Raw genomic sequence first — 1066246 nt, 5'->3', positions numbered from 1 at the left:
TCTGCTAAACTGGGATAGATGGCTTCATTTAACCCACTGCTTAAAGGGAAAAATAGAAAAAGCATTTATTAGACACCATCAACCCTTCTCACTGTCAGAACCGTCCCCTCAGTGAAGCATGGTGGCGGCAGCATCATACTGCGGGGATGCTGGACATCAGCCAGGAATGGAAGTCAGAATATTGTGTCTTGGACAGATGTTCACCCTTTCGTCCTGAGCACAGAACCCCTCAGAAGGGATTTAAATGTCCTGGAAGGGTCTGTTTGAAGCCCAGAACTCAAATCAATGGGATTGTGTGGTACATTGTTTCACACCGTTAAAATACGACATCATCTAAGTGGTGGGCGTCTGTAAGTCTCATCCTTAGAAACTCGTAAAAATAGAAACCTCAGCTGATAAATTGAATTTTTTCCATAAAGAATCAATAAATTTAGATACTCTGAAGCTTAATCTGGATTTAACGGATTCAGAAATGAGTAGTTTATTTAGCACAAAGCACATGCCCTGAACATTTGAATGGGGATGTATGATTAAATTATGTCTTTTGTCACAGCCTTGAATTTCTAATTTCAAGGCTGTGATGTGTGCAAACACGACCGCGATGCTGCACACCGCTGCACACAAACACCACCCACCCAGCTCCCTCTCAGTGGGACTGCTCAGGCATCCCACTCACCGCTCAGACTCTCCACATCAGACGTGTTCTTAGAGCAAACCTTCCCACTTCTCTTTTCTCTTCTCTTTTTTTGATGGGATGCAGCGCTGGTATTATAGTGCTGGAGGTGGGCTTGATTGCAATCCGCCCACATGCACTGTCCGAGCGGCACCCACTGACAGAGCTTCCTCTCTCTGATGTGCCAGTCGGCCTGATCTCCGCCGCAATCAGAGCAGCGGGGGGGTGGGGGTTGGTATTTGTGTGCGAGTGGTAAAAAACAGCCAAAGCGTAGAAAGCTGGAGTGTTTGATGGGTGGGAGAGGGAAAGGAGAGCTGAAGCAGGAGCTCTGCTCGACCATTTGTTTCCCTCTTTCATGTTTCTTTGTGTCGGGATGCAGGTTTGACAGATGTGCTATTAGCACTTCTACTTCTGTCACACTCACAGAAATGAAGGAATAATAGCAACCCATGACTGGCAAACTTTTCATGTCGGAGAAGGAATCGATGCCTTCTTTCACCTTCTTTTGTCATTTAAAAATAACCTCGTTTCAGTGGAGCTTTCACTTCTTCTTCTTCCACATGTTGCAGAGCTCCAGCAGGAGATGGGCTATCGATTGGACCAAAGAGCTGCAGAATTGGACTGAATATGGATGATTTGTAGTTTCAGGCATGCCTAAAAAAAAAAAGCCCATTCCTCCCATGTACACATAGCTACATCTTTGGGGGGTGTTTGCACTCAACTTTGTGCTCTCTTTATCCACTTATCTCTCCCTTTTCCCCCTCCATGCACTTACAAATGTGCCGTTTTCTGCCGAGGTCAAAGCATCAAAAGCTCCCACATTTGGAAAAAAGGAGCAGAATGTAACTCCTCGTACCAGCCGCTCAGTTGGTACGAGGCCATAGATGTTTACTTGGTGTTTTAGTGCTTTGGAAATAAGGGGAGGAGGAGGTGGAGTGCAGGTAGAAATGTGCAGAGGTTAAAGCAAGAAGCCTGCTCTCTGCTGATGGATTTAGTTTAAATCAGTATATACTGATACAGATGTGTTCCAGACATGTTTCATTTCATTCTAACACCGTAAAGAGTTGATTCAAGCCATTTTTTAAAGTTTTTACACTGAGTTGAGATGATTTTTAGCCTGTTTTTCAAAAGGCACTTAATGGGAACATTCTAAACATTTCTAAATGAAGCATAAAAATGCTCGACTCACTGAAACTGTGGAGCGTAGTTGTTGGGGATGCACAGATGTGTTGGTCTGACATCAGTATCAGGATTATTTCAACCAATGATGGTGTTTTATCTGGTTTATCCTGGTTGTGTTCGTTCAAAGACTGTGTGATGATGGACTGAAGTGCCTTTTAAATGTTTATTTAACGGTTTCTCTGGTATTAAACGGGAAAAAAATGACCAAATCCATCATATTAGTATCTTTAACATGGGTTATTGCACAAGAATTTCACAGTTGGTGCACAAGATAATTAGCTTTAAGTCTAAGCTTGTGACTGTTTGCACTCACAACAGTTGGCTGGATGGATTCCAACCAAGAAAAACTTTATATTAATGGAAAAAAGATGGAAAAATGTCCCTTCAGCAGTTTATTAAACTGTCTGTTAAAGTCATTTACCATAATTAAAATGTATGTTTTTGATTTAAAATATAACTCTTTGCCCTTCTTTTGCTTTATGCTATATGCTCTTATACTTGGTCTAAAAATACCTTAAAAGGCTTGTGATTTTTTTTTTTTACCCCCTTTAACCTTTAATTTCAAACTATATTTCACAGAAAATTACATTTCCTTCAGTCCAAACCAGCTGAAAACGGTCCATGGTTGGGTAGAGGCCTCACATCTGCCCAGATCCAACGAGACGGGTTGAACAAACCCCAAAACTTTTACCAGCATGCTTTGAGGAGTCCCTAAAGTCCCAAAAGATTCCCTCTTTAAAAAGATAAGATGAGCATCTTCCTCCGGGTATTTTAACGCATTTAACGGCGCATTAACCTTAACGAAGCTGCACGGGATGAACAAAGCAATAAAGATAGAAAATGGAACATAAACCCATCCTTAACAAACTCAAACATGCATAAAAAAGGAAATACAGGCGAGCTATTCTGAGCTTTTCTGGGTTAGCTCTCTCCATCCGAAGGTCTGGCTGAATCGGCTGGATAGTTGAGCTTTTTAATGACGGCAGCAGGGGTAAATACAGTTTGTTTGCTCCTCTCTTGGTAATACCTGCATGCGTAAAGAAGTGAAGGGAGGGGAAGGAGAGGGGTCTGTCAGATAATCCCTGCATAGATAAGACGGCAGCAGCATGAAGGTGGAATGTAAACACTGTAATGCCGTCTGGATCTCCACATATCTGTCTTCGTCCAGCCACCTGCTATCACCCCTGCCTCAGTTCCTCTTCTTCTGTCTTTGCACATGTTCGGCTCTCTGAATCCCACCGAGTTTGAGGGAATCACGAGGCCTCCACCCGTGTCATTACCCTGCAGGAGAGCATCATATTTGCCCCTGACGTGGAGCCGTTCGTGCCTCCATTGAAGCCGACTTTAACTCTTGTGTTGATGCAGAAAACGAAGAAACTGTAAAATCTGCTGCAGTGCAGAACGGTTCAGCTCGACTTTGAGTCTCTGATCCCACGTCCGTGCTGCGGTGGAACGGCAGTGTTCCATGTGACGGAGCTCAGATTTCCCTCCGATTGCTTTGCCCTTTCTGTAAATGCCCTGGGGGGTGAGAGGGCTGTGGAAGAGGACGAGCGGCCATCATCCCTGGTGTGACGGGTCCCAGCTTTCCTTGGGAAATGTCAGAAGTTCTGAATGGGGCCCGGCCCCCTGTGTTTCGGGGGCCTGGGATGTGATGTTTGTGTTTGGCTGAGCTGAGCTGAGCTGTAGCCTTTGGCTCCCACAGCTGAACATGAGCAACTCTCCGGTGGCCGTCCTGCAATTAAACTCAGACTGACTGCATCTGTGTTTTTACCTCCCAGATCAGCAGTGGTGAAACTAATGAGGGACGCTTCTTTTAGTTCCAGTAAATCCTCCGTTTGACTTTTTCAACGTGTTTATGGTCGGCAGTTTGAATCCATCGGTACATTATGGGAATAATGTACATAATTAAGAGTGATCCCATTCCTTTATCTTAAAGGGATAGTTCGCCTCTTTTGACATGAAGCTGTATGACATCCCATATTAGCAACATCATTTATGAACATTTTCTTACCCCCTGCTGCGTCCTGTGAGCCGAGTTCCAGCCTCGTTTTGGCATTGATGAAGGTAGTCCGGCTAGTTGGCTGGGGTTTAAAAAATAAAGCGTTTTGCTTCTCAAAACAATATGCGTTCAAAAGAGTAATACATTTGCATCACAAAATGGTTCTCCAGGAAAAAGTCAGACCTCACAATCGCTTGGCCCTATTTTCTCTCCCTTCGTATCACTGCCTGCTGCCGCCTGCCGACAGCCGAGCCTGTTACGGTGTTTGCTGCTCGGTCTGCGCTTCGGTCTGCACAGCAAGCAGTGATACGAAGGGAGAGAAAATAGGGCCAAGCGATTGTGAGGTCTGACTTTTTCCTGGAGAACGATTTTGTGATCCCTTTACTTTACAAAATAAAAGCCTGTGAGCAACAGACTTTTACAATAATAAAATAAATAATAAAACCTGTACTAATACCCTAAGCCCTACTTAGATCGTGTGCCATTATGTATGAATATTGGGGGGAAAAAGTATATTTGACATTTCACTAGTTTAAACTCAGCAGTGTTGCTTTTTGGGACATTGGGCGGGCGGCTGATGGAAGCGACGGGTTGTTTACTGCAGGGAACCACAGCTGGTTCGACTGTTTGCGGCGGTTGGGTCCCAACGTGCAGCGGCTCATCTGTAGAGTCAACAGGTCAACTGCTGCTGTTTGCTCCTGTTTACAGGACCCGTCTTGGGTAAATTCCCTCTTCAACAGAGAGAGCCGTGGATGTTCCAGAGAGGAAAATAAATGCGTCTGTTGTTGTTGGACTTGGGAATTCCTCTGGGGCAGGAGGACCTGACATCTGCTTAAGCTGAAGACGCGCTCCTCCTGCCGGTAGCGTTAGTTTGAAGGAGGCTGCGTTCCGTATACGTGTCTGCGTTCTCTCGTCTGTATCGTTCAGAGGGCTCAAGGACGGAGCGTCCTGTGGAGAGCAGAGGACATAAATGAGGGGCCAGGGGACGGACACCGAGCCGGCCATCTGAGATATTGTAGCCCTTGTTTAGCTGGCGGTATCACAGCCCTCTCCTGCCCGGTGTTTGATGAGTCACGGCTGATTTCATTCACACTCCTCATTAGTTTCTGTGGGCTGGAGATTTAATTATTGATGAAGCCTTTGTCAGAACGGAGGGATAATCTGCGAGCTCCAGAGCTGAAGGCGAAAGAGGGCCACTTGTCACCCTGTAATGTGCTGCAGCTCGGCCCAGTGGCTGAGAAATAATGATTTTTAGCCGTCTGTGTGTGTGTGCAGTCGTTGTTTCTGTATGGATTTATGTTTCCACACTGGAGAAAGTAAATTGTATTGGTTTGTGCCAGAGAAAAATGTTGCGCTGCCAAACATAAAGAATAAAGTTGACAGTCGTGTTGTAGGAACAGCTAAATCTGAGAACTGATCCCACTCTCTGTTTACGGCGTGCAGCAGCAGCAGCAGCAGCAGCAGCAGCACCTGCAGCTTTCTCAGGACACGCGTGGGTGGGAAGAACCGGCTGTGCTGGTCGGTCGGTCATGGAGCGGCTGTCTGTTCTCACCTGCCAGCCTCCCTGATGTGGAGTTGGCTGAGTGGGAGGCCGCAGTGTGCTGAGTGGGCAGCTACATGAAGGCTGTCGGCTCATACTGAGCCAAACACTTCATCTGAAACATCTCCTGTTTCATCCATTGATGATTACTCCAATCCAATCCAGAACTGTGACTTGATCAAAACTTTTAATGATATTTAGAAACTAAGTGTTCCCACCTAAAGGTGTGGAGGGCTACTGCTCTGCAGACAGCTTCCTCTGTGCATATTTCTGCAGGACAGCATGATGCTGGACACGATTAATGAGGCCTTTAGCTGTTCTGCAAACATGAATCTAAACTGGTTTTGATACCACGGACACATTTTGGGGTTTGAATGCTCGTCGTGCATCATGATCTATACGTTTAAATGATGCTGGACTCAGTTCTGTTTTTATAAACTTGTCATCAGGAGTGTCAGCATCTGGATGCAGCTCTTACTCATACGAACATTACATCAGGGTTGCTGACAGCGTCCCTCGGTGAGCAGACGGAAGGTGCACCGGTTCAGCCTGTCGGAGAGGCTTAAGCAGATGAGCTCACGGTGGACAAACGTGCGTCTTTGTGTGTGAGGCCGTGAAAGGACGCTGCAGTTGTGTATGTGAGGGTGAAACACAAAGGAGAGGATGTGGGTGTGTCCACGGATCGGCTCTGAGACAATGAGCTGCAGGACTGAGGGTTGTTGAAAGCCTGATTTCATTCTGCTGTGGCTTTAAAAGTTTGTACTTTTTTAGACATCCATACGGTCCTTTAGGCTCGCCTGTGATTAGAAACGGTGAAGAATAAACTTTTTAGTGCCAATTGGTGGCAAATCTCATCCTTTCGATGCTGTGGACGTGATTTCTGATGAGACTGGGCCGTTATTCACGAGCATTTACCCAAAGTATCGGATGGCCTCTGCCTCTGAAGTGAATCTTTTAGCATCTGGCTTATTGTTGGGAATAAATAATCAATTTAAAGTCTGGTTGGAGCTGTTCAGTCCTTTGTTCCTGCGTTGGTGGAGGGAACCACCAGTTGGTGCCAGATTTGCCCACAAATAGGTGGTGAGTGTGCGTATTTATGCGATGGGTGTATGAGAGTAAAAGGCTGGAAATGAGAAGAAATAACAGTGATAAAAGTGTTGGATTATAGAGATAATATCTCTCCCGTCTTTAATAATGAAGAAGAACTGGAGGAAAAGCCTGTGGTGAAGTTTTCTGTATCAGGATGAATGAGGAGGAGGAAGAAACTGTCTAAACTCGGAACATTTCTAAAACAAATGATTATAAAACGCTGCTGAGGTGCGTTTGAGCTGCAGCTGTATTCTGTTTGAGTAAAACTGGCGCAGGTTCGGTCCGACCTCCTCGCAGCACGAGCACACAAATCTATCTGGACCGCAACAACTGTCAGACGGCTTCTATTCAAACAACCATTATTCTCCCGACATGCTTATTTACAATATTCATGAGTTATAATTAGTTGTCGCACACGATGTTAGCGGTGTGTCGGTGAGAGGTGGCCTTATCAACACAGCGCCACATTTCAGGAACGACTACATTTGCAGTCGCCGCCGCTCGCAGACTCTTTACTTCATTAGTGTTTCCAGCTCTCCATGCCCCCCCCCTTCTCTCTTTTCCTCGTAAAAATAGAATTAATTTCCGAGCCCAGACACCATCTTTATGCAGTAAAAGTGATGAATCCTCTATCTCGCTGCTAATTGTATTTTCTGCTATTTTATTTTCCCATTAAAAATTCATGTTTTTCCACCTCATCTTCCTTCCTTTAGGGCAGCGATGCCGGGGGCAAGATATTCTTATTGTGTCTAAGGGGAGGCCAAATTGGGAGAAATGAGGTGTCGAGCTCAGGTTTGGAGACGGGAATTGATGGCAGCGGCTGTACATGGTTGTTGGCTTTACTAAAAGATGAAAATGAACTCTAACATGCATCTGAGACTCAAGGCACAAATGATGAAGCCTCATTGGCCCTGGGCTGTATCTGGTAATGAAAAATGGCAGCAACTTAGTTGGCAGATGACTGTTGATTTACAATAAGAGTTTTCCAGTTCACATTTGGGAACACATTGCTCACTTTACCGTGCACAGCTCGCCTGTTAGCCGTGGAAATTCAGAGCATTCGGTTTTCTGCTTCGTGCATTTAAAAGGAACAAGAACGAGTCCCAAAATCACTCCAAAGTTAAAGAAGATTGATGCCTCTGTAATATTCATCAAGTAATAATGAAGCTAATAATTGTTTAGCTTTGCATGAAGAAACTTTTATGATTCTGCAACTGGTGGAAGCAGACTTGCTTTTCTTTTGTATTCTAGATAGTTATTTTTAATCTAATTAATCACATGATTTCCCTGATTAATCACGATTAATCGCATTTGTACGCAGAATCCAAAAATGAATCTAAAAGTAGTGTATAGCTTTTAGCATTTAGCTTTATTTTAAATGTGCTGCCATATGAATGAAAGTGCCATAACATTTGTTGTGCAAACACACTTTTAACATCAGCATCTTTCTGTAGTTTTTATGTAGAAGCCTCGCTCCACTGTCTGTTTCCTTGAATGACTTGCTGCTATCAGTTGTGTGTTTTGCCTTTAAGTGATATTTTAGACTGGAACTACTACGCTGAGAAGACAATTCAACTTGGCTGTGTTTACAGATGACTTTGGTTCTGTCGACTCCGCCGTCTGGAAGAACTTTAAAATGAAAATGGCCGAGTAAAAGTTCCGTACCCTTCTCCATGTTTGGTGGATCCGCCGATTACTTTCTTTTCCGGTTCCACAGCAGACAGCAACAGACTTTTACAAAATAAAAGCCTGTGAGCAACAGACTTTTACAATAATAGAATAAATAAATAAAACCTGTGTTATTGCGCGATAAAATATTTATCGGCGTTAAATAATTAACGAGTTAACGCGATAATAACGAGTTAACTCGCCCAGCCCTAATTCTAGTCCATGCTAAGCTACGAGCTGCAGGAAGTAGCATCTTATCTATTGCACAGAGAGCTGAAGCTATGCTTTTATTGAGGTAAAATGCTGTATTCTTTTCCAAAAATATAAAAAAAAATTCCATGCAATGTTTTAATATCCGGCGCTTTTTTCCTTTTATGAACAGATTTGGTGTCGGATGTAATTAACTAAAGTAAAAAACTGAATTTCCTGTAAAAGTTTCACTTAAAACAGATTTTCTGCATGGTTATTTTCAGCACACGGTTAACTGTGGCGCTGCACGTTGTATCTGTTCTATGATGCAGCATGTTGGGGGGGTTAACCCTAAAGGAAAACCTGGAAGTATGTGTACATAAAACAAGGGAAGTAATGACTAAACCAATGCAGAAACTGGGACCAGAAATCAAAGCTTTCCAGACATCTGAGCAGCAGCCGTGGTGAGTTCTGTTCAAATCTCTCAAACTAAGGAAAGGAGCCTCAGTGCCTGTTTAATTATCTCCTCTGGGTCATCCTTTATGAGGAGAAAGGACATGATTCCATCGACTGTACTTAGATGATCCACTTATCCTCTGTGAAACACGAGAAGGTAAAAGGTGAAGATAAGTTTTAACGTTTTTCTCTGACCAACTTTCAACAATTTCCAACAAGGTTGAGGGGAAGATTTAGACGAAAAAGACTTCGGGAGGTGATATTAAACACAACGGAGTCTAGAAATAAAAGAAAAATCTGAAAACGGAAGCAAAGAACCAAAAATATAACTGGATATAAAATGTAAATGTTGTTAAAATCACTTAAGTAGGTTAATTTGAACAGTTTTTCTCTTTTAAATACGTTTTATTTTCTCGTTTTCTCCTTTTTTAACTTAATTTAAAACAAATTTAATGAAGATAAGATGCTGATGGTGAGTGGCCCTGCATCCCAGAGCATTATAAATTAATAAATAAGACCTTCTTTCAACAATTTCCAACAAGGTTGAGGGAAAAATTTGGACGAAAAAGACTTCGGGAGGTGATATTTATGGCGAATTAAACAACGGAGTCTAGAAATAAAAGTAAAACCTAAAAACAGAAGCAAAGAACCAAAAATATAACTGGATATAAAATGTAAATGTTGTTAAAATCACTTAAGTCGGTTCATTTTAACAGTTTTTCTCTTTTAAATACTTTTAAATAATAAATTAATAAAGTATTTTCTATTCTATTATTTTCTCCTTTTTTAACTTAATTTAAAACAATACTGGAAAAAAATGCCCCTCCAAAAATAAGTAAGAAAAACAACAAATACAAGATGTTTTTGCTTGAAATAAGCAAAAGAAATCTGCCAGTGGAACTAGTGAAAATCGGCTTGTCAAGATTTCTTGAAATAAGATGTGATATTTGGGACTTTTGAGTTAAAAGTGATCTTAAAATTAGCTCAAAAACCTCTTCAAATGTACAAAAAAAGCTTGTTTCATATGATATCCGACTCAAAACTATTTATTTTCAAGACTTTTTCACATAACAAGATATTCAAGATGTATTGTATTAAAACAAGTCCCTGTATCTGGCTGAAATAGTACTTGTTAGGCAGTTGTGTCTTATATTAAGTGTAATGAGATATTTTAACTAGAAATTAGACAAATATACTTGGTAAGACTTTGATTTTTTCCAGTGAAAGTTAATGAAGATAAGATGCTGATGGTGAGTGGCCCTGCATCCCAGAGCATTATAAATGAATAAATAAGACCTTCTACAACAACACGGTCCTTATTTTTTACCTCGCAGTGTTCAACTTCAGCCATTCACGTTTTCAGGGAGCTGAGGGAAGGAATGTGTGGAAGAGGATGTTGAGGTGGGAGTCGTGTTCTCACAGGCTGTGTGTGTGTGTGGCTTTGTTCCAAAGTGGTGTGAAGAAGAAGAGACGGACCCGCTAACCTTCACCAAAAAATGGAGGTCAACAGGTTAAGCCAATGGGGATTCTTGGAGATGGGGCCCTGCCGAAGAGACGGTAACGTTCCAAGTGGTGATTCATGGCAGAGGCATCCGTCTCCCTGTGTGTGCTGACAATGACGTCATGCCATTAGTCCCCGGGCTGTCACGGGCTGACAGGCAGGGGCTGTGGAGGAGCTGCGTTTTCATCCCAACCAGCAGATTGATGGACTGCTGTGGAGGGGGCGGGGCCGAGCTGTTGAATGGCAGCTACCTCGGCGCTCGCTGTGGATTTCAGCCGGTTTTCTGTCTGCGTTCTGTTTGGTGGCAGCTGTGACACGTCTGGAAAAGTTTGGCTTCTGCAGAACAGATTAGCTACTCAGAGTGTTTTTATTTTCTCCTCACTTCGTGTTTCTCTGCGTTGAGCTCGAGTTTAATTCTAATCAGGGTTTATTTTATCTCGCCGTCCCCTGCTGCCGTCTCCTGCTCAGTCTGACGCGGGTTAATTGAAGTGAGCTGCTGTGGGAAACGGGGAGATGAGCTGGAACCATTCATAAGAGTCACTTACAGGTGTTCTGCTGGCTGCCGGGGCTAAATATAACTTTAGGAATCTAATTGATTTCTCTGTCTCGCATTTACACTGGAAAAAAATCAGTCTTAGCAAGTATATTTGTCTCATTGAGTATCTCATTACACTTGATATAAGACACAACTGCCTAACAAGTACTATTTCAGCCAGATATAGGGACTTGTTTGAAGACAATACATCTTGAATATCTTGTTAAATGAAAAAGTCTTGAAAACAAATTGTTTTGAGTCACATATCATATGAAACAAGCTTTTTTTTTTTACATTTGAAGAGGTTTTTAAGCTAATTTCAAGATCACTTTTATCTCAAAAGTCCTAAATATCACATCTTATTTCAAGAAATCTTGACGAGCCGATTTTCACTAGTTCCATTGGCAGATTTTTTTGCTTATTTCAAGCAAAAACATCTTTGTTGTTTTTCTTACTTATTTTTGGAGGGGCATTTTTTCCAGTGCATATATGATGACAGAGGTTTTATCTGTTTTTAAAGCCTAATTCACTCGGACACAGGAACTGCCTCGGCTCCAATCGATATATATTATCATGTGTAATGAGGTGCTTCTTTTGCTTCTATCGTTTAGCTTTATTCAGCAGCTTAATCGATTGCCTTAAAATGTTTTACTGCCAGCCAGTTCGCATGATGAGATGAGAGCGCTTTATTGATTCGGATGAGACGGGCTTTGGTCAAAATGCCCGTTGGTGAGGTCAGCAGCTGCTTAGGGCACCTGAGCCGAGCTGAAGAAAGTGTTCAGCAATTCAGATCAGTTTGGACTGCAGTCAGACCCTGAACAAGGAGCAGCTCAGAGAGGCTCAACAGGTCGTTTATCTCTGTTTGCACGGTGGCTGAGGACACGCCGACATGCTGCTGTGGAGAGTTTTGGTGTGTTTACGTGCATCAACAGCTGGGCATCTGATGCAGTAACACAGACATAATGAAGCTGCTCCTCCAGTCAGAGAAAAAACACTCCAGCTCTGCCAAAAAGAGCATTAAACATCTGCAGCTCATCCAGAACGCTGCTGCTGGAGTTTTAACCCGGACTAAGAGATCTGAACACATCACAGCAGCTTTAAAATCTTTACTCTGGCTTCCAGTCAGTCCCAGAATAGATTTTAAAAGCCTGCTGATGGTTTACATCTGTGATATGTTCAGAGAATATAAAGCCAGCAGAGCTCTTAGATCCAAGGACTCAGGTCAGCTGGTCCAGTCCAGAGTCCAGACTAAACATGGAGAAGCAGCATTTAGCTGTTATGCTGCCAACAAGTGGAACAAACTGCCAGTGGAGATTAAACTTTCACCAAATGGAGACATTTTTAAATCCAGGTTAAAGACATTTCTGTTCTCATGTGTCTATGCATGAAATCTGCACGATATCTTTGAATTTATCTGGACTGTTGCTTGTTTTTAATCATTTTAATTATTTTATTTGTTTCTCTTTATATTCTTTTATGTATTTTTAATGCTTCTGACACTCCCTGCTACAATGCTTTTATTTTATGTGAAGCACTTTGAATTGTTTTGTACATGAAATGTGCTATACAAATAAATTTGATTTGATTTTATATACAGATAGTTCCTCTATTGATCCCAGAGAGAAATAGTTTAGCAGTGTAGCTGTAAGCTAGCAGCAGATGCTAGCAAACAATGCTTCCTCATCAACAGTGATGGACCAAGCCGGAGATGTACACAGCGTAACTCGTAGTAATGGTTTAGATATATAACCTCATGAAACAACTGTACTCTGAGACCTACATCTTTATCAGAAACAGGCCGATAATGTAACGTTAACACACCGAGAGTGAGAAGAGGACCGGTGTTGTGCTGGAAACACACCTTATCAACACAGCTGCAGGTTGATGAGTTACAGAACGGAACTGTTCAGCTAGAAAGCTTCAGCTAACAAAGTAATGTGGGAACAATAATGTTCATCTTTCAGAAAGGAGCAGCAATAACTCCTCAGAAGCTGGTGAACGTCATCATTAGTTGAGTTTATGCACCGCACCTAATAATTGGCAGCCATGACAATCAGCCCTAAAACGTGCCACACCTGCCTTAGTTTCACAGCTGAACGCGTGATTAAAATGGGTCGTACAGTATTTAAGGGACCTGTGAGGTTGTACGGATTGGACGATTTGCTGCAAAATAGAACATTTGTGCTACCTTTAAAACAATTGTGTGGCTGAGAGACGGCTAACCGGAACTCTAACTCATGCCAACTATGTCACCTAAAAAGATTCCAACTAAGCTCATGTAATTTATTTGCTTTAGCGACTCGGATAAATGGTCTTTCTGTCATTTTCTAATAAAGCAGAAGTAGATCTTTAGGTTGCATCCAGTGGGAAAGAACAATTAGCCCCGTAGATGCCTAAGAAAAACAATCATATCTTACAATAAAAGCAGCATCCCCAGAAATCCCTGCATAATGTTTAGATGTTTGTTTAGCTCATTAGCTTGTGGATAGTTCTGTTCAGTCACTCATTAGCAACAATTTATGCAGAAGCTAATCATCCAAACTTCCACTTCTGCATTAACTTCATGATCTGTGGAGGAAAAAAGAGATCTGCTTGTATACTCGGCTAATTTAATCTCAACATTTTGTCCCCAGAATGATTCTGGCAGATCTATTAGCTTCTCATTAGGTGTGCTTATAAGTCTTTATTTCAATTTGAATGATTAAAGGGCTACTTTGTCAGAACACGAGGATGTAAGAAATGTGATTAAATGCAAACTGTAATTTTCTACTCGAAGCTCTCGATTAGTTTTTCTCAGGGCTGAACAGTTTTAGGCTCTTCCGCCGAGCTTTAATTAAAACAAAATGAGGATACAGAAAAAAAAAAAAGGCCTAATGGCACTGCAGGACCAAAAAATGAAACACTGCATACACAGTCGGCGTTAAAGGGATAGTTTGCCTCTTTTGACATGAAGCTGTATGACATCCCATATTAGCAACATCATTTATGAACATTTTCTTACCCCCTGCTGCGTCCTGTGAGCCGAGTTCCAGCCTCGTTTTGGCGTTGATGAACGTAGTCCGGCTAGTTGGCTGGGGCTTAAAAAATAAAGCGTTTTGCTTCTCAAAACAATATGCGTTCAAAAGAGTAATACATTTGCATCACAAAATGGTTCTCCAGGAAAAAGTCAGACCTCACAATCGCTTGGCCCTATTTTCTCTCCCTTCCTATCACTGCCTGCTGTGTAGACTGCTCTCCGGTGTTGGTGAGGAGGCTGTGCAGCGGGAACTCGATGGCGCTGTTCCAAACCAAAAGGTTTCCAGCTGATTGCCGCAAAAATGGCAGAAAGTGGTTTCAACCGGACTGCGAGCCAGTGTGGCATTAAGCTGAAGAAGCTTGGAGGTGGTTCCAAATTATGGATGTTATTTGTTATTTACGCTTCGGTACGCACTCCGTCCACCCCTGCACTGGAAAAAATCTAAATCTTACCAAGTATATTTGTCTCATTGCGTATCTCATTACACTTGATATAAAACACAATTCCCTAACAAGTACCATTTCAGCCAGATATAGGGACTTGTTTTAATACAATACATCTTGAATATCTTGTTAAGTGAAAAAGTCTTGAAAACATCTTGTTTTGAGTCATATTTCACATGAAACAAGCTTTTTTTTTTACATTTGAAGAGGTTTTAAAGCTAATTTCAAGATCACTTTTATCTCAAAAGTCCCAAATATCACATCTTATTTCAAGAAATCTTGACAAGCCGATTTTCACTAGTTCCATTGGCAGATTTTTTTTGCTTATTTCAAGCAAAAACATCTTGTATTTGTTGTTTTTTTTACTTATTTTTGGAGGGGCATATTTTCCAGTGTGAGGGTCCCCTTTGTACAGTGGGAACGCAAAGCGACCCGACCCGTACCGTACTGCATAGTGGAAACGAGGCTTACAGCTTCATGTCAAGAGGCGAACTATCCCTTTAATGTAGAGCTTTGGGCCGTCTGACCCAGTTTAGGGTCGACTCTTGGCGGCCAGTTGTCCCTTTGGAAGGTAAATAAATGGAATATTGTGATGTAAAAGCAGACTTTAGCTAACCTCCGGGGCAGCGAGATCTGGGAGAAGATGGGAGAAGATGGGAGAAGATGGGAGAAGATGGGAGAAGATGGGAGAAGATGGGAGAAGATGGGAGAAGTGAGGCCAGTGACACCCTGCAGGAGGTCCTCTGGCTGCCGCTCACACAGTCTCTGCCAGCCCTCTTAAAAAGGAGCCGGCGCGATACTGGTGGCCAAACAGCCTGTGTGTATGCATTAGTGTGTTTGCAGTGCAGCAGTGCAGCGCTGCTGCCTGCATCCGTAATTAAGCCCGAGACACAACCATCACTGGGAATATAATTGGCTCGTAGGAGTGATGGGGGGGGGGCGGAGTGGAGGTGAGTGCTGCAAACTTTCCGAGAGAGAAAAGAAGAAAGGAGGAGAAAGCCATTTACATGCTAATGCTGTCCTCAGCCCTTCAGCTGCCTTGTTCCTCGCCTCACCCGCCACCCTTTAACAGGCTGTTTGCTGGCACGCCGGTCGCCGTGTTTACACAATAAACAAACAGCAGCGAGGTTAAAGTCTTTTCAGGCATCTTTTTCTGAGCGCCTTCAGCAGTGGCAACAGTCCGCTGTTGCGTAACTGTTCAAGTGTCTTACGAGCTCGGCCGACTGCTTTTTCGGCCTCTTTGTCATCCCTTTGTCATCTTGTGTTTGTTTCCTAGGCAACGGATTGGGCACCGGACGAGGAAACCAGGAGGTCCTGTCAGAGCAAAGGCAAAACAGAGGTAACCTCCATCACGCCCCCAATTACAGCGCTTCATGTCAGCGCTGCCTGGTTTACAGTGAGGCCGTGTTGACGTCTTCTGGCTGATGTGGCTCGATCGGTTTGGGTCTCCTGGGACGCCTAATTCAGACCCTTCAGTCGAGTTGTTTTTCTGGTAGTGAAGAGTTCAAACTCAGAAGGATTCCTGATGGCTGCTGTGATCAGTCGTGTTATTTTTTTTGTGAGAACTCATCGGCTGTGTTCGAAACCGCCTACTGCATACTTCCATACTGCATACTCATCGATCAGACAGTGTGCTGAGTGTTTACCCACAATGCATTTCGCTCTTGCCCGAGCCGAAATCAGCCGGCCTGAAGCTGATTTCGCTTAAGCTCTAAACTCTGTAAACTTTAGCAACATTTGAAACATTTTCAGGCGAGAAAGTAGTCGTTTAGATCTCCAACGTGTTGAAAACCTGACAAAATACCGGCTATTTACAATTTTGTTCCCACGAATTTGGCGCTACTAAAGCTAGCCGTAGTGAGCAAAGCACTTCCGGTTATTTTCACAAAATAAAATACCCGTTGCCTTTTATCATAGGGAAAGCCATTACCATACAATTGGTGCTTTTGTTTTGAAAACAGAAGTGAACCTACCCTCGTTGTAGCTAGCTTGTAACTGCTGTTTTGACAGGAAATGTCGATCGGCGACGTCACGTTACGTTGCATCTTGGGTAGTTTGAGTACGAGTAGTAACCTCATGATGCATACCCAACATTTCAGAGAATCTAGTATGCATCCGGGAACTTAAAAAAAGTTAAAATTAGTAGGAGTAGTGGAAGTAGGCGGTTTCGAACACAGCCATCGTGTTTGTCTCCCGCTGTTTCAACGGAGACAACAGTGATACCAAAATGCCCAAAATTCTTTAACTGCATATTTATTCATGGAACCATTATTCACCTTCGACCTCCTCCGAGCTTCCAAATAAAAACGTGGCAAATATGTCCGTCCCCTTCGTAAGAATAAATAAAAAGCACACATTTCTCTCGCCCTATGCATACAAACACACTTTTATAAGTGTTTGACTTCATTTTAGATGCTTTAAATCCTGTCCTCTGAAATTGGGATCAACTTCTTCTTCTCCAGAATCTCGCTTAAAGGACGCTTGAGCTCACGGAGCGTCTCCACCACCTGAGCCTCAGCCGACCAAACGAACACAACGGTGACGAATGGCTGAATATTCCTGCTGAACACGCCTGGATTATCAAAGATTTAACTTCCGTTTGTTTCTCTTAAGAGTCTTCTGGCTGATGTGGCTCGCTCGGTTTGGGTCTCCTGGGACGCCTATTTCAGACCCTTCAATCGAGTTGTTTTTCTGGTAGTGAAGAGTTCAAACTCAGAAGGATTCCTCAGAAGTGTTATTTTTTTTTTTGTGAGAACTCATCATGTTTGTCTCCCGCTGTTTCTACGGAGACAACAGCGATACCAAAATGCCCCAAATTCTTTAAAAACCTGTTTCGCTGCAATTACCTCGGCTCCTAGGAGCAAAAAAACAATAAATCAATTTCATGCTTTTGTGAAAAAGGATTTGATTTTTTTGTTGTTGTTTTGTGTGCCGCAAGATTTACTCGACTCACCGTAGAGTCTTTGTCGATGTCACCAATGGGTCGCCATTTAGCTGCCAGCTGGCAGTCGTATAAGTGAACAATGGGCCGCACCGGCCTGTGTGCCAGAACTCGGCCTATTTTTCCTCTCAGCAATATGTCCGAGAGTATTCAGTAACTTTTTATAAGCCTTCTTCTTCTTCCTCTCCTCCACAGATTGAATGTCAGAACTACATAAGAGTCCTGCTGGTGAACAGGACTGATGTCATGACCTGTGGCACCAACGCTTTCCAGCCACTGTGCACCACCAGAGAGGTACGGTTAAGCGTGCGTTTTTCACTTTCTCCCGATCGCTCTCGTTTAAAGGGATAGTTCGCCTCTTTTGACATGAAGCTGTATGACATCCCATATTAGCAACATCATTTATGAACATTTTCTTACCCCCTGCTGCGTCCTGTGAGCCGAGTTCCAGCCTCGTTTTGGCGTTGATGACGGTAGTCCGGCTAGTTGGCTGGGGTGTAAAAAATAAAGCGTTTTGCTTCTCAAAACAATATGCGTTCAAAAGTGTAATGTAATAATAATAATAATAATACATAGGTTTTATATAGCGCTTTTCCAAATGCTCAAAGACGCTTTACATAAGGAACAAACAGAAACCATAGACAAAAAAAACAAGACATTATAAACAAGAGAAAAACACTGTTACAGACTTTAGGCACATGGGGGGGAACATTTTATCAGGTGTTGTAGGTGATTTTGAACAGGTGGGTTTTGAGCTGGCTTTTGAATGAGGGGAGTGTATCGGAGTTCCGGATGGTGGGGGGCAGGGAGTTCCAAAGGGTAGGGGCAGCGATGGAGAACGCTCTGTCCCCAAGGGTGCGGTACTTGGTCTTGGTGATGGGAATGAGGAGGTTTGCATCAGAGGAGCGGAGATGTCGAGTGGGGGAGTAGGGGTGGAGGAGGTTTGTGAGGTATGGAGGTGCAAGGTTATTGAGGGCTTTGTAGGTGATGAGAAGGATCTTGAAGTTGATTCGCTGTTTTATTGGAAGCCAGTGAAGTTGTTGAAGGATGGGAGTGATGTGTTCTCTGGAGGGGGAGTGAGTGAGCAGTCGGGCAGCTGAGTTTTGGACATATTGCAGTTTTTGAAGAGCAGAGGAGGGGAGGCCATACAGGATGCTATTGCAATAGTCGAGTCTGGAGGTGATGAAGGCATGGACAAGTGTTTCGGCAGCTGAGGGGGAGAGAGTAGGGCGAAGGCGTGCAATGTTGCGAAGGTGGAAGAAGGCTATTTTAGTAACCTGGTTCATGTGGGATTTGAAGGAGAGTGTGGGGTCGATGATGATGCCGAGATTTCTGACCAGGGGGGAGGGAGTGACGGAGTGACCATCAATGCAAAGTGAGAAATGCTGGGAGGTGGGGAGGGTGGATTTTGGGCCAAAAATTATAATTTCAGTTTTATTGCTGTTGAGTTTGAGGAAGTTGTGATTCATCCAGGCTTTGATGTCAGTTAGGCAATTGGTGAGGGTGGAGAGAATGGCAGGAGTAATGGCAGTGGTGGTGATATATAGCTGGGTATCATCGGCGTAACAGTGGAAGTGAAGACCATGGTGGCGGATAATGTGACCCAGTGGGAGCATGTAGAGGATGAAGAAGATTGGTCCGAGCACTGAGCCTTGGGGAACTCCGTGTGAGACAGGGGCGGTGCGGGATTTGTGGTTGTTGATGGAGATGTAGTGGAGTCTTTCAGATAGGTAGGAGGTGAACCAGGAGAGAGCGGAGTTGATGATGCCAATGGCTTGCAGACGGTTGAGGAGGATGGAGTGATTGATGCTGTCGAAGGCAGCACTGAGGTCGAGGAGGAGGAGAATGGTGAGGGAGCCGGAGTCGGAGGAGAGTAGGAGGTCATTGGTGACTTTTAAAAGGGCTGTTTCGGTACTGTGATGGGTTCTGAAGCCAGATTGGAATGTTTCGTACAGGTTATTGGAGAGGAGGTATTGCTTTAATTGTGCTGCGACGGCTCTTTCCAGAATTTTTGAGAGGAATGGGAGGTTGGAGATGGGCCTGAAATTGTTGGGGTCGTCAGGGTCAAGGCCAGGTTTTTTGAGGAGAGGGGTGATGGCAGCAAGTTTAAGAGGAGAGGGGACAGTGCCGGAGGTAAGGGAGGAGTTGATGGTGTCCGTGATGAGTGGGGCGAGGGAGGTGAAACAGGCTTTGACAAGCTCAGAAGGCATGGGGTCCAGGGGGGAGGTGGATGATTTCATGGTGGAGAGTATTTTAGAGAGGTCGGCTGTGGTTATGGGGGAGAAGATGGAAAGCTGGTGGTTGGGGGATGAGGGAAATGGAGGTTCAGAGTTGGGGGTGGTGGCAGTGGAGGTGACAAGCTGGTTGTGTATGTTATCGATCTTAGAGTGGAAAAATGATAGGAGGTTGTTGCACTTCTCCGGGGTGAATGTGGATGAGATATTGTCCTGGGGTTTGAGGAGTTTGTTTATTGTTGAAAAGAGAGTGCGTGGGTTGGAGGATCCAGAGTGAATGATGCCATAATAGTAAACAGAGCGGGCTTTGTTAAGTGCAGATTTGTAGAGGTGCATAAGATCTTTGTAGGCGAGGGCGTGAACTGTGAGACCGGTTTTCTTGATTAATCGTTCTAACTGTCTGAGTTGTTTTTTAAGTTTGTGAAGTTCCGGGGTGAACCATGGGGATGAGTGAATGAAAGTGACAGTTTTGGTTTTCAGGGGGGCCAGTTTGTTGAGAGAGGTAGACAGCGTGTTGTTGTAGATGTTGACTAGGTCCATGGGGGTTGGATTGGTCGAGAGGGGGAGGCCGGAGAGAGTGCTAGATATGCAGGTGGAGAGAGCGACTGGGCAGACGGACTTCAGGTTGCGGAAAGTTATTGTGCGGTCCTGTTTTGGTTGGGGGGCAGGAATGTCAATAGCGAGTGTGATGGCCAGGTGGTCGGAGATGGAGAGGTCGGTGCTGGAGATGTTGTGTATGTGGAGGCCGGTAGAGCAAACCAGATCTAGGATGTGTCCACCTTTATGGGTGGGGAAATTGATGTGTTGGGTGAAGCTGAAGCAGTTGAGTAGGTCCAGAAAGTCCATGGCATGTTTACAGTCCGGGGAGTCAATGTGGAGGTTGAAATCACCAAGGAGTAAAACAGATGGCGAGATGGAGGACAGTGCAGTGATGAATTCAGAGAGGTCTGATAGGAATAATGGATTGGGCTTGGGGGGGCGGTAGATAATTGAAATTATGAGAGGTTTAGGGCCAGGGAGTTTGAAAGCCAGGTGTTCAAAAGATTTAGCGGCAGGGATGGAGAGTGGGCGGGGTTGGAGGTCGTGATGGTAGATGGCAGCAATGCCCCCTCCTTTGCCCTCGGAACGTGGGTTGTCCAGGTATGAAAATCCAGCAGGGGTAGTTTGGTTGAGTGAAAAGTAATCCAAGGGTTTTTGCCAGGTTTCATTTAGACAGAGAAGGTCGAGTTGTTTGTCGATGATAAATTCATTGAGAATAAGACTTTTATTGTTGAGGGATCTTGTGTTGAAGAGGGCGAGTTTCAGGTACTTTTGTTTTGGAATTGATGGGGCGGAAGTGGGGATAGGGCGGAGGTTACAGGTGTTGGTGTTTGGCCCGTTCTGATGACGCGATGAGGAAGTGCGGGAGCCGGTGCGTGAGCTGCGGTCAGACCACAGCGACGGAATCCCGCCCATGGTGGCGGAACCAAAAACAAACTTGCGGCGGGAGCCTCGGTGAATATAGCGAGGACGGAGAAGAAGTCGGTGCAGTTCCAGTGTGGCAGTGAGCTCGGTGGAAGAGGGCAACTGGGAAATCAGCTGGCGGAGCTGCATGGAGGTGGGCGGCGGCTGCAAAGCGCAAAAAGAGAGATGATGGACCAGGACCAACAGCCACAGCGTGGCAGATGGAGAGACCAGCCCGCCTGGGCCCGAAATGAATTCAGGCACAGACAAACGCAAAGCCGGCCAGCTCAGGGAGGCAGCCGTCCCAGCCAGCCAGGAGCTAACCGCACCGAGACAGATGGAAGTCTGCCCGGATCTCTACTCTCAACCGAGTGGCGATGGAAGACGTCTGCTGAACGGGGGCTAGGTATAGCTCGGAAAGGAAGGCAGTGGCCCCGGCCAGTAGAGAGGGCCAGTTAGCCGCACCGGTACAAGTGGAGGCCCCTCCGGGTTTACCTTTAACCTTTAGCCGTACGGCGATGGATCCAGAGGTAGAAGTTCTTAAACATCGGTAAGTGACCGAGCTAACGCACTCAGCACCGAGAGGGGTTTTGAAGCAGTTGCCCAGCAACACCGTGTGAGTTTGTTTTGTGAGATCCAGGGAGGTAGATAGTCCGTAATAATTTCGTAAAAGTTAGCTTTGATCAGCCGGTTGAGAAGCAGATTTAAAAAAGTAGGTAGCTACTGGAAGTAGTGACTAAAAAAAAATATATCAAAAAACAAAAAACAACAGCAAAAGAGAGAGCTTTTAGAGGGAGAAGCGGCAGCCAAAATGCGCCAGCGTCCTCTCGCCATGTTTGTTACCATGGCATTTGCATCACAAAATCGTCCATCCAGAAAAAGTCAGACCTCACAATCGCTTGGTGCTATTTTTGCCTCCCTTCATATCACTGCGTTTAGCCACCTAGCGATAGCCGCACCTGTTACGGTGTTTGCTGCTCGATCTGCAAGGTCTACACGGCACGCAGTGATACGAAGGTAAAGAGAAATAGCACCAAGCGATTGTGAGGTCTGACTTTTTCTGGAGGGACGATTTTGTGATGCAAATGTATTACTCTGTTGAACGCATATTGTTTTGAGAAGCAAAACGCTTTATTTTCGGGACCCCAGCAAACTAGCCGGACTACCTTCATCAACACCAAAACGAGGCTGGAACTCGGCTCACAGGACGCAGCAGGGGGTAAGAAAATGTTCATAAATGATGTTGCTAATATTGGATGTCATACAGCTTCATGTCAAAAGAGGCGAACTATCCCTTTAACGCCATCTTTTTCCCCCATCTCAGGTCGGCAACATGAGCCGAGTGTTGGAGCGCGTGAACGGCGTGGCGCGCTGCCCGTACGACCCTCGCCACAACTCCACGGCGGTGGTGACGGAAAGCGGGGAGCTGTACGCCGCCACCGTCATCGACTTCTCGGGCCGCGATCCCGTCATCTACCGCAGCATGGGCGGCATGCCACCCCTGCGCACCGCCCAGTACAACTCCAAGTGGCTCAATGGTACAGTAAAAGCTCTGCTTCCATCCCTCTGTGCTGCAGCAAACCTGGTTCACAGATAATAATCTTCAGTTTTGTTTACTTGATCGTAAATGTCAGAAGTCTGAGAAGCATGAGAGGCTCTCGGGGCTCATTTTGCCTTATTAAACAAAACCAATGAAGCATGTTGAGAGGTTTAGAGTTTGCAGGCATTCAGATAAACAGCTGATCAGGGAGTCGGTGTTTCTTATTGTTTTTAAATCAGGTGGGAGACGTCTAATCTCAACGAACAAGAAAGCTGATCTGCCCTAAAGCTTCGCTGGATTTTCAAATAATCCACACAAAGTTGTTTCAAGCCACCTCTGAAAAATCCCGCTGTTTCTTTAAGCATTTTGTTTCGCCCTCTTTGGGGCCACAAACGGACCAGGTCTGCACTTTTTGCTTCCAACACAATCGCCTCTTTTGTTATAACAAGACGGCTGAATCCGACAGAGGTTTTTGCAAAGGATTACGGAGACTGTTTTGGTTTGAAGTTCAGTGTGGAACACGCAGCGCAGGTTAGGAAGGGGAGTCAGTGGGGTTTATGAAATGGAGGAAAACAGGAATTGCTGTCCAATCTGGTCCTGTGAGCGTCGGTGTCAATAATCTCCCTGCTGCTGACGCCGTGCCTTTTTTCCTGTGAAATTCATCCGCGCACTCCAGCACGAATGTTGACGGTTTCCTCCACTGAAAGAGGCAGAAACACACGGATAATATGTTGAATGGTGAAGTGGGAGATATTTTAAGCAAATGTGATTGTGGAAGAAAAGGTCAGATTCATTCGTTGTGTCAGAGGATGTGAGATGATTAATACCTGGTGCACCTTCAGAGCTCTCCTGGTTTAATTATCTGAACTAAAGATGACCTGCTTTGCAAATAAAAAGAGATTCTTTAATTATTTTACATTAATAAGTCTTATTTTCATTAATCCACCCCTGTACTGATACTACACTATATACTACAATCCTGTGCTTGTGTTTTTAAGGCTTTTCTGTGCACGAGTGGTCTTTATTAGACAGTAGGTGGGCAGAAAGACATGAACTGAATCCTAAACTTACAGTAGCAACATCTGGGCAATTTCAATATGAAGTTGTTTCCGGAGGAGTTGAGTGGTGAGAAAAGAAAGATGGAAATGAGGATGAGTCTGAAGGTGTGTTTGTGATTGAGGAGGGAGGATGAGGAAGATAGACCGAGGAGTCGGTGAGCGATGTAATTATTCCTCACAGCACAGCGAGGGTGAAATTACAGCGAGCGGCGCAGGGACTCTGCCTGGGTGGGCATGCGGGGGTGTTCTTGTGTCTAAGTATTTAGACGGTATGCGAGCTGCATGTGTGTGTGGAACGAGATGAGTAACAAAGTAGACGGCGTCCTCATCGATAACAACAGCTGGCTCTGCTCACATGTTGCCCTCCACCTCAGCACTCAGACTGCTGCACTTCATGGCTGATTCTGAGCTCTGGAGCTGCGTTCCCTCTGGATTATGGGTGTGAATGAAAATCTCATTTCCAGCTCTGAGCCTCTCCGGTTCAGGAAAACCGCAGCCAGGGAGGGGGTCCTGGATCAAATCCATCCGTTCCCTTATTGGATTGGAAGGCTGCCAGGTGCTGACTGACTGTTTCCCACCATAAAACTGAATGTCACGAGGAGCCGGAGTTACCTGTGAAATGATCTGAACGATGTCTGTGTGCTGCATGAAAACCCCCCTCAGACTTTTTACATAACTGCATATTTATTCATGGAACCATTATTCACCTTCGACCTCCTCCGAGATGCTAAAAAACGTGGCAAGGACGCAGGCTCCACCACCTGAGCCTCAGCCGACCAAACTAAACGTGCCGAGAGTTTATAAACGAACGCAACGGTGACGAATGGCTAAATATTCCTGCTGAACACGCCTGGATTATCAAAGATTTAACTTCCGTTTGTTTCTCTTAGAGTTTGGCATCAGTTCAGGTAGAGCTTTGGGTTGGATGATTGGCTTAAATTGCTTCTGTCGTGCTGCACCTGCAGTGCTGACAGCCCGCTGATTCGTGACATCCTGTTGTGTTGGCAACGCACCGCTACCAAATAATGTGCCGACATCTCCAGCACAGACGCCATAAAGGGCCTTAACGGGCCATCAACACCAACCAATTATGTAGATTAATTAGGAGGAAGCCACACTCCATAACTTTAACAATGAAGATGGTGTCGGATCATATTTTAGGATACACTTTCAGAGCAATTTGAGCAACAATAAAAGGAAATTAAACTAATCAAAACACAGCCAGCATCTGTGATATTTAAAGAGGCCGCTCCAAGGATGTGCCCCCTTTATAATAAATGTAGACAGAAAGTGAATCACAGGGTGTTTCCTGACTATATCTTTTATGTTTTTTCCCCTAAAATCCCCCAGTTGTAGCTTTAAATGATGATGATATGAGTAAAAACAAAGGTTTTAATCCACTTTTATGTAACTGGAGCTCTACATTCCTGCTTCTTCTCCTCTTTCAGTTGAATTCAGAGCGTCTCTTTGAAGAAAAATAGAAATGTTCCAACAGAATAAACCAGCAGGGCTCCTGTTTCTCCTTCACTTTGGGTTTAAATCATTCCAACCTGCTGGTTGATGCTGGAGCGTTCACGTTAAACAAGCATCGGGCTGTTTTTCTTGGCCTTCCTGCAGTTTGTTTTCAGATGCTTCAGTAACTCTGCAGATGATCTGTTCCTGGTTAACTTCACTCGCCCTGAATCCAAAGTGTTTCCAAACAACAGATGACGATGATCTGCTTCCAGGGACCAGCTCCGTGGTTTCTCAGTTCCTGCAGATCCGTCCTCACTTCATCCAGGACACATTCTGTTCGGGAACAGCTGTGATTCGTGCAGGCAGGGAGCGCTTGATTCACATTTTAAACATCAGCTTTGGCGACACAAATTAGTAATTTACAAACATGTTTTGTAGGAAACGGAGCTGGACATCTTTTACTTCCTCATTTCTGCCTAAAAGCATGCCAACGGATGCCCACCCACATCCCGAAACACACGGATATACAACTAAAACTAGAAAGTTATCAAATCTACACCCCAAATTAATGACTACTTCTTCTTCTCGCCATTCTCCAGCTCATCAGAAAGTTTCCCAGAATTCAGCCTGGTTTACAGACTTGTGTATTTAATTAGGGCTGGGTGAGTTAACTCGTTAATTATTTAACGGCGATAAATATTTTATCGCACATTAACGCAGGTTTTATTTTTTTAATTTAATAAAAATAATAATAATATTTTTTTATTTAATTTTTGAGCTTTTGTGCCTTCAATGGAAAGTTCAGAGAGACCGGAAGCAGGGGGCAGAGAGAGGGGGAACGACACGCAGCACAGGGCCGGGGCCAGCTGCAGCGAGGACTATAGGCTCTATACATGGGGCGCCTGCTCAACCCACTACACCACAAACCACCCCCATTTTATTATTGTAAAAGTCTGTTGCTCACAGGCTTTTATTTTGTAAAAGTCTGTTGCTGTCTGCTGTGGAACAGGAAAAGAAAGTAATCGGCGGATCCACCAAACATGGAGAAGGGTACGGAACTTTTACTCGGCCATTTTCATGTTAAAGTTCTTCCAGACGGCGGAGTCGACAGAACCAAAGTCATCTGTAAACACTGCCAAGTTGAATTGTCTTCTCAGCGTAGTGGTTCCAGTCTAAAATATCACTTAAAGGCAAAACACACAACTGATAGCAGCAAGTCATTCAAGGAAACAGACAGTGGAGCGAGGCTTCTACATAAAAACTACAGAAAGATGCTGATGTTAAAAGTGTGTTTGCACAACAAATGTTATGGCACTTTCATTCATATGGCAGCACATTTAAAATAAAACTAAATGCTAAAAGCTATACGCTACTTTTGGATTCATTTTTGGATTTTGCGTACAAATGCGATTAATCGCGATTAATCAGGGAAATCCTGTGATTAATTAGATTAAACATTTTAATCGTTGCCCAGCCCTAGTATTTAAACATCCCGTCTCCCTGCCGTCACCGAGTCGTGCAGCGTTTCTCCTGGTGTGATCGTTGGGGGGCTCGTCTCCTGCTGATGAGATTGTTTCTGATCTGAAGCGTCGGGTGACTCCACCTGCACCCCACCCGCCTGTCAGATTGTTGCATCTCTTTAGCTCTCAGCAGGTTACTGCGACACCGTCGGCTCCATCTCACCTCTGACTGACAGAAACACGCGTGTGCGTGTCCGTGTGGCAGCTCAGGCGTGTTGAATCCACATGCACAGAACTTACATGACAGCGGACGCGTGCTTTAAAAGAATCGAGTCCTTCGGCTCCAGGGAAAGCAGAGCTAACACATGAAGATAATTTCTCTCTCTGGTAACTGTACTCGTGTTTAATACCACTTACTCGTTCATCTGTAGGCTTGTTAGCACTAATAACCTCATGGATTCACACGACTCTATGTTTTTAGTCGCAGATAAATAAACTAAATGATACCTTTGGGTGTTTTTCAGCAATGAATACAATTTTTCCTCTTTGAGTTGATGGTACATCTGGTTGTTTTTTGAGTAAATGTTGAGTCCCTCCACTTCATTAAACCCAAACTGAATAAGTTAATTGGATAACCTGCTAAATTAGACACATTTGTGCAGATTAATGAAAGTAGGAGGACGTTTGCATCACCTTCCCGCTTTAATACGACTTGATTACAGCTTCAAAAAGTCAGCATTCCTCCTCCAGCTGATTGCGTCTTTGTCCTTTTTACAGCAAAAAGCAGCCTTGTGTCCCACAGACCGAAGCACCAATTTGTTTTAATCACTGATGTGGAATGAAATGAGTTCTCTGCTTCTTCTTTTTAAAAGAGTCCCACTCCATGGAGGCCGTTAACGTGTTATTTCCACACAGTGTGTGACGGAGAGGAGGTGCGCGGCGGCGACATCATTATCTTTACTTCTGCTTTATGTGTGCAAATTAGTTGTATTATTCCATTTGTGCATGCGTCTCGAGTGTTATATCGCTTCCAATAAATGGGTCCCAGTGGGAAACTGAAGCAGGAGCAGCAGAGGAGTGTTTTCTTTGATTGTTTCCGCGTGTCTGACAGATGGAAACACAGCAGAAAAAAATCAAGAATATTCAGTATGTGTCAAAACAGCAGCGTGGGCGTTTCCTCTCATAATTCTGTGCTTCAAAAGATGTAAAAAAGAAGGTCGTTATCACGAGGGTGAGAATCACGTGTTGGCTGGAAAGATGTTTTTTTATCCGTTTCATCTTAAACTCGAGCTTCTTATTCAGTGATTTATTTGGTTATTTTTCTTTTCTGCGGGACGTTCAGGCGCTTTGTGGATGCAACACGTCTCCGTGATGTTGTTTTATTTTGAACAAACTTGGATTCAACAGCTTTGTTTGTCATAATCGCACTATTTAAAAACAAACCAGGCAGAATTATCCAGCGTTTGTGGGCGCCACAGAATTATGTGGATGAGTCATGGCAGCACATAAAGTCTGTCGCTGCTAAAACAAGGTAACTATAAATTAAGGTGAACTCAAAGTGAGTTCACGGTGGAGGCCTGCACTGGAAAAAATGCCCCTCCAAAAATAAGTAAGAAAAACAACAAATACAAGACGTTGCCAATGGAACTAGTGAAAATCGGCTTGTCAAGATTTCTTGAAATAAGATGTGATATTTAGGACTTTTGAGATAAAAGTGATCTTGAAATTAGCATTAAAACCTCTTCAAATGTAAAAAAAAAGCTTGTTTCATATGATATGTGACTCAAAACAATTTGTTTTCAAGACTTTTTCATTTAACAAGATATTCCAGATGTATTGTCTTCAAACAAGTCCCTATATCTGGCTGAAATAGAACTTGTTAGGCAGTTGTGTCTTATATTAAGTGTAATGAGATATTTTGACTAGAAATGAGACAAATATACTTGGTAAGACTTTGATTTTTTCCAGTGTGTCCAGCAGTGAGTTCAGTGGTATTCAGTGATGAGTCATGCGTTTGCAATGAGTGACGGTAACGTCGCTGTGATTCGGGCCTTTAACCGGGCGGTGAGGAAGGGGTCATTAATCATCCGGCTGTGTCACCTGGGCCAATAAAAGCAGCACTAGCATCCAGTTAAACAGACATGGATTCCATGGATTTACCATCAAAACATCACACAGATTTATTAGTAGCGTTTTTTTATCGTCCCTCTGCAGCCTCTCATCTGAGTTAAACATTTGACATTGAGGCCTGTTTCCAAACCCGAGTGCAACTGTAGAATCTCCAAGTTTTTTTTATTGCAATCAATAATGTGAACAAAGGCGAAAGCGGCAACATCCAGAAGATTAATGTCGCAAATAGTCCCGTTTCCGTGGAGTCGACATAATGATCCCGCCCTCATTCTGTGTCCCCCTTCCTCCCCCCGCAGAGCCCCACTTCATCTCAGCCTACGACATCGGCCTCTTTACCTTCTTCTTCCTGAGGGAGAACGCGGTGGAGCACGACTGCGGAAAGACGGTCTACTCCCGCGTGGCCCGAGTCTGCAAGAACGACATCGGCGGGCGCTTTCTCCTGGAGGACACCTGGACCACGTTCATGAAGGCGAGGCTGAACTGCTCCCGCTCCGGGGAGATCCCCTTCTACTACAACGAGCTGCAGAGCACCTTCTACCTGTCCGAGCAAGACATCATCTACGGCATCTTCACCACCAATGTGTGAGTGCACACCTGCTTTATCTTCTTCTTCGTGGGTTTTACCCCTTTAGATGATGCTTGAACACATGCTGCAATAACACCTGATCAAAACAAACGTATTTATTCGTCTAGTTCAGTGACACTCACTATTTTTTTCACAAGAGCCACATTGGCAGCAAAATCAAGGGAAGAGCCACATTTACCACAACATACTAAAGTCCCCTTTTGCAAATATACATTCTACATATAAAACATCCCACAAAAAAAGAAACAACACAGCCAATACATTTTCAATTAAGACCACATTTACCTTAATACTGGGATGAGTGGAAGCTGGCATGCATGTCCTCGACTTTCTTCATGTTGTATTTGTAGTTTGTTGTTGTAATCATAGTGAGACATTCAGGATGAGCATGGTTTTTGTGCTGGTTTTTGCCCTTTTTTAATTAAAAACCGATCCATTGTGCCTGCATCTCGCGCTGGCTAAAGGAGCTAGCGTGCGCTGCGGTCAAGTGTGAGGTGGTTTAAGTGGGCTGCGTTGCCAGGTTTAACAGAGCCCCCTTTAGGAAACACCATTAAGCCTTAATTAATACTTAATAAACAATACTTAATACTGTGCAGTATTCGCTGTATGTTATTTGAAAAAATGTATTGTTATTGTTACCATATTATGAGCTACTATGAGAGTGCGAGCCACCAATTAAAGCTTGAGGAGCCGCACAATGAGTATCTCTGGTCTAGTTGAATATGGGTATCAGCCCCGTGGCACTCTCCGTGGTGCTGAAGTCTGCTTCTTCTGCAGCACAACGATCGGCCTTTTGTCTTTTCTTTTTGGATCTGTGGTATTCTACAGATTATATACGGAATATTTCATCATATATTCACAGCAGTCTGACCTTCTGGACCACAGCAACAGGCAGTAATGTGTGAATCCTACGGTTCGTGGGTCCTCTTAGGTAGCATCTGTGCCAAACTTCCTCTTAAACAAACTGTTTTACTTGGAGTTGCTTCTTAATGTTGATGTTATGGATTGGCAGCAGGTTGGAGTATTAAAGAGACAAAAGGAGGGGTAGACAAGCTGCTGGCCTGCTACAGCTGTCAAAGAAGTGGTCACTCGTGATCTTTTACAACATGCTGGATGTTTCAGCCTATAATGCATTAATATGATATAAACACTAATAATAATAATAATAATGCATTTTTTGTCCAACATAAGCATGGTTTATGACACCCAAGTCTTGAGTATAGTGGATCTTAACATCAACTATAACCTCATGATAAAAAAAAGGAGTCACACTTCCATTGTTAATTGTGTTCTAGTAGAGACTGATTGTGTTCATTAAACTTATGTTATCTCAATTGTTTGAAATTGAGATAAAGACCATATATATTAATGGTTTATGAAATAAAATTTTATGTTAAAATTGTTTTTAAAGCCTCAAATTTGACACCAGAGGGTCCCAAAAGTGAAGACCATACAAGGGTTAAAGAGCTTTGAGTGGTCGGCTGGACTAGAAAGCTCTATACAAGTAGAGTCCATCTACCCTATAGCAGTAATTGAATTATTAAATATACACCACAGTCAGCACTTTATGATAGAAAATGACAAATTACCTGCGGGATTGTACTTCCTCGCCAACATGTACACAGGCATCTGTGGATTGCACAAACTCGTGATGCTACTTCCTGGTCTGCGCATGTGCAAAAAGTCCCTAAAAACAGAAAGAAAGGGCATTTTATTTACAACAGAACATGGAAAAAACAAAGGCTGAAAGTGAGAAATGTCAGTAAGTCAGTCGTAAAACTGATTTACAGATTGTTGGGAAAGGAGAGGCGACGCCACACGCTGGCAAACGTGGACCTGAACCAACGTTTTCCAGACGTGTCGATGCAAGAAAAGTCTGAGTCTAATGGTCTGAGCCGACGCTCGTACTTCAGCTCCGGTCGGTGCTCTTACATTTAAGTGGTGAGCAGACAAGTCTGAAGAGTCAGGAAATTTAAGGGCTCACAGGCGTCCATGCAGAGCCTCCTGTTCACCCTCTGATGAGGAAAATTGCCCAAGGAAGTCCAAACAATCACAGTAAACCTGAACTACCTCCGTTTTTATTTGCAGATATTTTTCTCCACTCAATTCTTGTTTATCCGAAACAGTTTTGCAGTGGAATTGAAGTGTGCAGGGCTTATTTAGCATGACAAATAATTTAGGAGGCAACAACTTCAGATGCAGGGATGCTGTCATAAAAAAAAAGAGCATTTTTAAAGGGAGACTCTGGAGTTTAAATGAGGTTTAGAGATGTGCTTCAGTAGATATGACCAGTCTGCTTTCCTGGGAAAACCTTTTTTAATGAGAATGTAGTCTTAACAAGATGTCAGTTCCTGGTATTTAACAGCAGTACAGATCCCAGGACAGTTCATTATTATCTGCCAAGATACGCACTAATGATTAGTCTGTTGTTTCATTACTTTGAGCTCCATTCAACTGCTCATCTGTAACCTTGATTATTACCCTTTTGGGGGTTTAATCTTCTATTAACTTTATTATAAACTATTATTTCCCTTTCAGTCCCAAAGTTTGCATTTGAATACCCTCTTAAAGGGTTTAGCATGGAAAATGAATCAGAAAAAATGTATAAAGTAACAGTTTTTCTGTTGTTATTTAATGAAAGGCAGGAATTAAAGCTGTTATCACCTGAGCTGGATGCATGTATGTGGATAGTGAGGCTGTTTTCCCTTTAAGATGATCTAAACCCGATTCTCCTGTTCTGCCTCTGTTCAGGGATGGATGATTAAGTAGTTTTGGTCAGCTTAGACCCTAAGCGCCTGAGGCCTTCGGGCCGGAGCCTTTGTGTGTATTTACTCAATATTTCATGTTGGAAAGTCAAAGAGCCTCCTGAAAAGGGAGAGAAAAAATGACCCGAAGGACAAAATAACTACAAAATGATACAGAAGGACCAGAACCTGCCCATACCTCTGCCTAAAAGGTGTATCACATAGATGCTTTTATCAGATTGTTCTGATGCCAAACCCCAGTGAACATGCTGCAACTGTGCTGAAGAGCCCTTTAACCACCACTGAGAATATTAATGCAGGAACAGCCACATAAAAGCCATAACATTTAAGCCTCTTTTCATTTGGCCCTCACATTTAATCTCCAAAAGGTTTGTTACGACCCCGGTTGCATAATAAATTGGGACAGAGTGTGAAATGTAGACTAAAAACAGAAAGCAGTGACGTGCAAATCTTAATTGTATGAAAAATATGAACTCAAGTTGAATTTAAAATGAGGCAGAGAGACCTTAGAGAGGCAGAGTGTTTCAGAGGTAAAGATGCTGCATGATTATAATGTTACCAACAGATTCAGAGACATCTCTGTGTGAAAGGAACATGGACTAAAATCAGTGCCGGGTGTCTGTGACCTTCAGGCCCTAGAAATAGACCTGATTCTGTCCTGGAAATCACAGCCTGGGCTCAGGAACACTTCCAGGAATCATTGGTTGTGTTCAAAACCGCATACTACATACTTCCATACTGCATACTCATCGATCAGACAGTATGCAGAGCGTTTACCCACAATGCATTTCACTCCTGCCCGAGCCGAAATCAGCCGGCCTGAAGCTGATTTCTCTTAAGCTCTAAACTCTGTAAACTTTAGCAACATTTGAAACATTTTCAGGTGAGAAAGTAGTCGTTTAGATCCCCAACGTGTTGAAAACCTGACAAAATACCGGCTGTTTACAATTTTGTTCCCACGAATTCGGCACTACTAAAGCTAGCCGTAGTGAGCAACGCACTTCCGGTTATTTTCACAAAATAAAATACCCGTTGCCTTTTATCATAGGGAAAGCCATTACGATACAATTGGTGCTTTTGTTTTGAAAACAGGAAGTGAACCTACCCTCGTTGTAGCTAGCTTGAAACTGTCGTTTTGACAGGAAATGACGATCGGCGACGTCACGTTACGTTGCATCTTGGGTAGTTTGAGTATGAGTAGTAACCTCATGATGCATACCCAACATTTCGGCGAACTTCTCGCTTACTCAAACTCGCATACTAACTCAAAAAGTTAGTATGAGTAGTAGGAGAAGTATGCGGTTTCGAACACAGCCACTCTCTGTGAACACAGCTCACCGTAACATCCACAGATGCAGGTTAAAGCTCCATCAGGCAGAGAAGAAGCCATATGTGAACATGATCCAGAAAATGATCATTTAAAATAGATTGAGACAAAGTGAGAAACTGTCAGAAACTGTTCTGTGGTCAGATGGATCAGAACCTGATGCTGCGTCCTCCAGACTAAAGAGGAGAGGGAGCATCCAGCTGGTTACCAGCTCCCAGTTCAAAGCCTGCATCTCTGATGGTGTGTGGGGGGGCATTGTTTAGCTTTTCTGGTACAACAGGCTCTCAGAGTGGTAAAAAAAAAATACTTGTTCCACCTCTTTTTGTATTGTGAGATGTTCTGAACATCTGAGCCTCTGGTTGCTGCACCAGTAAAAATGAGCAGAAATCTGGATTTCTTCTCCCAACCCAGCCAAGAGACCCGATCTCTCCACCTGTCGCCTCTTGGTTGGAAAAGCCTTGAATGTGCATCTTGGATAGCTACCCAAACAACTGTAAATGGCTCTTTTTGCTCTAAACCATCTTCAGCGGTTGATGAAGCTTATTATTTCCACCCCTTAAATCTGTAATCTGAATCTACTGGCTACCAAAAGTAAAGACCTGTGAGTTTAACAGCTTTGTGATCCGTCTCCTGATCTAAAACCATGGTGTAAAGACGAGGAGGTGCTGATTTCTACCCAAACTACTGCTCCAGCAGAAGGTTGTCAAAGGAAATCCCGTCTCTAAAAGATGAATTTAAAATAAATTTCAGATGTATTGAAGTTGAAGGTGAGTCTGGCGAGTCGGCGGGTGCTAAGCACTGCTGGTGTTGCAGAGTTGTGTCTTGGACTGTGTTACCGTGTGTGTGAGGAAGCAGGGTTGTTGGTATTCAGATGTATTCAGCGTTCAGTCAGGGGGAGAAGCCGACTCCTGCCTCTCACCTTCTGCTCCCTCACCTGTTCAGCTGCCAGCGATTGGACACGACGTGGCTGCTTCCTGTCAGCCTGCAGCCATTTTTAGTGATAGATGTAGGATTGAGGGAGAGCAGGAACCGGGAGAGACGAATGAAATGAAAAGCCAGGGGGATAAAGAGCGAGTAGAAGATGGAGAAGGAGAAGGGAGATGAGATGAGAAGAGGTAATGAGAAAAATCATTAAACTCCAAGCTTTTGTCTGTCTTCCATTGTTTCTCTCTTGCTTTCTGAGGGGAGTCATCGGTCCTCCCTCCAAAACTGCCTCCCTCATCGGGCCGGGATATGTTAATGCAATCACCACAAACACTGTCTCCATCTGTCTGACCTAAATTGAACAGGCTCACAGCTGCTCCCAGGAGTTTGGGCTGTAAAACCGAACGGGAAGAGTTGGAACGGAGTACTTATCTTCTCTATCTGCTGACGATCCCGGCCAAACGGGCCTCAGTGCGTCCGAGGACGGTCTGTAAAGGAGCGGGCTGCTTCATTTGCAGCAGTTTCTACTTTGAGGAACTGCTGTAGGGAAAAAAGATTGAAAGAAAGGGCAAAATTTATGGAATTTTTTTTGGCCTTTTTCATGTTAATGTCATAACCCAGCAGGTAAGTCTTCAGCCTGATCAGCTTTCTGTTTGTGGAGCAGAAATAAATCCAGTCCTTGCAGATAAATGTCTGGCCGTGCGTAACAAAGCCCGTAGCGGTACCTTCAGACGTCACTTCTAAGCTGGTTAACGGAAACAGACGTTTTCATTTGTTCTTTTTTGGGACATTTGAAAAGGTTGCCTGATATTTGCTTTACAATAACATGGAAAAGGGCCGGTCAATCCTTATAAATTCCTGTTTGGGTATTCATCAGGCCAAATGCCAGAGTATTTATGTGTAAATTTGATATTTTGAGGTGTTTAGTTTGGGGATGGGTGGGGGGATTACAAAAGCAATTTGATGGCTTATTTATGGGTTGAAAATGCTCCAAATATTTGACAGATTTAATGATATACGGTTATTATTTTTTACTAAGTTGAGGACTTGAACAGATGTCGTCAGAGCAGCAGCTTTGGTTCTCTGCATTCAAGGACAGAGCTCAGTGTGGGAAGCTTTTCACGTTCGTTATGTGAGCTGTATGGACACCTGAAATCAGAAATATGCCCCCTGATTCTGTGAGCCTCTGCACACGTTAGTTTTACAGCAGTTTGAATAGAAAGGAAGTATGTTTTGTGTGTCACATCTGTGGAACGCCCTTTAAAAATGGCCGTTAGTCACAGCCTTTCTTAGAGAAGACAAAGGAAGTTAAAAGCACCAGCCAAGAAAGCTTGTCAAGCTCTTATGGAAGGACGGTTTTAACTTTTCATCAGAATAAGCCCACTCAAGACCTGGGAGCTCAGTGAGGTCTTTTAATTAACTCCAGGCCCTTACTGTCGGGGTCCCTCTGTCGTGGGCTCAGTGTAGAGAGCCTCCGGGGGCATCTAATCAGCCATTACTCACTAATAATGAAACTCTTTATCTGTTTCTAGATGCCTCCGCTGACCTTCCACTTCAGCAGCTGTTAGACGGCCTTGAATCTAAGAACCTGGCGGTAGGATAAGGAGTGCGGGAACAAATGGCTCATTAATTAATCAGTATTTTAAGGACCTTTTCTGTGTGTCCGTCACTTTAAATTCAACTTGTCTTAGTTATCTTATTAATAGAAATGAATCATTACCTGACATATATCCTGTCGACGCCTCAGATCTTTTCAATTATTAAAATAACTGTGGGTCTCCTGTTCCACTGATCTGAGCTTTGAGGCAGGATTAAGATGGTGGACGCTGTGCAGCTTTGGCAGAATACGGTAGAAAAGGTTGATGTGAGGAATTTCTGTAACTTTATGGTTTAAGTTTGTGTCAGAACTGGTTTTCCCATCCTAAGCAGACATTTAATGAAGTCATTTTATTGCTCTTAAGGCCAAAGTTTGCTTTCCTGTGAACAGAAAGGGACGAGTTCAGGCCTGTAAGTGACAGATCCATTTGATTATCAGGCTGAGCTCTTAAAAACAACTCTATATCAACACCCTAAGAGATCCTAAAATCCTTCCAATCCACTGACAGTATGAGTCTGAGTCAGTGAGATCAGATCATACATCTGGGACCAAAGATGTGAAGGGCGGCCGAGTGAATCCAGCCACAAAACTGCAGTATTTCTGTGTTTATATGGCGTCCTCTTCCCGTCATACTGCTGAAATCTAACTGGAAATGAACAGAGAGCCTGCAGCTGGAAGCTGGGCCTGATGTAAACCCAGCTGGGTTTTTCATTCCTTTATGGATTTCACTGGATACACAGTAAAAATGGGTCAATTCAGGCTTTGACTAAAAATATCAGCACTACTGTTTTCACTGTAGAGTCTTACGGCAGTTAAACCACCTGGTTCTGTCACTGAGTAACTGGATGTGTTGCTGAGTCAGACGGTGACTGTTTTGTTTTTGCCTTCGTACTGTCGTACAGTGTGAAAATGTGTCTGCATCATCCTGCCTGCCTCTGCTGAGTGGGCCATGCAGGAATTAACTTGGGTTGAAACATTGACCTTAATGTGGCTTTAGTGGCTGTTGTGTTTTTTTTTTTTTTTTACCATAAATTGTGGAAAGGCCCATTAGCTAAAAACGGGGGATTCAGCTCAACCTTGCTGTACTCCTGCTGCACCGATGTGCAATGACGCCATTAACTTGTCAAATCCCTTTATCTAAAAAGCACTTTTAAAAAAAGCACCTGTTGACTTAAGTGCTTTTGAACAAGTCGGATAAAGAAAATAATGAAAAACCACACACATATTGTGTGTATATGTTGTATATTATACAGTCTAGAAGCTGTGCGGCACAGAAATACTCTGAATAATAAACATTTTTTATCAGTTGCTGCATTTAAAAGCAAAGAGTTCGAGTACAAACAGGAAAGATCATGCAGAGAAACATTCGGGGATTCGGTGTAAAACGCGATATGAGCCTCCAGCTCGGAGTCAGATGAATATCAGCCTTTTGTTGGACTGATCTTCAGCGATTGTTGTCGCAGAGTAAGGCTCAGTGAGGAGTTTATTGCCTTTCTGAAACATGCAGCAACACTTCCTGAGGGGCAGATCAGGGTTTTCTTTTGTTCTGCTATCAACAAATCTTATGTTTTATATTTAATTTCCTGAAACAGCTGGTCCTGCAGTTTACTCAAACAACTTTTTTCACATCTAATGAACCCACAATGTGTGTAAGTGTTGATTAATGAAGGATTTGATTGGCTCAGTGGAGTCCTGTGGCTCACATGAATTATATCCTGCATGCTGGGCTTCAGAAACACACACATTCCTTCTTAATTAGCTCCGCTCAGAGTTGGCTTGGGCCTGTCGAGTCATTCGCTGACAATTAGAAATATAAATATCACCAGCATCACTCTTTAAAGGTGGATTTTCTAAGTTTAGTCTTGAAAAATGATCGCTGCATGGGGCAGAGTTCCACCAGGTGACGTTCGTTTCTCTTCCTTTCATTTATTTGAACCTCTGCAGAGGGGGAGAAACGGCAAAAAAACACTTTCATCAGCTTTTTTGGGACTTTTTGGCTCTTTTAATTTTAACTGAAGAAATGAATCATCATGACCAGAATAAGCCAGCTGACAATAAGATGAGCATGCACGAGCCTGTTCTGGTGACACGTGCGGTTTACATAATAAAATTAGTTTGTTATTTCACTGCTTCTGTTTGTGAGAAGTTTAAAGCTTTTTACTTCCCAGTCCAGCAGAAAGGTTGCAGGTTCCGTCTGATTTCAGTCTTCCAATGACGAGGCAACACCGACGTTTCCATTTGTTCCGTTTCTTATCTTTGGTGCTCAGTGCAGGTGTTTGAATAGTTCCGTAAGCTGCACAACATCCAGGAATCTCTCTCTCCTGGGATGTCTGATAAGTTGGAACAGCCAGTTTGGCAGCACTTGAATAAATATCTCGATTTATTCAAAGGTCTGGAGTTACACAATTTCATGAACTCTTCAAAATTGAAATTGAAATGTAGCCAAACCACTGAAGCTATCAGATGACTGTAGTTTTTCTAACAAACACTTTGCTCAGCCTTTTTCTACCAACTAAACACAGCTAGAGGTGGGTAGTAACGAGCTACATTTACTTGAGTAAGTTTTTGAAAAAATGACTGTGACTGTGTTTCACCAATCAGACGCAGCCGTGCAGTCTGGTCACGTGACCGTACTCAATCTCAGCGGCGGGACGGGTTAGCTTTAGCATTAGCAGTCGTAGCAAACAAACAAAGAAACAGATGAAAAATGTCAGAATCAACGGTGGGAAATGCAGACACAGACGAGGCCTCATACTGAAAGCATGTTTACCTTACAAAGAGTGAGAAACAGCAGCTACATTATGTGTCTTCTGTGTTAACCAAAACAAACGCACATTTCAGCAGAAACTCAGCATCTAACTTGAGGAAACATGTAGCGCTAAGTTTCCTAAACTCGTTTTTCCCCCCATGGATAGATGAATGTTTGTTTTTTAGGTTACATATGGGTTACATATGTTTTAAACATTTCCTAAGTCTCTCTTATTTTTTATTAAAGTTCTTGAATTTACCTGGATTATTTTAATTTAAGCTATTTTGTAATTAATTAATGTATTTTATCAATTGGATGAACTCTAATTTGCCTAAAGATGATTTAGTATTTTTGTCTGTCTGATTGAATGCTTGTGTTAACAAATAAATCAGACGTTACTCAACAGTTACTCAGTACTTGAGTAGTTTTTTCACCAAGCACTTTTTTACTCTTACTCAAGTAATTATTTGGATGATTACTTTTAACTTTTACTTGAGTCATATTATTCTGAAGTAACAGTACTTTTACTTGAGTACAATTTTTGGCTATATTGATAAGAAAACTATCAGCAGAGCGTCCCCTCAGCTGATGTAACGCAGCACCAACCATGTTTGCCATTTTAAACCCAAATGAGCTGCGTATAAATACCTTTATAAAAGAGCCGAGAGAGTGACGGGTGAGCAGCCAATGGCAGCAGCCCTCCTGGTGCAGCTCTGTATGATCACCTGTGTGACGTCAGAGGAGGCTGATCAGGAACACGGTTTGTTGCTCTCTGAACACAGATAATTTGCCTTTAAATAGTTAAAGTTACACTACATATGCAAACTGTATGTAAGAATAACTCTGGATACTTTATCCGAGTAACAGATTTCCTCCTAAAGTCCTGCTGAAGTGTCTCCGTCCATCATTAATCTGAAATATAAAAGACGATGACCGTGTGGAACCCAAAGTGAGAGATGTTAAGATTATTCCACCAAAATTAAAAAAAGGAGAGAAGATCACAGAGCTGGACTTGGATTCATTCTGAAACAAGATGGGAATTCAGTAAATGTCCGAGGACAACCGGCGGCAGGATCTGCTGGAAGGAGATGAATCACATTGTGAAGTGGCCTCCCACGCCTCGGTGCTGCGCCAGCAAACAGCAGATGCCAAACAGCTTTTCAATCACTGTCCCAGGCTTTTAAACCGACTCGAAGCATATGGGCTGCGTCCATTAGTGCAAATGACTGTTTTCCTTTCAGTACACACGTTTGTCAAAGTAGAGTTTTCAAATAAATCTGGACGTCTGCGCGGCAGAAATAAGTGTCGGGGAAGTTGTAGCTACAGTTTGACCACAAACCCAGAATTTAACTTCCTATTGTGTCAAACTGTCGCCGAACAAAGATGAGAATAAAGTCCTTCCACTGAAGTCTGAGTCTGTGGATGTTTAGCTTCCCTCAGTGTTCACACAGAACTAATTCTGAGCTGCTCAGCATTATGCCCACCCTGCAGCAGTAAGAGAACAAACTGATTATTTCCAACAAAAGACCAGAGCGATCTCTGAACAAATACGTTTAGAAGAGTGGTGAAAGTCCTGAAACGCTCCTCTTTGATGCTTTAAATATAAAACTTAAGTATCTCAATTAAATCGACTTTCTGAGCTCAGGAGTGTGGCTCAAGAACCAACATCAGCTCATAGTCTGTTGGTATTTTCTGTGAAGAACTCCTCGGGTACCTTCAGATTTTGCATCGTCTTTTCTACATTTTTGTTTTATGAGCCCCCCCAATAACAACAGCACGGCAGCTCTGAGCTAACAGTGCAATAGTACGCGTTCCTTCATTCATTGGTCGTAAAGTATTGGTGAAATAAAGACAGATAATGCCTTATTTAGAGTCTGTATTGTCTCTGCCCTGTTCTCTCCCGTTATACGGATATACGCCAACTTTCACCAAACTGTTATCGGTGAGTATATGAAGGTATTTAATGCCAGAGATCAGGTCCAGGTTTAAGGACGATATATAAATCTTAAAATGCTGACGTTGTACACCTTGTGTTTTAATGCTGGCAACATGTTTCAAAAGTTGGAACCGGGGCAACAAAAGACCTTAAAACTTTTAATTTGTGGGGAGATGAAAAACGAAGTTAACTGGTCAGCAGCACGATTGGATTTAGATTAACTTTGCAGAGACTGAATATTTCAGAAGTAAAGAAAAGAAGAGGTCCAGTACCAATCTGTACGGCTGAGATATTTGGGCCTTCAGACAGTGTTTTATTAAAAAAAAAAAAAAAAAAGACTGATTCTGTTGTGGAAATCACATCAGAGGCTCAGGGACGCTTGTGAAAACCACTGTCTGTGAACAGTTTCTCAACAAGAGCAATTTTAGAAAATATATTACAAATTACCGCTGCCTTCTGTGGGCCAAAGTTCATTTAATGTGGACTGGACCGGAGTTAAAGATGGAAATCCTTCCTGAAAATCCCGAGCACGTGGAATGGGCATCATTAATGCTGGATTATAGATGCATATTTCAGGGAAGCAGCCGACACCATCCAGTCAATATTTCTTGCTTATTTCAACAAGACGACGTCTCAAAGACATTTTTAAGTCTTGCATATGTCACTATATGGTCGATCTTAGCTGAAGTGCTTCTCCTTCTCTGCTTCTGTCCGAGTCTTTGTTCGTAACGTCGGGATCATCGGTATCCTGCAGCCATGCCAAGGCAGCAGGCCGTCCTCTGTGTGGTAAAACGTGTTGTGCTGGTTTGGCTGGGAAAAAGGGAAAAACCGTCAGCAGTTTCAGGCAGTTAAGAATCTCATTACCTCGCAGCTTATTACAGCTAAAGAGAATCCCGGTAATGGCTTTGCGCACGCTGGCAGTTTGGTTGAGTTCTTGTGTCGTATGTTACATCTGTGAGGCAGCTGTGTGTGCGCTCACAATCTGTGCCATTTCTTCTCATGTCCTCATTCCCCATGCAGCACTGATAGCATAGCTTAGCCTGCAGCCACACAGGCCCCGTTTAGTGGAGGTGTCAGTGATGGGACTTCCATTTAAAGGATGGGAAACATCGCAGATAGGCTTTGTTACACCGAGGCGTGCTGCCAGTTTCTGATATGCCTTCACTGACTGCCGGCATCTGAACCGTTGTGAATATTGCTGTTGATAAAATGTGTTCTTTTCCTCTCTCCCTGTCTCTTTCCCTATAAAGCAACAGTATTGCAGCATCTGCAGTGTGTGCCTTCAACCTGAGCGCCATCACCCAGGCCTTCAATGGACCCTTCCGCTCCCAGGAGAACCCCCGCTCCACCTGGCTGCCCACACCCAACCCCATCCACAACTTCCAGGTTAGCTTAGCAACACTGCCTCTTACCTTCTGAAACCATCCGTCCGGCTGGCCAGATATGACCGAAAAAAAATAAGAAACCAAGAAGTAAATATGCAGTCTAGTTTAGTTTAGTTTAGTTTATTCCAAGCAAAAATAATATACAGAACAAGCGGCTAAGTACATTACAATTTTTGTACAATACACAAACTGAACTTATTCGTAGTATTTTAGAAGTACATTTATACAACTTAGATTCAAATAAGCTTGGAAAGGAGTGGGACGAAGACAAACTTATAGATTTCCACCCCCATTCAGTTCTTAATAAATAATAAGGCCGCCGCCATTTACATCATTGGTTCTCCATCAAATGTGTGTACATAGTACAGTTGCAATAAAGTATATATATATATATATATATATATATACACACTTCTCTTCCCCCCTTCTTCCTTAAAAAATACAAGCAATGGCAATAAGAATACCCCAAGGGTAAGGCCTGTGAGTAACTGATCATAACATCTTTTACTGTCGTACGCAGCGATCTTCTTGCGCACTGTACTTTAATAATATAATTTTTATGTATCTTAGTTTGAAAAGGTGAATGGATGGGCATTGTTTAATATTGGCACATAGACTTTGGTTTAAAAAACATCTTAAATTCCAACAAAAAGATTTCTGTTACCACAGAGAAAAGCTTTCTGCTCAGTCAGTCCATGCCCTCAGGCTGGATAACAGTTAAAGGGGAAAAACACTCTTAAAGATGTTGTAAATGAGCAAATCTGAACCCGAGGCTCAGTGTATGCGAGGGTCCAAAATACAGGCTGTCAATGCGGGGAGATGATAAACAAACATCAACTAAACAACAGTCGGTTTCACTCGAATTACTGCAACATCGATAAGAAAGAGGACGAGAAGAGTAAAGCTACGATGAAAGAAAACAGCAAACTCTGCTGCTTATTGTGTTGGCATTAAGTCTGACTCAGCCTGCTACATCTGGCCTTTTTATTATATTTATATTTATAAAGATGCTTAATAATCAGCTACACAACATCTTCAGAATGGCTTTGGTGATGTGACATAGGCGTTCAATTAAAACTTTAATCGTGCACGTTAAATAAATGGTCAGAAGCACTGTTTTTACTTTTATTTTTAACTTCATGAAAAGCTAATTACGCAAATTATAGATAATTTTAATCACCTTTTTATACATTTTCCGACAAGAAAAAATCTCAAATGTGTTGAGTGTTAAAGCTGATAAAATGTGACGGTGATCTTACAAACCGAGTGAAACCAACAAATCAAACTCTCACCGTTAAAGTCAAATAATCGCTGATGAGCGAGTGTCTCGTTTAGTTACTGAGAACAGAGTGAGGAGCTGAACCTGTCCAGTCTATTCATTTAATAAGACTGCAAAGTCCTTCCCCCTGTTTGGTTTTTCTTGCTTTCCATCTCTGCCTCCTTAGTTCCTTTTCACATGGCCCCCTGATGCCCTTTCTCACCCCTCTGCAGTGCGGTACCATCGAGGACGAGGGTCCCAACGAGGGTTTAACGGAGCGCAGCCTGCAGGACGCGCAGCGCCTTTACCTCATGAACGACGTGGTGCAGCCGGAGTCTGTCGATCCGCTGGTCATGCAGGACGATGTTCGCTTTTCAAACCTCGTTGTGGACATTGTTCAGGGCATGGACACCCTCTACCACGTTATGTACATCAGCACGGGTCAGTCGTGGAGAAGCGAAGAACCAAACTTTCACGTCTAAACTAAAAGAGAAAGAGGTGCGTTTCAACTGACCTGACATTTCTTCTTTTCCTCGTTCTTAAATCAGAATACGGCACCATCCTGAAGGCGCTGGCAACGCCCAACAAGAACCTGCAGGGTTGTTACCTGGAGGAGATGGAGCTCCTCCCCCCAGGGGTGCGAGAGCCAATCCTGAGCCTGCAGATCCTGCACAGCGACAGGTCACTCTTTGTTGGGCTGAACGACCGAGTCCTGAAGATCCCTCTGGAGAGGTGTTCCACCTACGAAACTGAGACGTGAGTAGAGCATCAAAGTAGCTTCTTCACATGAACGATATCCACCGAACATCGTCTGGTGTCGGACTTTCACTCGAGTACTTCATAACAGAAGTTAATCCTGCTTTCTTTTTACACATGAGCTCATATGGGCGTCACGCACACTTTGGTGTCCAATACAACTGATTTGGACGTCTGTATTCTCTCACACGGCTTTGCTGGAGGACTCACTAGACTTATCTCTGTGAACTTTCAGATAACTCAGTTAACTCTCAATAAGTCTCAGGTAACTCAGTTAACTCTCATATAACTCTCATATAACTCCCAGGTAACTCAGTTAACTCTCATATAACTCAGTTAACTCTCATATAACTCAGTTAACTCTCATATAACTCCCAGATAACTCTCAGTTAACTCTCAGATAACTCACTTAACTCTCAGTTAACTCTCAGATAACTCACTTAACTCTCAGATAACGCTCAGATAACTCAGTTAACTCTCATATAACTCCCAGATAACTCTCAGTTAACGCTCAGATAACTCAGTTAACTCTCATATAACTCCCAGATAACTCCCAGATAACTCTCAGATAACTCTCAGATAACCCTCAGGTAACTCAGTTAACTCCCAGATAACTCTCAGGTAACTCTCAGATAACTCACTTAACTCTCATATAACTCAGTTAACTCTCATATAACTCACTTAACTCTCAGATAACGCTCAGATAACTCCCAGATAACTCACTTAACTCTCAGATAACGCTCAGATAACTCTCAGATAACTCACTTAACTCTCAGTTAACTCCCAGATAACTCTCAGGTAACTCAGTTAACTCTCATATAACTCCCAGATAACTCCCAGATAACTCTCTGATAACTCAGTTAACTCTCATATAACTCCCAGATAACTCTCAGATAACTCTCAGATAACTCAATTAACGGTCATATAACTCCCAGATAACTCCCAGATAACTCTCAGTTAACTCTCATATAACTCCCAGATAACTCCCAGTTAACGCTCAGATAACTCAGTTAACTCCCAGATAACTCCCAGATAACTCAGTTAACTCTCAGTTAACTCTCAGATAACTCACTTAACTCTCAGATAACGCTCAGATAACTCAGATAACTCTCATATAACTCCCAGATAACTCTCAGTTAACGCTCAGATAACTCAGTTAACTCTCATATAACTCCCAGATAACTCTCAGTTAACTCTCAGATAACTCACTTAACTCTCAGTTAACTCTCATATAACTCCCAGATAACTCTCAGTTAACTCTCAGATAACTCACTTAACTCTCAGTTAACTCTCAGATAACTCACTTAACTCTCAGTTAACTCACTTAACTCTCAGATAACGCTCAGATAACTCAGTTAACTCTCATATAACTCCCAGATAACTCTCAGTTAACGCTCAGATAACTCAGTTAACTCTCATATAACTCCCAGATAACTCCCAGATAACTCTCAGATAACTCTCAGATAACCCTCAGGTAACTCAGTTAACTCCCAGATAACTCTCAGGTAACTCTCAGATAACTCACTTAACTCTGTTAACTCTCAGATAACTCACTTAACTCTCATATAACTCAGTTAACTCTCATATAACTCACTTAACTCTCAGATAACGCTCAGATAACTCCCAGATAACTCACTTAACTCTCAGATAACGCTCAGATAACTCTCAGATAACTCACTTAACTCTCAGTTAACTCCCAGATAACTCTCAGGTAACTCAGTTAACTCTCATATAACTCCCAGATAACTCCCAGATAACTCTCTGATAACTCAGTTAACTCTCATATAACTCCCAGATAACTCTCAGATAACTCTCAGATAACTCAATTAACGGTCATATAACTCCCAGATAACTCCCAGATAACTCTCAGTTAACTCTCATATAACTCCCAGATAACTCCCAGATAACTCAGTTAACTCTCAGGTAACTCAGTTAACTCTCATATAACTTCCAGATAACTCCCAGATAACTCTCAGTTATCGCTCAGATAACTCAGTTAACTCCCAGATAACTCCCAGATAACTCTCAGGTAACTCAGTTAACTCTCAGGTAACTCAGATAACTCAGTTAACTCCCAGATAACTCTCAGGTAACTCAGATAACTCTCAGGTAACTCAGTTAACTCTCAGATAACTCCCAGATAACTCAGTTAACTCCCAGATAACTCTCAGGTAACTCAGATAACTCTCAGATAACTCCCAGATAACTCTCAGGTAACTCAGTTAACTCTCAGGTAACTCCCAGATAACTCAGTTAACTCCCAGATAACTCCCAGATAACTCAGTTAACTCCCAGATAACTCTCAGGTAACTCAGATAACTCTCAGATAACTCAGTTAACTCTCAGTTGGTGTGCAGCAGGGAAGAATAAGAGCAGCAGGTGTGAACATGTGAGATACTTTAGAGACAAACGTTGATGTGATGAGTACATGAGAAACACTACACTTGCCCTGACTGTGTTAGTCTTTGTCTTTATATTATACTCTGATGGTTTTTACCTCCTGGCTGCTACATTCTGTGATTTGCAAGCCATAATTCTGGCAGTTGCATTCGTCCAGTTCCTAAAAAGTAGCTGTTGTTCCAGCAGTGTATATTTCATTGTCCATCCTTTGCTTCTTGGCAGTGGATTTATTTTTACCTGGTTGGTTTTCAGCTGAAGACCATTATCTGTCCTCAACAAGGATTAATGTGTGCAATAATCATTAAAGTCCTTATGGAAACCTGACAAACGACTGGGGCGGTATCGCCCGCTGCTCGTTTGAGGGAATAAATTAGAAATAAATTTGTTGTGGGTTTGCTGTAATGGAGTTCCACATAATGCGATCAGAGGAGTAAAAAAAAAAAAAAATCGGTGTGAGTGAAGCTTTCTCTGCCGGTGAAGTTTCTCCACAGGCATGATTCAGGCACAGAGCGGCCCTTTGCTCCGCCATCTCCAGCTTCGATGTTATTGATGTGAAAATCAATGTTTTGAGGATGAGCATACTGGGGGGGGGGGCATCTCGCTGGCTGTTTGTCTAACCTTCTGAATCCCATCAGTGCTCTCAATCGGGATCCTCAGCTGGCCACTGCGGTCCTTCAAAGTCAACTTCATTTTAGCATATAAATGGCTTAATGCTGTTTCTGCTGTGTGTGTTGGTGTGTGGAGGCCAGTCTATTTGGTGCGATATGTGTGTGTGGGTTGCTGTTTGGACGAGTTCTAATATCCACGCTGCATGATGAGTCAGCGTGCTATTTCTACTAAATCCAAACTCGTAGACTCGCAGCAGCAGACAGTGGCACACACACCAGGTGGGGGTAACCATTACATTAAATAAGAGGGTGACGTATTCCAGATTAGAGTCGGACATGGAGATGAGGAGCGATGGGGAAAAGCCACAAGAAGCTGAAAGAAACCTACTTAAGACACAGTGAGAAATAATAAGAGTGTGCCCGAAGGACACGGTGAGGAGGGGGTGTAGGACGGGTCGTCCTTAATCTAGTTTGCAATATTCTGCTCGCCTCTGCTGCGCGCTCGCGCACGGGAAATTTTAATGCGCCACAATTTAAGGCGTTCGGAGCTGCGGAGCACAACAGATGTCAAACCTGTCAATCAGGCTGACAGCTGAGCTCATCTGTTCGGCAGAAACGGGCAGATGGGTGATGTACGGTGCAGAGACGGGTGATTAAGCAAACTGTACTCGCACTTTCACAAACAGCTCATATATGGTCATCTTAATTATTCTGCTGCTCAGTTTCCTTTTGATGTCTCTCTTCAGACATTGATTAAAAGCTAGAAACATAATTTTACTCCATGTAAATAATCCCGTTATTCCTTAGTTCATCCATTGATTTACCTGCGGTCTTCCCCACTTCCATAGGAACACAGTGCCGGTTAACTCTGAGAAGAGCTCAACTAGGAAATCTGGAGGCTCAGTTAGCAGTGATGATAGTGGCTGTGTTCGAAACCGCATACTACATACTCATCAATCAGACAGTATGCAGAGTGTTTACCCACAATGCATTTCGCTCCTGCCCGAGCCGAAATCAGCCGGCCTGAAGCTGATTTCGCTTAAGCTCTAAACTCTGTAAACTTTAGCAACATTTGAAACATTTTCAGGTGAGAAAGTAGTCGTTTAGATCCCCAACGTGTTGAAAATCTGACAAAATACCGGCTATTTACAATTGAGTACAATTTAACACCTCCGGTTATTTTCACAAAATAAAATACCCGTTGCCTTTTATCATAGGGAAAGCCATTACCATACAATTGGTGCTTTTGTTTTGAAAACATGAAGTGAACCTACCCTCGTTGTAGCTAGCTTGAAACTGCCGTTTTGACAGGAAATGACAATCGGCGACGTCACGTTACGTTGCATCTTGGGTAGTTTGAGTATGAGTAGTAACCTCATGATGCATACCCAACATTTCGGAGAATCTAGTATGCATCCGGAAACTTCTCGCTTACTCAAACTCGCATACTAACTCAAAAAGTTAGTATGAGTAGGAGAAGTATGCGGTTTCGAACACAGCCAGTGTTTTACTTGATTAACTTGACAAAATGTTGTCAGTTCAACTAGTTTCCGATTGCTGTTACATTGGCATAAAGCTAATAATGTGTTGCTAATTTCAACGTTGTTGGTGCAATGCAGTACTGAGATGAAAAAGCATCACTTGGTCCCTTTATTTACTGATTTCAACCCTGATACAGAAGTGCATTATTGGGCTGCTCCTCGGTGCATTGTTGGTGGTAAAGAATGAACTCTAAGGCAGCGAATTGGGTTTCAAACAGAAGGACTTCTGAAAAGACTTGTACAGCACACAGAAGAGCTTGTTGCTTATGTGACACAGACCAGCACCAGGTGTATTCAAGAAGATTGAACTCTCCAGAAGTTCTGTCTCGTAATAGATGCTGCAGAGACTGAGCAGATTACAGCCCCGGATCACACAGCTGCCCCCACAGGCTTGTACTGAAGGGACCGCACATCCCTTAACCCTGATGCAGCCATTTACATGAGGAACAGGGTAAATCTGGACTCATCAGACCAAATTAGCTTTTTTCATTACCCCAGAGTCCAATCTTTGTGCTCTCTAGCTAACTGAAGCCTTTCCCCACCAAATTGTAGCCACGGATAAGTGGTTTTCTTCCTCAATGCTCTTACTGTAACTGTTAAACATTGCTGCGAGTTCTGTTGATTTTCTTTAACTTTATTCAGATGGTTCACCACTATCCATCCTTCCAGGTTTTAATAATGCCTCCTTACCCCAGTTCCAGGATGTTAGGATAGTTCCAACAGTCTTCTGAGTGGTTTTGTTACTGAAACAGAGAAACATCACCCAGCACAGGATGTGCCATCTAACATGGGAGTTCTAGGTGGTGAGTTATTCAGGCAGAGTTGGTAACGGTGGGAAGGTTTGTAGATACTTCTCCAGTCTAAAAGACTCAGAATGCACTCAGTATTAGTTGGTCTGTACTTAGAAAACTCACACTTACTTTTTCTAACTTTGAAGACATGAAAGAAGAGAGTCTCACTATGGCAGCCATCATTTGTCCGATGCATACAGTATTAAGGCGACATTCTTTTGTCCTTTTTGGCTGCAAACATCCCGTATCGGGTCACGCTTTGCTCCCAAAACTGACTGGAGCAGAGGTCGGCTTCTGGTCTTGTTCTAACAATTTTTCCCCCTTTCCTTTTGAACCATCCTCTGTGCGTCTCTATGGTCACCCACCGCTCGGACTTTGTGGAAAAAGACCCACCGACCGTTCTGCTCGATTCAGATGTGAACAAATGCCCCGTCATTGTGCCGCTGCCTGAATGAGCTGAATGGATTTCCGTTCAAACCCTTCTGCGTTGTGTGCGGTCGTCCTGTTCACACACAGAAACAGAATGTATTCACACACACACACACACTTTGGTAGCAGCTGAATAATCTATATTATTTTATATTAAAATAGCAGCTAAAAAGCAGCCACACATGCGTCTGTTTCTGCTTCTGCACAGCGTCAATATTAAGCTGAGACGTTATTCATGTAGAAGTTGCATTATGTGCTTTGTCAGGAAGTATCCAGCTGGTTTCTGAGTACCTGACGAACTGTAGCCGTGCAGAAGTGACACACAGATCCGTCACGTAGTACGCGTGCATTATTTTCAGTTAGTTGCTGACTCTTACGGTTTACCGAGTGGAACAAATACAGCCATCAGAGAACCCAATTATCTTTAAGTGCCTGTAATATGTAGTTTTCCTTAGTTATCGATCGATATCAGCGATTCTGGCAAACCTCCCAAACCTCAAAGTAAAATAACATTTGCATCATCATCTTTAACCCAAGTGCTTTTTGTTACTCTGCTAAACTGTTTTAACTGTCAGTGATTTGGATCCTTTTAGTGATAGCTTGCAGACAAATGCTGCAGCACGTGTGTGTGTGTGTGTGTGTGTGTGTGTGTGTGTGTTTGTCCTCTATTTGTGGTAATTATATTTGACCTGGCCAATTGGCACCTCTGGCTAACAGCCCCACTGTCCTCCACACGGCTCCCATCTCTCTATCTTAGTCTGATAGTAAAGTGATTTATTCTTGCTTCAGTGGCGTGCTAGCTTAGCAGCGACGCTGCGTTTTTCGGCTCTTTTTTTCCAGCCAAATAGCGGCTAAGTGCTTCCACCTGCCACAAAACTTAGATGTAAATTCACTTATTTCAAACGATCTCAGTTGAATCATTTTGGTCCTCATCATTAGTTCTGAAAACAGTCACTTGTCCGACCACTTCTCGCACGTTCAGCTGCTCTTAAAAAGGTGCATTTACATTTCAGCTGTGTGGGGAAATGTTGAATAAATGATGAGGATTCTGTCGGAGGATTAAAATGGAAGAAATTAGGCTTTCTGTAGCAGCTGCATCACTGCAGCAACCCCCCCCCCGCTCACACATGTTCTTACATAAACATTACGTTTTATTACAAGAGGTGCAATTGTCCTGCTGGTGAGTGAGATTTCCGCCTGAAGGGCTGCAGCTCAGTTTGCTGTGTGAGAGTGAGATGTGTGATTAATGGTGACCCAGCAGCAGTCCTGGTGCCAATACGCTCAGCCTGCCTGCAGCAAGAGTTTAAAACAATGTCAGGAAACCACTGACCATTAGCATCTCCACTGCAGTGGATGTGTTACAATGCCACTTCTACTATTGTTGGGCATCGTTCCTCGTCCGACTCGGAGACAGCAGAGCTTCCAAGCTGCTACAGAGAACCTAATTTAGCATCGCAGCTCGCTGCTGCTCGGCCCATACGACCAATCAGGGGAAGAAGTCCCCAGCCGGAGAGTGAGGGAGAAAGCGAGAGATGGTGTTCACACAGTGGATGTATTTATTACTGCTCCAGAATGCTGTTACTTTTATTACAGGCTTTGTTCTGGCTGAGTCTCGGTGTAATCACTTTGGTCTCAGCCTCATTCTCACTCACTCGGTTTCTGTCTGAATAGCTTTCTCATCGTCCTCCTTTTTTTCAGCCTTGATTTGGGCCAGAGATGTCTTAACCTCCAGCTCCAGCTCCTCTCTAATGCCAAAGACTGTTTAATCCTATGCTCACAGCATTAAGAATTATAATAATTAGGGAGATTTTAGTAATACAACTCCACATTTTTTTTAATAGATTAGATTAATGTTCTAGATCAGGTTATTTGGTGTTGCATAAGAAGTATTCCTGTTATTTCAGTGTCACAGTCTGTGATGAAATGTAACTGAACATCTATTTCTGGTTGTAGTTTATCCACAAACTAAGATCAAACACCATAAAGAGCTGCTGTGCAATAGATTCTACGCACAGATCCAGAAAGAAGAACAAGTAAAGAGAGTCAAATGGATTCTGCTATTCAGCCTTGGAAATGTGTATATGTGTGTTAGATTTCTGAGTAACAATCCCTATTGTGCAAAATTAGGACAAAGCATAAACATGATGAGCCATCTCCTGTTTTCATTCTTTGTTTCCGCAAAGTTTTTAACGAGCTTTGTGGATGAGGGTCGAATGTTAGCACAGTAACAGTAATGGGTCTACTGGCCGAAGAAAATGGCTTCACATCCAAATAGGCTCAATTAAAGGTAGGGTAGGAGATCCTGGATTTTGAGTCAAGCGAAGCTGCATTTTGAAAATACACAGGTCAAGTCCCAACCCTTTTCTTCACTTTCCCCCCGAAGCCACGCCTCTAGAGTACATGAACAAGCACGAAGGTGCACGAGCGCTGTTCTGACAGCAAGCATCGATCGTTACCGTATTTAGTATTTAGTATATGCTAACTATACGTTTAATAATGCTAGGTGCTAGCCAAGCTGGCTCTAGTTTAGCTTCCTGCCAAGCTTCTGGACGCGTAATTCGTTCACGGAACAGGGTACGCGCACAGGGGGGAGGAGGGGGAGGGAGGAGCAGATTGCAGTTTGATAGACGCATCAGAATCCAATCATTGTTAACGGTCCGTTCACAATGATTGGATAGTGTTTTTCCTAGATCGTACGTTCTAGAGGCCACTAAAACTTTTCATATTTGTGTCAAAACTTTTAATTAATTGGTTGCAATGGGGGTGTGAAGAGTATTTCAAGCAATATGTAAAAAAATGTTCCAGAAAAAGATCCCCTACCCCACCTTTAAGTTCAACGCACTCATGACCGTCCTCTTTAAAGCTGCGATCGGGATTACAAAGTTTGGCCTTTTTCTGTCTAATGGGTGGAAGTTTGCTCAAGCAGTCTGCTGATTGGCTTTGGAAGTGGCTTTAACCAAAGTCTTTTCACATGTGTCTGTAAAACAAAGCATCTGGCTCAGATTCATGAGTTTCATCTGAAGAAAGCATCGTTTTGCTTGCAGTTTGGGAATGATCAGGTTGTCAGTCTTCCCTAAATCCTCTTGTGCTGTCAGTTTATCATATTGTCGAGAACAATATAAACCTAAGACCATAGTTTAATTAATATGTTTAAATAGACTGGTACTCTGTAATGTAAGCTGCATCTCTTCCTCTCCTCACTGTGTTTCTCTCCCTATCAGTTTTCTATGACGTGTCTTCCTTTCAGTTCTGTTAGTGAAACCAAAGCTCATAAGAAAGGCGGGGGGCGGATTTACTTCTTCGTTTAATAATCCCTTTGCTGCAAGAAGATAGTTAATGGAAGGGCATCTCTCAGGTTGTTCTGTAGGATTATTTGTGTTTTTTGTAGGTTTTCAAACAGGCATATCCCTGAAAAGACCAGTGAATTATTTGAGGCTTTCTCTAGCACATCTTCCCCCTCAATGGCTTCAATTAATGAGCTTGTAGAACTTCACTACGCTAACAAAGGTAAAGGATGCCATCGCACCTATTAAAGTGAAGGTCAATTCTGGAAAGATAAGATCTCCCTGGTGAACTGAGAAATACAGTCCTCCTTTTCTGCCTTCATCACTGCACTGAGAACAATAACATTGTATGCTCCTCGTTTGCTGCTTTTGACAGATTAGACTCTGAATTCATCTACCAAAGATGGTGTTTCCCAGATAAAATCTGGAACATTAAGAGAAGCAATCGATGCCCCTATTACAGCTATTAGAATATAATGACAAAGTTTTATCCAGTCAACTAATATGAACTGTAAAAACATCAAGACTTGATTTAAAAAAAGAACAATTTGGACTCATAACAAATACATAACTACAGGCTGATATAAAACTTGATATTTTCAGGTAGATTAACCACAAAATACAGACTCAGCCAACACTAAAAGAGGTATTCGTACATCTTATCGATCAAAAATGTCGTGGAGTTCCTCAGGGGCCAAATCTGGAGCCATTTTTATTCAACATTTACATGCTCCCACTGGCTCAGATTATGCAAAGCAACCAAATAATCCACCACAGTTATGGGAACAACACACAAATCTACATCATCATATCACATGGGGATTATAATCCCTTATAAGAACTCATTAAGGCCTTCGAACAAATGGAGGTCTGCGTCCAGTGTTGCTTGTTTTATTCAAAACTTCAGACTTTCTTGTTCACAACTGCATTTAATCAATTGATTTAGATGAACTTAAGGATTTTTTTTAATAGTAAATATTGTTTTTTATGCTTTTATGTTCCATGTAAAGTACTCTAAACCACCTTGTTCTGCGATATAAATAAATCTGCTTTAACTTTCATTCACAAGGGGATAAAACTGTATGGTGGACAGAAGGATTTTTTAATATTTTTAATATTTCTGCTTTGTTTGTGCGTGTCTCGTTGGGATTCAGCACCCATCATTCTTCAGCCTTGCTCCAACTGCTTTAATTAGACGTATTAGTGCTGGATGGTAGCAGGAGTTCTCTTTTGGATCTGATTAATCATGGGCAGACTTGCTAAATGGCCGGCACAGTGGGGGAAAAAGCCTCAGGGACAGACATTCACCTTTACACAGAGGATGAGCAGAGTTTGTGAGAAGACATGACATAGTTCTGGTGGTGAGATGGACAACGGCTGGTGTATCCAGACGTATGCTTAACTGAGTCGAACCCTCCAGACAGCCTGACATGATCCAAAAGTGTCAGCACTGCATCTAATAATGGCTGCGATCCATAATTTATCAGTTCTGGTGATCATATTTGCAATTATACACTGACAGCCTGCCATTAAAGGTGAGGCGATGTATTGTTTTTATGTCTAGTTGTTAAATGTCTTGTAATAAAAGGAGACATTGGTTTTTACTGCAATCACAAACGATTTAAAATGCCAGTTATATCTCCGCCGAGAGAACACAGCAGATTTATCCTCTCCACGTATCCTTATGTGGCTGCTGAGTTTTGGGCTATTTAAAATTGAGCAGGTTGTGTTCCATAACTTCTCTGCTCCACTGGGGATTTGTGCACGATACCTGCCAGAGCCTTGCAGATTTTTCAGATCAGTTAACAGTTGGTGGAACATCTACAGTACGAAGACGCTCGCTGTGTACACGTGCACACTCTTACACGCCTTTCAACCTGCACATCTGCAGACCCGGGCCCCCTTTTCTGTTTCCTCCACATTGGTGGTGTTTTAAAAAAAATAAAAAATTGAGGACATTTTGCTGTATTGTTGCATCATTTCCCCCCATTTTAAAGACGTAATTATTAAAAGCTAATCATTAAACCGACTGCTGATATCTGCTGTGTTACCAAAGCTGTTCGATGCTAACTGAACAAAGTAAAACTGTGGACATGCCTTATTCTTAAGCTGTTGTTTTAACTCGCTCCACTCCTCTGGCCTTCGGTTTTCTACCACATCTGAGCACCAATGTGCAGGAATTGCTTCCATTCAACCACGAGAGTTTGTGGCTGTGTTCGAAACCGCTTACTACATACTGCATACTTCAGCCGGCTTGAAGCTGATTTCGCTTAAGCTCTAAACTCTGTAAACTTTAGCAACATTTGAAACATTTTCAGGAGAGAAAGTAGTCGTTTAGATCATAGGGAAAGCCATTACGATACAATTGGTGCATTTGTTTTGAAAACAGGAAGTGAACCTACCCTCGTTGTAGCTAGCTTGAAACTGCCGTTTTGACAGGAAATGACGATCGGCGACGTCACGTTACGTTGCATCTTGGGTAGTTTGAGTATGAGTAGTATACCCAACATTTCGGCGAATCTAGTATGCATCCGGGAACTTCTCACTTACTCAAACTCGCATACTAACTCAAAAAGTTAGTAGGAGTAGTATGAGAAGTATGCGGTTTCGAACACAGCCTTAGTCACCTCAAAAGTTGTTGACAGTGGCTGGTATCTGCAGGTTAATGGAGTCCATCCTTTCCAGATTGGGAAAAATAATTCTCCGTATTCATGCTTTCTGTACAACAACATCAATCAGTTCGGTCTTAACTGGAAGTTGGTGCACAAAGTTCTGATCCAACAGATGTTTTATTTGTTGGAACACTGCGACAGACCGGCTGTTGGCAGTGTGCTGTTCATTGTGTGAATATGTTGCTCCGCAGCATCAATCCCAGTTTACATCTGCACTGCAGTCATTTTGTTGGCATCTGTTTCAACTGATACCATTTCTCTCTGTCTTTATTGTATTTATCTCTACTCCCATTTTTCCTTTTAAATGAATGCAAATGAGGTGAATCCAGAACTAAATGGGTCTCTCCCTGAGGTTAAAAGCCCCCCAGTCTGCCTCTTGGCACAGAGCTAATAAAGCTTCAAATCGCCACCACCTCGCCCTTTTCTATTCGCTCCACTCTTGAATTACGAACCCATTAATTGTTCTGCTTAGCTGCCCTCTGTAATGGTGTGTCGCTGATCAGAAATGCAAACCCCACAAAGATGTTCCACGGATGAAATGTGGCTGACCTTGAGCCAAAATGGCAACAAGCTCCTCCCTCTGCCCTCTCAAATGAACTATTGTGTTCACCGAGCTGTAAATTCGTGTGGATCTCATTACGATTATTGTTTCATCTACAGAGTGGCATCCAGTGTCAAAGTAATAGTCACTTCATTAGAAGGCGACAGTCGATGTGATAGAAAGGAAGCCGATGCCTTCCGGCAGGGCCACAGATCAGCAGAGAGCACAGCGCTCGCTCATTCTTCGCCCGTGGGGTCACCTCTGATGTGCTGACTTGGCACTAACGTCTTTATTCGATGTAAACCGACCTCGGGTTCGCCACGATGGTTGGACCCTGTTGCACGGAGCTGTATCAACACATGGAGATTCCTCATCCTCCAGGCTCAACACGGCAGGACTCGTCAAATAAACCGACAAAGCCTGCGCGAAGAAAGAAAACAAGCCGCTCGGCTTCCAGCGGGAGGAGAAGCTCCAGCTCGTAATTAAGGAGCTGAGACCGATGGAGGAAGGGATGTAAAAAGCTGAGGGAAGCCTCTGAGAGAGTTTCACCGTTCAAGCCTTTAATTCTGTGTTCCTGAGGCTCCTTCAGCTTAGCCTTGTCATTAACAGCTTTGGATTTAATTAGCCATCATTAAGCCTTGGTTTTACTGGAGGAGCTTTCACATATTTAATCACTGTTGGGGTAATGCACCGTGTGTACTGTTTGTACAAAACATCTGTAACAGGTCTGAAGCCATGACTTATTAATCAAGGCTCCCAGGTGTGTCGTCATCTCAGATATTTGATGTTTCTTTAACCATTTCTTCCATTTTGTTCTCCATAATCATTAAAAAAAACAACAACATAGCTTCATATTACACCCAAGATTTAAAGGAGCTCAACCTCATGTCTCCTCACAAATAACGGAAATCCAGTTGATAAACTGAAATAATTTCACACTTTATCACTTTTTGAGTTGTTATTCTGCTGGATTTAAATGCTAAATTATTTTATAGATGAAGGGGGATCATATTTATTTTTTTGTTTAGTTATAATTAGGGCTGGGCGAGTTAACTCATTAATTATTTAACGCCAATAAATACTTTATCGAGCATTAACGCAGTTTTTTTTTTAAATTTATTTTATTATTGTAAAAGTCTGTTGCTGTCTGCTGTGGAACCGGAAAAGAAAGTAATCGGCGGATCCACCAAACATGGAGAAGGGTACGGAACTTTTACTCGGCCATTTTCATTTTAAAGTTCTTCCAGACGGCGGAGTCGACAGAACCAAAGTCATCTGTAAACACTGCCAAGTTGAATTGTCTTCTCAGTGTAGTAGTTCCAGTCTACAATATCACTTAAAGGCAAAACACACAACTGATAGCAGCAAGTCATTCAAGGAAACAGACAGTGGAGCGAGGCTTCTAAATAAAAACTACAGAAAGATGCTGATGTTAAAAGTGTGTTTGCACAACAAATGTTATGGCACTTTCATTCATATGGCAGCACATTTAGAATAAAACTAAATGCTAAAGGCTATACACTACTTTTGGATTCATTTTTGGATTTTGCGTATAAATGCGATTAATCAGGGAAATCATGTGATTAATTAGATTAAACATTTTAACCGTTGTCCAGCCCTAGTTATAATACTTTAGGCATCTGTGGAGGGACAGAAATGCTAAATTAATCTTTATTTTCTGTCTGACTTTGGTACGTTCGCCCACTCTGATCCTCGCAGACTGTGCTTGGAGGCGAGGGACCCGTACTGCGGCTGGGACTTCAGGCAGCGCAGATGCACCACGCTGGAGGACAGCTCCAACATGAGTCAGTGGAAGCAGAACATCACCCTCTGTCCGGTAAGAGTGATGTCACCGGAGCATTTACTGTAAGATTGGGAAAGAGCACTTTCAGCATTCTGCATTTGGCTCAGGCGGATCGGCCTTCAGTTCAGCCGGCTGCTTCTGTGCACTTTCACATCATCAATAAACACAAATGGGCCCAGTGGCAGAGGAATCTATGCATATCCCTGCTATCACATGGCCTCCGCGTGTATGCTTCTCGAATCACGGGGCTTTACTTTGTTATTCTGGTACATGCTGATCTCAGTTCCATCGGTCCAAAGAATTCAAACTTGTTCCTGTTTGTTCTTGAGGCAGATGAAGGGTTCGTGCTTTATGGTGAACTCTCTGTATTTTCTCCTCTTTCATACGCAGCACACAGGCCAGCCTGCACGTCACTCTGGGCCAGAAAGAATATTAATTAACAGACATCTTTTTGATCCAGTTTGTTTTGGTTTGAACTTTAGTCAATGGAGATCCAACCATGTTTGTACTTCATACATTAATGTAATCCACTACTGCCTTACCGCCCATTTTGAGTGGCTGTTTTTTTGTATTTTTGTATCCAATTTAATAAGAATTTTGATGAATGGGTCTCTGCTGAACCACTTATGGTTATACCACGAATGGGCTTATGTCGTGTTTATATTTCTGTGCATGTATTTGGCCTTTTGCAATTCATGAAATGATTAATGTTTGGAATCTTAAGATTTTCAGACCAGAAGTTTAATCTGTGCACAGCCCCACATGAAGTGCATTAGTCAACTGGGGTGAATGCTGAATAAGAATGGCTGTTTTCTATTGTTCAACCATGTCCCTCCTTTCACTGAAGGAGGTTTTCTTGTTTACCAGGGAAAGGATCTGTGATAATCCACCACTGTTTGCTCTTTGCAGCCTGATGACCTTCTTTCATTTGCACTGAGAAATCCATCCAAAGCTTCCAAAGCAAATGCAACTGTTGGAATTGACTCCAGACCTAAATAAACCTGCTTCATTGATAAAGAAATAACTAAAGAATATCCCATGACTGTCCATGAAACTGCTGTCCAATTACACACAAGCAGATATTTAATATGCATCTTGGGCTTGAATATGTCAGGATGTAACAGAAGAAATGAAGCTAAACTGAAATAAATCGCAGTAATTTTCCTCCTTTTTCCTCTGAAATCTGCCTCATCATACATCATATGCTCTTCCACAACTTTTCCAGCTCTCCCTTTCACAGACTTACCATCCTTATGACTGATGTTTGTTTTTAAGCTTCGGAACCAGACCAACGATGGTGGCTTTGGACCCTGGGCACCATGGCAACCCTGCAACAACGACGACCCTGTGGATGGCGTGAGCTCCTGTTTGTGTCGCTCCAGATCCTGTGACAGCCCCACCCCTCGATGTGGAGGCAGAAACTGTGAAGGCCCCACCATAGAAGTGTCAAACTGCTCAAGGTAGAAAAGGGAAAAAGCTTTTATTATAAGTTTAATTACGATGGAATATAACACAAAACCAAAGATCTGCACTGAGCAGCCAGAAAAACATGTATATTCTACTCTACTGAGAGGAAAATACTTTTTTAAATTTAAGGCGCCTGATGATGAACCTTTGACACTTTTTGTCTGTTTTAAATTGAAATTTAAACAGTAGTTTCCTTTGTCCTGACAGTTAGCCTTTAGCTAACTTGAGCTCTAACGCGCTGCTTTTCCTTATGATAAGTTTGTGCATCTCTCAATGAACACTGGCTCAGTATGACAGAGCTTTCTATAAATATGAATATTAGTATTATGATTAAACACATAGCAATGTCCTGGATCAGGAAGGATCCAGCATCCTCTCTCAAACTCAGCAATGTCCAAAGGGAATTTGAAGCATCCACTTCAGGAAACATTTTACACTAACAGAACGTCAGAAAGATCATGAAAATGTAGGTGACAACCAGTTATTATTCCTCGTGACGTTTGTCTTTGCCCAGTCGGCCAATCGGAGAACAAACTCAGAGTTTAGGCACCTTCTTCCCAACGGATAAGTAGGCCAGATTTAATCCTTGGTGCTGAAATTGAATTGTGCTCATGCAGAGAGTGGCAATTAAATCATGAGGAGTTCTACCTTGGAACAAAGCACTTTAGCAAATTGAATGAATGCTTCCCCCGTCAGAATGAGCTCTCCCTGTGTGTTTGCATTTCTACTTCCTGTTCAGAATCAGAGCAACGATTGGTCGGCTGCGGCTAAAAAGCCTTTTTTCCCCCATTTAACGTTGGACAAAATCATGTGAAATCACTAGGAATAATTAGGTTTCTGAACAGCTGTGAGTTTTGAGGTTGCTAATATCCATGCGTCTGTTGACATAGAAACGGAGGCTGGACACCCTGGTCGTCATGGGGACAGTGCAGCACAACCTGTGGGACTGGTTTCGAGCTGCGTCAGCGTTCTTGCAACAACCCATCACCCAGACACGGTGGCCGCGTGTGCGTAGGACCGAGCCGGGACGAAAGGTGACGATAATCGCATGTTGATCACGTCAGATTAACTAAAGTAAATCAGGAAATATCATTTAGTTGTTGTTTTTTTCCAACAACTCGATTATTTTTGCTTAATCTACCCTGAAACAAACAAAAAAAGAAACTAAATTGAGGTCAACAGGATTAAATCTTTCTCCATTTTAGGCATAATTCCATTTAAAAATGAATATTTCTTGTTGTAAACTAACCTCTTCACTCATTATGAGGATGGAAATTAGAGATTGTTTGGAAAACAAACTCATCAATCAAACTACAGTCCATTTCTTTAAACTCTCACCAACGCCATCTCTGCAGGTTCTGCAATGAGGGCGTTCCCTGTCCTCAGCCCATCTTCTGGACCCCCTGGGGCTCCTGGACCAAGTGCAGCACAGAGTGTGGCGGGGGGGTCCACTCCAGGGTCCGCACCTGTGAAAATGGAAACAGCTGCCCTGGATGTGCTCTGGTAGGAAGCAGGGAATCAATGAGCTGTTTTTTCTCTTGAAAACAGACATTTTACAGCATATTTTGTGTTGCTGCCACGTTGTCAGAATATTTTAGCTTCTGTACGATGAGCCACGGAGCAACAATTTAATTAACTGAAGGTTTTCATCTTTTAATTTCGTTCCTCGACCTCGAGAGGCTCCGCAGGACAAAGTGGAAACGTGTCCACGTTTATCTCGTCAATGACTTCCTGACATCGATTAATTGTCACATTTTACTGTTTGAGTGTTTCTGCCTGACGGAGAAAGTGGAAACATTTCAGTTTCCTGATATTCTTGTGGTTGGAGCTCTGATTCCCTTCTCCTGCAGGAGTACAAGGCCTGCAACCTGGAGGCGTGTCCAGAGGTGAAGAGGAACACACCTTGGACGCCCTGGATGCCGGTCAACGTCACCCAGGGCGGAGCTCGTCAAGAGCAGAGGATGCGCTACATGTGCCGGGCCCACCTGTCCGATCCCCATGAGCTGCAGATCGGGAGGAGGAAGGTGGAGACGCGCTTCTGTCCAAACGATGGGACGGTGACCTGTGAGACGGACAGTAAGTCAACCCCGCTACACAGTAAGAGTTCGCTTAAAACGTTGTATAATGTACGGAAGCCCAGAGCGGACGTGGTACGTCTAAACTTTTTTTTGATGGTTTTCTCGAGATAACGAGATAATTTACCGATGGTTTTCGAGATCAGAGATGACTGTCTTTTCTTGAATGCTCATGATCAGTTTCTCAGTGTTCTTAAAGCCTTTCCAAGAACGGACTCAAGCTGAAAATGTCAGATTTTGGAGAACCCGACATAGATCAACGCATCAGATTTTACTTCTGTCGAGGTCTAACAGGCTGAAACTGCAATTTGTTTGTCTTGCAAAACGTTATCGTTAACGCTAACGGGATGAGAGGTGTGTGTTAAACCTGATTCCATTCTTCAAATGCTCGTCACACCAGCGGGATTTACTTTGTGCATTTTCACAGCAGAATTGTTACACAAACGCTCCACATTCCATGTTTGATTCATAGGCTACTTTATTAGAAATACATATAAACACATATAAACAGGGGCGGACTGGGGAGAAAAAGTGGCCTCGAAAACCATCGGTAAATTAACTCGTTATCTCGAGAAAACCATCAGAAAAAAGTTTATACGTACCACGTCCGCTCTGGGCTTCCGTAATAATTAGTGCGTTTGCTGCTACTGTTTGGATTCCTTTAGATGTGATAATGGAACAGCGACATCAGTGAAAAGTAGTTCTGAGAGTAAACGTCATTAAAGACATTAAGTTAAAGGAAGCGGTGCCAGGACCGATACTTCAGCTGCAGGAGGGCAGAGCGTTTTGTTTCCAGCTCAGGATAGATGGCACCCCTCTCTGCTCTGCTGCTCCTCTCCTTGGCCTTAATTTAAGGCTGCTCTATGCATCTCCTGCTTCCGGGGTTCGTCTTGAACTGACCTTGGTCTCATAAATTAACATAACAATCACAGTAACATGACAAAACGAGCGGGTAGCACTTTAGAGAAACTGCTCATTTTAATCAGACACATCTCAGAATAGTTGAATGTAACATTCCCACCTGAGGAATAAAATATTAAAGACATTTGTACTCCTCCGACCTTCAGCCTGTTTGGTATCACTGTTGAATCTGTCAGGAAGACGGATTTAAGAGGTGGGATCTCACATTCTAAACCTACAATCTCCAGGTAAACAACTAGTGAGATTTCTTTATTTAACTTACTCCAAATTGTTGGTCATAAGTATTCTTTTTATGATTCTGCGTTTGTTTAAAACACCAAAATGACACAATTTTAGTGGATTTAACAGTTAACTTGGTTTTAAAAGGGAGTCGTCCACAGAGAATTTAAAATCCAGCGTATTTAATAAGCTAATTTCAGCAGGATAATCTGTTGAATGATGTATTTGTGTATAGAAACACACACACAGCAACAGAGTGAGGAGGCGACAGAGCAGAGATTTCTCCCAGCAGGAGTGTGGCATGTTTAAAGGCCCCCCTGTTAGAACCATTAGCTCCCCTACATGCTGTTAGTGACGGGGTCACAGTCCAGTACTTCCACACACACACCGACACACAGCGTTGTGCACCGCTACAGTCCACTGCTCTCCACCGGTGGCTTTTCCATGCCCTCTCTCCTCAATCGATTACCTGTCCACCGCTGTCAGCCTCCTGGGGGGCTGCATCGACTCCGACAAACTGATGAAACACCGACAGCAACCAAGTGTGGGAGAAAAATGTCTGTTGGCAAAGTCGCGTACACTTTGCATGCGTCGTATCTGGCTTCAGATGGTTTTCTTGAATTGTTTCCCTTCTTCTACCTGTAGGCCTCGTGGAGGAGCTCCTGAAAACACCCGTGTTGCGAATGGCTGGGGTGGGCTGGTCGTCATGGGAGACGTGGTCGAGCTGCACGCAGAGTTGTGCCAAAGGCTACCGCACCCGGCGGCGAACCTGTGCGGGACCGGAAGGGAAGAGCACCCCCGTGGCCTGCCGGGGCTCGCCTGTGGAGTACCAGGACTGTAACGTGCAGCCGTGTCCTGGTGAGTGAAGCCACACCACGAAACCCTCGTTTTTAGCCCTTAAATTCTCACATATTTGCATAAACTAAACCTGAAACAGTTTCCTTTAGCATTACATACTTAAACCAAGGGGTAGAGATGGTGCACACGGCTCATTTACAGGTTTTTAATGTTACTTAAAGGTCTATAACAACAAACTGATGCAACACGTCATCATATTCACTTCTAAACATCTGCGGTTTGGATCCTGCATTCTTAAAAGTTTATTTGTTCATGTTTCATGTTCGAGATGTGATAAAGCAGCCTGTAGGCAGATATGCAAATGTTCTACAGAAGAAAACTCTGAAACAAACAAACAACAAAAAAGGGATCCTCTGTGGCAGAGAATAACTCCCTAACTTTGTAACACACTGCAAGTCTGTGAAAACTCCAGAAAAGCAGAGGTTTCTCCATCTTTTACTCAAGCTTTTGTGACTAATTCACACCAGCAGCCACATCAGGGCTTTGTTTTTCAACTGAAGTGTGGCCAACGGTTGTCTTCTAAAGGCTCTTTTACACCGAAGGGACAGTATGGGTCTCAGTTTGGGGTTAAAACACACCAGAGACGAGTGAATTATTCAGTTTGTACAAAGTCGGGTTATTATTTACTCAGTTTACAGGCTGGTTTTCATGTGATGGACACAAAATCCTGCATTTCAGTTTAAACTAACACATCAAATGGACTGTTTCATCCAAGTTTGCTTTTATTAGGAATTAAAGCTTCATGCACAGACAAATAACTGTTGAAGTCCCGTTAAGATACAACAGTGATACTGAGATTTAACATGAAGAATCGTCTGAAGATTGAAGAGCTCTGACAGGGCTGACTGTGCCTCACGCAGAAAAGATGAGACAGAAGCTTGGTGTGCGAGAGCCCAAAGGGGCAATGAATAAGTAAATATATCAGATATGAGCTGAAATAGCTGTGAAAAATGTGTAATCTCTGGCAAAAGAGGGAAAAGACCCAGATTCTTTTCTCCAGATGAAGTAGGGATGACATCCGATTGATTACAAATTAAAAGCACTGTTCTTAACCCGTTAATGTTCTCCAGTAAAACAGTTAGTCCACAACAAGTCTTACGTCCATAAGGACACGTAGTCGCTGCAGTTAACTTTAGATATTTCCTATATTTCAGCTTTAACTTTACTTTGAGGCCTTTTTGAGGCATTTTAAAGGGTTAAAGTCCGTGTGTCAAACAAATAAAAGGTTCAGAAAAGCCAGATGAGATGCAATTATGTACCAATTTTTCTTTTAATTCATTAATCAATTAGTCATGATACACGAGAACAACCTTATGAAACATAGTTCAGGCAGATGGCCTTCAAACCATCTGCCTGAACTATTAAACGGATATAAAGTCAGTTTTCGGCTTATTTCGAACTTCTTCAATGTATTATGAGTTCATAAAGAAAAGACCAGCACAGGGAAACTGAAGATGAAGATGGAGACGGGGAGTGGGAGGTCAATGATGGTAGTAAAATACTGCAGAGTGGATCGTTAACTTCATTAGCTAATGGTTACCAGCGGCAGTGCAGGAGGAGCTCTTGAACAAATGAAGTTATCCATTTCAAACTCCTCATCAAACCACAATCAGCTGACCTCCAACTCTGCTGACCGCAGCCTGCAGCACTTACAGGCCACACTTATTAAACAGGCTCAGATTAGCTCGGCCTTTGGATAAAGTTAACTCCTCTGAGGAGATGGCTTTAAGTATTCATGTCGGGTACCGTAGGAATCGGTCGTCATGGCGCAGATCAAATTCCTGTGTTGCATTTGAATGGAAGTTGTTGTGGTCCTTCGTGGTTAACCAAGAAACCGACACGTGTAGCCCAGGGAAGCTCGGGTGAGGCAGCCGTGGCTGCTTCTCAGTGGGAAGAAGCCTTTTGCCAGTACTGTCACGTTTACAGCCGGTCTCATCACGTGTGTTCCCAGAAGAAATGCAGGTGAGAAGGACAAGGCCGGTGACAAAAGGGAGGATGAGTGCGAAATAGTAATTGATGATGAAATTAGTGAGAGAGGGATGGCGGTAATGCGGATAGCTGAGGAGATTAAAATAAATTGCGTCGGCAAGTGTGCAGAGGAGATGCGAGTAAGTCTCAATGTTAGCCTGAGTTCATTTATAAGTTCTGACCTAAAAACAGTCCAAACCGCTGAGTTTGTTCCCCTGACGTCTGTATCTGCAGACAACAAAACGAGCTCCACATAACTCGGATCAACTCTTTATGTGCAAAACAGCCACAGTCTTAAAAACCTTTATCAAAGCAGCTAAATCAACCCAACTCCAGACTTTGTAAATGTGAAATAACGCAGCCAGACGGTGTGTTTAGTTATCCAGTGAGTCAGATGCTCAGCCAGGCTCAGCTTTGGCTGGCTGTGAGAGCTGGTCCGAGTTAAGTGGTCGCAGCCTGCTTTACTCTGTCAACTCTTAGCCACTCGGCTGGAGGAGTTTTTCAGCAGCACTGTGACGTTACTTGGCAACGCCGCCTTCCTCCATCAGTCAGACGGACATTAGACAGTCAACCTGCCAGTCGATTAGTCAGTCACGCTTTTCTGATTGGATCAGATGAGACTTTAACAGTCCCCATGGGAAGAATAACTACTGTAGGACACAGGAAAGAAGTAGCATGATCAGGAAGATGGCAGCAGAGCAGAGAATGCTGGGAAATATGATCTGACCTCATCACGTTTAGCAGGTTGTATTTCCTGGATTTATATATAAATATTAGGGCTGGGCAACGATTAAAATGTTTAATCTAATTAATCACATGATTTCCCTGATTAATGAATCCAAAAGTAGTGTATAGCTTTTAGCATTTAGTTTTATTTTAAATGTGCTGCCATATGAATGAAAGTGCCATAACATTTGTTGTGCAAACACACTTTTAACATCAGCATCTTTCTGTAGTTTTTATGTAGAAGCCTCGCTCCACTGTCTGTTTCCTTGAATGACTTGCTGCTATCAGTTGTGTGTTTTGCCTTTAAGTGATATTTTAGACTGGAACTACTACGCTGAGAAGACAATTCAACTTGGCTGTAAATGCAGGAGTTTTTTTTTTTAAATTTATGTTGAAACAAGTAAAACAGGAAGTAGCGCCGGTTAGCTCACACAGAGACCGAGGAGCACCTGTAGCGGTGATGTTACCTGCTAGTTTATTTTTATTTTATTACTCCATGCTTCGTGGTGTTTGCTGTAATCTGTAAGGATGCAGATTTGAAGTTAATCCAAATTTACAGGGGTGGCATACAGGACTTTATGATGTGTGTGTTGCAGTGAAAGGTTCGTGGTCATGCTGGTCGCCCTGGTCTCAGTGCTCGGTGGGATGCGGTGGCGGTCACTACCAGCGGACACGCTCCTGTAACAGCCCTCCACCTGCCAACGGAGGGGACATCTGCATAGGTCTACACACCGAGGAGGCGCTGTGCAACACGCACACCTGCGACGGTAAGGTCACGCATAAATTCACAGATCCAACTCAGCTTGAGCTACTTTCATCTCACCTCCAGGCAAGCCGTCATCTCCCACACCCCGCCATTTCTGTGCTGCCGCCTCTGCTAAATGGCTTCTTTCATCTCTTCCTAATGAATAAACCAGGTCTTAGATAAATAAAAAGATAAACATTCATGGTGAGAAAACAACCCGTGCCCCCACCGTGTCGTTTCCTGGTGTTACTGCTGGAGCTCTGAGCACCGTAGCAACCTCTCTGGAAAGAGATCCGCTTGTGTGTTCTTATCTAATACTACCAAATTACAAAGAAAGATCAACGTCTGACGTAAAGTCTGAATCCTGCCAAACGAAACAACATAAACAAAGCAGTCACTTAACTCCAAATCAGAAGAAAGACGATCAGAACTGACATTTCGTTTAGTTCAGTCGTGAACCCTCATCCACCCTCGGAGCCTTTTCTTTCTTACATTAATCTACAAGGTGTGAAGGAAATAACCTTTCCTGCTTCCATTGAGCTCCTTTAGTGTTTGTGTTGCTCCATCAAACTGATAAAACCAGGCAAATATTAGTATGAGAAACCTTTGATGGCATTTTTCCAACAGCCTTGTATAAAATTCAGATGTGTATTTAATTCCTGCAGATAGTTCGCATTCAGACTTCGTGTTTCATTAGCAGCACTCGTTTGATGAAAACAGACACCTTTCAAAGCTCTGCGGAGCACCAGAATGATCAGCACCAGCTTTTTAAATATTAAGTTATACAAGTCTGCAAAGCAAACCAGTCGTCTTTGGAGTTCTTTGAGTCTTTGCTTTGTTTGTGCTGATGCATGTAAAGTAAAGGAATGCCCCCACATCTCTCCAGTCTGCTCCCACAAAGGCAATTAAATATACATGAAACCTTCCCGCTAATCCAAAAGAAGCGAGTCTGATTCTCGGTTTTAATATCAAATGAGAAGTGTAATGTGTTCTTTTCTTCATTCGAGCAGAAAACAAATGACCCGGGATGCTCATTTATTTAGCATCCCGGGTGTTTGTGGTGCTGGATGTCTTGTAGTCTGCCTGAATGCATTTGTTGTTTCTCCTGAACCATCATTTTCCTCAGATGCTTTTCGTCTTGAATCAGTCCAACTGTCAGTCACACGGAGGCTAACTCGTACAGTCAGCCTCCCTGGTAATTACAAAGAAAGCTTAATGGCTTTGTGCCCCCCTCCTCCACCAGATGCTCATCAGCCTCCTTTATATCAAGCTGATGCTTTCCTTTCTGTTAGCTCGGCACCAGTTGTCTGCTCATTTATTGGCAGGCACGCCATCAGTCATCTTACCGGGGTCTTCCTGGTGCCGCGGCCCACTTTGCATGTGTAATTAGAGGCGAGCTGGCTGTCACAGAGATATTTGATGCCCCCGTCGCAGGTCATTTGATTTAAGTCTCCGCCGGTAATGGAGGACAGCAGGAAGAACCGTCAGCCTGGCATACTAACAAGCAGCCCGGGGCTTCAAGGTGTTTCGTCTGAGTCGACGGCACGATCACGCAGGTCACTCAGGTGACCGAGATGAAAGGGAATAAATTAGGCAATTAAAGCGGGTTGTGGTTCTGCACCGTTAAGAACATTTGATGTGGTTTGTGTTTTTGTGTGTTTAGACGGTTGTGCAGACAGACAGGAACAGATTGTGGAGACTAAGCAGCCAGTAGGTGAATACCAGACTGATGAAGGTAAAAACGGGGCCTGCGCTCCACTTCCACAGAGTCTCTTTCTTCCCAAACTGCACACTCGAGAGCACGCCAAGTAACAAAGCAGCTTTTTTAATCAGCCTTTCACTGAGGTAACCTGCGCTCACTCGACTGAATGTGGAGTGAAAGAGTGCAGCCAGTGCATGGTTCAGAGAAAGGAGCTGAGAGCTGGGAATGTTCTTTCCTCTGGGGTCGGAGGCTGTTGTTTACTGCTTTCAGTCACTAAAACTTGGCTCGGGAGACAAATATCTCTGCTATGCACTAAACAAACTCTTTGGGTTTACTCTTTCAATCCTGTTTACATCACGAGCGCTTCTTGGTGTGTTTGGGCTGCTCGGCCCGTCGGTGAGGTTATTGGGCCAGGTGGTGACAGCCTGGGTGGGCGCAGCGGTTTCCAGGCCGTCTGGCTTTGTATTGATTGATCTTTTTTCTGTGTTTAGGTGGCTGGATGGCCTGGTCGCTGTGGTCAGCCTGTGATGACTCAGGCTTGCAAATGAGGAGTCGGGTGTGCGGTGCTCAGGGCAACAGCCCCTGTGTGGGGAACGGCACGCAGCGCAGGGACTGCAATGAAATACCTGGTGAGTCAGCGAGCTCTCAGCCGTCTATGCAGCTCCTTTCAGAGGCCGAGTGACTGCAACGTTCTTTTACTCGATTTGTAAGGGCAGCCGTTTTTGTGAATGTTACAAAATGCTGGCTTCCATCTTGCTTCCCAGGCTAAATATTTAGGATTACTTTATGTAGAAACTTGTATTCTAGATACAGAACAATATTGGTATTCTTACCACAGTTCACAGCCCGTCTACCTCCGCATGCCTCGTGGTTTCTGCTCTGCAGCTCTTTGTTCTTAGTGGCAGGGATATCTGCCTTTGATTCTTCTGCAGTGAGCGAATTTCTACAATTTACTTCAGTTGAGATGGCCGTGTACTTGGACTGCGCTGGGGCTTTACAAACGTACGGTTGTACTACTTGTGCTTCAAGTGGATAAGCAGCCTTTTCTTTGTCAAAACTAGACAGATTTGTTATTCCGTCTGATCGTAATGACAACCAGAATGTGTGAAAATGAGAGTAAATGGTTAAAAGATGATCAGCCCAAACAGAGATATTTAAAATGCTTGATTTGTCTGGACAGAAATATCTGAATATTCACTTTTTTTTCCATAATCAAAAAATATGACAGTAAAAGCACATGTGATCAAACGGAAACTTTAGCAACTAATTACTTCGCCAAGAAGACAGAGTCCAGATGGTTGTGGGTTTGTTAGTAAAGCCTAGTAAAGATGGCAAAGAAAGAATACATTAAATTCTGCTGCATGTCCAACAATATCCAGGTGTTTGATAGGTTTGGGCTCCTCTGAATCATCTAATCTGACATCAGAAACGTGTAAAAAAAGTGGACTTAGTAGTACAGGATTTATTGCTTTATTGTACCAGCACAAACAACAAAAAAGACACATCTGGCATGAAATTAGGGCCGTAGCGGTACACGAATCTCACGATATTCAGCCAACGATTCGATACACTTACATCATTTCCTGAAAAAAAAAAAGGGACAGTGTGATTGGACTGTTGGTCCGTCCTTTGAAGGACAACACCCCCAGAAAAACAGAAGAGCTGTGCACTTTATATAACATTTTTATGGACTAATTTATCACTGTTTTGTATAGTATTACCTGGAACGTCTGACTTTTCAATAAAGTTTGCTTGAAAATAAATAAATAAATAAGATACTTTTTCGGTAAAAAAAATTATCGATATATATATCGCAGTATGGATAAAATTGCTCAGCCTATATGAAATGAAACCATTTTGTCATCCATTGTCGGATTAACCAAAGCTCATCGTTGTCCTCTTCTTTTGTCGACCTGTTTTACCAAAGCATCACCAGCAGCTTTGCACTGAATATGTTCACATCATCATCAGTCATCATCCTCTCTCACTAATATACATAAACACAAACATATTTGTGTGTAGCCGACGTCTTCTAAGTGCACTAAACTCCTCTGCTCCTGTTAATTACCCATAATTAAGTCCACGTGAATCCAGTAAGTCAGCAGTTGACTCCGCTGGCCCCGTGCACACCTTGTTATGCTGATGTCGATCTCAGAAAGTTTCTCCTGAAATGATTTCTCCTGGCTCAGAATCCCGAATGAGACGAGAAGAAGGGCCATTAATATTAATGGGATGTCACAACACCAAATCACATTTCATTTTATTGCAGATTTCAATGAGGCGATGTGGTGGTTGAGGTCATTGACGGAGGGGAGGAGGTGGCTGTGAGGAAGCAGAAGAATTAGCTAAAAGAAAAAAAAATTAATCAGGAAATGTGAGACTGCAATTAAAAGTGTTGACACACAGCGACCCTTCCTGCTCCCCCTCAGAGGAGGACGGGACGTGTTGTACCTGTAAATTATCGTCCTTCCATAAAGCGTTTCCAACAGCAACCAGACATGCTCAGTGAGATGGATTTTCACTCCAAACTCCATTTCCACGCGGTGTATTCTAAATAAATCCCGATGGATCGTTTGCCAAATCCTGAGAAAACATTTCAATTTGTCATTCGCCGTTTCTTGTTCCTGCATGTGTCAGCTCCCCTGATGTCACAGTCGCTGGTTGTTTTTCTGAATGCCATTTCTCCTGGGAGAGTTTGCGTGTGCATGAGTGTGTGCATGCATGTGTGTCTGACTTGTGTTCCTCTCCTCTCCGCAGTCATTCTCCCTGCATCTGGTTTTGATAAGGACCAACAATGTGGAGGTAAGTGGATTAACAGCTGCCTCTGCTCCGTCTGGGTGCATGTTCGGGTTTGTTCTGCCCCTGTATGTTTCCACAGATGTTTTCATGCGTTATATGTGCCATTTTAATGTTTGTTATTTCACCCTCTGCTCACCGTTTTCATAACAAGTCGAGGAGGAAGAATGTGCCAAGAAATCGCAGGCGCGTCAAAACTGATTGCTTTTTTTCCATAGCCGCATATCTGCTGAGATCATCTCGTCCAAAATAACTTCAATACTTGAGTACAAAAGGACAAATAAGTTTAAAAAAAATCAGGGAGATGTTTTCTCAGGGTGTATACAGGTATAAACAAGTTAAATTTAAAGGACAATTTCGGTCATTTACAACATGCAGCTGTATTGCCCAATCTACCCATGATTTAGCCATAGCAAAGACGCAAAAAAATGTCATCCGACCCTGACAGTGTTGCTTGCACGGAGATTTCGGACTGACAACATAGCCATGGGGGCATCAATTTATATTGTGTTTTAAACTCTATTTTTATACCTCTTCTACAGCTCCAAACAACATAACACTTACGTGGTAGTGAGTAGAGGGTCCCTAAAGCCAAACCGAAGTGTCCCGAGGTCTTCATGTGGTCGGATATAGAGTCCAGAATGAATTCAATCAAGCCAGTACCTGCTCTCAATCAGAGCGTCTTCTGTCAACAGGAGGCTACCTCACGCGAGACATCACGTCACGTGACATTTCAAAATTCCAACCTGTTAGTAAGCTAGGCTTTGCTGTTGCATACAACTTCATTTCACTTTCGAAAGAAATACTGGACTATGTTTGTAAAAAGAACGGCAACGAAATTGTGACTTTCCAGAGCGAGTTACTCCACACTCGGCAATCAACTACGGACTCACGTGACGTGATGTCTCGCGTGAGATAGCCTCATGTTGACGGAAGAGCTCTGATTGAGAGCAGGTACTGGCTTGATTAAATTCATTCTGGACTCTATATCCGACCACATGAAGACCTCGGGACACTTCGGTTTGGCTTTAGGGACCCTCTACTCACTACCACGTAAGTGTTATGTTGTTTGGAGCTGTAGAAGAGGTATAAAAATAGCGTTTAAAACACAATATAAATTGATGCCCCCATGGCTATGTTGTCAGTCTGAAATCTCCGTGCAAGCAACACTGTCAGGGTCGGATGACATTTTTTTGCGTCTTTGCTATGGCTAAATCATGGGTAGATTGGGCAATACAGCTGGATGTTGTAAACGACCGAAATTGTCCTTTAAGACCTTTTAATACCACTTCTAAATGAAATTTAAGACCAAACGTACGATGGAAATACCAAGTAAACACACTGACAGTATGGTAAAATGACAAATGACGGTTGAGTTTAAGAACATCAGCTAAATGTGTGTCATGCGAAAAGATCACAAAAATGTCATCACTGTCCTAAATTAAATTTATTACAATATTTTCAGAACATTTAAGTCCCATGAACAAATGCTTATAAAATCAAGTAAATATATATATTTTTTAAATACTGTTCCTTTGGAGCAAAAAGAAAAATACACAAATATTTAAGACCCATGCAATCTGAATTTAAGACAATTTAATACTTTTTAAGGACCCGCGGCCACCCTGTTTCTTCTTAGAGGAAAGGTTTGTTGGGACTTGACAGGTCTCTGATAGCAGAGCTTAAACAAGATAAGTTCAGCCAGAGACGAGTTATTTACTGTGTGAATTAGACCAACCAAGAAGTTAATTTGGTTAAAAACAGTCATCAAGTGCTCAGAACTGACCAGCCTGCAACTTTCTAAAACTTTAGAGTCTTCTTCTGCTTTATTGTAAAACTACCGAGCATCCAGTTCCACCCACACTCAGTTAAAAGGTAAGGGTCAGTGGGGTGTAAAGTAACAGGAGAAACTACTTGGATGAGGGCAGAGTTGGACAAAAAGGCTACTCACATCCAGGGCTGGAAAGTTATTCCAAAAAAAAACTGCAGTTCAGTCACTTTTGACCAGTGGTTTCCAGCCTTTTCTCCACCAAGTCTCCTTAGAGTTTTTTCCAAAAATGCTCCATACACAACCACAGGTTAGAGGCTTTAAAGTGTCACCGCTCACCTTTTCTTTCATAAGACACACGCTTATCCACCATAAAGAATCTCCTTATTTTACTGGCTGTAGCGTCGATTTAAATACAAAATGGGTCTTTCTGTGCTGTACAAAGGAGAAAAATCATCCAAAAAGTGTTGCTGAAAAATGTTTCCTGTCATCCGAGGCACTTTTATATTTTGAGATCTGAGAAAAGGGAGTTAAAGATTTATAATCTGTTGCATAAAGTGAGATATATTTGTACAAATACCCCAGCCTGACACTTGGAGCGCTTCATAGATTTATCTTAACAGAGATGAGAAGTTATTTCAAGACTTTAAAGCAGATATATATTAGTTTACAGGGACACATTTTTAAATTGTATTAAATATCAAAGTTAGCATGACTAATTAAGGGCTTGAATGTGTGCTGTGGTTGTTTCTCAGTCAGATGCATCACTTTTGCAACACATCTGGCTCCAAAATGGTCCACAACCAAGAGATGGCCATCTTTTATCTGTATTAAACGCACTGTACACTTAGACATGAATCACTGAGAGCAGCCCTGCGTGTGTCCGTGAAGTGAATGGTATAAAATAGCTCCGGCGGGGGAAGTTATGGCCGTTAATTCATCTTGTTAAATGGGGGACAAAATCACTTAAGGGAACTCTTAATGGCAAGTATGACAGGGAGGAATGACCACAGCATGCAAAACCTCCATCAGTGTCGGTAAGGGGAACTTTTATTTTCAGGGAGTCGCTGAAACTCCTACTCACTCCAATTCACTAAAGTCATGCGATGAGACTGGTGGTAAATATGGGGAGTCCATAAAGCCTCTGGTCTGGATTTGTTTGGGGTTTCTTCCTCCCCCAATAGGATGAAGTGATTTATATTAAGGCGAGACACGGCAGGCAAAAACAGTGATTTTTCATGCAGTGGTCAATTTTGGGCCAGTCTACTCCTTCAATATGTGTTCTTTCAACCTGCTATAAAGAAAACATAAATTAAAATGTTTATTTTATTACGTTTCGCCCGAATTTACTAAAAAGTTAGCATGCCGAGCTTCCTCTATTTACTGAAGTCTGTCATGACCGGTATCGTTGTAAAGCTCTGAGTCTCCTGCACAATGATATGTCACCCAAATAAGACCCATCACATGCAAAAAAATATGGCGAAAATCGATGTTTTTTTAGGCCATGGAGAGTATATTTTGATTTCCTAGGAAATGAAAGCAGATATCCTGAAATCCCTCTGTAATTTTCTTTTAATTTTGTGTGTAAACAAAATGAAAAAAGAATTTTGCACCTGGCTTTATCATATTTTCAGATCTAGCTTCCGGAAATATACGCAAAGTGTGCGCATATTTAATGAGATAATGCCTCATTTGCATAATTAAACATAGAAATTTCTAAAACTTGTAATACATTTTTTTTTCATACTTGTATAAGTAATCAACTAAGGAAGTTTCATGGTGATATCTATTAGTTTAAAATATTACCCTATTCACCTGTAGTATCTCGCCTTAAACCATCACTAAAACTCTGTCAACTCCATTTTTCCCAGCGTTCACCTCCATCCACCTAATTGCCACCGGTGTGTCCTGTTTCCTCGGGGCGGGGCTGCTGTCCTTCCTCATCTACGTGTATTGTCAACGCTTCCACAAGCCGTCGCAGGAGTCCGCCATCATTCACCCCACCACCCCAAACCACCTCAACTACAAGGGCAACACCACACCAAAGAACGAGAAGTACACACCCATGGAGTTTAAGGTATGGGATCCTTTTAACACAACTAATTAAAACCAAAGATCGCCTTACTGTTTGTTACCCAAGGGCAACAACATCATTCACGTTTAATCTACAGCTTTTATTCATTCATTTATCTAAATGGCACTCGCCGCAGAAGATGGATTACTATTGTTTTGGTTCCCAGTTGCTCTCGTACTGGAGGCTTTCAGCCCGTCTACCTGCACACGAACCGAGTTCTTATGAATGAGGCTCATTAACGTTGAAAAGCATTAGGAAGCCCGCTGCTATCAGTCTACTGTGCGTTCACATTTACAGCGAGTCGAGGAACTATTCTCATTTCAAGTTTCTTCCCTGAACTGCAGGCGCGTGTCCTCGTCTCAGCTGCTGCAGTTAAATGTATCGTCTGTGCTCGGTTAAAGTGTGAAAACATACATGATGATTAACTTCTGGGCTCGTATGTTGGTTTTAATTCATTAAATTTAACCAAACGCTTCTCCCTTCTGACCGTTTCTGCTCACCTTATTCTCAGACGTGTTATTCTGGGTTTCGAAGGCGTTGGTAGTTGGATTTTGACCAGATACCACATGTTTAAACTCCCAATGGGAGTTTTAGAGTTCACTGATACTGTCCCCAAAGTTTCTGAATTCATCTGGAGTTTAATCCCAGTCGATAGAATCCTTTGGAATCTGACAGGGTAAGCATTTCTTTATTTTAATCCTCCTGGACCCCTGATTCTTGTTGTGGGGACGTGGTGCTGACAACCATTATGGCGTTGAGAGCCCCAACTCATTAGATTTAATGACCGCAGGGGGTGGCCAGACTCTGCTGGTTATGCAGGCGATGTCACCATGTACCACAACAGCACTTTTGCTCAATAGGTTCTTTCTCCTCGAGGCCAATTTATGTTGCCCCGCTTGTGTATTTTACCGACTCTAACCTGATTATCTTCCTGCCTCGGTCCCCAGAGCTGTTCAGATGGATTACATTAGTCTAATGCTTCCCCTGGAAAGTGTCTCACCCTATGTTCGGCTTTTACCGGAGACTTGGCAATTGCATTAAAATAAAATGTGGATTTTGGACTCGTTTTTATTCCGGAGAGCTCCAGCGAGTTTCTGTCCTCCTATATATTTGAGTACTGAGTATATTTGACACGATTCAAATTAAATGAGTTTGCTCTGGTTATGAATATACTTTCACAAACCTCAAGACTTCCACCTGCAGACCAGAATCCCTTAAAGCCCGTCTGTCTGTACTGAAGTGGAAGAAAAGAGTTATGAAAAGAAAAGTGGAAAAAAATATTAACATATGGTATTTTGGGGATCATTTTAGAAGGGGACAAAAATGTCCCTTTTCAGAAATTAAGTTTTTTTTTTTTTTTTTTAAATCAGACATAGCAAAAAAATTAAAAATCCCTAAAAATCAATGTTGTTGCTGATCATTGACATATCCCAGACCATAATTATCCCCGCTCAACAATTTGCATTCTATATATTGAAAATATAGCAGTTTTTGTGTTGTTTTTTTTTACAGAAATTGGCGTTTACATCATAAACCAGTATTTAAAGGGTTACATTTTTTTTAAATAATTGGAAACTTGGTAGTTATGATCAGAACTGAAGTGGAATAAAAGATATACGAACAAAATATTAACATGAAGTTTTTAGGTCGTTTTAAAAGGAGGCCAAAATGTCCCTTTTCAGAAATTAAGTTGTTTTAAAGAAACCTTTTGGGTTATAAAGTTAATTTACTTCAGAATTGGACGTTTTTTATCTGGATAAGGAACAAGAAATATTCATCAAATGCCAGAAGACATTCAGAAACGGGTAAAAAAATGGCTTCCCTTGCTGCGTTTTAATTTAAACTTCACTGCTGTGTCGTTTCAGACACTGAACAAGAACAACCTGCTGCCAGATGAAAGATCCAACTTCTACCCAACACCGCTCCAGCAGACAAACGTCTACACCACCACCTACTATCCCACAGCGCTGGGCAAATTTGACTACCAACCCAACTCTTCCCCTTCACCGTGCAGAACCTACAATCACACCAACAACAGCTGAGACACGGTCCACAGCCGGCTCTACGCCCCCCCGCCCCCACGGTGACAGAACTGAAACACTACTCAGTGCTTGGCTCGGTTCCTCTGCTCGCCATCGCCCTCCTTCGTGCTCCCGTAGTCTCTTCTGCATGGTGGGGTTTGTGTTTTCAAGGCTGTTTTTGGAACTTTTCGGAGAACAATGCCGGCGTCCTGGTAAAGTCAAGAACTTATGCAACCAGATGGGTTTTGTTTTCGTAAGGGCCTGGCTGGATATAGTGGTGTCAGCTCACCGCTTTGTGTGGGGAACAAGTGGAAAAACCTCAAAACCCACAAGGTCGGGCTTTGGGAAAATTGTTGCGACCGCACCCCGCGATTTTGGACATCAATGTGAATACGACATTTAACAAAAGAAAAACCCGAGTTTTCATTATCTGCCTCTCCATTACAAACCACCTCCTCAGCCTCGTTACAGGGAACAAAAGAGAAAAGTCGATGAAGAAATAAATTAGAGATCAATATCAGCTTGGTTGTTTGGGGGAAAATGCACTTCTTCCACTGTTGGTATTTAACACGACAGAAAAGATAAGAACTTTAAAGCTGATAAAAGTTTTGTACGGCGGTGTGGAAAAGTCGCAAGCAACATTTACCCTAAATCTGCTGATGGTCGGAGGACAGTTACCTGTGTGGGGAACACCGTGGGTGCCTGTATGCAACATAGGGGCGGGGGCGATACTCATTTCTATTTCTTCTGTTGTATTTTTTTTCCAAGAACAATAAAAGACTTCTGGGAGAGAATTGATTGATTCTCCAATTGATTCTCTACTGAGTGAATGCAAATCTACTGAGTGCAAAATAGCTCGGTGGTCATATCAAATATGGCCAGTGTGCTGAACAACTGGAGGGTTTTCTATGATAGTAGAATAAGCTAGTAGACGGGCACTTGTTCTTTTTTTTTTTTTGTTTTTTTAAATGTTTGTTTTATGCTCTGGTGAGCTGTAGCATAGAAGGAAATATTTTGTTGAATAAGATAACTGATTAATTCTTGTTTTCTGATGTTTTGGTTATTCGGCATCGTCAGAACATGAAATTTTTAATGCTAATGTTTCCTTTTTTTTTTTTTAAACAAATACTAACAAAACTACCCTTTCGCCCCACTTAATGCGTCAGTATGAGGATCAAAGCGTGCGTGTGGATACATGCTAACACAGAGGGGTTACTGTATTTTCTACAATGTAAATGCTTTCAAACTGAGGTCTGTAAAGGTGATTTTTTTATTTTTTTTCGGGAGGGTTGTAAGTGTGCATTTTTCCACGTTAATCGTAATAAGTTAAAGCATCGCACCGCTGGTTCCTGCAGTTGTGGAATGGACGTTATTTATAGTTGCAGCTTGGTTTATAAAGGGCATTTTCACCGCTATATTTTATTATTGTTGCCTGATTGATGAATGCTAATCCAACAAAGCTTTTCCGTTCAGCTACATGCACGAGATGAGAGCTCTATCTGTATATAGGAGCGACAGCCTTCAGCCCATTTAATGTTCCTGAAGAGGAGTCTGTACATATCTGTATATTGTATAGCTAACACTGTTTGTTTTAAAAAGAAGAAAAAGAAGAAAAAAAAAAAGCCTTATAGTTGTTTTAAAAAAAATAAAATAAAAGTACAGCAGCTGAGTACGTAACAAACCTCGTGGTTTGTTTGGGGACAGAGCTCCACAGTATGACCCGACCACCTCAAACATCACGCTTTCAACCACTTGTAGCACTAATAGTTACAAATATCACACACTGCAAATAATCGACAGTTAAGTGGAATTTAAAAGACGTCATTTTGACCGAAACACAAGCTTTTGTTGGCCTGGTTATACTGAGCTCTGTCCCCGAAGATGTGAGGCTCTGTGCCCTTCTATGCAACTTACCAGGTGTACTGTTAGACCTGTCATGTAGACTATAATCACTGCCTTTTAGACACTGTGAATCTTTTGTACCCTATATTTTTGTATATTGTACATTATAAAAAAGGACAATAAACCTTGATGCCAACACACAAGTATGGCCACAGTGTGCTCTGAGTGATCATAAATCTCAGCCCTCTTAAAGTGGAGTTCCAGTAAAGAGTCCAGGCTGCTAAAGTCTGTCAGATTCAGAAAGAAAACCCCATGAAATGTGTAACTAACAGAGGCTGTCCTTCTAGGGTTCCACCAGAAGTCGCTAATCTAGCAGCTTTCTGTTAAGAGTTCCGAGATGTTCAACATTTTCCACTTAGTCTCTCTTTCCTAAACACAGCTTCAACCATAACTACTGATAGTTGACTGTTAGGAACAGCTTAATATTAACATTTACCCTTTGGATTACAATGCCATACATCAAATTAGACCAGTTACATTACAGTTTATTCTCCTTTTGTTTGTAGTAATCGTTATTCCTCTTTTGTCCTTCAAATCAAAAGCGTTTTTAAGGACTAGCTTCCTAATCATTAGACAGATGGAGGCTATGGGAAGCTTTTATTCCACCAACAGTAACTTAATGAGTTGGCATCAACTCGAGTGATGTTTACTGCACCTGCCTTTGCTCTGCAAAAAGATCATTTTCCCTGAAACAGCAGCAGTAAGATAAACAGCAACCAACCAAATCTCTTTTTCAAGAGAGTCCTGAGCTCAGACCAGTTACACCACAGACGCAAATACATCAATTACATGTACTCGTCAAGTGAAACAAAACAGCAAAGTAATCAGACTTAAGTGTGGCTGCCAGATGTTTAAATGTATTTTGTGAGACCAGCTCATTAAGATTCAGGTAGCTCCGGAAATCAATCCAAGTGTAGGAGGCAGCACATTTAAAATAACTCTGTACATACTGTAGGTACAGTTAAAGGTAACAAACCCTCAGAGGAGAGACGAGGGGTCAGTACATAAAGTGGGAGAAAGCCACAAACTTTGTAAATAACAACATCTAATGGCGCATTTCCGGCTCGGCACAGCTCGGTTTTGGTTGTGTTTCCATTACCGAGTCTCACTTCGTGCCTCCTCGACGTGGGCGGGGTCGTCGTAACACGGCTGCGCGAAACCTCCGTGATGTCATTTACACGGCGCCGAGCAATGTACAAATCCGGACTGACCAAGGAGTGGATTTCCTCTGCGAAGCCATCTTGTAGCAGTACAAACTGAAGCAGTAAAATTTGGAGTCTTGTCTTGAGTCTGGTATTTATTTACATTCTAGTCGGTCGTCGCACGGTTAAGACGCTGCCAGGGTAGACACTCATCGGCCAATCAGTGGAAGGCAGTCGGCTGACGTCACGTTTCAGTAACGCTTCGGCTCGCTTGGAACCAGGGCTGAGGTGACACCAAAAGTCTACCCGGTTGCAGGTACTGCGTGCTAGTGGAAACACGCAATAGCGAGCCGAGCCGAAGCGAGCTAGTGGAAACGCGCCATTAGTGTCTGAGACTAGTCCTACCTCAGAATACAACATGCAGTGATGAGGAAGAGTTTTATGGGTTGTAATGAGCCTCCGTGCTCCATACATCTGTGCATTAAAATGTAAAAACAACCGCAGAACTCACACGACCACCAACAGTTAACTCCTAGATTTCAGCACCGTCTGATAGTCTGCTGGCAGCTACATTTATAAATGTCACTAAATCAGAAGTACGACAGTACCAACAGGTCCAGGTGATTTATCTTTGGTAAATACAATATACCACCATCATATTTTCATAAGTTACTGTTCAATCAATTCTTTGCTGATTTTAGTCTTGCTGAGTTCGAGTTAAAAAAAAAAATAATAATCCATATGCATAAAAAGCTTTAACCCTCCAGTTTGGATGGGAGCTTCAACAAACATGGAACCCAGTGGGAGGCCAGTTCAGCATGTTGCCCTCTGCTGTACTTCCTGGTTTGCCATGAGTTGGAGCCTAATGGTAAAGCCTGTCACTTCCAGGTGATATAAAGCAGCTGGAGGTAAAATCCAAGTATAGTGAGTAATGACATGTGTGTGAAAGAGCGTTAAAGTAAATAAAATCATTCACTTTATAGGAGGAAACCACCCTGCCTGACGTGTGTGTGTGTGTGTGTGTGTATAAATGTGCAGAAGCTAATCTACGTACCACATCACTGGAAACGTATTCTGACTCAGAAACGTCTCACTCGAGCGCATCGTCTCCCTTTCATCCCGAGAACAAATCACTGCAGCTCTGGAATCCTTCCTCATACGAGAGGAGGGGAGATGGATGAGGAGAAGGAGCCAAGCAGTCAGGATGTGTCCAGCAGAGTGCCCGTGGATCACTACTGGTGGCAGTGGCTCAGACATCAGCACTCCATCATTACACCACAACATTTCTGCTGTCGCGCAGCTTCTGTCCCACTTGACAGAGGAAGACAATAAATAAGCCCTAAAACATGCTGTGTACTTTCTGTCTTTAGCCCTCTCATAAATATCTGAGAGCACCGTTTGGATCTCACAATAGAGATGCGAGACAAATGACAGTCGGAGCAAAGAAGTCCACTCGTCAAAGCTTAAAAACACACAAATCCTGATTTGTTCCAGCGCACCTTAAGCTGTGCTTACCAATTAGAGCAGCCTCTCTGCAGCTTTATTAATGGTCACAGTGAAAGCATTAATCCGTCAGTATTCTGCTGACAAACAGATGCAGAGATCGGGATGCTGGCAGGCAGCCAGGCGGAGAAGTCTGCGGGCCAGAAGAGGCCGCTCAGACAAGATGGTGGAGGGGACGGGGAGGAGCCAGGTGCAAAGGACGCCCTCGCTCGGGTTCGTAATTCACCCGACGCACGACAGTGAGGAACGAGAACAACGGGAAATACACGCTTCTCTGATGGTCGCTGATATTAATGAGTTTTGGTAAAAAAAATAAGAAAAATGAGCCCACCGCACTCATTCATCATGGAAATGATTAGCTACCCCGAAGGCCATCGTTTACAAACGTGTAAACATTTAACATGATGAAATGACGTCTTATTAAACAAAGTGATAATGAATAAAAGATCTAAAATACACAGAGGAGCCCACTCTAAAACAGGCAGGTTAATTCATCCATTTATCAATAAAACTGACGGTGCTGAAAAGCTGAAACTAGAGCCTGAGACGTTCATACTGTACACAGCTTTATTTCAAGTGAAAGCTGTGTAACACAGTCTTAAATCTCTTAGGGATTATTAAGTAAATGTAACAATTAGGGCTGGGCGAGTGAACTCGTTATTATCGCGTTAACTCGTTAATTATTTTATCGTGCATTAACGCAGTTTTTAAATTTTATTTTTTTTAAATTTTTTATTATTTTATTATTGTAAAAGTCTGTCGCTCACAGGCTTTTATTTTGTAAAAGTCTGTCGCTGTCTGCTGCGGAACCGGAAATGAAAGTAATCGGCGGATCCACCAAACATGGAGAAGGGTACGGAACTTTTACTCGGCCATTTTCATTTTAAAGTTCTTCTGGCGGAGTCGACAGAACCAAAGTCATCTGTAAACACTGCCAAGTTGAATTGTCTTCTCAGCGTAGTAGTTCCAGTCTAAAATATCACTTAAAGGCAAAACACACAACTGATAGCAGCAAGTCATTCAAGGAAACAGACAGTGGAGCGAGGCTTCTACATAAAAACTACAGAAAGATGCTGATGTTAAAAGTGTGTTTGCACAACAAATGTTATGGCACTTTCATTCATATGGCAGCACATTTAAAATAAAACTAAATGCTAAAAGCTATACACTACTTTTGGATTCATTTTTGAATTTTGCGTACAGGGGAAATCATGTGATTAATTAGATTAAACATTGTAATCGTTGCCCAGCCCCAGTAAGAATAAAGCAAATCCTAATAAATATAGCCTCATAAAAACCAATAAAAGGCCTTTGCATACTCCGAACAGCTGATGCCAACTTATTCATTCCTCAACTACTTAGCAGAATCATGAACGATCAAAAGAAGGTTTTATAAATGTGACGAACCCTCCACAAGGCGTCTTCACTTGAGTTTCGTGCAGATGCTGAAAAGTTGACTTGAACAGATGAGACACCTGAATCCGGTGTACTCCAACCTAGGAGATCACCTCCCGGGGTGTTTTTTTTTTTGTTGCCTGCTACTATTAATAAATAAAGCCCATCATCAACAAGTTACACATTTGATTGCTGGGCAGTAAAACCTATAAGCAGCCACCACAGAGAGTTGCCCCTGGAAAAAAAATAACCATTCCATCTTCTTCTGTTTGTTTTTGAGTGATCAGCCTGCTGTTTGGATGTGAGCTGCAGCATCCCAGGAGGTCTTTGGCAGACAGACGTCTCTGTGTTCTCGCTCAGCGACACAGGATGGGCAGATCACACGGCGTCTGAAGTTTCAGCCAAACAATGCTGTCACCGTCTGCAGGGACGGAGACTTAGCCGCCGCCGTAACTTTGCATCCTGCTCCGTTTGAAAACAGAACAACTCTTTGATTCGATAAATCCACCGACCACTTCTGTGTGCGACTGCAGGCACGAGCCCAGGGAAAATTGGTTGTATTGGAACTAAAAAAAAGAGTCCCGACGCCATCAAAAGGCTTCAGAGTCTATCTAATGAAATCATGTTGATGTTACTTTCTCTGACAAACACAAAGCAATACAAACACAACCCACCAGTTACTTCTCTTAACTGACTCACTAACCCAAAAAAGAAACTAAACTACTATTCCAACTAAATGAATGAATAAATCAATACATCGTCCCCCGGATTTACCAAAGAAAGGGATCTGGAGTTGCCTCAGTTGGTCGCTTTAGCATCACATTTAAGAGGTCAATGACCAGGCTTAATCCAATGCGGGCCACAATCAAAGCTGAAAATTATTGAACAAAATATTAAATATTAAATGTTTGTTTTTTATTGACCAGGCAGTGTATAAATGTCATTATCGAGTATAAAATGAGGGGACACGAAGGGAAGGAGAACAAATTATTGACCGAAGCAGAGAAGAAACATTTAGTGCAAAGTTAATCGAGTAATTTCTCACATTTTCAAAAAGTTTTACCGTCATCACGACCACTTAAAATCCAAAGTTTTAAACCAGTGCCGGAGCCAAAACAATTCTCTCTTTAAACCTAAAGAAACAGATGAATGAGTGATGGTGAATTAAAGCTAAAGCTGTGGGTGTGTATCACATTACTAGTAAAACTTAACTTCCTGTTTTTAAAGAGTAGATTCACACTGTTATAACAAACTTAAGATTCACTTGTATTTCCCCCTCGACTCTCAACAATGCTTCCAAACTATGCAACTATCAAACTATTTAAATAACTAAATATAATCACCTATTTTACAACAACACATGACATATTAGTCAGTGTTATTATTCATTAAGCAGTGTGTAAAAACTAAGCAGAATCCTCACTAGCTCCATAGAAATTAAGTTAAGAAATTAGGGTAAATTGCAGCCAGCTGCTGCTGATCAATGCTCTGATTAACTGATCATCAGTCAGTGTGAGCAGCTCTATAAAAGCAGAAGTTCTGTCAGTTTGCTGCTCTGCAGCATTCAGGTGTGTGTTAACACGATGCCAAGGAGGAAAGACATCAGCAATGATCTCAGAGAAGCAGCTGTTGCTGCCCATCAACCTGGGAAGGGTTATAAAGCCGTTTCCAAACTATCGTTCTACGGAGAGAAAGATTATTCACAAGTGGAAAACATTCAGGACAGCTGTCAATCTTCCCAGAAGTGAACGTCCCAGCAAGGTCACCCCAAGGTCAGAAACCCAAGAGCTACCTCTCAGACTCTGCGGGGCGGTCCTAGGGGCGGGCCGACCGGGCAATCGCCCAGGGAGCTGAAGCTGGGCTGAAACTGGCTCATCAACAGGACAAAGATCCCAAACACAGCAGCAGATCTGCAGCAGAATGTGTGAAGAAGAGAAGAATCAAGGTGTTGCAACGGTCCAGTCAGAGTCCAGACCTCAGCCTGACTGAGACGCTGTGGTGGGACCTTCAGAGAGCTGTGCAGAAACCAGAGCTGCAAACCTCAATGAGCTGAAGCAGCGCTGGACAGAAGAGTGGGCCAAGATTCCTCCACAACCATGAGAGAGACTAAGAACGTCCCAGAGGAAACCATTACTTCAACTTCCTGCTGCTGGATCAGGGGTTCACTTAGTTTCTCACACTGTTTCTTTACTTTTATTTATTTATTGAGCAAATACTAAATCAGAGGTTGTATTCAGACCTGGTCAGGACCAGATTATTACGACTGTAGGATTCTACATTTTATGTAGCCCGTCTTGTCCCAACTCGTATCCAGTGGTGGACCAGACAAAGCTGTTCATCAAATAAAGAGTTTGGCACACCTTGGACAGGCATGTCAAGGCTCAAAATAAAAAGACAAAGGAGTTGGCAGCATCAAAATATCCCCCTTTTTCTCATTTTTGGTCACATCAACCCTCCAAAAACAACACTGATCTCACTTCTTCACATGAGGTTTCAGAGGACTAAGATTCAGTTTTAGGACCGGTTTGGAGAATGCTTTCATACTCTCAACAATTTGTCTATCTTTTCTTTATTTAATTGTTTTGTGGATAAAATATAATTTTAAAATGAGCAAAGGGAGGAAAGCATTTAAACTCCCCACAATCCAAACTGTCATGTGTGACAAACTGAGGCATTTCGATCTGATAGATTATCAATCATTAAAATATCTGGTAATTATTTTGTAAATGTATTGTTACGGATCAAAAAAAAATGATGAAGTTCCTCATAAATGTGGAGTACAAAGCTCCATGAAAGAAAAAGACGGATTTATCTTTGCAAACTACGATGAAGTGGAAAAATAATGCATTTGGGGATGGCAATTCAACTCTTTTTGATAATAAAAAAGGCAAAATAAGTTATAATCAGAGCTGTTTTTGAGTGTTTTGAACAAATTCACAGTCCAAGACACATGGTTTGAGTGAAAAGCAAATTTTCAAGGTCAAATAATAAGACTAGTGTAAAAAAATGAGCTCTTTCAATAACAGCAGCAACAAGAACTCTACTAAATCATCTGTGTATCAAAAAAAAACAACACTGCAGCACTCTCAGCCCTCTTAGGCTGACTAAAGGTGACTTCTGAACATTTTAACACCGCTAACCGTTATATTCTAAGTCCACAGGTGGAAAGGTCACGTAGCTGAAAGAGAAGTTGGCATTCTCCCCTTTCATTTCGTTAGAAGAAGACAGGATGGGTTAGAGGGTGCCACTAGTTAACCCCGGCTGACGGAGAGAGATTAGTGGGACGGAGCGAGCAGGCAGTGATGGAGGGTCGTCTCCTCCTCTTAATAAAGCAGAGAGGGGAGCCCAAACGATGTTAAATCGCCTCCAGCGCTCGCCTCTCACACACAGCCAAAGCGTTAAAGTGACCGCTGCAAAGTGGAGGGCCCGTTTCCAAGAAGCTCATTTGACAAACATCGGGGTTTATGGTAGCTGCGAGACGCAGTGCTTGAGCGAGCCATTTGTGTTTTATTCAATCTACTTAACCAGCTGACAGAGGTTGTAAAGGCTGGCAACCACGCCGAGGGGAGGCAATATTGATGACATCGTTGTAAATAAAAGTGCTGATGACACAGAAATGCAGACGAGGACACCTCACGTCCGAATGGGAAGAAGAAAGCATGCCGTCACAGCTCTTTGTGCAGTTTATTCAGCTGTCTGAGTTATATAAAGAGGCAGACTGTGCAGGAACTGTGCAGGAACGGTGCAACTTTTACACTACAACGGCGTTATTAAGCTGAAACACCTGGAAATATAGCTGCAAGCAGCGATGGGGGGGGGGGCTAGCAGCATGGCACAATATGGAAGGCTTGGGCTGCTCAGGAAGGCGTCATGAGTCCATGCACCAAGTTTGGCATCGATACATCAATGCATTGCAGAGATACGTCCTGACGTCCTGTTTGCGCATTGGCGTAGAGTTTGATTGGCTGCCACGGTTAAACGGAAGAAAAATGAAAAAATCCACATGATAACTTTTGTGTGGCTTGGTCTGAAGATTCTATGTGCCAAGTCCCGTGGAGATTGGACAATCTGCGTGGCCTGAAATGCCTTCTGAAGGTTTTTGATAAAAGTTAAAAATGCCGGAAAATCCAAGATGGCGCAGATGATGTCATGAGTTGCATTGACCTCGTCTGCATCCAGGGATTGCAACGGTATTTCATTTGTGAAATTTGGACCAAGGGATCCAAAGATATGAGCAAAAATGCATTTTTGCTACATATAGCGCCCCCTATAGGCCAAACGTAACCAAACTTCTTTGGCCTCTTACCGTACTGGTCATGAGTCTATAAGAAGTTTGACGTCATAACATCAAATGGTTTCCAAGATATGGCCTCACTTCCGGTTTGGTGGCGTCATCACCCGTTTGATTGGCTTTTATGGAAAAACGGCCCCCAATAAATGCAAAATAAAAACCTCAATTAGAGCTCAACGGTAGGTCAGAGGGTTTCAGAAACTGTGTCACAGTCCAAGCTGCAGCAGTTTATTCAGCAAAGATCGATGACTGAAAGGCGGGGACATCCACCCCCAGTTAGACTCTTTCGCCTTCCAGATCTCGATTAGTGACAAAGTTGTTTAACGTAAATCATTCAGACACGTCAGGGCTCACGATACACAACGCCGTTTAAACTTGGACGTATTAAAGCTTTGTTTGAAAAAGTAATTACAGATTGGTTTCAGTCCGACAGGCTTTTAGGCAATTTTCCCGTCTTTGTGTTTGTTTGATGCCTTTTGCTCCATTATATCTAAAGTAAAAGGATACAAAAGTGCATCAAACTCTACATTTATTTTTCAAACAAAAGCTACTTTAAGACATTAAAGTTTTCTTTCTTTCTTTCTTTGTCCTCAAAACTCAGACAACACAACAACCAGAGCTGCGTACGGCTCCTTGTTCTTGAATGATTTCATTTCAATAAAGTTCTTTTTATTCTATTTCCAATTAGATGTAATATCGATTAAAATAATTCGGTTTCGGTTTTTTCAGAGAAACGACTTTTGGTCGAGTACATTAATAAACTTTTTGCTTTGCTGTTGTCAAGCATCTAAAATGCTGCGTACACCTGCCCACAGGAGTGACGGCGGCCACGGGTGTGACGGCGGCCCACGGGTGTGACGGCGGCCAAGGTGTGACGGCGGCCCAAGGGTGTGACGGCGGCCCACAGGACTGACGGCGGCCACGGGTGTGACGGCGGCCACGGGTGTGACGGCGGCCACGGGTGTGACGGCAGCAAACGTGCGTGACAGGACAGCGGCACACGGGTGTGACAGGACAGCGGCACACGGGCGTGACTGGACAGCGGCACACAGGCGTGACGGTGGCACACGGGCCTGACAGGACAGCGGCACACGGGTGTGACGGTGGCACACGGGCGTGACGGTGGCACACGGGCGTGACGGTGGCACACGGGCCTTGAATGGACAGCGGCACACGGGCGTGACAGGTGGCACACGGGCCTGACACGACAGCGGCACACGGGCCTGAGAGGACAGCGGCACACGGGCCTGACATGACAGCGGCACACGGACCTGACAGGACAGCGGCACACGGGCCTGACAGGACGGTGGCACACGGGCGTGAGAAGTGGCAAACGGGCCTGACAGGACAGCAGCATACGGGCGTGACAGGTGGCACACGGGCCTGACAGGACAGCAGCACACGGGCGTGACAGGTGGCACACGGGTGTGACAGGACAGCAGGACACGGGTGTGACAGGACAGCAGCACACGGGCGTGACAGGTGGCACACGGGCCTGACAGGACAGTGGCACACGGGCGTGACAGGTGGCACACGGGTGTGACAGGACAGTGGCACACGGGCGTGACTGGACAGCGGCACATGGGCGTGACTGGACAGCGGCACACGGGCGTGACGGTGGCACACGGGCGTGACGGTGGCACATGAGCCTGACACGACAGCGGCACACGGGCCTGACAGGACAGCGGCACACGGGCCTGACAGGACAGCGGCACACGGGCGTGACAGGACAGCGGCACACGGGCGTGACGGTGGCACACGGGCCTGACATGACAGCGGCACACGGACCTGACAGGACAGCGGCACACGGGCCTGACAGGACGGTGGCACACGGGCGTGACAGGTGGCACACGGGTGTGACAGGACAGTGGCACACGGGCGTGACTGGACAGCGGCACACGAGCGTGACTGGACAGCGGCACACGGGCGTGACAGTGGCACACGGGCCTGACAGGACAGCGGCACACGGGTGTGACGGTGGCACACGGGCAGTGGTTGTGCTAGACTTTTTCACTGTCCGTCATTTTGACGGACAGGGTCGTAAAAATTCCGTCATTGTCCATTATTATCCGTCATTTCATTTAATGGTAATATACAGGCTTTTAAATGGTAGGCTAATATACAGGCTATATCCTAATGCTTATAATAACTCGTGTTTTATTGACTTATTTTCATTTAAAAAATAATTCACAGAACAAGTGTGTATTATCTAATTTTTTTTTTATTTATGCATTTCTTCAGAGATTGACGTTCGGTTACTTGTGAACTCGTTTTTTTCGCTGCTAAAAACATTGCGGCTGTTGGGCATATGAACATGTTATTTTATAACGTAGTCGAACGAAGAAAATTGTAGTGAAAATACGAACAGTCCACTTAGAACAATTGAAGTGAAATATGAACAGTCCACTTAGAATGGTTGCAGTGATAATCTGCAATTGACCTGTTGTAGCTCAAACCTTCCTTCTGGCCCGCATTGATTTGAATAGGGAGCTCGCTTGTGTGTAATCGAACGCATCAATTGAGACTGCTGCCGAGGCGATTGTCATTAAATTTTGCGTCCTTGCCTCCGACAGACGACTTCTCATTGAGGTTTTAATTTTATTCTGAAGGCTGAACCCACGCTCAGCTGCAACGCTGGAGACTGGAATGACCAGCGCCACTTCAGCCAAAGCTCTGAAGTCGGGAAACATGTCTCCCAATGAAACGATAAGAAGCCGGCAAGAGCCTCTGAACGTGATGACAGCTAATCAATCGCTAATAAATTGCTAATTAATATGCACAAGCTCGCCACCACCAGGTCGGGTGTGAGGTTACTGGTAGGCTACTTTTATGATTCATCATCTGTCAAAGTTACAGACGGGCGGCTATCAGAACACCCTCGCGCAGCTGGCTACAATGTATCGGCCCACTGAACACCAAAGCTGCGGCTCAGATCGAAAGTTGGTGACGGCAATGAAACTTATGTAGAGTAAGAAAAATGTCATAACTTGCCTGTGATTTCAATTGTGTGTTTTATTGTTATTTTTTTATTATTGGTAATGGTAATGGTCAAATCCGTCAAAATGACGGACGGCCTTCAAATTTTTCCGTCATAGCTGAAAAAAAATCCGTCAACGACGGACAATTGTCGGTTAACGCGACCTCTGCACACGGGCGTGACGGTGGCACACGGGCGTGACGGTGGCACACGGGCCTTGAATGGACAGCGGCACACGGGCGTGACGGTGGCACACGGGCCTGACAGGACAGCGGCACACGGGCGTGACGGTGGCACACGGGCCTGACGGTGGCACACGGGCCTGACAGGACAGCGGCACACGGGCCTGACAGGACAGCGGCACACGGGCGTGAAAGGTGGCACACGGGCGTGACATGACAGCGGCACACGGGCCTGACAGGACGGCGGCACACAAGCGTGACCGGTGGCACACGGGCCTGACAGGACAGCGGCACACGGGCCTGACAGGACAGCGGCACACGGGCGTGACAGGACAGCGGCACACGGGCGTGACAGGACAGCGGCACACGGGCCTGACAGGACGGCGGCACACGGGCCTGACAGGACGGTGGCACACTGGCGTGACGGTGGCACACGGGCGTGACGGTGGCACACGGGCGTGACGGTGGCACACGGGCCTTGAATGGACAGCGGCACACGGGCCTGACAGGACAGCGGCACACGGGCGTGACGGTGGCACACGGGCCTGACAGGACAGCGGCACACGGGCGTGACGGTGGCACACGGGCCTGACAGGACAGCGGCACACGGGCGTGACGGTGGTACACGGGCCTGACAGGACAGCGGCACACGGGCGTGACGGTGGCACACGGGCCTGACAGGACAGCGGCACACGGGCCTGACAGGACAGCGGCACACGGGCGTGACAGGACAGCGGCACACGGGCGTGACAGGACAGCAGCACACGGGCGTGAAAGGTGGCACACGGGCGTGACATGACAGCGGCACACGGGCCTGACAGGACGGCGGCACACGGGCCTGACAGGACGGCGGCACACAAGCGTGACCGGTGGCACACGGGCCTTGAATGGACAGCGGCACACGGGCCTGACAGGACAGCGGCACACGGGCGTGACGGTGGCACACGGGCCTGACAGGACAGCGGCACACGGGCGTGACTGTGGCACACGGGCCTGACAGGACAGCGGCACACGGGCCTGACAGGACAGCGGCACACGGGCGTGAAAGGTGGCACACGGGCGTGACATGACAGCGGCACACGGGCCTGACAGGACGGCGGCACACGGGCCTGACAGGACGGCGGCACACGGGCCTGACAGGACGGCGGCACACGGGCGTGACAGGACGGCGGCACACGGGTGTGACCGGTGGCACACAAGCGTGACCGGTGGCACACGGGCCTGACAGGACAGCGGCACACGGGCGTGACAGGACAGCGGCACACGGGCCTGACAGGACAGCGGCATACGGGCCTGACATGACAGCGGCACACGGGCCTGACAGGACAGCAGCACACGGGCGTGACAGGTGGCACACGGGTGTGACAGGACAGCAGGACACGGGTGTGACAGGACAGCAGCACACGGGCGTGACAGGTGGCACACGGGCCTGACAGGACAGTGGCACACGGGCGTGACAGGTGGCACACGGGCGTGACAGGACAGTGGCACACGGGCGTGACTGGACAGCGGCACACGAGCGTGACTGGACAGCGGCACACGGGCGTGACTGGACAGCGGCACACGGGCGTGACAGTGGCACACGGGCCTGACAGGACAGCGGCACACGGGTGTGACGGTGGCACACGGGCGTGACGGTGGCACACGGGCCTTGAATGGACAGCGGCACACGGGCCTGACAGGACAGCGGCACACGGGCGTGACGGTGGCACACGGGCCTGACAGGACAGCAGCACACGGGCGTGACGGTGGCACACGGGCCTGACAGGACAGCGGCACACGGGCGTGACAGGACAGCGGCACACGGGCGTGACAGGACAGCGGCACACGGGCGTGACAGGACAGCGGCACACGGGCGTGACAGGTGGCACACGGGTGTGACAGGACAGTGGCACACGGGCGTGACTGGACAGCGGCACACGAGCGTGACATGACAGCGGCACACGGGCGTGACTGGACAGCGGCACACGGGCGTGACAGTGGCACACGGGCCTGACAGGACAGCGGCACACGGGTGTGACGGTGGCACACGGGCGTGACGGTGGCACACGGGCGTGACGGTGGCACACGGGCCTTGAATGGACAGCGGGACACGGGCGTGACAGGACAGCGGCACACGGGCGTGACAGGACAGCAGCACACGGGCGTGACAGGTGGCACACGGGTGTGACAGGACAGCAGGACACGGGTGTGACAGGACAGCAGCACACGGGCGTGACAGGTGGCACACGGGCCTGACAGGACAGTGGCACACGGGCGTGACAGGTGGCACACGGGCGTGACAGGACAGTGGCACACGGGCGTGACTGGACAGCGGCACACGAGCGTGACTGGACAGCGGCACACGGGCGTGACTGGACAGCGGCACACGGGCGTGACAGTGGCACACGGGCCTGACAGGACAGCGGCACACGGGTGTGACGGTGGCACACGGGTGTGACGGTGGCACACGGGCGTGACGGTGGCACACGGGCCTTGAATGGACAGCGGCACAGGGGCCTGACAGGACAGCGGCACACGGGCGTGACGGTGGCACACGGGCCTGACAGGACAGCAGCACACGGGCGTGACGGTGGCACACGGGCCTGACAGGACAGCGGCACACGGGCCTGACAGGACAGCGGCACACGGGCGTGACAGGACAGCGGCACACGGGCGTGACAGGACAGCGGCACACGGGCGTGACAGGACAGCAGCACACGGGCGTGACAGGACAGCAGCACACGGGTGTGACAGGTGGCACACGGGTGTGACAGGACAGCGGCACACGAGCGTGACATGACAGCGGCACACGGGCGTGACATGACAGCGGCACACGGGCGTGACTGGACAGCGGCACACGGGCGTGACAGTGGCACACGGGCCTGACAGGACAGCGGCACACGGGTGTGACGGTGGCACACGGGCGTGACGGTGGCACACGGGCGTGACGGTGGCACACGGGCCTTGAATGGACAGCGGGACACGGGCCTGACAGGACAGCGGCACACGGGCGTGACGGTGGCACACGGGCCTGACAGGACAGCGGCACACGGGCGTGACAGGACAGCGGCACACGGGCGTGACAGGACAGCGGCACACGGGCGTGACATGACAGCGGCACACGGGCGTGACATGACAGCGGCACACGGGCGTGACATGACGGCGGCACACGGGCCTGACAGGACGGCGGCACACGGGCCTGACAGGACGGCGGCACACGGGCCTGACAGGACGGCGGCACACGGGCCTGACGGTGGCACACGGGCCTGACAGGACAGCGGCACACGGGCCTGACAGGACAGCGGCACACGGGCCTGACAGGACAGCGGCACACGGGCCTGACAGGACAGCGGCACACGGGCGTGACGGTGGCACACGGGCCTGACAGGACAGCGGCACACGGGCCTGACAGGACAGCGGCACACGGGCCTGACAGGACAGCGGCACACGGGCCTGACAGGACAGCGGCACACGGGCCTGACAGGACAGCGGCACACGGGCGTGAAAGGTGGCACACGGGCGTGACATGACGGCGGCACACGGGCCTGACAGGACGGCGGCACACGGGCCTGACAGGACGGCGGCACACGGGCCTGACAGGACGGCGGCACACGGGCCTGACAGGACGGCGGCACACGGGCGTGACGGTGGCACACGGGCGTGACGGTGGCACACGGGCGTGACGGTGGCACACGGGCGTGACGGTGGCACACGGGCGTGACGGTGGCACACGGGCGTGCCGGGCGTGACGGTGGCACACGGGCCTGACAGGACAGCGGCACACGGGCGTGACGGTGGCACACGGGCCTGACAGGACAGCGGCACACGGGCCTGACAGGACAGCGGCACACGGGCGTGAAACGTGGCACACGGGCGTGACAGGACAGCGGCACACGGGCCTGACAGGACAGCGGCACACGGGCGTGAAACGTGGCACACGGGCGTGACATGACAGCGGCACACGGGCCTTGAATGGACAGCGGCACACGGGCCTGACAGGACAGCGGCACACGGGCGTGACGGTGGCACACGGGCCTGACAGGACAGCGGCACACGGGCCTGACGGTGGCACACGGGCGTGACAGGACAGCGGCACACGGGCGTGAAAGGTGGCACACGGGCGTGACATGACAGCGGCACACGGGCCTGACAGGACGGCGGCACACGGGCCTGACAGGACGGCGGCACACGGGCCTGACAGGACGGCGGCACACGGGCCTGACAGGACGGCGGCACACGGGCCTGACAGGACGGCGGCACACGGGCCTGACAGGACGGCGGCACACGGGTGTGACCGGTGGCACACAAGCGTGACCGGTGGCACACGGGCCTGACAGGACAGCGGCACACGGGCGTGACAGGACAGCGGCACACGGGCGTGACAGGACAGCGGCACACGGGCGTGACGGCAGCACCGTCAGTGTTGCTGCTTCCTTCTCCTCAGACTACAGCTTTTTTTTCACCTGCATGAATCTCGATGCTGAATATCGTGAGGCTGGAGCTTCATGACGGTGGCGGTGCTTCATGATGGTGCTTCATGATGGGTGCAGCAAAGACGATGTTGAAAACAGCCGATAATAAAATCTAAAGCCTAAACAACAACAGATTAAATGTTTATGATAATAAAGCTGAGAACGCTAGAACAAAAGCTAAACTCCTCGGCTCACGTTACTCTGTTACTACTGAAAGCAAAGCTTGAAGTGACCCCTGACGACTTGTTTTAAAGCTGCACAGCAGCACAGACAGACTATCAGGTCATTTTTAACACCCCTCTTTCTTTGCAGCCTCGGGGCGTTTACTTCCACCGCCTCTCAAAACCAATCACGAAAATGCTCTGCGAGGTAATTAGATGAAATGAGTCACGGTGCATCTCCGTACCCCGTTTTCAGATTTCTTCTCCTGAGCGCTCCGGTGTGATCAGCGCTGTGTGGGTGTTGAAGCCAGGAATGTGCTGAATTACTGCCTGGCTGTGCAGAGGTTCGCTCAGCATCCCAGTTATGAAACCAGTCAGTCATTCCAGAAAAAAACTGCAAGCTTTTTGGTTTTGAGCAACAAAAGGACTTGGCTGCACCTTTTATCTCTTCTTTGCATCCATCTCAGGTAAAGCTCTCCCTGAGCCCGCGGTGCTCACAGCAGAGACAAGCAAGAGCTCCCCGGTGTCGACACCAAACACGACAAACCGGTCCAGCGTAACAAGGTGTCTCTGTGTGTTTCTGTTCACTGGGAAACAGGCTGGACACTGCAGGGAAATCTCTGCACGGCATAAAAAACAAAGAACAATTCAAGCAGAATAAACAGCTGCACACGGCTGTTTGTGTGCTTCTGTTCTTCTTTAAGCACAACAGACGATTTCTGCCCAATTCTCACTTCTTCACATGAGGTTTCAGAGGACTAAGATTCAGTTTTAGGACCGATTATCTGTCTATCTTTTCTTTATTTAATTGTTTTGTGGATAAAATGTAATTTTAAAATGAGCAAATGAGCATTTAAACTCCCCACAATCCAAACGTACAGTTCAATTCATGTGTGACAAACTGAGGCAGGAAATCGTCCTCTTTTCATTTTGATCTGATAGATTATCAATCATTCAAATATCTGGTAATTATTTCGTAATAAATGTATTGTTACGGGTCTAAAAAAAATTAAGTTCCTCATAAATGTGGAAATACAAACGTGAAATTGATCCCTCAGCTCCATAATGAGGATCCTGCAACGTAATTCTAATTAATTTAATGAAAAAGACGGATTTATCTTTGCAAACTACGATGAAGTGGAAAAATAGTGCATTTGGGGATGGTAATTCAACTCTTTTTGATAATAAAAAGGAAAATTAGTTATAATCAGAGCTGTTTTGGAGTGTTTTGAAAAAATTCCCACTCCGAGACACATTGTTTGTGAGTGAAAAGCGAATTTTCAAGGTCAAATAATAAGACTAGTGTAAAAAAATGAGCTCTTTCAATAACAGCAGCAACAGGAACTCTACTAAATCATCTGTTTTTCACAAGTATTTCTAATGCTACAGAACAACAACAGACTAAATAATTGTGTTTCTCATCTAAGTTTGCTCCATATCCACGTGCCAACAGTTAGCAGAATGTTTGCATTAAATCATGGCTTCGCTCCAGGCATCCTGTTGTGCAGAAATAACACTTAACCAGAGTTTTTAAAGACAACAACCATGTAATGTTCTATAATCATCACATATTAAGTCTGCTCTCCTATTTTTCTCTCGTCGTCATGTCAGCCAACACGTCATGAAGCAGTGAGATAAGTTGGTTTTGATCCCCATAACTAAGAAAAACAGAGTAAAGTAACTCATCTGTGACAAACTGATCATCACTGCTCTCATAAAAGGTGAAATGGAAGCAGGAATATTGTATTATGAGGGTTGGGTGATGTGAATGTTTCAACCATCGAAATTCACCAGAGGAGAAAGACTGAGGAAACAAAAAGGCAATTAAATGCAGCCGTTTGGTGTCACCAGCACAGGAGCGTTTCTTAGGTTGGGTACTGGTCAGCACTCACCACCCACACATGCATTCACAGTTTATTATCAAACTGTGCCACGTCTCAGGCGGCTGCTTGGCATGTTCCAGCAGCTCTGAGGTCAACACCTGGCTTCAGCTGCAGAATATAGCGCCCTTTCACTGGGCTGCAGCAGCAGGGACGGGTTAATGAAACCGCTGACAGTCAGGTCACCGGTCACTGATGTGTCACCTTATTTTCAGGGCAAAAACCCTTCAGTTCCAAGATGACTGCGAACAACACAACATGGCCAAGACTTTCTCCGTGGCATTTTAAAGGGATAGTTCGCCTCTTTTGACATGTAGCTGTATGACATCCCATATCAGCAATATCATTTATGAACATCTTCTTACCCCCTGCTGCGTCCTGTGAGCTGAGTTCCAGCCTCGTTTTGGCGTTGATGAAGGTAGTCCGGCTAGTTGGCTGGGGTTTAAAAAATAAAGCGTTTTGCTTCTCAAAACAATATGCGTTCAAAAGAGTAATACATTTGCATCACAAAATCGTTCTCCAGGAAAAAGTCAGACCTCACAATCGCTTGGCGCTATTTTCTCTCCTTTCGTATCACTGCCTGCTGTCGCCTGCCGCGCCTGTTACAGTGTTTGCTGCTCGGATTTTACATTACAGTCATTCTGCAGACGCTTTTATCCAAAGCGACTTACAATAAGTGTGTTCCACATCGGTAGGCAAAAGAACTTCAGGTCACAAGAAATCATAAGTGCATTTCCTTCCAAAACCAAACAGCTAAGAGCATAACAAGTGCTAGAGTAAGTGCGATAAGTTAGGATTTTGTGATGCAAATGTATTACTCTGTTGAACGCATATTGTTTTGAGAAGCAAGACGCTTTATTTTTTAAACCCCAGCCAACTAGCCGGACTACCTTCATCAACGCCAAAACGAGGCTGGAACTCTGCTCACAGGACGCAGCAGGGAGTAAGAAGATGTTCATAAATTATGTTGCTAATATGGGATGTCATACAGCTTCATGTCAAAAGAGGCAAACTATCCCTTTAAAGCAAACAGATAATAATTCCCACTGTTCAGGTTCAGAGCTCCGAGTTATGGTGAGAACCGATTGGTGAAAGGGTTTACAGGCAGGACCTGCTTCTACTTAAGCAGATAAATGGATAGATTTGCATGTTCTCCCTGTGTCCAACCAAGTTCTCGGAGATGATCAATTCCTCCATCGATGCTGGCAAACGGCCACCGTTTGTAAATTAATAACACGCAGGGTTCTCGAGCCTGGACTCAATGTGACACTCACCAACCACATTATTCACACACAAACGGCTTTTACCAACACTGAGAAGAACCAATAAATATAAAACACATCATGCTGCGGCACAAAAAGAATAGACAACCAACAAGCCTCTTCAAATCTAGGCTAAAAACCTACTTATTTAGGATTGCTTTTAATACCCAGTAGTATGATGACACTCTTATCTTATTCGATTTTGTTGTATTTTATTGCTTTCACTGTTCTTTTATTGTTTTTTTATTTGTATTTACATATTCCTCTCTTTATTTATTTCCTACTGTAAAGCACTTTGTACATCGTAATGATTGTTTGTAAAGGGCTGTATAAATAAAATACATTTACACATCACCAATCTTGCCTACTTGGTGATTTATACACATCATATTTATAGTTGGGTCGCTTATTTTGTGTTCTGGTTGGCAATAATCCCCGTGTCAGCAGAAATATGGTCATGTTTATATAAGTATCTGTCAAAAAAAAAAAAAAAAAAAAAAGGAGGAGGACCCACACGCAGTCAGATACAAAACAAAAAAGTCTTTAAAAAAACTTACAAAAAAGGAAGAGCTGCAAGGCAGCTACTCCTGAGACACCCAAGTCCACGAGACTCAAAGAACGAGCAAAGAAACAGGAGCGAGCGCAGCAGAACAAAGCGAGAGGAGAGACGAACGACGATCCAGCGAGAAAGAAGGGAAACCAAGCAGAACACAGAGGGAGGTATGAACACCAAGCAGCCGAGTGGCAGGCAGCGGCTCAAAGGTGGTAGTTACAGGAGATATAAACACAACCGAAACGCATCTAAACAAACGGATCACACAACCTGCATTCATTTAAAACCATGAAACTAAGATTAAAGTTAGATATGAAATGCTTCTGCATCGTTCACCTCTTGTTTAAACGAAACGTGTGGCCACAGTATAGATTTCCTACCACCATCTTAAGTGAGAAGAAGCACTTGTTTTATCTCTTATTTCCAACTCACTCATGGACTTAAGTCACTGCTTTTTCTCCGGTTCCTTCATTAAACTCTCAGTCCTCTCTAGCCCTAAATGTTCGATTCTGATTTGGTTTTAGCCAATTGTGTGTGCGACACGCGTCTCATTCCCCCTCAATGATCACATCCCAGTTGTGGCACTGTAGCACCACAATTATATGCACTTACATTTATAATTATGAACTCGTCTTCGGCACATTTTGAGCACTTTTAAGGACATATCTCATCACTACTGTGCAGATGACATTGAGCAGTATATCTCTTTTGATGTTTTAAAGCTACAGATCTAACAACAACAACAACAACACTAAACAAATGGCCATGTTGCACTGATATTGTGACTTTTTGCTATTATAAAACAAAGGAAAGAAGGTATAAATCTGTCCTGCCCGACCTGTGGTATGAATGCGACTTCAGGACAACCGAACAGTCACTTACCTGCAATCAGCCCAGCAGCTTCTCCTCGTTTCTGTCAAAATACAGACTTTATGCGACTGGCACCTCGTGTCCTTGGTCCTTCTCTTTTTTTCATTTTAATCACAGTAAGCATGGGTCTCCATCTTCATAACATAATCTGAAGGACAAATGCAGGGCATAAACACAGAGTAAACATACTCAAATTGATAGTAAATAGTGTCGGCTGATATACAGAAGGTTGTGAACCAAGTCAAAAAGACATTCATGCAAAATATAGAGCTTCAAACTGCTAATAAAACGGATCATTACTCATGTATGAGTAATATACTGAATAAGGAAAAAAAACCTAAGATGACAGACACACTTCTTGCTATAATTAGTGCTAAAATTAACTGTAAAATTATTCAACTTACTGAATTTAAGACTGTCTCTATCTGCCCTTATTTCATACATTTTCACTGTCAAATTAAAGTCTCTGAAACTACAATTTAAATATAACTTCACAGCATAAAATCAAGGATTTTCTTGATTGTTTCTCTTAAAAAGTTTAACCCTAAATTAATTCTTCAACTAAATTAGGGATTTACAAATAGCCATCAGAGTTTCCAAAGGTCATTGTTCAAATCAGACAGTTTTTGATAATTACTTCTCACAATGTGAGAGTTCTTAAACTTCAAAAAGTAGCTTTTAAAGCACGTTAATTTGGTGGTATTATTTCTTTCAGAGCTCTAAATCTGTGAACTGGGTTGTATCAACAAAAAAATTAGCAGCTAAACTCACCCATTGTTTATGACACATACCTTTTTCTTTTTATCTAACGTTAGCTGATCGCCGTTGTGTCCTCGAGCTATCGGGCTGATTAACGTTAACTAGCAACAGCCCGCCGGTGTAGCATAGCTTTGCCGTTTATTGAATTAACTTACAATACCATTATTATAAGTTTTCTACGTTATACGTTGCAATAATTTTATTTTTAAAAAGTTCTAACTGCTAATTTCACCACAGTCTCGTAAATTTGGTCACTTATGACGAACTTTAACAACGGTTTATCAAACCGTTTACTCAGTCTAATTTTCTCTTTAGTCCCACCCACGAAAGAAGTCGATTGGTTACTCTTGCCAATTTGAAAATGATTGACAGCTTACTGACCAATCAACGCAAGGCAAATTTTGGTTCACTCACAGCACAAAATAACAACACAGAGCAAAAAATAAAAACCTTAAAAAAATATCTAAAGGTTCATAAGGTACCAGAAGATCGGAGATGGACCATTTAAATGTTAATGATCCAACAATAGTAATAGTAATAGTAATAGCAAAAAAATAACTGCTATTTCATCAATAAGGACTTAGCTCTGTGGTCAGCAGTGAGTTTTGTCCACATTTGAGAAGGATTAAATGTGGAATAAATCCTGATTTCTTTTAGATATCCTCTGCAAACACCACAACATTTAAATGGGTAATCCCAATTGTTTCTCAGAACCATGCAGACAGACACGATTAAAGTAAATTTGCGTAAATCTGATTACTTTAGGATTAAGTGCATTTGCATCGTAATAATTTCAGGTGGAGATACCTATTTGTCTTATATTGACAGTATAATTTTCAGTGGCAGGATAGTTTACGAGGCACTGACTGTACAGACTGTTAAACAAGACATTTAATCCTACCAGACGTGTTAATTTAAGCCTTTTTTCAGTGTGTCTAAGCAAATTAAACACACGATAAAAGAGCTGCTCATCTTAATGTAAGAAAACCTAAAAGGGATTAAAGTGGAAATACATAAAAACTATGATTTACTGCAGAAACACGCGAATATAGCTAACTTTTTTCAATAATTACACTTGTCAAATAACTTGAAAACATCTTAATATTCACTTTTGTAGCAACAGAGTGGCGTTACATTCATCTGCAGGTCGTGTCACAGTTAATTCATTCCCCCCAACATGTGTGACACTTCAGATGTCAACGTAAAACGGACTGTGATCTTAATTCATTCAGCCCTTTTCCTTTTCTTTTATGTATAGAAAGTCTTCTGAAATTCAAATGAGCTACAGGAAACAGCTCCAAAGTCTTTGTGGGCCTCCGGTTGCCTCCACGTGCTATGAAACTGAGACGTTCTGTCTTAGAGCGACAAAAAGGAACAATCTCGCCGGTATGGCCCCCCCCCCCCAACCCAACACAGAGTCACCTTCAATCACTTTTGATGAGGAGGAAAAGTTAGAAAAGCAAATTATGTTTTTAAGGGGTGAAAAGGTTGGGAGGCATGATATAGAAGCAAACAGGAGCCTGCTAAAGGCCAGGACCTATTTTTTTTTTCCAAATGCCCATCTACATAAGCTGGAGCTGGTGTTTGTAGTAGAGGTGAGCTGTGATTTAAATAGGCAGCCTGCAGGATCAAAGCCTGCCTCGCTGTTCCTCTGGCTGCAGCCTTTCCGCTTGCATGGTTATTATAATTGCTCTTGCTCAGAGGACATGCTGCTTCCGTCAGGGCCACGTCTGCCTGCATTAGGGCTGAGGAGCCTCAGCTTAGCAGGACCTGCCTTTGTAGGTAACCACTGTTTTTCCTTCTGCTCTGAGCAAAGCAAGAAGTTTTGATGCAGCGAGTTTTGAAGACGAATGATTGGGTCATTCGTTGTCTGCGGCGGCACCGTCAGCTTCAGGCGTCCGGTTTCTATATCGACCTTCGACATATTTCTCGACTTTTTGAAATAACATTTTACACTCAATTTCAGTTAACCTCAAGGCAAAAAATCTGTCTTTTTACATTCAAAAATGTGCTCTCTGGGTGCTGAGAAGTTGAAAACCTGTAAAAGTTAGAGCAGAGGTTCCAGACTGCATGAATCACATTGGTTTTTAATGGAAAAAAACTCAAAATGTGAAGGTACACCCAGGTTGGACCCCATTTTGCCTTCAGAACTTCCTTGATTCTTCGTGGCATCCTTTCAATAAGGTGTTGGAAACAGTCCTCAGAGATTTTTCTCCATATTGACATGAAAGCATCAGGCAGTTGCTGCAGATTTGTCTGCAGCTATGATGCGAATCTCCCGTTCCACCGCATCCCAAAGGTGCTCCATTGGACTGAGATCTGGTGAGTGTGAAGACACTCGCTCGTAGCCCTGTTAAAAAGCTTCTGTAAGCAGAGATGGGACCAAGTCACACATGTGCAAGCCCCAAGTCTTAGCTTTCAAGTCTCAAGTCTTAGCTTTCAAATATCAAGTAAGTCTCAAGTCTTAGCTTTCAAGTCTCAAGTCTTAGCTTTCAAATATCAAGTAAGTCTCAAGTCTTAGCTTTCAAGTCTCAAGTAAGTCCCAAGTCTTAGCTTTCAAGTCTCACGTAAGTCCCAAGTCTTAGCTTTCAAGTCTCAAGTCCCAAGTCTTAGCTTTCAAGTCTCAAGTAAGTCCCAAGTCTTAGCTTTCAAGTCTCACGTAAGTCCCAAGTCTTAGCTTTCAAGTCTCACGTAAGTCCCAAGTCTTAGCTTTCAAGTCTCAAGTAAGTCCCAAGTCTTAGCTTTCAAGTCTCAAATAAGTCCCAAGTCTTAGCTTTCAAGTCTCAAGTAAGTCCCAAGTCTTAGCTTTCAAGTCTCAAGTAAGTCCCAAGTCTTAGCTGTCAAGTCTCAAGTCTTAGCTTTCAAGTCTCACTTAAGTCCCAAGTCTTAGCTCTCAAGTCTCACGTAAGTCCCAAGTCTTAGCTTTCAAATCTCAAGTAAGTCCCAAGTCTTAGCTTTCAAGTCTCAAGTAAGTCCCAAGTCTTAGCTTTCAAGTCCCAAGTCTTAGCTTTTAAGTCTCAAGTAAGTCCCAAGTCTTAGCTTTCAAGTCCCAAGTCTTAGCTTTTAAGTCTCAAGTAAGTCCCAAGTCTTAGCTTTCAAGTCCCAAGTCTTAGCTTTTAAGTCTCAAGTAAGTCCCAAGTCTTAGCTTTCAAGTCTCACGTAAGTCCCAAGTCTTAGCTTTCAAGTCTCAAGTAAGTCCCAAGTCTTAGCTTTCAAGTTTCAAGTAAGTCCCAAGTCTTAGCTTTCAAGTCTCACGTAAGTCTCAAGTCTTAGCTTTCAAGTCTCAAGTAAGTCTCAAGTCTTAGCTTTCAAGTTTCAAGTAAGTCCCAAGTCTTAGTTTTCAAGTCTCACGTAAGTCTCAAGTCTTAGCTTTCAAGTCTCAAGTAAGTCTCAAGTCTTAGCTGTCAAGTCTCAAGTAAAGCTTCTGTAATTATGGAGGCCCTTTCTTGATTATTATGACTCCTTACAAGAACCCCTTGATAATGAGTAGACTTGAACATATACATGACCTTTTAGATTGTTGGAACTTTCCCCCTTCTATTATTTCAAGTTTGTATGTATTTATTTACTTTTTTTCCTGGTTGCCTTCTTTTATTTTTCTAGTTTTCATTTGGTTGCTTAAGTAAATTGAGTGTGTTTGGGAACCTGTAATTTTATGGGTGGGGGGTGGGGTAAGAAGGATAGGGTGAACTCAATTGTCCAATGTAACTGATGAACATTGTACCCTGTGTTTTGGAAATGACTGTGTAAATGGAAATAACATGTACAGACTGTTCAACAAGACTTTTAATCCTACCAGATGTGTTCATTTAAGCCTTTTTTCAGTGTGTCTAAGCAAATTAAACACACGATAAAAGAGCTGCTCATCTTAATGTAAGAAAACTTAAAAGGGATTAAAGTGGAAATACATAAAAACTATGATTTACTGCAGCAATACGTGAATATAGCTAACTTCTTTCAAATAACTTGAAAACATCTTAATATTCCCTTTTATAGCAACAGAGTGGTGTTTCTTTCATCTGCAGGTCGTGTCACAGTTAATTCATTCCCCCCAACATGTGTGACACTTCAGATGTCAACGTAAAATGGACTGTGATCTTAATTCATTCAGCCCTTTTTTCATAATAATAAATGGAAATAACATGTACATGTGCTGTATTCTTGTGGGGTAAAAATGTCCAGAAAATCAATAAAACATATTTACAACAAAAAAAAAAAAAGCTTCTGTAAAAGTTCACCAGGGAAACTTTTGGGTTGGTCACAAACAAGGATGTTTTGTGCTAAAAAGGCTTTGGTAGATAATCGTGATTAGTTTCCCCTCAGACTGTCGAGGCCTTATATTAAAGGGTAAAGTCGGTTATTTACAGTGTACAAACAGAAATGATGTCCCTCATCACTTGGAGGGAAATTGCTTCACATCTTTGTGGGTGATTGCGTCTCGTCCCCAGCTGACACTTCAGGCCGTGTACTGTAATCACGGAGCTGTCACAGTGAATGTTAAACCCTCCTCCTAGGTGTATGTGTGCGTGTCTTCTGCATATAACATAATCTTTACGCCTATTTTTTAAATATTGATAGCCTGTTCTTAATATATGTTGTGTTTTCCCCAACAGAAACGGTCAGATACCTCAAATCCGCCCGTGATGAAGTGCCAAATTAGCAGCCAGCTGTCAGATGCTGGTAGCTTGGGCTTTTACAGCCCATCGCTCCTCATCAAGAGCACCTAGGCCTTTTTAATATGTTGAAGATAAAGTAACAGGCACTGTGATGGCAGTCCTGCTAAATGAGCCATTTGAAAGCATGCCTCATTTTTCATAATCTCGAAAAAGTCAATTAGGGGACTCGGGGAGCTCAGGGAGGCCCGATGACACATTGAGGTGCCGCGTTGGAGAGGAGACACGAGAGAGTTTGAGTCAGAAGAGGAAGAAAAACAGGCGGTCTCAGTGGGAATACAACAACAGGGAAATGGAAGCGGCAGCGCCTAAAAGGGATAAACAAAAGAAGGGCTATAAAAATGTCAGCCACAGTGACAGTGACACTGGTTTCTGTCAGCCAGCCAGCCGACTGCTTTCTTTGGTTTGACAGGCGCAGCAACAAAAGCCAGGATACCCAAATTGCTCGTGGTTAAAAGACAACTATTGTTACACCGTGCGGCTCCACTTACTCCAAAAAAAAAAAGAGATGATTCCACATCCTGCACTGGCAGCCTTTTAAGAAGCAGTTAGTGCAACCAATTCAATTTCGTTGTAAAGTTTTTGTTGTTGTTTGTTTGTGCAGAAACAGCTCGGAGAGGTTGGCTGAAGCAACCTTTCCCTGGGACCGCTTCCTGGAATCAGACGCCACGGGCAAACACGACAGAAATGTAGCAATAGATAATGAAACTGTTTACTCTTTTTTGACAACTGTGTGCTGTTAATTTATGCAAGATGGTGTCGTTTTTTTTAGAATAGAATAGAGTAGAAAAATACTTTATTGATCCCCCAATGGGGGAAATTCAAATTAGTCAAGTAGCTCAAAAAAAATTAATCAAATTATTAATATTTACAATGATTGTATATTAACAACAACAATAATATAATATAATATAATAAAAAATACTACAACTACTAACTAATAATAATAATCATAAATGACTAAAAAAAATAAAAATAATAATAAATAAAAATAAATTAAAAAAATGTTGCTTTCTGGTATTATTTCACCACGGTGCATGGAGAACATGCATGAGGAACAGGGGGGGGGGGGGGATTAGGCTGGAAGAGAGGAGCAGAAAAAGAGTTGGAACTGTGTCAATAAACTAAAAAGCCAAAACAAAAAGCCTTTTCTTCTCCCTGCTATGATGAACCCATGAGACCAATAGTGGGTTGATTTGACTCCCCAGAACCTTCCCAACTTGTCATCTGTGAGTTTGATTAAACATCTCGCCTCAGCTCGCAGTCTGACCACAAACAGAACAGAAATAATCATCGTTTGGTTCACACGGACCTGTTGACTAATTGCAGCGGGCTGCGTGCAGACTCACCCCAGAGACCTTTGTTCTCACCAGTAATGGAGCGTGAGCTCATCCCCAGCTGCGCCGCCGGGGGGCGGGGCCTACATGCGGAGACGTCATCCAGGCTTTTAAAAACGGTGAGGTCACGCTCGCTGGGTCAAGCGTGTTGGCGGCGATTTGGACCCGAAGTGAGACGGAAGCAGAATAACTCAAAGATTTCCTGGAATGCCGGCGTCCTCCGGGAGCTTCTGCCTCGGGACGAATGTGCGAGAATGTTTCTGTGCTGCCAAAATAACACAGCAAATGAGTTCAGGCCCCACCAGAGCATGATGTGCTGTGCTCCTTAAAGGCACAGTCCGTGATCCAAATGTAAACACAGCCAGTCCGAAATGTGAGGCACAATCTGATGTTTTCAGGGGAAATCTGTAAGATGAGCCGGCTTCTTTACACATAATGAGAAGCAGTGTGTGGAGACGCCATCAGTTACTAAATTAGATCAGGATCAGGGTCAGGTGTCAAGCCTGAAAACGTAATGCTGGCAACAGACTCTCAGGGTTATTTTCCAGCCAGGCTGAACTCAAAGTGAATCAAATCTAGCCTCCGATGCTCTGATTTTCTTTTAAAATCAATCTCTCGTCACCAACTCAATGGAAAAGCAATGATGAGGCTTATTAAACTGGAATCGGCTCGTTTAAAAGCTGCAGACCCAAGCATAGAAGGGAGTTACGATGTATTAATCAAACCCGATTGGTGGATTAAACTAGAGTCAGAACGTAGATGCAAAAGCTGCGGAGAAAATAAATCATTCCTGTTTTATACATTAAAGCATACTGAAAGCATGTATACCTTACAAAGAGTGAGAAACAGCAGCTACATTATGTGTCTTCTGTGTCAACCAAAACCAACGCACATTTCAGCAGAAACTCAACATCTCACTTGAGGAAACATGTAGCGGTAAGTTTCCTAAACTCGTTTTTCCCCCCATGGATAGGTGAATGTTTGTTTTTTAGGTTACATATGGGTTACATATGTTTTAAACATTTCCTAAGTCTCTTTTATTTTTTATTGAAGTACTTAAATTTACCTGGATTATTTTAATGTAAGCTATTTTGTAATTAATTAATTCATTTTAATTTATTTTATCAATTGGATGAACTCTAATTTGCCTAAAGATGATTATTTAGTATTTTTGTCTGTCTGATTGAATGCTTGTGTTAACAAATAAATCAGACGTTACTCAACAGTTACTCAGTACTTGAGTATTTTTTTCACCAAGCTCTTTTTTTACTCTTACTCAAGTAATTATTTGGATGATTACTTTTAACTTTTACTTGAGTCATATTATTCCTGTTTTATACATTAAAGACTGGAAGTCATGTGCAGATATTTCGATAGCAGCGGCCCACAGAGAGGAGAGGAAACAGGCAACAAAAGGAATAAAATCATTAATAACACAATAACGGAGCAAAGGCTTCTTTCTGCGCTGGAAAATGTGTTCGCTGGTCATTCAAAAGGGGATCCATCATGAGCGAGGCGTGGAAATAAAGAGCAAATAATGGACCCGAATGCTCTGCAGCTACAGTGATAATAGAACCAGAGCAGCCAGCTATATTCCACGTTTAGCACAGCGGATTCAAATGAAACGGCAACAATGAAGCATAAGCACTGAATTTGATAGTTGGGCACGGTTCACACCTGCGTCCACCTGTGAACAAAGGCAACAAGATGATGTCCAGTGTGAAAAAGGAACATCTTTAATAACCTTCATTAGCATATCAGCAAGAGGAGAACAACAACACTGTTACTCTGAAAATGTTAATTTTAATAAGGTGCTGAAAACGTGACAACTGTGTTTGTTTGCCCCCCCGACAGAACACGAACATTAATAACCGAAACCCAGACCGGGTGTGTGCAGCAGAACAGCAGAAAACATGGCCCCTTTTTTTTTTTTACTAAATCTACTGATGATACAGTCACGTGAGGAGGAGAGGGAGGCTGGACATCCGAAGGTAGGAGAGAGTAAAAAATAAAAAACTCCAGAGGAAACGCATAAAAAAACGCTTCTTAAAGCTGCGGCGCAGGAGAAAAACACGACAAATGTTTCTCATTGATGCCTTTTCTTTACGGCTACGGGGCAGCTGCAGTTTCATCTGTCAACAAATCCAGGAAAATGGCTACTTCCTGCTCTTTTTCCCTTAAGGTTTTTAGTCAGTTTGCACATAAAACACCTGCTCGTGCTTTGGAGGAGGAGCAGCTTGGCAATTACAACACGACCCGATCCTCTAAGTCTGTGGAATAAAAACCGTTTCTCTCAGCCGTGTGGCTGAAATCATCCTAAAACGTCATATTTCTCGTGAAACTGGCTGTCAAACTGTGTTAGTGTTGAGGCATTTTAGCAATAAATACTGTCAGACTGAGGAAAAGCAAATGATTACAAAAAACGTACAAAACAATTTAACAAGAGATTAAAAAGCAAATCTCCCAGAAATGGACATAATTAGCAATAAATAACAGAGCAAACCACTCTGCTTCTTCCTAATGAAAAGCACAGGTGTGTCCGGTTGGCTGGCATCCAATCATCAATCAGCTGGATCGTTTTTGCATAATATTCATCTTGGGAGGGGAATAAAAACATAATCTAAGTACCTGCCTTTAGGTGACTCGGGCCAGTTAAAGCTCCACAGTGAGGACCCTCTTTTACCCCCCCAAGCTGAGCACACGCCTGCTGATTGGCTGCCGTCCTCCACCCTTTCACTCCTTCTTTTAGGGACAGAAGCGGAGGAAAATGTCCAGTTGACTTGAGAAAAACTTTTAAATATTACCAATATCTGTAACCAACAGCAGTCTGTCAAGCTCCAGAATGTTAAAATCATTCATAAAAGTTCGTTTACACACAAACAGAATGACAAATAAAAAGAGGTAACGACGGGCTGAGCCATCTTGTGGCACAGAGCTGAACACGTACAAAGAGTAAACATCAACGTGGATCCGTCGCCGGTTCTTCTCAACCACAGTCAACCGTCGCCGTGGCTACTGTCATATTTACATTTTAGAATATCACATCTTAAAAGAGCGGAGGCTTCCCGCTTGTCCTTCGTCTCCCTTTTGTTCTCCTTTCGTTTGTGCAGGAACAGTCATTTGGTGGCGTCGGGTTCGTCCTCGGCGCCGTCACACGGAGACGAAGACGTCCAGGTAGAGACGGTCGTAGGACTCCCTGAAGAAGAGGATGAGGACGAGGCTGAAGAGACACGAGCTGGTCAGACACCAGTTCAACCACGACAAATCTGGGACAAAGAAAAGGAAGAGGAAGAAAAGACGTGGGAAGGTTAGATTTAAAGTCTTTGGTTTCACTTTATGCTAAAACTTTAGTCGAGAAGTCGATCTGTGGGGAAATTTGTTTTCCACTCCCCAAACTTTAGAAACTGCACCAGTTGATAGAAAACTAAATCTTAAAGGAATAAACAATTTCAAAAAAGCAACGATATAAACGATATATTTCCCCCGCGCTCGCCCTGCTTATACAGCTCCGGCAGTCACCATAAACATTACTTTTAAGATTGCGCTTGAACGCACCCCACCGCCAGCCAACCACAAAGCTTATTTCACGCTTGCTGTGGATCGACAGCTGAAGCCAACCAATGACAAACATAGGAGGGTGGGAGTGAGGGAGAAGTAGACTGAGACGCACACAGCCACACACATTCACGGGGAATTCACGGCGAAATCAAAACGAAAGAAACGAAAGAAAAGCGACATGAGCGCGGAAGATAATTCGGCCGGTGGCAGTGCAGAATCTAATTTTGTGCCAAAACATAAATCATCCTCCATTATTTGGAGGTATTTTGGATTTAGAAAGGATGATGTCGACCAGAGCGAGGCGTTGTGCAGGTCGTGCTTGGCGAAAATTAATCAATAAAACTGCACTCTTTTGTTTTATGATGTTTTTATTTTTCTGAAAAATGCTTGGTTTTCACCGAACCCGTAGTCATATCGTATCGTATCGATATCGAGATATCTGGCATGAATATCGAGATATGAAATTTTGTCCATATCGTTCAGCCCTACTGTGTAGTGTCACCAGAAAGTGGCGTTACTTGAGTAAGTTTTTGAAAAAAATTGTACTTCTAGGAGTAGTTTTAAATCACTATACTTTTTACTTTTCCTTGAGTAGATGTGTGCAGCAGAAACTGTCCTCTTACTCCGCTACATTAGGCTACAATGAGCTGGTTACTTCTCTTCTTACCTCTTTGGTATTCTACGCCTCATTATTTTTATCCCCCCGCGTACGCCTCATTTTAATGTTTTATTCTGACTTAGAGAGAGACTTCTGCCAAAGGCTCTACCACCTGACTGTGTTCCACCAATCAGACGCAGCCGTGCAGTCTGGTCACGTGACCGTACTCAATCTCAGCGGCGGGACGGGTTAGCTTTACAGTTTACAGTCGTAGCAAACAAACAAAGAAACAGATGAAAAATGTCAGAATCAACGGTGGGAAATGAAGACGCAGACGAGGCCTCATACTGAAAGCATGTTTACCTTACAAAGAGTGAGAAACAGCAGCTACATTATGTGTCTTCTGTGTCAACCAAAACAAACGCACATTTCAGCAGAAACTCAACATCTAACTTGAGGAAACATGTAGCGGTAAGTTTCCTAAACTCGTTTTTTCCCCCATGGATAGATGAATGTTTGTTTTTTAGGTTACATATGGGTTACATATGTTTTAAACATTTCCTAAGTCTCTTTTATTTTTTATTGAAGTACTTGAATTTACCTGGATTATTTTAATTTAAGCTATTTTGTAATTAATTAATTCATTTTAATTTATTTTATCAATTGGATGAACTCTAATCTGCCTAAAGATGATTATTTAGTATTTTTGTCTGTCTGATTGAATGCTCGTGTTAACAAATAAATCAGACGTTACTCAACAGTTACTCAGTACTTGAGTAGTTTTTTCACCGAGCACTTTTTTACTCTTACTCAAGTAATTATTTGGATGATTACTTTTTACTTTTACTTGAGTCATATTATTCTGAAGTAACAGTACTTTTACTTGAGTACAATTTTTGGCTACTCTACCCACCTCTGGTTGTCCTAACCAGTAAGAAACCTTAAAGAATGAAAAAAAACAAACAAACAACAACTGTGGTGGACATCCACAGGAGGAAAATGGAAATGCTCTTCTTCAGGAATATCTTGTTTGCAGCTCAGACTATAAACTGCTGGTGAGTCCCATCGTTTTAAGTTGTCTCCATAACACCTAATGTATATCACCAGCCTTTTGCTGCCTTTTCGTAATGATTCTGAATAATTCAATGTTACTGACCTACTACTGAACCTAAACAAGGCGCAGAATGAGGTGCTCTATTCTTTCAGCTCTGTTCAAGCTCCATTAACCAGAGGAGAGGCGCTCTCACCGTCTGCACTGATGCTGAATCTGGAGGAAAGGAACCTTCTACTTCTCAACTCGGCATCACTGAGACAAATCAGCTCTTTTTTTTTTCTACCCAAGTGAGTCACACAGATATCCAAAAACTAGATCAGGGCGAGTTAACTCGTTAATTATTTAATGCCGATAAATATTTTATCGCGCATTAACGCAGGTTTTATTTATTTATTTTTAAAATTACAAAAAATTTTACAATATTTTTAATAACAAAAAAACAATATTTTAAACCCCCTGTTTTATTATTTATTTTATTATTGTAAAAATCTGTTGCTCACAGGCTTTTATTTTGTAAAAGTCTGTTGCTGTCTGCTGTGGAACCAGAAAAGAAAGTAATCGGCGGATCCACCAAACATGGAGAAGGGTACGGAACTTTTACTCGGCCATTTTCATTTTAAAGTTCTTCCAGACGGCGGAGTCGACAGAACCAAAGTCATCTGTAAACACTGCCAAGTTGAATTGTCTTCTCAGCGTAGTAGTTCCAGTCTAAAATATCACTTAAAGGCAAAACACACAACTGATAGCAGCAAGTCATTCAAGGAAACAGACAGTGGAGCGAGGCTTCTACATAAAAACTACAGAAAGATGCTGATGTTAAAAGTGTGTTTGCACAACAAATGTTATGGCACTTTCATTCATATGGCAGCACATTTAGAATAAAACTAAATGCTAAAAGCTATACACTACTTTAGGATTCAATCTTGGATTTTGCGTACAAATGTGATTAATTAGATTAAACATTTTAATTGTTGCCCAGCCCTACTAAAAACACAAATATATAAAAAGGCCTCCATCGAATGCATGGAGCAGCCCAAACCAAAAGTAGAGAAATCAGATTTGAACACTCATACAAGCTCTGCTTCAGTTTTAATAGGCGAAGATCGATGCATTAGGAGAGGGCTGCAGGCCAGCTCCAACTTGCTGTCTGACTTCCTCCAAATGGAAGAACAAATGTGGGGTAAGAGCTGAGAGGATGAAAGCAGAGAGTAAACTGGGGCGAAAGCAAGGTGAGAACAGGGGCTGGGGGCTCGCAGATAGAAGTCAGGACTCCTGGAGCAGCCTCATTAATCAGGCCTGTGAGAGCGGGACAACAGGAGATGGATGCGGGTTAATGGAGTTGTGTTTATCTGACCTGCTTTCTCCAGCCAACTCTCTCCGGCTTCCTTCTGCGGGAGTCGTCCACTTAAAGCTGCAGAGAGCGTGTGAGGATGTGAGGAGGCCTGCAGAATTAAAGGAATGCTAATGGGGAGATTCGAGCAGGGGGTGTGGAGAAAGTGGACAACTGCTGCTCCTCTGATCTACGAGCAGAGATCTGGAACAAAGTTTGGAGGAAGAGTTTTAACAAACAGGAGGGGAAGCGGAGGGGATGAAAGGAGAAGATGAAAGCGGATTTGATAAAAGGAGGAAGCAAACAGACACGCTGACCCTTGAAGCCGTTACCTGTTTGCCTTTCTGGTATTTCCGCCAGCCGCCAAAGCTTCTCATTCAAAAGTACTCAAACACGAGGACCGTTGGCCGGGAAACATTTTGAAGAAACATTTCTATTCGTCGTGGTTTTTTTGGGTAGCTTAAAAAGGAAGAAGGTGAGAATGTTTAGATAATTGGGCGCCAGTTTGGGAGGCAGAGCCTTCGGTTATCAGGCCCCTCTCTGTGGAACCAGCTGCCAGTTTGGGAGGCAGAGCCTTCAGTTATCAGGTCCTTCTCTGTGGAACCAGCTGCCAGTTTGGGAGGCAGAGCCTTCGGTTAGCAGGCCCCTCTCTGTGGAACCAGCTGCCAGTTTGGGAGGCAGAGCCTTCGGTTATCAGGCCCCTCTCTGTGGAACCAGCTGCCAGTTTGGGAGGCAGAGCCTTCGGTTATCAGGCCCCTCTCTGTGGAACCAGCTGCCAGTTTGGGAGGCAGAGCCTTCGGTTATCAGGCCCCTCTCTGTGGAACCAGCTGCCAGTTTGGGAGGCAGAGCCTTCAGTTATCAGGTCCTTCTCTGTGGAACCAGCTGCCAGTTTGGGAGGCAGAGCCTTCGGTTAGCAGGCCCCTCTCTGTGGAACCAGCTGCCAGTTTGGGAGGCAGAGCCTTCAGTTATCAGGTCCTTCTCTACCTTTAAGATCAGGCTTAAAACTTTCCTTTCTGATAAAGTTTATAGTTATGGATCCCATAGTTCTGCTGCTATAGGCCCAGCCTGCTGGGGGAGCTCCCATGATGCACCTCTCCTCCCTCTGCTCTCTCTGCTCTCTTTCCTCTCCATGTACACGTGACATCATTGTTGTCATTAACTTGTGTTTCTCTCTCAGCAGGTATCTCTGGCCTGGTGTTACGGTGCTCTTTGTCCCCTCTTTCCTGTCCTCTCAGCCCCCAGCTGGTCCAGGCGGCTGGCCTCCTGGTTCTGGTTCTGCTGGAGGTTTCTTCCTGTTGCTCAGGACGAGGGACCAAATCGAAGAGAGGTTTCATTGCAATCTGTTGGTTCTCTTAGCATGGCAATTTTTTTGTAATTGGCTTCGTAAAAATTGGAGTAATTGGTTTGAATTGGGCTGCATCTTTAAGTGCCTTAAGATGACATCTGTTGCGATTACATAAATAAGACTGAACTCAACTGAACCCCTCAGATTGTTTTTCCATTTCATGTTTCTCCTTTAAAAGAAAAAAGGCAAATATATACAAACAAAACCAGAGGAAAGAGTCATTTTTCATCCCCTGCAGCCACGTAGCTGCAGAGCCAACAAACACCGTGCATCAGATCTGATTGATGTGCACAGCTCATGGTTCGCTGTGACGGTATGATCACATTCAGAGGACAAGTGTGAACACTAACAGTTCATCATTCTAACAGCCCATTACTGCAGCTGCTCACTGGCTCCGCAGATCAGCAGAGCTGCAGGTCAACAGGCATCTTATGGCCTTTATCAGTCTTAATTGAGGTCAATGCAGCGTCGTGATTCATGATGCTTAGCTCTTTACGGCCTTTGTGTGAGAGGGCTGGGGTTACACCTGAGAACCAGCTCGGTGTAAATCACACCACCGGCAGCTAAGATATGATAAAACATGTGGACATAATCAACCCATCATAAGATGGTGAGAACTTTAACCCTCGTACTTGATTTAAAACACAACTTAATTTCTGAAAAGGGACATTTTTGTCCCCTTTTAAAACAACCTAAAAACATCATATGTTAATATTTTTTCCACTTTTTTTTCATAAATCTTATCTTCCACTTCAGTTCTGATCATAACCAACAAGTTTTCAATTATTTTCAAAAAATGAACCCTTTAAATACCAGTGTATATGAGGTAAACACCAATTTCTGTTAAAAACACACACAAAAACTGCTGTATTTTCAATGTATGCAGTGCAAAGTAAAATATTCTATGGGGGATTATTAGGTCTGGGATATGTCATTGATGAGCTACAACATCAGTTTTTACAGCTTTTTAGTTTTTCTGCAAAATCATTTTTAGGGATTTTAAATTTTTTTGTTATGCCTGATTTATAACAAAAAAAAAACTCCTTAATTTCTGAAAAGGGACACTTTTGTCCTCTTCTAAAATGATCCCCAAAATACCATATGTTAATATTTTAAATTATATGTTAAAATGTCCCTTTTCAGAAATTAAGGAGGTTTTTTTTTTGTTTGTTTATAAATCGGGTATTACAAAAAAATTAAAAATCCCTAAAAATCAATGTTGTTGCTAATCATTGACATATCCCAGACCATAATTATCCCTACTCAATAATTCCACTTTGCATTCCATATTGTGAAAATACTGGCACCTAAAGGCTTCAAATTTGGGCTAAAAAGTTCAAATTGGCATCTAAAGGGTTAATTTTTTGAAAATAATTGAAAACTTGGTAGTTATGATCAGAACTGAAGTTTAATAAAAGATTTATGAAAAAAAAAAGTGGAAAAAATATTACTATATGATGTTTTTAGGTCGTTTTAAAAGGGGACAAAAATGTCCCTTTTCAGAAATGAAGGAGTTTTTTTTTTTCTACACAATGAAAAATTGCATTGTATATGATGTGTGTTTGAAATTCGAAAAAAATAGACAAAAATGCACAACTGGACCAAATATAATGAGTATCACTATTTCCAGTGTGAAATTAGAGGAGAAAGTACACCCCAAGTGGACAAAAATGTCCCCTATCAGGGATCAGGGTTAAAGTAGCCCGACTCGTTCAGCCGATCGTCTGTTATCTCACATTCACGACTCAAACTTAAGTCCCAAACTAAAGAAGCAAACGCCTTCTTTCCTCTCAGGAGGGACCGAGCTCGACAACGAGGAGTTGTTTGTTGTTTCTTCAGTGTTTTCGGAGGTTGAAGAAGTCGCTCTACAAAGAAATATTCTCTTCAGAGAACACAAACTTCAGCGGAGAGAGGAAGGGAGAAAGTCTCGGTACCAAAGAGGTGCAGCAATTATTTCTCAGAAGTGAACAACGCGAGCTTCCCCGCCATGCTGGAGTCTGACAACACAACTCAGTGGAAAGCTCACCACCACCCTTCCACCCTCTTCTCATCTTCCTCCTCCTTTTCTTCTTCCTCCACAGGCACTTTCTGCTGCACAATATCTCCGCGCTGCTTTGTATTCCAGCCTGCGCGCTGCGCTAAACGACACCAACACACCGCAGACAAAATTGAAAAAGGAACGACGACAAGTGCGGATATGTGGCCCCGGAGGCTCCATTCATGTTCCCGAGTCACGTGGCGCGGGGAGTTTGGGGGATTTTTTTAAAATACGACAAAGTCAAGAGGGCACTTATAGCTCGCTGATCCAAAACCAGCCTCTCGCGGATATTAAAATGGACAAGGAGGTAAATTCATACACGCCCTCCTGCTCTCACAGAGAAGGAGCCATAATTCAGAATGCATAACGAGGCAGAGGGCAGCCAAAAGGAAAACCCAAGAAATGAACTGTAAACTGAAAATAGAGGGGAGAATCTTTAAAGGCCCAAGTCGCCAATTTTTCAATATCAGGAGAGGTTAAAGAGTTCTGAAAAGACGACGCTCATGCAGAATTCATCAGTTTTGAAGGCAGAATATTATTTGCCGCATCCATTATGAGACCACAGAGAGGAAATTAGAGTAATGAGACAGCCCACTAGAAAACTTCCAAAGGGAATTTACATAATCAAATTAATCTCTGCAGGAACGATCTCTTCTGGAGAACAGAATGCCGATTTACAGGCAGAACAGGAGTCGTTACAGGTTTTTTTTACCCTTATAAGCTGTAATTTAACCTTATAAGCTGTCATTTAAATGGATAGGTTTAGGTATATCACAATTTTCTGAGTTATCGGGATGTACGAGACAGGCTGTGGTCAAAATACCCGTTGGTTTAAGCACAGTGGCTCTCTGTCTGAGCCCTGTTCTAACACCTCTCTGTAAACCGTCTGTTAGCAAGTCCTCAGCCCGCCCTTTTAGTGAGGTCAGCAGTTACTCACCCTCCCCAGCTCTATATATAGATACAGATAGTTACACTCTATTGATCTTAGAGGGAAATAGTTTAGCAGTGTAGCTGTAAGCTAGCAGCAGATGCTAGCAAACAATGCTTTCTCATGAACAGTGATGGACCAAGCCGGAGATGCACACAGCGTAACTCGTAGTAATGCATGTGTACTGTTAATTACTGCGTTTAAACAATTTGGATATATTAACCTCATATATTAACCTACATCTTTATCAGATAGATGTAGGTTTAGGCGTTCAGTGTAGCAGCGAGTGAGGAGAGGACCGGTGTTGTGTTGGAAACGCACCTTATCCACACAGCTGCAGGTTGATGAGTTACAGAACGGAACTGTTCAGCTAGAAAGCTTCAGCTAACAAAGTAATGTGGGAACAATAATGTTCATCTTTCAGAAAGGAACAGCAATAACTCCTCAGAAGCTGGTGAACGTCATCTTCATTAGCTAAGCTGTTAGCGTTAGCTGCTGCTAAAGGAGAAAGGAACAGCAATAACTCCTCAGAAGTTGGTGTACGTCATCTTCATTAGCTAAGCTGTTAGCGTTAGCTGGTGCTAAAGGAGAAAATAAATCAGTAATTAAACCATGCAGAGTTATTTCCCAGATGCTTCCATTTCCCTGCTCTGAAGTTCAGGCTCAGAGTTGGAACTGATCCCTCTTTGTGGCTCAGTTTGTTCAGTCCAGCGTTGAACTGGACCAAGTTGTTGAAACAGTGGGATGAAAAGTGGCTGCTGCACATCCACAGTCTTTAGCTAACTCTGCTGGAACATTAGCCTCAGATTGAGTTTATCCACTGGGCTCTGATATCCTCTGAGGCTGCTGCTGCTGCTGGATGGAAGATGCATGCTCCTCAGTGCAGAACATTTCCACCAGAAGCTGGCTTCATCTGTCCAGCAGGGTGGATGGGAGTGGGCGGGGCTTAGCAGAGGAGGCGGAGTCAACTTAAGGAGCGAAGTACTTTAGAAAGGAAAATCAGAAACGGCTCGTTAAATGAGGAACTTTCAAACAAAGGGGAAGAATACCAGGGTTGTGTTTTTAGTAGACTTTTACACCTAAACATATGATCCAAAGACAGAAAAAAGGATTTTTCCATAGCATGTGTTGGATTTTGGTGGTTTTCCAGCCCTTGGTGCCCCACAGTCAGACCAGGACACTCATCACATTTTAAAGCCCCTTCTCCGTACACGTTTGCAAATTCGCCCTCAGACACCAAGCCATGATGCAGCAGCGCATAGCATAGCATAGCATAGCATAGCATAGCATAGTATAGCATAGCATAGCATAGCAGTTGACAGTACAATAACACATTCCTCCTCCCCACACCCGTCATTGGCTCATTCATACTCAGCTCTCACCGAGACTAGAAGCAACTCCTCGTCAACAGGTATAAATCACACCACGGGGTTTAACTTCAGAGCTTTGAAGCTGCTGTAAAAGCCTTCAGGCGTTATTCTGTTGAGACTCGTTGGACCATTTGTTAGTGGCACGTTCGTTTTTCTTCCTTTGAATTCTCTTCCTCGAGCTTTCATCAGAAAGAAGAAACGACAAAAGATGTCACCTTTACCATCAGAAGTCCCGTAATTACTGAGCTTTAGTCTCAGTGCTGCACCATTAAAAGAGTTACTGTGAAATGGACAGAATGTGGAACCACAGCAGACCTGCAAACCTTACACACTTCAGGCAACAAGGGCATCAATCAATCCCCAAACATGTGCAAAAGGTACTCCGGTCAGATGAGGCTGAAAGTGGAGTGTTTGGCACTAATCCTAATTAAAAAGAATATGCATGATGCTAAATATGGCTAAAGTTCCAGAGGAAAACATTCTCAGTTTCCTCAGAGGTTCACCTTTCTGTACGGCCCACAGCACTCAGCTCCAACCTTAAAATCAATGCCTCATCCAACCGAACACTCACAACATGAAGCGCTAATCCAAGCTTTACACATTTAGTCGAGGTGCACGGTTTAATCTCGACGTGCAGGAGGCCAGGAGTCTGCAACCATGACCGTGCTCGTGATTAAAACGTAAAAATTCAAGTTTAAATGTTCATTTTATTCAACTTTAATGACACGCCATCTTTGTTAGGAAAGAAGCGCATGTCTGAGCTTTCGTCCCACATTCAGGACGACCAGAAGACGCGGTTTATATCATGAAATGTGCGTTATTTGCTCGACTCGCGGCTCCGACCTCGCAGTTTCTTACACAACGACGCGGCTCGTGTGAACGAACAGCGCAGTGTGCAAGCAGACGGTAGGTGGCGACCCACCACAGTTATCCGTGGGCTCGCTTTCAAATGCCTGCAGCAGAGAGAGAGAGAAGTGTCTAACAAGAGAGCTTCGATGCATCATTCTCCATTTCTCAAGCTCGGGGTGGGAGGAGGAGGAGAAAAAAAACAAAAGCCTCCTCCTGCTCTGCTTGATCTTCTCCCCACCTGTCGCAGGGATCGTCAGGATCGGTCTCGGCGCAGATCTTCAGCCACATCGTGTCGTCAATTATTCAGCACAGCAGGGAGACGTTCTGAGCAGAGGAAACATCATGTATTCCTCATGCGTTGTGTGCTGGCCTGCAGCACATCTACCCACACCCGATGTATTTTCGTCTCAGCTGTTATTCAGCTGCACAGTCACACCGTTCCAAAGAAATCAGAGTATTCAAACAGCTTCATTTCTGTTTGAATTGTCCCTCAGCTCCTGTTTTAACTGTGCAGCACAGCAGTCCTCTAAGCACCACCTGTTGAACGAGCTCAACCACATCAGCAGATAACTCAGCGGCGCACAGAGCCGTCTTCGTCTGAACTCGTGTCGTTTCCTTCCAGTTCAAACCGTTGCGCCTGACACAATGACGTACGCTTGAAAACAGATCCTATATCTGTATTCTTAAAATAAGATCCGGCTTTCCTGAATTACACCACCTGCAGTGGATCGAGACGGGTCGAATGTGGCCTTTAACCTCGCAGACCAACTTGGCAGGAACACCAAACCCTGTTTTAGCACTTAAAACCAGGATTTACTGAATAGATTCAGTGAATATTTGCCTTGTGGACGACGTGGCCACGGCGTTCTTCTCTCAGGATACAAAATACTGGGCTGACAGGAATTTCTTTCTAATGTTTGCAACAGTATTTGTTAATAAAAAGTAGGGCTGGGAGTTAACTCGTTATTATCGCATCAATTATTTAACGCTGATAAATATTTTATCGCGCATTAATGCATGTTTTATTTTATTTTATTATTTTATTTTTTTATTTTTTTTAGATAAAAAAATTGGGGGGTTTTGTGCCTTTAATGGATAGGAAAGTTCAGGGAGACAGGAAGCAGGGGACAGAGAGAGGGGGAACAACACGCAGCACAGGGCCGTCAGCTGCAGTGACGACTATAGCCTCTGTACATGGGGCGCCTGCTCAACCCACTACGCCACAGACCACCCGTTTTATAGGCTTTTATTTTGTAAAAGTCTGTTGCTCACAGGCTTTTATTTTGTAAAAGTCTGTTGCTGTCTGCTGTGGAACAGGAAAAGAAAGTAATCGGCGGATCCACCAAACATGGAGAAGGGTACGGAACTTTTACTCGGCCATTTTCATTTTAAAGTTCTTCCAGACGGCGGAGTCGACAGAACCAGAGTCATCTGTAAACACTGCCAAGTTGAATTGTCTTCTCAGCGTAGTAGTTCCAGTCTAAAATATCACTTAAAGGCAAAACACACAACTGATAGCAGCAAGTCATTCAAGGAAACAGACAGTGGAGCGAGGCTTCTACATAAAAACTACAGAAAGATGCTGATGTTAAAAGTGTGTTTGCACAACAAATGTTATGGCACTTTCATTCATATGGCAGCACATTTAAAATAAAACTAAATGCTAAAAGCTATCCGCTACTTTTGGATTCTGAAAACACGTCTCTTATTCACTCAAACAGCGTTAGAGGAAGCTGAGCTGAGCTTTGATGTTGGGAAACTTGTAAGGAATGTGAAGCCTGGTGGGCAAAGGCGACACACACCTGGTCTAAGTATGCACCAACACACACCAACACACACGCTGCTCGCTTTATTTTAAGATTTTGTTTTCTTCTGCTGAAGCTGAGAGGCGGATGAGAGGCAGGTGCCACGCTGGCCCCTCTGCAGTGGGCCGTAATGACATCAAACCGTGTTATACAGCCAACTCAGAGAGACAGCCGAGGACCAAATATAATAGAAAGTTTTCTTTCCCACCCTCCATCTTTTATCTGCAGCATCTGCGAGGCTCAGAATGGATTTCTGGAAACAATGAAGCTTGTGGTTTCTGAGGTGAAAGAAACCTGCAGAGGGAAGGAAAGCTGGAGAAATCTCAGCTCACACTCTGCAATCATATACAGAGAGATTCAACTCACAGGAAACCGTGCAAGTGGCCTTTCCCCAAGTAAAGAAAGCACAGAATGTGAATACATACCCAGCATCGATTAAAACATGCTCAAACATGAATGTAAATACAGTATTTATAAGGTTTGTTCAGCTCTGAGCAGCTTTAAAGTGAATATCTGCTCTGAGCTCCTTTATTCTCCAACACAGCCTGAACCCTCTCAGACGAGCTTTCTGTCCTTTCTTTAAGGAGTCTTCAGGAATAGTTCTCCAGGCTTCTTGAAGGACATCCCAAAGCTCTTCTTTGGATGTGGGCTGCCTTTTGTTCCATTCTCTGCCAACATGATCCCACACTGCTTCAGTAATGTTGAGCTCCGGGCTCTGGGGAGGATTCATCCCTCCATCAGACCTGCTGCCACTGATTTTCAGCCCACTTCTTGTGTCCTTTGGCACAGCTCAGCCTTTTCTCCCTGTTTCCCTTCCTTAAGAACGGCTTCCTGACAGCCACCCTTCCATGGAGCCCATTTCTGATGAGGCTTGGGCCAACAGCAGATGGATCAGCTGAAGGTCCAGATGCATCTCTCAGCTCCTGTGTCAGGTCTTTGCTGGATTCTTTCCTCTTTCTTAAGGACATCACTTTCAGATCCTGTTCATCTGCTGTAGATAGTTCTTTAGGCCTGACACTTCTTCTTTTGTCCTCCACTTGTCCAGTTTCCTCAAATGTTTTAAGGACACGCTGCACACCATGCTGAGATATGCCAAGTTTTCAGCTAACAGCTCTTTGGGAATCAGCTTGTTGCTGCAGAAATCCTGTTTTCTGTCTGTCACACTGTGTTATCTTTGCTGTTTTTCACACATGCAGCTAAAGAAATGGGAACAAATCTTAATTCCAGTCTAAAACCCACAAAGAGCTTCTAGATTATTCATTTCTGGTGGCATAAAACAGTTTAATCATTTCATTTATATTAATTGTTCCATAATTAGTCATTAGATTATATCTTATATTCCTTTTTTAAGTATTAAATTGAATCTTATTTACTTTTTCTTGATGTTGTTTAACATATAATTCTTATTATTGTCAGTTTTTTTCCTACTTTTAGACGTGATAACGTTATTTTTTTTTTTTTATTAGGATTTTTTTTAAACTGAATTTCTTATATTAATTTGACTCTTTTGGTAACTGAAAGCAGTTTTAAAGTAAATGTACAAAAAAGTTGAAACTATGAAGCTGTTTTTCACAGATGCAGCTAAAGAAATGGGAACAAATGATGCGTCTCTGCGACAGGCTGCTGGGAACAAAGTGCCTAAAGATCCAGTTAAAAACGGCTTCTTTGCTAAGTTGTCTGTTATGTTATTGATCAGGACTCTGTTTTATTTTGGGTTTCTTTCTGTTTATTTAGTGTTTTTGTGTTTTATTTGGGTTGTTTTTGTTTTATTTTGTGTGTTTTTTTTGTGTTTTTTTTGTTTTATTTAGTGTGTTTTTTTTGTGTTTTTTTTGTTTTATTTAGTGTTTTTTGGGGTTTTTTTGGTGACTTTGGGTCACTAGACTAAGTTGTCTGTTCTGTGTGGACACAACACTGGTTCATCCCCTGAGTTAGGAGCCTTTTTCCTGCCTGAATGATTCACAGGTCAGAGTTCTGTTGGTTTCCTTAGCTAGGAAATTGTTTTTGAATTGGCTCTATATGAATGAATTGGATTATTTTGAAAATAATTACGATTACAATTAATTGAATTCCAATTGGCTTAAATTGGACTTTATTATTTAAGTGCCTTGAGATGACAATTGTTGTATTTGGTGCTATATAAATAAAACTGAATTGAATTGAAGTGGCTTAACAAACTGGACTGGAAATGAGTGAAAAAGCAGAAAAATGTTCGAAGAAAAACTTTGAAAGAGCTTCAGAAAGCTGGAGAACTATTGATGAAGACCACTTTAAAAGATTAAAGAAAGTCTGGCTGCTTGGAAGCTAAATGTAAAGAAATGAGGGCTGGTTGAGGTTTGTAGTACTGTAGGTGCAAAAAAAGGAACAAACTTGTGCATTTTTACCTTGAAAAGAGTGATTTCAGCACTGTGGTCTTACCTGTGCAGTAAAAAGTGAGGAAGAAGAGGAGCAGGCCAGTGACCAGATTCCCCAGGAAAGTGACGACTCCACAGGTGATGCCTTCAGGGACCGGGTACACCGTCTCAATGAAGAGCTCGAAGAAGATCGGTACGCTGCTGTTAATGAAGATGCCGATCAGGATGCAGGACGTGTAGAGGATGGCTGTGAAAGGACAGAACGAACAGAAGGACAAAAATCAGTTTCCACGTGAGCACCTCTTTAAAAACAGGCCACGACGGTGGACTTTATGAGCCACAGCGGCAGTGATTTATTCCACCTTGCACCACTTCTACTCTGCCATTTGTTTTCGGCTGCGCTGAAATTTATGATGAACCTTCATCCCTGAAACGCTTCATTTAGAACGCCAGCCCTTAAGGTGGCCATTTACCAGAAATAAAACCAAAACACTGTAGGCGTTTGGGCACCAAGCGGCAAGCTTTCCGACCCAATCTCACCTACGCCTTGACCCGGTCTGCAGTGATACACAGTTAGCGCTAATTTGTCAGCTTCGCCACTTGAAATGTGTTTTTCTGGCTTACTTTATAACTCTGCAACTCGCAGGTCATGTGCTCTGTTTTCAGAAATGGTTGGTTTGAGGTGACAGGCGTGATAACTAGAACCGAACCCCGACTGTGAGGACGAACAGGCATAAATATGCTCTAATTTTACAAGTTTGCCTCGTAGTAGAATGCGTTTCAGCAGCGAGAAAACCACAACAATGCCAAATTGTGCTGCTTTTGGGTGTAATTTTCAAAACTGTGGAAAAATCTGCCTCTCTGTCTGTTTTTAAATCTCATCTTAAAACACATCTCTTCTCCCTGGCTTTTGACACGATGTGAGATGTTGAAATGTGAAATTGCTATTTTTAGTATTATTATTGTTTTAAATTATATAGCTGTTTTGTGCCTTTTAATTTATTCTTGTAATTTTATTCTTTTAAATTTCTTTGTTTTTATTTTTTGTACAACACTTTGGTCAACTGAGGTTGTTGTAAAGTGCTTTATAAATAAAATTGGATTGGATCCAAGGGGAACAAGGGAAGCGATAAGAAGAGAAGACAGGAGCGGGAAATTGCTTGTGGGCGTGTACAACTTCCGAAGAGCCCACGTCTGTGCTCCCGCCACTTCTCTCCAGATACAGTTGATGCATTTGGCCGACCTGAGCCGATGACAGCCGGTTATAGACGGAGGCTAAAGCCAGATGCCGTGCCTACAATTATTTTACATAAACGGACAAAACGGAAACGCCATCGGCCAGGAGACGCTAAATGTTGTCCTCTGATGGCGAACCATCGGGCACGATCACGCAGGAAGCCGACGACGAGTCGGCAAGTCTTCAGCGTCCTCCTCCTCGCTTCCGTCTCTCAGGTTCAAATTAAAAAGGTTACAGGTGACATGGTTTCGCACCGCAGGGTAAAATGAACGCTGTGTCGTCACTACTCAGACAGGACTGTGACGTAAACAACAATGGCGGCCTACGAGTGCAGAGATTTTTTCCAATTTTAGACAAACTAAAACATTTTGAGAGACTTTAATTTATTTTTTTTTAGGGCTGGGCGAGTTAACTCATTAAATATTTAACGCCGATAAATATTTTATCGCGCATTAACGCAGGTTTTATTATTTATTTTATTATTGTAAAAGTCTGTTGCTCACAGGCTTTTATTTTGTAAAAGTCTGTTGTTCACAGGCTTTTATTTTGTAAAAGTCTGCTGCTCACAGGCTTTTATTTTGTAAAAGTCTGCTGCTGTGGAACAGGAAAAGAAAGTAATCGGCGGATCCACCAAACATGGAGAAGGGTACGGAACTTTTACTCGGCCATTTTCATTTTAAAGTTCTTCCAGACGGCGGAGTCGACAGAACCAAAGTCATCTGTAAACACTGCCGAGTTGAATTGTCTTCTCAGCGTAGTAGTTCCAGTCTAAAATATCACTTAAAGGCAAAACACACAACTGATAGCAGCAAGTCATTCAAGGAAACAGACAGTGGAGCGAGGCTTCTACATAAAAACTACAGAAAGATGCTGATGTTAAAAGTGTGTTTGCACAACAAATGTTATGGCACTTTCATTCATATGGCAGCACATTTAAAATAAAAACTAAATGCTAAAAGCTATACGCTACTTTTGAATTCATTTTTGGATTTTCGTACAAATGCGATTAATCGTGATTAATCAGGGAAATCATGTGATTAATTAGATTAAAAAGTTTAATCGTTGCCCAGCCCTAATTTTTTTATGTAGCTGGAACAAACATTGATCATTGGTAGCCGGGGTTCCTTTAAAGAAACTAAACAAATACGAGTTTAATTTGATAAATATTTCCCATAAATCAAAAGAATTTGCTAAGAGGACACAGAAAGAAACCATATTTGACATCCTGAACTCTTGAGTTTTACATTTGCTGCAAAGAGAAGTAGAAATGTCTGACACACAGCCCTTCTTCTGACTCTGCATGAGGACCGTCTTCCTCCCAGTCGGGCAGGAAGTGCAACAAAAACATTTTGATTGCCTCGCCACAGCAATTCAATTTCCATTATTTTTTCAATATGTCTCTGGCTTTAGTTTGCTCCAACACTTGGCAGCAGGATTCACCTCATTTCATGGATTCTACAATATATTAAAATAAAATTTCTTATTCTTTTGCCAAAACGCGCAGGTGCCCAAACGGTAAACAGCTGGTCTCATTTGCTCCCCAGACATGAGGAGACTGTTAGTGTTCATTTGGCTGCATTTCTGGGTTGAACTGGGGGGGTAAAAAGTTTCTCACTGACATTTTTAATCCAAAACTAGAAAGAGCTGTTCCTGCGAAACAGCAGTGAGAATGCTTATGAGCTGAATAGCTGACCACACTAAAAAAAGCTGAAAATAGATCAATTTTAGCAGTAAAAACTGTTGCTACCAAACTTAACATTGGAGTTAGTCAGAGAATTTGAGAGGTTGTTCACGGCTCATAGCTGAAATTCTGTAAATGTGAGTTCTTTAGTAGTTACATTGGCTGAAAGAGGAACATTTTTCCTACATTTTAAGGTATAATTTGTTTCTCTAAGTTAAACTGTATGAAAGTTAGAGGAATTTGTTTGAAAAAACTGAAAAATTTTAGAATTATCAGCAAGCACTCCACTGTGTGCTCATTCATAAAAATCAAGAAAGAGCAAAATGTTCATTTTTTTAAACTGTCATATTTACAAAATTGGCTGAAGATTTGAAAAAGCTGAAACGATTGGTAAAAGCTGAATGTCTTGTGACCCATTTAAAGTTTGAATGGTGTCTCTAGCTGAAAGCATGCAGAAATAGTTGGAAGAGCTGAAAGAAGTTTCCATTCATTTGAATGACGGGAAAATTTGAATAAAAGTTGAATATCTTAAAAAGTGTAAAAGTTAAAAACACCAAAAATCATAGCAGGAATCTGCTGAAAGAGCTGAACGTTTTGATACCAAAATTGTAGAAATTGCTGAAAGTATGCAGGAGTAGTTAGGTGCCGAAAACTGGCGGAATAATAATGATAAAGAGAAACAGGAACTTAATTGTGAGAATGCTTCAAGGCATTCTCACAATAATAACTTATCCCATTTCCATCAAGACATCTTGCCAAGGTGATTTTTGTTGACAACCTGGACAAGACTGAGCTGGCGTTACTCCCGGGGAAGGGCTGCCCGTACCGAGGACCTGGCCGCCACCCTGGATGACTCCCGTGGTGACCCTGGACGACCAACTGTCGCTCTCGGCAAACATGGCATCAGTGACCCGTTCCTGCCGATTCCTCCTCTACATCCGGAGGATTCGCCCCTTCCTCACCGCCGAGGCAGCGCAGGTGCTCCTCCAGGCTCTTGTCACCTCCCGCCTGGACTACTGCAACTCCCTCCTTGCTGGCGCCCCGGCTTCTGCCATCAGACCTCTGGAGCTCGTTCAGAAAGCTGCTGCTGGTCTTGTGTTCAACCTCCCCAAGTTCTCCCACACCACTCCCCTTCTCCGCTCCCTACACTGGCTCCCTGTAGCTGCAGCATCCAGTTTCAGACTCTGGTGCTAGCCAGCATGTCCATGTGGGGCCCATGAGGTTTAAATTTGGGCTGCAGATATGGTTCCAAGTGGGTTTGTCCCCAGTTTCCACGGTGGCCTCACCTGTGTTTGCCCATATGGGTTTCAAAGTGCAACTTGAAGGGTTAGGGATTAGGGTTACCCTTTAATTATTCCAAATTATTCTCTGTTCTGGCGCCCCGATGGTGGAACGATCTCCCGACTGATGTCAGGACAGCTGAGTCGCTGCCCATCTTTGGCCGCAGGCTGAAAACCATCTCTTCAGGAAACACTACCCTGATCCGCCCTCTTAGGACGTCACCTGCTTCATCCCAGCTTCTTACGCACTTATTTGTTTCCTAAATTGTCTTTGTTTCCTAAATTGTCTTCCCATTTGTCTCGGTACCTAACTTACTGCACTTACAGAAGGAGAGGTTGAGTAATATGCCGGCTGAAAGCCCACCTGGCTTCGCCTGCTGTCTGGTCTCTCCAGTGATTGCGCCGGCTACGACATCCGAGGCTCCGTGGATTACTCCCACTGACGACTGCTGCCGGTCGCACCGGAGGCCGGGTACCCATGTCCCTGCCGCCGACCCGTGAGGATCCGCAGATGGCGCTGTTCAGAGCCGTTAACCGGGCCTCCCGACAGTCGGATCGGCGTTTTGTTCGCATGGCTCTCATCAACACCAGATCCGTGGCAAAGAAGACTTTTATCCTAATACCCAGTATATGATGACACTTTTATCTTTAAAATCTATTCGATTTTGTTGTATTTTATCGATTTCACTGTTCTTTTATTGTTTTTACTTATTCTTCTGTTTATTTATTATCTGTTTTAAAGCACTTTGGTACATCGTAATGATTGTTTGTAAAGGGCTGTATAAATAAAATACATTTTGCATTTACTCTAGCACTAGTTATGCTCTTAGCTGTTTGGTTTTAGAAGGAAATGCACTTATGATTTCTTGTGACCTGAAGTTCTTTTGCCTACCGATGTGGAAAGTCGCTTTGGATAAAAGCGTCTGCAAAATGACCGTAATGTAATGTAATGTCTTGAGGTCAAAGTTGTTGTGGACAGCATCTCTTGCGGGACGTTTTCAGTCTGCTCTGCTGTCTCGTGGGCAGCTCAAGTCTTTTGGCTGGACTTAAAGAGAAATGTCTCGCTGTGTATAAGAGTGGATGTGCAGAGAGATACAATCATCACCTCTGGAACATCGTGGCAGCCTCCATCACTCTTATCTCAGCAGAGTGGTTCAAATAAGCGCCCCATTAGGCTGCACTTCCCTTTAATCGCAGCGCCTCTGAGGGCCCTCGCATCCCCACCAACCCGCCTGCGACAGGGAATCCAGGCGCCACTTGGCAGCCATCAGAGGCAGCCGTCTCTCCCTTGCATCTCTTTATTCAGGCACTTACTTTATGTCAAACGCCTTAACCACTGCATGTTTCTGCTCATATTGGACTAAGTGTCCCCAGTTCCTAAAAGGCAGCAGCAATGCCTTAATTAAAGCCGTCTGGAGGGAAGAAAATGTTTCCCCTGCTTTTACCTCAAGAGTACCAGAGTTTAGGAACCCCAATTTGTCGCAGGATATTCCACATTTCTAGCTCTTCGTCTGCTTTATCTGCACATATATACGAGACAAATCCATCCGTATGTTCTGCAACCATTCACCTCAGAGTTAAACTTTCTGCTTTTAGTCTGTCAGGAGCTCTGAGATCACCTCACACGACTTCACTTAGAAAAGTCTGAGAGTTGCTTTAAAGGTAGGGTAGGAGATCCTGGATTTTGAGTCCAGCGAAGCTGCATTTTGAAAATACACAGGTCAAAAGTCCCAACCCTTTTCTTCACTTTCCCCCCGAAGGCACGCCTCTAGAATACACGAACGCGCACGAAGGTGCACGAGCGCTGTTCTGACAGCAAGCATCGATCGTTGCCGTATTTAGTATTTAGTATATGCTAACTATACGTTTAATAATGCTAGGTGCTAGCCAAGCTGGCTCTAGTTTAGCTTCCTGCCAAGCTTCTGGACGCGTAATTCGTTCACGGAGCAGGGTACGCGCACAGGGGGGGGAGGAGGGGGAGGGAGGAGCAGATTGCAGTTTGATAGACGGCATCAGAATCCAATCATCGTTAACGGTCCGTTCACAATGATTGGATACTGTTTTTTCTAGATTGTACGTTCTAGAGGCCACTAAAACTTTTTATTTTTGTGTCAAAACTTTTAATTAATTAGTTGCAATGGGGGTGTGAAGAGTATTTCAAGCAATATGTAAAAAAATGTTCCAGAAAAAGGAACCCCTACCCCACCTTTAAGGCTCGTCGTTTTTTTGGGTCGTCATCAGTCTGTCGAGCGTAGCATCACTCGACACACTGAGCTGCGTCTGAATCTGATTGGACAATATTACTCCAGAAATGATCCATCTTCTGTCTCAGCCAGTAAAACTTCACACGGTCCACGTGCATCTTATAATATCGTAAACTTTGGATCGTGATCTTACCCGAGCCTTCTCCGTACTTTGAACTTTTTGTTCCCGAGGCTCACGAATGGTTTGCATTCTCGGTTTTAGATGCGGATAATGATGGGACGCCTCCCGGAGAGACTTCTCCACTCGGCTGGATGCTGTGAAGGAGTGTTCCTTCACCACAGAGAGGAACCCTGCATCACTTCTGTGGATATTCAGGACTTTTATGTTGCACAGCTCAGCAGCTGGCCATCGTATCTCTTCCTCAGAAACTCTCCCTGATTAATCTGTGCTGTTTCTGCAGCCTAATCGTGTTTTTTTCCACACATCACATGTCATTTTTGTGGATATTTTCTGAATATATCTCTCCATAAAACTGTCCATACGATTTAAGGTTTTATTGATTGTTTTTAAGTGTTTAAACTCCATGGGCCCGTCTTACTTAAGTGAGCTGCTGCAGCCCTACACTCCACTCAGAGCCCTGTTGGCTGTTCCCAAAGCTAAAGACCGGAGGTGATGGAGGTGATGGAGGTGATGGAGCCTTCTCTGTGGAGCACCCAGACTGTGGAGCAGCCTCCCGGTGTCTGTCAGCTCCTCTCAGTCTTTAGTCTTTAGTTCAAATCCAGACTGAAAACTCATCTCTTTTCCCTGGCCTTCCACTAACTGAAATGGAGCTTTCCTTGGCTTGCTAATTTTATTGTATATTTATTTTATTGTTATTTTATTGCTAATTTAATCTCAAATTTTATTTTCATCTGTGATGAAGTTATTCTTAATTCATTTAAATTATTTATTCGTTTCTCTTTGTATTCTTTTATGTATTTTTAATGCTTCTTCCACTCCCTGCTGCAATGCTTTTATTTTATGTAAAGCACTTTGAATTGTTTGTACATGAAATGTGCTACAAATAAATTTGATTTGATTTGATTATTGCCATTTTATTGATGACTCTCTTAATATGTGATACAGTTGCTATTGTGAAGCACTTTGGTCAGCTGAGGTTGTTTTAATGTGCTATATAAATACATTTTGAATTGAAATGAATAAAGCACTTTAGAGTCAAAAGGCCCCAGAAAAAGATGCGTTTATACATTCAAGATCGAATATTAACTTTCAATTCGTCAATAATCTCACATGAATCTGCACATTAAACTGGAACTCAGGTCTTTTCTAACCTGAAGTTTATCATTCAAGCGGTTTATCTTCTAATAAATAGGAATATGTGGGGTTAACTTCCTGCTTGTGTGCTTTAAATGAAGAAAGAAAGTCCAATGGTACTTTCATGCAAATCGCCTTTAAGGAAGCAGCAGGTCGCACTCATCGATACGTGCGTGCGTTGCTGCCGAGCGCCCCACGCTGGGATAATAAGGGGCTTTGGCACATTTTGTTGCAGTGTCACACCAACCTTTCATATCAGATGCCAGACAAACAAACACGGCTGGAGCCTGCCTGTGTTTGGGATGAGAGGACGTAAGATAGAGCCGTTCCAGGGCTCGGGGAACGATGATGGATGATGATGACTGGAATCAGTCGTTTAGAAATACATGCCGATATGCTTATTGGCCGGCTGAGGGAGGGGGGAGCTAAATCCACTAATGTCCCTAATGAGGTTATCCCTGACATCTATTGATAGATGGTCCAGTCTGTGAGTGAAATTTCTTTCCATTTCCACTCTGTCCTCCAACACTCATGAAGCAGTAATGATTCGGTTGAAGTGGCGACTGAGCCTCGGAGTGCAGAGTGTGTAGTTCGCCGGCCCGTTTCATACATGGCTGCATCTCAAAGTCGGACCTACCTGTGGTGGAGGGGAGATGGGTAACTCTGCTCAGACAGGTGAGCGTGAACCAGGTGGAGGACAGCGAGGCTCCTGCCAGCATCAGCACCAGGATCAGCTTCAGCATCCCGCGGATGGAGTCGGCGAATCTGGAGGTGAGCAGATTTATATTAAAAACAACGACATGCTGACAGGCATAGTCATTCTAAAATGATCTGTACATTAACAAACAGTTTGCCTCATTCACTCAGTTAAAAGACAAGTTTTCCCTGCCATTGTCACACTTTTTTTCGATACCTACAAACCAGGAACTATGTGCGCCACAATGTGCCTAATTTTGAGTCTCTCCCTGAGGAAAGCAGGGTTTATAAACTTTTGCTCGGCCCTCCTGACTCAAAACATTTGATTTCTGATTTTGTCGGGGTGTTTTCTGGGCAAGTGGATTCTTCCACTTACTCTTTAAAGACAGCTTGGGAGGACGAGTTAGGTTTACAGATCGATGATGGTGTTTGGGAGGAGAGCCTCAGTAGGATTCAACACTGTTCAATTAATGTCAGACATCAGTTAATTCAATTTAAGGTTTTTGCTCATTTTATTTATTTATTTATTTATTTTTTCTTTAAATTTATTTCTTTATTTTTTTATATAGGCATACTTATTTTTTGTTACTATTATTTATACATTTTTTCTATTATCCTTATTTCTCTTATATGTCCTACACAACTTGAAAAAGATCTTATAAAAATACTGTGAAAAAAACAAACAAAAAAAAAAAACACCAACATTGCTAAGGCTCACACTATGTCTATAAATTCACATCTTAAACTTATACAGTACAAATGGTTAATATGGACATACGTAACTCCAATACATTTAAATAGATATAATAGAAATGTACCAGATGTATGGAATCCAGAGGAACTCGATTTCACTGCATTTGGCAACGCAGAAAGATTAAAACATTCTGGGCTATAGTCGAGAAGATCGTTTCAAAACAAATCGTATTGGACCCTAAACTTTTTTTGTTGAGCATATACCCAGAGAAACATAACTATAGTAGGAATGAGCGGGCATTTATAGACCTCAGCTTGCTTTATGCCAAGAAATGTGTTGCATTATTGTGGAAAAAGATCTGTAGACCGAGTACTTCTCAATGGATAAGACAGATGTTAGCAAGCCTTCCATTAGAGAGAATAACTTTCATATTAAAGGCTAAACGGCAATTATTTGAAGACATGTGGAGCATCAGCTACATTAAGGACTTGGATTTAATAGATGAAGAAGTGGATGACTAATCTTTGTGGGCAACCTGATCCTGACCGTGTAAGATTTGTATGTTTTCTCTATATTTGTGTCTTATTTTGCATTTATTAATAATACTTGTTTGTATATAGATTATCACCTCGGTTAACAGGAGGAGCATCCTTGTTTTGAGTGGTATGTTTCGTTTTACTTTTACTTGTTGTAGGAGCTATTTGTAAAGTTAGTTTTTGTTTTTTTGGTTCTAGTTGTAAATTTAAATTGCTAATTATGAGTAACTTTATTTGATTAATTTCACTGCTTTATTTAGATTAGATTTTCTGCTAATATTCCTTGTTAGTTATTTGTTTAGAATATTTTTGGTAATTGGGTCACACTGGCCACCTGGAGTACCAGCATGCACCTGGGTGGGCCGATGGTTTTTTACCAGGGAAAAAGGAGAGAGCAGCAGGTTTTCTTTGTTCTTTTGTTTGTTTTATTGTTTTGAAATAAATCATCAGAAAACGCAAGAATTCATTTTGGACATTCATCTTCTTTTGCCTGCGTTAAACCACATCCCCCATGGTGCATCAGTGGTCTTTTGATTTTGTTTGGTTTAAGTTTAATTTGTTTTTTATGGACAAATGGCCACTACACTTGTCTTTAAACAAATGCAGCGACTTTTTGTATGGAAGTTGAATGAAGATATACAAATGTAAAGGCTGTATGTAAAAGTGTTAAAAACTGAAAATAATTAAAACACTGGCATGAAATATAAACTGTTAACGTGAGTAAACAGAAACGAGGGGAATCGTTTATAAACTCAGCCTGTATATAACACAGAACTGTGGACCGTTTCACAGACAGGCTACATCATTTCCCTCGCCCACCTGTTTCTGAGTGTCTTACTTCTCATTTCGTAAAGAAAGACTATTCATAGAGTCTATTTGATTCGTCTCACAAGCCAAGCAGACAGACTTGAGACGCACGTTGTATCATACTGTGGGAGGCGAGCCATCAGGCCATTCCCAAAGAGCTCTCTTGAGCTCTGTGGTTTCTCCTTATAGCCCCCTCTAAACTCTCAAAGTTCATTAGTTCCTCCCGGCTCCTCTGGGTGTGCACATGGATGCCGGAGGAGGATTAGATGGAGCTGCAGAGGCCGCAGCAAAGCCAGACACTAATTACTTTTGTTTGGTTGCACACGGGCAGGATGCTTGAGAAAAGAGGGCTGAACATGACAATTACCTTAAAGCGAGAATTAAAAGGCGCATTGGAAATGGATGATTGGTTCAGCGGGGATGTGAAGTTCTGTCAGTGTCTTAGGGCTAAAGGATGAGGGGAAACATTTGGATGGATAATTAGCATGGCCGCTGTGGCCTTTTTAGATTAAATTAATGTGTCTTAGGACTTCTGGGGCTGTTTTTCATAACGTGACACACAGAGGTGGGTAGTAAAAAAATAGTTTTAAATCACTATACTTTTTACTTTTCCTTGAGTAGATGTGTGCAGCAGAAACTGCCCTTTTACTCCGCTACATTAGGCTACAATGAGCTGGTTACTTTTCTTCTTACCTCTTTGGTATTCTACGCCTCATTATTTTTATCCCCCCGCGTACGCCTCATTTTAATGTTTTATTCTGACAGAGAGAGAGACTTCCGCCAAAGGCTCTACCACCTGACTGTGTTCCACCAATCAGACGTAGCCGTGCAGTCTGGTCACGTGACCGTACTCAATCTCAGCGGCGGGACGGGTTAACTTTACAGTTTACAGTCGTAGCAAACAAAGAAACAGATGAAAAATGTCAGAATCAACGGTGGGAAATGAAGACGCAGACGAGGCCTCATACTGAAAGCATGTTTACCTTACAAAGAGTGAGAAACAGCAGCTACATTATGTGTCTTCTGTGTCAACCAAAACAAACGCACATTTCAGCAGAAACTCAACATCTAACCTGAGGAAACATGTAGCGGGAAGTTTCCTAAACTCGTTTTTTCCCCCCATGGATAGATGAATGTTTGTTTTTTAGGTTACATATGGGTTACATATGTTTTAAACATTTCCTAAGTCTCTCTTATTTTCTATTGAAGTTCTTGAATTTACCTGGATTATTTTAATTTAAGCTATTTTGTAATTAATTAATTCATTTTAATTTATTTTATCAATTGGATGAACTCTAATCTGCCTAAAGATGATTATTTAGTATTTTTGTCTGTCTGATTGAATGCTTGTGTTAACAAATAAATCAGACGTTACTCAACAGTTACTCAGTACTTGAGTAGTTATTTCACAGAGCACTTTTTTACTCTTACTAATCTTTGGCTACTCTACCCACCTCTGGTGACACATCAACTACATGTTCACAGGACAAACAAAACATGCCTAACTCCTGAAAGACTACAAGGCTCATCCTGAGGAACTCTGCTGGTCTTTTCTGAGGATTATAGATTGAATCGGCTGCGTCAGTAATGGCCGTCCACCAGGCACTTTCCACAACAACAGGATCTAACTTCTCTGTCTGCCAGTAACAAGCTGACATCCACAACCTTTAAACAATTCTTGGTGCCAGATATGGAGGAAATCCTTCGCCTACACCCTGCAAAGCTCTTAACTCTTTGCAAAGAGGATCACGGGCATCATCTCCAATCTGATCCTGCATGCAGAGTAAGCAGCTTAGACTCCATCTCTGGTCCCATAGTCCTACTCCATCAAAAGCTCGGTCAGTGTTTGGCACATCTGTCACATTATGTTTATTTACCGCTGGATTACGAATGAATAAAGGCAATAAAAAAAAAAGATCCTTTTCCTCATTATATGTATAATGTTTTTAAAATAAACAAATCCAACCCTTTTCAAACTCAATTAGAGCCCAAAATAAATCAAAATGCTCAACAATGAGCCTCACGGGCAAACTGGGTGTAGGTTGTAACGCATTTAGATAAATCCTACTACCACAAACCACAGAATAAATGCTTCATCTATCTTAGCTGCACATGCTTTGAGAATTTACAGTATATTTTTGTATAAAAATCAAAGAATTTCTTCCTGGGTTCTGAAGCTTTGTGTCACACTCTGGGGGTAAATATAGAGCGGCTTACCACAAGAAAAACTGAGAATGGTATTGAACAAGAAAACAGTTTTGTCACGAGCATTTTGCATATCCTCTGCAGGTAATGCGATTTCTAATCTCTGTTTCACTTCTCATTGAGTAAAGAGAGTCGTGTCATCTCGTGACGTAACGGCAAAAATTAAAAGCCAATCTTTTACGCTCCCCTAACAGGATTTATTGGCCATAAAGATCATAATCTCAGCCATGTAGAATCAGATTTCATTTTCTGCTCTCCAGTCCCTGCAGGGAAGGATGGAATATCATCATTCTGAGTAAAGAGCATGCAGCAAATAACCAAAGATGACCAACAAGCAATCACAGGCTGTTCCTGTTTGCAGGCAAAACAAATTAGATCCTCATTTGTGTTTGCTCTGTGCCGTCTCATTAAAGCGCAGCATTGTGCGGCTCAGACCTCCGTGATGTGAAGGAGAATAACCTGGTTCTGTTCTCTGACGCCTCCTTCCCACCTCCCTCTTTCTCTGAGGCTCGTCATGAAAAGATAACGAGTGAGGCTCGTTAGCCGTCGTCCCCGCCCTCCGTTACTCGGTAAAATAGATAAATAAATCAACCAATCACCCGATTAGGCAGCTGCTTGATTGTTTGTCTAACGTTCTCATGTCGGGCGCCGCCCCTTTGAGCAAGGCTCCCACCCGTGATGCAGAAAATAGCGCACTTCTAAAAAAGCCTGTGTTCTTTTTGGCAAGCGTTAAGAGCTAATTCCCAAAGAAGTTTAGCATTACAGGAGTAGAAGCCACTTAAAGTGTGAACCAAAAAAGCCTTTTAAGGAGTGGATTTTCTGCTCCCTGTGGTAATCTGAACGTGCTCGCTTTAAAGGAGAGGGACAGCTACCGGCGTACAATACACGACATCGCAACATTACAATCTAATGGCTGCTGGTGGGTGGGACGAGATATAAAAAAAAAAAAAAGACTTGTGATCCCAAACTGCAGCAAACTGCTAAAGAAGAGAGAGACGGGGAAATAAGAGCAGCAGAATTTAGCCTTAAGAGAATAAAGTGAGACAGAAGCGAATCAAAGAAATGAAAAATGCCGTTCCAGTTTCTTCTGTTTCAGCTCTTGTTAAAACATATCTTTAATTACAGGACCCTGGTCAGATGGCATCGAGGGGCCTCGACTCCCAAAAGACAGCCCAATCAGCCCGGTAACTGGAAATACTTAATGAGAACACCGGCTCCCCGTTATGCAAGGCCCTCGAGCAGCAGTCAAATCCCAGCAGGTCACTGCTTCAATTAGGTTTTACACAGACACAAAAAAACAATACAGACGTATACTGCAGGTGTTTGGTTAGATGGTAACAAAAGCTGACTTGCAATCTCTGAAATAAAGCTTAATAAGAAGCTGTGAACCCGGTTTTTCCTGCTTTGACCTCCAAAAATCAGAGCTTTTTCAAAGCCGGGAGCGGGAGGAAGCAATGATGCATGTGTCCTCAAAGGGTCAAAACTGCTTGGCAGTAAACAAAAACAACAACTTTTCGTCCCTTCTGACCTTTCTTCAGTCACTTACTTCCATGGTAAACATAAGCGATCATAATAAATATATAAAGAAATATTATGCGAGGAGATTTTTCTCTAAAGCTTGAAAAGACGTGACAAAAGGCTCAAATATCCTAAAATAGTTCAAACTTCCAGATGTAGAAAGTTCAGACGTGTTACAGTATTGCACCTTTGAGTTAATATTGAATTAAAGGGGGGGGGGGGGGGGGGGACACTGAATTAAATCTTTTCTACAGTTGCTACAAGCTGAGCGCTCGAGCACCAGCAGCCATGTTTAGCTGCAGACACTGTTCCAGCTAAATTCACCCGACTAAGGAAATAAGAAGTAATCAATCTCTACACCGACTCCGAGTCTGTGTAGTCCACCTCAGAATTCATCAGCTCTGTTTACATATACTTTCACTGATTAACAGAGGGAGTTATGGGCTCATTTCCCTGATTACAACTTAAAGAAAACGCCAGACCTGCCAGGAAGTGCTGATTGGGCCTTGGCCTGCTAAAAACATATATCCATCAGAGCAGAAATTAATCCCTTTTACTTTTGCGGACTCCACACTTTGGCTCCCCGTCTGTCAGTGGAAGTCGAGCGGTGGCTGCTAAAACATCAGGAGTTGCAGGAATTGGGACCGAATAGCAAAAGAAAGCAGTTGATGTGAGGAGAACAAAAGAGTCGACCCTCCACTCTGATTAACGTTAGATTTATTAGTACTTCCTGGAGTCGGGTGGATGCATTCATGCTTTCCACTGTGAGGAAAATGTAAAAGACAAAGCTTTCTAACCTATAGCACAGAATGCTTTAAAGGCCTGTTTCTTTACATTTTGTTTATGCTGTCCGTTAAGCGTCTTATTTAGGGCTGGACGAGTTAACTCAATTAATTATCAGTTAATTATTTAATGCCGATAAATATTTTATCGCGCATTAACGCAGTTTTTATTTATTTATTTATTTTTTATTCCAAAAAAAATTCACAAACTTTTTTGGGGGGCCTTTTGTGCCTTTTGTGCCAGGAAGCAGGGGGCAGAGAGAGGGGGAACGACATGCAGCACAGGGCCGTCCAATGCAGGACTCGAACCGGGGCCAGCTGCAGCGAGGACTATAGCCTCAGTACATGGGGCGCCTGCTCAACCCACTACGCCACCGACCACCACTGTTTTATTATTTATTTTATTATTGTAAAAGTCTGTTGCTCACAGGCTTTTATTTTGTAAAAATCTGTCGCTCACAGGCTTTTATTTTGTAAAAGTCTGTTGCTGTCTGCTGTGGAACCGGAAAAGAAAGTAATCGGCGGATCCACCAAACATGGAGAAGGGTACGGAACTTTTACTCGGCCATTTTCATTTTAAAGTTCTTCCAGACGGCGGAGTCGACAGAACCAAAGTCATCTGTAAACACTGCCAAGTTGAATTGTCTTCTCAGCGTAGTAGTTCCAGTCTAAAATATCACTTAAAGACAAAACACACAACTGATAGCAGCAAGTCATTCAAGGAAACAGACAGTGGAGCGAGGCTTCTACATAAAAACTACAGAAAGATGCTGATGTTAAAAGTGTGTTTGCACAACAAATGTTATGGCACTTTCATTCATATGGCAGCACATTTAAAATAAAACTAAATGCTAAAAGCTATACACTACTTTTGAATTCATTTTTGGATTTTTCGTACAAATGCGATTAATCAGGGAAATCATGTGATTAATTAGATTAAACATTTTAATCGTTGCCCAGCCCTAGTCTTATTTGTATCAAAGTTGGAGATATGCTGATGAAGAACTGATATCTGTGTTTGTATATGTGCCAGTCCCCGGTTTAGTCTATTTGAATGTTGCAAACACTGTTGAACCGCAGAGCTTTCACTTCATCTGCACCGAACCCTGTGGTCCCTACTTTCTCTTTTTTTTCTGCTTCTTGTTCATTTTTGGTCCCAACAGACACCGCTTTTAAATGACGCCATGTTCCTAAATCTCATCTTTGCCGTGGTCACAACGGCAACACAGATGATTGTACGTGGAATATGTCTGACTGAGCTGCGAAGAAAGCCTTCAGCTGTTAATGAGGTGTTACAATGAATGCTTATTTTCTAATTTGATGCCTCGCTGGGTCCATCAACTTTTAACTGAGCTGGCTTGTATCAGTTTAATAGACAAACTGAGCTGCCATTTAAAATCAGAGATGTGAGGGCCAGTTCATCAGTTGTGAGCTAGCATGAATTCACGTTCATATCTGGAAATTATATACAGTTTTCACTCAGTGAAACATGCACGGAGTTTACATGTGGGAGAGTTTAACTGCTGAATCCATTATCAGGAGGATCTGGGCTCCAAGTGTGCAGAGGTCTCAGATGTCTGCACATGCTTGGGTAGCTTTACTGTATTAATTCAATTCCCCTTAAAAGAAAAACAAACTCAGTGGTCACAAAGTGGGGCAGATGCACGATAAAAACAGGAACATACCTGGCCATTGCCACCCCAAACACACATCCACCAACAGTAGACCAGAAGCCTATCCAGCCTGCATTCACCTGTCAGAGAAGAAGAAAACGGCAGTTAAAATACAAAGTAAGGGTTTTCTCCAAGTGTCTGAAGTCTGCCGAGACCTTTCAGCCACCGTGTCTGGTGGGTTGCCAGGTCTGGCAGCGAGGCCAGTGTGTGTGTAAGATTGTTGTCCTCTCTTATTTACAGGAATGGAAGCCAACAAAGACACACCGGCCTTCAAGCCAGAGGAGAGGATGTTAAGGCCGAGGGAATCAATAAGAGGTAAAGTGTTGCACGCGTGACACAAACACACACATCCAGCGCGTGACACTCAGATGAAAACATCTCCGCATGCCAACAACGGTGTTTGGTTCCCATTAATCTCCCCGAGGCAATAACTCACATTCAACCAAATCCAACCAGATGGAGGACGAAGCGGCGAGGGAGCCGAATCTAAAGCAATCCGATGCTTTCTCTCAATCACGCTCTGCACAAACATGTCAGGAAGGTGTCTAATAAAGATGAGTAGACAATCAAAGTTATGAAAGATCAAATGTGTTCGGGCTTAATGAGTGATGAATGCCAGACTGCCATTAAATTTGACCCTAATGCTGCTCTCCTGGGTGTCAGGCGAGGACCAGATTACTGAAAGATGGTAAACCTGCACAGCCTGAGGCAGAATGGTGAGATGAACCGCATCCTCTCCCACAACGAAGATCAAAACATGTGAATCAAAGACGTTTTTCAGCACCTGCACGGCACCGATAGTTGCCCTTCATGCATGCATGTGATGTGGAGGATCTCTGAGGTGTGTAATGTCACACCAACTCTGAAGCCAAAACACACATTTGCTTTCACAGATATTTCTGTTGGAAAGAGTTAATCACCTGGAATACTCTTAGGGCCTTGGAAACATAAAAAAGAGCAGATTTGAGGCTTAAACCGTGGAAACCGTGTGATATTGGATCTGTTCTGAGGTTAAAGCCGGAGCTTCAGGCGTCACACATGCTACCTGCTCTCCCATATAAACCATTTAGGCCTCATAGTGCTGATCCGTAACATGTTGTTTCACTGTAAAATCCACAAAGGATGTTTAATAATGTGACAGTAAAAAGGGTTCAACTAAAAGAATCTGGACACAATGAATCAGCATTCTTGGTCTCTGCATTTAAAGGAGAAGTTCGTTTTTTTGTTTTTTTTGGACCTGGACCTGATTTCTGGCATAAAATACGTTCATCTACTCACCGATAACAGTTTGGTGAAAGTTGGCGTCCTTCAGAAGATATTTAGATCACTCGAGAGCCGCATATATCCATATAACGGGAGAGAACAGGGCAGAGACAATACAGCCTCTAAATAAGGCATTATCTGTCTTTATTTCACCAATACTTTAAGACCGATGAATGAATGAACGCGTACTATTGCGCTGTTAGCTCAGAGCTATATGGATATACGCGGATCTCCAGGGATCTAAATATCTTCCAAAGGACGCCGACTTTCACCAAACTGTTATCGGTGAGTAGATGAAGGTATTTGATGCCAGAAATCAGGTCCAGGTTTAAAAAGAAAAACGAACTTCTCCTTTAAGTTAATCTCCATTAAAGGAGAAACTGCATATGACTGATGAGCTCAGTAAAGTGCTCGTTTCCTGAGACACATTCATTAAGGCGATGCAAAGCACACAACACATCTGTCTGCAGGTTGAGCTTAAAGCTCACACATGCTTTTCTTTTAATGGCTCCTAAACTATCCCAATCGTCTTAGTCTGTGACTTATCATTACTCTCACATTCCTTTTGAAGCATTACGCTTCCGAGCCTTTTACAGGTTTTGATTGTTATTTGGAAATGGAAGTTTTTTTATATTCATGCATTCACAGCCATTAACAAATCCATGTTTCTGAGAAGGTTTGTATGAAAAAAAAAACCCACTCTGGATAAACCTGAATAAAGTGTTAACATGCCACAGTATCTTGGTTTCTGTTGCAGGTAGCAGATGTAGGTTCCTGAAAACCATCACAGGACCATCATAGGAAATGGAACCACTGAGATGCCTTTCTAAAAACTGCTCCTCTTGATGCGATTTCTTTTTGTGGCAAAGCAGCAGAACTAATAACAGCGTATTCCCCACCCAACCTTAGCCTTAAAATGGCCTTAAAATCCTGGCTTCATCAGCTGCTGAGTTGGTTAAACCAATGTTAAAACTCAGCTCACATTCACATGCTCTGACAGCTGTTGAAATTCCACCAAACTTTCATTTAAGAAACTAGTCGGTTATCTCGATAAATCCATCGTTTTCTGGTCTAGTTTCAGTGAACGTCGCATCCAGCTGCAATGTGCTCGGTCGTCTAGCGACATGTCCCCTCTAACATGCTGACATGTTAGCATGTTAGCGGGGGACCACAGCTCACTTTGTGCTGCAGTTTTCGTCATTTGTAGAATATGGCTGTGTTCGAAACCGCATACTACATACTTGCAAACTGTATACTTCCATACTGCATACTGATCGATCAGACAGTATGCAGAGCGTTTACTCACAATGCATTTCGCTCCTGCCCGAGCCGAAATCAGCCGGCCTGAAGCTGATTTCGCTTAAGCTCTAAACTCTGTAAACTTTAGCAACATTTGAAACATTTTCAGGAGAGAAAGTAGTCGTTTAGATCCCCAACGTGTTGAAAACCTGACAAAATACCGGCTATTTACAATTTTGTTCCCACGAATTTGGCGCTATTAAAGCTAGCCGTAGTGAGCAACGCACTTCCGGTTATTTTCACAAAATAAAATACCCGTTGCCTTTTATCATAGGGAAAGCCATTACGATACAATTGGTGCTTTTGTTTTGAAAACAGGAAGTGAACCTACCCTCGTTGTAGCTAGCGTGAAACTGCCGTTTTGACAGGAAATGACGATCGGCGACGTCACATTACGTTGCATCTTGGGTAGTTTGAGTATGAGTAGTAACCTCATGATGCATACCCAACATTTCGGAGAATCTAGTATGCATCCGGGAACTTCTCGCTGACTCAAACTCGCATACTAACTCAAAAAGTTAGTATGAGTAGTAGGAGTAGTAGGAGAAGTATGCGGTTTCGAACACAGCCCATGTTTCATTTGGCTTGACGCCCGTGTGTTTGTGTTACTTCCAAATCAATTTTTCAGACACTCTGCTGTGGACTGAGGGCGACTTTGTTTTGCGGATACGATCGAAACAAAGCAGCAAGCGGGACCGTCACAGCAGCCATCGTCACCTCTCCATCACGTTGAGCAACTAGCCGAGGTGGCAGGCGACAGAAATATCAAGAGGATGTGAGGGGAAAAATGCTGATGAGATGGAAAGAGAAGAGATGAAATGAGATCTGGAAACAGAATAAGGACAAATGGCTGCCTAAAGCAAAGATAAGGCCTAATGTGTGCACTTCACAGGAGGGCAAATACAATTTTATACCTGCAATACAGATTTGCAGCATCACATCTACTGCTGATCCAGTACAATGTAGCAGCTATCAGCAAAGGAAAGGAATACCAATGTGTACACCAGCATTCAACTGCCCATTTGCACCAAAATTAACAAGTTATTGGAAGGCATGAGGGATTTAATAGGAAATAGGAAATTGCTTGCTTGCTTGTGCACTGGCCTGGAGCTCTTATTGCCTGCTCCTATTGTAAACTCAAGCAGAGGAAAAGGACTCGGAAGGGTCGGACGCTGTGCTTTTCATGAGATGCGATGTTTCACAGCGATGCATCATCCGTCTGCACTGTTCCTGGCTCTGACAGAATCAACAAAGCTCGCAGCAGACAGAAAAACAGGATGACTTACAGATATGATTAGAATGTGTGGGTGTACGGGAGATTTGAACAAAAAAGGCAGCAGAATTGGCTTTTTCTCTCAATTTAAAAACACCTCCGACGCCATCAGAAAACAAAGCAACATTTCAGATATTTTCAGTTGCTTTCGTGCACCTCCACCTTTACATATTCAGATGTCTCCTCTTTTTTGTCCACATATCCTGTAATATTTCAATGAAACACACTTTTTTATGCTCCGAGCTGGCATAAATAAAAGATTTGGGACACATTTTTAGAACAAATTAAGTCTAGGAGCAACCCAGTATGCACTCCGTCGCCTGCTGACAGAGGCACAAAGTAGAGGTGTGACAAGAATCGTCTTATACTGCGATTTCCATGCTTTCTTTGTCTTTTGAAATTCTGTTGTGCCGAGACTTGGAGGAGGCGAACTACCCGGGAGGCTTTTTCCTTCAGCATCACCAATCCCGCCTCATCTTTTCTATTTGTTCAGCCTCAGACTCAAGGTGGCGAGCAGACATGCCGCAGTTGATTTGAAATTGATTGTGCCCTTCACAAAAGATGAAAAGGAGGCTGGAAGTACGTTCGATAATTAGGAAAAAAAGAAAAGAGAGAACAAAATAGTGCTTCTCTTATGTTAAGTTCCAAGAAACACGACTAAAAACCAGAGCTACAAGTTTGCAGGGAAGGTTTATGGGCAGTGCGTTGACCAGAGGGTTGGACTGAGTTAATAAACCTCTGCAGGATGCGTTGAGCTGTCAGGAGGCCGTAAACACAGAAATATCAGGGGTCTAATATCTCCTCAACATTTCTGGAAATTCAGACCTGCTTGAAAAAGTGTTTTCTGAGTAGCAGCCGCACAAAAACAAGCATTTCTGAAAGATAATACGACTGAACCAGATGTACCATTGTTCACATGAGTGGGTCACATGTGTGAGAAGCTTTTCAAATCGCTGGCACCCGCAGAGGAGAATAATTCAAACCTGGAACAATGGACCGGCAGGTTGTTTGGGTCATCATCATGAAACAATCTACATAAATCAGACTGGACGCTGGTTTATTTGTCCACGCTGCTTACCTGACTGACTTTAGCTGGCGTAAGAACCATGTCGAGAACTCCCGACCAGCCGGCAATCACTCCTGTCGGGACGGCGTACGCCAACGCGATCATCAGGAACCGGAGGTTGCTAAAACGGACAAAGAACATCAGCAATTAGCGCTTCTTTTACCCGTGTTCTCGGGCTGAACATCAAATAAAAAAATGCATTGTTATCACAACATCAACATGCACCGTGTTAATATCACCAACACATTTCAGAAGTCCAGACGCCCTTATTCAAGCTCTTAGGATTCCCACTTGAGTTGTGCGTGTACATCATGCATATAAACGCAGAGTTTTCCTCCTCGGGGGGTTCATTTATCCTCTCAACTCACATTACCCGAATAACTTCACGTTGAACACAAACACCCACTCTAATCCCCCTTTGCACAGATTTAAAATCAGAGCCACCTCCTCGACCAAAAACAAGGCGATCAGGGACACTAAATGAGGAAGGAACAGCAGGGCAGAGATCTGTAATGATGCTGAAGATCGCTGTGCAAGGTGAACACAGTTTAAACGCTCGACACCAAACAGTTAAGGTTGCACACATCTGCAGAAGGAACTTAGACTTAGACTTTCTTTATTGTCATTGCACAAAAAACACAGGTGAGTCTTGACAACGAAATGTCGTTACTTGGCAACGAAATGTCGTTACTTGGCTTCCGGTGAACAGCGCTAAAATTGTGAATGCTATACAGTACTATACAATAAAAATAAATAGGTATGGAAGTGCTATGTGCCAGCACTCGGAATAAAAAATAAATAAAATGCACTTGAATGCACTAAAAATTAACTAAAATGCAAAAATATTGCTAAATATTGCACTCAGCTAGTAGGGAGAATAGTCCATGGTTGGGCTGGGTGGGGTCTGTGACGATCTGGTGGGCTCTGGACAACTTCCCAGAACACCCAGCCCGTGCAGCAAAAGGATGGTTACTGCAAACAAATGCACACCCTTTCCCTTTGTTGACAATTATTCCCTTTTATTTGTGGAATGCTTTGACTGCTCAGAGGAACACATGCGGCCTGCCTCCCTGCTGCAGATGGGCCCTCATGTCCTGAGCAGCATGAGGCCACTTGGCCTTGGCGAGAGTATGGAGGGACAGTCATAAAAGCCCCGTGATGGAGCACTCTCTCTGCACCTTTTTCATTAACCTTGCCACAACAGCAGGAAATCAATATCCGAGCACTTTTATTCTTATACGTGACCTCAAACAGACAACCAAAAGTAAGCAAGCAGAGGCTGGCTGCCATGAGAGAGGACACCGTTTCCTTCCCCTTCGCATCCGACTGGTGATGAAAGGTTTCCAAAGAAGTCTCAAAAATGGTGGTGTCATCAGCTAAGTGCCATTTGTCCTCGGCCAACCCGGCTAGAGGGCAATGCGTCAAGATGACAGCTTTCAGAGCTAAAGGAAGTGTAACCAGGGAAGGAGGATCATCAGTACCCAGACACTTGGAGCTGTGAAGTATTCGCTGATCAGAATACAATAATAATTTTTGCACCACGCGTAGAGACATCCAGACTTGTAATTAGACTGCTGCTGGGGAAGCAGATGTGAACAGCTGGGAGCCCTCATTGAGCTGAAGATCATTAGCCAGTGCTCAGATCCTGGCAGGCTAAATGGATGAGCAGATACATCAATGGATAAGCATCAGGCATCCTGACTGATGAGCTGCCTGGCACCTGCCCTCACAATGTTATCATGTTTTGCAGTCCTGAATCCGCCGTCCTCGTGTCGAGGCTGACACTGAACTCATTAAGCAGATCAGGAGTCATCAAGATATGATCCATCCACTTTCCTCATCAGTGCTGGGCTGAGGCAGTGGGTTACTGAAGCAGTTTTCATTTCAGAGCAATCTGTAAATTGGAGTTAAGTTCCTAATCTGGCGTTGGATGCGCTCCACCCACAGGAAAGCAAGTATCTGTGCGACTATCGCCCCTCAAAGTGTGAGGCTACTGAACCCTTCCTCCTCCACTGTATACGTTAAGAGAACCTGGACAGTTTAGTCAATTAAATCTATAAATTCATGATGGTGATAAACTGAATTCTGGGTCAAAATGACCCAGTGAGTCAAAATATATGAAATTCTAAGGAGAAATAATCGACTTCCACGCTGCTGGCTGTGAAGTTTGGACGGGCATGTTTGGGTAAAGTGGGAGTAAGGTCCGACTCGCTGTTGGAAATACAGCTGATCGATGCACTGAGGCACAGCCAGTCAAAGAGCTGGAAAATCAAACGTTTAACTTAACTTTAGGGCTGGGCGAGTTAACTCGTTATTATCGCGTTAACGCATTAATTATTTAACGTCGTTAAATATTTTATCGCGCATTAACACATGTTTTCTTTTCTTTTCTTTTCTGGCAATTTAAGAAAAAAAATAAATTAACTACGCCACGGACCACCCCTGTTTTATTATTTATTTTATTATTGTAAAAGTCTGTTGCTCACAAGCTTTTATTTTGTAAAAGTCTGTTGCTGTCTGCTGCGGAACCGGAAAAGAAAGTAATCGGCGGATCCACCAAACATGGAGAAGGGTACGGAACTTTTACTCGGCCATTTTCATTTTAAAGTTCTTCCAGACGGCGGAGTCGACAGAACCAAAGTCATCTGTAAACACTGCCAAGTTGAATTGTCTTCTCAGCGTAGTAGTTCCAGTCTAAAATATCACTTAAAGGCAAAACACACAACTGATAGCAGCAAGTCATTCAAGGAAACAGACAGTGGAGCGAGGCTTCTACATAAAAACTACAGAAAGATGCTGATGTTAAAAGTGTGTTTGCACAACAAATGTTATGGCACTTTCATTCATATGGCAGCACATTTAAAATAAAACTAAATGCTAAAAGCTATACGCTACTTTTGAATTCATTTTTGGATTTTGCGTACAAATACGATTAATCAGGGAAATCATGTGATTAATTAGATTAAAAATATTAATCGTTGCCCAGCCCTACTTAACTTAAACCCGTTTGTCGTTGTAAGAGAGGCTCGCTCCACAACATGGAAAGTCACAAACTTCCAAGCTGAATTCCTTCGTCTCAGGACTCGTGTCCGAGCACACGTGGCCACACAGGCCTAAAAGGCGCCTCTCCCGCTCCGTGTCCAGTCGCTGAAAGGACGTAACGCTGTTGGACTGAGATACGACGCGCTGCTCAAACAGGTCACTGGAAAGCTGCCTATCACAAGTGGACCAGAAAAGCCTCTCAGCTGGATGGCCCAGTTAGGTTGGCCAGCCCACGTGCGCATCTGTCCAAACCTTTGCGTTGGCTTTCCATCTGCTCGGTGCCCGACAGGCATCTGAGGGAACCTGCACAGGATCAGGGCCCTCTGGAAGGCCTGGCGCCGTGGTGGAGCTATTTCTTACTGCGAGGGACCGAGTGCAGCCAAGCGAGCTGGACCAAATCCCCGGCTGCTTGCTGCCCAGATTTTCTTCCCTCTTCTCCAGCCTTTATTCCCCGGCCACTGCCACAGGCCTCATTCCTTTACAAGCGAGGCAAAAGGCCGAGCACTCACTCCTCGGGCAACAACGTGACGGTGTGTGGAGATAGGATGTTTCAGAATTATAATAAAGTGTCGTCCCCGTGGAGGAAAAACAGCAAATGCATTCCGCTGGCATCCAGGACCTTGTCATAATAGACCATTTCTCTCCAACTACGAGCAGCACGGGTGTCTCTGGAGAATGAACTCATGACTGACCCTGAAAGTGAGGCTGCAACAACTACATTATAGCTTAGTAATTAATCTAGAGGGAAGGCAGAGGTTTTTCTTTGATAACAACCCAAGCAGATGGCAAGTGGCAGATCCTTTCATTAAGATTCCATGACCCTCTCCGGCTCCAGATTCTGTCGCTTTAACTCCAAGACGAGAGGCACCCATCGCATCAACAAATAAGAAGCCAAACTCTGAGGATGCAGCAGTTAAGGCGGCGGCGATCCTCATCAAATAAATATGTTCCTGACTTATCTGCTGATCACAGCATTGAAGGAATGTTCTCAACAAAAAGATTGAGACGGCGTGATTCATGAAGAGAAAAGTGGGAGAGAGAACTGTCTTTCACAATCAATGCTGTTGACTGGGAAAGTGTATGGACCTATGCTAAATTAATCTCAGTTTGTAACCATGTCAAATCAATCCAGATTAAGATTTTGCAAAGGATGCATCTATCCCCCTAATCGCAGACACAAGTTCAACCCTAGTTTGTCTCCAATGTGTCTTAAATGTAAAACAGAAATTGGCACTCTAACTCACCGTCTTTGGTCCTGCCATCAGCTGCAGAAATATTGGTCTAAGGCAGTGATACTCACTATTTTTCTCACAAGAGCCACATTGGCAGAGCCAAAATCAAGGGAAGAGTCACTTTTACCACAACATACTAAAGTCCCCTTTTGCAAATATGCATTTCTACATATAAAACATCCCACAAAAAAAGAAACAACACAGCCAATACATTTTCAATTAAGACCATATTTGCCTTAAAACTGGGATGAGCTGAAGCTGGCATGCATGTCCTCGACTTTCTTCATGTTGTATTTGTAGTTTGTTGTTGTAATCATAGTGAGACATTCAGGATGAGCATGGTTTCTGTGCTGGTTTTTGCCCTTTTTTAATTAAAAACCGATCCATTGTGCCTGCATCTCGCGCTGGCTAAAGGAGCTAGCGTGCACTGTGGTCAGGTGTGACGGTGGTTTAAGCGGGCTGCGTTGCCAGGTTTAACAGTCCCCCCTTTAGGAAATACCATTAAGCCTCAATTAATACTTAATAAAAATACTTAATACTACAAAAAACGCAAACTTAATAAAAAAGTACCTAATACTGTACAGTATTCGCTGTATGTTATTTGAAAAAAATGTATTGTTATTGTTACCATATTGTTATAAGCTACTATGCGAGTGCGAGCCACCAATTAGAGCTTGAGGAGCCGCGTAGTGAGTATCTCTGGTCTAATGTCTTAACAGAAATTGAAAAGATACTGGGATTAAAGCTGGGGATGGACCCATTGTCTCTTATATCAGGCCTTCCTGCTATAGGTGTGAGGTTAACAAATCAAAGACTGTTTTGTATTCTTACATTTGCAGCGAGGAAGAATATTTTATTGCAGTGGATTAGCAATAAGGAACCAAATGTTAAGGGACGCCATAAAGGGCTGTTTGAGTTGGTGCCTCTGGAATACTTGACTTGCGTATCACATGTAAACTCCAACCAATTTTATGAGGCTTGGAAACCTTATTTGAATCACTTGGATCCCAATGTATCTTCCATTCTTTTACAGGGATTCCCTGGAAGGTCACAATAACGGGACCCATTCTTCTTTTATTTTATTTATACATTTATGTGCTTCTTTTTTTACTGTCTTTATCAATATGGATACTGATTGTGTCTAACTGAGTCATTGTGTTGGAGTTTTGTGTTTGTTTATGTTGAAAAAGGAAAATGAATAAACCCATTTAAAACCCCCGTGTGTGTTTTTTTTTACCTCAGAAGCCTGCAGATGCTGCTCCTGTAGCTGAGCCTCTGGCTGGCAGCGGCCACACTGGGAGGCACCGGTGGGCGTGATGGGAAGTAGAGCAAGACTGCTGCAAAAAGCACCGCAATCACAGCCAGTTCTGCCAGAGCACAGCGACACAGATAAAAAGAGACACGGGTGTTATTCTAAAAAGCATAAAACACTCAGACCAATATGACATTTTGAAAAGGTCAACGTGACATCTTTAAAGCCCCGTGAAGATGTCCCTGAGGTGGACATAATGGCCCGCAAGGCGAGGCTGCAGAATAAATGTAGCTGACAGAAATGATGGAATCCGGCACTGGTTGGTAACACAATTTTGTTTCTTTTGAAGAAGTAGCCCATTTCAGTTTGGTTAAAGTTTAAAGGAAACTAGAAAGAGCTGTTCCTGCGAAACAGCAGTGAGAATGCTTATGAGCTGAATGGGGATAGCTGACCATGCTAAAAAAGCTGAAAATAGTTCAATTTTAGCAGTAAAAACTGTTGCTGAGGTATTGGTTGAAGGAATTTTGTGATTTTTGTGTACTACCAAACTTAACATTGGAGTTAGTCAGAGAATTTGATCTCGGTTCAAGGCTCATAGCTAAAATTCTGTAAATGTGAGCTCTTTAGTAGTTACATTGGCTGAAAGAGGAACATTTTTCCTACATTTTAAGGTATAATTTGTTTCTCTAAATTAAACTGTATGAAAGTTAGAGGAATTTGTTTGAAAAAACTGAAAAATTTTAAACTTATCAGCACGCACTCCACTGTGTGCTCATTCATAAAAATCAAGAAGGAGCTAAATGTTCATGTTTTTGAAACTGTCATATTTCAAAATTGGCTGAAGATTTGAAAAAGCTGAAACGATTGGTAAAAGCTGAATGTCTTGTGACCCATTTAAAGTTTGAATGGTGTCTCCAGCTGAAAGCATGCAGAAGTAGTTGGAAAGAGGAGGATGATTTGGAAGAGCTGAAAGCAGTTTCCATTCATTCGAATGACGGGAAAATTTGAATAAAAGTTGAATATCTTAAAAAGTGTAAAAGTTAAAAACACCAAAAATGAAAGCAGGAATCTGCTGAAAGAGCTGAACGTTTTGATGCCAAAATTGTAGAAATTGCTGAAAGTATGCAGGAGTAGTTAGGTGCCGAAAACTGGCGGAAAAATAATAAAGAGAAACAGGAACTTAATAGTGAGAATGCCTTAAAGCATTCTCACAATGACTGCGTATGTTCTTTTGATGACCTCTGAAACTTCTGATTCACAGTACGTGACTCCTTTGTCCTTCAAAAATTAATACCATTACTTTAGATTAAAGAAAGCTGCCGCCTCAATCCATAACGCCATGCTTGTTTCTCTTTTCACCGTGCTTTTAATTTTCTGAACCAGTTAAGCGCGACAGTCCCAGCAAGCTATTTTTCAGAGGCGCAGTTATGAGGGTTACAACTAAAAGCTCTTGGCGTTCGTGCCAAATTTCCTGAACCCCCCCTTTCCTGATTGTATTTCTGTCCCCCGACGGGCGCCGACATGATGTGCCATCGATCCTCTGTGCCTTCGGAGCTTCCCGCTCTCCCTTAGTACCTGCATACATGACGAGCTGAATCCTGTCTCGGATGGAGGTGTCGGAAACCGCCGCTGCCATCGTGGTGCCCGCTAGGGAGTCGTTTGGAGCTGGAACGACCAGAGGCCCGACGATGAAGGACGTGGCGCCTCCCAGGTAGGAGAAGAGCGAGGCCACGGCCGTCGCTGTGGCTCTCTGGTCAGGGGCGAACCAAGTGGTGGAGAGAAAGGGGCCGGCGCTCATTATGGTTGGCCCCGCCAAACCGTTTAGAAACTGACCTCCGTGTATCAGCCTGTAACAGCAAAGACAGCAAGTGAATGTAAATGTACTTTATTTCTACAGCCCTTTAGAGACAATCCTTTCGGTGTACCAAAGGGCTTTACAGCAGGTAATAAATAAAGAGAAGAAGAATAAAAACAATAAAAGAACAGTGAAAGCAATAAATACAACAAAATCAAATAAGATAATAGTGTCATCATACCACTGGGTATTAAAAGCAATCCTAAATAAGTAGGTTTTTAGCCTAGATCTGAAGAGGCCCAGGTCAGAAATAAGACGCAGCTGGACGGGGAGCTTATTCCAGAGCCTGGGGGCAGCTTTGGGAAAAGGCTCGCTCACCCCAGGGTTTGTATTCTGACCTGGGCACTTCCAGCAGAAACTGATCTGTTGACCTCAGAGCTCTACCAGGACTGTTAAAAGCTCAGATAAATACGATGGGGCAAGGCCGTTAAGAGCTTTAAAAACCAACATTAAAAGTTTAAAATCAGTTCTATAAAGGACAGGAAGCCGATGGAGGGAGTTAAGAACAGGAGTGATGTGCACACGTCTGTTGGTGTTGGTTAAAGACGGGCAGCAGCGTTCTGCACCAGCTGAAGCTGAGAGAAGACTGGGAGACGCCCACATAAAGCGCATTAAAATAGTCTGACCTTGAACTTATTAGGGCATGGATGGCTTTCTCAAGGTCATGACAACTTAAAAACATTTTAACTTTGGCCAAGAGACGCAGCTGGAAAAAACTAGTCCTGACGACATTGTTGATTTGTTTGTCCGACCTCAGATCAAAGGTCAAAGGTCACTCCCAGATTTCTGACGGTTGAACTAAGCTTTGAAGACGAGGTGCCAAAGCCGGCCGTCACAGTGTCCCCAAACACAATGAGTTCAGTTCTGTCATCATTTAAATGACGAAAATTTTGGGCCAACAGTTACAGCCAAGTAGAAGTTACAGATCTTCAGGATAAACAACAAACATATTAAAATCGTATATATTGTTTTTTGTTTTTTTTATTATTTTTTCATTATTATTTATTTATTTAGTCATTTATTATAATTATTATTAGTTAGTAGCAATGTTCCCTTTAATTTTTCACATGTCTGGGCATACACACAAGTTCCCTGAGCACACTGAGGACCACTGTGAGCAGCATCAGATGTGCACGCTGTGGCCACACACCTGTATCACACCTGTTCAAAACCTTGGATCATAGCAAGTTACATGGCTTATTAAAGGAATCAAATCACAGCAGCAATTTTCATTAGTTTACTTTTAATATAAGCGATGTGGCCCACTTAAAATGAAAAAGACAAAAATCTTGTTGTTCATGAGATGTGTGGTATGTTATCTGTTATATGTGAGCAGGGCACGCTGTCAGCTGGAGGATGCCACCAAACACAGCTTTATAGTTAACATCATTTTCCTCCCTGTATTTAATATATATGACTAGCGTTTTATGTACTGATATATCTGTGCTCTCATCTACTATCAGGGTATGCCAGGGTGCATTTTTAACACTGCACATAGTCTTATTCTGCACCATCTCATTGATTGAGTTCACAAATTCAAAGGCATAGTTTTTGCTTCGCCAGCTTTCTGGTTTACTCACATACTTTTTGCCATGTGATTATGGATTTGTTGAACTGACAGCATTGATGCATTCATTTTGATGGCAAGTAAAATATTGTCAATGAGAACTTTAACTTGCACGGGGTCAGATTTTGTTTTGTGGGACAGCTCGTTCCTTTTCTCTCGGTCTTTTGCGCTCTCCCGCAATAATGTAGCAATCCCCTGTCTCATCTTGAGTCTTCGTACAATTCCAAAAGCTTTCAAATTACTTTTCTGCTGAATGTGACGCTCGAGGTAGTCCAACTTCCACTGTACTGTTGTTAGCTAGCTAACCTGCACGGCGCCTCTGGGCAGGGCACATATGAAAGCACTATCAATGCTCTGATTGGCTGCATAGCGTAAGTAAACCATATCGTATCATTGGCTGAACACCTGTCACTCACTGCGTTACATTGAAAAATGGTACAGAAAAACATTATGTCTGGTATTAGATATTAATTAATACGTTTATGGAGAATTTTATTTTATGCGCTACATAGATTTTCTTGTGCGCTGAGAATGTGCGAGCAGCTTAGAGGGAACATTGGTTAGTAGTAGTATTTTTTATTAGAATTGGTATTATTGTTGTTATTAATATACAATCATTGTAAATATTAATAATTTTTTTGAGCTACTTGACTAATTTGAATTTCCCCCATTGGGGGATGAATAAAGTATTTTTCTATTCTGTTCTCGAGTCACGTTTCTATGAGCCCGAGTGGATCTGCAACAATCCTGAAGAGACTCGGCCTTAAACCTGCCCACATGTGAGATTTCAGGAGGACAAAATGTCTGACGGCTGTCGCACATTTTAAACGAGTTCTGCAGGAAAACGGGTTTCCTAAGATACTCGTCACTGTCATTCTGTCCCTCTGATTGGGAACACAGTGACAGGATTCCAGGTTTCAGGCAGGATGTGCCTCACTGTATCATCACACTGTATCTGACACACGGATGAGAGGCAGTCAAAACGAACACGGCTCCAGCAGCGAGCATCGCGTCGGTTTACTTACGACGTTTGAAATAAACAAATCAAGACACGCAGTCAAGAAGGATTTGATTTGAAAGTGACAGGTGGAGGAATGAAAATAAGGTGTAATTATCTCGGGGGGGGATTAGAGCTACAAGCTCTCCCGAGAGAGTCAAAGTTTCAGTGGCACTTTTGCACCTTGAGACGGAGCCGAGCGAGACAGATGTATTCTGATACATTCCCAGAGCCCTCACCACCCTCACCCCCTTCCAGACCTGTCTGCCTGAGACAGCCGGCCGCTGGAGACGGCTCACGGCTGATTGATTGTCTGTAAGCGCAGTAAAGACACCATTCATTCAGAGTCGGCTCGGCGGGGGGAAAAAGGAGGGGAGAAGAGAGGCAGGAGGCAGAGAAAGAACAGAACAGGGAAGATATTGTGCTAATTCTGAGCTTTGGGTATTCAAAAAATATCCAGTCAGTTTTCTACTTGACAGCCGAGACTCCCTGCTGATCGTCACTGAAGATGAGCAAACAGACTATAGAGGTGAACATGTAATCTTTGGAGTTTAATTAAATCCAATTCAAGATGTTTTTAAACACCAAAGTAGATTAAATGTGTCGTTCGTTATGCGAGTTAAGTCTTAAAATTTAATGTTGCACGACGAGAACACAAGACAGACGGTTCAAATTCAAAATGTCTGTTTGAATTTAATAATAAAAAATTGCTTGAGATTCATTCGTGCCATTGTAAAACCAGATTAGAAACATCAGCAGCATTTATTGTGACACATCTTAGCATTTAAAGAGAGATTAGAGTCCTCCGCATGCTTCCAGCTGACAGGAGTCCGCCGCCTCTCGGCTTCTCGGGTCACAGCAGCCGTGGTCAGCGACAGACAGACCGGAGAACTCGTTCACCCCATATGTTCCTCCCACATGTCCAACCTACACACCAGCACCTCCTAAAACGCTCCTTACTTTTTACTCAACCCACTCCTTCGTTCTCTCCAAGTTTCTTTGCAAGTGTCTCCGACCTTACTTCCACTTCTACTGCGAGTCGTCAGCATCTGACCTGTGGCCTGCAGCACAGAACGACCCGGTTGGCGTTGTTTATCAGAAGCATTATCGGGGCTTCTGATCCGGTCATCCATTTCCTTTGCTAGCTTCATTGTGTGCGACTTAGAGGTGTCGGTCATCGTATTGTTGTGTTACAGACTCACAACAACGTGAGGATGCAAACCTCTGCTAACGTGTTCACCAGCTACAGTATAACATAATATAAAACCTTAACTTTGGAACAGAAACGCTCCTGATCCAGTGAAGTAGGCGTTGGAAGTCAGAGCGCCGAGTCTGTTCAGTGTCCAGCAGGGCTGGGGGGGGGGGTTTCATCGCATCGCTATTCGGACGATTCTGAACCGATTCACAAACGTCCACATTTCGAATATTTAAATAAAGTAATACGGACGGTTCTAAAATGCGGAACTAAGAAGAGCGGTACGCGTCCTCTAGGGCTGAGCAATTTTATCGATAATGTGATATATATCGATATTTATTTTCCTGATAAAGTATCGATTTTTCAGCCACGAGAATCGATTTTTTTTTCCTCTCTTTTTATTTATTTATTTTTTTTAAGCAAACTTTATTGAAAAGTCAGACGTTACAATTAGTGAAAACACAGAACATTAAGGCAGAGATGGGGACTCAAGTCACTGTGACTTGGACTCGAGTCGACTTGAGTGGCTGTTTTGATGACTTGTGACTTGACAAAAAATAAAAGACTTGAGACTCGACTCGGACTTAGAAGTTAAAGACTCGGCACTTGACTTGAGACACGATGACTTGAATGACTTGAGAGTTATTCAGTCCATGTTTTCAGTTTGAAAATAAAATTAATAAATTAATTTAAAAAATAACATTGATTACCCGGTGGGAGCACAGGCTGAGAATGGCGTCATGATTGTATCACTACCCTGTCAATCAGTCATGCCCTCTCTACATACCTTACGTGTTTATTGGAGAGAATAAACTCATATCAGATGTATCAACATGTCCGCAGGAGGGGGACCGAAAGTCGTTGTCTTCGGCTTTTGTAATCACCATTTTGACGGCAAAAGACGAACAGCACAGTGCAAGACATGCAACATCAACATCTCGGACAGCCAGACGACAACTTCCAACTTTGTTCGTCATTTGAAGATCCATTCTGACCAGTAAGTGCTCGTCAAATTAGCTAATATTATCCTGTTAGCCTAGTCGGTAGTTAGCTAACGTTAGCTTGATATGGTACGGGGTGGACAGGTTGGACACATAGGCCGATGATGTTTACTGACAGTTACTTATATCTTTGTCTTTTCACTTTGTTAAGATCAGATTCTGCAGGTAAAATTGCAATAATAAGGTGACTTGACTTTGACTTGACTTGACCAAGAAAAAATTACTTGGGACTTACTTGAGACTTGAAAGCTAAGACTTGAGACTTGCACATGTGTGACTTGGTCCCATCTCTACATTAAGGTAATACAATACAATGCCAGGGGGTCACACTATACAAAACAGTGATAAATTAGTTCATAAAAATGTTGTATAAAGTACATAGCTCTCATGTTTGTTTCTATTTGTCTGGCTGTGTTGTCCTTCCAGTTCAAAGGTCGGACCACTGGTCCAATCAGCGACGATTCATGTCAAATCACACCGTCCCTTTTTTTTAGAAAAGCGTATCGAATCGTATCGTATCGTTGGCTGAATACCGTGTATCGTATCGTGAGATTAGTGTATCGCTACAGCCCTAAAGCGCACCAAGAGCGGACACGCCACACATAGGAAAACAAACATGGCTGACCGCAGCCACCCACCTCGCCGTGAGATCCGAACAGCTCCTTCCAGTTGAAAAGCAGACGTGTGGAAACACCTCGGCTTCTACAACGGCGGCGGCGGAAGCGAACTGGACAAGAACCGCGTTATTATGATGTTTTCAAAGGGAAAATATGATGTTGTCTTTTATTTTCTACATCTGCTGCGGAGGCTCCGGAGCGCCGCCGCCGTGGCGGAGCCGGTGGAAGCGACGTCATTGGTTGGAACTGAAACGTTTCAGCTCCGCTGCCGTGCTGGAGCACCGATGCAACAATCTGGTGGAATTTAGGGGTTAACTCGATTCCACCCGACGTAACTTTCCAGTTTGCACGCATTTCCGTTAGTTTATTAAAATTTAATAGAAATGAATTCAACTCTTGTTTCTTATTACAAATTGACTGTTTTCCAAAATTGCAAGTTATGAATGTTTATTCAGTGAGACAAAAAGTGCATCAATGTACAGAAATTAAAGACCCGTCAATAATCGAATCGTAGCCCCGGAGTCGTAATCGAATCGTGAGGTGCCCACAGATTCCCAGCCCTCATGTACAGAGGCTCCTAAAGGGTTAACCCCACCTAAAAAATGAGTTATATCACAGTGTTATCCTCTATTTGGCAGGGCCGATGTGTCACTTGTTTAATTATGATGAAGCACTTGAACGTCATGCAGATGGCGCCATGACACTAAATCTGTATTTCAACAGAGGACATATTCTAATTTTCAGAGTGTGTTATGTAACTTTTTGAGAATTTAAAAGACGTTCTTGCCCTCGGGGACTCATTCTCGTCCAAAACTGCCTGAAACAGCAGCCAAAGACCCCACGCCTTTTCGCTAGTTTGGCACGCCTCAAACACAGAAAAAAGCATTTTATGAACATTAAAGCATGAACTAAACTAAAGAAAATCACAACTAGTGAATCAAGACAATGTGGATTCCTTAATCTGTTTTTTTTTTGCTAATATTCTAATGATCTTTTCTGAGCTTTTAAGTGTCATAAATATTGGCTTTCTATTTGTAAAATATTTGCTTTTGAGCTGTACAACTAACTATTGTTTTACGAGCTCTTGGCGTTGTATAATAATTATAATGTATAATCTTAAACTGTCAGATATATAATATTTGGCAACGTTTTGAAATTTTTCTGGACTAAAACACAAATATCTTTTCTCTTACTCTGTTCATTGTAAATAAATTTTTCATTAATTTGGCATCAGTTTTGTGTGAAATTGTGACATAAAACAAACGTATTTGAATTAATAAAAATCTATCATTCGAACGGGGACTGAGGGGGGGGCTATCAGAACTTGACAGCTTTCTAAACTTAGTTTTCTAAAGTTTGGTCAGTGCCCTGCTTCTCTTCAGATTAGATCAGAGGATAGATGGGACCAGGAAAATATCTCTAATATGACGAGTGATGAGGATGGATGGCGCCTAACGGACGGATGAGAGGTCACATGAGGGAGCTGCTCTGTGGCTGAAGGGGAAAAGAGAAGGAACGGAGCGGCTTTTTTCCAACCAGCAACGATTAATCACTATTGATGATCCCTGTCGGACTGGATCTGATTGAGATTGAGATACGGAAACCTGTACTGTGCCAAAAAAAGACCCGTTTCAGCCATCACAAAAGGGCGAAGCCAATTCTACTCATCACAGTGGTGCAACAGCCTGCTGTGGGATCCACCGTGCGCCCTCACGGCCAATCAGACTGCCTGGATGAGTCAGGATCCACCTGATTGACATGTTCTAGTCAAACAGCTGCTCTCTTTGTTAATGCATCAGACGGATGGAGAGAGATTCAGATGGTGAGAGCACGCAGTGAATGCATTAAAACACAAGAGAATGAGAAGGGGAACAAGTCGACCTCTCTGATTTGAGAGAATAATTAATCACAGCCAGGTCTAATCAGCGACCACTGATGCGACCGATGATCCTGGCTTGAACTGCAAAAAAACCGCCACACACAGAAGAGAGGAATTTCTTTCCCACCGGTCAGTGAATTCCAAGAATAGAGCTGATAAACTGAAAACAAAGGGGCCGTTTTGCTTCCTCCAGGGGTTATCGTGAAGGGAAGTAAGTGCCTTTCAGAAATGAGAAGGTGAGTGGAACAAAAAGACTCGCAGGGGGAGTTTCAAACCTGGATAACGGTCGCCGCTGGAGCAGGAAACTGAGCTCAGTGCAGACTGGACTCAGGTGCTTTCATGTTTACCTTTCCTTCTTTCATCTAAACTCGGACCTAAATAGGTTCGATACAAAACAGTATAAACAAGTTTATAGGACGCAGCACACTCTGCAGCCACTAAACAAAGCTCCTACAGTCCGTTAGCACACTACAGCAAAGCAAAGACTGACATCTACTGGTGAGCCGTGGAACTGCACCATGCCCGTCCCTTCCTCTGATAATCCATTGAAAGAGCTGTGGCCTATTACATTTAGCATGGAAATCTAACTGAACTGTGTCACACTAACATTAGCTGTGTGATTAGTGTTATCTGAGCTTTCTGAACTGCAAATCTAAAGAGCTGAAGGTCACGGTAACTGCAGAGAGAAACGGCGGGCAGCTCCGACAGCCCATCAGACACTAAGAAATGATGGATGCCGTTGTTCAGGCTGCACTAGAAACGACTGGAGAGACATTTCAGTGATCAGATCGTATCCGATTATTTGGGGAGTTTGGGAGCAAAGTGAAGCCTTTAGCCTGTTTATCGTGTTCTTTAAGCATCATTTATGTTGGTGGCGAAGGTAAAAAAATAATGCAGCAGAGCAGTTGATAACGTCTACTGGCTCAGAGCTCTCTGCACTCAAATGAATCATCTACAGGATGAGCACTGCAAATAAAATGTAATGATTAGGTATTAATTTACTGATGAAATTAACACCATCTATCATTCCGAGGAACACCAAATTGAGACCATTTATTAAGCAGGACACATCCAGGGAAATGCAGCTCTCTGACGTTTAAAGCCTTCTTTACAACTTCAAAGCTACAGCACAGCTGTAAGAAAAGTCTCCTTTTTGCTACTGTATTTCTATCATAGGTAGGAAAATCCAGCTGTTCCTGCCATATGTGGCCTAAATCAAAGTAAACAGCCACTGAAAATGGCCGTTTTTAGGGTCGTGCTGTGCTGTTACGCAACACAAGAATCTATAGGGGATCAGCAGGTTGTGATAATCAGTCTTCGTGTGTACAAAACAAGTTAGCAGGAGCTGGTGTGAAAGGTCATCTCTTTTGATTAAAAGGCATTAATGAAGCATGTAAAAACAGCAGCAACAACATTTCACTTCAACCTCTATATTAATTTCAAACGTAGGCACTTCTGTGATTGTAGAATATCAGCTTCCTAATTTTCATTAAGGGAAGCTTTTAAATTACTTAAATCTGGCCTATAATCACTCAGCTAATCTTACAACAGCCCCCCGAGACACAAAAGGAAAGAGATTGAGGGACTAAAAGTGATCCGTGACTCATCGCATGGAAATACATTTCCTCTATTCACTGATATTCCATAATACACTGCCTCATTGTGGAGCCCAATAGGAATTATCAGAGAGATTGCCTATTCAGTGGAATTACACTTTTATAGGAGGCACATGATCAATTCTGAGCTCCTGCATTGAGCTAACAAGTAAGACTGAGGGTAAGGGGGGCGTTTTCCAATGAAGCTCTGCTCATGTACTGTCTGAAAAGGACGGTAAGGACACAGAAATTGTAAAGAATTCTCACAATGTTGAGCTGTCTTTCAGAGAAACTGAGTTCTATGGCAGCCAATTTCATTCACACTGTCCCTCCATGCAGCAGCTGTTTTCCTACAGAGAATAAAAAGGACCAGGACCCTGACTAGAATCGTATAAATATAGACTCTTAAGAGCCACTCGATAATACTGCAGCTACAGTCGTGCAGCGGATGGTTTTATTCTGACAAAATAAGGGACAAGATGAAAACCTGCTCTGTACATCAACTGGTTGAATCAGTTTGCATATCTTTAATTAAAGATCACTGGTATGGCATGAAGAGAACCCTATATGAGCAGATATCAGGGCGTCTGAAGCCACCAGCAGGTGTAAAACTCCTTCTTTCTGTTCCTGGGAGCATATATCAGGGCGTCTGAGGTCACCAGCAGGTGTAAAACTCCTTCTTCCTGTTCCTAGGAGCATATATCAGGGCGTCTGAGGTCACCAGCAGGTGTAAAACTCCTTCTTCCTGTTCCTAGGAGCATATATCAGGGCGTCTGAAGTCACCAGCAGGTGTAAAACTCCTTCTTCCTGTTCCTAGGAGCATATATCAAGGCGTCTGAAGTCACCAGCAGGTGTAAAACTCCTTCTTCCTGTTCCTAGGAGCATATATCAGGGCGTCTGATGTCACCAGCAGGTGTAAAACTCCCTTCTTCCTGTTCCTAGGAGCATATATCAGGGCGTCTGAAGTCACCAGCAGGTGTAAAACTCCTTCTTCCTGTTCCTGGGAGCATATATCAGGGCGTCTGAGGTCACCAGCAGGTGTAAAACTCCTTCTTCCTGTTCCTAGGAGCATATATCAGGGCGTCTGAGGTCACCAGCAGGTGTAAAACTCCTTTGTTCCCCTTTGTTCGAAAGTTCCTCATTTAATGAATCGTTCCGATTTTCATTTCAAAAGTACGTCACTCCTTAAGATGACTCCGCCTCCTCTGCTAAGCCCCGCCCACTCACATCCACCCTGCTGGACGGATGAAGCCAGCTTCCCCCCCAGCAACCACTTTTCATCCCACTGTTTTAACAATTTGGTCCAGTTCAACGCTGGACCAACAGGTGTTTTGACCAAAGCCGTTTCACACAACTCAATACGACCTCGGAAATTTGCGTCAAATTGCTAAAAAAGGGCATAATATGTAACTTATGTTGATAGCACGTTGGATGGACTGATTGGTTGGGATGACAAAACATTCAGTCTTACAGAAGTTTAGCTGAAGGTTGGATTGTTTTATCCATGTAATTATGTCAGAGAGCCAAGCTGAGATGTGTGGGGCCATTTTGAGAGCATAGAGAGCATAAAGCCCTCAGTATGCTATCCGTCAATCCGTCTCCGTGGTCACGGAGAGGCTTTAAACCTAAGTTCTCCGTCGGGATGTCGGATACTTAAGGCAGTTCACCTCCCGATCAGTAGGCGATGCTGCGCTAAACGACCCAATCTGGCGACGTCTATGGTGAAAGTGGTTGATTGATTGTTCATCTTCCGGCTCCGTTCGACTCCTCACAGTGAACGATGGCGACCGAGAGAGAAAGACTTTTGTTTGAGTTGGAGCTTATCGATTTTAAAATGCAAATAATTTTGACCAAATGTTGACCGGCCACACAGTAAACTCTTTCAAAAATGGCGGTGTTGTTGTTGGGAGAGGAAGGAGCTAAACTGGAAAAGTGATTGCGGAAATGATGTTGTTAGCCAACCAATCACAACCCTTTCGGTCTCCGTCGCCTCGACGGATAGATACGAATTTTGGTTGACGCACGCAAGCGACGGTCGTCTCCGTTGACGACCATAAATCAGCCTTAAGAGTGATGGCTGTGTATCAACTGCATAGCAATATTACAAGAAGCCATGCAAGTGGATGACAAAGCCTGAGGAGTTGGTGTATATTGTAAAGAGAAGGGGTCCCAATACAGAGCCTTGGGGCACCTCGATAGAGACGAAGTTGTGATGGGCCAGTGGAGTGCTACGACACTTTGAAGCAACACTGGGTGAGATATGATTCAAACCACCTTAGAGAGGACAGGTGGCATTATTTACTGCCTCACCTGCTGCAGAGAACAATGAGACCCCGGAAAGGGCCACAGCTCTTGATGCCTTTAGGAGCTCTGTTATTGACAATAGAGCAGCAAACTGATCTGGATCAAGGTTGTTCCACAAGAGGAAGACAAGAAAATAGTTTGAAAATGACCCTTTCCAACCTTTGGTGATGGAAACTGAGAGGAATGGAGGCAGCAAGACTGGTTAATGGTTCTGGACTTAGGCTTTTTAAACACAGGTGTTACCCTAATCCTCTTTAAACGGTGCCTGAAACATCCCAGAGGCCAGCGGAGCCCTTTTATGACATGTGTAAATGTTGGTTCGGTGGTCGGAGAGACGAAGGTCCAACAAACATGTTGGCCCGCAGTGAGTCTGACACCGTTCCTGACCAACAGCTGAGCGTGGGGGCAGGGAGTCACCACTACATGCTGCTATCTTTAACCACGCCAGCGTCTGCTGACACAGATGTGTTCTCTGAAGGTTTAAGTGACACTCTTACTTCATCGGTGGCCAAATACCTGCAAAAAACATTGAAATTCCCTCTGTGTTTAGCTCCACATTCAGAGCAAATGAACAAATATTAGCTTGTTTAAGCAACATAAAAATGTACTTCACATCAGTTTGGAAGCGGCTTTTTGTGCGAATATGTAGCTATCATTTTCAATAATGATTGATGCAACTATTATGACCCACCAATCACTGTTTATTTGTCTTTAAAAAGGTCAGAAAAATCACACCACAGGAGCACAAACATCACTTTCCAGAGCTTAATTCTGTGTTTAATCCAGTTTTAGCTGTGCCGAAACCCCAAAATATTCACTTCATTGCCATGCATGACACACATTCCCCATAAAAGCTCAAATAATTCATCAAAAAAGTGACTGTGCAACCTACATCTCACATCATGCCAAACTCATCAGATAAAATTTTAAAAAAAAGGTCCGAACTGAGGCTAGTAGCTCTCTTTCTGAATAAACTGATGCACATGGTCGGATCTAAATTGCCTGAGGCGGGCGGTTAAAAAAGTTTGCCTAATAAATCAAATTATGCTAAATATGGACAGACTCTGACAGCCCTGAGGCTCATGAGTCCCTCTCTGCCTCCCTTCCAAACTTCATCATCACATTCGCCCCGCCCGAAGAACCATCTGCGACCGTAATGTTTGCAGGCGTCTTACCATCGTCTGAGATTGTGGTCCGTCAGCGGGATGCTTCGTAGGGCCGCTCCGAGCAGCATGAAGAGGGCCGAGAGGAGCAGGGACGCCCGTAAACCTGGAAAACACAAGATACAATCAAGGAAAAGAAGAAAAAAGATGGAGGTCGAGGTCACCAACCTAGATTTAAAAATCAGAAGTCGTACCTAAACTAAATCCACACCAACCCCCGAGAAGACTTCCTATTGCTTTACATGTAGAAATTTAACCCACATTCTTCCATTTTTCAGTTTAATGCCGACTGATTCGCCGCCTCGGCAGGATTTCATATCAGCAGATGGATGTTTGAGTTATTCAGCCCTAACTAAAGGAAATAAACTTTATCCCTACAAAACAACCCAGTTTAACAGCTTTAAAAACGACCACACGGGTGCGTTAAAGGGTTATAAAAAGTGCTTCTGTCGATGGACGTTCATTTTTCAACGCTTTAAAGGGATAGTTCGCCTCTTTTGACATGAAGCTGTATGACATCCCATACTAGCAATATTATTTATTAAATTTGACTTACCCCCTACTGCATCCTGTGAGCCGAGTTCCAGCCTCGTTTAGGCGTTGATGAAAGTAGTCCGGCTAGTTGGCTGGGGTTTAAAAAATAAAGCAGTTTGCTTCTCAAAACAATATTCGTTCAAAAGAGTAATACATTTGCATCACAAAATCATTCTCCAGGAAAAAGTGATACGAAGGGAGAGAAAATAGGGCCAAGCGATTGTGAGGTGTGACTTTTTTCTGGAGAACGATTTTGTGATGCAAATGTATTACTCTTTTGAACGCATATTGTTTTGAGAAGCAAAACGCTTTATTTTTTAAACCCCAGCCAACTAGCCGGACTACCTTCATCAACACCAAAACGAGGCTGGAACTCGGCTCACAGGACGCAGCAGGGGGTAAGAAGATGTTCATAAATGATATTGCTAATATGGGATGTCATACAGCTTCATGTCAAAAGAGGCGGACTATCCCTTTAAGTGTGAGAAATGATAAAGAACTATAAACTAAATAACTTTGACATTCTGCTGAAGTCAGACTCTCTCAATATAAACAGTTCGTACAACTTCCACTTCAACATCCAATTTCCTTTTCAAGCACTCGAAGTAAATTATTATTTTATTCCAGTTGACACACTCACCCTCTTGTAAGTGTTTGGGAGAAGCATAAATAATCTATAATTCATTGTGACTGAATTTATGAATTAAAGCACGATGGGTCATTTTGGGGAGTTCATGATTAAGCTGTGATCGGGTTCCCATGAGTCCATATGATTAGCCAAAGCTCTGTGGGCCATCACGTCAAGATTGCAACACAATGTGGGAATTATTAGCAAAAGGAGGACACATAAATAATACAAATAAAAACATCAAGAAAAGTCCCCTCCAGCCTTGTTGGATATCCTTATTGGATAATGTTGATGCACGATATTGCTAGTATGGGATGTCATACAGCTTCATGTCAAAAGAGGCGAACTATCCCTTTAAGTCAGTCTCCCAGCATCTGTAAATGGATGTCGGAATCCTTAAGTTCCCTGTTTAATACTTTCTGTGTGACAGCAATCGCACGAACAAAAAAAGCCCTTCTCCATGGTCTTGGCAGTCTATTCTCACTCTCACTCACATGACACCCATTTAAGGGAACTCTTTCCTCACATCTCAGTTCCTCTATTTCCATGTACGTGACGTTTTTTTGAGACTCCGACGACCAGCCTATAAATACGTCTGCGGAGAGCAGATGTACGCACTTACACCAGATAAAAAGGGTTGGAAATATCCTCTAAACTGTCCAGAACATACCTAAAGGTTCGCATGGCGTGTGCTGAATGAATCTGAATAAATCGGTCTTGTGCTGCTTCAGATACTGACATGTGTCACTTAGCAGCAACAAGTACTGACAAGCGCTTATCACTGAAATCCTCAGTGGATATTAGCTGTCTGAGGACCTCAGCTGTGCTAAGTTTAATCAGGAAATAACACGCCTTTACTTAGAGCTCTGACAGTAATGTTCACGACATAACCGCTGCCTTCTGTAATCATAATAATATCGCAGACAGTCGATGATAACAGCTCAAATTTAATAAACTGATGTTGATATTCCCACCTTTTCTAAAGCGAGACCTACTTTTAATCAAACAATAATCTGCAGATTAACTGACAATAAACAATATTACAATGAGCATTTTTATCGTCTGCAGTTCTATCTGCATTAGGCATTAAGTAAATGCCTCCACCTTCCTCTTTAGGCGGCGTTCAGGTACGCTTTAATGATTAATAAAGCACCCAAACTGTGTCACTAATTTGGATATAAAAGGGTTTCTGCTCTGCGTAGCTGCTTAGAGCTGAAATAAATAACGAGGAGGCAACTTTTTTTGTTCCATTTGACAACTTTAAGTCTTTTTTTTTTGCCCCAGATGATACTTTTTTGCAGTCTTTCTCTCTTTTCTTGGTTTTTTTGAGGTAATACTTAAAGAAAAAACAACCCTTAGAACATTTAAGTGCTATTATTAACCAACCAGATGACATTTATCTTTGAAATATCAACTGTCCAAGGATCACACATACACAAAAAAAACAGTTAAATAACAATGAATTTTAAAAATAATCAATGAATGGGGCGTATTTTATTGACTGCCTGCTTGCAGAACATAAATACATTGAATTTAAATATGATGACTGATTCTTTCTTGTTAGTTAGAACTTGTTGAATTATCATAAAATAAATAAAACATATGCTGATCCAACACATTTATATTAAGCGGACAAAACAGAATGACTTAAAGCTGAAAACACAGCAATATGGAGCAATAATGGAAAGTTGCTTCTTTATGTTAATTTTTTTGGGTGCACATGATGCATCAGGTGACACAAAAAGCTCATTCTGCACCATAAGCATCTTCAGTTTTATATGTGTCAGACTCCTGACACATTATGTAAGTTTACTGCGTCTATATGGCATCACATAAGACTCGATTCGAACTCTCTGTGCACGGCAACGACTGTTTTGTTGATTATCCCCCGTCTCTACCTTTGGGGATGAGGGACCTCTCAGCGGGGAACACTTTTTCTCCACAAGCTGGAGCAGAGCCAGTGTTTATGCATGTCAACAAGTGATTATCGTGCACAGATATGCACGAATAAAGATGCTGCAAACTCTGGAAGTCATTGTTAAACAAAGCCACAACTCAGATGCTTACTTACCTGTAAGACTGACAATAGATTTAAGTGTTAATCTTAAAAGTTGGAGGGGAAGTTTCCACGTCCTACCACTTATTGAAAGAAGCAGCGATGCCCTGGCAACCTGTGATTAAATCTGCTAAACAAAAGCATGCAGAACGACTAATTCCTGATGAATCAGGATCACAAGATGTTGATATCGTGCCTTGGCAAGTTTTTCCGATGTTTGGAGGCTGGTTGACGTGATGTTAGTGCTTTGTTTCTGTTTTTAAAATCACCTGACAGGCGAGCGTGGGAGGGTATTGCCTACTTTGTGTCAGTCAGGTGATTTAAGGGAACTGGTTAGGTGAAGTGCGCTCCACCTCAGAGGCTCAAGTCAAGAGGTTTTAACTCATACTTACTCACCGTTAACAGAAACTACTTCTACTTCTGAAAGTGGATCATAGTCACACTTTAATTCGTATTCAAACCCCCCAAAAAATAGAGACGCAGAGGATGAATTTACACATTTTTTTCTAATTTGATGTCAATTTACAAGGTAATACAAGATAGTCATGTGATGATTTAAGTAAAATCATTCAAAACATCAAACATTTGCTGTTTGCAGCATCCTAAATATAAGGAGTTATTCTTATTATGATCTTCACACAAAGTTAGTGCACCCAAAAACAACTTTTAAATCTATTTTGCAATGGCTAAAAACAGCTTGAATTTCTGATCTGGAAAAAAAAAGATTAGCAATAGATCTTAAAACAGAAGACATCACCAGTTAATCTAAAAGGCTATAACGTGGAGGATTCACGTGAAATCTCTTAACTTTTCAGTGTTTTAACAATCAACAGATCAATAGGTCGCATGCTGTAAAGGGCTGAGGGTCAAAAACTAGAGGTCGAACACTATAATGTACAGAACGGGACACAATGTACTATATTTTTTAACAGCTTACCTTTTTTATCCATTAACCACATGAAAAGCAACCAGGGTGCGAATCCCACCGGGCCCCACAGCACCAGCACCGCGATGTCAGACTTTGTGAATCCGTAAGCGTGAGCAGCCGAGTTCTGGATGGGACCCCAGAAGTTCCACACCATCCCCTGCATCAGGGCCAGCAGGGAAAACAGGGTCAGAACCAGCCATCTTCTCCCGTACACTCGGCTGTTTACTGGCTGGCTGTTGGTCACCGCGTAAGAAGGAACGAGAAGCGGCTCCCTTTCGGCTTCGGTGCTCGGACCGGCACCCATAACGGCAGCTTCTCTGTCAGCTTACGCCGAATTCCGAGTTTAAAGGCTGTAAAACCAGAGGGAGCCGACGTAAAACTCGCCTTTTTGTCGACCACACAAAACAAAAACAGTCGACAGTCTTTTTTTTTTTTTAACTCTTTGGCTACTACTTCAACTGCGCATGTCCAAACGGAAATAGGTCAAGTGCGGAAACTGTCGTTAGGGAGACGCCATTTTGGCTCCTCTGGAATATTAGCGTCAGGCGGGTTTTTGGCGCGCTACCGGAACCAAAATGGAGCAGATTCAACAGAGAAACGTTCCAACTGTGAATTGAAACGGCACACTGTCACGTGAGTTTTGTTTACATCCGCCAGAACATCATCTGCACGTGTAGTGAGAGGTGAGTCCCGTTTCACCCCCCCACACTCCATATTTCCACGAAGCTAGCTAGAGTTAGCTCTACTGGGCTATTTTGACTGTGCTCATAGACAGAAGCTAGCCAACAGCGTCAGTTGTATTTTTCTGAAACAAATATGGCCCCGGAGTGCTGATAATCTCTCTGTTTGGGAGAGTAGAAGTTAAAAATGGACCTCAGTTGAGTTGTTTGGTGGTTCCTCTGTCAAAAATCACACTTACATCTTGGTTAGCGTGTCACGTCAAGCTAGTTAGCCACACTATCTTAACACCCTATCAGCGATAACAGCTTTAAGCAGCCGACTTCCGATTCGGAAGTTAGCTGGGAAATGAAGAAAAGGGTTATTACACCTCTTTTAAAGCACATCAGACACATCATCAAAAATAATCCCAGTGCAAAGAGTTGTTCCTTGCGATTAAAATAATAATACCGGTATTTTAAGAGGAATTGTGGGGATTCCCCTAAGTCAGGAAATTAGGAAATCTGTAATAAGACCACCCCCCCCAATCCAGATGAGTTGAAGAGGAGACGTTAGGATGCAGGGCTGGAGCAAAACTGAAAAAGTTCTTCTCTTGATCATCACTGGTCAAGCTCGGACCCCTGATGACGACACAGCAGGGACATCAGGAATACACAAACTCCAGGAACAGCTGTAACATCTGGTTGGCAACAGGTGGAGATTGCATCTCCAGATGTTCCTCTACTGGTTGTTTATTTTGTTTATTTGTTTATTAGGAGCCCCATTAGCTGCAGCAAGCTGCCGCTATTCTTCCTGGGGACCTCATCAAAATACATTAGAGATAAAGTACTTTACAAAAAATAATTTCATGGCATTGAGTACATTATACAATGCATTAATCAAAATTCACAATTCCATTACAAATTTCATGAAATCCAGAACATAAATACACAGTTTCCTTCCATCTAATCCAGTCATGATAGTTCCATACATACTAAATCAGTCCACAAGGTTGTGAATTCCTGTCGATATTGTCTAGTGGCAAGAGACAGTTGTTGCTGTCTTCAGGGTGATATATGAAGATTTCAACCACACCTCTTTATGCTACACTTCAACTTTCTTTATGTTCGTCAGTTTTTGTTTTGTTTTGTTATCTGGAATGAAAATTGAATTATTTGAAAAACTCATCCGTTTTGTTTGCTAGCGATCTGACATTCCCCATCAGTATCGAGGAAAGACCCGACCTGTATTTCCTCCACCCGTTTCTCCGTCTTGCACGAAATCCACTGCATTTTCTCTGCAAATCATCAGGGGGATTAGCTACTGTCGTTTGTCGACATTAATCTTACGTTGGCACGGCAACTCATCACAACAGATGTTTGAATGATACAAGGAGAATCCACTCGAGCACTGGAAAACATCGGGAAAAGGACGCCTTTATTCTTTATTTATGCCTTCTACAAGTCCAACTGCCGACCAAACTCTGTCACGGCCTGGACCGAGTCTGTTCCTCTGAAACGACCACTGAGGCAGCACATTAGCTCAGACCTCCCGTGTCTACAGGTGCCTCATTCTGTCATTTAGATGAATGTTTGGCTGGAACGGTGATTGATCTCCCATCTGGACTTCTTAAGGTTACTTTGAAGAAGAATATCCATCTCTTTTCTGTTCATATATCATAAAAAGTCCCACTCTTGGCCCATCTGAGCTTATCGGGCAGTAGAATCGTGCAATCCTAACCTAATTGTTTTTTTATAAACTAATCTGTATCTTGCAGACTATAATGGCTACTCCCAACCCCGTTAAACCCTTCAGCCCAGAGGAGACCCAGCGGATTCTGGGTAATTTACAGCAGCCTGCGGTCTTCCTGAACATGACCCGCGGCTGGCCCGTTCTCCACTGGACTGCAGAGCATCTGTCCAGTTGCCTCGGCGACAGACGCGTCAGATTCAGACTTGGGAGAAAAGAGGAACTGAACGGTAAGAACCGAAGATAATCCAAGTACCAAAAAGATCCAGTTCAGGCTCTAATCAGGCTGAAGTTGTTTTTGAATTGATGAACAATAGAATACAGTGGATGGCAAAAGAAAAGTACCGTTAGAATTGTTTTCTTTGGAGTCTGGTGCCTTTGCATCTTGGAAGCTGTAACAGAGGCAGAGGTGGGTAGAGCAGCCAAAAATTGTACTCAAGTAAAAGTACTGTTACTTCAGAATAATATGACTCAAGTAAAAGTAAAAAGTAATCATCCAAATAATTACTTGAGTAAGAGTAAAAAAGTGCTTGTTGAAGAAACTACTCAAGTACTGAGTAACTGTTGAGTAACGTCTGATTTATTTGTTAACACAAGCATTCAATCAGACAGACAAAAATACTAAATAATCATCTTTAGGCAAATTAGAGTTCATCAAATTGATAAAATAAATTAAAATGAATTAATTAATTACAAAATAGCTTAAATTAAAATAATCCAGGTAAATTCAAGAACTTCAATAAACAATAAAAGAGACTTAGGAAATGTTTAAAACATATGTAACCCATATGTAACCTAAAAAACAAACATTCATCTATCCATGGGGGGAAAAAACGAGTTTAGGAAACTTACCGCTACATGTTTCCTCAAGTTAGATGTTGAGTTTCTGCTGAAATGTGCGTTTGTTTTGGTTGACACAGAAGACACATAATGTAGCTGCTGTTTCTCACTCTTTGTAAGGTAAACATGCTTTCAGTATGAGGCCTCGTCTGCGTCTTCATTTCCCACCGTTGATTCTGACATTTTTCATCTGTTTCTTTGCTTGTTTGCTACGACTGTAAACTGTAAAGCTAACCCGTCCCGCCGCTGAGATTGAGTACGGTCACGTGACCAGACTGCACGGCTGCGTCTGATTGGTGGAACACAGTCAGGTGGTAGAGCCTTTGGCGGAAGTCTCTCTCTCTGTCAGAATAAAACATTAAAATGAGGCGTACGCGGGGGGATAAAAATAATGAGGCGTAGAATACCAAAGAGGTAAGAAGAAAAGTAACCAGCTCATTGTAGCCTAATGTAGCGGAGTAAGAGGACAGTTTCTGCTGCACACATCTACTCAAGTAAAAGTAAAAAGGATAGTGATTTAAAACTACTCCTTGAAGTACAATTTTTTTCAAAAACTTACTCAAGTAAATGTAACTCATTACTACCTTTTTTTGCACATTTAGCACAGAAACTGTCTCAGAATAAATCAGATTATGCTTGGATTCTGAAATACTTTAATCCAAACTGGTGTGGCTGAAGGTCTGATGAAATAAATGTCTGTTTCTATTGCCCGTTTTTTTTTTAATTTCAGTGTTTTCAGTAAGTGAATTATAATTTCTCTGCATGCGTGTTCCTCACTGAATCCACGGGGCAATTTGTTGCTTTGATCCACTTTTCATTTGGCATAAAATTACTGCCTGCAGTCTTGTGTAGTCTATCACCAGAGCTGATGAGGCTTTGGAGGCTGTTTAGTGATATGATTTATAATGCCACATAACCGCCGAAGATTTAGTTTTTCTTCTGAGCGTCGGATGTAAAAGTCTTGTTGATTGCAGGGATTCAGTATTGTTTACCAAAAAACACACAAAAACCTGGTAGATATTAGAGCTAGCCTCAGTCATTGATATTTACTGAGTGTAGCAAACGTTTCTCAGAGAGGTCGAGTCTTCCAGGTGTCAAGATTGTGAGGGATTAATGCTCGAGACACGGCCAAAAACCAACATTTGGCGGTCATGATCTTTGGGCCTCAGGCAGCACTGCACTGAAATAGAAATCACTGCATGCGTTCAAAAACACTTCTAAAAGCTGATGCCGGTGAACACAAATGTGAGTTAAACCCTCTGCCATGCAAAGACGGAACATATATAGACAAGATCCAGAAACCCTGCTGCCTTTTCTGGGCCTGAGCTCATTTAAGATGGACGAGGGGAAAGTAGGAAACTCTCCTGTGGTCTGATGAATCATGAATGCTGGATTCACTGAGCAAAAGAGCAGAGGGACTTATTCTTTTCGAGTTCAGAGCTGTCAGCCTGGGCGATATATACTGCACAAGTAAAGGAATTAATAAGATTGATCAGCTTCAGTGTTTGATTCATTCATTACGGGTTTGTTTTGTTTAGTTTCCCCATTTCCAGAATAAAGTCGGAACGTTTTGGCACAAAGTACTTACGTTTCCGTGTTAAAGAGAGAATTTTCTTCTTCCTGAAACTCTGAAGTAGAGTTTCACATTTTGTGTGCCTGCGTGCTGAAGCTGATTTGATTTGATCGTAATTATTCGGCTTTGTAGGAGCTATTTGTAAAGTTAGTTTTTTGATTTTTGGTTCTAGTTGTAAATTTAATTTGCTAATTATGAGTAACTTTATTTGATTAATTTGAGTGCTTTATTTAGATTAGATTTTTTGCTAATATTCTTTGCGAGTTATTTGTTTAGAATATTTTGCTAATTGGGTCACACTGGGCACCTGGAGTACCAGCATGCACCTGGGTGGGCCGATGGGTTTTTACCAGGGAAAAAGGAGAGAGCAGCAGGTTTTCTTTGTTCTTTTGTTTGTTTTATTGTTTGGAAATAAATCATCAGAAAACACAAGAATTCATTTTGGACATTCATCTTCTTTTGCCTGCGTTAAACCACATCCCCCATGGTGCATCAGTGGTCTTTTGATTTTGTTTGGTTTAAGTTTAATTTGTTTTTTATGGACAAATGGTCACTACAGGCTTTAATCAAGTTATTTCAGTAAAGTATTTCATTTTTAATCCTCCTCCGCCGATGTGTTTTCTTTGTAGTGCTTTAATGCAGGTTAAAATGTTGCTCTATTCATTTATGTTTCACATTCCAGTTTGATTTTGCTTCCATATGTCTGAAAAAAGCTAAAGTAACGACTCATTGTTGTTATAAATGAGAGTTTTCAGCTGCACCTGCTGACAGAAACTTCATCACTTCTGATTAAGATTAAACTTTCTGTTAAAGTGGGTGGAAATTCTGCCTTTAATGTCACACACATTGATGCGTTTCTGGTAAATTAAGTTGAATTGTTTTACTGAAACAGTTTTCCGGTGATTACTCTCCTTCTTGCCCCCGTTTTGAGTACTTTTCTCTTGCTCTTCAGCTCCTCTGTTTGAGACCCAGTGCTCCTATGTCGAGGCCAAAGTGGCTCAGTTTCTCAGCTGGACTCGGGGTCAGACTGATGTGGGACCTTTTTCTGAATACCCCTCCTCAGAGTATTGGGCTTACGCTGACTACAAGTACATCGCCATGTTGTTCCAGGACCGGCCTCTCATGTTTGAGGTAATCATCCCGCTGCTACACACACGCCGACACATTTCTGCCGCATCCTGGTCTCACGATCCAAGTTAAATCTGAATATTAAAGCTTGTTTTAATTCTATTTTCCATGCGACACAGATGCATTGCCATCTTGCAGTTTAAAAAAAAGGTTAAAAAAAGACATCGCACGCTGTCTTAGCAATCAAAGCCACATTTTAATTAAGACGATGACACATTTAGAAGCTGCATTCTTCAAGGTTTATTTGAGGATGCGATTATCTCACTTTAACCTCGTTGTAAGAGATTTGATGCATCGACAAATTGAAAACTGACAAATGAAAAATGCAAATTGATGGAGCCCAAACATCCCTCCCCAGTTCTCGTTTATATTCGTACATTTGCTCCCCTTGTTTTGACATTTTCAATTAAAAAAATCTTGAGCTTTTCCCCACGGCAGCTTCATATTAGCTGCTATTCTTGTCCTCTGGTAGGTAACGATGTAAAAGTGTCATCCTGTCTTGAGCTACTGCCAGAAAGTTATTCCATTTTTATATGAGTGATATATTTTTATTGGGCATCCACCTGCAATTATTACCTACTGACATTCACGCCTCTGAGATAGGCACACACAGGCTTTACAGGATGAATGGTGCCGCGAAAGCAGCTTCCAGAGGCTAAATTGACCAGTCTGTCATTTATAGCAGCTTTCATGTAGAGTAATGACTTCATTATTCAGGGTGATTGCTACATTCTTGGGCTCTGACGGCAGAGTTTTCCTTGGAAAAAAAGACTATTCTGTAGCTTGGTTCCTCGACACGGAGCGCTTCATGATCAGCGATGAAACAACCTGTCACAGTGTGTTAAAGGTCAGGCTGACAGAGTTTGAACTATAAGCTTGTCATAATCAGGGACAAAGTTAGACAAAACTTTCCATTAAAAAGTCATGAATGGCCTTTTGTTTTCTTTTTTTTTTTTTTCTTTTTGTTTATATTTTTTATTTATATATATATATATATATATATATATATATATATATATATAATTATTATTTTTTTCTGCCTACTTTATTCACTTACTTTACTGAAGGTAACCATGTTTATGTCTTGTCTTTGTTTTTGGTTTCGTTCTTTTTGTTTTTCCTCACACTTATCCAGCTCAACTGGGTGCACTAACCTGTTTATATAAAGTAATAAGGGTCTCTTGGATGGGTGGGATGGGTGTTGGGTTATGCAGAAAAATGAAAATGTGACTCTTCTGATGTATTGTCTACTGCAACCGTGAATCAATAAAAATATTATAAAAAAAAAAAAAAAAAGAAGTCATGAATGGCGGGTGTTTGTTGCAGGATGTAAAGTGGTCGGAGTTTGGTTTTAAGGGGCGTAACGGGAGAGAGAGCACCTTATGGATCGGCACCGAGGGGGCCAACACGCCGTGCCACCTGGACTCTTATGGCTGTAACCTGGTGCTGCAGGTTCAAGGACGGTAAGAAGGATCCTTCATCAAAACCCAGACTTTGCTTATAAGGGTACACGTGTTAATTTAAACCTGAGTACAGCAGCGAACAACATGAAGATGCAAAGATGTAGAGGTTCTTATTTAAACTGCTCTGTTTTGTGTTGAGACAACGTTTCCAGCCTGACACACATGCCAGCGTTTGTGGGGTTTTTTTTAAATTCATTTCTCAGCAAGTTTCCAAGTTGACTTCTGTTGAATAAACTATATTCTTGGCTTAAAAAACCTTTCATAAAAAGAGAGAAAAGTCAAAAATCACATGTACAAGCATCTTAAAGGGATAGTTCGCCTCTTTTGACATGAAGCTGTATGACATCCCATATTAGCAACATCATTTATGAACATTTTCTTACCCCCTGCTGCTTCCTGTGAGCCGAGTTCCAGCCTCGTTTTGGCGTTGACGAAGGTAGTTCGCTTTATTTTTGTGGCCCAAGCCAACTACCTTCATCAACACCAAAACTCAGCTGGAACTCGGCTCACAGGACGCAGCAGGGGGTAAGAAAATGTTCATAAATGATGTTGCTAATATGGGATGTCATACAGCTTCATGTCAAAAGAGGCGAACTATCCCTTTAAATGGCTTCAAGTTAGGTTTCTGCTTCTGTTTTTACTGTTTGTTGGATTTTTCTTGTTTAATGTTACATTCTGTGCTTTTCTTAAGGTTGTATGTTGCACTTTTAGGGTTAAAGGGAATGCTGCTATATTTTTAGTTATTGTTTCATTGATAAAAGGAAACACATGAGTATGCGCTGTGTGGTTTGCAGAGATTCTGTAGAGTGTGGGGTACCTGAGTCGTATTCAGTCCCTGTAGAACCAAAGTTGAGCTGCCCCTCGTCACGTATCCTGTTTGTGATTTTTCACGGACAGGATTTCGAGGCGTAGTTTGGGGTTTGGAAACCTCAGGGTTGATGATGTGGTTCTGTTGGCTTCTTCAAGCCATGACCTTCAGTCCACAGCTGAGTGTGAAGCAGCCGGGGTGAAAGTCGGCTCTTCCAGATCCGAGGCCGCGGTTCTCAAGCAGAAAAAGGTGGAGTGCTGTGCTTCGTCAGCGGTAACGAGGGCGCTGCTTCTTCTTTTGCCTTTGTGGGTTCCCACCAGCTTCCTCCTGCAGTCCAGAAACATACATATTACATTAACTGGCGTCTCCAAAGTGACCGCAGATGTATGATTGGACTGGTGATCTCCAGTGTGTTCTCTGCCTCTCACCTGATGAAAGCTGTGATAGGGGATGTAGGAGCTATTTGTAAAGTTAGTTTTTTTTTTTTTTTGGTTCTAGTTGTAAATTTAATTTGCTAATTATGAGTAACTTTATTTGATTAATTTGAGTGCTTTATTTAGATTAGATTTTTTGCTAATATTCTTTGCGAGTTATTTGTTTAGAATATTTTGCTAATTGGGTCACACTGGGCACCTGGAGTACCAGCATGCACCTGGGTGGGCCGATGGGTTTTTATCAGGGAAAAAGGAGAGAGCAGCAGGTTTTCTTTGTTCTTTTGTTTGTTTTATTGTTTTGAAATAAATCATCAGAAAACGCAAGAATTCATTTTGGACATTCATGTTCTTTTGCCTGCGTTAAACCACATCCCCCATGGTGCATCAGTGGTCTTTTGATTTTGTTTGGTTTAAGTTGAATTAGTTTTTTTATGGACAAATGGCCATTACAGGGGATAAGTGCATATGGAAAATGAAAACATCTTAACATATACTAGAAAACACAAGAGAAAGCTGTCTGATTTAGCACGCGCCACTCTTTTATGGGAACATAAAAATCCTTTTTCTTACTGTTTTTGTTCTTTTAATCGTTGTTTTGGTTATCAAAGGTATGTTTCCAGGGCATGACATGCCAACGTTGCATGGATATGGAACGGTGGCCAAACGATTTGGTCCTTAAACCCATTGCAGTGCTCGATGTTGTTGGTACTTTCTGCTGCAGAACTGCCTTGCAACTACAGCAGACGCAACACTATTAAACTTATTTAAGGTGGCATCTCAAAGCCCTGTAAGGTGGCCCATATTTCTCACTGAAAACTAAAATGTTAAAACCTGCTGGGGCAATAGTGACCATGCAAGAAAAACATTCAACATCTGTGTGCACATTGTTTCATTGGGCAATAGAGAGGTTTAAAGGGGGGGGTGCTCACTGAGAAATGTCCAATTTAAAGTGACACTGCCCTGTGAAGCTTGTCATGCTGGTGGATTTCAGAGGCAGGAGCTGTAACTGAGCAGGGAGAGGGCTCAGGAATCCATACAAGTGCATCTGTTTTGCAGCACACTGTTTATTGTGAGGTTTTCTGCCTGTTAATCTACTTACTTTTCTGCAATACTGACTGGAGCAGGGTTCAGCTGCCGCTGACAGACAGCGTGATCTGTCCTCTGCCCTCTGGAAAAGATTCAATTTGTTGCTCTGCTCACCAGAGAAGGAGGAAGGTGGAGGTGGAGGTGGAGGGGCACAAATGAAAGGGGGAAAAAAAGGCCTGCCTTATCTCACTGTTCTCCTGGAGAGCAGCGGTTATATCTCACTCTTTGTAATTGGGTCTCAGGTTCTTTCATTTGGTATTGATCTCAAATGGGAACGAAATCCAGCTCAAGCTGTTCTTTGACACTCCTGATTAATGAAAATACAAGTGATCCCGTGATATTTTGCCCTGTTGTGGCTCAGATGAGCAGGAAACAACACTGAGTGTTCCTAAATAAACAATTCATTGAAGGTATTTTAAGTACATGGTTTGGACGTTGGATTCCTCAAATGGAAAAGATCCCAGGTTGATTTTATTTAGAAAAAACGTATCACAGAAGAAACAAGTTTTGGATTGTCTGCTACAGCCAGCAGTACTGAATATATTTAAATCTGCAGCATGCCGTCAGTGTACCATGTTGGATTTTATATGCATATATTTAGCTCATTTCTGAGGCCGTTTTTCACCGTTGTATCTAAGTGAGCTTAGATTTACCACATTAACCAGATCATTAGTTGACGTTGCATCATCTGAATAAACAACAGGTCAAATTGAAGCATCATGTTTGCTGTCTATAGGAAGCGTTGGCACCTCTTTCCCCCAGAGGATACGGCGAACCTTTACCCAACGAGGATCCCCTTTGAGGAGTCCAGTGTCTTCAGCAAGGTGGATGTTCTCCATCCAGACCTGAGGAGGTTCCCTGCGTTTCAGGCTGCCAAAGCCCACGTTGTCACTCTGCAGCCTGGACAGGTCAGAATTTTTCAAGGTTTTTTTTTTTTTTTAATGACAAAAGAATGGAGAATTTTAATTTTACCAATAACGTTTACTCTTCTTATTTACCACAGTTTCTATCAGGTAATGAATATGAGACCGTCTCCAATGAAAATCCCATTTTTTTAATGTTGGTAGTACCAACGTACATGAGTATTTGGAACCATGTACTAATGACCTGAATATATCTCAGGATAATCAATACCGGCTATGAAGGTCTCATAACAAACATTAAATGTGTTTTTTGAGCAAACAGAGAGCAGCAAAACAACAGTAGAGACAGAGAGTCGTATCACAGTGAAATAGGGTTTCCCAACAAGTGTTAATATGCTAGAACAGAAACCTGGCATCTTTTAGTTCCCATTTGCTTGAGAGTTCCTGATTTAACGAGCCGTTCTTGATTTTCACTCCTTAAGTTGACTCCGCCTCCTCTGCTAAGCCCCGCCCACTCACATCCACCCTGCTGGACGGATGAAGCCAACTTCTAGTCTTTGTTCTTTGACTTATTTGAAATGTTGTCCTCGCACTGAACTCTTTATCATTTTATACCAAATGGTGATTTGTGAATGGTGAATCAGTTACAATAAAATTTAATTTCATTGTCCTTAAACTGCAGTTCGGTAAAAGTAGACTCAACGGTAAGATTTCTTTGTCTTTGTGTCCTTCATAAAAATATCAATTATAGCAACCGTCCTGTCTTCTAATTAAAACGAGGCCTCCGCAGTTATGCTGCCTGATTAAACTGGGGTTTTATGTTTAAGACGGCAGCCTGAAGAGCTCCTTTAAAACAAGCCGCATCAGTCTTCCTGATGTCTTGTCAGAAGGGAAGTAAATGGGGTCGGGTCCAGGCCAGTCTGCTGACTGACGCATCCGTCAGGTTCCTGTCATCTGGTCTCCTTTAGAAGTCGGTGAGCTCCACGTTGCGACTAATTTGTTGTGAAGTCTGAGATCGACTTTCATGATTGTTCTCACATAGGTCCTCCATCAATCCTAAATTAAGCGTGAAGATCCTTGTGTTTGTATTCATCCTGCTTTACCTTGTTTCAGATTCAAACTGCATTGTTTTGTTTCTCAAGAGTCGATACGGCAACAATGGAAGTAGCCACGTGTCCCTCCTGTAGCATACCAAATGCCCTCCTGTTAGCATACCAAATACCCTTCTGTAGCATACCAAATACCCTCCTGTTAGCATACCTAATACCCTCCTGTTAGCATACCAAATACCCTCCTGTAGCATACCAAATACCCTCCTGTAGCATACCAAATACCCTCCTGTAGCATACCAAATACCCTCCTGTTAGCATACCTAATACCCTCCTGTTAGCATACCTAATACCCTCCTGTTAGCATACCAAATACCCTCCTGTAGCATACCAAATACCCTCCTGTTAGCATACCAAATACCCTTCTGTAGCATACCAAATACCCTCCTGTTAGCATACCTAATACCTACCTGTAGCATACCAAATACCCTCCTGTTAGCATACCTAATACCTACCTGTAACATACCAAATACCCTCCTGTAACATCACTAAATACCCTCCTGTAGCATACCAAATACCCTCCTGTTAGCATACCAAATACCCTCCTGTAGCATACCAAATATCCTCCTGTTAGCATACCTAATACCCTCCTGTAGCATACCAAATACCCTCCTGTTAGCATACCAAATACCCTCCTGCTAGCATACCTAATACCCTCCTGTTATCATACCAAATACCCTCCTGTTATCATACCAAATACCCTCCTGTTATCATACCAAATACCCTCCTGTTATCATACCAAATACCCTCCTGTTAGCATACCTAATACTCTCCTGTTGGCATACCAAATACCCTCCTGTAACATCACTAAATACCCTCCTGTAGCATATCAAATACTCTCCTGTAACATCACTAAATACCCTCCTGTAGCATATCAAATACCCTCCTGTAACATCACTAAATACCCTCCTGTAGCATACCAAATACCCTCCTGTAACATCACTAAATACCCTCCTGTAGCATATCAAATACTCTCCTGTAGCATACCTAATATCCTCCTGTTATCATACCAAATACCCTCCTGTAACATCACTAAATACCCTCCTGTAGCATATCAAATTCTCTCCTGTTAGCATACCAAATACCCTCCTAGCATAAATATCCTGCTGTTAGCATACCTAATACCCTCCTGTAGCATACCAAATACCCTCCTGTAGCATACTAAATGCCCTCCTGTTAGCATCACCAAATCCAGGCTGCCGGCTGATTGTGAATTGATTCATAGGTCAGTCACTGCTGACTTTTTTTTTTGGTTTATTGGGAAATCAATCCTGAGTAAAAATGCCCCAAATTGGTTTAATCTTTTTGGAAAAATATTAAGATAGTTTTTAGTCTTTTCCTGTCTTTGTGTAACTAAGTCCTGTCCAGTCTAAGTGACCGTTTGACCTTTGCACTTTCGACGTTTGATGTCATCGGCCTCCTTCAGTCATCGGCCTCCTTCAGTCTTCTGCCGCTGTGCGAATAAGTAACCTTTAGCTCTTCCAGTCAATATTCCTGCTGGCTTCGGTGTGACATCTCCATGCTGTTTACACCTTTTGTGCTTAGATTTGTGTCATTTTACACTCGGAAATACTTCAGTTGTTGAAATAGAGAGGATAGTTTTTGGCACCTTTAGCTGTATCCTACAGGGTGACTCCACCTCAGCAAATCAAACCAAAGGACGGATCATTCCTCTTGTCTTGTCAGACCATAGGCTACCATTGAATCAAGGCTGTGGCCTGGAATCAATACGCCATCTCCTTTTTTAATGTAGTCGCTTTATGAATTTACTGACCTCTGAAATCCTGGAGGGGTGGTTTGCGCTGCCATCTAGTGGACTAACTGTGCAGTTACGGATTCCTCTGGGCTTTATCTTACAGTCTTTGGAAGACGAAGTAAAAAAAGACCGTTATTTTCATTTTATTTTCATTTTTGTGCAGGTGCTTTATGTCCCCAGACACTGGTGGCACTACGTGGAGTCGGTAGATCCCATCACCGTCAGTGTCAACTCCTGGATCGAGCTGGTAAGCCCCATCATGTCTCTCCTCTATCCTAAGGTCTTCATCTCAAAACTTGAAATGCCGAGACGGTAATCTTTATTCCAGACCCAATGTGACATTTGAAAGAAGGTGGCATGCCTCTGCCCTGAAAATTCTCCCGCTAACGTTGATCCTGACAGCGATTAGCGCTCCCAGATTAAGGCCCCTGTCGTGTTTGAGTAATGCACAGGCCTGGCAGTAAAAGATTCCCTGTCAGTATGATGACTGTGTGTGTGCACAGGGAGGAGAAGGTGCCGCATGAATAAAAGCTCCCCCTCTGCTAGACAAATGTTTATCCGAAGGGTTTCTCTTAAACTTTCCCTGCAAGGTCACAGACACAACAAGCTTGTGCATGCATCAAACCCTGAGATGACCTTGCTGTCATTTAGCGTGATTATGCCGCACACGCTCCTGTGTTCAGCTCTCTGCTCCTGCACAGGAAGTGGATGACGTGGCGAGAGTCGGCGAAGCTGTGACCAAGACGGTCGTCTGCGCAATTAAAAGTGCTGAGAGTGATGACAACGCTGACATCTGGCTCAACCCCACTGAGGTAACCAATGATAATTGCCTGATTAGTAGATCTCTTCTCACCGGTAGCCCTGCAGGAGAGTTACCGGGCACCTGGTGTTTATTCACAAAGAAAAACCCAAATTAACTGAGAAATATGATATTATTCTGTCATTAATAATGTATTGAGATTATTACATTGGCTGTAATATAACTTTCAGTGGTTTTATTTCACAGGTATGTCTTCTGACTTCTGATTTGTCATCAATTTGATTATTTTTATTTAGATATTTAGGACAGTTTAGTTGCAATAAATAGGTAGAAAAGTAATAAAAGTAGTTTAACCCGTGACGTGAACTGGACGTATAGTAGAAATGATGCTGCATCTCAATCATATTTGCAAAAATATGATTATGATTAAATATGATTATGTTTAATGAACATAATAAATGTTCATTAAACTGCATTTACTGGCTGTTTTCTGGCCAGTCCTGATCAGTGACTATCCGTAACAGAGCTGCCATCATATATTGTTTAGGGCTGGGCAACGATTAAAATATTTAATCGAATTAATCACATGATTTCCCCGATTAATCACGATTAATCGCATTTGTACGCAAAATCCAAAAATGAATCCAAAAGTAGTGTATAGCTTTTAGCATTTAGCTTTATTTTAAATGTATTGCCATATGAATGAAAGTGCCATAACATTTGTTGTGCAAACACACTTTTAACATCAGCATCTTTCTGTAGTTTTTATGTAGAAGCCTCGCTCCACTGTCTGTTTCCTTGAATGACTTGCTGCTATCAGTTGTGTGTTTTGCCTTTAAGTGATATTTTAGACTGGAACTACTACGCTGAGAAGACAATTCAACTTGGCAGTGTTTACAGATGACTTTGGTTCTGTGGACTCCGCCGTCTGGAAGAACTTTAAAATGAAAATGGCCGAGTAAAAGTTCCGTACCCTTCTCCATGTTTGGTGGATCCGCCGATTACTTTCTTTTCCTGTTCCACAGCAGACAGCAACAGACTTTTACAAAATAAAAGCCTGTGAGCAACAGACTTTTACATAATAAAAGCCTTCGCTAATGCGCGATAAAATATTTATTGGCGTTAAATAATTAACGAGTTAACACAATAATAATGAGTTAACTCGCCCAGCCCTAATATTGTTATTTATTGAGCTTTAGAGCTTGTCGAGTTTAGCTGGTAACTAGAGTTATGCTGCTGTTTACATTCTTTATGCCAATAAAGTTGACTACTTGTTGGACGCTTTGATTACAGCACACATTTGCAACGTTACATCATTTATTTCTGTCCAGACTCTTTTGCCAAGTCTTCTCCGGCACCTCCTAAAGATTCCCTGTCGGGTTAAAGTCTGGACTCACTGAACCACGTGCATTTTTATCAGATATTTAGTTTAATTCTCATTTTATTTTTGCCTTTTCTGGTTTTGTCTTTGGGGGAAACAAAGGAGCAGGTTTTTTTTCTTATAACCTCAGTAGTTTAAATGTTGTTTGACCCTTTTTCTTGCAGGAAGGAAACGCCTCCCATGATGAAAACATGCAGTATCTGAGCCTGGCGGTGGCAGCATGTGCTCAGAGAACGCGCGGCCTCGCAGACGCTCATCCGATCAAGCGGGACTCGAGCGGACGAGTAAAGATGAACAGTAAAAGTAAAGAAGTCCAGGTTGGGGTTCCGTTTGGACCGCATCTCGTCCCCGTGTGCTGTCAGCGAGATAGACCAAGGAGGACGACCCAAAAAGACGAAGAGAACGGTGATGTCACCTCTCCAGAGGCCTGCGCCGTTAGCTCAGAGGAAGCTCTGGGAGCCACGTGTGCTGCTGGTTTAGCTCGGGTCAGAACAGATGCAGATGGAGCACCAGAGCTCTCCTCAGAGGATAATAAAGAACCAACACATGCACTCATAACCACTAACGACCTGTTGGCCTGTCTGCTCCACCCTGATGTCATCAGCCGCGTCACTGAACTGCTCCTAGACAGACACAAAGGAGGTCGGCTTTAATGTTCACCTCAGCGTGAAACAAAAAGCTCTCACTGAGACGGAGCTACCTGTTAATTTACAGGAGCAGGAACCACAGATGTGAGCAAACAGCGACCGCGTGATGAGGCACGCCATCAAGCCGCTCTGACATTTCCGTGTTTTGTTGTCCTCCACTCGCTAATCCTGTTTGGTTTTTCCAGAATGGCAGAAAACGACCACCCCAATCACGTTAGGATGCTAATAAACCCAATGACTCACGGTGATATTCCACATTTGTTTTCTGCGTAATGCTTCCCTGTCATTCGGTAATGAGAATTGTCACCGAACAGTCGGCAATCATGTGATGAATGAAAGTGGTCTGTCCGAATATTCTGCTGCCACGCTGAGCAGAGGAAGCACAGCTGCGTGCCGGGTTTGAGGAACAAAACGCCATCCTTCCAGATGAGTTCCTTCTCCTTTGATCCGAGCATGAATGCTCAGATTTTACACCCCGGCGAAGCATTGTGGCGCAAAGCTCTTCATCTTTATTCTGATGAATGAGGAGGGAAAGGAAAATGCATTTAAAACACACACAAATGTTTTTAAGTGGTCAATACCTTGAGAAAGCCATCCATGCCCTGATAAGTTCAAGGTCAGACTATTTTAATGCGCTTTATGTCGGCGTCTCCCAGTCTTCTCTCAGCCGCCTTCAGCTGGTGCAGAACGCTGCTGCCCGTCTTTAACCAACACCAACAGACGTGTGCACATCACTCCTGTTCTTAACTCCCTCCATTGGCTTCCTGTCCTTTATAGAACTGATTTTAAACTTTTAAAGGGATAGTTCGCCTCTTTTGACATGAAGCTGTATGACATCCCATATCAGCAATATCGTTTATGAACATTTTCTTACCCCCTGCTGCGTCCTGTGAGCCGAGTTCCAGCCTCGTTTTGGCGTTGATGAAGGTAGTCCGGCTAGCTGGCTGGGGTTTAAAAAATAAAGCGTTTTGCTTCTCAAAACAATATGCGTTCAAAAGAGTAATACATTTGCATCACAAAATCGTTGTCCAGGAACCTCACAATCGCTTGGCCCTATTTTCTCTCCCTTCGTATCACTGCCTGCTGCCGACAGCCGCGCCTGTTACGGTGTTTGCTGCTCGGAAGCAGGGGACTGCTCGGTCTACACAGCAGGCAGTGATTTTTGTGGCCCCAGAAAACTAGCCGGACTACCTTCGTCAACGTCAAAACGAGGCTGGAACTCGGCTCACAGGACGCAGCAGGGGGTAAGAAGATGTTCATAAATGATGTTGCTAATATGGGATGTCATACAGCTTCATGTCAAAAGAGGCGAACTATCCCTTTAATGTTTGTTTTTAAAGCTCTTAACGGCCTCGCCCCATCGTATTTATCTGAGCTTTTAACAGTCCTGGTAGAGCTCGGAGGTCAACAGATCAGTTTCTGCTGGAAGTGCCCAGGTCAGAATACAAACCCTGGGGTGAGCGAGCCTTTTCCCAAAGCTGCCCCCAGGCTCTGGAATAAGCTCCAAGCTAAAAGTAGGCTAAACACCTACTTATTTAGGATGGCTTTAATACCCAGTAGTATGATGACACTTATCTTATTCGATTTTATTGTTTTTACTTCTTCTCTTTATTTATAACCTGCTGCAAAGCCCTTTGGTACACCATCAGGATAGTCTGTAGAGGGCTGTAGAAATAAAGTACATTTAATATTTATTAAGAATTACAAACGGCACAAAACAAGCTTCAGCATCATAGTCACCGAACTTTATAGGGAGCAGCATAATTTACATTTTTCCGGGAATAAAAACCACAAATAAAACACCCCAATGACCACAGCTATGATCTAGTGTCGCCTGTTTGAGTCCATAAAAAACATAAAGCACATGAGCGTTACCCCTCAGTGGGCTTTCACACGGCACAGGTATTGATTTGGACAACATTGAGCTCTAAATCTTGCTCTGTTGTCCCAGTAAAACCACATAAAACACAAGCAGCCTTCAGTTGTCCTGGATTTTTATTTAAAACACCCCTGATTTTCCTACTTTGACAGTTAATGTTGATTATTCCAAACAAGCTTAGTCAACAGTAACTATATCAGTCCCTCACAGCAGACTTTCTCCGGTCTTTGTGTTTTTTTTTTTTAAATCACCAGTTCGACATCAGATGCGAGTAAATCTTCATTTTCTGAAAGTACAACTGAATAATGTAGCCACAGAAAACACAGCGCGTTGACATGGTGTTAATATGCAACACATATGTACAGATTATAATCCATAATAACACTATTGATCATCAAGAGGGAAGCCACAGATTCAACACTTTTTCTTCCATTTGGTGGCCTCCACAAACCGGTTTCCATGGCTTTTGCACTCTTTTATACTTTGAAATGAGTGTTAAGAAACGTCCACAGAATATATTGTTAAGATGTCACAAATACTGAACAATCACATCTTTGTACTTAATTAAACAAACAAAAAAAGCAGTGTGACGAAGCTACAGTTTGGTGCTCTTCCCCGTTTTGTTCAGCTGTACGCCATCGTTTTTCTTCTTCATGTTTACGCCGTCGTACTCCTCCTCCTTCCCCGAGTCCTCCAGGTAAATCTTGTCCAGCTGGTCGGGGTCGACGTAGGTGTAGGCATAGGCCATGAAGGAGAAGATGAAGCAGACGCCCAGCAGCAGGCAGGCAAACAGCAGGAACTCTATCCACTGAGGACAGATGACAGGTTGGTGTTAGAGGAGTAAACACGGGGGAGGAAAGAAAATGGAGACCAAACGCCTCATAACAGTGGCGCAAAAAGTGGGTATGCACTATATCTATTCTCTCTTTTTTGTAACGTTTCTCTTTGCTGCGCTGCCTCCCGTACATGTCTGTGGATCATCATAAAGAGAGGATGGGATTTTGTCTAAATAAATAAATCAGGAACTCTTGAGATTATTATATTTTATTTACATATAAATGATGAGGCTCTTAATACACAAAATGCCTCTCATAATTCATTGTTAGTAGGCCACTTGATGAATAAACATCCTGCTGCTGAATTTGTTAAAAAAAAGAAATCTGAAGGAAACCTGCAGAAGAAAGTTTTCTAACAGCTGTCTCTCTTTGTGTTTATTTGCATTTAGTGGAAACATTGATACATTAAGCACTAACTGTTGTTCAGATGTTCTACATTTAATGACTCGCTTCAAAATAAAAACAAGAATTTTTTCCCGAAAACATGGAAAGTGTAATGTTTACAATAAACTGTTAAAGGTGGGGTCTGTGATGTTTTCTGGAGCATTTTTTAATCATATTGTCTGAAAACCTCCTCACGACCCCATTGCACCCACTAAAATAGAATGTTTGGGGGAAAAAAATTAATATTTTAGTCCATTGTAGAGGGTGTAGCAAGAGGAAATGTCTGACCAATAGAAGTAATGATGAGAGTTACTTCTATTGGATTCTGACACGCCAATCAACCGTCAGCCCCCCTCACCCCTCCCTGCGCGTTCACAGACTCGTTCATGTGTTTTGAAGGCGTGGTTTCGAGGGGTGGGCTGAAGGGAGAGACAAGATTGTGTATTTTCAAAAAATATAGCTTGCAGCAACCGTTTTTCCAAGATCTCAGACCCCACCTTTAAGTCTTTGGAGGCCATACTTGATAAATAAGATTCATGGAAGGGGGATCATGCGTCTGCATACCCCTCAGAAAGTCGTACCTGTTCCAGTCCCGCCCCCTCTGCAACAATCAGCACGATCACGTTTCCAAAGGCAACCGTGAGCAGCCAGCCGGCCTGCAGGACCGACTTCATGTTGGATGGAGCCTGAAAGGAGGAGAGATTCAGTTCAGATTGCAGGTTTTTCACAACATTTCGGTCAGGACTTTTTCAACCATCCTGTTGTGAAGCTGGAGTTGTTGTTCTGCTGAAAGACACGAGACCTTCACCTCGAACTAGGCAGTAAATTTAACTGAGATACCTTGGTAATCTTCCCATCTGATTGCAGTTTTTTGGGGGTTATTTTGGTCCCTTATTGGCTTCGTTTGATTGCAAATAAACAAACTGATGCACCGCTTTCCTAAAGAGCTTCACATTGGTTTCCTCTGTGTAATTTAGAACATTATCTACATCTTTCAAACTAGGGCTGGGCGAGTTAACTCGTTATTATCGCATTAATCATTTCACACGATAAATATTTTATCGCGCATTAACGCAGGTTTTATTATTTATTTTATTATTGTAAAAGTCTGTTGCTCACAGGCTTTTATTTTGTAAAAGTCTGTTGCTGTCTGCTGTGGAACCGGAAAAGAAAGTAATCTGCGGATCCACCAAACATGGAGAAGGGTACGGAACTTTTACTCGGCCATTTTCATTTTAAAGTTCTTCCAGACGGCGGAGTCGACAGAACCAAAGTCATCTGTAAACACTGCCGAGTTGAATTGTCTTCTCAGCGTAGTAGTTCCAGTCTAAAATATCACTTAAAGGCAAAACACACAACTGATAGCAGCAAGTCATTCAAGGAAACAGACAGTGGAGCGAGGCTTCTACATAAAAACTACAGAAAGATGCTGATGTTAAAAGTGTGTTTGCACAACAAATGTTATGGCACTTTCATTCATATGGCAGCACATTTAAAATAAAACCAAATGCTAAAAGCTATACACTACTTTTGGATTCATTTTTGGATTTTGCGTACAAATGCAAATGGATTATCTGCCTTTGCAGAACTTTTGTTTAGTCAAAATAAAGTTCTTGTCCTGCATGTCGGTCCTCCCTCGAATGTGACACATGCTGCTGTCTTGGGAAAGAAACATGAAACACTCTGTAAAAATCAACATCGACTGGTTAATCCAGCTCAAAGTGCATATTTTATGTCCCTTTTGTTGTTTTTTCTTCAATAACTTTGAAGATTCAGATTCAGCAAAAATTGGTTAATTTGCATTTATCCTGGAAGATATTAAAAAAAAAAAATCTGGTGTGTAAAATGTAGGACTGAATAATTCTGGCCCTTAAGGACTCCGGTAGTAGATCTACCGCTGTAATTACAATAAATGTCCCCAAGGGTTCACACAGCCTGGAAAAAACTGCTCCATCTTCTGCTCCCGAGAAGGAAAAGGTTGGAAAATACCATTAGCTTAAGAAAATGATTACCTTTAAAGGTCTTTTTACGATCCGCCCCGAGGGAAACACGTTTTACACAATCTTTCACTGAATATGTTAAAGTATTGCTGGCGTGCACCACGTGACTCTTCTGATTATTTCTGTTGGGTTTTGGGTTTAAGGACAGTTTGCACACTGGAAAAAATGCCCCTCCAACAATAAGTTAAAAAAAAAAAAAAAAAATACAAGACGTTTTTGCTTGAAATAAGCAAAAAAAAAAAAAAAATCTGCCAATGGAACTAGTGAAAATCGGCTTGTCAAGATTTCTTGAAATAAGATGTGATATTTAGGACTTTTGGGATAAAAGTGATCTTGAAATTAGCTTAAAAACCTCTTCAAATGAAAAAAAAAAAAAAGCTTGTTTCATGTAAAATATGACTCAAAACAAGATGTTTTCAAGACTTTTCCACTTAACAAGATATTCCAGATGTATTGTATTAAAACAAGTCCCTATATCTGGCTGAAATGGTACTTGTTAGGCAGTTGTGTCTTATATTAACTGTAATGAGATACTCAATGAGACAAATATACTTGGTAAGATTTAGATTTTTTCCAGTGCAGTCCTGCTTGTGTTGCTGCTCCCTCGTTTCCTATGAGTCCCAGACATTTAGAAGCTGTTTAAAAATAGCTAAACTTTTCAAATCCAGAATAAATGCCCAGCTCTTTCAGTCTGGATCGATGTGGTAATAAAGCTGAATCCAAGCATTACATAGCGAGTCTTGCACTGGAAAAAAAAAAAATCAAAGTCTTACCAAGTATATTTGTCTCATTTCTATTCAAAATATCTCATTACACTTAATATAAGACACAACTGCCTAACAAGTACCATTTCAGCCAGATATAGGGACTTGTTTGAAGACAATACATCTGGAATATCTTGTTAAATGAAAAAGTCTTGAAAACAAATTGTTTTGAGTCAGATTTCATATGAAACAAGCTTTTTTTTTTACATTTGAAGAGGTTTTTAAGCTAATTTCAAGATCACTTTTATCTCAAAAGTCCCAAATATCACATCTTATTTCAAGAAATCTTGACAAACCGATTTTCACTAGTTCCATTGGCAGATTTTTTTGCTTATTTCAAGCAAAAACGTCTCGTATTTGTTGTTTTTTTACTTATTTTTGGAGGGGCATTTTTTCCAGTGAACTGTCGGAGCATGGAGTTATCGTGGCACAAACCTGTGAGTAGGAGAACTCCAGGCCTGTGATGGAGAACATGACCTCTCCGGTAGTTATGAGGACGTACTGCGGGAGCTGCCACGCTATGTGCACATTGTTGGCTTTCACATCTTCCATCTTTTGTGCCACGATTTTACCCGAATCCTGAAACAAAGCACACAGGGAGGGTCCATCACGTTGGTAAGATCTGTTATGAGTGAAACAAAAATGATACAGAACAGAGAGCGTTTTCAGACCTCTGTGAGAATGAACGTGTAGGAAGCTCCAAAGTCCAGCAGGCCCAGCGTTAAATCCGAGCACCTATCAGACGGCGGGCTGCAGCTGACTGTTGGATAACTGCCCAGAGGACGCACAAATGAAGTGTACGGTTAATTAAGAAGTTATTTTACTGAGCAGCCCCACAAAACATTGTAAATTAATCTCCGAAAAACCATTTTAGCAACATCTTGAACTTGGTTTGTGTCCCACATAAGAGGCTTCAGGGTGTTTAAACCCCACCCGCCCCCAGGCGTACTCACTCTCCCCGATTCACACTCTTGTTGGCAGACATGCTGTAACCAGCAGGCACGTGGAAACCCACATCTCCCACCGTGAGGTTTATGACTTCCGGCCGCGTGTTGAAGAACCTGTGAAGTCCAAACCAGCTGGGTAAGTTAAAGGCAGCGAGGAATACACTGGAAAAAATGCCCCTCCAAAAAGAAGTAAGAAAAACAACAAATACGAGACATTTTACTTGAAATAAGCAAAAAAAATCTGCCAATGGAACTAGTTAAGATCTGCTTGTCAAGATTTCTTGAAATAAGATGTGATATTTGGGACTTTTGAGTTAAAAGTGATCTTGAAATTAGCTTTAAAACCTCTTCAAATGTCAAAAAAAGCTTGTTTCATATGAAATCCGACTCAAAACAATTTGTTTTCAAGACTTTTTCATTTAACAAGATATTCCAGATGTATTGTCTTCAAACAAGTCCCTATATCTGGCTGAAATAGTACTTGTTAGGCAGTTGTGTCTTATATTAAGTGTAATGAGATATTTTGACTAGAAATGAGACAAATATACTTGGTAAGACTGATTTTTTCCAGTGTACGTCTTCCTTTTGAAAAGCTTTGTGATAATATCGAAGATTTAAAGACATTTTACCGCACGTTAGGATTCCCGTCTTCGTTTTTCGTTATGTAGTCCTCCACCTTTAGAAAAAAACAAAACAATTAAGTTATTTCTGCCAGTAAAACTAATTTTTTATTAGTTTGTTAACCCATTTGTGTACTATTCTTTCAGTTTTCTGTCCGATAAATGGACTAAAGAATGCAAGTGAACATCAGCCCTCACTGTCAACAGGTTCATCCGAGTCAGAGCAAGTAATCTAACCTGATTAAACCATACAAACACGATTTAAAAAAACTGTAGAAGGGTTTTAAATCTGCCGGCCAGTGTGAGCAGAGCACAGCCACAACACATTCAGTCTCCTGTTTCTTTCGTCTTCATTTCTCTGCTCGGATCTTTAACAACTTAACTTAAGTGTCGTGTTTTTGTCTGGTAACAAACAAACTAAATCTTATCCCAGCTGGATGTTTTTTAGTAAAGCACGTAAAAACTAAACGAGGAAGGGAATAAATAACCAAAACATCTTTTCTGTGTCGAGAGAAGGCCTCTCTTTCGTTAAACCAGGAACTGTATTCTGCATTTAAACTAGTGCTAAATAACTCGTTATTATTGCGTTAACTCGTTAATTATTTAACGCCGATGAATATTTTTTCGCGCATTAACGCAGGTTTTATTATTTATTTTGTAAAAGTCTGTTGCTGTCTGCTGTGGAACCGGAAAAGAAAGTAATCGGCGGATCCACCAAACATGGAGAAGGGTACGGAACTTTTACTCGGCCATTTTCATTTTAAAGTTCTTCCAGACGGCGGAGTCGACAGAACCAAAGTCATCTGTAAACACTGCCAAGTTGAATTGTCTTCTCAGCGTAGTAGTTCCAGTCTAAAATATCACTTAAAGGCAAAACACACAACTGATAGCAGCAAGTCATTCAAGGAAACAGACAGTGGAGCGAGGCTTCTACATAAAAACTACAGAAAGATGCTGATGTTAAAAGTGTGTTTGCACAACAAATGTTATGGCACTTTCATTCATATGGCAGCACATTTAAAATAAAGCTAAATGCTAAAAGCTATACGCTACTTTTGAATTCATTTTTGGATTTTGCGTACAAATGCGATTAATCGTGATTAATCAGGGAAATCATGTGATTAATTAGATTAAAATTTTAATTGTTGCCCAGCCCTAATTTAAATCAAAGAAATGAAAGAAAACCATCTAATTTGGGTGATGATGATGTACTGTTACCTCTCTCACTAACACGTGAGTGCATCATTTCTCAGAGTATCGGGGGCATCTGTGATGTAATGATTCAACCTTGTGAACCAAAGAATTGTGGTTCCACGACCAAAATAAAACCCCAAAACAGTTCAAACTTATTAAATGTAAAGTGTATGAATTTTTTTTCATGGAATACAACCCTCCATGCACCACGTTTTCATATAACGGAGAAATGCAGTTCCATGCTAAATCATCTAAATAATACAGCTGGTTAAAGTCAGTAAAAACAGCTTCAGAACGTCTACTTACAGTACAGATATTAGATATATTTCAGGCTTTTTTGCTCAGGATTAAAACTCACTTGGATAGTTTCTCATTAACACACATTAGTCAGCACATTAACATTAACTCCAATAAATAATACTCTCACCAATTTGCACTGGATCCTAGTGCTGGATTCATTGTATACGATGAGGCTGTAGGCCTTCTGCTCTTCGAACATCTGCATGCAACTGTGCTCTGTTCCAGAAAAGGTGACTTTAATATCCAGCTGCTTGCTGGCAGCCTGAAGTGAAAGCATCTCATATTTGGGAGGGTCCTGAAACAGAAAAAAAAAAAAACGGGCGTTAACACTCATGTTTCTTCCAAAAGTTGCACATGAAATCAGACACTCGTACAAAACTGATCAAATGAGAACAAAATGCAGGTAAAACATTTACAATCTCTTGATCTAATATCAGTTTTTGAAGATGCATTAATCCAAAAAGTGTGTTTAACTAATCAATCTTCCTAATACAGATCTCTAAAGGGACCAAAACCCTTCTGTTTGACAATTCAGTATATACAGTAGCTCGGGGCCCCGCCCACTTAGTTCAAACTGGCCAATCAGGTCTGACCTCTGGAGAATTAATTGACAAATACTTAAGATAAAATCCAAATATTTCTCACCAACTTGGACATTAAGAAACATTCAAAATAATAATAATTTGTCTTAACTGCCTTAAACGTCATCACATTCATTATCCAATCAAAACTGAGACCAGCCCGCTCTCATCCAATAGAAGAGCTGCTTTAGAAGCCGTCTTCCTGTTCAAACAGGAGCACATTTAGTAAAATCTGCCAAACTAACACCTGCCTTCCTACACAAAGGTTAAAGAGGAGGGAGGAGCTATAATGCTGCTTTTTTTTTTTACCAATTAGGCTGTGTTCAAAACCGCATACTACCATACTCATCGATCAGACAGTATGCAGAGCATTTACCCACAATGCATTTCGCTCCTGCCCGAGCCGAAATCAGCCGGCTTGAAGCTGATTTTGCTTAAGCTCTAAACTCTAGCAACATTTGAAACATTTTCAGGTGAGAAAGTAGTCGTTTAGATCCCCAACGTGTTGAAAACCTGACAAAATACCGGCTATTTACAATTTTGTTCCCACGAATTCGGCGCTACTAAAGCTAGCTGCAGTGAGCAACGCACTTCCTGTTATTTTCACAAAATAAAATACCCGTTGCCTTTTATCATAGGGAAAGCCATTACGATACAATTGGTGCTTTTGTTTTGAAAACAGGAAGTGAACCTACCCTCGTTGTAGCTAGCTTGAAACTGCCGTTTTGACAGGAAATGACGATCGGCGACGTCACGTTGCATCTTGGGTAGTTTGAGTATGAGTAGTAACCTCATGATGCATACCCAACATTTCGGAGAATCTAGTATGCATCCGGGAACTTCTCACTTACTCAAACTCGCATACTAACTCAAAAAGTAGCATGAGTAGTAGGAGAAGTATGCGGTTTCGAACACAGCCAGAGTGACAGACCCTGTAAACACTAGATGGTCAGATCTCTGAGAATTTCTGAAAATAGTTGTAAAAACCCTGTTTCCCTTCTTTGTTTCTGGTTACCTGACAGCCTGGTCTCATGAAAACGTGTAGTTACCGCACTCAGTCATTTGGTGTGTTATTACAACACTTTATTGTACTTTTGCACGTCATTTTATGCTACATATTCAGAGGAAATGACGTCCTGCCTTGTACTTTTTCCCCCTAACGAACCATTTCACAGCAGTTTCACAGATATGTAGTGTGGTAGGAGGAGTCCACCACACTGAGAACGGCGTAAAATGACACTAAAAGCTTAAAAAGTGTTTGAATGACACTCACAAAGCGCTGAAAGTGACTTTTGGGGGAATTTTTGGGGGATTTGTTGACCTATACATTTTTGGAATCTGTAGACCTTGGGGATTCCAAAAACCAATGTTGCCACTTGAACAGACACCTGTATGGCGGCCATTTTGGAATTTCAAAACGGGCGCCATAAAATACAGAATTTCAGCTACCTTGGCCTCTAAACAACCTAAAAACTCAATTTAACATGCCAATCCTATGTTTTCTTGGTCAAGGAATCCAATGGTGACTTCAAAATTATGCTCAGAATCGTGCTGTGGCGCCCCCAAGGGGTGGGAAAGAAAATTGTGGCACGTTCCAATAAGTGGAAAAGGAAATTGTTACTCTAATCCCCCTTAATGACCCCATGTCAGACTCAATATAAAATTCTTTATGAGGCGGCTGAGGGGCTAACCCAGTGACCCAAAAAATTCCCACAAAAGTACATTTTTGTACACAGTGAACCCGACTATGTTTGTACGCATGGCCATGAGGAGACGTTGTACCTGAAAGGATGTGATGGGACCTGAGAAGAGGTCACTGTCGGGGACCTTCAGACCGATGTCGCTCCCTGCCAGATTAACAACCTGAAGCAGGGAGCTCTCTGCAGGCGCAGGATCCACCACCGTTTTCTATAAAAGAAAAGAGACGAGCGCCACACATGCAGCACCACACTGGTAAATATCAGAGAACACCACCTTTTTAAGAGGGTATTGTTGGAATATAAACGCCATAAATAATATTTATCAAGGAATACGGCGTCAAAATAACATTACTAATGGAGGCAAATTCAGCCAAAGTGGTCGTGTTTCCATTGTGTTTAAGATTTGGCAGAATGGAGCTCATACGTACCACAACGTTCACCTCCACCAGTGTGGCTGCGCCGAAGGCGAGGGCTGCAAAAATCATCCCCGTGGCCATTTTCTTTAAAGGCCTGAAAGCAGAGAGACGAAGGGAGTGAAGCCTCACTTTTTTTTTTTTTTTTTTTTTTTTTTTAAATATATTTATTGGTTTTTCATGTTAATATAACAACCAACAGTTTAAACATCCAAAACATATGGCAGAAAAGAAAATAATAGTTAAATTATTAAAAAAAGATACAATAAACCACAGTAATTAGACAGCAAATTACTGTGCAATGAATATGAAATAATGAAAATAATTTAAAAAAATAAGTAAATAAACACATAAATAAAAATAATAACATTTAAAAAAAAAAAAAAAAAGTATTCAAAATGTAGGTTACAGCTTGAACTCCCAACAAACAATTAAATACTTTTCATCATCTCCCTCAGTTCCAGAAATATCTTCCAAATATCATAAAATTCAGAAGCCCTCTTTCTAACAATATAGGTCAGTTTCTCAAGAGCCAAACATGATCTTAAGTTATTTAACCAGTGGGTAAAAAATGGGCAACCAACATTCTTCCAGCATAATGCAACACTTAAATCACTTTAATGTCAAATGAAAAGCTGAAAACTAACAGTTATCAAGCACCCGGGCCCACGGACGGCCAACGGATTTTGGAGCACCCCAGCACGATTCACCAGGAAAGTTTTTCTGATGTCAACATTCGTTTTTTAGTCCGGTTTTGGTTTCCCAAATGTTCTCCCAAAGGTGGAAAATATGGGAACCTTCGGGCTGCCTTTAAACAAGAACGTTCTACTTTGGTTTCACTAACATTTCCTCGACTTTACATCATGATTAACCCTCGGAAAATCATATGACAGTCTCCTCAGGGCGCTCATTCTGCGGCCGGTGATGAGCGAACTCGAGTAAACAACCCGTTCTGCTGCTGCCGGATCCAATGCAAACGTTCTCTAAATGTCAATCTAACCTTTGAGGAACCATAACTAGCCTTGTATGTACTTCTATGTCTCTGATGACGCACCCAATCGTCTGTTCTGCTTCCCACTCTCGCTCTATAAGCTCCACCTCTGAGCTTCTTTTTAGGGCTTTTTATTCACTGTGGTAGTCTTTGCCAGCTGGAGCCCATTGAAGCCAAACAAATGTACTTTGATCTCGTATAAGAGTGTCCTCCCTGCAATCATCAGGCTGCCTTTCATGTTCTTTGGCTAAGTTTAATCCCCCGTTTTGTCCCAAAGGCTTTTGCTTGCACATCCTCTACAGATGTTGCTAAATTTCTGTGATTTGCTTAATAACCTTTCACTGCTTCAACTGTGTTTCAGAAGGTTTTTAGTGGAGCATCATCCTGTATCCTTCACATCTTTTTTCCCCCAAACGTCACCATAAAAGTGTTGAGTTGTTCCTAATCGAGGTTAAAGTTATCAGGCAGAGCCTTCAGTTATCAGGCCAGTGGAGATTAAACTTTCACCAAATGGAGACATGTTTAAATCCAGGTTAAAAACATTTCTGTTCTCATGTGTCTAAGCATGAAATCTGAACGATATCTTTTAATTTATCTGGACTGTTGCTTGTTTTTAATAGTTGTAATTATTTTATTTCTGTCTTTGTTCTTTTATGCATTTTTAATGCTTCTTCCACTCCCTGCTGCAATTCTTTTATTTTATGTAAAGCACTTTAAACTGTTTTGTACATGAAATGTGCTACAAATAAATCTGACTTGACTACAGAACACACAGAGTACGTGCAGCGTGTTCCCTAATTTAATCAAAATAAACGTCATTTTTCCACTTAAGAAGCCCCTAAAACCCCAAAGCTGCCATAAAGATGGGAGTTTCCAAAACAACAGGCTTTTACTCACGTGAGTTTGATTCTGCAAAGGCCAGCAAGTGGATATATAATGAGGTCAAAGATGGGCACAAAGAGAAGAATCATCAGAGGATTCAGCATCTAGACAAGGCAAGGAGGGAAAAAATGGCCTTTAAATGACTCCATAAAAGCTCAGTGAAACTCATAAAACCATAAAGCTTAGAGAAAAATAATTGATTCTTATTCTACATCAATCATAAAGCGATGACACGATGGCAGCGATAAGCAGCCATAAAAGCGCTGACATGAGAATAACAGCATCACTTAACCCTAAGCGTCGGTCTTCTTCTCCTGGTTACATGATACGGACCGATGCGTCCTCAGTGGAGGAGACGAACCTAAAGCGTTAGGTTGGCCGGAGAGTTTTCTGTGCATGGATTTGAATGGTGGTGCATTTATCGTGCGGTCCACTTGAACACGGAGATTTAAAGTCAAAGTTCGTGTGTGTTCGGGATTGAATTTCTTTTATAGGCCTTCAGTTTTAATAAAACACCGACCTCCACCTTCACATATGAGTCGATCATTAACGTTTATCATTACTGGACTGTCACATGACGTCAGTGACTGTGCGACACCACCGGTTAAAAGTTTCAGAGTCGCAAAAGGGAAGACAACACTGGAAAAAATGCCCGTCCAAAACTAAGTAAAAAAACAACAAATACAAGACGTTTTTGCTTGAAATAAGCAAAAAATAAATAAAAATCTGCTAATGGAACTAGTGAAAATCGGCTTTTCAAGATTTCTTGAAATAAGATGTGATATTTGGGACTTTTGAGTTAAAAGTGATCTTGAAAATAGCTTAAAAACCTCTTCAAATGTCAAAAAAAGCTCGTTTCATATGATATGTGACTCAAAACAAGATGTTTAAGACTTTTTCACTTAAGATATTCAAGATGGATTGTATTAAAACAAGTCCCTATATCTGGCTGAAATAGTACTTGTTAGGCAGTTGTGTCTTATATTAAGTGTAATGAGATACTCAATGAGACAAATATACTTGGTAAGATTTAGATTTTTTTTCCAGTGAAGGACGCCATTATGAGGCTGAAAAACAATAAAACCCATCAGGGACATGGATCAAACCATAGGATCACCAAAAATCAGCCACCTGGAAGATCTTTAAGAAGAAAGAATGCACTGGTAGGCCAAGGAAGATCCTCAAAGGCCCGTCCAACAGATCAGAAACAGTCTTCAGGAGGCAGGTGTGTCTTTGTCAGAGACGACTATCCACGGAAGACTTCATGAACAGAAACACAGAGGCTACATGCTAACCGCTAGTTAGCCTCAAATCAGGATGGAAACATTACAGTTTGCCAAAAAGGTCCTTAAAGGAGCTGCAGAGTTCTGGAAAACGGTGTTCTGCACAGTGGAGACGGGACGATAAATTCTATATGCTGAGGAAGAAACTCTACTTTGTCCCAAACATTACGGAGCCCTGAAACGAGGAGGACTGTGGATAAAAAGTGGCATTTTTAGTCCGGAATGTGCATTTTAATCACGTCTGAATTTTTTATTTAGGAGTGTTTTTATTATTATTTTTTAATTTTTTTTATGAATGTTCTTTTTGTGTACTTTTATTGTTGATTGTTTTTCTATGTGATCTGGACTACGAGTCTTTAATAATCTTAAAAAATAAATTAAGAAATATGTAAAAAAAGGTGTCTCCACTTTGGACGATGCTCCTGGGTTTCCATCCTAGGAGCAATAATCGTGGGTCCTTGGAAATCTTACAGCTTCGAGAGTGAAAAGAAGTTTTACATAAGAGCAGAAAACGGGAGTGATTGACGTTCGCCTGCACACAAAGTCCCAAACACCGCTGCTGTAAACCTTTTTAAATGAGGTGTAATAAAGAAACGGATTAAACATTTCCACTCAATTGCTCTCCACCTTTTAGAGCCAGAAGATGCCTGTTGTGCCAATCACTCTGACAATCTGATACTCAGTTCTTTTCCCCCCACTAGGATTTAACATTTAGCTTCAATCCATATTCTGTTGATTTATTTCCAGAGTTATTAACCTTCTGTCCGAACTGAAGTTGATGCAACGTTCCAAAGAGGTGAATCTGACCTCACACAAATGCGTCACCTCCTCTTTTTGTTTCCTTTTTGGAACTGAGCCCAGGAAGGTTATAAGCTGAATTTTAAAAAAAGCTGAAAAAGCCTCTACAACTCATGATGACACCTTAAAAACGTGATGCAGTGAGATTCAATAAGGGTGAAAGATACAGAACATCTGGTGGTCAACAACTCATTTAAAGCTCATTTTGAAGCGTCAGAACACTAAGAATGAGCTGCACATACCTGCATTTGGTCAGGCTTAACGACGAAGGATTCCCCCTTTAATGAAACAGGAAAAAGTCACGATTTAAAGAAGCCGTAAACGGCGATTTACTGGAATAAGAGGACAAATTGCAGCAACACCCTAACAAACCTAGGATTTGTTTTACGGGACAATTTGTGCAACCGGGTTTAAATCTAAATCCAATCTAAATCTAAGCTGATATGGAAGCGTAAATATGTTGTCCTCAGACATCATTATGTCATAAAAAGGTGATAATCTTACGAAAGCCATGTTCATCCTTGTTGCTTGGAGTGTCCAGCGGGAACCCTGCAATATAAAAGATAACAGATTCACTGTTATGTTGGGAAATTGACCCCAAAACCTAAAAAAAACCAGCTGATTTTTCCCTGAGAGGATAATTTAACTGGTAAAACTTCTTTCCCGCTTTTCTGGGGGGGAAAAAAACGTGCAGATTTAAATGATGAATGAGCTCACGGCGGATGAAAAGCAGGAATGTTGAATGCGGTGGAGGTTTTCTATAAACAGACAGCTGTGATGTGCGATGGCATGAGGAGAAGATAACCGAGTCGGAGGACTTTGCAGGAGCAGCAACTCTTAACCTGCTGGCAGAGAGTCGTTCTGAAGGATGACACCAAATTTCTTTAACATTTTCAGTAAAAATCCTTTCCATTAACATTCTTCAAAACTTGCATGTAAACATTCACATAATCATGTTGTTCTGTGCCAAAATACTTTAAATATCTATTGCAGCTTTCCATATCTTCCACTGAGGCAGCTCATGGGGCAGGAACAAGGTCATAAAACATCTAAAACTAAATAATTGAGGAACCTTATTCCGTTTCATATTCATTAAAAGCTGTTGAGGTGTCTGAGAATGGACCATCATTGACGACCTTTTCCAACTTCTCAAAGCTTTGATGACACAAAGAACAAAGAGGAAATGCAACCGCAGAACAGCCAACACAAAGATGTTCAGTGAGGAACATTTAAGTCTCAGTTCATCGTTTCCTTGTGTGTGGTTTGGTCCAAGTGGGTCCATTTGATCGGCTTTAAAAACACAGATTTATGGACTGTGGGCCTACAAAGGAAGTTAATCAGCAGCATGTGTTGTTAAAATATGTTTGAACCACTATGTGTGCACTGGGGAGAAGCTGTGGGAAGTACACAGTGAGCTAATTTTTGTTCAACAAGGCATTGGCGTTGCCATTTTTCTTCCCAATTTGCCTCCGACTGCAGCAACTTCATAGATTTCCATCTAAAAAAAACTTGACACCTAACGTTGTCGTCCCAGATACGGGACACATTTGGGCCTGATCTGGGCTTCTTCTGGGAAACCATTTAAGATTGAAAGATCTATGAGGCAGGGATTCTCCGTCTACAAAACAAAGTTGTTACGGAGTTGTCCACTAAAATAGCTTTTACCTGCTTGGTTTGTGTTGGTAACCATCTATTGTGAGCTTATTAACAGGTGTTTAACCCTCCATTTCCTCCACAACAATTAAAAAAAAAAAACGTGTGCCAGCTCTCGTATGGCCTCACTGGATGTTATAGTAATAGTTATATCACAAATGATGGAGCTGGCACATAAATCCTCTGTGTTTCTGTACCTGCTGATCAAATAGAGCCCAGAACATTGGCAGGGGGATGTAGAGCACCAGGACCCGCAGAACCATCTTTATCTCCTGAATCAGGCGCTTCTGTTGAAGCAAAAAAACACACAAAAACCAGATGCATGACGCTGAAATTTAGAAACAAACAAGCTTCTCCGGCCTCATCCTCAGAGAAGACTCGTAAGAGATCCAAATCTCCTCGTGGAAAAGCTATTAGTAGCAGCTTTGGGTTGTTACCGAGTACTTCTCCTCAGCCCAGTCCAGCCAGTGATCCCTCCGTCGGTCATACTTTGATCTATTCCAGCGGTTTTTAATGGCAAACTGCGAACGAAAAGGAGATAACGACACAGAAATATGAGTGAATGCCTTCGTGTGCACAAAAATCCTTCAACAATGATGAGTCGATGTGTTTGCACTTTATTAAATCCTCAGATACGACAGGGGTGGGGGGGGGGTAACTCACACCAATGCAGTTGCAGACTTTCAACAGGATGTTTCCCTGAGGAGGATCCCTCTTGTACATACTGCTGCCAGCAATGAACACAACTGTGCAAGATACACGTAGAGTTTGTGTTAAACAGCTTAACTTGATGTTTCCACTGAGCACTTTGAGAGGAAACAGTGTCGAACAGCATTCTTAAGGGCGTCTTCTCACTGCGGCCTGTAAAAACGCTCCGGAGCAATAAATCCTAACATGCTGTAAAAACGTTAAAAAGGCTTTGAGCACTGAGAGCCATCCTCATCTCGCCCTCACTGCAACATGTCCCAGGCCTCCCTGGCATTAAATCACAGTTTGCTTTCACAATGAGCAGCCAGCCAGTCATGAATCCCATAAGAATGAGGGGCGACAGCGAGTCACAGGCAGAGAAAACCAACTGTCAGGATGTATGTGGATGGGCCTTGATCAAGAGGAAGCCCAGCCTGTGAAAACACAGTCACTACGTGCAGAACGCAGCCTGAACCGAAGCCCTCGTAGAGCTCGACCATTTCAGCCCAGATTGATATGTTGCCACCATATCAGGAAATACTAAATGATGCAACATGTTCTTAATCATTCAGGATCAGAGGTGTGTAGTAACGAGTTACATTTACTTGAGTATGTTTTTGAAAAAATTATACTTCTAGGAGTAGTTTTAAATCTCTATACTTTTTACTGTTACTTGAGTAGATGTGTGCAGCAGAAACTGTCCTCTTACTCCGCTACATTAGGCTACAATGAGCTGGTTACTTTTCTTCTTACCTCTTTGGTGTTCTACGCCTCATTATTTTTATCCCCCCGTGTACGCCTCATTTTAATGTTTTATTCTGACAGAGAGAGAGACTTCCGCCAAAGGCTCTACCACCTGACTGTGTTCCACCAATCAGACGCAGCCGTGCAGTCTGGTCACGTGACCATACTCAATCTCAGCGGCGGGACGGGTTAGCTTTACAGTAGCTTTACAAAAGAAGCGAACTATCCCTTTAAGTATCCATCCAGTTGTAGTTGAGATTTTTAACTAAACGTCTGGATAAAGTTTCCCAGCAGTGCATGAGGTCTACTGCAAGGTTTGCCGTTACTAAAGCTTGTACTAAAAAGGGAAAATACCTTTAAATTTCGGTTATTAGCCTCACCCCAAACGATGATGAAAACTCACCTAAAGCCACAATCATCAAAACTGCAGGAACCCCAAAGGCCAGAGCGTAGCAGTCGCCACCGAAGCACTGCACGTCACCTGCAGGAGAGAAGTGACGTCACTCACACGGCGGAGCGCGCACGGCGTTGTGAGGCCGAGCATCACGAGTGCAAACGCTCACCTCTCAGAATGGGCGTGATCAGAGTCGACAAAAGGCTCCCCGCGTTGATCGACATGTAGAAGATGGAGAAGAATTTCTGCCTCTCGCTCATCTGGAGGCGAACAATAAAAACTGTGTTTAATCACGCTGTGATGGCTTTATGAAGTTAAACAATGTCAAGCAACTGCCGAGCAGCGTAAAACAAATATATTTCTAACACATTTTCACACCAACAGGAGGTCACTGCTGATGTAGAAACAAATATTTGCTGATTTCTGAGTCGTGAGAAAAACAAAAGGCTCTTTAGCTGCTTAATGTTTGGCAGCATCTGCCGTTTGATGCTGGGCAGGAAGTGGACATTTACTACATTACAGCCCGTTTCCTGAAAGCAGCTGCCTACCGTTGGTGGAAACAAGGTTGTTAAAGAAGATAATGCCGAGGTTAAGAGGTGCTAAAACTGTAAAGCTGAGGCAGTCAAGAAATAGCTAAAAACACATATTCAGTGTTGATATGATAAAAAATGCAACGACATGGAAAAGCCATGATTTTAATAAGCTCTTTAGAGGTTTAATTTGTCTTTTAAAGCTCAAAGTTTTGTTGAATTTATTCATATTTTTATATACAAAAACCTTTTTTCTAATAATGTGAGACTAAAAACAGAATTATCCAAAGTTCTTTATTTTATTACTCAGTATTTACATAAAATATGCAGATCTGAACTCGATTATTCAGAAATACGATATATTTTCCTCAGTTCTGACAAGGAAACGACAACATTTCACCCGATTAATGGGTCGACAGCACAAAGAACTTGCCCTATAATTTCCTGTGATCTCACATACTGTCAGAATTCCCTTCTGCATGATAAACATCAAACCCTGGAAACCTTCAGCTTCTTTACTTCTTTTTTATTCGATGCCATGAGTCACCTAATCGAGTCAGAGAACTTAACAAATAGAAAGAAAGACACCGTAACTCCAAGCTCCACCCCAGCCTGTAGCCATTTCAATGCCAGCAACAGTTTGGGATATACGAGCCACGTGCTCCTTTTTTAAAAATATGAGTTCTCCAAATAAAGAACAGACGACCTGATGAGTAAAATCCCCGAGTTTGATCTTCTGATCTTAATTTCTGATTAAAAACTGACCCGATGACACCAATACTTCTACCAATCCCCCTCCTTATAGCATCTACCCGACTTACAGTTTTGATCAAATTGGTGGGAGCTGGAATGCTTTTACGTCTTCACACTGAAGAGGGGGAGCAGAAGCTTACCTGTTCCTCGTCGAACTGATCCCCTCCGAACGCTGCCACGCAGGGTTTGATTCCTCCGGTGCCGAGAGCTATGAGTATGAGGCCCACCATGGATAAAGCACTAGAGAACACAAACAAACAGACTGCTGATGCATGTGGACATTCACAAAGAGAAACACTAAACTTTTCCTGGTTCTTTGCTCTCTTTCATGAATATTTACTAGGGCTGGGCCACGATTAAAATGTTTAATCTAATTAATCACATGATTTCCCTGATTAATCGCATTTGTACGCAAAATCCAAAAATGAATTCAAAAGTAGTGTATAGCTTTTAGCATTTAGTTTTATTTTAAATGTGCTGCCATATGAATGAAAGTGCCATAACATTTGTTGTGCAAACACACTTTTAACATCAGCATCTTTCTGTAGTTTTTATGTAGAAGCCTCGCTCCACTGTCTGTTTCCTTGAATGACTTGCTGCTATCAGTTGTGTGTTTTGCCTTTAAGTGATATTTTAGACTGGAACTACTACGCTGAGAAGACAATTCAACTTGGCTGTAAAAGCAGGAGTTTTTTAAAAAAAAAAAAAAGTATTTTGAAATACGTGCTTTTATGTTGAAACAAGTAAAACAGGAAGTAGCGCCGGTTAGCGCCGTGAGCTTCACACAGAGACCGAGGAGGACCTGTAGCGGTGATGTTACCTGCTAGTTGGGGGTCCTAGCAGCGAAGCTGCAGGAATCCATTGGATTAGTAGCTTTTCCTATTATTATTCTGCTACAATTGAAGTCTATGGCAGCCCCATTAACGCTATGGTAAAAAGTTGTGAAATTTGGCACAAATAATCAGCCAAGTGCCAAAGCCAAACTCAAGAAATTTCATGCCCCAAGAGCTTACTCTCTAGCGCCATCAACACGCCAAAGCTCAAAATGCATTCAGCCTAATAACGTTGGACTACTTGGTCCAAATTTCACAAATGAGACATCGTTGGAATCCTTGGATCATGACGAGTCCAACGCACCCTATGACGTCAATTTGCGTATGCCTAGATTTTCCACCATTTTGAATTTTATCAAAAAGCATTTCAGGTCACAGATATTGTCCAATTTTCACGAAACTTGGCACATAGACTCTTAAGACCAAGCCGCACAAAGGTTATCCAAGGGAATTTTTTATTAAGCTTCCGTATTTCCATAAAAGCCAATCAAACTCGAGGTTGACGCCATCAAACCGGAAGTGAGGCCATATCTTGGCAACCATTTGATATTATGACGTCAAACTTCTAACACAGACTCATGACCACTACGGTAAGAGGCCAACGAAGTTTGGTGATGTTCGGCCTATAGGTGGCGCTATATGTAGCAAAAATGCATTTTTGCTCATATCTTTGGACCCCTTGGTCCAAATGTCACAAATGAGGTACCGTTGGAATCCCTGCATATAGTCGAGGTCAACACACTTCATGACGTCATCTGCGCCATGTTGGATGTTCCACCATTTTGAATTTAATCGAAAACCCTCAAAAAGCATTTCAGGCCACTGAGATTGTCCGATCTCCACGGGACTTGGCACATAGAATCTTCAGACCAAGCCGCACATAAGATATCATGTGGATTATTTTATTTCACTTCCCTTTAACCGTGGCACCCAATAAAACTCTACGCCGACGCGCAAACGGGACATTTGGCCGTATCTCTGCAATGCATTGATGTATCGATGCCAAACTTGGTGCATGGACTCACGACGCCTTCCTGAGCAGCCCAAGCCTTCCATATTGTCCATATTCCATATTTTATTACTCCATGCTTCGTGGTGTTTGCTGTAACTGTGTGAATGTGATGCATTCAACAGACTTTTACAATAATAAAACCTGCGTTAATGAAATAATAAATAATTAACAAGTATTATTAACAATAATAAATTATATTAATAATAAAAAAATACTAATAAAAAATAATTAAAAAAAATAAATAATAATTTATAATAATAAATTAACAATAAATAATTAACAAGTTAACGCGATAATAACGAGTTAACTCGCCCAGCCCTAATATTTACATGATATGTCTAAAGCCTGAATCAAAGCCCACATCTTGTATAATTATAAGATTATCTGTGGCCTGCGCGCTCAAAGTGAATGAGTCACCTCCAGATAACTTACATGTGCACATCTGTGGTTCCCACAGAGGGAATGGCTCCCACCGACTTCACCACATGGCCGATCACATAAACGACAGACAGGTAGATGATGGTCCTGTTGGGAGCAAACTGGTCATTAAATGCTGACAGAGTGGAGCGCTTCAAATCCTTCAAAAAAAACCTCAAACCTCCTCCGTTCAGGTAGAACAGACACAGAAAAGCTAAATAAAATCAGATCCAGCGGGTCACGAGCACTCACTTGAATTTTCCGAGCCAGGAGTCGGCGATGATGGCTCCGAGGATGGGGCTGAAGTAGCAGAGGCTGCTGAAGGCATGGTAGATGGCAGTGGAGAGGTCCTTGTCCCATTTCAGGTAATTGAGGAAATAAAGCGTCAGCACCGCTGTGAACAGACAAAAACATGAGCCGTGGCCTGTAGACAAGAGCTGTCCTACTCAAAAACGTCTGAATTATCATGCAGGCCGTCTGAGAGTCCTTTGTTTAAGTCATGAGTAGGGCTGGGTGCGTTAACTCGTTAATTATTTAATGCCGATAAACTTTTTAATCGCGCATTAACGCAGGTTTTATTTATTTATTTTTTTGGGGGGGGCTTTTGTGCCTTTAATGGATGGGAAAGTTCAGAGAGACAGGAAGCAGGGGGCAGAGCGAGGGGGAACGACATGCAGCACAGGGCCGTCCGATGCGGGACTCGAACCGGGGCCAGCTGCAGCGAGGACTATAGCCTCTGTACATGGGGCGCCTGCTCAACCCACTACGCCACAAACCACCCCTGTCTTATTATTGTAAAAGTCTGTTGCTGTCTGCTGCGGAACCGGAAAAGAAAGTAATCGGCGGATCCACCAAACATGGAGAAGGGTACGGAACTTTTACTCGGCCATTTTCATTTTAAAGTTCTTCCAGACGGCGGAGTCGACAGACCCAAAGTCATCTGTAAACACTGCCAAGTTGAATTGTCTTCTCAGCGTAGTAGTTCCAGTCTAAAATATCACTTAAAGGCAAAACACACAACTGATAGCAGCAAGTCATTCAAGGAAACAGACAGTGGAGCGAGGCTTCTACATAAAAACTACAGAAAGATGCTGATGTTAAAAGTGTGTTTGCACAACAAATGTTATGGCACTTTCATTCATATGGCAGCACATTTAAAATAAAGCTAAAAAATGCTAAAAGCTATACACTACTTTTGGATTCATTTTTGGATTTTGCGTATAAATGCGATTAATCGTGATTAATCAGGGAAATCATGTGATTAATTCGATTAAACATTTTAATCGTTGCCCAGCCCTAATCATGAGTCATAATTCAGAATCATGGATCGTCACATCATATTAAGCAGGTTGTAATCTGTGCCTCAAACCCAACGAGCTTTACTTGGTTTTATCACTTTGGCACAAGATCCCAGTCTCTCTTTCTCTCTCTCGGTTTTTGGGGGATTTTTTGCTTTCATTTCCTGATTTATTTTATTAGTGATTTGCCTCCTGTTTGTGTCTGACTGTCTGGTTTCATTCCCCGATTGTTTCTCCTCGTTTTCCATTAACAGTCATATCGAACCTTTGTTTCTCCCCTCTCATCATCATCATTTCTCAGTCTGATATTTAGCCGACGTCGGTTTAAAACGACGGCTCGGAAACGAGCATCTCTCACGCACGTTAGTTGGACTCCTCCAAGCCTACTCCGTGAGGGGGGGCCACGGTGTTGAGATTCAGACGTCTTTGAACACGTTTAGCTCAGATTTATTACAGCCGTGAGGACAGAACGCACACAGAGGCACAAGTAGAGCTGAGAAATAAGAGCAATCCGTCTGTTTATCTTGTGTCTTTTCCCTGTTATTCCCACCATGTATGTTCGGTCATTCCTGGGTTTGGTTTCCTTATGGTTTTGGATTGTTCCCTGATCATTCTTTGGGTTTCTTTTCTTAGGCATTATGGCACCTAAGCCTGTTTTTTTTTTTCCATCTTTTGTTTTGCCTGGATTCCTCTTACCAGCCGCAGTATGATTAAATAACTCTGTTATTTCAACCTGATTACAGTCCTTTAATCAACGGTTGAGACGCCGCTTTATGTTCAAAGTATCTGCATTTGAGAATGTGTTACACACCTAAAATGCGCTCTATTAAACGGCCGAGAAGGACGTTAAAGGGTTAAGATGTCCAAACCTGAGACTGAAAGCTTTTGTGAACTGTATAAACATGCACAAATCAGCCTGGATATTTGAAATGATAAGAAAAAATACTTTATTTATCCCAAAGGGAAATCATATCTGGGTGTAAGAGCTTTACCTGTAATATGAGAGGAATATTTCATGAAAATTAGGTCATTTTATTCAAACCGCAGCACCCGAGGAGGAAATTAAATAATTTTTTTTAATCTAAAGCTGAATTTTTTGCCGTTTTCTGAGCTTCTGACCACATTTACTCGTCTTTCTTAGCAGAAGCTAACAGAGAAAAAGCCAGTCGGTAGACCTCCAGTTATAAATCAACTTCCACACTCACACTTTTAATATATTTGTTCACATACAGAATAAACCCTTCCCTTCTTCTGTCTGGCAAGCAGAGGTCGTCCTCGCTTCCTTTATTCACAACACAACGCAGAGAGGAACACTTTTAGCCAGAGTCGAATCACTCCGGCTGCACTAACAGAGAAAAAGCCAGCCGGTTATAAATTAACTTCCACACTCAGCTCAGATTGACTGTAGTTCACCCACGATAAGCCCATTGAAGGCTGAAATTGTAAGTAATTCCCATCAGATGTGAGGCTACTGTTGTTTGTTTTAATTCAGTCAAACAAAACGTCAGATCAGATGACCGATGGGCCTTTTCACCATTTTACAGGCCGTATAACCAACTGATTAAAGCAACAATAGAGAAGTTTCTGAGCATTAATAGCACGTGCTTCTGGTTAACTCCGAGGTTCGATGGCTTTAGATACACTGGAAAAAAATCTAAATCTTACCAAGTATATTTGTCTCATTGAGTATCTCATTACACTTGATATAAGACACAACTGCCTAACAAGTACCATTTCAGCCAGATATAGGGACTTGTTTTAATACAATACATCTTGAATATCTTGTTAAGTGAAAAAGTCTTGAAAACAAATTGTTTTGAGTCGGATTTCATATGAAACAAGCTTTTTTTTTTTTTCATTTGAAGAGGTTTTTAAGCTAATTTCAAGATCACTTTTAAGTCAAAAGTCCTAAATATCACATCTTATTTCAAGAAATCTTGACAAGCCAATTTTCACTAGTTCCATTGGCAGATTTTTTGCTTATTTCAAGCAAAAACGTCTTGTATTTGTTGTTTTTTTACTTATTTTTGGAGGGGCATTTTTTCCAGTGTGATGCACTTTCCCGTTCCAGAGGCCGAGACGCCGCAGCTCAGGACTTCAGGACTTTACAGTCATGCTGTGATTTACAGTCACCCCACATTTTTGTGGGCTTTTGATGAAGTCTTTGCGGCCCGTTCGACGTGCTTCACGTGCGCGGCTGTGCACGCGCAGGGCTCCCACGAGCCAAAAAAAACCTGCCAGCTTCTCAGGGAAATTAATGATAAAGTTTATTGGAGTCAAACCACAAGTTCACTGAACTTAAAGACAGCACAAAGTGAACCGTGAGGCAGGAAGTTGGTGTTTTGCATGCTGCGTTCATAATGTGAGAAACAGACGAGCGTACGTGGAGAGAGGATCGAACCTCCGGGTTTTATCTGCTATAGTCACCTGATTTGACTCTTTATCTTTTCACCAGTTTAACAAGCCTGGCATCACTATTCCCTCTGCTTTAGCTTCACAGTTAAAACACGTGTGAATCCAGCGTGCCGTTCATCAGGCTGAATATACCACGGCTACCTTTATTCTTTCTTTGCATACCTTTCATGCCATAGTAGGAGAAGCGTTCGCAGAACTCATTCACCACTATGAAGCAGATGCTGACCGGATAATTGGTCCCACATAGTTTCTAAAAGAGGAAAAAAAGAGTTTTAGAATGAGATCCAACAGCTTAATAACACGAGACAGTAGATCCAATCGATAGTTCATCTCTAACAGAGGACTGAACAACTCTGCCATTAAATAGGAGGAATGTTGCTTCTCCAGTTAATCATTATCCAGAAAATACAAGTTTCAAAGTTAAAGCTTCTGGTTACATTGTAAACTGATGGGAAACGTGCAGTATATTTCTTCGTTTCAGTTCATTCTAATTACATCGCACTCGTTTAATTTGTTTGACCTTTTGAATAGATCCAATTCAGTATACCGACAGAACTTATGGAAGGTCTCAGAGGTGAAACACAGCAGCCGCAAAGGCTGTTTGATGACTAATAAGATGATTTATCAAGCTGCAAATATAAAAAAAAATGTCCAGTTCCAGTTCCTCAGATGAGAAGATCTGCTGCACACCGATTATCTGTGACCAAAACAAGCAACCCGAGGATGCGAGTCTGCTTATTTCTCACTTTTCCTTATCCAAACTGTTACAGTAAATCTAAATAAACTCTGCATTCCTTTAACTAGTTAAACGGTTTTAGACAGACTTGAAAACAGATTAAAACTACAACCTAAAAACACCCATAAAGGCGTCTAACTTCAGTACGATAGATGGACTTTTACCTCTAACCTGACAGTCAGGAATCCAGTGTGAACCCAATGCAGATTAAACACATTTTTGGAGTTTCCATCATGGATTCAGTCGCTCGTGTTTTTTTTGTACCTGCACATTTTCCTGGTTTAATGTTACCCTGCATGTCCCTCTTTAAGAAAATAGAGACTTGCACTGCAAAAAGTAAAAATCTAAGTAAAAAAGAAATATCTCAGATCAAAGGGATATATGCTTATTTTTTGTCCGATAAGACAGTTCTTCTTAGTAAGCAGTTAGACTGCTTCACTTGTTTGAAGTGTTTCTGTCCTTAATTATCTAAATAAGATATTACAGCTTGTTACTAAGATTTTTATGACCTGTTTTGAGTAAGTACATACTTGAAGCTAGAATATCAACAGTTTCCAAGCTGGTTTCAAGAAATATAAGGCCTAGTGCATACCACTATGTCAAGATAATGGCTCTAGCATTTACTTAATTCAAGAATATTTTTCAATATATTGAGAAAATAGGCCACGTGTATTTAATTAGAATCAAGAAAAAATGTACTTGTTATTAGTTAAAATACACTAATTCTAAGGTATTTGTGGGTTAATTGAGATTAGATATTTTTACTTGTTTTGCAAAATCTTGACAAGCCACATTTTCTTGTTCCATTGGCAGATAATTTTGCTATTTTTCAGCAAAATACACCTATTTTTTGTACTTTTTCTCGTTTTTGAAAGCTGTCTTTTTGCAGTGTGGGCCTGCTTTAAAGTTTAAAGGACAGTTCCACCAGAAAAACATCTCTTCCCTGGATATGGACACCACTCCACACTCATCAAATACTGGTTGTGTTTGTCTTCCATTCATCCAGTAAATGTGTTTACAGTCCTCAGGGCACGTGAAGTCCATATGAACTCAATTTGCCAGGAGGGATCATGGGATATCAGAGCTTTTAAATGCATCTTATGCTGGTCGTGGGTCTTTCTTATCTCACAGCTTTTGAAGAAGAAACTGTCCGTACTTCGGTGAAAAGTGCCGACAGAAGTGAAGCCTCACAGGCTGGGTAAGAAAAACCCTTCTGCGTGTATTTTACTGAAGTGGAATGACCCTTTAAAGGTTTGGCTTTGGAACGACCCGTCTCCCAAATATCTGGCAGTACGCGTGGCACCAGCTTGCCTCCTATCTAAAGCCCGCATGTGTTATTACTTCTGAAGAGGAGGGGAGTGCCTGTTGCATCAGCCCACAAATAATTCCACAAAAAAAAAACACATCTCCACATCCTCAGTAAACATCTGAAACACGCTCGGATCCATGTGTCCCAGAGTCAGTCCCAGCAGCAGCCGCTTCAACTTTGGACGGTGCGTCAAATACGCATTAAAAAAAAAAAAAAAACACACCTAAACACGTTAATCGCGTCAGCGCACAGCCCACAACACATCGCTCGTAGTTACCTTGGTCATCTTGCGTTATTTCTTGGTGAGTTTTTGGCTCTTTATTGCAGCATCGGGAGCTCCTGACTGATATCCAAGCCCGTCCCACTCCGTTCCGCTCTCTGAGGACACGGACGTGAAACCTCGATCATTTATGCTCGTAAAGAACAACTTAAAAGTTAATGTTCCACCGCTAAACTTGGACTTGTCACCTCAGGGAAACAAAGAAAGGCCCGCAGCTTTTAGTTCAGCAACGAGATAACTCACAAACAGACCGCGCGGATTAGTTGTGTTTAGATCCAACAAAGTTTGGCTTTCAACTCACTTTCTGTGGAGCAGGAGGTCCGTTCCAGTGAGGAGGCAATCAGCTGCAGCCTCTCCGCTGGTACAATAGTGCCGTTGTTGCGCACACCGGACCGAGGATGGAGGGTCAAAATGTTCTGGAAGTGTCGGCCAATCCGCTGCCTCGCATCTCCGGTTGGGTGACTTCTATCGCATCACCACTTTTCTTTTTTAGTCACACCGAGCAACACAAGTTCCCCCAATAAGCAGTTCTGTCATTAGTTTATTTCCAGTCTGAGGAGCAGAGACAGAAGTTTGGATTTCTTTTAGAAATAACGGTGCAGATCAGTGTGCTCATCCATTTCAGGATCAGTTCAGCCTGTAATGGATCTGATGAGCAGCACTGCACAGAAATAAGCTTTCTTTAAAAAAAAAAAAACTTATCCCTATTACACAATGACTTTTTAACACCCTGTTTACTGGCTTTGCCGTCTCACCCCTTCTCCAAAGTGAGCCAAATATTCAAAAAGAAAAGATTAAACTTGTATTAAAGGGATAGTTCGCCTCTTTTGACATGAAGCTGTATGACATCCCATATTAGCAACATCATTTATGAACATTTTCTTACCCCCTGCTGCGTCCTGTGAGCCGAGTTCCAGCCTCGTTTTGGCGTTGATGAAAGTGGTCCGGCTAGTTGGCTGGGGTTTAAAAAATAAAGCGTTTTCCTTTCGTATCACTGCCTGCTGTGCAGACCGAAGCGCAGACCGAGCAGTCCCCTGCTTCAGAGCAGCAAACACCGTAACAGATGCAGCTGTCGGCAGCAGGCAGTGATACGAAGGGAGAGAAAATAGGGCCAAGCGATTGTGAGGTCTGACTTTTTCTGGATGAACGATTTTGTGATCGAAATGTATTACTATTTTGAACGCATATTGTTTTGAGAAGCAAAACGCTTTATTTTTTTAAGCCCCAGCCAACTAGCCGGACTACCTTCTTACCCCCTGCATCTACTGTGAGAAAATGTTCATAAACGATATTGCTAATATGGGATGTCATACAGCTTCATGTCAAAAGAGGCGAACTATCCCTTTAAGGGACTGTAATGTATGAACTAAACGTTTCACATGCTGTATGTTTGTGTTACACCAGAGAGATGAGGAACAGTGACAGTAAAAGCATGTTATTGTGCAATTTCTTGTGAAATCTACCATCATCTCTGTGTAAAAATGTCTCTGTTCCTTATAACCGTGACATCGCCCGTTCATTAAAAACAGATTAGTCATCGCTTTGATAACAGTGTGATCTATAAAAGGGTGGAGCACCTTCACCAGTGTCTGAATGTTCTTTGAGTTCCACATTAAACGGGTCAAAAGTCGAGAACATTTCTAAAAGATGAAAAATTAAACAAAAATGTTACCAGAAAACATCCAAATTCTTTCAAATTAAGCCGTTTTAATGGATCATCTTCATTCCTGGCATCGTGAGAGAAACCTCTCCTTATAGCTGCTGGTTTTGGCAGCAGCTCTGTTGCTTTCCATTAAAACTGTTCCAGGTTTGGAACTCGGCTCGGTGCCCCGGGTCCTGTCTGTGAGGGTTTCCTCTCAGTGTGTGCGTCTCCTCCCACAGTCTAAAGTTTAATCTGAGAGTCTGACCGCGGGTGACCGACTGTGCATCATTGTCTGTCTGAGGGTCACCTGTGCAGGGTGTGCCTTAGCTTTCCCTCCATGGCAGCCAAAAATAGGCTCAAACAACCTCCTCATATAGCTGCACAGACAATAAACTGGTCTTTTATTTGGTTTGGATTTTGCAATTTGGCATCTTCAGTTGATGTCAAGTCTATGGGCTGCCGTTTGTAAAGCGGCTCACGTTGAAAATAACAGCAACATTTTGTCTCATTTAGCTTCAAACAATGTTTAAAAAACTGGTGTGAATTTTTGAGCTTCACTTTTTTGCACATTTACAACAATATTTGTCAACTTAGAGATATTTTAAATATTTAGATCTAAATGTTTCGGGTGAAACTAAATATTTAGCTAATATGCAAATTCAAATAGCGGTAACAGGAAATACCAAAATAAAAGCTCATGGAGGTCAGAGTGTTTATAGTGGCAAATAACGAATAAAACCCATCTTATCCGGGGAAATGGACTCTTGGACATGGATTATCGTGATAATAGCTACCTAAAATAACAAACACGGTTGGAGAAACTTTATATGAAGAGTACCGTGAGTTTTTAGTGTCACTTTTATGAAGGGTGCTGGACCACAAGCTTTTATTTTGGTACTTCCTGTTCCCGCCATTTGAAGTTGCATATTAGCTAAATATTTAGTTTCACCCGAAACATTTAGATTTAACATTTAGATCTAAATATTTAAAATATCTCTAAGTTGATAAATATTGTTGTAAATGTGCAAAAAAGTGAAGCTCAAAAATTCACACCAGCTTTTTAAACATTGTTTGAAGCTAAATGTGATAAAATGTTGCTGTTATTTTCAGCGTGAGCCGCTTCACAAACGGCAGCCCATACAAGTCTTGTTAAGTTAAATCTTGTACTTCTATAGATCCTGAGCAGCTCCTGTTTCTGTGTTATTTTGTGTGGGTTCTGTCCAAACAAATGCATGATAGGTTAGACCAGGGATGTCCAAAGTCGGTCCTCGGGGGGCCGCCGTCCTGCAGGTTTTAGATGTTTCCCTGCTTCAACACACCCGATTCAGATCGATGCATCACACTGGAAAAAATGCCCCTCCAAAAATAAGTAAAAAAAACGTTTTTGCTTGAAATAAGCAAAAAAAATAAATAAATAAAAAAAAAAATAAATAAATAAAAATCTGCCAATGGAACTAGTGAAAAAAAAAAAAATCGGCTTGTCAAGATTTCTTGAAATAAGATATGATATTTAGGACTTTTGAGATAAAAGTGATCTTGAAATTAGCTTAAAAACCTCTTCAAATGTAAAAAAAAAAGCTTGTGTCATATGAAATCCAACTCAAAACAATTTGTTTTCAAGTCTTTTTTATTTAACAAGATATTCCAGATGTATTGTCTTCAAACAAGTCCCTATATCTGGCTGAAATAGTACTTGTTAGGCAGTTGTGTCTGATATTAAGTGTAATGAGATATTTGGACTAGAAATGAGACAAATATACTTGGTAAGACTTTGATTTTTTCCAGTGCATTAGCAGGCTCCTGCAGAACTTAATCTTTAGAAGAGCTCCATTTCATCTGAATCAGGTGTGTTGAAGCAGGGAAACATCTGGATGGATTCTGAAATCTTTTCTCCCTCGTGCAGTCCAGGGCTCTGGTCATAAAAACAACCCACCGTGTTTTCCTCAGCGCTTTTCTCTTGATTCTCTCGGTGAAAGAAAGGTCACAGGGTTGAGGAAAGATGGTATAAAACAAAGGAAGGAAGGAAGAAGAGGCGACCACGCTACAATAAGAATCCGAACAATCTGATAGTCAACTGTGATGCGTCTGCAGCACCAAAAGTACAAATGTTCAATGAGAATCGTACAAAAATAGCCTCAGATACTGTTGCAATCTGATCAAATTGTTAATTTATGTCATAAATATTAACCTGCCGTCGAGTTTTGGTAGAACTTGAATCGTGGGGCAGAACTATCTCCTTTCTCTCATTAAGGATGGTGCAGTGTTTCTTATTCTAAAGGAGATAACTAAGAAAGCGCTGGAGTTCCTTACCTTAGTATTTGGGGAGTTCAAACTGGTTCTTCTGGGTCATTTCACTCAGTTAGGAAGGTTCCTCAGTTAGTTTTTCTGTATGTATTTGTTTCACACCTGTTCTGAGTTGTGCTGATTACCCCCCTGCTTCACACCTGCTGTCATTCCTCACCTTCAGCTTCCTTGGTTTTCCTTTTAAGTGCCAGATTCTTGTCTTTGTTTTGTCACCTTCAGTCCTGCTCCTGCCATGTGTTACTCGTGTTTCAGACGTCTGTTCTTTGGGACAATCTGCTCAGCTGTGACTTAGCCAACAGATGCTGCTGGTTATGAAAGAGAACTTCACTTACTTTACATAAAAGGAAAGCCTTCAGTTTAAAAACATGACATATTTCAATTAAATCTGACTTTTACGAGGCCAAAAACTAAATTATTGCAATATCAAATTAAACTAAATTCCCTTTTTTGAAAAATAAAAAAAGTGGGTAAGGAATTTAGTTAAAAAATCAATCTGATTTATTGATGTATTGATTGTATCAGCTGAGATTGAATCCCATTGTCATCATTATCCACACAATATTGGTACCTAATTTCTTTACTGTCACTATTATCATCAGTGTCTGTGTATCACTACAGGTGTCAGTAGCAGCAAACACTGGAGTTTAATCACGAGTTGTTGTAACTTCCTTTGACTTTATTGGTATAAATTCTTAATTGGGTCTCTATTGGTCTTCATTTTAAAGGTTAAATATTAGGAAAATCATATTTTCTGCATAATTTAGGGTGTAAAGTGTAAAACTTCCTAAAAACACAACGCTGGTATTTTTTTTTAGTTCCCTTTCGTTTGAAAGTTCCCCATTTAAGGAGCCGTTCTGATTTTCATTAAGTTGACTCCGCCCCCTCTGATAAGCCCCGCCCACCCACATCCACCCTGCTGGATGGGTAAAGCCAGCTTCTGGTGGAAATGTTCTGCTGTCAGCTGCACTGAGGAGCAGGGAAATGGAAGCATCTGAGAGATAACTCCTCATGGTTTATTTATTGATTTATTTTTTTCCTTCAGCGGCAGCTAATGCTAACAGCTAAGCTAACAGCTTAGCTAATGAAGATGACGTGCACCAACCTCTCAGGAGTTATTGCTATTACTGTTGATAAAAGGGTGACTAAAAGGATAGAGTATGGGCAGGATGAGCACTCACTAAGTCTCCACCTTTCAAAACAGACTGTTAGCAAACTATTTTACCCAAATCATGCCTGATACAGCTCAATAAGACCTCAGAAAATTGTTAAAAAAGGGCCGAACGTGTCACCTTTAAAATGAAATCTTGGATTGCACATATTTAATCTCCAACACGTACATTATTCGCATAGGACTGCTTCGTCTATACAACACTTATATCTCCAGACCTGCTCACAAGCTTTCAGCTGCACCCCAGTTGTCATGGAGACGATTCAGATGTCCTCACCAGGAGTCATAAACGGGGGAAGCTGCGCTTCACTGTCTTTATTTGACTGTCCTGTTTGACTAAAGGAATATCACAGACGGCTGTCTGTGAACAGCAGCCCTGAAAGGAACCCCTGCATCCACTACAGAGGGTCAAAGGTCGTCAACCAAGAACCTGGGACCGCGACCATTAACCGAAAAGAGACCATTTTGGATTGTTTAAGGACTCATCGCTCAATTTAACTGCTCAATCACGAGATAACCGAGTAAAAAAACATATCAGACTTACTCTCTGGTTTGTCCAAACACCCAGCACGTACTTTATGAGGACGGACGACAGTAAAGGGATATGTTCTGCTATCAGATCTGGATGTGTGTGTAAGTTCTTGGTCATAACTTGTACAGTAAACGTGTCTGCTGAGGTCCAAAAAGAACAGCATCTGCTCTGATAGCGAGTTTAAAATACCTCCCAGAACACGAGGATGGCCAAAACTCAGTCAGTTAAGTCATTTTTTTTTTCCCCTGAAATAAAGATTAAAAGCCATTAAAACTAATTTATATGGATTAAAGGAGTTCATTCAACCTCAAAATCAGAAAAGATGATCTTACTGTCCAAACTTTTCCGGCTGAAACTCATAAATCAAGTTTTTTTTTGGGAGATTTGACGTTCGTCTTATAAGGATATCAACAACATTTTTGATAGATTAAACATTGCAGAACAGTCCTGATCCATCACCCAGCGGCCACCGGAACGTTCTTTCCCCTTTTTTAAAAGTGATAAAGAGATATTCTATATCAAATATAAATATGAGATAACCTTTGTGTCACAAATTGATGAAATTGCATCTGAGGAAGCATCCAAAACACATATTGTGGAGTTTTTATGGAACATCTTCATAGTTTCGGTGCTACAGACCTACATCACAGCTCAGATTAAGCGTGGTTATCTTTTCTTTAGCCTCTTAAGAACTCTTACTTAAAACCTTTAAGCACATTCATCAAGGTTAAAGGAAGAAATTAGGAAAAAAAAACGATAGTTTTTGTACTATTTTTGACTGTATTATCAGGTTGGGTGATTGTGTAGTACCACCTCAGTCCACAAGAGGGAAGCATTGGTCAACAACTACAGAAACCACTGACAACATCTGTCCATTACAAGAGGTTTTCTATCACAATATGGTAGAAAAATCATAATAAATAAAACATAAATAAGAGGGACAATATGTACCATTAAACAGATAACGATAGGTATTTAAATTCAGCTCGTACGAATGTTCTGTCAGACATCAGGTTACTGAAAAGCTTTCCAGTATAAACCATCGACCACAACAGAACCAGCTGAGCTTATCAGCTGCAGCGCGGGACATAAGTGTTTATTAACTGAACGCTGATTATTATTATTATTCATTTTTTACATATTCAGTCAAAACCAGCTTATATGTAGTTATCTGGATGGAACTGGGATAAGATTTGGTTTTAAAGTAAGGAAACCAGTAGATACTCCATTTATCTGCCTTTATTAGACATAATATCAGAACAAATGAAAGACTATTTAGAAAGCTTGAGTTGCTACAGTCTTTTATACCATTTTTATTTCTGGATATTTCACAGCACAACTTACAAAATGTTGACATTTCGATTAAAAAAAAAAAGACTCAATTACAGACACTGATAAAAGCTGATAAAACTCTGTCTTTATGTACAAAAACAAATGCATGACTGTACATTTTCTCCTCTGTGTATCCACAAAGGAACGTCAACTCATTTTTAATCCCTTTTAGATCGGAACACCAGTGAAACTAAATCATTCCCCTAACAAGACTGAAGCGAAAACTGTACTAACGTTAGCTTGTTCTGATTAGATCCCACATCTGCAGATGTGTTTTAATACAGCTTTATGGTAGTTCAGACAAATTAAGTGCTTTTTAAAGAATTAACGAACCATTTTAATAAATAAAAATCACATCTTTCTGAGTGATTTCAGACGGCTTCGGTCGGAACAAACCAACTTAGGACAGAGTGCTACTGATAAGGTTTTAGTTCGAATGAATCAAACACACAGCTGAGTTCGAACTTATCTGGAGAGTGACGCAATTTTTTTATAATTTTGCTTCTGTGCACCGTAACAGTGAATCTCAGATCAGACCATCAGGATGTGATTGACGGGTCGACTTTTTAACATTTTTGGTACAGTTCCACGTTCACAGACTCAAAAGTAAGGTTAATACAAACAGAAGGATTCATTCTGAAGCCTGAAACACATCTGTGGGTCTTCAGTGAGTAAAATCAAACGCATCCACAGCTGGGCTGACGTCATGTGACCGACGTGGCCACCGAAGAACATTCCATTCCTCTGCATTATGAGCCTCTCGGGGTTTTATCCACTTCCACTATCACACAGTTTCACAGCGAATGACTGAATCTGAGCAGAAAGTGCAGCTCGACACATTCCGGATTCATCCTGTGAGCCGTTACTTTATCACTAAATAACGTTTCCACTAGATTTAGATGATGGTTGTGGCTGGGATCCAGTTTATCTTAGTTATTGTCCGAGGAATTCAGCTCCACACTGGAAAAAATCAAAGTCTTACCAAGTATATTTGTCTCATTTCTAGTCAAAATATCTCATTACACTTAATATAAGACACAACTGCCTAACAAGTACTATTTCAGCCAGATATAGGGACTTGTTTTAATACAATACATCTGGAATATCTTGTTAGATGAAAAAGTCTTGAAAACAAATTGTTTTGAGTCGGATTTCACATGAAACAAGCTTTTTTTTACATTTGAAGAGGTTTTTAAGCTAATTTCAAGATCACTTTTATCTCAAAAGTCCCAAATATCACATCTTATTTCAAGAAACTTATTGTTGGAGGGGCATTTTTTCCAGTGCAGCCTCTCCTCCTTCCTCCTGGACTACGTTGGTATCCTGGCTCGCTGTTGTGCACAGATCTTTCCTGCACGCCTTTTCCTCAACACATACTGGTATCTATAAAGGAAGCTTGTGTGATGATAGTGTGTTTCTACAGCAGTGTGACCCTGCTTATTAACTCATTAACACTCAGAGTGGAAGGAATAACTGCGGCCCAGACCTCTCTGATGACACTTCAAAAGGAGAACAGATGATTACAGACCGGTTCTGGCTGGTTTTCTGGCACAATATTTGCCAGTTTCCACACGAATGTTGAAGAAAACGGTCGTTCTGTGCACGTGTGTCTCCCTCTGTATCATCTCCTCACAGACTGTACGCTGCAAAGACTTTCTGTTACAGATAACGAAACTGCACACACACTGGAAAAAATCAAAGTCTTACCAAGTATATTTGTCTCATTTCTAGTCAAAATATCTCATTACACTTAATATAAGACACAATTGCCTAACAAGTACTATTTCAGCCAGATATAGGGACTTGTTTTAATACAATACATCTTGAATATCTTGTTAGATGAAAAAGTCTTGAAAACAAATTGTTTTGAGTCGGATTTCATATGAAACAAGCTTTTTTCGACATTTGAAGAGGTTTTTAAGCTAATTTCAACATCACTTTTATCTCAAAAGTCCCAAATATCAGATCTTATTTCAAGAAATCTTGACAAGCCGATTTTCACTAGTTCCATTGGCAGATTTTTTTTGCTTATTTCAAGCAAAAACGTCTTGTATTTGCTGATTTTTTTAACTTATTTTTGGAGGGGCATTTTTTCCAGTGTATGCACTCTTCTGCCTCTCTGTGCAGTTTCAGTCATGAATGCACACACAGTTATATGCATCTTGCCCTCGGTCTTCCATTATGTTCGGTGACCTTTCCTCTTCCAGTGCTCCTCTCTCCTGTGGAGTCCCTCAAGGATCTATTCTTGGCCCTATCCTCTTCTCATTGTACATGCTACCACTTGGGTCAATTATAGCCAGGTGCAACCTTTCTTTCCACTGTTATGCAGACGATTTACACATTTATCTACCATTGAAGCCAAATAGTGACAGTGTACAATGTTCTTTGTTTAATTGTATTGCTGATATTAAGCAGTTGTTGGCCCAAAATTTTTGTCCTTTATAGAACTGATTTTAAACTTTTAATGTTGGTTTTTTAAAGCTCTTAACGGCCTCGCCCCGTCATATTTATCTGAGCTTTTAACAGTCCTGGTAGAGCTCTGAGGTCAACAGATCAGTTTCTGCTGGAAGTGCCCAGGTCAGAATACAAACCCTGGGGTGAGCGAGCCTTTTCCCAAAGCTGCCCCCAGGCTCTGGAATAAGCCCCCCGTCCAGCTGCGTCTTATTTCTGACCTGGGCCTCTTCACATCTAGGCTAAAAACCTACTTATTTAGGATTGCTTTTAATACCCAGTAGTATGATGACACTTTTATCTTATTTTATCTTTTTCGATTTTGTTGTATTATATTGCTTTCACTGTTCTTTTATTGTTTTTATTTGTTTTAACTTATTCTTCTCTTTATTTATTACCTGTTGTAAAGCACTTTGGTTACACCGTAAGGATTGTCTGTAAAGGGCTGTATGAATTAAATACATTTACATTCCAGGCTTTTTGGCCTCCTTCTCCTTCTCTTATGAGCCAGCTTCACTTTTTCAGCATAATAACGGCCTCCTCTCTAACTTGCATCCACACCTACATGGATTACATGCTTCCAAATGCAAATTTAACTATCAGAGTCTACTCCAGACCTTTTGCTTCCTTAAATTGCCATGAAAAAGGGAGCAACTCCTGTGTGACACTTGCTGTTTACACTCGAATCGCATTCTGAATCCAGCGTAAAGGTGCAAATTCTAAAGATTGCGTCACTCTGTAAATACACAAAAAACTTTTGACTTCTGAATAAGTGCAGCAGCGATCTGTCAGCATGCAAAATCTATGAGAAAAAGGTCCAGAAAGGACCCGTTAAGCAGCAGCTCAAAGAGCTGAAAACACGGCATCTGTGGAGCTGAGCTAAACAAACTGTTCTCAACAGTTCTGTGTGCTTTATGGAGAGCTCAGTTTGCATCTTATGCTTCAGCGGAGGTGCATTCCGCTCGGTGCTCATGAAGGGAACTCTGTATAAACAAGTGCTCGGCGACAGGGGGGGGGGACACGGTGTGAATACTAACACAGCTCACTGAGACACTGTTGCCGTCGCTCTGGGCTCCGCCCGCTCCGCTCTTCTGTCCAGGAACTGCAGGTTGATTGGTGTAGACGGACAAAGCAGGGTCCTGGTGATGGGCTGCACCGGTACTCCGGCAGGGTCCGGCCTCACCTCGTACTGCTGCATCAGCTGCAACACAAAGCAGACTTGTTTATCCGTTTATCTGCATCTCAGAGCGGTCAGTAACCGTCAGCAACCGTCAGTAACTCAAACACAAATGTCCCACGGAGGGTAAGTTGTTTGCATAAATTTAAATGCACGAGATTAGGCCGAGCTCTGGGAACTGGTTGGACGGTTACTACGGGTCAACATCTCTCTGGTTTCAGCTGGAAATCAACTGACTTTCCTGGAAGAGAAAATGGAGGCGGCTGTTTAACGTGTTCAGCCAACGAGGCTGAAAGTTTAAATATAAACAGTTAAACCGATATATCTGAGCAGAATGATTGTTGACCCTCTAAAGCAGAAAAAAAAAGAAAAAGAGAAAAAAAAGAGAAAAATACTAGAAAAAAATATAAAAAATAGATCAAAATAAAGATAAAAAATAAAAACATAAAGATAAAAAATCTTTCTTATTGGAAGATAAGAAAAAATGCAAAAATAGAATCTAATTTTTTAAAAACATCATTATAAAAAAAAAAGTCACATTTTTTTAATCAGTATTGTAAAATACAATTTATAATAATATATCATATCGAAATGTTATTTGCCATGCTTGTCTTTCTGATTGGCTGCCAGTCTAAACATGGTAGACCTGGCGTTTTGCGCCTGTTCTCAAGCCGCTCTGATCCTCAAGCTAGCGTGTAGCTAGCTTAGCCAAAATGAATGGGTTTTTGACCAGGAAGAAGACCAACAGCCCACAAAAAAACCTAAGAACTGGCCAACTAAAATCAGAAAGTATGAGGCAGCATACATTAAGTTTGGCTTTACAGCGTCCTCTGTCTGGAGAAACTCTCAAATGAGTGTTCAAACGTAAACATTTTTAAATCCAGGTTAAAAACATTTCTGTTCTCATGTGTCTATGCATGAAATCTGCACGATATCTTTGAACTTATCTGGACTGTTGCTTGTTTTTAAATTCATTTAAATTATTTTATTTGTTTCTCTTTATACTCTTTTATGTATTTTTAAAGCTTCTTCCACTCCCTGCTGCAATGCTTTTATTTTATGTAAAGCACTTTGAATGGTTTTGTACATGAAATGTGCTACAAATAAATGTTTTTTTTACATATTTTGTAGCATTGTCTGTGGTTTGCAAAGAAGCTAATACTGTTTGGTGAGCCTTGGCATGGAAAAGTTTGGGAACCCCAGCTCTAAAGGGTTTAATCATTAAAACCTGCGACTCACATTGAAATGATTATGTAGAGTAATGGTGAAATAAAGTGGGAGTGGAACCTCCAACACTCGTGTGTGTTTATTCAGGCAAAGGTCTCATACACTGGAAAAAATCTAAATCTTACCAAGTATATTTGTCTCATTGAGTATCTCATTACGCTTAATATAAAACACAACTGCCTAACAAGTACCATTTCAGCCAGATATAGGGACTTGTTTTAATACAATAAATCTTGAATATCTTGTTAAGTGAAAAAGTCTTGAAAACATCTTGTTTTGAGTCATATTTCACATGAAACAAGCTTTTTTTTTCATTTGAAGAGGTTTTTAAGCTCATTTCAAGGTCACTTTTATTTCAAAAGTCCCAAATATCACATCTTATTTCAAGAAATCTTGACAAGCTGATTTTCACTAGTTCCATTGGCAGATTTTTTTGCTTATTTCAAGCAAAAACGTCTTGTATTTGTTGTTTTTTTACTTATTTTTGAAGGGGCATTTTTTTCCAGTGTGGAGAGTGTTCTGACTCCATCAGAGCCAGCGTTACCATGGTTTCAGACCGTGCATGAGCAAAAAACAAGACCAACTGGAGCCAAGACACAAGAATTCAGACGCTTTACAGCACGCTCATCTTACCCTGGACAGGAGGAGGTACATCTCCAGCTCGGCCACCCGCCGACCTAAACACGCCCGGATACCAAAGCCGAACGGCACGGAGCCGAACGGGTGCTGCTTGAACTTATCCTCCACTCCTCTGAGCCAGCGCTGAGGCAGGAAGGTGTGCGGGTCGGGGAAAACGTTCTCATCGTAGGACACGGCGTAGTGGCACAGGTGGAACAGTGTCTGCAGGAGAAAGGCGGGCATGTTGGGAAGGGGAAGCAACCAAAGGAACGTGTTGAAGCTAATTAAATCAACTGGAAACGCCTGCCGACAGCCGCACCTGTTACGGTGTTTGCTGCTCGGTCTGCACAGCAGGCAGTGATACAAAGGGAGAGAAAATAGCGCCAAGCGACTGTAAGGTCTGACTTTTTCCTGGAGAACGATTTTGTGATGCAAATGTATTACTCTTTTGAACGCATATTGTTTTGAGAAGCAAAACGCTTTATTTTTTTAAACCCCAGCCAACTAGCCGGACTACCTTCATCAACACCAAAACGAGGCTGGAACTCTGCTCACAGGACGCAGCAGGGGGTAAGAAGATGTTCATAAATGATATTGCTAATATGGGAAGTCATACAGCTTCATGTCAAATGAGACGAACTATCCCTTTAAAGACTGCAGACTGCACTGCGTCGTTGACTGTAGGCTTGTGTCTGACCCAGACGGGGTCTTTTTAAACAGCACTGAGCTTATTTGGACCCCAGAGGCTGCCATTATCTAGCGTGCTTCTCACCTTTTTGGGGAACAGATGGTCTCCAACTACGATCTCATTTTCAACAGTGACGCGAGCGTTCCCGGGCACCACCGGATACAGCCTGATGACCATAAAACACAGCCAAGAGTCGACAAAACCTTCAGAAAAATAACTATTTAAATCCCCACCGGATACCCTGCAGATCAAACGTGGATATTTACACAGTTTCAGCTGCTAAGGCACTTCAGATTTGAGCGATGCAGTGAAGCAGCAAACATGTAGAATATTTCTAACGATAATGATCAGATGCTGGGAAATATGCTGGACAAGCAAATGTTTAAATTTTCCCAGTGGGACAGAGCTTTGCCAAATGTCTTTAGCCATAATCCTGATGTCTAACTGCCAGATTTACTTAAAAAAGGATGTTAAAACTATTATTATATATTATATTTATAAAAAAATAAAAATTAATAAAAAATTTAATAAAAAATGTATAAAAATAATACAAAAATTAAAATAAATAAATGAATAAATAATTAAAAAAAATATATATATATAAAAAAAATTAAAAAATTAAAAAAAGTATGTGAATCTTCACATTATACTATTACGTGTCACGTAAGAAGTTTAGCTAATTGGGCTCAACTGCTGGATAAAAGAGCAGATTTTGGTCTTGTTATTTGTGAAATGCATGAGCTGAGCAGATTGGACGTCCTCTGAGGCAGAAATGTGTCTCTGAAACATCCAGATGTTGCCTCTAACCGTAAAGTCTCCCTGATGATGGCCTTCAGGAAGGGCATCTGAGCGATGTCACTGCTGGTCGGCACCTGGTGTCCGGGACAGACACCGATCACTTCCTGGTATAACTGCTCCTGGATCTCTGGCTCCTTTGCTAAGTGGTAAAGAGACCACGAGATGGTGTTGGAGGTCTGCAACAGAGAGCAACGAGAACACAAGTCAATCATTGTATATAACACCGGATTATGTAGATTATTTTACTTCCAAACCAGGGATGCTTTAAACATTTCTCTGCTCCGACACACCTGATTCAGACCGACACCTCATTGGCTGGTTCCTGAAGAGATCCATTTAATCTGAATCAGGTGAGTTGAAGCAGGGAAACATCTAAAACCTGCAGTACAGCGGCCCTCCAGGGCCAAAATATATTAGTGCAAAAACTGCCACAATGAGGAGAGAGACAGGTGATGGATGCATTGCTTAAACACAATAAGCATCATCCTCCCAATGCTTCAGAAGAAACATTTATGACTGCAGCACACTAGCCTGGGAATTCCCATGCTGCTTTGCACGCGATTTCATTCACACTGCAAAGGCAGCCTGGAAACCACCGCCCTTATTTTTGCCTGAGTTAGGGAACCAATCACAGAACGGGGGGGGCAGCAAGACGATGACGACGTCTATGCGCGACACCGAAGCTTGTAGAGTGTTAATCCAACATGGCAGCGGACACAACGTTACCGTTCGATGCAGCCTTAGAAAGTGTTTTAAGTAGCTTAGAACGCAAGTTTACTTTTAAAAAAGAGCAACGATTGGCGTTGAAAGATTTCATTGCCAAGAAGGATGTATTTCCTCGTCGAATTTCTGTCGCTCTACAGACGTCATCTTGTATAAGTGATACAATTGGCTATGAATCGCGCGCAAAGCAGCATGGGAAGAACCAGACGCCATTTGATAGACATTCGTAGCGCCCAATAAACGGCTCTAGGCATTCGTAAACCACGCCTCAAATACGCGTCAGCCAGGCTAGCAGCACACAGGAAACTTAATGAATTCAGAGCTGTTGTTCGTCATTCCTTAATTTTACTCAATGAGACGCATTTTAAAATCTGTTGGTGTCATCTGTAAAGAAAGATCTAAGTAGTTCATGGGTAGTTTAGGCCATTTTCACCCGTCTGCTTGAGCAAGATTACAAGATCCAGCGTACGAATGGTTGAGAAACCTCCGGGGGAGGAGAAACCCGACGCCGTCTCCTTTGTTCAGAGATGGTTTGGAAAAAACGATTCATTTATACAATGATACAAAATAAAAGCCTGTGAGTCCTTTCAGGATTCATGGTTTCTGTACTTTGGTTCTGGGTTGATCACTTCTTAGTCTTCTATGCCTGCACTCCATCTCTACTCTGTCACCTCTCTCGTGGGTTTCCTTTTAAGTAGCTTATTGTTAGCTTTGACGCTAGCTGTGATGTCATATCCTCATTTGTAAAAGAGTCAAATAGTTTCCCTGTTTAGTCCTCAGTTCCACTTTCACACCTGTCCCCTCCACTTCCTCATCACATATACATTTACACATTTACTCCTTTGTTTAGCTCACTCCTTGTCTGATCTTTGCCTTTTCTTCGTCTCTGTTTTCTGACTCATTAGCAGAACGTTGTTCTGTTATTTAGCTGTTATGCTGCAAACAAGTGGAAAAAAGAGATTAAACTTTCACCAAATGGAGACATTTTTAAATCCAGGTTAAAAACATTTCTTTTCTCATGTGTCTATGCATGAAATCTGCACGGTATCTTTGAACTTATCTGGACTGTTGCTTGTTTTTAATCATTTTAATTATTTATTTGTTTCACTTTATATTCTTTTATGTATTTTTAAAGCTTCTTCCACTCCCTGCTGCAATGCTTTTATTTTAATGTAAAGCACTTTGAACTGTTTTGTACATGAAATGTGCTATACAAATAAATTTGATTTGATTTATTTAGTCTTTTGTTTTCTGTGTTTGAGTTCATGGTTTTCCAGCTCCGCTGCAGGATTTGTTTGCCTTCAGATGAATGTTTCCCACATTCGGGTCTTCAGTTATCTCCTCTCCACCAACAGCGTGACAATTACACGCTTTCATAGACAGATTATGTACAGTTGGAGTTCAGTGTCGTGAAAGAATAATAATAATATATAGTATAGCTCAGATTTTATTCCAGAAACATCTCTGGTGATTTACCACAAACTGAACAGAAACTGGCTTTGCAGAGATTTAAAAACCCACTTCTTATATGAAAAATGAGCCATTAACGTGAAGGAAATCTGGGAGAAACTGTTTGATTTGTCTCGTAAACGACACTGAGGACTTGTGCACGCAGTACCTAAACAAACCCAAAGAAGAGAGAAGGCCGACAAGGTAAACACTCACCGTGTCGACGCCTGCCAGCAGGAGCTCGGTGACGCTGCCCAGGATCTCAGAGACCGTCATCTGGTCGCCCAGCAGCAGGTGTGTGAGGTACGCTCCCTCCACGTTCTTGTTCAGCTCCACGTTCTCCTGGATCTGCTCCATTTTCTTCTTCACCAAATCCTCCGCTGACACAAGAGAACACTGATGTCATCTCTACTCACTCAGGAGAAATGACACTTTATCCCACTAGATGGTGACAAACGGACTCTCTGACTCTTTGGCAAGACCTGAAGGATGGACTTTGCCTTCTGTGGGAGTCACCCGTCTGTTAACCTTTAAATGATTTCATAATGCGAGCTGAAAAGTGTCCATGGAGCCTGAACTCCTGTTACCCATCTATAATGGGCCCAGTCAGGCTATTTCAGCGTTATTTACACCTATAATTCCCCATTCTCCAGCAATTTTTAACAGGGCTGGGCAAGTTAACTCGTTTTTATCGCGTTAACGCATTAATTATTTAACGCCGCTAAATAATTTATCGCGCATTAACGCAGGTTTTATTTTAAAATTTTTTTAAAAGAAAGTAATCGGCGGATCCACCAAACATGGAGAAGGGTACGGAACTTTTACTCGGCCATTTTCATGTTAAAGTTCTTCCAGACGGCGGAGTCAACAGAACCAAAGTCATCTGTAAACACTGCCAAGTTGAATTGTCTTCTCAGCGTAGTAGTTCCAGTCTAAAATATCACTTAAAGGCAAAACACACAACTGATAGCAGCAAGTCATTCAAGGAAACAGACAGTGGAGCGAGGCTTCTACATAAAAACTACAGAAAGATGCTGATGTTAAAAGTGTGTTTGCACAACAAATGTTATGGCACTTTCATTCATATGGCAGCACATTTAAAATTAAAATAAATGCTAAAAGCTACACACTACTTTAGGATTCATTTTGGGATTTTGCGTACAAATGCGATTAATCGTGATTAATCAGGGAAATCATGTGATTAATTAGATTAAACATTTTAATCGTTGCCCAGCCTTAATTTTTCAAGAGAAAGTTTTTGCCTGTAATCAGACCTCAGATCTCTTATTTATCCCCTGATAAAAGCAAACATTACATTCCAGGTATCGATTGAAAAACCCCTTTTTGTTCTTCTCACCAACTTTGAAGAGATGATCCCAGGTGGCCACAAACTGTTTCCAGGAGGGCAAATAGGGCCAAAGGGACCTGGGGAAGAGGACGATGATCGGAGAGAGACGTAACATTTCCCCGACCGAGAAGATGAACTTCTGGGTTTCTTCGGGCACCGTCTCGTTCATGCAGCCCATACGAGTCTCAAACAACACTGAGCAGATACCTGGAGACAGAAATCCGGTTATTACACTTTCAACGGCATTAAAGGTTCTGAAAAACACGACACCGAACTTAAAACCTTTCTACTTTGCTCTGTTTTGGTGAGCTTCCTATAAGCCTCGTTGCATTTGGCTCATAAGCGAGAGCAGAACACCTGGTTCCAAACCTCTGCTCTTTCATCTACTGCTTTCAAATTAAAAAAATAAAATAAAATAAAATAAAATCTAACATCTAACATCTAAAATCTAAAATCATAAATCAAAATCAAAGTCAAATTTATTTGTAGCACATTTCATGTACAAACAGTTCAAAGTGCTTCACATAAAATAAAAGCATTGCAGCAGGGAGTGGAAGAAGCATTAAAAATACATAATAGAATATAAAGAGAAACAAATAAAATAATTTAAATGAATTCAAAAACAAGCAACAGTCCAGATAAGTTCAAAGATATCGTGCAGATTTCATGCATAGACACATGAGAACAGAAATGTCTTTAAGCTGGATTTAAAAATGTCTCCATTTGGTGAAAGTTTAATCTCCACTGGCAGTTTGTTCCACTTGTTTGCAGCATAACAGCTAAATGCTGCTTCTCCATGTTTAGTCTGGACTCTGGACTGGACCAGCTGACCTGAGTCCTTGGATCTAAGAGCTCTGCTGGCTTTATATTCTCTGAACAGATCACAGATTGTAAACCATCAGCAGGCTTTTAAAATCTATTCTGTGACTGACTGGAAGCCAGAGTAAAGATTTTAAAGCTGCTGTGATGTGTTCAGATCTCTTAGTCCGGGTTAAAACTCCAGCAGCAGCGTTCTGGATGAGCTGCAGATGTTTAATGCTCTTTTTGGGAAGTCCAGTTAAAAGAGCATTACAGTAATCTTTAATCGTCTTGAATCTGTCCTGTTTTCACTGAAACTTCAGTGACATCCAGCTGCGAACAACCCACTGAGGAACTATGGTGGCGGCTCTAAGTGCAAACAAAGCAGGGAGTCTTCTTTCTATAAAGCCAGTGTTTGCTTTGTCCACTGTGGGCACCTGCACAAACACAGCAGTCCAACTTTTTCCTCCGACTGCTTACTGCAATGCAACAAAAACTCTTATTTTCACACTATTTCACATTTATCAAAAGCTATTTAATGAATATTAGATTGTATTTCTGCCTATTTTTAACCCTAAAGACTGGGATCTTAAGCTACAAAAGCATGAGAACGAGGCAGCCGTTGCTTTACGGCGCTGTGCCGATGTTAGGGAGTTAGTCTACGCAGCAGATTGGGGGAAAAAGCTTTTTATCGAGCAGAGTTTTACTGTTTAAAGAGAGAAGCGACAATTCAGCAGCCAGCAGTCGTTTGGAATGACTTTGCAAAAAGGAAGGAAAACAGAAAACAAACAGCAGGAAGTAAGCGAAACTGGTTCTGTTTGGCACCTGAACCTTAGAAATAAAGAATGCTTGTTTTGCACTTCAGTTTGGATACTTATAAAATACATATTTACACGAGGTGGGAGTAAATGGGGCTGGCAGATGGGTTTGTTACCTTTGGACGAAGATGGTTACAGCTTTATATATACAGCTCTGACTGAGACTGGGAGATAAAAACCTAACATTGAGTTTGAACGATCCTAGTTCACTTACACAGGCCTAGTATTTCAGCTCTTTACTTGCTTAATCTTTTGCTTAATTTTCAGGGAATCAACATCCGAATTGGCAGAAAGGTTTAGAAATCGAAGCTCTTTCTTCAGAGGTTATATTATGATTGATTGATTGATTGATAGATTTTTATTTTCTAACTTGTATAAAAAAGAAAATGTATGTAACTATTTGTACATACAAAAGAAAGAAAAAGAGACAAAAAAATTCAATCACATAAAGTGCTAATACATAAAAAAACATTGTTGGAAAAAGGAATGGGAAGAAGTACAATACTTTTTTAGTTTCCCACCCCTTTTAACTACTCTTCAGTTTGTAAATATCCTAACTACAATACACCTATATAAATATTTGCCATATATACACTTCCTAAATATCTAAATAAATATATAATCACAAAAATAAATATATATACTACACACATATCCCTCTGGTATATATATATATATATATATATATATATATATATGTATATATATATACACATAACTATCCCCATAGATAAATATATACTACACACTTATCCTTGTAAATATAAATGTAAATATGAATATATAAATATATATATAACTATCCCCATAAATAAATATATACCATATATATCATATACTAATTAAATTACAATATAACAATTAACCCTATTCTATTCATATATTTATCCCTCATCGTCCTTCCTCTTCCATGTACTTGTTTAAAAATATTTTTTGTACCTTTTTTTAAACAGAATTATATTTGCACTTTGTTTTATTTCTGTCTCCAGACTGTTCCACAGAGCCCCCCCACAGCTCCATACGCACATGCTTTTCACATTTGTTCGGACTTTTGGTCTTTTAAAATTTAGGTCTCCCCTTAGATTATATCCCTCCTCCCTATCACTAAACATTCCTTGTATGTTTTTTGGCATAATTGGTCACTAGACTCAAAATCTGTTTCATGGGCAGGTTTGGGCTATTTCTTTCTTCTCTCTTCAGGTGTAACATTCGCATCTGGATGCTTTTGCTACGAACTTACAGAAAAAAACTGAATAAATGCAGAAACAGCTCAGCTGAGGGGACGGTGCTCGCTGCTACAGATGGACAACAACCCCAAACATACCGTAAAAACATCCGCAGAGTTTTTTAAAGGAAAGAAGGGAAATATTCTCCTGATCTCCACCTGATTTTACTGCAGTTTGTCGGCTGGAAGAACAAAATAAAACAGCTGAAGACGGGTGCAAAGTAATGTTCAATACTCCAGGCTCAATATTCTTTACACAAGCAAAGATTAACATTTTACTTTGACAGATTTACATATCAAAAAGCTGGTTTTGAGCTGTAAAGAGAACTTAACACTGGAAACTGCTGCGGTCAAAGGTGCCCAAACCTCCCCGTGTGATCTGAAAAGGTTCAATGATTGGACCCACAGATTATCTGACGGTATCTAATCAGCCACGAAGGGCAAACGTTGAAACCCTGAACGACGACGAAGGAGTCAAGGACAAGTGCAACACAGTAAACAGGAGATTCTTCTTCTCCTTTTACACGAGATATGACGCCACAATCATCTCCCATTGCACCTGCTGTTCAGGTGTTTGTGATGATTAATGTTAATAACCTGATTCCATCCTGATTAAACAAACTTTAGCTACTCGGAAACGTCTTTGCGATCATCCGGTTTTCAAGATATTTCTAAAAACAGCCGAGTTTCCAAAGTTTCCGAAGCTAATTAAGTGAAATCATGCTGCATATTTGCTCTCTGCTCACCTTCAAAAGCAAATTTGTAGAGCTCTGCGGTCAGGTCATTGACCATGACTCCCTGCCCGCTGGTTTCCCTCAGCCAGGCTACTCTGTCGATGAAGTCTGTCACCACCTCGTTTAAGGTGTTAGAGTAGGAGGACACGTGCTTGGGCTTCAGCATCCGTGGGTTCAAGATGCTGCGGATGCGCTGCCACTTGGCCCCCATCCTAAAAAAAAAAAAATCAGCATTAACACGAGGAAACAAGTCAATCCACCCTCTCTCCAGTCTAAAATTGTCCTTTGAATTCAAAGAACTGGCCTGACTTATTGTTATTTTATTTATTTATTTATTTATTTATTTATTTATTTTTTTGCATTTAAAGGACTCACTACTTTTATTTGTGTATTTTATTTGCATTTTACTGTCCCTGCGTTTGATCTTAATATTTGTCTTTTATCCCACTGTAGCACTTTGAGATTTTGTTGTAAATGTAAAGTGCGTTATAAATAAAATTTATTACTATTATTCTGACCACGCTGAGCTTTAAGGGGACAGATGAACATTTCCAGTTAGAAATAGAACATTTTAGGGCTTGTTGGGCTTTACATTTCTATTTGCCTTACAAAAGTATTCATCCCCTCTCAGCTTTTTCTCCTATTTTGTTGCATTGCAGCTTGTAATTTAAACGAAAATGTTTCTAAAATTGATGGAGCAGAATCGGAGGAAAGAAACTCTGATTCTGCTCAATAAAAAAATTTAATTTAAAGTTTCTTGGGGGTAGATCTCTGTAAGTTTGGTACATCGAGCTGATGGCATTCGCCTATTTCTCAAAGCAGAACTGCTTCAGCTCCTTCGGGCTGGAGCGTTCTCTGTGGCGTTCCCTGTGGCGTTCCCTGTGGCGTTCCCTGTGGCGTTCCCTGTGGCGTTCCCTGTGGCGTACAGGAAATCTTTAAGTCATACCACAGACTCTGGGCTTTCATTCGGTCATTTTAAGATATTTAAACCACAAAAGCATGGCTTCAGCTGCGTGCTTAAGGTCGTTCTAAGGCTGAAAGGTGAACCCGGTCCCAGCCTGATTCTCTGAGCACCATCCATCCCTCCTCTGATTCCCCAGGCCCCCCACAGCATGATGCTGCCACCACCATACTTTACTGTGGGCACGATGTTTTGGGGGAACTGGGTTTGGCATTTTCTTCTGAACAGAGTATCTCACACCTTTAGCGAATCTCCAAACTCCAAACCTAGTTTTCTCTTTTCTAATAAAGGCGGTGACCACTTGTCCCTTAAAAACCGGCCGTGGACAGACACTCCATTCTCTCCCGTGGACCTTTGAAGCTCCTTCGGGTTTCACCTTTGCTTCTGGCCCTGATATTTCTGTGCAGGGGACATTTTTATTCCACCCCCTTATGATGCATTTAATGGAGATCCAATCTATATTCAAAGTTTTTGATATCTTTTCTAATCTCCCCCTTATCTGGGGCTCCGTCCCTGACCTACTTGCATTCAGCTGCAGACGAGAGGCTTTTAGAACAAGGGACATTTTGTTTGAACACATGTGAAGAAAAAGGCAGCATTTAGATCACAATCTAAGGTTTTACAACAAAGGTCGTGTTCTTTTCCCTTTAAACTTTGCGCGGTATATGTCCGCTCCATAAGATCCCAACATGTAATAAGACTTTGGCTTTATTTACCTTTTCAGGGAACTATTCAAATGAAAACTGTCTACCGCATTTCCACCTGCTCCTCTGCCTCCTCACCAAAAACAACACTGGCAAGCTGTTTCAGAAAATCCCTGAGCCTTCTTTCCACAGTGAAATATACACTTAAGAGCTAAGTGCACATTGTCCTGGTTAGGAGACAAAAGGCCTGCGCTCACAGGTGGTGTAGAGCAGTCAGAGAGGTATGTGCTGGTTTCTTCTAAAGGGATTTTATGCCTTTATCTGCAGCTAACAGCTCACTGGATATCCAGTTTCTCAGAGGAACAGCATGTTCTGGCTCTGTCTGAAATCTCTGAGCGTTGCTCTGTCACAAAATTCATCAAAATAAAGGTGTTGCCTCAACAAGTCCGACAGGAATGACTGAATGCCAACGAGGGAAAGCCGCAATTAGTCAGTCAAAGATAATGTTTTCACGTTTTAATGTTTGTTTTCTTCTGTGACATGTTGTTAAGATTATTATTCAACCGGTCCAGGTTGGCATCGGTTGAACACGCACGTGCACAGCTGCATGAAGTTGTGTGATATCCACTCTGATATGAGAGAAGAATGAGCAGCAGGTCCAGACAGAATCCTTATCTTTCTTAAACATGCCCTGAATACTGTACGTACTGGAAAGCACGAGCACACAGTGATCTGACAATATAACGGTTTAACTTTTAACGGAAAGTTTATCAAACTGGAGACTGCTGCACACTTCTTTAAAGGTATCGACATAAAGGATCCCTGATTTTAAGCTGAAACAGAGACCTTATCAGTCATCGTTCTGAGTCTTCTTGGTAATTAACTGTGTGCTAATATTCAGCTTGTTCCAAACAGACCAAACAGAAGCCCATTATTATTTCATACCCATTCTTATGGAGCGAATTTGAGGAGCACAAACTCAAAACTGAAAAATGAAAAAGTGGGGGACTTCACTCACTCTGTCAGGGGTCCGTGGGCCTGGTTCCTGAGCTCTCTGTAGCCCCTCCAGTGCGGCATGTCGGTCCGCACCGGGTGTCTCCCCTCCTGCCTCAGAACCTGCTCTATCAGCTCAGCACTGGCCACGTTCACCACAACCATGGGGCCGTATTTGGACTTCCAGAGGGGCCCGTAGATCTTCTTGTGCTCGATCTGTGAGCAGGTCGGTGGGTTATTCATGGGATTCACAACTAGGAATGTTTAAAATATGCTTGTGCTGTCATCTGAAATCAGGAAATACTTATCAAGAACTGTCTTTCAAAAGCTATTACAGTTATTTGTTAGACCTCTGGATTGTGTTTAACCACTGTAAGTATGTTGTAAAAGACTTCCTGTTGCACTTTGCCAGTGGTTTCTCCCAGTGTGTTGCTGAATATTTACGTTAGGACTCGTTGAAAGAGTTAATACAAAATCAAATAATGGAAATCGTTAGAAATATTTAGAAGCAACTTTCAGAAACATCGTGACTGCCTCTGATAGGAAGGCATAAGGGAATACTAAGCTGCTCACGCGTCTCTTGGTTACATTTAATTAAGACTTAATTAAGAAATCTCAGATGCAATGCACATAAAAGACAATCCGGATTCAGGATCAGAGCAGAATAGCTGGAGAGGGCTGCAGGCTCTCTCTGCCAGAGGGTACTAAAGTTCAAATGAAACAACAGATTTTCTGTCTTCCGGCAGAAAAAAAAACGCTCCATTTCTCTCGCTTTTTATCCCACTTACTTGCATCTGCTGCGTCTTTTGGAAATATCCTTTAACGAAAAGCCAATATAAGGTGTTGGTAAAAGTCGGTCCGCCTAAATCATCCATGTGTTTGGGTTTAACACCCATGACGGTGCTGGTGGAGGATGAATGGCGGTGGTGGAGGTCCCCGCGGCGCGCTTGGCTCAGTCCCGCCGCCAGACTCTCGATCCCTTTGCGCCGCTGTCGGCTCACCCGCAGCCCGACGCTCACCAGAGATTTTCTCAACATTTTCAGCGTGAAACGCGTCTGTTTTTCCGCGGAGCCACGAGAGAAACACCGGCGTGTCAGTCCCGCTCTGCGTTTCAGTGCGCGGCGGCTCGGAATAATGACTCCTTGTTTACAGTGCGCACATCTGAGCCAACTGTGGACTTTGATACTGTCATTACATGTTATTACTGCAGTTACCCAGCCAACGGAGCCGGTTACTGTTTCAGAACAGCTGGTTTGGAAAATAACAGTTTAAAAATAAGCCTGGGATAAAAATACACGTGTTAATAACGTTAACTGCAACGGGTACAAAAGATCTATATTTTCCAGGCTTTTGTTGCAGGTCGTGCATTTTACCACCGAGAACCAACATTTGGTACTTTATACTGTCATGAGCAACAGGCATGTAAAATAACAAGTACACCCTCTTCTCATTTTAAGAAAAAGAAATAAGAAATATCACCCGGTCCTTACCGAGTTTTAAAATGTGGTAAATCAAATCTCAGATTAACAGCAACACATGAACCATTACGATTACTGTGTCATTATTATGGAACAAAACTGGGACAAAACATGGGAACGGTGTGTGGAAAACTAAGTGAACCCCCAGGAATCAAGAGGGTAAGCAGATAATTTATCATCAGTCAGTGTGAGCACCTCTATAAAAACAGAAGTTTTGGAGCATTCAGGTGTTAGTTAACACGATGCCAAGGAGGAAAGACATCAGCAGCTGTTGCTGCCCATCAACCTGGGAAGGGTTAAAGGGCCATTTCCAAACTATCTGGAGTCCATCGTTCTACAGAGAGAAAGATTATTCACAAGTGGAAAACATTCAGGACAGCTGTCAATCTTCCCAGGAGTGGAAGTCCCAGCAAGGTCACCCCAAGGTCAGAAACCCAAGAGCTACATCTCAGACTCTGCAGGCCTCAGTTAGCATGTTGAAGGTTAAAGGTCACCCCAAGGTCAGAAACCCAAGAGCTACATCTCAGACTCTGCAGGCCTCAGTTAGCATGTTAAAGGTTAAAGGTCACCCCAAGGTCAGAAACCCAAGAGCTACATCTCAGACTCTGCAGGCCTCAGTCAGCATGTTAAAGGTTAAAGGTCACCCCAAGGTCAGAAACCCCAAGAGCTACATCTCAGACTCTGCAGGCCTCAGTCAGCATGTTAAAGGTTAAAGGTCACCCCAAGGTCAGAAACCCCAAGAGCTACATCTCAGACTCTGCAGGCCTCAGTCAGCATGTTAAAGGTTAAAGGTCACCCCAAGGTCAGAAACCCCAAGAGCTACATCTCAGACTCTGCAGGCCTCAGTTAGCATGTTAAAGGTTAAAGGTCATGACAGCACAGTTAGAAACAGACTGAACAGGTATGGCTTGTGTGGAAGGGCTGCAGGAGAAAGCCTCTTCTCTCTAAAAACAACATGGCAGCACAGCTTAGGTTTGCAAAGCTGCATCTGAACAAACTACAAGACTTCTGGAACAATGTCCTTTGGACAGACCAGACCAAAGTGGAGATGTTTGCTCATGATGCACAGCAGCAAGAAAAAGAAAGAAAACTTCATGGTCAAGTTTTGTGCTTCTGTATTCTGCCTCTGATAAACCTTTTCTCTACAAACATTTTTACCTTTTTGACTTTGAATGACAAACTGAGCAGCATTCATACTTTAAACGTGGCACCTTAAAAGGCTTTTAAGGTGGAAAGAAGTCCACATGGTCTCCAGCTCATTATGCAGTAAGGTGAACCTGTAATGAGGTCTGTGGATCATTAGGGAAAAGACAAGATTTTAAAATGTTATATCCAGTCCTCTGAAGTGATAGAAATGACTCAAACTGGGACAGAATCTGAAGTGAGCGACTTTAAAACACCTGATGGGATGTTTTGTGTTGCATTCTTGTCAAGCAGCTCGGAGTGAAAGGTCACGTCTTTGGTTATATGTCAGATTTGTTGAGTCACTGCTTAAATTTATTGAATCCATGATGAAATATTGCACAGACCGCCTCTTTTGCAACATGTGCGAGTATTTATTGCAACACATTTAAGTATGTGCAGGGGCAACAAACAGCAGCCCAGGTTGTGCTGCAGGCACGCCTTATACAGCAGGTGATCTAGAACAGAACCGCCCCAACTTGTATCTCCATCACAGGGTGTGGTCCATCGTTAGCAGTTCAAATGCTCTCTTAAGGCGAGACACGGCAGGCAAAAACAGTGATTTTTCATGCAGTGGTCAATTTTTAGATTTTGATTTTCTTTCAACCTGCTATAAAGAAAACGTTGAAAACATAAAATAAATGTTTATTTCATCACATTTTGTTTACTCGCGGCAGCACGTTTCGCCCGAATTTAACAAAATTAATTCCCATATTTAAATCTTTAAATGTCATTTTCTCAAAATCAGCTTTTTGTATTTTTCCAGTTTTAATATCTCAGACTATGGAGCACCTACTAACACCAAACTTTCCAGTTATACACTTAGTAGTATTCTGAAGATATTTACAGGATTTGTTGATAAATCATTCCTGGCCTGATTTATGTGACATTATAATAAAAAAATATGGCGAAAATCGATGTTTTTTTAGGCCATGGAGAGTATATTTTGATTTCCTAGGAAATGAAAGCAGATATCCTGAAATCCCTCTGTAATTTTCTTTTCATTTTGTGTGTAAACAAAATGAAAAAATAATTTTGCACCTGGCTTTAATCATGTTCAGATCTATCGTCCGGAAATATATGCAAATGTCTGCATATTTAATGAGATAATGCCTCATTTGCATAATTAAACATACAAAGTTCTAAAACTTGTAATACATTTTTTTTCCCATACTTGTATAAGTAATGAACTGAGGAACTTTCATGGTGATATCTATTATTTTAATATTTGTGATCAACACGTTCTGTCTTTTCCTCTGATAAAGGGTGATAAACCGACCCGAGAAAGGATTTCCTTCCTTTTTATCCTGCTGGAAGCTGATAAGCACTCGGGGTCACTGATAGGAAGTCGTCTTTCAAAGCAAGCATGTCAACATTTTCCCTCCGTGAAACACGTCAGAAGTTCTTGATCAAAATAAGTACAAACCGATGCAAAAAAAAATAATTAAAATCTTTAATTTTCCACAAAGATTTACAAATGATTCTCTTCCTTTCACCTTTACAGCAGACTTCTCAAATCAAAAAGGCGTGTTCGTCTCAGTCCGAGGCAGCAGGGATGCTAAAGAAGAGCTGCAGCAGGAACAGCAGCTTCCCGTTTGCTGGCAGCTCGGCAGTCGTGAGGAAACTGTGACGCAACGGGAACGAGAACGAGGCCTCGTCGAAGCCGTCTGAGGGAACGAAGAAAAGGCACTCGAGGCTCCTTCAGACCGGCACGGAGGCGAGGTTTAAATGCATCCGGCTTGTAACTTCTAATCAGGCTTGGGCATTAAAAACACACATTAAATTAATTCACTATTGGTCGAGTATATTTAGAAAGATAAATAATTAGATTCAAGTATTGCAGGTTTAAAGCTATGAAGCGTTACCTGAGTCCACTGAGTATTAGTGCACTACTTTGCCCCAAAAAAAAGGAAAAAGAATTCATCCAATGTGCAGGATTTTAGACGTCTGGCCTCATACGGCGCTGATAATTACTACTTTATATGTTAACATTGAATACACACCCTGCTACAGGTTACATTTAATTATCACTTCAGCTCCATTAAGCTTTTTAGCATCTTTCACATCCTTCTTTTTGTTTTCTCGCCCGTCTGATAAGATTGAATATTTAGCAGATAAATCGGATTATAAACCCCTAAAAGTGGGATTTCTCAGGAGATTCACGCTGCAGGAGAGGCAGCAACAAGCCAACTCTGACCCATGACTCCTGCTTTAATGCGCAGGAAAAACAGTATATTTAAGAAGGAAACTTTAAAGTTTCAGGCATCCAAAGTAAAAGGCTCAATAGTCTTTATCCTCTAAGCCACAAGCAGAATCTTATGGGTGTTTCGGATCAGAAACTAGCAGCTGAGATTCGTACAGCTGAACCGGAGCCGTTAGCTGGATAAATAACACGAGGCACGAGTATGGTTGCCAGTTTTGCGAAGCTGAAATGCAGAAGGAAGTGATTTAAGACGACTGAAGAGCAGAAGCGAGCGGCGACACTTCCCCATCGCCGCTGTCATTCCGCCTTTCACATTTCCTTGGTCTGCTCAACCAAGAGGACACGCGTCGTACTTCCAGGCTTCTCCTGCAGTAACTTTAAAACGTCTCCAAAGTAAAAGCCCAGACGCAGAACGAAGAAGTTTCATCAAAAGAAAAACAAGACAAATTTGGAAGTTTTGTTAGCAGAGAAGCAACACATTGACAGGATTGTGGATATGTAGAGAGGAGAGTCCCAGCGTCTGCGGCTCCTCGCTCAGAATCTTCTTTGTGTTTTCCCTCTTTAATCACTTTCACTGCCAGATTCGCTCAGCTGGAGGTCGTTCTCTGCAAGCAGATGGATAAAAACAACACCCAAAAATATTTAAAAACACAGTTACAAACGTGCTCAGTGAAGTTTGGAACTAACCCCTCAGTGTCACGACCAATGTTCCCTCTAAGCTGCTCGCACAGTCTCAGCGCACAATAAAATCTATGCAGCGCATAAAATAAAATTCACCATAAACGTATTAATTAATATCTAATACCAGACCTAATCTAATCTAATTAATTAGACCAACAATGTGTTTTTCTGTACCATTTTTCAATATAACGCAGTGAGTGACAGGTGTTTAGCCAATGATATGATACGGTTTACTTACGCTATGCAGCCAATCAGAGCATTGATAATGCTTGCATATGTGCCCGGCCCATACGCGCCGTGCAGGTTAGCTAGCTAACAACAGTGCGGCGGAGTTAGGAGACGCCTCTTATCATGGCGAAACGAACGGGCAGCGCATGAAATGGCTGTCTGAGTGCAAATAAAAGAACAAGCGGTAAAACTGGGTGAAACTTTTTCTTTTTCGAGTGAGAAAGATCTACTCTGCAAAACATGGCTGCAAGCATGACTCTCACAGATAACAGACATACTACACACATCTCATCAAAAACAAGATTTTTGTCTTTTTCATTTTAACCCAGAAGAACCCACCGTGATATAGGTGTCACACGCCCTTTAAATGTTCTGGAAAATTCCATGAAAAACTTTATCCTTGATTTCAACTCATGAATTACCAGAGTGACCCATACTTAACATCCTGGTGGGTCATGTGATTTAATCTTCCCATAATAACATTTCCAAGATGTCTGTGTGCCAGGTTACCACTACGGGCAGAGCTAGCTAAATTTAAATCGCTTGTTTTGGTTGCTAAAGGGAAGATTCAAACCATTTAAACCAATTTAACACCCATTGACACATCTTTGACACCAGGGAGTGTTATTTTGAGAAAAATGTCAGAAATGTGTTCTATATAGTCTGTTTAATGTTCCCCATAATTTTCCTTGATGGAGAAATTATCCAGGTTCTTAACGCCCAATGTGATAGTGGGGGGTGGTATTTTGAAAAAAATGTCAGAAATGTGTTCTATGTGGTCTATTTAGTCTGTGTTATGACCCCCTTAATTTTCATTGAAGTAGAAATGGGTCCGGGTTCTTATGGGTTGGCCAAATCGCTTATATTAAAAGTAAACTAATGAAAATTGCTGCTGTGATTTGATTCTTTTAATAAGCCATGTAACTTGCTATGATCCAAGGGTTTGAACAGGTGTGATACAGGTGTGTGGCCACAGCGTGCACATCTGATGCTGCTCACAGTGGTCCTCAGTGTGCTCAGGGACACTCCCTGCAGCCAACCAGCAGCCAACCAGCAGCCAACCAGCAGCCAACCAGCAGCAGCTAATCAACAGCAGCCAAACAGCAGCTAACCAGCAGCTAACCAGCAGCCAACCAGCAGCTAACCAGCAGCCAACCAGCAGCCAACCAGCAGCCAACCAGCAGCCAACTAGCAGCCAACCAGCAGCAGCTAATCAACAGCAGCCAACCAGCAGCTAACCAGCAGCCAACCAGCAGCAGCTAATCAACAGCAGCCAAACAGCAGCTAACCAGCAGCTGCTAACCAGCAGCCAACCAGCAGCCAACCAGCAGCTAACCAGCAGCTGCTAACCAGCAGCTAACCAGCAGCTAACCAGCAGCTAACCAGCAGCTGCTAACCAGCAGCTGCTAACCAGCAGCTAACCAGCAGCCAACCAGCAGCTAACCAACAGCTAACCAACAGCAGCTAACCAGCAGCAGCTAACCAGCAGCTGCTAACCAGCAGCTAAGCACATGAAAAGCAGGTTTTAGTTTCTGTAATTCTGAGGAAAATTAATCAGAAAGTGATCCGATTCTCTAAGCTGTACATTAATAAACATCCTTTGATTCCGTGCTTTTGTTGGACACTAAAGACGCTGGTTAAAAACCCACAAACACCTACCAACACTCGGCTTTTGAGTGCAACATGAGAGCGTTTAGCCTCCATTCTCGGCTTTCATCGGCTGCATGGCGGGACAGCCTTGATGGGAACGAAGCACCTGGCTGTGCAGGCTAATTTAAACTCAGAATGCTGCGTTTGGGGCCGCACGGAAAGGCCCAACTCGCTTTAACAGACTGAAATCTAACACAGAGGCTCTGAAACTAACGTCTCACAGACACAAAGAGACCTGAGATAAAGTCACCAGACAGGGAGGTAGTTATTTGACCGGTAAGTTGTAGTAAACACGCTTTAACCTGGTGTTAAAATAACAGTTTAAATGCTTAAAAATGTCATTAGCTTGCTGTACGAATACTAAAAATACTGGAATGGATATTTCACTTCCGTTAAAAGCATAGTGATCTGGTAACACAACTTTCTTCTTCTGCCATTTTATCCCATTTGAAAAGCCTCATGAATAATAATATAAAAGGTATTAAATTCTGAGTATTACAGCATCTTATGGCTGACGTTTGGACTGTTCTCTCCTCTGTTTTCTCCCGTTTTTAACCAGGTTAGCGCGTCCGTAAGATCAAAGCTATGAATCTGACTCTGAAGGGCACCAGTTCTCCGTCACAGAGCAACGAGGTCAGCCAGCGGACCCTCCTGGGCGGGGCTGTAAAGCCGCCCTGCATGTGCTACCATCAACTGATGACATGACAAGTTAGCACAAGCTATGAGGAGCAGTTAGGAGAAGTCTTCATTTTACAGGCAACTGCTTCACAAATGTACCCCCCCCCCCCGTACAAAGAAAACAAAAACAAACAGCTGGGTTTTGCCACTAAAGAAATAAATAAAATAAAAAGAATAAAGATGTTTTGTCCCCGTCCTGCTCTCACTAGCGTGTCCTTCTTGGTACAAATGGCTGCAGCAGCTAGAGAATAGCTTTCTCTAATAGCCCTCCAGAGTGGAATTCTTGAAAACGCTCCACTGTCTCGCCACCGTGTAAAGGATGAAAATGCAAAACTGCGTTTCTCGTCACATAGAAATGACGTGACAAGCATAATAAAGTGCCAGAAAACCGTGGGAAACACATCAGTAGGCTATCAACATGTCCGTCCCTGCGGACTTTCAACTCGCCTTAGGCGCGGTAATTGACGTTCAAGAGTAATTTCATCACATAACAGCAATGATGAGCGAGAGTAGTAAAGAACAGACCAAAAATATGAACTACGTTCTCGAAATTCTTGAAGTTCATAGAGAGCAGGCGACCTAGCCATCTGGCGTGTTTACTGCATCGATAAATATGAAACGTCACCCACTTTTGCGTTTCCGTATGCACGCAGATTTTCACCCTAAAACGCTCGACTAAATGCAGATTTAAAAGTGAAAACGAAACGCCACTGTTGCGTTTTGGTTTCAGATCGTTTCCGTGTAAAGGTAGCCTAAAGAACTGACCAGAAATTAAGGTCACTGGTCTCAAAGGCTGAACTTAAATGATCATCCATGCTTTTATTTCCTCTCGATTAGACTACTGTAACAGCCTTTTTTTAATAAGAAAGACCTGGATCGTCTCCAGACTGCGCGGCTTCTAACTCGTACTGAGAAAAGATCTCACATCAGCCCAGTTTGAGCATCTCCGCGTTGGCTTCCAGTCCATTTTAGAATCCATTTTAAAATACTGGTCCTCACTTTTAGAGCCCTACGTGGTCTCTGATCTGATTTATCACCGTACATCTGCTCGTACTCTGAGATCAGCAGGTCAGAGGCTGTCGGTTGTTCCTCACACACACTTCCACACTCGAGGCGACCGTTCCTTTCAGGCTCCCAAACTCTGGAACGCCTCGCCGCTTTCACTGAGGAGCTCTGAATCTGTGGACTCTTTTAAGAAGCAGCTGAAAACTTTTTTATTTAAGCAAGCTTTTAGTTCGACAGTAGTGAACTTACCTATGTTTCCACTTATACATATATATATATATATATATATATATATATATATATATATATATATATATTTTTTATGTTGGTATGGTCTTTTTCGTCTTTTATGATTTTATAAATATTCTTTTTTTTTTATTGGTGGCGTTTTCTTATTGAATTGTTTTTATGTATTTGAATGTAAAGCACTTTGTGATCTTTATCTGTGAAAGGTGCTACAGTGGAAACCGCTTAAAGTGGTCACGGATATAGTAATCAACCGCTTATATAGATCAAAAGGCTTGGGACAGAATCATTTCTATACAAATGCTGTTTAAATAATTCGTTTATAGTAATCAAGAAATCCGCTTATAATGTTCATTTTTGGCCATTTTATGAATGTAAACATGTGCAAAAATAATTTTAAAATACGTGTAGCTATTTTATTTTTTACTCCCTTGATTCCTTTCTGGACGTCTGCTTCTGCCTCGCTAGCTAACGTAACGAGTTGACACCGGGCAGCAAGCGCGCGAATCATGGCTGGAAAAAGGAAGTCATTTTCTCTGAATGAAAAACTCATGTCATACGTCTCCTCGAGGCGTATGACAAATTACCAAAAACGAGCCAACGAGATGCTGGGGCGAAGCTTGGCATTCCTCAGGTGCTTTTCCCGGGCGCCGTCGTTTTCTTTCTCCATCGTTAGCATTCATGACTGTCTCTCGTTGCTTAATTAGACTACACAAGGTAGCCTGAGGAATGCCAAGCTTCGCCGCAGCATCTCGGCTTGCTGCCCGGTGTCAACTCATTACGTTAGCTAGCGAGGCAGAAGCAGACGTCCAGAAAGGAATCAAGGGAGTAAAAAATAAAATAGCAAAAAAAAATAAAAATAATACAAATTTGGTTTTAGTAATCAATCGCTTATAGTGTTCAAATTGGCTCTGGACCAACGGGATCACTATAAGCGGTTTCCACTGTATATAAATAAAGTTTACTTACTTACTTAAAGTGTGGATCAGCCTTTTTCGGCCTTTTTTCAGATATAGCAAGGTGTTAATTCAACGATGCAGAGTTGTTGCTCAGATGGATAAAGGAGGTGAAACCAGAGGCTATAAACAGCAGATATCCTCACACTGACCTCACAATCTCGTCATTTTTAGCCCTTTTAAGGGCTCTTGGTCACAATGATCCCTCACGCACTCGTGAATCTGAACGGGCGACTCACCAAGTGTGTTCATGAGTCCTCCGCCGCCCTCTTGGTGGCGGCTTGTCGGGTTGCTGCTGGTTTTAATGATGGGCATGCTCTGGCTGACCGGCGTGGAGGCGGGCGCAGGAGCGCGCTCATCCTCCGAATCGCTGCTGCTCGAGCTGTCGCCGCTGCTGGAGGACGACGAGCTGTTGGAGTCCGAAGAGCTGTCGCTGCAGCTCATCTGGTCCATGACCCGCGCTTCTGCCATCAACTCTGCACAAAGTGGAACAAGCACGGACAAAGAGAAGGAAACGGGTGAGAAAAAAGCCCAGTCATGGACCAGAAACCAGAGGGCGAGGCTCACAGTGGCCGACAGCAAGTTACCTCTCTCGATATCATCCATTGGGGACACCGGAGAAGCTTTCTCTTTGGGAGGAGAACTCTTGGAGCTGGCGGAGGTCTTATTACTGCTGCTGCTGCTGCCGCTGCTGCTACTCTTCATCTGCTGACTCAGACGACTCGTTTGCTGCTCCAGGCGAGACTGAACTTTACTGCTGCCCTCAGCCCTGAAATCCACAGGAACAGGACAAAAAAGCCATGAAGAGCGCCTCTAATTAAATGTCCCACATATTTAAAATCAATTTCCCGTGCGTTAGCTGTGTAAATGGTGACGTTAGTACAGTGTTGTTTTCGTCAACGATGACGAAATCATTTCGTTGACGGCACTTTTTTTCATGACGATAACGAGACGGTGACGAGATAAACATAGCTGTCTGATGACGAAAACATGACGAGACGTGTGTGAGTTTTCGTTGACAAGACGAGAATGGACGAAAATGTTAGTGGGTGATCTGTCAGACGTTTAAAATGAATGACATTTCTGCTTATTGTGTGTGTCAATTAAAACCTAAAAAGTATCTGCTGCGGCACCTTAAGGCTCGCCACAGGGATATTTTTTCGAAGGTAAGTTACAAATGCTGTTAACATAATCGATAAATTTCATAGTAAGCTAATACATTAGTCCGTTTTCCACATACTCCTGGCGCAAATGGGCTGCTAACTTCAGGCTAAAGTTAGCTTTTGTTACGCTAACGTCAATTCATTATGTGTGTGTTACTTTAGCAGCATGTTTAGCCATGTTTACATTCAGTGACGGTGTGGTTATCTCTTTGTGTGTACGTTCTGTCAGCACGTAACTTGATATGTTAAACAGGTCGAGTTACTGTTATACGTAGAGTCTGCTAGCTTTAGCCTAAAAGCCACAAGTGACGTTGTGCAGCCCTAACCAGGACCTGTGCGTTTAGTGCGCTTACAGTAAAGTTGGGACACACGCACAGTACAGAATGAAAAATCAGAAAGCTTTAGTACAGGGTCAGATAATAAGCTATGTATTTTCGTTCAGCTTGTTTGATAGTTAAGACCATACTATTTTCTTAACACGGTAGACTATACTTATTTTTTCTCTTTTTTTTGACTAAAACTAGACTAAAACCTTTTTGACTTTTCGTCGACTAAAACTAGACTAAAACCCTTTTGAGTTTTCGTCGACTAAAACTGGACTAAAACTATCACATATAGAAATGACTAAAATGTGACTAAAACTAATAAGCATTTTAGTCCAAAAGACTAAGACTAAGACTAAATCTAAGATGGTTGTCAAAAACAACACTGCGTTAGTATCCACCTCAGTCAAGTCAAGTTTGATTTGGCACCGACTTTTCAGTGTTAGCGAAGACATACGATGTTTTTCAGCCCACCTGGTTTTCTTCACAGCTATATTGCTGTTGAGTTTTTCCAGTCTGTACTCTCCTGTGTCATGGTTCACAATTAGGATGCACTCCTTCATGTAAGGCCTCTTGGATCCCTTAAATACGGTTACAGGAGCACTTGAACCCTACAAAAAATAAAAACAAACAAATACAATTATTTCCTTTCTTATATCTAAGGTTTTTTAATCGATTATAAGGAGTAATCAAGGTAAAAAATGACCTCTAAATTGGGTAAAGTAATAGTGACTTGCTCTCCTTTGCCCACTTCAAGCTCCCCTTCACATGTTGTGTCAATAGATGCTGGTTTGAAGTCATCTGAGGGGATAAAAGCAAGGAAACGAAATATTAATGCACATTTTCAGAATACCAATTTGTCAAAAACTAATACGAGCGGTGCAATATTAGTTAACGCTGCAAGAATGACTGTTTTCTTGTGACGTAGTTGACAACCGGTACCAGCAGGTGGTGCTATGGTGCAAACCAACGCATGCTAACGTTAGCTCATTTGAACAGCTTGAGGCAGCAACGGCTTATTAAAGTTGTGAAAAACCCGAGACGAGTAATTTTATGAGAACATAGACGCAGTAGACCAATACAACTAAAACATCGAGGCAACTGAAGCTTCAACCGTACATTCCCAACAGTCCTCTCCGGCTATTTAGCTAATAGGCTAACTAGCATGCTACTGTTAGCTGCAGTAAAAGATAGACGTAACCAACTGATTCGAAATCTCACTTACATCGCACTGTATGGTAGGCACTTTTCGGGTGTTTCTCAAACGTCTCTCCTAATTTCAGGACATGTTCTTGATTGTCAAAGTTGGAGTAAGCTGTTCCATTCATTCTCAGAGTTTCATGAGCTGTAAACTTTGGTTTCCGCTGTGCTTTTTTCATGCGATTATCAGGTTGTGACAGAAGCACCGTTAAGTCCCGCCTTCTACTAACTCGTTTCTATTGTGATTGGTTAGGCAGACTTTTGCGTATTTCTGATTGGTTAAAAGGTTTGTCAGTCAATAACTTGTAAGCGTCAGTGCAAATGTCACGTATTTTGAGACTTAACACGAATTTGACTTGGCCTTATTGCTGTTATTTATTTGTAAGAAAACGGGGTAAAATTAATCTATTTACACAGCTTGTTGAAAAGAGACACAGAAAAAAAGGATGGATAATAATTTCACAGAATTTCAGGTTAACATGCATTTATTTTTAAAATATTTTTAAATAAAACCACACGTTAAACGAGATATATTTCACAGAGAAAATTCACCCTCACATTAAGTCACATTTTTCACATAATATTATCTTTTCATCTTTATGATGCTCTATTAATCTTTATTTATATGTCTTTCTTTGCCTCTTCTTGAGATTTTCTGAGCTTTCTTCTGTGAAAAACAGAATTCTGAAACAGTTTTTTCTGTTCTGGTTTTGATGCTGTTGCTGCTGGTGAGATTTCTGCTGGAAACTGGCACTTTTTAACATCTGTTATGATACATAACATCTTAAGAGCAGCTAGCTGAGCTTTACAAAGTCCAATTAGGAATATCAGGAGGGTAATATTGTTTTTTTCACCCAGACCTCGCTGCAGGAACAACTGGAACACCTCTCTGCTCAGCTGTAAGACTGTGTGGACACTAAAGGAGGAGGATCACAGATCTGGTTAACAACAGATGGTGTAATCCTGGACATGTCACTGAGAAGGAGCGTCTCCGCACCCCAGATGTTGCACTGTTGGCTGTAAGTTTCTGTCCATGTTGTCTGCTGAGAGAGTTCATCTGAGTTACCTGCTGACGCTGTGTGTGACATCATCAGCTAAGTTCAATTAAATTAAATTAAGTTCAGTTTTATTTATATAGCGCCAAATACAACAAATGTCATCTCAAGGCACTTAAATAATAAAGTCCAATTCAAGCCAATTGGAATTCGATTCATTGTAATCATAATTATTTACAAAATAATCCAATTCATTCATATAGAGCCAATTCAAAAACAATTTCCCAGCTAAGGAAACCAACAGATTGCACCGAAACTTTTTTTCAGTCCAATCTCCCGTCCTGAGCGTGCCTGAGGCGACTGTGGAGAGGAACGACTCCCTTTTAACAGGAAGAAACCTCTGGCAGAACCAGAACCAGGAAGGGTGGCCATCCGCCTCCACCAGCTGGGGTTTGAGAAGACAGAAAAGAGGGAAAAAACCCACTGTAACACCATTCAAAGGATATCTGTTGGAACAGGGAAACACCAGTTAATGACCACAATAATGTCACATATACATGATATCATTTGAGAAATTAAACAGGGGAAAAAAGAGAGTAAAGTGAGGAAAGGTGTGACAGATGAGTTCCCCCAGCAGTCTGGGCCTATAGCAGCTTAACTATGGGATGTTTCAGGATCACCTGAGCCATCCCTAACTATAAGCTTTATCAAAAAGGAACGTTTTAAGCCTGGTCTTAAAAGTGAAAGGGTGTCTGCTTCCCGGACAATTACTGGCAGCTTGTTCCATAAGAGAGGGGCCTGATAACTGAAGGCTCTGCCAAGCTACAAAAACAACACCCCAACCCACTGATGGAGACCTCTGAAGGTATCTACCACACCTTCCTCGCTGCTACACTTCAACTTTCTTCATGTTTGTCATCTGATTTATATCCTATTTTGTTATCATAGCATATCTTTGATAATGATTGATACTGCGTGATTGATAAAGTGTCCTTGAATTGAATCTAAAGTTGAAGTAAACTGCAGAAATAAGCTGATAGGATACTTTAACAACCAATAACCAGTGTGCTTAGCAGGTATCAGACATTGACTAACCACTACAGAACTAAATTAGCAGCATCACTGGACTGTGTCGTAAAGCTAATCACTGACTTAGCTTTAACAGCTCCGATGCCGGGTGGAGGTCCTGCAGGTCGGAAACTAATGAGCTGTTGCATTAACATTTACCGTCTGTAGTTTCAAGCGTCAGTGGCTGCAGGGGTCTCTGAGCTGCATAAACCTCAGGGCAGTGAAAATAATCTCCATTCCTTTCTTTAAACTGTTAATGATTCCTAAGCCTTAAAGTCCGGCCCAGCCTCCACTTTACCGCGGACAAATGCTCCTGCTGCCTTCAAACATTAAAGGATCAACATCTGAGACAAGTGTAATTTCAAGATTATACAAACGCCTCATCACCAACTGCTCAGTTTCCTGTTCACATGAGGAGATGGTGTGTCTGGGCAGGTGGGGGAGTAGAAGAAAACTGGTGATTCCAGATGATGCAGGGGAATAAAAAAAGGGACAAAGAGAGGAAAACGATCCAGCTCTGTGAACTTTAACCTCAGCCTTGTGAAGTTTATTAGTGGTTTTACGTATTAAAATGTAGAAATGTTCATAGAAGGGGACTGAAAGGTCAGTTCTCTTCATCCACTTGTTTTTTTTTGTGATTGAAATCCTTTGAGGCTGACAGGGCTTTGAAAATCGACCAGGATGGATTATGAAAGAACCGGAATCATGTTTCACTGCATCTGGGTCTCATGCGAAAGGACACCAGCACAGGTCTGTTTCCATTGGACGAGGCAAAAGGTGGCTGTCCTCTGGTGATATTAGTTACTTCAGGGGTTGCCCCTCGTCTACGGGAGGTGGGGTTTATGGTTTCTGAGCAACTATATCCTCAAACCGCACAGAGGAGTTCCCCGGTTGTACGCCAGAGGCAGCGATGAAAGAGATGATGGCACCCGTCTCCAGGGGGAAGCTGCTGTCCCTTTCCAGCCACAGAGGACTACATCAGCTTGCTTGGATGTACAACATAATGACTAAGCAGACTATATTCAGTTACAAGCCTGTAATTGTGTTTTGCAAACAACAACACAAGAGCCCCACATGGATTTAAACCCAATTCAGAATGCTTTGGCTACATTTTGCATCAGATTTTCAGACCTCCACAGCTTTAAAAGCGTTCATGGATCGCTCATAAGGGAAATCAGAGTGAATTCTGATTGCATAATTCCTTTTTTTGACCTGTTGAACAGGGTTCAGATGCTCATATTTCTGAGTGGAGAGGAAGGTTCTCAGATTTGCAAAACTTTGACTTCAAGATATGAATGTGAGACCTTGCTTTGCAAGCTGTCTTTAAGTTTTAAATGGAATTAGTACGACAATATAAATCATTACAACTATTCAAATTATATAAATGAGGCAGGAGGGTCTTATTTGAATCTTTATCTTTCAGGGAAACAAACTTCTTGTTGCTTTATTGCTTTAATTACGTAGCTTGAAACTCAAATCTGCACCTAAGCCGCAGTTATACATATTTTTGCGACTATGTTTTTATGTATTCTTCTGGGCCACATATCCCTTGTTTGTGAACATTTATCTCAATAATCAAATCAAATCAAATTTATCTGTATAGCACATTTCATGTACAGAACAATTCAAAGTGCTTTACATAAAATAAAAGCATTGCAGCAGGGAGTGGAAGAAGCATTAAAAATAGATAAAAGAATATAAAGGGCAAATTTCATGCATAGACACATGAGAACAGAAATGTTTTTAACCCGGATTTAAAAATGTCTCCATTTGGTGAAAGTTTAATCTCCACTGGCAGTTTGTTCCACTTGTTTGCAGCATAACAGCTAAATGCTGCTTCTCCATGTTTAGTCTGGACTCTGGACTGGACCAGCTGACCTGAGTCCTTGGATCTAAGAGCTCTGCTGGCTTTATATTCTCTGAACATATCACAGATTGTAAACCATCAGCAGGCTTTTAAAATCTATTCTGCGACTGACTGGAAGCCAGAGTAAAGATTTTAAAGCTGCTGTGATGTGTTCAGATCTCTTAGTCCGGGTTAAAACTCTAGCAGCAGCGTTCTGGATGAGCTGCAGATGTTTAATGCTCTTTTTGGGAAGTCCAGTTAAAAGAGCGTTACAGTGATGGAGTCTACTGGAGATGAATGCATGGATAAGTTTCTCCTGGTCTGTTTGAGAGAGGAAACCTTTAATTCTGTTGATGTTTCTGAGATGGTAAAAAGCTGCCTTGGTGACAGATTTGATGTGGCTGCTGAAAGTCAGATCTGAGGTTACCGACTCGGTCAGTGATTGTAAGGGCCCGAGTCTCAAGATATTTACTAACGCTGACCCTCTTCTCTTTGCTACCAAACAGAATGACCTCAGTTTTGTCTTCATTTAATTGTAGAAAATTCTCTCTCATCCAGGTGTTTACTTCCTCCAGACACTGACACAGTACGTCTGCTGGGCTGCAGTCGTCCGGTAAGACCCTAAGACCCTTGTGTGAAAGGAAGTAATTAAAAGACACTCTGCTTTTCCCTTTGGATTTTAAATAAAGTACACAGACAAAACCATTTTATACTGAAGTTAAAAAGTCCTGTAATATTTAAGCACGTGGAAGTCTAATAATGTTTAATGTCTTTTATAAGTCAGCATGTTTCAGTTAAGTTACCATCTGAATGCTGAAAGATGTAAGAATATTCTTATTGTTCTGTCCAACAGAAGCTTATAATCTCCAGACCAGTTCTTGTATCACGCAGGTGAGATCTCCAAAAGGGACTCTTGAATGGGGTTGCTTTATTGTCTCCATCTAAAGGTGTGTTATACACCAGTGCAAAGACAGCTTTTTATGGCTGAAAATTAAAGTTACAGAAGGAGGTTTCTGTTGTTTTGGTCTCTCAGTGTGAGCGGAAAGCTGAGCACAAAGACATCAGACTCAGACCTGACTCACAGCACCATGATTTTAGTCCTGAGGAGGCAGAGGAGGGGGACATATGGGCTGAGTGGCAGCTTTTTTCATCTAGGCCAATCAGGAGGGGGCTAAGAGCCTTGTCCTGTGGCTTGTGTTGCCTTCACTTACAGAGTCAGAGTCAGGGTGCTGTCTCAACACCATTAACCAACACATAGTGTTTCTCTTCTGTGTTAGTTTTGCATGGATCATGCACCTGCTCCCTAATGGGCAAGAAATATAAATCTTACTTAATGAAAAGTGGAATTTCGTTTGTTATTACACACATAATTTGGGATTTCAGATGTCTACAAAGGCTCAAAATGTTTTGTGACGTTGGATCCTGAGTTTTGTGCTGAATGTATATGTATATGTGTTTTATGATCCACTAAACTCCTCATTGTTCTTGTTTTTCTTTTTTCTTTTCTGTCCTATTGTGTTTTCTCTCTGTAATTATTCCCTCTTTTCACACTGGCCATGAAGGCTAACTATTCTAATTGGTGTTACTGTTGTTTTATTGATTTTACTATCCTATGTTGTTGACATCAATCTACTGAAGGGACTAAAGATGGAAATGAGCCATTGGCTATAATCTTGCATATTTACATGTATATGTTCATTAATATGCATTGTCCCTGCTTTAAATAAACTCAAACTCAAACTCATTCACAGGTTAATTGCTAATTGTTATGTTTGGTGTTCTCAAGTTAGGTGATGTGTCGTCTTCATGGGCATGTAGAGGCCACTGAAAGTGGTTTAAAAGCTACATTAACCGGTTAATTAAAGATATAAAATCCTTTATATGGCTTCACATCAACACAAGCGCTGAGGTTTTCATTTAAAATGTGCTCATTGAGCGTTTAATTTTTGTGTTATTCATGTGTCTGCATGAAATCTGCACGATATCTTTTAACTTATCTGGACTGTTGCTTGTTTTTAAATTCATTTAAATGATTTTATTAGTTTTTCTTTATATTCTTTTATGTATTTTTAATGCTTCTTCCACTCCCTGCTGCAATGCTTTTATTTTATGTAAAGCACTTTGAATTGTTTTGTACATGAAATGTGCTATAAATAAATTTGATTTGATTATTGTAGCAATGTGTGCTTCCTATTTAATTTTCTTTGTCAATAAAATCCCCCAAAAATCAGCTTATTGCCTCTGAATTAAGCGGCGCGTGCGGTTAGGAAATAATCCAACTAGGAGTCTTAGTTTTACGAGCAGCTTCTGAAGGCAGCACGGTTCCCAAGGAGAAACCCGCAAAGGAAGGAGGTCGCGTGCTCGGGATCTTCCGATAAAATCCCCCCAAACAGCACGAGGGAAGAGGGGAGCATCCTGCAGCGACCATATGGTGCCTGTCTGCGGGTCTGTGCCGCCGCTGTCCCGCCTGCACGGAGCTCGGTGCGCAGGTGCCTCCAGCCGCGGCCGCGAGGTCTCCACCTGTCCTCTGAACAGAAGCGGGACCCCTGTTCTCTGAAGTGATGGAGGGGAAAACGCTCTGAAGGAAACTCTGAGTAAGTAGCCCACAGAGGATCAAAGTGTAATTCTAGATTTAATCAAAGGACAGACAGCAGAGTGTGAGTGATGAAGGCTGCCTCACTAACTCACCTGCAACATCCCTTCTCGTGTTATTCTACACCATGATGCAACCTTTGTACCGTTTCATGCAGCGTTTGACGGTATTTTTCGGTATTTGTGCACATAGTTTGGATTTATTTGGGCAATGCAAAGCTTTAATTGGCGGCACGTGTCTTTATTTTTCATCATGGAGTCATTTATTCGTACTTTCACAACGTTAAGGACACCAAAGTGTTGATTATTATCTGTTTGGGAGCCAAGAAATGAAGTTTAAGCCTGAAAGTGCTTAAAAAATGGAAATTTGAATATTCATAAAATTTAACTCCACCTGTTTACAAGTTATTGAAAGCTTAGTAACATTTACTCTGATGATAAATTCACATTTGCATCAAAGGATGTTCTAATGTTAAAACAGCAGAGCAAATATTTTGCTTTAAATACCGAAACATGATATAAAATTATCTGATCCTTACCAGGTCTGTAGTAAATCCAGCCTCAGATCAACAACAGCACATGGCATATTAATTCAATTCAATTCAATTCAATTCAATTAATTTTTATTTATATAGCGCCAAATACAACAAATGTCATCTCAAGGCACTTAAAGCAATACTATGTAACTTCTCAAAAAGCCCATTATGGAGCTCCCCCTACAGGCTTGGAGGTAATGTACGGTTACACTGTCGTAAATACAACACCCTTTCACTTTCACGTTTCACGTTTGTTGACGAACCGGCGAGGAGTCAGAAGGTGCAAGCTATGTCGACCGAGAAGGTAAGAGTAATCAAATGTACCTGGGAGCGTGAGAGGGGTCTATTTGTTTTTGCGGTAGGTGTGCCAGAAAGCAAGTCGAAGTACTTCCGCTCAGCTCCCGGGCCGGTCCAGCAAAGTTACATAGCGCAGTTTTTCCAACTCAGACCCCCGAAGGGCATAGGAGACAGGCCAATCGTAATATTAAAACTCATTCTAGCCGCACAATTTTTTTCAAGCTGTTATTTTAAGGTAGAAATGTTACATAGTATTGCTTTAAATAATAAAGTCCAATTCAAGCCAATTGGAATTCAGTTGAACCATATTAAAGAGTGGCATTAACAAAAACTGACCTAAAATACAGAAGCAGTCTGTGAAGTCCACTTCATGATTCCATAGCTTTCTTTCTCTCATGGTTGTGGAGGAATCTTGGCCCACTCTTCTGTCCAGCGCTGCTTCAGCTCATTGAGGTTTGCAGCTCTGGTTTCTGCACAGCTCTCTGAAGGTCCCACCACAGCATCTCAGTCAGGCTGAGGTCTGGACTCTGACTGGACCGTTGCAACACCTTGATTCTTCTCTTCTTCACACATTCTGCTGCAGATCTGCTGCTGTGTTTGGGATCTTTGTCCTGTTGATGAGCCAGTTTCAGCCCAGCTTTAGCTGCCGGACAGACGGCCACACATCTGACTCTAGAACACTTTGGTATCCAGAGGAGTTCATGGTGGACTCAGTGACTGCGAGGTGCCCAGGTCCTGTGGCTGCAGAACCAGCCCAGAGCATCAGCCCTCCACCACCGTGCTTGACAGCTGGTGTGAGGTGTTTGTGCTGATATGCTGTGTTTGGTTTCCTCCAAACGTGCTGCTGTGCATTATGAGCAAACATCTCCACTTTGGTCTGGTCTGTCCAAACATTTTAAAATCTTGTCTTTTCCCTAATGATCCACAGACCTCATTACAGGTTCACCTTACTGCATAATGAGCTGGAGACCATGTGGACTTCTTTCCACCTTAAAAGCCTTTTAAGGTGCCACGTTTAAAGTATGAATGCTGCTCAGTTTGTCATTCAAAGTCAAAAAGGTAAAAATGTTTGTAGAGAAAAGGTTTATCAGAGGCAGAATACAGAAGCACAAAACTTGACCATGAAGTTTTCTTTCTTTTTCTTGCTGCTGTGCATCATGAGCAAACATCTCCACTTTGGTCTGGTCTGTCCAAAGGACATTGTTCCAGAAGTCTTGTGGTTTGTTCAGATGCAGCTTTGCAAACCTAAGCTGTGCTGCCATGTTCTTTTTAGAGAGAAGAGGCTTTCTCCTGCAGCCCTTCCACACAAGCCGTACCTGTTCAGTCTGTTTCTAACTGTGCTGTCATGACCTTTAACCTTTAACATGCTAACTGTGGCCCGCAGAGTCTGAGATGTAGCTCTTGGGGTGACCTTGCTGGGACGTCCACTCCTGGGTAGATTGACAGCTGTCCTGAGTGTTTTCCACTTGTGAATAATCTGTATTGGGTGAAGACTTTTATGGCTGCAGCGTTTTCATGTGGACAGGATAGCAGGGGTGCTGGTATCTCTTTAGTTTGACATCATGATAAATGCATTTCTCTTCTTTGTCGACGTGGTAATTAACTCAACTAATTGACGCCAGCAAGATAGAGCACGCTAACTCTGTTAATGGCACTCTTTCTGTCATTCCTGATGCATCCATACTTAATTCAACACAATTCACTCTTTGCCTGCTAAATATAATGGGGTTAATTTCTTATTAAAGATGTGCTGTTAACACGGTACATTTGGAACCTGAGACTTAAATGCAGGCTCATGTGATCTATGAGATTTTAAAACCATCCTGCTATAGAACTGCGGCTGCGTCTTTATTTTCTGTTCTTTCTCCGTGATGCCATTTAGTAAATGAGACGAGAGCTCTGAGCATTTTTCCCTCGTTTCTTTTGGGGGGTTCGTGAGTCTCTCAGTGACTCCCGGGACTCTTTTAGAGCCCCATTTCTCAGCCTGAGTGGGCTACGGCGGGCAGGCAGGTGCATCCAAGCCATGACTGGAAATGCCTCTGAGGCTGATGGGGATGCTGGCGGACTTCCAGACTGCAATCAGATAAAGTTAATGAATACAGGAAGAATGGTCTTATTTGCACTGCGGCAGGGATTTACTTGTTTTATATGAACAAAAAATACTTTATAATGGGACCTCGGGCTTTCTGTGTGTAAGTATTTGATGAATTCACACTTATTCAAAGTATTTATTCCAAGATGGGGATCACACGGCACGTGGAAAACAATGTAAAATATCTCACGATGGCGGAGTTACGGCACCCTGAAGCACGTTAATGCTTAGCTTGCACAGCGTTCAGCATCCCTATAAGAAGAAACAATTGACTCATCATGAAAGATTAAGATCCTCGGCTAATGGATTAGTTCTTCACACAAACTCCACACTGTCTCTTCTCTTCTGCACCATGTGTGAAGGAATTTAATCAAGGCCTTTACTGAGTCTCTGTTGTTTGAAATGAATCAGTAGTATCAGTGAGCTGGAATTGGATAGACAGTTTTTTTTTCTTTGGTTATAGATAGCTGGTCTAACATTGGAGTTGTGGACTGAGTTTGCAGCCACTCACAACCTGTTGTCTGTCATGTCCATCATACATTCTTTGCCCTATTTCGCACTTTCTTGGCATAAACTGGTTCTACAATAAGTCAGTCTGGTATTTAAGGTGATATAAGTGGTGCATCTGCATATAAAGACACAGCAAAATGATCATTTTATACAGTGAAATGTCATGGTAAATCGACTCAGTTCACACAGTCTATCCTTCCTCTGCATGGATTAAAAATCTACCCTTTAGCTTTTGTAAATACTTTGTTACAATCAATTTTTAAGAGTGTTTGGTATAAAGAGTATACTTAATTTAGGGATGTGTTAGGCCTAAACTTCACTTGATAAATGTCTATGTCATCCCATCAGCCGTGATATTAAAACCACTGTCAGGTAAAGCAACACTACTCATCTTGTAACAGTGTAAAGTTCTGCTGGGAAAAGCTGCATGTTGGCACTTATATTAATGTTACTTTGACACTTGCCAGCTGTCTTAAACATTTCTGCAGACCAGTTGCCTGTTTCAGAGCTGTTTATGGCAGCAACCCTCTATAATATTAAGCCGGTGGTCATAATGTTATGGCTGATCATTAAACTGACTTTGTTAAAGTTAAAGCAAAAATAAAAAAAAACGAAGTTAGATCTGATTTCAGTTTGATATTTCCACACCAGCATGTCGGAGAATTAAACACCTGTCAGGGAGTCAAAAATAACCTTTAAGCCATTTAATTAGAGAGGCAGAAATGAAGAAAATGTTATAAAAATGCACAGAAAGAAGCCGAAGACTTTACGGATATTTTGGTGGCTATGGTGAAACATTCACAGTATTTGTGCTGTAGATTTACGATCTCTGCATTTTCAAACATGGACTGAAGCCCTGATTGTTCACCTCTCTTCCAAACATCAGACTCATGCACATCAGATGTTTGGAAGATATTTTTATTAGGGCTGGGCAACAATTAAACTTTTTAATCTTATTAATCACATGATTTCCCTGATTAATCACGATTAATCGCATTTGTACGCAAAATCCAAAAGTAGTGTATAGCCTTTAGCTTTTAGCATTTAGTTTTATTTTAAATGTGCTGCCATATGAATGAAAGTGCCATAACATTTGTTGTGCAAACACACTTTTAACATCAGCATCTTTCTGTAGTTTTTATGTAGAAGCCTCGCTCCACTGTCTGTTTCCTTGAATGACTTGCTGCTATCAGTTGTGTATTTTGCCTTTAAGTGATATTTTAGACTGGAACTACTACGCTGAGAAGACAATTCAACTTGGCAGTGTTTACAGATGACTTTGGTTCTGTCGACTCCGCCGTCTGGAAGAACTTTAAAATGAAAATGGCCGAGTAAAAGTTCCGTACCCTTCTCCATGTTTGGTGGATCCGCAGATTACTTTCTTTTCCGGTTCCACAGCAGACAGCAACAGACTTTTACAAAATAAAAGCCTATAAAACAGGTGGTCTGTAGCGTAGAGGCTATAGTCCTCTCTGCAGCTGGCCCCAGTTCGAGTCCCCCATCGGACAGCCCTGTGCTGCATGTCGTTCCCCCTCTCTCTGCCCCCTGCTTCCTGTCTCTCTGAACTTTCCATTAAAGGCACAAAAGCCTCCCCAAAACCTTTTTGAAAATAATAAAATAAAACATGCGTTAATGCGCGATAAAATAAATATAATAAAATAATAAAATATTTATCGGCGTTAAATAATTGACGCGTTAACACGATAATAACGAGTTAACTCGTCCAGCCCTAAACTTTATCTAATTTAAGATGATCTTGATCTCAGACTCTTCTTTCACTTTGTAACTGGATATCACAGACAGTCTATTAAACTCTCACACCGTTGGGTCTCATAGACCCCCCCCCCCCACAGAGTGTTGCTTTGCTGCACCTTATCTGATCTCTACATGGACTCAATCAGTGCAGTGATGTGATAAAAGGTCACGCAGTGGACCTGCAGACTCTCACAGCTTCCTGTCAGCCTCAGACACTCATCGGGAGAGTCGCATATCCATGACTTCAGACGACTGATTTGCATTCATTCTCCTTGGGACCTACTCCAACCTAAACCGTAACTGCTGCTCACCTTAATCGATGCTTCACCTGATGACACGTCTTCACCTTCTGATGAATGATTTATGTTATTATCCCCTCGCAGTGCAAATATCCCTGTGTGTGTTTTTAGTGTCCTCACAAGACAAGCAACCACTACAACACACACACACGGCTAAACAAGAGTCTGTTTCACTGGATTTAATGAGACAGCCTGAGTCGGTCAGGCTAAGCCAGCAGAAATGCGTGGCAGGTATACTAAGGGCCCTGGGGCGGCTAATGCTAATGTGTTCACTTCTGACAGGCATTGTAATGTACTGGTGTTGTTTTAGATCAGCTTGGCTGGACAGAGTATAATTACCTTCCATTAGCTTATTGGCTGACATCAGGTGCTTTTTTTTTTTTTAGTCCACCGACTTCCCATTATTTTGATCCTGAGTAATGGTGATTATTGTGGTCATTAAAGGAATGAAAGTCTGTATCATGAGCCGTTTTTTGCAAAGTAAACAAATAACTGGAGAATGAAAGCCTACTTACTGTTATTCAATCCAATTCAGTAAAACTTTATCAGTCCCAAAGTGAAATTAAATTGCTGGAATATAAATTATTAAAAATTGCTATTATTTTAGATGTGTAACAAAATAGTAAAAAGAAATAAAAGAAGCTGACGAACAAGCCGAATTTACAGCCGACAGTTCAACCCCTCCCACCTCTCTGTCTGCCCACGTTGTGTCAAAGCTCAGCTGTTAGACCTGTGAAGATATTCCTGCCAGGATCCAAGCTCGTTCATTTATACCTCCCAATGTCTCCCGCTTCCAGGGATGACCAAGGGAGTAAATAAATGGTTTAACTTCCTCCTCCTTTGTCCACATTAGGATCCTGCGCTGCATCCTAGACGTCGCATCTTTATAAATCTGGATTGTGGATCTTATTCCAGGCATTGGTTGGGCTTTGGAAAGCTGAGTCAGCTGCTACCTGCAGTTACCAGCTTTAAAAATCTGTATTTTATTTATGTAAAATGAGAAAATCTTCCAAAGATGCAAAGAAAAACGCAACATGAACTCTGATTGAACTCTATATAGATGTCAGGTTTGGGTGTGGAAGGGAGGACACGGATGCGGACTTTCAAAAAAAAGGTTGATTTATTAATAACAAAAACAAAGTACCAACATAAAACACGGCTGAGCCGGAAAAAACGTAGTTGTGAACGAAAACAAAGAACTTAACACAGCATGGATAAATAAATACTTAGCTTCGAAAACGTGGAAATCATGGGAAGCAGGAATCCTGGCATGGGTATACAAACTGACATCAAACAACAAACAAAGATCTGGCAAACTGAAAGGGGAGACTGGAAACTAAATAGGGACAGTGATCAGTGACAAGGTGCAGCTGGTGGGGAATAACGCAGGTGAATTGAGTGAACCTAATGAACAAAGTGCAGGGAAACTAAGGCATGACAAAAAACTAAACATGGACTGAAAACAAAAGCATAACCTAAACATGAAAACTAAAAATGAGAGTCTCTGGGCGTGACAATAGACTCCTTTAAATGGTTGAATAGCTTTATTTTAAACGTACAGCTGACAGGCTGCATCTCTCAGCTAATAAAGAAAAGTTATATATCGTTAATATAATTTATCCTTATTAGGCATTATGTGCAGCAGTCGATAAATAAGATTTGGTTTAAACATGCATCATATGACATGGCTTTAAGCATAAATGAGATAAGACGAGTACGTTTTCCATATTTTCATATCCTGGTGGCGTCTGGTCCTCAGTCATCTGTTATTGGAGGCTGTGAAATCACTTGAAACTCCTAAGATAGTAAATCACGCTCTCAGGTCACGATTAAACTCTCACCGCGATCATTAATCTTATCTTTAGTGTTTGCTGGTGGTGCGGTCTCCTCCTCAAACTGAAGAGCGAGTGCTTGCCAGCCAGCCTTGTTAGACGGGCACGTCTCAGCCAGAGGAGGGCGGCGGGCTTCAGCCCTCATGACCTCCCATGACCGTAGATGATGGCTGCATCAGCTGGATCACGCAGTCCTTTCACGTACTAAACGAGCAGCTCCAGCACTTCTGAGTTCTTTCAACGTGCACAAACTTCATCTTTTTGGCTTTAATGACTTATAGTTCAGCTTTTTTCTAGGGCTGGGCGAGTTAACTTGTTAATTATTTAACGCCGATAATTATTTTATTGTGCATTAATGCAGGTTTTATTATTTATTTTATTTTGTAAAAGTCTGTTGCTGTCTGCTGCAGAAGCGGAAAAGAAAGTAATCGGCGGATCCACCAAACAAGGAGAAGGGTACGGAACTTTTACTCGGCCATTTTCATTTTAAAGTTCTTCCAGACGGCGGAGTCGACAGAACCAAAGTCATCTGTAAACTCTGCCAAGTTGAATTGTCTTCTCAGCGTAGTAGTTCCAGTCTAAAATATCACTTAAAGGCAAAACACACAACTGATAGCAGCAAGTCATTCAAGGAAACAGACAGTGGAGCGAGGCTTCTACATAAAAACTACAGAAAGATGCTGATGTTAAAAGTGTGTTTGCACAACAAATGTTATGGCACTTTCATTCATATGGCAGCACATTTAAAATAAAACTAAATGCTAAGAGCTATACACTACTTTTGGATTCATTTTTGGATTCTGCGTACAAATTAATCAGGGAAATCATGTGATTAATTAGATTAAACATTTTAATCGGTGCCCAGCCCTACTTTTTTCATGTTGGGAAGTAATTTTGGATATCAGAAGGATGCACTTGATGCACTCCTCTTTGGCATTTCAGAGACATTCAGCCTTGATTGTAGGAATTCTCTGGATTCAACAACAGTCATGACTCAGGCTTCAAAATATGGACGAAATGTTAAAAATCAAGGTTGATGAGAAGTCATTTCGAGGCTGTATTTTGGAATTTCGAGGTGAATAACGATGATAATGGGAGCGTGTTTGTGGCAGCCAGACGGCATCAAATCTCATGCATGAACTCTGCCGCCCCATGAGAACCTCCTTTGTTCTTTTGTCCTGCCTTCAGGATAAACTATAATGCATCCCCCTGTGTCCTGTTCTGTTGGAACATCAGTCACAGCTGCATGCGCAGCCACATGACGGCGGTGTAACTGACAGTGTGTGAGTGTTCGTTTGCCTGGCGTACTCCCCCTTCTTATCAGCGAACTGAACGAACAGTGTCACTGTGGAGGATGCCGGTCTGGTCCCTATCCCAATTATAGACAGCCACTAATTACCAGTTGGGTGATTAAGAATCGGGCAGCTGTGCCAGCAATCAACTGCGTCTGGGAGGCCAATCGAGGTGAAGCAGCCGCTCAGATACGAGTGGATGATGCTGTTCGCTTTGGGTCACGCAGAGGTTTTAATTGTGTCGTTCAGGGGTGGAGCAGTGATTTTAAATGTGGGGTGGCACATGAGCGCCACATCAAGCCCATAGACACGACGCTGAAGTTGGCATCCGATTCGCAAATTAAATGGATGGGCATAAAGGGCCATTTCACTGCATTTTTTTGCATTTTGATCACCCTAAACTGGGTCCTGTATGGAAACTACAATAGTTACACTGCTCAAATCTGGATGGAATTATTCTAAAGAGGCTGTAGATTCATTAAAACCTTGTTTGGGATTTGTGGAACCTTTTTCTGATTTGTGAAAATGCAGAACAGGGCCATTTTACTGCTTTTTTTGTATTCTCATCACCCTAAACTAGGTCCTGTATGGAAACTACAATAGTTAGACTGCTCAAATCTGGATAGAATTATCCTAAAGAGGGTACAAAGTCTTTAAAACGCATTGTATGTTGGTGCACTACGAGGGTGGGCAAACCGTTAATATAATACATCCATGGGGCAAACGGGTTTACCTTTGGAAAATGTGGGGGGGTGAAATCATCTTGCTGAAAAAGTGGGGGTGTCGAAACACCCCCATCCCCCACGGGTGCGACACCCATGGTGTCGTTGGAGTGAGGATGAGAGCAGACTGAAAAGCTGAAAACTCACTGGATAGAATGTTAATAAGAGCGTTTCGAGTCTCTTTTTTCTTTCACACAAACATTTACAGACACGAAAAACTATTTCAGTCCTCAAATACTCACTCGATAAGATAAGATTCTCAACCTTGAACAAGTTGTGCTTGAGCTGTACCATCTTTACTGAAGTCTCGAATGGGACTGTTTTCTTATTCCTGGTTATTACTGCCCAGTCCAGAGAGATTTGGATCAGTTGTTAACAATGTGCAGATGGACGGCAAACCGGAGAGCTTGATTGGAGTTTTATTTTACGAAAAACAAAACTAAAGTATGTACAAACCAGAAGGTGAAACCAGACAAGCAATGAACAGGACGACAGGGAATACTAGAAGAAGGTAATAACAAAGAGCTGTATGTGTATGTATACTGAGGGGGAACTAATGAGGAAGTAGCTGCTGCTGTGGTTGATTGACTTGGAGACAGGCGTGGAAGTGGAAAACCGAAGATACTAAGAGTGATGACAGAATCCAAACACAGGACTGAATGCATGGACAAAGTTTAAGCTTAACCGAGAACGCAGAACAAAAGATTCCAGAGAAAAGACGAGGAAGTCGAAGGAGAAGAAACCATGAGAGTCACTAAAAAAAGACAAATCAAGACAAGACTAATACAAACACAATAAATCCTCATTTAAACCAATGACTAAAGAACACGAACAGGAAAGCAGAAAGCAGAAAGCCGCTGAAGGACGGGACCCGGGGCGTTGAGCAGCTGGAATCCTCCATCAGACATAAATGGGACAACCTTCCAGATGTTTACAGATGTTGTTAAAAGAAGAGGGGATGATGCACAGCGGGGAAACGTGTTGCTGCCATCGAATTCAAGAGGAGCTAATGTTTTTTCACGAGTTAGCAGAATGTGTCACTTTTAATCATAATAATAATAATAATAATACATTTTATTTGGAGGCGCCTTTCAGGTCACCTTACATGAGAGAAAAAAAGAACATAATAAAAGCATAAAAACTTTTAACGATTCCTATAATTTCTCTTCTTCTGTGAATGAAATGTCAGCTCATGACATTCACAGATCTCTCCATTCTGTCTGACATTTAGTATCCGAGCCGACTCTTTTGGAATCCTTTACATTCTCTTTATACTATGTTTGTAAAGAGAAAACATAAAAATGAAGACAGAATAAATAGTTCCTCCCTCACCAGTAGACGTGTAGCTTATTTAAAGGCATCATAAAGTTTTTACCTTGGTTCTTTCTGTAGAAAATATCTCTTTTAAGTCTTGCCTGCCTGCTTTCTAACTCATCCATGCGTCCTGGTGTAATCCTCTCTAATGTGGCCTTCAGCCCATAATGATATTACATGGATTAGACGGCATAATCCATCCAGGTTTATTACCCATTACACTATTAACATACAATAGAATTAAAGTCTGTATTAATTGCTTTACAGTCACTGACAAAGTGATGCATAAAAGGGTGTTTTAAAGCCCAGAAATATGTCCAGGGTTTAACGAATGAAAGCTTTTATGTTGCACAACAAAACAAACTGAACTGGTCTGAGGTTGTGACTCAACATGTTTCTTATTTGTTCTGACACTGCTTCCTGCTTTTCACATATCTGGAAGCCTGACTTTGTAGTCCTGGCTGTAGTAAAGGGCAGGTTTTCTCCAGTTCAGACTAAAGGTTGAGGTTATTACCCCAGCAAGCAGCTTCCTGTCAGTTCGGTCGTGTTTTAAAAGCAAAGCTTTGCTGACAGCCTGCCGCGGGGTGAGAGCTCCCTCATTGTGAGCCCTCTCCACCCATGGTGCTGTGTAACCATGAGTAAAGCTGCAGAAAGGACTCAAGCTGTGCTCTCCTACCTATCAAACAGCTTTCTGTAGCCTGTCTCTCATTTTCTTCACCTTTTTCCCCTCTTATTACTCCTCATTTCATCAGCTTCTGATTTTAATCAAATGTTTCCTTCCATTTCTTCTGAGAGAAACTGGAGATAAAGTGAGCAGACCCCCCCATCAGCACCAGGATAAACCTGACAGAAAGTGTCTTCTTTAGCTTCTTCTAAAGGTGTTTTCAGATTGAATAGTTTTGGGGACTTGTGCTTAAAAAGACTGTTTTTGTTGAACTCTTAACTGCAGCTGAGTGTGGTTTGATCACAGGTTAAGAGTTTTATACTCACTTAATATAAATCAGGGTCGAGGGTGGGCTTGAGTCTGATTAAGCCATTAAATAACTCCCTTTCTTTCATTTTCTTTCCTTTAGGCATCAAGATTTAAGCAGCAACATGTTGACCTCGGAGGGCTTCGTCGGTTCGGCAGGCTGCTGACGCTTGTAAGGTAGGATTTGACTTCAAACCCGTCTTTATTTTTGTGTAATGCTGCAGTTCATCACCTCAGATAAACGTCGAGTAACATCGTCAGAACAGTTAGACTTTCTCAGCATTGATTTCCGTGTTAAAGAGGTATATTAAACCATTAAAGATCTCTTGGTTCTCATTCGATTACAGTAAAATTCGGCTGTAAAATTCAAGGTTATAAGTTCAGTGAGAGTATTTTATTACAGCGCCAGCATATTCAGACTTTTTTTTTTTGTGATTTGTTGGCTGTGACAACAGGGATTTCTTGCAGATCCCTCAGTGTGGGAAGCCCTGAAGTAATTAACCATCAGTATCTGCTCCACAACATAAAGACAGAAATAGCATTCTGAGTGGATTTTCACCCGCCAGCCTCTTTCTTTTTGAGCTATTGTTCTTCTCTGGGACTTTACAGCCACATAGAGAAGGCGGTAGATTTTACAGGCAGCATAAATTTCTCTCGGAGGAGATTTCTCCCTGTGTGTACGACTGTACGAGTGTTTCTGTGTGCTTGAGTGACTTGAAGTGAGGCACAGAATGCTAATAGGACCAGAAGCCTGGGCTGCTTGTGTACTCCCTGTCAGCTTGAAGGCATCTCCTGCTTTTGTGTGAGTTTGCCACGCACATATTTACCCACATCTGGATGATTAGGGCTCAGAGCAGAGAGCATTTCTGCTTGCAGGAAGGATCAGCTGAAACGGCACGCCTTTGTTCTGCAGAGACGTTGGTTAGCTGGACACTGAAGAACCTGCACCCACTCCCAGAGTATCTGATTTGCCTTTAGCCATTTGCTTGGTGAAATATAAATTAAAATGCTGCGTTCGCTTTCTTTATCTGTTTCTGTCATCCATCAACGCTGAACACAAATGGATTTTTCTTCCCACTATAGATGCATTTTGGCCTTAACCCATAGAAATTAAAGGCTCTAAAGATATCGGAAAAGAGGTATCGTGAAGCAAAGTGAGACGTTACTGGAAAGGCCCTTTTCATTTAATTTGGAATCTCAATTTTCTTGAAGCAAGAAATTCAATAACTGTTGGGTTTGATCCCAACTGCAGTTGTTCCGCACTGCACAGTTATTATGATCCCATTCTCGCTGTTACTTTTGCAGAAGCTTGTAACTTGTTGAATAGGTGATATATGAATAATGGGGCAGTAAAAGTTAAAGGTGACATTTTATCTTCTGTTCCTGGGTATCACGCTCCAAACTGGTGGACTCAAATGCACGACTCAGGCAGACAGTATTCCAAAATCAGTGTCGTTTAATATTCCAACGTCTGGTACACGGGTAGGCGAGAGTAGAAAGGTAAAGGTACAAAATCGGCTGGCGAAATCTCTGGTCAAAAAAACATGCAAAGGGGTCAATTAACGTGGAAGCTAGACTTGAAAGAAATGCTTGAACGAATGACAAAAATGACAAGACGAACACGCAACGAACAAGACAAAGGCTTGGGTATAAATACGCTAAACAGAGAGGGAGACAATGATACAGTAAGACTGTGACAGGAAGTGACTACCAAAATAAAGCAGGAAACAAAGAATGGATACATAGGCTGTGTTTGAAACCACATACATACTACATACTGCATACTCATCGATCAGACAGTATGCAGAGCGTTTACCCACAATGCACTTTGCTCCTGCTCGAGCCGAAATCAGCCGGCCTGAAGCTGATTTTGCTTAAGCTCTAAACTCTGTAAACTTTAGCAACATTTGAAACATTTTCAGGCGAGAAAGTAGTCGTTTAGATCCCCAACGTGTTGAAAACCTGACAAAATACCGGCTATTTACAATTTTGTTCCCACGAATTTGGCGCTACTAAAGCTAGCTGCAGTGAGCAACGCACTTCCTGTTATTTTCACAAAATAAAATACCCGTTGCCTTTTATCATAGGGAAAGCCATTACGATACAATTGGTGCTTTTGTTTTGAAAACAGGAAGTGAACCTACCCTCGTTGTAGCTAGCTTGAAACTGCCGTTTTGACAGGAAATGACGATCGGCGACGTCACGTCACGTTACGTTGCATCTTGGGTAGTTTGAGTATGAGTAGTAACCTCATGATGCATACCCAACATTTCGGAGAATCTAGTATGCATCCGGGAAAAAAAGTCAGTAGGAGTAGTAGGCGAAGTATGCTGTTTCGAACACAGCCATAGACCTGGCGTGACACTGGGAGCACATATTGGGGGTAAATTACTCCCCAAAAACACAATTCTGGCATTTGAAAGTTCCTCATTTAACGAGCCGTTCTGATTACAAAAGTACGTCACTCCACCTTCTTTGCTAAGCCCCGCCCACTCGCATCCACCCTGCTGGACGGATGAAACCAGCTTCTGGTGGAAATGTTCTGCTGTCAGCTGCACTGAGGAGCATGCATCTTCCATCCAGCAGCAGCCTCAGATAGAGTTTATCCACTGGGCTCTGATATCCTCTGAGGCTAATGTTCCAGCAGAGTTAGCTAAAGACTGTGGATGTGCAGCAGCCACTTTTCATCCCACTGTTTTAACAACGCTGGACTGAAGAAACTGAGCCACAAAGAGGGATCAGTTCTAACTCTCAGAGCCTGAACTTCAGAGCAGGGAAATGGAAGCATCTGAGAAATAACTCCTCATGGTTTATTTGTTTTCTCCTTCATAGAGCGCGAGTGAGTGAGGGAACAACAGCTGGCCTCACCAAAAAGGGTGGGTCAATACAGTCTGAGCCAGAGAGCCACTGAGCTTAAATCAAAAGGTACATTTACCAAAGCCTGTCTCCTTCATCTCAATAAGACCTCAGCATATTGTGCCAAATTCTTAAAAAGGACAGAATTATTCACCTTTAATACGTTGATAGGGATTTAGTGACTCTTAAATACTTTGTGAAAAATGTTGCCATTACAGCAAGTGAATGTACAGCAAGAAAGTCCAGCTGCTGATGGTTATAAAGCACAGCGACTGTTTGCCAGTCATCACACAAATCAACCGAAATCACTATATATTCTGCGTGATTTTAGTTTGCACCATTATTCACTGAGCTGGTGACATCATCAGGCGGGTACACACCCAACATCCGCCGTGTTAGACCTGATGGGACAGACGGCGCTTCATTAGGTTTGGTTAGAATAGTTTTCCAGATAATTGGTATTGTTTAACAACTGTAATGCAGGTGTAAACCTGGCTCTGCAGAGATATCTAGTTGGAAATGTAAGCAACATTCTTAGTGGTCTCAGAGGTTCAGTGTCGATTCATCCTTTGCAATTCTTGGTCCGTCTGTAGGTTCGGGAAGGAACGGACAAATTCTTTTTGACGGTGGGGCTGTTTTGTATCTTATACCATAAATATCAGAGTAAAAAAAGAAGATGATTCAGTTCGTCATTGATGTACAAAGCTCCCAGGGGAGGTAGCAGAGGTTCCACCTTTAAGCAACATTCAAGTTCGGCTCATTATAACTGAGATGCAGACAGAGCTGCGTTCATGTCAAATCATGATCAGTTGCATCTGTTAGAGATATACAGTATATATATATATATATATATATATATACTTAACTTACTTATATATACTTAATTTCTGAACTTATTTGTTTTGGTTTCTTTGTATGTATGGATTACTTGGGTTGTTACCGACATCTGGTGAAAATTTCATGTCAATAGCACCTATAGAAATATATTTACTGAGAATAATGGTGATGTGTTCAATACTTATTTCACCCGCTGTATATATATTATTAGAGGTATTTGATTTCCTTGTTTTTTGCGTGTGGCCCAGTACTGGAGCCTGTCCCTGACTTTACTGACTGTAAATTGAGCTTCTGGCGTCTTCACTGAAGCCTGACGTAAAAAACCTACCAGCTAGCTTACTCTTTAGAGCTGCATCACTACCGTTTAAGGCTTTTTATTCTGCTCACATGGAAGTCTCATAAAGTTATTAGGGCTGTCAGTTGATAGAAATATTTAATCACCATTAATCCACAGTTAACTCGTGATTAATCGCATTTTTAATATATGTTGTTAATATGGGATGTCATACAGCTTCATGTCAAAAGAGGCGAACTATCCCTTTAAGCCCAACAGGCATCAACAGAAGGACAGATCGACCCTGAATGTAACGTTCACACTTTGAGAAAATAATCTTCCACAACTGCAACTGTGTCCAACCTGCTGCAGGTGGAGTTGTTCACTTGTCTCCATAAACTGCTCAGCGTGGTCTGCCTCTGGTGAGAGGAGGCGAGGATCTCTGCATCAGCCCTGAAGTGGTATTTAAGGCCCGACGCACTCCAGTTATCACGCAGTTCACATCGAGCGTAGCAGCAGATAACTGGTCTTGTCGAGAGAAACATCTGGCGGGCTTTTGAAGGTGAAAAGACCCTTTTCTTCATACATTTTAGCGTGTCAAACACAAGATTAGGCTGCATCCCTGCTTGATTTCTGGCTCTACGGGGTGGACCGAGGCTCACATTCACAGAACGTAACTGCGTTGATCTTTGAAGGAAGATTGATTAACTCATTATTGATGTGTTACTTCTGACAGCCCTAAAAAGGATTAATTTAAACATTTAAACCTCCTAATTGAGCCTTAATGTGTGCGTGTTGGTTCTGGATCTTACTGACAAAGAACCCTAAACCGAGCTTTACATAAAGCTGTAGATGAGGCTTTCTTTCGTGGAAGATGTGACTCGGGTTTGACTCGCTGCCTGCAGACACGACACAAAACAAATTTCCACGCTTGATGTTAATCCACACACGTGACTTCAGTGCAGTTTTGCTTTCAAACGGACGTTAGAAGCTGTGCCATGTGAGCCAGCTGTAGCCCAAAGGCTCCTCCAACAGCTTTTAATGTGCGGTCGTTCAGAGTGTGACCACCTTCCCAATCCACGGACCCTCGGTGATGTCACAGCGTGCAGCATGACCACGTTTGATGCAGACCCGACCCTCATGCAGAATAACCGCCTCCAACAGTTCACAGCCATCGCTTGTTATCTTCATTCTGCTCGAGTGCGGGGCCATTGAGATTTAAAACGTCTGAATATTCTGCATTATAATCCATCTCAGCCGGCCCACCTCTATTGATGTGTAAATTTCGAGGTTTCTGAAGTACGCCCAGGGTTTGTACTCTTAACAACGAAGACCGCTGAGCTTGAATGTTGACGGTCAATGGGTTTTATTTCCGCCTCCCACGCTTCAGCCTTTATGAGCCGTTATATCTTGGGAATAGTGGAATAACAGAGAATTCTGTGTTTCAGAGGTTAATCCTTTTTCTTTTTGTGATTAACATTTTTTATTTTCATTATTTCAACCAATACAATACCCCAGCAAGCAAACCCCTCCCAAGCCACCACCATCCATGCTAATCCCTTTTTGGATACCAACATCTACTACTGTGCTCCTTCATGTAGCTACACTATTTCAGAATCAGAATCAGAATTACTTTATTAATCCCTCGTGGGAAATTCCTTTTCTGCAGTGCACTCGTTTACAGAAAAAAAGATTAAGTCAGGAAATACAATAGAGCAAAATAAATATAATACAATAAGACAAAATAAGATCAAGTAAAGATAAAGCAAAATTACAACCCCATACAGTAAAATAAAATGACACCCCTCCCATATTAACAGTGTATTGCAGTGTTTGCATCAATGTAGACGACACATCAATTAACTATAACAAAATTAGACACAGAAAATAGCTCCAAACAAGGTCGATACATCAAATTTGTAAAATAAGCGCTACGCCAGAGAAATAACAGAAAATAAATAGATAACAATAAGAAGAAGCACTGTTATGTATTTATCCACCACTACTTAAAACTTGCATCTCTCCACTATATGACACCTTTCAGGAGCCCTTTAAAAAGTTCAACTATTCGCCCCACTTTGCTTCATGTAGATCCAGTCTGCCCAGTCGTTTATATGACATTTTTTCGAATGCTGCAACTCGTGCCATCTCCACAACCCCCTCCGTCTTCCATCTCCTGATAAGTACACCTGTCTGCCAATCATGATGCTGGTTTGGATATAACGTTTGATATGTTTATCCTGTGCTGTCAGAACTGAATGATCACCCACAATAAATAATCTAGGGCTAAATGGCATTTGTATCTCTGCAATCTCAGAGTTATCATAAATATTAGACCAAAATTGTTGGACTTCATCACATGACCATAAAACATGAACTAAACTGCCTTCCTCAGACTTGATGTGGGTAATAATCCTAATCTAAATAATCTGGAAGGAGTCCAATAAAAGCGATGTACGCACTCTTGCATCCCTTGAAACTACTTTAATATTTTTACAAATTCTGTTCCAATCTTCATCCCTAAATGTCAACTTCAGATCCCTTTCCCATGGGCTAAAATGGGCCTGTTGCCAAGAGACTGAATCATCACAGAATAATAGACAGCTGCCTCGTGTCCCTTTCCGTAAGTCTTTATAATTTTATTTTATCTTGGAATTCTGCATCTTGGGGAGCCGATGCACCAGACCCAAAAATATTAATCCTTTTTCTTGACTGAAGGCGAACCAGCCAGCAAACTGTGGCTGCTGCTTTCCTCTCAGTTCTGTGGAAGACTTTCAGCCTTTGCTGCATCTGCTGAGTTGATTCATTTAGGTTGAACATTAAAAGCTGCACGCTTTTCCCAGTTATCTGTTTAGCTAATATTTATTCAGATGCATGTGGTACTCTGCTGTCTTTGTACTCTGTTCTGCTATGTGGAGCCTGCTAAATGAAGCGGACCAGTTTGATATCAAAAAGCGAACTATTTGATTTTCCCCTGGGGATATTTTAGAACTTAAGTCTCATCTGGGGACAGCGAATCTATCATCAATATTATAGCTACTGCACAAATGATCCAGTTTTTAACAGCTTTGGACATGGTACAGTAGAAAAAAGGACAGGCTGATGGGGAAAATTGGATTTCATGGTCTTGCATCTAAAGAGCTGTGCTCATTCAGGGTGCATGTGGCTGCTGCAGGCATGCCGCTTATGAGGAAGGCTGTGCCATGGTCATAGGGATTTATATCATCCAATACGGGTCTGCAGAGCACGCACAGTGTGAGCTCACTCACACTCATTCACAAATGCGTCTGAGGAAATGGGTCAGAGTTTTTCTTTATGTAACATCTTACATGTACAACGCTTCTTTAATGGAGTTCTTCGGTGGCTTCTCTCTCCTGTCAGCCCTGCTGAGAGCTGGTGGAAAATTCAGTAATGAATGAGGTTAATGGGTCATAATGATTACATGTGGCCCTGTTTTCCATTTATTTCTCCTTTGCCCGGCCCGTCACCTGTTGTATAAACAGTTTATAAATCTGCAGCGTAGCAGGATGTTGCTGAGCAGATCGTCACCAAAGCACAAAATAAAAATGGATCTGGCAGTTTCTAACAGAAACGTGGGTTCAGCCCAGTGTTTTCTTCCCAAATGTATCCTCTTTTGTCCTTATTTATGCTGACGACTTAAAGCTGAGACGCCTCTGTCTCCCCCTACAGGCCGACTCTGCATCAGTGAGAGCTGGTTTTCTATTTGTCTTATCCTTTGACACAGCCGTGCACCTGACTGATTAAGTTGCTGAGTTGTCCGTGCTGTCGACTTTCATTACATTAAGCCCCGTATAACAACAAAGCATGTAATAGACCCGCCTGTCCTCTGTGACTCACCATGTCGGTGTCATGTAGGAGACATCCAAGCCTCCGCCTGACGTCAGCAGGACGGTGATGCTCAGTTGTTCATGGAGGATGAACCATTCAGCACGTTTTAAATAAAAAAGAAATGAATAAATGAGTAAAATGACATTCCCACACAGTGTCGGGACCTGGTAGCTTTTAAACGTCTGTTTGTAGTTTCAGTTTTTCTCCGTCATGGCTTCTTCCTGTTTTTTTTCCAAATGTTTGGCTGTGTTTGAAACCGCATACTTTTCCTACTTCTCCTACTTCTCCTACTACTCATACTAACTTTTTGAGTTAGTATGCGAGTTTGAGTAAGCGAGAATATCCCGGATGCATACTGGATTCGCCGAAATGTTGGGTATGCATCATGAGGTTACTACTCATACTCAAACTACCCAAGATGCAACGTAACGTGACGTCGCCGATCGTCATTTCCTGTCAAAACGGCAGTTTCAAGCTAGCTACAACGAGGGTAGGTTCACTTCCTGTTTTCAAAACAAAAGCACCAATTGTATCGTAATGGCTTTCCCTATGATAAAAGGCAACGGGTATTTTATTTTGTGAAAATAACCGGAAGTGCGTTGCTCACTGCGGCTAGCTTTAGTAGCACCGAATTCGTGGGAACAAAATTGTAAATAGCCGGTATTTTGTCAGGTTTTCAACACGTTGGGATCTAAACGACTACTTTCTCGCCTGAAAATGTTTCAAATGTTGCTAAAGTTTACAGAGTTTAGAGCTTAAGCGAAATCAGCTTCAGGCCGGCTGATTTCGGCTCGGGCAGGAACGAAATGCATTGTGGGTAAACGCTCTGCATACTGTCTGATCGATCAGTATGCGGTTTGGAACACAGCCTTTGTCCTGTGTGATTACCTCTCTGCCCTAATGGACTCCACCTGTGTCCCTTTGCCTCCTCCTCATCATGTATTTAAGCCGTGTTCTCTTCCCTTCTGTACCAGATCGTCTCGTCAGTTGCCTGTCAGCGTTTTCCCGAGCGACTCCTCCTTCTGTATGAATTCTGCTTGTTGGTACTTCTGCCCCATGAATTGGATTTACAGGTTTTACAGTAACGAGTAAAGTAAGGGATTACGATTGCAGAAACAGTAATTAGATTACTTTCCCGCTGCGTTACTAAACCCTGATTTTGTTTGTGAGAGTGTCTCGTGACGGTCTATTGCTATGGAAACGGCAGGAAACAAGCACGTCTCCCACGTCTAACACAACACAATGAAAGACCCCAATTCCTGCAACCCGTCCAACCGGCCCGCCCAACGGGTGTAACTGGATTACTTTCTTGGAGAAGTAATCGGTAACTAATAAGTAACTTGACCAACACTGTTTGGGACACAGGGGGACATCAGCCCTGGATGAACAGTAATGTTCAATCCCTGGTTTATCTTAAGTATCCAAACACAGAGGGCGTCGCTCTATGTTTCTCACCTGTCAAGATTCAAGATAGTTTTATTTTTCACATACACAATCATACACAGTACAATGTGCAGTGAAATTCTTCCTTGTCCTGCTACCAATAAAAAGACAATTAAAATTGAATATGAAATATGAATAAAAATGAATAAAGAAAAATAGAAAAAAATAAAGGTATCTGAAATGTACAGTATTAACAGTGTTAACGGATAGAAGTGGATGTGGAGTCCAGTTTAACACTCACTGTTTAGCAGACTGATGGCCTGGGGAAAGAAGCTTTGTCGCCATCAATGGAAGCGGAAGAAATAATCATCTGGAGACCTGCTCTGAATTTTGTGGCAAATCTATCCAATCCAAACTTCTTAGATATTCTCTTGACCCAAAAGATGGACCAGTTGACCAAAAACTGCCCTCACTAGAGCCATAAACACAGATTCATTTAGTTTTTTGTGTTTTATTCTGCCTGCAGTGTTATGTTAAATTGATATTAGTGAAGTTATCAGTTATGGCTCAGTTTTAGCTGGTTTTATTGTTGCTCTTTCGTTACTTTGCCCAGCTGTACAGGACTCTGGACAACGTTCTGCTCTATAAATAAACTCGACTAAAAGTTGGTTTTGGGCTGAAACAACTGTGAAAAAATGACTGAGATGTGTTCGTCTCCTTCGTCACACCTTCACTTATCAGAAAATGAATTGATTTAAGTTTTCAGATATTTTTTTCATCACAGGTAATGTAGGTAAACAGGCTTGTTCAGGTTCATGTCGGTGGACACAGACCCAGTTAATGGCCTGAATATAGTTCAGCGGGTCGAGCCTGTGGCATCGTTTCTCTATGTGTGTCACTGTGTTCCTTTGTGCATCCTGACCTCCATCAGCCTCCACCCAGCCTCACCCGTCCCTCTGCGGATTGTCAGGCATCAAAGGGACACACTGTGACCCACAATGCCGTTGTGGTTGCCAAGCAATCGAGCTCCTGATAAACTGGCAGCGGACGTTTTTATGACATCCCGTATTAACACACTCCTCCCCCCTTGAAATGTAAACATTTCCATCAACAACAATGCATTATTCCTCCCCAGCAGAGCTGACAGGGGCAGCCATTGTGCAGCAGTGAGCTCTGCATTGGGTACAGACTCTGCTTATGTTCACTCTATTAGGCCTCCTCTGTAAATGTGTGCACTAATGTGCACACATGGCTGCGACTTGCTTTATCTTTGCCTCTTGATCTGCTTGCTGGTTCAGGGAGAGCCTCTTTTTTTTTTTTTTTTTTTCTAAATGCTTTCTGGCATCCAGGGTAACTTAGTCAACACAAAAAGCTGGCTCACTCTTCTTCACCCCCCCCCCCCCCCCCGAGTCATGGAGGCAGTGCTAAATTTAGCAGGGCTTAAAAAGTAATGGTGTGGCAATTTTATTTTTTTTTATTCAGTTTTCAACCCACAAATGTCACTCTCATTTACTTCTCAGTGAAAGGTTTGTCTGTGAGCAGAGAGGTGCCCCCTGAATTATTGAAACAACGGCAAAGCCCTTATAAATTATCTAAATGTGCGTCCCGGAGTGAGCGGGGCAGTCCAGGGTGTACATCTCATCTTGACCCTCCAGGTTAGTAACACGCAGACCTGGAACATTCAATTCCAGAAATCAGTCGGACTGAGCTTTCGAACCACTTCGGGACAGTATTTAACCGTCCAGAATAAGATAAACTGCTGGACAATGCTTGCATACAGCTTGTAAATTCTGCTCTCTGTTCCATTTTCCCCTCTAAAAAACTCAAATAATCCCACTGCCCACGACCTGCTCGCATCACGCAGCAGACTGACAAAGTCTCACACCTGCTGGTAAAGAAAGTGTAGCATTTAGCAGCTTCAGATGTACATATTTGAGATGAAGGCGACTGATGGAATTTAGTGACAAAATAATCAGGGAATCCAGTTTTTTCAGGCTTTGTATTGATTTGATAACAATAACAATAAATAATCATGTGTGACAATAAATAAGTCCCAGGCACTCAAAAAGTAGAAAAGGAAGAAGGTATAAATAAAAAGCCTTTAATGACTTTGGCTAATCATGATAAAATGCCAACATGTTTCAACCACCACCGTGGTCTTCATCAGGGCAAAGCAGAAGTCACAGACTGAACAACGGTAAAGACAATTAAACCCCACACCTGGATCAGGTGTATAATTAGTGTGCCACCAATAACAATTGGAAGAGTAAGGCGCACCTGTCATAGATGAGGGAGGGAGGGAGGGAGGGGGAGGGGGGGGCATAGATCACAATACAATAATAGTTGTATAAGTACCAGCATGACAAAAACAATAAACTCTTAAGATATACAAAATAGCAAATGGGCAGATAACATCAGAAAAACCTACAGACAAAATATCATAAAAAACATTTAAACTCGATATCTTCATTAAGGCCTGGATACCTAAGCGCATCTAACTGGTGGATCCAAAACGTCTCACGTTGGTTGAGCCTGCGGATCCGGTCGCCGCCTCTATCTAAGGGCCTAATGTGCTCCAAAGCCTCAATTTTTAACAAGGAGTCGTTCTTATTGTGCGCTTGAAGGAAATGTTGGGCCATCAGGTAGTCAGCATTAACAGTGCGTATCGCATATTTATGCTCAGCAAGTCGATCACGTAGGCGTCTTTTGGTGCGTCCTACATAGAACACACCTGGGCACGGACAGGACAGACGATAAATAACAAACGTGGTGTTACAATTTATAAAATCTTTTATTCTATATTCCTTATTGGTTTTAAAATCAGTAAATGCTTTTGAAGGAATAAGATGAGCACAATGAGGGCAATTATAACAACGGTAGACTCCCAACGGTCTCTTGAGCCAACTCTCCTTTTTAACAGGAGGAAGATGGGCGTGTACGAGTCTGTCGCGCAGTGTCGGAGCTCTTTTGTAAGAGACTAACGGGGGTTCAGGAAAGATCTGTTGCAGATCAGGGTCCGAGTTAATAATGGCCCAATTATTCCTGATGATCCGTGTAACCTGTTTGGCCTCTGAGCTGTATTGTGTAACAAAAAAGGGTCGAGATAGTTTATTTCTATTACGGCTCTTTTTAATCAGAGTGTCTGAGCGCTTCAGAGCCTGCGCTCTTAACCGGGCTTGCGCCACCGTATCAGGCTTGTAGGCTCTCTTCCTGAAGCGGTCAGTCATGTCATTGGCCTGTCTTTCAAACTCCGCCTCATCATTGCAGATGCGGCGTAAACGCTGGAACTGACCAAAAGGGATGTTATCAATAAGGTGCTGTGGGTGAAAGGAATCGGCTCTAAGAATGGTATTGCGAGATGTCTTTTTCCTAAAGATGGTGGTGTGCAGATTACCTTCTTGGTCAATAGAAATAGTGAGGTCTAAAAAATCAATTTTGTTTTGCGAGTACTCAAGGGACAGTTTAATATTAGGATTAATGGAATTAAGATATTGGTGAAATCCCTTAACTTGAGTCTCGGTGCCATTGAACACAAATAAAAGGTCATCAATAAAGCGACCATACCATGTTAAGCAATGATAGAAAGGATTGGTAGAATTAAAGACATGAAGTTTTTCCCACAGTCCCAAATATAAACACGCGTAGTTGGGTGAAAAGCAACAACCCATGGGAACACCTATTTTTTGTTTGTATAGCTCATCAGTAAACACAAAAACATTATTGTAAATAATAAACTCTGTAAGGTCCACAATAAAGTCTGAAGGTGGTCTAATGTCCTTTCTTTCAGCCAAAAAATGTTTTAATGCATGTAAACCCTCTTCATGGTCAATATTAGTATAAAGGGACTCAACATCCATAGTGATGAGATATTGAGACCTCACATTCCCAAGCCTAGATAGGATGTTCAACACATCCACAGTGTCCTCAATAAATGACGGTAAAGTCCTAACAAAAGGTTTAATCATAAAGTCAACAAACTTAGATGCCAGTTCAGTAAGGGTACCATTGCCCGAAATAATAGGTCGCCCCGGAGGGTTGTCAAAAGGAGGCTTATGCACCTTGGGAAGTAAATAAAATGTAGCTAAAGAAGGGAATTCAATAGTCATATATTTACGTTCGTTTTGAGTTATCCATCCTTCGTTCTCAGCATGGGACAACATATTATGAAAGGTCACAGTCAATGTAGGCAAGGGATTAGTATGTAGTCTTTCATAATGTCTTGTTTGCAATTGGCGTGTTGCCTCAACAATATACATCTCTTTAGATAAAACCATCATGTTTAAATGTTTTTTATGATATTTTGTCTGTAGGTTTTTCTGATGTTATCTGCCCATTTGCTATTTTGTATATCTTAAGAGTTTATTGTTTTTGTCATGCTGGTACTTATACAACTATTATTGTATTGTGATCTATGCCCCCCCCTCCCCCTCCCTCCCTCCCTCCCTCATCTATGACAGGTGCGCCTTACTCTTCCAATTGTTATTGGTGGCACACTAATTATACACCTGATCCAGGTGTGGGGTTTTATTGTCTTTACCGTTGTTCAGTCTGTGACTTCTGCTTTGCCCTGATGAAGACCACGGTGGTGGTTGAAACATGTTGGCATTTTATCATGATTAGCCAAAGTCATTAAAGGCTTTTTATTTATACCTTCTTCCTTTTCTACTTTTTGAGTGCCTGGGACTTATTTATTTTCATATCGTGGATTTCCCTACCCCAAGAGCACCACTTTGGACTGTTCGTGATACACCTGAGCGCCGGGTTGATTTCTCTCTTTTCGCATATCTTCGGACAGATTTGGGAACTGTCCGCAACTCAGGCTTGGCTCTGCTTTATCTTTAAGCATTTGGTGAATTTACTACGATGGAGACACACTCGTTTTCTTGTGAAGAAGGAAGGAACATCATCGTTACTGATTCGTTACTCACACAAGCGGCTTATGCTCCTACTGCTGACTGCTCAACGAAAAAGCATGAATTACGGAAACTCCTTGAGAAAGACTTAAAACTTAAATGGCATGTAGTGTCACTTTCGGATTATTGGAGAGAAGGACTCATTCCTCGTGGACTTCGCCTACATAAATTTCCCTCTACCCACATTGAAGACGCTGAATTCAAATCACAATGGGAGGCGGTGCTCAATAAATGCTCAAGGGATTTGATGTTGCTACTGATTCAGGATGGCAAGAAAAACAGGGATCTTATACAGTCCCGTATCAATGAAATCGAATCTGCACTACCCGCACCATCTGAACATCAGATTCCCTTTCAGAAAACCTTAGAAGAGGAGATGAGTAAACTCGAGACTACTATCAAGAGTCTAAAAATGCGGAAGTTTAAGCGCGACAGAGAGGACTACGACAGGGGTCAGGTGTATCGTTGGAACCAACAGCGCACATCCAGATTCCACCGACAGACGCATCATTATTCGGAGCGTCTACCACGCCCCCGCCAACCTAAGGTATCCTTCAACTTAACTTCTAGTGACGATGAGGGCCGTTCCTTGGGCTCTGAATCCGACCATTTTTTGGAGGAGGAGTGGCCTCGACTTCAGACCAATCGGAAGGATCAAAGAAAACGCGCCGGGGCCGTAGGGGGAGAGGAGCGCACTCGGCCACCAACACTGAGACAGCAGCCGAGGAAGAGATTTCCTCTGTGATCAACCTCTCAGGTGTACCCCTTTCCAATGACCAACTGACTGTATTGTCCAAAGGTTTGTCGTTTGCACCCACCTATAACTCCAACTTGTTCAACACGAAAGTGGATTTATTCCGCTTTTATCGTAATTTACACCTTAAAGTATTCTATCACAAATCTGGACATACATGTCTCCCTGCTACTATAAATGGTGACATTAGCAGCACACCTGATTATTCTACTCCTTCTAACATTCCTAGGACTGACACTTTGTTCAAACCCAAATCCTACTTTACTCCAGTGGTGTCGAATCCCTCTCTCGTTGCATTTTGTAGAAAAGTGGATTATGAGATACAACATGTATTTGGTACACAGTCAAGACCTACCCAAAAACTTAATTTGACTTCGAATGAACGCAACGCTCTCACTGAGCTCTCTAACATGGACGATATCATCATACGCCCTGCTGCCAAGGGTGGTGCGGTGGTGGTTTTATCTAAAGAGATGTATATTGTTGAGGCAACACGCCAATTGCAAACAAGACATTATGAAAGACTACATACTAATCCCTTGCCTACATTGACTGTGACCTTTCATAATATGTTGTCCCATGCTGAGAACGAAGGATGGATAACTCAAAACGAACGTAAATATATGACTATTGAATTCCCTTCTTTAGCTACATTTTATTTACTTCCCAAGGTGCATAAGCCTCCTTTTGACAACCCTCCGGGGCGACCTATTATTTCGGGCAATGGTACCCTTACTGAACTGGCATCTAAGTTTGTTGACTTTATGATTAAACCTTTTGTTAGGACTTTACCGTCATTTATTGAGGACACTGTGGATGTGTTGAACATCCTATCTAGGCTTGGGAATGTGAGGTCTCAATATCTCATCACTATGGATGTTGAGTCCCTTTATACTAATATTGACCATGAAGAGGGTTTACATGCATTAAAACATTTTTTGGCTGAAAGAAAGGACATTAGACCACCTTCAGACTTTATTGTGGACCTTACAGAGTTTATTATTTACAATAATGTTTTTGTGTTTACTGATGAGCTATACAAACAAAAAATAGGTGTTCCCATGGGTTGTTGCTTTTCACCCAACTACGCGTGTTTATATTTGGGACTGTGGGAAAAACTTCATGTCTTTAATTCTACCAATCCTTTCTATCATTGCTTAACATGGTATGGTCGCTTTATTGATGACCTTTTATTTGTGTTCAATGGCACCGAGACTCAAGTTAAGGGATTTCACCAATATCTTAATTCCATTAATCCTAATATTAAACTGTCCCTTGAGTACTCGCAAAACAAAATTGATTTTTTAGACCTCACTATTTCTATTGACCAAGAAGGTAATCTGCACACCACCATCTTTAGGAAAAAGACATCTCGCAATACCATTCTTAGAGCCGATTCCTTTCACCCACAGCACCTTATTGATAACATCCCTTTTGGTCAGTTCCAGCGTTTACGCCGCATCTGCAATGATGAGGCGGAGTTTGAAAGACAGGCCAATGACATGACTGACCGCTTCAGGAAGAGAGCCTACAAGCCTGATACGGTGGCGCTAGCCCGGTTAAGAGCGCAGGCTCTGAAGCGCTCAGACACTCTGATTAAAAAGAGCCGTAATAGAAATAAACTATCTCGACCCTTTTTTGTTACACAATACAGCTCAGAGGCCAAACAGGTTACACGGATCATCAGGAATAATTGGGCCATTATTAACTCGGACCCTGATCTGCAACAGATCTTTCCTGAACCCCCGTTAGTCTCTTACAAAAGAGCTCCGACACTGCGCGACAGACTCGTACACGCCCATCTTCCTCCTGTTAAAAAGGAGAGTTGGCTCAAGAGACCTTTGGGAGTCTACCGTTGTTATAATTGCCCTCATTGTGCTCATCTTATTCCTTCAAAAGCATTTACTGATTTTAAAACCAATAAGGAATATAGAATAAAAGATTTTATAAATTGTAACACCACGTTTGTTATTTATCGTCTGTCCTGTCCGTGCCCAGGTGTGTTCTATGTAGGACGCACCAAAAGACGCCTACGTGATCGACTTGCTGAGCATAAATATGCGATACGCACTGTTAATGCTGACTACCTGATGGCCCAACATTTCCTTCAAGCGCACAATAAGAACGACTCCTTGTTAAAAATTGAGGCTTTGGAGCACATTAGGCCCTTAGATAGAGGCGGCGACCGGATCCGCAGGCTCAACCAACGTGAGACGTTTTGGATCCACCAGTTAGATGCGCTTAGGTATCCAGGCCTTAATGAAGATATCGAGTTTAAATGTTTTTTATGATATTTTGTCTGTAGGTTTTTCTGATGTTATCTGCCCATTTGCTATTTTGTATATCTTAAGAGTTTATTGTTTTTGTCATGCTGGTACTTATACAACTATTATTGTATTGTGATCTATGCCCCCCCCTCCCCCTCCCTCCCTCCCTCCCTCATCTATGACAGGTGCGCCTTACTCTTCCAATTGTTATTGGTGGCACACTAATTATACACCTGATCCAGGTGTGGGGTTTAATTGTCTTTACCGTTGTTCAGTCTGTGACTTCTGCTTTGCCCTGATGAAGACCACGGTGGTGGTTGAAACATGTTGGCATTTTATCATGATTAGCCAAAGTCATTAAAGGCTTTTTATTTATACCTTCTTCCTTTTCTACTTTTTGAGTGCCTGGGACTTATTTATTTTCATATCGTGGATTTCCCTACCCCAAGAGCACCACTTTGGACTGTTCGTGATACACCTGAGCGCCGGGTTGATTTCTCTCTTTTTTTAATCATGTGTGACCTTTAAATGTGTGTGTGGTGGATTCTCTTCCTGTCTGCCAGTAGTTTCTGCTGGTTGGCTCTTGAATGCACGACTTTGACTCTTTGGATTCTTTATATTATTCAGTAAAGTGAAAAACATCAAACATTTTTATAAAATCAGGAAATGATTAGTTCAGTTTTTGTTATCCAACAGGGTTCTGGCTCAGATATAGGCTGGTTTTTAATGTGTTTGGACTGCATTTGAATTAAACTAACACATCTCATGGATTGTTTTGTACCTGTTTGCTTTTATTAAGCATTTAACTGTACAGCCAATCAGAATGAACATGTCATGTCGGTTAAAAAAGAAGCCTTGATGGGGTCCAACAGAGCTGATGGTGCATTTCACACTCAGTGGGGTCACATGGCACTGAAAGGATCAGATTATTGGCTAAATTACAATCAGACTGAGTTATTAAGTGCATGTAAACACCTTAATCTGACAAGAAATTGGATCGGATTGGATTAAGACCCCGAGATAACTGGGTTGAAAGTCACTCTAAACCTGCTTGTAGACGCTGAAGCTCGTGGTGAATCAGACTTTGCGTTCTGCGCATGCTCCAGATGTTTTCCCGGGGTCGTGACCCGGAAGTCAAAGGAGACGATATTACTGTTGTTGTCGCCGTCAGAAAGAAACAAACAACGCGATGGAGAATGCTCCGTTGGGCATCGAGTTTGTGCAACAAGCAGCTCATCACAGACCAAATGTAGAGGGACGTAGCTTCATCTTGCTCTGCGTTCTCCATCTTTCTCCAATGCCTGAGTTTGATCCGATTCATATATCCAAGGATAATTACCCTTGCTCAACTCATTCTTATTGTAATTTAGCCAAATATCCGATCCTTTCAGTGCCATGTAACCCCACTGAGTGATTGGACAATAGAGACGATCGACTATGTCTGTTCACGTCAGGGCATTTGAATGCAGTTAGATTAATGTAAGAAAATGTCGTTTTTGACAAAACTCTCACAAAGAAACGATGATATCCTCACGCTGCAGGGCTGTAAGTTAGAAAAACATTTAAACTTTCAGATAAGCTGACTTATTTTCACAGATTTTTCACTAAATATCTGTTTTTCTGCTGAGAAGGCAGCGAGACAGACGCCCATGATGTCACTGTTTTGAGAAAGAGGACGTTGGTTAGAAAGCGCTAACTGAATGATATTTTGCTTTTCGGTATCACTGACTCATATTAAAGCAGAAACTCGGCACAAATGAAGGATTGAATGTAAATTCACCTTGTCCCACATAATGAGAGCCCTTCATTCTGGGATTGCACCTGCTGTCCACATGTTGAGAAGCTTTCGGAAACTTAGATCAACCAGATACAAGCTTCGGAAACGAGGTTTAGAGAGAGGGGGGGGGGGGGGAAGCAGAGCCCACGCATCCTCCACAATGAAATGTGCTTCAGGCATCCGATTAGGATCCTTCTTTTGGAGGTTTTTCAGACATGTCCAACTGGGACGAGGCCCCGGGGTGGATCCAGAACATGCTGGAGGGATTATGAGTATCTCCTGTCCTTGGAACGCCTCAGGTTGCCCCCGGTTGCCCCTGGTTACCCCAGGACGAGCCGGAGGGTGTCACCGGGGAGAGCGATGTCTGGATTTCTCTTCTGGGCCTGTTGCCTCTACAACCCGACCTTGGATAAGCAGAAGATGGACTGATGGATGTTTCTTAAACAGCTCATAGGCAGGCAGTCCGCAGCTGTAAAAGAGACCAAAATGTAAGAACTGAGACCTTAAAATACCTTAAAGCAGGCGCTACATTTCCTCTTATATACAGCTGTGCAACTGCTAAGTTTGAACTAGTGAAATTTCCTTTTCATCTCTGTAAAGGTGTGAGAAATGGCCCGAGACGACTTCATACGCCAACTGCCTCAAACAGAAGAAGTCCTCAGTTCTCAGAAGATTCTTAAAACTAGTTATTTATCTTAAACTACGTTAAAAAAACGTGCTTATGTTTTTAACCTTAAAGGCTTGCAGAAGTGGGCTGTTTGCAACACGAGCTGCGCCTGCAGGAACCGACCGAACGGGGCCCTTACAGGTTCAGATCGGTCATTAATTAATGTTAAAATGGATTTCCACACAGCCAATGAGGCGGTAATTGCATGCTGTATATTTGATATGCTTCACCATAAACACACAGACCGACTTCAGACCTATGATTAATCCTCTCTGCAGTCGTGTTATTGATTGTTTGATGTGCGGTGGAGCTGCTAAATATTGAAGAAACACTTTAACGGCCTTAAATGTGTTTCTGTTGAAGGCAAGCAGCCTTGAAATGCAGAACAGCAGGCGCTTACAGTGAACACCCCCCCCCACGGTTAGTGGGCTGCATCGAAGGCTGAACATCTCTCCTCACGCTGTGTCACCTGCTTCTGCTTTGTTGGTTAATGGTGGAACTGGTGCAAAATAAGCAAAGTAAGCTGGATGTTTCTTTAGTTTTTATTTTATGTGTGTGAGTGTAAAGAATGAAGAAAAAAACGGGTGAGTTTTGGTTTAATTTGGCACCGCGGCAGCATTTAAAGTGATGGCTTTTGTTACTCACTTTGGTTTAAACCACCTGCACTCTCCGTGCTGTCTGATACAGAAATATTGACTGATTTACGATGGCTGAAAGAAAGATTTGGATAGGTTTAAGTCTTCCAGGATCGGTTTTGTAATCTAACACCTTGTAAAATATCATTTGCTTCTGCCTTTTTAAATCTGGGTTGGCTTTACACGCAGGCTCTGATCACCTTTTGGGTTGAAATGAGTACCTGCATCACCACAGGTGCTGTGTTAAGGCTTCAATGACCAGTGCTGAATGGGTGAACACCTCATAAAGTACTTACAGGAATGGAAATATAAAGCTTAACAAATGCTACACACCATAAAGATGCAATAACAGTAATAAGCAGTGCTGCCAAGGTATTTTGTAAAAAGGCTGAACATAAATCACCTCCAAAATGGGGCTCTGCTTTAAGCCAAAGGAAATATAACTGGCTATCGGCACGGTAAGCATCCCAGCCAATACATTTAAATTATATTAAATAAGCATCAACAGCGAGATGTTGAAGATTGGATTTGTTTTTATGTCACCATCCATGTTAAATCTTCATGATGGGAAGGGTTTTCCTCCTGCTTCCAGATGCATCACGGGTCCATTAAAGCAACATTGTTCAGCCTGATCTGTTGCATCGTGGACTTCAGGTCAGTTTTCAGTCACTACTCGGTTGAAAAATGACACCTCTGAATATGTATCGGGGAGAGTCGGTCAGAGTTTCAGTAGTTTGGTCATCTCTGGAAACAAGACCCTAAGGGCTGTCCCTGTTTGCCCTTCAGAAAGTCTGTCGACATCAAGGCGTAGCCATGGTAACCCCTTTTCTGCCACATCCGTGCACAACAGTCAGTGGGGTCACATGGCACTGAAAGGATCGGATTATTGGCTAAATTACAATCAGACTGAGTTATTAAGTGCATGTAGACAACTTAATCTGACAAGAAATTGGATCAGATCAGATTAATACCCCGAGATAACTCGGTTGAAAGTCAAAATAAACGTGTTTGTAGACGCTGAAGCACGTGGTGAATTAGACTTTGCGTTCTGCGCATGCTCCAGATTTTTTCCCGGGGTCGTGACCCGGAAGTCAAAGGAGACGATATTACTGTTGTTGTCGCCGTCAGAAAGAATGAATGAGTTTATTTAAAGGACAGCATGCAATACCATAAATCAGCCATTTCATGAACAACAACAACAAGATGGTTACATCGGATTTAGCAGGAGTGCTATTTTCCATCCATAGTCCATAAAGCTGCAGTCTGCAGGATTTGTTGTTGTCATATGTAAAGTCCTAATTTTTGGCATTTTAAGAGTTTACATGATCTATCAGAACGCTTGAAGTTGAAAATGGTGACCTCCGTAGTTGCAAAATGCAAGAAATGCTTATTTTTTAACCGAAAAATAAAAAGTTATTCAACTTCCTGTCCCGCCCCATCAAAACACATGAGAACTCGTGCACGTCTACGTGCACGCCAGATGCGCGTACACGACTCCTCATTCATCAACTCACCTGTCATTTGCGATCATGGAAGACACAGTAAGTAGACTAGCCCGTAATGAAGTTCAATAGTCCAGATAAATAAGCGTGGGGACGAGCCTACCTTGTATCGCGCGTGCACAATCGGTGATTGACAGGCAGCAGAGCCCAGCTCGTAACCTGATTGGTTACCTTTTACCGGTCTGGTCTGCAATTTTGTAAACAAACCTGCTGTCTTTGGAGGGACCTAGCGGGACATATAGGGGACCTAGAGAACTCATTTTTTTTTTGTATTGGGGTATTTAATGTACTACTTTCAGAATCCCCGGACAGTTCCAGGCATTATGCTTGAAAAAAAGTTGCAGACTGCAAGGGGGATGGGGTAAGGAGTACAATTATTATAATTTTTTTCCTTTCTTTATTTAAAAAAAACAACCTAATTACCAGTGGGTCTATTTTAATCATTTTAATTGGTTCATTTCCGATTTATACATTTTGATTCATATTTTATTTAATATTTTCTTTAAAAAAAAGTCTTTAAGAAGCCTGATTAAAAAAAATAAATAAATACCAACAATGATGCCACGGTCTTTAGTTTTAAGTTGACAGGCTGCGATCTGCAGAGAAAAATGTCCGAGTTTCACGATGAAAACGGAAAGATTGTACACAGAGATAAAACTTACGTCTGAGTTTGCATTCACACTGATGTTGAACGTCTCACATGTCACTTCATGCAGCATTCTGCACGTCCACTTCGTGTTCACATGTTCAACACTGTTGATTTGACAGCTAACACTTAGGAGAAGGCAGGGAGTGGTTGGCGGAAGCCGCTACTATTCAGACTTTATCGCAGGAAACCCAGAGTTTGAGAAGCATCCTGCAGATTTCACACAGACCTGCAACGTTTCTGCTTCCCTCTCACGATTAAGGCAGAAGTTACAAAGTATATGTGTCACCAGTGTGTGTGTCTCTTGTCTCCAGCCTGTCGTTTATTTCCTCTTTATCAAACACACGTGTTCACTTAAGTTGTATTTGTGAGTGACACAAGCTGCAGTGAGAGGCTCATCTCACTGCGCTGCAGGACTGAGAGGTTCAGGAGGTCCTTTGTTCCCACGGCCATGAGACTTTTTAACGGTGACTGCTGAGTTCTTCTCAAATGGATTGATTATTTTATTTATTTAGTCATTTATTATTATTAGTTAGTAGTAGTATTTTTATTTGAATGGTTTATTATTGTATTATTATTGTTGTTGTTAATATACAATCATTGTAAATATTAATAATTTTTTTGAGCTACTTGACTAATTTGAATTTTTATATTATATAAATTTATATAAATACTTTATATAATAAATTAAATAATTTTCTATTCTATTCTCATCGGTTCTGTTTCCTGTTGGATGTTCGTGAGTTTTCCCGCTTTGCGCCCGATTGTTTTAGTTTCTCACCTCACAGAATAAGTTTTTTCCTCTCAGTCGGTCACACGTGGGCTGGGAAACGAGTGAAAAGAGGGCCGACGGTCAGTGGGAAGACGGGATCAAACCGGGTCAGTGCCAGATGTTCCGCTGATCCGTTCTATCCAGACGTACCTCTCTGTAGGTTTGTGGCTGTCGAACGCGGTCACATGACCTCCTCCTCTGCGTGCTTTCGGCTGCCAGAGGTCTGGGAATTTGTTAAAACAGCTTAAACAGTCATTCCCCATGTGAGGACAGATTAAAGCCATTGTGTTGAGGAACAATCCCGGTAAATGGCATGTGTTGGTGACACGTTGGACTAATAATCCTTTAGAAAATATGTGTGTTTCATGTGATCGTTAAAGTTTTAGGGTACTTTCTGGGAGAAATGTCATATTTTACCAAGTCAGAAGTCACTTGTGGCGCTGAGGTTCAGTTCTGTGGCAGATTAGTTTTATCCAGGACACTCTGTGAGCTTCTGTGTGTGAGATCCAGGTCGTCAGCTGACGGAGCAGCTGTCCCCTCGTTCTGACCGGTGAGAGAGGAAAAAAAATAAAACGGCAGAACGAGGGATTATTCGAGTGTCGGGACATCAGGATGATGACACGGCAGCAGCACCTGCTGCGTCTGCCCGAAAAGGACCTCACAACTTGAGCAAGACATCCGCTTCGCTTCCCGGTCGGTCTCCATGCCGACCGTAAGGCCTGCTCATGTTTGAGCATGCTCAGTTTGGCTCCGTTCCCTGTAACAATAGCCAGGGAGAGGGCTCTCACACACACACACTCACACACACACACACACACACACACACACACTCACGCTCACGCTCGCTCTACTCCAGCTCGCAGTGGGAGCGAGACGGAGAGGAGAGGCTGCCTGCTGAGCTGCTGAGCTGCTGAGCTCATAACACACTCCAGCCGACAAACAACACACAAAGGTGAGTAGCCACACCTGCAAATGTTCCTCTTTTATTCTCTGGCTTTTAGCTTTTATCTACTCGTGGTGAAGAGTTTGTAGCGTCCTCAGTTCTGTGTTTGTGAGACTCGAGCTGCGGAGCGGAGGCAGTTGTTGCCGGTGGGGAAAACCTGGAGATAAAGAGAGAAAGCATGTGCTCTGCTTTGTGAGTGACAGTTCCTTCTTTAATACGTATTTATGTTTCCGTAACGGCTTCGTTATGCTCTTAATATCCTCCCCCAGTGGGAGCTCTGGACACATCTTCTCCACACCAGGATATTTGTCATTTTATGAACGGTGAAAGCAGGTTTGAAATTGAATTGGGTAGTAGTTGACAAAGCGGGGATCACTGAATAATTCATGCAGCCTTGTAAGGAGGGAAGTCAGCGGATGACAGCAGGTGTAATGCGATGCTTTGCATGGACACAGATAGTTTTTACTTAGACTCTTTTGATGGAGCGGCTCGATTTTTACAACCTCGCGTTTGCTTATGCAGATTTTTATTCTGCATATCAGGCGTTTTAGAGGGTGTGTTGAAGAAACAACCCAAAGAAATGTGAAAATCTTTTTCCTGAAGCAGAAAGCAGGATGAACCGATGTGCGAGTAGAGGCAACGTGAAGAGCTGGCTGACCCTCTGAAATGTGTGGACGCATGCCAGCGGCGCTCAGACTGAAAGATATCTTTAATATTATCATGCAGCCTCCCTCTGAGGCACACTTAGAGGGCTTCACTCGCACACACCGAGAGATTCAGCACCACCTCCCGCAAGATTAATTGTTGTGGCTGATGAATTCCTCGATGGTCGATAGTGTGCAGCTATCCGGCCCCTTGTGTTTGTGAGTGCAAGAATATCAACTGGCCCTGTCTGTGCTCTTGTATGTAAATGAGAGGTGTGGGGCTGGAATGATGGCTTTTAATGATATCTTCATGAATATGTGGCAAATGCATGAAAAAGAAGGAGGTGAATATCTTATCTTTTTAGCTCCCACCTGTCCTTCTTTTGCTGGAATCAAGTCGCTTATCTCTGCCGGCTCTTAGTCATCAGGCATCAAACCAAAACTATGAGCTAAAGGAGGCTAGCACCATCCCTCAGATCAGTGATCCTCACTATTTATTCCACAAGAGCCACATTAGCGGAGCAAAATCAAGGGAAGAGCCACTTTTACCACAACATACTAAAGTCCCCTTTTGCAAATATGCATTTCTACATATAAAACATCCCACAAAAAAAGCAACAACACAGCCAATACATTTTCAATTAAGACCACATTTACCTTAATACTTGGAAGAAGCTGGCGTGCATGTCCTTGACTTTCTTCATGTTGTATTTGTAGTTTGTTGTTGTAATCATAGTGAGACATTCAGGATGAGCATGGTTTTTGTGCTGGTTTTTGCCCTTTTTTTAATTAAAAACCGATCCATTGTGCCTGCATCTCGCGCTGGCTAAAGGAGCTAGCGTGCACTGCGGTCAGGTGTGAGGTGGTTTAAGCGGGCTGCGTTGCCAGGTTTAACAGTTCCCCCTTTAGGAAACATCATTAAGCCTTAATTAATACTTAATAAAAATACTTAATACTACAAAAACGCAAACTTAATAAAAATACTTAATGCTGTGCAGTATTCGCTGTATGTTATTTGGAAAAAATGTATTGTTATTGTTACCATTTGCTCTGCATCAGATGGATCTCTTTCACATAAATCAGTGGGTAATAACTGTTTTTGGTCATTTCTGTTGAGCCCTTTTTTCGGTTAGTTGTGTCAGCACTTTGCAGAATGGTTCGCTCCCGTCTGCCTCCACCGAATCACCTGTCTGGTGCGAGGAGGAGGAGGACGAGGAGGAGGAGGACGTCACCGTGCTGCACACAAGAGAAGTAAAATATCAGGAAACAGCCGAGAAGGATTGGACGCACAGAGAGTCGGAGGAGGAGCAGAAAATAAAGAGTTGTAGAGTGATGGATGGCAGACACACACACAGAGTGAGAGGCACTCTTTCACCCTGCGGGAAATTGGAAAATAAATTGAGTTGACATAAGCAGGTTTGCATAAAGATATTGATGTTGCAGAGTGGGAAGAGAGAGAGAGAGGGGTTTGGACTCGGAGCTTAGGAGGTTCACGCGAGGCTAATCATCTCTGTTAGCAGGACCAAAAGGCTTCCTGCGCTAAGTAATTAGCCATTTCCATCTGCCATTGATGAAATGACAAGATGCTTCAGTCCAATTTGGTTGGCTCTTCAGCAGTCTCCAATTACACCTCGGTTTGTCCTGAGGAGCATTTCGGTCCAATCGAGGAACAAGGAAACCTTCCTCCTGTAGCCACAGTCATGCTAAGCTCTTCAGATGAGGGGGCTGTTATTGGATCATTTTTTGGAAGTTTTGGATTCAGTTTGGGAGATTCGATGCCAAGTCCTGAATGTTCTGGTAGCTCAGACCAGACCAGACGTGTTGGTGATGTGGCACTTCTCTTGTTTGTCATCCTTTCTTCTGAGCTTGCAGTCTGACAGGTTTCTCTGTTTGAGGCTTTAAACATGAGATCGTTAAAGATGCCGTAAGCATAAAGAAAGAGATTCAAGTCGGCTATCAGCCTGGAGATTCGGGTTAAAGTCCCTGTTGGGAATCTAGTTTGTTTAGACTGCAAAACTACCTGGTTAGGTTTAGGAAAATATTTTTGTTAACGTCTCCCATCTCAGACGAGCGTCTCCTCCACATGCACTTATTCACAGTTCTTGTAATCTGATTAACTTTCTCTTTACCAGTGATAAGTGAAGGTTTGGCCCATATCAATCATCATTATGGGCGTGATAACATCTGATAAATTGAATTTAGTTGGCTGATAACATTCAGTTTGAGGTGCCTTTTGTCTTTAACCATTACAGTCACAGTTCTGCACCAGACAAACCTGCCTTTTATGAGACAGATTAACTACACCCCAACCTATACACCCATGTTTTTTAGACTGAGACTGGCTTTGACTGTAGCCTCAGAGGAACAGAAAATAGTTCCAACGTGAATATATTCCTTTGGATACTGATGGCGAAGGAGAAAATGTGTAGTCTTGCTCTACTTCCCGATGTATCAGCGATATTTTGACAAATTGGAATAATATCTGACTCTGCAGACGGATTGTGTCGGCATAGACGGCATTTTTAGATTCACATTACAGGGTTTGTACGGCTTACAAGTGTTGATGTTTGTTAATCAGGTCTCTGTAAGCTGCGGCGACAGTTGATCAATAGCTCTGCTCTGTTCATTCCCTGCCCCTGCCCTTTCATCACATCACCTCTGGGTATCTGCCGCCGCCTGATACCTTCGCTCCTAAAACCTAAAACAAGCTCGTCCTTGGCTTCTGGAGAGAGAGAAGAGGGGCTTTCCTGCTTTCCTCCCCCCTTTTTTCTCTCACGCCACTATCCCTCCTCTCACTCTGCCTCCGGGTAGCGGTGTGAGTCGTGCAGGGGCATCTACGGGGGCATCTACGGGGGCTTCGGCTGAAACGGATCCTCACAGATGCCTGTGGGTGCCAGTCAGTCGATAACAAGGCCTTGATGCATCTCTGATGGGTCCTCGTTAAAGTCGAGAATGAGCCAACAAGAAAGGAATTTGGAAAACATTAACACCCTTCAGCAAGGTCAGGGTTCAGTATTGATCCAGAGATAGGAGGCGACTGCAAGAACACACGCTTGAATTCAAAGTAGTTATTTTTATTCTGTTTACTCGCAGACTGGCCGCAGAACTGTTCTTCTGAGAGACTGGATCATTAGTTGTTTTTTTTTTAAATAATCCAAATGATTAAGAACACCAAAGAGGTTTTTGGTATCTGGGTTTTCTTTGGGGATAAAAATGCAATAATTGAATTTAAATGAGTAAAAGTTATTTTTACTAGTTTGAAGGTCCAATGTACAACCTTAATAAAGCAGCTAATGTTGAGCTAAAGCAGCAGAACTGAGCTAAAAGTGGAAGAGAAAGTTTTTTTTTTTAAATAATTGTCTTCTGTTCTTAGACATTATGTCTTCTGTATTTTTTTTAAACAATCTGTGCTCCTGTTTTGCACTTGTCCACTCCGCTCGTACGACACAATGTGTGTCCTTGAATGGTCCGAGACTTTTAAGATAGCATAACTGGGTCAGACGATGCTACATCTTGTCAGATAGTCTGTTCCATTAGATACACGCCTGAAACAACACTCACACTCACACGTTGTTTATCTCATCTAAAGAACATGACGTGGACGGCGGTTGGCCTGCTCATGTCACTAATAACTGGCCAATTATACTCGGTCGTGTGTAAGTCCAACCTCTGTAGATAAATGAAGACAAATATGAAATATTTCTGGATATCGGGGCTCGGGCTCGGGTCACTCCGAGTCCAGCGCTGCCATTTTTAACCTATGACCACTAATAAATACTTTGTTTGAATAACTTAAAGGGATAGTTCGCCTCTTTTGACATGAAGCTGTATGACATCCCATACTAGCAATATCATTTATGAACATTTTCTTACCCCCCGCTGCGTCCTGTGAGCCGAGTTCCAGCCAAGTTTTGGTGTTGATGAAGGTAGTCCGGCTAGTTGGCTGGGGTTTAAAAAATAAAGCGTTTTGCTTCTCAAAACAATATGCGTTCAAAAGAGTAATACATTTGCATCACAAAATCGTTCTCCAGGAAAAAGTCAGACCTCACAATCGCTTGGCCCTATTTTCTCAGGGGACTGCTCGGTCTACACAGCACGCAGTGCAGCTGCAGGTTACTTCCAAAGGAATGAAGCCAAAGCCTGCTATAAAATCACTGTGTTTCTAGAACATGTCGTACACTCATTTGCATATTTATGGCTTCATCACTTTACACTTTTTGTGAAGCCTTTGAATCCGTTTGCTTCTCTCTTGTGCTCACATAAACTGTATCTATAACTTATCACTTATATCTATATATAAGTGACCTGTGGACACTATCAGAGCATTTTGAGTTGATTTTATAACCACGGCATCGTAAGAAGTCCTTCCACACAAGTAGAAGCCAACATCCGTCCAGTGAGTTTAGTTGTGTTTACCTGCACAATGATCAAATCAAATCAAATCAAAACTGTAGTTGTAAATGTCTTTTCATACATTAAAATGTAGCACAATGTGCTATACTATATTATATAGATAGATATATTATAGATATATATTTTTAGATAGATTTAGGTAACCTTACAGCAATAGATATAATATGTTTAATTTAATTGAATTTATTTAATTTTTTTTATTATTATTTAATTTTTTATTTAGTCATTTATTACTATTATTATTAGTTAGTTGTAGTATTTTTTATTAGAATTGGTATTATTATTATTGTTGTTAATATACAATCATTGTAAATATTAATAATATTTTTGAGCTACTTGACTAATTTGAATTTCCCCCATTGGGGGATGAATAAAGTATTTTTCTATTTTATTTTTCTATACATCCTGAGAGAAGGTTAGCAGTGGTTAAATGCTGCTACCACGTGCCTTGAGCTAATAAAGGTGTCCATGTCACCATGTCAGATTCTGCACGTGCTTCTTTATGGGCAGCTTAGCTTAAACCTTTTATTGAAATGTGAATGGGGAAGTCTTATAAATAAATTGAACCATCTTTGAAGGTGCACCATCAGGTTCAGACTGTGATTGCTACTAAATATTTATTCATTAGACAGAATGCTAAAGGGCCTAACCCTTGTTTTTGTAATCATCCTTTAATCATATCACAGTCTATTTAATTATGGGATACCCATGTTTGGGAAGCACTAATCTACGGCATCTATTTGTGGCTACTGTCCGGTTTCAATCTTTATTCCTTTAAATGTAGGTTGTTCAGTTTGTGGTGCAAGCACAGTATCAGTGGAAACCTTTTTTCGTTTCTTTTTTTTTTTAAATCGCTATTTTCTTGAAGTCTGTGACCCAGACAGTAAATGAGCCCCAGCTGAATGTGTTTGGCTGACAGGCTGCTGAGGAGGAACAACAGTGCTTTGATACATGAAGAATTTCTCTGTTTCAGCATCATTCTTTCTTCACCCTCTCCCATCCTCTTGTCTCTGCTCATTCTCAGTGATGAGGTGACTCACGCAGCCATCTGCTGCCCGGCAAACCCTCTCTTGCCTTATTACCCTCATTCTGTGTATTAACACCGCCACGAGGATGACATTGATACCCATATCTACTTCATCTATAGCGGCTTATCTCCCTCTTCAGCACCCTGAAATGCCCCTCCTGCTCCTCCTCTGGGGGCTTTTATCAGATATTCCTCTTACATTCCCTTTCACGTCCTCAGCTCATTTCTGCCCCCCTGATTTTTTTTTTTTTTTTCCTTCCCTTTGCTCTACTGCCTCTACCCCTTTTTCTCTGAGGAGACAGATTGTAGGAATGAGGTCAGACTCTGAGTGTGTGGCAACATATGGGTATGAATGTGGGCAGACTGTTGACGTTTTGTTTATGTAGGTGTTGCTGTTGCCGATGTCATTACGATCCCCTGCAGAAACGACATCAGACACAGGAAAACACCCTGGGGGCAGGTCTGTCTGTGTGTGTGTGTGTGTGTGTGTGTGTGTGTGTGTGTGTCGACCTTCTGCTAAACCCAACTACTGCCTCATTGCATCACTGTGGAAATATACCAAATATGCCAATGATAGTTGTTATCGGTTGCTTGTCTACTTTATATCTCTTTTATTTGCAAATCACTGGTCTCAGGAGAATGTAAGAGATTAAAAGGTTTCCAGTTGCTATGCAGTTTAATCTGTTGGGGTTTCTAATATTTTACTGTGAGGTGGGGGGGAATTTGTCAGCACCTCCATGTCTGAAGTCACGGGCTGTGTTCAAAACCGCATACTACATACTGCATACTACATACTGCATACTACATACTACATACTGCATACTACATACTACATACTTCCATACTGCATACTGATCGATCAGACAGTATGCAGAGCGTTTACCCACAATGCATTTTGCTCCTGCCCGAGCCGAAATCAGCCGGCCTGAAGCTGATTTCTCTTAAGCTCTAAACTCTGTAAACTTTAGCAACATTTGAAACATTTTCAGGTGAGAAAGTAGTCGTTTAGATCCCCAACGTGTTGAAAATCTGACAAAATACCGGCTGTTTACAATTTTGTTCCCACGAATTCGGCGCTACTAAAGCTAGCCGCAGTGAGCAACGCACTTCCGGTTATTTTCACAAAAATAAAATACCCGTTGCCTTTTATCATAGGGAAAGCCATTACGATACAATTGGTGCTTTTGTTTTGAAAACAGGAAGTGAACCTACCCTCGTTATAGCTAGCTTGAAACTGACGATCGGCGACGTCACGTTACGTTGCATCTTGGGGAGTTTGAGTATGAGTAGTAACCCAACATTTCGGAGAATCTAGTATGAATCCGGGAACTTCTCGCTTACTCAAACTCGCATACTAACTCAAAAAGTTAGTATGAGTAGTAGGAGGAGTATGCGGTCTCGAAGACAGCCACGGTTCTTTCCTGGAAAATAGTGGTTTCATTCCTCCAGGTTGGGGATGATATTCCACCTTAAATAAGAAGGATTAACTTAACTTTTACTTGTCCTACTTCAGCAAAAACATTCATGTGTCTACGGTTACGGACTTAACACGGGCATGTGATATAATTTCAACACACTGCATTACACTGATTCAACTACATTAGCACTAATGCATTTATTGAACTGAAGCTCTGTGGTTGCATTTAGAGGTCAATCCACATTCCAGCTCTCCTCGTATGAGCCCTGCTGCTGTAATGAGTTTCATCATCGGCTGAGCTTAACTGTCTTTGGTCGTCCTCATTTAGGCCCTCAGAGGAAGGTGCCTTGGAGACGGTTGGCAGGAAAAATCGCTTTAGATTCACGGTTTCCAGCTGTGAGGCCCCTTTGTGATGTCAATTTTGTCATCTTCTCCAGTTTGTGAATGCAACACAAGGCAAAAAGCAACTTACAGCATCAGACTGAGAAGATGTGAAGCAGAAGAATAAAATGGACGATTCTTCTGAGGAGAGACTTCAGCTAAAAATGGAATTATTGTGTCAGTCCAACTAAAACCGGGCTTTTGAAACTGCAAACATGTTTACTGAGCTCCTCTAAACCTGGTTACTTTACTCAGTTAATGCGACGAGGTGCATCTTTTTGTAAAAACATTAAAGGTAAAGTGTATATTGATGCAGAAACTGAGACTCCAGATGGTCGCTCTGCTCTAATAAAATGCTGATTTGTCTAACTGTAGCATCATCTACCAAAAAAAATCCCCATTCAGTTAACTCAGTGACAACGTCTGTGCAGATTCGGCTATATTTACATCAGTTTTAATGTAAATTTTTATGTTTGATCTAAGCTTTAAATATGAAGTATGTCACTTTGATTTGAAACGGTACATCAGAGAATAGCTTCAGGCATCCTGAAAACACCAACTCATCATTTCTCTGCATAAGGATTACTCATCCGATCGCATCCTGTCTCTGTTTGTCTGTCTTTGTTGCTCAGTTTTGCCTCTTTCCTCTCGGATAAAACAGTTTTTTTCATCCATCGTGCAGCACAGATGAGCAGTGATGATGAGAATGTTTCAGTCAGAGCTTCAGAAACGTGCCCGTTTGAAGATCAGAGCTTTAAACTGTAATCGCCACAGTGCAGCATGGATGCTGCCAGTTAAAAGATGTGTTAGATGTGTGTAAGCCTGCATCTACCTGTCGCTGTTGTTATGGATTCAGCCACCAGGCTGAGTGGGACCCATCAGTCGATCGGAGAGGCTGGCTTTGGCGTGACTGAGAGCCACTCTGCTGATTGGGTGACGAACACGAGAAGAGTTATTGAAATAACACCCGTTTATATCAAGGCTTGTTTTCCTCTGTGATCACAGGGTAATTAAATGCTTTTCTGCCTCATCCATTAAACATGAACCACCGACATGCTGACTTCCATTTATTCTAATAATGATGAAAGATAGTTTGATACGACGACTTTATTTAAATGAGTCGTCAGCGCTGTTTCTGATTATTTTAGTGTGAAACAAGCAGACATTTAACACATGAATTCTTTCAGCTATTCTTTAAAAATAAATGATTTGGCTCAATTGAATAAAATAGAAAAATACTTTATTCATCCCCCAATGGGGGAAATTCAAATTAGTCAAGTAGCTCAAAAAATTATTAATATTTACAATGATTGTATATTAACAAGAACAATAATAATACCAATTCTAATAAACATACTACTACTAACTAATAATAATAATAATAATAATAATAATAAATGACTAAATAAAAAAAGACAAAAAAAAAGTAAAATTAAATAAAAAAATCAAATTTAAATTAAAAAAGAAGGATGTGGACAGACGTTTTATAAAATCTGGTCGGCTTAATAAATAATCACGAGTAAATTTTAAGATAAAACATCAATTTGATTATTTCAACTTATTTCAAATTTCAAAAATACTTTATTTATCCCAGAGGGAAATTAAATGTTGATGTAGCTCAATTAAATCAAGGAGTTATTTTAGATGCTGATGGCTGTGGGCAGGAAAGATTTCCTGTAGCGGTCAGTTTTGCATCCAAACTGAAGAAGCCTTTGACTGAAGAGACTCTGTTTTCCGATAACAGTCTCATGGAGAGGATGTTCAGGGTTGTCCATAATTCTCTTGATTTTATGCAAAATCCTTCTTTGCATTATAGTCTCCAGAGGTTCCACAGCCGTCCCCAGAACAGAACCAGCCTTCTTTATCAGGTTGTTGAGTCTTTTTAGGTCCCTGGTTCTGATGCTGCTGCCCCAACAGATGACGCAAGAGGAAATGACGCTCTCGACAACAGACTTGTAGAAGATCTGCAACATCTTGTTGCAAACCTTGAAGGACCTTAGCTTCCTCAAAAAGTACAGTCTGCTCTGTCCTTTCTTGTAGATGGCTTCACTGTTGTGTCTCCAGTCCAGTCTGTTGTCCACATGAACACCAAGGTATTTATATTCCTCAACCACCTCCACTTCTTCTCCCATGATGGAAACAGGGTTTGATCTGACCTTGTTTCTCCTGAAATCTACAATCATCTCCTTTGTTTTGTTAACATTCAAGATGAGATGATTGTTCCCACACCATGCCACAAAGCGGTCCACCAGCTCTCTGTACTCAGCTTCTTGTCCATCTCTGATACACCCGACCACTGCAGAGTCATCTGAATATTTCTGTAGATGACAGGAGTCTGACTTGTACTGGAAGTCTGAAGTGTACAGAGTGAAAAGGAATGGTGAGAGTACAGTCCCCTGTGGTGCTCCTGTGCTGCTGATCACCTGGTTAGACACACAATTCTTCAGTCTGACAAACTGTGGTCTGTTTGTCAGGTAGTCATTAATCCAGGTGATTGTTGAGGCCTCCACCTGAGTCTTCTGGAGTTTCAGACGAAGCAGATCATATTATTATATTGCATATTTCCCATTTCATCATATAGATCCATATTAAAATAATACTCTAAACTTAGTAAACTCTATAATTACCAGTATTCAGGCCTTATAATGCATCTCAATGTAAAATAAATAAATAAAAATTAATTAATTAATTAATTATTTAAAAAAGATACTCAAAGGTACCGCAATACTTAAAGGTTTCACAATTTAGTTGGAAATACATGCAAAATATGCACAGAAAATATAGCTTGAATCCAATTCCAGCTCCAGAATATATGATTCCAATTGAAACACTGGATCACTTTACACTGAACTGAAATAATCAAAGGTAGCTGCTCTTTGGAGGAAAAGGGAGATAAAGACTTAACAGGCAGGAAATAAAATGGAATAAATGGGCAATACAGCAAATTTGAAAAACGCTCCATTTAGAATAACAACCACATCGAGCCTAACAACCTATACTTCTCAGTTGGATATCGGAGCCTCCTTGCATCACTTCAAAGAGCATTTCATCTTTATAACAAGGCCTCGCATCACAGATAGCTGCGGCCATTATTTGCATGAGTTGGCTTCTTTGAACCGTCTCTCCTCGGTGGCAAAGACTCCCTCTTTTGTCCTCTTTGAATATGAGCACTTGTGCTTTGGCCGTTCATGGAAAACCTCATGCAAAAGAAGCAAAGTGTTTGCTCTGAGGTCATCCCTGTATTATTCATCTGAAACATTTCCCCAAAACATGAAATATGAATGAGACCGAGATGACCTGGAACCACAGAGGAAGAAGGACACCAACAGTTCGGCCTCTTTGGTGTTGTTTCAACTGTTTTTAAGCTCAATTCAAGAATAAATTGAGGTGGAATATCTGTGTATATGTTGGTGTTTACCAGCAAATGTCTAATATTAACCACGATACATAACTAAGGGGGGTCCATAGCTGTATATTCTTGGGCAATTGAAGGTTAAAAGATCCATTTCAGTCTGCTTAGCTTAGCAGCAGGTAAAAGCTTCACACAGCGACTGAAAATAGTTGGAAACAAGCAGTCTGGCCCCGTTACAAGGTAACACAATCTGCATCTCCGATGCTTATTAAGCAATGGGTCACGTTTGGGTAAAGTAAAGCAACAACTGGATTATTATGTCGTATTCCTGAAGAGAAACTGGTTTTGCTGTGCTGTTGGATACCCTGTTTTAGTGACATTCAGTTCCATGTTTCCACCACAGGAACTTTACTCGGGCATTAGGATCCTTTGGAAGGGTGTATGTTGTACATTAAGCATCACACACTTAGGATGTGATATTATGTGCAAATCCTGTTAAAGTGAGTGTACAGGATGCGTTATGAATGTAAAACGTACACAAGTTGCCTTTGGATAGAGTTTGGAAGGTTTCAGGTTCCCTGAAACAAATCTTTTACATTTTAAAGGCAGAACGAGTAAGTTTTCCATAAGTAAATCCCACTCAGTGGCAGTAGGACTCTGAATGACTGTTTGGTGTATTTGTCATCGTTGTGTGGTCCTCTGTAATACCTGCACTCACCAGACTGTCGGGGAGCAGCTGGGCACTTCCCTGCAAACTAAACTCCCATGTTACAGCAGAATCTGTTTTGATATTCGTCACATCGTCTTTGCAGCTCTTCAGACTTTGTTGGAAATAAAAGTGAATCCAAAACAGCAGAGCCACGTAAAAGCACTAAAGGATCTGGATACCAAACCGAGCATCTGACTTTAGTTCTTTAGTTCTCACACAGAAATGAGACGAGTTTGAATTTGTTGATTTAACTGCTGGCAAAGAAGAAATGGCATCTGTGGATATTCTGCAACAGCTGCAAACAACGTGTGTTTCTCAACATATTCACTCGGGTTTGATTAAGCTTTAAGAGCTTATAATATTATTATATAATAATTAGGGCAGGGCAACGATTAAAATGTTTAATCGAATTAATCACATGATTTCCCTGATTAATCGCGATTAATCGCATTTGTAAGCAAAATCCAAAAATGAATCCAAAAGTAGTGTATAGCCTTTAGCATTTAGTTTTATTTTAAATGTGCTGCCATATGAATGAAAGTGCCATAACATTTGTTGTGCAAACACACTTTTAACATCAGCATCTTTCTGTAGTTTTTATGTAGAAGCCTCGCTCCACTGTCTGTTTCCTTGAATGACTTGCTGCTATCAGTTGTGTGTTTTGCCTTTAAGTGATATTTTAGACTGGAACTACTACGCTGAGAAGACAATTCAACTTGGCAGTGTTTACAGATGACTTTGGTTCTGTCGACTCCGCCGTCTGGAAGAACTTTAACATGAAAATGGCCGAGTAAAAGTTCCGTACCCTTCTCCACGTTTGGTGGATCCGCCGATTACTTTCTTTTCCGGTTCCACAGCAGACAGCAACAGACTTTTACAAAATAAAAGCCTGTGAGCAACAGACTTTTACAATAATAAAACCTGCATTAATGCGCGATAAAATATTTATATATTTATATATATAAATATTTATCGGCAAAAATTAACGAGTTAACTCGCCCAGCCCTAATAATAATATTCTGTGTTATGCTGTATCAGGCTCTGTTAAGCAGTTAAAGTAATTACTGGATGCCAAAACATGGGGCAGTCACCTGACTTTACAGCTCCTGGAAGTTACCACAGCAGTCCGATCATCATCTCAGAGTGGCAGCCGGATGAATGATGGAATAACAGCAACTTAAACAGCTCACTTTGCCCACATTCAGCCTCTTTGCTGTGGTTTTTGAACCAGCACCCACACCGTCTCAGTGTGCTGTCCTGCTGCTTCTGAGCACACAGCCCGCAGTAACAGTAACAGTAACAGTAACAGTAAGATCATTTTGTTTTTACCCCCACAGCTCAAAAATAACAACCCTCAGATTCCTGCAGAGCCCTGCTCGGAGTCGCTGTAGTGCAGCGTCTCTGCTGCACAACTCCACCGTCTCCCCGGGGACTTGTAGTAGTTCACATACATATTGCAGTCTCTCTGCCTAATGAACTGCACTCTACCCCACATCCGCCTTTGATGTTGCCTGTGCTCCACGTCTCGTAGGCCCCCACCCACTCCTTGGCTTCCCCTCCCTCTGATGAGACCGCGGGTGGAGGTGTTGCTGGCAGTGCCCCCGGATGGTGCCTCATTAACACACATTTTACTTGCTGATGGGAAACGGGGAGCGGTGGGTGGATGGGGGGGGCGTCTGCTCGCTGGAATGTGTCTGAGACGAAAATTGGAAATATTTTAGATGCCTGTGAAGAAAGTCTTCAGCATGGGAATGCAAGGATGAATGCTGGAGGCTGTCTCTTTAATTTCAGCGAGCTAATTTGCTAACGTAAACTGAAGGACGCATCGGCTTAAATGTTCCACGTGGCTTCTGATCATGATGGGAGCAGACTTGCTTTAGTTTTCCTTCCAGCCGGGTTGAGTCGTACAGACGCTTAAAGTGGCCCTAAATCACCTTATTACCTAAAAGACTTCTTGTTAATCCCACTTTAAGGTTTTTCTCTTGAATGTTTTCTACATTTAAGAGAATTAAGGACCCCACGTTGTGTCCACGTTACCCCGTCTGCGGTGTTATCACTTTGGCTTAATGTAGAAGCTAAAACAAGGCAAGCACTCGTTTTAATTCGATGCTTCTTTTCCTGCCTATCGTCCTCTATGATTTGCATCTTATCCCTTCTCATCACCATCATTGACATCATTTGGCTCATGCCAACTAACCCACATTTATTTGTTTTATGGTCTTCTATGTGCTGATTTATACCCCAGCCTCAGGGGAGTGCTGACTGCTTGTGCTTGTGCACGTTGTATTGTTCTTTAGTGCTGATGCCCTCTTTTGTTACTGCAGAACAAATCTCCCCCATACGGGTGCAAATAAAGTCACCTTGACCTTTTGACCTTTTGGCTAACCCCCCCCCCGTCCAAACCCTTCCTGACAGAAGGAGACACACTTAACTTCATCAGGACACAAGTTTCTTATTACCAGCTATTCAGCTCTCAGATGTAAAATGATTCATTTGGAGCTTGATTAAAGACAAGTTGATCATTTTCCTAATGGATCCTTTTTGGTTTGGTCACTTGAGAGCTTATGAAATGTAAATGTATTTACTTTATTTATACAGCCGTTTACAGACCATCATTACGGTGTACCAAAGTGCTTTACAGCAGGTAATAAATAAAGACTAAAAACAAATAATAAGTAAAAACAAATAAAAACAATAAAAGAACAGTGAAAGCAATAAAATACAACAAGATAAAATAAGAAAAAATAAAATAAAAAATAAAATACACTTTTTATTATAAACACTTATGTATAATATATATAATTATATTTAAAATTAAATTAATTTTTTATATATATATACTTTCAAGAAATATGAAAGTGTGTGCAATTCTAGAGTTTCTGTCCCCTGAATACTTTCATGCAAGTTTTTAGCCTAGATTTTCATATATTTCTATCATAAATATGCTTAGAATGTATTTTCTCTCCCACAGAAGAATTTCCTCTTGGACACAACTTGCTTGTATACTGTGTAGCTGTGATGATGGGCTGTTCTTCTTATACATGACCCTGTGGATAACAAGCATCTCGATTGGAAGAAGCTCTGAGCCCAGATAGCACTGGGCCGATCGGGGTTTGAGGTGTAGAGACTCTCACAGGGATAAACTACTGGATTAGATGGCAAATAGGTGAATAATCATGCTAAACCTAACTTTAAATATGCATACGATGCGTTTGGGTCCACCTCAATCTGCATCGTGAGAGAGGTTTGGGATTCTTCCTTGATTTTGATGTGGCGAACCGAAGTGTCTGAAGCTCAGATAGCATGAACAGAAATACACTAAACATACTTTTGGACAACAGTAACATCCTGTAGGAGGAGTTTGAACTCAAATTTGAGCCTTTAAAGGAAAAATATTAGGGCTGGGCGAGTTAACTCGTTATTATCGCGTTAACGCATTAATTATTTAATGCCGATAATTATTTTATTGCGCTTTTTTTCTTTTCTTTTTTTTTAATTGAAACATTTTTTGGGGGGCTTTTTTTGCCTTTAATGGATAGGAAGGTTCAGAGAGACAGGAAGCAGGGGACAGAGAGAGGGGGAACAACACGCAGCACAGGGCTGTCTGATGTGGGACTCGAACCGGGGCCAGCTGTAGTGAGGACTATAGCCTACATGGGGCGCCTGCTCAACCCACTACACCACCGACCACCGCTGTTTTATTATTTATTTTATTATTGTAAAAGTCTGCTGCTCACAGGCTTTTATTTTGTAAAAGTCTGTTGCTCACAGGCTTTTATTTTGTAAAAGTCTGTTGCTGTCTGCTACGGAACCGGAAAAGAAAGTAATCGGCGGATTCACCAAACAAGGAGAAAGGTACGGAACTTTTACTCTGCCATTTTCATTTTAAAGTTCTTCCAGACGGCGGAGTCGACAGAACCAAAGTCATCTGTAAACTCTGCCAAGTTGAATTGTCTTCTCACCGTAGTAGTTCCAGTCTAAAATATCACTTAAAGGCTAAACACACAACTGATAGCAGCAAGTCATTCAAGGAAACAGACAGTGGAGCGAGGCTTCTACATAAAAACTACAGAAAGATGCTGATGTTAAAAGTGTGTTTGCACAACAAATGTTATGGCACTTTCATTCATATGGCAGCACATTTATAATAAAACTAAATGCTAAAAGCTATACACTACTTTTGAATTCATTTTTGGATTCTGCGTACAAATGCGATTAATCGTGATTAATCAGGGAAATCATGTGATTAATTAGATTAAAACTTTTAATCGTTGCCCAGCCCTAAAAAAATATACAGTTTTGCAACTGTCCCTAGAGTTTAATGTCGGGTACGAGCAGCGATTGAGGACATGTCACATTTGACTTCTCCCAGCACCTGTCGAGCAGTCCTTCTTCACCTGACCGCCTTACGTTTACACTCTCTGCTCCCCTGGTCGCAGCATTAGTCATCGTCATGGCAGGTGGCTCTTATTGTGACTTCAGGGGCTCATAAAACAGAAACCAGTCGGCCATATTTCAGTGTCTGCTGGTGGCCGGCATTTTAAAACCTGTTGTTGTCCAAAGTGAAATATCACAGCAGCCGTCAGAGCTGGAAGCGCGTCTGAGTCGAGGCTTTGTGCCGGCGCACACTGTGCAGACAGCAGCCTGCCATTTTCTGCCACGCGCTGAGGGGGGAACGCAGCACGTCTGTGCATTCAAGCACATTCACACACCCACACGTTTGTAGTTCTCCAGTCAGGCAGTTCTTTGGTCTGATGTACAGTGCATTAAAAGAAGATTACCTTTTCATGTGGCCTTGATATGCAACAGCTATGCAGAATCTTACAGTGCCACAATTAAAGGGATAGTTCGCCTCTTTTGACATGAAGCTGTATGACATCCCATATTAGCAACATCATTTATGAACATTTTCTTACCCCCTGCTGCGTCCTGTGAGCCGAGTTCCAGCCTCGTTTTGGTGTTGATGAAGGTAGTCCGGCTAGTTGGCTGGGGTTTAAAAAATAAAGCGTTTTGCTTCTCAAAACAATATGCGTTCAAAAGAGTAATACATTTGCATCACAAAATCGTTCTCCAGGAAAAAGTCAGACCTCACAATCGCTTGTCCCTATTTCCTCTCCCTTCGTATCACTGCGTGCTGCCGACAGCCGCACCTGTTACGGTGTTTACTGCTCGGAAGCAGGGGACTGCTCGGTCTGCACTTCGGTCTATACAGCACGTAAACAAAACGAAAAGAAAGGAAACAAAAGGAAAAGAGAAGGAAAGGAAAGAAAAGGAAAGGGAAAGAAAAGGAAAAGAGAAGGAAAGGAAAGAAAGGGAAAGGGAAAGAAAGGAAAGAGAAGGAAAGGAAAGAGAAGGAAAGGAAAGAAAAGGAAAGGGAAAGAAAGGAAAGAGAAGGAAAGGAAACAAAACGAAAGGAAAGGAAACAAAAGGAAAAGAAGGAAAGGAAACAACACGAAAGGAAAGGAAAGGAAACAAAAGGAAAAGAGAAGGAAAGGGAAACAAAAGGAAAGGAAAGGAAAGGGAAAGAGAAGGAAAGGAAAGAAAAGGAAAGGGAAAGAAAGGAAAGAGAAGGAAAGGAAACAAAACGAAAGGAAAGGAAACAAAAGGAAAAGAAGGAAAGGAAAGAAAAGGAAAGGGAAAAAAAAGGAAAAGAGAAGGAAAGGAAAGAAAGGGAAAGGGAAAGAAAGGAAAGAGAAGGAAAGGAAAGAGAAGGAAAGGAAAGAAAAGGAAAGGGAAAGAAAGGAAAGAGAAGGAAAGGAAAGAAAAGGAAAGGGAAAGAAAGGAAAGAAAAGGAAACAAAACAAAAGGAAAGGAAACAAAACGAAAAGAAAGGAAACAAAAGGAAAAGAGAAGAAAAGGAAAGGGAAACAAAAGGAAAAGAGAAGGAAAGGAAAGAAAGGGAAAGGGAAAGAAAGGAAAGAGAAGGAAAGGAAAGAGAAGGAAAGGGAAAGAAAGGAAAGAGAAGGAAAGGAAACAAAAGGAAAAGAAGGAAAGGAAACAACACGAAAGGAAAGGAAAGGAAACAAAAGGAAAAGAGAAGGAAAGGGAAACAAAAGGAAAGGAAAGGGAAAGAAAGGAAAGAGAAGGAAAGGAAACAAAACGAAAGGAAAGGAAAGAAAGAAAAGAGAAGGAAAGGAAACAAAAGGAAAAGAGAAGGAAAGGGAAAGAAAGGAAAGAGAAGGAAAGGAAACAAAACGAAAGGAAAGGAAAGAAAGAAAAGAGAAGGAAAGGAAACAAAAGGAAAGGAAAGGAAACAAAAGGAAAAGAGAAGGAAAGGAAACAACACGAAAGGAAAGGAAAGGGAAACAAAGGAAACAAAAGGAAAGGAAACAAAAGAGAAGGAAAGGAAAGGGAAAGAGAAAGAAAGGAAAGGGAAAGTAAGGAAAGGAAACAACACAAAAGGAAAGGAAAGGGAAACAAAGGAAACAAAAGGAAAGGAAACAAAAGAGAAGGAAAGGAAAGGAAACAAAACAAAAGGAAAGAGAAATAGGGCCAAGCGATTGTGAGGTCTGACTTTTTCCTGGAGAACGATTTTGTGATTCAAATGTATTACACTTTTGAACGCATATTGTTTTGAGAAGCAAAACGCTTTATTTTTTAAACCCCAGCCAACTAGCCGGACTACCTTCATCAACACCAAAACGAGGCTGGAACTCTGCTCACAGGACGCAGCAGGGGGTAAGAAGATGTTCATAAATCATATTGCTGAAATGGGATGTCATACAGCTTCATGTCAAAAGAGGCGAACTATCCCTTTAAGGCTGGGGAATAAAACCATCTCAAATTTGGATTGCGATAAAATCTACGTCGATCTTTGTGATCAGCAGATGAGACATTTTCAGTCGCTCCATCTACAGCCAGCTCTGAACCCCCCTCAGTACAGGCCAGGCCACTCGCTGGTGGTAATGTGCCTCTAAGCTGGTTCCATCTTCCAGAGCTGCTTAATCCAACTGTAGGTGGCAGGGGGGCTGGAGCCTATCCCAGCTGTCATTGGGCGAGAGCCGGGGTTCATCACAGGGCCACACAGACAAACGACCACACACACTCACACTCACTCCTAGGCAGAGGTGGGTTGAGCAGCCAAAAATTGTACTCAAGTAAAAGTAAAAAGTAGTCATCCAAATAATTACTTGAGTAAGAGTAAAAAAGTGCTTGGTGAAATAACTACTCGAGTACTGAGTAACTGTTGAGTAACGTCTGATTTATTTGTTAACACAAGCATTCAATCAGACAGACAAAAATACTAAATAATCATCTTTAGGCAAATTAGAGTTCATCCAATTGATCAAATAAATTCACTTCAGTACTTCAATAAAAAATAAAAGAGACTTAGGAAATGTTTAAAACATATGTAACCTAAAAAACAAACATTCACCTATCCATGGGGGGGGGGGAAACGAATTTAGGAAACTTAGCGCTACATGTTTCCTCAAGTTAGATGTTGAGTTTCTGCTGAAATGTGCGTTTGTTTTGGTTAACACAAGAACATGTAAACGCCACACAGAAAGGCCCCAGCCGGGAATCGAACCTAAAGCAGCATAGAAGGGGAGGACAACAGCAAACGTGCAGCTTTGAGTGTACAGGTTTTAGCATTTCAGATTTCACCACTGAGGACACCGTTTGAGGTCCAAAATGGAGGAAATGGAAGATATTTAAATGCATTAGTGTCAGCCAGTCCCATCTAGTGTTCTCTGCATTCTCAGCCTCACAGTGCGCTCTGGCAAATCCTGTTCCTGCTGTGCCCTCCAGCTGTGCTAATACCAGCCTGCCTCCCGCAAGCTCACATCACAGCTTTGCACTCGGACACCTGCTGAGCCACAGCACACATTGGCACGAGGTGACCACGTCCGTGCCACATCGGTTTAAGGGGGTTCAGGTGCTGCTTTCCCAATGCGCCCGACGACCTCGCACAGGTCTTACAGCTCGGCCTCGTTTGCAGACGCCAGGACCTTGATGCCAGTGTCAGTTCTGCCAGTCTGGTAATACATTCTGCAGTTTGGGATCTAATTAATCACATGATTTCCCTGATTAATCACGATTAATCGCATTTGTACGCAAAATCCAAAAATGAATTCAAAAGTAGTGTATAGCCTTTAGCATTTAGTTTTATTTTAAATGTGCTGCCATATGAATGAAAGTGCCATAACATTTGTTGTGCAAACACACTTTTAACATCAGCATCTTTCTGTAGTTTTTATGTAGAAGCCTCGCTCCACTGTCTGTTTCCTTGAATGACTTGCTGCTATCAGTTGTGTGTTTTGCCTTTAAGTGATATTTTAGACTGGAACTACTACGCTGAGAAGACAATTCAACTTGGCAGTGTTTACAGATGACTTTGGTTCTGTCGACTCCGCCGTCTGGAAGAACTTTAACATGAAAATGGCCGAGTAAAAGTTCCGTACCCTTCTCCACGTTTGGTGGATCCGCCGATTACTTTCTTTTCCGGTTCCGCAGCAGACAGCAACAGACTTTTACAAAATAAAAGCTTGTGAGCAACAGACTTTTACAAAATAAAAGCCTGTGAGCAACAGACTTTTACAATAATAAAATAACTTAAAAATAAATTAATTAAAAAAACTGCGTTAATGCGCGATAAAATATTTATCAGCGTTAAATAATTAACGAGTTAACTCGCCCAGCCCTAATCTTAATATATTATGTAGAGTTTGCTTACATTTTACCGAGCTCAGAATAGAAGAATAACTATTAGAAATAGCGAGCAGGATGGAGCAGGATGGAGGCAGAAAGACTAAACATGGCTGCTCATGAACATGTGTTTACACTTGATTAGATTTTTAGCTTCTGCTCACTATAGTAAAGAAACCAAAGCAGAGAAAACAGTGTAAGAGATCATTTAATTGCTTGAATCTCTCTCCTTGACTTGTATTATTCCACTCTCGCAGTGATATAACGTACCACAATTGAATGATAAACCAACATCTCTTTCAGATTCATGCTTATAAGCTGCATAATATATTAGCCATTTCTTCTCGAGTCCTGGTGACTAAACATGTATATTATGTGCTAAAAGGCTGAATTAGCTCTCAAACAATGAATAAAGTGTGTTTTCTGTAAGCCCATGTTATCTGGTGCATGTCGGGGATATGAGCTAAAGTCTCTACTTAACTATAAATCCTCTGCTGGGAATGTGGGGGGGTAAAATGATTCTGGTAACGGTCCCAAACCAACTTCTATAAGGTCGATTATTTGTGTGCTGATGTACTTCTTGCCTGTAGCGCAGCCCAAGAGGACTGTTCTGAGAGAAAGTGTACAAATGTTTACTTCTGTATCTTAATCATAGCCTTTGTTTTACATGTGCTCATTATGCTATAGCTCACCATCGTCATGGTAACAGTTCTACCCTTATTTTACCGGGTTGTGTTGGCATTTGGTTTCAGTTTGCATCAACAGCAGATACAATAACTGGTTAATTCAGGTTTAAACATTGTTTCTTTGTTCAGACCCACGATGTGAGATCAGTGTGGGGCGGGGCCGGCCCGGCACCTCCTGACCTGAGGTATTAGTGATATCATCACAGGGTAAAACCAAGAGGAGGGTTTTTCTTTTTTGTTATGTTGTTTGATTGGATTTAAGCTTATTGTGTAAGTAGGTGCAGACTCCAGCAGAACAGATGTGCACCCAATTCTGCATAAAGGTTGCTGTTTTTTTGCCTTCTCCCTATTATAACCACTTAACAAAATGCTCACCTAAAAGATACACAAAGCATTACTGAGTCCGCCTGACAACACTCCAAGGACCAATTACAGAAATCTGTGATGAGCAGCTTAGTACAAAAGTGGCATTTTGCACTCGTGAATAATTATTTCATGTGTCGTGGGTTTTCCCCGCGTATGAGTGGTTCTCTGCTTCCTCCCACCCCCCAAAAACATGCAATTTAGGTTAATTGGTGAGGCTGAATTGTCCCTAGGTGTGAGTGGGGAGCACTAGTCGGTGCATTTCTAGTTTCTAGTGCCGGTCCCAAGCCCGGATAAACGGTGAGGGTTGGGTCAGGAAGGGCACCCGGCGTAAAACATGTGCCAAATAAAATGACGTGAGACTGACCCCTGATAAAGGGAGAGGCCGGAAGAAGAAGAAGAGAAAACAGTGATTAGAATCATCATATTACTGGAATATGACCATAAAGTGTCAGTGAAAAAAGCTGAACTCAACTGAACTGAAAGCAGCTTATTTTATTGTAAATATGAACTTAAACTCAGTGTTTTCTGTAAAGCTTTTTTAGGCTAATATCTGTTTTATTTCTACATTTAATGCTTGTGTTGCATTTTTCACCTAAATCTGTTTTTTTCCCCAAAATGATTTACCATCAATCTGCTACTATCTACACATTTAGCTGCGTTTTTGTTCATTAACGGTGTTGGATAGGAGCTTGTGTGATAATGAGCATCACAGTCTGGATAAGAAACACTTCACTTTTCTTGATTTGATGTTTTTTAGTGGATAAGTCATGTTTTTCATGGCTGGGCTGTTTTTAATCTGCTGCATCAACCCTTTTTTTCATGATTTTCTGCCTTCAGGAAGGATTTTACCTGACAGCAACAAGAATGTATTAACACGTAAATGGAAATGAGGCGAAGGAATTTTTAGGAAAAGTATGTGAAGGCATGTGGGAGATTGTCAGAAAACAAACACACACACACACACACACACACACACACAGCAGAGCAGACAGTCGGACATGTTAGGCTGCATGTCTGCAGGGAACACTGAAGGTGTCAAAAACCTATGAAGCACATTATTCTCACCTCTTCCGCAGCTGAAAAGGATGTGAAAGACATCCAGTTTACATCCTGCACTCAGAGATCAGTAATAAGACACTTCTGCGTAGTTTAGGAGGTTCAAAAGCAGGAGAAGATGGAGGAAACGGGCTGGAACGACGAGCCTCAGTGAGTTAAAGTAATAAATAAATTGGTTGCTTGAGTCAGTGGAGATAACCAGTTTCTCCCCGTAAAGCCTGTCAGTTTCAGAGCGAGAGGACAGATGTCTCTTCCAGTGCAAGGCTGAGAATAAGGAACTCGTTTTAAATCAACAGATTTGGAGCTGCACACAGTATAAAAGAAGCGGTTTGCATGAGGAAAAAGGGGAGAATCTAGCCTGTCAATCATGCAGCACTCCTGGGATGGAGGAGGGGGAAGCGAAGGGTTCATTTTCTAAGTGACAGCTTCTTGTCAGAGCTTTTGCATGATGCTGCCGCAGCTCTCCACGACCCGGCATCCCACGAGGGGGAGGTGGGGGGTCAGAATCAGAATCAGAAAAGGTTTTATCGCCAGAAATCACGTGACCTCAGCTCTGAATGTCAGTGTTTGGTTGGTTTTCTCATCGTGTGGCTCTCAGATGTTGAAGAGTTGGATGTTTAGGGCAGTTTTAGATCCTACAGAGGGCTGTTTGTGACTTTGAGTTGTGTTTTTGATGTGATCAGTGATGATATGTAGCCTGACTACGTCATAGTCACGATTCTAGTCAGAATGTGAGTCTGATACCGCTCAATAGAGATTTGAGTATGGGGCGTGTTTCAACCGAACCAGGAGAAAAAATGCCTCTTCGCTCAATTGGATAGACCTACAACCAATCAGAGCAACGTAGTATGTGACGTAGATTAAGCAACACACACTTGTTGTAGGAAGGACGGCAAAAACATCTTTTCTATCGATAAAAGCCTTTATCACATTCCTCTGTTCGTCTTTCAAAATGAATGCAATGTGGAGATCCTGTAGAACAGACTTGATGGCAGAATCTACACACCCTAGCTCTCCAGCGGCAGCCATGTTTGTTTCAAACGAAGTCAAACCAAGTGCTCTTTAGTGACGTAGTCGATAATGTCCCTGTTGATCATCTGTCCATCATCGTATAAAGCCCGCCCTGGCAATCTGATTGGGTCGACCGATTCTTGGTCGGGCATAATGATTTCCCAACTGAGCAGAGCCAGACCGAACTTCCCAACCAAAACTTTTATGGGCGGGGCTAAGTTCGGCTGGCACCCAGGCTAGATGATATGCACAGTTCAGTGTCTTTTGTTCCAGGCCCGCTGCCCCAGATTACATTCATGCCTGCTGTGCAGTTATGTCTGGAATTTATTTAGTATGTTAAATACCTTCAAATGAAGCTTTATATGCAAAGATCAGTGAATCCAAAGTGTTTTTCTCATTTAAATTGGGAAGAAAATGTTTATGAAAGTATTACAGCTGATCTTTTGTTGTTTAAGTTATTCAGTATTTTAGATATTTGTATTTCACTGAATTTGATTAAATGGGTAATCCTGCGCAGATTTGTTTGTATGCATCTGTTTAATTTGGTAAAACCTGAGCTTAATAGATACAGAGCACCAGAGTTTTAATATTTAACTCACGAGTGGGTGGGCAGCGTTGGCAGAAAGCTTTTCTTGGAATCTTTTCGAGTATCTCTTAAGGGGTGTTTTCCTTCAATTTCCACAGCAGGAACCAGGGGGCTTCACAGAGTTCAAGGGGAGATATTTCACCCCCAAAAACATCACCCACAGCCATCGGGATGGAGCTTACAGTGAACACAACATTCAAACTCAGACGTTCATGCCTGCTTTAAGCTGCCAGAAAAGAAACGTTCCTCTGCATCTGCACCAGATTCTATCGGACAATCGGTCCGTTTAGTGTTTCATGGAGACGTCTGAGGACACCCTGAACGACTTCTTCATCGACTGATTCCAATCCTCAGAGGCCTGACTTAGTTTCTTTAATCAGCATCTTGACAATCGAAACGTTTTAAATGACACAAACTATCCCAAACAAAAACAGCGCCCCCCACACTCGGGTGGTCAGTATTTCAGCTTGTGTCTCCGTCTGAGCTTCAGCTGATCAAACTCAGCCGCTGTCAGCGTCAATCAAGACAACAAACGTGAAAAAATAACAGAGTCGATGGCCTTAAATCAATGTGGAAATACATGATTATCTAAAAGGATCCATCTGTGAGAGAAACTACAGTCACTTCCCAATAAGTGTGGCTATCGGCGACAGAAAGCCTGACAAATTCTGAGGTTTCCCTCTGTAAATGTAAATGTAAATGTACTTTATTTATACAGCCCTTTACAAACAATCATTACGATGTACCAAAGTGCTTTACAGCAGGTAATAAATAAAGAGAAGAATGAGTAAAAACAAATAAAAACAATAAAAGAACAGTGAAAGCAATAAAATACAACAAAATCGAATAAGATAAAATAAGATTAAAAGTGTCATCATACTCTGTTACCTTTTTAATCTTCTTTTCTCTGGCATGCAGGAACGTTATAAGTTAAAGAAGTTTAACTTTGGGATGCTTTTGGTCCAAATGCATCTTCGTTTTCTTTTTTCTTGCTACTAAATGATGATGATGATGGTGTTTGTTTTTGATTATAAAGGTGAATTAAGCTGCCAGCGTTAACTATCCGAAGCAGTTTTTGTCCTGGGGTTGTTTTCCAGGTGCAGATAAAACCACACACACATTCTTGTTGTCATGCATGGATGCCTGTCTTTCCTGACAGAGAAACACTAATTATGTAATTAACTCAACATCTAATTCGATTGGAAACAGGAGGACATGGTTTGTTTTACAGTATCAGGATACGTCTGCTGTTCAAGCCTCACGTCTCTGTTGCTGAGTCTCTCTCTTTTCCCAGCAGCAGAGTCCAAGGCAGCAGCACTTGGCAGCGTAATCGTCTCCGCTGTGATAGTTTGTTATTATATTTGGAAATGGCAGCTCATCGACTGATGTGCAGTTTTTGTTCTCCTTGCAGCTCAGGGCCGCGTCTGTCTGGAAGCTCCACGCAGATCGCTGTGCTGAAAGCAGACGGAGAAGAGAAAGCTGGGCGCTCTGGGATCTGAGTCGATGAGCTGTTGGACCAGACAACAAGCACAGAGGCTTGATTTAAAATGGGGTAAGTTTAGAAGCTCAGACGGGCGCTTTGCCAACAACTGCAGGTTGTTTATAACCTCTGCCCAGTCAGAGAGGAGGGCAGTTGTGCTGATGGTGAAACACAGAAACTGACTCATGATGTGTCTGCACACAGGCAGAAAAACCCACTAACAGGATGCACATAGAGATGCAGCCGCACGGCAGTCCCTGAAGGCCTTCATTTTTATAACGCTTTACTTTTTATGAAGGTTTTCTTAGTGCCAAACAGGAGCCAACTTTACGTTTAATCCCTGAAAATAATGATAATAATAAAAAAATAAGGATAGTTTAATTGTGATAGAAACATGAGTAACTTTCTAAAGTAGATTTTCTTCCTCTTTAAATATCATGTCAAAAGAGGCGAACTATCCCTTTAAAGGTAATTTAATCTCATGCTCTTTTATAGAAGCCGACACAGTTTCCTAAGATCAAGGTTTAACTTTGGGGTTAAAGTGAGGTGGTAGGAAAAGTCCTTCAGGATTCGGGGAAAACGACTGCAATTGAAGCTTCGGTCGCAAGGAACTGTGGGACAGAATTATCTCTTGTTCGCTTATAAAGGATGGGCCGGTGCATCCTATGCTAACGGAGATACTGAAGGAAGCATTGAAGCTCCTTTCCTTAGTGTTTTTAGAATTCTAACTGCTCTAAGCTTGGCTGCTGCTTAGATACTTCTGGGATATTTAATGTTTAATATTAAATAATAAATATTTACACATTAAATAAATAATAGATATTATTTATTTATTTATAATAATATATTAAAAATATAATAAAAATTAAATAAATACACATTAAATATTTAATATTTAGATGAATAAAGTATTTTTCTATTTTATTCTTCTATTTCACTCGGTTAGGACGGTTCCTAAGCCAAAGAGACTACTGATCAAAATAACACAGGCTCGCAGTATAACGGCTCTTTACACCTCGGTTTATAGGAGCTGGTTGAAAGGGAAGTTAACATGCAAATGTAAATTTGGATAGAAAGTACAGTCAGTATGCCCTGAAGCATGTTGCTAAGAGAGCATTGCATCATGTACAGAGATCCCACTATCACACACCAAAGGGAAAGAAGAATACTTGGCTTTCCTCGTCCTCAGTTCGGCCTCAGCGGTTGGTACTGATCCGCTGTCTTTAGACTGTAACAAAGATGGTGGTCCAGTTAAATGTAAGCGTACATCTGAGCCACCAAACTGAGACCCAAATATTTTCAGACCCAGTTAAAGCATCAGGGTTGTGTCGGACACACACATGTAGGTTTTTCTTCATAAATCGCTTGTTGCAGCAGTGAAATAATCGTCATCCTTGGTGCTTTCTCACTCGTCTGAAAAGAGAAAATCCATATTTTCATATATATATAGATACTTAGATCCAGTTTTAAACAGGAAGCGCAGTCCCTAATCTTCTCGTTTTGGGCGGTTTTTACTCACAGTCTCATTCTTTCCTTCACCACGCACAGTATGCTGACTGTAGGTGATCGTTGGAATGACGAACGATTGGTAATCAACAACTTTTAGCCTTTCTGATCAGCTTTCTCTTCACCATGACGGACCGGAACACTTCATCTAAACCAGAATAACGCTGCTGCTTTTATAATAACAAAGACACTCTAACAATGAATCCAATCATATGAATGATTCGTGTATTTTTCATTACATTTGCTGCTGTTCTTCTTGTGCACTTTGTCATCATGGCCGGAAGAAGCCGGCCCCTGTGCATGCTGGGACATGGTGGCTGATTTAGTGCCCTGCTGGTGGGCATGAGTTATTCCTTCAGTGACAGGGAGGGAGCAGAAAGAGCAGCCCTCCAGAGAGCATTTCTGCTGGCTTTTATTCAACCTGAGGAAGGCAGAGAGAGGGCAGAGGCCCCGGCATGCTGCCTTTTACTCTTCAGACGGACACACTCATGCTAATTAAAACAAATTCTCCTTTCAGAACTTTGCGTGGGCACGTTTGTGTAAATGAAACAGAATAAGAGTGAAACCTGTCGGTTTCACACCTTAAAGGTGGGGTAGGGGATCTTTTTCTGGAACATTTTTTTTACATATTGCTTGAAATACTCTTCACATCCCCATTGCAACCAATTAATTAAAAGTTTTGACACAAATATGAAAAGTTTTAGTGGCCTCTAGAACGTACAATCTAGGAAAAACACTATCCAATCATTGTGAACGGACCGTTAACGATGATTGGATTCTGATGCTGTCTATCAAACTGCAATCTGGTCCTCCCTCCCCCTCCTTCCCCCTGTGCGCGTACCCTGCTCCGTGAACGAATTACGCGTCCAGAAGCTTGGCAGGAAGCTAAACGAGAGCCAGCTTCTAGCATTTATTTTTGTGGCCCCAGCCAACTAGCCGGACTACCTTCATCAACGCCAAAACAAGGCTGCAACTCGGCTCACAGGACGCAGCAGGGGGTAAGAACATGTTCATTAATGATATTGCTGATATGGGATGTCATACAGCTTCATGTCAAAAGAGGCGAACTATCCCTTTAATCAGAATGTGCTGTAGGTGCATTAAAGTTGTTGAGCAGCGACAACAAAAACACACGTCGTCCACACCAGATCTCCATCCGTCTTTGAGGCTTTACTTACAGACTGGTCTGATTAGATCTGATTGGCTGAACTTTTCTCCATTCTCCATCACAAGCAAAGCAGGCAACACAAAGTAAAAGACCCAAAATTTCAAATCATCCACAGTAACCAGCACCCAGCTCGGTGTGAAGGAGAGTTAAGAGTGTTGGAGCTTGTAAATCCTGCCTGGAGTCCCATTTTGTTGCCTTTTAACCAAACATTGACTGCATTTACTCCAGGTGCTTAAGTATGTATTCTCCACAGCTCACCTGTGGCTTTAAAGATTATGACACATATTTAACTCCCATTTCTTTAACTGGCAGAACACAGAAGTGTTATTATCCTCAGGCAGCGTCACGGTGAATGTGGCATAAAGCCAAATAAAGCAGAATGTGTATGTGTCCATGGGAATGAAGGGACGTGTTACCCAAGATGAAATGTACCACACTTTGGACACGAACACAAGATGTTTCACTTTCCTCCTCAAAAATATCAAATTTCAACCTTTTTCTTTGCCTTACAGATGATAGATCGTCACATTTTTTAAATGCAGTGTAAGTCTCAGTCTCCAGATCAACATGTTCATCCCCTGAATAAGCAGCCCACAAAGGAAGATAATTAACTCTGATCACAGGAATCATGTGAGGAATGGCAATTCATCTATTACTGCAAAGCTGTAGAGGCTCGTTCGTGTTGTAGCATTCGGGATCATTTGGGTCTACAGATGATTGGACTCGTCTTATTCACAAAGTGCATCCGGGATCTGACTCCCTGTTTCATAATCTGAGTCACAATCACAGCCAGAGCCCAGCTCTACTGACTGATGGAGGCAGAATATGAGATACGGTCGCTGGGCATTTGGGTTGAGCGGTCAAACATGCGAGTTTTGCTCATTACAGACAGAGAGAAATGGCCTCGGTTCACCCAGAACCATCCTGCCTGCTCTCTGGGCTCCTGCCTAATCTGCAACTACTGTCTGATTAGTCAGCGGGAAGAAGCAGAGCCCGCCGCCAGCGGACAGCCGAGCAGTTATCTTCATTACTGTCCCTTCAGCTTACGGCTTCCTGTGGACGTTACTTTCATTTCCTCCGACTCCGTCTCATCTTTGTCTCCTTTAGCAGCTCCCTCGCATTTCTTTTCACAGTCCCGCTCGGTCTGTCTCTTTGTATTCATCTTTCAATCTCCAGTTTTAATAGCCAGACAAGAAGGGCAATAATCCTTCTATCATTATTCTTGCCGCAGAGAAAGAAGAAAGAAAAAAAAGCCCGCGGGGAGGGTAGAGGGGGCACCATTTATTGAAAATGAATGTGATTTATTCTGGTGAAGGAACTACGTCTGTGGTTATCCAATATTCCTACAAGTGTGTGAAGTGGCTCAGGAACTCTCACAGATCACATTGAGATGCATTATAAGGCCTGAATACTGGTAATTATAGAGTTTAATAAGTTTAGAGTATTATTTTAATATGGATCTATATGATGAAATGGGAAATATGCAATATAAGTTGAAATAGTCAAGTTTTATCTTAAAATTTACTCGTTATTATTTATTAAGCCGACCAGATTTTCTAAAACATCTGTCCTCATCTGTCTTTTTTTTTTATTTATTTATTTATTTATTTGTTTTTATTATTTAAAAAGATTATTTAGTCATTTATTATTATTATTATTATTATTATTATTATTATTATTATTAGTTATTTTTATTAGAATTGGTTTTATTATTGTTGTTGTTAATATACAATCATTGTAAATATTAATAATTTTTTGAGCTACCTGACAAATTTGAATTTTGATGAATAAAGTATTTTTCTCTTCTACTCTTTGCCCCCACAGGCTGCAGATCTTTGTACCTGCTGACTGCGTGTCTGAGCGCCTCGCACTCCGCCCGCAGCCATGCCAGACGTGAAGCCCCCCCCACCATGTGACCACCCTTCCACTGCCTCCGCTGCACTCTCCGCCGGCTCCACCGCCGGCTACGATTCCCCCTTCGACCCTGCAGGCATGGAGCCCTGCATGGCCAACCTGCCCCTGTCCCCGGACCCCTTGTCTTCCTTCCCCCAACACAGACGCAGCGTCCCCCATTACCTCCAGGGGCCGCCCTACCCGCTCATGGCCAGGTGCAACAGCAGCACTCTGCTCACCAACCTGGGGCTGAGGTATTGCCCCGGCAGGCAGGGCCCTCTGCGGGCGGAGCCGGGCCAGGGGCTGGTGGCCCCGGGCTCCTACATCCACTCTGGAGGCAGCAGCAGACCTTACAGGAGTATGGAGAACTTGAACTGGAACACTATGGCGGACGCAGGCCTGTGCGCGCTCGGTGCTGCTTCCTGTCGGAGCGTGGACAGCGAATTTATTTTACGCTACACCTCCTCTAGCCACTGGTACGATGGACCCCCAGATGGGTCTTTGCTGGGGGCCGACGGGCTGGTACCAAACCCGGAAAGCTTGGCGTTCTACCCTCGACACGGGCTGCCCAGAAAGGACCTGCCACTCTTCCCTCAGTTGCTGTTTCCAGGCGGTCTGGACGAATGGGATGGAAGGAAGGGCCTCAGGGAGAAGCTCCGCCTCCAGAGCGCGAGGTCAGCTGTTGAGCCTTTAAGGCCCCTCCCACTGCGGCCTCAGGTGACCCCAAACGCCACGACTGCCGAGCGAGAACGTGTCCATCAGGGGAGTTCAACAGGTGCTTTGTCCAGGCCGCCGTGCACAACGCGCACGTCTCCAGAGGAGATCAAGCAGGAGGTGTTGAGGCGCTTGCAGCTCCGGCGGCAGAACAGCAGCCCCAACCTGGCCGTTCACAGTTCTCCATCCAGCCCGAAAGTGGTTAAAACATCCTACACGACGGACAACATCGCAACGGATTCTGCATGCGAGTGCCGCAGACCTCCCGTGGGACGCCTGCATATCCCGACATTTGAGGAGTTCAAGAGGATGAGGCAGAGGGAGGGGAAGCAGAGCGTGGAGTCCACGGCAGCTTCAGAGAGCAAAGCAGCTCCCTCCGATCAGACTGACCCTCAGTCGGGTTTTAGTGGAGGTGGAGGGAGGTATCCCGAGGAGACGGAGGGAGACGGTACCAATGAGAGAATAACCGGCAGCCACGAAGGCCTACAAACCGTCGCCTCCTCAGATAAATCTGCTTTCACCGCTGTGACCACGAGCTGCACCGCATCTCCCTCTTCATCCTCCTCCTCCGTCACCAGCGCGTTCTCTCCCATCCGCACGGGCCCGTCTCCACGTCCACCCCTGCAGCCTCAGGCCAGCGCGGGCCAGGACAAAGCCACCGTTGTGGCGGAGGACGGGAGCGCCAGGCGCAGGAGGAGCAGTCTGGAACCAGCCGGGTCGGTTCCCTTCCCGCCCAGCAGAGAGATCTGCGAACGTCCCTCCAGCTGCTGCCCGGCGCTGCTTTTGGAGGGGACGGACCTGTCCAGGTACGGAGCCAAGATCTACAAGATGAAGGACGGGCTCATCGGATCTGCGCTGGACCTCATCAAGAAGAGGTCAGTAGGGGTGGAGGGGCAGGGGAAGACAGATGTGTAGCTTTTCTCAACTCAACTTTATGTATAAAGCCCTTTAAAACAGCCGTGGCTGAAACAAAGTGCTGTACATGAGTAACAACACGAAATATAAGGCATAAAACACAAGAACAATGTAAAAACAATAATAAACAATAACAATATTAAAACAATAAAAACAGAAACAGAGTCTCATGCTGGGTTAAAAGCCAGGGAATAAAAATGGGTTTTAAGACCAGAAAAAAAAAATTCTGGTGAAATCCTCCATAGTTTCACCCAACAAAGCATTCATTTGCTTAATTATTTGCATTATGTGTGTTCTCCCTGTGCATGTGTGGGTCTCCGGCTGCCGCCCACCATCAATAAACACATGTTCTATTAATGCTTGATTCTAAATTTCCCCTTGGAGTGGGTGTAATGGTTGTTTGTCTCTGTGTGGCCCTTTGAAAACCTGGCAACCCGTCCAGGGTGAACCCCACCTTTAGCCCTGGGACATCTGTGACGGATATAGGAAATGAAAGAATGAATGTTTAGATACGCTTTGCTGAGCAGGAACAGCATGGTATTAAATTCCTCTTCATAATGAAGTTATATAATGCTGGACTGTCACTTGTAAATGACCACAATCATGTTAAAGCTTTAAGCTCCGCCCACTTTTACCTAAAACACTGCTTTTAAATTCAGCTGCGACATGAGTGCACATGATCTGAGCCCCGCAGCACGAGTGCATGCACGCACGCGTCTGTGTTTGTTTTGCCTTGAAGAACCACAGCGTTCATCCGTCTGTTTCAGCCCACACGTGCTGTTGTGATATCCATTTATCTCAGTTATGGTGATAACAGCTGTCGGAGCGAACACGAGACCGTGGGCGGGAGGCTGGCACGAGGCCTGACAGACCGGAGGACTGGCACCGTCCCTGCAGACTGTGTCAGCTGCCGCCCAAGCGAACACTGGCTTCGCTCCACTGTGGTTCATCCTGATCAAGGACGAACAGGATGAGGCTGTGGTGTTAGGGCTCCACGCGATGCAAACGTTAGACTCTGGAAACTCCACCCGCACCATAGGTTTGTGCCTCTTTTAGATGGGAGATGGAGCGTATCTTTGCCCGGCTGTCAGGACTATCCGCTGACTGTCGCTCTTTTGTCTGACTCCATCAGGAATGACGGATGTCTGGAGTGACGCATTGAAATTGCTCTCAGTTGTGACCCAAAACCAGATCTCTGTTGGCTTCTTTTCACTTGATTATAGAGCCATGTGAGAAAAGAGGCAAGAAAAAGTATAATGAGTGCCTGACAGTCCATGCCAAATGTTGGAAACACATTGGCTGTGTTCGAAACCCCATACTTCTCCTACTTCTCCTACTACTCATACTGACTTTTTGAGTTAGTATGCGAGTTTGAGTAAGCAAGAAGTTCCCGGATGCATACTAGATTCTCCGAAATGTTGGGTATGCATCATGAGGTTACTACTCATACTCAAACTACCCAAGATGCAACGTAACGTGACGTCGCCGATCGTCATTTCCTGTCAAAACGGCAGTTTCAAGCTAGCTACAACGAGGGTAGGTTCACTTCCTGTTTTCAAAACAAAAGCACCAATTGTATCGTAATGGCTTTCCCTGTGATAAAAGGCAACGGGCATTTTATTTTGTGAAAATAACCGGAAGTGCGTTGCTCACTGCAGCTAGCTTTAGTAGCGCCGAATTCGTGGGAACAATATTGTAAATAGCCGGTATTTTGTCAGATTTTCAACACGTTGGGGATATAAACGACTACTTTCTCTCCTGAAAATGTTTCAAATGTTGCTAAAGTTTACAGAGTTTAGAGCTTAAGGGAAATCAGCTTCAGGCCGGCTGATTTCGGCTCGGGCAGGAGCAAATTGCATTGTGGGTAAACGCTCTGTATACTGTCTGATCGATCAGTATGTAGTATGCGGTTTTGAACACAGCCGTCCTCTTTCTCAACCAGCTGATCATCATGCAGCCGGCTGTTTATCCCTGTGGATTCATCTTTTATCCTCAAAAATACCTTCAGTGCGGCACACTTTGCAATCTCTGGAGATTTGAATTCAACCTGAGGCTTTGTGAATGTTTTAATACTTGAGAAATTAATGAATTAAACATGACAGCCTTCTGTGTGATCTCCACATCCCGAGGTGTTTGGCTTCCACCAATAAGTTTCTTTGTTTAAGCTCCTCGTGCAGCACATTCTGCATTCTGAGCATATAACGCTCCTTTTTGCTTCAGAATCGCCGTAATAGGCACATTATTATGCCTGGGATGGATTTTAAATGCTCAGAATGGAGTGAAGCATCAAAGCGGTGCCACTGAGTTAATTGCACGCTGCAGCAAAGGTGCACGGCGTGTAAAATAGCACGAAGAGGGGGTGCTTTTTGTTTATTTGCCTGTAATAGATGCTGCTGCACAAAGAGAAATATATTGAATTCATTTCAGTGATACATGCATCTGTAAAAATGACAACCGAGCTAATTTGATTGTCACATCTTGCCGTGTTGAGCGGTGATCTATCACATGGCGTCTTCCTGATGAATTAAGCCACCAGTTATTACTCCTCATGCATCATCCAGGGTGTGACAGCTAATACCGGCCGTGCGATAGAAGCCTTTTTAATGACAGTTTGCTCAAGAGAAAATCCGAGCTGCAGCTTGAAAACCGTGTTAATCATCTTGACCTTTTTGCCACTTCGGTGTGATTTACACACTCGCACACATTTTATCTGCTGCGTTTGCTTTTCCCTCCTTCTTTATATCTGTTTATTTCTCTTTTTTTAGTGTCGGGTTTGTTATAGTTTGATGCTAAATGTGGATGCAGCAGCCACAGGAAACACAGGAACCAGTAAGAGCTCAGCGCTGTAACTGGTTTGACGAAAAAAAGCTCCGAAAAGATGTATTTATGTAAGAACCAGTGGAATAATGAGACCTTAGGGATGTAGAAGGGTGCAAACAAGACAAAGTGAATGGTTTATGAGAGGTAAATCAATGTTAATTGAGTCATGGAGTCAAAGATGCTCTGGTTTCCAGCCATATATTCTGAGTTCTGGTAATTAATTCATCAAAAAAACAGCCACGAGTTGCAGTTCTCAGCAGAATATGAGATCAGGATGAGAACAAGACACAAATGAATGGGTGTATAGTGGCCAGAGTAACGGCAGCAGATGATATTTAGGTGATAAACTGTGGACATGACACGAAACATGGGGGAGAACCGAGAGGAGATTACACGCAGCATTGCATTCAGTCTCAAAAGACAATATCAGCTCTCATCTCGGATGCATCTTCAGCTGCTATTGGACCAAAAACCATGTGACCGACCATCCCCCCCATGCTGTTACTCACACCACTTGAAGAGGGAGGTCAATATTTCAGGAAATGCAGCTGACAGGCCGACATTATTGAAACTCCATTATGGGTTTTGACCCCTGGGTCTATTAAAGCTGCTGAGCCTTTTATGAGCCACAAACACCTTTAATTTAATGAAAACTAAATCTTTAAAAATGTTTTTGTTTTACTGGTGTTTTTCTCACCAGTGTTTGGAATGCCGATCAATAAACTAGTGTGGAGGTTTCGTTGTTTATAATGTTGCAAGCAGAATTTAAAGACGTCATTTCAAAGCTCCACAAATCAATATTTCATGATGCGCAGGCTTTGGATGGCTCAGTTAAATGTGAAAGGGGGGAGTTTTATTGAGAAACTTACGGGGAAATGGGGAGCTTTCTTTTGCATTCGCATGTTCTTTTAAATTTTTCAGTCTGAAAAACTCACAGACTGTTCATTCCAGCACCAAACGGCTAGTTTAGCAGGTGGCTTGTGTTAAAATTGGCTTTGTTCTTAGACATTATGAATGAAATAGTCTCTGTACTTTTCCACGATGACCTAAAGTGATCCAGGCATAGTGAGACAAAACAATTAGCCTGGGAAAGCAGGTGCAAGATTCACACACACATTGTTTGGCTGATCCAGAGAATATGACGAAGCATGTTGAACCTACTCATGTCCAATCATACTCGGTCGAGTGTGAGTCCAGTGAAATAATGAGGCTATAAATACAAAAGATACCCGGAAATCGAGGCTCGGTCTGACGGATTTCCTGCGGGAGCTCTGTTCCACTGAGCCCTGATATGCTTGACGTGTGACCACCAATAAACACTTTATTTAACTTGAGATTCCTCCGGCTTGTTCTTGAGCTTCCAATGAAAGAATCGAGCTAACAACTGTAAAGAAAATTCAGCACTTAGAAAGCTGAAGAGAGATATTATAAAACTATGAACCGACTGAATCCTGATGATCGAACTCACATCAAACCACACGAGCATGATCGTGTGGATGGAAAGGGTGAAAGAGGGAGAGAAAGATGCTTCCTTCACCTATTGGGCAAACCTTCTTGTGTTGACTAGTCGTCAGCAGAGTGCTGCTTTGTCATGTGCTCTTGCAGATCCATGTGACTCCCTGCAGGCATGTTGTTGTGGCTCGCACATGATGAGAATGGAAGCTGTCAGACAAAGGAATGAAGGGAAGCGTGTGGCTGCATGCAGGAATCACCCCTGTGGTCCAGGGGTTCAGGTGCTAATGTCCGCAGATGTGTCTAATTACTGCCCCCCTGGGGGAAGGGGGTGAGGGCTGGGGGCAGGAACACAGGAAGCGCATTGATTCAGATGTTTTCGGGGAGAGCAGCAGGATGGTGGGTGTTGGCAGAGAGGAGGACGGATGACAGGAGCTTTGCCAGAATTGTAATTTCAGCCCTCCTCTCCCTCATGTTCCCTTTTGTTTCTGCCTTTCTTTCTCCCCCCTTTCGCTTTCCTCTTCCTTCATTCACTTCCGCTTATTCTTCCCATTCATTGCCCCCCCTCCCTCCCTCCCCCATCCATCTCTCCAACCCTCTCTACCTCCATCTCCTCCTTTCCCCACCAGCTGCAGTGCAGAGATCTCCGCCGAGGCCCCCGTCAGGCTGTCAGGTGATCGGGACGGAGGCTGTGACATCACCGCCTCCTCGGCCGACTGTCAGCCCTCCGCCGTTGCCATGGCAACGTCGGCAACGGCCTGCAGAGCCAACGCTGGCGACGAGGCGCCTGCAGGAGAAGGAGGAGGATCAGAGGAAGCGGGAGAATGCGTAAGGATTCTTTTTCTCTCTTCTTTCTTTTTTTCTTTCAGGGTCTCGGAGCCGTTTGTGCTTTTTCTTGCATCTCTGCCGATGTTTGGGGCTTCGTGGCGTTCGGGGATATATAAAAAATCTATCGGTATTCAAGGATGACAAGGGACGAGCAAAGGGGACTGCGACACATAGATTCACACCCCTATGCAGAGGTATTTTGTTGAGACGGGGGCAAGCGTGCACCGCTCCATCTTCCAGCAACAGCTTGGATGTGTGAGGATGCAGCAGAAAGAGGATTAAGCCCCCCCGCCCCCCGCCCGGCAGTGGGGTGCTGTTGGGAACTCAGTCCTCCTCTCTGCATGGCTCCTTTCTGCTGGCCGGCTGCAGCTTGACTCCAGCCTCGGCTGCAGCTAGCATCTCCCTGCATCCGCAGAACAGAAGACGCGGAGCCGCATCTTCCTCCCGTGCAGCACGGCTGAAGGTGGTATAGAGAGCAGATGTCGAGGTGCGTTGTCTTCTCGCCCTTTTTCTAAATCTCTGGCTCTGAATTTTACCGCGTTGCCTGCCTCTGATCCTCCAGGAGAACATTAGATATTCTCCTTCGTCTCACCTGATGGCTTCCATCTGAATGCCGTGTTGTTATCTGCCGTAAAGCCATGAAAAGCTCTCTGTGCCTCTGAGTCATGTGCAGCTGTTGGTTGTCAGAGAACATTTGAGGGGAAAGTAATTGTCGATGCGTTCCATTATCATTCATCTCATATGAATTTCGTGCTGGATATGCCCCTGCGGTGAGGAGCCACGTGTTAAAACGATGAGCGATTATTGAACTTTCCGCCTCAGGTCAACTCCCAGGGGCCAGATACACCCACGTGAGGAGTGTTTGTCTGCTGCAGTGTTTGGGGAATTCCTTGCCTTGCCTCCAGAACGACCCAGGAGATGCTTTGAGTTCTCCCTCGGAGGCTTTTATTTTTATCTTCAAGGCTGTGTGATTTCCAGAGCAGATTTTAAGATCTGTGGCCCTGCTCTGCTTGCAGCTTGGCAGATGATTAGTGCTGCATCTGAGCACAGAATTTGGATTCCTGACAAGTCTTCACTCTGGGATCGCAGACACAACTCTGATGTGTTATGTAATGATGTCATCGCAGCGAACACAGCGACGCTGCTCGTGAATACCGTCTCACAGATGCCAAAAAGTACCTACAAGCTGGGATTGTTGTCATATTGTCATTCTCGCCTTATCTGCCCCTTCGAGTTTCACCCCATTTCACCTGTTGCTATGGCGACGCGCGCCTCTTGATTGACTTGCATGTCTTCCTGACCCGGCAGCACACCAGCCTGGGCTGTCGGCGCTCCAGCTCGGATGCAGCCTATGAGCTGGCTGAGACGGTGAAAGCCCAGCGCGAGTGCCGCCTCCGACCGCACTACAGCGACCCCATGCCGGCGGACGCCTCCAAGCGCAAACAGCTGGAGATGAAGATCGCCGCCGCCGCCCGGCTCCACAGTCACCGGCGAGACCGAGACCGAGACCGAGACAGCGGTGAGTGCACGGCCGCCCACTCAGACCGGCTTTCCTGCCCCTGATCCACTGAAACTGTGTTTTTCTTTAGCTCCATTCCTACCAAAACTTTATTCAAACCAAACAGTGATTGACAGTTTTATTTTATTCATGAAATGTCACAAAGGTATGTACCAAAGAGCAGGTAGTGGCTTAGAAATGTGCAATATTTCAGCCTATTGTTGCCGTTTGATCCAGTTAACGTCTAAATATGCACCTCCTGTTTGTAAAACAGAGATCAGATAAATCAAATCAAAATCAAATCAAATTAATTTGTAGCACATTTCATGTACAAAACAATTCAAAGTGCTTCACATAAAATAAAAGCATTGCAGCAGGGAGTGTAAGAAGCATTAGAAATACATTAAAGAACATAAAGAGAAACAAATAAAGTAATTCAAATTAATTTAAAAACAAGCAACAGTCAGGATAAGTTCAAATAAATCGTGCAGATTTCATGCATAGACACATGAGAAAAGAAATGTTTTTAACCTGTATTTAAAAATGTCTCCATTTGGTGAAAGTTTAATCTCCACTGGCAGTTTGTTCCACTTGTTTGCAGCATAACAGCTAAATGCTGCTTCTCCATGTTTAGTCTGGACTCTGGACTGGACCAGCTGACCTGAGTCCTTGGATCTAAGAGCTCTGCTGGCTTTATATTCTCTGAACAGATCACAGATTTATTCTGGGCCTAAACGATAAACCCCGGTGCCATCAGTAAGACATCATCAGGACATTTCAAGACTACGAAGCTCCTTCAGGAGCACGAAACACTGTCGAATGTTAATTACTTTAGAGCTTTGATTCGGACTTTTCAGGGCTGTTCAGCACCCTTTCTGCACAATGCTTAGGATTGAGTTTTTGTTGGAGACTTGGAATGAGCCCTCATCCCAGTCTGAGCAGTCTCCCTCTAACCAGTAATCTAAATTTCTTCAGTTTAACTCTTTAAGTGTCTTTTTTTTTAACGCATCGGGACCCGCCGGCCTCATTCTGACCACACAAATTGCCTTTCAGATTCCCAGTCAGTGGAATCTACAGTCCAATATGACCAATACACAGGCTTTATTTTTCAGTTCAACTTTGCATTCTCATTTAACCCCATCAGGAGAGATGAACCCACCCACCCCTCGTCAATTGTGACTAAGCTTCCAGCTAAGCCTCGCATTTTACAATCTGTCCCATTTTAAAAAGCTTAAGCCTCTTACAACTTGCACTTGATCTATTTGAACATCTCGTACACAACTTAGCGCTCGCTCGCCTGAAGGTTATGGCCTTTGCACCTTGTCCTCTCCTCCCCCATCACAGTTCCTCCTGCTAACGCTTTCCGTCAATAAAAGCTGTTTTAGACTCAGGATGCTGGCCACAGAATCAGTCGATATGGCACATGCTAATGTAGCCATGCTGATCAAAGGGTCTTACATTCATTCACTCAGCGGTAAAAACTAGGGCTGGGCAACGATTAAAATGTTTAATCTAATTAATCACAGGATTTCCCTGATTAATCACGATTAATCGCATTTGTACGCAAAATCCTAAAATGAATCCAAAAGTAGTGTATAGCTTTTAGCATTTAGTTTTATTCTAAATGTGCTGCCATATGAATGAAAGTGCCATAACATTTGTTGTGCAAACACACTTTTAACATCAGCATCTTTCTGTAGTTTTTATGTAGAAGCCTCGCTCCACTGTCTGTTTCCTTGAATGACTTGCTGCTATCAGTTGTGTGTTTTGCCTTTAAGTGATATTTTAGACTGGAACTACTACGCTGAGAAGACAATTCAACTTGGCAGTGTTTACAGATGACTTTGGTTCTCTCGACTCCGCCGTCTGGAAGAACTTTAAAATGAAAATGGCCGAGTAAAAGTTCCGTACCCTTCTCCATGTTTGGTGGATCCGCCGATTACTTTCTTTTCCGGTTCCACAGCAGACAGTAACAGACTTTTACAAAATAAAAGCCTGTAAGCAACACTTTTACAAAATAAAAGCCTGTGTGCAACACACTTTTATAAAATAAAAGCCTGTGAGCAACAGACTTTTCAAAATAAAAGCCTGTAAGCAACATACTTTTACGAAATAAAAGCCTGTGAGCAACAGACTTTTACAATAATCAAATAAATAATAAAACCTGTGCAAATGCGCAATAAGATATTTGTCGCCGTTAAATAATTAACGAGTTATCGCGATAATGACGAATTAATTATCGAGTTAACTCGCCCAGGCTTAGTAAAAAGATCCAGTTATTTGTATATTTTGATATAGATGCTCTTAAGCGTTGCATGTTTGCAGTGCACATTTGCAGTGCACATTTGAAAACTTGGACTCATTCAGTCTCGGTTTGAGCGCACACACGATGGTATTGACTTGTCATGCATGTGTACAAAGGTTAAGTCTTGGCTCGATTATCGGAGAACGATTATATCTGTAATGGCTTCTTCATCTTGGCATGACGAGTTATGAGTCCTCCTAATTGAATGGGCGTCCGTTTCAGAGGCTGATTATTAATGTGCATGTGAGCCTCATGTGAGAAACAAAAACTAGGCTAGTAAATCCATAAATATCCCAGTTTAATGACACTTTTCACCCGCTCTCTCACCGACTGTAGCACCGGCGGCGCTTCGTGGCAGCTCGGAGCCGCCCGGCGAGGAGCGCCAGTCGGTTCTGGGGGTGACCCGCTCCGGACAGCATCGCTGGAGCACCATCAGCAGCCTGAGCGCAGACAGCGGAGTGGTGGGCCTCAGCGACGAGCGGGAGGAGGAGGACAGCGAGCCTCGCCGTTACCGCAGAAACCGAGGAGCCGAGGTGGAGCGGGTGGACAGCGGCATCGGCCCGGGTCTGTCCCGCACCTGGAAGAGGCCGTCGGCCTCCCTGAGAGCCTGGGAGGCCCAGAGGCCGTGTCCGGACTGCGGGCAGAGGGACGGCGCCTCCAAAGAGCGAGGAGAACGAATGTGCGAACGCTGCTCCAAGCTGCGCACCGAGCGCAAAGAAGCCATCCTGGAGTTCCTGAACACCGAATCGAGCTACGGGGAGGACCTGCGGATCATCAAGGAGGAGTTTTACTGTCCCATGCAGAGCGCCGCGCTGCTCACGGCCGAGCAGCTCGCCGTGGTGTTCAGCAACGTTCAGGAGCTCATAGACGTCAACGACCGCTTCACCGAGCACCTGCAGGACAGCATCGATCAAGCCTTTGATCAGGTGACCCACCCGTCTCCACAAACACGCAAAACATCCCCATCGTCCTATTCTGTGTGGATTGTGTTGCTGCCAACCACAAACAGGGGCTGTGTTCGAAACCGCATACTTCTCCTACTACTCATACTAACTTTGTGAGTTAGTAAGCGAGTTTGAGTAAGCGAGAAGTTCCCGGATGCATACTAGGTTCGCCGAAATGTTGGGTATGCATCATGAGGTTACTACTCATACTCAAACTACCCAAGATGCAACGTAACGTGACGTCGCAGATCGTCATTTCCTGTCAAAACGGCAGTTTCACGCTAGCTACAACGAGGGTAGGTCCACTTCCTGTTTTCAAAACAAAAGCACCAATTGTATGGTAATGGCTTTCCCTATGATAAAAGGCAACGGGTATTTTATTTTGTGAAAATAACCAGAAGTGCGTTGCTCACTGCGGCTAGCTTTAGTAGCGCCGAATTCGTGGGAACAAAATTGTAAACAGCCGCCATTTTGTCAGGTTTTCAACACGTTGGGGATCTAAACGACTACTTTCTCACCTGAAAATGTTTCAAATGTTGCTAAAGTTTACAGAGTTTAGAGCTTAAGCGAAATCAGCTTCAGGCCGGCTGATTTCGGCTCGGGCAGGAGCGAAATGCATTGTGGGTAAACGCTCTGCATACTGTCTGATCGATCAGTATGCCGTATGGAAGTATGTAGTATGGAAGTATGTAGTATGCGGTTTCGAACACAGCCAGGGAGTCAAAGATTTTCACCACCTGATATCGACTCAAACTCAACTCAACTTTATTTATAAAGCCCTTTAAAACAGCCGTGGCTGAAACAAAGTGCTGTAGATGAGTAACAGCACAAAATATAAGGCATAAAACATAAGAACAATGTAAAAACAATAATAAACAATAACAATATTAAAACAATAAAAACAGTAACAGCAACAGAGTCTCATGCTGGGTTAAAAGCCAGGGAATAAAAATGGGTTTTAAGACAGGTTTTAAAAATGGGCAGTGAAAAAAAAAGTATTATTTTCCAGTGTAACATTACCCAGTTATTGAGTATAAACCTCCTGGTTTACTCACATGCTGGCAGAACTCCAGCTGCTGCAGGTAAAAACGTTAACGTGGCAATAACTGAATCAGGGTCACTATCTGTCTGTATCGGGAGTGAAATTAGCTCAGCGGCTCTCATCAGTGTATTCATGTTGACATAATGGATGATGTGTCATGTGAAATGGGTCAACTAACATCATTTCTGTGGCTCCCACTCATCTGTAATGTTTTATTTCCTATAATAAGATAATTTTCAGTCACAAAAGCTAAAGGACAAGGTGGTAATTACTTTGAGGATGCTTTTTCTTTTGGTGATACTGACACTTCATGTCTACAAAAAGCCTGCTGCCATCACCTGAAACCCATCATCCTCTTGCTTTCTCTTGCCAGAAGTTTTATTGCTAATCTGAAAGCCTTTGTGTGCTTTAACTGCAACAATCACGATGCTCCTGCTGCTCACAAAGCATTTCACAAGGAGAGGTTCTGCAACAGATTTTACTTCCTTATGTTCACACAGCCTTTAAAAGATCCTTTTCTTTTGCACTTCCAGTGACGGACTGGGACAGCTTTACCTTTTTAGCTTCTGATGAGCAAGATTTTAAGATGATATGACCAGAGGTGGGTAGAGCAGCCAAAAATTGTACTCAAGTAAAAGTACTGTTACTTCAGAATAATATGACTCAAGTAAAAGTAAAAAGTATCCAAAATCATCCAAATAATTACTTGAGTAAGAGTAAAAAAGTGCTTGGTGAAAAAACTACTCAAGTACTGAGTAACTGTTGAGTAACGTCTGATTTATTTGTTAACACAAGCATTCAATCAGACAGACAAAAACACTAAATAATCATCTTTAGGCAAATTAGAGTTCATCCAATTGATAAAATAAATTAAAATGAATTAATTAATTACAAAATAGCTTAAATTAAAATAATCCAGGTAAATTCAAGAACTTTAATAAAAAATAAAAGAGACTTAGGAAATGTTTAAAACATATGTAACCCATATGTAACCTAAAAAACAAACATTCATCTATCCATGGGGGGAAAAAACGAGTTTAGGAAACTTAGCGCTACATGTTTCCTCAAGTTAGATGTTGAGTTTCTGCTGAAATGTGCGTTTGTTTTGGTTGACACAGAAGACACATAATGTAGCTGCTGTTTCTCACTCTTTGTAAGGTAAACATGCTTTCAGTATGAGGCCTCGTCTGCGTCTTCATTTCCCACCGTTGATTCTGACATTTTTCATCTGTTTCTTTGTTTGTTTGCTATGACTGTAAACTGTAAAGCTAACCCGTCCCGCCGCTGAGATTGAGTATGGTCACGTGACCAGACTGCACGGCTGCGTCTGATTGGTGGAACACAGTCAGGTGGTAGAGCCTTTGGCAGAAGTCTCTCTCTCTGTCAGAATAAAACATTAAAATGAGGCGTACGCGGGGGGATAAAAATAATGAGGCGTAGAATACCAAAGAGGTAAGAAGAAAAGTAACCAGCTCATTGTAGCCTAATGTAGCGGAGTAAGAGGACAGTTTCTGCTGCACAAATCTACTCAAGTTAAAGTAAAAAGTATAGAGATTTAAATCTACTCCTAGAAGTATAATTTTTTCAAAAACTTACTCAAGTAAATGTGACTCGTTACTACCCACCTCTGGATATGAGATAAGATAGAATATTGATACCATGGATGGGGAAATTTAAGTGAACCTGCAGCAGAACAGGGCAATTAAATAGGATTACAGTTATAGAAAGAGCACTTAAATTGTAAATGTATGTAATACACTGGAGGAGGGGTTGTTGTAGAGCTTGATGATCAGCTTTCCAGTGGCTCCATCATGTGATACTCATGTAGTTTACAAGAATCAACCAATCAGAGCCGGGGGGGAAGGCAGGACTCTCTCTTTGCTTCATTTCTGGGCCCGTTGCTTAGCTTCACCAGCAGTGACTTTACTTTGAAAAGCTGAGAATAGTTCAACTTTTTAAGCGAAGGAACAGATGAAATCACCTGAATCATCCATTTGTGACTGAATGTGGCTCCTATTCCAAACATCAGACCTCCCTTTGATGGTTTACGCATCACACGATGGTGATGATGGTATCTGTTTAGCTCATTATTAACATTTTCTTAATGAATGTTGACAATCAAGAGTTGAATTCAATGGAAATAACTCAAGATTCTCACCAGATTTCATCAAAGAAAATCCAAATATTAAGACTGAACTGAGTGGAACTTCCTGAGTTCTGCTTTAAGCTTGACTCGTGTGGTTTGACTTCAGGGCGACGACGATCTGCTGACGGTGTACATCGGTGAGATCTTTCTGGAGTTTGTCAACATGCTGCCGGCCTTCCAGACCTACTGCCTGCAGCAGTCCACCTCGGTGAACATGCTCAACGCGCTGGAGAAGGAGAAAGAACTGCTGAGGTACTAAATCAGTGATACTCACTATTTTTTTCCCAAGAGCCACATTGGCAGCAAAATCAAGGGAAGAGCCACTTTTACCACAACATGCTAAAGTCCCCTTTTGCAAATATGCATTTCTACATATAAAACATCCCACAAAAACAGAAACAACACAGCCAATACATTTTCAATTAAGACCACATTTACCTTAATACTGGGATGAGTGGAAGCTGGCATGCATGTCCTCGACTTTCTTCATGTTGTATTTGTAGTTTGTTGTTGTAATCATAGTGAGACATTCAGGATGAGCATGGTTTCTGTGCTGGTTTTTGCCCTTTTTTAATTAAAAACCGATCCATTGTGCCTGCATCTCGTGCTGGCTAAAGGAGCTAGCGTGCTCTGCTGTCAAGTGTGACGGTGGTTTAAAGGGATAGTTCGCCTCTTTTGACATGAAGCTGTATGACATCCCATATTAGCAACATCATTTATGAACATTTTCTTACCCCCTGCTGCGTCCTGTGAGCCGAGTTCCAGCCTCGTTTTGGTGTTGATGAAGGTAGTCCAGCAGCTAGTTTACACAGCCGTAGTGATACGAAGGGAGAGAAAATAGCGCCAAGCGATTGTGAGGTCTGACTTTTTCCTGGAGAACGATTTTGCGATGCAAATGTATAACTCTTTTGAACGCATATTGTTTTGAGAAGCAAGACACTTTATTTTTTTAAACCCCAGCAAACTAGCCGGACTACCTTCGTCAACGCCAAAACGAGGCTGGAACTCGGCTCACAGGACGCAGCAGGGGGTAAGAAAATGTTGATGCACGATATTGCTAATATTGGATGTCGTACAGCTTCATGTCAAAAGAGGCGAACTATCCCTTTAAGCGGGCTGTGTTGCCAGGTTTAACAGTGCCCCCTTTAGGAAACACCATTAAGCCTTAATTAATACTTAATACTGTGCAGTATTCGCTGTGTGTTATTTGAAAAAATGTATTGTTATTGTTACCATATTGTAATAAGCTACTATGTGAGTGCGAGCCGCCAATTAAAGCTTGAGGAGCCGCATCTGTACTAAGCTGTGGGAGCTTTTCCTTGTTCCTGCCAGGGCTGCTCCGTGTAATACTTTAATGAAAAGACAGCGAGTTATCACTTATTCAGAGGAAGGTCTATTTTGAGTTTAGTTGCAATGGTTCATATTTTTAGCCACAGCTCACCCGTGAGTCAGACTGCTCCATGATTCTCCTTAATCAAGTTTTTCCTCGTTTTCCCAAGATAAAAAGTCTCTCCTGGTGTCTGTCTCTCCTCAGAATCTTCCTGGATGTTTCCCAGAATGACAACACTGCACTGCGCCGCATGAACCTGCGCTCCTTCCTCATGGCGCCCCTTCAGCGCGTGACCAAATACCCGCTCCTACTAAGCCGCATCATCAAGGTCACGCCCGAGTGTCACCCCGACTACGCTCGCCTCCGCGAGGCCAAGAGTCGCGTGGAGTCGCATCTGGAACACATCAACATGAAGACCAAGCAGGAGGGCAACGGCGTCACCTGGTCGCTGCGCTCGTTCCGCCGTGACAGCCGCAAGAACCGGGAGGTCATCAACATCGAGATGCGCGAGGTGTCGATGAAGACGGTGGGCTGGGCGAGGGAAAACACGCGGTTCGTCATGGAGGGGCCGCTCCAGCTGTCGCAGCCGGCCGACGGGCAGTGGGTGAAGAAGGGCAGCAAGGCCCTCAAGTTCCAAAACGTGCAGAGTCTGTTGATGGTGAGGACGCAGCGGGATGGCGAGGCCGCCGGACAGGCCGCAGATCTCGCCACGCGGGGGGACCAGGGGGACGGGCTCGGGGACGGCGTTCGAGACGGCGTGCTCGTCCTGATCAAGGACAAAAGCAGCGGGAAGTTCACGGTGCTGAGGGAGCCCATCCGCCTGGGGAACTGCGTGGTGTCCACGGATCCGGACTGCGAGGACACCTTCGAGGTGCTCGACATCCGGCGGGAGTCTTTCGTTTTCCGCGCCTCGGACAAATCTCGCACCCAGCAGTGGTTCCATCAGGTGAAGAGGTACGCTCGGGACTTGGGCACCTGGAGGAAAAGGCGCAACGCTCTGCCCAACATCATGATCAACACGAACCAGACGCGCTCCTGAGACCCGCCTCCACGCACCTTCGGTACTCTGTAAATAACCCGAATCATTCTGGAGTAATACCACTGTTCTGATACGTGTTAGATTTCAGTAAACTAAAACCTTACTCACGGTCCCGTGAGAAAGACGAAGCACTTTTTTTCTCTTACAAAGCTGTAAGTGCGCCATGAAATTATGAAAAAAAAAAAAAGAATAGACCAGATTCTTGGACTACCAAAAAAAACTTGGGCTGTTAGCCAGCCTTGATTGTAAAGAGTGTTTGATCCTGAAGAAACAGTGTTTCCAGTGCTCCGTGTGTCTGATAAGAAAGCATGACTGAACATGACTGACTGCTAAAAGAAAAACTCTAATTCCATTTTTCTTTTCTTTTTTTTACACGAGTCAGTGGGGATTCAAACCATTAATTTCTGGGTTGAGAGGGTGGAAGCCGCTTGGGGTGGTTTTTGTTTAGTTGTCACTGCCCTTTCCTTGTTTTTATGCCGCCCTCTACTGGTCGCTGGTGGAACACCAACTTTCACTGCCATAACAGGCTCGAACAGACCTCCAGCGTCACTGTGTCTAAAAGGAGAATCTGAGGAACAGCAATAATCTCTGCCAGTTTAAAAAAAAACGAGTAGCTACGGTATATATATGCATTTAATTTGTCCCCGCGTGTTGTTCCTGCTCCACAGTGTTACTCAGCTTTATGGCAGGTTCAACTGGAGTCCGTTTGCACAATTAAAGCTTCCCTTCATCTCTCTCCGGCACCGATGACGTCCGTTTCAGGAGGTCCAATTGGAAAAATCTTAGTGCCGTGAAAGCACCTTGAGAAATTTGCCCAGTTTTCTTTTTTATTGACATGTCAAACCTGCTCATTCAGTTGTTTTACCTTGTGCTCAGGACATCAGGTTAAACTAATAACGGGGTAGCAACAGTTTTTCCTGATTAGACTAGGGCTGTGTTCGAAACCGCATACTTCTCCTACTAACTTTTTGAGTTAGTATGCGAGTTTGAGTAAGCGAGAAGTTCCCGGATGCATACTAGATTCTCCGAAATGTTGGGTATGCATCATGAGGTTACTACTCATACTCAAACTACCCAAGATGCAACGTAACGTGACGTCGCCGATCGTCATTTCCTGTCAAAACGGCAGTTTCAAGCTAGCTACAACGAGGGTAGGTTCACTTCCTGTTTTCAAAACAAAAGCACCAATTGTATCGTAATGGCTTTCCCTATGATAAAAGGCAACGGGTATTTTATTTTGTGAAAATAACCGGAAGTGCGTTGCTCACTGCGGCTAGCTTTAGTAGCGCCGAATTCGTGGGAACAAAATTGTAAATAGCCGGTATTTTGTCAGATTTTCAACACGTTGGGGATCTAAACGACTACTTTCTCGCCTGAAAATGTTTCAAATGTTGCTAAAGTTTCCAGAGTTTAGAGCTTAAGCGAAATCAGCTTCAGGCCGGCTGATTTCGGCTCGGGCAGGAGCGAAATGCATTGTGGGTAAACGCTCTGCATACTGCCTGATCGATGAGTATGCAGTATGGAAGTATGCCACATGCAAGTATGTAGTATGCGGTTTCGAACACAGCCTAGGAGTGCAAAAAGAATGAAAAATGGCCGTTTCGAAACCCCCAGAGTTCTCTTATTAAATATAAAAGTTATAAACAAGACAATGTTAGTCATCCCATCTCTGCGATAAAGAACCAATTTGTCAGCTAAATATTTTAAAACTTGCCTCAAAGAAAAAGCATCCGGACCCTGTGGACACGACGGGTTCTGATCAGCGGTCATGTGACCCAGCAATGAGCTGTAGTGCCTTGGTACTTTATTACTGTTAAACTAAGACGTGCAACCTGTCACAGTAGCATCCATCTGCAACACAGACGAGCCTGCCCTCTGAAACCGACTCTTAGGCAATATAAGAACTCCTTCATCCCATCCGCTCTTATTTTACCTTTTTTTTTTTTTTTAACTTATTAAGGCTTTATTTTTGTTTGATGCACTTTATTATAATTCAGTAATGATGTGCTGGGAAACATCCGTCACACAGTCATGTTTCCTCATGTTAAAGGGAACCTGGTCGGCTCGTAAAGACGAGACTCAGTCAAACCAAAATCACTATTTAAGACCTTTTTGCCGTTCTGTTTCTTTTGAAGTAGCACAAGAAGAAGAAGCGAATCACTGTGTTAGGGAGGGCAGCGCTGCTCCGCTCGCCTGCTGGGTTACACGTTTTCTTCTCCTCAGAACCCCATGTATTATTTCCCCCCACCCCTGGTGTAATATATATTGTGAATTATATTAAAAGATTTTAAACACAGCCTTGACTTTTTTGTGCGTTGCATGTCAAAGTGTAAAAAATTATAATTAAAAGGCAGGAATACACACTGTACACGTGGGATTCACTTCACATCAAGAAACAGAGGATTTGAATAAGAAATGAACACGGCATGCAGCACATGACATCCAGACGAGGCGGCGCTCAACCAAAACTACTCAAGAGGCTCAACAGATATTTTCATTGGAACAATTTAGCAAGAATCTTAGCTGTTCACAGTGGCTTTTTATTTTCAAAAGGCGCCTTCGGCTGCTTTTCTCCTCGAGCCTCATTTATAAAAGAAGATCGGTGGGAATTACGTGAATCTATCTGGGAAATGTAAATCTGTACTCACCGCCTGTCTTTTGGAGAACAGACTTCATCATTTAACCGTTTGCACCAGATTTTTTCTTCATAAATGAGGCTCCAGGACGCCAGTCTGGATTTCTGACACCACTAAGAATCTAATAAACAGCACAAACACTTTAGATTTAGCGTCTTTAAAGAGGAATAAACAGGAAGAAAGGTGAACCTGGAACACTGTGAGCAACCTTAAACAGAATAAACAACACAACGTGATGAGAAAATGGCCGCTTCAAATCAACTTGGACAGCTTTCGAACCAGCTCGGTAACACAACACAGGAGTCAGATGAAGCTGAGAAGGCCAAACCTCTGACTGAGGGAGCTCTGCTACACTTCTGACAGACTGGCATCCGTCTAAAGCACTTCTCTTTCATGCATTCGCACAGATTCACGTGCACGCACACACACACACTCACTCATACAGTCCGTCCATGGCTGCTGGGGCCTAAGGCAGATCCCTGGGTCTCGCCTCCCAGGTGGGGTAAGGTCTCCGATCTGCAGCAGCCACAGAGAAGTCCCAGCTGGAGGCAGCTGCCGCGCCCTCTCAGCCAATCGCCTCCTCTGCGTCCTACTTGTCCCCGCCGGACTCGGGTTCCTTAGCCAGGCCGCGGATGGACAGGTCGTACACCACCTCCTCGATCTTCTTCACGTCGTACTTGAGGCCGTCGTAGCGCTTCCGTAGCGGGTCGTTCTTCAGGTTGAGCAGACGGAAGCCCGAGTCCAGCTCGTTGATGAAGTTGGAGATGCGGAGCGGCCGGTTGTAGTCGCCTGCGGTGACGCTGTTCACTGCCAACCTCGACTAGACACCACAAAAGCACAAACATGACAAAGAATTACTCATTTTACAGCACGTTTATAGGACTGAATTTATTTAAAACAGGCATTCTTGGTTGGAATTCCCAAGGAACATAAGTCTGGAAACTGTTAGCTTATGAATGATTTGAATCTGAAGCACAGAACAGGGACATAAGTGTGAGAAACTACACGACCACGAGGCAGGATGAGTCGAAGAGTCTTTTTTGGCTTTTTCCAGGAGATTTAAAGCTCTAAAACATCAAAGAATACATACAGAAACAATCCTTTTGTACTGGTCAGTCAGTCACAGAATAGATTTTAAAAGCCTGCTGATGGTTTACAATCGGTGACCTGTTCAGAGAATATAAAGCCAGCAGAGCTCTTAGATCCAAGGACTCAGGTCAGCTGGTCCAGTCCAGAGTCCAGACTAAACATGGAGAAGCAGCATTTAGCTGTTATGCTGCAAACAAGTGGAACAAACTGCCAGTGGAGATTAAACTTTCACCAAATGTAGACATTTTTAAATCCAGGTTAAAAACATTTCTGTTCTCATGTGTCTATGCATGAAATCTGCACGATATCTTTTAATTTATCTGGACTGTTGCTTGTTTTTAAATTCATTTAAATGATTTTATTTGTTTCTCTTTATATTCTTTTATGTATTTTTAATGCTTCTTCCACTCCCTGCTACAATGCTTTTATTTTATGTGAAGCACTTTGAATTGTTCTGTACATGAAATGTGCTACAAATAAATTTGATTTGATGAAACATAAGTCTGGAAACTGTTAGCTTATGAATGATTTGAATCTAAAGCACAGAACAGGGACATGAGAAGCGTGAGAAACTACACGACCATGAAGGCAGGATGAGTCAAAGAGTATTTTAGCTCTAAACATCAAAGAATACCTACAGAAACCATCCTTTTGTACTGGTCTGCCACATACTGGCGCACACGTGTTAAATATAACCAGACATGTCACGTAAAAACACACGAACATTAAATTTAATTTTATAGGAGAAGTTAAAGCACACAGAAAAAGTTTGAGAATAGAATAGAACTGCCGCAGAGCCTTTCAATTTGATCGCTTCTTCTAGAAAAAAAAAAAAAGAATAGTTTTGCACAACCAGCAATCAAAAAGACATCCAATTTGCCGGAACTTTAAATGGATTTAAAAATAATATGCTCACTTTTTAGAGGCCAGGACCACAAAACCATGTCAAAAATGCCCTCTGTTATCTGCTGCCTGGTTAGTTTCAGTTGACTTTACTGATCACAACAACTGATTTCCTGCTAAATCCAACCCTTCTTATTATAAAAAAAGCATTTATAATACCTTCAGAAACGCTCGGATGATCATTTTGTAAAGCCACCGTTAGAAGAAGCCATATTGTTAACAGAGATTTGCTAAAATCCTGGAAATAGTCTTACATGATGAGCACAAAAACAGGATCAATACAACTGCATACAATCGGCAGCAGACTCACCAGTTCGCTTGCCATGATCAGCACACCTGCCAGGTAGTCCTCCACATCCAGGTGGAAACCTTTCTCCCGCATCACCTCAACTGTCGGGGTGGGTGGGCAGAGGAATGAGAGTTAGGCGGTCTTTCTTTCCTCAGCAAAATACAGAGCTTTACATGTGAATCTGTACTTACTGCCAAGTATCCGAGCCACCTCCTCCCGAGTCACCAGAGTTTCGCTCTCCAGGTAGACGACAAAGGCCGACAAGAAAGCCAGACGCTGCAGGACGAAGCGCCAGTGTTCGTGGAACCTGAAAGAGGATGGACGCGACAGGAAGAAACACTTTAGCTCACAGAGATGTTCTGCTTTTCTGCAGTCGCAGATCTTTGTGTTTTTTTAGTCATCAGAAGCTGAAACGTAAGTTATGATCTTATTGTTGTCGTCTCTGCCCAACAGAAGAAGCCTCAGTTAGCACCTCGGTTGTAAATAACTAATTATATCGTCAGTTTTAGCCAATTCTACACCGTGTTTGTTGTATATCTGCAGGGCTCAGACAGTTGTGACAGTGGTGTTACATCCCTCAACTGTAGGGGGAGCCAAAGAGCAAAAAAATTGCAAGATGGCTTAAAGTTAAAACTACAGAACTTGGCATATTCTTTGCTCCAAGGTTCCCCCTGCAGTTGTGGGATGTAACATCACTGTCATCAACCCAAACCTCCGTCTGAGCCTTGCAAACATACAGCCATGCACATGAATGTTTGTCCTGCCGAAGAGGCCACAAAGACACCATCAAAAGCCCACAAAAATGTCAAGTGACCCTAAGGCAAAACGATGCAGTGCAGGGCTCGAAACCAAAGTCATGAATTGTGGTATCTCAGATCCCGGGTGCTCCAGGGCAGATTCAGGCCTATAAATGTACTTCAAGATGAGCCAGATTTAATTAGAAGTAGTTATATAGATGTAGAACTATTCATAACACTCATGCCAGCTGTAAACCGGTTCTCACCTGTAATACTGCTCCACAGGAAACTTTGTTTTCAGTTCTGAGATTTGAGTCCGGACTGTGCAGAACAGCTCCCGCGCCTTCGCACATTTGCTGGGAACTAAAGGGAAGGATTGCATCTTTAAAAATGTGTAATTACGGTGTTGTACAGAACACAAGCAAACTGTGCCAAACACCCACTTTCTTTGAATCCAGATGGTTGGTGGACACTTTGAAGTACTGTCAGGATTTCCCGGGCAGTCTGCTCCAAAGTCTGGACCACCTTGCGGATGTCCTACAAGAAAAATGCGTAACCCCACATATTCAGTGGAGTTAAGAGCGATTTCATTGTTTAAACATCTACAATAGTTCAATATTCAAGAAAAGTGACCAGAGTAATATGTGTTAATATTTAATTGTTATGCTGCAAACAAGTGGAACAAACTGCCAGTGGAGATCAAACTTTCACCAAATGGAGACACTTTTAAAGGCAGGTTAAAAACATTTCTTTTCTCATGTGTCTATGCATGAAATCTGAACGCCATCTTTGAACTTATCTACACTGTTGCTTGTTTTTAAATTCATTTTAATTATTTTATTTGTTTCCCTTTATATTCTTTTATGCATTTTAATGCTTATTCCACTCCCTGCTGTAATGCTTTTATTTTATGTGAAGCAATTTGAATTGTTTGTACATGAAATGTTCTATATAAATAAATTTGATTTTATTTGAATATTAAATTAAATTATAATATTAGAAGCTAAAGTCCGTGGTGAGTTGTTGGAGGCGTTGTTGCCCAATAAACAGCCCTCAAATCATCATTTTACGGGGCAGTTTATTCAAACAAATGTTCCATGTGAGGCAACTATTAGCTCGGGTTAGCTGCTAGCTAAACGTTAGTCGGAGCTAATGCTGATGGCAGCGCGTTTTATTCGTACCTCTCTGACGTCCTGGTCGGCGCTCAAAAAGCCCTGAATGTAGCTGAACATCTCAGTGACAGACATTTCTGATCTGTGAAGAATTACCCGGAGGATGAAAATGAAGAGCGGCTGATATTTATCACAACGTTTGCGTGCACGCGAACGGTCCTCTCACAGTCTCCCGCGGTCGCACTGATATGATGTCATCACTGCAACGTCACCATAAATAATAGAAATCAAATACAGCGTTCTTTTCTCTGTTTTTAAACTGTTTTTTCTTTGCATAAACTATCTCTGAAAGACATTTTTTTTTTGTCGTTTGGTATTAGGATAAATCATCAAATGTTATACACTGTCTATAATATACCATTAATTTTATTTTTTTGCTTTTTTTATTTGTTTTTACTTATTCTTCTCTTTATTTATTACCTGCTGTAAAGCACTTTGGTACACCGTAAGGACTGTCTGTAGAGGGCTGTATAAATAAAGTACATTTACATAAATTAATTCTTCTTTTTTACAAGGACTGCTTACAAGGATACAAAGACAACCAGTTTTAGTTAGATAGATAGATAGATAGATAGATAGATAGATAGATAGATAGATAGATAGATAGATAGATAGATAGATAGATAGATAGATAGATAGATAGATAGATAGATAGATAGATAGATAGATAGCAATCTGAAGTCATTAAGTTGTTGTAAAGTGCTTTATAAATAAAATATATTATTATTATTAGATAGATAGATCAAGCATCCAGTAGCATGCAATCATTATATCATAGTAGTTTTAGGCCAAACTACACAAGCTTGGTGCAGTTTTTATACACTTTATGCCTTTCACGTGCACAGCAGCATACACTGAAGATAACAGGGAATTCCAAACTCTACAAAACCCCTTATTATTTTACTGCCGTCTTACTTTGTGCTTTTCTTTTTCAGCTTTCAGAGAACTGGGTAACGCTTTGTACATATCCTCTTGTCCAACTTAGAGGGCTTTACGGGCATTGATTTAATACAGGAAACAGAATAAGAACCAAAGCTGCAGATCTTCTGGCTCCCATGAGCTTTGATTAGCAAACAGAAACGTTACTGTTTGCAGGTCAGAAATAAGATTACTCCTCTTTGACTCGTCTGTGTTTAGTCTGATGGACAGACCTGTTGCATTACTTCATTCCCTCTGCTGATGGAGCCACAGCATGCACTAACCTGTGTTGCCTTCAAGTGCTACTCGAAAAAAGCACAACAGATGTAACACTGAGCTTATATCGTGTGTTTTTGGATAAGTTTTTTATTACAGCCAAAGACTACATGAATGTTCAGTTTTAGGGTGTTGTAAGTTTGTTTTTAACTTTTTTTTTTTTAATAATTTCAGATGATGATTGTATTTTGTTTGAATACAGTCATTATTTGCTGAGTAAAAAAAAGTATGATCGTCTTGTTTTTTAAGAAAATAATGTGTTTTTTTATTGTGACTGACAAAAAAAAATTTAAATACAATTTGACACTTTTGTGCGGTGCAAAATGTGATCACAAAATAATTCTGATGGTTCAGGATAAAATCAAGAATTTTTGCATTGGTTTTGTGTCTAATCGTGCTCATTTTGCATTTGGATTCACCACTTTATGTCTTTTTTTTATCATTTGGATCCATGTCTTAGATATTTTTTGTATGTGTCAGCTTTCACTGATCTTGTGGCTCGTGATCATTATGCATATTCTTTATTAATATATAAGAATCAACTTCTATATGACATTTTGAGTTTGTTTTTGGTGATCCTTTTCTTTTAATTCCTCTTCTAAGTGGGTTTGTGTGTCTTTGGGATGCTTTGTGTCTACTTCTGGTTGTTTTGAGGACATTTTGTACCTCTGCAGTCACTATATATTCCTTTGTGGTAATGTGGAAACATTGCAGTCATTTTGCATCTTTTTGGCCATTATATTTCTTTTTGTGAAAACTTTTTGCCTCAGTGTTGTCATTTGGTATCTCTTTGTGATCATTCTGCATTTTGTGGCCATCTCTTTGTAGTCTTTTTGTGTCTCTTTTGGGTCAATGAAAGCTCACACTGTGATTATTGCATGGCAGTGATAGATGTATCAAATCAAATCAAATCAAATCAAATTTATTTGTATAACACATTTCATGTACAAAACAATTCAAAGTGATTTACATAAAATAAAAGCATTGCAGCAGGGAGTGGAAGAAGCATTAAAAATATATAAAAGAATTTAAAGAGAAACAAATAAAATAATTTAAATTAATTTAAAAACATGTATGAAGTAGTAGATACTTAAGGACAATCCAAAATTCTAAAATATCATATTAAAAGTAGGCAGTATAATGTACTTTTCGCTGCGAAATCCCCCCCCCCCCCCCCCCCCCCCCCGATTTGCCGCTCATTTAACAGTTACATTTCCAATAGTCCTGAAAGGCATCAGTTTAAGCCTGTTGCTTCAGCTGCTGAAACTGAAACTCCGCAGTTCAGTTCAGTTGTGCAGTCAGAGCCGCTGCATCCAGACTCTGCCCGGCTCTTTAACTGTGTTTTCCAATGCCCTGTTTTTATTGCTTTCTTTGTTTTATTGGGACTTTGAAGCAATGCAGTTAACTGCTGCGTTGGCGACAGTCTGAGATGGAGAAAACCTTAACAGAAGATGATTGCGTGGATTCAGGAGCCGAGACTGGAGGGTGAGTGGAGCAGAAATGACATTTTAATCACCCCCATAAATGTCTCAATTACGGGCTTTCAAACTAACAATATAGCTGCTGACTCCCACTCGCAGTTTTTTCATTGTGGGAGGAAATAACACTCACATCAGAGTCAAGAAGTGCGAAATTCTAATATTCTGTTATGTTCTGACCACTGATGTAATAATGGACGGTGTGTGGAGGAGGGGCATTCATATCTGATTGACTGAAAGATTCTCAGCCCGGTTATTTTAAGAATAGACCAAGTGAATAATTGATGTCTAGGCAGCAAACAGTTAAATGAATGTTGTTTATTCCATTTCAGCCAGTAAACAAAGATGCGCCTTGGTTTCTCCTGCGGTATGTGAGTGTTGGATGTCGTGTTGTACTGTTCTAGTAAAGGACTTGATATGTTACTTTATGCGGAGAAAACCGCATTAAAGGATAGTTTCACATGTTCAGTCTATTTTAAAACAACACCGATTATATTTGTACAAACCATTTTGGTTTTCTAGAAAGAATTCCTGCATATTCCTTCCTTGCTGTCAGAATAATTTGGAGCCAAAGGAAGTTTTCACTGCAACTCTGGACACTTCCCTCCAAGTCAGACTGCTTAAACCACAAACAAGCACCTCTCGTGAACTTTGGGATGTATTTTTATCCACATTTACTTACAACGAAGATGCATTTATGAGGTGAGAGTTGGAGGAATGCCTGCACGGATGAAACATGTGAAGCTATCCTTTAGTTCTTTTTTTTAGAAACATCAGCAAAGCCAAAGATGTGTGTTTGTTTCATAGTACACAGCCACAGTGCAAATGATGATTTAGATAGTTTGCTTTTTAATGCTTTCACATATGTTACGCCTGAACATTCAGATCAAATGTTGAGATTAAAGGCTAAATGACTCGGATTTTGGAACCTTTTCGCATATTTATGCTGGATTTTTTTAGCACAAGATTTTAATCAAACCCAACTAAGTTAAAGTGTTTGATCCATGATCAAAACGATGATCGGTAATCTAAAATAACTGTCAGAATACGTCATGTTATAAACAATAACAGGGGCTATTTTGCTACATTTAGCTGGCCAAAAAAGATGCCAAGTATTTTCACATTGTCTCATATCTCCTGCTGTTTGATATCGGGGAGTAAGAATCAGTAAATTAGGGTTACCAAACAGCCAAGTAGCACTAGATGAGCAGGTCGCGTCTTTACTATTCTTGGAAAATAAAAAGAAAGGACTGCACTGATCATTTATATATATTTGATATTATTTGATATTTTTTCTGCATCCCCAGCCTTCATATTTTTAAGGCTTAAAATTGAGTTTATTTCTCATACAGCAAAAATAGATGTTTTACTTGTTGTAACTGCTCTCCTTGTTTGTTAGGTTGAAGGTAAAATGTGAGAAAATGCTGGCAAAAAGCTTGTTTTTGCACAAAGAGAAGATGGGCGGCATTAAAAAAAACACGAGGATTGAGCATGTGGAAACTCATCAGCTTTACGTTGTTATTGTGAGTTAGATGGTGGAAAGTATTCTGACATGATGTGGCTGTCTGAGCCACCTGGGACCTCGCCGTGTCATTAACCGTGAACTGGAACCAAACTTGGGTGAGAGAACATGCAAAGGGGAGTGAATGGAGCTAATGTTAGGATCAGGAAAGCCGGGACATCCATGACCTAAACCCTTTAGGTCTGATTCTGAAAAACATCCTCCAAAATGATAGTTTGGCAGCGAGGCTTCACACCATCATCATAGAGCTTTGGATTTTTCAATCAATACATAAATAACCTGTTTAAACAATGGATGAAAGCATTTTTTATTTTAAAGAGAGAGGATTTATGAGCTCTTTAACTCTTTCTACTGTAGAATCTGCTCAGCACCAAATGACTGATGAACTCATGAGGAAAATGGAACATGTAGCTGGTAAAAAGGATTTTTAACAGGAGTTTTTATTGACTAAACAGTTAAATAAAAGCCGCATCTATTGGTTTACCAACAGACTGATAAAATTAATTCGTAACTCGTAAAGTTTAGAAGAAATAAACTAAATCTTAATGCAGCAACAGACTGATCTGCCTTTCCTGAGATGCTCTCCATAAGTTGCTTTAATTGGCTCCAGGTTAGGTTTCTCCATGGCTGGAGTGGCTAATCTGGCGCTCCAGGTGCACTCCCAGTGGGGCGCGTAAAAGGTTCTGGTCCAAAAAAACTGCTCTGACTCTAATCACGCTACTTAATCTGCTCAACGTGGACACGTTTTACTTTCTGCACTCAGGACTGCACATCGTCAGGATTGTGTTAGATGAGGTGGACGCTCCAACATGAAGCAGTTCCCTCTGCCCACATCGCCAAAGGTAGCCGATGCCACGCCATCTTTCCTAATGAGAAGGAGAAAATGCACTCAGTCTAGGGCTGGGCGAGTTAACTCGTTATTATCGCGAATTAACTCAGGTTTTATTTATTTATTTATTCAGTTATTTAAAAAAAAAAAAAATACATTTTTAGGGGCTTTTGTGCCTTTAATGGACAGTAAAGTTCAGAGAGACAGGAAGCAGGGGGCAGAGAGAGGGGGAACGACACGCAGCACAGGGCCGTCCGATGCGGGACTCACCAGCTGGAGCGAGGACTATAGCCTCTGTACATGGGGCACTACGCCACGAACCACCCCTGTTTTTTTTATTTATTTTATTATTGTAAAAGTCTGTTGTTCACAGGCTTTTATTTTGTAAAAGTCTGCTGCTGTCTGCTGTGGAACAGGAAAAGAAAGTAATCGGCGGATCCACCAAACATGGAGAAGGGTACGGAACTTTTACTCGGCCGTTTTCATTTTAAAGTTCTTCCAGGCGGCGGAGTCGACAGAACCAAAGTCATCTGTAAGCACTGCCAAGTTGAATTGTCTTCTCAGCGTAGTAGTTCCAGTCTAAAATATCACTTAAAGGCAAAACACACAACTGATAGCAGCAAGTCATTCAAGGAAACAGACAGTGGAGCGAGGCTTCTACATAAAAACTACAGAAAGATGCTGATGTTAAAAGTGTGTTTGCACAACAAATGTTATGGCACTTTCATTCATATGGCAGCACATTTAAAATAAAACTAAATGCTAAAAGCTATACACTACTTTAGGATTCATTTTTGGATTTTGCAAATGCGATTAATCGTGATTAATCAGGGAAATCATGTGATTAATTAGATCCCTGTTACTGTTATCTAAACACTGGAGATCATGGTTGAATTCAGCCAAGTGCTGGTTTTTATTTAAACCATGACAGCGGTTCTCAACAGAACCAGAGCCTGAATGCAGAGGTGACGGGCCGTAAAGTGCTCAAATGAGTCACCGTTTGGAACATCCACAGGCGTGAGGATTTAGCACTCTTATTTCTTTTTTCATCTGTAATTTCCCTCCTCCAGCTGTGTTCTTCTTCTTGTCTCTCCCTCCCACATCAAACGGCAGCCACCTGAATCTGCTCAGGTGTCCACAGGTTAGTTTGCGCTCCCTTCAGGTCAGTCGGGCTGAGTAAGCACGACCAGGCTGCTGCCTGTCTGCGCTTCACTTCGTGTTTATTGTCTTTGGACCGAGATGAAGCGAGGCAGCGCCTCCAGACTGGGAACGGCAGGACAGGCTCCAACCAGCACTGCCGGGGGGGGGGGGGAGTCCTGCCAAATGCTCACACCCAGGGGAGTCATCAAACAGACCCACAAGTGCACACACCGCCACTTCCAACTTTACTCCGAAGAGCAATAAACCTCAAAAAGAACATTTTTCTCAAACCTTTTTTCCAAGATTTGTCATTTTCCTCTTCGCATGCGGTGACAAGTCTATGAATTTTACAAAGTGTCTCTTGCTGGAGTCTTCCAGCTCTTTGTATATATATATAAATGTATATATATATGTGTATTTTCCACTCTCTGTGCCTGCGTTTTCCCCTCTGCGGTACCCCATCATCCCTGTTTTTTACCTCTCTGGCCTCACCTCCACTTCTCCCGTCACTCTCTACCATTCCTTTCTCCACTGCTGCTAATTCCTGTTAGTTAGATTGATAACCTCCTGCTGCAGGAAACAGACTCTCTCCTCTGTTTCCTGCAGCTCCAGCTCCTTTATTAGTTTAGAGATGGAGTCACAGGGAGAGTGTGTGTGGAGGGACAATGTTCTGTGGTTGTCAGCTGATTCCTGTGGGACTAATACACTCAGGTTGAGCAGTTTATATACGAGTGGAGCTTTCACAGATAGAGCTGGAACACGTCGGGGCCAGACTCAATCAGTCTTGCTGTGTGTTTGGGGATCATATTGGTGGAAATCTTAATTCTGCTGCTCTGCCACCTCAAAGATGGGAAGTATAGACGAGCTCCAAGTGTCCAGAAGATGAGAAGGTATTTATTCACTTTTTAAGGCTTAGCCTCGGTTAGCACAAAGCTCAGAATAAGGAGACATTCCCGGCATTTAGTGGAAGTCATGTGATTAACCTGCACCGAACTGGAAAGTTAAACACCAACTCATCGTTGCATATCTGCCTGTGGTTCAGTGCTGAGGTGCCAGAGGGAAAAAGCCTGCTAATACAGTTTGTTGGCATGGTTACCATCACCATCAGCTGCCTGGTCGGCAGTAATTTAAAGGAGCATTTAGAGTAGATTGGTGTTGTATCTGTTGAATCGCCCTGAGACGCTGCAGTAAGTAAGTAAGTTAGAGGCTATCGTTGCGTTTCCTGCTCCATTGATTCCATTATTCAGCCTGATTGATCTCCTGACCCGGCTCCTTCTTTTTGTTAAGTTAAACTCAGCTTACGCTTGGCACTGAATCCATATCCCGCCTTGAGGTGGTTTTAGTTAGCCTGCAAACTCTGGTAGAAGTCTAAAGATTTAGTGCCATGGCTGTTTAAACTGATAACCTTACACATTTCACCTGTAGATTTGTCCTTTTTTAAAGTGTTTTGTGTTCAGAGCAGCTCATCAATGAGATATAATGTTGATTATATCTCATTAAAGTGAAACTGACTGTGTTTGTGGGATGTTTCCTGCTGTTTACATCTCGTGTAGCTCTTTTCACCGACAGAAATCCCAAATACACTGGAAAAAATCTAAATCTTACCAAGTATATTTTTCTCATTGAGTATCTCATTACACTTGATATCAGACACACAACTGCCTAACAAGTACCATTTCAGCCAGATATAGGGACTTGTTTTAATACAATACATCTTGAATATCTTGTTAAGGGAAAAAGTCTTGAAAACATCTTGTTTTGAGTCATATTTCACATGAAACAAACTTTTTTCATTTGAAGCGGTTTTTAAGCTAATTTCAAGATCACTTTTAACTCAAAAGTCCTAAATATCACATCTTATTTCAAGATATCTTGACAAGCCGATTTTCACTAGTTCCATTGGCAGATTTTTTTGCTTATTTCAAGCAAAAACGTCTTGTATTTGTTGTTTTTTTTACTTATTGTTGGAAGGGCATTTTTTCCAGTGTATGTTCAATTCAGCATTAAAATGATGCAGATATTAGCTTCTTTTTTTTACAAACTCATTTGTAATTTACAAAAACTAATTTACAAAGTAAATAAAATGACCGTGTGTGGTAAATAGAGAATTTGTGATCTCAAAGGGAACACAAATAAGTGTCTTTACCTAAATGATGAACTTATTATTATAATAGAAGCAACAAACTGGAGTAATAAATCCTTTATGAATGCCTGCACTGCACATATCTCTTCTCATGTTTCAAAAGAAGATGCAACGACTCTTAAAGAACGCGTTTTTTTGTTGTATTTTTTTTCTTTCTCATCTGTTTTTTTATTGTTTTTTGTTTTAAACATAATACATCTGTTCATTTGTATTCAATATTAACAGTGGAAGCACAATATGAACTCAAAACCCCTTCCACCCTGTCGAGCCCTTATTCCCCATATAATGAGATCATATTTACATACATAGTGAAAATGAGATCTTATTGTGAAGAAAGTGTTCGAGGAAAGGTTTTTTTTGTATTTTTTTATATTACTTTGATATTACCTTAACCCCTTTTAGAAATATTAACTGATTTAGACTCTATAAAAGAGGAGTTTTATATCATTTGCAAACAACAAAGTGACTCAGCTGTCATATAAACGCTATAAAGTGGAAATATTCAAGTAAAGCTGTGTTGAACACACTGCAGTGAAGTTAGTATTTGAGTAAATGTCCCCGTGTTTTATCCTCTCAGACAGAAACAACTGTGCAAGTCTGTGTGCATTTTTGTGACCTTTCCAGCTGGACCTCTCCTACTGTTTAGCCAGATGTCAGCGCTCGGTTTGAGATAGGAGTGTGTCATCCTGTAATTCATGTGGAGTGTGATTCATACTGTAACATAAACTTCTGTCTCCTCTCTCTGTTTCTTGTCCCCTTCCTCCCCCCCTCCCCTTTGTGTCCACATGGCCTCTCCTGATTTTTCTGTCACCCTCTGCAGGTCTGATTACAGTCCCCTGTCCTCAACGAGCAGTGAGTAAAACCAAACACGACTTAAAGCTTTGCTCACACACACACACACACACACACACACACACACACACACACACAGCTCGGATCCAGGACTTTATCTCCCTAACACACACTGACAAATAAATCCACTCAGAGGGGGAGGAGCATGTTGGTGTTCGGTGGTCTCTGAGACCTACAGCAGATTTCAGGGAGGAGTCTTTGTATGGCCATAAAAAGCTGCTTGACTTCGCCCTTCATGCATTTACCGCGATGGTACCGTGTTAGACTTACTGTCACATTATGCACGTTGGAAAAATAAACCTGAAAAAACCAGACAGCCACAAATGGGCGACTAAAAGCAAAAGAAATGAAGATGAAGGAATTAAAGCTTTGGGAAGAATTTGAATTTATGGGAAAATTCCAACGATTCTTTCCCTTCTGATAAACAATGCAACATTTTATTAAGAGAATAGTTATGAGTCGGGCTGGGCGAGTTAACTCATTAATTTTGATTAATTATGATAATTGTTAATTATAAACAAATATTTTATGGCGCTTTTATTGCGCAGGTTTTATTATTTATTTTATTTTGTAAAAGTCTGTTGCTCACAGGCTTTTATTTTGTAAAAGTCTGCTGCTGTCTGCTGTGGAACCGGAAAAGAAAGTAATCGGCGGATCCACCAAACATGGAGAAGGGTACGGAACTTTTACTCGGCCATTTTCATTTTAAAGTTCTTCCAGACGGCTGAGTCGATAGGACCAAAGTCATCTGTAAACACTGCCAAGTTGAATTGTCTTCTCAGCGTAGTAGTTCCAGTCTAAAATATCACTTAAAGGCAAAACACACAACTGATAGCAGCAAGTCATTCACGGAAACAGACAGTGGAGTGAGGCTTCTACATAAAAACTACAGAAAGATGCTGATGTTAAAAGTGTGTTTGCACAACAAATGTTATGGCACTTTCATTCATATGGCAGCACATTTAAAATAAAACTAAATGCTAAAAGCTATACACTACTTTTGGATTCATTTTTGGATTTTGCGTACAAATGCGATTAATCGTGATTAATCAGGGAAATCGTGTGATTAATTAGATTAAACATTTTAATCGTTGCCCAGCCCTAGTTATGAGCAAACATCCATTCAATGTACTGAGATGATGACTCTCTCTCTGAAACTGCTGATTCGTTGTTCACACACATCAAGGATTACTTCAATGTGGATCTTATATTATTACTGTTTTAAAAGTTATATGCAGCTACATGTAAATAAATGTGAGTTATCAGGCAGTCATATAATCATATGAATGTAAGCACACATATTGCACCGGAGCATTTGCACTTAAGCTGAAAAATACACCTTTTTTTTTCATCATTTTGTTAATGTCAGGCTTTCTCTGCACGCATTTAGCTTACTTTACTTTAGGTATTATCATTGGTTCTGGTTAATCCTGATCGCTTAGTAATGGTGGGTCACATTGCATGGTAACACCAGGTTATATTGCATCCCCTCACCTGGTTTCCATGCAAACAAATCCTTGGTCACACTCGGCTGCAACACAAACCGGCCATCAGGAGGCCCACTGATGTTTCTGTAAAGTCCCAAAACTGAACTCTATTACTGCTCAGACATTTAAATGTTTCGGATTAACCTGAATTATTCACAAACATCTATATAACAGATGCAACATGCATGAAAGCAGTTATTTGTGAGCTCGTTGTCAGGGCACCTCTGCTGATAAAGACCTCCTCATTGGCAGCCGGTCAGCTGTTTTCCACTTTTCTGAGTGTATGTGGCTGCATGTGGGACATACTTTTGAAAAGCTAAAATTCTTGGTATTTAATTCATGCAAAGCGTTTTACGATGCTGTGACCACAGCTGGTAAAAATCAACGCCAGCAACAGTCGATGCAAAAGTTACAATATGGAGGAAACTCTCCAGAACCTGTGTGTTGATCCACTGATCAAAACTTCCTGAACAAAACTCCAGATAGTCCAGTTTCTGTAAAGTTCCTTCAATATTTTCCCACAGACTGATGTTGCATCTGTTCAGTGTGAAAAAACGTGTCCTGGACCACTTTCAGATGTTGCTTTATTGGCTGAATCTGAGTGTTTCTTCAGTCTGTTCTGTGTCTGTGTGTGTGTGTGTGTGTGCGCGCACGCCAAATGTATACTGAGCCTAAAAGCCCAGTAACCAGTATCTTTTTCTTGTTGTTTTGAATCTGTAATATGAAGCACTCCTTATTATTTGCTTGCACATACTTTTCTGGTGCATTGAGAGTATAGATTTAAGAGTTTTCACCCCTCCGAAACGAGGTAATCTGGATAATAATTCAGATAATCTAGATAATCTGATGTCTTATATCCCACCTGTCTGATCCTCTAACTGACTGCCCATGTTTTTCTCTCCTTCCCGAGTCTCAGAAATAACTTACATTACATTACATTACGGTCATTTTGCAGACGCTTTTAACCAAAGTGACTTACAATAAGTGCGTTCAACATCGGTAGGCAAAAGAACTTCAGGTCACAAGAAATCATAAGTGCATTTCCTTCTAATACCAAACAGCTAAGAGCAAAACTAGTGCTAGAGTAAGTGCGATAACCACATAACGAATGGAACGGATGAGCACGGAAAAAGAAATGAGACTCGAGCTGTGATTAATGGGATTTATGCTTTCAGGACGGTACGATCTGCGTTAGCAGAGGTCGTGACCGGTCCGCGGTCTGGTTGCCAGATCTTAGGTCTTTTCACAATGGCAGGATTATATCCAATATTAGCACATTAATCTGGTCAACAGGAAGCTGCGTTATTCCAACCACGCCACACCCAAAGAACAGGAAGAATAGCTAGTTTTCCCCCTCGGGTTTCCTTTGTCTCTATTTTATCTGATGAGCTTCTGCCCATTATTGTCAGAGCACGAACAATACGGCGGCACGCTGTCCAAATCACGAGGACTTTAAACACATGCTGTGTCACGCTGATACTACAGTAAATGTGAGGGATTGTACCTTTAATCTGCATTTCACTTGACTTTTTTACTGTCTGAGGTCAGAAGACATTTCTCTACATGTCATAAAGATGCAATGTGAACATACAATGGTGGGACACCTGTTATCTACTTGTGGTTAAAATGCACAAGGTATGTTAGACCAGAGGCGTTATGTGGAAGAGGGTTAAAAAACCCTGAAAATAAATCTCTGGGAGCGTAAATATGGTTTAAATTCATCTGCAAACATCTGATTTATAACAGCAACAGAACAACAGAAAACGGACGATCCTGTTGCGTTTCCACACTGATTCAAATGCAGTTTCAATGTCTCAGAGGCTTATTACTGAGATCATTCTCTCCCCATTCATTTAAATATAAGCTTGGCCTAATAAACCCAAAATATTCCTCCAGTCTTATGTGCAAGATGGCTGCCTGAGCGACGAGACTTTGATTAAACTGTTGATAATCAATGCTGTGACAGATTAAATGAATTTGCCCGTAGATTTAGATGAACTTTTTATCACAACTGAGTTGTATTTGTTGGCACGATTTAAAGGGCTGTTTCACACTAATTGCACAGAATGGTTTTGATTGGATTTGTTCACATTTTGTCACATGTGTGCCAGAAGTTTGTTGTTCTGTGCACGGTGTACAGTCCACAAACTCGTCCCAGCTGTCTCATGTCTCAACAAATCACACATATGTGAATACACACTGCAGATATATATATATAGAGAGAGAGATTTATCAAGCTGTGCATAATAACAACAAGTGCTGTGTTGTATCAAACTATTTTCACTGGTAAAACATCAAAAATTATATCAGTTTGAACAAACTTTCGTGTTTTGGCCATCGTTTTGCAATAATTATGAGGTCATTGTCATTTTCTAAGTTGTTTCCACTTTGGTGTAATAGACTGTGACTGTGAATCTACTTCAAATGTTACAGCTTTGATAATTTAGCTTCTGCTGTAGCATCTGTATTCGTATCCTTGAAAAGAAGTTTAAATTTTGCTGCATTCAAAGACCATGTCTGTGTTTAAGGGGCCTCGATCAAATTGCGTTTAGAATAAAAAGTAAAGGTGTTAATGACTTATAGAATTATCATTTAGCGTCTGAAATGATTAAAAATCCCAAAAAGCTTCTGGTCAGTAATAACTATCACAGTCTAATACCAGTTTTGTAGCTTAGTATTAGTGAAAAGAGAGAAGGTGAAAGCTGGAAGGACCAGACAGATGGACACAAACTGCTGTGCTGAAATGTGATGTTTTTACGTAAAAGTGCACGGCTTTGTGCATGTGATTCTGCACGCCTGTGGGCACCATGAAGCAAAGAAGGCCCCCCCCCCACTTTCTCCTCTACAGAAGTATGTGTAGGTTAAGGCAGACAACAATCATGTGTTTATACAAGTGGTCTAACCCCTGACCTTTGACCCCACCTCAAACCAACCATGAGCCGTCCAGAGACACTGACATCTTGCTAAACCACCGACATCAGTCTTACTTACTCTGCACTTTACTGTAGGTCCTGAGTAGTAAAAGTGTTGTGATTTATGGGAGCTGGAGGCTTTAAAACTGCATTTCTGTGTTACTCAGATGTAAACGTTGGGGACTACAGTATATTGATCTATATTAAAGATAATGGCTGTGTTCAAAACCGCATACTGCATACTACATACTACATACTACATACTCATCGATCAGACAGTATGCAGAGCGTTTACCCACAATGCATTTCGCTCCTACCCGAGCCGAAATCAGCCGGCCTGAAGCTGATTTCGCTTAAGCTCTAAACTCTGTAAACTTTAGCAACATTTGAAACATTTTCAGGAGAGAAAGTAGTCGTTTAGATCCCCAACGTGTTGAAAATCTGACAAAATACCGGCTATTTACAATTTTGTTCTGACAAATTCGGCGCTACTAAAGCTAGCCGCAGTGAGCAACGCACTTCCGGTTATTTTCACAAAATAAAATACCCGTTGCCTTTTATCACAGGGAAAGCCATTACGATACAATTGGTGCTTTTGTTTTGAAAACAGGAAGTGAACCTACCCTCGTTGTAGCTAGCTTGAAACTGCCGTTTTGACAGGAAATGACGATCGGCGACGTCACGTCACGTTACGTTGCATCTTGGGTAGTTTGAGTATGAGTAGTAACCTCATGATGCATACCCAACATTTCGGAGAATCTGGTATGCATCCGGGAACTTCTCGCTTACTCAAACTCACATACTAACTTTAAAAGTTAGTATGAGTAGTAGGAGAAGTATGCGGTTTTGAACACAGCCAATGTGTTGGTGACAGATTCAAAATATACTCTTTTTACACCAAAAGTAGCATTTTTAAACAGTTTATTATTTTTTTTAAAGGAAGCATTAGTAGTAGCTTATTGACCTTCAGGTCCTGGATATGTAATCAGTAACTATAACTATCTCTATGGTGAGAAGGCACAACATGAAAGTGTCTGCGTGTTATATTTCCTTCTCATGAGCTCTTTGGCCACACGTTCCTATGCTGGAGCGAGAAAAGTTGAGGGTTTGAACCACATTCTTTAGGTAACAAGACGGCTGCAAAGAGTGGGATTAGGTTAGAGATGGATAGAGAAATCTGTGAGATGTTTGAGGGGCTCCATCTTAAGTTTCACTTTTAGTTTTGGCTCATTGTTTTGCTTAAGTTGCTTCTGCTCAAGTGTGACACACTGAAGGTTGTATGTGACCCCTGGACCATGTCCACTTGGTGTTATTTATATCCTACAAAAACAAGCTGTTCATTTCATGGCTGTTATTAACCAAACCATAAACCAAAGCTGCATATCAAAAGCAGAAACCTGGAAACTACATTTCCACTGTAGACACCAGGAGTTAAAACAAAGTTTTGGGGAGATATTTCCCCTCCAAAATGGCCCAGTTGGGAGTCAGTAGCTTCAGGGGTTTGTTTGGGCTAGTGACTGAGAAGAGGGTTCATTTAATAAAAGCAACACATTCAGTATCTCCCGGAGAATTATTTGTTTTTTTTAATCTGCTCTGTTGTTATTTCTGTCTTAAAAATAGATTTTTTTTGGCCTGATGGGGGTTCTGGTGGAGTGTTTTTGGCATTATTAATCATCTGAAGAGTCAGTTTGTGAAGGATCCTGGAGGAGCGACAGGTTGAGGACCTAAATACAGGATTTGGGAGGCAAAGACAGAGAATAGAAATAGAATAAAAAAATACTTTATTCATCCCCCAATGGGGGAAATTCAAATTAGTCAAGTAGCTCAAAAAAATTATTAATATTTACAATGATTGTATATTAACAACAACAATAATAATACCAATTCTAATAAAAATACTACTACTAACTAATAATAATAATAATAAATGACTATATAAATAAATAAATAAAAAAAAGACAGGCGACGAAGGAAGAAAAAAGGATTTATTGATAACTAACAAAGGGTGCAGCAAGGCAGGAATAAAAAAATCTACAAACCAAACGGAACAAAGGAAGGACAAACTGACAGCAAGGAAATTAGGAGAGGGATGATTACAAACCCGGAGGATATATACTGAGGAGTAAATAATAAATGAAATAGTACAAAATAAAACAGGAAGCAGGGCAATAAAGTACAAAAGTAAAGCAAGAAACAAAAAAAATAAGCAAAACACAAAAGCTCAGACCATGACAGAGAAACAGTCAGATGTGTGCATATCAGATCAGGTGAATTAGGAGCTAAAGTAATACAATTTTGGAGTAGTTACAATTAAATAGCTTTAAAGTGTCATTTTTCCTTAATGTGGTTTAATATGTGTCTTATTTTATCTGATTTTAGCTGTCTGACATTCAAAAGACTCTTAAAAAAGTTATTTTTTAAGCCTTAAACAAATACTTATCCTGCTCAAAAAATGTAAGGTACATTTACATAAAGTCGCCCAATCATAGATTAAAATGGCATCGCCATCAAAGCTTCAAACAAGCAACAAGTCCAACTGGATTAAAAGAAGCAGATCTGGATCAAAGATCACTAAAGTAACCAGAATCTGTCTTTTATGCTTTGTTTATCTGGTGTGTTTGTCTTCTCTGAGCATTCAGTTGAAGATAAAATAGGTTTTTAAGGCCCCAAATACTTAATCACACAACCTCATTAACTGGTGGTCACACGAGATGAGCCTTCATTCAGCCTGAATGACCCGTGGCCCCGTCTTTGCACACGCGTGTACATTCGTAAGTTTGGAGTCAGAATAATGACTGTTTAGGGGCCAAAGGGGCGACAGAAACACGCCGAGCAGAAACACAGATGCAAATATGCTAATAAAGATGTAAACAGAAAGGGGGGCGCGTGATCTGGCACGCTCAAGCCAACCAAAATACTGCAGACGTATTTATGACATGCAGATGTTGAGTCATGAAAGTTTATTCGATGGCCTATACCCAAAAGGGAAAAAGTCTGGATGACGGATGAAAAGAAAACCTGATGTGGATTCAGATCGTCCAACTTTTTGCTGGAAATGTTAAGCAAAGCGAAGCACTTCTTCCCAGAGAAGAAACGAGGTGTGGAAGTTAGTTTTTCGAAAGTTACAGAAAGAGAAAAAGCTTTTTAACAGGCTTCCGTAGTCCCTGATTAATATTTACTGACTTTGTTTGTTACAAATTGTTCTTCCAGCAACCTCTAAGACTCTTAAAACCTGCAGAAGAAAGCAGAGGCAGCTAATCAAATAGCTTTAAAGGGATAGTTTGCCTCTTTTGACATGAAGCTGTATGACATCCCATATCAGCAACATCATTTATGAACATTTTCTTACCCCCTGCTGCGTCCTGTGAGCCGAGTTCCAGCCTCGTTTTGGCGTTGATGAAAGTAGTTCGGCTTGTTGGCTGGGGTTTAAAAAATTGATAGAGCACTGAAAACCCCCAAATAATCCTGGACTGCGTGTGTGTGAGCCATAGTCTAATGCTGTATTCATTATAATGGATGTCTATGGGAGCCGTTTCTGTAATCTGCCATTGCAGAAAAACGAAAAATCTGTAAAAACTGATGTTGTAGCTCATCAATGACATATCCCAGACCTAATAATCCCCCATAGAATATTTCACTTTGCACTGCATACATTGAAAATACAGCAGTTTTTGTATGTGTTTTTTAGAAGAAATTGGTGTTTACCTCATATACACTGGTATTTAAAGGGTTCATTTTTTTAAAATAATTGGAAACTTGGTGGTTATGATCAGAACTGAAGTGGAAGATAAGATTTCTGAAAAAAAAAGTGGAAAAAAATATTAACATATGGTATTTTGGGGATCATTTTAGAAGGGGACAAAAATGTCCCTTTTCAGAAATTAAGTAGTTTTTTTTTTTAATCAGGTAACAAAAAAATTAAAAATCCCTAAAAATCAATGTTGTTGCTAATCATTGACATATCCCAGACCATAATCATCCCTATTCAATAATTCCACTTTGCATTCCATTTTTTGAACATACTGGCACCTAAAGGCTTCAAATTTTGGCTAAAAAGTTCAAATGGGCATCTAAAGGGTTAATTTTTTTTAAATAATTGAAAACTTGGTAGTTATGATCAGAACTGAAGTGGAATAAAAGATTTATGAAAAAAAAAGTGGAAAAAATATTAATATATGATGTTTTTAGGTCGTTTTAAAAGGGGACAAAAATGTCCATTTTCAGAAATTAAGGAGTTATTTTTCTACACAATGAAAAATTGCATTGTATATGATGTGTGTTTGAAATTTGAAAAAATAGACAAAAATGCACAACTGGACCAAATATGATGAGTATCACTATTTCCAGTGTGAAATTAGAGGAGAAAGTACACCCCAAGTGGACAAAAAGTTCTTATTCATGTTTTTTACTCTCAAATTTCAACGTGGACCTCATTAATCAGCTTCCCATCACGCTTCATGGAGGTGTAATTCAGCACCTCTTGGCCTTTCATCTGCACAGACCAGCATTCAGACTTGCAGAAAAATGACGCGCTGACCTGAGTAAGGAGGACAGCCGGGGTGTCCGCTTACACAGCGAGGCGCTCACAGTGACGTCATCGGAGGCCTTTTCAGTTTGAATCGCGTCCGACTGATAAAAGGAGCGCCTGAAACGACTGCTCTGTCATCCTCACACACACAAGCCGAAGCTGCTTTCTCTGCGGTTAAGCTCAGGAGATCTGGGCTCACGCAGTCTTAACTAATGTGCATCCACCAAAATGTGATGGTGAACCATGCAGCTGAATATGCGGCTCTCAGCTGTTTGATGTCTGTCCGTCAGCTGTGCTGTTTGTCCTTTCTGACGCCGAGTGCACGTGGAAGCAGAGCCGTGATCATCAAACACAATGTGGGAGCAGCCAGAGTCGCAGTCAGATCCAGTTCTGTTTATATTAATGCTGCTCATTATGATTCCAACTCTGTTTCCGCTGCTGCTGCCGGTGTTTTTCTTGTCTCGGGTTAGTTAAGTTTTAGATGGGCCTCGGTCTATCTTGGGATATTTTCAAACCAGAATCCATTTTGTATCTGGACCTCGTGAAGACCTCAATTTTAAGATTGCAGTTCAAAAGTTGTGGGCAAGCCAGGTCATCTACGGAAACATATCTGTCCATCTGTTTACTTTCTGACTCTCATCCTGGACCCTGGTGGCAGCGGTCTGAGCAGAGATCTGCAGACTTCCCCGTCCACAGCCACCGAAGGCAGCTAAGAGATACAATCTGCCCCAGTGCCTCCTGCTGATATGTCCAACACAACTCCATCCAGAAAGCATCCTGACCAGATGCCTGAACCGCCTCAGCTGCACTGGAAAAAATGCCCCTCCAAAAATAAGTAAGAAAAACAACAAATAAAAGATGTTTTTGCTTGAAATAAGCAAAACAAATTGCCAATGGAACTAGTGAAAATCGGCTTGTCAAGATTTCTTGAAATAAGATGTGATATTTAGGACTTTTGAGTTAAAAGTGATCTTGAAATTAGCTTAAAAACCTCTTCAAATGAAAAAAAAAGCTTGTTTCATGTGATATGTGACTCAAAACAAGATGTTTTCAAGACTTTTTCACTTAACAAGATATTCCAGATGTATTAAAACAAGTCCCTATATCTGGCTGAAATAGTACTTGTTAGGCAGTTGTGTCTTATATCAAGTGTAATGAGATACTCAATGAGACAAATATACTTGGTAAGATTTAGATTTTTTCCAGTGTGGCCCCTTTTGATGAAGAGAAGCACACTGGAAAAAATCAAAGTCTTTCCAAGTATATTTGTCTCATTTCTAGTCAAAATATGTCATTACACTTAATATAAGACACAACTGCCTAACAAGTACTATTTCAGCCAGATCTAGGGACTTGTTTGAAGACAATACATCTGGAATATCTTGTTAAATGAAAAAGTCTTGAAAACAAATTGTTTTGAGTCACATATCATATGAAACAAGCTTTTTTTTTTACATTTGAAGAGGTTTTTAAGCTAATTTCAAGATCACTTTTATCTCAAAAGTCCCAAATATCACATCTTATTTCAAGAAATCTTGACAAGCCGATTTTCACTAGTTCCATTGGCAGATTTATTTTGCTTATTTCAAGCAAAAACGTCTTTTATTTGTTGTTTTCTTACTTATTTTTGGAGGGGCATTTTTTCCAGTGCAGGATCTCTACTCTGAGCTGCTCCCAGATGTCTGAGCTCCCCTTCCTATACCTAAGGGTGAGCCCAACCTCCCAGGGGTACCTGGAGCGGGCAATCCACCCACGGCCTCAGACTCAGAGGTGCAGCAGCATTAGCCCGCCCCTTTGCTTTGTCATATTTTAAGCTTATCTCCCCTGATGTGTTCAAATCAACTCAAATCAAATTTATTTGTGGCACATTTCATGTAGAAAACAATTCAAAGTGCTTTACATCAAATAAAAGCATTGCAGCAGGGAGTGGAAGAAGCATTAAAAATACATAAAACAATATAAAGAGAAACAAATGAAACAATTTAAATTAATTTAAAAACAAGCAACAGTCTAGATAAGTTCAAAGATATCGTGCAGATTTCATGAATAGACGCATGAGAAAAGAAATGTTTTTAACCTGGATTTAAAAATGTCTCCATTTGGTGAAAGTTTAATCTCCACTGGCAGTTTGTTCCACTTGTTAAACCCAGTTAAACATTGTTTATTTCATCATTAGCGGCAAACAGAGGACACAGAATGAGTTTATCTCCACTCAGTCTGACAGCTGCGGTGCAGGAAGAGCTCGATGTGTGACGCAAAAAAAACTGATTCTGGGCCTATTTCATGTTTATTGAGGAAAAAATTTTAAGTGGGACAATTTTGTGGTTTATGGCCCAACTTTCAGAGCAACTGTTTGCTAATCTGTCACTTGTAAAACAGAATTCGGGTCGTTTTCAGCTCCGTCGCCATCACGTTACAAGAGGCTACTATTACCACCAACATTTAGAGCCCGATCTGCTGCCTGAAATGGCCTCACGATCAGCACAGACAGATGCAGCAACAACGAGTCTATCCTCCATTTTCCCTGGTTACTCGGGTGACAGATTCTGTGAAATGTGGCCGCGACAACACAATCGCTATTCTAAAAATGTAAGAGATTTAAGAGATGACGCACAGAAAAAAGTGACCAAACCCCTCCGCCCCCTGGGTGCCCCGAGAAATTCTGACAATAAAAGTCATAAACGATTAAAAAAAAAAAAACACATTTTGTGTCTAATGTGCAGAGACGGAACGCCACAAACATGAAGAGTGAAGTGCATGCTGCTTTGTCCCACTTCTGTTCAGACAGTAAAGGTCACACGGCTTTTGTGACCTTGGACCGGCTCCGACTGGCTTTGGTTTCCTCACTAAGCCTCCTTCTCCGGTCTTTGCCCACAACAGTTTGTTTCAATGGGCCAGATGCTTTCTGATAGACCCTAACCTGCCCAATCTGTACGTTTCCTCATGAAAACAGCAGGTTGTTTTGGTTTTTTTTAACATATATTTATTGGTTTTTCATGTTAATATAACAACATCCAACAATTTAAACATCCAAAACATATGGCAGTAAAGAAAATAATAATTAAATGATTAAAAAAGATACAATAAACCGCAGTAATTAGACAGCAAATTACTGTGCAATGAATATGAAATAATGAAAATAATGCAAATAATTAAGTAAATAAACACATATATAAATAAAAATAATAATAATAGTAATTATAATAATAAATTTAAAAAAGTATTCAAAATGTAGGTTAAAGCCTGCCCAACAACAAATTAAATAATTTTCATTATCTCATTCTCCCTCCCTCAACAGTTCCAGAAATATCCTCCAAATATCATACAATTCAGAAGCCCTCTTTCTAACAATATAGGTCAGTTTCTCAAGAGCCAAACTTGATGTTAAGTTATTTAACCAGTGGGTAAAAGATGGGCAACCAACATTCTTCCAGCATATTGCAATACAGCGTTTGGCCTGCAATAAACACTGGAAAAAAATCAGTCTTACCAAGTATATTTGTCTCATTTCTAGTCAAAATATCTCATTACACTTAATATAAGACACAACTGCCTAACAAGTACTATTTCAGCCAGATATAGGGACTTGTTTGAAGACAATACATCTGGAATATCTTGTTAAATGAAAAAGTCTTGAAAACAAATTGTTTTGAGTCACATATCACATGAAACAAGCTTTTTTTTTTTTTACATTTGAAGAGGTTTTTAAGCTAATTTCAAGATCACTTTTATCTCAAAAGTCCTAAATATCACATCTTATTTCAAGAAATCTTGACAAGCCGATTTTCACTAGTTCCATTGGCAGATTTTTTGCTTATTTCAAGCAAAAACATCTTGTATTTGCTGTTTTTTTACTTATTTTTGGAGGGGCATTTTTTCCAGTGAACAAAGGTCGACCATTTTTCTTTCCTTACAAGATAAAGAACAGTCATCTGGATAAATGCCTAAAATACATACGAAAACAGCAGTTTTGTGGCTCCACATTGACTGCTTTTACTGTCTGTGAAACTTTAGGAATGGCAGCACACGCATACAGAAGAACCCTTTCTTCTCAGACCCTGCTTATGTTGCTCTTTAGCGGTCATATCAAGCAAAGATACCGAGCCTGTTGGTTCTCATCGTGTCAGCTTGTGCAGAGAGCATCTTAATGATTTGCAGAGATGCAGACTTGCAGTTTTGCTCACTCCTGAAGTGTGAGAAGCAGCTGAGGCGCAGAGATCCCAGCAGAAGCTTTCAATTTAAACAATTATACCAGATGACTGCAATACATCAGCCGCTTTAACTCTTCATTTGAGGAGGGCTTGAACTTGTAAGACAGTTTTCTCAGCAGTTTTTACAGTTATTTACACAAGTAAACGCTACTTTTACTGAGGAGTTTTTCAAAGCTGCCTATAACAGCTGGCTCCTCATCGATGCTCACTCTAATAACTTTAACTTTAGAGGCCATCAGTCTGTTATCAGGCAGAGGTGGGTAGAGCAGCCAAAAATTGTACTCAAGTAAAAGTACAGTTACTTCAGAATAATGTGACTCAAGTAAAAGTTAAAAGTAATCATCCAAATAATTACTTGAGTAAGAGTAAAAAAGTGCTTGGTGAAAAAACTACTCAAGTACTGAGTAACTGTTGAGTAACGTCTGATTTATTTGTTAACACAAGCATTCAATCAGACAGACAAAAATACTAAATAATCATCTTTAGGCAAATTAGAGTTCATCCAATTGATAAAATAAATTAAAATGAATTAATTAATTACAAAATAGCTTAAATTAAAATTATCCAGATAAATTCAAGTACTTCAATAAAAAATGAGAGACTTAGGAAATGTTTAAAACATATGTAACCCATATGTAACCTAAAAAACAAACATTCACCTATCCATGGGGAAAAAACGAGTTTAGGAAACTTACCGCTACATGTTTACTCAAGTTAGATGCTGAGTTTCTGCTGAAATGTGCGTTTGTTTTGGTTGACACAGAAGACACATAATGTAGCTGCTGTTTCTCACTCTTTGTAAGGTAAACATGCTTTCAGTATGAGGCCTCGTCTGCGTCTTCATTTCCCACCGTTGATTCTGACATTTTTCATCTGTTTCTTTTTTTGTTTGCTACGACTGTAAACTGTAAAGCTAACCCGTCCCGCCGCTGAGATTGAGTATGGTCACGTGACCAGACTGCACGGCTGCGTCTGATTGGTGGAACACAGTCAGGTGGTAGAGCCTTTGGCGGAAGTCTCTCTCTCTGTCAGAATAAAACATTAAAATGAGGCGTACGCGGGGGATAAAAATAATGAGGCGTAGAATACCAAAGAGGTAAGAAAAGAAGTAACCAGCTCATTGTAGCCTAATGTAGCGGAGTAAGAGGACAGTTTCTGCTGCACACATCTACTCAAGTTAAAGTAAAAAGTATAGTGATTTAAAACTACTCCTAGAAGTATAATTTTTTCAAAAACTTACTCATGTAAATGTAACTCGTTACTACCCACCTCTGTTATCAGGTCATGCAGGATTATGTACGTTTAGAAACTGAGTTAAAAAACTAGAAACAGGTTGGAAAGAGTTAGAAGAAAGAAGAACCTACAGAGCAGATACTGAAAATGAGTCTCTTATTGTTACTGCTTGCAGACTCATAAGCAGGTTTTAACCTGAAACCTCGTTAAAAATTTGGATGGATTTAAAAATCAGTTGTCGGGGGAATGTGAATAAGTCCACGATTAATCATAAGGACACAAAAAAGCACCACAACAACAACACTGTACTGTGTTTCTGCCCAATCATGTTGTGTCCCGCTGGCCTATTAGGAGCTGTTTCAGGGCGCAGAACTTGAGGAGAGTCCTTAAAAGCAGAACTTTCATATTTCAAGGACTAATTTTCTACACAAATATTAGTTTCGTCCATTAAATCACTTTAAAAGTGATCTCACTTGATATCCTTTGCAGCTGTGGCTGTTATTGTTGTGTTAAGGGCTCTATCATCCCCTTGAATAAGAGCAATTTGCAACCCTGTATTTATAGTTCCAGTTATTGTTTTTGCTGTGGATGACTCTTTATCCTTTAAGCGCCGTGTTCCACTCACATTCAGTTTATGGGAGACACTGAAAAGGTGATTAATCATCATCTGGAATCGTAGCGAAACATCTAAGAAGGTAATTATCTGTGCTGTTTGAAATGACACAAAGTAAGCAGTTAAGATTATGCCTTACTGCAAAACTTTATATTACAGCGAAGACTTTGCATCTTAATTTCATTGGCACAAGTCGGTGAAAGTGATGTACGAGTGTTGGAACCTGCATCAGTTTTTCTTCTTTTAGCAGACTACAAAAGGGGCCCACATCTTGAATTTCCTCCTTTTAGCTGCTTTGACTTTGAGCCAAGCTAACTAAAGCTGTGACTGCATTACTTCTGCACATCCAAACGCACTCCGAGGCGAAGTTGTGTTTTCGCTGCTAATCACTCTCATATGTGGAGGGGCCACTGGAAGGCGTGTTGTTTTATCTCACGTCGTCATCTGCGGCTCTGACTGCAAGCATGTGCTGTCGGTTAACACTTAAACACAGAGTGAAGGTAAAAGTCTCAGAGAATTACAGAGGACAGGCCTGTCCATAAATGTGCACCGTTGCTGCGCACACGATGATAGCTCTGCTCATTCATGCGCTGTACACACTCAAGGAAGAACTACTGTTTTAGCTCTGAGACTCGAGTGGATTAACAGCTTATGGACACACTCCTCCATGGCTTTACACACAAACCCCCTTCTTTTCCTCCACACGATTGGCTTGACTTAATCTCTAATTTAGTCTCCTTTTTGCAAGAGGAAAGAATTAGCTTGATGAATTGAATAGTGCGCAGGCATCAGCTCGCTACTGAGTGAAATTTTCATTTTATTTGCATCTTAATCTCGCTTTTAAAGTCAAACCTTCATAAGATTACACATGCAAATTAAACACACAAGGTTAGTATGAACCTGGGTTGGAAGTCTTTAAATGAATGCTGCTGTATGTTCACTTTACTTAAAGTAGTATGATGACACTTTTATCTTATTTTATCTTATTTGATTTTGTTGTATTTTATTGCTTTCACTGTTCTTTTGTTTTCATTTATTCTTCTCTTTATTTATTACCTGCTGTAAAGCACTTTGGTACATCGTAATGATTGTTTGTAAAGGGCTGTATAAATAAAATACATTAACATTTACATTTAAACCATGTTAGCTTTTTATTTCAAAAGGTTGGACACTGCACATGCAGGTTAATCAGAAAGCATTAGCGGAGTAACTGTGATTTTAGCATTTTTGATTTGCAGTTTAAAAGATGTGAAGGGAAACAGTTTCACTTACACTCCTCCCATAATAAAGTGCTCTTTTGTTACGGTTACATGTGATTTTAATCAATCAGTGTGACAGAAACAAGCCGGATGAGGTGAAAATGTCTGCGTCTGAGTGCCGTGACAGTGTTATGGTCCGTGGGTTCAAGGCGTAAGGACACGAATGCAGACTTAAAAAAACAAGACTTGATTTATTAATCTAAAACAAGGTTAAAGCAAAACGCGGCTGAGCCGGATGACAAGACCAGAACTCTGAAAACAAAACATGACTAAGACGAAACAAAGAACATGACTTGGAAAAACAAAAGGTGTGGCGTGAAAGGTAAATGTGCAAGGCGCAAGGATCTCAGCCAGACTGTGAGAAAACAGGGAACCTAAATACTGTGGGGATTGATGAGTGAACGAGTGCAGGTGATGTGAGTGAAACTAATGACCTGAACCCAGGGAGTGAGGGAAAAACAAATGGCAAAACTAAAACTAAACATGAGCTAGAACACTAAAGACTAAACACCAAGGCATGAGAAACTAAAAACATGATAAAACACAAAACTAAGAACTAAAAACAAGGCGCAAAACCCCATGTTGGTGACAGACGGAGCCTTTAACACCTATTTTCAGCTGCATTTGAATAAAGCTCCAAATCTGAAGCTTGAGTTTCAAAACTTAATCACATTTTAAATCCTGATTTTATCTATTGTTCTTATTTCTTTCTTTTTTTGTTAAAAATTTAAATCGTGCTTTTTATTTCTACTGTTTTAATGTATCTGTAAAGCACTTTGAATCGCCTTGTTGTTGATTTGTGCTGCACAGATAAACCTGCCTTGCCTTTAAACTGCAGATGAGGGATGAATTGGTTCAACTTTGGGGCGTCTTTGGTGGATTTTTATGCTTCAAACTCTCCTTTGAGTGGAGATGTCAGTTGGCAGGTGTGTGGCCCAAAGAGTGAGTGTAGAAAACTCTTATGTGCATCAAACCCAAACTCAGATCTGACTTTTAGCCAAAAAAAACAAAGAGCAAGAAACTGAGTTGTTTGGATTGAACGAAGGGGCAAAGGGACAGTTTGTGATTTCTCCTCTCAGCTCTGGCTGTTACATTTGTCTAATAAGAGTGTAATTGGACAAAGGTTTGTGCTGTTCTGATGGGCCTGTTTCATGTCAGACTCCTGAAAGAAGATACCGTTAGAGCTGCGAAGGAGTTAAGAAATAAAGCCGTGTGTTTGCGCAGTGAGCACCCTTAAAGATCCCCATCATCCCTGTGTTTGGTGTCTTGATGCGAGCTCGATGTCAGGTAGGGACGGACACTGATTCTAATGGGATCAGGCAGACGTTAATTAGCACGCTGCTCTGTGTGTGCATGTACGTTTTCCTGGTTTTTAAACCTCATTTAGGCCCATAAATGCAGACCTTGTTGGTACCAGGAGTCTTCGTGGAGAATCGTCTGCCTCTAATGAGGCAAAATGTCATTTCTGGAGAGTGAAATGTGATTTTTAGATTGAGTTAAAGCAACGGTTAGACGGGTCAGAGCAGTGTGTGTGTGTTTCAGCTTAAACCTGCAGTGGATCTCTCTTAATCCCGTTGTTTTTACCTCCTCAAACCAGCTCCACACTGGAAAAAATGTCCCTCCAAAAAGAGTAAAAAAAACAACAAATACAAGACGTTTTGCTTGAAATAATAATAATAATAATAATAAATGGAACTAGTGAAAATCGACTTGTCAAGATTTCTTGAAATAAGATGTGATATTTTGGACTTTTGAGATAAAAGTGATCTTGAAATTAGCTTAAAAACCTCTTCAAATGTAAAAAAAAAGCTTGTTTCATGTGAAATCCGACTCAAAACAAGACGTTTTCAAGACTTTTTCATCTAACAAGATATTCAAGATGTATTGTATTAAAACAAGTCCCTATATCTGGCTGAACTAGTACTTGTTAGGCAGTTGTGTCTTATATTAAGTGTAATGACATATTTTGACTAGAAATGAGACAAATATACCTGGTAAGACTTTGATTTTTTGTCAGTGCACTGGAAAAAATCTAACTCTTACCAAGTATATTTGTCTCATTGAGTATCTCATTACACTTAATATAAGACACAATTGCCTAACAAGTACCATTTCAGCCAGATATAGGGACTTGTTTTCATACAATACATCTTGAATATCTTGTTAGATGAAAAAGTCTTGAAAACAAATTGTTTTGAGTCACATTTCATATGAAACAAGCTTTTTTTGACATTTGAAGAGGTTTTTAAGCTAATTTCAAGATCACTTTTATCTCAAAAGTCCTAAATATCACATCTTATTTCAAGAAATCTTGACAAGCCGATTTTCACTAGTTCCATTGGCAGATTTTTTTTTGCTTATTTCAAGCAAAAACGTCTCGTATTTGTTGTTTTTTTACTTATTGTTGGAGGGGCATTTTTTCCAGTGTGAACACGATCTCCAGTTTCAGGTTAAAGCAAACTTGGTTTTTGCTGTGTTTGCTTGTTAAGTGTGTTGTGTGGTTGCGCCTCTAAATGACACCTTTCACAATTGTTTCATTTGCAATCTGATCTCAACATTTAGGAAATGTCACCTTTTTGGTCAAACATAAACTGTTCTTTCGCAAAAAGGCCGGAGGGATCTGTGAGAAAGACCCAATGGCTGTTCGGCCGCTCTGTTTTAAGGAGGGGTTCTGGCAACGGCTAAACACTCCACTGTACCCGGGACAAGTGGTCTGTGTGTCAGGCTCAAATGAAATGGGACAAGTCCCCCGAGAAGTCAGATAAAGACCGTAGGAAAAATTGAGCAAAAAGAAAGGAATGAGCATACATGGAGATAAGAGTAGATGTGTACATGTAACATTGGAGAGTGAAAACACCGCCCACATACGAGTGGATTGTCACGGTGCTGAGGTTTTCCAGGTCAGGGGTTCAGGGAGAGGCAACACCTGAATGCACTGTGGTCGGGAAACATTCCTCTGGGCTTCAGAGATGACTCCTAATGCCACTAATGAGTCTCCACAGAGGAGCCCTGCTCCACGGTGGGTCTGGTAGGAAGGAGGGAAGCTGAAAGGGGGGGGGCGAGAAAAGTAAATAAAAAAGTTGGAAAAAAGATAGAGTTGGATTTGGATGAGTGAAATGGAGACAGTCGGGTCTGAGAGATGTGAGAAGAGGGAACAACAGAAGGAGAGGATGGAAAATATGAAAGAGGGGAAACAGCCGCACCGTCCCAATGAGCAACATGACATGTAATGTTTTATCTGGATCAGGAGCTTAACAAATCTGAACCTTTTTATTGGCTTTTCTCAACCAATCCGAGGCGTAGCTTCATTGCTGGAAACACTCTCAGCCTTACCCAGAGGTTGCCAGTTATTACAGTTATTAAAGGGATAGTTCGCCTCTTTTGACATGAAGCTGTATGACATCCCATATTAGCAACATCGTTTATGAACATCTTCTTACCCCCTGCTGCGTCCTGTGAGCCGAGTTCCAGCCTCGTTTTGGTGTTGACGAAGGTAGTCCGGCTAGTTGGCTGGGGTTTAAAAAATAAAGCTTCTTGCTTCTCAAAATAATATGCGTTCAACAGAGTAATACATTTGCATCACAAAATCGTTCTCCAGGAAAAAGTCAGACTTCACAATCGCTTGGCACTATTTTCTCTCCTTTCGTATCACTGCGTTCAGCCACCTGCCGATAGCTGGACCTGTTACGGTGTTTGCTGCTCGGTCTGCACGGTCTACACAGCAGGCAGTGATACGAAGGGAGAGAAAATAGGGCCAAGAGATTGTGAGGTCTGACTTTTTTTGGATGAACGATTTTGTGATGCAAATGTATTACTCTTTTGAACGCATATTGTTTTGAGAAGCAAAACGCTTTATTTTTTAAACCCCACCAAACTAGCCGGACTACCTTCATCAACTCCAAAACGAGGCTGGAATTCGGCTCACAGGACGCAGCAGGGGGTAAGAAGATGTTCATAAATGATGTTGCTAATATGGGATGTCACACAGCTTCATGTCAAAACAGGCGAACTATCCCTTTAAACTATATCCACCTCATTGCATTTTGGTCCTTCCCCTTAAGCCGTTCTCTTTTCTCTTCCATGTTTGCTCGTGGAGGTGAGCTATCCATGGGGGAGCTCCAGGACCCATTCCTCGTCAGCGTGCACCTCATCGCCGACCCCGGTCAGGGGAAGGTCCTGCAGCGCGCTGCCGACACGGTGCTGGCATGGGTTCACCCTGAGCTGCAGCTCTTCAGAATCTCGGAGCGAGCTTCCGTTTCCCAGCGGCCTCGGCCAAAGCGCCATCAAAGCGGCAGCCCTTCTGCAACAAGTCAGCCAGCCATGGCGGTCATCCTCTTCCTCCAGGAGGTGTGTGGCGGTGAGGAGAACATACTGATGCTGCACCACACCCTGCAGAGGCCGCCGTGGCGTTACCACCACACGGAAAAGGTCAGCAACGGCCGCCGGATGCTCCCGCTGACACCTTGCAGTCAGGACTTTTTCACCCTGTGTCCTGGCACGCCTCTCTGGGCCGTGCGACAGGTCCACTATGGCAAGGAAATCGTGCGGTTCACATTTTACTGCCGCCACGAAAATTACGCCGACATGGTCCGGCTGTACAAATTGCTGCTTCAGCGGAGAGTGGCACAGAAGAAGGAGGACTTCTGCTTCTTTGTGGTGTACTCGAATCCCGACATGGAGATCCAGTTGTCGTTTAAGAGGCTTCCGCGTGGCCAAAGTCCTGTGGTGCTGGAATCAGCCGTGATGGAGGTGAGAGTGCGGGATGTTGGAGTTCTGGTACCCCTGCTGCCACACCCCTGCAGCCCCATCAGCGAGGTCCGCTGGCAGACCGAGGACTACGACGGAAATAAGATCCTGCTGCAGGTTGGTGCTGTTCTTTTCCCTGTGCGTATTTATTCTCAATAAAGATGGAAGCTAAAAGCAGAGCAAAAACGAGATTTGGGACGTCACGATACCAGACCTTTAGGAGTCGATACCAATACCAGTGAAATTCCACGATTCTCGATACCCAATTCAATAAAAAAACAAAACAATGAATTCCATGTACTTCAACATACTAATTTATTAAAAACATTTGAACATTAGAAACGGCATTTAGCGTTCAAGTAAATTTCATCCCCGGTACCAACGGTACCTACGTTACAGTAGAAAAACGAGTACCGTCATGTTTGTAGAATTGTGGCATCGACTTGGTACCGAAGTATCGGTTGTTATGACATCCCTAGTTTTAGATTCGGATGTAAAACAGATTCTGAATCCAAACAAGAAGCCTTTACAGCAAACATTTACCAGCGTCTAGTTCTTTTCTATTTAGAGGTCCTGATTTGATAAATCCATCCAGCATATGAGGGCTGATACAATATTCACTTTGTTTGGTATATCCGTGTCAGACTGGTTACATAACAATGAATGCTGCTGGAAAACTTGTGTGCGGGTGAATATGCTCTTGTTTGAAGACGGACTGACACAGAACGCTCATTGTTCGGAGGATATCGGTTTCAGAGGGGATATGTGTCCAAGCAGTGTGAGATAAGCAGTTTGGAAAGTTCAAGCCGATTAAGCTTCACTCCATTACTGGGATTGGAGCAACGCTGAGAGACAATAAGCTAATCTACGATGACAATGGACCATATGCATGATGCTTAAGTGCCACCTGGTCTGAAGTCGTGTCTCCTTAAGCTTTAACTCTTAGATCAAACAGTGAGAATATGGCTCATCTGTTGCTGGATTGAGTGTTAAAACGGGCCTTTCGTGTCTATCTTCTGCACTGTTATAGTGTCATTTATCTCCATTTACAGTCTGATAATCCTCAGTGTTTCAGATGGAAACAAATCAGCAGTTTTAATTATTTTAGTTTGGTCTGTTTGGTGTGGCCAGCGGCTGGAAATCAGGAATGTTTCTGCAGTGCAGTTCATCTTTAAAATGCAGTCATTCCTAAATTCATTCAAACTTAACTCAGTTTATTTGGACTGATGGATGTTTGATCAGATTTATACCAGATGTCAGCCTCAGTTCACTACTTGTGACAGTAGGAATGTCACAGATATTTGGTTTTTGATACTTGATACCAAGTTCAGTACCAGAAAATGTCAATCAATCCATTTAATGGGTATCAAAATATGTTATTTTAGTTGTTAACTTATCTTTAAGAAGCTGCTGCAGTTTCAGTGTGTCAGCACACACAGAAAGGTTTATAAAGACCACAAACCATCGCTGTTTTAGACTTATCACACCTGTTCAATCACTGTATATAGAGGGTATGCAGAGATCTTTATGCATCTTTATCATATAATCTTTATTATGTTTTAATTCCATGCAGCCGTCTGCTCATCTGAGACTGCCCCCACACAGTGTTTAGAATAGTATAAATAACTGAATCATTGTTGCTTTGCTGGGAAAACTATTTGAAGACACAATTTGTGAGATACTTTTACTGTGCTGTTGAAAAATACATCACATCAGTGAACATATTACTCAGAAAAAGATAATATCAGCTAACCGACATATCAGTCAGGCTTTATCATTTTTCATAAGCCTGTCGTATTCTTAATTTAATTCATTGTTTTTTATGCTTTAAAATGCCTTGTTTAGTCTTAAGCATGAGTTTAAAACACGAGGATACTGAGTCAGCAATTATATGTGAGCAAAAAATTACAACTGGAGCAAGAACACACTCTGTATGTCTGTTGAAAACTACAAATTAAGAATGCAGTGATTAATGGGACAGTTGCAAGTTCATTTTTTTTTTTACCAACCCTCTTATCGGTATATGACTGCATTGTTTCAGGTGTAAGGAATCCAAAGATTTGCAAACTACAGTCCATCAGCCATGGCCAGATCAATGAGCAGGTGTTGGGCCTTCAGAAATCAATCAGAGCAATCAGGGGCAATTAGCTAACGCGTGAACGGCCGTGTCCAATTGTGCGCACAGCATAAAATAAGGGGTTACGGCTGGCGTGTCAGTCATACTCGCGCGTGTCCACTGAACAAGGCAACCCTGTCCCACCTGCTTTAAAATGTGCCTCAGTCCCATTCCTGTTGTAGAAGGTTTCCCACAACCAAACGCCACCGCCACCTTAATAACTTCCGCTCTCTAAAACACACTTTACTCTGTGACACTCCCTGTGTTGTGGGGTTGTGGAATTGCCAATCGGCAGTAAACAAAGCAGACTTCATTATGGTTTATGCCAACCACCTGTCATGACATCCTGCTCTCATTGAGACCTGGATGAAGCCTGAAAACAATGCTCCCCCGGCTGCGCTTTCGACCAACCACACATTCTCCAAACAAATGGAAATACAACCAACTGCTTCCTAAAGCTAAATACAACATCTTTTGAATACCATGCCATCTTGGTAACTGCACCGGTCAAAATCTACATTATTGTCCTGACTTTCTGTCGGGATCAGGGGTCGGCATCCCGCGGCTCTTTGATCCTTACGCTGCGGCTCCGCGTGGCTTGGGAAAATAAATGAAAAAGTATCAAATTTAAGTGTATTTTATTTGTGTTGGTTATTCTTTTTATTGTAGCTCTAAATTGGAAGATTATTGTGATCTTGAAATATTAAAATAAAATTATATTTTATTATTTTTAGTCGCTCCAAAAAGGCATCACACTGGCGGAAAGCCAGTGTGACTTTCAACCCCAGATAGGCCAAGTATGAAGAAATGTAATAAAAGAAAAATATCTGAAGAAAATAGAACATTTAATGATGCCTGGGCAGATTAATTTGCATTTACCTCTGACGAGAGTGGTTTACCAGTAGGCCTAATATGTGGGGAGAAGGAGACCTTCAACTCGGCGTGTTTTTTTAGTATTATTTTTTTTCAAAATGTGTTCATTCCATAAATAAAAATTTATTTCCTCTGTAGTACTTAATGGATTTCGTAAGCAACACACTACAGTTGTTTATACAAAGCGTAAAGGTAAAAAAACAATATCTCCATTTTAGATGTCGGCTCTGTGTTTTCTTCTCCGTGGAAACCGGGTCCAAATGGCCCTTTGAGTGTTAAAGGTTGCCGACCCCTGTTCTAGATGAAATAGACCCTTTCTTCTCTTCCATCCCTGAGCACGACTGTCCCATAATGATCCTTGGTGACATGAATACCCATCTTGACAGCCTTAACTCTACTACATGCCCGCTGGACCCTGTTCCTCCTAATCAATTACAATCCATCGCTCCTACTGTAACTGCAGAGGTCACACATGTGATTAATGCTTCACTGACATCGGGCACATTTCCTGCCACATTCAAACAAGCTCGGGTTACGCCGCTGCTCGAGAAACCTTCCCTCCCTCCGACTCCAGTGGAGAACTATCGGCCGGTCTCTCTCCTCCCGTTTCTGTCTAAAACCATTGGAAAGGTGCTCTTTAAGCAGCTCACACAATACCTAAACAACCTCCTTGACCCAAACCTGCTCAACTTATCGGTTGCATTTGACACAGTCAACCACAGTATCCTTCTGTCTATACTCTTCAGCGTGGGCATCACAGGGAGAGCAGACTCCTGGTTTGAATCATACTTCACTGGACAGTCATTCAAAGTATCCTGGCTTGGTCACACTTCCACCTCGCCACAGGGGTCCCCCAAGGCTCAGTACTGGGACCTCTTCTCTTTGCCATATACACCACCTCACTGGGCCAGATCATCCCATCACATGGCTTCTCATACCAAAGTTATGCTGACGATACCCAGCTCTATCTGTCATTCCCACCTGACAACCACACGGTCTCAGCACGAATCTGACACTGTCTCTCTGACATTTCGAAATGTATGAAGGCCGATCACCTCCAACTGAACCTCTCAAAAACTGAACTGCTTGTCTTCCCAGCCAAACCAACCATACACCACAGCATCTGCATCCAAACTGAATCCCCATCTCTTGCTCCATCAAAGGTAGATAGAAACTTGGGTGTCATGATTGGTGACCAACTGACCTTTAAAGATCATGTTGGCTCCGTTGCTCGATCGTGCCGCTTTGCATTGCTAAACATAAGAAAGATCAGGCCATAGCTAACCCAACACGCCACCCAGATCCTAGTGCAGGCTGTGGTCATCTTACGCCTTGACCTATTTGTTGTCTTTGTTTTCTAAATTGTCTTCCCATTTGTCTAGGTACTTAACTTACCGCACTTAATCTAGCACTAGTTATGCTCTTAGCTGTTTGGTTTTGGAAGGAAATGCACTTATGATTTCTTGTGACCTGAAAGTCTTTTGCCTACCAATGTGGAACACACTTATTGTAAGTCGCTTTGGATAAAAGCGTCTGCAGAATGACCGTAATGTAATGTAATGTAATGGCTACTGCAACGCTCTTCTAACTGGTCTCCCAGCATGTGCTGTGAAACCTCTGCAGATTGTCAAGAACACGGCGGCGCGTCTGGTCTTCGATCAGCCTAAAAGAGCACACGTCACCCCTCTGTTCATTGGGCTCCACTGGCTGCCCTTAGCCGCCCTCATCAAATTCAACTCATTGATGTTAGCCTACAGAGTCCTTAATGGAACGGCTCCAATCTACTTGAATGCTCTCTCAAAGGCTTATGTCACAACTCAGTCACTCCGGTCGTCACAGGATTGTCTTTTAGCAGTGCCTACACCAGGCTTAAGACAATCCAGACTCTTTTCATGTGTCGTTCCACGATGGTGGAATGACCTACCGAGCGCTACCAGAACAGGGGCGTCCCTGAATATCTTCAAGACACTCTTAAAGACCCAGCTCTTCAGAGAGCATCTCCTACCCTGCACTCTATCACTAGCCCCTTTCACACTGAGACCCGCTACCTTAGCGGGTCCAAATTACACCTTCGACCCGCGTCGAGCAATGTGAACGGTTGGCGTGTTAGGTGACCCGTGTCGCCTGAAGCCGAGTTCAGGGGGCGTTGCCTAGTGGCAGAGTGTCACACGAAACACATAAAATGCTGGGCGTGTACAGTGACGTAGGCACAAGCCATGCGTCGGAGGTAGGGTTAAATACAGAGTTGCTTCCTCCCCCGATGGCATGGCACATGTCAAAATATGGCCAGTCCAATCGCCCTCTGCCACTCCTGCCGTTGTGGTCATTAACCGCATGGAACTTTTTCCTCATGGCTTTCAGTTTGTTGGTCACCTGCGCTTTGCTGCGTGGGAAACCGCGCTCACCCATCTTTCTCGCCAGCCCTTCCAGCAGAGGTCCATCTTTCACCGTCCCCGACATGTGGCGGTAAATAACGTCCTCTGCTCGGAGGCTGAGGAGCTCGCAGACCTCCTTGTCTCCCCAGTTGGCCATCTTCAAAAATGTCTCGAACTTGAAGTAAAACAGAGTGAAACTTGTCCTCACCTGTTGCTGTTGTTCTGAATCAGCTGTCCATTCTGTCTTTTAAACTCCTCGCGTCACGCCACGCCCACGTCTGACCCGCGTCAATTGCTTTCACATCAAACTCGGCTCGGCAAAAAGACTAGGGTCCGACGCGGGTCGAAAGGCGAGTCGAGTTGACACGGCAGCCCGGGTCGGCAGTGTGAACGCAACAGCGGACACGCTAAATTCGCGGATTAAACGCGGGTTATTCCTCAGTGTGAAAGGGGCTTCTATCTCTGTCACCTCTGAGAGTCTGACCGATGGTTTCCTTCTACGTAGCTTTGATGTTATATCCTCATTTGGATAAAAGTGTCTCCTAATTGCATGAACATAAACAGAAGAAGAATCATTTTTATAAACTCACATCTAACCAAGTGCTTCTGCTGCGTTGTGCTGCTGAGAATTGGTGCTGAGTTTTAGTGCTTGTGGCTCGCTGAGGTCAGATATCCGGCTGACCTGGCTTATCCTGAGATAACTAAAGCTTACAACAGTAAGGGTCTGATCATCGCCAAGTCAGCAACCTCATTACCCAGCACCCCCTGCTGCGGCTGCTCACCAGCATTGCAGCCTGGTGTCCTCACAGAAAAATGGACTCAGGCATGCGTCCTTTCATCCAAACAGAATACGCAGAAATTGTTTTAGGAAATTTGAATGTTTGCAGCCGATGTGCAGCCTTTTCGGGATCACAACGCACTCATAAACTTGCCCTTCTTTGGCCTCCTGCGAGTATCATTGGGTTTGAAATGACAGTCTCAAGAATTCGCAACGGTACTTACTGCCTTCCTTCTTCGCTGTGTGGGAGAGCCAAGAATGCAGCGGAAGAACCGCTCGGAGCTCGGAGAAAAGGAAAGTCGTGGAGGAGGAAAGACAAAGTGGAGGCGAGAGAAAGATAAACAGGATGAAGAGGATTGTACGACCGAGAGAAGAAAGGTGGTTTAGGAAGAAGCCAACTTTGACACGTGGACGAGGGGGGAGGAAATCACACGGGGCTTCAGCTCTTTTCTCCACACTCACATATTTATTCTCACATCTTATTCCTGTCTTTCAGTCCACAGCAACGACATTAGGCTGCACCGGGTATTCAGAAAGTTAAACATCTAAAATAGATTCCAATCAGTAGCTCAACGGCTGGCTTTACTTCCAAAGACGGCAGCTTTAGAGGGACAAAATATAAATCTTCAAGGAAATTGTAATCTTAATTTATTCTAGTAAAAGTGTGTTTTACCATGCATTTGAGTTTCGATTCAGTAAAACCGACTGATTCACTATTATCGTAATAATCATGTGAAACGGTAGAAAACAGAACCCCCAACAGGCTGATTTCTAACAGGTCCCACAGCTTTTGTTTTATTTGGGGAGCTGAGCTCACACGAAGCTCCAGTCTCATTTTTTACAGATGGATGTTTTACTTTACCCAAAGAAACTGTGAAATACGCCCAAAACTTTCCCATAAAATAAGAATATGTGATCGTGTGTATTAATGTTTCACATTCTTGAACTCAAATCGCCCTCATTCATGTTTCTCTTCTCCTTAACAGCAGTAATATCCAAGCCAAGTGGGCTAGCAACAATAAAAGAAATATCTTGGGTTCATACGTCTGCAATGAGATAAAAGTCCATTTAAGATTTTATTTTCTACATATAATTATACCATTCCAACCTTTTCTGATTTAAAGTTGCATAATAAATACAATGTTCAGTATATATAATACACAACCTGCTCAGTAATAATGTGTATTATGACATAGGATTGGGGAAAATGCCTAAATATAGCATGAAAAAATTATTTGAGAAATTTTGAGATGACACATCATTTCAGATAATCATAATTACACTTAGGATATGGTGAATAGTTTATATTTTCATACATATAAAGTATTACTGTCATGCATTTGAGCCATCAGGTTGTTTTCCCTGCTGGGAAACTTGGTTTGCAGACAAAAACAACAATAAGATACAACAGTAACAGACAAATACATCAAATATACAATAAAAAAGGATAACTCTCCAGTAAAAATTGCTAAAATGTATTCAAAAAACACTAAATTGGTACAAGATAAGGTGCAGGTATCTCATCTTTCTTGCAACTGATGAATCAGAATCCCAAATTTGAAGTCTAAATTCTAAGCATTGCTGGATTCTCGATGATCTGCCGTGAGACTGCGCAGCTCTCAGGAAGTTGAAGATTAGCCTTCATGATATTTACTGTCGTTGCACCTCAACATGTGGAAAGCTGCACGCTGGCCTCCACCTCTCTGCTGCTCAGAAAGTTAGTGCTTCTGCCTGTTCGGAGAACCTGATGACAGGGCGGACATGAAACCAGAAATATGGAGAAATCATCAGCAGGGAGACAAATGGAGCTGTGCAACAGAGAAGGAAATCACAGACAGAACGATGATATAAATACCACAGCAGCTGCATTACATGTTAAAAACATGAGCAGCTCCACGTTTGTGTCAGAATGTTGTGTCTTATGTTTCCAGATCTGCCACTCTGCGGAGGATAATTGACCGTAGATTTGTGGGATGTCATAGATTTTCTGAACAGCGAAGGCTCTCTGCTCCATAAACGGAGGTGGTAAACACAGGGGGCTCATCGGGATGCTGACGACTTCTCCAGCTGCTGTTCTGATTCATAAAGGCCCACTTGAGAGCTGGGAGTGTGTGGAGGCTTTTGTAAACCCCGGGGTTCCCTTATACCCTCAGCTTTTTCCCCCTAGGATGCGTGAGGAGCGCTTTGTTGCATGAGAACCCCACAGATGGAGATTTGTAGCCTTGCATATGCAATATCCTCCCTCCTTTGTATCCCTCATATTTCAACACATGTAGGAACAAGGAAAAATTCCTTCTAAACTGCAAATTCACAGCCTGAGATCGAACTTTAAAGCACAAATAACATAATACTACGGAAGCCCAGAGCGGACATGGTACGTACACTGGAAAAAATCAAAGTCTTACCAAGTATATTTGTCTCATTTCTCGTCAAAATATCTCATTACACTTAATATAAGACACAACTGCCTAACAAGTACCATTTCAGCCAGATATAGGGACTTGTTTGAAGACAATACATCTGGAATATCTTGTTAAATGAAAAAGTCTTGAAAACAAATTGTTTTGAGTCACATATCATATGAAACAAGCTTTTCTTTTTTACATTTAAAGAGGTTTTTAAGCTAATTTCAAGATCACTTTTATCTCAAAAGTCCCAAATATCACATCTTATTTCAAGAAATCTTGACAAGCCAATTTTCACTAGTTCCATTGGCAGATTTTTTGCTTATTTCAAGCAAAAACGTCTCGTATTTGTTGTTTTTTTACTTTATTTTTGGAGGGGCTTTTTTTCCAGTGTATAAGCTTTTTTTGATGGTTTTCTCAAGATAACGAGTTAATTTACCGATGGTTTTCGAGGCCACTTTTTCTCCCCAGTCCGCAACGACTGGGTAAGGTTTTACCCATTTTTACCCCCCTTTCATTGAAAACTGAATAAAGTAGCCTATGAATGTGGAGCGTTTGTGTAACAATTCTGCTGTGAAAATGCACAAAGCAAATCCCGCTGGTGTGAAAAGTATTTGAAGAATGGAATCAGGTTTAACACACACCAATCATGCCGTTATCGTTTCCTCGAGAAAACGATATAACCTCTCGTGCATCATTCGGTAACCATGGAGACGGCCTGGTCCCCTCAGCTGGTCACTGATGAAGTCGGCTACATCAGCAGGATCACTGAGGCGTAAACGCCTGCTGAGCTGCAGTCGAGCCAGCCGTCTTCTTAAAGGACGCGGGCTTATATGAAAGTTATCTCTACAAGACAAACAAATTGCGAAACACATAAAACACATATAAACACATATAAACACATATAAACACATATAAACAGGGGCGGACTGGGGAGAAAAAGTGGCCTCGAAAACCATCGGTAATTTAACTCGTTATCTTGAGAAAACGATCATTGTTTTCTCGAGATAACGACATAATTATCTTGAGAAAACTATAAAAAAAAAGTTTCTACGTACCACGTCCGCTCTGGGCTTCAGTACAATACAATCGTCAAATATCAGATATCCAAACTGATCTTAAGCACATGTGTTTTAGGAATAAAACTGAAGATATACAAGGTACAGTTTTCTGAAACTAAGCAGGCTTGAAAGAGATGGACGACGTGGAAAGATGCACCAGTGTATCAGGCTGAAAGGAAACCTGTGGGCCCGGTTGGGCCATTGGACACCTGAAACTACAAAGTTATGGAAGGCTGAGAAGACGGGAGCATATGTGGCTGTGGGAGCAAAAAACATACTTGTGGGAAAAGCTGGGGAGAACCAAAAAACCCTAAACTCAAGAGGGGAAAATTTAAATGTATACTGTTGGCAGGAAGAAAGAGTTTGATGATAATTTATCGGTGTGCGAAAAGGGGAGGAAAGTCTTTGTTTCAACACAACCGAGTGGAAACCGAGTGTGTGCTCTGACTGTAGCTTCAGTGTGTGAAAGAGTGGGAATGAGTTGTTAAACTGGTAAAACAATCAACTTACACCTGCTGGCATCTGGCTTTTGAGTGCAGCGTGAAAGTGTTTTAATCTGCATTCAGCCCAAAGTGACTCGGCTTTAGTCGCGGGTGCCTGCAGCTCACGCTCTGATTGGCTCTCACTCGTGCTCGTTTTTAATGACGGTGCATTTGCCAGCTACCATAACGTGTCACACGGATGCTCTGAAACCGACGGCAACAACTCTAAACTGCAGATTCACAGCCTGAGATCGGACTTTAAAGTACAAATAACATAATACTACGGAAGCCCAGAGCGGACGTGGTACGTACAATGGAAAAAATCAAAGTCTTACCAAGTATATTTGTCTCATTTCTCGTCAAAATATCTCATTACACTTAATATAAGACACAACTGCCTAACAAGTACTATTTCAGCCAGATATAGGGACTTGTTTGAAGACAATACATCTGGAATATCTTGTTAAATGAAAAAGTCTTGAAAACAAATTGTTTTGAGTCACATATCATATGAAACAAGCTTTTCTTTTTTACATTTAAAGAGGTTTTTAAGCTAATTTCAAGATCACTTTTATCTCAAAAGTCCCAAATATCACATCTTATTTCAAGAAATCTTGACAAGCCGATTTTCACTAGTTCCATTGGCAGATTTTTTTGCTTATTTCAAGCAAAAACTTCTTGTATTTGTTGTTTTTTTACTTATTTTTGGAGGGGCATTTTTTCCAGTGTATAAACTTTTTTTGATGCTTTTCAATGATGACATAAAGAGACGAGGTTGATCGATTTTTACCGTCTGCAAGATGTCTGGCAGCTAACTCGCAGTCCTGCTGTGTGGAGCTGACATCTGCAGTCAAATAAAAAATAATAAACTAGTCTGATTATCTGAGAAAGTCCTGCTCATCCGGGAGTCTGGTCCAACACAGTCTGGGGGATGCATCGTCATAGTGGAAGGGTTTTTCCGTGGGAGATTGAGCTGAAAGAATTTAAGCTAAATGTGCAACAACTAGAAAAGGGAAGAGCCAAAGAGGCTCTCTTCACGGGTCTTTAGAGTGCAGCGGACATAAAGGGCCCCGAAGGAGCCATAGTTAACTTTCTAGTAGAAAATAGTCCCGGGACAAGGCACTCTGTACTTTAGGTTGAAACTTGCAGCGTCAAACCAGAGCATTTTCAAATGAAAGTCCAAAACAGGCTCTCTGACCCATGATTTAATTACTTTGTTTTGTCCAAGGAGGCATCAGATGCTGAGCTCCACCCTGAGATGCTTAAAGTCCTGGATGTGGTTGGACTAATGAAAGAAGATGGAGATTTTATCTGATTATCACACACATGACGGCGCTGACATTTACCCAGAAGTTTACAGCTTGTTCATTTCTGTCTGGCTCCAGCTGCGACTTCTTTAACTCACTTTTTGCATAAAATCTGGAAACCAAAATACATTAGATTAATCGAAAGTTACGCAAGCTTCTATTTCAGTCCTGCAGAGCTCTTCATCAGCAGGTCGTTTAACGTGCCACAGAAGGAAAACGCACACGTGTAAATAATAATAACAACTGCAAAGCATTAAAGGGATAGTTTGCCTCTTTTGACATGAAGCTGTATGACATCCCACATCAGCAACATCATTTATGAACATTTTCTTACCCCCTGCTGCGTCCTGTGAGCCGAGTTCCAGCCTCGTTTTGGCGTTGATGAAGGTAGTCCGGCTAGTTGGCTGGGGTTTAAAAAATAATAGAGCACTGAAAACCCCAAATAATCCTGGACTGCGTGTGTGTGAGCCATAGTCTAATGCTGTATTCATTATAATGGATGTCTATGGGAGCCGTTTCTGTAATCTGCCATTGCAGAAAAACTAAAAAGCTGTAAAAGCTGATGTTGTAGCTCATCAATGACATATCCCAGACCTAATAATCCCCCATAGAATATTTTACTTTGCACTGCTTACATTGAAAATACAGCAGTTCTTGTGTGTGTTTTTTAACAGAAATTGGTGTTTACCTCATATACACTGGTATTTAAAGGGTTAATTTTTTTAAATCAAAAACACTGTCTGCCGTGCAGACCGAAGTGCAGACCGAGCAGCAAACACCGTAACAGGTGCGGCTGTCGGCAGGCGGCAGCACGAAGTGATACGAAGGGAGAGAAAATAGGGCCAAGCGATTGTGAGGTCTGACTTTTTCCTCAAGAACGGTTTTGTGATGCAAATGTATTACTCTTTTGAACGCATATTGTTTTGAGAAGCAAAACGCTTTATTTTTTAAACCCCAGCCAACTAGCCGGACTACCTTCATCAACACCAAAACGAGGCTGGAACTCGGCTCACAGGACGCAGCAGGGGGTAAGAAAATGTTCATAAAGGATGTTGCTAATATGGGATGTCATACAGCTTCATGTCAAAAGAGGCGAACTATCCCTTTAAGAAGAGCCGGCTCCAAGCCGCTGCTACTTCTCATGCCGACTCACTTTCGTGGCTTACCTCAGCTCTTGGTGGAACGGAGCCAGTGTTATTGTTCGGTCAACCTGAACTTTTCCACTACAGAAAGTCTCTTTAGGGTTTGAATTGGTCAGATTCTTGAGGTACGCAGACTGTCCCATTTAAGAAGTTAGAAACACACTCTCATCGGTTTCCTTTTCTTTCCTGCTCAGGTTCAGGGAGCGTACTTCAGACGCAGGCAGGACCCCTGCCACGCGTCCCCCGCTGCTGCTGAATCGGCCTCGGCTCCGTCCACCTTCACCCGAAGCGTCGCCTCCCACAGGAACCGCCGCCACCATCAGAGGATGGCGTCCCGTCCCAGAGCCCACCAGAACTCCCACAACTCCCTCCCTCTCGCCTGTGAGGAGCAGGATGAGCAGCACTGGTCCAACCAGCACCATGACACCTGGAGTTCCCAGTGGACGGGCCACCGGTCCGGCTCCATCTTCTCGCTGCCCAACCTGGGCTCAGGCAGCTCCCACTCAACCTGCTCCTCTCCTGGCCCTTCCTCCAACCCACACGCCAGGAGCCACTCTCTCAAAAGGAACCCCTCCCTCGTCCCGCCGTTCCGGCTCAACGTGGACGCTCTGATTGGGGCCGAAGAGACGGACGTGGACACGGGAAACACGGTGACCCCCGGCAGCGGCGTGGACCTCTCCGTGGTGTCCGCCTACATCAAATCATGCCTGATGCCACAGACTCCTCGGCCACTATCCGCCCCTCCGGAGGACATCGGACCCCCCGTCATCCCGGAGAACACCTACAAGTCGGCCACACTGGGTCGAACTACGAACAACTTCTCCATCAGTAGCACTCCGTCTGCTTTGCTGGGGTCGCATTTCCAAAGCACCAGTTTGAGCACCAGTTTGAGCACCAGCGCCGCGCCGTCCTCCAGCGACGTCTCCATAAACCAGTCGGACTCCTGCAGCATTATTAGCGCACCGGCCGGGGACGCACACAAGGTGGAGGAAGACCAAGAATTCTACATTTGATTTCCAGCTGACTGAGAGGACGTCAGTCCTGAGAACACGGCTCACCTCTGCCCTCTGGTGTTTATGGGCTCAAACTGCGGGAAAGTGACAGAGACTGGAGCCCAGGGTTTTATTTTCTTGCATGTCGATAGGCGCTTTGTAAATGTCAAAGTCATATAATGATCATTTAATGGACCAATCACAAAACCGTGTAGAAAAATACTATTCAATACAATAAAATTCTTTCTCTTTTAGATAATTCTCAGTTTTTCTTTGCTGTGAGGTGGTTGATTTATTTTATTTTATTTTTTTTATTTTTATTTTTTTATTTTTTTAATAACCCATCCACCCCCCCCCCCCCCCCTAATGGAGGACCTTTTTTCTTCTTTATCCTAGAGGTGTTTGATTTAGACGGCAGCGTTGGTTTGACACAGTCAACTTTATCTAAAGGAGCCTCGGACGTAGACTTAAGAATGAATGCTAAAACCCATCAGGTTTGTTTCTTTATCTCTATCTCTGTTTCTATATCTAGTCCTGTTATTTGAGATATTGGAGTTTTTTTTTCTTTTGTCTCAGTTCAAACACACAATAAGCTCTTCTGCTTTGTCCTTTCTCCTCTGATTCCCCAAACTGAGCAGTCTGTGACCGCTGTTTACTGCAGATAACTGTATATATCCCCTTAAATATCGCCTGAAAACTCATCTCAGATGCAGATTAAGGACAAAACTCGAGTTGAGACCAATATATTTAAGCTCAGGATTCTTTAATATTCTTAAACAGCCTCATTGGATTTATATTTATACCATAAATCATAAAAAGTCAGTAAACTGTAAACTGAGGAGTATCATATATCATTAGAACTGTTTCTCAGAGTTAATGAGAATAACTCAAAGATTTTGACGTGATTTTCTTTCATTTGAATATCTGCTTGAAATATTCCATCACACAGTAAAGTTTTTCACCTCAGCTCAGTGCTGCCATCTTCTTCTGAGCTTCGTGCTTAAAGGTGCAATCTGAACGCAGGATAATGTTTATTTATTTCCATTAAACAGTCGTGTCTTGGTTTTAACATGGGAAAAGTTAAAGAAAACGCATAGTGGCAGCATCGGTGTGAGCCAGAGCTGCCACCCTGTGGTCTGTAGCTGTTTTTCTGCCTCTGGGAGATCTGTAACGACCTCTTTTTTTTTTTTTTTTTTAAACCTGCCTCTCTGCGCAGTTTGAGCACTTAACCAGGTGTGGGTCCGTCTGTGTGGTCCACATACAGGCCCGAGGTGGGAAATGCAATAAGAGTGCACGCCAGTTGTCATGGCGAAGCCTCCTGGCAGTCCTGCAGAGGTGATGTCATCACTGACCAATCAACACAGAGAGTGCTTTCATGTACTGCTCCTGCGTCTGGAAAAGAGATCAGGCTGACAAGGTTTGTTGAACATTTCAAATTAAATTTATGCACTTGTTTTTAAAATGTGTTCACAGGGCTGAAAGGCTTTATTGTACTTATCTAATGAAAGTAAGCTTCTGTAGTCATGAAAAACTATTTTCATGAATGAATATCTAAAATAATGACAGGTAGCTTATTGATACTGATGTTATTATACACATACATGAGCCTGGTCTGCTTATAGTTATAAAATCCTAGCTGATGGGAAAGGTTTTAGGATTAGCTTTGAAAAAGTAGAGTCTCTCTCTTTTTTTTTTTTTAAACATATTTTTATTGCACATTTTGTTAATTTACATAGAACAAGAAGGTACATACAAGAAAAAAAACGATAATAGCAATAATAATAATTTTTTTTTTAATTAACATTTTTTTTATTATAATTTTTTTTAAATATTAATTTTATTATTAAAATAAAATTAATAAATAACTGGGAGAAGAGAAAAAAGGAATATGTAATATTCCTTTAGTATTAATATAATATTAATGTGTAAGAATCATGGTGGTAGAGAGATAAATAAATGAAAAATGTGAATAAATAAATGCGTATATCTACATATACACACACACACATTTATGTAAAGGTCTAAATGTGTATACTAAATCAAGATAGTATGAAAAGATGGATAAATTCATTCCAGCCATCTACTTCAATATCATTTTTCTCAAGGAAATTACAGAAAACCTTCCAGATTTTCCAAAACTTGTCAAGCTTATTTTTCGTGGTGTAGCTCATCGTTTCTAAAGCCAAGTAAAAAAACTTCCCTGTTAACCATTGCGAAGTAGTACAAGGTTTAGAGTCTCTCTTTTTAATGAAAGATAAAGGTCAACATATTCGTACTTGCTGGGGAAAAAGAAAGCACACAGCAATTGGCTTTGGGGTCGATCTTAAAAGTACAATATCAGCTACCACCAGTTCAGAGAACAGTTAAAGGTCTGAAAGGTCCAGCTTCAGTCCAAGGAGGAACTCATTTGTTTTATATTTATTAGATTCTGCAGACAAAGCTGGCGTGCTTTCATGTTGAGGCAGTCAAACCCCCCCATTTATTAAATATGGTGCCGTTAATCTTAAAAAGGTTAAAAAGACAACATCAGTGTCTCACACGAGAAGGCTTTTCCACGTGGAGGAGCTCGGGATCAAAGCTTACAGTCTGAAGACAGCCAGTCTTCCCACTGAACTGTGGCCGCCATATTTTCTCAGCTCATCACACGGAGCTGTGGAGGCAATGCAGAGAAAACAACACACGAACATCTGAAATGCATTGAGCTATTCCGAAACTGTGTTGGCATTCTGCACAGAAAGGCAGAATTAAAAGCCTCTGAAGGCTGATTAAAGTCCTGTTTGATTGCTTAATTTTAACAAATGCCAAAAAAAAGACTAAAAGCTTCAGTGTATGTATGTAAAATTCAGTTCTAGTTCTAAGTCCCCAGTGAAGCTGGTAAGTTTTGCAATTAGCCGATAGATTAAATACAGAATAATCATGTTAACTATAAACTTATTTCTGACCTTTAAGTGACTTCCAAAGTGTTTGCCCACCTATATTCGGATCCATCCATTTTCCACACCTGCTTAGCCCGGTTCAGGAAGCTGGAACCTATCCCAGCTACCATTAGACAAAAATCAGGGTAAATCCTGGATGCATCACCAGTTCAGAACACAGAACCACCACAGAAACAAACGTGCGTACTGTCTAATGTCCTCGGAGTTACTTTACAACCTTGTGCAATGATTGCAGTATTCGGTGTACCAAATGAGGACATAAGCTTGACTAAGAAGCAACTCAACATCACAGCATTTGTTTCTTTGCTTGCGTGAAGACTAATATTACTTAATTGGAAATCAAATATCCCACCCACTGCAGCACAATGGCTAAAAGATGTTGTGTTATTTTTACGTTTGGAGAAGATTAAATTTGCAATAAGAGGCTCAGACAAATTTCAGTCAGTCTGGGAACCTCTTCTGTCATACTTTAGTAATCTTCAGGAACTTCCAACACACTGATAGACTAAGCTAGAAGATGTCAGTAGTCTTTAGAGTCTTGTGGCTTGAGCCCGCACTATAGCACACTTGGCCCGGCATGCAGAGCTCTGTAGTCATGCTATCCCTCATTGAAATCCTATTCATTTATTTGTGTTTTAATTTTATTCAGGTGTATCTATTTACAGTTACCTGTTATTAAAACCTTATTATAATTATTATTATTATTATTTTGGTCCAGTCGGGGTGGGTGGGTGGTGTTCTGTGTGTTTAAAAGAAAAAGAAAAAGACAAATCTTATGTAACCTTACCGATAAGTCATTGTCACTATTCTTCTTTCTTTTTCTCAATAAAAATATTTTTTTTAAAAACAAAAAAAGAAACAAACGTGCACCTTCACACTCCCTCCAAGGGTCAGTTTACAGTCACCATTTTAAACTAACATGCATATTTCTGCATGGTGGGAGGAAGCCACGCATGCATGGAGAGAAGACAAACTCCAGTCAGAAAGCCCCCCCACCAGAGATTCCAACCAGGAACCTTCCATGCAGTCCTAACTTTGCTCCAGAGCAGCTGGATGCAGTCCAGGATCCTGTCAGCATTCATCATCTCTTATAACAGCGCAACAATTTCCAAAACATTTTCCAATAAAACTGAAACCTCAACTCGGCCTGTTATGACTGAATGTGGCATTTGTTGAGCTCAATTTCTGTTGTTTCACCAGCTTCAGTTTCAGAGGACAGTAGATGGTGCTCTAGTGCAACAAAAACTACATTTAAAAGGTTAAAACGCACAAATCCTGAAAAGCCTCGTCGACATGGAGCTTTTTATCTCAGAGACCTGAAGTGTTTCTCCATGTTTCCAGTTTCCAGCGTATCATGTGGTGTCACTTCCCTCCACCTTCCTGTGCTCCAACCCTTTCCCATGGTTCTCCAGAGGCATGCTCCCGTCCCCGTGATGTGATGCCCAACGGGCGGCATGTCCCCTCGCGTCGCCCCTCTCCCAGCGGCTCTAATCTGCCGTGGCGTACCTGGCAGATCGTTCTGGCGACACCGGCGTTGTTGCAGCCTGGCCCGGCTCTGCACACCAGCATGCACTCTAATCCGTCTCTGCCTGAACTGCCCAACAGCCCCCCAGAGCCTGGAGTGAAGTAGGGCACTGGAGGTGAAGCAGAATGAGTCACAGCGAACTGTGCGCGCTGCTTTTCTGTCTGTCCTTCAGGCACATTTTGTATTTTTTCCTCTTCTTTCTTCATTTCTCTGTACTATTCTCTTTGTTGTAGTAGCCTGTTCTTCTTCTCTTGTTGTTGTTTTACCTCTTAATTGTTTAGTCAGTGGAGAAGGAATTGGCGTAAGGGGCGTGAATGGAGAGCCTGGGAATAATCTCCGCTGGTTGGGGATTAAGTTGCTGCCATTTGGAGAAAGGCGGAGGCATCGCAGAGTCACACAGACCATCAATGCACAGTCCTGTTTGGTTTTGGTTGGAAAACGTTCATGTAAACTGTTAGAAACAGGATCAAACGATCGAATCACTGGATGTTTGAACAACATTTATGGATGAGTGAAAGGCCACAAAAAGATGTGAAACAAGCTTCGGTTTGAATCAGCATGTTGGAGATCTGACACTCTGTCTGCGGGTATTGAATGTGGTATTGCTGAAACTGATTCATTAAAGATGACGCAAAGAGTTACAAACCCCTAGTGGTGGAAGCAGTGGCGCAAAAAGTGGGTTTGCACTATATGCGCTGCACTACAGGGGGCGCCAAAGCAATGGGGGGGGGGGGGGGGGGGGGTAATTTCGAGTTGGCATCGTCTTTAATTAACAGCTTTTGCGTACATAAAATGATCAATAACAGAGGAACGTTACAGCAGCAGGAGAAACTGAGACTACAACTCACACAGGCTCACCAGAACTGTACAATAGAAGATTGGAAAAACGCTTCCTGGTCTGACGGGTCTGGATTTCAGTCGCAGTCGAATTAGCGGCGGAACGGAAAAGTGACATTTCCGCTCGTTCCGCTAACGGAATTAAATTGAATTAAATTTTAGGTAATGCAGCTACCGGGTTAATTTGAAACAAATTAACTGAAAGTTATCCTTAAATTGGCCCTTTTTACACAAAATGAGCTTTGCAAGTGCAGAAAATTTCAAGCGCGTAGCGCTAATTGTTGTGGATATGCACAAGGGATGCTCCAAACAAAGAGGCAGCCGGGATAAACACATGTATCCATAATCAAAAGCAAGTATATTTCTGGCCTAAGAATGAACTAATAGAATCCTTGGACAACAAGCAACACTTTGCAGCTCCTTTTTCTAGGTTTACACGAAGCTTGTGACACAGTGAATCCTAAAATGTTAAAAGTTATTTAGACCTATTAGTGTAGGACTGCCTCAGGGCTCAATGCTGGGACCACTGCCACTGTCTGAGGGGTATGCATGCGTCCGCATAAATGAACACATACCGTCATGTTTCATCAGCCCAGACGTTCTTCTTCCATTGCTCGATGGTCCAGGTCTGATCCCTGAACACTCCGACCTATCTGTAGTTACACAGCAAACTTTTAAAGGTCAGCAAAGGACAGCATTTGTCCCGTCACAGTTCCTCTGGTTGTGCCGTGGAGCATATAAGGAGACCTGCCCTTTTGGAGAGGCAAAAACAAGCACTTGACTCCTCTGAGACTTTGCAGAGTGTCACATTTTGATTTGATGATGCATGATGACACCAGAAGAATAGTCACAAAAAACCCTGATTTCAAAGAATTTCAAAAACCCAGTAGTTGCTGTATTTAACTGTCTATTGAGATGCACATAGTGTGGTCACGTTTGCACAAGAACATGGCAAACAAGCCATGTTTTCTTTAGGGCTGGACAACGATTAAAATGTTTAATCTAATTAATCACATCATTTCCCTGATTAATCGCGATTAATCACATTTGTACGCAAAATCCAAAAATGAATCCAAAAGTAGTGTATAGCTTTTAGCATTTAGTTTTATTTTAAATGTGCTGCCATATGAATGAAAGTGTCATAACATTTGTTGTGCAAACACACTTTTAACATCAGCATCTTTCTGTAGTTTTTATGTAGAAGCCTCGCTCCACTGTCTGTTTCCTTGAATGACTTGCTGCTATCAGTTGTGTGTTTTGCCTTTAAGTGATATTTTAGACTGGAACTACTACGCTGAGAAGACAATTCAACTTGGCAGTGTTTACAGATGACTTTGGTTCTGTCGACTCCGCCGTCTGGAAGAACTTTAAAATGAAAATGGCCGAGTAAAAGTTCCGTACCCTTCTCCATGTTTGGTGGATCTGCTGATTACTTTCTTTTCTGGTTCCACAGCAGACGGCAACAGACTTTTACAAAATAAAAGCCTGTGAGCAACAGACTTTTACAAAATAAAAGCCTGCGCTAATGCGCAATAAAATATTTATCAACGTTAAATAATTAACGAGTTAACGCGATAATAACGAGTTAACTCGCCCAGCCCTAATTTTCTTTGAACGATTTCAGCCACAATGGCACAGCTTTGACAGGAAAATGTGTCACTAATCGTGAGCATTAATTCCCATATTCATCCACTCTTCTGTTATAAAGCCATCCACGCTGTTAATGTTCCATTCATCATATTTATTATCATATTTTTCATGTCCACATATCTTATAGTATCTCACAACCATCCCCTCTATTGCGCTGCTGTTGCTTGTAGACATTAATACTTAGTTTATTCTTCATTATTTGTACATTCGTATAGACTATATTTTATGATTACAGAGAACTAAGCTAACCAGTCAAACTCCTCGTATGAATGCACATAACTGGCTAACAAAGCTGATTCTCATTCTGATCATAATGTAAATGTATTTTATTTATACAGCCCTTTACAGACATCCATTACGATGTACCAAATTATTAAAAGCAATCCTAAATAAGTAGGTTTTTAGCCTAGATTTGAAGATAATGACTTGAAATCTGATTTAATAGATCTTCTTTAAGGCCATTTAAATAATCAGCTGATCGTCATGTTTAGTGACGGGTTCCCGAAGCCTCCAGTGAGCTCTGCAGCCCACCGCAGCCGCCCACTGCAGCCTGATGGCGTTGAGTAAACCGACCTCCGGCGTGACCTCTGGGTGCAGCGGCAGCTTCCTTTGCAGTGCGTCCAGAGATCAGAAAACAGAAAGCACCAATAATTATTTCTTCTCCACAAATGTGACCTTCGATACAGTGTTCCTCCAAGGGCCCCACAAAGGAAAAAAAAAAGCTGCCGTTTATGGCGGCGTCTTTTTGGACGATTGTCTTTGGTCAGTTACCGTGACTTCTCATCTCCTCCAACAGAGTCCTTAAAATTCCAAATTCCTGCCTTGCGGAGTTGGAGCCGTGGGCTTTAAAGAATGTGGCAACTCTGTTTAATGAAGCCAAGCCACAGCTCCTCTAATTAGTCAAGTCCTGTAATGGCTGGAATCCTCGGTTAAACAAAGCAGCCAAATACCTGATGGCTACCAATCATGCTCTCTCTTTCATGGGAAAAATACCCACAATTTATTTTGCTGACTGTCACGGCCCCAATTAAGAGGGACAGTTGAGGGGCAGACCGCTCCGCGGCAGATTGATTTCAGATGAAATTTAGGTCATACCACAATCAACTATTTACAATTATTGTTTTTTTATTGGTGATACATGCTGTATGTTGGACTGCAATCAGTTCACATGTGAACGAGGAGAGCTGGCGCGTCGGAGGATGTGTAAGAAACCTAAAATATAACCTGAAAGGTTGATTAATCTCGCTGTAAAATCATGACTCTACATTAGCTGTAGGAGCTGAAAATGACAGATTCTGTGGAAGACTTTTAGCCTCAGATAGTTTCTGTTGTTAAAAGTGTCCAACCGAGGCATAAAACGTTGAGGTAGGGAATGACAGAGGGAAGAAGGCAGGATATAAGTAAAGAAATGTGAGAATAAGGAGCATAGATGAGGTGCAACAGCCCTTCACTCAGCTGATATTATTCACAATAAACACAGTCATGATTGTGAGATGACGGCTAGAATATAAAAATTATTAATATTATTATAAATCCTATTGACTCTGCAGGATGTATGATTTATGGTGTGACATACATACAGTTTAATACAGAATAATAATAATGAGTTTTACTCCTTAGCTTTAAATTCAGATTGAACTTTTGATATTTAGTTATTCGTGTTGTTTTTTTGTGATATAATGTATATAATATAAACAAATATATGGTATAAGATCTATGTTAGATTAATGATAGATTAATGTCAGTATCAGTATTGTGTATAATATTTATTAAGTGAAGCACACTTATGTGCAATGAGATTCAGCTATTATACGATATATATTCCAATATACCGGAGGCTGCACTTCAGGAAGGAGAGAACGAAAGGTTAACGGTGGGCTCCTGTGGAGGCTCCGTCTTGGGCACCTGGAAAAGGAGGAGGTGGGCAGGAGGAGGGATGCTGCCTGGAGAGAGAAGGTCAGAAATGGTGAGAGTTAAAGAGGACGGATGAGAGGCTGATTGGCTGGGTGAGAAAGGGAAACATCATCACTAATGTGAAAGGTTTAATAAATATATCGAATCTCCCTTATTCAACTTTCACCACAGTTTGAAGCAGATTGAAGGTTCTGAATCATTAGATCTGCTCTGTTTCCAGCCTCTTTAAGGCCTTTAGACGTGACTATGGGAATCATTCTTGTTCTGAGTAAAAAGAATCTTGCTGATGAACAATAACTCGGTCAAAAATTACATTTACCTGTTCTTTCCTGCTAAACTAATCACATCTCCGACTAAACTCAACTATTTTTTGTTGTGTTTTTATCAGCTTTCCAAGTGAAATTGGTGAAAACAACACTTCAACACGCTCGCTTTAGCATTTGGCTAAGCTCACCGCTGTCGTTCACTTACTTTTTGAGTGTTAAACAGAGAAAGTTTCTCCAAAAGGCCTCTTTCATCCCAGTTTCCTGATGCAGTTATTCATGGGATGGAGCCGCGGAACGCCTCTGAAGAGTGAATGCACATTCCAACAGAGTGAAAGCAATTAGAAATGCTGACGCAGAAGTCTGACGCTCTGAGCAGAAACGTCTTTTGATCATCACAACAAAAGAAAACGCAGCGGATGTCACCGTGACCTTTAGAGGAGGATCATTGCAGTTCTGGCCTCCATCTTTAAAGGACACCTTTGCTCTATAACACTACAAATGTGTGTATCTGACATCCCGTAGAGAGACGGCGTCTAATACCGAGTTAGCTTCAGAAGAAGATTCAGTGGATAGAAAAGAAACGCACATGAACAGAAAATGCATGTTTTGTGTATATATTTAAGAATAAAACTTTTAGAATTTTTTACACTGTGTCCAAGAGGGTTGGATCAGACGGCTAATCAAGAAGAACCCAAGTTAGACTTATTGACTTTGCTGCTAAAGGTTGGACGAGCATGGACACTCTTACACCTCAAAAAGATAAAATCCAAGCATATACAAATTTCGGTGCAATCTGTTGGTCTCCTTAGCCAGGAAACTGTTTTTTTATTTGGCTCTATATGAATGAATTGGATTATTTTGAAATGAATTATGATTACAATGAATTGAACTCCAATTGGCTTGAATTGGACTTTATTATTTAAGTACCTTGAGAATTTTTGTTGTAATTTGGCGCTATATAAATAAAGTGAATTGAAAACTGAATATACCAAAAGCATTTGCTAGTTTTTGGATTTTTCAAAAATATGACATTTATATGTGTCAAAACTCTTAACTGGAGGAGTCCTGACTGTAAAAATGTTCAATGATCATTACTGTTTGTCATTAAAGCTCTTACAGACACCTCTTCAATTATAATAGTTATCAAGAGTCTATTTGGACAAACAGGGATAAAACTGTATAGAACAGAAGAATATTTAATAATACTTCAGAGTCACATTAATTTATCCCATAAATAATGTTATGTGACCCACAGTTGATGCACAAAACCTACTTGGATAAATCTATTCCCAAAACAAATGGTTCTCTAAGAAACTTGTGTACTTAAATACTCAGTCAATATATGTTAACTTCAGTTTTAAAGGTGTATTTGGTCGATAAATGTTCAATTAAATTCAGCTCAATAGGACTATGCAAAAACAGATAAAGCCACTTACTTGTGGACATATTTAGGCTCCAATAGCTGGCTGCCATTTTGGTATTTTTGGAGCTGGGAGTGAGCGTATTTATTCAAGAAGGTGGAGCAGGAGGGGGAGGAGCCACCAGCACCCGGATCTAAAAGACTTGAAAATGTTTGGACCATCAGTGGTATTGTACTTTAAAGTTACAGAGTGTAAAAATAACTACATTTATATAGCAGATTATTTCATCCAAAGTTCTATAAAGTATTTATAAAGTAAAGCATCAGATTGTAGGACACATTGTAGGCTTTCTGGGCCTCTACCTTTAGGACAGAAAGATTAAACTTCCCCATATTTACTGGAGTGATGACAGACTGTCTGACCCCTGTGTGAATTAAAATGATAAAAGATGATTTAATGCAAATTATACAGCCATAACTGGGATTCCTGGTTAACTTGGTGTGATAAAGCACCATCCGATGCACCTGTAAAATAAAACACTGTCATATAGAAAGGTGATACTTTATCTGGCAAAGGGAAAGCACAAAGATCCTTCAAAGAACACCAAACATCAAATTGTAAGTGTTTTTCAATCGAAAAGAAAGTTTGTTGTTTTAAACTGGTTATATGACTTCTATTAGCTGACAGTTAAACATTTATTAAGGCATCCCCTAAGGGCTAAGCCCCCCCCCCCCCGTCTTTAAACCCTAGAGACGTCCCTGTTCCATACTATAGGCTGTTATTAGGTGTAGTGACCATTTGTCCATAAAAAACAAATTAAACTTAAACCAAACAAAATCAAAAGACCACTGATGCACCATGGGAGATGTGGTTTAACTCAGGCAAAAGAAGATGAATGTCCAAATGAATTCTTGCGTTTTCTGATGATTTATTTCAAAACAATAAAAGAAACAAAATAACAAACAAAACCTGCTGCTCTCTCCTTTTCCCTGATAAAAAAACATTGGCCCAATGTTCTAAACAAATAACTAACAAAGAATATTAGCAAAAAATCTAATCTAAATAAAGCACTGAAATGAATCAAATAAAGTTACTCATAATTAGGTAATTAAATTTACAACTAGAACCAAAAAAAAAAAAACTAACTTTACAAATAGGAGAATGTTTTTCCCTTTGCAACCTTTGCAGGGAGCATGCATGGGAACCTGCAGGGACCATCCCTTCCTATCTGAGCTGCACGCGCGTGCGGGGGTGTTTTTTCCCCCTCTGCCCGGTTTGGGATTTGCTGGTTGGAGACATGCCTCCCTCCGCCTGGCTCCTTATAGCCCCGTGGAGGCAGGAATCCCGGACGAGTGGTACGGACATCGCCGACCGTAACCGCCAACACGCACAGCGTTTCCCCTTTAAACACGGGCGCATGACTGTTCCAGAGGGACAGCAGAGGGGGGATTCAGTGTCACAGAGCCGGGAACAGTGACCGACACGCGGGGACAGCCGGGGAACAGCTCGCCTCCAGAGCCTGGATGGTTGGTGACAGTCAGAGAAAACAGCTGGAGTTACACGGATATTACCCCACCTGTCCGGAGGTACGAACCACAGCCACTTTAAAACATTTCCACAACTCAGCCAACACCAGAATCCACCCGTGAGATTGGACTGAAGACAAGTTTCAGTGCAATCTGTTGGTTTCCTTAGCTGGGAAATTGTTTTTGAATTGTCTCTATATGAATGAATTGGATTATTTTGAAAATAATTATGATTACAATGAATTGAATTCCAATTGGCTTGAATTAGACTTTATCATTTAAGTGTCTTGAAATAACATTTGTTGTATTTGGCGCTATATACACTGGAAAAAATGCCCCTCCAAAAATAAGTAAAAAAACAACAAATACAAGACGTTTTTGCTTGAAATAAGCAAAAAAAATCTGCCAATGGAACTAGTGAAAATCGGCTTGTCAAGATTTCTTGAAAGAAGATGTGATATTTAGGACTTGAGATAAAAGTGATCTTGAAATTAGCTTAAAAACCTCTTCAAATGTCAAAAAAAGCTTGTTTCATATGATATGTGACTCAAAACAAGACTTTTTCCTTTAACAAGATGTTCCAGATGTATTGTATTAAAACAAGTCCCTATATCTGGCTGAAATAGCACTTGTTAGGCAGTTGTGTCTTATATTAAGTGTAATGAGATATTTTGACTAGAAATTAGACAAATATACTTGGTAAGACTTTTATTTTTTCCAGTGTAAATGAAAATTGAACTGAATTAATTTGTGTCTTTGGCTCCTAAGTTTCTCAGGATTTGTCAGCAGGGACCGTGTTTATGTAAATGTTCACTTAAAGCATGCAATTACTATTAATGCATCTTATTAGAAGACTAATAATCCAGGAAACAAGGAAAATGTGTTGCATTAATCTGACATAGTTTGATTATGATTAATCGTGAGAATCATTTTAAGAATGTTAGTGTGAGGCTACTTGATTTTTGTGTATTTTCTATGTAAAAATGTCCCCCCCCCACACACAAAGATTAATTCCACAGTTTGAAATGAAGTGTTGTACAAAACAAATCTCTGGAAATCAGGAATTGCCTGCCAATAAGTTGACCCCGCTGACCCCGGCTGCTTTGTTTCTCTCTTGTGTTGCACAGTTCAGATTTTGGACCCCCTGTTGCCCCCTGTGGACGCCCCCTCCCCCGCAGCGCTGAGGACATGCTTCGCCTGCCGGTGGCTTCGCTCCTCATCTGCTTCTGGCTGGTGGAGAGAAGCCACTGCAACGGCAGCTTCCAGAGCAGCATGAGGGAGCTGCACAACAGGTTTGCCGTCAGCCTGTACCAGACGCTCACTGAGACGGAGAACAGCTCCAACCTGATCGTGTCACCGGTGAGCGTCTCCTCGTCTCTGGCGCTGCTGCAGCTCGGTGCCAGGGGCAACACGCGGGCTCAGATGGAGGGAACGCTGGGATACAACGTGAATGGTGTGATTCATCTCATTTTCTGCAACTATAAGGGGGGTCAAGGGTGGAAGCTTGTACTCAGGTAGCATTAGCAGCTCCTTACACTGTGGGAGCGAAGCTGTAGGGGTTCCTGGTGGCCCTCAGCGCTGTTGGTACCAGGTGGTGTGGAGCGGCGCTGCTGCTGCTGTTGGCTCTGCAGAGCACAGTGGTGTCTGGAGCCTTAATACCTGCCTCCACACCAGCTCTAATCTCATTAACCACTCCTGCAGCTTGGCCTCGGGGTCAGGAGGTCAGTGTGTTTAATTACAAACAAAATGAGAGCCGGAGCTACTGTTTCTTTCACCTCAGAGATATGAGCTCCCTAGTTCAGCAGCCATGGAAACTGATGGCATTGTGTTGTAATTTAGCAAGATTGGTTTTCTTTAACTCCAAACAGAACGCCCGTATGCACCATACGTGTAGTTATTAGGGGTGGGCGAGTTAACTCGTTATTATCGCGTTAACTCGTTAATTATTTAACGCTGATAAATATTTTAGCGCGCATTAACGCAGGTTTTTTTTTTCTTTAAAATTTTTTTGGGGGGCTTTTGTGCCTTTAATGGAAAGTTGAGAGAGACAGGAAGTAGGGGACAGAGAGAGGGGGAACGACACGCAGCACAGGGCTCGAACCGGGGCCAGCTGCAGCGAGGACTATAGCCTCTGTACATGGGGCGCCTGCTCAACCCACTACGCCACAAACCAACCCTGTTTTATTATCTATTTTATTATTGTAAAAGTCTTGCTTATAGGCTTTTATTTTGTAAAAGTCTGTTGCTCACAGGCTTTTATTATTGTAGAAGTCTGTTGCTTATAGGCTTTTATTTTGTAAAAGTCTGTTGCTGTCTGCTGTGGAACAGGAAAAGAAAGTAATCGGCGGATCCACCAAACATGGAGAAGGGTATGGAACTTTTACTCGGCCATTTTCATTTTAAAGTTCTTCCAGACGGCGGAGTCGACAGAACCAAAGTCATCTGTAAACTCTGCCAAGTTGAATTGTCTTCTCAGCGTAGTAGTTCCAGTCTAAAATATCACTTAAAGGCAAAACACACAACTGATAGCAGCAAGTCATTCAAGGAAACAGACAGTGGAGCGAGGCTTCTACATAAAAACTACAGAAAGATGCTGATGTTAAAAGTGTGTTTGCACAACAAATGTTATGGCACTTTCATTCATATGGCAGCACATTTAAAATAAAACTAAATGCTAAAAGCTATACACTACTTTTGGATTCATTTTGGGATTTTGCGTACAAATGCGATTAATCAGGGAAATCATGTGATTAATTAGATTAAACATTTTAATCATTGCCCAGCCCTAGTAGTTATAGCTTCTATTTTTAATGAATTATCAAGCATTTTGTGCATTAAATGTGAGAAGCTAGGGGATATGCTACTCTAAAACAGGAAACACACAGAGTTGGGACTGTTAGTAGATTTGTTTCGGACACTAAAGTCAAATTAAGGCAAACAGCATTTTTGTCTGTGCAGAATCCCACAAAGATACAGTGTGGATTCAGTTAAGATGCCCCTGAAACTTAATGATCTGTGGAGGTGAGATCATTGGGCTGATGGTAAAACTGCTTTTAAAAGAGGAGAATAAGACCAGCTTTGGTTCTGCTTTTCCTGCAGACGCTCAGGTGCAGGACTTCCTGCTGCACTCGCAGGCTGACGTGAGCAACACCAGCCAGGGGATGTGGCTGCAGCAGACCTGCACGTTGTTCATCCAGAGCGGCGTTCAGCTCCTGACTGAGTTCACGCAGCACGCAGCAGCGTGGGGCAACACCAGCGTGGTCCGAGCCAACTTCAGCCAACCCAATCACACCCGCAGCCAAGCAGAGCGAGCGGGACACAACCACGGTAACCAGATCTACTCTTTCATTGGTCCCGTTAAGCTTCTCAGCTCCTTTTTTATGCTTGTTTGTGCTTTTTATGCACGTTTACTGTGTGATTTTGTGTGCAAACCAAACTCAAAGTAAGAGGCTGGTTGTTGCACTGGAAAAAATGCCCCTCCAAAAATAAGTAAAAAAACAACAAATACAAGACGTTTTTGCTTGAAATAAGCAAAAAAAAATCTGCCAATGGAACTAGTGAAAATCGGCTTGTCAAGATTTCTTGAAATAAGATGAGATATTTAGGACTTTTGAGATAAAAGTGATCTTGAAAGTAGCTTAAAAACCTCTTGAAATGTAAATAAAAAGCTTGTTTCATATGATATGTGACTCAAAACAATTTGTTTTCAAGACTTTTTCATTTAACAAGATATTCCAGTGCAGATGTGTCTCCAAATTGTGACCAATTGCACCAGTTTCTACTGATAAGAGATAACAGTCAAAGACAAAGTAAGGCTAGAGGACTGTTTAAGGCCGTGCAAGGAAATACTTTTCCCAGCCTTCTTATCACATTTATCATCCAGCAGCCCGCATGTTGGAGAGCAAGGTGCACTGGAAAAAAATCAAAAGTATATTTGTCTCATTTCTAGTCAAAATATCTCATTACATTTTATATAAGACACAATTGCCTAACAAGTGCTATTTCAGCCAGATATAGGGACTTGTTTGAAGACAATACTTCTTGAATATCTTGTTAAATGAAAAAGTCTTGAAAACAAATTGTCACATATCATATCATATCATATCATATGAAACAAGCTTTTTTTATTTTACATTTGAGGTTTTTAAGCTAATTTCAAGATCACTTTTTATCTCAAAAGTCGTAAATATCACATCTTATTTCAAGAAATCTTGACAAGCCGATTTTCACTATTTTCATTGGCAGATTTTTTTGCTTATTTCAAGCAAAAACGTCTTTTATTTGTTGTTTTTTTTACTTATTTTTGGAGGGGCCTTTTTCCCAGTGTGGTAAGATGTTTGTCCCCCGTACAGATGAGCCGTGGCACCTCCAGCCGGGAGGCAGCAGCAGCGGCGAGCTGTCGGGCTCAGGCGAGCCCCAGGCGGAGCCTCTGTGGTGGGGACACCGGCTGCAGGTGGCCCTGCTCAACACGGTGGCTTTCAGGGGCGTCTGGCAGAAACAGTTCATGTTCACCAACACCCAGAACCTGCCCTTCATCCTCTCTGATGGGAGCGCCATCAAGGTGCCCATGATGTATCAGGCTGCAGAGGTCAGCTTCGGTAAGAGGTCCTTCCTTCCATGGTGCATGTGTATCTGTAGGAGTTCTTATTATTATTCTTTGCAAAAGGTGCTCGAAAACTCTTGAAATTTTGCGAGCACCACCTGCCAGTCAACAACATGAAAGAATATAAACTTTATATTTTTTGGGAGTCGCTCATTGACTCTGTAGCGCCCCCTACGATGCTTAAAAATGGCCACGGCATTGGGGTTAGTTTCGCGTGGGACGATGAAATTCGGTACTCTCATTCATCATGCCCAGACGCACAAAAAAGGCTGTGTTCGAAACCGCCTACTACTCATACTAACTTTAACTTTTTTTTAAGTTCCCGGATGCATACTAGATTTGCCGAAATGTTGGGTATGCATCATGAGGTTACTACTCATACTCAAACTACCCAAGATGCAACGTAACGTGAAGTCGCCGATCGTCATTTCCTGTCAAAACGGCAGTTACAAGCTAGCTACAACGAGGGTAGGTTCACTTTACAGAGTTTAGAGCTTAAGGGAAATCAGCTTCAGGCCGGCTGATTTCGGCTCGGGCAGGAGCAAAATGCATTGTGGGTAAACGCTCTGCATACTGTCTGATCGATGAGTATGCCGTTTGCAAGTATGTAGTAGGTAGTAGGCGGTTTCGAACACAGCCAAAGTCTCTTGCCGCCATGGTCCCACGTCCACAGGAAGGCGGCCATTTTGGATGGTGCCATTTTGGATGGTGCCATTTTTGACCGATTCCACGCCTTGCATATGATCGAACTCGTCCAACATATTTAATGGTAACAGCTCCTAACTTGACCAGGGTACTTTTAAGACATGGGGGGAGAAAATCTTGAGAAACTTTTCCAAACTCTGAACAGTGTGGGCGTGGCCAGGCGGTGAAAATTGTGTGATGGTGTTTGTGATTTGAAAGCCTTATCATCATCGCAAAGTCATTAAATTTGGCACCCACGTCCACCCTGTCGACCTCGTACGTATGTAAAGGGTATCGTGTGTGGGCGGAGCAAAATGGCTCTGTGGCGCCCCCTAGAAATTTTCAAAAACCCCTCCGCATTGGGGTTATTATGTGCTCCTACGTATTCAGAGGGTATTGTGCGTGTGGGCAGAGCTGAGCGACTACGGCGTCCAGCGCATGCCCCAACTTACGCACATCTTGGTCCCACTCAAGGCTGCTTGCAGCTTTAATTTTATTCTACAATCAATCATTTGTTAGCAACAATTTCAGCTGCTTTTTAGTGTCAGCCTCCACTTTATGCTTTTAGATCTGAACTCTTCTATCCACCTGGTTCTGAGGCCATTAGTTTATTTTGTTTAGGGACCCGAGTGAAATGACCCGGAAGTATCTGTGTATCGGCCAACTAAAGAGCTGTTTGAATGCTCTAAATGCTAATAAGCGGAGCTCCAATGCTTCCTTAATTATCTCCTTTAGGAGAGGACACACCGGACCACCCTTTAAAAGATAATTCTGTCCCACTAGTCCTCACGGCAGCAACTTTTGTAGTGATCCAATTTCATCCAGTTGTGCTAACTGGGATTGGTTTGGATAAATATGAGGACTGGAGGATGAATATGAATAGCTTCTCCATAGCTTCATGTATGAAAGTCCTAAGATTGCAAAAGATGAAGCATCTAAAGCAGTTTTTGTAGTTTCAGTGCCGCAGACCCAGTGGGTTTGTCGTTCCCTAAGCCCTTCAGAACATTTCCAGCTACCTTTGAACGCGTCCTGTTCAAAAGGGAGACTGGCTGTGTTTCCACGCACAGCCATTTTCAGACATTAACCTGATTAAGACCTAATCTTCAGAGTAAAGTGAGATATGCGGAGTGTGCCGATCTTACTCGCATTACGTAAAACATGCATTCGCCGTAATTACAAATCTACGTCCTTCTGGAGAAAAGCGTTTGCTTCTTGACCCGATGATATTTCAGAGTAACAGACGTTTAAATGTCATCAGGCGGGACTTTCTTTATTGCAGCGAAGCTGAAGAAGGCTCAGACTGATCTGACTGTCTACTTTCTCGTAGACAGCCTTGATGTTGCATTTCTTCACGTAGAAGAAGGAGACAGTGTATGGCTTTAAAAAAAAAACTAAAAAATGTCATATAATTTGTGTACTTTCTGCAGGAGACACATTAGATGCCCCATTTCATGTGAGAGAGTCTGAAAATGAAAGCCAGAGTTAACTAGGAAAGATCCTAATCGCTGTCATAGCTCCTTATTTTGGTTTAGTTAACACAAGGAAAGCCTGGCTGTGTTGAATTCGCTTCATTGTTTACCCCTTAAAACAGCAACTAAAAAAGCTTCGAAACTAACTGAATCGGTGTAAAAATATTAGGGCTGGGCAACGATTAAAATGTTTAATCTAATTAATCACATGATTTCCCTGATTAATCACGATTAATCGCATTTGTACGCAAAATCCAAAAATGAATCCAAAAGTAGTGTATAGCCTTTAGCATTTAGTTTTATTTTAAATGTGCTGCCATATGAATGAAAGTGCCATAACATTTGTTGTGCAAACACACTTTTAACATCAGCATCTTTCTGTAGTTTTTATGTAGAAGCCTCGCTCCACTGTCTGTTTCCTTGAAGGACTTGCTGCTATCAGTTGTGTGTTTTGCCTTTAAGTGATATTTTAGACTGGAACTACTACGCTGAGAAGACAATTCAACTTGGCAGTGTTTACAGATGACTTTGGTTCTGTCGACTCCGCCGTCTGGAAGAACTTTAAAATGAAAATGGCCGAGTAAAAGTTCCGTACCCTTCTCCATGTTTGGTGGATCCGCCGATTACTTTCTTTTCCGGTTCCACAGCAGACAGCAACAGACTTTTACAAAATAAAAGCCTGTGAGCAACAGACTTTTACAAAATAAAAGCGTTGAGCAGGTGTCCCATGTACAAGAGGCTATAGTCCTCGCTGCAGCTGGCCCCGGTTCGAGTCCCCCATTGGCTGCGTGTCGTTCCCCCTCTCTCTGCCCCCTGCTTCCTGTCTTTCTGAACTTTCCTATCCATTAAAGGTACAAGAGCCCCCAAATTTTTTTTTACACTTTAAAAAAAAAAAAAAATGTTTTAAATCTTAAAATTATTATTTTTTTTTAATTAACAAAAAAAAAACCTGCCTTAATGCGCGACAAAATATTTATTGGCATTAAATAATTAACAAGTTAACGCGACAATAACGAGTTAACTCGCCCAGCCTTAAAAAAAAGACAGAAATATTTCACGTGAAGGTGCTGATCTTCCCGGCAGGTCAGTTCAGGACAGTATCTGACCAGCGCTACACAGTCCTGGAGCTGCCGTACCTGGGCCGGTCCCTGAGCCTACAAGTGGTCCTTCCCAGCGAGAGGAAGACGCCGCTGTCCTCGCTGGAGTCCCAGCTCACCGCACGCCAGCTGGCGTCCTGGGACAGCGGCCTGCGCAGGACAAAGATGGACATCTTCTTGCCCAGGTGAGGATCGTGCATGTGGACCGCATATTTAAAATGTCCTCACGTTGCCATAAACCCTTTTATGTCTGATATTTTGCAGATTCAAAATGCAGAACAAATTCAACCTGAGGTCGGTTCTGCCTTCTATGGGCATCAGTGACGCATTCAACCCGACAGCGGCCGACTTCACGGGAATGTCAGGTCAGTTCATCGATTCACCGCAGATCAAACTGTTGCCGTGGCTCCCCTGACAGCTGACAGCGTTTCCTTCGTGCAGTGGAGGAGGGTCTTTACATGTCCGACGCCTTCCACGAAGTAAGAATAGAAGTCACAGAGGATGGGACGAAGGCCGCTGCTGCTACCGGTGAGATGTGTCATCCGCACCGAAATAGATTAAACAGAATTAAAAGGTTATGGTCGAGGGTTGGTAGAAAATAACAGCTTATCCCTGCAGCTATGGTGCTACTCAAGCGATCCCGTGCTCCCGTTTTCAAGGCGGACCGGCCGTTCTTATTCCTGCTTCGACAGGTCAACACAGGTATGTTTAATGCTGTGAACACCTTTACCTAACAGGAGGCAACAGTAACACACTCCAGAGATTTATGTGCATTAATTCACTGCTGAAAATAGTACAAATGCACCAGTTCCTACAGGTATGGCTGGGAATCACTGCTGCCACCTTCACCTTTAGCATTAACAATTTAGGGCAGACATGAGCCCAATACCTATTCTTCCCTTGGCCCTACCCCTCCGTATGGCTGCAGAAAGCCATCCAAAACCCTCCGATGCCCTTGCTGAAAGGCCAGATGACCACATTACATTACGGTCATTCTGCAGACGCTTTTATCCAAAGCGACTTACAATAAGTGTGTTCCACATCGGTAGGCAAAAGGAACTTCAGGTCAAGACATAAGTGCATTTCCTTCCAAAAACAAACAGCTAAGAGCATAACTAGTGCTAGAGTAAGTGCGGTAAGTTACACTGGAAAAAATCAAAGTCTTACCAAGTATATTTGTCTCATTTCTATTCAAAATATCTCATTACACTTAATATAAGACACAACTGCCTAACAAGTGCTATTTCAGCCAGATATAGGGACTTGTTTTAATACAATACATCTGGAATATCTTGTTAAATGAAAAAGTCTTGAAAACAAATTGTTTTGAGTCGGATTTCATATGAAACAAGCTTTTTTTGATTTTCACGAGTTCCATTGGCAGATTTTTTTGCTCATTTCAAGCAAAAACACCTGTATTTGTTGTTTTTTTTTACTTATTTATGGAGGGGCAATTTTCCAGTGTAGGTACCTAGACTAATGGGAAGACAATTTAAGAAACAAATAAGTGTGTGAGGAGCTAGGACAAAACAGGTGACGTCCTAAGAGGACGGATCTGGGTAGTGTTTCCTGAAGACATGGGTTTTCAGCCTGCGGCCAAAGATGGGCAGCGACTCAGCTGTCCTGACATCAGTCAGTCGGGGGACCACTGCTCCTCAATCCCAAAGAGAAGGGGCACTTTACCCCTGCAGATGTTGGGTTATGGCCAAGTGGAAGAATTGGGGTTGAGCCCAATGTTGATTTTGACAGCTCCAATTAAAAAAAGCAAGAAAATGGCTGACTGAATGTGCTGAAACTGTCCATCATCTGTGTGCATGATTTAGCTGAAAAGGTGTGATTTGGCGGCCCCTAGTGGCCACATGGAAGATTTTTTGTTTTTAAATCCTCCGTTTTCTGTTCTCCATATTTCAGGATCCATCTTATTTATGGGCCGAGTGATGAACCCCGCAGATGAAGCGCCCTGAGCTCCACACAAACACACTCGTTTCACCGCTAGTATTTATTTGTGGACCAAACGGAGGATCCACGGACACTTCAGGAAGAGGGACGTTATTTTTGTACATATCTGTAAATAAAATTTATTATGTTTTTACACTTTTGCTCGTCCCGTTTCTCTTCAAACGTGCACATAAAAACACGCGGAGCCGCGTCTTTTACAGAACACTTTATTTACATGGCCCTTCACAGTGTAAAATAGAAACTTTATTCATGGAAATACTTACAAAAAGGCCATTTTTTTTCCACTGAACATTCTCTTTAAATAGTACTCTAGGGTTATTTACATCTTTACAGTGTATTCAAAATACTCTTTTGGTAGCGGGCCTCTTCACAAACAAAGACAAGTATGGCAGATTTTGGTCCCTGTCCAAGGAGGGAGGGAACGGAAGAGGGCTGCCGTCTGAATCGGAAATCAACCTTTGACCTGTCGACCTCAACACGGGGTCAAGTTGTGTACATTTGAGAACACCGAATAAGTTGACCAATTAAAACAAAAACAGCGACAAAAAGGTAAGTTTTTCTTTTAAATTACATTAAATAAGAATTCTCAAATTTACACAAGTGCATCAATAAGTTCATCAAAGTGACAAGAAGTTGGTTTGAGATTCATGGCGGAGAGCGGGGAGGTCGGGGGTGGAGGGTTGAGGGGGGGGGGGGGGGTTTTAGGTCATTTGGCAGCGGCCAGCTCACTGGGACAAACTGGCATCCGAGACCTCGGTTCATCAACACTCCAGCGGACGATGGTTCGTGTTGCATATCGGCCGTTTTTCAGGCCAAAACAAAGAGAAGGGCAGGAAGGGGAGGTGCTTCAATGTTATTGCTGATAATGATGCATTACTGTCAGTTCCTGAGCTTTTTTTTTTTGTTTATTTATTTATTCTTTTAAATCCCTGTGTTTAAACATTTATCACCAATGATGTCGCATCATTTACTTTGCATTGATGTATCACTGAAAAAACCTGCATCACAGAACAGTCACTTTTTTAAAGTTTACGGCCTCCGGATGTTAGGAGAGAACTTAAACCGCCCACTTTGTCAAACACTTAAATTATTACGCAGTAATATTAATTCTCAGTCTGGCAGGTAGACCGCAGATTCAGTGCTGGAGCCAAAAATCGTACCCGTTTAAGAGCAGAGCAAGTGGAGCGCTCCAGCTGGCGGAGTGTACAAAGTCGGCTTTAACCATCGATCGCAACAAAGGACTCATCCTCCAACAGAGCGAAAATGCAACCGATGGTGAAACGGAACGTGTGAATGAGGGAGAAAAGTGTGAATCAGCGTCCTCATTGGATCCCTTTTGAGCCCGAGTTGCTTGAACAGGAACACGCAGACTGAACCCTGGACCTAAACGGTACATCCAGGCTGCTCCACCCCTGATCTGAGAGGTCACTTCTAATTTCGAGCAATAAAACGTCCAACAGGGCTCCTAACTCTTCGTCTGTGGGTCCCTCGCCGATCCTTTTAAGGTATTTAGATGAATGAACTTCGGTTTTCACCGTGCAGAAACCAACACAAACGCCACTGAAGCCGATTAAATGAAGACTGAGGATTTTACGAGCCGGATGCCGTCTTGTCTCATCTTTGCCTTTGCCTTGGGGGGCCAGAGGGATGTGGAGGGTTGTTGTTGTTGGGTTCGTTATCAGCGAGTTCAGTTTGAGTTGGTCTCAGAGCGTGTCCACGTGGTTCATGTTATTGGATCTGTTGTGGATCTCCTCCAGAAAGTTCTCCAGCTGCTCGATGAGAACGCGCTTCTTGAACCTTTGCAGAGAGGAAAGGACAAAAACACAGCTAAGATTTATTCTTTATTCTAAGCACATTCTGGAGCAATAAAGTCCGTTAAAAGGTGTTCAATCTCGCTCCCCAGCACTAAAGACCAACTATTCCGATCAGACTGCCTGCTGGAGCTCCTGTGGGAATACTTCAGCAAATCATTTTCAGATTTTTTGGGGCCGTTCCTCTGTGGCTCCATTTTGGAGAGAGATTCTCTGGTACCTGGAGACTGTTTTTAAAAAGGAAAATGTTTCTAAACTTCAAAGTTATGTACCTATGTGATCTAGATGGACTTGAATACACAAAGCGGGACAAATACCTTTTGAGAGTGTTGTTAGTAGCATTAGTGGTATTTTAATAGTGGTATTAAAAAGGCTCTGACCAGAAAGTGGCTTAAGAAAGAAAAACCAACAATAAACTAGAAAGAGCTGTTCCTGCGAAACAGCAGTGAGAATGCTTATGAGCTGAATGGGTAAAGCTGACCATGCTAAAAAAGCTGAAAATAGTTCAATTTTAGCAGTAAAAACTGTTGCTACCAAACTTAACATTGGAGTTAGTCAGAGAATTTGAGAGGTTGATCTCGGTTCAAAGCTCATAGCTGAAATTCTGTAAATGTGAGCTCTTTAGTAGTTACATTGGCTGAAAGAGGACAATTTTTCCTACATTTTAAGATATAATTTGTTTCTCCAAGTTAAACTGTATGAAAGTTAGAGGACTTTGTTTGAAAAAACTGAAAAATTTGAAATTTATGAGCATGCACTCAACTGTGTGCTCATTCATAAAAATAAAAAATAAAAAAAAATAAAAACAAGAAGGAGCTAAATGTTCATGTTTTTGAAACTGTCATATTTCAAAATTGGCTGAAGATTTGAAAAAGCTGAAACAATTGGCAGTGTTTCCCGCAGCGCATTATAGTTAGGGCGGCCGCCTTAGCAAACTCGCACTGCCGCCTTGCCAACGTTTCCCAAAAAAACAAAACGAAGTAATAATGCTTTGCCAGGCTCAGACATTAGAAGACAGCATTGAATTGTGACACCTACTGGTTGTTAATGTAAATAGTTAATAATGTAAATAAAAAAAAGTGTTACAGCTCTTAAACAGCTTCGTTATTGCTCTAACAGCCACCGTCCCATTCCAAGTACCGTTTTATTTAGTGCACAATCCTCCCTTCGTCATTTCATGTTATGTTTTTGTGCCCAACTGGCACATATGTGTATGTTACCAAGAAAAAAGAATAAAAAGTCAATTTAAAAAAAGGTGTTCAATCATATCTTTTAGCTGAAAATGTTCCCAGAACAACGATAAAAAAAATAAATAAAAAAAAAACTGTTTCTGGGACCGTAAAACTAATTTTGGGATAGCAGAACTTTGTACCTGGCCGCCTCTTTGATGATGTTTTGGAGGAAGATGAGCCGGGTGTCCAAGGTGCCCTGAATCTGCTTCAGCAGGAGGAAGATCTTTTCATAGTCTGGAACAGAAGGAGCGGACGTTTTACAGCTGCGTTTCTATGGAAACATCTGTTCACGTGCACGACAGGAAGCTCACGAGCAACAAGCTCGTTAGGAAGATCGAGTCGCTTCATTTCAGGGCTGCAAACAGCTTCAATTAGAGATTTATCTCTCGTTTATACATCATTCAAAATAAGGAAGAAAAACTCTAAATTAAACCATATTTCTTCATTAATGTGAACTGAAGCCCAGTTTATGGTGATGTGGCCTCTTCTTTATATACATTTATCATCAGTTAGAAACCACTTTGTACCCAAACCAGATGATTAAACTAACTCATCTTAAGCACGATGACATCAGAGCACTTAAACTTATGTGATAGAAGAAACTTTAAAGCTTCTTTTATGAATGAGTTTCTTCTTCTATCCCTTTGGAATACGTACGTCTGCCAGGCTTCCTGATCTCCTTGGTGATGAGCGCCCTCAGCTCATTGTTAACCTTGGTCGTCTCGCTGTGAATGTGCTTTTTCAGAGCCGAAGGCGACAGGTAGCGGGGCGGCTGCTCCTCCATGTGCACCATCTCCGTCCCGCCCTCGCTGCCTGGCGGCGGCGGCAGCGGCAGCGGCAGCAGCTCGCCCTCTCGCGGTCGCCCGTTCTCCTCCTCGTCCGTGTGCTGGAGGACCTCAGGATCCGCAGACGTGTGGTTCTCCTGGAGGTCGGCCGGCCCCGACGGGAGGTCCACCTCCGAGTCGGAGCTCCCGTCGGAGCTGTAGTGGTTCTGATTCAGGTGGTTGATGATGATCAGCTCCGGTTCTGGCGCTTCGTCGTTTACGTCCATGTCTGCGGAGAATAAGATTCAACAGATAGTTCCAGAGGAAGGTCGAGGTTTCACTTTCTTTTTTTTATTAAAATAAAAAGAACAGAGGGATGTAACAGAAATGTACATGGTGTGTTGGGACATCAACATCTGGGTTTCTTTAAGCCAGTGATACTCACTATTTTTTTCACAAGAGCCACATTGGCAGAGCAAAATTAAGGGAAGAGCCACTTTTACCACAACATACTAAGTTTCCTTATGCAAATATGCATTTCTACATATGAAACATCCCACAAAAAAAAAGAAACAACACAGCTAATACATTTTCAATTAAGACCATATTTACCTTAATACTGGGATGAGCTGAAGCTGGCATGCATGTTCTTGACTTTCTTCATGTTGTATTTGTAGTTTGTTGTTGTAATCATAGTGAGACATTCAGGATGAGCATGGTTTTTGTGCTGGTTTTTGCCATTTTTAAATTAAAAACCGATCCATTGTGCTTGCATCTCGCGCTGGCTAAAGGAGCTAGCGTGCACTGCGGTCAAGTGTGAGGTGGTTTAAGCGGGCTGCGTTGCCAGGTTTAACAGAGCCCCCTTTAGGAAACACCATTAAGCCTTAAAAGGAACCCCGGCTATGATGACTTTCAGTTCTTAAAAGATACATATTAGTATCAGTTATAAAAAAGTGATATGAAAAACATTGTTGATGTCTTCGTTTTCTAAAATTATTTAAAAATAGTTAAACACGTAAGTCGCCATTGTTCGCAATGCTGGACAGTGACGTCACGAAGTTGTACGGCCGGCTTCGAACCCGTGTTCGGATGACGGCGCAGCAAAATGTAATCTGTTCAGCCTTTTCAATCATTTTTGGACAACACATAGTGCCAACACTTACTGCGGTGTGAAGAGGTAAGGTGAGGTCGTCGTCTGTGATGAGTGGCGGGTCCGATGTTTCGCCTGACGTTGCCGTAGCAACAGGTTGTCTGCTCAGGATAGCACCCACCATCTCCTCTCGGTCTCGTTTTTTAGCGCGCAGTTCACTCGCTTCCCTGGAACTTTTAGACACCTTGTGGGGGAAAATCGTCGGGAAAGCATCGGGTTTTAGCTTACGCTTATAGCCAGTCGCTCCGGTGAGCTATTTCATCAATTGCGGGCGACAAAAGTCCTCGAACGCCTCAGGAGAAAAGTGACGGGAACACAGCCACAGAGTTTTGGGAAGCTCTGTCCGTCCACAAGCATCTTCCCACTTTTTTCTCCTCCTCTTGTCCTTTGGAAAGGAGTGTATGCTGACATCACTCCCCTTGTTGCCTTTTGATTGAAAACGACAACCAAAAGCAGCACAGTGTGGCATTTTACCACAAACCTGCGTCAGATGCTAATAAGAAGTGCAGTGATAAAAACAAAGATTTTGATTTCTGCAACTACGTTACGTCATCGCCCCCAGAGTGCATTGCGCGCAGAAAACATGGCGTCTTACGTTGGTCAAAATTGTACGAAATACTGTAGCTTTTTAAAATAATGCCAATATTTTATGTGTTTCTAACAACATATTTTAGTATAAAAGAATATTTGTGGTCTATCAGGCTATATATGTCTTCATAACCGGGGTTCCTTTTAATAAAAATATACAAAAAAAATACTACAAAAACGCTGAATTTATTAAAATAATTAATACTGTGCAGTACTCGCTGTGTGTTATTTGAAAAAATGTATTGTTATTGTTACCATATTGTTATAAGCTACTATGCAAGTGCGAGCCGCCAATTAAAGCTTGAGGAGCTGCGCAAAGAGTACCTCTGCTTTAAAGAATTAAAAAGAATATTAAATAAAATAAACAGGAGACCATAGAGCTGTGTATCAGATTATGAGAAAAACTGAAACAAAACAAATAAATCCCAAGAGTTAAAAAAAATTTAAAAAAAATAAAACACCACCACAAAAACCAAATCTATCAATTTGTTAACTCCACGAAATCTGGCCACGACTGTTGTACATAGGAGATTTTTTACATTAAGTATACTTCATTAACTATATCCTTCCATTCCTCTATTGTGGGGGAGTCAGGAAGCAGCCAGTGCCTAGTGATGGTTTTTTTACAAACAGATATCAGAACACCAAATAATTAATTGTTGAAGTGCCCTGGGTGAAAATCATCTGTCCCTAAAATAAAAATGCTAAACTGGAAAGGTATTTTCACATTAAATATACTTTCCAATGTCTTGTGTATCTCTAACCAGAAACGTCTTCTGACTGGACAATCCCACAAGCACTATCAACAAGACAATCCTAGCACGCTAGCTCCTTTAGCCAGCGTGAGATGCAGGCACAATGGATCGGTTTTTAAATTAAAAAAGGGCAAAAACCAGCACAAAAACCATGCTCATCTTGAATAGTCACTATGATTACAACAAAAAACTACAAATACAACATGAAGAAAGTCAAGGACATGCATGCCAGCTTCCACTCATCCCAGTATTAAGGCAAATGTGGTCTGAATTGAAAATGTATTGGCTGTGTTGTTTCTTTTTTTGTGGGATGTTTTATATGTAGAAATGCATATTTGCAAAAGGGGACTTTAGTATGTTGTCGTAAAAGTGGCTCTTCCCTTGATTCTGCTCTGCCAATGTGGCTCTTGTGAAAACAAAAGTGAGTATCACTGTTCCAGAGGAAGTTTGAGGTTTCACACTTTCACACCTGAGTTTGATCTCCTGGAGCATCAAACAAAGGCTGTGTTCGAAACCGCCTACTTCTCCTACTAACTTTAACTTTTTTTAAGTTCCCGGATGCATACCAGATTCTCCGAAATGTTGGGTATGCATCATGAGGTTACTACTCATACTCAAACTACCCAAGATGCAACGTAACGTGACGTCGCTGATCGTCATTTCCTGTCAAAACGGCAGTTTCAAGCTAGCTACAACGAGGGTGGGTTCACTTCCTGTTTTCAAAACAAAAGCCCCAATTGTATGGTAATGGCTTTCCCTATGATAAAAGGCAACAGGCATTTTATTTTGTGAAAATAACCAGAAGTGCGTTGCTCACTGCGGCTAGCTTTAGTAGCGCCGAATTCGTGGGAACAAATTGTAAATAGCCGGTATTTTGTCAGGTTTTCAACACGTTGGGGATCTAAACGACTACTTTCTCACCTGAAAATGTTTCAAATGTTGCTAAAGTTTACAGAGTTTAGAGCTCAAGCGAAAACAACTTCAGGCCGGCTGATATTGGCTCGGGCAGGAGCGAAATGCATTGTGGGTAAACACTCTGCATACTGTCTGATCGATCAGTATGCAGTATGTAGTATGCAGTATGCAGTAAATAGCCAGTATGTATGCAGTATGTAGTATGCAGTATGTAGTAAATAGCCGGTATGTATGCAGTATGTAGTATGCAGTATGTAGTAAATAGCCGGTATGTATGCAGTATGTAGTATGCAGTATGTAGTAAATAGCCGGTATGTATGCAGTATGTAGTATGCAGTATGCAGTAAATAGCCGGTATGTATGCAGTATGTAGTATGCAGTATGTAGTAAATAGCCGGTATGTATGCAGTATGTAGTATGCAGTATGCAGTAAATAGCCGGTATGTATGCAGTATGCAGTAAATAGCCGGTATGTATGCAGTATGCAGTAAATAGCCGGTATGTATGCAGTATGTAGTATGCAGTAAATAGCCGGTATGTATGCAGTATGTAGTATGCAGTAAATAGCCGGTATGTATGCAGTATGTAGTATGTAGTAAATAGCCGGTATGTATGCAGTATGTAGTAAATAGCTGGTATGTATGCAGTATGTAGTATGCAGTAAATAGCCGGTATGTATGCAGTATGCAGTATGTAGTATGCAGTAAATAGCCGGTATGTATGTAGTATGCAGTATGCAGTATGCAGTATGTAGTATGCAGTATGTAGTATGCGGTTTCGAACACAGCCCAACTTCCTCGGATGAGGAATTGAAACCTTCAGCATTTTGTTAGAAAAGATTTGTGATTACATTCATATCTTACCCGTTGAGGGGCGGGGGCTGGCCGGGGGGGTTACAGGAGGCGTGTAGGCCCGGCCCAGGCGCAGCAGAGGCGACATGCAGCGGCGTCTCTTGGGACCGCCGCCCGACATGTTGCTGCTGTCCACCGGCCGCTTGCCCTTGTTCTGGGGACCGGTGACGAACTCGTCCGCCTCGTCGATCATCATGCCCTTCAAACAGAGTCCGGAAGTTAAAACCTCTGAATCTACCCAGCACCATGTTCCACTGTGGGCGGATCAGGGTTTGGTTTGATGCGAGTCTGAGGGATTTACCTTCTTGTCCAACTTGAAGGGGTTTCCGAACGTGTGCAAGCGTTTGGGCTGCTCGGGGTCGGCGTCTCGAAGAGGCTGCGGAGCGGCTTTGAGGAAGTCTTGGTAGTTTCCCATCTGGGCGATTGGCACGCTGTGGAGCTGGTCTGGAAACAGAAGGTAAACCGCGTTAACCGGACAGCATTCAGCACGCGCTCACCGTTAAGAAAGCAGCAAATTCCTCAGACTCACCTGAGTCCTGCCCTCGCAGGGTGCAGACGCCGGTGTTCAGCAGGTTTCTCCTCATTCGGCTGAGCTGATCGAGGAGGTGGCTGCGGGGGATGTCGTAAGGATTCCTAAAACTCTGAGGCTTCAGTCCCTGAGGAGGGGAAAAGCCAAAGATGGGAGCTTAAATGTGGAAGTCCAATGTGCACACACGTATATTCTGTACGACATACGATAATCCCAACGACGTGTAACCCTCCAGCCTCACCTTGTTGAGCAGCGCCAGGCTGAAGCCTTGGAACTCTTTGGGGTTGAGCTCCAGGGGTAAAGTGGGGGTGTCTCCTGAGAGACTCTGCAGCTGGTGGATGAAGTCCCTGCGCTGGGCGAGGGAGATGCCTCCACCCCGCCAGCGCACCTTGATGCCGGCCTCCGGTGACGGTTTCTTACCAATCGAGGCAATCAAGCGGTCGTACTCGATCTTTGTCTGGAGAAACAAAGCAGAAGGTTTACACAGTCAGCAGTCGGCGGCTCATAACGCACATCATGGCGAGCTGAAAGCAAACTTAAAAAAAAGAACTAGAAAATGGAAACTTTGGAATGATTTCAAGCTATTGGAAGAACTTAAGAATTGATTAAAAAGTTGAAAAAATGCAGAAGTCTCAGCAGTAAAAGGTGAAGGGTTAAACACAAAAATTAAAATTTAGAATTCTATCTGAATTTTTTCACTTTGTTTTGCATTTTTCTTCTCTTTTCTGTAGTTTTTTTTTTTTTTTTTTTTTACTTCATCCAGCTCCAACTTCTAAAAATACATTTCAGCACAATAAGATCTATATTTTATCTTCCCGCTACATGAACACACCTGCTGACTGAGCTTCTTCAGGTAGGACACCACGCTGTAGCTCAGCCCGTACTCCATGTTGTCCGCCAGCAGGTTCGGCGCTCCCATAATTCTTAGCGCCTTTCTCAGGGACTGTGGAGGGAACACAGGCCGTTAATGGGATTTTGCACATTTTTCCCAAACAAAAGAAGGTTTAAAGGGATAGTTCGCCTCTTTTGACATGAAGCTGTATGACATCCCATATTAGCAACATCATTTATGAACATTTTCTTACCCCCTGCTGCGTCCTGTGAGCATCACAAAATCCAGGAAAAAGTCAGACCTCACAATCGCTTGGCCCTATTTTCTCTCCCTTCGTATCACTGCCTGCTGTGTAGATCGTGCAGACCGAAGTGCAGACCGAGCAGCAAACACCGTAACAGGCGCGGCTGTCGGCAGCAGGCAGTGATACGAAGGGAGAGAAAATAGGGCCAAGCGATTGTGAGGTCTGACTTTTTCCTGGAGAACGATTTTGTGATGCAAATGTATTACTCTTTTGAACACATATTGTTTTGAGAAGCAAAACGCTTTATTTTTTAAACCCCAGCCAACTAGCCGGACTACCTTCATCAACACCAAAACGAGGCTGGAACTCGGCTCACAGGACGCAGCAGGGGGTAAGAAAATGTTCATAAATGATGTTGCTAATATGGGATGTCATACAGCTTCATGTCAAAAGAGGCGAACTATCCCTTTAAGAATGATAAAGAGCCAACTTACCCCAATGTAATAGGGGGGCATGGTCTTCAGGTAGTTCTCAAAGGACTGCCGCCACTTGATGGTCGGCTTGAACTTGTGCACTTTGATCAAGTCGTCTGCAGAATCAGAGAAAAGAAGAATGAAACAGTTCTGCCAAGCAAAAGGAAAATGTTGTAAATGGCACTTTAAATGTTGTAAATGACACTTTAAATGTTGTAAATGGTGCTGATGACAAACAACACTTCAACAAGAAACGATGTCACATGTTGAGTGGCGTTTTTTTTTTACCCAGGAGCGGCAGGAGCACGGGATAGTTGTAGGGCATTACAAACAAGTTGACGCAGTTCAGAGCGGTGCTGGCCTTTAGGTAGCCGAAGGGCTGACCCAGGTCGCTGTACTTGGCACTGTTACTTACAAACACCTACGGGACAGACAGGAAGATCAATCAAATGAAGGGTGACACTTCAACTCCACAGTCAGCCAACAACAACATGAACCGAAGGAAACGAAGTGTGTTTTCTCTGTTTTTAAGTGACTCCACCCGATCTGAATGTGTGTATTTATGAAGCTGACGGGTCATTAGGGCATACATCTGTATGCTGCAGCCACTACCAGCGCATCCTGCCAAAAAAAAAAAAAAAAACTGTTGCTATGGCTTTAAAATAAGCCTTCAGTTCAAAAGCGTCGCCTCAGCAAACCCGTGTATGGGATTCTATAAGGCTGAGCAGGACAAAGTCTTTTAAGGCGCATGTGGCCGAGTGCCACATGAGTGTGTGGAAGTCCTGGTCACATATCCTTTAAAAATGACACATTCAGTGGACGGAAATGTTTTCATATAACCGGTAAATTTTCCTCTGCAGTCCCTGGGGTGAGGGTGAGGCTCCCGTTTTACTCCCTGCGGTTTGTGATGCAGGCAGAGACGCGAGCACATGATCAAACTGCACCACAGCTCGTAAAAAAAAAACTAACTTTCAGAAACTGTTACAGTCAGTGGAACAAGCCGAGAACAGAGCTGCAAATCAGAAATTAAAAGTTGCTTTTACATCATTACACAGATGCATAAAAACACCCCCACCTCAGCACAACCCTGCACATTGGAAAAAATCTAAATCTTACCAAGTATATTTGTCTCATTGAGTATCTCATTACACTTGATATAAAACACAATTCCCTAACAAGTACCATTTCAGCCAGATATAGGGACTTGTTTGAAGACAATACATCTGGAATATCTTGTTAAGTGAAAAAGTCTTGAAAACATCTTGTTTTGAGTCACATATCATATGAAACAAGCTTTTTTTTTTCATTTGAAGAGGTTTTTAAGCTAATTTCAAGGTCACTTTTGAGTCAAAAGTCCTAAATATCACATCTTATTTCAAGAAATCTTGACAAGCCGATTTTCACTAGTTCCATTGGCAGATTTTTTTTTGCTTATTTCAAGCAAAAACGTCTTGTATTTGTTGTTTTTTACTTATTTTTGGAGGGGCATTTTTTCCAGTGCATTGTCAGATTGGGACACCACTTTTCACTGTGGCCTCACTTCTGTGCTAAAGATCTGCTTCTGAGACCCTCTAATCTTTAGACTTCAGAAGGCACACAGCTCACTGGAAAAAAATCTAAATCTTACCAAGTATATTTGTCTCATTTCTAGTCAAAATATCTCATTACACTTAATATCAGACACAACTGCCTAACAAGTACTATTTCAGCCAGATATAGGGACTTGTTTGAAGACAATACATCTGGGATATCTTGTTAAATGAAAAAGCATTGAAAACAAATTGTTTTGAGTCACATATCACATGAAACAAGTTTTTGTTGACATTTGAAGAGGTTTTTAAGCTTATCTCAAAAGTCCCAAATATCACATCTTATTTCAAGAAAAATCTTGACAAGCCGATTTTCACTAGTTCCATTTGCAGATTTTTTTGCTCATTTCAAGCAAAAAACGTCTTGTATTTGTTGTTTTTTCTAACTTATTTTTCGAGGGGCATTTTTTCCAGTGCTGCCGACTGAAGGAATCATTTCAGTTCCTTATTAACCGGGTGGATTTGGTTTAAATGCACCTTTAGTTCATGAAAATGTGCGGTTTAAGCACGCAACTTTATTGATCATATCACAGACGCCGACTCGGTGGCATAAACGACTGTTTGAATTAGTGTTTGAGGCGATGAAACCCCATCATTGTGTTCTGCTTCATGGCTGAGACGTGTACAGTGAGAGAGAGTCGGCGCCGAGGTGCTTTCTCGTTGAAGTGTTGCGTTTGTGATGTACCTGCCAGCAGGTGTGCGGGGATTTCCTCTCCAGAATGTACTGCGTTAGTGGCGAAGGCTCCAGCTCGTACTTGTCGAAGGGCACCTTGTCTATCACCATGGGCTCGGCGTCCAGACAGGAGAAACGCACGTGGGGGTGGGCTGAGCGAGGGGGCTGGGATGGCAAAGGAGGAGAGGTTAGAACTCTGCTAAATGCACCCACCGTCTCCCTTATTCCTGTTTTCCACGTTCTATTCATCAACCAACAACACATCATGCTAAAAAAAAAAAGCTGAAAATGGTAAAAATTTTGCAGCACAAACAGTTGCAGAAGTCTTGGTTGAAGAAGCTGAAGAGTTCAAAATAAGATGTGTATTTGTATATGTCATATATATGAAGGGTTGAAGGAATCTGAATGTTAAAAGACAACAGTGGAATGATTTCAAGCTATTGGAAGAACTTAAGAACTTAAGAATTGATTAAAAAGTTGAAAAAAAAAAGCAGAAGTCTCAGCAGTAAAAAGGTGAAGGGTTAAAAACAACAGAAGGAGAACGAAAATAAGTGAAAACTCTTAAAATTTTGCCGAGTCCTTTTAAAAGACTTAAATGGAATGGATGTGCTGGCTTAATTGGGACCTTAAATTGAATTTTAAAAGTGCAGAAGTGACGGCTGAAGAGCATTTCAACACAGAGATGAACAGTTCTCATGAGAAAGGTAAAAGGATAAATGGATCCCATGACTACAAAGTCATTTGCTGAAGTTTCAAAAGGTCTAGAAGGAATTTCTGAAAGGACCTAGACTGAAGGCAGAAAACTACAGAAAAGAGAAGATAAATACAAAACAAAAAGTGAAAAAAAGAGAAACAACGTAGAAAAATTTGTAGAATTAGTAGAAAGTCATTTGAAATGTATTTTTGGAAGTTGGAGCTGGATGAAGTAAAAATTAAAATTTAGAATTCTTTCTGAATTTTTTCACTTTTTATTTTGCATTTATTTCCTCTTTTCTGCAGTTTTTTTTTTTTTTTTTTTTTTTTTTTTAACTTCATCCAGCTCCAACTTCCAAAAATACCTTTCAGGCCTTTTGAAACTTCAGCAAATGACTTTCTACTAATTTTTCTACATTGTTTCTCTTCTTTCTGAATTTTTTATTTTTCCATTTGTCATCACGATATGTGGTCAATCACAGAGAAACAAAGAGCTGCCTCTTTGGAACCATTTCACAGGTTTCTTACCAGTGTCGGGGAGTTCTGGTCCGGCCAGAAGGCCTCGGGGATGGGCCAGTGCCCGATGGGGACGCCGGTTTTGGGGTTGGGCCGCACATAGATGAGCTTGTGGCAGCAGTGCCAGGCCTGGGGACCAGACTTGGACGTCTCGGCTGGAGCGTCTGCGCACGAACACACAGAGAAAGCTGACTTCACGGGTAATAAACAACTGAAATGTTCTGATAATCGTGTCAGAGCTGAAACGTGTGGGCGGGAGGTTTAAACGAAGCTGCTTACCAACCACAGAAAAGATTAAAATAAAACAAAGTGAGTGGGAGCAGAAGGAGCTTCTCGCCTTATCAAAGAGATGTCGGAAAAAAAGGCCCTTTTAGTGGTTATAAAGCAGAAAAAAAACCCACTTACCCTCAAGAGGAGGAGGGTCCGGTCCCGTCTTCTCAAAGTTTATCACAACTCCGCTCTGGATTTTCTGCACCAAAGACTCCAGGCACTGATTCAACATGCGCTGAGAGAACACGCTGTAGGAACGTCCTGCAACACAGATGCAAAAGCGCCAAGCATGAACCCTCCAGAGCATGAAAAAGGTGCTCTGTGAGACATCTGCTGGACCCGACCGAGCTGTTTATTTAAAATCACACAGGAAATAAGCTGCTAAATCAGTAAATGCTGACCCAGAAGTGATTAAAAGACATCATATAACTAATGTGAAGCATGATCAACCTCTTGATCGGCACATTTTTCAGCTAAAAACTTCACAAACATCCTAAAAAGTGAAACTAAACTTAAAGTTTCAGTTCTTAAAGAGCTAAATCTCACGACCATTTAAGATAAGTTGACATTTGGAGATATATATATATATATATATATATATATATATATATATATATATATACATATATATTTCGTGGAAATGAACATGCTACTAGGGTTGCAAAGGGGCAGAAAATTTCCGGTAAATTTCCATGGGAAGTTAAGCTTGGGAATTTTGGATATATTCCATATTGGAAACTTTCCATGGGAATAATGGGAATTATGGGAACTAATGGGAATTTAGGAGAACTAACTGGGAATATATTATATCCAAGCATAAATATAAACAGAAGTCATAAGAAAACATCCATACAAAATGTTTTCAACAGATATTTCAACAGATTTATTTGTAAGTAGAGTAGAACACGTTCTAATTACTTGTTTCATGGATGAACAAAAACAGGAGTGTTGGGTTCAATATTACCCATCCCCTAACCGCACTCATTCAAAAATGCACCCCCCCCCCATCCAAAACTCTCCACAAAGTCCCATTCAAAATGTTAAATGAAAAATGCCACTCTTCCTCCAAAACGTCCCATTAAACATGCAAATCTTCCTTCAAGCAATCCTCTGCATTTTTGCTCAGTCAATAGACTCTTCCTGGGCCTCATCAACCTTCAATAGTCTTTGTGCTTCAGGCTCAAAAGTGTGGTCCAGTCTTCTAGAAATCTTCTGTACATGTGATGGAGGCATGCACAGTGCCAGTAGGGGGTGTGGTCTCAATAGCCATGCAGTAAGCAGTGTGCTCTGTGCATGTGATTGAGGAATGGCATCTGTTTGTTTTAGTCAAGATTATGCTAAAATATACTTTCCTCAACTATATTTAAGTTCCCTAGAAGAGCCAACCTTCAATTTTGAAAATTCCCAGTTTATTCCCATAAATTCCCGTTAATTCCCTTAAATTGGAAAGTTTCCGTCTTTGAAAATTTCGGGAATTTTGCAACCCTACATGCTACAGTAGGAAAATATTCTGAAATAAAAGTAAATATGTTCAAGGAATTCATCTGGAGACACTTTAATATTCATGAGAATTATCCGATGCTCAGAGGAGTCACACAAACCCAAAGCGGACCGAGTACGATCAGAATATCTGATTGTAGACTCCACTTACGGAGCCTGACTGTAAGTACTGTGCAACTTCAAGAGCTCTCCTCTCAACACTGAGTCTCATCAGTCCTGCACAGGAGATATCGCTCATGCAAACCGCACATTCTGCACGAAACGTGGCTCTGAAAACCGAATCCGTCACAGCGTCGACCCCATGATCCAGAAGCTGTTTTACAAAGCTGCCACCCAGCTTTCTGACCATTAACTGCCTCCCACTTCACCTCCGCTGACCCCGCCGTGCACCCATTCACACCCCGCGTCGTGTCAATAGGCTGCGGCTTTGTGTCAGGTCTGCCATCAGCACTAATGGACAGGCAGCATGTACCGTAGACCCTCTCTGACAAAGGAGATGTGTCGTGTTCTGTATTCAGCCCCATGATCTGTAACACAGAGATTTGGCGTGCTCTGTTCTGTGTGTGCAGGCGTTAATCTTAACCTGCCATCAGCATCATTCTGGCCGGCGGCAGAGAGAAACTGGAGACAGAAGGGATAGAAGTCCTCTTCTATGAGTGCCAGTTCTTTACAGCTGTCAGGATTTTTGGCTTATTCTGCAGGCAGAAGGGATTACGGATGGAAATCAAGGGGCAAAAAGAGTCCCGACAGCTCTTTAAGCAGGAGAAATACCATCCCAATCCTGAGCCAGGTGGGAAAATCTTTCCAACCTTGAGCAACAATTAAAGCTCGAACAAAGCCCTTAACCCCTCCACAGCAGCCCCAGCAGAGTTGTGCGGTGCTTAAAATCCTGCAAACACAACACTGTAGGGCTGAACGATCTATCGTTTTCGACCGAAAATCGCGATCTCAGACAACACGATTTTGCGATCGTCAAAGCTGTGGGTTTTTTTGGTGCATTTTTTTTTTTTTTTTTTTTTTTTTGAAAACCTGCCGTTGGCAGGTTTTCAAATAGCAAGTCTAAAGTCGGAAAATTCGAACTGATACAACTTTCAGGTCCCTCTCCAACCTCTAACAAGCTCCGAATCGCCCCCCCCCCCCCAAACCCCTCCCCCTCTGTGGACGAGGTTGTGCACGTGAGTTCACACCAGTGTGAGCGCACACAAGCTGGGGCAGACTCACGCTCAGCAGCGTGTGCACAAGCTGTGATTGACAGGTAGGATTCCTCCACCCTAACTTGATTGGTTAAAAACAGCCGGGAGCGCTCGGTTTTTGCAAGCATGATTACAGGCTTCAGAGGGAGCTACAGATTTCGTTATTTTTCCTAAACAGCCTATTTAATATTCTACTTCCAGAATCCCATGACAGTTCAAGCTAATATGACTAAAAAAAAGTTGCCGACCGCAGCTATTTTTTGGGGCTTTTTATGCCTTTAATGTTAGGACAGTTTGAGAGAGACAGGAAGCAGGGGGCAGAGAGAGGGGAAAGACACGCAGCACAGGGCCGCCCGGTGCGGGAGTCGAACCGGGGCCAGCCGCATTGAATTAATTTACACTGAAACTTGATTTAAAGAAAATAAATCGTGGTTGAAATCGAAATCGCAATCTCTGCCAGAAAAATCGCAATTTCAATTTTTTCTTAAAATCGTTCAGCCCTACAACACTGCATGTTGACCACGATGGTGTGGAGCCGGAGCTCAGAGGCGTTCCTCACAGCTGCCGAGCCCAGGCAGCGTCTTCATTCTGCTTTCTACAAAACAGACGCATTAGCGCTCCCACGCTCAGAACTGACAAATGATTAATCTAGAATGCATTTATTCTGATCTGCCGTTATAAATACTTTGAGCCTGTCCCAGCACGCTCCAACAATCTGAATTCAGGCTCCTTATTCTGGAGAAAAACACGGTCACAGTCGCATTAATCTGCGCTGGACGCCCATTTAACCACAATAAGAGCAGCCTAGTCTTTATTCCCTCAACTTATCCTTATCCTAAAACTCCTCTTTAAATCTATATTTTACCAGTTTTTCCCTTCTTGTGAGCAGCTGAACGGAGATCAATAAAGTATTTCTCATCTCATCTTACTTAAGTTATTGAACTCTATCAAATTCTGCTCTTGGATGACGGCAAAACTGAAACCCTGCAGAAGCATCCGTCTTAAGATTTGGAATGTTTCTATAGATACAGAAGGACAAGAATGTGTTTAACTTAGTTAAAAAAAAAACAAGTTAATGAAAGAATAAAAGAACAGACTGATAAATGTAGGTGGATTGTGTTGAGCAGAAAGCATGTTGGTATTTTTGCATCTTTCCCATCAGAGGTCAGGTCGTGGAGCCAACAGGTCCAGGGGGGACACCCCGGCTCCTCCTGGGGGATCCCGAGGCGTTCCCAGGCCAGATGGGACGTATAATCCCCCCAGTGAGCTCTGGTGCTGCCTCGGGCCTCCACCCAGTTGGACGAGCCTGAAAAACCTCCAAACGAAGGCGGCCAGGAGGCATCCTAACCAGATGAACCACCTCAGCCAACTCCTTACTACGTCCCTCTGGATGGTGGAGCTCCGCCCCTCTATCTCTAAGCCCCGCCCCCCTCTGAAGGAAACTCATTTCAGCCGCTCATATCCACGACCTCATCCTTTGGGTCACTACCCAGATCTGCACTGGAAAAAATCTAAATCTTACCAAGTATATTTGTCTCATTGAGTATCTCATTACACTTAATATAAGACACAACTGCCTAACAAGTACCATTTCAGCCAGATATAGGGACTTGTTTTAATACAATACATCTGGAATATCTTGTTAAGGGAAAAAGTCTTGAAAAAAAAATTGTTTTGAGTCATATTTCACATGAAACAAGCTTTTTTTTTTTTTCCATTCTAAGAGGTTTTTAAGCTAATTTCAAGATCCCTTTTAACTCAAAAGTCCTAAATATCACATTTTATTTCAAGAAATCTTGACAAGCTGATTTTCACTAGTTCCATTGGCAGATTTTTTTTGCTTATTTCAAGCAAAAACATCTTTTATTTGTTGTTTTTTTTACTTATTTTTGGAGGGGCATTTTTTCCAGTGTGTGAGCACAGGTGAGGGCTGGAGCAAAGATGGAGCAGCAACCTGAAAGCTTTGTACCATCATCGCACTGTTTACTCACCTAAATAACCATCTGGAGTGCACTTATTCTAAATAAGAAGAAATAAACCAGACGGGAGCAACACTCGGCTCAGTTAAAAAGCGGTCTGAACAGAATATAATCGCTCTGCTACAGCCTTCATCCCGAGGCTGCCTGCACTGCAGACGTGTTGGCTTCATGAACTAATCGGCTAGTGATGTCGCCAAATAATTATCCAAAACAGCATTTAATTGGCCGGATTAATCAGCAACTCGATTAGCTTGCCCACCACTTTGTAAAGGGCAAACGCGGTAATGCTTTTATTAAATCTGGAGATGTGTAAGACAAGGGGTGAAACGGAGGCCGAGGCCATTTGGAACCACAGCAGCATCTTCCATAAAAGCTTTCCTCATCTTTCAAACCTTCCACTTCATAAAGCAGGGCCTCTTCTGTTCAGCTGGAGTCTAAAGCACGTCTAAATCTAACCGTATAGCTGCAGAGACTTAACAAAGCTCCATCATATCTGCACAAGATAGACTAGGGACTGTGCTCTCAGGCTGAAAAGGGAAGAAGAAACAAATGTTTTAGTGTGAATTAGGCAGAGATGGGGACTCAAGTCACTGTGACCTGGACTCGAGTCGACTCGAGTCGCTGTTTTGATGACTTGTGACTTGACAAACAATAAAAGACTTGAGACTCGACACGGACTTGGAAGTTAAAGACTCGGCACTTGACTTGACTTGAGACACGATGACTTGAATGACTTGAGTGTTATTCGTTTCATTTGAAAATAAAATTAATTAATTTAAAAAATAATATTGATTACCCGGTAGGAGCGCAGGATCAACATGTCAGCGGGACGGGCACAGAGTCATCGTCTTCCGCTTTCGTAATTACCTTTTTTTTTTTTTTTTTTCTTCCTTTGCGGAGTTAAGGCGAAATTGGTATTTTTAAAAAAAAAAAAGAATTTTTTTTTTACAACTTTATTTATCATTTTTCCATATTGAAAACATTGACATCATTAGTTAAGCATTTTCGTAATTACCATTTTGACGGCAAAAGACGAACAGCACAGTGCAAGACATGCGGAATCAACATCTCAGACAGCCAGACGACAACTTCCAACTTTGTTCGTCATTTGCAGATCCATTCTGACCAGTAAGTGCTTGTCAAATTAGCTAATATTATCCTGTTAGCCTAGTCGGTAGTTAGCTAAACGTTAGCTTGATATGATACGGGGTGGGGACAGTTACTTATATCTTGTCTTTTCACTTTATTAAGATCAGATTCTGCAGGTAAAATTGCAATAATAAGGTGACTTTGACTTGCCCAAGAAAAAATTACTTGGGACTTACTTGAGACTTGCACATGTGTGACTTGGTCCCATCTCTGGAATTAGGCAGAGTGACCCTTTAAGCAATGTTATAAACGCATGAATGAAATAATCAACTCCGTCCACCCACCTCCAGTGACCTCACACATGGGCGTGATGGGAGAATCGTCGGACGGGACGCCGCCGAGGGGCTCGGGCTCCACCGAGGCGTTGCCGGCGATGCGCAGCACCAGAGCGAACAGACGTTGGTCCCAGCGGAAGGGCTCCTTGGTCAGCTCGCTGCCAGGCAGCGGGGTGGTCAGGGGCAGGTGGAGCTGCACAGCCAAAATAAGGGGGGGAGAGGTTGAATAACCAGGACAGTTTTACTTTGAAAACGATGCACAGTTTACAAATGATATAAATCAATCTGGTTCAGTCAATCATAAAAAAAAAAAGCAGATTTTTTTCCCCACTTGGTTATAAAACCAATAAAATAAAAGACTGGCTCCACAACATTACTATCAGAATATAAAGTGCTCAATACCGCCAAAGACAATTGTCTTTTAATCAGTCTGCAGCCTGCAGATCAAAGGCGAGCAATCGAATGCTATTCAAAGGTGTCCCGGCGACGATCCATCAGACCTTCAGAGCACGAGGCTCCACTGAATCATGTTGCTCTAAATTATTGATCAGGACTTTCTCAAAGCTTTTTTCTTTTCATAAGCTATGAAGATATTGACAAACGCGGTGCAGGAGGAGCAGCGCTTTCAGTCAAACTTCACTTTCACCAGCTCGAAACGACCGCAGAAAAGAGCCGTTTGGAGCTACCAACTACAGCTATAATTGCTATAAAGGGACCTTTATTTTTTACTGTGTGAACGGAGCAAATTCTGCTCATCAGTCCACAAATCTGATGGCACGGCTTAATGGACTAATCTCCATAACACAGCGGGGGGCGGGGGGGTGAATGATGAGTTAAAATGAGCTGAGCACTCACTAATGAAAACATCCTTTTTTTCTGCCTTCATCAAAATGTTAAAGTGTTTTCTGGAGCCTGTCAAACATGAATATTTACCCGTTTCTACGGTAAACTGAATGCTTTTCACTGTGCCGGCAGCTTGGTGTTGTTTTTTATGACTGTCGGCGATCTATGGTTAGAATCATTACAGCTGATTTAACAATATTGTCCTCCGTGACAGACAACTGGAAGATGTTTGATGGGACTGAAGACAAGTTTTGGTGCAATCTGTTGGTTTCCTTAGCTAGGAAATTGTTTTTGAATTGGCTCTATATGAATGAATTGGATTATTTTATAAATAATCATGATTACAATGAATTGAATTCCAATTGGCTTTAATTGGACTTTATTATTTAAGTGCCTTGAGATGACATTTGTTGTATTTGGCACTATATAAATAAAAATGAATTGAAAATTGAATTGAATTGATGCAGATGTGGATGCTTTGTGGACAGATGTGTGCAGCCACAGCATCATCACCACAGTTTGTGGGCTGCTGTTTTTGAAGCCTAAAGGAAGGGTCTTACTAAACATCTGCTTTAATGTTTCACTGGTCAGACCATTCTTTCTAAAAGCCCGTTTGTTCGGAGGCATTTCTGACCTCATCTTGGACTCCGCCGCCGCTGGTCAACTTATTGCCGTCGGTGATTGCGATGATGATGGCTGGTTCAAGGAAAAAGGGGTTCCTTCCCTGCAGAGAGACACAAAAAAGGGAGACATTCAGAGACTGATTAAAATAATTCATTCTTAAGTGTTAAGCCCCTTTCAGGCAGCCATTGGAGCAAAGACACTCAGCTATTAAAACAACAGACTGTGGTGAACAAATAAGTGTCCCGTCATATTCCAGTGAGTTAAAAAGGAGCAAGCAGCACTCCCAGAAGACATGAGCAACATTCTGATTGAGATTTAGCATTTGTGTATATATAGCGCTTTGGTATTTGTGACATAAATAAGCATCATCATATAGATGGCTATTTCAGTGAGCAAGTGTGTGAAAAAGAAGCTCAACTCAGGGGGATAATAAATAGAAACCGTTCAGAGTGCAGAGACGTTATATTTGTGTATAAATCTGTGACATTTTCCTCGCTCCATCCTCCAAGAATGCAGGAGCACATTACCTGAGGAGATACGTGAAACCGCAGAATATTTCATGATTTCAGCACCGCCGCGCTGATCTAATGAAACTGGAGCAGGACTGCATTTATCACTGTGCATCAGTCTAATGGGATCTCCACAGAGACCGCAGAATAACTCGCTGAGTTCACGGCATAAAAAAAAAAAAAAACTCCCTCAATGCGGCCTGACAACTTGTCAGCAAACAGCGGGCCGGAGCTCGCCGCGGTCCCACGGACTTCATAAAGACCGTCCTGTTCGGACACTGGGGCCATTCTTAACGGACGTGGACCCTCTACCTGTGGGCTGTGTTTTCTGCTGAATGATGGATCTGTGCACCGACACACACAGCCCAGAGTAAACAGAGCGGGATACTACAGAGATCTGCTCCACTGGAGGTATCCATGACAACGTGGATAATTTTTTTTCTTCCTCCTTCCCCTTCATAACGAGCACTTTCTCGGCATGCTAATGAGTTGATGGGTCAGGCTAACTTGCCAGACGAGTTACCGTCTCAGCGTGTCACGCCGGCTCCTGCAGCTTTTCCAGCCGCTTCGCATCTACAAGCCAAACGGAACAAATAAAGTGCAAATTCATGGCCATCTTGATCACATCTGAACCCCGTTCATCACCCCTTCCCGACATGTTAACTCACAACCAAACAACACTGGCCACATCATTTCCTCTCATCTTCTTCTGCCCTTTCACTGCTCAGTGTCAGAATTACCCGCTGGCTTTCTCCGTCTCTACCCTCACACCCCTCTCCATCTCCCCAGGGAGAGTCATCTCCGATGCCTGGCAACCTGGAAGGCTCTTTGTTACTGTAGACAGAGACACTTCAGTGCAATATCAACTACCCCACAGGCTTCCTCCCCCCTTTGTCTGCTCTCTTCCCAGCTCTTTAGCCCACCGAGCATCTTTAGGAGCCCGTCAGTGAAAAAAATCCAACCAGACTTTAAAGTCGTATTAAACCTGAAACTGAAGCGAATGATACATTTTGGAGGCGCTTTAAAAACAAAGGTGAGAACAAACCACCGCTTTGCTTTGATTCACAACCGTTTAGAGACAACAAAAAGTGTGCAGCTCAAAGAGGAGATTCATCTGAGAAGCTTCAACCTGACAAAAATCTCTCCGTTTATCTTCCAGGTTCAGATGACTTTCGGGTTTAAAACTGACAGGATTTCTGCATTTCTACCAGTCCCAAAACGACTCTGGCTCTCTTTCATGTTTATTCACATGCAAACGCACAGCTGTTCGACTTTCTCTGAGAAGTTGCTCCTTCCAGACTGAAAGGAAACAAAGATCAAGAGAATCTTTGCTCCAGTAGATAAATGAGTTAATAATGTCAAGGTATTTGACAAATATGTTGATAAATCTGTAGATTTTTCAAGCTAAAATGCCAAATAATACAATTAGCCTCTAAAATATGGGGAAATTAGGTTGTTTTTACATTTTTTACAGACTTGTAGATTATGGATAATAGGTTGATTCATATGAAAATGGGCTCCTAACAATGTATACTCACTACTTTTCTAAAGAACATAATAAGCACGCCGGTTATTTCTAATTGCAATGCGTACGTGTTAGAAAATGACCTCCTTCAGCTGTGAAAAGGCAGAGGAGAGGGAGCCGGTTATTAAAATATAATTAGTGCCAAAGCAGCCTGTTATTAAAGGTCACCAGTCACTGGTGCAGAACACCCTAACCCTGACCTCGGCTAAGGCTTCTGCTGTTTGCGCTCGCTGAAAAGCGAGTCTGTATCGACTCGACCGGCCCGACGGCGCTGCTGGAGTTTGACTTTCAGGCTCTCAGAAGAGCGTCTGATGTGGATCATGTGTGCCGCATGTATGCTGCATGTATGCTGCATGTGTGCTGCATGTGTGCCGCATGTTTGCTGCATGTGTGCCGCATGTGTGCTGCATGTTTGCCGCATGTGTGCCGCATGTTTGCTGCATGTGTGCTGCATGTTTGCCGCATGTGTGCCGCATGTGTGCTCCATGTGTGTCGCATGTGTGCCGCATGTGTGCCGCATGTGTGCCGCATGTGTGCCGCATGTGTGCCGCATGTGTGCGTTAACTCAAGCAGTGAGGATGCTCCCTTTATTACTCAGGAAATGATTCAACTTTCACTCTCTCCACTTACCTCCACAATGGAAAACAGATGTGCGGATTTTTCTATCAACACCAACAGTTAGGACGCACCAACTGGACTTATGAGCCAACATTAATGACGGCGCCTCTGTTCTCCTGGCAGAAAAACTTGCCAGCAGATGAGAGAATCCTACATGGTGAGGTGTTGCATATCAAGCGAGCTGCTTTCTGTGTTTTTCTCTCTCTGCTGCGACCACGTCAGCGCAGAGCTCCTCTGATCACTCATTGTTAGCAGAAATGCTGCAAGAACACTTTGACATCTGCTGCATATAAGCAGCATTTGCCTGACATAAAAGTCGAAAACTGTAAACACCAACTCTGAATTGTGTTTACCAGCCCCCCCCCCCCCCCACACACACACACACACCCCACCCTACCCTACCCTCTCAAGCTGCTTTGAGCGACTACAACCGAGCATAAACCGGTGATGTCATTAGGCGGCACTTGCTGGAACTGGGCCTGTAACACTGAATTACTTCCAGACTTTGTTGGCTCAGTAATATTTGGAACGACTCTAACGTGGCTGAAAGCTGTGAATCGGGCCGACTCGTCGTCTCAAATCTGTCAAATTCGCAGATCAAATTAGGAACAGTGCAAACATCTGTAACGTCCGCTTTGAAGCTCGAGTTGTGAAGCTTTTCCTCCGAATCTCGTCGCAGTTTTACGAGGAAAATGTTCTGATGATTCAAGGAAAACAACCCAGCTGCGACGCTAAGTCTCAACATCATCGACATTCCGATCCAAATTAAAACAAATGTCTTTCATTAAAGGTTTGAGAATCTAAAAGTTACAATAAAAACAGGTCTGAAGCCCTCTGGTTGGCCCGTTATTAAGCCCAACCGTTTGAAACTAAAACCAAATCTAATTTAATTATGATTAAATCCACGATTATCTAGTTACAACTAGCTTATGAAGCACAGATTCAACCGAATACCCATTTTGAGAAGCATAAATGTCTCGATTTCTTTTTTTTTTTTTCCAGCACTCTTATGTAGGATTATGGATGGACTAAATAGTAGAAATTCGTTTGGGATGATAAAACTCAGCAGCAACAACCATGTTTAAAACTGAACGACTAAATTAGCTTAGTTTCAGTTTCACTATGGGAGCACCACGCTTATCTAACTCATTTTTAATCTCACTAAGGGTGGAAGAAACAGTTGCATTTTAAACCTGTCTAAAGGTTTTATTACTTCAGACTCAGATCTGCTTATAACTAAATATATGAGCATGGGTAACGGGGGATTTACCAGCAGATTCACCGGCTCAATGGTGAAATCAGTGACAGTTACTCCGAAGTTGTTCCTCTTTCTCTGCAGCTTCGTTTGCTTATGTTTGTGTCATATGACTGAAGCGGTGTGGGTTCACAGTATGCAGGTGGTTGATGCTTGTAAGACTGGGGAGAGGGTACGGGGGGTGGGGGTGACTGGTGGGTGAGGGAGGTTTGTTTTGCTCCTTAGCACCTTATAATTAACCTGATTTCCTCTCTACCTCTTCAGTGCTACATACCTGTCCATAGTTGTCTATCCCAGTCACTAATCTATTGAGATTGAGTAAATCAAAAGCTGTCCTCAAGGACTGGCCAATAGATGTGAGTCCGGTTGCTTGGAGGGTCCTCAACTCTGTCATGAAAGTAGCGTGGCTCTCTTTCCATCCAGCCTTTATGAACAAAACAAAAACAAAGAAGGTGGTTAAAAACTGTTTAAAAAAAAAATGTATCTTTTATTGAGTCCAAACTATTAAATATCAATGCAGGCTGCTTCCTCTCTATCTGCTGAGGCCAATAAAGTGACAGCAGAGCAGCCCAGACCTTGATCTGTTTCTGCCGGTTATGTGCAACCGGCCCGGGGTAATTAATTACAAAGCCCTGACAAAAGTGGCAATTTTCTAAACAAGTAAAGTAGGCTAGTAGTCTGTTACCCCCCCCCCCCCCCCCTCCTCCTCCTGTTATCACTCCACCCCCCCAGATATCACCTCGCTGTATAAATAACACCCAGAGTTCCTTGCTGCTCACATTGAAACAAAATGTCGGCCATGTTTTAAAAGGGGTATGAAAGCTCCTCCTGAAGATTTTCTCTACACAATTGATGTGGTGATCACAACGGGGGTGAAGCGATGGGAGGACAAGTCAATCAGCGGCAATGTAAAGCTGGACATGACCCGAAAGCAAAACTCTACCTTTATCCCGAACGGAACATCTTCAAAATTTACCAACATATACCGGTCCCCTCGGCTCGCCGGATCTCTCCCTCTGAGCTGTGGAAATAGTAGAGAATTATTTACGGTTATCGAAGAGATCAGCTTTTTTGACAGGCGAGCTTTCAACAGCACAATGATGATCTGAACTGCAAATCCCACTCGGGAATCTCCCAATATCAATGTGTCCCGTGGTTACAGTACCTTCATAAAAGTCTCAACAGCGCCTTTTGCTATGTCCAGATAGGTAGTGCCCAGATGGGTGCGCTGGTTCATTGAAGCGGACGTGTCTATCAGAAAAAGTAACACGGGCATTGTGATGGTAATGACACGTTCTGCATGGACTTGGTGTCAGTACAACCGGCCAAAACGCAAAAAAAATCTTTTGTTCTCCTGCCGCCTGTCTCACCTCTCAGCTAGCTAGCTAGCTAGCCGGCTAACTGTCTGTCTCACACATTCTTTCAAAAAAGTGTCAGAATAGTGAGTGTAGAAGCCCATTCCGGGTAAAGTAAGCTAAAAACCTCAAACCCTTGGGGCAGGTTATGGATTCACGAGGGTTTTTGATAATTTTTACAATATTTTGAAAATATTCCTAAGTTTCATAGTAACAAAGTTCCCTCTCACAGTGTGTCCCTGCTTCTCCCTACACTGAATGCGCTGTGCCTCCGCCACTGGTTTTAATCCGAGCTCCACGCCTGGCCCCGCCCCCTAAGCGGTCTTTCTCCGTCACGTGCTCACACCCTCGCTTCTCATTGGCCGTCCGAAGCCACTCATTACCATATCCAAATAAGGCCAACGCTGAGCCCCTCTTGCGCATGCTTGCCTGCCCGAGAGGCAGGAATGCAAGGAAAATATTTTCTATATACATTGTGTGTTAAAGAACACAGCAGATGTAGCTTTGCAACCCTCTTCCGAGCTCTGCCGCATTTTAAAAACGTAATATTAGCAAATAATGGACCTGTGTTTGCCCCCACCCCCACCCCCCGGAGCTGATTACATAATCAACATTTGCTTCATCCTATGCACGGGCGTGGGCAAGGCTACTGTGAAAGACAACCGTTCAAGACTCAAGACAGACGCTATCAAATAAAAAACTGTGAAATATGAACCTATGAATGCACGAGGGCCGCGCAGGAACAACTCGCTGCCACAGAGGCACTTGATTTCCATGTGATGACCAAATAAAGTCTGCCCTTCCAGCGAAAACATCTGAGGGAGAACAGGTTTAGCCAAATAGTCCCAGAGAAAAGGGATTGACATGCGCGCACACGCGCTCACCCAGCCTTCAGCCTTAAGATGGCTATTTTGTCTTTCTTTCTGATCACCAAAAATGTCTTTTTTTTTTTTGCATAAAGATGCGTATTTTTAGCGCTTGGAAGAAAAATAAATAAATAAAGATCCTATTAGATTTGACCGTGCAATGTCGCAACTAATTCTGCCCAACATATTGTTCATATCGCACATCATGCTGACTGTTTGTGGTCCGCTCTCAGTGCCACATGACACCCGGTCAGACGTGTACGATTGTGCAATGCAATTTACATAATGTGGCTCATTGGAAAACATCATCACTTCCGTAAAAACAAGACGAAACCAACCGGTGGCTTGCGATCGTAAAAGAGAATGAAGGCACATTTCCTCTCGCTTGATTATCAAAGGGCACACACGCACACACACACGCACGCACGCACACGCTTCATTTTCCTGTGTTACTGATAGCTTTTTCAGAGTAAAATCACGGTTGGTTGGGGGATCCAGGACCCCAAACTGCCCTCTTAGATGAGTCAATTTGCATTGCGGAAAAGTAAAATTAAAAATATTTGACTTAAGTGGAAAACTGAGACCTTTCATGTCTTACTCTTTGTTATTTAAGCTGGTTTACTCATCACAAACCGTGCATAATACAAAATCCAGATGACTGTAGTAAGTCTGTTGATAAAGTTTAAACTCCACCACAGGTTAATGACTTTAGAAATACTCAAAAGTTACCAAAGCACTGGTTTTCTGTCAGTTTACCACTTTTTGTTTTTTATTCTGAAATTTCTTGACAGGAAACGTGACGGGAAATTATCAGGTTTTGGTGACTGCTTATTAAGATTATTTGTGCTGTTACATGTTTTTCACGTACTTCACAGCAACTTGAAATAATTAAAATGCTGGGAAAGAACTTTATTTATATATATATATGATCTATTTGACTTATTAAACCGTTAATTATGTAAACAAAAGAACAAATAGCTGAATAAAGTAATTCGGTAAACTTCTCCCTCTGCAGTGTAGTTATTTTTAAATCATGTGTAAGTCATACAGTTGCATCATTAATGGCACATTGGAGACTTTACTTACTGCGTGAATAAAGATTCTCATACAGTGAGTTTGGCTTTAATAAAAATGTTTGCAGTTACTTTAAAGATTATAAGGTTTAAAGTATTGGTATAATAAACAGATTGCCACCCTTATAGGTGCTTGAAATGCTTCTTATTTTCTGTGCTCAGAATATAAACATGATAAATGTTTGCTAATCAGATGCTAATTCAGATTGCTAATAAGAATTATGACTATCAGTTAAATATTGCAGCAAATGTTAAAACATCTGTTAATAGGTGGTGGTGGGATTCCCATTTTCAGTTGGAAATGTTAATAAATCATAGATAAATGCATCTTAGACTAGCTGCCCTGGTCAATTTGAGGGTCTTCCAAATTAAAATGTAGAAAAAGCAAAGGTGCTGGAGAGTTTTCCCTCACTGGCAACCTGAAAAGTATGCTTGTCAGTGGCTTGTGACCCACTGCTATTCATTTATACAACAATAAATCCATACACACAAAACTGAGATCCCTTGTCATGGTTACAGTGAAAAACAGATGTCAAATGTGGTGTGTAGAGAAGAGGATATACTCTTAACTGTGGCCCTCGAAACCCAGCCAACCCTTCCAATGAAGGCCACTGGCACCAGGCAGTAGGAGACACAGTAGGAGATGTCATGTCTTTGTCTTCTCTGCAACACACTTTTATTTGTGATGCACGTAAAAAGGGATTTTTACGGAGGCTTCTCTCTGGGTTTACAAATGGGTATGCTCCATATACCTGTGGACATTCTCCACCACACCAGTATGGGAAATGAAAGCGTTGCTTATTTGTCAGAGTTTGAGCCATACTAAAAACGATATATACACATATATATATATACTTATATATGTATATATAGTATCTATATAGTATATAGTATAGTATATCTTTGAACTTATCCAGACTGTTGCTTCTTTTTAAATTCATTTAAATTATTTTATTTGTTTCTCTTTATGTTCTTTTCTGTATTTTTAATGCTTCTTACACTCCCTGCTGCAATGCTTTTATTTTATGTGAAGCACTTTGAATTGTTTTGTACATGAAATGTGCTATATAAATAAATTTGATTTGATTTGATTTGATTTAGATATATAGTCTTTGCTGGTATCCTCTGTATTCAGCCACACGTTTCTAAGTTTATTTTATTTATTTATTTATTTTATATATATATATATATATATATTTTTTTATCTTTATGTTATTTTTTTGGGAGTGTGCACGTGTCTCTGCTCTGCGTGTGTGTGCATGTGTCTGTTTGTGTGTGCTGGGGTGGGGATGGGGGCTGCTTTTAAACATGTATAGCACTTTGTGCTACATTTTAATGTATGAAAAGTGCTTTATAAATAAAGTTTGATTTTATTTTATTTGATCACTGAACTCTAAGAAAGCCAATCATTTCAGCTTGTAAACCATCGGAGGTCTTAAGTATTTTGCAGTGTTTTTGTACTTTATAACCTAACTCTGTCGCTATTAAGTTCTCCTTCTAAAATTGCACTCGCACAACCTTAAGAAGAGCATGTGACATAGTCCAAACATATAACGTACCCCCTTTAAAAAATGTATTATTGATTTAAAAAAGAAAAAAAAGAACGTAAACAAAAATGAAGCAAAAACGTCTTTTTTTATGCTTTTGTTTTGAAAGACTACAAGCGGAAGTTGTATCCTGGTCACCGGAAGTTCCGTGTGTTACCGAGGGCGTTATGTGTGTCCATGTGTTGTCAGCTGACTGCCTGCACCTCTGACCGCAGTCACAACACAGCGACAGCCTCACACCGAGGCTCTGCCGGCGGACCGCGGCGGGTTATGTTCCTCGGAGCCAGAAGCGTAGACGGAGGTTTGTGCAGCACCATCTCATGGCGGCCGAAATCCGGCCGCAGCCGCAGGCTCGGAAGCCGTGCCTGCTGAGCAAGATCGAGGCTTTCCAGGAGGTTGTGAGCACGGCGGCTATCATCCCTAAAGAAGACGGCGTTATCAGCGTGTCTGAGGACAGGTAAGCTGAGTCTCGGTTTACACCCGTCTTCCACCCGTCTTCCACCCCGACCCACACACATTTTGTGGGCATCCACTGAGCTCACGACCCTCCAATGAATGGTCGTTTCAAACGTGCAGAAGCGGTTCAAGGCTTCCCTCTTTTTTTAAAGCGTCAGCTGACACATTTACAGCTTTACATGCCCGGTCAGGTCAGTAAGTCAAGCTAATTAGTGATTATCTTCATTAATTAAAAGCATTATTCTTTCTCAGCTCATTATATTTTAGGCACCGATTCAGACATGTGTACAAGGCCCCTCCTGTGCAGTTCGGAATATCCCTTTATTTATTTATCTCTCTGAATTACTCTTGGCTGGCACAATGTAACCAACCCAGGTTAGTGTGATCCTGTATGTTTAAAGATTGTAAGCTCTGTGTTACGTCTGGTTTTACTCTAACCCAGTGACATGTAATACAGCTTCTCTAAGCTCCCTGTCCTGTAGAAATACCTTCAATAGCTTCAATTAGAACATTATCCATCTGCAGAATCTGCTGGGAAATGACAAGATTTTATTTAGCAGATCGGTCCCATCTCAGCCTGCTTTGTTTACAGGTAAATACAGACGTGGAACATGATGCCATAGTTTACACAACAGTCCATTTAGTCTTGGATCCATTTTTATCATTTAATATTCCCACTGATTATATCTCAATTAACAAGGTCCCAATTTAATGCCAGATTCCTTTCAGTTTGATTTAATATCTATTGTTGTATAGAAATATTCCCTTTATTGGGGTCTGGTTCACTGAAAAACACCCCCAGAATGCCTGAATTTGTCATTTCCGTCGTCCAGTCTTCTTGTTCTTCACCTGTTTGACCTTAATGGTCAAATTCTATGCCCATTTCTTTAGATTTATTGTCAGATTTGAACCAAATATTAAGTTGGATTCCATTTCTTTTGTGTTTAATTCTAGTTAATAATCAGCTTTTTGCACATGCGCTCGGTGAGGACCCTCAGGTTGTGTGTTGTGTCTTGTAGTGAAATTCTAAGAACATCGCTGTAAAACATCAGGACCATTGAGTAGTTGAATAGTACATGTCAGAGTCTGGGATATCGTGGATAAGTTGATGAGATGAGATCAGATTCAACTTTATTGTTATTACACATATAGCATAACGAAAAGTAGGTTTTGGCATCTCACCAGAAGTGCAAATAGCAGCAATAAATAGATGCATTAGTGCATTTTTACAGATTAATAATTACAGATAGTGCAATGAAATACAAATAAATATACGGATTAAAGTGCAGTGGTAATATATACATCTATATTGACAGATTAAGTTATATGAACAGCCGGCTTGTGTTGGATACCAGAGATTTTAGCTGACTTAAAGACGTAAAACGGGTTGGACAGGTGCCAGATTCTACGGCTTGGAAACTGGGTTTACACATCTGTATCAGAACAAGGGGAGAAAGACCTCAAAGAGGAAAAATACACACATTTTACCTTAAAGGACTTCAAACTTACACTTTAAAGGAACTGCTATTAGACCGGGTCGGCCATCATTCTTAGACTCGTTGGTGTCTCTTTTTATGCATCCTTTCTCCTCCAAACAGCTGAACTGGCAGTGGGAGCTTCTGATGGCTCCAGCTGTGCACCCCCCCCCCCTCCCCCCCTGTATTCCCACCACCTCAGCAGATAAAGGCTCAGAGAGGAGCTTCATTTCCTTTTTTTTAATGGCTGTGAAATTTCCAGAGTGTGTTCACTCTTTTTTTCACCCTTTTTCTCATAAATGCTGGCGGTCTTTTCCTGTAGGGTGTGGAATGGGTTTAACCCACAGCCCAAAGTGATAAGAAAATTTACTTAAAGGTGGGGTAGGGGATCTTTTTCTGGAACATTTTTTTACATATTGCTTGAAATACTCTTCACACCCCCATTGCAACCAATTAATTAAAAGCTTTGACACAAATATGAAAAGTTTTAGTGGCCTCTAGAACGTACAATCTATGAAAAACAGTATCCAATCATTGTGAACGGACCGTTCACAATGATTGGATACTGATGCCGTCTATCAAACTGCAATCTGCTCCTCCCTCCCCCTCCTTCCCCCTGTGCGCGTACCCTGCTCCGTGAACAAATTACACGTCCAGAAGCTTGGCAGGAAGCTAAACTAGAGCCAGCTTGGCTAGCACCTAGCATTATTAAACGTATAGTTAGCATATACTAAATACTAAATACGGCAACGATCGATGCTTGCTGTCAGAACAGCGCTCGTGCACCTTCGTGCTCGTGCGCGTTCATGTACTCTAGAGGCGTGCCTTCGGGGGGAAAGTGAAGAAAAGGGTTGGAACTTTTTACCTGTGTATTTTCAAAATGCAGCTTCGCTGGACTCAAAATCCAGGATCTCCTACCCTACCTTTAAATCAGACAAACGCAGCTCAGTCAGAACTCTAAACTTTAAAGTTCTGATGCTGCTCTATAAAGCTCTGAATGGTCCAGGACCAGAATGCATCAGTGACCTCCTGACCCAGTATGAACCTTCCAGACCCCTCAGCTCATCTGGATCTGGTCTTCTATCAGTTCCCAGAGTCAGAACCAGAAATGGAGGAGCTGCATTCAGCTTCTATGCTCCACATGTCTGGAACAAACTCCCAGAAAGCCTCAGATCAGCTGAAACACTCAGTGTGTTTAAGTCCAGGCTGAAGACGCACCTATTTTCAGCTGCGTTTGAATAAAGCTCCAAATCTGAAGCTTGAGTTTCAAAACTTAATCACATTTTAACTACTGATTTTATCTGTTGTTCTTATTTTTTTATTTTTTTGTTTAAAATTTAAATCATGCTTTTTATTTCTACTGTTTTAATGTCTCTGTAAAGCACTTTGAATCACCTTGTTGTTGAATTGTGCTGTACAGATAAACCTGCCTTGCCTAAATATGATGGTTTCACTCCACAGAACCATTCGGGTATGGCTGAAGAGGGACAGCGGTCAGTACTGGCCCAGTGTCTACCAAACGATGCCATGTAAGTGTTGCAGCCTTCTCTGAGCTGAGTTTAGTGCACCGTTGCAGAGTTCATGCTCCTAACGTGGCACCGGCTGATCTATCAGTGCTGCTTCCCTTCGGTCGGTGGCGGTTCGTCCCTGCTTTCCTCCAGTTGTGCAACTGAAGGAAATCCCGTGCTATGATCAGCAAAATCTGTCGCTGACAATAGCAGAAGCTGCAAAAGTTACTGATACTAAAATGATTTAGCCACTAATTAGACAGTAATCAGGCAGGTACATGTAAAACGTGATGAAATACGGGTGGTACACTGGAAAAAATGCCCCTCCAAAAATAAGTAAAAAAACAACAAATACAAGACGTTTTTGCTTGAAATAAGCAAAAAAAATCTGCCAATGGTACTAGTGAAAATCGGCTTGTCAAGATTTCTTGAAATAAGATGTGATATTTGGGACTTTTGAGATAAAAGTGATCTTGAAATTAGCTTAAAAACCTCTTTAAATGTAAAAAAGAAAAGCTTGTTTCATATGATATGTGACTCAAAACAATTTGTTTTCAAGACTTTTTCATTTAACAAGATATTCCAGATGTATTGTCTTCAAACAAGTCCCTATATCTGGCTGAAATAGTACTTGTTAGGCAGTTGTGTCTTATATTAAGCGTAATGAGATATTTGGACTAGAAATGAGACAAATATACTTGGTAAGACTTTGATTTTTTTCCAGTGTATTAAGTGAGTCCTGAATATGAGGAGCCTTGATAATTATGTGATACAAGATGTTGAGTGTGTTCATTCTGGAACTGGCTTTGTATGTGAGATCATGAGCTTTTGAAAGAGAGAAAGCTTAAAAACATCAACAGATGCAGCATTCCTGGGCTAATAAATGCTCTGCCGCTTGGTGACCTCGCAGCAAAGATTCATGCTTCTGACATTTGGCGTTTCACGTTTTAATCAGCTAAGTTTTCTTTTTGTTGATTCCGTTTTATCCGGCTGTTTAATCTAGCCTGGGCGAAAGCCGACTGTTGACTCCGTCAAACAGTCTGGGAAAACCCAAGAGGAATCCGTTTCCATGGAGGGTGGGACCTTACTCTGCAACTTAAATTCATTGGAGTTCCCTTAACCAATCAGTAATGTTTAGAAAGGACGTAGGTTATGCGCCGAGGTTCATGCTTACTCTCGCGAGGCTCTAGCTCGCGAATCACGCTTCCCACATCCGCTTTCATTATACCGGTACCATTTGATAAATCAAACTTTTCCCAAAGCCAGTTGGAAGGAGAGCTACGACATCCTTGCCACTAACAAAATTGACGAGGCATTCCTCTTGCTCTTGTTTTAATTGTATAATGCTCTCCAGAGTTGAGACAACTTCATGGATAGCTTCTAGCGTTCTTCCGTCGCCATGTTTATTTCCGCTGCGGTTGAACTACAATTATATGGACTACAATGGACTCCGCGCGTGAGTTCTGCGTCACCACTCGCAACTGTTTGCTGATTGGCAAAACACTGAGCTAACCGAGGTAGGGGGATTTGGCCAGACTATGTGCAGAGCCAAAATCTTTGGGCGGAAGTACGTAGGATGGCGTCGCCAGGCTATGTTTAATCAACTTCACTGGAAAAAATCAAAGTCTTACCAAGTATATTTGTCTCATTTCTAGTCAAAATATCTCACCATTTCAACCAGATATAGGGACTTGTTTGAAGACAATACATCTGGAATATCTTGTTAAATGAAAAAGTCTTGAAAACAAATTGTTTTGAGTCGGATTTCATCTGAAACAATCTTTTTATTTTTCATTTGAAGAGGTTTTTAAGCTAATTTCAAGATCACTTTTATCTCAAAAGTCCTAAATATCACATCTTATTTCAAGAAATCTTGACAAGCCGATTTTCACTAGTTCCATTGGCAGATTTTTTTGCTTATTTCAAGCAAAAATGTCTTGTATTTGTTGTTTTTCTTACTTATTTTTGGAGGGGCATTTTTTCCAGTGTTGGCGGTCCCTTTGAAGCTTTGCGACACAAAGAAAAAGACTACCGCAGGAGATCAGTGGGTCTGAGCTCCAATTCTTAAGCAAAGCTTGAGGTTTGGTCAGATTTTTGCAGTCGCTTTCTGCCTCAAAACTGCGCTGTTGACCACTAATCATTGTAGGTTTTTACAGCACTCTATGTGGCAGTGTCGTTAAACTCGTGGCATGTTTTTTTTTGCTTAGTTTTCATCACATGACTGAAGAATACAACTTCAGGCAAATTAGGAAGCCTGCGAGTGGAAAGCGAAAGAACGATGGGATGAAGTAATCTTATCTTAACATTTGCTTTTTTGCCAAACTGCTGCTTCTGTGGTTAAGAACAATTCATCTGTTGCTGGCAGGATAACTGCCAAAACGTCTCGGATGTCTTTTCCCACGTGTCTGTGAGTTTTAGCACAGATGCAGACAAAGTGCTCACTGTTCTTGTTTGTCTGTTTGTCTGCAGCGTCCTGCTCCTGTATGTCCTTTAACCCAGAAACCAGGAGGCTGTCTGTGGGGATGGACACTGGAAGCATCTGTGTGAGTCCACTTTAAAGGGTTTTTATTTCCTTTCAGCGGCTGATGGGCGTCTTGTTTCAGTGGGAATAACCTGCAGGATGCAAGTCACTCCCTCAGAATGCATTTTTGTTGGTTTGTGGGTAGCATGACGCTGGATATATGGAATGAAATGTAGTGATAAATGTAGGTAAACAATAACTGTACAAGTTCTGCAATTTCAAATCAAATCAAATTTATTTGTGGCACATTTCATGTACAAAACAATTCAAAGTGCTTTACATAAAATAAAAGCATCGCAGCAGGGAGTGGAAGAAGCATTAAAAATACATAAAAGAATATAAAGAGAAACAAATAAAATCATTTAAATGAATTTAAAAACAAGCAACAGACAAGATAAGTTAAAAGATATCGTGCAGATTTAATTTATAGACACATGAGAAAAGAAATGTTTTTATCCTGGTCTCCATTTGGTGAATTTTTGGTCAATTTGTTCACTGCTGTGACCCTATTGGAATGTAATTTTGTTTTATTAATTATTATTTATCTACATTAGTATAATTTTGTTTGTTTTATTCTATGTTTATCTGTTTATTTATTTTTTATTCTATTTTATTTATTTGCTTTTTATTATTATTATTATTATTATTATTATTGCCAGATGGGGATATAATGTTCATGTTTAAATGTCAATGTTTAAATAGATAGATAGATAAATACTTTATTCATCCCAATTTGGGAAATTATTGTGTTGCAACAGCGTACAGTATAAAAGACATGTAAACAATTAAAGGAACAACAAGCAAATAGAATAGAATAAAAATAGAGAAATAAACATTAGCTATATACAAATCTACAGTATGAAGGGTAGGGTAAATAATAGTAATAATAATAAACATCGGTAAACTAAATAAAAACAGATTTGTACATTTAAAAATAAAGGTAAAAATAAATCAATTTAACTGAGCAGACTGAACCAATAAGAAATATAGGGTATATGGATAATTTACATTATATTGTACGATGATGATATTTGTGCAAATGTTATTAGTGCAAAAAAATGTTTAAAAAAAAATGTAGGCAAACAAAACATTTTGATATAGTTTTCAAGTTGTTATTGTCAAATCTACCCCAACACATTCATCTGTGACCAACTTTTAAAGCTCTACAGACTATAAAAATGAGTTTCCCCCTCATTTCTCATTACAATTGGATTTTTCTTATCCCTGAAGGATCTTTTTATCTGTTTTTTACTTCTCTCAGGTCAAAGTGTTACAGTGTCAGACGGATTCATTTACTAAGACTTGTTTTAGGCCCTCCCAAAGCTCCAGATAAACCAAATAATCACCCCTCCGTAGTGAACACTCAGACTGCTGCTTCTGCTTCTCCTAATAAAGACGAACCCTTCTGTTCCAGTCAGATTGTGTTTTGCTCTTTGGAGTTCGCAGCGGGAGTCGTTTGTTTTGGAACGAGACGGCAGAAAGTCCAACTTTAACTGTACACTTTCGATCTGAATCTGACAAACAACCTCGAAGCCAAAAGTTCCCGCAATGTTTGAACAAGGGTGGTGGCTTCTGCACAAATGTTGTTCAGCTTATTAATCTGTTAAAAGCTTCTTTACTCAAGTCATTTTAGTCTTTCTGTGATGGAATGTTTTTGATCCACCTGAAAACTCAACAAAGTGTCTTTGGATTGATGCCATTTTTTAAATTTCCACACATTTATAGATGTGTTTGGTGTCTGTTTCCTGTCTTTCAGGAGTTCATCCTGTCAGAAGACTACAACAAGATGACCCCAGCGCTCACTTATCAGGGTGAGACAGGAAGTGTCTGTGTATGACAGTCGTTTAACACCAAAAAGCCCTGAAAAACTACTGAATAACTCTTTTGCTGCGTTTCCAGTTAACTTATCTGTAAGATTACGCCCGTCGCCTGACTGGCTTTTTGCCGCTCCTATTGTTGCTGTTGTGTAATATATAGTTTAAACCAGGGGAAGTCTCAGGTCATTTCCCTGCTGAAAGAGCCAGCTTTGCTCTGTTTGCTTTAGGCTCTGAAAACTATCCAGCCTGAGGGATGTTTGCTCACAGGCCGTGTTCACGAGTTACTTCTATCTGTGGAGCAACCGACTGCAGAATAAGGGCCGAATAGCACCACCGATCTATCGGCATCGATCAAGCTGACGCATCTCTTTACTGTTCGGGTGAACAAAACAACGCGTTTTTAGGGTTTATTATAACAGCTGTTGGGTTCAGAATATACATTCTAGCTCCTTTTTCAGAATCGGAATGCCTTTATTTGTCATTGTACATGGTACAGCGAGATTTAAAGCCACCAAAACAGTGCAAAGAGAAAATAAAAATGTTAAAAGATATATATATAAGTATGTACAATAAGGGAAGGGTGTAAGATGCAACAGTTTTAGTTACGGTAAATAAAATAAATAGAATAAAATATGGTGTTAGTGGTGATAGATAAATAAGGTGTAAGTAAATTCAAGTAAGATAAAGTGGAGGCAGCATTGATTATGTACTCTACTGCAGCTCCATGTTCTTTCAGCATGTTCTTTATCCTTCTCATAACTGTCTGCTGCCTGAAGAAAACCCACAAACTTGCTCCCCAGTTTCTAAATAACCTCTGAGTTGCTGTTGGTTCCTCGTATGCTTTGAAGACGCTTGCGTTTGCTGGTGCAGACAACAACAGAACATCTGGCTTGCCATGCTCCTGAGTGCCAAAGTAGTGGGAGAGAGTTATGAGAGCCGAAAGTCCGGACTGTTAATGAGGTATTTCAGTTAGTTCAGAGCGTGTTTGCTCTGGCTGTGGGAGGCTGTGTACCCTTGACATTCTTTTATGTATGAAAAAAGAAAAAGCACGCATAAAAGGAGCAGGACAACTAAAAGCATCCTTTGAGCAATGCAGAATAACACTCGTGTTTGACCTTTCATGGGAATTTCCTCTTTCTGTAAGCGGAGGCTTGTTCCACTTGTTCTTTTAGGACATTTAGGAGTCAGTTTTGTGAAGTTTTAGTTTCTAAAAATGTCTGCTGACATGTCAAATAGCAACTTCCTCTATAGCTGCCGATCAGATCTTCCCTTAAAAAGGCTTAAAAAGTTGTGGCATCCTACCTCCTGCTCTCAAATCTGATGAAATCTAATCAAATGACGTGTTCTTGTAATTTCTTTTGTGTAAATCAGGGGTGTCAAACTGATATGTGAAAGGGCCGGTGTGGCTGCAGGTTATTGGTTAAGTCAGCTGTGCTGCTGCAGGGTTGGGACAATAACCTGCAGCCACACCGGCCCTTTCACGGATCAGTTTGACACCCCTGGTGTAAATGATTTCCTGTTAATTACTAACGCACAGCCTTTTTAAACGCCTTCATGCCTCTGAGCAGACCCTAACGCTGTGATCAAAGTGAGTGTGAAAGAAGTGGATCTTTCATTGTCCGTGTTTCCGTGTCTGCAGCCCATCAGGGCAGAGTGACGGTGGTGCTGTTTGTGTTGGAGATGGAGTGGCTGCTGAGCACGGGGCAGGACAAAAACTTCACCTGGCACTGTTCAGAGAGCGGCCAGCAGCTGGGGACGTATCGCACCGCAGCCTGGGTCTCAGGACTACAGTATCCTTTAACGCACAACATTTGCAGGTGACTCGACCCTCAGAGCGCGCCTGGTTAACACATCCACACAAACCTCCTTGCAACACGGAGAGAAACTGGAGTGAATAAGAGGCGTCGAGCCGTCTTTTGTTGCTTTGGATTTTGAAAAATCTGTCTTCTATTATGACTTCACAGTCTATTTTAAGGCCACGGCCACTTAAGAGAGCGCCACTGAAATTAGCCTCCAGTGGGTTTGTACTAATAAGAAGGACTAACAATAGGCATCAGTCATGCTGTTGTCAAGGAAACGGTCTGAGTAGGTTTCTGTACTGGGCAGATGAAAGGCTGTGAGTGCTCTGCAGCGACACCGATCCATACCAATGAGCCTCCCGTGAGGTCATCAGACTGATGCTATCCTGCTAGCTTTAACATGCTAATAGCAGTTAACATGGCCCCGAAATCACTGTGAGTGGAGACCCAGAGCAGTGCTCGTTCGGATATTTGTTCAGTGACGGTAAGTCGCCTCTCTGGAGTGATTAGGTTTTATGAGAAGCTGCTCCACACAGAGGTTTAACGGCGTGATTAGCTGGTAAAAAGCCATTACTGAGTGAATGTTAAACTTCAATTCAATTTATTTATATAAAGCCAAATTCCAACAAATGTCCAAGCCAATTATAAGCCAACCAACCAGTTCATACAAAGCTAACATGCATGCTTTTGGATGGCGGGAGGAAGCCAAACTCCACCCAGAAAGGCCTCAGCATGAATTATAAAAAAGGAAGTACATAAATGTTTGGAGCAAGTATTTAGCAGGCCGAGGCCTATTTGAGTACGGTTGAGCCAATTTGATCCCAAACCACATTATCTGTGTTTGTTATACCTGATTTCAGCCAGATTATCATGTTTATGTGAAACCTAAAAGTCCAGTTTTAGTCAGACTAAAGACAGAAACTCACATTTCTCACATTTCCAGGTGTGAGAGTTGCACTTGTGCAAATGGAGAGGACCAAATTTTCCCCCAAATTATCCTAAAAATCTGGGCTGTTTATGTGTGAAAATGGCCTGAGAGCTCAGGTGGAAATTAACAGATTTGTGAGGAAACAACAGGCCGGAGTTTCGGTCTGATTTGAGGGTCTTTTTTTTTTTTCTTTTTTTTTTTTCATGCAATGAGGTCAATCAAAACCAAAAAAGGAAGACAAAAGATGCTGCTCTGGGTCCTCGTTGTGGTCGTATGTTCGTGTCAGAAAAGCTTCCTTTGTAGCAACGTTTAACATTTCTGACAAGCATTTAACTGTAATTTACTGAAAAATAACAGGGAATCGATGACATCCATGTCGATATTCCAGTTAAAACTGCTTGACCTTTCTCTAGAGATGGGACCTTCTGATCTGGATGCTTAAATGTTTTCACTTGTGAGTCACTTGATATCAATTTATGTACTTTCAGGTTTCCAGAGAGAGAGTTAATCAAATCAGCTGTGTTTTGGTTTTTGAAAGGACGATTTAGATAGGATGGGATAGAAGGTTTATTGTCTGTGCGGTTGTTTTTCTTCTCCCTCAGTGCAGACATGTTGCAGTGATTTTGGTCTGTAGTGACTTATCCAGGTCAGAAGACGTCCTCTCTCACACTGCATTTCCATCACTGCCTCTGCAAAGATCTCTCACTCCTGTATTACGCGTAGTCGTTCCCATTCTTCTTTGACCTTAATCCTAAACCAGGTTTGATGTGGAGACCAGGCACGCCTTTGTGGGGGACCAGTCTGGTCAGGTGACCATCCTGAAGCTGGAGCAGGACAGCTGCAGCCTGGTTACCACCTTCAAAGGACACACTGGTAAACTTCACTCACACACTGAACACACTGGAGCTGAAATAATCAAATCCCTTGTATTTTAGTTATTTATTTCCAATGAATGAAGCACCGAATTCTGTGCTACATCATGATGAATATGAATATAAATAAAAGATTACCCCGACATCCCAAAGCTTTCATATGACTGTTCAAAGCTTATTTTTGTGAGGATAAACGAGCATCAAAAAGCAAAGAAAGCTGATAAATAATTCAGCTGAAGTATTTTTATTACTATTTTGTTAATTCTGTAGCTGCCATTGAACAATGTTTATGACCTGAAACATAAATATTTGTCCAGTTATTACAGGCTTTGAGCATGAGAAATGTCACTGAATCAGAGGCATCTAGATTGAACCATCCACCTGGTTATGTTTAAAGACTAAATCTTAAAAGTTGGGATCGTTCCTTTATCTCTATTTATAAACCGATCAATATTCTGTCTACAACGTGGAATATTAGCTCATTTTTCACCCAAAACAATTTGACTTTAGAGCCAAACATTTGTCTGAGACAGCAGCACCAGCCTTTATTGGACAGATCTGGAGTTTTTGTGTCTCTTGACCTGAACAAAGAATTTTATAGGGTTTAGAGTTATTTTATACACATAAATGGATGGAATCATATTTATCAAATCGATCTCAGTGTGTTCGTGCACAGAATTATAAATCGGTGCCGTGCGCTTGTCTACAGGTGTCCCACAGGGATCAATCCTTGGACCATTAATATATTTAATTTTTTATATTTATTTTATGTAAAGCACTTTGAATTGTTTTGTACATGAAATGTGCTATACAAATAAATTTGATTTGATTTGATATTTACATTATATAATAAAGATCTCCAATTTGGATGTTCTATTTACAACATCGGGATGTTTGTTGAAGACGCTGTAATTTATGTGCACGGTGGTAGTCTTGCACAAGCTTCTAATGACCTCACAGACTCCATGGTTCATGTTACAGCATGGTGAAAGCAGTGTGTATGTTTTTAAATGAGCCAAAACATCCAGCGTAAAGCTGGCTTAGAGGCAGCTAAGATAACCGATACAGTCTTTAAATAAGCAGACTCTTAAAACTCTGCTTTTAGATTTTATGTAGTCTCACTGCTCCTCCTCTCAGATATTTTTGTCAACATAAGAGCGGATGCATATCGACTTAAAAGAGGTTCATCCAGAGGAGATTGTATCATCCCACTTCGGTGTAAAACCTGCACAAAATTGGAGCTCAGTCCCAATAACTACAAGAGAACTGGATACTTGACTCATTTTGAGAAAATGTTAGATAGTACTAAGTTGTGCCAAGACTGAAATTCTGATGAGTTTAGCTGTTTTCAGCCACCTGTCACTGTTTTTTCCTCTCGTGTGAAAAAAGAGAAGCTGCTACTGAAAGCAAATCACAAAAAAAATAACATTTTTTGTGAGTAATTGCTGATCAAAAACTCTGTAACATCTTTTCCTTGGAAGGAAGATTAAATCCGTTCGCTTTTGTATTTAGATTAGCTTCACAAAACCCACCGGGCCTCAAACATTAGCCTCTAAAAACTCATGTAATGCTTGATGCTGATTCACCTCTGCTGACATCTGTTTAGAAGCCTTTAGGTCATCTTAAATCAATCAATCAAACTTTATTTATATAGCCCTTTACAATAGCCAACTGGTACTCAAAGTGCTTTACAACAGGATAAAAACAACAATACATAAAACAAAACATAAAACACGATTCAGAAATGGTAAAAGTGCTAAAAGTGCTGCAAGGCATTAAAATGATCAAGTAACTTTCACTGTGGAATCTGCTTTAATACAGGAGTTTTTTTTCTGTGGGGTAAAGTTTAGAAAGACATTTGAATTAGGGGCATTTTACACGGAAACGAAAACGGGTTAAAAACGCAAAACCTTTTTGCGGATGCACTATATGGTTTAGATGGTAACGGCGTTTTGGGGGCATGAAAATGCAAAAAAGTGAAACCGCCCTCCAGAGTGGAATTCTTGAAAACGCTCCACTGTCGTGCCACCGTGTAAAGGATGAAAATGCAAAACTGCGTTTCTCGTCACATAGAAAGTAGAAAGACTTGGTCTTGGTAGTGTTGCTTGCCACGTAGCCATCTGGCGTGTTTACTGCATCGATAAATATGAAACGTCACACACTTTTGGGTTTCCGTATTCACGCAGATTTTCACCCTAAAACGCTCGTCTAAATGCAGATTTAAAAGTGAAAACGAAACGCCACTTTGGCGTTTTGGTTTCAGATCGTTTCCGTGTAAAGGTAGCCTTAGTTGAGTTATGAGTTCGGGGCCACCAACGGCAGGCCGTGTAAGCGATATCTCAACATACCCGACAGGAGGGATGTCGTTTAGAAGCTAAATTATTAGGCACCGATGCATGATGGGTAAGTTAAGTTTAGGTATTCTGTTTAACTTGACTTGTGTTTTTACATGAGTCATAAGTGTGGCTTTGAGTCGGTGTGATTCATTCCCGTATTTGTGTCCCGTGTTGTGCTATTTGACAGGTAACGTGACGGCGCTGTGTTGGGACCCGGTCCAGAGGGTGCTGTTCTCCGGCAGCTCAGACCACTCCATCATCATGTGGGACATCGGAGGGCGCAAAGGCACGGCGATTGAAATGCAAGGACACAAGTACGGGTCACTTTGTTTCAGCTGAATGGAACGAGCGAGTTGTTGTTTATATCCTACGCCTGCTGTATGTTGATGGATTCAACTGGGTTCCCTTTAAATCACCGAGCTTATGCTTCAGTAGTTCAGCTCAACTGTGCGTGGGCACACTCAAAGCAGTGTGTTTGGCAGCGATAACACAACCCAGGATCCAAAAAGAAGTATAAAGCTCTATTGTTCAAAAGCAACATATCAAGTGATGAAACTAAGAAATGATGCTGTTATTTATTGAATAATCCCAGTAGGACATTTAAAAATGTGTTTTTGTGTGCTGGCTCTCGCAGTGACAGGATTCAGGGTTTGTGCTACGCCTCACACACTCGCCAGCTCATCTCCTGCAGCTCAGATGGAAGCATCGTCATCTGGAACATGGATGTAACGAGACAAGAGGTGAGAGAGAGCAGATGAGACGGCAGCTTGTTCGCTGAGTGAGGGAGAGCGACGTCAGCCCAGCAACACAAACTGGAAGCTGTGACACGGCGGCGAGGAAAATCTGGGGAAAAAACACAGGCGTGTGCGGTGTATTATTATGTGTAGTTGCAGAGGAAAACATTAAAGATAAGTTTAATCACAGAGTTTTTGGTTTTCCAGGGGAGTAGATCCTGGAGAGGTCACCTGATTAGCAGAGCTTTCTTTGATTTTCTGTCTCACAAACACACTTGCAGTCTGGTTTCAGCCTCTCGCTCCCCGCTCTGCTTGTCTTCACAGTTTGTTGATTCCTAATTTCTTCTTTATGTAATCAGAGCCAATTCACTTCTGCCTCGGCATCATTCTGTTGCGCCACAGCATTTGGCCCGAACTTTCACCTCAACTCCATTATCTCAATTATTGCTTCTGTTGAAGCTGAAATCCCACAAGGCAATCTTTGAAAAGTCATCAGCTGGCTGCTGTCGTTCAACAAAGAATCGCTCGTGGCTGGTATGCTAAAACTTTCCACTGGGCAACTGGTTCAGCAGCATATGCTAGCTGATGCTAGCTGATGCTAACTAACGCTAACTGATGCTAACTGGCATCATGAAGCAAAACTAAAATGGTTACTTATTCCTCACAAACTGAAAATTAAAGTCTGAGCAAAGTAGAAAAAAATCCATGTTATGGGTTTGTTGAATGTGTTATTAACCACTTAGATCAGGGCTGTCAAACTGATCCGTGAAAGGGCCGGTGAGGCTGCAGGGTTTTGTTCCAACTCTGCAGCAGCACCGCTGAACTGGTTACGACCTTCAGTGCAGACAGTTCAGCTGATTGAATGAAACAAGTCAGCTGATAGATAAGATTAGGTCTTAAAATCATGAGAAAAAGAGCGATGTTCTTAATTTTTGGTGAATTGTTTTGGTCACCTTCCAGCTTTGGAATAATTCACTAACACTGTTAGCAATCTGTTAGCTGAAGCGTTATATTGGTGTTTCTGTTAACTCCAGATTTAAGTTTGTAAATCTACAAGCTGAAAAACCAGGATGGTGTTGGCAGTGCTTTTCAACACACCGGCACAGAATCGATCCACTAAGCGTCCTCTAACCAGAATTACTCCTAATACTTCTGTTCTGGCTCTTCACAAAATAAATCTACAATGTTTTGTAACTCCATCAAGTACCCATAGAGCACCGATTGGCTTCTCTGAGTTGGTGTTCACAGGTCTCAGGTGGTGCCACATTTCAGCTACACTCACAATATTTATCCAGTTCAGTTGATCTCATTTCCCCCCGTTTGGCTAATGCTCACAACAGTTAGCTAGCTAGTTGCTCGTCCAAAGCTAATCCATCTCGTGTGCTAATTGATTACTGCTAAGTATTGGGGATGGGGTCGGCTTTTGCTTGCCTTATATGCACAACCCCCCGTGTCATGAAAATGTGTTTTTTAAATATACCCTAAAAATCCAGAACAAATAACTAATAAAAAAACGACAAACAGCCCAGCTCCACAATGCAGTAAAACACGGTTTTCTGCCTTGTTTAAAGCAGCTTTTGTCCAACACGTTGTTAACTGGAAACGCAACATGTTTGCATGCAAATTTCTGAATTTGCTTTACTCTTTGCTTTAAGTTTCATCGGAACATGGAGTGAACTGGTTTGAAGAGAGGACTGCCTTAGAAAAAACGACACATTTCAAACCAAAATTAAACATTTACACTGATTTGCTCTGTTTTTGGGAGTCACTCGAGACTTTTTGTGTTGTACAACTCAAATGTTTGTGTAATGAATACAGAATTGGTGTCAGGACATCTGAGTGTCGCATTAAGTCTTGAAACAAAGGGAAAATGGCCTCTCTGGACCTGTCCAAGCTTTACTGGTTTTAGTTCTGGTAAATTAAGTCACTCCATAACTAAAAAATTGGCTTATATTATATTATTATGGCAAAATATATCCTCAGTGGATGTTCACTCGTTACAATTTAGGAATTTAAAGAAATTTGAATTTTTTTTCTTTTTAAATTTTAATTATATTTTGGTCTGAAAACGAATCTTAAAGTAGTTTTAGATGTTTTTCTCCACAGGTTTTCTTTTTAAATTTGTCATTTTAAAGGAAAAAAAGGAAATGTTTGATTTTTGAGGCTTGTGTTCGCAGACCCCAGAATGGCTGGACAGCGACTCCTGTCAGAAGTGTGAGCAGCCTTTCTTCTGGAACTTCAAACAGATGTGGGACAGTAAGAAGATCGGCCTACGACAGGTACTTTATGTTTACAGATGCTTTGCGCGTGAAAAGCCTCTCTGCTGTGGCAGATTAGGACTTCTGAGCTCATTCTGGAAAGCTTTACAGCAAAAATAATTCTCATTATTTCTCACTCACATCTGCCTCATAAATGGCAAGCAGAAATGTTGTGGTTCTTTCATTGCTTCAGTCTCAGCTCAGTAATGTGCACGTTGTGTATCCAGCTCGCGGTTAAAGTAGCAGCCATTTTTGTTGTGCAGTTTGAACCTGAAACAGCTCCATCTTTCTGCCCACAGGGGCCAAAACTCTCCCCCAAAGATTGTGATTTTACACAAAATATTCCCACTCCCAGCTGTGAATGTATAAAATCTGTCTGGCGTGACAACATGAAAATGAAGACTAATAAATCAGAGTCGTACAAGATGTCCATTAGTTTTAAGTGGAAACAGCAGAGGCTCATTTTACATAAATATTTGATCCATTTTGAACATATTTGGGAATTTATTCTGCAAAAAGTTGGTTAGATTCCTCCTAACTGATGGATTCCTTCAGCCTAGATTGTCCTCAGTCCTCAAACATGCTGCGTCTGAATGTGTTTCCATAATATTTGCATCACTCATGGCTGCCTGCTGTCACCTGTTTGTATCGCTGGGGGACCAGGGTGCAGAAACTTATTTGTAAAGGCAGATGTGTTTAGTTTCAGCCTGACTGAAGTCGAATCGCACAGCGCAGGTTAAATATAAACAGACGAGACGATTACCGTTTAAATGTAAATCTGCCAACAACAAACTGATGGAAACATGCAAAACACTCAGCTCAGAGGTGACAAAGGACTCCAGCAAAGGAATAACTCAGCTGTGTGCACCTGCTCTGTTCCTTTAGTTTATTACACAATAAGAAGTTTTATTATTATTGTTTGTGAATTTACTGTTTATAAGATTTTAAATGGCATTGAATTTAGTTGTATAGTGACCGGTTTAACTCCTTAAACACAGAGCTTAGATCAGTGATACTCACTATTTTTTTCACAAGAGCCACATTGGCAGCAAAATTAAGGGAAGAGCCACTTTTACGACAACATACTAAAGTCCCCTTTTTGCAAATATGCATTTCTACATATAAAACGTCCCACAAAAAAAGAAACAACACAACCAATACATTTTCAATTAAGACCATATTTACCTTAATACTGGGATGAGTGGAAGCTGGCGTGCATGTCCTTGACTTTCTTCATGTTGTATTTGTAGTTTGTTGTTGTAATCATAGTGAGACATTCAGGATGAGCATGGTTTTTGTGCTGGTTTTTGCCCTTTTTTAATTAAAAACAAATCCATTGTGCCTGCATCTCGCGCTGGCTAAAGTAGCTAGCGTGCACTGCGGTCAAGTGTACGGTGGTTTAAGCGGGCTGCGTTGCCAGGTTTAACAGAGCCCCCTTTAGGAAACACCATTAAGCCTTAATTAATACTTAATGAAAATACTTAATACTACAAAAACGCAAACTTAATAAAAATATTTAATACTGCGCAGTATTCGCTGTATGTTATTTGAAAAAATGTATTGTTATTGTTACCATATTGTTATAAGCTACTATGCGAGTGCGAGCCACCGATTAGAGCTTGAGGAGCCGCGCAATGAGTATCTCTGGTTTAGACGCTGCTTGTGAGAAATGGTGCTGCTGCTGCTTATGATGACTGTCACATTCAAGTTCTCCCGTATTACTCAGCACCACTGCAGGAAGTGTGGCCAGGCGGTGTGTGGCAAATGTTCCTCCAAACGCTCCACCATCCCCCTCATGGGCTTCGAGTTTGAGGTGCGCGTGTGCGACAGCTGCCACGACTCCATCACCGATGAGGAGTGAGTAACAATCGGCCTCTGTTGTCGCTGCACACTGACCCTTTGTGCTGTCTGCTTTCTTAGTGCTTACCAGCTAAAATCATCGGCCTCCCTTTGTGTCTTCCAGTCGAGCACCCACAGCCACCTTCCACGACAGCAAGCACAACATTGTTTACATGCACTACGAGCCCACCACTGGAAACCTACTCACCTCGGGCACCGACAAGGTTATCAAGGTCTGGATGGGAACAAGCAGTCTCTGTTGTATTCATGGATAAGGCATTCAGTGGGTTTTTAACTCTGTCAGGATTCTTCTCAGGTCGCTTTTCAGTTTGTTTTTGTTTTGTTTGGTGTCATTAAGGCTCCATTAACCTGCAAGGAAGGCCTGGGTGCATTGCATCCTGTCTGCCCTTTGGCCTTAACCTTGTAGCACCCACAGTTGCAGATATGCAACAAGCTTTTTATTTATTTACATTATTTATTTACATTACATTACATTATTTGATTTTTTTAAATGTACATACATTATTTACATTCATGTGTAATATATTTTTACATTACATTTTATGTGCCGACAGTTGTCACAGCAATCCTTTTCTTGGCTCAGTGAATTACACTCTGCTTTGCTGTGGTCTGTTCTAGTTCGTTCTGGTCTCGTTTGGTGTGGTCTGCTTTGTCCACCTTTCACAGCGGTAATGGGAGGTCAGGTCTCTAAATTGTATTATTACAAAATTAATCAGGAAAGCCCACAGTTGCAAATATGCAACATTGCCTAAAATGATCAAACATAGCCCAATTCCAAAAATATTGGTTTATTCCCACCCAAAAAGATGCAAGAAGAGCCAAAATGATTTTTTTCAATGATTATTCATTTGCTTGGGTGCAACAAGGTTAAAACACTCAGTGGGGTTAGATGGCACTGAAAGGATCGGATTATTGGCTAAATTACAATAAGAAGGGTAATTATCCTTGGATATATGGCGGTGAATGAATCGAATCATAGGCACAAAGCGTGTCATACTCCGGTTCACTCTCAGAAAATAAAGTACAGAATTGTACCTTTAGGGGTACGATGGCTTGTCACTGGGGCAGTACCCTCGGAAGGTATAGTTTTGTACCCTTGTGGTTTGTACCTTACAGAGACCAATCTTGTACCTCTGGTGGCAAGTTTTTACCCTTATACTGAAGTAGCCTAACACAGACTGTCTATTGTACCCCAGCATGTAGAAAAAAAGGTACATATATGTACCTTTTGGACCCTCAAAAAGGTACATATAGGTACCATTAGGTCCAATAATTAACCCTAGGGGGTACATTAGATTACCCTAGATTGTACATCAGGGGACAAAAAAGGACTCGTACTGTACCCCTATTTCTGAGAGTGTACGATAGGTGGCGCTGTGCCCATTCCAACTGTTGCTAATAGAGCCACTTCCTGTTGACCTCTTCACCACCAACAACAACAACAAACTCAGGCATTGGAGAAAGATGGAGAACGCAGAGCAAGATGAAGCTACGTCCCTCTACATTTGGTCTGTGATGAGCTGCTTGTTGCACAAACTCGATGCCCAACGGAGCATTCTCCATCGCGTTGTTTGTTTCTTTCTGACGGCGACAACAACAGGAATATCGTCTCCTTTGACTTCCGGGTCACGACCCCGGGAAAACATCTGGAGCATGCACAGAACGCAAAGTCTGATTCACCACGTGCTTCAGCCTCTACAAGCAGGTTTAATTTGACTTTCAACCCAGTTATCTCGGGGTCTGAATCCGATCCAATTTCTTGTCAGATTAAGGTGTCTACATGAACTTAATAACTCAGTCTGATTGTAATTTAGTCAATAATCCGATCCTCTCAGTGCCATGTGACCCCACTGAGTACATTATGCTGTGATCGTTGAGCACATCTGCATCCTGATGCAAACCAGAGATCTATTGTGAAAGGCAGTTTATGGATTCATCATCAGTCTCATTCAGAAAAACAATGTACCAGACAAAGGAGGCGAGGAACGGAAGAGCAACACGGACACATTTATTACACCTCTCTGCAAAGTCTCCCAGTTAGTGCATGCAGACAGAAACCAGGAGCCCAGCCTTAATCTTACCCGAGGAAGGAATGGAGTAAATAAACCTGAAAGTCTCATCTCTAGTAGGAAAACCGCTGAGTTAGCAGAGCTTTTATCCTGTTTCTGTTCATTTGTCTGCACATAAACCATTTAGCTGTTTCCACGCTGTTTGCACCGCAGCCCTGAAGTTTTCTCCATGTCTGTTCGTTTGTCATTCATCCCGATGCAACTGAATGTGTTACTGCTATAAGTGAAGCTCCAGGGATGAAAAGTGAGCGTTTCCCCCCTTCAGACTGCATTTAAAAGATGGATGTAGCCGCCATGTCTTTATTTATCAGTTTGCAGACTTCCATTTTGAAGCCTTGAGTTTGTCGCCTGGCCTTTCGTCATCTTGTGTTTTTGGAACCACGTGCAAATGAATCCCGGTGAGATACTTTGCAAGTCCTTTGGGTCGTCTCACCCTCAATAATGCAGAATTTAGAAAAGCTCAGCTTTAGAGACCCAAAAGTTTATTTTACAGGCTGTAAGCTTGTTTTTATTAGCCTGTTAGCTATATTAACACGTGATCTATGCAGATTTTCACCTAGTCTTTCAAACCTTGGTTTAATTTTTAAGAATGGTTACAATTTTTGTGAAAAAATGTCATCAAAATCTTTCATTTCTTTTTGAGAGGGTAAATGATTGATTAGATATTCATATTTTATGCTGTTGCCTGGAGATTCCCACTTAGTCGCAGCAGAAATTAATAAATAAATGAAAAAAAGCCTTTTTTTTTGGACATAGATGTTGTCTTTGGACAGGTGACCCATGCAGAGTGCACCCCGCCTTTCACCCGATGGCAGCTGGGATAGACTCTAGCCCCTCTGCTACCCTGAACTGCATTAAGCGAGTATAGAAAATGGATGCACCTGGTCTTTGGGATCTCCATCTGATCTGTCATGTCTTGCTCCAAAAACCCAAGATGACCAACTGAAAAAAAAACAGGCTTCCAAACAGTTTAAAGGGCGTCCAGCACGGTTAGAGATTAAAGTGATAGTTCGGAGTAGATTCACCCTAGGGTCATTTGAACCGTGATATCCAGCCAAGTAGCCCACCCGCAGTTTTTTCGATATTGGCTGAACATCAGCTGAGTTACCGAGTTATCCCGAATAGCTTAGTACAAGCGCTAATGGAACCTGGCAGTATCTCCAAAATTACCACACTAAAATCACATGCCATGACACCAAACTTCTACAGCAGTACAAATATGGTCTGTACTCACAAAACTATGCATTTTGAAGTTTGTACATAGTCCAGGTCGTTTATTATTATCAACACAAGCCTAATAGCTTCTCTGCTGCTAAAGCTGCGTCGACGTCACTGCCTTGATCTGGGAGCTTCAAAGTAAGATGAGGGTTGATCTACTACTGTAGACAACAAAGTATATGCTATATTCTACATGAATTTTTATGTTGTAGAGTTGTGAATTTATTTTATCAATGGAAAAATTGAGCAGCCTTGCTTTGTTGTCTACAGTAGTAGATCAACCCTCATCTTACTTTGAAGCTCCCAGATCAAGGAAGTGACGTCGACGCAGCTTTAGCAGCAGAGAAGCTATTAGGCTTGTGTGTTGATAATAATAAACTCCTGGACTATGTACAAACTTCCAAATGCATCATTTTGTGAGTACAGACCATATTTGTACTACTGTAGAAGTTTGGTGTCATGGCATGTGATTTTAGTGTGGTAATTTTGGAGATACTGCCAGGTTCCATTAACCCTTGTACGAAGCTATTCGGGATAACTCGGTAACTCAGCTGATGTTCAGCCAAGATCGAAAAAACTTCGGGTGGGCTACTTGGCTGGATGTCACGGTTCAAATGACCCTAGGGTGAATCTACTCCGAACTATCACTTTAACTGGTGAAGACCACAGAAGTGGTCCCCCATCTCTGGTGGGATGATAACGCTCTCTGTCCTTATGTCCTAATAGAACTTTAGGTTTTTCTTACTCCAAAAGTATATGAAGAAACAAAGAAAATAGTCAGAATATTGGCTATTTCACTGCATGTATCACATATCGTCGTATCACGTTTTTCACGTGCTTATTCATGATACTAGCTGCAACCCAGTTTCTTTGCAAACCAAGTTTTGAGAAGTCTAATCAATGCACAATGCGCCTGTTTATCTGCAGCTGTGGGACATGACTCCCGTGGTGTCCTGAGGTCTGGGGACAAGCAGCAGTCGGCAGGAATCTCTGGCAAACTCCGACGGTTTCGTGGCAGCAGTTGCACTTGGAAGCGAAAGCGGGAAGGATCTCCAACGGTATCTGTGTCATCTGGATAATATTTAACAGTTATTCAACAACAAACAGCGGCTGCTGCACATTGGCAGCGGGGGCACGCTGCGGGCCAGTGAAGCCTGGGATCAGGACGGTTAACACAAGGCAACAGAGACCGAGCGCTGCTCGGAGAACGCTCCGCACTCTGTGAAACTCCTGGAGGCATTTCACTTTGAGAGTAAATGACACACTTGATTTACTTAATTTTCATGCATTCCTTGCCATTTTGATACTTTTCCAGCACTGTAGTCGGGGGGGATAAACTAATCTTGTCCCTGGTTAAACTGGACAAACCCTTTGCAGGCTGCACATTCTCCACATGAAGGAGTTATTGACCACTACCTGATCAGATTTATCCCGATTCAGCAGCAGCTCAGACCAAACTGTGCTGATGCATCCCTCTGCAGGCAAAGAAAGAGTCAACACTGCAACCACCTGCTCATTTTCTGTTCTTTTCTTTGCCTTATATCACATTAAATGTTTTATACTTGTTCCTGAACACAGTCTGCATGGAGCCTCTGAGGATTCAGCTGCTCTTCTGCAGGGTCGAAGCAGAAATATTCATATCATAAAACATAGAAAAACACATTATAGACATTTCAGTAAGTTTAAAAACAAGGGACACTTTAAATTGTATGTTGTGTAATGTTAATATTAACTCATATATTAAGGTACATATTCATATTTATGAGCATGCTCCCCAACATTTCCAGGGGAGATGAGGAACTGTCCAGCTTTCAGTTCTCGTCTCTCTTGGCAACAAGCTATTAACAGGACTCCCATTCTTCATTCTTTAGCTATATGAAGCTAAAAATGTTGAATATGAAACCTGCAAAGCAAAGAAAACCAGCGGGTGGCTCTGCTGTGAACTCTGAAGGTGACATGGCTCTCGTTTGCCTGCAGGTGGTGCAAATCATTGCTACGTCTGTTGCTCTGCTCCTCCTCTCTCAGGCTGTGTTTTGTTCTGTGTTAGTAATGTTAAAGCTGCGATGCCACACAGTTTCCCAGATGTTAACTTATTATTTTGAACCCTCCCCCCCCCGGCTGCTCCAGCACACTGACGACTAAAGGGAAGAGTTGGCTTCTTGAAACGTTTCTATCTGAAACGCACCAAAGGGTTGTGGGAAGAGGCAAATAAATTGTGTAATTATTGTGTAATTATCGTGACTTTTCTGTCCTGTGTGTGGTCACTGTCAGCTGATGCTCATCCTGCCACTCCTGTGAGTGCTGAGCTCCTCACTTTACTGCTTCAGATCCCCGTCACACTTTGAATATTCTCTGCACCCGATAAGGAAGTTCTCCGGGTTGTAGCCTGAGGATTTAAAGCCTTTGGTGGCTTTTGTTTTTGAACTGTTCTCTGATTGTAGCGTCATAGAGCTTCAGTGTAATGTCAGAACAAGCATTTATGCAGCGTCTCTTTAAACAACGCTGTGCATGTTCACTTCTGCGAGGTTATTTATTAATTAAGCACACATCATCACGCTGACCTGTGGCGGTGGATTCCTGCAGCAGGCCTGAAAACAGAAGCAGATGAATGTGGTTTGAGTTGCTGTTATTGCTGTTGTTGTAAGGAGTCTCCATGCTGACTTTATGGTTGATGCACTGGAATCAAGAAGCAAAAATGTCTCAGAAATCCCAGCTGTGAAGAGAAAAATTACTTTTTTTTTGCTTTAATGATGACTGAGTTCAAACCCCTGCGAGGATTTTCCAAAGATTCTTCATTTTTCCTGCACTTTCCCAGTTACCCGTGTATTCCAACACTAATTTTCACCTCTCGCTCTCTAGTCGCTTGGCAGACCCATTCATTGTAGCTGATTTACTTGAAAAGAAAATGTTTTTTCCCCGAAGTAATGACAGATGAAGTCCGTTTGTGGCCAGTAGTCGGTGCCGGCAGGCACCGTTGTGTTTCAGAGTGTCCGTTAATGCAGCTGTATGTGTATAAATGACATAATAAAAGAGGAGCCACTCACCTGCTCGAGTGTTTATTGGACTGTCATGTGACCGATTCATCATTCTGTGCCACAGTTCTCCACTTTTAAAAGAACGAGTCACATGAATAACAGTGACTCCTCACAGAATCCTGCCAGGGGTGCAAAGCATTTAAAGCTTAAAGCTGGGATCCTGTAACGCATATAAACTTATTGTCGCAACCTTTTAAATTTCCAAATTATATTTTCCAACGAAGGCCGTGGGTGGCAGCAGGTGGTTTTGTTCTTGCACGCACTTCAGTTGATTGTTAAAAAATACATGTAGTTTATTTTTGACAACAAAAAAGATATGAACAAAAAAATTCTTACAATTTGGATGAAAACGAAAGTTAACTTATTTTGATTTAACAAGATCTAAAAGTGGTCAAATCATTCAACCACCACCTCCCGTCCTTACACCGGACATTTGACAAACAAAAAAGAGCCCCTGGTGTGTTTTCAATCTGTCTGATTAATGGGCCGGTCTAAAAGTCACCAAAATAATTTAAACAATTTCAAATACAAAAATGAACCCCAGATCTTGACTCCAAATCAACCAAAGTACATTCCAACTGCCCAAAGAAAACCAAACTGATAGAACCCATGACTTACAAAACATAAATGGCCACAACACTTATATTTGTCAGGTTTGATCCTTGAGTGTTGATAAAATATTAAATGTAAAAATAAAAGTGCTTTTTATTGGCCTGGCCTGCATCAGTGCATCATCCATTTGATGCAGTGCAGAAGCTAAACTCTTGTTCCCCTCTTTACCTCAGCGGTTGTGTATCTGCTGGCATGTAGATGCAAATAAATGACGCGTCTCTGTAAAAAATAATTACAGCTGAAAGACTGAACCATGCATAAACTCCAGGGTTAAACATGACGAGCTGAGAAACACATAATTAAACAGTTTTAATGAGATCAAATGATACAAAAATGGATGTACAAATGTTTATTTAGTGTGTAAACATAATATATTTATATCTCCCCACAGCCTGCAGTACGCAGCATTTTACATTCGGTTTATTTAAAGATTGATCGTCCTTTTCATGAACTGTACAAGATAATTCTTTACTAAAATCAACTTTATTGTTTTTAAATACAGTTTTTCTTTGAGGTATCAGTCAAACATGTTTGCTCTATTAAAAAGTTTAGAGTTTACAGGCTTTAAGGTTTGAACTTGAGGGCGACCTCGTCCAGCGCCGCCTGGAGCTTCTCCTCTTCCTGCGGAGTCGCCCGGGAGAAGGCGAGCGGCAGGTGCGTCGCCACCGCTTTACGATCTGAAACGAAGCACAAAGACGCGTCATCTGCGGGAAGACGATTGAGGCGTTGCCCGATTGTGCAAAGCTTGCAGCTGGCTGATGTCAGCCTCTCCCTCCCACAAAGGTTTTGGATATTTTCACAGGGAAACAGCTGCGCTAATAAAACATTTATCCTAAAATGATGGTTAAATTCTATTATACAACCATTTTATAATAAGTATACTTTTCGATCTACAACATTTATTAAACGGCTGTATTTGCTCTGCTTTGGGTTATATGAAGCAACAGGATATAAATAAGGAAAAACTAGAGTTCCATTCACAATAATTCATGCTAACGGATAAACAGGAGCCGTTATTAACCAATCAGCAGATGTTTCAACATATCAAACAGCACAGAACTGAACGCTTCTGCTGCTTCTGCTTCGACTAAATGTGAGAAGACGTGTTTTTCTTTTGATTTGACGAAGAATATTTAAATGTTTTACTTCATTAATACTTCATCCCCCACTTATAAACGCTTCCAAAACAAGCTAACACAATAACAACAACTCGTCACCTTATTTTCTACAGTATTTAAACTTATTGAACGGTCATTATCATAATATGAGGGCCTAATTTCACCACAGAACAGTGCAGTTATTCTGAGCTGGAGGAAAACACTTTTATTTCACCAGCTTTTTGTTGGAGGAGAAACTCAACCACATGAAACTCTGCAGGTCCAGGAGTTGCAGTTTGCTCATAACAAGAGGAATTCGTTGTCTTTAACACGGCGGTGGAGGATGGGAAGAAACAGCTGAAGTGTTGATGTATAATGAGAAAGAGAGCAGAAGCTTCAGCTGTAGTTCAGCTGATCGGATGTCAGATTAATAGATACACGAATGTGTTACTGGGTCCAACATGTGGACAGATTTCTGTTTGTTTGATTACGGGGGAAATCCACACAATGACCCGTTAAGTGGAGGATGTGTGCCACATCTCTCCACTATAAGCTGCCAATTTAGACACTCAGAACCTATGAAGCAACATTTTAATTCGTTCTGAGTCGAGCAGATGAATTCAAATCCAGTATTCACTGTGCTTCGGGCTCCAGACGCATATACTGGCTCCGTCATTTGCTGGTCGGCAACTACAGCGAGCGTTTGGTTTGCTGTGAACAAGGATGGTGAGAGAAATGCTAAACATGCCACAGAACATCCTCTTTTCAACTACAAGAGGCTGTTTCATAGATCTGTGGAGCTTATGTTAACTCTCTGCATGTTTGCCACTGAGATGCACATTTTTGTCCCCCAAGCTGTGCTGCAGCCCCTGCCCGTAATACCACGATGCCAAAGAAAACACGAGCTTCACAGAGCTGGTTCTGACCCTGGAAGAAGAGTCCACTCGGCTGTTTGCTGGCGGCTGCAGACGCTGCGAGCCACACGATGGTGTCGGCTCCCATGGCCTCCGTCCTCAACTTGGACTGCATCTTAGCGTGGAAGGAAGGCATGGACGTCTGCACGGCTGCAGGGGGAGAAAAACTCACCGTCAAATCACAGAACACAGTTCTCTGCACTTTTTTTTTTTTTTGCCACTAACGATGGGAACTTGGACTGAGCTGAACTGTGAGAGTCTAAATGAAAACTGAACCCTTGTTTTATCTGGAAATGTTTTAAAACTGTGACAACACAGAGGGAAAACAGGCATTCTGAAGGATTTAAGTGACTAAAAAGTGTTGTTTTAAGCCAGTGGTCTCAAACTGATCCGTGAAAGGGCCGGTGAGGCTGCAGGTTTTTGTTCCAACCCTGCAGCAGAACAGCTGACTTGGTTCATTCAATCAACTGAACTGGTTAAGACCTTGACTGTGTTCAAAACCGCATACTTCTCCTACTACTCATGCTAACTTTTTGAGTTAGTATGCGAGTTTGAGTAAGCGAGAAGTTCCCGGATGCATACTAGATTCTCCGAAATGTTGGGTATGCATCATGAGGTTACTACTCATACTCAAACTACCCAAGATGCAACGTAACGTGACGTCGCCGATCGTCATTTCCTGTCAAAACGGCAGTTTCAAGCTAGCTACAACGAGGGTAGGTTCACTTCCTGTTTTCAAAACAAAAGCACCAATTGTATCGTAATGGCTTTCCCTGTGATAAAAGGCAACGGGTATTTTATTTTGTGAAAATAACCGGAAGTGCGTTGCTCACTGCGGCTAGCTTTAGTAGCGCCGAATTCGTGGGAACAAAATTGTAAATAGCCGGTATTTTGTCAGGTTTTCAACACGTTGGGGATCTAAACGACTACTTTCTCACCTGAAAATGTTTCAAATGTTGCTAAAGTTTACAGAGTTTAGAGCTTAAGAGAAATCAGCTTCAGGCCGGCTGATTTCGGCTCGGGCAGGAGCGAAATGCATTGTGGGTAAACGCTCTGCATACTGTCTGATCGATCAGTATGCAGTATACAGTATGTAGTATGCAGTATGGAAGTATGCAGTTTCGGCCCTTTCACGGATCAGTTTGAGACCCCCGTTTTAAGCCCTAAAAAGCATTAAATCTTCCCAACTGTGACCTTCAAAGCGTCGACACTAAATTAAGATGCTTTTAAGCACCGTTAAACAATCTTGAAATCTAATCTGTTGTCAAACATCCCCTCTCGTGTTCACCTGGCGTGTCGGCCCAACCAGGGTGCATGGAGGAGAAGTGGATCTCTTTGTGCTGAGAAGCCCATCTCTCTGTCAGGATCACCTGCTGTCTCTACCACACAGACAACAAAAAAGGATGCACGTTAGTGACCGTGGATGCAAACCACAGTAGTTTCCATGCAAATCTCCCATCAGAGCTGCTGCTTTTTACTTTATTCTGAGCGTACGCCATGGTTCCATCGAACGCCCCCTTCTCAAACTGCAGGTTGGCCACGTCCAGCTTCTGCGTGAGCATGCCGCCGGACGACACCGTGATCTGAGGGGGAAACGGCAGCAGATGGGGATTTTTTTTACTCATTTACTCATCATTTCGGACATGACTTGTGCTTCTTCTGTGACTGAACCCACCACTCGCGGGTCTTCCACCTTCTTCAGCGCAGGTATCAGAGCAGTGGTGAGGATGTAGGTACCTGAAAATAAAGGCAAATGGAGACGTCTATTCAGTCGTATACTGCGTAGTTGTGTACGGAAAAGTATTTATTTTTTTGGTAAATGTACAAAATATTAAACGTAAACGACATCACTGGTGTCTAATGAAACTTCTTTGTAGCTCTTTAAGTTTAAAATTCAACTTTGCGTCACATGTCTGGTCCGAATTTTGCCAAATTTACACATTTTTATTGATAAAAATGTCTTTTTAAGACAATAACATGAACATCTTCTCGAGTCTCCTTTGAACAAAGATAAATGAACATATCTTGTATTTCAACTAGCTTTGGCAATACTTTTCTCTTTCTTACCGAGTGTATTTGTGGCAAAGTTCTTCTCCAAACCCTCCTCGGTGAGCTCTCTCTGGTTGACCATGCAGCCTGCATTGTTAATCTGGGACAGACGGCAAACGATTAAAATGAAAATCAACACCTGAAAGTCAGTCACAGACGGACGGTCACGCATCTGCGGACGCCTACCAGCACGTGCAGGACGTTGTTCTGAGAAAAGTTCTGAGCAAACGCCCACACTTGTCCTGCGCTCGACATGTCAACAATGTGCACGTGGATATTCTAGGAAAAGAAGAGAAAACAATGTTTTATAACCTTTCCTGGTGCGTAAGATTCGTCATACATCCCACATTTATATAATCCAGAGTCCAACAGTTGTTATCTTTGCTGTTTTTCACAGATGCAGCTAAAGAAATGGGAACAACTGATGTGTCTCTGTGACAGGCTGCTGGGAACAAAGTGCCTAAAGATCCAGTTTACAACTTCTTTGCTAAGTTGTCGGTTCTGTGTGGACACAACACTGGTTCATCCCTTGAGTTAGGAGCCTTTTTCCTGCCTGAATGGTTCACAGGTCAGAGTTAAATGGACTGGGCTGAAAATGAGTGAAAAAGCAGCCAAATATCCAAAGGAAACCTGGTGAACTATTGCTTCAGACCACTTTAAAAGATAACGAGAATTTAGGGTGGGTGCATTGTGTGACAGAAGGTGTTTGGTATGTGTCTCTAACACACCTTGCAAGTTAAAAATTAATATGGAGCTTTACAAGATGTTATGTGATGTTTATGAGGAATGAAAAAAAACTCTTGATTTTATCCATAAAACTGCAGCAGATTTGTAAAGAAGCATGTATAAAGGCCAGATTTACTCCAAGCAGAAATACCCCGTCATGAGAGGTCTCTCCACTTCGTATACTGTGTCCTTTCTGCTGGGAAAATAACTTTAAGAACAATCAGGAAAAAAAACGTAGAAAGATAAACACCTGATTTTTACTTTGTTCAACGATTTCATCTTTGGCTGCTTCTGCTCGTCCCTTGTTTCGACAAACCATGTGAACTGTTCCTCCTGCAGAGTCGAGACAAAAGCCCATCAGTGCACAAGTTGGAAGCAACTTCCACAACCTCTCTTTGTAATCACCGTGATCAGAACTGGTTCAAACACTCCGTGCACCTCAAATAATAAGCGTGTTGTGTTGTCGTAGAGGAGCCTTAAAATGTGTGGTCCCCTTCTGCAACATGCCACAGAGACGAAGGCAGAAAAGTGCTTTAAATCTCACCTCTGCTGGCGATTTCCTGTGCCGCAGCTTTCCCAATCCCGCTGTTGGCCCCTGTGACCATGAAGGACCGTCCGCTCAGGTTTACATCCAGGTCTGTGGACGTAAAATGCTTTGCTGCAGCTTCATAACCGCTCCTGTTAAGATCAGAGGGTGAGACAGTGAGAACATATGCAAACACAACAACATGTGCTGCACACTGGAAAAATCAAAGTCTTACCAAGTATATTTGTCTCATTTCTAGTCAAAATATCTCATTACACTTAATATAAGACACAACTGCCTAACAAGTGCTATTTCAGCCAGATATAGGGACTTGTTTGAAGACAATACATCTGGAATATCTTGTTAAGTGAAAAAGTCTTGAAAACAAATTGTTTTGAGTCACATATCATATGAAACAAGCTTTTTTTTTTACATTTGAAGAGGTTTTTAAGCTAATTTCAAGATCAGACATGATGTAGCCCACCTGATAAAGGGTCCCTTAAAAAAATGCTTTTTCTTAGTCAGGTGTCACCTTTATTTATGGCTTAAAGCTTCCGTTGTGTATAATACTGCCATGTCTTGTGTTTAGTCTCGTTTGTAGCAGCGATCGCTTTAAACACAACTGCATTTTTTTTCCTCAAATAAGTATTTGCTGTTTCTTCTGTGCCTTCACGGACTGACTCTACTTTTTATTGTACTGGTTCACTTTAACATAATTAATCCTACATTTGAAGAATATAATCACTAATATAGCAACATGCGGTTTAACCTTGGGTGCTGTCTGAAGGCTATAATTACAAAAGAAGGGCTCGGTAAACGAAATGCATATATATTGAAAAACTCCCCAAAAATATGAAAAAAATAGCCTTCTGAAAGCCATCAATAAACAAACATGCTCTCCACTTACTTTGTGTACTCCTGAAGTCCTTTCACGAACCAGACGGCATTCCTGAACATGGTCATTTCCTCATATAAGAAGCAGCTATCTCACAACGTACAGTAAACTGCTGTAAATCCAACGGTGGATTTATAAGTCCAATGTTTTGTTTCGTAAGAATGACTGGGACATGGGCGTGGAGTCACGCGTATAAGCACCGGAAGTACGTTTTATAACAATATATCTATAGCGCCCCTATCGGTTATCTGTGGCAGCCGTCAATGCGGATGGATATAGCACAGTCACGGCTGATTTAAATTCAGTAAAAGTATTCCAACGAATTAAGACTTAATGAAAAAGGGGAAATGTCAGTATTAATAATAATGCACACCGTACAGAATGTTGAGTGTTACAGTATTTATACCTGTAAAATCTTCTACATGGCATCGTTGTCAGGATGGCCGAGTGGTCTAAGGCGCCAGACTCAAGGTTCATACCTTCCTGTATGCGGGACTTCTGGTCTCCGAATGGAGGCGTGGGTTCGAATCCCACTTCTGACAATCACTTTTTTTTTTTTGTATTTTATCTTGCATATTCTTCATGATACGTTAGCCGAACATCTTGCTTCGATCACAAATGGCAGAAACACAATCTTATTGTATTAATTTTAAGGTTGTAAGCAAATGTTTGCGTCAGGGCGCATTTGTCCCTCGTAAGATTCACCCAAATCGACCGTTTGTCTGCTCAAAAATGGATTAGTCGTTTCGAAGTAAAGTGTTGACTTTTAATGTAAAGTTTTAACAGACAAAAGTTAAGGCGCGGTAAGTTTACAGCGAACGATATGGCTTCAAAACCATTTATCCGTATTCTTCGTCTATTCCACATATGAGCAGTTAAGTACGTTATTTTTCTTAGTTGTAGGCGGAGTTGTCAGGATGGCCGAGCGGTCTAAGGCGCCAGACTCAAGGTGTAATACCTTCCTGTACAAGGGACTTCTGGTCTCCGAATGGAGGCGTGGGTTCGAATCCCACTTCTGACAATAATTTTTTTTCTCTTCTGTCCTGAAACTAAACGATAGCTTTTAGTTTCCACCGACTGTATTAAATCTAAATGCTTTTTTTTTTTTAAGATATACAATGTGACGAAAGTGGCAACTGCATCAACTCTAAGCGAAATAATATTCATTAAAAGGAAGTATTAAAACGTTTATCAAGATAAAATTATTATTATTATTATATTAATTTATAATAGTAATGTTGTTGTTATTATTGGTATCATTATTGTTGTTGTTAATATACGATCATTGTAAATATTAATAAGTTTTTGAGCTGCTTGACTCATTTGAATTTCCCCCATTGGGGGATGAATCAAGTATTTTTCTATTCTATTCTATTCTATAAAATTATATAATTCAAAAACTTAATTAAATGAAAACAACTCAAAGTATAGCCTAAAAAAATCCCAATGACAATAATCACGAATAACCCAAAATAGGTGCATGAAATGAGTGTGACAGGTCATTTCTTGGTGTTTAAATTCAGCTTTAAGAACCTTATCGCTCTGAGAAAATAAAAGTAAATAGACTACAAAAATATCTTCAAGTTAAATTGTGATAAGTAATTTCATGTGTCAGATTTAAATTCAGATGTGGATTGAGACATACGGTGCCACCCCAACTAACATGTCAAGTTATATATAAATTGTAAGTATTTATTGAAATAAAGAGCACTCTTTCTTTATACATCGATATTTAACATGTAAACAAACAAACCAATTAACTGATTATACAGGCAGCAGTCTGATAACAGCTCTGTCTGAAATGTATGTGTTTGCACAGATAAAACATGTCACATATAGCTGTTGATGTGGTGGAGTCTCATATAAAACGGTTGTGTTAGCCCTGGTTTTTGGCTTACGGCCATACCACCCTGAACACGCCCGATCTCGTCCGATCTCGGAAGCTAAGCAGGGTCGGGCTGGGTCAGTACTTGGATGGGAGACCGCCTGGATAGGGTATGGCTCATGACCCCCCCAAGTCCCTATTGCTCAACCTGGGATCGATCAAAAAAGGATCAAAAAGAAGGACTCCCCCTGGTGTTCACTGGCCTCAACTCTTATTTACTTTGATGTCATGCATGCATGAGGCCTGGATGATTGAAATCCACTTGGCTGCTGAATGTTGTTTGCATTATTTGCATAGTTTGAGTTGATGTAGACTGATGAGATTATGTTATTACTGTGTTAATGTTATGTTTTCCCATGCAAATGAGGTGTTACATCTTTAATTATGTGCTAATTTGCATACATTTCAGATATAGAAATCTGAAAATGTTGATAAAGTCAGGTTAAAGATTGTTGCTATAAAAAATATTGTTTGTAAGGAACAAGCCAGGGAGGTTTCATGTAGATATTTGATACTTAAATTTTCTATCCTATTTACCTGTAGTACATTGCCTATATTATTAGGCTTATGCCTATGTTCTTGTGGTAATTAGGAGGCTTAAAACCCATTTTTGAGCCTGGCATACAGCATACAACCTTGAATACCCCTTCAAATGTTGTATAGCTCATTTTCTGAAATCCTGCCTATTGGGGGAAAGTGAAAACTTGCAGTAACATCTTTTTTCAGCAACAGAGATTTGCAAACACCAGTCAATAAGTGTACAAACAATTCATTTTATTAATGGCAGAGTCAGATAAAGCACCTGATGTTTTTCTGCTCACAATATAAACAAAATTACATATATTCTCATCCAACAAATGTGCAATAGTGCAAGAAAATATTCTTATATGTATTATTATTATTATTATTATTATATCACATTCTATTCTATTGGAAGGCCATCATTTCCTCGTCTGAACATCTGGCGTACAACTCTTGGTTGCCACTCCTGACAGCCTGGACTAAGAGCATCATGTCGTCCTTCTTGTAGGCCAGCACTGCACCTGCCAAAGCACTCATGGATGCCCCATACTTGGAATGGCTCTGTTGGATCCCAGCAGGATCCCAGCGGTACAGAGCACCCTTCTGCACCCAGTGTCTGAACAGTCTCCAGGAAGGAGGAACCGCTGTCACTGAAATGATATCAAGATTTTATACAGCATGTGTTCCTTGTAAAAAGATGTGATTTAATGTTAACTGTTTCATCTATCAGTTAAATTGTTGATTTCATTATCAGTTATTTGGAATTATTCTTAAACTTACCGACAACAGTTGTTGTCTGCATATATGACCTTTGGTGCAGGAGCGTTTGCACGTTGGAACCAGGCAATCAGACCGCTCGCCGTACGCCTGCAGCACTCCTCAGACTCAGCTGCCACCACCACCGTCGTCAAGAACTGTCCACGTTTGTTCAGGACACTGGTGACAGGCTGCATGGTGCCCGGGCCATCACCATGTATCTTCTTAGGGACCTAAAAAGCAGAACATTCATATTACATTCATATTATTTTATATTACAGTCTTTCCTACAACATGTCTGTGGATTACAAAGTATTCTCACTCAACACTCAGAATCCAGATCAAAGGGATATTTTATACAAACCTTTTTTGTTCCATCAATGCAGAGGATTTCTCCAGTCACATTTTCCCTCCAGATGTCTTGGCAGCAGCCTCTGCAGTCCAGGGTCTGCTGCTCTGCTGGGGGCCTCTGTCACAGTCTTAGCTGCGTCTGAACACAGCAGCTTGGCCTCTCCCTGCCTATACAGAGGAATGTGTGGATACAGGTGCTGCTTCAGGCGGGAGTTCAGCTGATGGCTGAAGGTGAAGCTTCTACCACACATATCACACTCATTCTCCTTGGAGCAGTGGTTCCCAACCCTGGTCTACAAGGCACACTGCCCTGCATGTTTTCCATGTTTCCCTGCTCCAGCACACCTGATTCAAATGAATGGGTCGTGCTCAGCCTTCTGGAGAGCTTTCAGACCTGACCCAATTATTTTAATCAGGTGTGCTGGAGCAGGGAAACATGGGAAACATGCAGGGCAGTGTGCCTTGAGGACCAGGGTTGGGAAACATTGCTTTGGAGCATGAAGCTTCTTGTGCCTATCGTCAGGTTAGACTTCTCAGTGAAAGTCCTGTTGCACACACTGCACTCGTGGCTCTTCTTCTCCATGTTTGACCTTTACAACATAAACAAATATCAATTCATTCAGTTTTCCATTTCTTTATTTCATTTCATTTTATTTTATTAATCTATTATTTTGTATATCTTTTGATTTTTTTCTCCTGTCTATTGTTTTTCACTTAAACATTTGTTATTCAGGTCACAAATTAACAAAGCATTGTATAAATCAAGGATAGATGTACTGTTTATACACTGTTTGCTTCACAATAAAAATATTTAAAACATAATTCAGTTTTCCAATACAGCTGTACAAGAATCGTATTTTGTCCTGTTTTAGATACAGCTAGCTAGCTAGCTAGCATGTTTTGATAGTAAAACGGATTATAGTCAACTGATTAGGTAAACTAAGATATATAATAGATTGACAATCATAAGTTTCAAAACTACAATAGGTTATAGATTTGTTAAAATGCTGTCATGATGATAAAAGTGATAGAATGTGCATAAATTCTCACAACAATAAGATGCCAAACTACCGGAAGGCAGGTTGTCAATTGCCTACGTTGTCTATACAACGTATATGTAAACAATGACGTTTCTGACGCAGGAAGTTGCCAATTTTCAGAGAATCTTTTCATTCATCAAAACCAGCACCGAGATAGTTTAATGTACACTGAAGAAGATTAGACTTACGTGAGCGAAATGACGGCTGAAATGACGAACGAGACAGGCAGCAGTCGGCATGATGCTGATTGGCAGAAAATCCCTGCTCAATGATTGGCGGCGGAAAATCCCTGCTCAATGATTGGCGGGTTGAGCGCTCAACTGTGCTCAACAGGGCTCAACCATTCGCTCAACTGTGCTCAACAGCGCTCAACCATTGGTCGCCATAGGGACTTGCAGGGGAGCGCGCCTGGGAACACCCGGTGCTGTAAGCTTTTGCATTCCGCCAGCAGAGAGCGCTCTTGCTTCTTTTCCGAAACATAGCTTTTTATTTACAAGAAGGGAAGGCTTCAGCATTTTACTTTGTAGCCGACTTTATACAGGGTGCTTACGCATGTTTTCAAAGTCTTAATAAGTATGGAATTTTCAACCGCTGTTTTCCAGACCTTGAAAAGTCTTCAATTTTCTGTCAAAGTCTTAATAAAGTATGGAAAATAAATGGATGCTAGAATTTTACAGCATGCTCAAAGGCATTGTGAAATGACAAATAGGAAGGTAGGCTATAAAACTATCATCTTACTAACTGCTCACGTACTGTATTAGCCTAATGGGATGAGATGTGAGTGAAGAGACTGAATTCTACACACATTCATCCATCCATTCATTTTTTTATATAGATAGTTTTTGTGACACTTGTTTGATGTGAAATTCATGTACTTGTGATTTTCATGTTTTGAAACGTTTTCCTCAGTAAAAGCGTAATTTACTGTGAATAATGCATTTGTTCATTGAATACAAGCCTATAAAAATGAACATTTCTAATAAACACAGTTGGTACAATCTCAACCAATGAAGTAGGCAGCAGGCACACAAGTTACAAGTACATAAAGTCAAGGTCTTGGGGGGAAAAAGTATCAGTTTTAAAAAAGTCTGCAATTTTAATTTGGAAAAAGAGCAAGCACCCTGTTTATATGAACTCTGTCCACAAAGACTGAGAAGGCTGAAGTGGAAGCCTGAAGTGGAGTTAATTAATGTACATACATGGCTGATATGACGTTAGTGACTACAACAGAGCCATGTATGAAGAGAATACTGGAGAGACTTAATAAAAATCTAAAGTGGGCTGGCATGAAAATCAAACCTACTAAGTCTAGAAGTATCTGAATAAGTAGAGGGAAATTAAGTGATAGAAAGTTTGTAATAGATGAAGAAAAACATTCCAATAATTAGGGAAAAGGCAGTAAAGAGTTTAGGCAGGTGGTACCAGGCCATAAAGTATTTTTCTATTCTATTCTATAAAATGATATAATTCTAAACTTAATGAAATGAAAAGAACTCAAAGTATAGCCTAAAAAAATCCCAATGACAATAATCACTAATAACAAAAAATAGGTGCATGAAATGAGTGTGACAGGTCATATCTTGGTATTTAAATTCAGCTTTAAGAACCTTATCGCTCTGAGAAAATAAAAGTAAATAGACTAAAAAAAATCTTCAAGTTAAATTCTGATAAGTAATTTCATGTCTCAGATTTAAATTCAGATGTGGATTGAGACATACGGTGCCACCCCAACTAACATGTCAAGTTATATATAAATTGTAAGTATTTATTGAAATAAAGAGCACTCATTCTTTATACAGCGATATTTAACATGTAAACAAACAAACCAATTAAGTGATTATACAGGCAGCAGTCTGATAACAGTACTGTCTGAAATGTATGTGTTTGCACAGATAAAACATGTCACATATAGCTGTTGATGTGGTGGAGTCCCATATAAAAGGGTTGTGTTAGCCCTGCTTTTTCGCTTACGGCCATACCACCCTGAACACGCCCGATCTCGTCCGATCTCGGAAGCTAAGCAGGGTCGGGCCGGGTCAGTACTTGGATGGGAGACCGCCTGGGAATGGCTCATGACCCCCCCAAGTCCCTATTGCTCAACCTGGGATCGATCAAAAAAGGATCAAAAAGAAGGACTCCCCCTGGTGTGCACTGGCCTTAACTTTTATTTACAGAAATGTCATGCATGCATGAGGCCTGGATGATTGAAATCCACTTGGCTGCTGAATGTTGTTTGCATTATTTGCAGTTTGAGTTGATGTAAACTGATGAGATTATGTTATTACTGTGTTAATGTTGTGTTTTCCCATGCAAATTAGGTGTTACATCTTTAATTATGTGCTAATTTGCATACATTTCAGATGTAGACATCTGAAAATGTTGATAAAGTCAGGTTAAAGATTGTTGCTATAAAAAATATTGTTTGTAAGGAACAAGCCAGGGAGGTTCCATGTAGATATTTGATACTTAAATTTTCTATCCTATTTACCTGTAGTACATTGCCTATATTATTAGGCTTATGCCTATGTTCTTGTGGTAATTAGGAGGCTTCAAACCCATTTTTGAGCCTGGCATACAGCATACAACCTTGAATACCCCTTCAAATGTTGTACAGCTCATTTTCTGAAATCCTGCCTATTGGGGGAAAGTGAAAACTTGCAGTAACATCTTTTTTCAGCAACACAGATATGCAAACACCAGCCAATAAGTGTACAAACAATGAATTTTATTAATGGCAGAGTCAGATAAAGCACCAGATGTTTTTCTGCTCACAATATAAACAAAATTACATATATTCTCATCCAACAAATGTGCAATAGTGCAAGAAAATATTCTTATATGTAGTATTATTATTATATCACATTCTATTCTATTGGAAGGCCATCATTTCCTCGTCTGAACATCTGGCGTACAACTCTTTTTTTGCCACTCCTGACAGCCTGGACTAAGAGCATCATGTCGTCCTTGTTGTAGGCCAGCACTGCACCCGCCAAAGCACTCATGGACGCCCCATACTTGGAATGGCTCTGTTGGATCCCAGCAGGATCCCAGCGGTACAGAGCACCCTTCTGCACCCAGTGTCTGAACAGAGTCTCCAGGAAGGAGGAACCACTGTCATTGAAATGATATCAAGATTTTATACAGCATGTGTTCCTTGTAAAAAGATGTGATTTAATGTTAACTGTTTCATCTGTCAGTTAAATTGTTGATTTCATTATCAGTTATTTGGAATTATTCTTAAACTTACCGACAACAGTTGTTGTCTGCATATATGACCTTTGGTGACGGAGCGTTTGCACGTTGGAACCGGGCAATCAGACCGTACGCCTGCAGCACCCCTCAGACTCAGCTGCCACCACCACCGTCGTCAAGAACTGGCCCCGTTCGTTCAGGACACTGGTGCCATGCTGCATGGTGCCCGGGCCGTCACCATATATCTTCTTAGGGACCTAAAAAGCAGAAAATTCATATTACATTCATATTATTTTATATTACAGTCTTTCCTACAACATGTCTGTGGATTACAAAGTATTCTCACTGAACACTCAGAATCCAGATCAAAGGGATATTTTATACAAACCGTTTTTGTACCACCAATGCAGAGGATTTCTCCAGTCCCATTTTCCCTCCAGATTTCTTGGCAGCAGCCTCTGCAGTCCAGGGTCTGCTGCTCTGCTGGGGGCCTCTGTCACAGTCTTAGCTGCGTCTGAACACAGCAGCTTGGCCTCTCCCTGCCTATACAGAGGAATGTGTGGATACAGGTGCTGCTTCAGGCAGGAGTTCAGCTGATGGCTGAAGGTGAAGCTTCTACCACACACATCACACTCATTCTCCTTTGGAGCAGTGTTTCCCAACCCTGGTCCTCAAGGCACACCGCCCTGCATGTTTCCCTGCTCCAGCACACCTGATTCAAATGAATGGGTCGTGCTCAGCCTTCTGGAGAGCTTTCAGACCTGACCCAATTATTTGAATCGGGTGTGCTGGAGCAGGGAAACATGGGAAACATGCAGGGCGGTGTGCCTTGAGGACCAGGGTTGGGGAACATTGCTTTGGAGCATGAAGCTTCTTGTGCCTATAGTCAGGTTAGACTTCTCAGTGAAAGTCCTGTTGCACACACTGCACTCGTGGCTCTTCTTCTCCATGTTTGACCTTTACAACATAAACAGAAATATATTCATTCAGTTTTCCATTTCTTTATTTTATTTTATTCATCTATAATTTTGTATATCTTTCGATTTTTTTCTCCCATGTATTGTTTTTCACTTGTAAACATTTGTTATTCAGGTCACAAATGAACAAAGCATTGTATAAATCAAGGATAGATGTACTGTTGATACACTGTTTGCTTCACAATAAAAATATTTAAAACATAATTCAGTTTTCCAATACAGCTGTACAAGAATCGTATTTTGTCCTGTTTTAGATACATAGCTAGCTAGCTAGCATGTTTTGATAGTAAAACGGATTATAGTCAACTGATTAGGTAAACTAAGATATATAATAGATTGACAATCACAAGTTTCAAAACTACAATAGGTTATAGATTTGTTAAAATGCTGCCATGATGATAAAAGTGATAGAATGTGCATACATTCTCACAACAATAAGATGCCAAACTACCGGAAGGCAGGTTGTCAATTGCCTACGTTGTCTATACAACGTATATGGAAACAATGACGTTTCTGACGCAGGAAGTTGCCAATTTTCAGAGAATGTTTTCATTCATCAAAACCAGCACCGAGATAGTTTAATGTACACTGAAGAAGATTAAACTTACGTGAGCGAAATGACGGCTGAAATGACGAACAGGACGAACGGGACGAACGGGACAGGTGGCGACAGGCATGATGCTGATTGGCGGAAAATCCCTGCTCAATGATTGGCGGAGGAAAATCCCTGCTCAATGATTGGCGGGTTGAGCGCTCAACTGTGCTCAACAGGGCTCAACCATTCGCTCAACTGTGCTCAACAGCGCTCAACCATTGGTCGCGATAGGGACTTGGAGGGGAGCGCGCCTGGGAACACCCGGTGCTGTAAGCTTTTGCATTCCGCCAGCAGAGAGCGCTCTTGCTTCTTTTCCGAAACGTGTCTTTTTATTTAGAAAAAGGGAAGGCTTCAGCATTTTACTTTGTAGCCGGCTTTATACAGGGTGCTTACGCATGTTTTCAAAGTCTTAATAAGTATGGAATTTTCAACCGCTGTTTTCCAGACCTTGAAAAGTCTTCAATTTTCTGTCAAAGTCTTAATAAAGTATGGAAAATAAATGGATGCTAGAATTTTACAGCATGCTCAAAGGCATTGTGAAATGACAAATAGGAAGGTAGGCTATAAAACTATCATCTTACTAACTGCTCACGTACTGTATTAGCCTAATGGGATGAGATGTGAGTGAAGAGACTGAATTCTACACACATTCATCCATCCATTCATTTTTTTATATAGATAGTTTTTGTGACACTTGTTTGATGTGAAATTCATGTACTTGTGATTTTCATGTTTTGAAACGTTTTCCTCAGTAAAAACGTAATTTACTGTGAATAATGCATTTGTTCATTGAATACAAGCCTATAAAAATGAACATTTCTAATAAACACAGTTGGTACAATCTCAACCAATGAAGTAGGCAGCAGGCACACAAGTTACAAGTACATAAAGTCAAGGTCTTGGGGGGAAAAAGTATCAGTTTTAAAAAAGTCTGCAATTTTAATTTGGAAAAAGAGCAAGCACCCTGTTTATATGAACTCTGTCCACAAAGACTGAGAGGGCTGAAGTGGAAGCCTGAAGTGGAGTTAATTAATGTACATACATGGCTGATATGACGTTAGTGACTACAACAGAGCCATGTATGAAGAGAATACTGGAGAGACTTAATAAAAATCTAAAGTGGGCTGGCATGAAAATCAAACCTACTAAGTCCAGAAGTATCTCAATAAGTAGAGGGAAATTAAGCGATAGAAAGTTTGTAATAGATGAAGAAAAACATTCCAATAATTAGGGAAAAGGCAGTAAAGAGTTTAGGCAGGTGGTACCAGGCCATAAAGTATTTTTCTATTCTATTCTATAAAATGATATAATTCTAAACTTAATAAAATGAAAAGAACTCAAAGTATAGCCTAAAAACAAATCCCAATGACAATAATCACGAATAACAAAAAATAGGTGCATGAAATGAGTGTGACAGGTCATTTCTTGGTGTTTAAATTCAGCTTTAAGTACCTTATCGCTCTGAGAAAATAAAAGTAAATAGACTACAAAAATATCTTCAAGTTAAATTGTGATAAGTAATTTCATGTGTCAGATTTAAATTCAGATGTGGATTGAGACATACGGTGCCACCCGAACTAACATGTCAAGTTATATATAAATTATAAGTATTTATTGAAATAAAGAGCACTCATTCTTTATACAGCGATATTTAACATGTAAACAAACAAACCAATTAACTGATTATACAGGCAGCAGTCTGATAACAGCTCTGTCTGAAATGTATGTGTTTGCACAGATAAAACATGTCACATATAGCTGTTGATGTGGTGGAGTCCCATATAAAAGGGTTGTGTTAGCCCTGCTTTTTCGCTTACGGCCATACCACCCTGAACACGCCCGATCTCGTCCGATCTCGGAAGCTAAGCAGGGTCGGGCCGGGTCAGTACTTGGATGGGAGACCGCCTGGGAATACCCGGTGCTGTAAGCTTTTGCATTCCGCCAGCAGAGAGCGCTCTTGTATCTTTTCCGAAACATAGCTTTTTATTTACAACAAGGGAAGGCTTCAGCATTTTACTTTGTAGCCGGCTTTATACAGGGTGCTTACGCATGTCTTCAAAGTCTTAATAAGTATGGAATTTTCAACCGCTGTTTTCCAGACCTTGAAAAGTCTTCAATTTTCTGTCAAAGTCTTAATAAAGTATGGAAAATAAATGGATGCTAGAATTTTACAGCATGCTCAAAGGCATTGTGAAATGACAAATAGGAAGGTAGGCTATAAAACTATCATCTTACTAACTGCTCACGTACTGTATTAGCCTAATGGGATGAGATGTGAGTGAAGAGACTGAATTCTACACACATTCATCCATCCATTCATTTTTTTATATAGATAGTTTTTGTGACACTTGTTTGATGTGAAATTCATGTACTTGTGATTTTCATGTTTTGAAACGTTTTCCTCAGTAAAAGCGTAATTTACTGTGAATAATGCATTTGTTCATTGAATACAAGCCTATAAAAATGAACATTTCTAATAAACACAGTTGGTACAATCTCAACCAATGAAGTAGGCAGCAGGCACACAAGTTACAAGTACATAAAGTCAAGGTCTTGGGGGGAAAAAGTATCAGTTTTAAAAAAGTCTGCAATTTTAATTTGGAAAAAGAGCAAGCACCCTGTTTATATGAACTCTGTCCACAAAGACTGAGAGGGCTGAAGTGGAAGCCTGAAGTGGAGTTAATTAATGTACATACATGGCTGATATGACGTTAGTGACTACAACAGAGCCATGTATGAAGAGAATACTGGAGAGACTTAATAAAAATCTAAAGTGGGCTGGCATGAAAATCAAACCTACTAAGTCTAGAAGTATCTGAATAAGTAGAGGGAAATTAAGCGATAGAAAGTTTGTAATAGATGAAGAAAAACATTCCAATAATTAGGGAAAAGGCAGTAAAGAGTTTAGGCAGGTGGTACCAGGCCATAAAGTATTTTTCTATTCTATTCTATAAAATGATATAATTCTAAACTTAATGAAATGAAAAGAACTCAAAGTATAGCCTAAAAACAAATCCCAATGACAATAATCACGAATAACAAAAAATAGGTGCATGAAATGAGTGTGACAGGTCATTTCTTGGTATTTAAATTCAGCTTTAAGAACCTTATCGCTCTGAGAAAATAAAAGTAAATAGACTAAAAAAAATCTTCAAGTTAAATTGTGATAAGTAATTTCATGTCTCAGATTTAAATTCAGATGTGGATTGAGACATACGGTGCCACCCCAACTAACATGTCAAGTTATATATAAATTATAAGTATTTATTGAAATAAAGAGCACTCATTCTTTATACAGCGATATTTAACATGTAAACAAACAAACCAATTAACTGATTATACAGGCAGCAGTCTGATAACAGCACTGTCTGAAATGTATGTGTTTGCACAGATAAAACATGTCACATATAGCTGTTGATGTGGTGGAGTCCCATATAAAAGGGTTGTGTTAGCCCTGGTTCTTCGCTTACGGCCATACCACCCTGAACACGCCCGATCTCGTCCGATCTCGGAAGCTAAGCAGGGTCGGGCCGGGTCAGTACTTGGATGGGAGACCGCCTGGGAATACCCGGTGCTGTAAGCTTTTGCATTCCGCCAGCAGAGAGCGCTCTTGTATCTTTTCCGAAACATAGCTTTTTATTTACAACAAGGGAAGGCTTCAGCATTTTACTTTGTAGCCGGCTTTATACAGGGTGCTTACGCATGTCTTCAAAGTCTTAATAAGTATGGAATTTTCAACCGCTGTTTTCCAGACCTTGAAAAGTCTTCAATTTTCTGTCAAAGTCTTAATAAAGTATGGAAAATAAATGGATGCTAGAATTTTACAGCATGCTCAAAGGCATTGTGAAATGACAAATAGGAAGGTAGGCTATAAAACTATCATCTTACTAACTGCTCACGTACTGTATTAGCCTAATGGGATGAGATGTGAGTGAAGAGACTGAATTCTACACACATTCATCCATCCATTCATTTTTTTATATAGATAGTTTTTGTGACACTTGTTTGATGTGAAATTCATGTACTTGTGATTTTCATGTTTTGAAACGTTTTCCTCAGTAAAAGCGTAATTTACTGTGAATAATGCATTTGTTCATTGAATACAAGCCTATAAAAATGAACATTTCTAATAAACACAGTTGGTACAATCTCAACCAATGAAGTAGGCAGCAGGCACACAAGTTACAAGTACATAAAGTCAAGGTCTTGGGGGGAAAAAGTATCAGTTTTAAAAAAGTCTGCAATTTTAATTTGGAAAAAGAGCAAGCACCCTGTTTATATGAACTCTGTCCACAAAGACTGAGAGGGCTGAAGTGGAAGCCTGAAGTGGAGTTAATTAATGTACATACATGGCTGATATGACGTTAGTGACTACAACAGAGCCATGTATGAAGAGAATACTGGAGAGACTTAATAAAAATCTAAAGTGGGCTGGCATGAAAATCAAACCTACTAAGTCTAGAAGTATCTGAATAAGTAGAGGGAAATTAAGCGATAGAAAGTTTGTAATAGATGAAGAAAAACATTCCAATAATTAGGGAAAAGGCAGTAAAGAGTTTAGGCAGGTGGTACCAGGCCATAAAGTATTTTTCTATTCTATTCTATAAAATGATATAATTCTAAACTTAATGAAATGAAAAGAACTCAAAGTATAGCCTAAAAACAAATCCCAATGACAATAATCACGAATAACAAAAAATAGGTGCATGAAATGAGTGTGACAGGTCATTTCTTGGTGTTTAAATTCAGCTTTAAGAACCTTATCGCTCTGAGAAAATAAAAGTAAATAGACTAAAAAAAATCTTCAAGTTAAATTGTGATAAGTAATTTCATGTCTCAGATTTAAATTCAGATGTGGATTGAGACATACGGTGCCACCCCAACTAACATGTCAAGTTATATATAAATTATAAGTATTTATTGAAATAAAGAGCACTCATTCTTTATACAGCGATATTTAACATGTAAACAAACAAACCAATTAACTGATTATACAGGCAGCAGTCTGATAACAGCACTGTCTGAAATGTATGTGTTTGCACAGATAAAACATGTCACATATAGCTGTTGATGTGGTGGAGTCCCATATAAAAGGGTTGTGTTAGCCCTGGTTCTTCGCTTACGGCCATACCACCCTGAACACGCCCGATCTCGTCCGATCTCGGAAGCTAAGCAGGGTCGGGCCGGGTCAGTACTTGGATGGGAGACCGCCTGGGAATACCCGGTGCTGTAAGCTTTTGCATTCCGCCAGCAGAGAGCGCTCTTGCTTCTTTTACGAAACATAGCTTTTTATTTACAACAAGGGAAGGCTTCAGCATTTTACTTTGTAGCCGACTTTATACAGGGTGCTTACGCATGTCTTCAAAGTCTTAATAAGTATGGAATTTTCAGCCACTGTTTTCCAGACCTTGAAAAGTCTTCAATTTTCTGTCAAAGTCTTAATAAAGTATGGAAAATAAATGGATGCTAGAATTTTACAGCATGCTCAAAGGCATTGTGAAATGACAAATAGGAAGGTAGGCTATAAAACTATCATCTTACTAACTGTTCACGTACTGTATTAGCCTAATGGGATGAGATGTGAGTGAAGAGACTGAATTCTACACACATTCATCCATCCATTCATTTTTTTATATAGATAGTTTTTGTGACACTTGTTTGATGTGAAATTCATGTACTTGTGATTTTCATGTTTTGAAACGTTTTCCTCAGTAAAAGCGTAATTTACTGTGAATAATGCATTTGTTCATTGAATACTAGCCTATAAAAATGAACATTTCTAATAAACACAGTTGGTACAATCTCAACCAATGAAGTAGGCAGTAGGCACACAAGTTACAAGTACATAAAGTTAAGGTCTTGGGGGGGAAAAGTATCAGTTTTAAAAAAGTCTGCAATTTTAATTTGGAAAAAGAGCAAGCACCCTGTTTATATGAACTCTGTGCACAAAGACTGAGAGGGCTGAAGTGGAAGCCTGAAGTGGAGTTAATTAATGTACATACATGGCTAATATGACGTTAGTGACTACAACAGAGCCATGTATGAAGAGAATACTGGAGAGACTTAATAAAAATCTAAAGTGGGCTGGCATGAAAATCAAACCTACTAAGTCTAGAAGTATCTCAATAAGTAGAGGGAAATTAAGCGATAGAAAGTTTGTAATAGATGAAGAAAAACATTCCAATAATTAGGGAAAAGGCAGTAAAGAGTTTAGGCAGGTGGTACCAGGCCATAAAGTATTTTTCTATTCTATTCTATAAAATGATATAATTCTAAACTTAATGAAATGAAAAGAACTCAAAGTATAGCCTAAAAACAAATCCCAATGACAATAATCACGAATAACAAAAAATAGGTGCATGAAATGAGTGTGACAGGTCATTTCTTGGTGTTTAAATTCAGCTTTAAGTACCTTATCGCTCTGAGAAAATAAAAGTAAATAGACTACAAAAATATCTTCAAGTTAAATTGTGATAAGTAATTTCATGTGTCAGATTTAAATTCAGATGTGGATTGAGACATACGGTGCCACCCGAACTAACATGTCAAGTTATATATAAATTGTAAGTATTTATTGAAAGAAAGAGCACTCATTCTTTATACATCGATATTTAACATGTAAACAAACAAACCAATTAACTGATTATACAGGCAGCAGTCTGATAACAGCTCTGTCTGAAATGTATGTGTTTGCACAGATAAAACATGTCACATATAGCTGTTGATGTGGTGGAGTCCCATATAAAAGGGTTGTGTTAGCCCTGGTTCTTCGCTTACGGCCATACCACCCTGAACACGCCCGATCTCGTCCGATCTCGGAAGCTAAGCAGGGTCGGGCCGGGTCAGTACTTGGATGGGAGACCGCCTGGGAATACCCGGTGCTGTAAGCTTTTGCATTCAGAGAGCGCTCTTGCTTCTTTTCCGAAACATAGCTTTTTATTTACAAGAAGGGAAGGCTTCAGCATTTTACTTTGTAGCCGACTTTATACAGAGTGCTTACGCATGTTTTCAAAGTCTTAATAAGTATGGAATTTTCAACCGCTGTTTTCCAGACCTTGAAAAGTCTTCAATTTTCTGTCAAAGTCTTAATAAAGTATGGAAAATAAATGGATGCTAGAATTTTACAGCATGCTCAAAGGCATTGTGAAATGACAAATAGGAAGGTAGGCTATAAAACTATCATCTTACTAACTGCTCACGTACTGTATTAGCCTAATGGGATGAGATGTGAGTGAAGAGACTGAATTCTACACACATTCATCCATCCATTCATTTTTTTATATAGATAGTTTTTGTGACACTTGTTTGATGTGAAATTCATGTACTTGTGATTTTCATGTTTTGAAACGTTTTCCTCAGTAAAAACGTAATTTACTGTGAATAATGCATTTGTTCATTGAATACAAGCCTATAAAAATGAACATTTCTAATAAACACAGTTGGTACAATCTCAACCAATGAAGTAGGCAGCAGGCACACAAGTTACAAGTACATAAAGTCAAGGTCTTGGGGGGAAAAAGTATCAGTTTTAAAAAAGTCTGCAATTTTAATTTGGAAAAAGAGCAAGCACCCTGTTTATATGAACTCTGTCCACAAAGACTGAGAGGGCTGAAGTGGAAGCCTGAAGTGGAGTTAATTAATGTACATACATGGCTGATATGACGTTAGTGACTACAACAGAGCCATGTATGAAGAGAATACTGGAGAGACTTAATAAAAATCTAAAGTGGGCTGGCATGAAAATCAAACCTACTAAGTCCAGAAGTATCTCAATAAGTAGAGGGAAATTAAGCGATAGAAAGTTTGTAATAGATGAAGAAAAACATTCCAATAATTAGGGAAAAGGCAGTAAAGAGTTTAGGCAGGTGGTACCAGGCCATAAAGTATTTTTCTATTCTATTCTATAAAATGATATAATTCTAAACTTAATAAAATGAAAAGAACTCAAAGTATAGCCTAAAAACAAATCCCAATGACAATAATCACGAATAACAAAAAATAGGTGCATGAAATGAGTGTGACAGGTCATTTCTTGGTGTTTAAATTCAGCTTTAAGTACCTTATCGCTCTGAGAAAATAAAAGTAAATAGACTACAAAAATATCTTCAAGTTAAATTGTGATAAGTAATTTCATGTGTCAGATTTAAATTCAGATGTGGATTGAGACATACGGTGCCACCCGAACTAACATGTCAAGTTATATATAAATTATAAGTATTTATTGAAATAAAGAGCACTCATTCTTTATACAGCGATATTTAACATGTAAACAAACAAACCAATTAACTGATTATACAGGCAGCAGTCTGATAACAGCTCTGTCTGAAATGTATGTGTTTGCACAGATAAAACATGTCACATATAGCTGTTGATGTGGTGGAGTCCCATATAAAAGGGTTGTGTTAGCCCTGGTTCTTCGCTTACGGCCATACCACCCTGAACACGCCCGATCTCGTCCGATCTCGGAAGCTAAGCAGGGTCGGGCCGGGTCAGTACTTGGATGGGAGACCGCCTGGGAATACCCGGTGCTGTAAGCTTTTGCATTCAGAGAGCGCTCTTGCTTCTTTTCCGAAACATAGCTTTTTATTTACAAGAAGGGAAGGCTTCAGCATTTTACTTTGTAGCCGGCTTTATACAGGGTGCTTACGCATGTCTTCAAAGTCTTAATAAGTATGGAATTTTCAACCGCTGTTTTCCAGACCTTGAAAAGTCTTCAATTTTCTGTCAAAGTCTTAATAAAGTATGGAAAATAAATGGATGCTAGAATTTTACAGCATGCTCAAAGGCATTGTGAAATGACAAATAGGAAGGTAGGCTATAAAACTATCATCTTACTAACTGTTCACGTACTGTATTAGCCTAATGGGATGAGATGTGAGTGAAGAGACTGAATTCTACACACATTCATCCATCCATTCATTTTTTTATATAGATAGTTTTTGTGACACTTGTTTGATGTGAAATTCATGTACTTGTGATTTTCATGTTTTGAAACGTTTTCCTCAGTAAAAGCGTAATTTACTGTGAATAATGCATTTGTTCATTGAATACTAGCCTATAAAAATGAACATTTCTAATAAACACAGTTGGGACAATCTCAACCAATGAAGTAGGCAGTAGGCACACAAGTTACAAGTACATAAAGTCAAGGTCTTGGGGGGAAAAAGTATCAGTTTTAAAAAAGTCTGCAATTTTAATTTGGAAAAAGAGCAAGCACCCTGTTTATATGAACTCTGTCCACAAAGACTGAGAGGGCTGAAGTGGAAGCCTGAAGTGGAGTCAATTAATGTACATACATGGCTGATATGACGTTAGTGACTACAACAGAGCCATGTATGAAGAGAATACTGGAGAGACTTAATAAAAATCTAAAGTGGGCTGGCATGAAAATCAAACCTACTAAGTCTAGAAGTATCTGAATAAGTAGAGGGAAATTAAGCGATAGAAAGTTTGTAATAGATGAAGAAAAACATTCCAATAATTAGGGAAAAGGCAGTAAAGAGTTTAGGCAGGTGGTACCAGGCCATAAAGTATTTTTCTATTCTATTCTATAAAATGATATAATTCTAAACTTAATGAAATGAAAAGAACTCAAAGTATAGCCTAAAAACAAATCCCAATGACAATAATCACGAATAACAAAAAATAGGTGCATGAAATGAGTGTGACAGGTCATTTCTTGGTGTTTAAATTCAGCTTTAAGTACCTTATCGCTCTGAGAAAATAAAAGTAAATAGACTACAAAAATATCTTCAAGTTAAATTGTGATAAGTAATTTCATGTGTCAGATTTAAATTCAGATGTGGATTGAGACATACGGTGCCACCCGAACTAACATGTCAAGTTATATATAAATTGTAAGTATTTATTGAAATAAAGAGCACTCATTCTTTATACATCGATATTTAACATGTAAACAAACAAACCAATTAACTGATTATACAGGCAGCAGTCTGATAACAGCTCTGTCTGAAATGTATGTGTTTGCACAGATAAAACATGTCACATATAGCTGTTGATGTGGTGGAGTCCCATATAAAAGGGTTGTGTTAGCCCTGGTTCTTCGCTTACGGCCATACCACCCTGAACACGCCCGATCTCGTCCGATCTCGGAAGCTAAGCAGGGTCGGGCCGGGTCAGTACTTGGATGGGAGACCGCCTGGGAATACCCGGTGCTGTAAGCTTTTGCATTCCGCCAGCAGAGAGCGCTCTTGCTTCTTTTCCGAAACATAGCTTTTTATTTACAAGAAGGGAAGGCTTCAGCATTTTACTTTGTAGCCGGCTTTATACAGGGTGCTTACGCATGTCTTCAAAGTCTTAATAAGTATGGAATTTTCAACCGCTGTTTTCCAGACCTTGAAAAGTCTTCAATTTTCTGTCAAAGTCTTAATAAAGTATGGAAAAGAAATGGATGCTAGAATTTTACAGCATGCTCAAAGGCATTGTGAAATGACAAATAGGAAGGTAGGCTATAAAACTATCATCTTACTAACTGCTCACGTACTGTATTAGCCTAATGGGATGAGATGTGAGTGAATTCTACACACATTCATCCATCCATTCATTTTTTTATATAGATAGTTTTTGTGACACTTGTTTGATGTGAAATTCATGTACTTGTGATTTTCATGTTTTGAAACGTTTTCCTCAGTAAAAGCGTAATTTACTGTGAATAATGCATTTGTTCATTGAATACAAGCCTATAAAAATGAACATTTCTAATAAACACAGTTGGTACAATCTCAACCAATGAAGTAGGCAGCAGGCACACAAGTTACAAGTACATAAAGTCAAGGTCTTGGGGGGAAAAAGTATCAGTTTTAAAAAAGTCTGCAATTTTAATTTGGAAAAAGAGCAAGCACCCTGTTTATATGAACTCTGTCCACAAAGACTGAGAGGGCTGAAGTGGAAGCCTGAAGTGGAGTCAATTAATGTACATACATGGCTGATATGACGTTAGTGACTACAACAGAGCCATGTATGAAGAGAATACTGGAGAGACTTAATAAAAATCTAAAGTGGGCTGGCATGAAAATCAAACCTACTAAGTCTAGAAGTATCTGAATAAGTAGAGGGAAATTAAGCGATAGAAAGTTTGTAATAGATGAAGAAAAACATTCCAATAATTAGGGAAAAGGCAGTAAAGAGTTTAGGCAGGTGGTACCAGGCCATAAAGTATTTTTCTATTCTATTCTATAAAATGATATAATTCTAAACTTAATGAAATGAAAAGAACTCAAAGTATAGCCTAAAAACAAATCCCAATGACAATAATCACGAATAACAAAAAATAGGTGCATGAAATGAGTGTGACAGGTCATTTCTTGGTGTTTAAATTCAGCTTTAAGTACCTTATCGCTCTGAGAAAATAAAAGTAAATAGACTACAAAAATATCTTCAAGTTAAATTGTGATAAGTAATTTCATGTGTCAGATTTAAATTCAGATGTGGATTGAGACATACGGTGCCACCCGAACTAACATGTCAAGTTATATATAAATTATAAGTATTTATTGAAATAAAGAGCACTCATTCTTTATACAGCGATGTTTAATATGTAAACAAACAAACCAATTAAGTGATTATACAGGCAGCAGTCTGATAACAGTACTGTCTGAAATGTATGTGTTTGCACAGATAAAACATGTCACATATAGCTGTTGATGTGGTGGAGTCCCATATAAAAGGGTTGTGTTAGCCCTGGTTCTTCGCTTACGGCCATACCACCCTGAACACGCCCGATCTCGTCCGATCTCGGAAGCTAAGCAGGGTCGGGCCGGGTCAGTACTTGGATGGGAGACCGCCTGGGAATACCCGGTGCTGTAAGCTTTTGCATTCCGCCAGCAGAGAGCGCTCTTGCTTCTTTTCCGAAACATAGCTTTTTATTTACAAGAAGGGAAGGCTTCAGCATTTTACTTTGTAGCCGGCTTTATACAGGGTGCTTACGCATGTCTTCAAAGTCTTAATAAGTATGGAATTTTCAACCGCTGTTTTCCAGACCTTGAAAAGTCTTCAATTTTCTGTCAAAGTCTTAATAAAGTATGGAAAAGAAATGGATGCTAGAATTTTACAGCATGCTCAAAGGCATTGTGAAATGACAAATAGGAAGGTAGGCTATAAAACTATCATCTTACTAACTGCTCACGTACTGTATTAGCCTAATGGGATGAGATGTGAGTGAAGAGACTGAATTCTACACACATTCATCCATCCATTCATTTTTTTATATAGATAGTTTTTGTGACACTTGTTTGATGTGAAATTCATGTACTTGTGATTTTCATGTTTTGAAACGTTTTCCTCAGTAAAAGCGTAATTTACTGTGAATAATGCATTTGTTCATTGAATACAAGCCTATAAAAATGAACATTTCTAATAAACACAGTTGGTACAATCTCAACCAATGAAGTAGGCAGCAGGCACACAAGTTACAAGTACATAAAGTCAAGGTCTTGGGGGGAAAAAGTATCAGTTTTAAAAAAGTCTGCAATTTTAATTTGGAAAAAGAGCAAGCACCCTGTTTATATGAACTCTGTCCACAAAGACTGAGAGGGCTGAAGTGGAAGCCTGAAGTGGAGTCAATTAATGTACATACATGGCTGATATGACGTTAGTGACTACAACAGAGCCATGTATGAAGAGAATACTGGAGAGACTTAATAAAAATCTAAAGTGGGCTGGCATGAAAATCAAACCTACTAAGTCTAGAAGTATCTGAATAAGTAGAGGGAAATTAAGCGATAGAAAGTTTGTAATAGATGAAGAAAAACATTCCAATAATTAGGGAAAAGGCAGTAAAGAGTTTAGGCAGGTGGTACCAGGCCATAAAGTATTTTTCTATTCTATTCTATAAAATGATATAATTCTAAACTTAATGAAATGAAAAGAACTCAAAGTATAGCCTAAAAACAAATCCCAATGACAATAATCACGAATAACAAAAAATAGGTGCATGAAATGAGTGTGACAGGTCATTTCTTGGTGTTTAAATTCAGCTTTAAGTACCTTATCGCTCTGAGAAAATAAAAGTAAATAGACTACAAAAATATCTTCAAGTTAAATTGTGATAAGTAATTTCATGTGTCAGATTTAAATTCAGATGTGGATTGAGACATACGGTGCCACCCGAACTAACATGTCAAGTTATATATAAATTATAAGTATTTATTGAAATAAAGAGCACTCATTCTTTATACAGCGATATTTAACATGTAAACAAACAAACCAATTAACTGATTATACAGGCAGCAGTCTGATAACAGCTCTGTCTGAAATGTATGTGTTTGCACAGATAAAACATGTCACATATAGCTGTTGATGTGGTGGAGTCCCATATAAAACGGTTGTGTTAGCCCTGCTTTTTCGCTTACGGCCATACCACCCTGAACACGCCCGATCTCGTCCGATCTCGGAAGCTAAGCAGGGTCGGGCTGGGTCAGTACTTGGATGGGAGACCGCCTGGGAATACACGGTGCTGTAAGCTTTTGCATTCAGAGAGCGCTCTTGCTTCTTTTCCGAAACATAGCTTTTTATTTACAAGAAGGGAAGGCTTCAGCATTTTACTTTGTAGCCGACTTTATACAGAGTGCTTACGCATGTTTTCAAAGTCTTAATAAGTATGGAATTTTCAACCACTGTTTTCCAGACCTTGAAAAGTCTTCAATTTTCTGTCAAAGTCTTAATAAAGTATGGAAAAGAAATGGATGCTAGAATTTTACAGTATGCTCAAAGGCATTGTGAAATGACAAATAGGAAGGTAGGCTATAAAACTATCATCTTACTAACTGCTCACGTACTGTATTAGCCTAATGGGATGAGATGTGAGTGAAGAGACTGAATTCTACACACATTCATCCATCCATTCATTTTTTTATATAGATAGTTTTTGTGACACTTGTTTGATGTGAAATTCATGTACTTGTGATTTTCATGTTTTGAAACGTTTTCCTCAGTAAAAGCGTAATTTACTGTGAATAATGCATTTGTTCATTGAATACTAGCCTATAAAAATGAACATTTCTAATAAACACAGTTGGGACAATCTCAACCAATGAAGTAGGCAGTAGGCACACAAGTTACAAGTACATAAAGTTAAGGTCTTGGGGGGGAAAAGTATCAGTTTTAAAAAAGTCTGCAATTTTAATTTGGAAAAAGAGCAAGCACCCTGTTTATATGAACTCTGTCCACAAAGACTGAGAGGGCTGAAGTGGAAGCCTGAAGTGGAGTTAATTAATGTACATACATGGCTGATATGACGTTAGTGACTACAACAGAGCCATGTATGAAGAGAATACTGGAGAGACTTAATAAAAATCTAAAGTGGGCTGGCATGAAAATCAAACCTACTAAGTCTAGAAGTATCTGAATAAGTAGAGGGAAATTAAGTGATAGAAAGTTTGTAATAGATGAAGAAAAACATTCCAATAATTAGGGGAAAGGCAGTAAAGAGTTTAGGCAGGTGGTACCAGGCCATAAAGTATTTTTCTATTCTATTCTATAAAATGATATAATTCTAAACTTAATGAAATGAAAAGAACTCAAAGTATAGCCTAAAAAAATCCCAATGACAATAATCACTAATAACAAAAAATAGGTGCATGAAATGAGTGTGACAGGTCATTTCTTGGTATTTAAATTCAGCTTTAAGAACCTTATCGCTCTGAGAAAATAAAAGTAAATAGACTAAAAAAAATCTTCAAGTTAATTTGTGATAAGTAATTTCATGTCTCAGATTTAAATTCAGATGTGGATTGAGACATACGGTGCCACCCCAACTAACATGTCAAGTTATATATAAATTATAAGTATTTATTGAAATAAAGAGCACTCATTCTTTATACATCGATGTTTAATATGTAAACAAACAAACCAATTAACTGATTATACAGGCAGCAGTCTGATAACAGTACTGTCTGAAATGTATGTGTTTGCACAGATAAAACATGTCAGATATAGCTGTTGATGTGGTGGAGTCCCATATAAAACGGTTGTGTTAGCCCTGCTTTTTCGCTTACGGCCATACCACCCTGAACACGCCCGATCTCGTCCGATCTCGGAAGCTAAGCAGGGTCGGGCCGGGTCAGTACTTGGATGGGAGACCGCCTGGGAATACACGGTGCTGTAAGCTTTTGCATTCAGAGAGCGCTCTTGCTTCTTTTCCGAAACATAGCTTTTTATTTACAAGAAGGGAAGGCTTCAGCATTTTACTTTGTAGCCGACTTTATACAGAGTGCTTACGCATGTTTTCAAAGTCTTAATAAGTATGGAATTTTCAACCGCTGTTTTCCAGACCTTGAAAAGTCTTCAATTTTCTGTCAAAGTCTTAATAAAGTATGGAAAAGAAATGGATGCTAGAATTTTACAGTATGCTCAAAGGCATTGTGAAATGACAAATAGGAAGGTAGGCTATAAAACTATCATCTTACTAACTGCTCACGTACTGTATTAGCCTAATGGGATGAGATGTGAGTGAAGAGACTGAATTCTACACACATTCATCCATCCATTCATTTTTTTATATAGATAGTTTTTGTGACACTTGTTTGATGTGAAATTCATGTACTTGTGATTTTCATGTTTTGAAACGTTTTCCTCAGTAAAAGCGTAATTTACTGTGAATAATGCATTTGTTCATTGAATACTAGCCTATAAAAATGAACATTTCTAATAAACACAGTTGGGACAATCTCAACCAATGAAGTAGGCAGTAGGCACACAAGTTACAAGTACATAAAGTTAAGGTCTTGGGGGGGAAAAGTATCAGTTTTAAAAAAGTCTGCAATTTTAATTTGGAAAAAGAGCAAGCACCCTGTTTATATGAACTCTGTCCACAAAGACTGAGAGGGCTGAAGTGGAAGCCTGAAGTGGAGTTAATTAATGTACATACATGGCTGATATGACGTTAGTGACTACAACAGAGCCATGTATGAAGAGAATACTGGAGAGACTTAATAAAAATCTAAAGTGGGCTGGCATGAAAATCAAACCTACTAACTCTAGAAGTACCTGAATAAGTAGAGGGAAATTAAGTGATAGAAAGTTTGTAATAGATGAAGAAAAACATTCCAATAATTAGGGAAAAGGCAGTAAAGAGTTTAGGCAGGTGGTACCAGGCCATAAAGTATTTTTCTATTCTATTCTATAAAATGATATAATTCTAAACTTAATGAAATGAAAAGAACTCAAAGTATAGCCTAAAAAAATCCCAATGACAATAATCACTAATAACAAAAAATAGGTGCATGAAATGAGTGTGACAGGTCATTTCTTGGTATTTAAATTCAGCTTTAAGAACCTTATCGCTCTGAGAAAATAAAAGTAAATAGACTAAAAAATATCTTCAAGTTAAATTGTGATAAGTAATTTCATGTCTCAGATTTAAATTCAGATGTGGATTGAGACATACGGTGCCACCCGAACTAACATGTCAAGTTATATATAAATTATAAGTATTTATTGAAATAAAGAGCACTCATTCTTTATACAGCGATATTTAACATGTAAACAAACAAACCAATTAACTGATTATACAGGCAGCAGTCTGATAACAGTACTGTCTGAAATGTATGTGTTTGCACAGATAAAACATGTCAGATATAGCTGTTGATGTGGTGGAGTCCCATATAAAACGGTTGTGTTACCCCTGCTTTTTCGCTTACGGCCATACCACCCTGAACACGCCCGATCTCGTCCGATCTCGGAAGCTAAGCAGGGTCGGGCCGGGTCAGTACTTGGATGGGAGACCGCCTGGGAATACCTGGTGCTGTAAGCTTTTGCATGCAGAGAGCGCTCTTGCTTCTTTTCCGAAACATAGCTTTTTATTTATAACAAGGGAAGGCTTCAGCATTTTACTTTGTTGCCGACAGTCTCTGATAAACGCAGGGTGGGCGTGCTTTATATGAACTCTGTCCACAAAGACTGAAAGGGCTGAAGTGGAAGCTTGAAGTGGAGTTAATTAATGTACATACATGGATGATATGATGTAGGTGACTACAACATATGATGTATTGCCAACTCCCCAGAACCTAAAACTCTGGATAAATGGAGACCTGTTATGTTTGTTATGTTCAGGTACTGCAACTCTAAGGCATATTTTGTCAGGTTGTAAGGTTAGTCTGTCACAAGGCCGGTATACATGGCGACATGACCAAGTATTAAGAAGCTTAGCTGCAGGTATTGAAGATAAACGAAGGCAGGTAAACTTAGGGGGGTCTAAGGTGAAGAGAGTTGCAATTCAGTTTGTTCAAGAGGGGGAGAAAGTTAATAAGACGATAAGGAGGCACGGCAGCTTGGAGGATGCTTGTGATTGGGAGATGCAGGTAGATTTAGGAAATAAGCTTGTTGTTCCCCAGGAGATAGCCTCTACAAATCTAAGGCCTGATATAGTCTTGTGGTCTAGGAGTAGAATGGGAGGAATTATTAGCAGAAGCATATGAAAGGAAAAAGCTTAGGTATGTGGAGTTGGGGGCAGAAGCAGAGCAGCGAGGATGGAAATTTAGGATCTGTCCAGTGGCAGCACTTAGGGTAAACAGACTTTTGGAAAAAGCAAAGAAGAAGTTCAAGATATTAAAGTGGAGGGTGTGGCCCATGTGATCCTTTTAAAACCAGGCGGCCATTTTGGGTGAGTTGGCTTTGAGTGAGTTGTATGGCTTTGTTTTTGCTGGCATCTTTAGTGATTGTAGGACAGTTCAGGTGAGTTTGTCTGCTGAATCTGCTCGTGTGTCTTGTCCTGCCTCCACCTCTGGCACCCTCTATACTTTCATTACCCCCTACCCGAACCAGGGTTTGTATCCCCACCCCGCTGTGACGGGTGTGCAGTTGGTGAGAGGCTGAGGTAGATTATGGTGGTTGTGGTGTGAGGAGCAGTGATGGCTGGCATTAGGGGGGTGACTCTGGGAGGTCAGTGGTCATTGTCTAGCCTCCTGGAGGTGTCGTGGGCCCAACTAGAGGAAACACTGATGAAAGGAGGTTCCCACCTGATGACCCCAATGATATGACAGACAGTCTCAGTTAAGTGATAGAAAGTTTGTAATAGATGAAGAAAACATTCCAATAATTAGGGAAAAGGCAGTAAAGAGTTTAGGCAGGTGGTACCAGGCAGACATGAATGATGGAGAGCGGGCAGTGCAGTTTCAGAAACATGTTGCTGAGGGACTAGATAGAATAGATAAATCAGAGCTTCCAGGAAAGTTGAAGCTGTGGTGTCTGCAGTTTGGATTGTTTCCTAGGTTGATGTGGCCACTGTCTGTGTATGAGATTCCATTATCTGTTGTAGAAAAAAATGGAAAGATTAGTTAGTTTTTATATCAGACTGTCTGAGACAAGTAGTCCTAGAAGGACAGATATACGTATGTAAAGAAACTTTACAACGTTCATTCTGAAATTTGGAACGCCACAAATCTTCAAAGTGGTAAAAAGCTTTTTTTTTTTTCCTTCTATTCCTCTATGCAGAAACACCTACCCACACAGCATGACAAGGCTTCACTCTGTAAACCAAGTTTAAGCCTTTGCACGTAAAACGGAGGCAGAGGAAGCCTTGTGACGCCAGGGCGTGAGCGAGAGAAACCAGCTGTCTGAAGTTCATGTCTCCCCCTGCACCGTGTGTGAGTACGACAGCTGTGTGAACATGTTACTGAGACTGGGACACACAAAGCTGCGTCCAGGTACTTTGTCCCAAATGGCACCTTCACAGTTTCCTGAAAGCCAACATACAGTCAGTGAACTCTACGTACAGGTTTAGGCCTGTACACTTTCAGTCAACGTCATATAACCATCTGAGATTCTTACACGCTGTTTGTAGTCTCATATCAAAGAGTCCTAATTGGCAAACTAACCAAACTTGCCAGCGGTGTATTTTCTATTTGATTAAAGCGTGGATTCTAATGTGGTGCATGTGTGCGAGTCTGTGCTCTTACCTTTAAAGAAAATAAACTTTAATCTAACTTTGATTCCTATCATATTCGAGCTGCCCATGTAGTCGTTGTTTACTTAAGAGTTTTACCTCCTTAAATTTGTCGATCCGGAACGAGGCGTTTCTTCTCTGAAATCAGAAGAATCAAGTACCTGACTGCAAGCGAGTGACACCTATCGGCCAGGAGAGGATATTGCAGCGTTGCCAAACAAGCGTACACCACACGTAGCGTCGGGTGTTTTGTTGTACGGTCAAAGTAAACTGATCAACTCACTTTATATGAATTCATGTTTTATTCAATGTCGCAGTGGTAGAATATCTGCAATAAATATGGTGTTATTATTTAGATTTCTGAAGGCAAAGCCGTTAACATGCAAAAAGGATTCAGGTCACAAATGCTTTCCATTAAACTCAATCAAATCACAAAAAGCTCTGAACAAAAAAAACATCATGTGCAAAACACTTTGTGTGCCCCAGTGGTTTCTAATGGTGGGGTTGCTCTAGGAAAGGATCTCCACGTTTAAAAAAGGTCATCCAGGTGTCTCTCTCTGCTCAACACAAGGGTTAATGTTGTTGGACTCTTGATTACTCACATATATTTCAAATATTATCTTAGATAAAAAAATACTGATAAACAATTGAATAAACAGAAAATATCATATTGAGGATCATATAAAACACGACAACCGATTATTTTCTCCTGCTTTACATTCTTGTTTTATCAGCCCTTATCCGGATATAAGGGGAACGGCCGGGTATCAATTCTAATTCACAATGTTGTAATATGGATTCAACAAAGTCAGTTTGAACCCAGCCCCATACAGTGGAAAACGTAGAGAAAATGTGTTCCATTAAGAAGCCGCACTTTAAAACATACATTTAGATTCTGTACATGTGTACATTCCTAACTATGCATAACAGTAGAAAAACATACACTCGAAGTAGAAAAAGAAAAACATTTATTAAAAAAAAGAGTACATATTCTTTACATTGTGATACAGTCACTTTACACCTTGAACACTTATTTGGCAATATATCGGATGCAGTATGAGGTATTACTCTTACTGTGGTGAAAGGTCAAAGTTCATCCTTTTCCTGAAAAGTAAAGAAAAATAATGATGTTACTTAACTGTTGCACACCTTATGACGTGTTTGTTGGAAGAATGGGACAAAATAACCACCCAAACGCTTCGTTGTTTGGCCTCTTCAAAGCCAGATCCCTTTTAAGTTTTGTGAGAAGGAATGGCAACGTTACAAGGTGGTTGGGTAGTGTGGTGCAGTGGCACAGTCTATACAGCAGAGGGAGCCACACACTGTAGAGTGGTAAGATCTGTTCAGTATTACTATTGCTAATGAAAAGCATACGCCCCAAAAAATGTAGCTGCCAACTACAAGACCAAGTTATCTGCATCTCCGCAGATATACTTGTGTTATAATATGTAATGATTCGTCTTAAATACATTACCTTCTGATACTCAACAAAGAATATATCATTTTACCAAATAACTTATCACCAAAATCTCTTTAGAATTAAAAAAAAAAATGGCACAAACCATTAAAATACTTTTGTGAAATTGAAAACAGTCATTGACAGCACAGGTGTAAAAAAATGAGCTTAATGACTGAGTGGGGGAACCTCGAGCTAGCTCTTACCCTCAATCTGTGACAGGAACACGGGAACAGGTCATCAGTGGGCTGCTCCACAAGCTCCATGCCGGTCCGAACCTTTGGCTCCGTGACCTGGAGTTTGGCATACTCCTACAAGAAGGACAAGAATAATATGAGAGAGAGGAGTATCGTTGATGTCATTTTTTTATTGTAGCACTGACTTTTTCAATATATTGGTTTATTACTACTGCAAACTTGGGCCTGATACCTTGAAGAGTTTGTAGTAGTAACAAAATATCGCGTCCCCCGTGAGATGAGTCCGGGCAAACCGCTGACCTGAAAGTGCAATTTTCTTTGCCTGCAAGATGGCAACAGTCAAAGCAGCGAGAGAACATTTACTCCATGTTCAACAAAATGTTAGTTATGGTTATGTCTAGTGAATAGATTTATACAACAAATCGTAATCACCTCTTCATCGTGGTCACGAGCCCACTGGATCTTTTCCAGCAGGTCCCCCAGGTCCGCTCTCACAGGGATGTAATGCTCCCATGGCCGCAGCTCGTTGTAGAAATGTTCGTAGTAACCAGAATCCTGCTTCAAGACCACGCTGTCTCCTGCCAACAGGTACGGTAGCCGGTACGCTGCTACTGTTCCATCAATGTTTATTTGGTACTTGTACTGGTGGTGGACAAAAAGCACAAATGAAAAACCGAATACTAACGGCCAGAAGAAACTAAAGCTATCTGCTCTTTTTGTGTGATGAAGACTGGGTGGTGTTACTGGTGCCGGAAATACAAAGTGTTCCTTATCGTGGGGTGTTGTAGTTAAAGTCATTTATTAGACAATTAACATTTCTTGTCGCATATTATTCCAAAATGACGTAAGAAAACCAGCCTGTGCAGCACTCTCACCTTGAAAAAGTCAAAAAAAGAGACGTGTTTGACCAGCGGCCCGTAGAGGCTCTCGTCGTGTTTGAAGAAGAAGAAGTTTGTAAAAGCTGCATCTATAAAGTCAGGGTGAGACCTCGACAGCTTAACAAGCTCCAGACGCTCTTGACGACTGTCCCGTCCCCTCCAGAAGGCCGTGGCGTTCTTCTCCGGCCACGGCGGCCCCGTGTTGGCCTGAACAGACATCATATCCAGGCTTACTCTGCATGATAACAAGGCTGAAAGTCAACTTATCATCTGTCAAAGCTATGCACATAAAAACACAAAAAGACACGTCCACTGTCATTGGAAAATGCTAAATATGATTATTTCTAGCAAACATCTTCTACATTTTATCAAATCTATTTTACTTTAATCAAATGACAGCAAAATAACAACAACACTATATGTGGCAACTGATTAAACCTCGTGGGATAGCTGCAGATCTGACAGCATTAGACATGAACTAACCCTGAAGCAGAGTTTGTTTTGATGCAAAATGTGTCAGATATGAAATCTGAATATTGTTTTCCGTTACATTACAGCGCTGTTAAAAATCTTGTATTCTTATTGAATTAATCGATTTTGAAAACCCTGCTCAGCCTTTAAAGGTGGTACATTTTTAAGTAAACTATGTTCAAGACGGATTTATGTCTTGTGATCTTCAGTGTGTGCAGGTTAGCTGTGCGCAGGTCATTTTCGACTCCATTAATTCAAACATGTACTATCACATTTCGGTGCCTCCCTGTGTGAGAGGTGCAGGACGCTTTGTTCACACACTCATAAATCAGGAGGGAGGAAGAGATTACACAGATGTAATTTCAGAGTAAGACTTGCATGAGGTGTACATGCATTACCTGCAAGTGTCTGTTTTAATATAACAGTTTTAATGTTTTTTTAAATCAATGATCTGCCAGAAGAGAGAAAGAGAAAGAGCTTATTTGGAGTTTACTTTATTGTAGATGTTTTCATAAGATAAGCACTCTTCTTATCAAAAAGCTCTCCATGGGCACCCAAAGTTCACCAGCTGTAAATGACTGGTGATTTAAAATGAACACCTCGTTGGCTTTGAATGAGGCTGAGTTGTTCTGGTAACTCTCAGCAATCTTCAGCATGTTCAGTGTAATGGTTTCCCAAATCCTATTGTGCAGTCTTACCTTCCCATGGTTTCAAGGACAGATTCAGTTAAGTCATAAGTGGGCATGACGATATCTCTGGTATTGTTGGAGCCGCACCAGGAAAAAATGGGATGAATCTTCTCAGTGGGTTTCCTCTTCTCCAGTGGCCAGTCACCCAGATTGACGAAGAACTCCATGTCAGGGAGCCGCACCTGCACACACCGCAAACCCCCACAGAAAAAGTCACGGACTCTGCTCCTCTTTGAAAACGAAAAGACGAGTGCTGTCCATTAAAATCAGAAGGAAAATAATGATGAGAACCTGCTGCACACAGCGGGTTGGCAAATTCAGACCAAAAGCGAAAATGTGACAAGTTTAGTGAAAACAACGTGTGAGGTCTACGCCTGATGATTAAAATTGTTTATGTACCACAGTGGGAGTGAAATAAGAGCTTACCTTCCTTGAGAGCGACAGTAGGATGGCGTCCATAAAGATTCTGAACCCGACATGCTCTCCTAATGTTTTAACATAGACCTGAGGAGAGGGAAAAGCAAAGAAAAGCACACATAGAAGAAGCAGTTACCCTTGATATATAGCTGCAGCTATACTGCAACATGGTGTCACTTTCTGAAATTTTCAAAACTTTTGAAACTTTCTAATGCATTCAACTATGTTATGGCTGTGCTGTTCTGATTTCTCCCACTTTCAGTCTCCCAGTTGATTGCCTGTTCACAGGTATAAAGGGTTTATTTCAGGTTGTCTTCCCATCTGTTGGGATTTCAATCAGAGACAGATGCATGCAACCAAAGTAAAGACCAGGAAACTGTCATCAACACAATAACCACACAAGACAAGCAAGCTATGAATAACAAATGCAGCTGATGACCAAACACATGTTTGTAACATGATCGCTGCTTAAGAGAGCACAGGTGCGGTAGTATCACCATCTCATCGTGTGTATCTGCTTCTGGAACAGGCTGAGTTGTCTTTATTTGAGAAGGAAGAGAACAAAGCAGCAATCTTATTGGCTGGAGCTTTGTCCTGCAACAAGATACTCAAAGCATTTATCATCCAAGCTCCCAGGTAACGCAAGCACTGTGTGAACAGGGCTGTAGACATATCGCTATTACAGCAACCTGGACCGATGTGGTATTTTGAGGAGAGCTCAACCTTGAATACCTGATTGATACACTGCTTTGACAGGCATGTCACATAGCTTCAGTTTCTTCTGACTGGCTTTTCTTTTCTCATTGCAACTTATCCTTAGGGAATTTGAACTTTTATTGTTTACAGCAGTGAATAGTTGTGGATGCAGCTTACATTTTATTACACCTAAATCAATATTGCCTGCTTGCTTGAAAAAAACCAAAAAAAAAAAACCCCACCTGAGCTCCAAATCAAACCCTCTGATTAGCAACTGTGTGCTGCATTTAAAGAACACTATTATTTAATTACTTTCTGTGAGTTGAAATACATTAACCTTCCAGTATTGTTAAATGTTAATGTTGATGTCCCGCGTGTAAAGTACCTGGTTGTCTTTGATGGTGTAGTGGCAGAGGCTTTGCCGCTGCCCAAAGCGCTGTGGGATCTCCTGTGCAATGAGATCTGGATCAACAGTCGCGTAAAGGGACATGTCCCTGTCTATCTGGGCAAAGGACTGAGGACAGTGCATGCGGGCCTCCCATAATGGACCACTCGGCTGTGGACAGTGACATCCCTCGTGATAGACGGGACCTGTGGAGGACAAACTCATTCAGACGCTTCTCTTTCTCACTCCCATGACTTACTGGATTCAGAAAACAACAGCAGATGAAGAATCCCGTGTACAGGACGAGCAGAGGGGAAGTTAAAGACACGTCAGTCGTCAGAACGTTGAGCAGAAATGATTCCGCTCAGGTTCGGTGTGTCACATTTCAAAGGCTATCTGAACTGTACCCTACCTTTGAGAATATACGGTGACTTTGCAACGTGGTCGCTCTTGAGAGAAATGTGGATGTGAAGGTCCATGTAGGTGGCGTACATCCTGTAGCGAACCAGGAACGACCCGTCCCGACGATCCAGGACCTGGACCCAGATCCTGGTGAAAGGCTCCACAGGAGACGTGATCTTCACTTCAAAGGTCTTCTCACCAGGCGATGTTGTTAAACTGTGACAGGTTGGATTCAGAGAAAACATTCTTCTGCTTAGACTGAAATAATACAGCACTGCATGACTAAAATCAAAATGAGACATAATGATGGACACTGCAGAGTTGTATTATTATTCATCCAACCAGGAAATGAGATGAAAATGGATTTCTTACTTTTACTGGAACTTGGGTATGAGTTTCTTAACCAAGACGTCTGCATTTTAGATCATTTCCAAAAAGGCAGTGTACACAGTAAACACGTCATTTTTATTTGCAGTCTTTAACAGGCATTAGCCCTGAAATAGATGCGAGTGCAATAAATAACCATCACTCAGCGGAAGAGCAATCCTCAGTCTGTAGAAACTCTTGGTTGCAGCCCGCTGTCTAACACACAATAAAAAGGTGCCGCTGATGTAATCTCATTACTTTCTAGCACACTACTGGTGTGTTCTTATCATGTCTCCTCTGTTCCAGTAGAAAATAACGATGTTGTTCTTTGCAGAAGGGATGAATGGAGCAGAGTAACTGAACCAGAATGCATGTATGAAAGTGATACCTCTGAGTAACTACATGGGCAGCATGATACCGTCAATGGGCCCTGTTTGATCAAAGAGGTTATCTGAGGATATGTAATATATTTCTGCTTGGAGTCCATATCTGCTCTCTCACTATTTACTAGTTTAAAAATGTATTTTTTCTACTATACATTGATTCTAGCGTTGCTATGCTGTTCCTCAGCTGCAGTTTTGAAAGGTACCAGACAGTAACAGCATCCTGCCTCAGTACAATTAGAAGTTAAGCTTTCTCCTCTTATTTGTGGCGATAATAAATCAAACTTGTAAGGAGATGATATATTCAAACAAGAATTAACATGAGAACACTTCGATTTGACTTTACAAAATTGTTGAAGGGCAGGGAAATCGAAACAAGTCAAATTTGATCCGTATGTCATTTTTTGGGGGCAAAAAATTAAGATTATTTTAACTGATTTTCTAAATTATTGCTTTGGTAGTTTTTCCTTTCCTTTTTTAACTCTATTACACATCGTAGTAAATATCATGGTAGTAAACACACGTCACAAACACGACAAAATACATCAAGGTGTCACACCAAACTTTGTGACCCTTTAAACTTTGTGATCTGATGATGGTGGTCCGTTAGATTCAGCGAACACAGTAACAAATGCTCCCTAAATGTTTTTCAGATGTGTTGATACGCATTTACACAATAAAACCCCTTCTGTAATATCTGAACACTATATAAAAACATTTTGAAACCAAATCTAAAAAGCTATGATGAGACATTTTTGTTGACACCAAGTATTAGGTAAAGGGTCACGGGGTTTTATATTACACATAACTAGAAGGGTTGATCGAAATAAAAAAGTTACAAGTTGTACGAGGGATACATAAATCGATTACTTCACAGGCGATCTATTACTGTAGTCCCAATTTACTTACTTCTTCCCTGAGCTGTCCACCGACTGTATGTAGAAAAACCGAGCCGGGAGGACAATGTTAGTCTCCAGCCCTGGTCCCCACACTAGCGTTTTGGAAGCACTGAGTACCGAGCCAGCTTGTGCCTCTGCCAGGTCATGGCTAAACACCTCCAAAAAGAAAGGCAGCAGAAAAAACGAAAACACTCGAAGAGACATGCTGCCTATTTTCCAGCATCGACGCTACTTTCAAATTAGCTGTCACTCTTTCCCTCGCAGACGTACGCTGATGTCTCGACCTACAATGTTGGTTTGACAATGTCCACATCCCAAGAACATTAAAACAAGTCTGAAAGAAACGTTTTAACGTAGGGTTGTTCCGTTTCCATTGGGTATCACACGAGGCGGCAGGGGCACTGTCATTATTTCATATCTGTTTAACATAAGTGCATGCTTTGGCTGAGTTCACACGTTTTCATAACGAGCTAACTAGCCCGTTTTGGAAATCTTTTCCTATAAACCCGGTCAAACGTCAAGAATCTGTTAATTTAACAGGAGGGGCGGGATCAGAACGTCCAAAGCAGAGATCCGATTGGTTATCCCGGCACCCATCTGGCTAGGATTGGCGGAAAGACCGACGGACTCGGAAAGAAAATATGATTGGATGGAAACACGGAAGTTAAACTATTTGATAAAGGCTGGTCGCGAGGTTTTGTTGAATTGATGTTAATTGTGAATGTGGATGTCTTTTTTTAATTCCTCGGTGACTTTTCTTAAAATAGTGTTAAATTATAGTAAGATGCTTATTTTTTTAAATTGAGAATGTTAAAGGATTAAAACTACCTCTATTATCTTACAAAGCTGTGGAAGAGTTATCTTCATTCTCTACAAATATGAGCAAAATGGTCTAAGTCCTAAAAAGAAAAAGAAAGTGAATACAGCAGACAGTGATCCCTTCAAATAGTATTGCATTTTATGGCTGATGGACACATGCGATCCGCATCCATCCAAGAATGAGAGCACTCTGATGTGTACATCAATCAATGTTTATTTCAGTTTGCTTTTGCATCAACATATTTTCAGACCTTGTCAAGTAAGTTCTATTACACTATTATATATCAAGAAGAACAAAAAGTGGTAGAATTAAATAAGACAAACTTTGCTGCCATCATTGAGAAAACCAAATAAATGCCTATTTCAGCATACTACACTGTGAAGAACTACATAGTTTGAGTGATTAAGACAGAGCCAGAATACCAGATAGTACAGTACCAGCAGTAACGGGTACAACATATACAGAAAATATCTCAAGAATATCTTTTTTTAATGTTTCACCTTTCACCCAGAGTTGAACTGTACAGTTAATATAAAAACCGAAAACATACAAACCGAAAACATACGAACAAAACACCCTGTCAGCAGAAGTCAGAATTTTTTTTTTCCATTTTATTTTATTTTGGTTTCGTTTTGTTTTTTTGTGTGTTTTCTCTGCCACTGAAAGAACTGCACTGAACACAAGTCTCATTGACGGTACAGAGATAAGAGAGAAATGTATCATTTTTATTCTGACATGTTTAAGACTCGGCTTTGAAAGACGTGATGTGTAATTCAGGAAATCCGTGCAGCTTGGCTTTGGGATTCCAGGTGAACAAGGTCAAAGTACATGTGTTTGAAGGCCATTTAAATCTAAGAAATGTCTCAGCAGCCTGAAAGAGAGCAGGCAGAAATGTCTTATCTTTTAGGCTTTAAGTGAGTGAGAGTCTAGTGGTGCATATTGTATCTGGGAGTGACATCTACATGACCAAGGCGCTTTTCTTTATACCGTATGTGTTGATGCTCATGTGCATAAAGGTCTGACATGTGAGATAAGAAGAAATCAGTGACCCTTCGTTGGGTTTTTCTGATCAATTCAAAATACAGACGAGTACACAATTACAAAATATCCTCCTCACTTGATGCTGCCTGTGTCGTGTGGCTACCCACTGACATACAACACAATCACAATTTGATACACAACCATGTATCATGAAACATTAGTTGTTTTTAAAATACACAAGCCTTCAGTTAAAAGGCCATAACCATCAAATATAGGACTGCGACACAAGGATATCATAGTCAGAAAGAACAATATTGAAAAGAAAAAAAAAAGATTTTTGCCCTCAGTCGAAATCGCTGCAAATGTTTTACATGTGAACGTATTTTCGGCACTGACTCAACATCTGAACATCACTAAAAAAAATACTGTTACTTTTCCTGAACCATTCACCAAAAGATAACTCACAAGGGAGTCAGCGGGGATGAAACTGATGCGATTCCATCCCCTCCTCATATTCACAGCACAAAGACAGCGATAATTATTACGAGTGCTGTCCGTCAGGTTTACCGCTCAAAATGCACAAACCACAGGACCGAGATGGGGAGACATGAGAGGGTGTCATTCATTTTTGATTGCTTTCAGCAGAGAAAGAGTCCGATTTGACATCTGCGCACTCTTTCCCTCGTTCACACACAGACGCATAACCTCATGGCTCACTAAACTTTGACATCTGACAAAGGCAGCGAAAGACGTACAGAAAAAAACATCTTCTTTTTGTTTAAATCATAAAGACAACTGACCTTTGATGAATGTCCTCTATGGCCCACTCCAAATGATCAACAGGACCACCTGTGATGCCTACCAATTATTCGCTCATTTGTTAGTTTGCAGTAAACGGATTCATCCATCTTGGTATTTATGGCACGGAAATTGAATATAGGTTTGTACAACAGAAACAAAACAGGCGCTCTTTGAATCTGTCTCACATCGATCTTTGTTTCCATACTATTTTTTGGGGGAGGGAGTGAGATGTCCCTTATCATCACTCGGTGATTTCATAAATAGCAGCAGCTTAAAAGTGAAAACAAAGCAGTGTGACTAGACTATGCAGATTTCAGTGTTAATACTGGTTTATATTTGCACTGTGCAGCCCAGAGTAATTGTAGTAAGAAATTTTTTTTAGTATTATTCTAAATGTGTGTAGATAAGAGTTACTTATGTGCATTTATATTGTGTCAAGTAATATTTGCTGAGACTAAGAAAAAAATAAAAATAAATAAATATCAACCAAAAAAAAAAAAGGGAAAGTAACAGGTTTTGGCTTAATAGCGATGCAGGTATACATTTCCCTTTTTATATATAGTTTTTTGCCAGTATCTCAAAAAATATAAAGTTTTCCATAGTTTCTGTTGTTGGCTTACATCATAAATAAAACTTTTTTTTTTTAGCATGCTGCTTTTTAATATGGCAGTTGTATATTTTTAATACTCATCCATTGTTGTTTCATGCATTTCTTGTTGATTTCTTAACTTTTGAGTATCTACACAGTACGGGTCCAGAAAACCCAACCACATAAGCACACACACACACGCGCACGCACAAACACACACACACGCACACGACTTGTCAGATATTTCCAATTCCACCTTCAGACCTTCAAATGCCGCCGACCTCTCTCAGTCCAACTCTCTGCCCGTCTAGACAAGGAACGAGGTCGTCCTCGCCATTCAGCAATGCAAAAGCGCCGCACACACAGCCAGACCCCGGAAGCCATAAAGACAAAGTCACTCTTGTGTCTCTTAAAATTGCTTTCATTTTTAAAGTGAAAGTTCTGTTGCGACATAAAGTTCCAAGCAGACCCAGGGCAGCCTCATCCCTCTGTCCTGCTGTTAGAACTGGTACCACTTCTTATCCTTGCACTTCAGCATCAGCTGCAAGAAAACAAAGTAATTTAATGTTGATGGTGGGGAAATTAAAAGATAAAATAGCTTTAAAGCCTACTTATAGAAGCAGAGAATGGCTGTGCCTGCAATGATTTAGGTCAATATTGTCAAAGATGACAAACTTTGTTTTTCTCAGTACAATAATTCATCTTGTCCAAGAAATATGCCTGTTCTATGTTTGTTAAGGAAAGGACAGTAAAATTAATTGAGTCACACATGATTTCAGCTAACAGAAATGTTGTCATGACTGTTGGGGGCAATTCATAACTGAAAAAATAATAAGCCAAGGCACAAACATGTAGTTTTGTTTGCCACTTATGTTATAAGTGCAGACAATACCGTCTTTCAGATTAAAGAGAATGGGTGACCACCTCCCACTTCTCTTCTTCAGCCAGCAGCTGCTCACATGAACTCTAAGGCGGCAACATATTAACCTGGTATCACAACAAATAAGGCTTCATAATCTCAAGCTGATGAAGTAATTCAATTGTGATCTCAAAATAACAGATTTTAAGAATAATTTCGACCACAGCTATTCTTTGCTTCCATACCTACAGGAGAAGATTCCTCAGGTATATAACCACAATGCATGCATTATTATTAAAAAAAGTAAGGTATTATTAATGTTTTTGACATTTTCCCTGGGGTATTTCCTTTATAAGATGGCTACATTGTGACATAAAACAAACAAATTCAACAAAAAATATCAACTTCCACCATATTTTCTGGTACAAATGCAGTTTTAGATCACAAATAGTTTTAAACGCCCAATCATTCAAGTAGGATTTGCCAATCTACACCTTTTGGATCAAATTGGGGATTTTTTTTGTTCACCTCATGAGCATGTTTGGAGAAAGTTTCTGCACTGGTCATCATGAGGGCGGTTCGGTCCTCCAGTTCCCCCAGCCTTTGGCCTCTCTCATCCAGAGCAATACGGGCCCGAGCCAGGTCACCCACCACTCCGCTTGCAGCCACTTTCATGCCTTCCATTCCTGCCTGACCAGGGATGTGCTGCGCCAGACTCCGAGACGCCTTCCCAGCTGCTGCTTCACCAACTAAAAAACACATTTGGTGACGTAATAGAGAAGGAAGGCGCTAGAGACATTCAATGAAATCATTTTTGGAAGAATTTCACGATAATCTCTTTCTTACTATAGTATCAACTTTTGAAGGCTCAATCAGTGTATTTTTTGTGGTTTAACATTAACATCATGTGGTTTCTTTTAGGTGTAGGCCGTACTAAAACAAAACACTTTTGACTGAAAACAACACAAAAAGACGCACAAAGCTCTTCTCTGTCAAATGTTTGAGAATTTCCTCCGAAGAAGCCCTTTAAAAATCCTCTGTTCTGGGCTTCTGGTGTTTCTATTGGAGTAAACAGCTCTCCCAACATTTCCTGTAATGGATGAAAATAAAAGAAAATTCTTTGTAAGAAGAACATCTGTAATTTCTCAAGAGATGCAATGCCAAAACCGATCACATGCTGCTTGTTACTGAGGTAAAGTTATGACAACCACTGGTGCCTGTAGATGGCACTATGGCAGCAGCATATTGCTGGACCCAGAATCATTTGTTATGTGCAGTGATGGCTGCTAAGAATAACCATCCATAAATAAGCCAGTGTCTACATGCACACATGCACTGGAAAGCCACATTCAACCCAGCAGAGTTGGTTTCCACGTTTGACATCTGACTTCGGTGCCTCCTGTCAGCATCACTCAGAGTCGTAATAACAGGCCTTGCTTATATACTGCACCAACACTCCTCTGAACTCCGAGAGCTAGAAATGCAGTGCTCACCTGCAGGTTGTCACACATCTCCTGGCTGTATGTAATTCTCTGAATCTCTGTGGGGGAGCTGAGATATAGTGCCTGGCCCCCATTGGTGAAACAAAAGGTCCTTGCAATGCGCATGTCTGTCAGAGGCAGGTAATTGACATCCATCAACGGCCTTAAACTGGGCAAACTGTTGGCAGAATGACAACAGTGAAAGATATTTCAGGCACCAGGGATGCTGGGATAATATCAATTATAGCCTGCAAGTAAACAATTATACCCAACACCAGAAAATTGGTGCCACAATTACATTCCAGCTGAGAGGAGTTATCTTTATGTGCAGACATTTTCAACAGTGAAAACATTAATCCGGATATGTATCTGATAAACAAAGGCTGATTAGTTTAATGGTGTAGCATTTATGCTGAATAATTACACATTATTCATGCTGGTGTTTACATGAAAGTAGTAAACACTATCTAACACCTCAAAACAGATGCTCCAAATGCAAAGGGACAAAAGTGCAATTGGCTAAGTCTACCTATAAATACTAGAATCTCAATTATCTTAAAATGAATACTGCAGCACTAAGCCAAAGCAGGTGTCCATTGACACAGATACAGTCATAAGAATAAGAAAGTAAACCTCCTTTTCTAGGGTTCTAAGGTTTTTACAAATCAGGATATTACAAAATTAAAAATAAGTAAGGCCTTTACAGTACTAGCTGTGTACACTGTACACAGACCTTATGCTCCCAAATTAAATGAAGTTTAATGTTTGAGTGCTTTTATATACTATGTTTTATTGCATGTCACCTTCATGCTATGTGACCCTCAAATTACAAAAAAAAGTTGTTCTGTATTTATTCTTAAAGGTATTTCAGAGTTTGTCATTTCTGGAAAAAGAAAGTAAAACATGCAGATGACTCATCATGCACTAATTTAGCAACCAATGACATGCTTTACTGTATTTAAGATTTCAGTAGAGCTGATGCAGAAATATGGGTGGGGTCTGCTCAGGCCAGAGAAGCCGAACAATCAGAACAGGCTTTTCAGGAGCAGGGAGGCCTTTATAGTTTCTACTTTTACAGAAAAACTACTTTACATCACTAAGCATTTCAAAGTAATTTTAACGCAAATATATCATAAGTCAGAGCTCTGATGTGCACTGGGGATCATACCTAAGGGTCATGACATGTCCGTTGGCACAGAAGCAGGCCAGGCACACACTGTTACACACAGATACCACGTCGGCTCGCAGCACAAAGGACGACTCTGTGATGTTATGGACATAGAGGCACGACTGCGAGGGCATCAAGAAGACTTTGGCCTGCCTCTCAGAGCACACCACAGCCAAATGTCCCTCTCCGCAGGCATCCTGGGAAGACGACGGTGAAAAGTTGACCAGCTTGCGCCTCCGGGGTCGATCAGGGTCCTCAGGGGCGTTAAGGTCCCGCCAGACCTCGTATGGACTCTGAATGACAGTTCCCATGTAGTCCATGAAACCAAAGCGTAACACGGAGCCCTTCAGCATTTGGACAGCTCCTGGGAAAGTTGGGGTAGAATCAAGAGCGAAAAAGTCCCAAATTTTTAGAGCTACAAATGCCAAAAAAAGGCAAAACATTTGCTTCCAGTCAAATATTTCTATCCTTATCTCTGCTGAAAACCACCAATTTTTGCTCAGCTTCAAAAACATGTAGACTGAGCCCATTATTTTGAGTTGAATTGACAGATAAAGGGAAAACAGAGAGGTTCAAATGCTCTAATAAATTTTAAGAACCTACCGTTGTTTACCTTTTTAACCACAATTAGCTTTTGATATAATCCATAACTATCACACACACACAAGAGGACACAAAGACAATCCACAGGAACATTAAAACTCAAGGAAAATTCTAAATCACGATCTTTCTTTGCTTGCCAGTCAGTCTGTGACCCGAGGAACAAGTTTGCTTCTTTAGTCTCGAGAGAGCAAGTAATGTTTATTGTATATTGTATATTGATGTTTTTACTTTGAATAGGTTGCCTTTGTCTTCAAATGTCACAGCTTCTAGACAAGCAATGCAAGTTTGACTGGCTGTTCTTTATTTCGTCACTTAAAAAACAATGAATACGCAGAACCTTCTGAGCACTCGAGTAGAAGATGTAGATTTAAAGATCATGCATGGTGAATTCCCATAAAAGTTCTTGCAGACTACAAATCCCACCTAATTGAAACAAATGAGGTTCAGATGCCCTCTATGTATGACACTGCTCATTTAATTCCTGGAAGAATGACCAGCTCTCATCTTGAAAGCCTTCCTCAGTATGGCATTTTTTACATGTCGTAGCGAAGAGATTTTGTGTCAGTCGTACAAATTTCAAGTGAAATAACGACAAAAACTAATGTTCCCTTACTTGGTTAAGTGTACTGGGTTGTCAAGGTGAAAAATATATAAAAAGATTTACTTGATCTCATCTTTGTAAGACCAGAAATGACCTGAAATGAAGTTTTAATTGTTGGAAGTAAACTTTGGTGCTTAATATGAAATTAACTTTTAGTAAAAAACTAATTTTTCTGGATAACCAAGTTAGATTGGTGTGCTGCTGTGCATGAGTGTGGTTCACTTTTAGAAGTCATTAGAGTCATTGTGAAACTGTTCACATGTGCAAAAACCTGATTCCCACTCCCATTTTTAGACATAAATGGATGCAGACACTATCCTAATTTGTTATTTGCATATGAAGACATAATTTTTACTACAAATAAAACGTGAGTATAATAAAAGGCAAAACAAAACTGTCATAGCCACAGCAGTAGCCCATAGAATCCATGGGGTTACTGACTCCGTATCTGACATATTCATAAGTCTCAGTAGATCCTACTGTGCAAGTGTTTTTACAAGTTGTTTAAAAATAGGACATTGAGAAAAAATACTACTAAAGATCTACATTACATTTTTTGTACGTTTGAGGTGCATAAAACCTGTATATTCCAGTGTCAAACCTACTGATTACTAGACATATTTGTTAATTGGAGTGTGTTCTAAACTGAAAATGTATCACAGTTGAACAGGTTCACATGATTCAGTTGGAAGTGATTTAATAGCTTAGAAATACTCCTAAATGAAAGGATGAATCTAGTATCTTGTTTTGTTGTTGAATGAACTGAGAGCTACTTTAAGCCCCATTAAAATTCAGTCAGTGGGATTTCGGATGTGAAATAAGCACACGAAAACACAAGACGAGCTGTAAATAAGCAAACAGTTTATCCAGATTAATTATGATGGAAAAACTAACAGTGAAAACATGAGCAAAGCTGATAAGGATCATTCATACCGCTGGGGCCAATGGTGACAGGCTCCTCCATCCTCTCCTCCTGGTCGGTGGGGATGGACATTGGAATGAGCAGGACTACGCCTAAGCTAGTGCCTACCCATAGACATGGGGTGGGCAGGACATCGCTTTTGCGCCCATAGGACTCTCCAAACTGCAGCGTGGTGATGGCCTCTTTGGTGTCCCGGTCGATGCTGGACACACTGGAACTGCGCGAGCGGCTGAAGGAGTTTTCACGACTCTCTGCAGATGCAGCCGCCACCAAACACGAAGGCACGGCAACGTCAGAGAGGATGCAAGAGACAGATGTGAAGCAAAGACGGAGGAGGGAAGGGCAAGAAAGAGCAAGAAAGTGTTGGAGGGGCAAATTTATTGGCAATGATAACATAATGGTTGAAGAGAATGGAGGCGTGGTAAGGAAGAAAGGATGGAAGTATGAGAGGACCAGCAGTTAAAAGGAAAAGAGCATAGAGAGGAAAAAAGGGAGAGAGATAAGGAGTGCAGAACACATTTTACAAATGTCAGATATGATCTGTCTGCAACTACGTCATGTAAAACAGCAACAGCAAAAATATGCCACTGAATAGATGTGAAAGTGGTTAATCATTACAAAGAGACAGCCGGACAGAAACACAGTGTTTCTCAAACACACACCCAGACACATACACGCACATATCTTTAAGCCTGAAGTTTATTGACACTAAACTGGTCTTTAGTCCCTGAGAGGATTCCACTTGGCAAACACTCACAAGGATGTAAACATATGCACACTGGAAGCAGCACCAAATTCAAAACCTTCTTTAACCGCATTTCAAGTGCTACCATTCAGGTCCTCCATTGTGTGCTTAAAGCCTCCATCATGAAAGTATTTCTGTATTGCACCATTTCTGAATTATTCAGAGCCAGGAAATGTGCTGGAATGCACTCCAATCCTGATGTTACACCAACCGGGGACTTTATGCAACAGCAGTACAGATGGGTGGAAAGCCCATCGTAGACTTTTTGAGTGAAGGTGAAGTAACAGATCAATAGACGTTAAAATCGACAAAATATCTGCATCGGCTGAACAATGAAATTAGCTTTCTGTCAAAGATTATGGAGCCTGGTAAAGATTCTGTAGCACTACAAAAAAAAAAGATGGCACCGCCCGCGTGGCTCCTACACTGTCCAGGACAAGATGAGGCAATTCAAGGCTGTTTAAGAAGACATAGGGCTACAGGACGGACTGACATTCTGATGGACGGACGGACGGACGGACGTACGGACGTAAATTGGTCAGCAGTGGATGTGTTTGTGGCCGAAGCCCCCTTACCTCTCTCACTCCAGCAGTAGGAGGTGGTGGTGTGGTGCTCGTCGTGGGAGTACATAGTGACTCCATGAAACTGCTGAAGCATTGCCCTCCTGGATGCATGCCCTACTTATCGCCCAACACAATGAACCCCATAGAAAAAAACCCACACACCCCCATGACCCCATGACAAGTACACACACACACACACAAGTGGGGCCATAACGAGCCAAGAAGAAGACGAGACAGACAGATGAACAGCAGTACCAGTGACAGAGAGGGAAAGAGAGAAAGATGCAACTGAGTGTGGAAAGATTGCTTTTAAAAAAAAATATATACACAAAGAGAAAAAGACTCGGATTGGTTTCTAGTGGCCACACTTTTACTCGCGTATCCTTCTTCTCTCTGTGTAGCACAATCTGCTAATCTGAACACAACTGGCAAGAGTAGCAGGTTTCTGTGATTCAAATGTTGAGTAACTCTGACACAGCATGCCTAAATGTGCTGCACTGTGGTTGATGAAGAGATACCATACAGCCCGTTGTGTCACAACCAAAACTTTGATGCTGCTTTCTCTGATCTTGCTGCCATTTGTCAATCCCCTACAAAACAGGCACATGGAGCAAAATAGGAGAATGTTATGAATGACGACATGCCAGTTGGTTGTTCTTTCTTGTTCACCACTGTTTCAGAGCATATTACCGTCCCCCCCAATAAAAAAACGATTCTGCCATCTTTGACAACAGTTCTGTATAATGCTGCTGGCACCCAAACACATGAAATAGCCTTGTGCTGCGAGTCTGGGGGGGTTTTGCCGTGTGTCGCCAAGACGTGTTTACGCTGTGTGGCAGAGCCTGTGGGGTGCTGGCTAATGAAAGTCAGGCGCTGTGGAATTCTGACAGGACTCAGGGACCCATGGGGGCCCCCTTACAGGGAGCCAGAGGCAGGGGAGGCGGTATCGGGCAGGGGACAAGGAAAGGCAGACAATCTGAAGTGGTGAGACGAGCTAAGCACGTACACATACACCCACACACATTTTAGATAAACAAGGACTGACACCTGGGGATGATGCTTAAATCCTATTCTAATCTCTGTACTGATTGTGACTTTGAACACAACTTCGTTATCATTGAAGCACCAAACATATTTGAATGTTTATTCAACTGGCAAATTAGGAACATTTGACCTCACTTTTGAACTTTGTAAGACTTGAGATAAGTAAGTTAATATTAACAGAGCTTCAAGAGGAACTTCCAATATAACAGATGTATCACTGTATAACTATATTGTATATATGTAATAGTGGGCCGGTGGCCTACTGCTTCTGCATTTGTTCCATCTTCCATTTAAATGTGGATGTACAAGTCCTCTGCATCTTGACAGCCAGTCGCCTCATCACCCTCATCAAACGTGGGGTTTCCTTCTGTATTAACAAGCAAATTAACTGATAACACATCCCCTTTTATAAATGCTCTTAAACCTCCTCTAAGAATTGCATTAAAAAATGTAAAAGTGTCAGAACTGTTTCTTTAATATTTAATAGGTGTGCCGTCTAATTGGAGATAGATGCAAGGGAAATGTTGACGATACATTATGTCTGTCATTTCCCTCCTCTGTCTCTTTGCCTGGCATGCAGGCCTCATTAACATCAGCCTAATTTCTCGCCCTGCTTGCTGACCTTTAATTATTCCAGTTCTCCTGCTGGCTCTTCGCTGTGGTAACCCAGCGCAGTTGATACACAACAGTGCCAAAGGAATATAACAAATGCAGAATGAGCAAATGTCTACAGAGAAGAGGGACTACTCACAGCCTATTTTTGCCAGAGTAAAACTTTTTATATTTGGACCAACCACAAATATAAATAATCTGTATCTGCTCCTAGCTCATCACAAAGTCAGTATATTACCATGCACAGCTAAGTCAGGCCTCGGTTAGAGCTGAGTAGGACCATTTAATTAGGCTTCCCTACTTGTTTTGATACACAAGCACGGAAGGGAACTGATTTATTGATTTATTTCTTGATTGTGTTCAAGTCTGCTACAGAATATGGTGACTGTAGCTTGCAGCAAACAATGCTGAGTTATGAGTTGGATATCCTTGCAGCTCTGGAAATTTTGCAGGAGCTTTATGCTTGATCTTTTGATAAATGAGATGCACATTATCTCTTGTGGTTATTTCCTCTTGTTACCTGTCTCCTCTTCTTTGTAACTTCTGAAACTTACAGGTGAAATCTGTGGAACTGTGGCACATGTGCAGAGCATCTTGGCTACTTTAAGTTCAAATGAATGCATACGTTCAGGAGTAATTAGACTTATAAAGTATATTATTTGAGTGCGTTTGTTTGAGTATAAGAAATTTAATTTTGCACGATTCCAGTCAGACGAAAAAGTCCCTTTTTAGTCAAACTAATATGATAATTCATAACACTTGCAGGGTTTTCAAAGTCTAGCAAGCTATCTTTTCCAAACCCTAACCGAGCAGTTTTAATGCAAATCAAAGTTGTGAAATATTTTTAGTGCTGTTCTTTGGGTCAAGATGGACGCCGGTGAGGAGTCATTCCTGCTCCCACTGTCAATTGTTCAGTATGACATAGAATTTAGAGGAAGCTCATCAGTAGGGTAAGGAAAAGAGCAATCTGTTGATGGAGTTTGGACATCCCTAAAGTGCCAAAAAAAAAAAAAAGATAACCAATACATTAGATGTTTTGCCCTTTGATGGACTGGTGACTTGTCCAGGGTGTACCCTGCCTCTCGCCTAATGACAGTTGGGATAGGCGGGTATAGAAAATGAATGAATGATTAGTTGCTTTTTCAAGCCTTGTTGCAAATATTGAATTTATATGCCATCTCAGCGTGGGCGGTTATAACTTAAGTTATAGCTAAATTATATCCTCATTTTAAGTCACTTTGGATAAAAGTGTCTGCTAAATGCATAAACATAACTCAAATTTGTTTTTGGACAAACATTTGCCAGCTCTGCCATACAAGGGTGAGGTCTTACTCTCCCACTGTTTGTGTTTCAGCTCAGTGACAGAAAATAATGAGCAGCGCCACATACGAACGAGCTGTCTGCACGCATGGGGTGGTGCTCCTGAGGTTTGTCACAGTGAGAGAAAAGAAAAAAATTCTTTCGACTGAAACTCCCCTTTTGACTTAATATAGAAATACCACTGAAATCAAAGTAGGCCTATAGCCTTTAAATTATGTGTAAGGTGACTTTGTGAGATGAAGTCACCCTGAAACTACAATACAACAGTAACAATAAGCTATTTGCTAATGTAGTCGAGCCGAGATAAGAATCAAGACAGAGTGGAGTGACCTGCTGCAGGCAGACGTGCAGTGAGGATAGATGTTGGGCTAATTTGCATTTTCACGGATCAGCATTATAGCATCAGGCAATAGTATAGTTACATCCAAGTGATGATAAATCATGAGCAGATTATTCTTGTAATCTTGTAAAATCTGCAGGTTGTTTGCTGAAGCAGGGCAAAATGGCCACATGGCGACATTTGTGAGAGTGCTAATCATGCACACCAATCCAAAGTTTTGCGGTAAATTCCTGGAGAAGTCTGTCAAACAGCTTCTTATGGACAGTTTCAGAGATCATGGATGCTTTAAATAAACTGTGGAAAAGAATGTTTTCCGTGGGCGTCTGCATCGCTCTGGCTGATAATGCACCTGAAGCCCAGGAGGTGACTTTAGTAAAACATTCAGCTCATGCTAATGAAGAACCACTTCCCTCTTTGTTCCAGGTCACTGTTGTAAAAAGAGGTTGCTGAAGATGATGGCAGTGGGAATCTAATTGCAGAATTGATGTCAAAAGGTCGAGCTCTGGTCATCAAGGCTTGTACTAACTTAAAGAATCTTTGTGACTTATAAGCATGGTGCAGATTTCTACTGACAAATTTGCTGTTGCTTTTTGTCTGCATGATGTTCGTGCAGGGCTGCTGTAGTAGGGAACTGTCACAATGCTGAGTCTCCTGCCCTCTGTGCATTCTCTAAACAGCTTTCTCTTTTCCAGAATTGAGCTTAAACTTCTTCCAGAAGTTTAAGCTCAATATGAGAGATAATTTATCTGAAGCATCTGGAAGCATCTGGACTCTGAGACAAGTTGCAATGTTCACAGTGCATGATGTGATGATGATCCTGAAGACCTTGACTGATGTGCATGTAAATTGACTCCCAGCCGATGTGCAGCGACACAGTAAATTAGATTTACACTTTAAAGCTAGAGCGCTGCAGTGTTAAACAACTTCTCAGCCTCCAGGGTCAATCAACCTTCAGCCAGTTTTATGGATAACCTGCCTTAATCTTCTCCCTGAACTTGCTGTATGTTTGGCCAGTGTCTGCTATCCTTACTTCTATTTTAACCACCGACAGACCAAAATAAATCACCTCTTAATCACGTTTTCCTGTGACTTTCTGTGAGAACATTTTGTTTTGAAAGTAGAAGTTAAATGATGAACGGTTAAATGAGATGTTCACGACGACAGGAAAAAGGGAGTATTCCTGTAAAGATGAAAAAAAGTGCATCTCATTTCTGACTGAGGAGGGGGATGTTGTTTACTCAGAGTCAATAGATGTCCTGCATTGTATCTTTATGTGTGCTGCCTGGCAGTGACAAATTAAGTGCAAGGATTCATAAATATCGTGTAATTAAATATTCCTGTGCAATCCTCACGGAGGACATTCATCTGCGTCAGCTCTGAGGTCAACATTGAAAAATTACACTGCTGGCTGTGACATTACTCAAGTCTTCACTTGATTGCTGTTTGCTTTTAGCTGTTTCTTGCTTTGTGAGAGAAAAAAAGAAAAATATATCCAAACGAAAGACTAAAGCACTTTTTATCTTGCGTTAAGGAATAAAACACTGGACACAAGATAGATATAGAACTAATGGAATCACACATATGGTAATTCAGATAAATAGTTGATAATCTAGAAAAATATAAAGAAGAACCGAATACAGAGAGACAGATTACCACAAACATTTGCATCCTCATTCAGTCACAAACAAAAAGCATAGGTACACGTATTCCCATACCGATCAGGGGGAGTCAGGGTGTGATCAACAGGAAGTGCGATGGTTAAAAAAGAATTCTAATTTGTGGATGAGAAAGACAAAATCTTCTGGTAATTTAGGCATTTAAACAACATTAAAGCAGATGAAGAAATGCTACCCTCGGCTCGAGGTCTTATAAATTATGAGAAAGGTGGAAGGTGTGGCCACACTACATAAACCTGTTTGCTGATTTTCAAAGGACATAGAAAAGAAACACACACCAAAAAAACCTTGACAACAACAGAACAAAACGGAAATGGAAAAAAGGCGTTAAACTTCACGTCACCAGTCTAGCCTACATCTTGAATGTAAAAACTGCAGAGGAAAAAAAACAACACAAAAAGAAAGGTACTGTGGATATAAAGAAAATACTTGGTTAAATCACTAAACATTGCACCAACCTTCAGGCCTGTTACATGGTCGACACAAGCATCAGTATCAAGGCACACAATGCAAGGGCCGTTGCTCTTGCATTCAAAAGAAGCAGAGCCCGCAGTCAAAATGTCGTTAAGTGATGCTAATGCAAGCTGCAGAAATTATAGCTAACAATGAAAACACTGTTAGGTGAACTAAAAAGAGTGCAGCCGCTTCTTGACAGTTTTTTAAACTACCCCCCCTTATTAACCAAAAAGGTTACTGCTGGTGATGCCACATCAACCTTTCTGCTCTCCAATGGCAAATACAGAGTTTACAGTGATAACAGTCTTACCACTTGAAATTCTTAGTAATAACTGCGAGCTACTACAGCTAGCATTGGTTCTGTGATCCAGTTGAAATCAATGAGTTCAGCTGACCTAAGATGATGAAAGAAACTTAATCTATACTGCCGCACAGAGAGGTGTGGCACTCTAACAACTGCAGCTCATGTGCCAGCAGACAAACTCTAGGTTTCTGTTGCTTTTCTACTTGTCTTACACTTGCTAATGTTAGGGTTAGGAGTTAGAAATACATGTTGCAGTTGTTAGATGTTACAAAATCCTTGGTTCGGGTTTAAAAAAAAATACACTATCAGATTAATTATTAATGGGTTGCCATCCCTGTTATGTGTTGATTCGGTCCATCAGTAAACAGCAGCTGATATGATGACCACTTGCAATTTTCTAACTGTGGATTGTGACACCACTTCCTTTTGGAGATGACGACAAATATACTTGTTATACATTTTCTGGTGAGACAAGGCTGAAGCTCCTGATATTATGTGATCAATCTCAATACAACATGCAGCAAAATGTACAGCTCGAGAGTCCTGCTGTGTTTTGGTAAAGTTACTAAGTTATAACTTGGTTATAATTGTATGGGGGAGCGTTTTAGCAAACAATCCATTACAAAATGTTGATAATAAAGACGATTGCAAAGCTTTCTCCGACTACTGATATGTTTTCCATCCTATCATGATGAAAACAACACCATGATTTCAGATTTTACACTGCTAACTTGCATTAGCATGTGCTTGCCTTGTGTTAACTATGTTTCAGGCCCTAATCCACTTACCCAAAGGGGAGAGAGTTACATGCACTTGTTGGGACAGAGGGTTATGGTACGGAGTCTAAGGATGGGTGTTGGGAAGACAAGCACACACCTTCAGTGTGGGACACAGGCAAAGAGATCTCCATGCAAGCAGCGGACTGGGCCTTGCGGAAGGGCGGTCGGCCAGCGCCTCTGCGGGAAAGCCGTGGCCCCTCGGGACCCATCGGAATGCGAGGCTTCCCCGCTGAGCAGGACTGGGAGATGGGGCTAGTGCAATGTCCATTGACATGATCTGTAACAACGGCAAAGCATTAGCAAATAACAGGGAGAAGGAAATTATTAAACTTGTAAACATACTGTATTCCACTGCTACAACATCCATCTTCATGAGCCACTGAATAAGCAGTGAAGTAGAAACAAAATAGGATCTCAAAATGAGAAAAGGAAGTTTTTACAAATGTATTTTTTCAAAATGCAGACTCTGATAATCACAATACATGACCTATGAAGATGGAGTGTGTGCAGTGCAAAGAGGAGCAAGCTGATTTTAGAATTTGGTTGTCAAGGAAAGAAAATGATAGTGAGGGAAAGGGGGAAGAGTGCGTGAAAAGAGCTGAAAAGTGGTTTGAAGTAAGTATGCACAGGGAGGAGAAATAGATGCTGGGGCCAAAGAAAGAAAAAAGAACAGAGGAAAATTGAGACTGCAGCTTCATCCAGTCTGTGCCAGAAAATAAATATGAAAGAAGAAAGCAGGCTTGTTTCATCTCCACTTTGTGTCTTTTTTAAATCTTTGTTACAAAAACCTTGTTTTTAGCAGCTGTTTATTTCTTCTTCGAGCCAAAAGCCTTATAACATTACAGGCACAGCTTAAAGATCAAAGATCTTTAATATCTGCTCTTTTACTCTAATGTAAATGAGTTAAGTTGTATGGGGCAGAGAGTCATCCACAGATGGTACAGACATGAAAACACTTGTTACTCTCCCTCGGGACTGCATTTGTTGGAAGCTTTGTTCATTATTCAATGCAGAAAGCTTGTGGGACAGAGTGTGTGAGCAAAATAATTTGTTTACAACACAACCTAATTAAAGCAACAAAGACAAGAAAAGCAGGATTGTGTGGACTGGGTGGACTCTGCTGTTCTTTGTTGTCTGCAGCTTAGTTAATAAAGAAGCTGCCAAGACAGCCATAATTAACAGCCTTTACGATACCTGTGCCTTGATACTCCCATTCTCTCTTATCTTGAGAGACAAGTAAATAAAACAAGGCTCTTTTCTTTCATGACATCCTTGTTGCAGAAACACCATTGCTTTCCTTTATTTAAAATTTTTTTTGGTTGTATTTGCACATTCATGAATCGTGAGGTTGAGCAGCATTATGCTAACATGAGCGAGGCTCACTGTCCGCTTAGTGGTTTCACATGTCTGTGAAAACTAGCATCCTTTCCTTCTGATTTACGCAGAGATGATTCAATTTCAAAGTGAAGATGAAAAACTCCGGGGTGCCACCCAGTCCGCGTGCAACACACACAGCACCCAGTTTCACAGCAGGACGGACCGAGGCAGAGCGAGGCAGTCTTTTCTCTGCATGTAATATTGGGGCTGATGAAACCACATGACTGCATTGTATCTGCCTTTAGGTTTTGTTGTTGTGAATTTCAAACAGCGATGCAATCAGTCAATCATTTGCCCCAAAATGTTCTGAAGGAAACTGGTACATAGCAGCAAGGACAGCACCTTACTCCGACATGCAACCCCCCCTGATTACCACACATGTCCATCTAGAGTGTACAGACTTGGACACACAAACACAAAAACCCACAGACACACAGAATTGAGTAAAACTCCCTGTAACAAACGATTCCAGTATTTTCCTTTTCCTTTTTTCTTGTTATCGTAACCCAAAGCTGAGATGAGCTTCTTCATTTGAGCTTTTGATAAGAAAGATGACTTATTGTTATTATAACGTATCTTAACCTCGTTTTCTGACAGCATATATTTTTCAGGGGCACATTTGATCCTCGCACAAAATTCACTGAGCTTAAGATACTTTACCATTTAAGAAACTACTGGAAATGTACGATGGGGCAATCAAGATCAGGACGGTTCCTTCTCAGTTTATTTTCAAATTTGGGCTCAACTTTTCACTCATACTGTTGCTGATAACAAAGGGTTTCTGTACCTACTGCAGAAAGAAATGTTAGTAAATGGGGAAAGTCACAGAAATAAGTAGGCACAGGCAGATTTTATGTAAGAGATGCAGCAGTTTTCAAAATGGACAGCTTGTGAGACACTGCAGAAGAGCAAAGGGAAACCTGAGACTGTGATATGTATGTAGCAGTTAAGAGATGCATGGTCGTGGGGCGCTCGTTATCTGTAATGCAGATGATCCAGTCAAAAATGAAGAAAGACTGTTTGAGAGAGAAATGATCCAGTTACAATGGGAAAGGCAGAGAGTGATCCAATACTGCAGAGCAAGGCTGTCAATGGAGGCAAGATTACACAAGATCAGAAGCTGGTCCAATCATGATAAAGCAATAGAAAAGCCTCTAATTTAAATATGGAAATGAATTACAAATCACCTTTAAAAACACTTGCAAAATGCAGAAAAAATAGACAGTAGAGTATAAAATCGAAAAACATTAAAGGGGCAAAATAGACGAACACTTCAAGCCAATTGTCTCATTGGCTGGTTGAACAGGAGAAAGAGTAACAGAAAAACTGAAAGAGGTTTGAGTGAGAAGAAAAAAAAAAAAATAATGCAAAGTGAAAGCCTAGAATCGATGACAAAAGCAGAAAGTAAAAGATTAAAAAGAAATAAGAAAATCAAATGAAAACTGCTGGCTTTCGCCTACCGTACCAAGATCAGTCTTAAGATCTGTGGGCAGACTTAACTTTCTGCCGGGTCCCTTTACTGAAACAAAAGAATAGGAAACAAAGCACCAGTTAATCTCTTCAAATAAAAAGAAAAAAAAGAAAAGAAAAATAAATGATATTGAACTAAATCAGGTTTAATCTACTGTATGTCAAAGAATGACAAAAGTGCAAGTAAATAACTGAAACAAAAAAAAAAAAAGAAAATGGACTTCACTCAAATGAACAAATAAACAGAGCATGCAGATTGCTGCAGATGCACACAGCAGGCGTATTTCAAAATGCATGCTCCATTGTTGTCCCAGGCCAGTGTTCGGAACTATTTCTGCAAGACTGGTAATAGCCAGTTCTGAGATGGTATTAAAAAACTGGACGACATATTATCCTTTCCCTGTTATTCACTTAGTTACAACAAATGCAAAACGTTTTCTTGAGTTCCAACAACAACAGAAGTATTTACTCCAGATGTACCTCTTGTGGAACCCATTTACTGAATTTCTAAAAGTTAATTTTATTAAGTTAATTTTAAAGGTTTGAAATACTGAGGTCTGGTTTTACAGAAATTTGTTCTGCTCTAATGTAAAAGCTTACTTGCAGAGGCCTGGGATGTCTGACATGGGGGCACGTAAAAAAAAAAAAAAAAAGGTGACACCTCAAGGCGCCGAGACAACAAATCACAGTCTGACACTGAAGACAACCAAAATAAGTCGGTAAAACATTTTGCAAGCATTTTGCAGTAATTAGAGAACTGCAAAGGTTCAATTTCCCCCTCAAAAAAAAAAAAAAAAATAGATAGATAGATAGATAAATAGATAGAAATGATAATAATAATAATAATAATAAAAAAAAAAAATTCTCCTGTGTCTTTGTTCTGAATGATTAACTATGTATGCATGTAGAAGACACAAGATGATACGTGACACCTACTATATCTAATAACCATGAGGGAAATGGCATGACCATTAACTTACAATCTTTAGAATTCTGGTCATTTCAACGCCACTATGGATTTAAAATATCAATCAAATGAATCAACAAAGACTTCTTTGTAAAGAAAAAAAATCGTAGCTCAGGTTTCAATCCTTCCCCAAAGAAGAAAACAGTAGAGGAACTGAGGCTTACTGAAAGCTAAGGAAGTCATAAAATCCCAATTCCGGAAAACTGCTGGGACGCTAACTCAAATGTAAATGATAACAGAATGCAGCATTTTGCAAATATAACAAACCAATATCTTATTCACAACTGAACACAAATATATGGATGCTTCAGTCTATCGTGTTATGTACCTGTGGCTAATTAACCTAATTAGCTGCTACATGTTTCTCCAGCTGTTTCTTTTTAGCATCAATTCATTTTCCAGCCTTTTTGTTGTTGCTGTCCAAACTTTTCTGAGATGTATAGCTGCCGTCAGATCCAAGATGAGACACTGATTCTCACGAAGTAGAAAAATATCTTCCTTTTAACATCTAATATGTTTCTTTTGTGTTCAGCCGTGAATAGTGGTTTGTAAGATTTGCAACTCATTTCATTCTCCTTTATTTATTTATTTTTTGGAGCTGGGTTGTAGATGTCAAAAGAAAATCTACCGTAATGTATTAAAGTGATTTCCATGTCCTGGTAAAAAAAAAAGTGTTTTCTTGAGGGTGCTCTGGCTTCCTCCCACAGTCTGAATACATGCTTTAGGAGTTAACTGGGTGTTCTAAATGGTCTAAAAGTGTAAATGTGTATGTTTTTTTTTTTTTTTTAATGTTTTTGTTAGCCCTTTGATGGACTGGCAGCCTGTCCTGAGTGCACCCCATCTCTTGTCCAGTGTTAAGTGGGACCAACTCCAGCTCCTGGTGATCCTGAACAGAATAAGGTAATGTAGTTTCTGGATGGATTTTCTACAGAAGATGCTGCTGGCAGCACAGTATGAAGGGTCATCTTGAGGGAAACATATCGAAAAATTCTATTATCGCAGAGGAAATGGGGCAGTGTGATGCCACAATTGAACTGTTTATTCAGTTCATTTTTGCCAATTTTTTTCCAGGAACAAGGGCAGACCTCTGGATTAGTGCTCCTAATGAGATAGCAGATGAGCTCTGTGTGTTTTTCCATAATAAACCCTGGTGACCAGATGCTGCTGCAGCCATATAAAATGTGCACTGTTAGAGACACAATGACAGGAGAACTGTTTTCATAATAAACCTGTTACACACAGATGGTTGCTGTACCTCATAAAAAAGGTTTTTTAATCAAAATAAACAGGTGGGGCTGAATTGAGGAGCCAGAGGGTCACTCAGTGTGAAATGAACAATAACCAACTAAGCACTATATGTTTTCTCATTTATTAATGTGGGTTTTAAACTATATAATCACTTTTTACAGCATGTTTACAGAACCAATAGTGTCTTGCAAAAGTATTAAACCCCTTCTCCATTTTCCCATTTTGTTGCCTTACAAACTGGGGTCTGTAGCGTTTTGATCCTTCCCTACCTACCACTTTAAAGTCAGTAGGTAAACAAACAAGAAATCAGACAACCTGTGCACACCATGCATCACGGAGCGGGAGAATGCACAACTTAAAGTGTTCTTATGGACAGACATTTCAATCTCTGTTTTGAAGCTTTCCAGGTCCTTCAGGGTTAGCTTTGGCCTCTTTGTGACCATTCTGATAGATGTCATCCTTGCTTGGTTCATGAGTTTTTGTGGTCTGCAAGTGTCTGGTGGTCCTATATTTTTTTCCATTTTCTAATAATGGACTTAATGCTCCCCTTTAGGATATTTTGAGTTATTAAGTTACCCGTATCTATACTTCTGAGTGTAATTGGCAGCATCAAATCAAAAAAAATTTCACAGCAAAGATAAAGTGATGCACACATTAGTTTTCAGTTTTTTATTTGAAAAAAAAAAAAAAAAATCAGCTTAAACCAGCGTGGACTATTTTACGTTGCTCCGTATACTAAATCCAAGAAATCCATTTTTGTTCATGACAGGTTATGATAAAACACAATCATAAAAACACCAAAGGGGTTGAATATTTTTGCAAGAAGCTGTAGGCGTGTTTGACGATTCTATATAAAGTACTGAAAACCCATATTATGCCATCGTTTTTATTCATTGTTTTTGTTTGTTGTTTCAAACAACAGCAGTTTATGGTGGACGAGCCCCATTTGTGACTCCAGAACTCTTGTTCATTACACTATGACTCACTCACAGGTATCCCTATGCAAAGCTATGGCAAAATGAATAACATTATTCTACTCGTTATCCAGCAGTGAGTGGCATTTTACAAGTTGTTTTTGCGACCCTGTATGTGCCTGCTTTCTCTCTGCAAAGATAAAACATCTGCCTCAGGCAAAGAAAAACAACATTTCAGAATTATTTAGAAAAATCATTCGCTCCAGCCCGTGGTAGGCAAACATTTTATCTCTCCATAGAGACAATAGGCATATGATTATGAAAACACCTCTGAAGAGTCAGGTGTCCTGGTTACCTGAACGTTAATAGACTTACAACATAACTGCAATGTTTACGATAAAACTACAAGCTGACCTGATCTTTTCAGTATCTCCGCTAACAATTTCCAGCAAAGTCAAAATGCTTTGAATAAAGACGACAAAACGTAGAGTTATTGACTTCCCCTGGCGCTTGAATAAAAATAAACGTTTTTATGTATGAAGCGCTGATATCACAAATGGAGCTAATGTATTACTAAAATGTCGATAAACTCTGATACACTGTGGACACACCAAGCAAGCGGTAGTCATATTCATCAGCACCGCAACCCTCCTCATTTTGGGCTCCATGCAGTTAGTAAAACACAAGACCATGATGGATGTTAGCCAAGAAGACAACAAGATGAGTTTATAGACACACAGAAAGAGACCCAGCTCGGGAAAGGAGCTTGTTGCCTTTAGGTTGCAAAGATGAGTGATTCTCTATGAAGCACAATGAAAAAGGTCACAGAGAATAAAGCAGTAGAGCCACTGACAAGTGAGGGGAGGTATCAAACCCCTTCCTCTTCTTCTTCGGCAGCCCACCTGCCTCACAACATTTGAGAATGATAAGAGGTCCAAGAACAAAGCCCAGATCTGGCACAATACAACAAACATCACTGCAGCTGGGTCAGCAGAACAATGCACTACCCAGCAGTCATCTGCACAAAGCATGGAGCACATTGAAAAAGCAGCCACACACGTTCTACTCCTTGCAATACAGTCCCTGAAAGCTTATTTACACTGCAAGCAACCTGGTGGATGGGTCATTCCTTTGTGACTGATGATCCCGTGAGAGGGTCAGATTGCATTTGTACTTGTCCAACTGCATCTACACTTTTCTGATAATGAAAACGTAACATTTTTATTTAATTAAAAAAATATTCTGAAAGATTTTGTGTTAATCTTACAGGTTCTTCTTTTTTTATGGCTAAAACTGATGACAAATACATCCCTGTGTGAAGACTAAGTGGACTTCTTTTGTTTTGATGAGTGTTGCTCACAGTGTGGAAGCAGAACGAGCATGCAAGGTGCAACATCAAAGCAACCTGTCCAAAAAGCAATCCTATTTCCCTCTCTCGTTGCAATATTGCTGACTAAGAAAGACCACAAGCAGGTGTCCATTAAGAGGCTGTGATCCGTGAGTCATCCTTCCCCTTACCATTGTCCAGTAAGTAAAAGACTGGACTGCAGTGGCTGGCTCTCAGACTGGCCACAGGCTCTGGCAGGACGCGTGGGTCATTGTGAAGGGAAGTTGGGTAATGAACTGGAACAGGAGAGCCAACAGAACAGACACAGACTTTTCAGGGAGAGAGGGGAGAAACAAACACATTGGGTGAACTGGGGAGAAGAGAGACTTGCAGGTAATAGGCAGGAAATACTTGAGAGGTTATGAAAGCAAAAAAAGGGTTATTAAGAAGTTTAAGAACAGCACTATTCCAGCAGCAGTATGAGACTCAGAAGTTTTCCCGTGATGTTACTATAACAACAGTACTACTACAACAACTACTACTGCCACTACGACAAACATGACAAAAAACTATAATCAACCACAACAAACACAACTAATACTTTTTCTAACTGCTACGTCATGCGTCTTTCTCTATGTTCAACCTTTACTGTCTCCTCCACCTCCAAACACAGCAAGTCAACCTACCTGTGAATGCTTAAAGGGCACTTTTACAAGTGTGTCTCACTCAAAAACATAGAGCAAACCACAACTCTCCTACATGCTAAACCTTCTTAAATATTCATTCGTATTTAAAAAAACATACTCTGTTTCATGTGCTTGTTACTTCATAAAGACTGTGGTTGTTTGAAATGAGATGAGTCATTTTTCTCTCTTTTTTTTTTTCCTTTCCCCAGTGCTCATGTTTGTTATCCTGATATATATTAAAATAAGTGTTACTGAGTGGAAGCCAGGAGCACAATGACACAAGAAGGAAACTGCTATAACATATCAAATGCAATTGCTACAACTTTGACAACTTTAAGAAAGCAAAGACATTATATACTGTGTTTTCATAGAAGAAAAAACTGATCTAATGCTTGATCTGGACACTCTGAGACCCTGAATTAACGCCCATTTAAGCTTTCAATGGTAACGACTGTGCTTTCTAAAATACCCTTAACTTCAGTTTTATCAAACCTTGAGTTTCACAAAAGTTTCTGATGCCACACCACAGCTCAATATATCCTGTTGGGTCAGGTTCCGATCACTGGCTTGTCATCTTGTTAGTCAATCTTCCAAAGAATTGGGTCTCCTGAGGGAGCGGTAACGTATAACCCCAACACAATAGACCTCATGACACACTCAAAAAAGCACAATGAGCTAAAGGTGGAGGTAGACAGCTTTCAGGCAGGTGGAGGGCCAATTACTGGGTCTAATAACATAAGAAAGATTGGAAAAAGGTTGGGAGAGAGCGGGAAGGATTTGCGAAGAAGAAAAAGTCAAGACATATGCTTGCAGTTATTGACACACAGGGTGAATCCGGACGATGGCCAGCTTTCTTAATAAGCTGTCTGCAGTCTGTATAGGGTCTTGAGAAGCTACAGCACACCTGTTGTGCCAGGGACAATGAGACAGCCTCTAATGGCCACAGAGAAGGGTGGCAGTTGGTATTCAGCTGGAGATAACAAGCTATGAACCCTTTGCCTGTCAAGCAGAGAACAGCTATGTTGCCTAATTTGACTGCATGCATATCCAGTGTAATATGTTTCATACCACTCTTCAATTAATATGGAAGAGTTTGTAAGCTGAAAAAAATCCATAAAACCCATTGTTGTTGTCATTGTGAACTGCTCTCTATAAACAGCAAAAACAACTCTTGTTCTGGTATGTTATCATAGTCTGAGTAAACATGCGAGAAAAAAAAACATTTATCCTAGACGATATGAACAGAGGAAAGCATAAAAATTACTTTTTAAATATTGACATTTGACTGAATTCATTGTGAATTGGCAGTCATATTATGTCTAAGAGCTGCTGAAATGTAAAGCGTCAAGGACATCAAGGATAATCTTGGTCTATCTGAACTGACTGCAAACACTGTTGCAACAGTCGAAATGAAAGCCACTTCATTTCAGAACATTTTCATTTTCATTTTCATTCATGATCATGAGACCTCCGGAAGAAAAAGGAAAACAACAACAGCATAAAAAAAAAATTGCGAAGGAATCTCATAGTTGAAACAGTGACATTGTTGGCATTGTACCCATGGACACTGTGATACATGGAGGGGGATCGAATTAACTGAGGACCGAACATCTTACCATCCAATTGATGAATCCCGACTCTAAACCTGAGTCCTGGAATGTCAATCTCCCCAGGCTCTCATCTGATTTAGACAACATGCCTACAACATGACGAGGAGGCATAAGAAGAGGTATAACCTAATATCAAGCTTCTTCTCCATAACTGAGCTCCTAACCCTGTGCCTTCAGGAGAGCTTACAGAGAGAATGAACAGATTGTCAGGAATAACACATTTGTATTTCCCCTTCACTGTGGGGGAAGGTCACACTTGCTGGGGGTTTTCCCATGGCAATTTGTCTCAGGTGAGTGGCCACATTTAAAGTAATTAAAAAGCTCAGACCCATGAAGGATAGAATGGGACAAAGCAGCATACAGTAGAGCCAAGCAGGGTCACCACCTGGTAAGACAGGAGCAGTCTTGGTGTCTTGAGAGTTGGGCAGCAGGCAGCAGCAGTATTCTTGCAGAACCCTGTCGCATGATTTTCTTTAAAGAACTACATGAATTTACTTTAGAGCTGGCAAAAATCTTAATAGCTTAAATTCTCTGGGAAACACACAATAGGAACCAAAGATTTGTCCATAATTGCACCATTATATGTCCCTGCATCTACAAATTCAAAGAATAGACACAGTTTCACTGTGCGTCTGCTCAGTTCAAAGATCAAATATTTTCCTTTTCCCCTGAAGCAGAAATTGTAGTAATTAATTTCACAGAGACTCAAAGTTTCAAATTACTCTCCATCTGTTGAGAGGTTTGGGAAATTGAATGCAATTTCTGGAAATTTGAAGAGATATTGTTAAAATGTTCCATCTAAAAGCATTTGAGCAGAACAAATCAAGGCAAATGTTGCAAGTGTGTGACAGAAAATTTGTTTCAAGTCTGCGGCAGTGCGGAATCTGAATCAGGTTTTCAAAAGTTCTCAGGTTTTATAAACACCACATTGAGGGTATTTCTACATACTTTGTAGTGCATCTTCTACCTCTTAATTAAAACCAATGTTTCCCAGTCCTGAGCCCTCATTTATGAACTGTGCTCATACACAGGTGTGTGTGTTTGTGTAATAAATGCGTTACAACAGTAACGCAAAATGTTAACCACTGGCACTTTCCAACATGAGATAAGAGTCAGATAGGGCAAACCCTACCATCACTTAGTCAGATTATGTCATTCAGGTTAGATGCTGTCATGTTCGTTGGCCCAAAGTACATTCAGGTTTTTTTGGACAAATGAAAAAGCTGAAATGATGTTGGCAATGTTTGTGTCCAAAGGTGTAACTTCTGTTTTGCTCTGTTAAATGAGAAATATCTTATTTATATGGCTTGACACGTATTATTTGGTATTAAGATGGATATCAAACGATTTCACTTAATTTCCAACAGATCTGGGCTCTGATCGTGTGGCATTAACTTATTTCTTTTGTTAGTTACACCTTTTTTACCCTTTTTTTAAACAGTATATTGTATGAGAGCATTGTTTTCTATTTATCTCCAGCAGTTGCAATTTTTTTTGTTTGTTTGTTTGTTTGTGTAAAGGACATTCTGTTGCCTAAAGCATACAGGTTTTTTTTTGTTTTTTTTTACTTAAATACATTTAAAAGCCAGAGCATAGAACATTTCCTATGCAAGGTTGATAAATTAAGGCCCTGGTTCTCAGCTCCCCTGCTCTGCATGTTTTACATGTATCCCCTCTCGAACAAACATGATTCAGATAAATGGTTCGCTTTGTCAGCTCTTTATCAAGCTCTGCAGAGGCCTGGTAATGAGCCATTCATTTGAAGCAGGTGTGTTTGAGCAATGAAACACGTGAAGCAGGCAGAGCCACGGGGAAAAGACCAATAGAATAACTATGTCTAAATTGAGAGCTAGAGTGTTTTAGGTATGGCTGGAGGAACAGCTTCATTATGTTTGCGTTTACTCCATCATAGATAGAGTATGATATGAATCAGTGTCAGCGTCAGCCAGCACGACAGTGTGTCCTCAGTCTTTTTTTTTAAGTCTTGATGGTTGAACCTCTCCAGGAGCTCCTTCTTGGTCAGGATCTGACACAGTTGCTCGGCTCTTGGTTCCGACTCTCTGTCACTAGCTTTCTTCCTCCTGCTCACTTCTCTCAGCCTCGTTGTTTCAGTAGGGGTGAGAGAAGGGCCAGAGTGCTTAAACCACCAGATATTTTGACTAGAGCCTGTCACATACATTTCAATAACACCTTAAGAAATTGGGTCACCTTGTTATAAAAGGTCATAACATGTCTCCTTTTAGAGGAAGAAACCAAACACACAATATCATGTTACCTAGATCCAAAGTAAAGCAAGCTGGTTTAAAACTGTGCGGCACATAAAATCTTTTATGAACACATCCTTCTAGCCTGGCGGTCTTTTCAGCACATTCACACAGTCTGACCTTTAAGCTCTGATTATGCTGAGGCAAAGTGTTCTCCTATGACATAAACAAAAGCACCTGCTGGTAAATGTTCTCATCTTTCTCCTTCTCTGTCTCCATTATGCATTTTGGTTGCTCTGTTTCCACCCCAGCAGACCTCAACAAACTGCCAACAAATCCCTATCTATTGTGTCACATTGTCTTCTGTTAAATGATGTTCATCAGCAGCAGCTGTCAGTGCTCCCAACCAACTCTCTTATTTAACATCATCTTTCTGATCCAAATGACAAGATAATGAATATAACATCAACTACAAACATTCAAAGACTACAATTTATGCCTCATCACACCATAACCTTCTCAGGAACTGTTTATCTTTCATTAGCCATCCTCCTGTAGCAAGTCTAACACGGATGCTAACAAATACTTAACTGACAGATGAGCTGAAGAGTTTTTTGATACATTATAAAAAAAAAATAACAGCTCAGAGACAATAGATTAGTTTAGCCTGGACTTTATGAAATGATGGTTACCGTCACACCATATAAACTGTGGGTCATCACCAGAACCATCAGCTGTTTTATCATTCGTTTAAGGTAAGCATGTCGAGAATTCATAAAGACAGAGGGGAGGCAGATGATGAGCAAAGGATTTTGTTGTTCTTACCATTGTGAAAACTTCCAATCATTACAGAACAATTGAACAAAGAAAATAACATTCGCAGCTGCGGTAAATATATTTTCCTCACTTTCAGCATTTCTGTTCGACCTAAGACCTCCACATAAAAACAAACAACAGTCGTCAGTTTAAGCAGGCGCCATTATCATAGGGTGAAGATGCTATCGGGACGGGAGAGGTTACCACAGGCTGGAATTCAAGTTTGAAGTCAACAGCATCCCAGAAAAGTTTAAAAGTGCCAGTAATAGAAGTATATACAAACAGGGAACAAGGAATACGCAGTGATTGGTGCATGTTTGTGTAAGTGTGTAGGAAAAGGTTACCTGAAGTGGGCGACTTGCTTCTCTCCATGTCAACGGACTGCTGGTTGTCAGTGAGTTCAGTAAGGCCTGCCACAGTTAAGAGGAGGAAGAGGTACAGATATCCGTCAGACTATACCTACCATGTCAAGCCTACTGCACAGAAATCAGTTTGGTCACCGTCAGCCACGCAAAACCCCAAGAAAGATAGATCTCTGAGTTATCATGGTGTGGTAGCTTCACACCGTTTCATTATTATTTGTAAATTTTGTTACGACTGCACGAGGATGAAGGTCTTTATCAATAGCTGATATTCGATCTTTCATCACTGACTGTTTCTTAGGAATAATCTAGTCCTCCGGGAGCAGAGTGGCTGATTCTGAATGTGACCTGCACTACAATCTGATTTTAATAACTCAATGTTGGGCATCTGATCAGATTGCACTGAGATGCAAATGTGTCTCCAAATTGGGCGTCTAAAGCATTTAGTGCAAATCACACAGTAAAGAGGCAAACACAATCAAAGCACAAAACAGAAACAACACAAATGTCCAATCGGGATCATCTCAAATCTGATCACATGCATCAAGCACAAGGCAAAATGAAAAAAAAATCTCCCTTTTCTTTTTTATAAAAAAAAAGGTAAAGAAAAACTGTCACAACTGCTGACATTTCTACTCCTCGTTCCTTTCAGTCTGACTATAATTGTGGGGTGTTTCACTGCGCTAACTATGGACTCATTAATAGCCTCGCTGAGTCGTCACAGTTCAAAAAGTTTCATTAATTTAATTATTTTCCTACTGTCAAAGGTTCCAGCAAATTGTCTTCATGCTAATTTTATTTCAATAATTTACTCTGTCTGTACAAGTGACTGATGACAATGAAAGTTGCTCTGATTGGACCTTCACTGAAGTATTAAATCAAGAATTCCTTTGTAACCATACACTAAAAGAACACATTATACTTTTTCTGAGCTCGAACAAGGCTTTATTCACCCCGCTAGATTTGCTTTAGTTCAAATATACATCACATAGATCATATAATATTTATAACTGCCCTTACTTAAGAGAAAAGAGTGTCTCTTTCTGCAAAGGACATACTGCAGACATGACTGGAATAGAGGAAGTTTTGCATGTGGCAAAATGTAGCCGATCTTCAGCTGTTACTCTAGAAACAATTATCATTCCAATCATCTCTTCAGGTTTGTCACTTTGCTATAAATCCACATGAGTTCCAATGGCAATTTTCTCTTCCAAAACCTACAAAACACTCACCCATCCCCTCATCCCTTCTGCACACACACACCGAGTCCCCCAAGCCTTTACCATAGGAAGGCCCGACTTACTCTGATAGGATGTACGGATCCTTTTCTTTGAATCTGAATAAAAGTTAGACAGGCCGCGCATGCTAAAGTCTGTCAGGCAGGCCCACATGCCCACATCAGCAGCCACAGAGTCACCAAAAAGGTGGGAGGAGGAGAGGGGGGAATGAAGGAGAGGTGGGCAGCAAGATCCAAGACAAAAAGAGATGACATGGGAAAGAAAGAAGGGAGCGAGATTGTGAGCGGGGTGAGACAGTGCAGAATGCCAAGAAGAGAGAAGAGAAGAATGGAATAAGGGAGGCGATGTAAAATTACATGAGCGATAAAGTAAGCATGAGGGGGAAATTTGGGAAGAAATTCAAGAGGAGGGGCAGGGGGTGGGGGTTGGAGGGGAGAGAGAAGAACACACAGGCTTAAGAGTGGAAAAGAAAGTGAGAGCAAGCAGCAAGTGAGTTAGTGTCAGGGGAGGACACACAAGATACCGGCTACTCCAGCAGACCCCAGGAATGCTGACGTAATTAGTAATTTGCACAAAAACCACAGAGTTAGCAGGGAACGTATCATTACTGACATGAACAACATGAAAATAAATCTCTTGTGGGACCAGCTAATCATGTTGAAAACTGCACTTTTGTTGTAATATATTAATTTAAATGATGTCTAGATAAACACAGCTAAAATAATAATAATAAAGCATCCTTATTGCACTACACGTACAGTTAGAAGGCAAGCTGTGTTCTTCAGGATTAATCTAATCGTTGAACAAAAATAACTCAGTAAATCCAAGATGTTAAACCTGAATGTTATCTCAAAAGGGGAATACAGAGGTGTGCACAACCATTAGGCAACTATGTACTATATTACAACTATATTTTTTAAAATATTTATATGTTTTTGTTTTCCCAAAAAAAAGATATATAATAAGGACTTGTAATTTGTTCTTCCTCAATTATTTTCTGTGATACAGCTCCTGTCATGCTACTGAAGATGTTTCCACTCCTGTCACATTGTGGCATTGTTGATGCTTTCCACTAAATTATGTTAAAAGTTGCCACTCTCGAGTTGGACAAAAATCTTTGTGAAGGAGTAGGAGGTATTGGTGGGTTGCATTAAACCTCTTTGCCTTTAAGTGTAAGATAGATTAATCACATCCTACCCTGACCACCCTAACCACAGTCCTTTCACTGCTACCTCTGTACATATTTAATTTTTTACTTTCCCTCCCACCCACTATTGGTTATGGTTATGAGTTAAAAGTACATAGTTAGGATTGAATGTTAAAAAAAAAAAGAAAAAGACATAGTTGGAGTAAGAAAACTTCAAGAGATGCGACAAGAGCCGCAAAAAAGAAAAGTGAATCAGACACATTTCCGCTGATTGACTTGAGGCATAAACTAGGCGGTGTAGTGTTGCCAGAGAATGGTGGTACAGGCTATGTTGCTCGTGGTTGTGATTATGTAGAAGAAGTAGTTGTCCCAACTGGAGACAAACACTGAAGAAGAAAACAACACATTTTCCCAGTCAGATGAAAGTCGCAAAGCTGTTTCCATTCTTACAATTAAGATTCAAGTGTAGCCACGCAGGGATGTGCTTGGATGCAGTCAATGTTACATTGAGCAGCATGAAGATCGTGGCCTTCTTGAATGCTTCTAAATTCTTCTTGTACCACTGACTAAAAAAAGCATCCTTTCAGAAACTGCAAACAGGACTATGTGAAGTCCTGCTTTAACCTTAAGATCTTTTTAGCTCATCTGTAATGATAGAAGCTTGAACCTGTATCTCTATCTCCCTCCTGCTGGGTGCTGACCTTAAGTAGTGCCCTCTAGGGAGTTGACACTTGAATTCAGTTTTTCTAATGAGTCTTTTTCAGTTATTTCAAGCTTCACCTCTTCATGCCTATTCATCTAAGACAATTGGGAAGTCACCTTTGCTAAGTGTGGGAAGAAACGGGTGTGAGAAGTGCTCTTGTTTGTGGGCGGGAGGGTGGGCTACATTTGAAAGCCGAGTTTGAAACAAACAGTGACTGAAAAAAGTAGCTAAGCGTGCCCGTCTTTGAGACTTTTAATAACTTTAGACCACAACCTCTCTTATTGAAAAAAAAAAGAGCATACAATCTAAACTAAGCAATCAAGTTATCATGGCATGGGGTTGGAAAAGGAAACAGAACTGATCTGTTGTATTCCACACTTGCGTAATAATTGTGCACACAGTGGAATATACAAATACAGATGTGTGGTGAGAACAGCTAAAAATGTGTTGGCATACACAGAAAACACTTTGTGTAAAGACAGTTTGCAAGCCTCACATTATTTCTTGTACTTGAACTGTTTTTTTAATTATTGTATTCAGCTTGTTTGGATCAAAAAGCACCACATGGGGTACAGAAAAACTGCCTGTTTTTTTTATTTTTACTCGTCTTAAAATTGACTTTAATAACCCTGAACAAAATTCTCTGTGCAACATTATTTGCAAAAAAAAAAAGCCTACATTTATCCCTTCAGCTTGATTGATGAGCTACTCTGTACAATTCATAAATACTTACTACTACAATTACTATTAAATACTATAATGAATAATCCCAAAAAACTTTGAATTCCTCAAAGGACTTTGGCCAAGGTTAGTTTATGGTCAAATAAAAGTGTGGCGTGTATATTGCACAGTATGTTCTGCTCTGTGTGCTGGTGATGATTATGAATATACAGTAGCACATTAAGTATAAATACAGAGGCCTTTGCCAGCCAAGATAAGCAACAGAGAAAAGGAAAGTGGGGGTCAGGAAGTACAACAAGACCTCTGTGGCTTTTGACTAACAGATCTGAGCTCAAGCAGGACTAAAAACAGAGCAGACAGGGAAACCAAATGACAACATGCATAGTAATGCCAATGTTGGATGACACACAACCTGTAAACATGCACCTCATAACACAATGTCAGGTGTCTGTGTTCTGTGTGTTACTGTGTGACAGGAAAGGAGGAAAGAGAAGAAGACAAAGAGTTTGTCTGATACAGGCTTTTGTATAATTTTCTGCAGACTCTGGATTTCATTCTTGGAATTCCTGAATTGGTATTCTGAGGTACGGTAGTTTCATTTCAAAGTATTAGCAGCAGATTCTGTACTGTAAACTCAACTGAATTTTTGCATACAAAAAGGAAATATAAGTAGGCTAATCTGTAAAGTAGTAAGATATATAATTACATTCTTTAAAATATTCTTCTAGTCAAATAAGGGAAAGTCAAATAATGACTGTGCAGAGAAAAGATGGGTTAGGATAACTACAAAAAAGTTGTCCATCCAAGTTTTGCATTCATTATAAGCAGTGAAACTACATGTACCATTTACATAATTGTATTCAAAATATTCATGTGAAAAAGGTCAGTTTTTTTTTCCAGATCTGCCTAACCTTTGACAGAAGAATAGATACAGAAATACAGAGAATAGAAGATTAGAAGAAAAAAAGGACAGAAAAGTGTAGCAGTGTGGATGTGTCGACTGCATCTTTGGCACCTTTTTGTGTAGATGCATTGTGAGCAGGCTATTAGGATTTGTGTGCGAGTGTGGCAGGATCCAAAAGGTATGCGTGCAGTCTACCTGAGGTGGACTGTCTGTTCCTGCGAGGGGAGCGGGTAAGGCGCTGGTAAGGGTCGGTGGCTCCATACAGGTCCAGTGTTGACATACACAACAGGAGAGTCTTCTGTAAGTAGTCCACCACCGCTAGCCCATTACAGTTCCCAAACGCCAAGCTGGACACAGACACAGCAGAAGGCAGCCAGACAGAGAGACATTTGAACTGTTGGCAGATTTCCCATTTCACCCCACTGACATTAAATGTGCAGCACGGAGCGCTGTCAGTGTCGAATCAACTGTGACATTTTGATGCAACTACCAGCTACAAAAGTCTGTGTTTATTCCACACTGCTAGTGCTGCTGTGTTTTCAATATTAAGGCCAGATTTCCCACAGGATCCACAGCCAACTGTGTTACCCTCTCCTCTCTAGAAGCTCTGCAAAACTGATCGAGAGACATTAGATGACATTTTGTCTTTGTTGATGTCGCAGCTGAAGATAATATTCAAAACACATTTGTATGTTAGCGGTCCTTAACCCATCATGACCTGGAGTGACGCGTGTTATTTTTCTCTTTCAAGTCCGGAGCGATGCACACGTCACATCAACCAGTTTAGAGACAGACAGGATGCTAAATTTGGCCAACCAATATTTTATTCCCAATAGAAAACATATATATTGTTGAAAGTGAGACATGTAACTCTTTCATGATACATTAACTCTTTCAAATATTAGTTCATCTTGAATTAGGTGGCATCAGCCCATCTAAAAAAGGTTGGGACAGGCCCATGTTTACCACTGTGTAGCTTCCCCTCTTCTATTTATTAACAATAGGGCATTTGGGAACTATAAGGGACCAGCTGTTAGATCTTTGGGAGAGGAATCTTGTCCCATTTTTTTCTGATATAAGATTTTAGCTGGTCAACAGTGGCTCTTCTTTGCAGTATGTGGTTTAGCATTGTCTTCCTAGAACATGCAAGGTCTTCCCTTAAACTCACATAATCTGGATGGGAATATATGTTGCTCTAAAAACTGTATATACCTTTCAGCATTGATGGGGCCTTTGCAGATGTGCAATTTGAAAATTCTATATGGCAATGGAAATGGCAATTTGATTTAAATAGCGAGTTTCATTACATGTAAACCCAACGTGCTAAACAAAGTATGAGAGAACCACACACATGAAAAAAACCACACACATGAAATCACACATTTAGGCACTAAAAGTTAGCCGTAGGCACTAATGCACCTCCATATATTCAGAGATTCAGACGTCACATATGAGAGCTGATAACAAGGGAGATTGTTTCTCTACTCTTTTGTCCATACGACCCAGCATCCATTATTTCCAGAATGAATTTTAAATTTTGATTTTGCATTTTTGCCAGTGTTCCTTTTGCACACAGATGTCTCCAGCTTGGCTGGATAATAGAATTTTCAAAGTTTTCACACTTTTTTGTAAAGGAATATTATCCTGACATTGTTCAGCGATTTGCAAGCACAGTTTTTTTGCAGACTGTTGAGCCTCTGCCTACTGTTTCTTTTGTTAACCCCAATCCTGTTACTGACCAGTTGCCAGTTAACCTTATTAGTTGCAACATTTTTCTCCAGTTGATTGATTTTAGTAGCTTTACTTTTCGAGCATTTGAGATGTGTTGCTGCCACCAAATTCTAGATGAGCTAATATTTTAAGACCGAAAAAAAGTCTCACTTTCAACATTTGACGTTTTCCATGATCTGTGAACAAAACATTGGTTTATGAGATGTAGAAATCATTGCATTCTGTTTTTAAATGACATTTTACAAAGTTTCCCAAAGTTTTTGAAATTTGGTTTGCATTTCAATCCTATCTTTGATACCTTTCTCTTGTACTGTTCCAGCATCCAAGAATGGTTAGTTTGCTGTTAGAAGTACCGTACATGGTTATGTCTACATATTAGACAGATAAAAAAAAAATCTACTCTATTATGACCATGGATTGTGGAACTGGTATGTTTTGAACAAACAGACAAGAGTACCTACTACATGTTTTCTGTTGAGACTGGGCTGTCAATTAACATTACCATCATGTGTTCGTGTGGTTTTCATATTTCATATTAATCAACACCTAATAATAACTTTAGCTTTACAAAACAAACAGCAAAAAAGAAGTAGTGAACAACAGCATTCATAGATAAAAAGAAAAACAATACGCCTTACAAATACAAAATAAAATTCTTTGGGACAGAAGATGACTTTGTGTCTTTATTGCAATTTTAGCAACGAGAAAGGTAAAGGACAAGGTCTGGATGACCAGCATTTAATGTAACATGCATATTGACAGTTAAATTGAACTGTAACTACTTCGGTCGATATGAACGACATAGAAAATGTGTTATGTAACTGTTAAAAAAATATATATTTTTATTTTTGTCTGGGCCTAAGTAAAAGAGTGTACATGTTTTCCTCTGTATGAATGAGAGCGCCAGCAAAAGACAAGAAAACTAAATAAATCAAATTTTGCAATTCTATTCAAGCCATCAAAAGCTTTAGAAATCAGATTCAAACAGCACAGCTACCTTGACCTACTGGGAGATTTTTAAAGTGAGCTGGGATTTTATTGGCTTCCGGCATCAGAAAGAAAAATCCACCCCATTGTCCTTAAAGTCAAAAGAGACGAGAAGTGTTGCCACAGCTGCAGCACTGTCAATACTCACTCAGTTTGTTCAGTCACAAAACGTGCCGCTTTTCTTGAATTTGCTAGCATGTGTCAGATTTGTCTTTAAACATTCAATTTGACTAGAGGGATACGTAAAATAACAGCAATGATACAAACCTTACCGAAGCAGGGTTAAATGCACAACAAACATCATATTTAACACCTTATCCACAATGTGTGTCAGTGTATGTGAGAACAAAGTGTTGCATAACACTACAAGTTATTGCGCAATGAGTAGTTTCTGAATGTTTGAAAGTACAAAGAGCTGCTGGTAACGTTGATTATTTCCCTGTGATACCATACAACTTCAAATAACCCAAATATATAAAAATTTAGTTGAATCTCTAAGTAAACCAGCCAGTCTCAGGTCTCTGCTATCAATTAAAAACTTCTAAGTCTTTAAGCTGCAATCTCAGTGTAGCTTCCACAACCCGCCTCACTCCAGTAATGTTTTTTTTTTTTTGTGCAGTGACTGCTGTGAAAAATATGGAAATATATAGAACCATTACCAGTGCATGTGTCTGCCTACAAATGAATTGTCACACTGGTGGATGTGTAGGATAGTAGACAGATAGAATGCTTCTGGAGACTTACAGGCCATAGGCAGAGTTGACGTCCAGGCTGGTGATTTGTTGTGGAGGTTCTCCGTCCACCCACAGCAGCTGGATGACCAGGTCTGACTGGTAACCAGGAGGGACCCGAACCACCCGTTCTCTCACCCTGACACAGACACAGAGATAAGATTGAGACACAAATAACTCCAGAACAGACCTTTTCACCAATCATGCTAACCATTATACAATTTCTTGACAGAGGTGAGTCTTTGTTCCATTGCTCCGGGTTAGTCTGATGTGCCGAAACATTTTCTTTACAGGGACCAGACCAGCTGATTAATGAAAAACATTTGTAGCTATCTGTTGTGGTCAACCTTTTATACGTGTGCCGGGCTCTTACTTGAGGCAGGGGACGCTATCTTTGGCACTCTCCGGCGTCCTGCTGCCAGGGCTGACTGGGTATTGGTGGTGATGTTGGGGTGAGTGGGAACCTGGCTCTGTGAAGCAGGGGTTGTTCTCGTTCTCTGATGGAGTGATGACATCCTCTGGTTCACACTGCAAGCGTACCTCTAGTGACTGGGAATGACACGGGTACATAAATACAGATTAATGCACAGTACCTTTCGTAGCAGCTATAAAAACATGATTCACCCTATAACAGATTTCAGTTTTCAAAGAATGAGTAAAAATGACTTTACTGACACTGTACACAAAGCATCAAATCACAAGGATGTGAGCAGTTTTTGAAGACTATTTCACTCACCACTATCTGAGTATTGGCATCATTTTTGCTGAAGCGATACAAGATGATGTGGGATGAGATGCCGACAACACAAAAGATGCGACTCTGAGGGCACCAGCTGACCATCTGAACAGCAAAAGGGTCTTCTTCCACCAGCTCGGCGGCCCGACCCTCAACTGGCTTCGGCTTCTCAAACACTTTGGACGTCTTCAGCTTGTACAACATCTGCAGCGTGACTAGTTTGATAAGTTTTAGAGAAATAATTGAAATGTTAAACATCTGGTAGGATCTTCAACTGAAGGAGGGCGTACTTTCTTTTTCACATCACTCTATGTTGAGAAGAAGGACATCTTTTTAAGATGAGGAATCTACATTTCTATGTTTTTTGAAAATACTGTATCCTTTGAAATGTAATATGACAGTAAGCAATGAGCCTTATTTGTTGTGGAATATCTCATATCATTTAAGTGACAGTGACACATTTGCTTTACTGGGCTCTCTTTCAAGCCTGTGTGTGAGAAGCTGAAATTTACAAAAGCATCATTTCAGAACTGCTTCAAGAATGAAAGTTAGCTATAGAGAAGAGGACTTACTTGCAGATGCATCCCAAAATTTGACCGATCCATCGGCATGCCTGAATGAAAAGAAAATACTTTTACAGAAGATAAGGAACTGCACAATATTAGCTTTAAAAAGGTTGCGGTTATCATAGAAGGTATCTCAATTACTAATTTGATCCAATTTGGCTCTAATTATTACCAACACAAATCCAATTTGGCTGTAATTATTACCAACACAAACATCAAACTGTGCTTCCATCTGCAGCTGGCCCATTCTTACAGTTCTGATAACTGAAAAGTAAAACTGAATTCCCACTTCCCTCTAAGGCGACAAATTTCCTTTGAGCCCAGAGTTTAAGCTTTTTTCACACAGTGTGCACCAAAGAAAATATCCATATTGGCATCAAAGGGCTTGGCTGCCACTGATATTTTGGAGTTTTACTCAGAAGCCGACACCACCCAGCGTGCAAGCTTCAGAACAAGTTACCATCGCTGTCAACGCCTTACAAAGCGGCGCAGCCTTGCACTTCTTTTTTCAGAGGTTTGCACGGACCCAAATCAAACTTGTGAAGAACTATTAGTACGAATTATGTCTCAGTGATGTGTGAAAATGGTCATATAGAGGCCATTTTGTGATGTCGGTAACCAATAATCCATCACAAAATATTTTTTTCAAGCCACCTGGACTCACTGCACAGTATTTCTGTCAGTATTTCAGACTTACCCTGTGATGATGATCTCTGGATATGTGTGCGAGCCTAATGTCCATGTTCCTCCAGTGATTGGCCACTCCTTACATGAAAACAGAAACAGAGCTAATTATTTATTTATTATTTTATTAACTGTATATTCTTTTGGACCTGCTGTACCATTTTGGTTTCATCTAAATTAATTCTATCTATTATATAATCTCTATGAACAAATTATAGGAAAACTGGTCCGATTACATAACTAGATTTATTCTTTTTTTTTTTTTTTCTTTTAAATCCTCCTCCTACATACTGGAGAATCATCTCTGATGAATTAATCATCAAACAAGACACAAACTTAAGAAAAGCCCTATACACCACAACCAACAGTCATATTAATTCTTCATAACAGCCGTTTTGTACCTTTTGGCTGTAGCCAGTCTTCTTGTGTTTTGCTCCTATAGAATAAAGAATGGGGATAATGTCTGGGGGACAATCTGCGAAATAGGCTGTGCAGGTAACTGGAGACTCATGGACGTCCATGGGATAAGGGTTCTCAAACACAGGGAAGCTGCAAGACACAAGCATATGATACATATATATTGTAGTATAGTGTAGGTTCTACTACTGTAGCAGAATAACTGATAAAGAAGTATAAATCACCCTGGAATAAAGCAAATGTCTGCATACGTCGACTGAAATGTTTCCAATCAATGGAATGAGATGTTAAAAAAGCGAAAAAGGGTTTTTCTAACTTCTTTTGTTTTAACATTTCTAAGCATTATGCCAATATGTAACATTTATTTTCAGTATATTCTGCTTGAATGATATTAATTTACCTTATTTAATTAGGTAAAAAAAAAAAAAAAGGTACGGATAGAAATGTTGATGCATGAGAATATTTACTACTACAAAAAAAGCAATTTTTTGTTGTAGTTTTCAATGTAAAAACTTGTGTGAAAATAGATTTTTCTTATTTGGCTGACCAGTCTATACTTGCAATATACAATTAAAACACAATGTATAGCTGATCAATGTATAAGACAACCTGGGTATATTGCAACTACTGTTGTCGGAACACAAGTCTATCTAAGCGCTGTAATTAGGTAACTTAATTTATCTTGGTGGCTTGCTGCAACTTAAATGTACTCCCTACTCTTAGGCTCTAATCTGATGGCAGATGATGTTCAAGAGTATGTGTTCTTATTTGTTCAGTAAGATGTACAAGAATTTGATTTCCTCCTGGGATTAATAAATTACAGTTCAATTCAGTTCCATTGAATTCTATTCAATTTGATTCAATATGATGTTATTTTCTCTATTTCAGTTCTCAGATCAGTCTCATCAGGCGGTGACTGTTGGAAGCTGTGAATACATGTGACACACATACTTGCTCTGAGTCAGATCCACCACGATCAAGTCCTTCTCTAACAGCACCACAACTGCATAAGGCTCCTGGACCTCTGTTAGATACAAAGGCAAATCAAATAGGACAATACTTACAACCATACATTTAAAAAGAGACATTTTGTTAGAGTTTGAGGAGGTTTTCTTTATGTACTGCACATTTTATGGTGAGTTTTATCGGTAGAGTTGCAAAATAAAACAAAAATAAAATAACAGGAGATTTATTATGTTTGGGGCAGAGCGTGTTGTGTGCAGTGGGCTTGTAAAGCTTTCAAACCCCACGGGGCTGCAAATCAAATCTCTCTGTGTGACTCTAAACCCAGAGAAACCAAAGAACCGAATCAAATAAAAATGATTGTAAGAAATTTTATACAAGTGACTGTGTGTGTTCACCATTGATGTAAGGAGTCTCGCAGAGCACCATGAACTCTACAATAGGGTAATCCATCTCCAGAACGGTGATGGCTTTGCCATGCATGATGGTTAATGTTGGCCGTCGTCCTGCTTTGTCATACGAAAGACCCCCAGAGAAGATAACGAAAGGCTCACTGTTGGGGAAGGAGAACAGTGGGTTTGTCTTAGTTTGAATAAATCCCAGTAGCTGAAATTAACAAACTGATTACAGTATATTGAGAACATTTCTGTTTCATAATCTGTTTAAAAAATACTTTCAAAAATGAATAAATAAATCAAATGATCAAGTGAAAAGCTAATTCCTTTTCATTATCAAAGCTATAAGGAAAAACTGTGGCCCACCAAATCAGTTAAACAACTAAACAAATCATGCTAACTTTTATCTTAGAGCTTACCCACAAATCAAAAATCATGAATCAAACATGAACATGCGCATCAGGGTACTTCAGGGACGCTGAAATCAGGCAATAAGGCACCCACCTGCTTCTTAAAGTCTTGTACTCCACCTTGAGGATGGGTTTACACGACTCCTTCCTCCCATCCTTCTGTATCTTTCCTGAATAGGAGGAAATGGCAAAAGAAATTCTGAGCCCATTGTAAGAGAATATTAAAATACTCGTTTACTGAGAGCTTATTCAAGTACTATCGGATTATTATTCTGTATATAAGCTACACCTCTCTAACAGTCTTTTCTGCCACAACTGTAATCATAATGTACGCCGGGCAGCACATCTCATCATAGAGATGATTATGATGCAGTTTCAGCACAACAGTTTCAGTTTCAGTTCCCACTTCACTTTGTCTATCACTATGCAACATGTTTCCTGCTTTTGTAAAGGAATGGCAGACCATTATTAGAGTCAATGCATTGAAGGGAGCCATTTTTCTTTTGCTTCTCACTGTGAAATGATTTTGACAAAGTGAAAGTGTCTCAGCTGGAAGGCAGAGGGGCCTTGTGCTTTACTTCCTGGCCACAGTACTCTAAACAAAAGCCCAGCACTTTCTGAACAAATGAAAGAAAAAGAACTATAAGAATGATAAGACATCCACTCACCCCGCTTTTACGAAATGGAACGTAGAAATTTCACATAATGACATATTTCCAACAGAGAAATATCCATATCAACTGACTAAAATAATTAACTCGTAATACTTTATGTCATAACTAAGACGAATACGATTTTTTTTCTGAAATTCTTAACTTAGTTTAAAAAAAAAGATGTGAAGAAATAATTGCCAAAGCAGTCTGCAGTACATAGAAGTACTGTTGAAACATGTTTCAATTCAGAAAAAGAATTTAATTTATTTATAAAGATATTTAAGTTAGCATCAAGGTATCCTTATTTGTTAATAATACAACAATGGTTTGCATAATATCTCTGAAGAAGAACAAGATTCTTTTCCATATTTTAAGGCTAAGAACACTTAGACAACATTGTATCTGAAGAAGCTCATTAAATTACTTCAAACATCTCCAATCCCCTGATCTAACCAAGACTTGCAATCATCTAGCCATGAAATGTAATTGATCTTTATTTTGAGTATGATAAACTATTTATTTAAATTTTTTATTTTCTGTGTTAATGTTGACTTTTGACAGATGAATTTGGCATTATGGTTGTACTTAAACTGGCGGCCTGTCCAGGGTGTACCCTGCCTCTCGCCCGATGACCGCTGGGATAGGCTCCAGCCCCCCCGCGACCCGACCGACGGATTCAGCGGGTATAGAAAATGGATGGATGGTTGTACTTAAGGGAAGATGGATATGGTGTGGATCATTCTCATTCCAAATAAAATGTCACATTGTTACACATGAAAATTTCAAGTTGGCATCCATATGCCAAAATTGCTTTGTTATCATCATTGGTCTGTGACGGAACGATAAACAGTATAAAGAGCACTTTGTAAAAATCTCTGACACGTTAACCATCCACTTGAATTTAAGCTGGCCTTAAGTATTGGTCTTACTCCAATACTGCCCTGTTCCCTGTCACTCACATCCCTCCGCTCTGCTTAGCTGTTTCTGTGATTGCACAGCTGACTGTGAGAAAGAAGAAACCCAACAAGATGGGGATGCCACTAAACAAATGAAAACACATAAAACCAAGAAGGAGTGTGGTTGAATAAGACTGAGGTGATGGCTGATTACATTCTTTCCCCCATGAAAGCATACACACACCCACACACCCACAAAACAGCTAGTTTTATCAGGTAACACACTGCTGATAAACCCAAGTGGCCCCAGGAATTGGATGATGAAATGTGAATGTTTTTCATAAATACTGTGGGGTGCATGTCTTACCATGAGGGAAGGTGACTTGGAATGGCTTGGAGGTGTTTCTGAGGTTCCACAGTGTCAGGCTGCCATCTGAGTGACTGCACATGAACTGCTTTCCTTCATGATGCCAGCTGACTGAGTGGATGGCCTGTACCAAGAAAAAAGTTAAAAAAAAAAAAAAAAAAAGAATCAAATCAGTTTGAGGAAAAAGTTCAGATGTCTTTTCTTAAATTCTTATCAATATGCAACACTACAAAGTGTATTATCAGTTCCAAGATGTTTTTGCATGAACAAGTTTTATCATCAACAGTCCATGATTAAACAAGCAACCGAGCAAGCCAAAATGCAGCAACTTCAAGATGCTTTTTTTGTAAAAAACAAATCTTATTACAGCAGTTTGTATGAACAATACTGCCTTCCAGATTTAACCTGCAACACCAGGACTACCCCAATAGGTAGGAATTGATCAGATTTATTGGGTAGCTGCTAAAAATATATTGCAATGGAAACTTAAACTTTAGTTCCTGGAATGAGTTTAAGAATACCCCATTCATTGTGTCTATATCTGACATCAGCACTGAAGAAAATATCTGTACTGATTTTACCATTGAACTCGCCACATCTGTATTTTTGATGAGAATCTTTTTTTTCTTAAAAAATGCTGTTTTATAAAATACCACAGAATACCACAGAAAAAAACACCATTACATTTCATCTTTCTTAAGTGTGTAGATATTCTGGTTCAGTATAAGTCTCAGTAAACTTTGTGCTAATTGAACATACCTCTATTCATATTGTGCAAGTAAGAACTTCAAGTCAAAAGTGAGTTCCTGAGATTGAAATGTTTTTTTTTTTTTGAGGCTCTCGCTCAGAACAGTAAAAGTAAGGCAAACCCTTTGAAATTCCGAGGTGGTGACATATTTCCTGTTAAGACCTCATTATGCAGTCTTTAGAGGGGCGCTTTCAAAAACTATTCATGCCTCATTTACAAAGGACAGTGCCTTTGGGGAATGCACACTCTGCATTCTAAAGTCAAAATGTATAACTCAGACCATAACTGACCATACATTTTTCTGAATTAAACTTTACTGATTAGCACATCCAAAGCGAGACAACTTGTAATAATTGGAAAAAAAAATAGTCACGAATGCCTGAAGCCTGAATAACAAGATTTTTTTGCCTTTACAGTTAGTTTCCATCATATACAGCAATGGCTTAAAATCTAAAGCAGTGCTTTTAAAGAAATACACTGCGTACCGCATATCAGATAAGAGAAAAGCCTACACTGTGCAGTTCATGATTCAATGACAAGAACATGAGCACAATGCATTCAAATACCATCAAGAGTGGTAATTTAGTAGTCTACCCTCATGTCACTAAGTGTTGCTTTTATCCTGAGCTGAGGAGGTGTGAGACAGAAATGTTATGCTACATAGACGATGATGGATAGAAACCTTCATTAAATAGGAGCTGGCAGTAGAAGCTGAGGATAAGTGCCACAAGGTTATAATGTCGAAGGGAAGTACGGCTTGGGGCCACCAAGGTTTTTAAAATAAGAACAAACCGATTCAACTAAACCATTATGTGTGGTTGGAGAATGTACAGAATGACTTTGTTATGCAAGAGCAACCAATTATCTAAAAAAGACAATTGGATATTTCACAAAAACAGAGGCGCTCTTGAAACTGTGTAATTTTGCAGGATGCAACGGCTGCTCTGCTTACACAGAGGAAACAAAAAAAATTGTGTCCCTCAGCCACATCAACATCACGATCACCACAACCCACGCTATCAATTTCAAATACGCTCTAGGCCACTGACACTGTGGGTCTCTAAACACCACGTCAAAGTCAATATTACAGATTCATCAAGACCTTAGAATTACAAGGAGTGGGTACAAACCATACAGACATTTATAGTTGACTTTAGTGACTTATTCTTCAACAAAAAGTAATTCCAGTGAAAACTAGATACGACACCTGACTCTATTGCATATGTGTTCTTAAGTGTTCCTATTTCAGAGCTCACATTCATGAAGGGAAGTATTTAAATGAACCACATAAAGTAATTTACTATGTTCTGCACACAAGAATTCACTGCTCATCACTGCAAATATAGACGTCTTAAACTTTGCGCTTGACGTGGTTCCAATTGTGCCCGTGTGGTAGGTTGTGTGGTAGAAGGGAGAGGGCTTTTCTCTATTTGGATGAATTTATCTGGAATGCCAGTAGAAGATGTTATCGGAGCGTATTGTTTGGCAAGCCCCATTATTCTTTATTAAATGTGGAAACTCAAAAACGACTGTCCACCTGAAAGGAGCTATGCAGTACCTGCAGCAAAAAAACATTTTACACGTATTTATTTGTTCTCTTTTTTTTCTGTGGTAGTTTGTTTGGTTTTATTTTGGCGCTGGGATACCGTTTTTCATCATTTTCACCAAATTTGTGTATTGCGGGGAACATAACTTTACCAACTGGCAAGGAGGCTGCGACGGATCTTGGGTTTACATTCACACACCTTGAGTTTTCAAGGTGTGTGAATAAGTGGTAGCTTGTTATTAGGTCCAAAAGATGTTTCTTATTCAAGCTTTTAGCCAACATGTTGAACCTTTAATCTCCCTTCCTTCCTCACATCTGCTGTTGGATTCTGAACCATTAAAAGCAAAACTTTGAATGCAGTTAAAATGAAGGATGAAGTCTTATGGAATTCATATGAAAATAGGTGGTTATTTATCAAACAAGAACTAAAAAAAAACGGTCACGTTTGATCCTTCCTGATACTCTGGGTTGGTCATTGCTGAAATGAGCTGTTCACATCTAGTAAATCTGTATTCTCTGGATGTGGATTGTCCACAGTCATAAAAAAAAAGATACTTTTGTAACGAGATACAGCAGTCTAATGTCAAATTAAATCTCAAACTAAGAGGAAAATTAAGTCTCCACAGAAACTGTAGGCTGAGTATAATAAGTTGATTTTTGACGATCAGACAGGCTGTTTACCTCTGCGGTTACAAACATTCATGCTTATTGTTGCAACTTTAACAACCGGCCTTCTGTTGCTTTAATGAATTCTCACCACAGTGATCTATAAATAAAACTACAGTGTTTTCGGTAATCTGACCAAAAAACACATACAATTACTGAAAATGCCTGCTTTCATGTACAATTAACAGAATCCAATTCACTTCAAGCGTATTGTTAGTTGCTGTATTTGTGAGGGAAGGACTGTGCGCTCACCTCATCATAGTAGATTCTGAAGTCGGTCTTTTTTACCCGGAGGTCCCACTGTACAATGGTCCCGCCCTCAAACCCTATAAGCAACTGTAGGGAGGAGTAAGAAAGAAATGGAAAATGTAAGAGCAAAATATGAACCAATAAGTGCAATTACTACACAACTGTATTCTTTGCTGAATAGTTAAAAAAAAAGAAGCAATTTAGTGTTTAGAAAGGTGTTTCTAATTGTGAGTTTTCTTAGAAAGCCTTCTTGACAGTATTTATAGTTTGTTGGGATTGTGAGGTAAAACATCTAACATGGCCATATTCATACGTACATATACACATTTTCTTTTACAGCCTGTATTGGTTGGATTTCTGTGGATGATTGTCAGTACATGTGGAAGAATTACAGAGCAGCAATGTAAGCTGATCTTACAAATGTAAGTATGGCAGTTTTTCAAAAACTGATTTGGCTTGACCTTCAGTCATAATGGTTAGCCTTCCTTACCCTCATTCCAAGTCTAAATTAATAGTACATATGAACTTCAACTGTTTAAATCAAATCTTAAATCTCTGGAGAGTAGTTTTTGTATAATCACTACATGTTAAGAAAATATCCAAAGTTACTGTACAAAAGAAAAGAAAGAAAACAAAGAAAAAAAACTATTTAGGTGAAGTAATGCTTGGACTGTATTCCCTGTTTTCATCCATGTTCCACAGAGATTTACTGATTCAAACAGTGCGCATGCACACAAGTACAAAGAATAAGTAAACATGTATCTTTGATCCCTTGCACATGCTGTCTCACAAGTATTGGTAACACATCTATACATTTTGTAAACAAGAAAAAAGAAAACACACAAACTGATTCATAAAACAAAACAACCTGACAATATAGGAAAAAATGACTGAAACACAGAATAAAAGGTGAGAGCAAAGTCGATGTAATCTGATCACAGATAAGAATGGAGATCAGGTGTGGTGGGAGGAGCACAAGAGTAGAAGAAATGGATCTCCTGCTGAGATAAAACTGTGGGATATCTCCAATCTGAAAATAGGTGTGAGAGGAGAGGTCACATGGAGAGGAAAAACTGTCCCAATCCTGCAATGTTGAAACCTTACAATGGTAACAAGAGCAACAATAATTCAAGATGCAGAGTCGATGCGAACATCAATTCAAAATATTGTAATATATAACCTCAAATGCATGTAGTGTTTGGAGGCAGATCTGCTTTGACATGCAAGAAATAAATCAGCAGCAACCTATTTATATGACAATTTAAATGACAATTGGCTATTCAGTCCAATACTGATGGGTGGCAGGTGGAAGACCCAGATAAAGGATTCAACTAAGCATCCAAAAACAGAGAGGTTTTTACAGACAGTGCTGGCAAAAATAAAAAAAAATGTAAAAAAAAAATAGTCAAAACTAACACAGCCATCACACAAATTGCATGAATATTTTGAATTTGCTTGTATGAAGCCAATCTGGCAAATGCCTAAAACAAGGGGAGTATATATATGCACGTGTAGCAAAGGTAATGCCAGACAGATTACAATCAACTAATAAGACAAATGTGTGAATCCTAACATTATGTAAAACTAAACTGTCAAAGGACAAAACCACGATAAACAAAAGAATCAAAGTCTGCATTAAAGCCGAGTGAAGTGCAAAACATATGATTGAAAAAGGTCAAATAGAGAAAGACAGAATGGAAACTCAAAACAATAACAGACACGTTCAGCTGTGGCCAGATTGAAAAGCAGAGATCTCATCAGATGAAAACTCGTCACAGGCTAAAGCATTTGAATCAAATCAAAGACCTGGGGTGCAATTTTCAACGAGCAGCTTAATGGGATGTAAACAAATGCTTATATTTAAAACATAGGCAAGGAATTCACCCTGCGTAAAGTAATTTCTTTCTAAGATAATCGAGTCGAAATGTGTCATTTCAAATGTGAAATTGAGAATCTAATTTATCTTACAACATCAACACCTAGGATGTCATCATCCGTGGATTCTTGGCTTTTAATAGCTTTTTCGAGCATACGTGAATCGTCAAAGATATGTTAAGGAGTGATGGACTGAAAAAAACCTGTATAGCTCCATAATAGTAGTACAGCTGTTTGGATGTTTATATATTTTTTTTTAAAATGAAAGACTACAGAATACTAGGAATAATAAACCTATGATAACTTCTTAGTTTGGGTTCTTTGTTGTATTAAAGTGTTTTTTCAACTTTTCATGATAACTTGATTTGACCTTATGAGGCAAATGGATCTTGAAAAGAAATCCATGTTGACAAGCTCAAACCAGATTCCTATACTGGAAGCTCAACATGGGTTTTAATTGAGAAGACAGTCAACTACAAATGTAGGTCCTACAGAGGTGAGTTTAGATGCCGCTAAAGCATCAGTTAGATCAGAACTAGACATTGGGCCTCATGCAAGAAGATTTTCATATTTTTATTCTAGATTTCTCTCACTTTTTTCGTACGAAGGTCTCGTACGAACACACCACGTCAGATTTAACAAATGCTCTTAACATCGGAAAAAGTGTGTAAACGACCTGCGTAAATGATGAATGCCAAATAGTAAATTTGTATACTCCACGCCCAAAATAATACCATATAAGGCTATGCTTCCTCTCTCCTGTGCCAAGAAGTGTTGAGTGTTGAGTCATGAGAATGGCATCAAGGCGCAAAAAGAACAACTTTAGGGGCTCTGAGATTGAAGTTCTGCTTTCAGAGATTCAAAAAGGAAAATCTGTCATTTTTAGCATGCCAGCAGTGGAATTACGGGACCTGCTAAGGCGAAGAAATGCAAAAGTTACGAGTGCTGTTATTTCCGTGTCACCTGTAGTTCGTAATGTCACTGAAATAAAGAAGAAATGGTTTGATACGAAAATGGCTTAAAAACGCGCTCAATGACTGCAACCAAAGCCGTGCAATCAGTTGTTGCCTCATCATGATGGCTCTTTGATGGGGCGCTCCATGAGGGGCAGGCACACCTTCTGGTCTGCCTGGGCTGGTTCAGGTTGTGGGAGACCCTCGTTCATGGCAATGTTGTGCAAAATGCAGCATGCCAGAATAATCTGGCACACCTTCTCTGGGCTATAGAGCAGTTTGCCCCCTGCTGTATCGAGACACCTGGCCTTCAGCTCATCAATACTGCGATCCACAACAGCAAAGGTGCTTTGATGCGTATATGTGTGCAGTCTATTGCTCCGATTATGTTTGGCAGTCCAGCCATGGCATGAAAGTCCCTCTTAATTTGTACTTGTTCAACAGTGGTGTATGGGAATTTGATGTACCATGGGTGATAAACTGATGAGAGTTTTGATGACCAAGGGGAGCGCACGACTCCAATCTCCCTTTGAAAGGTTCCCGTGGCCAAAAATCCAAGCGTGGTGATGACCTGGTCGTGTGGTGGAATTGGGTTTGATCGGCGTGTTTCTCTCTGGAGTTGTAGCTCTAGCAAGCTGCATATTTGCAGCAGCACAGTCCTTGGTTATTTAAATCGCGATGTCAGTCATTTGTCTGTCTCAGCAAGGATATCTACATGGTCTCTTCCAAGAGCCTGATGCGCAAAGGCATCCAAAAGTAGCAAGTCAGCCGCTGGTTGCACTTCCCATTGACCTTGTTATATACAGAGTCAGATTAACCTTCAATTAGTGCATAATTTAAGTCAAACTGAATAATGTCAGCATCATTATGGGGTGTTATGTATATATTTATTTATGTTTGCTTCAAAGTAATTAAATATACAATCCATTAGTCAAGCAAACTTGATTGGAATAACAGCGGACTATTTTACGAAACTCCTACGACGGGTCTGGATCACTCGTAAATTCTGTTCGTACCTGAAAGAAAACGTAAAATACGGAAAAATTGGTGAATGCGCAGATTCTCTTAAATCACTCGTACGCCCGACTTAAGAACAAATCTGTTCGTACGAACGGTTGTTGCATGGGGCCCAATATTTCTTCATCGAAAGAAGATAAATAACCTTCTCTTTTGCAATCAGTTGTCTATGAAACCTTCTGAGTAAAAAAAAACTTCTCGGGATTCAGTTTCAGCAACATCCTATTTATTCATGTATTCATTGTTTTTACTGCAGTATGACTACAGTTTGTGAAGGCAGCTGCAAACTCATGTCTCGCATTTGTATCTTGACAATTTGTCATGTCTACTTTCATCCGAGAGTAGCAACATCCATTCAGAAAATCCTTATGCAAAAACCTTTCTTTAATGGTATAATCGCCACCTGTCACTTCTGCCTCCAGTTTGATAAAGCTTGACTCAGAAAACTCTTTTTAAATGAGCAGAGTGACAAGTTCCTCGTATTCTGTTGAGTGCCTAATAGAAAAGTAGAGTGACATGGAAATTAAAAATAAAAGCAGGAATGCAATATTTAGTATGGAGGAACGGATCGTCAGAGCAGTAGGAGAAGGAGAAAGCCTCCATGCTGTAGAGTGTTTAACATCGGAGTTTGTATGAAAGGAGAACTGAGAGGTGTTACTGGGTACTTATCTTATCTGCCCACTCACCTTGCCTTCGTCCTTTGGGCTGTCACTCAGGTGAACTACAGGTCCTGGGTGAGTTTTAGTTGATCTGTGATAAGAAGGAAAGATATGAGAGGTGGAAAACACAAATATATTCTGTAACGCTGTGAAACAATAGTGCAAGAAGACGTCTAGAGCTTGTTCAGAGTCAAGAAATAAAAGGGTTTCAATCTACCCACACAAACAACTGGCTGCTCAGATCACAAATATACTGAAAAGAAACATTGCTTCTACACAGTGTGACATTTATCGACAATATGTGGAGGAAAACATTACCCACCAAATGCATTTACCCAGGTCAGCAGGGATCAAGAGCAGCCATTGAACTATATATACAGTTTAAAAGGTGTTTATGTTATAAATGTAATGTCATTTTTAATGTAACTGTAATTTTCCAGTCATAACGACTCTGCTGACATTTAGATATTTGGTAAAGTATCCTTTTCTGCAATGTTAAGAAATGTACAATTTCCTTGAACTATTTGTCAATAAATGCAGAGTTGTGCAATTTAGAAAAACCATTAAAAAAATGTTTCCCCACACAGACATACAGACGAATAAAGCCTGCCAAAATACTCAAAATACCCTTTTCAGTGGTTCAAACTGTGGTGGAAGTGTCTCCAGAGCCATATCTTTCCTGATGCCATAGAGATGAATGTTTGGTACGCCTCGAGGGCAGGCTTGTTCTGCTAATAATAAAGTGAAGTCTTGGCATGAACCTTGATTCAAAGGGAGTGTAGTTTGTATTTCATTCATATTTTGGACATTATTTATTCAGTCAGTATGTTTGATTGTGTGAAGTAGATTCAGTGTAATTCAGTGGATAAACACTAATGACAACTGCAAATGATTCTGTACATAACCTGACCGGACTTTTAATTTCAGTTTGGTATTAAAATGGTAATAATGGGATGATATTCTGATACTTGATATATAATTATTAGTTAATTATCATGTAATCACCAAATAATAACCAAGTAACAGCCTATCAGTAACAATGGGAACATTAGTAATAGTTAGTTACTGTTACTGGATAATCAGGGGCCAAAAACTAAGGGTAATAATAATTTCCATTCTCTTTTAATTCAAAACTAATCCCCAGAAAAAGTAACTGCAGCTGCCACCGAACATTTCAACATTGCGGGTGAAATGTGACCTGAGGCAAGGTGTGACTGGCATGTGCTGATAGAAACATTTAGTTATGCCTGCTGCTGGAGAATGATAAAAACATGAAAACACGGCGAGCTCTAAACACCTTCATATTGTCAGGTTAAGAGTGTAAGCCAAGGTATCATAAGGTCTGAAGTTCACATCTGTTCAGTCAGTGCAGTACTGTACCACAGTGACTGCCAAAAGTTAAATCCTGTCACACAAACCATCCAGAACAAAAAAAAAAAACACAAACTGATATATACGTTTTTATTTATCACATACTTGCACTTTTGCCCTTGGACCTTTTGTTACACACCTTGAAATCCACACAGTTCACACATACAGAAGCACTTGCCATTGATGACACTTTCAGAACTTAAAGTTCTCTCAAAGTTCATGTGTTTAAAATAAAAGTGCTGCTGCACAGAAAAAAGCTCCCATGCTCATTGAATTTTAGATGGCCATGGCCAAGGGCAAAGGCTTGTTATTTCATGTTGAATCAAATCCTTCGAAGTGTCGAGTCAGATTTGAGAATTTGAGGTAAGTTGCTGATGACTTTGTAACTTTGTAACAAAGATTCTCCTACAGTTGACAAGGCCAGTCTTTGAACCCTACTGAAAACCAGTCAGAATGCTTAAAGAAAAAATGAATACATGAATGAATACTGTTTGCTGATGTGGGATTAAAGCACGTACTGTAAAAATTACGAGGCAAATAGCATAATGCAGACAGTATTTCACCTTCTAATAATACAGACTGAACTTGCTTGAAAAAAAAGAAAAGAAAAGGTAACTGGCCATATTTTCTGATACTATTAGGTATCGTCACTTTCTTTACTTAAAGGGATAATCCAGCGTAAAATGCACTTTAGATCAATTTACGGGATGTTGGGAGTACATACGTTGAGTTGACATCAAAATCATGTCATTCGGATGTGTTTTGAGAATTTTGATTTGACCGTTTTTAGCCAAAAGTCGTTAGCCTGGAAGTGATGAGGGCATCGAGTATCGCCGCTACAAAACACTATTTTTATACCTCTTCTACAGCTCCAAAAAACATAACACTTACGTGGTAGTGAGTAGAGGGTCCCTAAAGCCAAACCAAAGTGTCCCGAGGTCTTCATGTGGTCGGATATAGAGTCCAGAATGAATTTAATCAAGCCAGTACCTTTCCGGAAATGTTGCTGCTGCACCTGCCGCTACAGACCGTGGTGAAGTTGGTTTGATATTGGTTTGAAAAAAAAGACACCTTATTTCCTTATTGTGAATATCTGTCGAACATCCAATAGTGTAGACCTCCGCCAACCGCCAACCTACCTGTGGATAGCGAGCCATGTATGGACATACGTTCCTGATGTGGGCTACTTGTTCTTTGGCGCTGTCAGCAGAAGAGGCATTCCCTTCTCCCTATTCATTATTGAACAGCAGTGTTCGCCGTTATTAATTATTATTAATATTATTATTATTATTATAATAATGTTTTGTCGGGAAGCAGTGTTCTGTCGGGAAGCAGTGTTCGCCATTATTATTACGCTATATGCAGTTATGCACACTGGCTTGCCGTTGCAATCTTTTGTTGTGCTAATTACAGCAAATCCGCGCAATATGCATTCTGTCTGGCTTTGGCTCTGTTTGGCTTTGGCACCTTGAGGTCGCGCCACCTTGTGGAGGAGGTCTCGCCACCTTGTGGCAGGTCGCAAGATTGCAGCACGAACAGACGAACGAACATCCAGACATCCAGACAAACCAACTGACAAACTCGGGCGATCACATAACCTCCTTGGCGGAGGTAATTAAAGGCTGCTGGTCTTGTTTGGGACCTTTTCAACTTACCACATATTCTATCGTGTACCACACAGAAATCAGGGACTTAGAGTTTTTTTACAGCAGTGAATTCACAAACTGACCTTCTGGTTTTATACAGACAGATTCATGGGAACAACTTATTTTTTTCTAAGCTTTTGGAATGAAAACTGTATGCATGGATAAAATATAGTGTAGGTTCTGCTGTGCAGCCATGCTATATGTGAGCAGAGTTCTGACTTGTGAGACAGTAAAAATGATTGGGGGCACACTTACTGCTTATTTATCCTGGTCTGTAATAATCATTGGGAAAACAATTGACTTGTAAACCTGGGGATCAGGATTCCAGTTTCACTTTGCGTCTCCTCTGAAGAGTGGTCTGTCTTCTTTTCCGGACTGGTCATAAAGCATGTCAAGGACCATAAAATAAATCCAGTTCGCTGACAAATTAAAAAAACAACAACATCTCACTAGATTTCTGCGGATGTGATCACCACAATCATTTTGAGATTATGGTGGTTTTTATGGTGCAAGGACAACAAGCTTGATTACTGTCATGTAATGACATATTTGAATTTACAGATGATTACATCAGTCTGTCTAAAAGCATTCATTAAAAGTAGTGGTGTACCAGTGCTTTTTAAGCAATGATGCTACCTTAACAGGACAATGACACTGGCAACTGTATACATGGCTCTGGGATCTGAAGCCTGGCTCGTGTCCCAGGTTTGTTCAGTGGACAAAAGACTAGAAATAAGCTTCAGCACATTCTGTTCTGTAAAGAGTGATAAGTCAGGGAAATGAGAATAAATGGGTGAATGAATTGATCTGTAAGAAAACCCCAGAAGAATCAGAGCTTTTTGTTTTTTCGTTTTTCATGAGAGGACAAAGGCAAAGACACCTTGAGCTCGGCCAGGACCAGGGAAGCCATAGCAACCCATCACAGTTAGAAAAGGGTAAATAATCAGCTCGACAGCTGAAAAGGAGCGAAGCAGGGCAGGAAATAGCAAGTCAGTTGCAGAGATGCCAAGGACACGACACACACTTGAGGCTTTGTACGACATCTCCTAAGCATCTGCAATATCTAAAGCATCAAAAATGGAAATGTTAAATGGAATGACAAATCACAGAATAACGTATGTTAGTTTTTTTCTCTGCTTTGTCACTCATATGGTGGGTACCATTCTGATAGTGCAAGCTCAGCCAGCAAGTAGAGGACTTTGCTACTGGAGAATTGAGTATATTTCCAGAGTTCCATGTGTGGCTGGGTTGAGAAACATTACCTTCACACTGATCATAACCCTAACTCTGTCATGCATTCCGTGATATTCTGTAGCATGTAAGCCTTTTTTTTTTTTGATAACTTATTCTATGAAAATAAAAAATTACTGGATCAGGAAGTCGCTATCCTACGAGCTTAAGTTAAACATGCCAGTGTTGATTACGTTAAGCGCAGCGTAAACACAATTCTGTTCATCAGGAAGCTCTATGAACTGCATCATAGAGTGCACTGGGCTGCTATGTTTTCCAATTTCTCCTTGCATCTCATTCTGGTGTGAATCTCCCGAAGATGAAATTGGGCATTAAATATGTTGCAAACCCATCTGAATTTCAATGAGAGCCGAGCCCTTACATTTGGGTGCAGCAGCCCCTGTGGAATAGTTGCTATAAGAAATTCTTTTCAAGATAGCATCTTTGGTTTGTATCAAATGAATGCATCTGTAAATGGGTATCACACAAACAAAAGATATTTGCAAATACACAAACACACACAGAAGTGTTATCGCACGTACACTCACTGCCCAAACCTATTTGATTAGGTGGATGATATCTCCTTGGCCCACAAAATAATCCACAGTAGAAAATTTTGTTGTGTGGAAAACATTCCCTGACAAACAATGAATTTCTCCAGTCCCCCAGTGTGTTGATAAGAGAATGAATATTCTCTTCTGGTTCAACTTCTCATGAACTCTCCTTAAGAAGGGTACAGAGTGCTGACAGATGGGAAATGTAGAATATATTAAAGTGTATGCTAAAACAGATCACGATATAGGGGGCATACAAATCCTTTGTTGAGGTGGTTGTATGCTTGCCTGCTGAAATCAGAATAGCAAGGTTATGATACTATGTTCTTAATTTGGCTATAGTTTTATAGGCCACATCTGTCATATATTTAACTATGTGGTATCTAAAATGTGCTTTCTTGCCTATGAACATGTCTGCCTGTTTCATTGTTTTTGTATGTGCTGTTAATAATAGCACAATGCTTTAAAAGCCTATTTGGCAATGCTACCACTGCATTTTATTTTATCTTAGGCTACGTTCAGACAGCACACTGAAGTGACCCAAATCCGATTTTTTTGGCCCTATGCGACCTGTATCTGATCTTTTCATGACAGTCTGAACAGCACAGATCGGATTTTTTCAAATCCGATCCAGGCCACTTGGATATGTGGTCCTAATTCCGATACGTATCTGATCTTTTGCCATGCGACTGCAGTCTGAACGGCCAGGGCGCATTTATCCGACCTACGCGTCTGAAAAGCCGCTCACATCACAGTCCCACCACTCCTGGCTACGACGACGCACCCAAACGTGTCTTTGGATAGACGATGCCACTGCCCCACAAAAGGCCAGGGCCAAAAGCCTAGCTCTTTTTCTTTTTAATATCCTCTTTAAAATTATGCCGTGATTAATGTGCTGGCTCCGGCTGGACAACAACTTTAAAATCGCTTGTAGATGGCCAAGTCCTGCACCCAGCCACAGCAGAAAGTCTTGTAAGATTCTAAAGATTTGTGACTTTTAAACTCCTGCATAGTGTAGTAACTTACACCAAAGACAAGATAATTTACTATGTCCATATATTTGCACCGAGGTAACTGGTCCAGGTCTCTGTGCCATTCTGCTGCAGGGAGCTCGTAAGGATCAATATTTGGATGCTCGAGAGCTTCTCCAAATACCGCTGCTTTGCGCTTGTAATAAGCTTGTCCCTGTAAGGTCCCTTTTCTTTCGCCTTATCTAGCATCAAGGCCTGCAGTCTGAACGTAGCCTAACAGTTAGGTAGGTTCATTTTCCCTTTAAAGTCCAACTTGAACTTTGAAGTGGACTCTATTTGTCTTTTCTTGTTTGATTTTGAAGGGTTTTGTTCAGTTCGACTTTGACCTATAACCAGAATTTCTCTGTAGTTTTGACTTTTTGGTTGCCTTACTGACTGCCTGTCTGAGTTTGACCCCACAATCAGCATTTCAGAGGCGGGCCTGTTCTTTGTTTTGCCTGATTACTGACAGCTTTTTCTCCGGTCAACTTCTGTGACAATGCATCATGTCATCTTAAGCATCAGCTGTTTTTCTTTTTAAATAGTGCTTATGAAATACAGTAAACTTGGCATTTTGTTCTCAGAAGGTTTCCCTTTTTAATTTCTTGGCTACAAAATATTGGAATACTTGATATCTTGATTTTAAGGGAGTAAATGGTCAGAGTAAAAAACAGATATCGGAGTTGTACCTATTATGTCATGGTTCGGAAGGCTCAAGAGAATTTATCTGAATAAAATCCAATCCATGAGCACATTTAAAGCATAAAAAGCCAAATATGATTACAGTTAGAAAAATGTTATGACATGTGTTGTCAGTCTGTATCCCTGTTTTATGTTTTCCTTGGTTATCTACATACTACCATTTCCAAAAAAAAAAAACGCTTCTGTACAGTAAACAACAACGACCTCTTTGATAGCAACTAATGTAAAATTTGGACAAAACTTGGATTTTGTTATAAGGCAAATCTGCTCGCTTCTTAACAGGAACATTTGTGAATGTTTACGCACTGGTCCTAAGAAAACAAGTTGTTGCCTCTGAGACACTTGAAAAGACTGGCAGACAGCCCTCCCCACTGAAACACATCAGTGTTAAAACTGCTCATCATAGTTTGGGCTGTCACAAGACAACAAGATGGCTTGCTAAAAGAGTGACTTATGACTGACACTGCAGCGGGGAACTTGTCAGGGTAACACCAGAAGAGTGGCGCGTAGGTGGGTGGAACCAAGAAAAAATGGGCATACAATGCCACTGAGCACCATTTGTGTACGTGGTGGTGCTTCAAGTTGTCAATCTACTGTATATGTCAGCTGTGCAGTCTATACAGTCAGGCATGCACAAACAAATGTGCATGTCAAATGAATAAAGGCTCACATTAATAAGTCAGAAACTCAGATTCACTTCATAATTATGTAAAATATTTGAAAAGTGTTTGACAGTAGCAGTTGTTTAGCTTGGTTTTCCCAAAGAATGTCCAATGTTAGTGTTTATAGGACATATGAAGTGAGAAAAGCAAGACACGTCAGTTATTGTAATGACCATTGCACAAAAACCATTGACATAACTACTCACGTTACTATAGCAACATTAAAATCCATATGTGATCGCTTTTATCCATGCGGACAAACAGGCTTGACCTAAAAATATACTTTGTTTAAAAAGAAGAAAAGAAAACACTGCCTTGCCAGTTTTTATCTACACCACCAACATCATCTATCGTTTACCTGTGGGTTTTCTTGAGTTTTGGTTTGTGTTGTCTCTCGTTTCTGGGGGGGGATCTGATTTACTGGCTTTGTTGTGCCCTTTCTGATTTGCCAGTGTTCTTTGCTATTGTTCAGCTCCTGTTGTACATTTAGCTAGTATCTGCTGAAGTTCTTGTTTTATCTTGTGGAGCCTTATTTTTTGTGCACTCCGTTTTGTCTGTTTTTCTATTTTTTTATTTATTTATCTAACCGTCTCTAAATTTTCTCAGCTGGAGCAACATGTTACCACCTGGTCTCATAATTCACCTGCATCCACATATCTAATCACTCCTCTCATTATGTATAGATCTTGGTTCTATTCTTTGCCATATGCTTGTTGTAGCGCCCTTTCCCTTACACAGTCGGCAGTTTTCCTCCCCTTACGCAGTTCCTTGTTTGGCTTAATTTTCTTGGATTCCCTGCTTTGGCAGTGTCTTAAGTTTGCTTTTTAAAAGTTTGGCTAATAAGAGTGCATGTCTACTGTCTGTTGAGTCCAGAGTTTTGGTCATTCTGTTGATTCTTAGTGTTTACAACATGGGATACTCACAGTTCTATGGCCTTGTTCCACATGATTACATATCCAGACAAAATGAAGGACTCAATGTTGACAATGTGTGTGTTTCCACGCTCCGTCCCCACATAGAGCCATTTACTCTGAAAGGGCAGGTGACAAAACGTGATCCTGGAGAACAAAGAAGCAGAAAGACTGAGTGTGAATATCAATATCTCAAAGAGGTTTCTGCTTCATTTTGTATCAAGGATGAGTGTGAATACCCGACCGACAGATACACGGGTATAGAAAATGAATGGATGGATGGATGGATAAGTGTCAATGAGTTTCTGCGCAGTTTGAATTGTAATTCTTGCATTTGCAAGATGCACATTGATCCACATCTACTGGAGTATCATCTCTGAAGACACAATTTTACCATCACAAAGTCTATAAGACTTGAAAAACAACCATTCTAAATCAAATCCTTGTGAAATAAATAAATAAAAAGAATTAAACAGGAAAGGATTTTAAAACATGTATCAAAAAAGAAATTGCTGAGCATCACACATTCCCAAAAGTTCTTCAGTCGGGACAACCAAACAGGCTGTTTGTTCATACCCTTAAAAAATGATTCATAATGATATTATCTTAGCTACTACCTGCATTCTTTTTACAACACCCTTCTCATCTTTTCCACTTTGCCGGTTGCCTTGGCTACGCTTCAACCCCAAAACATGTTATCAGGAAAATTTCTCACTTCTTAGTTTGGTTTAGGCAATAAAATCACTTGTTCAGACATCAAAACTACTTCATTAAGGCTGGAAAACATCCCGATTAGGATTAAAATGTATTATTTATTTATTTTTATTTTTTTTCAGTTTTTTTATTGGCATTTTTAGTAATATAACAAACTACAATACCATCAACACCCCTCCCTGACCATACATAACAGAACAGCACATCAAATAGCAAAGGTTACACAGTCAAAGCAACATAAGATAAATACACCACATTATAAAACACACCATTCCAAGAATACACCAGGGAGCAAAGGCTCATATAATACCAGGCATTAATTTTTTGGCCAACTACGATCCCTTCATTGAAGGGATTTTAGTACAGAATCCCACATTGTCCCAAACATGTTCATTTTGTCCTCGTTGTAATATCTCAATCTTTCCAGACACAATGTGTTTGTTAGTTCTCCCAACCACTGATCAAATGTGGGTACAAAGTCCTTCTTCCAAACCTTCAAGATCAACCTCTTAGCGATCACCATACCGAATAAAAGGGCAACTTTCTCATATTTATTGGCAAAGGGCAACACCGCAGGAGCTCCGAGAATTGCAACAAGAGGATCCGGATCCCATTGTTTCCCAAAAGCAGTGGAAAAGAAATAAAAGATTTTCTTCCAAAATGTCCCGTTGCAGCTTTACACCGGTTACACATTGGTGACTCATTCGGATAAAAAGTGCTTAATTTTTCTCTCGAATAATAAAGTCTATGTAATGTTTTGAATTGTATAAGATTGTGCCTAGCATTAACTGAACAGCCATGTATACTTTTCAAACTTTCCTCCCACACACCATCAGGTATCTGCTGTCCCATCTCGTCCTCCCATGCTTTCTTGATTCTAGTTAGGTCTACCGGTGCATTAGTGAGAATCCTATAAAAATATGACACCGCCCCGCGATTAATCGGATCAAATTTGTTTATTGCCTCCAGAGTCTCGTGTCTGGTAAGAGTTCTAAAATTTGATATGTTTTTACTAACATAGTCCCTGATCTGCAGAAAATGAAAGAACCCCGACCGTGGAACATCATATACAGAGCTCAACTGGGTAAAGGACACAAGGGTGCCATCAACGTACAGATCCCCAATTACACAGATACCCCTCATTCTCCACATTTGGAAACCGACGTCGCCGAGACCAGGAACAAAAGAATGGTTTTAAAATGTATTATTTATTTTATGCCACATTTTGAGAGTTGCTCTTGCACCAGTAGAGTATTCATATTTTTAAAAAAAATCTTATTATAGATCATTATTGCTTTTATGAAGAAACATCCCATGGGGTCAAATGGGGACATTTTGAGGACAGTCACAATCAATCACATAAACATGAGGTGGGAGGCAGTTCTTTACTGGAAAGTGGTTCAATCTTTATTCAATGTTTTCTGTTACCTGCAATGATGGCGACATTTGTAACTTTCAGTGTGTATAAATTGTAAAACACAGAAAATGTCACAGTTAGAAACATAATCTTTACGTTGACGTTATACCATGATTAATTTACGGAGGCCATATCCTTGACTCATTTAGTGTCAGCATTCATTTAGAACACTGTCTGTTTTCCTCCACAATGCAACACCTGCACGTTGGTGTTACTGCCCACCTTCACTCCTCCAGCTCTTTATGCTGTCAGCTCTGCTTCTCTCTTCTTATTCTATTCGACCTGTAAGCTTTCTCTAAGCTGGTACATAGCAAATAACCCAGAGCCCTTCAAAAAAGAACAGAGACATGAGCTGCATCTGTTGCATTTCACACGAGCATATCAAAATATGCATGAAAGACTTAGGTGGTCCAACCTTTCACACATACCAACTCCACCTCTGTTCAAATCTAAAAGGTATCAAATCTTAACAGTTAGATTCAATTCTGAACTTTTTCCCTACACTTTTACATTTTGCATGGCCTTTACAAAGCTATGACAAAAGATTTTCCGTGTATAATGACCTACAGTGGGCGCCTATAGTAGTACTAAGTAGCCCACTGTTATATAATTTTTGAACACTTGCGACTTATTTATTACATGACTTTCATACTTTCCTCATTAGGACCTCATATCATCCTAATATAGACCTCTGTGGCACATAATGTGAATTATGATGGCATATAAAAACAACATTGATATAACAAGCTGCTGAAGCAATTATTACTCTGCCATTGGCTTGTATCATCCTCAGCACGCTATAAATATCAGCACCCAATAAGTCATATGTCCTTACTGATTATCTTATAGTGGTCGGGGGTTAGGAAGGGATCACTGGGCTTCAGCCGAACAACCACTCACCCTGCAAGCAGCAGGTTTATTAGATAGAAGACAAATGAGAGGGCAGACGATTCAATAAGGACTTTAAGGTCTTTAGGAGATGATAATATTCAGCCTGTCAAGGGGGTAGCAATGCTATTCCTCCAACAGAGCATTATGCAGCCCTCTGCCTTTCATAACATGCATTTAGTTCTGTCAGAAAACATGTAATTGTTACATTTGCTCACATTTCCAAAATGTGTCCAAATTTAAAAATATGTAAACCATGTACATTAATCCAAACCATGTATGTCTTATGATAAACACTAAGTAAATGCTAATGAGAGCAGAGTGGAAAAGTGCTATGTTTTGCACTGTGGACCATTGTAGCTATTTCACATTCTATCATGAGATTAGGTTGGTGTAGCGCACCAAATTCTTAGATTTTCTTGAATAAAGAAAGCTTTAATCTAACTTTCCCTTATTATGTGGTGGAATTATTTGGGATAAACAGCTAGTAGAAGAAATCTTTTAAACAGGAACCTAAAGAAATATATATATATGTTATAAACTGTAGATCACCATGTAAAGATGTCTAATTGTCATCGCTAATAAATCAAGGAATCTGTTCATTTGTTGAAATTAAGGACGTTCCGATGAGAGGTGTGAACGTAACAGTTTAGGAGTGGTTTCATGTCTGTGGTCATCACTTCTTTTTGTCAGTTTGGGTTGGCATTAGCTTGTTGACACGTGTATAACCACTTTCACGCCACAAAGTTGACAGCAGACACTTTGGGTGCGATCACACAATAGTTCACTATGAAGTGGATTAAACAGGGCACTCTTCCATGTTATGTACAAGATTCCAAACTGTAGTGAGCAAAAACACTAAATTCAAAATGCACTTTGGACTTTGTAGGAAGAGGTGAACAACATGTCCCAATAAGTTGAAAAGCACAATACCTACAAGTCATTGCTGTTCACTTGAGTTCCAAACTACAAAGGAGAGGAAAAGGAGAGGGAGTCTTGCTTATACCATGTATGATGACTGTTACATGCCAAGCATGTATGTGTGAGTGTGTGCGTTGTGTCTGTGTCTCTCCCCCCTCCCCTGTGTCTTTTAGGTGCTTACAGCAGAAATGCTGTTCACCTGTGCAAGCAGGCTCGGCTGCTCATTGGCTCTCTACCTCCCCAGCTGGCCTATGGTGACAAGGGAGAGGCCTTAAAATGGAGGACATCCCAGACCTTTGGCCCTTTTTGGTTTTTGCTTGTGCTTGTTGCTGTCCTCGTCTGGCTAAGTAGTGTCTCTGACTCTTAATTTGGACTGTATGTGGTGGGAGGTTTTGGGTCTAGGTAAGTTGGGGTACCCTTTACATTTGTTCATGCACGTAGGTGAAATTTTTTATCTCACTAGATTTATTGGTTGTGCCACTCCTGTAATGTTTTGAAATGTTCTTTTGCTAGAGAAGCCAGTTAGCCATTTTGTTTGCACTTTATTTTCTTCAGAGGTAGTTTAGGTAGGCCTCCTTTTGTTATATTAATTTAATTTTGTTTTGGCACAATCTCTTTATCCCATCCTCCCCCACTTCAGTGTGTCTTTTTGTTTTAATAAACCATGTTGTTCACTTTCACTCAGACTTGTTTGATTTCATTGGTTGTCGTAACAATGACAATAAAGGCATTCTGATTCTGATTCTGATTAAGAGTTTAGTCATATATTGTTATAGTAATTAGTAGGCAGGTAGCAGAGAGTACTGAAGTGCACCAAGGAATGGAACACTGCTTATCCATTTTACATCCATTTTTAAAAAAATTATCATTACATGATATTGATACATTATATTCCACAGAAAGAAAAGACAAAGTTTATGCATCTGTTGAACCAACCTCCACCATTTTACAGTATTATTACCTATCCAATAGCATAACAGTAAGCTAAATTTAGCTGCCATTTGACAAGCCTTTGCAACACCAACTGAGGAACAAATATCCTTAATGAAGTCGACAGACGTAGAGATTTATTTAATTGGTGGCATCATTCAGGGAATTGGCAACTTTTCTATCTGCTCTGCGTGACTCATGACAACTGCGAAAAGAATCCCACAATGACTCACTGTATCATTAAACAACAGACATGTTGTTCAATGATGGCTACATTAGCTCAAATGACTTATCTTAATCTGCTGAATACCACAGTATCTGTCAAATGTGTCATGTATCATAAAATGCTTTTTGTTTGGACTGTCCTAAAATTCTTTTTGACGACAGCATGCCAGTCAAGGGAGAGTGGCAGGCACGAGCTGCTGGCTGACAGCTGTCACAAAAAATTCTTCATAGGTTCAGCCCAGAGACACAGAGCTAAATGGAAAGGCACTGCTCTGCTTCTGATGGATGAGTCACAAAAACCTTTTTATTTCTTGTCTTAGAGGATGATTCACCGCTCCTCCGCTGTGAGCAAGTGGCTCTGCCTCCTACCTGTTTGCAGCAGGTAGAAAGCAATTGAAAGAGGTTTTCAACACCTGTGAATCAAAGAACTCCTGAAAACATTTACTCCCGTGTTTTTTTTTTGTTTTTTTTTTTTTTCAGGCTTCATCTACGTATCACATATTGATCGGCAGAGCTTCTAGGTTTTGAGTCTAAAAATGATCTCAAAAGGTGTCCAGTGACAGGTATGTGCCGTTCACTGCGGTGTATTTATGTTCAGAGGTCATCAGAGCAGCAAAAGTAACGGAACTGAGATGGAGAAAATCTTTACATTTTGAAATAGCCAAAAAAGTAAACAAAACACACTGCTACATAACTTCAAAATGTATATTGGGTTGAATTCTAAAATTGTGAAATGCGCTCAGACTTTGAGCTGTAACCACAGCATCTGCTCAGCATTTCAAATGGGTAGTTGCAGCTGTCCAACTACTGGCAACATCTAGTTCTATGAGCAAACTTCATCAAATGTTACATATTCCTGCAGTATTTACTCAACTGCTATATGGTCTTCAACTAGAGAAGCTGCAAAATGATTGAATTTAGTTCACTTGTACCACACCTCATAACTAATGCGGAAATTTTGCGACCTTACAGCTCCTCGCTCTTACTTGTATTTCAAGTACACTCAAAACTGACGCTGAGACCCTGCTTTTGTTAAACACGAACGATTTTGTCAGAGGAATAAAAAGTACGTGCTTAAAGTGTCCTTGCAGTCATGTTACATTCCATTAAATTCAGGAGTGATCCAGTTATATTCACCAGAGGTCCTTGGCCATGACACGTGAATAGAAATCTGCTTTTCACTGGAATCAAAAGAATGTTTTTGCAGAAAGTTAAAAAAAATATGAAAAGAAATTAAAAATGGAAAACCAAACGTGTCACATAATGTCCCAGTCTTACGTTGTGTAGATGCTCTCTGTGTAAAAGTTAGACAGGAATTTAGGTATTTGTAATCAATGTAAGTCACAGCAGTTGCTGCTGTTGTGAAGTTATTCTCTTTTGCCCAGAGCCAGAAGCCCCACAGGACTTCTCAAGGACGGAAGGCGGTGGGTTGGGGCAGTGATGAACTAAAAACCAGGAATTGAGGTAGCTGACTGATTTTAACTAGTGATGCTCCCTTTTTTAATCTGTGGAGGAGGAGAGGTATGACATAAAAAAACCGAAGAAAGATCTAATATTTGCTTTAGGCAAGAGGGGAGGTTGCAAATTTAGTCTTTGTCCCAGTTGGAGAATAATTACCAATACTCTGAGCAAGAATATAACCAGGGAAAGCAAGCAGGAGTGTGGTACAACACATTCTCATACCCAACTTATCACCTACTGCTTTCTGTTTGGACGAGAGCGCCTAATTTCAACACAGAGGGAACTCCTTCAGTGTCAATTTCCGATGCACAGGAAAATGTTCCACAGCTGCATGATGCCAGTTCTGCAGTGACACACAAACTGCATTAATATTAAGTGACGACAGGAAAATGTCATTTGATAGTGCTGGTTTATCAGGTAACATGGATCATATAAACACCCAACTTCCAAACACATTTTCAGGTGGAACTGAGGTTGCTTGTTTGGTCTGCACCAGAGTTCGGATGCACTGTCACGCCTGCCAAAGAAGCAGGCTATCTAAGCAAACAAACTCCTTTTAAGGTGGACCAAACAGCTCTTTCATGAAAGCACCCTTAAACCTAATAAGAACATAATAAAAAACTAATTCAAAATTCAGACTGGCTCTGTGATGGAGTAGCATCCTTTCAAGGGTGTACCCGGCTGGTGGTGGTTTGGATAAACTCTCATAATGCATCTGGCTGCCATTAGCAATATGTTGATATGAACATTACAAGCTCTCCAACTGAATGGCACTCTGTGACAATAATGTGAATGCTGGCTTTATGTGGTTTCAGGGATGAGGTAGAAACAATGCCTTGGAAACAGTTTCTTACAACCAGCGATGATTGAAGTGGACAATGTCTCAGTTTAAGAGCTAGATTCCTTTTACGTATTATAGAAGCAAGGCAGGTCGAATGAGCTTTTGGGAAACATGATGGGTAACCAAAGTTCATCGGAACAACAGGGGTAAAGAGCAAAAGGGGCTTTTAGCTAAAATATCTACTAACCGGTTGGCTGAATTCACGAGACAGACTGAGACAGGGACAAAAGTATGATGTAGACTGGAGGGCTCAAATCAGTGACCACCTGTGAAAAATGAATTCACTGATGTGACTGTCAGTCACAATGGAGTTAGTGAGCATTGAGTGTGACAGTGTGACTGTGTGTACGCAGATTTGCCTGTGGTTGTTAGCCGAATCTATGTCTACCTCTCTCTGTTGAATTTGAGCGAATGCAGCACAGCCGGCCTCCTCTGGCGCAGGTTCCACAAGTGTAGCGTGTCATCTGCACAGGCTGTGACCAGCGCCCCCTAAAGGACAAAGACAAAAGACAGATAATAGATACATGATAATAGAGCGTAATATGAGTATAGTTGTTAAACTGAACTATTTTTATTACAAAATGATTATTTTTCTTATTCTGAATTGTTGAAAGCCACATGGTCTGTTTTCATACATTTCTTCTTGACTCAGAGTCCAGTCAGAAAATGCAACACTAAGGTTGTCCACAAGAAGGGACTGAGCAGGCTGCATCCGAGGCGTACTTCCCTTAAAGTTGACAGCAAGATATTGCAAATCTTCTGTAAGTCTGTGGTGGAGAGTGCATTTTTCTTTGCAGCCATCTATTTTGGCCTATCAGAGATAGAGACTAAAAAAAACAAAAAAAAAACAGAACCAACAAATAGAGATAGCTGGCTCTGTTTGGGGAGACAGGTCTGATTGCTCAGAAGCAAATGTAGGAAAAGCTGCACACCAGAATGGACAACACTGCACAACCTCTATTCAACATAGTGTTTAAAAAACAAAATATGTATACAAATAGAGGAGGTTCATTTTAAATCAAATGCATAATATAATTCATTTTCTTTGGTATACAGTAGATTTTTCATTAAAACTGCAACAATATGACTTTCCTTCGGGATCAATACAGTTTTATTCAGTTCAAAATGTCCACACACATCCATATTTGCACAGTTTCTACATCAAAACCTAAAAAAATATCAGCAAATTTCAGTCAACACCTCCACTAATAAAAACAATAAACTGAACAATCTAATTTTGTGTTCTCACACTGTTTTGGCTGCGCAAAAACATACACATTACATGAAATGAATAGGAGAAAAAAAAAAAAAAAATCACAAATCATTTTGGTAAAAACATTTCCAACTGAGGAAAATTGTAATTACAGTTAAATTCCCCTTTGAGGCTTTGCTACCAGGGCGTCACCAGAGCCCAGGGAGAATTAGCTTTAGATCACAAACCTAATCATGGGATTACAGCCTGTAATGTACGGGGTACTGCTTTCCACTCATTTCCATACTGGTAGCATTTTCAACTCAACTCACCAAATCCTTCACTCAACAAAGAAAAAAGAACCCCAACAATAATTTGCTGCGGTTCAACATTTATGTGATTTTTTTTCTCCTGAAAATTCAAAGATTATTTTGAATTAAAGGATAAAAGTAATGCATGCTGTGTAAATGACTTATCTGAGGATTATGTATGACAGGATGACCCTCACTACAATCTTACAAGTTCTTCATAAAAATAGAAAAATAAAAGAATATGAAACATGCTTACCACTATACATAAATACACAGTGTAAAAAAGAATCTGAGCATTTTCCACTCACTGCCCTGCCTCCAAACAGAGAAAAGGTCACACTGCAGCTCATGCATTTTAAAGATGAGGAGCGGGGGACGGGCTGATAATTACTTGATATGTGGAGGAAATTAGAACGTCTGACATCCTCTATTCCTTTTCATTTTCTAATCTTACCTTACTGAGAGACTCCTTTAAGTTCGACTCATTTCAGTCTTATCATGTAATACATTTGCTTTCCACGGGGGATTAAAACCGTTTTATACTGATGGAATTATGAGTTTCCCATTCATTTGAGCTCCACTTTGCAATAAAGCAGCAGTCTCAAATTAGACATTTCATCCTGTAAAGTTTTCAACTTGAGCAAACATTCACAAGAAGGGGACTCTTTGTAGAGTAGGTACCCACATCTTCAGTGGTCATATCTCATGTAAAGCTTATTTGCATGAGTATGTTTGAAAACTTCAGTCTGAGTCATTATTTCTGTCCAATGGCACATTTCCACTTTCAAATTTTTTGTCTTAATTCACTGATGATGACATTTATCAATCATTAGTTTATCATTATTTTGTGTGCAGTTAGGTGGCCCATAATTAACCTACATTTTCATGTCTTTCCAGCTAATTAGCCATCGCGATAAAAATCAGATTCGGTACGTTAGGCAGCATTTCCTTACTTCCTGCTTTATTGTTGTATTATCATTGTACAGTCCAGTTCTTTTGGGGAAAAAAACAAAACAAAAAAAACTGGCAAAGCGTTCCGTAATACTGGTAGACAATTACTCTGAACAAAGTAAAAATATCAAATGATTTAATGAGCCGTGAGTTACCGGTCAAAATGCACCTCATTAACATTCCCTTAATTAATTCTGAAGCAGTAATATCTGACAATATATAGTTCCATTTGGATGGATGGATGGATGGATGATGAGCAGGTTCTACATTTTACCCTCAACTCCACAACAGATAAGCCTAGTACACCAACCTCAGTCTCTTGAAATGTATTATTTTGAAAGAAAATTTAATAGGGAAACAAATAAAATAATAAGCCTAATCATGATATTTTGGGTTGGGGGGGTGGGGGTTCCGTTCTAGATCCACTGGGAAGCAGATGGGAAAGATTCTGAGTAAATATTTGTATGTGTCAACTGATAAGGTGATTTGGACAAAATGCAAAAGGAGAAACTTGAGTGACAGTGAAATGAAGCCCCCAGACAAGTGTGCACAAGATTGCTGAGGAAGAAATCCAAATTTGGTTGTACTTGCTGCCAAGGCTTCATCCTCATTCCGAAAGGGTGAAGATAATTACATATTCAATTTTAGAAACAGGGCTTTTGTTCCATCTTTCACACTTTGGAGCCGGGATAAAACGTCCCATCTCAAAGATTATTTCACTGAGGAAGCATTATATATGCTCTACAACTTTAAGATAGCTCTAACATGTGATGTGTGCCACTCTGCTACAGAATCTTATACCACTGTGTCTGCACATTTTATCACATATGACGGGAAAATAACTTTTCACGGGGTCCAAACAAAATATCATATTGCTCACTGCATATAACCGGATGATGTTGTTTAATTTATTATTGTTTTTAATAGATTTTGCTGAGATCCGTTTTAATTTACAACAAGAATGCTGCTAGGACCCTTTTCTTTTCCTTTTAGTTCTTTGAATGGGTTATATTTGCCTACATATTTGTTGGTAACCTTCCAGTTAACTTAGCAGTTAAGACTTCTATTTGTTTTATTAATGGAAGGTATTGGAAGTAAATTCATTATGGATTGTTACAAATACTTTGTTTTGAAAGTGCTCACATGGTGAGTTTAAGAAAAATGGTCTTTAATGGAAAATGAAAGCCTCAAGATGCATCAGTAATCGTTTTAATTGCATCTTAGCCCTCTGACTCATAATCGAATCGTCAGGTGCCTAGAGACTCCCACCTCAACAATTATTATGTTTCAATGATGGGAAAATAGCGAGTAAGAGGCTTATGAGGTTGACATGTTATAATATAATGAGCATATCATAATTTCGAAAACTAGATATGAAAAGCTGAATTATGTGGTTTCTGTGTGAAAGAGAAATAATGGATTTTCTTAATGCATGCACTCAGGCTGTTGTGAGAAGAGGCCTCTTTTGTTTGTCTATACATCTAATGAGTCAATTTGTAAAAGCAGCAATCAAATATGCACAAACAAAAACTGTTTGAGTGGCACACAATCAAACATGCACACTGAGTCACTCGAATACAGATACATGCTTTTAGAAATGCTGAAGCCAAATGCATCTTGTATGCAGGCTCTCAACTACACACGCACTAACACACTCTTCCAAAAAAACATTTGGATGCTTAAACTCTTATGCACGTAGTTACACCCACATACGAAGTCGATACCTGTCACAAACACATGAACCCCTCTTCAAGCCCATCCACCTCCATTTGCCACAGACACATCACAAGTAGGTCAGTGAGTGATGGAGAAGTGGGCTGAAAGAGCCAGTGGGCTTAAAAAGAAATAGACTAGGGAAAGATGTGAAAGCAATAAGAGGGAGGAGGAGAGATTACTGCAAGATAAAAGAGAAGGGAGAAGAGAAGCAGCTTTATGTTCCAGACCTGTGTGACCCGACAGTTACTCCTTCACTAACATGTGAGCCATTTTACCCCCTAATACACCTACAGTATTTTGTTAGCACGCACAAAAAAAGGGCATTAAACCACTGTTAACGTTCTAGAATACCTCACACAGTTTAGCGCCACGTGTGAGCCCACACAGTACTGGTCTGTCAATAACAAAACGGAGCAGTAAGGGAAAATGAAAAAGGTAGAAAGGAGTAGCTCCATGTGTTCTTTAGCGAGTAATAATCACAAGGATTTTCTCATCACAACCATAATATATAGAGTTCTGACTCCTGGAATTCCCCATCAAAAGGAATTTGTTTTTACACATGCGAATCCAATAAAATGACAGGTCTCTTTATCCCAAATTCTTCCAAACAGTGCTTCTAATTTCACGCACAAAACATTTTCCACTGGGTGTGAGCTTTTCTACTAACACTTTAGGCTTGTCCTCAATGATATTGATTCTTAGCTAATGTTCCCCATTAAGCATACACCACATAAACCAATGAGCTAAACCATTAAGAACTTTCACAGACGAACTGAATATTATACTTCATAGCACAATGTGGCACATTAAGGTCTGGGTTAAGTAAAAAGAAAAGTTGATACTCATGGTCAGTGTTTCCAATGTTTGCCAAGCAAGGCAGATCCCAATTGAGTTCATCTTGTTGGCCCTGATATGACCCATCACTCCGGCAGCTAGAAATGTGCTCGTGTTACCGCAGTCAACACCAAACAGAGCTATTTGGAAATATTTCTGGCTTAACAATGGAAACAGTTCATGTTACTGCAGCTGAACGATGAAGTAACACTGCTTAAGGGGACTCTGTTCTTGTTTATTTTTTTATTTTTTGTGGTGGGGTTGTGTAAAGTACTTACCAGCTTCTCACCTGAAGCAGACAGTCACTGATCAGTCTGCCAGGATTTGTGTTAGAATTGTTGGAATGCTTGCTGCTGGGAATTTATTTTTCAAAGGTTTAAAATATAGTACATGTTTGTGCTTTTATGAGAGCTTCACTCATTTGTGGAGTCCAGTAGTTGGTGTTTTGCTATTAGAAAGGCAGAACTGTCAGTTGGAGTCGAACAACAGTACCACACATACTGACCAGTCACCATGCATGCGATGACACTGAGCAACACAGCCAGTTTTTGATCAGTGACTAAGAAAATAACTGTTTGATGTCAAAGTAACACTGTAAAAAAAGTTAAGAAATACAAAAACACTATGAACTGCTACACAATTTCTGAAGTTTGAATTGTTTAAGATGGTAAAAATGAGCTCTTCTGTGGCTTTGATTTGAAGAGAGATCCAACCACTGTCTACTGGTGAGAAAGTGACTGCTGAGTAAATAACACAACGCAACAAAAAAAGTCCCTACAACTGTTAAAGTTGTGAATATATGTGGAAACTCTGAAAATAGTTGTTCAAAACTGCACAAACTTTGTGTACTCTAACATCAATAAAAAATTAAAAAATAAATAGGAAAAATATTAACTAGTTGGTTAAATATTCTAATAGTTTAAACAAACTCATTCAGAAACTATATAAAATTTAAAAAAAAAAAAGATTGTTTTTGTGTTTGGAAAGTTGATTATCATCATCAGTACAACACAAAAAAGCCCACACAGACAAACAGACAGACCCTTTTTTCCCCTGGGCTTCATAAACTTTAAATGGTTTCAACAGTGTTACACGAAAGAGAAAATCTAAAAGTCACATCTTCATGAAAACATTGTTAAAGATTCCTTACCTCATTTATGAGAAACTGAAGCTGAAGAACGGCTGCTCCACTTTCATGCTGACAGTAGCAATCCACCCCTGGTCGTCCCAATCTGATGGCATCACGGAGTCAAGGAGGTGCACAGAGGCGTAATATTGGCATTGTTAAATGAGACAAAATTAGCTTGAATAAAGCCTGAGAAAAAACAGCAGTTCTTTAGGTTCCCAGTCCTGCCTAGTTATTTTATTTCTGCTCAGCTGACAGTGTGTCTGCCAGAAACTTCTATTTTTATTTTGGAATTTGAATAAATTAAAGCTGTTTTCCACCAATCTGCCTCTGTGTGCATTTTGATTCTGGGCCCTGTTTGAGCATATAGATGAACACGTCATCTCCGCGCGTGTACAGAAATAGCCATTTGATCAGCAACTAAATCTACATACAGCTTGTTCAAGAACATGGTATGATTACCCGAGGTAGTGGAATCCCAATGCACATCTTTCAAAGCAGGTGGAAATCAGCAGGAGGGGGAAATGACTTCATGTGAAAACAGGGCCTAGTGGATCTAACTAAGGAGCGTTTTTTTCAGTCACCACAGTTTGTTGAGAATTCTATACAGTATGTCGTAAAAATTACTCAACACACAGAACACAAATGACCAGTTCTGCAATGAGCAAAAAAAAAACAACTTGTTTTTCTCTCTCGCAATTTGGTGGTATTTTTTTATTATTATTTTGCAGTAAAATATAAGCTACTCATCAGACCACTTGTTTTTCAGTCTGTGGGAGTCAATATAGACTGAAATGTGGAAAATACAATAGATGTTAACAACTAAAAGGATAACTGTGAAAGTGCTGTCGAAATACCTCACATTTGAACAAGCTGTTGTATGAAATATTTAACATGGGAACTATTCTTTTTGGTTCTGCAATAAAAGCAACATTTATATTTTTCTTAAATTGATACACTGGATTTCTTCTTCTTCTTCTTTTTTTTTAATTCTGTACCTAATGATATCATGCACATATGAACAGTAGTGTTCCATGACAAAACTTGTGGTCTGATGTGACTGGATAGCTTACCCTCCCGTTCTCCCTCAAGGGATCTGTGTCAACTTCATTTAGCATCACCGGTTACCCATTACACCTTGCAAACAGCTTAAGGCAAGGTGATTGTGTGAAGCACCACGGAATATCAAATAAATGTTCAGTTGGCTGACAGTGAAAAAAAGAAGAAAAGTAAAAAAAAACACTTGAGAGAACAAAATATTTGGAAGTAAACAACAGCAGAGGCTGGAGAAAAGAGATTCAACTGACAGCAGAAGAAGGAAAAAAAATTTGTTGGTGTCGTTTTGGAAAGATGTTTTCATATGCAAACACATCTTTGCAAGAGCATATCCAGCTATAAATCTTCACATATTATTATGCACCACACAATAATCAGAAAGGTATTATAATTGAATGATAAAAGCCTTTTTTTTTTTTTTTTTAATGTTGCTTTGGAGTCAAACAGCACTCACTGTGATTAAATGTTTTCATATACACAATAATCCAAAGAGATGGACAGAGCGAGTGCATTTTTTGACAATTTAACAACATGTGATGAAGCCAACAGGGTAGAAACATACAGTCTTGCGAAACAGCCTTATCATATCTAGAGCAGCAGCAGCCCTATACTCAGATGCACTGAACTGCTGAACCAGACTGCACATCTCGAGTGCACTGAGGAGGAAAGACTGACAATTCGCTCTTCAAAATACAGCCTGCAACTTTAGTCTAAAGTCAGCTTTCAAGAATTGCTTAAAAAATTATGATGACTTTAAACTAATTATATGTGCACCTGCTGTTCTTAACACACTGCATGCAAAACCCTAGGTAGACATTTAATAGTGCACGTTGAAAAATTCTGTTGTGACATGGAGCTTTGGTATCAGATTAGTTCAGCACTGATCATTATCGATGTGGGGAAGTCGGTCTGACTGCTCCAGATAAATAGCACTTTGAATGATTCATTTTCATAATGTCCCCATCCCTGTCACTGTATCGCATTGTCTGTCTTTCATGCACGCTGAAATCAGAGATCTGTGAAAGTTTCCCTGTCATAATCTATCAGTCAAATTAACAGTTTGATCAGGAACCATCTCAGACACGATGCTGAGATATAAGGACTGTGCCTTTGACAAACTCAAGGTTGTTGTCAGACAGCCATCTATGGTGTGGGTCTGGATTTGTCTCTGCTTGCACCCATTATGTATGTGTGATAGACTGAAAGTCCTGCACAGCTGGGGCTCAGCCAAGGAAGCCTAAAATAATTGTCAACGGAGATGGAGGTACCAGCAACACACACAAACTCTGTGGATCTCTGTTCTATGGTATTCTCCTTTACATATTAAAATGTGAATGTACTACAACCTGAGAAAGATCTGTGGAATTATATGGACGAATGCTAAACTAAACAATGCACCCACTATGCCATAGAAATACATGGACTATTGTTATCAGTTAATGTTAACTTCTATTAATTTTCAGGGAAATAAAAAGGTTTAATTCAGGTTCCTAAAATGAAAATTAAAATAGCTGACATGAAAGGTTAAGACAAATGTTCAAAAATTAGTTTTAAAGAGGCTGGAGTGTTTTCTATTCAACTCTACTTCTTTTTCACCCACATTCACACAACTCAGCTGGACTACATCAATGCAAAAAAGAAAAAAAAGAGGGAAAATAAATACCAAAAGTTCAAGCTTATTCAGACAGCGGAGGCCTTTTGTGCTCAAGCACTAACAACGAGCGACCAAACCACAAAGAAATGTCTGTTATTTGACCTGTGCCAATAAACAGAACACAAGCACCAGGCCTGCATATGAAGCAGTCAATATGTGTTTCTGCTTTGAATGCCTACACTGCGACTGGAAGGCAGCTTCCAGCATTCAAGGCTTAAATGAAAAACTACCCAAATGAGAGTGTGTTGCAAAGTGCCAGTCTTGGCAGCCTGAGTGTGGCTTGTTGCTGCAGCTGCTTTATGTTACACAAGAGTGCACTGATGTCAAATATTGCACAAACTACGCCTGTACACGTTTGCAGTCAAATTAACAGATCAAAATAATCATCATCATCTTATAATAATAACATTAACAATAACAATAAACATATTTTCATAGAGCAATAGACGTTATATCAGTCAGGTTTTTGTCCTAGCTGTTTAAAAGTTGCTAACGCCCTCTTATACTTTTGTCCTGCAGATTGAGTAAGGAGGAAAGGAAGTGGGTGTTTCTCAAACAAAACAGGCATTTTCTCAGTCAGTGGGCAAAACGTGATTAGCTAGAGTCACTCTGTTTGTTGTAACTTTACTGAGGTGGAACTGTTCTTTATAGGAAGAGAAGATTGTGAAGCAGGATAAGCCCTTTCTATCATTCATAGAGAAAGCCTATACGTGGTGTAAAATCTCTCTGCCTTTTTTTTGTGGTGGTTAAGGCAGATTTGTACACATTATGAACAGCTGTCACAAATTCTCATTATGGCAAACAGCAATAGAAATGTCCTCAACAAACCTGTTTTGTTGTGGCAGAGCCTGTTAGCATTTCCGATTAAGTAGCTGGAGGATAACATGCAGCAGAACACTATATCCAATGGACTGTAGCGAAAGTCTGCTTAGATTAAAGAAAAAAAGGAAAAAAGTACCTAAATGTTACTGGATGACATGGTCCTGTAACAACAAGTTCCTGCACAGGTTGGCCAATCATTTCTAGAAATTGATAAATTCCCATCAGATGAAAAATGCCCACTTCCATTCTTCAGAGACTTCTTACTGTAATAGATCAGCACTGTGTCCTTAGGGTTGAGGCCATGTTAAATCAATGCAATGAGCACCTTTAGATGTGCTCACTAAAGGAGTCTGTGTATGTGTCTCTATCCGACTGTTCAAGAGCCAACTTGAAAGGGAATGGTAGACTCAAAACCATCTCTGTCAGTCTACATCAATCTCTCCCCGACAGGGGAGTCTTTGTGCACATCGCATTCAAATTCACATCACACTCGGGGCACATCAAAACACGCAAGATGCTGTCAAAACACAAGCTGATGCGAAGGTAAAGTCGCCTCCATCCACACAGGAGACAGACACTTTTGCTGCCAGCCAACAGGTGAAAATGCTGACGAAGAATTACTGAATGTCGAAAGCAAAATTTTCAAGTACCAAAAAGTGGAAACAAAGTCAAAAGAGTGTTAAATATTTACCGTAAAACATATATTTTATTGGCATGGGCAGTTATCTCTAGTTATCTCTTTCAATAAAAAATCTAATAAAAGTAATAAGAATAAGTGTCACATGTAGATAATTAATGTACTTTTACTGATGCAAATGGAGTAGTAAAGTGTTTTCAAGTAGGCTGGGAGGGCACACATTCATTCTCAAAGTATACTTATGGAAGTCAAGAAAGTGTGTGCTCTTCCTGGAGCACACTCAACCATCACTTCTAAGAGTATCATTTGTTTTATTACTTGAGTGATGGTCATGGCAACACTCAACTTAAATGAACAAACATCTCTTATTTTAGGACAATGGTCTGCTTTTTTTTTCTGCTGTTGTATAAAATGGAAAATGCTTATTTATATATATTTTTCCTTCAAATGTAATAAGCAATGGGGACAACTGCAGCAACAACAGTGGAAGAGAAGAGGAGAAAAGAATTGGACTTGCTGCACAGTTTCAAGAAAAGATGGCCCTGACTTACATTTTGAAGAAAAAGATTAAAGACGTCTAAACCAAAATGAGAAAGGCCATTCAGCTATCTTCAAATATCACAATCTGAACGCTCCATTCTAACACCAAAGCTAAGCATGAGTCTTAATGAGTCATATGGTCCTTTTCCATTGTATCATGCAGCTCAGTTTGACTTTTCTGTTTCGTCTTGTTTTCTGTTTGCTAGCTACTTAACACTTGAAATTGGGTAACATAATTGCTATGTTCACACTGGAAAGATGTCCAACACCTCTGTACTCTGAGCAGGACACAGGCTCACTAAGTGCATTAACCACTGTACACACAGGGAGGTTTGTGTCTTGCATCTGTGTCGTTGCAGCTTCACTTGGAACCACAATGATAAGCAGCTGATCCCACACATGCTGTGCCGATACCGTCTGCAGTGGAACACATAGAAAGGAGTCCAGTCGAGCGATGGATAATCGGCTTTAGAGTCTTAATTCCAGTCAGAGTAATGCGCTTTCAGCCACGTATGAAACCAAAGATGGGAGCTAATAATTTGACTTTAACTTCCAATGACTCTCTTCATTTATCTACAGACCTCTTTTGAACTCTGCTTTCATATCTCTGCTTTCTTGTGCATTCACTCAGAGACATTTGAAATAACTTGCCTGACTCCAACATGGTCCTCAGTGCATCACACTGTTTGTTTGCCTTTCCAGTTATGAATAATTGCATGTTGCGTGTGCTTCATGATTCACAATTACCGCAACCCGAGTCCTTTCCCCTCAGTTTGTTTAGATTACATTTACACTGCTAACAGGCGCCACTTGTCTTTCAGATGTTAGCAATAAGAAAATCGCCCCCTCGTTCACTGCTTCCCCGGTCTATCTTAGTCCAAACCCACATAGTCGCAGAGCAGACTGAGACACAATCTGTTAGAGATTAACTGTATTCTGCTGTAGAGGCTGTACAATGTCGCCACTCACATGTTACCTGCTGTGCTTGGTTTCCTGTCAATCCCTGAGGCTGAACCGCAAACTGTGAAAGACCTCTCTGCAGTAACCTGGTGTTTCATCCTGTTCTGTCACATCGACACCATTTGTAAGCCTTGAAACAAAAAACGCAGAAAATCAAGAATTTGATGGATGAAGTACACTAGATCAATACAAACGATATCAATCACTGTGGATGGGTTCTGACAAAAAGCTTAAAGCATAACAGATAACACTGATGCTTCGGGAACCTTTTTTTCTGACAAAACAACTTATGCTATATGGTATGAAGGAAAACAAAGTGCTTTCAGCATCGTTAAACACCTTAATTAGAGAAGTAAAGTGAGCATGTAAGAATATCTCCTCCATGCATAGTGTCTGCATAGATGGGTTTCATCTCTTTGTTCTTTATGCTTGTCCTTAACGAGGCAACATGGGCTATTGCTGCCTCGTTTATACATGTCAACACACGACGGACATATGAGGGAAAACGGAAAAAACCTCTCCCAGAGATGGAGTCTCCTTTCAGAACAATTGGCAACTAAATGCCCATATTCCAATTTTTGAATTCGCTCTGATTGACAAACAGCTTTGAGGAAGTAACATCCTCAAACTAAACAACTGATCTCAACTTTCTCAGCATTTAAAGAGCATTAAAACAAACTTTCTTGTCACATGTGTTGTTTGTGTGCAGTTCTGAAGAAAGATGGAAGTATTTGTGATAAATGTTTCAAAGGCTCTTAGTATCTGAAAATATTTAGCTATTTTCAGGGGAATTCATTTAACTTTATCCCCATAAAGGTCTGTTTGTTAGCAACATTGCCCACATTTAATCTTGGATTATACTAGATTAAATGTGGGCAAACCATTTATTATTCTAGAATATCCCTCTGTTTATTTTAGTCACAGTTCCTTAATGACTCGTCTAATCTCTGTATTTCTTCTCTTTAAGTATTAACTCTCAACAAGTCTTAAAATTAAATGTTATCCAAAGAAGGCATGAGATGATATGTGTTTCTATAATGAGTTTATGATTTTGAATATGGGGGAATTACAGATAAGACATTCACATTTGGCTTTTCTTAAAATCAAAATGTACACGTGTCACCTATTTCCTTAGGCTTCAGTCCTCAGTTTAAAGGTCCAGTGTGTAGGAAGTAGTGACATCTAGTCCCCCAAAATACTTAGACCATGAAAAATGCTAAAGTCCTTTAGAGGAAACTGTAGTAACATGGTAGTGCAACCTGGCAAATAGTTAGGCGGCTGACCCGCACCGTCTTGGTATTTTTCATAACCTTTTTCCAAGATAATAAAAACATCTATTCTTATTTTCATGTGACTCTACAGCAATGGAACCATTACAATGAATATTACATTGCATTTATTCCAATAGTTTGCCCTTATTATTACACAATACGTCTTTTATGATATTCAAGTTTGTCACCGTTTTTCACAGCTCAGGAGAGTGATGTAGTTACCCTGGGCTTGGCTGGTGCCTCAAAGTGCTGACATTCAAATTGAATCTTGATTACGACTATGCAATTCCTCAAAATTACACCACAGTGGTTTTCTCGAAACGTTGTCTCTCTACCCCCCCCCCCCCCCCCCCCCCCCCACCCATGCTCAAACTCTTCTTCTTCCTCTGTGAATCAAATTATTCCCATCCTGCCTACCATCATTTTTTCCCCCATTACTTCCGTCTTTGTGTGTATGAGTGTGTTTAGGTGTGTATGCAAAAGGGTGTATAATAACTGTTTTGTGTGCGTTTAATAATGCTGGTGGAGCAGTTGGGACACAGCTGGGCAATTTCAGATTGGAGTATAAACATCTCACAGCAGAGTGGATACAAAAAAATATGTGTGCCAGTGGTGTGTGCGCAGCTGACTGGCTGCACACGCAGTGGTGCTTGAAAGTTTGTGAACCATTTAGAAATGACTGTATTTGTGCAAAAGTATAATCATAAACATTATCTGATTTTCACACCAATTATAAAGTAAAGTAACCTTTATAGACAAATCAATCAAAACATTATACTTTGTCACTTGTGCAGCAGTTAGAGCGACAAAACTACCAATTAAACCAAAAGAAGGACCACACTAACTGTCCATCTCCATTGTATGGATCAGGGAAACCAGGCTCCTCAAGACAGCATATATTAGCTGATTAGCTCATTTTTTTTAGGATACAGTATACACAGAAAAAAGCCACAAAGAGTGACCATTTCAGTATCTGCATTAGGGATATCCATCATGGACAACTTGACAGCTTTCCCAATCATCTCCATATTCCTCTGTGATTTTGTACCACCACTATTTGTGAGACATTAAAAAGCCCACGTAACATTTACTTATAGATCTACAATAATAGTTTTTCCTGCTTCAATGCTCAAAAAATAGTCTGATTGGATAGCTGAATGGTCAGATATGGTAAACAAATAGAAACAAGCTGCTCATTAGCAGCCACCTAGCTTCACTCTCCAGAAGATTTTACTTCCAAATCACAAATGACCCAAGAAGTGCAAAGGAATGGATTGGTTTGACCCATTTGTGAATGTCATCAACATATCAGGAAGAAGATTGAAACATTTTTTTTTGTGATTCAGACTTTTTTGAAAGCTACCAATTGTTTGTACATAATTCCCACAATCCATTATTCCCTGTATCTAATCACATCATCATTAACAGGTATCATCATGCACATCTGGTCTCAGCCTTATTCTTCCTTGGGCATGTTATTCCTTCTGTGCTAAACAAAGTTGCTTTTCATAAGCCAAGACTGTGACGTAGGGTGTGGGGAAGGTAGGACACGTATGCAGACTTATGAAAGGAAAACTGGATTTATTATACAAAAAACAAAACAACGTTCAAACGAAAGGTGCGGCTGAGTCGGGTTCAAAAACATAACTGGGAAAAACAAACAAAAGACTTTCATGGCATGGAATAAATAAATACTTAGCTTAGTGAAGGGGACGAAGATCATGGGAATAACAGGTAACAAGGGATACAAGGCAGGCAGGCAGGTCAGGTAACGAAGGCAGGTAACGAAAGCATGTAACGAAGGCATGTAACGAAGGCATGTAACGAAGGCATGTCACGAAGGCATGTCACGAAGGCATGTAACGAAGGCATGTAACGAAGGCAAAATCAAAATGTGACCTAAAACCTAAAACTAAAAACATAGTCCCATGGCGTGAGAAAGACGAATATTTGGATAATACACAGTATAGAATACATACAAAAAAATAAACCTTTAAGTTGAATCTTATCATTAAGAATTCTTATTTATAATATTGGTGACTGTTTTTATTCATCATTTCAATGTTGTAGAACAGCACAAGTAGTGAGGGCATTTTCTGCCTCATGAGCATCACTTTGCCTCACAACATCCATTGTGCACTCTCTCAGGGACATTTTCATGACAATAATTAAAGCAAAGTGTTTCCTCAAAAACAGTCCTTTGTGGAACACATTAAAAAAACATCAACAAGGAAATTATATTAACCTCTTAAAAACAGAGATACAAATGTGGAAAAATAAGAAAGAATACTCTGGCACATCCTCCTTCCCACTAACTATCATCTAAAAATACGTTACAGGGAGGCAATATTTGCGTTACGACCTTCCTTTCAACTTGTATGGCAAATTCACTGTTAAATTTCAAATTCTTAAAATGCGTTTTTAATTGCACCCTAAAGCAGAATTATTATCCTGATAGTATCTGAGATTTTAAATATCTGAAAACCCATTTTCATTGCTTTTGTTGGTTCTTTAATCATGTGATGTAGATCACTGAATTGCATTAAATCTGGCAACATTAGCTTAGAAACTAACTAAATTGTAGTCTGCTGCTGGCTGAAGTTTCCTTGTATACTGCTGCTGTGCACGTTGCCGAATATTTTCCTACTTAAAAAGCTGTCTCTGCTTTTGTAGTGGCTTTGTGCTTTCTGCTGGTTCTTGTATTTATGACCCTAAATGTCCTAAAATAGTTTAAGTTCACTTATAAAGTAGTGCTTTGCAGAGGTGTGTAAAGTACTTGAAAAAAATAACTAAGTAAAAGTACAAGTACCATAACTGAAAATGACTTTGGTAAAAGTTTGTCACCTATAAGAAAATTACTTGAGTAAAAGTCTTAAAGTAGCACACGTTAAATGTACTTAAGTATCTTGTGAAAAAATATACTCAAGTATCAAAAGTAAAAGTACTAACTAATAGTAAGTATTTTGTAATACGCAAAAAAATAAAGAAGCAAAACAACCAAAAATGATTCTCCTTGTTTTTGTTTTTTTATTTCACAAGTGAATAAAATGTGGTATAGAATACAACTCAAAAAAATAAACAATGTCTTGCACAAACTGTATTGCAAAATTTAACAAAAGGACTACTTTTTCACTTCTTAACTATGTTGGGGGAATCCTCATGAGCTGAGGCACACCAACACCTGACCACACACGCAAACTTTCTGGTTCAAGTGGAGAAGTTGAACTTGCGGTTCATCCTCAGCAGAAGCTGATTTTCAAAAGTGTTCGCAGTGTTCAAAAGTAAGTGTGTATGTGTGTGTGCGTGTGTGTGTGCGTGTGTGTGCGTGTTTAGCTGTTTTCACACTGAGATCCGCTACCATCGAGGGTCCAAATTGCCACTTCATCCCGCGTCGAGCAATGTGAAAGCTTGGCGTATTAGGTGTAGCCTGACTACGTCATACTCACGATTCCAGTCAGACTGTGAGTCTGATACCGCTCAATAGAGTTTTGAGTATGGGGTGTTTCAACCGAACCAGGAGAAAAAAGGCCTCTTCGCTCAATTGGATAGACCTACAACCAATCAGAGCAACGTAGTATGTGACGTAGATTAAGCAACACACACTTGTTGTAGGAAGGACGGCAAAAACATCTTTTCTATCGATAAAAGCCTTTATCGCGTTCCTCTGTTTGTCTTTCAAAATGAATGCAATGTGGAGATCCTGTAGAACAGACTCGATGGCAGAATCTACACACCCTAGCTCTCCAGCGGCAGCCATGTTTGTTTCAAACGAAGTCAAACCAAGCGCTCTTTAGTGACGTAGTCGATAATGTCCCTGTTGATCATCTGTCCATCATCGTATAAAGCCCGCCCTGGCGATCTGATTGGGTTGACTGATTCTTGGTCGGGCATAATGATTTCCCAACTGAGCAGAGCCAGACCGAACTTCCCGACCAAAACTTTTATGGGCGGGGCTAAGTTTGGCTGGCACCCAGGCTATATTAGGTGATCCGAAGGGGGCGCGGCTCTGCTGCTGACCCTGTGTCTCACCTGTCTGTGTGTTCTCAGCGTTTTTATGTATTTAGTCCGTTTTTGTTGTGTTTTAGTGCGCTTGAGTGTGTAAGTGAATGTCCCGAAGTCCTCTCATATACACATCTTATTGCAAAGATGTACTTTTCCGCCCTATATATCGCTATATTAACTCTCCTGACATCTCTACCTGAGACAAACGCGGCCAACAATGGGCCTAATAACCACGGGATTGCCCTTCTCCGCATCGTTTATTCCAGGGATTTTCTTCTCTCCTGTCGGCCGATTGCAAGACATTTGAGTGCTGGATATATTCCATATGGATTACAATCATTGAGGATTAATAAACCAAAGAAGAAACGCGGATCCAGAGGAGGTGTTCAGAATCGTTTGAGGAGACGCGGAAGTCGGCACCCCTTGCCAGTGGTAACCCTTTCAAATGTAAGATCGATTAACAACAAGTTGGATGAGATAACACTTCGTATTAAATACGAGGAGGACTTTCGATGTAGCAACCTCATTTGTTTTACGGAAACATGGCTGAAGCCGGACTGTCATTTTAGCATTGACGGCTACAGTATAATAAGATCCGACAGAGATAAGGCCATGTCTCAAAAATCTATTGGAGGTGGACTTTGTATACTTGTGGATAATAAGTGGGCGACGCAGTTCACTATTTTAGAAAAGATTTGCACAAGAGACTATGAGATCTTAATAGTATCATTCAGACCTTTAACAAAGAAGCAGCAGAGCGCATATTGAACTGCTACAACTGTGCGCTCTCTCGCTCAGCTGACCAGCCTGTTTTTATTTTGGGAGATTTTAACACGTTGTCCCTCTCAACATATCTCCCAACGCTACAACAATATATATACTGTCCAACTCGCGCATCTAATATCCTGGATCACTGTTATGGCAACATAGAACACGCTTACAAGACGAGGTGCCGCCCACCCATCGGGAAATCAGACCACAACGTTATTCACTTGCTGCCAAAATACAGACAGTTAGTGAAGCGCGAAATGCCTACCATAAAATTCGTCAAAATTTGAAATGGGGAGATAGAGGATAAATTAAAATGCTGTTTTGAAACAACATGCTGGGACACTTTCTTCGACTCATGTGAAAACCCTCATGAGTTAACAGATTGCATCACATCGTACATACAGTTCTGTGAGGAAACTGCAACAGAGACTAAAAGAATCGTCACATTCCCCAATAATAATCCCTGGCTGTCAAAAGACTTAAAAATGTGCCTTAATGAGAAAAAGACAGCTTTCATAAGGGGGATGTAGAAAAGTGAGAGAAATGAGGAGGGAGTTCAGAGGAAAGCTGCAAAAGAATGATGGGTAGAGAACGCAAGGAACCAGTGGACACTTTTATGGACCTTCCCTTTTTAAACAATCTCAATAGCTTTTATGGAAGGTTTGATTCTCCTGGCAACAAAGCCAAATGCAATGCTGTTTTAACTAACACTCCTCAAACCACCACAATCCACCTGTCAGTGGAGGAAGTCAGACATTGCCTCTCAAAAACAAATCCACATAAAGCGCCTGGACCTGATGGCCTCCATGGAAGGGCACTGAAAGCATGCACGAATGAACTAGCACCAGTTTTTACTTATTTATTTCAACTTTTACTGTCCACCTGTACTGTTCCGAATATGTGGAAGTTGTCAGTCATCAAACCACTCCCAAAGAAGCCGGGGTCAAAAGAACTTAATGACTTTCGCCCGGTTGCCTTGACCCCCATTCTGGCAAAATGCATGGAGAGGGTTGTAATCAAACACCTTACTGCATCCCTGAACCAACACCTGGATCCCATGCAGTTTGCATATAAGCCTCATAGAGGGACTGAAGATGCCACTCTCATTCTGACTAATATGTTCACCAAACACCTGCAAAATGCCAAGGCTTATGCACGGATTTTATTTATTGATTTTACTGCGGCTTTTAACACAATGCAAATCCACATATTACTCCAAAGGCTCCTAGACCTAGGGGCTGATGGAGGATTGGTGCACTGGATCAAGGACTTTTTAACTGACCGCCCACAGCGAGTATGCACCAGAGACTTAGTCTGGTCCTCAACACGGGGGGCACCACAAGGATGCTGTCTGTCCCCTGTGTTGTTCTCTGTGTATACAAATGAAATGTCACTGCACCACATTGATTTTAATTTAGTGAAATATGCTGATGATATGGCTCTAGTGGGACTTTTTTATCAGGATGACAGCATATCTGACTATGTGGATCATGTTTTTAAACTAGAGCAGTGGTGTAAGACTAGCTCACTTTTACTTAATGTATCTAAAACCAAGGAGCTAATTCTTAACTATACTGGTGTTACTTCACCACTTTTAATGTCTAACCAAAATGTTGAAATTGTCAACTGTTTTAAGTATTTAGGCACATATATTGACTGCAAGCTTAACTCTTTCGGTGCCAAAGACGTCTATAGACGTCAATTGCGTTTTTTAACGGAGCGGGCTTGGGGACAATTTAGCGGAGTTTGTCACTAAATCTTAGGCTTGTAAACACTAAACAGAGAATATACTGGCAAAATTACCCGCAAGGTGGCAGCAGTGCCACTTTGTACAAAAAAAAAGCTTGTTTTCTCCGTTTTTTGGTCAAACAGCTGTTTTTGGTGAAACCAACCTATGTTCTACTGTCTATTACTAAAGGACTGAAAACTTTTTTTCCTGATGAAAGAAGAGAGTCTACTCTTTCGTTTGCTAATTTCGGTGTGTACATAGTCATAAGACACACTTTTCTGTGGGTCTTGGAAAATCAGTCAAAATACTGTAAAACACTTGGCAGTATGGGTCTCTCTGCACTGAAAATGGCTGGCAGCCAATGAGTTAACTTCACAGATAATGTTGATGCCATATGTAAAAAGGCCAATCAAAGGTTGTTTTTAATCAGGAAACTGAAAGGCTTTGGAGTAAGCTGCAACATCTTGGAGAGGACTTATGTAAGCCTAATAGAGAGTGTCGTTACGTATAACATATCTGTTTGGTATGGCCACCTCACCCTACTGAACAAGAACAGGCTGTCCAGAGTGGTGAAAATGGCAGGAAAGATTATAGGACAACCCCAAAAACCACTGGACAATCTATACAGGACTGCAGTTGACAGGAAAACTATGAACATTTTAGATGATTCTACCCATCCTCTTCACTCTGAATTTGAACTGCTGCCCTCAGGGAGGCGCTACAGATCACTCATTGCAAGGAAAAACATCTACAAACACTCTTTTTTACCAAATGCAATTTTCATGGTCAACAAGCAATGGAAAAGCTAGAGGTGTATAGGTCTGGAACTACTGCCTGACTTGTATATGATGTGTATGCTGGGAGGGATGGTTGGAGGGGGGTGTGGATGCAACGATCTGTATATGTGTTTTTGTCTATTTGTGTTTTTATTCAGTGAGACCAAAGGCAATTTTCATGCTGGCATGACAATAAAGTTATTCTATTCTATTCTATTCTATTCTATTCTATTCTATTCTATTCTATCCGTGCCGCCTGAAGCCGAGTTCCGGGGGCGTTGCCTAGTGGCAGAGCGTCACACAAAACACATAAAATGCTGGGCGTGTACAATGACGTATACCAGCAGAGGTCCATCTTTCACCGTCCCCGACATGTAGCGGTAAATAACGTCCTCTGCTCGGGGGCTGAGGAGCTCGTGGACCTCCTTGTCTCCCCAGTTGGCCATATTGCAAAATGTCTCGAAATTGCAGAGTAAAACTTGAAGTGAAACTTGTCCTCACCTGTCGCTGTTGTTCTGATCAGCTGTCCATCTGTCTTTTAAACTCGTCACGCCACGCCACGCCCAGGTCCATCCCACGTCAATTGCTTTTACATCAAATTCGGCTCGGCAAAAAGAATAGGGTCCGACGCTGGTCGAATGGCGAATCGAGTTGACACGCCAGCCCGGATCGTCAGTGTGAAAGGAACAGCGGACACACTAAATTCGCGAATTAAACGCGGGTTCTTCCTCAGTGTGAAAGAGGCTTATGTCTGTCTGTCTGTCTTTGTCGCGTAGGTTCATACTTGTCCACGCCACCACGTGCATACTATAATGTTGCTAAAAAGCTAGCAACGTCAACTTACCCGTAATGTTGGCTAAAACTATGTTTTATACATATTTATACGCCTCCTGGCACACGAAATGACATTGGCAGCGATCAACGTTACTTAATTCACTTACCTCAATGTGTTTCTTAAGGTTGGATGGAGAGTTTTTAAACTCCTTTAGGTCATGGCACTTAGGAAGGCTAGAGGCACTTCATTCGGTCGGTTTTGGGATTTCCCGAGGTAGCCAAACATTGTTGCCAGGTATGACCACGGGTGACCGTCGTCTTCTACCGAAGCTGTAGCGTCTTCTGTGTCTCCCTCGCCGTGAACATGCTCTTCGGCTGCCATAGTGCTGCTGATCTCCGCCGCCCCGCACATTGGTATAATCCAGATAATTCTTTGATTATTTTACCATAATTTGTAACGAGGTGGCAAATGTCAAAGTAATGGAGTGAAAGTATATTTTTTAGCTTTTAAATGTAGTAGAGTAAAAGTAAAAGTCCTGATTTAAAAAAAAAACTGAAGGAAAGTACAAATCCTCAAAAAAACTACTTAAGTAGTGTAACGAAGTACATCTACTTCTTTACTATACACCTCTGGTGCTTTGTTTGCATCTTGTACTATCATGCTACCTGTGCTCAGATAACTTATCCTGACAAGGTAAAGGAATGCTACTGCACCACATGTATGCATTTGAAAGTTGGTAAGGCTCACATTGTGATCTGTCTTAGTCACGTGTAAATACAGTGAACAGCCTGTTTAACATTTGTCTGACATCCATTCTGCAATGTGGGCAGAGTCTAAATGCAACCGAAATATGTGCCTTTTGATGTCTACTGGAACGAATCTGTATCTAACCTTGACTTCTGGCACTTTATGAAGGAGAAGTAAACGATGTCATAACATTCCAGCATTTTTGGAAGCTCTCTTCTTCCTCTCTGTTTGGCTCTGTTGTTCATTTTTCTCACACACCCCACTCTATAAGACTGGTGCTGCTGAAATGCATATTATGTATCTTATAGTAAATGTAACTCAATAATAATATTAAAATAATCTTTTTCAATTCTTTTAACAAAGGTGTAAATTAAGCACTTTTTTGTGGTCACTTCCATTTTGTTCAGTAATTTCTGTATTTGCTTAGTTTTGAGGGATGTTGTAACTTTCTCATATCATAACAGCTACAAAACACTTTCCTTATGGGTTCAGGAATCTAAATCATGATTTAATCTAAGTAAAAGGGTGATGACTACACTTTAACCAAAACAAGGTCGGAATTGTGACATTTCCATGTTGCTCTTTCATAAGAACAGAACAGTACTCTCCTGTTTATGTTGTAAAATTGAACGTTTCGCAGAAGTCTCAGTAAAGTGTCCTTCACTGAGAGTTCTGCTTGTCTGCTAGCTTGTTTATATGTTGTTGTTGTTTTAAGTGCAGGTGCACCTGTGTTTACAAGGCAATTCAATCCTTTCCCTTTGCCAGCTGCAGCATGTTTATCCTCAGTTCGCTGAGGGCGACAGATGAACTGGAGTTATATCCTGTAAATACAATTTCCTCCCTGTAACCCTGTAAGCCACCTATGCATGAAGAGATGATGTAACACTGTATCCCACAGGCTGTGATGGATCACAATTTCCAGTAAGTACAACTATTATTTTTTATTTGACCTGCACAGTCAGACTTGGAAACTTACCCTAAATACCTGCAACTGCTGTAGAGTCATTTGGCATGGCACAAGATGTCGACTGAGCCCTTTCAAACTCCAGACAAAAGCCAGATGATAGTAGGTGTTTTTTGTCCGGTCACGTGACCCTTTTAGTGTTTAGCTCCTAAGACTAAAATGCTGTGTGCAAAGGTTAGCACAAATTTAGCTTTAAGTTTCATTTAATCTTTTAGTTTTACAGTGATAATAATAAAGTTCACTGTAACCCAAATTCTTGACAATTTGGGATGTATTTATTTGGGATTTAAAAGATTACAAGAAGAAGGAATAGAACTATCAGATGTATGTGGTGTGGCATTGCAAGGCCACTGTACAACACAACAAAGAATGACCACTGAGTGCAATTACATGTAGGCTGGACACACTTTCATGGCTCCATCTTCATCCTCATCTCCATGTTCACTGGATGGTGGAACTGCTCAGTGTGTAATTAACCAGCAGATAACCTGCTCTGAGGCAATAAATTTGTTCTTTGGAAACTGGAAACATGCTGCAATACAGAGTTCCTCTCAGGTCAAAGGAAAGCTTTGAAAAAACAGCAGACTACGGTGTCTTTCAAGCCGAAGAGAGATCATCAGAATAAAGCCTCGGGCAGTTCTGCCCATAAAATGAGCAAAAACTGCTCCACTTGAAATTCTAATAATCAAAGCACTTGTATTGAGAATTATGGTTCTAAGTGGAGTCATCAGCAGACTGTAACACTTTTTTGTTTGCATTAAATAATTTATCTATCAGTATTTCAATTATATGATCTGGATCTCTTGCTCTGTGTCAATGTATTCAAACTAAATGGGCTGTATGAATGACTAAAATGTGGTTAATCCATGTTTATATATCTCAAAGTAATGCTGCACATCTATGTTGTTTTACTGTCCATTGTTTTTCTGATACTGAATGATAGTCAAATTACCGCAAAAGAATACTGTCAAAATAAAAACATCAAGGATTCTCATTATATTAATATTTAAACAATGGTTAAATCTAAATGGGATAGCCTGAGCATCTAGAAAACAAGCAATACAATGCAAGTGTTTAGAAACATTCAGTGTCGGCACAGATTCACTTTGGACATTTCAGTCTACATAATATTGCCTGTTTAAACCCACGATTTATCCTTAACTGAGCTTAATCCTGATATTTGAACATTTTTTCTGCTCTGGGTTGGAAGCACTTGTTTTCCAAAATCTGTCATGAGGAGTAACCATTACAAAGGAGAGCTGCCAATTGTACACACGTGAGCAGTTGACCAAGCTTTCTTAAACCCAACCAATGCCTGGAATAATAACCAAAATCCTAAATTTGAAAGACGATGCCTTGGAGGTAGAGCAGATGCAAATCAGAGAGAAAGGAGGACGAAGTTTTACCAATTTCTTTCACTGATCATCACAGGGAATGTGAGATTACTAGCAAATAAAATAGACAAGTTTGAAATGCTGACGATAAAATGGAGTGAACATCAGGAATGCAGGATTATGGATTTCACTGAGACATGGCAGCAGGAACATATTCTAGACTTCATCACTTCTCTATTCAAATTTGTAACTTTATGGGCAGAGACTGCAGATAGAGCAGTAACATTAAAGGAGGAAGTGCTTGTTAACAACAGAGGGTAAAATCCTGGACGTGTTACTCACAAGGGGCATTGTTTTGCCTTTCATATTAGAAATAGCACCTTTAATGCTAAATTACTCTGCTACTCATAAATATTCATTAAATATCATAAAAACAGTGAATAGCAACTGAAAAATTTCATTCTCAATATATGGTACGTGTATTTACCACATGTATGTATATGTTTTAGGACTAGAAAAATCAGAGTTGAGCTATTTGCCAAGTACAAAAAATTGCAAGCGAAGGGAGTTTTATTGCTCCAAAGAATTAAGTGTGGCTAATACAAGATCCTGCTGTGGTACATGCACTTCCAATCAAGAATTACACTTATAGTCACATGATTTCCAGAAATACACAACACATACAAACACACCCATACACACAGGCGGAGCAACGGCAGAGTGCTGCAACCAGTGAAAAGTCAAGTTCTTCTTTTTCTCTCGCTGGGTAAGGTGCAATTTGACAACTGGAGCTATTGATTCAGCAGCCTGCAGGCTTTTTATAGAATCCAGTACCATCATTATGACCCATAGTCTGGCCCAGCTTGCCTCTTTGCCTGCCTCGATGCATCCCCATCTAGGCAGAGACATTTGGTGAAGAAAAAGAAACTGGGGTGACAGTCAGTGCAGGGGAGCAGAAAATAATGATGGCCATCGTAAACATGGGTAAATGAAGGGGAATGGAAAGAAAGACAAATGTGGATGGGGAGATTATTTGGGAAGGAGAGAGAAATGGTAGAGGCTGTGGCAAACAATAAAATCGAGGGTAGAAGACTGTTACTGGCAAAGAAATAAAGCAAAGGAAGATGACAAGTAGGACAGTGAAGAGCAAGGAAAAGTTGACCTCTGCAAATATGGACTGGTTATCATCTCTCTACATGGAAAATAAAATGATGAGGGGAAGTAAAGAGGGTTGCTCAAAAACATAGACTATGTTACTGCTTGTATAAAAAGAAGCTTCCAGTAATTTGACAGGTATTTTTTTTAAATATTTTTTTTTGTGCTGAGGTTTTACAAAAAATACTTAGGCAAGGTTTTAAAACCTAATGTTAAGATGTTTAATCGCTTTTCTGCCTCAGTGTCAGAAAAAGCAAAAATAAATTATAACACGTCTTTAATACCTCTCAAAACACAGCTTAGGGGCTTCTTGCACCGATTTTTATTTTCAAATGCAAATTTACAAATATAATCCTTACTGCATGAGTACTAACAGTCAGTGATGAGTGCATGCAAATATGTGGGGGCGTGAAACATATGAGCACAAGCTTTTGGGAGCCATGCTGCCAAGTTGTGTGCTTAATATGTTGTCTGTGCATGACTGTTTAAACTGCTTGAATGCACGAATGCCAAAACTTATTATGAATGGTGGTTCAATCAGTACCTTTAAAGTGGGGACTTCAACTGGCGACTTCAGTAAGTGAATTCATCATATCCTTATAATAGCATTTACATACTGTATCTTCAAATCTAATCATTGTTCTCAGGCCTCCAAAGATTGATTAGCTTTTAAACGGGGGGGGGGGGGGTGGGGGGGGCTGGGGGGGGGGGGGGTAACCATTATGAAGTCTTTCTTAATCAGCATTAACACATGCTTGCAATAACAATATTAGCTGTTGCAAGTTTAAAATTTTACTTTCTTACTCTACTTTATCATGACAGTTTGCCAATTTGTCAATTAAAAACATAAAATGCCAAAGTTGAGATCATTTTGCAGGTGTTTGGCCATGAAACATAATCAACAGACATCAACAGAGTTGTTACAGCCCTTAAGATTCTTCATTTAAGAACAAATTTGGAGACATTATCCACCAGATAGTAGCAAGAGTATGTTTGATAAAGTACTCGATGTAACCGCTGACATAAAGACTGATTAACTTTCTAAGTGTCTTATTTGAAGAGATACAGTGATACACTTCTTTCTTAGTCACACTATGTTCCTTAGTCTTCCATCACATTTTTTAAAATTTTTTATACATTTTAAAGTATCTCTCCAGTTGATGATTGACTAAACTTGCTGCTGTCCTTCACTGCCCACTGAACACAATTAACCCAGAGAATCACAGCCATGAGAGTACAACTGCTGAGAAATACAGACTCTCTTAAAATCCCTCTCCAGAAGGTTTTAATCCCTTTAAAGACTCATATGTGTTCCTCCAAATTGGACATTTTAAAGCGTTTGCATTAAAAACACACACTCACACACAAAAAAATAAAAATGAAGGTCTTAACATGGCTTAGCATTGACTCTTCACCTTTTCCTACTACACTGAATAGGGATTTATGAATAAGCTACTGCCCTTCTGTGTTTACTCTGACTCTGAATATTGAGGACAGTCCACCACACATGTTTGAATCAGAGAATGATTCTTAAGAAGAGGAAGCCAAACTATACAAGATCACATACAAGTGGAAATATAAGAGAGGTAATGCACTCACTGTCTAATGGCTTTCAGCAGTATTAAAAAGGCACTGCTTGAGAACTAGTTTGGCGAGCTCCTGAACTCAAAGCCAAGCAACCACAGTGAGTTTCTCGCAAACCTAAGTCAGCTAGCTTCTCAATCACCTCTGGGCTCCCATGGCTTGCTCAGCAAGCCAAGAACCTTGGCCTACTGTTTGCTTCACCTAGCATGTGCTAACTTCTCCTCATAGCCCCGCTTCACATTTTACTTGTTCTTCACAGGATGTGCATATCATATCCTCAAATTATCAACTCACTGCACTGCAGGACTGAGAGGCTCAGGAGGTCCTTTGTCCCCATTGTTTTAACAGTCACATGTTCTTCTCACATTTATTTATTTATTATTCATCATTGTCATAAATTATTTTTCTATTTCTATTCTATTAATCGTACAGCCACAACCTGCAAGTAATCAGGGTTGGTCTCTGAAAATAGTCAATGTTGAACAACGGCTGTCTGACTTTACCTTTCTGAAAATGTTTGTGGGGCCCTAAATATTTAAAGCAGGTATCTGCAAAGCAATTATGGATGATTTTAGTTAAAATTTCATTTCTAATGTAGGGGGACTTAAAACCAAGCAGGTTTGGCCATGAAATCACTACATTTGTTTCTAGGCACCTTAGGAGTTACTAAAGGAACCATTAAAGGTCATAAAATCTAGCAAAAATCCCACTGTCTAAAGTTTTCATTTGTTGGTGGAAAAATTCACAGAGCAACAAATTGGAATTGGGATTGGGATTTAATCTAATTCAAATCTACAAATATATAATTTCTCTGAGTATTATACTGCAGTCATAGGTACAGCGCAAGGTGAAATACTAAAAAAAATATAACTAAAATGACAAAAAGTAGTCCCAAAAGTTTTGTTGATACAGCTCTGTTTCTTTCCTCAAAGTGTTTCACAGTATTTATTGATGTCTTGTCTACCCATAAAGAATGGCCTAACCCAGTTGTTTAAATATGAGAATCTTCAAAACTAGAATTTACTACAACATTTCCGTCTAGAGTGACAACATAGACATAACAACTATCATTTTCTCTTATTACACTATAATTTCTTGCCATTTCTGCCAAACTGCCAGATATTTCCGCGATCCAATTTTCTTGAGATCAGTTAAGTGATGGGCAAAGCCCATGTCAGTGCCTATTGAGAATCAATTTAGGTGTCAAAACTTTTGTTTTGCATTAGTGCTGAGTATGGCCAGAATCTATGGTGTCTTTGCACTTGTCAGACCTGCCAACTGTGGTGTTGCTCCAGGGACAAACATCAGTGTGAAAGCTGCACTCACTGCAGCTACGTTGTTGGTAATGTTCACTGGACGGTGGAAAATATCTGCTACCACTTAGTACTTCCAGATAGTTTTTATATTTATCAAGGTTATTCCATACATAAACTGTATTTACCTTGCCATTTGTTGATTAGTCTTAGATGCTGAGTGATGATGAAGCTGTCATTGAGTTTTCTGAAATGTGTGGACACTTGTCTGATGTTGATTGTGTACATTTAAGTCTTAAAATGAGCAATGTGTATGCATATAAAAGTAGGTTTAACTTAGCAATTTTACTGTTTTCCTTGTTCTGGAACTTAAGTGGCTGCAAAGGGAGATATTTGTAGGGTTTCTTGCAATCTTGAGTATAATAAGGTGTATCTATTAGTCATGAGAGAGTGTATGTTTGTATTGTATTTATATTCTGTGGAGGTCACCATACAGTTAGTAGGTCATGTATCTGAGGGCTCACTTGTATGTTCATACTGAAGTACTGGAGGCAGTTTATCATTCTTTCAGACTACATTGTTCTAGAGCTATCAAAATTCATATGATAATGTTTATATGCTTCCACAATCCAATTAAAATGCTGTTAAAACAATTAGGTACTGCTAACAATAATGAAAGATTCCTGATCCAGAATCAATTTCAGATGATGGTGGAATGCACCACAGTGCTGTTTGCCAGCCAGCATACAACTTATGCAGAGCAAAATACAAACTATCTATCATTGAATCAGTGGGTTAACTGACCACTATAACTTAACTATGCTTGGCAAAAAAAAACAAGCCCCTGTAAATAAACCAAGATGTTTCAGTTACCTGAAATAGTTAAATAATGGATACTGGGCTAATTCAGAGAGTTTCACAACAGATTCTGATTAATCTATTATATCTGTTTCCATGCTCTTCACAGCTGCAGCTACATTCTGCTCTGCTGTGTCCCTCTGGCTGATTTAATATAAAATCAGCCATGACTTCCTCCTACTTAATTCTTACCTAAACGGGCTAAAATGATTACCTGGGATTACAACTTGTAATCATTTAACTGCACTTCATTATTGTTTTTTTGTTTTTTTCTCCCCAAATTAAACATCTGAGATCAGATATGTTATATAGATTGTAAAGCTTCTTCAGGCACTGTACTACTGAGTCATATAAATAAAACCGATATGACTTGGCTTAAATTATTAAACCTCTGAGTTTCGGACCTCTATGTGGACCTGTATCACCATACTTATTTTCATCTCTTAGTTCTGGTTCATTGGTCACATTGCTGTTCTCTTTGTTGACCACAGTTATGGCGTGCAGGAAAACATATATTGCTTACCTACATAGGCTAAATAACCCTGTTAGTGAGGGCAAATAGAGCAGCTTTCAGAGGTAATTGTAGTGTGAGAGGGTTGGGCCTGAACAACCCGAAAATTGCAATCATCACCTGTTATTTGAAAAAAAAAAAAAAATCCATAAGCCATTTATGTTTGGTATCAAAAAGTGTTCTGCGGTGCTTGTCAAGTGCTTTTAAGAATTAGACACTGATTGGAAGGAAATGGTAATTCAATCAAGCACTTGTGAGCACACAACTGTCAGTGTTAACAGAAATGACTCGTGTATGAACACAGTATATGGCAACTAATCACAGGAAAACATAGCTTTTCAATCCAAAATCATGCACTCCCAGGACAACAAGACAACGGTGACACAAATATAAGGATCTAACAAGCAGTAACATTTTCTGTGAGAATTTGTTGGTCTTATATGTGTACTTTTTGCCAGGTATTTACTATACACATGTCCAAAGGTGTTAAAAATATTTCTCATCTCACATGATCCTAATTGCTTAAGGCAGTTGCCCAAACACTCCCACTCACAAGTTTTCAAACAACCATGTGTAACAAGGTTCTTCTAGGCTATGTGAACAGTCAGCACACTCTGCTATTGGAACCACGTACAATCCCATGTGAAGACTGTGTAAATTTTTCATAAACTTATATCAAAAACCCTGCTGTGACCCAGACTTAGTAAGACTTCTTGTAAACTGATTTAGGTTTTATGCACGTTGTGGCTCTCGATACATTGAAATCAGAATCAAGAAAACTTCAAGTACAGTAAATTTCACTGGAATTAAAAGACTAAATGCATTTCAGATGCAAGCCACCATGATATTATAGCTAATGATCCTACGTTTTTTTTATTTTTTTTATTTTATATACAGTTCATGATACTTTAGTCTCAAATGTGCCATATTTGTAATGTATTCATCAGTTTAAATTAATCTTTAAGTTTGAGTGAAGCAAATCCAGACATTTTTATGGAAACACATTATATGTGTTTGAAAACGGTTGCTTAAAACATGTCTAAAGACAGAAAGCTATATTTTACTGAATTGTGGAGTTGAGGAGTTGAGCAGTTCCAATATCTTTTCCTGGATTTTTAGAGCTGGTGTAAAATAACATTTCCATGACACAATGCATTTAGGTATTAAATGCGAGCAAAAGCTGAACCCACCCTTTAGACTGCAACACTATAAACAGGCCTTTTACAATGCAATAGCCTTGAATTAGCAACTAGCTAACTGTTCTACATTTAACAAGGTCATGTACGATCCCTGAATTTGAAACAAGAGAAACTGGATTTATTAAGTGAAAAGTGATGCTAAAATGCAGCATCACAGCAGACCCAGCAACAAACCAGCTAAGAGAATCCGATTTATGCTTTGTGGATAAATTGCAAGTTAACTCTCTCAAACTGCAGTTTTTACAGGACTACATGTGCGCATACTGGAGTAAATTCATACAGCGGATTAATTTGTTAAGAGCCTGCAGCGAAATGCCTCGAGGGCAGCACACCTATTGAGGTTTCAGGAAGTCCTGTTAAGTGGATGCTCAGTGGATTGCTTTTGAGCAGAACCATAGTGATAAAGCTGAAAATCACCACCAACACCTGCCCCATTTTTTCACTGGTAGTTATACAAACTTTTACCAGACACACCTGGGATTAACAGATCAACAATACACCAATACACCGCTGCGACTGCCTGAGTCTCTCCCTGGGATGCTCACACTACTCTGACATCTCGCTGAAACCTCTGCAGGACAATGGAATTTGCTAAATTTAACAATGTTGGTAACGTAGTGCAAAGCTTCAAGGTGACTAAGATATTTAATATTTGTAGTGTGCGCATTTAATGTTATAATTTCCTTTGGTTAAAATGAGCTCTGTTTGACCTGTTAGTGTGTTTCATTTGGGTATTAATGCAGATTTATTTCTGCTTCACTTCAACTTTAAAGTCATGTGGATTCAAGTCCACATTGCCCAAACATTGCATGCAGACAAGTCAAAGGTTCTTGCCAAAGTTGGACAAATGAAAACATGTAGTTTAAATTGTTTAGCTAAAGTGGCAGAACCAATCATTCTAAAGAAATTTTATGCCAAACCGAATGTTGTTCTGGACAGCTACACTTGAGATGACGTTCCTATTATACAACCCAGGTTTTACTGTAAAACTTAATTCCTTACTTCCTAAAGTCTCCTCTGATATTCAAACTCTAGTTCTTTCTGTTTTTTCGTTTTACTCCTTTTATTCTTTTCCCCCATTTCTCTATCATTTTCCCTGTTCATTTTAGTAACGGCTTTAAAACGTAAACTGTGTGGTTGACGAATGGTGAGTCACAATGTGGGTAGATAAATCAGCCCAACTCCGCAATGCTGCCAAAAACCTCTTTCTTTCCAACCTCTTTCTCTCCTCCTCTCCTTGCAGGCGTCTTTGCATGCACCCACGTGTTCACACATGTACACCTACACCAATCGCCTGCTTATAATCGGAGGCACGCATTCTTTTCCAAAGAGCCCACAACCTCTGTTCTGCTTTTTATGTCATTTGAAAATGCAAGAATACATCGTGTGAATGCGTGCAAATTTACACTCAAACACATCGATGCAACACTGAGCTCGTAACATTCTTTGCATGTTACAGTCCACAAAGCTGCAGGCGTTATTACAGAAGAGATTAGAGTGCTGTTTTATTGAAGTATGACTCATTCACCCCAGAAACTACAAATCCTGAAAACAACCAGAAACAATATAAAGAGAGAAATGGAGGAAAGGAAGGAACACAAGGATTGACACCCAAAATACTAATCAAAGCTGACTTTTAAAGCTTATACATGTCACAGAGAAGTTTGTCTGTCCACTAAACAGAAATCCCATCGTTAAGGTTAAAAAAAGGTAAGAGCTAACCAGAGGAATAAATAACAGGTAGCTGATCAGTTGTGGTAATCCAAGAGTTCATCTTAAATTGCAAAAGTTTTCACAAAAATGTCAAAGGCACTACACACGAAAACAGCTGGAACTGCAGATTTTTCTATGTTTGCGCTTATCATCCGCATGCATATGCATTTTTGGGCAGTAAAACCAAAGTTTTTGGAAAACACCTTCAAGTGAGAATATTTTCACTTACTCTAACTGTAACACGTACGTGTGCAATGAAAAACACATGGGTTTTAGCTGCAATATCTGATTGTGTTCCACCATCTTCTTATTTAAATGCAAATATATGCACCAGCCTCCTGTGTGTTTACATTTCAATGCCAAAACTAGTCCAGATCGAGATGGTGCTAACACTGCTAACATGACGTGTTAATAATGTTTTAGGAGGTACCGTGTCAAACTGGTATACACAAAAACTAGAAAAAAATCATGTCTGGGAAGCATAACTCAGTGACAGATTTAAGAGCATCAAACTGCTATGTGTAAAGAAATTACAAAACTATAGCAACTAAAGTGGCTACATAGCAACCTACATTCCGACCCAGTGTCAATCAAAATAGTTGGTCCAGAATACAATGCTGCAGTTATATTATGGAACAGCTGCCAATGCCAAACCTTTTTAGTCCCCCCCAAAGGGTATGACTGTATATGATACAATAAATTTAATGATGCACAAAATGCGCACTAATGATTGAAGAAAAAAATGTTTTCCTCAAGTGGAGCAATATATTACATGGTTATATTGTATTTGTATGTTTGCATGCAATGATCAATTTCAGTCTGATTACTCAACAACATATTTAGTTTAAAATGAAATTACTCTCAGCCTAAACACAGTTCCTGTACTTCCACTCTGGCTACATCAGGCGCGCCTCCGTTTCTGTCCCTTACCGCTGTTTTTTTTTTCCCTCTGTTAGGTCTCTCACCCAAAGTTTCCTTTTTTTACAACCTGGCCCAGCAGATCCCTTTATCTGTCTCTTGGAATTTGTTACGCTGTGTTCTGCCTTTTTTTTTTTTATCATTCCTCATTCTGGGCCCAGAAGACTAGATAAAAGAGCCACCTATTGGCGTTAGTATGAGATGAGAGAAACTGGGAAAATATAGGTAATTGTCTTTCTGCATTCTCCTTTGAGCTGTGACCAGAAAGAAACTAGGTTTGCTAAAAAAAACAAAAAAAACTGTTAAACAGACCCACCTTTTTAAAAGGGAGCATATACCTGTAAGCTTTATGTTGAAACCATGGCTTGTAAAGAAGACAAGTGCTGCGATGATTTAACTGATGATCTAACTGATGATCTAACTCACCTTTGTGATCTATTAGTGTCTCTTGTAATCTTAAGATCCCTCACTTTTTAGAGCACAGCCCTGTCCTCTAATACAGTTCAATTTTGTGACTTTACACAGGCTATCATTTATTTTAGTATGCAAAGTAAAGAAGATACAGACAACAATGCTGTCATATCTGTAATATGCACATACATTTGAAAAGTTTGTCTCAAAACATATGCGCACATTATCAAATTCAAATCATATGACGACATTCGATTCTGTTTGCTTGTGTGTTGCAGTAGTAACCATCTGAGCATTATGAAGAGATGGATATGTGTGTTTGGATGATATGTGCCAAAAACTATGTTTACATTTCCAAAAAACGTGGTATAATTTATTCACTTTTCCCATATCCTCCACCTACTCATCTAGCAGCGCAGGTGAGGACATGTGGGTGAAGGCCAGCAATCTGGTACAAGTATACTGTGGGCGGTATCATGTTCCACATCAACTGTGGTTTTCCAAAGGCCCAGGCTCACAAATATGCAGCAACTTGAGGGATGTAATAATAACTGCCTAATTGAAATAGCTTATCAACTGCCATACTTGAGAAACTAAAGAAACTCCACCCTTCTAACTGGAAGGGTGGTAGCATATACTTTGATTTTGTATAGAGAACATGCTAAAAAAAATACATATTTTTAAGTTGTTAATGTCTGAGCAGGTTTAAAACATTTCCTTCCACAGTATTTTGTGTATTTTAGAAATCATGGAATGCATCATCACTCACAAAGCTTTGACTTAAACCTTTCAGAAACTCATGCCTATGTCCTTGACGGGCTCCATCCATTTCTCAACTGTGCATGCTTCTTTTTCAAAAGTCAAAAAGTCTCTAATGAAGACCATCCTCCCCACGTCACCCACAATAACACAATGGTGATTATGAGGAAAATATATCTTCTTATGCCAACTTGTTCAGATCCCACAAACACACGCAGGCTTGTGACAGAGAATGAAAAGCAATAACAACAGTCTCTTTGTCTTACAAGTGGATGTCTAGACAAAATGCTCGGACAGAGTCTCCGGGCTCAGGCGATGAGGTGAGGAATCAAATTAACAAGCAGCTGGCATCAGTAAAGCCCCATGGCAAGGGTCTGTTGTTTTACTGATATCCCGAATGAATTAATGAGATATAATATGCTACGCTGCTCTGTTTCACCTTGACACTAATGACAGTTGCTGCACCTCTTCTGTCCAGGCCAAGGACACATCTTTTCTATCTTCTTCATTAAAGCATTGACAGGCAAAAAAAGTACATGCCTGGGGTACACGCCTCTCAAAAAAACAAGGCTGTCTGCTTTTTTCCCCCATTGATCCATCCTTTTTGTCTCCTGTGAGTCTGTTGGCACGGGAATGTGAACTAACGCTGGGTCCACATGCCCTTAAACCATTCATTTGTTAGAATTTAAAGGGTTTCTTTTGTTGTGTATTACTAAATGTAGCTGTGATATTAGACTTATGATTTCCAGTGTTCCTTTTTTTCTGATAAATGAAACAGATGGACAAGTACATCTGGGCTGTCCACAATAGTTATTTGTATTAATGTAGCCATGGCAACATCACAGAGTCCGAATCAATTCTCCTTTTGAGTACTACTTAATGCTTATCACATAACACTGAATACACTGTCTTTTTTTCCTTTGTTCCTGACCCTGTTGTCTCTCGCAAATTGAAGTTTTGTAAAAATGAAGAAGGGCACAAAAAGGGCATGAACTTACCAAATGTTTTGCCATTTGGCTATGTGGACAGTAAGGTAAAAAGTGCCAGTTGCTGATGGATTGACTGTACATGCAATTGCCTTTCAAATCTGCTGTGGCTAATCAACATGTGTATCACAAGAAGTATATCAAAATTCTGGAAATGGGACTTCTTCTTCTACGGTACAACTAGTATAAAGGTACTGCAGCTTCTGCAGCTACTAGGAATACAGGACAGTGACAATATATGCTGTATAAGTGGATAACATATCATTTTACATATACTGAACTGGTTTAGTTTGTTTAAAGTGTCTCGGCATAACATCTATTTGGAATTGGCGCTATATGAATAAAGTGAATTGAATTTAAATGTACCTGCAGTTGCAATTGTCCAAACACAGTATAACTTATCTGGGTTCTGCTTACGATGATAATCAGCTACTCTCATCACTGTTCAGTCTATCACATGTAATGTTGAGTGCAGCAGTTTGTGTTTTTCTATTGAAGAGGTAAATTGTTCTCAATCAAATAAAAAAATGTTTCGGTATTACATTTGTTTTCAAGGGACACAGGATGATTTACAAATTTTTGTTCTATGCGCATTTGTAAATCGTCCTGTGCATTTGTGAATCTTGTTCTGTATATTTGTGAATTGTCCTACGTACATGCGAATCGTCCTGCGCATTTGTGAATCGTCCTGTGTATTTGTGAATCGTCCTGTGTATTTGTGATAATTGAGACTGATTTAACTCCATAAATCAAAGCCAGAATATTTGACAAAAATGAATTTAACCGGAATGAACTATGAGTCCAGAAAAAACTACCAATACCAAATGATAAAAAATAAATGAGAGAACGCCATATATCATCTCTTGGTGGTTTGGTTATTATTTTGTATCAACAGAATGTTTTGGATATTTTCATTTACATTACTTAAGGCAGATTGGATCATAATATCCTAGCTGAATGGAAGCAGAATTGCTCATGAGCCATCTAACTGTTCTCATTGCTTCTTGACTTTTCAAATTTACTTGAAATCAGTGTAGACATAGTTTGAACAAGCTAATCTTCAACTGTGATTAAATGCACACAGTTTTTCACATGGAATCAGAGAGACGTAAAATGAGGCAAAGCAGCTTTTTCTGTCTGATCTGTCACATAGATTCCAAAATATCGTCTTGTTTTTTTCAGTAGTTTCCTCCTGAAGCTTCCTCCGCCTCAGATGAAATGAGCATCGCATTATGTAATGTGTTTACACATGGAGACACAGCGCCAAAAACAAGCTCAGTATGCAGACATGCCCACACCTCCACCATCACGTGGAGCAAACATGTCTCAACATGCCAGATCGTATAATTCAAAAGGGCATGGGATCTGGTCTAATTAAAGACTTAAAGATTACATGTACCATTGCATTGGCAGCGCAGCTAATTGCATTTGTAGAATTCCTTTTCAGTTTGTGATGATAACAGCATAACCTCGATCAAGTCAGACCCCAGCTTATCTGGCATAATTCCCATTAAAAAAATAAACATGGTAGACTGCGATAATGTGAAAGAGATGGGGAAAAACAAACTGCTTTGACATAAAATCATTCCAATGAAGCTTAGTAGACAGAGTGGCTCAATTCCAGAAAATGAATACTCTTATAGTGTTCTTAAGTGCAGGAAGCCAACAGCATGTTTTCACAGAAATTTTGTTTTTTATAATCATCTCTCGTGCAAATCTCACACTGTGGACACACTTCCATTTTCATAATTCCAGGCCAGTTAACCAATTACATCTTACTTGAGCTATAATATTACAAACATGTCACAAAGCATATCTGCGTACTCACACATCCTGAGCAGAGACAAGCAGAGAGGTGAAGCTGCTGCTGCTCTGCTAATGTGCTGCTCATGTTGCACCTTCTGTGCAGACATAGTGTACAAGTTAGGTTATTGTTAGATTCAAATGTAATGCAAAATATAGCATAGGTCAAACATTCGGTAGAACCTACTGCATCCACCACTCTCCTATTCAATTATTTGACTTTTTAGTCTTGCTAAAGACACAGAGCAGTAATCACTGAATCTTTCAGTGACCTTTCTGAAGTAAAGGTTTGAAGGGAAACTTTAAATATCACATAAAGGTTAAGGTCGAACCACCTGCTTTATCCTCTTTTTTTTTTGGAACAATGCAAACTTGCATCCTTTGAGAAAAATACAGTTTTTCATACTTATTTCATCTTTAGAGCTTTAATACCTATAGCAACTTTTCGGAGCATTTTTTCCAACACATAAAATATCAGAATACAGTAGAACAGTTTGGGGAAATGGCAGATTGGTGGTTAGATTAAACATTGATGTCTGAAGACAAAAACGCCAATTGACTGGTAATGACCAGCACAAGTAACTCTGCACTTTGATTCAGAGCAATCATTTAACACTCCCTTTTCAATCTGCCAATCCTAACAAGTGAGCTGAGCAATCTTACAGCACTCCATATCTCCATTCTCCATGAGTATGTTGCTATTGCTTGATTAGCGGATGTGTGTGTGTCTCCTGTGTGTCCATGAACCTTGTGGGGCCCTGGCTCTTTTTTCCTCTCTGCTATCTTTACATGCCAGGTTTTTATCAGTGCTGCCTGCATCTTTAGCTGAAGCCTGACAATCACATTTAAAATGATTATAATTGACAGAAAACTGAATAAATATTTGGTTGTGCATATCAATTGTTACAGACCTGTTTTGTGTTCGTATAATGAGATGCACACACATAACTTAATCTACATATCGTCAGTGAAATGAAGAACAAAGATGCTTGCAGCAGAGGATGTTGCTCCTGCAGGGTGGAGCTTTGGGATTACACGAAGAAGAGGAGGAAGCAACTGGGGTAGTTGCACAGAGAAACTGTGGCTAGCTTTTCAGGATGCTTGGAACACTCCAACAGCATCTACCTTGAAAGGCTGCGTACATACACATCTGGGAGAATGGCTGCTGTTTTTAAAGATGAAGGACGCTTATCCCAAATAATAATCTGGTTCAAGTATTTTTCTCTTTACCCCATTTGTGCCGTTTCAAAATAAGTAAATTGCTTTTTACAGCATCATGACATGCTTTTAGTGTCTTTTGCACACCGCTTGGGGGTTATAGGGGTTATGTATTTAACCCCTATAAACCAACTCAAAATGCTACAGTAGAAAAAGCAAAACAAGCAGCCAGTTAGCTGGATCTGCTTACTGTATGACATTTGAAGATGCTCAGCTGTTCAAACAATATGTTGTGCTTCTGAATTCTTCAAAGCACTAAAAAGCCATGCTATTCTATAATACACTGCTCAATGAATGGTTGAATAGATCATGCGTATGATGTCAACAAATGTTCTAAATAGCATGAGATCTTTGATTTTAAGAGATCAATTGGAGAAATTTTGATTTTACAGTCGCAATTGAAAACGTATCATGTCACCTTATCTACACCTGGTACTATTTAATTTAGCAGTCATGAATGTGTACCGGTGGTGTTTCCTGAGCTTGGCGTTGCTATTAATAGGCAGCTGACCTTTCATTCCTTGATTCACCGCTCCTATCCGAGTGGACACAGGACCACTGAGCTTGATTCCATTCGGATAAAGATCCAGTGTCCTGCCTCCAACAGAAACAACACTGTTATAGGATTTTGATGAGTGGACACAGTAATTAATACGCATTTATAACATTCTGGTAAAAGCTAATCTGAGAAAGAATGATAAATCAAAGAAAGAGAGAAGGAAAGAAAGAAAGAAAGAACGAAAGTAAGAAAGAAAGAAAGAAAGAAAAAAGAGACAGAAAGATAGAAAGATATAAAATAAGAACAGAGTTTTTCTTCAAGCACAGGCAGAATATTACTTTTTTATCTGGATAGTGGAAAAACTGAGGGCCAAAGAAATTAATAGAAAGATGAGAGACAGGTTGCATGATTGTAGAGTGCAAAAATGGTGCAACAGGAGAAAACAGTTGAGGCCATGAGGGTAAGTGGCTAAGCACAAAGATGGAGACAGAAAACAGGATAAAAGCTCTTTGAAGATCACTCATTCTTTTCCCTCGTTTGAAAAACTTATAGGGATTGGAGTAGCAAATGTCAAAAGACTTTCATTCAAACACTGAGTGCTTCTCTCTCTCTTTTGAAGAGTATAGTAGGCCTAGGGTGCATGGGAATTTTAGTGCATAGCAGGAAGGTGAGTCTTACACCAAACTTTTGAATTAACATTACCAGAGTAAATGCAACCAAGAAAGACAAAGTCATCTAATTAAAAATGGAGGGACAAAAAAACTAAATGGTACAACCATTCTTAAAAAGAATATTAAAACCACAGTAATAGCCATACTTACTCATACTAACATACTTAAGGTTATTATACTATTACTTTAAAATTCAAATCACACAACAAGCACAGAAGAAAGGCCAGGATTATCAGAGAATTATAAATCTGAAAGCAAAAAGAATCTTTATTTAATTTTTCACTTTTGCGTTGTAAAGAGAATCACGTTTTTTTCCATGCCACTCGATACTGCATGTTGAAGAAAGTACTGTATACAACAATAATCATCCAGCAACACAGAACAGCTGCAGCACATATTAGTTTATGAAACCAGATGAAAACTTGATGAAATGTAGGTCCACTTGGCTTTACACACAATACAAAAGCTAATGCAAATCCTATATCTACACAGATGCTGTTAGCTGTTTTCACTACAAAGCCAGGATGGTATATCCATCTCATCTACCTGCAGTTAGCTGCAGTGAGGCAGCCATCTCTTTGTTTCTCTCGCCACGGTTGTCATGCAATTGTAATCCCTCGTCTTCCCTGTGTCAGTGTTCACATTCATGCACTGAACCGTGATACTCAGCTGCTGCACTATCTACCACTAAATCTGCATAACATTTGCATCACTTTCATAGCTTAAAGATGCCCTACCTCTTCCCTTCTGCTGCTGCTTGATATCAATATAAAATCACACAACAAACATAAAGAGTTTAGAGGATCATGACATATTTTACCGGTTACACAGCATTTTATATGCCGTTAATGAATATCCCCATTCATTTTGCATATTTCCCACAGTGGATTTCATAATATTTACATCTACCAAACATAAAACACCCGTTGCCGACTAATAAAAAGCCTACCTGACCTTGTTTCATGCTTTGTACTTAGTTTTCAGCACCAAATAAATGTCAAGGCTGCCAGTGATTGTTTGGTCAAGTAAGTCGTCATTCACTATCTGCTAATTATACAAGAAGGGGCTGTGCCTTGAGACTGTACAGACTGAAAGCCTTGCTGCATTGCACTGAATGGAAAGTTTCAGCCACAGTGGGGAACAACACTCCTGCACCACACCCATCTGCACTATGATGTTTTATCAATGAGGAAAAGTCACTGAATCACATTGAAACAAGAGAGAAACTATTTCTGCAGCATAAAAAAAAGCCCAATTATCAAATGTTAGTCATTAGTAATTCTGTAAGGGTTGTTGTGTAGAGACAATGCTGTGGGCTGGAATGGCCTCCAGTACCACTCTTTGTTTTCAAGTCAAGAGAATCATCATCATCAAAAAATGATGGCAAAAAATGCAATAAAAGCTATAGAGCAGGCTAAGGGGCAACAAACAAATTCCTGAGCTAAATATGTGATTAATAGATGTAGATGTGCTTAAAAGTACACATTTGAACCTCTCTTTATAACATTTCTAAATAACAAACATCTAAATGTATTTTTAAACCAAAGATTCTGAAAAATTAGTAAATTATTCACTTAGATCTTTGGCCAATTATATGGATGATGTCAATAAAATGTAGATAGCTAACTGATGATAATAATCATGCATAATGCATTTTATATAATTCATAAAACATTAAAAACTATATGAAAAGAAAATAACGGCAAAATAGTACATCATTCTGAATTTGAAAAATGACCGTACTCTTCCTATTATTCACTCAGTCAATTCATTTCTATTATCCTCAATCCTACAAGGGTAAAGTAAGGATAAAACGCAGTGCGTGGTAATGAGTAACTTAATACTGCTGCCTCATCCCTTTTCTGTCGAACCAGCAGAGCAGCACTTTTGCTTGCTCACCTTTGGTGTCAGTAAAAAAGTGTCATTACTCTAGTTTACAAATAGAGGGCTGCAAATCCTATTAAGCATAATCCACTCAAGACAAAGAGAGACACTGGGCAGCGGTACACATGCCTTGTTGTGATTATGCATGCATGTGTGCATGTCCATGGCAACAGGTTTGTTGAGAATGAGCTCGAGTTTGGAGACATATTATGTGGCAACAGTAGAGACAAAAATAAACAAATGGTTTGAATAAATGCACCCCGCACCCATGACATGGGCATCTGGCTATGGCTCCGGCCACCTTCTGCAGGGGCCCGGCTAAACAGCTAAATAGTGATTATGCCTGCTCACACAGTCAGAAAAGCCAATGGCACAGTGTGACAATGATTAATACTTAATAGATGACTATCTGATGGGCTTGCTTGTCTAACTGGCACTGCAGACCTGTCCCCCCTTTCTCTCTCAGTCACACTCACACACACATACATATCCGTAAACACACTGGGATTCATAACAAACTATAACAGCAGCTGTGTGTACACAGAGTGACCTCGTCCCATTCCAAGCCCACGCTCCGCTGACCAAATTAAGCCTACTTATTGCTAGCTGCTGGTCATTGAACAACATGCAGCTGCTGATGAGAGGTTCTGTACTCGGGAGTAAAGCCACAGTCACTTTTTAGCCAGCAATGAGCAGAGGTGGATAACTTATCTTGATTACGCTGAACTGTCAACAAATTTGCCACCAGTTAAGTCTTTTTAGTGCCTTGAAATGATAAAAGGGCATGCAATTTTTTACTTTAGTCACGTAAATTGGTTTACTGACATCACTGTGCTATTTACAGAATATTTGGTAAACTTGGTATACTTTAGGTAAATGCCATTTGATAATAAATGTAATGATGTGTTTACAGATGGCTATTAATATACACATAACACATGTGATTTGTAATATGGGTTAAATCAATATCAGCATGAAGTTAAGGTGAGTGTCACAATATGAAAACATTTAAAGTGACCTGGTTTGAAAAGATGTTGTGCTGCAAAGAGTTAAAAATCAGAATAAGGGGAAACAATACAAATCCAATGAATGTGGATTTACCATAATATTGAATAGTCACCCATACAGAATTTGGCTAATATTAATGGTACCAACATGTGACATGAATTAATGTCAACTGACCCCTGTGATATAAACATACTTCTAATATCAACAGGCCCCTGCGTTGTGTCTCCTTTATCTGTCCCACCCTTCTTTTCTATTTATGTCTTTGTATCTACCTCATTTTTGTCTTCCGAGTCTCTGATCTCATTGACTGTTATGAGAAGTGACTGTCTATCAGACTCTGGGCAATTCTATTACTCGAACCTTTTATTGAAACTGCATTCACATTCACAGCACTGTGACACAAACCATCACAGACAGGAGACAAACACGTGTGCACGCACTTCTGTATACATTAATATATATGCATACTGACAGCGAATAGATGTGTGCTCAGCAAGCAGACGTGCAGGTTTAGGCAGAGAAACACAAAAAGAAACACGTGAATGCGCACACGCACACACACACAAGCTCCTTCTCTATTCTATTTGTTCTCAATAAACTAAATCTCAGCATATGTTGGTAGTCGCGCCCCAGGCAGAGGGAGGAGTGTCTTAGGAGCCCACTGCAGAGAGCCTGGTTGCCAACCCACTGCGCCAACCTTGATGACATTGTTGCTATGCACTATTCACCAGAGCAGGACCAGTCCTACTGTGACTGACTCAGCTATTCATGGTAAATATGTCACACAAAGACGGCAACCAGGAATACTGTCCATTGTGTTATCGTGTTCCTGCACCTTTAATGTTTCTTGATGGCAACAGGGGTTCGACTTCTTTCAACAAGCTCTAACATTATGATTGGATACAGAAGATCAATAGAAGTATTAAGACACCAGACACTATCTTGCAGTAAAATTGTCGCAGCCACAAAGTCACTGAGTTCCTGAGCCACACCCATCAATGTCAATGTCATCTACACACCTTCCAGACATCAGACATACACGCATAGAAACACTTGCCAAAAGTACATCGTATCCTATTAAATTAATCATTCCGACCCTTCATTTAGTCTTTCATTAAAGCATTTTTGGCTGCCGGAACTCTTCTCTGTAATGATCCGACTAGCTTGGCACATCTTTCCTTTGGATGTCTCCTCCATTCTTCTTAAACTTGGCACATCTTTTCTTTGGATGTTTTATCCATACTTCTTAGCAGAAATTTCAGTCTCAACCGGGTTTTAAAAACAGCAGATACATTTTCAGATCTCTCCAGAGACACTCTACTGGGTTCAGGTAAGGACTGTGGCTGGGTCACACTTGAGATGTCTCCATTTTTCTCAAAGCCACACCTGTGTCCTTCTTTTCTTTTTGTTGTTGTTTGCACCAGCCGGAGTTCCTGAGCACTCTGGAAAAGAGTTTTCACTCAGGATCGCTCTGCTCTATGGTAATAAGTCCACCAGGCTCTGTTATAGAAAATACCCCTACTGAATGATTATTCCATCACGATATTTAACTGTACTGATGGTTTTTTTCACACAAGTTATTGAGAATGATGGCCAAATTTATCGATCCTTCATTTCATTGAGTCAGAGGATTTTGCTTCTTGTAGTGTGAGTCCTTCAGGTGTTTTATGGCAAATTATCAGGAGGCTATTGCGTGTCTTGAATGTTATATGTCTCTCACTCGTGTAGATTGCAAGACAGTTGCAGAAGCTTATCCTGATTAAGATTTGACCGACTGAAGGTCTGTTCCAAGAGCAACAGCAACAAGGTACCCTTGTGACATCTACACTGATAATGGGTTGGAATTCCCCATTTCAAAACAGGATATATAGTCAAAGGTACAGGAGGATGGCCCAGCTGGGATCCTGTGGGACTTCAAGATCCAGACTGATAAACTGGTTTTGGCTACCCTACCAAACATTCCAGTTGTTGACAAAGTGCAGAAGAAGGCAGATGTAAAAAGTCATCAGTCATCAGGCCCCTCTCTTGTGGAATAAGCTGCCAGTATATCTCCGGGAAGCAGACACCCTTTCACTTTTAAGACCAGGCTTAAAACTTTCCTTTTTGATAAAGCTTATAGTTAGGGATGGCTCAGGTGATCCTGAAACATCCCATAGTTAAGCTGCTATAGGCCTAGACTGCTGGGGGAGCTCATCTGTCACACCTGTTACAGTGTGACTGTTACAGTGCCCCCCCCCACCACCTCTTTCTGTCCTCTCAAACCCCAGCAGGTCGAGGCGGATGGCCACCCTTCCTGGTTCTGGTTCTGCCAGAGGTTTCTTCCTGTTAAAATGGAGTCGTTTCTCTCCACAGTCGCCTCAGGCACGCTCAGGACGGGAGATTGGACTGAAGACAAGTTTCGGTGCAATCTGTTGGTTTCCTTAGCTAGGAAATTGTTTTTGAATTGGCTCTATATGAACGAATTGGATTATTTTATAAATAATTATGATTACAATTAATTGAATTCAAATTGGCTTGAATTGGACTTTATTATCTAAGTGCCTTGAGATGACATTTGTTGTATTTGGTGCTATATAAATAAAAGTGAATTGAATTGAATTGAATTAAAAATCACAACTGGCAGCAACATCAAAATGACAAGCTAGTAAGATACAGAGGGCTGAAAGGGAAAGCAATAAACATGTGGGAAAGAAAGGAAACAGTGGTGCAAGTGGTAATCAAAGAGCTCAAGGCTGTGGTTCCCAAACTGAGAGAGTGCTTACAGCAAATTCCATGAACAACATCTAAGACCTCTGTCTAGAAGAGTGCAGTCCTGGGAAACATCTAGGATAAGATACTGTGCAGAACCCTCAGGGCTCAAGCCATGAGCAGAGGACCAAATCTTGAAAGGGCATCTTCCCACGTGGTGGCAAGTAATGATTTTTTTTATTTTTTATGTTTTTATATTGATCACACTTCTGGCTATGGTGAGGCACATTCATACACCACAGGCACCCAGGGAGACATGTCTATACACCACACACACACACTGGAAAAAGTCCCATCCTACACAGCCCACACATAACACGGTCCAGCACAGCAAATCAGTAGTGTCATCTTAATGTTTAACTCTGAGTCTCTGGAGGTCTTAAAAAAAGACTTTTTAACAGAAACAAAATATAACTTCAAACAAGGGAGAAGCGCATTTGAAAGGAAAGAGTAACAAAAAAACAAGAAAGACCATTACAGAAGATGACAGGCGGGCATTGAAAGTCCTGAGAGGAAAAGGAGGAATGTTCAGAGAGGCTGTGAAGGACAGAGGAAGGGTGAATTGAATAAATAGAGGAAATATGGAGGAAAAAGGGTCCCATAGACAGAAGGCAAAAGAGGCAGAAGGAGAAACAGCATCAAAGAGAAGAGCATGCATGGGTGGCTAAGCAATTGAGAGAGACAGAGTCAGAGAGTCGGTGACAGGGCACATGGGAGTTGACGAGGGTGTGTGCAGCATGTCAATACAAATGCTAAGTCACTCAAGGGCTTCCATCCTGCTAAAATCTCAGCTTTGCTTCCCAGTTAGTTTTTAGATACAGGGAAAAAGGATTCATTCAAAGACAGATAAATCATAGACAATTTTTTTGGTTTGGAGTCATTCTTGTTTAGGGGTTATTCACTGTGCACCTTTAACTTTCTCCTGAAACATAGTAACTCCTTTCTGTCACCACAGAAATCCCCATGTCTACCGATGTAAACCACATGCTGAAGCATCAATAACCGTTTGCTGCCTTTGGCGTTGGTTTCCTAAAGGAATACCTGGAAGTCGTGGTATTTATGAGGGTGTAATGTCCTACCTGAGTTGCACTCACATCCTCTACCCTCACTGTAAGTGGGTGACTCAGGGGATGGGGTGCTGGATGGACAGTTCTGAGCCTGCAACATGACAACTGAGTAACATGAAATGATGGGGCAGAAAGACTGAGGAGAATGAAGAGAGAGGGCAAGGCTATAAATAAGGGATAGCCTATGCCCTGCCTGTGGAGACAGTGTACACACTATCTTGTCTATCTTGAATAGGTAGCTAAGCTATTTCTCTGAACACGTCTTCCTTATTTTTGTAAAACCACTTTCATGTCAATTTCACTTCCAACAGTATATATATATATATATATATATATATATATATATATATATATATATATTAATTAGATTTGTTTGCCCATATCTTTTCACATTTAAATTAAAACAATGTGTGAGTGGGCATATTTAAATCTTTTCTTACATTATCAGAAAAAAAAAACAGTGCAAGCACTTATATTTAGTTAACCAAGATAGATGATGTGCATTGTTTTGCAGATTAATGTGTAAGGTCAAAGAGCAGACACAATAATTACAGAATGCTGTAGAGTATTAGCATGGCTTTCTTCTGTGTCTCTTGTCTAACACAGGTGGAAGTGGACAAACATTAAAGGATACATTCGTACGCCGCCTGATCTTGAGCCGATGGCCAGGATCTTCTGCACCGGGTCAAAGGCCAAAGCAGTGGGCTGGTAAGGAAAACCATGACGAACCGTCTGCAGGGAATAGATAACGGATCAGTGTTTTATGCAAACAAGACAAACAGCTTTTGTTTTTACAGTGGTTATTGAATCAAGTAGTTATTTTGAGTGCCTCTTCTGACACACTACTTTGTGGTGAGTACAGCTGAAATGATGTCATTTGCAAAAGTGAAATACAAGAGATGTGTAAATCCCCAAAAATGTGCCACATCCATAGGGAACTGCATGATGTTTTTACTTTCCACTGTCAGCAATTACATATTAACCCGATGTCGAAGCAGAAACTTATAATTGCAAACAACAAACAAATACATTCATACAACTTGTTTTTTAACTCGATTTAAAACCACAGAAAATTGAATATATCTTGTTGCTATATCTTGAAGTATTGTGATGCCCCATCCACCATATTCCTACCATATTAGGGTATAGTATTTTTGAACATATTCCAGTTAAGCTATATCACATTTGTGACAGCTTCATGTAATGAAAATCATAAACAATTTGCAATGGAAAACATAGGCATGCAACTTTAAAAAAAAAACAAAAAAAAAACAATTTGATGTGTGACAGTTTCATACAAAATGTTAACATGTTGTGATTTCTAAAAGACCAATGCAGGAATAATTTTAATTTTGGATCCCAGAAAGGGTAGTAATTGAATTATTTTAGTCTCTGGTGTAAAATTGATTAATTCTGTGTTTTACAACAATGTGACTTTTTCACATTTTATTGTGAGAGTTTGTTGATGTATAAAGGAGGATTATAATTTCAGTGAAATGAGACTCATACAGAGTCAAAATACATGAACTGATAAAACAAAAATGTCATGTAACTACATATAAACTGTACTTTCTATTCATGATACAACTGGTTTTTGATGTGATAGTAATTGGATTAGCTTCAACAATTACATGCCAAAGCCTGACAAAGCAAAACAACAGTGTCTCTCATACACCCACTCTAAGAGACACTGCATGCTCTGTAGCTGTCTGCCATTAGTCATGTTAAATATCCCAGTGGGGCCCAGTGAAACCGGCTCTGGGTGAATGTACAGTAGAGACAAGGACATCATCACTGTTGAATGAAAACATTCAACAACATTGGTGTTTTTATCAGGAAACTACTGGATGTAAAAATATTATTTGAAAAAAAACGACAAATTATTGGCAACAATGTTTTTGCGGATTCTAATTAATAAAAATGACAACACTTTTCCCTTGTGTCCTTGTCTTCTTATTATACTCAAGTCAGAATTGGAAAAAAAGGAGTTATTTTTTCAGCAGGGTTCAGTCTGCTCACCTGTGCTACAGTCATTAGCGATTTCATTTTGGTTGACAGATCTCTTCTCAATTTGAATAATATCTCTTTTTCTCAAATAATCCAGTCGAGTCTCTTTTTTCCCATGTCCAAAATGTAGCGTCACAATTCAGGGTTAAAAATCGTGTGATGGCAACATATATGTAAGATGTTGTTTTGTACAGGGGTGCTGCCACATTACATTGCCTTAACAGTGATTGATAAATATCAAAATGTGTAAGCACATAATTCTAGAGAGTAAGCAAACCAACACCATCCTGAACCACTTCTTATCCTTTTAAGCAAGCAAATTAACAATGTATAAAACTTTACATTGCCGTGTAGAAAAAGTCACGGGTTAACAACATCACCTTGCAGTGACACATCATAATGTATGAAAAATGTAAGAGGAAGCGAGATATTGCTAGCCAAGACCAAGAAAAGGAAAAGTAGATCATAGGGTTTCGTTGTGTTCCTGCACACACAAGTTGTGACAGAGATTCCGTACATTACACTGGCATACCATCTTATAACTTCTGGGTTCTTACATTTTGTTCATGAAATTCCATTCAAACTCAAGCATTTAATTTGACCAATTCACCAACTCATTTTCTTCTTGTTTAACTACAGTATGTAATGTTAGGCCGTGAACTAAATATTACCAATGGACTGATGTGTTGGGGACTCCAAAAACGTATTTGTGAATTTCTTAGTCACACTGGACTTTTCTCTGAAAGTTGGAAGTTCACCAGCATCAGCTTTCTTTTCAGCTAGCCACAACCCAAGATCTGCAACAAACTCTTGAGGGCTCCTGTCATTCACTCTCTGTTTGTGATGGAACACCGAAGTAAATGCCAGCTCCAACTTTCTCAGCGATGCCTCTGGGTAGCATCGATCACTGGCCTCCTCCCCTTCAAGCTGCTCCCTCAAACAGAAAAGAGCTGTTATTGTGGCTTGCCAGTAGCAACCAAGCCTCACATGCAGCACCACACAAAGCTTTTCTTTGGGTTTAAAAGGAAATTTAGGAAGGAAAATTTACAAGGAAATGACATGGATTTACACAACCAAAACTGGACATTGACCAGACACTGGAACATTCTTTGCTCATCAGTGACAACACAAAGGAATAGCGAGAGTCCCTAGTTCCTATAGTACCTAGTTCTAGCACTTTGGTAATAAAAACATACAGGGCATCAGCATTAGCAAAAGCTACATGCAGCTAAGCAGAAGACTGCTGAACTGTAATCTAACATTTATTGACTTGGTCACACACTCTTTTTCTGGTAAAATATACTGATTTCCGCCATTGTGTACCCTATTCATCTGCCTATGGTTCATCTTTACAGACATCCTTTTGTTTATCAAGACGCCTTGTCATTCATATGGTAATGTGAAAATTTTGAGTCTTCTCTTCTCCTCTGATTTCCACCCACATTCACAGACTGACACATACTATACTTCTTTATTCAATATCTATATAGAGAGACATTCATGCAGGTCTACTGTTGGTTGTCTCTAACTCCCACTAACTCACTAACACAGTCATTAATATCGTCACTTCTAACACTCCTGTGTCTAATTAAGCTCTCATTCTTCGTTGTAGGTGTGTATATTCAGCACCAGTCACCAGGAGTTAGAGCATGCCCTTAAATGCCACATTGATTCTCACTTGCCTGAGTTGGCAAGGGAAGCCATTTGTGAATCCCAAGCGAAAGAGAGCAACGTTGCTGTAAGATACATGTTTCCTGGTCCAGTCCAGAGTCCAGACTAAACACGGAGAAGCAGCATTTAGCTGTTATGCTGCAAACAAGTGGAACAAACTGCTGGTGGAGATTAAACTTTCATCAATTGTAGACATTTTTAAATCCAGGTTAAAAACATTTATTTTCTCATGTGTCTATGCATGGAATCTGCACGATATCTTTTAATTTATCTTGACTGTTGCTTGTTTTTAAATTAATTTAAATTATTTTATTTGTTTCTCTTTATATTATTTTATGTATTTTTAATGCTTCTTCCACTCCCTGCTGCAATGCTTTTATTTTATGTAAAGCACTTTGAATTGTTTTGTACATGAAATGTGCTATACAAATGAATTTGATTTGATTTGATTTTGATTTATAAGAAAAACACACACAAATTCAGGTAACACCACTTTTCAAGAACATTTTGGCATATAGAGGGGCTATTAATGAAACCCTACAGATAATGGACAGCCTGTCCCACAGCAGTATTTAAATGTGCACTTGTCTTTATCCTAAATATAAGCATTTGGTGGTGAAAGAAAAATCCCAATTCACATATAGTGTGCCTCTGCTACAACTACTCTACTAAAAACATAACAAAACATTTTAATGACTGAACATTAGTTCCAGTAAAAATTGTATCTTTTGCTTTTTTATATGTCATAAAAGTACTCTTGCAGATTGAATATCGCTAACTGTGAGCTAGGGATTAAACATTTTATGGAAAAAAAACTATTGATCAAGTAAATAACTGGCCAATTAATCAATAAAGAAAAGTTTTAGTTGCACCAAAGTGTTTTTGCACACTCAATCTGAGTTTTTAAATTATATACCACATCAACCAACATTTAAACAAAGAAAAGAGAAATATCACTGCCATACACTGTGTTTTCCCACAAAGACAGTCAATCATAGAATGTAGAAGACTGAAATCTCAGTTAGCTGTTTATAAAAACTACAGAGTGCCTATAACATTAAAAAGGCTGGAAAGAAAGCTCCAGAAAAAAACAAATTGAGAGGTGTGTGGTCAGGGATGAAGATGATTTAAGGTAAAGGAGGATTAGACAGATGGAAGACTGGACAGAGCCAATGAGCTGAACATTTGCAATAGGTTAGAAGTTAGTCACTATGGTCATATTAGATGCCCACTAAATCTGTAGACTGTCCTTCACAGTCATGCTTGGATTTGATGTTTTCTTTCTTTGTTAAAATCTGAGAATGCATAGTGTAGTCTGTGTGGTAATCCCGCTTGCTTTTATCTAACTACCAAGTGACAGCTAACTTTAGCAGCAGTATGTAAACTACTACAGAACTGCTACTCTTCTTCAACTTTACTAAACAGACAAAACGCACTTAAAATAGATTTTTCTTCTTCTGAATCTTAGAAAGCAAAGAATTCAAATTTATGTGACTCTTTTTTTTAAGTATTTTTTGTTTTTTTTATGCCTTTTAGTGGATAGGACAGTGGAGAGTGACAGGAAGCAGGGGGAACAACATGCAGCAAAGGGCCATCTGATGCGGGACTCGAACCGGGGCCAACTGCAGCGAGGACTATAGCCTCTTGTACATGGGGTGCCTGATCAACCCACTACGCCACGGACCACCCCAAATTTATGTGACTCTTGTCCCACACTCCTTCAGTTTATGATCAAATGCAGTATGTCTTGGATCTAACCTAAGAGGAACAAAATGAGCAGTCCACTATTTGATTATCTCAGTCATAGTTGCCAGTGTGTATAGAGACCTACAGAATACGATAAAACTAACTTCTGCCCTGCGCTGGTAAGACTTCAACACTGTCAAACCAAATCACCCTAAATATAAATAATTGTGATTTCCTCTACATCTACGTCGATTAAATACGCTGTGCTCTCTCAAACTGGATGGTCCCCTGTGTGACTGACTGAACTTTCCCAGAAAGGAGGTGGGCAGCAGCAAAGGAAATGATATATTCTTGTGTAACATTTGTGCATAGTGCTTCCTGTCAGAAAAAAAGGCTCCATGTAAACAAATAAACACTAATGTTTTTCCCATGAAGTAACTGTGAAAAAGAACTTCTGTATAAATGGTATCAGTGTTCCTTTTTTTTGTGAGCACTGCTGCAGCATACTAATTGAGACAACCTGACCTTCAGTTGCAGCTGTTTGTCAATCAGCTAATACAAACACAGCAGGGTTCACAATGGAGCCATAGCCAGTGGGCTACTTGCATTAAAAATAGATTTGGAGACATGTGTTTATATTCTAGTCTTTCATGATTCAACATACTGATTTGAAAATTACTCAGTTGTGATCCCTATACATTTTTATTTAGAACATATAGAACAAACACAAAGTCACAATTTAAAATTGGGATAGGGAAATTCTTTTTTGCATTTAGCAATTTTATCCCTTGCTTTTACTTTGAGAATTTTTTCAATGCTTATTGTTACATGTCTTGATTTAAATGCTCTCTGAAACACTGAAGATTTCTGTTGTAAACCGGAACTCAAGTGGGAACCCAATCAAATTTCCCAAAAACATATTACACAATATTGTGATTTCCTCCTTATTCATTTCTGAATGTCAACACTTCACACATAGAAACACTTACATATTTAATAATATACTGCTCAGTATCCAGCATTCAACAACAATAAGGCATCTATTGCATCTGGAAGGCATTGAACTGTAACATATGCACCATGAGCTCCAACAGCAAAATAGCAACACACATAAATGCATTTAATTGGTTTCAGCTGAAATCACTTTGAGACAGTAATTTCCTTCCATGTTTTCTTCATAATAAACACTAATTTTCATTATGGGATTTAAAAGCAAACATTTATGTATGTAAGTGGTCTGTTAAAGTAGCATTTAATTCTTAAAATGACTATATTCTATAGTTCTCAAAGGTAAGTGTGACTAAATTTGCAGAATAGGTTCAAACACACACTATCACAAAGAAACTGCCATTCCTACTGACCTGCATTCATTGAAAAGAGCAAACGAAAGAATCAAGTGTTTTGCCTGAGAATACATTTTTGAGACTTTTGACAGCAGAAAACTGTGAATAATGCTCCTAATGCTACCCCAAACCTAACTGTGACTTCGGCTTTCCGGAAGATCATCAAATTCAACCATAAATTATTCATATGTATTCATGCACACTCATAGAAAAGAAACACACACATAACTTTCAGGAGGAACCTGTTAAAAACTCATAATTCACACAGTCATCCTCCAGGTGTTGCCATCAGACCCCTGTAAGTTCTGTAGCTAGACTAGCCTGACTCTAGTGCACAGTTGCTGGGATACAGGAGCACCACCCCCTATATAGACATACAAGTGAGCCAAGAGGTACATGAGAAGCACATCTTCTGTAGCGAAACCCAGAGATGCTCATACATTATTGAAGACCAAAGCCGTACAGCTATTTTTTCTCTTCTTTTAGCGTGCAAGTTTGGACATCCATCTATCCAAGTATCTATCTATCTATAGTAACACAGGTACCGCTCTGTTACGTGACCTGTCATCACTCAAGTCGACAAAATGCAAAACGAAGTCAGCAGCATAGTAACAGTTGACCTGCTACAGAAAACCTGCACAAACTCTGCCAGATGATGCACTATATCAACTCTAGTCTCCATCTACCTCCTCCCCTTTTCACTTTTTGTTTTCAACACACATCCCAGCTTTATACACAAGCCCCGTGCTTTCATACAGATATCCCCACCCCCCATAGACTGATACCACCTCATGCCACCCACCAGCCTCTCGCTCTCTCTCTCTCTGCACGGTGCTCAGCTGCAGAGCTGGTCTAGACCCCTGGTTCTATAAATAGCAGGCAGCACCCATGTCTGCCACTGCCAACCAACTGTGCATTCAGCGACTAAATCTGCAAATGCAGCTCAGCAGAACATGATGGCTATAGTCAATACATATATGTCAATATATGTCAATACAATAATTATCTGCAATATTTATACTATGTACATGTTATATATGAATATAAATTACACTAAGTTGTAAGGAAAATGTACAAATGTGTGTAAAAATGTTTAGATGCATTTGGGCACGCCTGTAAAAAATATCCCCATTTGGAAAACCCTGATACTTACAATGTCTCTTTATTTTTTTCTCATTAGCAAAGACTAATGTAGGCTTCAATGACTTTGCTCATCTGACGGCAGTATATTCTACACAATTAAGGGGCGCTATCCCTCTCATAAGAATTGCCAAATACAATACAAAGTCTGCATTTGTGGGTGGAGGATGTGCTGATAACACAAGTTGACCGCATGATTCAAGGAGACTCAAATTCTAGTACAGTATCATCTTTTGTCAGGATAAGGCATTTGCCCTGTGAGGAGCTGTTTTTAATATTGCTTGCTCCAACTGAATATCAGACGAGACCTGGAAGGTCTCGCGGTAGACTCATGTTTGACTTGTAAAGCCCTCAACTTCATCAAAAAAAATCGCATTTCATCTGCAGCGACATAATGACTACCCACTCCTATGAGATTTACAGTTTTATGGTACCAAAAATATACTCCCTGATGAAAATGCTCCCTGCGAGCTGCATCTATCCTGGTCCAAAATATGTTTGTAAGAAAAAAAAATGAATACCCGTTGTTATCACTGTGACTCAGGACGAGCATACGGTCCTTCACAGCTCCTGCTATGCCGTAGCTAGATCGGCACATTAATAAATAAGTAATGTAGTGAGCTAAGTAGCAGTTTTGGCACCAATGGCCTTTATTCAACAGTGGGTACATAGGAAATGGGGCAGAGAGCGTTGGGGAAGACATGCAGGTAAGGGCCTTAGACTTGACACGCTGGGAAACCACATTGGACACCTGCTCAACTAGCTGAGCTATATGGCATCCCATGCTTGGATATATTTACCTGCACAACAATATCACTGGGGAAGTGTTGCATGACTTGAGAGGCCACTTACAGTGTGCAGTATAAAGCAGTAGCATTGACAAGAGGTGAATAACACATGGGGAGAGTTGTATGTGTGATGACAACAAGGGACGGCACAAGAAAACATAAATAATAGAGAGAATTGTGGTGTGTGTATTAGAGGTCTTAGCAATTATTTCACAGTTTTCTTGTAAAATCTCAACATCTTACACTATCTCTTTGCACATGTGCCCAGTGTGAATTTGTTTATCACCTAAAATAAGCAGTGACAAGACAGACCGTTTTGGTTAATGATGATATTACTAGATATTCATTATATTTTCATTCTCAACTACAACAAATACACAGCAACAGTTTTGGCCTATAAACACTTTTGCCTGTATAACTGGTTCATTAAAATGTTTGCTGGTAGCTTGTTTACCTTTCTGAAATGACCACTGACTGATCAAAACCTTGCAACTAAAATTAAATTTACTGCAGCGCATGATACTTTTTTTTCCAGAACTCAATCTGTCAGTCTCACATTTGGTGTTGCTGGTCTCAAAATACAGTCGAATACCTGTTTTTTGGGCTAACTTGGCTTACCACGGTTGGTTCACACTAAAAGCTGTCTTTTCTTAATGAAAAAGATAAAAACAGGAAAAAAGATTTCCTCTTTTTCCTTTTGGTGGCCCAGAAAAGTGGGCCAATAGATAATATACTGTATAATTGACTTAGGGACATATATGGCTATATGCAACTTAATATTTCAAGTGGAATACAACAGGTCAGCATGTAAAGCAAGTGATAATGACCGTTTTTTGTGAATTGGACCAAAATGCATGAAGCCTTTTTGTATGTGCTTATGCATTGTACTTATGTTGGTTAAGTTGTTGAAGGTATACCCCAACAACTCTTTGATAAGAACTCTTTCACATATCTGTCCTCACACAATGCTACTCTCGTTCCAACATGCAACCTAGCATGGTGTACCTTTAGATTGTCTGATAGTTTGGATTTAGTTTTGCTTTTATAATCAGTAAAATGTTTTTATGGATGAATGCATTCAATGAATTTCCATTACCATTCACCTGTACAATATGTGACAACTTAATCTTCTTGCAATGTTCTGCTGCTGCTTCCATTCTTACTGTATTGAGTAAATGGGCTGACAGGTAATCTTGCAAATCACTAACAAAATAACCCTTTGTCCCTTATACAGATGCTCTTAAAATTATATTTAAGTCAGTCATTTTGTATGAATGTTCAGTTTGATACCTTTTGTGTTTTTTTTAAGTTTCAAAGGTTTCAACAACCAGATTGATCTTTTAAATTCAGAATAGCATTTTCATGAACTGTATATACTGTCCTGATATGAGATTTGAAATGTTTTTCGTGTTGATGCTACACATACGTGCTTTAACCTTGCAAGCCTGATATGATGTCTGCGTCAGATCAGCATCTTCAAGACAGACAGAAAATTTTGTCTCTAAAATTTTGAAAAACTTAGGGGCAAAGTCAAACATTTACAATGAAAACTAAAGGTCTAAACCACAAAAACACTTATTTGTTTAGGTTTTAATGTTCTTCCTATATTTCTGCAAATGTTATCAGTGCTTACTGCTATCAATGTTTATAAAGGCAACGTTTTAAACCTGTTTAAAATTAGTGTAATAACAAAAAGTTGCGTCATGTGGTTTAGATCGCTGGTGCAGATATTATCCTATACCATTCATAATTGATCATTGAATTGATTCAAAACAGATTTTTTTAACAGCGGTGATGCATAGCTCTAAACTAAATGTTAAAGAAATATGAATTGGAAGAATTTCAACTTTGAATCAAAAACTAGATTGTTTGTGATGTGTTACTCTGTAATGGATTCTTTTCCAAAGCAAACCAGACAACAATTTCTAATCTTGTATCAAAGAGTCTGTCAATGATATTGTGGAAACTTTGCACAGTTTTGACAGTTAGATTGAAATAAATATCCCATTAATCCAGTTTAGGTTAAGTGTAAAAAAAAAAAGAAAAGTGAAACACTATGAAGTGAAAACAGAAGCCAAGAAGTCAAGACTGAAATATTTGATGTTTTCGAAGAATGCTTCCATTTGAGGGCAACAGACAAGACTGGTATTTAAAAATCTGATGGGAGTGCTTTAGCGTTACCATGACAATACTGTATGCAAATCAGTGAGGGCAAATCAACCTTGAATTATACAACAGCCCTCTGTCAGTTGAAACATCCAGCGCATTTTCTTTTCAATCAAATAAGTGATGTGAGAGCAGGGAGAGCTCTTTCATTAGCACACCTGAAGAGCAACTAGAAACACTGGCACAAGTTTGAGGGCGTTCCAGTGATAAAAGGCAGACACCACTTAAAAGCTGCTGGATTTAAATGATAGCAGTTACGGGTAGAAATGAGAAACTAAATGTGGAACTAAAAGTGTGTTAATCTAAGCATACAATATCTTCTCGCTTTAATGTATGAACTCATTATACTCGCAGTTTGCCTTTGTTGTTCGTCTGCATCACCCAGGTGTTTTAGCACCTGTCCCCTCAAGCTACATGTGAGGATGAGAGACAGCAGTGCAGGCAGAACCAGATCTGCCTATTCCTATCACAACCAGCCATTACTATTGACTTGACTTTACAGAGTCAGAGAACCCATCACATAGATAGATACACGTGGCTTTCCCCACCAGCGTTTGAAGGGAGATATTTTGAGGTTGCTCAAAAATTCTTTCGATCTTGCTGGGAGCTGCCCAAAATAAAGAGGAGGCATAACAAAACGTGGATAGGAGAGAAAACGTCTGGGAGGAGGGAGTGGAACAGAAGATCAAGGATGTATCAAGGAGTGTGGGAAATAAGAGCTGAAAAATACAGTGACTACAAACCCAACCTCATTCCTTTAGTTTTATATAAGGAACACAACTTGCTTTGTTTTCTGGTCAAGAATCTATTTTATTGTTTTGTCTTTGAATTGAAAAATAAAAATGATCCAGTTAGTGTTGTATGTTTATGAATGTACTTCTCTTTATCAGCCTGAATTGGACTGTTGCATCCTTTTAAATTACACTCCTTATTTACAATACCTGTTATTTCAACAACACCTCTTTTTGAACCTGTAGCAGGTTACAACAGGCTGACTCTAAAGTCTGTCCTAAACTAAATTTTTTGTTCGAAAGACTTTCAATTTTAAGTAAAGAAAAAATACTTCAGCAACATGAGAAAGATATGATTATCTTTAGCAGTTTTACAGCAATTATGTCAGAGGGTGTGAATAAAAACACCCAGCTAAAATAACTTATTTATTCACCATGAGATACAAAGAAAAACATCTAAACTATTTCATCGATGGGGGATTTAAACTTCTGAGGAAATTGTTGTCTGGTTTCCAGACTGAGCGTTAAACCCCTACTTCAAATTCACGGTAGCAGGCAAGCTTGATGGCACTTGATATTAAACACTATCCTCAGTTTCACTCTGTCTTTTTCCATGAATAAAGACTTTCAGAGTAGGATCCTGCATCATCCTGAAAGTGAAATGATGAAGGAACTTTCATTCATCACTGAGACTGAGGCTGATCTAATCAGTACCTCTTCTGTGCTGTGTGGTTCATACATACACACACACACACACACACACACACACACACACACACACACACACACAGAGCAGCCCACAAATGTGGATAGGGTAAAAATTCAGTGTGAGAGGTCTGAAAACCAATGAATGAACCTGGTTAAGATTCCATCTCTGCTGATTGTAGTGAGCTCATTTATATTAGAGCTGTAGCTCACACTCATTTCACACAAAGATCAATGGCTGAAGGCGTTGTATATAAACTTAACCAGCTGAATTCCCTATGTTTTAATTATGAGCACTTTGTTGCTTATTAAATGAAAAACTTGAGAATGATGTCCTCTTTGATACAGAAATCCTCATCGAGTTGTACTTTGATACAGAAATCCTCATTGAGTTGTACCCTCCCATACGACCCTGAATTGGATTAAGTGGGTATGCGGTTATGGGTTGTGTTTAAGGGTATGAACAAATGACCTATATGCTTGTTTTCATTGGAGAACTTGTTACTATGGACCAATTATGCTCTAATTCTGTTTTTTCTGTTGGAAATTCTCTTTACCTCCCTGTGAGCCAGGGACAATGACTGGCCTGAAACCACATGACCTTACTCACTGCAGTAAAAGCTCGAACAACCTGCTCAGAAACGACACAAGCATGTTCACAGCTGGAGCATCGCCTGACAGCAAGATATCTTTGAAGAGGAAATAGGAGGCAGGCAGCAGGAGAGAGGCTGTTTCCTCTGGTAAGATCATCGATACACCCCAGCACTGTATCGCCACATAGCAAGTAGCTGCCCACTGTGTTTAAGTTTAAAAAATCATGCATTATATATTTAAAAAATGCCCTTTTGAAAAATGTTGACAAACTTTATGAAATATTTCTGACATGATTTGGTCAAAATTTTAAAAACAGAATCTAATTTGTTTCTTTTTTATAACTATTATATTTTCTCTTTTCCTTGCAAATCGTTTTATGGCTTGGAGTGAACAACTCCGTACCATCGTCTGATTAAGCTCTTTTCAGCAAACCAAGCACCCTCACCTTAACAACAGACAAATACTGAATTAGCAGTGTTCTTGTGTAAAACATTCCCCCTTGTCTACAGATGCGGGTCATCTGTTCCATTGGTCCAGGTTGGTAAAACAAAGCACCAGAAATAGTAAGGTTGAAACACGTAGGCTGGTAGGTAGCTTTTTAACCTATTGAAAAAATGACATCATCCACGGTCACATATAGGCTCCATTTGCTTCATTTTCACTACATTAATCAGTGTTTTGATTAAGATTTTAGTAGTTAAAAGCTGCAGCATTTATTGACTTCTTTTAACTGAAGTTTGTGTTACTGATGGCAGAGGGTGGTGCATTCATTGAGACATAGCAAATCAGAATTTCCCATGTTATTGCGAAATATGAAACAAAGTACCAGCAGAGCATTATTTGATCATTTCTTTCTCAAGTGAACTACTTGCTAAGAACAAAGCAAAAAGCAAGGTACAACTAATGCAGCAGGATTTGGACTTGAAGATGTAATGAGATAAAGATAAGAAGACTGGTTATTCGTGAATTTAAACCCAGTCACCGATTGGAATTTTTGAATTGGTAGTATTCTCTCTTTCCTTATTTCATCATTCTGTAATATGTGATAGGGGATCATGATTATGTACACTACACATGCCTACTGTAACTGCGTAACTGGCAAAGCATGTAGGCTAACGGAAAATGTCACAGTGCCCTGTTGTTGTCAGGGTTTGTTGTTTAGTTTTGTTTGTGTTGTTTGTTTTTCATCGTTGCTCTGTATCTTCCTGAGTAAAGAAAATGTAACCTTGTGTTGTCCACAAGCAACCAAAAATCTGCTACGGGTACAGCTGTAAGAAAGCATCTGAATATAGCTTTACTGTATTATAAAAAAAGAAATATCTCCTAGTCTGTCTGTTCTTCTTGGCTAGTCTCGGCAACCACTCATCTAATCTTCTACATGTTTATCTGAGGGCTTGTAGTGTTCAGTTTGAAGAGTTTCTTATTAGGATACTCTCTTTTTGCAGATTTTCTCCCTCACAATGGGCCACTTGAGAGGCAGAGGCTACAGCTGTCTACAGTTGTAGCTACTGATGTCCCTGTTTGAAGGCAACATCATCAAAGGTGCTGTGAAACATTTGATAAAGTCATATATGATGTCATTGTTTAGTCTCTTGCTTGATTTGTGTCCTAAAACACGATGGACAGCCCAGATAACATGCCTGTGCCAACGGGAATATAAATATAAAAATATGAAATATAACAATTCACTTTGTTACATTTGACTTTTTCTTGTCTTTATGTCTTCGTTTTTTTTTTAAAATTTATTCCTCTGTTTATTCCTCTTGTATTTCAATATGTGGAATTGCTTCATTGTTATCGAACCTCTTTTTAAACCTCTTTTTTGCTGAGCATTATATTGTTAATTTGTTATTCGCTCACTTACTCACAAGGAAATGCTGCCCTGTTACATGTAGCGTACAGTTGCTTTTTATCTGACGGTATTTAACATAATTCTTTTGCTTTTGACCCCTTGATTTTAAACACTTATCACTTCACATGAGACCCTGGGCTTGACAGCAACAAATACATAATTTATTTTATGCGTCGCAAAGCAACGTGTGAGCGTGTGGAACGGCTTTGTGTCATGCTTTCATGCGTGGGGTCAGAAAGCAGTCATGTGTGGTTGTACTGCGTACGTTCTTTAACCTTACAGGCACAGAAACATGGATGTCAGTACATTTTTCATGACATCAGCAATAGTGGATCTTGGTATGGACACTTGTATTTCACCACGCCACTTCCCGGTAACTGAAAATAACCCACCTTTGTACACCGTTAGTTTTCAGCATCTCCCTGACGATATAAACTGGTAAATTGTCTGAGGAGCTGACTTTGTACATTTATGAATTGTTAAACCCTTTGCACTGCAGTTATGTAACTTTATGCTCATGTAGAGAGTAGTTTTCTTTAACACTATCATGGCATGGTGGCTCAGATATATTGCATGTTTACTGAAATAGCTCTGGTTTCCACATTCCACATACAGACAGCACAAAGAAATGTCAAGTAATCTTAAGTGAGGTTTGTCACTTCAAGTAATAGTGATAGCAAAGATATATGACATACATTTCTTATTTCATTTTTAAAAACTATGTTTCTATTGTTATCTAATTGTTTTGTTTTTATTGCCTTAAAAAAATCAATTTACATAGGAAATTGGATGGATGGCTGGATCTATTGGCACAAGAAATGTGTGACAAAAATGCACTACTGAGTCCAGCAAGCCTTCCATGAGCTGTTAATACTGACATATGATTCTTGGTCATAGTGGGTTTAAGTTGACTTCCACTATCTCCCTTTTCCTCATACTTGAGCATTGATGTCACCATGGAAACAAAGCAATTGTGACTTAGAAAAACAAAAGTCCTTATACGCAGGAGAACAGCCATATTACCCCCATAACACACATGTAGAAGAAGGATACTGTTCAGAGGGTGACAATCAAAGAGGCAGTGCTGCCAGGTCTACATATTTTGAGTCACTTTAAACTTGTTTTTTCACAAATTGCTTGGGCGTAAAACCATTTGGAGGTTGAAGTTAATTTTTGGAGCTTGTTGCTCAAGTATCGTTGTCTATTTAGGTTTACTCCATGTAAGCATTTGGCCAGTCTAAAGAAGCATAAATGGTTCCTGTAGCAGCGTCCTCTTGTCATTCCTCAATACACATAGGTGACAGTCAGTCAGTGAGACAAATCCAACAGTGCTAGTGATGGAGTTTCTGCACCTGCTTTATAAACAATGTTGAGGATTTAGTGGCCAAAATGCAGATAAAGTACAGTAAAATGTGGGTAAGAAGACTGGATTTGTCCACAAATTGAGATGCATTTTGAAGACTGTGTGCAGCAAATTGCACGCAGATTTAAAACATATTACATGCATGCACATCGTGTACAAAGAACTGGTTGATTCTTACTGCCACAACATCTGACAACACCTGATAGTCTATTGACAGTAATGGAGGTGGTTGCTATCGCCAACTTGATCACTAGTTACTGCTCATTATTTCAAAGTGCTGCTTTAGGAGCAGAGCAATCCTATACACACTAAAAGATAAGAAGGAACTTCATGTTGGGGTAAAGCTTTGCTGGGATTTCTTTTTCATACTTTAATCTCAACTTGGCAGTGCTGCACTGGAATATTGCATCTGTACCACAACAGTGCACAAAAAGAGCAAGAAATATGTGACAAAAATGGACTACTGATGTGTCTTTACAAGCAACTCCATAATAAATGGACTTAAAGGATGAGGTAACAGCAGCGTATGGTGGGAAATTGTTTTTTAATAGTTTATTTTTTTGAAGACAGCTGTCCCATTGTCAAGCACTGAATGCAGCAAGTCTTTCATCAGCTGTCAAAACGGATATAAGATTCTGGGTCACTGTGAATTTAATTTGAGTTCTATCATCCCTCTTTTCCTCATTCTTGACTATCAGTGTAGCCATAGAAACAAAACAATTGTGACTTGGAAAAACAAGAAAAATATTTATTGAGGATGGGCCTTTCAGGAAAGGGTGGGGTCCTGACTTCTACCACAGATGGATTTTTGCAGCCATCTGCCCTGGTCACACATTCAGTGGTCAAGTCTTGCACAAGAAAGCTAAGTTTGGTTCTCTTTGTTTGGCTTATTTGTTTTTCCAGTAGGAGATGGAGCACATAACCGAGAAATTACATTGGATCATTACACGTGGGGGCGCAATGATGGAAAACTAAAGGGAAAAGAAGGTCTGTTTAAAAAGCTTTCTTGATTATGTTTACACAGCATGAGGTGAGGCAGGGAGTCTGCTATCACTGAAGGGACAAAGCGTTTTGAAAGCCCACACAAGAGCATGTGACGGCTATGTCTTATTTGCTCTCATGCTGTCACACAAACAGCAGATAATGGCACAGTAGTTCATGTCTTCATACAGCTTGACACAGATATTTATCACAAGTGTTATGCAAATGCAAACTGCTGTTTCCATGTTATATGTGTTTCAAAGGATTCCTACAATTTCTGTTCAATAGAATACAATACAAATTTTATGCTTTACTTGCATAGGGTTTACAGAACATCCCTCCCACATATTGCTTTTTCCCCATACTCTCATCTCAGCCTGACATCAACTCCTCCTTAATTGATCCTGCACTGTGGCTTCTGACAGGCAGCCGACACATGGTAATGTGAGACTAGCTGGAAGCCAACCCACTGAGTCATCACACCCATCGAGAGCTTGTGGGGTTGCTGGGGAGGGAGTGAGTTGATGTCATCCTTACATGACAATGTAGCGTGCTGTCGGAGGAAGGAGACATAGGAAAGGGAGAGCTCAAGCTCACAACCTTTGAACTTGGAACATGAGCGCAATAAACACGAGTTGAACAATAATGCCCTTCTGTGCAAAACACCCACTGATTCATCACACTATTTTCTGAATGGTTTATTCATCTTGGAGTAGACAGATTCAGATGTGCTCGGGTACATCTTAGTTTAATTATTTTTCAATTAGTGTTTCCTTACCCACAAATGCTTAGAAAGTAGGGTTGTTGGAAATTTTGGGGGTGGGCGCTAATTATGGACCTTTGCGGACCAGAGTTTAACCCATTAATGGTTAGGGTTACGCATTAAAAATTGTATGAATAAATCAATGTACATGGTAAGGTCTACAAGTTGCAAAACACAGGGTTATTATAATGGCCTTCACATTTTTATATTCATGTGTCGCAATTCCAGTCATATCACCTAAATAACTGCCATGGGAAACATTAAAATCTCACAATTTACGGCCATAGATTGTGAAACAACTACGTTTTGGGCAAGTGGACAAATGTCTGTACACCACAACCTCTGGTGAGGCTGTATTGCTACTGAAGTCAAATTTTACTTATCAACCCAACTGTAGTGATAAAAGGTTAACTTTAAATAGAAGAGAATCATTGAAAATTAAATCCTGTAATTTTGACTATGTTCTTAAAATCAGGTACCAGTCCAACGCATAGATTGTGTTGTAGGATAAATAAAATGTCTGGGGATCACCAAAGTCAAAGAGCTTCATCCTCTGAGGAACATAGACAATGGTGAAAAACTTCTCCTTTCAATCCTTTCAAAAGTTCTATTTGTACTTCTGCATGCAGCATAAAGAGTCAGTGCTTATGGACTGCATTACACTAACAATGAGCATTTCTCACCTGAACAGCAGGCTGTAGAATGCAGCACAGAAGAACCAAAACCCTTTTGTTAAACTAATCACATCCTCACATCCTGCAGAGAGGATGATTCTACTAAAAACATCTCATTTTAAATGCAATTGTCCTGGGTCACCATACATCCCCTTTTGAGATTCATCATTTATTAAAGCAGATTAGAGACATGAATGGGGTCAAGATGTCCTAGCAGTGCAGTTTTAAAGAAGCTCCAGATTCGAAAAAAAAAAAAAATCAAATCCTAAGTGAGCCACTAACATTTTCTCCACATCTGGGGTCAAAAAATAACTTCAATTTACAAATTCTCTTCATTTCATAAGAATGAGGATGGTATCTCTTTGAAGCAAAGGGGAAAATAAAGAAATGGTGCTGTAGCATCACATTTAACTATTGCATCTCTTATAATGTCAGGAGTTTGCATTAAGATATGTTCGGCTGCCTTTAGCTAGTTTCCTGGAGAATACTCTTAAAAAGTGAATTAGCAAAGACCCAATCTTTCAGTTTAATGTTCACTAGCAGAGATTGCAATATTTGATAGCTTTCTTTCTGGTAAAAGTTTGTTTAGATGCTCTGTAGGATTGAGTTAATATCTGTCTGGTAAAGGGGAAACTAATCTGTAGTGCCTTCTGATCCTGAATTAGATTTAATCCTTCCCTTCCTTTTCCTCACTTTAGTTGCCAAAGCCCAATCACAGACAGGACTGTAAATGTGAGTCGAGCACTTATCACACCTGCCATCTACCCCAAACACGTCCTGCAGACCCAAATCACTTCATAAATGGCGCACTTCATTCAACAACCCCCTCATTTGCTTCCTGATTGAGCATATCAGCCCCTACATGTGTACTCTGATTTTCACTCCCCGGTCACATGCCTATCGGTAACGACACTTTGCTTCCTGTGCACACAAACACGTGCATGTCCAGTCTATGTGAGCAACCCCATGGTTGTTCAGGGATGTTAGTGTAGTCATAGATCATTCCTAAACAATGCTCTCAAATGCTTGTCTGGATGAAGAACTTTTTTTTTTTTTTTAAAAAAGCTGTCCAGGGTACATGCAAGCGAAGGTCAAAAGCAAAAAGCAAAAATATAACTAAATTATGTTTTTAGCAAAAGACACTGGCTGTGATTTAAACAGAAGAAAAAACTTTGATAACAGTCATATTAGCAACTTCCTCTAACAACACCTCACCTAAAATCATTATATACAACCTCTATGCATGGCTGCAGCTATTTATATTCAATGTTCCTACTTTTATTTTTTTTTTCTTCACTCAAATCAAAATTGAAATAAGCAAAACCATCTTTTTTCAATTGCATGTTGTGATTAAACAATTTGCAAATCACTGCATTCTCTTTCCATGAACGTTTACCCAACCTTTTTGGAGATGACATTGCACATTCAGGTGTGTGCTCATCTGTCAGAACAAGTTTTATTTGTCAGACCAGTGCACTCGTATCCATGATTAAAAGTACATCCAGACATCCAAATCAGTAGACTAACAGTCATTTTCTCCATGGTGACATGACTAGGGAACCATCACTTTTCATTTATTAGAATTCTACAGGCAGTACTCCACTTTAGAGAGGTGATGGGGTAAAGTACAAGTGACACATGCAATATGAATGAGGTCATTTTAGAAAGAACACTTCAGCAAATGTAAATGACAGTCATTAAAACAAACCCTGCCAATCCAAATTATGGCAAAAAGCTTCTACTTTCAGATAAAGAGGCAATTTCTTTTACTATAAATTACTGACACTGTTTCGTGGGTGGTTGGAATTGGCTCTGGAGGCTGCATTGTATTGAGTCAACATCATTTTAATTAAATTTCAGCTGCTTGGTGAGGAGAGAAAACAATTTCAGCTTTGCACCCAAACAAACTTTGTGAGTCTTCTCTTTTCAGAAGCGCTCCACCAAGCTGACCTCTGGAGACTGCGAAGGACAAGGACACCTGAGTAAAAAGTCCAGATAAGAGCTGGAGCTACCCATCTGAGATGGAGCATGAATCAATGCCCTTGTTGAGCAGCAGTGTTTGGGATATACAGTGTGCATGGAACTGACGCTTCTCTGTCATTGAAGCGAGTCAAGAAAAACATTTGTCTTTGTGACAATACTAGCGGAATCAGCTTGTAACAAACAAGGCAGAAGGGGCGCATCATTCAAGCTGATAGTGTAGCATCAGCTTGTGGAACCACAGAACAAGATTCATTCTGTGCTGTGGATAGTTCTCCCAACAGTTTAATCATTCTGATCTGGTTTTGCTTTCCCCAGTCGGACCCCAATGAGGCCTTGTCTGTACTCGCCCACTCGCTGAGGCTTGAGGGTTGCATACATCCCTATAAATAACACTTTCCTCAAGAAGTCATTCCTCTGTCTCAATTTCAAAGTGTTTGACATTCTGCCATTTTTGACCCATGTTTCAGGCTTTCATTTTTTCCTTTACAAAAATTACAATTGCATACTGCTTCACATGTTTGCGCCTTTCCTGTGCTTTCGGGAAATCGTAGGGAATTTATCCATAGTATCAGACAAAACATCGGTTGTCAAAGGGAAATCTTTCTTTCTGTTATATCTAAGCTTTGACAGCTACATCTGTTACCATCTGTAACCAATTACCATTGGTTGATGCAAATGTTTGAGGTTTTAGATGTTGTCAAGGGTGTTTAAACATATTCTTATAGATATCCTTTCTCACACAAATATATGCACATTTATTATTTTGTAAAATTGCTGCATTGACAAGCAATTGAGTTAGTATGGACATATGGACTTCTTGTATTATTTTAAACTATAATGACCTTTTACTCTTATACTGTAAATACTATTCAGTCCATTTAATCCAGTTACTCTTCAATGCAATGCAGTTCAGTTCAGTGTTTCTCTCCGTTTCCACTTTCCACTACTAATACAACATAAACTCATCTGGTCTCTCAGTGAGATTTCACCCAGAGCTAGTTTTAGCACATCCCTTATAACCACCCTACTGCACTTCCTTATAATAATTGTGTAAAAACACATTGTGCATACAGTGCATATAAATACATATAATGTATAATAATAGTAATATGAGTTGTTGCATCTTCCCACACCGAACACTGAGGACAGAAGTCATGACTAACTTTGAGAAGTTTGCCAAACACTCCCACACATACTGCACTAGCTGGCAGTTGTGTCCCCCCCTCGAAAAGTGGAGATCTTATCTAAAAATATTAGGGGTAATGAATGAAAGGGTAAATTTAGTCATCTGCAATGGATCTCCCTCAAAGTATCTGTTTAAGATAAGGCTACATCTAGTCTGCTTTATTGGTGACCATGAGGTTTACATGTTTAAATGTCCATTTTAGGTTCAAACAATTAAACATTCCTGTTTCCTAGCTTACATAGATTGTCATAAAAAAATAAATGTTCAGCTTAAATGGAAACAAAACAGTTGTTTCTTTACAGGCTCATATCAGGGTCTAATTATGTCATTCTAAGAACATCTGCGTGTGCACATCGTCACGAAATCCTGCCGGCATGACATGTGGAAGCAGAATCCTCATTAGATGATGACAGAAGCAAAAATCAAGGCTGGCCTCTTTTCTTTCATTCTGTTATTTTATTTATTTTCTTTTTTGCACACTCATTCTTCAGTCCTTAAAATATTGACCCACTTTAGTATCCAGATGGGTTTAATAGTTTAAAGTTTTGTTTGATGTTAAGTTTTATCATTTTTCATCAGAAATGCCTCTGCATTTTTAAAGGATATTTACATCTGATGGATACACTGTAAAGTCAGAAAGATGATACAAGTCACACTTACAACCCTTGTCAGCGTGAGAAGACATAAATGACAGATGTAAGTATTGCAGCTATTCCTCCACCTTTCTCTGTGTTTGTCTCTCATACCCTTTGAAACACACACACACACACAAACACATACACAGAGAGAGATAAATACCGATATTCGACCTGCACCTGCGCAGACTCATAAAAACACAGCAGAGATTTGATGGACTGGAGGACATATTTTAGCATTTACTGCTTTCTCACGAGAAGTTCAATTAATCCATCCATGGACTGAGCCCCTCACTGGGGAGGAGCAGTTTCCTGCATGGGACCAGGCATCCATGCTGTTCTTTTCTAGCAATTTCTGCTGCTTGCTATAGGGTGCTCTGCAGCATCTTCCTCAGCTTGTGAATCAACCTCCCTGCTCACTCCAACCCACTCCCTCCCTGACCAGTCTTACTTTGCCCAGTAATAATATAGCTCTGCAAAACAACCCCCTTTCTATCTGCTGCTCAATTAATTATTCACAGCCACATCCACAATTTACCCTCGTTTCTTTAAGGGTAAAGAATACACGCAGCAAAATGCATTTAGAAAAGGGGCTGCAATGGGCGGCAGTAGCAGCTATAAACACCCCCTCCCCTTCATTCAGCACCCCTCCCTCATTCTCTCCCTCCTTCCCAGTGAAAAGCGCATCAGCTAGGACAGCACTGCAGGACCTCTCCGCTGGCTTGATATGCATTCTTTTTCTTTTTCTTTTTTTAATTCAAGGGAGGGACACCAGTTATGTCATCGCTTTACCATTTGCGCCCGCTTGCTGATGCAATGGGCATGCTTCTATTTCTTGACTTCCTTTGCACACTGTTTGCAGCACATGTGTGTGAGCAACTGCAGTCTATACAGCATGCTGGTATTGGTATACACAGAAACTGTATCGCACATACTGATGGGAGCTGGAGAGGACCAAAAACTGGACGCGAACCCTCACACGTATGCCAGCTTCACCAGCTGTGCGCGGAGGTTTCTACCAGCGGCATAGCTTTATACAGCCGTTAAACAGGGCATGCTGGGTGGCTGTAATGGAGCAACTGCAATCATTTGTCCAATAAATAAATAAATAAATAGATAAAAAAAGTCTAATAAGAACAAGAGCTCCTCTGTTTTGTACCGAATTACTTCTTCTCTCAAGAGAATTGGAAACTAAGAGCTTTCCGTGGTGCTGAACTTCCAACGGCACCAGCAGCAGAACTGAAAACTAATTCAACTTTTACTTTTTCCATGTTAGTCTTAATGAGCACCTGAAAACATCGTCCCCTCTACAAGAACTGTAAACAAACATAGCCAGGTTATGGGAAAGCAAGAGTCCAGGGTGTGTGCGATGTTATTGTTTGTGGACATGAATTCATTGTCCAACATTGCGGGCCTACAACTAAATATATCTACATATACCCACCTTACACAGCTGAAAGTTTTCCGATAGTAGCGTCTCCTGGATGTCGATTTCCTTGGGAGTTGGCGCCGAGGTGGGAGTCCCAGCAGCGCTGCCGCACGATGGGGATCCTAAAGTCCCTCCTGGAGAGGAGGTGGTCAAGCCATCCAACACCTTCCGAAACTTCTTCATTTTTCAATTGTTCTGTTTATAAGTTTTGGTTCGAGGAAGAGCGGAGAAAGACAAGTCTGCTTTCTTTGTTGCAGTTTCCACTCACATACAGGATCCCAACTCGTTTACGTGGCTATAGAAAGAGAGCGTCGCTTCCTGTAGCAGTAGCAGGGTTTACAGAAAAAAGACCCCCTCTTTCTCTTTGGTGCAATTTAAAAAGTCAGAGAGGCACCTCATCTTGAGCTCTGGCTGGTGCCCTCGTGAACTAATATGCGTCTGATCCACTCTGATTTGAGAATTTCAGCCAACGTTGCAGATGCAGGTCGCCTATCTCCTATCAGAACATGCACCAACGGCTACGGAATCTACTCAACTTCATCTTCCGCCTGCATCCTAAAGTAACATCCACTCCCGAGCTTGGGTAAAAATCCCACACCTCAACATAGTCAGGGGATGGAACCGCGACGTTCAGGCAAACACATCAGATAGAAGTGAACAGATAAAAAAAAAAAGAAGAAAAACTTTAGCAGGTCAATCCACTTCCTCTACCACCCTCCTAAAAAAGCACTTTCAGAACACCGTGGTTGCCAGCAAGAGGAGAAAATGAGGAATCAACAGCCAGCAGACGCAGAGGCAATGCAGCTGAAGGAGGTCGGACTCCTCAGTCAGGCCACAAAACGAAACAACTCAAGCATCGAGAAGAAGGGGGGAGGAAAACGGTGGCGTGCGTTCGAGGTGTCAACTCGGGGTTAATCTATGCATCGATGTGAGTCGGTTCTTAATGTGATCCAGTTGTGTTTGAGCGTCGCCTCCTTGTAGTCCACATAGAAGTGACGGGAGCTGTCCGCGGTGCTGAAAACCCGTAACCAACCAGCCCCGCGCCCCGCCTCCTCTCTCCGTTTCTTCTCCCGCCTTCTCGTCAGCGACTGGTTACAAGGCTCTAAATCAAGTAAAAGGCATGATGAAGGTACAGAAACAAACAGCACCGCAATAACGGAGTAATTCACCTTAACACAAAATAGAAAACCCACCCATCGCTCATTCTCCCATATATTTGCTAAGTAGAGAAATGTATTTGTAACTGTAGAGAGGCCTAAAAGGACAAGAGAGCACGGCAAAATTCTGAGCAGAATGTTATGATTCTTTTTTTTTCATCTGCACTGTTCACCCAATGTGTCCAGAAGTCTCAATAAGTACGAGAAAATCTGAACTATTCACTCAAGCAATAAGCAGGATGCCGTTTACTATCTAATTTTTGACTTAAAAGCATTGCATCCACAGGAGGTCTGAATTTAACACACAGCTAATGCTTTATTTAGCAAAACTAAAACAAGGTTTAGCCTAATAACCACGGTTTTTGCAAGAATTCAAAGAGCCACATTTATGTGTTAAAACACATTGGACTTTAGCAGTTTGGTCTTATTTACTTTTCACAAATTAATTTGCTTTCTAGTGTTTCCATCTTTTGTGTGTTTCTGAGGACCAGAGGTACAGTGTCAAGTTAGAAGCTATTTGCAAAAGAGAGAAGTCTAATTTTGGGGGCATTTCCCTGGTCCGTTCCATCACAGAAGAGGTGGCATACTTATTCTACCTCACAATGATGTCACCAACACAGATAACATAGTTTATTATCAAACATTTTAAAGGGGAAAAGCTTACATTTTTAGATGTCACTGAGGAAGTCACATGTCTACTCTTGATGAGCCCAAAGCATGCCAGCTCGCCGCAGGATCAACAAGACAAGCGCATCATGTGTGCTCATTTATGGCAGCCATATGTTCCAGAGAAATTGGGACAGGTCTATGTTTACCACTGTGTAGCATAATTTCTTCTCTTAAAAACACTCCGTAAACATCTGGGAACTCATGAGACCAGTTGGGTCATTAGGGATTACATTAGGGAGAGGAATGCTGTCCCAGTCTTGTCTAATAGAGGATGTGCTCAATGGTCCTGGTCTTCTTTGTCATGTTTTGTGTTTCATGATGTAAATGTTCCCAGCTGGCCAAAGGTTTGGACTTCAGGCAGGCCCGTCCAGCACCTAGACTATGAAGCCATTTTGTTGTAATGTAAGTGATGTAGTGATGCAGTATGTGGTTTAACACTGTCTTCCTGAAATGTGCAATCCCTTCCATGAAAAACATGTCATCTTGATGGCAGCATATGTTGCTATAAAACCTACATATACAACTTTCAGCATTGATGGTGCCTTTCCAGATGAGCAAGTTGCCAGTTCCACAGGCACTAGTGCACTTCTATGCTATCAGAGGTGCAGGCTTTTGAACTGAGCACATACTTAAATCAACACAGAGAAGACAGCATTTCTGGATCATGTTCACAAATGGCTTCTTTGCATGATAGAGCATAAATTTGCATTCATGGATAGCACAGTGAACTGTGTTCATAGACAATGATTTCTGGCACTGCACTGCAATGTACTATTATAATTTCTATCATAATATAATAATATTCTAATATTTTTTTGACAGTCTTGATGATGTTTCCTCACAACACTGTTCTAAGCCTAAAACCCTGGTCCTATGCCACAGAATACAAGAGTAGATCCCAGAAAGAAGACAGCCTGTTTTTGGCAACATTGAACCAAAACTTATTGAGATACGTTGAGACTAGACAGACCAAACAAACTCAGATTCCTCAACTTATTGGATTGAGATTCATTATTTTAGTAAGAAGAATGAATAAACTGAATAAACTTAATATCCAATCTTGAATTTTTGAATATGCATAGCAACAGTAACCAAAAGTACTTATTCAAATGGTGTTCAGAAAGCTCACATTCTTATAGAAGATTTAGAAATGATAATGAATCTCAACTAAAGGAAGGAATCTGAAAGTTGTGTTGGGGATCAGAGTCATCAATTCATCCTGGTTGTGGCATCTGCCTTTGCTGAGGTTCACAAGCCTGTGACAACAAGCACTGTACTTGCGTTTTTTTATGCTATAATATGTGTATGGACTTACCTCGGTGTAAGTTAGACCTCTGATGGCACTTATAGACATAGCCAGATGGAATTTCTGTTAAAGTGACACTTAAGTGTGGAAAAAAATTGGATTGAAATCATTAGATTGTTTGAAATGGTCAAAATAACATTTAAAGCAAGCATGATGTTTGACTAAGGTGTTTCTGTATAACTTTTTAATTGCAGTAGAATGCTGATTAAACAATCGGACACTGACCTAAGTTTGATTCTAAACATGCCTTCATAGTTAGTTTGAGACATTTTGTACTTTCAGAGTACTGTTTGGCACAAGGATAAAGTAAAACATGTTTGTTCTTGTTACAGTGTATTAACTACATTATATTACCACCAAATATTTCTTAAAGCCTTTTTTAAAAATATTTTCTAGGCAGATGCTCCTTTGTCCTCATTTCAGAACAGAATGAAAATTACCCCCAAAAAATAGAATTTCATGTTGTCTTGATCGTTAGATTTAAGGTTTACTTCTAGCTTCAAACCTAATTGTAATGTCTTGTGTCCTTGTCAATCCAATGCTTCTCCAATAAGGTGAATGAAATTTCATGTTGTATCGTTCATGTATTCATGCTAACAAACAGTCAATAAACAAGCACAAAACGCGGCAGTGATAACATTCCTATGCCTTGGCTCAAGCCTAGGAGACGGAACAAAAGCGTCAGCCATACTTACCTCACTTGAACGTTGAAGACCAGTATTGTTGCATAAGCACTTACATCACCAGCCTCTGCCTCCTGGCCATACTTGATATTATAGTCAGAGCATGACACAAGTGCATGTGCTGTTCTATTCTTTAATCAAAGGCTAGAAAAATAGAAAGACTACATATTGTGCACAATTTGCAGATGCCACTACATTACCAGGGAGGTGCTGTAGCTTCAAGACAACTTTGAGTTCTGAATTTCACTACTTGGATAATTTTTTTTCATTTATTTTTTTATTTTTTTAAATGGAAAGTTATATTTTCTTCCACTCAGAGCCTTTAAAAGCTAGAAATAAGGATTTCTTTACATACAGGCCATGTATGAAAGCCTGTAACAGGATAATGAGGATGATACTGTAAGCTTCTATGTAACTCACCATGTAAAATTGACAAAGATTTGGTCAGATATTACCTTCATTTTTCTGCTCAAATAGAAAATTGATTTTCTTTGAGATCCGAAACCCTGAGTACCTTAAACAGAGCAGAAAATCTACATACCCGTGGACATTTTGTCGAAAATCATGAATATGATTACGGTATTTGCTGCAATGTCAAATTTATAAAGCTTGCAGTTTGTTAATCATGGTGAGAATAAGCGTTAACACTAGATGTTTAAGCATCTGTTTTTGGATCAGGATGAAAGATAAGTGTCTGTTATTTCCCCTGACCTTTCCTGACATTGTTAGGAAAGATCAAGTGCTAAGTCAAATATTGCTGAAACAGCATGTTGAGCAGCTTAGAAGCACTCTTCAAACATGTGCAAATTTAAAATTTTCTCTGAGGATATCCAGTGCAATTTTCTCTGCAGATATCTCAAAACAACTGCACAAACAAACCTGTCCATTAGATATGTTGCATGTTTATTCCTCTTTATACAAGGACTCAACCTCAGGGGGCTTTTTAAGTAGGAGTCAGATCTGTCCACTTATTGTTACTGTACATGAAGTGAAAAAAATACAAAGGGTTTTTGAGTGCAACATGGCTGCATACTGTTTACAACACCCCGAGCAATGGAAAGTGGTAGTGTAGTAGGTTCAAAGACAATGGAGTAAACAAACATGCACGCACAAAGAGATATTCTTTGAATGCTACATGGTAATTAGGCTGATTGCTAATTAAGGGTCAGAGATAATTTGCAGCCTTCATAGACGATTAAAAAACACACAAACAATAGGAATGTTTATTGTTATGTTTCAGAAATGACAATATCATTGAAGGCTGTGGATTTTACAAATAGTCCAATTATGTCATTCCCTGTTCTTTCCTTTCGTAACTTGATGTGTGGCTGCACTCAACAACCATCAAAAGGTATTTTGAAGACCTTTATGATAATTACAACTCGTGGCCCTTTCATGAGAAAGGGTGGCTCTGAACAATGATTCAATGCTTGGCTTCTGTATTGTTGCGAATATTGCCCCTGTGCTCACTCAGCTTCACCTCAGAGATGACTCGTCAAGCCTGATTAATTTTGAGGAGCAGACATAATTAAAAGTCCGTCCAAGTAATTTTAGCTGCAACAGAAATTGGGCAAGTGCACACACACATGCACACGCACACACAACAAGGCCAAGTATAGAATAATGACCATTGATTAAGGCCAACTTGTTTGGTTATTGCATATGAGAAATAGGCAGCTAATTAAACAATGTTTGAGTGACCAAATACTCTGCAAGGAACATGTGAGGTTACAGTATTTTCCCTCTTCTTATTGTGAAAATTGACACTTAAACAGACCAAGCGGAGCACAAATGACTGCAAGCCAACTGCCTGCATTCCACATATCACAATCATTTTGAGCAGTGAATAGAAAGTGTTTTTATATGATGCTACTGTGAGAGAGGGGTGAACTGTTTTGAATGAAATTTGCCCATGTCCAATGCATTTTGAAGCCGGTGACATTACATTTGACTTCACTAATCAAGGCATCTCTGACATTTGATTTTATGACATTCATTGCAGTTTACAGGCAACAGGGGGTTGTGGGCTCTACTGGAACTCAAAACCTGGCCAACAGAACAGAATACTACCAAAAAAAGACCCCACCACAGAATGCCCTCAATCTCAATGTCACACTTACTCTGGTCATGAGCTACATATAGCCCGAGTTTAAAGCAGATCGGCACGAGTTTGGTAGAATCATTCAAATCCTCAAGAATGAACTGTGATGAATTAACTGAGCACCTCACTTCTCATTTAACAGCACTGTTGGGTCAAGATGAAACAAAGCTAATAATTTGGTTTAAGACCACATACCTCCAATAACATTCCATACAACCTTGGACAGTAAAGATGGTAAAAATTATTCCTACAGAGCATCATCATTGTTGTTAGCATTGTCATTGTGAGCATATTACATATTTCACAAACAACACTTATCTAGAATGGATATCCACATATTAAACATAGTATGTCTTTAATTGTATCTTTTTGAGAATTTCTACTGAGTCTTTCTCTTTGAGAATACACATTTTTAAACCTTTTTGTTATCTTGTTTGGATTCAGTGCTGCTTGAGTGATTGCTGTTATTACTCCAGGCACTTTTTAAACATTTGTTTTGAAGAGTTATCACGCTAACAGGAAAGTTGTTTACACGTGGAAGGAGATGAATGAGCTTTTCAAAAATGAAATAAGACCTGGAATAAGACCTAAACTACTGTTGCATTAAAGTAGGAGCAAAAGGAAGAGCAAGGAGGCAGAAAAATAAAACCATTTCTTCCTTTGATAGTCAGAAGCAGTGAAATTATCTGTAAATAAAGTGGATAATCTTGGAGGTCAGATGAGGAAACAACAATAATAATATTGGGAATGCAGTATTAAATGCTTCACAGAAACATGGCTGCAGGAACATATTCCTGACTCCAAAACCTCTCCCTCACATTATACAGGCCGACAGAGACTGCAGACAGTGCTAAAAAGTGAAGGAAGGGGGATTGCAGTTTGTTAAGAGCAGATGGAAAACCTGGACATGTCACAGAGATGGAGCCTCTCTGCACCACTCAGCTGTTAGCTGTACGTTTCTGTCCACGTTACCTACAAATACAATTCACCTGTGTTATATGCCGACACTGCATGTGACATCAGCTCAGTTGTTGCCAAGCTACAAACACAACACCCCAATGTATTAATGGTGATCCAATAGGTAGAAGTTTTACAATCCAGGCTCCAAGTTGTTTGTTAGTTTCCTCCAAAGTTTTGTTTATTTAATCTATTATAAATATCCTCCTGCCGTAAAATCCTCATTTGGAGTATGAAAGTAAGGACAAATCAGCCTTTATTGAGAGCAAATAGATGGGATGTTGCATCAGTATCCCTGTAGCTATCCCAGTGTTGTGCTACACGAGGCTTCCTGACATTGAGCGAATGGTTACATGTATTGCTACGGATTGTTTAGGAGAGTTCATCCTCATATTAAAGGATCTGTCAGTATTTTTTGGAGTGACAGCATTTCCCACCACTGTGTTTTAAATTTTTGATCATAGGCAGGGCTGACCTTTGGTTTACATTTGGATCACAGATTGAAGCTTTCAATTATTTATGTCTTAACCTGTATGCAGCATTTTATTATTGCTGTGGTGGTGCTATAGTCAGCCTCACATAGTGTTGGCAGATTGGTATCATGGTCATCTATTCCTTAAGATTTCTGTAAGATCACAAAATTTATATTTGCATGTAAATGTCTTTCTAAACAATAACCAATAACTATAAGTTTTATTAAAAAATAATGCATAATAATGACAAATTAACACTGTATTTTAGGCTGACAGCATTTCAGTAATGTAAATATTTCACTTGGTGCAAGTAGTTTGCCTCAGAAATCAGTAGGAAAGCTCTGCATCAAATTGTCTATGATTGTCACTATGATACAGAAAACTGACAGTAATAGAACTCATCTACCTCAGGCAGGATGTTTTGAGATTGCCTCCGTATTGATTCAACCTTCCATGCACTGTACATTAATGTTTGTATTAGGAAATTATTACTGCTTTGTCCACATCTATGACTCACATCATGGGGCTCCACTTCAAACAAGGTTTACAAAACCGGTGACATTTCAACAAAAACTGTGACATCCATTCCTGCTGATTTTGATTTAAGATGTAGCAGAACATAATTCTAATGACATTGCATGAATGTGAGAGGTGCATGTGGATAAAGAAATTTCAAAATGAATAATTTGTTATATATATAATATATTGTTGATTAAAAATGATGTATTTTCATTAAAGAAATGAAATAGGAAAGTGTGTTCACCAGCAAGAGTGTTAAACAGGACAGATTATCACACATCGTTTGTAAAAGGCATCCCACTTGCCCCCTTGAAGATTAAGACCCCTCAGACACAGCTATAAACCATGAAGATATAATTAGTGGTTGAATTCTCATTATCATTCCACATAATTTCACTCTCATTTTCATTCCTCATTGGTACACAACTTTGTCTTCAACTCACATCTATTGTCAAAACTGGGTTGCATTCAGTATGGCACTGTAGTTTAAAGTATGGCTTCTCCAGCTCTGTACACCTCTTAGGCATTCCTCACAGCTTTTCCCCAACCCTTTCCCACGACCACCTGCCAGTCTGAGTTACTTTAGCCCAATTAATACCTGCTGCGTGATTTGATAAAAGAACACAGTAGCAGAATTTAGAAGCAGCCACAAAAAGTTGGTCTTTAAATCAATTTCCAATTTAAAAAAAAGCTTTCCTATGTATGACCACTTGTAATTGAGTTGAGGTGGAGGAAGTGAGGGCATGGGAGCTGGGGGCTGATCCTGCTGGGATTATTCATTTCCATATAAATGAGCTGGTAAATGCACACCTGATGTCCAAGATTCATTATTGACCAAAAGACAAAGATAGGTAATGAGCACTTCCCGTTTTTACTTTCCAGCTGATTTTTTTCACCCCCAAAGCTGTTAAAACCCAATTTGACATTTCCCTTCTGCGGAATGCAAATAGTTTGTTTCCTATATCAAGTTAATGTGATGCAGTTATTCATCGCCCCTAAGCAAACAAAAACCTTTTACAAAGGAGATAGCCAGAGTCACCATGATTTTAAGGACCCGGTGGCATTTCCTTGTTCTAGCCATCAACTTAAATGAGTGTCAAGACACGTGTTCATTAGGTTAGACAAGCAATGATCGGGTGATTTACAGCAGAAATATTTGAGTTTCTAAATATTTAATAATCAAATACAGTGTTGGAAAGTAAACTGCATGGAAAAATAAATTGAAGTCACCTGCATATGTATGAAAAAATAAGCATCTTAATTTATTTGTTAGTTATATTACTCATGCAGAGGAGTCAGAAAAGCTGTTATTATAAGTATTATTTTGACTACATGACCACGCTTTAAGCACCATACATGGTACAGATCCTTTTTTCTGTTACTTTCAGCTGCCTCTTAAGTTTTGTGTTTGAGTGAAGCCAATCAAACACTACAGGAGGTGTCATTGATGTCTTTCTCTCTTTGTTCTCTTTCTAGTTTAAATAGACTGTGGGTCCTCAGTGCCAATGATTCCTGGGTTCCAGAACAGAGCAAATAAAGCACTGGCAGCGTGTTTTTCTTATTTTTCTTTTTTTCTTTTGCAGGAAAAAAACTAGTGCAAATGCCTTAAACCTTAAACACAATGTTCATCCTCTATGTAAATATCTATCCACATCAACTGCTAGTTTGGTGAGAATCCTATTTTTTTTTTATTTTGCTTCAATGGTAAATTACACAGATTCATGTGCCCACTCTCAAAAGCATGTGATCTGAGGAGACTGTGAGATTACTACTCAAGCAAAATGTAACAAAGACTTCATCTGTAACGGTCAAAGAGGAAGATGACCTCGTCTGTGAGGACGAGTTTGACGTAGATCGGATTGTAAAGATATGTGACAAAAAGACAGATTCCTTGATTTTTGAATTGGATAAAGGTCTGAAAGTTTGTGTTTAGTTTGGCAATGTCAAAACTTAACACAACCTTCACAAAAGTGAGATGAGTGACTCTGGTCGGGTCAGACACAGCTGTAAAACCAGTGTTATCTTTAGGCATTTCTGAACACCACTGACGTAAGTATGAGTGCCATCTGCGCAAAAACGGAGATAGCACGTGGTTTGATAACTCAGTGGTGAATAATAGGTTGCTGAGCTCTCAACTTTATCTACAAGACTTGCAGAGGGTTAGGGTATTCTGCCATAAACAGAATGAATTAACTGAGGACACCCTGATCAGCAGTGACACATTCATTCCGTAACTTAAGCAAATCACACAAATAGTATTTTAGCAATAGGCCTTCTGCTTCATGTGTGTTAAATAATAAAAATAATTGGAGTAATGAGATAAACAAGCCAAATATTATGGTTACTGAAATAATTGATGCTGAAATTTACTTTAGCAATAGAACCATTTAGCCAAAACCAAAACATTTAGCCCACTTCCTCTAAATATTATGCATATCATGGTTGCTCCTTTTGCTGAACACAGACGGATGACAATGTGTTATGACTTGACTGATGAATAACACCATCATTGAGTCAAATAAAGTCAGCATCAAATTGCATTGTCTTTTTTTAATGGACTGAAATGATCAGAATGGATTTCTGGGTTAATAGGAACACACTTTAGAGTATTAATGGATAAATGTTTTCCCAAGAGGCCTGAAACTTTCACTTTGCCAGGAGACGGAAGCAAGGCTTTTGTTTGCTGGCATAGCAACAAGTTCCGTTGTTGGTCAACTGTTGACTTAATGAGGTGACGTCAACACTGAACACTCGTGGGACCTTTCCCACTGGGCTGGAGGTGGGTGGAAAAGGAGGTGTGAAGACAGAGTGGCACCAGACAGTGAGAAAGAAACAACAACTTTCACTGGGAAAGATACATTGTTCCATCACTGTATTAAATTAGCTTTTTTTTCTCTCAATTTGATGGCTACAGAAAAATATAGGACAGGATTAAGAATGAGCAGTTTGTTAGTTCTCATCTCATAAACGTCCAATCAGTTGATCCGCTGATGATAATATGAATATAATGATATAATAATGGAGATTCTGGGCCACAGTTTAAGGGGAGCACTTTGTGAAGTCAGAATGAAAAACAGTGGTTGGGCTCGATGAGTCATAAGCTTTTTATTATGGAGCATGATAATACAACATGCACCGTATCACATTTCGTTGCTATCAGATTTCCATTTACTTAATGCATCCGCTTTCTTCGACAGTGACCTTGGCTCAACTCTGCCATTGTTCAAAGGTAAGACAATTTCACTAAGGCACACACAAATGGCTACATTAGTGGGGGCTGAAGTATACCTATGAATTGGCTAAAGCGAAAAGATACTTCGATTTTCGTTTGATTTACACAAGAAGCTCAGTCAGTCAAAGACTGCGTCTCGTGTAGTGGAAAGACGCTGAAAGACCATTTTTGCAATTGAAAAGCATAAAGAGTAAGGAAACGCTTACTGTCCTGTATGTATTTTTGCATGTATAGGTCAACTTAGGACTCAAAACACAGATACCTTTTTAGTAATTCAGCCACTAATCAAAATATTGTCATGTTTCAGTTATACAACGAATAGGGGAAGACTGCCCTTTGATTTGAGGTTATTCACATTCAAACTGGAAGAACGGTTTAGGAATCTTTAAAATGTAGGACACAGTCTTCTGGACAATCATTTCTGACCAAATATGTAGCCGTCTGCTGGTGAGTCCAAGTCTGGCGTATTTATTTCGAAGCTGTTGCTTTAAACCCACAACATGCTGTGAAAGGAGCTCACAATGCCAGAGAAACAGGTCATCCTTAGGCTACAAAGACGAGTCAAATTCATAAAACTTCAAAGCTTAAAGCTAACAATGAGACTAAGACTTTAAGCTCATATGTATTATAACTGGAACTTGGATATATTTAGGCGCTTAGCAAGAATGGCTGAACTGCATATTCAAAATAAAAATTAGAGAAATAAATTCTTTAGAGATATACTATATATCAAAATCCCAATTGTTTTATAGGGATACAAATGCAAAAACGAATATCACCATCCTCAAGCCACAACTAGAAGTGGAAAAATTACAGTCCTGTCAATTGGGGAAAAAATGTCACTTGTCCATCTTCTGGACAACTTTGCAGATCCCAGCTTTCCGTCTTGATGGCTCAATCCAATTTGAACATGTTAGCACTGCAGTGTCACTGCTCATGGGAAGATGCTGCAATTCCCACAATACGGACGCTCAGTAAATATAGGCGTTGTAACATGTCTGGTTGGCAAAGTGTGAACAAAAGCAGACCCAGGGACTTGACAGTTGGGATAAAGGAAGTTCTCTATATCGAGGATCATCGAGACAAACAGGCAGGTGATAAAGGAGAGCAGACAGGATGGGCAGGATGCAGGCGACAGGCAGGAGTCAGACAGATAAACAGGCTGTGGCACCACAGACAATCTGGCAAACACATACTGAAACCTGTCCTCTATATGTCGTTTACAAAGGGGGCTGATAAAAGAAAGCTGAGGTGGGAGATTGGATCATGTGACTCAATGGAGCAGTGAGGGCAAGTAGTGGAAGCATGCAGGATGACAGGGTCTGGAGAGTTCCACGGTCATTGCAAACCAATGTGGAGAGACAGTTGGAGGCAGACAAGGGGGAAATGGGGTAAATGCAAATAGAAATGTAGAAATGTATTGAAATCCCGAGCTGGTTTTGTCTTTTGTTTTGGTTAATTTTCCACAGACTTGGCTGCATGTCATATTCTGGATATTTGAAGAATTAAAAAGGCGACTCAAGATCTTTTCATTAAAAAAAAAAAAAACATAAATAAATAAAAGATCCGGATCCTGTTCATGAGAGTAAACCCAGTCCCTTTTTCCTGCGGAGAAAGCCATGATCAAAGGTCAATAGTCAAATCAACTCTCAAGAGCCTCTTTGCTCGTGGTGCAGGAGCAGTGATGCACAGTGACAAGCAAAGGCATGTAAAGGGGCTAGAAACGCAGCCGCCTCATCAGTGTTGACTGATTATGTGGCTTTGCATTCATCAGGCTACAAAGACTTCTGAGAATTGATTTGAGAGTATGCTAATGTGCACACACCAATCAGTTATTTGCTGCTTTCAGGGAGCTGCTTTTGACAGGCAAAGAAACAAGAAACCAAACATGATTTAAACATTACATAAATATCTAAATACTACCAAACATCAGTCTGCTTCTGCTGGTAAAGATTTGAAGTAACAAAATACGAGTCAACTCATTTGAAGTTGGCTTAAATTTTGTTTTGGTCAAATGTGAATAATAAAAAACCCAACAAGTTTTTCTCCAAATTATGAACATGAAACTAATATATGCGCTATGTCATAAGCCCTTGACATGTTTTCAGTAAACATAAAAAGCTATTCATGGATTTAAAGAATAGCTAACTATTCATATAACATGGTGTTGTACAGTAGTGATGCGTGTTGCGTAATAATCTCAGTTTTTGAGGAAGCCTACACTGCGAGTCAGGCTTACGCGAACACATTTCCTCATATGGAGGAACTGTCCTTGTCCTGAATGGATGAGTGCAGGTAAAACATTTGGAAGAATAATAAATAGAAAATGCTTATACGAAAGGTTATCCGCTGATATAGCACAAACATTTGTCATGGTTGCTGGGCCAGAGGGACAGTACTGCCAGCAATAAAACATGCTGTAATTTGTTTAGTTCATGATCATATCAGCGATTTCTCTTTTGTTCTTTTGTTTTTGACAAAATAATAAAAAAGAAAAAAGCTGGATGAACATCCTCCAAATGTGGCAATTATATATTTCTTTGCCACTGGTGCTTTAATCTTTGTCTAAGAGATGAGAGGAAATGAGTTAACAGAAGAACAAAAAGAACAAGTTGTTCAATTGAAACAGTCGTATACGGTAGGTCTGTTGTTCATACCCTGAAACATGATCCATATCGGACAGTGGATAGCACCACCCTAAAAGCGGTGGGAGCAAACTCATATGAGCGTTTCAGCATCACAACCTATGTCATTCACGAGGTTTTCCCACAAAATCCTCAAAAAGAGGTAGCAGGCAGGGGTGGGGTTAGATGGTGCTGTAACACACAGCACTTTCAAATGGTCACAGCTTCAAAACCACCTTTTGTCAGTTGTTTTTTTCCACCTCCTAGTTACAGTTAATGAAGAAAAATAGACACTGGTCATTTCCTGGTTGGGTTTAGATTATATCATTGTTTGGTCAGAGCTAAAAAACATTCTTTATACAACAAATATTGTAGAATCTTGCCTTAGACAAGATGAGCTTGTGTTATATTTCCCTTTCATAAACTACTGTCATCATAACAAGGTCACACATAATGTGACGGTGCCTTTGAAGATGTTGCCTGTAGTGACAGGGCAACATAGGCTTCATCTTACCCCCAAAAAAATAACACCAGCCCTCATTTGAAGGTAATCAAACTTGAAAAATCTTTGATTCATTAGTGAGACAGATCATAAATTAAAAGAGCAAAAAACCCAGCCACAGGCTCAGGGAGATTTAATTTCCAAATGACCAAACGCAACAATGAAGTCATGAGTCAGACGCTGTAAATTCTGTAGCGCTAAGATTTTAAGCTGTTTGATAAATAAATGTCTGTTTTCACAACTAAAACCACTCCTGTCATTACATTTAAGTCAAGTCTGCCACACCTTGCCATAAATATGAATATGTCTGAATAAATCATCTTTGCTTCAAAAAGACCTCAAAGTAGGCGACCAAAGAGAATTGCAGGCTGAACGACAGACAGAAAAACGGGGTCGATTATTAAGTTGTTAATCTCCGGGCTTTATAGGATCAAGAGTGACAGAGACACCCACAAATCAATCAATCCTTATGTAATCTTCTCAAGCAAACCTCATGAAGCATCGCTCATTACAACCTGCCTTTGACAGTCTCCACCCAAACATGCTTACCCAAACCAGCCGTTTGCTACACCCTCCCCTCCAATCCTGTCCCGCTTGTTCCTTTCACTTTAATTCCCTCTTTGTTAAATGATCGTCTTTCACAAAAAAATCTCAGATAATAATAATATGCTTCCCTGTCAACAAACAATAAAGGATGTCAAGGGGAAAAAGGAAAAGATGTCAATTCAAGCATCCATATTCTAGCCTATTCCAGCATATTTGATCATTTCTCAATACAAAACGGCATAACTCTTCTTCAAGTTCCGCTGACTTTTTGCAGCTTTGCTTATTCCCTACCGAGTTCTGTTCACCCTCCCAGTAACCCAGACCTGCCTATGCAGATCAATGGAACAGCATGAGGTTAGGTTTTTAATTGAGCCGTCCTGAAGGGCAGGGGGTGTTTTAATGAGCCCAGGTCCTGTTTTCATCCTGACCTTTGAGGTTCTTCCCAACAGGTGTCCATCCTCTAAGTTAAAAAGAATGTATGGGCTTGTAGGGTTACCACAGAGGTCTTTACCTCTCCAAGCTTCTCTGCAGAGCTTGACATTTTCAACTGAATCGAATTGTTCAAGTGTTCTTTTTTGTAAGCCATTAGACAAACTAATGTACTGACTGTCAGTGTTACCCTCTACAAAGATGTACAGGATGTTTTGAAGTGATGAACATGTACATAATCATAAGAAAATGCCAGTGTTAACAGTGAATTATCACCTCACGGTTGTTTCCATGTAGATTAGAAGCCCTAAATTAAAAGACATGAAGTATTTACTTGGTACAGGTCAGGAAACATGCGTGCTTAACAAAAACATTACCACACAATGATGCAATGTGATCCTCAGTACTTTACACAGTCATGAATTACAGATAAACTGTTAAATCTTTGGTGCATTAGATGAGTTTTCAAGTTCAGAGTCATCCAGGTGCCTTTAAGCTACTTCAGTCTCATTAACCGTGACCAGTAACACCTTGATACCTGTTTAATAAACACTGCAGGTTACTTTATTTCATATTTTATAAACCATATAAAAAAATAAAAAAAAGTGTTTACCAGTTTTAACATGGGCAGAACGGTGTGCATTAGGAGGCTGGAAGGCGTGGCTCTCATCCTCACAAGTGCTTTTTTAACGGTTTCTTTTTTTCAAATTAATATTTTCTCTCTTGCTCTTTGGTTTGGTTGAGACAAATAACTGGCCAAGGTGTGGCAAACATATTGGCTTTCTGTAAAATAAGCCATCTTATTTATTATACATTAGAACTCTTTTCTGGCTTGAGTCCCACCCCATCTACAAAGGACACAAATGCAGGCAGGGCACTAAAAAGAAATCACTTTGAAAGTCATACTAAGTGTCAAACAAATGGGAAACCTTCTGTTGGAAAAGTAGTTGAAAGGCAGACTGCCATTTTCCGCATGCATGCGTGCCGTGCAGCCAGAATGGAGCATGACTCAGAGGAAGATTGTTGGGATCAAAAGTGTCGTGGCCTCAGAAGTTAAGGACACGCTTTTGTGAAAGCGTTGCTGAAATCTTGCATGTGACATCAGCAGCAGCTGCTTTGCTTTTACCAGGAAAGACACCTTGAGACTTAATCTAAAATGATCATTCTCAAGAGTCACAAATATCTGTGTTTAAACTGCAAAAGTGTAAGCAGAGGTGCGGGCTCAGTGCAGCGAGGAGAGAGGCAACTCGTTCTTTCATTAAACTCGCAGATGGGTTGTTTATGAGAAGAAAATCTGTTAGCTGAGGAAACATGACTGAGTCCATGGATGTATGTGTAACCTCAGATGGAGGCTGCTGAATGAGCTGAATATGTCACAAGAGAGTACCCACATGCTCCGGGTGTAACGTTGTCAGATGGTGCTTAAGTTTGGCTGACAACTTCGTTAGCAGCTTAAGATGGATGACACTGATCTCCATACTGCTCAATGAAAAAGCCACAGTCAACACAGAGTAGCTCTCATCTTGTTTTCTCAGTCTGACAATTGTTGATTTAAGGACTTTACCATTTTGGGCAAAATTATGATGGTGTCATTGCAAGCGGTGTTGAAGTGCAAAAATGGCAGTTTCGAGAATCAGTACAGTTTGAAACAATTATTTTGCAGGTTCGGATTTGAGAGACAGTGGCCTAAAGCACCGTCTCAAGCCCAGCACTTGATGTCACAAGGACGCGTTTGTCATTCACATCTCAGCTCCTAATGATTGACCTCCACCAGTGCACTGCACACTAATGGAAGGCTGACTTGGGCATCCAGGGAAAAGGCATGTTACAAACACCAACGTGGTTTACTATTTATGCAAAGACAAGCCAAAATAAATCTATTCTGCAGCTACATGTGAATATGTAATGAGCAGATCGTTGCTGACCACCTCAAACACAGACGCTCCCAGGAGGATAAACCCTTTTTCTATTAGACCATTCTCTAAAATTTGATCATAGACTTTAGTCAATATTTGAGCCTCAAGTAGGTATCTGCAACATATTGATATTTTACATTTGTCTCGTATTGTTTAGGACATCTTTTAAACAATATCTATATCCCATTTGTCATAATTGTACTTTCCTAAAGAGGTAAAAGCAAAAAGTTAAATACATAGTGTAAATAATTGGGTGGAAATCAATCTCAAACTTTGTTTGGCAAATCCAAGTTGAGAGGCTTCTCAAATTCTATTTTCTGCAAATGCCATTCCCCCGTCAGCATTCAGTTATGCTTTGAGGTGATATTTCTCGCATCATGAGTAGGCAACCCGGTGTCATGGGTTGCTGTGGTTACATCAAAGAAGTCATTACTAAGCAAACCGCATGACAAAACACATTATATCCCAGTGTGACATATTCAGGAGTGCCGAGTGTGTGTTTGCCTGGTATGAATATGCCTCAATAAATGATTCTGTTTGAATATGACCTGACAAAAAAACAGGGAAAGTCTCACTGGGAAGATTCCACCAGGGAGTGATACACATTCCTTTTGGGGACAATTTCTTTTTCATTTCTCTTGGATTTTTTTTTTCCTTGTGCCTGTAAGTCATATTTTTTGTACACAGTACCCTCATGTTTCTCTCTAAATTGGTTTCGATCTGTATAGACACATTTATTACACTTTTATTTTTCCGATTGTATGGCAGAATCTTTTTATTACAGCCTACTCAAAAATTACAAAAGATTTACTATTGACCTCAACAATTTACCCGTCTTCTTTTTCTGTATTTGCATGAGGTGACCTTTTAAATCCAGTCTTCTGAATTGTTCCAGAAGAAACCGAAAATGTTCTTTTCACTTCATCCCGACAGACAGCAGCTTGTTCAGTCCATCAATGTGTTCAGCCCCAGCACTGCAAAGTGCTCTCAAATATTTCGGCAGTTCTCAAATAATAAACGCATTATGCCAATTCAACACAACTGACTAAAGGCATAGGCTAAGTTTGTGTGCAGACAGCCGTTTTAATAACTGTATAACTGAAATGAAACTAAAACATAAGAGACTTGGCACTCTGCAGCTATCCAGCTCCCTTTAGGTTTGGTGACTTTGAAAATACTTGTGAAAAAAAAAAAAATACTACAGGTGTGATCACACTGCCAGAGCATGTCGTTCCTGACATAAACTGAAGCTATTTGAGCAGCATCATGTTTTCCTCTTGAGAACTTGTGTGCAGTGATATTTTCCCACCCACAAATTTGACAGTGTGTTCAGAAGTACATGTCTTGGAAGAGATTTTGTCCCATTTCAATGTAGGCCTCTTTTTCCTGCACAGACATCTGTGCCACCAGCTCAGGCCTCTGGCTCACCTCCCTGTATGTAAACTGTCGACCTCCCACCATCACCATTGGCTCATCCCCCACCTCCTCAAATTCGTCATCGTCCTCTTCTTCGTCCTCTTCTTTGCCGCGATGCTGAGTCGCTGTGGCAGTTGGAGGAATCAGGGGAGAATCGTCATCCGATTCACTGGTGTCGCTCTCTGAGTCACTAGCATTAGCTGTGGCCGAGACGAGACCCTTGGCAGCGGAACTTGTTCCACCCGCAGCTGCACCAGCCACACCCTTCTTCTCATGGATGAGAAGAGCACGCATTACTTCTTCATTTTCATCCGTCTGACCTGTTCCCTGGCCAGCTGTTCCGTCCAGGGCTCCGGGTGCAGCGTCTCCACCTGTGAAAACCAGATCCATTTTCAAAGATGAGAAATATGGGATTTTAAGGTGTAGGCCAAAATGTTTAGTTTTAAACATGGGCAACCTGATTTCTGGGAGGGTGAACAGAAAAATTAACTGAAGATTAGGTTATTCACTGATCAAGAATAACCTAATCTTGCAATGTAAATTAATTCTATACAGGATCCAAAACCAAAATCCTAAAATTCAGAACGTGAAACAGTAGCTGGTGCAAATGGATTTTAGGTGTGACAACAACAACGATGGCTCCCATTTACTCAGTGGGTCTACATGGTGAGATTAATTCAATTATAGCTATAGTTGGGTTTTGCTCCTTTTTTGAGCAAGGGTAATTATCCTTGGATATATGGCGGTGAATGAATCGGATCATGGGCACAAAGCATGCCATACTCCGATATGATAGGTGGCGCTGTACTCATTTTAACTATTGCTAATCGAGCCACTTCCGGTTGACTGCTTCACCACCACCACCAACAACAACAACAAACTCAGGCATTCGAGAAAATGGCGAACGAAGAGCAAGATGAAGCTACGTCCCTCTACATTTCGTTTGTGATGAGCTGCTTATTGCACAAACGCGATGCACAACGGCGCATTCTCCATCACATTGTTTGTTTCTTTCCGACGGCGGCGACAACAACAGTAATATCGTCTCTTCTGACGTCCAGTTCACGACCCCGGGAAAAAATCTCGAGCATGCGCAGAACGCAAAGTCTAATTCACCACGTGCTTCACCGTCTACAAGCACGTTTAATTTGACTTTCAACTGAGTTATCTCGGGGTCTTAATCCGATTGCGAGTAATCCGATCCAATCCAATTTCTTGTCCGATTAAGGTCTACATGAACTTAAAAACTCAGTCTTATTGTAATTTAGCCAATATTCCGAACCGTTCTGTGCCATGTAACCCCACCGACTGAGTTGCTCAGCTTGTAGAGGTTTGTTGATCTGATTGGTTCGACTTAAGACCGTTTGACCGATGCTTCATTCAATTACATCTCAACAACTACATCAGGCTGCAGGTCTTTTAACTTTCTCTCAGATAAAATCTAAAAATTGTGCTCCAGGAGAGAGCAGAGGTATTTCAAGAAATAAAATTAATCTAAAAAGGAAAGCCAGTTTAAATCCATTTTGCATGATATTATAGGTTTAAATCTTTCCTTCTTTTACTGCACATCCTAATACATAAAGGTGACACAATTATTTTTCAGTGCTGATATTCGTGAAGGCAGCTTGCTTGCCCCACACGTCGGTGCTTGTTCCTCTGAAATTGTTTTTTTCCTTACAGACAACACAAATTGTCAGCTCTGGCCCCTTCTGACTCGCAGTGAAAACTTTTCACACCAGAGACATCGTTGCGAGCATCTTGAGTGGCTTTTTGCTGTCTTATATTAAAATCGACTGATCCGAACAGCAGCTGACCAATCAGAGTATCCTGCTGCGACATATTTCATTTTAAGTGCTTGCCCCTTAAAAACTGTCGCGATGGGAGCCCTCCCAGATGGCTCTCTGGAAAACATCATTTGGTGTGTCAGACAGAAAACAACCTGACCCAGACGCAGTACAGACAAGTGCAGATATATTATTGCTAATTCTAAGTTATTGCATACAACTACCTGGACTTGAGCTTTCTTTAATCATAGTAAAATGTGATGCCATGTATTTTTCCAAGCACCAAATGACAACAAGATCTTCAAAGACAGATGCAGAGGCACATCATAGAGACAGAATGCTATGGTGGTTTGTAATTTCCACACGAATGGATTCAATTTATGAGCAATCATTGCCCAGCTGTATACTAATCAAGTCTCTGATTCTTTAAATGAAGCAATTATGGTACAATGGAAGTCTGACCAGGTCTGATTGCAGCATGCACTTTGTTCTCAAAACAATGCCAGCATGAAATAGCTTACTGAAGGACCACTCTGACTGAGGGAGATAACCTTGGTTAACCTGTGATAGTCTGGCTTCACCATTCTGACCTTTATCTGCTTGCTTTGTAAAAAAAAAAAAAAAAAAAAAAAGATGTGGGTCTCAACTCTTCTTTTCAAAGTCAATCCGTCTTAGCATACTCTGAAAAATCCAGTGTTTGATACACCCCACCATGGACAAGCAGCAATTCATTTATGATTACACCAGAAAACAGCGAGTGAGAATGGGAAACAAATCAAATTCAACATCTTCTTACTCACAGAGGAGTTTATATAATTAAACAGAATAAAATCAACTGTGTTACTGCGGCAGGTTCAGTACTTTAGTTAAACTGCAAGTGCTTCCAAGCTGAAGATCCCCAAATAATAAACATGCTGAAAGGCCAAAAAGAAATTTGATAACAGATAAGAGTATATGTTTAATGGGCTATCTGGCCAAAGGGACAAATGCACATTGCGTCTGTGAATAAGGTCAGAAATGCTAAAACATGTAATCTAATCACACAAAACAGCGAGCACCAGTCCCTTTGCTTCATTTAGGGACAATTGCACTTATGTCAGTTCCAAGCGGCATTATCAAGGGCTGTAAAATCAAAATCCCTCCCGACCGCCAATGACTATACCAACAGCCATTAAGAGCAACACAATAGCCATAGAACTGAACCAAGTGGTACAACAGCACTCTTCTGAACAGAATTAATGCATAAAACCCAGCACATAAGATAAACGAGCAGTCTCAGCAAGGCAATCTCTTTGAGCAGGAAGAGCTGCCAATTCCATTTTGCCACACCAAATGAAATTTGAAAAAAGCAGAACCGAAAAATAAGTACGTAAATAAGTAAATGTATGACATTGTGCTGAATTGATGCATCTTTAACATAGTTACAAACAGTCTTGGTGACTGGGCCTAATGCAAAGAACAATTCACTTACGGTTTTTGAGGGCATCAGGCTCGCTGTAAGCACCCTGTACGGTGCTGTGGGTCAACCAAACAGGCCGCTCCTTAGGTGCTTTGCTCTCCTTGTCCTGCTTCTGTTGGTCCTCCTGCTCATCCATATTGATAACCACATTCTGGGTATATAGGTCAGCGTAAGATGATCCTTTGTTAGACCAGGCTTCACGATGTTGACCAGCGTTTGAAGCTGCAGCACGTTCGCGGCTAGAGGAAAATTTACATCAAATATGTTAAGTCAAAACTTCTACTACCATTACTGCTGATAAGCAGAGATGAACTCTTAGGGTCACATAGGCTTGTCCATGCAACTCCAATAAGATATTGACTGAGGTGAGAAATGTTTTGTTGCTGAGACTTGTTGGGAACTGACCTCTGTTTCAGAGCAGGGATCTCACCAGGTTCAGGCTCCAGCAGGTCATGGGACAAGTTAATGTCTTCCGTCTCGCGTAGGAGCGCATAGATGGGCTCAATTTGCTCATTAAAGCGTGCCACCAGTGTCTTGCCATCGGGACAAACAGATTCATCTTCTTCTACCTCTGTCTGGCAGAAAGTACAGCGAAATGTTCCTGCAGGTAAAGAAGAGCTTACGAGGATGAGGAAGCAAAACCATGAGAGAACAAAATTTGGGCATGCACATTAGGCAGTGCGTTGCCCACAAGTATGCTGCCAATCTTTGTCAAACCAAAGTGATATTTTCTGACAATGTGCAGTAGTGACAGTATTCAGCTTTCAGTCTGGCAGCCTATCTGGGAAGACTTAGGCTGATCAGTAATGGAAGAAAAAAAGTGTCCATGCACGTCATATTGGAGTCTTGTTGAAGGGAGGGGGGCAGCAGAAATGGTTCACTACTTCATGGTTTCAATTTGCACGAAATGTTCCCAGCAGATAACAAAAGTTACAAGAAAATAGTTTTACTCAACAGTGTTGATCTCTGCCTGGGTATAATTTCAGGAACAGTTAAATGTATTTTAAGGACTGCAGACCACTGTGCCTCACCCCTCACTTCTTAACAGTGAGCAGAGGGCACATTTGACCATCTGCTTCTCTCGCTGATCTCAGTTTCAATAATGGGATCTGTTCCAACGTTAGCACAGACTCCACGTCTGCTTTGTTTCTTTGTGTGTATATGAGAGAGAGAAACAAAGAGCGCAAGTGTGCATGCATGTTTGTGCGTCCGAGGCAGAGAGAAGAAAAAAAAAAGTCTATACCCTATATTTATGAATATGATGACAAACTGGATTATCATCAGAAATAGACCATTTTATATGTAAATTGAGGATATAGAAAACCTTTGCAAAGATTTCCCTTCGAGAGAAAACTGTAAAAGCACATGTTTTGTATGCAGCTTTAAAACGTATATGACAACATTCTTGCGGCACACTGTGAAAATTCAGAGCTGCAGGGTTTTGGCTCTCCTTTGTGGGCCAGATTGAGCTGTAAGACCAACAGTGTCATTTCCCATCCCCATGAGAACACACTGAGTGTTGCTGGCCCTGCAGAGGCAACCAGTCAATCAGAATTCCAAGCAGTTATTCTGTCAGCCTCTCTCGGACAGTAGAGTTACTGCCTCCAAAGCATGAACAGAGACCAGCAGCAATACGTTGAAACAAAAGACAAATGCAAAGGACATGGCAAGAGGTTTTGTAAATGAGTCACTTTGAAGATGCTGATAGATACAAAATACAAGAAGGCCAGGAGGATTGATTCTTTCAAACATTAAACTAACAACCCGTAAACAACATTTTCTCTTCTCAAATTAATTCTGTATCATTTCAATGGTAAACAAAGCTGACCGAAAATCTGGGAGGTCCATTCTGCTCCTCTTTACATGGGTATTGTAGGCAATGAGCAACAGACCAGTAAGATTACATTTGCAAGCCTCATATTTTCTTCATTTTCTCACTGACATGCCTTCAAAACAGGTGTCTCTCTGATGTTCACAAAATATACTTACAAATTACTAAATCTGAGGCTTGTAAAAACTATAAACACTGTTAGATGACTGGAAACCCCCCTTCAGACTGGCAGATGTAAGCATGGAGCTTAATGCTTCCTGTTAGACTTGGTATTTAATGCATTTGCCTTTCTTTTTCCACGTAACTTGCGTTACATTTAGGGGACTTTCATTTTGATTGCAAAAAGGAGCTTTATAAATTTTGCAACAAACAAAAAGAACGACAGATCTTTTGAATGCACATTTACATGATGTTTTTCAGAAACGTAGCATGTCTTCGTGATACATTCTTCTCAGAATAACAAGGCCATCACACCAAGGAGTTCTAGTGAAAAGTCTACATTTGATCTACTTGTCAAAAATAGAAATTCAATCAGTTTTGAAATCCCACATTCTCCAACCTTCGTGTTGTTTTGAGGATTACAACTTTAACACACTTTGCTTGAAGTTCCGAAGCACAGTATTTCAAACGTCGATGCAGCAGCCGACAACTACTCGCTAGATGAAAAGATAGCAGTATTTAGATGTTAGTGGAGCACAGTCTTTTTCTATTCTGAGCCTCATGTCTCATGCTCATAAGCTCTTTGCTTGCTTCGAAACATTTGCATGCATGGTTGAACCATTTTGACAACAAAGTTAATGCTTTTCCTCCATAGAATAATACACCTTCTCTAGTTAAAGACTACCAACTAAGAGAGTCTAAACTAGTCTTTTTTATACAAAGATATTCATGAGAGGTTCAAAATGCTGCATCTTAGTCTTCACTCACAATTTTGGCCACGTTTCTTTGGGTCTTAGTTACTGCTGCTCATAATAGTTTCCTCAAATGTTTTACATTCCCCTGTTCATGCTTCTACCACTGAACACAGCTTACCTTTTGGAATCTTTCCTTGTCAGACATTAAGAATGCAACTTAAGTCATGAACGATTAAACATTGCAGAATGCAGAGGACCTAATTCATTTGTATCCTTTAGAAAGCACAAATTGGTCATTGGGTTATTTCAATCAACCAATGATTTGGAAAATGAAGTGAGGGTTATTAGAGGGGACATAATATCATATGAGACTGCTGAAAGAAAACTTACAGGAAGTAAGTTAGTGGAAATCCAAAACATTCTCACTGTACTAGAAAACAGTTACAAAATTGGCCCCGCCACCGAGTTGCTAAATAAGATTGTGGCTCTACGATATGAGTATAATGACCTGCTTTCAAAAGATGTTATCAAGTTAATGACACGCATGAAACAGAAACACTTCGAACTGGGAGAGAAATCACACAACTTGCCTGCCAGGCAACTAAGACATATGCAGTCCTCTAGGGCCATATTTCAAATTAAATCTAGCTCAGGTCGTACACTAACTAGCCCCAGTTGGATAAATGACAGGTTTAGGGAATTCTACTCACAAGTGTATAAGTCACAAGGCAATGTAGATAAAGAAAAAATAAAAGAGTTTTTTTGCTGGATTTCAGTTGCCTCAGCTTACTGACGAGGCCTTCAAATCACAGACACAGTTACGGGACACAGAACTCAATGCAGCTATTTCATCGTTTCCTTCCAATAAAGCCCCAGGGCTAGATGGCTTCAGCATGGATTTCTTAAATTTTTTTAGGAAGAGCCTAACACCCTTGCTCTTGCGTATGTTTATCCACTCTAAGGAAGTTACAATACTTCCACCTACGTTATATAATGCCAGCATCGCTGTTATTCTAAAACATGGTCGTGATTCCCCGTTAGCTTCCTCCTACCGTCCAATCTCACTGCTAACAGCGGAAACTAAGATTATAGGGAAGATTTTTGCAGACAGGTTGAAGAAATTTATATGTAGCGTTGTGCACCCAGATCAAACTGGATTTTAACTTGCGCCGCCTTTTCAATATCTTATACAGCAAACACTCTGCTGAGGCAGTTATTGTTTCCGTAGATGCACAGCGGGCATTTGACCAGGGTGAGTTACATGCAGGAGACACTTGAACAATTTGGGTTTGGGTCCATGTTCGGACAATGGGTAAAAATAATCTATGCCCAACCCACAGCCTCTGTCATAACCAACCATACAGCTTCCTCACCATTCCCAATTTATAGGGGAACCCAACAGGGATGCCCCCTGTCACCATTCCTTTTTGCCATTCTCATAGAACCGCTAGCTATCAGCATTAGACAAAGTGCGACTATAGCGCCTATAGTTGTCAATGGAACTACACACCATCTCTCCCTGTATGCAGATAATATGCTTTTGTATATCTCTACACCACAGACATCAATTCCACCGCTCTTGCAATTATTAGATTGGTTTGGGTTTCTCTCGGGATTCGCCGTAAACCTTGATAAAAATTAAGTGATGCCTATCACAGATAAATACAGTTAAGATTTTCTTGAAAGCATTCCCTTCAAAAAAGCTTATACCTGCTTTAGATATCTTGGCATTATTGTGACGAAGAATCCAAATGTCCTGTTAAAAACAAACTAGCAAAAACGGATTGACAAGCTTAAACAAAACATTGACTTCTGGAAATCCCTCGCTATCGCTCTGATTGGGAGGGTGAATGCAGTTAAGATGGTTGTTTTGCCCCAATTTCTTTTCTCATTCCAAGGTGTCCCATTCTATATACCCCAATCATACTTTAAGCAGTTAGACTCAATAATAACACCCTTCCTATTGAGCTATAAAACAGTGCGTATACCAAAGAAGCATCTGTGTAAGCCAAAAACAGAGGGAGGCTTTGGTCTTCCTCTTTTCAAACTCTATCACTGGGCTACTCAACTGTCCATCATAGCTTGGTGGAAGAACAACCCTTCAGCCAACACAGGAATGTCCAGCCTGGTTAACACTGGAGCGCTCCTTATGTAGGAGCACCTCACTTCCAGTCCTAAAAATATGGAGCCATATTAAAAGGTACTTATTTGGATAGCCCAATATGCAATAACCATGCCTTTACTCCTGGTGTGAACGACTCTGTTTTCGTGAAATGGCAAGAGAGAGGGATATGTGACATTAACTCAATAAACATTGATGGTATCTTTGCTTCTTTTGCTCAGCTCCAGAGTTTGTATTGTATTCCAGCTTCAAATCTGTTCAGAATCAGATACTTCCAAATACGCGAATCACTAAAAAACACATACCCAGTTATCAAAACAAACCTTGCCATGAAACTCTAAACTCAATCAACAGATTTAACCCCCCCTGCAAAGGGGCGGTCTCATACTTCTATCAAACTCTGCTTGATAATACACCTATAGACTCCTCTGCCCTCAGACAGGCATGGACCAGCGAGTTAAATGTGGAGATAGGCGAAGAGTTCTGGGGACAATGTCTGCCAAACATAAGTGATTGTTCAGTTAATGTTCGACATAACTTGATACAGTTTAAGATATTACATCATTTGTACTATTGCAGGACCAAGATACATAAGTTTGACCCATCTACATCCCCACTTTGTAACAGATGTAAGATTTATGAAGGAACGCTTGCACATACACTTTGGTCTTGTACAAAGTTGTCATCCTACTGGTCTTATATTTTCCAATGCTTCTCTAAAGCCTTTAAGAAGAAATGGAGACCAGATCCATTGGTTGCCATGTTAGGAGGGACAAGAGCTATACTTTTGGCTAATAAATACGAAGCCCAAGCTGTTTCTTTAGGTATGGTTGTGGCAAAAAAAACTAATTCTGTTGATGTGGAAAAGTGACTGCACCAAGTTTTGAAATGTGGCTAAGGGAAATGGGGAATGTACTAAGCCTTGAAAAGATCAGATATCATAACAATGACAATCTGAAATATTATGATACGATCTGGGACCCTCCTTTGTTGTACATAAAGGGCCAAGACTGATTCCTGAAGACGTACATGACTGTAAACTGATTAATGCTTTTTCTGGATGTTTATTTTCTCTTTTATATACTCTGTGTTAAGGCTCGTGTATACTTCGCAGCAGTGTGTCGCAGTGAGCTTGTCGCAGACACGATGCAGTTATTTTTGATTTATGCCTACTTTTGAAGCGCTGTCTGCGCTATGTCCCACGCCACAACGCAAGAGGGAAAAATCACGAACAAGCTAGGATTGTGGGTGTTACGGTTACGGAGGTCATTCAACAACAATGGCGACTGGACGAATGCGCACTTTGATTGAGATGCAGCTGATCGATCTAGAAATAGAAGAAATATTGCTACTACTGGAGCTGGCAGAGAGGCGAAAGAATCGTCACGGTTAGCACGGTTAGCGTCACCATTAGCCGGTTAGCAAACCGGAAATACGCATAGTGTAGAGCGGATGTAGAGTTGACCAATCAGAGGCCTCCTTTCTCTCCTCCCTGCGGCGATGTCTGCGGCACTGTCTGCGGTGAGTTACAATTTTGGGGAGGTGCACCAGAGTGTCTGCGTAAGGGGCGGGGGCATGTCTGCGTTAACTGCGACACACACGCAGACGACCTGGTTTCCAACCATATATCAGCCTTTAAGCTACATAAGACTGTGATAACTGTTTTGTCAATATGTGCTATGTTCAGTTCATAACAGAAAATAAAAAATATTCCACTCAAGTGACCACAGTTCACCTTTATAGCTCCACTCCAACACTTGGTTACACATCCAAGCTGCTTCTTTGACAACCATGTCAAATGCATGCACAGCCTGAGGGAAACTATTAGTGGCATCATGCACTTTCAGAAGCAACATTTTGCAAAGCCGCTAGCCCCCACTGAAACTAAAGTGTGATACAGACATATAGAAAAACAAACATTCAGATTGTCTAGTAGGAAGTGTTTACTTATGGACCTTGATGTAGTAAATGAACTTGTTTTTGTGAATCCTTTTCAGCATGAGATGTCACTGCCATCTAGAGGTCATTCACCCAACACACTACAGATAATGTGCCAACATTATTAACAGATGCCTCTATCAGATCAGATAGTGTCTACCCAACTTTCTGCATGTCAAAGTTACACTAGAGACAAAAGATTGTAAGAGAAAGCCGCCCCTCTTCCTGATGTGTGACATGCACTGTACCTGCTGCACCGGTGATAAGGCATTCATTTACTCCTAGTTCAATAACTCAGAATATAAAAGGTGATTAAATTGCACAGTGTTTCTTTACTACCATATTATAAAGAAAACAAGCTCAAAACAAGTAGCCTAATCCTCTGAGATGCAGATCTAAAGCAGAAATATGTTATTTAGATATCCCTACCCATCTTTCATGTTGGATAACGTAGGACATATTGCAATTAATTTTCACTGGGATTTTATTTGTTTTAAAATCACTTTAACTGGCTATTTGTTTGAGTGAGAGGATATTATTAAAACTGGTGTGTTTGGATAGCTCAGTGTATAGTTACAGTTGTGTATTCAATAAATAATATATCTAATAATAATAAAATATCTCATTTTAAATATGTTTTTTTTAAGTCTCAGGGCACAAAATATGTCTTTTGTCCTCTGAATTTCACCAGTCCTAGAAAACCTCTCACTGATGTGCAATGGCAGTCAGGATTTTACGTCTTTTGGTTCAAAAGCACGCTTTGTAAGAGCTGAATAGTTTATCCCAGCATGTTGCTATGTAAGGCAGCTATGGAGAACACCGAAACATAACACAGTAACACTTATCACTCTGCTAAAATAATCTGGTTAAGTACTTCACTGCAATTCTGTGATCTCCTTTGGAAAGCATGGCTAATCAAAACATCCTACCAAAGTTTCCATTAGCTTAACGAACACTACAAATATGCTACAGGGCCAAGATGGTTGGTGTTCAGTGTTTACCTGTCATAGGATCAAAAAGCTGGTTGGCTTCCAGGTCAGTGAAGGTGGAGAAGCAGCAGGGACACCGGAAGGAAGCTCGATTGGTGGAGTCCCGTTCATCTGTCTCAATGCGCCGTCGCATGTGATCCAGTTTATACTTGACCACATTGACCAGTACCCTTAAAAGGAAAAAAAAAAAAAGGGGGAAAAAAGAAGAATTAGAGATTCAGACTTTATGTGTCCAACATATCTGCTGTCAAATGCAAGCACAACAAAAAAAAAAAAACCTGTAGTTGATGAAATAGTAGTTGTGGCGTGTTGTTTTGCCATCAGGAGCCGTCTCTACTCTCATGCGGCACTTGACAAACTTGTCTGCTTTCAGGGTGTTGAGTACAGAGCGAAGCTGTTTACGGTCAAATTTGAGCAACTCCAGCATGTCTTCCTCGCGTACACATGGGTTACGGATCAGTACATCCAGGGCCAAGGCATGTTCCACGCCATAAAACCCCCTTACGACCTGCTTGGCTAGCCGCTTCAGCGATGCAGGGACCTCAGTTAATAGCTCTGGTTCAATCATTTTTCTGCTGTGGAGACAATGAGACTTAAAAATGCTGGCCTATGGTCAACTTATGACAACAAGCAGGAACAACAGGGAAAGAGGCTGTAGGAGAAGTTTCAGAGACATGAAATAGAATGTAGATGACATCAATTATATGTAAGATTAGTTCAGATTAAGAGAGAAATGCATTAATACACTGGCAGCACTCTGGTGACAGGAAATATCAAATACTTCCTACTTCTTTTCCTAATTTAATTTACATGGAAACTTTGCTCAAACAGCTGATGTGATGGAGAATTCTGAACCTAGAAGGTGTCCAGTTACTGTATGCCTACCTATTCAAAATGGCGGTCAATACTACCGAACCTGACACCAATAAAAGATAAACTTCAAGTAACAGCTTCATTTAGCTTGGCGTTAGCAAGCTAACTGTAACAACGACCAATGTAACAAGTTGTCCATAGCTACTGGTCAGGATACAACCATCAAACAGTTACCAAGCAGTTGCGACACTCGTAAGTTAATAATGCAGTCGTATTATAACACAACTAGAAGAAACTACCTTATGTAAACTAAATAACTCCCAATATGAATCGTTTGTCTTTAGCCTTTAGCCGGTTAACACTAGTCTTACCCTTTAATCTTTCTGTTCGACCAGTAACATACAGGAACCTCGTCCTTGTGTCATTTCAGAGTAATGTTAGACGCTCAATTTGTCTTAAATACACACAGCTAAAAATTAACCCGATTAACAATCTTGCTCCTCAGAACCTTTAAGCTGCAAAGTTAGCTTACATGCTTCACCATTTATTTTGAGTAGCATACCCCGGAAAAATAAACGAAGCGGCAACGACGGCGCTTCTTAAGTTCCGGTTGGCCACGTAAAACAGAAGACACTTAAAAGCCAATAGAAACAAAGGGTTTTGATCGATTGCTACCTTAGCGAGTGACTCTGCTTTATTTTAAAGAAAGAGGCGGTTTTTGTCTTTTTTAACCAATCAAAGCAAATAAGTGGGTGATTTGGGCGGGTTTTTTAATGTTTTCTTCCGGGACACTCTAATATCAAAAATGGCTTCTCTTGACAGGGTAAAAGTATTAGTTTTGGGAGATTCCGGTGAGTTCTGTACCATTTATACCCTTACTGTTTACAGTATACCTTTAATTTTGAAGGGGATAATGGCTTCTGTTATGTGTTAACTTCGTTTGACTAAAGTGGTGCATTTGTATCCAAGACAGACACTTAGGCTAAACAAAATCAATGCTAAAAGTTGCAACAGAACTAAAATAGGTATGCCGAATTTAAGTTTCAGACTCAACGGTTCGTTGAAGATATCCATTAATATTATACGAGGAAGCTGCTGTGAAATAAGCTAAGGTTACCCTGCACTCATAAGATTTCTCAATGGCGTCTTGATTACTCACCATAAGACTGTCAGAGCAACCCATCAAGACCGCAAGAAACTGAACTAATTACAGTATTGTGATCTGCCAGGCTAAACATTGTAGCCTACCCAGAAGTTATTGCATTGGATAAATTGAGCCTACATACGCTGTCACTTATACTCTATACACTTGTACTTATTTTCTTGTCATTTGCAGGGGTAGGCAAATCTTCCTTGGTCCATCTTCTATGCCAGAATCAAGTTTTAGGAAATCCATCTTGGACTGTTGGCTGCTCTGTGGATCTACGGGTAGGTTAAATACCTCTAATGTGTCTAATTCAATTCGGATAAGTTATGCTTTTTGCCCTTCAAATTAATAATGTTTGAATCCAACTTGATCCCAAAATTAATTAGACTATTATCAAGACCTGAAGACACTGTAGCATTCTAATATATTGTTCAACCCATTCAAACTGTCACAAACACAAATATTTAAAAGAGGAATACAATAAATAACAATTAACTAACAAAAAACAATTACTCAACTACAGGTTCAAGACTATAAGGAGGGAACCCCAGAGGAGAAAACCTTCTACATTGAACTCTGGGATGTTGGAGGATCTATTGGCAGTGCCAGCAGCGTCAAAAGCACCAGAGCAGTCTTCTACAATTCAGTTAATGGTAAAGTGGATTTTATACGATAATTCAAACAAATGTAATATCAAAAGATCTTATATATTATTCAAATATGCTCTGTTCTTTTTGCGTATTTTGTAGGAATTATACTGGTACACGATTTGACAAATAAGAAATCTTCCCAGAATCTCTACCGCTGGTCACTAGAAGCCTTGAATAAGGATTCCTCTCCGACAGGAGTTATAGTCTCAAATGGGTACACTTTATTTGTTTTCACAGAGGCAAAACTTTGACACACTTACATAGGTGTCAAAACTGATGAGTGACTCAAATTGTTTCATTTCTTTTTCTGGCTGCAGGGACTATGACAGGGAGCAGTTTGCTGAGAACCCAGTGCCTTTACTTCTGATTGGAACCAAGTTTGACCAGATTCCAGAGAACAAACGCAGTGAAGTTCTCACCCGGACGGCTTTCCTATCTGAAGATTTCAATGCAGAGGAGATAAATCTTGTAGGTTTTTTTTTTTTTTTTTTGCTGTTCTGCATGTGTACCCATGAAGCACCACAAGCGTCATTAATTAATGAGTGCACAAAAATGATCTTTGCTCCTGAAGCGAAAAAGGATGAGGAGTTTCCTCTGAGGTGTTAATGATAATTTGAAGAGAAAAGAAAACAAGAGAATGGACTGAAGGAGAAGAAAGAAGGAAACAGGTGATTACAGGATCTCTCAGCCTATGATAGCAATAGAGACTCACTGTTACTGACCAACCATCTATAGGTGGGACTCCAAATTGTAAGATTATTCTGTTTCATCGTTATAAACAAGCACAGAATAACATGAAGCCCCCATTTCATTCAAATAAACTTTTCAGTTTAAATAAAACTTTAAATTTAAACTGGAGGCCAGATGATGCTGGATTATACTTGCATCATGACAATAGACATGGATGAGTCTGTGATACATCTGACTAATGCATTAGTAGCAGTTTATCTAAAAATGCAGGCAAGGATATATTCATGAATCGTCTACATAAAATATTAAATTATTGTTCAAATACATATTCTTATACATTCATTGTTTGTGAATGAGGCTTTTTGTATTAATCAAATCTTTATCTTTTCTATCTCTCTCAACAGTTGCAACATTTTGGCACTCTTGTCAACAATTTAAAAACCAGACTTTGGTGACACATAGTGATACGATTAAGGAAGACACTATGACGTTGTTTGTTGACAAGGATTATTAATATTTATTTCTATGGATTTAAAAAAAATAATACTGTATTCACTAACATTTCCTACATATAAAACTGTGAGTGAGTGGGGAAAAAACGAAAAGAAAAAAAACTTTGCGGCTGTAGTGCTACATTATTCTCTTATACATTGTTTCCTCAGGATTGCACCAACCCAAGATACCTTGCTGCAGGCACATCAAATGCTGTGAAACTTAGCAGGTTCTTTGACAAGGTGAGAAACCCGAGCTCTGTGACTCAGTTATCAGGAAGCAGAAATGTTTTTTTGCCTTTTTCAACATTTTCTGATGCCGGATGTGATCATTAACAAGGCAAGAATCAACAACCAACATGAGGTCCCTATACCTCACAGCTGACCACAATTCATCAATTTAAAGCACTTAATCCTTCTTTTGTATGCTGTCTAAATATCATAAAACCTCATTTTCATAGAAATTTTGTTTTTTTATTGTATATTGTTTTGTTGAAGTGGGGGTGGCCGAGCAATATGCGTTGTTTAGGAATTTAATGTAACCCAACTTTTATTATCAATACGCACATTTTTCCATTTACTGAAGTTTGGCAGTCTTCTTTCAGCATACCTATGAGTATGTGTTATTAAGTATGTGTGTTAAGTGTTATGCTCTCATGTTATAACAGGTAATAGAGAAGAGATATTTCACCAAAGATCCAAGTCAGGTAAGTTTAGCATTTTTCATGTTTCTCTTTTGTGCAAATGATTTTAAAAAATCATTTTGGTAAATGGAAATGTTCACTTGATTTCAAGTGTAAGTTTAAATCTAACTGTTCCTTTAAAGACCTTTATTTACTTTTACTTTCCCTGCAGATGGCAGGTTTCACAGACAGGAAGAGGTTCAATTTCAAAAGTTTGCACTATGACTGACGTGGTCATGGAAAGCAACAGTGGTCTGTGGTTTGATCATCGCATCTGTTGGTTTTTACGCTACAAGTCAACCATCATCCCCACTGAAAACAACTCATCCTCACCCTTTGCTCTGACTGGCTTCAATCTGAAACAAATAAAAGTAATTATGTAAATAGCTGATAAACTTGTACAAATAATTTGTAAAAAATTTCAGAAATGAAGAGACACATGTAAGCTAAAATACGTTGTTTTATTGCATCAGTTTTTCTACACATTTTACTTTATTATTTAATAAGCAAGTGAAGAAAGCTCATGCAGCATTTCCCCCTATTCCTTCATTACGGTCTTAATCCAGGGGATAAAGAAACCGACTTTAGTGAAGACATGAGGATAAGGATTCTCACAGTCATTTGCTACGGTAAAACTAGTTATGCCTTGAGGCTTGCTGTTGCAGATTAGTGGTCCACCGGAATCACCCTAGAAAAAAAGTCAACAGAAAGACTTAATTGTTAAACCTGCCAGAGCACTTGTTTTTTCATAAATAAAAATGCAGTTTGTGATATTTTCTATTAGCAGCATAATTTGTGCATTGTATTGTATGACAGAGTTTGTTTCTCATTTATTCGTGAGCTGCGTGTGTTCTTTTATTACCTGGCATATCCCTCCTTTCTTCTTGTTATGCTTGGTGCAAATCATATGCTGACTAATGAAATGTTCTTGCCAAAGATTTTTGCACTCAAAACTGAATTGCATTTTCTCTGTGGTCTCCTTCAGAACATTTGAAGCAGGCTTATTGGCTCCGGTTTTGCCCCAGCCGGCAACAGCACAATTAATGTTGGCGGGAATTTTTCCATCTTTCTTAGGTAGTCCAATGGGCTTCACATACTTATTCAGTGTGGCATTGGTTTTTAACTGTAAAAGAGAAGAGAGCCTTCATGTCACTTTGAAGTGCATTTCATTAAAAGGTTCACTTTTCATTTGAGTTTAAGTATGTATGTCAGTTTGAGGGGGAGACAGTTCACACCCACAATGTCAAACACTTCAGTTCAAAGGTGTGAGATCCTGTAAGACCTGAACAAGTGAAACTTGAGTGATTAAAATCAACTAAAGACTTTTTGTTTTTTAATTATTGGGTTGTTAGATTTATTTTTCAACAGTTTTTAGCTTACCTTAAGTAACATGATGTCATAGTTGACTAGTCCATTGAATTTTGGATGCTGGTGGTACTTTGCCACGGGGATCGATTGCTGACTTTCCTCTTCCTCCTTAATGTCATGTGCTCCAAGTACCACAATCATAGTTTTAGAACTGAAAAACAAGAACAAATAATTTTGTCGTATTTAACATCTATGTTTAGTGCTTTAAAGATCACTCTGTGGTTATGTAGAGAGCTTTACCCACACAATTTTTGTTTTATTAAAAAAATATCTATTAGAAATCATTACGCTGGTCTTTGATAGATGACAAATAATTCTGAAAATAAAATAGCGACTGAATGATTCGTATCTTTTTATTGACTGATAAATGTATAAAAAAAAAAAAACTAAACTCACATCTTGCAGTGTGCCGCAGTTAGAACGTAGTCCTCCCGAATAAGTATCCCACCACATCTATGTTCATTTTTATCCTGGAGTGATGCCATGTAGGGTCTGGAGTGGGGCTTTGCAACCCTACCACCTACTATACCACTCTCAGTAGCCCCTTTCATATTAAGAAAATGTCAAATCAATACACAGATTATAGCAGAATCATGACAACAACAACAAAAGTAAACACAAAGGGAGGGGTTCATCCTTAAAAATCTGCTATGATTCTTATCAATTAGACTCACTTATATTTTAGAAGGATTTCGCCTGATCTTACCAGTAAGGGTGACCAGCAGAAGGACACAAAAGATGCTGCATGTGCATATCATGGCTCCGTGGAAGGGAAGGCTGAACAGTCTGGCTTGCAGTACCCACACGACCACCTTTTTAACTCATCCTCCAAACTCACAAACGGAAACTTTGTGGGCAGGTGTCAAAAACGTTCTTGCACAGGCAGGAGCTGCAATCACACTTTGGCTACTGCTGCATATGTCAGAAATGTCTCTCTTTACATCTATTTTTAAAAAAACTGCGTATGTGTTATCTGCTCTTACGTTTTATTAATTTTGAATGACAGATTATTTCTTTGTTGTCTTGATTTGTTCCTTTAAATTGGTGGATTTAAAAGAAAGTCAAAAAATTCTTAAAAAAAAACAATGACTTTTGATCAGATTTAACATCAAATGGTTTAGGTCCTGTCTGCTTGTCCATCTCACACTTGGCAGATTGTTTGCTGTCTGTTTACTATCATCGCTCTACAGGAAGATATGAGGTAGAAGGTAAAATATTCTGTGGGCAATTAGTATTTGGGCCATGTTAACAACAACGCTATTGAAGTTTTTATATACCTTTCACTTTCCACCTTACCTCATGGTACTTTCCATCCCCGGTAGCTTTTCTATCCAACCCCCTTTGTGGCAAAGGTTAGAATATAACTTTGAACTTGACAGTGACTTCTAAAGAATTTACCTTCAAATGTTTGCAGCTCGACATTGCTCTCTTTGTGGATTTGTGGACTTACTTGAGCTACAATATCCTGAGAGTAGATAAGAATAAATTCTAGTCGAGAGTTTAAGTGAGTGATATTTAACTTATGAAACAACAAAGAAACAAAAATACCTTTTAAGGGACTGTTATGAACCAGACCAGATTTCTGTGCATTGTCTCTGCTTCCCACTAGGTGGCGTTAAAGGCCATTGTAGCGCATGTAAGACGAACTTAACTTGGCCAGGGGTCCGTTTCACAAAGCAGGTTCAACCAACTCTGAGTCTATTCCTGATCTCTGAGTTGATCTACTCTGAGAAAAAAAACCCAGAGTTTTCGGTTCCAGAAACGCTGATTTGAGTGCGTTTAATCAACTCTGAGTAGATTCACCTTGAGTTTTGCGTGTGCACCTGCGCCACAACTTCAAAAAGCCAGCATCAATGGAGCCCCGATTCGACGAGTCACCATGGCAACGGGGAAGAGGAGGGGCTATGTTTTTCACCAACCTCGAATTGGAAATCTTAATGCGCTCATACGGCGAGTTTCAACACGTTTTTAGAAAAAAGTGTAAGTTTAAATGTAGTCCTTTGCAATCACAATAATATTACAGGGGAAACTGCTTGAATGGTAACCCATTCATTTATTTCATTTAGGTGCAATCCCGCAGGGGAGAAGCGCTCTTGGCAGCAGCTTAAGATGAAATATAAAAACATTGTTCAAACAGGTGAGACCTCGGCATGGAGGTACCTCATTTTGATCATGTTTTACACTGTAAAATAAATATTAAGTGGCTATTTGACTGTGCAGTTATTTCATTCCCAACATAATGCTGTTTTCACACACATAAACTAAGTCTTCTCATCTATATCACGTTCTGTTAAATAATTAAGCCTATTTAAACTAACACAGACTTCTACTGAGCCAACAGAAAGAAGGCAGATGCCCGTAAAACGGGTGCTGCCCAGCACCGCCACCTCTAACGGGAGGGCAGTGGCTGAGGGAATCTCTGGAGGGAGTCCACCCCCAAGAGACAAGTGTCTTTATAAAATATAATAGGCCTATATATGTCTTTTTTAAGCCTATTCATACAAATATTTATTTGTCTTTTATGTCTTTTTTTTCTTTTCTCCCAACAAAATTCTGATGGTGCCGCTCAAAAAGGTAATTGTCTGTAAATGCAAAAATCTATGCTCGGTCTGATAACCATCTCCGACGAATATTTATTTCTCTGCGCAATATTGCTCCACCTTCATCCACGGGATCGTTGTCAAAAGGACATGTTGGTGAAAAAAGTCGCCTCCTACTGTGCCTAAAGGGCTTCTAGAAGTACAATGACTCGCTCTGCTGACTGACTGAATGAATGAGGAAATCAAATGTCGTGTGTGGCTGAAAGAGGGCGGAGACAGAAAGAAACTCGAGGTTTCTTTAGGAAAACCTGGTCCCGACCAGGTTAGGTTCAGAGAGTCTGTTACTACGGTAACTGACCGTGAGGTTAAGTTACCTCTCTTTGTGAAACAGGCTAGAGTTACCCCTCTTTCTCGGGGTTGAGTTACCTCCCTTTGTGAAACGGAAAACTCAGGGTTTCCCTCATTTCAGGGTTAATCTACTCAGAGTTTTCACTAAACCTGCTTCGTGAAACGGACCTCAGTCCTCAACACATACAGTATTATCTTTGTCAATATTGACAAGGATTGCCGCTGCATACTATAGCAATTGATTGACTTACTACTTTCACTCACAGTCACAGAGAACAGTGCATGCCGCAGTACCTTACAATACAAAGTTATTCCAGCACAGCACCTGTGTTGTAATGGAGGTAATGACACAAATGAAGTAAAAACAGTCTAGTGAACAGACAGTTGTGTAGCTGGACGTGCAGGTGTGGTGACAATCCTCATTTTTCTTTAATTTATTTATTGTTTACTTCCTACTAGAATTGTGTGTCCTTTTTATATTTCTGAGGGGTGTTCCCGTCTAATTTTAGGTTGTTGGTGAAGAATTTTTCCAAAAACATTATTTGAGTAAATGAGTCGGAATGCATCTGTTAACGTCAAAACGCTAAATGTGGTGCAGTGAAATCAAGTGCTGTGGAGGTGGTGAGAAATTCAGCCTCTCGCGGTGCATAATCTTTGTTTGTGCTTAAAGACAGTTTCCTGAGGAAGAGGAAGGCGAGCACAAAAGAAAAAAGACGACCCCAGCGTCTACAGGGTCGGCAGAGAGAAATACCAAAACAGCAAGAGATGCGCCTACTATGGTGCACGCATACATATCACAACCTGTAAAAACTACCAGTATATGTGTGGATGGACAGTTTTAAACCAACACCAACCTCAGCACTGAGACACTGATTTAAATGATTTGACAGGATCATAGATGGCACACGTTTTCCTTCAATGGCTGACTGGAAAGACCTTCTTCAAAGGAAAGATAACTGGCTGGTAGATAATGAATCTATAGCAACCTTTTTGATTGAACCCAAGCAAACATCAGCTAAGAAGGTACTTGACCTTTTTCATCAGCTTCCAGGTAGCATGATTACTTTTGGAAGTAATCACTCACGGTGTTTATATAAAGTAACAGAGGTGTTTCTTAGCTGTTTGATGAAACAAACTGTGAAGGCAGCATTTAATAAACAAATTAATCAGACTTTCTGTGAATTATCCAACTGAGGCCAACTGATATCAAGCAATCTAAGATGGTAGTAACCTCTTAGCTAGTGCAATGAAGATTAATGGCAAGAGAGAGAAAAACTGATACTGCTCTTCCCAGCAACACCATTATTGCTGTTATCTACAACGTCAACCTGCAATATGTTAGCCCGAGCTGTCTTTGTTCGATCCGGATGAATTATAATATGGGTACAATGTTGGCTTAATAAGTATTATCAGTATTTTGTGTCTTCATGCTGCAACCAAACCATAAGTTTTACCTGGCCATTTATTCTGACCACCATCTTTCACCACTGTACATGAATGGGAGGGTTAATAGGTTTTATAAAAGCAGAGCGACAGTCTGGAAGTAGTTTTAGGTGACAGAGACATGTTGTCTTGTTGACATGTTGTGGGAATCTCTGGTCGTGCTTTAAACTGGTTCAAGTCCTATCTGGAGGACAGGAAATATTTTGTTGAAATTGGTAACTGTGTCTCAGACCAAATGGCTATGACCTGTGGGGTTCCCCAGGGGTCAATCCTGGGACCCGTATTGTTCAATCTGTACATGCTTCCACTAGGCCAGCTAATACGCAGCTACAATGTGTCCTACCACAACTATGCAGATGACGCTCAGATCTACGTGTCACTGACGGCAGGAGAACACGGGCCTGTAGATGCATTGTGTCGCTGCATCGAACAGATCAGTGTGTGGATGCAAAACAATTTCCTCCAGCTAAACTCAGACAAAACTGAAATCATTGTCTGTGGTCCACAGAAACAAAGAGAAAGTGTTATCAGTCACCTTGAGACTCTCTCTCTAAAACCTAATAATCAGGTTAGAAATCTCGGGGTAATATTGGACTCAGACCTGAACTTTAACAGCCACATTAAATCTGTAACATCGTAAGCTTTTTACCACCTAAAAAACATTGCCAGAATCAAAGGAATAGTGTCTAAACCAGACTTAGAAAGACTGATCCATGCGTTTGTCTCCAGCAGGTTAGACTACTGTAACGGCCTGCTCACTGGGCTCTCTAAACGGGCTGTAAGACAGCTGCAGTACATCCAGAACGCTGCTGCTCGAGTCCTGACTAGAACCAGGAAATACGACCATATTAGTCCAGTACTCAGGTCTCTGCACTGGCTTCCTGTCGCTCAGAGAATAGACTTTAAAACAGCTCTGCTTGTGTACAAGTCTCTTCATGGTCAAGCGCCAAAGTACATCTCTGACATGTTAGAGCCATATGAACCAACTCGGGCTCTGAGAACCTCAGGGAGGGGTCTCCTGCTGGTGCCCAGAGTCAGGACTAAACAAGGTGAGGCTGCATTTCAGTTTTATGCTCCTAAAATCTGGAACAGTCTTCCAGAAGATGTGAGACAGGCCTCAACTCTGACAATGTTTAAATCCAGGCTGAAAACAGTTCTGTTTAGCTGTGCATATGACACCTGAACGTATTTTATCTGCACTCTTCACTTTTTAATTAACTAATGATTATTTCAATGGGTTTTTAATTATTATTATTATTTTTAATTATTATTTTTATTATTATTTCTTTATTATTATTTTTATTATTATTTCTTTATTTTATTTTTTTATTTCTTTTTAACGATTTTATTGCCTTCTTGTGATTTTATGTAGCTGTGAAGCACTTTGAATTGCCCTGTGTATGAATTGTGCTCTATAAATAAAATTGCCTTGCCTTGCCTTGCCTTGCCTTGCCTTGCCTTGCCTTGCCTTGCCTTGCCTTGCCTTGCCTTGCCTTGCCTTGTCTTAATGGGCTGATTTTCAGTCACAGTTTCTGACACTTTTAGCCTTCTGAAAAAAGAAACAAAAAACTACATGAATGAGGGGAGCTTTATTGGGAATTTGGCTGTCTTAATATATTCATATACTTTTACAAAAAAAATGCAAGAGATGGAACTTTTGAGCTTGTGTGAGGAGTCTATATATCCCACATAGCCTATAGTGTATTTGTCTAATTAGTGTTTTCAATTTCAGACAATTTTGGCCAGACTAACATGTTTATATGTATCTTAAAAGTCCGGTTGTGGTTGGACAAATGCAATAATTCTTTTTTTTTTTTTCCCAGTGTCATTGAAACATATTTATTTGTTATTTAAATTTTTTTACTATTTTGGAATTTTTATTTATTTATCTATTTATTTATTTTTATCTCTTGCTGCTGCTGTAACGTAAAACAATCTTCACTGTGGGACGAATAAAGGAATTCTTATTCTTATTAGTTCTGAGTGTGGAGAATGAAAAGGATTCTTGATTAACAGGGATGTCTTTCTATTTGGCTTTCGAAAAGTTAAGCTACACCGCAAAAAATAAGCTTGACAAGTTTTGGAAAATTAGAAGGTTTTCTGTAATTTCCTTGAGAAAAATTATATTGAAGTAGATGGCTGGAATGATGACCTGAACAGAAGATTTATCTATCTTTATCTTGATTTAGTATGCGCATTTAAACCTTTACGTACATATATATGTATCTGTGTGTATATACAGTATATATATGTATATATAGATAGATAGATAGATAGATATACGCATTTATTTATTCACATATTTTTCATTTATTTATCTCTCTAACACCTTTTTCTATGTTGTTCACCATTTGTAAATTGACAAAATGTGCAATAAACATGTTGAAAAAAAAAAAAAAAAAAGGTTTCTTGACAGGCAAGCTAGGCTAAAAAGTACTCGGTACTCAAAAGTTTAATTGCCATTTTAGCAAATGCTATTTTGTGGATTTATATCATCAGTTCCGTGTCAAACTGTCATGCAGAACAGAGTAATATGGTCACTACCAAGTTGAAACGGACCGTTTGTGTCGCCGTTCTGCAGTTGAGAAAATGTTGTCACAAAAAACTACTGTCTCAAGAAGAAGTGAGGCAGTGCATAAGTTCACAATATAGCTTTTGCTCGAATGTTTTTGAGGCTTAAGTTGAGATGGTGATAATTCTGCTCTTTCTGATACTTCAGACTGAGAGCACTCTGATGACTGCTACTGCAGTCGAAACAAAGACTACTAATGACTAATTTGCACAAAATATCCCCTTAAAGATTCTGTAACGACAGAAGCGAAACAAAAAAGCGATCACTACCTTTTGAAAAAAGGAAATAAACAGTGTCAATAGCTATGAGAAATGGGACCAGTTTTCTCAACAAACTACCCATGAAATCCTTTCCAGATTTTTATCATCCTCTGTTAAGGGAGCGCAACACATCCATGCAATGCAAAAATGATAATTTGTGGCCCACTTTCATTGGGGGCAGGAACAACAGTTTTTCTCATTCAAGAAAACTAGAGCAGCGAGAATTCTCAGACATGTGATATAAAGATATTGTTTACCAAAATCAACCCTTTCTGTTTTATGTAAGCTAGTCATAACATATTTTTGTTAGGACATTGAATCACTTTTTGTCATTACAAGTTTTCTTTAAATCAGCCACATTTTGATTAGGCTTTCAAACTGAAACTGTTGTTTCTGCACTGTAGCCTAATATAGACACATAACACTCAGTATAATGTTCAGTGAAATATAAACTAAAGAGCAATGTCTACTTCCACCTCGAGTGTTAATCTTTAGCCATATATTCCCACAATGTTTTCTTTTTACATCATCTGACACCACTCCTAAGCACTTTATCACATGTTGTTAGCTTGCTAACTAGCAAGATTAGCAATTAGCTGCCATCTTTAACCAATGCCTGGCTCACATTGTTTGACATGTTGCTTGGGTAGTTTTTATGAATCAAACAAAATTATGTGCCAGATATGTAAGATATAAAATCTAAGTAAAACTACAAAATTAGTGAGCAAATATGTGTTTTTATGAAATGCGGCTTTTGGAAAATAAAAACGAGATCAGTGAAACAATTTCCCCATGAACCAGATGATTAAACTAATATGGAGTGTACAAATTGGAAAGACCTTACAGGAGGTCTTTGTATACATGCTAATTTAATTTGTTTGGAATTTTTGTTTTATGGGGTGCATGGGTGGCTTCAAACAATCACTGCCAGCTTAATTTTTACACGTGTTCCAGCCAAACGCAGAAATGGCTGAGATTTTACATACACACACATTAGCCTACACATAATAAACACACACATTCTGCACCACACTAAAACTTGATCATACCCATCACTTTGTGAAAGACATCACTCTGATTTTTTCTTTACAATTCTCTTTCCGCAACACTTGCGGGTGCAAAACAAGCAGCATTTCAGTGTCAGCCAAGAAACAGTTATGAGAACGATGGCAAAAAAGCCAAAGACATCCAGGCTGTGGTACTGAATCCAGTTCAAGTCATGTGCAGATACCCTCAGATGTGCGGCTCCTTTGTGTCTCATGACGAATTCGGTCCAGAAAACAGCCAAGTCAACTGGTGGAACAGGCTGGTCCAGATGTATCTCGGACAGCTCCACCATTCGCTGTTTGTAACTGAGATGAAGCAATGTTTGGGTTTGAAGAGATTCTATGGCATCAAGTTATTGACAATTTTTGTAACTACAGTTTATCACAAATCTCAAATCAATTAAACTGTCTCATTGCATCTCATTTACTCATTTCAATTGCCTCACCTTTTATTTTGGATGATGTTATTCAGTGCAGCCACCAGTGTTTCAGTTGTCATATCAAATATACTGAGCTTCTGTGCAACACCACGGGACACCATACGTAGAACATTGTCTCCCTGGTCCCCAAAAAGTGGAAACATCAACATGGGAACACCATTACAGATACCTTCGTAGATGCCATGGGTACCTCCATGAGTCATGAAGACTTTAGCATTGGGATGGGCTGGGGAGCACAGACACAGAATTACAGATCATCTCATCCACTGCAAACAACATGTTAACAGTTGTAATAGGTTTCAACAGCATGTAGTATATTTCAGTATAGTATATAAACACACCTAAGAGATCGTTCTGAGGTAACCATTTCATAACTCTGACATTCTTGGGTGCATCCTTGGGTAGCGTGCCGGTGTATCTCCACACAACCTGAAACACAAATCAGGGCTCCACATTTGAAACAGATTGAAACTGCTGAGCTAATGAATGAAAGGTTTGGAATGTTTCCATAAAGGCAGAGGACAAAGTCCAAAGGCCTGATCAGACCTTTAGCATACTTGCAGAGAGTGAAAATCTCTGTTGGTCTGTCTTGTGTAGTTAGAAATGATTAATCAACACTCAGAGTATAAAGGACAGTAAAAAAAAAAGTTAGTTGATTAGACTGAACCATTGTAAAGTGATTTAATGAGCTTATCCTCACCCTCTGAGGAATTTGCCGAAAGGCATCAAAGAACTGTTTAGCTTTCTCCTCGGGCATGTTGGCTATCATTGAACCCAGTGTAAAGACAATAAAGCCATCATCTCCTGAGCCGTCCACAAACTCCTTCAAGTCCTGCATGGGGGTTGGAGAAGACATTAGAATTACATCAACAAATGTAAAAAAAAAAAAAGTTTAAGAAAATTTGCACAATAGAGGCAAATTTGAATTTCAGGCATTTTTTAATAAACATTAGATGTATCAAATGCCATCCACTTTTAATCTTTCAAGAACAAATATCTTTGTGCCTTTAAAAACAGACTTATTGTGTTTGCAAGTATTTGATCCCTGTTGACACAACAGGGCCCCTCATCTCTTTCCCAACAGTGTGCTGGCTATAGTCCAGAAATCTGGAGCAGAAAAAATAGTTCTACCTCAAGGTTATGAAGCAACTCTTGAATAAACAAATCTATAGAATTCTTTTGATGCTTCTTTTGACACATATTTATTCACATTTAGTTCAGATGTGCATTTGGTTTCTTGGTTCAGGAAAATAATTTGAGGAGATTTTTCTTGTTTCCTTTACAACAAAGCAAATATTCAATGCCAAAAATGTGTATCTTTTGAATCTATTAGCAAGCATTTATACAGATGCTAAATTTAGTAAAACGTTACCGTTCCTGTTCAACATTCTTCTGGTTCTTTGGAAACTTTCATTACATTAAAGTTTGCAGTTTGCTTTAGCCTGATTGAGTTCAGAGCTTTAAGTGAGTCCAGATGGGACGCATGCATGTTTGCATACTCACCGCTGGCAGTGGAGCTTTCTTTGCACAGTTGATCCCACCAATTAAAACCATGTTTGGCAAGAGAGGTCTGGGCCATTCAAAAGTAAACTCATATCTGAGAAGCCAGATAGCCCCTTGGCTTATAAGTTCTTTATAAGTCATGCCTTCCTCACAACGCCTGCTGGTCAGATCATCAAAATGTTGATACATTACTTTGCACACATAGGACTCCAAAATAGACATCATCATGTTTGTCACTCTCTGTGGGAAGGTCATGTGGTCTGTATTACCAGAGAAGGACGCGGGAAGATAGGAAGGAGGAGAGGGACACTGGTTAGCCTTAATATCCAGTCCACATGGAAGCCCACGCAGGAAATAAACAGTTGGAATGGAGAACATTTTTGCCAGGACAGAGCCGCAGGGAAGGAAGGGGTCTGTAAGCATGAGATCAAACCCCTCTCCCCTCAGTTGACTCATTAAAGAATCACTGTCCAGCAAACCTTCACAACCAATCACCTGGAGTGAGGTAAAGTTCACCAAACGCTGCACATTGACAAACAGATCTTGGATTCCGGGTGCCTTGATGAACACTCCATCCCTGAGCTTGTTGAAGTTTTCATCCAGTTCAGCTTGGGTGTATGGTACTTTGTAGATCTCAGTCTTGTAGCCGTCTGAGCCTTGTATCAACAGGCTGCTTTCGGGAACCAGAACCGTGACATCATGGCCCCTGCGGATGAGTTCCTTCACCAGTATCTTCATGCTGAGCCAGTGGCTTCCATCCACAGGCATGACCAGCACCTTTCCCCCCTGAACGGGCCCCATACTGAGGCAGCATAGCCATGCCAGCAGTCCCACTGTAGGAAACCACACCTCTCTGCTCATTGCGTCCTCTCTGCTCTGCAGGCTGACTTGTCGGGAGAGCTAGTGGTGCCTGTTGTTAAGAGAAGGCTTTATGTGTGTGCGTGAGTGAGTGAGTGAGTGAGTGAGTGAGTGAGTGAGTGAGTGAGTGAGTGAGTGAGTGAGTGTGTTTGAATTCTGCACAGGAAGTGCAGGCTGCATTTTGAGTTGAGCTGTTATATAACCTCAGGAAGACAGATGAGATTCCCAGTGGAATTTGTGGGGGGAAGTCCCAGCATTCAGTGTGTCTTCAGCTAAGTCTACTGACTTTTACACTGGTAATATTTGTTTGAAAAACAGTATTTATTGCAGTAATATTAATTGTGAAGTGATGAAGTAAGCAACCTCTAATTTGCAAGTCACGGTCACAATGCATGTGCTGCTTGCCCATTTGAGCAAAGTCCTGTGTTTACTTTGGCTGTTCCCTCGCACTCCTCCCCCTTCTGAAAAACAGACAGATATGTGTCTTGTGGGCATTTGCCCTTTTTTTCACTGTCTTTAGTCTCACGCACACAGGTATATTTACAACCATTGTAATGAGAGTGGTGGCGTGCGAAGCCACTTGTAATAGGAAACCAACACCCTTCTCTTCGGAAAGGGTTGATAACATCAAACCAACGGTGTAATGCAAGGAATTTTAAACTTTGGTTACAACATGCTTCAGGAATGATTTTCATTGAGCAACTGTTGCACCGGTTTTGATAATGTCAATGTTTCCTTTAAGTACTATAAAGTAAAAAAGGAAGGTTTGTGAAGAATCTTGGAAAGCAAGGAATTTAAGCTTTATGCACCGCAAACGGCACAAAGATACTCTTTTGTTGGGGAGTTGGTTGTGTTTCGCTGCATTTTCATTTCTCCACAAACAGGGAAGGAGACCCACTTTCACAAACTGGAATGACCACTTCTTATAAAAAGGAAAAAAAGGAGAGGGACTATCAGGGGCTCCTTTTAGCATTTGTGAAGAAGGGAGGTCCTTGCTCACTGAGGTTTTGGTGGGATTGAGTATGGGTGGGCTGGTTTCTACAGGCCACTTGAGGGGCTATTTCTTCAAAAGAGAACAGTTCCAGGGAGAACTGTAAAAGCTGTGTTCTGGGCCGATTGTGCAGAAAAAAATAAGGAAAAAAGGTGCCTTTTTTTTTTTCTTTTTTTAATTTCTCCACAGCTTTTTCACATTTGTTAGGAGCATTGCTGCTTGTTGGGAGTATTGCTGTAAAGTTCCTTCAGATGATATTTGCTATCCTGACCCCTTTAACTCCATATCTGCCTGCACTGTTGAAACAGATGACACATCAAAAATCAGCTTAGTCACAGAAGACACATACATTCTTTGCTCAGTTCTGAAAATGTAGAGACCAACAAAAGTCCTCATTTGGAGGCAGGAGGGGGCGGGGGCAGAGTAGAGATGTTTTCAGTTGAACGTTTACAGTTTTAACGGTATTCTTAGCAAGCCTGTGAGGCGTGTGCGATGTAAATGTTGTCACACCCACCAGCCCGTGAAGGTCCACTACAGGGTCACTATATAAGGAAAAATATCTGTAACTGTGCGGACTGAGCACATCAACTCCCCATGTGGCTGGATCAGTCTCCTTTTATAAAAATAAAATATCAGACAAAGAGGAGCAAAAGATCAACATGAGGCTGTGCAGAATCACTATTATCCTTCACATTAAAATAAATTGTAGACCAGATAATTGTTAAGCACTGAAAAACTTTCTATCCATGGCCCTCTTTCTTTATTTACCAAAGTGACAAGTTTTAAACTTAATGGATTAGAGCAAAAAAAGCAACACTGAAAATTCCCAACAGTCTAAACAGTGCAGTCTAAGTATGGCTGTTTCCTCTCCCTCAAATAATTCACCGTAGAAAGTTGTGCAAAAGCTAACCTGTTGGATTTGTAGAAAAGCTTTTAGGTTAATAAGGCCACCAGAAGAATTAAACCATTTAGGAATTTAACACTGCTGTGCCACGTGCATAAAACACTCACAGTGCCTCTTTCTGTCACACACCGTAATCCTGCTGCTGTCTGATAGCTACAGTTGTATCATAAAATCAAAGTGAAGTGGACTGCTATCAACACTTGTTTGGTAAGTATGAGGCAGCGATTGTAGGCAGATGTTTCAAGACCAAAAGAGAGGTGAGATCCTGAAGTAGTTACATCACCTACCTCCCCTTTTAGAGACCATTCAACCTGACATGCTTGAGTTAGAGCAGCAGAGGAAACAAAGGTGGAGTATAGAAAAAAAAAACACCTCATTTATACACTTTCTAATCAGTCTTTTCTCCACAAAGCGATCAATCAAACTACTACAGAGTTTGTACAATGCTAACACCATGACACAATCTTTACTTCACAAATAGTACCAGCCCTCTTTTGTAAATGCTTCTCATGTTCTGTTGAATGTAAACTGACTTTAACCCTTCGCTGTCCTGATATCAGGCTGCCGAGAACCTGTAAAGATACAATACATAAAGAAACAAAAACAGAACGTAACTGGATGGGTCCTGCAAAAAACAAATGAATAAAATAAAAACTACTCCCAAAGGCAACAATATGTTGACATTTTAAAAGACATTTTACAAGCCTGAGAACAAGATGAATGTCATATTTGATCTGCTGAGGCAGAATACGTCTGACCCTGCGTGTTCAGAGTGCCCCCCCCCCCCCCCCCCCCCCCCCAATGTGGGCCGTGGCGATTTGATAAGACTGTACAGATTGCTGTGATGTGTCAGGGTCTATGCATGGACTGATTATTGAACTGCCTACAAGGCACAAACTCAGGAGCCCAAGGAATCAGAGAAGCCCCTTATTCTTAGTCCAAAACTGTACGATGCATCCCAGAGAGAGAGTGACCCACAGAAAAACCAAATGTGACACAATAGCCACTTTAAATTAGTGTGATGTAACATAAATGAGACCAAATTAAATACATATGAAAATGAAAAGGTACCACAAGTAAACAAACAAATAAAACAAAATGATCAACATAGATAAAAAAAGAGAAAAATTAGATAAAAGGGACCAACATGGGAAAAAAGTGTAAAATAATCAAAGTGAACTAACAAAAAAGACGTGAGGCAAAACCTCTGTACAGTAAGTTTTCGAAGACACAAAACAATCACAAATTGTATCTGTGTGGTTTGTGGTTGTTCTGTGTCTGTTTCAGTCTCTGTGTCATTGTCCACTGTAGGAAAAATGAGTCGACAAATCTATTCAGTTTTTCCTCTTGATAATGCCCTTGGAAATGAAAATCAATCAAGAGTTTCCTGAACATTTGACATACGCAACTGCAGGATGGTTTGCCTTTATCTTGCACTTAAGTTTTCTGCCATAAGACAGCGTGGAGATTTACCCCCCTGAAGGACTTATACACGCTGACAAACCAGATGGTTTGCTACACTGAATTCTCTCATGATTCCAATCTCGCAAATCTCCCAAGAATTGAGCTGCCTTGCAAGTTAAGTAGTTATAGGGCTTGCACAGTAAGAAACAGAAAATAGGCATGTATGAGTTTAATTTGGAGAATATTTCTTAAAACTTAACAACTGTCAGTTTGTAAAAGCAGGTGCCTTTCACCCACATTGAGGTGAACAAAGATCAGTATTTTTGTAATGCTTTTGCACTGTCATGCTGATTGTTGGAAAAGTGCAAACAGACCTTGTCCGCAGGTCTCATTTATCACCAATCCACAGCACATCTCTCTGTGTCTGTCGCCACAGCAAACCGGCTAAAAGTTCTGCATCATCTTTATCAGGCTTGCAAATGTTCCTTCTTCAGTAGCTTGATGCTGTCATATGAGCTCATGCATTTTTCATCTTGTTAAACCCAAATTTCAAATTTGTAGGCTCAGTTATTTGTGTTCTATCAGTTTGCTGATAATTTAATGAGGTTGTGAACTCTTGACCTCATTAGACAGTGTGGTTGCACCATCGTATCTTGCTAGCCAGTTAGTCAAAGCTGTTCTCAATCTGTGACATAGCCTTATCAAGTGGCCGCATCACATTAATCAATTTAAATGTGTTGTAACCTGCTGGCTGAAATCCACTTTGTGTGAAAGGTTAGTGGCAGCCTGATATGCATTTAGAGCATACTAACATACCACGAAAGCTAACTGCAAACATGCAGCTCATGTCAACTTCAGCAAAGATTGATGGATGCAGGTTTCAGCTAACAGAAGGTTTAAATATTTAAGCTCGGCAGAACCCATAAAACACTAATTGGAGAAAGGGGGTTCAAAGTAAGTTATGTGTACTCTGGACCTTTCTTTCTCCAACTGAGGTACTTAGATTACATGTGATTGCATCTTTCCTTGATGGACAGTTATATTGGGGGTATTATCAAATCAGTAAAGTTTTTGTACTGAACTCTGGTCTTCTTATCAGTGTTTCCACCATCAGTTGGGGTCAATTAATGGGGTAAAGTTACAAAGTACATTTACTCAACCACATAACTGGCATTTTAAGGTAAATGCAGTTTAAGTGTTTCCATTTTATGCTAAATCTCTGAATGAAATATTGCTTTTTATGCCCCACTACATTTATTAGACAGCTTTAGTTACTGTTTTAAGTCTAGCTGGGGGAGGAGAAAGACGTTTGAAGCCAATCCAATTTGATCTTGTCATCAGTGTTTTTACAGATCTAACGGCCATCAATCAATCCAAATTATTGCGCAGTGGGATGTTTGTACGTGTAGCTGCTCGCATTAGTCAAATGTTATCATCTTAATTTACTGCTAAGGAACTCTAGCACACTCGACCACACAATGTGTTCATCTCACAGCTTAACTGTGGCAAAGACAAATATGTTTGGTTTTATTCCTCCGTGAAGTTAATAAGACCAACAGATCCAAACGTCTAGGAACACGGAGCATTCACAAAGATCACTGTGTGATATCAAACAACACATCAGTGGGTTTCTACCTCAGCACAGATGAAGATTAAGATCAGAATTATTGGTCATGCATATATGCATACACATGAAATTTGTCCTCCGCTTTTCACCCATCCAGGTTGGCACCTGTTGGCACACACATGCACAGGGTCACACACTCAGAGACAGATGCCAACCTGGAGCGGTGGGCAGCCATTCACAGCACCCGGGGAGCATGGGGGTACGGTGCCTTGCTCAAGGGCACCTCGGCCATGACAAGGAGGTGGACTGACACCCCTCCAGGTATCAGTTCCACCAATCTTTGAGTGGCGAGAGTGGGAATCAAACCTGCCAAGCTTTCGGTTATTGGACGACCGACTCTAACCACTGAGCCACGGCTCGTGTTAGGCAGCAGTTCATATACAGCACAATTTTATCACAGATGTTAACCTTACACCGTTTAGTCACCGTACAATAGGGCCTTAACATCTATCAAAACACTGATAACAAGATAAATTAAGGGTAAAATATGGTTACAATTTAAAGATGAGCTGTAGTGTCAGTCATCTGCCAATTGCTGATGATGATTTTTAAGAATGGTTTGTGTGAGATTCTTTTTGTGAGACAGTAATTTGACATAGTAGGCTATGTGTGAGAATGGTATTCTTATTCTGGATCTACATAGATTATCACGAGATGGATTTTACAGAGTCAACCAAGACGTTTTTATGTAAACCACACTGAAGGCAGTTTCTGCGAATTGTCCCAAATGAGGATGAAAAAGATCATTCTCATCAAAAAAAATTAATTAATTCTGCTTTGAAACCTTACTTTTATTGAATTTCTTGGTATACGTTAAACGTTTGAAAGAGTAATGTCTCAAATACATGATGATCGACTTGGATATGTGTGAGGTCAGCTAGGAAGCCATATGTGACATTACAATTGAATTGTATGCTTCGCCCCTTTATTGAGTAATTTCAACGTTACACCACTTCACAAATTAACGTCTTGATTTCAAGGATAGACTAATAGGCGTTGCTCATCAAGATATTTCCATCCAATAATCCCAGAGTCATACAAACACGAAAAGAAAACACGTGCTTTAACTGATTGAATAAAGCAAATGGCTTTGCTCTGTGTATTTCTGAAAGCTTTAAGGCATTTCTTTTTCCAAGAAATGCCTTTTCTTTTTCCAAACAGATTTTTACAAACTTTTTGAAATCCAACACGACCAAGATGGATGTGGAAGGAGTACAAGCGAGACATCCTTCGCTGAAACTAACTGCAACTTTACTCTTTTGCATTAAGTGAGATTCTTGGCTGGAACCACAAGATGGCGCCAAAGTCACACGGATCCCTACATTCCTGCGTTGTCCCCTGCGGAAAAACTCAGAACCTTTCTACAGCTATGAGCACCGTGTTTGACCTTTTGCTGATCTGTCCCGGCGTGGTCAAGTCTGCCATATCACCCGCTTCCAAAAGTAACACTCACCATGATGTTTTCATTAGCCTGTGATTGAAGCAGCCCCGACTACAGGGATGAGTCTGCAAGCTGGACTAATTCATTGTATGAATTTAGAAAAAGTGACAAGGTTTTGATGCAGACCTAAAAAAACACAAGGATCACGGCAGTATTGTGAGTTTTTTTCTCTCTCATGAGTTTAGACTTTAGGAAGACATCCCCGTCTTCTTCATATCAGTAAATCACTTGTTTGCACGGTACCCGCCTGCGCGTTTAAAGGGTTAAAAACCTGGACGCGTTGCTGACCGAAAAAAAAAAAAACGGATAACAGTGACATCAAGCCTCTTACTTATCTCTTAAATGAAGAGAGTGAGACTTCAGAGGTAGATGTGTAGGTCTTGGCTCTGTGAACGGATGCGCGTCGACCTTGGAGTCTCCAGGCGCGCAGCGGAGGATTTTGCGCACTGAAATCAAACAGAGCTGAAGAGCGCACTCAGTGAGCGGACTGCTCTCTGTCTGACTGCAGTGCTGGCTCCGGGATAACGGCTCTCTGCGCACGCCGACAACTTCATGCAAATGTTGCTCCGGATTATATAGGAGAATACATAGTGTATTCGGGCTGGCTGGGTTTGAAACTTAGAGGAGTGACTGTAGACGTTGCATCTCGTTTGTAGAGTCCCAGCCGCGCAGAGGAAATTCCTCCCAAACACCCTGAGACACGGAGACGTTTTGAGGGGTATTTTAGAACTCTTTGCCGAAAGTGGATTGAACAAGGATGATTCCAGCGTGAGGTATTGCCTTTGCAAAACAGTAAGGAAAAGTTGATTACATCGATAAGAATCAAATGCCCCAAATGATCGGGTTCCTTCTAAATCTCACACTGGGGGTTTGAAGTGGTTTAACGAGGTAATTGTCTCCACTTTACTCGCAGGTGATCACAGCGATGTTTGAGCGGCATGTGCTTCTTCACTTCCCCAAGTCTCCCAGAGAGGATTTAACCGCCGTTCATCGTGAATAAACCGAGAAGTCCTTGAAGATGAGTGCCCTGCAAACATTCTTGTTGTTTGTCCTCCTGCACCAGGTGAGAGGGTTGAATGCCAGGAGGCTGATTGTGCAGAAATATGTATGTGGAAGAAGTGTTTATTGTTATTATTATTATTATTATTATTATTATTAATATTATTATTATTATTATTATTATCCTAAAAATATCTCGCACTCAATGTAGAGCCTATTTTAAACTAATAACTAACCCGGTTTATGTGTTCGGTCATGTTGTAGTTCTGCATCATACAGATGAACTTATCTTCGTATAAAACAACTCCTCATTTCAGGCTCACAGGGTTTAGTGGCTCTGACTTTTTTTTTTTAATTGCTTAAAATGAAGCATTTCTCAAAACCTTCCCAATTATGGTAGTCAGGTAGGCTTTTAAAAGAAAAGTTTGGGGGAAAAAAACCATTTCAGACCAGCAGACTACTTATTTTCCAAGATAGACTCCATAATGTGTGTTTTATATAATGCCCATTTAAATACCTTAATAGCATATTTAACTTAAATTCAGAAAATCAACGTCAAGATGACTGCAATATTTATTTAATGGAAAAATGGAGATAATGGTATTGAGCAAATAAAATCAATGTAGTCTTGGCTTGCTCAGTGTAGAAATAGTTTCTATAAAAGGTGTTTAATTAATTCATTTTTTCTGGCTTAACCAAAAATTCCCTTTCTTAATATGTATCAGGGGGCGACCAGTATGTTTTATTTTGTTTCCAGGCGCAAACAATGTTTGACCTGCAAGTTGAACCTCTAACATCTGTTCAATTAATTTTACTCCTTCAAAAATGAGGCCAGGGTTTAAAAAAGCGGCTCAGGTTAGAACAATAGATGAAAATGGCAGATTTATTGTATAACTTATTCGATGATCATGTCTCTATAAATATGTAGAAAATTATTTTGTCTGCCAAAAAAAGTGATGGTGTTAAGCTTCTGAACTTTAATCTCCCACTGGTGTATTATTTTTTTATTTTTTTTATTCTTTATTACAGTAAGCGCTTTAAAGAAAGATCATGGTCTTCGGGGAAATTTAAAGGTCTTTGTCCACTTTGATCAACATCTGCTGATGTTGTCCTCTCTTGCTCTCCGTGTTTTTGGGACGCATTGTGGGTTTTATCGTGATTATCCCTTTCAATGATCAGACTTGAACAGAAAATGCCATGTGATTGAAGAAGTTCTTCACATCTGTGCTCAATCCTCAAAGCGGGCTCCTTTAAAGATAGCCTTAAACTGTGCAGCTGCGGCAGCAAAGTGCTGTCTGCTCTGTTGTAATCAGCACTGTGTCTGTTGGGAGCTGTGCCTCCTGAGAGAAAGAGGCAGGCTGCTTCCCTGGAGAGGGTCTCTTTATATGCCTCAGCGGCTTCCCTCCCAACACACCCCCAAATGTCTGACTGGGGGACATATCAGCCATTATCAATATTGTCACATGTTCACAGGCTGAAAAATGCAACGGTATCAGGCTGATATTAACTAAAAGCATAAAACGAGCACCGCAAAACCTCCTGCGCTCAGATGAAGCTATCCTTTTCTTTAGCTTAAAAGAATCTCAGGTAAAATTGGAGGTGCCTGATGGCAGCCGAGCCAACGGGATACAAATTTGATATAAAATGTTAAATCTCCAGGTTCCGTGTTTTGAAGCAGCCAAATCATAAACTCACACAAAAACACTCCTCTCTTCCTCTTAATACACACACACACACACAGTCAAGCTAAAAGGAAAAACACTTAGTACACAAATCAAGTGGGGAAAATGTAACCCCAGCCGGAGCATCTGTGCCAAACCCCAGGGACAGATAAGAGGGTCAAAGCCATCCTGGGAGAATCCATTCTACCCCTTGACATCTGCTGCAGTTATCCTCCATGCAATGACAGCAGAACAATGTAGATGAAGGCGAAATATGTTTGAGCACCCTGCTCCCTGCCATCTCCCCTCTGCCTGCCCTGCCCTTAGTGTCTACTCCCACAGATTGCAAGTAAGGAAAAGTGGGTTTTTCCAACTCCGCTCTGCATCAAGTGTGAGAAGATGTTGACGAAGACTGTTACATCTTCATATCGTATTGCCCTGGTAAGAGTAATGTGACGACAAAGCGTCGATGTGGCCCATGCTGAAAGGATCAGCGGCGGTGTTAAATGAGAAGCAACCTTCTCTGTCACCAGAAATGAACAGCCCCACCCCCTCCTTCTCCAGGGTAGGACCAAGCAGAGAAGCAGCAAGCATCTTAATAGAAGGGTGTGTCGCAGCATGAGACTAAGCTGAGCTGGATACGAGCAGGCCGAGAGCATTTTGGACTCCGGATCATACCATGCTCCGAGTTTATCCTTGCAACTTTGATGTGCGGTAATTAAAGAGATTACAAGTGATTTCTAGAAGGATTTGGCGTTAATTCTCAACTTTATTCATCAAATTGAACTCGCACCATCATTCACAAGAAATGATGAAACATTTTTGAAAAAGATGGATGCGATTCGATTTCATCTTTGCCACTACAAATGTAATTTTTAAACCTTTCCCCACACTTGTGTTTTTTCTCTGCTGTGGCAGAGGGAGACGGCGATGCTCTATGCAAAGTCAGAAAGGGCTCTGGCAAGGACAACAGTTTTATCCTCGTCTTCGTAACAATACGCAAATTCTACACAAATTCCCTCTCTAAGGACTCTTTCACTCTTCTCCCCTTCCCCATGCTCAATTAGGTTTGCTTTTATTATTTATTTATTGTATATCTAAAGGCAACTAACACTGGGAAGTGTAATAAAATGTACAGTTGGGGGATTAGGAGCAGCTCTTTAATCTCACGCTCCTGATAATACTGCATGGGCTGATTGATTAGTTTTTCAGGAAGCTTATGTCAGAAAAACCTAATCCGTCTTTGGATTGTGCCAGCCTTGTAAGGTTTTCCGCGCTGCCACTTTATCATGGCGGCGAATTACAGAGCTGCTGGGCTGTGATAAGGTCCTCGTCTCTTTTACAGACCCCACCGCCCAACCCCTCTGCACACACACACACACACACCCACACACACACACCCTTTCCCTCTGGACAATAAAAAAAATTGTGTTTATATTCTTTACATCCCTGCTCTGCCTGGTCTTCACATCAACCTCTCCCAGGATTTGCCTTGTAAGAAAGAGAGGAGAGAAAAAAAAGAGTGGAACTTAAGTCTTCAAAAAGCCACCAGAGAAATTGGGTAGAGAGAGAGAAAAATATGAGAGAAAATGGCAGGCAGGCCGGTGGAAATTTCTGTCGAAGTGATTAAAACGTGGATTGACAGAGTGAAGGGTGGCTTCTATGCATGTGCTGCCTTCCAGGAATCATTTTTGGAGCTTACATGGTGGTGATGTGTATCTGTGCTCATATTGGGGTCACAATCTCTCCAGCCAGAAGGCTTGACTAGATAATCCCTCATAAACAATACCGTCCGTGGCATTTGCCATCCTCAGCCTGTATGTTGTCTCAGACCTCTGAAGGAAAGGTTGTTATTTCTGATGGTGAAATCCCTCAAATTTAGCCTGCAGCCACCACAGGTTGTTCTGACTGTACTAAGCCCATCAAGCTGTTCCTTTTCCAATCATCAGTCATAACTGTGTGTATGGGCAATAAATCCATGATAAAGGTCCTGAAATGAAGAAAGGGAAGCTCCAAATGATTGATTGCTGTGACAGAATTGCCATTTGTGTTGGAAGCTGGATGTCCCATTAGACACTTAAGTCAAACAGTTATTAACAGCGTGATTACCCTCCCGATTGCTGCTCTCGTGATGTGAACGGTTCAGGTTGAAGTGAAGTGGTGTTGGTGCAGGACACATTATATTAAATATGTTGCTGAGCTTCCTGATCTCAGTCCACAGCTATGAATTTTTACGGGCGACGTGCAGCCCGAGGCGATGTTAAATCGGGACGCTCTGGTCCCTTATAGCACCGTCATCCCTGCTCTGCAATATCCGAAACACAACAGCGTCCTCTGATGCACATCCTTACAGGTTACCAGACTGCTGGGTCCATTGCTTTCTCATGCTTTGCAGCAACAAAACAAAACGTGACATCACATGCAACTAAATCAGCTCAGGAGGGTGGAACAAGTGCCGCCTTTTTCTCATTATTTCTATTACATTACGATTACAGTTTGTCAGTTACCAAACTGTACTCACTCAAAACCATCATTCAAACAAGTAAAGTTTCTGCTTTTTACACTCCGACACCCAAAGTTATTAATTACCACCTGGTTAGCTCCTGAAGAAGGCAATCACACACATGTCAGAGCTCAGGAAAATGATTGACCTCTTTAATTAAAACTGTATGGCTTTCCTGTAAAAGGCAAGTGGTGACAGCTTCAGAATAAGTACAATAAATCTTCTCTCTGATTTTTCTTATTTTTGCATTTCCTCCTGCCTCTGAGCTTTGAGGCCCTTTCTTTTCAGCTCGTCATTTTCAGCCCTAACAAAGTGCTGTCAGCTCCCCCCTGTCTTTGTATATTTCTTGTGATGTACCTGTCTTCAAAACTACTCGGAGAAAAAGGGAGCAACGTCTTGCCAGCTCTTGTTTCTTCTTCAAAGGGAGCTGTTTTCTGTGAAATCAGCCGCGGTGCAATCAGCTTTGAGAATGGAAACATTTGCTCTGTCAAATTTGGTGGACGCGTGTTTGAACGAATCAAGAAAAAAAAATGTGTTTTTGAATTAAGCTCCTTTATCATTTCCAGCACAGATTTAAAGAGAAGAAAATGCTAAATGGTAGTTCTCTCCCTGTCTCACACACACACTCATACTAAAAAAACAGCTCAGTGAGAAAAACATTTAGATTATGTCTTAAGCAGAAAAACTTAAAACCAGAGCCCTAAAGAGGTTATTTAAGAATAACACAGCATTCCTCCTCTTGTATTAGCTGAGGACTTTTACAGCACATTTATCATTGTTGTGAGGTGTTAAAACTTGTCCAGAGAAAGATAATTACACAGTCCTATGTGCTTTGTGGTATTATCCTCCCCAATCCCTGCTATCAGAAATCCGGAGGTGTGCGGCAGGTGTCAGGAGCCAGCACAGGAGTTGGTGCTTTGACCATGTAAGGGGATTATGAAAGTGATGATGTGTTGAAAGGTAACGCCTGCCTAAAAGTGAAGTGTGCAGGGCTTTGCTGCTGTCGTATGTGGCAGGTGCTGAGATAACACAAGTATCCAGATTACCTGGAGGCCCTCGTCCCCGAGGCTCCGCTTCCTCTCTCTTCTCTCCTAGTGGGATCTTTGTTAACACTTTCCAAACACCTGACAGCATCGCTGCATGTAAATCTTCCACACTGAGCTATGCTCACTAAGACCCTATTTTCACCCCCAGGCCTCCCGCAGTCAATTCACAAATTGATGGGAACAAGGATAACTTTATCTGTGTCTATAATGCAGCAGAACAATTTATATTTTAATCCTTTTTCATGCAGGCAAGATTATTTGAGTCGACGGTACACTGTAAAAGTTGCTTCTTTCTTTCCTTTCTTTTTTAACATTGCATTTAGTCAGACTTCTTGGTGCTTGTAAATAAGGTCTTAATGTATTGGTCACATTCTATTCACTTTCACAACCATTAAATTGCTTTAGTGGGTTTCCTTACCTTAAACAGCTGCAAAACAATTTGGAAGAGAAATTAAATGTTGTCATACAAGAACGAGACTAAATAACAATCTGCTATATACAAATATATATGGAAATATATTTTTTTGGTTGCAGTCTATAGTTGTTGTCAGTTTCTCAACTGATTTAGTATCGTAAAAATAAGTTTAAAAAAAAATCTAAATAAGTATATGTTGCCATAAACACCCACCCTCTCCCAGAATTAAAATATTCCTTTGATATATATAAAGTATGTATAAACAGTAAAAAGTCATTTTACACAGTATAGAGACACAGTAATCAGCTGGACCTTACTTGTTTCCGACACACACACACGCACGCACGCACGCACGCACGCACGCACGCACGCACGCACACACACACACACGCACACACACACAAACACACACACACACACACACAGAGACAGACACATGTACACCCACCCCCACTGCAGTGCCCACACAGCACCACCTCCCTCCGCTCACGATGCTGTTTTCCTCTGGTCCCTTGTCTCATTCAACTCAGTTGAATAGCATTTTGCCACGACGATAGGAATACGGTGAGCGCGGGACCACCCAACCAGTTTCTTTTGGAAAGAGAAAACATCAGGCGTCCTGTTTCAAAAGATAACATAATATCTGATTCTGATGTTTCTTCAGGGTTCAAAGTTTGACATTCCATCGCAGTTACAACAACAGCAATTTGACAAGTTTTAGCTGAGACCTTTTTGGAATATTTTTATGGGAGCCTTAAAAAAAAATCTTTGCACTCAAACTCACCAGAGTCTGAGGCTCGCAGTGTCGGCCGGATGCATTTTAGGCTGCCGGTCTGCTGCCAGTGAGTTGGATGCAGGTTGTGGTTGGTTTACAAGAGGAATGAATTGGTCATATTGCAAAAAAAAAAAAAATGACGAGCTTTGCATCATGTCACTAATGGAAAAGTCTTTGAGAGAAAACAAATTACTAGAGGAAATAACTAAGGAGATGCACCTTTAGGACTCTTGGCATACAGGTGCAAAGAGACTCTCATTTGAATTCAAGCGAAGTTTGTCAGTAAGTCTGAGCAAACTGCAGGGACATTGCTTCCGCACTGCAGGAGAGGAAATTCTAAATGACTTGTTCAGTTTAGTGTATCGCTTCCTTGGGAAGGTACTCTCAAATAATATGGAATGCTTCAGTGTGAACACTCAATACCAGTACATGTTTATCAGTGTCCAAATCAGTTGAGATTGGTGTATTGTTTCAGGCAGCTCAGATCCAGAGGAAAAGAGAGGATTGTGCGATTCAGCCCGATCAGAGCAACACTGACGCTGTAAACATGATTAATAGCTCACGTCATATGATTTATGTTCACCACAGGAGGGATAAGTTACGTGCTATAATTTATGCTAATCATAGAGAAGCCGCGAGTCACACCACAAGCTGTCAGGTAGCATTCTCGCATAACGTGTGCAATAACGGCTTCACTGAATACTGTAACTACTCAACAGGAGCATATGTGTTGTACTGTTTTTGTGCTGGAATCACACATAACTCAAAAAACAAGCAGTCAGCTTATTTAGAATTTGCTAGAAAGGAGTGTTAGATTTGTTGTCTTTTTCTCCACATGAGAACATCAGATCAACACAGGACTGGTGTAGGTAGAAATAAGATGATTACTTCACATTTGACTTTGCTCCAAAAATTGAATTCATGGTAAGATTGGATTTTTAAACACTGGCAAAGACACAGAAAAAAAAGAAAAGCTGTATATAAATATGAATAAACACACTAATGCAGTTACAAGGAGATATCAATAACAAGAATTTCTTCTGATGAATAATCATGGTGAATATTCTACACAAAGCATTTGTCTGGTCTTCATATGTATCAGCTTACTCATTGCATAAGATGTCTTTTATTTTGCCTCCAAGGAGCCAAAGTTTTCTCGTCATTTTTAAAAGTGGTCTTGAACTATGTTCACCAGGCTCCTTCAAGGTTGTTCAGTTTTTTTTTTAATTGGACATTGGCTGCTTTATTGTTGATTTTCAGCAGAAATCCCTTTTCTTTTCTTTTTTTTTTGTTAAGCAACCGATCTATGAATCATTCAAGCATGAAAAAGACACCAATCTAAAGGGGTGGACCAGTGTTGTCCAGCTTATCGCAAACAGAAACAATTTGATTTCGTTGCTTAAGTTGTATCTATGAAAACTGCCATAGATATGCCAATGCCAACACAGTTTGACAGACATATTTTGCAACAAAAAGGGGATTCACAAAGAGCTACTAGCCTAAAACTTGGTATATCTCAGCATGGTGTGCCATGTGTACCTAAAACTTTTTTAAGGAAACTGAACAAGTGGAGGACAAAAGAAGAAGTGACAGACCCAAAAAACTATCTACAGCAGATGATCAGTATCTGAGAGTGATGTCTTGACACAGGACGTGAGAGATGCATCTGGACCTTCAGTTGATCCATCACTGAAACCTCATCAGAAATGGTCTCCATGGAAGGGTGGCTGTCAAGGAGCCATTCTTCAGGAAGGGAAACAGAAGAAAAGGCTGAGCTATGCCAAATGACATAGGAACTGAATTGAAAACTAGTGGCAACAGGTCCTATTGAGGGATGAATCCCCAGAGCCCGGATCTCACTATTATTGGGGCAGTGTGGGATCATCTTGACAGAGAATGAAACAACATGTAGCTAACATCCAAAAAAGAGCTTTGGGATGTCCTCCAAATAGCCTGGAAAATTGTTCCCAAAGACTACTTAAAGAAATGACAAGAAAGCTTGTCTTAGAGGGTTCAAGCTTTGTTGAAGAATACAGGTGCTCATATCAAATTACTGACTTTCAAGCTTGCATGAATAGTATAAACTTTGTTTTTGCCTCATATGCAATATTTCCATCTATGTTAGTAAGTTTTTCAACAAATCACTGTTTTTTTCCCTCCTTTTCTAACGGGATGCCTGTACTTTTGTAATCTGTGCAGTCACATGAATCATATTATTTCTTGCATCTAAATGACTTTGGTCACAGTTTTCAATGCATATTTAACATGAAATCCCATTTTCACAATTATTATTCAGTGTGTTTGTACACCACAGTGGAGTGAAGGTTAACAGATTGCCTTGTTAATAAATCAAGCTTAATTTTTTCTTTTTTTAAGTTGCTCACTCTCGTGATAGATTCTTTCCCACTTAACCACTGAGTGTCTCGATAATGCTGGCAGACTTGTTACATATTATATTTCATATCAGTGAGTGTTAAGGCTTTGAGGCTGGTCTGATGCGAGTGAACTGTGGAGACAGGAGACATTAACTCGGCCCTGGAGTCTGGTTATACAATTATATAAACAAATTGCAAAATAAATGTTTAATGGATACTGCAAATTTTTGCCACAAATGAAATCAGTTACACATCAAAATGGGAATTATAGCATGTCTAGCTGAAGGGTTATAACACTGGAAGCTGTCCCATTCTCTAAGACAGGGGTCCCCAACCTTTTCAGCACCAAGGACCGGTTTGGTTCTGCAATTTGTTCCCGCGGCCCGGTCGGGGGGGAGGGGGGGACTTTTTTTTTTTTTTTTTTGTACTTTACGTTCAACAGACATTACATTTAGCAGATGCTTTTACAAATTAGGATATGATGACAGACAGACAGTCATCATTGAAAAAAATAAACGTGCACAATCGGCCTCCTATAATGCAATCTATGCAGTTTCCAAGTATAGAATCTAGCGAGTGAAATGAAAGAATTCCCGATTTCCATGTCTTTTTAACAAAAAAAAATAAAAATAAAAAATCCCCCCCCCCCCCCCAATCTCACGGCCCGGTTTGGAATGTCTCGGTGGTTGGGGACCCCTGCTCTAAGAGGTCAGGTGTTAATAGCCTAAAGGATAATACTGGAGGGTAGCAGATATGCTGCATGCTCATGCACACACTAACCGTAGCCTTCTGTGATTGCTAAGGTGCCCCACGGTGTGGATTTGCTGTGGCGATCCACCACAGCGCTGAAGCACCTGCCATGTTTTTCCCTGGATGGCCTCTGATTAAAAGTGATGGCTCCGGAGCGTGAGGCTGTTCCAGCGATCAGAGCACCAATCTATTCTTCGGCAGGATGTAGACTCTTAGCTGTGGGCTGCCAGAGTGCCTCCGGGGCCTCCTCTCCTGGAACCGACTCTGTGTGTGAATCATTACAAATGATATGCCCCGTAACATTAGGAGGAAGATGGCAAAGGAAGGAAGGGCAGAGAGATTGCAAGCTGAGAATGGTTTTAATGTCAACTGAGCCGTTTGTCATGTCGGATGCTTGAAGGCGAGGTGCTGCAGTCAATCTGCTGTTTAATGCTAACAGCACCAGCTGAGCAGCCGACAGGTGTTGTGTTTCAGTGGTGCTGGGAAAGGCTTACAGAAGCCAGTGGTGAAGGCGGCGCCATTTTGGTGGGGTGTCCAGATTTTTACTAGGCAGAAAGGCATCAAGTTAATGAAGCTTCAGACGCAGAAAATTAGCAGAGAAATGAATTGCACCACCAAAGTGAGGTCAATTTGCACAGATAAATCCATGAAGAACAGTGGGGTGCATCATTGGAAGTGCTCTGCTTGCACCGATGAGCGGGTTAATTGCCCATTTTGTTTATTGTGAGAAAGATGCCTGAAACCAATTTTCCCCAGACGCATATACCGGCCTTATGTGGTGGAAAGGAAATCCGCTATGAAAAACTCAAAAAGATTATTTTGGCTCCCTGAAAAAAGAGACATGGAAATGAAGATTTTGCAGAGGCTGTATCTTAATTTACAAAAAAAAAAGAAAGAAAGAAAGAAAGAAAGAAAAAGGAGGTTTCTCAGGTACCAAGTGGGGAATACACTGATAACTGTGCCAGGTTGAGAAAGCTTTCCATGGTTGTCATCAAAACAGCACTGCAGCAGCATTGCCTGCGGCCAAGGACCCATCACAGGCAAGCACAATGTTGCCAGCTCCTCATCGCAAACACATTTTAACAGCATCTCTTCAGATGATCCAGAGGCCAGATGTCACCGGCTTCTTAATAACTTTCTAGAGGCTAGTTCTGGTCACTGTGGCAATTACCTTTATGTCAGGCCTCTAAAAGATATGTCTACCCATGGGACAAGCAGGCAGCCAGCTCCATAATGCTCATTACAGATGAATGTCGAGGCTGATTCATCCTGACTCACCGGTGCTCAGGGCAACGTCGGTATTTCAATATCTGAGAGATCTATGGATTATATTGATTGGCACAACATTACCTGAGACAGTCTTTATCGGTTAACAAGTGAATTTTATGCATGCTGTATTTATTGATTATTAAAGGGCCCCATGGTGCAGAAATGGTGGCAAAATAATTTAAAGCTGAAACAAACAGTCGAATACGTTTACTGTACAGAAAACTTCACGTCAAAGCCTGACGTTAGATTTTACTGTCTTCAGCATGAAGTGGTGTTGAGAAGACCTTAAAAGTAAAGGTAGTCCTTTTATGGTAATGTTATTGTGCAGTTAATCCAACAATCAAGATGCACTAACAATGAGTTTTACTTGGCTGAGAATGAGCTTCTGATGCCCATGAAATGTTACAAATAGACCTGGTAAAATTACTGCTTATCAAGTAAGATGAAAGGATAGAGATGCACACAGAGCTGCCCCAACTCTTACTCAAGCATAAATAACATTTACTTTTACCTCTTTGATATAACGGAAAGGGAAAACCTTTCTTTGACGGTTCTTTATGGATGTTTTTGAGGATAAATTTTCTAAACTGAGCTCATCTCCTCTTTATACTGGCGTTTGTACAAATGCTTGGAAATTCATGAAACCCGAAGAGGTATAGATAATTTAACTGAAGCATGTTGTCCCTAAGTCTGTGCTGGTTTTCCCCCACAGTCTATAGAGATGCAAATTAATCTAAGTTTTGAATCTAAACTGGTACAAAAGTTTAAAATCTGTATAAACGACATATGAAAAGTGATATTTATACACGTTATGTTGAGTTTCAAAGGATAAAGCAGGTACAGGCGGCAAATGGATGGATAGCATTTTTTGTAACTTTTTCCATAGATGCATGAGAAAAATGACCATTTTACAAAAGATTAGTATTAGGAGTATATAAACTTGTTGATTGGGACTTTTCACTGTTGTAAAATATGCTTTTCTGTACTCTTTGGAAGGCAAACAATGTCATGCATTTAAATTATGTCAAACATATGTCCAATATTGGAGTTTCCTGGTATCTATAAGACAAAATAGACAATGATAGATCTGTGCTAAACTAAGTTTTTTCAAAAGAACACAGATTTCTATTGGTCAAGTTTTTTCTTTTTCTTAAATCTATCTCACCAGTGTTTCACCATGAAATGTGTTAGAGCTACAGTAGTCCATAGGTACATACGTTAATGCTCAATAGATAACATCCAAAGTTGATTGATATTGATAAAAAGGTTAAAGAAATCTTAAATTACAGTACTAGTATCTCTATTGTAAACAATGCAAAATATGATAAAGCTATTGAGAAGGATATGTTTAATATTATCTGGAAATACCTGCCATTAATGATCATACTGCTCCAATGTGTCAGACTTCACAGCCATCCACCTTTATATTTACTGCTAATATACAGTACATTATATCAAATAAATAATTATCTTATCTATATATATTGCATGGCACCCTTTTGTAAGGCACATATAACATTGAGTGGTGTGGTGTATAAGTATGCGTCTCTACTGGAGTGTGTAAGGTTCATGCCTCTGTGTTTTTCCTGTGAGACATACAGGAAAAGGAAGAAGCCAAACCACACATACAGATATCTGCAAAAAGTCCCTTTACTCTGCGCTGCTCAAATGAAGTCTAGTATTTTCTGCTCCATAAGTCTGCAGTTGTTATCATAATAATGTCTTGTTTCAAGTTGCCCTGAAATGCCTCTAGCGCGGCTGTGCCGATTAAGAAATCTTAATTAAGCTTTTGTAGATTCTCCTTCATCAGACCTTGCCTCGTTTTGCACAAAAACTTGCATTGCTGTAGTCTGTTTTTAAGAGGCACCGCTTCCGCCTGAATGAACAAGGTGTGCCAGTGAGTGTGTGTTGGCGCAGAGTGCATAAAGGGAGCCAAAGCCAGTGTTTTAGTGCGAGCTTTCACGTTCCCGGTGCTTCATCTCTCTCGGGGTATTTAAGTATTAGATAGTCCCACATTGATCCGCTTGTTGTCACAGCAATTTCCCCAGTTGCTCATCATACTTAAAGTCCTCTCTCATTTCCATTATAATCATCCTAGACAAAGCTCACCTGAGATTTACACCAAAAGACAATTTGGTTTCCCCTCTGAAGCTGCGCAGCATGACAGCCAGTGTGTAATGGTTAGAACAGTTTGAGCTTGTGGGAAGATGACTACTGTATCTTGGTGGCTCACAGCAGTGAGGAAATGTTCCTGTTGGGAGCCTGCAGATTTTATGTTCAGCAGCGGCTGTTGTTGTGATGTTGTAAGAGTCCAATCAAATTAACAGCAGAGCTCACACAAGGTATTACTAAGTGGCAGCATCAGCTGGGGATACTGCCTCTGCAACTGGGCGATTAAATGTCTGTAACTGTGATGAACCACACAGAGGGACATTATTACCGTGTTCCCTCATTCATATATTTACAGGGAGCGACCATCTTAATTAAGCATTGTAAGAACTGATGGACTGGCCAGGCCATAGAAGACACATTGATTGAAGAGTGCATATCCTCTACTTTAGGCTGCTACCACACTGTAAAGAAGCTCTGATCACAAGACACACAGTTGCACGGCTTTGGATGCATGCAGCCCTTTTTTTTACATGTCAGCTGGAAATGTTTGTAAGCTTGTGACTGTGACAAAACAAATAGTGGCATACGACCTAGTTTGTTAGCTGTGTACACATGTGTTTCGGTTAGGCTTACAGCAAAATTATAATTAGTCTGGGAGTAGTGCACCGCATCTCAGTGAGAATTCAAACAGCCGCTGCTCTGTACTTTCAACATCTGCCTCTCTCAGTGATCCCTATAACAGGGCCTGGGGAAAGAGAGCACTACTAATTACTAATAAAACTAGCTAAGCTTATTGCTGTGAATTATTGCAGCTTTATCTGGAGTGGACCAGGAATCACTCCAGAAGCTAAAACAGCTTTGAGGTACGAGGAGGGCTCACAGTTTGTTGCTGCATCTGGATTAGCACTATTCATGGCATACTTTACCACACCACTACAGAGCAGTGTTTTATTGTTGGCCATCATTTCAAGATATAAAGATCTTGCTCCAATACACAGAAAATGCTATAGTAGCACTGGCCTGTCATACAAAACATACGAAAATGTATATAAATAAGAACCCTTGCTGGAGGACTGCATACTCAAAATAAGTCTTTTCATTTCCAGATGTTTCAGCTATACTTACATGTACTATGAGAGAAGTGACAGAATATCTTGAACATTTTCTGACACAGTCCAAAGCTTTAAGGCATTGGACATAATTCAGTGAATAACTCGATTACATTCCCATGTACGTACACCAGGATGAGGACAATGGTCCAATTCAAACTCTGACCAATACTTGACTCAGTTGTGCATGGAACTGTACTAGAAGTAGACTTAGTACGTTCAGTTTAGTCTTATGAATGAACAAGTCACATGTCAAAAAAATAGTGTTTAATTTTCAAATTCAAATGGTTGCGATCCTGTTACAAAAACAGATAAACAGAAGTGAAATTGAAATAACCTTCTTCAGTCTTAATTAAGACTCTTTACGTCCATCCTGTTGTTGCTAAGTGACTCCAAGGCAACGTCATTCGCACTCTTCACTGCAGAGTTGTTACCATTCCTAGCTATCACACACACACACACACACACACACACACACATACACACGCACACACACACGCACGCACACACACACACATACACACACACACACACAAACACACACACACACACACACACACACAAAAACATCCAGAATGTCCCTATAAGTTGAAAATTGTTCGGATGAACACTTTGATAGTTCTGTAGCGGTGTATTATCTACAGCAATGATAGCGAGGGATACTACTGTTGATTTTCCAAATAATACTTTATGTATAGCTATGTTCAATCCTTTGTTCTCTCTACATTTATAATACTAAATGTAAATGTTTGCGCTGTGGCAGTTTGATGAGCAGCTGATTACCGTTTACTCAGTGTTGTATCTCACTGCACTCAATAGCTGGTAAATGAGCCTCAATGACTGACACTCCAGCACTGCAATTTATATCAATCATATTGGGTGAATTTGGACTTTTTTTTTGTAGCATTTTCTCAAAAGAAGAAATACTGTAAGAAAACCTCAATTTATGGATTTACTGTGCCAAGTTAATCATGTGGCTTGCCTAAATGTCATATTTTCAAAGAACTGAGTTCTCTTTTATCATTTTATTTAAAAGTGTAACCTTTGCTCGACATGCATTTTTCAAAACGGATTCCTAAAATATCACTTTGCTATAGTTCAATTTAAGAAGTTTATCTTAACTTGTGTGACCAGAGGTTGCTCCATGCTCACTCATAAGCTTTTTTTTCCTTTTTTCCAAAAAGGTCCGTAAAAGCACAATAAACGTCCGTTTTTAAAATAATCAACTTACCGGAGTGGTTACTGGTGTGCACTGGTAATCCATATCAAATTTCGTGGCGAAAAGTTGCTTCTGTCGTGTTTTATTTGACATTTTGTACTGGATGTTCGTTGATATTACTCCGCCACCGCTAAGAAAATAGTGCGAGCATGAACGAGCTGCCAAATAAAACACGACAGAAGCAACTTTTCGCCACAAAATTTGATATGGATTACCAGTGCACACCAGTAACCACTCCGGTGAGTTGATGATTTTGAAAACGGACGTTTATTGTGCTTTTACGGACCTTTTTGGACATGCGCATGACTTGCCATTCTGAAGCAGGTTGAGAAGAATCAAAATTAGGCAAATACCGGAGACAGCAGTAAACATCAAAAAAGCGGTGAGGGGGGTTCTAAAACATTGCAGACGACTCAGAAAAGAGGCTTAATGTTGAAAATACCGCAGTTCTCCTTTAAGTGGTTGAATACTGTTTTTTTGTCTGTAGTGTTAAACTGCTGCTGCTGCATTTATGGAAAACAATTAGCACATAAGTGGAGACGGTGTCATAGCATTGTCGTACGTTAAAGATATAGCATGTTGTTTTTTTGTTTGATTTTAGGAGAAAACTGGAATTTTTACTGTTTGAAACATGTTCATCATGAAAACAGAAAGTAAAGCATTTGTGTATAGTTACCCTAATTATTGTGTAATAATCTGCAACAATTTACTGCAAAACTGTTTAAAGAAAGATTTTAATCTCGCTAAATATTACTTTTCTGTCTGCCTCTCCTCTGCTTTCTATAAAGGTCACATGCAGGAAAGTGCATGAAGAAGCCACAGAACTCATCGAGTGGAGGGACGGTGATAATGAACGGAAGATATCTCCCACGGGGGCCAGTCCACGGATTCTCAATCCCCTGCGCTTGTTTGCCAAGGGCTCTCCCGAGCTCAAGAGCAACATGAGGGAAATGACATATTTACAGAACATGGAGGACTTTTGGGACTGGTTATCAAACCAGACAGATGTTCAGGCTGCACAGGCCAGAACTAAACGCAGACCCATCGTCAAAACTGGCAAGTTCAAAAAAATGTTCGGGTGGGGGGACTTCCACTCCAACATCAAGACCGTCAAACTCAACCTGCTGATCACGGGGAAGATTGTGGACCACGGAAATGGCACTTTTAGCGTTTACTTCCGTCACAACTCCACTGGAATGGGGAATGTGTCGGTAAGCCTGGTGCCACCTTCCAAGGTTGTGGAGTTTGAGATCGCCCAGCAGTCCACACTTGAGAACAAAGACACAAAATCATTCAACTGTCGCATTGAATACGAGAAGACTGACCGCAACAAGAAGACCGCCCTGTGTGGCTACGACCCATCCAAGGTGTGCTATCAGGAGCACACGCAGAGCCATGTGTCATGGCTGTGCTCAAAACCCTTCAAAGTCATATGCATCTATATAGCCTTTTACAGTGTGGACTATAAACTGGTCCAGAAGGTATGCCCCGACTACAACTACCACAGTGACACACCTTACTCGTCCACCGGGTGACCTATAGCTGTTGACAGTATATATCAGCCTTTTGTTTCATCTCCAACTAATGTAAAGCGCTAAACTATACCTAAAAAAAACCTGAGAAATGTTGCAGAAAGTGCAACTCATGAAGGCACACACACAATTGGTGAGATTTGGCAAAACTTTTGTAAATACTGCTCATGTAAACAGACAACACCTCAGATAGTTAGGTGTCCAGGGACTCGCTTTTAGGGGCTGACATGAGATTCAGAGCTAGCTACCAACCCTGGGTGGATCCTCTTCATCACAACAGCACATGTTCGCTCTAAACCAACGCTACAATTACCATGTATCCAGATGTTTTCTTCAAGGCTAGGCTATAGGCGGGTAGCTGCACCAATTGGAAGTGCATTGCTTGCTCCTGTCAGTGCTGCAGTAATGCTACGTTAATAATTCACAATATCCAAATGTAACGTTCAACAGGGCAAGAACAAAAGATTTCCTATTTGGAACATCACTACATCTTGAATGATTAGTAAAAAATTGATCTGGTCATTACTTCCAAAGTGGAACTGACATCTATTTGTACCCGTTAACAGAACACAAACAGGAAAGTCTTATTTGAAATGAGTTTAATAAATTGGTATATTCGAAGCTCTGCATAATTAGATTTTTTATTTTTTAATCTGTCATCTTTCTCATGTAGGGAATAGAGTAAATTGATTGATTCAACCTAAATTGGCCCATAACAAAATGAATTGATCCAACAAATCTAATTTAAGAAACCCAAGAGCTTGATCGCAAATGACCACACACGTGAGAAAGCATCCATGTGCAACGTGGCTGCTGCCGTGCTCACTCCTTAAAACGTGCCGGTTTCTTGCAGCAAACATAAGGCATGAGTGTGCTGAACCAGTCTGAAATCCAACATCTGTGTTTGCAGGATGCACTTTGAGGCATCAGCCTGCCGCGCAAGCCGCGCAGTGGATTAATGTGTCAGGAGAGGTGTGTGTGTGTGGGGGGGGGGGAGCAATAATTGCAGGACAGGTGGATTTAGTGAGTCTGGCAGACAATTATCAGCACTTTGTCATGGTCCCCCCACCAGCCCTGACATTACCTGTCTTTAATAGGCTTTAATTAGCCTGGGAAATTTCATTTACCAAGAGTGGAGAAACTTGAAGGTAGAGAGAGAAAAAAAAAAAGGAAGAAGTACAGAATCTGTCTGTAATTTTAATGAGAAGTGGGAATAAATTTGAAATATCAGGCTTTTCCCCAATTGTACAGCAAGCTTAAGCTGACTGACTTTGTGTACAAGTGGATGACATCCAGTCTTTTAGTACTTGGTGTAATGTGCTTTGACCTAGCAACCACTAAGGATGCTTTAAAAGGTTTTGTTGAAAACCCATCTCTGCATTAAATGCCGTAGATTGTGTCGTTTGCACATATCCCTGGTTTTTAGGTTAGGGCATGTACCACTGTTGACACTGCAATTTATTCTGTCTACACAACTTTATTTGGTGTATCTCATGTCTTTTCTCATCAGCTGTAAATGATTCTGTCACCTTGTTCACATGAGGTGATGTGTATGATAAATCAAGAGTTGATCTATGTTGATGTTTTAGTTTTCTTCCTTTGTGCAAACGCTGTGTATCAATGTGTAACTCAAAAACCAAAAGAGTTCAGAGTAAATTATGTCAATTTATTCAAGTTTTTCCAGAGAAATGTATCAATATGTACATTCTTCCTTCTTTTTGGTGTTTTATCAGAAATGTCAAGTAGATGTCAGATTTATTGCTTATGGTCAAAGATCGCTTCGATTCCCCATTACTGTAATTTCAGATTGTTCTTGTTTTGATTTCCTGCTTGCTTAATCTTGTTTAAAAATGTTCTCCCTGTAAAATAGGAATAAGAGCACATCTGTGTGTTGTGTGATTACACATGCTCATTTTGGAATATTTGCTTTCAAATGAAGTTTGTTTTGTTCAAATGTAATAGTAAAGATCAATTTTGGTCTTTATGGCATTAAACCTTATTTGAACTTGGCTCTTAGCTTACTGTCACACCGAATCAGCTGCAGTTTATTGATGCTCACAGTTGTCCCATTTCATTCCTGAAAGGACTCCCCGACCGGATAAACACACCATTTTAAGAGGTACATTTCAGTGTAGCTTTTTAATGGCCAATAAATCTGTGTCCACAGGCGTGGATGATACCAGAGGTACACCTCAGGGAGCACATCCATTTTGCTGTGGCCATCAGGGACAGGGGTCTTTTCATTCGCTTCCATTACTCTTATCTGATCAGGGTTAGGCACCTACTCTTCCAGCATCAAGTCACACCACGCTTCCCTGCTGCACTCATCCCAATCCTTGGAAAACCGCGAGGAATGTTAAAATGCATTTCACTTTTTATAGCTCAACAGTAATAGTATGCGCTATTACGCACTAATTTTGAAATGAAATTAGTTCAACACATCATTTATGCTTAGACAATTAAGTGATTTTCTTTACAGAGATGGTTTACTTTACCATCAGTTGCCAATATCATGCACTGCTTATTTCCCACAATCCAAATGATGGAGGAATGTTTCAGTTTTGACAGCGCCACAGAAGAAAACATTACAGTTCGTGGAGGGAAGCGAAGGAAGAAGATAAAAGGTTGGAGAGGCGTCTTAAAGCCTGAGATAGTATCAGGCCTTTTCCAAGGATCTGTGCTGAGAGGGGCGGACGTGGATCAGCAAGCTGCTGATGAAGACGTGTCTTCTCGCAGGAAAGAGCGGCTTTTGCATTCACTTTAATTAGAGCTAGTGCCGAGCATTCACATAAAACAAGAGGAAAAAGTCTTTCATGTGTTGAAAAAAGGTTCAGCATTTAACATGGTAGTGTGCCAGCGCAGTTTAAGCACATTTCCTTTTGATTATCACAGTGGACCTGTTTTGTAATTATGTTTAAAAAAAGAAAGGGTGAGGACAAAGAAAAAAAAAAAAGAAAGTCACCTCGGCCCTTCATCCACATCCATTAACACGAGCGTTAATCGTGGCTAATCATCAGCCTTCCTCAAAATAATATCTCGTGTCAAATTGACTTTAATGAAAAAATGAAAATAATAATCCTGACACTTTAGACTGCTGGAAAAATGTTTTAATGGGTTAATGCAGGCATTCTTGCAGACAACAACTTCATCGTTTTACCCCTTTTTTTCTTTGCTTCCAAAGGTTCAACATCTCAACGTGACGCTGAATGATGAGTAATATCATGTAAAAATGACGCTACTCTTAATTTACAAAATCCTCCGACGTATCTGTCACTGCACACTACATACGAGACGGACTGAGTAAACATGACAACCCCCCCCCCTCCCATTCAAACACACAATAACATTGCCAGTAGATGTGATGCTCAGCATCCTACGGATATCCAAGCATGTTAGAGGAAAATTTTGCACGTACTCAATTCATGTCATTCTGCACAAATATGTCAGATAACTGCAGAAAAAAAAATTGTTAAAAACAAAATTGGTACTTGGACAATTTCTTTTGACAATAACATGACCATGCATTAGTCTCTCCACTTTTAGCTAACCACAATATACTGAATATATAAATTGCGAGTTGGCAATATTAAAAGAAACAAATTCGCAAAATTGAATCTATAACAGTTCACAGATGTATGATCTGGAATACGTTGTTCCATGAGAGACTGAGTTTGTTCTTCCATATACTTCCAATGTTTCAATATATTTGGGCCAAAGCGTCGACACTTTTTCGTCTTACATGAATTGACACTGGTTTTAATAATGGCAGGTCACCACTTTTCCCACACAAATATGCAATAGAACAGACTTTCTTGTACATTGGTCTTCTGAAGATGGTTTAACTGTCATTTACATAGAAATGGTGCCATCAATATGGGGCATATGCATCTTTTAAAAAGTGTAAAGAACTGACCTTGCACTGAGTGTTCATGCTTCTTAATGTCTAGTCACAAAACGGGCTAAACATTACAAATATATAATATTTCCCATTTAGTTAAACCTTTGTTACGTTCCTATAGAACTCCATATCAAAATGACTATACATGGGAACTAGTGCAACCTGCAGGAGGCCTGGTCTTTGTGACAAGGCAGGCACAGAGTAAAATAGACGAAGTACTCTAGAGCAGGTCCAGAGCAATGGCAGATATATTAAGGCCATTTTGAATATTACAGGAAAAAAAAAAAAACTGTAGCAGAGAACTTGGCTTGCTACCTTGGCTGAATAGAGTTCAGCTGGGGCAGCAAAGCAAGCAAGCAACACCAATTGAATCTATTTTTTTTTCCAATCCATTGATGTCAGCCTTCCACGTGCCAGCCTCCCCACATATCTGGCCAGAAAGCGCCACTCTTCTTTATTCAAGTGTGTTCAGTTTTGGTGGAAATAAGAGTGGTAACCTCACTAGTCCTTCCTTTGCAAACCCATGCTTCTCACCTCCAGTAAAGTCCTGGAGCAAAGTCGGGCAGTCAGGACTGTTTTAGACGCTTCCGTGGAGGACCAAAGTGTGGGCACTGTGCTGAAGCCAGGGCGCGGAAGGCTTCGGCTACCAAGTGAGGATGGGACTGGACCATTGACTTCCAGCCTGCAGTATCCATTATATCTGTGGCATGACTGTAAGCACAGAAAAAAAAATGAAGTCAACTCTCAGACATGATAATCTGCACATTAAAAATCAATAAACATAAATGGGATTGTAATGACAAAGCAAATAAGGAGTTTGATTTGAGAGTTGGTTGATAAATTTAAAAAAGCTCATTGGCTCACTTTGTGTTCGCACAGCCATAAGGTTTTTTAACAGTGACTGCTGAGTTCTTCTCAAATTGATTGCTTTATTTTTTTTGATTGATTTATTTATTTAGTCATTTATTAATATTAGTAGTGGTAGTAGTAGTAATATTTTTATTAGAATTGGTATAATTATTGTTGTTGCTAATATACAATCATTGTAAATATTTCTAATTTTTTGGAGCTACTTGACTAATTTGAATTTCCCCCATTGGGGGATGAATAAAGTATTTTTCTATTCTAGTACTTTCTGTGCATGTGGATAAAACGAAACTGATTAAAATGCTGTTACAGCGCATAGAAACAAAAAGAAAAAAGTTCAACATTTCAAGGTGTCCTGCAACGCTGCACTACATCATCTGCAAGAGAAACTTGCAAAGCAACCGCCTCCCGTCTTTTAGAGTCGTACAAATATTCCATTTCCGCGGTTTATCAAGGTACGAGTCTATTAATAACTTGGATACAAAGATATGGGGCTTCAAACTGAAAAGGCAAATAGAACTCTGTCTTCCTGGACTAAAACAATGAATTCTAATGCATCTGGTTGGGGAAAGAGATAAGAGTGTGTTATTAATCTTGTGTCACATATATCAGCTAATTACATACTTGCTAGTCCAGTTCTTTCCATCTTTACAGCCCAGCTGTCTCAGGACACTGCACCTATGGCAAGGAGATAAAGGTAAGCATTCAGGGCTGGTAAACAGAAATGGCAGCAGGAATTTATCACTCGAGGTTTTTTTTTTTGCGATACTTGCCTGTTGATAAAATCTATGGCTTGTGCTTTGAGCTGTTCTGCACTGTGCAAGTCAGCCAGGATGAGGGTGTCTGCCACGTTCTCCACCGAAAGGCTGTTGCACAAGGCCTCTTCACACATGACCTTTAAACGCTCCAGAGCATACTGGGGTGTGGATGAGGGAGGGGGGACGGGGGACGCAACACAGAAGGCAGCGGTTAAACACTGGGTGCACAGTAAATCTCCATGGTTTCAGGTTCTGTCCCAGCTATTCCAAACAGTCCATGAAAACAGAGTAAAATTCACCTATAAAATCATTAATCAGAACAACAAATCCTAATGCACTTTGTTCACTGAAAAAGATTCAAGTTTTGAAGAAGTGACAAATTCTGGGGATGAAGCCATCATCTTCCCCGATTCACCCATAAAGCTGCGCTTGTAATAAATTAATTCTGCCATTTCTCTTTGTACATTGATGCCTAGGATTTTTAATTGTCTTTGTAACAAAACAGGTTTTTCATACTTTAACTACAGCTACACAATTGTTTTTTTCTGTATGAACCGGAGAGAATATTTCTATATTGGTACATGCAACCATAGAACAGAAAACATATCCCTCAGTTACTTATGTTAACTTAAACCAGCATCTAACAATATGAAGAGCTGTATTTACTCCCGTCTAAGAGGTGTTACAAATGTACATGTCGCACATAACCCTGTTCTGAATGGGCAGGGATGGGGAGACTGAAAATAAAGATACAAATCTGAACTATCCATACTGAAATCATATCGTATTAGACGCAGGGTAACAGCTGCATGATTACAGAACAGACCACAGTAAGCCTCATTGACTCGCATGCAATGCTCTCTCCCCGTCCACTCTCTGAGCAGTTAGAGGCTCTAAACAGCGAAACAGGTTACTTACTGCCCATGGTAATACTACAACATTACTGCTTCAGCACTGTTCAGTTTTAAAGAGGCTAATGTTAGTACGAGCTTGATGTGACACATTTAGGAAATGTTCGAACATAACGGCATCAAAAATAAAGAGATATTTAAATTAGAAATTGACATAAATACATCTAATCAGAAATGATTAAAACATAATATTCTGCTGTTAAAAAAAATAAACTGATGGAGGAACAGGTTTCATCAGACATTTTCTCACAATTGTCAACTCCATAGTTGCTTACTTTATCTGCAGCTGCCAGCAAATTGTCTGCCATTTTCTCCAGGTTCGGTGCCTTCCCTGTATAGATGAAACCCATCATTTCCCTAAAGACATCTGGATCCACATCGCTGATGTCAACACGGTTCTGCAGAACAAATAAAAACAAACCAAAGATTTACAACTCATAAGATGATGGCATCTAAACTCATAGAACAAAAGAAGTTAACTTTGATCATGAAAGTGCTGTAAGCATTCATTTCAAATGTTTACACATTTGGAGCCACGACTATGCAGCAAGTGTAAAAGTAGAGAGACTTTGTACAATCATTATCAGTTATTCTTACCTTTTTACTTTCTTCCATTTCATGTTCAAACATCGCATTAAAGACTGGTGACCTTGCTGTAAAAACAATTAAACAAATAAATAAACTTACATTTACAAAGAACGAGTCAACATCATCATCATCAAAAGCAATTCTGTCAGCTCACCAAGTTGTGATATTAGAGTAGAGACATTCCTCGCCACCATACATTTTTTTTTTTTGAGGACTCATCTCATCTTCTAACACCTCTAAAGGTTTCTCTCCCAGTCTGTCCTTTAGATTTAATACTTAATCATGTATGCCAGGGTCTCTTACTGTACTGAAGCTTGAATGTCACTCCTCACTTGTAAGTCCACCTGGATAAGAGCATCTGCTAAATGAGTAAATGTAAATCTATACTGAACTATCCCCGTACAAAAATGCTCCACAATTCATATAACTGCCACTTTGTCAGCATTTCCCCTTTAAACGCTGCTGCAGCTACCGTGTCTAATCGAGATGAGCTGGAGGAGAGAGGCAGACTCTCAATCTCCTGGAGTCCTGCAGTCATCTAGGTCAAGCGGGGCCAAGCAGTGGTAGTGGGGTGGATTAGCAACCACTGCAGAACTAGGCCGCTACAAATCAATCCAGGCACAGAGACCCTTCCTTAGCCTTTCAAAGCGCTTATGACTCTCCACAAGAGGCCGTAAAGAAGAAGCATAGATGTGTCTTTCTAGTGCCACTACCGAAGCTCCTATCCTGTTGTTATTTGCCAAAGTTCTGCGAGTCGGGAATGTCTTACCTGCTAGGATGGATTTGTGGGCTTTGAACTCCTGCCCTCCCACATAGAGGCTGCAGTCTGTGAAGCGTGAACACTCCCACAGGTTTCCCAAGTCGTCAGAGAGCTGACACTCCGGTACTTTCAACATGTTCATGTTGGACTGGCCAGAAATGTTCACCGAGTCCTGGACAACACTAACCTGTGAATATATTGTAGAGAAATAACTGGAGCAGTCTCACAAAGCCAACACATCAGTGCAATTCATCTTTAAATTGTTCCTTTTAAAAGTGGATTTTCCAGACGAGGAAACCTACACGGCTCACAAAAGACACAACCAATTGAAACCAAAGTGAATTACTTTCTCTGACACACCTAATTGATAAGAAGAGGCGTCTTTAATTTAAATGTAATTTGTTTATCAAAGTGGCAATTTCACTGTAATTGTTAAATCTCTCTGGAACTGCAGGCAGGCACACACTAATTCAGGCAATATTCAACCAATTGCATTTACATCAAAATACATTGACACCTCATCTAACTTGTCCCTTGAAAGATCATTTTCTTGACATCTTAAATTAAACAGTTTTCAAAAACAAGCTTCATTGTAAACGTGAGGCAGGGAAGCTTCTTTTGTTAAAAGTAAAATGTCATTCAATGCAAATCCCAACAATGTGCCGCCAGTCAGCATTCGCTCAAGTGTAAAAGTGTCACGAGTTCATAGACTTTTTCAATTAAAGGCAACACTATGGGTAATAAATAACTCAATACGGCAGAGATCTGATTTTGATGGCTTCTTTAAGTACTTTTGAACCATTTTCAGGGCAAGTAGAAGATAGAAGCAGCTTGGTGCTATGCGACTGGTATCTTCTCATATAAAATAGATAAAAGAAGCTGAGGGAACACACTTAATTAGCTGGACATCAGTTTGAAAGGTTCCTACTTCTCTAATCAATGAAAAAAGGCATTCAAATCAGTGAGGAAAGCGTGGCTTTTTTGGTACATCTTAAAGCATTACTGAAAACAAAGGTTGCAAACCCTTATTGATTAGAAGAGTAACAAAGAACACTTACCTCACAGAAAAGGGTGAGTTTGTCATCTGGTAAGAGTCCATTAGCTTCATCGAGGAGGAAATCTCTCCGTATAAATTTTTTGAAGCCCCAATCTTTGCCTTGGACAAATCTATATGCTCTTTGGCTTTCTGCAACCCCAAAATAAATAACAATAAGCATTAAATTAGTTTTTGTGTTTGCATGTTGGCTAATTGTATAAAAGGAATACAGTGTGCAAGATGCAAAGGACAGATTTTTGGACCAATTGTACTCACCCATTGCTTTTGTCTCCTCTCTTTTCGCATTCAACAAAGAAAATTTAAATTTTGCTCTGACTTCACTTTTTGGACAACTAACAAGAAGTAAATACAATGACAGATAATCTTTGCTTTCATCATCAAGTCCCTTTGGATTGACTCGCAGACACCTGGCAAGTAAACAGATAACAATGCACGTCAGTTATGATGCAAACTCTTGGAAGACCATACTTATTTTATCCATTTGGGGGGATTTTCTTTTCCTTTCATACACGTTTTGCAGTTATCACATATAAAACAAAGACTTTGATATTTGGGGGGAAAACAAACAAATAACAACAATCAAAGTAACTGAATGTTACAAAAAATGTGAGAAATAAACTTAAAATAACTGAGACTTGTCAAATTTAAAAGTTTTTCTCAGTTTAACCGTCACTTTTTTCTTAACTTGAGTACTGACCATTTCATTTTGTCATTAGGGCCAGAAGAGAAGGTTGAGCTCTTCAACACTTCCCCCATTTCCTCTCGGCAAAAACTAAAGTTGTTTATGGTCCACATGTAAGAAAACTTCACAACTTTGACCTTGGAACAAAAAGATAAAACAGGTGAACATAAAACCAAAGTTTTTTAAACCTTAAAATGCAATAATAAAATTACCACCAACAATGTCCAAAGTCTCTATAAGTGGCCTATTTTCAAAATTAATACTTTACATGTCATTTATCCACTCTAAACTACAGCAATTTAACACTGTACGTTGCTGCAGGAAAATTGGAGGTGTACGTTAAAGCGATACAATGTAACTTCTCAAAAAGCCCACTATGGAGCTCCCCCTACAGGCTTGGAGGTAATGTACGGTTACAGTGTCGTAAATACAACACCCTTTCACTTTCACGTTTGTTGACGAACCGGCGAGGAGTCAGAAGGTGCAAGCTATGTCGACCGAGAAGGTAAGAGTAATCAAATGTACCTGGGAGCGTGAGAGGGGTCTATTTGTTTTTGCGGTAGGTGTGCCAGAAAGCAAGTCGAAGTACTTCCGCTCAGCTCCCGGGCCGGTCCAGCAAAGTTACATAGCGCAGTTTTTCCAACTCAGACCCCCGAAGGGCATAGGAGACAGGCCAATCGTAATATTAAAACTCATTCTAGCCGCACAATTTTTTTCAAACTGTTATTTTAAGGTAGAAATGTTACATAGTATTGCTTTAAAAAATTTAATGACAACTGAGTCCAATTTAGCAGCTTCAGTTTTGGGATACTGAGGTCGGCTCACGGTAACAAACAATATAATCTTCTTTCTCATTTGACACAGGACCACATCTATAAGCCCACTGTGTAGAATATGATCCACTGTGTTCATTTATGTCCATACCTGTGTGTAACACCAGCTCTCTGCCACAGGTCCACTTGACATCTCCCCAGGAGGAGGAGGGGTGGGAACCCGTGACATCACTGGCTTTGAGGTACCACTCACTCACGTCCTTAAAAGCACTGCCGGTTCAAAAGGGAAACAATTATGTTATTTTTTTGCATAAATTAACAGCATTACATTTCACCCCATTTTAACAGTCATTTACCGTTTGGCAAAGTATATTCAATATGGCTAAATTCTCATAAACAAGCCTGCACCTGTCCCTAAACCGACTGTGACAAATCCTGCACTACAATCTGAGCTCCTGTGAAACATGACACCACATTTGGCAATCGATTTAACTATGAGGTCAGAGGCAACAAAAAGAATTCTTTCAACAACAGACTTTAATCAATGGAACGGTACTGAAGATACATCCACATTATTGTGTAATAAACTCCTTTACAGTTTTCAGAAAACAAAAACAAACAATGAACACCCACTGAAACATGGATTAGAGACCACAGTTTCTGTCACTTCACAATTCTGTTTAACTATTTGGATGTTAGTTTATTTTGGTAGGCGTTTGATTTTCAGTTTTAGGGTTTAAGAATTTTTCTTTTCTTATTTTTTATAAATGTGCAACTATACACAAACTAAGCTTAAATAGATGACATCCCTTTCACTGTCACATCATCATCACCATCATGCTTGAGTTCACATCAATTGTTCAAAGTGACTTCAGATCCCTTTGTTGAACAATGAATTTGAGGACCTAAATTATTGTCCCCCTCCCCCCCAAAGGTTTATAGGAGAGCTCCCCCGCTTTTAGGAAAGCTCAGACAGAAGGGAAGTTCCTATACAAACTAACAATAGTCAGATAATCACCTCTGTCATTTCCAGAACTGATTATCCTGTTTTGACATAATATTTACATCATTATGGACAAGCCGTTAGAAGTTGAAGGAGGATGTACTATTCTTTCTTATCCATTTTCACTTCCTACACACCTATCAAGGGCAATTTCAAGCTTCCACCGAAATGTAGCACAATACATTTTACCAAGAAAGATTGTTTGGAAAGAACATGTCGATCTTTCAAAGTTGGGTTTCATGACAATTTCCTGTGTAGATATTTAGCAGAAAATGAACAATCATGACATGAAAAGTACCTTATTTATTCAAAAGAGAAAATGTATAATGATAATAAAAATATATATAATAGATAATAATAAACATTATACAGGTTTATTATCATATAATATAATACATAACAATTTTTGTTGGGGCCCCGAGATAAATTAGAAAATACTTTCAAATCAATAGGAAATTTTGTCAAAGTTTATGCTTTTGAAATATCACTAAAAGGAAATCAGAGTGATCTCAGGGTGAATACAACACTAGCAAGATGAAGGCCATAAAAAAAAGCCATCTCTGTGAACCCGCCGCTGTTCCTCCTCATAATTCACACATGCCAAACGGAAGCAGAACAGCTCTGCATTGCTGTTTCCTTTCACACATCAAACCAGCGACCATTGGTTAGAGTGGCGCCTTCCAGGATGCCGGCTTAATGGATGATTGAACATTCTAGGCTGGATGGCTTTGCGTCCGTGACTACGGCTCAGCGACGCAACAGTCGTGCACCAACTTCGACCCCCGCCCCCATCTTTCTGACGCTGCGATTTCACACATGACACGATGCGCAACAAAGACGCATCGGTCCCAGGTTTAAAAGGAAAATGAGTGAGGGGCTTCAGAGTGCTATCTGTCTGGATAATCTGAACGTTTTACCTGATGGGGCAACCTGCTAATCCCAAATGATCATGAGCACAGATTTTCTCACAATTTGAAAACTTTTTGTACATGACCTGTGTCATCAAGAAGATTCTATGAATTGGTTATTACTAAAGGATATAATTAAGTAAGAACATCTTAAGCATATCATGTTCCAAGGGAAAAAATAAAATAAAAATTGCTTTAGTAAAAAGGCCAATATTTTTTTCCTTTTATCAAGCAGACACGTTGGATTGATTTCACCTAACCAGCAGCACAAATTTCATTTTATAACAGCAACATAAAGAAAAAGGCCAAATCTGTTATACTCACAGGTCCGCGTTTACTAGTGCTAAATCACAACATGTTTCATACAACTGCCAGACGGGACATTAAGGAGACATATTCTGGTTTGAAATGTCATGATGTTTAACTTAATCTTTCTCCTAAAGTTCATATCAAAATCTCTGAAACCTTTCAGGCCATCTTAGATTAAAATGTCCCTCACACTTAAAATGTTTGAACTCTTTAAAGAATGCCACATACATTTTGACAACAGGTAAACACATCTCACAATATCTTGATATCTCTTACACACCAACATGAAATTTCAAACAACTTTAGGTACAATGGGAAAGTGTCCCAAAGCCAAAACAATATGAAGGCAGAGAACGAATGACAATGATTAAACTAATGTTCTTCTACGAGCTCACTTCCCGGAAATTAGTGTCCAGCTGTGAGAAAACTTGTTTCTTTGAGTAAAACTGAACCATTTACAAATATCACATAACTAGGGTTTTTTTTGTGCGCTTGTTCTCTGGGAAACTCATATACAACTAATTCTCCTTCTGTTTTTCTCCATTTAAAATATTCAGTTTAAAAGCCAAATATATTTAAATGGTAAGAAAATTAGCAACTATGACCATGCAGGGAAGCACATCTCGTGTTTTGCATTTTGAAATCTGCGACGAGCACACAAGAAACATTTTGCAGGATTTTTAGGATACATACATTATCTTGCATTGACTTACAAGTTCAACTACTGTTCCGTGCAGAAAAGTGCAATAACAGGCATTTAAACCTGTTATTGATTTAAACACAACACGTGAGACATGCAGCATCAATAGTGAATTAAAATCTGCCTTATTACCTTTCCAATTCTTGAAATATATAAAGAAGTTTTTCTATGTAGTCACAGAATCCTTCATGGCCCCATCTTCATGCTACAGTCTAAAAGAAAAAAAACACTCATTAGGCCTTGAAAATCGTCCTGCTTTAAAAAACATTTAATTGTCATTATGCCACTAACATCCCACAACCCACCATGCTCATAATGAACTATCAGATCACCAAAGGTGATAACCAACAGTACCACCCGATGAAAACTGCCATTACAGCGACATCTACACAATAACAACTTTCAAATGAATCGTGAATGCCACGTTATTAAAATCTGGACATCAGCTTATGTCAAGATAACAGTTTGTCAGCACATATTAGCATTTTAGGCTAAAGCACTTAATTGAATTTTGCCTCTTTATTGTACAGCCTTGTCGCTAAGTGACAGCTCGTCCTATAAGTCAGCCGGATAGTTTAGCTAACTCGAGATTCACCTGCAACTTTGTGTGGCTAACATGTTAGCTGGAGTTGTGCAACATCGCCTTAAACACAACAGAGGATGCTATGCGGACAGGCGTCTGAGAAACTATTTTGCATTTGCTTAAAGTTGAACTATCGCATTTGTATCGTAAAGGCACACATTTATTTCCATTCCATTTAATGTGAAAGCGGGTGCGATTAACTGTGAGTAAGAATAAAAATGAAAACACTGTTAAGCAACAGCTCATTGTTGGCGAAACATGAGCCGAGGTGTCAACAATAATTTCCAGATCATCATCCACACCGCTCCACGATTTTTCGTCAATTAAATGAGAATAAGTTAAAATAAATAGAATCGCTACATTAAGCGAATCCATAATTTAGTGTGATGCATATTTTTGTCAAGCCCGAGCTAGCAGGATCACAGTTCAATTTAGCCTTTACACCGCAAAGACAGCGAACAGTGATCAGCTAGCTTCACAAACAACACGTTAGCAATAAAGCTGTACACATATTACATGTCAGACTTACATTGGTATTTTTACTCCACAGTTGCATTACAGTCGAGTTAAGGCTACATCAAGTTTAATTGGTAACATGATGTTTAAACCCCGCAATACCGGGTGTAAAACAAAAGGCCTTCGCTGTTCCCTACTACAGGATGCTAACTAAGCAAGCTAGGGTAAACCCTTACGCTTTGGTACAAACTGCTGGAGGGAAAAACAACATCAGCTAACTAGCAGCTAGCCAAGGCTAATCTCTGCACTGACTGCTTACAAAAAAGTTTAAAAAGACGTGGTAACGGCGTACCTTTCAATTTTATACTTCCATATATATCGTATAACGCATATAGCTCTGTGTTGCACTTGCTCCTTTCACCGTCCGTCACTTTGAACTCTTTTTCATTCAGTCTCTTCACAAGCTTTCTTTGTCTAATTTATCTGTGCTAGCTTACAGTTGTCTAGCTGGCTTGTAGCTAAACAGGCTAGAAAATATAGAAACTGCGCACGCGCGAAATCTAGACAACGTTCATACGCTACCCTACCCTATCTACTATGATAATAGTAATATTGATAATAAGAAATATTATTTAGCTTGAGTAAGAGCTACTATAGTTACTCTTGAGAGTTTACACGTTGATTATTTAAGTATGCTAAGATACAAAGGAGAAAAAAAGCATGAATATGGTAGGCCTAATTTGTTATTTCTACACAAAATACAGCTTGCAATATAATTCAGTAGTTTGAACGTATCAACTTGGACAATAAAATACTCACTTCAGTAACATGGAAAAAGGCATTTCCACCAAGAGGTTTTTTTTCTTTTGCTGCGGAACACAAGTAACTCCAAAGAGGTGGTGTCTCTCAAGGCAACATTCTTAAGCAGGTATTCTCAAATTTATTGTGCAATCTTTGTCCAACATTTCCAAAAAGGACAATAAGTTAATATACTTAAACTCCAAATAAAGCTACAATATATGAAATGTCTGATTATTGTCTGTAAGCTCACTAGATAGAAATTACTTTGCTTTTAGTTTTGACAAGATTTCCTTCACCCTCTGACTGAAAATTAGAATTTTGAAGATTCTGTAAAAAAATAAAAAATTTTGAAACAACTTTCATTTATTTAATTTTCTATTCTTTTCTTTTCTGTTCTATTCGATCATATTCTTAAATCAGTTGGAAGCCATTCACTTTCCAGTCAAAAAAGATGGTGAGCTGTGAGTGTTGCTGATGTACAATGTTCAATATTAAAATTTTTGATCATCTGTTTTGATTACACCTCTGTGATTTCAAAGTTTACTGTATCTCATCTTGTTTTTCAGTGGAATGCCCTTAAACTGGCTTGTTTGCAATGGTGTTTCCACTTTGTTTCATTCAGTTATAGTCATTCAAGTGATAAATCAAAGGAAAAACCCTAATGAATATTCCTAAAAGAACAAATGTATTAACAGTGAATGCTTTTTACACAGACTTTTTACATCAATGTCTTTTACACATTTTTACAAAATTCATGCTCTGTTGCTAGTTTAACAGGGCAGTGCAGTGCCAGCTGATTCTTATTTTGTGTCAAAATGGAAAGATCCAAAGGAATTTGAAATATGTCTCATTGTTCAGGCATAGATGACAGGGACTTTCAGCGACCTGAGCAAAGACTGACACATTTGCTTTTAAACTACAGTAGAGGAAAAATATCAGTTACTATGGTTAGTCAATAATGAAAATGTCATGCTTGTGCTTGGGTAGACACTCCACCACCAGTAACATCTGGAGCGTTGATGAATGTTTGTCTGTCTTCATTTTTAACTGTGTAACGTATCAACGTCGCACCATGTCAGTCTTTCTTTTCAGCTGATTCAACACTTTGAATTGACAGAGATCGCTCTGATTGGCTGTTCAGTATAGATGGAGAGTTCATGATAAGTGTTTTTTCTCATTTCTCATCTCTGCCTTTTCATATCCTCGTCCATAGCCAACCGGCCTAGTGTTGCCTATGCCATTTCTCCAACAAAGTTCTCACTAGTCATATCCTTGAACTACAAAAAAAACTCTATGTTGAGTGAACGACAGTGATGAGATAATAAGAAAGCATTGCTTTTTTTTGGTCCAGATTCTGTCGAAGTGATTAGGTCCAGCAAGGTCTCATATTATACCAGTGTATAAGAGCCTTTGATGTAAAGAAAAACAGAGGAGAAACGTTTTGACCAAGAATGGCAATGCAGGAGTCATAATCATAAATGGTCTAATACCTGGCACTTGATGATTAGAATAAAATTATTTTCTTAATTTAATATGGTCATCATTACTTCAGTTCCATTCTTTTAGGTAGTTTTTTTTCTGGTAAGGGTTGATATTTGGACAATAGAGTAAAGCACTTTGAACTACGAGAGTAAATGCTTCAAAGCACATAAAGCACACCCAATCAATGTGAGTGTGGGGTTATTATATGCTTACAGTATCCCAATTAAATAGGCTTAACGGACATAAAATGTGAATAAAGAAATCTTGATATAACATAATTATGACAATAGATTCAACTTCAAACTGAAGTTCATTGTCCCTGAATCTTTTGCCTGCTGCTGGTGTCAAACACAATGCAGTTTCTGGTAAGCCATTCTCTGAAACAATACCCCATAAAGGCTCCCTGTAGACCAGTGATAACAAATTCCCTTTCAGATGGATGAACACTCATTCTGAAGAATGAGCAATAAATGGCATCTCTACACCACTTTTGATTCATGAACAAGGTATGCTAGAGTCTTTGTCTATTTTGAACTGTGTCATGATGATAAACACCTAAGTAAGACTTTGGTTCTAGTCAAATTCACCAGTAAAATATTACATTTTGCATACCATATCAAAATATCCAACCCATATTACACTGACCCATCTTGAAGTAGAAGGTTTGGCTGATATGATCACATTTGAAGATATACAGGCATGCTTATCGATTTAAATCGGTTTAATTCGAGGGCAGTGAAACAGGCTTAACTGAATGTGTCCACAGGCAATATATTCCAACGTTCTATTAATACTCTGGGAGTGCTCAGCAATTATAACCTCATTGTATTTATCTGCTATTATATAAAACTCCCAGCACATATTCAGCAGGTGTGGAGCATATTGTGTGCACACAGTGCTTTACACTTTTCAGTGCAAACGTCGAAGTTTATTGTTTTGGTTCACATAAGCCTGACTCTCGTAGTTACTTTAATGTCCAGTTTACACAAAGTCTTCATTCCAACAATCTTATATAAAGTTAGAATTGAATCTGCTTTTTCTCGCTCTGTCCAAAACCATTCATAATACCTTATCTGAAGCTAAACAAAGTCCTATTTTTGCAGCACATGCTGTGATATTGTTTGTGAACTACATAATGGATTTTTATCTATGCTCCTTTGTTAAATTGAGAAAACTAACAAATATCGACAAAGTTTGTTAGGGCATGTTTGGCCTCTGAATGATATGCTCTTAATACCTCTTCCATCTTCCATCCCATCGCTATTTGATATATTCCTCAGGTATGAATAGCCCTCTGCATGAATATCTCATTGAGCAATGAGTGTGACAGTCTTCAAGCTCCAATGTACAATACTCTAATTAAGAGAATCTTAACCACCGCTGATATTGTTCGTGACAGGCATTCAACAGCTCAAGTGATGGAGACTGATCCAGACAGAACTTATGAGCATAAAAAAAAGCTGCAGTGACAAGATGAACCCGAGTGACCTCATCAGAACATGGCCATACAGATGTCGAGAGAAAAATTGATTATGACATTAGTTTCGCTTTTTTTTCTCCCTACTATCTTGGAAATAAAGTCATATCATTGAAGAATGGGATTGGTAGAAAAGCAGAAAAATCCACTTTAATCTAATTTGATAAAATCTAAGTAATAACATATATGTTAATACTCAAATATTCATTAGATGGGTATGAAAAATAGCTGGTTGATCAAATTAAGGTCTCAAAAAAGATCTTCATGCATTGCTAGCTTTGTAAAAAAAAGAAAAGAAAGAAAGAATATGAGAAACATGAAAAATGAGTATTGCTACTCATTTCTTTTTGAAGAGATTAGATTATTTGAATCTTCCTTTTTATATACATCACGACATGTCTGTATAATGTATGTATTGTTCTCTGGTTTATTTTGAGAAACTAAATACATCCCATGAATATTGTTGGCTTTTTACAGGCTAACATTTAATTTTCTTTGAAACAATGCCTATTAATGTCTGTACCCACCAAGTATAAGTGGACCCTTAGAGGAATACTCTTTAGATCTCGGCATGATTGCATTACACACTTCCCTGTAAAAATGCTCTATTTTTATGGAGATATATGACACAAACAACCATGCACATTCACACTCCCTCTTGGGGTCAATTCAGAATCACCGATTAACCGAAAATGTGTGTTTTTGACAGTGGGAAGCCACAGTACCTGGAGAGAAGACTTCTGGTGCAGCCCTCACCAGGATTAGCATCAGGAAAAACAACTATACCATAGCTTGTTAGCAGTCACCTGATTCCAATGATACTCTAATACCGGGACAGGAAAGAAAACACTAAATGAACAAGATGGGGGATTGTACTGTGCTAGTTAAGACAAGATGATATGAGAAAGGTGTAATCTATCTGAATTATTTGGTTGCTTTTATTTGCCAGAGGCATACAACATTTTTGTTTGTGGTTGGGTCCACGGTGCTGGTACCATGATCAACACATATAGTTATTTGGTTTTCATCGAGGGAAGGCGCTTTTCTTCAATCAGCATGTGAATGAAACTATAAATAAATATTCAACATTGCAGTTGCAGCTGTTTGCCTAAAACCACCAAATGAATTGCTGTTAAATGTCCGGTGAAATACCACTGATGAGACATTGCAAAATAAGACACTTCAGTCACTGTTACGCATCACAACTGCAGTTGTTTGAAGCACTGCGGAAGCTTAGACGCAAACACTTGTTGCAACATAAGTCCGCTATTCAACACATAGTATTTATCGTTCCTGGTAATTATGGTTCATGTCGAGGGGTTTTCTAACTCCTCTAAAAAAACAGGAAAATGACAAGAGCCTGACCTTTATGAAGAATAAGAAGACATAGCTAAATGACTAAACACCTCAATATCATTGTCTTTGGCTCGTGTCTTGAATTAATCAATTTGACCTAAGACTTTTGATACTGAATAAAAATTGCATGATTGTTCTTTGATTAATATGAACTGTAAATCATAAGCATTTTGAAAGTTTCTGATTGTACTTTAATTAGGTCCCCTTCTTGACCTATGGTGCTTCAAAATTCAACTTACCCTGAAATGGAGCACCACAGTAATATTAGTAGATATATCAGCAGGTAGTGCTCTAAGTACGGGGGTCATTTTGAGCTTTGTCCAGTTGAAGGATACTTGTATGGGCTTTGTGACAATAACCAGTTTCAAAAGTCATTTTAGATGAATGGATATAACTGTTCATATAAAAACATTTTGCTTCAGAAACAATCTACGCATTTCGGTATTTTCTACATATATAACATTAAATGTGTTGAAATATTGTCAATTTGTCGACCACTTTTCACCTAAAAGTGAAATAATGTTTTGGAATAATACCTTCCCACAACATCGTCTCTTTTTCAATTCTCAACTGGACAAATGGAGAAAATGAGTAAACATATTAGGGTTTTTATGTTACTAAAGTTTTGCAGGTCAAATAGTTGATTAAAAACGGTCATCCAAAAGAACAAATCAACCACTTTTAAACCAAAACGCAATGCTGAAATCTAAGTTGGTGCTAGTGGGACATCTATAAAAAAATATAGAGAGATTCGAATAAGACAGATTTCCCTTATCACTACCGAAACAAGTTGGAATAACTATCAGCTAATGTTGGAGCCTTTAAATAAAGATTCATGACGAACAATCACTTTTTTCACACGACTGTTATTTTCTATTTATTCCAATTATGACAAGCAATAATGACAAGAATTTTAATTGGCACTACTTCAAAGAGAATCAAACATTGCTTCCCAAAATGTGTCATCACTTTGCACGGGTTGTTCTTACACACAATTGTATGTCTGTTGTCAACAGAATCTCTTTGTCTTTATGTTCTGATTTATTCCTCTGTGCATGAATTTTGGCACAAAATGATGAGTTTAGAAAAACGTTTAATTCTCGAGTCTGAGGAGCTGACACAATGTATCATTTGCAGCAGATTTTTGAGATAACAGGTAAAATTTTCCATTGATGATTAATTCGTGGGAAAAGAAACATGCGCCCCCAAACAAGAAAATAAACTTTGATATTACAGGTATCTTTATTTGCTGAACTTTTTTTATATTTGAATGTACTGTCGTAGCCTTATTTACCTGATCTCAACCTCATGAAATTCCAATAATTCTACAGACTGTTCTGAACTTTGAGTACTGTCTAACCTTGAAACACCTTGTCAAACTAATCACCATGGCTGAGAGAGAATATATGGATTATTTCATAGAAAATATGCAAAGTAGCAAATGAGTCTTTTCTTACACTGAGAGCATCATATTTTTTGTGTTACTCCCAAGGTGTCCTTTACCTCATGCATCAGAATAAGATACAGACTCGTGAAATATGCACACCTCCCAACTATTGAGCCACATAAATGACAACGAAACGCACAAGACACAGTCAGTAGCTTGGAAATATGACTTACGTTGTTGTAATGTTTGGCAAGTTGCCTCTGGACCCCTGATGAGTTTAGCTACTATACGTCATCCATGCTGTGCAGCAAATGATGTGGTGTTTTTGCATAATGATTCAATAATTAGTATTATACAAATGATTGTGAAATGATGTGTTAGTCCCCTCATGATATCTACACTGTAGCCTAATCCAATTGTTTACGCAGAAAAAAAAAAGGAAAAAAGAACCAAGTGCTACTGTTTTCATCATGAAACTGAAATAGCCTTTAAATTCATTGTAAATGGTGGTATGTGTCCAGCAACTTTGTTGCTGTCATTCTAATCCATGGGCACATTATCTTTATCTTATCTTTTATTATTATATTTGGACATCCAGTGCGGGCAACAAAGCAAAGAATTTCATTGTACAGGGAAACACGTTTCTAACTGCACATATGACAATAAATCTTTGAATCCTTGAATCCTTGAATCCTTAACTTCACACACAATGAGTGTAATTTCTCTCCCCCCACCAGCTACGCATGCAGCTTTATTGCAGTAAGAACTGCTTAATACAATGTCACACATATGACTACAGCGTATAAGTGCACTGGGTATCCATTGCTATAGGCACAAAAATTAAATCAAATGAGGTTTTCTAAGTGAAGGTCACCCTAATTCTCAGCTGATACAATTTATTATTTTTCTGCATGTCATCTGTCTGTGTATGCGTTTCATTCACAGTGTATCGCTTGTCAGACCCGGGTCATGCTTCTTATATTTTGTGAGATAAAACAAATGTATTTTATTGTCAGTGATTGTGAAGTTGTCAGAGAGAATATAAAAATGTGGCAATCAAAAAAACACATCTAAATTTTGATAAGCTAAGTATCATTTAACACCAGAACTGTCTGAAAATGAAGTGCAAGATGAGTGCATCAGACTGAGTGTAACACCAAGAAAGATCAAATTACTCTTGTGTCCATTTTTTCTTCTTAATTAAATGCTTTTCAAGTCTTCTGTCTCAACTATCTCTGAGCCTTTTTTTAGAATTTTTGACAGGGCTGATTATGTAGCATGAAGCAGATGCTCTCTTGCCAAGATGTCCATTGACAATCATTGCTATTCTTCATAGCTCATCTCCCATGGAGCAGCGAGAGCAATTGCGCACTGGCTCTATGTTATTAATAGCGTCGCTTGATATGGAAATGAGACACTAATTTAACCAAAATGGGCAATTTTTATTCTGGTTTGATTATCTCATGAACTATGACATTCTTGAAAATACATTCCAGTTATTAGTTTTGATAATAACACATTTCAGACACATTTTGCCATGTTTCACTTGATTAAAGAGAACAAATCTAATATGATATCTTGACAAGCTGATTTTGGACTGTGCACGTTGTACATGTTTGCTTGTTTGTGTGGCTGTGCTGCTTAAATAGAGGAATACAACTATATCTTTGTAGGGTGTTTTCCCTCATGTGGTGAAAACAAAATGCTCATTCTTGGCTCTAAAAACTCTGAAAAGGTGATTGTTGTGGAATCATCAGTGAAATATGTATGCACACTTTTAACACCTAGTTTGTCCATGCAAAAGAAAGTTTTGAAATTTAAATAGCCAGCCCAGGTTCACAAGACAGGTCTTTTGAAAGTTCCTCATTCAGCCATTCTGATTTTCATTTCAAATTCAAGTCATTCGGGGTGGTCGGTGGCGTAGTGGGTTAAGCAGCCGCCCCATGTACAGAGGCTACAGTCCTTGCTGCAGCTGGCCCCGGTTTGAGTCCCGCACCGAGTGGCCCTGTGCTGTGTGTCTTTCCCCTCTCTCTGCCCCCTGCTTCCTGTCTCTCTCCAACTGTCCTCTCATCAAAAGGCATAAAAAGCCCAAAAAAATACTTAAAAAAAAAAAAAATTCAAGTCATTCATCAAATTCAAGTTCCTCTTCTGCAAAGCCTCAATCTCATCTGAGCCCTGGTCTCTTGCATCCACCCTGCCAGACTGATGAAGCCTGCTTTACGTGGAAATGTTCTGTTTTCAGCCAGATTTAGGAGCATACATCTCACATCTACCACCAGCCTCAGAGGACAGTAGAGCCTTGTGGATAAACTATATTTGAGGGTAATGTTCCAGCGAGAGTTAGCAGAAGACCGTATATGTGCAGCAACCACTTTTCATCAGACTGTTTTAACAACTTAGTCCAGTTCAATACTGGACTGAAGAAACTGAGCCACAAAGACGGATTAGTTTCAACTCTCGGTGCTTGAACTTTAGACGAGGCAAATGTAAGTATCTGAGAATTAATTTATCTGGATTTATTGATATATGTATTCATTTATTTTCATTTAGCACTTGGTAACACTAACAGCTCAGGGAAAGAAGATGACGTACACCAACTTTTAAGGAGTTATTGCTGTAACTTTTTGAAAGATTAACATTATTGTTATAACATTGCTTTCTTAATGAAACGCTTTCTCGTTGAACAGTAACGTTCTGTGATTCAGACAACCTGCAGCTGTGTGTATAAGGCATGCATTCGGCAAAACATCGGCCCTCTTCTTACTCTCGTTATCACATTGAAAGCTGCATACTGCTCTTGGTGTGTTAACATGGCATTATCAGCATGTTTCTAATAAAGATGTAGGTCTGAAAGCACAATTATTTAATGATGTTAACAAATACAAAACATTTGAACGTTGTAATTAATGGCACACATGTATTGCTATGAGTTATGCTGTGTACACATCTGGCTTAGTCCATTTCTGTTGATGACAGAGTATTGTTTACTTGCATCTATTGCTAACTTACAGCTACACTTCTAAACTATTTCCCTCTCAAATAAATAGAGTAACTATCTATGTCTATATAGTGAGCAGGAGGGTTTTTGGTATGACTGAATGAATAGCTTAATTATTTTTGCATTTACAGCTTTGAATAGCACTCCAGATGCCCATGTTTTATGACTGGTAGCATACGTAAGCACAACACATGATAAAAACTCTTGTTAGCAACAGCCAGCATGACAGTCAGTGTGTCCTTAGCCAGCGCACAAACATACATAAACTAACCCTTCACCAACATCCTGTTGAAGTCATGATGATTGAACTTCTTCTTGTTCAGAGTCTAACTCCGGTTTAATATGATATAGTTGGTATTCCTCTAGTAGCTACTTGAGCACATGGTGTGGCTTACTGGTTTTAAATTGTAGGACAACAAAGCAAGAATAAAATGAACTTGACAAAATCAGATGCACAACAGTGTGGGAACCCTGGGCTTGTCAGCCCACAAACTATAGTGCACACTCATGTGCACTATAGTTGTGCACACTTCATGTTAACACTTCATGTTTATGAATTATTTGTTGTTACTTAACGATCCCACGAATCAACAGCAATCCACTAAGCTAGGTTAAGGTTAGTCCATTTTGGAGCCATAAAAGCTCCTTGTTTGTCTTGTGTATACACAGTCCCCTCATACTGCACTTTTGTAACACGTTTTCAAAATTTAGCACAAACAATTTGGTGTTTTTTCTGGAGTAACACCTGACTGAATGCAAACAATTTTGATATGAATGCACTTTCTGCGCTTGAGTAAGATTTTAGCTGCCACATGATGACAAATTATTTATTTAGAAAATTTTGATTTGACAAAAAAAATCACAAATTCAATGTGAAAATTAGCTTTACAAATTATTTAAAAACCATGACAAAATGTGGTTATTTCATTTGAGTAAGTAAAGCTGTACAGTCAGCCTCTCATGTTTGTAAACAACATGCCGTCTGTCACGTCAAAAGTGAGAAATATTGGATGAATAAGACATCATGATTTGATGACGAGGTGCTCATTTCTCAAGCAGGGAGCTGATGATAACCTGTCGTTCTTCTGGTCTGCTACACCTGCACACTAACAGGCTTCTGAATCCGGCTTCTTCCTGACAAGCTCCTGTCTTCTCTGCCCTTTCATCTTCTCGCTCCACAAAAGAGAGTTTAGAAGTCTTTTATCTCTGCCGGAGGGTATAGTTTCTAGTCTGCCAAGAGAGGAATTCAACCAATTAAGCTACTGGTACTATGCTTATGAACCGTGCATCACAAGACCAGCTCTAAATGTTTTTCAATATTTCAGTCTGCATAATTGGCAAGCACCTCTATAGCCAATGAAAAAATAATCAAATTCAAAGCAACCTGTTGTTGTATTCAATGTGGGTATATAATTCAAGGTTGTGGCCGGCATTAATAGAAGATTTTGCTGTTGAGAAATTCAATTCTTTTAATTATTTACTACCTTTTAGGATTAAAGATTCTATCACAACAGAACAATTCCAGTTGAACAAATTTCCTCTCCTGCCTGACTATTTTAGTCAGACTGGAAGATGCATTATCATTTAAATATCTTATGATAACAGAAGCGTCGCTCTGTTTGGCTCATCTCTGCTATTCTGCATGTTCGTTTTACTCTCTGCCAACATCAGTCCAATAAAGCTAATATTTCTTCTTCAATGTAAACTTAAAAAAAAAATCCCACTTCATAATGATACTTTAAATGCTCTCTACTCTCTCTGTCCTTATACACTTCTTTATTGTTCATTGCATTTGCAAAGCACATACTTGTGCTCTGAAAAGATACAGCATGGCATCACCGAGAGACTGGCGGTGAGCAATTGCTTATTCTGGGGAGAGATAAAGAGAGCCGGGGCTGTCTGAAACCTGAAAAAAGGAGCTGGAGAGAGTCATGGAGCATATAGACCTGGAAGGTCACCAGCTGCCACAGAAGGGCCAGACCGTCTCCAGAATGTCCTTAGCTTTTCCTTGATTTCCTGACACTAATGACATTGGGAGCCTGCAGTGTTGTAGTGTATCAGTAGGAAGACAAAATTATGTTTGAGGCAAAGAAAACTGCTCTTTGACAGAATGAACATTAAAACAGGTGCCTTTGTGACCACAACAATAGAACAAAGACACGATCGGTTTGAAATCATGACAGAGTGATCTTGGCCTTAACGCAAAAATGCAGATTGAAAGTGGATTAATTAGAAGATATGCAAATGCTACAATCCGCTGGACATCTTCACTATCGCTACCTTTGCATATGGTCATTTTAAGGACACCCTTATCTCTGGCACCATGCTAATAGATTTGTTTCCTGACAACTGTTGACAATCATCCCCCCATACATTTGCATTTGTTTGGGGATCTACGCTTAAAAGTCACATTTACTCGGCCAAGAATTTTACATCACTTTGTTCTCGTATAAAGCTTAGCGGCTTACTGTCAGCACCCAGCATTTTTCAAGGAACAATGTCTTCCAGTGTTTTACGTTCATTGTTTTTAATGTCTCATTTTCTCTCTTTGCTTGGTACTTGTCAGACAATTTAATCTTATTTTGGATCTGTACTACCAGATTGCGGCAGTGTTTAGTCACTTATTTATCTGCAGGCTTCCCCAATCACATTCCTGGGCAGGTGCATGGCTGCCCTCCACAAATTACATCCAGGATAATTTCATATTGATTAATGCAGATGCGTTCCTCTTGGCTCAAACACTCTACCTGCAGTCTATTTCGTATAAATTACTGAAGCTATTTTGCTGCACAAAGCCAGCCCTCTCCAATAAGGTGCTGGCTCATGTGTCGACTGGGGCCCCCAAACTACCCCTCTGCCTGCAGGAACCACTAAAGCTTTTAATTGCCTTCTGTGCAAATGGTCCTTATGCACTTGATAAAGTATCTGAAAAGCCTGGCACGGGCTGGTAGAGGCTTAGGGGAGTCTGTGCACTTTCACTGTGTGTGAATGAGTCAGAAAGTGTGTGTGAGAGATAGGGAGGAAGAGAAAAAGGGAGTGAAACAACTATATAGATAGAGTGACTTAGTGTCAGCTGCTTGGTGAATCTTATCCATGATATTACAGCTTTTATGAGTACAGTGTTAAAGTTATCCCTTTATGAGTGCAGCCACCACTCAGCAAAATGCTCAAATAGGCCTGCTTGTGGCACACAGGATGATTTCCTTCTGTGGACATTCACTACAGTAGAGTGGCCGATAACCCCGGGTAAAGCGATAAACAATCAAAGCGCGGCTTCAGTGGAAATGATTGCATTCTGTACCCTGCCCAGAGATGGGGGCCATTATTAACGTGGGTTCTGTCCTGACAATGCTATTTTCTGGAAGGTAATTGCAGATTCAGATCTCTGAGAGGGCCCGACTGAGAGTAAATGCCACCTCTTTAATTATGGTCTCCTCCACGTCTCCTCTATTGAGCTGCGGAGATGTCTATCGCTCCATGGGATCCTGGGGAAAATGACTCTAATGGGAAATGACCAGTGTCTGGGAAGCCGGCTCAGATTAGAAGCGACGTTTCTAATTGATGGCTAAAGAAATCCCTGGCTGGATAACTGGGAAAAGTCACTTTGGAGCACATGTAATTGGAGTGATTGCGGTTCTAACAAGAATCAGTGGATAATCTCTCCTGATTTAAGCTTGTGCTAGTGCAGACAACAAGCTCAACCAGAGCTTGGAGTATGGTAGAAATTCACAAATGCCAGAGTTTGACACTCCTATACTTTATACAGTATAGAGTCGAGATGAAATACAAAATGAGACTTCCTTCGACACTAGATTCTATGGTAATGTAAAAACAATGCTAGTGTTAAACGATGTGGCCATAAAAACAAAACTGTTTTCTTCAGATGTGTTGTGGACCTGCGATTCATCTTCTTATTGGTAACATAGACATCACTGTGGTGGTTTCACTCAGCTACAATTTTTTTTAATGAGTTTGTTCATCAGATGATGGATCTTAATTAAATCCAGAGTCTTTCTTCTACCATTCAGAATTAAAGAGTGAAGGTTTCACCCCTCCCTATTCAGTGTTGATGTAAAATGGTCACACAGGAATCAAAAGGCAAACACTGCAATCTTTGATCTTCTTTCATTAGATATTTTAGTACAGGAGCCAACTTTATGTATTCATAATCAACACCATGGCCCTTAAACTATTTCAGATTTTGGTGATTAAACATGAACAAAATCATTTTTAGATAAATATTAGCTGCAGAGTCCAAAAGAATCGTGAGAGGTCAATGTTTTGGGTGGCAGTTGTGTTGCACTGCAAAAAGTGAAATCTAAGTAAAACGAAATATCTTAGATCAAAGGGATATATGCTTATTTTTTGTCCCATAAGATAGTTCTTCTTAGTAAGCAGTTTTTATGTTAGACTGTTTCACTTGTTTTAAGTGTTTCTGTCATTAATGATCTAAATAAGATATTACAGCTTGTTACTGAGATTTTATGACCTGTTTTGTGTAAGTACATGCTTGAAGCTAGAATATCAACAGTTTCCAAGCTGGTTTCAAGAAATATAAGGCCTAGTGCATACCACTATGTCAAGATAATGGCTCTAGCATTTACTTAATTCAAGAATATTTTTCAATATATTGAGAAAATAGGCCACATGTATTTAATTAGAATCAAGAAAAATGTACTTGTTATTAGTTAAAATACACTAATTCTAAGGTATTTGTGGGTTAATTGAGATTAGATATTTTTACTTGTTTTGAAAAATCTTGACAAGCCACATTTTCTTGTTCCATTGGCAGATAATTTTGCTATTTTCAAGCAAAATACACCTAATTTTTGTACTTTTTTTTCTTGTTTTTGAAAGCTGGCTTTTTGCAGTGTGGGTATAGCATTACATCTTTTCTACTCACAACCATGTATTTTTAAACATGTAAACCTAATCGTATACATTAATTTTAACCACAACCAAATACATTTAACCCCTAACCGTAACCATAAGCAGTTTGGAGTGATATAGTAATTGCAGAAGTACAACAGTAAAAGGACTTTGGAAAGGATTGCGCTGGACAGAATTTTAACCAATGATCTCTGACATGAAGGTCAGGGGTTTAATGCTACATCATCAAGCTGCGACTGGAATGGAAATGACGTCAGCATCTGTGTCGCAGAGGAGAACTGAGGAAGAAAAACGTAGCTTTAGTACAATTTTTGAGCCTTCGTTGTAAAATTGCTACATATTTTTCCATGGACCTATGTAAGAATCTTACTGTCATGAGATCATAGAGGTAACAGTAGGCAACATTACATAAGGGTGCTCTTTCGGTCTTGACGAATACAGCCACTTACTTTCCACCTTGTTCTTGTTTTCTGTTTACTTCGGTTATTATCCTCCTTTACTTTTAGACTTATGATTCCTTTTTTCTTGCTCCAAACAAATAAGATTCATCTTCATCAATAGATCCTCCAGTTTATATAAACAAATAGGTTGATTGTTCATACCCTTAAATACAACCAAAGGGTGTGTGTGTGTGTGTGTGTGTGTATATATATATATATATATATCTTGAGTCGAAGAAATAGGTAATTGATTAATTCAATCGTGAGAAAAAAATTTGAATCACATTATTTGCATTTCTGTAACAAATACCTGCATAACTCAAATTATGCAAATAAGTCGAGTTTAATGCATTCATTTGTTACATAATTTGAACATCATAGACCGAGAAAATATAAAAGCAGTAGTCATTTATTTGAAGATTTTACTCTGCAGTCATAAATGCAAAGGCTTTTTTTAAAGTGTAACTGTACACGTTTTCTTTTCTTTTTTTCTTTTTTCATGAACACATAACCATGCACATTTTGAATTCATATATTTTCAAACAGGCTAAAACAAGCTTTTGTCTACCAGTGATACCTTGTGCTGCTGCTGTATCACTAGACCTTTCAGACTGTCTGCAGCCTGTTGTTTTGTGGATCTTCTCTCTTGAATCCATCACTGCTTTCTGTCAATGGTAACAAATCTGCTGCTCTTTTCCGGCTGTCCAGTCATTAGTTGACATTCTGGTGCAGGGCAACAGGATCACTGAGGTTCTCCTACTGTTGTAAAAAGTTGAAATGACAAAATAATAACAACATCTGTCTTGTGTCCTGTGGTATTGACATAACATTACAGGTACCAAATTGTTTGTGTTGTGAAGTGTATCTGGATGATACCTCAAGCTTATGACTCTCACAGCTCCAGTCTGCGTCAGGCTTTTCGAGAGTTGTGTGCTGATGGTTAGCTGGCAGACAAATATATGATGGTGTAACTGCTTTCGACTGAATGGATTTAATAAGGTGCCTTTAAGGTAACATCTTTCGCTCTCTATCTGGCTGCCTTAACAGTAACCTTTGCCAGATCTTTATGTAGAAATATCAAAGCAGAGGAAAAAACTCATCACTGTCAGAGTGTAGTATTTCCCCACTTTGCAACACTGCACCCTAAGTGCTACATCAGAGTATCGTTAGCAATGCTGTCAAGCTCTTTATTGGATTTGTGGAAGTTCACACTCCACTAACCACAGACAACCTGTTGTCTTGGACAGCATTACAACTGTCAAACACATCTAAAATTATTTTCTTTTGCAAGCTTTTGTACGTGAAATACACAGGCTTATAACATGAAAATATGAACAAAAATTGACATAACCTCTGCTTAACTGTGACCGCAGTCAGTGAGCTTATCATCCACATAGGAATAGTCTGATTTTATTTACATTTTCTCAAAACTTACTAATAGCTTAGAGTGAGTATTAGTGGAAACCAGGTGAAGCACAATATTAAATATAAAACCAAACAAATAGGAGTGATCTCATTAATGGGGTCCTCTTCTGTTCAGTCGGTAAGGCATGAGCCTAAGTAACTACTGCTTGGCAACATCTTCAAAGGTACATCCTCTCAGGCCGCAAAGAGGAAGTTACATATACCTTCAATGATGCAATCCTGTGCGTGCCAACGAGTATTGCACTTGTTGTTATACAAGGACAAACAATCTTTGCACTGAAATACAAGCAACTTCTGGAGCTGGTTTGCCACATTCTGTATGCTAAAACCTGCCAGCAACAGTAGTCATGTCACTCAAAAAATTCAACAGCTTTAGGTTTAAAATGCCAAACGCACACTCAAACATATACATGTATTTATATATTTACATACATAGATATCTATTTATGTATACATACATATACAATGTGTACTCAAGCAAGAAAAGCAAAAAATATGTTAATCTGGTGGCTATAGCTAGGTTTCCATTGACATTGTTTTACAGTTTTATGTAGAAGATGTAAATAAGAGAAACAAAATGGAATTATTAAAATTGTAAGAGCTAAATAAAAACTATAAAAATGTCCACTAATTGCCATGGTCCATGTTTTTTGTGCTTTGGGCACATGGCCTTTTCACTGGTTTTGTTTTTTCTTGTTGCCTGGGTTTATTCTCTGTTCTTTGTTTTTGGTAGGAATTTTGCTTGAATTGTATTCCCTGCATTCTGTGCTTAGTAGTTAGATTTGTGTTTCTAGATATCCTTTGTTGTCTTGAGTTTGTTCTTTGCTCTCATTCACACCTTTTTCCTGCTAATAACCCACTTGTTGTCACTCAACTCATAAACCCTCACTGTACTTAAAGCTCTCCCGTCAACCTTATCATTTGCCTGATAATTGATGTCATTTTAGATGTTGCTATCGTCATGCTCCTTGTGGTTTTCTGGTTTCAATGTAGTTTGTTATTCCTGCCTTGGCAGCACCTGTGATTTTTTTATTTAATTAACCGTTTACTGTCACTGCTTGTCTTCACTTCCTTTCTCAGGTTGTCCTGCGTTTTGGTCCTTAACCATTAGTCGTGCAAATATTGATACTAATGTGCATTAAAGTTTGTAAGGTGTTTCAAAGAAGGCTTGATGTGGAATACAAGCAACTTTATGAATCACGTCTGACCTTGCAAGGATTAAAATGATGATTCACCAGCTGTTTCCAGTCTGAGTTGGCAAACAAACTCACATAACTGATCAGTGCCTTGCCAGATGGTATAAAAGCCTGTCCCAGATATTCCCAGAGTTCTCTCTATTTCCTCCCTTTGGATGTCCACCACAGTTGTTGCTTTTTTCTTCCTTAAAGCTGGTTTACGGTTAGGACAACTGCTTCTTCTATTAAATTACAACTGCTAGCATGTCTGTGTAGTTGTCCTAATCAGAAACTAGAGCTCTGACATGAAGGGGAAACAAAATGACAGCAACTCCAGTGGATAAAAGATGAAAATGCAGAGCTCTTCTTCAAGGATGACTTCTCTGGGATTCTTCCTTTTCTGTTCACACCTTCTAAATGCAAATGAAAACTGACAATAGAAACCTTTCTTTTTTAGCTTTCAGAAAAGTGCTTATGAACCAGTCAAATCTTGAGTGCGCTGTCTTACTATTAGAAATAGTTTAACCAGTTTCCTTAAGACATGATACAGACCCCACATGTAAACTGTTTGCTGAAGTCAGTGCATTTTTTTTAGTATCTCAGGTTTTAATTTAGATAGTTACTGCTCTTTGGCCTGTGAGTGTGTAACTCAATCATAGTGGAACCTTCCGCTTGTGTGAAAGCTTTATTCACTTCCAAAATGGTGTGTGAACTCTCCCTCCCATATATAAATATATATATATATATATTGAAAAATATTCTCTTTTCTACCTGTTCTCAAAGGTCAACATTCACATCTTATTCAATGAGTATTTACTGACCCTGTCACCTACTTTGTATTGAGTGTGGACGAATGAATTAAGATTCAAGGGTCTTGGTAATGGAAAAGTGTTTTAATTTCCCTCTGACATTAAGATGTTGTGCCTCATAGGCATTTGTGGCGCATTACTTGGCGCCTGCTCTGTGGCTCCTCCATTGCCCCCCATGTTCCACTTAAACACTTCAATCACAGCAAAAGATCAAAGGAGCTGTTAAACTAATCAAGTGGAGACACAAGAGATGAAACTCCCCCTGTATTTTGTGTTTTTCCTATTAGCACTCCCCTTCTCCCCTTCCTCTTGCTCCCTTCTTGTAACCCTATTAACGACCAGTGTAAATCCAAAAAGGAGGTTTGCTGGATCAATTGTCTGCAACATATATAGAGCAAACAATGATCCTAAACAAATGGGTGTGCGTTCTATATGAGCTGCTTTACTGAACAAGGACTTCTATCTGCAGTGCTTATAGAGCAATATTGCCATCATTGCTGTGGACACACAGTACTGTGTAGCATTTAGTGTTACACTGAATGCACTTACAATGGGGACAGTTCCATTTAAGTGAATTTATTTTTATAACAACCCAAATAATGCATAAACTTGACTTTCTGGTGATACTCAATTAGAATAAGACAATGAAATCCATATACAATAACCATGAGAAAGAAATGGAAATGTGAGAAAAATATATCTCCAGAATTCAAACCTAAATTTCCTGTCATCCAGGAAGCTTAAGAGATAAAACTGAGAGATAGCTGTAAAGACCAAAGAAGACGAGACCAAAAGTGAATTGGTGGCTGTGTGGTTTCATAATGAAACACTAAGAGGTGGAGGGACAGTCTATTGTAGTCCTTTAGATTCCATACTCCAGCTTAATAATATACCAGCACAGACACTTTGCCACTTTTCACAAGCTCTCATAAGGCTGCCACATCGGAAGATAACTTGGTAACAAGCAGCTAAAAAAGAGGCATGTTTCGATGAAAAGGTCAAGGGGTGAGGCTCCTCACATTTTCCTCCAGAGGAAAGCAATCTCTGAAATCTAACCAAAGATAAGTTAGAAAAAAGCAGGCAGTTTGTGCAACAACAAAAACAAAATAAAACATGCAACATTTGTAAGCTTGATATCTTACCAAGGCCCTTGAATCTTAATTCATTAACTTGATTCAGGTCCAGTAATTCTCATAAACTGCTGAGTGTTCTGCTACATTTGATGAGGCAGAAGATATGCTTTGAATGGATCATTGTTTCTGCAGGCCATTGCTCTCATTCACAGGAGCGCAGGACGACATCTTTTAACATTGTGCCCTTTTTCAGGGCCTCATCAAGCCCAGACATATCAGTTTTTTCAACTGTGACCTATATACTGATATCTAGTACCAACCTTGTAAAAATTCATTTTGGTGTAATGAAGAAATGTAATGTAGTGGAACAAGGGTTAATTTGACAGGTCTTTATGTTTCAATCACTAATTAAGTGGTTTCATTTTGGAGCCTAAATAAGGCAAACATTCGGCGAATATATGCTACTGCAGAAATAAATATCTACAGCAGAACCGAAATGAAGCAATTAATGGTGAACAACAGAAACTCATTAGTTTAATGGAGAAATAACAAAATAGAACAGTGCCGAGGGTGTTTTCATGCCATTGTCCATTTGTTTGCTTTTACTGATGATAAATGTGCCTGCATTAATGATATGACCACATTTCCTCTTTGTATTTTAACTCTGTTATCATAATTGCAACATTTGTTTTATTATTGAATGGTGTCCAAATTAGATTAATTCATTCATGAAAATTTTACACAATCATCTAAATATTACATATCCTGTTTTATAAGTGAAGGACTTACAGGGCACTGCTTGTCAGTATGAGACAGAAAAGACTTTAAAAAAACAAAAACAATTAAAAGCAAAAAGTACATGGAGGATGGAGAAGTTTCGATCTGATTACAGAGGAGGGAAAGTAGCTCCTGACAAGGCACACAAACTCTTTGGAGCCCTGCTTTGAGTCTCCTTCTGCCAGTCCTTTCACAAGGAAGTTAATGATGCTGGCAAGAAGATGAATCACCTCAGACAGCACACAGAGCAGCACTGACAAGTGAGCACCGGCAAGTCTGACACCTGCAAGTACCAGAAGAAAGACTAATAGTCATGTCAGCTGCTACCTGTAGGAGTTGAGCTATGTCTCTCTGAGCTGAAAGAAACTGTCCCCATGATTGTTGGACTAAAGCAACCTGAGGGATATGGCTGACTGGACTATAACAAAACATGTCCAATGTGAAGAAATGTTTCATGACTTCTATTACAACATTTTTTGAGGTATGGCATTTTATCACGCAAACCCCATTTGGCATTTTACTTATTTTGCAACATATTTGACTTGCACATACAGCTGCAGAAATAAGTGACCTATCTCTCAAAACTGTGACTAAGAAATTCTCCCTATAACATGTAACATGATATCATAACATTCCTTATAAATACCACATCTCATGGGATATTTCACGTTGAATTTCTACATCTTTTAATATTTTAGCCTGTAATTTTACGGCATTAATTAACACTTATTATTAGAGTATGACTCAACATTCAGAGCAGGCTGCCATTCCATAGGGATTCCATGGGACTAAAATAAAACATAAAATGACATAAAAGGTGACTTGGTATGTTATTCCTACACTGGGCCATTGCATGGCTGGTCAGTTGTAGCCAAATCACTTCAAACACACTTCATTTAGTCAGTATTATAACGTAATACTTTTATTTTTTATCAGAAAGCGCAGGTACAAAAACATGTTGTATTGATTGTGTAAAAATATATTTTGCAATTCAACCCCTATAACTGAAAATGATTGAGGTCTTCTCATATGTTAATGTGCAGCTCAGTATCTTTGCCTTTAATTTGGTACTGAGCAGATGGGCCATTAGTTTATAAAAGAGTATTTACAAGATAGTGAGACATGGGCAACCAGGTCTAAGTCCTAACTCCTCACATAATGTATGGACCCTGGCAACATATTTCAAAACAAGGGTATTACTTCAGTTTCAAATTTCAACATTGTGCATTTTATACCTGTAGACCTCTATAGAAGTCCCGTAATGTTAAAGTTAGTCAGCATGTGATCAGATCACAATATTCTAAACAGGTGATGTCAAAGTTGTTTGATCACCCTGGTAGCCCAGAAAATGGAGGAGAAGCTTGTGAAAACTGACTGACATTATGAAAAAAATTCTTTTTTTTTTCTACCATGATATTTTCCCAAAATGAAAAAAAGTGGTTTTGTTGTATAAAACGAACCAAACAACATAATCACGGTTTCATGTTTGGAAGTCCCATGGAGTTTAATTCCTTCCTAAACAATAAAAACTCAATAAAACAATAAAAGCAATTGTCAGAAATTTAAATTCCCAAACTAAACCGAACAAGGATACTTTTAAGACTGAAACGTGCACCAACATTGCAGACCTGTTAGAATGAGTTGAAATTGGCTAAAATGGCGTCAGGCCTGGCATCGATTCATAATGATTCTTAATGACTCCTTTCACATCACAAAATGTAATTTTGTCAAATTATTATTCAATTCGACAATGCTCAATGAGGCAGCTAAAAAAAAATCATTCCTGCCTCTTATCAAATTGTATGTTGGTGATCATGTTGTAGTGGCACAGCAGCTCTTGAAGTTACCGAGGTCTTAGCTCTAGTGACAAGGCAGAAAATAAAAGGTGATAAATCCTCTGAAGTATATGAAATATATATTACTCTAAATTCATAGCGGAATAAATATGAATTGCCATATACTGCTAGGACATTATAGCAGAAAGAAAAAAAAAGGAAAATCAGCAATTGGTAAATAAAGAAATTTAGAAAAAAATGAATGATGCTGAAAACTTAAACACCAGGAATAAATGATTAAAAGCATTTATCAAGATTTTTAGTCATGTTCCCTTATGCAGCCTTTCAGTTTGAACTGAATTTTTATAATGAAAATGTAACACAAAGTACTAATAGAAATTAGATGTGATATGATTAAAATTCATGCGTATTGTAAACAGTTGTTATGCCTTTAATAATCAAACAATGAGATGAAAGTGTGTTTATCACTTCATGGTACAAAAGCTCAGAGTTGAGTAGCAACAATCATGAGAGATTACCAATAGTAGTAATGCCAAAGCTATGAAAAATAAGAGCTGTGACACAGGGTTGAAGGATAATTGTCAAAAATAATCACGGAACAAACAAAAACTATCTTAAAATGCAAAAACTCTGCAAAAGCATACAGATGTTTTCAGATATGGCTGAATACTGTAGGTCAATGGGCTTAATAAATAAAAAAGGAGACTCTTACTGACCCACCCTCACAAATGCAGCAAATCCATCAAATGAGTCAGTGCGAATCAGTCAGGAAACCATGTATCTAATCAGATAAAATCATTTGCTCTGTAGGTTCACAGCGCCACCAGTTTTCAGGGCTCTAAAATGATATGTGTATGTAAAATACACAGATCATAAAAGTAAATGTAAAAACAGTCCATAAACTCGCTTTTCGCAAACACTGGTGTACGTGCCATGTAACTCAACGATAATAAAAGAAGAGATGCAAATGTTTGATGGGTTTTCTCTTGCCATTATCAAATGAGCAATACTATGTGCATCAAAGGCTGCCTCAGATGATCTAAAAAACGAAAATCAAAGGCCTCCAGGGAGGATTTTGTTGCCTTCACTGACCCCACAGTTTCTCATCTTTAGAAACGCACAATACAGGAGTTAGACAGACAAAATCAAATACACAAATTGATTTGACTCCATACATCAGTATCAGTGTAATGAGATTTGGTATCTGAGCTTCCCTTCTTCTAAACACTATTAAAAAAAAATCTGTGATATTCTTTCCTTAAACGATAAGAAAAACTGTAGCATAAACTGGAAGTCGTTCATTAATTGATAAAAAAAATTTATTTGGTGTTCTATGTTTATTTTTATTTGCGACTCCTAATCTTTAAAGAGATAAAAATTACAATTAAACCGAACTGAAAATTGTGTATAAAGCTAAAACTAAACTCGAAGTGAAATCATTATACTATACAAATGTTCAAATATAACCAAAATTTGAATTGTTCCAAAAATTACAGAATATTTGCAAGAAACATCTTTCATATATTTTTCCTCACTCTGCTGTTGAATTATGTTATCAATTACACCCATCAGCCTCAATTTTACAACCTCTGAGTGATTAACATCAATTATCTTGCTAAGTTCTGCTGGGAAAACCTGCATCATAGCCTTCACAGATGTTACTTTGACACTTATCACAGCCAGGGCTGGGTAATAAAACCATCTCAAAGTTTGACTGAAGGTTGAAATTAAATTAATGTTGATCTCAGTGACAAGCATCACATGTTTTCAGTTGATCCGTTGACAAACCAAACAGCTTGCCCCTCTTCAACAGGCTATCACATCGAAGTTCATATATATTTTTTTTAAAGAATCCAAACCAGAGACAAAACACTATCCAGACTGTTATCAGCAACAATTAGAAAAGCCAGGTTCTGTGCTGGTTTGGCGCCATAACAGTGTCCCCTGCAATTCTAATCCACAATTCTGTTTTGGCAGAATTAAACAGAAAAATATGCAAAGATTTTACTATTATGCTACCTTCGAGACTACATTTATTTAAGGGACAGCCGTGCATTTTTTAACAGGACAATGCAAACCACATTCTGCAAACATTACAAAAGCCTGGCTGAGAAAGAAGAGGTTACTGAACTGGCATGCCTGCAGTCCTGATATGCCCCCAACAGAGAATGTGTGCAGAATTTTGAAGAAAAAATTAAACAACGATACTGTACTTTCGTATGTAAGTGTTGCAGAAAGAGTGGGATAATGGGACGAATTTCAAGTGTAATGGGAAAGAATGGCAACATTTAAGTTTTTAAAGCTTTACTGTTTTAAATGGTAAAATATGTACATTTTTGCAAGCCTGAATAGAAAATTGTTGTTAACAAATTAAACAAAGTTGATGAGAAATAACCCTAAAATATATTGATGTTATCCTGTCTGTAAAAAAAAAAAAAAAATCAAGATAACAGGATCCCATATTTGTTTTATTTAGTTTGTTTTTGCATCTTCTATGCACCATACCAACTTTATAAAGTCAGGATTGTAGCATCATTAGCTTCAACAAATGAAAACATAGATTTTTACAGGTAATAACAGATAGAGATGGTATCCACAGATCCAGCTGCTGGGCAATGTAGAAATGTCTTAATGAATTTAAATAACAGCAATCGACTATATTACGTTATAAATCCCCTGTAGCTGCATTAACTTTTTTCTGTATAGCTGTTATGACTTCCACCAGTATTTCTGGGAGGATTCAAATAATAGGCTTAAACCTGAACCAATCCGAACTACTACAAGCATGAAACAGATTGTCAAACCCACTCTGTGACAGCCCAGTGTTATCGGTGTAAGAGGATGTCGTCACAGCTAAAATCACAGCCATGTGTTAATGAGAAATTCCCATGTGTATCATCTTTTAAAGGGGAGCCATTATCAAAAGCAGTAAAACAAATGTGACAGCCAAGAGATCGTCCTTTCTCCCCAGATCCTCGTAAAGTCCCCACAGGGATGGTGTGATGAACGATTCAAGGCCAGCTCTGGCCCAGGGATGCTCTACTGAACCATGCTTTGATCTATCATCTGGCCTTCCCTTATTAATGATGAGGTCATAGCGTTGAGGGTCACAGCATTGCTGATAAAAGTGCAAAGACTGCTATTTGTTATGAGCCCAACTTGACTGATCATAAGTCTTTTGATGAAAAGGGACAAGATTTCACACCACTGTGCTGTCACTGCCAAGACAGGCCTGTGCTCCTCATAATATACTGTCTTGCGAGGCTCACAGTGAATGAGCCCTATCATAGGCAATGTAGAACTAAATGAAGTGATTGTTATCACTTATGGGACAATGATTATGGTCTTCTGGGGACACTTTGTGACTGCAATCCTGCTGATGAACAAGTATGCTTACTGTAGGCTCCGCTAAAAGCGCTCTGACCGTATGAGACAGAAGGGGTGACTGAGGCAATAAGACGGCTTCGGAAAAAAACTTTAAGGTGGACTTAGTCAATTTAGGTTTTGTCTAATTTTATTATTGTAGAAAAAAAATATTGTTTTCATGTAAAGTACACTTTACTTTGTGTCTGTAGTGTGGTTCCATATTTTTTTGTGTTTAATTTTCAACACTGTAACATTTTGATTAAATTTAATTATTATATCTATCCATATTGATAGGGATATCTATATCTATAGGTATTTAAAAACCCTCTGAAATTGTCATTGTAGTTCCTGGTTTAAGAGTTAAAGTGTTAAACAAAGCAGTTAACCATGGGTTTATTAAGTAAAAAAAAAAAACCTGACAAAATATGCTAATGAAACAGAGAGAGGCAAATACGACTGCCTGGTGTCTCCTATCAAATCAAGCAAATATTGGCCATAAAGGTGTGTAGTTCTGTAAATTACATTTTGTCGTACCAGGATGAAGTGTACCCTTTAGCATCTGGAGGAGACTGTTTATGGTAAGCTCTGAGTTCTTTCTTTTGCTGTGTCCGCTAATAAATGAAATCACACTCCTCTTGAACTTGTGAGGAGTTCTGCAGAAGAACATTTGCTACCAATATTTGATCAAAGAAATCTTGACTTTCAAACAAAACAGATACAATCTTAAAGTTTCATAATAAACATGATCACATTTGGCTGATATGGTCTGTCCTGACTCGCAGAGCACTGGTGTGACATGGAGTCAGTAGCCATACACGTTGACTTTTTAAATCCTAAAATCTAATCTAAGATTATATGTGGTGCTGTTACAATATTGCAGAAGCTGGACATTTGTACTATGCAGAAGCATCAACCAATTTGGGGTGAACCACAAACTAAGACCACAAGTCTGATTTAATTTATGATTAAGAACAGCACTATGCTGGTTCTATGCATTTTACTCTCCAGCTCTACCTTCTTGTGTAAATATGGTCAATATTGGTGCTTGAAAAATGGAAATTTTCAAATGAAACCCTCAGGTCTTCGACACTGCAGCTTATGAACCAGTGTGTGACGTCACTGTAGTTGTGCCCGCTTTTCAGCCGCCTACATAATATAAATTAGAATTGTTCTACTCACATATAAAGCTGTTAATTACCAAGCTCCATCATATTTTAAAGACGTAATAGCTCCATAATTACCCAAAAGAGCACTTACTTGGGGTTTCTAAAGTGGAATGGGATGAGGCAGATGGCTGCCCTTCCTAAGTATGGTTCTGCTGGAGGTTTCCTCCTATTGAAAGGCAGACTTTCCTCTCCACTGTCCCCTGCCAGTTCAGGCATGCTCAGAATTCCTTAGAAAGTTTTCTTTTCTTTTGGAATTGGCATTAAATTAATATATGATAGATTTAAAAAAAGACTTTGTAGCTGCATCAGATTTAGTTGAATCCTAACTAAATTGCAAAAAAAAATGTGTTTAACTGGATTAGTTTTTTCTCTGTTTAAAGGGAAATACATTTTGTGAACTGGCATCATATAAATGAACTGATTTGAACTGAATGGAACTTTTTTACCCTCCAAACGTTGCCACATCCGGCTCAAAAATAATCACCAGGTTTCTCTATGATATAGTGACTAATTTCAATTGAAGCAGAAAAATAAATGCTTTCCAGGTAATTTTTTTGTTTTGCTGTATTTCGCCTTTAGTTCATCCTTGACCAAGGTTGACATCTTACATTACTAAATGAGATGATTTTTTTCTTTTAAGTTGTGTTAAATGTAGCAAAAATAAAAAATAAAGTTAAAAGCTTCAGTGAAATCCTCACCTCTTTGTCTATTTGGTGAGTCATGTTGTGACATCATCATTCCCAAAGAGTGATTTACAATCTACCAGCCTAGAGTAGAGGCACGGAGGCTTCCCTGTCACTGCCAGCATTTGATTTTTTTTAATCATCTCTTGTTGGAGACTAGATGTGTTGTGCATTCTTTGAAAGCTTTTTTCATTGCACAGCTGCAATGAATAATGAATCTGATTATTTCCGTCTGACCGCTGTCATTATCAAGCCTTCTATCCATGGGACTGATGACTACAAGTTCTTCTTTTTGTTTTTAGAATCTAAGAAACAGTCACATTAGTCCAGGTGGTGCATTCATGCTATGGTTATGGCTATTCTATCCTAATCCTATAATACACTGTGTGATCAAAACCGCTTGACCTGCATCTGCAAATCTTTTTTAACTGCATTGCTGCACAGTTTTAACTGAAAAATGATTTGTAATGTAATTCAGTGAATGATAAGAAGAAGTGACCTGATTAGTTTAAAAAGTGAGTGAAGTAGCCTATGTGACAACTAGATGATGTTGTGTTGAATGTATCTTTCACATCTCCCCATCTTGTTGTGTCCGTGGTGCAGGAGATGTCAGCGGGGAACAGTAAGTGAAGCTGTCACATAGCACCATGACCCAGCCTTACATGCTTTCAAATCTATTCAAGAAATACCATCATTACTTTTTTGTGCATATCAACTTATGTTCGTGTATTTAGCTCCCAGCAATATTACAGTGACCTGGCCTTAATCATAACAGTGCACTCTTAATGGCTATTATGAAGTTATTTGCCAAGATAGGACCTTGTAATCAACTTAAACTTGTGCAGGTATTCAAGTTTTTCTGAAGGCACACAAAATGAATGTAGAGTTTTCCTTTTACAAACCTGTATTGTTTTGTGAGACTGAGCTATAAAGAACATTCCTATCTATTTTAATGCCATATCAGGTTCTAAATCTGAATATAAACTTCTTATATGTGACAAAAATGCGTTTATTTCGATTACTACTTGAGCTGGACATGAGCTGAATGTGTTAAAAGCTGTTTCTTCACCCATTTTCAATATTACCTCTTTTACAGTTTAATCTTCAAACACATTAAATCTTCACATCAGATTCCCCAACCTATTCTCTCGCCCTTGGGGATGTATTGGGGTTCATTGAATGAATCTCAAACATCAGAGCAATCACTGTCCTGGCTGAGTGGCATTTCTCTCTGCACTCTCAGTCTAGCAGCCTCGTTCTGCTTCATTTGAGCCAACATCCGGCCATAGAATGATCCAAGCTGCCAGAGTCTTCCCAGACGTTTTGTGGGCGTATAGACGTCTTGGGCTCCTCTGTATTCATTAGCAGGCCAGTCACAGTGGTGCGATGGAGCATATCCTCTCAGCAGCCCGCAGGGACTGTCAGTCGAATGACTGAGACAGATCGCAGGTGGACTGGCGAGGAGACCTGCCATAGATTAACTCGTCTGCCAGCAGGGGGACTTCATGGTACCATTTGTTTTCACCTCAACAGATACTTTTTCTAATTAACCTTTAAGTGTATTTTCATGTTGGAATTAGAGCGGGAAGACCAATGAATACTTGCTGGTCTCATGTTCCTGGGCACTGATGTAATAAGAAATACCTTCAAGAGAATTCCTTCAGCTTCAGGCTTTGCCACCAACTGCAAGTCAGAGGCTCACATTGGCGCTGTGAAATGTCTGCCATATGCAATAAGTCATCTTGGTTTTGCTCCAAAATTAAATCATGTAATATTGATCCAGTCTATACAGCCACTAAGAAAAAAAAAACGTTAGTTTATCCATGACATTTAACTTTTAAAAAATAGGTTCCGGGGACTCACATGGAAAAATTGTATGGAATTAAACCAAAAAATGACAGAAGAATTTTAGAGTTTTGCTTTCTATAAAAGATGAAAAAAAGACTTCTCAAAAGTAGGCATATTTTCATTCTGAGAGTTGGATGATAAGATTTATTTACTTTTGCATTTTCTCGACCAATATAAGGCTGATATGCCAGCGAGTTAGCTAGCATTTCAAGCCTTGTCCTGTCTGGCAATACAAAAATCTACCTAATACCTAATGTAAAAAAATAAGAGTTTCAAAAACTTTGAACTAAATTAGACAATATTTAAATGTCAATATAATTAAAAATAAAATTATTAATAGGTTGGAGAGAAATAACAGATACAATAATATGTCATAGGGATGTCCAAATATGGTCCTCGAGGGCCGCTGTCCTGCAGCTTCTAGATGTTTCCCTGCTTCAACAAACCCTGATTCTAATCAATGCATCATTAGCAGGCTTGTGAAGAACTTAACAATATTTTGAAGAGATCTATTTCATCTGAAGGTGTGCTGAAGCAGGGAAACATCTAAAATCTGCAGAACAGCAGCCCTCGAGGACTGGATTTGGACATCCCCGGATGTTTAGTGTGTTGCAAAGATTCTTAAATTTTCACGCTAACCAGAGAGCCCAGGTCCATAGCTCTGTGTAACAGCCTACAGTAGCATAGCAATGTAATCAGTTCTTATCTTGCCCTTTGTTAACACTGGCTTCGCCTGGTACTCATGGGTCAAACATTGTGACAGGAACTTTGGAGCACCTAGGCCACTTTCTTTTCTATTGAACACATACGTGCAAACCTCCAGATCTGGATATGTTAGTCTGATATGAGGGAGTGTATTACTTTTTCTTTTTAACAGGACTTAGTTCTTCCAGTAAGCTGAGAGCTTAAAGTTTATCCAGCAAATAATCCTGTTGGGTGGTCATTAGATGGTTTCCATGTATTCATAGTCTATGGCAATGGTTGTATGCATATTTAAACGAAATGATGCAGCCTTTTATTTTTCTTAAATCACATGCATTTACAACATGCTGTAAAAGTTTGACTTATCTCAGGGTCTAACCGAGTAGACTCAGGACATTCAGTGTCAAACTTCTTATTAACCATCAAATGTTGCCCCCTGGGCAAGACACTGTCTCCTCTGCAAATAAATCCAAAGTGGCTATCCCAAGAAGATTTCCCCAAGCCTCAAGACATTCATGCTTTAGATTAAAAAATGTGTAATTCCATAGCCATCTGGCTCGAGAAAAGGAATTTAAGAGCTGTGTGGATGCCAGCCCAATGCCACATCTTGGAATGGGCTATTGGTTTCCAAACTGCTCAAGGCTGCCCCCCCTATGTATTTGTGCAATAGCATTAGCTTGTTTTGTCTCTGCCCTACCCTCCTCACAAAGTTTAAAAAGTAATCTTTTCTCAGGGCATGGCTGTTTTTGATAAGGAATCTAAACTGGGTCAAGGACTCTGAGTAAAGTCACTGAACAGTAATTAAAGTATCCGCCAGTGCTACAGTTCAAAATGTCTTCACCATGAGCTTTGAGATAGAAATCCATTCAAGGATTTGGAGAGCCTTTGTTTCTTTCTCCTCATGAGTAAAATCATTTTACTCTTTCTTTTTTTCTGGGAAACCGGGTAATTAAGTGAGCCAAGTTATTATCGAGCCACTGGAGGGAGAAGTTCTGCCTGATCACCTATAAAATATAATGTCAGTCATTCAAAGGGTGGCTGAAAACATTTGCTGTGCTGGATGCCCAAGATGCAACAATCTGGGCTTGAGAAGGACTTTTTGAGGACAACATGTATTAATTAATTAAAAAAAAAAAAAGTGTCTTTATGTTTAAAAAAATGCTGTCTATTGAAGCATTTCAGTGAGGGAGTTAAATTTAAGATTGATTCAATAACAATGAGTACTGTGTGACTCGCGCACATAGTATGTGGTGTCAAAAAGCAAAAGATACAAGTGAAACATGGTTTTCCATTTTTGTATGCTACAACTGCTCTGTGTAATCCCCAATAATCCTTATATGATAACTCCATTAAAACTTGGCCATTATATTGTACTTTCCACACCAATTACTTAGTTTCATTGTTTCCTTATAAGCAAGGGACACAGCAAAATAGTTTTACGCAAAAATTACACTCTGAAAATTGTCTTTGCAGCATGGTTTATTCCTGAACCTGTCCACATTGAGGAGGTTCTGAAAGTCAGAAAAATAAACTAAAATAAACAGAATACTTTCAGATCTGGAGAACAATAGGTGAACTAATATTCCCACCAATGGGACCATCATTGCCTTATGAAATACATAATCCCTCTCTGTAAGAAGACGATATTTGGCAGCCACCTCCATCTACTGTAACATTGTGCCTGTGGTCTTTTGCGTCTTTAGGACAGCCACTGGCTGAGCATTTGAAGTTTTTAATCTGGAGCTCCAGAGACTAAGGTCACCTTTCACTATCCCACTCTCTTGCTCTTTTATTTGCTCTTGCTTAGTTCTCAACCCTGATATTTCACACACTATTAAAAGAAATCTGCTAATGCAAGAAGCGAGGTCCTTGGCTTGTGGAATGGAAAATGATGGCATTACTGAATTCTGTCTCTCTAAAAAGACCCTGGGCGTCTTGTGCAGGGTTTATGACCCTAAGATTAGTCACTTTTTGGTGCTGGATGTACTGCCCTGGGCTATTTCTGCCAGAAACTGATTTTCATATTGATGTGCGACGTTGAACCCTCTCCAGTCCACATATTGGCTCATGCATCACCTGGATTGTGCAGCTGTCAAGCTTCAGTGATAGCAAGTGAAGCAGACAATTTCTCCGTTAATAAATAAACAAGTGCGGCACTGCAAGTAAATATTATATTCCGAACGCTTGCAGCTTGCAGCATGCAGCGCCACACATTTCATTATCATTAACAATGCATGATGTTCAGTCTCAAGTTTGTTCGAATTTCCTCTTGCAAAGCAAAGTAACCTACTGTATGGCTAAATTAAAATCATGCTGATTCACAAGCTGATAAAAGCTATATAATGACACCCTTTTCTGAGCTGCCATTACTTTGTAACTTTGTCCTCAAGTGAGGACATTCATTTTTGAAAACAAAGACATATTCAAACATAGACTCCTTACTAAGCTCTGCTTGTCCTGCCTATATATATGGTAAGTATAAACAACCTTTATGTGGACAAACCACTGACACAGGCTTATGTAATAGTGGGTCCAAAAAAACATATTCAATATACTTCACATTGCTGGCCTTTTTACACTTGTCAAGGGAAAAAAGAAAAAAAGAGCAGTTGGGGAATTACACTGAGCAGAGCTTTGCATGCATTACAGCATAGAAAACTAAGGAAAGATTAACCAAGGCCAGATGTGCCTCTCTAAAAGGAAAAAAACTGCAGTCCGCTAAGAAGCAGCCACGTCCTGCTGCCGCTGGTAAGTGTCAAGCAGTGGGGTGTCAGTGGTCGGCTGTCTGGAGCATCATGCCGTCTGTCTCTGCAAATGCAAGATTTCAGGTTTAGGAAGCGACCGTCTTCTCATGTTGACGACACGTCATCCATCATACTTTAGGCAAATATTTTCCAAGTTAACTGACTGGTGGTAGTGCAGCATTATCTTATGTTTGCTGCGAGGCAAATGTCAGGCCTGTTTATGCATTCTAACAGGAGAAAATATGGGTTTCAAAATGTGCCTGCGAGACCTGTGAAGCTATCTCCCCTCTGACTGAAACCCTCTAAAATAAAAGTTAGGCTATATATCACTCTGTATGTCTAATATCACCACACCCACTTTTTTTCCCAGCTTAATTATAAAGAGTGTGTTATTTGATGAGCATTTCAAGGCTGCAGCTCATGAGCTATGACTCCAAAGCAGAGAAACGAGCATGCTCCTGTAGGTACAGAATTGCGTTTTATTGAGCCGGGTCTTGTCAGCATTTTTGGTGAGCTGGTAAAATATAATTGTGTCATCCTTTATAAAGCAGTGTTGGCTTGACAGCAGCCAGAGAAGCTTCATTACTCTGCTTTTTATTGGGGTGTGAAGAAGGGACATTCTCTTGGTGATGAATAACGTCTCTCTCGCATGAAGTCAAGGTAAAACACACTCACAGTGCTGGGGTGCACCAGTGCATGTACATGCATCATCTAAAATGAAATCAATTCAGCTGAAGAATTAGAACTGGTCGCCATAATGGTTTTTATCTGACACCCATCAATACCTGCATTGATTTGCAAGTCGAATCAAATCTTGGGAGAACTGAGAGGGGGTAAATGCTACATATGTATCTGAGAACAGCTGTGACTAAAGTGTGTGAAGTGACATCTGTTCATCTGTTCTGATTTTCTTCATACCACTTTAATTTTTTATATACCAAAAATAAATCAATTTGCTTTCAAGTGTTTGTGTTATTTTCATGTAGGAATTAGTTATTTAGTTTAGACAAAACTCCAAGTAGAGTACCACTATTGTGGTTCTGGATTTCTTGAAACACTCATATTGATGTTACTGTGTAGAGATTCTGCTCTCGCTAGTGGTGTTACTGGAAAACACCACCATCTATGTTTAAAATGAGTTAGCTTCACGGTGTCTCCCAGCTCCTAAATAAGATAGCAAATAGCCCCATTCACTTTTCCTGTGATTTATCAAGTTCAACAGCCATCTTTATTGTGTTTGGATTCTCACCAGGTCTGTAAACAACGTTTATATGGATGGAAAACAGCACTGTCTGACAATTTAGCAGAATTAGTACTGGTTCAGATGGAAACATCGGTGAGGCTAAATTAAAACGCAAGGACCCAAGGATCCTGATCATAAGTTATTAAGGCGAGGAGGGGGGTTGCTCCAGGGAGTCACACTTTAAATAGAGCTCTGAAGTTTCCAACTTAATTTTCTCTGCACAATCAAGCTCACACCCAGGAGAGGGAGGATATTTAAGATCCACTGAATGGATGTGAGGCAGAAACGGCATTTAGTAACAGCAAAAGAGGAGATGCAAGTTGATTAATGCACTGAACAATAATATAGCCACAGCAGATCTGCAGGGGAATGTAAGGTCTCATTTTCTTTTTCTCATGACAGGGATTAAGTGCAAATATCCCCAGCTGGTATTAACTTCTGGCACGATTGCTCTGTTTCAAGATCAGTTTCCAGTGCAAGTCTTATATCTCTTCACTATTACAGCTACAGGAGAGGCAGACATCATCCTTAGTAATAAGAGTGATGAGACACAGCTGATACCGTCTGCAGGGTTCAAATGATAAGGGTATTTGATGGCCTCTGTCAAAGCACTAAATTCGCTCAGATTCCGTATGGAAATATTTAGTTTCTTATATTTAGTTGTTTGCAAGCCATGATGTAATTACTGACTTGTGTTTCCAGCAGATTTTCTTTTGGACCTTTTGCAACTCTTCAAAATTGAAATATGTTGTAGCCATTATTAAGATCAATGCTGAATAAAAATTCAGCTGTGGCCAAAAAATATTAATAAAAGCACTGGTGATATAGGATATCACACTTACCTTATGGGAGCAAAAAACCTCATCAGCAAACATATTTAACAGCATGAGTTTTTCTTCTTCCAAATGCCAGAGCATAAAATGACAAGAACAGCCCCGAAACACTCAACCATGAGAGGGGCGTTTAGTGAGGGAAAACGTCACTGAGTGTAATTATGGAGGATTGTGCCCTCAGGAATGCTCCCAGATGACAAAGTGAACTAGTGACGGCGACTTCTTTTTATCACTCAAGCAAATATTGGCTTATGAGAGCATGGCTTAGAGTCAACATCAAGCTGTTTCTCAAAATCATTATCACGGTTTGTCAGGCACAAACAAATTTCTTCTTAAGTAGCCTATTTTTTTATTTTTTATTTAAACTTTCCCTCTCAACAGGAGTTTTACACTTGGTGGTAGTGGTAAAACAAATAGTCTGGACTGAAATATATAATTAATTAATTCAGTCAAAGTGTTATGTTATCTGAAATTGATCCAAGAATGAACAGAAAGGGTTGATTAGTGGCATTTTTAACCTGGTTTATCTCCAAAACTGCTGTTACGACAGTTGACATGCAGAATGAATATGGTGCCGTTGCTTATCTGTGGCAATTCTCCATATTCACACCCACAGGAACAGTGCGGAAGATCAGACTATAAGGCCTTGAATCACAAGATTAATGAGACAGACAAAGGTAAACTTGATTAGTGCAGAGTCACTCCATTCCACCCTTTCTGATTTGTGGTTAATCACAGAGGATTGATTTAATCCTGGAAGTTCATACGATCACTTCTGTACTGCAGAATGAATCTAGAGTGAGAGAAAAAGACTGAATTCAGCAAATGGAATTTCCTGCCCATACCTTACTTTGTGCTGAATGCTAATTGACGTGAGGCAAATATCTTAAAATAAAAAAAGTCCTGAGTATATCGAGTCAAATAGCCAGGTTCTGCCATAGTCAGACCTTTGGAGGACAGCTGCTATATAACAGCAGCTGCTAAACAGGACTCATTCTCCAGAATGAAATATACCACAGAGGCCGACCATTTACAGGACTGGTATCAGAGCAATATTTCAAGGGCTGGCCGCAGCCTTTGCCCATTAAAGTGTGTCTGATATATTTTAGGGCTGGTTTATGTCCTGCTTTGGTCTCAAAGAGGCCTACAAACTGATAGAGGATGTCTCTGGCCCGATATTTGCTCACCATACAGAAATACCAAGAAGAGAAGTAACATAAAAGAAGATAAGACTCCTGAATAGTCGGTTTGGCAAAACAGTGTGTATGTAGTTTAGAGAAATACCACAATGCCATCATTGTGCAGGCAGTCAGAAAGATTAGGTTTAATCCTCGATTTGATTACCAGCTCTGTTGATTGAAGCAGGCTATTTTTCAGCTTCTGAAACCCATCATCACAAAGATTAGGAGGTTTAATGGAAAAAGAAAGTAAACATGTGGAAAATCACTGTTGACAAAAGCTAAAAACATGGGGAAAACTTACAACGTCATCGGCTGCTGTTCTTTATAAAACACACTGGAAATACCAACCACCAAATAATAACCCGCCTCTTAAAAAATTGTTTGGTGCATTTGGTTTTAAGGCTGAAGTAGGTGTGTTATGTGCTATAAACATCAGTCTTGCTTTAATTTAGTGTTCAATTTTATGTTGTTGTATTTGTATGTGTGCATGTGTGTTTTTGGCACCAAGCCAAACCTTGTTTACCATTTAAATTTTTTTCCCATAAAATTCAGGCACCATGAAATGTGGTAAAACATCCTCATGACACTAAGTCTGAGCACTAAGAGGAAAAAATGTTGCAATGACTACAGAAATGAATACACTCACACGAACCTGATGTTAAAATACACAGACATACTCAGGAGTGAGCAGCTTATTTTAGAAAAAAGAGAAATAAGAGAAGATCAAGATGAAATAACATTGAACATATGGCCTGAGTCCTCATTGCACCACAGATGAGCATGAAACAGTCAGAGGTTAGAAGTTCAAACTCTGATCAGCAACCAGATGCTTCAAAGAAGCTTCTTTCCTGAAAGCCTTTTTCACCTGGATGCTTCTGCAACCATGTCAGAATCTTTCTTCAACTGCAACATGGATGCAATATCCTGTGGCAAGTGAGTATTCATGTGTTTGCTGCATCGCCCGCACTACATGAAGACGATGAGGTTCATATGCTGGAAATGTACATGAAACTCTCTTGAGAGATGTAGCTTGTCATAGTGGCAGCGGCTAATAAGCAGGTGGCAGAAAGTAAATGGATACAATATCTAGCTAACAAGGTAACTATGTCCAGCTGTTCAGCACTTTTAAGTATAATCAATCACCTGAAAAACAAGGCGATCTGTAAAAATTCCTCACATTTATCTAGTCGAGAACTTCTTCTGTGATAAGACACCAACAGGCACGTGACGTGAATAGTGCTTGAGGCACATTAGTGGCAAACAGTGTATTGAGGTTGATTATCTCAGTGACTAATGCTCTGTCACTCTGTAGTATGAGGGAGCCCAGCGAGGACCCCTGGTAATGGAGCCGGAGCAGGTGCTGAAAACCCACTGACATCAAGGGGGAGTGCACTGACAAGAATTTCTGATGAATTTCAATTACTGATCTATTAAAGCTAATGAGCTAAATGGGCAGCCAGAATGCATTTGCTAGATAGCTTGAGACAAGACCTCAGTGGTCTGAGAGACTTTTATGCGTGTGCGGTCACAGCAGGCAGTTCAGTGTTAGAAATGTCTTTGTATTAGCTTGATGAGTGAAAGTAAAGGTCTAAGGCCTCAAATTATTTGCAACATTTAAGAACTGCTGATATGTTATGTTTTATAAAAAGTTGTGGTTCTTACTCTCAGCTGTCATATGTAAGCATTGGATCACCATGCCACCTACTGGAGTGAGTGTCACAGAGCAGAAGCAGGATCAGGTTACTTCGTAGACATGTGGCGCCATCTGCTGGCTTTTCGGTGAACAGCATCATAGGGAAACTGTAGGGCTCCTTCATTTTTAGTACTAATCCTGCTCTTTGAATGATCATAGATAAAAGTCAGCACATTAATGAATAAATATATATGTGCTTCAAGATGAAATAATTTTCATTGAAATAGTCACATGTCTCACTTTCAACATTCAATATGTTTTATTTGCTGTTTTGTGATTAAATATTTGTTTATGAGATTTGCAGATAATTTCCTTCTGTTTTCATTTCAATTTTACACCACATACAGCATTGTTTAAAGTTTTTTTTATAGGGGTTGTATTATGAAATATTTCAATCTTCTGGCATACTGTTGTCAAAATAATTTCATGATGGTAATGAGACTGTAATGACAACTATGTCACAGATAACAATAATGAAACTATGAAAGTCTCTGCAGAGTTTGGTGAAAAAAAAAAAAAAAAAACCTCTGAAGGCGAAGAACATCCAGCTTCCACATGCAGGTGGTCATGAGTTCCACTCGGATTTAAGAATCTTTATTTTTTTCTTTATGAAAGGTGAAGTGAATCTGTATGACTGAGAAATCCTAAATACTGAAGCTTTGAGGGAATTATCATAAGCCACTTTTACATAAGGTAGCTCAGGCTTAAAATTGCAGGGGTTTATACAGGCTACTTAAAGTTAAAAGTCTTGTATTGTACATCTCTAATAGTGCCTAAATGGACGAATACAGCATAGTAAACAATGTACATATGCGTAAACAAAATGATAAACTTATAACATTTCTAAAGCAGGTACATTAGATGGATTGAATCATTTAATAGCTTTTCATATCGGTCTCAACATTTCATCATTCATACATAATTTCATAATTCTTGTCAAAACTGTGAGAAAAACACATATATATATGTTATTTCTGCTACACCTTGAACATTCATCTTTGAGACAAAAATATATCCTTGCAATAGATGTCTTTGGCATTTTTTACTTAAAAAATTAAGATGATGGAAATTTATCTCAGGAAAACTAAAAAAAAATTCATGATTCGTGTTTTAATTGTTTTAAATGTTAAAATTGCTCTATTGCTAAATCGCACCAACATACAAATGCACCTGATTTTTTTCCACTACGCACACAATACCTGAAACAAATATCTGTTTAATTTTACCTGGCACAGACATACGCAAATTGTTGAGATAACACTTTAAACATGACAAAAGTAAGTGTCTTTAAGATGAACAGATCATATGCTCTCATTACTGATACATGTAAAGACAGAAGCTTTGAATAATGCTGCCCTCACAACAACAAAAGTCTGCTTTCTTCTTTAATGACTAGTGATTCCTGCACAAGATTACCTTACATTACTTAGGTGGTACATTATAGAGAAAAATATCTTACATATCTTGCAGAGAATGTGTACGCTGTCATGTCGCGGCCAGTTTGATCCATTGCCTTTTGATCCAAATCCTTTTGTGCATTTATTAATGATTACAATTGAGATGTTTTCACTGCTCTTGATACTTTGAAGTGTCTCCTGGACAGAACACACCGGAACCAAAACATCTTGCACAATGTGGTAGTCACAATGTTTTGTTTACAGCATTAAGAATAACAGAACATGCCTAGCTTAGCTGTAATGATGATTGCTTATGCTTTGATATCAGTACTTATATTTAAAAGAATCTGCAATTCAACAAAAGAGAGCAAAACAGTACAGAGGCTTGGATTTTTAAAGAAGTACCAAGCAGTAAACATCATTGACGTGCGCATGGACAGTTACCAGATCTATTCTCTCATGGGCTCATTCAGACATTATTTGCACTTTGTGCTGCACTGGGGATCTGGCTGGATAATCTCTGTAAAACGTCTGCACTGATTTGGACATTTAAGTCTTCGCATACATCTTCTCCAGGGAAGTTACAAAATTACAAGGCTGCAGTGGCTGTGACAAAGTTAAGATTGCAACATTTAAAGCACAGAGAACACATCTGCTCCCATAAATTCTCACACACCTTATTCTTTGTCTCTTACCCAACATACATTTTTTTATTAAAATGTTAACATCACTTTTACTGATATATGTATATAGGAGTGGTAAATGCAAACTCATAACCTATATACTTATATATAGTCTCTATGCTGCTTATCAGTAGAAGGTCAAGTGCACCTACACAGTTAGCGTAATCTGTGCTGTCATATTCCTAAAAGAACAAACAAACAAAAAACAATAACAACAAGCAACTGATTTGTCCTTATTTTCAATTAAGTTACTCCCTCCTCAAATTACAACTAAAAACATAATTTCCTCCTGCTTTGCACAAGAGCCACATACCAAAACCAAAGACTGATGACCAACAGTGATCTAAGAGTTGAACCTAATATATCTTTTTGGCTGGTAAGTGTGAGTTTAAATGTCATTGCTCATATGTGTTTTCTAAGATTGTATGTGTTAGCCCTGTGTCACAATGAATAAAAAAATAAAGAGATCAATCCATCTCAGAGAAATCCCTAACCAAAAAAGGCTATCCAAGGTTAGAACGCATTGCTTTAGATGCTCTTAAACACGAGTGAATTCCTAAATTCCAATTTGACATATAATATTACACTATACTGTGTGTCCCGGTTATATGACTGTCATTGCCCTGATTGATCTCTGAGTGTCAAGGTAAGTGGGTCTTATCTAGTATGAGGCAATGAGAGGCAGATACTGGAAAAGGAAGAAGGAAGCAAGAGTGCAGGAGCAGCCGCTTCACTGGAGCAGAAATTTCAATCTCAAGGTTCTACTTGAGGTTTAGAGAGCAGTTGACAAATTCATTAAATTATTGTTCAGATATATCAGATAACTTTTGGTGCTGGGGGGGGTGGGGGGTGGGGGGGATCCCAGCTGGCATCGGGCGGCAGGAGGGTACACCCTGAACAAGTTGCCAGTCTATTTCAGGGCCAACATAAACACAACCATCCGGACTCACACTTAGGGTTAGGGTCAATTTGAATCACTAATAGACCTGATATGCATGTTTTTGGACCCAGAGAGAATCTATGTATAGACAGGGAGAACAAGCAAACTCCAGACAGGTCCAGGCTTACTGAAAGGCAACAGTGCTAATATTGCATAATATGGTCTAATAAATTCTAGAATGTACAGAACCATAATTGCAACAGGTCTCTTTTTCCCCCACAAAACAGTAGACGAATAGGTGAGAGTTTAAATCGTCCCTTCCCTCTATCCTCATAGAAACCTGAGAATGCAGTATTATGTGTTTCATCAGGACAGGGCTGCAGGGGCATCTTCTCTCCAATGCCAGTGCTTCTCCCTGGGTTTCAGGCTATACTAGCAGACAAAGACATCAGAAGTAGTGGCAAAAGCAAAGGTAGAGGTGTTGTAGCACTTTATTGCTGTACCCATGACATTGAACTGTTGACTGTGAGTTCAACACAACTTCACCTACTGACAGAGTTTACCCGTCTCATTCTCGTAGCTGTGTATATCTTACTCTGCACCAATGCTGACACTGCCTGTGATTTTATACGATCAGTTGATGCTGGATTACAAAAACAACACCCCAACAGATTCATGGCGGGTTAGGCCTCAGAAGATTTCAACCACATTTCCCTCCCTGCTACACCTCAAACTTTCCAACAGTTTTTCAGCTGTTCCACCAGAGAAATGAAACATTAAACATTATTCTATGTAAATATAAGAGATGACTACAGGTTCTCAGCCCTGCTTCAATTCGGAAAATAAGACAGTTAGATAATTCGGTCCTCCTCCATACCCCAGTTGTTCAGCGGCAATCTGTGAAGGAAAAGAATTTGAGGAGACATTCTCAGGAAGTTCAAGAAACTCTGAAGGGATGCTTTGAGGCCAGACTAGAATACACTCTGTCAGTCACATGAAGATGACATTATCAGCATGTCTGAGTGTGTGACAGACTACATTTACTTCTGTGTGGAGACGATCATCCCCATCAGGACAGCAAAATGCTTCCCCAATAACCAGCCCTCAATCATCAATGGTCTGAAAAAGCTCCTGAACGTGAAGAAGAAAGCCCTCAGGGAAGGAGAGATGGAGTTATTGAGTACTGTTCAAAAACAGCTGCGGCAGAAGATAAGATAGAGCGAGGAGGTGTTGAGAAAATAGCAAGAAAGCAAGCTCCAGCAGAACAACGCGAAAGATGTGTGGTCAGGGACGAAAAAGATCACAGGCTTTAAGGTAAAGGGGGATCAGACTGACGGAAGTCTGGACACAGTCAATGAACTGAACGTGTATTTCAACAGGTTCAGTTCAGAAGAACACTCAGCATGCTCCTCTCCTGCCTCCAGCTACAAAGACCTAACATCCTTCCTGTACCCACAGCTTCCCTGTTACACCTCCACATTGTCATTCTGGACCTCAGTCGTGGATCTTAACACAGCCCCAAAAACACTCCACCCCCATCAGGACACACTGACCTCATCTACCTCCTGCTCCAGCATATCTGTCTCCAGCAGACAGGTGAAGAAGCAGCTTGAAAGACTGAATCAGAACAAGGCTGCAGGTCCAGATGGTGAGTCCTCTGGGTCCTAAAAGCCTGTGCACAACAGCTATGTGGGATTCTACATAGACATCCTGCCTTGCTTCAGTACCTAAAAAATCTCATCTGTCTACCCTCAACAACTACGGACCAGTTGCCCTAACATCCCATGTCATAAAAGTCCTGGAGAAACTGTTTTTGGCTTACCAAAGGACCCACTACAGTTTGCTTATTGTCCTGAAGTTGGCGTTAAAGATGCCATCGATGGCAGTAGATGTTTTATGCTTTGGGTAAAACAGACAGCATTGTGAGGATTGTGTTCTAAAAAGCAGATGTCTCCACAATTTTCTTGGATAATCATTATCTAACAAATAGGCCCCAGTTTGTGAGACTGGGAGGTTGTGTTTCTGAGAAGCTCAGTAGCAGCACAGGACCACCACAAATGACTGCACTATCCCCATTCATCTCCATTCAGTACATCTCAGACTTCCACTACAACCGAAGAGTCCTGTCATCTCCCAGAATTACTCAGCAGTTGTTGGTTGTATCAGTGATGGACAATAAGAGCAGACTCTTCATCTCGAGGAGCTTAGGATCATCAGTGTTTGAAGCAAGATACTGCATATCTTCTATGTGTGAAGCAGATGCAAGCAGCATCTGTCTGTGCCACACAAACATATAGTGGTAACTTGTATGTGCTGTCGATATCTGAAAGGTTTTTTTTCTATGATAGTCAGAAAGGCAGGCAGGAAGAGCTCCAGAAAGTTGTTGTCTTTCACTTCAGCAGCATAGCGCTGCCCGATTTGGATTGCATCATTTCTATAAGCTGTACTGGAGTGATGAGAACAGTAGGAACAGAGAAAATGAAGACTGCTGCAGACAGATGGGACGCCGTGATCATACCAAGACACGTCAGGAAGAGGAAGGTATCGTGAGACATGAGTTAACACAGCTTTTCACGGTTCAAAAGCATCCCGTCACACAGTTAGAGCAGAAACTCTCAAGCATCAATCAATCTATCCATCCATTTTCTGTACCTACCTTATCCATTTCAGGGTCGCGGGGGTACTGAAGCCTGTCCCAGCTGCAATCAGGCGAAGGGGGGGGGTGCTCTGAGGCACGAGTCAGTAAATTTGAAAAAAGTGTCGGCATAAAAACAATTGATGACTTTCTTGTCATTGTCAAGGGCATCATTTATCATTTATTCATGAATTTAGACTGTTAATCTTTCTGTAATGTGAAGCAGAAATTGACTAAAACATGGTTTCAAAAGCTATCTTACAACGTGCATAAAAAGATGATACGGAAGCTGCATATAATACACAGCTTTGGTGTACGCACTCTCCTAACAACTTCACATTTTCTACTACAATTTATCAATAATTTATCGAGTTATGTTGATATGTATTTCCCAAAGCAAAGGGTTTCTCTATCATATTGCAGTTAGGCCTATGTTTTATATTCTGTTTAATTAGTGCATATATCTTTTTAAAAATGTTTAAAAAACATTAGGGAAGAAGCAAGAATATTCTTTGTTCTTGAACAAAGCCATTAACATTTGGTATACTGCAGCCTAAACCAGGCCACATGGAAAATAGAAGAAAGCCATATAAAGTATCAGACACTACAATGATAAGAATTTTCCCGTTCTTATTGAGGATACACTGGGAAAAAAATATGCATTTGCATCTATTCATATCATCGCATATAATGAATCAGCAAGTGCATTCAATGAGAGTATAATTATGATACTACGCAAGAAATGTTTTCTAATTGGATTAATTGCTACCAAGTGTCACCAAGTGAATGTGACCTAGATATGTACAAAGTACATTTCAAGAGACAATTCAGTACCAGCTACTATCATGTGAATAAAGTCTTTGTCCACTTTTGAATAGTACAAAAAAATCAGAGGCAGTCATGTTGTTCGATACACATTTTTTATGTTTTCAAAGGCTTCTGTGACTGTAAAGCTACAAACTATAGATTTAAAAAATGTACAGTCCCTGAAAGTCTTACATTTGTATCCACAGCACTGCTATATGGCTGAATAAATCATTGTTCAATTTATTACAGGACGGTGATTCATTTTTTATTTTTTTTTCAGGGAATCATTTTTGCAGACCCAAGCTCAAGTCTGGTATGTATTTTGTGGAAGAGTTGGACATGAAGAGCTGAATTTAGTGTTTTCAACAGAATTTTTTTTTTTCCACCGAGTGTTAGACTAGACACTAGACTTATGTGAAAATTTATCCAATAATGTTATTGAATTTGAGCATTTTATCTCGATGGTCTCCTCAAACCTCCACAGGAGAACTGTGGATTTTAGAAAAAAGTTCAACTTAACTTACTCTACACTCAGTAACACCTGACCTGTTTCAATGAGACCGAATGCCCCTTTTGCCCATTGTAGACGACAAAAACAGATTCAATGACACAATAATATAGTTTGTTAATAATTGTTTTATGTTGATTTTCACATTTATTAGTCAATATCGCCATGTTAGCTTTCCTGTTCAGGGCCTAAGAAGCTAATTTACAATGCATGTGGAACTGACAGCAGTAAAAGTTTAATTCCCTGTAAGTCCTTAGCCGTTTCGATATTTCTCTTACTCTTGATGGAAACGTGGTTCTTTAGCTGCTAAGTGCAACACAACCCTTATCAAACAGTATACAATGGGCTGTTGGAGCTTTTTAATATTCTTGCCTGCTGTGGCCAAAAGTGACGCAGAGGGAACAACAATATGGAAGCATGATTACTTTGCAGGCTATAAACTCACAACAATGAAAGACTCTCGGCAGAATTAGGTTATAAAATGTCTGTGGGTTCTTCCCAGGAAATGCCTTCTCTACATTCAGGTGCTATTGCATTCATTACGTTTATGACAACACTGACTGTGGGGCTTTATTAAAGAAGGTCATATTTGAAAGACGTCCATTTCTGATTAAAGTTTTCCAACAGACCAACCAGGTTGTTATTTAGATATAGTTGTTTATCTCTAGATGTGATTTTGGAAGGCATCATCTATTCATACAGTATTCATCAATTCATTTGAGCAAACATGTAGTATAAAGAGCAATCAAAATGCACAGTATGACCTAGACTTATTCAAGCATGAACAAGAATGCAGCTCAAATTACTGTTGAAGAATACCCTGCCATCTTTTTCAGTGCTGCATTTGCTTCTAAGAAGGTCTAATATGCCTGCTCTAATCTCTGGGGTGAAGGATTCGTAGAAGTGGTCTTGTCCTGTCATGAAACTCAGCAGACGTTCTCCAGTTACGCTGCTTGGGTTGAAGCACTCCGTGATGTCAAAGCTGTTGGGAACTGAATGTTCCACATATGTAAGACCCTGGCTCTTCAGACAAGCAACAACCTCCATGGATGCACGGTACTCCTTTATGGCACAGACACACAGATCCTTGCTGTAAGTCTTCCACAGGATGTCCCAGCCACTGTTGGCTGAATATAATGACAGAAACATAATGACACACACACACAATCTTGTAATTACTGAAATCGTATGCACAGCACGTTTCCACTTCAACCAGGATATCTACAAATTTAATTTACAACAACCAAACTGAAGAGGGTACTGTTCTTCCAACAATGACAATGTAAAAGACCGTCTGAATCATATTTTTGAAAGATGATCCAACCTTTTGCTTTTCAGTCAGTACTGGTCTCGTAGCTTTACACTGCTAAAGAATTGGACCTACACAAAATTGCTGTGTGACAGGCAAATTAATTCGAAACTGCTTACTTGATTCAATGATGATCATAAGCCTGCCATTATTTTTCAGAAGGTTGTGGTAAAACTTGATAGTTTCAGAAAGGTTGTCCACATAGTAGGCCATCTGTAGAGGAGAGCATTAAGGGGAAAATTAACTTGAAGAATTTCTGAATAATGTTAATGCAAAAGCCACCTTTTGTTTTCATTTAAGGTATGTCCGCTCCAGACACGTTTGTTGCCGCATAGCTAACATAAGATTACTAATATAACACACTATTGTCTGCCCAAAAGTGGTGGGCACCACTGAATTCGACTAGCAGTGACATAGTAACCACCAGTTTTTCTTTTAAGAAAATAAATTTAAAAAATTTATTAATTTAAAAAATAAATAAATAATTAAAAAAAAAAAAAAATTGACAGGCAGCAAAGACAATGTGAAAAGATAAGTCAAGTCCAGCGGATAAAAGAGAACCCACGTTCTTCTTATCCTAATCAACTGTCACTGCCATAGAATTGCCTACATTTGAGTTACAGGGCAGTATTTTTCACAGGCAGGTGGATCAAACTTAGCAAAGTGACAGTTTGGTGGGCAGAAGCACAGCAGTACCTGAATCATATGTATGAGGTCAAACCTCTTCACGTCTCTCTTTGCTGTCACTTCCTTCGCATAGTCCTCACTGGCCATGATGTGCCAAGAAAATGGGATCTTCTGAAGGTTGGCAGTCTTTGCTACCAGAGCTTAGAAAAAAAAAAAAAGAACAGACAACTATTTTATTCCGAGCAAAACCCGACTTTGAAAATGCCTGTAAACATGTTTGTCCAACTGAAATAATGCAAAAATTAAGCTCTGAAAGACAGACTCAAACACTTAGATAATGCGGTTGGGGCTCCTGTATGTATACAAGCAACTAGACTTATATGGGCCTAGGCGCTATTATTATTATCATTATTAATAACAAATATATATATATATATGTATATATAAATAAATACAAACATTTTTTTTATTTGTATACCCCTCCCCAAAGTTCAAATGTCAAGTTACTGTCTAAGGTACCATGGAGATATTACCAGAACAACAGAATGTGGCACAAGTCCAAAGCATGATTAATCCAACACACCATGCCTCATATTGGAAGACATGTTCTTTTAATTCAAATTCAGCATTGTTTTCCCCTTCCAAACATAATTTTGCATGTTTCAGACAGAAAGCTCCATTTAAACTTAATAAATCCATATAACTTGTTTCCAAAACACGTCAGAATTACTTAGGGGCTCATTTGTAAACTACTACCTACCCAAGAAGGTCATATTTGTGCAGCTGTGAACAGAGCATCGCCCCTGCAGAGTCTGCTTTGTCTTCCTGAAGATCATTTGCATTCCATCTGGGGCTTGATTTGCCTTTCCTATAGTAGTGTTTCCTTCCACACCTCAAGTTGACCTTTACCGTTGCTGTTTTCTTAATTATCTTACAAGCTCAGGAGCTCTAGCAGAAAATACTCAGGATTTTTATATATGTATATATATATATATATATATATATACACACATACAGCCTTCTCCTGCTTTGTGGACATCAGTTATTTAAATTGTCAGAGTAGTTAAGTTGCTTAGAGTAGTGCAGAGCTGCTGGTTGTGGGGTAAAGGTTGGAGGGGTCAGAGTACTGACGAAGCTTTCATATTTGCATCACTTGGGCTTTCCTAATGATGACTGTGAATGTTCAACTTTAAGCCTTTTACAGAGTGTTAATCCTTTAACTCTCTCAACTCCTCTCAGTAACAGCAAAAAGATGGTTGCTAAACAACATTTCCTGTTGTTACATGTATGTGAACAATGTGAATTTCAATCAAACATTATTTCACCCGTGTTACGATCTCCTTGTCATAAAAATAAACATTTCAGGGCGTGGTAGAAATGTGAACGGTCAGTACCTTTGAAGTTGTCTATGAGCTCAGAGCTGCCTTCCACGATGTCAGCAGTGATGGGAACTGATGGGAATGCCGACTGCAGTGTGGTGAGCATCTGAGCATCCATCTCACCTGGAACAGACCGTCAAGTTTAAAACTTTAAAATCACAGCCCCTCTGTGTAATGCTGTAATGTTGAAATACTAAAAGAATTCTATTAGACTCAAGATATTTTCCCAAAACATTCAAATTAATTTCAGGATATCATGTCAAAAATAAATATCTAAGATGGAGTTTCTCTGTGCACTCTTATCATTCTCATCAGGAACAGACTTCGATAGCGTTGTTGTGCAGTAATCATGGTGAACTTTGATCAATATCGATCCGTGGTGGGGCACAGCAATAACTGCAGCAGTGTTGACAGTCCTCCAATATCCAATCAGCGCCACCAATTATTGTGTTTGTGAATTCTCGTCATTGCACCTTCGTAGTATTAGGTAATGATAATCTGAAGTTTGTTTTGGATGAGGGGTAACTTTTATGGTTATAAAAGTTGTATTTAAATACATACCTCCACCACTTCCAACACCAAGAACATTCAGGCTGCTTTTACCTGCTCCAATTCTGCAACAGAGGTGAAAATCATCCAGAAAGAAATGCTATGGAACAGCTAAAATACTGTTTAATGTAAGTCACTTGGTGGATAAATGCAAATAATTTGGAAAATATTTGCTTGGACGGTTTAGATTTCTGACTTCAAGAATTCACTGTGTGGTCTGCTACTCTCCCAGATTGAAAAAAAAAGAAAAAGAAAAAGGAAGTCTGCAGTGTCGCTGCCACAACACTTCACAGTGAGGATCACAAATAATATTTACTGTCATTGCAATTAGTCTGGCCAAGAAAACCATAAATTAGGCTAAATGAAAAGAGAAATTTACAGTGTAAACCACGACTTAAAATTCATTCATGCCTGATAGAAATTAATCACAAACTCAAAAACTACAATAGTTCAAAGGAAAATTGTAGCCAATTTGCACGGCCCTGCCACTGACCCCAGTGTTATTACAGTTTGGGCGCATGGGAAGCATACCTGTAGAAAGTATGTCCAGTAAGAAGGACTTTGGAGTTGTATTGGTAGCCCTACCAGCTTAGCGTCTGCAGAAACATTAGATAGTTGCATCTCTTTTGCAAAAAGAAACAACCCAAAAAAACCTGCAACTTTTTAACAAGCCATATTGCTATTGATAGATAGATCTACATGAGCTCCCTTCAGAAGCAAGAGGGGAATATCAAAGATATCTTAAAAAAAAAAACCCAAAAAAACCTGAACCTTTCTTGTTGTACCTTAGAAATTCTCCAGGCAGGACGTTTTGAACACACTGGAGAATTGCATTGTGCTCTCCTGATTTTTCCAGGTAGATCTGGAAGCTGCTGACACCGGTGCCCTCATAACAGGTCTGCTTTGCCTCTGCACTCATGATTGATCCCTGCAATTCAATAAATCGTCATTTTAAATAAAATAAAACAAATTACTGACAACAAAGAAATATGACGAGCTTACTCCAAATCACTTATTTACGGAAGAGTATTAGGGCCAGGCATAAGAAAAAATAATAATATTTTGCCTGTCGAGATTAAAGTCGACATGTTGAGAATAAAGTCGAATTTTCGCGAAAAAAGTCAACTCCTCTGGTCCATCATCTAATTACTTTATGCTCGACATGTCGACTTTATTCTCGACATGTCGACTTTATTCTCGACAGGCAAAATATAAATATTTTTTTCTTATGCCTGGCCCAAATACTCTTCCGTACTTATTGATTAAGTGGCACTCAGGCATTAATAATTACCTTGTTTTTGTCGATCTGGAGAACGGACAGAGTCCTTTGCTCCACCACGTTTTTAAGCAGTTGTTCTCCCCCTGTGGTCTCCGCCCACAAGCTGGCTGTCCTCGTTCCAATGAGTTTTGGTAAAAAGTTGCCAGGTCCGCTTTTTATAAGCGACTTGATCACTTGGCCTTCGCGGATTGCTAAAGTTGCCAAACTGAAGTTGATTAGGCCTATTTGTGCTTTCCCCAAAAGAATATTATTATTTTCCAAAGAAGCATAAATCCAACACTCCTTGCCTTAATCCCACACATAAGTTACTAAAATTAGTCAAATTTAAAAAAAAAAAAAAAAAATTGCTATTTAGGGTAGTTTTCATAGCAACTTTGCTAACAATGTTCAGTACCAAAATATGGGTAAAAGAGGAAATACAGATAAAAATGCAGCAAGGAGCCGTAGAGCCAGGGCCAGACCAACACTTCGCTGTACCCTGGGAAACAATAGTCAAGGGCCCCATGATCACGACCCCAGGAACACCACAATCTGGCAAAATACAGAATAAATGACAGTAATATACAGTAAATATACTCAATACTTCAATAACTAACTGTCATCAAGTGCATTTTGATGTACAGATGTGGAAATGCTCCTAGAACTACAAATCCACCACTATGTCCTCTTGTCAAGGCCAAAAATTGAGCCACGACACAGAGAGGGAAGGTAGTGTCCTCCATTTTCACAAAAAAAGGAATAAGCAACTACTTTCAAAGCATCTGATATTTATTTAATAACACCTATTCCCAACACAGATGTATTGAACTGATAGAGACGTCACAGAGGAAGTCCACAGACAAGACAATGACAATCAAGTTATAGTGAAGAAATGACCTATTTTCGGTATCTACATTCCATTTTCTTTGTTTCTGATGTCCTTCTTTTTTAATTTCCATTTAGGGCTCCCACTTAGCTTCTCCCTGTTTGCATTTTTTGAATTGTGTACAGACACTTGACATCACGCAACCCGTTGATTGGCGTCACCTTTGATCCTCATACGGGCTGACCAATGGAAGAGGGTAACGGCTCAGGCGGACAGTTTAACATATAAGCCAGAGATAATATGATATTTTGCTTGTGCTCCTCAACTGCCCTGGGGCCCTTTAGAGGTCGAGGGCCCCTGGACAATTGCTCAATTGCCCATATGGTTAATCCGGCCTTGCGTAGAGCGCTTAAATGATACAGAGTGGCGTCATCTCCGTTCACCCCAATGGACCATTTATTGTTTTGTTGTTTATGTTTTTGTCTTATTCACCACTGGCGGATTATGGAGCATCTAAATAGTTCCTGGAAGTTATAATCAAGCAGCATCATCAACACAACAACCCTCTTAGCTTTAAGGAGCGGTACAGAAAGCCCTAGATACAGGTCCAGAAGTGTAAACGCCATTATGTGCCTACACTTCTCCCCAAACAGCTCCTTTTTCATGTCAAAATGTTACAAGCAAAAGCAAACATTCATACAAACTCCTTTATCAGGATTTTAAGTCATCATACGCTACCTGTATTATGGAAAGTAAATTAAAATTAGATATAATTGCTATGTTAGACAATATTGAACAAATAAACAATTCCAGTCAATAATGTAATGTACTTCTGCATGAGTTGGCGCACAGTATGACATTGTGTTTAACTCAACAATTACAATTAAGGTTGATCTGTTTAGCAGACCATGAGTTAAATATGGTGAATAAACTGAAATGTTTGGATCATATCATCAGGAATAATTGTCAGTGCTGTGAATTGTATCCACACGTAACCAGGATGGCATGTACATTTCAAACTGGCATCAATTATGTTCAAATTCTCCTTTTTATGATTTTCAGTAGGTTTGTGTTGCAGTTACAGTTAAGGCAAAATATAAAAGCTTCAGGTGGAATTCCTTTACTATGGGAAATTCACTATCCAACTGTAGGTGTTGACTGACTGATTCAAATAATGTAATGGTATTGATCTGAACTGAACCAACACTAAGTGAGAAGCCCTGGAACAGGTGTCTCTATAAACTACAACCACACCTGATTTATGGAATCTGTTGTCATTTAAAAAAAAAAACTTTAATAATGTAAAGAAGTCTGAGATGGGTCTTTATCCCAATCAGTGTACTTCAGTCATTTCAAGTATACTTTTGTGGGCCTATTTTTACTTTAGATGATATATATTCAAAGTATTAACACTTGCTTAAAAGATCATCCCACCTAACTGCTCTGTGTGTGTTTGAAGTGTGGGGTTTAATTGAATTTAATCAGTGATTATTTTCTCTTTATTGCTGGCCAGATTGTAATTTCAATGTATCAGGAAGTGGCCTCCCCTCCTCAAATAGTCCATACTCACTTGGATTTGTTTTCACATATCTGGATGCTTGTTTCTGTCACAGGATATGGCAACACTGGTTTTATTACATAACTGAACTTCTGCTGAAACAACAGACCCAGTTACTGGGTGTACTGTAGCACTTTTTCTGCAACTGTCATAGTTAATAGCTTACTATCTTTGTTGTCAATTTTTATTTCCATCTTTGTAAAAAAAAAAAAAAAAACATAGAAAAACAAAACAAACACCAACTTAAAAAAAAAAAGAAAAAAAAGTTCAGTGCAGATATGAATCATTTCTTTTAAATCAGGTGATCTTGTGTAGATTAGTATTATGAGGAGTGATAAGTTACTTTGTGTGTTTTAACTACAAATATAACTTGGCTTGTAATGCTCATGCTGCCCTCAAGATGGTGCCAACAGTTCGCAAATTTGGCTGAAGTCAAACAAACAGTTGTTTTCAACCTGGATTTCACCTGTACATATATAGTGTCAGTTCAAATAGGGACAGTCCACATTAATGAATACTCATGTGTGAATCTGTCAGATTTTAGCCTTGGGCTAATTTCCATCCGTTGTAGTTGGTATGGGTAGTTGGCCATGGTGTTCAATTCAAAGGACATTTTGTAAGTTATTCTACAGGTTAGAATGTTGTCACGTTAGTGCACCAAATATGTGAGAATGCTGAGATTCCTCAGTCACTGATGAAATAACAATTAAAAAATCCAACATTAAAAATCTCCAAAGTAGCTTCAAACCTTCAGGGTCTTGTCTTTAGTAGGCACTACTCAAGTCACTTCTGCAATTACTTGACAATTAAAATAGGATTGCCGATGCAGTTTTTAATTTGTTAGTTCAAGCTCTTAATGATACAAATAGTACCTACAACCATCTATCGGATACATGTCATATCTAATACATAATACAAAGATACCTTCAGCTTATCTTAAATGAAGAGCTTAATTCCCTTGAAACGTTATTCTCCAATTTTCTACTTATCAGATTCGAAGCCCAGAAAAATTGTATGATGGTGAGATCTGAGACTAAAGTCTGTGACTGTGTGGGAAAATTCAAATTGATATTGAGAATAATATGAGAAAACATACAGTCGACGTGTTCATTTTGCACAATAATTTACAAGATTAAACATAATGGATCAAAATAATCAGTAACAATCAACACGCATTAGCTATACATGGACAGAGTAAACTGTGTGGATAAAGGGTGGTACGACAGTTAAAAAAAAAAAAAAAAAAAAAAAAAAAAAAAAGATAAAGCGATGGTCATTCACTGTCTTTACGTCACGGTCTACTTTATAAATCAAATTGAACAGCCACTATACTAGCATGTTTTCTGAAGTTAGCTAATCTATTACAATAACTCCAAGGTTGTTATTAAAGATAACTTTGCCCTCGGACTCCACACTACAGTCTTCGTGCCGGAGCAACTCCAATACACCTGCTTTCAACTCTGGTGGTGCTGTTTTACTGAAGTCCAGCACCTCAGTGAGAAAATCAAGAAGCAGCTCTCCCTTCTCATCTCCTTCAGTGAAACACTCGCTGATGTCCATCTGAGATGGCAGTTCATAGCTCTGGTAGCCCACTCCCTTGGAGTCCAGGAGGCTTTTGATGTCACCAGTGGTCACACACTGACTTATTTCGGTGTTGCAGAGCTGGTTCTTGTAGGTCCGCCACAACTTTCCCCAACCACTCTCCCCTGGAACAGTTGCCGCAAAAATAAGACCAATATTAGCATGCTTACAAGTACTGACAATGTTTTAAAGCGGCAGTAGGCAACTTTTTTTTAGTCATATTAGCTTGAACTGTCATGGGATTCTGGAAGTAGAATATTAAATAGGCTGTTTAGGAAAAATAACGAAATCCGTAGCTCCCTCTGAAGCCTGTAATCATGCTTGCAAAAACCGAGCGCTCCCGGCTGTTTTTAACCAATCAAGTTAGGGTGGAGGAATCCTACCTGTCAATCACAGCTTGTGCACACGCTGCTGAGCGTGAGTCTGCCCCAGCTTGTGTGCGCTCACACTGGTGTGAACTCACGTGCACAACCTCTTCCACAGAGGGGGAGGGTTTTGGGGGGCGATTCGGAGCTTGTTAGAGGTTGGGGGAGGGACCTGAAAGTTGTATCAGTTCGAATTTTCCGACTTTAGACTCGTAATTTTGAAAACTTGCCTACTGCAGCTTTAAGGCAGATTTTGTTCCAGGTAACGTTCACCACAGTTTATTTCTGGGAGAGTGTGTAGAAACTGTAACCTACCATCAACTGGATATTCAAAAAACTGGATATTCTTTCATCCCTGAATACAAGTATGGTAGTAGGTATATCAGTCCACTTACCAGACACCAGAATGATAAGAAGCTTCCCATTTTTATTAAGGAGACTCTGGAAGAAGTTGATGGTGGCGCCAGGATCCTTCACATAGTACAACATCTGTCGATTTCACCAAGCATAATGAGCTGGTAACTGTATTAATAGAGCGTCTAATTATAATGCCTTGCGAGACAGATGCTCTAATGGGATTAATTGTTGCAGACCTACAGAGCCACCTAATGAATATGACCTAGATACATCAAAAATACAGTCCAGGAGCTAGAAGCACATCAGCACCAACCTGTATCATGTGAATGAAGTCTGCTTTCTTTGTCATCTTTTTCACTCTCCAGTGCTCCTCAAACTCAGAGGCGGTCATCTTGTTCCAGGTGAACTTGATGTAATCTAAGTCTGTTTTTTTCTGTGACACTAAAACTGAAGACAAACAAAAAAGAATATTTCAAAAAGTGAAATGTGTATTTTTATCTAAGTTACAATCCCAAAATTTAGAACTGGTACTGCTGTTCCTCATTACCTTGTGCAGATGACATGTCCCTTGTGCACTTTTTTGCAAAACCATTTCATTACTTTCGTCTTTACAAACCACTGTATTTTAAAGCAGTTTAGTAATATGGAGAGAAATGTCATTATGAGATAAAAGGTGTTATTTCTCAAGAACGCAGAAAATCTACAGATCTGAGTTCAGTGCAGTAAAACATCTTAATCATTATATTCTAACTCGTCTGTCTTGTAAAGTTCTTTGAGTAGCTGTGGAAATGCATTTTGTTTTTAACTAAAATGACAGTAAGTGCAGTGCACTGCTAACACAGTGCTGAGTAGATCTAACTCAGCAAAATGATTAATATCATTACAAAACTGTATTCTACAAGGTCCCAAAGAGGATCAAAAGCTTGCCATCAACACGTTTATAACTTGGTTATTTCAGGTCATATAAGTTGCAGTTGATGCTCGTCATGTTGCCTAAAAAAGAAAATAGCGTAATTCGCACCTCTGCATTGAAAACAAAGACCAAACAGTTGTGTCGTATCACACTGAATCAGAAAAAGCAGAACCACTTAGCACAAGCATGGGGGGTCTAGCTTTATTCTAGAATATCTTTATCCTATCTAATAAAGCGAAATCAAAGTGGGAATTTTTGTAATGTTAAAATTCACAGAAAGCCTTCATCAGGTACATTTGCAGCACAAAGCACAAGTCTGGTAGATTTTCTGTGAGTGCATTATGCTGGCAATGCACTTACAAAAAAAAAAAAAAAAACACAGTTCTGATTTAATTTGAATTGTGTTTTTCACCAGGATGGCCCTCATGACCTAAATTTTCTTTACCAAAGAGTCTCGGCCAAAGGGTAACAGGTTTATTTTTCACACTCGTGGCACTGAGGAGAACTAGATGACAGAGGGCAAAGTTCAAGACAGATTTCACAAGAAAAAAATAATCATTGACTCTGCCATGTCTGAGCATGGCTGAATGCAGTAGGCTGTCAGTAATGACAGTGACACTCTATGTTTATTGCAAATCTCATACTTAATGTTACACCACAAAATCACTTGAATTCAAGCTGACATATGACACAATTCTCATGAATTAATTACTTATTACCAAATAAATAGTTTCAGTTGCTCATCTAAATCTGCGGTCTTTCTGTTTAAGTCTAGCAATCCCAAAGGATTTCGATATGCATGTGAGTCAAGAGACACTAAGCCTGAAAATTCAAACAAAGAGATCCACCCACAACAGATACTGCGAAAGTCCAACTTTCAAATTAGTAAACAGTGGATATTCACTTATATTTCAACTTTCATTAGTACGTCTTTTAAATATAGAAGATCTATGAGTGCATAAGTGGAGCAGACAGTTTCTTTCTTTCTGTGCAAAACCACTGATGATGAAGCAGCAGATAACGATTCAGTGTTCTACTCGAAAAATTCTGAGGAGTGGATTCTTGCTCACATCAGTTCTGAGACCTACGGTAGTACTGGTGGTTCAAGGACTATTTTCTACTAATAGACGAGCCACCGTATTACTAATTCATTGAAGAGAAAGCCAACGGCCACTTTAAAACAGTTTCAGCATTAAAGATACAATAAAAAATATACCGTTTTCTCTGTAGTTAAATTAAATATTGAACCATGTTTTGGGGAGAATGTGAACCTAAAGATGCATTTTGAGCAATGTGAGAGAACAGAGTGCCTGTAAAGACTGTACCTTTGTAGTTATGCAGCTGTTGGCTACTAGGCTCCACCACCTCATTTTCCACCGTCACCCCTGGGTGCTTCTGACGGAGCTCAGAGAACATCTCGAGGTCAATCTCACCTAAAGGCACCAAGGCAGGTTTGATTCTAACAACAAAAAGCCTATCTTGCAAATACAATTTTGACCCACTTTCCCCACAGCACCCAAACTCCAAAGGAGAAATTTGTCAGTCGAGTATCATTCCAACGTTTCTGGAAATTAAAGCAAGACATATCTACAAGCACTTTCAGTTTACAGAAAATCCTGCATTTCATGTGGCAACTTTGGAAGAAAAGACAAAGTAAACAGAAAACTAGAGCAGAGAGATACCACTTTGATACTTAATTTAGCATCATTTAGCACCAGAGAGGAGATCTCGTTGTAGCTTTGATTGAGGGTGACAAATTGCCATGTACTGTGCAGAGGAGTACATTTAAGCGAAGGAGCTGATGTGGACATGTGCTGAATCGTTTTGATTAGATCGAATAATACCTTGCAGGGGAGTTTGTAGTCATTCTAATGGATATTACAGTCCATTAGAGAATCCATTATGACAAAGACATGACAGCTCAGGTAAATTAAAAGGACTGCCTTTGACATAAGTAAAGGGTAACAGCACTCTGGGGGTATGTAGTGTGCTAGCTCTGTAAAAAATGTTTTTTTTTTAAAAAACTGCTGAATTATGACAATGTGCGGAAAAAAACTATATAATGATGAGGTCACTTTCTCAGACTTTTTTTTTTTCTTTTTCTTGCAGCAGCCATAAATGAGAACCCTGCAACAGCAACAGTAGCGGAAGTCTGATTCACCAACGCCTCCTCACCTCAGCCGTCTGCCGCAGAGGCCACCCAGTTATTTACTGTGTCACACTGCACATAAGGTCAGTTCAGCAGTGATGGTGTCCTGTGGTGTGTATTCTTACCAGCTCCGCTTCCAACGCCAATGACATTCAGATGGGACTTTCCATCTCCGATGCTGAGGGGAGAGTAGAAATCTTGTGAGAAGCAAAGCCTTGAAATTCACAGCCTCCAACCTGCCAAATGTGGGTCACATTTTTCTGGGCCTGTAACTGTCAGTTCTGCCTGACGCTTGGGGATGTGAGATGTTCTGAACTAGCGAATGAAACATCTACAAATACCAAGGCTTTGATTGTCGCTATGGTGTGCTCTGTCACTCAACGTCTGATTTTTAATAACACGATTACACCTTTTAATTAACTCGTGAATCATATCTCTCCAGATTTGTCTCTGATCTGCCTCGTAGGCTGTCAAAGGGAGCTTGCTTTGGCTCTCTGCAGCATGTCAGTCATCTCCTACAGCTTATACCAAGAGAAAAATAATCCAGGGATCTTGCACATAATTTCTGGCTGCTTACTCTGTACATTTATGTAGTCAGTTAATAGATTTAGCACGTACGGTGACAACAATGACCTTTACATATTCTGTTTTGGGATAGAGGTAGGAAAAACAACAACAAAAACCCCCACTGTTGACAGTTTTTCTGTAATAAAAAGCGAGACATGATAATCTATTTGCATGGGTTATGTAACTTAATGGTCTCTGTAACCCAGATATCTCTTATATCACACTAATTTTCTCACGTCTCTGTATTTATTAAAAGGTCGGTGTTTTTCTGGAGAACATAAACATTTCAAAACTGAATTATTTTCTTGTGCTGAACATTGTAACATGTTTGATGAAAAAAAAAAAATACACGTGGATAAAATAAATTCATCATAATATCTGTATGCCTTCCATTCGAACCTCTCTGAAGTTTGCATAGTTTACATAAATGGTCAATTACCTGCTAGTGATGTAGAAACTTAACATGAAGATATTCCGACACTATAAAGACAACCGATGCTGTGGAATACATTTGTCAGAATTTACTCCTACATTACTTGATATTGTGGAATGAAACCTGTTCTTAGTTTCACCCACCAGCTGCTTAAAGTTCAAGAACATTTCTTGACTTGTGTTACTCCAGTTATTCAGCAACAATTGTGGCATGTCACACCACAAGTTATAGGTTTATTTCCAAGGCAAAAACTGTGGTGAATTCACATTTTTTAAAAAGCCTTTCAGCAGATAAACTTGTATCAGAGATACCTTGTTTTCTGAACCGACTGTATTTGTTAGCCGATTTACTGATTTTTATTTTTTTAACCTGTCATTTCAACATAGTTTTGTTTGGTGTTCATTATTCATTAAAATATTCTATGATCTCTGATGTCCAGTGCGAGGGGGTTTCCTTTACATATGGATGGAGAGCATTCTCTGGAATTATCCTTGTTTTTTTGTTTTTTTTCCCCATCTATCCATTTTTATAGAATATGCACATGAAGTTATTGCCAGACAATAAACAGGAGCATAAGGCATAGTAAGAGAAGCAGGGAGTTGTCAAAAGGAGTACTAGTACTCTGCATTTCACATATTTATTCATTTTACCAATTACATCCAATGCTATTAGCTAAATATATATTTAAACTTTTCACCCAGAACGTTTTAAACCTCAAAACTATGCGCCTCTGACCCAATGCAAAGTACAACAACTTTTGTTTTGCACATTCCCCAGGCCTGAAATTGTCCCGGAGCACCTATGCAGGTTTAAATTGATGCAAAGATTAGGACCATGATCATTTCTCCTTCTGCTCAGTGCAGGCCATAAATCAGAGGACACTCGAGCTGTGGTTGATGGCCATGATAATACGAATGAAACGTGTTTATATACTTAACACATTTACTTAACGCGCAACTTTACAACGTCAGACTGTTCCTCTGTGGTATGTTATTCACCAGAAACTGTAACAAAAGTTATATTCATTAAGTTAGCCATCCCAGATCTATTTCAGACTAACAAATAAGCTCTTGTCGAGTAAAAATGTTTGGTCAGTTATTTTTTGTTTGCGTTGTTCTGGGTTTTTTTGTACAACAGAGTAAACTAAAACATTGTATCTTTTTGTCTTAATCTTAATCTTAATATTGTTAGGTTCTGTAATATTACTGTTCCTGGTCTTTTGGCATTTTTAGTGGCTTCTGGAGGTGTCTCTTATCAGCTCCTGTAATCAAACAATGACGAAATATGTCATACAAAAAAATGCTTTATAATAGTTGATATAATTCTGTCACTAGAGGGAATGGTGGGTGTACTATATAATACACTATATACATTGACACATTTTGTGACGTTTTAATGTGTCAAAGTCATCTTGTACAATTGAATATAACAGGCTATCTATGTCAATATTGTGTCCATGTGGATACATACTGGAGACTACACGAGGTGGGTTACCTGGCCAGGATGTCTGGCAGTTTATTGTGGATGAAGTCCCGCATACACTGATGCTCAGAGGAGCGCTCCAGAAAAAGTTGGAAGGCTCTCTGGTACCTGTTGTCATCATTAACCAGACTCTTCAGTGGAGAGGCCATGGTGCATAATCTGGCTTTGAAAAGAAACATTTTTCACTCTAAATACATGAACACACCAAGTTTCCTGGCACACGTAGACCCCTTCAAATATCAAGCTTCATCGACGCAGATAATAACATTTGTCAAGTGGATTTACTGTCTTCGTTTACGCAAAGTAGGCTGCATGTCGTTCAGTGCAGTGTGTTTGAACAGGAATAAAGCTAAAATCCAACCCGAGGCGAACTTCATTCTGTTGTATATTGGCTCGGTTATAATAACCCTTTCCCACTGCTTGTTCCTATCAATACAAACACGACAGACCTGCCTGAGTCTTTACAAAAAGAAAAGCCTTCAACTGCAGCGGAAACGCAAAGCAACAGGCGGTCTCTGAATGTCTCTCGTCGTGAGCACACCCGGTCAAAATGCGTGGAAAAACACGCCGTTGCTCCCTCAGTGGATCTAAGATCAGGTTTGATCGTTTGCTTGGCGCACGTATGTGATATAAGCAGCTGAGAGGTTGCGACAAAACGCGACGAATATCACTTACATGTGTACAGCTGCAGGTTGAGTTCCGCAGAGCTGGCCTGGCTGGGATGAGCCCTCCCACCAGTGTCACGGCTTCGCTTTAAGGAGGGCCAAGGCTAAAGGAAAACCGCCCATTCCAACGAGAAAAGTCCTCCAAGGCCTTTGTGTAATTTCAAATCGCCGAGTACAAAAGGTTAGTTAGGTGAGTCATTGGTTATGAATATTTGCTTCAGAAAATTCCCTGGAATAAATAGCTATAACAGCATCAATAAAATATACAATCAGGGTCTCGTAACATGTATCTAAACAACTTCCTGTCTCATACTTGTTATATCCTGGTATAGATATGAATTAAAAGTTGAATTTGCTTCAGTGTCACGGGAGATATTTTGATAAGATATATGATAGATATTTTAACAAAAAAGAAAAATTCAAGTGCCGTGTTATTTGATTTTGCATATTTTTGTAAGACCAGCATAACTGTGAAGTGTGATGTAGGAACATTTGTAATTTTCTCAAAAATACTTTTTATATCTTCTAAATTAGCTGGCTAAAGATTTGCTTATTTAATTTACAAAATACAGCCCAGTGTCTGTTCACCTCAGACTAAACTTCAAAGTTCCTTTATCAATTACACGAGCTTGCGCCATCTAATCTCTCTGACCTCATTGTTCTCCATTTGCCACCTCTGCACTCTCAGATATAAAGGTTTTGGACTTTGTGTAATTATGAGAGCTGTAGAAAAAAAAAAAATTTGAGTGAGGAAAAGTTGCCGCTCTTCTACCAAGATTCATGTAATTGGCAAGAACTCCCTCTTGCAATTGATGAAATAGATTCTTTGTCTGACTAAGTATGTCTAATTCAGTACCAGATGCTCATTACTCTCTCTCTCTCTCTCATTCACACACAAGTCTAGCTGTGCTCACACACAAAGCTACTGTTGAACACCTATGCAAAGAGTACAACACCTATAGGTAGTTCATCATGTTTATTAGTATACCACCCCACGGCTGTGTGATGCTGTACTTTGTCATAAGGATGCTTTGACCTAAATGTGAACATACGGACAGATTAGCAATTATAATGTGTGCTCTCTCAGCTTGAGTTTTCAATTTCCCATTTGTGCTGGGATGTTAACAATAGTTAATAAGCTCTTTAGGACAAAGTGCAGCAGAATCAGATGGGATTGTCTTTGATTTAAATTCTTATCTAACAGTTGGGGTAAGTGAAATTCTAAGCCATCCCCAGTTTCTGGCAGTTCAAATAGTTTCAGAGAATTAAAGACCAGAACATAAATGTCAGCTTTAATAGAAAAACTTGCATCAATGAACCAATTGCAAATCAAATTCGAGAAACTATGAATACTTGTTGAAAAATGAAGTTGTGTTGTTAGGATTGTTTGATTTTTTTTATATACACCTTTTGTCATTCCAAAGGTGTCAAATGAATCAGTCAGTAACGTCTCTGACATGATCACAAGGCGTTCGTTGGCCTCGCTGCTGTAATGCAAATACCCCAGTCTACATCTGGTGGGGTGGTTGGGATTTGTCTAAGGACACTCCTCTGAAGGAAAACATGCCTGCAGAGAGAATTAAACCCGTGACCATCGAGTCAGCAATCAACAACAGTAACAGGTAACGTCGGCAGTAGTGAGAAATTTCATACTTACTGATACGAACTGGAAGACTGGAGAGCTTGGTCTTCCTTTGGCATAGCTAGCATATAAGCTTTACAGCCATTAGATCAATTTCTAATTTATACAAGACATACAACTCCTTTAATTATGATGTCCTGGATGTATTTATGATATATTCAAGGTATTGAAACCAGGTCTTTCTGTAAACTGAATTTTGGCTGGTGGTGTACGATGGAGAAATGATTTTCTGCCCAGAGCCTTGATCTCATACTTTTGCAGTATTAATCATTTAATTACTTCTGCGTGGTCATCTCTGTGGTCTTCAATGAGAGCTTCCCTGCACTTATCTAGCTACATCTAAAAAGCAAAGTGTCCTCTCCTCCTTTAGTACCTCTATATTTATTGTATTATATGTAAAATTTATGTAATTTTATATAAAATAAATGGAACTAAATTCTTAAATAGAACCAAGCAGACCTCATGTCACCTACCAGTGAAAAGTGGCTTTTAAAGATTATCCTTACACTGACGGTTGTGTCTGTTTTTCAAGCTGCAACTGAACAAGTCCTCCTGTTTTTTTAACAGGTAGAAAAAAACGATTAGGATAATCCAATGTTACATACAAATGTTACTTCCATTTCAGGTTACTCCCCTTTCTAGCTGTACCTCTCAAAAATTATGCTATTTTTTTTTTTAAATATGTCAAGCAGGGATTCCTGACCAAGACATGTGAAGAGTTTCAAGGAAGAACTCTTGTGATCCTCCATCAGCCAGTAAAGTCAAAGGTAACTACATTTGCTTTTTGTTCCTCAAGACATTTCATCATTCCTCAAAGATGCTTCAGCCGTTTTATTGATTAATACTGACAGCAAGGATGTCCAACCCAATCAAGCCTTAATGTGAATGTGAATAACCTGAAGGTGTTGAGAGTCTTGGTCATCCAGAGGTCTGTTATACAACCCCAATTCCAAAAAGTTGGGACATACAATGTATTGATCAGAAATTCTTATAAATCAATGTTTGTTTTTGTTTTTTTTCCAAACTGAACACGTTTTAGCTCATCTTGAATTTGATGGCCGCAACAAGTCTCAAAAAAGTTGGGAGAGGGCCAACAAAAGGCTGGAAATGTAAGAGTTACCAAAAAGTAACAGCTGGAGGAATATGTTGCAACAACATAGGCTGGCAACAAGTCAATAACATGATTATGTATACAAAAAGGCACCTTAGTGAGGCAGAGTCTCTCAGATGTAAAGATGGGAGGAGGTTTAGCAATTTATAAAAAAAACTGCATCTGCCATTTATGGATCAGTGTCCTAATATAACATTTTAAATACTTTGAATGTTCCATGATCTATAGTGCATGGCATCATCAAACAATTCTAAGAATATAGAGATATCAGTGCAGAAAGGACACGGCTGAAACTCACAGGACACCTGTGATCTTTGGGTTCTTAGTTGGCACTTCCAGAAATCAGTGACTGTGAACACAATACAAGTTAAAGCTCCATCATACAGAGAATAAGCCATATGTGATCATGAACCAGACCTTCTTTAGACCAAAGCTCAATTTAAAATGGGCCCAGGCAAAATAGAAACCTGTTAATAAAAACTTGAAATTATAATAAGAAAGGATTTATGAAAATATTGGTTTTGTGACCATTGCAAATTTTGCATTCTGTTTTTATTTACATTTTACACAGCCTACAACCTTTTTTTGGAGTTGGAGCTGTGCATAAACAACATGAAACTAATGGTCCAAGTTGGATACCTGCTGGTCATTCCTGAGCGAATGTCTTAGTCTTCTTTTGCTTTCCATTCTTTCTTTCAGGAACAGAGGGAAAACCATACATAGCAGTTGTGATGGCCTCGGCAACAGCTGTTGTTACTCTCGAGCATTGACTTGTATTTTGGTCTGCCTATAGGTTCATACACCAGAGACTTAGTGGGTGGTTCTTTTAAGACAAGCCTTCTTTTGAGTACCTGGGCCCAGTGCATCCAGGCAATATAAGGCTCAGCACTCACCCTGCCCACAGCCACCTTTTTGTTTGCGGTTTGGTTTGTTTTACACTTGACAGCACCATATTTCATTGATCATGCATCGACATTTGCACTACTGACTCGCTGATTCTTACACGGTTGATAATTTCACACATAGTTTAAATTTTTAATCAAATAAATATTGTCTTTTGCTGGCATTTTGCATGTCCTTTCCTGTTTTTGTCATGACCTACTAAGCTGTGTTGTGACAGAGTAATATACACGTTCTAATACTTAAACAATAGGAAATAATATTCATGAAGAATTCAAGAACAGAAGACTGAACACCACAAGATAGTGATGAAATCTGTAACAATTTCATCTGCAGGGATGCTGATGAGCGCATGTTGAATCAGTGATAAATGATAAATATTCATTATTTTAATGCTTATGCATTGTTTCTACAGAGTGTTGATTGTGCTTTCACCTCTGACAAACTTCAGTCGATCACATTTTATTTGAATGATCCGTCTTTCATGTTTAGACAAATTAAATAAATTAAACCAGAACTGCGCCTGCGTTCATAAATCTTCGCTAAAAGTGGCAAATATATCTTGAAAGATGATCAGATGAGATGGATTGGACATGACAAGATCAGCCCACGTCTTTACCACAGATCAGATGGCCATGACACAAGCATTTTAATTCAACCTCATCTTAAACAAAAGTGACAGTCTTAAATAAATGAATTAGATGAGACAACGTTTTAAACTATTTCCCTTGCAGCCCGCAATCATCCAGGGACTATCAGACTGGGAAACTGACCGAAGGGCAGGATGAATCTTATTCACTCCTTATCTGTTCTGGGCTTTGCCTAGAAGCCTGCAGTAATTACAATTTAGCGTGACTCGAAAGTCGAGGAAGATCTTGGCAGGACTAGAGCTTCTCTTTCAAAAACGTTCTTCTCATTTGGAACCTTGAAGTTGTGCCACAAACAGGAAGGAAACACTGGGCTTTTTTTTTCTCCACATGGTTCAACAATTTATTTGCACTTTTGTCCAGTTCTTCATGTACACACAATAGTAACACAAATAGCATGATACTGTAAACAATGGGTGAACATTCTTTTAGGTTTCAGGGACATCTCCCAACAGAGTTCTTTTATGCACCCAAGGTTGGCCCTTCTTTGTGTTATAATAAAAATGGGACTAGATAACTGATGATATATTATCTAGAAATCGCAAATATTTCATAATTGGGTGTTTTTTTAGGTTTTTTTTTTACCAAACATTCCCCATGTGTGCTTTTTTTTTTGCCAAATATTAGAAACACTGCCTAGAAGAAACTACGCTAAAATGTTTGGCAACTTTTGAAATAAGAGTCTTTGCAAGGCCACTTTCTGCTGAAAAAGAGATCAAGCATGCCTACATACAGTCAGCTGTTGGAACAGAGTTGTTAAAACATGTTACAACCATATTTGTACAACCATAAAGATAATAAAGTTATTGATTAGATACATTCAGAAGGACGTCGGATAACACAACACCTTCAAATCTTCAGTTTGTGGAGGCAGAATGAGCAACAGCATAAACTCTGGTAAGCACCAAAATCTCCAATTATTCAAAACTCATCTCTTCACTGGGCTGAAGGAATAATGCACTGAAGGATACATGTCTAAATGAGACTACAGTTAAAGGAGTTTATCATTTAATTTGAGGTTTTGGGCTATGGCGATTAGGGGTGTCATGATATAGCCATATTGACAATAATCGTGATAATAAAAGATCAAAATATCCATGTTGTGTGGAAAACACACATAATGTCACCTTTTGATCTAAGCTGAAAAATAAAAACATGATCACTTGTAGGGGTTTTTGTAAAATTTGTACCATTCTATTCTCAGAGTAATTTAATTGTCAAAAAAAACAAAGACAAACTAGTCTGATAGCAACATAATATTTTTAACTTTTCTACAGAGTTTTGCAACAATATTGTTATTGTCAATGATTTTGGCCATGATAATCATATTTTGAAAATTCTACATCGTGGCAGCCCTAATGGTGATAAAAATCAGTGATGCCTTGAACAGAAAGTGGAAATATGCAAAAGAAGAAAATATCCAGAGCTCAAAAACACAAAACTTTATAGAGAACTGAAAATGAAAGAATAGCCCAGATAATTAATATGTGCTCAGATATATTTGGCATTTGCAATGTTTCATGTTCCAAGCCCTGTTGTATTGTGCAAAAATGCAAAAAAAAAAAAGAAACATGTAATGGTGAAGTGAAAATTTAAAACCAAAACCAAGTCTGACATCTTTGAAAAAAGTCCTTGAAAAAGATAATTAAAAGCATACTTTCGTCATCAAAGACACTTCGTGTGACCCAGGGGATGAATCTTCATTCCTGCCCTGTTGTGTGTTTTGATGATCGATGCTGCTTTGTTTTGCATCTAGTGAAAACGTGTACATGAGGTATGATTTTCATCATGCTGGTATTTGAAAATTTGATTTGCCTTAAAGGTCTTTGTGTGTTGTTTTCTGAAACCCATTGCAGCTGGCAGTACAATGGTGCCTCACTTTTGTTTTAGCAAAACATTTTTTAGGTCGTTGCTTTATTTCATCGTCGGTGGCTGAGCATCTTCTTGGGGAGGAGAAACAACTGCATCACTGTATGATCAAACTCAAGGCAGGCTCGCTTTTGGTTTCCACATATACACAACATATGGCATCATCGACAAAACACAATCGGACAGCAAAAAACTTGCATTACAGTTGAAACACTAGAAAAAGTCATTTGAAAGAAAAAAACAAACAGAATCAGCACTAACGTAGTGCATAAACCATCTTGTTTATTTAGAAATTCAAATAAAAAAGAAAAAGGCTGTTTAGTTTACCCGAAGGCCTTGTGACATTTCCTTTCACAAAGATCCCGCACTGATCAGAAAAATTCAAATGTTCTATTTATGGGCCTTTGAATATCACGAGTGACTGCAGAATCAAGATACTCAGTCTTCCTCAAAATACAAGACCTAAAAAAAAAGCTAAATCGCCCCCCCGCCCAAACCCCGAAAAAAAAAGGAAAAAAAAGTGGTCCCCCTGATTCTCGAAACACAAAAACCTTCAAAATCAACACTAAGTCTTTACAGTTCTTGCCTTCTTGTTTTGGGATTTGCAAATGGTGCTTCAATTGTACGTTCATGTTGCAAGCACTTAAAATGACTAGAGGTCCATGCTCTCTTGCTCTCACCTTGACTGGCTTTGGTTCTACTTCTTCGAGCTGGCTGCAACCAAACAGCTACATCACCCTACATCACCCTACATCACCCTTCATCACCAGTCTTCTAGTTGCTCAACATTTTTTGTTATATCCAGCACTCAACTAAAACATGTCAGTGGTATGTCCCGGATGAAGGCTTGCTAGCGATCTCAACACAGCCAGGATTCACATCCTTGTGAGGTATAGCACCCTGGTTACATATCCATGTCCCCATCGTAGGCCAAAGTCAAGGGCTTCTGTGGTGGAGGAGACGTCTTCGTGTTTGTGGATGGCTGACTGAAAAACAGGCAGAGAGAAAAAGAAAAAACTACGAATGCATGTGGCTTGGTAGCACAAGGCAGTCCGATTTGATTGCAGTCTTTCTGGAATTCTATTATCTGATAAGAGCAGCACACAGCAGACAAAATATTGTGTTTAATAGAACTAATATTCGACAGGGTTCTATTCACTGAAAGAAATTTGTTCATTCTGGTCTCATATGAAATGTCTGCAACCTCGCCTTCTGTTTTTGAAATCATGCATTGTCAAGAATCTCTTAAGATTATATACATACATATTATGCAGTACGTACCAGACCAGGAATGATAATGCAATGATGAAGAGTATTATGATGAATCCAACGACCGTCACAGCATAAACCCACAGCTTTACTCTTCCATCTGTGCAATTAGAACAAAGTTTTTAAAACAAATTTTTTGTCTAAATCTCTTGTCTGAATATCTTCAAAGCTTTTCACCCACATTTCAGAACAACAAAGTAGGTTTATTCTTTCTTCAAGCACACAGCATAAGACTGACAAGAAATTCTAGGCAGTTTTATGGTTCATGAAGGTTTTTTTTTCTTCTTCTTCCTTCAATCTATAATGACGAGCCCAGTAAAAACATTGACCTAGAATGATTTTTTTTCCCCCAGTCCATTGATCTTAGAGCTACAAAGGCAATTTCAAAGGCAAGAACAATCTGAGGCATGCTGGCTGAGCTGTACATGTGATTTCCATTTCAGTACCTGGGCCAACAGGTCGTAAGGTCCACTCGTTGAAGGGGTCACTGGCCTGAGGTGGTCCAGGTTTTAATCTTCCAGAGTTGGTTTTCACATCGGCTTTTTTACTGATGTCCATCCCTGGGGTTCTTGTGCAGTAGTCCAAGAAGCCATGCGAGGTCATCACTTCAGTGTAGCCTTTCTCACAACCGCACACTCCACTCTGTATGAAGAAGTAAGAACACTTAAACCCAACAGAAAAAAAGACTACAATGGTTACATCCTGATTCCAATTCCAGCAAAATGCTACTGACAAGTTTAACAGGCATTTGGGTGACATTTCTACTCTTAACAAGGTTTGTTTTTTTGTAGATTCTGACATTTAGCTGTGTACCTATGGGGGGTAGATTATGCTACTCTACTTGTTTTAGGACTGATGACAACATGTCCCAAGTCAGGTGAAAAAAACATACACGGTTTGAAAAAGCTGAAATGCAGTTACACATGGGTACTCTAAGGGGCAGTAAAATATTAAGGTATGGCTAGTCTTTGTCATTTCAGTGCTACACGTTTGCAGGCCTCTCCCCTTCCCTCACACACAGGTGCAGTCCTTATTTGACTCAGAACCCACATTTATTGGTATTAATCTGATAGGCTTTTAATGACCTGTCGTGGGAAAATAAAAATGCCATCAGTAAAAATCCACATAACTCCCCACCTAGAATGCGAGCAGGAAACAGCAAAAGCAGAATTACAGAGATCACAGCTCCCTGATCAAAAGCACAATGATCTTACCGGTGTGCAGTGTGAGAACGGTTTTGTGCACGGAGGATGGCAGTGTCTGATTGTGGTTGGCCTTTTTTGTAAGAAACAACCCCCTGGAGAAAGACAACACATTTTCAGTTCTGTTCCTTTTAGCCATTGATCACTAAATTAATGTTCTGTCACACCTGATTAATGGGCTCAGCGGCCTATCAGGGTCCCTAATCAATTGGCAAACATTTTAATTCCAACATGGAAAATTGCATGTCAAACAGTATCAAACGATAATGCCTTGGGCTCTTCTCTAAAGAGGGAGGTTGTTCCTTCTGGATTCATATTTGCCAAAAATACTTCCCAACAGCGATAAGATCACATTCGCCCACTGTTTACAACACATCAAGACTGCCTAAAGCTTTCATTCCCACAGCTCCTTTACCTTTGTTCTGTTTCTCCTTACTTGTTTCCCACAAACAAATGCATGATTATATTTATATGGACTAAAAGCGTCCCAGCTCAGAGTCTGGCTTATTGATTACTTATCTTAAGAGGGAGAGGAGAAATCAATAGAGGCTGCTCTGAGAATGGGCCAAATAAGGTGTAAAATTCAACTTGAGCATTGTACTAAAACCACTTTGTATGAATGCATCTGCATGTGTGTCTAAGCCTATGTTTACATTACCTGCCACATTGTTCAGTTTTGATTCAGTACATTCATGTAAACAGGATAGCCCACTGAAATGGCACACATGTGTACGAGATACCTTTTTGCATTCATTAGTTGTATCAACAGCATATACAAACTGTATTTGTGGGAACACTTAGTAGATTGGAATGAGACACATAAATACTTCTCAAGTTGAAGCTATCACAGTTAAAGGATGGCAATTATTTGTCCTGCTGTAAAGGAAAAGGTTGAAAAGGACAAGGAAAGCTAGCTTTTGCAGTTACAGCAACACCAAAGACATGCATACAAACAAAAAGGCAGCAAGGACTCTGATATGAGCTTCCTCAATCATGTCACATAGTTATATATCATATAGTTATCTGATGTAGGCCACAAACTGTAGTGACACAATCTGTATTTGAAAATCATAATTCATGACCAGAGCTCTGTGTCAACCCAGCCTGAAAAAAGGAACATCAGTAGTAAAGATTTCATACACTTCAGCCCCGGAATGTGATCGTAGCCAAGGTTTGTGAATGACAGAAAGCACAGTGCATGGGTTAAAACTGCAGGTTCACAGGATAATTTTGACTTGATATCATCTCATCTTCTCCCGAAGGCACAAAATCATATCTGATAAAGATCAAATCTGTTGAAGCACGACATCTTGACAATATAATGGTATTGCAAACTGTAAGGATGATACTTTTGTATCTACCACTGTCAGATCTTTCCAAATGTCGTGCCTCCTATTATTTTCCTGATCCAATGACAACATCTGCTTGAAATATAATACTGAACCACCTGCTTCAACCCCGTCCTGCTAAATGTAACAGACTGACAACTTGTAGAGATAAATATCCATGTGATCCAGACGGAATTGAAAAATGTCGAACTGATTCACTTCACGGGAATTGTGGGTTTCTTTGTGACCTTTCTATAGGGTGGCTTGAGGATGCTGCAACTGTTCACCTGTGACATTGACACCATCTGAGCGCTGACACCACACTGCTCTCTCATTGTTGTTCCATCCTCCTGTTTTCCACTGGTAACTGTGGCATTTTCCTCCTGTGGAGTTGGCAGAGACAGTGCTCATTAGCAGTTTGAGTTGAGCTTTCAGACCTGTCTGCAGGCCCCTGTGGATGTTAACCTCCACTTCTTTTAGTTGTGTGAGATAAACTGTGATTGTAATGACAGGAAAAGAAAAAGCTTTTACATTGAAATCAATGCTATGAAGCAACTTGGGAGAAAATAAGTATGTATGATGTGAATGAAGTAGGCCTCCTTTTTTTTTTTCTTTTAAATCATGAAACTTTTTATTTTCCTGGATGGAATATGTAAAAATAGTGATTCGAAGAGAGGACCAAAGACACATAAAGCTTAAGAAGAAAATCAAGCCACACTGAGCAGATTTACAAAAAACAAAGAAAACACCACAAGAGATACAGAATTTAGATTAAAATTGCAACGGTGTGACATAATAAAATAAATGTCCACTACTGTGCATTTGAATTACCTTTTTTTTCTAAGCAGGTTTTAAATAGTTTTAAATATTAAATAAAATATTTTTTATTTTGTTTTCTACATTTCAGATATGTGTAGACCGAGCAGTCCCCTGCTTCCGAGCAGTAAACACCGTGAAACAGGCGCGGCTGTCGGCAGGCGGCAGCAGACAGTGATACGAAGGGAGAGAAAATAGTGCCAAGCGATTGTGAGGTCTGACTTTTTCCTGGACAACGATTTTGTGATGCAAAAGTATTACTCTTTTGAACGCATATTGTTTTGAGAAGCAAAACGCTTTATTTTTGTGACCCCGGCATCTTCGTCAACGCCAAAACGAGTCTGGAACTCGGCTCACAGGACGCAGCAGGGGGCAAGTTAATGTTCATGCACGATATTGCTAGTATGGGATGTCATACAGCTTCATGTCAAAAGAGGCGAACTATCCCTTTAAAGGGCGGTTTATATTCGGAAACAAGGTCGTCTGCGTGTGTGTCGCAGTTAACGCAGACATGCCCCCCCCCTTATGCTGCGTGTACACCAAGAGCGACCTACGCTACCTGAGCGCCGGAAATCATTATTTCTCTATGGAGGGTGAGCTAACTGGGCTACCAGAGCGGATTCGCCAGTGGCGAAGAAAACTGAGCTACCAGAGCGGATTCCAGCGATTAAACTCCAGCTAACTTTATGGTAATGAGCTATGACGCGGTTCGGCGAAAACCAATGACAATCCACAGATTGTAGGGGTCCGACAATCCGTGGGGTTCGCGGAAACAGACAGTGTAAACTTTAGTTCCTATCCAAACAATAGTCGTTTAATCCTGAGACTGTTGCAATTGCCGTGTCGAGTGCTTCAATACAATAGTGTAGTAACCCCACGCATACCTTTCTCACTGCAATTAAGTTTTATTTCGGATTTATTTCGGATTTTACTTCAAATTTAGTTTATTTTTCACAGCTGCCTCTGCTATTCCTGCTCTTCTCAGGTGTACCTAATGTAGTTTTACATAATTTGCAACGTGATGTATATCTTGTATAACAAATTGTAAATAAAAACACGTTTATTCGTGTCCCTGCCCTCTCTTTCCTCATGTTCTTTTCCGCGAGGGTGCTGCACAGCCGCGGGGCCTTTAAAAATTGAACATTCTAAATGTGACGTCACGAGATACCAGAGCTACCAAAGCTACCAAAGCAAATTCTCAAGCGAAGCTTCTTCAGCTACCTCCGCTACCAGGTAGCGTAGGTCGCTCTTGGTCTACACGCAGCATAAAGCTTGTAATGCGTGTACATTGGAGATCACTTTGCAAAGGCTAATATGGTAAACTTATCATGTCCAGAGGACATGGAGCAACATTAGCATTTATTTTCAGTCATGGCAAGATCATATGTTATGTGTTAATCCAAGGCTGGCTCTTGTTTGAGCTGTGAAAATTTCAGCTCTTAAAAGTTGCTATAGTGAGACACATTGATTTATTAGAACATTTTTTTATGAAAACACCAGCCTGCTGTAACAAAATAAATAAATAAATAGATAAACAAACAATAAGCAAGGTAACATCAAGATACATAATTGTCTGTAGATCTCACTATTTTCACACATATACAAATACTGACAATACCTGATTTAACCCTGAAGCACTCTTGATATATGGGAACAGACAGAATAATATGTTCCATCAGTTTTTTTTTGGATAAAATAGGGTTAAATCTGTGTATAGAATTATCTTTCTCAATACCTTTACATGGCTGGGTTTCAAATACTTGATGGGGGCAGTTGTCCTGATTCTCCAAGGCCTGAATGATCACAGCTCTGGAACGTGCCTGACGACCAGTGGACTCAAAGCTCCGTCCCTCCAGGCAGGTCAACTGGCAAGAGCTCCATGATGACCACTCAGTCAAATGGCAATCTCCTGAGGGCAGAAGCAAACAGAAAGACATTGGCACAGCTTGGGCAGTAACATTATCACGCTCTCTCATCTGATTAATTTGAAGCTGGTTTTAGATTGATCGGGTCATCAATTTACCAGGTTTTGTTTTATCATCACCCGTTGTCTCCTGAAACATTTGGTAGAGGTTGAAAAACAACTTCAGCACACATCGTCAGCGGATTATGCACCAAATGACGAATTAATTACTCAGACAGCCCCCCTGGACTATCAGGGGTTAACTTACATTGAACAACACAAACAAACTCCAAGCCCAGCTGTAAAGGCAACATCAGATAATGAAGCAGATCTCTCAGGAGAGGAACAATATGGTTTGGGAAATATTTTAGCTGACAAAGGTGAGTTGATTTTTTTTAAGTTATTTTGTGCGTGTGTGTTGACAAATTACACACAAACACTTGCTTTTTTGAATGTCAAACACAAATACCCTTTGTAATGCTTGATGGGGTTATCCTGAAGGGAGAATTTCACATCCACAGCTCCTAACATCCCTGTGATTCTCTGCCCTGCACATCCATTAGTGACTATCTTTGGATTGATTCATCTCATTATCTTTCATCTGTGTATGGATACCATATCAGCTCTTTCTTTCATGTAGCTTCATCTACTGTGGCAAAAGCTGCATCAAACAGCATAAAGCATTTTATGTGTCACATGCAGGGCCGCCGATAGGGGGGGACAAACAGGTATTTTGGTCCCAGGAATGGGGGGGGGGGAAGAATATGCGCATTAGTCCGCAAATATGTCCAAATGTTTCAGGCACGCACGCCAATCAGGCTGAATTGATTTGAGAATCATCCCCGGTCAGCTGAATGACAGCCAGTGTAACGCGGCTCTGGTTTAACCTTATTTTGTTTAAAATAAGCCAGTATAGACATGGCAACGTGTGAAATTGCCATTTAGATAGAGTTGAATGTAACGAATGGGTTATAAACGTGACGTTTTGTGGTAGCCTGTAACTTTCGTTTAGACTGATTTAACTTGACACTCGCCAGATGAATGGGCTCCGCCTTCAGCGAAAGTTCAGCGGACATACACGCGGGTCTGGCGATAAATAAAAGTACCCTTAACATGATTCCCTTGGTCAAGTGAAAAATGGTTGATGAAATGTGCAGTTTATGAGCTCTAAATGAATAAAATAGCGTGAGTTTTATTGTGGTAGGATTTTGAAAGCTATAACTCCACTCAGTCCATATCCATATCCAGGCAAAGTGGTAAATAATCCTTTTGGTTTATCCGCAATAAATGAGAGACTGGGAAAGTAGAGGTGGGTGTGGGTGGGTTGCTACGGGGATACAATTCAGAGAATTTTGTCCCGGGCCCAGCCAAACCTGTCAGCGGCCCTGGTCACATGTATGGCCTCTACACTGCATGTGCCAGCCTCACATCAACAGTAACATGAGCACGCAGCACGAATACACACACGTCTCTTCTCACTGTCAAATTCTCTTGATCACGAGCCAAGAGCCTCAGCAATGGTGGCTTGAGTGATGAATCAAGAAGAGGATTAGAGGAGAGATATCAGTTGAGACGACCACAGACTCTTCTAACCAAAGGCTTCATGACTCTTTGAAAAAAAATCAGATGATAATGATTGTCTTTTAAAAGTGACAAACACTCAAACGTAGCACACTTCATGACGGCTGTGCAGCTTCCATGAGCCTAAAGACAGTGCAAAGCTTCAAAACACAATTTCAGTCTGGAAAAGCTGACAGTAGCAAGTAAAGCAGAGAAGCTGCCAGCTGGCCAACAACTCCTTCACTTAAGGACAATTCAGCATTCACATTGCGGCTTAAAGAAGAGATTAAACATCAGCGGGCATCATGGGATATCAGTTAACTATGATTTTCTGTCCTTCTGTGGTTATGGTGATGCTTATAATAACAAATTTGAAAAGATTTAATTGAAAAACACAATAACAGCTTTTGTTGCAAGTCCTTAATTTCTTCAACTGAAAGCACACTGTGACTTTTTAATTTCAATGTGAAGTGTGAGAGATGCTACACTGTTTTTTCTCTTTTCATATCAACTCATTGTCAGTATACAGGAGCCTGCATAGATGAGCTCCATCTAGCCTGAATTTTGGAATTATATTATATGTATTGTACTCTCTAACCCTGTTTTTCCTATCCACTCATCTCCACTGCTGAGGTACACAGAAGGTGAATACGTTGCATTTCTGATCCTAATTTCTTTATTCATTTGCCATGTTGCAGCTTCAGACATCCCTCTGCCAGCACTGGTGCCTTTTTTTTAATGTGATCCATTACAAAAAACTTGCCTACAGGCAGTTTTATACATTTAATCTATCCCACTCTATTTCTTAATTTTCTATTTTTTTATTTATTACATCTTTTTACCCTGAATTAGGATTACACGTTACAATGATAATAAAGAGATTATTTTCTATTCTTTTCTAAACTTAAAAGGGAAACAATTTCATGTTTTCTTAAGCTTCATGTATAATCTCCATATTTCAAGAGGATGGGTGATTTTAAAATATGTTATTTTCAGAAGGAAATTTGGTTAATGTCAGTGATGAAATAAAACCTGGAACATCCAAAATGTTCTACATTTGGAAACTAAAACTAAGACAAAATTGAACAAAGTCATGAGCCGTAATTGCAGAGTTATTGACTGATGACTATCTAGACATTGTACCAGTATTTCATGGCAGAAACAATTAGCTAAAGGACACAAAGAAAGACTTAGAATGGAAAAGCAAGCAAACCGATGCTGTGAAAATGTTTTACCTCTGTGTATTTTCTACTTGTGTACTGCTCTTCTGTCTCCATAGGTTTAGTTAAATTAATTGGCTATAACACATTTCCTGCTGTAGATTTTAAGACAGAAATATTATACTGTAGGAAAAATCCATCTAAACTAAGGTTCAGCTTTTGTTATTAGCTTGATGAATAAGCTTTGAAACACCTACTTCTAATACTTGAACAGTGGTGTGACAAGCAAATGTGCTTAGTTTTAAGATAATGGATTAAGTATTAAATATTGTCTTGGATTCTATTTGTCAGGCCAATGGTGATCTCAAAGGTGCTCTTCATTGTTTTACTTTAAATCTGATGAAGATTTTTGCTGATGGAACATCACTGACTTTACACTTACACATAAGCTAAGCTCTCCTGCAGAATTCCCACAGGCGTTAATGAGTTCCTGTGATGAGTGGAGTGATTGCTAGAGACTAGATGCTCTTGGCAGTGTGATCTGTTAATCGTTTCAATTAGCACAGAATTATTTATCATGTGTTTGTTATCTGTCAGTTTTTAGATAGTCGAGTGTAGAAAAGGGAAAAAAAAGTCTTGTTCAAGTTATTGATCATAAATTCCACTTTTAGTCACTCACTACTGACTATTTTAGCAATGATGCTATGGCAAGTCAAAAAGCTGAATGGCATAGCATGTCCTGGCTGTTATAAGACAGGCTAAACAAAATCATTGAAAGTTAAATAGGCCATTAGTTAATCTATGACTTTTATTGATTTTGCAATTACTATATTTAGTAGCTGAAAATGTCAAGCGTTTGGAGGAGGGAACAATGTATTGACAAACTACTGCAAATGAGTTTGCGTTAAAAGATGAGATCATTGTTTGTTCATTGATCGTTTCGTCAGGCAGACTCAATAATTATTGAAAGAATGATGACAGCTACAAATTATTCTTGCAGTCATGTAGTTTTCCACTATTAAAATCAACTAAAAAGCCACATGGTTGTTCTTATATATGGGATGTGAGTATGTTTAGAAAGCCAATATAGGAATTCAATAAATTTGAGTGCAGCTTTGCCTGGGCAGGGAACAAAGCACGGCTGCTCCATCTCCTGTTGGACGCGCTGCCTCAGAATATCTCCACAGAGCTCATGGTCCGCTGGCTGGGGAGCAGACCCATCCCAGTTACCCCAGTGGATGACACATGACAGGTTCCTTCTCCGGACCCCCTCACCACACTCTGCACCCTGCACCAATGCAAAGACAGAGACAACATATATCATTTGTCAGTACCTGCAAATGTTTCCGAAGAGCAATTTCATTACCTTAAGGACCAATGTATTTGTAGGGTCAGTATATTTCTTTAGGTAAGATTAATGAAATCTGAAAAGTTCTCAGTGGGAAAATAATTATTGTTAAAATTTAAAAAAAAAATCACAAGTAGCTTCTTTTTTTGTCTGCACATCAGCACATGTCGGAGGTTTTGTGTGTATATACCCATGCTGAATCATTTCTATCCCCATAAAACTTTTAGCAAGTAAATTTTTACACCTGCATCATGTTTACATCTGCATTGTTTCAATCTATGCACAGCTGCATGAGTTCATCTTTTGTACTGTTGCAGTCTCTTGTTTCCTAGTTTGTTGCTGCCACGTTTTGTTGTTACAAAGGGGCGAAAGCATTGGCACACATGTTTGTTTCTGTACACATGCACACATAAATCAGGGATCATCTAAGAAAAACAATTCTCCACAGCACCATAGAAAATTGAAACCTCACCATGGAACTATAATGAAAAGTAACAGCTCAGTGTGATTTCATTCTCTCCTGCAACTGGAAATTTTACTGAAATTACAACTAAATCACGATATGCTCAGCTACTGTGAAAATGCAAACCCCTTTGATGAGTAGATTTACATGCTAAAGTCTGAGTAATGCTTGTTGAAATTTCTGTCACTGGGAGCAGTTAAGTGGGTGAACAATAAAGTGTTCTCTAAATAACATAAAGGAAAATAAGGACCACCTTTTTCTCAATTTATAAGTAAGATCAATTAAAACATATAAAACCCTGAATCAGAAAAAGGTGGGGCGATAGATAAAAAAACAAACAAACAAACAAAAAGTATTCTTATATTCAATTTGACTTTTATTCCAAAGATGAAGATATCTTTTGTTTTACCTTCATTTCATCTGTTGATATACATCAAATTTAGCATTTTAGGCTTACAAAACACATTAAAAAAAACATTGGAACCGAAAAAGTTGAGGGCTTGTAATGGATTAATAAAAGAGTGTGATCATAAACTGTTTTGTTAACAGGTGATTGTAAAAGTCTATAATGAAATGGTACTAAAGCAGCATCTATGAAAAGCTGATTCTTTGAAGAGCAAAGATCGGCAGATAATCTCCAGTATGTCAATACATGTATGAGAAAATTATTAAAGTGTTTGAGGACGATGTTGTCAAAGACGGTTTGAAAGGGATTAGCATATTTCTCAAAATATCATAAAACATTTCAAGGAATTTCAATGTGTAAAGACCAAGGCTGATTGCCTAAGGCGGACCTGTAATCTTCTATCTCTCAGATGGTGCTGAATCAAGGATTGTCATTCATCAACAGCTGATATAACCACATGTGCAAGAGATTGCTTTGGGAACCTTTTGCTGAGCACTAAAAGATGCTACAGAGTTAAATTCACAAATGCCGCTTCAAACTTTGCTGTATGTAAAAGAAAAATAAACGAAATGCTAAGCTTGTTCAAAGGTGACTTTGACTTTGACTTCTCTGGGCTCAGAGGCATCTGGCATAAACTATCACACAGTTTAGAAAGTATGATATGGTCATACGAATGAGTATTCCAGGCCATTTTGGAAGAAATCAACGCTATGTACTTGAAAGACAATAACTTATCATCCTCACTAATATAAGCAACAAGTCCAAAAACATGAGGTCTGTATAGTATGGGGTTATTTTAGTGCCCATTCGTGCCCTTTGCAAAGCTCATTCACACTTCTGATTAAATGAGCTTGGCCAAGGAATAATGCTGAAGGGAATATTGAGATTTCAGAGCAACACATGCTGCCTTCAAGATAAATTATTTTTCAGGGATGTTCATGCATTTATTCAACAAGACGATATAAAAACACATTCTGGACACATTACAAAGGCATGGCTGAGGAAGAAGAGGGTAAAAGTACTGAACTGTCCTGACTTTTGCTCAAAGGAAAATGTGTGGAGTGAAAATGACCCTGTACTGTCAACACCTTAAAAACAAGTTTGTTAGAAGAATGGTAAATCAATAACAACTGGAACTCTCATTGTTTGGTATCTTTCAGAGTAATACATATCTTAAGTATCATAAAAGCAGTGGCAACATTACCAAGTGGCAAATGTTTTATGTTCCGTGTTTTTTTGGAATGTGCTTCAGGCCTAAAATGAAAACAAAAATATATAATTAAATTAAGTTGATAAGACAAAACACTGAATATCTTGGGTTCACACAGTCTGCAGTTGCAATGAACAGAAACTAAATGTAAATAAAAGTTTGTTTTATCTATTCATCTTTTTCTAACCATGACAATATTTTCTGATTTCGGGTTTTAAAAACATTGAGCCCACAGACCTTGAATTAACGATCAGCAGCTCCTTTAAGCTGAAAATTGAATTAATTGATGCCCACTAAGCAGGCAAATGCTAAAATGAGAGAGCTAAGCATTTCAAGTAGCTGTATCCTCAGTTCATAATACAATCAAGAAATGGCAAGTACCATGGAAGTTAATACTTCGTGCTGTTATTCATGTGCAGCACTTTGTTTCAGCCACGGCTATTTTAAAAGGGCTTTTTAAATAAAGTTGAGCTGAATTAACTTGAGGTTTGCAAAACAAAGAAAACTTTCCAAAATAACTACTTAAGGGACTGCGGGTAAGGCAAATAACAGCCCTCTATGACTGAAAACCTTCAAAAAGATTTTGCAGACTCTTAAGTGGTGGAGCATTTTTCTTTTGCAAAAAATGTGAAAATAATTTCTTTAAGGAAATAGTCTGATATATACAAATGAACAAAAAGCTTAATGCATTGTCCATGAACAAAGTTTGGTGAAAATTGTTTTGAAATATTCAATATGAGAACAACCTTTCTTGTGGTTAAACGTTCCACTATCAGTAAAAAGAAGACGACTTCTACAATAGAATAAAGATCCTGACTACGACTCAAAATAAATAAAGGACTACCTCAAGAGACATAATTTGAATGTTTGAATCCCTAACAGTACAAGCCTCAAAAGAGCAGAGCATGCAAAATGACCCATTTATCTACCAGACATTTTGCAGGAAAACATAGACAAACAAGAACTGACAGACAACAAAAGTGTTTTCAGGCTGTGATTCTTGCAAAAGGCAGTTGCAGCAAGGTTGAAAATTGCCAATGTTTTGCTTCTCCTGGTCTGGTCGCATATGCCAATTCTGCAGCTATGCTGGTGCTCTTGGATAGTTTGCCGAAACAGTCTCTGTCCATTGGTCTGTAGTGCTAAACACTGGTTGGCTGCTGTTGTCAGCATGTAAATAACACAATGGCTTATTTCTGAGAAAATAATTTTGCTGACTTTATATTGTTTTTTTTAGATATGTCACGGTTATTGAATGGGGAAAACTTACTATGGTCAGTAATTTATCAAAATATTTTACATTCAGATGTTTGAAAAGCATGCAATCCAACAACAGAAAAACAAAGAATGTGGGGTTTCTTTGAGTTCAAGTGCATCTGTCTTGTATGGTCAGTAAAGATACAAATTCAAATGCAAGCTCCAGTTCTATTACAGTACTAGTTTTGAAATGACATTTCTGGCATTATACTTCTGTCACAGTGTGATAGTGAATATCAAGCAACACCTGCTGGTGTTGTGTGTCAGTGGAATACTTATGACATGCCATCCTACTGACCATTGTAAATTTTGAATGTCTGTCCTGCTGCAGAGACATATGTTGATTCTACATTATTAGAATTTGCCACTTAAACATCATAAACAACAGGTTCATTTGATTGGTTGTCCACTCTGGCCTAATCAGACAGTCACAGCAATATTGTGTCATCATTTTTATAAATGTGTGTAACATTTAAAACATTTGGTGATATGGCTCAAGTCCTCGGCTCTCAATTCAACAGTCCAGCTAGGTGGCTACACTAACTAAAAGTGAGAGTTGGATCACAAGCCAAGAGTGGACAACCTATCAAAAACACCCTGCTGTTGAAAGGTCGTCCTGTCTTTAACATCCTTAGATGTTTCCAGGAACAGAAGCTTTTTTGCCCAGACTACATGATGACATCACATAGAGATAATAATAAAAACATATATTTCCAGTCTCAGTACAGGGCATACCTCTACAGTGCATGGGGACCAGTCACTGAGCAACCACATGTAGCAAGGCCTTATGGGACATGGTTTGGTCTGGGTGAGTTGAATGGGACAGGGACGACCCTCCTCGTGAGCCTCTTGCAGGATTCTCCGCGTGCGCACAGACTGACCTGAACCAACGACATCATTTTGGAAAACAGTTAAATAGATTCCTAGTATTTGCAAGTTGCAACTAAGGAGTTAAAAACTGTTTTTTGCACTCATAAATGTGAAATTCAATTACAGATACATTGTGCAACGCTATTGTTAACATTAAAAATTGTTTGAGCGTAAAAAAAACCTGGGAGTCATACTCTCAGGACTAAACAGCACATAAAGCATTTTGAGAAAAAAAAAAGCATCAAACACAAACATGAGGCTCCATAAAATAGCAGTTATTAAAATGAATGGCTGATATGAATGATCATCATTTATTTAAAAGTGAAAAAAAAAATCTGCCCTCACACTTAAACCAGTGAAATGTTTTTCTTTTGACAAAGAAGAATTAGGACAACAGCACAATACATCTGTGTCACTGCACCACTTTATGCTGTTTCCTACTTGCTCAAGTCAGCCATTAATAATGTGTTAAAGGACAAGTTTGGTAAATGGCCACAGAGCTGTACTGTATGTGGTAAGTTCTGCAAGGCTCAGTGAAGATATAACCTCCATTGGCCATCCAACTGGCAAAAGTTGGGTTTGTGTGTGTGTGTGTTTCGCTGGGGGAAGATGCAGAGCTCTGAAAGCCCCAGGCAGACACAGGAGCTTTGCCATCTCAAAAATCAAACCAAAAACATTAACGGTCCCATGGCATCCTGACAAAACAAGATCCTTGTGTCGTCTGACACAGATATGACACAAATCCCTCATCAAGGCTGACAGATGTGTTTCACTATGTGTGAGAATGCATTGAGAAAGTGCCAGAGAGAGTCGCAGCAACCATGACAGAGCTCAGAGAGACACAGGGAAAGTGCCTGGAATTTAAATCTCCAGTTAAAAGCCTTAGCAAGAGTGAGCTTTATTGGAATGAGGGGTTATCTGTGGGTTGACGGACAGCCAACGACAAATTAAAATTAATGAACTTAAGGAGACAGAGTAGAGTTTCTCTAATTAGCAGGACAACAAGCTTTCTTCTTTGGGAGATTGGCTTTGTGAAGTCAAAAAAGAATGTATGCATCCGGGTTAAATCATAAACTTTGGTATATTGGATGCTTCTGACACGGCTTTCTCAATATGATGCAGAAGAAGCCACAGGTTGGTGATTACTGACTGCATTTTTCCCATCATGCATATTTAGGCAAGCTTAATTATTTATGGTGCATGTATAGGCTGCATGGAAATTAGTTTAAATTAACCCCTATTCTTAAAATATAAACATCATGAAGCAAGTTTCCCATGTTAATTAAAAAGCTGATGCATACATTAAAATAACAACATAGGGACATTAATTCATAAATTACTGAGAAAAAACCCTCAGCGCCGAGTTTCACTGTGTAATAAGGCTGTGAATTACACAGGCCAGTAAATATTTTAATGCATTTAAATGTATTCATTCAGAGTTCAACATCTTGCTGAATGTTTGAGTAGATGGAATAATGAGGCGCTGAATATGCAGTTCAGTGTGTGTCTGGTCAACAGAGTATTGTTCCTATCGGTTTAAGCTAAGCTGCTTTGCTCATGTTTACCCTGGCTCCCACAGGTGTGTGAGCATTCTGCCCACGGCGACCAATCAGAGAGTATACAGCTGACAGGACAGAAGACCACACAGCTCTCCAACAGCAGCCACTTGTTGATCAGACCAAACTGTAGGAAAGGAGAGCAGAGCTGAGAGGAGGGCAGGCTAATTATTGCCAGTAACAAGAAAAAAAAGAAACAACCACATTTTCAATATTCTAAATTGGTAGCAGTTCATTTCAGGATAGTTGGGATGTAGCAATCAAATGTTTTAAATCTTTGCTGTCAATGAATCTTAAGTTACTTGAGGCACAGTAAAGACCACCAACAATGGCATTAAGCTGTGCTTGATCTCGTGGCAAAATCCTTCTTAAAATACAAGTTGGAGATTATAAACATACATATGTAAAACAGACCAAATGTGAGCTCCCAATAGTACATGAAAAAGTGAGAAAAGGAGAAGCTGCAGTGTAGCATTATCCTTGAAGATCACTTAATTTGAAAAAAGCAAAACTGTACATTTTTCAGTTGTAACATGCGGGTGGATCCCTGTGATTTGATTCACATGATTTGGCTGCACCTGGCTGTATTATTCTTTCTTTCAAAAGCTGCCCAGAATAAAAACCTTTGCACTGTACATTGACAGCAACAAATGTGAGCTAGAGTGTGCAATCCCAAGATAATTTGCAGTGGGATTGCTGAACGAGAAGCTGCCGATTATCAAATTTCTCTCAGCTGTGAGTTCCAAGCTGCAGTTGCGGTTGCCATGGTGAGACGTTCCCACGCACACAGATGTCACATCTCTGTTTCTGGGGTAAATTTAGACAGCCAAGCGAGTTTTCCCTGAAAATACTTCTCTCATTTTGTATTGGAGTCTATGGGGCAGTAGTAGGGTGTAATCCTGTCATTTGTAAGATCATGGCAACAAAACAGCAAGTCTTTTGGCTAAGAGAGTTACATCGTGAGCGAAGACAAATTTTCCAATGTTTTGATAAAAAATTCATGCCTGTAAAGGGAAAACTGTAGGCACACCAGCAGGTAAAAGAAAAAAAATAACTGAAGGATTTGTCAGTATTCCTACTCTGCTGAATTTTAGTAACGCTCATTCCCCTGAGTCGTTTCACTGGGGATTACTTCTGGAAAATCGGATTACTTCCGAGAAGGAAGAATGTATGTCTGAAAAATTCAAGCATAGCTTCACTCAAACAAGTTGGTCTTTTTGGTGTTTGAATGCTTTTCTACATATAGTGATGAAAACAAGTTAGTGGACAAAAAACAAGGAAGATTATTAGTTCTTTAACCATCAGATTTAAAGCTCATTTCAGTCATTACCTGCTCGCACTTCTGCAACTCGACAATCTTGCCATCACTTCGGACGCAGTCCAGGAGACGCAACCGTGAACCCTGACCACAGATGGCGTTTTCATTCAGCTGGCATGTACTCCAGTCTGCACACACAGCAACACATCTGCATTAGACTCAATCTCAGATCAGGATTTTTTTTAAAGTAAAAAGAAAGTAAAGAACAAAGTATGTACAATGTCAGAATAAGAACACTCAAAACAACCCAAACAAACTTTTTTTCAGGCTGTATACCTGTACAACGGCTCTGTTGGCTCAATCCACTTTACACATGTTGGGTGTTGTTGCTGGAACCTGAGTGAAGTGTTGTGTTTAAAGTCGTGTGGATGAGTGCTAATTATATGTTGGCTAAAAGCTGCTGTCTGTCATGCTTTTCCCAAACTGCTACAGAACATAAACAGTGGGCTTTTATTTGCATGTCAGAGCAGAATGTGACAGGCATTTTAGTCCCAGCAAACGTAGATAACATAGTTCTGTCAGAACCACTCTCGTCAAAACAAGACGAGAAACAGAGATGAATTTCAGAAGCTTATTCTGAATGCATACAATTTGTGTTTGGCGGTATGGCTCTGTTCAGAGGAAGTTCCCGACTTTTCCATGAGCTCCATGGAAGCCAGACAGGGAACAGCAACATCCTCAGGTGAAGTGCCTTCCATTTGCTGTAAAGGCAACAAACCCCCTAGAACAGAGCAAGCAACAATGAAGAACAGTATGACATTGTTGGCAATGAAAAATCGGTGGAGCAGGGGAGGTGGTGGGTGCAAGCAGAAAGCAAAAAAAGCAGTGACAGCAAACCAAGTTTAAATGAAGTGCCCCAAATGCCAGCATCCAATTGCGAGAAGGAGCTGATTATTACCCATTGAGCGCAGCTGGTTGTGGAGCCATAGGGGTTGGGTCGGCGTCAGCCAATAGGCAAGGGCGCGTTGACTACGTGGTCTGCCAGAACTAACGCGATGCTCCATTTAATGGCCCTTGTCAGAGTGAGGGCATTATGAGGTGCTATTAGGAGATCACTAAGGAATGTGACATTATCTTTTAAACAATGATGACATTTTGTTTAAGGTCATAGTTAGTGACGGAGTTTTTTTTTTTGATGATATTGCATTGCAACAGGAGCAATATGGGCTCCAAATCCTAAAACCAATCCACAGGGCATCATCTGCCATATCTTTTATAATGTTGCCAAAAACATGGGCGGCTGCTCTAACTCGAAGCCTGACCCACTGAAATAGAGGACACCCCAACTTTCTCTGTGTCAGGATCAACATAGTTCTGTGTGTTCTGTGCATGTAATTTTCTTTTCTTTAATGATAGATGCATAAAACTACAAAGCAAAGTAAATTCCAAAGAGAGGTTTTTACTCCCACAGAAGACACTGCTCTTGAAGTACCTGCAACACCCAAATTGTAGTTAAGCTTCTATTACAAATAGTTGTATAATACCCATTTAGCACATTTGCATGATACAAAACTAGTAGCTATAGTTTGGCAGAGCTAAAATAAATGACCTTCCTCATACTTCACAACCATTTGATCTGCTGATCAATTTGAGCAAAGTGGGCTTTTAGGGAGAGGGACCTTACAGAATCAGGAAATGAAACAGCATTTTAAAACAGAGGGTTATGTGAGGTGCAGTAGGTGCTGTAAAAATATAATATTAAAGCATTATAACCTATTCTTGTTGATCCTTCAATACAATTAAGAATATGTGGGAATAACAACAGCTCATTAAAATCCCTCAGGAAACTAAGTGTACAAACTTAAAGCTGTATTGAACTCTTTCATGACTAATCCACAGGGTAAAAGTAACCAATGTAACCATAGTTCAGACTTGGGATAAGTATCTAGCGTTATATATCTGTAAAACAATATTCAGAAATAAGGAAATCAGGCAGAGTTGCCACAATGGTGGTCTGCCAGGTAGCTGAACATTTGCAGTGTCAGAGGATTGACACTGGTGGCGTCTGATCGACCACGCAGTGCTTATCCTTTTGAGGCATGACAAGGGGTGCAAACCTTTATTATTCATTCAGCGATCCACTCTCTAATGTGAGGAGAAGGGGAAGAAAATGAGAATATAGATATTTTTTCATATAGTTCATATCTCTAGACTGAAAGAATGACTGGGTCATAAAACCATGACAAAGTGAATTTTTCATGATATGCCATCTTTGATTATTTGAGCAATGCCATGTTCATTTTCTTTTTGTGTTATTTGCTCTCTAGCCAGATTTCTAGGTATCTATAACACTCGACTGATTAGATTAGATCTCCAAGAAACATAGAGATTGTCACGCCCATGGGATTTTCCCCATGTTTTTAGTTTGATGTTTTATCATGTTTTAGGTTTATGCTTTGGTTTTTGAGTTCATGTTTTAGCCAGGTCTTGTATTTAGTTTTGCCATTGCCTTCCCCACAGTTTCTGTTTGCTCATTAGTTTCACTCACATCACCTGTTCATTGTCCCCAGCTGCACTCATTCACAATCACCCAGTTCCCTATTTAGTTTCCAGGCTCCCCTGTCTTTTTGTGAGATCTTTTCCTTGATTTTCACCCCTTCATGCCACGAAGCCACAAACCTAAAGTTAAGTGTTTTTTCCATGCCATGCCATGCTTAGTCGTTTGTTTTGTTTTTGTCCTAGTCATGTTCATGTTTTGATTTCACAGTCTTGTTATCCGTCTCAGCTGCTCTTTTTGTTTTATCTTAACTTGTAAATAAACCAAGCTTGCTTTTCTCACTTCTGGAGTCCGCTTCCGTGTCCTGCCAACCTACCCCGACCTGACAGATCTGCAGGTAAAGATAGTCAAGTAGTCCTGACGGCGAAAATAACAGGTCATCGGCATTCAAAATGCCAATGTTGCCTATCATTTTGTGTACTATGGTATAGCATGTTAAACAGTAAGGCGTTGGAGTGATTGTCAGGTGGTAACTGTAAGAACACACATCAAAAACATATTCATAAAGAGTGCAGGTGAGTGTTGCTACACTGCAGTGTCTGCTCAGCCATCACGTGTTGATCTCCTACCTGTGACTTTGTACTGGTAGGTGAAGCAGGTACTGTTGAGAACACATGGATCTGACTGGATCAGCTCTGGGCAGGCAGCGCTATCCGAGGATGGGAGGCGGATGATAAGTCTGCTTCTGTTCCTTGCTGTTCCTGGATCACATTGCTGCATAACAATGACAGCACCAAAAAGAGTAGCTTTAGTTTTGGAAACGAGGGTTAAAGGACAAAGCCAGTTGGAATCTAAGCATCCTGTTGCACATGCACCTATAACCACCGGACTAACAGATTCAGATTAAATATTGCATTATCCTTCTGCTGTGTGTGACTAATTCTAAATTTATCCTAACATGACAACTGTCTTTTACAGCTGTAACTTTAATTTACTTTTACAGTCATTCATACTTTTCAGTCCGTTCTAATATATTCTTCTTGTTGTCTCTCTCAAGGATAAACTTAAGGAAAACATCCTCTAAAGACATTTAAAGGAGTAAACTATTGGATTTTATTTGTACTTGCTTATTTTTGTGGGAATATATTGTCAGCTCCTCTCCTGATAAACACACTCTCTGTTTTTGTTGCAGAAAGAGAATGAAAGGTAAAGTCAGCTCTGGGTTTAAATCAGATATGACCTGCTGCGTTCACACTAGTATTGTATTTTTCCTCTTGAGTGCATATCGATGAAGTTATTCATAAAAACAATACCACAGCTTTCGTCCTATGGTCAATAAGATAATGTTAATGTGTCAGTATTAGAATGAAAGAAAGTGCTTGTGATTTCTACGTAAGAAAAAACAATGAATGCAAACTCTCCAGGAACTATTTGCCATTTTCTACCAGACTTTGAGAATTTACTTGTGTGTATGGAAAACACCATATACAATTAAAAGCCACTGTGTAGAAGTAATCTATTTATAATGCAGACATTGCATACATGTTTTATTTTAATATATAATTAATTCGGTTTGATTTTTATAGCCTTCTATATATGGTATATACTTACAAAAGTGAACTTTAATACTGTCACATCACATTAATAGAATAGTATCATGTCATTATGAGAAAATAAATAGTTGTAATGACATAGTATCACAAAATAATGTACGGATGCTTCTAATGATATTATCACACACAATAAAAACCCTTTGGTATTAAATACTTCATGTTTATGCACATTCACTATTACTTATCTGTCTAAATATATTTTAATCTCTGCACAGATGAAAGCAGGCATGACAGTTACTGTGAGTGGAATTATGAGAACATTCACCAAATATCAACCAGCAGGCATGATAAGAATGTGTAAATCATTCACGCCACATTATGTGAGCATGGAAATCTGTGGCCAGAGGAAGTGTAAATGTGGATGAAGAGTGAGCTTCTGATTGAAGGGGAAACAGATAAAGGTCTTTGCACTGAGCAGCATTTGTGCCTCTGCACCTGATGCACAAGGACACACACCTCAATCACTGTCAGCTCCTAATGATGGACCTGTGTGTGAGGCTTATCAATCAGCTGCACTCACTGTACTGTTATCGTGTTCACAGAAACACACATACATTTGTATGCCACATGCAATCTTCTGTGAGGTCCAGCATTCTGAAAACTAAAATTTGAGCTCCCAGCAGCTGACACATTGGGACCAAGTTAAGATTATTTTTTTCTTTACCTTACAGTACAACAGAACTTTATACTTTATTCTAGTATACATTAAGGAAAAAAAAAGCGACTGAGCTCCTAAAATCAATTAACTAAAAGCTAAATGAAAATGTTAATTTGCAAGCTGGGCTGCCATAGGTTCCGCTGAGTTTCACATACATTTTCACATTTCCCAGATAGAAACACCCACACAAAATGGAGTTTCTGTTCCAGTGCTGTTAATTATCTCGAAGTGTTACCAATTATGCAGTCATTACGACTAGCTTTGTCAACCTGAATATGAAATTGTTTCTTCTCAGAGAACGTAGGACTATTGTTCATTTGAGGGCAGGGGACCTTAACACTGAAATTCTTCATTTATGAACACATTGATGTCATATTGGGACTCATTGGTTTATGTGTGAGATTGTGGCCCAGTTCCCTAAGTAAAACATGATATGTTTTAAAAAACCTACTTAGGCCTTGTCCTGCATGAACAAATGCCTTAGCCACCAGCGCACAAGCTCACGTTGGAGGCTGCAGGATTGGATGAAGTCAGAGGACCCCACAATATTTTTTACTGTGTTTCAACTTGGATTCTAATGTTTCCGTCTCTTATCAGTTCCATGCAAGACACTTTTCACTTCCATTCGAAATTCAAACTTAGTTTTTGATTAGGTTTTGGCATTAAAACTTCCTGGCTAGTGTTAAAAAAAAAAATCACAGTCTGATAGAAAATTGCCTAAAACCTTTTTAAATCATCAATGTTCCTTACAGAGCTTCACTATACGATAAGGTGGGAGTGCACTGGGCTCTTCTGCCTGAGAAACATTTAGATTATTCATATGTAACACATTAGTTGACAAAATTTTACTCTGCTGACTGACCTGGAGGAAACATTGCCTTGAGCCATGCACGTTAAACATGATACATTTTTGGTGTGGCAAATATTCCAAATTAAAGAAGAACTTTGCAGGGATGACTTAGGGCAATTATATAACCTCCTAATTTAGTGGACAGGCACCATGCACAGAAAGGATGTTTCTTTCTGTGTCAAACATGAAGCATGGACAGGTGATAGTTATTCTTTTACAGCATTTGAATTAAGATACATACTTTTAAGATCTTTTTCTCACAAAGCTTAATGTCTGAGTTAGTCAGATGCCAACAGGTGGGGGTGAGGGAGTTTTGAAAAGATAAAGGATATCAGTTAAATCATGAAAGAAAAGTTAAAAAAAACTTTAACTGTACAGACTGTACTGACATTTTGAAGGTAAAAGCAGCCAGACAATATGTATCGTACAGCAAGTGTAGATAATTCAATTTATTCTTTGTATTATCTAAAGTTGATATTCATGGAGGCCAAAGTGGACTAAATTGAATGCTGACATTTATTTATTTATTCATTGTGCATTTGGTTAAAATTCAATTGATTACATGAAAACTTTGCTGTAAGATTCCATTTTTTCTTACTTTTTTTTTTTTTTTTTTGTATGACTACTGACAGGACTGGAACAAAACACACAAATCATTCTTATATTTTGCATAATTTGTAGGTTCGGAGCCAAACCTCATGTGATTCAGTTTCAACAAAACAAAATAAACCAGACTGAACCAGTGTTTAAACCATCATCTCAGTGCTAAACATCAAATACTGGACCTCCATCTCAACTGCGCAATGTGTGTTTTAATCGTACAAACAAATAATCCTACAGTTTTCATTGTGGATCTATTTTTCTCAAAATCATCCTCCAAGTTAAAAGTTTTACGATTATCATATCCACTGATGCATTTATGTGTGTTTCTATCAGTGCTGCTAGAAGTTGCAGATAGAAAGACTGAATGAGATTAAATGTAGAGACTAATTAAGTGCTCTCACTAGCTCTTTTTTCCGCATCCTGCTCTTTCTCTGACTCCAATGTTCCAGTTCAATGAACTGTTATGTCTGACAGAAAATCCATAAGATTGTTACATGGCTATGTCACCTCTAGCCTGTGGCTACAAACACTGGGGAACATAGGCAGCACTGTTTAAGCCTGAGGCCTAAGCTTTAGTGGAAAATGGTAACACATTGGTAAACACAATTTATTTTGTGCTCAAAATTGGCCAAAAGGTTGATTATTTTTTTTTGTTACAAATGACTCTCAACAACTTACTAAGACATTCTGATGAAGTCAATTTGTGGTACATATGATATTATATAAAAAAAAATCAAATTTTGCTGCACTGTTTTACAATATTTTTTATTATTGTTATTATTATTTTTTTATTTAATGACACATCATGCTTTCTTCCAAGCATAACTATGACATAATCATATAAATAATGAACAGTAGTCAGTATTTTTAGTCTGAAAGCTGTTATCTGAATTTTAAAAAGTCTCAGATATTTGCATTGTGCAAATTTGGACCATACAAAACACATTAATTTTTAATGACATAAATATGATTTTAAATGAGGTCAGAAAGCATATTTTAGCATTTGTAAGGCTGCGAGCAGCAAATATTTGTAAACTCAAATTCAATCAATTCCCACAACTATTACTATATTATGGAAATTGTTAACTTATGCACTACTTGAAGTTAAAATGGCCACTTTTCTTCTTTAATCTTTTACAAGCTTCACATATGAGATTAAACTAATTGTATTTACTTAGATGTAAATTGATAACACACTGAAATGTCCACAACTTATGTAAATCTACAGATCAGTCTCACAAGAAAAGATGAAAAAGGTACATTTATCCATATTCACAGTTTTGTTCAAACTGTAATATCATGTGGGTCCATAAATGATCAGATGGCAATGTTTTTCATTGTCTGTTGTTTAGTATAAGGTAGTGTTCAGGTGACACAATACCAACCTGTAATGTACCTATTCTCATTTAAGCCTCCCTATTTGTTTTTTATTCCAAACCCGAATGACGGCTTTACTATCATCTCAACTTAATCATGTATTTTTTTTTATGCCTAATCCTAACCTGCTGCGATTGACATCAAAGTTGAACAGTGAAAAGTTTATGAAGAATGTTTGGATGGGGTTCAAACCTTGTGTGACAGTCTGTGGTGTAAGACCACATGCTCTACACCCACTTATACACCTTCCAATACTTGTTTTGGAACATCTAGTGCAAGTGCATTATTTCCCTTGTAAGAGTTCTGCATAATGCAAATGTATGCATGTAAAACATAGACATGCTGTGCTTTTGGCATGTTAAGATTTTGAAAGGCAGATGAGGCATATAACAATTTTAAGAAGGTGTTGGAATTTATCAATTTCGAATCTTATTTTTAAAAAACGGCTGTTTTTTGTGCTTTGGACCAATGTAACTATTACACATTCTTTTTCGAGACTGCATTAAAATAAATGTATGACAAGAAAGAGACAAAAAATGTCATGCCAGGCCTGTGGTATGAAATGCGCTATATAAATAAAGATGCCTTGTCTTGCCTTGCCTTCTTTTCCTACAATCACTTCAAAGCATTTGAAATGAATACATATTTCAAATGGATGAAGAACACAACAAATCAGTCACCCTCCTGTTCTGGCACACAATCAGTGAACTAAAACAGGCAAACAATTTTTGCTTCTTACCAGAGGGCAACTGCTCCAAGGTCCCCAGGGCGCCAATACACAATCACTGGGGCAGGCCAGAAAGCAGACCTGGGCTCTGGGTGGCATTTCGTCCTGATCACATAGACTATCGTCCACACTGCCATCCTCCCGACTCATTGCTCCCTTCTTCACACACCTAGCAGAGCAGCAGATGTATCTGTATAAGTAATATCTAGGTCCATCACAGCTGAGCCTCTATTTGAGTTTGAAAAACGCATCTTAAAGTTTCTGACTCTGATTCTGATGATTTACTTTCTTCCCCTTGATTGTGAAGTTAGTTTTGTTTTCAAAATAGTCTCTTCTTTGTTCCATTTGAGCTTTCTAAACATCTAACTAAACCAAGCTGCAACATTGACTCAAAAAGATCCACTGTTTTTGCAAGAGAAATGAGAGAAACAGCCATTGTTCTTCAAACAACTCACTATCTAAGCAGAGCAACCTGTTACAGTTATGTGAGAGATTGTCAGCATGTTAACATTCAGAGGCAAAAGTGGAGGTTGCATGACATTGTTGTCCTCCAGCTAAAATAAAAGATGAAAAATGGCTGGGTGATTAGATTTACCAAGTCTTCTTTCTTCTTAATATTGCCTGAGGGATTACTTCTTTATGTCTTTTGGGGAGCATTATATCATCAACAACTTTGGAAGAAAGTGGTTCCTATTGCTCTTCAAAAGGTATTTATGACCAAATTGCTACCTTATGTTTTATTAACGTAGAATCTTCCAGTCTCTTCTCAAGCGGCTCATTATCTCCCAGCTAGTCCTTGACTCTGAGTTATTTGAGGACTTCTCTTTTACTGCTCATTATCAGGACAGGGCTGTTTTGCTCTCTGGAAACTTCTCCCGTTTATGTCACATAGTACTTTCACCTTCTCTCTCCCATAGATGCACAATCCTGTTTTCGCGTCTTGAATTTAAAGTTGAATTTGCTTAAGGCATCCCTTTCGGTGTCTACTTTTTACAGAGGTGCTCAATCCAATTCCAGTCAACAATTCACTGCTCTCCCTGTGGCTATTCTAAGTGCCACTAAACTGCAAACAACCTATCAACACTCATTGTGGAGCATTAGTTTGGTGTGGCTGATTGTTTTCCCTGTGAGTGTGAATGACTAGTGAGAGTGCAAGCCAAAGCAGGGTTGGCAGTCCGGCTCCTCCTGTTGTGTGTTGCAGTGCCAAACCAGCAGTCTGCCAACCATAACCCGTTTGCTGACCTGATCTTGCGGCTTTGGACTCCCTCCCCGCAGGCTGGCAGGTCATTCACTGCATTGATGGTACAAATGGACCAGGGCTCGGGCCTCCACTTATACTGGCTGCACTCCCTGTCGCATGGCACTGCCTCGTACACCTATATGCATGCATAAGCAAACACACAAACACACGCACACACACACATAAACAAAGGGAAAGAGACATACAGCATATGAGAAAGAGGAGAAAGAAAGTAGCAACCTGAATTTGAAAAAAAACTGACACGTATAGAATCAGCCTAAACACTAAACACATATGAATATATTTGTGTTTTCAGGTATAATTTCATATAATGTGAGCCAGCATCCTCCTTTTCTTACAATTCATTTCAAGATCAAACACTAATGCTTCCCTGGGATTCCACTTGTGCTTCTTTGAGGTCTGATGAGGCTTAATGTCAGAACGATTTTGCTTTCATTTTAGACATCCAAGTATGAATGGAGCTAAATATAAAACATTAAAAAAACACAACTGAAAGCATGCATGTACATTTAGAAAAAACTGAAGTTCAGTTCTCTTTTAAAAAAAGGATTTTTGTACTAAAGAGGGGCTGATTATTAAGATGCTGGTAGAAAGGGGCAAAAACTGCAATCCCAGAACTAAAACAGTTAAGGCACTGTGAAAAATGTCAATAAAAATACAATTCAATAATTTACAAATCTCATAAACCAATATCTTATTTACAAGATAGTATAGAAAACATATAAAACAGTGACCCATTTAACTATTTTATATATTAGCTCATCTTCAATTTGACGATCGCAACACATCTCAAAAGAGTTGAGACAAAGTCATGTTTACCACTGTGTAGCATCCCCTCTTCTTCTAACAACAGTCTGTAAACATCTGGGAACTGAGGAGACCAGTTGCTAGACCTTTGGGAGAGGAATGCTGTCCCATTATTATCTGATTTGGGATTCTAAGTGCTCAACAGTTCTGGGTCTTCTCTGTTGTATTTTGTCTTAAATGATGCACCAAATGTTTTCAGTTGGTGGAAGTCTGTACTTCAGGTTGGCCAATCCAGCACCTGGACTCTTCTACCACAAAGCCAAGCTCTTGTAATAGATGCAGTATGTGGTTTAGCCTTGTCTTGTTGAAAGATGCAAGGCCTTTTCTGAGAAAGATGTCATCTGGATGAGAGCATCTGTTGTTCTAAAACCTATTCCTTTCAGCATTGATGGTGGCTCTTCAGATGATCATGTTCACATATTGCTACTTCTTTACATGAAAGACCTTTAACCTCATTTGTGGATGAGACAGCAAACTGTATTGACAGAAAATCATTTCTGAGCCCAAGCAAAGATTTCCATGACAGAATCAGACTGTTTATTAATTTGGTGCCACCTGATTATGGATCCAAAGATTATGGACATCCATTGTCAATTTTCATTGTCTCTTGTGCAAAAGTATTATATATTCTCAGAATCTTTTGATGATATTATATACTTTGGAAGTCATAATAAATTTACACTGAGGAGCAGAATTCTAAAATTTTACAATTTGTTGACACATCTTTTTGCAGATTGTTAAACCTCTGCCCATCTTTACCTCTAAGAGACTCTACCTCTCAAAGGTGCTCTTTTTATGCTCAATCACAGTGCTAATCGGTTGAGAGTTAACCTAATTAGGTGCAGCAGTGCCACTTTTTGTTAGTGCCACTGTTGTCCCCATCCCAACCTTTTGTAAACTTGTTACTGCCATCAAATCTAACAAAAGCTAATATTTTCATATAGATATGGGAATTGCATTTTGTTTAAATTTACATTGTACAAAGTGTACCATCATTTTTTTAACCAGGGTTCAAACTAAAGAAAACCTATGCCAGACATGGGGAGGACAGTACAGGGTAAGTAAAATGACAACGACCATGGCAACAGCCCCATCGGCTGTCGATGTAATTGGGTGGATTTTGAGCCAATTCACTCCTCCCTACTCAACCGGTGAATCTAGCGTGTCTGAATAACCAAGGGAGCAGGCAGCACAATGCTCCTGTAAAACACATGTTTACTCTCAATCTATGTAACTGTCTGCCACAGTAAAAGGTATGCTCTTGAGGACAGTTTGGGGAAAAAGCTATGACAAGCTGTAACGTGTGCCAGAAAGTCTATGAATATGTGTGTGTGTGCACAGAAAAGAGAGTGGGAATGAGTGCTGAGTATTCCCTCCCCTGCGGTCCACACAGATGCCTATTACACACCGTCATCATCTCCCATCTGTCCCTGCAGATGCCCCTGCTGGGTAAACTGGCAACTGCCCTACTCTCACTTTCTCAACTACTACCGCGGAAACACAGCTCAGTAACACCAGAAAAAATGACTTGTGGATGACTTTCCTCACAATACATAAAACCAACTGAGCAATAGAGGCTTCGACAAACATTGTCCTACCTTAGCGTTAATTGTTTGAGTGCCACAACACATTAGATATTGAATATTGAATAAACTCTTACTGCAGTTAAACCAAAGTCAGGTTAAAGCAGAGGTCCGTTTCACGTAGCAGGTTTAGTGAAAACTCTGAGTAGGTTAACCCTGAAATGAGGGAAACTCTGAGTTTTCCGTTTCACAAAGGTAGGTAACTCAACCCAGAGAAAGAGGGGTAACTCAAGCCTGTTTCACAAAGAGAGGTAACTTAACCTCACGGTCAGTTACCGGAGTAACAGACTCTCTGAACCTAACCTGGTCGGGACCAGGTTTTATTCAAGAAACCTCGAGTTTCTTTCTGTCTCCGCCCTCTTTCAGCCACACACGCCATTTGATTTCCTCATTCATTCAGTAGGCAGAGCGAGTTCTTCTACTTCTATAAGTCCATTAGATACAGTAGGAGGCAACTTTTTTCACGAACATGTCCTTTTGACAACGATCCCGTGGATGAAGGTGCAGCATTATTGCGCAGAGAAATAAATATTCGTCGGAGATGGTTATCAGATCGCGCATAGATTTTTGCATTGACAGACAATTACCTTTTTGAGCGGCACCATCAGAATGTGTTGGGACAAAAGAAAAAAAAGACATAAAAGACAAATAAATATTTGTATGAATAGGCTTAAAAAAGACATATATAGGCCTATTATATTTTATAAAGGCACTCGTGTCTTGGGGGTGGATTCCCTCAGCCACTGCCCTCCCGTTAGAGGTGCTGGCCACCACCCGTTTTACGGGCATCTGCCTTCTTTCTGTTGGCTCAGTAGAAGTCTGTGTTAGTTTAAATAGGCTTAATTATTTAACAGAACGTGATATAGATGAGAAGACTTAGTTTATGTGTGTGAAAACAGCATTATGTTGGGAATGAAATAACTGCACAGTCAAATAGCCACTTAATATTTATTTTACAGTGTAAAACATGATCAAAATGAGGTACCTCCATGCCGAGGTCTCACCTGTTTGAACAATGTTTTTATATTTCATCTTAAACTGCTGCCAAGTGAGCTTCTCCCCCGGTGGGATTGCACCTAAATGAAATAAATGAATGGGCTACCATTCAAGCAGTTTCCCTGTAATATTATTGTGATTGCAAAGGACTACATTTAAACTTACACTTTTGCTGCTGCAGCGGTGTTGCACTTATTTCTAAAAACGTATTGAAACTCGCCGTATGAGCGCATTAAGATTTCCAATTCGAGGTTGGTGAAAAACGTAGCCCCTCCTCTTCCCCGTTGCCATGGTGACTCGTCGAATCAGGGCTCCATTGATGCTGGCTTTTTAAAGTTGTGGTGCACGCGCTAAACTCAAGGTGAACTTACTCGGAGTTGATTAACCTCACTCAAATCAGCGTTTCTGGAACCGAAAACTCAGGGTTTTCTATTTCAGAGTAGATCAACTCAGAGATCAGGAATAGACTCAGAGTTGGTTGAACCTGCTACGTGAAACGGACCCCTGGTGTACTGCACTACAAAACAAAGACAGGAAAAAAAATAATACAGGATTTGCTTGCAAGGTCACGCACATTTATAGGGAGCCGAAGAAAGTGGAATAGAAAATCAGTTTGAATCATCTTCTACAAACCAGCACCACTCATTGGTTCGTCTCTATTTCTGCTCTTTTATTCTCTTTTAAAAAGTTCTGGAATCAATCTCTTTCATAAGCAATACAAGTATATAACCCTATATAACCCTGCTCAATTTATTTGAGCCCACACTCAAAAATATACTATTCAGGATAAAATGAAGTCCTAATATTCAAGGGCAGATGGAAATCAGATGGAATATCATCCAAAAGTATTTCACATAAATCATTTCCATCGATGTAATACTCTCTCCATCAAACTATTGTCTTCGCTCGAGCTCAAAGTGGCAGAGGGGAAAGGAGAATATGCAACTTGGACAGATCTGGCATGCACTTTGTCCTCATTAGCTAACGCAGAGTAAATGAACACAATGAATGGCACTGACCTGAGCCTGCGTGGATGTCCATATTAGCAGTGCATGACAAGCCAGAAGTTGGGGAAGGGAGAGAAGAACAATGATATGATCATTAGTTTAGGTTTTGCCTATAGTGACAGAAATGTATAGCTCTGCTTCACTTTGATTTAAAAATCTACTGCATTCTGCTCAGGGTTTCATTAATGAGGGTGAAGGATGATTAGGTACCTCATCACCTGCAGTGAATCCTGGATATATTACCCAAACAGAATGATTCATTCTGCTGAGAGACTTTCAAAGTTCTGCAGTGTTGTAACAGCTGTAGCCAGGCTTGCAGCTGAGGGAAACTAATTTGTTTGGAGATTGTGAGCATGAATTACCATATGCTCTGAAAGACTTCCTGCTGCGTATCAAAACAAGGTTCCGAAAAGTAACTGGTAATGTAAGTGACTTAACAAAAATGACTTATCTATCAATTACGAATGTCCTCGGTATTGTCCAAAAATAATTTGAGTAATTCTAAGTCTAAACGTAAAATTCCTTCATGTTGTTGACAAATTATCCTAGCAATATATTTCTTTCAACTAAAAAATAGCCTTTCCATTGGGAAGTGATCATTGCATGCACCAGTGGGTACTCTGCAAATGTCATTCATTCAGTTAATGATTAAAAATTGTAAGGCTCAAACAAAAAATACAATATTGTGCAAAAGTCTTGAGCCATCACAAAAACAGAAAATAAGTGTAATAATTTGTTAAAATATCTGACAAACTGAAGAGAGATACAGCATACAAGGCAAAAACTAATGTGTACAGCTCTAGTGAGCATGAAATCTATGATTTGGTACGATCACCTATATTCCTCAAACATCCTAAACCTTTTTAGACAAGCTTTCTTGTAATTTTCTGCAGTAGTCTTCAGATAGATTTCATCCTGTCCCTTAAGGACCTCACTTTATGATACTGTTCATCTGTTGTACATAATTCTTTTAGGCCTGACTCTTCTTCATTTCCCTGCACTTGTCAAGTTTCCTCAAACTTTCTAAGGACACACTGCATATCAAGCTGAGATATGCCGAGTTTTTTGGCTAATATCTCTTTCTATTGACCTTGTTGGCGTAACAGTACTATGTCATGTCTGTCAAACTGTGTTATATTCAACATTTTTTTGTAGATGCAACTTTAGAAATGTCAATAAACGATGTGTCTCTATGACAGACTACCAGTAACAAAATGCCCAAGATACAATAAAAAATGGTTCTTTGCTAAGTTCAGTATGTTTATAAGAATCAGATGTATACAGATTACATATATAGTACACACTACACAAACCAGTGCACCTCAACTATACTGAGGGTGTGTAACCCATTATTCTAAAAGATGCTTGATGTTGGTCCAAATGTTCCAGCAAAATCCATTTAATTTGAGATGTATTGAGGGCTATATTACACACACACACACACACACACACACACACACACACACACACAGGATAACAGAGCTGCCAGAGCCTCTCGCAGTAAGGATCAAGGATGCAGATTTTTCATTTAATTTGCAAAGCTTTCTTACAAACCTGCTGTAGGTGCCTACAGAAAGATACATCAGCACACATAAAAAGACCATGTACATGAATACACACAAATAACCAAAGAAAATACCAACACAAAAAGACCTGAGAAGCGTGAACAGGCTATAATGCCGGGATGGCGTTTTTATTGTAAACAGAGAGAAAATGGAACACAGAGATTTGAAGCAGAGCACTCTATAAATCTCTCTCAAAGTGTCGGCGTGTGACTACGACTTCAAATAGTCTCTGCTATTACTGTCGGCAGGCCCATGGATGAGCTAAAAAAAACAATGGCTCCTCTGAGAAACTCTGGGATCTCTTCCCATGTGATGATGACCTCTCAAATGTACTCATGAGATGACAAGTTAAAATGTGCCAAAAACCAGAAAGCACATCATTTGTAAGACTCTTACTAAAGACATTTGTGTATGAATTTTGTGCAAACATTGTGCTCAGAAAACAAGCTTTATTCTTGCTAAAAACTCCATTGGAATATTTGTATTTGTAAATTGAGCATGTAAAAATAGATGCAGTTAATAGGGGCTGAGAAGAAACTGGCTTCCAAAGAGTGAGAATGCAGCTGTTGAAAACATCCAAACACAGGCAAACCAAACAAATGGAAAATCACTCACTAATTAAAAGTTGAAACTGAGGATGGCAAAACCCAACAACAACAGAAAGATTGTGCTAAAACAACAGTTCTGACTTGCTCATCCATTCTATCTGGATCTTTTCAGATGAGGAGGATAACAAAGATAATCGTCTATGCTCTGCAGTGTTGCAGACACATAGAACATACTGTTAATCAGCTTTATACAGCTTAGTTTTGTCTTTAACCCTCCTCCTTATCTCAGCTCCTCTGTTTTGAAACTTTCCTTCAGTCAAGTTTCTCACTATCTAGGCTGTCAATGACCCTGTCAGTGTTGGCTCAAGAGTGGAACAGCAGTATGGCCATAACTGCAGAAACTGATTGGCTATCGAGCGCTGAAATCATTTCCGTTTCTCATTCACACTGTAATCTATTACCAAGGCCCAGTTTAACAAGACAAGAATGCATTAGCTGAGACATTTCATAAGCACTTAACCTTGTACCGCAACAATAGTTGTGGTCAAATATATTGTGCCACACACTTCAGCTCATGCTAATGTGCCTCACTTTTAGATTAGTAATGAGTTCATTACTTAAGCTACATGTACCTCAAAGAAAGAAAAAAAACTAATAGAAAGCACAACGGTTCATGGTTTTGAACCCTGTACAAGCCATCACAGACATGCTCCAGCTTTAACTGTAGTCTGTTAAAGGTTGCAGGTGACCAAGTATGGTAAAGAAATGAATGCCTAACATCTTTTCAACAAGAGCTTTCTCCAGTCTTAGCTGAACTTGTACAATGACCATGCATGATCATTTCTGGAAACATAGATCATGAAAGAATATTACATCATATGAAAAATTTACATTTAAATACTTCTACAATGTTGCACTACATACATAAAAAATAAATTTGCAAATGAAATTTGACCAAAAGAGTGTTCAAACTTGAGATAAAGATGGAAATGTAGCACAATAAAGCCAGATATATCTAAAAATGTGGACAGCGTTCACAGAGTACTTCTTTAAATTTTTTTTTGAATTATATACAATATACCAACGTAGTTTTACCTAAGAACTTGTAATAACTATTGTGGTCCACAGCACAAAAAAATGGTGTTCTAACATAATGTTGCAAAAGTGTAAAACTATTACTTTTTAGGGGCTCCAAAATTGCTACACGCCTGTTTGTCTTCAAAAAGCACGACGGGCCTTAATCTGCATTACATGAAACTGTCACGTAATAATGCTTACCACCTTTAAAAGGTAATTTCCACACTATGTTTCACACATTTTTTCAGCTTTTTTTATCAAAAGAAGAAAAAAAAGACTATAGTAACAATTGTAAAAGATCTCTCCCGCTGTCTGAAAAAAGAGACCACTGTTTTACTGTCTGTAAAAGAGGAGGGGATAATGCACATGTCCACCACAATCGCTGTGCAATTTCTGCAGAGATCTTCCAGCTAGACCTCTTCTAAAATGTATGGAACATCAGTGGATGGCACAATGAATGAACGTGTCAGAAAATGTCTCGGAACATTTGCTGCCACTGTGAGAGTGAGTGTACTGGTGAGAGTTTGTCCTTTCATCTGAGCGATTTCCACAGCATAATTTCTGCATCAACTGCTGCCTCCTGCGTGCTGTAGACACCCGTTCCCTTACACCCCCGTCCTGCATTCCAGCCGGGAGAGCTCATCTCCAGCAGAAAGCCTCCCGTTGGGATGTGTTTGTGTAAACAGCAATTGGCAAAAAAGACTGAATCAAATTGTCCGCACATTTTCCTGAGCATGTGAGGTGTGCACATGTAATTACTCATGATTAACAAGCAGAAATTAAGTCATAATTAAGTATTAGTAAGTACTAGTATTAGGTACACAACATGATCTCATGACAGATTGTAAAATATGTCAGTTGATCAGTGGAAAAATACATCACAGTAAAGATTAAAAAAGAGAGTAGCTTCTGTAGCTCTCTACTCTCTACCTTTGACTAAGTATTGGAATCGATATGCATGGTTGAATTTACATGTTAAAAAATACAACGTTAGGGTTGTAAAACATACATTGTCATGGACTAGAAAAATGTTGTTATCTCACAACTTTGAAGCTGGATCGTGAAACTACAATGAAGTGGACATGAGGACAAATGTTCCTATTTCATAACTTCTGGTGGGACTGAGCTGAAATACAACAAGAGTAAATTTTAGAGTAAATTAAACAGGGCAGAGTAGTCTTGCATGCCACTGTTCATAACACTAGCAGTTTCACCTTTGTTGGGTAAACTGCTTAGACCCTCTTCTTTACATACGATTCAGCAGCGAAATGAGTGCAGCTACTATACTTTTCCATTTTAGGTGCTGTCTACTTGGTGCCTTGTTTCCTTCATCTTTTGTCCTTCTGCCTATGACCAGAAATCAATTTCAGTACAACATCTTGAAGGATATGTGAATTCCTAAGAGGCATCTGGAACAGATAGGTAGGAGAATAAAGGAGGCTTGCAGGAAGAGCAAAGATTTACAGTTGTTTTTTTTCTGGTTTTTTTTTATTTATTTCATGTGACAGATCATAAAATAAATGTTAGGTTTTCACAAAGCAACGGACATGTGTTTCATCTGTGTCAAATGCAATAATTAAATGATTTTGTTTCACAGCACAAAAGCAATGATGTCTCATTTTATCCAATGCCTGCCTTAATTCCTTTCTCCTAGTATCTTTTATTTGCTTCTTCTGCTACCATCTCAGGTGGGAGGAACTAAGACACAGAGATAAAGCAAGAAGTAAAATCTGTATCGTACAAACAGAGAAAAAAAGAGGAGGGGAAGGTGATTGTGCGGTCGCAAAACAGCAGGAATGAAGTTCCTCTTTTAAAGCAAGTGGTGCAGTCTGCCATAGAGAGAGCTGTCACAAGCACTTTTGGGTCTACACAGCAGGTGGAAAGTATTGCACACGGCTGATGTATTGCTCATCTCTTTCATACTTGTGTAATCTAGGACAGAAGATCTCAAACTGAGTGTCACAGCATCATGGTGTGCCTTGAGTACAGGCCAAGGGGCCATAGGATTGATGGCATCATCATTAATTTATTGTACATTTTACTGCATTAGCATAAACTAGTTATTATATAATATTTCCTACATATCGAAAAAGAAAGTCATTCCAAAAATGTAATTTGGTATGCATCCGGTGGGTGATGACTTATGTTTTCCAGTTGTCACATTTTCAAGAGTCAAAAATAGTGAAAGTCTGAAATGATATGACATCTAAAACTAAATTTGCTAAAGGCATTGCAGACATGTTTTGGCAGCTTAAAGAAGAGTTATACTCAACAATGTCTTGGGGTTTGTGCACCCTGTCTTCACTGGAATGCATGGAAACAAGACTGTAAGACCTGGGGGCTGTGCTGTATTTCTACACATTTCAGTTTGTGTGCAACGGCTGATCTCATTAAAATCACTTTCTGAAATGTTTTAATTTTGTTTCATAAGTCTGTAGCGCATTTTCAAACTAATTAAAACACAGCTCTCACCCACGCTGACACTGAAAACATCTCAACACACTCTCAACATAAAACACTGGTGTTACTAGTCAAAAGACAAAATTAACCACAAGACTATAAACAACAGTCCGGTTCTCCATCGCACCACTGACACAAAAAATGCAAACAGTCCAAGCGACCAATAACAGGGGGTGTCACCTAGTTGACCAGACAGGATCAATCTGGTCTTTTTTTTTTCCACTTCTGAGATACTGAACAGGGCAAACAGCATTCAGATAGCTGTTCTATTGAAACTTGGGCTCATGTACATACTGATTATGAGTAATCTGATAAATGTAATCTGAGTAAATTCTTTTTAGAACAAATTTGATTCAATACAGTAAACAATGCAACATCCTTAAAGGGGAAAGCTCGGGTGGTGGAGCTATAGTGTAGTTAGAGTTTTTTGTGAAAATCTATCACTTGGGTAGACCTTCAAAAGTTTAGAAAATGAAATTACTTTGAGATTAGCTGATTAACTGTAATCACTAGTGTTGTGCAAAACTTGATTATCTCACACGAAGGGACATACACTCAATACAGCTGATTTGGAGAATCAATGCTAAGATACATTTATCTTCATCCACCATTTATTTCCTCATACTTTGCTTCTATGGAACCAGACTTTTCATAATCTTTAGTGGCCTGAGCAGTAATTCCCCAAGTTTTTAAAGGTCTTTTGAATTTTTTCTTTAAACATTAGCAGCTTTTTCACTTATTTTTTGTGCAGTCTTTGTACCTGACCATTTTCAGAGTATGTGACTTTGTTTGTGAAGCCACTTCACACTGACCTATGAATCATTCGAGCAGAAAAGAAGGCAGCTATCTCAAGGGATGAACCGGTGCTGTGTCTACACATAACTCACAGTTTAGCAAAGAATCAATTTTAAACAGGCTTTTGCTTTGTGCTGGTAACAAAGTGCCTAAAAACACTGTCACAAAGACACATAATTCCTTTCCTTTTCTTTAGTTGCATCAATGAAAAATAACTATGAACTATGAAAACCTTTGTTGATTTGCAGCAGATAACCTATGAACTTATAAGCAGTACAAGATCAAACATTTTAGCTTGTAGCACACAAATTATCCTTGAACTACAGTTCATCGACAGCAGGTGGCCATTAGTTCATGGAGTATGAATAGCAAAGAAGAAATTCCAAGGAATCCCAACGATAAAGTGCATTTGATTGTTTTCTGTACTGCTTTGTCTAAAAAGACATCACAGACAGCTGCTTTAGCAGCCTCATTGCTTTCTGACATTTGCCAAGAACACAAAGAGACTCCCTGACTGAGCCAAGACATTAAATCATGAATCCAATGACCAGGAAAAGACCAAATGCTTCATTTTCAGATGTAAAACAGAGGGACTAGCAAATCATTATTGACGATAATGATAAAAATGGTTTAAAAAAAGAGAAAAGTAATTTGTAAGGGCAACAATAGAACAAAAACAGTATGTGTTTGCAGACAACACTAATATTAGATCTGTCTTTGCTTGGAGTCACAGAGTGCTGTCAGCAGCTTCACTGGAATTTAGAGTTCAAACTATTATTTTTCTCTGTAGAGCTGTGCTGAGGTCACATGATCAAATGGTTGGTACTCAAACTCGCTCATTGAAGAATGCTCAAGAATATCAGGATCGAAATGGAGAAAAGCAATGAGTTGACCAAAACTACCACATTATACTATTATAGAAAAGTGAAAGAGTAAGAGTAGCCCAGTTTCACAGGAAAATGTGTAATAGATACATTTGTCCACAAAATGCAGTAGTGTCACAGTCGTCAGTTATAAACCTGAGATGACAACATATCTAATGCTGTTGTTTTATATCAGCCATGATTCATGTGAGATCACTGGAGGTACAATCCATGAACAGTGAAATAGTGAAACAATGTACATACTTTCATCTTTACCTCCCATGTATTCAATGATATCTTAATCTGACCTTGTATATTTTTTCTAACCCACACCATCTGTTGATTAAGTGATACTAAATGGAACACAATAATAAGTTTAAATTTTGAATTGCATCAGTCTGCGGTCACCCGGATCCAATCAAAAAGGCCATTAACTGATTGATAGCCCAATTCTACATTGAAAATTGAACTGACTACAGATTTGCTGATGTTCTTAAGAGACGTTAAGATATATTAACGTTGCACATAAACGTATAGCAACATATGTAATGATGGAAATCATGATATTTAGGATGATGATGATAATAGGATGTTGAAGTAATTTGAATTATTACTTAATATCTCATTGAATACAGAAAGTTTTAGGTGAAAGTGGCCAATTAAAAAAAAAAAAAAGATAAGACATTTTCAAAGAGACAGTTATTCTTCAATCTGCATTCAGAGCACACAAGCTAAAAATGTAACATAAATACAGTATATGATAAACACTTTTTGTATAAACACAGTGTTGTTGTGTTTCACAGATAGAAGTATGTAATTCAGTTGGAAGGAGGATTTTAAAAAGTCACATTTGGAGGTGAAATCGTGTGAAAACAAATACATGAATAATTACTAAGCTGTGAATTCCTCTAAACAACCCAATAAGAACAACATAAACTGGCAGAAAAATAGTTTGTGCGTCAGTGCTCCTGTTACAACCTTTATTACAAACAAACATTAAGAAAAAACTTCACATTCAACAAAAATATGTTCCACAAAACTACAGACAAAACAATGTCATGTACATTATTAAGATTTCTCTTTTAGTCTGTAACCTGACAATTCTTGTCAGAGGTGCACAGTACAGCTGTTATAGGTTAAATAAAAAAGAAGAGGAGGAGAGACTGGTGCAAATCTTTTCCTCAGCCTTGTATTTTCACATGTTATCCACACCAATATCTCATATCTTTCCTTTTTCCTGTCACACACACATAAAACCCTTCAACCAGACCCGCAGGCACAGAAAACACACTCACAGACAACATGGGCAGATAAGGAGATGTTTCTGAGTAGGACAGGAGTAGTGGAGTGGAGGCATTACCAGGGACCTCATTTAAAAATCTTGGAAAACAGACTTGGAAATGTGTTCACCGAGAAGCACCCGTTCACTAAGGGGTGCTTCATAATCTGCGTTTTACTCTTCTACAATAAACATGATTGTAACATAACCAAGGTTAAAAACTCAGGTGTCGATACTCATTCACGTCGTGCACTAAATATCTAAAATATTATATCCATCCAGCCATACTGTATTCCTTGCTTTATCCTGTACAGAGCGACAGAGGATGTGGCTTATTGTACTGAGAAGTAGGGTGTGACCAACACAGGTTGCCATTCTATTGCAGGGCTAACCGAGGTCACACTACAGGCAATTCATGCTTCTCTTTTTTTCTTTTCTTTTCAGGGCGCAGAGAGGTGTATCGTAGCTGAAGAAGCTAAATGTGTCAGCTTGAACTTTCAACCTCCTACCCCATGGAAATAATAACCATTTTAGAATATTTTCATAAGCTGCAGCTGGCCAGTTTAACTATGCTTATAGTTTAAACAATAACCCCAAAGCTCTTAAATACTAAACTACATAGAAATACAGTACAGTGAGATGAAAGCGTAAGGCTCAATGTGAGGAAAAACAATCCTCACCACCTGATGATATATAGAAGTTATGGAAAAAGAACCAGCATCATATAATGACATGCAGAGATAGTCCAAGCTTAATATGTAGAACACACCAGCAGCTCGAGTTTGAACTGTTTCTTATCACATTATAACCACCATGCTCTGCTTAGCTAAGATACAAGACTGAATTAAACTGTCTTTATAATATTGATTTAGAGTATGTTGATAATGCATTAACAATGTCAATTTGATTTATTGTGCAGCCCTACCACCATGTCATCGCCATAGATACGTTGTTCTCAACACAAAAAGAATTATCGCCATGTGTAATAGACTGCTGATGTCACGTATATCTTATTTCTAGATTTATTCTTTCATTAATATCTCTTTATATATCCTCATACATTTGCTTAATCTTTTACAAATTCATTCTCTTTTGTGAAAAGATATCACAGGACACCTTTTGGCAAATTTTGACTTACTCGATATGACACATGACATACTGTTATTGCTAAACTCTGACTGTGACTGTAGTCCTACAAATGTAGGAGAAGTTTAGCAAAGACTGAAAAAAGCCTTACTGTTCAGCGAATTAAGTATCTTTCCACTTAAAGTAAGTCTATTTCCACTTGTACATGAGAACCTGAGGGGGCGTTTTCACTGAGAGTGATGTATGAATTATTCATGTTGATTAACTTGTACATTGTCTGATTTTACCATTGCAAAAAAAAGAAAGAAGAAGAAATGAATTTGACGACTTAATTATCAACATACTTAGACCTTGCTTTACAGACTTGCTCCTACGCAGTCTATTTGACATTCTGGCCAATTTTTGCTCATTATTTTCATGGTGACACTCTGTCTCTCTTACTCTCCATGTCTCATCCTATCTTTTGTGCTCACTCAGCCATGTGACGAGAGGATAACTTATGGTGCACTGCATATATTACATCTGTCGAGCCAATCACTTGCTGTGGCTCAAGGGGAAACATCTGCTAGACTTCGGCCAATGAGTATCTCACAGTAACCAGCTGTGGAAAAGGGAGCAAGTGTGTATCAAAGAGAAGGTTTAGCCATTAGGAATGAGAATATTCTATGTCACGCCGAATCCAAAAGAGACTAAATTACAAACTGTGGGGGCCATATGTAAGTAAGAACCCTGGGTGAAATGCATCGATTCAAAGAGAAAGCAGCTTTCTCTGGCACCATGTTGAGATGCTTCAGGGGTTTCCTCGTTTTACATCGTAGAAAGGATAAGTCACCTTACAGATCTTACCTCAGTGATTCGGCATAAAGGTTAAACTATCTTTCAACACACACCTCAGGCAGACGTACTTTACTTTAAATGGCCAATTTTACAATGTTAACAATGAGCCACACTCCACCCTCAGGATAAATTCACAAGAACGACGCCAACAATGAGCTTCAATTTCAGCAGGGAGGGTTATTACAGGGCATTACAGCAGAGGCCATATAGACCTTGTTAGTGGGCACTTAACCATCTGTACACAAATCTCCACTAGAGCCCATCTGAATATTTTTCACACAGCCGTGCCTCATCTCCATGCTGACCTCTACAAACTAAAGTGTCCTTTAAAGCCCATTCAAGCATACAGGCAGCATTCGTAAAACACTTCCTCTCTTTAAACCGTGACCCCCATGAGAGATGTACTGTCACAAAATATTCAGAGCCACAGAGAAAGCCTGACTATGGATTATCAAAATCTCCCATCTGTCCATTACTCTTCTCACTATCTACTCTTCCTGTTCTTATGTCAAGGGAAGTGCACGTCTGGCAAAGCCAATGATTAAGTCTAAGTGAAGACAACAGGAAATGAACAGGTCACCCAAGAGTCCAACTGCCTGACGGATAATAAACCTTGTCATTGAAATGTGACCAGAATGCAACACTTCCACCATGATGACATTTGGATGCAACACAATGAGGGCTGGAAGAAAATATTCCAAAACCATGCAAGAGATGTGTAAAGAATTAATATAGAAGCTGCAGCATGTGCCATACTAATGTTTCCAGTTGGACAATGTATATGTAAGTAAACTATGGTGTGTGGACTATTTTAGTAATAGGTAGGTTGTCATTTAACATAAAGTGTGACTGGCCTATCTGCATTCTATCATTTGGGTCTCTGGAATATGGGAAAAATATAGAAAGGGTCAACTCTGTTTCTCAACATGAAATTTGAAATCTAAAAATAAATATTCCTGTTGTCTTCTCAAATGTCTCAAAACATTCTAAAGGATCACTGTATGAGGTTTTTTTTTCTTTTCATCCTGAAAAAACAGTTATGTTAATTTAAATGAATGCTCTGCATTGGTATATGAAAGCACCGAGGCCAGCCTTACCTGGTTCTTCAAATCCAACTTGGGGCATGGGCGCCCCCCATTGAAAGCTTTCTCCCTGAGCCACCTGGATCTGATCTTTAGCCCGCTGCCACACAATGCACTGCAAGCCGACCAGGATGACCAGTCACTGAGCTTACAGTCAAGGGGACAAGGAATGTGGCAAACCTCCATGATGTAGCCTGAAATTGAACATTAGCAGACAGAAAGGGAAGGTCTGATTCAAACTTGTTTGGCAGCTCCAGTGAGGATCACATTAGTAATGTTAGATGTGCTGCTGGTCTGTGTTACCCCAGACATTGGCCTTACTGTGAGCTAATGCAACAGCTAATTATTTCACTAATGAGTGCTTCATTACTACACCGTGCCAGGGGTCTTCACTGGGTTTCATCTCGTGCTTTTCATTCCCAACATTTTGTTTGTTTGCTGTATGGTTTTATGAGCATTGTTACAGAAATATGCTTATCGTGAGAACTAAGACATGGCAACTACACACAAACCACAAACAAAAAAATGCCGTTTAACAAATATCACAGTTGTATTCCTTAAGAAAGATTAGTATAATTTCAAGTCAACATTTTGGCGACTACTGGTCTCCGGTAAGGAGTCAAGTTTTGCAAAAAAGTATCCCAGTAAATGTGGTGATCCGTGTTGTATTCAGTTTATTCTCCTAAATCAACACTCAACATGCAAACTGTTCCCAGAAAACCACCTTACCTTCCAGATTAAAATTTCATTGTTTGGAAAGATGAGTTTTGGCACACTTTTTTGTTTTCAAAATTTTTTTTTTGGAAAAACTAAATAAAATGTTCCCATGACCCGACAATAAAACTTGACTAACAAGAACCCAATGTCAGATTCAGTTTCTGACTTGAAGCAAAACGCAGATTGAGTCTGATTATCTGACTACAATGAGTAAATCCAGCTCAAAATCTGCAATGGGTGCAACATATTTCTGTCAGTCATACCTGAGTCTGTGCAGAGCATGGGGTTAACCAGGTGTCCCTGCTGGTTAATGCAGGCCACTGCTCTGTAGCGCACACCTTGGCCACACTCCTTCCCCTCCCTGTGGCTCATCCAACCCTGCAGTGACACGAGAGTTGAAGGATCTGGGAGGATGCACGCTGACCAGTTCCCATATGGCTGAGATAAAAACTCATCACAGGGACAAGCCTCTGTCTCTTCCAGCGGATTCAACTTCTCATTCAGGCAACGCTCCTTCTTTTTGCTGCGACCTAAGGAGATGATGGACAAAACAATGGAAAGTTATTACACTGGGTGCATAATTAAGGCTGTGTGAATAGGTCTTGAAGCCAACTTTGTCTCCCTTAGGATTTGAGGCTGAGCTGCTGAATGCATAAATAGTTTTATTGTTTGATTTAACGACAGTTGATAGAGAGCCAACATGTACTGTTCTTCAATTGGGAATGGCAATGACAGACCTTTGATCAAATATTAATAAAATTGTGAACTACAGTGATTTCGGTTGTTCTCATGCACTCATAATATTTCAATGGTGGGCAGGTGAGGAGACTAGATTACCAGTAAGCTATTTACAAAGTCTAAATGGTTCATTTCAGTCATTGTAACTGTGGGTAACAGAGGCCAGATTTGGGTACGAACAATTTACTTTTACTATTCTTATATTCATCATCCCTACTGACTTGTCCAGGCCCAAACCATAAAATGATGTAAGGGTGTAAAAATTGCAAAACAAACTTTTACTCTAAGATTTACTGTGAGTTTTATTCAACCCACATCTGAGCCCAAACGTGTGTGAAAAGTGTGAAATGTGTAATAAAGATGAGAAACACAAAACTTAAAAAGAAACTCTGTGGTGAACGGAGTAATCTCAGGGTAACAGATATGACAGCAGTCACTGATGTAGAGTAGTCCAGTGTAATGAGGGGCAAAATTCAAGATGATATGACTGTGCTTCAACAATAAGCCTTCATCAGCCTACATCAAGACACCAAATTCAACAATATGAGAGACACACACACAATCAAGTTATACCACAAATCAGCACAGAGCATAAATGATTACCTGAGGATCCGCGAGAGGACAAAGTCGTCTGCCTACCAATATAGTCTGATAAACAATATCAGACTGTATTTATTTGTGTTTTGTATACGGGTGCTGATATTCTATATATTAGAGTAGTTCATTAATACAGAGTAACTACATGAAGCATTAGCAGGGAGCAGAGCAATATTAGTAACTTTCTCTATACTGTAGCATTTATTTTTATGCATTATAATAAAGCTACATTCACACAAGGATAAAAGCCATGAAAATTAGCCATCTCAAATAATGTACTTTTATTTTGACAAAACCATAAGCGAGAATAAATGCACTTACTGCTTTTCCTTTATGACAGTTTCCATCACAGAATATTTCAGTCAGACGACAGACTTTTACCTTATTTATTGCTAACCAACAACTTTTACTGACAGTGTGGATGTGCAGTCAGGTTGTTCTTCAATATAACAGTAGTTTACTTTCTTTAAAAGGAACATAATAAATTAGTAGCAAATGTGTTTAAAGTATGTCATGGCTAGTTTAAAATACCCTCAGGGCACTATTGTTGCTTTTAGCAAACACATTAAACTTTAATTTTCCCATTCAATTTCAAACTCAGTAAGAGAATAGTGCATGCTTATATTTAATATGTCTTACTATGTCTGTTAAGAGCCTATGACATATGAGCCTGGATGAGGTTATACCTGAGAATTTATTTTTCAAAACAAGAATATAGTATGTTCAGATGAACCCATTCGTATGCTCTTTGCATGCATATATGCTGTATTTAGGGATTGCATAAACAGACATTTTGTTGTACTATGAAGATATCAAAGACTGAATATTGCTGCAGCAGTCCAGTTTGCTCCCACTGAGCAAGAAGAGAGATATATTCCTTTCAAATAACTTTGATGCTTTATCTTAATGCACATTCATTCCATTTCTTTTTTTTTCCTTTTCTACATCACACTGCCACATTGTGGTTGTCATTTATTATTTAAGAACACAAGGGCACAGTCTTTGATTCAAGAGGGTGACAACAGTGGAGGAATGGAGAGACAATGGAAAGCTGCACAGAGCTTGACTGTTGTATCATTCCTCAGATATGCAGCTGTGACTTACTGATAAAGTTCTGCAATTCTCCTTTTAGAATGACCACCTTCCAATCTGCCACTTCTTGTTATACATCTGTTCATCATTCCGTGTCTTGTGGTATGCCCTGTTTTGCTTACAACACCAGAACAGTTTTCTTTCTTTTCTCTTTTCTCTTTCAATACACTCAACAATAACCCTAAGAACACATGTATGGGGTTTGCCTTGGGATCTACCAAGATTTCTATTCATAGGAAAATGTACAATCAAAATTGCTTCTGAGAAATTAAACATGATTTTAGGTGTACTGGAAACCTTATTCCATTAATATTTCAGCAATGAATGTTCCCTTTAAAATCTCTTGTATGCCCCAATCCCTACAAGTCCTGTGTGAAATGACAGTGAAAATGATTGGATGTGATGCAATTGTGGATAAGTACCATCGAGAATGTAATATAGCATTTGTAGGGCATTACTTCCCGTCAGAAAATGTAATTTTCTAGTATCTGGCCAAGTAAGAGATGTGTCGAACAACCGACACAGCTTGTCCAACGGCTCAGAAATCTTCCTCATTTGTTGATTCTTTGTCACATCTGAGAAAAGCATGATTAAACATATGAAACAGTTAATTTCTACTGATAATGTTTCACCTGATTTTATAACCACATCACAACTGCAGCAGAATTAAAAATGGTCATGTTTTTATAGAATTTAAGACAACAGTATGCATGTTTTATTAAACCTATCAAGTGATTTCTACAGATTGTGCCACATTGCGAAATGAAAATTAAAACAAAAGAGCACCATCTCATTGTTGCAGCATGAAATGGTGGTGGCAGGTAATTAGTTGAAATTGATTGTGAGAAACTGTTCTGGGTCTATAGCATACCTGGCTGTCTTTTTTCTAAACGTACAGTGAGTGATTCAAAGCTTGTCTTGAATGCTGACATATTCAAACTCATCAAGTGTGAAAATGTAAAGACTTTCACGTCTGTGCTTGATGATGGTGATGTTGTCCTCATGCATTGCCGAATGGTTACTTGTTTGATTCAGACTACCATTAAATAAAAGGGTGTATCGGAAATGTTAACCACCTTACAAATGATTTCTGTGTGCAAGGGTTTGGTGTTCGCTCTTACTTATTATTGCCATATTCTTTTCTATAAGGCTATCTTTGATATGCTTCCATTTTACCTAAAAATTGATATATTAAAAAAAAGCACAAGAGTTTTTTGTTCTTTCGTTGTATTTTAGCAACTGATCCAAAAAGTAAGCACTGAATTTTGTTTAAAGTAAACTGAAAAAAAAATGGATATGGAAATAATTAAATGGAAATAAATGGATGTAGTTATCTGCGCTCAAACATTAAGCCGCTGCAGAGTGGTTAAAGTGTAAAATCCCCAAAGGCTACAAGCCATTGGCTCCACTTCAACTCCTCCTTGTTCTCTACATATTGTCACTTCCTTCTCCAGAATACCCAAGATGCCCAGAAGCTGACCTCGAGGCTTCAAAACGGTAATTAACAAACCAATGAATGATGTCACGAGACTTTGTTGATCATTTATCTATAGTGTACGATCAAGCTGATTTCAAGAATTGCACAGTTGTGTGCCAGTCTCCAGTGTCTCGCCAAAAGAAATCAAATAGTCTCCACCACAGAAACTGGTTGCAATTATAATTGTTACAATACAGGCACTGTTAAACAACAGATGGAAACGGAGTGTGATAAATTAACAATTTTTGTCAAATATCAGGCAATAACAATTTCCGTAAACACATGTAACCATTAATACATGTGCGTGTCAGAACACTTGTGATGCTACTCATCGTTGCCAGGAGTCTTTTATTAAATAGTATACGTAAACAACGTAAAGCTTTGCTAATCAAAATAAAGGATGAAGGAAAAAAATATATCAGAGTAAAGACATGTCACCTGTGAATATCTTACTGTTAATGACACATTAGTTTTAGCTGTGGAACATTGGACATGTAGCCTTCTTAAGCAAAACCTGTCATCTTCTCTTCAGTTACCTGTCAATATTAAACACATAATGCATTTGGCCAGAGTACTGGCCGATAGGCAGAATTTCAATTCACTTCACAGCATGTAATAGATAGTGACAAGATAATGCAACTGGATAGACTGGAGTTTGAAATAAAAAAGCTTTTGCCATTGCCATCATTTGTCATCATATGAGACAAAGTTAAATTCTGTGAAAGAAAACTGAAAAAATAAACTAATTACTTATGAGTAACTAACACTACTTCTTGCATCTTACTTAAAATCAAATCCAAATTAATTTAGTGGATATTTTTCTAAAACTCTAGGTTATCTTGAATGAAAATAATTTAACTTGCAAAATTAAATAGTGATTTCTTATATCCTTGTAACTGTATTTGCAGGATGATGAAATAAAAAGTTTATCTACATCGTTTCACATCTACAACTGAAATTTTAAATCCCATTTTTCTCACAGCCTTGACGCATCTATCTGCTAAACAAAATAATTGTTAGCTAATGTGGATTTATCGAGTCAGCTGATGTCTCTTGTTTAAGGAAATATATTGAAATGTTATAGATGTTGTTTTAAAACGACAAGTATGGATTTTTTTATAACCCTCACACATTTAACTGAGAATTACAACAACTGTCACTGAGCACCGGTACACTTTGTCCAGATTACACTGCTGCAGCCACCAATAATGCATTTAGCAGACAATCTGCCTGCTGGGCAGCACCACAAAGTTAGATGAAATTTAGGTAAATTTGTGTCTTTCTGGGTTTTGCTAGTGTTTATTTGTTAAGACACCTGGAATCTTTAATAGTGAGTTAGAAGCCGCAGGACAAGACGACTGACAATAGCCCTCCTGGGTTGTTTGGATGACATGACTGCTCCAAGTCATAAACATCACATTCTTTCCCTCATGGTATGAACATGGCATAAGGCACAGAGGTACTCACAGAGTATCAGAGATGACAGCTTATTAAAAGATAGTAATATGACAAATTATATAGTCAATTACAACCAAAAAAGAAAAAACAAAAGAAAGACCACATTTTTATGATAAATCTCTCAGAAAGACGTATCCATGTTTTATTTCAAATTTGCTCATGTGATCTTACTGTCCTATCAAGTATTATCACAGCACATTAAACCCATTTATATGGGCCAGTAGGTAACTGCTCTGCAGGCTGTTGTCACCCGTATCGAGGAAGTTAACATCATTATGAAGTGTTCCGTTTTAACAAACAAAAGGGGGGTTAAGAAAAGGAGGGGGAGGTGGATGGATGGAGCCAGTGTGAGCAATGCTTTTTTAGTGTGGGACTCTATTTCAAGGCTGCGATACCGCCACACTTTCACTTCCTTGTTTTGATTCATTTCCTCTTTCAGTTTCATTCGCTGTTTCTACATCACAAATACTATCACTGATTCCTAGTTGGGTTTAAACACTACAAGCACTTGGTTAATGCTATGACAAGTCATGATTAGTGCTAAAATACATTATTTCCTATTGCTTATAGTACCTGGATGATGTGTTAACAACAGAATTAATGTACCTGCTGCACCAGCAGGTACAGTCGGTACATTATGACTCATGAGTCTGAACCAGCATACAGAGCAGGGACCTAATGGCCCTTATGTAAGGGAAGGATGTGCACTATTACCAACAGATAGAATATCATATCAGTTTTTCTGTTCAAAGTTTTGCCATGAGTAAGATCCAGGTTGGACTGAAATTTTGTTAGGTGATGAATAACCTTTGTAACACGTAGTAAACATTACGAAAAATTCCTCATTTAACATGATGAAATAAAAAGAACAAATTATGCGGATGAGCTGCTGTATGCATTTACTTTTTGTTTTACCTCTCACATGCTTAACGGGGATGAGAAAGAACAACTAGTAAGAGCCAAGAAAAGGGAAACTGATCCAGTGTTGCATCTAATCCAAATATAAAGTTCAGGACAAGCCACTATAAGTTAGTGATCATACCAGACCACGCAAGGCCATAAGAACAAAATTACTTCAGTTTATCAAAAATTTTAAAACATTTTCGAGACAAACCAATATCCATATGTGTCTTAATACCTAAAAATGTATTCAATCTTATTTAAGAAAGGGAACAGATGGCAATATAATGTTTTGATCTTCCGACGCTATTGCATCAGGGATTGTTATTTTCTACCTGTTTGGTTAAAATGAATCCAGCTTGTCCCAAAAGAACAGAAGCAGTCAACGCTTTAATGAAAAGAAGTCCTCTTGGAATAAACTAATTACATTGTAATTGTCACAATCAAAGAAAACACCTTGTGTACTGTAAAATAAAAGTCCTGTCAGAATTATTTGACCTGAGCCAGATGGAGAGAGCACACAGAGACACACAAACGACTGTGGTAAAAAGTGGCACTGCTGTTTTGCCAATCCTGCTATCCTTGTGCAGCCATATTTGTTTCATGGGTCCTCAGCCTCCTGAGCCGCCATCTGTTTCTGAAGTGGGTGTTATTGCAAGCATTCCTCACAGAGTGTGAACCCACTGCTGTCACACTGCAATTCACTAACAATCTGTTCGATCTACACAACTGGTGGTGGCTGATTGAAAAGTGCCAGTGTGACATCACTTCAGTTTGACAACCACATTACTGGTGATAGCAATTCATGGGCCACAAGCCTCAGGCAAACAAAACAGTCAGTATTCAAGTCTGCAGTTTTTTTTAAAATCATACATGCATAATGGAAAAGTGGTTGTTTTAATTGATCTTTCTTCTGCATACCCCAAACAATTTGCACATTCTTTATGATTCTTTTGCAGTACTCTTTGGTAAAATTTGTCGATTGGGCTTGAGGGAATATGACATTTTAATGCTGTAAATAGTTTGTGATTGCTTGATGAGTATGTCATGAACACTTTTAACCATCTCACATTAAAAGTTGCTAATAAAATGTTTGTTGTCTGTATGGGGCTGCTGAATAACATTTACTTGGTGAAAAAAAATGCTCTTGAGGCTGTTTTCAAAGATAAACTAGTAAAGGCTTGTGTAAACGAGACTTTCAGAGTGTGATACTACTGACAAATATTAACAGGCTTTAGTGCTAAATGATGCACAATTTAGGAAAAGCCTCAATTTTCAAAATTGTTACCTCACAATATATGTTTGCAGAGCTAAAACAGTCATGTCAGAAATTGATGATAACTCACTTTTTTTATTTACTCTCTGCCTCTCCTGTAAATTAACCCTGATGTACAGTGACAGAAGAGTGTGATAAATTCTATAAATCCTTTCTTTTTCCAATCCAGTATTGGACTGAGTGTCCAAATGGTAAAATAATTTGTCCCTTAGGTTTCCTGAGAGTTTGAGCCTATTTCAGCATTAAAGTTAGCAATCAGTCATTATCAATATAACACATACAAAATAGAAAAAACTAAATCAAATTTTCCTCCAAAATGAAAACAAAGACTTTACCATCGTAAGAGAAAATAAAAACCAACATAAACATAAACAACAACCTTTGTTTTCTCTAGTTTATGGGAGATAAACTAGAGAAAACAAAGGGGCAAAAATAAAACTGAACCATAAAATGAAAAACAAATAAATTCTGTTCAAAATGGAAAATTGACCGCTAGAACCGTAATATTTTTATATAGAATGAGTCTGAAATTATGCACGTGAGGCACTTAAAAGCTTATTTAGACAAAGAGGACTCAGAGCGATTGTAAATGGCTCAGTAACGATGCTGGATGGGAAAGCTAAACCATTTATCTGCAGTTAAGCTCTTAGAGATGCACACACACACTCTGTTCTCTGATCTTTAGGAGAGATAATTCAGATAACTTAACATAACCCTTTACATGCCGCTGAAGAATATATAACTTAACATGCTAATAAAGTATTCTAAAAAAAAAGAGAAGAAACAATTATGCGTGTATAATTTTTTAAAAAGAAACATTTTTTCATCGTAGTGAAAAAATCCTTTCCTCCCGAAGGAGTGGAAAGGACAGATTTGTTCGGGTACAGCACAGATGTGTAAAATCAAACATGAATAAATGATCACTTAAATGAGAAGACATTAGTATTATTAGTATAAACAAACAGGAAGACTGTCATTTTCCATTGGCTTTTTTATGAGAAACAATTCTTTCAACGCTTTTGACAAGGACTTACATTGTAATTACACAGGAACCGTCCATATACAAAAAGAAGGATCTGAATTTGAAGTTCTTCTTAGACAGAAGCTCTCCATCTTTCCATCTGCAGTGAAACTTCAGCACAATAATTTCAGTCGAAAAATTTTTATACATATAAAGGATCTAATCCAGGTTGTGTTCAACGACAAGCTGTAGAACACACTCCAATGCTGAAACTCATGTGCATTACATGCACCCTATGAGCCAAATCTACAACCAGACAGTCAGAAAGAAAAAAGTGAATTGATATACTGAGTCCACTTGGCAGCATCCACACACACTCAGCAAGAGGTGGTAGTAGTGTACAGAGGATGTGTATTCTGGGCAGTCAGTCTGTAGGCTGACTCATATAGATACATTAACATATTCACACCTACAGGCAGTTTGAATCACCAGTTCGCCTCTGCCTGTCTTTATACTATGTGGAATTTGAGTTCTTGAGGGCATTTTGCATCGAACGAACCTACAAACTCACAGTAAAGGCAGCTGCCTATATTGTGGTCTCAGAACTCTCAGAATTTAAAGTAACACTGATTAATACAGAGCCACTGCTGCTTTAATAGAGTGCCACACACAGATTGTTTGTGTCCACAGTATTTTCAAAAGGATGATTGAGAGAAACGTTTACAGTCAGAGCTGTAACATCAGATCTTTTAGGTACAAAAGCAACGATTTTTGTGTTCTTATAAACCGACATGAAGAACCATCAGTGATGAGAGGCCCCCTGTTGGGTCTCTCCGCATTGCCAACATCCGACTAAACCAAATAGAACATGAACACACGGCAAAGATGACTTCCAGCTGCAGACAAAGATGTACTATCTGGTCTCTCTGGAGATATGCTCATCTGTTTATTTTCTGTTTTGGAGAATTGAGGATGAAAAAAGAGAAGAGATTGTGTGTGATATTTTAAGTTAGCCGTTAGCTTTCTGTCGTCACTGCTGCCTCATACACTCATTCGCCAGATGGAACAGCCAATCAGAGGAAGATTATTCATCGACAGCTGCAACATCAATTCTACAAGCTAAATCCGCTGAAAAAAATCAGAAATACAAACGAAACAGATGTTGACTAATTGGTCTAGACAAGCCTGATAGCCAACTGTCAACTTGGTATATAAGGTCCCTGAGAGAGCTGGTTGGTGGAGGTGTCAGAAGCTGACAGAAGAGTAAGCAATAGGCATGCAGGTTTGTTTTATGTTTTGTACTTTGGTACTTTTACAGTTTGTTGAACCAACTGTTTGTGTGGTAAGTGGCATGGAACGCAATGCAATTATGAGAACACAACATTTATTTTTGTATAATACAGTAAAGCCCTGACTAGATAATTATATTTATTTTTTATTCCAATTTACACGTCTTAGTGTAAAAGGTCAATCGTGTAACAACATTAGCAGTTCTTGTCGAAGCTTGTTTACATGTCATAGGAAAAAAAATATCATTACTTTAGTCTGACCAAAACGGGACTTTTAAATACATCTAAACATGCTAGTTTGGTCAAAATCACACAAATGAAAGTTTCTAAAAGCCATACTGACACACTCAGATAATGAGGATTGAGATCGAATCCCTTCTGCATGAATGCGCACTGGACACAAATGGACACAAAATAACAGTATAGTCTAACTGTATATTAATACAAATTCCCTGTAAAGCTACTGTCATTGACTTAATTTTCTGTTTCTTTTTCAGGCTGCTTAACACATCAGAAATTGTGATTGAAAATCAGCCCACTAAGAGTACATGGAGGCTCATGGTCACCTAAAGTATTTCCAGATTGTCACACTGCTCTGATAAAATCCTGATCTTATAACTGTAGCACCATTTAGATACATCACGTATTAACTAACTTAAAGAAGTCTGTGCAGTGAATTAGGCTATATTTACATTCATGACTGACAATCTATTTAGAATGGGGTAAAATCTCTCAAACAATATCTCACACAGTCCATAGCTTCATGGCGTTGGAAACACTTTGGTTAAGAGCTTGATTCTCAACCCGTGTATGTATAGGGGAGAGTAGGGCAATATGAGCAGGTGGGTAAATTGACCCACCCCCTGTAACTTGGCTGTGAACTTTTTTTCATGTGACCATTCATTTTGAAAGCAGCTGTCAGTTCTGCCAGACTGTAAAAAGAAAAGGCATATGGGAGGAGTGATTAGCAACAATTTTCTTTCCAAACTGTTTCTGGCTTGTCAAAGTAGCATTTTACATATCAGATATAATTGCTGCTACAATAATTCCAGTTATTCAGGTAAACTATTTATGTTGTATGTTGGTAATTTGTCAGTGTATGAAACCAAGCAAATAATTTAGGTAAATATTTGATCGAAGTGGTAAGTAAGCTGGTTTCTTCCAAAATATCTGCTTTGGTGCAAAGTGAATGTCAGTAAAACTGAGACAGGCTGGAGTTTGGACAAACTGGAAGAGAGAAGCAATCTATTACATTTCACTGCAACCTTGATGAATGGAGTATTGAAAATAGACTATATCATGCCGATGTTAAATTGGGCAGTCATTTTATTTATTTAGTTTTAGACTTGTTATTTTACATTTTTATCACTTTCAGTGACATTTATTTATTCATTCTTTTTCAGTTTTTATCAAGTGTTATTCAACAATCTTTTTGAAAATTACAACTACGGTGTGGTCTTTATGTTTAGGTTTTTGTAAAATTCTCTTTAAGAAAAAAATAAATGACTTTTTATAAAACAAAAATAAACTATTATGGAATTTGTTTTCAAAAAAAGGCAAATCTCACAAACTTTTCATGGGTTTGAGTGAGATTCAGTTAGATATAAATGTCTCACGTTACCCCACTTTCTCCTACTGGGACAAGGACAATGGTGCAATTAACTGGGCAAGTCATGCTAGAATCAGCTGTACATGTAAGCGTACTGAGTATATTCCTTATGGATGCAGCCGTAACGACCTTGACCTTGTCTGCCAGTTCACTAAAATATCCTGACTTTAACCGATACAATGGACTATTCACACTTCAACGGAAGTCAAGAGGCACTCCAACTGAACAGTATTTTGTTGAACAGCTTTTAGATTCAGAGAATATACTGTGCTAGGGCTCAATGAGGGTTTATAACATAGGTGCACGATCTTAGCCTAGGCCTTGGTATGCTGCCGACTTCTTTAAGCAAATACTGGAGCTTAAAACCCACAGTAAGTTCCCTTCCCATTCATTTCCAGGCAGAAAAATTTAAGTAAGCTGTAAAGTTGACATGAAAAAGTTGAAGAGCTGACCTATAATGACTGTTATAAGCCAATGAACATGAGAACACATTCTTCAAGTAGAAGACCACCGAAAAGTCAACTCTGATAACATGTTTTGGTTTTAAGAGCTTTACAGAGGGAGACAGGGTATGTTTACTACAACCCCTCCGGCATAAGATAAAATATTCATGAAGACAAATAGTATCCAGTCTGGTTTGCCACAGCATGTAATTCAGATTTTGCAATCTGCACCAAAAAAAAAGGGATTACAAGCTGTGAGAGACCTAATTTAGACCCAACCAAACACTGCAGGTGCAGTATTAAGTTACACATGACAGAGAATGAATGTGAGGAGCCACAGTATATTAGCTGTGTTTGTCAAAGTACAGACTTTTTCCATCACACAAAGAATATGTTGCAATTAGTGCTGCCCAGTAAAGAGAGAACAAATCCTGTCTGCTAGTGCCTTGGCAAGATCAATAAGGATCAGGCTGTACTGGTGCACGCTGCCTCCAGGAAGCAGCTATGACCTTACACTCTGTAGTAAGACCTGATAAAAGCTGTCCTCTTCACCATTTTAATTTATTTCCAAAGTCACTGCGAGCCATATCAATAAGAGCATGCAACAACATTTGGAGAAAGTTTGAACTTAGAGGTCAATCCAATTGTTCCGCTAACAAGCCGCCTTGAATGATATTTGTGTCTCAGCGTGTGACAAGAAAAGTCGAGTACTAACCTGTGAGGGAGCGCTTACGAGTTCGGAAGCTGCCACATCCTGCACAATCAGAGAACTTGGACCATGCAGTTAGGGAGCAGTCATCCTTGCAAGCCACCCAGCACTCTCTGATATGAAGGGGCAGGGGACCAGCCCATCGCAGGCACTCTGTCAAATTGGCCAACTCTCCATTCTCCTCAATGCAACTGACTCCTGCAATTACATGGGGGTGTGAGAATGGCATTCCAGTTACATAGATGCAGAAATTATTAATAATACCTAATCAAGTAAATCAAGAGGACATGCATTTAAAATATGTTCTTGTACACAAGTGACTACCAACGCACCTGCTGTGCCAATAGTAAACAGAACAGAAAAAAGTAATTTCATATCGCTGCATTATCAATAAGTAAAAGAGATCATGTAAAGAAGCATGAGGGGAGAAGACGGGAGAAACCTTGAGCTTCCAGGCAAGAGATTTAAAGTCCAAGCTTTGCTCGTCTTTGCTCTACTACTGTACTACTTCTACTGCTTTATGCCTTACAAATATACTAAGTATTTTATTAATGTTAGGCATTAAAAGTAACTGAGTTTTCAAAAACATCATGGTTAGGTGTCCAGATACACAATGAAATATACTTAATGCAGAAAGCTTTACTACCATGTTGCTGTGGGGATGTGCCTGGCTAATGTCAGCGCAGGAAATACAGTAAGTGCAAAGGTGACACTTTTGGATCCTCTGCAATTAAAACTGGTGCAGAAGGCTCCTGACCAACTGTCAGTATGTGACAAGTTGGGAGTGCCAAGGGATTAGTCTTTACAGCCAGCTGTTGTGAAAGCCAGTGTTCAGATAGATTAGAATTCTCCAGCCTGCCCATCTTTAACTCCACCCACAGCTTGACATTAAATTTCATTTGTTGTATGAACGTAAAGCCAAAACTTGTGCTTTTTGAAATGTAATGATTTGTGTGCTGGACATATTTTGATACGATTTTTCTTTTTTCTTTTTCCAACTGCCCTTTTAGGTACATGGGGGGAGTTAACCTATCAAATGCCTTTATAAAATACGTCAAGGTCTTGCACAAAACACAGAAGTAGACTTTCTTTTACCACTTCATGGACATTGCTTTTGTGAATGCATCTTGCACAAAGAACATTGCAGAAACAGAGGTGAGGTTCCTTTGCACCAGAAGGCATTCAGGGAGACCTTAGCCTTGGAGGTGGCAGAGACGGGGTCTACCACCTCAGTTGAGCCAGTCATCACAAACCTGTGCACATATTAGGACACAGCACAGCTGGATGCTTGAGGTGCAGACACTCAGTGGGTCTACATGATGAGATTAATTCGATTATAGCTATAGTTGGGTTTTGCTCCTTATTTGAGCAAGGGTAATTATCCTTAGATATATGGCGGTGAATGAATCAAATCATTGGCACAAAGCATGTCATACTCCGATAAGATAGGTGGCGCTGTACCCATTTTAACTATTGCTAATAGAGCCACTTCCAGTTGACAACTTCACCACCAACAACAACAAACTCAAGCATTCGAGAAAGATCGCAAACTAAGAGCAAGATGAAGCTACGTCCCTCTACATTTCCGTTTGTGATGAGCTGGTTATTGCACAAACGCGATGCACAGCGGCGCATTCTCCATCGCGTTGTTTGTGTCTTTCCAACGGGGGCGACAACAACAGTAATATAGTCTCCTTTGACTTCTGGTTCACGATCCCGGGAAAAAATCTCGAGCATGCGCAGAACGCAAAGTCCAATTCACCATGTGCTTCACCGTCTACAAGCACGTTTAATTTGACGAGTAACCGATCCGATTCAATTTCTTTTCAGATTAAGGTGTATACATGAACTTAATAACTCAGGCTTATTGTAATTTAGCCCTTAATCCGATTTTTACAGTGCCATGTAACCCCACTGACTACCAGACCAAGACTCCTGTGAGCCATATGTGATGTGCCCCTATGCTTTGTGCCAGGCAGAGACTGCTACAATGATTGGCATGTTTCCAGCAGCAAATAATGTCAATACAAATTGGGAATACGGTTCAGTGTTGTTTGCTATGTCATTATTTATGAATACAAACTAATTGCATTTAGACCATACTATTTGTTTGGACTTTTATTGTATGCACAAAGCTCTGGTTATAGACGGAATGTGTTCTGTTACTCTTTGACAGTAATACTGACAGAGGATCTGGATGTGGGATAAGACAGTCCCAAGTGTAACCTTTCATCAGAGCCCAGGATCATGACTGTATGTTGAAGGGTTCAGGAATGGCAGCCTTTTTTTCCCAAGGCTCTCCAAATGGCACAGTTTTGGCACAGCTTTGGCACGCCTGGTCCTATCCTTAGAAAAACCTGTACAAAATACTCAAACTTTTATATTCACAGTTTTGTCTTTTTTTGAAAGTCCTCAAGAAAAAAAGAAAAAGAAAAAAGGTCCTACACTCAGGTCATGGTTATTTAAAAAAATTCGCACCAGCTTTTGTGTTAAAATCAATCTTCATAAGTTTGATTTATTGACCAAAAACACAACATTCATCATAAAAGCTTGAAATGAAGGATTAACTTCAAATAATTTCTTCTTATTTTGCACTCAAGGCCTCAGAGTACATAGGCCTTACAGAGCTTCTACAGTCTGGGCATGAATAGAGATAAAGTAATTATTAAATTTCTACTGAACAAGCTGATCAAAAATGAATAAAGATATCAAAATTTAGTCCTGAAGTTGCAGTTTGAGCCAGGTTGTGCTAAAAATGATGACTTAGAGCCACAGCAGGACTCATATGACCAATTTTAACAATTTTATCATATTGTTTTCCACCTGGTTCAATACCCAGTTGACTGAGACATTTTAATCAGTTCAGTTGAGTAACTTTACTTTCAGAAACTTTTCTTTGTTAGTAAAGACACACAGTAGCTGGCTCAATGGAAGGTCAGGAGCAGTAAGCAGAATCTATCCGAGATATCAATCTGACTGACTTAAACAAAAAAGAAAGTACTAATCTAAGTGCTAGTGTCATCATGCTCACAGCGAAAATGCTGTTATGCAGGTTTACTTCTTTTGAGTATTTGCATGTTAATCACTGATACAGGTCCAATATCATTCAGTGTGAAACTCAGGCTAGTTCAGTTCAAATCATTTCATCTATCCTTCATCAATCCATCCATCCATGTCTGCAAAATGATTACCAAAGATAGTACTTTTCATCTTCAGGTTCTACCTTCGATAGCAGACACATTTGGGTCTAATATCAGTCTTTTGGCGCTGACGGTTCAGTGTCCTGTTGGCCAGAAGTTGCCCAAAGGTCATATGACCTGAGCTAAGACAAATGCAAATTTGAGTCAAGTCTGGATGACAGGATAAAACGTGTATAGAAAATAGGTAAAAGGATTATCTGTTGTAATAAATTCTTGTGAAAGTCCAGACCTCATTCTTTTCCTAAACCTTACCAAGCATCCTTTAGTACTCCAGAATGACAGTTAAGATTGGGGACAGAAATCTTGTTCATACCTCAGAGCCACCAGAGATTTTGTTATGAGAGCAGTATTTGAAACAGGTTGCGGAAGCGTGTGAAGTGGTATAATTGCACCTTGCCCATGGAAGGCAACAAGCTTCTTTTTCACTGACTAGGTTACCAAGGTAACAAGTCCTATCTCAGGTGAAGCTGAAAACTTGTATGTGCAAAAGATTTAAGAAAAGGAAATGTGGATACTATTCTGGGTTCTCTGTTCATGTCAGGCCCAACCATGATCCTTTCCTAAGCCTGAAAGTGATTGTGATGCTAAACTAAACACAGACTAAAAGCAAAGGTAAAGTTTTCTTGACTGAAGTTAATCAAAATATAATTAAAAACACCCTACAACACATCGAATCATACCAGTCTCTTGATTGTAAATCTTACAGTGGTGCAGCTGCATCATCTTATTCCTCTGTTAACGTACTCCCCGCTGAGCCATGACTGTCTCCTAATGTGGCACAATGATCATTTCACATATTTCTGAAACCAGGTTGTGGTGGAACTGTCTACCTCTAGTATAGCTAAAACCATTGGCATGTTCATGCAGAGGCTTTGTCCTTTAATCTCCTTTAATACAGAAAAACGTCTTACATGAAAAAATAGCAACAAAAAAAAAAAGGTCTGGTTATGAGACATCAGTTGAAATTTGAGATAGCTGATTGAGTCACAGGTTAACATATTACAAAATGAATAGCACTTTTTTCGCACAATAACTAAAAGGAAGAAGAAAAAAGGTAGATGGTCAATCAGCAAGGAATTATTCCCAAAGGTATCTTTTAAACATGCAGATATTTTATTGTAGGTTAGTTATACAACTGTTACAGAAACTCTGGTTGTAGATATATGCATGAGCTATTCCAATTCGAATAATCTTATCTACATAGGGAATGTCTGGTGGAAGATGGACATTTCATTACTTAATATCTGTAAACTGGGGTTTTAACAACACTCCAAACAACCCCACACTACTCTCGCACTTCATCTGACTTTACAAGTGAAATAAAGTAACACAGATTATAATTTTTTGCAAGATATGACTTGTGATGGTGACATTGGGATTCAAGTGCCACATTCGATACAAACACTCTTCAGATACAAACGTGTGATTTTCAACAATCATTAAATCTGGTGATAATTTCCCCTTTCTCACACTTGAATGTTCGGTCCGCATGTTCTTATTGGAAGAAGGATGCGGTGAGTTTGCAAAATGGTTTAATAGTAGCAAAAGCAAAACTCTGACCACGCACGGTCAGCTGACTGAGAAGAGGAAGGGATATTTGGAGCTTTGAAGAAGCCACTGATGCACAGGAGCAGCTGTGTAGACCACAGCTTCTTTAAACCAAGAATAAGAAGCAAATGCACATTGTAATGAACACAAGGGATTTAAACGGAGTAATGCTGCCACGGTGAGAAACTTCTCCTCCCCCAATGCCTCAATGCCTTTGAGGATTCACTGTTCTACAAACATGGCTTTAATCCATTGTATTGATTTATATTTGACTTTTAAATTTCGCCCTCTGACAAAAACTGTGTGGTTTCTACATGTCTGCTGTTAATGCGTGGGGTGGTCATTTACATATTAGACCTCTACGCAGGCACTGGAAGGGAGATAATAGCCATTATTAAGGTGCATTTATGTAATACTCAAGTCACATCTTGAAAAAAATTATTTTATTTCACAACATTTGCACTCCGTAGTGCTGATTTTCAATAAAGTTTTAAAGGTTAATTCCATTTGGCTTTTAACAGTCTATTGAAAAAACTAATCCAGACGCTGTCACTGTAAGCACAAATGCATGTCTTCATTGGCATTTCTGACAGCCATTTTACCTTGAGTCTTACCCACCCAACTCCACCACTGACAACCCCATTCTGTCATCCCCAGTGGCTTTTATTAGCAGAGCTATTCTGATATTGAACTGTGGGTCCATACATTTTTAACATAATTATTTCAGTCTCTGGGTTGCCTCAGCCCATTTGTGTGGCCTTTAGCATAATCTCCTCTCACAAATGGTAACATTTTTGTCACGGTACTCTGCCAATGACAGCGTGGTCTTTGATTATTCAGTAACTAATAAAGGTGAGCATCTATGAGGACCACTTGAAAGAATACGCTTTGGGCAAGCTCATCAGAACTTTCCAGTTCATGTTGAGGACTTAAAAGCAAAATTAAATTACTAAAAAACATAACTAGTTTTCTTTTCTGCAGGTTGCTTTTGTCAGTCCAAACAGAGCATGCTACATTTTCTATTATTACTTTCAATACCAAGATTTCATTGTTCAGTGCTACTACACCTTAACCACCCACTCTTCCACTATTAAATATAATCTTGATGTTAATTCACTCATACTGTTTGTATAATGTTCTTCATAAAGTATTGTGAAGCGTAATATAGACTGGAATAATGATAGCCATTAAGCAACATCTTTCCTACAGCTAAAGATAATCAGCATGACTCATTCTCTACTGAAACACCTTTTTGCAACAGCTCCAGGTCTACTCAGAGCAGCACATAATGCTTTCAGTTAGTGATGAGACTTTTGATCTGAATTTAGATGGAGTGCGTTGTAGTTTGTGTAAAATATGAGATCACTTCTTAGTCCTAGTTTCTAAAGCTACAACTTTAGGTTTTCCAAAATTACAACTGAAGGTTTTCCATAATTGCCTCCCCCCTTTATTCAAGCTTTTCTTGTTATTTTAGGCAAATCAGAAATAATCTTCTAAAATCAAGATTTCCACATGACAATGTGTGAGACATGTTTATTGTATGTTTTGTTAATTAATCAGAGAGAGAAGACATAAATATCCACTTTAAGTAATTACCAAGACACTTTCTGTGAAACTCACTGTTGAGCTCTTGTATATCCTACCTCTATCAGGGGTTTTTGAGATGCTTCAAAAGGCACACACCTTTACATAAGGTTTTACAGTTGATGGTGTATTTCAAAGTGAAAACTAAGCAACAAGTCCAACAATCCATAAAACTGTGAGTAGACCTGCAGAACCTAGATTGTGTCAAGGTACAGATTTGGTAGTATAGAACATTTATTAAGAAAATTTCTGCGGTATTAAAAGTGCCCAAAGGCAAAAAAGCCTTTGTCATTCTCAAATGGAGGAATCTGGGAATCACATTGTGGCTGGATAGAGTGATTAGGTACGAAATGCCTTGGTCCCACTATGTGGCCCCAATTCCCAACAGCGTGTGTGAAGGAAACCAGCCAGAGCTTCACCTCATTAATACCACCCCTACAGTCAAACAGACGGTGGGCAGCTTCTTCCTGTTGGGATGTTTTTCTGCTACAGGGACACCAGGCGGGATAGAGGGAGAAAAAAGAAATCCTAAGTGATAACCTTTCTTCAAGCAAGGCAAAGGTTTACATTTTAACAAGACAACAACCAAAAGCAATCTGCTAAGGAAACACACTTCTGACTACATGAAAACTCTACAAAAGGAAACGATTCAAACAGAGCTAAACCTGGGGAGAATCTCCCAGTCAGGGTAAAACAGTTGCTGTACATCAACACTTAGCTGCACTTGAATGACTTGTCTAATAAGAAAAACCTTTTAAGAAAAGGTATTTGTGTCTTCAATCTCAAGATGACTTGAGGCTGCAGTTGCTCTCTATGCTCCCTAACATGCTCAAAACTGAGTTAAAGATTAAAAACTTTTTGAATGCACTGTATCAGAGCCTTCAATCCATTCTATCTTTAGCTGGTCATTAGCAGTATTCACCATTGCAGCTTTGAATTCACATGGGACCAGACACAGAAACACTTAAGGGGGAGGAAGTTCCTCAATCCAAAGAGACTGAATATTAAATTAAATATCACATTTGAAAAAATAATTAAAATTTTGATTTGATTAATGTCATAAAAAACAAAAACTACAGTTGATACACTCGTAAATATAGTTAAAACAATATGGCCACGCCAATGTTTGGTACACTGAATTCAGACTTTATGGTTTAAAGCATTTTTATTGTATCTACCAAAGACAAACACCTAGGCAATTCTTAGGAGCTGACTGGTAACCTCAGATGTTTGACACTGCATTGCAGCTTAGTTATCACCACAACAACAGTCAGACTTCAACAGGCTCTTTGTGTCCAAGACATAAATACAGACTTGCAGCCTAAATAACACTTATCACACAGCCACGATCAGATGTGTTTTCAAAACATTTACACAGTTGACATTTGGCCAAACAATCACAGCATGCCAGTTTATATTTTCGCATATTTCTGTTGCGTATATATTTTCAATAATTCTAATTGCACTATACCTTTAATAATAAGTTCTGTAAACATTAGCTGAAATTACAGTTCATTGATTTGATCTATGCCATTTACTAGGCCAGTATGCCTACATGGTGAGTAAATAATTATTTTATTAACTAATATTTTATAAAACTGCAAGAGACTGTAATGGCCATCAATCTTTATTGCCTTGTAGCCTGATGGGTTACTGCTCTCGCTGCCTAATTATTAAGTGACTATCTGTATGCTTATGAAAAAAAAAAATCTGCTGGCACAGCAAGTCTGTGGTTTCTTGAAGATTAATCTGTTATTTCACTCTCCTCTAAAGTTTTTACTGCAGCAAACAACTTTAAATCAAAGCTGCGTGCGTGATATGATTCTTAGAGATGTTGCTTGTCGTCTGCAAAGCTAACCACCTGATGGAAACTATTTTTCTACATTTTATCTTAAGAAAGTCTCTATAGGAGAAATATATTATTAAAACATGCAAGTAATATGTTTCAGAAGTGTTAAGAACATGCAAAGACCTTTAAGTTACTGCCTGACATTTGAAAAGTCAGCACTAATCAAAACTGAGGTTCAAAATATCATAACCCTGGGTTTAGGATTTGGGTGCAATTAATCCAGATCCAGATTCCTTTTTTTTTCTATCTGATTAAAATGCCATCACTGAATAATTTTCAATGCATTTTTCTACACTAGACATTTCAACTTAGAAATGTATCTATTTTATGGATTTCTACAGCAGATGTTTGCACTGACCTGCGAGGCACTGCTTAAATTACACATTTTAATCGCAAGATGCTTTTTCAAGAAAACTGTTGCAACGTAGGCAACAGACGGCATATATTGAGAACTTCACATGATGAATGTCTGATATGCTAATGCCCCTAATAAGCCCTAACATTAAAACTACAGGTGAAGTGAATAACAATGTAGATTTATGCCAGAAAACTTTTGATCCTGTCATTCATGTGGATGTCACTTTGACATGTGCAAGTGTGTGTGTCATCTTTAAAGGTCCTTGAAAAAATAAAAAAAGGAATCTTCATGGTAACTCTTAATTAAAAATTCTTAAATATACCCTTATCCATAGTTTCTTTGCTCAAACTAAACTGATTCTCCAATTATTGTGTCCAAATTATGCAGCGATTTGACATTTACGGACTATTTTTATTGAAAAGGTTCAACAATCCACTGAGTGAAAGTTACTCAAAGTTCTTTGTTTTTTTAAAAGTCTATATTTAAATTCAGTGTTTCCACCAATTACAAATTCCACGCTCATACTTCAGTTTTTGAAATGTCACAGGTATTTAACTTAGATTTTTCTAATCACATTCAAATAAGAAGCTATAAAGGTCAACGAGGCTTGCCCTTAACCTGGGACCACGACAAACACCTTTTCCATGCTCATCGAAAAGTCATAGAAATTCACTTGAGAAATGTCAGTCATAATTACACAGCCAAGTAGGAGTGAGCCATGCTGAGAGCGCAAATGATGGAAAGTTCTCAAGACGGCAGTGTGCTACTGCAAACTTCTCTTGAATCACATAAAGAGATTAGATAGAACAGCTAGTTCCTGGGATATATTGGGATGTTTGAGCACCTATAAATAAGTGTAAAATGATCCAATTAACACTGACATGTTAACGCTTGGGGCCAATGGCAGTTGTTTTCACAACAGCAGTGAAAGAAGCATAGGTCATTAAAAAGAATGTTACCCATGAAAAGAGCACAATGTAGAAACCACACATCACATTACACCCCTGTCTGCACTTCTAGATCACAGAAAGGTACCCACAGAGAACAAACAGGAATGCAAATCACATGCTGTATACAAATGGAAAAAAAAAAAACACAACTAAAATTATTTCAGAATCATTATTTTGGTGTAAACACTATACTGCCAGTGTATTGCACTGTAATGTCATTTTTTTCCCCACATATGTTATTCTTATATAAAAACATCGTCCAGCCTTACATATTACCATTATTCATCAGACACAATTTACAGTCTGCTGTACAGTCTCTACACAACGTAATTTGTCCTTCCTGCACGATGGTGTCCAGTTCCCATGTGTTTTAAACATTTTACTTATAACTAGGGTGGAGGGGACGGCGAAAGGGACTAATTATAGACCTATGTTGTCAGCGTGCAAGAGATCACTGGTTTGAGTCCTGCAAAATGATTTCAACAGTAATTGTACTTTTCTACTTGATTCCTTACTTTTCTACTGCGCTCTCACCCAGAGTGATTCAAGATTCAAGATTCAAGATTCAAGAGGGTTTATTGTCATTCCAGCCATATACACAGTATACAGTGCAATGAAATAACGTTTCTCGAGAAGTTTTTCAGTGCAACAAACAGCAACAATAAAGAACAGCTGGGACAACAGAGGTGATCAGATCAGTCTCTGAGCGTTGAGGAGTCGTTTGGCCTGGGGGAAGAAGCTGTTTTGTAGTCTGGTGGTGACAGACCGTATGCTGCGGTACCTTCTGCCAGATGGGAGGGGTGAGAAAAGTCTATGTGAGGGGTGGGTGGGGTCTTTAAGAATCCTGGTTGACTTGCGGATGCAGCGTGTGGTGTAGATGTCTGAGACGGAGGGGAGAGTGGCTCCAATGATCTTTTCAGCCGTCCTCACCACACGCTGAAGGTTTTTGCGGTCCAGTTGGGTGCAGTTACCGAACCAGGCGGTGATGCAGCTACCCAGGAGGCTCTCTATGGTCCCTCTGTAGAAGGTGGTGAGAATGGTGGGAGGGAGGTGGGCTCTCTTCAGCCTTCTCAGGAAGTGGAGACGCTGCTGAGCCTTCTTTACGGTGGAGCCGGTGTTGAGGGACCAGGTGAAGTTCTCTGCCAGATGGACACCAAGGAATTTGGTGTTCTCCACAATCTCCACCGGGGAGCCTTTGATGTGCAGAGGCTCATGGTCCCTCTGTGCTCTGCGGAAGTCAACAACCATCTCTTTAGTTTTGTCCACATTCAGAGACAGGTTGATGGCTTTGCACCAGGTGATCAGCTTTTCCACCTCCTCCCTGTATGTTGACTCGTCGTTCTTTTCGATGAGACCCACCACGGTCGTATCGTCAGTGAACTTGATTATGTGGTTCGAGTCGTGTAGTGCTGTGCAGTCATGGGTTAGGAGTGTGAACAGCAGTGGACTGAGCACGCAGCCTTGAGGTGCCCCTGTGCTCAGTGTGGTGGTGCCGGAGGTGTTGTTTCCGATCCGGACTGACTGGGGTCTCTCCGTAAGAAAGTCCAGGATCCAGTTGCAGAGGGTAGTGTTCAGGCCAAGCAAGCTCAGCTTCCTAGTCAGGTGCTGTGGGATGATAGTGTTGAATGCTGAACTGAAGTCTATGAACAGCATTCTGACATAAGTGTCTTTTTTGTCCAGGTGGGTGAGTGCTAGGTGGAGGGTGTTGATGGCGTCGTCGGTGGAGCGGTTGGCTCGGTACGCAAACTGCAGGGGGTCTAGGGTGGGAGGCAGATGGTTCTTGATGTGCTTCAGGATCAGCCTCTCAAAGCACTTCATGATGGTAGGGGTGAGTGCGATGGGGCAGTGATCATTGAGGCATGACACAGGCGACTTCTTGGGCACAGGGACGATGGTGGTGGTTTTGAAGCACGATGGGATGATGGCACTGCTCAGGGAGATGTTGAAGATGTCCGTGAAGACATCTGCCAGTTGGTCTGCACATCCCCTGAGCACACTCCCGGGAATGTTGTCTGGGCCAGCAGCCTTACGTGGGTTGACTCTTTGCAGAGTCTTTCTCACTTCAGCTGTGGTCAGGCATAGCACTTGTTCGCCAGGAGGGGGGGTGTTCTTCCTTGCCACCACATCATTCTCTGCATCAAAACGACTGTAGAACACGTTCAGCGCATCGGGCAGGGAGGCATCACTGTCACAGGCCGGTGTTGTTGTCCTGAAGTTAGTGATGGCTTGTATTCCCTGCCACAGCTGCCGTGTGTCTCCACTGTCTCTGAAGTGGCCGTGGATTTTTTGGGCATGCGCTCGCTTTGCATCCCTGATAGCCTGGGCCAGTGTTGCCCGCGCTCTGCTCAGGGCCTCCTTTTCTCCTGTTCTGAATGCTGTGTCTTTGGCTCTCAGCAGTGCACGCACCTCAGCAGTCATCCATGGCTTCTGGTTAGAGCGCGTGGTGATGGATTTGATGACCGTGACGTCATCAGTGCACTTACTGATGAAACCAGTGACTGAAGCCGTGTACCCCTCTAGGTCAGTGGAGCCGTTGGTGGTTGCTGCTTCCCTAAACATTTGCCAGTCAGTGCACTCAAAACAGTCCTGGAGGGTAGAGATGGCTCCTTCCGGCCAGGTCTTTACCTGTTTGTTGACTGGTCTGGAGCGTCTGACCAGCGGTCTGTATGCTGGGATCAGCTTGACGGAGATGTGGTCAGAATATCCCAGGTGGGGGCGGGGCTTGGCACGATATTTCCCCGGGTATGGTGGTGTAAACAAGATCCAGCGTGTTCGCTCCTCTCGTTGCAAAATCCACATGTTGGTAGAATTTTGGAAGCACTGTTTTTAGATTTGCATGATTGAAGTCTCCGGCGACAATAAGCAGTCCTTCTGGATGTTTGTTTTGGAGATCACTGATGGCCCCGTACAGTGCAGTTAGCGCTTCCTTAGCGTTAGCGCTGGGAGGAATGTACACAGCTACAATGTGCAAGGAGATCTCTCTCGGTAAGTAGAATGGTCTACATCTCACGACCGCGTATTCCACCAGCGATGAACAGGACTTGGAGACTAGGACAGAGTTGTTGCACCAGTCCGTGTTGATGTAAACACACAGTCCCCCGCCTCGTGTCTTACCGCACAGCGGGTCTCTATCGGCTCGATGCAAGGCTAGTCCGTCTAGCTGAATGGCCGCCTCCGGGACGCGGTCGCTGAGCCATGTTTCTGTGAAAACATACACACAGCAGTCCCTAGTGTCCCGTTTAGTAGTCCGTTGTAGTTTGATGTAGTCCAGTTTATTTTCAAGTGAGCAGACGTTAGAGAGCAGGATGGACGGGAGAGCCGGTCGGCTAGCATTAGCCATCAGCCTAGCACGGACACCGGCTCTCTTGCCCCTCTTCCGTCTTCTCTCACACCGCTTTCGGCGCCTCCTCACCCGGCCCTTGTCTTCAGGCGAGCTCGGGAATTTGCGAAGCAGGCTGGTAGACTGTAGCGCGTCCTTTGTCTCCGTTGGTAATGCCGTTGGGCAGTGTTTAAGTTCCATAAGTAGACTCCGTTGGTAGACTTGTGATACTGCATCTGAGTGTTGCAGTTTAGCGGCCTCTTGAGTGCAGTTTGTAGATTTCAGACACATAACTTAACGATATAAATACACTAAAATTACACTGTTTTACACAGTTTTTCCTCTCGAGGGGTCGCTGCAAAAACGATCGTGCCGCCGCTTTATGGTTACCTAGGCAACCATAAAGCTGCGTTAGAATTAATGTAAATGGTTAAGTCTACGATTCCAAAAATCTACAGTTTGTGCATTTTTATATCCATGCTTCACATTTTATTAGGTCATATAAGCACTACCTGGCAGAAAACGACAGCCAGGAGATATATTACCATCTAAGACTTTTCAACTGTTATACACTATATTGGACAAGTGGTCAAATGTACATGTTACTTGTTTTCTTGTGAGACTGCCTGTTAGAATATAGAATATAGAATATCATAAATTGCTGCTATATACATGTGTTATTCCAAAGAGCTTTTACATAAAAAATGACAAGATTATGCCAAAAAACCACATGCAACTCACATTAAGGTAATTTTACTCTCAGTGAAAAAAAAAATCAACTTTATATGCGTAATAAAAGACAAAAAAAAGTTGAACAATCAAAAAATAATATGACATTTAAACGTAACCCTCTATAGTGAGAAAATGAATGTGTTTTGTTTAAGCACTGGCAGTAATTGTTATTAAAAAACGATGTCCTTTAAATTAATTTTCAGGATAGCAAGTTGTCAGTCATGAACACTGCAGATTATGAGCCATGATAAATGGTTTTAGCAGTCTTATGACTAATTTCATGAAACTGCTTTTAATTATTGCAACTCTAATTTAATGATTGCTACCCTCTTTATCTGATGATTTTTTTTGCATGAAAAATCTCATTTGTAAGTATGATATTGCAGTAGCTATCAGAGTACCACTCTGATTGAAAAATGCATTTTAAATGTTAGTTCACTGGATTCTTCAACAAGCTTCAGTGTTGAAAAGGATGCTATCTTGCATCTGGGAAGTTTGATCAGAAGGAGACTTTACTTTTAAAGGGTTGTTGTCTGGCTCTGTTTGACTGTGTGCCCTGACTGTCAAGTCAAATCAAGTCAAGTCAAAGTGTATTTGTGTGGAAAATTCAAAATCAACCACAGGTGACCAAATGTGCTTATACAAGCTGAACAAATATAAATAAATCCAACAATCTTTAAAACAGCAATATATACAAGAAGAAGAAAAAAACAGTAAAGCATAAAATTAATTAGTAAAGTAAAAATTAAATGGAATGATAACAGTGCTTGAATGAATAAAAGCCAATATATGCCACTCAACCAGGTCTCAAAGCCAGAAACAGGTTTTAAGAAAAAATCTAAAATGATCTAGGGTCACAGCCACCCGAATGTGAAAAGGTAGGTTGTTCCAAAGACTCGGAGCCACAACCGAAAAGGCTGTATCACCTCTACCTTTTAGCCTGGATCTAGGGATATCCAAAAGCAATTGATTCACAGACCTCAGTGCTGTGGGTGGATTATGAAGCTTCAAAAGTTCGGACAGGTAAGCTGGCGTCATGCCTTTGAGACTCTTAAAAACAAGCAATACAATTTCAAACTGAATCCTGAATGGACTGGAAGTCAGTGAAGAGAGGCCAAAATGCGTGATGTGATCTCGCCCTGAATGTGATACAACGCTTATCTTACAGCTTTATTCAAACCATTTTGAAATCTGGAAATACAAAATGGAGCACCGCGTTAGTTCTGGCAGACCACGTAGTCAACGCGCCCTTTGCCTATTGGCTGACGCCGACCCAACCCTTATGGCTTTCCGCAACCAGCTGCGCTCAATGGGTAATCAGCTGCTGCTCGCAATTGGATGCTGGCATTTGGGGCACTTCATTTAAACTTGGTTTGCTGTCACTGCTTTTTTTTGCTTTCTGCTTGCACCCACCACCTCCCCTGCTCCACCGACTTCTCATTGCCAAACAATGTCATACTGTTCTTCATTGTTGCTTGCTCTGTTCTAGGGGGTTTGTTGCCTTTACAGCAAATGGAAGGCACTCCACCTGAGGATGCTGCTGTTCCCTGTCTTGGCTTCCATGGAGCTCATGGAAAAGTCGGGAACTTCCTCCGAACAGAGCCATACCGCCAAACATAATTGTATGCATTCAGAATAAGCTTCTGAAATTCATCTCTGTTTCTCGTCTCGTTTTGATGAGAGTGGTTCTGACAGAACTATAATTTTCTGTTCTCAAAGGTGCGCACAAGAACTTTTTAATCGGCCACTTCAATCCAGACGCAGTAGGTAAATAAGGGTAATTTTTTAAACTACTAAATATTCGATTAAAACATTTGCATACATAAAGTTAATTTCAATATAAACAATTAAACCATTGACACACACATGCCTTTATCCAGCATTTTTCTGTCACTCACACTCTCACTCTCACTCACAGACTAATGATATTCTGAGAGAATTTTAGAGATCAGTATCTTGCCAAAGCTTTCTTTGACATGTGAAGTAGAGGAGCCAGAGATCAAAACTCTATGGCAACTCATTTATCACTTTGGACTAATCGTGACACACAGTGACAGCTATGTGATCACTTTTATACTTTTAAACTGTTGCTAAGATGCATGTGAGCATCCAACTTGCTGTATGCGTCTATAACCATCTAGTGCTTTGATTAGATCATCAAGACAGCAGACTGTTCATCAGTTCTTATTTTCACTGGACAAATATACTCTTTCTTGAATGTTACTGTCACTCATTACAAAAGGAGTACTTCTGAGAACCAATTCTATGTGGTTAAACAAGGATAGAATGAAATTGGGGGACCCTGAAAAAAATGGCTTAAAACAGGTGATGCACAGTGGCAGCAGCTGTCTGGAGAATAGAGTGTGCAGAAATGACAGTAGGTCAGGGTTAATACTTGCCTCTTGTCTCTAAACCATTCCCACAGGCTTCTCCTGATCCAGATAATCCCCGTCTAACTGAATCAGGGACCAGAGTGCAACTGTGCCACTTGTGTGTCCTCCACCTACGTTTAAACACAAACACAGAATGACTATATATGGTGACGTATCATTGTGTTTCAGAAGATAAACATGTCATAATCGTTTTTTTATACTTGTTAGCTAGTGACTGGTGAGCTGAGCATCATGTAGCCAAGGTGCAATATAGTTCCATCTGGTTAAGATAGAACATATGGCATTAAATCTGAGCTTAATACACATTTCAAAACTACTCTGATTACATATTGGAGTGCACCCTTTGGAGTTGGAGGTAAGAGTGACATATTACATACTCCATCAGTACAATTTTTTAATCAACTTTTCATATTCTTGCTCTAATTTAAAAACTTAATAATTTGCAACCAATGAAAACAAAATACATGGTAATAAGTACAAGTACCTTGTACCACAATTTGTTTATAAAAATGAATCATTTTCATTCTAATTAAATTTTTATCCTTTGGGACCTGATGAAACTATGAGTGCCCCTCTGTAAGTGTATTTTCCCACTCTGCTCTCAGCTCAGTTACACAGATTTCACGACACAATTTCACCCTTGTGACACAGGGTATTAAACAACTTCTCACCTTGTGCTATTATATAGTTGGTGACTTAGGTTAACTTATCTGCACATAAGAAAAGAATATACTTCATTATAAATAGTGTATTTACCTATATTCTGGACACACACAATGTGATTCACACTCCCTCTCTTCGTACAATGTGTCAGGACACTCTTGACCTCCATTAGCAGGCCTCTGAATGATGGTTCTGTATCGAGACTGTGTGCTGGAGGTTGTATTTTCTGAAGAACATGAAACACAGTCCTCAGAAAAAGACTATACACAATCATAAATTGTTTACACAGTTTCATTTCTGTGAGCACTTTCTATGGGGAAAAGAAGATGAAATGAAAGAAACAATGCCATATATATGTCTAGGATGCCAAGCTGATGAAGATTTAATAACCATAGTGCAGTAAAATATGTTAAAGAGATGGCTGAAAAACAATCGGTTTCCAAATTGATCTGATTCTGAGCAGCGTGCCCTTGACGGCTGTGGTGTCCTTCCACTTCACTGCAGTCTGTTTTCGGACACAACACATTGTAATGGCTTAATTTGGCTCGAGTTCCAAGGCTCATTACACAACACTAATTACTAAACATTGAAAATGGTGCAATTAAGAAAGTGATTACATCGTCAGAGGGCCCAATGGACTACAGAATATTTACAGAGATGAGATGCCTGCTCAGTTCTTCTAAAAACAATTTGGTACATTTTGATTTCCAAGATATTACAGTATACATATTCAAACCCATTAAACAGCCATTTTCCTCTTGATGTGTCAGCCTAATGCAAAAGACACTTAACAATGTAATTTACAATTAATATAATCATTAACCACACTAGAAGACATTCATGTGGCAATTTGTATTTGTTGTTTTATTGTCTCACTTTGTGATACCTGTCTGATATTGTGCGTATACAGGTATATAACTAAAGTGTATGACCAGATTTTTTTTTCAAAAAATACACTTCTTTGAATAGCTAATTAATGCTGCTACAGTTATGTTTGGTTTCTCTCTACCACTCTAATAATGTGCCCTTTACAAAAATATTTGCAGTCTTTGAGCAAGACTTTGAGCAAAAGTTATAGAGGTCATCTGGCTAATTCTCAGATGGTATTCTTGTTATAAGAAGGCCATTTCTAAAATGAGTTGATATAACATAATGAGCTACCTGGAAGGCAGGTTGATGGGCAGGCTGTCCATTCACTGAATGGGGTCACTACGCAGTCTTTCTTGCAGGGGAGCGAACAGGGTCTGACAGTTTCTGGACGAGAAGAATCCAAACACCTAAACACACAAACATTTTTTTTTCACGACAACGGATGAGAAATGTTCTGCTTCTCACTGGTAAGAGGACAGTGCAGTTAAACATCTGCCCTCACCTTGACTCCACACATTTTCCCACAGAAAAATTATTGATTACATGTGGCCCTGCTGGCATGTTCAAGGAAAAGGTTTTTACTCACATTCAGTGGCTTCTTTGGGTGCAAATATTGCTCTACGATGAGAATTATCTTCATATTATCAGTCACTATTCCACCACACAGACCTAATTGTCTGGCTCATAACACATTATCACTTTTAAAGCCCAACCATCTCAAAGCTGCTCAAAGGAATATATTCTTTTATGTGAACAATAAAACAAATCGCTCTGCACAGCTTTATCTGACAAAAAACATCATTCATGTAAATTAAAGACAATGTCTGTGCAAAGATTTCAGATATATTTATATGTTTGATGATCTTCCACAGAGAAATATAGAAGTGGAAAAATGTTGTCAATATTTTCTCACACAGTCCACAAAGCTGCAGAATCAGGCTTACTTTGGACAATACCGCGATTCTCCTCCCATGCATGTATGATGAGACAGGGACACTAGTCTACTTAAATGACCAAATCGAACTCGTCACGTAACTTGACTCAAGTGTAAACATACGCTGCAAAACTAAAATTTTAAATTAAATAGCTTTTCAAGTTCACTGTATATATACACCTATATATACTATATACCACTGCAACACTCTCCAGACTCAAAATGCACTCTTTTTTGTTAAAACTTTCAAACACTCCTTTCATGACAGTTTCATACTGCCATGAGACAATGTAAAAGAAAAGTAGTAGCTTTACAACAGAGACTTGAGAGGCTTGTCACTCTGACACTTTTGGAGAGCTATCATAACTTCTTTCCTCATCAAGCACTGAGTTAAAATGACATAAAGTCTAAAAAGATGATAAAACTAAATCTAATAAAACTAAATATCAAAAATATAATGGTTATAGTGGCTGAAAAGGAAATAAATTTATTGTCACCAGATGGAACATTTCTGGATCTAAAATGACACCCAGAGCAGGGGTCTTTTTACGAGCCTGAAACACTGGAGGCTTGGGCCACATTTACACATAGCCGGGTATTTAGAGAAACGAATATTCCCCCCCCCCCTCCGTTTTCAATAATAACATCGTGCACACAACATCGTTTTCAAAAAACTTGTCATTTACATCAACCCGCATAAATACGCCGTCAAGCGCCATAATAACTATGCCAAACCTATTGGCGGCAGTGTAGGGAAAGGAATAAAGCCATGCAAGCCAATCAAAATCCTCAGAATCGAGGACTTTCCTCATGTAAAGGAGGAGATAACGCGAGCAAATATAACAACAAAACTGAAGGCAATAAGAGGGAAATATAGACAGTCAGTGGATACTGGACGCAGGAGCGGCCACGGAAGAGTGGTGCTCCTCTATTTTGAACTGTGCGAGCAGGTTTGGGGTGGCAAATGCAATAAGGCCAGAATCGTTTCCACAAACGTAAAAATTAGTAGAACTTTAACATCATCCATGATAATCCTGATCAGTAGCCAAACAAACTGTAAACATAAAGCGCTCGCATGACGTTAATGCAAAGAGGGAGTTGTGGGCGCATAATGTGACGTTTAAGAACCCAAAACGCCGTTTCTCCCAGTTGACACGGCAACACAGAACCAGCGTTATCAGAAATCTCCACTTTGGCCGGAGGTTTTAGAAATAATCGTTTTCTGTGATAAAAACAGGGTTTTGGTGTAAATAAGAGGCCAAACCGCAGGAAAATATCTGAGTCTTCCTATCGTGTAAACGGGGCCTTAGTCAAGCCTGGTTTTTCTCATGACATTTCCAAGTTATTTAAGAGAGGTGTTTTATCAGCCATTTGCACTGGATGGCTTTTACAACAAGAAATCAAAACAAATTTCAACCCTAATTTTTTTTCTAAGAATTGAGTTTAGGAAATTAATAAAATGAGGTCCCAAACCTGTGTGTTGCACTGAGGTCTTCTGACAACAAGCACACCAGTCTGAACACTGACACCAGAAAATCTCAAACACCACACACTTAAGGCTTAAACATTTTGCTTAATGAAAGCCCTGTGATACCACCACCCTCCAAATCCCTGATGCAGGTGAATTCCTCTATTTACCAAGAGAATGTAACAATTGACAGGTACTTGATAGCAGTTCAGGCTTCTGAAGAAACATTTGGGAAAATAGCCATTTCACATTTTTACAACTATTGACCATCATTAAAGCTTTAAGGAATTCTTTGCAGACTTCTAGCAATTTTTCTAGCAATTAAAATAGAAAATAATTATGCATTTCACCTCTATTTAGGTTGGTACAGATCTCGTGGGATGCATCTGTAACAGCCCTTTGGCTGTGTCGTATTTTCTGTGTTGTCGAGCCTGAAAGTGCTGCGGATTAATGCAGTTCTGTAAAATCAAATAATTCATAAGCTTTGATGTCTTCATCAACCAGCAGGCAAACTCCACCTCTTCAACATGCCGACAAGCGCACATAGACCTCCAAATTTAATTTCAGACAGAGCGACTTCCTTTGCCCGAAAACCAGATCCAGGTCTCGCTAGAGACCCAGCATGGTGCCACATCCCACCAACCGCAGAAAGCCGACGAGCACGGGAATGAGATAAAAGCCTGCCAAAGCATAAGTAGAAAGGATAAATAAAACCCATCCTTCTGCAGGTTTTTCCCCTTCTCTTCTTTCTCCCTCTTTGCATTGATGTATGCCAGAGGGCATGGCAATGCAACAGAGTAGTTGTGGGAAGATTCTGGGATTTGCCCAAAAGGATGGTATTAGACTTCAAGTCAAGGCCGTGGCGTTCAATTGTGACAACATCTGCAAATTTCAAGGTCTCCTACACATTATTGATTTTTTCTTTGAGAATGCAAACAAATGAACAAGCCAATCCCCACCATAGTTTGAAATAAGAAGTAAGATTATCTATAAACATTATCAATATCAAACACATACTAAATATTACTATATTTAATATATTTGAATATAGATTATATATAGAGAATGAAAAAGTAATGCAAAACTAAATGGTAGATAATATGGACCTTGTCTTTGGCCTTTTTAGTATGTTGACTGGTCACGCTACATGTAACATATAGGATATTTCATATTACAGAATGGTATTATGTATATTATACTATGTCGTAAAAGTAATACAATTTATAATATGCTACACCCTTTAAAGCGCCGATACATAGTTTATCGTCAATACGTGACAAAGGAAAGCAGAAATGAAAATCAATCAAATATTTTCCTGCAGGCTCTGAAATGAAACCATGAGAAAAAAAAAAAAAAAAAGCACCAGGCTTTGTGTTGAGCCAGTGCTCACTGTGGAGATTATTGCCCAGCATGAATGCTTAGATGTTTGCTGACTGAGGTGACCCTTCTCAAGCAACGCAACATCAGCTGCACTGAAAGGTTGTGAAGGCATTTCTGCATCAGACTCAAAGCTTAACAAGCCACCAGCGTAAAAACAATAAAACCCCAAAAGTTTTAAGGTCTGATTTACCAAGATTTTTCCTTTTTTTTCTTTTGTTTTTACATTCTGTATTAACCCAGGAGTAAGCCTAATATGCTCTTTTCTATATGGACACAATCAAACCCATATATCATAGTTTGCTAGGATAGAACAAAGGTCTTTTTTTTGCTGGATTAACGCACTAACTCACTTGTTACTGACAGTCGAAATCATCTATGATGAAAAGCAACATGCAGGTGCGTGTACAGTGAGCTGTTCCATTAACCATCAACCACGAACGCTCCTCACCCTTATGAATAGGAACGAAGTGATTGAATTCACAGCATACCGTACAGACGAGATCTGTTGGTGGAGCAGAAATGACAGCTTTCATTAAAGCCTTTGTGGTGAGAGACAGGACAGGCATAAGAAAAAAGCCTCTTCATAATCTATTTTATGGCCCAGTCAATAATATATTGAGCCAAAGAAGGGCTAACTTTGTGAATTATTTATAAATCTGTCTTACTCGTGTAGGCTTTAACATCATTAAAGTGACAGCACAAAAGCCCTTAGCAGTGTTTGATATTGTATCACTGAAAGAGGAAGATAATGGGAGAGCAGAAGCAAGATGAATCTGTAGTTCCCAAAAAAAAGAAAAAATATTTAACATACAAACCGAAAGTATAAAAGAAGAGCACTGAATGCACTGAACTCTGGGGACTTGATTTCACAGTGTATCATGTCCTCTGGATCGTCTATAAATAGCAAGTAAGGTGTTTTTTGGAATTTGGAGGTTGTGTTTTCAAGATAGTTTTTCAATAAGCGGAACGTGATCATGTCTTTGACTCCTCACCCATTATTCGATATTCATTTCTCTGAGGGCCCATTTTCTGGTATGAAAGCAAGCAAGGCTGTGTGACTTGATAGAGAAAGAGGAAGAACAATGTTTTGACAAACACAAAACATTTGTACCCCAGTAAAAAAATTGAATTACCATTAATATGTTAAGAGTGGGTAAACCACCCATTGATTTAATTTGTTTCAGAGCAAGTGCGCAGAGGTGGAATTGCCAAAGTAACATCAGAAATGGAGGGTGAGGTTACATCTGTGAGAATTAGTGGATATCAGATTTCATTTTTGCATGTGAGAAAAACAAACAATAAAATCTTACAGATTATATGTGGCATTCATGTCAGCTTGAATTCTATACACGTATGCTTTTGAGGACCAATTATTTTCATTACGGCTGCTTTACACAATGACGACATACAGATAGCGCACCTTTTACTTATGACAGGACCGACATTCATCTTCATGCAGCTGACTTTGCGGCTCTGGACACCGACACCACAGGTAGAGGTCCAATTCCAAAAGCTAGTTCCATTGAGATCAGCAGATGGGTCTTTGATACAGGGACCCCATATGGAGGCATCCCAGTAAAAAAATGTGCAAGGATGGTCATTGCAGACTCGCCACTCTTCTAGGGCTGAAGCTGCTGGACAAGCTTTTCCTGCTGGATGTGAACACACAAGGAGAAACTGTGAAAGTGTGATGCACAGAAAAAGTACACAAGCTCACAACCTTACAAGCTCCAAAAGTTTGAAGGTCTGTCTAACTGAATTCATGGCTGATTCGTGGACTGCAAGCAGGCACAACACTAAAATTTTTTGCCGATCCTGCTCCCTGTGCACAGACCAATATATATTCATTATTTCTATTTACCCTCTAGGAAAAAACAACATTGACAACAAGCAAATCTGTGTGTACTTGCGTTTATTTGAGTGCATGTTTGTTTATGGGTTATGCTTGTGCTGCAAGCCACAATAGCTACAATAAAAGCATACTGATGAATATAAATTATTTAGTAAAATTGTGGTTGTGATTAAAAGCCACATGACAATAAGGGGTGATAATAGCTTTTAGTGCCTTAGCATCTGATTATGAGTGTCTTTTTGTATTACTAGGATATGAAACTGTCTTCATTTTTTCACAACAAAATAACATATCACATCAAACCACAGTAAGCTCTTTCATTTAGAAAAGTTATCTTCTTGAAAGCCAAAATGCACAACACTGATCAGCCACAACATTAAAACAGCTGACAGGTAAAGTGAGTAACAGGGTTCTTTTTTTTTTACAATGCAACATTCTACTGGGAAAACCCATATCTTGACATTCACATGGCTCTTACTTTGAAACTTTCCACCAACCCAAGGTTCTCTGGACCAGTCATATATATACGTGTGGGAAACCTACAACCCACTAGGCCAAAGGATCTAATGTCCCGGTACCAGACAGTCCAGGACACCCTCAGGGGTTCTTTGACCACACTCTGATTGAGCAGAGTTATTTGGCAGTAATGATATGGTTGATTGTTGTAGACATTCTAACGGTATTTGTGTATTGGTGCAAGGACTATTGAGTCTCAATGGAGGTACAACAAAAGAACAGTTAAGTTGATGACAAATTAGATGTGTTACCTGGAAAAGTTTGAGAACCCCAACAACAACTAAAAAAGAAAAGAAACCTGCACTTTTCCATCTGCATTGCATTCCAAAGATCTTCCATTCTGTGACATAGAGTTACCAACATACAGGCACACAAACTATAAACACACTCACTGTCAGTACCTCTGCCAGGGTGCAGATGGACAGCAACATGGTTATAAACAACACACTTTGGAACCTGGCTTAAGCTACGAGATTCTTTCTTCAGCTCCTATTGCTGATATGTGTTTAGTTACAGGGATTAATGGGCAGCAGTCGGCTGCCAAGGTGGCCAGGGCTGTCTGACTTGAAAACACAAACACATGGAGTATGCAGAGAAAATACTGGCCAGAGGAAGAGTTTCTGATAATGGATGGTCAGCTCAAACTTCAAATATTTTTTTAGATGAAAAATGTCTATATAAGACTCTTAAATCAAGAGAAACAGCCAAAAAGACTGCAGTATTTGTGAAACTACTCTGCTAAAGCTTCTGGCTCAATCGATCTTTATTTTCTGTTTGCTGAGTCTGGTTTTCAGTAAGCTTTAAATTTCTTAGTTTAGTTTCCACAAAATGTCTTTCAGTCACAGGGCACTCAACTCATGAGAAACAGCCTGATGAAATCATAAACAATTTAGTGTTTTCATACTGTCATCTAACAACATTGGTACCATACCTCTTGCATACTATGGAGCACACAGCAATTCTAAAAACTATATTTACAGTGTATAGTACACTCTATTTACTTATGCCCATCCTTAACCTGCAGTCCACTTTTCCAAATGTTGGCTTTATACATATCAATTTGTACATTATTATCTAAATTTTTAAAGAAAAATTTACTTTTCAAATATAAAAGCTTTTTCTACCAAGGCTCAACAGATTAAAACTGAAACTGAATCACAAGTAAATCTGAGGAATAAAGTATCAAAAATACAGAAAAGAAATAGTTAATTTACACCCAGCCAGAAGAGGCTTAACTGGAGGAAACTTTGGATTACCTTTCCCTTGAATGGCCAAAACTGTGCGAGTCCGGCTCTGCCTGCCCTCTGCAGTCTTGGTGGCGCAGCTGTGTGAGCAGGAGGACCAGGAGGACCAGGACCCAAGCACACAGTCTGCAGGGCAGGGTACCTCACAGGCCTCCTCTGTGGGTGGAGGGTCATCAACACAGTGGGTATTGAGCACATCTTCCCCTGAAGAAGGCACAATGACAAAATCGAAATGGATAAATCGGATTCAAGACCTTACACTCAGTGCAAATTGTGTATCTCGTCCTGACTAGGCAGAACACATGTTGGAGTTAAGATTAAAACTCCATTCCAAGCAAGAGATGCATGTGGTAACCAGCATATGAGAAACCCAGAGTAAGTCTAATCTCAGGCCTTGTGATTCAAAGCTGAAAAGACTGAAGCTTAAAGGTCGATTTTCTTCATGTTAAATATACAAAAAATAACCTGTACAAGACTGTAATCAAAGTACTAAAACCACATCAAAAGGAGAGCAGACATTCATTTTAACTGCACTTTAAAAATGTGCATGAGTTTTCTATCAGGGTCAATATACAGGGATTTAATGAATGACACACAATCTGAATATGAAAACACCATAATCCAAGTATATCCAGTATAAGATCTTAAGCCTATGTGGGCATAAAATGTACTAGTATAAGCTAAAATAAGGTGCATTTAAATATAAAAACTTAATCGGTTACTATTCACTATTTACTTTTACTATTATTACCATTGATACAATTATTACTATTTATTACTGCAGTATGCAGGTATAAGTAAATGTATTGATAAGAATATGTAATAAGAGATTAGACAGTAACTCCCTGGAACAAGAGACAGCAGTATCTCATTGTTAGCATCTGCTCTAATATACAGTACGTAATATCTACCAGCATGTAATTTGCCCTGGATAGTTCCCTTTAAATAATTTTCAATATTTCAAAAATAATGTTTCTATAATGCCCATTTTTTTGTGTAGAAATGAATCATTTTAAATAGATATATTCAGTTTGGTATTACTATTGATACTGCTGAACTATAAACAATACCATTATCGCTGAATTGAAGTCAGTGTGATGGTAGATAAGTCCTCTTTCCGAATTAATCTTCTAATCATATAATTTCTGCTTTTCAATCCCAAACTTTCTTAAAAGCAGGCTACTAATTTAGGTATATTAATGTGCGACATTGGGGACTATCATAAATCTGGCAACCCTCCAAATTCATGGTATCAGTGAGTGAGAGTGGGTGGTATCTGTCTGTACTGTTTTATACTGATAACTGTTAGCTGATGGTATTGACTGATAATTTATATGCACAAAGTGTAAGTTTATTATTACCCACAGTTATTGTGAAATGCAGTTAGATCCTGTTGAAAATGTTAGTGTAAATTTACAACAAGAGATGAGTCTGCTAATTGTTTATAGTTTATGAGACTTGCAGGCAAACTGACGTTCTTTTCAAGTATTTTGTCAAACTCAAACAGATTTTCATTGACTCTAAAGAATGCTTTAAGAACATCTCATTGGAATTCTGGGATAGTTTAAAAAAGTGTCCTTCAGCCTCCATCTTGCAACCATGTTAGGACAAATATATCACATCTTCCAATTAATTCTTATTTATAGGAGTGAAAGAGCCAAAGGAAAAATTAAGCTGCTTTTCTTTACTGTGCTGGATCATAATGGCTTTCTTGTTATGTGATTAATCATCATAAGTGCAAAAAAATAAAAAATCCCCCCAAAAAATCCTTGCATTTTTTTTTTGTTGGACTCTCCAGAGAGATTACTACAGATTTTTCCAAGGCCTCTCTTTGGCAGAGGGCGCGAGATCGATTTCTGAACCCTGGGATGCCATTCTGATGTCAAAACAATGCCAGCAGCCGCTGATACATTGCTTTCACATAGACACTCACACTCTGTTGTATCATTTACTCACTTGAATTATGTCACTACATCATGCAATATGGTTTTACAATAACAACCCTTGGGCAGATTTGCCATCAGTTTGTCGTTTTTTTATCCCCAAGCAAATACCCTTGATACTGAGGGAGGCAGTAAACCCAGAGAGAGCAAACGTTGGTAACGCCTCATCAGATAGATGTGAAATACCCCCTTGGGGAGGCTAAAAACCTTTTGTCCATAAAGTTAAAGCATTGCATATCTACAATGATCAAAGTGACAGGCGTGTGTACAGCAGGAGACAATAGTCTACTAGAAGTAATGGTGAAAACCCACAGCCTATCGTAAGCGGTGCATTATTTCTGGCATCATGCAGATGCACGTGGGCATACAAAGAACTTTCCAGATCAGAAAAACTAAATAGAAAAAAGAAAAAAAAAATTCATCAAACATTTTTTAGCAAGCAGTATAAGCATAATGCAAGTAAAGGAATGGATGGACAATGGATGATTTGGCATTGAATATCAGAACAAAAAAACCAACTCTGGAAGAGCAAACTTTTTTTTTTCATTATCAGAGATCTCTAAATGCACTTACTTGAATAGAAATTGTATTTAATTGTTTTGAAACGACAGCGAGATTTTAAGCTGCATGGGAATTCTTTGCCGTGGTTCGCCGTGGCTCTCACCCAGATAATTATTTTATGTGTGTGTGCCTCAAACAAAGTGAGCAGAAAAGGAAACAGGGTATGCACGATAGATTTCTGTAAATCTACTTCCAAATTTACAGGCATGAATACAAAGGGCCAGAATTGGAAAGTGAGCAATGAGATGCAGCAAGACAACATTTAAAAAGTTTAAATAGGAGCTGAAATGTCAAACGTTTTATTGAGAGTTGAGGAAACGTATATCACTTCTGCTGCTCTCAAAGAAATGGTAGCACAGTATGTGGTTTGCCATTTCCACCCCCTAATCCCAACATGAGCTGGGAATTAGATTTCCATGTAAAGTTCTATCATTTGTAATTCATACTGTGAAAATACAGAATAAGATCACTACTGGTTATTCTGTTATATGCAGTATATGGCCTATTTCACCCAGCAGGAACACATTATGTTTTTATTTAACATGATCAGTCACTCTCTGCTATAAGTAGTGCTGTGATATATGCTGCATAGCCATGAGAAAAAGCCAAAGTTACAAGAAACACGGAAGCTATTCAGACTCTCACAAGCATCAGCCTATCAACAAAGTGCAATTTTGAAGATGAACTGCAATTGGAGGTAGAGGTACTCTATGATAATGAGAGCATGCAGCTACATTACAGGTTAAAAAAGGTCAACACATGATTGTGGTCACCCTTACCTTGGCAATAATATCCAAGTTGACTTACCTTATTGCCAACAAAACACATGATAACAGATAACTCCATTGTGTTGCACAGATTAGTAGATCTAAATTGGTAACTATTGACTAAACTTAATTTTTGAAAAAAATGTCTTCCACCACAATGGGATAACGCTTGGTCATACTAATAGTAGACTGAATATTTTTTTCACCCCCATAGGGAAATGGGTACTGATTATGTTCTTTCATTAGATTCTTTATTCCTACACAAGGAATTGTGCTTATTGACGTGAGATTTTAATATGCTACACCAAAAACTAGACATGGCTGCATTCTTTAAAAAAACCAAAATCATTTGTCATCATTTCTTTTCATCATTATAAGAAAAAAGATCATCAAATACGATAGAAACAGAGTTTATTACCCTTTGTAAGCAAACATTAACATGTTGTTATTTACTGTAAAAATTATGTCAAACCAACATTTATCGTACTGTGACATTTTGTAATATAATACTATACTGTAAAACTAATTACAGTAAGTGTACTGTCGTCCCTGTTATCAGTATTTTACTATTGACAGGGAAATTCTTTACAGCATAGGGCTATTCAAGGATCAGTTATATTTCTTAAAGGTAGAATTATTTGCTGTTCTTCTTCTTTCTGTGGAAAAACAGTAATTTAACAGTCAGTTTGCTTGAAAGTCACTGGGTACAAATGAATATATTAGCAACCAAAAATTCACAAAGCTTTGGCTGGAAACATTTCCTAAAGAAGAAATGACATGATAACATAGAGCCAAAGTCATAACTCATGTACGTGTGAATATGTTTGAGGGTGTATGGTTCTTCAAATAGATGGCTGCCCCTGGGGTCCTTTTGCATTATTAATACGTTATCTGTATTTAGGACTCTTACTCAGATATAATATCACTGCTTCCTGCATGCAATTTTAACATTATTTCTATATCGCTCGCCCACCAACTAATTAATTCCCTTCATTGGTATTATTCCTGTGGATATAAAAAAAAAAAAAGCGTCTTTGCCTTTGCATGAAAGTTATCAATTGTATCTATTCAGTAAGGCAGCTTTTAAGGCAGAGTGCAAGGGGTAAAAGCAACAAGCTAAATTGAACAGAATCGTCGTCAAAATTCAAGTGAGCTCTCATAAACTAACCTGGCTCACTAATTAATATTTTTTGCTGTCCATCTGTCAAACATGAAACTTTAGAATTTCATTGCCACTGACAGTCACCCATCTGCATTTACAGCTGCTTTCCTGAGTTAGTCATCACTAACATATTGCCAACCAGTGGAGCAGAAAGGGACAGGCCGATGGGAAACATACTGTTGGGTTGCTGTAGCTGGTCCGCAAATGTCAGAGGCTCTGTAAGTTGTAGGAGGTTAGCCAGCATCCATCCATGAGGGGTTAAATTGGTCATGTCAGCCGTCAATCACAAGCGCACCTGGCATGTTTGAGTCAGCAGGCCCGGTTGTTGGTGGCACTGGCTCTTCCAGTGTTTATGGTAGCAGGGTGGAGAGAGGCAGCAGAGCAAGCTGCCAAAACAACTTCTCTAAGCCTGGGGCAGAAGTCAGTGGGTAAGCTATATCAGCACTTCTTTGAGCTAGTTTAAAGCCCATTCAAATTATGATAAATTACAATAAAGAGCATAAATGTAGATCCAATACTTATGAGTTCACAAATAAACTATCGCACATAAACATATTTGATTAGACAAGAACAATGTGCTTATTCTACCACGTGAACAAAAAGCATATTATTGAATACAGCCATTTTACATTCACAGCGGTCTTGAAAGAAATAAGGAACCTCTTGGTTTTGTTAGTTGTTTGAGCCAATTTTGGCATCATTAATATCTAACTAATATTCTTACTAGGTTCAGATCAGACCTCCACATTGTTAATGTGGAGTTTTACACCATTTTTCTTTGCAAATCTGCTTCAGTCTTTTAAAGTGATTCGACATAATAATAACCTGTTGGATAAAAGTTATGGCTCTGCCTGGGCCCCTCTAAAAGGTGATTTTTTTTTTTAAATGGATTCAACTCTCTGTTTAGGTTCAACCTTTTCATGTCATGGTATGTTTTGGAAAACGTATGCACAGAATGGTGATTTATTTTTTTTTATTTTATTTTTTTTGCAAAACCATTGCGGTATCCTGTCATAGTATCATAAGCTAGTATCATAAGCTACAATTGTGAATGGCAGACTAATAAACCAGCTCCGATTCCTTTACAGTTTTAGCTTCTACTTGATTGTTTGTTTTTTTAAATATCTTTTTAACCTTGAGCACAGTGATTTATATTTGCTTTTTGATAATGTTATTTTCATAAATGTTCACATCTCTTCTCCAGTTTACACTGTTTGAATGTTATATTCCAGCTCAGAATTAAAGTTAAACATTAAATAACTGCCAAGTGAAAATCATTATAGTCATGAAATTGAATACAAAAGTGCCTTTTCTAAAAACCTAGCACATGTGCAAAATAATTCATTTCAGTGAGAGTTTTCTCAAATGTCAGCATTATGTTTGTCTTTTGAAGCGAGGGCAGGACTCGTCCAGTTAGTGAGCCTAGAAACTAAAACATATTAGATGAGTGGACACACATTCCTATCTCATAACTTCTGGTGAGACTGGGCTAGCATATCCCTTCATCTTGCAAATATGGAAATTTTTACCTGTTAAAGCTGATAATCACTTTGTTTGTGACAGTTTTATGAAATGCCAGGAGATTTTACTCCTACATGTAGTTACTGTATATTCATGCTTATGCCTACAAATAAAAAAAGAGAATGATGCGTCCCAGGACATGAATCAATAGATTATGATTCATGACAGTTATACACACTTTGGTGAGAATGTGTTGTGTATTCAGTAGGGACAAACACAGCACATAATCTGTGTGACAATAATGTCTGAGCTGCCAACCATCAGCACTCTCACCTATCTTGTGTTAAAAACTGGAATAGTTTGTTTTTCTATCATCATTTGTAAATACTTTGCCTGATTCAAAGGAAACATTTGTTAATCTGTGCTTTAGATGGCTCAATACCTTAGGGGTATAAAAGGCTTCTAATAGAGAAACATTTTGTGTCATGTGAACAAGGTTGTCAGCAAAGAAACACCGGCCACAGATTACCTTTCCATAAGCATACATAAGAGCTGAAAATACAGTATGCATGGTAATAAATGAGTAGTCACTATAATAATAATCTATTCAACAGAAAACAGTACAAATAAAAAATTATTTTCCCAACTTCATTGTATTTTTTTATATCAGCACATTGCCACTGATATGAATCAGAAGTCAAGCTTTGTAAGTGCAAGTTCAAAAAAAGGTATTTATTCCCTCACATTCTGTCTCTCTTCCTGCCTTCTTTTCTTTGGTGTCAGAATGATTTAATACTTGATTTCACCTGCTGTATCAGAGCTATAAGCTCACAGCTCCAGTGTTTGTCCAGGTCATCTCATCTGCTTCGGCAATAACAGCGTCTGGACCTCCTTTGGGTTCCGTCCCTTGCAGCAACCTTCATCAGGGGCTTTGCTCTTTGATGAGTCAATGAATATTGTACTTTAACTTGTCTGTGCGTTGCAAGAAAGACAACTTTACTCCAAAGGATCTATACTTACTTCAGCTTAACTAAAGAGAAGTGCAAAAAATGTGATATGCAAGAGGCATAGAAGTGGGTTAAAGCAGGTCTTATATTAATGAGAGCGAAAGCTTCTGCTTCAAATGGGGACACTGTGAAACTAGACCAAGGCGATAACAAACTGGCTTGGTGAGTTCTTCCTATCTCCCAATTAAAAATGTCTTTCACTGAACAACAGGATAGGGTAAGCCAAGATGAGCTCAAGTTTAAGCTACATATATATACTTTTTATTTTTATTTGAGAAACCTGTCACTTTTTTTTTCCACAAACAAACCTGAACTCCTGCTCCAGTATGTGTGGTGAAACCTGAGAGCTCCTTGGAATCTACACTCTCTTTGTAGAAAAAGACATCTAGGTCACCTGATTGTATTTGCATGATTACAAGATATGCTGCTACTATTGAAAAACAATGCATGTGCGTCTTCAAATATTACACTCGGTTTCTGTTTATGACAGCAAATCAGATTATCGTAAACAAGCCTTTCATCTCTGCTGATATTTCACTCCCACCTCTCTGCCTTTCCCGTCCTGTCAGAGTAAAAATGATTGAAACCAAGGCAGCGGCAGGTATGCGTGCAGGTATTCTCCACAGTCAGTGTAGACTGCACCAGAGTCCCACTGCTCTCTCCAACTGTGGAAGCATTGTAAAATATTGTATGAAACATTCTAAATGTCATTACTACTCCACCTGATGGTGGATTTGTCCTGCTTTGATTAGAGCTGGATGATAGATTTGTATAGGCTAATAAATAACTAAAACCATTGGTTATATTGAAGAATAAATTTTGGTATTGGTATTTTTTTTTTTGACAAATGAAATTGTAATGAAGCTAATTTTTGTGCAAGGAGTGGTGACTCAGATTTGTATTCGTTATTTTGTATCTAATGATTAATTTTCCTCATTCTATCACAACGACATCATATGACAGAGCAATGGGCATGTGAACTTCACTGATATGTTATGTTTTGTCATGAAATTGATTTGTACTGAATTGTTGTTTTGCCTTTGATATTGAGAATATCTTAGGGATAGCACTAGTGAATATACTCAAACCTTTAAAGAACTTGGAATACAATTATTCTAGAGTCCTTGTGACGACCAAAACTTATTTTTCATGGAAAGAAGCACACTTATCTGCCTTCCTCTCGACAGACAAAGTGTCCATCAGCCTTATTTGTGTAACAGCTGAGAGTGAGAGCTTGAATGTGTTGAATCTGAATGTGCAGAGTGGCAATTAGCAGCTGCTTTCTCCAAGGTTTCCTACATGTATATGTCAGACACAACAGCAAAGCAGCTAAAAGCAGATTCTCACTCGAGAGAAACTTGACCTTGATCAAAATGGGTTACTGAGATATCGGCACAAAAATAATAATTATACTTTTAGTCTCTGTATCTAATTGCCAAATGTTCCATCTATTTTCAGGGATTCTTTGATTTAAATAACTCTGCACTACACTTCACAATATTAATAGGTAGTAGCTGTTTCAGGCATAATGAGCACAGTCAGTACATGGTGCAGTTTAGTTGACTAATATAAGTCCATCATGAGTGTCAAATCCTGGGCACAAGGCTGGTGATTCTGCAAAAGTTTTTGTTCCTTTCAGCAGAATAAAATCTAAAACAAATAAAAAGATTGCCAAAAATGTTGACCCATCCAACCAGTTTCTATACCTACTTTATCCAATTCAGACTCACAAGGGGCTGGGACTGATCCCAACTGCAATTGGGCAAAAAGCAGGGTACACCTTGGACAGATTGCCAGTCCATCACAGTGCCAAAATAGAGACAAATTACCATGTCTGCTCACACTCAGTCCTACGATCAGAATCACAACTAATTAGAATCACCAATTAACCTAACATGCCTGTTTTGGGATTTTGGGAGGAAGCCAGATTACCCAGAGAGAACCCACGCATACACGAGGAGAACATATATATTTCCACACAAAAGAGTTTGGATTCAAACCCAACTCACAAACCTTCTCGCTTTCAGGCAGCCACCACATAAGCATGTCCAGTAAATGTGTAAAAAGTTCACAATGTAAATGTGATTTGAATAAACAACATAACAGATGATTGAGTATTGATAAAAAAAATAAATAAATCCATGTGCCAGACATTGAAAACAGTTTGGTGCATTATGCAATAAAAACTACAAACGTGAATCTGTCCAATTTTAAGGCCCTGTTGACCAGTCGACCTGGGGTAATCCTTTATCAAGCAACAATTGGGAAATATATTGATTTCAAAATACAGAAATGATGCAGCGAAGCAACAGTGATAGACCCGCACCTGCCCCAACTTTTCTGAAATATCTAATTCAGTCATTAAATTCACATCACATCAATTTGGATATATTAAATAGATTTTTTATTTAAATTAGATAAATGGTTTAAAGTACTTTTAAATGTATGTTTTACTGAATGTCAGTATTAATATTCTTTCTTTTATCACTCTAACCAACAGTTCTATTTTTTCAATACAACTAACAGGAGGTTGCATCTCTTAAGATACTTAACCATGAAACACAGTATTAAGACAGTACCCAATAGGCATTATTGGCATGTCTAATCAAACAAATTAAAGATACAACAATAACAAACTTTTCAATATTTAGTATCAATAAAATAAGCTCATTTATAAACCTTTTCCCTCAAACCCCGAACTTACTTGTTCGTCAAAACTCATTAGAGTCTCATGTTGGCTAATTTATTTGGACTTTTCACTGGCTTTGTGATAAACATACACATGATCCATTGTGACAGAGTAATAAAACATGGACATAAATGGCTGCAATTAGGTTGATAATCAATGGAGATAAGCAATTAATGCACAGTAGAGAGCTGTGATTCTGACTTTTAATCAGGCCAGCGTTTTCTGTGCCCATTAACCTGACAATGGTCCATAATGAATAATGCATGCTCGGTTAATACTGATGTTCCTATCACCAAACGTGAGGATATGGCTGAGCACAATGGATCACATTACTCTGGGTGGTTCATGCATCACAATGGAAATGATAGTATTACATCTCCAGACCTAAGCACTGATAGCTCCACTGTAAACTTGATGACTTTTGCCACCACTTGTAGCTTACAGTCTAATTATTTTTATGATTAAGTGCTTCAGTTTCTGGTTAGCACAGACTTAATGTGAAAAAAGGGTTCACAAGCCCATGCATGACAAATAATCACAGCTTTGTATAGCAGATTTGCACAAAGTTATATGACAAATTTTGAGTCTTAAGATGGATGGATTTTGACAATGATGAGCGGAATTTGTTGAAGAAATAATTTGGCATTGTGGGCAATGTTATGCAATTGATCACATAAGAATATTAAATACGGTAAGCAACTCAAGGTGGGCAATGGTTATTTTTGCTGAGGGTTAAAAGAAATGTTGAAAAACTTATCTAGCTGTTTCCAAAAGGAACAAAACTGCCAAAAGCTCATAATAACATATGCACAAATGCAAAAAAAAATGAGTTTTTACCATCTAATTTTGAGCAAGAAAGCATGTAATTCCCAATAACCATAACCTTCTTTTAGGCAGGGTTTAGTAATTGCAAGAAGGTCAGATTGTTAAATGTTGAACTGAAATTTAAAAAAAAAAGTGTACTCACATGGAGTAGTATTAAATTAGCGAACAGTTTCATTATGAGTTAAATCCAAAGAATTACCTTCAGCGCTGACACAGGTCGCATTTTGAACTGCAGATCCAGGACCACAGGAGCTTTTGGTGGGAATGCATCCTCCCTCTTGCTGGACCTGCCACAGATAGCAGGCAGGATCCTCACAGGGGATAAACTCTGTCAGATGAGGGCAAGTTCCCAGAGTACCACCTGACTCCCACAACACCTCTCTCCTCCTTTGTCTGAAACCTGACGGGAAGCAGAAGAGAAGGCACAGAAGAAGGTTCTGAAAATGTCAGAGAAGAAAGGTTACACTCTGTATAGTAGTAAGCACATTGTGTTAAGCAGTAAATGACACATTACCCCCTAAACAAAGCAACAGAGTGTATAAATGATTAATAAAAAATGTTTTGGGGATATTATCATTTATGTATTATTACTATTATTATTGTTTAATTATCTGTGTCAGTAGGCTTGAAGTTTTTCAGAATATCAAGAAGTTTCTTTTAAACTGCTCTAGAGAGCAAAGATGAACAAAGCTGTCATGTTTTTCATAAAATTTAAAGGTGACTACTAAATGTATTTTTCAAAGACAAAAGGGTGGAGAAGTCTTTTTGTTTTCCCTTGATGTCAGTGTCAGGCCTCCACAGCAAAACAAATGCATTTTTGATACGATTCCCTTTGCAAGAATAAATAATTCTTTGCAAATAAAAAAGGTGTCAGTGTACAAAGTGTTTTTGTTATCTTCCTCACTTTTTCTCAAAGAATAAAGTTAGTAGAGACCGAGATATCGGAGAGAAACTGTTACATCTATTTACCAGACTCTATTTCAGAACCAGCAGCTCGTCACTCATTGATCTGTAAAATTGCTCGGAGGTGAGTGAAACCCAGAGTCTGTGTCTCTAACTTCCGCATGACAGGATGGGCAACAGTATATGCATTATCATGAGCAATGCCTTTGGCTTGGTATTTGTATGATCAAATCAACAATACATGTGAAATTTCTGTCTAATGTCAAGGGAACATTTGGCATCTCTTTTTCACGTTGGTAGAAAAAATTAAACCACATTTAAAAGATCTTGTTTGCAATGGGATGAATTCTGTCATTGAAAATTATATATATAATTATAACTCACTTCCTCATACTATATATATATTATAAAGAAGCAAGACAGAAAATATGTACATTTCCAAGGTGAGCTGAAAGAGATAGTGAGAAAATAAAAGTTCAGCAGAGGAGAAGGTGTTAAGAAAGTGGAAAAATGCGCGTGTGTCAGGTCAAGCTGCAGTAATAGTGTTGTTTTCACAGTGAAAACCCTCTTTCCAATTCCAGAGTCTGTTTCTGTCACCATGTAATTGTGGTCTTTCTGAGCGCTCTTGCATACATTCGGATGGCTTTTTATAGAGACAATGTAGACATACGCCAACACGTAAAACTTAGAGCTAATATATTTGTAATAGCATTTATTGAAATAAAATGGAAAAAGGCAAAGTACTGTAATACCTCCGTTAGTTGGTTTCTTGACACAGTATTTTAATTTTTGTCATATTTTGGTATTTTTTATAATCTATGTTTGTTTCTTTTCTTTGGTCGCAAAGAATGCGATTGAATTGCTTTGCACTTGTTTTGTGCTGAACAGGAAAGACTGAATGACTGAAAATAATTTGAAATTGAAGAAAAATCTGTCAAGATCTTCAGCTGGCAGTAATAAGAAAAAAATTCAATCTTATCTCCAGTGTGTCAGTTTATATACCTGTGCCGCTTCCCCCCTCAGCTTAGCAATCTTATCAGCTGACAAGCCATGGGAAGAGAGAAAAAAAGGTACCATATAAATCTGTGGATGTCACAGTTACATGGTCTCACAATGACTGAGCCTGCTGCAAGTCTGAGATTGGGAACTTTCATCTCTGAGAAATTTCAATAAAAATAACTGCAATAATAATAGCAAACAACAAAAGAGCCTTGATTGACAAAACGTGGGATTTAACACTAAAGGGGCTCCTTCTTCAGTTTGTTCAACTTAAGATAAAGTTTAGAATATCATCCAAACTGTTACTGTTGCCTAGCTTTAGGAAGGGAGCCCCTATGGGGACCTTTGTTCAATATGGACAAACACAAATTGACTTTTAGTCGAATATAATTCTCCACTTAGTGGCCTCTCTTAGTTTAGGATGAACTCATCTCCCAATGCCATGTGTTTAGCAGTATACTTATCATTTATCATATACTTTGAGGATGGCAAATTTCACATTTGATAAACGCACAAAAACACTTCACTAAAACACACTAAAGCGATTAGCAAATTATTGAATAACATTAACATTTTGACTCAGTCATTATCCATATGACAGTTACCTAATCAACCATGTCACACATTTTGAGTCATACTCCACTCGCTACTATATTGATTTTCCTAAAGATGGATTGTTCATAAAATATTCATTTTTCCATGAAAAGGTCCTTACTGATCGGACAAGTTCTAATCTATACTTTGAATTGACTACTGAGCATTTCCAATTCCCTGATGACAGCACAATGTTCCTGTCGATGAAAAGTTAAAGGATAAAAACGCTATTTCTAAGCTCCAGCCCTTTCCCGCAGTGGCAGCTGAGCAGTAGAAGCTTTTATTTTTGAGCCATACTCATTTTATCTCAGCTCTGACATATGGCAGAAAGGTCCCACATTCTTTCCCTCCACAGGTGACACTGTCTAACCCCTGGACACTAACTCTGAAAATTACATCCCTCAACCATATACTGGAGAAAAGCTGCAGATCAGGAGGCTGCCCGAGTGTGCTCTCCAAGAGCAAAGACACCATGGATCGATTGCAGTATTGCCCAGAGCACTTACTGCTACTCGCATCCAAGCCACAAAAAACAATTTGGCTGGGCATGCCCTCGTGGATATTAATAATTGAAAGGTTTCTTGGGCAAACCAGGTTTGTTTCAGGGAAACTGGGGCCAACAAGTGATTTTTAGCCCACTTGTTCAGTGATAGACCTTCCCTCCAGTTCTGTAAGCTCTGATAGAAGCCTTACAAATATTTTATTCCCATGTTCAATTCATTTCCTCACATACTGTAGCAGGATATGTGATGGGCCAAGATAACATTAAAAGATGTGAAGCAATTGCCAGGCAATCTAAATTTGTGATTTTACAGAGGGCAAAGCTGGGCCGGCATTAGCATCTATGCCGGTTGACTCCACTACCTTAAGATGGGGAATCCAGCGGGACTTCGGGTAGGAGACGTATCACAGTTTATTTCTGAAGCAGTGAAACATAAAAAGCTATTCAATGGAAGCAAGAAATTCTCTGAAGCTCGAGGGCAACAGGCAAACGACTTGGATCATAACAATGCCCCACCACTCAATATCAGCTCACTGCATCGCAGGCAACACTGCTCGCTGCGAGTGTATTGGTTTCATTTTCTGTCTGCTGCGTGCTCTGACACTTTATGAATTCCATTAAAAGATAGCACACCACAAGAGAGCTCTGTACAAAACAGCAGATGCTCTGTTTTTCACCTCCTGAAATATATTAATGACAGTGTCTGTGAGAGGAGCCAGTTCATCCCATTGAGATCCAGTGTTTTGAGAGCGCGGCCACTGACCTGAACAATCCGCACTTCGGTCGCTCCCCGGGGCGCTTTCATGCACATTTACTCACTCCGGAGACGAGGTCATGCTGCCCTTTCTGCAAAGCACTAACGCACTAACAGCTCTGCCACTGCCAGCACACTAACTGACAGACATACTACGTTCCACACACAGTGCGTGGCCTCTCTTAAGCGGTCAGATGTGACACACTTTTCCCAGTGCAAAAAGACAAGTACATTACGTTGGATACTTTTGTACACTTATACTTACACTCACACAAACAAACACTCACAGACAGGAACCATGTCATCTGCTGGTATTTTCCCTCCTGAATACTGAGACATGGACTTCAGGTGCTCTTTCTTTTTCCATCTACACATGCATGATCTGCTTCTTCCAGAGCACATTTTTTCTCATACAGCCATTCATCAGCTAATTATTTAAATTCAAAGCAAAAGGCTACTGCTTTGCTCTCATCCAGCTCTGACAACAATCCTGTTCTGATGAAATTTTCCCTTATAGCCTCTGTCTGACACATGACCCCTCGCTCTGACAGGTTCAGCACCGCCAAAGCATCACACAATCTATCATCAAGACCAAGCCTGTGAGTGACAGCTCTAAGGTTAAAGTAAAGCCACTAGCTGATCATACTGGAAGCAGTTTGCCTCTCTGTAAGAATCTTTTATACGGCTGATTTTAAATACCCAGTCTGCTGCACAATTCAACAGTTAATTATATTTGAACTCTGTTCATATGATTTTTATTGCCGGCTCATCTATACAATTTTAAGTCATATCAGCTTGTTAGCGAGTTATGTGTAATGTTTCTCAATGTTGTGTCCAAATCGCTCTCTCTGCCCATCTGTATTGAGCAGTAAGAAAACGGATGCATCTTGGTATAATCTGTTGGCATGTAAAAGTCTCTGTAATCCATTACAGCTGATATCAGGGTTATTAGTTATAGCTGCTGGCTATTGTCATAGGACTAACAACAGTCTGCAGTTTTAGGCGGAGCTCTACCATCGTTAAACCCCTTTCCATGAAATTCGGCTTCCATAAAACCATGTAGCTATAATGGATATATTGTCAAGGAAACGTTTCTTAAACTGTTTGTTAAAATTTCCTTTCAACAAACTATACATGATACATAATCATAAAAGATACTTGGTTACTTCTGAGTGTATTAACATGTTGATTAATTAAGATGTTGATTATTTATTTCACACTTTTAAAGTTGACTGCTTCAGATATTCCAGATTTATTGATGACATCACAGTTTTACAATTAATTAAAACATGCACGGTATTCTGCAATTTTACAGTCCACTGCTTCTTTTCCTCAACCTCTGGTCGCTTAAAAAAAAAAAATCACAGCAACCATCAACATCCACCATGCCTTAACTTTGTTTATAAATGCTTGCTTAGAATTTCTCAATAAGAAAGCATTTTGTTGGCAAGAGCTGGCATGATAAGCACTCAGATACAGTAAGCACTGTCCACAATAATCCAACACTGTAACAGATCTACATATGGTTAGGCTAATCTTTCAAAAGCCTAGTTCGTTTTCATGTGCACTTTACGTCCACGTACCTTTCTTCCCTTGAGGTTCTTTGCAATTGTCATGTAGGCAGGCACTCCAGGGTGACCACTGAGAGAGCAAGCAGTGGTGCTGGCAGGGAACAGAGCAGTTCTGGATGGCCAAAGGGGGCTCAGCACCTTCACACAGCCTGGCATTCACCGGTCTGGATACTGAACAAACAAAAAGAAAAAGCTGGGAAGGATAAACCAAGCTCAAGTAAAACCATGCACAGTTAGCTGTAAAGACAAAAAGACTGTGTGTGTATGTGCGTGTGTGTGCGCGTGCGTGTGTGTGTGTGTGCGCTTGCTTGCGTGTGTGTGTGTGTGTTTGCACATGCACATGCATGTGTGGGACTGCTGCCAAGTAATATGTTTGCGATTGAACCCTTCACAGAGATTTGTGCTTGATGATGTGAGGAGAGTGAAGAAGATCAAAAAGCCTCACTGCCATCAGACTGAAAGTACATACTTGTGACTGGGTAATGCTACAACTTTTTAAAAATTCCATACATTGTCGTTAGAAGCTGGAAAAATCCCCCCCCCCCACACACAATAGATGATTCTGTGGGCAGTGGCCAACTAAGGGAATAAACAGAATATGAACAGGGAGATATTACATCAACACACAACGTTACCAATTCACCGCTAAGCATGCCTGACATTATTTGAATAATGGAGAGAACTAAGCCACCTGTAATGGGTGCTGACATTAGTCTCTCTCACAGAGTAAGCGAGTAATTTTTGCCTGTCCATAACATGGGGAGTTATTCAATCTAACATTCCCTTTTGATGCACCTTCGCACATCACCGAAAGGCAAATTTCCATTTAAATGAGAGCCAATAGAAAAATTCACTCAATGCCCACTCAGCAATTTGTCTATTTATCCAAAGTAATTTACATGGTGTTTGATCTCCTTTTTATCAATGGGACGCTTGCTTAAACAAACTGACAAAGTGCAGCACAGATCTTTCTGCTTTGTTCTCTATGGCTGTCAGCTGCGTTACCGCTGCAGCCAGCCAACAGCAGCCAGCCAACAGCAGCCAACTGCTCCCCAGATTACATGTACTGTGGCCACATGTCTTTATACACTAAAACTGTATGGGTCATCCAAAGGTACATAGTGAATTTGTTATATTGATCTTTGTCCCTCACATGTGATGGTTTGAAGAGCTGCCTTCTTTGATATTCTATACACAAACCCAAAACACACTTTCAATTTTCAAGCATTTCTCTGAGCGCATCAGGTGAATTAAGGCATCTTCCCACAAAATTGTCATAACATATCAAGTACAACATGAGCCCACCCAGAACTGAGGCAGGCACTATAAGAAAATACAGATGGAGGCTATATTGATATACTTTCATTTAACAAACGGTAATACAGTTATTTTATAGGAAAGAGTGTGGTTTGCAAAAGAGTATGTTTTAATTGACAGCCATTAAAAAGTACCCAATGTGCTTAATTAAAAAGATAAATGCTATACTTAGCATGCCTCATTTTAAATTTATGTTAATTCATAAGGCAAGAACTATAATTTAGCTGTATAATTTAGCCAATTCTTTTTTCAGTGTCTACCAAATAAGGGGTTAGATGTTCACTTACAATGAATGTACTGTATATTTAACATTTCTTCCCATGGCAAAACTGAAAAATGAATTTAGTCTTCAGAAAACACTAAAGCATGTTTCTATTCATATTGTTATGAATGTATATAGACTTTGAAACAGACTTAGTCTGACTGGAGTTTTATTTCTTCAGAAGCATGTCAGGCTGCACTTTATTATATCTATTAACAAGGTATACATACTGTCTATGAAACTTCAGATTTATCATTTACAAAAACACAAGAAGAATGTAAGTGGGGTCGACCTCTTTAAAGCTCCTGTCCATCTATTTTCATGCTACGCCACTGTTTTTGGGCTCTTTCTCGGTAAAAAAAGATTAATATTTTCCATTAAACTAAGGTTTAAAATGCTTCATTTCTTGAACGTCTTAACCCCTTACATCTTAAAAGGTATAATGAGCTATTTTGAATGCTGAGCAGTGGTCCCCTGTTGTTCCACTGTTGGTCCCCTGTTGTTGTGGTCCCTTAGCTCCAGTACATTTTACTTGGTAAAACATGCTTTGATTAAATTGATGATGTTGTCCATTTGTTCTTTCAACATGCTTCCACTATAGTAGCTCCACAGCATTAGTTTGGCTAATCTTTTTTATCCCTGGAGCCAACATAATGCTCAGCTAATTGCATTCACAATAAAAATGAAACCACAATTCAAAGTTTACTTGAAATGTATTATTATTGTACCTCTTGAGTCACCACATACTTCCAACAAGCCATGGGTCCACGGTGAAGAGGATGCTTTTTTTCAGTTTCTCACCTTCCTTCCTATGACGTGGTGCTGAATCATCAGGGACTTGAACACAGTAGGTCTTCCTGGTCTGGATGCCCCCTCCACACAGATTACTGATATTAGCGAGCCGCCGGTCTTGCTGTCTCAGTAAGGGTAGTATGCGGCATTCACCCCAGATAGTGGTCCGCCACATGTACCTGACACATCACACAGGCATGGTGAATATATTTACAGGATTAATTAGACAAACAGCTGGTAAATAGACTCAGGGTCATTGTTTGATATGTCTTAAAAAATATGCATCAGAATCATGACTCTGTAGTTTCAAAAACAAAATTGTCACACACCCAGAAAGAAAAATGAAAAGAGAATCTACTTCAAGAGAATCAAGTATCAATTTACACACTTCTAAGACAGTTGCTTTCAAAAAGTCTCACAAAGCAAAAGACAAATTAGCGTGTGCAGTCTCTGGCAAGAGCTTCTCTCTCAGTGTGTGTCAGAGGAGGGAGGCATGATTATTTTGATTTGAGAACTTCCAAACAAATGTTTGGTTTCAACTATGAAAAATGCAGCCATCCAGAAAGCAATAATATTTGTGGAGATTACCAGAACAACAGCCTCTAGTAATCTATCAAATGCTTAATTTCCGTAATGAGTTTTCTCTAATCATGTAAATCCTCTGCTCTCAGGCACTCCATGTAAATTTAACGAATAAAACAAAATTAACCGACAGGGAATGTAATTCTCTATTGACTACTTTGTTTAGTGCATGTTATATTAGCTAAAGCCTATCCTAACTCCAGTGCCTCTAAAACAATGTGGGTATGGCAAACCCTGTTTCTTATCCAAGTCCTGTCATGCCATGTCTGTCACGTTATTCCAACTCTATATAGCTTTTACTAGCAGGCATCTGCATCAAGAGATTACTCATGAACAGAACAGAACTTTGGAAGAAGTTCTAAAGACTGTATGCCTAAAATGGGATGCTAAGCACTGTGGTAGATATTAAGAATGACCTGGGGCATTTTGGAAGTAAATCTCCAATGATGTTACAAGCTTCTTTTTCCTCAAGGGTAGGACATCGCTTCCCCCTGCCGTGTGGGATCTGTGTCACGATCCGTGATCGAAGGCGGTAACCAGGAGACAGGTCGGTGGATCGGCAGGTCTTGGAGCAGGGACTCCAAGATGTCCAATCAGATGTCTGACATTCTTTGGGCATCACACATGCCTGGAATGTCAGGTGGGAGTTGTCCTTGGTACACAGACTGAGGATTGAAAAGACTAAATTAGTTTTTGACATCTCAAAGAAAGTTTTTCCTCAAAATATTATATTACTGCTACCCCTTCAGAGTTTTAGAACATTGTGTTCAACAAATCAGAGTTATGACAATTTTTCCTCCTCCAATAACTCATGCACTTGAATTAAATTAAACTTAAAATTTTAATGTAATGCAATTTATTGTCCTGCTCTACTATTTGGTAGAGGATATTTCTGTGGCTATCTGTCATATTAAAAGAGCTCAAGCCATCTTCATTACTCGGTTTAGGTTAGGTGTATATGCTAAAAGTAAGCATATGCCATTACTTTTTCAGTTTTTTATACTTTTACCATGAAGTGACATTTCAAATATTTGTGAAAAAAGGCACTCTTAATTGTTATTTATCCAAGTAAATTAAAAAAAAATGCATGTACTGCAAAATAACAGTCCATAAACCCCCAATTATGTACAATCAACCTTTCTATGTTAAATCAGACATCACTCTCAAGTGTTTCCTTTAAGACGCCACAGAATCCTAATAAGGTGGCAGGAGGGGAGGAAAGCACTGTGGATTATACAGTATACACGGCCCTTAATGAGATGAGTTCAAGACCAACATATGGCAGTGGGTTTTTTCACTTTTGAGTTAGGCTTAGTAAATACCACAACAACACTTCCTGGCTGATTTTAGGTGATACTATTAATTCAGTAAGGTTAGAAAAAGATCATGGTTTTGGTTAAAATACATTTTCTATACACTAATAACCATCACATTCTTGGATGTCATTTCGCTGGTACCGCTAGTTTCATATAAACACAACATGTTACGACAAAACTTTGAGTCATCCTGGTTGAGTTTAGCCACTAACTGTACTTGGTTAGGGTTAGAAAAAAAATAGTTTTTACATTGTTGGACGGCACTTACAAATCATATGCAGTTGCCCTAGCAAACAAATAGGACAAATGCAAGAAACGCCACATAGAAGAGTATTTGAACAGAGGGCAGTTTAGTTTGTTTAGCTGAGGAATGTACAAACAACGTGACCCAAAATTGTAGTTTCTCAAAACTGACATTAACTTAGTGCCTGTGCTGTCACAAACCAATGGCTGATATAATGGTGTCTACATCCGTCATTAAGTGCGGTTTATGGTTTTCTATTCTTGTTCTGAATACCATTAAGCACCAGGATTGCAGCTGAAAGCAAAGAGCTGAAAGTGTCCTTCACCCCAAAAGAACACACCTGCAACACATTAGTATATGGACACGCACGATTGTGATTTATGTTCAGAAATACTTGTGCCTTGATGATTTCGGGTATTGAAGATTTAAACTTGTTCATTCAAGCTGTCTGCAGTTTTTAAGACTCTGTCTTTCTGGCTTTGCCTGGTTGTGTTGTTTTTAGCTTGGAGTACATTTTTGTCTACAAATTTATGAGGAGTTTACTCTACTTGCTTGTGAGATCCATGATTTTGTGTGATCGCCTGGTGCTAACATTGTCCCTTTTGGATCCTTTTGCACAAATATGATAATAGCTAAGATAATATATATATATATATATAATAGCTATAACGTAATAACTCTACTAACTAACTAAGCAACATTGTGATGATTCTTAGCTAGATCTAAGTAGAAAGAAATACAGTGGATATATATTAACTTTCTTAATAATACATGTTCCAAGTGTAGTTGGGATTTAAAAGATCAGTGGACATATTTAATTATGTAATGTATAAAATACGATCCGCTCGAAGAACCTACTAACTTATGGTTATGTTGAGTTCCTGAAGTATAATTTACCTTTGCTGCTTCGACTTCTACATGACGAAATACAAAGCTCTCCCACATCCGTCAATAACATAGTCAAACAGAAGTGTTAAACTAAGCTTGTACTCTCTTTTGGATAAAAAAAAACAAGAAATAAATTAGTCATGTAATTACATTCTCCATTGTTTAATGTAAGGTTATTAAGATGTGAGCACAATCCTCATCTTAGAATTTTATTTTATAATTAGAAAAAAGAGGATGAGGCAGAATCCATGTGGGAAATCCATAAATTCAAAAGCTCCAATCTTCTGCTTTAGTAAAACCATGCTAATCAGGTGCTGCACAGTAAATAGTTCCTTCACACTGAAGCCATAAAGCCAGTGAACCATTGAGGATGATAACTCGTGAACATAAAATGCATAACAAGGTACCAGAGTTTAAGCCTTTTTGTCGAAACAGCATGAGGGAAAACAAATCAGATCAAATTAAAACTAGGCTGGCACTCAATTCTTACCTATACAGATTAAATGCAGATTACTATGTAAAAGCAATATGAAACAAGAAAATTCATCATTCGGCCAGAATATCTTTGAAAGTTTTTTTTCTTTTTATATGCTGACCTCAATGGAAGCCACTTTGATATTGATTTTAACAGCCAGCGAATAGTGCCACTTTACACCAAGTAGATGGTATTTAGTGGCATTTAGACGATAGGCCATAATATAGATGCAATGATTTTTGTTCTCACTTAAGAAAGTTGTACATGTAGTTTAAAAATGTGTGTACAGTATAGTCTGTGTGTTTTCTTGGTTTGTGTTTGAGCAGCAAAATCCATTCTTATCAAATCCAAATACCAATGTTAGCTCCAAAAGCAGGGACTGAGGGGAGAGCCACTTGACATTTAACACAATAATACCTCATGTCCCTGCCAATATGATGGTGAAAGACCAGCTCTCACATATTAGTGTAAAATTAAATAAATGACCACCATCAATACGAAGCATTTATATTTTTTTCTTACTACAACTTTACATGAATGACATTTTTTACTGGGATCATGAAGGTGGAAGACCAAGGATAATGTGCCTCTCATAGCAAAAACATTGAATTTGGACTATTTCACCTGACAGAAAACAACATCTTACATACTAAATCCTTTTATTTTTACAAATCCCTATTTACTAGGTCTCCTCTACAGATATCTGACCAACTGCACACCAGCTCTTCTGACACAGCAAACCTGCTGTCACTATCATCTTGGGCTTATCTTTGACCTTGAGAATTGCCATATTTTCACTGTGAGGTTAATTCCTATCTAAAGTCATGAAAAAATAAATAATTAAAGCTGTTGACTTCCCCCACATATTTGAATAAGGAACCAACTGATCCTCTTTTTATAATAATCTGGCCAAAGTGGGAGCACCCTAGACTGTATAGTAAGTGGATGGAGGGAGGCCGGGAGCTAGTGAGAGTCAGAGTCACTATCGAGGATGAAAGAACACAGATCCAGGAATCCAGGAATGTGCTAAGATCCTGTGGGACTTCAAGATCCAGACTGATAAACCAATGATGGCTACCCAACAGAACATTGTTGTGTAGACAAACTACGCAAGATGACAGTACTGACAGATGTAGTTTCCCCAAGCAAGAAGGAACATGAGAAGCTTAAAAAATACCAAGGGCTGAAATAGGAAACCAAAAAGATGTGGAAAATAATAGCCACAGTGTTGACAGTGGTAATCTGAGCACACAGCATGGGCTGTGACCCTCATACTTGAAGAGTGGCTCCAACAGATCCCGGGAAAGACACTGGAGATGTCAAGAAGAGCGCAGTTCTAAGAACAACTAAGACACTGCATAGAAACCCCAGGCTCCCTGACCTTTGGTAGAGGGCCTGATCTTGAAAAGGGGGGTGAGATTAATTTTTAACCCACATTTCTTTTTCCTTGAACCCTTTTTTTTTCTCAAGTTCACACATAGAGAACAACATACAAGACTTTATTGACACTCCTGTCCAGAACAATCAGTCACATTTAATTTTTCCTTTCATAAAATAACTAATGCTCACCTATACCTAAACCTCTAGCAAGGGATTCAATTTCAGGTGTGATGTTTGTGACAGCCTGCTACAGGTTTTTGCTCATATCATAACAAGGTACAGAAGTCTCCAGCTGGTAGGTGGTGCTGAATGGGAAAATATCCTTTGAAATGGTGTGTCTGGATGCAACAGCGTGTCCTTTCATAATGCAAAACGTTTTGCATGCATTCTCAAAGAATATTTCTTTGAAACCGAGTCATTTTGAAGGGTGGAAATGTAGAGGTCTGACATCATGATTATTTGATAAGTACTTATCAACAGAGGTAAAATTAAACTCCCAAAGGATATTCATAGGATGAGTAATTCAAGGTCAAATTTTTGATTGTCTATTTATGTCTTAAAAAAGCAATTTCACACTTAAGCACTTTTTTTTTTGCCCTTACCATAGATTGATGATCATCATCCCCAGGGGGATCTTCACCCTTAATGAACATGATTTATTCTCAAATTATCAAAGGTGCAGCATGAGACAGATCATATGCACATCTTACCTCAGCATGACATTCTTGCCATCATTTCTCGTGCAGCGTACGTGTCGTGTCTGATATCCCACTTCTTGTTCCCATGACATCGGTTGTTTGATTTGCATGTGAGTGTGGTGGTGGTGTTTGTGATGGGAGTGATGGTGAGAAGCCAGTGTGTGAAATGTGACTGTGTTGTTTTCATTTGAGCTGGTGCTAAAGTCCACCATGGTCCTTCCACTAAAAGGGGCCTCCTTGTGATGCGGTAGCCGGCACTCAGTCCAGGCCCCTACTTTAAGGCTGTACTGGTACTCATCCTCTGCTACAGGGCAGTCGATAGACCTAGTACAAGTCCTGGTCTCAGTTAAGTTAGGGCAGTTTGACCCTCCATACATTGGTGTGGCCAGGACATGTCGAGTCCGATGCTGCAGGCCAGCACCGCAGGTTTTACTGCAACTTGACCAAGACGTGAAGTCTGAAACCACACAGTCCTGGGGGCATGGGATTAAGCATGCCTGCTCCACTGGTGGTTTCTGGGAAAAGAACTCACATATCCTTGAGGTGACTGTGGTTCGATTTGAAGTGCGAACACAGTGGATACTGCGCCTCTGAATGCCATGCTGTGCTGTAATGCACTCAGCCGTCCTCAGCTTGAGCTCATTGGAAAAGAAAGGAACAAGGACACAGCCCCCCCAGCTAGAAACCTCCCATTCAAAGAGATCCTGGTGCCAGTCGCACATCTTAAAGCACTGCCTCTGGCTTTCTGGCTTGTCCATGTGTTGGCAGTGGGAATGATGGGTGGTCCAGCCCTCCACATGGATGCACCATATTGTCCTTGTCTGAACCCCACCAGAACCGCACTCTTCCCCAGTACACTGAGCCCACTGGCCTGCAACAAAGACAACACAGAAAGAGGGTATTTTCATTAAAAACTGGAGCTTTGGAGAAAAAAAAAGCAATGATTTAAATTGCAGCTATCTGGTGGCTTGCAATCAAGCACAATTCAAGGCCATTCATTTAACCTTCATGATTGCTTTATTCATGAACTGAGGGAAAAAAAGGAACAAAAGGAACACAAAGTAATCAAACCAGTGGCAGACATCAATATAAAAAATACAAGGCCGATTTCTGTCACAAGGATTAGATTTATTTGATCAATACTTCAGGGTATTAAATGTATGCCCAGAAGTATATTGCTCAGATGATATTGAGAGTTTTGCTGTTTGTTTAATATCCAAACTTTGTGAGTGTGTTGAATGTGGCTTTCATATTAATTATCTTGCTTGTTAATCAAGTCACTCTCTGCCTGCTGCTCATCTGTCTGGACTACTTCATTCCATCTACTTCAAACTCAGTGGGTGTATTGCTTGGGACTTGAGTGAGTGCAATGCTATATTTGAGGGTGTTCCAATAAGAGGTATTCTCATTTCAAAACTCTTATCCTGCTCTGTGGGTTATGGATATGATAGAGCCTTAGTGGTTCATACTGCTGGGAAATATCAAAAAATCCTTGTGACATCCTCTTTGACCATAAAGATGATGCTGAAGTACCATGCCTTTGAGAGCTGGCACCTGTACTTGTTGTACACCTGCAAAAGAGAAGAAATTTTCTATAATGTGGAATCCCATTGCAAAGCACAAACCCAAGGAGAAACACTTGATAGCTACAGCAACTACATTACAGTTCGAGGAGGTCAACATATACAAAGAAATACAGGTGACATACGTTTAACTACACTGAATTTCACATCTCACAGGTTCTGATATTTGATTCAGACAATGCCTGAGAGGTATTTTTTTTCGGCATATATCAATATTCTTAAAGATAATTTTATCTTAACTTTATCTTTGCTCCAGATGCATTTTCTATTATAAGCTTGCCCATACTGAATACTTTGGACCTAAAACCAACTCAGGACTCAAAATAGAATACTATCACAACAAGTCTTCTAACAACAGCTCATTCCCCTTAATTACAGACAGGGTTCCACCATGACTAAGCCTGACGACTTTATTTTAGAACTATAGTTCTGACGTATTTTATTTGTGCTGCACTAAACACAACCACAATGTAGTGAAAGCTTGCAAACATACATTTTTGTGTGACAAACAGTCCAGTTGATTAATCTTTAACATTGGCTATTTAGTGGAAAGCAGAATTTGGTCAAAGAGAGTACGTAATTGATTTAAAAAAACATCTTTCAAGTGGATCTTCAAGCTGAGCACAGTCTTGTTTCCCTGAAGATGGAAGCCAAAAACTTTAAATAGCCTTATGCAAGCTGAGTTATGAACAAGCGGCAAAAAAAAAAACAAACAGAACATTGTGAGAAAATATATAACCAGCAAGAGGAAATGTCAGTTACAACAATGAAGTCATCAACCTAGATATAATGTAATTTCTTAACAAGAAGTATAGGTTCTTTTTAATGAGAATAATATTCACAGTAAGCTTGTTATCAACCAGAGAAAGCTCTTTTGGCAGTTGCTTTGATTGGAGCAATTATTTTATGAAGCAGATTTCTTTCATTGATCATGCATGGAGCACCTGCTGAATACCAATGCACGTTTTACTATCCATCAGTCTCTAGGTCAAGTTCATTAATTTCAATATGCCCTCAAATCAATAATAGACAGTGTGGAGATTTAATATGATAATGGTAACAAAAAAGGTAATCAAATCTCTCTTTTTCATAATATGGAAAATTCATTACTAAAAGCTCAATGTAAAAACCCCTGAATTTAATTATTTGACCTTTTGTTCATATTTTTAAAGGTGGTAGACAGAAATCAACATGAGAAAAAAAAGTCAATTTGCTGATATAATGTAGTTATAAACGTCAGTCATGTTCATTTCTAAGCCATTTATTTTGCTGCATGCCGTGAAACGGATAATTTGATTCATTTCTTCTAATTGGAATTAAATTGGTGTAATAATTAGATCCCACTGCTTCCTAAATTGCTTTTGAATGACAATGTGCTGAAACTCTTCTGTGTTTCCATGCCAGAGAAAGCTGTTGTTAACACTTTGTTTCCTGGCCAACCAGTAACACGGGAAACAGCAACAGCTTTAGGGTGAAACCTCAGAATTCTTTCACAACTCATCAAAATGCTATGCTGATTTTCTTTGTCTTGGCTTTGCAATGTTAATCAGCTGTTTTTTTAATGTTTTGTCTCATGCACATACAATAATTTCAGAGCAGGTTTAGTGTATCAGCTGAAGTTTACATGTGACAATGAAGCAGTGTGTCCATTAGGGGAGCAGGGCAGAGTTGATTTGAAACATTATTGTTTTTAATGAGGATGTGCTGAGTATAACATTGTTTATGATAGCAGTTTTGCTCATAGTAAAAAAAAACAAAAAAAAAACAAACAAGACCAGGACTCTACTACTATTTTACTTTAGAACTTTTTTGTAAAAAAAGGCTGAAATTTTGAATGTGAACTGCAGAAAACACAATTAGTTAAATAGATTAAAAAGTGGGTTACATTAGCCTTCTTTAAAATAGTCAAAACAGAAAATGAAGTCAAAATTTCTTCCAAATTGGCAGCATGAAACATGGGGCCAAACAAAAAAAGAAACATAATTTCACGTTGAAATTGGTTGAGCTTCGCCATGAACCAATTTTAAATAGCAATAACGACATCCCATTGTGTAAAGGCTGAAATATCCAGGGTTTACAATAACAGAAAGCAAAAAACATGTTTTGCCTCAGTTTTAATTTACAGTTCCAGTTTAGAGGATTTTAAAGGAAGTGAGCTGACAGTATTTATTTTAGAGACAGGCTTTTATTTACTCATTTGGATATCAGTCAAATTGAAATTCAGAAAGCATAGTCACACCCACACACTTCAAACATGACTCCTTGCTAAAAGAATAAACAAACAAACAAAAAGAACTTAATCTGTTCAGGATTACAACTTAAAAACAGACATGCAAAGCTTTTCAGGGTAAGCTTTCAAGCTGGAAGCCGCACATATTGTTGATGTTCCTTCATCTGCACAGTTCTCGTGGTCAGTGGTGGCCCTATTTCATGACAAACACTCTTTCATCAGCATGACCACCTCTCCTTTATGGTACTCTTTTCAAGCTGAGCCAAATATGAGTGTGTGATTTATGGAGGTGTGATTGGGAGTGATTCTGCTGCCAGGGGAGCCAGCTAATACAAGCACTAGTTCATCTCTTAAGCTTCGAATAATCACTCTCTCGATCTGTCAGCATCAGCATCTGTCTGCCTCTCACAGGGAACCAGTCGCCCACAGCTCCTTCATTCATGTCGCACTCAGTCGCCTTGCTTACACCTTAGGGGGGGCTGTGGCTCCCAGGGGGGGCTCCTGCTGTATTTACCATTCAATTTATGTCCTGAAAACGGACTTTGAATACATGATAAGAGGCTGAACAGACCAAAGCACAATACAGGGAAAGACCGAAATTAAACTTGACCACTGTAGCGTGACTAAACACAAATTTTCCTTTTCAGCAGTGTTCAGCTGAACCCCTTAAGTTGGACAAATCATAGTAAAGCTGCACAATAACAGCAAGTAACACAACAAAAAGCAATCGCTGCAATTCACCAAGAGTAGTCTGATGGAATAAAAGAAGATGCAAACAAAAGAGCAGTGAACTGTCAACAGCATTGCTCCACCAAGACAAAACTGCACCCAGTGCTGGTAAATCTTTTGCCTGTCTGATCCTTTTAATTACATTTGGTGAAAGCATCACTGAGTCAGGTCAATAAATAATGTGTAGGATTTCTAGGTGATCCAACTGCATGCATCTTTTTTTCATTTGCAGCCTTTGCCACTGCGACGTGAGACTTTTAAACTCAACACATGTTGTTGTTATTCTAAGTTAACACAACTTAGCCAATACTGACAGTTTATACATTGATGGATTTAACGCTTCTGTGATGATATTTTTAGCCGACCACACTGCCTCAGTGTTTCAAAAAGCTTTTTGGACCATTGATTGATCAAATTACTCGTGTACTGTACCAGCCATCTTACTGAGCTAAAAGCACAAGAAATACAGACTAACGCCGCTGTGTTAATCATCAAAGTACTGGAAAACAAAAACAACCACACCACTACACTTTTAATGGCTATTTCTCTCTTCTTTTTTAATTTTTTGTTAATTTAACTATTGCTGAATCAACATGAGAATTAGCAGATCATTTCCTGCATGATGCACTCAAAGACTTTCTCTCTGCGTTTTTGCAGCATTTCCTCACCAACATCTGCTGAGTTTACTTACCATCCATCTTCACCTTCTACCCATGAGCTTGGCTGTTTGAATCCACATGTCCTTTGTCACAACACTTTTTAATTAAATGATACCTGTGCCACTGAGCCTAATTATGCGCAGAGCCTTCCCCCCTGGCACAAACCACCGGTTGTAATTTATGAGCGGTGAGGTGCATCCTTAATTACAGCATTCATAGGTGGAGAAATGCATCAGATTACCATCAGGTATTCAATCCATCTCTGAAAAACCTGACTCAGCTTATCTTAACCAGGTGTTTACGTAGCAGCTAATCACCGTGCGCATTAAATAACAGAGACACTCACAATCTTTAGCTAAAAATAAAAGTTGTGTATGATGAAAGTGAGCAGATTGCATTAGAAGGCTGACCTTTCTGCTTAAGAATATAACATATATTTCCATAATTCCACAAGAAGATAATTCATTCTATCATTTGTATTTTGGAGTGATACATAATGCAGCTCAATTTGATATATTAATGAATTTTATACCTTGGGGCTGCAGTACTACATACTTACATACCCCAACAGGCTTTTGTTATAATTTAGTATTCAGCCCCACAGCATCATTCCCCTACCAACATGAATGGCAAATCAGTAACTAAATGCCCAGCAGGATAAACTGGACTGCACTGATACGTTATGCCCACTGAGTAATGTGATCCCCATTTGGGCCAATCAGCAACTAACTACACAAATGCAGTAACTCAAAACCCCTTTTCGGCCAAGCTATAATTTTAAAATATTTAGCATTTCCTGAAGTATGCCCTGAAAAAAACCCTGATTATTGGTGTGTGAGATATCATGAGTGAAAACGGACAAACCAATCAGTTCTGATTCACCATGTTGTTACTGTGAAAAGAGACACTTCCCCATATATAAACAATAATGCAACACCCACAGGGTCCTCAGCTCTAATTCCTGTCAAATCGATAGCTGTAAGTCTCGAGGATCATTTTAATAGTGGCTTAAAGATTTTTAAGTGACTCATCAATTACCAGTATGAGCGTGACAAAAGTGATCTAACAGAAGAGCCAGGAAAGCATAAAACCCACAGTAATCAAATCAAATCAAATCAAATTTATTTGTATAGCACATTTCATGTACAAACAGTTCAAAGTGCTTCACATAAAATAAAAGCATTGCAGCAGGGAGTGGAAGAAGCATTAAAAATACATAAAATAATATAAAGAGAAACAAATAAAATCATTTAAATGAATTTAAAATCAGGCAACAGTCTAGATAAGTTAAAAGATATTTCATGCATAGACACATGAGAAAAGAAATGTTTTTAACCTGGATTTAAAAATGTCTACATTTGGTGAAAGTTTAATCTCCAGTGGCAGTTTGTTCCACTTATTTGCAGCATAACAGCTAAATGCTGCTTCTCCATGTTTAGTCTGGACTCTGGACTGGACCAGCTGACCTGAGTCCTTGGATCTAAGAGCTCTGCTGGCTTTATATTCTCTGAACATATCACAGATTGTAAACCATCAGCAGGCTTTTAAAATCTATTCTGTGACTGACTGGAAGCCAGTGTAAAGATTTTAAAACTGGTGTGATGTGTTCAGATCTCTTAGTCCGGGTTAAAACTCTAGCCGCAGCGTTCTGGATGAGCTGCAGATGTTTAATGCTCTTTTTGGGAAGTCCAGTTAAAAGAGCGTTACAGTAATCGAGTCTACTGGAGATGAATGCATGGATGAGTTTCTCCTGGTCTTTTTGGGAGAGGAAACCTTTAATTCTGTTGATATTTCTGAGGTGGTAAAAAGCTGCCTTGGTGACAGCTTTGATGTGGCTGCTGAAAGTCAGATCTGAGTCTATCAACACTCCGAGGTTACCAACTTGGTCAGTGATTGTAAGGTCCCGAGTCTCAAGATATTGACCAACACTGACCCTCTTCTCTTTGCTACCAAACAGAATGATCTCAGTTTTGTCTTCATTTAATTGTAGAAAATTCTCTCTCATCCAGGTGTTTACTTCCTCCAGACACTGACACGTCTGCTGGGCTGCAGTCGTCCGGTGACAGAGACACATAAAGTTGTGTATCGTCTGCATAACTGTGATAATTGATGTTAAAGTTCTGCAATATCTGACCCAAAGGGAGCATATACAAGTTAAACAGAAGAGGTCCAAGAATTGACCCCTGGGGGACTCCACAAGTCATGGCCACTCGCTCAGATTCATAGCTGCCAATAGTAACAAAATAACTCCGGCCTTCTAAGTAGGACCTGAACCAGTTAAGGACCACTCCAGAAAGTCCAACCCAGTTTTCCAGCCTGTGCAACAGGATTCTGTGATCTACAGTATCAAACGCAGCGCTGAGGTCCAACAGAACCAGGACTGAAACATTACCAGAATCAGTATTCAACCTAATGTCGTTTAACACTTTGACCAGAGCTGTTTCAGTGCTGTGATGACGTCTGAAGCCTGATTGAAACTTATCAAGACTTCCACTTTCATTCAGAAAGTCGTTGAGCTGGTTAAATACAACTTTCTCAATAATCTTAGATATAAAAGAGAGGTTAGAGACAGGTCTGTAGTTGTTCATCATAGAGGCATCTAGAGTTCTCTTCTTTAGGAGTGGCTTAATGGCAGCTGTCTTTAGTGACTTGGGAAAAATGCCTGATGCCAGTGAGCTGTTAACTATTCGTAGGAGATCACTTTCTACTGAGGTAAAAACAGTTTTTAAAAAGTCGGATGGTATTATGTCCAGAGAACAAGTTGTTGATTTCAGCTGCCGAACTGTTTCCTCTAGGATCTTTAAATTAACAACATTAAATTGTGACATAACGTCATTTAGACACAGATTAGTTTTCTTGTTTGTCTGTGTTGCGTGAATGTTTTGTCTAATTGTTTTGATTTTTTGGCTAAAAAAGTTGGCAAATTCGTTGCATTTCTCAGTGGAGAGGAGGTCTGGGTTTGACTGTTTAGGAGGATTTGTGAGTTTTTCAACCATAGCAAACAGAGTTCGAGACTTGTTGACATTCTTATTAATCATTTCAGATAAATACAGCTGTCTGGCCTTGCACAGCTCATTGTTATAACTACGCAGGCTTTCTTTGTACAGGTCATAGTGAATCTGAAGCTTTGTTTTCCTCCATTTACGTTCAGCTTTCCTGCATTCTCTTTTCAGATTTTTGACCGTAGTGGTGTTTCTCCATGGGGTTTTCTGTTTGATCAAGGTGCTCTTGATTCTTATCGGTGCAACAGCTTCCATTACATTCAAAATGTTCAAGTTAAAATGATCCAGCATTCCTTCAACCGACTCTGCGCTCATTGTTGGTAACATAACTATGGCCTCCCTAAACTGAGCACTTGTTTTCTCATTGATGTACCTCTTCTTAACTGAGAAGCTGGTTGTTTGAACATTCTGAGTAATATGTAAATCAAATAAAATACAAAAATGGTCAGACAAGGCCAAATCAGTAACAACAACAGAAGAAATATCAAGAAATATCAACAACATAGTCACGTGGGACTCAAAAGAAGTAACAGAAACAGAAGGAAGCAGAACTAAACAAACAGCACCATGCTTTGTTGCATAATCATTATAAGGAACACTGTTCCTCCAGGCAATGCTTGTGTGAAAGCTGCATCACAGCAATGGCAGGCGACTTATCAGCAGCTGTGTTCTCACTCCAGCCTTACAAGAAAACGTGCAGCAGGTGTCAACATGTCCAAAACGTAGTACCGTAACAATGAAGGCACAGAAATTGTAAGATGGTAACATTTCATTGCTTGTTTTTTTGTTGTGGACCGTTCAGGTGAAGTGATGTGAACCTGTTACCATGTATTTATCAATATTTACGCCTAACCATAGGATAGTTATGCCTAATCTAAAGCAAGTGCAACAGACAGAAAAATTGAAAAAGGGAAAAGTTGTTGGGCATCGTTTCATTGGGTGGGTATTTAACTTGGTCCCCTTCGTGCCTGGTTGTGGTGCATCTAAGCATGCCACAATGTGCTAAAAAGTAAAAGCATGTAGTGTTTATGACATCTTGTAAATGTTGAAAAATTAGAGCATGCATAACAATTTCACGAGCGGCGAAAGGTAGGCATGTTACAATTTTGAAAAGCAGATGTAGGCATGATAACAATTTTGTATGAAAAAAATTTAAGCCTTAACCATGAAACTGCTGAGTCCTAGTGCTGTGGACCAAAGTAACTACTATTAATGGAAGTGTAAGACTGAATCATTTTACTCCAAGAGCAGAACAGGTTCCAATCATATCACGTAGCCAGTTTATGGCCAATTTTAAAGTCTTCATTTGGATTTTAAGGTGAAAATAATCCATAAGAAATTTAAGACAAAGCAATGGGTGTGAAGCCATCATGCAGGGTTGAGTTGGTCAGTCAAAAGAAAACGTTCATCCTGAACTTATGCTCAGCGTTGCTCACGGGCAGTTGTACATTTTACAGCATATGTTCAGGTGAAAAGTAAGTCTGCATTTTTTATTTTTTCATCTTCGTTTCAGGTCGTTGCTGGAGTCACATTTATCTTAGGTTTTGTTTTGTATATGAATCTTGGTCCCAGCACTGGGCTGTCTGGGAGTTCCAAAAGGAGGCTGCTGAAAACACAGGTTTGTTTCTGTTAAGTCAACAAAACAAACCAGCAAAGGTGGGTGGAAAGATAATTCAGCACTGGACATGAACATCATTTTTCTGGGTTTCCTTGTCTTCATGATGAAGATCCCGAACTTACTTACTGCAGGTAGCCAACTCAGTGGATTTTATGGGTCAGGTAGCCGGTTAATGAATGTTAGCCTTTAATCTTTTTGTCAAATCTAGTGAACGACATCTGTGGTGTTAGGGAAAGGGTGAATGGGTTTAAAACAAGAAATGTTAAATAACTTCAATTTGTTACTTTTTCTCAAAAAAAATTGTCATTTTGTAAGTGAAATGTTATCAAAAGCAAAGGGAGTATTGGTCAAGACTGCAAAAACTCAAACAAGTTTCCTGGGGTTATTCACTTACTTGTAATATCATATCGGCAGGAAACTGTTGTTTTTATATGTATATTCTGGTATAGCAGTAATTCCCCTTCCAGAGTAAATTCTCTACCGAACAGAAATTGAAGCATGTCCTGCTGTCTCTGTGAAAATATCTTCATTGTCCAATCTAGACAAGAATCACACAAGAATCGATGCTCTATTAACTAGCTCTGAGAGCTCGTATACAAAACACACATTGTATTTCCTCTTGAAACCCTTTTATATATATAAATCTCACTTTTATTATGTGTTGGCGAACCCCTCTGGGTTTTTCAAAGAGAATCGATGTGTTTGTTTGTGTAAATGCCACAATACTTTGTATTACTTTAAAACATGAAAACGATAGAGAGGGGGCTGGCAGAGGTGTGCTACACCTCTGCAGTGATCGGAATCTTTTTACGTGTAATTGCTTGTCTCATGTGGTCTTCTCAAGTCCCTACACCAGCCCGGTAGAGGTGACATGTAATTGGATAGGATGTCATTCACTCCTATGTCTCACTGCCTTCCGCTGACCTGGGATTTCACTTCTGTAAGCACAGGAGCAGAACTAATGGCCGTACCTGCAGGCGGAAACCTGAGGGAAAACCCTGGTGTTTTGATAATGCAGGTGACCAGGGCCATTACAGGATGGAAATAAAGTGGCAATCGTATTTATGGCAGTCCAAAAGACTGAATATGGTACATCGGCTGATTATTCTGGGAAGAAAATAAAAATAATGTTAAATTCACCAGTGGATCAATGGAAACTATCTTGGTTCTCTTGCAGACAGGAAGAGAGTAAATCAATTCACCTAAATAAAAAAGAATAAGAATAAATGTTGCTTTTTTCTTTTTTAAGCATTGCTTAATATAACACAGGGATATACAGGTATGTTGCACTGTTAATTAAATGCTTATTTAGTATAGTTAAGTTCTTGGGGGAAATGAACATTAGACAGCTGAGAATAACAGCAGAGGAGCTATGAAGAGATACGTATAGCTTTAACAAGGTTGCATTTATGGTTCAACATCGTGCCGTAACTTCATGTCAGTGTTGGTTACTACCTCACAGGTTTACCCTGAGCTTTTCTCACACTGAGCAGGAACCACTGAAGTGCTGCTCCATTTCTGCTCAAGAGTGAATTGAAAGCACTTCAAGTTCACAAATGGTGGGCAGGTTCAAGTTAATGATTACTGAAAGAAAAATTCAACAGTTTGTTAAACTGGCATCTAAATATAGTTGCTTTGTTTGCTGCAAATAGTTTTAAACTTTTTCTAAAAGACTGATTTCTTTTTTTAATGTCTAAAAGATTAATTGTTTGATTCTGTCTCATCACCTGCCAAGGACAGATAAGCAGATAGGGGAAACCTGTATTTCCATATCAGGAACTTTCCTCAGTTATTTGGAACCATTGGAGGTCCTCAGTGGAATTCTTCACAGAGATCAGGAGCTCAAAAATTGAGTTCAGGAAGTAATTTTTATGTGCTGATATTGCCTGGCTACGGTGGTAAGTTATACTCAGTCCAAACCCTCACCAACAGCAGAGGACCTCTCCTCATCCAAAAACATCCGCATCCAGAAATGATGAGGCTCCAGTTGAGATGACAATGAGTAGATCTCCACATGGACTGACAGGTGGTCCCTGTCTGATCTAAATATCTGAAATCTAGTGTCTGGTGTTATATTTGCAATTGAAATACCCATAGTTCTCCATGGGTCATCAATAAAATGAAATGACATAAAATGAAAGAAAAACGCCAAGTGACTTAAAATTATCAACAAATAATATGAAATGAATTATCGAACATAAGGCAAATCATCCACAAAAAAAAAAAACATTTTCAAACTGACTTTGGGCAAACTGTACATCCTGTATTTTTATTTAGCTAATGTTCACAATCCATTCAAAAAAATATATTGGAAATATTTTACAGAAGTTCACTGATATTTGTTAATGTTTGTCATTTACGAAAAAGGATTTTCTTTTCTTTTTTTTTAAAGGAGATTGCTGCTTTTTTTGAGCCTCTCCACAGGGTTTCCACAACCCAGTATTATTTCATGGTACAGAAATAATGATTTGTGTTTGTCTCCTGGGCTGAAAGACCACTTCTATGATGACCTCAAAATACGACAGCTCCTCCTCTGACAGAATGATTACTCCAGTCAGGCAGCCTGCAGAGCTGAACCTGCAGAGGATAAATACTTCACACAACCTCCATCTGTCATTTGCATTCCCTTTGTCCCTCAGATATTAATCAGAAGCTTTCTCATTTTTTGGTTATCTGCAGGAGGTCAAATAAAAAATTACAAAGATGGACAAAGATACAGCTCACAGCATCTTTATCACCGCTCGATCAAATTCTGCAGCAACAGAGGGAACTACACGAGTGTGGGAAGAGCTTTCCTGCTTTGCTAATATAAGTTATATAATTTCTTCCTGCACTATTTCAGAGTGAAAGTACAGTTAGAAAAAAATACAATATGCTTTCATATGTGAAGCTTGAAAGTAACTTCTCAGACTCTGTAACCTATGCTACCATACACTGTTAGCCATTTAATCTCAGTCGACAGTACTTGGCTTGTTTTTTAAGGGATTTAAACAAAACCATCACCTACTGTTCAGCTAAAGTATAGTTGTTATCACTGAGTCTATTGGAGAGATGCAGACACCACAGAATCCATTCTGGTTGGAGACTTATTGGAGTGGACAGAAAACTAATGGACAGTTTGAGAGTAGCAACAGTTGGAGGAATAATTTCCTTAATTTTCCTTCATTCTGACTGTGCTGTGCAAGCAAGTCAACAGCTCAGAGTATAGTTGCTGCAGGGACAGTAAGTCTTTCGCAATTAGCATTGAACCTTTTGGTTCGACTGAAATATCTCATAAACTAATTGAATAAGATGCTTAGTAAATCAGGAGGACCTTTCATTGTTTCCTAGTGATGAAAGCAAAGGGCTTTTATCATTACTCATTTTTTTCTCCAGCAGTGGCATCTAATATTTTAGCGGAGCTTAAAATGATTTAACAAAAAAAAAGATGAGGAAAAAAATTGCTTTTAACACAAGAACTGTGGACACTGTGGTGATATCAGTAAGAAAACATGGGGTCAATTTAATTTGATTCATTATTTTACTATTATTGTTATTATTAAGTGCTTATTGAACTTACAACATACAGCTTAATCTTAACTCCTCGTCAAACCAGAGGATTTTTTTTATTTTCAACTAACAAGCACTACAAAGTTTATATTTCCAATGTCAGAACTAATTAGGACTTATAAACACTTAATTCAACCCAAGCTTCATGGTAAAAACAATGTGACAGAGCAGCAACGGGTTAAATTCTCTAACACTTTGTATATGGGGTGCATTCAAGCATGTCTGTGGGTGAAGGTTGGCAGCACTCAGAAGCCAAAGTCACAGTTATTCTAATTTAATACACAAATTTGTCAAAATGGATTGTGGAATTTGGTTATATTACAGACGCTCAGGCAAATGAAAGGAGATGCCATCTATATCGACGACAGTAGCCTACAGGTTAAAAAAGATGTCCAAGGCTGACAGTCTGTAGCCATAACAGGTAAAGGGTATCTTGTCCTACATGATCAAGTGTTTTTAACTCAATTGCAAAACTTGAATGTGAAGAAGGAAGAGAGGTGGAGTAAACACCCTGCTGTGCCATGCAAACCATCTGCTTTCATAATACAGCACACAGTTTCCAGGAAATATGCACTAAACATGAAAACCATACAGTAGCAAACATTGCACACCTCAGATTGAACATTTCCCCAATTTAGACACTGATTTCCATGGCAACCATCTGTTTGAATAATTTGGGTCACCCCCTTTATCTGATATTTCATTGTGAAGTGCAACAATAAATCAGCAATATGACATCTGACAAATCCCTACACTATTCCAACCTATTTGTGTCTATAAACAAAGCATCTCAGTTTCTTTTAGATTTGTGTACTTTTGGGGCTGAACTGGGTCTAACTGAGATGCGTTTACAAAATCAACATTTTTTAAATACTTACAAACCCCAAATTTAGATTTTTTTTTTTTTTTTTACAGATGCAAAGTGTCGTTTTATATCTGAATACAAATGTCTCTAAGATCAATACAAACATGCAAACATGCAAACAAACTCTACTCTTGCTCGTGCTCAAAGTGAATTCCAAAATGTGTGTGAATTAGCATTTACAAGAGAATTTCAGATGTATTTTATGACATGCTTTTGTCAGATTGTCATAAACCATTAGATAGTTTAAGATGATTATTTTCTTGAAACATTTTCTTGTCCCTGCACACTGTTAATCTGTACACAAGAAAAATGTAAAATGCAATCTCAGCTGTACAGATACATGTTTGTATAGTCTCTGTTCAAATAACTATGTCAACTCATTAGACAGAAAGAGGCTCAGTCACTGTTCCATGAGGATAATAATATGTGTAACATCTTTATGTGTTATCATAGCATTCTATCATTGTTATCATTGTAGGGTCTAGCCCTATGTTTGGGTAGTTAGGAAATGGCTTTCTACTCAGCCTAGTCTCATTACAGAGCATTTAATACCTATGTTTGCCTGCAGAAAAAAAAAGCGTATGCTATTTTGCTGCTGGTTGATGCTTGTTTTTGAAGTTGCAGTTTGAAGTTCAGTCTCACGACGTGTGATGTGGTGAAACTGAAGCATTCGTTATTGGATCCCTGCTGTCTTATATGATTTCATCAGTGTGGGAAAATGATCAAGTTGGCTGGAGACAAAAAACTTTCAAAAAAATTATTATATTATATATTGTATTTATCACTGTTTGATTTTGAGTATCTTTACAGATAGCTAACAGATAAATTAAGAAATGTGCATGCATCTTTTCAGTTGGTCACACTGCCCATGTTTCAGTTTTTAAAAGAAAAGTTTTAGAAGAAGAAAACTGAAAGAACTTCAAAAAATGTCAGATGGTGCACAGACTTGGGTCTTTAACATAGAAGTCCTCAGATTAATACCAACAGTCATCCCCTTCCCACCTCTTTTTAAGTATATTGTGTGCATTTTACAAGTGGCAAAAATCATATAATTGGAATACAAAATGTGCGTATCACAATTTTTAGAGGCAATTGTAACTGTAATAACTTATAATAAAAGGAAACCTTTTTATATCACAACGACAAATACCATTTACGTGCAAGGCTTACACCGTTTAAAAAGATAATTTTTGTTTCTGACATTTTACGTTTCACTAATCTTTAATCAGGAACATTTCTACATTAGAGACAGAGTAAAAGATAAGACAAATCCCCTCACCATTTTCTATGTAGCTAATTAGGGAGTTTTCTACATTTTAGAGTTAATTCAGATACAGATCCTAGCTGCAATCTGTTGGAAACCTGCAGTCAACGTGTCACAGTAAGTCACAGATAATCAAAGACAGCTGAAAGTTTTGATTATAGCTGTCATATTTATATTGGTCATTTTACAATCTGGTGCCTTTACAGTGGGAAACCCCAAAGAGAGTAATTTATATTTAAATCATCCCTTATATGCTGAGCTTCTCCATGACACAAAAAGAATACTTGAACATTAAAGATACCTCCATCAATCTGCAAGAACAATAACAGGTTGGTTTTTTTTGGAGCACACTGATAGTGGAAAATTCAAAAGTCATTTGTTTGTCCTCATGATGATACAATGAAAAGGTATATATATATATATAGAAATTTCTCAGTACTATCAATGTTCATAGTCAGCGTTTGACATTCATAGAAAGTCAGAGGCAATCAAGTGACTGAGCTTGTAATAAAAGATCAAACATCACGGCACAAGTCCTAATTAAAAGTTCACCTGGCTTCTTTCCTCATGATTAAGCACTGGGCGTCTGGGGTTATAAAATGATGCATGGCATATCCAGGCTATATTAATTAGGTTCTAAGAATTTCTTGCAAAATTTGATCCTGCAACACCTCAACAACACCTTGCATTTAAACTCCGAGTGACTTGTTCCACTCTATGTGTAGGAACAGGGTGTATTTTATGTCTGGGTTTTGTTTGGTTATCATTTCCTTTTGAGATGGAAGATAATTAAAAGTCATCAAAAAGCAGGAGCCTATGTGAAAATTTATTGTTTAGATACAGTGCAAACAGGCTCTTTGGATATGGAATATTGTCCCACTGGTGGTAAAAGAGCCTGAGCTGGTGTGTGATGTGGAGCGGCACCAACTAGATATTCGGTGGCTTGCTAAAGTATTCATACCCCTTGAACATTTTGTCATGTTACGACCACAAACATAAACAAATCTTATTTGAATTTTATGTGAAAGATTAACACAAAGTGGCACAGAATTGTGAAGTACAAAGAAAATTATACATGATTTTAAATTCTTTTTACAAACAAAAAGCTGAAAAGTGCAGTGTGCAAAAGTACTCTTGGCATTTTTTTGGCTGACATGCCTCTCCAATGTTGCATGTCTGGGTCAACACCTATGAACTGGTAGGCAACTACAAGGGGATCCCACTAGCCTCCCCGGGAAAGTTTACTCAGGGGGGTTGTAGAGGAGGTTCCGACCGATTGTCGAAACTTTAGATTCTGGAGGAGCTGTGTGGTTTTCACCCAGGTCGAGTAACAGTCAACCAGAGTTACTGAGGGGATCATTGGAGTATGACCATCCAGTCTACATGTGTTTTGTGGACATGGAGAAGGCTTACGACTGGGTTTCTTGGGAAATTCTGTGGGGGGTGCTGCGAGAGTCTGGAGTACTGTCGTCACTTTTACAAGCTATTCAGCCACTGTATAACATAATCTAATACGTTCTGTCAGGATCGGAATGAGTCCCTCCCTGAGGCGGAGGAGTCTAAGTATCTCGGGATCTTGTTCACGAGTGATGGTAAGTTGGAGTGGGAGATGGACAGACAGACTGGGGCTTTGTCAGGAGTAGTGAGGGCATGTTGTGCTTCGGTCCGTTGTGATAAAGATGGAGCTGAGCAAGAAGGAAAGGCTTTCAATTTACTGGTCCATCTTCGTTCCAACCCTCACCTATGGTCACGAGATCTGGGTAGTGACTGAAACAAGAGGTCGTGGATAAAAGCGGCTGAAATGGGCTCCCTTCAGAGGGTGGCTGGGCTCAACCTTAGCGATAGAGTCAGGAGCTTGGCCATCCAGAGGGAACTTGGAGTAGAGCCGCTGCTCCTTTGCATCAGAAGGAGTCAGTTGCTGTAGTTATGGCATCATAACTACCTCCTGGTCGCCTCCCTTTGGAGGTTTTATGGGCACAATAGGCAGGAGGCCCCGAGACAGACCCAGAACTCCCTGGGGGGATTATATATCCCTTCTGGCCTGGTAACACTTTGGGATCCCCCAGGAAGAGCAGGGAAAAGGGATGTCTGAGTTTCCCTTTGTGACCTGACCTCAGATAAGCGAAAGACAATGGATGGATGGATGAAGGTATAGCTTACATCTGTCCAGGTGTGGCACAGCGAACCTTCATGAAAGACTTTATCTAAATTATATTTTCACATTTGTTTCTTTCTCTCAAACTTGTACATTATAATGTCAGTAATATCATGTAACTACGTCGGTCAATAGCTGGTCACTGCATGTGCAAACTGTGATGCACAGTTTTATAACAGCTAAAACTGGTACTTGAGAGACACTCAACAAGCAGCAATCTTCTTCCAGTGGAAAGATGTATAAACAAAGTACATGCAAGAAAAACATGCGTACATTTGTCTGAGCAACAAACTGATATTTACTGAAGAAAATGTAGGGAGAATGTGTGCAGTGCACCTCATGAAATTCTTCAGACTATTTATACACATGTTGTTGGAGTAATTAAAGTCTGACATGGTGATGTCCAAATAGGGAAAAAAACTTAAAATCAAACAAAAACAGGAAACTGCATATGATGAAATGGAATAAACAAAATAAACTCTACAAGAACTTTCACAAAGCTTGTTCATAAGTATGATAACATTTTTTTTTATCAATTTTTATAACATACTCTAATTTAATTGTGGTTGCTATATATGACTGCCACTGTTCTTCATGGTTATGCATCGGGATCCCTTTTTTGGTCTTCTTGTAAGACCTTTTTGATGTTATTTCGAGAACAGAGCGAGTATTTATAGATCTGTTTACTGGCACAAGATGATAGCTGACTAATCTGCCACTTTAGGTTTCACAGAGCTGTTTCTTTTACACTGTGTGATGAACTCAGTCCAACAACCCTGATGCTGTTTTCGCCTCTCATTTGTGAGGGGTCATTTATTTCAATCTACTTCTGCAGGGTTTCTTTTGCCCTGAACTTACAATTCTGATCACTTTGTTACTTTTTTCCAGTCAAAAGTGTTTGCTCTGTTCGAGGTTATAGTAATGACATCACCATGAAAATCAGATGTGTTTTTTTTCTGTTTCACAGATTAGAGTCTCACTTTCACATAGAGTGAAATTGTGTTTCTTCTTTTAGCATTGCTGACATTATCATATCTGACAGCCACTTTGACATGTCATGGAGTGCAAATAATATTTTACATGTAAATTAATAATCAAGAGTGTCCCTATACATCACGGCTGAAGAAAGGAGAGGAAATCAGACCTCTGTGTATGAACCCACTTGACAAAAAACGTTGGCGACACAAACCGCACCTCCGCCATTGAATGAATGACTTTCCCACTCCAGCTGGGTGGCAAGAAAATAAGAAATTCATTATAAAAAAATCAAAAAAAAACTTGAATTAAAAAATAGCCTTTCATTGAGTTTCTTCTGCTGCCAAAAAATAGCCAGTTTGAGAAAGAAAGATCACTGATCAAGGAAACCCCCTAAGCACCCCTAAAGCAAAACCCACCAGCACCCTTTTCCCATCACCGTCTGTTTCACATTGCAGCAGTGTTCTCTCACTTCGTTACATCTCATTGAAATGCAACTTTGTGAAGGCCTTATTTTAATCTCTGTGAACTGCGCTCCCACTTGAGTTTCTCACAAGTTTGATGCTACAACTTGAGGTTCTATATATATTCATATAATTTTTTTTAAGGATGGGAAATGAAGTCCTGAGAGCCACCTTGTTGGGGAGAATAAAACTTTGTTGCCTAAACTATACAACTATTCCCATATAACGATGAAATATATCTTTTTTTTCCCCCGGCCATAGTCTTCCTATAATGTAAATGCTTCTTAAAACAGCAAATCTGTTGATTGAAACATTATTACTGAAGCTTCGGTTAAAGTTACATGGACTGTGCGATTTAGTGGATTTACTAAAAAACCTTAACAACTCCATGAATTGCCAGAGGATTCCTATGAACACCGTTGACATTTATCGTCTTTTGAAATTTGTGAGACACTATTTCTTTCTATTTTTGCAAATTCAATCATTGTGACACGTATGGTAAACCATGGTGTCTGTGCTTAGCATCAGTATGCTAGCACTGTATTGATGCGTATGTTGACTGAGACTGATAAACAAGAGTATAAAAAGAGCAACAATCCTTGAGTTAAAGCAGAAATACAAAACGGCAGCAGACTGGTATATGCCCTGTTATAACATTTTCAATCATTCAGTCATTGTATGCTTTGTTCAGGCTCTATTTTAAATCAAAAGATACAGTCAGAAATATGTCGTGATCATATGCAAAGAACAATAATAACAATTACAATATATGCTAGAGTTTACATTGTCTGAAATTCAGGGTTAAGGTTATGTCTCATGTGACTTCTCACATTTAATTTCATTCCACAGTAACAAAATTACCCTTATTTGCCTGGTAGTTAAAGCACTAAATTGCAAACTGTGAAGTGTACAATGAGAGTGAAAAGTCACCGCCCCCACAACCACCCCCACCTCCGCAAAAAAGAGAAGATAACAGGATTACTTCATAAAAGCAAAAAATCCAAGCATTAACAGAATTAATTGAATTGCATTGTTGTGCCCACTGAGTCCAATAAGTTGATCAAGCTCTCCCACTGCTCTCAACAACAAATAATTATTCAGCTGCTGAACCCAGAACAGGATGAATAAAAAGGAGCAATGTGATACAACTGAATGAGAACAAATGAGAAAGTGCAGAGGTATAAGTGGAACGTGGCCAAACTTACAAAATGAACTTTCTTCCAAGTGAAATAACGTTTTCTACCAAAACTCTAATTAGATAAGTTTAAACTCTAAACAGTGGCTTCTTGAATATCTAAATGTTGTGACAGTCTTTAATTAGTCCTTAGCTGCCACATAATTCCATGGATCATGCAATTAGACATTGCACCCACTCCAATATCAGGCAACACATAATAAAACAATTGAAGTAGAGCAGTCAACTGGCTGCCGAGCTATGAGAAGAACAAACAGACATCCAGACAGAGATTCATCTATATGTAAGTAAGATGTAACCATGTCTAAATTGAGCTTTAAATGAAAGGTGCTTTGGTGGTGGTTGGGGTGAGAGAGAACAAAGTGTTAAAGTGTTCCACTTTATCCACAATGCATTTTGTTGTGCTGACAGACGATAAAGGCTGATTAAGTGAACAAAAAGTTTTGACAAGTTCAGAAAAGTGTCAACACTCACAATGAGAGAAATCATAAAAGAAAAATAAGACACACCCTTAGTAAAGTGCATTGATTCGGAGGACAAAGTGACACAAATTGAAGTCAGTTCAGAATGGAGACATTTTCCTGTGAATCTAAAAGGATTATTTAATCAATTTATTGGGTCCTGTCAGGTCAGGGACAACTTTATTAAAAGCTTTGCATTGCCGTGGTAACCGTAACCTCACAGAGGTGAGACTGGTTGCTGGTGTTCTGGGTATAAAAACAACCATGCATGGTTGCTGAAGTTTGTTTGCATGAATGGTGATGGTAATAAAAGCATCAAATTAGGGTCAGGGAGTGGCTGTGGTTGAAAGGTGGAGCATACTTTTTCTGTGTCATATTAACATGAATCTGAAGAGTGGACAATGGAGAAAAAAACTTAAATCTGAAATATTGTCACAATTTACGTCTTACAAAATAAGTTAATATAAAATTTTTAGGTATTTGTTGAATATGTGTTCATTTAACAACAATGAATAAAGGAAAAATAGCACACATTTTCTGTTGCCAGTGGAATATAAAATAATTTGAAGGTGACTGGACTTCTGAGGAGAGTCATCGTGATAGCTTCACGTTCCTGGAGCAGAGCCCGGATCTCATTTATGTGTCAGCCCGATCTCAAGGCAAAATGTGAAACTGTCATGAAGCAGAAGGTTTGTATTTGTGCAGATCAAAACGAAATTTGTATTTATTTCTTGCCAGGATGTCTGGATCATAAGTCCAGCTTTTTTATATGTTGAGCTACGGGGCTGAGACTCTGCAGCCAGTAAAGCAGGAAAAATATATCGTTAAACAGTGCAAAAATAGCATTTTCAATTTTTTTTATCCCCTATCTTAACCATGTCATTTATAATATATAACCAATATATGTGTTTATCTGTGGAGTTGTTTTCATGTTCAGTAGTCGCAAAAAAACCCTGCAAAAATTGTGTTTGTGGACACAAAAAGATTGCGCTTTCATGACTTTTTCACATTTCGCCGTGAGACTAAGTTCCATTCATGCCCTAGTTTCAACTCTTTGTTTTTCTGTTTAATGAGTGACGTATGCTATCATTCAAAGGTATCATTTGAATTTGCTACATAATACTGGCAGGATAATCCCACTGTGATCCTTTTCACTCATCCCCTCTCCTCTTTCCTCCACTCATAGATCCTCTGTTTTGACGAGTCTGCTTGAGCACAGCAGTTGATCAAAGGTAAAATAGAACAAGCGCTCTCTGATAGACAGTGCTCTGCAATCAGAAAACAACTCATACGGGAGTGTTTCTCAGGAAGGAATAAAAATCTATTTCACCTCACTGTCTCTCCAGTGTGTTCCCAGCTGGGTCAAATACACTGTAAACACAGGAGACTATTTTAACAGGTCTCTGAAGATGCTCCTGTTCAAACTCAGAGGACGTTATTAACATTTCTCTTTTCTCTCTCATTGTGTATAATGCAAAGATTTCCCATCCTCCGTAGTTTTGGGAGGGGATTTTCAGTGAATTAAAAAAGCTACCCTGTGACGTAAATGTTTTGTTATTAACTTAAAAAAAAAAAAAAAACAGATATAGGTATGTAAATTGAGAGTGATTTGCAAGAAGAAATGAGAAATCTCTTTGTCGGTAACCTATTTACATGCAGCTCCGTTTGCAGTAGGGGTATAAGCACTTGTGCTGACAAAGGCATCACAATCGGGCATGGAGAGCAGCTTGTCAGGGAAACTGCAATGAAGAAGATTAACACAAAGGATGGATTTTTGTTGTTCTTCTTCAGTGTTTGGGTTTCGGATCCCTTTGCATATCCTGCAGTTTCTTCCTGGACTAATCATGTCAAAGAGTGGTTGAGACGTTCAGGCTTATCTTTTGCAAAGCTAAAAGGAGCTCGCCTCATTAAAACTATTGTAATTACAACCGGCTTGCAGTGTTTTGTTAATGCAGCAACTAGCTTTTTTTTTAAAAAAATCTGGAATTACAAAGACGTCTTCTCACTAGAGAGCATTTAGGGCATAAGAACACTGACATAAATAAGAAGCAGAACGATAGAGTAATAATGCTTCGTGACACTGTAGCTGAATTTATTCGCAGCTGCACGACTTTTAACTGGCACTAGGAAATTTGAGCACATTACGCCGATTTTAGCATCTCTCCATTGGCTTCCTGTCCATTTTAGAATTAATTTTAAAATTCTTTTATTTGCTTTTAAAGCCATGAATGGCCTTGCACCTGTGTACCTCTCTGAGCTTCTGCAGCCCTACACACCCAGTCGATCCCTCAGGTCAGCTGATCAGCTGCTCCTGAGGGTTCCTAAAACAAGGCGGAAGCTCAGGGGGGACCGAGCATTTTCTGTTGCTGCCCCTAGGCTCTGGAATGAGCTGCCGCTGCACATTAGGCAGGCCCCTTCCTTGTCCTGTTTTAAAAGTCGTCTTAAAACACACCTCTTTTCTTTGGCTTTTACCACTGTCTAGGTTGTTTATTTTATGTGCACAGTTTTGTTTTATGATGTTTTTATTGTGTTTATTTTAATGTACAGCACTTTGGTAACCTTTGCGTTTATTTAAAATGTGCTTTATAAATAAAATTGATTGATTGATTGATTGATTGATTGATTATTTTGCATTGTTCAGCAGAAGAAGTGAGAAGCTTTGCACCATGCAGATTCCATGCAGAGACAATATGCCTTTATGGTTGCTTTTTGTGTCAGATCTTTTCATGCGTAAAACCAAAAATGCAAGGACACTCCCATCGGCCTGAAAACTCAACACTCTTAAGTTCTTTGTAAAGCATCAAAGAGAAGGGTGTTCTCCTGTCCAGCTCTCCTCACTGCTGATTTACTGAACTCTTTGTACTTGGGCAAATTTGCAGCAGCAGAATAGGAAAACCTCCCCTCAGCAGTTTTACTTAATATACATTAAAGGATTTCAAGTTGTTGACTAATCAGATTTAGCATTGTGACTTATTTTTTTTCTTGCTTGTGTGGTGATGATATGGACAAATTTAATTTTAGACGACTATTTCAGTTGTACTTTTATTTTTTGCCAAAATTACTATCATTAAGCTCTGAAGCACGGCCTGACTTGTGGGTTATACAGAATAAGCCATTTTCAAGATGTTTTGGAGTGGTGGTAAATATCTGTAGCACTCGCTCCAGACCCCTTCCAGAGATTTTCCACCCAACCCCCTTGTAAAATCTTGGGGAACATCAGTAGATGAGACAGTGTGTGAACAAAGCAGCAAAAAAACTGAAGCATTTCCTCCCTGTGTGAGAGTGAGTGTGAGTGTCTGCTGGTAAGAGTTGGTCCTCTCTGTTGACCTTTATGCTGCTTTCCCACTCACTCGCCGCAATTGTAGATATGGACAAATACATTTGGTCTTGATATCAACAAGACAAGGAGCCTCATCCATTATCACTATCAGTGATTTCTACAGCATCATTTCTTCGTCACGCTCTCCCTCCTGCGAGCTGCAGACAGAAGCTCTCCCACATTTTTTCCTTCAAAGTTTGAGTCTTGAGAACACATCTCCAGAAGAAAGCTGTCAAACACTTGTGAGCAGCAATTACAGAAAAAAAGTCTGAACCAAATCATCTGCATATTCTCCTGAAAATCTCTAGTTTTCATGTGTGAAAACGAAATATTTGCCGATATTCAACATGCACACTGGTTGTTTCATTGTGTAAAATAAGAGAGATTGCAGAAATGCCAAAGAAACAGTTTAATATTACAACTAAAGCTCTGTATTTATTAATGCTGTAGCATAATGAATAGCCTCTACACTTTATTATTTTATCATCAGTATTAAAACAAGCTGTAGGAACCATTCAGCAACAAGATGACCTTCAATTTTTGGGATTTCAATCATTTACAAACCCTCGGCGGGATATTTTCAGTGGTCACGTGAACTCTTTATAATTACTTCTGTCTCCAGTTACAAGCTAGTCATATGTCTTTCCCAATTCCTTCTTCAATCCTCTTATGAAAAATTCAAACTGTGGGAGATTTGTTCAGAATTGGAACGTTTTGTAAAGGAGTGATGTGAAAGGCCTCTGCTATTTGAAAGGGACTTCTGAGCAGCAAGCTGCTTGGAAAGCTAACTATTCAGAGAGAATATTCTCATGGGATTAAAGATCTGAGTGTTACCAGTCTTCTGCCTTGTAGCTCTCATGAGAGTTGCCACAGGCTTTTATGATGACCTCAATCAGTTCCATGCCAGTCTGAAGGAATGATGCAACTTCAAAATGACATATCAATCGAAAAATCATTAGACTTTTTAAGAGATGAGTCAAAGTTTGTCAAGGTTGCTTCAACAGCAGGAATTTTTAGACAGTTACAATTAGACAAAGCAGAGACTCAGTTTATCACTTGCCTTATTGGTACTTTATCTTGAACAGCGTCTTTAAGCTCACAGCAATATTGAAGAATGCAGAATAGGTTTGAAATATAGAATATCTAACTGGGGCAAAACATTTTCATTCTCAGATCAATACACTCAAAAAACTGATTCAAGCCCTTCTTTGATGTGACACATTTAATTGTTGTTTGATTTACTCAAAATAAATCTATTATAAACTAATACATTTACATTTAATTGAAATTACATAATAATTTCACCTTGACATTCACGAACTCAAAACAAATGAGTTTCGTTTGAATTGGGACCGCCCATTGCGCATGTGCGAGGCAACACGCTCCCACCGTCTTTCTCCCGGTCTTCTTCGCTTCCTTCTTCTCGGAGTGGGACATCTTCCGTTGACACTGCTGCGAGATAGCTGTTTTCCACTCAATGGTAAGTACTTTATTTTGTTGTACTGTATTTATAAAGCTTGCTCTTAACGGACCGTGAAGCCGGCCGAGTTTTACCGTCAGTGACATGAAGTCGCTAGCTAAGATACAGGAGGGAAAATACAGTTGAGTAGGCTAAGTGTCTGTGGTTACTCTGACTAGTGTTATACTCATAGGCTGTATATAAAAGAGGTTATAACCACATCTTTTCTGGAAAAAATGTAGCCTACATGAACATGACCTCTCGAAATACACCTGTTTTGGCAGAGCCCCTCTCCCCTCCCCCACTCACAGACACTACCGCACACTTGCGGATTCAGTCACGAGGCCATTCTCACACAAGACGCCTCGAAGTTGTGTAGCAGAGGCCTATGATAGGAGACTTCAAAAACAGATGGCCTGCTCTGTTTGAGCCGAATGAAGTAAGTAAATGTTTGTGTGCTGTCAATTTCTATTATTGTTCATGGTTGTTAATTTCTGCAGTTCGTATTTTGCAATAATCCCGCATACCTTTAAGGCAGTATTGATGAAAAACAAAAGTAAAATGTATGTACATTGTTGAAAATTTTTCAGGTGAATACAGAGTTCTTACGCATCACCACCAAGCCACTGCAATCAAAGTTCCTGTCACAGTTTCTGACCACTTTTCGGACAAGCTAATGGAGATCTTCGCATGCAAAGGAGGAGTTAAGGGGAAAAAGATCATCCTGGCAATGAAAGACTTGGTTAGTAAATGCTTCAAATAAACTTTCACTGTCAGGTGGTAGTTTAGTTTTTTTTTCATCTGTAGCTGTTTCATCTAAAGAAGTACTTAACAACTGAAAAGATGGTGTTTTGATAATTCTAGGAAATTGATGCTACATGATCAGAGAAAAGGGGCCGTGGCTTTTGCCCAAACAAAAACTGTAACTACAGGAATGCACTGCAGTGCATCATACACAAAAATCACCTTTTGCAAGTTGAGTGGTGCTTGGTTTACACAAAAATGTGGAAATACAACAGTCCTAGAACCAACACAAAATGGCATGCTGTCTTTCCTTGTACATGCACCCTACCAAATGACCATTTCTTCACATTTCGTTTCACCAGGCACATACAAACGCACACAAATTAAAACACGTTGCCACACATTTTTACACTGTGGCCAGGTTTGAAAGCATTCCATGCTCTTACTAATCTCAAACTTACCTACTGCAGATATAATTTTAAGATAAGATGATGAGTCTTTGTCTCTCATGGGAGAAATTAATTTCGGACAGACAAGAGAGAGTCCAATTCCTGCACCACAATCACAACCAGATGTCTTTGTCACCCATGTTTTAGTGCGATGACATCAACATAAAGAGGGAGTGCATCCTAAGAAGCCTTGTGGTCTACATCAAGGAAGACCCGGATGTGTTCTTTAAAGAGTATTTGGTAAGTTAATACATTTCTTTCTCATGTAGTATAACTGTTACCCATATGTATCACTAATGTATTCATGCAACATAAAGAATATTGTAACACCTTTTTTCTACATTTCTTGCATTTATTTCACTGTATAGACGGTGAATTATACAAAGATACTCAGATTCAGGAGGTGAAAATGCCTCCACCTCTGGGGAGCAGTCTGTGAAATAGGTGACCTGAGAGTCTCTGTTGCCATCCGTTTCTCTTTTATCTGTCGTTGACTAACTTTTTAAAGGGGAACTGCGGTATTTTCAACATTAAGCCTCTTTTCTGAGTCGTCTGCAATGTTTTAGAACCCCCCTCACCGCTTTTTTGATGTTTACTGCTGTCTCCGGTATTTGCCTAATTTTGATTCTTCTCAACCTGCTTCAGAATGGCAAGTCATGTGCATGTCCAAAAAGGTCCGTAAAAGCACCATAAACGTCCGTTTTCAAAATCCTCAACTCACCGGAGTGGTTACTGGTGTGCACTGGTAATCCATATAAAATTTCGTTGCGAAAAGTTTCTTCTGTCGTGTTTTTATTTGGCAGCTCGTTCATGCTCGCACTATTTTCTTAGCGGTGGCGGAGTAATATCAACGAACATCCAGTACAAAATGTCAAATAAAACACGACAGAAGCAACTTTTTTGCCACGGAATTTGATATGGATTACCAGTAACCACTCCGGTGAGTTGATGATTTTGAAAACGGACGTTTATGGTGCTTTTACGGACCTTTTAGACATGCGCATGACTTGCCGTTCTGAAGCAGGTTGAGAAGAATCAAAATTAGGCAAATACCGGAGACAGCAGTAAACATCAAAAAAGCGGTGAGGGGGGTTCTAAAACATTGCAGACGACTCAGAAAAGAGGCTTAATGTTGAAAATTCCGCAGTTCTCCTTTAAGCATTTTTCCAAAATATTCTGCAGGTGAAGCTTGGTTCTGATTGGTTATAAGTACTATAAGAATAGTCTAAGTCAGGCTTTCATTTAAAATGAGAAATGCTATGAAACACCATAAAGACTCGAGAGGGGTATTCCAGAAAGGAGGTTCAACAAACTCTGAACCTAACTCTGAGTTGACTACTCTGTGAAGTGAAACTCTTGAGTTTTCAGTTCCAGAACAGCTGATCTGAGTTAGTTCAGGCAACTCTAAGTATGTTAACTCTGAGTTGCGCTCGTGACGGAATGGAACGGAAAACCCAGAGTTTCCCTCGTATCAGGGTTCACTTACTCTGAGTTGTCACAAAACCCGCTCTCTGGAATACCACCCTGGAAACAACACTGATGTGTACAACCGGCAATTCTATGACATCTGACACACCACCATAACTACCAATGACCAGATATCTTAGGTCAATTATTGTAGGCTACAGCCATCTTAGAATTGGCACCTGTTGATAAACTGTTGCATTTATATTTTGTATATGGTTTTCTGTTTGTTATTTGGCATTTTAATTAAATTTGTTTTCTGTGTTTGTGTTGTTCAGCCCACTGCTGTTGAGGATGCAGAGAGGGACATCACCACCACAGTCATGGGCCTTTACACAATCCGAAGAGACGGACATGAGGAGCCTGTGACGTGGGAGTTGTGATTGAGGGAATTAAAGTCCTCAACCTTGGAAGTGTCACCACGGGCTTCATCCAAGCTCTCAGTCAAGTTCAAAGTCCTTTTATTTATCAGTTTAGTCTGAGCTTGGTGGAAATATTTCCATTTTTCTGTACTGCTTCCATGTGTGAATGTGTTATATGTGTATTTCATACCAGTTTTAGGCATTACATATTATGGTTAATGGTAAAAAATGTTCATGGTTGATCCCAATTTGTCACAACTTGCCTAAGCTTTGCTACCTGAAACGGTTGTCTGTGCTTGTAAAGACAGGTTTTCTGTGTATTGACACAAGTCATGATGTTATTGAGCTTATAGACGTCATCAATCCATTAATGAGTTTCATGTGGAAGTACAACATATATATCTATGTACATGTGTATATTTGGATGTGTTTTTTATCAGTTTTAAATAAAAACACATCAACCAGATTTGGTGTTATGTGTCTGAAATGGGGTCACATGAAAGAATGGAAGAATTTTGCCTTATTTTATTTTAGACTAATTATATTAATTTGAGTTGAACAAATATAAATCAGTTTAGGTTAATTAATGTAATTATTTTATTTTGACTGTATTTGATAAAAATGAGTTTGACCAACTCAATTTTATCATGTTGCATAGAGACACTTCAATTGAGTTGGGGCTACATTAAATTAATGGGTGGAAAACCTGCCCAAAATTTATTTGTGTTCATCCAATGAGTTATTTTTTTGAGTGTAGTCAGCAGTGGATTTTATTCCCGAAGATGCTAATCGTGTGCTACATTTTGCCTACCCAACAGAGAATCGTGAAGGCAGATAACACACCACATTGCACTATTTAATATTGTAATCAAACAGCTTTTGTGCAAATGTACAGGAAGCAGATAAACTGCCAAGCCTCATAAATGATCATATACTGTCACGTGGAAGAGGGAGTGTATCCTTATTTAATTCTAAGGTTTTGAACAGCTACACTTGACTTATTACATTGTGTTATTTCCGATACAAAAAATAAGAAAAAATGAAGAAGCAATGTGTGAAAAACTGAGTATACCCCATGATTCAACAGCTTGTAGATCCAATTTTACCAGCAATAATTTGAAGTAATCCTCTTATGTTGGATATTATCAGTCTTTCACATCATTGTAGAGGAATTTTAGTCCACACTTCTTCATAAAGTTGCATAATTTAATTGACATTTGTGGTCATTCATTTATGAACAGCTCTCTATAGTGTTTCAAACAGGTTCAGCTTTGATTTGAATTTGTAGGTTTTCAAAGTATTTATCTGTCATGACTAATGGGTTACTCACAAATTGATTCCTTGAGTGCAAGGATGCTGTACTTTAACAACTGGGTCACTTGTGTTGTGCCTGTGAAAGCTCCCGCCAGCACATTTAGCACAGCAGCTCCTCAGCATATTAACATAAATCTGGTTACTTAAGTTTTTTTGGTCCGGTTTTCCTCTCCAACGTAAATGTAGCAACTTTAAGGCATTATCATTAGTGTGTCACCTTTGTAGGTTTTCAAATGTTTATTAATATACAGAGTGAGACTTTGTTTTGACCTGAGAGAACATTTTTGAAAAGCACCCTTTTAAGAAGTAGAAAATTCCTGGAAGGCTAAAACAAAGAGGAAACAATGTGTTTGTGACATTTTATACTATAGTGTCACATTTACCTGACAAAGTTTATTGCAGTATTCCAGTGGTGCAGTGAGATGAAAAGGAAAGAGCATCAATCACAGCTCTATGAAAATCCATTGAATAAAACGTCAGACTAAAACATAAATATAGAATAATAAATCAGCCTGAAAAAATGTGTAGTTCCATGTTGAACTGAAGGTTCTTTGTGATTTTCAGATTTATGAACACTGAGGGTTTCGCCATCATCAACCTGAATTCAGCTTATGTGAATAATCGGGTCACAGAGTGGCCTGGAAACACATTCATGATTTCCAATAATATCCTGTTTTATCATAAACCCCTTATTTGTTCTTTACAGCTTAAGCTTCTCTTTCAAGGATCTTCAAACTAATAGCACAGGTCACATAAAAACTAAATATATTATTTGTTGTTGTGCTTTTATGTTTCAGAGCAGAACAATGGGTTTGTTTGTTCACATGTCCGAGATGTAGTGCTGTCTCAATTAAAGGGCAGACATTGTGAGATTGTTGAGTTTTACATTTGCCTAATATTTTCTATATGGCAGTACTCAGATATGATGCAAACCTCTCACTGTGTACTCATTTTTATCTCAGATAATATCAAAAATTATTTCTCTAACTCTAACCATGCATTAATTATCGTCTTACCATAACCGTTGGATGGTGGTGTAACGATATGATCCATCTGCTCCCACTTCTTCATGAGCACTTCTGAATATGGTAGACAGTGCAATATAACTTTAGCTTCAGCATGTTGCAATTTACAAAGGAAGCTGTTGTCATTAATTATTTCTGCAGCATTGAAAAAGTGGGAAAGTCACACACAAAAGTCCAAGAAGCCTGAACCCTGCAAGAATGCCCACATCTGGTACCAATACCTGCACCTCCATTGCAACTAGGGACCCAGCTACTGTGGTCTTCATCTCAACAAACGCCAACACTATTGATACCACTTCTTCTTCTACTCTGGGACGCTCATCTCCACCATACTTCACTGTGGATGAGGTTAGAACAGAACTATGGAGACTGAGGCTGGCAAAGGAAGCTGGACTTGATGGGGTTTGCCAAAAGTTGCTTAAGATGATGATTCCAGATGATTTTCAACCAGAGCCTACAGCTGGGGAAGGTCCCGGTCCCCGGTCCTGTCGAACACCTCTTGTCTTGTCCCGGTTCCCAGGATGCGTACAGACAACTGATAGAGGCCTTTAGAGAGTGGAGTGATAAAAATTATCTGCTTTTGAACACTGTGAAGACCAAAGAAATGGTGGTAGATTTCTGCAGGACTGGGCCTTCTCCTCAGCCAGTGCACTGCAGACCCAGAATGTAAACATTTAGGTGATGGAGACCTACAAATATCTAAGTGGCCACTTAGACCACCAGCTGGACTGGCCCTGGAACAGACTCTCTACAAGAAAGGATAGAGTCCACTGTATTTCCTCAGGAGGTTGAGGTCCTTTGGTGTCTGTAGTAATATGCTCCACACATTCTACTAGACAGTTATGGTGAGTATTCTGTTTTATGCCACTGTCTGCTGGGTACGCAGCATCAGGGAAACAGATAGGAGGAGCCTGGAGAAACTGGTGAAAAAGGCTTTGTCCGTAATTGGACTGTAGTTGGACTCACTGAGCTCTGTGGCACACACTGAGGAAGGTGCAAGTAGTGCTGGACAATAAAGACCACCTTCTCCACAACATGCTGGCTGGTCAGACAAGCAGTTGTAGTGGATGGCTCATCTCACCGCAATGCAGAACAGAGAGGCTTAGGAGATCGTTTGTCCCCTCTTCCATCAGATTCTTTAACCTAAATGTGTAGAATCAGTATTGTGTCTTTTTACTGTTTTTTATTCTATCACCTGTGCAATAATCTCCCCACCTCATCCTTTTAGGTTTGAGTGCACAATTCTTTAGAACTTTAGACCCTTAGATTGATTGTGGTAATGCGTCTCACATCTGTCTGTTTTTTGTGGTGAGCTGGTGGACGCTGGAATTTCCCAATGTGGATCATCAAAGTATGCCTTATCTTATCTTATGATCTGGTGGGTATTTTTTGCAACATTTTGCAAGAGGGGATCTTAATTGTTCAATCACCACCTATGTCAGCCCAAATTTGTTTGTGCCCTTTATTAGGGTATGGTTATAACTAACAGGGTGCTGCGAAAGAAGAAATCATATGGAGTAATTAGATATTTTCCAAATGTAGCAGCTCATCTAGTGAGGCCAACCTCCTGAAGATACATTTCTCTGACGTGATCTTTAAAAATAAATGAATAAAATACATAAAAAAAGAGCCCTCTGTAAATTATTCATGGACATTTGGTTAAAAACTAAAATCCTCACAGGGCTTGATCCTTGCATATTGCTTTCTCTGAGCTTATTTTGAGAAACAACAGAAGCTCAAGCAGCAGTGCTGTTTGATGTCAACTTTGATGCTGCAATTGTGTGGTAAAATTGCAAATAAATCCACTCAGACAATGAAATGGAATGTAAATGTTTACTACCTTAATGCATCAAAGCTCATGAAAAACTTTTTCATGCTAGTCATCATAGATCCTGAATTCTTATGAAAAGGTAAACGTTCTCATTCGCTTGACAACTAACCTTTTTTTTTTTTTTAAGGCTGTAGTAGCTACGGTGTTGTTTTTATAATAGAGATTATATTTTATAAAAAAGCCCTAAACCCCATGCACATCTAAAATAACACATACATAGGAGCAGAATTGTACTGTCAATGGAATTAAATGCCTTTTAAAGCTGCAAATATAAGCTCTTCATTTTAAAATAGCTGACTAAGGAGTTACTAATTTAATCTAATAACTTTTGTTAATAATAAGTTAAAAAATTACTCAAACTAAGTTCATTCAGGTCACATTTTGAATTGTGTTTTATAAGTTGAACACATTTCATATAATTAATCAAAGCATGAACTAGGTTAGGCAGTTTCATTAGCTTTTCGAGTCATCCAACAGGAGCTAAGAGTACTCTCATTAAGAAAAACCCTTATTGATTTTGCAGTCTTTTGCTTATCATTTCCCTTCAGCTGAATCCTACAGTGGTATGTTCCCACATAGCCTAATTATTCAAATCTACAAGGAACTCCTGGCAGCAACACAGTCGCCCTAAAAGAAGAAACCTGAGGTGCAACTAAGGCGATAATGATACCGTAGTGAAACCAAAACAGATGCACATGGTGCTATTTTATGATGTATTGTGAGATTTAAGGTGGGGTTTTCTCACTTAATGTTAATGATGCTTCACTTTCCTAAACTTGTTGGATTCCCTATTCAGGCAAGAAGAAAAACATAAAATCAAACTAACAAAAAAGAATAAAACTGTTAATTATTTCCTTAAGGAAAACCTTAGCTCACTCTGCAGCCCCAACAAAATTATCTTGTACCAGTGAAAGCAATTCCTTTTCCTGAATTTTAAACTGTGCTGTAGAACAATTTAAGTAAACATAGAGGACTTAATTCCAGCCTTTTAAAGAGCTTGATAATAAGATAATGGTGGATATGCTGTAATTTCTCCCACAGAGGATCCTTTTGGATTCGATGAGTTAAGGGTTGGGTTTCTATAGACTCTGCATTGTTTTTGTTTCCATCTGTAAGATGCTTGACTGGTTTAGAATCCGATCAATGCCTTTGGCTGTTTTTGTCACATGCCTCCGTACGCAGTTTTTAAACTGCGATCAGGCGAACTGCCTTCCTGACAGAGAACGGGACCTAATAATTCCAATATGCAAAGAAATATAGAATATACCAAAGCTTAGTGGTAGGCGCCAAAGTAAAATCCACATGAATGCCAGCACAAGACCCAAAGGTTCCAAGCCATTCATTGTGGTAGTGGTTTTAATGTTGCTGCTCATCAGTTCATTTGTGATCGGGAATTTCAAAAATACATTTTAAAAAGCAGACTTCATGCAAACATCTTTTTTGCCAATTTTAAAATTCTTTCCCTAAGCTAAACAAATTTAAATATATTTATTATATAGTAATTAAACCATTTCAGTGTAAACAAAATTCAATTAGGACAACCTCACAGATACAAATTGGTCTGTGCTGTACTAGTGTGTTTTGAAACAGCTGAACTATAAGCCTTACCATAAGTCAGAATAACATCTTCTCACAACATGCAACCTTTTGCAGAGAAGCATTACACCTTTACAGAATGACCTGGTTATTAACTCCTGTTAATATCTCATGATCTTTTCTGATAGACCACATTTCAGTGTCCTTTCAGTTAGTGGTAAATTCCAGACTCAGTCTTGAAAAGAAACAAGAATGGGGATTTGAAAGGGAATGTCTTTGAGCGGTCATTCTTAAGAGTTTACGAATAGTCCCATTTGCCACAGCATTTCAGTACTCTTTTCTGTTCCTCAAGACATTGATGAAGGTCGAGCATAAACAGCTCCAGCTCCGTGTTTAAGCCTGAGACTTGCAGCTTACACATAGCTCTGGGAACTGGTTCACATAAAAGACTTAGCCAACAATGCTGCTGGCCTGGATAGACAAACCAAACAAAATAGAGTGGCTGTGCAAAAGCAGATTTAACCTACGCTGACAATTCTGACATTAAAAGAGTTGCATGTGAGCAAAATTAAAAATTCAAAGGCCCAGTTGTACTCAGAGATATACATGGATATGAATATCATCTTAATATTTGGATTTTAATGTTTTTACTGTCCTAGGGTAGCCTGGGAATTCCCATGCTGCTTTGCGCTTAATTTCATTCTCACTGCAAAGTCAGCCTGGAAACCACCACCCTTATTTTTGCCAGAGTTTGGGAACCAATCACAGAACAGGGGGGGGGTGGGGGGGGGGGCAGCAAGACGATGACGACGTCTATGCGCTACACCGAAGCTTGTAGAGTGTTAATCCAACATGACAGCGGACACAACGTTACCGTTCGATGCAGCCTTAGAAAGTGTTTCGGAATAGATTCACCCTAAGGTCATTTGAACCGTGACATCCAGCCAAGTAGCCCACCCGAAGTTTTTCCGATATTGGCTGAACATCAGCTGAGTTACTGAGTTATCCCGAATAACTTAGTACAAGCGCTAACGGACCCTGGCAGTATCTCCAAAATTACCACACTAAAATCCCATGCCATGACACCAAACTTCTACAGTAGTACAAATATGGTCTGTACTCACAAAACGATGCATTTGGAAGTTTATACATAGTCCAGGAGTTTATTATTATCAACACAAGCCTGATAGCTTTTCTGCTGCTAAAGCTGAGTCGACGTCACTTCTGGGAGCTGGGAGCTTCAAAGTAAGATGAGGGTTGATCTACTACTGTAGACAACAAAGCAAGGCTGCTCAATTTCTCCATTATTAAAATAAATTCACAACTCTACAACATAAAAATTCATGTAGAATATAGCATATAGGCCTACTTTGTTGTCAACTTAAGTAGCTTAGAGCGCAAGTTTACTTTTATTTTACTTTTTTTTCTTCTTCCTCATCGAATTTCTGTCGTCATCTGGTATAAGTGATACAATTGGCTATGAATCGCGCGCAAAGCAGCATGGGAAGAACCAGACACCATTTGATAGACATTCGTTGCGCCCAATAAACGGCTCTAGGCATTCGTAAACCACGCCTCAAATACGAGAAAATGCACACCTAGTTCCCAGACCACCATCTCATCGAGATGTGGACGCGTCAGCCAGGCTAGTCCTAGGGCACAAAGACTATACAACTTATAATTTGAGAAAAAAATCTTAAAGTATAAATTGTGCGTACAGTATTGCAAATTTTTAGAAGTAAAAACAGAAACATACACATGCAGTTCTACATGCTTATGTCATTAATTCACTTGAGCTGAAAGTTCCAAAACATCTTCACCCTTCAATCCCTGTTCATTTTCTGTTAGTGATCATGACAGACTTCTACTCGTTGCTTCTCTTTGCCAACACAAAGAGTTTGATCCAAAACTGACATCTACAAGCTCGACTGATTTTTTTCGACAGCCCAACAAAGGAAGGTTTTATGGTCTGATGAGACAATGACAAAGTTGTCCGGCCACAACTACCAAAGATACTGTATATTTGGAGGTGTAAAGGTTAGGCATTCAACTACAAGAATTGTTAAGTTTGGTGAAGACAGCATTATTTTCTGGGGCTGTTTTGCTGCCAGTGAAGATAGTGAAGTGTAATTAGTTGGTAAAAAAAATTGGAACGAGGGTAACTTCGTATGTGTTCAGCATAACGTCAGTCAACTTGACAAAGGTAACTTGGAAACAGCTATATGTCTCAATGAAACAATGACCCCGAACACACACATGCAAAGGCTAAAGCTGGCAAACATTAGGCCATCCAAAAGGTTTCACCTGATATTAAGATTAAAATGTACAATCTGTCTTCCTCAGAAGACATGGCCATGACATTCATATTTGTGATACTCGCACATAAACTTCAGATCACGCCTTGAACTTATGCATAGACATTGAATGTTTGTCCATTCAAACCAAACTGTGACAAATACATGTAGAGTTTTCCTTTGCAACAATTTATGATTTATTCCACACAGTATCATGCGGATAAAATCTGTTTTGTTGGAGTTCACTTCAAAGAGTTTTGATACGATTTGTTCCATTCCCATAGTTTTCCTTCAGTCAAACAGACGTAAGGAGGATACAGTCAGAGGTGATGCATTGGTAAGTTTGAGCCTTCCTTTCTTGTTTCTAAATTGATTTTTTTTTTTTTTTTTCCAGTCAAGAAACAACTCATAAGCCATCTTAGCTCTGCAAGGATGTCAAATCCTCACACTAGGTGTCCCGGTTACATCCTTTTTGAACATAAGCTCTTTCAAGTGAAATTAATCAATCTCTTTATCACTTGGGCAGTGTCATTACCCAACCACAGAGTGAGAAATGAAAGCACTAATCGCACAGCAAGTGGGGCTTTTGTGTGGGAAAGCCAAGTTTTCTTCCTCAAGCTGCTTTGCAAATGCATTTTCGACTGAATTTGTGAAGAGAAGAAAGGATGAATCATGTGCTTGCCACAAAAATTTCCTTTAAAAGAGACTGAGCTATGCTATCAGTTTTCAGCACAGTTTTACTAAAAATGACTTGCATACATTTATGGTGAATGTTTTCATCTAAACTACAAGATAGATGCATAAAAAGGTAACGCTAACACCTACAAAAAAAAAACTAAAACAGAAAAAGTGCTTTTTGCATTGAGAACGATATCCACTACATATAACTGGGGTAAAAAAATCCTCTCAACGTGACAGTACATTCTTTAGCGTGAACCAATGTCTCTTAAGCAGCAGCACCACAGCATATACATCGTCATAATAACAGTTCTTGCCCTGCTGGTCACACACTGGGATTGTGGATGAATATACAGTTAAAAATAAAAAAAAGGTATTATGATGCTAACTACCGAGGCATATGGACCTGCAGGCGGGATAATGTCAAGCAGACTGAGATTTATGTTATTCATGTGTCTCAGAAGGATGTGGGTTACTCTCCCCACAGAACAGGTTGCAATGAAAATGAATGTAATTCTTGTGTTTGATTAGCGCAAAAATTTATGGAAGCAGCAATGACAAAAAGGGGAAATCATTAGAATATTTGTAAAAAATGGTGATTGATTCAATTTTTTACCTGCTTTCCATGAGAAATGACGATCCTTAGGAAGTACAATGTCTGATGGGACTGGAATGGAAAAGAGAGATAGGAGGAAGAGGAGGTTTAGGAAGTTCCCAGCTTGCCGTGTCCAGGCAATGACCCCAAAGTCATCTTTTAGAGTCATAGTCCAGCTCATCGCTTCCTCTCTTACTTCTGTGTGAAGAGAAATAAATGAATCAGTATTTCACTCAGAAATATGACCAGAAATATGGGCCAGCAAAACCAGAGAGAGGTAATGTAAAAATGAAAAAAAAAAGGAATTTTCCTAAAACCTCAAGCTCAGGAATACAATATTCAGTGTCACCCCCACAAAATGCAGTGCATTCTTTCACCTCCGGATCATAGAGTTTCATGGATTTTATTTGATTTCTTTTTTATATGTGATATCATATGCTTCTTCTGCCCAAAAGTAATTAGTGTGGGAGAAAAAAAAACTGCCTCCCACGGCAGAAGCAGACACAAGCTTGTAGTAATACAGGGTATTAGTACCTTTTTATTGCAGCTTATTTATTCATATCTCCTGTTATTGTGATTCACATGTCCTGGGAGTTTTTCAGGATTAATCCTGGATTCACCAGGCTTCTAATTGTGTTGCATTATGAGGCAAATTGCAGAACATGAATTGAGTCTGTAACACCTGATGCTTAGTGAGACTGGCAACATGGTGTTTGAGACGGCAGTGTTTAATTTACCAAAAACAAGCTGTGCTGTACTTGTAGCACTTTGGTATTGAGGGTTTCATAATTATCTTGCCATCACACAGCGCATTCACACCAAATAAAAAAACACTTTTTGATAGACACTAAAACTAATTATAAAACACTGATATGCAGTTGCATGAATTGCAACCATATCTCCCCAGCAGGTCCTTGAGGTCATGTGAACAGGGTCTGCTGGCTGTGCAGCACACACGGTTGAAAACTAATGATGACAGAGCCTTTGCAACAGTGGCTCCCACTCTCTGGAATGCCCTTCCTCTGAGCCTGAGATCCGTGGACTCTGTGATCTCTTTTAAAAAGCAGCTGAAAACCCATCTTTTTAAAATTGTTTCAGTTTAGCTTTTGTTGTTATGTTTTTATATTTTTCATGTTTCCTGTATTTCACGGTGAAGCACTTAGTGCTTTTTATCTTGAAAGGTGCTATGTAAATTGATGTAAATCATATAAATATAAATTAATAAAATTGTACTTACTTTACTTAATAACTAACTCATAAGGGTTTTTTTGCAAATAAAAATAATGAAAATGGTAAAGTTCCACTCCAGCAGTTAATAATCCCCTAAAATCTCATTTGAAAAAGCCTTAAACTGACCGGGGAATGGCTTGGGTCATGACCTTGGGTTATACCTTTTTTGTCTTTCAGTGAAATTATACAAGGTTGCGTGCACATAGAAGTATCAGTGTGGTAATGTATTCACTTTCAATTGCCTTCTACGATATTCGAAATGCTGACAAGGCTCTCCAGGCTGGTGGCCTTGACAGATCTCCTGGCAAGCCGCTCTCCTGATCGTTGACTCGCAGTTCCTTGCTTTTTCTGTCTTCTCAAACCTAACTTTAACTTCAGTAGCTCGCACTTGCTTCTCATTTTATAGGGTCCTCACAGCACACGCAAAAAGGTCAAACAAGCTGTCAATTTTTCTGACAGTACCTCTCTGATACTGATAGTCTCCGCAGAAATCCTCTGCCTGATTTTGCTCATGAAATTTCATATAACTAAACAAAAAAACAATACATTTTAATGTGAAAAAGGTTACAAACTATTTTTTTTTGCAGGGTAATGTTATTTTTTATGCTAACTACTACAACTCCTTTATCTTGAAGCTAAGATGTAAATCTTTAACTGGGTGTTGTCTTTGTTACTGTGAGAATATTTTAACCAAACAGTTTCTCTCTTAACATCCTGCAATTGACCATAAACTGCATCGGGACAACATGAAAATCTGTTTTTTAATCATTTTTTTTCTGAACACTGCACATCACTTCAAAAAAGAGAGGGTTTACAACATTTTGTCTCAGTGATTAGTCATAATAGTGTATCTAATGGTAGATTAACCACTGAAAGGCAGCATGCATTTGAGATTAAAGATTATTTACACATATTATGTCTGTGAAAGTGTGGGGCTCTGGATTATTTTTGCTTGATCTCATTTAGGGAAATTAGATTTAGATTTTACTGTTCTCGCTGTGTTTTGGTGGGGGGAAATTTGTTTAATGAGAAATAAATGCTGGGATAGAGATGGCTTTGTGCCCACAAGTGGGCTGCCAGATGCACAGTTATTGATGGACTGTCCACTTCTCCTTCTGCTTTGATGTGTTATTCTACAGTCAAAAGTGGCTTTTCTTTCATGTCTGAAGGTTTTTTAAATCTATCTATCTATCTATCTATCTATCTATCTAGCTATCTATTTAATTGTCTTATGAATTTTCAAACTACTCTCTAATTGGGGATGCTTTGACTCATATTTTATAGCCAGTATACATACTTTCTTTGGTTGAGTAAACAAAATAGTCTGGCACTTTCACAGTGGCACTTGCATATGCCAATTAGACACCTCTGGTTGCTAATTACTTGCGTTCCTCTTGGGCTGCACTGTTTGGAAGCCATACCTGACTGCACCTAGATTACATCCTCCCCGCAGCCAGTCTATTTAACTGTTAATGGGAAAAGCTGCACTCTCCTTTAGACTGACAGAGCATGTCACAACTGACTGGAAAACGTGATATTGAACAGAAAGAAGCAATGAAAATATGTATGACCTCAAGGCATGCCAGTGTTGGTTTGCAATGTGAACAAAGGGAGATATCTAAGGTGAGGTCAAATGAGCTTGTAAGATTTAGCTGCAAAATTGCTCTCATGCACCTCAGACTTGGTTTAATCGGTGCATCTCAGTAGAAGATGAATACAGACTATCCTCATAAAAAGACTAACTCTTAAGCTGCTAAATATCTGGGACAAATAAACTTGCCAGGGTCTGAGTGGCTGCAGAAAACCTGGCGATCAGCACAATAGCTCAGATGCTGGTGTACATCCTATTAGCAACTCCATGACCTGATGGAATGCAATCCGTCTCTCTTTGTCCTGTGGTCCTGGTTTTGGAGACCACTCACTGAATTCAGAGAGTAGGAACCCTGAAGCTATTGTGAGGGTGAACAACACTCTACAACCTTCCCTTTCACAGGTGGCCATAACAATTTGGGTCTGATTAGATGTTTCCAAATGAAAGGCAAAAGCTAGTTTGGTATGCCAAGGCTCTGAACAGTCTCCATGTGATCCCACAGTCTCTCTTTAAATAAGCCAAACACCCTGTTCTGTTTGGAGTGGAAACAAACCAATTCGATCCCAGTCTGTTCACCAGAAACGCCATTCTTTTCCCTGAAAACACACACGTCAGCTTCTTCTGTATTTACATTCTCAAGAGAAATTTATACTTATATCCCTGTTCTCCTCTCTGTGTGCTGCATCCTCTATATTCTGGTTAACACGGCTGCAGGTATTTTATCCATGCTGTCGTGCATGTAATTGTTTTTGATTGCTGGCAATAAACACAGCAATCCATCCTCATCCAAACAAGCTGATTTTTGCAGATGTATTCACTGCCAAAAATTACCATAAAAGCATTGAAAGGATCATAATGCGCAACACATTTTTAGGCTGCTTTGATCACAAGATTGTGTTAGCAGTTTGATTAACTTATCAATACACTGACTAGCATTTAAGAGGTATATATTTATAGTCCATCTCTATTTTACAACTGAATTATTTTGATATCATGTGCATCATTCTATTCAGAAGAGAAACAAAGACTCAATTATCAAATGAACAGATGGTGAAAAATCCATAATGAAATTTGTGCTTTTCACTTCATAAATGTTCCTTTGTTGAATTGTAATCCAACACATTTCCATCCTCAATTCTTCACATACTGACACTCGGCCCAGTTTTCCAGCATTTCCAGCATATTAAATTGCCTGACTGATCACATGCCTGATCTTGTGACAAATTGTCACGGCATTTCCAGATGTCAAGCCCGCCCACCATTGAGCCTAATCATATCAAGTCCTGCGTAAGTGACACTGTGACAGAAAAAAGTTAAAAACTGGATTTGACAGTTCTTCTTTTTTTTGGTATCCATTTCAATTTAATTTCCTCTACTACTTTAGTTATCTGTTGCACATAAAAAAGCACTTATTTAAGGATTGCCAATACAAACGCTGGGTTAAGGTTTGATAACATCACGGCTCGACTTTAAATTACACAATGATACAACCCGTTTCACAAAGCTTTTGCCAACATTGTTTCGGCTGCTAAAGCGAAGCATCCCGCGACTGTAACTTTACCTGCAATATCTGACAGCCCTGCTCACAAGTTATGCTTTGTGGGTAACTTCTGTATTCCAAATTGGTGCAGAGGGCTCCTGACCAAGTGTTTGTATTTGATGAGTCTGGAGTGAGGATGAGTTGTTTCATTATGACTATAAAACAATCTGTCACTGCTGATCTAAAGAGAGTTGAAAATGACCACCTGAGGAAAGATCAAGAACTCAGTCCAGTCTAATGACTGAACAACAAAGATTAAATACACTGTGCAGAATATCCAATTAAAAGTAAAAAACCTAAGGGATATGAAACACTCTGTGTGTTCTCATCTACTGATAGGGCAAGACAGATGTTTTATTTTCACTCTTAGACCATTAATGCCTTCTGTAACATATGAGCATGCCGGTCTACATTTCAAGAAGCCAACTTAGGTCTTAAACACAAAGATATTACCCTCTTAAACAACTGCAAGCCAAACTTTGTGCCTATGTCAAAAGATTATACACTGTACCTTTGTAAGATGGCTTCCAATCATCCCTTTGGGCGATATGGTTGGGAGGTTGGCAGATGGTTTTTAGTACACCCTCTACAGAGAACAGGAGTGAGGCAGAGGAGCTGTCCGAAGATGTTAAGTCTGACGGGGACGGTAAATCACCTGCACCAAGCCCTTTGCCTGCAGCATCATGTAGTGACTTAATTCTGTGTGAGTCAATGTGTTGGAGGTTGGGAGTGTGTCACACCTCCAGCACCTTTGAGCACCCCCCTGGTGCTAGCTCTGTCAAGCACCTACTCGACGAAGTGCCCAATGTGGTATAGCCAGCCCAGGCAATCATAAAAGGTCTGAGGAAGACAAAAACAAGGAAGAAAAAAAGGAGACACTGATATAAATATCCGACTAGAGTAGAGTCAGAGCAATGAAATTGTTGACATTGTATCTTTTCACACAATGGCCAGCTGCAGAGCCACAAACACCAAAAGAAAATGGAGGATAGGCTCCTTCACATGACCCACATTTAAGTTTTATTCTGCACACTATCAGCAAATACCAGCCCTGAGGCATGACACCTGTGATTTTTAAATCTACTCCTCTGTTTTCTCTTATTCTTCCAACTCTTCATCTTAGCAAAAGCTCAAAGAGAAAGTATCTGGGCATATGAAGAAGTATTAGAAGTATTCTTCCAATTTTTAGACTTTTTGCAGCATTTACAGACACAGGCAATGTGGCTTGTGCATCTTACTAATGAAACATTGGTTGTTGTTAGTACATTTTACCTGAAACAGTAAAGCTAACAGAGATATGTTTTTCTATTCTCTGTGTCACATTCTGACCGTGACATCAAAGACAAGAATTAGGAAGAGGTGAGGGTTGGACTGTTCAAAGAGCTCATCCACGGGACACTGATTCTATCAATGCCTTCTTCCTTTTTTGTTCTATCTACTTCCAAACACTTTCTCTTGGCCCAAGCCCTACACTCTGTTCCCCCACTGAACTCCCAATTTATGTCCCATAGAAATCCACAGCTCCCCATGACCCAAACCTTATTTCCAAAAGCTTTCCCACCATTCCATTGTAGCTCAAATTAACTTGTTTCTGCAGCTGCATTTCACCACCTCCAGCTGGCAACTAACTACATAAAAGACAACAAATAGTAGAAAGCTACTCCTTCAGGATTGACCAATCGCATGAAAACGTTTTATTTTCATGGATGAACAATTCATTTGAGGCTTATTCAGTTTCAACTTCCTCTGTTACTGTCATGGTGCATTTATCACTGTTTTTTTGCCTCTAGTTGATAAGTTCTAATCAGACCATTTTTCAAGTATGATAAGAAATAAGAAAAAGATATCTTAACACATAAGGGTTCCGTCAGTTTGGTCCAAAACAAAATAACAACCAAGAGAAGAATTGACTATTAACATCTGAAACAGGTTTTAATGTTTCTCACACGATTAATTCTACCACCATTGGTGCTGGCAGAATTAAGTGCTACCATGAGATGACTTGACTTTTAGTGAAATGGCACAACCGCTTTTGATGAGTTGATATCTGTTTAGTAAACCCATTTCAGACAAGAGTGCGATGAATACCAGTCTCTTGAATTTTCATTTAAAATAGACATGACATTTTGTGAGCCCAAAGGCGTTTCTCTCAACAAAAACATAAAGCATCTCTCTAATGTATCAAATAATCTCTGTCAGTCCTCTTTTTATCTTTGTTTGTCTCGACAATCATTTGCCTGATACTTCTAACTTGGCAGGTGTGTTGCAGTTCGGTGTCTAGTTCGAGATCAGCTGGATAAACTGTTTTCTCATTGTGGGGTTATTCTTTTGGTCTGTGGGTCAAGAATAAGTGTGAAGCCCAAAACATCACAGTCGCTTGGCAACATGTCAAAGGTCATCTGATATCCCAGTTACTTGATCTATTACTTTGCAGAAGTTACTCTCACTCCAGTTCACATAAAATACCAGTGACACTGAACGATGCGCTGATTCCAGCAACAGCAGCAGATACACTGTGTACAAATAGACTAATTAGAAAGCATTGCTTCCCTCTCAAGGAGTATTCAAGCAACAAAAATCACTTGGGAATATGCAACTGTCTGTCTGCTAATCTGCCCGAGGATAGAACAAAATAGCGAGAGAAAAGTTGTACCCTGTAAAGGATTTTCTTTACTTCCACTTGTCCTTCCAAAGAAGCAGCAAACCCAATGGCACACAACAGTCTCATTTTCCTGCTGTCCATTAACAGGGGACAGCTCAGTTCACTTTGTTCTCCCTTTCAGGAGTAAACCAGCCCTCTGTGGATAAAAGTCCAAGGACAAAAGTAACGTGAAGCACTTGTTATTATTGAATGTATCGATGAGGAATTTTGTGCTGTCAAAAAATATCTAGGTTAATCCTTAACTCTTCTGAGTTCTCCAGCGAAAGATTGATGTCCATCACAGATGCTGCAGTCATGTTTCTACCTCACTTAAACCCATGACATCACCCTTACCCCTACAAGTTTCAAGCAAGTGCAGAAATAGCATATTTATGTGATCCAAACCAAAACACTGAGATTTTATTTTTTCTTCCCGTTTCTCAGATTATCCAAAGATTCACACATCTCGATCTGATGAAATATTTACTCTGATTGAGCCAGAAAAGATCAAACTGATCTGACTGGGGTGTGTACATGAGGGCTTTCTGATTAGACAGTTAATCTGATTAAAAGTGGTCAATGTAGTCACAGCCAATGACCACCCACAATATGGAATGACAATCTGTTGATGATTTGGGTCATTTCCATGCTGAAATACATAGAAATTGACAAATCTAAACAAATTCCAAATACCTCTGTAGTGTGCCGATTTGACTAACAATTTCCTTACCCTTCAGCGTCAGCTGTACTTGGCACACATGTTGGCACAGCAGCACAGCACACTGATATGGAAAATGTGAACATTTTTTCACAAGAAAAATCACAATTTAAGGCTAAGAAGTAATGCTAGTATTTACATGTAAAAGCCCTGCTGTTCCTATACAGCCTCATGAAGTCTTGGGTGATTAAACCCCTAAAATAGCAATGAGTGATTTCAGTTCTATATATCATAGATAGCTTGTTTTGTCATATACAAGTGAAACGGCAAATGTTACATGGAGTTACACTATCACACCAAAATAACTCTGGGACAGTGTCGCCTTTAAAGCTTTCTCTGCTCAACACCATCTACCTTTGAGTTCAGACTGTGGGGAAAGGTGTTTGCCATCCTCTAATTGTGACAAAAATCACCCGCAGCCTTAAACCTGCCTTTGATTTTCTGTCTAACTTGAAACTGGTTACCCAGTCTGACTTCACACTGTCCTCCAGTCTGAAGGCTAAAGGCTGGCTTGACACAATGACGAGGCTGTTTCTTTAACATAAATCCATAGGGTGCATGTTGCCTCACACCCTGCATCTGTGTTGTGTTTAGCCTGCCAGTCTTTCACTATTTCAGAACATATATGTTATAATTGCAAGACATTCAATCTGTTTAAACATCAAACCTGATAAACAAAAAGTTGACAAAATATTAACTGTTATGTGTCTTTAAAGAAACAATTCATTCACCTTAGCAAACAAAGGTCAGACTGGAAAATGCAGTCTCACTTCTGAATATGTAATAGCCACTATGATCTGTAACACACACAAAAAAAAAACTCACCAAATATGATTACAATATCTTTTGGGCACCAGAATTGTTACATTTTTTCTTTGTAAATAGTAATATATCTTTGTTTCGTGTTGTGTAAAACTGTAACAAAAGTGATATTGCACAACTTTTATGTCTTCAGTACAATTTTAAGGAGGTAGGAGGGGGTGGACTGTCATGCCACAGAACCCGTCTGCAGCCCTGTCATTCAAGGTTGATTATGGTTAAGGATGAAAAAAGATGATTTGGCTTAAAATTTAAAAAAAACACATGGTTAGAGTTTTGCATCACTTTGCAAGAACGCTATCCTACACAAAACAATTTCCAACAAACTTCACTGTCTACCAGTTTTTGAACTTCTACTGTGAAATCGCTACATTTTGGACATATGGACAAATGTGCCAATTACATGTTTTCTTGTGAGATTCGACTACAGTGCTATGCCAGTGACCACACATCACAAAAAAGGCAATTTGGAATGCTTCCAGACTTTGAAAATAATTTTTAAGATGTTGTATGTGGCAGTATCTCAAAGAGAGCGCAGTATCTCTATTCTGCCGGTACCTCAAAAAGTCAGACAGCCCAAAGCAGGTGCTCCTGATGCCTGGGTTGTCAACTCAATCAGCTGCACGTTTATCTCTGTGCCTCTGAACATGCTGTTTCCTTCACCCTTCCAATGTGTGCTGCAGGTGCAGCGGTACAGCTAGTTAAGCAAGCTGACAGGGTCAAAGCATTGATAACAGCAGGGAAGAATTTTAAAAAAGCTGCATGCATGCAGGCTCACCACACAAAGATCACTGAAATGATACCATCCAGGTGACCTCACAAAACTACGGAACTGGTTTTAGTCTGTTTTCTAATATTTTTCATCTCTACTTTAATTTTTTTTTACTTTCATCATGCTTACAAAAAAACACTTGGGGGTGGGTTGGACATTGAATTAGCTGCTCTGCAAACACGTGTGTTTTTGCAGGATTGCTGGATTACAGTGATTAACTGCAAAGTAAATGTGATCGGACAGGGCAAATTTGAGAGAGGCAAAAATGACGAGGTGCAGAGAAATTCATAATCAAATGAGTTACATCAAATATCGTTACAGGGGAAATCTTCACTCTAGTATGCCTAAGTATATTTCTTATGGAGTCATCTGCAGATTTTCAGTTAATCTTGGTTATAGTATTTCTTGCTTCTTGATTCATTTCAGTTGAAAGTAACAATTAAACCAAGCAAAGCTGAATCTTGCAGCTGTGTTTACATTTCAGCTCTCCTGCTCGACTGTTTAACATAAAACATCTGAAAAAGAATGAGAATAGCTGCTCAGTGTGACTGATTACGGCACAGCATGTGTTTAAAAAAACAAAATCTACACAGTCAGATCAGACGTGCATTTAAAAGATACATCAGTGTAATTTTAGCAGACCTTGATATTTCACAAAGAAAAGTTCCTTCATGCATCAAAGCAGCTCCAGGCCTATGAAAGGTGTTAAATTTCACAGTTTTACAGTCATGCACCATTTACTGGTGTACACATTTCCTGTTCAAAGTGAATCAATGGCCCTCAGGGGAAAAAAATGCCTTTAATTGATGCAGTGCCTAAAACAAAGTCACAGCGCATTGTCTTGTTAGCCTCACTATTTTCACAGAAATATTTTTTCAACGCATGAATATTTCACCAAAGACATGGGAAACGATTTAACAGATAGAATATGAAATTAGCATGGAACAAAAGCTGCAAAATATGAGGACTTTCTTTACTCATTAGTGCAAACATGCTTCATAGGAATAAGACTGTCCTCCTTGAAATCATTTGTTCCCAAAGGAGCATTTTAACTGGTTATGTCTTAGGTATTGAGACAAAATGAAGAAACTACACTTCCTTGAGAAAATGCAGTGACATTCAAAATAAAGTGCAAAGGATATGAACTCTCAAAATGAATTAAAGGTTAAGTGTAACTGTTTTCTGAATTAGAGCTGTAAAATGATCACACAAAAGACAAAGAGAGAAAAAAGGAGAGCCTGAAAGAGAAACAAACCGGTACCGTTTAATGGGATTTGTTTTGTGCAGCCGTTCCACCTGGCCTCCAAACCCCTACCTTCCCCCTCATTAAAAAAAAGCTTTAATTAACGCAACATTGGCTGTAATCCTCGTCACTCTGCCTTCCCTTTTCAATTGATAGGCACCTCTCATGGGATGGGAGTATGCAGGTGAGCATGTCTGAGTCCCAACTGCCTTGAATCCAGAGGGGAAAGGGAGCCATCAGTGTGAGCAAGAGGAGTAATGTGACAGCGTCAGGATTCATTTTTTTGGAGGCCTGGTTGCTGAGGCTGGCTGATAACATGGGTCAGCAGTTGCAGAGACACCTGGACCCTAAAGCCACGAGAGTCCCTCTGGAATAAGATTGTTAATATACTGTGGGCTGTGTGTATTCATGTGTGTATGTATGTGTGTGGGCAGGATAGAGGAGGAGCTGGCGCTTGCTTAGCCTGCAGAAGATGTCCAGAGATGGCTGAAACCTGTGAAAAGTCAATTATACGGAGAGAAAAACGCACGAAAAGGGGAATCATGGGTGAAATTAAAGCCCTGCTTCTTATGATAAGTGGTGACTGTAAGAGGTCTGATCAGGTTTTTTTGGCTCAAGTGGTGTTACAGAAAAATTAAAATGTTCCAACACAATGGAGAAAAAAGAGGTTGCATGCTATGTGAGAGAACAAAAAAATCAAGTGTGGTAGTTTGACTGTGTTGACTGTGGAGCTATTGTTGTTTCCTTTGCAAAAATGAACAAAAATCCAGTACTCAATAGGTTCTCCAGTCACTCAACAAGGATATACGCACAGCTGCATCAAGGTACGGTTACAGCTCAGCTTGGCCATTTATCTGGAACACCACCATCGCCCCAATATACATGCACGGGAGGAGAATCAAGTTATTGCCTGTCCAATGTCCAGCAATGCAACATTATGTATTGTAGGAGAAAATATTCTGTTGCCTAATTCTTTTCTCTGTGAGATAATTGTACATACATGTATAGCTGTATTTCCTGCACAAATGTTGTTTTTCTTTACTTGAATAATGATTTTGTCTGATCAAGCTGCACAAATAAAATCAGGATTTTATTAGAGCAGAACAACAGACCAGAAATGCTTTAAGCAGCATGCAAGCTGACACTTGCAAGTCTTAGCAAGCTTTTCTTTTCACAGTATCCGGCGTGTGTAGCCCTCCAACAATAGAAACATAATATGTGAATGAGAGCATGTGAACATGTGAATGAGAGCAACTTTATTGAGAATCTTAACTGTATTAATATAGGCTCTTGCTTTACCGTTTTCACAAAAAGATATAATAAAATGATGTAACTGAGCATGTACAGAGCACTTAGGGCCATTTGAGTGCAGTTGGGCGTATACATGCAGGAGTCATTCAATCCCCAACTGCATTATCTGGGTCCGGTTTCGAGAAGCTCAATTTTATACAGCTTTTTGGACTAACATGTTTATATGCATTTTCAAATTCCGGTTTTGATTTTTCATTTTTTTCTATTGTCATGTAAGCATGCTTACCAACAGATATGACAGAGAACTACTAAAAGGGACTAAATTGCACTAAAAAAAGCTGATGTTCAATTATCAATGCAAATAATTTAGTCTGTTGATTAACTGCATATTTCTAGATTAACGCACAGGCGAGAGGACGCAAACATTTGGAAATGGACAGTCTATCCAAAACTAAGGTCATAATAAAGAAAGATATGCAAAAAAGGAAATAAGGTAATATATCACCTAAGACATTTTTTTTTGCCAATGTGTAAGGGACAATTTTTTTTGAGTCATTAGGAATATTATTAATAACTTTCTGCTTATCTCAGTTCTAAATGTCAGAACATTATTTTCACTTTGTTTACTGACCTTTTCTTACAGCGATCCCAGCAGCACTTACAACACAAACACACACAGTCCTCTATCAGACTGTACTATTTACATATTTGAAACAATGAGGCAGTTGGTAGAGGGGGAACTGTTGTATTCATTTTGTGTCAAAAGACAATGTAACATTATCAATCCAAGGCCATAGGTTTCACGAGAGGGATTATTTGTTTTTTTCACTTGAAGATACAAATGATCAAAGGTTGTATTAGCATTGCCATTTCCAAGGGCTAATTTCTTATGCTAATCAAAACTTCTTGCAGCACCTGCAGGTGCGCACCAATCACTACTCAGATTTCCCTGCCATCTAACAGCAGTTAAAGGGAACCACAGAGAATAAAATTTGAATTTAAATTTAAAAAAAAAAAAAAAAAAAAAAAAAACGGACGACTGCTGGCAAACGCAATCTTTGAAGTTTCCCTCGTAAAAAGTGGAGTTGATACTCCCCAACGCTAAAGCTCAAAGTTCACATCTTCAGGGGCAAGAAGAAACAAGCTGGCACTTTGTGCTTAAAGACGGCGCAACTATTGTGCTCCGAGGTAAGTTCTTAGGACAATAGAGAAAGACTGTCAAAGAGGCCGGATACTGAGTTTGGAGGGGAGGAGGGGAAGTGATGTGAGAAGGCTTACCCAACATCTGTCACTGGGAACTATGGTTCCATGCAGAGAAAAAGCACTGAAATGAGCGACTTCCTGTATTGACTGGTGGTGTTCCGGGGATTAAACCTTAACCTTATTGATCTAGTTTACTTTGAGAAAGCGGATGCACAGAAAAGGCCCTCGTCTCAAGACAGCTGTTAAATTTCCTCTCCCTGGTTTCTTAGTTGTAATTCTCAGTCATCTCACACGAGAGCCTGTTTGTCAGGTTTAAATCCGTGTGTGGAGAAATTACATCCTTCATAATTAGAAATCGTGAAATAGCCTCATAGAGTAAACTGTGCCACATAATATCTACCTGTCAGGTATACAAGCATTTAGCAAACACTGTCTGGCCCAGATGTAACAAACAGCTGGTGTATGTGCACCGAATGAAGAGCAGCCTGTTAGTTTGCCATCACTCACAAGTGCCGGTGTCACAAAAGGCTGATGAGCTGTAAATGGAGATGACAGAATATAATTTGTCACTGACGACATGGGTGTTTATGTCAGGGGTAGCATGAAAGGGAATAAGCAACTACTTTGTTTTGGCAGTGACAATTAGGCTGTTTTAGTGTAAGGGCATTCGATGGAGTTGTGTTCAAATTGTGTTCGCAATTTGTGACGATTGCAATGACTGAGCATATGATGCACTGTGGTGAAATTCAGTTTGCAAGGGTAAGTAGGCTGTTACAGTTTCATGTTGTAGCTTTTGTTACCTCAAAAGTTTACAGTGCAAAAACTTTCTGCAAGGGAAGCAGTGCGTATTTTAAACTCAACATATTTCACACAAAGTCTTTTCGTATTGTTCATTTTCTATAAATAAAACAATAGTTGTATTTTTCTGATATGCCTTTTTAAAAGCTTGAATTTTGGAGCGAGCCAAATGTGGAAGTGCTCTATCCTTTTCGATAATGACAGAAAAACAATTACAGAAACGATGTCAAACAATGTCATATTGGGCTATTTAGTAATATGCTATTGATCTAATTGTGATTCAGTTTATTCCAGTACAGGTCTCATTCACTTCAAGTCGCATCGTGATGAAGAATGCAATTCTCTATCTCTACCTGAAAAGACAACTACAGATCACTCATTGGCCAGTCCGCAAGATTAATGTGAATACTGAATTGCTTCACCAGAAAAAGCTTTTTTTTTCTAAATTTGCTGCTCCAAGCTGAATTTTTGTGCTGTACCTCGTGTTGTCTCTCTGTGATCTTATAATATGTTAGAGAAGCATACCACTAAGGTGCACATGCAGCAAGAAGCTTACTGCAAGTTGTGGAAAAACGAAAACAAATTTATACTTCACTTTGGATAACAGAAGCAGCAAACATCTCAAACCAGGGTGGTAAAGTTACGACAGCGAAGTTTCAAAATGCAGGAGTTTGTAGATTTGATGTAATGACCAGTAGAAACAGTGTGAAAACTACTGTCACAAAAAACTTTAAGAAAAAAAGATTGCATACACGTGAGGACCTGTAGAAAAAATGTGTGGGAAATCTTCACCAGCAGAATACATTCATTAAAATGGTTCTGAATGTGAATATCTTTTTTTCCTCTTGTGTCTAATTTCACCATACAGCAATAACTCAGTGATAATTACTTCCTCTGCTGCTGAATATACATACATCTGTTCTCTAGCATGACATTGTGTCAAAGTTGGGTTTTGACTTGAGAAAAGCATTTTGTAGCTGAATCTGCAGAGGTGTTAGCAGGGCAGGGGTGTTGATGAGTGTTGGATGGATGAGCCAGTGAGAGGGTGTCAGTATAAACTACCAGCATTAGGTTAAAGTTCTGTTTTTGGCGATAGCTCTAACTTTCAGTTAACTAACATTCAGGCATGTAGCATACATTCCTATTTAAACCCCATAAATATCAAAGAGCAAGATTTTTGTGATAAGAACAGACTGGGGAATTGTATGTACTCAACAATTCCTGAAAGATGTAGTCTGCATGAACAAATGTCACAAACTAATGTAATTGGGCAAAGTACCATCTTAAAAGTCTACAAACTTTCACAATTTATTCTCACAAAATCTATCATTATGTGCATGTATTCTTTAATATAAAGATAATGTTTTAAAAGAACAGCTTTAGACTACAAAATTATGGGAATTGAGATATCGTGGTTCATTATCATTAGCACATTTATGAGAGAGCTGCTTGCTTTTTCCAAAAGAACAATGACTGGTTGTGCAAGTCAGACTTTGCAGTATTTATGAGTTACTAATCGGTTATAACAAGGCTTTCTGCCTTATGGCAGTTCATGAAACTGTCAGAAAATCTATTGGATTGTGACCTGGGGCACAAGTTTCTCTCTCTTGTTATATATATTTTCTCGATTTTGTCATGTTCATAGGCAAGAAAAAAAAGCAAAGACTGCAGTCTAATGCAGATTGCTGGACACTAATTTGTCTCACATATAGGCATTAAAAAGCTACTTGGCAAGGGAATGAAAACTTACTAGCTTGAATAAAAGTCCCTTCTTAGAATGTCTGAAATCTCCTTTATTTCAAGCTGAACTGGGTGACAAGTCCTGTTCTACCTTCTAAATACAAAGATTGATTTTTGGCCTTTCAGGGTCCTCCAACTGAAATACAGTACTTTACTGTGTACATACAGTGATGTGCATCTGTGCGGTCCAAAGAACAGACAAAAGAATGGAGAAATTGAGAGTCTTTGTTTTTATCAAATGCTTACCACTAGAATTAAAACCTCTACTTTACACACCCAGGCGAGCGCAATAACGCTTTCAGGCATATTACTGGCTGAGAGTTGAGCCTTAGCATGCATCAGGCCCCGCCTCTGTGAATCAAACTCAGAAAACCGCCAGAAGAAAGCAGAGTAAGAAGGAGAAAAGAAAGAAGAAAGCAGAATAAAATCATCGAACGATATAGTTTTTTTTGTTTTTTCATTTGTCCGTCGTTGTATCTCGTCTACATGTCTGTTTTTTCGTTGCACATTTTAACTTCCGCTGTTGCACAAGTTACTACACAGTAATATGTTTTCGCTGCAAAAAAAGCCAGCGTAAGCTTGTCAATGTTTTTGTTAACCTTAAATAATTTTTTCTGAATTGAAGTTCACCTCACCAGAGTTGGTTATTTGACCAAATCAAAAACCAACTCCAACACTCAGGTGAACGCATCTACAAGTATATTATTTTTGATGATGAAGTGATGAACTTGGTATCAAACCTTAATGTGGATAATGTGTACTGTACATGAATAATACAACAACAATGGGGAGTTTCAGACGCATTCAGTTTTTTATAGTCTATTGTATAAGGCTGATTTTAAGATTCATCACATTAATCTTTTTTTCTCATCCAACTGCACCACTTTCTTAACAATGAAAAGTAAAAAGAAAAAAAAAAAGGTTTTGGAAGTTTTTTTGTTAATTTAGTAAAAATGAAATACTGCAGAATCCCATATACAAGAGCAGGTTCTTTTTTTATATAACACTTACAACTGAGCCATGGTTCATCCTTAGTCTATCTATGTCCTTGAGGTGCTTCTACAACTTGAATGTAGTCCATGGTGGCTTAATTAAATTCACTGGACACAATTGGCAGGGAACATACCTGTTTTTTATGGTCTCCCAACTGATAGTGACTGTCACAGTGAAAACCAAGATTAAATTGTTTTGAGGACCAGTTGAACAGCATGAACCAAGGCACAGGTCAAGGGTAGGATACAAGAACATCTGTGGCCAAGAGCACAGCAGCCTCCATCATTCTCAGGTAAAAGAAATAAGGAACTACAAATAGTTCAACTGAGCACTTGAGGATGATGACATGTAGATCAGATAGGTAACCAACAAGAGTCAAGACTATGGCCTCAATGAATAAGATCCAGAATTTGTTTGTGGAGATGGAAGAAACTTAAAGAAGGACAACCATTAGTGCAATACTCCCCCAGTTAGACATTTATGGTAGATTGATGTGAATGAAGCATTTTATCAATAAAATGCACATTACAGCCTGTTAGAAAATTTGCCAAATGGCACATGAATGACTCTCAGAGCATGAGAAGTTAAATGTCCTGATCTGATAAAACTGATATTAAACTCTTTGGCCAGTTTTCTGTGCGGATGGATGAGAAATAGAATATGAAATTAATGCACGTTCAAATGAATCAGAGGCCTAACGAAAATTTTGAAAACTTCAAATGTGTGTGAAAACTTTCCCATTGACCATTTCCAACAATCTTCAACACATGCATAACTACAAATACTTGTTTGACATAACCAGACACAAAAACAGATGACTTTGTGTCATACCCCTATTGCGCACAGAAAAAAAAAACAATAATTATACATAGACTCAGCCCGAAGAAAGCAACAACAACTATAAACTTACAGCCTAGTTAAAAACATCACAGTATTGGATGATACAAAACAGACACTGTAAAAGAAATTAAAGGGTAAACCTTTGGGCCAGAACTGAGAGACATGTGCCAAGTATTGACATAAAGAACCACATCGAAGGTGGGCACATGCTTATAATAATGTCAACATAATCATGAAAGCGTCAGAAATGGGTACCCTTTTTCCCACAACAATAAACATGAAACATACAATCTGTATGTCCCTACGCACCCTGTAGAGAACTCTATTGTGCCTCTTATTTTGTGTTACGAATGGTTTATGTGTTGCTGGTGTGGAGGCTGCTGCTACCATTATGTCAGGAAGAATAAAGAAATAATTCACTCATCTTGACAGAGATTAGGGTTTTAGTAAAAGCTACACCAATTCTGGACCATGAAAGGCAAGACATTTTTTTTCAATCTTTTTCTTTGCATAACAAAAATAGCACATTGTAAAGCACACAGCAGAAATAAATGCATTCCAAGTATTTTAGGCCTTTTTTTGCATAAAAAATGGAAGCAAAATATAACATATTTTTCATACAGATTAATGCACTGCTAATGCAATGTTAAAGTGACCTTTGCTTTGTAATATAAACACAAGCATGTTTGAATTGATTAAGCAAGGTATTAAGATGCAAAAAGGATGGTGTGTTATATTATCCTCTGCTTGCATTCATCCTGTGGTACAAAAAGTTTAATAAGTGATTAGAGATTAGTAACAGATTAACCTTTATGTAAGACATTATGCAACGCTAAGCAGTATCATTTTTTAAATTAGATGCATCCCCTGCCATATATTAACAATCTATAAAGTAGATTGCATTTAGAAACTAAAGAGAGGATCTGTGCCTAATTTGTACAAGACTTCTCCTATGAGTTTCCTCATATGGCCATATCTCCATTTATCTGTACATCCATAAAAACAAACAATGAAAAGGATATACATTCTTATACAAAGTTGAAGTTACAGCTTAATGACTATGATTTTAGGGTATTTTGTTTGGAACAGCAAGGGCCAAAGATGATACTACCACTCCGCTGCTTTCAATGGGGCTTCGTTTCTTTGTTTACAGACTATTGAATACGTTTAACATAATGCATTTTGAGCCTCTGAAACCAACATGCCAGATAAATTTACCCATGACAGTCCACCATATGCAGCTTATTATGACTTTCAAATGCCAGAATTTCAATGATATCTTACGTATTGTGAACAATATAACAGTAAGTCAGCTGCTTACTATATTTGTTGAGCAGACACTGTGTTTGACTTTGATGATATTTCTACCATCTGACTTTGCTGCAAGATACAACCCATTAAAACAGAATGCCAGGTAAGCAACGGCAGAAGACATCTTATGTATTGATTATTCCAGCTGAGATACATTTGTGAGCCAGGACATATTGTTCAAGCATCTAAAAGTCTCTTGTTCAAGGCTTACAATTTACATAGGACTCCTACTACATACTTGAAAATGACATCATGGAGAGCTAAAAGAGCATGCTATGGAACTTACATACAAATATACAAAATTTACATTGAGATCTCACCAGGGTGCCCCGCAACACTATGAATCTTTCACAGTGCCTGCTTCGCAGTACAACTATTTCAAAGAATCTTTCATGGAGGCAACTGTCATTGTTAAGGGATCGTGGTAATGCCAGTAATCGAACACAGAATCCGTTTCAGCAAGCTAAACAATGCCTCCAAAAACAGCACTGTGTTCAGCAGCATTGTGGTTCTTTGATTCAGAAAACTGACTCTCTGATCTCCTGCCAATGATCCATGAAATCGTTTTGAATCCCCAAAACGGAACTGAAGCTTGCAGGAAATTCATGGTGCTTTATGGCATGAGCACCAAGATGAATAGCTGTGATATCCCTGGAGCTGACTGTCTATGGCTTACACACAGGTGATAACTCCAGATGACCTGGTACAGTCAAAATATTATTCAAATAAAAATCTGTAGAAATAAATAACACATGACAATATAAACTCACCAATAGATGTAACAGTATAAGCTCGTTTCACTCAATGTATAAATATGTAGCATAATCCTTATCCAAACCTAGTTATTTGAAATAACTAACTGAAAATCATTCACATAGATTATGGTGCCTTTTTATCACATTTGGATATAAAAGCTGCATTTAGATTTGGGTTAGGGTTAGTTGCCTTGTGCCTAACTTTGGACTTTGAATTAATTTAGATTTTTGCAGTATAAATCAGTCCATTTGAATGGGGTATGGGTAGCGTTGCCATCCTCCTTAATAATTATATCACTATATTCAAGTAGAAAAGAGAGTTCAGGGGCAACGAGGTTGTAAATCATATATGACTGGCTCATTGATGCTTTATCTGACTGATGTTTGTGCATGTTACAGTAGAATCTATGGTCCTCTGGCCCCAAACACAGCTCTGAAATATCAGTAGTGTAATTGTGCTGTACATTGATAAATCCATGGCACTGTCCATGGTCCTGATGTAGCAGTCAGATTTGTTATTGTGACTTTTCTCACTCCCAACCTTCCATCAGTTTTTTCTTGGCAATGCAATACTCTTTCAACTTTATAATATACTTACAATGAAAAAATATTTCAAGGAACATATGACTACACATAAGGTTTATAACATATATGGACAAGTTTCTTGCTAACTGGAAGTGGAGCAGGTAAGAAAGGAAAGAAAAACACAACTTTAGGCTACTGCAATTAGGTATGAGGCATTTCATCCCGGTGTTTGATTTTTTCATCATATTTAACAAGCCTTTTGGTACAATGCTAATAAATATAGGCGAATTACGCAAACAAATTACATATACCACTAACATATTTAAAAACAATTCTCATGTTTCAATCAATAATTTGAAAAAAGAAAGTACACCTCTATAATTCTAGTACCTTCAAATCCAGAAAAACCTCTTCACAGAGTGGCATGTTCATCCTGTCTTGTTTGACATCTAATGATCTGATGTTCTCTTTGTGATTTAAGTGTGGTATTATCATGCTTTCAAAAGGAGTGAATACCTATTTCTAAAATGATGTTCAAATTATTTAAAATAAATCACTCCACTATTAGAGGAATAATTGACAAACAGCATTTTTCAAGAGGATTTCCAGCTTGTCCAGGACTGAAAACCCTAAAATATTCTGTCCTAGAGTTCACTGTCTGATACAAAGAAGCCTTTAAGATCCAAAAACTTCCATCATATGATCTGCAGAATCTGAAGCTGTTGGTGTCAAAGTACAAGCCTCTACAATAAAAAAAAAAGAACTACACATTTGACCTGCATGAGGCATTAGAGAAAAACTGTAGTTTTAGACAGAGGGGCACAGAAAATTCTTTTTGCAATGGTGTGCAATGGCGTGCAATGAACAAAAGAATCAGAGATAGAATTGTTTAGCTGCAGCATCAAACATACATAAAGATAATGAGAAGCACCAGTGAGAGACAGAAAATAAATCTCAGATGAATGATGAAACAGACGGTGTTAAAGCATCTTATTATTGAAGCATGGAGGAGTGGCCAATAATTTCAACCACCAAATCTCACTGACTTTTGAACACTTACTTTGCACTTACAAGTAAGAAAATCCACTTACTTATTTATGCCATTCGTTGAAATTGTCGGGGAGGTAATTATTTTAAAAGCCATATTTTCATCCCCATATACAAAACGTTTCACTTAACCCTTACCAACATCAACTTCAAATGTACCACTCGAAGAAATTTTCAGTTTCATCATGGGTGTTTCCTTTTAAGGTAGAAATTTTGACCAACAGAACCAACATTAAATTGTATATCATTTCTGGTCTTTGTCGGGTATATGTAGTTCATATTACAGTTGTACATAAACCACATTTAATCATGAGGTATTTACTGTCTCCTTTGAGCTATTCAACTACAATCTTTTCTCACTCCCCAATAGTCACACTTGGTCAAGACTTTTTTCAATGCCAAGGGAACGCTTTAGCAATATAGAGTAATTAAATACCAAATAAGCCTTATATAACAAAGACAAAGTCTGTATTATCATTGTGAAAGCACATGATCATCAAAATCATTTTCATTTCTTAATAGCAGATTAATTTGGTTTCCTTTATTTGTTATCAATTCTAATCTTTGTGTGCAGCCCTGGATTTCATCAAGACCCATTTGAAATGAGAGCCAAAGTAGTTGCTCCACTTCAGCTCATCAGGGGGGCACATCTAAGGGAGTACCAGACAGTCCAATGAATACTTGGCCGGCACTGCCCCTAACATGGATGTTTAAAAGTCAGTACTTGCAGTTTGTAATTTGTCACGGAAAGTAAACGTACCTATGCTTGCCTCAGCAGCTAGCACAGCAGGACAGAAATTCTCTACCAAAACAGTTAAATTGAACTCAAAATAGCCAACATTTATTGTAGTTCACTAAGACAGTATTGCAGGATATGGAAACACTAAAGCAGGTGAGGATAAATGGAAACAAAAACATCAACACTCTTGTCAAAAGTTCAACATTTGTGTCAGCAAATGGAAATTGCTCATTATTGACCCATAAGAGCAACATAGAGTAATTTGTAACTATAGAGTTGAAGGCATTGATGACAATTTCAAGTTCAGATGTATGGAGTTAAGCATATTGAACAATGCAAACCATGATGATGTGACAATAATAGTCCTTCTTAATGATAAGCACCTGAAGAAGCCAAAAAACAAACATGTAGGGTTTTTCATTGAAGCTTCATTGCCTAGCTTTACTTTTTATCTCTGCTCATATTTAACAAAAACATATTTTTAAATCAACTTAGATCAGAATCTTGACATTATTTTGATCGCTGACATTTTAAAGTGTGACATTTAAGACTGAACAGTTTAAAATGTTCAAAAAATGAATTATTTTCAACAGCAGAACATGAAGAAATAACCGCTATGACAGTATGTCAAGGATGTCTGTGTACCGTGCTGCTAACCAGATAGTACCTGCTCTACCCTCACGTCATACCACTTTATTTCTTATGAGATGACGGTGACTCACTCAAGTCATTAGTCTGCCCTCAGTCCAAAATCAGAGGAAGAAGAAGCACTTCTGCCCAGAAATGTTTTTTGATTTTTATAGTCTATGATTCCAACTTTGTCGGACTTCACTTATGCCATAAGCCTTATGGTATCCTCTCCCTCTGCAACTGGTGTAAGGCGGTTCAAAGAACCAATCAAATCCAGCTGAGACTGGAAAGCATATCATGCAGGTTGGATGTGGGATCATTACTTCTGCCAAGGAGTTTGAGTCATTGGTTTGTCCGTTTGTATCAGCAGGATTACTGAAACACTACCAAGCAGAATTGAATTTTCACTTTTACTTACTACACCCAGCTCCGCACAGTATTTCTTCCAGTACTGTTACCAACAGTGCATGTATCAACTATATCGATACAGATCATGACTATATGTATGACTCAAGCTGATTTGGGATGTTTTGTGAGATGGTTCAACCTGGTTTCAACAATTTGTCACTACAAAAAAGGACAGCTATTCAATCAGTAATAAAAATTTAAAAAAACAAAGAACAAAAAAAAACATGTATTCTTCTTCTTACAGAGGCTATAATGTTCACTTTACAGTTTGTTGTGTCGTTGGACAAGCTGCAGTGCACAAGTAACATTTGGTTTCTTCAAGTAACAGTTGGTTTTGTAACTGATTCAAAGAAGTAAGAGATTGAAGAGGTAACAATCAAAATTGCTGGTGAATAGTCAAGGTCGACTATGATAAGTTAATCACATCTCATTTTATCTGAGAGCAAATGCTTGGCATTAAAGTGGGATTAGTCAGTGGAACATAGAACTAACAATTACAGAGACACTACACAGTGCAGCACTCAGCATAGCTGCCAGAAAGACAGGTTGTAAATTTCCAGTTCAAGAAACCATGCAAACCAACGGCTAACATGATGTCTTCTGATGAATATACAGTGTTTTGAAAGGCTCTTTTTATGCCAAGCAATGACCCTTTCCTCACCCGAACCTAGCACTTCTGCTGTCTATATCTACCTTGGCTGTAAAATTACTTGTGGTTTTGGTGCAAAACCAAACAGCAAGTGAAAACAACGGTACGCAATGGTCACAAGTAGGATTTAAAAGAAACTGGAACAGATGTGTCCAAGATGAAACAAAGAGAGAAAACTATGGTTGTTCATTTAATTTCACCATGGTTCTTCAGGGAAATGATCTCCAAAAAAGGGCAGAACAAGACAGAAGCTTGTTAACGTTGCCAAAAAAGTTCAAATAGAAAATTAAATGCACTAACTAAAAGGTTTCATCTCAACTGCAACAACATCTTGAGGCAGATTATTGTAGATCATAACGTGATAATGATTTTAAATCAGTCTCACTGAATTAAAAAAACAATGACATCTGGTAATTTAGTATTAGAATTTAGTAAAAACTGTTTCAGCCTTGAAATATAACCTCAGAAGTTGAAAAGTTTCTCAGTATATTGTGCTAAGGAACAGACTAGGGCTGTGCATCAGCAGAGTGCTCTGTCTGACCTTCCCTGCTGTTGAGTCCATTACGCTTCAATTAACGACAGCAGCCTGCTGTGACCAGTAGGAACAGCTGCTCAGCCCACATGGTGGTAATTCAATGAGAGTCACAGACAGGGGGACATAAAACTTGATCCACCAATCAGATACATCAATGCACAAGGGGATACAAATTTACTCTGCTGTATTGGGCTTTGAGAGGGACTGAAATCAACGACCTGGATGCCACAAGCCTCACACAGTATGGAAGATCAAGTCAAAAACAATGCTGAGCTACGCCATATGGGTAATTCAATTTCATGTGCAAAAAAAGAAAAAAAAAATTTGATTAGTGGCTTTACTCTCAGCTAACGGATCCAGTTCATGTTAACTGCAGAGACTTTCTTTTATCCAGTTTTGTTTTTATAACCCTCCGAATGGGTGATTATGATCTGGTCTTTTAACCTGGCTGCTCCATTTGCTTTTCACCTTATGTTTTACCACATAGTTAAATGTTTGAATCCTGCAGTAAATGCTAGAACTGCAAAGAATAGAATTTGAGCCAATTAAAGAGGGGGTATACAGGAGAATATCATCATACGTAACAATATTAATATCCATTGTGATAAAACAGTTGTTAAAATACACATTTTTAATCTTGCCAGAAAGAAAGGTCAAAAGTGTCAATGTGTGTTTCACCTGCCATCTCCTTTAAATGATAGTAAGCATAACTTTACTGATTAGAGAAATCTTCTTTATGCAACTCTCTAAATGTAATGCAAAACTGCAGAGTAGACCGGATTCTATGAGTGTTTGCATATGTATCGAGACACATAAGTTACTAAGCATTGATAGATGGATTGAAGGCAACAGAAAAATCATTCTACATTATATTTACTCAGGAAAGAAATAAACTTTTGGCAATTTATGTATCTGGCAATCAGAACTGAAGGAAATTGACCATATGTAAACTCTGAGCAACTAACCCAAACAACTACTTGCCAGAAGAATTCAAATTTTGCATGAGTTATGCAATAGTATTTTTGAAGTAGTTTTTTTATAGAGAGAGTGAAGCAATAAAGAATTGACCATAAAAAATAAAGTTATCACACCATCAACTAATGCAAAGAGTCACCTTGAAACTTTATGTTCATGATGCAAAGTAACACCAAATCCTGACAATGCAATTAACATGAAAAATGTGAAACAATATGTTTGTGGGGACAACATTTCCCCAAGTCCCCTAACAATGTCCACACCTTATCTATAACTTTACCAGGAGTCTTGGAGAGTGTAATTACACCAGTACCCTCCAGCCTGGGACAGTGCTGTTGGCCTGATTGGATCTCACCTTGACGTGACCCCTTCAACCTGGGGTGACTGAAACAACCCTCTACATGGCAACAAAGAACAATGCATTACTTAATCAACTGATAAAAGCTCTAGATAAAAGTGTCCTGATCCTATTAGTGCTGGAAATAACTCTCCTGCCTCAGCTGGCAGTTTTACTGTTGCTAAGGATGTAGCCACGCATTCTATATAGACAGTATCTTTTATAAGGGGTTGGCCTCATAATGAACTGTTTCTTTTGATTGCACAGTCAGCGGAACTTGTTCAGAGGACAGAAAGATGCAAGAAGGAAACTTTTTTTATTAGTTTCTCTTGTATTTTTCTCAGATTTATTTACCATTCAATTCATTCATACATCGATGTGTAAAAGTAATGCAGGTCCAAAAGAGTGAGCTGAAGGAAATAATCCACTGACATAACAAACTGCCCAAATGAGGAGATATAAGCCACTAATATCAAGACAAGAAAGCTCCTCACAATGCATGGAGGTCTTATCACCCTGAGACTGTACACTAAGAACAAGGAGGTATCATAGGTACTATACAAACTACAAATATCTATAAGGACATCAGGAAGATGGTAATGAACTGCTAAGTGAGTGCCTAACTCAGTAGAAACCCAACAAGGAAGAGGAAAAAGAGGAGGAACCATCATAGAGGTAATAAGCCCTGCATGTTAGGTACCACTGACAGATTCAAGAAGAAGGTGATATCTAGCAGTAACTCTGTACTGAGTATGAGTCAAAGTCCTACAGCCAAAGCGGGAGATACTGTACCTCCAAAGGTTGTGGAATATGACAGAGCTAGGAGCCTGGAGACATGGTAATGGCTAAATAACTGGACATTGTGGTGATCAACAAACCACAGAGGAAAGCAGTAGTGACAGATGTAGCAATTGCAAGTGACAAGAACATCAAGACAAAGAAAGAGAAGCTTGAGAGCCTCGAAATATGTTAAGGGTTGGAATAGAAAGTAGAAAAAAAAATGTGAAAAGTTAATTAATTTTGAAAGATTTTACAAAGGATTGATGAAATTGCTAAATCTTGATTAGCAATTTCTTGATTTTAACTGATTGACAGCATTAGACTAATAGTCTCATTAATTTTGCTTTAGTATTTACTACTTATTTTAATCTAATCTATTCCAAACCCAAATTTTAGAATTTGGAATGATGACTCAGTGGATAAAAGGAATTGATTATCCTTAAAAAGCTGTATGTTGTGAAAGCAATCACAAGTATATCAAATAGTACCAAAAAAGTTGCAACGAGGACGGCCCAAACAACTGTCAGTGTCAGCACACTACTTAATTTATCTCAGGAAAGGCGAACAGATGAGGTTGTAAATCAAGATATAGAATGGTGTTGGTGGGACTATGGAGCTCATCTGTGTCTCAGAACTCCACAGAACAGGACACAGAATATATCTGTCGCTTCAAGAATTGTAATCTATTCAGACCTTAGGTGGCACATAGTCAAGACAGCTAATCAAATCTGAAACAGGAAATGGAGTCTCAGATCAACACACCAACCAAGAACTACTGCACTGAATAATGCATCCCTCATAAAAAACTATGTGCCATAGAGACTTGTGGGACAGTAAGGGAGGGCACTGCCAACTGTGAACCTGACGGTAATTGAAAACCAGTAACAAGAGTCTTAACATCAAGCAGCAGTTCTCAAATACAGACATTGTAAATGTTTAGAGACAGCAGTAAAAATAATATATCTATGCAGCTATTCATAGCATTGTCTTCAATTTAAAAAAGAAACAAATATGACTAATAATATATGTCTTTATCTTTTTCTTAGCAACATGGCACTCAATCAGTCTCCAGCACAACTGGGTACAATAAAATAACTCAAAAATCAACTGATAAGCAATAGCAAACAGTAACAACACTTTTCTACATTTAATTTGAATTGTGGCATAAAAAAATGTGTCAAAGTGAGAAATATTGAATTCAGAAATGCAAAAGTGGAATTAAAATTCTATCCTTAAAAGTCCTTCAATTCAATATTTGATGTTCCATCAGAATTAATTTAATTGACTTTTCAGACCTTTAAGGACAGCCCCCCTTAAAATCGACTCTTAACGTCAGTAATCTACAAAACCTCAGATTCCTTTGCATGACACTGTGTAACATACATACGTGTTTTAGATTCGACTCCCCAGTTAATTTCCCACAGCAGCTTTGACATATAAAAATAGTTACCAAAGGCAAAGCAATGTGCCCTGTGACAATGTCATAAAATGAGACACAAAGAATTGAGCAATCTGGGTGTGATGTTATAGAAATGGCAGTGCCGCATAAATATGCAATAAGACTGAAAGCATCTAACATTAATTAAATATGAGCCTCTCTGAAAATAACTGTGAACGATATGGCGGGATTAGTTGTTTACCTCATTGTGAGTGATGTCTGGGCAGCTTTAAGAGAGGAAATGAGACTTGAGGATCAAAGAGTGTTTTATAATATCTATACTGTTTGATGTTATCCGTGAACTGATCTGAATAGATACTTGTTGCCCATTCTTTGACCCAGTATAAATGTACAGCTTCAATCTTCACATGTTGCTAAACACCCACTGAGACATTGTTTGCCCACATTTTGCAGAATTAAGCATTGCCCTGTTGCCCTGTTGGAGAATAATTGTCAGTGTGCTGTTTTAATGTTTTAGTTAATACGTATAAAATATTCAATCTTTTTCCCAATTTAAAAATTAGTTATATTTAGAAATAAGCTGATAATGGAGATATAGTCTAACTGAACAGATGCACTAGAAGAGCAGCAGAAGGTTGAAATGGATGAAACTGTGAAAATGTAGCCACAAGTGGAGACGATTAAATACGGCACTTTGAGAGAAAGCAAACAGGACTATATTAGCCACTGATAGCAATTAAGAGAATATTTAACCTCTCACATTAAAAGTCTGTGTTGCTGTTGTTATCTGTCCCTAGGTGGACAGACACTGCATGACAAATGGACTCACAGCATGAGGGCTCTATCTCGTCTGTTGTGTGGGGCCTCTGTCTGGTTGTGCTTTCCAGATAAGAGAGGAAGGAGAAAGGGAATGCTAAAAGTGGGACTTTATCGAACGTTCTGTCTCATGAGTGAGAAAACTGGAGAGGCTCGCTTTGGGAAAGCAGAGACCTCACCATGGCCAAATCCAATCAAATTTGTTGAGACCTGACAGGTTAAATCAGTCATCGGCTGGTTACTGCTCACCTTCAGTGTAGGGGGTGAGCTTCCAGTTACAGATGTTTACGATGCCAAAGAGAATAAATGTCAGTCAAAAATTACCTGACAAGAGAAAAGGATTAAGCTGAACAATGTCTCCCTGTCCTCTTCCATTTTTATCCCACTTATTGCATTATACTGGAATATTGGCACATATTTCCATCATTTCTACAAGACAGATTGCTTGCAACAAAAAAGCAGTTTTATCACATTTATGGTAAGCTGGAAAATGCCTTTTTTTTTATCACTAGAATCTGTCAAAAGTTTAGACTGTTACTATCTATATATAGTATGTTGTTACTGAATTTTTACACTGAAATATACCTTTGTAGCAACTACATCATACTAAAAAAAAGGGGGAGACAATAAAAGCAAAATATCAATGGGAGATAAATGGATTTTTCTCTCAATCCATAAGAAAAGAAAAATATGGTTTTGTTTTATCCAGCCGGTCCTTCACACGTGTCCATGTGGCGTTTGTTCATGAGAGTAGATACAGACAATATTTAAGTGTTACTTATTTCAGTCCAGTTCCAATCAAGTTAATCACTGAATGAGGAATATTACCTTGATAGTGAACTTAATATTGAACGTAAAAATATAATCCCAAAATAATTTTACTCCACATTGCTTTCTAGTTGTCAATCTGTGGATAGCACTTGACATTCACAGTCAGTGATGATGACAACCCGGATATTTTTCCATTCCATTGTTTGGCTGTACACTGGCACAGCAGAACATTCAGATTGTATAGGGATTATAAATCATAGCAGTACTTATATATAATAAATTAACCTGATGGCATAGCTTGTTCATCAGTTTAGATGCTGATATTCCATCTGCCACTTGAAAATCTGAAGTACGATTAAAGGGCACACTAATTTAAATTCACATACCATCTGTGGCTCCAACACGACCACAAATTTTCAATATCATACATAGGACACCGATAAAATCAGTCTTTTCTCCGAGCCACTGAGGATTCTGATCATTTTCTGGTGTGCTCCGCCTCAATCTGCAACTTCAGGACAAGCGCTTGAAAGAAGTGTAACTGTCAGTGGGGTTACATGGCACTGAAAGGATCAGATAATAGGCTAAATTACAATAAGATTGAGTTATTATGTGCATAGACAGCTTAATCTGACAAGAAATTGGATCGAATCGAGTTACTCGCGATCGGATTAAGACCCCGAGATAACTCGGTTGAAAGTCAAAATAAACGTGCTTGTAGATGGTGAAGCACGTGGTGAATTAGACTTTGCGTTCTGCGCATGCTCGAGATCTTTTCCCGGGGTCGGGAACCGGAAGTCGGAAGAGACGATATTATTGTTGTAGTCGCCGTCAGAAAGAAAAATACCGCGATGGAGAATGCGCCGTTGTGCATCGCGTTTGCGCAATAAGCAGCTCATCACAAACGAAATGTGGAGGGACGTAGCTTCATCTTGCTCTTCATTCGCCATTTTCTCGAATGCCATTTGGTGTTGAAGGGTTCAACCGGAAGTGGCTCTATTAGCGATAGTTGAAATGGGTACAGCACCACCTATCGTATCAGAGTATGACATGCTTTGTCCCTATGATCCGATTAATTCACCGCCATATATCCAAGGATAATTACCCTTGCTCAACTCATTCTTATTGTAATTTAGCCAATTATCTGATCCTTTCAGTGCCATGTAACCCCACTGACATTAAGTCACTGCATGTGATAAAATGCAACACAATTCAAGTGACGGTTTGTAAAAGTGCTATAACTGATTAAAATGAAATGTAAAACTGTGATACACTTAATGCTCAGCAGATAACATGTAACATTACATCTGTAAGTATATTATAAATGTGATAATTTATACTTTCCTATTAGTAGCTCACACAGTTATTCCTTGTGTGGTTTGCTATTCTCTTTCTTGTATTAATAGTTCCATTTCAAACTTTCAAACTCTTCTCAAAGGGCTACAAGTGTGTGCAAATCTGTCTTCTAATTCACTGCATGAAGGATGGTGCCATGACTCTGTCAGATATTAAATCAGCTTCAAGCACTTTTGATACATATTTATAGATACTTAAATTGTCTGTTTACATGCAGATAAGAAATCACCTGTGAAAATCTCCACTGTTTGGCTTATTCACTGTTTCTATGTCAAACACAGTTTTCCATTGGTGGGTATGATAATAGCCTCTTCTATACTATTGTTCTTTGTACAAGGTGAAAGACGTTAACCTTGTGAGGCAGATGGATTGTTACAAGATTTTGCAGATCATACTTACTATGAGATAATAAAAGTTAGGACTGATACAGGTGGATTTTCAGTGTGCAACAAAGCCGGGTGCTATTTACTGACTGGTTCTACTTCATTGATTTGATTGGTTTAAAGTCATTTATGAGACCCAGTTATGGAATTTCTGTCCCTGCCCTTTTCCAAACAACTTTCCCACAGGACTTCCCATAGTTCTGTTTTACGAACCAGAGAGTCATCTTGGCAAGAAATGATACAGATTTAATTTTAAGTCCAACATATTGTTTTTCCAGACAGTACACTGTACAATTCAAAATAACTTCTGTGAGTGTTTAGTTGTAAAATGTGTATTTATATGGCCTAATTTAGTCAGTGCCTAATATTCATCAAACTGTGAAAGCACATATGCTCTTATTTCTCAGTGCTGGTAATCTTTTTTTTTTTAAATCACAGACCTGTTGCAAATGCCAACAATAACATACTTAGAGGAGGTAGCTCAGATCAACCTTTCAGTAAAACATTCCAAAATCAACTAGAATGATCAAAATAATGTGAATAAATAACAGATTTGAAGTTATGTCAAGTAAAGCTATTTGTAGTATGGCAGAGATGCCACACCAACAGTAAGCATGCAAATCAAGAAGCCCTTTCCCAACCTGTAACAGCCCGTCAGTAGTATGTGTCTTAAATATAGAAACAGTTCGCTCCATGTCACCAACTGGATTTTAAACTACTGTTTTGATGACTTGAGTTTTGGATATTAGGAAGTCGCTATCTGTTTTTGGTAACAGATTTGAAATATGGTTGATCTGTGGCTATAGAGTAGCAACTATAATTAACAGTATTTACATCATGGTGTGGTGTGTGGTGTAAAGACTTAAAATTAGCAAATGAGACGAAAAAACATTCAAGAAGTATAGAGCATTAGCTAATATATGTCTATATGCTAATGTGACTTGTGTATCAGAGAAAGGGTGCAAGTTTAAGACACTTCTGCATAGAATTCATTTTTAATATTCCAGTTTATATATAGTCATTGTTTGTACCCAAAGAGGCTTTCGTACAAGTAAACCACAATGACATCTGGTCTGAACTCAATCCAACATGAGAGACTAAACTAGCAGCAAAAAAAAACAAAAAAAAGGAACAATCAAAATGGATCTTTGATTAAGCTCCTGTATGAAGTGCTGTATTATGTTGACCATCTATTTGAGTTTCAGCAGTCAAGTGATACTTCCGAGTGATATAAAGTAACTGAACATCCAAATATTATTCCTTTTTTCCACGGTGCTCTTTGAACACCATGTGGCTTTCTGGGTGAAGACCATATTTCCTCTGCAGGTTTTGTTTGACTTTGTATGATTTTGTAATGCACATTAAATAGTTTATTGCATTTTTCCCTTCCTCTACCTTTAAACTGTTTATTTATTTTGCATGAATGCTCATATTCTTTTCTTCTTTTTTCTTAACCTTATCTGTTCAGCTTCAGTGCAGCTAGAATCTAGTGTTGCACTGAGTCTGCAGATTAATCACGTAGCAGTCCAGATTTTATACAATTTAGACAGGAGGTTTTTTTTTTTTTAATCCTAAAATAATGTGGTGCATTCTTAAAACACATGGCGTACTGTATGGGCTCATCTCCAAGCGGCAGGCCAGATAGGTCCTCAGTCCTCCCAGCCTTTCCAAACTTTGTGTATGTGTGTTTCTTTTTGTGTTTTTTTTCAAAGGCAGAGGTTGTGAGGGGACTTAACTTGTATGATGCATTAAAAAGGGGTATATTTGCTGGATAACAAAGATAAAAACAGTCTATGAGTGTGTTTGTTTTCCGTCCTTTCCTTGTCACCACTGAGAAAAAAATTGAATGTTGTCCTTTACATTACATTACACTTAGCTGACGCTTTTTATCCAAAGCAACTTACAGCTATTTAGATACAGGGTATTGGTTACAGCCCCTGGAGCAATGTGGGGTTAGGTGCCTTGCTCAAGGGCACTTCAGCCATGGATAGAGGTGTAGGGAGAGGTAATGGCGGGATTTGAACTTGCAACCCTCTGATCTTAAAGCGGAACTCCGGGGCATTTGAAGCGTGTTTCCATTGCTAGAGGTTGTCAAATACTGTTAGTATGACACAGAGAGGTGCAGATCTGTGCTCCCTGTGTGAAGATCGCTCTGTCCGCACAGCATGTCATGCGAGGCTAATACGTGGTGGCTAAGGGGCAAGCGCTAACCCTACCACGTAAAACAACAACTTGCACACTACAGAAACGTCACACCACTTTATAACCCATCCGACAATAAAGTCACAAGCCTTACCATCAAAACCATATGCATGGTTCTCACATTACTGGCATGGGGACGTTACAAAACAACTTTATAAACAGCATGTAACTCACCGGCTGGTTGTAGGCTCGCGCATGTGAAAGCCCAAAAGAGTCGATGGAGAATAATCCCATATACAAAACAATTATATTCTCTAGAAAAACTGCGTTCAAGTATTTAAAACATTACAACAATACATACCCAGTAATATTCTTGTAATGTTTTAAATACTTGAACACAGTTTTTCTAGAGAATATAATTGTTTTGTATATGGGATTATTCTCCATCGACTCTTTTGGGCTTTCACATGCGCGAGCCTACAACCAGCCGGTGAGTTACATGCTGTTTATAAAGTTGTTTTGTAACGTCCCCATGCCAGTAATGTGAGAACCATGCATATGGTTTTGATGGTAAGGCTTGTGACTTTATTGTCGGATGGGTTATAAAGTGGTGTGACGTTTCTGCAGTGTGCAAGTTGTTGTTTTACGTGGAAGGGTTAGCGCTTGCCCCTTAGCCACCACGTATTAGCCTCGCATGACATGCTGTGCGGACAGCGCTATCTCCACACAGGGAGCACAGATACGCACCTCTCTGTGTCATACTGTCACTATTTGACAACCTCTAGCAATGGAAACACGCTTCAAATGCCCCGGAGTTCCCCTTTAAGTTCACCTCCCTAACCACTAGGCCACAGCTGCCCTCAGACTGGGTGCTCATTTTCTTGCTTAAGTAAAATGCACTGCACAAACAGAACAGCTCCTAAAGCAGCCCGAGAACTAACTGTGTCAAGTGATATCTAATTTAATAATTATTCCTTTATAAATTAACAGCAGTGAAAATGTAGTACCTGGGCTTTTTGGATAACCTTTAACATAGAATGGTTTATGTCATCATATTATCAGCTAACTGTTGATACTCTTTACAGTAGTAGGGATCATAGAAGGTAGCTGCTTATTCAGCTGTAAGAGGATTGCACTCTTTGTATTAGTGTGTTTGAGAGCTATTACGTGGACACTGCTATGGTTAAAGCAGATGCAAGTGATGCACCCAAGATGCAACCTTGCATGCTGGAGGTTTCTTAATGAGTTCATCCTCACTGTGTGTATCATACAAACAATAATTTCATATGTTAATCTGTATTCTCTCTTTGTACAAATTAATATACACTATGAGGCAAGACATGACATGGTTGTTAAGTTTCTGGTCAAGGATGTGAGAATGCATCCACTTAATTTTTCATAATTTTTCAATTAATTTAATTTTACTTTACAAATTTATTGCCTTTTTCTAGACAATACAATAGATCTTGTCATTGTTAATAAGAGCAGCAGACAGATGTATCAAATGTGGAAAAAAAGGACAAGGTTATAAAGTACTATCAGCCCAGCTTTGATTATTGCAGAAATTATTTATGCAGAACTCGTGTTTTTAAGTAGGAGACTGGGTGAAAAAAAATTATAAAGTCAAATCCACATGGTACCAAACAAACAGGTTAGTTCATTACATACACTTATATACAATATATCCAATAAATAAAAGGACATCATGGCCCACGGACTGAAGACTTTTAAGTAACTGTATAATGCAGTTGAACTGATGGGACTGTAAAAGGATGATACAGAGCTAATGAAAGTCAATGACATTTTTAATGTCTTCTGATTTTAATAAAATAACATGCCTGCAGCAAATTGGGAAATTCCTTTGATGGAAGGAAAAAGCTGGGATAATGCATTATAACCACCAAAGCGTGTAAAATATACACCTGCTTAATCTCACAGGTAGTCATATATCCTGCATGAAGGGATCTGTAACAGAGTTCACCAAAATGATAAGAACATATTATACCCTGTGGGTTTTTTTCTGTCTTTCAGTGTCGTAAAGCCACCTTTCTGTACATTTTAAAAAGGTAAAGTTACAGAGTCTAAGAGCTCTTTGAATAAAAAAAAGGGGGGTTAACTGTTGGTTTTTAATGTTGTTGGGGATGGGTATTCTTTACTATCAAGCGGTAAAAGTTTAGAAAAAGGATTGAGATTTAAAAATAAACAGGGCACTCCATAGGTAAAAATGCCTTTATCTGAGCTAACATGTTTCTGTCTTACTGCTCCTCGTTTTAAACCTTCTGATTTATTTGGCATTTCTTGAAGCAGTGCATGATTGGCTGCTTCCCCCTTTTGTTAAATAATAACATGGCAGATCAGAGAAGACTAAGAGATGTGGCCTTACACTGAATTGACGTCACGGAAACTGGCAGACTTGGTACTCTGCGGCTGGTCGTGCATCTGTCATCTGTCACAAACTGCTTGAGTGGTGCATGACAAACAGAAAAAGCTACAAGGAAGAGGGTGTGAGCGAGTCTGTCCCTACAGGCATCTGCGTAACCAATGAAAACCCAAGAAGATGCGATTATTCAACTTCATACAGTGCTACTCCTGCAATGAAGCAGTGTCATTTCCAGTGTCATTTTTTAAAACACCTACTGTTTAGAATGACAACTGCAGTGACTCCAGCATACCTAAAGTGCTAATATTAATGGTCATGGAGCTGCATGTTAACGCCACAATTCGCCGGCACAATGATCAGTGGGGCGAATATAATCCCAGCTTTAAAGAGGCAGGAGCTAAGCATAGTTTTTCAGACACATCATGAAAAGATGTGCTAAAATTCATAGTATTTGAAAAAAAAAAAAAATTTTGTGTGTGTGAACGTTTAAGCATTTAAAGATGTTTGAGTAGACTTCCAAAATAAAATTATGAACCATTAAATGGGCGCTTTAACCTATAAACTAATTTTTCGGATGTAGCACCCAGTTGCAACAGCTCTGGTTATATTGTATTGTTGTGTGTTTTTTTTGTATTTTCTTTAGTTCATTAAAACCCCTTTTTTTAACATTTTGCAATGCTGGATTGGATGCTGTGCTGCTCAAGTGATTTCTACTGGAACTCATGTCACCTTTTAACATCTGTTATGATAAGTAACCACGCTAACAAAAAAACAGTTTACTCATGGGAGCTACAAATTGAGCTTTTAAAATTCCCTGTAATGCCTGGAAAAATTCTATGAGATGAAGAGGAGATATCAAGAACATAGTGCAGGAGCAAAACCGAAAGCAAGGAGGTGGAAGTTTAAACATTTTTTTCCCTTAATCTTCATGTGGAATGTGAGATCACTGGCAAATAAACTGGAAAAGTTTTGAATGCTAAAGCATACACAGATATGGCTGCAGAAACATGTTCTGGAATAAAAAAACGACTTTTGGCTCAATTTTCAGATTACATTAGCAGGCTGAAGACAACAATGGTGAGTGTAAAGGAGGAGGGATTATAGTGCTTGCTAACAACAAATGGTCCACCCTGGATGCAACCCTTCAAAATTTAACTGTTGGCTATGATTTTCTGTCCACGTTGTTCATCACAGAATTCATATGGGTTACCAGATAAGGCTGAATGTGATGTCATCAGCAAAGCTGCAAAGCTCCAAACACAACACCACACTGCAATGAATTTATGTTCATAGTGATCTCTAGATAGTTTAACTGTGTCTCTCTATCTCTGCAATACTTCAAAGTTTCCAGTATTTCGTCTTCTGAGTTTTATAAAATCTTTAAAAAAGATCTTGTTTTCATTAAAAAAAATCTTTTTTTTAATATAATCTATTATATAATTTCACTCAGGAAATTGGTAAAATATCATTCAAATCAAATCAATTTATTGCAGACCACTGATAATAAGTGGCCTGAAACTTTTTTTTCTTAATCAATTCCTCTTACTATTCTGGTGAGGGCAATAATACTTTATTGACCTTGAAAGAATTCAATGATAAAAAAACGTGTGACTTTTTGGCTGTTGGCAGTAACATAATCGGCTTGGTTAAAGGACAACTTTGATATTTCTTTGATATTTAAGTCATTTGATGGTGATCCATCAAATGCTATTAATGATTAGGTGTTAGATTTAGTGGTATTCATTTCTCTGTTCATTTGAGTGCAGAACAAAAGCAAGGCCCAAAAAGCACATTTTAAAAGACATGAAAGAACTGATCCCAAGAGATGTTATGACTAATGAAATATTCTCTTTCTGCCTTGTTCCTATAAATGCACCAGATGTTTTCAAGACCAAAATGCCAGCTGCGGAAGCCACAAGATCTCTCCCTTGTCACTCCTCTTGAAATCACTGATTGGATTGGAGTTTGATCTAAAAGCCATAGATAGCCATAGCCTTTATTTTATTTTAATTTTTTTAAAGCAAAGCCATCTTGCAATGATTGTTTTGTGAATTTGACTTTTGTAAGGGTCACCGCATAGTAAGTTATTGTATGCTGTGTGAATAGGAAATATATGTTTTACTAGTGAAACTATTACATACTGTAAGTAATGCATTTTTCTGACTTTTTCTTTTAAATTACTGATTTCAAATCTTTGATACAGATATATCTTTGTGAGTTTCTTTACATGTTTACATAAAGTCTTCAAAATGGTGTAAGCAAAGAGATTTGGCCCTATACCTACAGCTGTCCTGTCTGCCAATACGATAAGTATTTAGTTGAAGGTAGTAAACATTACAAGCCTTATATCCAACAGAAACCCCATACACACTGTTTCTTCTTCAAATTTATTTCAGTTATCTAAATATTGGATTAAAGAATAAAGGATTTATGAACCTTTAAAAAATTTGCTCCAGGGAGTATGAAGCTATTTGAGGGAGAATCCACAGGGCACTGTATTTGAGAGACTAAAGGGGGTCTAATCCTCACATCTCCAATCATTTATTCAGCTTGGCTATGACATTCTGGCTTACTGACAAAATAACTTGCTACTTCTCTTCAGTAAAAAAAAATCAACATCTCTTTCATAAGGCCAGTCTTGCACAGTGTTTGTTTATAAAGAAAAAATGTAAATGAAAAACCCACATCCCACCAATCAATTCATATCATTGTAACACAAACCCACACCAGTAAACAGTCGATGTATGGTCCAGCTCTTAAGTGTCGAAATTACCTTTAATTAGCCAAAATGACTATAGCTAATTATGTAGCATGAGATGATTCGAGACATTATTTTCACTCTGATCTTTTTTAACTGCCAATTATGATTGTCAAAACATCATAATACAATATTCAAAATTTATAATACAAACCAAAACAGTCATGATGAATATAATGAAGCATGTCATGCAAACCATTTAATTAATTGCATGAGCTTGTATATTGTGACTCTGTTTAGGTGTTATGAAGATATTGTTTTCCCAAAAATACCCTTTTTCCTAAATAAAATGTTCAAGAGACATTTTTAAGTTAAAACACCATGTCCAAGACGTAATGTACCTAACCGGTAAGCACCCACATGGCCTGGCACTCAGCTTTGCCACATTTGCGTATGAAGTGATTCCCACTTCATGGCTCTGGTGTTCAGCCAGGAGGCACTCAACCTAGCTCAACAAACCAATGCTAGTCATTATCCCATTGTTTGTTTAGGTGCACACATCCTGTCCTAATTAGATGCAAAAAGAAAAGAAAAAAAAGGCAGAGAAACTCTATATAGTGGCACTGCAAATGAGGACAGAGAAATTCATCTCAAAGCCTGCTGCTGGAGGATCGTGTATAATGAAATAATGACCTACCACAGGATAGACTCTCATAAGAAAGCCCATCAACAGGCAGCCTTTTAGAACAGGCAACTGCTGGGGAGAGCAAAGGGCCATCACAAAAAAAGACTGATTCGTGCACCTCGGGTGTCAGGGCATGAGGGTGAAATGTGATCGATAAGAATTGATCCTTGCAGCTGCTCATCCACAGATCCTCACAGGACCAAAACAGCAATAAATAGAAAACAGTTGTAAACAAAAGCATCAGGCTGTTCAAACATACAGCAAGAATGTTTATGTGTTGTTGACCAGACTCCTTCCACGATCTGGCATCACATGAGGTATAATTCTATTGTCTTTGCTGCAACTTCATGCCTCTTCACTGCATTCATCGAGCATCCTCCAAATGTGTGTGTATTTCACTGCTTACTAAAAATGAAAACAAGATCTTGGCATCTTAACATTGTCAGGTTGGCCTGCAAGGATTTTGCTCAAGAACTGTTCAATCTTCACATTCTTGTTGACTTTAACTCCTGAAGGAAATTCTGTATTCGCTCATCGCTGTAGCGTTGGGATTAAAGACAATTTCATATTGTTATCTTTAATGATTCAAAAAGCTTTTCATATCGACAAACCAGAGAATGTAAAGACGGAACCGAACTTTATAGAGGTTCAACTTGATAAAAAAAATACTTACTGATGCAGCACAAAACTTTTTTTTTTACAACATGGTATTAAGAAAGTGGAATTGTTGAGGTCTTCAAATAAATGCTTGCCTATTGTCACTCACATGAAGAAAGGCTAGAAAGAGTGAGGCTTCAGGGAGAAAGACTGCAGCAGAAAACTCAGACAGGAAGAATGAGAAAGATAACGGAAATGCTACATCAGTAGATTACCAGCCTCGAAGGTTCAGAGCCTTGGGCTTCCAAACTCAGGCAAGTATGCATCTTTTGAATGGACTGATAGCAATTTTCTCATTACAAAAACACTCAAGTTGTGTAAAATATTCTCTCTAAAGTCAGAAAATGTGAGGGTTGTTAACAGGATTTTAGTGTACGTGTGTGGGTGTGATTGTCTGTTTACACCTAATGCCATTGAACTAGAAATATGGAAGGTAATTAAATGTAAATGGAAAAAATACCACGTAGGCAGTGCAAAGTAGACCAATACAGCTTTTTAAACTTCTTCTTGCATAAAGGTTTAGCGGTAATAAGAAAAGCATAATATAAGGAGCCTCGTGCCAAATAGCATCAGAATCTGCTTGATCGGGATTAACTCATTGATACATAGGGCAAAATCCCAAAAAAACCTCCCAGCGTTTGTCTGTGCACGTTGGCAGAACCTATCTATAATTACTTTAGAAGAATATGCGATCTCTCATGCTTGTGAGAGCATCTGTATGTAAAGGGTAGCAATGGATGATGGTCACGTTGTAAACGTTGTTTTAGCCTTAACAATGATCATTTTCTAACTCAAACCAAATAGTTTTAAATTCTAACCCTAATCAAACGGTGTTAATGCATAAATCCAACCAAGATGTGACAAAGTTTTTTAATAATATACGAAATACGAAAATGTTCTTGCATGAGGCTCACTGTTAGTCCAAATATATTCTAAAGTAAGACACACAATTTTACTTTGATAACAAGTTCTCTCTGTGTTGTATCATTTTGATCTTGTCCTCTATTATCCGATGCCACACATACACATAACTGCAACAAGTGTATCCAACACACAGCTAAGGATAAATTGCAAGAAACACACTCTTCACTGATCATTAATGTAAACCCCATTGATAAAAAGAAAGCACTATTACACTAACAACTGGGCTAGGAGTTGATTGTCAAAAGCTTTAGACTGTTTTCATATTTGTAGCACACAGAACGAGATTGTCCAGTCAGACAGATCCTTACTCCTTACATCCTTTGCTAAAGCTTGAAAGAGGCAGGACAAGATACAAAAAATATTCTGTTCTAACATTGCAAGTTTGTAATTTGGTGAAGAAGAACCAAGTGTCTTGCTGTTTCTTTAATTCGTCATGTGATTTTGTCGCCACTTCTTATTTCCAGAAGTTCTGTAATCTTTGGTTGTTAGATGCAGGTGTTACATTCTCACACGTCTTCAAGTCCTGAAATTTTGTATAAGACTCTGGCAGTGCATATGTGAAAATTCTAAATTGATATTTTCCCTGCTCTTTTGTAATTTCCACATGGATACAGGTACTTATTTGGGTCAATCAGACACGATGCAACAGTCACAGTCAAAAGACTCAGTGAATCAAGAGTGTTGCTCTTAAGCAGCTCCACTGGAATTAGTCTGAACTCCCACCTTTCACGTCCACATTACTAAGGCTCCAGTTACATACCATTCACTTGCCAGTCATTATTTGTGACATCCACCCATGTATAATATTGTGACTTTCTGATTCCATGAGACACAAACAAGCTTTTGAATTTAAAAAGCAGTGCTAAGCCTGAATATCAAAGTGGCATCAAATCCAAACTGACTGCAGCTTCACATTTCAATTTGAGTAATGGCAGGAACAGCATGTTTTCACTAGAGGTCGTGTGTATGCTTCAGGTGAACACTTTCTCATCAGATGCAATTACTACTGACAACTCAAAGACATGAGACCAAAGGTGTCTATCAGGAGGTGAAGAAAAACACACATTTGACCATTAAGAGGGAAGTGTATTGCTGCACTAATTCTATTATGCGCAAGGAAGATTTAGAGAATATAGCCAGTGATCCAAAGTTAATAGGGGTGATGAAAATAGCGGATCCAAGCTAAAGGCCAGTGGACCATCAGGAGGCTGACCAGGTGTAGTGACAGCCTCCCTCAGCCTCCTGACAACTGCATAACACTCAGAGAGCGAGCTGTGTGGCCAGCTGGAAAGAGCAACAGACAAATAAGCCGGCTACTTGACAAAGACCCTTGAGATAAGCCTTGTTCAAGCTGCGACATTTGTATTCCAAGTGGGGTGTGGGGTGGGGACTGATGTAATTGAAAACTGTTGAGGTGTTGGGGGTCAGCAAATTCAATAGAGTAAGAAAAAAAAAGGGCTTTGTGCTCTAGGTTGCAATGTGAAGAAGTATTAGCCCAGGAGAGCATTATGGTTCCTCTGCCCAAATAATAGCTTCCTTCCTGCCCTCTATCAGACTGATGTGAAGAGGGATAGGAGCATGAAATCATCATCACTAACCATGTCAGTGATAATGCTTCCTAAAAGAGGTTTCCTTTGAAGAGGATTTATTTTCTAAGTAGATTCAGCTATGGGGCTGGACGGTGGTGTGGTGGTTAGCACCATCATCTCACAGCAAGAAGGTTCCAAGTTCAACTCCCAGCTGGGGCCTTTCTGTGTGGAGTTTGCATGTTCTCCCTGTGTATGTGTGGGGTCAACCCAATCAAAGGATTCAGTGGGGATAGAAAATGTATGGATGGATTCAACTATATGTAAGATGCCACTAAAAAAGTATGGATGGATTCAACTATATGTAAGATGCCACTAAAAAAGGTGCTCTATTATGGGAAAGTCATTTGTGCGAGGAATTCCCCATTCATTTGAATTGCTTTTATGTAAGCAATGGTTGACAGAAAAAGATCATTTAAAGAGGTTTAAATATGTGCTCAACAGAATAAATATGACTTCAAATAAAAACACTAAAAATCTATCTTGAGAAATGTGACCTTCATGGCTGTCTCTGGTACTTTGCTGCCCTATGTTAGCAGAGACAATGATATCAAGGAATCACTGGTTGCTGCTGTCATGGTTAATAACTCTGTGAATACACTCACACCTGCAGATGTACAGGCAGGTGTTTTCTTGAAGAAATGCAGGATTCACCCTAAAAACAAAATCAAGCACTTTTTGTTTTTTTCCCCAGCGGTGACACTTTCAGTTCGTTAAGCTCCTCGACAATTAAAATTTGTTCGGTGGGGCTTTATGCGCTCTACAATTCTAATACCGCAAGGGTAAATGGATGTGAGAACCAAAAGTAGCTCATAAAATGCACAGATTTATTTCAATACCATTATTCTGAGCATTTCACAAATCCAAAACCTTGTTACCCAAAATGATTATTTTGCATATTAAAGCTGTGATTTATTAGTCCTACTCTTTGCGAGCAGCATCTATGCACTCAAGGATTCCCAAGTGAGGATGTTTCCATTGTGGAGCTGAAACATGATACACTGAGGAATAGCTTTTTATTCTCTCTAACAGATATTCTGAGGTGGAGACAATCAGTACATTACATCACTCTGAAAAGCAAGTTGCGCTATATTCTGATTGTATCTACAAATAAAGTCGGACTGATGTACTGATAATCAAATAGGAGTTTCTCAATGGCACTCCAGTTCTATGCATAGACTAATAGACCACTTAAGGACTATTCTATGATTTATAGGCTGGCCATAGGGCTGGTAAACCACCCCAAGCCACCTCTTGGCTTTGCCCTGACTGTCACTAATCTGGTAATCTTGGACGTTAACGTTCAGATTTGCATGTTTCGCTACAGTAGAGAGCGTGAGCTGCAGTTTATTTGCTCGATCTGAAATGGGAATCTTGGTTTTGTTGTTAAAGCTAAGGTAAGGTTTGACAGTACCCCACCCCCCCCTGCCAGTTATGTGTTTGGCAACTTCAAAGAAACAAGAGGAGGTTCACGTAAGTTAATGCTGTTTGAAACAATGAATAAGAAAAGAGAGACTGACAGAGACAGTGCACTGCAGGATGAAACCATCAATAAATCATTTGTCTATAGCAAAGACTACAAAGTATTTTAGAATAGTAAAGAAATTACAGTTTAAGGAACTGATAAGAACAGTTGCTGTAAAATATGCGTTCTCTAAATCTATATTGTTTCACATTGAACTGTATTGGTGACTGAATTTACATTTTCACTCAATACAAAGCAACTCATTCTAATTTTTCTTAATGTTGTACATTTTTTAGTTGCACTTAACAACTCTCTACATCTCTCCACACTCCACACATTTTGAACGCAAGGACTAGGCCAAGCAAAAGAAAAAGTATGTAATGACAAAATCTTAAGGCTTTGAGCTTTTAAAATGATGATTTGAAATAGAGTGGTTGAATTTTCCGTGAGCCTGTATTTCAGAGGCATGAATTAGATAAAGGCCATGCTCAGAACTGATGAAAAATTGACGTTTTTTTCTGGAATAATTACAGGAGGACACCTGTATACAATCACGTGAATGTGAGAATTTAACAGTGAATGGATTACACAGTCTAAAAATAAGCAAGTGCCAGCCAACAGTTTTATGATATAAACGCATGCGTCAGTCACATAAGCGGTGATGTGAGTGAGAGGGAAAAATCCTCAGATAACATCATTTTGCAGGTGTCCTGGATTTCTTAAGAACTCATGTTGCTCATATTTAGCATCTGAAGAAGTTGTGGAGATGAAGAGGTTGTGAAAAACATCTACACTATTAACTTTACAAAATCAGGAAACTAAACATCAAAGGAGATAGTTGTCGTATTTTCATGATGTAGAGCTCTTAGACGCTTACATTGGACTTTCGGTCCAGATGTATTATGCAGGAAACAATCAAATTTAGTTTCTCAGACACATTTTTAGGTATGAGTCAGATTTAGATTTGCATTTGGAACAGTGGTTAAAAAAAACATAACTAAGTTTTCTTCCTATGACAGACATTTCGTTGAAGGACAAATTTGGTGTTGACATCCTTTCCAAGAGAGAGAAGATTTCTATTTCTAGCCTACATTTGATATTACATTCACAATACATTTACACATTTAGCAGATGCTTTTATCAGCAGTAACCTACATGAGGAGGACAAGGCGCCCCCACAATACAACAAATTTGTATTGTACAATTGACACTTGGTATCGCCAAAGTCTTTTACAAAATTTAGGCTAGTTGTCAAACAATTTCAAGTCGAACACAGAAAATGAAGTTATAGAGGGTTTTTCTTAGTAAGTTTTGTCACGTTAAATGCAATGTAAAACTGTTTTTTTTTTTACAATATCTTTTTTGTCTGAAAGATTATTTGACTTATTTTACTTTCTAAAAACAGACATTAGGAGAGACTGATAGACAAACTATGACCAGTCATTAGTTTTCTTTTCGAGAGCAATTTATTTGACACTTTATTGGTCCAAAGCATATTTTTGATATCCATGTTTACTGCATGGAAGCTTACCAGATGCAGCTCATCCTATTAGCAGACAGATGTAATTGACAAATAGCTTCCTAATAACGCAGCCCTTTCATATATGCAATAATGCAGAGGGCCCTTACTTATGTATGTATGCAATTAAACATCTCTCCATTATCTATCTTGTTTTGAATGCCAAAGCTCTATCAGAAAGAAAATTCTGTTTGGAAACAGGAACACCTGCTCACAGTCCATGACTAACTTCATTGTAACATAATGTAATCAATCCCTAAATCAAAGCACCTGGAATAATTTAGTTTTTTCAAGTGGCCACCGACTGTGATTGCTCTAATGACGGAGACAATGTCTAATCAAGAAAGTAACTGGAAATGTTTTAACGTAAACTCGGTTTGTTAACAACACTTTGAATGTCTGTTTATTGAAAATACTCTAAGGACCTTTAAAAAGGCCATCCACCTTAACAATGCAGGAGTTGCACCCCGGCTAGGTTGTAATCAAATGTAATGTCTTTGATTGATGCAGTTAGTTCATGTATGTGTGTGTGTCTGTGTATTAGACTCAGAATGATACAGTATTGTTGCTGATTGCCAATCAAAAATACATGTTAGATAAAAAGCAGCCTTTTTCAGATGATCGTGGGGCTGGAATAGTAACGCATTTTTGCTTTTTTTTTTATACATTATTTCTAAAAATCTTTTCATGGGGTTGTATGTCTCAGTCTTTTTCGTATATCCAGCCAGGATTAGTTTGTGATTAAAGTTATTAGGGATGTCCCAATCCGATCACGTGATCGGAAATCGGGGCCGATCACATGGTTTCAGACTCGATCGGAATCAGATGTTACATCCCGATCAGGGATCAGATATATAGCCTATCTATATGTGTATATTTATTCTCATAATTTTTTTTAATCAGAAACATAATATTTCAAAACAAATGGGAAAAAATAACAGCTTAGTCAAGAATTAGTTTATTACTTGATTACTCTTTTTGTTCAAGCTACCTCGCAGAAGTGCTCTGTTTCTAAGTGTTAAATGATAAAATAAGGTGAATAAAATAAAAAAAAATCAGGGACATCCTGGATCTGTTTCATCGCGGTTCTTCATTTTTTTTAATGTACTGTTGAAGTATCGGATCGCGACTCGGTATCGGAAGATACTCAAAATCAAATGACTCGGACTCAGAGGCAAAAAAAACCTGATGGGGACATCCCTAAAAGTTATTGTCATTGGCATCCAGTGATTAGGTCTGTCACAATTTCGAAATTTTACTTAATGATTATATGGCATACAAAAGGCATTGAAAATGTATTCCTCTGTTTAGTGTTTATGTGACTATCATTGTACAATCCGAGTAATAATTCAACAATACACATATTTATAATTTATGAAGTGAGTCAAACATAGAAATAACTAAATATAATGACTGAAATTTTGATTTATGTCTGCCTTTTTGGCTTTATGAACAAACAACTGGCACATGGTAGGCATGGCATAAATAATAACAGCCATGACTGAAATATTCAGTCAGTCATTAGCGTCATCACACTGTTTGACAATGTATGCTCTGATGCTGTCACATCGATTTTTACTCATTCTAACGGTTCAGCAATGGCCCTGTGCTGGGACAGACCTGCAGATGTGGCTGTAATTCCAAATTTGGTGAACTGGGTGGTGGGGTATCCTTGGCTATCTTTTTGCTACAAATCTAACAAATCACTTTTTCTAAGTTACAAGGCTCTCCCTTTTTACTTGCCTTAGAACTAAAAAAGCTTCCGTCGTGTTTAGCCTTGGGACTAAATCCATCAAATTTGTTTCCAAGCTTATGAATTCAGTGAAATATAATGGAAGAGATGTCTTGAACTGCAGTAGACAAAGTGCAACAAGGTAATGTCATTAAAAGGTGACCCGAACAACTCTGGAGGTCAGATGTTTCTGTTTGCTTAATGTCCTGAAATATCTCAACAACCATAGAACATTTTGCCAAACAGCAATTTGAAAACAGCAATTCAAAGTCTTCAGAAGGTGATTTTTTTTTACTTGCTCTGAGCAAATGTCGACATACTAAAATTCTAAACTGACCTGATGAACACAGCAAACATTACACCATCTAAACAGTTGTGCTCATGTGCATGTATCTCAGTGCATCAGGATGCTATCCCATGCTGCTTTGCACGCGATTTCATTCACACTGCAAAGGCAGCCTGGAAACCACTGCCCTTATTTTTGCCTGAGTTAGGGAATCAATCACAGAACGGGGGGGGCAGCAAGACGATGACGACGTCTATGCGCGACATCGAAGTTTGTAGAGTGTTAATCCAACATGGCAGCGGACTAGGGGTGGGTGATATGGAAAAAATGTTGTATCACGATTTTTTTGCATAAAATCACGATTTCGATTTTTTATCACGATCTTCCATCCAAAAAAAAAAAAGACCAATTACAGTAGAGTTAAGTCGACATGCTGAACCACAGAAGAGCTAAGGAGTAAAAGAAAGAATTCGGCAATCAACACATTGTAATTCAACTGTAACCCAATTCAAGATGAAAAATAATGATCTAATTGATGACATCTGACACAGTGAGTGAAGCAACCGGAAATAGAAAAACTAACCACAGATGACGACTTGACTCCACCTCATGATGCCATTTAGCAACAGATGAGCAACGCTGCATGTTCATTTACTGCAGCCACAGTCACATACTGCCAATACCAGAGTGCCCTAAAGGAATACTTTTCAACTGTGTAATGTTTGTCACGGTCGCGGTGCATCCCTTTTCTCTTGCACCGTAGTTAGCTTACGAGCTAGCGGTTTCCTCATCCGACCCGAGAGTTTCTCCCGTGCGCCGCTATGGATGTGCTGTGGATGGTGCCGCTGCTGCTGTTCCCATTCCTGATGTGGACCAGCAGCAGTGATTTAGGGTAGAAGAAAGCCCGAACCAATTCCAAATTACAGAGGTGGATTTCCTCTTCTTCACCAGCTCGTCGGCTGCCGCATCGGCGGGAACCAGCATTAAAAAAAAAAAAAATCATTGCGCTGCGCTTGGCAAAGGCGATCTATACGGTTTCTCTAATTTGGTAGATCGCCTGCGATTCTCCACTCTTCCTCGCCAGTCACGATTTTATATCGTCAGATCGCGCACCCCTACAGCAGACACAACGTTACCGTTCGATGCAGCCTTAGAAAGTGTTTTAAGTAGTTTAGAACGCAAGTTTACTTTTAAAAAAGAGCAACGTTTGGCATTGAAAGATTTCATTGCCTTCTTCCTCGTCGAATTTCTGTCGCTCTACATACGTCATCTGGTATAAGTGATACAATTGGCTATGAATCGCGCGCAAAGCAGCATGGGAAGAACCAGACGCCATTTGATAGACATTCGTAGCGCCCAATAAACGGCTCTAGGCAGTCGTAAACCACGCCTCAAATACGAGAAAATGCACACCTAGTTCCCAGACCACCATCGCATCGAGATGTGGACGCGTCAGCCAGGCTAGACATATGGTGCAATTTGATTAATTCATTTTGAATGCTATATGGTCAAAAAAGAGCCTACAGTTTTTGAGAGAATTCACCCCTTCACTGGCTTTTTTCTGAACAGACTGACTACCAGATGTCTATTTGCCAAGAAACACTGCACTCTACTGTACAAACTGTAATGTAATTCCTTTGCCTTGGCTCCCAGTTATGTGCCCTGATAGCTTTATAAAAGATTAATTATCACATAACCTCTTCAATATTAGTACAAATTATGATATGGAAACCAAATCAACACACGCACATGCACGTCATGCTTTTCTGAAATCAAATAACTGATTTCTCATATGTGTAAGGTCATGCACCTGTAACTTGACAACCAGCCTGAATGGGTGTTATACACTGCCGCCAGCCTTGCATCCAATATACCACCCTCATATTTCAATCAATAATCAGGTGGGGATGCAATTAGTAACTCGGAAGGGTCGTGAGAGTCACGTGACAGATCAATGGAGCAGAGAGGGGGCACACTCATTGAGGTGATTCACAGCCCAACAGTTTGTCCCACGCTCAGCCTGAATCCATGCCGTCTATCTTCTTTATACGAAGCTTTCAAGGCTGGAAATATGCATCTGTCAAAGTTCCCCCATTACTCCGGCTGCCTGTCACACCTGGGGCAGCTCACAACCAACCGGAAAAAAGAAAAGACAGAGTGTAGCTGTCAGCATAGAACCCTCGGTGGAGTGAAAAGGCACCAGCTCTCCGAATACTTCGAATCTAATTTCCTCAAAACGTGGATATTTTCGTTGGTCTCTGGCAGAGCGCTGGGTTAATGACAAAAGCTGTGTCAGGCAAGTAGCTGAGGCAGCTTCTTTTTGCTCTAGATAAGATCACACTTTGTTTTATATGAAGATATTGTAAACCATATCCTCGGGAAGATATACAGTACACAGCAAAGTGTGACAAAAGAAATACATCTCAAAGCTGATGTTTGTGTAGCAGTAACTAAAAAAATGTGTCATGAACAGCTGTTAGAAAGCCCATACCATGAGTTATGCTCTGTCAGTACTTTGAGCAGATTTGCCTGCAGTGGACACACTAAATGGCCCTGATGCCTAAACTTCTCCTGTGGCTCTGAGGCAGTGGACTGTAACCAGCGTGGCTAAAATGAGAAAGTTTGCATGTGGGTCCTCTCAATTAAAGTGCAGTATCAGCTTCTGCCACTAGCATTTCCATTGCAGTGTGCCTGGATGTTCTCTCACCTCAACAACCAGTGTCTTTTCACATCACAAAGCTATTTCTCTCATTTCTCTCCACAGCCCCAGAGAGTGCTGCAAACTATGTCATGAATGAAATATAAGCACATCACTGTATTACTTATGAGACCTAACGCAACATAGCTTAGAGCTATTTTCAGATTTCATTTAAATTCATCAGCATGGTGATTATACTTATACCTCAGACGTGGCCAATGGGGCATTGGTCCTTGAGAAAATATTAGCTAAAGATGAACTTCACAGATTACCTATCAGCATAAACCACCTTTTAACTCAGCAATAATTAAACATCAATCACTGTAGTTCAAGCCATCTTGCAATGCTCCTCCAAAGTATCCAAACCCACAAAGAGACATGATTTAAGTGACAGTAATGTGCTCCCTGCTGAATTTCAGATGTAACATTGCATTGTGCTTTTGTTTATTTAAACTTCAAAGGCTAAACATTGCTCATGTGAAATCTTTGTACTTCTCTTTAATTAGAGAGAAGCAGGAATGAAAGTATGTAAATGTGTATATTAAGATACACTTACAAAGCCTGTAGTCTAAATAAGAACCATTTCCACAAATGCTAAATATCAATAATTAACAATTACCATATAACCTGCACTGCGACCTAACATTTTCCCTCATCACAAAGCATTAGACCAAAACTAATTATTGTCTTTCTCACTGCTCTCCATGCACAAAGATTCACAACTTATGTCGATTAGTCAGAAGTAAAAAAAATCCATCCACTCATATAGCCACAGATGCTCCAACTTACACTTGAAAGCAGCTGCCCTGAATCCATGATTCTTCAGACAGACAGACTCACCATCAGGCTTTTTTTTTTTTTTTTTGCAGGGTATTAAAGGAGAAGTTCGTTTTTTTAAAACCTGGACCTTATTTCTGGCATAAAATATGTTCATCTACTCACCAACAACAGTTTGGTGAAAGTCGGCATCCTTCGGAAGATATTTAGATCACTCGAGATCTGCGTATATCATAAGGGGAGAGAACAGGGCATCGACAATACAGCCTCTAAATAAGGCATTATCTGTCTTTATTTCACCAATACTTTAAGTCGAATTAATGAATGAACGCATACTATTGCACTGTTAGCTCATAGCTACAGTGTTGTTGTAATCGGGGGGCTATCGGGGGGGGCTTATATGAAGCTTTCTACACACGCGTCTATTGGGATGACTTTATCTACGCGCCCCGCTGCAGCACAGCTTATTTACTCTGTGCTCTGTGATGGTCGACTATCTTCACACGGAGTTTGCTACTGCTAGTTTTGTGCAACTTGGCAGGATATTCATCAGATTTTGACGTGGAAAACACAGTCCTTACAGCAGTGTGAATGAGCTGTGCTGGAGTGGCGCGCGTCGATGAAGTCATGCTACTAGACGCGTGTGTAGAAAGCTTCCTATAAGCCCCCCGATAGCCCCCGGACAACAACAACACGGCAGCTATGAGCTAACAGTCCAATAGTATGCGTTCATTCATTCATTCGTCTTAAAGTATTGGTGAACTAAAGACAGATTATGCCTTATTTAGAGGCTGTATTGTCTATGACTTGTTTACTCCCCTTATATGGATATACTGGATCTCGAGTGATCTAAATATCTTCTGAAGGACGCCGACTTTCACCAAACTGTTATCGGTGAGTAGATGAACGTATTTTATGTCGGAAATAAGGTCCAGGTTTAAAACACCGAACTTCTCCTTTAAGTCACATCTGCTCACACACACAATATATATGTGTGTGTGTGTGTGTGTGTGTGTGTGTGTGTGTCAGAGAGAGACAGAAATAAAATCTCTCACATCAGCCTCTCTGGATTTGGCCTCAGCTTAGTTCTGGGGAAATGCCAGCCCCATATCAATAGAGAGTCCGCTCGTTACCTGCTGATGTGTGAACACTTGAGCTTGTGATTCTGCAACTCCTCACCCACTTTCTACCAGCAGCTTTGAGAGCAAGCAAATCTCCCTATTCGTCTTGTTCTAGCCGCTTTTTCTTTTCATTGACTATCTTTTTTTAGCCCAATACATCAAAATCAGTCCTGCATGCACACCTGAAGCCCACTCAGTTCTGATTGAAGTCAAATTCCTGAAGCTGCTAATGTCACAACTTACTGGCAGTGACATGCAATCCGTTTTGAGCGCCTCACACAGCTATGTAACAGCGTAGCTCCCCTGTTCCGCTTACCTCTACTTCCAATTCATCACGGCAAACAGAGCAAGGAGAAACTACACACGTAGGGAATCAATTTGTGCACACTGGAAAGCATGCGATAATGTTTTTTTCGTTTGTTTATGTTGTGAGTGTGTTTTTTTTTGTTTGTTTGTTTGTTTTTTTCCAGAGTTATGGACCTTTGGTTCAAAGTAAATAAAAAGCAGAAAAGGACTTACCTGCGCTCTGTGGATGTGATGCTGTGTGTAACAGATCCTATTGCTCCCTGTGGGACAGAATCACAAAGAAAGAAAACGAGGAGGGTGTGCGGGGACTGCAAAGAGATGGATGGAGAGAAGTCAGACAGAAGGCAAGAGAGTGCCTGTGTACGACGGAAGAGAAACGCAGGCAGAGAGGAGAGAGCAGAGGCAGTGATGCTCTCACATAGCGCAGCGATACTCTGAAGGGGATGTGCTGGCTCCGGGAGGTGGTACGTCTCAGTCAAATGACATCTGCCTCTCCCTTAAATACCATTGGCTTAGAGGTATGATTTCCTAATAAGCCATCCCCACTGTCTCCAAGTGAACACACCCACTTCCTTCTTTCCCGCTGCACATGCATGCAGATGCATGCACACACTCCTCACACACATGCTCTGCGGTCCCTCTCCCGTGGCATCTTCAAAGAATGTCTTTGTCTCTTCTTTTGTTCTCTTTTTTCCTCCTCCAATTTTCTCATCAAGAACTTTCACATCTCGTCTCTGAGGCCCCCTCCATACATGCTTTGTCATTTTTCACCATTGTTGCAGGAAGTGGATTTGCCTTTCAGCTCAAAATTGCTTTTGCTTTCAGTGCTGTCTTGTTTTATAGGATATTTCCAGTCATTTCCTATGGATTCCAAAAATTGAAAGATAGTCTTTGGCCTCTCATGATAGTTGTAGTATTCATTTATTCCTCTAATAACTAATTATGTGTCAGTGATTGTGGGGAGAATGACTTGTAATTGCACGGAATGACCATTTTGGTAATCATCTTAATCCTTTTCAGCACACCCTGACTAGGATAGGGAATCATTTGAATATTACCAATTCTGATTTTGATTATTTTTTGTAAAAGGAAACCTCTACACATACATCATCAGATATGTACCTTTTCACCTTGATGCATGACATAATCACACGGACAGTTCCATGCAATTACACATCCTGACAAAGAGGAACACTTTACTTACAAAATGGCAGCCAATACAGTTGGAAAGGTGGTCTTAGAAAATAAAATAACATTTTTCTATGAGTACACAATACTTATTTGTCTTCATTGATTCCTATTCGGAATCGGGTTTCGATTCCCAGCCCTTACCCAGTCTTGATATTTTAATGCCTACAAGCTCCCCTCTCTTATTTTTAATAAGGTTGGCCAAAAAAACAAAATAAATTAATTATTATCTTACTGTAACCACCAACTGTGTTGAGCTGTGTTTTGTACATTTTCAAATGTGTAGGTGGTGGAAATGAATGAATTGCTGGATCAAGATTTCAAGTGGTGTCTCTGAATAAAATGAGTGATTGTGAGTAATACTGCCCACTCACGCATCAGTTGTTATTACAGTTTTTCTCTATTGGTTTGGCTCATTTCTTGAAACAGAAATTACATTATCAAAATAACATGGACAAATCTCCAAACCACCTCGCAATTGTTCACAACAGAATGGCATTTCTCATTGCTTTCATCAAATTGCAATTGTCTTAATACATGTGTCAATTGTGTCAGTGCATCTCTGCAAAAGATTAAGTACAAGTAGCCTACAGTTTGCACAGTTTGCCTACATTTAGCACATTTTCCAAGTGAATAGATTTTGGTGATCTGAACTGATTAGTTGATTCTTGGTCTAATGGTTCTTCCACCAAAATATGTCGGCATGATTTCATTGTGTAAGTCATCACATGCACAATAATATGTTCAATTGTCAAAATGGGCCAAGAACATGATACCATCAATACCATATAGAATCTCATGTTATTCCCCTTTCCTTAATCCTATTGAGGAGTTTTTCTCTGCTTGGAGGTGGAGAGTGTATGAGTATCATGCTCAAGACCAAAGATCCCTGCTCCATGCAATGGACGCTGCATGTTTAGACATTACAGGAGATCAGTGTAGGGGATGGTTGCGGCATGCACGGCGTTTCTTCCTGCGTTGCCTTGCAAGGAAAAATATACGTTGAGATGTTGATGAGAATCTGTGGCCAGACAGACAGCAACGTCTGGACGGCCAGGAGGTCATGAGGGAGGGGGGAGGGTGAGCGGGAGGGGGACGACAGCGACCAGTAAAGTGTTGCTATAGTGTTTTCTGTAAGCTGCAGATTTATTTACAGTACTGTAGGCCACATAATTTTGTTTTTTTTTGTTTGTGTTTATATTACAGTATATGTGTGCTATGTATATTTTTCTTTTCCTTCTACAATACTATACTGTATGGAAGTTACGTACTTCACAGTATTTGTGTGAATAAAAATGGTTGGTATGAGTGTATTGTGTGTGCTTTGAGGCTACTCTTACTTTGAAACATTTTTCCTTCAGTTTTATACACTATTATATTCTGTTAGGTAGTCCTATGCCATAGTGACAAAACATCTAAACATTTTGACTTGTAGTGCTCACACAATGCCAAAAGGACAATGCATTTTGGGGGCACTGACTATTTGAATGAGAAAGAAACTTCATTTTGACACATGGCTGAACTGTTTAGGGGGAGATATGAGCTTTTGCTGGTGAACCATGGTGTTTTGCTGAACCATTCAGTTTAGTTTTGCAAAAAGTACTAAAGAGTGTTGAAAACGTCCGGTCTGTTTCAAGAAATGAGCCTAGGCAACTGAGAAAGATCTTTGCAATTTGGGTGGCACTGACTCTTTTCATGGGAAAGAAATCAGTTCTGAAGCATGGGTGAACAGTTTTGGGAGAGATATGTGCTTTTGCAGGTTAGCTATGGTGTTGTGCTGAACTATAAGAGTGTTATGCCAAATGATCTTAGAGTTTTGAGAATGTAATTTCTGTTTCAAGAAATGAGCCAAACCAATAGAGAAAAACTGTAAGAGACCAGTGTGTCGATGTAGGAGCAATGTGTTTTCGATAAAAGTCAGGAAAGGAAAAAACTCCTCAGTTATGGTGTCCTTGGCATATGTCCATCGCATCTCTTTCATATTTTATTTTGTTTTAGTAGTTTTATCTATTTTGGAATTTACCTGTATGTTTGTTTCTACTTATAGGACACACATTTTTAATAATGAAATATCCTATTATTGGAGTCGATATATATTTCCAGTATTTGTACAGGGAGCTTCATCCGCTGCATGGGAGAAAACACCAGACTTAGAACTTACAAAAGCTCAGGAAGGTTGTGTCAGGATCTGGATTTTAAGTTGTGTCTTGTTCTTGGTTATTGGTGTCTTTATTCAGTACTTTGTGTTTTCTGTATTTAGATTTAGTCTTTGTTTCATTATAGTTCTGTTTATTCAGTATTCAGTTATGTTTTATTGTCTCCTTGTGTATTCCCTTAGTGTGCTCTCTCTCGCCCCTGTGTTCTGCCATCTCTCTCTCTCCTCAGTCTCTCTCCTGCTCTCATTCACTCACCTGCAACCTGTTTCCAATCAACCACCAGTTCCTACTCCAGTAATCACCTCCCCAGTATATATGTCGGTCTAGTCCAACCACTCCTTGCTGGATCCTCTTCATTACCTTCCCAACTTTGGTCTTCGATGCTTTTGTCTTGAGTCTTGTCATGCCCCCTGGTCTGGTCTTGTCCCCCCGGTCCCTGGTTTTTCCTAGTCTGTCCTTTTGCTAATGTTTTGTTGTTTTCTAGTTTCATGTCCAGTTTAGTTTTGATATTCCAGCTTTGCTGCGCTTTTGGTTTATATTCCTTTGTCAAATAAACCCTTTAACTTTATTTTGCCTCCCGTCGTGTCTGCACCTGGGTCCTCCCCGAAACACATCATGACAGGTTGTGCAGTTACTCCTCTGGGTTATCTTTAACCTAGCCACTGGGCTATACTCTTATATAATTGGCATTTATTCAACCCTCTGGTCATTAAAGAGAGACAGCTTTGGTGCGACAGACAGTAGTGATGAAGACACTACTGTATACTGACAGTGTATTTCCAATATCAGGATTAACTCATTGATTTGGCTGGTATTACTACATCTAGATCAACCTCCCCACCGCTGGTGCACAGCTGATATCCTGAGCATACTGGAGGTGACATGGATATTTTAACATACATCTGTTGGTGGATAAAATCCCACGAAAAGCAGAAAACTGGAGAGCTGTTCCAGCAAAGCTGTGGAGTACTAATCTGAGTATGTGATGAATCCAAATCCCAAAGAAAAAGATAGACAGATAGATAGATAGATAGATAGATAGATAGATAAATAAATACTTTATTCATCCCAATTTGGGAACTTGTTTTGTTGCAGCAGCATACAGTAAAAGATATGAAAACAATTAAAGTAAAAACAAGCAAATAGAAGCAGACCACAGCGAAGAAGAGTGCACTGGCAACAATAGACTGATAGAACATCTCAAATGATCAAGGCTTGATCATTTAAGATGTTGTTGACAAATTGTTCTAATGTCATTTGTGATGTGTTTATGTATAATCGTTTTAATTCATTAATATTTAAATTAATATTTATAATTAAAATGCAAATTCTTCATCATAAGGCATAGGAAGATATAAGAGGCTAGATCAGAGCTTGAGACCAGTTTTGGACAGCGTTTTTCTCTTCCTTGTTTTCTGTTTCTTTTTAACTTAGCGTGTGTTTCAGGCAACACAATTTTCAGGTTAGATTTAGGCGCTTGGGTATATTTAGAAAACCAAAACTATTTTGGTCAAAACTATAAAATGATAATGGTTTGATTTAAAATACACCACTTCACAACATCAATAGGGATCTTCACAACATCAATAGGGATAGAAAGGGATAGGAATCCAGAAACACGTGTTTCACTATCTTATCCAACACTAGCATGTACTTTTGCCCTTAAATTTAATTAAGGCTTTCTTTTAACTGATTGACGATGGAATGAAAAATAGAGATGCACCGTGGATCATAGATTAGATTGATAGCATACTTAAAGCAATACAATGTAACTTCTCAAAAAGCCCACTATGGAGCTCCCCCTACAGGCTTGGAGGTAATGTACGGTTACACTGTCGTAAATACAACACCCTTTCGCTTTCACGTTTGTTGACGAACCGGCGAGGACTCAGAAGGTGCAAGCTATGTCGACCGAGAAGGTAAGAGTAATCAAATGTACCTGGGAGCGTGAGAGGGGTCTATTTGTTTTTGCGGTAGGTGTGCCAGAAAGCAAGTCGAAGTACTTCCGCTCAGCTCCCGGGCCGGTCCAGCAAAGTTACATAGCGCAGTTTTTCCAACTCAGACCCCCGAAGGGCATAGGAGACAGGCCAATCGTAATATTAAAACTCATTCTAGCCGCACAATTTTTTTCAAGCTGTTATTTTAAGGTAGAAATGTTACATAGTATTGCTTTAAAATTAAATATACAAAATTGGAATGTATATGACAGCATTTGTATTGATTACCTTAAAATGAATATCGGTCTTATTTCAGCATTCCTATTTTGTCTACAAGTAGGAACTGTTTTTCTTTTTATTCGATAAGCAGTCAGAATAATTATTAATTCTGGTTACAGTTTTCTGATACAAATGCGAAGAATCAGTTGGGCCAAGAGTGGGTTGATCCCTACAAATAATGACATTATCAGTGGCAGGTATTACCCAATCTTTCAGTTTCCCACTTTCCCTCTTGAGTTTCTTTCAAAGGCCTCAGTATGCTTCTCCGTCGCTATCCGTCAATGCGTCTCCGTAGTCCGTCCTTTCGAAGTTCTCCGTCGGGCTGTCGGATACGCAAGGCAATTCACCTCCCGATCAGTAGGCGTTGCTAACGACCCGATCTCGCGACGTCTATCGTGAAACTCGTTGATTGATTGTTTACCTTCCGGCTCCGTTCCACTCCTCACAGTGAACGATGGCGACCGAGAGAGAAAGACTGTTGTTGGAGATGGAGCTTGTTGAAATTGAAACATAAATAATTTTGTTGACCGGCACACAGTAAACTCTTTCAAAAATGGCGGTGTTGTTGTTGTGAGAGGAGGGTACTAACTAACCGGAAAAGTGATTCCGGAGATGATGTTGTAAAATTAGCCGACCAATCACAACCCTTGCGGTCGCCGTTGCCTCGACAGATAGATAGAAATCTTTTAAGAGCTGAATCTTTAAATTTACACATTTACACTAAATTTGTACTTGAGAGTTTATTTTACAAACTGCAACCATTGTGGCCACTACATCCCAAAACTGTCTCATAGCTTTTTTTTTTCTTTTTGTTACGACTTGATAATGAGTAAATATACTGAGGCATCTATATTGCCGTCTTTCAACATTGCCTGTATGGTTGGAATATTTCTATATTTGGGCACAAGCTTATTTGTTGGTGGTCACATGTATTCTATAATTGCATTTTTGATTGACTCCTTTTGTTCGACCCTTACTTTTCTGTCTGGCCCCCTGTAGGTTAATTGGCTGTGCTACTGATAACCCCTTTGAGTTTCTGTCATTCTGCCCTGACATCCCTTATACTGTAGGATCACATCCTTTGACCAAAGAGAAATATAACCATGATAATTGGATTTTTTCACTCTGTCAACTAGACCCCCTTGTCAGAAACAAGAAACTTCCCTTTGTAAAAATATGTAACATAACAGCTGACCCATAACAGCCTCAAACAGAATTATAAAGAAGAGAATAATTCTAATTAATCTTACGGCTGGTTAGCCCTTTGCACTCTGCAGATGCAGGGGGGCAAAACATTTAATTTCCAAAAAGAAAGTATTCGTCCTCCAGCATTTAATAAAACAATTTAAACTCGCCACCCGTGTTGTCCCATCTCATTTGTTACCATTGAGATTTTCACTTTGGGCTTTACTAATATCTGGGCTGTGCAAGTCTAAGACCCCTTCTGGAGCTCTCCAAAGTAAAAGGCTTTGAGGAGAGAATTTGCATCACCTCACAGACTAGACAAAAGTTGTGGAATAATCAGTCACAAACTGAACAGCCACATATCAATTCAAAATATACTGATGCCATTAATCCTGACAGTAAATTCAAATCACCAAGTGCATCTCAGCCCAGGGATGCACTTTTCTACCTTTGGAAACACATAGAGCACCTTGGCTTCCTGCCTGTGTTTTGCTGTCTCATTATGTATATTATTTAATGCTGTTCTTTCCAAGTATCAACCAGGCTTACCGTCAGGTTGGCAGTCTGTTTAAACTTTGAAGCATTTAAACTGAAATGTCAGTGTCAGACAGAAGCACTCTCCTGGATCCATATCTTAAAAGGGCTGTGCTTATATTCACTTATCATTGTAAGTACTACTGGAACTCAGTGCTTTCACTCCCCTGATGAAATGGAATGGTGCATTAATTACTCACCAACTACAGGTAAAAGTGATAGCTTGTCTACTTCTGAAGCAGAACATATCACCTCCGCTTTGACATTTACAAGGGTGGTTAAACTCATGGCAGGCTGCATGTGATCGGGATAATATCTGCTGAAACAAAAATGGAGGAGAGAAGAAAAGAGCACCAAAGTGCAAGATGGGTAAGAGAAAGCACTTTGTGCGGCCTTTACCAGCTGATATCGAAATAGTTTTATGCAAAATAATTATGTACAGCGCTCTCATCAGATACTAGTAAATGTGTAATTCTTTGTGAACTCTTGATTGTAGCTGAAAAACTTTACGTAACAGATTAATTTACTTGTGAAATAATATTTAGAACATAGGGTAAATGCAACCTAAAGATAATCTAACTTAGAAAACAAGAACTAAAAAAATCTAATTAAAGGTTAGAGCACCCTGTGGTTTACCAGATTGGGGGAACACCACATGTACAATAAATCTGTGGCAGCTTCCCAAAGCAATGATGCTTTTGTCAAAAGTAATTAAACTAAAGTGTTAAAGAAACAGAAGCAAATTCAAACATATAAAGAGGTTGAACCTTAATTTATTTCTAAATTAAGTGAGGTAAAGAGAACAATATTTCCCCCTGAAATACAATGAAGTATTTGGTAAAGTACCTCAATATTTTTGTGTACATTTTTGTACTTAAATTATACCATACTATCATACTACTTTATATTATATTATACTTTATTATACTATACTATATTATTTACCTACTAAGGCTGTCTATTCTTTACAACTGAAGTGATTTGGACTGTTGGTTTTGATATTAGTTAAGAGCAGTTGGCTGTTGTTAGCCTTAAGGATTTGCGAAGCAACTGCTTCACAAGCTGCTTCAGGATCATGAGGAACCAGATTTTATCTCCTGATTAATGAATCCATTTGAACTAACTGGGGCAGCCAGGATTATTTGGATTACCAAGTAATCTTGGCAAAACATCTGTACAGCCCAAGGTCAGACTTCTTCATGCGTCTCGCGGGGTGGGTGGGTCAGTGTTAAAATGGCTCATAAAGCCTGCAGTCTGAAGCTAACTAAAGCTACGTGGCAGGCTGGTTCCACAACTCGCAGGTGCAAAGGCAGATACCATCATACCGTTAGAGCAATGCTACTTTGCCAAAATTTGTAATGATTGAATTAGCTTGAGTTTATTGTTAAACGACTAACATTATATTATTATCAATGATATTTCATTAAACATTATACCACCTCTTCAGGCTACATTGTGATAATGGCAACATAACACATGTTGTTTCATCTGGAATCTTACTGGACTCCAGTTACAGTGTTGTATTGAAAGGGTAGGAAGAGGTTAGTGGCCTGCCATGTCAGACTGTGTGCTGCTACCACCTTGGTTTGGCATCAGAATCTGTGCTCATTTCCTCCTTGTTGATATGACAATGGGAGACTCCAGCAAAATAACGACTTTTTACAGTTACTCTCAAAGAGTTGTGGAGAACAGAGGCATCGCCGTGCACGGTGGAGTTCACCGTTAAAATATGTGGTATAATACATTGTAAACACTATATCACTATGTCACTGTGGAACTTGTGTTGTTCTGGTTGTGTTTTGCATTCCCCTGTGTATGGAGGTTGTTTTACGAAATTGTGTGTGGATGTGATTTTTGTGGGGGATCAAACAAAAAACTAAAACTCAGTTTCTTAAAATACTAATTTTTGTGTGAACAAGGCCTCCTTTAAGTTGGTTATTATCCTCCTCTTTTGTTACATACCTTAACTCTTTGCATCTCATGGAGCATTTGCTCTGTGCAACTGCTGCTGAGGAGGTTCAAGAGGATCATCAAAACAGCAATATAAGCAGCATTTACTTAATTTCATTTCATTATGGGGAATTATTCTACCGATTTTAATGAAAACAGTGTTGGCAAGACGGTAATTGCAGCCTTTGTAATGTTATCCACTACAACTGAGAGTACTGGGAGGAAGGTAAGCTCAACCAGAATTGCTGTTTCTATTTACATTTAGAGTAGTCAAGATTCTAAGATGCCAAAGCCCCTGTTCCTCATGACAAGACTAAACAGAATTTTAATGTCCTGTTGATAGACAGAAACTCATGAGCTAAGATTCAGGACAGTGTGCAGGGCAGCAGTGGGCTTTTTATAAGCACTGCAGGTTTAATGTATAATTTAGTCTCCACACAGGCTGCCATTGTTTCCACAGACATATTTAAAGCAGCTTGCAGAGTCTGCAGTGCCAAGTCCAATCAGTCATAAAAATAACTAGTTTTTCTATTTCTCAGGTGTCATATACAAGCGCATCCATAATCATTGCAGATGCAATCACATTACTTTTCAATTCATCCGTCCATAAAACATGTTTTTCTGCCCTTTAAGTTTTATTACAGCTCTACACTAGCAGGTGAAGAGGGTCATCATCTGTTACCAGCTCCCTCATCTCCCATTTTTTTTAGAATGCAATTTGACTTGTAATTCAACAGGATATACTTTCTTATTCAGAAAATGTTTTTTTTTAAATTCTCACCTTATTTTGCTTTAAAAACCAAAATGACTTTGCACAGTAAGTTAGCCAATTGACGAAAAAATCCAGCTATACCAGACCGCACAGACAACTTCTTTAACCCCAGAAGAAGTGACTCATAAAACATATAGACGTTTATAAAAGCTTAAAATGACTCTTTCAGACTCTAAGGTACTGCGAAACTTGAGGCAGCTTCCTTTCTTTGCATCTTTTATAGCTCTTCTTGCCCTTGTCCTCCCTCCACTACATGTCTATGCAGAAAACTTCACTCAATATTCTATCGTGTCCACCTTTCAGTACCGGTAGGACAAGCACATACAGCCAAAATAGTGGCCTACACCTATAACCTGAGTCCTCTTGTAATGTTTCCCTAATTACTGAATCCCTTTTATTATACAGTATTCAGTAGACTGAGGAGTCCTCTCTAATTTAGGACTTCAGTATTTGCATATCTAACTTAGGAACACTACTTGATATGTGCTTTTGGTAAACACTCTCACAGAGATGTTCATATTTTTCAAAGCTGAGATCTGACAGAAAACTCATTTCACTGCTCAACAGCATTTTCTTTAACCTTAGCATTACAGAGTTGTAATTTGCAGCCAGGACACAAATATCTATTCTATTCAGGTCTAAACAATTACAATTTTTTTTAGGGGGAAATTACTGTGGGCAGTCCAATTAATCCGATGTACCAGAAAATAACTTATCTTAAATAACTTCTGTGCATAACTTGTGCATGAATGCATCTGTGTCTGAATATCCTCTCTTTAGTACTGCGGGTGGTTCCTTTAGGAAATAGCTTACAACGAGCTATGTGTCATGAGATGGTTGAAATGCCCCACATCTCAAGACATATTACATTTATGAACAAAATTACAAAGCAAATTAGATTTTAATTAGATGACCCTAACCTGATACTGCGTCAGATATTTACGTAAGACCATATTTTAAAGTAATTAAAGAAAAAACAACAGTCAATTTTGAAAATTATCATTATCTTTTATTTGTTTTTCACAACAAATTGAAGAAAAGGAACAGAAGGATGCTTTAAACTGCGTTGCTTAATATCTTCTTCAAGCATTGACCTGTGTGAATTTTTTTTTTAGAAACTGAAAAGACCAATGGTTATATCTAGACGATTTTCAATCTTGCATCATGTAGAATTTTCACTTTTAACAGTATGGGGCATCTTTGGGGTATTTTTCATCTCATATGTGCCAAATCTTTCCAAAATGTGACAGATGTGGAATGCGGGCTGGCCTCTTAAACACCATGGTTTACTGTTTTGCTGAATTGAGCAAGACCATCCTTGAAAAAGCCATCATCAGGTTGGCAGTGTATGTTGTTAAAAAAATGTGTTGATATGATTCAGCATTAATAATTTCTTCGCAGACGTCCCTATACCTTAACCGATGCTTGCTTTTTTATTCTGATTGCCTTACATTGCTTGTCTTTGGAGGGACAATCAGACACACTCTTTGACTATTTCCATCAAAGCGTTTATCTAAATGATTAGCAAATCACTTTATACAGCATACCAGCTTTTTAGGACAGGTGCCATCAGCTTAAACAGTGGTCTACTGTATCTCCAGTCTTAAGCCTCCATCAATACATTTCTACGATGCATTCTGTTTCGAACTTGGAAGTCAGAATTTCACAATTCCCGGTACAAGGAACACCAATTGGAACACCCACCTAAGTGGAGGAACCTTATCAGTTCCCACCTCAAAATGCAAAATGGCTTCTCCACACATACACAGTGTTAATGACTTCAGTATAAATCATTTATTAGCACCTCTGTTAGTTTTTGTCTTGTTAAATCATTCTTACTCAGTAGTGTTCAATCTATATCAGTTAACATGTTTGTTTGTATTGATCAGTTAGTACAATGATAAGCAGGTTTTCAGACTTCCAACAGCAGCATGTTCAACCCATGTAACATCAGTCCCAGTCCCAAGCTAAGAAAACATGAAACCTACCTGTCATCACACAAATATCATAATCCAACAAAGACTATCTATCTATCTATCTATCTATCTATCTATCTATCTATCTATCTATCTATCTAAATATCTAGCTATCTCGCTATCTATCTTTAGATCTTTAAATATCTATGTATGTTCTTTTTGTTCAGCATTCCTTTGCCATTCTGCCATGAGCACACTGGGAAATTAGGACTTCCTTGTGATCATAAGTGAAAAGAAAGATTGACAGGTGATGAAGAAAATAATCTGAGGCCACAAGATGTGACAAAATGATATGGAATTAGTACAAATCAAGTAGTCTGTAAATACACAGTGAGGGGAAACATCACCTAAGACAAAATAAGAGTTTACATGAAATGTAGGACAAGTCCCTGCTGAATTTCTCTGTGATTGATAGGATTAATCAATTCATATTTACATATATAATATTTTCATAGCTTGTTCATCTTCATTGTCTACCTGCTGTATGAAGCATCACGAATGCGCACACATCCTCTCACACATATATTCAGTGCATTCTAAGCCCGTTACTGCACAGCTTCCATGACGCAACATGAAATAAGGAATTACTTTCTCCCTCTCTCGTCTTTAACAGATGGTTTATTGCAACAGCTGTTTCACACCTCTTGTTTTGCACCCGGCAACATTCACCATTAGCATTAATAGATCACAATGGAGAGACTTTCATTCAGGGCTATGGTCTACAGCCAAGGCGAGGCAACACAGTGTTGGGGTTACAAATGTGACACACTATTCTGGAGGTGCCCATTAATTGTGGACTTGAATTTCAGGGACTGCTCTCCCAGTGCTTCCTCAGCCTGCCAAGGCAATTTCATATGGAAAAGGGTGGTTGTAAATATAGCTAATGTGCTGAAGGGGCAATGTTACACCAACATGCTATTAAACAAGACATGAGATGTGATTCCTCCCACAATTGGGATGTAAAACCCTGTATCATAAACTAGGGTTGATAGTGGTTATCTAGTGTTTAATCCTATGAGGGTGAGCACTGAAGCCTCCTCAAATAATATAACATAACAAAAATTCAAAGGAAGACCAGACTGAAATCAGGAAGAGCTGTCTCTGCCTTGTGTCAAATCAGCCTGTTATGATGGCTTTCCACAAAGATTTTCTGCAAAAATGCTGCACAATTAATTGAAAATGTATCATAATGCATATCAGCATGTGTAGTATCGATTTTGTGAAGACAATCACAATGTCACTAACACATTTTGAGTTGAAATAGGACAAGCACAGGTATATTTATGAAGGCTGCATTCCATTTCGAGGCAATTCTGCTTCTTTGTATGGATGCACAGGTGCATATGTGTAATATAGCCCTCGTTAATACCTGAGATTAGCACCACATATTCAAATATTTGTTCATATATTTGTCACATTTTCATTGCTGTATTGCTGTGATTTTTGGCTTCTTGTTTGTGATTTGATTATTTCCTTTTAACCTTTTTTAAGGGTCCTTAGCCTCGGCTTGATCGCTTCTGTTATTTTTTCCCCCTCATTGGTTTGAATTCTAGTCTAATTCCAAAACTGAGACACCAAATAAAACAGATTTAATTTTCTATACTTCACTGTCTCAGTCTTATATTCGGTAAGACTGTGCTTCAACTACACAGTTGCTTCTCAGTGTCATTTCGATTTAGCTGTGGCGCAAACAATGGTTTTAAATACGAGTGATGAAGTGCCTGCATCCATTCATGAAAAATGGTAGTGGTAATCAGGCTCGTGTGTGCATGTAGTGTGGTGATGATTGAAGTTTAGAAAAGAGAACCACATGTATGCACGACTGTATAAATCTGGCAAAAAAAATATGCACAATGTTTTTTTCTACAATTGAATTGATTATATATAAGTGTAAGTGTATAAGGTTTCAATTTAAAAGAGATTACAGAGAAAACTGAAGCTGGTTCTCACCTGTCTCACCTAAATCGCTGCTGTCCAGGCAGAAGTGGCAGTAACTCTAATATGTTTGTAATTTTGAGGAACTTTGTTGCATCTGCCTCAAGCCCCTTTTCCCCTTTTTACTGATTCTTTTTGTCTCCATCACAGTTTTGGTCATGTTGTTTTGTCTGTGGCTGTTTAATCTGCACGCCATCTCGTGTTTTCTTTTTTTTATATATTCTTAATCCGTATACTCAGTCTTGTTACAATCTGCTCTGCAGTGTGTGACAGGTTGAAAAATCGGCGTCAGCTTGTTGAGACCGGCACCCTTTCGTTTGAGGTGATGTTTAATTGTTCACTCTCAGTCAAATGACTACTGGTGGCAGCCACAATGAATGTTTTGCCACTCAGAGGGCATGTCTGGATAGAACTGTGATGTAGATGCAAACAGTCTGTTGGCAGGTGAATGAAAAAAGGGGTGGGACAAACTGAAGTGGACAAAAGTTAAATGGCTATGAGGATGGGTTACTGAGACTATTTGGTAGACCATAGTAAATACATTCAATTCAACGCCCTCTGTCACATTCATGGGGTTTTCTCCATGTTTTTTGGTTTTGTGTTTTCATGCATTCATATCTTAGTTTAAGTCCATGTTTAGTTAAAGCTGCAGTCTGCAAGATTTGTTGTTGTCATACGTAAAGTCCTACTTTTTGGCATTTTAAGAGTTTACATGATCTATCAGAACGCTTGAAGTTGAAAACGGTGACCTCCGTAGTCGCAAAATGCAAGAAATGCTTATTTTTTAACCGAAAAATAAAAAGTTATTCAACTTCCTGTCCCGCCCCATCAAAACACATGAAAACTGGTGCACGTAGACGTGCACGCCAGATGCGCTTACACGACTCCTCATTCATCAACTCACCTGTCATTTGCGATCATGGAAGACACAGTAAGCAGACTAGCCCGTAATGAAGTTCAATAGTCTAGATAAATAAGCGTGGGGACGAGCCTACCTTGTATCGCGCGTGCACAATCGGTGATTGACAGGCAACAGAGCCCAGCTCGTAAACCTGATTGGTTACCTTTTACCGGTCCGGTCTGCAATTTTGTAAACAAACCTGCTGGCTTTGGAGGGACCTAGCGGGACATATGGGGGACCTAGAGAACTCATTTTTTTTTGTATTGGGGTATTTAATGTACTACTTTCAGAATCCCCGGACAGTTCCAGGCATTATGCTTGAAAAAGAGTTGCAGACTGCAGCTTTAAGTTTTACTATTTGCTTTTTCCTCACTTCCCATGCCAGGTCATTAGTTCACTCACGTCACCTGTTCATTGTCTTCAGCTTTACCCATTTACCAATCACCCAGTTCAGTATTTAGTTTCCAGGTTTCTCCTTTCATTTTGTGAATTCCTTCTCTGCCACGCCACGCCACGCCACGCCACGCCACGCCACGCCACGCCACGCCACGTTACGTTTAAACACAGTTAGGTATTTTCTTGTCATGCCAAGTCTTTTTGTTTTCGTGCCACAGCTTAGTTTTTCATCCGGCTCAGCCGCGCCCTTTGTTAACCTTGTTTTTGTGAATAAACCAAGTTTACTTCTCACCTCTGGAGTCCGCATCCATGTCCTGCCAAACCCTAACTGACACCCTCTTTCCCTCCATCTGGTACTAAATAGATTGTGATCCCGAATGTATGCAGTGCACTTTCAAATGAGGAAAAGTGAGCACAATGATACGTTTCTCTCTTTTTCTTCTCAGATATAAATTATCAAAAAATAATTACATGAATTATTCACAGAAACACACCATTTGTGCCTTTTCAAATACCAAATTTGGGTTCAGATCCACCCCCAGTATGTACATTTCTCCCTTTCTTCATCTACACAGTTTTAGTTGTAAAACTGATGCTCTCATATGCTGCAAGCTTTACATGGACGGGGAACGAATGTTTTCCTGAGATAACTAAATTGAGAATTCTATCAGCAATGGAAAATTAATATTAATTTAAAATGTCTCAATTTGCTAACCTAATCTGCCAATTTGAAAGAGGCTTTTAAGATGAGAGGGTTTCAATCAGGAAATGTCAATCAATGCCTCTATTTTGATTAATTTTCCTTCAATTTTAATGTTATTCTGTCATCTATTTTCATTCGAATTACAGAGCAAAATATCAAAATGACCTGTGATGAAGCAAAGAGACACATCATAAAATTTACTGAGACTAGATGGGGTTTGTCAGATAAGTAGAAAAAGAAATAACTCATGTCTAATTTGATTTACACAGACACTGCACTAGCTGTAAATAACTCAGCCATGAGCTATCAATTTCTCCGGAGCAGTTCTATTAAATTTTTCCCACACCCTGCTTTGGGACTTCCTTGATCTACCTGGGACGATGCCGGGATCTGAGACCACAAGACTGTAGCAGTGTGAGCTGTTTCATCGAGGGGATGACATATTTTTAACAACGCTGGTTAACCACATTGACCTCAGGAACAGAAGAGTTGCCCTCTTAAGACTACAGATTTACCCTGATCTTAAGAAGGTGACCCACCCATCAACCGCCACCATTTCCAAAGGACACTGCGCCCTTATTCCTAATCATCTATGGTCTGCCAGATCCATAAAACTGTATTTCATGGCCCCTGCATATGAAACATCAGTCACTGAGATCTGTTTACCACCAGACTGAAACTCATTTTGTTATCATCCATACAAAAAAGATCTGGCAAAAATAAGTTTCAGTTGCCTCATAAGTTCAGACAACAGTGAAAGGTCTTAAACAACTTAAAAGTTGCTCCTTGTGATGCTTCTCTTCTAACTCTGACAGAGTTGTAGATGAGAGTATCCAGTACATGTAGCCCTGTCAGAAGAGCAAATTAATACTTCTCTTCACAATTTTTTATTCATTTGTAATTTTGGATAGAAATTTCCCTGGGATTTACAAATTTACTGACTGATACCTTCATGTCACACCACATCTTTTCATGGCAGATTTTTGAGTTTACCCAACAAAGAAGCGTCAGTTGAAATCAATGATTCAAAGGGTTGAAAATTGAAATATAAATGAATGACACTGCATTTTAGCTCAAAAAAGTTAAAGCTGTCAGACATATAACCAGGAGCAAATTTAAAATTGTACAATATTCATCACATTTACCAATCTTTCTGAAGATTTTCATACAAACAGTGAATGGATACTGGAATAGCTTTCAAGAGAATTCTTGGACTGGATTTTGGGTGGTATTGTAACATTGCTGCAATATTTTGGACCAGTTGAAGTTTGGATTATTTTTGTTGCCAACAACTAGATATACCAATTAGCTGTGTTCCCTGAAATACCCCAGCACAGACAGCATAATATAGTTAAAGCCTCATATTATAGTTTCTAAGGATTTAGCACTATACACATGGAAAATAATAATGTCTCCAAAAATGAACTGGATACAAGAAGAGAAGTGCACGAGTCAAATTTCCTCCTTGCTGAATGTTGGGGCTTTAGAGCAGTAATTGAAATTGTTGGACCTGCACATTTCCAGGCAAATACCTCAGCTGCGATGATGCGTTGTTCACTATCAAAATTATTCAGTGTCACAGAAATGTTTCAAATAAAATGCAAAGAAAAAGTTTTAGAATGTCAAAGGACACACTGTTGCACCCAGGCCGACAAAACATGGTCGGTTATTCTACCGCAGCTCTCTACCACTTAAAAAAAAATGATCAAAACTTTGAACATTTTTTATCTCATACTTAGAGGAAATTGTCCAAACAATCAATATTCACTCATTCAGGTTTTTGTGAGCAAAAAAAAATGAAGCCATACTCCAGTACTGAGGTCATCTCATTGGCTACCTGTTCAGAATCACGGAATCACCTTTGAAATCCTATTACAAGCCATAAGGTACTTAACGGTTTGTCTCTCCCAGTAGTTTTCTTTATTGATCACTATGTATAACCCGATCAAGTGTCTCAGGTCATCAGATACAGGTATTTTAGCTATCCCAGAATAAAATCCAGTTCTGCTGAGAGTGCCTTCAGTTACTGTGGTCCAGTTTTCAAGAACAAACTGACTGCTGTCCTGAGGACTGTCACAGCTGTGTCTGTATTCATGACTACACTCAAAAGGTCATTGTTCTCACAAGCCTCCAATTAATATATATGTGTGTGTTTTTATGTGAACTTGAACTGCATTATCCTGTACAGTTTCTGTGTTTTGTGTGTGCTTGCATATTAGTGTGTGCATGTATATGAATATGTATATGTATACATAGATAAAGATATACATGCCTATGTTTGTCACTGGTTATGTGTGAAGGTATTACATGTTACTTGTTTTCTCGTGTATTGTCTTTCTATTTTTATCAAATTTGGGCGACAGGTAGTGAAATGCTCTGGATGCCTGTTGGAGACAGTCATCAGCACCAATAACAATTAAAGTATTAATTATAATAATAAAAAAAAAAAGAAGAAAAGTTGACAGGTGTTCAGAAATCACACTGGACATATCATCTCTGGACAGAGGTATGCAAGCTCAAGGTCGATGATACTTTTTAATGAAAATAATAATGTGACTCATTGGGCCTCATGCAAGAACCGTTCGTACGCACAGATTTGTTCTTATATCGTCCGTACGAGTGATTTAAGAGAATTTGCGCATTCACCAATCTTTTCGTATTTTACGTTTTCTTTCAGGTACGAACAGAATTTACGAGTGATCCAGAGCTGTCGTAAGAGTTTTGTAAAATAGTCCGCTGTTATTCAAATCAAGTTTGCTTGACTAATGGATTGTATATTTAATTACTTTGGAGAAAACATAAATAAATATACATTATACCCCATAATGATGCTGACATTATTCTGTTTGACTTAAATTATGCACTAATTGAAGGTTCATTTGAATCTGTATATAACAAGGTCAATGGGAAGCGTAACCAGTGGCTGACTTGCTACTTTTGGATGCCTTAGTGCATCAGGCTCTTGGAAGAGACCGTGTAGACAGACGAATGGCTGACATCGCGATTAAGATTCCCAAGGACTGTGCTGCTGCAAATATGCAGCTTGCTAGAGCCACAACTCCAGAGAAAAACACCCCGATCAAACCCAATTCCACCACACGTCCAGGTCCTCAGCACCCTTGGATTTTTGGCCACTGGAACCTTTCAGAGCGAGATTGGAGACAGATCGGGGGTGTCCCAGTCCTCTGTGAGTCGTGCGCTCCCCTTGGTCATCAAAGCTCTCATCAGGTTATCACCCATGGTAAATCAAATTCCCATACACCGCTGTCCAACAAGTACAAATTAAGAGGGACTTTCATGCCGGGGCTGGACTGCCAATCATAATTGGAGCACGGGACACATATACGCATCAAAGCACCCGTGCCGCCGTGGAGCGCACTGAGCTGAAGTCCAGGTGGGTGTGTCTCGATACAGCTGGGGGCAAACTGCACTATAGCCCAGAGAAGGCATGCCAGATTTGCACAATATTGTCATGAACGAGGGTCTCCTACAACCTGAACCAGCACAGGTAGACCAGAAGGTGTGGTGCCAGAAGACCCCCCTCATGGACCGACCCATCAAAGTGCCATCATGATGAGGCAACAACTGATTGCACGGCTTTAGTTGCAGTCATCGAGCGATTGGCCATGGCGAGATGTTTTTATGGTATAATATGGTATAATTTTGGGCGTGGAGTATGCAAATCTACTATCCTCGTGCATGTGCACTTAGATACGCACGAGTTGGATTCATCATTTATGCAGGTCGTTTACACACTTTTTCCGAAGTTAAGAGCGTTTGTTGAATCTGACGTGGCCTGTTCGTACGAGACATTCTTATGAAAAAAGTAAGAGAAATTTAGAATAAAAATTCGAAAATGTTCTTGCATGAGGCCCATTGTTTTGGAAAGGGGTGTAAAACATATTTTTCATTAGGTTATGTATACAAACATCTGTCTTTTTTTTTTTTTTTAAATGTGACTTTTCCCTCCTTTGTTCCCACACAAATACATCTTGGTCATAGAGCACCGGTATCAAAAATATCTCATACGTTAAAATGCATCCATACAATTGAAACGAAGTAATGCGGGGTACAACTTTTTTGACAGGTCTGACCGAAGCAGCTTAGTCAAATGCAACAATAATGTCCCAGACGTATGGAAATGCTCTTGCCATTCTTCAGTGAAAAGTACGGTGGCCGACACGTGCAAACGCCGAAACAAATCCAACAATAAAATGCTGCAAGAGAAAAATGCGGCAATAACAGAAACGACCGGAGCACACACGCGGCAAACCCCAAAACACATGCAAGAGAGAAACGCTGCAAACTCCAAAACACAACCAAGAGAAAAACACTGCAAACTTCAAAACACATGCAAGAGAGAAACGCTGCAAACTCCAAAACACATGCAAGAGAGAAACGCTGCAAACTTCAAAACACATGCAAGAGAGAAACGCTGCAAACTCCAAAACACTTGCAAGAGAAAAATGCGCTGCAAACTTCAAAACACAACGGAAGTTCACCAGGCCACTAGGAGGTCTCGACCTGTGGGATAGAGGATCGACTATGGGAGATCTACCATATTAATGAAAAAGAAGAAAGTCAAGAGGTACGTTATCATTTATGTCTTTTTTAAACACTTGGCCGTAATCTTTTACCTTATTATAGCGACATAACTCCGCTGCTCTTCTATAATAAAGTAAAAGATTATGGCAAAGTGTTTAAAAAAGACATAAATGACAGCGCATTTTTTCCTTGCATGTGTTTTAAAGTTTGCAGTGTTTCTCTCTTGCATGTGTTTTGGGGTTTGCAGCGTTTCTCTCTTGCATGTGTTTTGGGGTTTGCAGCATTTCTCTCTTGCATGTTTTTTGGGGTTTGCAGCGTTTCTCTCTTGCATGTGTTTTGGGGTTTGCAGCGCATTTTTTTCTTGCATCTGTTTTGAAGTTTGCAGCGTTTTACTGTTGAATTTGTGTCGCCGTTTGCAGCGCGTTTGCACGTGTCGGCCACCGTAGAAAAGTATTTTGAAAAACATTATAGGAAAAAAAGTATATTTTTTTTACACACACATACACACTTCCTCTACACAATACAAAAACAGGGTGAAGGCTTAGTTAACCCCTGCTGTGCACACAGCGACGACCATCTCCTTCAGTGCCTGAGTTGACTTCTCTGGAGCTGGAGGCATGCAGTTTAGTTGCAGAGGACAGGTTGTCCTCAACACAGGTCAGGCATGCTGCACAATCATGCGTTCTCTCCGGTGCAGGCAATCCTCAACATGTCTACTTATTTATTATTCATAAAGAAGTCACTGGAAAGAATGTAATTTTCACAAATTACAGCCTACTGAAGCTTAAAGGTGATGCAATTTAAGTTTTGAGACACTGTATTAATGACTCATCAAACTAAGGAAGCTGAGGATGGCATATGGTTAATGCATATTCAGAGAGACCATTAAACTATTGTCATTTCTTTCTATTTAATCATGAAAGACACTATTTGGTTTGAAATATTTCTCCCCAATGGGAGACAGTCGGTGCAATGTAAAAGGGTTTTGTGACAGGACTGTGCAAAATGTTCAAAAGCAGGCAGTGACCTGAGTGAAAACAGAATTTTTACCTTCAGTTCATCAAAACGTGGGAAGTATTTTCTGTAGAAGTTTTTGAATGTTTTGCTGTGATATTAACTCTGCCTGAACTCACACCAATGGACAAAAGTTCATGTGCAAGGTTTATCCCATTTTCATAGATGAAAGTGATTGCAGATTCCACAATGATGCTCCTTGATGTGGAGTTTTTGTTTATTTCTTTGCAAACTGGATTGCTTGGTTAATGTTATTTGACCAAGAGAGAGGTAGGTCAGTAACAGCACAGTTCAATGATAAATCAGCCATCTTCAGTTATGCTTTCATAATAACACTACTGGTCCTTTCCAATAATGTGAAACAGTGCAGTACAGATGCTTAATTTCACAGCAACCTTATGGCACCTCTCAGCACTGAGAGCTATTTGTAATTGTGTCTGGTAAGCACTGCAGCAGCAACTCTCTTGTTATTACAATAAAATGGAACAAAAACAACTGAATCCTGATCGTATTATGGCCTGTGCAGCTGCTAAAGGGGACAAATGAAGGAATGGAAGACAACATCCAACAGCAAACAGACGGAACTGTTTAAGAGTTGTGGCAACATCCAAGGGGACTCTGACGGTGGCAGACCTTTTGTTCCTAAGCTTCGGTGCAGCAAGGGCTCCGTTCTTTCTCAGTCTGAGGTCCTTTCCCTCCATCAATAGCACAGATAAGTGCAAGTCCCATGGAGAATTGAAGTAAGAAAAAGATTAGAGGGAAAATCTGATGCACAGAAGCGGCAGCTCTTTTCCCCTGGGACCGAGAATGACTGGTTTAATGTCAGCCCTGCACCTCACCACTCTCACAAAGGAACAGTTTTAACCAATTCAATGAAAATGGAACCACTCGCGGAAAACTTTTCAAAAGTTTGGTTGTAAATGTAGGTAGGCTGCAAAATTATTGTCAAGCCAAAAACTAAATTAAAGCGAAAAAAAAACTATCTTGATGGAGAAATGCCACAACAAGTAGAGGATAATGACAATGAAAAAAAAAACATTACATATCATGTCACACATTCAAGATTGTTTTCATGGACATCGTGGACTTAAGAAGCAAAAATGAAAGATCCCTAAAAAAAATCCAGAAAAATGCTCATTTTCTTTCCCAAGTAAACAGGCCAGACTTTAATATAAAGTGACTGATTTGTTCTGATGGAGAACAATATTTAATTGAGGACTTCCTCCAAATGTAAACTGGGATTCTCCTTGGCCTGTGAGAAATTTAGAATATAATTGTGTCACTGGCCATTTGGTCCTGACTGATCCTGTCTCCATGATGGGACAAATGAATAACTATTAAAAAATATTCCAGTTGCAGCTGCTGCACTCAACTCTCCCACTTTGGAGGTACACATGCTGATTCTGCATCAGGTACTTAATGATTCAATAAGAAGAAGTGTCCTTCAAGTCCTTCAAGTACCACAAGTACTTCAATTTCAAATTGAGGACAAACCAAATTACATTTATGAGAAAAGTTTGTAACAGATGTACAACAAGACACGGCATATTGCCTTGATATGACAGACCTCTTTATTTTTTACTGGCACTTTTAAAGGTTCATAATGAACTGGCTTAACATAGATACATACTTTGTAATATAGCCATATAATGAAATGTATAATTTATTATTGCAAATTCAGTTTCAGTCCTGTGATGGATTGGCGACCCGTCCAAGGTGTACCCCGCCTCCCGCCCAATGACTGCTGGGACCCAACCGACAGATTAAGCGAGTTTAGAAAATGGATGGATGGATGGATATTCAGTTTCATTAGGTTTAACCAAACCAGCTGCCAGCCATATAAATTGAAGGCAGACAATTTAAAAAAGTGTGTAAAAAACGCCAGGTTTTTCCAAGCAACAATTATGCGCTTATTAGGAGGAAAGAGAGATGGCAGCTGGCTTTAAAACATCATGTTTTAACCTGAGAGACCGGTCCGAGGAAAGAGAGATGGCAGCTGGCTTTAAAACATCATGTTTTAACCTGAGAGACCGGTCCAGTCTCATAAGAAGAGGTGTGTAGGTACATCTGTTTACATATCATAAATATAGTGGTGGAGAGACTGCACTGAATTTGAATTTGTTCACTGATTTGCTCCGTGATTTACTTTTTTCGTATGCAATTACTTTCATTTTTGACTTACTGGGTACTTGCATTTTTTTTTTCCAAAACAACTTGTTTAGAAAATTCAAAGAAATAGCTAACTTTCCAATACACAGCATTACACAGCAAACTTAGGTGTCACTTTCAGTCTTGGCCGGGTTTGATTTGGTTTGGTTTGAGGCTGCTGCTAAGGCCCAAGACACTGGTTGGCAGGTTAGGAAACAAAATACCTGATTAGGTTTAGGAGAAAGAAAACACGACTTGCAGAGACATCAGGCTCCTTTGGCTAGGGATGATATGTAATTGTGTTTTCCAGAAACCTAAAATGGCAGCATAACTCTCAGGAGACTGAGCTGCATTCTCCTCCTCTGTGGGCTTTCCCAACAGTGTGCCACACATCAGTATCACACCTGTTCAAAACCTTGGATCATAGCAAGGTATGGCTTATTAAAAGAATCAAATCCCAGCAGCAATTTTCATTAGTTTACTTTTAATACAAGTGATTTGGCCAACTTAAAAAAGAAAAAGACATAAATCTTGTTGTTCATGAGATGTGTAGTATGTTATATATGAGTCATGCTTTGGCCATGGGAAGAGTCATGCTTGCAGCCTGCATGTTTTGCAGAGTAGACCTTTCTCATTCGAAAAAGAAAAAAAAAATATCAGCCAGTTTCACCGCTTGTTCTTCTGTTTGCACATACTCAGACAGCCATTCCATCCTAAAAGAACCGCATTTCTTTTTTACTTTGGCTTGGTGAGTGGATGTGTTGCTGTCGCTGCGGGGTTGCGTCTCTTAACTTAGGGTGACCATATTTTCATTTGGGAAAACCAGGACACCTTGGAGCGGGGGGGGGGGGGGGGGGTACTCTGTTCCCATGCATATGGAGGATGCTGCTGCTTTAACAATATTATTATATTATATGACATATTATTATTATAATATTATCATTATTTATGTCTGTGGCATGCGCTCACTTAACATAGGCCTACCCAGTCCTACAATAACAAGATATTTACAGTTGGTTTATTAAAAATGCTTTTCAGTAAAAGTTAACAACAATAACTCTCATAACAAATGATAATTTTATTCAAAATGCTTAAGTTAACAATTTCTGTAATGAATGAATAGCACAATGAAATAAATAATGTCTCATCTTAACATCCCTCACTTAACAACAAAAGTTAACAATAACTCTCAACTCCAAATGACTGTGTGATCGAGCTAGCACTACTCTCGCCTCGGACAGCTGTCTTGTGCTTCTCGGTGTCCAGGTGGCTTTTCAGATCTCTTGCACCTCCATTGGACACCGAGACATATGTGCCTGCTTTGCACACTGTGCACAAGGCTTCCCATTTGTCTCGACCCGGTCTGAAAGCGGGGAAACTCTTTTGTAAATCGTCGGTAAACGTGCATTTGCGCTTCGGCATGTTTGTTGCTTGCCTACTGACAGTCACGCTGTCTACATTCTGATTAAGAAGGCTGCCTGCACAGACGCGGGTCAGGGATTACGTCACACGCTGCGCCGTGGGCAGTGCCCTAGTGCCTGTAAATTTAATGGTCCAAAGAAGGTCATTTAAAAACCAGGACATTTCCTCACTTTCTAAAAAAAATCCGGGACGCCCGGGACAGGACGTGAAATACGGACATGTCCCGGGAAATACGGACGTTTGGTCACCCTACTTAACTCCGCCACACTGTAGTTAGCTAGCTAACCTGCACGGCGCGTATGGGCAGGGCACATATGCAAGCACTATCAATGCTATGATTGGCTGCATAGCGTAAGTAAACTCGTATCATTGGCTGAACACCTGTCACTCATTGCGTTACATTGAAAAATGGTACAGAAAAACATTACGCCTGGTATTAGATATTAATTAGTACGTTAATGGTGAATTTTATTTTATGCGCTGCATAGATTTTCTTGTGCGCTGAGAATGTGCGAGCAGTGCGCGATTGCGCAGGCGCGCAGTTTAGAGGGAACATTGATCCACACCATAAAGCTTGTCACCTCTGTTACATCACTGTATAGGATATGTACTCCCAAATTAGATTCCATTACAGTAATACACAGTAACCTGCCAAGAAGTGGAATATAAAACGTGCAGATGTGTTTGTTTTGTGGCAACAAAAAGACAATTTTAACAGTAATAAGTTTCTTGTTTGACAAACTAAATGATTGATGGCTTGTGTCAAATAAATATAGTGAAGTACTTATTAAAACAAAACAGTATTCTTCAGACTGTTACAAGTTCCTGTGTATACAGAAAAAACAATACAGGTGACTGACATGTTTTTTCTTGGGTCTAAATGTAATTGTATGCCCTCATCCTTAAGGATATAAAGTACAGCCTTTTGAATAACAGTGGTGCATACAGCAAAGAGATTTTCTAAACTTCTTCCACAAAGAAATGTATATTTGCGTTGCGCTTCTTCAATTTTGAGCCTATAGAGAACCAACATTAGTGTAAGTCTCTGTAAAGTCTCCAGCAGAGAGCAAAATTGGCTGAGATGTGAGCTAGCACTCTTTCTGTTGGCTCCGAGCATGCATGAATGGATGACACAGAATAATCATATGGCTCTTCTTGACATTCAAAATGGTATTGGATCAAACTCAGATGATGAAAGGAGTCATTTTGTGGGGTCTGCAACACAGAAAAACAAAATTATCAACCATTTTACTGTCAAAGCTTTTCAAATGATGGGTCAGTGAGCATGGTATGATGAGATTTTAGTACCTCACTGCACACGCAAGTTGGAGGTTTAGCCCAAACAAAGTCAAACTTTAAACATAATTCCTTTCATTAATCACTGCAAAAACAAATTCTACTGATCTAGTGAGCATTGTGTTTTGGCCTGGTATTGTATGAAAAGACTACCCAAAAGTGACTTTCAGATTGTAATTGGACTAGAGCAAATATATCATAATTTCTTCGGGTTGCCAGAAAAACTGATATCAGGACAGCTGAGTCGCTGCCCATCTTTCGCCGCAGGCTGAAAACCCACCTCTTCAGGAAACACTACCCTGACTACCCTCTTAGGACATCACCTGCTCCGTCCTAGTTCCTTACGCACTTATTGTTTCCTCCACCACTGGCACCCTCTATATTTTCATTACCCCCTACCCGAACCAGGGTTTGAATCCCATTCTTGCTTTTCTTACCTCTTTTATTTCTTCCCCTACCCGACCCAGGGTTTGCATCCCCACCCCGCTGTGACTGGTGTGCAGTTGGTGAGAGGCTGAGGTACCTGACTTATCGCACCTACTCTAGCACTAGTTTTGCTCTTAGCTGTTTGGTTTTGGAAGGAAATGCACTTTTGCCTACCGATGTTGAACGCACTTATTGTAAGTCGCTTTGGTTAAAAGCGTCTGTAAAATGACCGTAATGTAATGTAATGTAATGTACCAGAAAAAACTAGAAACTAGATTTTCAAAAGCTGTCATTCTTGAACTGATGCAAGATCTTCAGAAATCAGCTGTCACCTTTTGAACAAGTGGACTGTGTTCAAAACAAAGATAGATACATTTATGTATTACATATTAGATATTAACAGTCATTAAAAAATAAGGGGATTCATATGAGCAACAAACTCCACAGGGATATGAGAGGCAAAAAGACCCCTGAGAAGCAGACTGTAGTGGAGTTCCAACTAAAAATCTCTCCCACTCATTGTACAGCCTGAGCAGGAACCTGTCTCACACTCTTAACAGGTGGTGGACTGTCCATTAACACAAAACCTACAATGGAATATGAAACTCTACACCCTGAACATCTTGCATTTTTCTGGCAGTTGCAGAGGTTAAAGCCAAGCAGAACCTCGAACCCGCCTGCAGCTGACTCATAGCTTGACCGGGTCAAACAATCTATCCTTAAAAAAAACACAAAAAAGATATTATATATTTGTTAGATGCAAAAATCTTAGATTCTTCATCACAAGTAGACATTCTTAGATTACTTAATTGTAGAGTGACACTTCAATGTGGCACAATGTTGTAAATTTCTATGGAAGTTATGTGTTTATTGTATTGATATGGGTAGGGTAGGGTCAAAGGGATTTTTCACGACAAACAATGTAAAGAATACATGGATGCAGAATTTAAGGACAGGTTGTGGTGAGTTTTTGCTGAATAGCTTGTAATTGGAAATGTAGGTAATGTACTGAACACAAAACAATGCAGAAAAGCTTAGTTTGTTTTAGAAAGCTAATCAATAGCTATTAATTTCTCTAGCCTTCAGCAGTTGAAGCTGTGAGGAAAATATGGTGAAACCCACCAGAAATACAAAAGTTAAACGACTACCAAATCATCTTTGCCACTCAACAACTCCATTTTGCTGTTTTGGGAATTTACGCAACAGACAGATTAATTAAAATGCATCGGGCTCAGTGAACAAGCCTTCTGTCAGAACATTATTTATTGGATGACAAAATTCCTTTGATCAACTCACTGAGTTCTGAGCAAATCCAAATGACTTTGGTGGTCTTTTTGTCACTGTCAAACCAACATTTTCTTCAGCTGTGCTACTGTGCTTTGTTTTTAGTCCAATCAAATTAAAGCACACAACCATGGCAGACTTAAATGCTGAATATTTACTTTTACTTAGTCGAGGCAGATGGCCATTTTTCCTGAGTCTGGCTATGTTGGAGGTCTCCTTCTGATGACAGCGAGTTTTTTCCTTTTCCCTTTAACTCCCTGCCACCGCATGCTCAAGACGAGGATTGAATCACAGTAAAAATTTGATTAATGCGATCTGTTCGTTTTGTTTGCTGAGCAACTTTTTTCATGGATTAGCTTTTTTGAATCCAATTATAAAGAATTTCATCAATTACATTATAATTGGGTTTCAGTTCATTTGATTGAGTTGGACAGTATCTTATCAGACTTGTGTTGAATTTGTTTACTTTCTCTATGCTATTCAAAATCCACATGCTAACATTATTATTAGGAAAATATGAGCTGACATTACCATTTAGCTAAGTGCACCACTTGGTTCATTTCCATGCCCCACTTTGGGATCAAAGAAAATGCTTAAAACTAAGCCTGTGCTATTAGCAGGGGCTAATGTCTCCCACTAGGAAAACATATCAAAATTAAATTCTTTTGTTTCACTATAAAACAGGATATTTTCTTTAAATGTGCATGCAAAATCAATATGAGTACTTGCTGTTCATGTAGATGGAACACATTCACTTTACTGAAGTGAGCTGTGAGCTCTTTGGAACAAAGTTAATAATAACCTTGCACTATTCACCCCCCACCATTTCTCCTCTGTTGTTAAGGACAGCCTTTTTAACCATAATAGAGGACTGCAACATGAAAGTGCGTTGTATCCATCAGCACTTTTGTTACCCTCGACATTCTCCTGAGTGTGTCGAGTGAAAGAAGCAAAATAGATTGACAATTGTTAAGTATAATAGAGCTAATTTCATTCTTTAATCTCAATCCATCCTGTACCTACTATTCCGTGCAGGCCATCAGACATAAAGCGCCTGGGTTTTAAATACTCCTCAGCCACAAGTATAAATCAAATAACCGTTTAAAGATGATATAAAACAAGATTTGACACATTGTCTTGTTTATTATAGTGTTCTTGCCTCTCCAAATGTGTGAAGAAAACTGTGTGTTATGGTTGCTGCCGGAAAAAAAACAAATCTACCACATGTTGGCTGCATATTTTACTGCCACTCATGGTGAAGGTACTCATTTATTTCCTCAAACGTTGATGGCTGAAAAAAAGAAAATTACAGCAGCAAGCAAGCTCAGTTCTGAGAGCAGCTGTGTTTTGTCCTCAACTTGGTGGCAGCACAAATGCTATTTCATTAGGAGGAGAAGGTCAATTGTATCCATCAACCTTGTTGAGTTGAAATGATCAATTGTGTGGCAGCTAAAAGATCATCAGTTGATGAAAGACTAACATTGATCTAAAGACAAAGGCCTGGGCATGTAAGTGCCTAAAAATTACTTAGGCTCTGTCTCTTTAACAAAGTCAACCCCTGAGGTACAGCCATAAATTCTAAGCTCTCTAATTAGCATGTTAAATGAATGCAATTCTGAACAATTATACATAATTATAAGGTGGATGAGATAAGGGCAGATTATTTAGTTGTTTATTTGTATTAATTAGCACAGGGGTGACCTATAAAGACTTGTCTTTATAATGGTATTACAAAAGCAGAATATTAAGAGGAATCCAGAAATATTGTTTAATATTTCATAACATTTTGCTTTGCTAGTGGGAATTATTTTCTGCTGAGCTTTGTTCCCAAGACCAGATTCAAATACCAGGTTTATTCAGAATGCTAAATTCCAATAAATATGTAGAAGATAGTTATAAGGTTTTTTGCTCGCAGGTATGCTCTTTAACCTAAACCAAGCTGACACGGACACAAGCCAATGTGAAATCTCAGAGGGAAGTCTAGTTCTGGAGAGTCGTCCCCCCATCGATGTTTGAATAATGTATGAGGATCTGGAGACATCACTTAGAGATGCTGCCAATATCAGCCAGGGCCCTGCCCACCCGTGTGGCTGCTGCCCTTTACCACAACCTTTAAAAGGTGGATTCCCCTAATGTGGACACACTTGTTTTCTAAAATACCCAAATGATCAGGATAGAAATGAGATAGTTGCCACAGCAATGTGAGGGGGACTTGGGGAAGTTTTTTGTAGTTCTAAGAAGGACAGATTGTTCTGAACTTTCTCATCTACTGTTTTTTTGTTCTTTTGTTTCAAACACGCATGAATCTCATGATATACGAAGATTAATAAATGCTTCATAGAATATGCTCAGAACAAGGTTAGGCAACTAAATTATTACTGATGGTCAACAATGAAATTATCTAAGATATATGCAGCCAGTTTGTCAATATACTAACTGAAAACAAATTCTGGACATTGAGAAATAAACAGTTGCCTCAGTTGTGATTAGGCCTATATGGTTTCAGGAGTCAGGTTCCAAAATCTGACGTCTGACTTCTTAGATAAAAGCATAAAAACACTATCACTATTTTTGTTATTTGTAACCCTTTCAAGACATGCTCACATCAATCCATGTTAAGTGATCAATTTTATAAACTGAATTTCTAAAAAATTGGATTGTTTTGTCCAAATTATACTGCTTGAATGCCTAATTCTGAATGCTGTGATTTATTATTTAAGTACGGGGGAAAAAAGCTGCAAATCGATGCTGTTCAATTCTTTCTTACATTTGCAGCTCTAAGTTTAAGGCAAATTGAACTGTCAAGTAACTATTGCTAATGAGACAAATGTGTTTTTCAAGTTGTTTGATTGACTTATTTGCTGTTAGTTACACTTCATAAATGGATGAATTCAAAGAACCCTGACTTCCATGCAGCTTTTTGAATATACTGTTGTAAATATACATCTCTTCTTTTCAGTGGCAGACCTACAGGTGGATCATAGAGAGCACACAGTTCATTGTATCATCTAAGCCAAAAGTTAATATGGAAAAAACTACTAAAGTTGTGTTAAAAAAACTGATTTGTGTCCAAATTTGAACTAACACTGTCCAAATGGAGCTATTCACTGTGTGGCATTGCATGCCTCTGTAAACACAGCCCACCACACTGTCAGTCAATGAAATCAATGTGCAGCTTTACCCATTGGTTAGACACTACATCCTGTGGCAAGCCCCTCTTTAAATTCATGCTGTCTGTCCCTGTGCGAATGCCTGATGAAAAGCCAACCCTGCCATGCAATCTGACTCCTGTGTTTAAGTAGAGCGTCTTCAGAGCAATCTCCAAAGCCTTTCAAGTGGCACTCTCGGAAGGGCTGTAAAACATTCTTAGTTTCCATTCTGCCCCATTTTAATATGTTTTCTTCTAGTTGCTGATCATACTTTGATGCACGAGGAAACTATAACAGGGTAGGCTGTGGAATAGCCTTCAAGATTGAAAACATGTTTGTGACACTAACTCTGAGTCAAAATAATTCTAAAAGAAGACTCACTCTTTAATCTGTTTGCAGATGTGAATAGCTAATCTTCAAGGTTGTAACTGCTCAGAGCACACTGATGGATCAGTACATTGTGATGATTACCATGTGAGTGTATTAATGACAGTTCAAAATTATCCAAATTATTCCAGATGAAAGCAAACTGTTGAATGTATTCAATCAGGATCCACATTTATAACACAACACATACCCGCTCCATCCAGGAGGTATCACCCAGAGGGACATACTGAAAAAAATTCAAAGTATTCACATATTAGAAATAAAATCCTCACCATGAGTCTAAATCATCTCCAGGCTGCACAAAGTAACAGCAGAGCATCATGCAGGGTTAAAACGTTTTTTTTTTTTAAATGCCTTCCAGCACAGTCCCTCACTTTCCCCAGCAGGTGTATGTTTGTCGTCTTTCAGAAAAATGGGACTCTGTTTTTGGAGTTCCGTTAAAATCCTATGCTTTACTTAATAAAGTATGCATCATTACAGGAGAGCATCTTTCATTATCACAGTGGAAGATTTGTTGGTTGTTGTTATTGAAGCTGAGTGGTGTTAATGTTAAGCACAAACCGTGTCCAAATTGGTCCCTTGCTGTCTTTGCCAGACAGACTGATTCATGCAGCTGCTGTGCTCGTTCCAGATCACTTCCTGGAGCTCTTTCTTGGATTATCAACTTCAAACCTCAGCTGTGACTGAACCAAAATCCGGAGCAGAAAGAGCAACATCACAGAACTTATATAAATTGTATGAATATATATTGTAAATTAATACATAATTAATCAATTCATTGCAATACAAAAGTATAATAGAAGTATAATTTAAGCAGATCATGGCTCTTGGCTTGCATTTCTCTCAGAGGTTTGATTTCCATAAGTGGGAGTAAATACATCTAGCATTGTCTTATTTATGCAAATGCTGAGAAAAGGACATTTAGACCATTTGAAGCCAGAGCTGAGCCAAACGGCATGGAAGATCTTAGAGTCAACCATGTAGGGCTGACAGCACAACAGAGGCAGATAATCTGTCAGAGCTGTGGTGGGGAAATGGTATTATCTTCTAATTATTTGAAATAACACTGGCTGAGATGTTGCAGGAAGACACCTGCAGACCGGAATATGCCTCCCCAGATTCCAGCACAAAACCTGGATAATTGCTGGATATAACAATGAAATATCACCAGGCACATTTGAAGACGAGGAAAGGAGCAAATGAGAAGATAAAAAGGGAGAGAGTGGGAGGATGCTGATGGATGTCATCAGCTGGCAAAGTACATTCTGCCAGTCCAATCTGCTGGAACAAACATCTGCATGTTTAATTTGAAGTGTGCATAAGTATGCGAGTGAGTTTGTGAGTAAGTGTAATTTTTATTTGTTCTCATTGGGGTCTATTTTGAAAAAAAAAAGCCTTGATCTTCACTGTGACACAAACTATTGCTATCTAACAAATAGAATTGGTGTAACAATACAACTCTACCAAAATAAACAGTTAAAACACATCTTAAAAATAACTAATTTCTACATTAAATTTAGCAGTCAGAACATATCAGACAAAACTGGTTAAATTTCACCAAATGTCTTATTATATTTGATAAAAATGTCTTACAATATGAAAATATATTTATTCACGATTGCAAGTACAAAGGGATGTTTGGAACACTATTAAACTACTCTTCTGTTCCTTGTAATAACTGGAACGAACGTGTCATGGCAATCGTTGCATCATTCTTAAAACAGGTCTGGGAGATTGCATTATTTTTTTTATAGACAACTCCTCTATTACTAATACATGGCACATGTCACAAAATAAACACAGGGATTCTCATTGATCCCGCTACTAACTCCACTCATGGTTTCATGGTCCCAGGAGCTGCCAATTTTCACCGATACTCAACCCTCATACCCCCTTATCAGGTTTTTGTGGCAGGAAACACTTGAGAAGGACATCTGCTCCGATGTGGCTGATGTTATAGGTCTGAACAAATTACCTTCATGATCGTATCATTTGGAGGTCTTGTTTGCTACAACAGACGTGGAACTTTCCTGACAGCAGGAATTTTTCAAATATTGCTAATTCTTGGAAATGAACTTCACTTCACAAAAGATTTTGTTAGTTGGCGTGTGTGTCATTTTGAATTGTTCCCGATCACATCCTCCCTGTCCGCCAAAGAGATTCAGCCACTGAATCTATCAGCAGCCATGAAACATCTGCTTTATGCTCATTGTTTAACACATCTGGTAAAGAAATAATCACAGGACACATGTTGAGCCAAAAGAGCTTGACTAGATGCCCTGCTTCAGTGCCAGTCAAAGAAGAACCAGCTCCAAACTTCTGTGAATGCCAGACTCTCTGACATGTATGATATCATTTGTCGAAGCTGAAAATCAGAGTTTGAGGGCAGTTTAGTGGCACTTTGTTCCAGATATCGCATCAGTTAACCAGGTGGCCTGCAGAGAGAGGAGTGTATAGGAGAGTGGCTTCAGTGTGAAATGCCTGACTTTACCTGCATTACTCCTGCAGTGTGCTCGCTGGCCTGTTAAAGCAACAGCTGTGAACTTCCCCTCCCTCTCTGCTGCACACACTAAACCTTTAACAAAAGGAGCATAAAAGCAAAGAATCTCAATCTGTGGCTGACATGAAAGAAAAACTGACTCATCAGTTGTCCAATTCAATAAAGATCAGAGGATTTAGCTTCTTTTTTCTTCTTTTCTTTATTTTTTTTTTTACAGTGAGGTCTGGTTATGATCGAGCCCATATGGTGACAGGAATGATTCTTCATCCACAAGAAAAATTGGATGAACTCAGTTAGCTGTACTCTAAAGGTTCTAAATTGGATTGCAGTGTCTCGTGTGGATATAGGCTTCTGTCAGTGAACTGAGAGCAGCCCCTCCTCTGCTACTGCTGCATAATGGAAATATATGATATTATGCCATCTAGTGGGCAGCTGCAAAACAGCATCATTAAGATGCCCCTATTCTGACAAGGTAAACAAGCTTTGCATTATTATGCCATGAAGAAAGTAAGAAAAATAATAATGCTTAAATAAAATGTGATTTGTAAGAAGAAAGAAATTGGTTACCAACAGGAATTACCTTGATTGTCCTCTTTTAGTAACCTTCAGTTTGCATGCATTCCTCACCACTAAGCCAAAATGCCCTTATTAAAGGAATTCCTTTGGAGTTTTTTTCTGAACACAAATTCAAAGAATTTTGATAAAGATGGGCAATTGGACATTGACATCAAAAGTCCTGCATTCACGGTTGTAGTTGTAATTCATTTGGTTCAAATACATGCTAATTCAGTGAGATAAAAGACTTTATGGCAGAGCTGTAGAACAACATATTCTCAGTCTCTTAATAGAGACACAAGTAAAGCCTGGGGAGATATAGAACAGCAAAAGCTGTGATAGTGCATACTTTCTGCCCCATCTTTTCTCTGTACACATTACCAAAGTGGATTTCATGTTATGAGGTAACTAATGGGAAAGAGCATAGAGACTTGAGTCACAGAAATAGACAGCGGACTCAGTCTGGCCTGAACATCCAATTAGTAATCATGGCAAAGCCTCAGCCAGAGGCTAATGGAAATGTAGATAAAATCCTATGGACAAATTGGAGGTAAGATATAATAAAGGACAGGCGAATGGAGACCAGGAGCATTAAGATGCTATCTGACACAAGTGCTGGCTGCCCAGTCTTCTGCTGACCAAGCCTTACCTGCTGCCCTCGTCCACAGAACAGGAAGAAAGACAGATAATTATATAATATGACAATAAATTACACTGGAACCATTTCAGAGATTTCTAGACAGTGTTCGTCAGAACGCCATACTTCCTTTGTATTGCTTCCAAATTAATTGAGTCAAATGAAGCCCTGGCAGCGCAGAAGCTATTCAGATGTGCTCCTGTTTTCCTTCACATAAGAGGACTAATCAAAGAGGGGGTAATGTGTGGGTGCCATTTCTTTTCCATTACGATGTTTGGATTCGGTCTCTTTGTGCTCAAGTGGATATCCAACTTTTAGCCTAACGTGGCATACATGAAGCTTACATACTAATTGTATCAATGAGCAAAAGTTGAGGAATTAATGGCTGGTCTGTCTACAGTGCAGGAGGTACAACGAGCAGCATCGTGCTCGGCAGAAAAGATCGCTGAGACCGATTCTCTGAGTGTAATAAAGCTCTGGGCAGCTCAACTGGGGGAGGGTGGTACACTCTGCATGCAGCTGTAGGTGATTTGTCACTGTGGATAAGAATGTGGGAATAAGTGAGGGGGTGGAGAAACTTGTTTGTGTGTCTGTATATGAGGATGGTTTTCTCAGTATTTCATCACCTAAAATTATCCTTTGTATATTTTTCCATTGCTTGTAAGCAAAGGATGGATTTTCCTTGTTATTGTAAGCTGATTGAGGCTTCTTGTGTGCTTCAGTCATAAAATAATATCCCTTTATAATCAGTTTGGCAGCCTCTGTGCAACTGGGTCTAAATACAGTGTTTGTTCTGTAATGATGGATGCACTGACACAGAAACCTCCTATACATTGCATCTGCCAGCACATTCAATAACTTTTTTGTTTTGCTTAAGAGGGGCCAGAAAACAAGGATGCCAAGTTTGCTAGTGAAAGTGGAGCATCACATGCTGATGAGGGTAATTAGACAATACTAATTAAGCATCCTAAACAAACAGCTCATCACCTAAACCACACTGTGTGAGATGAAGCAAAGTTGCTCCATCGTGAACGACTGAGGTGAGGTGGAGAGATTAGCCAAGCTTTCTGGTTTAATACATCCGGCATTTTCCAAACTCGGCAGCCCAGCTGCTTTATAATTAGAAAACATCACATAGAAGACGAAGCCCAGGCAGATATTTACCTCAAGCAGCTTTTCATTTAGTCGTGTCTGAGCTGCATTCAAATCTTCTTTGAGACTCTTTGTTGCCAGGCAACATGAACCTAAGGTACTTAATGGCATTCTAGTTATAGAGTTTTCCCTTCAGGCTTTGACAATTCATATGTGAGGTATACACTGACATCCCTATCTTTTGACCTCAGTAAAGGCAATCTCCAAAATTAGAGTCTTGCAATGAGATGTGCTGCTAGCAGTGGTGCAAGACAGAGGGATTTTCTGGGATTGTCATATAGATGGAGTCTTTTTCTCTTTTCCCTGTAATTGGATTGATCTATAAAGGACAAAGGAAAGAGGTTATGCTCAGTATGAGTCAATCAAACTGAACCAATAACTTAAAAAGGTAAATTCACATACTCTTAGTGTCTGTCAGCACAATGTAAACACAATCAACAACAGGTTCTTCTGGTGGGGAAAAAAAGAAAAAATGAGTTGTTTCCCCTTTTCACTAAAGATCTTGTTGCTTTCCATCGGGATGAGCCTGTGGGAATCTGGCAGTGAGCCATGCTGACAGGGCTGAGGTTAAAGAGTGTGACTGTCCGCACAGAGAGATGTGTTGAAAAGTGACAGTTTGGCCAACACACGCTCTAATTCTCATGGGGCGAGAGATGAGCCAGAGTGGGCCTCTCATAGGTTGTTGGAAGCTGTCCAGATTAATTAAATGTCACATTTGCTTCCAGTGCAGCCATTCCAGCCCCTTCCACTTTGTCCGACAGGGAAACCATCATGAGTGGATACATATCTGGTGATCCTGTAGAGCTGGTAGACTGCATGATTTATCAGGAAGGATTTTGCAACCTACCTGCTGAATTTCTAAACAACATTGATTAATCTGCTGCCATTTACAAATGGCGGCAGTTTCTGAAAATGACAGATTATTTCAATGAAGGCGAAGGGGAGAGGGCTGTTATTATCATGGCACGAAGATAAACTCTTATAGACTCCAAACAGCATCAGACCAGTCGCACTTTGGTGAACAATGCAGAAACGTACACTGGGGAGAAGATGTGGAAAGATAGATGAAAAAGATATCTTGGAACAAACCAGCGCCAGTGGAACAAAGAAAAGACATAAACCTTTTGTGATTAAACAGAAACAGCTTCACTATTTGTGGTTTATAGCATCAGCTTTATGACAAGCATCTAGCCCGCTGCGCCTCAGCTGAGTTTTCTTCTCTGCATATCAACTCCTTAATCTATGAATGTGGCATTTTAATACTCCATGGTGTTGAAGCACAAACTCATAACACTGTCTGCAAAGATAGAAACGCTCATATTTTGAGTGCATCTTTTGTATCCTTTCTTCAGGTTTTTATTCAGCATCCAAACCAGACTTGGAGGCAAAGATACTAAATAGAGTAGAATAAAAAAGATTGAACAGACTTGTTGTAGATATGTTGTGTCTACCCTTTAACGGAGGTGCAGAGCCTGAGAAGTAGGGCAGTGCTGTTTCCCTTGTAAGCACCCAAATGAACTGTAATTGCCTGGGGAGATGGAAATCAAACTTGGCGATACAGACGGGAAGGAAAAGCTCATTCAGTACTCTGATCAGCAGTGATGAGTGGCAGGCCATTGTTAAGATTCAGAAAACAAACAACTCCTGAATAAGAAGCCTCGCTGCTCAACAGGGCCAAGCAAGGAGATGGAAATCACCAGGGAGCAACAATATAAGCATGCAAGAGGAAACCAACCAAGAGATCTAAGATAATTTTGATGATGGAGTTGCTTTGCTTTGTAACAACAAACGAAAAGGATAGTTGAAGAACTCCTTGCACTGTATTGCATGAAGGCTTTAAGTACTTTACACACTTATATTGCTTATGTAATGCTCCTGAAACCACTGGATAAGTCTCTGACTGATTCTGTGTGTTACAAGCTGTCTGCTGAACACCTTAAAAGATTTTTTTATTCTTGTGGTTGTTCTTCAAGGTTGTTCTCCAAATTGTTCGCTGAATGATTCTTAAAGTCTCCCCTCTTTTGCTTGCACAGTTCTGTACACCTGCAGGCTATTCCAGACCCGTTCACCTTAATGTTAGTGTAGTCGTAAGCTTGACTCATGGCTTACAGTTGCATGGAAAAAGTTCCTTTTCATGCAACAATTTATAGTTGATGTAGACAAATTATCTTCTCTAAGATGCTGATGCTTTTTTCATTTATTTTAAAAATAATATAACCTGCTGATATCAGTCAATCAGCAGGTTTACTAATTTTGTATTCCAATTAACTGTTCACACACTGTGGGATGAATTTCAATTATTATAGTGATCCACTGACTTTTCCTCTTCAAGGATCCTCAGGCCAAATGTTCCATCTGTAACCCTCTCAATATCTAAAAGGCAAACTGTGATTGTTCTTCAAACAAACTTAATGAAGTTTAATTATATGGCTATTGGCACAGAGTGTGTGTACTCACCTCATATGAATATTTATGATCTGCAATGCTGTTCCTACTCAAAAGCCAAATAAACCAAAGGCAGTGTTGATGGGGCAGCTTTTCCTGTGCATAGTATGTGTTACCCTTGCAGTGCAAGTGTTTGAACCTGTTGTATTTTTTCTACTTAGTTGGAGGGTGAACATTCTGTGCACATTAGGGAGAGATCTGGGGGCAGACTGTTTGGTAACAGTTCATTTGAAGGGCTTTGTAAATGACTGACTTGACACCATATGACACATGTCATGAACATGAATAAAGATTTTTGAATATTTATGCATTTTTGCCTTGAATGTCTTTCCGATAGTAATTGCGTTGCGTACTTAATTTTATTGACTTAACATTAAGTCAGCATCACCCCACCACAACCTGTACACTAGTGAGAAGAAGATAAACAGATTTCTGCAATGCTTGATGTTAAATATGAACATTCATTTCACCCTTTAAAATATTTAATTTTCTTTTTCTTTTTTTTACCTGTTAAAAACCGTTAAAAAATATCATAAAAGAAGAATCCTATAGGAGCAAAAGCTTGAGCACCTAATGGTACCACCTAAGCTGAGGGTCATTTAGTTCTTCTTTGTGCAATTTTTATCCATTCTTTCTGCTGAAGGTTTTTAATTCTGTGAAATTCTTGGGGCACTCTGCTTCTAAGGTCTATCCACAAATTTGTAATATTTAGGCATATTTAGACTGAGGTTCTTGCATTTTTATAAGCAGTGTGATGTTTACCTCCAATCTTCTGGTATCTAAATAATCCCATTGTATGATAAATCTACTCTCCTTCTTATAAGAAGTTCTAGTTCAAGATAAGATCAGATCCGATAAGATAAGAACAGAGTTTGGTGTAAAACAGCTCTTAATAGAAGTCCACGGGACTTATTTAAGATGATACAAGAAAGGTTTGCTCCTTTTGAATACTATGTGGGTAATTGTGATAGTATGGCCTCTGAGTAGAACACTGCACCACGGTTTTTGAATTTGTTAAATCTTTCTGTAAGTTCTTTGGAGTTTTGTGGCCTCTCTGACCTCTACTGTTACTCCCAACAGCAATTTCTTAATTAATTTATCAACCGAGAAAACAACTACTGGAAAAAACTGCTATCTTCATAATGCCTTCTTATGATTCATGGGATTCAGATGTTTCAGTTTGCAGAGTATACTGGACAATTTCTTAGATGTAGCCCATTGCTGTTGTTGATTGGCTCGAGGTGATGATTTACAAAACTTTTCAGTGTCATCATTAGTCCCATAGCAAACAATGGCAAAAACCAAATTGCATCAATTTTGATCATGTGTTTATCCAAAATGTATGAATTATTGTGCTGCCCTTGCCTGGAATGTACACGCTACCCCTAGGTGTGGCCGTATTTTTGAAGCCTTTTTCAGCTCTTTTGATGTTTATGATCTCTTGTTTATGATGAAACATGATTAAAAGTGCAGTGGAACATATCAAATATTGAAAATGACTAATTTTGCTATGCTTCAAAATATTAACTCACCCTGAATTGAATGGCTCCAACATAGTTTAGTGGTACTAAAAAATAAACAGCTACAGGAACATGTTGCACCTAATTAGGTTAATTGACAAGAGGGCAGTAACATGACTGGGTATAAAATTAGCACCTTAGAGATGCAGAGACTCTTTGAGGTCTTTTTGAAAATCATGAAAGCTAAATCCTCCAGACAAAAGAGGCGAGGGACCATCTGACTGTTTATCAGTGCTCAGTTCAAAAGACTACATATCTGATAGTATAATACGCATGGTCCCATACATTGGACCATAAGGAGTCTTTACTTTCCAGATGCTGACAAGTGCAGGAGAGCAAAAAAAAAAAAAAAAATCAACAAAAAAGTAATTGTTAGAAGTCTTTCATCAGTGAGCCTGCAGAGTTCTTTTCAGCTTTCAGTGAGCTGATGTTCCTGCTATGAGTCCAGTCGCAGCTCTTTTAAACCAATGTCCATGCAAGCAAGCTTAGCTCTCTCTCTCTGTTTGTAGCTTTTGTGCAGAGACAAATGACCCCGGTAAATTACCTAAACAAACACTGCCAGTACCAGCAGTGTAAACATGCAGGAATGGTTTACTGGGAGCTAAATCAATCCGAACAACACTGAGAGTGACAAAAACATTGGGGCAGTAGGCAGTATACTTTTGAGCTGTGTTGTTCTCCCCTCACTGCTTATCCTTCATCACTGGACCTGACATGCAGTTGAAGTCATCCTAAATGGTACAGATATATGATGTCTTGGTTGATTATCAGGTTTTATAAAGGTGTATAATGACTTCTGGTACTTATGTTCTTTTAACAGTAATTATTTGCTTCTGTATCTTAAAAACCATTATCATGCTTCAAGCTGTTAGTGGATATTGTGACTAGAAAAACTGATAAAAAAAAGTGTTTAGGCTAACTACTAAAGATATAATTGGTAATACAAAATGACACATCATAGCTTTGTAATACAGTAAACATAATTCCTTACTTGTATCACATGTAATTTTATAGAAAACAACATTGAAAAAGAAGAGTAAAGTTATCTCTCAGTTGGGCTCATCACATATCAGAATCTCCTCTAGTTTCAGCAGGATCCTCCCTCACATTCTCATTTCCCCCAAGATAAATTGACTGCCAGCAAGCTGGTCTGCATCATTCTGCTCGAAATGGGGAGTAAGACAGAATAGACGGACTTGTCAATTTGTTCCCAATATCCCAGCTCACAGTGCTCCCCGACCTGCCCGATTCAATCCTCAACACTATTAAGAGCCTCTCAATCCGTGCGGAAAGGAGTGGAACCATTAAAGCAATGTCATGTCAAGACATCCAGCTTTAATTAATCATGTATGAAAATTAAAACGGTGATATCGCAGTCCAAAGATTTCAGGTGAGAGTCAATCTCTTGAATCAAGAGATTGACTCTCTTGATGGAAGCTTTTTTGCCCAGCATACTCTGACACTTTACGACTAAGTCACTTTGGCATATACATGTCACTTTTCCATTTCATTCAAATAAATGCTCCTGGGGCTCCTGCGGTCCTGTCTTCATCACTTCCCTCTCCTTGTGGAGACTTTATGGCAGTCAAGAGAATCGCAGCAGTGCCCAGACATGGTTCAGACCAAGAGAAATGAGTTCTGTTTCACCAACAGCTGATTTAAATGCTGATAGTGTTGATTTAAAGGCCTGTGTAACATTCACAAAACTGTGTGGTGAGAGAATTGTCTCCTAAATAGCTTTGCTGACATTAGGAGAAACAATCTGCGTTAACTGTGATTTGTGTGAAGCCATTTCCTAGGACAAACTGCCTGTACCAAGAGATTGATGAGTTAATCCAACCTGTTCTCTTGTCCTTTCAGTGAATGAGGGACGTAAATAATCATGAATGTAGGGGTCATTATATACTTAAAGTATTTAGTCCTCCTGGATGTCGAGTAAAATGAGATAGCTTTATCTCAATTGTGGCAGATAAACACGTAGCTGTTTGTGGAAACAAGAATAAATGCTTCAGTGAATCAGGCTGGAGAACTGTTTGGATGAGACTGTGTATCAATGGTGCTTACAGTAGCCACTTAGTGTTTGTTGATGTTTCTAATGGAGCTGGGTAATACTTCATCATCATGTGCTGAAAACCCTGTCTGTTTTTTTTTTCTCTTTTTCCCTGAAGCCGGAATTCCGCTCACTGCGCTCCATTGTCCAAGTGTTGAATGCAGTCTGCAACGATGCAGTCATGAAAAAGAAAGTTCACTCTCTTACGATTCAAATGTATCAGGAAGTATTTACTTAAAGTCATCCAGATTTAAAATTAGACAAATGCAAGATAAGCAACAAAACATGACATATTACGCAATATAATAACTAATGTAACAAAAAGCCAAAATGCAGGGACAGTGTGGAAAAAAAAACTAAGTCACCCCTTTCTGCTTCAATAAGAATTAGTCAAGTAGCAGCCGGGTGCTGCTAATCAAATGCAATTGAATAGTCTCAATTCTCAAACTATGTAGATGAAGGCAGGAAGAGAAACTTCCATTTTATTTATCCTGATTAACTAAGCCTGAAAAGCTCTGCTGAACTAATGCAGAGAGCCAGACAAGTAAAAGGCCTGGAGACAGGGGAGCATATACAGAAGACTGCAAACATGGAGCACGAGAAGTGCTCATTTTGACACCCATTTTGGTTTAAGTTTAAGCCAAATAGTTTCAGCTTTTGGTCAAGCCATGGAGATGGTGAAAGACAGAACTCCCAGTCATACTTGTCTTTTCAATGACATTATAGTTCTATCCTAAGCTTTCTCGTGATGCAAAATAGATTCAGTCTGAGCAAAACTCATTTGCAAAGACAGGATTACAGTGGCTTTATCCTATACAAAGTGACAGAAAAGAACATATGCATTTAGCTATTTTGCATGTAGGACACGTATGGTCAATAAGTGCATTAAAAAAATGTGTGGCCTCAAGGTTTTCAAAAAAGCAACAGCATGTGAAGGATAAAATTGGCAAGCATAGAGGTGCTGTCGCAGTGTAAAAATGTCTTTTTAGGCCTAACACTGAATGATTTATTACCCATATAGTTTTGATTTAAGCATAAACCAAGTGATATCACTTTCTAAAGCCAACCAGAAAGTCACAGAATATCATGTTGTATTTTCATGTTAACAAGGCAGCCAGCAGAATGGCATCCATGAAGGTGATGGCCGTGATGTAAAAAGTAGGATCCATGATCATTTTCTGACCCTGACCAAGTAATGTTATTGCCTAAATCCAGCCATTAACGAAAGGCATGTTGGCCTTAAGCTTGTGTTATGGTTGAAGCACACTAAGCTTCATTACCCCCAAGGCCTTCCCTGAAAAAGACGTTCCTTTCAGCAATGATGGTGTCTTTTCAAGTGTGAAAGTTGCCAGTTCCATTGGCACTAATGCATCCCCATACAATCAGAAATGTAGGCTTTAGTACAAAGAGCTGGTAACAAGCCGGCGGGGGTCTTGCTCCTCTTTAATCTGGAGGACGTGACATCCGTGATTTCCAAAAAATAATTTCCGATTTCGATTTTTTTTTACAACAGAACAGTTTTCCAGTTTGCCTCAGTCCATTTTAAATGCACCTTGGCCCAGAGAAGGCGGCAGTGTTTCTGAATCATGTTCACACATGTTTGCTTTGCATGATGGAGCTTCAGCCAGCATTTTTGGATGGCATAGTGATCTGTGCTCACAGATGATGAATTCTGGAAGTATTCCTGAACCCATGCAGTAATTTTCACCCAAAAATGTTACTGACTTGTTGCTCATTAACTTAATTAGTTGTAACGTGTTCCTACAGTTGTCTCTTTTTAGTACCACTTACTTTTTCATTCTACTGTTGCCCTATCTGTAACTTTTTTAAGACGTGTTTCTGCCACCAAACACTAGAACAGCTAATCATTTTTTACTAAATAGAAAAACATCTCCCTCTTAACAACTGATTGGTTGTCCATATCCTACTAAGAATAAAACATGACTTTTCTGAAATTTGCAAAAGATTGCATTTCGTCCCTACTTTGTTTTGGAGTTGGGGTAGTAATTATCACTACCATCTTTGTCTAACATGGGCTGATGGCTTTGAATTTCAAAACTATTATAATATGGTAGCTACCTTGTTCACCATACAAAAAAATGCATATGACATTTGCATTTGCAAATGTTATATGTGATTCCTTTGAAGAGACATAGTGCACATATCTACGCATCCCAGTCAAATTAAGCTTATTGTAATCAAATGAGGGACATGTGCTCTCTCACTCCAGATTTATCTCTTGAATTTATCAACATTTGGGAGTGAGCTTTCTAATATTGGTGCAGACAGTTCCCAGCAGAAACCATCTCTTTTTCATGTTATTTTAATAAACTGACGTAACATGTAAGATTCTAACCATAATCTGAAAAAGGAAAACATATTTCAAGTTACATCTATCCAATAGTCAATATCTCTTAAAATCCTTTTCTCCTATCATTTTCTTCCAGCCAGCTCGCCATGCAGAGTCGTCATTCCAGGTTTTATGGCATCAACCTGAGAGTTATCTTTACCCCCAGGGCAATAGAGTTAAATGAAATGTAGTTTGTGATGCATACAACATCAAAGACATATATTTTAATTATTCAGTGCTAACTTTAACTTCCAGGTCCTGCTCTTGCTCATGTTCATTCACAAGCACACAGTCAGCAGTTTTTATTGATACTGTCTCTCCAGTGGATACTACAGTGAATAATCTGAATACACACCATTCTATGAATAAATTTCAGCTTAAAAGTTCTTTAATAAAAGTAAAAATTACGGGGAGCTGAAACTCACTGAGCTCATCACCTGAGACAGTTCCAAAACTGAACTTGACAGCATCATTTACAGTCAATTTATTCCATTGTCTCGACAGACAATGACTTTTAAGTATTGGACACGTTGTATTACTCCAAGGCAGAGCACATAAGAAGCTTTCAAGTCTTTTGTATTCAACTTTGGACAAGTTAGTGTATCAGTGCACTTCGTTGTTTAAGCATTTGATGGATTCAAACTTGGACTACCATTCACTGTCTTTAAATTGTCCAGCCCAACCCCAATGTGTGTGTCAAACCTTCCTATTGTAATCACATTAGTCCCCCAATGGTTTATTTGTATGTTTGTTTGTTTTGTCAAGTGATATTGTGCCCAGGAGGCACTTGTAATTGGTACATCACTAGGACCAATATAAAGAAGTCATTTCACATTCACCTTAGACATTCATAAATTGCCAACAAACACTTAAAAGCCATTATCCTCCTTATGCCTTAATGGAAATTATTGGACCCAGTAGACAACAATGGACGGGCACAACAAAGGGACCATTTTCTCAATGTGAAACCTATTATCATTACTTTTCAGAAATCACCCAAAGATGTAATGAATGCCCAAATTTGAGTGGTCATTCACATGAAACTGTGTTTATGAAGTAAAAATAATTGACTGTGAGAGTGCAATATGTGGATCAATTCATCTGTGTAATGACGCACATGTTTCCACTAGATGGCCCTTGCACCTAGCTGTGCTGCCTCTTTATTAGTCGTGTTTCATTAGCACTTGATCTGATTGCTTCTTAATATCTGTACAAGAAAACAAACAAAAAAAGGCATAATGGTGGCAATGTCTAATAGCTGGTTGTTGCTTATGTGAGATACACACCTAAATGCTTTTAAAGATGTTGTAGTTTGCATGCTGTGGAATTTTGGTGGTAAAGCTACCTTTGAGACTGTAGCCTAAATGTCCCTTGTTTATCACTCAAAGTGGGCATGAAAGTTTTCATTTGTTTAGTATTATACAAGTGCAGCGTGAGGGAAGTGTTTTAAAACGCTTCATGCATGATCATAACATCACAGAGCCAGAAATAGTCCCCTTCATTGAATAACAACCCCAGTGTTGCAGAGAGTACAATATGTTCTCCCCTATTGAGGAAGTGGTTTGCTCACCAGACTGTGTCACACGCAGTTCTCTTCTGACGCTTGATATTGAAATCATTCCACTAAGCAGCTTGTAATCATCTACTCATGAGCAGAATAAACAGCTACAATAATGGCCTTTGCAGTGGCCAACCAATGCAGCACACTAAAACCAAGAAACTCTCTTTGCAGAATTGTGGATGTCAGTAACTATCTCACTTTGGACATAAATTGTTCTCTCTGCAATGATGGATTTGCCTCCCAAGGCGTCTCATAAACATCTCAGAACTGAACGCCTTTCCCCTCTCTTGATAACCCATGGGCTCTCACTCACAATATTACAAGGTTTCTATTGTTTCTTCTGCCAGTGAGGTACCCTGGGATTCATCCACACCGGGCCACATGGGGATACTGGGTGTCAAAGGACTGCTCAGCCTTGACATGGCTTCAAGGCACAAGCTAAGCATCAGGGGTAGAGTTGGTACCATTTCTCTTTGTGATTTATGAGCTGTAGAGAAAGATAAAATCATATAGAGCCTGAATCCTCTTCTAAAGGAAACAGAAGACAGCAAAGTGAGTGAGAGACAGAGGATAGTTGGGTGGGGTGGGGGTGGGGTTAGGGGTGGGGTGGCTCACCAAAGCCTAGAAGTCCTCGACCAGAGGGCAGGGCGTGAGTGGGAGACCGTGCAGGTGGTGTGTGTGGGCTGTCCGGTCTTTATCCTGGCAGGGTCAGTTTACCTCTCCGTCCCCACATACTGACCCTTTAATATGGGCTATATCTCCTCTCCTTTCACCCTGGCTTTTATGGCCCCATGTAAATCTCTCTCCGGTAACACAAGCTTGTCAGCCTTCCTTGAGCCCCTTTCTTTTCAACACATTTATCCTCGCAAAGAATTCAAAGAGGCACTGCAGCAGGGAGGTGGTATGTGGGCTTATTTGACTTGAAATAGATTGAAAAAGACTGGGGGATGATCAAAAAGGAGAAAGTCCAGAGCGAAACCTTAGACATGGGAACGCCGGACACTCGAGTGGGCAAGAAAGCCCCACTCAGATGAAAGGCTGTCGTCCATCAATAAGTCATTAAAGCAGACATGTAGACCCAGAAAAAAAAAGAACACTGATGGCAGCGGTCGTCTCCAATTCAAGAGTAAGCGCATAGGAAGGAAGATTGCAAGGTGAGAGTGATCCTTGCATTGTAATTAATAAAGGATTATATGAAAGCTGAGAATAAGTCAAATGACGAAGCAATGAGCACCATCTGGTGGATTCTGTTTTTATGGCCTTAACTGCCCTTATTTCACTCTACTTGTGATGAGGAAAAAACTCCTTTCTATTTGTAATCATTGCAACAGTGGAAAGTCACTGCAAGGAGGTCACTAACACAGACAGGATTCCCTTTTACAACACAAGGTTAAGCAATAAATTACCACCCAAAGCAGCTTGATGTCTTTAGCCCTGTTTGTCCTCTATTTATAGAAAGAGAGAAATAAAGTGGAGTTATTAATAAAATAAAACACAACTTGTGACTGTTTTCTCCAACCGGCAAAGTCATGAGTTGTTTGCAGAAGTGCAGACGTGTGTGTGTGTGTGTGTGTGTGTGTGTTTGAGCATGACCGTCTTTATGAAAAGTGAGGCCTCCATATTTTAAAGGACTATAATTTTATCACAGGTGGTCCAAACTAGCATCCCTGACCTTGATCTGTCTTATTTAAACAGTATGAGATATATTAGACTTGCAGGGGTCACACTAGCACTTATTCATGTTATTGATGTCACATGTAGAAACCCGGAAGCTTCTGGAGGGAAGCATATAACAAAATTTACTGGCCAATAAATTCAGCTACTTTGGTGAGAATAGTGACAGCACAATGTTGGGTTTCATGCTATCAAATCTGTATGCTGGGAGGGTACAACTGCAGCAGAGGTGAGGAGCTTGCTCACTGTCAAACATATTTCATGATGTTTCCTAATATTATTGCATTTTCCCAGCTATTTCAGTAATAATGTGCAATATCAACCTCAGGACGCCTTGATAATTTAAATAAGGCCATATCTGCTGAGTTTTGTTCACATCACCCGTCCAAATTGCTTTGTAAATTCTTGGTGTAGCTGCTGTAAGGTTTTCAAAATTACAGCAGAACTCACTCGGCCTGTGCACCGACTCCTAATCATCTAGCAGACTTCAACTCTGAGTCAGGTAACGATTTAGAACTGCTCTGTTGCAGTCATTGTTTAAGCAGACCAACAACCAAAGAAAGTCATTGTACAAATGTTTTGTCCTTTGAGCCATTACTTGTGGTTCACTTTACCCACCCACTATCAGTCTTCTGTGGCTCTTAGCTTGTTGGGTTTTAATGAGTTGGAATTCACTAAACAAACACAGAGTCAGGGGAGAGGTCACACCACTCTCCTTGCCCTCTTCACTGTGAGGTCAGGCTTGTTTGTTTGTGTGAAGGGTCTTAACAACAAATTTGACAGAGAAACACATCAGCCTAATTCTGGATTAGCTCTCAATTATCCCAGAGGTCCCAAACTCTGAAACTGTGAAAGGTTGTGATATCAATTGTATTTCTGGCTTAATGACGGATTAAAAAAACAGCCCATTTGATGTTCCAGTGGTAAAAACACTTTCTTTAATTTTAATTTTAATGGCTGTGGCCAGCCAACAGCTACTATATTTAAGAGTCAGGTCAGTTTTCCAGCTGTTGCTTGTTGGTTGTAATTGATTCTGGGACCGTTTCTTTGATGTGATTTTTCTGAATTCAAGAACAAAATAAGGGAGTGACATGGAGTCTTTCCTAGCCCGAGGAGTGTACACCTCTTAGAAGGACCCATCCTGCTCAGGAAACATACTTGACTTAAAGGGGCATCTTGCATTTCTTCATGAACCCTTGAGTTAAGCTACGCTCACAGCTCAACCAGCCTTTTTTTGCTACCATGTGTGGCCTCAGCAAGACGTAATACAAGTAAGAGTTCAATCTGACTGTGGATGATCATCATAGACGTTAATGTAGCTGAATTCACTGCACAGATGTTGTCTTTAAGTTACTTGAATAGTAATTTTGTGTAATGATGCTGAAATTAGAAAGATTTTATTTGAGCAGAGCGACAGTCTAGAAATGCCCTGAGTGACCTCGATTTAACACGTTGTCTATATTTATAGAAATAAATTTCAGACACATTTAGCCATTTGACAAAAGAAACCAAAAACTATGTGAATAACATCAGCTTTATTGGGAATTTGGTTGTATTATCATTTATCACTATACTCCCTTTACCTAAAATTTGAAAAAGATGGAAATTTGGGGGCTGGACGGTGGTGTGGTGGTTAGCACCGTTGCCTCACAGCAAGAGGGTTCCAGGTTCAGCTTCTGTGTGGAGTTGCATTTTCTCCTTGTGTATGCGTGGGTTCTCTCTGGGTACTCTGGTTTGCTCCCACTGTCCAAAAACATGCATATTAGGTTACTTAGTGTCTTACGTGTGGTTGTTTGTCTCGTTTTTCCCTGTGATGGACTGGCGACCTGTCCAGGGTGTGCCTGGTGACCGCTGGGATAGGCTCCAGCTCCCCCGCGACCCGACTGATGGATTAAGTTCGTATAAAAAATGGATGGATGGAAATTTGGAGCATGTATAGAGCGCCAAGGCCAATTTGAGTTTAGTTAAGCGTATAATTGCAGGAGTGTTTCAATCTCTATCTGCATTATCCGGTTAGTCTGGTTTTGAAAAGCTTGATTTCATCTGAGTTTGACTCGATTAACATGTTTAAATTCATTATAAAAGTTGGATTTTGGTCTGACTAACACCAAAATGAGCTTTTTTTTTAATCAAATCAAATTTATTTATAAAGCTCATTTAAAACAACTATAGCTGACCAAAGCGCTGTACAGAATAATAACACAAACAGGAAAAGAAAACTAAAGTATAAGCAGAGACAGATTAAAAGCAGGTAAGAGCAAAGAGACAACACCAAGTAAAACCTGATAAAAAGGATATAAAATAAAAATACCAAGAGTGTTAAAAAAAAGTCCTAAGAGTGTTAAATGCAGTTCAAGGCCAAACAGATCAAATATATCTTCAGCTGCATTTTAAAACAGCCAGTGGAGAAGGTACATTTAAATGACAGTGGAAGGATGTTACACAGCTTTGGAGCTGCCACTGCATATGCATGAGCTCCCTTATGACTAACCTTGACCAGGGAACAGCTAACAGCAGTTTCTCATAGGATCTAAGAGGTCTGGAGTTAGAGTGAGAGCAGAGGAGTTCAGAACACTCAGATGCCAAACCATGTGAAACTTCAAAAACATTTAAAAATAAGAGTTTTAATATCAATTCTGTATTTAATCTGGAACCAGAAAAGAGAGGTAAGAACCGAAGTGATGGTTTGTCTGTATCTGGCACCAGTTAGGAGTCTGACTGCTAAATTCTTAACCAGCTGCAGGTTAAGGCTAAAGGAGACTGGCTGTTGCAATATTCCAACCTTGAGGTGATACAGGCTGCAACAACTGTCTTCAAGCCATTACTGGAAAGGATGGATATCAGTTGAGTAATGTTTCTTAAAATGGAAAAAAGACAAACTTTTACCACAGAATATATCTGTCTGTCAAATTTGAGATCAGAATCAAATCCTAAATTCCTGGCCTGGCTTTGAAGATTGAATGAGAGTGATTCTAAGAGGCTTGCTAAACCTACCAGTGAGTAGGGGGGAGACCAAAAATAACTATCTCAGACTTATTTACCTGAAGACAGTTAGTAATCATCCAGCATTTTACCTTATGGAGACAGTGTTGGATAGAAGTGACCACCGTGGAGTCCTCAGAATTTAAGGGCAGGTAGATGTGTGTATAATATGCATAGCAATTAAATGAGATATTATATTTGGGGGAAATGTAGCCTAAGGGAGGCATATACAGTGTGGAAAAGATAGGTCCCAAAATAGGTCCTTAATGAACTCGACTGGGCAGTTGAGGAGGAAAGATTTCCTATTTTAACAAAAGAAGTCCTCTCTGTGAGTTAAGAAGTAAGTATTGCTGGACCCTGAAAGCTAACCTGGTCTTTAAGATGATTTATAAGGATGAGCTGGTGAGATCTAAAAGAATTTAAATTTACCACTGTCTGAAGACAAGTGTCGTGTAAATGTGCTTTCTGTCTCATGAAGCTGTCAGCTTAGACACTGACCTTTGGTTGAGAATAAAATAAGAAACTGGAGGCAATTTTCAATTTCAGCTGAATAGAAAAAGTGGTGCTGTCTCACCAGAGGCACAAGAGACATGTCTGACACGTGCTTCAGGGCACAAGCAAGCTTCAAGTACTTGGTGTCACGGTGGAAAGGTCTGTTTTTATCAGATTTGACCATTTGGCACATCCTGATCTTTGTACTCTCTCTTTTTCTTCTAATGTCTAATTTCTAAGTTTGTGCGACATTTGTTTTATATGACTGACGCTCCCTGTTTTGATCTTACACTGCATATATAATTTGATCTCATTCGTAAAAAATAGTTGTTTGGCCTCAAAGAGATTTACTGAATAGATCAAGTGAATATGAACTACACTTGTAGAACAGTTTGGTGGAAATCACTTTAGGTGGCAGTGGAGGAATTACAGCAGTTTTGCCATAAGGCCGACTCTTAGAAAGAAATACATGCTGCGGATGGATATAGCTCTTTCATCCACTGTGGTAAGAACGTGGTCAGAGTGTGTTAAGTGATGCATCACGAGTGACTGACAGCAGGACAGCACTGTAGCTGGTCTTTTCCCGCCTACTGAGCAGCTAATGGTGCAGAGAGCATTTCCCGGCGGGGGAGACAAACATCGGGGCCCCGCTATGATGCCAGATGTGCTGTCAGCTCTGTATTGTCTCCAGCAACAAAGCACACACTGGGCTCGGTGCTCGTAAGGTATTCACATTCATGGTGAGATGCCCTGCCATTTAGTTCTCTGCTACTTGTGCCTACCCGCCCACTCTGAACAACACAAAACTGTCTTTATTCTTATAATCACCACGCAAGGCTTATTTTTTCGAAAGAAAAGCAACAACAACAAAAAAAAACATCTGTCGATGTGGTCACATCACTTCTTCTGTCCACATTCTCTTATTTGCCTCTTATTTCTGATTTAATGTTTGTTTCTGTCTTGACAGATTACACCAGTTTGGAGAATCAAATACAATCTCTCAAATAAAGTGGATTTCCTATTGGAAACTGGTGATTCCTTTTTTTTTTTTTTTTCACACACACTTAAACAAAAAGAGACAAATTGGACACGTTATTTGCACACAGACAGGACACTCCCAAGGGCACATACATATAAAGGCAGACAAAGAAACATAAATACTAACACACAACCCACACACCCTCCCCCGTTACTGCAGGAGGGCCATCTGCCTTCAGCAGCACAATGACCAGATCAGAGGAGTCCGCTAATGAGCAGGACTTTTCAGACGTTAAAAATTCATTTGCTGCCTTTTGCTGTCAGACAACAAACAGACAGCCTCTGCAACCACTTTAAAGCTGTGAGAGCAAACTGTGGTTTATCTGAGAAGGCTGGTCTGTTTGTTTCCAAAGCACTGGCACAATAGCTGATTTCTAAATCACCTGTGGCTTTTTTTTCCATTTTTCTTTTTTTATTGTAACGTATCACAAAGTCATCTGGCTGAGACAAGAAGACACGTTAATTGCTTAAGTATTCATGACAACACTCTCCGTGGCTGTTGTCGACAAGTGAGAGCTGGTGTTTTGACACAGTCTGACGCCAGCACGGCAGCGTGAGCAGACAAAAACAAGAGCCAGTTCATCTTTTCAAACCTCTCACGCAATCTGAGATCAGGGAAGTGCGACTCGGACAGAATGCGACCACTACAATGTCTTATGATGCATGGCAGAGTGGGGGTGGAGGTGTGGGAGGTTATTGATCTCTTTGTGGACATCTGTGGCATCTATCAGGGGGGTTGTCAGTCATGAGAGAGGGGAAGTGAGGGCAGAGTGGAGTGTTTTTTTTTTGTGTGTACGTGTGATAAAATAGGCAGACAACCAAAGCAAGACAAACAGGTTCACTAAAAGTTCACTTTGTTCCCTTTACCAGTCTGACGTAAGCAACTTGTTTTCAATTCTCACTTATTTTCTGTTTGTTTCTCCTACTCACTCACCTCCCCGAACAGTGAGTTGGAGTGCTTGCTTGCACACAAGGAGTTAAGATGTGTTGGAACTAGACAAAAAAGGCTGCAGTAAAATAGATAAGCAGCTCTACAACACTATCGTTTAATTATCAAGGCAGGGGAAAATGGGCCTGCATGGACCAAAACTCATATGCAGTGCCAAAAAAAGCTCGCTCTGGATTTATGTTTCACATATTTTAGAGGTGGAGCGTGTGTTTGTAAAAGACTTTGTCCAGACATTTGCCTTAAGTTAAAAAGATTCTATGTTAAAGAAAATGGAGGTCAGTGAGCTAAATTCAACATGGCTATTGGTTAGTTTTGGTTAGATTTAAAGATTTAGTAAGAATCTTACATGAAAACACATTACAGAACCGAAGAGACTCAGGCAGTTCTTGGAGATATGGATTATACGAGCGAGTGTAAAACAGATCCTTTTAAAATCTTGATTTATGACATCTAGCTGCCTCAGTGTTACACAGCCGGTGCACTGTCATTATCCATGTAGGAGAGATAGAAAAGCCCCAAAGACAATTTAGAAACTTGATGATGAAAGAAAAAATCTCTCTCAACCTATTATGATGGCAGCCAGCCGCCAGGCATTCAAACTCTGTAAATCTAATGAATCATGCAGGACGAGAAAAGGAGAAGTGAAAAAAAAAGGGATTGTGTATGATGCCAGGAAGGAAAAGGTAAAACATGTTGGGGGGTTATATGAGTCACCATTTTCGAGGCCCTTTTGGAAATTACAGACAGTGTTAAGTGAGAAAGTCTAATAAAAAGTCTGGAAAAGAGAAAGGTGAGGGAGATCAGGTTACAGGTGCAGAAGAAAGTCTCCCCTGTCTTTACCACTGCAAGTGATGCCATCACCGCTCGTGATCCTGTCTATGGCTTAGGATCCTGCTGAATATCAATCGTTAAAATGATGAAGTGTGATTGAATTCCCAAGTTAATGTAAATAAAACAGGAGAAAGTACATTGTCTTTCTAAGTAATAAAGTCAGAAATTAATGAGAGTTGTACAAAAAGAAAGGTTTGACATTTTGGGAAACATGCTCATTTGCTTTCTGATGAAAAACAAAAGAGAGGATCAATACTACCCCGTGTCTGCTCCTTAATTATGGAGCTGGAGCCAAAGGGCAATTAGCCAAGCTTAGCATGAATCCTGGGAGTAGAGGCAAACTGCAGGCCTGCCTCTCTCCAAAGATTCAGAATATCCGCCAGCACCTCTAAAGCTGAGTAATTAACATGTGCAACACTGTGAGAGCAGAGTGAGTGCACAGTTGTGGTCCAGACAGTTCAGACATTAGCTGAAACTCGTTAGAGAGTTTCTATAAGCCAAGGGGAGCTGCAGATTGAGGTAATTATTCTTAGCAGGTCACTACCAGCAACCCTTTGCACATCATTTTCACACGGTCATAAATACATTGTTTTTGTGGAAACATATATTAAAATGTTCCTCTCAGCAACTACAATCCCAATTCCAAAAAGGCTGGGACATGGTATAAAATGTAGATACAAAAACACTGCAATGATTTGCAAATCTCATGAGCAAATGTTTTATTCACATTTGACCATAGAAAACTAATAATAATACTAGTAATAAAAAGTATGAAAACTATTACTTGAGTTTGATGGCTGCATCACTTCACAAAAGAGCAACAAAAGGTTGGAAAAATAAGAGGTACTAAAAAGAAACAGCAAACATGTTACAACTAATTATGTTAATTGACGGAAGGGCAATTAACTGGCAACATTGGCAACGTAATGGGTATGAGAAGTGCACCATAGAGAGGCAGGGTCTCTCATTGGTAACAGAGGACAGAGGTTCAGGAATCTGCAAAAAGCTGCATCTACAAATTGTTAACGGATTCATTTTCCTCAGTGTAACATTGTCAGGACTTTGAAGACATCATCTACTATTTTTATATTATAATATGATCAGAAGATTCAGAGAACCTGGAAACAGCTCTGGGCACCAGGAACATTGCCAAAAGTTTATATTTTTTGACCATTTGGCATGTTATCAGCACACAGTTCAAAAGCCTGCATCTTTGATGGTATGGAAGTGTATGAGTGCCTATGGAACTTGCACATTGTGAATCTGGAAAGCCCCCATTAATGCTGAAAGGTATATACATCTGGATGGAAGCGATATATGCTTCCATTCAGATGAATATATTACAGACTGTGGAACAGCTAGACTATATCAAAGAAGAATAAGAACCAAATTCCTCCCCCAAAGGTCCTGCAACTGGTCTCCTCAGCTCCCAGACATTTACAGACTGTTGTTAAAAGAAGATGTGATGCTACTCAGTGGTAAACAAGGTGCTGTCCCAACTATTTTCAGACCTGTTGCTTTCATTACATTCAAGATGAGTTAATATTTTCAGTGAAATAGTCGACTGTCTCACTTAGGACATTGATATGTTTTATATGTCCGATGGTGAATAAAATATTGGTTTCAGAGGTTTGTGAATCGTTGGATTCTGTTTTAATCAAAATTTGACATAGTCTCACAACTTTTTTGGAATTGGGATTGTTGATAGAAATCTGTAGAACCACAGGACATTTGAGTAATTATTTTGTGACATTGTTTCCCATCTCTGTGAGCTGTGCTGTTGGTACGTAAATGTAAAACCCTCCTTTATGATAGGTAACAGGAGGGTATCGATGCCCTAAATTGTTTGGTACAGTACGGAGCACCAACAAAGCAGATGTTCCTGAGCAACAGGCTTATTCAGCTTTGACAACAATAAAATAAAAATAACTTTCCTTTATTTAAGTATAAAAATTTTCATTGAATATACTTTACACTAAAAAAAACTAAACATTGATATTAACTCTATCATTAACCCTACTGTATTTCTGGAACAATATAAGTTCATTAAACTAATTACAAAAATTGATTGACTGTGATATTTTCAATAAAACCTCCCATATACTGCATGTCATAACCTTGAACTCAGCTGATGTCACATGTTAACTTACCCTATGACTTTCACCAGAGAAAACAGGAACTCATTTCTCTATTCAGTTAAAATTTCTCAGAGTTGCATGTGACTGAAGTGCCATGTCTACACTTTTCAAGCAAAACACAGGACTTTAGAGGTATTCTGAAAACCATGAGAAGTTCTCAGTGCCTGAGATAGAACCTCTCAAAACTTTAGAGTAAGCCATTCGGAGTACATTTGCTTGGCCAAATGTCTGCTCCTCTGGGGATTCAAGCCCAGTGAATATCTCAGTGAGGCCTAAAGTTAAATGAAGCATTCTTTTTGATATTGCAAGAGATTATATTTATTCATGTATTCTGATTTTAGAAATCTTTAACCATGGTCTCAGACAATAACCATTTTGTAAGGGCCGTGGAATGTTAAGTCATCAGTGGCAAAGACCAGATGATGCAAATATTAAACTGAACAAACCTTCCTCCAACAATCAGCAGCTAATAGTTCTTCGAGGCAGCAACTCTTACAGTTGGAAAATAAGCCTAAAAAGTAGTGTTGTGCAGATCGATACTTAAGTATCAATATTTGCAATCCCAAACATCTGTCTGTTTTAGGATCAATACTTCATTAAAAGTATGGATACTTTCACAAATCTACACTAATTTTGTGTTAATAGGTACTTTTAGGTAGTAGTAGTTATTTCACCATTTACATGACTTATTCCCCACCTAAAGATGCACAAGCTGAAGGTTTTGCCATGGCCCTCATCATCAAAACTCTTTGGACCGGCCAAAAATGAGCAGAGCATAACAAAAGTAACCCTTTTACTGGAAAAATGGCTGAAAATCTCCCAAAACTAGACCCGAAAGACTCTTATATATATAGGCTCTATACAAAAGGAGTTTAGAGCCTGTGATACTTGCAAAAGTTGGTGTTATCCAGTACTTACAGCCTTTTTTGTTATTTCACAGTTGGAAAAGGAAATCAATCCTGATTAGAGTATAAAAGAATCTTGTCAGCTTCAGTTTTCGGAATTTTGGAAATCAAATCATTTTTAACACAATCAGCAGAAATGGGAATTTTTTTTCTTATCAAAGTTTTAAATGTCACCATACTCAAAACATCCTCTGTAGCATTGTGCCTCCACATCTGCTAATATATATATGTCAAAGTCACCTTATTATGTCAGAAAACATATAAAACCAGATGGAGAGCTCCCGAGGGGGATGGGGCTCCCTCTTTAACTCTATTATCCTGCACACACATACACAAACACACACATACACACATATCAATCCAAGACATAAGCAGCTTTTAGATACCACAGAGAGTAGTTCTTACAGATCCAAAGTTGCCCTGAAGGCAAGAGGCCCATGATGGATCACATATTGATTTGATTTGAAGTGAATGTGAAAGCTGCCGTCCATGCCCTCTGCCAGAGAGGTGAACCATGATTGAGCAATGGCTGTCCAGAGGGTTCACTCAGGAAACTGTAAGTGGACAGGCTGGACCTGCTGCTAACAATTCCCTTTTGTATTAATCGGCTGGAAATGAATTGTTGATTCACGGAGTGGAACAAAAAACTGAATTGCCGCTGCAAACTATGCCGCCTGTCCTGGACTGTTGCTTCTTAACTCACATTACAATTTGTAACAGCAATTGTTTCCATTGCAATCATTAAGAAGACAATATTTTCAGGGAGAGAGGTAAAGTGCTAGCTGATATTCTACTGTTTTTCCACAATGAAACCGTGGCACCAGCTGGGTTATGCGCCTTCTCCTCCTACACACAGAGCTTAATCGCATCTTCGGAGGGAAATTCAAAAGTGAAGCATAAACAGCAGAGAGGTTTCACAAAGCTGACTTCACTGACTAGAAGATGTTTCTTCTTTTGTCCATTTCCTATATTTTTGCATTGGGCATAACAAACAAAGAGTGCTGGGAACAGGCTGTTGGCAGTCATGGAAGAGGAAATCAAGTCATTTTCCCATCAGGAGTATCAGTAAACCACAAATAACAATCATTTCCACACTGTAGAAGTTTGCAAACTACAGTCAAAAGAAAGTACACCCTCTTTTATTGCTATGATTTTGCATATAGGGACATTATAGAAAGATCAACAGCAACACATGACATATTATATCATAAATAATATATTTAACAAAATCTAAGCCAAAATGGAGAAGCAGTAGTCAGTAGCAGCCATCTCTACAGGCTTGAGATAGCATGTTAAATGTTTAAGTGCGTGACAGTAAAATTTAAAAGAGACCAAACAAGCATGACTTCTTTAAAAGGGTTACCAGGTGAAGGCTTTTTCTCTGTAAAAAAACAAAAAAAAAAACAATGTGACATGGCTTAGGTTTGCCAAGTTGCAGCTGAACAAAACGCAAGACTTCCTTTGGACAGATGTGACCAAAGTGAAGATGTTGTGTCATAATGCACAGCAGCACGCTTGGAGAAAACCAAACACACCCTATCAGCACAAACACCTCATGCACATCTGTCATGCACAGTAGGATTCAAGGATTCAAGGATTTTTATTTGTCATTGTATTCCTACAACGACAATTTGTTAGCACTCAAAAAAAAACTGTGTCGTAAAATAAAGTGTCGTGAATAAAAACAAATAAAGTCCTGAGTAGTAAGAACAGTTGCAAATATAGTAGAAAGAGGTGTAGTGGGCTGACAATTTCAGCTGGTTTTGTAACCACAGGACTTGGACACCTTGCAGTCATTGAGTTGACTGTGAACTCCTCTACATACATATATATTCAAGAGTCATCTGTGGGCTAAAGCTTGGCTGAAATTTGGTCATGCATTAGGTCAATAATTCCAAAGACTAACAAATCTACAACAGAGTGACTGAAAAGAATCAAGGTGTTCCAATAGTCCAGTCAAAGTCCAGACCACAACCTGATTAAAATACTGAGGTGGGACCTTAAGAGAGCTGAGCTGTGCGTACACTATTGTCATCTGAACTATAAAACTGAAGCAAAGAAGAATGGGCCAAAATTCCTCCACAATGATTTGAAAGACTGATAACGTCGAACAGAAAACTTCAACTTGTTGCTACTAAAGGTGGGTCTGCAAACTAATTTTAGTTTTTCACACACTGCTCATGCCTTTGCCTTGGTTCTTTGTTAAATCAATATTGAAACAGTTTAAACTGTCATGTGTTGTAAGTAAGGACCAGAAGATCAGAAGATTTTCATATTTCCTGGTATGTAAAACCATTAAAATTCAAAGAGCGTGTGCTGTATTTTTCTTCTTATGACTTTTTTAATCATAGTTTCAAATGAATATATTTTCTAAAACTCTTCACTGTTGCCTTTGGTTAAGGTAAAACTTATTTGAATGGTCTTCCATATTGTAAACATTACACCTATATCATAGATAAGGTTGATGCTTGGTAAAAAAAAACATTTTTATGTTTTACTGAATGTTGTCAGTTGTTTCTAAAGTCAGCTTTTTGTTGCTTTCTGATGCAACAGCAGTGATTCTGCTTACAAGCACTTTACAAAGACTTTCACATGCGAGCACTTCAGGTAAAGCCTTGAGATGCACAGGAACTGATGTACTTTACACCTGCTATTTGTATGAAACTTGATAAAGAAAAGAACAGAAACAAAAACCAAACTTTTCTATCAGGAAAAATCAGATCTCTCAGCACATTTTAGTATCTGGTTGTTGTATCAGAGCAGCGACACCTCTGCAGAGGTGTGAGCGCCTGGTAACAAAAGATGGGGACAAAATAAAAACAAAGACTTGAAGATGAGCATGTGGAACAAGTATGGCAAGGGGGTTACCAGTTTAATGTGTCCAGTAAACACTTCCAAATACAAAAAGCTTTTCTAGACAAAAGTACAGTGAGGCATGGCGCTAACCGAAATAAACACACTGCACCCACTGCCATCCAGATGTTATTGATGATAACCCAGGAGCTTTGTTGACACTCCTGATAATGACACATTCTCCCAGATGCCTTGGGGGATATCCTCTCTGGCCACCACTGCTCAAAGCGAATATCTAAGTGTCTCGCTGCTTGACAGATAATAATCAGTCTAAACAGTATGAGTTCAGAGGAGCCATCTCCCACCTGAGGCCTGAAAGCCCTCTGTCTGTCCTCAGAGAGGCAACACTTCATCACATCCTGCTCTTCAAGCTCAGTGTTGACCCGCTGTGTCTAATTCATTCATGGATATTTCCTGTTTGAATGCCTGTAAGAGGAGAGTGTATTTTGGCCTAATGAGCCTGTTGAGGCTGAGGGAACACCACTTTATAGTTTCAAGATGTATAAAGAGGATAAACATAAATTTCCAGCTGAAATTAGACCCAAACGGCACCTGTCATATACTGATCAATAAGGCTTCCTGTGGAAATGAAGCACTAGTGGCACGCTAACAAAGTGACCACTGCCCGTCCTGTATCCTGTCATAAACAACTCCAAAGCACAGCCCTGCTGAATAATCTAAGTCAGAGGGCCGGATGCTTGTGTAGGCATAGAAAATCCAGATATATTATATACCCCACATCTTTGTTTACACAAAAACACAATAATCCTCACAGATTTGGGGCAGTGGTGGGAGGCAGGGCCATGTATCAGCAGAGGCATCTACAGTCTTTGCAGCCTTTAGCAAAGTAAAGAATTCAATTGTGCAGTGAAAATAAACCCAAAGGCAGCTGAGTACAAAGGGGCGCTGGTCTCAAGCGAGTGCCTCCAGGATTCAGCTGAACATTTGGTTTAAGCAGGAAACTCTATCATAGGGCTAAGGGAGCACCACTGAGGGCTGGTTTGTTTAGCTAAACATTTTTTAATTCACAGGGGGCACTCCCTGCTTGCCTCCATACAAGCACGAGTAGAAACAGTTCATGACTCCTTTCAAACACGTTATGCTGCCTCTCTCTCTGAAATTATATCCATTTCAGATGAAGAACTTGCTTTGTTTGCACATGTTTCCCTGCAACGCCAGCGTAGGAGCAAACTATGAGTGTACCTGTTTGAACTCAAGGTGAAATAAAAAGTTGACACACAATCTGAATTGCTTCACATCCACGAGAGGCTCCAGTCTGATCATCAGACCATGACTAACACATGTGACTCACAAACTGAGAGTAAGAGCAAAAACAACAACATTTGACATTTTACTACATCACACACCTTCCAGGAGACTATGGGGAGAAGAAAAAAAAAACAATATGTTTTTCTGTTAGCTGCAGGCAGTCGGAGTAGACGGTGTCATCTTTCAGACAGGGAGGCACCACAGGGGCAGCAAAGCATCGCTCTGGCCACAGCTGATATATGTTCTTTCACCAGTGCTCTGTTCTGGTCTGGTGCCGGACACTCGCTCCAGACCAGAACCTCGTGTCAAAGATGCTCATAGGTGTGAATCCAGCCTTACAGTTTTCTGTCACTGTGGTTTAATAATAAATGAAGTTAGTGTTGTTTTTCTAGTGTTGAGTGGTGCAATAAATCAGCAGTAAAAGCAAATTGCCAAAGGCAGTTGGTTTTACACACACGGTCTCTGAGAGGTTAAAATGGTGTGCTTAAAAGAATACGCTTTGTTTATTTTTTTTCAATGGGGAGGACGTGAATAAATAAGCAGTTTAGTTCTTAATATTATGTAGTTTTTGTAAGTAGCCCTTAATATGGTATAAATAAGGCCTTATTCAAGTTAAAAGAAGGTATATTGTTTGTCTGTGGTCTAGATAGTGTGCTATCTATTTATTCAGCCCAGTCTCACAACAAAAATGTGTGGGAGGTACATCCATCAACATGTCCCAAACGTAATAGTGTCATAAAAAAGACCGAAGTTGTAAGACTGTAACTTTCCTTGTTTCTTGTTGTTTGTACAAGGAAACAAACCTGTAAACATCCTGTTTTTCCCCTTAACCTTAACCAGGTTTTCGTTTTTATCTAGACTTAAGGGGGTACTTTTTTATGACTAACTCTAACTAACTATGGGTGTAAGTAAAGAGAAAATTAAACTGGGACTCTTCTTTCTTCTTTTGTTCTTCACTTAAACTTAAATGTTGAGAAATGGCAAATTAATTGAGTGATCAAGTTACAATGTCACCCATTGAATTTAAATATGTGAAATGTATAGACATAGGCTGTGATAACAGAATCTTCAATTATCAGGCCCCTTTCTTGTGGAGCGCCAGTTTGGGTTCTGGAAGCAGACACCCTCTTTACCTTTAAGATTAGGCTTAGAACTTTCCGTTTTGATAAAGCTCATAGTTAGGGAAGGCTTGCGTGACCCTGAAACATCCCATAGTTATGCTGCTTTAGGCCTAAAGTGCTGGGGGACCTCCCATGATGCACTTAACTCCTTCCCCAAGACTCCAGTCGTTACTTTCCATGTAAATGTGACATTATTTTTGTCATTAACTTAACCCTGTTGACGCAGACGGCTGTCTCTCCTGAGTCTGGTTTGGCTGGAGGTTTCTTCCTTTTAAAAGAGAGTTTTCCTCTCCACTGTCATCTTGTGGATGCGTAGAACATGAATGAATTGAGGAGAAGTTTCAATGCAATCTGTTGGTTTCCTTAGTAAGGTAACTTTTCTTTTTAATTGGCATTAAAAGAATCAGACTCATTTGAATTTTGATTTAACTGGATTCTAGCGTGATTATAATGAACAGAATTATAATGTGCTTCAACTGAACAGTGTCTTTCATGCGCCTTGAGATTGCATTCGTTGGGATTTTGTGCAAGAAACATAAAACTGAATTGAACGGAATAAACTGATTGGGCTATATTATCTTATTCTAATTAACATTGAGAATATCAGAAGCCTCATTTCATGTAGAATTCATTTGTGCACCTCGAATGTGTGTGTTTTTTACTAAACTGCACTAAATCAAATTTGTCACGAACAATTCCAGGGTCATCATTACTCTCAGCGGGGATTGGGTTATATGCTGTTCAAAGACTATCAAAGCACAGCTCCTGCATTAAACATTTTTTTTATAATCTCGTTTAATTATTCCTTTTTAAATGGTATTTGAAGAACATTTTGGGATTTGTCACTTTTAAATTCTTTGACAATGTGACATTCCACGGTAATAGTTATCATCTCTTCTTGAGTAACTCTGATTCGTCTTTCTGAAAAATATCCATTCATTTTGTTTGTTTCACATATTGGTCGGCGTCACCCTACAGCACCTTTAATTTCTTTAGAACCTGAGCTTTTCCGGCCCTAATCGCATCATTATACGGCTCACTCTAATTGCTGTGTTGTGAATGTGAATTAAAAAGAGTTGTTCAGCTAGACTCAACCACCTCTGACAGTTTGAGAGGGATAGATAACGTCAGGTGGAGAGAGAGCATCCATCTGATCTGTTGCATTCCTGAGGCTTCATATTCACCTGTGTAGAAAGTAGAACAAGAAGGCAAAATTATCATCAACGTGGTCTTTTTTTCTGTCAGGAATGATGATTGTCCACTCCAGGTATATTTATGACTTGATATGCATATTGAAAGCAAGAAATTACACTGTACATAGGAAGACTTATTATAAGTAGAATTATTTGGCAAATAGACACAACTTAAAAACAGTTCTCACACCTTGTTTGTTTTGCCAGTTTTAAAAACAGACATGTTTGAAGAAATCTTTCGATATGCCTTTAACAAGAAAATGTGGAAAAGATTTATTGATTTTTTCTTTGCATATCTGAGGAAGTTGTTTTCTGCAGTTTCTGTCAACCTTTTCTGATGCAACTCTTTGAAATTTGTGTCAAAAAGTGGTCACAAGTGGTCTGCGTATGTTCCATTTCAGTGTCAGAGCTGCAAGAGTATAAGAGCCAAATACCAATGGTAAGAATACTAGTCTTACCATTCTCCTTTAAAGCTTTTGATTTTCAGAGTCGTAGTAGAAGCAATTTTGGTAGACAACAGTCTGGATTGGCAGCAGGTTCATTCCCCTTTTCCCTCCTGTGGTCACTTGACTCTGAAAAGCTTATCTACTGTCATCTGGCCTATTGTCTCTGTTATCTGAGGTGATCTGGGCTGAGCTGAGCCTCTGTTCACATTTGAGTCTCCTTCATAGTGCACACAGGCCAGATGGAGGACCTCCACCCGCAGAGCGCCTGAAAGAACTCTCACTGTGATCTTCTGTTGTACAAATGCAGTAGAGGGGTCTCCCAGTGCCAGGAGAAAATAGTAAGTCTGAGAGCTCTTTAAAAACAATGATTAAAATTCCTACTATTGCAGCTCTCTGATGTGCTGAGGCACTGGCAGTTATATGACCTTGTTTCTTTCAAAAGAAAGCAGTAAAGGAGCAGGGTCTTATTAGAGCAGCATCTAAACTGTCAATCAAATGAACATATTCAAATCATACACATACACATCTGAAACATTTGCATTGTTTTTTAATAATAACTGTATACTTATCACAGATATATATATATATATAGATAAGTCACAGGAGACCGTTTAACCACTGTTTTAATACTGTTGCAAGAAAAAACCACAATGGAGACGTTGGTGAGAAAGGTAAGGCAAGCCTGGTTGCATTTATCATGGACTCATAGAAAACACCCTTCCTTTGCAACAACTAGCTGCGTTTCTCAAGCAGCCTTGTGACTTGCCTTGGATCGGTGCCACATGTGGATAAATTTCTCTCCTAACTGCTTGAGGGCAGTGTCACCCATTTCAGTTTTTACTGGTTCATGCCCCTGTGTCAAATGCTGCAGGAACTCCATGTCATGACAGGCAGCATGCATGATTCTGGTTAATCAGCGTAAAAAAGGTTCGGGATTAAAAAGCCGCCTGCTTCCACTCGTCGCTCACCAACAATGTCAGATCAGTAGCTTTTGGAGTAGGGCCACTGAAGGAAAATGCCCCACATATTAACATTTTCTGTAGGATTCTGAACTCATTTAGTGCAAAGTAAGAGCCTCAGTCTAACTTTTTGATATGGATGCAAATTTTCTCAAAAAAGCATATAGTTTATAATTGTCGGTTTTAATGTAAATGTTATTATTTGAATATCATTTCCATCACGTTATACATGCTTTTGGACAGCTCAGAATTCTTCAATGTATTGTGAACTTCACTGAGGTCAAGAAACAAGTTTTGAAAAGGACCAACAACACATTCAACCCCACAGAAAAGTAGGAAGTTTAAGAGGGTGAAGTCCAAAGATAAGAAGAAAGCTTTGTCTTTAAAGTGGCTCTATTGTTCAAATTCAAGCCTTTAATATGAGCCCAAATATAGACAGCAAGCAGGCCGGATGCTTTTACAAATATTTTTTTTCTATGTGGATTTCTAATCATTAAAATTTCTTTGTGCAGACAATAAAAAAAAATTTCCTGTCGACACCAGTTCCTACATGTCACACGGATAAAGAATAACAGCCTCCGTGAGTATATGGTCACTGCTGTGCAGTATCCTCATTCAAGATTAAAGTCTATTTCAGCTCGAGCATTATTTTTTCTGCTGTCATGTTTTCCTCACTGAGGCTTGATGTGTCTTGTCTTAAATGAGACAAAACCCAAACAAAGGCACTGGGCGCGCGAAGGATGGATCAGTCATCTTGGCCCAGAGCCACCGCTCATCACGCTCCCCCTCAGCCAATCTTCTCCCTCGAGCAGACGCAGCGACCGTACAGACAGAAAACAAAAGCAGCCTGACAGGACCTTGACTGATTGGTAGATAATGAAGTTATGCATTCCAAGGTGAATAACGAGCAAAGTAAGCACAAACATGCAGGGTTGAATTCAGATCATTTGAAGGAATTTAAAAACAGATAGGTTCACACTTCAGTACTTATATCAACATTACAGATTCCACTGTCTACTGTATGTGTAAAACAGATTATAATACTCTGACTATGCTAGTAATAATATGAGGGTAACCATATCTGATGGAACGATAAGCCAGAATGTTTCTGGGGCACCAAGTGAAGATCACACAAATTTCTGCCGAGTGATTTTGCAAGCACATGCAGTTCTTGTTATGGGGTTAAAAAACACTCACAGAGACTCCGTTTCAGTGCCCAGACATGAGATTAAAGGTATTTGAGTTACCCAAACACTTCAGTGCATCCATGGGCAACACCCAAAGTCAACCTCACTAACAAAGGCTGGGTGTTATTTTCTGTGTTGTGATTTTAAAAACTGTGAAAGTGTTATTTGAGCAGGCTATCATTATGAAAAAGGATCTCGTGCTGACTTGCTGAGGAGTTGCTGGGATGAGTTGGAACTGGAGGGCTGGTGCTGACCGAACAGTGCTGCTGATTCCTCTCTTTATCTCGCTGGGATTCTCCTGCCTCATTTCAATAGCCATTCTTCACTGAAGAGGCTCTTTCGATGCCTTTCACACTTCTTGTGATTTGTATTCGAAGTAGCACACAAATCTTTTGTATTCTGGGCCGATAGCAATCCGAATCCTATTGCTGACATGGAACGCTGCAGGTATACTGCTGGAGCTAGAAGGAAAAAAAAACACCATTTTTTATGAGGAGAAAAATCAATTTTGTCGAAATTCAACCAAATGATAAACTTTGTGTGCTCCATCACAGGGTTTACAAATTTGGAAAAGGTACATTGCAAAAGAAGATTTGATTCCAGTGCACTATTTATGTCTGATGGCTTTTTTTTTAATCAAGGCCACAAGGCAGGACACAAATTAAGGAATAAAATGAACTTGAATTTGTTAAGCTGCATTATGAAAGGGATGACTGAATCCGTTAAAATTTCAAAAATCACCTAATCTAATGCAAATAAAAGAACTTGCAAAACTTTTGTGTCACCAAAGATTAAGAATTAAGACATTTCCACTTTCTCTGTTGAAATTTCACCTTGATGCAATAGCTTCCATTTGCACTACATCATTGCAACATTACCGCCTCGCATTTAAAGCACATACATCTAGATTCGAGAAACAGCCTTTGGGGTATTTAAGCCATATTTGTAGTTTGTAAAACATGCAAAATGCTTCAGAAGTGCTCATTTTGAGGTCAACCTCAAAAAGTGAGTCATTGGAATTCCCCTTCTGTAATGAAAGTGATCTGGAGAATGCAAAAACTGAAATGCTGCGTGTAATTCAGATGAAATGTAGAGGCTCTGTTTGCTGACAGATAACACAGCAACTGTCTGTGTCTGAATGGCGCTGATAGGAGCATCATACCCATACAGTAGCCTTTCTCTGGGCAGCTGATTCCCTGAGTTTGCTCTCCTAAGGAGTCCCGCTGCAAGGAGTCCTGTGGACGAAACACACAGGATTAAGCCAACCGCTTTGATAAGCCTAAGCACACACTTATCACTTTCATTTATATCCAGTGGTGTATGAATAAAATATAATCAAAAGCTGAATTTGTTGCTCAATATAATGTTATTAAGTCTTGGATGTTGTTTGATATTATATTAAAGAAATGATCACAAAGCTTCTGATTAATTTTACCAACACTTTTTTTCTACTCAACACTCAGAACAGCATTGTGAACTCCATTCTGGCGAATCAAATTGTGAACGTCAATGACAAGAAAGTGAAAATGCTTCTGTCATGCCAGGGGGGTTTTGGCATATCACAAAAAGTGAGAACAATTTCAAGTCATATGAGGACGAAGCATGACAATGGATCACAGTATGAAACATGTCTGTGTTTTTGCACTGGAGCTTTTGCATAGTCAGTGATGTCTAGTACTTCTATGTAAAGCAAGTCACAAAGCCACAACACAATGTAACAGATTTCATCTATTAACAACAAGTAAACTTTTTTTTATGATTCAACCATTATGACCGTTTTTTTCCCCCAAACTTTCCCTATTTTGATATGGATCTTATGCTCTGAAATACACAGCAACCCACTGCTGATGTTTTGCAACTCAGCTGTGAAGCCCTGGCATGAAGTAAAGATCGACTGCACCTCTAATAGAGTCATTTTCATCACTAAACCTAAATCATACCTTCATGCTCCCAACTCTCACTGAGGAATAACCACTTGATATGTTTTCAGTGCTGTTCTGTCTAATATAGAATCTACCATTACCAGTAACAGATGTATATAACGTCCCCAATCTCTCTTTAGCACAAGTAGGAGATCAATGATGCATAACTCACTGAATCTATCACTGCTCTCATATATCAAAGACATGAACTAGCATTTGCATCCCTCATGGAGGACCTTGAGTTTCAAACAGCAACGTCTGAGAGGAGGGCGGGGAGTTTTGTGGTGCTTGGCCCTGTCATCACTAACTTAACTGAAATCAAGAGAGCAGCGGTAAACGTGAGAGAATAGATGTTCAACACACTGTGGCTCGAAAGCTGTTTGACAGAAGTCCCACATTACTGGTTGTGAGGTTCTTTTTAAATCCACTGGGGGTGTCATTTAGCACTTGTGAGCTCAGACATAACAGCAGTTTAGAAGTGACAGAATGAGGGAAAAGGTGTGGACAGATTCAGGCATGCGATGATGAAAACTGTCATCAGACACAGCTGTAAAGGGATTTGTAGAGAGATATCAAAGGGTGGGAGGGGACCCTGAATGGCCAGTCTTAAAGTCAGTGGTTTCCTCATGAATAGTAAAGGAGGGAAATTCAAAAAGTGAGGCTGCTTAGCTGATGATGTGTTTCCTGAAGAAAACTTTGTAATCCTAAAATTGCCATGTGTTTGTGTTTCCTTATTTCATTGTAGTAATCTAGAGATTTCCAAAAAATTTAGCCTATCATAATCAGAAGTTCTTATTACACGATAAATCAACACAGAGATAGCCAAAAAATGATTAGCTGCATATAAGGGAATATATTAATAAAAAAATTCGAATAAAAATTCAAACTTCAAGCATATTAAATGATGATAAGTTCTCACAGGTCCATAGAGGCGAAGTCGCGACGTTTAAATCAGCTCCGAACGTTATTTAACGCACTGACATAACAGATGCCCGTTTTTTTTTTTTTTTTTTTTTCTGGAAACAAAGTTTCTCAAAGTGCCACCCCTGCCACAAGCAGAGTTTGGAGATGGAGCGTATAGAAGTGCTCCTCCTCCCGTGGGGGGAGGGACAGGGCGCCAGCGGTACTTATAGGTCTGTATGCCAGCAGATTCAACTGATCACCCTGAATGCTTCACATGCAAACGCACGCTCCCTGCTCCTAAACTTGCGCGGACCACGAGTAGTAAACATGGAGGTGAGTCTTGTATATATTTACTAAATTGCTTGAGGTTACTTAGTTCAAATATATGAGAACATTTTCAGGCTGTGCTTTACCCTTCTTATTTTATTTTTTATGATATAAACATTTGCATACACATTAGCTGTTTTCTTTATTGTAATTCCTATTTTCTTCTCTTTTCAGCTTGACATGTCATATGACATATTTTTTTACAATAATACTGACAACATCTCAGAGGAGTCTGGAGACTTTCCGGATTTTGTTTTCCAGGAGCCATGTGGCAGAGCTCTCAGCAGTGACTTCAACAAAATCTTCCTCCCAGCAGTTTACGGAATAATATTTATCCTGGGGATAGTTGGCAATGGATTGGTTGTTGTTGTCATGGGCTACCAGAAGAAAGTAAAAACGATGACGGATAAGTACCGGCTCCATCTCTCTGTGGCTGACCTGTTGTTCGTCATCACGCTGCCCTTCTGGGCCGTGGATGCAGCAAAGACCTGGTACTTTGGAGGCTTCCTCTGTGTGTCTGTGCACATGATCTACACCGTAAACCTGTACAGCAGTGTCTTGATCCTGGCCTTTATCAGCTTAGACAGATATCTAGCTGTTGTACGGGCCACTAACAGCCAAGCCACAAGAAAGCTGCTTGCAAACAGAGTGATTTATGTGGGTGTGTGGCTGCCTGCTGCCATTCTGACTGTACCTGACCTGGTCTTTGCCCGGGTGCAGAGCATAAGGTCCCCAGATTTCCTCTTCATGAACGACAGCATCGAGACACCAGACTTCAGGACTATCTGCCAGCGCATCTACCCAGCAGAAAAAAGTCTCATATGGACAGTTGTTTTCCGTTTCCAGCACATCCTTGTTGGCTTCATCCTGCCCGGCTTGGTCATTCTCATCTGCTACTGCATCATCATTGCCAAGCTGTCGCAAGGCGCCAAGGGCCAGGCGCTGAAGAAGAAAGCGCTGAAGACCACAGTCATCCTCATCCTGTGTTTTTTCATTTGCTGGCTGCCCTACTGCGTTGGCATCTTTTTGGACACCCTCATAATGCTGAATGTGGTTTCCTCCACATGTGAGCTTCAGCAAGCAGTGGAGAAGTGGATTTCTATCACTGAGGCACTGGCCTATTTTCACTGCTGCTTAAATCCCATCCTCTATGCATTTCTGGGGGTGAAGTTTAAGAAAACTGCCAAGAGTGCACTGACTAACAGCAGATCAAGCCAGAAAGTGACTCTCATGAACAAAAAGCGAGGGCCAATTTCATCTGTGTCAACCGAGTCAGAGTCTTCAAGTGTTTTGTCGAGTTAAGTCATCGTCAAGTTCAGAGTCTGTGTCTTTGATACTCTCAGGAAAGAGAAAATAACCTTAAGCTTTAAATGCAAAGAACTTACTACATTTTGTATACATGTAAAATAAAGATTTTTTTTTTATACGTTTTATTTGTATGCCTTGAAAACTGCAATTGTTTGCTTTTTTTGAAGATTTTTGTAGCAATTTTCTACGTTTTTTTTGCTCCTCAAAGAAGATTGCGTCCTTAGGCAGTGCCTCATTTCCATTCTTTCAACTTTACAATCAAGATCCATTTTACCTGTTATCTTACAGCCTGATGCTACACCAAAGCTCAGTATGGCATACTGTCCTTTGCCATTTTCTGGACTGGTAGCTGCTTTTGGAAGGCCTGTACATAGTTTGTAGCATTTTTTGTGTTCGCACTTAAGTTGTGTGATTCTCTGAAAGTTATTATTTATTGCTGTCATTCACACTGGATGTTTGTAAAATAAAGAAACCGCAAGCTGCTTTTTTAAAAAACTTTTTAAATGTGTTTTTTTAATGTAAAAAAATAAAAGTATTTGAGTGCTTCTCATAAATATAGTGTGGTATGCTTTTTTTACCAGCTCCGCCCAGTGGGCGGGTGTATGTGTGTGTGTGTGTGTCTGCGTCTTGGGTGGTGGTGGTGGAGGAGTGGGGAGTCACAAATGTCACCACCTGAACTGGCTGAAAGGCAGGAGGACTGAGCAGACAGCCCCTGTAATTGCAAGAACATCTGTGCACTTTACATCTTTAGCAGACATGACACAAAAGGTAAAATCTTCTCTTGAAATTAGCACCCATATGGCTCCTTAACAAAGAGATGAGCATGTTTGGTTCTTTCCCGTCTTATGTTCTTTCTTTGCAGTTTGCAAGATATACTGCCTTTATTATCTTTGGCTTGTAAACAAGTAGTATCCTCATTCACCTCATTCAATGGGTCAGCGGGTCAATTTGGCTATTAACTATATTACAAAACCAAAATTTAGAGCTCTGGTTAAATAGTCAGGAGAATCAAATGGGCAGGCATTGTCTTTTTCAGGATTCATGCAATAAATCAGGTGTAATAAATCCACAAGAACAAGACATCAAGATAAGATGTAGAAATTATACATTTTGAACACATACTCACATCAATCTTTCTGTGGGCTTTTTTAGCTGCAGTATACACTAAAGATTTAATCTGCGTGGACTGGTGACAGAATGATGTTCAAGTTGGAGACCAAAGGAAGCAGACAACAATAGATGTCAAGGAGAATGAAGCCATCAAATGGCCTCTGTACAATGCACTGCAGTCAGTCATTTAAAACTCCAATGGAGATACATTTCCATGTCTTTACATGCAAAAAAAGGGTGTAAAGTGCTCCCATTAAGCCACAAGGTTATTGGCTGTTTAGGGTTGCTGCTCTTTCACAATGAAAAAGCATAAAACAAGAGGTGCTTTTTCAGTTGGAAATGTAACCAAATGATCCTGAATTAGCATAAAAGCTTGAGTGCCTCAGCCTGTGCAAAGAGAAATCTCCAATTCAGCCTTTGCTCTCCTTCTACAAGTCTCTCCATTTGCCTCTTTTTTGGATGGACTGGTTTTATTTCATAAAGAAGAAAACCACAGGTGAATTCAAAAGTAAAAAATAAATCAATATTTGCAGGTTTTGCGGAAGGAGGAGGGGTTTGCATTAAAGAATATTTTTATAAAAAGTTTGTGCAATTATACGATTGGACCATGTCAACACACTATGCAACATCCGTCCATTCATTTTCTAGACCAGCTTGATCCAATTCAGGGTCATGGGGTAGCTAGACTCTGCAGTCTATCCCAGCTGCCATTGAGCCCACTAGAGAGCATTCATTTAAGATATTCAGCTCTGTTTGGAATTAAATCTTTAACACAAGAAGATTCCCTTTCAATCATTATCAAAACATTTATCCTCTCAATGCGAAGGGAAAATAAAATGTTCAACAGTGCACATCTCCATTGTTGCCTCCATTATGGAAACAGCTTTTGGGTATTTTTCTTTTCTTAAATTTTTACTTCTCTAATTTTGTTAGAATGTCATTTTAGACCATCTGACCCCATAAAAATCTGACTCTTTTCACGTCTGATATTTTGGTTAAAATAAAATTATGTAGGAACAATGTGTTTCATTACGTGGCTGACTGGCTAAAGCTATTGAAATTAGCAGGAAATTGTTCCTGCTGTTAATTCATTACCTCTGCGCATCCTGATGCTGAGTTTCAAACTGTGTTTTTATGCAAACTGCCCAACTAGCATTGTTCAATTGATGATGTTTAGGTAAGCTGAAAAAAAGATAAAAGTTACTGGAGCAGAAAAAACAGATAGTTTTGAAGGCAGGTTTCAGATTAAAGGAAAAACAGATAGCACATGTTCCTTTTGTGCAGTGACATGCTCCTCTAAAGGTTAAGTTGTTTCAGTTGGAAAGTGAGCGGCAGGAAGGCTGTTTCCTGCATCAGGAGCTCCTGTAGCCAACAGCCTGAGAAAAGCTTTGATGACACCCCGA

The 1066246-nt window shown here is 40.1% G+C and overlaps 26 protein-coding genes, 1 long non-coding RNA gene, 12 other non-coding genes and 2 pseudogenes across 65 annotated transcripts in view; 24 read left to right on the top strand and 17 right to left on the bottom strand.

The window, feature by feature from the left end:
• sema5ba (sema domain, seven thrombospondin repeats (type 1 and type 1-like), transmembrane domain (TM) and short cytoplasmic domain, (semaphorin) 5Ba) overlaps nucleotides 1-79290 on the top strand; it is a 157325-nt gene extending 78035 nt beyond the window's left edge. Inside the window, exons 5-23 of one of the 5 annotated variants that reach the window (XM_075479976.1) lie at nucleotides 15568-15630; nucleotides 17428-17526; nucleotides 22234-22447; nucleotides 28849-29134; nucleotides 41687-41822; nucleotides 43313-43520; nucleotides 43628-43835; nucleotides 57821-57938; nucleotides 59181-59365; nucleotides 60263-60406; nucleotides 60728-60875; nucleotides 61223-61448; nucleotides 63233-63445; nucleotides 66736-66906; nucleotides 68548-68619; nucleotides 69078-69215; nucleotides 71344-71388; nucleotides 75022-75227; nucleotides 77090-79290. In XM_075479976.1, the coding sequence (XP_075336091.1) occupies nucleotides 15568-15630; nucleotides 17428-17526; nucleotides 22234-22447; nucleotides 28849-29134; nucleotides 41687-41822; nucleotides 43313-43520; nucleotides 43628-43835; nucleotides 57821-57938; nucleotides 59181-59365; nucleotides 60263-60406; nucleotides 60728-60875; nucleotides 61223-61448; nucleotides 63233-63445; nucleotides 66736-66906; nucleotides 68548-68619; nucleotides 69078-69215; nucleotides 71344-71388; nucleotides 75022-75227; nucleotides 77090-77266 (3057 nt within the window). In that variant the 3' untranslated portion in view covers nucleotides 77267-79290. The remainder of the gene's footprint in view (nucleotides 1-15567; nucleotides 15631-17427; nucleotides 17527-22233; nucleotides 22448-28848; nucleotides 29135-41686; nucleotides 41823-43312; nucleotides 43521-43627; nucleotides 43836-57820; nucleotides 57939-59180; nucleotides 59366-60262; nucleotides 60407-60727; nucleotides 60876-61222; nucleotides 61449-63232; nucleotides 63446-66735; nucleotides 66907-68547; nucleotides 68620-69077; nucleotides 69216-71343; nucleotides 71389-75021; nucleotides 75228-77089) is intronic. The other 4 variants (XM_075479978.1, XM_075479977.1, XM_075479980.1 and 1 more) reach the window with 4 other exon arrangements.
• Nucleotides 79291-109567: 30277 nt separating this feature from the next.
• slc49a4 (solute carrier family 49 member 4) lies at nucleotides 109568-169646 on the bottom strand. Of its 2 annotated transcripts, XR_012772560.1 has the most exons (10): nucleotides 169196-169646; nucleotides 165053-165146; nucleotides 152443-152714; nucleotides 150853-150982; nucleotides 145354-145462; nucleotides 140453-140520; nucleotides 132167-132294; nucleotides 123877-124059; nucleotides 113151-113330; nucleotides 109769-109852 (listed from the first exon to the last, which is right to left on the bottom strand). XR_012772560.1 is itself a non-coding variant. In XM_075479973.1 (9 exons), exons 1-9 carry the CDS (start codon nucleotides 169488-169490, stop codon nucleotides 109737-109739), a joined length of 1395 nt encoding a protein of 464 aa, XP_075336088.1. In that variant the 5' UTR covers nucleotides 169491-169643; the 3' UTR covers nucleotides 109568-109736. The 2 variants fall into 2 exon arrangements, 1 of the variants encoding a protein (XP_075336088.1); XM_075479973.1 differs by lacking the exon at nucleotides 113151-113330 and having other exon boundaries at nucleotides 109568-109852; nucleotides 169196-169643.
• hspbap1 (hspb associated protein 1) lies at nucleotides 169455-186241 on the top strand. Its single transcript, XM_075479975.1, has 8 exons — nucleotides 169455-169869; nucleotides 171621-171822; nucleotides 174958-175136; nucleotides 176460-176596; nucleotides 179661-179832; nucleotides 182816-182899; nucleotides 183354-183464; nucleotides 184958-186241. The coding sequence occupies exons 2-8, from the start codon at nucleotides 171627-171629 to the stop codon at nucleotides 185444-185446; spliced, it is 1368 nt and encodes a 455-aa protein (XP_075336090.1). The 5' UTR covers nucleotides 169455-169869; nucleotides 171621-171626; the 3' UTR covers nucleotides 185447-186241.
• Nucleotides 186242-187417: 1176 nt separating this feature from the next.
• slc15a2 (solute carrier family 15 member 2) lies at nucleotides 187418-214698 on the bottom strand. Of its 2 annotated transcripts, XM_075479971.1 has the most exons (23): nucleotides 214375-214698; nucleotides 214071-214171; nucleotides 211911-211998; nucleotides 208288-208429; nucleotides 208051-208143; nucleotides 205914-206013; nucleotides 204660-204750; nucleotides 204500-204577; nucleotides 203329-203411; nucleotides 203103-203186; nucleotides 202863-202952; nucleotides 201517-201561; nucleotides 201255-201290; nucleotides 198947-199035; nucleotides 197074-197155; nucleotides 196728-196853; nucleotides 194492-194659; nucleotides 192880-192926; nucleotides 192257-192364; nucleotides 191975-192074; nucleotides 191739-191882; nucleotides 189121-189225; nucleotides 187418-188127 (listed from the first exon to the last, which is right to left on the bottom strand). In XM_075479971.1, the coding sequence occupies exons 2-23, from the start codon at nucleotides 214077-214079 to the stop codon at nucleotides 187915-187917; spliced, it is 2121 nt and encodes a 706-aa protein (XP_075336086.1). In that variant the 5' UTR covers nucleotides 214080-214171; nucleotides 214375-214698; the 3' UTR covers nucleotides 187418-187914. The 2 variants fall into 2 exon arrangements, with proteins under 2 accessions (XP_075336086.1, XP_075336087.1); XM_075479972.1 differs by lacking the exon at nucleotides 214071-214171.
• Nucleotides 214699-220943: 6245 nt separating this feature from the next.
• Nucleotides 220944-238929, bottom strand: cyp27a3 (cytochrome P450 family 27 subfamily A member 3). Its single transcript, XM_075479969.1, has 9 exons — nucleotides 238492-238929; nucleotides 237729-237919; nucleotides 235118-235317; nucleotides 231540-231737; nucleotides 230399-230562; nucleotides 228020-228186; nucleotides 227297-227378; nucleotides 226540-226746; nucleotides 220944-224703 (listed from the first exon to the last, which is right to left on the bottom strand). Exons 1-9 carry the CDS (start codon nucleotides 238738-238740, stop codon nucleotides 224545-224547), a joined length of 1617 nt encoding a protein of 538 aa, XP_075336084.1. The 5' UTR covers nucleotides 238741-238929; the 3' UTR covers nucleotides 220944-224544.
• Nucleotides 237745-242078, top strand: LOC142396838 (uncharacterized). The gene is made up of 3 exons (XR_012772559.1): nucleotides 237745-237929; nucleotides 241629-241781; nucleotides 241868-242078. It is a non-coding gene; the product is annotated as an uncharacterized LOC142396838 (long non-coding RNA).
• Nucleotides 242079-242103: 25 nt separating this feature from the next.
• On the bottom strand, nucleotides 242104-250886 carry eaf2 (ELL associated factor 2). Its single transcript, XM_075479970.1, has 6 exons — nucleotides 250722-250886; nucleotides 250203-250297; nucleotides 249971-250107; nucleotides 248598-248779; nucleotides 248250-248486; nucleotides 242104-243171 (listed from the first exon to the last, which is right to left on the bottom strand). Exons 1-6 carry the CDS (start codon nucleotides 250873-250875, stop codon nucleotides 243128-243130), a joined length of 849 nt encoding a protein of 282 aa, XP_075336085.1. The 5' UTR covers nucleotides 250876-250886; the 3' UTR covers nucleotides 242104-243127.
• An 18033-nt stretch (nucleotides 250887-268919) lies between these two features.
• arhgef49 (Rho guanine nucleotide exchange factor 49) lies at nucleotides 268920-341222 on the top strand. Of its 2 annotated transcripts, none has more exons than XM_075479967.1 (8): nucleotides 268920-268993; nucleotides 318597-318737; nucleotides 323164-324821; nucleotides 329763-329961; nucleotides 331270-331480; nucleotides 334101-334690; nucleotides 338003-338148; nucleotides 339431-341222. In XM_075479967.1, exons 3-8 carry the CDS (start codon nucleotides 323224-323226, stop codon nucleotides 340263-340265), a joined length of 3579 nt encoding a protein of 1192 aa, XP_075336082.1. In that variant the 5' UTR covers nucleotides 268920-268993; nucleotides 318597-318737; nucleotides 323164-323223; the 3' UTR covers nucleotides 340266-341222. The 2 variants fall into 2 exon arrangements, with proteins under 2 accessions (XP_075336082.1, XP_075336081.1); XM_075479966.1 differs by lacking the exon at nucleotides 268920-268993 and adding an exon at nucleotides 292821-292900.
• A 1365-nt stretch (nucleotides 341223-342587) lies between these two features.
• Nucleotides 342588-347278, bottom strand: tsn (translin). Its single transcript, XM_075479968.1, has 6 exons — nucleotides 347101-347278; nucleotides 346363-346456; nucleotides 346186-346282; nucleotides 345374-345489; nucleotides 345204-345283; nucleotides 342588-343721 (listed from the first exon to the last, which is right to left on the bottom strand). The coding sequence occupies exons 1-6, from the start codon at nucleotides 347164-347166 to the stop codon at nucleotides 343491-343493; spliced, it is 684 nt and encodes a 227-aa protein (XP_075336083.1). The 5' UTR covers nucleotides 347167-347278; the 3' UTR covers nucleotides 342588-343490.
• A 2306-nt stretch (nucleotides 347279-349584) lies between these two features.
• fam124a (family with sequence similarity 124 member A) lies at nucleotides 349585-391028 on the top strand. 2 transcript variants are annotated; one of them, XM_075479964.1, is made up of 4 exons: nucleotides 349585-349770; nucleotides 356218-356249; nucleotides 376589-377355; nucleotides 389972-391028. In XM_075479964.1, exons 1-4 carry the CDS (start codon nucleotides 349715-349717, stop codon nucleotides 390788-390790), a joined length of 1674 nt encoding a protein of 557 aa, XP_075336079.1. In that variant the 5' UTR covers nucleotides 349585-349714; the 3' UTR covers nucleotides 390791-391028. The 2 variants fall into 2 exon arrangements, with proteins under 2 accessions (XP_075336079.1, XP_075336080.1); XM_075479965.1 differs by lacking the exon at nucleotides 349585-349770 and adding an exon at nucleotides 353887-354144.
• Nucleotides 391029-403972: 12944 nt separating this feature from the next.
• Nucleotides 403973-412675, top strand: serpine3 (serpin peptidase inhibitor, clade E (nexin, plasminogen activator inhibitor type 1), member 3). The gene is made up of 8 exons (XM_075478758.1): nucleotides 403973-404237; nucleotides 405884-406111; nucleotides 407137-407382; nucleotides 410624-410822; nucleotides 410902-411002; nucleotides 411079-411165; nucleotides 411256-411339; nucleotides 412549-412675. The coding sequence occupies exons 1-8, from the start codon at nucleotides 403973-403975 to the stop codon at nucleotides 412599-412601; spliced, it is 1263 nt and encodes a 420-aa protein (XP_075334873.1). The 3' UTR covers nucleotides 412602-412675.
• Nucleotides 412676-412788: 113 nt separating this feature from the next.
• On the bottom strand, nucleotides 412789-439712 carry ints6 (integrator complex subunit 6). Its single transcript, XM_075479963.1, has 18 exons — nucleotides 439117-439712; nucleotides 438895-438972; nucleotides 438226-438375; nucleotides 434055-434144; nucleotides 432587-432770; nucleotides 426617-426742; nucleotides 426224-426375; nucleotides 425015-425167; nucleotides 423029-423161; nucleotides 422762-422856; nucleotides 422024-422134; nucleotides 421433-421648; nucleotides 421192-421318; nucleotides 420964-421106; nucleotides 420675-420861; nucleotides 416297-416692; nucleotides 415780-415873; nucleotides 412789-414393 (listed from the first exon to the last, which is right to left on the bottom strand). Exons 1-18 carry the CDS (start codon nucleotides 439225-439227, stop codon nucleotides 414300-414302), a joined length of 2640 nt encoding a protein of 879 aa, XP_075336078.1. The 5' UTR covers nucleotides 439228-439712; the 3' UTR covers nucleotides 412789-414299.
• Nucleotides 439713-442937: 3225 nt separating this feature from the next.
• On the top strand, nucleotides 442938-466352 carry wdfy2 (WD repeat and FYVE domain containing 2). The gene is made up of 12 exons (XM_075479962.1): nucleotides 442938-443249; nucleotides 446185-446252; nucleotides 448701-448774; nucleotides 450509-450563; nucleotides 452209-452359; nucleotides 454057-454169; nucleotides 456692-456818; nucleotides 457139-457244; nucleotides 459416-459517; nucleotides 461223-461353; nucleotides 461460-461568; nucleotides 465571-466352. Exons 1-12 carry the CDS (start codon nucleotides 443113-443115, stop codon nucleotides 465598-465600), a joined length of 1203 nt encoding a protein of 400 aa, XP_075336077.1. The 5' UTR covers nucleotides 442938-443112; the 3' UTR covers nucleotides 465601-466352.
• Nucleotides 466353-468575: 2223 nt separating this feature from the next.
• dhrs12 (dehydrogenase/reductase (SDR family) member 12) lies at nucleotides 468576-474690 on the bottom strand. Its single transcript, XM_075478756.1, has 10 exons — nucleotides 474510-474690; nucleotides 473621-473754; nucleotides 473327-473409; nucleotides 472537-472629; nucleotides 472369-472450; nucleotides 471977-472038; nucleotides 471780-471884; nucleotides 471590-471680; nucleotides 470314-470451; nucleotides 468576-468967 (listed from the first exon to the last, which is right to left on the bottom strand). Exons 1-10 carry the CDS (start codon nucleotides 474563-474565, stop codon nucleotides 468855-468857), a joined length of 957 nt encoding a protein of 318 aa, XP_075334871.1. The 5' UTR covers nucleotides 474566-474690; the 3' UTR covers nucleotides 468576-468854.
• A 240-nt stretch (nucleotides 474691-474930) lies between these two features.
• On the top strand, nucleotides 474931-475039 carry trnal-caa (transfer RNA leucine (anticodon CAA)). Its single transcript has 2 exons — nucleotides 474931-474968; nucleotides 474994-475039. It is a non-coding gene; the product is annotated as a tRNA-Leu (tRNA).
• A 369-nt stretch (nucleotides 475040-475408) lies between these two features.
• On the top strand, nucleotides 475409-475518 carry trnal-caa (transfer RNA leucine (anticodon CAA)). The gene is made up of 2 exons: nucleotides 475409-475446; nucleotides 475473-475518. It is a non-coding gene; the product is annotated as a tRNA-Leu (tRNA).
• An 871-nt stretch (nucleotides 475519-476389) lies between these two features.
• Nucleotides 476390-476508, top strand: LOC142397031 (5S ribosomal RNA; annotated as a pseudogene).
• A 4508-nt stretch (nucleotides 476509-481016) lies between these two features.
• On the top strand, nucleotides 481017-481139 carry LOC142397026 (5S ribosomal RNA; annotated as a pseudogene).
• Nucleotides 481140-485626: 4487 nt separating this feature from the next.
• LOC142397039 (5S ribosomal RNA) lies at nucleotides 485627-485745 on the top strand. Its single transcript, XR_012772608.1, has one exon. It is a non-coding gene; the product is annotated as a 5S ribosomal RNA (ribosomal RNA).
• A 1534-nt stretch (nucleotides 485746-487279) lies between these two features.
• LOC142397038 (5S ribosomal RNA) lies at nucleotides 487280-487398 on the top strand. The gene has a single exon (XR_012772607.1). It is a non-coding gene; the product is annotated as a 5S ribosomal RNA (ribosomal RNA).
• A 1534-nt stretch (nucleotides 487399-488932) lies between these two features.
• Nucleotides 488933-489051, top strand: LOC142397032 (5S ribosomal RNA). The gene has a single exon (XR_012772602.1). It is a non-coding gene; the product is annotated as a 5S ribosomal RNA (ribosomal RNA).
• Nucleotides 489052-490586: 1535 nt separating this feature from the next.
• LOC142397022 (5S ribosomal RNA) lies at nucleotides 490587-490705 on the top strand. Its single transcript, XR_012772600.1, has one exon. It is a non-coding gene; the product is annotated as a 5S ribosomal RNA (ribosomal RNA).
• Nucleotides 490706-492233: 1528 nt separating this feature from the next.
• LOC142397081 (5S ribosomal RNA) lies at nucleotides 492234-492352 on the top strand. The gene has a single exon (XR_012772648.1). It is a non-coding gene; the product is annotated as a 5S ribosomal RNA (ribosomal RNA).
• Nucleotides 492353-493880: 1528 nt separating this feature from the next.
• On the top strand, nucleotides 493881-493999 carry LOC142397070 (5S ribosomal RNA). Its single transcript, XR_012772637.1, has one exon. It is a non-coding gene; the product is annotated as a 5S ribosomal RNA (ribosomal RNA).
• Nucleotides 494000-495525: 1526 nt separating this feature from the next.
• Nucleotides 495526-495644, top strand: LOC142397058 (5S ribosomal RNA). The gene has a single exon (XR_012772626.1). It is a non-coding gene; the product is annotated as a 5S ribosomal RNA (ribosomal RNA).
• Nucleotides 495645-497179: 1535 nt separating this feature from the next.
• On the top strand, nucleotides 497180-497298 carry LOC142397080 (5S ribosomal RNA). The gene has a single exon (XR_012772647.1). It is a non-coding gene; the product is annotated as a 5S ribosomal RNA (ribosomal RNA).
• A 1525-nt stretch (nucleotides 497299-498823) lies between these two features.
• Nucleotides 498824-498942, top strand: LOC142397079 (5S ribosomal RNA). The gene has a single exon (XR_012772646.1). It is a non-coding gene; the product is annotated as a 5S ribosomal RNA (ribosomal RNA).
• Nucleotides 498943-500467: 1525 nt separating this feature from the next.
• Nucleotides 500468-500586, top strand: LOC142397047 (5S ribosomal RNA). The gene has a single exon (XR_012772615.1). It is a non-coding gene; the product is annotated as a 5S ribosomal RNA (ribosomal RNA).
• Nucleotides 500587-501828: 1242 nt separating this feature from the next.
• tex30 (testis expressed 30) lies at nucleotides 501829-502787 on the bottom strand. Its single transcript, XM_075478541.1, is given in 4 exon segments — nucleotides 501829-502080; nucleotides 502276-502440; nucleotides 502442-502510; nucleotides 502758-502787. Coding segments are annotated over 4 exon segments (306 nt in total). The 3' UTR covers nucleotides 501829-502038.
• Nucleotides 502788-503667: 880 nt separating this feature from the next.
• Nucleotides 503668-510477, bottom strand: poglut2 (protein O-glucosyltransferase 2). The gene is made up of 10 exons (XM_075479961.1): nucleotides 509966-510477; nucleotides 508318-508523; nucleotides 507906-508111; nucleotides 506834-506911; nucleotides 506417-506589; nucleotides 505245-505482; nucleotides 504802-505011; nucleotides 504602-504691; nucleotides 504379-504483; nucleotides 503668-503820 (listed from the first exon to the last, which is right to left on the bottom strand). The coding sequence occupies exons 1-10, from the start codon at nucleotides 510157-510159 to the stop codon at nucleotides 503803-503805; spliced, it is 1518 nt and encodes a 505-aa protein (XP_075336076.1). The 5' UTR covers nucleotides 510160-510477; the 3' UTR covers nucleotides 503668-503802.
• Nucleotides 510478-510970: 493 nt separating this feature from the next.
• Nucleotides 510971-648131, bottom strand: stxbp5l (syntaxin binding protein 5L). Of its 12 annotated transcripts, none has more exons than XM_075479947.1 (30): nucleotides 647131-648131; nucleotides 624053-624150; nucleotides 583160-583241; nucleotides 577394-577494; nucleotides 569621-569755; nucleotides 561550-561613; nucleotides 557022-557105; nucleotides 553810-553933; nucleotides 551988-552063; nucleotides 551487-551641; nucleotides 551077-551149; nucleotides 550110-550257; nucleotides 549722-549789; nucleotides 549031-549071; nucleotides 548459-548673; nucleotides 548096-548271; nucleotides 547736-547861; nucleotides 544469-544620; nucleotides 540904-540972; nucleotides 539583-539648; nucleotides 534114-534251; nucleotides 529462-529515; nucleotides 526717-526896; nucleotides 520101-520205; nucleotides 518792-519031; nucleotides 516655-517018; nucleotides 515499-515664; nucleotides 514984-515095; nucleotides 514534-514754; nucleotides 510971-513687 (listed from the first exon to the last, which is right to left on the bottom strand). In XM_075479947.1, the coding sequence occupies exons 1-30, from the start codon at nucleotides 647296-647298 to the stop codon at nucleotides 513646-513648; spliced, it is 3843 nt and encodes a 1280-aa protein (XP_075336062.1). In that variant the 5' UTR covers nucleotides 647299-648131; the 3' UTR covers nucleotides 510971-513645. The 12 variants fall into 12 exon arrangements, with proteins under 12 accessions (XP_075336062.1, XP_075336064.1, XP_075336065.1 ...); XM_075479949.1 differs by having other exon boundaries at nucleotides 520101-520202; XM_075479950.1 differs by having other exon boundaries at nucleotides 534114-534218.
• A 16841-nt stretch (nucleotides 648132-664972) lies between these two features.
• On the bottom strand, nucleotides 664973-678023 carry gtf2e1 (general transcription factor IIE, polypeptide 1, alpha). Of its 4 annotated transcripts, none has more exons than XM_075479945.1 (6): nucleotides 677968-678023; nucleotides 676901-677197; nucleotides 676635-676792; nucleotides 669294-669489; nucleotides 668901-669127; nucleotides 664973-666016 (listed from the first exon to the last, which is right to left on the bottom strand). In XM_075479945.1, the coding sequence occupies exons 2-6, from the start codon at nucleotides 677188-677190 to the stop codon at nucleotides 665559-665561; spliced, it is 1329 nt and encodes a 442-aa protein (XP_075336060.1). In that variant the 5' UTR covers nucleotides 677191-677197; nucleotides 677968-678023; the 3' UTR covers nucleotides 664973-665558. The 4 variants fall into 4 exon arrangements, with proteins under 4 accessions (XP_075336060.1, XP_075336058.1, XP_075336059.1 ...); XM_075479943.1 differs by having other exon boundaries at nucleotides 677807-678021; XM_075479944.1 differs by having other exon boundaries at nucleotides 676901-677194; nucleotides 677807-678021.
• A 193-nt stretch (nucleotides 678024-678216) lies between these two features.
• Nucleotides 678217-681879, top strand: rabl3 (RAB, member of RAS oncogene family-like 3). The gene is made up of 8 exons (XM_075479942.1): nucleotides 678217-678286; nucleotides 678772-678863; nucleotides 679106-679235; nucleotides 679332-679446; nucleotides 679550-679700; nucleotides 680585-680656; nucleotides 681082-681120; nucleotides 681269-681879. Exons 1-8 carry the CDS (start codon nucleotides 678241-678243, stop codon nucleotides 681323-681325), a joined length of 702 nt encoding a protein of 233 aa, XP_075336057.1. The 5' UTR covers nucleotides 678217-678240; the 3' UTR covers nucleotides 681326-681879.
• Nucleotides 681529-683513, bottom strand: LOC142396825 (granzyme B-like). Its single transcript, XM_075479941.1, has 5 exons — nucleotides 683171-683513; nucleotides 682861-683008; nucleotides 682477-682615; nucleotides 681959-682219; nucleotides 681529-681784 (listed from the first exon to the last, which is right to left on the bottom strand). Exons 1-5 carry the CDS (start codon nucleotides 683220-683222, stop codon nucleotides 681635-681637), a joined length of 750 nt encoding a protein of 249 aa, XP_075336056.1. The 5' UTR covers nucleotides 683223-683513; the 3' UTR covers nucleotides 681529-681634.
• Nucleotides 683514-689069: 5556 nt separating this feature from the next.
• Nucleotides 689070-693574, bottom strand: LOC142396824 (UDP-glucuronosyltransferase-like). Its single transcript, XM_075479940.1, has 5 exons — nucleotides 692617-693574; nucleotides 691814-691945; nucleotides 691455-691542; nucleotides 691120-691339; nucleotides 689070-690979 (listed from the first exon to the last, which is right to left on the bottom strand). Exons 1-5 carry the CDS (start codon nucleotides 693475-693477, stop codon nucleotides 690697-690699), a joined length of 1584 nt encoding a protein of 527 aa, XP_075336055.1. The 5' UTR covers nucleotides 693478-693574; the 3' UTR covers nucleotides 689070-690696.
• A 120-nt stretch (nucleotides 693575-693694) lies between these two features.
• nxph2a (neurexophilin 2a) lies at nucleotides 693695-718575 on the top strand. Of its 2 annotated transcripts, none has more exons than XM_075478755.1 (3): nucleotides 693695-693770; nucleotides 700755-700904; nucleotides 716863-718575. In XM_075478755.1, exons 2-3 carry the CDS (start codon nucleotides 700860-700862, stop codon nucleotides 717607-717609), a joined length of 792 nt encoding a protein of 263 aa, XP_075334870.1. In that variant the 5' UTR covers nucleotides 693695-693770; nucleotides 700755-700859; the 3' UTR covers nucleotides 717610-718575. The 2 variants fall into 2 exon arrangements, with proteins under 2 accessions (XP_075334870.1, XP_075334869.1); XM_075478754.1 differs by lacking the exon at nucleotides 693695-693770 and adding an exon at nucleotides 700227-700633.
• Nucleotides 718576-720698: 2123 nt separating this feature from the next.
• Nucleotides 720699-732380, bottom strand: spopla (speckle type BTB/POZ protein like a). 3 transcript variants are annotated; one of them, XM_075479936.1, is made up of 12 exons: nucleotides 732212-732380; nucleotides 730953-731032; nucleotides 728052-728170; nucleotides 727143-727264; nucleotides 726701-726852; nucleotides 726447-726574; nucleotides 725398-725575; nucleotides 724638-724693; nucleotides 724316-724438; nucleotides 723145-723287; nucleotides 722996-723049; nucleotides 720699-722215 (listed from the first exon to the last, which is right to left on the bottom strand). In XM_075479936.1, exons 3-12 carry the CDS (start codon nucleotides 728127-728129, stop codon nucleotides 722071-722073), a joined length of 1179 nt encoding a protein of 392 aa, XP_075336051.1. In that variant the 5' UTR covers nucleotides 728130-728170; nucleotides 730953-731032; nucleotides 732212-732380; the 3' UTR covers nucleotides 720699-722070. The 3 variants fall into 3 exon arrangements, with proteins under 3 accessions (XP_075336051.1, XP_075336052.1, XP_075336053.1); XM_075479937.1 differs by lacking the exon at nucleotides 732212-732380 and adding an exon at nucleotides 731933-732199; XM_075479938.1 differs by lacking the exons at nucleotides 728052-728170; nucleotides 730953-731032; nucleotides 732212-732380 and adding an exon at nucleotides 727653-728045.
• A 43426-nt stretch (nucleotides 732381-775806) lies between these two features.
• Nucleotides 775807-781351, bottom strand: LOC142396203 (histamine N-methyltransferase-like). Its single transcript, XM_075478753.1, has 7 exons — nucleotides 781270-781351; nucleotides 780764-780906; nucleotides 779991-780043; nucleotides 779445-779552; nucleotides 778120-778250; nucleotides 777543-777636; nucleotides 775807-777241 (listed from the first exon to the last, which is right to left on the bottom strand). Exons 2-7 carry the CDS (start codon nucleotides 780895-780897, stop codon nucleotides 776889-776891), a joined length of 873 nt encoding a protein of 290 aa, XP_075334868.1. The 5' UTR covers nucleotides 780898-780906; nucleotides 781270-781351; the 3' UTR covers nucleotides 775807-776888.
• A 3514-nt stretch (nucleotides 781352-784865) lies between these two features.
• On the bottom strand, nucleotides 784866-792200 carry hnmt (histamine N-methyltransferase). Of its 2 annotated transcripts, none has more exons than XM_075479934.1 (7): nucleotides 792143-792200; nucleotides 791480-791630; nucleotides 789111-789163; nucleotides 788162-788269; nucleotides 786237-786370; nucleotides 785962-786055; nucleotides 784866-785326 (listed from the first exon to the last, which is right to left on the bottom strand). In XM_075479934.1, exons 2-7 carry the CDS (start codon nucleotides 791614-791616, stop codon nucleotides 784974-784976), a joined length of 879 nt encoding a protein of 292 aa, XP_075336049.1. In that variant the 5' UTR covers nucleotides 791617-791630; nucleotides 792143-792200; the 3' UTR covers nucleotides 784866-784973. The 2 variants fall into 2 exon arrangements, with proteins under 2 accessions (XP_075336049.1, XP_075336050.1); XM_075479935.1 differs by having other exon boundaries at nucleotides 791480-791626; nucleotides 792143-792189.
• A 6575-nt stretch (nucleotides 792201-798775) lies between these two features.
• thsd7ba (thrombospondin, type I, domain containing 7Ba) lies at nucleotides 798776-941310 on the bottom strand. Its single transcript, XM_075479933.1, has 27 exons — nucleotides 941134-941310; nucleotides 903306-904164; nucleotides 898709-898957; nucleotides 897720-897889; nucleotides 895352-895510; nucleotides 890216-890416; nucleotides 879614-879805; nucleotides 877410-877641; nucleotides 872499-872614; nucleotides 871431-871563; nucleotides 870681-870784; nucleotides 854748-854939; nucleotides 842456-842722; nucleotides 841491-841669; nucleotides 825472-825605; nucleotides 824242-824398; nucleotides 819031-819175; nucleotides 815977-816092; nucleotides 814656-814773; nucleotides 812956-813101; nucleotides 808659-808827; nucleotides 804652-804825; nucleotides 802388-802483; nucleotides 800785-800867; nucleotides 800017-800212; nucleotides 799583-799670; nucleotides 798776-799287 (listed from the first exon to the last, which is right to left on the bottom strand). The coding sequence occupies exons 1-27, from the start codon at nucleotides 941291-941293 to the stop codon at nucleotides 799206-799208; spliced, it is 4917 nt and encodes a 1638-aa protein (XP_075336048.1). The 5' UTR covers nucleotides 941294-941310; the 3' UTR covers nucleotides 798776-799205.
• A 121018-nt stretch (nucleotides 941311-1062328) lies between these two features.
• cxcr4b (chemokine (C-X-C motif), receptor 4b) lies at nucleotides 1062329-1064287 on the top strand. The gene is made up of 2 exons (XM_075479932.1): nucleotides 1062329-1062431; nucleotides 1062600-1064287. Exons 1-2 carry the CDS (start codon nucleotides 1062426-1062428, stop codon nucleotides 1063725-1063727), a joined length of 1134 nt encoding a protein of 377 aa, XP_075336047.1. The 5' UTR covers nucleotides 1062329-1062425; the 3' UTR covers nucleotides 1063728-1064287.
• The last annotated feature ends 1959 nt before the right edge of the window (nucleotides 1064288-1066246 follow it).

Source organism: Odontesthes bonariensis, chromosome 12, assembly GCF_027942865.1.
Source record: "Odontesthes bonariensis isolate fOdoBon6 chromosome 12, fOdoBon6.hap1, whole genome shotgun sequence".
NCBI lineage: Eukaryota > Metazoa > Chordata > Actinopteri > Atheriniformes > Atherinopsidae > Odontesthes > Odontesthes bonariensis.
Note: the sequence above shows the minus strand (reverse complement) of the source record. Positions and strands in the feature narration are given on the sequence as shown.

What these genes read in the sequence shown, in the direction of transcription:
- slc49a4 (XM_075479973.1), bottom strand. Translation starts at nt 169,490, where the DNA reads ATGGGTGCCGGTCCGAGCACCGAAGCCGAAAGGGAGCCGCTTCTCGTT. An exon ending in TCAGCTCGTCATGTATGCAG is followed by an intron (nt 150,983 to 152,442) that starts GTACTAAGGGAG and finishes GTGCTCTGGCAG; the next exon opens with AACTGGCTGTGATTGCGGTG. An exon ending in CCATCTCCCCTCCACCACAG is followed by an intron (nt 124,060 to 132,166) that starts GTAGGTCCGACT and finishes GTCCTTTCACAG; the next exon opens with CCATCCTCTACACGTCCTGC.
- hspbap1 (XM_075479975.1), top strand. Translation starts at nt 171,627, where the DNA reads ATGGCTACTCCCAACCCCGTTAAACCCTTCAGCCCAGAGGAGACCCAG. An exon ending in GAGAAAAGAGGAACTGAACG is followed by an intron (nt 171,823 to 174,957) that starts GTAAGAACCGAA and finishes CTTGCTCTTCAG; the next exon opens with CTCCTCTGTTTGAGACCCAG. An exon ending in TCAACTCCTGGATCGAGCTG is followed by an intron (nt 182,900 to 183,353) that starts GTAAGCCCCATC and finishes GCTCCTGCACAG; the next exon opens with GAAGTGGATGACGTGGCGAG.
- slc15a2 (XM_075479971.1), bottom strand. An exon ending in TTAAGCCTGACCAAATGCAG is followed by an intron (nt 199,036 to 201,254) that starts GTATGTGCAGCT and finishes TGCCTTGTCTAG; the next exon opens with ATGCTGAATCCTCTGATGAT. An exon ending in ACACGTTCATTCTCACAGAG is followed by an intron (nt 191,883 to 191,974) that starts GTCTGAAAACGC and finishes GCTTTGTTTCAG; the next exon opens with GATTCGGGTAAAATCGTGGC.
- cyp27a3 (XM_075479969.1), bottom strand. Translation starts at nt 238,740, where the DNA reads ATGTTGAGAAAATCTCTGGTGAGCGTCGGGCTGCGGGTGAGCCGACAG. An exon ending in AAAAGACGCAGCAGATGCAA is followed by an intron (nt 237,920 to 238,491) that starts GTAAGTGGGATA and finishes ACCTGCTCACAG; the next exon opens with ATCGAGCACAAGAAGATCTA. An exon ending in TGCTGGCAGGCGTCGACACG is followed by an intron (nt 228,187 to 230,398) that starts GTGAGTGTTTAC and finishes TCTCTGTTGCAG; the next exon opens with ACCTCCAACACCATCTCGTG.
- eaf2 (XM_075479970.1), bottom strand. Translation starts at nt 250,875, where the DNA reads ATGAAAAAAGCACAGCGGAAACCAAAGTTTACAGCTCATGAAACTCTG. An exon ending in TTACTTTACCCAATTTAGAG is followed by an intron (nt 250,108 to 250,202) that starts GTCATTTTTTAC and finishes TATTTTTTGTAG; the next exon opens with GGTTCAAGTGCTCCTGTAAC. An exon ending in AGGACTCATGAACACACTTG is followed by an intron (nt 243,172 to 248,249) that starts GTGAGTCGCCCG and finishes ATCTGCTTGCAG; the next exon opens with AGAACGACCTCCAGCTGAGC.
- arhgef49 (XM_075479967.1), top strand. Translation starts at nt 323,224, where the DNA reads ATGCCAGACGTGAAGCCCCCCCCACCATGTGACCACCCTTCCACTGCC. An exon ending in CTGGACCTCATCAAGAAGAG is followed by an intron (nt 324,822 to 329,762) that starts GTCAGTAGGGGT and finishes TTTCCCCACCAG; the next exon opens with CTGCAGTGCAGAGATCTCCG. An exon ending in CAGAGGAAGCGGGAGAATGC is followed by an intron (nt 329,962 to 331,269) that starts GTAAGGATTCTT and finishes CTGACCCGGCAG; the next exon opens with CACACCAGCCTGGGCTGTCG.
- tsn (XM_075479968.1), bottom strand. Translation starts at nt 347,166, where the DNA reads ATGTCTGTCACTGAGATGTTCAGCTACATTCAGGGCTTTTTGAGCGCC. An exon ending in CCTGTGGAGCAGTATTACAG is followed by an intron (nt 345,490 to 346,185) that starts GTGAGAACCGGT and finishes ATCCTCTTTCAG; the next exon opens with GTTCCACGAACACTGGCGCT. An exon ending in TGATCATGGCAAGCGAACTG is followed by an intron (nt 343,722 to 345,203) that starts GTGAGTCTGCTG and finishes TGTGGTGTCTAG; the next exon opens with TCGAGGTTGGCAGTGAACAG.
- fam124a (XM_075479964.1), top strand. Translation starts at nt 349,715, where the DNA reads ATGGAGAAAACCTTAACAGAAGATGATTGCGTGGATTCAGGAGCCGAG. An exon ending in TCAGGAGCCGAGACTGGAGG is followed by an intron (nt 349,771 to 356,217) that starts GTGAGTGGAGCA and finishes CACCCTCTGCAG; the next exon opens with GTCTGATTACAGTCCCCTGT. An exon ending in TCCCCTGTCCTCAACGAGCA is followed by an intron (nt 356,250 to 376,588) that starts GTGAGTAAAACC and finishes TTGCTCGTGGAG; the next exon opens with GTGAGCTATCCATGGGGGAG.
- serpine3 (XM_075478758.1), top strand. Translation starts at nt 403,973, where the DNA reads ATGCTTCGCCTGCCGGTGGCTTCGCTCCTCATCTGCTTCTGGCTGGTG. An exon ending in GCTGGGATACAACGTGAATG is followed by an intron (nt 404,238 to 405,883) that starts GTGTGATTCATC and finishes CTTTTCCTGCAG; the next exon opens with ACGCTCAGGTGCAGGACTTC. An exon ending in GAAGGCCGCTGCTGCTACCG is followed by an intron (nt 411,166 to 411,255) that starts GTGAGATGTGTC and finishes TTATCCCTGCAG; the next exon opens with CTATGGTGCTACTCAAGCGA.
- ints6 (XM_075479963.1), bottom strand. Translation starts at nt 439,227, where the DNA reads ATGCCCGTGTTACTTTTTCTGATAGACACGTCCGCTTCAATGAACCAG. An exon ending in GCGGCGGAGTCCAAGATGAG is followed by an intron (nt 432,771 to 434,054) that starts GTCAGAAATGCC and finishes TTGGCTGTGCAG; the next exon opens with CTCCACCTGCCCCTGACCAC. An exon ending in CATGTGTGAGGTCACTGGAG is followed by an intron (nt 426,743 to 432,586) that starts GTGGGTGGACGG and finishes TCTGTGTTGCAG; the next exon opens with GACGTTCCTACAGCGTGTTC.
- wdfy2 (XM_075479962.1), top strand. Translation starts at nt 443,113, where the DNA reads ATGGCGGCCGAAATCCGGCCGCAGCCGCAGGCTCGGAAGCCGTGCCTG. An exon ending in TGGACACTGGAAGCATCTGT is followed by an intron (nt 448,775 to 450,508) that starts GTGAGTCCACTT and finishes CCTGTCTTTCAG; the next exon opens with GAGTTCATCCTGTCAGAAGA. An exon ending in GCACCGACAAGGTTATCAAG is followed by an intron (nt 461,569 to 465,570) that starts GTCTGGATGGGA and finishes GTTTATCTGCAG; the next exon opens with CTGTGGGACATGACTCCCGT.
- dhrs12 (XM_075478756.1), bottom strand. Translation starts at nt 474,565, where the DNA reads ATGACCATGTTCAGGAATGCCGTCTGGTTCGTGAAAGGACTTCAGGAG. An exon ending in CTTTGCCACAAATACACTCG is followed by an intron (nt 472,039 to 472,368) that starts GTAAGAAAGAGA and finishes CTTTATTTTCAG; the next exon opens with GTACCTACATCCTCACCACT. An exon ending in GAGTGGACTCTTCTTCCAGG is followed by an intron (nt 468,968 to 470,313) that starts GTCAGAACCAGC and finishes GCTTCGTTTCAG; the next exon opens with ATCGTAAAGCGGTGGCGACG.
- poglut2 (XM_075479961.1), bottom strand. Translation starts at nt 510,159, where the DNA reads ATGTCTCTTCGAGTGTTTTCGTTTTTTCTGCTGCCTTTCTTTTTGGAG. An exon ending in GTCCTTGAAACCATGGGAAG is followed by an intron (nt 505,483 to 506,416) that starts GTAAGACTGCAC and finishes GTTATCATGCAG; the next exon opens with AGTAAGCCTGGATATGATGT. An exon ending in CTTTTTTTGACTTTTTCAAG is followed by an intron (nt 505,012 to 505,244) that starts GTGAGAGTGCTG and finishes GTCCACCACCAG; the next exon opens with TACAAGTACCAAATAAACAT.
- stxbp5l (XM_075479947.1), bottom strand. Translation starts at nt 647,298, where the DNA reads ATGAAGAAGTTTCGGAAGGTGTTGGATGGCTTGACCACCTCCTCTCCA. An exon ending in TGGAACAAGGCCATAGAACT is followed by an intron (nt 561,614 to 569,620) that starts GTGAGTATCCCA and finishes TTCTTATCACAG; the next exon opens with ATCAACTAAAACTCACCCAG. An exon ending in ATGCCAATACTCAGATAGTG is followed by an intron (nt 548,272 to 548,458) that starts GTGAGTGAAATA and finishes TGTCATTCCCAG; the next exon opens with TCACTAGAGGTACGCTTGCA.
- gtf2e1 (XM_075479945.1), bottom strand. Translation starts at nt 677,190, where the DNA reads ATGATTGAACCAGAGCTATTAACTGAGGTCCCTGCATCGCTGAAGCGG. An exon ending in TACTATTTCATCAACTACAG is followed by an intron (nt 676,793 to 676,900) that starts GTTTTTTTTTTT and finishes TTTCCTTTTAAG; the next exon opens with GGTACTGGTCAATGTGGTCA. An exon ending in GCTTTTTGATCCTATGACAG is followed by an intron (nt 669,490 to 676,634) that starts GTAAACACTGAA and finishes CTTTACCTGCAG; the next exon opens with GAACATTTCGCTGTACTTTC.
- rabl3 (XM_075479942.1), top strand. Translation starts at nt 678,241, where the DNA reads ATGGCTTCTCTTGACAGGGTAAAAGTATTAGTTTTGGGAGATTCCG. An exon ending in ATGCAGAGGAGATAAATCTT is followed by an intron (nt 679,701 to 680,584) that starts GTAGGTTTTTTT and finishes TTGTTTCCTCAG; the next exon opens with GATTGCACCAACCCAAGATA. An exon ending in TTAGCAGGTTCTTTGACAAG is followed by an intron (nt 680,657 to 681,081) that starts GTGAGAAACCCG and finishes ATGTTATAACAG; the next exon opens with GTAATAGAGAAGAGATATTT.
- LOC142396825 (XM_075479941.1), bottom strand. Translation starts at nt 683,222, where the DNA reads ATGATATGCACATGCAGCATCTTTTGTGTCCTTCTGCTGGTCACCCTT. An exon ending in ACTGCGGCACACTGCAAGAT is followed by an intron (nt 682,616 to 682,860) that starts GTGAGTTTAGTT and finishes CTTGTTTTTCAG; the next exon opens with TTCTAAAACTATGATTGTGG. An exon ending in ATGACATCATGTTACTTAAG is followed by an intron (nt 682,220 to 682,476) that starts GTAAGCTAAAAA and finishes TCTCTTTTACAG; the next exon opens with TTAAAAACCAATGCCACACT.
- LOC142396824 (XM_075479940.1), bottom strand. Translation starts at nt 693,477, where the DNA reads ATGAGCAGAGAGGTGTGGTTTCCTACAGTGGGACTGCTGGCATGGCTA. An exon ending in TTCGGCAAATTCCTCAGAGG is followed by an intron (nt 691,543 to 691,813) that starts GTGAGGATAAGC and finishes TTTGTGTTTCAG; the next exon opens with GTTGTGTGGAGATACACCGG. An exon ending in ACCTCAGAACGATCTCTTAG is followed by an intron (nt 691,340 to 691,454) that starts GTGTGTTTATAT and finishes TGTGCTCCCCAG; the next exon opens with CCCATCCCAATGCTAAAGTC.
- nxph2a (XM_075478755.1), top strand. Translation starts at nt 700,860, where the DNA reads ATGAGTGCCCTGCAAACATTCTTGTTGTTTGTCCTCCTGCACCAG. An exon ending in TGTTTGTCCTCCTGCACCAG is followed by an intron (nt 700,905 to 716,862) that starts GTGAGAGGGTTG and finishes CTTTCTATAAAG; the next exon opens with GTCACATGCAGGAAAGTGCA.
- spopla (XM_075479936.1), bottom strand. Translation starts at nt 728,129, where the DNA reads ATGTCACGGGTTCCCACCCCTCCTCCTCCTGGGGAGATGTCAAGTGGA. An exon ending in AGAGCTGGTGTTACACACAG is followed by an intron (nt 727,265 to 728,051) that starts GTATGGACATAA and finishes TTTTGTTCCAAG; the next exon opens with GTCAAAGTTGTGAAGTTTTC. An exon ending in AAATGGAAGAAAGTAAAAAG is followed by an intron (nt 724,439 to 724,637) that starts GTAAGAATAACT and finishes TTTGTTCTGCAG; the next exon opens with AACCGTGTTGACATCAGCGA.
- LOC142396203 (XM_075478753.1), bottom strand. Translation starts at nt 780,897, where the DNA reads ATGAGTGCAGAGGCAAAGCAGACCTGTTATGAGGGCACCGGTGTCAGC. An exon ending in GCTCATAGACAACTTCAAAG is followed by an intron (nt 778,251 to 779,444) that starts GTACTGACCGTT and finishes TTTTTTTCTAAG; the next exon opens with CTCTGGTAGCAAAGACTGCC. An exon ending in ACCTCATACATATGATTCAG is followed by an intron (nt 777,637 to 778,119) that starts GTACTGCTGTGC and finishes TCTCCTCTACAG; the next exon opens with ATGGCCTACTATGTGGACAA.
- hnmt (XM_075479934.1), bottom strand. Translation starts at nt 791,616, where the DNA reads ATGGCCTCTCCACTGAAGAGTCTGGTTAATGATGACAACAGGTACCAG. An exon ending in CTGCCAGACATCCTGGCCAG is followed by an intron (nt 789,164 to 791,479) that starts GTAACCCACCTC and finishes CTCTCCCCTCAG; the next exon opens with CATCGGAGATGGAAAGTCCC. An exon ending in TGGCGTTGGAAGCGGAGCTG is followed by an intron (nt 788,270 to 789,110) that starts GTAAGAATACAC and finishes TGGTGCCTTTAG; the next exon opens with GTGAGATTGACCTCGAGATG.
- thsd7ba (XM_075479933.1), bottom strand. Translation starts at nt 941,293, where the DNA reads ATGAGCTGGACTATGACTCTAAAAGATGACTTTGGGGTCATTGCCTGG. An exon ending in TTACTTCCAAAATGCCCCAG is followed by an intron (nt 897,890 to 898,708) that starts GTCATTCTTAAT and finishes GTGATGTGTCAG; the next exon opens with GTACATGTGGCGGACCACTA. An exon ending in CGTTCTCACACTGCACACCG is followed by an intron (nt 800,213 to 800,784) that starts GTAAGATCATTG and finishes TTCTTCATACAG; the next exon opens with AGTGGAGTGTGCGGTTGTGA.